Source organism: Triturus cristatus, chromosome 9 (genome assembly GCF_964204655.1).
Source record: "Triturus cristatus chromosome 9, aTriCri1.1, whole genome shotgun sequence".
Taxonomy (NCBI): domain Eukaryota; kingdom Metazoa; phylum Chordata; class Amphibia; order Caudata; family Salamandridae; genus Triturus; species Triturus cristatus.
In genome coordinates, this window is record NC_140592.1 from 84,172,590 (window position 1) to 85,148,097 (window position 975,508).

The window sequence follows — 975,508 nt, forward strand, 5'->3', positions numbered from 1 at the left end:
TGAGTCCATTTGAGAGCATTACAAGATTTAATATATTAGATTTTGCATCTGGGTTGTGCCAAAAAAGTGACGCAACCCTGACACAAAATCTGGACCTCAACATATACATTTATTTTTTTAAACTCTGCCACAAAGAAATTGGCTACAATGAGAAACATGGCAGTAATCTGCTCTACTTAATTGATTGTAAGGTCTGCATTTTAAAATATCTTATAGGGTTAAGGCACCTGCCGTAGTAGATTTTTGTGTGCCCATTAAATCCTGAGGTTGACACGATTTCTGGAGAGATCTGTGTTTTGTCTAGTCCCAGTTTTTAATCAAAGTAGCATAGAGGGTTAATGTCTCCTGCAAAGCACATCATGTAACATGCAGATGACAGATTAATATTTTATGTAGATGGTAAATTGGTTTCCTAATTTTAACATAGTGATCCTTTTGCTACTTCCACTTCATAAATTGTAATCCTTCTAATATAGCACAGTGAGCTATGAAGGACATGTGACTCCTCCACCTTGTTACCCTCACTGTTTTATGTAACACATCCAGTTCATTGATTTACACACTTGTATGATTAATTGCCAATGTATAACGTATACCTGTAATGTAAAGCGCTCTGACACTCTGCTTTGAGACGAGTAGCACTATAAAAGAAATAAAACAAAATAGTGGTGACAATCATTTCAAATCTTTATTTTCGATCATTTAGATCATCAAAGATATAAATACATAACAATTTGTAAAATTATAAAGTTTTCGATATTTTAAACATTCACAAGTAAACAATGACTTTCGAAAATTTCATAATACAAGCGTTAAAAACATAAAAAAAAGATATTCTAAAATCTTTTGGCGTTATATAGCCCCCTCCTCTTTTAAAAGACGGGTTCGAACATGCCACATTGCCATTAAGTACTTTGCCACTGCAAAAACAATCGGAGGTGACAGATCAGTTTTTAGGATTCTGAACGCAGACAAATATTTCCTAAATCCCATGTTTTTAAGAATGGGTACAAGCCAGTACTTCCTCGCTCTTTGGTAGGCTTTGCAAAAAAGGGCCACATGTAAATCGCTTTCCTGTGGATATGCACAGGCTGGGCATTGCTCAATTGTTGAGGGCTGGCACCAACAACTCGTAAAGGCCCTCAGAGGGAGAGAACCATATCTCCACTGTAAGTAGAGCTTTCTTGCCATCACAGGAGCCATGCCATCCAAAACACTTTCCATTAGGTAAGAGTCTTTCAATTGTATGAATGTATTAGTCAATGAACCCACCCGTGTACTGTCTAAAGCGGTAGTCAGCTTTGACTGGTAATAGAGTTGTGAGAGTGCCTTTCGAGGGGTCCTCCTGCTTGAGTTTACAGGGTCGGTCCACAAATCCGCTAGACCTAGACTCTCACATGAACTTTTTATGTATCTTAACCATGGGATGTTACTGATGTTCGGTAAGGTTAGGAACTCCTGCAGCTCGCTTCTGTAATCACTAAGTTCCTGACTACTCCATAGTCGTTGCCAAAAGGTTAAAGGTTTTAAACCGAGTTCCTCGGAGATTGGCCTGAGACCTAGGTCCAATCTCAGGGGAAGCAGTGGCGTACTCGGGGGGAGGGCCACTAACTGCCTGAGAAATTTGTTCTCTGTGCTTGTTAGGTTTTTGGCAGGAGTATGACCCCATAGTTCGCCCCCATATATAACTGAGCCCCGAGCTTGAGATTTATAAATCTGTATCTTGGGGCCCAGTGGGCGATATGTAGATTTGCCCACCATTCTAGTGATACCACCCACTTTCTGTGAAAGTTTCATATTTGCCTTAATCATATGTGTCCCCCATGTCATTTTCTCATTCAGGGTTACCCCCAAATATTCGAATGTGGAAACCCTCTCCAATCGCTCTGTACCTAACAAAGGGTTAGGGCGTGTTGAGGGGGTAGGGTTCAAAATCATATATTTTGTCTTGGAGGCGTTAATTTCGAGGCCCCTCTCAGTGCAAAATTGCAAGAACCCATCCACTATCCGTTGAATTCCCATGGGGGATTTAGACAGCAGCAGGGTGTCATCTGCAAACATTATGGCAGGCACCCTGCTGCCATTTAATTTAGGAGCGTCGATGTCTTCTATCCTGGACAGGTGGGCGATTACCCCGTTGACAAAGAGGCAAAACAGGGTGGGTGCAAGCACTCATCCCTGCCTCACCCCCCTGTCAACGGGGAATCTTTCTGTTAAACCCCCCATCCTGCCACACCTAACCCGCGCAAAGTTGTCCTGGTGTAATTTAATCAAGATGGCCAGAATGTCTGGCGGGGCACCTAGGTCATCAAGGACACTCCAAAGTTTGGATCTCGGCACCAAATCGAAGGCGGCGCGCAAGTCCACGAACACCGTGTACAAGCTGCCCCCCTCGACAAGTGCCGTCCTCCAATAGATAAGATTGAGGCGAAAAATTTGGTCCATAGTAGATACCCCCTTTCTGAACCCTGCCTGGAATGGGCTCATGATGGCAGTTTCCTCTATCCAGTTCTGGAGACGATCTAAGATGAGCCTAGCAAAAAGGTTTTGCGACACCTCTATCAGGCTGATGGGCCTGTAGTTGGATGGGAGCAGAGGCGAGCCTTTCTTATAAATCGGAACCACCTCTGCGCCCAGCCAAGTACAGGGCACCTCCATACCCTTTAGAACCGCATTAAAAAGTACCAGGAAGTAGGGGGCCCATATGTCTGGCTCTTGTTTGAAAAGATCACCCGGGAGACCATCCAAGCCGGGTGCCTTGCCAGTTGACAGGTCTGATATAGCAGCCCGAACCTCCTTTTCCGTAAATGGGTCCCCTTCCAAATAGTTATATACAGGTGGGGTTGTACTGCCTCCATGCCCTGCTTCCACTGTGTAAAGGGACTGGAAGTGCTCCTGCCATATCTTGGGAGAAATGTTTGGTTCTATTGCCGAGACAAGTTCTTCGGAGCCTGTATTGACAATTCGCCAGAACTTACGGGAGTCCATGGAGGCTAGGGAGCTAGTAAGTTCTTCCCATTTATTCTGGTCCCACTCAATCTTGGCATTAGCAACCAGCTTCTTATATTCACGTCTCCTGGCTTGGATCTCAGGCCTACTTTTGCGATTGTTAATGCTCGACAAAAGATCCCTCCTTGCCCTACGGCACGCTGCGTTATACCATGTGCACTGGTTCTTACCACCCCCCCTCCTTGGTGCATTGTTAAATAAGTCTGCAGTCAAAGTCTTAACGACTTCTTCATGCGTCAACCAAATTTGTTTGTTTTTTTCCCCTGAACTGGGTTCAGCACTTAGAGTACCCATTTTTTCCAATATGGGAATAAGATTATTATAAAACCGAGGGAGCTTAACTGTACTTGCGACTAGTTTCTCCCACTTAATTCTCCTCCTATTGCTTTCTAGGGCTAAACCCGAGTTTGTCTTAGGCGATTCTACTTCCCCATGATCCCGACCAGGAAGGAGAAAGTCCAATTCCAGGGCATTATGGTCGCTGTCTTCTCTATCTATTACCCTAAAGTCGATAACATGCGACCACGAGGATAATTGCACTAAAATATAATCTAGTCTTGACTCCCTTCCATTCCGGTTGAACGTGGGTTTACTCGGGATATCAGATTTAACACGCCCGTTGCAGGCCCTCACCCCATGTTTCAAAGTTAGGGCGGTAATCTGGAGTGCTAGTGGGGTCCAAGCTCTAGGCGATATGGATACTGTCGGTGGTACTAGCCATCTTGCATCTTCCTCTAAGAGAGCCCCATCTAAAAGACCAGCTAAGGGCTCAAAATGTGAGTTCAGGTCCCCGCCCACTATAAAAGGGGTCCCCTTAGGGAGTTCGCCGAGAAGATCCGACAGCTCATCAATGGTGGGGGACTCCTGCGAAATAGTAACCGGCCTTGAGTATACATTTACCACTGCCAATCTGCAGCAATTGGACCATTCCAGTAAAACCACAAGTATGTCCTCTGATGCCACTGGGAGACGCGTGGCCTGGCATCCCAAGTGAACTGCGACCCAGGTTTCAAGGCCTCCCGATGGGCGCCCCCTGCCCCCCCATTTCGCGGGAATGGAGAATACTGCAAAGCCCTGCCTCGAATGTTCCTCCCTCTCCCATGTTTCCTGAAACATATATAAATCTTTAGAATCAATATATTCAATCCATTCCTGACATTCAGACTTATTTCCCAGGCCTGCCACATTCCATGACAGTATTTTTAGTGGCAGGGGCCTATTGTTCGAGATAGTAGTGTGGGTGGTGACATTCCCTTTTTCGGTAGCCATAGTCTCTGAATATATTAGGGGGTGGCTTATTTCTTCCCCCACATTGTTTCGTGGCTCACCAATAGAATTACCCAGATCTCCATGATGTAATAGGGCATCGGGCAATTCAATCTTTAAGCTGTTTCCATTCACACCCTCCCGTGATACAGAATTACACTTCCTACTTGTACGTATGAACAGTCAATCTACCATGTCTAGCTGACTATACCTGTTCGACGTTTGAAGGTAAAATGGCTGGAGAGGTCTCCGGGGATAGTAGTCTTGCTCACTAGCGCCCCAGTTGCCTCCCCTCCTATGGCAAATTTCCCATCCCTCATCATCCATATTTGTGGTGTAATGGGCTTTCTGCTGTCTGGTAAAGTTGGGGAATTCTCTCCATCCTCTTGCCAACCCCCCACCCACTCTCTCTGGATAGGTGCCCTGTGCGTTAGTTTCGGGGTACCCTTGGTATTGGCTTCTGGGATAATAAAAATCTCCCCTTCTTCTACTGTCTCCCCACCCGCCCGGTCTTTGTGTCCGAGCCCCCCAAGTCTCATCCTCTCTATCATATACCAAAGGGGGATAGAAGAAGGAAAGGGGTAAAGATTGAATGGTAGTCCCTTCATCCTCTGGGAACCATCCGCATATATGCGGGACGGTCCTATGGTCTTTAAAACTAACTATAACACAATCACCATTGATGGATTTGGTTGAGCTACCCAGCCAAGGCACCCTTCGTACCACAAGGACTGTGCTCAATATACCTTCCGGGAGCGGTCTATATGTGCATAGCCAATTTATCACCCTATTCTTAAGCGAGGTGGTGGATTCGTTAGAGGTAACGTTCAGTTCTGGTACCCCTGCTAAAACTACAGTATATGGAGCTGCCTCTCGAGGGAGGTGTACTGGTCTAGGCTTCTTCCTCTTATTAACAGCCTCGGTCATTAGTTCTCCGGTGTTCGATGGTTTAATAGGAGCAGGATCGTTTTCCCTGGCTTGTTTTACACTAGTTGGAGGGGAGGATGGATGATTATGCTGTTCTACAGGGTTTTTGGGAGCATTTGCCTTCGGGTGTGTATTATTGCTTATAGACGGAATAGGTTTTGCCTGCTACACTATGTGTGTAGCGCTTTTAACCTGATTGGTAGCCTGGGATAATCCCTTTTTTGTCTCTCTATCAGGAACCTTGGTCCCACCATTGCTAGTTACTCTAAAACTGTCAGCTAATTGGACTGTCGACTTTTCTATGGCCACTAGCCTAGCTTCGATTTTAATTAACCTTGCTTCCAGAGGGCTTAAAAGGTTTCTTATAAGGGCACCTATATCAGCGAGGGTGGCATCCTCCTCGGTGGACTCGAGTGGATTCAAATTGGCGTGGGTACTTGTCTCCCCCGGTAAATTGGAGGGCATGGCCTCAGCTCTGTCAGTTTGCGTGTTTTCCCTAGTGTTTAAACAGGGACTGTTTAGTGGCAGGTACGGGGGAGATTTTGAGGTGTTCGGCTTTCGTCTACCCTTGTTCTTAGGCCCTCCTCTCTTTTTCGGGATTGCTCCTTCTCTAATCCCCTTTGGCTTGTTCGCTTTAGGGCCTGTGGGGTTAACATTGTCGGGATCAGGGTTAAAGGTGGTAGTAAGTATAGGGTAGGGTTGAGCAGGCGGGAGAGTTAACATACTAAGGTCTACAGAATCGCTAAGGTCCTTCATGCTTAACTGGGAGGTACAGTTTGAAATATCCAAAGTCCCAGAGGGGTCACTTGTGCCGGCTTCCCCCGTGTCCAGCACAATGAGTTCTGGGCTTACCTCAGGAGACTTAGCCTGAGCCAAGGGACCCATAGACGATCTCCTCACCCAGTCTAGTTCCTGGGAAATTCGTCTCTCAAGGAGCGTAATATCCTCTATTAATAGGGACCCAGCTTTCACAAAGTAATTGTCCAATGTTCCCTTTGTTGCAGCAACGGCGGCCGATGCGCTTTTACTCCTTGTTTCCTTTGTCATCATCTCTGGTGGCAAACAACGTCGGGTACCCTATTAATCCGATGGAATTCCCGGGATGGGCCAAGGGGGGTGGCCCAGGCCCAGCCTCTCCCGTCCTCTAACGGCCTCAAATGGCCCGCCCTTTGCCCGGGCATCACGCCGCGCTTCGTTCCGCGCGCGTTCCGCTAGCGCGATAGAAGTGGGCAGTATTTGTCTGGAAGAGGTCAGCAAGGGGGAGGGCCAGGGAAGAGGACCCAGCTGCACCGATGTTGCTCCAGGCGCTCGGGAAGCTGGTCCTCGCAGTCCCGCCCTCCTCTGCTGCCAGTGATTGTGTGGGGCGTGAAGGCACAAACTGCAGTCAGGACACACAGAGTTCTTGCAAAGGTGGGAGTTTTTAACTCCGAGCGGCTCCCGCGAAGCGGGGGCCGCGAGGCGCTGCGTCGGTCAAGGGGGAGGGCCAGGGAAGAGGACCCAGCTGCGCCGATGTTGCTCCAGGCGCTCGGGAAGCTGGTCCTCCCAGTCCCGTCCTCCTCTGCTGCCGGTGATTGTGTGGGGCGTGAAGGCACAAACTGCAGTCAGGACACACAGAGTTCTTGCAAAGGTGGGAGTTTTTAACTCCGAGCGGCGCCCGCGAAGCGGGGGCCGCGAGGCGCTGCGTCGGTCAAGGGGGAGGGCCAGGGAAGAGGACCCAGCTGCGCCGATGTTGCTCCAGGCGCTCGGGAAGCTGGTCCTCGCAGTCCCGCCCTCCTCTGCTGCCGGTGATTGTGTGGGGCGTGAAGGCACAAACTGCAGTCAGGACACACAGAGTTCTTGCAAAGGTGGGAGTTTTTAACTCCGAGCGGCGCCCGCGAAGCGGGGGCCGCGAGGCGCTGCGTCGGTCAAGGGGGAGGGCCAGGGAAGAGGACCCAGCTGCGCCGATGTTGCCCCAGGCGCTCGGGAAGCTGGTCCTCGCAGTCCCGCCCTCCTCTGCTGCCGGTGATTGTGTGGGGCGTGAAGGCACAAACTGCAGTCAGGACACACATAGTGGTATTTAAATTGTTATTTGTGTAAATAATGAAACAGACCAACACATCTGACATTCTTAGAGTGCATGCACATCTCTTCTATACAGGGACTAAACAAAGTCAAAAGCATGCCTCTCTGGACTAACTGTGAAGTTATAACAAGCTGTGTGCCTTTGTTTCCACGCCATTGAATTTGCATCTAAGTGTGACTCTCCAGATAGCCACCAGTCAGGATACTCGAACAAAAGGAGGCCTGATGGACCCTTAACTTCAGTCTTTGCTTTGGACTCAATTGGAATTAAAAATAACAAAGCCCTCTCACCACCTGCACATTGCAGCTCAGGACAAAAGCAGACAATGTGCAGGTGCTGCTAAATGTGTACTGGTGTCTGAAACTTACACCGGGATGAGTTCAGCATATTTCAGTGGGTCCACCTTTTTGGCAAAGTGAATGGCATCCACCCTGTGAAAATAGTGGGTGGACGCCGACTTCCTACATGTACTCCTGACTTGTGCCCTGCTAAAATGGATGTCAAAGTAAACTAGCATTGACAAAGTTAATAGGTCCGGTGTTGGTCGCCAGCCTTCTGGCAAATCTTGTTTTGTCATGGTTTTTGCAAAATGTTATTCTTTGGGAATATGCTGGGACTTTATCAATCTAAAAAAATAATAATTCTACAGCCAAAAGAAGTTTTTGGGGTCTCAAAAACACATTATCCTTGTACTGTCTGACACTGAAGGGGACTTCTTAAAAAGTCTATCAGTCTGAAATTGGCTGCAAGCCTCTTCAGTTTGAGAAAGAAAGAAAGAAAATAAGAAAACACAGTTGAGAAAGAGAAATTAAGAAGCCAAGCAAGAAAGAAAGAAGGCAGGCATGAAAGATGGCAAGGAAACAGGCAAGCAAGATGGAAGGTGAAAGAAAGGAAAAGGAAAGAAAGCTAACAGAATGAAAGAAAGAAAGAAGAAAGAAAGGAAGGAAGAAGGAAGAGCAAAAGAAAGAGATAAGGAAAGAAAGAAAGAAGGAAGCAGAAAGAAGGAAATAGAAAAAGAAGATGAAGGAAAGAAAGAAGGAAAGAGAGGGGGAAAAGGAGAGCAGGAAATAGAAAAGGGAAGAAAGAAAGAGACAGAAAGAGAGAAGGAAATAATTAAAGAAAAATGGAGAGAAAAGGAAAGAGAAGAAAAGAAAGAGTGAAGGAAAGAAGAAAAGAAATAGAGGAGGAAAAAGAAAGAAAAAGAAGGCAAAAGAAGGAAAGAAAGATGGAAACTGAAAGAAGGAAAGAGAAAAGGAAGAAAAAGGAAAGAAAGAAGGAAATAAAGAGAGTTGGAAAGTGAAAAGGAGCGAAAGAAAGAGAAAAAGGAATGAGAAGTCAAAGAAAGAAAGAGATATAGAGAACGGAAGAGACAAGGAGAGAAAGAAGGAAACAGAATGAAAGAAAGATGGAAATGAAAGAAGTAGAAAAGGAAGAAGAAGGAACTGAGGAAGGAACGGTGTGGAAGGAAGAAGAGAAGAAACGAAAGAGAAAAGGAAAGAAAGAGACAAAACAGAGAAGGAAAGAAGGACAGGTAAAGGGAAAGAGAAGGAAATAAAGAGAGCTGGAAATAGAAAGAAATAGAGAGAAGGAAAGAAAAAAGAAATAAATAAAAGGAAATAGAGAAGGAATGAAAGAAGGTACAAGAAATAAAGAAATAGAGAGAAAGAAAGAGAGAAGAAAAGAAAGAAGGGATTAAAGAAGAAAAAGAAAAAAGAAAGAAGGAAAGGAAAAGAAAGGAAGAAGAAAAAAGAAAGAAAAGAAGGAAAAGGAGTGAGTGAGAGAAAAAAAGAAAAAAGAGAGAAGGAAAGAGGAAGAAAAAAGAATAAAAGAAGGCAAGAATGACAGAAGGAAATAGAAAGTAAGAAAGAGAAAGAGGTAAGAAATATAGATGGAAAGAAAGATGGAAGGATCAAAAGCAAAAAAGAAAGAAAGAAAGTAAGAAAGAAAAAAAAAATAAAAGCAGGAAAGAAAGAAAGGAGTGAAATAAAATAGTCAAAAGAGGATAACCTAAAACAGAACAGTTTCAAATGGACAAAACATTTCAAAAGGAATTTACAACAACATTGGCAGGAGGTGAGATCTGATAAAGATAGAATGTGTATCAGAAGTGTCCTGCTATCACATCAGGTTCTAAACACAAAGGCGACACTAAAGTAATTATACAGTAAAAACTAAAGCACTGGCACTGAAGGGAGCTAGCTTGTGTGCGGATGTGCTCCTTGTGAGAAAGCAATATGCAGTCACTCAAAATGTAGTTAACTAGGGCCAGATGTAGGTAATCCACAAATACCGAATTCTTAATACCGAATTTTACCGATTCGGTATTAAGAAATCGGTATTTCTTATGTAGGTAATGAATCGGTAAAAAATACAGATTCCTTAATATTCCTTATTACCGAATCGGTAATACCGATTCAGTAATAAGGAATACCTACCCATTCATTCCTATGGGCTTGGAGGCACATAGGAATGAATCTAAAGCCATTCTGTATTAGCGATTTGGTATTACCGAATCGGTAATACCGGGAGGTATTTTAAGGGTGCCAGGGTGTCCAAAGCATTGTAACAATCTACTACTATATGGTAGTCACCACCCTAGAGCACTAAGGAACAATCTACCTTTTGACCAATTTCTGCGTCTTCGCAGGAACTGCGAGTCAACCACGGATTACAAAAAAGAAGCAACAGTACTGAGTACAAATCTAGCGGCACGGTACTATCCACTGAACATAATCAAGCAATCAAGGAAAAGAGCACTAAACAACAATAGAGAGGCACTTTTGGAAGTTCGACACAGGAATACCGAAGAGGTAGTTACCTGTGTTACGACATTTACTCCAGAATCCAATACCATCCAAAAGATTATCCGAAAACATTGGAAAATCCTCTCCGCAGGGACATTATCGTTACCCCTACCAAGGTTTGCCAACAAACGAACGAACAACCTGCGAGACATCCTAATCCACACTCGCCCAAGAACTGTACATAAAATTACCCAAGGTACTCTTTGGAATACTACACCAGTGCAGAGACACTACCCCTGTGGACAATGTGGAGTATGCACTCTTACGAGGACCACCAAGGAACTCAAGCTTGAAGAAGGAAAGACGTGGGTTCAAAGATCACAGACGAATTGCAACACAAAGAACTGCATATATCTTATTAGATGTCCCTGTAATCTACAGTATGTGGGGATGACCACACGCCCCGCTAAAATCAGGATCATGGAACAACGCAGCAACACACGTTGTGGTAGATCAGCAACTAAAATGAGCACCCATTTCCTGTCCCACCCACATGGGGCAGATGAGCTGGTATGGACAATAATTGAAAGTAATACCAACTGGTCAATACAGAAGTTGTTTGAGACAGAACAAAGATGGATTTTCCGCCTGTCCACCCAGAAGAAGGGTCTGAACGATGCCATCCCGTGGTCCGAAATTCGGACTGGACATTAAATTATAAGAGGATTAATCAGTCTGGCTCCACTAAAGCATGGAACCATGCATCATCTATGTATTAACCTTGTCTGTCATGTACTAATCTATCTACACTACATGACACATGAACTATCTCTATAGCCTACGACTCATAACCATCATATACACCCTTCCATACACGTATGCGCATATATGATGCATACTGTTATCTCAATTCCTTTTATTTCTGCCTCCATATTTACCCGTCTGAGTCGAATTTGTAAACAATGTTTCACGTATAGCCACATCCCTCTTCATTTAATACATTTTTTACATGTCTTCATTTAATTAAAAATTTCTTTCACCACACATAGACCCACGAATCGTGTATTTGCCACCTCCCCGGGTCAACTTCACTCTTTACAGAGTCAGGCAGTGATCCGAGGACAAGATGGCGTCCGTTGACGCCCACTACCACGCCAGCACGTTCGCTGACGCTGGGCCGCTTCCCGGTTGTCTCCCTACACTTAAGGCAGCGCCCTTAGTCCACACCACGTCCGGAAGCGGGGGAGATCAGTAAAGAGGATACTTTGACCTCCGTCCACTCGGTGAGTTTTAATTTTTAATTTTTATTTTTGGCTGCCGAATTCTGGCACGCATCACGGGCTCCCCGTGCCCCCCCCAGGCCCACCGTGCTTAATCTCGATCTTGTGATACACACGCCGGGCTTATTTCCAGCTCCGCATCTCCAACATGCCGGGTCCAGTCTTGCCCTTCCGGTTTTAGTAACCGGCATGCTTCATGGACTCTCCGTGATATGCACGAAGGGCTCAATTCCAGCACCCAACTTTCGGAATGCTGGGTCCAGCCCCTTCCCTTCTGGACTTTAGTAACACTTAGGACTCCTTTTACCTCTTAGCTCTATTCGTATGAGTTGGCCTCCTAATGCCAATTGGGGAGGGCTAACACTCCTGAGAATACGTGCCTGCACGGACTATAGAACCTCTATAATTGGACATATGTTCGACACTCTGTGTCACCAGAGGCTCGAATTCGGGTCGATTGAACCACAATTATGAGTTTTTTGGATTACATGTACCAACACGAGGACTGCACCTAGTATCATTTAACACATTGAGAGTCTTACAGCCTCTATCGTACTGTCTATTCCAGTATAGGACATTCGATCTCTAGCAGGTCACAGAATATATTCCACCATGGGATCGGGCTTTACACTTAACTCTCCCGTTACTTTCATTTTTGCTTTTCACTTGTGGCGCACTACTACTCTAAATTAATGTGTGCCCTTTAATTTTCTTTTAATTTTCTCTTATTACTGTAGTTGGTAACCCTGTTAATATATTGGGCCGACTCCCCTTCCTCCATGATGTATAACCTTCTGCCACATTAAGGTAAGACCAGCACATCACCATCAGTCCATCTGTTGTGTTGTTGCACATCCCGGGAAAAGTTTAACTATTATGGTTTAACAATTATGATTGGGCGGTTTTTGTTATTTTGCTAGTCTATGCGTAAGTTCTCACCTACAATCGGTTTTTCGAAACTATTGTATTTTAATCTTCTAGCAATTCCCCGTCCAGAATTTTTTCTGTCTATGAGGGTGGCTATAATCTTAGATCTATTTCTATTTCCTTTTCACTAAACCGTTAAGATTTGATTTCAGATATCTAATGTTGACGGTATACTTCTTTGAAACTTGTGTCTTTGTTTGAAGTATATCACCTCATGTCGCTTTCCTGTGTCCTCCCCTCCCTCCCATTCCCCTTTTGTCTCCCAATTGACTTAGGTGGAAAGGTTGGGTGATGCCCTCTATAGGGATTCCCCTGTGAATCTATAACGTCCTCCGACTGAGGAGGCTTAGATCTATTTGACGTATTCCACTGGGATCCGTCACTACCTACCAAAGGTCCTGAAGAAGTTTTGCACGAGTTTGGAGCCTCTATGACACGAAACATGTCGACCTAATACACTCCACTTGCCACCTAGGTACCTTAAATCCTGCTGTTGGCACCAATGTTTTTACTGAGACCCAGTTCTAGTAACGAATAAAGAATCTCTATAGACCTGGAATCTTTTTTAATATCACTCATTCACGTTAATACACACATAGCACTGATTGCCCGAAAAACACACTTCACATGCGGCATTTCACAGATCAAAAGAACTCCGCCAAAGTAGCCACCAGGCCCGTTGGACATTGCAGCGCCGGTCCGACGAGGAGCGCCCTATGATGAAGCATGACACCCCTAAAAAGGTGTGTGAGGGCATTAAAGATCTGAAAATAAGATCTTCTAGCGACAGAGATTTCTAGGCATGCAGTGACATCTTACACGTATATGCCACTGATACTAAGAGAGGAACTGATGACCCTTAATGTTTTTTACATGTAAACTGAGGAGCACGGGTACAGGACCTCTATAAATATTAGCTCTTTAGTCCCCCTTTTGATTATATGTCCAAAGGACACCCTGTTGCACCCCTGAAATGTGCCTGTGTGCACATGTGGCGCACATACATACCCCAAGGGCATGGATGTGTGCCACATGGCACTTAAAAAAAAATCAAAAGTGAATTTTTAAAGGAATTCGTTAAATACCACCAACTTGAAGTTGGTGGTAATTAACGAATTCTTAAAGCACTTAAGCACTCTTTTATGTGCTTTCTACATTGCATTTACCGAATCGGTAAATACCGATTCGGTAAATACCGAATCATCACCTACATTAGGAATGGCTAAATACCGGTCGGTAACCCTGAAATTTACAGAATTTCGGGGTTACCGACTGGTATTTAGCCACCTACATCTGGCCCCTAGTGGTTTAAGTAGGCTGACCCACTTCCCCATGCTGTAGGCCTCAGTGGGTGGAAGCAAAATGTGAATGACACAGACCAATGGATGAAGAGAGGTAACTAAAAGCCCCCTATATGTAAGTATAATATACATTTTTTTGTAAAAACAAAAGGTCTTTGCTAAACCCAAACCCAAAGAGGTGTTTTACATTGTTTCAAATTTTTATTAAAGAATCTACACTTTTGATACTCTTAGGAAATACCACACCAGACTCATTTAAATGTAAAAAGCAGTAACTAACTCTGTGTTTCCCAAACTGCAGGTCCCGACCTACTGGTGGGTTGTAAGCCGATTTTTGGTGGGTCACAAAAAATCCGAGCACTGACTTTAAATTCTGAATTTATCTTGTCACATTGCAGCGTTTCAAAGACATAGGTCAAATGGCAGACAGACTATGTCTTCTGACAAATTACTGCTTATTTTGTAGCATGAGCATTTGTGTTTACAAACTTCTCTCACTTTGCAGTCAGAAAAAGAAAAGAAAAGTGAATTGTGTGACAATTTTGTTGGGGTACTGGGAGTGTGAAAGGAAAGGCTGTAGGATGTAATCTATTATAACACACAACATAATGTATATGAAGTGTTCTCATTTAACAGTTAGGAAAGCAAAAATGAAGCACTCTTTTTATAATGGCTACTTTAATACCATCAAAACCAATCAACACACTTTAGTTGGTGATGCACAAATGAAAAAATATTCACTGAAACATTATTTACACACATTGTCATTTGTCCACAGCATAGTTTTATCAGTAAAACTGTATGTCTGTGCAAATTTAGTGGCCATTTCAGTTGAAAATGTGCTGTCTGTAAATAACAGCTCGCTACCACACAATGCTTTAGCTATATTAAAAAATCACCCGCCTCGTGTCCATTAAAGCTAGGTTGGTCAGGAAAGTTTGTCATTCTAAAAATTGGGTTTTGGTTCTAAAAAGGTTGAGAAGCACTGACAAAGCTATTCGAAACTGAAAAAAGCCATTCGGTAAAATTTTGGTAGCAGGGTTGAAGCATGGCTAATTCTGAATATTGTAGAAGTCGGATCCGCAATCCGGGTGTTTTCAGTGAGTTGACATCTTCTACAAAACTCTGTTCTTTAAGGAGCAATTTCAAGAGATTTTTTGCTTTGATTTACTTTAAATTGTTATTAGAAATATTGGGCGTGATTCACAAACTGGACTTTTGTAGTGACCTACACTTTTGTAGTAATTTACACTTTTGTAGAAAGTCTAGCATTACACATGGTCATCCACTAGTACTGAAACACCCTCTTAAAGAAAATAATGGAAGTGGGGAATTAAAGTAAAACCCCATAGGAAATAATTTTGAATTAAATGATTTAAAATAGTTAGAAATATAAATAAATAAGGGCATTTGTTCAGGATGTCCTGATGAAAACCCTTCACCCTTTCAGGGGTCGAAACACCGTTGGCTAATTGTGTAACAGGCAAAAAATCATGTGTGTATATTTTCCTGCGAAATATATCAAGAATTTCATAGAAGTTGTCTGTTACTTAACAAAAGCCTCATGCATTTGTTATTTTTATGTTTATGAAGGCTGTTATAGCTTTGACACTGGGAACACATTGCACTTTCTTTATTTTATAACAATTTTGTGTTTAGGGGCAGTCTAGTCCTTTTGACCAGGTTGTTATGGTTGCATATTTATAAAATAATGTTTTTATCTTAATAGTGTTGTTTGTTGTTATTTTTTTTGTTTTATCTCTGCACCGGTACCAACCTGGTCAGGGTAGTGGTATAATCGTTCAGACTCGGTTGTACCAATACCTTTTTTTCAAATAAAATACCTATGTGAACCATTGTTGCACGCTATAATTGTATACCCAGGTTCTCAATGGTCTACAGGTTGCTCTTGTAGCCTAGTTTTAGCTGGCTCGGACTTTTAGGGTTATTTAGGGAAGTAATAGGGCATCAGGCTGAGAAAGACAGTAATGGGGCTGTAGGCTGAGAAAGAAATCGACCCTCTAAGGAAGAAGATGATAAGAATTGAAAAAGGACTAAAAACACCAACGGAGCTACAGAAATGGAAATAGGACTACTCCTGGCTCAGCCCAGTTAATGGAAAGAGACACAGGACTATCTTGCTGACTATGATGTCCACTCCAAATGAGGTGGCCATCTTGGACTGACTCCCTCACAGTAAACCAGCTCTTGTACGTTGCCAGTTTACGCCCATTGATCTCCCTATCTACTTATACAGGTCAGAATCTCAATTTCAACTTTAATTAATTTAGCTTTATTTTTCTCTGTCTCATTCCTTACTTCTCCTGCCTCACCCCAACCCTTCATTCGCCTACTACGGTGCATCTACTATGTTACTTGAACCAACCCCTACTCCTCACTCCGCCTTCTTTTCCTCTACCCAAACCCAAGCCACCACCACAGTCGCTCCATCACCCCCTTCATGTCCCGCCCTCCCTCCCAAGCCCATCACCCCCTCACAGCACCGACCCCCCTTACGGGCGACATACACACATATCACCCCATAGCGACCTATCCCATACTAACAGTGCCTGCCCCATTATGGAGCTCACAGGCACACATACCTACACCATCAACTACACCCCCAACCTCTCAAGAAAAGCATTCAAACATTTTAAACACAATATGATAAAACTACACCCTGAAACACTCTTCTCTGATCCCTACTTCTTAACATAAAAAGGGCATATAACCAAGAACGAAGAGCACAATGGAGGAAAGCATTCCTAGCTATATTTGCGATCTCCTCCACTAGGAAAACCGCACATGGTCTCTTTATCTCTATCTCCCCCTCCCAAATTTTCAAAGCGGCAGCAACCATCACCATCTATAATAACGGAACCATTCTCATGCAATCAACAGACCGCAGCTTAAACCTGTTGGATAACATCTTCCCCATTATCAAAGAACAAGTGATAAAACCCCTAACCCCTCCCTAGGCAGCTCCCACCACCAGCTCACAACCTATCACACCGCCAAATTCTACCTCTAGCCACGCTCCTCTATTATCTCGACCAATATCTACATCCGAGCTCTATGCTACCCCCCTCCCGCCAGACTCATCCATAAGACACCCTTCCTACTGCTCTAGTATTTACACCCATCACAGACTCACTCTCCACCACATTGATATCACGACCATTAGTTACAATTAAGCTCCCATCCCCACTAGATTCCTCCATAAGACACTCCCCCCTTACTACTGCACCAGCATTTACATCCCCAACAAATTCAGCATCCTCCCCTGAAACAAACATATCTCCCCCCATTGTCAACAATACCAAAACCATCACTCCCACGACCACATCCCCACCACATACCTCTACGCCTCCTACGTCCACTCCCCATTCCAGTCCACCCCTCCCCGATTTGGAGAGGGAACCAGATAGGATGCCCCACAATAACTTAGAAGACGTGCCTCCCTCTTACCACCCACTGGACGTAAGCTCACCCCCCACACCCATAATACATCCACCAATTTTGCTCCCACCCTCACCAGACCCTAGACTTGATGAGATCATACTCTTGTTACGACAAATCAAAGAAGAACTACATGCTTTATCTGAGGTTCTTCTGAGCCAACCCTGGAACACTAGATTTGCACGAAAGACTAAATCAAATTTTCAATTGACCCACTCAGTAGTCACTTTGAAATTTTCGACCCCCACGTGGAAATCAGTTCCCTTTCACAATAAATCAAGCTGCCCAATCCGCGGGACTAATCCGCTATTGGAGAAAGATTTACTCTCTCTACTCCATTCCTATGAACCCTCACACCGGAATCACAACACGTCTCCAGATAACCCGCCCAAAATGGCTCTAATGCCAACTATTCCCCCCACCACTCACAGGCCCATTAAACACAACCCTAGAGGCATCATCGAAAACAACCTTAGACAAGTTCCCCTCATTCATGAACCCAATACATCCCACATCACGCCCCGTCTTAAGTGTATACTACTAAATTGTAGATCGGCCTCAAGACACGCAGCCAACATAGCTGACCTCATTCTCTCACAAGAACCGGATTTGCTAATTTCAACTGAAACTTGGTTAAAGGATTCCTCTACACCCATCATTGACATACTAGTACCCCCAAACTATGACATCATCAGATTGGATAGAATTGATAAGACAGGGGATGGTATCGCTTGCATACACCGTAATAATATCTCATTAAACCGATCCATATCCCCTGTATTCCTGTCTTGTGAATACATATGACTCGACATCACTAGCAATGGCAAACCAATATGCTCTCTACACACCCTCTATCATCCACCAGGTGATAATCTCACCTTTACCGAACATTTCATGGACATAGTCTCTACCAATGCCGGACATCAAAATACCCAAATATTTCTCAGAGACCTCAACCTCCACTGGAACGACCCCAACGATGCAGTGGTCAATAGTCTCAAAAATCGTCCTTTTTGACTTCGACCTCACCCAAATTTTCAACAGCTCTACGCACGATAAAGGATCAATCCTTGATTTAGTAATCTCTAAATTTGATTCCATCCAGCTAGATATGATCCTTCCATGTTATTGGTCACCTTCTTCATCAATGAAACAATTAAACTTAATTCGAGTCAACCCACAAGACCTAAAGTATGGAAGAGGGATCTGAAAAACATTGACCCTAACATAATCACAACTTCCAGCTACAACCTACTTCTTACCCCTGAAGGGATATCCGATGTTCATGATCTCACCAACCACTACTTCAAATCCATGAACATGATACTAAATGAGGTAGCCCCCCTTCAACTAAAGAGAGTCTCCACAAAAGATTCTAAGCCTTGGTACGATGGAAGACTCAACGAAGACAGACGATCCCTGAGAATAACTGAACACACATGGAGATCAGCTCCATCCGCCAATCATCTCGAGATACTAAGAAAGAAGAGAAACGCATACTCCAGAAAGATCAAGCGCACTAAAACAGACTTTTTCAGTCACCAATTAGACCAGGCAAAAAACAGCCCCAAAAAACGTTTCGAGTTAATCAAAACTCAATCTAAGGATGCACCTCACCGCCCCCAAGATAAATTAGGCCCATGACCCAACTGTGAAGAATTTGCTTCCTTCTTCACTCAGAAGACCGATTGCATAAAGAAGGACCTTCCTTCTCAATGATCTAATCACAGACTCTGTCTCACATACAAACCCCCCACCATACTTTCTAAATGCACCACATCGAATCTCATCAAAGTTCGACCTAAAAAATAATGCATCTTGGTCATCCTTCAATACCTACAATGAAGAATCTATTCTCAAAATGCTTATTGCCCTGAACCCTGCCAATCACTTCCCTGACACCCTCCCAGCAAACTTCGTAAAAGACTTCACCCCGCTGTTTCTGCCTCTCTAGACCAAGATCATAAATAACTCTTTATGCCAAGGTTGCATCCCTAACACCCTCAAAGCCGGGCAGGTATCCCCCACTCTAAAGAAACCTAAGGCTGACCCTGCGGACTTAAACAATTACAGCCCTATATGTAACATCCCTACCTTGGCCAAACTCTTAGAAAAATGTGTACACCTTCAGTTGGTAAGACATATTGAAAATGTTAACCTACTCTACAAATACCAATCAGGTTTCCGTGCAGGTCACAGCACTGAATCAGCCATGACCCATATAATTGACGATGCTCTACAAATCCTAGATCAGAACGGAGCCTGCTTACTCATCTTGCTAGACCTTTCCTCGGCCTTTGATACGTCAAACACGATAACATGATAGACCTTCTGAAACACAGAATGGGATTATCTGGTTCAGTTCTAAATTGGTTTACTTCATTCCTCCAAAACAGATCACAACGATTCAAGGTCAACCACTCCCTGTCCAAACCCGTCCCAGTCACTTTAGGAGTCCCACAAGGGTCTTCACTATCTCCGACACTGTTCAATCTATTCATGGAACCACTCACTGAAATCCTCTACTCGTCTAACGTGCAATATCACATGTACGCTGATGACACACAACTATACCTTAAGATCCATACCCTAGAAGACATCAAATCGCTCAACACAACTCTCGGAAAAACTCAGACCTGGCTGGCAGAAAACCATCTAAAACTAAATGCCCTCAAAACCGAATTCCTCCTAATCACTCCTCCCGCCCAAGTACCCATAATGCAAGGCTGGATCAAACACCTCACTGCACTCAATTGCCAACCTCTCATCATTGATTCAGCGAAATCGCTGGGAATAGCACTAGACAGAAACCTCAATATGCAAAAACACATCAGCAACGCAACAAAAGGAGCAAACTTTCAGATAAATACTTTGAGAAAACTGAAACCTTTCCTGCTGGAAAAGGACTTCAAGCTGGCAGTACAAGCTCTAGTCATCCCAAGAGTAGATCATGGGAGTGTCTCTCTGTAGGAGAGTAGGATCTGCACTTATGTTGCCCCCACTTTTTTTCTGATGTTAACACTGGTTTTTGGCTATAGTCTGGCTGGGTCCCTGCTAATCAGGGCCCCAGTCTCTCTGTTCTCTCTAAACAACTTGGAGTGCATATTAGATGCACTAGTGATTGGATACTGTGGTACCTTATGAGCCCCTAGTATATGGTACCTTAGGTACCAAGGGCATAGGTACTTCACAGGCCTACCAGGGGCTGAAGCATGTATGCCACCCCTGGGAAGCAGACTAAATCTGATACCACAGGCCTGCTACTGCAGCCTGGGTGAGGTAGTGTTAGCACTCCTCACTGAGGTATAGGTTCCTATATCTCACCATACACACACATATAAACCTATCAGTCACCCTTAAGGCAGGCCCTATCAATCCTGAGGGCAGGGTGCTTGGTTTACAATGTGAGGGGTGCCTCTGCCAGAGCAGGACCCCTCTGCAGCTGGCAGGGTCTATTCTCTGTGGCTGTTTGTGGATGCGGTTAAACCATATACTCTTAAGTGCATAATAACCTACCGGTAAATGCTAACTTTGGAATGACTGCATCAAAACATGACGTGTTTGGTGTCAAACAACTAGGAATCATATCCCCACACCAGTAACTGGTGTGGGAGTATGATCCCACCTTTCTAGAGGGGATGACATGTACCCACTGTGGAAACACGGTAGAAATCTGAAAGAGCCCTGGCATCACAAAATGGATGCCACCAGCACAGACACTGGGCTGCCCTCCTGCTGCTGACTGAAACTCACAGTGGAGGAGGCCCAACAATAGGCATCCTGTCACAGGGAGGTGTCACGGCCTTCCAGACAGGATTTAGTGTATTGGGGCTGGGTGGGTGCACTCCTAGAGTGCTTTGAAGTCCTGCACTGGGGGAGCAGTAGGCTCCTCTGTGCATATGCCAGCTCAAACCGCTTCAGGGGCTACCTGTTCCTGCTCTGGCGTGAAACTGGACAAAGGGAAGTGGGTGTAACCACCCCCTACCCTGACCCTCCCAGAGGAGTGGTCATAAAGCTAGTCCCTCCCTTTCTTTTAGTATAAGATAGGGAACCCTTGCCATTGCAAACTAGATATCCCTGGACAATGCTTTACAAGAAGAATCCTGGTCCTTCGACGTTCCACTACCTTTGGAAGACGGAAGAATCTCCCTTAGAGTCAAGGAGTGACTCCCCTGCTTGGCAGGCACCAAAAACTTGAATTACCGGTTGCAAACTTTCCCGCACCCGCCGGAGTCCGAAGTCCCTGCAGCCCCAGAAGTAGATTTCCTGACTTCTCGATAGCCATTGTGAGTCCCCAGCAAAGCTGAGGCGAGTGGACCTCACGAGTGACGAGGAACCGCAATACCTGGATACCGTGCACTATTGTCGAGTACAACCCCTTCACGATGTTCTACAAAGTTGTGCTTTGGACATTTGTGGCCCAAGCCTCCAGCAGGTTGTGCACTGAAAATCAGAGGCCTACCCTGTCCCGAGTGACCGTGGGCTCCTGTAAAGCATTTCCTCACGAGGCATCTTCGCGATTCTTTGCCTGTTGGCTTCTGGGTCCCCTGAAGACTTTCTGATCAAACCAAAGGGCTCCCCTAGTTGCTCCAGGCCTGCCCTCACTTACCTTCACTGGGTGAGTCCCTCAGACCTTGCTGGTCTGCACCATTGACTTAATTCACTTTTCACGAGACTTGCTGTTGCCAAGGCTTGTTGGCTCCAATCCGGTTGCCGACACCTCATTCAGCTGCAGACGTTGTGGGACACTCCGGATCCATCTGCTGATCATCGTTGATCCCTCCTGGTCTTCGTGAGCAAAGAGTCAAAACACCCTTGATCACCCGAAATCACCCGACATCCGTGGGCATCCATCTTCCTGGCCCCGGGTCACTGGCAAGTGACTGTGAACACTGTCCCTTCTGCTTTCAGGTCACAAGACACCTATGCACCCAGCTTACCTGGGTGAGGTAACTTGTGCACTCCGGTGCCCTAGTGTGTGTTGGCCCTCGAATTACTTACCTTGTAAGTGGCTTGCTTGTAGACTTCCTCGAAGTACCCTGAAACTTTAAATATCCAACCGCGACTTGCTCCATTGAAATCAATAGGGAACCCACGGCTGTGTTCTCACACTGCACGCGTCTCCCGTGGGTCTTTTACTTACCTGCCTTGGGTGGATTAGTGAAACCCCAGTGATTCTACAGGCCCTAGGCCTGGTCCCCTTGCAAGTCGACTTTCCTAAACCTCTTTTTTAGTATATGGTCTGGTATGCCCCTATGGCCCCAGCCATATTTGTGCTTAACATATTGTGAAACGTTGATATTTGAATGAGTTCCTGACTTCTAATCTCATAAAGAGATTAGTAGAGTGTGTCTAGAAATAAATGCATATATATTTGATATATATACCTGTGTGGTGTCCTTTCATTTGGTAATTCAAGAGATTATAAGGTAAAACAAGCTGCTTTATATTCCTCTGAGACTTAGCCTGAAGGCTGCTCTCCACAAGTACCACTGGGATAGCTTTCTTTAAAAGGTTGTCTTAAACCTATCTACCATAAGAGTCGAATTGGACTGCTGAAAGATGGCCACTATAACTAGTGACCAGCATATGCCAGGTCAACTTCTCACATTGGTGGGCAGCGCGTGGAATTCCAGCTTGCCATTGTTTTACCAGAAAATCTCTATTTGAATTGCTAACTGAAAACCACTTCAGGTACTCAAGGTACATATAAAGTCAAGCTTAGTATCAATAAGTTCTACTGAACTTAGAGTTGTTTGTGAAGGGATAGCACACCCTTCCTACAGCTCAAGCTAGGATCAGTAGGCCACAAACTAGTGTAGGTAGTACAACACTGCACAACACTAGAATGTCCTCAAGGGATGGAGCCAGTGTATCCACCAAACCCCAGTATAAGGATATGACCTTCTTTGACTTGAAGGCCATGTGTGTTGCAAGACACCTGGGGTTAGGACAGAGTCCCTCTACACAACACCTGATAAATCTACTGATAGCAGATGATCTTAGACTAGCTCTAGGAGCTAGTATATCTGGATCAGGGGGTGGGTCAGCCATAGTCTCTGGGTCAGATGATGAAATCAAGATGACCTGGAGTCTGTGATTGAAGGACCAGACCCACAAGGGTCTGAACAGGTCAGAGGAATTCTCCCTAAGAGAGCTGACAGAGTGGAAGAAAGGCCTAGGTCCCCTTCAAGGGAATCTGACCACTCATATCACTCTGACAGAGGATCTGTCCACCAGAGGAACTCATACTCTAATAGAAGAGAGACCTCCTCTGAAAGAAGGCACAAAATGCTCCAGTATGAGGAAGCAAGACTTGCCCTCAGAACCAAGCAGTTGGCCTTAGATAGAGAAGCCTTTGAGCTCCAGAGAGCTTCTAAAAAAGAGGGGTTAGAACCCCCTGGTGGCAGCAACAGTGTCCCTACAGGCAGAGATTACATTCCAGACCATAGGAACCTGTCCAAGATTGTTCCTCCCTACCAGAGTGGGGATGATATCCACAAGTGGATAACTGCTATGGAGAGGGCCTGTAAAGTACAACAGGTCCCCCAGAAACAGTGGGCAGCAATCTTGTGGCTCCCCTTTTCTGATAAAGGAAGAGACAAGCTCCTCACTGTTAGAGAAGAGGATGCTGATGATTATGGAGTCCTGAGGAGTGCACTGATAGATGGGTTTGGCTTAACCACTGAACAGTACAGGTTGAAGTTCAAAGATACCCAGAAAGCACAGACTCAGGACTGGACTGACTTTGTTGATTGTGCAACCAAGGCTCTGGAGGGTTGGCTGGTTGGTAGTAGAGTTACTGATTGTAAGGGATTGTATAATCTTATAATGAGAGAACAGATCCTTAATAATTGCCAAAACCAGTTGTTGCATCAGTACCTGGTGGACTCTGATCTGACCTCTCCCCAAGAATTGGGAAAGAAGGCAGACAAATGGGTCAGAACCAGGGTGAGGCAGAAAACCCAGAACCAAGGGGGTGACACCAAGAAGCAAGATCCTAAAGGCTCTGAGAAAGGTGGGGATAAGGCAAAAGACCAGAAGTCTTCACAAGGGCCCCAAAAATCTGCATCTGGTGGGGATTCACAGTCTACAAAGGGAAAAGGCCAAAAGAAGCCCTGGTGCAAATTCTGTAAACAGAAAGGGCACTGGACTTCTGATTGTACCACGTCCAAAGACCAAACCACCACCACTCCTGCCCCTAAGGCAATTGTTCCCCCTAGTGCAGCTACTGGTGGAGGTGGTAATCAGAATAAGGGTGTAGTAGGGTTGACCCTGGGTTCTGATGTGGTCTCTGGTCTAGTCAGAGTACCCACTCTGGCATTGTTGGTTTGTGAGGGAGACCTTGACATGTCCTTCCTAGTGAGCCCCAGTAATCTGGGCAAATACAAACAGCAGCCTGTAATAAATGGCAAACAGGCTTTGGCATTCAGGGACACAGGTGCTAGTGTCACAATGGTGGCAGAGGATCTAGTGGACCCTGCACAGATCATCCTGGGTGAAATGTACCAGGTTACCAATGCAAGCAATGTCAGGATCAACCATAGTCTGGCAGTTGTGAATTTCCCCTGGGGAGGGGTAACTGGCCTCAAGAAAGTAGTAGTCAGTACAGACCTCCCTGTCGAATATCTATTGGGCAATGATCTAGAAACTTCAGCCTGGTCTGAAGTGGAGTTATGGACTCATGCTGAGATGTTGGGCATACCTGAGGAATTTGCTGTGACCAGGTCACAGGCCAAAATGCATAAAGCTGAACCAGCTCTGGATCCTGAAACTATGGACCAGATGCTACCCAAGAGGAGGAGCAGCAGGGTTAAGGCAGTGCCTTCCCCTCTGTCTCGGATCTCAGATTCCCCTCCTGAGGGAGGAAAAGCAGAGCCTGAAGAAAGAACTGCCCCAGAGGAACTTGAGCCTGGTCAGGTTGAGTTCTTGGGGGCAGGGGGACCTTCCAGGGAAGATCTGAGTAAGGAGCAACAGTGCTGCCCCTCTCTTGAACCCCTCAGACAGCAGGCTGCTGCTGAGGCTGCGGGGAGTGCTAGTGGGTCCCATAAAGTTTATTGGGATGAGGGACTCCTATATTCTGAGGCTAGAGATCCTACCCCTGGAGCCACCAGGAGGTTGGTAATACCTCAGAAGTTTAGGGGGTTCCTCTTGAACCAAGCACATGAAATCCCATTGGCAGGACACTTGGGCCAAAACAAGACCTGGGATAGGCTTGTTCCACATTTTCATTGGCCACACATGTCAGAGGACACCAAGGAGTTTTGTCGCTCCTGTGTCACTTGCCAAGCCAGTGGCAAGTCAGGTGGCACAACAAAGGCCCCCCTGATACCACTACCTGTGGTGGGGGTTCCCTTTGAAAGGGTAGGGATTGACATTGTTGGTCCCCTTGACCCTCCAACAGCATCTGGGCACAGGTGTATCCTGGTGGTAGTGGATCATGCCACCAGGTACCCAGAAGCCATTCTTCTCAGGACCACCACAGCCCCTGTGGTGGAAAGAGCCCTCATTGGAGTTTTCTCCAGAGTGTGTTTCCCTAAGGAGGTTATATCTGACAGAGGTACAAACTTCATGTCAGGGTATCTAACTGCAATGTAGAAGGAGTGTGGTGTAAACTACAAGTTCACTACTACCTATCACCCACAATGCAATGGGTTAGTTGAAAGGTTCAACAAAACCCTAAAGGGAATGATTAAAGGCCTCCCAGAAAAGCGTAGGCGAAAATGGGACCTTTTACTTCCCTGCCTTCTGTTTGCATACCGGGAGGTCCCACAGAAGGGGGTTGGCTACTGCCCTTTTGAACTTCTGTTTGGGCACCCTGTCAGAGGTCCATTATGTTTGGTGAAGGAGGGCTGGGAGTTACCTCTCAAACCTCCCAAACAGGATGTGATGGACTATGTACTTGGTCTCCGCTCCCGGATGTCTGAGTACATGAAGAAGGCAACCAGAAATCTGGAGGCAAGCCAAGAACTACAAAAAGCTTGGCATGACCAAAAGGCTGTACTGACTGTCTATCAGCCAGGACAGAAAGTGTGGGTGTTGGAGCCTGTGGCCCCAGCAGCTCTCCAAGATAAATGGAGTGGCCCCCATACCATTGTTGAGAAAAAGGGAGAAGTCACCTATCTGGTGGATCTTGGAACTCCCAGGAGCCCCCTTAGGGTGCTCCATGTCAACAGATTGAAACCATATGTTGACAGGGCTGACATGGGCTTGCTCATGGCAACTGATGAGGAACAGGAGGAGGAGAGTGACCCTCTCCCTGACCTGCTCCCACAGAACCCTGATGATGGGTCAGTAGATGGTGTTGCTTTGGCAAGCAGCCTCACTGACCATCAGCAAACTGAATGCAGACAAGTTCTGCAGCAGTTCAGACATATGTTTAGCCTGGCCCCTAGTCAGACTTCCTGGTGCACCCATGAGGTGGACACTGGAGACAGTCTGCCTGTCAAGAGTAAAATCTACAGGCAACCTGACCATGTCAGGGACTGTATCAGGACTGGTACAGAAAATGTTGGAACTAGGTGTGGTTGAGCCTTCAGATAGCCCTTGGGCTAGTCCAGTAGTCCTTGTGCCTAAACCCCATACCCAGGGTGGTAAGAAAGAAATGAGGTTTGGTGTTGACTACAGAGGCCTCAATGCAGTCACCAGGACTGATGCCTATCCAGTTCCCAGGGCAGATGAGCTCATTGCTACTTTGGCCTCAGCCAAATATCTGAGTACATTTGACCTAATAGCTGGCTACTGGCAAATCAAGTTAGCTGATGATGCCATGGCCAAAACAGCATTTTCAACCCCTGGTGGGCACTACCACTTTGTGGTGATGCCCTTTGGTTTGAAAAATGCACCTGCCACTTTTCAGAGGTTGGTGAATAAAGTTCTGACAGGTATGGAAACTTATTGCTCAGCTTATCTAGATGATATTGCTGTCTTTAGTTCCACCTGGCAGGATCACCTGGTCCACCTCAGAAATGTTTTGGAGGCCCTGAAAAAAGCAGGCCTCACTATCAAGGCCACTAAGTGCCAGATAGGGCAGAGTCAGGTTGTGTACCTGGGCCACCTTGTAGGTGGAGGCCAGGTTCAACCATTGCAGAGCAAAATCCAGACCATAATGGAATGGGTAGCTCCAACCACCCAGACACAAGTGAGAGCCTTTTTAGGCCTGACTGGGTACTATAGGAGGTTTGTTAAGGGATATGGATCTATAGTGACCCCTAAGATCTTACCTCTAAGAAAATGCCAAAAAAGGTTCAGCTAGCTGTCAAAAGGCATTTGATGACCTGAAGCAGGCCATGTGCACTGCTCCCATCCTACAGAGTCCAGACTACACAAACAATTTCATTGTACAAACAGATGCTTCTGAGCTGGGTGTGGGAGCTGTACTGTCTCAACTGAATGATGATGGTAAAGTCCAGCCAGTAGCTTTTATAAGCAGACGGCTGACCCCTAGAGAGAAACGTTGGTCAGCTATAGAGAGGGAGGCCTTTGCTGTGATGTGGGCCCTGAAGAAGCTGAGGTCATACTTGTTTGGCACTCACTTCATAGTTCAGACTGACCACAAGCCCCTCCTATGGCTCAAACAGATGAAAAGTGAAAATCCTAAACTGCTAAGGTGGTCCATTTCCCTACAGGGGATGGACTATAGAGTGGAACATAGACCTGGGACCCAACATGCCAATGCAGATGGACTCTCAAGGTATTTCCACTTAGAACACGAAGACTCAACTGGTCAAGCTTAGTTTAGTGTCCCTGCGTTTGGGGGGGGGGGTTGTGTAGGAGAGTAGGATCTGCACTTATGTTGCCCTCACTTTTTTTCTGATGTTAACACTGGTTTCTGGCTATAGTCTGGCTGGATCCCTGCTAATCAGGGCCCCAGTCTCTCTGTTCTCTCTAAACAACTTGGAGTGCATATTAGATGCGCTAGTTATTGGATATTGTGGTACCTTACGAGCCCCTAGTATATGGTACCTTAGGTACCAAGGGCATAGGTACTTCACAGGCCTACCAGGGGCTGAAGCATGTATTATGCCACCCCTGGGAAGCAGACTAAATCTGACATGACAGGCCTGCTACTGAAGCCTGGGTGAGGTAGTGTTAGCACTCCTCACTGAGGTATAGGTTCCTATATCTCACCATACACACACATATAAACCTATCAGTCACCCCTAAGGCAGGCCCTATCAATCCTGAGGGCAGGGTGCTTGGTTTACAATGTTAGGGGGTGCCTCTGCCTGAGCAGGACCCCTCTGCAGCTGGCAGGGTCTATTCCCTGTGGCTGTTTGTGGATGCGGTTAAACCATATACTCTTAAGTGCATTATAACCTACCGGTAAATGCTAACTTTGGAATGACTGCATCAAAACATGTCGTGTTTGGTGTCAAACAACTTGGAATCATACCTCCACACCAGTAACTGGTGTGGGAGTATGATCCCACCCTTTTAGAGGGGACGACATGTACCCACTGTGGAAAGATGGTAGAAATCTCAAAGAGCCCTGGCATCACAAAATGGATGCCACCAGCACAGACACTGGGCTGCCCTCCTGTTACTGACTGAAACTCGCAGTGGAGGAGGCCCAACAATAGGCATCCTGTCACAGGGAGGTGTCACCACCTTCCAGACAGGATTTAGTGTATTGGGGCTGGGTGGGTGCACTCCTAGTGTGCTTTGAAGTCCTGCACTGGGGAAGCAGTAGGCTCCTCTGTGCATATGCCAGCTCAAACCAGTTCAGGGGCTACCTGTCCCTGCTCTGGCACGAAACTGGACAAAGGGAAGTGGGTGTAACCGCCCCCTACCCTGACCCTCCGAGAGGAGTGGTCAAAAAAGCTAGTCCCTCCCTTTCTTTTAGTATAAGATAGGGAACCCTTGCCATTGCAAACTAGATATCGCTGGATGACGCTTTACAAGAAGGATCCTGGTCCTTCGACATTCCACTACCGTTGGAAGACAGACGAATCTCCCTTGGTGTCAAGGAGTGACTCCCCTGCTTGGCAGGCACCAAAAACTTGAATCAACGGTCGCAAACTTTCCCGCTCCCGCCGGAGTCCGAAGTCCCTGCAGCCCCAGAAGTGGATTTCCTGACTTCTTGATGGCCATTGTGAGTCCCCAGCAGAGCTGAGGCGAGTGGACCCCACGAGTGACGAGGAACAGCAATACCTGGGTACCATGCACTATTGTCGACTGCAACCCCTTCACGACGCTCTACAAACTTGTGCTTTGGACCATTTGTGGCCCAAGCCTCCAGCAGGTGGTGCACTGAAAATCAGAGGCCTACCCCATCCCGAGTGACCGTGGACTCTTGTAAAGCATTTCCTCACAAGGCATCTTTGCGATCCCTTGCCCATTGGCTTATGGGTCTCCTGAAGACTTTCTGATCAAACCAAAGGGCTCCTCTGATTACTCCAGGCCTGCCCTCACTTACCCTCGCTGGGTGAGTCCCTCAGACCTTGCTGCTTTGCACCATTGACTTAATTCTTTTTTCACAAGACTTGCTGTTGCCAAGGCTTGTTGGCTTCAATCCGGTTGCCAACACCTCAGTCAGCTGCAGACATTGTGGGACACTCCGAATCCAGCTGCTGGTCATCATCGATCCCTCCTAGTCCTCGTGAGCGAAGAGTCAAAACACTCTTGATCACCTGAAATCACCCGACATCCGTGGGCATCCATCTACCTGGCCCCGGGTCACTGGCAAGTGACTGTGAACACTGTCCCTTCTGCTTTCAGGTCATCTTCATCTTGAATCCAGCCTTGGATTCCACCGGACGCTTCTCCAGCCTTCGCAAGCAGCAAATCTTCTTTGGCTTCCATAGAAAACAGCGATGCGACCCGACACCAAAAGACACCTATGCACCCGGCTTCCCTGGGTGAGGTATCTCGTGCACTCCGGTGCCCTAGTGTGTGTTGGCCCTCGAATTACTTACCTTGTAAGTGGCTTGCTTGTATACTTCCTCAAAGTACCCTAAAACTTAAAAAATCCTACCGCGACTTGCTCCATTGAAATCAATAGGGAACCCGCGGCTGTGTTCTCACACTGCACGCGTCTTCCGTGGGTCTTTTACTTACCTGCCTTGGGTGGATTAGTGAATCCCCAGCGATTCTACAGGCCCTAGGCCTGGTCCCCTTGCAAGTTGACTTTCCTAAACCTCTTTTTTAGTATATGGTCTGGTACGCCCCTAGGGCCCCAGCCATATTTGTGCTTAACTTATTGTGAAACGTTGATATTTGAATGTGTTCCTGACTTCTAATCTCATAAAGAGATTAGTAGAGTGTGTCTAGAAATAAATACATATATATTTGATATATATACCTGTGTGGTGTCCTTTCATTTGGTAATTCAAGAGATTATAAGGTAAATCAAGTTGCTTTACATTCCTCTGAGACTTAGCCTGAAGGCTGCTCTCCCCCAGCTAACACTAGGATAGCTTTCTTTAAAAGGTTGTCATAAACCTATCTACCATAAGAGTCAAATTGGACTGGTGCGTGGTGGCCACTATAACTAGTGACCAGCATATGCCAGGCCAACTTCTCACACTCTCTTTGCGGTCTGCCCAGAGCTGCAACGGCTTCCCTAAGAGCCTCAATCAACGCTGCAGCGAGACTTATCACTGGCTCGAAAAGAAGCTCCCACATATCCCCTGACCTAAAATCCCTTAATTGGCTACCTTTTGAAGCCAGAATTTATTTCAAAATAGCATGTATGACACATAAAGCCTTTCATCACAACGCACCCAGCTATCCTCATGTGGGGTCAGATCGTCAAGAAGTGCTAAAAACCTACTGAAACTGCAAAGATTCAACAAGAAGAAAACATATAACCAAACCTTTTCAGGGATGACACCCAGAATTTGGAATGCTATACCCCAGAAATTATTTATAGAAAACAAGAGCCACCTATATGTCCCTGTGAACTGGGTATTACTGTTAAGTAAGAAAATGTTCACAAGGAACTTATTCAGAATAGTACATTTGTAATATGGAGTAGAAATTATACTCACAGCTGATTTAATCAAAAGACAAAAGAGTATACCAAGAATTATTTCACTTTGCCAAGGAAAACAATTACTTAATTAGCCTGGAGAGCTTATTTACTTCAGCCAAAGTAAATATAATTTATTACATAATCGTGTCTGATGCAGCTTGGGGCATCTAGTGTCTCCGCTGTGTCTGTGATCCCAAACAAGACATGTAGGTAGAGGCAGACGAGTAAATAGTCTGTATAAAGGGTATGACAGCCGCAATGGACCGTCGTATCTGTAGTCTTGGGGAATCGCTGTCCAAGTCAAACCCGCAACCGATAGACTTGTGTATAATGTTCCCGCTGTAATTATATTATTTTTCAGGAGACGAACGAGTGAAGCATCCGATCCCGCGGCGCAAGTCGGTAACTTGCAACCTGTATGGTCCATTGGGGCTGTCATACCCTTTATACAGACTATTTACTCGTCTGCCTCTACCTACATGTCTTGAATTCTACTCAATACTTGGTGATTTTAACTATCACTTGGAACTGGGCACCAACCCGGACACGGACAGACTTCTAGATGTTATGGCAGCTTATGGCCTACAGTTAGTATCTGAACCCACACATGAAGGAGGCCAAATTTTAGATGGATTGTTTTCCAATCATCCTGATATCGCCTACTGTGGGGTCGACGCGCTTCCTTGGACTGACCACAAAGCAGTATTTTTTTAGGTCAGGGCTAGGTTAACTGGGATGGGCACGCCTCACAAACCCACAAAGTTTATGTTTCGGAGATGGAACAGGATCACTAGTACCGGCCTAGCGGCCGCTCTTGATCCTTCCCCTCCCACCCTAGATGGAAATAATGAGGTGGCAGCAGCCCAGTTTAACGAATAGATTCAGGGAGCAGTCAACTGTGTCGCTCCCGAGCAGACTGCCACACTCAACAGGCGTCCCGCCGGGGCACCGTGGTACGGCCCGGAGCTTAAACAACTAAAAGTTGAATGCAGAAGGTACAAGCGTCTTTGGAGAGTGGATTATAGTAGGGTCAGTAAAGACGTCTACAATGGGGCCCTCAATTAATATAAAGAGGCCAATCTGTTAGCCAAAAAAGCATATTTTACTGTGAAAATCCAGGCCGCGGGTAACTCCGCTAAAGAGCTTTTTGAATCCGTGTCCTTTTTGGCCAAACCTCAGCAGGGTAGTCTTTTCAACCCCGGCCAGGATTTTTGTAACCAGCTGGCGACCTTTTTTCATGATAAGGTCCAGACAATGTATGATGACCTGTCCAACTTACCAACTCTACACTCTGTACTAGGCACACAGCAACCTCTCCGGGGCGAGGAGAATCTGCAATGTAGCCTTATGAGTTTTGGGTCCCAATCGGTTGAGGCAGTAACCGACATTTTAAAATCCACCAAATCGGGCTCAGCTTTTGATCCCTGTCCCCCGTCGGTCATGCATCTGGCGGCAGAGAGGATTACTCATACTCTCACGCTCCTGATTAACCAAGTCCTGGCATCAGGGATTTATCCTATCGCCTGGAAAACTGCTAGTGTCAGACCGATTCTTAAGAAAGTCACGCTTGAGCCCACTGATTTTAAAAATTATCGACCAATCTCGGGCCTGCCATTAGTAGCCAAGGTCATGGAAAGACACATGAACACAACATTAACCGAGTATTTGGATTGTAACAGCTTTCTTGACTCATCTCAGCATGGCTTTCCTCCGAAAGACTCTACTGAGTCTGCTCTAATCACTGCAGCGGAGGGAATCCGGGCTGCAGTCGATGGGGGAGGGAGGGCAATCCTTGTCCTCCTTGATTTGTCGGCTGCATTCGACACCGTTAATCATACGGTGTTGGTGCGGCGACTAAAGGTGGTAGGGATTAGTGAGCGGGCTTTAGTCCTCCTCTCATCTTTTATGGAAGACAGAAAGCAAACACTGAACTGGGAGGGTCTACAATCAGGTAATTTCAATCTGCCCTGCGGTGTCCCACAGGGCTCAGCCTTGTCCCCTACCCTGTTTAATGTCTATGTGAGGCCGTTGGCCAGTGTAGTGAGGAAACACGGCTTTACCTTTGTGTCCTATGCGGATGATTCGCAATTGGTTATTTCCCTATCCGACAGACCAGAGTTAACAGCGGTAAAGTTCCATTCCTGTCTCAAGGACATCATGGACTGGATGAGCCATAGATTTTTTTAAAGATTAACACGGAGAAAACAGAAGTTATCGAATTTAGGAATTGCCCACCAATATGGAGCAACCGGTGGTGGCCACCAGAGGCGGGGGAATGTCCCCTACCTGTGGGAAAGGTGAGGAATCTCGGAGTGATCTTTGATAACAAACTGAACATGTCGGCTCAGGTTAACAGCATAACCTCAGCCTGTTTTTTTCTGCTTAAGACCCTTCGCAAAATCTTCCCTTTCATCCCCAGGGCACTCCAGAAGATGGAAATGGCTGCCCTCTTCATGTCCAGACTTGATTATTGTAATGCGATGTTTCTGGGCATTGATAAGTATCAGATTAGCAAAATTCAATCACTGCAGAATGCTGCTGTCCATGTTGTTTTACAACTTCCGAAGGGTCACCACCCCTCTAACGGAAGAAGGTCACTACATTGGCTTCCTGTTCAACAGAGAATTGAGTTTAAGGCACTTTGCCAGGTACACAAGGCACATTATGGTGGGGGTTCTGTGGACTGTCAAAACAGGTTCAGGCTCTACATTCCCCCGCAAGATCTACGATCGGCCAACCTTGGCCTTATCTGCACTTCCAGATATAGACGTGCTAGATGGGGCGGCCGTTTATTCTCTAATTGGGCAACTCAGCTATGGAACAAACTACCTGTGGCCTTACGTCTTCAGCCAAATTTCTCCTCTTTCAGGAAAGCTCTGAAGTTCCGGTTGTTCAATCTCCAGTAGCTATCTGCCCCCACTCTGTTCATTTTCCCACACTCTAGTGCCAAGACGCCATTGGCATGCGAGCGCTTAATAAGCTTCTTTATACTTATACTGTCCAGCCAGGCATCCTAGATATTTTATCTACATTAGGCTTGATATACAGGGAACTTTTTGTTATGTACCATATACCTATGTATCTACGAGACGATGTTTATGCTATCATTGACTTGCATTGAACTTTATGTTATTTACCTTGTACTATATAGCTAAGACACTGACCCTGTAAAGCGCTTTGATACCCGCAACGGTCTGGTTCGCGCTTTATAAAACTTTCAAAATGAAAATAAATAAAAAAAGTAAAATCAGTCTAAAACTGGTGAATGGCAAGTCCACCCACCTAGGGGTTCCCCGGTCTTATGATGAATGTCAGGAACTGCTTAGTTCCAGCTGCAGGTCTCTGCCATCAGTAATATTGTGCTGTTGGGCCAGCTGCCACAGGTCTGCAATTGTCACCTCATCGGAATCTGTCCTATATAGGCTGGACCTTATGGTGCAGGTTTTCCCATTTTTGACCAGAATAAAAGGCATGGCACTTGCGAACAGGACTAAAGCAACAGTATCGCCCCAGAGGAAACCAAACCAGTAATGGGTGGAATGCTAGAACTAATCTCAGCCACTGATAATTACTCTGTGTGGCATTCTAGTCCATTGTTTTTAGCCCACTAGTATTCTAAAATCAGCCAATGCACTTCAGCTTATCCAGCCTCTGGTTAAAAAAGCAAAATATGGCTCTAAGGTCCTTAAAGTTATTGGGTCTTGAATTCTGGAATTATCTGAACCCTGCAAAAAAAACTGCACTTTCAGAGAAGAATGCAAATGACCTCCTAAATCCAGCATACTTCTATATGCCGAATATCCCTTATGCCTTCATTTTATCTTGGGTCTTAAACATACTCTTTTATAGACTGACCAAGATCTTCAAAATGATTCCCTTGCTGTTCACCTTTTCTGTCTTTCTGATCACCTTCCTTCTATGATTATCCTTGTTCTATCCCTCGCCATACTTAGGGATTTATATTTCAACAGAGGTAGCTCAATCCTGGCTACACAAAACAACCTAGTTTCTCAGCTGGATAGGCTACATAATGATATCTCCTCCGATCCCCCTTTGCCCTGTTGGTGATGGGTCGTGAAACGATCCTCTAAATGGTTTCACTCCTGGGACTTCTATATCATCTTCAAAACTGCCCATACAGTTTATCCTGCAGTTTTTTTGTCCACCTCAACTCCCTCCCTCAAGGGTTCTACTGGAGTAGTGGCTTCACTTAGATGCCAGTGTCTAACTGGCACATGCATCAAAGCTTTTTGCGATCGCAAACGGTGCGATTCGCAAAAATCGGCCGTTTGCAATCGCAAAATTAGCTTTTGCGATGCATCAAGGGTCAAGGCCCTCGCAATTTGAGAATCCGCAATTAATTGCGAGTTCTCAAATTGCGATTGCATTTAAGGAATCGCATTTTGCGATTCCTTAAATGCAAGAACCACTTTAACATAGCGATTTCGCTACTAGGAGGCGCAAATTACCATGAAGTTGAACTTCATGGTAATTTGTAAAAACTTTGAAAAATGCACTAAAAGTGCATTTTTCAAAGTTGTAGGTTGCACACACACATGTCCTTGGGACATGTGTGTGCGCAACATTTGTGCACAGATCACAATTTCAGGGGGTGCAACAGGGTGTCCTTTTGACACCCTTGCACCCTTGAAATTGCATGAGCAATTTGCGAGTACCAATTGGTACTCGCAAATTGCGCTTGCAATTTCCCATTCATTCCTTTGGGCCTACAGGCCCATAGGAATGAATGGGAAGCTATTCCTTATGTGCGACTCGCTATTTGCGAGTCGCAAATAAGGAATGTGTAGGAATCGCTATTATTATAGCGATTCCTACATGCATAGGATTTTGCAAGTCCTTAATTGCGAATCCTTAATATTTGCAATTAAGGATTCGCAAAATCCTAGCTTGATGCATGTGCCTGTATGTCCTTTAAATCTCATTTTGGTTTCCGCTCTGTAGCACCCAATATTGTTTCATGTTATTGCACTTCACATTAACCTCTTCAGCGCGGCGCGGATTTCCGCGCCACGCTGAAGATTCCGTGCGCGGGCGGGGCCATGACGGAACGGTTCCGTCATGCGCACAGCGCAACCGACGTGCATGACGGAACCGTTCCGTCATGTGCGTCGAAGGGTTTAATAATGGTGAATGAATGGATGAGTGGTTCATGTTCAGACCTCGCTCATGTGACTAAGAGATGGGCAAAGGGGAACTGCACCCAACACACTTTCTGTATGAGAGCTGTGTCCGGGCAGATCTCTTCCTGCTACTGCTCCCGTGTTGAGGCATGGCATGAAACCTTGAAGACTGTGTGATGGAAGGTGAAACTGAATAGGCAAACCACAATATAGATGGGTGGCAGACTGAACGAGGTAAACGATTTACAAGGTTTTGAGGGAAGTGACAACAGAAGACTATCCAAGCTAAGTCATGCCCTGCAATGCCCTCCTCTCGTTTGACACATTTGAGTTCTACTTTTATATAAAGATACCAATTCTTTAGATGTTAGACTTTAATCTGCATGAAGTTAAGCTGTTGATAAGTGACTTACAGGCACATGCATCAAAGGAAAAACCGGTCGCAAACAGGCAGATTCTCAGAATATGCCCCTTTGCGACCGGTATTTTTGCATTTGGGATGCATTATCCCAAATGACAAAATCGCAATTTAAGGAATCTCTAAATTGCGATTACTTAAATTGTGATTGCATTTAAGAAATCCCAAATTAAGATTCCTTAAATGCAATGCATTAAAGTAAAAAAAATTGCGATTTCGCTAATAGGGGGAGCAAATTACCATGAAGTTGAACTTCATGGTAATTTGCAAAAACTTTGGAAAATGCCATTTTGTGCATTTTTCAAAGTTTCATGTTGCGCTCACACATGCCCTTAGGGCATGTGTCTGTGCAACATATGTGCACGGATCAATTTCAAGGGTGCAATAGGGTGTCATTTTGATACCCTTGCACGCTTGAAATTGCATGAGTAATTTGCGAGTACCTACTGGTACTCGCAAATTGCTAATGCAATCTCCAATTCATTCCTATGGGCCTGGAGGCCCATAGGAATGAATGGGACGGCATTCCTTAATTGCGACTCGCAATTTGCGAGTCGCAATTAAGGAATGTGTAGGAATCGCTATTTTTATAGCGATTCCTACATGCATAGGCTTTTGCAATTCCTTAATTATGATTCCTTAATAATCGCAATTAAGGAATCGCAAAAGCCTACGTTGATGCATGTGCCAGTTAGAGTGAAAAAAATCTCCTTGCTCTATCGGTCTCTGGAATTGAATACACTGGATGCATTCTGTGCTCTCAGACAGGCACTGGAAATGCATATAGGATCACTCGAGGATGAAGAATGGTGAATTGCCTTATGGCGCTCCCAGAGGTGGCTACTGTGATTCAATTTCCCATGATCCGGTTCAAATCTCTGAACAAAGTGTAACTCACAAGGGAAAAACTCTGGCGCTTTGACTGGGGGAGCATTCCGCAAGCTGCCTGAGATGTGGGAGTCATGTGGATAACTTTCTCCACAAAGTGTGGTTGTGTCATTGACTTCAGACCTTTTGACAGCAAGTGTTTTAAAGCTTAGAGGGTGTTCCAGTTTGGTAAATTGAGATTACCCTTAAATTGTCCCTCCTCTACCTTGTGTCTGACCTAGAGGCCAGTAGGTAGGCACATGCAGGTACATGCATCAACCATTTTTGCGAGCGCAAACAGTGCGATTCGCAAAAATCGGCCGTTTGCGCCAAAAAAAAGGGCATTTGTGATGCATCAAGGTTGAAGGCACTCGCAATTTGAGAATTCGCAATTAATTGCGATTTCTCACATTGCGATTGCATTTAAGGAATCACATTTTGCGATTCCTTAAATGCAATGCAAGAACCACTTTAACATAGCGATTTCGCTACTGGGGGGCGCAAATTACCATGAAGCGGAACTTGATGGTAATTTGCAAAAAGTTTGAAAAATGCACTAAAGTGCATTTTTCAAAGTTGTAGGTTACACACCCACATGCCCTTGGGCCATATGTGCATGCAACATGTGTGCACAAGGCAATTTCAGGGGTGCAACAGGGTGTCCTTTGGACACCCTTGCACCCTTGAAATTGCATGCGCAATTTGCGAGTACCTATTGGTACTCGCAAATTGTGCATGCAATCTCCCATTCATTTCTATGGGCCTGTAGGCCCATAGGAATGTATAGGAAGGCATTCCTTAATTGTAACTCGCAATTTGCGAGTCACAATTAAGGAATGTTTAGGAATCACTATTTTAATAGCAATTCCTACATGCATATTCTTTTGAGAGTCCTTAATTGTGATTCCTTAATAATCGCAATTAAGGACTCGCAAAAGCTTTTCTTGATGCATGTGCCTGTTGCTGTCTATACATGGAGGACTGAGTATTGGGAAATGGAGCGTGGCTAGGGTGACCAGGCAATCAGTATTTTGGGATTATCCTGGTTTTTCACTGTCTATCCTGGCAAATTTCAATAAATTTAGGACACATGCCAGTTTTCGGAATGGGTTTCCTGAACATGTAGCAATGCAAGTTTTTATGTCTTCCACCCCAGGCTTAGTTAGCAACCCTTATCAGAATGCAAGGTAATGAACACAGGTAATAATGTCTGTAAACATGCATTTAATTCCACCTTAGCGCCTCATTGTTATGTATTTTTTATGTCGGTGAATGTAACAAAAATCATTCTATGCCCTTCGATTGATGAAAAATTGTAGCCTCTCTTATTTGTTTGTAGAATGTCCTGTTTTTAATGTAAACATCTGGTCATCCTAAGCATAGGATGAAATTGGCTGGTTGATGATCAGCCTGAACTCGCTGGGGGGGGGGAAGGGGAGCAATGGACCATTGAATGGCGTTTGAGCTTCCAATCTATAAATACAGGCACTGTCCCCAGAAACAACACATGTTGTGGGGTGAAGGGCAACAACACTGGGATCTTGAGATGTGATGTTGGAAGGAGTAGTGGTGTGAATGGGATTGATGCACTGTAAAATAATCCATGGATGAAGATGTGGAATGGAATTATTAATGGTATAACCATGGCTTAATCAAGGAATGATGGCTATATCCACTCTGTCTTCCTCGGGTGGCTCGATGCTGTTTGCTGAAATGCAAACTATAAGTGGTTATCGTCATATATCTAATGACAATAACATTGATAAACAAGCATTGGCATAGCCAATAAGTCTCGCCTTTGGTGCCTTATAAGTGTTTAGCCGTGCAACAGTTGCATAACTAAAAAGCGAGACCTATTGGCTATGCCAAGCGGCCGTGCGGCCGCGAAAGTGAAAGTAATTGCGGTCAAGCGCGGCGCGCGCGCCAGCGCACATGCACTGTAACTCTAGGCTGGCCTGGTAACACTTTTTGGAGCCCTCTCAATAAGTCTCGCCAGACCAGCGCATGCGCTGGGTCAGGCGAGACCTAAAAACAAGAAGTATGAACTTAATGCAGGGGTATTAACCTTAAAAAGAACTTGATTAAGTGGCGCGTTCACATGATGAGTCAGACTGGTGGGCTCAGCATGATGTGCGCCTCCTTCCATCATAGCCCTCAGCGGGTGACACTCTGAACAAGCATTGGCATAGCCAATAGGTCTCGCTTTTGGGACCTTATAAGTATTTAGTTATGTAGCACAATATCCTTTGTGTAACAACATCAACCATTGCATGGCTAAACACTTATAAGGTCCCAACTGGTGCTCATGTAAAGCGCTCTAATACCTTTGGGTCGAGTTCGCGCTATATAAAACTAAAAAAATATATACATATAAGTACCTTTGGGCCACACACCTAAGGAGCAGGGTCAAGACTGTTTTGCATACGGCTGGGTCCAAACTGGGGTGGCATAATGAGCAAATGAACAATGGATTAAACCCAGATCTGTTGACTGTGTGCGAGTGGTTGAAAAGTTTCAGCCCTCCGTCCATCATCTTGTTGTATTTGCTATGCTCGCCCTAGGTGGCCAAAGGTATGCCCAGACGTGGCTCCCTTGCTCGCTTAGCCACTGGATTCAAGCTAGCTTGGCTGATGATGGATGATGCCCCGAAACTGGTCCTAGAATGCTTGTTTCCGGTCCAGCAAGGACCTGCCCTGGCAATTCGGGCTGGACTGTTCCCATAAGGTGCAGGGTCAAGACTGATTTGCATATGACTGGGTCCAAACTGGTGTGGCATGGTGAGCAAAAGAACGATGTATTAAACCCAGATCTGTTGACTGGGGGTGAGTGGTTAAAAAGTTTCAGCACTTCCCCCATCATCTTGTGTATGCCACACACCTATAAACCTTGCTCAAGCACCTGGATACCCTCTAGGGTGGTACAAATCAACATAACACCGCGCACCAACGTGCACGCCCCCCACTGAATACAGCATACAATGGCACAGCACTTCACAGTTGCAGGCAGAGACAGTCAGTAGAAAGAAGTGCCTGGATGGGAACTTCACCCCGCATCAAAAGGTCGTGTGTTAGGCTCAGGGATGCCAGCATCACACAGCAATACTGAGTACAGCATAACAGAGCGAGTGCTTCACAGCACCAGCTGCAGGCAAAGCAGAGAGATGAGGCTGACTAGGAACTGTCTCCCGGGGCAATAACCGGAGCACGGCAACCAAAGAGTACTTGAGATTTTGGAGTGGGTGACGCAGGGGACACCACCCACATTTTGAAGCGGAAACTGAAGATGAATTAAAAGGGTGACAGAGAGCACTGCTTTCTGAAGTCACTGCTGCCGTGTGAAGCGGTGCACCCTGGGAAGGCAGCGGATGTTATTTCAAGTTATTGTTACTGTTGGCTCACCAGGCTTGACACACTTGCTCAAGCATGTGTTTGACCACAATTAAATCACTAGAAAAAAACAAACGGTTTTGGAGCCGCCTAGAGTTTGCACCTAATTTACATCTCTTCGAGGAGAGACAAGTGAAGTGCAGCGCGGCTTCAGACGGACTTGTAAAAGGGGGTAAGATGTAACCCCCAGACACGTAGACTGACTCCATTCTGGGCTTTTCCACTTGAACAAACTGTGTGATCCTTGCCCATTTACTTCACTATTATTTTTCTGAACCGACTAGTTTATGAGCGAATTGAAGTAATTTAGTCCAGGTCTGCGCTCTACAAAGCACCATCTGTGTATGGTTAGTATACAATCATCCCCCCTTATATTTATGAATCACAATATAGGCCACATACATAAAGAACATGACCAACTGAGACGTTTTGGGTAACTCGTTGCAACATCAAGGCATGGGGGATTTTATTTAATACTACTTTCAATTAATGTCACTCAATTCAATTCAATAGTTCTTTATTCGGTGGTTAAAAACCATCATAAAAGAGTACACATATATACAAATAAAACAGTATTAGATGATTATACAGAACATTGACTGAATCTATGTGCATACAAATCGTTCATTCTTCACAGAAAATCTATCTTAAAAACTTAGTCAAAATGACGAGTAGGGGGTCTACAGTGTTCGTGCTTAATACTGGCCTCTAGTTACCCTGAGTCTAAGTGCAAATTTCAGGAAGCTTATCACCGAACACAATGTTAGCGGGTCACTATCCCTTTGTAGGAAGGTCAATGCCTCTTTGGCTCGAGTGAGCCTAGCCTTTTTTAAAATATCTTTTAAAAATCTGCGTCTTGGGATTGCATATATGGGACATAAAAGTACAAAATGAAGGGTGTCCTGCGGAGACCTATTGTCGCAGCCGCAGGCACCCTTCTGCTCAATTGAGTGACTAAAACCAGCTGGGTCAGCTAACAAATAAGGTAAAAATTTGAGCCTAAAACGTGACATTAAAAACCTTTCTTGAGCATTATACATGACCCAAAGATATGGTTCCATCCCTTCAGTAGTTTCAAGCCTGCTATAAGTACTCACTGTTGGTTTGCTCCCTTCTATTGTAATTCTGCCCGATACTCTTAATTCCATAAAAATTCTCTTCAGGTTAAGCTTATCCTGAGCAATAATCAATGAGGGGTTTGAGTACAGCTCTTGGCGACCCATATTTTCCAGGCTAGTCTTAACATAATTAAGCCATGAGATATTCAGGCTTTTGTCTCTACCAAGGCAATCTTGTATGATCAACCTGCTCAACGCGGCTTCCGGGTTCGTCCATATTTTGAGCCAGGCCAGGATTGGTCTAAACTTAATCAAATCCTCTAGGTAAGGTCTTCCTAGTTCTTTGTGGACTATTACAGCTGGTGTGCAGTTAGAGACTTTCAATACTGAGCAAAATATTTTATTTTCCTCCCTTTGTAGACCATCAAGGTTTATAAATCCCCATACTTCTGAGCCGTACATGGTTTTGGGACAACACATTGAGCCATAAAGGTTCATTGTTTGTTCCGGACACCATCGGCCAACTCTCCTCCCATAACCTGAAATGGCCCCAAATGATGCCACCAATTTGCCACACCTTTCCTTGGGCAGAGGTGCGAATTTCAGTGACTCATCAAAGAGCACACCTAAATACGAGAACGATTGCACCCTTTCTAATGTGTGGCTGCCAATTCTATAAGTAAAACTGGTCCGTGGCTTGTGGCCTGCTGTCATTACATATGATTTTTTTAAATTGACAGACAAATCTAACACCTCCATAAATTTTACGAACCCATCAATTGGGATCTGCAGGCTTTTGGGGGTTCGCGCCAGGAGAACCGCATCATCTGCGTACAATAGCACCGGGATATTACGTGTCCCCGCCCTTGGGCAGTCTGTTTTTAGGTTATTAAGGGATTGTTCCAAATTATTAATATATAACGAAAATAAGAAAGGAGCTAAAATACATCCCTGCCTCACGCCACTAGTACAACTGAAGGAATCAGTCAGCCCCCGTCCTTGTTATAACGTACCCTGGCGGAGGTCTCTCTGTGCAATTCCCTCAGTGTGCAAATTATACCTGGGTCAATTCCAAGTTGGTTCATCATTGCCCAGAGCTTGTTCCTGTTGACATGGTCGAATGCAGCGGCCAAGTCCATGAACACCAAATACATGGCTTCGTTGCTAGTTTTGGTGTACTTTGCAACCAGCATGTATAGGTTCAGGCATTGGTCGCTGGTAGACCTGCCGGTCCGAAAACCGTACTGGGCGTCTGAGATGATGTTATTATCCTCAGCCCACTCGGTCAATCGATTCAGGATTACTCTTCCCAGGATTTTAGCTGTAACATCTATCAAAGAAATAGGGCGGTAGCATTGGGGGTTATCTCTGTTACCTTTTTTAAAAATGGGTACTATAATGGCCGATGACCAAGACCGAGGCAGACCGACCATAATGGCCGCGTTTATTACTTTAGTTAAAATAGGGGCCCATAATTCCACGTTACTCAGGAACAAGTCCGGGGGGGTCCCATCTGGGCCCGGGGCTTTATTTTTGGTGAGTCCCTCAATACCCAGTCTCATTTCATCTAGGGAGAATTCCAACATCTTTCCCTGCGTGTTCACCCCCTTCCCCCCCCATCTCTATCCTATCTTCCTCCCCATGGTTGTACATGCCCTCAAAATGAGCTATCCACTGTTCCGGGAGGACGTTTGTTGGGACCTCAGGGTCATTATTTCATTATTATCTTGAAAACAAGGGGAATTTATTAATCTCCAAAATTCTGTAATATCCCTTTTTTCAGAGGCCTCCCTCAGGGCCGCCCATGCTTCCCCCTGCAGTGTTACTTTCCTTCTTTTTAGCTCCTTCCTATATGTAGATCTGTATGTATTAACTTTTACTGGGTCCCTAGGTTTGCTGCTCAGGGCATTTTTTAAGTCCTTCAAAGCTTGTGTACATCCCCCGTCGAACCATCTCGGCAAGTTAGGGTGGGTTATCTTTGGGGCCTTGGTCAACAATAACCCTTCCACCAAGCTGGTTATTTGTCCAAATGCATTTATTAAACGCGCCCCTGCCACAGAGAGGTCTAAACACTCATCAAGGGACCGATAAAATCTGTCCCCATCTAATTTCGCCCACTTGAGTCTTCTGCCTTGGGCCGTCACACTTTCAAGGATGCCCTCAACTGGCTTGTTCTTTTGTTTAGCCTGAAGCAAAAACTCCATAACCAAGGGGTTATGGTCGCTAAATGGGCTCCACTCAATTCCTACTTCGATGATCCGGTTTTTTAAACATCTAGAGGCGAGAATGTAATCTATATAGGAAGAGCACCCTCTCCCTTTAAAGGTAGGGGGGAGTGTGCCATCCAGTCCCAGTGGGATCATATCGACTGTGTGTTCCAGATCGTGAGAGTGGATGAGCTTACCCAATTCTATACCACTTAATGAGTGGCTGAAATGGAGACCTTTTTCTATTGGGCATTTTGACCAGTCCATATTGATCGGTAACAACCGCGGGCATAAGTGGCAGTTCAAATCACCCATTACTAGTGTCGATAGTGCCAGGGCACCATAGGCAGGTGCGAGTTCTTGATTCAACTTAGCATCTAGTTCCCTCAGAATGGAGATATCATTATCAGGGAGGCCGGTGTTATACACATTGAACAACACAAGCCCAAACCCTTTGTTCCTAAACCTCAGGGCCTGGATGTTCCATGCGAACCAGTCCACATTAGACCATTTGCCTTCTTTGTTCAGATCTACATATATTATCAAACCACCCTTAGCTCTACCTGAGGGTTTTTTTTGTGCTGGTGTAAAGAAACATTTATAGCCAGCCATATGGAGGTGGGTGTTGTCCGTTGCCCAGGTTTCTTGTAGGCAGATTATATGAAAGTGGGCCATGTATTGACGCCAGTCCTTATTGTCGAATTTTCCTGCGATGCCTGTAATATTCCAAGAGATAATTTTCAGGCTCGCTTTCGCAATATTAACGGGCCCTACCCCTGACATACCTTGAGTGATATTAACCCGCCCCCCTTTATTCCTGGGAGATAGTTTCTGCAGATCCCTATCCTGCTGTACTGGATCTGGGGCTATAGTTCCCGTCCCTAGGGGTGTTTATAAGCAACCCCTAGCGATGGGGTCTGACGCTTCTGAGATCCTTGCTGAAGTCCTACACCTGCCCAACCCTGATGATAACTGTCCATTCTCTTTGGTCAAGCGATGTATGGATAGGGTTCCTCCTATCAATTCGTTCAGATCGGGTTTATTGTGATCCGTGTCAGCCTGCACTACAGGGGAATGTGGGATGAGTAGTCAGTCAATCTCCTCTAGCGACCTTAATGGAGTAAACCTATTTGCCCAACATGGGTGTCCTCCTTCCCAAATCCCTGTCACTTGTCGTATGCGATTTGGGGCCCAGTTTAAGCTGGGGTTTCGTCCCTCCACGCATCTCCATATATTGTGCTGTCCCTCATTTGATACCTGCTGCTTCAAATAGAAGTAGCTGAGTGACAAAGGCCTTATGCCGCTCGTGCGTCCAGATGGTCCCTGTCTTAAAATGTGCTCAACCCCCCCCCAGTCCCTGAAGTTAGCAATAATGCAATTTCCTTCAATGTTTTTAGGTCTAGTCCCTATCCAATTCACTCTTCTGACCAGGAGGATTTCCCCATCCTGATTATTAGCTAATGGTCTATTTTGTGTCAGCCAATAGATGAGTTTATTTTTTAGCTCCTGGTGTGATTCTCTCTGATCGTCTTTTAATTCCGGAACCCCAGCAAACACTACGACCAACGGGCACGACTCTGGGGGAAGATTTATGGTAGGGAATCTCTTGGTGTCGTGTGTTAAAATAGACCTATCTTCATGATTTGCTGCTTTTACTTTGGGGTCAACAGGGGGTTGGGATTGCTTGTCCAATTGTTGTATACCTAGGCCATTATTAGAGTGCAGGCCACTCTCGCTAGGGTTGTGATTCCTGAGCACTTGTCTGTGTGAAGCTGGGGCGTCGTGGATCTGTGCAGATGTTATTTGTGCGTCCCTTGTGTTACTGGTGGGTAAATTAGTATCTCGGGTACTAGTGGAGTTACTTGGCACCCCTAATAAACTACCTTTTATCTCCCTGTTCTTAAGTTCGCTTAAGATCTTGTCCAACCTACTTGTCACCGGCTTCAACTGATTTATAATGAATGTTTCTATATGAGCCTGTAAGTCTAACATGATTTTAGTTAACCAAATTGGGGTATCTGCTTGAGAGGTTGTCTGTATAGCTCGCTCTACCCCGCTATTGTTTCTACTCACAGAATTGGGGGAGGTAATTGAGCTATTTGTAATCTTACGCTTTTTTTGACCGCATTTCTTTTTTTTTTGTGGGATGGCACGTTTAGTAGGGCCTAAATCCTCCTTGTGCCTGGTAGTAATTAGTTGGGCACTTGAAGTATCCTTCTCACTGATCTCTGCGGGACTAGGGGGTAGGATTAACACAACCTCCTGGTCCTGATCTTGAGTGGCTAAAAAAAGATCAGGATCTGGAGTGAAAGACAAGCGCCTCTCTGTGCGCTTAATTTCGCTCGACACAGCCCCTAACGCTCTTTGGAGCATACGATCAATGGCTGTGGGCTGCGTAATGACGGGGAAAACAGAACTGATGTCATCTTTGTGCGCCAGAGAAGCCTCGGTAGTACTGCGCTTTGCTCTTATCGAGCGTGTAACCGTTTCGCCTGTCATACTTCCCACCGCTACTGATCAGTACCTATACAAATATCTTGGGGATATTTAATCACCCCCACCAAGCCACACAATCACTACACCCCACGTGGGCCAGGAGCGTTTTTGACCCCTTCACCCCTTATCACGGCTTTCACAAGAAACAAACCCAGCATGAGTGTCTTGTCAGATGGTAAAGTCTCAAGTGGTTGGAGTATACTATAGCCTTTATAAGCCCTGAGTCACAACCAACATTACTCACATACGGGTGTCCTGATGATACTGGCCAGAGGGGTGGCCCGGCTCGGCCTCCGTCGGCCCCGGACGGCCCGCCCTTTGCCCGGGCTTGGTCCTGGGCGTCCCGCGGCGCGTCCCGCGCTGAGGGAACTAGTGATGTTTATTGTGTGCAGGAGCCAATAGGCGGGTGGGGCGGGCCGCTACGGCCGTCACGGGCTCCTTGGGACCTGGAGTTCCTTCCAGCAGCTCCTCCCAGCTTCAGCGGCAACTCGGCGTCTCCAGTGACAGCGAGCACAGAGGGTGATTTGTCCCCACAGGCGATGCGGGACTCAATTCAGTGACACGATCGTATGTACTTAATTGAGACAGACATATCCAAAAATACATTTCAAAGAGCTTTTGGCATATTTTTCGAGATGTTTGTCCATCGATTCACATCTTTTGATGCTTTGGCTCATATGTTGGCTCTCAGAGCTTTGCTCATCTCTGACCCCCTAAGCCCTGGAATGTAATATCTCCTGCAGTCGTCACTTTTTATTTTTGGTTGTTGCATATTTATAGCGCGAACTCGACCCGAAGGTATTGGAGCGCTTTACATAGAACCGTATTTACATTACACATTCAGCCACGGGGAGATTACGTGATTTGCCCAGAATCACAGGATGTGGACGCGACCACGAGGCTCGAACCCTGGTTTCCAGCACCAGAGGCGGCAGCGCAGCCGACGGACCACATCCTCTCACTACAGACTCCTTTCAACTACCGCACCATATACTGGACGGCCTGTACTATTCACGTAACACGGAAACAAACATTTTCATTACCTGGAACACTCGAGAATGAAAAAAACACACAACAATCATTCCGAACAAGGCAGGTTCACTGGGGAACCGTATACAACGACATGCCTCTGAAGGTAGCCAGTTCTGAGCGCCCACTTTGCAGTAAGGCCCCCACAGCCCCTCAAATATGGGAAGCCGTTCATGTCAAAATTACAGATCCCCATATAAGCCACCTCCTGAAATGCATAGCATGCTACAAAATGAATATGACACACACCAGAATAAATGTAATATGTGTCGAAATAATTATGATACCTAGCAGAGTGAATCTGACTTGAATCAAAACAAATATGAAACCTGGCAGAGTGAATATGCTACTTTGTGATTAATATGAATAACACACACTCCAAATTAAATAAGAGATATACCTAAATATATATCAATCATACTGAAATGAATATGGCCCTCACTATAAACAATATAGCAATCACTGACACGAATACAATATGCTTCAAACAGAATGGGACATTTCTTGAAATGACTCACATATGCCAAGAGGTATATGACATACATTGAAATGAATATAACAGATTTAAATAAATATATTATATTCTGAAAAGAATGCAATGCACATTGAAAATATTATAACTTGCACTAAAATGAACATTAGACATGTTGCAATGAACATGAATTGCGTTGAAATTATTGTTACCCAGATTGCAATGAATATGAGAATTTCAGAAATGAATAGAAGTTGATTTAAAATGAATATGGCTTGTGTTGAAATTAATATAAGCCCCATAGAACTGAATTTGACATGTCTTAAAATAGGTATGACCAAAGCTGAAATTCTCACGACATTTGTCAAAATTAATATAGCATGCATTGAAATGAATATGATACATATTCAAATGAATATGATACATGTTAAAATAGATACGTTGCATCTTAAAATTAATAAGACTAGTATTAATATGAATATGACATCCATTGAAATAAATATAACATTGATTGAAAGGAATATATAATATGTAAAAAGGAATATGACATGCATTGAAATTAATATGACATTTATCAAAGTGAATACGGGTTGCATTTAAAGTAATATGGTACACATTGACATGATTATGATACGTGTTGAAATGGTTATGATTCATGTTAAAATGAATATAAGATGTGTTAATGTGAATGAGACATCTATTGAAAGGAATATGGCATGTGCTAAGATGAATACGACATGCTTTGAAATGAATATGATACATATTCAAATGAATATGATACATGTTAAAATAGATACGTTGCATCTTAAAATTAATAAGACTAGTATTAATATGAATATGACATCCATTGAAATAAATATAACATTGATTGAAAGGAATATGTAATATGTAAAAAGGAATATGACATGCATTGAAATGAATATGACATTTATCAAAGTTAATACGGTTTGCATTTAAAGTAATATGATACACATTGACATGATTATGATACGTGTTGAAATGGTTATGATTCATGTTAAAATGAATATAAGATGTGTTAATGTGAATGAGACATCTATTGAAATGAATATGGCTTGTGCTAAGATGAATACGACATGCTTTGAAATGAATATGAGCCACATTGTAATAATGCAACATGCCTTAAAATTAATATGACCAATGCTGAAATTAAAATGAAACTTGTCAAAATGAATGTTATGTTTTGAAATTAATTTGATACACATCAAAATGAATATTGCATGTATGGAAATGAATATAACCTATATTGAAACGAATATGACCCATGTCAAAATTATGACAGTTGTTAAGGTGAATAAGACATTATTGAAATGAATATGACATTCAGTGAAAGGAATATGACAAATAAGTGATGGAGAGTGAGTAAAAAAAGAGTGGGAGATAAAGAGATGGAATAAGGGATGAGGGATGTGGAGGGACAACTCAGGGGTGAGGGATGAAACATAAAAAGTCTATTGAGTGAGTGATGTGAAGTGATTATTGGAATTCAGAAGTTAGAGATGACTTGTATATGGGAAATAGAGGATGGCTGATGGATGGTGAGAAATGAGGAGTGAGGGTAGAGGAGGAAGTAGGACATTTAGGTCCTCCTTTATATTTTGTCGGTCGGCCCGTCCTCGACCAGAGTGACGGAGTAAATTACCACATCACCCTGATGGAGGTGCAGACCGCCACATTTTGAAATATCCATTGGCCTGATGGACATTTCAAGCATTGGCAGGTACCATAGTTCCATCTCCACCAAACATTTTAAGTAGGCCCTAAGCGTGACAGAAGAGAAGGATATATAATGGATCAGGACTGATGAGCGAGCGCTGAGGAGTGAGAAGGGATACATGAGGAGTAAAGGATGTGGAGAGGCATGTGTTGTGTGTGGAACACAGATTGTATACCTACAGTGAAGACCTGGCTGTATGATATACTGTAACGACCAACTGGAACTCTACTATTCCACCATTTCCCAGGTTCTGTGGCCCAAGAACATCTGGGGTCCCTTGAAAGAATATCTGTTGATTCATGATATAAACTGCATCAACCGGTTAAAGCTTGTGCTCAACATGCAGAATGGGGGAGGGATGGCAGAATGATGGGAATGTGTATACTGACTAGTTCCTTAACAACAGCTTCAAATGCCATGGCACCTGAAGCCCTCTTGCAGCCCCACTTTAGCTGTGATTAATGCCACTGTACTATAGAGGTGCCATCTTGAAGTGAAGAAAAGATTTCTGTGACAAGGGCGACACTGCTGGACTGTTTATGTATAATACACAGGGCCACTGGAATTATGCAGCAGAGAGAGGAAGGCCAAATTGTATGGCAGGGTTGACTAAATTATGCGTCAAGAAAGGCAAATTATGCAGCATAATGCAGCACATATTATTATTGCATTATTTTGTTATCTATTCCCAGGTTACCGTCCTCCAGGACCACGTCCAGCCTTCTGCAACTTCATCGCCCCCCTCGCCATAGACTCCAATAACTACATTTTCTTCGGTGACCTCAACTTCCATCTCGACGACCACAATGACAATCACTACCAACCTCCTCGACAGCATGAACAACATCGAACTCACCCAACTTGACCATGGCCCCACAAACACCACAGACCCCACACTAGAACCCACATATATCTCCAGGGACTGCATCAGGTACAGCCTCACCACAGAACTCACCTGGATGACAACTCCATCATTCACTTCAACATCACCAACTCACAAACCTCTGCCCCCAGTCTGCCCAACGCCCCCCACCGCAGCTGGATCTAAGTCTCATTGGACGAATTAATCAACTCCATCAACACCATCCACCCCATCTCCTCCAACAACCTATACCAGAACGCCAGAAACTTCAACGATTAGATCACCGACTGCGCTGACAGCGTCACTCCCATCGGCAACAACACCCACAGAAGGTCCAGCAAGAAGGCTACTTGGTACACTGAAAACCTAAGAACCACTATACGACACTGTAAATAACTGGAAAGGAGATGGCGCAATAGTTAGGACACAACCGACTTCAAGACAGCCCTGAACCTCTACCACAGAAAGTTGAGAGAATCAAAGAAAAAGTCCTTAGCCTCAAGCATCAAATCAAGCTCCAATAACAGCAAAGAACTCTTCAACATTATCAAAGTATTTCCAACCTCTCAGCCACGACAAACAACGTTACCCCCTCACAGGAACTCTGAGACAACAGTGCAGGCTTCTTCCACAACAAGATCCCCAACAGCTACAGAAACTTCAAATCCGAGCCCAAGGACACAGACTTCTTCAAGCAGCACAACGACCCCGCTACCACCACAGACATCTGACTAACTGAATGGAGACAGCTTGCCCCACAGGACATCACCTCCATCATGAGCTCGGTCCACTTAAGGGCCTCAACCGACCCATGCCATCACCACATCTTCAACCACATACTCACCACCTTCATCAACTCCTCAATTGCCATGGCCACCTTGTCCGGGGACTGAAAACATGCAGAAGTCAATGTCCTACTAAAGAAACCATCGGCAGACCCCAGCGAACTCAACAACTACTGACTGATGTCCCTGCTCCTGGCCAAGGTATAAAAAAAAAAGAAATCAACCAACTCTCCTCACATCTGGAATGGAACTTACTACTCGACTCCTCTCAAACGGAATCTGCAGATACCACAGCACCAACACAACCCTTATCGCAGCTACCAAACCCTACTTGACGGAGGAGGGACTGCAGCTCTGATCCTCCTAGACCTCTCAGCAGCCTTTGATATGGTCTCCCACACACATTCATCACAAGGCTGCACAACACAGGCATCCAAGGTGCCGCTCTCAGCGTGCCATGGCAAGCCTGTCTGTCCCTGGACTGCGCCCAGTGCAAGGAACTCTGGTCCTCCCCTTACCGACCATGTTCCTCAGCATGCTCAACCCCTATCCCCACTGACCGCACTGCTCCACACTCCACAAAGGGAGTCTTCACTTGCACCTCCCTCAAGCCCTCATGCACCCATCCACTTTCACCGCTCCCGTACCCAGAACCCCACATGCAAACTAACCAACCACCAACCACACAGTAACCCACCCGCTCATGAATGGTCACTCAACCAAAACACGCCAGAGCCTTCATTTCTCTTCCTGGATCCAGCAAGAATCTGAAAACCTTGCTTTTCTACTCACCATCCTGCCCTGTCCTAGGCATGGCAAAGCACACTCATCAACTCAGTGCCAGGATGCCCTCCTGATAGTTTGCTTTACAAATACACATAACATAACAGGTGTACCCAAATGTTTGTGGTGTAGATTTGTATTGAAGACGGAGCAACATTACAGTCTATTAAACAAAAAACAAGTGCTTACTGGATAGCGTACATCCTGATTGCTCCGATTTGAAGGCTCTCTCAAATGCGATAATGAAGAAAAAGGAGTCTTGCATGGGATTACACAATTTTGTCAAGCAGGGAAGCCATGATTTCTTGTTTTGCACTATACAATTCAGCCACTAGCTATGTATCTTCTGTTCTCGTCTGTTTTACATCAAACGTTTTTCATCAAATGTTTGTCTTCATTTCTTGGTGCATGAGGTGGCAGCCTGAGTGGCTTGCAGCAAGTACCCACATGAAAGCTTGGTTAGTTTTGGGCTCCAGGGACCAAGAGGACGTCGAGCTGAGCTAGAGCCATCATCTGCTTGAGCCTGGCTTGAGTTTTCAGTGGCTCACCTACCTCTAGTACAAAAAACTCATGTCTTATTTCGTAACCTAAAATGTTGCTCAAGCCATAATTAGAATCTAGTCCACATTACTCTATACTATATAGTCAGGACCACTGGAATTGTGTTAGAATAACACCAAGTCAAGCAGCAGGGATGACTAAATTATGCAGCAAAAAAGGCAAATTATGCTGCTTAATATGGCACATTTTTTGATATTGTTACTTCACTGTTTTGTAACTTTTACACATGGTAATAATGTCTGGGCAAATATTTCACCTCTGTAGTAGCAGTTACACAACCAAATACATAAAGAAAATATGCAAAAGATGGCCAGTTAAACTTTGCAAAGGGCCTTGCACTGCACATAAACCCACGTCACCATATTTGTCATAACTTTTCATCCTTTTGAGCTAAAAACTATTTTGTTTGTTCAAATCTGCAGATTATACAGCAGGTGTTGGATTATGTGGCAAATCCATTAATATTTTTTTTAAAGCTGCAGCTGTTGAATCACATTATTCCAGTGGCCCTGTATATAGGGTATCCATAACTGACTTACCTTTAAGTTCACTGATCGTGTTGTCATGAGGTTTTTCAGTGTATGTTTAAAAACCCTTATTTTAAATACTTCTGTGATGTACTAAGGTATGAAGCTTCAGAGTGTTAACGAAATCCACTTTTTCTTATTTTGAACATCTTATATTATAAAATATTTGTGGCATAATTTACGTGGCAGTTGTTCTGAAGCCTCGGCTCGTGCATGGAATCTTTGAGCCAGACTCCACTCTTGACTTTGCACTACATGATAATTTGCTGTACATCGCATATGCTGAGCTTAAGTATTTCAAGGTGCTTCGTATGTACTAGTGAGATCACTAACACATGAGTGTCTTGAAATACGCTTGTTCAGGATGTGCGCTGTACAAATAGGGATTCCCTAACAAAATAGCTCACATGGCTCAATGACATTGAGTACTAGCCTATCAAATTAATTTCTGATTAAATCAATCGAGATTGCTTTGCATGTTCCATACACTATTCTAACCAGTCCTGTGAGAAAATGTTTCAGGAGCTCTTAGCCAGTCCCAGTCCTAACTACAACAGGGGGACTGCACCTCAGCAGCTAACATCAGTTGCCCCTCAGGATACAGGCATAAAGGCAGGGTAAAGTGTGCTGTGGTCAGGTAGTTGCACGAAGGCTCACTTGTGGTTGCTCACAGTAATAAACGACCAAACTGCAGACATGAGGGAGAAACAGAGTACACACTTCTGCAGCCAGATAATATATTTAACACTGGTTGACTGGAGGGAGGGAGGCCTCGTGGTTACTGGAGGATTGAGACTGCCGCCTCCTTTCATTCGCTAACCTTATTATGGGTCAGCCAAGAAGAGGAAACTGCAGTCCCTTACTCGTCACAAAGTGGGATGTGGTCAGTAGGACTGCTAACTCCAACCCACCCACTCAGGGACGAGGCTTCACTGATGAACAGTCAGCTCTGGGCACTTCAGGGCATAAAACTGAAGCGCCTGTGTCTATATGTGAGGCAGCCACTCGTCATGAGGGGGAAGGGCCTCCAGTGCTTTGCCGGGCTGAAGAGCTTACACCCACAATGCTCTGAAACCTTTATCATGGCAAATTTAATCTCAGACAGCCAGGCACCGGTGCATTTAGCACATGTACAGCGCCTAGCTGCCTGACCTGAACATGAAGTGTGTCAGACTGAATTTTGCTCAGCCTGACACACTTCATATGATGGAAAAAGTTGGTGGGGGGGGTGGCGCCCTTAAGAACGGACCACACCAGTGCCAGAGATAGCCATGACGAGACTAAGACAGCACAGCATCTTAGTTTCACGCACAGTTTGGCTGAAAAGGACATATACAGTAATACACCTTCAAACTGTATTCAGCACCACGCATGACACTACAATGCATCTAGAATTACAACGTGGTAAGTTACAATATGCAAAACTGTGCCTAGGGCGGAATGTGCCACATCAGAGACTGCACACAAGGTAGACTGTGTTGCGGTCTACGGCCCAATTCCCATGTCTCATTCAACTCCAGCAACAGGTTCAGAGGCCAGCGTCTTCACTGGAATCCGTACACCTCTAAGCACTGCGGTGGAGGCCTCAGCTGCTACCTGCTGTGTCCTCTGCACAAATGTGGGAAAAAACTCCTGTCAGCATGTCACCTCTTGGAAGAGGAAGCAGCATGTAATGGCAAGTAACGTGTGGCAGGGCTTTCTTTTCTGATGACGCATGCATGTTACTCGATCACGTGTGTACGTGCTAGGCTTAGGGTCTAGAAAACAAATGGTTTTAATTGTGATAATACTTAACGGAGCGTGCAAGATGGTTATATCATTTTTTAAGCAGTTTGGCATTATTCACACCAACAAAAATAACAGCAATGCAGCAGAGGAAACGTCCATTCAGCTGTTCAGAGAGCTATGTGTAGGGTGCAGCATTACAAGGTCATCCAACCCAGGACAGTGCAAATGTGATAGCATATTTCGATACACTTGCTTACCATTCAGATATGCCTCTAACTGAGGCATTGCTTGTTCTGTGGTACAGATACTTGAGACTGAACTACAACTTTCCCACCCTTTTCTATAGAGAATTATTGAGGAGAAAGATATAAAGAGACTTATGAATTTGGGAGGGGAAGACAAGAGGACTGGTTGGTAGGGGGGAAATGCTAGTGACCAACTGCAAGCTTTTAAAGGTATTCAGTGGTATGATATGAATTGGAGGTAAAATAGTTATGGACAATACTAATCATACACCAAAATAAAGAGGCTAATATTATCCATATTGGCGCTAGGTATGACTTAAGCCAATTCATTATTAATAGTAGGGATGCGAGATGAGATTATTTTTTCTAACTTTCTTTTTATTTTATAGTATGACTGCTGAAATTATTATAATATATATTCCCTTATTCTGATACACAAGGTTTGTGTGCCGATTGTACATATGACATAACTTAGTATCAGAAAACACCAATAATTGTGTATGTCGACTGCTTTCAGGGGCAGGTTGAGAGTTCACACACCTACAAATATTCCTTGCAAATAAAAGTTTATCTGGTAGGACTGTTTGACTCTTAAAACTCTGGATCTAGACGAGACTAACTCATTGCAGAGAAGTATGAGAGACTCCTGCCTTTTTTACTGTTCTCTGAAGGTAGTGTAATAACTAAGACCCATGGAGCCAGATGAATCTTTGTGGGTGTGCCCTGCAATTTGGAGGTTCACGACACGGTGCAGTAGGTCCCTGCTGACCACTCGTGGTGGGCTGAGCCAATTCCACTGTGATGGGCACGGTCACACAGGTCTGCTTGAGATAACTTAGTGCATAACCTATTCAAAAAGGTGATCAGCACCTGACCTGTTACTGGGCCTTTAGAGCTCAAATCCAGAAGAATGGAAACACCTGGAAGAGAAGGACTAGGATGCAAGGCACAGTAGCTCAGTAAAATAATTGTACCTATAGCTTGTTCTGTGAAACATTAAGTTTTACATTTTTGTATAAAATTATTTTTCCTAAGCAAAGTAAAGCAATGTGTTGGACGATCAGTTACTGTGCTGCAGGCCAGTTGAGTTCGGAGTTTTCACACCTTCACACTTCCTCCCTGAGAAGCCTGTGACTGTTTGCCGTTGTTACAACTGAAGTCAAGTGTTAAAGAGATTGTACTTAGCCCAGTTTGCAGAGCCATAGGCGACTGTACCCCTGTACACCAGAGGTAAATGACTGCAGGCCCAGTAGCCCTTGCTTGCCTTGTGGCCACCAAAACAGGGTCTGACACTGACACAAGAAACACAAAAAAGATGAAAACGAGAACTGTCAATCTGAAGAACATCTATTTATTGACAACCGATGTAGAATGTATTGGTATAGGTAGTTTAGGAAAAAACTTTATTGATTATACCAGCAACAAACATTGACAAAGTTTCAGGAAAAAAAAGTTTGTTCAGTAGTCTTTTCTAATATGCCATGATAAACGAGCGAGGAAGGGAAAGGAATGTGCTATTCTAATGGCACAGAGCCCTGCACCATGCTACTAGATGATTTTCCGGAAGCCTAAGGCCCTTGAATTTCACGAGTTTCCACAAGACTCCCACACCTTCCTAGACAGCAGCGTGGTCAATCCTCTGTATCTATAACTACTTCGTAATATATGCATGCATTCTACCCATCATCTAAATATGATGACTAGGCCTGTCCATATCCAGGTGAATCCAGTATCCCAAAGTAATTTGTTTTAAATGGTTCATAGGATATTGAAAAGGGAGGGGCGGAACACATTTCCACAGGTGTTTGCCTCTGAAAACAGACATTTGGACGTGGCTATCGTATGCATGCAGAAACTCTTTTGATGGTTGATGATTAAAGCCAAATGGTGGAACTGTGCTCGTACCAGTCACAAAACACAATGTCTTAATCTGGCTTCACATGCAAGCTCTAAAAGAAGAAGAAACAAATATTTGAGTCAAACGATTACTGCAACAATTGTGAATGTTTTTATTCCATCTGCTAAATGAAGACAGTAATGACTGTTCCATGAATAATGAAAACCCCTGATGATTTGCTATGTATCATTTCACAAAAAAACACATCAAACTTAGATTATCTGCTGTTAATAACAGTGAACACTTCTAGTCCTGGTGTGAAAGTATGTTACCATCGCCACAATACTGCTCGCCTTCCCACTGTTGAACATGGAGTAAGCATGACAGGTGTTGAGGAAAGCATGTCAGACGTTCGGGCATCATAGGTATACTCCAGAACCAGCCCAACAAGCAGAACGTGCTGTTGGGAGAGTGTTTAGGATAGAGTGTATATAAACTCCACCAGCTAGCACACCGGTCTACCTGGAGTATTGAAATATGCGTTATGGTAGAGAAACTGACCATAAAGTAGAGGTGTAATTGCAGAGAGCACGTGAGCAGAATGACAACATAGACAAAAGCAAATTACTTAACTAGAAATGCAGTGAGAATGGGGGAGTACCAACACGGCTACTCTGGACTGCATTCGCACAATCCACATGCGGTGGCCGTTTGCTTTTCACATTAGTGTGTTTGTTACTTTGGTCTGGGAAAAGAGGAGATTTGTGATGTTCCCAAGAAGTGTGGCAGCTGGGAAGGTTCCCGTTTGGCTGGGAAATCTTGATTGGCTGAGGATACTGCAACTCACTCTCTTACGCTCCTCCTTTTTCTTCCCTAGGGCCTCACTAGAGGTGAGGAGGTGCTGTGATGGGCACATATAACAGAAGATTCTGAGCGTCCTCACCTGAGCCAACTGAAATAGATTTTCAAAAGCTCAGGTTGGCTGCTGACAATGGCATCAGCGAAGCAGCCAAGTTTTCCATCTGCCTGTATTTCAACATGCTAGACATTTCATTTCATCTCCGTTTGTGTGTCACTTATCGCCCATAAGTAACACTTTATAGGGAGGAGTTTGCATCAGTTATGCCCAAGTAATAAAATACATTACTATGTTTTGTGCAATCTAATGGTCTTAAAGCATGCAGTGATTTGAAAGATCTTAAGAAAGCTGTCATACATGCGAAGTTAAAACCATATATAGGTGGGACGTTTCCATGTTCCGCATGCGGATTATTCACTCTGACTGGCTCTGGCTTAGTGGCTGCCAAGCAGCACAAATGACAGGACTCAGTGCTATGGAGAAGATTACAATTGCCATGCAAATGATGCAGTAAAACTGAAATTAGGTAATATATTGTGACTTTGTATTGTGCAGGAGACGTTAGTGTTTGCTTTGCCACACATTAGAGACTATAGTATTGTTACCACTTTACCACTGTCACACAATTTCAAGGAATTGAGCTTTGCTTTTGGAAAAATTCAAGTTGCTTGCATCTTAGGCCTGGTGAGAAAAGGGATTTTTTCCTTTTCTTTTTTGATTAAAAAAAAATCTACTTGACTATGGTCCGATTTCAAATCAAGTTGGATTGTGTACCACTTACACTCCGTTTCCATGATTTCATACATTGAACTTTCTTGCATACTAAGTCAACTAAGTATTTGGCCTCAGTCTGGCTCAACATACCAAAGAATTCCCCACATTTAACTAATAACGTTGTCACCAATTTAGTTTCTATTTTTATTTCACATGTTTTACTTAATCTTGCATTCCCTAATGGGGAGTTAGCTATATCCAAGATCAATCAATCAATCAGGGGTTTGTAAAGCGCTAGCTACTTACCGCAAGCGGGTATTAGGGTGCTGAAGGAAGGGGGGGGGGGGGGGGGGGGTCCGCAGTTCATGGAGGTTCATTGAGTTCCATCAAAGAGCTAGGTCTTGAGAACCTTTAGGTACTTGGGAAGCATTGCCGTCTGTCAGAGGTGTAGAGGGAGGGAGTTCCAAGCCTTGGGCACGAGGAGGGAGAAGGAGCGCCCTCCTGTTCTGCTTTTCTTGATCCTAGGTACTGCTGCGAGGGAGTGCTGCGCCGAGCGGAGAGAGCGCCGGGGAGCATGGAACACAAGGCGGTGGTTCAGGTTGGCGGGTCCGGATTTGTGGTGGGCCTTGTGTGCGTGAGTGAGAAGCTTGAAGGGTCGGTAGGTGCTGGCTGATGTGGCAATGGCACGGTAGGTTGAGGACTAGTCTGGCTGTGGCGTTCTAGAGTTTGTGGGTGAGGCTTTTGCTGACCCTGGAGTAGAGTGCGTTGCCGTAGTCAAGTCTGCTACTGATGAGAGCTTGTGTGACGTTTTTCCTGTTTTCGGGGGGGGGGTCCACTTGAAGGTCTTGCGGAGGAGGCGGAGGGTGTGGTAGCAGGAGGAGGTGATGGCTTTGACCTGGCGGTCCATTTTGAGTTTGGAGTCCAGAATTATTCTGAGGTTGCGTGTGTGGTCTGTGGAGGGTCCCCGAGGGCAGGGGTCCACCAGGTGTCGTTCCAGGCATCGGGGTGTGCGCGCATGTAGAGTATCTCTGTTTTGTACGTGTTGAGTTGGCGGCAGCTGTTCTTCATCCATCTGGTGACGGCTTCCATTCCATCTTGAAAGTTGTGTTTGAGGAGGGTGGGTTTGTTGAATAGGGAGAGGATGAGCTGGGTGGTATCTGCGTACGATGTGATGTTGAGTCCATGTGCTCTAACGACGGATGCGAGCGAGCCACATAGATGTTTTTCCCCGTAGCATTACACTTATACAGTGGATAATTCAAATTGAGTACCCTCCGGATTTTTATTACTGGTCATGGTTTAGAGCTCAGAAGTGCAAGTTTCTCACAGTGCCTGCCAGGGAGTCAAAACGGTGTTAAAGTACATGGTCATTTAAACCTATGTAGAGCGCACAGAGCAATGGGCATGTATTTCAGTTCCAATTGTGTTTCTGTGCAACTGTGTGAAGTGGGTATACAGTTGTCAAAATATTGACAAGATGAAAGTAAAGGAAAATGCAGTGTTACAGGTGAGTAGGTGTGTTGTGTTGGGAATGAAGTGAAGGAGATGCAAGTGCATTTCAGGAAACAATGAAAAGAGGATGCTGAAGAGGAAAGAGGAGGTGTGTGATATGCAGATGGAAAAAGATATGTTGTAATTGTACCTAGATAGCGCTTACTACCCCTGCCAAGACAAAGTGCTTTTCAGCGAGTAGCACGCTGCTCCGGAACCCAAAGATGATTAGTGGTGGGTTAGTGTAGGAAAATATGTGTTAATTTGAGTGGTGGACATGTCAGTCTGTTAGTTGGATTGAATAGGATAATGGAGAGATAGAAGAGGGGTGAGTCTAGAAAGTGTTATTTAGGATGTCATAGTTGTAAAAGGAGCCTTGGGAGTAGCACCGTAGCATTGCATAGTGCAGCGGTCATTTTTTGCTTGCTCGCGGTCCTCAACGTCAAGTTGGCGACCGCGAGCAAGCAAAATGACATCCCGGCGAGACTTTTTCCTCGTTCGCGATCAGCAACATCAAGTTGGCGATCGCGAGCGTGGAAAATAAACCTCCCGGCGAGATTCTCAACACGGGGAGGTCAGGGTTCTCATTGCGAGTGGTCGCGTATGCTTAAGACCGCTCACGATGAGTAACTACCAGTCCGCGTTGAGAAAGCTGCCGCTCGAGTAAAAATCTACTCAAGCGGCAGAAAACTACAGCTCGCACTGTGCAAGATGGTGTTTTCAATGATTGCACATTGCCGGATGCTTGTCCGCACTGTGCAATCATTGAAAACGGCATCTTGCACAGTGCAAACAGGGTATTACACAGTTCGTGAAGTGCTACGCGTAGCTCGCATAGTGCGAAGTGCACTTTGCGTAGCTACGCGTAGCGCTACTTCGCGAACTACACCCAGGGTTATTTAAAATCTGCCTTCGACCTGATACCGAGGGACAAATTATGGGATATTTTAACAGACATGGGAATACCAGAATACCTGTGCCAGCAGCTAAAACGTCTACATGAGGGTAATTTTGCCTGAATTAGATATGGCAAAAACGGCGAACTCACTGCCCCTTTGCCCGTAGAGAGAGGGGTTCGCCAGGGTTGCGTGCTCGCACCAACACTCTTCTCCCTTTTTATGAATGGCCTAATAGACTCATTGATTGCAGGGAAGAACATCGATGCCCCTAGGCTGGTGCAGCGCAAAGTCCCAGCCCTGATGTTTGCAGATAATACGCTCCTCCTCGCAAGATCCCCATGGGAATCCAGAGGACCCTCGACAACTTCAGTGCCTTCTGCAAGCACCGGGGACTGGAGATTAACCTGCAAAAACAAAGCATATGGCCTTTAATGTAGGCAATTCCACCCGCCCCAATCCTTGCTTGGTTGGTAGACCCCTGGAGAGGGTAACCATCTTTGAGTATTTAGGACTGAAGCTGGCAGAAAGAATGGATTGGGGTGCCCAAATTAACAAAGCAGGGCTGAGATTAACCCAAACAATGGCGGGCATTTTAAAACTATATAGGAGCTGCACTGAAAAATTGGTCTCCCCAGTAGTGGAAATCTATAAAGTCCAGGCTAGGAGCGCTGCTCTTTATGGAGCAGAACTTTGGGGACACTGTGCATCGGGCTCGCTAGTCCGTACAGAGAATTATTCAGAAACCTCATGGGCCTTCCTAGTAGTACCCCCCTAACACCACTCTGCCTGGATCTTGGGGTTAGACCCATGGCAGATGAGGTTGCTCTCAGACCTCTTCTCTATTGGTGCCGTCTTTGGAGCACCCCAGAACTAGCAGCATATAGGGACGAATTGACTGATGTTATGGGCCTGCGAGGTTCAGGGCAGATTCCATGGCTGGTTTACATTAAAAGTATTTGGGTAGGGGTAATCTATGGAGAAATGCAGGAGAAACCTCCCAAACAACCTCTAGAAGGACCCTGGTAGAGAGCTATAGAGCAGAAACCAAAGGAAATGATGGACGGAGTGTTGAACATTGCAAGCACTCACCCCCAGTCAACTGATCTGGGTTTAATCCATCACCGTTCTTTAGCCAACTCTGCCACCCCAGTTCAGACATGGCCATATGCAAATCAGTCTGACCCTGTGCCTCATGGGAACAGTCCAGCCCGAACTGCCAAGCCATGTCTTCCCTGGACCGGAAACAAGCTTCCTAGGACCGGTTTCTGGCATTTCAGCCGTCTTTTCCTTTGGTTTTTGCTTTGTTCGCCATAAGTTGGCAGGGTATGCTCAGACGTGAGTCCCTTGCTCACTTTGCCACTGGATTCAAGCAAGGCTGGCTGAAGACGGCTGAAATGCCAGAAACCGGTCCTAGGAAGCTTGTTTCCGGTCCAGGGAAGACATGGCTTGGCAGTTCGGGCTGGACTGTTCCCATGAGGCACAGGGTCAGACTGATTTGCATATGGCCATGTCTGAACCGGGGTGGCAGAGTGGGCTAAAGAACGGTGATGGATTAAACCCAGATCATTTGACTGGGGGTGAGTGCTTGCAATGTTCAACACTCCGTCCATCATTTCCTTTGGTTTTTGCTTTGTTCGCCATAAGTTGGCAGGGTATGCTCAGACGTGAGTCCCTTGCTCACTTTGCCACTGGATTCAAGCAAGCCTGGCTGAAGACGGCTGAAATGCCAGAAACCGGTCCTAGGAAGCTTGTTTCCGGTCCAGGGAAGACATGGCTTGGCAGTTCGGGCTGGACTGTTCCCATGAGGCACAGGGTCAGACTGATTTGCATATGGCCATGTCTGAACCGGGGTGGCAGAGTGGGCTAAAGAACGGTGATGGATTAAACCCAGATCATTTGACTGGGGGTGAGTGCTTGCAATGTTCAACACTCCGTCCATCATTTCCTTTGGTTTTTGCAGAGAGCTATAGAGAACATAAGCTCAGGGAGCTCAAAAGGAGGTCCACCATTGGCCGCCTGACGGTGGAATTCCTGACAGTAAAAAACAGATACAGCTTAGAACTGGTGCTGGACGATATCCAGCCACTCCTCGCCAAAAAACTTTACGTACAATTTAGACATGGAGTACTCCCGTTGCGCTCTTTTACTAATAAACGGGAGGGCGCCACTAATGGGGGGTGTCCGGCATGTAACATCACTGAGGAAACGGAACTCCGCGTGCTATTTTTCTGTAAGGGTTACAGGAGGGCTAGGTCGTGCTGGTTACTCCAACTTTGTAGGAACATGGGGTCTAGACACTGTAGCGAAGTATACAGGCTACTGAAATCTGACACACAAATGCATATTGTCTTCTCCATTTCACGGTTCCTATTCACCATGTTGTGCACCCGTAGGGCCATCCTAAAAAAGATGGCCCATTAGAATGGCATTGTAGAAATTCTCTGATTGATCTCCACAATGTACCTCCCTGGACACAATTTGGGCTAATGAGCGAGTGGCTACAAAATAAATGAGGCACAGGCTCAGACTGATTTGCATATGGCCATGTCTGAACTGGGGTGGCAGAGTGGGCTAAAGAACGGTGATGGATTAAACCCAGATCATTTGACTGGGGGTGAGTGCTTGCAATGTTCAACACTCCGTCCATCATTTCCTTTGGTTTTTGCTTTGTTCGCCATAAGTTGGCAGGGTATGCTCAGACGTGAGTCCCTTGCTCACTTTGCCACTGGATTCAAGCAAGCCTGGCTGAAGACGGCTGAAATGCCAGAAACCGGTCCTAGGAAGCTTGTTTCCGGTCCAGGGAAGACATGGCTTGGCAGTTCGGGCTGGACTGTTCCCATGAGGCACAGGGTCAGACTGATTTGCATATGGCCATGTCTGAACCGGGGTGGCAGAGTGGGCTAAAGAACGGTGATGGATTAAACCCAGATCATTTGACTGGGGGTGAGTGCTTGCAATGTTCAACACTCCGTCCATCATTTCCTTTGGTTTTTGCAGAGAGCTATAGAGAACATAAGCTCAGGGAGCTCAAAAGGAGGTCCACCATTGGCCGCCTGACGGTGGAATTCCTGACAGTAAAAAACAGATACAGCTTAGAACTGGTGCTGGACGATATCCAGCCACTCCTCGCCAAAAAACTTTACGTACAATTTAGACATGGAGTACTCCCGTTGCGCTCTTTTACTAATAAACGGGAGGGCGCCACTAATGGGGGGTGTCCGGCATGTAACATCACTGAGGAAACGGAACTCCGCGTGCTATTTTTCTGTAAGGGTTACAGGAGGGCTAGGTCGTGCTGGTTACTCCAACTTTGTAGGAACATGGGGTCTAGACACTGTAGCGAAGTATACAGGCTACTGAAATCTGACACACAAATGCATATTGTCTTCTCCATTTCACGGTTCCTATTCACCATGTTGTGCACCCGTAGGGCCATCCTAAAAAAGATGGCCCATTAGAATGGCATTGTAGAAATTCTCTGATTGATCTCCACAATGTACCTCCCTGGACACAATTTGGGCTAATGAGCGAGTGGCTACAAAATAAATTGGATACTGATTATTTTTATGTCAAATTTTAACCGTGAAAATTTTATGAACCTAATGTATTATATTGGGTGATTTTAATGATGCTTTTATGGCCTTGTGTGCCGAAATAAAGTTTTTATGAAGTGAAGTATCTGTTTTCTTCGTCTAAAGTAGGAGTAAAGTAATACATCTATAGAGATACATAACTACATAGAAAGGATATACATTTTTTTACTGTAGGAATTAAGTAATTAACATATAGACACATATACTAAATAGAAGGGGTATACAGTAACGTAATTTCCACTCTTATCAAAGCCAACCAAGTTTGAAAATATAAGCAGACTGTCACCAAGCTTACAGTTTGTAGACTTTTTCTATTTGCGATGGCAAAAATGCACTGAATTGTGTTTGTAAGTTTACCTTTTGTGACAAACTGTTGCAAAAAGTCACATTCTTTACACAAATGTGTGGAAAGGATGCCTCTTAACTATAATGTGAAGTTGCAAAGTTTTAGATAGTCCTATCTACCATGACTTGCCTATTTTTGATAATACCTACATCATAATCTTTCTGCATGTTGTTTCATTCAGATACAATGATATGCTGAAGGCAGGTCTGATAGCTCAATGCATTCGCTCCAGGAATTTGTGTTTGACTTCATGGTCACAGGTTTAAACTCCGCTGGACTGACTGCCATTCAGTTGCGTGATCATGTCCGCAATGTGTTGACCTGGATTTGTTTCTCTTTCGATTGCTTTGTTGGCCTGTTGCATTGTTTTTATAGAAGAATAAAGTACCCCAAGTACCAGTTCCTACATTTCATGGCATTGCTTAGTCCCCACACAACCACCAGTACCCCCTTTCTGCAGCTCAACTGTGCATTTTTCTTGCAATTACTGCCAGTGCCAGCTTCCTGCTCTGCCCATGTACTGCCAACAAATACCAGTTTGTCACACACTGTTTACCCGTTCCAGCTTCTCACAAGGTTAACCAGTGCCAGCTTCCTCAATAACCATCAATGCCAGTTTCTTACACTGCCTACTAATGTCATTTTCACATACTGACCTTTAAGTGCTGAATCCTCAAACTGCCCACTGGTGCTTACATCTTACAATGTTAAACAGTGTCAACTTTCCACACTGCCCATCAGTGTTAGCAACCTCCTACTGAATTCCAGTGCCAGCTTCTTACACTGGTTGCTAGGGTCTTCTGCTCATAGTGGCTATAAGCGCTGGGTGCTTGTACTGCCCACCGGTGCCAGCATCTAACACTCCTACTGCCCACTGCTCATGCTGATCCCACTGATAATTTGCTTCTGTGCTCCACATACAAATGTGCGAGGAACGGTCGAATCTATGTGAAATAAAGGCAAAATTGGTCATAGACACCTGCGTGAAATCAGCACAGGTGGAAAGAGTTGCTTGGGGTACGCTTCCCGTTTTAATCTTGGACAGATCCTTAGATTGGGGCCAGACGTGACTTTCACAGAGATGCGATCAGGGAGAGCGAAAGCATCGATTTCACTAAAGTTTATGAAGTGCAGCTTTTCAACCAGCAGTTAACATAGAAACACCTCTGGACGGCGGGGTATGGGATAGGTGGTGAAGCAAGTTGTAGCCGTGATGGAACAACTGGTTCTCGTTTCTGCTGTTCACCACCCCCTTCACAACTCCTCAGTGGACAGAACAAAGAACTGCAGTCTATGAATATGGCCTGCCTGCTCCTGTTGTGCTACCTGCCACACACATACAAACATTAAGCTTAGCACAGCTAGAGGTGGAAGAAAGAGGGGGTGCATGAGGAGAGGGTGGCTGCAAGAGTCTGTCATGCCGCTGACCTAGGGAGGGAGGGAGATGCAAGGCAGTGTAGAGTCACTGGTAATCTCAGGTTTGGACTAGGTAAGCACGAGGGCAGCACAACTGAATTCACCAGCAATGGAAACCGTATTACCTTGTCAGAGCCAAACCCATAATGTGCAAATCACACCAAAGATTAAGGATGTTTAACTCACTGAGACATCATTCCGGCATCTGAGACCACGCAGGTGTGAGGCAACTGGTTACTGTAGCCGGAAGGAAGACAAAGTAGAGCATAATGTCCAGTACGACAGGTAACACTTGCAGGTCTGCGGTCACACCCGAGTACTGTGTGCTGTTCTGCTGGCCATATCCAAGTTCAGAGTACTTGTCTAGTTCTGCAGGCTGTTGCAGTAGTATTGCGGCCTAAAGGCCACGCCGGAGCAGAGTCTGACTGGCCTATAGGTAAATCTTGCAGTGTTTAAAGAGCTGCTCCGAGAGGCCGGTCTGTGGGCCTGTTTTGCAGTCTTGTGGGCCAGGTTTAATGTTAACTCTCCTAATATCACAAATATTGCCTCCAGCAAGGACAAATGCATGCAGACCCCCATACTTTGCAAAACATTTATACAATGTTTTTTATATGTTCAAAACGACCTAATTTGAAAATCTGGGTTACATTTTTAACTACCTGCTAAAGGGGCCACTTTTATTTTGGTGCCCGAGCCTCTTTTCTCTCCAAGTCGAACACTTTGCCTAAGATTTGAGTACTGTGTCCAGTTCAGCAAGATGCACATTGTATTTAGCGCTGCAGGCCACTCCGGAGAATACTTAGGGCCAGTCTGGAGTATTGCATCCAGTCCTGAGGGCCAAAGCTGTGCCCAGTTGCTTGAGCATGTGTCTCCTCCCAAGTATTATGTCTAGTTCTGCAACTCGCACCCAAGTATAACGTCCATTTCTGTTGGCCACACCGGAGTACTGAGCCAGATCTGTAGGCCACGCCCACATTATTGTGTACAGTTCTGCAGGGCACCTTGTGAGTATTGTATCCTGTTCTAACATTCTACAGAATGTCGCCTAACTGTAAATGAACATCTACAATATGGTGACGATCATTGTGTCCAGTACTGCAGGCAGCATTGGGAGTAGGGCAGGGCTTTAAGTGGGCTGAACACATTTGGGGGGTCTCTTATAGGGGCGTCACTGATGTAATTAAGGGAGTGGCTTAAAACACTTCAGCTAAAAATCTGCACTTAGTATAGTGTGCTGCCAGACTGGTATTTTAATGCTTCTGTCCATTCATCCAGATATACAACACAAGAAGCAACATTACACCAAAAACAAGCCAGGACTATTGGCTTTGTCAATGGTTGTAAATTGCATAAAATAAATGAACAACAATTATGACTTCGTTGTATATCATTTTGAAAATGTTTCAGTTCTTGTGCTCAAGGTTGTGGCGTAAGGCTGGAGCCGTCGACTTTCAAGCTGAGAAAGTAGTTTTGAGCTTGCGGTTGGCTCAACATCCTGTGATTCAACAAATTAATATGTTTTTATGTAATGTAGCTGGTGCTCATGTAAAGCGTTGCATGTTTGTGCAGTATAAAACTAAAACACGAGATTCTTTGAAGTTACATCAAAGGCAGTGACGGATGGTACTATTAGAAAGTTTTTTATCACCCCAAGTGTAAAAATGGCCAGATAGGGACCTGTCTAGTTACCTGCTTTTAACAACTGCAGCTGCTGAGCACCGATAGGACCCAGCCACTTAAAGCCCTGGAGTAGGGAGTCCTGCAGTAATATCCTGAAGTATGGCATACATCTAGCATATGGCGGACAGTTATGGGCGACACATTAAAGCACTGTGTGCAGTTCTGCAGACCCTATTGGGAGTATGGTGTCCTGCTCTAACATTCTATAGAGTATGGCTCCCAATTGCAAGTAAACATCTTGATTAGAATATTGGGCCAGTCATGGGTTCCACATCTGGAAATCTGTACATTGTTCCGCAGAGCAGTATTTTGTCATTTTTTAACATTCTGGAGTATGGTGTCCTAACTTTAAGTGCTCATCTGGCATATGACGGTAAGTCGCGGCTGCCAGATTTAGATCATTGTGTCCTGCAGGCTGCATCAGGAGTATGATGGCCTGTTCTAATTCTGAAGCACGGAGACCAGCTTTAATTACACATTTGAAATATGGTGGCCATTTGTAGGGAGCAGAGACAGTATTTCGTGCACTTATGGAACAATATTTGGACTTGTGTGGTCATGCCTTGAACTCACATCTGGAGCACTTTGCTCCGTTCTGCGGACCGCGTCTTTGGGAGCAGCCAAGCAGATTAGACTCAGTCTGGAACAGGGCTGTTGAGACGGGCATTTTGTTTAAGCAGCACACCAGGGAAACAATGAGGTTGGGACATGATAAAAGAGGGACATTTATATGTCTTGAGGGCATGCATGCATTCAGATGCCAGCATGTTCCAGGATCCTTTGGCGCACGTGGCTAACACATACACCTTGCCGACATGCACGTGAGGGGTATTCAGAGCAGAAAATAAAAACACAAAACAGGCTGGTACAAATATATTAAATGCAGGTACGTCCGTTCCCGTTCCGCTGAAAACAGTGCTAGAAAAAAATAAAACTGAATAGAGAGAGGTGGACAAACATAATTCGCCAGGGATGTAAGCATCAAAGAAAAGTTCACGTCAACCCGGTAGCAGCACAGGGGGTTAGATTAATTAAAGGCTGTCCAACTCTCACCTTCCGCCTGGGCTGAAAGGATTTCATTTATTTCTACATTGACAGTAGAAGCATAACTGACAGTGGAAGGAAACGGTATGCAAAAATTTCTTCATTCTTAGGTTAAACGGGAAACTAAATTCCCGGGCAGTGTGGAGCGGCCCTTCAGTTCCCCTCCCCTGCTGCGGGCACATAGGAATCATGCGGCCTACCCTGCAGCCTCTTCCCCGTCCTTTCCCAGCCTCCCCTACCCGCATCCTGTCTGGCTTACCTCGCTGGTACTTCCGGAGCATGCCGCACTCGGGGAGGGCGAGCCCTGCGGCATCACCAGTGCCATGGTGAGCTGAGCGCTGGCCATGGAATTACCTTTCAGAGGCTGGGGGCCAGACAGGGCCGCTTGGGGGCCTCCATCTGCAGAAGCTCACACCGGCGCGTGCTGCGGCTTCCTCACTCCCCTACCTGAGGGTTTGTGAGTTAATTCTCTACTTTCTGCCATCCCCCCCTCCTGCTTGGAGGTTGCCCGCTGACCTAACAACTCACCTTCCACGATACTTTAGATGTGCGCCTTGGGACAGGACACAATACACAATGTTGTCAGAGGGAGGTGCGGGGCTTAGGAGTCAGGCTGGGTGCTCGGCTTGCTGACTTGAGTAGCTTCTCGGCACTGGCAGGCACCGAATCAGTGTCACTGTCCACCAAAAGCCTCTCAGGCACCCTTAGCGAGGACACATGGCTGGAAGTGCTTCACCAGGAGAGTGCTGCCCGAGAAGGTATGGGCGGGGGCAAGCCAACATACACGGCCGTCATTGGTAGACTTTCAGCTCTATGAGATTGACGGCCTTGTGATCCAAACAGCACAGCAGGGAAGGGTGTGGCTGGACTCTGTGCTGCCTGTTTCTACACGTGTTTTTCAATGTGTTCCTGTCCACAATCCCTCCTCTTCCTGAGCAGCCCCGTTCAGTGTCCGAGTGAGCTCTGCAACTTGCATTGAACTCCACTGTGATTGGCTGTCAGTGTCATGTGCTTTTCAGTATGTGTTATACACATAATTCACCATATCCAATTCATTCACATCCTTATCCAGTGCATTCAATATTCTATACAACACAATGTGATTCATATCCGTTTTCAGTGGTGTCCCTATTCATATCGAGAACAGTGTTATTTGCCTCACTGTTAGTTATATCAACTTCAAAATGTGTCTTATTGAAACCATCCTATTGGCTAGTCGTTCAAATGTATGTGTTCGTAGAAACTTGCTTTTGTTTGGTTTATGACCTTTATTTGTCCCACATTTTACCTCTGGTTGCGCACTATTTTTTTTTTTTTGCAGAGTGCAGGATTTTGTAAAGAATATTCAATTTTGGTCTCTTTAGTTACATAACCCTGTGCGTCATGTATTGTACGCTAATACCACTATTTTGACTTACATATACATAGTCTAGCATAGTGCGCACTTTTTGTAGATAAAATCCTTTTTATCCATGTTATTTAAAAGAACTTTCACGCGGTAATTCAAAGCCTATTAGCCGATGACAAGCATTATTTGTTATTTGTGAACGGGACCACTGTTGCAGACTCCATTTTTGTTCTCGCAATGTTCCTTTATTTTTGGATTTGTAAATGTATGCAATACCCTTATTCCAGATGCAACATTTTACTTAGTTTAATTAGGTGAATTTATATTTTTTATATTTTTTGCTTTCTGGTTGTGCCTCTTTTATTTATGTGCAGGCTTGACACATTTTTTGCGGATGTTCCTTTAGGATGTGTAGTGATGTCACTGGGTTACTGTATGTGTTCACAAATGCTTTACACACTGCCTCTGAGATAAGCCTGTCTGCTCGTGCCTATCTACTAAGGGGGGGAGCAGGGGTTATTTTAGGAGTGTACCCTCTTACCCTGACTAGACACAAGGGTCTCTATTTGGTCAAAGGTACCTACCTCTGCCAACTAGAGACTCCCAAATCTAACACTGCCCATATGGTTCATTCAGCTTTCATCAGGGCTTCTCTACCTTCCTGACTACGGGTAAGTATTCAGGGTATACCAATAACATTTTTAACTGAATCCCTGCAACTGTCCAGAAAAAGGTCATCTACAAACTCTCACTTGGTTGACTGAGCATTAGGGTTAGGAAGGGAGGAAAAGAAAGAGCTGCAGTCTTCCAAGTTCCCAGGAGCAGGTTGTCATGAGAAGCATGCGGCATGGCCTAGAGTGGCGCTCCCCCATCCCTCAACCCTCGGATCAGGCTGGGGAGCTTCTGTCTCAATATCAGTAGTCCTGGGACAAACAAGGATGGAGGACATCAGGTGCAATTCTAAAGTGTCTGCCTCAATCAGAAGTTTCACAGTATTTAGTGTACAGAAAGTATTTTAAACTTGTTAGCTCGTAGGGCAAATATTGGTTAGCTCAGTCTACGTTGCTTGAACCCTCCTCTGGGACAGGAGGCTCATGCGGTGACACAAACAGTCTTTTAGTTTTTGATGCATTTCTGCACAAAAGGTGCAGTGCTTTGAGAAGCAAGGAAAAGGTAGGGCCTGTTGCAATGCATGATCTTAAGTAGCACTGGATACAGCATTGCACAGTGTATTCCAGCTTGGCACAGTTTTCAGTTAATGTCAAACACCCACACCGGGCCACTTGGACTGTTAGCGTGAAATCCAGAAAGATGGAAAGAGTGATGTTCTCGTGTGTCAGAACGTCACTGTCTACTTTTCTCAGGACAGGCGGCGATTATTCTAGAGATAATTGAGCCCCATGTGAGTGGCTAGGACCCAGGGATCTGTAAGCCCTTTCCACAGCGAACAATGCGAAAAGCTGTCAGCTCCACAAAGGTATTTGAGAAGCCATATTGCCTGTGTTTGTTGCCTCAGGCATAACTATGACTCATAGGTTGTTGCATTATGATCTGGCTCCAAGTGCTCGCTCTTCACATTTATGACATTTAGTACTTAAATGATGTTTACTATTTATTTCATTGTAGTCAGCTGTGTTGCGCTACTTTCAGCTATAGCAATCCATTTTTCTTGCTTGCTGAGAGCAGTGGTTAGCGTGTCCACTCTGGAGTAAAGCATTTCAATCGTGTTATCTATAGATGTCAAGCTTTACTGGATATGTACTAGGTGCAAATTCATTTTGTCGTCATCCGTTTCCATGATGGGTCCCTGAGAGGATAATGCTTGTTCCGATGAGTGAGCTATGTCTGTCCTCTTGGTTTCAAAGTCCAATTTAGCTTGCATGGTGTCATCCTTCCCCATCATGCATACAAGGGTATAGGCAATTGGGCACTGCATGAAGCTCCCAGATGCACAGTAGAGCTAGGATATATGATCATTGGTGGATGCTGTGGCTGCTGGGGGAGCTCAGCTGTGAATAGAGGGCACACGCCCTACAGTACATATGCTGCAGATCTCAACATTCTCAATGCAGTCCACTTCTCTCCAGATCACCCCAACGTCGCTAGGGCGAGGGACTGGACACCCGACAGAATTTTACACAATGAAGGCATTGAAGTCTATGTCCACTTTTGCTCCTGGCACTGGAAATACAGCAGGCTACCCTCAAGGTTAGTCCCAGTAATGATGCACAGCAGCCAATCAATTTGCTGTAGGGTTTCAAGGGGGCCAAATGCAATGCAAGAGCCCATCCCAGGCCAAGCAATTGCAGTGGGGCCAAGCTGTGCTGTGTAGCACCTGTACATACCACAGGGGTACTTTAAAAGGATATATGGGCCTCAGTGGTGGGCATCAGTAACATGCCGAGATGAGGGCGGTCCTGTCCTGACCCAAGGCACCCCAAGGCCAAGCAGGCCCGTCTCGAACTCACAGGGCGCTCACTTGTCCCCATGGACCGGCTTCTATATACTCCTCAGTGCCTGCTGTCCGGACCACTGTCTGCCATAACTACAGAGGTGGCAAAGTGAGGCCACTGTAGGAGAGTAGGATCTGCTTACTATGGTTACCCCCACTTTTTTGCTGGTGTTTCACTGTTTTTCGAATTTAGTCTGTCTGGGGCCCTGCTATACAGGACCCCAGCCTAGCTGCTTCCTCTCTAAATTGATTTCATGTACTATAGGTACACTCCAGTTTGGTTACTTGGGTACCCTTGTGAGTCGCTAGTATATGGTACACTAGGTACTAAGGGCATAGGTACCCCAAAGGCCTACCAGGGGCTGCAGTACGTATTATGCCACCCCTGAGAAGCCTTCCAAAATGACACCACAGGACTGCTACTGCAGCCTGGGTAAGGTGGTGCATGCACCCCTTACTAAGATATAGGTTACCTATATCTACCTTTAATCACTGCAAATATAAACCTATCAGTCACTTCTATGGCAGGCCTCATCAATCCTGAAGGCAGAGTGATTGGTGTTGTGTGAGAGGGTGCCCATGCATGAGCTTGTTCCCCATTGCAGCTTTTGGAGCCTATTCTCTGAGGCTGTTCAGTGATGCAGCCAGACCATATACTCTTAAGTGCATTATAACCTCGCGGTTAATGCTAACTTTGGAATGGCTGCATGGAAACATGTAGTGTTTGGTGTCAAACACTTTGGAATCCTACCCCACCCCCGCCAGTCCTGACAGCGGGGGTAGAATTCCACCCTTCTAGGGGGAGAGACATGTACACACTGGTCTCACCGGTAATTGTTTAAAAGAGCCCTGGCATCACAAAATGGATGTTGCAGCCACAGACACGAGTCTGGCCTCCTGCTGCTGACCGAACCTCCGGCAGGGGAGGCCTGGACAATAGGTTTCCTGTCACAGGGAGGTGTAACCACCTCCCGGACAGGCTTTAGTGTATTGGGGCTGGGTGGGTGCACTCTGAGAGTGCTTGAAGCCAGCACTGGGGGCACATTTGGTGTCCCTGTGCATAGGCCAGTTCAAACCGGTTGCAGGGGCTACCAACCCCTGCTCTGGCTCAAAACTGGACAAAGGAAATGGGTGTAGCCACACCTCTTTCTAGACCCTCCCATAGGTGGGTCCCCAGAGTATGTCCAACCCCTTTCTTTAGTATAAGTAAGGAACCCCTGTCAACAGGACTTTAGATTACACCTGGACGAAACTCTGAAACTGAATTCTGGAACTTCGATGCTCGACTAGAGGATGGAAGAATCTCCCTTGGGGTCAAGGAGTGACTCCCCTGCTTGGCAGGCACCAATGAAGCATCTTGCTGGTCTGCATTTCTGAAGCTCCTGCCGGACTCCGAACTATTTGCAACACAGGAAGAGGATTTCCAGACTTCTCAGAGGCCAACACCGAGTTCCCAGCAAAGCTGAGACCCGCAGCTCTTGTGAGTGACGTGGAACCGGAACTACTGGACACCGTGCACATTTGCAAGTGCATTAACTTCTCGACGTTTCTTGAAGTTGTGCTTTAGGTTACTTGTAGCTTAAGTCTCAAGCATTATCTGCACTAAAGACTGTGGGCCTACACTCCACGAGTGCTCCGTGAGCACGCTTCTTGCATTTCCGCTCAAGGCTCCTTCGCGATCCCTGGTCCGTTGACTGGTGGGTCCCTATGAAGGCAACTCTGATTTTCCTTGGACTTCCCTGGTTGCTCCAGACGTGCCCTAACTCCCCACTGAGTGGTGAGTCCCTCGAACCTTGCTGGTCCACACCAAAGCATTTCTTTGATTCCTGTGTGGGTTGCTGTTGCCAAGGCTTGTTGGGTCTAATCCGGACACCGACACTGCAGTACTCGACATCCTTTGTGTGACAGCTCGATTCCAGATCCTGGTCATTGTTGACACCTCCTGGTCCTCGTGGCTGAAGAGTCAAGCTTCACCTCTTTCACCTGAAAGCACCCGACATCGGTGGGCATTCGACTATCGCGCCCCTGGTCACTGGCAAGTGACCCAGACTCTGTCCCCTCTGCTTTCAAGTTCTTCTCATCTTCGATCCAGGCTTGGATCACAGCAGACACTTTCCACTTGGACGGCAGCAGCGCTTTGAAGCAGATCGCCATTGAAAACGACGACGATTCCCGACACCAAAAGACGCCTATGCACCCGGCTTCCCTGGGTGAGGTAACTCGAGAACTCCGGTGCTCCCGTGGGTGTTGGCCCTAGAACCCCTTAAGTCTAAAGGGGTTTGCTCCTAGTCCTCTCCTAAGTGTCCTTTATCTTTAATTTCCAACCGCGACTTTCCCCATAGAAGCTAATGGTGATTCGTGGCTGTGTTCTCACACTGCACGCATCCTCCGTGGGTCCCCTGTGTCACTACTTTGGGTGGTTCCTTGTGGCCCCAGCGATTCTACAGGCTCTAGGCCTTTTGTCTAGTCAAGTCGTGGTTCTTATACCACTTTCTTAATATATGGTTTGGTACGCCCCTAGGGCTCAGCGTATATTGTGCTAATTTACTGTGTGCTATTAAGTTTACCGTATGTACTTTTGCCTCTAGCCTCATAAAGAGACTAGTGGGATGAGTTTAGAATAAATACATATATTTTATATATATACCTGGTGTGGTTCTCCTTTCATTTGGTTATTCACGAGATTATAGACTGGTAAAACAAGCTGCTTTACATTCCTCCAAGACTACCACTAGGATAGCTTTCTATAAAGGTTGTCTTTAACCTACCATCAATAAGGGTCGTTTGGACTGGTGCAAGGTGCCCACTAGAATAGTAGACAGCATATGCCAGGCCAACTTCTCACAGCCACCCAGCCTTTTTACACTGAACCCCATGGAGAGGATGGGCCAGGGCAGGCCTCACCAACTGACATTGCAGTCACCGCACCGCCGTCACCAGCGCTCCTCATTCAGGTTAGGGCGCTGATTTCAGAGCGTTTCAGGGTCCACCATCGTGGACCTAGTTAGGCTGGATGTCTATTCTATTATTTCTTACCCTTCAACCTAATGTTCTCATTCATCATCTTTTAATCCTCGTCTTTTACTCCTCATTTCCCATGTCTCACTCCAGAAACTTCAGCTGTTATTCCTAATGCCTTACTAACCAGTCCTTGTCCCTCACTCCTCCTTCCTCCCTTATCATCCATCACCCCAATCACATACTCATCATCCCTCGCTTCTAATGTCTTCATTTATCATCCTTAAATTACTTCTCCATGACACAGTTTTCATACCTCATGTCCTATCCCTCATTTTGCATCTCCCATTTCTTATTCCGCACTTCACAGCACACACTCCTCATTTTTAATTTCTCGCTACTCATCCTTTACTCCTCATTTTACTCCTTATCCTTCTTACCTCATTCCTTATCCCACACTCATCAGCTCTGGCTCCTGAGTATTCACCGCTCAATTCTCATCCTTCCCCCTCATTTATTACTTTCATGATTAACTCATGTCTCACCTTAGTTCTTATCCATCAGCATTCATCCCTCATCTCTCCACATCTTCTGCTCCTCGTGTATCCCCTCTCACCCATCTCTCCTTAACACTTGCCAGAGCACTGGGCTGATCTTACCATTTATCCTGCCATGAATCTTTTTGGTTGCCTGAGAGGTAAAGGAAAGTTAACATCAATCAAAAAATGTCAATTGCAGTGTAGGCCATTTGGCCACACAATGAGAACCGAGAATCAGTAAGTATGGTTAAGTATGTTTTATTACAAATTAAGGGCCAAATTGATGTATATAAATCTTAAGAACCTGTTGTTTGTCTCTAATACATAGTAGGCCTTTCACTAACTATGAGATCATATGAAAACCCCTGCAAAAGAAGAAACATTGCAGCACAAGCAAAACTTTCACATTGAAGGGTTAAACTTAGGAGGCCAAATGCTTAAGGTCATTGAATTGGGCTAACTTTGTAAGACAGTCAATGTGCACTTCAAATGCATAATTATATGTACACATTTGATTACAAAATAAATGCAAACATTAATAAATGAAGACATGAGTACATAAGAAATGCAATTTCAGTAAAGCAGTATAATTTGAAATAGACAAATATGTGTGAATGAGAACTACAATATGTGACATTACAATAAACATTAAAGCACACACTTATATAAATTCCTAATTTCCATACTGAATACATTCCAGTAGTATGTTTGGTGCTTCACTTGACATTAATAAGGTTAAAGCACATAGCAAATATATTGTGCTAATACATGTAAATATAGCACTTCTGTGACATATAGGGGTAGAGCTTAAATTGTGCCTCTCAATTCTCCCTCACCAGTCCTTATCCATTACACATCCTACCTCACTCCTGACTTCTAATTCATCAGCCCTTCCCTTCTTCTTCACTCCTCATTCTCTGCTTCTTTTCTATTATGCTTAGGGTCCAATTTAAATGTTGGCAGAGAGGGAACGGTGGTTCTTGTCAATGCTTGAAATGTCCATTGGCCGGTAGACATTTTAAAATTTGGCAGTCAGCGCCTCTGTCAGGGCAATGGAGTAATTTACTCCAAATATAAATAAGGCCAAAATGTCCTACGTAAGGTTATCACTTTTTATCCCCACTCCTCCCTCCTCTACCCTCACTGCTAATCTCTCATTAATCAGCCATCCTCCATTCCCCATACACAAGTCATCTCTCACCTTTGAACTCTTTCACATCCCTCACTCTGCATCACTCCAAATATTTTTAAATGTTTCATCCCTCACCCCTCATCCCGCAGTTGTCCCTCCACATCCCTCATCCCTTATTCCATCTCTTTATTTCCCACTCTTCCACTCACTCCTCATCACTTGTCACACCTTATTCCACATCTCTGCTTAATTTTCTTCCCTCATTTCTCCTAGCTCATACCCCCACCTTAGAAATGAGTGAAATGGCCGAATGGTGATACCCTAAAATATATATCACACTGCCAGTTTTAGGACACGCTGATCACTTACATCTCATGCCTCACTTCTCTTTCCTCATTCCATACCCACTTGCCCTCACTCCTCATTCTTTGCTTCTCATAACTTTTTAATCACTATCATTCCTCATTAATATCCAGTAGTCCTCAATGCTCAACCCTGATATCTAACTCCTCATCCTTCATTTCTCATTTGTTAACTCTCATCCCTCACTTTTAATTACTCCTTCTTTCAGTCTAACTACTCATCTTTTATCTCATCCATCACTCGCCTTGTCCTTCACCCTCACTCCTCATCCTCATGACTCAGTCCTCATCTCTTACTCCTCTCACCTATTTTCTCACTAACTCACCAACTTCCCTCACTCTTCATCCCTCATTAAACAATCTTGACCCTTGATTTCCTACTCTACAGCCCTCATCCATCAATGCTCACTCCTCCTCTCTTCAACAGTGACACAGGAACTGGACAAAAGATGTTTTCCCTAAAATGTCTACTACCCTGACCATTTTAGGATATCCTTATTCCTCCCTCCTCATGACACAGATCTCAATATTCACCCCATGTTTCACTGTTTTTGCCTGAGTTAGGCCTACGTAGCAACGCAGCACATTCTCTTACATTGCCCTTTTTCTGCACAATAACATTTCACTGTAACCTTTTGCACATATTTGCGTGCATTACAATGTTGGATTTGTTTCGCTGAAACTGCTTTCCTTATACCATCTGCTTTGCGCAACATTATCATGATGCCTCAAACACCATGTACAAGGCCTTTCACACTGTTCAAATGTCATCCTATCTTCATACATGGGGCGACAGGGCTATCTGCAAACCCATTACTTCTAATCTGTATACACATCGCAAGGATGCTTTTTATCATAAATAAATAAACATTTCTGGGGGTTAGGCAGTGGAGACACTTCTGCTGACATCGAGAGGTCCCTGCATGCGGAGGCTTCACAAAGCAGCTACCTAAAATCTCCATGAGTGGTTTCTAGTTCGTGACCAAGACGTGATCCTACATTCTGTCCCGCCAGGTAAATGGGTTGGATCATCCCTCAGGCGGATTCTTGGCTATACACTTATATACACACTCCAGATGCTCATAGAGTAGGGATTGCATAGTAGAAGTACGCCTGATTACTATCCTGTTTTATATGTTTGAATACATTTAGCACCAATGATGGAACAGTACCTGCTATTTACTCTTTTGGTGCTCGTAATCACTTTTATATGCTTCTACTGATTATCGCAGCACATGTATTCTATACAAGAACAACGTTGGTTCAATAAATATATTGAAAAAAGTCCCATTGTATATTCTTTGTTTATTTCTCTGAGAACAAGAGTGCATGAGTGCTTGAGCGAGAGGGTTTTCTAGATCCGTTACCACGATCCCTGAGGGGTCAGGGTTGTGCTGTTTAGTGGTCGCCAGAAACCATTTGCTCTCTGTTTGGGTTAGGGGGGCTTAGGGAGGCACTGTGACCTATCTGGTCTCTACGCCAACATATACTAAGGGGTGCATGGAATCAGTGTAGGCATCTTACCCAAAGTTTATGTTGCCCACAAACGCACAGATCCTATGGAATAGTCAGAACTGCATGACATCACACTCATCATGCCTCTCTGTTCCCTCATTCTTCATCTCTCACTGAAGCCTCACCAATCAGCCTTTAGTCCTCAGCCCTCACACTTCATCTCTCATTCTTTACTTAGCATCTCTCAATCCTCATCCATCATTCCTCACTTGTCACTCTTCAAACGTGCCTTACCAAATCCCTCATTACTCACTCATGATCCCTCAGTCATCATCCCTCACGCTTCAGCTCTCATCCCAAAAACCTTATCTGTTATACATCACTCCTTACTCCTTGAGTCTCTTCTTCCACTCCCATTCCTTAAATTCCTTACCTCCAGTCCCTCACCCTTAGTAGTTACTCCTTATCGCTTCTGCCTCATCCTTCTTTCCTCACACTCCCTTTATTCTTCCTTACCTCTTACCCCTAATTGCTCATTCTGTGTCTCTTGGATTTCACCTTTTCTTTTTGCTTTACATGATAAATGAAATTGACAAACAATGTCCCAAAATGGTCAACAGCCTGTCCATTTTAGGACAATCTACTGTCTCACACATCTGTTTTTATTCCTCAATCCTTATCACTCATCCCTATCTCCAATTTCCTTTGTCCTCAAGGCTCAGTGATCACCCCTCATTCATCAAACCTCCCCCCTCATTCTCCACTTATCACCCCTCATTTCTTATTTATCAATTCTAATTCCTTACCCCTAATTATTTATCCCACACTCTTCTACTCTTACACTTATTACCTCACTCTTCATCTCTCATTCCTCATCTCTCACTCCACATTCTTTTAATTTTCAGCTCTTTATTGTTTATCCCTTACTTCAGATTTTCATCCCTCAATATTCATCTCCTATTCCTCAATTCTCATTCTGTCCTCATTGTTCTTAATTCCTTGCTTCCTTTTCCTAACCCCTCATTTCTACTTTTTCACTTCTCATTCTTCATCCCCCATCTTTCCTTCCTTATACCTCATCGCTCACACCTCACGCCCTACTTTTCGTGCCAGATTCTTTATCCCTCACTCTTCAGATTTTTCACTGCTTGGGCCTCAACCCTTGGTCATCACCCCTCTCTTACCAACCCTCACACCTCATTATTTACCTCTCTTCTCTTGCTGCTTGTCCTATAATTCTCCTCTCTTACTCTTCATCCTTTAATCCTCACTCATTATCCCTTGTCCCTCGATCACCTTTCACACCTCTGTCTTACTCTCCCACTCACCATTTCTCACTCTGTAACTCTCATCCCTTACTCCTTATTCCTCATTCCTCTTCCCTCACCCTTCAACTTTGGTTTTGTATTTTTACTCTTAATAATAATAAATAATAACCTTGAATTTGTAAAGTGCACAGCTACTTCTGAAGTGGTTTACCGGCGCTGGGGGCCCTGGGGAAGATTAAGCAAGCTATTGCCCAGAGTCACATGGTGCTGGGCTGACCTGCTGCCGGCGCCGGCGATTGAACCGTGAACCCCATGGTCCGGAGTCAGGGACCCTAGCCCCTGCGCCACACCTCTTCCACTCTTCAGTCTTCATTTCTCAACCTTCACTCACTTCCCATCTTTAACTACTCATTTCTTGCTCCTCATACCTCATGCAGCACTCCTCATCTCAGACTACTTACTCTTCATGCCTTAGTCTCAGTCCTTATTCACGTCCATCACCTCTTCATTTCTGATTTCTGTCTATCATCCCTCATTTATCTTTCACTACTCTTCCCTAGCATTTCATGGGCACAATGTGCATATAGGTTCCATGATGAATTATTGAGTGTTGTATTCCTTTAAACATTTTTTATATGGTTGGATATTATAATGCATGCAAATACAACACATGCCATTATCATCACACGTATAATACAACACACTGACCTTTAAACACAGTGTGTGGCATACATTATGGACCTCAGCCACACATTGTTGCAGCTTTTATATATGTGTGTGTGTGTGTGTGTGTATGTATATATATAACTGTTTCACAGCTCACTGACTCTTGCACTTCAATTTTAATTAAAACCACTTGTACCATACCCGTGCAGTGTCATATCCATTCTTATGGGGAGTGGAGTATTGGATTTGATATTTTGGGCCAGTCTTGCTGGCATTAGCTACCGAAACGCCTTCTCGATTAGGAACAATGCATCAGCCGGCAAAAGTGGACGTTGTAGGAAAATACAAATGGGTTGTCCCCCGGCGGACAGAGTACTTTGGCAGAAACATCACCGCATTGGGGAGAGAGGAGTAGTATGTTACTACTGAAAAGGGACTATATTTGTGGATTGAACAACAAGAAAACCTATGAGCCAGCTGCAGAGGAGGTTGTGCAGTCCGCGGGCCAACAATGATAGGGGCACCATTGTGTGCACGGATGCCACATTACTTAATGGGCTTTCTCAGCGGACCACAGCAAACCGACGTAAATTGGCTGGGTGAGAGGCGGACGGTGTATCCTTTGGATGGGACACTGCATCTTTAAACATAAAGTAAGCTAGGACTGTGATCCATTTGGAGTAAGGACTGCCGTATTTAACTAATCCTCTGGTGTAATGACCCCCATTGTGAAACCGGCACTGAAGAAAGCTAATCACTGAAACGCATCTGCGATGACGTTTCACAGCTCACTGACTCTTGCGCTTCAAATTTTATTAAAACCACTTGTACCATACCCTTGAAGTGTCATACCCATTCTTATAGGGAGTAGAGTATTGGATTCGATGTTTTGGGCTAGTCTTGCTGGCACTGGTTACCGACACGCCCTCTCAATTAGGAGCAACGCGTCAGCCAGCAAAAATGGACGTTGTAGGAAAATACAAATGCGTTGCCCCCTCATCGGACTGAGTAGTTTGGCAGAAAAATCACCGCATTGGGGAGAGGAGTAGTATTTTACTACTGAAAGGGGACTATACTCGTGGATTGAACAACAAGAAAACCCGTGAGACAGCTGCAGAGGAGGTTGTGCAGTCCGCGGGCCAACAATGATTGGGGCACCATTGTGTGCACGGATGCTGCATTACTTAATGGGCTTTCGCAGCGGACCACAGCAAACCAAAGTAATTTGGTTGGGTGAGAGGTGGACGGTGTAGCCTGTGGATGGGACACTGCATCTTTAAACATAAAGGTGGGGCTAGGACTGTGCTCCAATGGGAGTAAGGACTGCCGTATTTAACTAATCCCCAGGTGTAATTACCCCTATTGTGAAACAGGCACTAAAAACTGAGGTACTGCTTTTTGGGACTGAAACCTCCTTCTGGAACGCATCTTGGTGGCCCCAGGAGTTGGGGGATCTACCTAAGCCAGTTCTGAAAGCTAAAAATCTGGGAGTCATCTCTGCCCCTTTTCCGTCTTTGATCCACTCAGCACTAAGACACCTTCGGGTATTGCGCGCTTTACAAAATCATCTCATTCATTCATTCAACTCAAGAAAGCTAATCGCTGAAACGCATCTGCCATGGTGTTTCACAGCTCACTGACTCTTGCGCCTCAAATTTTATTAAAATCACTTGTACCATACCCGTGCAGTGTCATGCCCATGCTTATGGGGAGTGGAGTATTGGTTCCGATATATATATCACAAAGTCCAAATATGAATAAGCACGCGCTCTCAGAAGTCCATAGAAGGATATTTATTTAGAGGTCCAGGTTACGCGTTTCGGAAGCAATACTTCCTGTGAGCAAGGAAGTATTGCTTCCGAAACGCGTAACCTGAACCTCTAAATAAATATCCTTCTATGGACTTCTGAGAGCGCGTGCTTATTCATATTTGGACTTTGCGATTTATGCCAGCTTTGCTCTACTGGCTTCACGCGCCACTGATCTACGGGCGGAGTTCTCAGGAAGGGCGCCTACACTACATATATATATATATATATATATATATATATACACACACATAGATATATATATGTATGTACACATAGATATATATATTTTCACTGAAAAAACCATAGGTTTCACACACGTTATAGTTAGGTGGATATTTCACTATAACTCACGCGCCCGCAATCCACTACTGATGACGTCACATATTACATCACTCATGACATGGTCAGTGGCATCACTCATGACATCACTGATGACATCATCCTTGTGATAGAGTGGCGGCCGCGCGAGTTATAGTTATCTGAACTAACTATAACGGGGGAATTTCATTGGTTTTTTTACGAGTGAAATATCCACCTAACTATAACGTGTGTGAAACCTATGGTTTTTTCAGTGAATTTGTACGTTTTTTTAAATGCTAAGTTATGTATGTATTATTTTTTTTTTATATATATTTATTTTACAATAAACTACGTATTAAAAAAATAGTAAATTTTTTTTTTGGGGGGGGGGGGGGTTTCACCGTGCGCGCACCCCCGCGATTTAAAAAAAAAAGTTTTTTTCTGCCTTCGGGGACCTTCAGGGACCCCCTGACAAAGGCTAGGGGGTCAGGAACTCTCTACCCTGCCCCCTTTTCACGGTCGCCACCTTCCTTTTTCACTCTCGCACTGAAAACAAACAAAATGGCGGCCGACACTTCCTGATTTCGACCGATTCGAGCGTTTACTAACATGTAACCACCAATCAGAATTACGCTCGCGCACGTTAGGGTGCTCGCACGGTGCGCGCACAGTGCGCGGCTATAGATACGTATGTGCTTTTAACTGCAATTTTCTCAGGAACTACTGAACAGATTGACTCCATATATGCAAAAGGCACATCCCTGAGCTAAGGACTACCTCTCTGCCAAATTTCAAGTAATTCTGTTCAGCCGTTCGGGCTGTACCTTGGACTAAAGGTCCCTACGGAAAATTGCATTGGGAAAACGTGTTTTGGGACCCCCCTTTTTTCTCAGCCCCCGCTTGACGAATCCCCCCGAGACTTTCAGGGTAGGAGCGGAGCGGAGTGCCCCACCTATTTTGAAAATTTCGCGAGGATTCGTCAACCGGCGCCAAAGTTATTCCAAATAGAATGTTGCGGATTTCCTATGGAAACACGGTCCTAACTATAACTATCTACTGGCGACCGCCAGTAGATAATATATAGATATATATATGTACACATAGATATATGTATATATACACATAGATATATATATATAGATATATAAATATGTGTTCATGTATATATATTTATTTATGTATGCATATATATATGTGTTTGTGTGTGTGTGTGACATATACTGTGTGCTCCCTTATGTCTGGACAAAGCTATACATCTCTGGAGTGCTATAATAAGATAGAAACATGTGCCAGGGGTTGCTTTTATTGATTCTAGGTTGCCTTGGATGATATTTTCCTAATTCAAAGCTGTGATACATTGCCTGGAGTGGTAAAAGGCTTTTGTTATTTTTTTGCTCAGCAAGGATGGCAGTAGCTAATACTATGTTTAAAGACTTTACTTTAAAAATGGGAAAACACTTAGGGCCCCCTTACGATGTCTGGCAGAAGGCCTTCCGACAGCACGTCGGTAGCGTTCCACTCGACATCTGAGGCATCAGTCCGACCGCCATATTAGGATACAGGCAGTCCAACTGATGCCTGCGGCAGGTATCTACTCCTCCTCCGACAGGCTCAAGGAGCCCGTTGGGGCTGATGGCAGATCGTAATCTCCAAAATGGAGGAGGTGGGGATTACGATGCACATTTCTGACAGTCTTCCTATGGGGGTCCGACTGCCATAGAAAGGTTGTCGGAAATGGACTCTTGGGGCCCCTAGCAGGGCCCCCGTCTTTCCGCAGCCTTCGCAATGAGGCCTGGGGGGCACCTGTGGTGCCTCCTCAAACATAAATGCATCATGTGGCAGGCACCGCAGGGTGTGGATGTTTAAAAAGTGTAATTCTCCTATTGCGGCTTCTGCTGCAACCCGCAGGACAAGCCGCAATAGGAAATATGGAATTTCCGTGAAGGCAGTCACCCGCTAATTAGGGAAGTGGGACCGCGACTCCTTCTCAGGCGGGCCCGTTTCCGACATGATGCCGGTCGGACACTCGTCCAACTGGCATCGTAAAGAGGCCCTTGTCACTTTCTAGCTTGGTGTGGATGGAACTGTACAAATCCTATGCTAAAAAACGTTGCTATTGGATAGAAGCCCTAGCCTCCCCACATGGGGCGGCCATTGCAATGAGCCTTCACCTCATCCAGTTTAAATATCTCCACAGGGTGTATTTTACTAGAGTCAGGCTGTACAGGGCGGGTTTGGTGGCTTCCCCGGTGTGTCATCGCTGCATTCATGAAGAGGGCACCCTGCTTCACACCATATGGGACTGTTCGGTGCTGGCGCAGTTCTGGCGGGGAGTAATGACCTGCCTGTCGGAGGTTCTGTGTTGGGATCTCCCCCGTTCACCTAAGCTGGTTCTCCTGCACATCATGGACGATATCGGGGGCAATGTTTACAAACGTCATCTTATGCTCTTGGGTTTTACCTTGGCCAAACGTGACATTGCTAGGGCCTGGAAGGCTACAGTGGCGCCCTCAGTTTCTGTTTGGAAGAAAGGCCTAGACTTTTGTATGGGCTTAGAGGCTCCCATCTTTGTTACGAGGGGGTGCCCTCGTAAACACTACAAAATATAGAAACGCTGGACGGACTATCAGGCCTGGAATTGGAGCCTGTTCCAGCCCAGTGCCAAGACCGGCTCCGGTTTCTCCCCTTTTCCCTGAGGTGTCCTGTGTATACACTTGGTGGGATAGACGCTTCTTGGTAGTGAACCGTAGTGAGCGTAGGATTGTGGCTTTGACTGTACATATTATTCTTGCATGGTCGACAATGCAATGGGGAAGGGGGGTAGGAGGGTGTTGTATGTTTTTCCTTTTTGTTTTGATTTAAGTGCAATTCCTTTTAACATTCTCTTATGTATACAAGAAAAGTGTCAAAGTCATAATAATGTATATTGATACTGCAGAAGTCTCTGGGTCACAGAGCTCCGCTCTCTACGTGCTTTTGACAAATAAAATATGTTTTATTAGGTGAGCAGATTCCGTGGTCGGTGGTGTTGTAGAGTGTGCCATAGAAAGAGCTGCTCTCCACCTAAACTTGGGAACTACCCAGAGTTCCCTGCTTCCTTTTATGCATAATTTATGCAGCACTCTAATCCTGAAACGATAAAGATATATACATATTTGTGTGCACACACGGATGTATATGAAAATATATATATATATATATATATATATATATATATATATATATATATATATATATATATATATATATATATATATATATATATATATATATATATATATATACACACACACATATTATATATATATATATATGTCCAAGGAAAATTCTCCAACCAAAGGGAGCCCCCATCCTGCAGGGCGGCTTCACAGAAAGGGGGATGGAGCATTCCATGATTTGGCACACCAAAGAAAAAGAGAAGTGAAGCCCAACTCGGTAAATCACTGGCTTTATTGTGTCTCAAGGGTGGCAGAGCATCAACCCTTACGCGTTTCGGTTGTTGGTCATGACCTTGCTCACAGGTGAGGAAATTCTCATTGAATAAACTCGCACCATTTAAATCACAATGATCACGTGACCCGGTGCAATCCTACATTTCCCAAAATGCACGGGGTGTTATTGCAAACTGTGGTAGATGTACAATAATGCTGAATAGCATCTTGATGCCACAGTCTGATTAAAATCATTGCCCTGTGCTTGGACTGTGATGTAATGTAGATCTTGCTGGATAGCGTCCCAAATCGCAGTTTAAAAGTCTGCGTGCAATGTAATGTTCAAAAAATGAAATGTCACATATAAATTGTGTAGCGTTTACCTTCCATGTTTAAAGTCCTCATGATGTACTGCCCATGGTATCACCATATCTTTGAACATAATGCCAGAGAGTCCAAGTTGGCAAGAGGAGACATAACTCCTCTAGTACTCCCTTTCGCACTGCCGTGCAAAAATACCTGGGAAATCCTTTTTGTCTACATGTAGGCATACGGGACATATATTTATATATCTATGCATATATATAAATATATATGTGTGTGTGTGTTTATTTTTTAATAGAGAACCCCCTTTTTTCATTCTTTACCTGCCTTTACCTCTACTCACTTCCTACAACCAAAAATTATCCTCACCTCCCTTTACTTCTAACCACCTTTAAACCCTAAAATCATCCTTACCTCCCTTTATCTCTGTGTGCACATAAAAAATTATCTTATTTACAAAAATACTTACCTGCCTGATAAATTGCTGTGTGACAAATGTAGAAATACTTAATTGTGTGGCAAATCGATGCATGTAATTGATGCGTGGTAAAGGCTGGTTCCTGTGTGTAATATTCATTTTAGTTACTTCATTTTTAGTCCTTATCATATCCTTTCAGAATATGTAATATTAATTTTAATATGTAATATTAATTTTACAGCTGCTCAACATAAGTTCAATGCAAGCCATATTCATTTAAACAGGGGTCATACTCATTTAAACATGGCTTGTGTTCATTTCGATATGTGGTTTATTCATTTCAAAGCATGCTACATTTATCTCACATAGTTTCATATTTATTTCAAAAGGTGTCATATTAATTTTAATAAATGTCATGTTAATTTTGATGTGGGCCATATTATTTTCACCAGGCGTCATATTCATTTCAAAGTGGTTCATATTCATCTTAGCATGTGTCCTATTCCTTTCAAGGAATTTCATATTTATTTCAATGGATGTCATATTCACCTTAACACCTGCCATAATAATTTCAACATGGGTAATATCCATTTCAACATAGGTCATATTCATTCCAGTACATGCAATATTTGTTTAGATGTGCATCAGATTAATTTCAAAGCATTATATATTCATTTTGACAAGTTTCATTTTAATTTCAGCATTGGTCATACTCTTTTTAAGACATGTTGAATATATTTCAATGGGGCTCATATTAATTTCATTGCATGTCATAGTCATCTTAGCATGTATCATACTCCTTTCAATGGATGTCTCATTCATATTAACGCATCCTATATTCATTCTAACATGAAACATATCCATTTCAACAGGTATCATAATCATGTTAATGTGCATCATATTACTTTCAATGTAACCCGTCTTCATTTTGATAAATACCATGTTCATTTTAACGTTATTTGTATTAATTTTAAAACATGTCAAATTAATTTCAATGAAGCTCATATTAATTTAAACACATTTTGTATTCATTTTAGCATGTGTTATATTCCTTTCAATCAATGTTATATTTATTTCAATGGATACCATATGCATATTAACGCTTGTCATATTAATTTTAGGATGCAACTTTTCCATTTTAGCACATATCATATTCACTTCAATATGTGTCATTCATTTCAATGCAAGCCATATTCATTGTGACAAATGCCATGAGAATTTCAGCTTTGGTCATACTCTTTTTAAGGCATGCCAACTTCAATTCAATGGGGCTTATAATCATTTCAACACAAGCCAGATTCATTTTAAATCATCTTCTATTTATTTCTGTATATCTCATATTCATTGGAATCTGGGTAACATTCATTTCACCACAATTCATATTCATTGCAACATGTGTAATGCTTATTTCAGTTTATGTTATATTATTTTCAATGTGCATTATATTCTTTTCAGGCTACAATATATTCATTTCAGTAACTTACATTCATTTCAATCTGTCATATTCATTTCAATGCATGTCGTATACCTCTTGGCATATGTCAGTCATTTCAAGAAATGTCCCATTCTGTATGATGCATATTGTATACATTTCAGTGATAGCTATATTATTTACGGTGAGGGCCATATTTATTTTAGCATGATTGATATGTATTTCAGTATTGCTCTTATTCAGTTTGGACTGCGTTTTATTCATATCAATCACTAAGTAGCATATACAATCTGCCAGGTTTCATATTTGTTTTGATTCAAGTCAGATTCACTCTGCCAGGTATCATAATTATTTTGACACATATTACATTCATTCTGGTGTGTGTCATATTCATTTTGCAACAGGCTATGGATTTCAGAAGGTGTCCTATATAGGGATCTGTAATTTTGACATGAACGGCTTCCCATACTCAAACTCTTCCTTTCATTAGAGGCACTATACATCTAAGTGTAACCAGAAAGGACCAGTCCGAGATATTTGAGCTTTTATAACTCAACCAACCATACACTCACTTAATGCACGTTTGTTTTCTTCCATTTGTTGTTTTGAGTACTTCAGCAAATACTGTAGTAAGATGTTTTAAATGGTAAATACGACCTTTGCTACTTCCTACAACTTTTTACGCACTCGCGATCTACATGATTGAAAGATTGCGAAAAATATAAAATGGAAAACACTGCTTTAAAAAAGTTTTGTGCACATTCGACAAACGAAGCCAAATGTTTTTTTGCCGTACAGAGACATTTGCAATGGACTAAGCTAACTACAGCGGATTGTTGCTCCCTTTGGAATACATGTATTTTCAAAATCGCTGTCACTGTAAGGTCAGAAATGTTGCATTTCACGCTACAAGCTGTTCTTTCAAAGGTCCATTATAAAATAGCGAGCAGGTATAGAGACGTGACTCTGGTGCCACCTAGTGGCAGATACTATAAAAGCAGTCTGCCGGCTACAGCCGAGAGCTATCGATATATACTTTCAAATCAACTCTCCTGGCCACAAGTGCTTAATGGCCAGGGGAGTGTATAGGGAGAATAAAGGAAAATCCTGGACCACAGGATGCTACGCAGGGCCTGCTTCACAGATTTACATTTTTGAAACATTTTGAAATATCTATACAAACCCTTACACCTTTACTGGTGAATGGGAAAGACACTCACTCTGGTCCTGCTGCTCGCGAGCGCGAGGCAGCATGAGAGAAGCACTCACCCAGCTACTGTACTGGTGAGTGTGTGATAGTATGAGGAAGACACTCACCCTGGTCCTGCTGCTTGCGAGCGCGAGGCAGCATGGGAGAAGCACTCACCCAGCTACTGTACTGGTGAGTGTGTGATAGTATGAGGAAGACACTCACCCTGGTCCTGCTGCTTGCGAGCGCGAGGCAGCATGGGAGAAGCACTCACCCAGCTCCTGGTACTGGTGAGTGTGTGACAGTAGGGAGAAGGCACTCGCCCATGTCCAACTGCTTGTGAGTGTGTGGCAGTGTGGGAGAGACACTCAATCCTGCCCCTGTTACTCGTGTGTGTGTGTCAGGATGGGAAAGGCACTCCCCCTGGTCTGCTGCTCGCGAGTGCATGGGAGAGGCACTCCCCTGGACCCACTACTTCCAAGTGCGCCATAATGTGGGAAAGGCTTTAACCCTACTCCTGATGTGCCTGGATAGATGGGGTCAGGCACTCCCCATGTCCATGAGCAGGGGTTTGTACTGGTGAGACCCTCACCCTGCTCCCCCTGAGCGGCTGCTAATGTCACACCGGCACTCACCTTGCTCTGCAGGGTCTGAGTGGGTGACACTGGGAGGGGCACACGTGCTTAATTTGTGTACAGGCGATTGCAGGGGGCGGAAGGATCCAGGACTTATCTTTCGTCGTCACGGACTCAAAGCAAGAGATAGAAAAGCGCAGAGTCAGAAGAGGATCTTAAGATAACTAAACAGTGATAAAGGGGGAAAGAAAGGAAGAAAAAGAAACAGTAAGATAGATAGTGATCTTGGTGGAACTTAAGCCCTCGGCACCGTGTGCAGGAGGATTAACCATCTTTCTATTAAGGAGTACCGATCTGGCCGGGAGGTGTACAGGCTGTGGTTGGGCCTGTAAAGAACGTACACACTCATCCCCTAATAACCTCTTACACTTACCCCCCAAACCCCTGCGGATTATACACGCAAAGGGGACTAAAAGGGACCTAGAAGGAGGGCCTGGAGTGCCCTTTAAGGGGCTTTATTTAAATGTTAGCTCCATCCCTAAACACGAGGCTGAAATCTGGGACCCATTGGATGAATCCAGACCCGACATAGGCCTCTTTACTGAGAGTTGGTTAAACAATGATGCAACCCCTGCATTGGCAATAGCATTTCCAGCGGAATACTCTGCGGTCCGGCTGGACAGACTGGGTAAGCGGGGTGGAGGGCTGGCCATTGCATCGCACTTTCCGTATCATGTTAAGACTCTAGATACCATCTCTTCCCCCAGTTTAGAGTTGTTGATATTTAGGGTACTGCGGGCCAAGTCATCGGATGGATGGGTGCCTTAGTGTATCACCCCCCTGGAGGCAATAAGAGTGAATTCTGCTCTACCCTGTTGGAAAGATTGGCCCCGTATCTGTTTCTAACCGATGGGTTCCTGCTGGTGGGGGACTTCAACTATCATCTGGAGGCGCCGTCCAGTAGTGAATCTGCCTGTTTGATAACGGCAATGGAGGCTCTTGATCTTTCCTCCAGAGTCCCTGGTGCCACCCATGTGGAGGGCCATACGCTGGACACCATTTTTACTAACATCAAGGAGGTGGTGGTAAAACCCCCGCAAAAGATGGGCTGGACTGATCATTCGGCTCTTAGCTTTTCGTGGGTGCCTATAAAATCTTTCAGTCCCCCGTTCAGTCACAGGGATCTTCGTAGACCCTGGAAAAAGGTGACACCGGATACCTTTAGTAGGGCCTTTATCTCTCCCACATTTGAGGAGGACGATGATGGTGATATGGCCTTAGATCGATTCGAAGTAGTCACAACTAACGCGTTAGACTCCATTGCTCCTTTTCAGAGGGTAAAGATTCAGGCAAGGGTTGCTCCTGCCCCTTGGTACTCAGACAGCCTCAGGAGAGAGAAAGCCACCTGTAGGACCAAGGAGAGAAGATGGAGAAGGTCTAAGTTGGAGCAGGATGAACTGCTCTATCGAACCGCACATAGAGCATACCTGAATAGCTGTAATTCCGCTAGGAGACTGTATCTGGGTGCCCGTATCATGAAAGCTAAAAACTCATCTCAGGAACTCTTTGTCATCGTAAAGAAGTTTACTAATCCCCGAGCAAATAACCCACTTCCACCGCCTACACAGGAATTATGTGAGAACTTAGGTAGCCACTTCATCAACAAAATTGACGTGATGTATAGTACTTTTGACTCTGAGGAGGGCGCTCATGGCAAATCCTCTATCTCGGAGAATCAGAGTCAATCAACTCTAGAACGTATCCCTAATGTTACCAGGGAAGAAGTGTGCTCTCTATTAGCTCGAGCAAAATCCGGCTCTCCATCAGATCTAATGCCTCCCGCTGTTATGTCAGGGTTATCTCCAGTCCTTGCCAAGGCCTTTACAATTGTCTGCAACATCTCGCTTGCAATCTCCACTGTCCCGCGCAAGTGGAAAGATGCACGCATAAAACCCTTCTGAAGAAGGTGCTAGCGGATCCTAGCGACCTTCAGAATTTTAGACCAATCTCTCTTTTGCCGTGCTGTGCAAAAATCATGAAGTCCTTAGTTAACCGACATCTCTACCATTATCTGTAGCAGAACAACATACTGGATGCCTCCCAGTTGGACTTCCGTGCTTCACACAGCACCAAGGCGGCACTGTTGGAGGTAACAGACACCATAAGGATGTCCTTGGATAGGGATGTCCCTGTGATATTGGTGCTATTGGATCTGTCGGCTGCCTTCGACACCATCTCCCATCGGATCCTTTTGGACCGGTTGCGAGAGATTGGTGTCAGAGGCAGGGCCCTTAAGTGGCTCCAGAATTTTTTGGTGGACAGAACCCAATGTGTTCAGCTTGGGTCATTTAGCTCCCAAACTACCAGCATTGATAAAGGGGTCCCCCAGGGCTCAGTTTTGAGCCCTACTCTGTTCAACATAAACGTGGCCCCCCTGGCCTCAATCTTCAGAGAGTGTGGGTTTGAAACCATATCTTATGCCGATGATACCCAGGTAATAGTCCCTATCGAGGAAAGTCCTGTGGTTACCAGACTTACATTTTGCCATTGTTTGATCAGCATAGTGAAGTGGATGAGGAAGAACTTTGTTCAGCTTAACTCTTCAAAGACCGAGATCTTCCTATATGGCAAGGCGAAGGAGATGTGGACCCCTGAGTGGTGGCCATCCGAGCTGGGAGATGCTCCTGCCCCCAGAGGCTGGGCGAAGAATCTGGGAATAAAAATTTACAATAACGTAGCAATGGATGAGCAGGTAAAATCAGTGGCAGGTGCCTGCTTTGGAACCATGCGAATGCTCAGTAGGATCTTTCCATGGATTTCGTTTACGGCCAGACAGACCCATATCCAGTCACTTCTGATCAGTCGACTGGATTATGGTAATTCACTGTTGGTTGGGATGAGGGAGGATCTGGCCGTCAAATTACAGGTGGTCCAAAACACGGCGGCCCGCCTTGTTCTTAACAAGCCGGCTCGGACCCCCTCGCTACCCCTCCTGCGCCAACTACACTGTCTTTCTATTAAAAAGAGGTCCACCTTCAAACTGCTTTGTCTAGTTTATAAGTCCCTCCATGGGTTGGGCCCAGCCTACCTGACAAAAATGCTCGAACGGTACCATCCTACATGACTGCTGAGATCCAGCAATCAAAATTTGCTTTGTGTTCGCAGAGTCAGGAAGGCTAGGATGGGTGGCCGGGATGTCTCGTATCTGGCTCCCACCCAGTGGAACTCCTTGCCAGACGAGATCCGTGCCTGTACTAATTTCTGTTGTTTTAAAAAGCTGCTCAAGACCTGCATATTCTAAATATTTCCTCCACCTCTTGGTGTTCCTCTCTCATGTGCCGAGAGATCCCCCTGGGGATGATTCGTCGCTCAATACAAATGAGTAAATAAATAAATAAATAAAAAATAGTGAGTGCATCATGGTGGAAGAAGGATGGCCAGGGTGGGATCAAAACGAGGCTGCTTTGGTGTAAGCCATTTCCGGCAACTGGCGGCGTGCCTCCCAGATAAACACTAGTTAGCTACACTTAGTCTTCTAATGAAAGCGCTAAGTGGCATATACACTGCCCTTGCACCCCCCAGCAGCACGAGCGTGGGGGTGGATTGAGACTCAGCGTTTCTAGGGTAGCCCTAGTTAGTGGAAAGTGAGGTGGTTAATGTCGGGATGGGAAGGCGGGGCATGATCCATAAACATCTCCAAGCCTCTGCTGAGCTTGTGCGCCCAATTCCAGAGGCGCTAATCTTTGAGCATATACATACGCATCTTAAGAAATCAGATTTGATGGCCGTCTTCCATATTTCTATTTAGATCTGAGTGCCGCGAGCTCCTACAAATGGTATCAGCGCGCTATAAATTCTGGTGACATCTCTAGTAAGGCATCGAAAAGATTAGAAAAGCGCTACACGAATGTCTATACCAGATTCATTCCAATTGTCTTGAAACAAACCGACACAATATTTAAAGGTAGAGAAAACAATGTACGCACGCAGAAGAGAAGCCCCCTCTTGTGTTCAAACATGGAATATCACACAGCTAATTGCAAAACTCACGCAGCATTACCTTCTGCAGTGACACGGCCTCGCGGCCGCGATAGTGAAACTGATCACGATCAAATGCGGCGAGCGATGCGCTTAATGAGCATGACGAGGAAAGACATATGGCGCCTCTCCTCGTAAGTGCGCACCCGCGCACATGCACGCAAGCTGTAGGCCGGTCATGGTAGCATTTTTTGAAGCCCTTACTAAAAGTCTCGCCAGACCAGCACATGCGCTGGGTCAGGCGAGACCTAAAAAGTGGGGCTGAGCTGGTGGGATTAGCTCTCTTCCGCAACAAAGTTAGTACTTTGTCAGGTGGGCAGAGTAAGGGGCTGTGATGGGGTCCTGCGAGATGGGGTGTCTTAGAAGTGTTACTTTTGTCCCAACCCCCTCAAGCAACAGACAGTAACAATCTGACTGGCGAGCCATTGGCGCCATCTGCAAGTGAGATGAGAGAAAAGATAAAGGGGGTAGAAGTGAATGCTAAGAATGCACAAAGATGGATGGACAGAGACAAACAAAGGTGATAGAGAGGGGGCTGGAGATGAGGGAAAAGATGAAGTGAAAAATGCTGGAGTTAGTGGAGAGACTGGTTATGGGAGAGATGGACAGCGAACAGTTGTAAGTGAAAGTGGAGAGAAGGGAGACAACAAAGAGAGAGAAAGAGAAAAGTGAAAGACGAGGCAACTGATGGAGAGGAAGGAGAGAGGGTGTCAAAGGTTTTCTGGTCTGTAAACATAGGGAAAAGAGCAAGGGGCATAGCTATCATTGTGCAGCAAGTGCAGTGCAGAGATCTGAAGACCCCAATGAACCCTGATAATTGCTGTATTTTACTACCCCGACAGCAATGAAGGGGTCCATTTTCATTACTTGCATTCATCGCTGATTTAGAGGTAAGTGGTAACAGAGTATCATTTGCTCTGATTGCTGAATGAGTTGCTAATCTGGAGGAGACACCAGGGGCGGCTCTAGGCTCATGGTGGCCCTGTGCAGGGAGCGTAGGTAGGGGGCCCCGGCAGGGATTTGGCGGCCTCCGGCTTAGCCGGAGGCCGCCAAATCCCTGCCACGGGCCGCCACGAATATGTATTGTATCCGATTCCTCGTGGCGGCCCCTGGGGTTTGGCAGCCCTGTGCAGGTGCACAGCTTGCACATGCCTAAGGCCGCCCCTAGAGACACGACTCCTTTACCATGGGAATAATATGGTGATGGGAATACCACCAGTTGCTGCTGCTGCCTGAGCCTATGAGCCCTATGGCAAACCGCAGCAGATAGTTGTTCTCATCAAGAGGTGTGGCTCACTAGTTAGAGGTGGCAGACCCGTAAGCTGAGAATCGGCCAGGGACCAGGGTTCAATTCCCGACGCGGCAGGGTCATGGACCAGGGTCAAAAAGGACTCTATAATTCTCGCCTCGGTACCTACTCTAACCAGGAACACACTCTGCAACTCTGGGCATTAAGCTTGCCTCATCTCTACAACGGCCCCCCACAGACACCGGGGATGCCTGGTTTCACCTTGGAGATACCCAGAAAGGGACCATCTCACAGGGATAGCCAGGATGGGTTCCCCAGCGGTCTACAGCGCCGGGACGCCCCGTTGCTGGGGTAGCTGTGCGCTTTACAAGTTTACAACAACACACAAGAGCTCCTATGACCATTTTACCTGCAAGGTGGGAGATAGTGAGTATAGCTCCAAAGTCAGGGCAGTGTGAGACAAGGATGTGTGATGTCAGCGTTGCTTTTCCACATGGTCATTGATGGGGTGATGCAATGACCAACATTGTTTGTTTGTCTAAACCGACACCAGGACGACCATCAGAAGCACCCTCACCTGCAGACCCCCCGATACCTCGACCTTGAACCTGCGATGCCATTTCCAAATTCGTCGCTCCTCTAGCTATCAATGCCAAGCATTACATCATACTCTGTGACCTCAACTTCTAATGATGCCAACTCCACCAATCTCCTGGAGAGCATGAATAGCATCTGCCTCTTCCAACTGGTCACTGACCCCACACAGTGCAGGACACACGCTAAACCTGATCTTCACATCCATCGACAGAGTCAAGTACAGCCATGTCACTGAATTCACCTGGTCCGACCACGCCATCGTCCAATTCATCATAGGTTCCCCGAGCTCCTCCCACCGCACATGGAGCAAAGTGACCGAGACCCAGTGGATGGAGGCCCTTAACACCATCCAGCCTGATGCCGCATAAACCCTGGAACAGGCTGCCCAGAATGTTTCTGACTGGATCCGCAAATGCACTGAGTTGCCCCCATGAAGCCACCCAAAACCAGCAGACTCGCAAAACAAGCCAGCTGGTACACATCAGAACTCAGAACCATTAAGCGCATCTGCAAACAACTAGAAAAACAATAGCAGACCATCAAAGATCCCTTCCGACCGAACCACCTTCAAATCTGCCCTCAACAAGTACCACCAACACATCAAGGACACAAAAAAAGATGCCCTCACAAACTGCATCATAACACATGCCAACCACACCAAGGAGCTCTTCAACATTGTTAGAGAATTTTCTTGCCCGTTAGCCACCGAGAACACAATCCGATCCTCTCAAGAACTCTGCGATACCCTGCTGGGCAATTTCCAAAGCAAGACAGCCAGCATCTACAAGAATTTTGATCCCCAAACCACTGACTTGCTTTAACAACATCCTCCCACCTACGGACACCTGCCACTCGATCACTGCTTGGAATCCCCTCACCACACAGACCACTACAGCCATCATGTCCTCCATCCACTCCGGAGCACCCATGGACCCCTGCCCCACCACTTCTTCATTCTCGGAACCAAAGAAATCAGAGCAGAACTCACCAACATCCTCAACGCCTTTATCATCACTGCCGCCTTCCTCGACAAATGGTAAAACGACGAAGTCAGGCCCCTCTTGAAGAAACCTTTCCTGGATCCCAGCATATTAAAAAATGACCACCTTATCTCACTTTCCGTTCCCCGCCAAAGTCCTCTAGAATGCAAAAACAACAGTTGATGGACAGAATGCAGAACAATGTCATACATTCACCCCAGTACAGAGATCTGGGCCTAAATCCATCGTTGTTTTGCTCACCATGCCATTCCAGTTTGAACCCAGCCATATGCAAATCAGCCTTGACCCTGTGCCTCATGGGAACAGTCCAGCCCGAACTGCCAAGCCAGGTCCTCCCTGGACTGGAACCAAGTATCCTAGGACCGGTTTCGGGGTTTCACCCCTCTTCAGCCAGGATAGCTTGATTCCAGTGGCATGGTGAGCACGGGACTCACGTCTGAGCATACTCGGGGTGACAAATGCGAAAACAACAGTTGAATGACAGAATGCAGAACAATGCCATACATTCACCCCAGTACAGAGATCTCTTGACTGGGGGGAATGTTTTAATTTGTCTGCATTCCGTCCATCAATTGTGTGTCTTTTGCTTTCTTGCCCTAAGTGCGCCAGGTATGCCCAGACGTGGGTCCTGGGCTCACTGTGCCACTGGATTCAAGCTATCCTGGCTGAAGAGGGGTGGAACCCCAAAACGTTTCCTAGGATGCTTGTTTCTGGTCCAGGGAGGACCTGGCTTGGCAGTTCAGGCTGGACTGTTCCCATGAGGCACAGGGTCAAGACTGATTTGCATATGGCCAGGTCTAAACTGGGGTGGCATGGTGAGCAAAAGAATGATGGATTTAACCCAGATCTCTTGACTGGGGTGAATGTTGTGATTTGTTCTGCATTCCGTCCATCAATTGTGTGTCTTTTGCTTTCTTGCCCAAAGTCCTCTAGAAGCCCTCAACCATCAACTCACCGAACAACTTGAAAAAAACAACCTGCAGGATGCCTTACAATACGGCTTCCACGCCGACCGCAGCACCAAGACCGTCCTTCTAGCTGCCACTGACGACATTAGATGGAAAAATTTGGAAAAACTGGTTTTCAACCAGCTCCAGCAATTTGTTGAAGGCAATCTTTTTGATGTATTACTGGATTACGGCCATGATTCAGTGCGGAGCTGATGATCCTATTGGTTTTGGATGACCTTCGACACCTAGTCGATATTGGAGATGTCAGGCATTGCCATTTTTAGATGTCAGCAAACTGCAGTAAGACAAATAATTCCATCCCGAAAAACACTAGATGAAGTGGGGCTGGGGTTGGGTGGCCAAGCCATCAGATGAATTAAATCATTTATATCTGACTATCAGCAGATTACTAAATTACCACCTCTACATTCCACACCCAAGGATTTAAACTGTGGTGTGCCATCGAGGTCAGTCCTGGCTATTGCTTTTCAATCTACTCTCTTTTACCACCACTAGGGTCAGTTTCTACATGTATGTGGATGAAACTCAAATCATATTTAGACTGTTTAATCCAGGTGCAAATACGAACCCAGCACAAGATATAAAGAATGACAGACTTTATCCCACTGAGGATTATTCCAACCAAATTTGAGCTGCTGCTAACACCTAGACTATTCTTGCACATGGTCTGCTGGACTGCTGTATACAACCCCATTCATCCCCACCAACAGACATCAGTAATCTGGGAATCCCTCTAAATTCTAATCTATCACTCGAAACGCAAGAGACAAAGTGTCTGGTATGTTGTATTATTCCAATTTGTACCGCACAACGTCTACCCGGGAGTGTGTCCCGTCACTAGAACTGGTATGACAAATAGCATTTCAGATAAATTTCATTAAAAAAGAAATGCTTTTAAGGTGTTCCTGAACATAAGAAATGTTCTATTTGTTTTGTTTTGATTGGAAGAGGAATGCTTTTCCAATGCTTGGCAACCATCCAACTAAAGGCAGGGCCACTCACTGATAACTTTTGCAAATGAAGGATGACCATATTGTGATTAGAGGGCAAACGTAGGGACCAAGATGGAATATATTTGAAAATATTTAGGGCTTGATCCAGATGCAGCGCAATAAGCAAGACAAAAAGTTAGAAGTAAAATGGGTTCATCAACTGGTAGCCCATGATGGAGATGTCTGTAATAAGTGACATATGCCTGTTGATGTAATTCACAATTTAGGCAAATAGTACTGTCCGACATTAATTGTTGGTTTGTAATTAATTTCCTGGTGACTCCCATGTAGTAGTCCAATGCAGTAGTCGAGTTTGGAGATTATTAAAGCATGAAAAACTTGTTACGACACTCTAAAGTAAAGAGAGGGGCATTTTTTTACCTTGGGGTAAAGCATGAGAGTATTATCAATGAGAACACCCACATTTGTTACTGTTGTACTAGGAATTGGGGGTAACACCTGCTCCACTGGCCACCAGCTAGATGATCATACAGTCTTGGGTACCCAATCATAGGAACATTGATTTTATCCAAGTAAGTTTGTAAAACTTTAAAACGAGGCCTCTGTTAGAGTTTGCTATCATCTTGCTTCCATTACTTAGGGCCAGATTTAGATCTCGGTGGATGGGTTACTCCGTCACAACGTTGACTGATATTCCGTCGGCCAAAATCTAAATACCATACTATATAATGGGATTTAGATTTGGGCGGATGGTATATCCATCACCGTTGTGACGGAGTAACCCATCCACCAAGATCTCAGCCCATTAGCACACACGTAACATGATCGCACATCTGCGCTAGCATTGGACTATTGCCTATATCCTGAGTTCCAGCATGATCAAACACAATTGTGCTGTTTCCCACCGTTTCATACATTTGCAGTGACCACACAATAGTCCGAAACAACAATGGTCTTATTGATGTACGACAAATTTAGATTTTTGTGTGGTTTACTCTCTCTCTGTTTTTCCATACATGTTTTTTCCCAGTGTAATGTTTGACATAAATGTTATTTATTTTCCTCCATTTAACTCAACATAACAGCTGTATATGTATACAAAATTTACTGATGTTAATCTTTCTGTACATTTATTGGGTCTTTCGTACACATCCATGCAAAAAACTCTTAATCAAATACACATATGGGTCTGTTTATATATGTATATTGAGTATACACATCCTTGAAAAAGCTCCAGGCCTGCACGTCAAAGAGGGGAAACACGCGTCGGCTGGTCCTAATCTATGAATCGTTATGTCAAAATAACTATATTGGAAAAATACTAAACAATAACAAAACAAATTTAAAAAAATACATCAACAAATTATTTTGAATCCAATGTAACCAGCTTTTCTTTGTTATATTGTCATTGTTAATGATATTTAAAATTTTTTAAAAGAATTAAAAATTATTTTGACTTGCATCCAAATGTACAATGAATAACTTAAAATCTTACTTCGTTTACTACCGGAGCCTGTGGTTGGAGCCCCCTGTGGCGGCAGATGATCTCCCTGTGGGTTTGGGGTAGCCATACTATGCTGGAGTGTGTACCGTCTGGGGACGGCAGCCACGGGTGGGCTAGGTGGTTTCAGGTGCGGTAGGCCCCTGCTGGGGCAGATAGTTTGTCATCTTTGTTCTCTTTCTGTGGTAACTGGGTGTTGGTTGGTCGGTGGTTTGCTAGGGAATCGAGCGCAACTCGTGGAGGGGGAGTGGGTGGGGGGGTGGGGATCCGAAATTACACTTTAGCTTAAAATCTATGTTGGCTTGGTTTTGTTTTTTCTGGGAGTCATGTTCCTTTGCAATGTAAAATGTCCTTTGCGATGTGGTACTGTATATTTCTATGCGGCAGTAGTCTCTGGGATACAGAGCCCTGCTTCTAATGTGCAAATGACAAATAAAATCTGTTGTTAAAAAAAAAATCTTACTTCGATTCGCAACCTTAAGTCACAATCACAACTAACCTAAACCTTCAGTTCTTGTTCTTATTTCTATTGTCGGCTTTTAGGAGTATAAGCTACCAATAGGTTAAATGTAGGTTATCAATATGCAACTGAATGAGTGATGTAGACTTTTTAAACAAATACCCCTACCTCTTAGCTGAACAACTTATAGCCTTGGCAAAGTGCTGTGAGGCCCAGGGGAAGAGTCTCCACTCCCCTAGTTTCTGCAACTATGGTCTAGCGCACTGAGGCCCAGGGGAGGGGAACCCATTTTCCAGGGCCTCATGGGTTAGAGCTGCGAGGGTTAGAGGAGTGGGAGGCCCTCTCACCTGGACTTCGCTAACCTTTCCCCTTGGCATCACAGCATTGGTCTAGCATTGCGATTATAAGGGGAGCGGGCTGCCCTACCAAGTGCCTCGCAGCTATGGTCTAGTGCTGTGAGGCCCAGGGGAGGGGAACCCTCTTTCTAGGGCCTCATGGGTTAGAGCTGCGAGGGTTAGAGGAGAGGGAGGCCCTCTCACCTGGGCTTCGCTCCCCTTTCCCCCTGGCATCACAGCATTGGTCTAGCATTGCGATTATAAGGGGAGCGGGCTGCCCTACCAAGTGCCTCGAAGCTATGGTCTAGTGCTGTGAGACCCAGGGGAGGGGAAGCATCTTTCCAGGGCCTCATGGGTTAGAGCTGCGAGGGTTAGAGGAGAGGGAGGCCCTCTCACCTGGGCTTCGCTCCCCTTTCCCCTTGGCATCACAGCATTAGTCTAGAATTGCGATTATAAGGAGAGCGGGCTGCCCTACCAAGTGCCTGGAAGCTATGGTCTAGCGCTGTGAGGCCCACGCAAGAGAAGCCACCTTCCCTGGGCCTTGAAGCTATAATCCAGCACTGCAAGGCCCAGAGTAGGGGCCCACAGCCATGGCCAAGTGAAGCGAAGCCCTTCCAGCCAGAGTCTAGTGCCGTGAGATCAAGTGAGGGGGGGGGGCCTCTGCCCTGGGCTTCTTAGCCAAAGACTAGTTCTGTGCAGCCCAAAGGAGAGGTCCCCCAGCCAAGGTCTAGTGCGGTGAGGCCCACGGGAGGGGGACCCACTACCCTGGGCCTTACAGACCATGATCTAGCGCTGCAAAGACCAGGGGAGGATCCAGGCCCACACAGTCATAGGCTCTTTCCCTGGACTTCACAGTTCCACTGAGTCAAGTTTTATAGTGAGATTAATAAAAATCATTACAATTATTTTCATAGTTTGCATGACACAGTTAAATGAGAAATGACAGACCACTAAAAATAAGATTGCAAGTACTAAATAATGTACAGTAATACTTCCAACAATTATGAATTTGTGCAAGCAAGCTTCGGTTGTGGTACCAAAAACCATCCAGACGGCCAGCAAACATCTAGCAAAAGTGATGCTATGATCCATAAATTTTTACAAAATTACAGTTTAATTGGATATGGGAGCCATTCAAACACTTCATAAGGGCTTGTCTGCACCCACCTATGACCAAGTGCTGTCAAACCCAAGGGAGGGACCATGGTTTATCACTTCATGGCCCAGGGGAGAGACATCCCCCTCCCCTGGGCCTTGCAGCCTAGATCTATCACTTTTGAGCCCAAGGAAGGGGCCATTTAACTCGTTCACGTTGTTGGGCCCCACAGTGTGGGGCCACAGCTGTGAGACCCAGGGAAGGCGTTTGGGTTTCACAGTAGTGACCCAGGTGGGAGAGAGAAAAAAGAATAATGTATGCTGCATTTGCGTGGGCCCCATGGTTGTGAACAAAGTGCTGGGCTCTGGGCAGCTGCCCACACTGCCCATGTGTCATAGAGTCTGCCCTGCATGATAGTCTGGGGAGCCCTAAATTCAGAGGTGTACGAATAACGGCTGTTCTCGACCTCAGTACCCTGTGCACAGTTCAGAAATATGTATGATTTCTTCATTTCCATCTTTCATTCATTATATTCAGAGCTGCTGTAATTATGCAATTCTGCGGCCACAGCGTTTACTGAATAATTATGGCTTGCCACTTTTGCCACTTAATCCATCTTCTGCTGACAAAAAAAATCTTTCTAGCGCAAATGGATCAGAATTTACTACAAATGTGGCGATATATGTTCCTAAGCAGTGGAAGGCCCTTCACAAAAGTTGACTGGTCATAGATTACTTGATTACTGCTAGATTTGTTTTTTAAACTAGTACTAATATGGTGTAATCTTTGCCCAGACAGTGTTTCCATGTGTAAAAATTACTAAATAATGAAGTGACACCATCACAAAATGTGCTGCATTATGCTGCATAATTAGCCTTTTCTTTATGCTTAATTGAGCAACCATGCAACATAATTTGGTCCTGCCCTGCCACATAATTCCAGTGGCCATGATTATACTGTTCCATATAAATTGCAGTATGTTTGTTATACAATGAAAAATCATTATAAGCTGTAGCTCAGTTGTTGACTCTAGGTACCAAGTGTTTTTAGAGCATCTACAAACCCCGTATATCCCAGGGTGGTCAAAATGGTCTATTATTATTATTATTGTTATTATTATTCAGCTTATAGAGCGCCTGGTTACTCTAACGGAGTGTCCCCTTAGCCGTCTATGGGAAATAACAATGTATTGCTTTTGTAAATCACCCATCATGAGAAGAAAATACAGATGAAAACACTGCAACCAATGGCTATTGTTTCCTACTCATTTCCATAATTTTTTTTATTTCAACAATTAGTTTCTCTGGGAACATCTTGAGGGATCTACACAAATGACCCCTTGCTAAATTCATAATGTTGTCTAGTTATCTTTCCATGATCACTGAGGGGTTTCACACCTCTTTCCACTACAAACTATAAGTAGGTTGAAACCCCAAAATGAGGAAAACATGGACTACTTTTTAGAAGAATGCAAAAGCTTTGGCAAAGAAATTATTTTTTGATACAACTCTCCTTTTTCCTGAAAGCTGTGAAAATGGTGATACTGGCAGAGCAAACCTTTTGATTATGACATTCTTAGGGGAAAAGAACATGATAACTAGTAGAGCACATTGCTCCCAATTTTCCCCAAAAATCCAAAATGTTTCTATATTTTGGCTATTTTCTCAGTTCCTTCCATGGGAATCTATAAATCCAGGGTTCCTTTGGAACATAGTTGCCAAGGGTTCAGAAGCTTATGTGTGATATTTCCATGGTTTTAGTGTACTTATGAGTTACGTTCAATTACCAAATGGGTGACATTTAGAGTGACACTTCCTCAAGTAAAACCAAGCAATGAAATGTTCACTTTAGAGCAATCAGAAGGTCTGGAAAATCTTGCTGCAAAACACCTAAAATGGAAGGTGACTTATGTTGGAGCAAGAATCAGGTAAATTAAGTTTATGGTTTACAATACATTTCTTATTAATCCTTGCTCACTCAGGCTGACAGACCTTGGCCATTGTCGTGAGGGTAGATATTCTAATCATCAATCAATACAATTATTTATTAGCAATAATCAATATTGGGTGTAAGTTAATGAGGAGATTTAATAAAGTTTTTTTCAAGAAAATTCTTTAGTATGCTCTTTATTCTGCAATTTTATTCATCATAAGTATCAATAAGATTAGTAACAGTTGTTTAAGCATAAATCAATATCAAGCGTGTTCCATAAAGGAAAGAAATCCCTATTCTAAATAAATGAGCAGAGAGTCAATTAGAACTTATAATGAGCTCTGGGATGATAGTGTGAGAGCAAGCATAAAGCTTCAGTTAATCTGTTCAAAGCTGTAAGAGAAATCCAAAGAATAGCTCATAAAGAGAAGTTTGAGAAACTCATTAGAGTCTCAAATAAGAACAGAGTCTAGGGTATCAGAAAAGAGTGTCAATCAGCTCTGCAGATCAAAGTCTGCAAAAAGTGAGCCAACAGGAGAGAGGTAAAATGGGAAGAGTTGGTCAGAAGCAGCAGCGGCATCACATCTGAACTAGTCTAGGAACATGCGCTAATATAAACAACACATTTTGTTAGTATCTGCAAGATTCTGTGTCCAATGTCTTCTCTAGTCCAATCATCGCCCAAGGCTCATCTGTGAACCTCTACATTTTGTTAGCAAATTGTTGCAACTAATATTGAACACTGTCCAGGTCTGCTCTGGGTGGAGCTTTCCCATGTATACTTATAATGGGATATCCTTCAAACTAACACAAGTTATGCAGAAAATGAAACACTCCTCAGGAAAATATAAACATTTCACATTGACATAACCTAACAAGCATTGGCATAGCCAACAGGTCTCGCCTTTGGGACCTTATAAGTGTTTAGTTATCCAGCACAATATCCTTGGTGCAACAACATCAAGTGTTGCATGGCTAAACACTTATAAGGTCCCAAAGGCGAGACCTATTGGCTATGCCAATGCGTGTTTTGAGTGAGTGGCTCGTGCAGGTATGCCACTGTGAGGTAGAGATGCTGCAAGTGCTTTTACGGGAGCCTCTGTGACATTGTGCCTCTTCAAAATGTATCTTGGGTCTGGTGTAATACTTCTAGCCCCTATTCCCGTCTTCTCACACCCAATGCATCCTTAAATGTCCCATGTACAGCCGGGGTTGACATTCCTATTACCCCAGCCCTCCAGTGACACTTTACCTGTCACGGGTGGTGGTGGAAGTGGTGGTAGTGGTGGTAGTGGTGGACATGGTGGTGGTGGATGTAGTAGTGGTGGACGTGGTGGTGGTGGACGTGGTGGTGGTGGACGTGGTGGTGGACATGGTGGTGGACATGGTGGTGGTGGATGATGTGGTGGTGGACGTGGTGGTGATGGTGGACATGGTGGTGGTGGATGAGGTGGTGGTGGTGGACAGGGTGGTGGTGGTGGCAGTGGACGTGGTGGTGGTGGTGGATGTGGTGGTGGTGGATGTAGTGGTGGTGGATGTGGTGGTGGACGTGGTGGTGGTGGACATGGTGGTGGACATGTTGGTGGTGGATGTGGTGATGGTGGTGGGCGTGGTGGTGGTGGACGTGGTGGTGGAGGACGTGATGGTGGACATGGTGGTGGTGGTTGATGTGGTGGTGGTGGATCTGGTGGTGGACGTGGTGGTGGATGTGGTGGTGGACATGGTGGTGGTGGTGGATGTGGTGGTGGACATGGTGGTGGTGGACGTGGTGGTGTTGGACGTGGTGGTGGTGGTGGATGTGGTGGACGTGGTGGTGGTGGACGTGGTTGTGGTGGACGTGGTGGTGGACATGGTGGTGGACGTGGTGGTGGTGGACGTGGTGGTGGTGGACGTGGTGGTGGTGGAGGACCTAGTCGTGGTGGACATGGTGGTGGTAGTGGATGTGGTGGTGGTGGACATGGTGGTGGTGGTGGATGTGGTGGTGGTGGAGGACATAGTGGTGGTGGACATGGTGATGGTGGACGTAGTGGTGGTGGATGTGGTGGTGGTGGACGTGGTGGACGTGGTGGTGGTGGTGGTGGACGTGGTGGACATGGTGGTGGTGGACGTGGTGGTGGATGTGGTGGTGGTGGTGGACATGGTGGTGGTGGACATGGTGGTGGTGGACCTGGTGGTGGTGGTGGTTGACATGGTGGTGGTGGTGGACGAGGTGGTGGTGGATGTGGTGGTGGTGGTGGACATGGTGGTGGTGGACGTTGTGGTGGTGGATGTGGTGGACGTGGTGGTGGTGGTGGAGGATGTGGCGGTGGTGGACATGGTGGTGGACGTTGTGGTGGTGGACATGGTGGTGGAGGTGGTGGTGGATGTGGGGGTGGTGGAAGTGGTAGAGGTGGTGTACATGGTGGTGGTGGATGTATAGGTGGTGGTGGACATGTTGGTGGTGAATGTGGTGGTGGACATGGTGGTGGTGGACATGATGATGGTGGTGGTGGATGTGGTGGTGGATGTGGTGGTGGTGGATGTGGTGGTGGACGTGGTGGTGGTGGACGTGCTGGTGGTGGACGTGGTGGTGGTGGACGTGGTGGTGGTGGTGGACGTGGTGGAAGTGGACGTGGTGGTAGTGGACATGGTGGTGGTGGACATGGTGGTGGTGGTAGATGTGGTGGACGTGGTGGTGGTGGTGGATGTATTGGTGGTGGATGTGGTGGTGGTGGACATGGTGGTGGACATGGTGGTGGATGTGGTGGTGGACATGGTGGTGGACGTGGTGGTGGTGGTGGACAAAGTGGTGGTGGACGTGGTGGTGGACGTGGTGGACGTGGTGGTGGTGCTGGTGGTGGACGTGTTGGTGGTGGACATGGTGGTGGTGGACATGGTGGTGGTGGACGTGGTGGTGGTGGTGGACATGGTGGTGGACTTGGTGGTGGAAGTGGTGGTGGTGGACGTGGTAGTGGTGGACGTGGTGGTGGTGGGGGACCTAGTGGTGGTGGACATGGTGGTGGTGGTGGATGTGGTGGTGGTGGACATGGTGGTGGTGGACGTGGTGGTGGTGGAGGACATAGTGGTGGTGGACATGGTGGTGGACATAGTGGTGGTGGACGTGGTGGTGGTGGACGTGGTAGTGGACGTGGTGGTGGTGAACATGGTGGTGGTTGTGGACGTGGTGGTGGTGGACGTGGTGCTGGACATGGTGGTGGTGGATGTGGTGGTGGATGATGTGGTGGATGTGGTGGTGATGGTGGACGTGGTGGTGGTGGATGAGGTGGTGGTGGTGGACAGGGTGGTGGTGGTGGGCGTGGTGGTGGACGTGGTGGTGGTGGTGGCAGTGGACTTGGTGGTGGTGGTGGATGTGGTGGTGGTGGATGTAGTGGTGGTGGACGTGGTGGTGGACGTGGTGGTGGTGGGCGTTATGGTGGACGTGGTGGTGGTGGTGGCAGTGGACATGGTGGTGGATGTGCTGGACGTGGTGGTGGTGGGGGACCTAGTGGTGGTGGACATGGTGGTGGTGGTGGTGAACCTGGTGGTGGTGGTTGACATGGTGGTGGTGGTGGACGTGGTGGTGGTGGTGGACGTGGTGGTGGTGGTGGACGTGGTGGTGGATGTGGTGGTGGACATGGCGGTGGTGGACGTCGTGGTGGACATGGTGGTGGAGGTGGTGGTGGACTTGGTAGTGGTGGTGTACGTGGTGGTGGTGGATGTTGTAGGTGGTGGTGGACGTGGTGGTGGACATGGTGGTGGTAGACGTGATGGTGGTGGTGGATGTGGTGGTGGTGGACGTGGTGGTGGTGGTGGACGGGGTAGCAGTGGATGTGGTGGTGATGGACGTGGTGGTGGTGGTAGATGTGGTGGACGTGGTGGTGGACGTGGTGGACGTGGTGGTGGTGGACGTGGTGGTGGTGGATGTGGTGGTGGTGGATGTGTTGGTGGTGGACATGGTGGTGGTGGATGTGGTGGTGGTGGTGGACGTGGTGGTGGTGGTGGACATGGTGGTGGAGGACATGGTGGTGGTGGACATGGTGGTGGATGTGGTGGTGGTGGATGTGGTGGTGGTGGAGGACATGGTGGTGGACGTGGTGGATGTGGTGGTGGACGTGGTGGTGGAGGACGTGGTGATGGTGGACGTGGTGGTGGTGGACGTGGTGGTGGTGGATGTGGTGGTGGTGGTTGTGGTGGTGGTGGACGTGGCGGTGGATGTGGTGGTGGTGGTGGACGTGGTGAGGGTGTTGGCGGTGGACATGGTGGTGGTGGATGTGGTGGTGGTGGTTGTGGACGTGGTGGTGGTGGACGTGGTGGTGGACGTGGTGGTGGTGGACGTGGTGGTGGACATGGTGGTGGTGGACGTGGTGGTGGTTGTGGTGGCGGTGGTTGTGGTGGCGGTGGATGTGGTGGTGGTGGACGTGGTGGTGGTGGACCTGGTGGTGGTGGACCTGGTGGTGGTGGTTGACATGGTGGTGGTGGTGGACGTGGTGGTAGTGGACATGGTGGTGGTGGTGGATGTGGTGGTGGACGTGGTGGAGGCAGTAGAGGACGTGGCAGTGGTGGACGTGGTGGTGGACGTGGTGGTGGTGGTGGACATGGTGGTGGAGGTGGTGGTGGATGTGGTGGTGGTGGACGTGGTGGTGTACATGGTGGTGGTGGATATGTAGGTGGTGGTGGACGTGTTGGTGGTGGACGTGGCGGTGGACATGGTGGTGGTGGACATGATGGTGGTGGTGGATGTGGTGGTGGAGGACGTGGTGGTGGATGTGGTGGTGGTGGTGGATGCGGTGGTGGACGTGGTGGTGGTGGATGTGGTGGTGGATGTGGTGGAGGCAGTGGAGGACGTGGACGTGGTGGTGGTGGTGGACATGGTGGTGGAGGTGGTGGTGGATGTGGTGGTGGTGGACGTGGTGGTGGATGTGGTGGACGTGGTAGTGGTGGTGTACATGGTGGTGGTCGATGTGTAGGTGGTGTTGGACGTGTTGGTGGTGGACGTGGTGGTGGACATGATGGTGGTGGTGGATGTGGTGGTGGTGGACTTGATGGTGGACGTGGTGGTGGTGGTGGATGTGGTGGTGGACGTGGTGGTGGTGGACGTGGTGTTGGTGGATGTGGTGTTGGTGGATGTGGTGGTGGTGGACGTGGTGGTGGTGGATGTGGTGGTGGATGTGGTGGTGGACGTGGTGGTAGTGGATGTGGTGGTGGTGGACATGGTGGTGGTGGACGTGGTGGTGGTGGTAGATGTGGTGGACGTGGTGGTGGTGGTGGTGGATGTGGTGGTGGTGGACATGGTGGATGTGGTGGTGGTGGATGTGGTGGTGGTGGATGTGGTGATGGTGGACATGGTGGTGGACATGGTGGTGGACATAGTGGTGGTGGATGTGGTGGTGGACGTGGTGGTGGTGGTGGAGGACGGGGTGGTGGTGGATGTGGTGGTGGTGCTGGTGGTGGATGTGGAGGTGGTGGACGTGTTGGTGGTGGACGTGGTGGTGGTGGACGTGGTGGTGGTGGTGGATGTGGTGGTGGACATGGTGGTGGTGGACATGGTGGACGTGGTGGTGGTGGATGTGGTAGTGGTGGACGTGGTGGTGGACGTGGCGGTGGTGGACGTGGTGGTGGACTTGGTGGTGGATATGGTGGTGGTGGTGGTGGTGGGCGTGGTGGTGGTGGACATGGTGGTGGTGGCCGTGGTGGTGGTGGTGGACGTGGTGGTGGTGGAGGACGTGGTGGTGGACGTGGTGGTGGTGGACGTGGTGGTGGACGTGGTGGTGGTGGACGTGGTGGTGGTGGTTGTGATGGTGGTGGATGTGGCGGTGGTGGCAGTGGTGGATGTGGTGGTGGTGGTGGACGTAGTGATGGTGTTGGCAGTGGACATGGTGGTGGTGGATGTGGTGGTGGTGGTTGTGGATGTGGTGGTGGTGGTGGTGGATGTGGTGGGGGTGGTGGACGTGGTGGTGGTGGACGTGGTGGTGGACGTGGTGGTGGTTGTGGTGGAGGTGGATGTAGTGGTGGTGGACGTGGTGGTGGTGTACCTGGTGGTGGTGGTTGACATGGTGGTGGTGGTGGACGTGGTGGTGGTGGTTGACATGGTGGTGGTGGTGGATGTGGTGGAGGCAGAGGAGGACGTGGCAGTGGTGGACGTGGTGGTGGACGTGGTGGTGGACGTGGTAGTGGTGGTGTACATGGTGGTGGTGGATGTGTAGGTGGTAGTGGACGTGTTGGTGGTGGACGTGGTGGTGGACATGGTGGTGGTGGACATGATGGTGGTGTTGGATGTGGTGGTGGATGTGGTGGTGGTGGACGTGGTGGTGGACATGTTGGTGGTGGTGGATGTGGTGGTGGACGTGGTGGTGGTGGACGTGGTGGTGGTGGACGTGGTGTTGGTGGATATGGTGTTGGTGGACATGGTGGTGGTGGACGTGGTGGTGGTGGATATGGTGGTGGATGTGGTGGTGGTGGTGGACGTGGTGGTAGTGGACATGGTGGTGGTGGACGTGGTGGTGGTGGACATGGTGGTGGTGGTAGATGTGGTGGACATGGTGGTGGTGGTGGACGTGGTGGTGGTGGACATGGTGGATGTGGTGGTGGTGGATGTGGTGGACATGGTGTTGGATGTGGTGGTGGACATAGTGGTGGTGGACGTGGTGGTGGACGTGGTGGTGGTGGAGTACATGGTGGTGGTGGACGTGGTGGTGGTGCTGGTGGTGGACATGGTGGTGGTGGATGTGTTGGTGGTGGATGTGGTGGTGGTGGATGTGGTGGTGGTGGACGTGGTGGTGGTGGTGGACATGGTGGTGGTGGACATGGTGGTGGACATGGTGGTGGTGGAAGTGGTAGTGGTGGACGTGGTGGTGGACGTGGCGGTGGTGGACGCGGTGGTGGACGTGGTGGTGGATGTGGTGGTGGTGGTGGACGTGGTGGTGGTGGACATGGTGGTGGTGGACGTGGTGGTGGACGTGGTGGTGGTGGTGATGGATGTGGTGATGGTGTTGGCGGTGGACATGGTGGTGGTGGATGTGGTGGTGGTGGTTGTGGACGTGGTGGTGGATGTGGTGGTGGTGGACATGGTGGTGGTGGTGGACGTGTTGGTGGTGGTGGGCGTGGTGGTGGTGGACGTGGTGGTGGTGGTGGCGGTGGATGTGTTGGTGGACGTGGTGGTGGTGGTGGACGTGGACATGGTGGATGTGGTGGTGGTGGTGGTGGACGTGAGCGAGCCCTGGTAATTTCTCCGTGGTTGGCTCTATGGTATCTTTCCTCCATATATGGAAGCAATTGTTGATTGTTATTTTGAAATCATAGCAGATAAAGTACTGCCACTACTTGAGTTATTCAAGCATTTTAGGCCCCGCAGCCGGTAGTAGGAAAGTGACATGCAAACATAATGCAATGCAGTAAAATGGAATGTGTTGGGACACTTTGGAGAGAGAGCCGTGCACAAGGGAAAACTTATAATGTGATATTTTATGGCTCAGTAGTGTGTGCCCTATTTTGAGTCTATTGTTAATTGTAGTTACAAAGAACATTGTAAGACGAATTGCTGTCTCTGTGCGACATGCGACACACGACAATAAAGAGAGAGAGCGAAAGAGAGAGTGCGAGCGAAAGAGAAAGAGAGTGAGGGGAATTTTAAAAAAAGCACAGCCCGCCCTGTGTTTAATCACTGTGAATGACTAATGCTGGAACGCAAACAAGCAGCAGCTGTTTTAAAGCACACTCGTGCTTGTGCTGGCCTCCGCCTTGCGGGAGCGAGCAGCGGCGGCACCAAAGCCATATGTTTCAATTAGAATGCGCGCCGCTGCTCGCTCTCGCAAGGTGGATGCAAGCACAAGCACGAGTGTGCTTGAAAAGGAGCAGACCGATGGCTAAAGGCCCTCCTAGAGCAGCGTATGCGCACTGCCTAGGCGAGACCTAAAAAGGAATTACGAGTTATTTCAAGGGGTCTCAATTGAAAGAATACTGCTGACTCTTTATATGAGGTTGCACAGTTTCCATTTAAACTAAACTTTTAATCAAACCTTAACAATCCAATGATTTTTTTAAACATTTCTAGAAAATATGTGAATAATGATGAAAAATGTTTAACTTATTATGAATAGCATTTTGTAGAGAGGGCCAAGAGTACACGTAGTAGTTAAATCTTTCTTAACAAAGTCTCTACGTTCGCATTTTCTGAATAAGCAGCATTCAATATTGTATTCAAGCAGTTTAAGGTCTAGCGTGTGGAAGTGTAGCAACGGTGTACATTTTTTGTTTTTCTAAACATTTATTTTTATTTTATTTTACGCATTTTGCTTCTTCACATTCATTAAATCTATATTAATTAAAAATTATGTAAATGCTCTATCACTAACCTACTACCTTCTTCCAATATCTCAAAACATGAATAGCTGGCTGGTATGCTTGCTTGAGAAGTATGGGAAATCTTACTGCCACACATGAATAAGTTGAGCTTGCCTTTGGAGTCATGTGAAGCTTCATGGTGACAAATGTTTATCGTTTTTGATAGACAATACAATTTCAAAATAATGATTTGCATAGTCACAGTGCTTCCAGTTGCTGGCTTGGACCTTGGAGCACCACTATACAGAAGAAATACACACACACTATCTCTCTCTGTGTCTCTCTCTCTCTCTCACTCTCTCTGCTGTGATTGCATTAAACAAGTGAGTTTTCATCAGGTAAATGTAAAAGGAAAAAGAGTGCATTTTCCTGTCCATTTCTTTAACTTGGATGATGTATCGTTCATTTAAGGTGTACCTTAAGATGAAAGGCGAAATTACTTTGTACTTTATGCTTATGTCTTTGACCTCGCTCCCACACACTGACAGCCATTGCCATATTGCACTTCTTTAGTGCTCTGCTGGACTCTCATGTGTGCCTCTAGTTGTCGTCCTCACTGCAGTGACAGTCTGAGTTAGAGAGTGTCTTTAATGGGGTTCTTGGACAGCCAGGAGGGATCAAACAGTGAGTTTCAGGAATTGGTTGTAGTTTGAGAGGCCTGCTGAGCTTGCCTGATTGTTGAAGTACCACTCACTGGCACCGCACTTGGCTGCACTCTTTGGTTTCTCAGTCTCACCATCACACACTTGGTCGGATCCTCACTCTTACTTCGGGCTCTGTTTTCTGACTATTGCATGGGAAGCCTGGCGCTTCTGCCTGCACCTGTAGGACAGGAAATAGGCTGACGCAAACGTGCATGGAGGTGTCGGGCTTCAAAAAATGTACAAGTTGTTGACACTGAGGTGTCACACAAAGGTGGCTGGCATCAAGATTGCTGTGTGACATGATCGCTAGAAATGAATCATGGCCTGGTGTCAGAGGGAAGGGCGACAGGAGCTAGGAGAGAGCCATGTGAGATTGCTCTGCACCAGTGGTGTTGGCCATGAAATCATCCAGCAGTACACTGTGCTATACTGGGTTGAGGGAGTCTCAGCAGGCATGGGCAGCACTGGAAAATAAGCTAGCTGTCTGCTGGTTAAGCCAAATTAATCTACTAAAATGCTCTGACGGATCCACATGAAGCTGAGTCCAGCGCGCTTGCTCTTTACTTTAGCGATGGCCCCATGGTCACGGACGGCTCTGATGGAGCAAGGATTCAAGAAAACTGAACTTCCTTGGATCAATTCCTCATTAATAAGTACTAACCTCTAGATATAGAAAAGGAGTGAAAAATAACATACGCACGACATTCACATATGGGGAAGAGAGCTTTTTGCATGCTTAAAAAACAAAGAATAAATTGCAGCGCGATCAAATCCCGCTTTAAACTGGAAATGCTTCTGCACATGTTTAAACCAGAACCTACGTAAATAACCATGTGATTAACTTGTTTGAGAGGGAAACTCTCACGCATGCGCAAGAATTACTAACCTTAGGTCTGGAGGCCCCGCATGCCTAGCATATGCTTGCCTGAACTTAAAAGAAGATGTTGCTGCTAATGCTTCTGCTTAAAGAAAGAGAATTTAACATGGGATAGAGTAGGAGTGGGTGGTGAACAGTGATAATCACATATTTGAGAAATTAACATCTGTTTATGATTCATTTATTAATACTGTACATTTGGGCCGGTATACCGTGACAATGATAGAAAATGGCGCTGGAAGATTGTACTGCGCATGTCCGGAAAGAGACGGAATTTGACCCAGTGCCCAAAAAGGTGAACAACTGCCAAAGATCAAGGACAGTAGCTGTGTGAACGTGGGAACGTGTGATATTTGTCAATGTAGCTTGAATAAAATGTTATTTAATTAGTTACAAAATGTGTATGGGAAAGGAAGATATCGATGAGCTCAAGGGGAAGGGTTTACAAAACAAAAGGGTCTTAATAAATTGGCTGTGTCAGCATAGTATGATGGGAACTCCCCTGGTCTCAACCAATCATATTTTATATTTACCGAGATTTGCAATTTTTGAGGGTGGGACATGCAGAAATAAGAGTATAACTAGAGTGACTTAAGTTGAAAGGGGGTGACGTCGATGCTGAGTGAGGTGTGGGTGAGAGCTGCTGCAAAGAAGAAGAACAGATTGGGAAGATTAATTCTTGAAAGACAGCCTGATTTGATTGAAGATTGCAGAAGAATATCAAGGAGGGAGAGAGAGTAAGAGAGGGTTGCGCTCTGGTGCATCGGGGTTCTAGAAAAGTTTTAGTAAGTATTACTCTATCCTGATCCTGTCCTATAGTCTATGTTTCCTTATTCTTAATCAGGAGACCTCCACCAGTCCTTTGGCCAGAGGGTTGGGTTTCCCGTTTCACCAGTTGGTAACTATTATTCTGTGTTATATTTGCATATCCTTTGCAAATGTGTGTTATTGTGCCTTTTGTCTCTTTATCTAGCCACTCCTAATGCATTAAATTGCTGAATGTGTCTGTGAATTTAATATTTTTGATAAATGAAACTTTTCTCTCTCATGAAAGTTGATGGAATTTGCACTGTGAATCTGTACAAATGAGCGTTCATTTTGACTGAGTTATTAGATAAAATGTAATGAATCTTACCCAGAGTCTGTGATTATTTTATTGAAAGTTGTAAGTTATAATTAGTTAATTTGTTAATATAACCTTCAACTACTCGACTAATGGTCCATTGACCTAAGGAAGAGTGTTGATCTGTGAAAATTAGTTAGGAATTGACTAATCAAGATCAAAGTGAATATAAAACTTGACCCCCAGCAGAACAGCCAGGAAACTTGAATGTGCATATGGGCCCAATTTGAATTTATTGTTGACTGTGAAGTGTTAATCCCTAGCCTTCTGCTAGATCAGCTCCATATGGCCGGGGGAGGCTGATCATCATCCAGGTTCACAATTGTTTTTCTGTCTTTTAAAACGAATAATCGGTGCTGGTGGTTGCTATGACATTGGTTGAACTAGACTTTGGTGATGATTTGCCTGCATGATGTCCGGGCTGAGTTAATTCCTGCATTTCATGTAAGGCAACCTCCTTTGCCCGGATCCACGTGGGGCTGTCCAGAATTATTATGACCATTGTGCCATGATTGCCACTCATAGATGACATTACATGGTTGCTAACTGGGCTAAACTTGATTCATGCTTGGTTGAGTCAATGATTTCCGGACCTCGAGATGCCCAGACCTCGGGCGCCCAGAGTTCATTTATGATATGCATTTACTTTTTTGTTAAGACAGTACACATGTATGCAGGTAATGCGCTTACTGCCAGCGCACTCTGCAGCTCCTCCTAACGCACATTGAATGTTTCTGGGTGTGCTTTAAATGCATAACTAATGCATTTTGGTGCGGTGATGAGGACACCAGCACTAAAATGCGTTATTCTAACTCCCGATGCGTGGTACTTGCAGGGCTGTTAGAACCCTTGGGCAGCTGGCAAGAAAGGAATACAAATTCGGTGTCAACACATTTTGTGGAAAAAAGGTCTGAACATTTAATGACGAACTACCCCAAACATCCAAAACAGGGCTTAGAACCGGGCTAGGAAAACCTTAGCAAGGAAGTGGCAGGAAGAACAACATCCTGGAACCATTTACTCGTATAACATGTTTTTGGTACTTAGAAGACCTTTTCAAGATGGCTACTACATTCGCGCTCTTAGAGGGCGATAGCACGCTCCGAAAAAATGCCTCAAGTCAAAAACGAAAAACATAGAGAGCGGACCCAAGTGTCGCTTTATCAATCGCAACTATCATGCCGGCCATGTTTCGTTATTAAGTTAAAGTGGCGAATTATATCTAGTGATACGGTTTAGTTTAAGGGAGGGGACACTTAAATATAAATGTTGTCCTGGAGAGAGATATAAATGTTGTCCTGGAGAGAGAGACATGAATCTTTTTTCAAAGCTTTTGAATTGTCAAAAATATATATGTAAATCGTAAGTTAAGGGAGGTTAAACTGTTGCGACATGATTTTTTGCGTACTGTTTGTCTACATAATGCTCAGAGTGACATTAAAAGTCCCCGAATAAACAAAAGACCCACGACACCAGCTTATTTCTATGAGGCCGTACAGGAATTGTCAGTCATCATAGGTTGGGCACCGGCTGGTGGTTGAAACTGCACTTCCGGAAGCTAAGCCGGAAGTGATCCTGGAAGAGACAGCGGGCGCCGCCGTGAGCTGCCACGTCTGAGAGCGGCGGGAGCAAAGTTGGGCTGACTGGGGAGACCGTGGGACAGAGCCGCTGCCTAAGCCTGCAACATGGTGAGCGTCGGTGGGGGAGGGAAAGAGGAAAGCTGTCGATTGGGCCATCGTCTTAGGATCCCCCATTGGAGTCTTCTAATGCCTCCTTACCAGAGTACACATAAATATTCTACATTCTAGCTCCTCTGTTTGGATACAAACCTGTCACAGTGTGCCTTCCAACCCTCAATGTCCCTTCATTACGCACCTTTCTTAAAGTGCTTCTATGCCGTATGTGGACCTCCTTTTGAGACTCGCCCAATGACCCTCCATTCTTTGGAGACCCTCAGTGGGTCTTCAGTGGTGCTGTCCTGACCGGACTCTCCCTTTCATCCCGTGAACTCAGTTTGGCTTATTATGTTCTTTCATTTGATATCCCCACCTTTTCTTCAGTTGAGAGGTAGTAGCTTGTTTGACAGTGACTTAAACAGTTTGTCGTAAGCGTCCTAAGCGGTTCTTCATAATGGGGCTGGTGGTTCTATTGACTATACACCAGGGTCACCACATAAAGATCCTTAAGGTGTTGCAATGAAGAAATACCGGGGCCAATGATAGAGACCGAGGAGAGAGACTTTCCCCCAGTGCTGGAAATCGAAAAAATTGAAGTGCAGAAACTCTGTACCAGAGTACCTACCTGCTTGTTTCTGAAAAGAGCGAGTACTCTCCTTCTCAAAATAAAAAAAATGTGTCGGTACTAGCCCAATTCTAGCACCCGTTGACCAATGCACGGTGTTTTTATACATGACATTTGCTGTTTGATGGGGCGAATGGGCGCTCCTCTTAATGATACTTAATAAAAGTCCACGCCCTCGGTTTTCCCCCCTCAGCGGAGCTGTCCACCATGCCCGATCAAGGGAGAAGCTCTCTTGTCTTCTCCATCTGAGACTGTCATGGTACATTCCAACAGAGCAGTACAGTGGGGAATTGTAGAGTAGTAGTTTACTACAACTGTCACTTTCTCTATTATTGAAGTCCCCAGTTTTTCGTAACTGCGATTCTTAATCTTTAAGTGGCGACCAGGTGTGTAATCACTAAAGCCCATACCATCTGTTCTGTTTTTTAATGGATATGACCGAAGTTATAAAGCGTAAAGAACTTTAATTTGGCGATACTTCATGGGGTGTGAAAAAAGAGAGGAGCACGTGAACAACTTTGTGATAACACTTGGGAAATAACAAAGGAAGGAAAACCTATAAACAAAACAGAAAAGTGAAATATATTGATTTTAATATTCTGGCTCCTGAAAATGGCAAAGTGATTGAGTCTTATTTTTCCCCCCTGGTGGTTGAAGGTTTAGAATGAGATTGACTTTGCTGATGTGTCTACTCTCAGACACATTTCTGTGTTTTTTCCAAAAATGCCTTTGAGAAACGTGTATCCAAGGTCACATGCTCTAAGAAATATGGTTACTTGGTTACATACATTTCTGTTGGGAATAGCAGTGGTGTGTGAAAGAATAATGGTTTGTGAAAGATTTGAATTATTTTCTGCCAAGCATATGGCTTCACATTGGAGCTATGTCCTAGCTATATTAAATACTTGAAATACAGGACACACGTTTTGCTGCTGTTTTCTTAGACAATTGTTTTTTCATGTGCTAGTGACCTGGTGTATTCATTTTGCGTATCAGCTGGCGTGGTCTGTAGGGTATAGGACCTGTTTGGAGAGGCTTCTATGAGTGATCATCATTTTGGAAGACTGTTCTCATCAGCAGCATATATTCAAAGATATGTGAACTGTGTGACGAGGAGTAGTTTAGGGCTATAATTGGATGTGGAAAGATTAATCCAGGGCACGTATTAATCGATTTCCCTTTTGGGAAATAAGGTTTACTCAGTTTATGATGCAATTTATAACATAGCCATGCTTATATTAGATAAGTGTTGTGACCATGAGGAACTCTGCTGTTTGTAGGGTATGTAGATGATCCAGCGCAAGACTGGAAAATGAGGAATAACATTTACCGATACCCTCCCTGCGTCGCAGACCCGACATCACACCAGCTCATTCACACGCGCAGTCATTGGTGAGGCCCATAACACCAACACGTCTCTCTCACGAGTCTGCACACACAGGAGGGATGAGTAATTCAAGCGCTGGACATGTGCGGGAAATACCTTATATAACCTATAGGGAGAGAAAAGTTATTTTACAAAATATACATTAATATCCTTCGCCTATAGATCCCTAGTCTCAAAACATGAAGACACTCCACCCACCTGGTCAATGGACCATTTTATTTGGATTGGTTGCTGGTGATTTAGAACCAGCTAAAACACAATTTAAGACTCAGAATCCTTATTTCCCTCAATGAAACCACACTCATATTTCTTGTTAATCAATATTTGTTTATCTAAATTTTCATAATGATTATTATTTGCATTTGTCTTGTCAAAATGTAGAATTTTTAGATCAATTCAAATAAATCGCAGAACATCATATTTACCTAATCTGGCTATTTGAAGTCCTCTAATTCATTGGCTCTGCATAACCAAAATTTGTTGTAAATTGTCCGAAAAGCAGGCCAAAGCTCAAAGTCCTCGGCTCAGCACGCTACAGTCCCAATTTATCAAAGGACCAGAAATCGTGCAAGCATATATTATAGCCTGTGGATTTTTAGAAAAAGTTTGCAGTCATCAAGCGGTCGGGCAGCATCTGGATCTTCGGAAAAGGCGTCACAACGAACGTGGGAAATGATAAATGAAAAGAAAGAGAGATCATCATCATCCGCGTCCTCCCTATTCTACTACCCTTTTTATAATAAAACAAGTCATAGAAGATACAATTTTAAACTTTAGAACAGTCATGATTGGCTGGTTGAGATCGTACGACTAATATTCCAAGATTTTCAGTACAGTTCGAGGGGTGAGGTCATTGGTTAGCGAAGTATCGGCTTGTTCCAGTTTACTGTAAGGTTGATTGTTCTCGTGTCTTGGCGAGTGTCCCGTTTCGTCTCCTTGACCGGGGACACTTTGTGCAAAGGTCGCTACGAGGTTTAGGAGATTTCTTCCACATGTGCAGCTCACTCCGCGCCTCATGAGACAGTGGCCACTTCTGCGTGTGGTGACAGTGGCCATATTGGATTTAGGCCCAAATGCCAACTTAAGCGAAACAAACACAAAATAATAATTCATAGAAATGGTGATCCTAATGTTAACCCCTTGCTAATCCCTCTATGTGCTTGTATTTATCTAGCATAGAGCGACATTTAAAGCAATTATATTCACCTTTTTCGATCCTCCTCGAGGGTGCAACATCACAATGCAACATATATCATGCAGTATTCTATTACCACATATACTATTGTTAATATGCGTACAGATTTTAGTTATAAGAGTTATTTAGCCATGCAATTAGCAAATCCCATGTGTATTTTAGTATTAATAATGTTCATTAGTATACATGCAAAACTCGTTTAATAATATTATAATTAATTGAATTAGTATTTTCATGCAAAAATAGAGGAGGTATACGACATTTTGCACCACCTGCTCCATCATAGACTATCGGCAAAGGTTTCAGGGCATTCCAGAGATGTAGCTTAAAAAAAAAGTCCACCCTGTCAATGCAGTGATTTAACATTGTTATGACTGGTTGGATGAACATTGCATGAACGTAAAGTTCGTGCTCACATGCCAAGAATCACTGCACTCTAGACTTTCTGCCTTTTTATTATTAGTAATGGAAAAGGAGCTCATGACGGATTGAACCATTATGTATCTTTCACATTTACATACCTATAAAGTTAGATGATCCAGCTATGGGTTTTGGAATATTATAATGTTTTTTTCTAATATTTATACTACATGCTCAGTTGTCTTTAGATCAGGGGTGTCCACCTTTTCTATGATGAGAGCTACTCGTGCTAAATCAAAAGCATCCCAAGCTACTAATATTAACTGTCCAACTAGAGACCACGTTAGAAAAGATTACAATAGTGGCCACCCCACGCAAGATTACCAGCAGTGATCACCTCTGTGCAGCAAGCGGGATTGTCAGCTGTCATGTAAATAGTATTTTTCAATTTGGAATGTCTGTACATGGGTAACAGCCATAGCTGAAATGCCCTTGTCACCAAGGTGATATTAGTAGTATTGCACGATTCACTCAAATATAAGCTTAAATATAGTTTGGAAATCCGTTTTTCTCTAAACATCAACACTTGAGTTCTGACAACATACACATTTTCATTTCATATGTCCACATTTCCATTTTGGGATACATACGTTATTTTAAGCAAACAAAAGCTTCTAATTTAAGAGGCTGGGTTGCACATAGTAGAGTTACTTCCAGACAGCTCCAGAGCCACTAGTATCTCCCGGAGTTACTCCTTGGAAGAACCCTGTTTTAGATTCAGCCATCAGGTGGAGAAACTGAGAGCAAGGGCCAAGGTTGGGTGAGACAAACAGACAGATGATTAGGGTCGGCACACAGAAAGAAGGCTCACTACCTGGTAGAGAGAGATTAAAGGGCCCAGTTTCTGAAAGCGTTCATACAATTAGGAATCGGAAGCTTTTCTTGTGGCTATGTTTTTTTAAGCTAAAATTGAACATTGATAATTAATGTATTTGCTTTTACTCATCTCGTATCCATTATTTGCATAGTCGGCTCTCAAGAATTAGTCAGCCGGCGCACGCATGTGCAGCACCTTTTATTTTTTATGATTGCGACGTTCATCGGTGTGATTTTTATTTTTTTCCCCTCGGGTAATGGACATTTGTTCCTGCTCTCTCTGACTTCACCCCCTCTCAATCCTCACACTGCAGGATAAGCTAAGAAACCCTTTCTTAAGTCTGCATTAAGTTTCCTCACCATGCCTGTGCTCAGAGTTTGACATTATTTGAGAACCGAGGAGTAGGAAACGGAGGGAAACCAATATCTGTTCCCGGTGGAACAACTTTCTTTAAAAAATGTGATGATGTTTGGAGATAGTTTTTCATGTAGACAAAAGTCTAATGCCTCGCTAAAAACCCACCTCTCTGAGACCTTTGGAGACAAGTGGGTGAAAAGATAATTTGCTTTTCTTGTTCCTTCCTTGGGAAACAACTGTGAGTTTCTTATGCCGCCTGTTTCTCAATAGCTATGCGTGAGCATTGGACAGCTCTTAAAACAGTATCAGACAAGAATCCCAATGCAAGTGGATCACACCAAAATCCACTTCCAAATTGAAAATTTGCCATTGAGCCAGCCCAACAACACCACATGTAATGCCTCCCATTGATAAAATGTTCCTGTGTGCTAGGTGCAGTGGAATCTGGACACTACCTTATGAGTGACCTTCTGACCCAGAAGACTCTCCAGCCACAGTGATGAAAGAAATCCTGGGCGGTGAGCCCATTCTGACCTCTCCTTTGCTGTCCAAAAAAACATGGTGGTCCAGGGTATTAACTAGCAACGTTTATCTGCTCTGACATATTCCCCAATTGACCAAAGGATGGAATGGACAAGAGTCCTGATGATGTAACTTAGACTCCTGTAACATTATTTACACTGGTCTCCCAAAGAAAGTCACAGATGAGTTACAGTGGCACAAAGCCAGGTTACGTGACTGTTTCTGAACTTGTGAAAGTGAACTCTTATAAAAACAAGTCTTGAAAGTACTTTACTTTTGTGGGATCGTGCTCAAGGTTCTTTGCACTGTACACAAAGCCTGCTGTAGCACTGGTGCAGATTAGCTGTGGAAACCAGGACTTCAGTACACCCCCTCATGGGATCCTGTGGTCAGCGACTTCACATATAGTCACCAAGGAGCCTTGCAGCTTATTAAAAGCAGAGGCAGGCTGTGGCATGTCCTGATCCAGTCCTGAGGGCAGAACCAAACTACATGTTCTTCAGGCATAGCACCAAGATGGAATTCTTCCTCCTCTCTTCCAATTTAGCTCCATGCAGTTGATATATATGTTTGGGTTGGGATACATACACACATGCATTACTAATTCGACTCTAACTTTCCTCTCCCCATAGTGCATTGATAATGAGGCAGTTACTGCTCCCAAAAAAGACCAAAAGCTTTCTCTAAAAATAATAAATGAATATAATTTTTTGTTGTTGCTGGATAAGTAACGAGCTGCTTCAAATTAATGAAACCCTTCTTTTTTTAAGGAACTAAAGTTTATTTGACGGTTCTGATAGCTGAGGAAAACTGCAGGGCACTGGATAATGTGCAGATAATAGATTTAATTTCTAACGGGACTAAAAGCTGATCTTATTGTAGCCCAATGTAATAGTACTAATTTAATCCACTGCGGATGAATAAAAAGATTGATGCTCTTGCTCTGATTCAAACTTCAGACCTTTGTTTCTCGCAACAGCAGATACTACCAATGGAATTACAGTGATGTGAAAAAGAAAGTATGCAATCTTAATTTTGTATTGTTCTGCATATTCATATATTCGTTATCTTGATGTATTATTCCTCGTCAAGTCCTAGTAGTAGATAACATAACATGTAGTTTTTAAAGTGCATATTGAGCCATGAGGGGCATCTTGACACTGAATTACATATGATAATGTTACCTAACTCATTGATACTCATTTTTCCTGTCTCAGAAGGCTAAGAGGTTTGGTGCACCCTCTGGGATTCATACCTATGATCATGAGATCAAACACCGCTCCCTGCAGTAAGTGCATTGGTGCAATAAGCCACTTACTGTGTGACAAATAAGACACACATTTCTCTTTGTCGATATTCATTACACAACAAAATCAGCTGATATTCTGTAGCATCCTCTGTGTGGATCTTCCATTTCAACAGTAACTTTAAGTAAACGTTTCCCGTAAGAATTTCAGCCTCTAACATCGCCTACAAGGAAATCTGACCCTCTGCTCCTTTTAAAACTGCTTAAACTCAATGATATTTGAGGGCTTTTGTTTATGCCCTGCTCTCTTTAGGTCCGCCACCATATCTAAGTAGATTTAAATTCTGGACTTTGATTTGGCTGACTCTTTTCTTTGTAGCTATTCAGTCATAGATTTGCTGGTTTGTTTTGTATTGTTGTCCTGTTGCATAATCCATTTGTGGCTCAGCTTTAGTTTTTTGGCAGATGGTCTAACATTTTCCTATAGAATATAGTAGTATGGAAAGGAATTCATGGAGGATATGCAATGATTGTGAGGAGTCAAGGTCTTCCACCACCATGCTTGGTCTGATGTTCTTGTGTTCATATGCTGTCTTTGCTTTTTGCTTATATTGTGTTGTGCATAACTGCCAGTCAACTACCCCTTTGTTTTCATCATCCCAGAGGACATTGTTTTAAGTGTAATTGCTGTTTTGCACACTTAAGCTATGCAGCAATGTTCTTTTTTGAGAGAATGGGTTTTATTCTGCCTACCCTACCAGGAGTGCTGCACTTGTCAAGTCTTTTCCTGATGGTAGAATCGTGAACACTATTGTTCACCATACTGAGGGAGGTCTGCAAATCTCTGGATGTTGGTTGAAAGCTCTTTACTATCTCTGAGTATCAGACATTCTGATCATAGCGTAAATTTGCTGGGGTGCAGACTCCTGGGAATATTTTCAATCATCTTTAACTTCCTGCATTTGCAAATAATCTATCACACTGTAGAGCGATGGGATTCATACTGTTTGACAATTGCTTTATAACCTTTTCCAGACAGATGAGCAGCAATGAATCTTTCTCCGAGAACTTTACGGATATCCTCTTACCTAGGAGTAATAAGTTAGGAAAAATATAAATGTTCCAGGAAATTGACCGTGTTCCTGATTTTATATACGGGTACTAGCACTTCATGAAGTTCATGTAATGAGATGTACTTGTATAGTAGGCCCTGATTGTAATTACCTGTTTATATTGGGAACTATTATGGGTGATGTTAAATTTTCACTCAAGGCGTGTGAATGTTGACTGAAGTTTGTTTAGTTAATGATGGTACAGTGAAATGTGTGTGAGACTTGTCATACCAGGGTAGATTTATCTACTGTTAGGACCTGTGAGGACTATTTGATCAGACATTGACATTTAAAAGTACACCCATAAGAGGATGTACTTTTTTGAATCTCTGTAATTCGTACATGCTTCCTTTTCCTAGAAATTAGGTGTTGCGTCTTAGCCTGTATTGCGGTGGGTGATATCTAAACAAGCCAAAATGAATTAGTACTTTTTTGCCTTTGAAAGAAGCACAACATAGTTTTGCTTCATTCTAATCACAAGAAAGGTGGCCTGAGAAAAGATCAACACCATATCATCTCGCCTGTGTGCAAACCATGACCTCTGATCTCGCTTGGCCAATAAGAGCTTCATGGCTCAGGGGACTGTTGTGCATTTTAGGTATTCTTCTTTATTTTGTGCCAGTCTGGAAGCAGCAGGTCAGACCAATGTTGGGACAGTAGTGAAATTCAATTTTGCACGGAGTGTGTCTAGCTGGCACAGGACAAGGATTACATTATTTTATTTAGGCTAATGTTAACATGCATATGGTAGTTCACTACAGAAGCAAAATGCAGGGATGGACAAAGTATTTTATGTGTATTGGTTTATTTCGGAATGGTTCCTATTTTTCCATGGCTGCAAGTATTTGCTTGCTCGCGCCCTGATTTTTCTCCTTTGTCTTCCAATGGATTTGTATCCAAAAAGTAATGTAGAGCACTGGTGTTATTGAAAAGCAAAGCTACAGTGAGTTTTAAAAGATTATGTAGATTGTAAACAAATGGATTTCTTGTGACCTTGAATGGTTATTCTTTAAGTAGTTGCACTTGGGATATAAGCATTGATATCTTATAGTGTGCTACTATAGTTTCATGGTTATCACAGGGTCCCAATATGTTTTGTCGGTGTCGAAGGTGCCCTGCATGTAAAAATCACCGTTTAGTTTTAAGAAACCAGGTTCCTAACAGCCGGCAATCTTAATTCTTCGCCTATCCACTGGTCTAAAAAATAAAATGCCTGCACTAGAATGATCGTGGTTAACCCCAAAAGCTGAATGAATAATGTATTTAAATTCCCTTCTCATTACTGGTGAGTTTCATGTAGCTGCACACACCCTACTTTTCATGAGCAGCGATTATATAGTTTTGTGTTCAAGATAGAAGTCTTGCTACCAGTATGTTTCTGGCCCACCTTTTCCTGCTTGCTCAAATTGTTTGCATTTGTGCTACTTTGAGCCAGAATGCTATCCTAATGCAATCGCGTGATATGAGTGCGGTTAATGCCATCACTAGCTTGTTTGTTTCGCTGATGTGTACCTTACAAACAACCACAAGATGGATGTATAAATTATCTGAGGTAACAAAATATTTAAGAATGAGAGGTATAAGTCATTGAACTGTATGTTGTTCACAAATATGTGGTGCATGTTACCTGAATTCCAGTTAGGTATGGGTGATCAAAAAAGGGAAACCGGTGCTCAACAAGTAAATACACACAGTATTTGTCACAGTGTTGGTATGAATGAGGTGTTCACAAGGTAGGGAGAATCACCCCACTCCCCAATGTGTGATCAAAGTATCACTTGTAAAACCAATTCTTAACCTCAAGGACACTCTTGTATATAATGTTGATAGTCCATTTAGATGTATTCAAAATTTCACACTCCGTGTTTCACAGTTGTATTTTTAATCGTTCAGTCTGTTGTCCAAGTCTTAGTTTCTAGCCACAAAGCCAGCATGTGTTTTGTCGCCCATGAGGATTAACCCGCAACTTCCTCAGGGCTGTCTGTTTCTAAAGAATTCTCGTATCTTATCGCTGGTTATAATTCCGTCCTGGTCAAGTCAGTGTTTTGCACTCTTCAATAATATTCCCTTTCATTAAGCGTCCTGTGTAATACGCTTTGGCAGTGCTCCTTATAATTTTCCTTGGACGGTCTCAAAGTATTTCCATAGAACCCCATCCGGTGATGTGGTGATTTGATTTCGGGTACGCTCGAAAGTGTTCAATTTTGAATACATCTAACTAGATTATACACGCGTGTGCTTGAGGCTAAGAATTTAATTCCAGTTAACTTCACTGACTGTAGCAGTACTGACCTTCATATATGAAAATTCTAAAAGTGGTCCTTCCCTCGCTATTTAATAACATTTTCCTCAAAACAATTTGGGCTGTTCATACGTTTCTGTACCTCATATTGATAGTACAAGCATATTCCACTTTACATTTATTAAATGGCTACAAGAATTACACGTGACAGTTTGTCCACCTTTACAGTTAAGGCCTATTCTAAACACTGTTTTTCTTGTACTTACAGGTGTCTGTAATTAACACAGTGGATACATCCCACGAGGATATGATTGTAAGTATTTTTTCTCAACCATTACACACGTACAATTTATATACATGTGCATGTTTGTAAGGACATTTTAAGTGTGGCATTGTATGTTTTTGGGGACTTATGGACATATGCACTACAAAAGTATACTGTAGCAGCTGTGTTTCACACTAAAAAGGAGGGTGAGTTTGTCAAATCATTTTATTTGAAACATAAATTGCTTTCTTAAGTTGTCAGCTGGTCATTCTCTAGCACACAAACTCTACCTAATCAAGCCAATGCCAATCGTGACTCTATGATCCTCACAGAATTGAAACATGTTGTGTGTGTTATTATTAAAGTCCTGTTATTATTCTACTAATATTGTGACCATTAAATGTTTTATTAAGGCAGAACACGATTGTGAGAAATTGGGTTACTGGTTTGGGGGGGGGGGGGGTGAACCTACTCGCCACAATCCTTGTTAGGGTACGGCACAAGCAAACTCCAAATTAACCCATGCTCAAGCCTCTGGTAGCTTGGCACAGAGCAGTCAGGCTTAACTTAAAGGCAATGTGCAAAGTATTTATGCAGCACTTCAAACTGTAATAAAGTGAAAACCCAACACAAGAAATATACCACACCAATTTAGACAAATAGAGCAACAGTTAATAAATAAAGCAAGACCAAAACATCCAACCAGAAGAAACAGAGATATGCAATTTAAAATCGCCGCGGATGGTGGTCGATGAATGCGAAGAGCAAGACTGGCATTGCGTAAGGTTGTAGCACTAAGATCCTGTTGTCGTGAACGGGCTGGCCGGAGCTTTGCTGTGGCACGTTTCATGAGTGGTTGATGCTGTGGCACGAACAGTCTGGTCGGTGAGCTGTGCGTGTGACAAGGTTTTTGGGCCTAGTCGTGAAGATCCGAAAAACTTCAGTTCAGCCTCTCTGTGACCACACCAAGGTTCCAGGACCTGAGGGCCACCACTTGAGGGTCAGGGGTTTGCTCCTGGTGGATCTAGATCAGCGGTCTCCAACCGGTCGATCGCGAGCTACTAGTAGCTCGCCAAGGCCCCGTCAGTAGCTCGCGCTGGTAGCGTTACAATTTAGTAGCCTATTAGCATCGTTATAATATTTCGGCCTTTTTTATGGCGACGTTACCCGCTCTCACCCAAACCAGCTGCTCAAATTGAGCTTAGCTGGGGAGGGGCGGGCCAAAGAGGATTAGATTGTTCCTCCATTAGCCTCTGCGCAGCCGCCACCTGCCTTTCAAACCCTGGTGGCGCGTTTTTCTTCCTGCGCATCGAGTGCCGGTGCACAGCAGCAGGCATGGCAGAGCGGAGCGGCCTGTGCTGGAAAGCGTGCAGGTGGCGCAGGCAGTATTAAACTGCTACCGGGCCCTGTGGCGCCTGCCTTGTTCAGCCTGCCACCAGTTCGACCGGAGCAACAGGTAAGCAAGTCAAGTCAATAAGTCTTTATTTCGATTGAATTCATCATGAAAGACATTTAAAAAAAAAAAAAACCATCCACCAAGAAAGAGACATATAAAAAATCAGAACAAAAGTTAAAAAATGGTAAAAATACTTTCCTATTAAGATCAAACATTAAAACTCCATAGTTATAAATAGAATTATAATCAATACTATAATGATAAAAACTAGATAGAAACACGACACATAATTACCATTATAACCATGCTCTAATAATCCAAGCCCAGCCTAAGAATTTGGCCACAGCAATTACAGTGGGTTCACTCGTGTCGTATCTCAATAATCTTAAGGCCACTGACCCCACTCTAATGCCCATATTACGGCAAATGGGTTTAAGCCATTTCGCCCGGGGAGCGGCGTAGGCTGGGCATTCAAAGAATATATGTCCAATCGTTTCTCTGCGATCGATACACCAGTGACAGGATTCGGTCTCCTCCCCCTTCCAGTTTTTAGTAAATGATCTAATGGGTAGGGAGCCGACCCTTAGCTGGTGATAGTTTCCTGTCACTGGACTTGCAGATAGTATCCCAATATTCTTCTAGTAAGGGTCACTTTTACACACCAAGAACATGCCGGTCAATGAGGTAGCCGAGATTTGACTGAAATGTTTCTGCTGAATATGAGACCAATATAAGCTTTTAAGTTGTTTTTTAGAGGGGAAGGGATTGTCAGCGGGATCAGACCACAAGGTTCCCAAGCCCATGGACTCCAGGAGCAATCTAACTTGCTTAAACCATGCTAGGTTTCCCGAACCCAAGATGGAACGGACAAGATGGAACGGACATCCAGGACAGCCTTAGCATATGGGGCTAGTTCCGGGGTGGTCCAGATTCTTCTCCATAGAGCCACTGGTTTAAACCGGGCAATATCTTCTATTGAATGACACCCAAGATCCAATCGTAATGGTTTCACGGGGCTTGAGCTAGGAAGACCAGTGAGGTTCTTCAGAAATGTATTTTGGACTTTAAGCAAAGAAGAAAGGTCCGCAAACCCCCAGAGGTCCGCGCCATAAAGAATCGCCGAACTAATCCTGGACCTATAAATCTTCATTGCTGGACCTATCCTTTTGGTCTAAGACAGTCTCAGCTCTTTTACCAAGCACCCGGATAGCTGGGCAAACTTTAGTAATTTGGGGCTTCCAACTCAATTTACTTTCTAGGACGATCCCCAAATAGGTCATAACATTGGTTTGTTCCAGCTTCTCGTTATTCATCATAACATGGCCTGCCATACGTCTTCCCTTATTGAAAACCATAAGCTTCGTTTTTGAGACATTGACTTGTAAGTAATGATCATGGCAGAAGTCATCGAACTTATTCAGGGCCGCCTGTAGACCCATCTGTGTCTGCGATAATAAAAGGGTGTCATCCGCAAACATGAGTAACGGAAACTTAATACCACCTAGGGAAGGGGCGTCTGTTGAAATGGTTGGAAAATACTGCACAACCCTGTTAATGAATAACAAAAACAGGGTAGGCGCTAAGACGCACCCTTGTCTGACACCCCGTGTTACTGCAAATCTATCTGTGACCTGCCCTTGATTCCCCCATCATACCTGAGCACAGTTTGCATCGTGCAACCTAATCACAATGTTCAAAAGATCTGGGGGCATCCCTAACCTACCTAGGACCCCCCCCATAATTTGGAACTAGGGACTAGGTCAAAAGCTGACCTAAGATCAACAAAAGCGGCATACAAGGTGCCACCGCCTAGGTAGACCGTTTTCCACACGATCAATTGAAACCTAAAAACCTGATCGATGGTACTGATACAGGATCTAAACCCAGCCTGTAGGGGAGATAGAATCTCCTCCTGCTCGATCCAAATCAGAATTTTAGCTAATACCATCCTAGCAATGATTTTTTTGGATCGAGTCGATCAGACTGATCGGGCGATAGTTCCCTGGGCATGAGCGGTCACCCTTCTTAAATATAGGCAGTATCTCGGCACCTTTCCAAGATTCGGGGATAGCAGCCCCCTTAGCTATGGCAGTAGCCAAGAAAGCAATATATGGTACCCAGTTTCCTCGATCGTATTTGAAAAGGTCCGCCGGGACACAATCCATACCCAGGGCCTTTCCACAGGGTATCTGATTTAATGCTGCTTCGACCTCTCTACAATCAAATGTAAGATTCTTCGTGTTGGTCATATCATAGAAATTGTGAGGGGTAGTTTCATCAATCAGGTTAAAACCTGAAAACTGGGACTCAAAATGCTCCACCCATAGTTCAGGAAGAACGTGGTTAGTGGGGACCTGTGCATTCAGTGAATTACCCCACTTTACAATATGCCAGAACTTAGTCCGATTTTTAAGTTTGCTGGCAGCCAAGAGCTCTAGCCAGTGGTTGTTATCCCAGGATTGTTTGGCCAGAGTTTGGCTTTAAGGTAATTGCGCCTAGCTATTTGAATGTCACCCATGATCTTGGTTTTAATGGCAGATTTCAATATACCATAAGTCTCACGGCACGTTTTGTTGTACCAAGGATTGAGCTTTAGTTAAATTAGTTTTCTTACTTTGGTGGGTTTGGAGAAATAAGTTTTTAGGCCCAAAAATAAGACCTCGTGAATTTTTGTGATCTCCCTATTCATGGCTACCTGGGATGAAAGGGAGCGCAGGCCTTTCAGGGCACATGAAACTTTTATACTGATCTCCTCTAGTGCTCCAGTATCAATTGCTACCCTATCCCAACGCACTCTACGTAGATTATTAGTAAGAAGGGCATCAGCGGTGGCTATCTCAGTTTGCTTGACACTTCTGTGGGCAATACAAGGCAAAAGGCATAGAACTAGGGGGTTATGGTCACTCTCAGGGCGGTCCAGAATCACCATATCTCTTAGGGTGGACCAGAACTCCACTTTAATGAGGGCATAATCAATTCTGCTATGACGAAGACCATCGTCAAATGTGTCCCGACCCATTTTATCGGAGTCAGTCCGTCCATTTGCCGCCCTAAAACCACGCCCCAGGCACCGACTCGTCCACAGAATAGCAGACTCAGTCCACTTCTTGACAGGAGGAAGGTCAAGAGAGGGAATGTTCCATAAGACATCCACATCAGTCATAAGTGTTTCCCCCATTAACAATCAGAGGCTCAAAACAGCAGTTGAGATCCCCCAATATTATTACATTAGTATCGGGGTTGACTGATTCCAAAAACCCATCAAGATGTAAAAGTGTTGGAGCCACGCCCTCATGGCTGACCTCTATTATAAACATTAATAATCATGATATCGGGGCTGCCCTGGAGGTGCAACATTAATATTAAAAGATCTGGGCTGTCTATGACCAATTCTGTGGGTCTACACTTGATGGTTTGCCTGACCCAGATACTAAGACCTCCTGAGGGTCTACCCTTGGTCCCTCTGATAGCTGCTTTATGAAAATTAAGGTAGCCTGATAGATAAACCGGGTCCACTGTCCATGTCTCCTGAAAAACCAGAATGTCCTAGTTTTCCACCCATGCGGACCACTCATCTATAGAGATTTTACTCCTAAGACCAGCTATGTTCCAGGAGACCAGAGTAAGCTGTTGGAGAACACTATCAACAAGCAGATGGTGCGGAGACAAAACTTGGGGGTTAATCAAATTGACATTCTTGCCAGGAAGTAGGGACCCTATCTCGCGGGGGCTTGGTTCCAAGCGTATGTGAATGGCCATGTCACGCTGGGCCTCTCTAACATAGGGAGCTAACACTAAATCGGCTGACTTTTTGCGAGGTAGATTTCTGCCTTGGGAGCATTCAGAGGAAACGGGAGGTAAAAGAGGAAAATCTAGTTTTCTATGTAGCACAGGTGATATATAAGGTGCAATGCTTAGTCGTTCGCTCCCAGCTCCTGAAAACCCCCCCGAATTACCTCTACAAAATGCTTGCTCCGCCCTGCTAATACTTCCATACCCCTTGTTTCTTTCCCTGTCAAGACCCATGTTGTTATCAACCAGTCAATCCACCCCCTCCATACTACTCAATGGTCCAAATCGGTTGTACAAGGGGAAGAGGAAATCCTGTCTGAGTGGGCCATGTGAACGTCTAAAAACCCTTTCCCACCCATCAGTCTGGGCATTGTATGTACCATGATGGATAGTGGGGTAGACAGGTAAGCTTAATGAGCCCTGCGCAGGCCTGATCAGCTCCACACCCGTTGCGAGCCCCCACCCTGGCCTGTTATTTTTCGTTGCATTTTTATATAGCGCGAACTCGACCCAAAGGTATTGGAGAGCTTTACATAGCACCGTATTTACATGATTACACATTCAGGCACGGGGAGATTAAGTGATTTGCCCAGAATCACAGGATGTGGACGCGACCTCGAGGCTCGAACCCTGGTTTCCTGCGCCAGAGGCGGCTGCGAGGTGGCTCACTGCAGTCCAGGGACGTTTTAATCTCTGCACGTTTGAGTTTTTTGTTTTTATTTTACTTAATTTAAGCAGCAGCATTTTGTTTTTTCATGTCATTTATTGTCGCATTTGTAGGATGGTATGATTTGGGAGGAAATAGTATTTGAGATGGGTAAAGGAGCGTGCGCTTATTGCTTGTGTGAATTATGGGTGAAAACTGGGGATGATTACTTTTTCGTTTTCATGCAATGATTATGAAGCTGTTTCTTGAAGTGTTTGCAGTGCACGTAAATAATTTTCAAAGCGGTCTCTTAAATGTTTAAACTTCTAGCTGATCGGGTCACGGGGTTAGAATTACACCTGGTTTTTTGGCGTGTACGTACTTTAAAATAACGCACAGTAGTGGTTTGAACAAAACGTAATGCTGGCAGCAGGGAATGGAAGTGCACATGATGATGAGGTTGCCGGTTGCGGCTTTGTAAATGATTTATGTGTTTATTATCCATTTGTTCAGAGATTACGAGGCAAGAAAAGTGACTGTTATCTGCAAAAGAGTGATTTAGTAGCTGGTTGAAAGCGGGACGCAGTAATAGCTGAGAAAACAGTTTTGGGGTTTCCTTTTAATTTAAGCACATGCGAGATTAAGCTGGAGGGATGGGATTAGTTTTTGCATTTTAGGATTGTTTAAGGATGATTGCCTAAAGAAAAGAAAAGAAGACTGTGTTGAAAGATTAAGGATATATTCTGATCTAGCAGTGCTGCAGAAGGGCGCGCAGATGCGTGCCCCCTTGGATACTCATTGCAGTCCGGGGCACATGAAACCATAAAAAAACAGATTAAAACGCTGCCTTGTAATATAGATCCTATCTATGACTCATGATCTTTCTCATGTTTGAATTGAGCTTCATGTTTGCACACTGCAATGAAACTGAGAACAGTTTGGTTTTCCGCTTCAAGAGCTTAACAATGTTAAATGCAAACCATTCAAATCATATACATACAATTCTTAATTTGCAGAGAAATACTTCAATTGCATAAAAGAGGATACGTGCTCAAATTACCAGGTTTACCTGAAATGTTATAAAACAGTGTTTCTTATGAGTGTCACTTTCTAAGGCTCACTTAAATAAAACATTAGGCATGCTTGCTGCCGTGTTGACATTCTGTCTCATGGCAGATAATTTGGTGATGCGATGCTTGTCAGAACGTCAAAAAGTGTCCATCACGTGGAGGGAAGTTGCATCATGATCCATTATGTACCAAGTGTTCTTGATGCTGGTGGGTGTTCTCTCTGCATCCATTATGTACCAAGTGTGTGTGCTCACAGGGTGTACAATGCACATCATGCAAAAACGTGCCCATTCTCTGCAGTGATGGTAGCTGGCCAAGTGTGATAATGCACATAACACAGTTTTGAAGAGGGATACTTTTTTTAAATTGGGAAAGTTTTGAATCACAAATAATGTAATTTAAGTAGCACACTAATACAAAGGCTGGAAGAGCAACGTGTAAATGTGTCTTAATAAAAATAAATGTCCATCTTCCATTTCCAGAGATGCCAGTGGACACATCACATGCAACTCTCAACCAATCTTGGCTTTCTGCTCAATAGAACATTGCATTGTGGGCCTTGTGTATGTGCTTTTTGGATTGGAATTTTGGGCGCCAAATGTCACAATGCAAAACTTTATCTAAAAGCCTGAACTGTCTGAAGTGTTACAACCAATATGAAGTCACTTGGGTAGGCAGGATATTATTATATTCATGTCAGTACAAATATAAACCTCCTGCCCTCATCAATACACAAACTACACTCAGCGGTTGCGCAGCCAACTGTAGTTCAAACACTGTAGTATCCTTACAACTGGGCGTGGGAGGTCTCTCGGAAAAATGCGCGAGTTGCTGGGCCTTTAGTAGCTCACGATGAATTTGATTGACCAGAAGTAGCTCTCACTACAGAAAAGGTTGGAGACCCCTGATCTAGATGTTGGTTCAGATGGTTTTGAGCCTGTTATGTCCCTGTGGCTCTGAACAGGAGGCCAGCAGACTATCCCTTGGAGTCACTGTGGGAGTCCTGTGCCAAGGTCCGGTCCAAATCCCTCTGACTCAGGCAGCAGGTCAGCAACCCAGCAGGCAGCAGTCCTTCAGAGTGGCAGTCCTTTTTCCTGACGGTGCCTTCACAGGTCCAGAAGTGTACTGATGAGGTGGTGTCTGAAGTCCATTATTTATACCTGGGTCTTCCTTTGAAGCGCCCAGGCTTCCTGGCTCCGGGCTAACTACAGGTGGTATCCTGCCAGCGATGGCCCATCCAGGTACTCCTAAGCTCTCTATTGTGTGTGGTTGTCTAGGAGGAATTCACAAAGCCCAACTGTCAGCTACACCCAGTCATGTGACCCAGTGATAGGCTGCAGGCTCTCTATAGCTAAGGTAGAAAAATGTCAACTTTCTAAAAGTTGTATTTTCAGAATTTTCATTTAAAATTCAACCTGCTCACATTTGGAAATTATCACTTATTAAATATAATAAAGTAACTTCAATGTTAGTAGTGAAAATCAAATTAATGAGTTTTTCAACACCAGGGAATGTTAAACTTAAATGTACACGCCCTACTTTTTAAATACACTGCAACATGCCCTCTGGGCTGTCCGGGGCATACCCTAGGGTTGACTTGTATGTATTAAAAGAGGAAGGTTTGGGCTTGGTAAAAGGTTTATTTTGCCAAGTCCAAATGGCACACACAGGCTGGAATGGCAAGCCTGAGACATGTTTGAAAGGGCTACTTAAGTGGGTGGTACAAATAGTGCTGCAGGCCCATTAGCATTTAATTTACAGGCTCTGTGTAAATATAGCACCACTTTACTACGGACTTATAAGTAAACTAAATATGCCAATTGGGTGTAAGTCAATTCTGCCATGTTTTATGGAAAGAGCACAAGCACTTTAGCACTGGTAAAGTGTGCAGAGTCCTAAGGCCAGCAACCAGCATTTAATTAAAAAAATGAGTGAAGGCAAAGAGATGTGGGGCTGACCCAGTGGAATAGGCCAAGTCTAACAACGTTCATTTTGAATTCGTAGGTGGGTCACTGTTGCAACCTCTCAGCAGCTTCCTCACATAAAAATTTTGTAAGAGGGCTGCCAAGAAGACTGACACTTTGATTCTTCTTGGGTATAATTCTTCTTGTACTAAACATGGCATCAGCTAGCTCCTGTGTATGAAGAAAAAAGCTAATTTCATTATGTCTTTAAAAAAATTGTGAGAGTCTAGAGGAAGACGCCCCGCGAAGGTCTCGCTGTTCATTAAATAGAAAAACATCTAATTGGCGTTTGAGTTCAAATAGATGGAAATGAGCTAGAGGATAACTTTGTGTATTATCTTGGTTAAACTTCAGCTGGCTCTGTCCATCAAAATGTGGTAGTCTTCAGGTAGTTAGAGATCATTCTGTGGATGAACTAGTCCTATGCTTTGTAGAATTGGATATTGGTTTACACAATATTTTATCAAGATTGCATATCCATAATAAAATAGGTAATTTCTTCAAAGAACTGTCTTGCATTAAGGGGCCCTGAGTCTTGAACATCCTAGAGAACTCCAAAGGGAACAGCTATAATTCAGTGATGCGCCAGACCCCCAAACCATGTGGCCTGAAACCAGACTCCACCGTTTCGTTTGAAAAAGAGAGTACTGATCTAAAGGACTCGATGGGGGGTGAGGGGTGGGGGTGCAGTGAACCATGGCCACTAGGAAACTGCGGGTCAGAGGAGGTGTTTGTTTGGTGGAACGAGGGCGGGTGAAGGATGGCGAAGGATTTTTTTTTTTTTTTGTTCTTTCTTTTCTCCTCTTCTCTTGTATTACTGCATATCTATGGATATTTGCTAGCATGGTCCAGCTATGAGGACCTCACGATTGTCATGCAGAAGTTATGAGTTAATAAAAACATATTTGCACTTAAAAATAGGTACTCTTGAGCTGGTGCTCTAGTACCCACTTAATCTTCCAAAATGCTCCATCGCAGCCCCTGGCTGCTCTCACTGTCCGTTACTGGCAGTATTCAGAAAAGGGTTGTTTTTACCAGAGTACTTTGGCTCTGTATTGCATATGGTTCTTGCTTTTGCTGAGCCATGTTACCGCATAGCAAAACCTGCTTCTAGTGACAAATGGTTGTTCTTTGTTCTGTCTTCGTAGCATGATGCCCAGATGGATTATTATGGCACGCGGCTGGCCACATGCTCGTCTGACCGCTCTGTGAAGATCTTTGATGTAAAAAATGGAGGACAAATTCTCATCGCTGATCTCCGTGGGTGAGTAGATGCTTTGCCAAATACATAACTATACTTTGTTTCCGCCTTCCTTCCCAAAACCGAATGGCAGAAAATTAGCAGTTACTATAATTCTAGAGATTTTAATTTACGAAGGTAACTTTTTGTATCAAAAGAAGACAGCAGGTGGGATGTAGTTAAAGTTTTCTGTGAAATTGAAGTCACGTACACCGTCAAATGTTAATCATCCTGCTCACATACACTACTCTCACCTACTTGTTTTCAGTTTCCCTGTTTATTAATTTGTTGAGTTTTAGCATCTAATGCTACCTCGGTGGCCTTCATCAGACCCCTCATTTATTCATCATGTTTCTTGTAAATGTTCGTCTTTTGGGCCTCAGCCCCTCAGATGTCTGGCTCTGGTATTGAGTGACTGATTACCCGCTTCTGTTGTTGGTTCCATGCATGCTCCTCCTGCCTAGACAAACACCATATTTTTGACTTTTAGCAGTTATTTATTTTCCACGTATGGCTGGTACTGCCCAATACTTTGCTCGGAACAAAGATGTTTTTTCCTGTAGCATTTTCTATTGCCCTTTAAATTTCCATGTCACTGTAAAAAGAAGCCCCTGTAGGAGATTTGGAAATCCCCCCCACCCCCCCAATAAGTTGACATTCTGTACCTGGATTCAGAAAGCTTTTCACTTAACAGCCAAATACAGGAAACGTATAAAACCGTCCATGTTAGTTTGTGATGTGTGTAGTGCTGCAGCTGCTTTGACAGTTTGTCTTACTCTGGTCTATTCTGTTAGTCACATCTGAAAGTAGTTGTCTTTCAGTTTATTTTTGCTAAATGAGGGAATAATTCTATTGATCATTTAGTGTTTATTAGTGTTAGTTTTGATTGCTTAACATATAAGAATGTGTGGAGTAAAAATGTATTTATGCCGTCTTCAGTCACGAGGGGCCAGTATGGCAGGTCGCCTGGGCTCACCCCATGTATGGAAACATGCTGGCCTCCTGCTCCTACGACCGGAAGGTGATAGTGTGGAAAGAAGAGAATGGTACCTGGGAAAAGAGCTACGAGTACACTGGGCACGACTCTTCAGGTATGGCATTACTAATGGTTAGGACCCCCTAATCAACCAGGAAACAAATCTATGAATAATCAGTTCTACAGCATGCAGCTTTTGTCAGAGGCTTTATCCTATGATGTAAAAATATTCCATTCTGCCTTGTACTCTGGAGGACCTTGCCATTACTGCTCCATTATTAGGGTAGAATTGTCCAAGAGAAAAAACTATTATGTGTTTTCGTCATTAAGCATTACAAGCACATGCACATCTTCTAATATGTTTTAATATTTATTTCAGCAATTGTTTTTGCTTTGATCTAAAGCTTTAAATGGGCTGAGGTCTGCCACAGACATATTTTATTTTTCCATAGTTAAGAGCTGTTGGATGATCAGGCCCATTCCAATAATATATAGTTTTCTGCAAATGTCCGATGTGGCACAGATCAACTTAATCAGGAGACAAAACGTTTGGCAATGGAGGAAAAGCACATGTGAAGATATCTGGTCATGTGTTTGGCTTTTGATACATTTTGTAAACTGGAACATACCCAAAAGCTAATTAATGCAAAAGTTGACAGTGAAACCCTGTACTGACTCGCACCTCACCTCATGTCCCCAATATATCACTATAGAACAAGGGGGAAATGTACCCCAAAATGTGTGCACTCAAACTAAGCTCCCACTGTCAAGGTGCAGTCCTACTGGACACCAAGTATTCCACATGAAGAGCAATTGGTGCACCAACACATTAATACATTGACAATTATACAGTCTGTATCCTGAATTAGGTCTTCAAGTCGTCTTTTGTTGATGAAGAGTATCAAACATATAAGGTAGACCAGCCAACACGTTTCGTCCAAAGAGATAGACATCTTCAGGGCAAAAGCGATAACCTACAATGCGATGGGCCACTATATCTGTGGCCAGAGTGGATAATATGTCCAACAGTATTTGACATATCTGATATGAACATTTCATGCTGATTTCCCATATGGTGCTCTACTTGTTGCTGGCCTACCCACAATTTGTGGGCTGATTTTATTCCGGAAGTTTATAGATCATATCGTATATTCAGTACCGGCGTCTCATGTGCTGCGGAGCATTGTTTTTCATAGGATATGATTGGTTTATTGACTTGTTGGATTGTGCCATCTACACCTGGATTAAGGATGTAGTATCTCCTTAGGATGTATTATATCCACCCAGCAGCTGGTCTTTGGATATAGCTGTTTCAACTATTTGAAATTTCAATCCAAGTGATTGAGTTGTCCGAGTTCCAGTTATCCACTCGGGCCACAGATATATTGGCCCATTGCTTTGTACATACCCAAAAGCTGCTTGAGGCTAATGTAAGTTTTGAATGACTTGTCAAAGGCGATTTCTTACACTGGTACAACTTTATTGTTGCTTTGTGTTTAACATGAGTTGACTTTTTGCTGGCTATTCTTGTAAGGGAGACAGTTTTCTGCTTTACTGGATAAATATGTAATACATCCAAATTGTATTTTGACTTTAGGGATCTCCTGTGTTGTCTGAAGTGTGCTGTGTACTTGGCTATTGCTATATTCGCGATTTCATTGTTGAAGTAAAAGCGTCTGCAGAAGAATACTACTTGTGTGAGTTGGTATTGACATAAATTGTGTGCAAGTGTTGTTCATGGAACTATGAAGCTTAACCCATTCTTCTTTCCACAGTAAACTCTGTGTGCTGGGCCCCGCATGACTATGGATTGATGCTGGCATGCGGCAGCTCAGACGGCGCAATCTCCATGCTCACCTACACAGGCGATGGCCCATGGGAAGTGAAAAAGATAAGCAATGCACATACGGTAAGATTTATATTCCCTGCCTTTTATCCTCGACTACCATACATTGTTTTGTTCCAATCTACAGTGATGAGCTGGATAGACTCAACTGGACATTGAGCTTGGTGGTCACGTTGTGTGCACCTGCACAGAAAAAGCCGATTACTCCATTGCTCAAGGAAAGATGGATGCTATGGAAGAATGTGGATGGAGCAGCTTTGCCACAAAAGGGCTCTGCCTCCCCATCCCATTTCTAGCCATTACAAGTTCAGCACTGGCCAACGTATCTTAGATCGAACTGGGAATAGGGAACAGATATGTTGGCCTCTGCTGAAGCGAAAAAAAAAAGCCTTTATTTGACACCGTGTCCTCTTGGCGCTTTTCAAAAGCTTAGGAAAATATGTTGTTTGAAGAACTTTGTCACAAAACAAACATTGTGGGGTTTAATCTACAAATGTGGACTGTTCGCACATGATCCTTACTTGCACGCATTGGTTGTTCTCAGAACAGTGTGCCTAATGGCTCATCGCTGAAAGGATATTCGTTCCAATAGTGAGGATTCTTTGGCCAGTCCTCTTGTGGGACTGTACCAAGGGTTAGGAGACCTCAGTTATTCGTGAAACCTGTACTGAGTAGAAAGCGTGCTGCATTTGGCTTCATAAAGCTCAAAGTAGTACAGCTTAAATGCAAGAGAAGGGGGTGGGTTGCGTATCCACCTTTCACATATTTCCTAATCTTAAAAAATAAAAAAATACTTCCTTTCTTACCTTCTGCCTTCTTCTCAGCTTTGTCCTTCGGAGAAAAAAATTGCAAACCCCAATGCTTTATCACATTTGGTCTCTAATGCAGCAGTTGACAAAATGCATGCTACAAACTCACTAACTCTCACACTGACGATTATAGGGAGGTGAGTGTTCCTGTTGGAGTAGGGAGTATTGTGAGCAGCATTTCTGCTTCATTTCGTACCCTAAATGAAGATAAAATGAATATTAACTTTCTGCAATAAGAAATGTGTTTGCATTCGGAATGTTTAATTTTTAGTAAAATTAGATATATAATATACTTATTAATAAGGAATTTTAGCCAGCCCTATTTATTCATTTGTCAGTTATTGTGTCATTTAGATTTTTCTGTCACCCTGTACAGTATACATCAATGGGTCAGCCCACTTCAGCTGTTGGCTAACTTCGCCGTGAGTGACGGCATTCTGCTGGTTCACAAAGAGCACACTAAGTAGTTCCCTTCAGTGCCAGGACTACTGTGGCATTGTGTGCTTTTTTTTTTTTTTTTTTTAAACCTAAACATTGTTCCATTTCCATTTCTTTGTTTATTTTTCTCTATCATGTTTTAACAATCTTGGCGTGGGCCTAGCAGCTCCCTCGAGTGCTTTATAAAAATCGTGGCCAAAACAAGCATTGAAAAGCCAAAAGGACTGGCACCAATACGTGTTTCTTATGTAGACTAGTGTTCAAGTGCATAGCAAGACATATTTTTAGTTTGCTTTTTTTCCCCATGCAGATCGGATGCAATGCTGTCAGCTGGGCACCTGCAGTTGTCCCCGGTAGCCTCGTAGAGCAGCCGTCTGGTCAGAAACCAAATTACATCAAGAGATTTGCATCTGGCGGTTGTGATAACCTAGTTAAAATCTGGAAGTAAGTCTTATCGCTATATCAATCTCAGCAGTAAGGGTCTGTTACAGGTTTGAACAGGGGAGTAGAAAATATACAGCATTTTCAATCCATCAACTTTATTTATAGAAATTTCCTTTGCTCCTAAAGGGGCAATCAATGAGCTTTATAAACTCCGCTAATGTTGGATTAATCTCCCTTAATACCAGTTCACATGTTTGTCCATACCCCATGAAAATGTGCAGTCCTTAGACTGTTAGTGTCACCCACCAATGTATGCCTTGACCTAAGTAATCTGCATATTGTGCCATCAGAGGTATGCCATGATGGGTTTAATTCATTCTACTCTAAATGAGTGAAAGGTGGCCTATGTTGGTTAAAGTAAACATGTATTTGTCAGAAATTAAAAATGAATAGGAAGGAAGCCGATTACTGTTTCACTTCGTAGTCTTCTGTGGGTGTCATGGTCCCATTCCTTGTCACGGAGTTCTCTTTTCCAAATACCTAGAATTCAGGTTATTGTTTCTGTCCTTTTGCCACACCCATTGTTTTTTTTTAAACATTTTTTATTTCACTGTCTTAATACCTAAATGTTAAAGGCTCCTGTGATTTGCATTCCCGATGCTTCAAAATCAAATATGCAAAGCTTGTTTTATCAGGCGAACCGCGTTGCAAGTAGTATATCTTAGTACTCTATCTTTACAAGGTCATGTGCATTAATAACCTACAAGTTCTTCTCTGTAGTTAATCAAACGCCAAGGTGCTGCCTGAAGAGAATGCTAGAATACCCCTCATTTTCACTGGCCAAAGTAATGGTTACCTATAAACCAGTTCTTCAAAATGCTGTGGTGACTTTAGTCTTCCGTGGATGTATGCCTGTACCTACATCCAGAGTATTGTTTTGGCTGTTGGTTTGAGCCCTGGTCCTGTGCAAGCCTCTTACCCTACTTCAAACATCATTTCAAGAGGATATTACTATTATCGCAAGGGTCTGCCTTTTTGAATAAACATCTATTTTCCCTTAGATCTTCCACAGGTAACAACCTTGTTGAAATGAACTTCTCATATCTGGTCTTAAAAGTCAACATGGTTGTTCCCGTTCTAGTTCATGGCAACATGGGGGACAGAGAAACACCAATATATTAAAAAAAAAAAATCTTTTTATTTTTTATTGTGGAATGTTTTCTTTGTAGGGAGAGCTCAGAGTGATTAGGTTATGTATTTTTACTACAGAAACAGCGCTTAGAAGTGTTTGCATTTGTGGAGGTTTGAAAATATACATATAAATACAATATACTTTGTTTAATATGTTTATGAATGAAATTCTACATTTGCAAACATTGGACAACACAAAACCTGTTTTGTTTCACTGATTATTTCCCGCAGATCATCATCAATGTACACATGCTTCAGTCATCTGTATGGTTTATTTCCTTTCCACAACTACATGTTGCACTGTGAACCTAATCTACAGATAGATACTCTTTTCAAATAAAATAAATGTCATACTATTGCTCTGACTGGTACTTTGAGAACTAGGGCATTGTATTCAACTGCATGACTGCTTGCATCTGAATATTAAATTTAGATAGATACAGCCTCAGTTTAAAGATACAGTCTGCTCCGATTCATTGCAAATGGAGTGGAGGGTAGTAAGACAGTTTGAGTCAGGATAATAAGCACCTGTGCCAGCATGTGTGTGGTACCTTTCTGTCCCTGGCAAGCCCTTTTTAAAAGTGTTAGTGCAGGTGATGTTTACAGCTTCCCCATACTCCCAAGTGGATGGTGCAGAACTTGTTGATCCTCATATAAGCAGTGTTATAAATGTGGGTTTTAAGAGCTGCTGAAGTGTTTGCAGTGGATTCTCCCTAGAATCTTCTGTTTTGAGTAAAATATCGTTCTATGTTGGAAGAATCTTAAAGGGCCATTGATCTTTCTTAATGTTGAAGTTCTTGTTGGATGCCTCTCCTCTTCGTGATGGATTTGATCACCCTTTTTATTTCATTTCAGAGAGGAAGATGGACAATGGAAAGAAGATCAGAAGCTAGAGGCGCACAGTGACTGGGTTCGGGATGTGGCCTGGGCACCTTCGATTGGCCTGCCCACAAGTGCTATTGCCAGCTGCTCACAGGTGAGGCATACATAAGGCTTAAGAATGCCCAGAGAGTTGTCTTTCATGTCTGCTTGTGAATGTCTGCTTGTGAATGATATTTACCATCACAATTCAACCATCTTTATATTGTTCTCACTGCCACATTGTTGTCTTACTAGCTTCCCTACTTTTCAGTCTTAGGAGGGAGGCAGTGGCCATTTTCATTCCTTGTTTGATCATGTGAGGAAGAATTAAGCTAATCTTAAGGACGCATTGGTTGTGAGTCTCAGTAACTCTCGTAAAGATGCAGAGTGATTGGTATCCCTAAGTAATCTTAGCTGCTTCAGTAGCTGTGCGCTGCTAGAGAGAACATGGGTTTGTCTCCAAGATGTGGCGTCTACAAAAGATGAACACTCAATCATTTTGTCACTGCTAAAAGTTTGTGTCTACTTAGTGGATATCTCACTTTGAGCATTCCACTCCATCGCTGGAAGCGATACAAGGTGATAACTTACTGGGATAAGTAATGTAGTTCACTAGTATTACAGGACACTGTTGGAAATCCACAATGAAATGCTGCTACATTTGGTTTACATTGGGCAGTTCAGTTAGAGCAACACGAATAGCTGTTGAGGCACATCCCCCTGTACTTGCTACCTTTCCAGGTGTGCCTCTTGTGATACTAACCTTATATTCCTTTTTTCTCCAGGATGGCAGAGTGTTCATCTGGACGTGTGACGATGCAGCTGGCAACTCCTGGACCCCTCGGTTGCTACACAAGTTCAATGATGTGGTGTGGCATGTGAGCTGGTCCATTACAGCCAACATCCTGGCTGTGTCTGGCGGAGATAATAAGGTGGGTGCAGCTATCTGCGCAAAGAAGGTTAGAGCTGGCTGAAGTATGATGTGATCGAGCTGCTGTGCCAGCAGGCTTGTTTATCACTTAGATTTTGTAAGTTCTTGGGACCAGCATTATCACTGTCAGGAAACTATTCTAGCATGTTGAGAGCTCCCTTGAGGCAGTGGAGTAGCACCGGGCAATGCTTGCTGTTGTCAGCACTGCAATGCAGCAAGCCACATCCACTGTTATTTCATCTCGTTTGCTTCTCCTGGTGCTAAATGGATGTTCCAGGGGAGTGATGTGGCCAGACACCGTTGTCAAGGAAAAAAGGAGCGGGTTTTCCCTATTCCCTTGGGTCTCGCTGTCCTTCATATTCAGTGACCCAAAGGACTGGACCGCTGCCATTGCCCCTATCTTCCCAAACAAGAGGGGCAAGAGGAGTGTGGCAAAGCAGATGGAGAGACCGGGTCCAAGGAGGCTTCACCCCTTTACCAGCCACTATCCATGACAGAGGTTTTGCATGCATTGTGCTCGCAGATACGCTGAAGCTTTCATTCATGAAGAGCCAAGTCTGTGAGACCAGTGAGGAAGGAGGGGGCAGGAGCTTCTGGGCTGTTTATATCTTCTGTATCCTCTAGGAGGCGTTTTCTCCATTAGGACGTCCCGCTTTTTGGCCCACCATAGAAGCTTGTATCAGCCAATAAAGTCATGCTCCCTTTTTATTGGCGTGGATGTGGTTAGTGTTGCTCTCTGTGGTGGACCTTAATAAACTGTAGGAGGCTGGCTTAGTATATGGTGCACACTTATTTAAGTGAAGCACCTTGCACTAATCCAGACAACCCTTAAGGTGATTTTAGTGGTCTTAAACAATCACAGAAAGCTCTCTTAAGTGGTAGCTGTGGAGAGCAGCCTTCAGCTTATCTTGAAGGAGTGATAAGCAGCTTGTTTTACCAGATCTAATCATGTAGTGTAGGTTAAATGAAAAAGAACCGCACAGTGTATATATCAAAATAGTTCTATTTATTACACTCTCTAACACATTAGTATCTCTCCTACCCGGAGATGTAAACACAAATACACAAGAATACTTCAATTGTAACAAGAAAGTAAGCACAAAATACAGTCGTGTCCAAGGGAGACCAAACCCTATATTAAGAAAGTGGTATGCGAACTGCGACCGAAATCGGGACTTGGAACAGGAGACTCGGAGGAAGCACCCAAGGGAAGTACCCAGGAACCCCACGGAGGGTGTGTGCAGAGTGGAAACACAGCAGCATGTCCAATAGAAGCCAACGGGGAAGTTGCGGTTGCCATTTTAAAGAAGGACCCTTCCCAGTGGACCTTCAAGAAACCCTGTGGAAGACAGAAGGTTGGAGAGTCACCACACCCTGATACCCCAGGAACCAGGATACATATTCTAGGGAAGCCGGGTACACCGGTGCAAAGTGACGTCTGAAACCGCTGTAGACCACAATAGAGGACTTCAGGAAAGATGCTGCTGTAGAAGGCTGTGCAATAGTCTGGTAGAATCAAAAGGTGGATTCTTGAAGAGGAGAACCTGTAAGCAGAGGGGACAGTGTCTATGCCACTCGAAGGCACGGAAGAGCAATGCCCACGATGACAGATGGTTCAAAGGAGTTGACGGTGACCTTGTCGCTGCAGCTGTGAGGACCAGGCAACACTGAAGAAGGCCCTAAGCTGTGCACCAGCTGTCTCATGTTGGAAATCAAGAACCAAGAAGTCTGTGTCTGGCGGGAGCACCAACAAGACTTGGCAGCTGTAACATGTGTGGAAAGCAAAGCAGGAGCAGCAGCTCGACCAGCAAGGTCCAAGGGACTCGCCACAAGCATAGGAGTTGGAGTGGGCCCCAAGCAATCCGGGGAGCCCACTGAAGCAGGAGAAGATCCTCACGAGGACCCACAGGCCGAAAGTACAGGAGTCACAAGTGTACCTCAAGCAGCTCACCAAGAAGGAAGGCCCATGGTGCAGAGGATGCAGTGAATATGCTGTACTTGGCAGGACGAGATGCTGGAGCTTCTTGTAGACCGAAGATGTCTGGAGTGCAGAGCCAACAAGCCTTGGCAATGGCAAGTCGACAGTGCACAGGGGTTCGGTCCCAGCGGTTCAGACCAGGGATTCTGGCTTCAAAATTGCAGAGAACAGCTCAGGCCTCGAGGGAGTTGCTGAACTACTGCTTGCGTTGCTGAGCCTTTCGAAGTCCGTGTGACGTCCGGAGCAGCAGACCGGTCAGCTTCGTTGCGGTACCTGCAGATGCAGGGCAATGACTCCTTCACTCCAAGGGAGATTACTTCGGGTGTCCTTGATGCTCACAGGTCTGTTGAAGATCCTGTAAGAAGCACAGACCCAGACAACGTGCAGAACAGTGATACCAGGAGCAGCAGGAGTCTTCTTTTCTGCAGTGTCTAGGCGAAGTCTAAGTGTCCAGATGGTCGAACAGTGATGTGGTTTAAGGCTCGAGTCTTGTCCCACGGCGACTCTGATGACCCACCCACAGGTAAGCCCTTTTATACCCTAAGAAAGGTGTTAGGACGACTCAGGGGTCCCTCCCAGAGGAGGGGCTGGTTAGAGGGGAGGATATTCATGTTATTTGTCCAGTTTCGCGCCAGAGCGGGAGCCAAGGGATCCCAGAACTGGTTCCAACTGGAGTATGCAAGGAGGGCACCATATGTGGCCTTCAAAGCAGTCTGGTGGTGCTGGCAAGCACCCCCACCCCAGCCCAATTCACTAAGTCCTGTGTAGGAGGTGGTTACACCTTCCTTTGACTATATAGTTAGCTGTCGCGTAATCCCCAGATTCGAGGTTGGCTGCCCTAGCCGTTAGGCCAACTCCTATCCCAGATGGGCGAGGCATGGTCTCTGCTCGCTCCTGAGGTATCCCAGGAGGGCGGGCGGCTGTCCCCATCAGCCAGGATGTAACCCTGCACAGTCACCTGCCTCTGACCTCTGTACTGCAGGCAGCCTGGCAATGCCCTTACTTCTATACCAGTGAACTGAACCCACTCAATCCTGATTGCTAAACCAGGCCACCATCACAAAAAGAAGCCAAAACAAACCGAAATAAACAACCACTACTCAACTTCTACCTGGCAACCCACCTGGAGCAGATAAGGCAAAGCAGGCTGTAAGTTTCGTGCTTTCACTATTGGGATCACATGACTGGTTCTATGGCGTCACTGAGGGGTGGGAAACGTGTTTTTAATCGACTGGGTGATTTTTTTTGGTGGGAGGAGCACTCGCTCAAGGTGTAGTGAGGGGGTAGTGGGATGAGGAGGTAATGGTCCAAGCCACTCCATCTCTGCTATTCTTCCAATGAATCCCCCTCGTGTACACTGGATTGGTGTCTGGAGATCAGAAACAGGAAGACCGCCTATGTGTGGGATTCAGCAGGGAAAAGGCCTCCTTTCATTTTAGAACTATGACATTGCCTCATGGGCGGAAACAGAAAATATCTGTACTTACCGCGGAGCCTAACAACCCTTGGTCGTTGACCGGTGAAGCTGTCCCAGGCAGCCATAGAGGAGTCTGGCTATGGTTCACCCCCTTGGCCGTCACCTACCCAGCCGGACATCTGGCATTGTTTTTCGCAGTTCTTCTCGGTTTTATCTGTCTTCCTCTTGGACTGCTTCATTGTGCTACTTTCCCTGAAGTATTTTGCCCTCTCCGGTCTTCCTGTCACTATCTCCATTCCTCTCCCCTGTTTTTTTTTTTTCTTCTCTCCCCATTTGATGCGAGTTTTGGTTTAGGCCACGCGCTAATAACTCATTTTATTGTGTAATCTCATGTTTTTCTCCTCTGATGATACTGTAACTTCGTAACCTGTAACCTGCGGATCCTCATGTAAAGCGCTCTGATACCTTCGGGTCTAGCCAGCGCTATTTAAAACTTGTCAAATAAATCAATACTATTGGTTTCAAAATGGCTGACCGCACTTACAAAGCCTGGAGAATCTACTTCAGGGTTTGTAGGGGTGTTCTGCTAATGCAGGGGCACCCTCACACTTATAACCCAGCACCCTGCCTTCAGGATTTAAAGGCCTGCCTTAGGGGTGACTTATAGTTTATTAGTGTAGTGACCTCCGATATAAGGAAACCTATATCTATCGTAAGTGGTGCTGGCACCAGCTCACACAGGCTACCATAGCAAGGCTGTAGTTAAAGTTTGAGTGGTCTCTCATGGGTGACATAATGCATGCTGCAGCCCCTGGGAAATCCCTGGTGTACCTATGCCCTGGGTACCTCAGTACCATATACTAGGGACTTATAGCGGTACACCAGTAACCAATTGTAGAGGTACAGATGTTCTTACCATGTCAAATTTCGGGAGGAAGCACAGTGACTGGGGTCATAATTGGCAGTATCCCAGTCAGACTAGTCAAATAAAATACTGACACCAGCAAAAAGTGGGGGTACCATGAAAGCTGATCCGACTTTTCTACCTAAATTGAAAAGACAGAATTATGCTAGTGATTGTACTGATTGACGCGAAGACAAAGCCTTTGTTACATGTATTCTGTAGAAAAAGAACTATAGTTTCATAGGTTAACAGGTCTATTTTTTTATTTACTCATGTTTTTAGTGTGCCATCTAGCGGCTTGTGTTGCTTTGCCCTCTCTAGGTGGGATTCAATCATCATAACAAAACACCAGCCTGACAAGAGTGGGCTGACTGAATTCCATTTTGAGGCAACGTCAGATTGAGGAAATTTCTTTACCATAAAATCCAAAGATTTTTTGAAAAAGTATACCTGATCTCCGATCCTGTTTAATCAAACCTAAAACTCCTTACAATTTGCAAAGCATTAGGAAGATTAACAATAAATGATGCTGGGTCTGGTGGCTTAGTAGACTAATGCATCCACTGTAAGGGGCCTGTGTTTGACCTCATGTCACAGGTTTCAATCCCCTGTTGGCCTTTTATCCTTCTGTAGTCGATAAAATGAGTACTATTGAGTTGGGTATCAATAAACCTCCGTTACTCATCCCCTAGGTGCCCACAGGTGAAAGTGCGCTTTTACAAATACAAATGTTATGTTAAATGTTGTGGTAGGTTTTTTTTTATGTCTACCATGCTCTGGGAAAGAAATGCAAGAACAAAAATGGGAAGGGCAGCTAATAAGAAAACCACTTCAGAAGGCGAAGGGTATAAACAAAAGAAGTACACAAAAGAAGCAGAGGAAAATGTTGTTGGGGGGTTGACAGGCACATTAAGAAAACCTGGGTGGAGGTGCAAGAACATACCCGGCAACATCAGGTAATATAATAACAAAGAAATGAGTAGGGGGGGGATAGAATGATAATCCCACAATGAAAAAGTTTAGGGGGGTGGGTGCGGCTAGGTGCTGTAAAATGGGTCGGTAAGGGATGCGTGGTTGAGTGAGTTGGCACGCGAAGATCAAAGCCTACCTGTCTAACATTCAAACTACAGTCTGCCTAAAAACTGAGAGCAAAATCCGGCAGTTTCACACACGATACATTAATGCCCTGTTCGTACATATTGCTGGTCTGCCACAACCCTGTATGGCCCGACAGACCAATCTACTTTCTATACATCCTACACGCACAGTTTTTTTTTTTTTTACAAGTATCAAGAAAGACCCTTTTGCAGTGCCCAAATCGTGGTTTTTTACAGTTACAAAAAGATGTACTCGCATCGTTTTCCATGCAAGTAAATCTCGGTCTTCTAGTTTGCAAATACACTGCAAGTTTGGCAACACTCACAAATGTATGTGCTTGTGGTATTCACAAAGTGTCTCTCACGTTTGGAAAAACACAATTTTGAAGGGGTAACTCTGTCGGAACACAGTGCGACCATCGCTCAGTGAGAGACTGAAAATACAAGGGCTCCTGTCACTCACTGTAAATTGTTTTAGGAATTCTCTCACAATTGAGGTTTCCTTCTGCACTTCTTAGATTTTTTTTTTAAGCACAACAATTACAGTGGTGATGAATGCAGGCAAGTGTGCTGCCCTCTACACGCGACTTTCTATGAAAGCGGTCATTGCCACGTGCCGGTTGCCGTCTGGGTGTGATCAGACTTTTCCTGGCACGAGGAAGCCGCAGCTTCCTGGTCTTGGTGCACTCTCATTTAGAGTTCGATTTGGGACGTGTGCGTGCTCAGAAGCGATTCCAAAGTCCACCCTGCACTGCTGGCTGGAAAGCTCGAAGGTGATCATCGAAGTGTGCTCTGTGCTCAAGGTGTGGCATGGGCACTTTGCCCACAATTTACCTTTCACCCTCTGTGACGTTTTCTGATTTCTGTTCTCCGTGAAGTGTCGTCTGATCTATGAGAAACTTTGTCTGTGGCCTGTGGTGGTAATACTGCACATGAATAGATAAAAGTCAAAAACGTCTGCAAGGATGGGCTCTCTTTCATTTCTCATTCTGGGCCTTCGCACTTTATATCAAGAGGGGGACCCTGTACATTAATTGAGTGCAACACAGTGTATGCAACCTGGAGCTAGGCAGGCCTTTGTCTGTCGCACCGACTGAATTGAATGTTGAAGGACTTGCTGTACCTAAATTGAGTCCACAGTTAGACAAAACACCCACTCCATCATTCATCCGCCAGTTCCTCAAATCGTAGGTCCTGGGACTTTATTTTCATTGTGCAATTTTTTTCCAATCCAAAAAAAAAACTTTATTTCTGCCACAAAGGCCATAAAAGCAAGAATACAATACAGCAATTATATATCAACAAAAGCAGATCGCATTTTAACCACCATAACAGAATAAAATAATCAGATTAAAATATTCACATTATTAATAATTGGTGGAAAATTTCCTACGCTGGAACCATACAGCATTTAAAAAACGTGAAACTGCGAACACAATTGGGGGATGGGTGTCGTATTTTAAAACTCGCAGGGCATTAGCGCAGTCTCTAAAACCAAGGTTCCTACAAATTGATTTTACCCAACGTTTCCTGTGGGTGAGATACGCAGGGCAAACAAAAAACATATGGATTTCATCCTCCAATTTGTAGCCACATGCTGGGCATGAAATGCTTTTGTTGGTGTCCCATCTAGAAGTAAAAGACCTGAGTGGTAAGGTACCCATTCTAAATTGAACATATAATTTCCTGGCAATGGGAGGGAAAATCAAATCCAAAAATAACTCCCTCCCATAGTTCAGTTTAATCTGAAGGAACTGCTCAGTCAGCCTGCCTATATTTGGATTCATGTGCAAGCGTGTTAGATGGAAATATCTTAATTCTTCAGCAAGATTGCTTTTGGAAACGGATAGACAGGAACCTTCTGGGGTATCCCAGAGTTCCTGGCGACCAATCTTGGAACAAGTATCCCTTATGTGGGTTAACCAGGGAATCTTCATATGTTTAAGTGTGGGCCAGAGTTCCAGAAATTCATCTCTAAAAATTTCCAGGTCTGGGTTAGACCATAATCTCTTCCAATAGTGGACAGGCCGTGCCGCCACCACCTCTTCAATAGGAAGCAGTCCCAAATCTAGTCTAATTGGGACCAACGGGGTGCTAGGGGGTAAACTTAATAATTTCCTAATAAAGGAGTTTTCAACCCTCGATAGACTATCTATTTTGGAATGACCCCATAGTTCTGCTCCATAGGTTGAGGCAGGTCTGGCTTGGGTTTTAAAGATTTCTACCACTGGAGCCGCTGGTTTGAAAACCGTGCCGCTAAACAATCTAGCCATACCTCCTGTTGTTTGGGTCAACTTGAGTGTGGAAATAACCTTCTGACCTCCCCAGCCCAGATCTTCTTGGAGTGTAATCCCCAAGTAAGTGAACGTTTTCACCCTTTCAAGGGGGATACCATTCAGAACTGGGCTGGGGCGAGTACGTTTAGGAGGATTGAGGATCATAAATTTCGTTTTGGCTAGGTTGATCTCAAGACCCCTGTCACTACAGAAGTCAACAAAGCCATCTAATATTCGCTGGATTCCCATAGGAGTGCGTGACAACAACAAAGTGTCGTCAGCGAACATTAGGGCAGGAACCTTGCCCGAGGCGAGCCTAGGGACATCAATATCTTTTAGGACTAAAAGGTGTTTTATAAGCCCATTGATGTATAGACAAAACAACGTAGGCGCTAACACGCATCCTTGTCGGACTCCTCGGCTAACAGGGAAACGTTCAGAGAGTTCACCATACTTCCCACATCTAACCTGAGCGAAGTTGGTCTTGTGTAAATTCTTCAGAACATCTAAAAGATAGGGGGGGAACATTGAGCATTTGCAGAACGGCCCAGAGCTTTTCTCTCGGGACCAGATCAAATGCTGACCTTAGGTCAACAAAAATGAGGTAGAGGCTGCCACCCTCTACACTCACAGTCTTCCAGAATATAACCTGGAGACGAAATATCTGATCAAGGGTTGAAGTACCCTTCCTGAAGCCAGCCTGCAAAATGCTCAGAACGTTATTTTCTTCTTCCCAGGCCTGTAATCTGTACAAAATCATACGCCCGAATAATTTTTGAGTCGTATCAATTAGACTTATCGGGCGATAATTCGAGGGCTGTAAAGGACAGCCTTTTTTGTGAATAGGGACTATCTCAGCACCACGCCAGGTTACTGGCGGATCTGCGCCGTACAAGATGGAGTTAAAAAGGACACATAGGTAAGGAGCCCATACCGTAGGTTCAGACCTAAAAAGGTCGCCTGGGATTTTGTCCAGGCCCGGCGCTTTATTAGGTATGAGCATACAGATGGCATTTTCAACCTCTTTAATTTTAATTCGTGGGATAACTTCAGCACGACAAGCTGTATTGGGGGAAAAGTCAACTGAGGAAGGTAAATTAAAATCCACTATAGAATATAGACCCCCGAAGTGCCCTTCCCACACTGCGGGGGCTATATTGGAACCCGTGATGGCCTCAGGATCTTTCTTTCCGTTGCTAACAATGGCCCAGAAAGCCCTAAAATCCTTATTCTGTAAAGATACTCTTAGCTCCTCCCACATGTCGTTTTCCCAGGACTTCTTTGCCCTATTGGTCTGTTGTTTATAAAGGGCACGGAGTGATTTAGTTCTGGGTTTATCCTTTGCTTTTATTGCCAGAATCAACTCCGCTTTTAGTTTCCTGCATTCACCTGTATACCAGGATTGCTTATTGACCACAAGTGCCTTAGGAGCCTCTGAACGAGAAAAGACGTCCTGAAGTTTCATAGATAGCTGAGTATGGATAGTAACGGGGCTAGATAAACTTTCCACGGAAGAGCAATCTAGCACAACACCGGCCATTTCATTAAGGCAGGGAAGTACCATCTATAAGTTTCTGCCAGTTTCTCAGGACGCATAAGGATGCTTGACCATTTAACTCTTCGTTTATTATTATGCAGAGTTAAAGATTGCAAAGGAGGAAACACCCCACTGGGATACGTTGAAAATCCCCAATGGTCTGGTTTTAATTTCAGGGTAAGGGCGTTGTGGTCACTATCATCACGAACGACCTCTCTGAAGTCTAGGGCCTTATCCCATGATTTTGTATCGATCAGGATATAATCCAAGATCGACAAGTGCCCAGCTCTGTTAAAAGTGGTGTGTCCAGACTGGTCGGATTTGAATCGGCCATTGCAGGCCCTCAAAGATAGGGAGAGGGTAAGAGAAAGAATTTGTAATACTAATGGGGTCCAAGCTCTAACCGTGGGAATCATGGGGTCAGGTATGTTTAAGTGAGTGTCTTCCGCCACAAGGTCATTTTGAAAAGAGAGACTAAGCGGCTCAAACTGGCAATTAAAATCGCCGCCTACTATAACAGAGTAATCTGGATCTAAAGTCAGAATGAAATCATTCAAAGCTGTAATGACCTTAGATTCGCCTCCTCCTGGGGAAGGTCTAGAATAGACATTTAGAAGAACCAAGTGCCTGTTCTCAGGCAGGTCCAGTAGAACACATAAGATGTCATCAGAGCCTGTTTGGAGTTGCCTGGCTTTAGCACCCAGGTGGATTGCAACCCAGGTGCGAAGACCTCCAGAAGGTCTCCCCCTACCACTGGATAGAGCAAGAATGCCAAAAGAGGCAAACCCCTCTCGTTGGTAATTTTCCGTGGCCCATGTAACAGACAGATATCAAAGGTGTCCATAAAATTACCCCACTCATTGCATATCTGTTTGTTCTTTAGGCCCGCTACGTTCCAGGAGATAAGGTTGACATCAGTCTTAAGCTCTCCTTTGGTAGGGGCATCTATAGTTAGATTTGGGGAATCAGCTATAGTAGGAGGACTAGGGCATAGGACAAAGACATTATCCCCAGTGTGAGGGACAGTAGGGGAGTTCGCATAGGACAGGGTCTGTGATGAAATATTAGATACCTCGTCCGTTAGCAGTTTGGTGGTCGCTATAGTAGGATTTGGATATAAAACCGGGCTTGATGGCACCATAGATATGGTTTTAGGAACTCCCCTGTCTAATTCTCCTTGGGTAGATGATTCAGCGTGGTTCGGCCTACTGGTCAAAGATGGATTTAGGACCAGTCAATCAATCTCGCTAAGACATCTAAATCGATTGTAGTCCCCAAGGTATAGAGAAGGGCCCTGTGGTTCATATCTGGTAATATGCCCACTACAAAATCCATTGCGACCCACCCGTGTCCACCCTTGATCATAGTCATGTTCCTGGTGTCTTCTGGAAGGGGGATAGAAAAAAGCTAGTGGGAGAGTCTTTATTAAAGATTCAGACCCCACGTGGGAAGAGTTTAGAATAAAAGAAACAGCACCCTTATCCCTCAGAGTTATAATCACACAATCCCCAATAAAACCTTTCTTAGTATTGCCCACCCATTGAACCCTTCGAACCATCAAGATCTCACCCGAAAAATTTGAGGGGAGGGGTCTATGCTTTGTAAGCCAACTCACCACTTTGTTCTTGAGCGATGAGAAGGATTCGATGGTTCCCTCGGTAAGTTTAGGGACTCCCGCTAGAACTACAACAAACGGGGCAGCCTCTGGGGGGAGATTTGGGGGTTGATATACTCCAGTAATAGGAGCATTTCTGGTTATGGTCTGATGCAGGTCTGGCTCTACCCTAGCTAGAGAGTTTTCGTTTATCACAGTAGAAGAGGGAGGGATAGAGCTACTAGAGGGGACTGTGGGGACCTGTGCTGGCAAAGTCAAGGGTGCTAAAGTATGTATGGGTAGTTGTGTAGTTGAGGCGCTTGTGCTCTGCGATGCAGCGACATTACCCCGCCCCCTATCAGAAGAAAGTAAAACAGCGGAGGGGTTGGAGTAAGACTCAATTACCCTTGCCAGATTAGCTATTCTATCCTCCAATTGGTCCAATTTAATGCAAAGAGGATCAAGCAAGGATTTTAATAGAGCCTTTACATCTTTGTAGGAGGGTTCAGTGTTTGTGCCCATATTAGTGTTGAAGGTAGGGGTAGCTGAGGAATGAGGGGAGGCCACCTGAACTGGACAAGTAATCATGGTGGATGTAGATTTACTTATAGCGACGGGAGTCGCGCTTGGATTTGTGATACTCTCAGGGACAATATCAGTACGGGGGGGAAGAACTGATGACTTATGCAACTTGTTTCTCTTTATTGGAGGGCCTTTATTCCTCTTAGGAATGGCCCCCTCCCTAACAGCTCTAGAGCGCTTCCTACCTGCCAAAATTTGTTTTGTAGTAGGATTGGAATTGGGGCTTTTCAAAGGCGATACCCTAGCATTATTCATTCTGTGGAGACACTCATTATCAATAGGGGAGTTAGAGACCGGGGTAGCAGGGATAACAGTAGATAATGCCTGTTTACCGGGCAAAGAAACTTTGTCAGGCGTTCTTGCATGAGCAATATGACCCAATGAGGATCTTTTGGCATTTTCAATGCCTATGGAAAGGCGCTTCTCGAACCGTTATCTCATTATTTAATAGAGAATTGGCTCGAAATAAAAAGGCATCTAAAGTCCCTGATACAGATCCACTGCTTACAAGACATTTGCTACGAGTTTCCCTAGCTGCCATTTTAAACTATAATCACAAAAAATTGGAGTTAAAGCAACACAAGACAGACAATTGGTAGCCGGGACACTGAAGCAAATGAAAGAGGTATGGCCCAGTCCGGTCTTTCCCGGTCTGTAACGGGCTAGAACGGGCCCGCCCTTGGCCCGGACTACGCCCCGCACGCGTCCCGCTAACGCGAGAACAGGTGAGGGTTAAATAGGCCGGAGGGAGGGGCGGGAAGAGGAACCAGGTGCGAGTGATCAGCAGCAAGGAAAGCACTCTGGTCCTCGCAGTCCCGCAGGTAAAATAGACTGAGAGTTAAAAGCCCCGTGTAGTTTGCTATGAATTCGTGCTGTCCACACCAAGGTCCGTTGCGAAGAGAGGTTCTGGGCCAACCACAGTAAAAAACAAAGTCCTGCGCCTGCGAGCGGCACCCGCAAAGCGGGGGCCGCGAGGCGTGAAGTACTGGCCGGAGGGAGGGGCGGGAAGAGGAACCAGGTGCGAGTGATCAGCAGCAAGGAAAGCACTCTGGTCCTCGCAGTCCCGCAGGTAAAATAGACTGAGAGTTAAAAGCCCCGTGTAGTTTGCTATGAATTTGTGCTGTCCACACCAAGGTCCGTTGCGAAGAGAGGTTCTGGGCCAACCACAGTAAAAAACAAAGTCCTGCGCCTTTAATTTCTATATGTCTCGCTCCCTTTGAATGCCGTCAACTCTCCTCTAGTCACTTGCCGTGCCTGCACCTCACTCCCTGTCGTGCGGTACCGTCGGGGAAAGGTCCATTCCTTACTGCTCCCGTCTAACCAATTTTTTTTAAAACAACAAATAGATACTGAGCTGTAAAATCGATGGAGCTCTATGCCAGCGTTTGGCCGCCAGCAGTGGACTATTCTGTCTCCCCACACGGGGATTGCACGGAGATTGTTCTTAAAAGAGCCCGTTGACTTCAAGGCGTTGGTTCAGGAAGGCCCCTGCTTTCACTGTGATCTGCTCGCACGTACCTAGGAGGGGCTGCTATTCTTGTTTTAGTGGTAAGGGGCGGTCCTAATTCCTACATGCCTCCTTGCTGTGGACTAGCATACCCTATTAGACTTGCCTCACATGATGTACTCCAGTGGATGTCTGGTAGATTAGCGATGACCAATATCGTGCTGACAGAATATTGTGTCAAATCTATTGAGAATCTAAGTGCAAATGGGTATGTATAGCTTTATTATTCTTAAGTCCACATCTACGTACCTTTGGTGTGTGTGTCTGTGTGTATATATTGTAGTGCATCCTGGGGCCTGTAGTCGAGCACTATGGGCCATGTGACCACTTGGATTATAAAGGACACTCACCTGTGACCAAGGCAAAAATGCTGAAACGCGTAAGGAGAAATGAGTGTTTTTTCTGTCTGCCACGCATTGACGAATAAAAGTCCGCTGTATTTCAGTCGGAGTTGGGCCCTTTTTGTTTTTCGTAGTGTCTCTACATCAGCAGGATTCTCCATTCCTGTTCACTGGGCCCGCCCTGCAGGGTCGGGGGCCCCGGTAAAGTGGAGCCTTTGTGCAAACATTTAATGGAAGGGGGCATGACCCACTCTTCTGACGAACCAGCCACTGGATTTCCGAGGCGATTTGGGGAATTGAACATCCGCGAGAAAGGGAGATGAGAGAGTTAATTCTCTCTCTGGTAACTCTGCATTTCAGCAATTACAAGAGCGTGGTAACAGAACTACATGCACTTTGCAACGTTTATTTTTCACAGTTTGCACTTTGAAATGATGGCATTTACTCTGTGTGACATTTGGTGTTTGAATCGCGCTATTAAAGCAAGATGAAATATTGCGCCATGCCACTTGCTGAAACACTAATTGTAGTGCATCCTGGGGCCTGTAGTCGAGCACTATGGGCCATGTGACCACTTGGATTATAAAGGACACTCACCTGTGACCAAGGCAAAAATGCTGAAACGCGTAAGGAGAAATGAGTGTTTTTCCTGTCTGCCACGCATTGACGAATAAAAGTCAGCTGTATTTCAGTCGGAGTTTGGCCCTTTTTGTTTTTCGTAGTGTCTCTACATCAGCAGGATTCTCCATTCCTGTTCACTGGGCCCGCCCTGCAGGGTCGGGGGCCCCCGGTAAAGATCTATCTATCTATCTTCCCCCCCCCCCCCAGCCTGACGCGTTTCAGGGAATCCTTTCCCTTTCCTCAGAGGCCCACATGAGCAGACTAAAATGTGTGCTGCTGCACTGTCCCCTGCATGCTTTTCAAATTTATAATTGGCCTCCGGTGTGCCCATTTAATTTTTTTCACTTGCGCATTGCATGCTGGGACCTGCAGTTCCTTTCTGCACCCAGAGATGAGGCCGCACTCCGTCGCAGGTAAGTATTAAACCAATTTATTCCAGTCTGCTCATGTGGGCCTCTGAGGAAAGGGAAAGGATTCCCTGAAACGCGTCAGGCCGGGGGGCACTATGAAGGAAAGGGAAGCTGGCTGTATCTGGAATAAATTGGTTTAATACTTACCTGCGACGCAGTGCGGCCTCAGCTCTGGGCAAATTGGTGAAGTAATTCATACATGGCGGTTCCGGCCGTGGAGGCAATGCACCACCAATGAAATTAACATGGACTGCGCGAGGGGAAAGCATTTTCCTTTGTGATCAGCGGAGCAGATTCCTGAAATGGGAGACAGCCAGAGTCCTTTTGAAATGCCTAATGGATGGTAACACTGGCCCCTGAAATCGCACATGAGCACTCGACCCACTGGAGGGGAGAAAGGGTGCAGAAAGGAACTGCAGGTCCCAGCATGCAATGCGCAAGTGAAAAAAATTAAATGGGCACACCGGAGGCCAATTATAAATTTGAAAAGCGTGCAGGGGACAGTGCAGCAGCACACATTTTAGTCTGCTCATGTGGGCCTCTGAGGAAAGGGAAAGGATTCCCTGAAACGCGTCAGGCCGGGGGGCACTATGAAGGAAAGGGAAGCTGGCTGTATCTGGAATAAATTGGTTTAATACTTACCTGCGACGGAGTGCGGCCTCCTCTCTGGGCAAATTGGTGAAGTAATATATATATTCAAAAGTTCCTCTCTGAATTAAGACTAAGCCTGCACTCGCGTTCAAAAGGAAAATCTTGTTTTAATAACATGCAGTAATTATAAAGGTAAAAGGTGTTAAAAAAAAAATGCAGAAACACGTTTCGACTGTCAGAGCAGCCTTTTTCGACCTTAAAATACACTATATTAGTTCTGAATTTAAAGGCTCCCCGCAGGTATGCTAATAACATTAAAATGGAAGAGCTTCTGCCGTTTCTTCAAACTGGCAGCATTTAAAGGCACATTTCCGTCTGTTTGCATACACCAGCAGTAAAGCAAGTACGTGTTTACTTATCCCAGCAGTTAAAATGAGACATGGCTGCCTTTTTATATTCTGTTTTAATCCTTGCCATGGTGCGCGCGGCCTACTCTGCACCTTCAATGTTCATCACTAATATTCTGCTATATCGCTGCTTTTACGAGTGCTGGCAGGCATTTTTCTCGCATTATTAATTTCACATAACCAGGCAAGTGTACCTCAAAATGTCCATTATCATCCCCGCACTTCGCAGCATGATTTCAGCAATGTTTGTTCAATCTTATGGCCGCTGCAGCGCTGCCCTCCTTTCTCGCAATAGAACTGCTTGAATTTGAATAAAAAAACTCAAGTACTGTCGTTTTGCAGCCGTGATCCCTTTGAACGCACGGTTTGTCATGAGCATACTACGGCGCCGGGCTCCGGACTCCGAATTCTTGCTGTACCTCCGGTGTATGCAAACAGACGGAAATGTGCCTTTAAATGTTGCCAGTTTGAAGAAACGGCAGTAACTCTTCCATTTTGATGTTATTAGCCTCACTTGTGGGGAGCCTTTAAATTCTGAACCAATATGGTGTATTTCAAGGTCGAAAAAGGCTGTTCTGACAGCCGAAACGCGTCCCTGCATTCTTTTGTAACACGTTTTATCTTTACAAGCACTTCATGTTATTAAAACAAGATTTTCCTTTTGAACGCGAGTGCGGGCTTCGTCTCAATTCAGCGAGGAGCTTTTGAATATTTTAAAGAGGCGTACATGGTATATGACTCTGACCCGCACCACCGGCGATCGGGAAGCTGCCAGCAAAGCCACAACTAGGTGTGTGTGTGTGTGTGTGTGTGTGTGTGTGTGTGTGTGTGTGTGTGTATATATATATATATATATATATATATATATATATATATATATTTATAATCTACTGGCGGTCGCCAGTTTATAGTTAGGACCGAGTTTCCATAGGAAATCTGAAAATTCTATTTTGAATAACTTTGGCGCCGGTTGACGAATCCTCGCGAAATTTTCAAAACTAATGGGGCGTTCCGCTCAGCTCCTACCCTGAAAGTCTCGGGGTGATTCGTCAAGCGGGGGCTGAGAAAAAAGGGGGGTCCCAAAATGCGTTTTCCCCATGCATTTTCCCATAGGACCTTTAGTCGAAGGAACAGCCCGAACGGCTGAACAGAATTACTTGAAATTTGGCAAAGAGGTAGTCCTCAGGTCAGGCATGTGCCTTTTGCATATATGGTGTCCATCTGTTCAGTAGTTCCTGAGCTGAGAAAATTGCAGTTAAAAGCACATAAATATCTATAAGCGCGCACCATAACGTGCGCAAGCGTAATTCTGATTAGTGGTTAAATGTCAGTCAACATTCGAATCGGTCGAAATCAGGAAGTGTCGGCCGCCGTTTTGTGTGTGACAGTGAAAAAGAAAGGTGGAGAACGTGAAAAGGGGGCAGGGTAGAAAGTTCCTGACCCCCTAGCCTTTGTCAGGGGGTCCCTGAAGGACCCCGAAGGGTGAAAAAAACATTTTTTTTTTTTTCCAAAAAATCGCGGGGTGAAAAGCCTTAAAAAAAAAAAAAAAAAAAAAACCTTTTAAACGAGCCATTCCATATTACAGGATACAGTCAATCTATAACTATATACATAGGTAGCTTATTGTAAAATAAATGTATAAAAAATATAATAAAACATACATAACTTAGCATTTAAAAAAAACCTTACAAATTCACTTAAAAAACCATAGGTTTCACATACGTTATAGTTGGGAATTAGCATTTAAAAAACCTTGCAAACTCACTTAAAAAACCATAGGTTTCACACATGTTATAGTTAGCTGGACATTTCACTCGTAAAAAACCATTGAAATTCCCCCGTTATAGTTAGTTCAGATAACTATAACTCGCGCGACCACCACTCTATCACAAGGATGATGTCATCAGTGATGTCATGAGTGATGCCACTGACCATGTCATTAGTGATGTAATATGTGACGTCATGAGCAGTAGATTGCGGGCGCGCGAGTTATAGTTATCTGAACTAACTATAACGGGGGAATTTCAATGTTTTTTTTACGAGTGAAATGTCCAGCTAACTATAACATGTGTGAAACCTATGGTTTTCTAAGTGAATTTGCAAGGTTTTTTTAATGTTCATTCCTAACTATAACGTGTGTGAAACCTATGGTTTTTTAAGTGAATATATATATATATATATATAATATATTTTTTTTTTTTGTAAACGGTCCTTTCCCATAGAAACTTACCTTCAATATATTTTTGTCCCCGATAATATTGATGTGATATTTTGTTCCACACAATATGTTTTCTCGATATTTCATCCAAACACCACTTCAGCAGTTTGCCGTTCTCCTCTGAGCTTCTGTGGAGATGATGGCGAGTCTAGTCTGGTTCCTGGGGCCTCTGATTCGCTATGCAGAAGCCACCATTTAAAGGAGTCCATTTCACAGCATGTAGTCCATGCTATCCAATGAGAAGTGTTTGGCTGTTCTTTAGGCGCTGCAGGCAAAGAGTAGAATATTCCATGCATGGTGCCTTCTGGCCCTGATGAGACTGTTCTGACACCACCTCTTCGCACTGATGACATGTAGTTCTTATGCTCTTGTTGTCTATATGTTCTGATGCTTGGGGGCACTATAAGCCATTTTATGCATGCCTCATACTTCCGGTTTTTATTCCAGGTGACTCTGTGGAAGGAATCCGTGGATGGACAGTGGGTGTGCATCAGTGATGTTAACAAGGGCCAAGGAGCTGTGTCTACAGTGACAGAAGGGCAGCAGAATGAGCAGTGACCAGTGGACTATCCGGCTGCTGCTGTTCAGGATGCAGCGTTGGATTCTCTCTCCCTAACTGAGAACTTGTGCCTGTTATGCTGCTGGTTTCTTCACTGCAGGACAGCAGCAGGACTGCGTAAACGGCAAAAAACATGCAAAGATGTCAAGACTACCCAGGCGGTTCTTTATACCCACCTGCGTTATTGCGATCCTCTGCATATGTTGGCGTCTGACCAATCTGGCTGGATTCAGAAACTTGAAACCACAAAGAACACTTCCCCAAAAACCATTGCCAAGAGCTGTTGATTTTAACATCTACGTTATTTCCTGTGCCTCTAGCCCTTTTGTTTAAAATCCAAAAAACAAAATGGAAGGAGCACTCAAAATTAAATAAAAAAATTAATTATGCGGCATGGTCGTGAGCATTTGGAACAAGGGCTGGATTGATGGGACCTTTTAGGACTTCACAGGGTTTAAGACTGTATTTCCATAGATCAGGGCAGTCATGGCGTATCAGTCTGATTTGTTAAGTGATTGGAAGCCTAAAATGATGTTTGGTCAAGAAGTGAGCCTGACGCCCTATACTCTCCTGTTCAACCAACTTCTTCATACGTACTCCCAGCATGGATGTAAAACCATAGGTCAGCCATATGATGTACAATCCAGAAAGCCCCCACACCACGTTGATGTCACACCTGCAGTGCTGTACCAATATGTTTACTGGTCCAGCTAAACTCTAGTTCCTTTTTCCTTGATGCCACCATTTAGTTTTCACTTTACTGAATAGATCTCATCTCGCTCTTTGCGCCTAAATGTCCATTCTAAGCGCACACATATTCCTTCTTTATCAAAGCTGAGTCAGACAATCTAGATAAGTATTGCTAAGTGAAGACCTCACTGAAACTATTTTGAGTGGAACAGGTTACTCCATGCATGGTACACTTTCTATATCAATATTATCTGACCAGAAACTCATCAGATCCTCCCTCTTTATAACCGTTCCCCACTACAACAAGAATTCCATAACCTCACCCTCTTCCATAAAAATAAACATTTAGAGGCGATTATAGTGCACAGTATGACATCCAAGCCAGCCTGCATGTTATTTTTCCACATTTCTCTCTTACCCCATACACACCTTGCCATACTTTCATTCTGTGTACAGCATCATCCTGTTCCACTTATTCTTTCTCTCCCCTTCACACAGGGTTTGTCATGCATCTCGATGAACTAGGCACCGTGTGTTGCCATTCTTTGTGACATGTCACTGATGGGGGACGCACTACACAGTTGTGCCCCGTTTGCACCTCTGGTGTATTGGGTCATGGCCACCAAAACGCTACCCACCGTCCTTTCGTTTGCACTTATTCGGACAATCCTTCCTCTGAGTGAATCATGAAATGTGTTCTGTTGCTTTCTAATATACCACCAAGGATCCACACCTAGATCTCAGTCATAGTCTATCACATCCTCTGCCACATTAAAGTAAATCAACAATTTTGGTGTTACCTACACTGCATTACACCCCACCACATTCAAGAGTTTTATTTCCAATTACTGAATATTTTAGTTTGACCCCACATCATTTGTTACAGGTACAGAACCCCTTGTTGCTCTGGTGTGACTTTAGAACATAACTAATGCCAACTGTTACTGTTAAGGACCGGTCTCATGTACCACATGATTTCATCCCTGAAGCTCTGGCGCCTTTGCATGTAATACCCTCAATGTTCTTTGCACATTAATTGTTTAGAACAAATTCAAAAATACAGTTCGCCTAATACTGTGCCTGGAACAAATGTGGCTCTTTGTTGTTAGAACTGGAAGCCATGCTTGTAGCCTCTACCAAAAGCTCCTTAGAAAACATATTTTCCATAGTTATGTGATACCACACATAATCGCCACTCCTATGCCGCTTGTCCCTTCTTCTAGTCAAACATTTGGTCAACATGTTGTTCGAGGCATATGAGCTGCAGATTATACACTTTTGCATAGATCGCCATCTGGTGTTGGGCCCGGATGTTTGCAGTTTGTTTTTCCTCTTGGAAAGTCTTTGGAAGTCACGAGGTCGGTGACTCCTCCTTTGGTTCGATTGCGCATGGGCTTCGGCTCCATCCTCAGATTGGTTTTTTCCGCCATCGGGCTCGGATGTAATACTTCGCGCTCCGGTTCTGAACTTTTCCAGTTCAACGATCGACGCCAAATCCTCGCTCATCGGTATTCTTCAGATCTAGATCTTCTTAATCACCTTCTCTTCGGCACTTCTTCGATTGCAGTCGTCGACGGCGGCCTTCGGGCCTATTCCAGCTCCGGTCTCGGCTGATGGAAAGAACTCCCTTCAAGAAGTGCCCTCGGTGGGTCCAAATTCCCCCACACCGATCTTCATGAGGTGTGAAACCTCTGCCTCTCCCCTGAACACGAGGCTCGAGACTGTCCCGCCTGCAAGTCTTTTCGATCGAAAAAGACTATTCGAGATCGAAGGGCCAGACGCAACATGGCGCACTCCTCGACCTCCGCTCCAGTCGACCTCTTCGGGGACGACGTCGAAGCTCCGGGACAGCAGCACACCGAAGAAGACGTCGTCAGTGCTTCCGAAGCCGACGACTCGGATGTGGAGGACATCACCCCGGCGCAGAGGGTCGTGTGTACTATACCCCCTCCCGCGCCGACACCCATAAAGGCTTCGGTCACGCCTTCGCCTCCGGGCCTAGGTAAAACCAAAGACACTGCTTCGAACACCCCACCTTCGGGCCCGGTGAAGAAGCTTAATAAGCCTTCCGGCGGCTCGGGCTCGAGCTCGAGCCAGCCTGCCAGCGGTGCCTAAAAACACCCTTCGGCACCGAAGAAGAGATCGGCCTCTACCTCGACACCGAGCTCCGCACCAAAGCCCTCGGTGTCGAAACCCAGCCTCTCGGTGCCGACCAAACATCATAAGGCCCTCGGCACCGACACTCCCGCGCCGAAGCCTGTCTCGGCACCGAACAAGAAATCGGAGGTTCCAAAAAAGCACTGCACAGACAAGCCTAAAATGCCATCGGCCCCGAAAACGTCAGCGCCAACCGAACAACCAGTGCACGAACTGTACGTTAACCTAGTGTTTTACTAGGCAATTTTATTCGGGCAATTATATATGTTTGTCCTGATGATGATCCGATATCCTCTTGATTAGGATCGAAATGCCGTCGACACAGTTGTCAGCCTTACACATAATAATTTCTGTATATAAATTTTTGTGAAGGTGACCCCTTGTATACCAGTTGTTTCACTATCAGAGTATTCACTAATTGAAACAACCAAAAACTGCCTAAGCCTTTTTGTTTCTCACTGTTTACTTAGTATGTAAGTTCTTGGATACAGGCTTGTATCCCACTGTTATTTGACTTGCATTCTGTTTATTTCTGTTGCAAATATCTTTTATTAAAGATGCCCTGCCCAGCTGGACACTGGCGCAAATATAGCACTGATTGAGGCTATATTCATTTCATCTAAATTATTTTTTTCAGGGACCACTGTCTCTTGTAACGAATCATTACCCAAGGTCCCGGATTGATCTCCTTTGGGTGCCCTTGTTCTCTTTACACTTTATCCATCCAGGCCATCCCTACCAGAAGATTCATTAGGTTTTCACCACCTACTTCAGAGGGCTGCACATTATCATGGGGTAGAGCTACACACTGACCCAGTAGAGGAAGATTTCCTCCTAGGTACCTTTGATACTGCACATAGGTCTACTGCAATACTACCTATGCTCAAAGGGGTAATCAAACATGCGCCAGAGGTTTTTAAAGACCCAGTCAGGGCTAGAGTCCTAAACCCACACATAGAGAAAAAGTATAAAGCTGCCCCCACAGATCCTGCCTACATCAAAGGGCCAGCGTCACTGGATTCCCTAGTGGTATTCACTGCAAGGAAGAGATCAAATTCCCAGGCGTCAGGCGAAGCACCACCGCCTGACAAAGACTCAAAGCTCCTGGACGCGTCAGGAAAACGCACTGCGTCACAGGCAGCCAATATATGGCGTATCGCCAACACTCAAGCGCTATTGGCCAGATACGACAGAGCGCATTATGATGAACTAGAAACCATCATGCACCATCTCCCAGAAAAATACAAAAATAGGGGCAATGAATTAATTCAAGAGGGTAAGACCATAACTAATACCTCTATACGCTGTGCCTTAGACGCAGCAGACACAGCCTCCAGGGCCATTAACACTAGTGTCCTCCTCCGTCGCCACGCTTGGCTGAGAGTTTCAGGCTTTAAACCTGAGGTACAAGCCTCCATATCAAACGATCCATTTGATCAAGAACCTTTATTCGGTCCAGAGGTAGATGAGGCCCTTGAGGATGAAGAAAGACACAGATACGGCGAAATCTATGGGAGCCCTACAGTCACACCCTCCTAGGCGCTCCTTTCGTCCTACAAATCCCCTCCTCAGTCCACCTTCACAAGGGGTTATCAAAGAGGCGGCTATAGAGGCAATAACAATAAAGGCAGAGGCAAAACAAAAACTGCCCGCTCTGCCACACCGCCTACCCAATGACTTCCCCCTGCTCCCTCCAGACCATCCCACTCCGGTCGGGGGCAGGCTACAAAATTTCCTTCACGTCTGGGAGACCATCACCTCAGACAGATGGGTGACCCAAATTATTCGTTCAGGGTACTGCCTAGAATTAACATCTAACCCCTCAAACATTCCACCCAGGCAACGCCCAATGTCACAAGAACATTCCACGTTACTAAAACAGGAGGTAATCTACCTCCTACAAAAACATGCCATAGAACAAGTCCCCGCCAATCAGCAAAATTTAGGGGTCTACTCCCTGTACTTTCTGATACCAAAAAGAGACGAGACTCTACTACCTATTTTAGATCTCAGGCCTCTAAACACTTACATACATTCGGACCATTTTCATATGGTAACTCTTCAACAAGTTCTTCCGCTCCTCTCCCAGAACGACTTTCTCACCACACTGGACTTGAAAGACGCATACTTTCACATTCCGGTACACCATGCTCACACAAAGTACCTCAGATTCGTAGTGGACGGGCAACACTACCAGTTCAAGGTGCTCCTGTTCGGGGTCACAACAACACCAAGGGTATTCACCAAGTGCCTAGCGGTAGTGGCGGCACACCGCAGAAGACAGCACATTCACGTCTTCCCATATTTGGACGACTGGCTGATAAAAGCTACGTCCTACAACCAATGTGTACACCACACCGCCACTACAATCCAACTACTTCACCAGCTAGGTTTCACGGTGAACCACCAAAAGTCCCAGCTGATACCATCCCACACAAAGCAATACCTCGGTGCCACCATAGACACCTCAAAAGCCATAGCCTATCCCAATCCTGCCAGGATTGCAAGCATCCAGGCTCTGCGTCAAAAATTCATACCTCAACACTCTCTCCCAGCAAGTGTTTATGCAACTAATAGGGATGATGGCCTCTTGCATTTTCATAGTGCCTCATGCAAGACTCCAGATGCGTCCACTCCAGGAGTGCTTAGCACGCCAGTGGAACCAGGCCCAGGGGCAACTGATAGATCTGGTGTTGGTGGACGGTCGCACCCATCGCTCTCTGCAGTGGTGGAACACCACAAATCTTTCCAGAGGTCGACCGTTCCTGGACCCGGTTCCACAAATAATCCTAACAGACGCATCGCTCTCCGGCTGGGGAGCTCATCTGTTACACCTCACAGTGCAGGGCACATGGACGCCGCAACAAAAGTTACTCCACATCAACCATATGAAGTTACTGGCAATCTTTCTAGCCCTAAAATCCTTTCAGACGCAGATTTCAGGCAAGGCAGTCCTCATTTACACAGACAACATGACTGCCATGTATTACATTCAAAAGCAGGGGGGCACACACTCTCCACAGCTCTCTCAACTAGCACAGAGCATATGGAGATGGGCAATTCCACACAAAATCTTTCTCCTAGCCCAACATGTCCCAGGAGTCCAAAACACCATGGCAGATCTGCTCAGCAGACAAACGCAGCAGATCCACGAGTGGGAACTTCACCCACAGGTTCTTCACCCGTTCTTTCAGATGTGGGGGCATCCTCAGATAGACCTCTTCGCCACCCACGAAAACAAAAAATGCCCAAGCTTCGCCGCCAGATACCCACACCCATTGTCCAAAGGCAATGCGATATGGATGAACTGGTCAGGCAAATTTACATACGTCTTTCCACCTCTCCCACTAATTCCATTAGTGGTGCGAAAGCTACAACAGCACTCCCTCACGCTCATCCTAGTAGCTCCAACATGGGCCAGACAACCGTGGTACACCACGCTGCTGGAACTCTCGGTAGTGCCACACCAAAAGTTACACCTCTCACCATGCCTCCTAACCCAGAACCATGGAGAGATCAGGCACTCTGACCCAGCTCAGCTCAACCTTGCGATCTGGCTCCTGAGATCCTAGAATTCGGATACCTTAACCTTCCCCCTGACTGCATGAACATTATCAGAGAAGCTAGACACCCTACTACTAGGGCCTGCTACGCTGCAAAGTGGAAAAGATTTGTTGTTTACTGCCATAACAACACATTCAACACTTAGATGTATCTATACAGCACATCATATGTTACTTGCTCCATCTACAAAGGTGTAACCTAGCATATACATCCATTCGGTTACACCTCGCAGCAATTGCTGCTTACCTACAAAACAGACAGCACCTATCACTTTTCAGTGTGCCTGCCATTAAAGCCTTCATGGAAGGCCTCAAACGAATAATTCCACCCAGAGTACCACCCTCACCTGTGTGGAACTTAAATATAGTACTCACAAGGCTAATGGGACCGCCTTTCGAACCTTTGCATAAATGTGAACTGCAATTTCTCACATGGAAAACAGCTTTTCTGGTGGCCATCACTTCCCTTAGAAGGGTCAGTGAGATACAAGCACTCACTATACAGGAACCTTTTCTCCAAATGCACCAGAACAAGGTTGTCCTCCATACCAACCCAAAATTCCTACCCAAAGTCATTTCCCCCTTCCATCTAAACCAATCGGTAGAATTACCGTTTTTTTTCTCGCAACCTCAAACTGTTGCAGAAAGGGCTCTACACACACTAGATGTTAAAAGGGCCTTACTTTACTATAGCCAGAGAACACAGCCTTTCAGAAAGACCAAACAACTATTTGTCTCTTTCTCTCCACCACATAAAGGCAACCCCATCTCTAAATCAGGGATAGCTAGGTGGATTGTAAAATGCATACAGATTTGCTACCACAAAGCAAAACGAACGCTATCTGTTCCCCCCCCCCAAAGCCCAATCTGCACGGAAGATAGGGGCTTCTATGGCTTTTCTAGGGAACATCCTATTAGATGATATCTGCAAAGCAGCGACATGGTCAACACCGCACACTTTCACAAAACATTACTGTGTAGATGTGCAAACCAAGCAACAAGCTAGTGTGGGCCAGGCTGTACTAAAAACACTATTCCAAACCACTGCAACGGATACCGGTGGTCGCCGCTAGGGTTGGGTACTGCTATATAGTCTATGCAAAAGTGTGTAATCTGCAGCTCGTATGCCTCGAACGGAATATGCTACTTACCAGTATGCATCTGTTCTTGGCATGTAGAGTTGCAGATCTACACACGCCCACCCGCCTCCTTGGCTACCTGTATCCGTTCCAGTCTATCTTATTTACATACAACACACATGGGTTTCTTTACTATTATTACTACGCTCCATCTTTCCCTGCTGGCGATCTGAGGATGGAGCCGAAGCCCATGCGCAATACGAACCAAAGGAGGAGTCACCGACCTCGTGACTTCCAAAGACTTTCCAAGAGGAAAAACAAACTGCAAACATCCTGGCCCAACACCAGATGGCGATCTATGCAAAAGTGTGTAGAACTGCAGCTCTACATGCCAAGAACAGATGCATACTGGTAAGTAGCATATTCCTTTCTGTAATATTGAGTGCAGCATGCAAAGGTCGACCATGCTTCTCCACACTTGCATCATACATTTATCTAGTGTTTTGCTAGTAACAGTCTGGCTGCCACTGAACAGCTGGTGCTTTGCCCTTTGAAAGACAGCCGCTGCTGATAAAAATCCAGAAGGCATCTGTCTAAATCCATATGTTCCTTATTGTGTGAAACATGTTAATTGTACATGTTATGCAATACAATCTGATATGATGCATCCATGGTGGTGAACATGTTTGCTGAACCCAGCACACATCGATGAATACTGGGTGTCCTAACGATCCACTCACATGCTAGTATTTAAGTCCTCAATTCCATATATGTTCTTAAGGTGTCATTGGGTTTACCTAACAATAATTACTACAATTAGCCTCTCTTAAGACTGTTCCCTCGATGATCCTGCCCGTACACAGTCATTCCAATTCTTTCTTCAATTTGATCATGGCAGCACTACATTCTTGCACCTGACATACCTTAGGGTGGGCGTTCACCTTGAGCCCAATCTTATGCCACTAACATTACCAAATCTTCTAGGCACATTTTTGGATATTGACTCTCGCCTCTCGTTTCATAGTGCATAACTGTATAGGATGATTTAAATCTAATCTTTAAACCTTGCTTTTAGGCCTGATCTACTAAGAATATTCCCTTTTTGCAACATTGTTTATTGAATTCAGTCCCTGACTCAAAACAATGTTTGAATCTTTCAGTTCATACCCATCAGGATTAATATTTGCCTCGTTTAAAGCCACATTAAGAAATTGGACATTATATTTTATAAGCTCCAGACAGGATTTTGTATTTACTTAAAGGCCCTCCATGGACGGTATTTGTAACATTGAAGCGTTTTTTTGCCAGTTTGGAATTATGTTTAACAGAAGGCTTGGCGCTGTTTAAATTCCCAAAGCAATCTTTCATCTATATGTGATTTGAGCATTACTTCTCCTTCCCCTCCATGTACCTCTTGTCCTCCCTCCTTCCGCTGCACCATCGTTTGTTGTGTATCCTCTTCATGGCTTCACTCTTTATAAACGTTAATCTCTGGGTGCCCAACCTGTGCGGAGAGAGAGAGGTAAATGGAGTCTTCCAATGGCATCTTCCCTGTTTGGGACTGGTGCCTGGAAAGAACCTTGGTCCCAAATTTCTGTCTCATATCCTCACCCCACTCGCTCTTGGGTGCTTCATACATGTTGTTCCTCTATCACTCGTATGGTGATTCCATATAAGACCCGCTGCGTTAACAATGCATCATGAGGGCTCTCCATATCACTCCTGGGTCACATAGCACTTTCTTGGTGGTTCATCAATGCCTCCAATGAGGTCCCGTCACTCCTGGGTGAATTGTATATAGTTCTCCTTCGATGTTGTCGCAACACATCAATAGGTTGCTCATCTTATGACTACAGGTTGGATTCCATGTAGCCCTTCCTTGGTGGTTTAACAACGCTATCAGTGAGCTGGTCCTTTGTCACTTCTGAGTGGATTCCATAAGGCCCTCATTTAGTGGTTTAACTGTGCCTCCGGAGGACTGCCCCTCTGTTGTTCATGACTGGATGACGAGTGGGCTCTAATGCGCTTCTGAGTGGACTCTGTATAGCACTTTTGTAGTGTCTATACAGTGCTTCCAATGGGTTGGATCTTTAATGCTACTAAGTAGACTCCAAATATCCTAGTAGACTCAACTGATGCACAGCCACAAAAAGTTCTGTATTTGACTGCCCACCCTAAAACTGATAAGCACTTGCATGTGCAACAGCTTCTATTCGCACACTCTCAGCTACACTCCCTTCCTTTGAGCAGCTGCATTAGGTGCATTGCACTTCCACTCCATAACTCAAAAATAACCCGCCTTCAGGTCATGGAGACGGCAGCTGCGTCATTGACGCCGTCTGGTTAGCTTTTTCCCCTCTGTGGCAGCTGAAACATCCCAGTTTCAGAAGCCGGTACCCAGAAGATGTTGAAGTCTTTGATTTCCCTGAGACATCCAACTGGAGGCAAGCTCTACTTCAAGCCCTTGGAGAAAACTCTCCAGGATGATGAAAGTATAATCCAGTCCTTTCACTGCCCAAGACAGAAGCAGAAAACAACTGGCCAACACAGCATAGCACGCAGCAAAGGGGCAGTTCCTCCTGTCAGTTTTTCCAGCACTTCTTCCTGGCAGATTCCTCAGTCCAGCAGTAATCTAAAGTTCTGGGGTCAGGGCCCCAATATTTATACCCCATTTTCCTTTGAAGTTGGTTCAAACAAAGTTCCTCTAGCACCCATAAACCAGTTCAGCCTGGCTCAGTCCAGGTTCACCACAGGAGGTGGAGACAGCTTTGTGAAAGGCAGCCACAGTCCATTCAGGTACAAGCAACAACTCCTCCTACTACTACTCTAAATGCAGCCAGGTCTATTCAGCCTGGCTACGAATCACCCAGGAAAGGCAGGACACACCTCAACCTCCCCTTCTGTCTGTCTAGTGTGAATACACATTCCGTGCTCCTGTCACTCTAAACCAGGCAGGGAATACACAAAAGGAAGAGGCACACAGGATGGTTAAGCAAGAAAATGCATACTTTCTAAAAGTGGCAATTTCAAACACAATATAAAAATCATCTTTACTAAAAGACGTATCTTTCAATTCCGAGTTCAGGAAGGCTAAACTCCATTTCTTTATCTTGTCCCTGTGGAAAGTTATACTTCTAAGATGTTACAAAGGGACTCCAATGTTAACCTATGGGACAGATAGCTTTTATAGTGTAAAATGGAATGCACAGTATTTCACTATCAGGACATGTAACAAACACCAGTACATGTCCTACCATTTCCCCACACTGCACCCTGCCCACAGGGCTACCTTGGGCCTACCTTAGGGGTGTTTTATATGTGAGAAAGCCTGGCAAGTGGGTGCACTTGCCAGGTGGACAGGGCAGTAAAAACTGTGAGCAGACACTGCAGAGACACCTTTGAAAGGCTACTTGTGTGAGTGGCACAACCAGTGCTGCATGCTCACTAGTAGCATTTGATTTACAGGCCCTGGGCGCACACAGTGCACTGTACTAGGGACTTACTAGTAAATTAAATATCCAAATCATGGATAACCAATCATAAAACAATTTACATGAACAGCATATGCACTTTAGCACTGAATAGTGGTAAAGTGGCCAGAGTCCTAAAACCAACACAAACGAGGTAAAAAAAGGAGGGCAAAAAGTCTGGGGGTAAAACCGCTGAAAGAGCCAAGTCTAACACCTCCTTGTCCAAAATGTCCAACATTAGCCAAATGACAAATTACCCCCTTTCATTCATGCACTTCAAAGGGCTTTGAAGTAGATCAGAGCGTTTTTTACCCTCACCAGGGTTATGAAGTACTGGGACCCACCAGAAAGTAAAACATGTCTCGCAACAGCTACAGAAAGTACTTTATAAGTACTAGTAGAATTCAATACAATAAGCTGATTTTGAATCTGCAAGCATGATGGTTTCTACTCTTCCCACCGTCACCTTGTGATATGGTAAAACCTATTGACTGTAGAAGAAAATCATTACCTGAACCAATGTCCTTATTTCCTAAATTGTTCAAGTTTTTATCCATTCCAGCATGGTCCTTTCACTTTCGAGAGATCACTCAGTAGAATATTGAACTGACCGCATGCCCCTTACAGCCACACCTGTAGCCGTTCACCTCTTCTCCTTGCACAACGATAACAGTCTCTTGGATCCTACTATTGACCATCTTTGTGACCCCCCCCCCCCCCCCCCCCCCCGGCTGGTTTAGGAATAATGTCATCATGACGTTCTTAATAGCTGTAGCCACCACACACTTTCTCAGATTGGTAACCTAATTTCCCACTGGTTCCCTTGATAACTGGTTCAAATACACCATTCTTCAGTGGTTTACATTGATCTTTCAACACAGCTTTCCACCAGTCTCAATACACTGCATCATCTTCCATTCAGACACTGAGGGCAAATGTTGACATGGGTGCCATTAAATATGTAAACTTTTATTAACACTAGTTTTTTTTGCCGCATAAATATCACGTTTTCTAGCACAAATACGCGCTTCAAATTCACCAATGTAGAGGAAGGAGCCAAGGACTTTGCAGGAATATTGTATGGGACAGTACGCTGTGCATTACCTAATGTAGATTATTAAAACAAGACTACATTAAGTGGATATCCTAGCACTTTCAGAAACCTGGCTGGATGAATCCTCAGCGCCAGATTTAGTGGCCTCCCTCCCCCCTGAGTTCACCGTCTGGACTTGTAACCGCCAAGGCAATAAAAGAGGTGGAGGGGTTGCACTGTTTAGTCGCAGGACTCTTGTTTCGGAGAAAATAGTGGAGGAAAGTCTGGATGGGGCTGAAGTTTTGGGAATTAAGCTTGGACTAACTTCTTTTTGCCTGATGGTTATAGTTGTGTATCGCCCTCCCCGACCCTCACCCTTATTCAATTATTTGTTTTTTGAAGTAATGAGCGATCTCCGGACTAGATACCAACATATTTTGGTCCTCGGAGACTTCAACTATCACTGATTGAGGCCCTGGCTAAGCTAGACTGCCAGGTGTTTAATTATGCGGACGATACCCAGCTAATAGTTCGCATTGATCACACCTGTGACTCACAACGGAATGTTCAGAACATTCTTAGGTACACCATGAACTGAATGACCTTGAATTCTTTAAAAGTGAACCCAGATAAGACCGAAGTCTTGGTACTCTTTCCAGACTCCTCCCTTTGGTCTAGCTTGTTCTGGCCTCAAGAGCTTGGCACTAATCCTACGCCAGTGCCGACCGTGAAAAGTCTAGGTATCAAACTATACACCGGATTGACCATGAAGCACCAGGTTTCCGCGGTGGTGGGAAGCTGTATCGGATTACTGCGTCCGCTCCGAAAATTATCTGTCCTTTTGTCATCCACCACCATGCAAGCGGTGGTCACTGCTTTAGTATTGTCTCGCCTAGACTATGGTAATGCAGTTTATATTGGCCTTTGAAAAACAATGGGAGAGAAAGGGTTTTTTTGTGTAGGGGGTACTCCTATTCCCCTTGAACAAATGTTTGGCAAACAAAAGAAGGAGCGCGCCCTCTGAGGTCAAATAATATCTCCAAGCTAATGAGAGGTGTACTGAAAGGGACAATCCTTTATTTTGGTTGAAGACCCCTCACTCACCAACCTAGTTGGTGACATGCTTCATCATCGGGGTCCCACCCAGAGGCCGAGTGCCATCTGGGTGTGCTGCGACACCTGATTACAGTGGAGCTGGTGTTTTTTGTGTGTGCAAGTGCTAGTAGTGATTTTAAAAATTGGTCAAGTTTTTTTAACTCTGTAAAAAAAAATTATTTAATCATAGAGCACCTGATCAATGTTAAAAGAAAAAATGGGGATGCCATATAGGGTTAAATTGACCCGTGGTATCTAACAAAGTGTGAAGTGAGGGAAAAAAATATATATGTAGTTGGTCATATATATATAATTGGTCTACATGTTTCAACCCTGGTGGAAAAAATCTCTAGGTTTTCTTCAGGACCGAAGGTGATGGTGCTAACCAGGGTGGTATACACACGCTAAGGTGTACCCTGCCCTTGGTTAGGATTAAAAAATTCTTACTGAAATTCCAGTGGGAATGAGCCTGTGGAGGAAAACAGAAAAGATATATACATTGCATGTATTTTCTGTAAAGCATTATAAATTCAGGTTCCTCTCAATCACTAAAAAGTGATGCTAAGCCGTGGTTGTGAGTTAACCGGCTAAACAATCATCCAAATTAGGGTGAAATGGTGTGTATGTGCTCTATTTGTGGAGTACAGCTTGCATCCATCAAAAGCGCGCTACAAATTACTCCAATCATACACTGTTGATCCAACAGGTGAGAGAGTGCATTCGCACGGTAGCTTACCGAGGTGCCCGTGAATGGCGGTGACTGGTCAGGTGACTAACATCTATCGTTCGTGTTATCACTCCATGTATCCACCATTGATCGTACTGGTAATTTTGTGCACTCACATGGTAATTTGCGGGGTGCACGTAACTAGCGACGAGTGATCAAGTGACAATCACAAATGCCAGTCGTCACAAGTGAAAACACACCATGCCAGTATTTCATTTATACCGACTACTGGTTCAAAAGCTACAACTAACTCGCATACTCTACATAACAACACTCCTGAAACAACCGTGCAGAGGGCGGGAAAAGTGAAATGGTAACGTCAAGGCTGATCTTACTGGTAATGCGGGGAAAAAGTGCCTCGAAGATGCCGAGAGCACGGACAGAAAAATCAGTTTATATTGGCCTCCCTGCATCACTCTTGAGGAAACTCCAGGTGGTCATGAATGATGCGGCAAGGTTGATATTCAAGCTGCCTCGAAAAACGCATGCTACTCCCTTGTTGCGTCATCTGCACTGGCTACCTATTAAACAAAGGGTAAGCTTCAAGGGCCTGTGCATTGCACACAAGTCCCTGTTTGGTGAAGCCCCCAAATACATCAAAGATCGTTTGAAGCCCTATGTTCTGGGCCGTCATCTTTGTTCCTTGCAGGCCAGTTTTTTTACCTGCCCCCATTTTAGCATGACTACACTTGGTGGTCGAGCCTTCTCGGTCTTTGTACCCCAGATGTGGAATAAGCTCCCAGAGGATTTGCGCAAGGACTCAAAACTACTCCCATTTCGGAGGAGGCTGAAGACCATGTTATTTCTGGAGGCTTTTGCTTAGGCTTATTAGGATTAGGCTAACATTCTGCTATGTTATGTCTGTCGTCTATGAGGCAGCGCTTCGAGACCTTTTGGTGAATATCGCTATACAAATGAGAACAAACATAAACATTAAGATCCAGTATGGACTGGTGCATGCACCACCTGCGAGAAAACACTTGCCTTATTAATAGGCCACACCAACACTCCCCAATGGAATTGTGCTGAGTTTTTGGCAAGCCTCTGTGATTAATCTTCATTAGTGGACCATGCTAATAATGTCTAAAGTAGGAACTTCCACGATGTCCTCACCCAGATCATCTTGGCACCATTATCGCTATAATACCAAGTCCGCTAAATGATAGACTGCAATGGTTCCCAACAATTAGTCTTGACAATAATGGAGCTTCTCCTGTTGCGCACTAGTCGATCACCAAAAACCTCTCTGGCAATGTAAACCCACAGCACCTTATCAACCTGCATCCCAGCATGCTGCTGGTAGAGGTTACCTGGAAACGAGCCACCAGTCACTGTTGCTCTGGTAACTGGTGCCATGACTTGGTCAGGCCTTTGTTGATGCTTGTGTGGTAGGTAACAGGGATCCATATGTGCAGGAGAGCAAACATCTACACAACAGTGACTGATAACACATACACACCCATCCACTTATTCAGGGTTGTATGCAAGTTTGAAATGAAGCATAGCTCATCCCTTTTCACCCTATGCAAAAGCTGAACCAGACTTCCTTGGCTGAAATGCAGAAGTACAGTAGCAAGTCAAGTGCAAAGTCCAACCACTTTCCAGGGCACAATCTGACACATGGTTGGGAAGTTTCTCGACACTGATAACTGGTCGAAGTATAAATACACTGTGGTTGGCACCTCGTCGCCACTGTAGAGAAAGGGAAAAGCCACACAAAATGGTTTATGTTGAACCGTATGTTCGAAGCAAGGTGCTCCAGTCCAAGAGCGGGTAGCACAAACCAGGTGGCACAAGTACCCCCCTTCTGGCTCTAAAATCAACCTTCTCCTTGCACTGCTGCAACATTAGAGACACAAGAAAAAAGAACAGACCAGAGGCCTCACTCTGGAAGGGGTGGTGATTTTACCACAATTGGTAAATGCAAAATGCTGCTGGCACTAAAATATCTCCCAATTTTATTAAAGAACAATAGGGTGCTCCTGTATTTTGAAAACACTCTTGGAAAACAGCTAGGTTACTGCTAGCGGTGAGCACCTGGCAGTGACTTCAGTGAGAGGAAATAAAGAGATATTAAAGGTATCAAAATCCTAACAGATCCCACTACTTGAAACGTAGGCTATGCATGGTCACCATGCTTCTCAAAGAATGACCCGATGGTTTTTGCCACGTTTCTTGTAACTCACGCTTGGAGTCTCACTTTTATTTGCGGTGGCACCATTTTATTCTTACAGATGGGATAACTAGTTATAGGCAGTTGTAAAAAAATACTGCTGAATATGCTGCTCAACAGAACAAACTAATCTATTCCACTGATTGTATTTTCAACCTTACCACGCGGTGGAGTGGTAAATTACTACAACGGTATTTCTTCTGAATTAAAGTTCACTATGAGAGTGAGGAGACCAACCTGCCTGTGTGTTCTACTTCAGCGCTGACGATTGGACACTTGGGGGAATATTTACAAGGAGCTTGTGCCGCTGTTGCGTCATTTTGTTTTGACGCACCAGTGGTGCTTTTTTTGCTCCGTATTTTCAAGGTGACATATCTAGGCAGATGGGTCACTTGCCGTCAGCCTGCATCTGTTTTTACCTTTGTCGGAATCCGCTGCGTCGCATTAAAATGAATATATGTAAGGTAGGTGTTCCCACGTAAAATCCCCTGTAAAACTGACGTAGTACTATTTATGACTTTTTGGAAAGTGGTGCATAGTCAGGAAGCGGGCCACTGCACTTGAAAAGCATCAAAATGACTACGTCTCTAAAACCCAGGCGAGGGAATGACGCATTGGCTGTGGCATAGGAATCTGATCAGCTGAAGTTACTTCCAACAATGTAATGTGCAAGGAAATCACGTCCCCTCAACAAGCAAGTGCACACATAAGGTAGGTAACAGGTGTAAATGTCACATTATTCAACATTAATGACTTGTATCCACACACACACAGTCTCACACAATATGTCACACATACGGAGGGTTAGTGGTACACAGAAGTACACTATGCCCACTTGTATGCAAGACACACAAGACCAATGTAATAGTAAAAAGCCAGTTTTTCAGCTTTTCACACTCTTATTACATTGGTCCCCATACAGTAGGCTACTTGCATCAGTCAATACGGACGCTTCGCCTCTTGTGTTTTTTGACGCATTGCTGTAGTTGAGTCATTCTTATGTCCAGCTACAGCAATGCACCAATTTTGGGCCTGATCTCTTCCCGCATCCTTCCCATAGATCCGTCAGTATTTCTGATGCATCTGTGAGTCCTTGCGCCATGGAGCCCCTTGTGGTAAATACGGAGTATCCATGGCGTTCTAGGGATTATTGCCGCAAGGGCAAGTCATTTTGACGCATCGATGTGTCATTGCAGCGACGCGTCATTTCTTGTAAATAAGGCCTTTAGGCCCCAGCTCTGAGGGGGCATTCAATTCCGATCTCTGCGCAAACCCTTCTTTGCTCAGGGATCTGAGTTGTGTGGTAAGCACTGCATCACCGGCTGTTTCTCCCTGGTGAATTTCAGTAGGTTAAATCTGTTGAAATATATGTAGGCACAAAGACGCGATAAAGTCGGATGCAAGGAGAATTCGAGCAAAAAGCACCAAATTATACATGTAATTCCACATTTTCATGAGGCAAACTTGGACTTGAGGTATTTTTAGCTCACTTAGTAAATACTGCACCCGGGTGTCTGTATTTACCAGGCGCGGTAAATACCTCCCTCGCTTATAGGCCCTTTCAGAATAGGGGCCTCCTGTCACTACTGTAAACGCATTTTTGCTCATTTACGACATGTTGAGTATTCAACAAGTACTATCAAAGGAAAACAGTTGACCTCAATGTCACTGTAGTGTAACACCTACATTTATTTAGACTTAAAATAAATTATTTTAGAGCAGTGGTCATCAAACTGGGTTGAACCTCCTTTTGGGGGTACAAATTGATGTCTGGGATGTCTGAGGGTCTGACAAGAAATGAAGCTTTCTATGTGTTTCTGCAAACCAACTATATTTTGCCAATATGCACAGCAATGCATACTCTTAAAGACCACAACGGTGCAATATTTGACATTTTAAATATGTAAATGTGCAAAACGGGATTTTTAAAAGTTTGTAATAATGTCTGGAACAATTTGTACCCTTTTTCCAAACAACATTAAACGTTTCATTTCGCTCCCTTGCAATGCATTTTTATATTTCATATTGTAATTTAAAAAAAAAAGCTATAAATAGCATGTGTTTTGAACACCTATAACATGATTCCCCCCTATACTCACACTAGAAATGTTGAATGTCCAACTTCCTATTAGTAAAAGTGCAGAGAGGGAGCAGTTCCTTCTATTTGAACTAAATGTATATGAACATTTCCATCTATTTTTCATCATTTGGGACCAAATCACAAAGGCATGTACGACTATGCATAAGGGTATTGCCCTTGCACCTACTCTTACAGGCCTCTGTGCATAAGCCCCACAGATTGCAGTGAACTATCACTTAATACAGAGGATTGAGGCAGGAGCTTGGATGCAGAATCTTGTATGGCACCTCACCGTGATCTGAATCACATATTTGCACTTCCGGGTGGACAAAATGATCCCGTTCTCAAAAGTCTTTATTTTATTTAAGAACATTTGATTGGCAAGGTTTTGGAAATATTTAAACTGTTGAGCATACCTCGGTTTTATACTTATGATTGATAGATCCCCTGCTCAGCTGTTACCTGCTTTATTATATGCATTATCTTATACTCTGTGTTGACAAAGGACGGTTTTATCATGGCAGGTCCACCTTGTTTCCTCTCCAGTGCTGGGACGCATTCTTTGCGGTGGCATTGTTCTATACATAGGTAGTGGTCCATACTGGAGCCAGCCTCATTCTAAACGCTCTCAATTGTGGCCATGCAAGCGGATGAGGAACAAGGCGATGAATAGGTTTTCCAAGGATCCTACAATTTTAAACGAAGGGGGAAACTCCGATTAGAACCAGCTCTCCTGGTTTCAAATAATGTGATTTGGCCTTTAAATTAAAAAATGTCCTAGGAAATTTGAGAACAATCATTCTACAAATAGGATCTTTAGTTGAATATGCACTTAGATGTGGCAACTATTGATAGAAGTAGAAAATCACACTTTTCCCATCTTCAGTGATGGACAAATGTGGGTTTTAGTACAGACACGGATGCTGGCATAAATTACACTTCCTTTTAATCATTACTCCGCATCAGCCTGGATCTTTAGACAAACAAGAACTTGGCACCAGGTTTTGCAAGGGCTAGAACAAGTCTTTTTTGCATCATGGAATTAGAATTCTTCATCCAATAAGGTATTTTTGAAAAACACAAAATTATCCCTGGGAGTTGTTGGCATGCATCTGACTTCCTAGACCCAGGTCTTTGAGTTGAGGGGACATCAGATGTTATCCAAATCCACTTTTCAAATCCTAATTCTAGCTGGGATACAGCCATGCCACAAAAAACGAAAAAAACAAAGAAGGTTCCAAAGGCTGATATTTAAAAGGCAGGACGAGGATTCATCGTTCACACTGGGCACAATTTATCCTGTCTAATGATACTACCTCAGTGAACAAAAAATAACAGCACACTCTGTGTGAGTGATGGCGAATGGCCGGTTAACCGTGGTATTGTTACAACTGGACTGTTTTCTGAAAATTCATGATTTTCATCTGTAAGACATTTCAATGTATTTAACCAGGCACAGTACAAGGGATTTAAAATCCTATTTAGTTGCCGGCTTAAATATCTCAATGAAAACGTTGCAGTTTAGGGTCATCAGCTCTGCACAGTGAAGGGAAAAGTGGCCTAGCACAAATGTGACCACCAAAAACAATTACACTCATTGCACAGTTGTGCGTGCTTGACTGCTTATTTTGATGAATACAGGCCCCAGCTAGGCCCGCAGGACACAAGGGTTCGCTCTCCTGTAATGGAATCTACAAGGAAGTTGGCACGGAAACTGCAAAGTACAAAGACAGCATTTATTAACCCTTAAGGGTGGTCCTACAATCCACACAACACTCTTCAGTATTGCATAGAGTAGCACAAAGAACCTTCGTACATGGTCCCCTTTTATACACAGTAGAGGGGCTCATAAGTGGGTGGATACAACATGAGGCCGAAGAACATTACCATTTATGGTCATTTTCGATACTGAATTAATATGTGGGCGGAGCTAACACACTCCTTGAGCCCGCGAAAACATGGTCAAGCAAGGCTAACTGATAACAGATGTGGTCAAGTCTGGGCATGTGCCAGATGGCCAAGGAGCTATTTATAGACTGTTACTAGGCAGATTACAAGAGCAACTAACACAGAGGTTGGACTCTTCTCGTGGGGAACACGTGGAAGCATGACAATACAAAATGGAGTCCAAGCTTCGGCCAACATAACAGAGAAAACACGATCTATAAAAGGGGAATTAATGTCTTTAGTAAATGCTTAATCACATCGTTGTTTCAATTTACAACAGACGACCCTTTCAGCATTTACTGAAGACATCCGGTTTGTTAGGATAATCATCATGTATGTCAATTGTCATCATTTCTTCAACTTCTTTAGCTAAACGTTTTTGGTGGGCAACATCGGCAATAGCTTTCTTATCAGGGATACAGAATGATACACATAATGAGCAGAGCAAGGGACCACATTGAACGCAGATACAGCACGAAAACAGAACCACTACAATAATGCAGAGACCAGTTAGAACCTTCCATCCCCAGGCAGTAATTAACGCCCAAAACCATCCAGAAAAGGACCAAGTGCCGTTTTCTGTATGGATCTCAGCTGCAATTTTATGCAGTTTATTGATGGCATTATAAACTGATGGCGTATGATCAGGGATAAACACACAACAGCTACTTCCAATAATTTTACATGCTCCTCCTCTGTCAGCTAGCATAACGTCTAATACCATACGATTCTGTAATGCAACAATTCTAGTAATTTGCAATTCCTCCGTAATATTCCCAAGAGCAGCAGCAGTCTGATTTGTCACAGCTTCTACCACTCTTGTTAATCTTCGGATCTTCCTACTGTTCAGGGCAGCTCCAACAAAGAAAAACAGTCCTAAGTTAAAATCAATATACTGCTGCAGACTGGTGTCAGTCTGATCTACATCGTCAATTGATAAAGTACGTTTATACCTATTCACAGTCACATTATTCAATAATTTCAGATCCTTATGATAAGATGCGGGTGCTAGGAATACAGGAGGTAATAGAAATGATACATAGCATACCCCAGACCACCCAGCCGGCAGACGGTAATAACCTTTATTTCCACACACAAAGTACGTATTATGGGAGGCTAAGAAGGTACTATTGTTCAACCCATCAATATTCAGAACAGTAATGCAATCACTAACACCAACAGGGATGAAACCCACACTCTGGACACACAGGTCCGCCTGAGCTTGTGCTACTTGAATCACAAATTTGTCCTTTCCCTCAGTGTCTCTTGTGTTCGTGAAGATGTAGGGAATGGATTCATTGTCTGGTCGGTACTCTTCCCACTCCCAAATTGTCCCATTCGCTTGTGGATACCCATTTTTGTCCTGATGGCATTCTTTATTAAGTCTAAAAAGCAATCGTCCCACTGTCGGTTTCCGAGTGGCAAAAAGCAAAGTATACCATGCTCTACAAGAGCCATTATGAGAGAAAGGAAGTGGTATAAATGGCGTTCCTCCTTTCTTCTGATGAGCTGGCATCATCCCACATATCCAACAGTTCGAAGCATTCGTAGCAACGTGGGTATGATGCAGCATCTGGATGAAAGTGTTATTCAAGTAAGATTGTCGATGCTTCAACTCTTGATACGGTAATGTATAAAAGTAGTGCTCCTCAGGCACCGGAGTTGTCAACACAAGAATCTTCCGAGCGGGAGTTACATCCTCCACGAACCATGTGGTTATCCCAACAATGGCTACTGTCAACATGAACCCTAATGCACAAAGGATTTTCTTTTTCTCCATATCAAAGCAAAAATAAAACCCAATATCTTCCTGAAACTAAAAGTCTGTCAGAACTCTTCCCCTTGGGCAGCGGTTGATTTCTTCACCAGCGGGCCAAGACTGGTGTCGCTACACTAATGCAAGGCTGATCCCCCCCCCCTTGCCTCATCGGCTCTCCGTTTCACTAACCCAAGGGCCGTTCTGACAGTATGTCCCGGTACTGGAGAACTCACTTCCTTGGTCGAAGATGATATCGCCTTCCTCCAGAAGTCGTGTGGTCCGGAAAGAGCTCCTCAGTGGCGTTTGGCTCCGCAGCACGGCCTGTCTCTGCAGCCAAGATTTCTCGTTTATCGGTCAGCACGGCAGGTTCCACCAATCCGGGCGGCACCTTCCTACAGTGCAGAGAGTGGATCCAATTCTTTCTGTTGGAGACTCGCACAGCCGTCCTCGTTGCGAGGAGGACCTGCTCAGGGCCCACCCATCTCGGCTCCAAACTGTTCGTTCTGTCGAAGACTTTCACCATGACATGGTCACCAGGCCGGAGACCATGTCCTTCGCCGGTAGACCGATCAGGTAGCGCCTCCCGGACCTGTTGATGAATAGAAACCAAGTTATCCGTTAACTGTGCCAGATAATCACTCATCATCACACAAGGTACATCATGCACAGCCTTAGGTTTTGGCGGACCCCAAATATTCATTGGGCGTCCGAAGACAACCTCATATGGTGTAAGGCCAGTTCGAGAGTGCGGTACTGATCTAATTGACAATAACGCCAGTGGCAGAGCGTCTGGCCAAGTCAAAGACGTCGAAGCTTGAATTTTGGCGATCTTAAGCTTCAGTGTACCATTATACTTCTCAACTAGGCCTGCAGACTGAGGGTGAAACACGGCGTGGAACTTCTGAGTGATGCCTAGGCCCTTCAAGACATACTTTATAACATCCGCTACAAAGTGAGGGCCATTATCACTCCACAGAAGTCTACAGACGCCATATCGAGGGAAGAACTCTTTCAGCAGCAGCTTCGCAGTAGTCATTGCAGTATTGTCTTTCGTAGGGTACGCTTCAACCCATTTGCTGAAAGCGCAGACCACTACTAGAACATACTTCAGATTATTACAGCGCTCCAGCTGGATGTAATCCATCTGCAGAACCTCAAAGGGTGCAGTGGGTGTCACAAATCCTCCTGCTGGAGTTCGAGTACCTTTTCCAGGGTTATACCTCAGGCAGATCATACAGGTCTGCACCACCCTCTTTGCTGTGCTAGCAATCTCTGGATGCTCCCAGACTTGGGTAAGCAATTTTACAATTGCGGAAGCTCCAACATGTGCTAGCCCATGTGCCATCTGAACCATAGGTTGTACAAAGGCCGTGGGTAATTTCCATCTATCCATCTGTTTATTTCTCCAGCAACCCTCGTCATCCAGTTCTCCCTCGCTAGCCCATTGTTCCCGCTCTTTGTCAGAAGCGGTCCTTTGCATTTCTCGCACTTCCTCCTTCGCATCATGCCATCTCTCCACCTGTGACTTCACTACATACATGGCAGTAGTACCGGGCTGCATCGCAGTCTCCCGTGCTACTCGATCCGCTAACGCATTCCCTTCTCCAACTTTATCAACCACTTTCCTATGGGCGCTACACTTAACGATGGCAATTTTCTTCGGGTATGTCAGTGCAGTTAAAAGATTGTGAACTAACTCTCCATGCATTATCTGAACTCCATGTGACGTTAAAAACCCTCTCTCCTTCCAGAGTAGGCCGAAGTCATGCGCTACTCCGAAGGCATAGCGGCTATCTGTATAAACATTCACACATAGTCCTGTACTGAGCTCACATGCTCGTGTTAATGCTATCAGTTCCGCTGCTTGAGCTGATTTCTGTGGTATGCGTGCTGTCTCCACTATTGTTTGTAATGTGGTAATTGCATATGCTGCTGAAGTCGTACCATCTGGTAGCTTCAGACAGGATCCATCCACCCACAGTTCTCCATCTACATCTGGAAAGGGCGTATCCTGGAGATCAATACGACCCTTTGTTTGTTCCTCAGTCACGAGAATACAATCATGCGCTTTCCGCGCCTCAGGCTGGGTTTCGGGGTATGGCAACAATGTTGCCGGGTTTAACGTTACGCACCTTTTCAACGTAATATGAGGAGCCAAAAGCGTCAACTCATATCCCGTTAAACGGGCGCTGGTCAAATGCTGCGTCTTCGTTTGATTGAGCAGGGCATCGACAGCATGGGGGACTAATACCAACAGCTTATGAGATAACACAATTCCCTCGCTTTGGCGTATTGACACAGCTGTCGCCGCAACCGAGCGAAAACACCCTGGTAATGCTCGGGCGACAGGATCAAGTACAGCCGAAAAATATGCACATGGGCGCTGCTTATCGCCGTGCATCTGCACTAAAACTGACAATGCACATCCATCTTTCTCATGCACATACAACGAAAAGGGTTTTGCATAATCCGGGGTCCCTAACACTGGTGCTGAACAAAGGGCCTGTCGTAGTTGCTGAAAGGCAGTATCACACTCATCTGACCAAGGGATTGGGATAGGCGTGTCCTTTGTCAAGAGGGCTAACAATGGCTTAGCTATGTGCGAAAACCCCAATATCCACTGTCTACAAAAAGAAACAAGGCCCAAAAATGCACGCACATCCTTCTGTGTGGACGGTCTCGGTGTATCCAAAATTACTTGGATACGATCCGGTGTGAGTGCACGTCCCTCCTTAGACAAAAGGTGACCCAAATAAGTCACCTTTGGTCTACAGAATTGCAATTTCTTCCTAGATACCTTATGATTGTGGGACGCTAAAAAGGAAAGTAAGGATAACGTACTTTTTTCACACAACTCCAGGGTGTCAGCCGCCAGCAAGATGTCATCAACATATTGAATGAGGGCGACCCCCTCGAGCAGAACAAAGGAATCCAATTGTCGTTTCAAAGCCTGACTGTAAATGCTAGGGCTTTCTGTATAGCCCTGGGGAATCCTACAGAAACGATAAGATCTATTATTCAATGTAAACCCAAAAAGATATCGGCTATCAGGGTGAATGGGAATGGAAAAGAAGGCATTCTTCAAATCAATCACTGAGAACATGGTCGCCGTAGGCGGGACCAAGGTAAGCAACGTCGTGATATCGGAAACCACTGGGTATTGAGGTATCACGATCTTGTTCACTTCTCTCAAATCAATTATAAACCGATAAACTCTGGCATCCGTATCCTTTTTCAGTATGGGAAGAATCGGACTGTTACAAATGTTGTAGGGGACTTCCTCGACTACCCCAACCGTTATCAAATCCTGCACTATCTGTATGAGAGCCTCCTCACCCTCCTGGGAAATACGGTACTGTGGGAGGCGTGGTAACACCGCCCCCTCCTGGACGCTAATGTGGACCGGTGGAATCACCATATGTCCTACATCAGTATCCGAAGTTGCCCACAAAGCCCAAGGGAGGGTAGATAACAGCGCATCTTCTGACATCGCACACATCCGTTCAGACCGGGGGTAATTGTCATTCAATATTACCCGCACACCAGCAGGGGAGCAGCGGATCGTAGCCCTAAAGTGCTTTAACATATCAAGACCCATAATGTTGTCCGGTGTGTACGGGGCAAGCAGAAACGGACAGGGTGCAGAAAAAGAATCAACCTTAAACATGAGGGGCTGTGAAAGAGGGCTTCGGGAGAGTGTACCGTCAAACCCTACCGATGTGACCATTAAGCCGGATGGGGGAGCCCCCGGAACCAATTGCTTAGATAGCGCACTACGTGTCGCTCCTGTATCCACTAGGAACTGATCAGTAGAGCCCAAAACCTCAGCCGATACATAAGGGCCCTTCTGATCGACCGGCACCTCAACTGATTCTAACCCCCATCCAACGCATTCCTATGCATGCTGAGAGTCATGGTACCCCGACCGGTCAATCCCTGACGCTTGATACTGATGCTGGCGATCGAAAACATTTGATCTATCTCGGTGCTGCCCAGCAGAGTCAAAACGAGCCTGTTCGTTAGAGTTCCCTCGAAAGTTCGAGAAACCCCCTCTACCTCGCGGGCCACCGTGGGTATGCCCCTGGCGCAATGCATGCAACACCGGGCAGTCCCTAGCCCAATGACCCGATTGCTTACAATACGCACATTGATTCCTATTCAAATCAGACCGGCCCGAGGGAGGACCATAAGATCCTCCCCTACCTCTATTACTACCCCGTCGGGGCGGGCCATAGACTTGCGCCAACATCACCTTTGTTTTCAAATCTTTCGACTTCTTTTCCTCCTGGCCCTTTGCTTCTTGCTCCTGACGCTCATAATACTGGGCGATAGTCAGGAGGGCCGTCGGTGTAGCGGAGGACCAAGAACTTTCACTCGCTTTTAGACGGGCCGCAACTGCCGGCAGCAGATTAGCTACATATTTATCCGCAAAAAGGTGGCGTCCCGTATCGTCGGTAAGCGACTGTCCACTAAAATCATGAAACGTCTCCTCAAAGCGCGTAAAGAAGTCCGCAACTGACTCGTCAACATTCTGTTTACATGCAGCCAACATATTCCAGTCAATCTTTTTAGGGGGGATAATTGTCTTCAACTTCGCCACAATAGCAGCAGGGAGATCTAAAATATTCTGGGGCGGTTTCTGCGCAGGCTTCCTCTCCCTATCCTCATCCTCCAGTTCAGACCATCGAGCCTTAAAAGTGGCAACATCATCTACCTTTCGCACAGATCGCCACATGTCTGGTGGTAGAATAAGCCCAAAGAACAAATCTATATCTGCTAAAGTCATAACGCAAGAATTCAAGGCCCCCTCAACTTCTTCATAGAAGGCCGCTGGATTCTTGCGGGGGTCGGGCAGCGCATTCTTCAATGCCATAACATCAGCCCTATGCCATGGAGTGTAAACCCAATTATACACAAAATATCCCTTAGCATCGGCGGAGGTAATGTCCGAGCTAGTCCCCGCTCCTTTAGGAGGAACATACAAAGGCGCCGCCTCTCGCATTGGTTTAACATGCACTATGTCATCCTTATCTGACTGGGAGGTGGATGAGTGGCCCTCTGTTGTGCACGAATCCGACTGCTTCTCCTCCCCTGCTCGCTGGCGCGCTTTCTCTTTAAAGACCAGCACCTCGTCCCGCAAGGCGAACAGCCGCCGAGCCGTATCTGGAGCCTTAGAAAAAGAGAAAACACCATTACGCAATGCTTTAGCATCCGATGACACTTCGTCGGGCTCAAAAACACCAGAACGTTTCCGGAAAGCATCAATCACTTCCTCCGCGAAATGACCCAGAAAATACAATTTATCTCTCTCCTGCCACGGCCCCCAAGTATGAAATAATTCCTCTATGGATATCTTGCCTTTAAGTGCACGGAAGGAAAATTGCCGAAGCTCAGCCATTTGTTCGGCTGATAACATGGACCGCGTATCTACCTTACCCGGACCCGGGACAGAATCTTGCGGCCTTGGAGCAGATGCGCCGACATAAGGGGGCGGAGAACGATCTAGTAAATAAAAATCATCATCAAGATTATTAAGGACAGGATAAAGTGGCTGCCGAACAGCGTATTGACCCGAAACTTGTAGCCTACGCTCCTTCTCTTGCCTGTCCGTCTGCTCTCTGTCCTCCCGACGCTTCGCTTCCTGTGCTCGCACATGATCATTCTTCCGTTGTTCTTTATCAAACAGCGCTTTCTCACGCTTCTCTCGCTCACGCACCTCCTTCACCCACAACCGTACACATTCAAACATATCCTGACGAGCACGCCGCTTACACATACACTGTTCCACATACTCAATCTTACGTATATCAAACGATCCATACAAAGGCCATCGCAACTCAGGATCTTTTTTTGTATATTTCCTCCATACTGTGCTGTACATTATGGAAGAAAGACCATGCTTCACATACATATCCCTATTAGGAGTCCCCTCTGGGGGAGCTGGAGCAGATTACTCGAGGTTCAACCGGTTCCCAAAACAGCAACACCACTTACGGAGTGCGCTGAAAGCAGGCATGCTCAGAAATAATGCAAAATATGCAATATTATAGAAAAATGGCACTTAATCGTTGCGCCGTTCAAAGTTACACAGCTCCGGAGAAATCTCTCCACATTACCTGCCTATATGTGTTGCAACGCATATATATTCACAAAGACAAATACAAAATATGACTAGTCATCCCAAATCAAACTCAAATAGCCAGATCAGGCTTCAAAAACTCGGAGCAAGTACCGTACACCGGTTCTTACCAATCAAGAGTCCAGATTCCAACTGCCAAGCTCCACAATCGCCCAAACGGCTTTCACGGCCAGACCGACAGAAGAGGTCTCAGTCGAGGACCGGCGCCACCCAGACGGTCAGCTCGGAAGGGAAGGAAGAAAAACCTCGGGATGCCAGGGCTAAGACGCCGCTGGCAGTGATCACGTCCCCGGCCAAATTCCTCACCTTCGTCGCGACCAGTCCTTCGAGCATCCGAGTCGCCGATGAGCCCCACGTTGGGCGCCAATTGATGAATACAGGCCCCAGCTAGGCCCGCAGGACACAAGGGTTCGCTCTCCTGTAATGGAATCTACAAGGAAGTTGGCACGGAAACTGCAAAGTACAAAGACAGCATTTATTAACCCTTAAGGGTGGTCCTACAATCCACACAACACTCTTCAGTATTGCATAGAGTAGCACAAAGAACCTTCGTACATGGTCCCCTTTTATACACAGTAGAGGGGCTCATAAGTGGGTGGATACAACATGAGGCCGAAGAACATTACCATTTATGGTCATTTTCGATACTGAATTAATATGTGGGCGGAGCTAACACACTCCTTGAGCCCGCGAAAACATGGTCAAGCAAGGCTAACTGATAACAGATGTGGTCAAGTCTGGGCATGTGCCAGATGGCCAAGGAGCTATTTATAGACTGTTACTAGGCAGATTACAAGAGCAACTAACACAGAGGTTGGACTCTTCTCGTGGGGAACACGTGGAAGCATGACAATACAAAATGGAGTCCAAGCTTCGGCCAACATAACAGAGAAAACACGATCTATAAAAGGGGAATTAATGTCTTTAGTAAATGCTTAATCACATCGTTGTTTCAATTTACAACAATTTCCTTAAGCCTACTAAGTGCTATCTCAAAGAAGAGACGGGCAGTAAGGCTATGAGACAATCGCACCAGTATATGATCAGTATTGTCAGTAGCACCATCAAAAAACGCTCAACTGTTTCTGATCCTACTGCCCATGAAACACCACATACAAAAACTTTTTAAACCAAGGTAAGACAGGAGTGTTTGTTATCTAAACATACATTATTCTTAATAGTTGAGAAGAGTGCTATTTTATTATCGTCTCTTTCATTTCTTATACAATATTTCCATCATCAACCATATTTGCAGTATGTACATTCAATCCAACCCGAATCAACGGGAATCACTGTTAGTAACACACAGGAGTCACGTGGTCTTGATGAAAAATGCCTTGATTTATTTCTATTCTTTTGTAGATACAGACAAAAAGTCAGCCCTGCTAAGTACTGTTGACATTGTTCGGCCCATGATAAATCTGCAACCATGGCCACCATCAGGACACACTATTTTCAACAAGGTGATACTCAATAGGCCACATTAGGTATCCATAATGCTTCCACTGAATCAGTAGCTTGGGCTAACAAAGATAATGTGCAATATATTGTGGGCCTTTAGCAAGGGACGGGGCCTTTAATGGCTGGTACAGCCGAGCTACATAGGCTATAAGACTGTTAGAACATTTCGCCGCTAGAGGGCAGAATGTTCTAACCAATAAAACAAAGGCCTCAGTGAGCTGGAGGGGATTTAAATACCCTCGAGTCGGGCTCCATGAGGCTTTTGTTCACAGCAATAGCTGTGAAGGACAAGCATTGGAATGCTGGCGCTCCTGGCTTTTAGCAGCCATTAGAAGCCCAGAGCACTCCGTTGTCTTCAATGGAGCGCCCAACTTTCCAATGTTAAAATTTTTCATACGCTTTTCCCCGCGTATTCTCAGCAATCAAATAGATAGCACTTTAGGATTTACTGACATGTATGCTAGAAGGAGACAAACCTAAGGTTACTGTAGACATATCCCCTGTTGTAAATCACAGCAACTGTTTGGTCTGTCCAGAAAGAAGGATTAATCGTACCTCTTCCAATTGATTGCAACCCCAGTGGCCCTAGTCTATTTAACCTTTTTTGCACAGACAGTAACCCAAATTTTCAGTAAGATTGAGACCATATCTACAACCATGTAGCACCAACCACATGTATGACACAGTCACAGAGAACCACAAATTATAATCTTAAAATCAGGTGGTAGCCAGAGATAAAATACAGGGGTATATTTGGGGAGGGTTTTAGAAAGGTGTGAGCTTTATTCAGTAATGAAAAAGGAGCATGCAATGGCATGGCCAGTATTGGAAAAGGAAAACATTTGTACTGTTTATTCAGAAACTTGGAAAGGAAAGTGAACTGTTTTGGTATTGTGGAGGTGAGGAACATGCACCGGTTCAACAAGAAAAATAACTAAGTGCAGTGTATTCATTAATAGAATAGGATGCACATTAGGGAGACAGTGGCTCTCTCATTGATGTGGTAGCTTGAAAAGGCACCTTAATTCATAAATTATTTGAAATATTTCTGGGGAACGAAGGTCCCCCAACACCACCCCTATAAAAAATTGCCTCTCAACGTCACCGCTATGATATTAGAACCGCATTAAAAAAAATCCTGGCTTTGATCCTGAAATTCACATGCTTCTAAAAATGGATCAAAGATTATCTGAGTACTTTATGTGGGGTCTTTGAGGACAGCATTGTTTTTCAGTGCGGCCAATGGCACAATTGAATCCAATTTTACAATGTATTTTGCTTAAACAGATAAACCAATGAGGGAGGCGAGCATCCATAAACATACATTTCTCTTGGCATTAGTTTTTCTTGCTTAAGAAGCAGACTTCCGCACAGAGGATTTAAATCTAATCCAGGAGCCATACTAACTCTACACTTATTTTATGTGTGGAGCAACGTGGATCCCATGTGACAACATAGATTACAAAAACAGACTCAAAAATATAGACCTGCAAACCATTGACCATACATGACTATTTCCTTGCAAGAAATGTCAACCTCTTTTAATACCACCAAATTTAAAAAAAAAAAAAAAACTCACTTCCCACCTTTTGAAATGCACGGTGCATTTATTATTCAAACCCAATGTTCGCGTACTTTGAACCGGGCACTGGGTGGGTTTAGGTACATATTGATGTTGTAGGGAGAAATTTATCGGTCAGAGATATTTTTGCACTTGTTGGTTTCAAGTCTACTTTTTCAAATGTTACTCCCAACATGTGTTTTTAAAAATAAAGTACTTATTACTTTTTCCAGTATTTCCTGCGACTCAAGGAAAGAGAATAACAACAGGTACACACAGTTTGAAAGAAGCAGAAATGTAAACGACTGTCTCTGTCTGGTTATGAGAAACCAAGACACAAAACCAGGAGAACATTGCGCAACACAATTTCTTCTAAAATTTGTAAACTGAAAATGCATTTGCCAGGCTCTCACAAAAAAAGACTCTGCAAGCAAAATGCTAAACCCTTGTGCCACAGCACAAAGGCCAGTGAGTGGTGCCTTGTGTGACGTGATTATCAAGGCACACACACAGCATCTGGAACAGAATACACGAGCTCAGTTTTGCAAACATTCACACAATGCAGCACTGCGTACTGTTGACAGTAAAGCAACTACTGTGCAGCGCTGGGTTTAGTAAGAGTCCTGCGCCGATGATAACAGTTTAAGGTTACTCTGTAATGGCGGCCAACGGTGGCATACATGAGACTCGTACACGAGGTACACTTTCCAGTGGAACTTCAATGTGATGACAACAGGCAATGGGTAAGGCACAGACACTATGTAGTTTTATGGTAGTTACACATCTGACGTGCAGGACTATCTTGTGACATTCCTTATTCCCTTGGTTTCATTTGGCTGCTTGCAGCATTTCACATAAAACCAGGCCACACTATTTTTGTATTTATTTAATGCGTTTTTATATAGCGCGGACCTTACCCGAAGGTGTCAGAGCGCTTCACAATAGCAGCAGTAATGATACATAAGGAGCAAAAATACAATTGAGCATGTTACAAAATCAAACGGTACGTTACATGAGGCAATAGTGACAATTGTGCAAGTATCAAGGGCAAACAAAATACAAGAGGTAGCAAACGATACGTTACAAACGGAAAAAGTGATGTGTGCAGGTTACAAGAGCATACAAAGTACACGTAGAGGTAAAAGGAAAAAAAATTGCAATAAATGGCCGACACTCCGAACACTAAAACAGAAGTTACGTTACATGAGGCAGTGGTGGCCGTAGTGCATGTATCAAAAGCAAACAAAATACAAGAGGTAGCATACGATACATTACAAAAGGAGAAAGTGACATGTGTGCATGTTACAAAAGCGATCTTAATACAAGTAAAAGTATAATACTGCAATATATGGCAGACACTCAAAACACAAAACACACTGGGAAGGCACTTCTATAGGCATGGAGAACAGAATTTCCTATAATGGAAGGACTTCCTTCAGAAAATATAGGGCGTGAATTAAATTTGGAAGTGACTTCGAAGGAGGAGAGATTTGAGGTCAGTTTTGAAGGCCTGGGAAGAGGTGGTGGTCCGGAGCTGAGGCGGAAGTGGTTGTTTTCTTAATGCAACTTTTTATTTTTCTGGTTCGACCCAAGAAAACGATAGACGTGCTCCACTCCTGTTTTATAAACGTACCCAATATTGCTATTATGAAGGGGGTTTAGAGACTAGTCACTACGAGAGTCTTGCTCCAAGAAATGGAAACGCTATTCACCACTTCGCCACGGGGTGGCAGGCTTAGCCTATTTGCTTAACCAGCAGTCTTTTTCGAGAAATGGAGTTAAGTCCATTGTCTGACAATGGGCTTTGGGGGGCAGCCGACCTTGGGAGGTGTGCCCTGGGGTTTTTGACAGAAGTGATAACCGGGCTGAATTTGGGCCGGTTTTTGAGCTTGTTAGGTTGCACTGGTGACCCTCGATATAACTAGCCATTTCCTAGCACAGGCCACCATTTTGGGTAAAGTGACACAATGGCCACTGTTTAGTAACCAATAATGTACTATTCTTTGAAAGAGGAAAACAAGTTGGTGGACGAGTGCCTGAGAGAGGCCATGCACCGGCTGGTGGAGGCAGGACGCATGGATCTTGTGACTCTGATCAAACGTGTAGCTGCGGGTCCGACGAGGCGTGCAGCAGAAGGAGTCGCGGCGGCCGTCCTCGCGTGGGATGTATGACGTTACAACGCATGCTATTACAACGCATACCTTTACAACGCATTTTTACAACGCAAGTACTACTACAACGCATTACTTTACAACGAACACTTTTACAACGCAAAACCTATTAAAATACTGAAAAGTGCTGTTACAACGAAATCTATTATAACGCATACCATTACAACGCGATTTTTTTATTTTTTTATTTAAAAGTACAATAAAATCTGGCACGGGATGCAGGGAAATTAGGGGTTTTAGGGTGGGGAAGTGTATTAAAATGTGGAGAACAACTGAGCGTAAATCTACTGAAATGCATTACCAAATTAATACTCGAGTATTAAAATTAATACTCGAGTATTAAAATTAATACTCAAAATCCCCAATAAAATTCCGATTTCACACATTTCAAAGATTAACAAAAAGAACGATAGTTAAAACAACAGTACTAACATATTTTTATCATGATTAAATCGGAAAGTAAGTAAACAGAGTAAAACACACATACACATAGGCGCCATTTTAACCATCTCACTTGTAAAACTTGTCCTACAACACTTTCTATGAAAACAATACCAAAAGACATGTTCCAAAATGGATGCCAAAACGGAGCAAATGAGTGAAAACAATACATTTTAAAATGCATTTTTAAATTATCATTTTCCACAGTAAAATAAAGTACAAAAAAACACACATCGAACGCAGTTTTTAAAAAAATTAATAGTGACACAGAGTAAAACTTATAAATACCAGGAAGACACCATTTTGCAATCAGTTGATTATCAACTACTAGAGAGACCAGACGTCAAAACCTGACCCTCTGTCACCTCCACTGCGACCTCCTCAGAGAGAGCACTGAATTTCTTCGGAAAACCATTATTAGTAGACAACTACTAGTAAGTCAGTAAAATATTTTTAAACCATGGTTTTGCGTAAAATATGTCTACTTTCCATACAAAATATATTTTTAAATTTTTAATATTAACTTTTAAAATGTACTGTTTTTAATTTGTTATGACTAAAAATATATACCAACTAAAAACAACTACTTTCTTTTCCAAAAACAGAAACTTGCAATACATTGAGAATCAAAAATTGGTGTACCTAATTTTGCATCGCCTCCACATAAACGACTCACCTTTAGTATAGTGAAGGTAAATGTAATTTAATTTAAATTATTTTAGTTTAAAAATATATTTTAAGCATTAGCTAAAGTGTTGTAATGGCAAAGGTGATTATTTTTCTTTCCTCATTCTCACTACATCATAAACGAAATTATACCATGGTGCAGAGGTAACAATTACTAATAAGACTTCAGTTAGGTACAACACCTGAAAAAGCGTTCCAAGTTACTGAGGTAACGATTAGTATTCTAAGTCCCAGAATGTTCAGCAGTAGAGTAATTGAGTGATAGTGTAGGTGTATCCATTATTACTCTTATTTTAAAATGCATTCAATGTGTATTATGTTTTGCTTAACCAATTTTGACACATACTCATTTGTCAAATATCATACTTTTCAAAAATGAGTTTTTTTTTTTAACCAACGTTGGCTAAGTAACATTAATTTTTATATATTTTTTTTTTTCCCAGAGTAAATCGGTTACAAAAAATATAACTTTATCCTGCAGCAAGCATTACCTTAAAGGCACGAAAACAAACAACAACTGACAAAGGTATTTTACATTATGAGTGTTATAATTTCCACAATTTAATAGTCATTCCTTTTGCTATTGTTACTCCACTAAAGTGCAGAAATAGGATAACTGATGGATAGTGTAAAGGTACAATTTACTATTCTAACTCCAGGAAGGTGCAGCAGAAGGGAAAGTGATGGATGGTGTAGGGGTGCAATTTACTATTCTAACTCCAGGAAGGTGCAGCAGTAGGGAAAGTGTTGGATGGTGTAGGGGTGCAATTTACTATTCCAACTCCAGGAAGGTGCAGCAGTAGGGAAAGTGTTGGATGGTGTAGGGGTGCAATTTACTATTCCAACTCCAGGAAGGTGCAGCAGTAGGGAAAGTGATGGATGGTGTAGGGGTACAATTTACTATTCCAACTCCAGGAAGGTGCAGCAGTAGGGAAAGTGTTATGTACTATATGTTAAAATGAATTTAATTTTTGCAAAAAGTTATTGTAAATTTGCATTTCTCTACAACGTTCATTTTTCTCATTTTTTCCATTTATCACTTTTGCAGACAATTGTTTTTGTTTTACATTTCCAAACAATACACAAGTGTCTACTCCAGCCTACAGGCCATTCCCACTGAAGAAGACTCAGCAAGGAAACCAATTTCAAAAAAACAAGGTATTTTTAAACAACATTATAAGGTGCAGCAGTAGGGAAAGTGTTGGATGGTGTAGGGGTGCAATTTACTATTCCAACTCCAGGAAGGTGCATCAGTAGGGAAAGTGTTGGATGGTGTAGGGGTGCAATTTACTATTCCAACTCCAGGAAGGTGCATCAGTAGGGAAAGTGTTGGATGGTGTAGGGGTGCAATTTACTATTCCAACTCCAGGAAGGTGCATCAGTAGGGAAAGTGTTGGATGGTGTAGGGGTGCAATTTACTATTCCAACTCCAGGAAGGTGCATCAGTAGGGAAAGTGTTGGATGGTGTAGGGGTGCAATTTACTATTCCAACTCCAGGAAGGTGCAGCAGTAGGGAAAGTGTTGGATGGTGTAGGGGTGCAATTTACTATTCCAACTCCAGGAAGGTGCAGCAGTAGGGAAAGTGTTGGATGGTGTAGGGGTGCAATTTACTATTCCAACTCCAGGAAGGTGCATCAGTAGGGAAAGTGTTGGATGGTGTAGGGGTGCAATTTACTATTCCAACTCCAGGAAGGTGCATCAGTAGGGAAAGTGTTGGATGGTGTAGGGGTGCAATTTACTATTCCAACTCCAGGAAGGTGCATCAGTAGGGAAAGTGTTGGATGGTGTAGGGGTGCAATTTACTATTCCAACTCCAGGAAGGTGCATCAGTAGGGAAAGTGTTGGATGGTGTAGGGGTGCAATTTACTATTCCAACTCCAGGAAGGTGCAGCAGTAGGGAAAGTGTTGGATGGTGTAGGGGTGCAATTTACTATTCCAACTCCAGGAAGGTGCAGCAGTAGGGAAAGTGATGGATGGTGTAGGGGTGCAATTTACTATTCCAACTCCAGGAAGGTGCAGCAGTAGGGAAAGTGTTATGTACTATATGTTAAAATGAATTTAATTTTTGCAAAAAGTTATTGTAAATTTGCATTTCTCTACAACGTTCATTTTTCTCATTTTTTCCATTTATCACTTTTGCAGACAATTGTTTTTGTTTTACATTTCCAATCAATACACAAGTGTCTACTCCAGCCTACAGGCCATTCCCACTGAAGAAGACTCAGCAAGGAAACCAATTTCAAAAAAACAAGGTATTTTTAAACAACATTATAAGGTGCAGCAGTAGGGAAAGTGTTGGATGGTGTAGGGGTGCAATTTACTATTCCAACTCCAGGAAGGTGCATCAGTAGGGAAAGTGTTGGATGGTGTAGGGGTGCAATTTACTATTCTAACTCCAGGAAGGTGCAGCATTAGGGAAAGTGATGGATGGTGTAGGGGTGCAATTTACTATTCCAACTCCAGGAAGGTGCAGCAGTAGGGAAAGTGATGGATGGTGTAGGGGTGCAATTTACTATTCCAACTCCAGGAAGGTGCAGCAGTAGGGAAAGTGTTGGATGGTGTAGGGGTGCAATTTACTATTCTAACTCCAGGAAGGTGCAGCAGAAGGGAAAGTGATGGATGGTGTAGGGGTGCAAATTACTATTCTAACTCCAGGAAGGTGCAGCAGTAGGGAAAGTGTTGGATGGTGTAGGGGTGCAATTTACTATTCTAACTCCAGGAAGGTGCTTCAGTAGGGAAAGTGTTGGATGGTGTAGGGGTGCAATTTACTATTCCAACTCCAGGAAGGTGCAGCAGTAGGGAAAGTGTTGGATGGTGTAGGGGTGCAATTTACTATTCCAACTCCAGGAAGGTGCAGCAGTAGGGAAAGTGTTGGATGGTGTAAATGTTATGTTTTTGGTATTTCATTTATTTTGTCAGGCTAATTTTTTTTTCTTCTCTTCTCTTTTCAGATAATGTCTAGTCTGGAAGCTGCAAAGTTTATTAAATCCAAGAAGGGCAAAAATTTATTAAACCATGGTGGATACATATATAGTAAGGAAAGAATAAGTTTAACTAGAAATCATTGGAGGTGTGTGCAATACTACACTACCCATTGCAGTGGCAGAGCGGTTACTGTTGATAATTTAGTTGTGAAAACTACAGAACATAACCACTCTGCCTCTGCAATGGAGGTAGAAATTAGAGAAACAATAAACGAAATGAAAGCTATTGCAAGCACCTCCAATGATTCTACAGGATCCATTTTAAGAGAGGTTGCACAGCATGTCCCCAGTCATGTTGCTAGTAACATGCCTATAATTCCGAATTTGAGAAGAATTATTCAGAGACAAAAGCAGGCAAGTAACATTCAATTATCTACACCACATTCTTTCTCTGACATTAGAATTCCTCATGATCTTTCTATTTCTTTTTCTGATGAACCTTTCCTTCTGCATGACAACGAAAACCCTCAGAAACGAATTCTCATTTTTAGTACCCCACGTAACCTTGCTAAGTTAGAAAGTAGTGAAATTTGGATGATGGATGGTACGTTTAAAAGTACACCCCATCCTTTCACTCAAATTTACACTATACATGCTAAAATTAACAATAGTGTTATTCCCTTAGTTTATAGTTTGCTACCTGATAAGACTTCTGCAACATACACTGAACTTTTATCAGTGATTAAAAGTAAAACATCTTCAAGTCCTCGAAAAATAATTATTGATTTTGAATTGAGCATGATCAATGTGATCACTAAAACGTACACGGATACCCAAATTCAGGAATGTTTTTTTCATTTTTCGCAGGCATTTTGGCGTAAATTACAGAAAACATCCCTAGTTGCAGAATATTCTCGGGATAGCAAACTACAATTTGAACTAAAAAAATTAACTGCACTTTGTTTTGTTCCTCCCGATAGTGTGGACGAGTACTACACTGCAATTATAGAATCTGTTTATTATACGAGTAACGAAGAAAAATTGGCACCCATTCTAAATTATTTTGAGGACACATGGATTGGACACCTAAGCAGATCGGGTCGCAGGAGGAAGCCACGATTCCATGTGGAGTGGTGGAACTGCTACACGAGTTGTTTAGAGGGAGAAGCAAAAACAAACAATGCCATTGAGGGATGGCATAACTCCTTCAACCACACAATTGGCAAACCACATCCAAACTTCTACTCTTTTTTGGAAACTTTGAAGAAGGAGCAAAGTTTTCAGGAAATGAGAATAGCCCAAACACTCGCAGGTAGTCTAAACCCACGAGTAACAGTCAAAACAAGGGAAATGTCTGAGAGACTATTGGCAATTCTACAACAATTTTCGTTGTGTGTGGCTATAGACTACCTGGAAAATCTTTCTAACATTCTTTCTTTCTAAAATAATGTATTAACTTACTTTCCTGCTTTGCTTCAAAATTTAATATTTTTCAAATTACAATTGGCATACAATTTTTTTTTCTAAAAACTTTTACAAACAAACAAGTCGGGTCCTTTTTTTTTTTTAAACAAATCTTCATTTCAAGAAAAAACTTCCAATGTGTTCAAATTTACTGTCCCACAGTATTTGAACAATTTTTCTAAATCGGAACGCCATTACTATAATTACCGATAACTTCCATTATAATTTCCATCCTAAGAAATCACCAAAAGTCAAACATATCTAAATTCTACACGTCGAACCATAATCAAAAATGCACTTTGCTGCTTAATCACCATTTTTCAATCAATCTTTATTTTCCAAATTTTACAAGTGCGCTATTTTTTTCCAATTCGAAATGAAGATCGACATTACTTTTGTTACTTCCTAAGTAAAGAAATCAACTTTCTGAACAGTAACTTTAAATTCTTTAACAGTTACAAACTTTTTTTAAATAAAAAAATAACTTTTCGCGACCCGACTTAGGCATACATTAATGACATTAATGTGGACATGTTTAAAAACATTTAAGACATCAATTAGTTTTCCCGCAACCTCTCCTTATTCTTTCCTCACTATATATGTATCCCTTTTAAAGGTTTAATCTATAATATCAAATGAAAGTATTTCCTACCTGACCGCAGATCAGCTTCCTGCTGCTTCCTCCTCCGATGCTCTGCAAAATGGCGCATTACGTCGACGCTCACGTCATTACGTCATCGCGTGCATCAAAATATTCAACGGACTACTTTATTTAACTAATCTGTTAATAAATGTTTATAAATGTAAATAAAATATTAATATGTTTTTTGGAAAATGTTACTTACATTGCAAAATTAAATAAAAATATGGTTTATTTTATCCTTATTTTTGTATAAATAAATATTTTCAAAACAATAATTGTTTGCTGTTATTATTTATTAAAAAGTGATTTAATCTTCAAAATTGTAACTATTTATATGTAAATTTACTAAATATGTTCCTTACCTCGACTCTTTTGTCTTTTCCCTTCAAAACTTCCTCTTTCTTCTCTTTCTGATCCTTCTTTTCTTGTTCCGCGGGTTGTATATTCAGAAGCTGCCAAAATAAATGAAGGACAAATAAGCTCATAGACTTCAATGCAAAACCGTGGGAATTTTTTTTTAAAAGTAAGTACTTTTTTTCTTCTCTTTTTTTTTAATATAATATTATTTTTAAAATGCATTTTTTATTACTCTTTAAATATTAAAAATATTTTTATATTTGTAATTTTATATTTAAAATTTCTCTTAATATTTTTTTAAAAAGTCAAAAAGTACTCTTCCATTTTATAGATAATAATTATACTTTATTAATGAAACTTAAAAATACTCTAGTATTAATCATTCTTATTACTGATTAAGTACTCTTAATTTTTTTTTTATTAAATTTATAATATATTTTTTTTCTCAAAAAAAAACTCAAGTAATAACATAATGTAAAAAATACACTTTAAAATTTGAAAAATACTCAAGTATTAATATTTAGTTACTCACTTTTTTTTAAAAAAAAATATTAAATACTCTTTCTATTTAGACTAATTCTCAAGTATTAATTTAACTTTTTACAAACTCACTATTAACTCTAATATGTTTCAAATTAAATTTAAAAATACTCTTTCTTTTTAGAGAAATACTCAAGTATTAATTTAACTATCCTAAAAAACATTTCTATTAGTCAAAATACTCAAGTATTAATATTTTGAAAAACTACTCACTTTTCAAGTATTAATATTTAGTTACTCACTCTTATTTTTTTTATTTTAAATATTAAATACTCTTTCTATTTAGAATAATTCTCAAGTATTAATTTAACTTTAAAAAACTCACTATTAACTCTAATATGTATCAAATTAAATTTAAAAATACTCTTTATATTTAGAGAAATACTCTAGTATTAATTTAACTATCCAAAAACAACATTTCTATTAGACAAAATACTCAAGAATTAATATTTTGTAAAACTACTCACTTTTTAAAAATTATATTTTATTTAATAAAAATTAATTACACGATATATATATTTATTTAAAATAAAATACCAACATTAAAAAATGCGTTGTAATAGTATATGCGTTGTAAAAGTACTTACCATATCACATCATGCGTTGTAAATGCATGCGTTGTAAATGCATGCGTTGTAAAGGCATTTTCAAAGAATGCGTTGTAAAGGTATATGCGTTGTAAAAGTACTTACCATATAATAGCATGCGTTGTAAAAGCATGCGTTGTAAAAGTTTTTGCGTTGTAAAAAATGCGTTGTAATAGCATAGCGTTGTAAAAGTTGCGTTGTAAAGGTAGTTCCCCCCTCGCGTGCTCTGTTGAGCTGCAAAATAAAGTGTGCCGTTGGGGCTGCTCGAGGACAAAGAGAGACACCCCTGGCTCAACGCGTGGTGAGAGAGGCGCCGCTTGGAGAGAGTCAAACTTTGTCTGTCAGATGCCTTCTGACAGTAATGAGTGTTTGGATAACGAGGCAGTAGCCTCATTACTCCACATTCATTTTGAGTTTTTTAGTCGCTGTTTCGGTTTTCTTATTGATGTGCGACACTTTGTCACAGTTGAAGTTGAACAAGGTCAGCGTTGTGATGGGCCGCGGGTAGCAGTCAAGTGGGTTTCATCGCAGATGCTTGTCTTTGTCTGTCACATGACTTGTGTCAGTGATGAGTTTTGAGTGCCGAGGCGGTAGCCTTCAGGCAGGGAGGCGCCGCTCAGAAGCCAACGTTTCAATTTATAGCCCTGCAGAGGAGAGGGGCAATCGTCAGGCAGCAGCCAGCATCGAGCATGTGGAGGAGGCTGCACTGGAAGGGGGCCTCCTCAAATGACTGGTACAATCAGGGAGAATGGCTTGGAGGTGGGACGTAGAGAGGAGTGCAAAGCGGCTAAGGTCAGAGTTGGCAAAGCAGTGGAAGCAGGCACTATTCAAGGGGGGGGGCATCAGGCCCCAGGCACAAGTATCATGGGATAGGGAAGGATGGGAGGTTTGGGGGGGACTGGAGGAGGCAGGGGGAAGCGAGGGAGGGGCGGTGGGGGGGCAAATAGACTGAGGCAATTAACTATGGGGGTTTGGGGAGACGTAGGGGGCCTGGGGGGGGGGAGGGTCGCTGGGGGAGTCAGGGGCCACAAGTATCAATGTGGAGAGGGAGTGGGAGAAGGGTGAGAGGTTAGAGGGGAGAGAGGAGAGGCCAAGTACAGGTTTGAGGAGCAGTTGCCCTCTGTCGTAGGCAGCATGGGGGTGGCTAGAGAGGTCCGCATGGGGGTATAATGTCCCACTGGTCAGAGGAGGGAGGGTGGAGGCAGGTGGGGAAGTGGATCCCAAGCAGGAGGGAGGGTGAGGATGGGGGGCAGTTTGAGGTCGAAGATGGGGGTCGGGTAGTAGGACCCACCACAGCTTTGTTGGCGGCCATGTTCCTTATTCCAATAAGGAGGGGGAGGCAGGAGCGAGGGAGGGAAGGGGTGAGGTAGTGGAACGACAGGGATGGAAAGTCAGGGTATCTGCCAAGGTGTACTCACGTGGGGAGCAAGAGAATGGAGCGCCATGGCAGGGGGGCGATTTCAGCAGGAAAAGCATTGCATGTGGGGGGAGGGGGTTCCACTAATGTTGTACATAGTGTGTTACAGGAGTGTCGTGCAGATCGGGAGATCCAGCACATGGTGATGGTGGGTGTGGAACCCTTTCAGTTGCTTAGGTGGCTGTATACGGTGTGGAGGCAAACCTTAATGCCAGGTAAGGGTGCTAGTGGGAGTGGGGGGAATGGGTGGAGGACAAGAAGAAGGCTTCCATTGGAGTGGAGGCAGGGGATGACCGGTGAGGAAATATGAATTTTGTGATCGGTTATGTCCCCTATCGTAGACCCCAACGGCTCCATGTACATACTATACTTACATGTATGTTCCCTCCTGCTCCAGTTCTGAAGACGCAAATATATGTGCGTCCACCGCCAACATGTCCTCTTTCAGATCCACCATGAATGGGTCAGATATTCCTTTCCTAAGTATGAAAGGCCACCGACTTTATGTGGTTCACTTTCCACATTTCTACAGATTCAGGCGAGTAGGCCCGAATTCTGTCATCAAGCCTTTTCTGCCTTCTGCCTCTGAAAGCTCCAGTCTGAGCCCGCATCTGTGACCATGAACTTTGTCTTACTCCCTGCGCGGCTAACGGTGCCTGATCCAGCCCGTAGCCTGCCAAAAAACTGTATTTCACCTTCAAGATTATCTCCTCCGCCCCTCATCCGACGCATTCCTGTCTAGTAGTTTAGGTAAACATTCCTCCAGCTACCGTGCAAAGGGGCCAGGCCTCGCTGTCCTCATGCAAGTAATTCATAACCCTGTTACCATGGAATATTCCTACCCCCTCGCATCTAGTGTAGACACTTAGACGCTTGTACACGCACTAGTCAGTATAGTCAGTATAGTCAGTATAGAATAAGATTCTATCCTAAGAGACCTCTCTTTTTGGATAACACAGTTCTTTAAACATAGGATATTAGATATGATTTGGGATTAGGTTGACATAACCCCAGACTTTTGTCTCCACATGTAGAGCCAAATGTCAAGTCCCTTTCTCCCTCTAGTTGCACGTCAATCACACGTCATGCGGCTGCGCACGCATCTCTGCCAAATATTTCTGCTGACATTGCAGGATTCTCTTATGGATCCACCCACTTATGACATCATGTATGATGACGTTGTCTAGTTACGCCTATTCTAGTTACGCATGCATAGTTTATTTTTCTTATCAGTTGATACGCCTACTGCATCTGTTTTACTGTAATGCCTTTTCTATAAAAATGATTACCTGTCAATAATATATGCCCTTCCTTCCTGAACTTTCGTGGTGATGGAATAGAACGCCAACAATTCGAATTGTGTTCCTTTGTATAGGAATAAAGCCTTTTTAACCCTCTAATACCACGGATTCTGCCTCTCATTTAATGAGTTATTCTTAATAGACTTTACCGCATAAAAAATAGTACCGGTAACGAAATATTTACCACATAAATTGGCGCCCGAACAGGGACACTTTCTCATCTCACGCGCCGGCGGTGCGTTGCAGGCCCGGTCTCCTGCCACAGCTGAACGGATAAAAACGCGTATCTGCAGGATTTCCTGTATCTCCCTCCGGCCAAACTGGGACGACTGAGGCTGCGATCAACACCCAGACGAGGCGGTGAGAAGTGCGAAGTATCCCGACCAGAGCCTAGCTGAGAGAGCAAGATCCGAGGTATACAGAGACCCGCCAGGTTCCGAAGTTCCGAGTCCAGTCCGGTCCAGTCCAGTTTCAGTTCCGTTCCGAGGCCTTCCGTTCCGAGCTACCCGGTGAGTACCATTACCGGGGAGGCATTTAACGTGCACATAGTCAGTGCCGGTCAAGACGGGTTTGGGTACACAAATCCGGTCTGCACTGTTTTAGCAGTGTATCTGTACTGTTTAGCAGTATATATAGTATGTTTTGCATATAAATAAATATTATCTAGTGTCAGTATTATGTCAGTAACTAGTTTTCTATTAGTTATCATTGTTCGTAAAACTGTTAAGTGTTAAATGTTTTAAATATGTTCTATATATTGTGGTGTGAATGACTGTTCATTATTGTGTTTTTATAAAGTGTGTCCCAGTAATAAGGTCTAAAAATGCCGCTCTTTTCGAAACTAAGACAGATCAAAACTAGAAAAGGTGTACTCGAAGAAGCCGTTCCCATCCCACCTAGGGACACTCCAGGGTACTTTATGTATCATAAACATGGCCTAGATGCCGTATTATTTCTTGATTTATGGGTGGACTACACCAAAGAATTACCAGAGAGTCAGAGATGGCCCGCAGCGGGGACCTGGGATGCAGATTGCATCATGAGAGTAGAAGAAGAATTATGGAAAAAGAAAGCCAGACAGTCACAGAAAGATGCCATTGAATTATGGCGTAAAGAATCGTATAGACGTACGGAAAAAGCACTTAGACAGGAAGATAAGAGTAAGGAGAATTCAAATAAAGTCCGAGAAAATCTGTTAATTGAGGAAGGTACCCGAGTAAAATCAGAACAAATAGACAGACAAAGAAACGCCCTTATGAACGGTATGTATCCACTTCTGGCCGAAGGGTTACCTAAGGCTACTCCGGAAATACCAAAAGACTTGCCACCCCCATTGTTTCCGATAAAAGCACATCCCAAGGGGCATCCCAGAACCGCAGAAGATGTTTTCCTTTCCTCTTATTTAGACGACGCAGCTCCCGAGTATGCTAATACCGCACCACATAGACCGCTTGCCGATGATGTGCATCGCCAAGATTCTCCGTCTGTACCTCCACAACAACAAGCTTCGACACACATTCCGACAAGCACATCTGTTTCTACAGCTTTTCCCGCAACGACGGTTGCTGTCTCACCTTCAACAAATCCTTTCACGTCCAGCACCCCAGACGGTGCTATAGGAGGTACGACAGACATTTTTTCTACGCCACCCAGAGGAGATAAATTTTCCCTTAGAGAATTAGCACACCAACGTACGCCCAAACTAGCAACCCCCGACATGCTCAAGGAACTTCTAGTAGATTGTAGATATGATCCTGTGCCCGGTAAACGGGACGAAATGCTGCTGTCATCATTACGTATTCGACGAGCTGCAATATATTTAACGAAGCTACCAGGAATGGCTACACATTTAGAAAATATATATCACTTTGTCCAGTCAGGACGAGGTCCTGAAAGTATTAGCAGAGCCATGGAGTACCAGAAAGCGGAGGTACAGGGACAACTGTTACGTTTCCTCATAAACTGTGTAATCAGAAATCAAGACCGGCCTGGGGTAAATACGGAAGAAATGCAAAAACTTGTCACTTGGGGTAAGAATATATCAGAAGGGAGACATGATAAACTGTTATGTATAGTAGCTATGTACCGAAAGATCCGCAAAGAAGTAGAACGAATACACGAAGAAAGATTAGAGGTAGACGCCGCTGACCTAAACAGAGAGGAGGAGGAGCAAGAATCAGACCAAGTAGACACAATAGCTTATGTAGGTAGAGGAAGATCCCATAATAATACCAGAGGTTTTAACGACCCAATACGTCCAATACGTCCAGAATGTAATAGACATCTTCCAAACCCTATGCTAAATACAAAATCCCCTGAACACTTATTCCAAGCCGCTGATAAATTACTCCGAGATCGAAGGGGGTACCACGTGCTCGATTCCATGGACGAACAAGAATTAGCCAGGTCAGCAGTACAATGGGCTGACAGTCCCGGCGAATACAATGACGATGTACTTGCACACACGTTTCTGAATCTAGACCCATATGAACAACGTTTAGCTAGTATATACATGATTCAACACCTCCTTATATTATATAAAAACCAACACTCCGATCCAGGACCCTTACCTGACATATTGACAGAACTACTCACGAATATATGGAGAGGGTCAGGTACTGATTTGATTAAGGAAATTCTAGAATCTCGAAATCAATATTTAAATTTCGTATGCCCAGAACACGTTCCAGTTCCCATCATGGGGAGAAAAATGTATCACATAGATAGACAGAACCCGTTACGCGAAGTACACCCAATTAGAGGTGCCGGTGATAATTTTACACGCGTGTTTGTATACACGCCTATAACTAAACTAGAATTATTAGAAATGAAGAAAGTAGTACCCAGCCATGACAAGGACCCAGCAGGTTTCCACCGTGAGATAAAAGACATGTTACTCATGGGAGAGTATACTTACCCCGATATTATGAAAATATTAAAAGTCCTGTTACCCGCCGGTGTTTATGAGAAACTCAAAGAAAAGGAATGGGAGGTGGGAGACCAAAAGATAGATTGGACAGCATTAGAAAACGAAGAAAAGGCCCGAGCTGCAGGAGCAGGGCTTGGGGATAAGACTACAGCATTAGCAGGATTACTAATACAGGTACTGCCACGTTTATTGACTACGAAAAAGGAAGACTGGGGTGCAATCTCAGCCTGTAAACAAAAACCAGATGAAGACACTAGTGATTTTTATTCCCGATTTGAAAAATGTTTTAGTATAAATAGTGGTATAAAAGCCAGTAGTGAGTCATATCCACATCTGTTTGTGACAAAATTAGTTGAAAATTCTCTGCTACAAGTCAAGAATAGAGTATTAAAATTCGAAAGTACCTGGCAAGGTAATACCCCATCACAGATGCTACAGATGTTACAATATCACCACAATAGAATTAGAGAAGAACAAGAACACGAACAAAGACGTATGAAAGATACAAAAATGAAAATGCTTGTTGCACAGTCAGTTCCAGCCGATAATCATCAAAAGGGTGATTCCGCAAGTCCTGCGAAAGGGACATGCAACTACTGTAAACAACCAGGTCATTATATACACGATTGTCCAGTCCTGAAACATAATATTGCCACAGGTAGAACACATGAGAGACCACGTCCCCCTAGACAGGATCAGAATCAACAGCAACTGCCTCAGCAGGCACAACCTAGGTTAGCTCCGCAACAATTAGCTCCGCAACAGGCAGCTCCACAACAGATCGTAGCACCACCACAAGCGCAGCCTGTTGCTGCAACACAAGCAACAACACAACAAATGTATCAGTACGCACAAACAGATTATCCCGATTATCAACGATACTCATGAGATAGCCTAGAGAGGGAAGTTGGCTTACCCCTTATAGAGGTTCCTGTAGACCAAGAGGGACCTTATGTACATAGTGAACTATTAGGGGACGACAGAAAGTTTTTACTTGATACAGGGGCAAGCAGAACAACTATAAGACGCAGTGAAGTTCCAGGGGCACCCCTCTCAGGCTCACAAAATATTTCCCTTGGATTCTCAGGAAAACCTATAATTAATGACGTAACACAACCTCTTCCACTTACAGTCGGTCCATTGACACGTACTACAGATTTATTGCTTACTAACTCATGTCCAGAAAACTTGTTAGGTATAAAAACATTGAAAGCTCTAGGAGCCATAATATGTTGCTCTCCGGAAGGAGTACGACTATTTTTACGTGACTTTAAAGGTCACTACGTATCCAGAGACATGGATCACCGACTGCAGAATTTACCTACACATCTGTGGGCACAAGGCCCAACTGATGTTGGTTGCATGAACATTACACCATATCGAGTCACACTGAAAACAGGAGTAGTACTACCACGAATGCGACAATACAAGTTACCACCAGATGCTGTAGTGGCTTTACTGCAAATCATTGACGAGCTTATTGCCCAAGGAGTGGTTGTCGAAACTGACTCCAATGTATGTAATTCCCCGATAATTCCGATTCTTAAAAGAACGGATCCAAAAGCACCACCAGTATATCGATTGGTTATTGATCTGCGCGAATTAAATAAATGTATTGTACCACAATACCCTGTGGTCCCAGATATCTCCTCATTACTCACAGCTATTGACTCAGAGGCAACGTTCTTCACTGTAATTGATCTCAAGAATGCTTTCTTTAGTGTCCCAATAGATCCGGAAAGTCAATATTTGTTCGGTTTTAGTTTAAATGGACGAAGCTTTAAATTCACACGCGCACCTCAAGGATTTACAGAAAGCCCCAGCATCTATAGCCAAGCACTGAAACGAGAACTTGACAGTATCCACATGCCAGTTAACACTGCCTTGCTCCAATATGTCGATGATCTGCTGATCACCGCCCGAAGCGAACCTGAATGTGAAATAGCGTCACTGACGGTTTTGAAATTTCTGGCTGACAAGGGGCACAAGGTGTCCCCTTCTAAGCTGCAATTCTGTGTCCAGCGAGTTGTTTACCTTGGGCACTCGCTGTCCAAGGAGGGAAGGCAGCTTACACCCGATCGCATCCAGTTAATTGCTAACATGCCACCACCCAAGACACAAAAGGAGGTGCGGGCTTTTATAGGCCTCACTTCATACTGTAGGCAGTGGATCCCTCAATATGCATTTCTAGCAAAACCACTCATCCAGTTGACAACACAGGAGGCAGCCACATCGACTGTCCTCCCTTGGACTCCAGAACATACACACGCTTTCGAAAGCTTAAAGAAAGCTTTATGTCAAGCACCTGTCCTAGCAACACCATGTTACAGTAAACAGTTTACACTCTTCGTTACAGAACGCGAAGGTACTGCTTTGTCAGTACTCACTCAGGAACAAGCAGGATCACACAAACCATGTGCTTATTTCTCTAGTACATTAGATCCAGTAGCGCAGGCACTTCCAGCGTGCCTAAAATCAGTGGCAGCAACAGCTTTAGCAATCAGACAAAGCGATGCCATAGTGTTAGGACATCAATTAACAGTACAAGTACCACACGCAGTAGAGGTTCTCTTGAACCGCACACAAACACAACACTTGACTATAGCAAGACTCACCGGTTACGAATTAACATTGTTTCAGCCACACATAGAAATCAGACGTTGTAATACGTTAAATCCTGCCACACTGTTACCAGTAGGCTGAACAGATCCATTGGCACATGATTGTGTCGAAGTCATTACTATCACGACGAAACCCAGACAAGACTTGACAGATATCCCTTTGACAGATCCAGACTTGACATTATATGTAGATGGGTCATGTATGAGAACAAGTACAGGAGAGTTAGTGGCCGCTTACGCAGTCACAACAGACACTGAAGTCATTGAAACAAATTGTATTAATACTTTGTCAGCTCAAGCAGCAGAGCTCATCGCTCTGACACAAGCCTGTATTCAAGCCACAAATAAAAAAGTCAACATATACACAGATTCACGTTATGCATTCGGAGTCGTCCATGACTTCGGCGTACTGTGGCGAGAGAGAGGTTATTTAACTTCTCACGGTGCCCACATTCAACACGGACCCCTCATTCAAGCCCTATTAGACGCGATTCATCTACCTACTACAATATCGATTATGAAATGCAAAGCCCACACAAAAGTTACCGATATTATTTCTCAGGGTAATGACCTAGCTGACAGAACAGCTAAACAGACTGCTCAGAATCAGACTCACACAACTGACATGACAAAGACAATAGTCCTGACACCAACACATTGCATGACAGTTAAGGATCCCGCCCTTGATGTAATTGACATACAGACACATGCTACACCAGAAGAAATAAAGAAATGGACTGAATTAGGAGGGATCCAAACAGATCAAGGATGGATGACGAAGGAAAAATCTATATGGTTTCTTCCCGACTCAATGGTCCAAGTCATCATTAACACTATACATAGTCCAGCGCACCTAGGAGAAAAAGCAATGCTAGACAGCATTCAACACATTTGGTTCAACAAACATTTACGAGCCGCAGCTAAACAAAAAGTTCGTACCTGTATGATATGTTGTCAGTTTAATCCAGGTAAAAGCATCCCCGTAGAACAGGGTGGATTCCAAACTCCCGATCATGCTTTTGAAGTCCTCCAGATGGATTATATCCAGATGGAACGATGTCGAGGATTCAAATATGTTCTCGTAGTTGTCTGTGCTCTTTCCCGTTGGACAGAAGCATACCCGGTTTCAGATTACACTGCCCCGACTACTGCCAAACAGTTAGTTCGAGAATTCTTCCCACGGTACGGTTTACCACATGTTGTCTACTCAGATAACGGCCAGCCATTCTCATCCGAGCTAATGAAACATGTTTCACTTCTATTAGGCTATCAATGGAAATTTCACTGTGTCCGACATCCCGAGGCGGCAGGTCTCGTGGAACGTCATAATCAAACTCTGAAAATTAGATTGTCCAAAATATGTAGAGAGAAAGGAGTCGATTGGATAGTAGCCTTACCAGTTGCGCTCTTTTACATGAGAATGGTAGCACATTCTCGAATAGGGCTATCCCCGTATGAGGTGATCTTCGGTAGACCACCAAATATGTGGGGGACGCCTATACCTCGTAAAATCACTGATGTTGACTGTAATATGCTGACAGATTACCTGGCTTCCTTGATGTCTGCACTACAATCTTGTCGTTCACAGGTATCCGCAGCTTTTCCCGACAATACTGAGGTGAAACCCCATGACGTGGTTCCTGGGGACTTGGTGTTGGTCAGGAATTTTGACCGGAAAACCCAACTGGATCCTAGGTGGAAGTCACCGAAGTTAGTTCTACTTACCACAAGGACAGCTGTGAAAATCGAGGGAAGAAAAGGGTGGTTGCACTCGAGTCATATCAAGAAATTTTATGGACTACCATCCAGCGTAGAGACTCAACCCTGTATTCCCTCACAAACAGACTCAAAGCTCCCTTTGGCGGAATTAACGAAACAAGAACTGTATAAACTAAAATTGAGGTCCAGTAAGTCAGACAATTTGATTGTTTAAGTCCTCTCCAAGGTGAATCGGTTGAATTTGTCCCTGACATGTATCTTCTGGACCGGAATAGAGAAAGAAATAATCAAATGCTGCCCAAAAAGCATGCGTATTGTAAATCATTTCGTAGTCATTGTACAGTAACATTATTAATTTTGTTTTTTCTAAGTCTTCTGATCATCATTTTCAGCATCCTATTGCACATGTATTACCCTATTCCTAAGCATGCTTATAATATAACTGCAGAACATTCTTTTAGTGAATTACCTCCACATGAATTGTCTTATAGATTTGCGCTGCGCAATAACACATTCATTAGTATGCTACATCATTCCCATCAAACCAGCAATGCCACAAATTGTTGGATATGTGGCCGACTCCCTCCCTATCAGAACTATAAGGGAGTTTTGCCCCTCTTTCCCTATCCGTTCACACACAATGGCTCCTGTGGAGCATGGTTTAGTTTGATCAATTCCCTAGATTCGAATTCCGCAGTTTATCAAGACAACTGGGTATGGGGAAACCTGAACTTAGTTTTGCTTAAAGTCTGTTACCCTAACAAGGAGGGACTTCCCAAAAGAACAGGAACTGATCTAGAAAATGAAGTATATGGATTAGGTAATTTTACACTTAACCTCATGATCCTGAACGTTGAATCTGAAGCTACACCAATCTTGCCCGCCATGTCCGTATTCCCAGTAAAAGGGGAACTATGCATAAGAAAGAATGGTTCCATACACATGGGCCATAGTAAATGCACCACTGTAATAAAATTCAGTGATCAAGGCAAGTCTACATTTAGAGCTTCCCGTCATTCCTACTTCATATGTGGCCAGATCGCATATATACGTCTACCTTTAGATTGGGATGGTACCTGTTACATAGCATTCCTCCTACCACCTGTTTTCCTAGCTCCTCCTGATTATCACAGAAATACTCATTTAGTACACAATAGACAGCAGAGAGATCTCCCAATTGTTGATTACACTGAAACAGCATGGGAAAAGTACACAGATTTCAATAAAGGTTTCTTCCCCTATATAGGTACAGTCACCAATAGTAAGCTAATACGTAGATTAACCAGAACCCTTGAAGCAGTAGTGAACGAAACTATTTCCGCCTTAGGCAATTTAACAGAAGAGCAGTCTGCTATGCGGATTGTTGTGCTTCAAAATCGTCTTGTCCTTGACGTCATCCTAGCCGATAGGGGCGGAGCTTGTAGGGTCATCGGATCAAGTTGCTGCATTTTCATACCAGAAAATTCGCCGTCAGTATATAAAGCCATAACCCGCCTTCATAAGATTGTAAGCCAGATACACCAGAGTCCAGGCACCTGGACTTGGTCCGGTTGGTTCTGGGGCGTGTTGTCAGCCTGGGGATGGAGAATCCTCTCCTTCCTAGGTATTGGCTTTCTCATACTATTCAGTTGCTGCTTATGTCTACAATGTGGGCCAGCGATTTGTGGTCTGTGTGCCACCTCGTGTATCCCACATCCAAGTTTTCGTTCGAGATCCCGGAAGAAGAAAGAAGAACAAATGATGCTATATGAACAGATCAATGGATTGATGAAGATCGATATCTCCTAAGGGGACAAGGAGGGAATGAGGAAATATGAATTTTGTGATCGGTTATGTCCCCTATCGTAGACCCCAACGGCTCCATGTACATACTATACGTACATGTATGTTCCCTCCTGCTCCAGTTCTGAAGACGCAAATATATGTGCGTCCACCGCCAACATGTCCTCTTTCAGATCCACCATGAATGGGTCAGATATTCCTTTCCTAAGTATGAAAGGCCACCGACTTTATGTGGTTCACTTTCCACATTTCTACAGATTCAGGCGAGTAGGCCCGAATTCTGTCATCAAGCCTTTTCTGCCTTCTGCCTCTGAAAGCTCCAGTCTGAGTCCGCATCTGTGACCATGAACTTTGTCTTACTCCCTGCGCGGCTAACGGTGCCTGATCCAGCCCGTAGCCTGCCAAAAAACTGTATTTCACCTTCAAGATTATCTCCTCCGCCCCTCATCCGACGCATTCCTGTCTAGTAGTTTAGGTAAACATTCCTCCAGCTACCGTGCAAAGGGGCCAGGCCTCGCTGTCCTCATGCAAGTAATTCATAACCCTGTTACCATGGAATATTCCTACCCCCTCGCATCTAGTGTAGACACTTAGACGCTTGTACACGCACTAGTCAGTATAGTCAGTATAGTCAGTATAGAATAAGATTCTATCCTAAGAGACCTCTCTTTTTGGATAACACAGTTCTTTAAACATAGGATATTAGATATGATTTGGGATTAGGTTGACATAACCCCAGACTTTTGTCTCCACATGTAGAGCCAAATGTCAAGTCCCTTTCTCCCTCTAGTTGCACGTCAATCACACGTCATGCGGCTGCGCACGCATCTCTGCCAAATATTTCTGCTGACATTGCAGGATTCTCTTATGGATCCACCCACTTATGACATCATGTATGATGACGTTGTCTAGTTACGCCTATTCTAGTTACGCATGCATAGTTTATTTTTCTTATCAGTTGATACGCCTACTGCATCTGTTTTACTGTAATGCCTTTTCTATAAAAATGATTACCTGTCAATAATATATGCCCTTCCTTCCTGAACTTTCGTGGTGATGGAATAGAACGCCAACAATTCGAATTGTGTTCCTTTGTATAGGAATAAAGCCTTTTTAACCCTCTAATACCACGGATTCTGCCTCTCATTTAATGAGTTATTCTTAATAGACTTTACCGCATAAAAAATAGTACCGGTAACGAAATATTTACCACACCGGGATAGAGGGGATGTTCAACTGAGGAAAGGTTTGTACGTAAAAGATGCCGGGGGGGACAAAGGCACAGTTGTCAGCAGTGGCAATCACCGTGGGCGAGTCTAAAAATGTATTGGAGTGGGGTGGGGACATCAGATCAAGGGGCCCAGGCCACACTGGTTATGCCGCAGGAGAGAGTTGAAGATAACGGAGCACAGTAGAATAAGGAAGCACGGGACAGGGGGGGCAAGGAGAGTTAAGAATTTAAGATTAAGAAGCTCCCTTATATGGGGGTGATGAAATCCCTGGGTGTCCATTTAATGCTGGCTTCTAAGGAGAACATTTGGAAGGGGGAGTTTGTGGAGACGTTAAATCTTCTTCACAGGGAACTGTGGGCAAAAGAGGGTTCCAGGAAGAAAAAGTATGAGCTGTCCAAGTGGCCCAAGATGCCAGCAACCACAGAGAACGGGACAGCGGCATTCTTAATTTTCATAAGCGTATACTGCGAAAAGTGCCCAGAGCGTTGTGTGTCCATATTTAAATATATGGACGTGATCAGGAGGGATCAGATCACATACAGGGGGCAGGCTTGGGTGCAATACGATGAGGAGTTTTGCACATGTTTATCATGGAACCCCGAGGCAAAGTGGGGGGAGATTGATAATGACCTGTGGCACCAATGGGCCCAGAAAGGTTTGTGAAAACTATTTTAACCATAAGTGGCCATCCACTGGTATACTGACCCTTTCAGCAGCATCCTACCCGTGGAGGGGTGAGGGTGGGGGCAAAGACACAGATGCGATCGGGACATGATGAGACTTTAACATGGGTTCATGTACGAAAGACTACTGGAAATTCTGGCACAAGTGCTCAAAGTGTGCAGGGTGACGCACACTGGCGCAGTGCTGTGGAGCAGGGGGGCAGCAGTCCGGGTCAACAGACAGGACAATGGAATAAATACCAGGGGCCTGCCAGCGGGCAGCAGGGTAATCAGGGCAGCAGGGAACTGAGGAGAGCGCGGGTCCCTTGGGGACATGGGCAAAGGCTCATACCCCAATTAAGGTGGAGTGCTTGGATTATGGACGGCCCAATATTTCAAAAGAGACGACGCAGAATTGTTGAGTGCAGATTTTTGGGAGGATTTCAAGCTGAGTTACGAGGGTCCAAGGTCACGTCGGTGGGTGGAGAATTTTAAGTCAGCGCAGTTACACAAACAAGTGGTGCGGGCAAAGCTCATAAAAGAGGTACAAGAGGGCAGGATGGAGGGCCGTTTCAGCATATGGCCAATGCGTGACTTGATCGTTTCACCCATTGGTGTGGTGCCACAGAAGCTCAAGGGTTCATTCAGGTTAGTAAACACGTGCCATGACCGGAAGGGAGCTTGGTCAATGATTACATATTGGAGCAGGTATCATTGGTATCTTACTCCTCAGTGGATGTGGCAATGGCATTGGTGGAACATCTCAGTCATGGCACCCTGTTGGCTAAGTGTGATATAAAGTCAGGTTTAAGGCTGTTGCTTGTGCACCCGGAGGATTTCCAGTTGCTGGGGATACAGTTTCACAGGGTCCTGGTATGTGGACAAAGCTCTCCCCATGGGGTGCTCCATATCCTGCGCGCTTTTCAAGTGCTTCAGTTCCTCTTTACAGTGGGGTTTCACATGGCAGAGGGGGTGGGCCACAGTGACACACTACCTGGACAATTTAGGTTTTGTGGGTCAACCCGGTTTTGTGGACTGTCGGCAGCAGTTGGCAAGTTTTCAAGAGCTCATGGGTGACATTGAGGTGCCGCTGGCACCGGAAAAGACAGTAGGACAAAACACAGGGCTTTCATTTCTGGGCATTGAGCTAGATTCAGTAACCATGGAGGCATGCCTACCGGTGGACAAAAACATCCATATGCAGCTATTGCTAGACTTCATGCTAGAAAAACAAAAGGTAACTGTCAGGGAGGTGCAGGTTCTGCTCGGCCATCTCAACTTTGCGTGCAGGGTAGTGAGGAAAGGGAGGTCTTTTTGAAGATGGCTAGGCTTGTAACTAGTGGGGCTATCGCTGTCACATCACCACATCAGATTGTCGGAATGTGTGAAAAAGGATCTAGGTATGTGGTACTGGTTTTTGGATGATTTCAGTGGCATCTCGGTGGTGGCTCCGCGGTAGTGTGACTGGGATGTACAGATACACTCCAATTGCACGGGAGGTCTGGCTTTCAGTTTGTACTGGTGGGGCAGGTGGTGTGCAGAAGAGTGGCCGTGGAATGGAAGCAGGAGTGTAGGAGCATCACTTTTCTGGAATTTTTCCCCCCGGTAGTGGCTGTGATGCTCTGGGGTAAGGAACAGACGCACAAGAAGATATTGTTTCGAATTGACAATATGGCTGTGGTGCATGTGGTCAATAAGCATTCTGCAAGGGCCTAGCAGGTGCTCAAACTGTTGAGAGTTTTTGTGATGGGTTGCTTGAGACATGATGTGGTTTTCAGGGCTAGACACGTGCAGTGGGTGGACATCGATATTGCGGATGCTCTCTCTCGTTTACAGTGGGAGAGGTTCAATGGGCTGGCCACGGACGCAGACAAAGTCAAGACACCGATGCCGGCAGAAAAGTGGAGCATAGGTGAGAAAGGATGCTTTAGTTGGTGGTAGGGTCTCTGGCAGAATCTACCAGGAAGTTATATGCGCAGACTTGGCAGAAGTTCCTAGCCAGCGGGGCGAATCGGAGGTTGGAGATTTGGAACAGGGAAGAGGACATGGTGCAGTACATGCTACCGTTGATTGAGAAGGGTTTATCTAGAATCTGGATCACAGGGTAGCTTGCAGGCATTGCGTTTATGGGCAATCTCCTATGCTCCATTAGCCTGGGATCTGAGGAGGATGATTTTCAAGGGGTGGGCGAGAGAATGGGGTTGCCAATCCCTAATGCAGAAGTCATTATCAAGGCAATTTTTTGGCAAAGCGGTGGACGTCCTACCGGCCATATGCAGCAGCAGGGAAGAAACTATTTTGTTCTCAATGCTAATGCCATGGATGTTTTTTGGGGCTTTCAGGGTGTCCAAAATGTTAGGGCGAGGTGGAGGTTACAGGGTTAATCTGGGAGGATGTTGTGGGTATGGAGGACAGCTTAGAGCTGTGTATTTGCCATTCTAAGACAGATAAAAATGGCCAGTTGGAAGACAGAAGTGTTGCAGCCATTCCCAGTTCAGGGCCTATGTCCAGTGAGGTGGGTCACAAAACTTAGGGCGAGTAGTGGGGCTTCGCAAGGGGCGTTTTTTTGACACGTAAATGGCACGTGGGTGACGCCTTTTCACATCTTTTGGGTTGTGAGAAAAGCATTAACAGCATTTGTGGAACCTCCCTGGGATTGTGAGACCCGTTCTTTCAGGATCGGAGTGGCCACGGAAGCGGATGAGGTCGGGACAGGATCATGCAACTGGGACGGCGGTCGTCAGATAGCTTTTGTCGATATGCGAGGTTGAGACAGGGGGATGTTAATAGACATTTTCTTTGTATCTCATATATACAGTTATTGTCAGGTGCAATGGCTGGTCCGTAGTCAGTTGAGATATTGATTTGGATAGTAGGACATTATTTTGTTAAATGGGAGGAGCGGTATGAAGTCCAGAAGGAGAAAGGTGCCAATCTTGGGCTCGATCGTTGGCCGGTTAAAGTTACATGGCATGGAAAAGTGGTATGCGGTGAAACAAACTGTTGCAATGTTTGAGTATGTTCTTGAGAATGCACACATGTCCGGATATTTTGGTGCTCCACTTGGGGGAAAAGAACATGCTGGTGAGTAAGGGACTGGCTTTGTTGAAGGGGGATATCTTGAAGATTGGGAGACGGTGGGCGGACATTTTAGTTCTTTGGACAGGGTTTATCCCAAAGGGGCAATGGAGGGGGGGGGGGGGGACAGGCCCACAACCATGGATAAGGCCTGGTACAAGATTAAACGAGATATGCTTGTTTTCTGTAGGGACAAGGGTTTTGGCTGGGTGGAGCACTCAGAATTGAAATATGACACCCTGGAATTTTTTTTTTAGAGGGGACGGTGTTCACTTGTCTGGCTATGGGATGGAGCTCTACCAGATGCAAGTGAACGAGATGCTGGAGAACACACTCAATGTGAGGCGGGGGAACAGGGATTTCTGGGGGGATAGTCAGAAAGACGGTGCCTTTCTGAGTGGCGGTTGCTAGTTTCAATTGCCATTTTGCTAGATTAAGATGATTATTGTGAACATAGGTGAATCAGGACAATGCGGGGTGGCAATAAAGTTACGTCTGAAGGAAGTAAGATATTAAAAGTTAAGGTATAGCCTACTTAGATAGTTAGATGTTTACAGATGTAGGTTAAAGTGCTAAGGGAGTAAAGGTCAACAGTTTAATAAAAAGAAAGGATTTACAAAGTTGCAAGTTAAAAGGTGTAAGGGGGATTGTTGGGGTAAGGGGGTAATGCTGTAGGTAATTTGTTGTATAGTGAGGCTTAGTTTTGTAAGGCTAAGGCCTAGGGTGAAATTTGTATGTTTTTAATAAAGTGACCTTTTTCATACACTAAGACAGCAAGTATGAGGTCTGTGATGCTCGCCTTCATGCCAATGAAATGCAGAATTTGTCATAACCTACCTACCACATACACCGCGCCTGCTTACAGGATGCTTTGATGTGTCAATGTGTCATTTTACAGAAATTATAGCCACTGTTGGTTAGTTTGGGACAGTGCTTAATTTGTAAAAAAAAAAAAGTATGTGTCGGTGCCCTTATTACCACTTATTGCCTCTGCCAAAGATGCCAATGACAATACCAAGACAACTACTAACCATCACACTCCTACAAGTGTGATAATTCAGACTATTCCAGGTCTCTCAAAGCTATAGGAACGGTGTGGAATAGTCTAAATTGTCATTTTTATGTGTTTTAATTTTATAAAAACTGTTGTACTCGTCTTAAAATTAAACATACAGTAATACCATGTGGTGGTGAGCACCGGATACCACTGGCTCAATTTAATTTTGGTCTGGCACATATGTTTCTTACACTCAACTACTGTAGTGAATTCTTGGAACAATTGCCTAGCACAGACAGTGAACACAACAAATCAGTTAACTAAAAAGCCAGTTACATAAACAGGATCTCACCTTCTGAAGCTATTGGCTATGACAATGGTTTTAGCAATGTAGCACAGACTAAAGAATTAATAAACATTGGCAAAGCTAATAGGTCTTGTTTATGCAAGAGCAATTGGCTTTGCCAATGTGTTTTAGCCATGTTGTACACCAGCATGGCTGCTGGTCAGCATGGCTAAACATTAGTGGCATAGAGGAGGGTGGCATGAACTGACGTAGAGTGGAATGGCGAAGAGTGGAGTAAAGTGTTGTAGAGTGGAGTGGCAGAGAGTGTCGTGTATTGGAGTGGCATAGTATGGAGTCACGTAGAGGGGCATACCCAAACTGGCATAGAGCAAAGTGGACTGGTGTAGAATATAGTGGCGTAGAGTGCAGTGACATTGCATTCAGCTGCGTACAATGCAGCATCGTAGAATGCAGTGGCATAGATTAGGGTGGTTCATAGTAAAGTACAGTGGCGCAGAGTGGCGCGGAGTATAGTAGAGTGCAGTGGCATAGAGTAGAGTGGTGCATAGTGGAGTGGCATAGAGTTGAGTGATGCAGAGGGCAGTGGCGCACAGTAGAGTTGAGTGGCATAGAGTGCAGTTGCGTAGAGTGCAGAGTAGAGTCAAGTGGCATAGAGTGCAGTGGTGTAGAGTGGTGCAGAGTAGAAGAGCGTAGAGTGGTGCATAGTAGAGTATAGTGGCGTACAGTGTAGTGGCATAGAGTGGAGTAGTGCAGAATAGAGTGGCATAGAGTTCAGTGACGGAGAGTGCAGTGTTGCAAAGTAAAGTGTAAAAGAGTGCAGTAGTGTGGAGTAAAGTAGCATAGAGTGCAGTTGTGTAGAGTTGCATTGGTGTGTAGTGGTGTAGAGAAGAGAAGCGTAGAGTTGAGTGGCATAGAGTGAGGCACGTAGAGTAGATTGTTTTGGAATAGAGTGAAGTGGTGTAGAGTGGAGCAGTGCAGGGTAGAGTGCAGTTGCGTAGAGTGGAGTTGAGTGTAATGGCATAGATTAGAGTGGTGTAGAGGGCAGTGATGCAGAGTAGATTAGAGTGGTGTACAGTGGATCAGCGTAGAGTGCAGGGGCATAGAGTTGAGTGCTACAGTGTAAAGTGTATTGGCGAAGACTAGTGTACTGGCAAAGAGTGCAGTGGCACAGAGTGGAGTACAGTGCAGTGGTGCAGAGTAGCGCGGAGTGGCGTAGAGTATTCATGGTGTGGTAGCACACTGCCATTACAGACAACAGATTTTCAGTTGAAATGACCATTACATTTGCACAGACATACAGTTTTACTAATAAAATTATACAGTGCACAGACAAAAATGTGTAGAAGTTGCATCTCTAAGTGTAATGATTTGTTTTGATCATATTAAAGTATTTGTTTCCAACATACTTCAAAAATAACAAATGTGCTTCATTTGTGTTCCTAATTCTGATATATTCTCAAATACTTGCACAGTTCATTTAAATGTTGTCATGTGCTAGAAAAAATCTCTTTCCTACCCCCCAGTATCCAACAAGATTGTCACATAAATCCTCTCGCTTTGAAGTCAGAGAAAGAAAAGTAAACAAGCACCCTTGGAAGACAGCGCTTGACATTTTACCACTATCTTTGAATGCACAGCAAATGTGATAAGATAAGATCAAGATTTACAGGCAGGTTTACAGAAAGGGAGCACTCGGAAGAATACTGTAAATAAGGTTTTAGAAAGGGAAGGTACAAACTCATGCTGGACAGCGTAAAACACACAAAGCCAGCGAATGGAAAGCAAGAAAACATGAGTTACAAACCACAAAGCCAATGGCTAGCAACGGGTAGAATGCATTCCTAGGTCAACTTTGTGAATGTCCCGTAGATGTCTTTAGCAAACCAGTAATCCTACGACTAAGTAGGAAAACTAGTGTCACTGCTCATCTTTCTGCCGCCCATTGGCTTCCCATACGCAAACATTGTCTGTTCAAGGTCCTTGGTTTCTGTCACAAGGCATTATACAGCCTGCCTCAGACAGTTACATGGATTTTCTTCTCTCTTTTTATACCTCTGGGCACTGTCCTCACTTCAGCACCTTGCTAATTTTCCCAAATTCAGGAAAGCTTATATAGGCGGTCGCTCTTTCCCAGTGGTCACCTCTCAAGCTAGGAATGCTGTTCATTTGTTCATTTGTCCATTTGTGCAGAAAAGCATTTTCTCCCATTCCATGGGCTTCTCAAAACTCACATATTTTCTTCCTAACCCCCTGTGACACCGTTCTGTCAATGCCAGGATGCCACTCATTGGGGTATTTGCGCTCTTCACTACAATCAATTAACAGTGGCGCCATCTTGGAGTAGGATCTTCTCAATTGTGTTTGATATGTATCCTGGTGAATGATACTACAATTCATAATCAGTCTTATAACACTAAATGTAACAGCAACTTCGAAGAATATGGTAATTACAAGTTGCCAGCAATTAAAAATGTTGGCACATTCTGTTGCTCCCCTGGGCCCTATAATCACTTCTCCTGGTTTCTGCTGTAACATCACAATGTCTGGCCATTAATTTCCAATAATTGTATGTGCATGCCGAATTTTAATTCATAGTTTACTCGTGCTACATGTCACTTGCCTTACTACAACAGTGCTTCTCTTATGCCACATATCAATGGCTCTACATACTTCATTGGGGTCTCACTCATAACACATATCTCACACCTTATAAACCAGCAGGGTCTCACTCATACTACATATCAGCGGACTCACATCAGCAGGACTTCTCTCATACCGCACATCAATGGCGTCATACACTTTAGAAGGGTCTCACGTATACATCATATCCTTGGCCTCATGTACCAGCAGGGTCTCACTTCAGCAGGGCTTCACTCATACCACACATCAATGACATCACACGCTGTAGCAAGGTCTCACTTAACCCCATGTCATTGGTCTCTTATACCAGCAAGGGTCTCACTCATACTACATATCACTGGGCTCACTTCAGTAGGGCATCACTCATATCACACATCGATGGCATCATACACTTTAGAAGGGTCTCACGTATACACCATATCCTTGGCCTCATGTACCAGCAGGGTCTCACTTCAGCAGGGCTTCACTCATACCACACATCAATGACATCACACGCTGTAGCAAGGTCTCACTTAACCCCATGTCATTGGTCTCTTATACCAGCAAGGGTCTCACTCATACTACATATCACTGGTCTCACTTCAGTAGGGCATCACTCATACCACACATCAATGGCATCATACACTTTAACAGGGTCTCCCTTATACCCCACATCTTCGGCCAAATATTCCAGCAGGGTCTCACTCATACTACATATCACTGACCTCATGCACTCCAGCAGGGTCTCACTTATACCCCATATATTCCAGCAGGGTCTCACTTATACTCCATATCACTGCCCTCCTATGTTCCAGCAGGGTCTCACTTATAACCCATATCTTTGGCCACATATACCAGCAGGGTCTCACTCATACTACATATCACTGGCCCCATATGTTCCAGCAGGGTCTCGTTTATACCCCACACCTTTGGCCACATATACCAGCAGGGTCTCATACTACATTTCACTGGCCTCCTACACTCCAGCAGGGTCTCATTTATACCCCACATATACCAGCAGGGTCTCACTCATACTACATATTACTAGCCTCATGCACTCCAGCAGGGTCTCACTTATGAGCAATATATTTGGCCACATATACCAGCAGGGTCTCAATCATACTACACATCACTGGCCTCCTACGCTTCAGCGGGATCTCCATTATACGCCATATCTTTGGTTTCATAGACTAGCAAAGCCTCACCCTAACAGCCCCCCCCCCCCGCCCCCCCCCCCCAACCACCACCCCCGCCCCGCGGACACAATGCAAGCCAATGTCTGAAAACGAGCTGGCAGCAGTTCACGCGCACGTGCCACACAGCCCCACACATGCTGCCCTCACACAGCAGTGCCCCAGAGGGCACGGGGAACCGACGCACCACCACGCCGTACCCGCGACGGTGCCTCCACCCGAACCATTCAGCTGCAGCACAACGAATGCACGCAGCAAACAAACCCTGAACGTGCCCAAGGAGGCAGAGAAACGCAGCACGCACCGCACACCTGAATGTGTGACCCCTGACCTTCATTATCAGGTAAAAGAATAACATTCCCAGAGACAACCAGGTAATGGAGGATTGGAAAGTGCGCCCCCTCCCTTCGGAGACTCTACACCCGCTGCGTCATTGGCACAGAGGCATCTCCGGAACCCAGCACACCTGGTCCAGGTGATGTCTGCCCTGCCCTTGAACCTCGAACACTGGTGCCACCCTCAGAGTATCTAAGGAGACAGGAACCTTTAAATGCTGACGTTCGGGCTCTACCAGGTGACGCCACCCTGAACACTCATAAATAGCGCCTGCAGCTCACATCAGGACCTACCCAGCCGCCACCTTAAGGTAAGAAGGACCGATTTTTATTCCTCCAAGCGTACTTTGTAGATTTTCATGGGGTGAACTGAATAGAAACACTGAGGGGTTATTTATACGACTATTTTGCTCGTAAGCTCGCGTGGTGCAAGGCGCCGCAAAGCATTGCACCGACTAACTACAGGTTACTAACTTTATGAGTAACCTGTAAGCCTGTGGGAGCAGCGCAAACCTGCGCCGCGGTACTTGCGCTTCCGCGCACCCCTCGGTAAATATCCCCCAGAAGCTATCTCGTTGGGAGGACCGGGTGGTGGCCCACCTATACTGTGACATAAAATACTTTAAAATCAAGGCTTCTTCACCTCTGTAATATTTACTTTGCTGACAGAAACGGGAAGACATCTGAATTTTAAACAGTTCTGACAGAGGCTGATTCACTTTCCTAATGAGATACCGTAGGCCTGATTCACAAATCATGTTCCCACCCCTTGGGTGAAGTCTTCAGCTACAGGCCTGAAACGCGCCATTTAGGACAGCATTTCCACAGATTCTCAAAAAACAAATGTTGAATTTTACATGCAGTGATGTTATTTACCACCAGGGGGTGCGGGTCTTTTTTTTATATATAACTCGCATCATTTATGAAATCCTATGGCAAATTTAGCAACTTCACTTAGTGTATATATATATATATATATATATATATATATATATATATATATATATATATATATATATATATATATATATATATATATATTTTTTTGTTTGTGAAACAATTGCCTGAGAAGTACGACAAGCGTGCAAAGAAAATAATTGCGCACATTTCTGTACAGAGAGAAACTTTTCAAAAAGTAGCTTTGCGGAGAAGTCTGTATACATTTTCCATACTGGCTGGGATTGTTTAGGCGCCCTGAAACCTCCACTCTAGCAGCTAGGGGCGGAGGGTGTGACACTCATCCCAATTTAGTACCTGAGTAAGGCACTAACATGTTGAGTCGTTCTTTGTCGGCTTCCTCTGTCTTCAGGTTTGCGGAACAAAGAAAGAAAAAGCATAGAGGGAAGAAAAGAAATAAAGATAGCTAAATATGGTGAAAGGAAGAAGGGGGAAAAAGGAAGGAACGAGGAAAGATACAAGTATGGAAGGAAGGAAACAAGGAAATATGAAATGAAGGGTGGAAGGGGGAGAGAAAGGAAGGGTGCAAAGAAGGAAAGTGTGGAAGGGAGAGTTAAAATAGGGACAAAAGGAAGGGGGATGGATGAAAAGAGGAAAACGAGGAAGGGCGAAAGAATGGTTGGAAAGATTAAAGGACGTGTGAATGGATGGATTAATTGATGGATGAGTGAAAAGATGACTGGAAGAGTGCCGGAACAAAAGGATGGATAAAAGGGTGGAAAGATGGATTAAATGATGAAGAGTGGAAGAGATTTGGGTGGATGGATGAGTTGAGAGAATGGAAGGAAGAAAAGTTGGATGAATGGATGAAACCGTGAAAGTATGGATGGGAGGATCGATAGATGACACAAAGGAGGAAAGGGTGAATGAGTGAATAGATGGACAGTAGGTGAAAGGATGGATAGAAGAGAAAATGATTGATAGAATGGAAAGGTGGAGGAGTGGATAAATGGGTTATGGATAGGTGAAAAGGTGATTGAAGAAATGGATTACTGGGTGGATGGGAGGGGTGAGGACGGATGGGTGTATGAAGTGGAAAGGATGGATGATTGATTGATGGAAGGATGGGTGGAAGGGAGAAGGATTGGGCTAGCTGGCTATGCTCTTTCGGTGCCATCGATCATATAGTTCAAAGTGGCGGGTAACTTAATCTTATGCCACTCTCTTGGTTTAGGGAGAAAATAACTTGTAGTTAGCAGACAATTACAACTGTGAAGCAACATTTCGCATGGACAAAAAGGAAAGTAAAATAGGAAACTTTGCAAACTTCACAAATTGCAAAAATAGGGAAGTTCTGGCAGGTGTAGGAAATTGCACAGTTGTAAGTGGCATCTCGTGGGTGACTACTGAGGAGCGGTTCGCGCAAACGTCTATTTATTGAATTTATAAGGTACATTCTGCAGTGTACAGTCACTATAGAAATGAAATGAAATTGGACACAGACAACAATATACTCTGAACGGTTCATGAAGCCAGGGCTGGCATGAGTTCCTGATGAACAGACTGGATAGAAGACAGATGTGAGCAACAAGGAGCCAGAGAATGCAAACCACTGGGAGAATGCAAACCACTGAACTGAGAAGACATAACAAGGCCAAAACGGGAAGCGGCGCCAGGAGGATGAGGAACAGAAAGAAAGTACAGAGATTGTCTGTCGGGATGGGAAAGTCCCTAGTATGCTGTTGCGAGTGTGTACTTTTACCATGAGTTAAATGCAACTTTTTGCTGTGCCTTTCACTTTTTGGCCTGTATCTGTTTCCTCTTCTGTGTACATGGGCAGGTGGATTACTGGTGCCACTCTCTGAAGTTCTGCCTCATCTCATGTGGGCGAGTCTGTTTGCTGTATAGTGCATGGATGCCCCATATGCCTGTATGTGTTCGAACTCTGTGGATAAGAGCTCAGTGGAAGCCATCTTGAATTGCCAGTGAGACCCTTTTCGAGATGGAGGGTGGAGGTAACCTCGCATTCCTGAAACGTACTCCACCTCCCATCCTGCAACACACGCTTCTCTCTTTCACCTCTCATCCTACAGCACTCACTTCTCCGGAGAGCTACACAGTTATCAACCTCTTCACACGTCTCTCACCTTCTCCATCCCACCTCTCTAATTGTAAGTCTCTCTATTTCCAGCAGCTCTGCCTACTACTTCTGAAAATGTATTCTTTCCTTCACTCCTGCCAGGATCCTGTTCTCTCTTCTCTACGGTTCTTCTTGTGCCCTGTGACCTCTCCTGAAATTCTCCTTCATGTTAGGAGTTCTCCCTCTGCCCCTACAACTCTCACACTCCCTCACTTTTCCTGTAAATTTCCTTCACCATTTTCCTCTTGAGCCCGCCACCTTCTAATCTCTTCCTTGCATCTTTTCCTGCGTCCTTACACTCTCCTAAAGCTGCCCCTCCACTACCCCAACCTCTGAAGCGAAGCCTTCTGCCTGCTGACATGTGCGTTTGTTGCAGCCCCTGTGAGTACTGCCTGCACCGAGGCCGCGAGAGGTTAGAGTGCAGGTAGCCTTGGTACCGATGCAAGTTTGTACTCTCTTCATCAAACCCTCACTCCGAAGACGACAACATGAGAAGGTGCGCTGACGCCCTAGGCAATAACAAGGCTTGCCTAGTGCTTGGGTGGATCTGGATGCATCATAATATCAGTAGGGCTATCAAACCTGCTGAATAACACGGCTAGCGTGTGTCACACGTTATCAGATCCCTTCACAGGGTCTCCTGATGAAGAGTCAATATACGGTGGAACACAATATGAGCTGAAACCTCTGCATGTAGTGTGTTTCCACCCTGTGATTGTAGTCTCTGCACCTGCCGATGTTCATCAGGGGCTGCAGTCTCCTCGGGACACTGGTGGTAGCTTCAGAGGTTTTATTTATAATTTTTGGGGATGATGATGTTTTGGGCTCTGAGCCCCTCTTCCTCTCAAGACTCTTGCATGCTTGGATGGGCAGTAAAAGGCCTAAAGCCCCATCCCATCACACTCGTCCCCCTTACATGGTGAAAAGATTTCCAAGGTTGGCATGTCTGGGGTATGTAAAGATTTTTTTTTATTCCAGGTAAGTTTTATAAAATTAGCAATTTTAGCCGTGTGCAAAAGCTGTAGAGTTTTCTAGTTTATTTTTCCTTTCACCAGCGTAAAGTCTTTTTCCACATTTCAAAGTAGTTTCCATTGCTTATCCAGGTAATTTTGACTGTAATCGAACTCAGCCAAGCTGGAAAATGTATGCAGAATTATTTCATGCAAGTTTACCTGCTGCTGGGACTGCTGTTCTGTCCTCGCCCTATAGGATGCAGGGAAAACCATAGTAAGCTGGAGGAGAAACCGGTCCTGCCCTCATCCAGCTTCTAAAGAATCCTTGTTAGAGAGGTGCACAGTTGTCTTATGGCTAAATATCTAGTGCCAAATTTACCAACGTTTTGCAGCGACCTTGTAAAAAAAAACAAAAAAAACTTGCCGGCCGCCTCCTCTCCTCAATCCTCTTCCTGGCTTTTGTGTAAGCAGGAAGCTCCCGGACTCCCAAGCTCCCCATAGCCAATCACAACGCTGCAATGCAGTGTTGTGATTGGTCTGAGCACCGCAGTTTGGCACTCTGCTAGGGACTGGGGGCCTGTGCATTTTCTCCACCCAGGCTGTGATGCAACCTGGGTGGAGAACATGCAAAATGTGCATGACTGTTTGGCAGGGCCAGCCAAACAGTCATTGCACACCTTACAGAGTGCCCTCCACTCCTTCCCCCTCCACTAAGATCAGAGCAGCCAGCCCGCGCGCAAAGCTACCAAGCAGAACGAACAAATAAATTGATAATAATGTCAAGTTATTATTTTATTTGTCCTTCTTTGCACTGCTAAAAGCAGTGGGACGACACTCTTTCGCCTTAGAGGATGAGCCGCCACTGTCCAAAGTATTTAAACAATTGTACTAAAAAATGAATTGCTTGGTACATTTTTTTAAACATTTCTTCACCTTCCACAATCATCACTGGGAAGGTTCAGACTCATTTGATATAGAACTGATAATAAAACATTTTCCAAGGTTGCTTGCAGGTTTCAGTCAAGCTCCTGCTGTTACTTATAGAAATAGTGAATACAGTTGTAACATGCCTGTTTAACTGCCTGCTGTTGCCTGGAGAACTGGAAGGGTAAACAGTAACTTAAATAATTTTAGCAAGCAATGCTGAAATTTTTGAAACTTCTTAATACTTTGTATATCTTTTAGCAAAATTAAGCATGTTCGTTCCAAACCTATAAATGGCATCTTTTAATGTTTAACCACCATTAACAGCATTTTTAAATAAGTGACAAAGTTTTAAACAACACTGACAACTTTTCTATTACATTAACCCGGCAGAGGTAATAAGGGTATTTGAAGACCAAAGGGGGTTCTGGCAATAAGACCCAAATAATTTCCATAATATATGCAGATATCTGCTTTGAACACAGTTTGAAGGTGGAAATGCAAAGAAATTTAAGATAAACAAAAAAATCCATAGTAAACAAAGTAAAATCTTTGCTGCTTGCGTAAACCCACTGAATATCCTTATTAACTAAGAATGCTAGAAATCTTCCCCCAATTGGACTAGTAGCTAAATATTTGTATGAACATTTATCAACCTTTTCTTTTAGTTTTCAAGAGTCTGGCCTTTTCCCAAAGTCTCTCATGATCTACCTTACCAAAGACATTACTAAGGAGCTGTAACAGCAGCGGAGGTTGCCCATTATTGTCTCAATTGGCTATGGTGGTAAACAACATATTACAATTACAGGTACCAAGGACATGCCAAAGCCTACTTGATCCGAATCCAGAGCTTTCTGTTCAATAATCCAATGATTTAGCATTTGTAAAATATATAAATATATATATATTCACTGAAAAAACCATAGGTTTCACACACGTTATAGTTAGGAATTAGCATTTAAAAAAACCTTGCAAATTCACTGAAAAAACCATAGGTTTCACACATGTTATAGTTAGCGGAAATTTTACTGATAAAAAACCAGTGAAATTCCCCCGTTATAGTTAGTGCAGGCAACTATAACTCACGCGACCGCAATCTTCTGCTGATGCTAATACTGTATTTAGACACTTATTTGCCCATGTCTTCTTCCATACATTTTTAGCTATACATATATTACAAATATTTTTTTTTCATAAAGACACATATGTCATCAGCAGAAGATTGCGGTCGCGTGAGTTATAGTTGCCTGCACTAACTATAACGGGGGAATTTCACTGGTTTTTTATCAGTAAAATTTCCGCTAACTATAACATGTGTGAAACCTATGTTTTTTTCAGTGAATTTGCAAGGTTTTTTAAATGCTAATTCCTAACTATAACGTGTGTGAAACCTATGGTTTTTTCAGTGAATTTGTACGGTTTTTTAAATGCTAAGTTACTTTACGCCATTCGTGGCGTGCGCGCCCACTTAACGCAGTTCGTTCCGTGCGCGCACGGTGAGCTTCGCGCACCGTGCGCGCACAGTAAGCACGCGGTGCGCTTCGCGCACTGCGCGCCCACTTTACGCAGTTAGTGCCGTGCACGCACAGTGGGCACGCGGTGCGCTACGCGCACCGCGTGCCCACGTTACGCTAGATGGGCCATGTACGCACGATGCGCTTCGCGCACCGTGCGCACATGGAGGACATATGATGCACTTCGTTTTGAAAGGTAATATTTTAATTTTTCGTAATTTTTATAAGCCATGCACAAATGGTGCCCTTCGGGCACCATTTGCACACGGGGTGGATGTGTGGATAATTTTTTCTTTTATTATTTTTGTTTAAAATATTCTAGTTTATCACACCTCTGATAAGCCATGCATAATTGGTGGCCTGCGGCCACCAATTGCACACGGGGGGGGGGGGGAGAGTGTGGATAGTTTTTTTTTTATTATAATTTTTTACCGTACGCGTACGGTAAGCGTAATCGGCGAAATTAGCGAAAAAATAAAAATTGCATTTTTGGCCTTGGGGGGTCTTTGGGGACTCCCTCAACATGGCTATGTGTGTGGGAGCTGTCTAAACAGCCCCTTTACATGTTTTTTGGCTTTATTTTACAACCTAACTCTCAGTGCGAGAGAGAAAATGGCGGCCGCCGCTTCCTGGTTTCGGCCGATTCGAATGTTTACTAAGATCTAAGAGCCAATCAGAATCGCGCTCGCGCACGCCACCGTACACGTACGGTAAGCGTACCGTAAGCGCACCGTAAGCTGGCTCAGATATATATATTGATTTAAAGGCTATTTTCTCAGAATCTACTGAACAGATTTACACCAAACCTACAAAAGGCACTTCCTTGACCTGAGGACTACCTCTCTGCCAAATTTCTAGTAATTCTGTTCAGCCGTTCGGGCTGTAGCCCTGTCTAAAGGTCCTATGGAAAAATGCATGGGAAAAACGCGTTTTGGGACCCCCCTTTTATCTCAGCCCCCGCTTGACGAATCCCCCCGAGACTTTCAGGGTAGGAGCGGAGCGTAGCGCCCCACCTATTTTGAAAAATTCGCGAGGATTCGTCGACCGGCGTCAAAGTTATTCAAAATAGAACGTTGAGGATTTCCTATGGAAACGTGGTCCTAACTATAACTACCTACTGGCGACCGCCAGTAGGTAATATATATCCAAAACCTTAATTGTGCTTGAACAAACCAATGCTGAGCCCAATTCCTTTTTAGCATGGATAAGTTTATTCCATGTAGCAAAAACGTCAGACGTGTTTCGGAGCTGCCGATCCTTGGTCACGGGTCAAAAAACGTTTGTTTTCACCATCAACATATAGTGCACAAAATATACCAAAATAAAGGTAGGACTACGATATCATCCACAGTACTGTGCAAAATGGCATCCATTTTGAAAGGGTCAATTCATTATATACAATATCGCGTCAGGCGTTTTTCGCTACATGGAATAAACTTATCCACGCTAAAAAGGAATTGGGCTCGGCATTGGTTTGTTCGAACACAATTAAGGTTTTGGATTTTTGGAGGTTTGCGACCTCACCCTGAGCCTGCCGCCGATTGTGGCAGAAAATACTCGCAAAACTATGTGGATATATATATATATACAGCAGCTACCGGGGGCTCACTCAGGGCCTTATTGCATTGATATTGAGAACGTTGCCATTTGGGTGAGATTATGGACTTCAACTCCCATGATGCAACACAGAGCCCCATCCAGGGCGTTCAATTATGGACATGTGATGCAGCTGCTTATAACGGAAGTAGAAGCCACTAACTACGCTCTCAGTCCGCGCAGCCTTCTGAAGAAGAGATTACTCGAAACGCGTCAAGGCAGCGGGCGCATGCTGTGATTAACTGGTGTAAGCTGCTGCTACCTGAATTTGATTAAAGCTTTGGGGAAAGCTTCTCTTGGTACGAGTGCGACTCCATATTTTGGCAACCCCCGTGTTTATGATATATATATATATATATCTATAAAATAAACATCTTCCCCTTGAGAAGTGCTTTTATACAATAGGTTTTATTTTCTGAAAGTTCTTGGAGGATTTTCCAAAAGATAAGTTCGGATTAAAATATTGTCACATTTATTGAGGGGTTTATTAAAGATGACACTGTTATTTTAAGGGATAAAGCGTTCACTAGACTTAAGGCCTCTTTCTAGTAATGGAAAAGTATGACATATCCCAAGGAAAAAAAATCACTCGTGTCAAGGTAATGTTAGTGGAAAATTCAGTTTCTACCACAGATATTAATCAAAATGCGTGGCTTCATTTCTTTAGTCCGTATGGTTCATCTATACTGACTGCATAGAACAGAAGTTGTATTGTATCCTAAAAAACTACAGATTGCCAGTCTGTATTTTCAGTAATTGTATGGTTGTACATATTTTTTGCAATTTTTTAAAACAAATAATACTTCATTGAAGTTGAAAGGAGTTTGTAACAAATATTGGCAAGTTAAAAATATACACAGATATTATAATTTATAGATGTGATGATGCATAATTAAGTTTTCTTCTGGACACTGGCATGTAGGCGACAAACAGGTAATGTGTCATTATTGGGCGAAAAAACTGTTATAAAATCGGCGGGAAACTGTTAGGTGACCCTAAGCATGACTAATGGCACCTGAAAAGCAGTATACTAGTGTATACATCTTAGGTTCACTACTTGGCAAGATTCTGTGTTGAACACTTTTGGGAAATGGCACCTTACAAAAACTGAAGAGGTAGGTCAGCTCACCACAACGTGCCCCATTGACATGGATGTGTGCTCTCCTTTAGCTGAAAAAGGAAGTGGGAGGCTAAATGCATTAGTAAGGTAATGTTTAAAAGGAAGTGGGAGGCTAAATGCATTAGTAAGGTAATGTTTAAAAGGAAGTATGAGGCTCAATGCATTAGTAAGGTAATGTTTAAAAGGAAGCGGGAGACTAAGGGGCAGATTTACAAGCCGTTTGCGACACATTTACGCCGCAGTTGCGTCACTTCTGTGACGCAGCGGCGGCGTAAATCATGCACCATGTTGAGTCGTATTTACAACGTGATGCATCTAGGGAGATGCGTCACGTTGTACACCTGCGCCACATGAAACTTGCGTCAGGTTTCATGTGGGCGTTCCAGCGCAGGGTGGGCGTTCCCTCACAGGTACGCCTCGTAAAAGTGACGCAGTGAAATCTACAAGATTTCACGGAGTCACTTTTACGGCCATGCTGCGTCAAAACCCTGCTCCTGCTTGAAGCAGGCGTAAGGATTGACGCAGCATGTTAGGCATAGGGCACCCCCGAGCCTTGCTGGAGCCGCGTCGCTCTTGCGACGCGACTCCAGCAATGCGCCGCATTTCCGCAGGAGGATGCGACACGTATCTGCCCATCCATGCACCACGGTGCGCCGCATTGTAAATGCGGCGCATCAGTGGTGGCGCACGGGTGGTTTTGCGGGTCGCAAGTGTTCTGGCGCATCCCTGCTGATTTGCAGAGATGCGCCAGACCTTGTAAATCTGCCCCGTAATGCGTTAGTAAGGTAATGTTTAAAAGGAAGTGGGAGGCTAAACGCATTAGTAAGGTAACGTTTAAAAGGAAGTGGGAGGCTAAATGCATTAGTAAGGTAACGTTTAAAAGGAAGTGGGAGGCTAAATGCATAGCAAGGTAATGCTTTGCGAGAGTGAGTCTTGTCTCAATAGATGATTTCACTTTTTAAGTCGAGCATTCAAGACCTTTTGTATATACTTTAGTCTATACTTATAGGTGTATGTACTTTGTGGGCTCTGGAGATCATCCCTAGGACTTTTGTCTGCTTCCGCTTAGGGACTTTTTTTTCTGTTCAACTTCCTCTATTTAACTGTCTTGATAGAAAATGACCAGCAGAGGTCACTAAAGTACCAAAATTGCTTTCTGCTGAGACACTTTCTTTTTTTTTTCTTTTTCTGGCAACTGCCTCTATTTAACTTCAGCAGAGGTTGGTAAAATACCAGAATAACTTTAGCATTCTCTAGATTCCAGTCCATAGAAATTGTCTTCCACGAGCACCTGTAGACAATAATATTTTTTTCAAATCTTGTATTTTCAGAGATATGACCACGAAGGCCCTGATTTTATATTAAAAACAGAGCTTGGGACTATACCATTTCCCGCTGAAAGGCAATATTTCTCTCCATGTGTTCCCATACCTGGCGTGTCACGCAGTTTGGTGCTTACTTTCCCTAAACGTTAAGGAACAATAGATGTTTCAGCACCCAGGGTAATGTGCTGCAAAGCTAAATACATATAAGGTCCCAAAGGCGAGACCGATTGCATTGCAAATGCTTGTTTTTAAGTGGATGCACAGCACAGAAACATAACCGAGGCTGAACATGATCAGACAGCACAAAGTCTTCTGTAGTACTCTGTGTGCCCCATTCCCTTTGTGCCCTATAATTAGTAGGCTTGCCCTTGAGGATTAATATCATCCTTTTGAAACTAGGAAGCTTTTTTGCTCTGAGCTTCAATCAAGAATATGCAACAGTATCTGACTAAACAGAATTTCAGATATTTCACCAATTATTATCAAACACTCTTCTTCAATGCAATGCTACCATAAACGTATCGGTCTCCGCAGCAAATGCCAAATGTTTTTAAAGGTAAATTTCAATAACACAAATATGCTGCTGAGGTCATATGATCCAGGGAATTCCACTGAAAACATTTGGTAAGTAGAATATTTTGAAGAGTCAAAGATCTGCCATGCTTCCCCTGGCAGTACACATCAGTGCCATTGTGTGCCTTCTCCAGATCTGCAACTGGCAAACATACTGGTCACTGGCTGCGTCACTTTTATATTCATGGTGGTCGAGGGTTAACCTGGAATAGGACTTTGGGCCAGATTTATCAAATTCTCCTGCAACGCTGCACAGCCAAAAATGTTGCATTGCATGAGAAGAGAGCAGGAGAGCTCTGTATCTACGGAGATGACACTCTCCTCCTCCACTCTCCTTAACTCCTGTGCAGATGTTTGCTGCTGAGCGCCACGTTCACACCTTTGCGCCATAGTGCAAGGGTGTGGGCTTGAGTCTAGCATAGATTTTGTACTGGAAGGCTATTCTTCCAGTACAAAATACTATGCCTAGACAACTTATAACACTTTTCCTACTTTGTATGTGTGCTGTACAGTGCAGTACAAATGGAAAAGAAATGAGAAATGAAAACATTTCTCGTTTTAATGCCTGGTTTCAAAAGGCGTTATTTTTATACACAAAACCCTGTATCACTTTTTTTGTAGATAAGAGTTTTGCGTCAAAAACCATGGATGTTTGCATGGCAACGCCCATATACCACCCATGGAACATCCCAAGGTGCTAAGTAAAAGCAAAACAGCGCTTTGCGCTGCTTTGTGTATTTTTTAGGCAACATTCCAGTGCAAAACAACTATTGCGCTTGAAAGTAAATAACAAAAAAACATTTTGTGCTGAAATGTTAGTAAATCTGCCCATTTGAGTTTGACGCCCATCTTTAGTTTGGGACACCATAATTATATTAGCTGTTCCTCACCTTCCACCGTATGTACCTTAAACACTAATTCTCACTTTCGCCTTTTTTTCGCCATTAGCAAATAACTGTGTTTTCCAAAGCCTGAAGTAGTATCATTTTGATGCCCACTTTTCAAAAAACTATTTTCAGTGCTCCGATTATGAAAACCTGAAAGCAATGAAAAGCTTGAGAATTTAAGTTAAAAAATAAACTTCTACCAATGAAATGAAAGTAGGAGTAGTGGGTATATTAATAACAGACTTACAAAATAGAATAACATTGGTAGTTAAAACAATAAGTGAATAAAAAACACTCGTGAAATAACGCCAATCAGTTAAGAAAAAGTTTATTAAATGATGTAGGGTGAAAAAGATAAAATGCCCCTATAACCCAGCAAAAATTGATTGACATAAAAAATAAAAATAAAGTTTCCCACTTAAAAACTTGTTTCTGTTTATTGAATGAATGAATGAGGTTTGTTTATAGCTCAACTTTTAACTAACAAGGTTGTCCTGGCGGAAACGGAAAAAGAACTAGGTATTGGTTTTTTTTTGCAGGAAAAGTAGATAGTTGAGTTCAGACCGGATGGGTAAAATAAGCCCATTCCACTGCCTAGGTCCAAGGTGGGCAAAAGAGTGGCCATCTTCTTGCGTTTTCTTAAGAATGGGCACTTTATTAAGAAGAGTCGTTGGGGACAATAGGTGGTAATGCAATATTGGATATTACTGCAGAGGCACGGCTATTTCAGCTATATAATTCCATGTTGCTTCTTGCAGTGTTGGATTCCGCTCGCTCTTTGGAGAGGGCACTGCCATGTTTCTTCGGATCACAGTCTGTTCCCTTATGGCCCTTGGATTCCTCTTGGCGCAGTACACAGAGGCAGGCTCCAGCTTCTTAAGCCCTGCTGATCTCCACAAGCCACAGGTACCCTTTTTCAAATATTCACCTTGAAAAATATTAGCCTGCATAACTTACCCGAAAAGAAAAGTGTGGTAACAAGTATGCGTGCGAAATGTTCAGCAATTCTGGCAGTACCGCTATTAATCCTGCACGAATGCCACCAAGAGGTGGGTGAGGTTCTAGAGGCTTGTAGAAAGCATGAACAAAGAAGAGATGCATGGGAGGAAAAGATGTGGTCTAATTGAATTTCAGCAGACTGTAACACATGGACCATAGAGTCTATTCCTGAACTTGGGAAAAGAGGAAGGGGCTAATTTACAGTTGACCGTTACCCGGGCAGCTATAAAAAAATTAATGGATGTTATGTATGTGCAGCTCTGAATTCATCGGTCTCATTTAGAGGCAAGGGCAGTGGTGTAATTCCAAACCTCTTGGTAAGTTATTCTCATGAGAGAATAGTGTTATAGTTTAGGTTGAGCCTTCTATGCCATGCTAGCCATGTTTTCCCTCAAAACGAACAACACCCTTATGTACTTTGTGTCAGATGGGTCTCAGGTAAGCAATCAAGGAAATTGTTGCCTCTATCGAGATGACAGATGACCATGGATGGCAGTTCTAAAGCCTGCTTCTGGTGAAAGGGTTTCACTTAGTGACAAAGACCAACTAATTGCAGATGGTCTTTGTCTCGTGATCGATGTGAATCCCGAAAAGGGGATTGATGTTAATGTAGAAATCCCAGGGTTGGCACCGTTGATGAGGTGGGGTGATAGAACATCCTGTGAGCCACTTTAGAACATGCGGTCTGTAGGCATGAGCTAAATTCATCCTTGGTGGGGTTCAGCCTGAGGTAGGACTGGTTACCCAGGCTTAGATAGTGATATCTTCAGCAGGTTAAGTTCATTGTTAGCTAAGACCTTCAAGTAACGTTGAATGTCATCCATATATTGGTAAATTCTGATGTTCTTGCCTACCAAAAGGACACCAAGTGATTCCATTTGCAGGTTGAAGATGAGAGGCAAATGGGTGAATTAATGAAAGGTTTCAAACATAGACAATAAGTTGTTATGGCAATGCTTCAAACAGATTGAAGAAAAACATAGAAAAATAGGGCCTAACAATATTTATCTGCCAACAGATTTGGTGGGCATAATTTAGAATGGTTATTGTACATGTTAGTTGCACTTATGCATCCAGAAACTGATCTGTTGGGTGGAAATTTCCATTCTGAGATTCATGATCAACAGAAGTTTTCATCTGCAGATAAGATTCACTCTTGCAAAAAATTTGCTAGTTTGACAGATTGTCAGTAGAGTAAATTTCTGCCCAGGGAATTTTTATTTTTTTAATTTTTTTAACAGCCCACATTTTGGGGTCATTCAAAGGTTATGGGCGTTGACAAACTTCTTCAGCTCCTTTCTTCCATTCGAAGGTTACTCCCACTAATAGGAAAAGCAAGTCCCTCTCCAGTGTGGGAGATAAACTGGCATGTTCCCGTAATTCATGTCAGTACAAATGAAGGGTTTTCTCCTCTGGGGGGGAAAACTGTAAAAAAAGAAAAATGCGATTTTGCACATTTCGGCAGTGGGTATGCTAGTAGACTTTTCCACTATGTTGACAATGGACTAAAATTAAACCTTGACTTCTAAAAAGTTGTCTTAATTGCATGGCGTGATCGTCCCTTAAATGGAAAATTTGTGGGTGTAGATATTCAATTTGTTAAATTGGAAATTATCTGTGAATTGAGCTCTATACTTACATTTTTAAAAACACAACCATCAAACACCATAAAATTCATGAACTTAGATGAATATGGATGGAAACGCTTATGTTTTGAAACCTCCACTAAATTTATTATTATCGCCATTTGCGCTGCAGTTATATCATGTGTGACTGTGGTAAAGCGTCAGGGGTAGGGGGTACAATAAGCCACGACCCGTTACTGTATCGAGTATGTCTTTTTATTGGTTTTTCACTGTTTCTCAACCGTCCCGGATTTTCTGGTGTCTTCCTGCTTTGTGGGCCCGGCGAGGGGCTCTTCCTTCCGGGGACGTTCTCCTTCTCCGGTCGTATATGGGGGAAAAGAAGGAACAAACACAGGGACACACGGGTGAGTAGGTTTGTAGGGGGCGTAGGATAAGTGAGAGGAACGGGAGTGAGGGGTCACCGGGACTGCCACCGTATCTTTTGTGCGTCAAACAAAACTAAGAAGACCCTACGGTCAGAGGCGTGATTGGAAGGTGAAGAAAAATAAAAGGTAGACACCCAACAATTGGCCTCGCACAGCCCTGTGACCTCCCTCACTCAAATCACTCAGTCCCTCCCCGTGAAAAGGAAAAACGCAGGACTCGGTCCCGTACCTTTCCCAGCCACGCTCCTCCGGGAACGTGGCGGGGCGAGTCGCGTCTCTGTTGGCCTCCTGGCTCCTTCGGCTGCTCGGCTCCGCTTCCTTCGGTCCCTCCGCTCGCTCTCTCGCCGTCTTCTCCGTTTCCTCGCTTTTGCTCGTCCTCCGTCTCTCCAACCCCGACTCCTCCACCGGCGTTCGCGCTGTCCTCCTCTTCCAGGTTTCCTTTACGCGATAGCGCCCCTCTTGATTGGCTCGTCGATGCTGACGTCATATCTGCGGACTCCTCCCCCAGGTAATTCCAGTTCGTGTTAAAGGGGCCGCTTGAGTCCTGTGGCCGGGGTGGAAACGAACAGTTGTTACCGTCTCCACCCCGTCCTTCCTCCGGGGTGACCCCGAGACAAATCCCTCCCCCTGGAGTACACCGGTCGGGGGAACAAGGGAATCGGGAGAGAAAGTCAGCATTCCCCTGGTTTACCCCTTTCCAGTGACGAACGTCTAGTTGATAGGGCTGCAGGGCCAGAAACCAACAGAGGATGCGTTCATTATGGCCGCGGTTCCTTTGTAGCCAGGTAAGGGGGGCGTGGTCCGTATAAAGAATGAAGGGTCTGCCTTCCAAGTAATACCGGAGCTTGTCAACCCCCCACTTCACTGCCAGACATTCCTTCTCTACGGTTGAATACGCCTGTTCCCTTGGAAATAGTTTTCGGCTAAGATAAAGAAGGGGGCGCTCGTGGCCATCCTTGTCCGGTTGTGAGAGGACCGCCCCTATCCCAATACCTGAGGCGTCTGTCTGGAGTATAAAGGTTTTACTGAAGTCCGGGTCACCAATACGGGGGAGGTGGTTAGTGCGTCCTTCAAGGATTGAAAGGCATGGGCTTCACGATCGGAAGGGGCTTGTAAGCGGGGTGAGGTGTGGGATTTGCGTAAGAGGTCTGTAAGGGGTCCCGCTATGGTAGTGAACGGGGCTATGAATCTGCGGTAGTAACCCAATAACCCTAAAAAAGCCCGTAGGTCCCTTTTGGTTTTAGGAAAGGGGACTGCCTGTATGGCGGCCACTTTCTCGGTCTGGGGTGCAATGCGTCCCTCCCCCAAGAGATAACCCAAATATCGGACCTTCTGAAAGGCTACCCTCGATTTTTTTGCGTTGACGTGTAGCCCTGACTGTCTGAGACTACCAAGGATATTACCCAAATGGAGCAGGTGTTCCTCCCAGGTCTTACTGAACACCACAATGTCATCAAGATAAGCCCCCCGAGTACTGCAAGTGAGGAGCCAGGAGGGTGTCCATGGCTCTTTGAAAGGTGGCCGGTGCCCCATGCAACCCAAAGGGGAGGACCGTGAAGTGGTAGTGGCCGGAAGGGGTGGAAAACGCGTTTTTTTCCTGGTCCGCGGGGGCCAACGGGATCTGCCAATAGCCCTTGGTGAGGTCGATGGTGTTTATATATCTGGCCTCACCAAGGCGTTCTAATAATTTGTCCACCCTAGGAAGGGGATAGGTGTCTTGTTTAGATACTCGGTTTACGGCCCTAAAGTCAATACAAAACCGGATGCTGCCATCCGGCTTTGGTACAAGGACAACTGGGGAACACCAATTGCTGTGGGAGGGGACTATAACCCCTGATACCAACATCCGGGAGACCTCCTCCTGGAACGCGGCTAGTCGGGCTTCAGGTATCCGATATGGTTTTTGTTTTACCACGACCCCTGGTGGGGTGGGGTGGGGATGGAGTGTTCTGCCAGGTGGGTCTTCCCCGGCTGATCGGAAAAAACATCTGAGAAATTCGGAAGTAGAGAGCGGATTTCTTCGCTTTGGGAAGATGAGAGATCTGGATTGGTGGGAGTCTCGTTGACTGTGTGAGGTATGGGGGAGGCCACAGACACCATGTGGGCCACAGAGGGAGGGGGCCCTAACCACTTTTTCAGTAGATTAATGTGGTACATTTGCGTCTTGTTCCCTGTCATCTGTAGGATGTAGGTGGTTTTGCCTATCTTTCGGACAACCTTAAAAGGGCCTTGCCATTCCCTTTTCAATTTGTGGATGGACGTGGGCAGTAGTACCAGTGTCCAGTCACCTACGTTCAGCTCTCTCCATTTCGTGCCACGGTCATAAAAAGTTTTTTGTTTGGTCTGTGATGCAGACAACTGGGTATGGGCCAGGGTTCTCAGTTTATGTAACCTGGTTTGTAACTGTCGGGTATAGTCAAGGAGTGCTTCGGCCTCCTGCAATCCCTCCCGTTCCCAACTATCCTTCGTGATTTCGAGTAACGTTCGAGGTTTGCGGCCAAAGAGCAGCTCAAAAGAAGAGGTCCCCAAACTGGATTGTTTTTGACTACGGAGAACAAAGAGGGCTAGCGGGAGCAGTTGGTCCCAGTTTCTTCTATCCCCAGACAGAAGTTTCTTTAAGGTAAGTTTTAGACTACCATTATACCGCTCCACCAACCCATCTGTCTGGGGGTGATAAACAGTGGTGGTTATATGTTTAATCCGCAATTGGTCGCAAACCGGTCTCATTAGTCGTGACACGAAGGGTGTACCTTGATCTGTGATGATCACTCGGGGGAACCCCATGCGGGAAAACACCTCTACGAGTCTTTGAGCGATGGCGGCGGAGGTCGCTGCTCGAAGGGGGAAGGCCTCTGGATATCTGGTGGCATAATCAATCAATACCAAGGCATACTGGTGACCGCGTGCTGATTTGGGTAATGGCCCTATAAGGTCCATACCCAATCGATCAAATGAAGCACCGATGATGGGCAAGGGGTGTAAGGGGACTGGAGGGGGAACATAGGGATTACGTCTTTGACAGATTTGACACTCCTGACAGTATTTCTGGATTTGGGCGTATACTCCAGGCCAAAAGAAATGTTGCAAGATGGCCTGTCCCATCTTTTCTGCTCCGGAATGTCCCGCCAACAGGTGAGCGTGTGCAAAAAATAGGATTTGGTCCCTGAACTCTAAGGGGACCAATAGTTGGGGGACTGCGTCATGTTTGGCGAGTCGGTGCAGTAGACCCTTCTGTTCTATGAAGGTAGGATATGTCCTATTCAAGGGATTCTGGTGGTCTCGGGCTTTTTGCCATGCATGGGTGAGGCTGGCGTCATTCAATTGAGCCATCCGGAAGTGGTTATCCCTAGCCCAGGGCTCAGGCATAAGAAGAACGTTATGTTTTGCTGGGCTCAGGGCAGCATGCAATAGGGGAGCAAAGCACGGGGTGTCAATCCCTATGATTAGCGGTTCGGGGAGACTCTCTAACACCCCCACCACCACCTGAGTGTATACCCACATCAGTACCTAAGGTAAGCCTAGCTAAAGGGTATTCCTTCACGTCCCCATGTATACACCTGATATGCACGGTTTTCCCAGGTAAAAGCCAAGAAGGTTTTATCAGTTCCCGCTTTACGACCGAATGTCTGCATCCGGAGTCCCTGTTTCTTGGGCGAAAAAGACAGAGCGGGGTGCATAGCTCACGTCCATTGGTTCTTCCTCTTGCTCTCTTTTCTTGCGGCAGTACCGCGCTATGTGTCCCCATTCTCCACAGTCATAACATTGGGGACCCGAGTATGTCAGGTTTTCAGGTCGAAACACACGGGGACGTGGGGTTTCTGGTAGGGGTCTCAAGGTCTTTTTTTCTGGTTTCCCAGGGCCGGTTAGTCGTGTGTTTCTCTCAGGTTCTTGTACAGGGGGCCGGCCTTGTGCCCAGGCGTAAGAAGTCGCCATTTCAATTGCTTGTTCCAAAGTTAATCCTGCGTGCTGTTTCAACCAACGTTGGGTTGCATACGGGAGTGCCTCCAGAAATTGCTCGAGATAGATCTTGTTCATGACCTCCTCCATGTTGGCTTCATGGAGTTTAAGCCAGAGGTCAGCGGCTCCTTTGAGTTTGAAAAACAGGGTTTTTGGTAAGTCTCCCGAGGCACCCCGTTCTTGTCGGAACCTTAACCGGTGTGTCTCGTCGTCAACACCCAACCGATCCAGAACATATTGTTTTACTACAGTATGGGTGGCGGTCCCATCTTTGTTCACCATCTGGTATGCCGCTTGTGCTTCTTCGGTCAGGAGTGGTGCGAGATAAAAAGGCCAACGTTCTCCCGGCCAGGCACTGGCCCTCGCGACCCTTTCAAAGTAAAAGAAAAATGCCAAGGGGTCGTCTCCCGGTACGAACTTCTGCAGGGGGACTACTGTTCCAGGCGGGTTGCTTGCCCTGCCTTGCCCCAGCGTGACTAGAAGTTGGGCATGTCCCTCGGCTAGTTTCAATAAACTGTCAGCCTGATTCTGAATTGCCGAAGTAAACACGGCGCGATCCGCCTCTGCCTGACTGGAGGACTTTTCTACAGCCCACTCAAGTTTGGCCTGGCCCTCCTTCATCTGATGTATAAGGGCCTCCATCCTTTATCGGAGGGGGGGTTCCAACAGCTCCTATCTGGCTCGCCACTTGTGGTAAGGCGTCAGGGGTAGGGGGTACAATAAGCCACGACCCGTTACTGTATTGAGTATGTCTTTTTATTGGGTTTTCGCTGTCTCTCAACCGTCCCGGATTTTCTGGTGTCTTCCTGCTTTGTGGGCCCGGCGAGGGGATCTTCCTTCCGGGGACGTTCTCCTCCTCCGGTCGTATATGGGGGAAAAGGAGGAACAAACACAGGGACACACGGGTGAGTAGGTTTGTAGGGGGCGTAAGATAAGTGAGAGGAACGGGAGTGAGGGGTCACCGGGACTGCCACCGTATCTTTCGCGCGTCAAACAAAACTAAGAAGACCCTACGGTCAGAGGCGTGATTGGAAGGTGAAGAAAAATAAAAGGTAGACACCCAACAATTGGCCTCGCAGAGCCCTGTGACCTCCCTCACTCAAATCACTCAGTCCCTCCCCGTGAAAAGGAAAAACGCAGGACTCGGTCCCGTACATTTCCCAGCCACGCTCCTCCGGGAACGTGGCGGGGCGAGTCGTGTCTCTGTTGGCCTCCTGGCTCCTTCGGCTGCTCGGCTCCGCTTCCTTCGGTCCCTCCGCTCGCTCTCTCGCCGTCTTCTCCGTTTCCTCGCTTCTGCTCGTCCTCCGTCTCTCCAACCCCGACTCCTCCACCGGCTTTCGCGCTGTCCTCCTCTTCCGGGTTTCCTTTACGCGATAGCGCCCCTCTTGATTGGCTCGTCGATGCTGACGTCGTATCTGCGGACTCCTCCCCCAGGTAATTCCAGTTCGTGTTAAAGGGGCCGCTTGAGTCCTGTGGCCGGGGTGGAAACGAACAGTCGTTACCGTCTCCACCCCGTCCTTCCTCCGGGGTGACCCCGTGACAGTGACTTAACAGCGTCATTTTGCCATGTCCGGCTGGCTGTAGGTTGGAGCATGCATGCAAGGTTCACAAATGTGCGATTGAAGGGTGGGATAGGTAGGAAGTATTTAATGTTGTGTGTGAGGCCCTGAAAGTACCTGGAGTCATGCACAATGAAGTTGCGCATTAGATGGCTAGTGCTGAGAAGCCTGAGAGGCAAAAAGTGCTGTCTCACAAATTAACCTGAGGTCCCTTTAGACGCCTGTTAAACAGCTCTTCGCACATTAGCTGATTCACAGATCGAAGGAGGACCTCCTGCAATGAATAAAGGAAATAAGCTAAATACTCTACATATTTAATAAGTGCAGGTACTTTGCATGAGCTGCAACCCAGTTAATGTTTTTTTTAATTACACTTGTGAGCATCATGCACTCTTATGTTCTAATCTCCAATGACCTGTGTTTTTGGGGATCCACACTGCAGCCCAGGAAGCCTGCAAGAAAGATCATCCCCAACAACCCTCAGCGCCGGGAGCCAGATGATGTTTCCGATGTCTATGAAAAGCAACCCGGAGACCAGGAACGAGAAATTCGGGTTCGTATTGTCACTGTGTTGAACCCATTCTATTTTCATTGCTCTGTGTTTCAGCGGGCTGTGGCATGGATGTCACAATGTGCTTGGTCCCTTGTGTTGATTTGCAGGAGCGGGCTCATCCTGGCCTTGAGAATCACACACAGATCATTCATAATGTCCCATGCCTCTCATTATAAAGATAAGCCTGGCACCTTCCAGTTGCTATGCAAGGGTGGACTCATCTTGACCTTGAGAGTCTTATCCAGGTCATTTAGAAAGCCCTGTGACTCTCAACCTAAGCATAAGCCTGGCCTCTCACTTTGATGTGTCGAGGCGGGTCCACCCGAGAGCTGAATATCACATCCAGGTCATTAGTCCCTACTCCTATCAATAACATCCCCTTCTGTGGCACTGAATGAGGGGAAAAACGAAGTTCCTAATGAATTCATGTAGATGTTTATATAAAACCCTTAATAACACTTTGTTCTGCTCCTGAATAGGTCATTTAATTGAAGCAAATCCTACACTTTCTTTATTTTGGATACAGTTGAGCAAGCTCTCACCTCCAGATTGTTACCGTCTTTCAGCCATTTAGCTTTTTGCAGTTCCTGTATTTTGTCTACCATATCACACTACACTGCTTTAGGGTTCTGGCCTCATTCGCAGTTCCTTTCAATCTCTAAGTCCTGCACTGAAAGGTATCCTGTCATTTCATCCCAGTGTATTTCAGTGAAACCCAAATTCGAAGAAAACATTTAATTGTAAAACTACTTTACTGTAAAACAAAGCCAGAGAAATATAATTCAGAAGAAAACGTTTGATTGAAATTGGTGAATGATTGGGGTCAAGATTAGAACCAAGGACAGCATTAGGTTTACAGTCGCTGTAATGGGCAATGAAAGGGCGAGGAACAGGTCTTAGCTAGGGATGAGTGTAGGACTTGGGATAGGATCAAAAGTTAGGGGTTGGGGAGAATGTTATATTTCAAGCTGTTTCTTTAAAAAAAAAAAAAAATTATAATACACAAAAATATTGTAAAAAGTATGGCTATGTTTTAACTATAAAGTGTTTGTTCATTGATATTATGATTTGAAATGCCAAACTTATCAAAATGTGGCTTAACTAAACAGGTTTCAACGAAAGTTATCTCTGAAACTGCGTTTCAATGAAATGTACTGAGATCAAAGTGCAATGTCTGAATCCGTCCGAGATCGCCTCCTCCCGTCGTATTTTCTAGCCCATAAGAGTTCATGTCTAATCTAATCACTGCTGTGGATGCATCGGTGGACTGCTGAAATGTGTATGCTTTGAAAAGGGGGGGGGGGTCGTTGGGGGTGTTTCAAGGTCCACGTGAAAGCAATTAAAAAGTGAATTCTTTAAACTGTCTATTATTTATTCGTCATTGATAGTGCAAGATATAGGCACTGACCCCAGTGAGCACCATCTGCCATCTCTGGGGCCATCCAATTCCCTGCATGGACGAACACAAGTAGTCCTTAGGCCAGATTCCCTTCCACAACAAGATGGCAAAGGCCCAGATTGGGGTGCACTCGCCGTTTTGAGGACTTTCAAATCAGAGAGGAGATGAGAGAGAGTGTGTGTGTTTTTACCAGTGAGTGCATGCAAACATGCCAGGTGAAATCCGACAGACACCTCGCCAAACCAGACTGAAAGCACCTGTACCCAACTATTCCTCAGAAAAGAGAATTATTACGAGGGTAAAACACCCCCCCAAGCTGGCCTTGCACTATTCTGCACTACACCTACACACTTTTATAATGGTAAGGGCAGTTTGCACTGCTTTGCTTTCTGAGTCCGATGCAGAAACTGATTCTGCTAGATGGACTCAAACCCCTTCTGCTGATCTAATGACCTTATTTTCATCATGTGTTTGAAGGTAGTTTGATTGCTTTGGGAAGAGATCATGGGATAAGGGTCAGTACTGTGCAAGTTATTCAACCCTGAGCCATGCACAGTTTTTGCTACAGACCAGTCTTCCGCAACACCACAGAGCGTTAGATTGATGAGGAGACCAGGTGCCAGCTCTGGAACGGTCATGATACAACTGGGTTGTGGTGGTTCTAGTTAGTTGCTGCTGACCGATGGTGATTGATGTCATTAGCTAACTACCTGTGAATAAATCTTACTGTTGCATTGTCATGCCTGGTTTGCAAGTGCGAAACAAAGGGTGGGGAGCAATTCAACTGCAAATAGTGCTCCTGTACTGCAAGGGTGGAATGCACTCCTGTTCTGCGAGGGTGGCATGCACACCTGTTCTGCGAGGGTGGCATGCACTCCTGTTCTGCGATGGTGGCATGCACTCCTGTTCTGCGATGGTGGCATGCACTCCTGTTCTGCGAGGGTGGCATGCACTCCTGTTCTGCGAGGGTGGCATGCACACGTGTTCTGCGAGGGTGGCATGCACTCCTGTTCTGCGAGGGTGGCATGCACTCCTGTTCTGCGAGGGTGGCATGCACTCCTGTTCTGCGATGGTGGCATGCACTCCTGTTCTGCGAGGGTGGCATGCACACGTGTTCTGCGAGGGTGGCATGCACTCCTGTTCTGCGAGGGTGGCATGCACTCCTGTTCTGCGAGGGTGGCATGCACTCCTGTTCTGCGAGGGTGGCATGCACTTGCACAATTTTATGTTTTTCAACCTTAGACACTGCATGGCAGTAAATGTAACGGTCTAATTTAGTATTTTCATGGACATGAAATTTCCCTAAAAGCCACTTAAATTACTAGCCAAAAAAACATTCTGCATTGGAGGTGAACAAAACCGGGCTATAAACACATGCACAATCCCGTTCACCTTATGGGGACCAATGCTTTCCCCAGTGTATTTCCCCATTTACCTGATCCTCACAGGTGCAGAGATGTGGAGTATGATGGTTACTCTGAGAACAAGTACTGGCAAGCACAAAGGTCTCACCTTTAGGACCTTTTGGCTTTGCCAATGATTTTTATCACCATTCCGAGACGAATAGGTAAATCAAAACGAAAAAAGTAGCGCAAAAAAGTTTTTACTTTGAAAAAAGCACGGGGCAAGCAACACAGATGACTAAGGTGGGGAAACAACATGAAGGATCAGTGGGGCGGAAGCACCATGCTGAGCACGAAGCAACACCAGGGGCAGGGCGGGGGGGTTGGGGGGGGGGGGGAAGCAACATAGAGGGTCAGAAGCAACACGGAGGATGGGGGAAGCAACACGGATGATGGGGGGGGGGGGGGGGGGAGTGTACAAGACGAGCGGGAGCGACGTGGAGCATGGGATGAAGAGAAGCACATGGGTGAGACAGGGCAACGTGGAGCAGGGGAGGAAAAGCACATGGTTGAGAAAGCAACGCAGGGAGAGTAGCACACAAGAATGTGGGCGAGATCGACACGTGAGGGAGACAACAGAGTTAGGCTGGGGGGGGGGGAGAAAGTACACGAGGGAGGCAGGTGGAAAACACGTGCTCTCTCATGGACTGCTTAACCAAAAAGAAAAAAAGTAGCCCTTGAAATGTACTAATTGGAACAAGACATGTAATAAGGCCACGATCCGAGGGAAGGGACTAAAAATCAGAGGAAGAAAAGCCCACACAAGGCGACAGATAAAAAGCAAGTACATGAGAGTGACAGTAAAGCCAGCCAGAGGCAAGAAATTGGAAGGCTCCAAGCCCACTGCAAGCTGACAATAGGTCTTTTCACAAACACATAGCTTGTGCTATCTGGTAAGAGAGACTCAAAAGTGTGCAAAGCTCTAAACATGTAAGGGAGGTCACAAGGGTTTTATCAGCTCTCATTTGCCGAGGACAGGGAAGCAATATCAGGTTCTGGTTCACATGAGTGAAAAAAAATGCCCAATTGCATAAATAAACAGACACTGTTCTGCCAAAACAGTGCCAAGTTTTGGTATTGGATTAAAAAACGTAATACTTTGGAACGTTTTGACTGGAGAGAGAGAGAAAACTTGAGGGCAGAATAAATGACAGAAGGCACCAGCAGCTGTTGCGGTCACTGGGCAGAAAGTGCAGGATGAAATCACTATCCGAAAGGTGGTTATACGACATGCATAATAACTTAAGAGGGGAGCTAAACAGGGGCACTGCAAAGATCTCAAGTTTTTATTTTTCTTAGAAGTGAGAGCCAATTAGTATTTTTGATGATATCACAGGAAGTGACCACTGAAGCCAATGACAACATAGAAAATGTCAGTAAAAGGATAACTTTAATCCAAATAAATGTAAAATCAATTGAACAACATCAAGCCCTCACTAAAGTAGACTTGTTCTATGAAATGTAGTGAAGCGAGACTCTGATGTGCCCAAATCACCTTCTGTTTAAATGAATGGCTCTGTTGGAAGGCCTCTCCCTGAGGGGGGATCTCTTCCTGACGCGAGCTCAGAAAAGAGCTATTCACAAAGAAAAACTTACATGTGAGTAAATCTACACATGTAAGTTTACTCCGATATTGTAGTAAATTTACTATGTTTAGTTAATCCAAATTAAATATATACCTTTAAAAATTAAAGGTCTGGGCGCAAGTCAGAACACAGACCCTCCCATAATGGGTGTCCGTCCAACACGATCTCTACAGAAAAGAGCAAGAAATAGGCAAGATGCCATCAGCCTGAACTTTAGTGCATGTACGGTGAGCCCTTGGTAGGTAGGATGTTTGCTGACTCCTGGCACTGATAAAGATTTCAGTCAAAATAAGATAAGCACCGACAAGGGATATGTGTTAATGCTTAGTACTGACGGCTACGCACTGCTAAGTCCTTCCTTGTAGCCTATCGGAAAGCAGCACAAGATAACCAGATGTTTGTGCTTCAGGTAAAAGAACAGATGAGGAGACAAAAAACACAGAACTCTCTTCCATCTGTTGTGAGTGGTACTGGTTGTAAAGTCCCTTCTAGTTTAGCTCACTTGCTAAAACCACAGACCGTAAAATTGTCTTTTTTTACTTTTTGTCATCATGAAGGTGAAGATTTTAAAATTAATTCCCAGTTTTGTTTCCAGTTCAACGTGCCCTTTGAGATTGGTGTGAAGATGTCCGAGACCCAGTACCTGGATTACGGCCAGCTGCTGCAGGAGATTCTGCAGGAACTGTTCCCTGACAGTACACCAGGTGAGCTCATGAACCCTGTTATATACAATGAGGTGCATATGTTAGGAAGGTTTTGTGTCGCCCTTGCGTCATGCAAGGGGGTGCATGGGCAACACAAAACCCAAGTAGGATTTATGAAGCCATGCAAGGCCACTTTGCGTGGTCCTGCATGGCTTGATGAATCCAGAGCTACGTAGGGCAAATCGATGCATTGCGTTACTCTGCCCCAGAGAGGCGTTCCATGGGTAGAGCGTGGGTGTTCCCACGCATCCACCCATGGAACTTGCCACATTCCCAGATTTACCAACACAGTGCAACATATGCAACACAAATACTAATGCTCTCTTCATGTATAAAACAGAATTCTTGAATCCAGAAAAATATAGCATAAACTTGAGAAAGTTTGAAGTGGAGTTGGATAGTCAAGGAATGTACTGTGCATCAAAGTAAATCCGATAATCAAGGTGTGATAACCGCTGCATATATTCATGCATCCAAAGGTAAGTAGACCTACACTTGTTAAGTTTTTGCTATATTTCTATGGCATCAAGAACTCTGTTCATACATGAAAAGAGTATTAGTATTTGTGTAGCAATGTTATTGATTGGCCATGATGAACCGACGTATGGCCCCCGACGGTCATCCTGCTGTGAGAAAATAAAACTAAGCTTGAAGTCTTTCATCACCTACTTGTGGATGTTTATTGAACTATCAAGAGACCTCAAAACTCTGTCTCATTTTTGTACAAGAGGAAACGTGTTCATTAAAAAAATAAAAAAACACATTGCATTATGTGCTGTGGTGCCCAACACTCATTAAACGCATGGCATACCTCTGCATTTGTTTAAACACAGGAATTCACACTAGAATGGTATGATTCAAATGAAAATCCTACCCAAGACAGTACAACTCACCTGTGCACCATGGTGCGAGGCTGTGCGTCGTGCACGGCAGCCTTGTGTAAGCGCCAGCACAGGGGATGGCACTAGGAGTTGGTCAATCTTCGTCGATATGGCTCTGCGTTAGTTATGTTTTGTTAGGTTGCTGTGCTGTAATGCATAGAAAATGAGTAAATCTTGGCTCTAGTATTTTTCCAGAACAGCAAAATTTTCCCTTTTAGTTCAGATGGTCAAATGGACTTGAACAGAGGTGTGCTGGCCTGAAAGTATTATTATTATGTTTTTGTATGTGAAAAGCTTAAACAGGCTAATCTTGCAGTTTCAAAATAACAAAACATCAAAGTAAAAACATATGATCCCCTGCTCTCCCAGATCGTTTGACTTCTTGTATCGTTCGTTTGGTTTCCACCGGTGTAGCTAGGGGTTCCTCCATTAATTGATACAGATTCCTCCTGGCCCTTGCCCTCCCAGATCCTAGCCCAGGACTTCTGGTTCTAGGAATGCTCTTATGCTGAAAAAATCTTACACTGCACTAACTCTCTTTAGGGATTTGAACGTCTTCCTTATCTCTCTTTCTTCTGTGTGCCTATATTTAGATTCTAGCGAATTTCCTCATGATCATTTAGTTGAACCCATGTACTAGGACATCCCTGGGCTTTCTTCAAACTTGGTTAAATCTCAATACTGGAGAGATCCTGAAGCGATCATGGCAATGACATACAGAGGTATAAAAGAACACTGTTTCTGATTGTTTTGTCCCTCCCTGTGCGGCCTGACATTTCTTTTGCCCCGTCCACGATCTTGCAACTTCTGAAAATATACGTACAAGATCCATCTGATGTTGTGTAGCTTTTTAAGTTCTGTTCTATCCATTCCGGACTTCTCAGAGTTCTTTTTCAACAACCCAAGTACAGTATCTTGCACTGGGATGCACGGAGTTATTATAGTTGCTGCCTATCTCATCAGTCTGCTAGCCTTAATAAATTGCTCCAACCTTTCAGTGGTGTGACCCACCACCTGGCAGCTTTTTCTGTCACCCTCAAGCAGGCATAAATCCCCTTCCGGCTCCTCCAAAATTTAATTTAAGAATGAATTGAAGAGCACATTGTCAAGAAGTGATCCCTGTCATACACCGCTTGCAGTCAGTTTTTACCATAACATTTACTTGGTTCAATAGCATCTCACAGCTAGATCTTGGTTACTCGGCTTTACCACACTACTTCGGATCCTATGCATTCGCAAGTTGTTCGACTATTCTTTGTAGAAGGCAGTTGAAATCTTAACTGAAAACTAAGATTATCACAATTTATGGTCTCCTTTGATATTGTTTCCTGGTCACCAGAAACAGCTTAGTCCGGTTTGTTTGTTATAATGTTCTTCTCTTTAAACTGTGCCTTGATCATAACGCATACTCGATTCAGGAAATCCACCTGCTTTTTTTTTTTTAAATATAATTAATTCCAATAATATCCCTACCAAAACTGGTGATGGCAGACTGTAAAGTGTGAATTACTCTGATCACATTCCAATGACCACTTGTATGGCGAATTTGATTTCCTTTACATTTGTACAATTGGTACTGTAATATAACCAACAATTCCTGTTTTCACTATTATGGCTCGACGACTGATAACTGTGCTTTTATTTATCTTGAAAAACGGTAGCGCGGTCTGTATGAGAAAGTGCAATAGTTTGTGGGGGAAAAAACTCAGTCTGTAAAGTCTGAAGACATAACTCGTTTCGTTTCCAAAACTTTATTCGATTCAAAGCAAAGGAATCATAAAAGTCATAACTCGTTGGTGTAGACATTGTTAAAAACATTATGTAGGGCAATATAATGCAGACTAACTGAATGTTCCCTCTTTCTCATTCCGTCTCTATCCCTGATAGCACGCTCCTTTCTTTACCTCGATTTGCTCTGCTCCCATATCAAAAGGTGCAGCATAAAGCTGATGAGTCCTAAAGCATTTCTATCTGTGCAACATGGCAGTCTCCGTTTACGCTCTCGATTTCTCCCCACACCACACCCACTCTCTTCCTTTCATTGAACTCCTGCCTCTTCACACACAGGTCTATAACATGAGAGAACAGAATGGGCTGAGGCCTGGTTGGTGGCAGTGCAGTGAGCACATCGGATGAACACAGAGATCCCACTGTCTCAAACTGCATGCATCCCTTACAACTGCTATACTACATCCTGCCTTGGCATCGTATCCACATCGCATATGGAAGTAGTGGCGGTTAGTGGGGTTAAGACATGGCTGCCACCATTGTGGTCTACATCCATGCCCTTTTACTGGCCTTTGGTTAACTACTGACCCACAGGTGTAGTGACCTTGAAGGAAGACTGCAACATGTTGTAGAGCTGCGTAAGTCCAGCAAGTCGCTCTCCTGATTGCTCTGTTTGGTGGCTGGCGATGGTCACTGTTGCAAATGCTCCAGGTTTGCTGTTCTTTTAAAGTTTAGATGTCTCTTTTGCTGTTGGCAACAAGCATTGTTAAAAATGTCATCAATGTCTTGAATACCAATGATGAGAGGTTTGTTAGGATGACAGTTCTCTGCCCATCTAAAATGAAAGGTTGTGAATGAGGGCAGTGGAGTAGAAATCATGCAGCTCGTGTTTGTACAATCTGATTATAATTTTACCTGGTGCACTAATTTGTATTCTCATTTCAGGCCCGCCTGCCGAAAATGAATAGACACAAGAACCTGGAGAAGAAAGCCAATCAGTAGGAAGACTCATCGAAAGACCCACAAGACATATTCATCTGAAGTACTCTCCTTGCTTTGTTTCCTGTTCCGTTGTCACGAAATGCAACTGCCTTGGATTAGTTGCCTGGATAGTTATTGCATGCCTTAAAGCCAATTGTATGTGATGCAAGATATGGGGCGGGAAGAGCCTGAAGAAAGGCAGCACGGCAGTAAATTTGGCAGATTACACATACATCGCTGACAGCAACGAGTAATGGTTGGTCAGTTCATCTGTTGCTCACTGTTCCCCACAATGTCTCATTTCAATCCACAAGGCTCAGACAAAAAAACAAGACCTTGTAGACCAAAAACGAACAAAGTTAACTTTGTTCTAACATACCTGTTATAAAATAAAAAACCCTACAAATGTTTTTTGCACGACCTGTTCCTCTCACTGGCACACCGGGAAAACTTTACAATCACAAGGCATGCCAAGTGTGACTTCTCGGGAAACATATTTGCGTCAATATACTAGGTTACACCTATTCACTGTGGGCCAGTTTCAGAGCCAAGAACCCCCCAACACTCCCCCACCCTCGCCCAGTTTGTCCTTTCCATGATATTTGTTGTTCTGCCTGTTGCACTGTATAAATAACCGATTATGACGAATAGAAAGGAAACTCCCACCAAGTAAAGGAAACTGTTGCTCCTGCCAGGCCCACAGCACATTTCGTCATGCTGAAGTGAGTTCATGCTGCCATATAATCCAATCAGCTCCCTCCCACACCGTTACAAGTGACATCTATCTAGAATCCACAACATCTGCCCAATGCCAAAACGGTGGTGGAGCTCATGTTGGGGGAGTATGTCCTCTTGATGACTACATTGAGTAGCCACTCCGCGATCAAGGTGGATATCAGCGGTGGGTTATCACAAACTTGAAACTTGAATATCTCCACCCACATAACTCAAAGTTGAATGGGGTTACAGGGAGGGACATTCCTTATATTTTGGGATGGAGGGTTAGGAGCTTCTTTTTCCAGCACTTTCTTTACTGCTCTCTAATCTATCCAAACATTAAAGAGTTCCAAGAGAAAACTTGGCTCAGAAAAGGAGATTTGCCTCTAACTCCCTACAAGCATGCAATCAATCAATATATATATATACATATACAATTCTTTTTTTTACAGTTCCCCTCCGGAAGGTAAACTACTTTGGCTTTGTAGTGCACTACATTGATTGACCCCACTTTAAAGGTCCACCTAACAAAATACTTTCAGCAAGAAAGAGTTGTTAGGGGAACTGTTATTCACAAAAGAATAAATGCAAAAGCCATCAAATACCACAAAGCTTGTGATGGCCGCGCCAATGCCCTAGAAAAGTTCCTGAATGCATTACTTACATTTCCTTCCGTCAACATCTCACAAATCCTGAATTGGAGAGCCTGCCAAAAAACAAATTCATAAACCAACTTTAAGAAAGGATAACATTGCTGTTTGTAGATTCTTTACAAGTTTTGTGAGCCGAGTAGACCATTAGGAACTCGTATAGATGGGTTCACACAGCTTTTCTGCCTCTCTTGCTGCGCCGTGTCTGGGTTATTTCCCAGGTTACGATGGTCTGCGATCACTTACACCTGCCTTGCTAACAAGAGGGATGAGTTACTGCTGAGAGTTCATTTCTTGCTATAACATTTTTAATTATTGCACTGAAATTATAAAAAAGAATAAAAAGCTGTACCTACAGTTCCGATAATGTGAGCACCTTGATATTAAATGTTTTTTAAAGGTCCTGGTAAGATGGCCAGGACTATGGATCGGGAAAACGAAAGTCAAAAAATACTTCCTAGATTCATGGTTTCGTGATTGAGCAATTTTATTAAACAATCATAAATGTTAGAGAAGAAATACTTCGCAAAATGATTAAAACACTTTGAAAATAAAATTATGTTGTTTGGAAATGTGTTTTATTTGCGAAATCTATTAAAAGAATGTGGAAAAAAAAAAAAGAGGTCTGGCCAAGGAGCTAGAGGATTCGACAATGAAAACGACGACACTCCAGCATTTTCACTAGTCTTTCTGTCGCTGTTCGTGCCCAATGTGACAAAGCGAGTGCTTCAAGAAATGTTCAGTTAATGTTTTTTTTTTTTCCAAAAGATATGAAGTGGTTAAACTGCAATGAAAGCCTTTCTACCACAGCCGGTGGTAACTTTGTCATTTTCAATGAATTTGTCCAACGTATTGTGCATTTATCAGCACGAATTGCCCCTAGGCGCATGGAACCTAACAAGTACAACTGAACAAGCTACAAATCATTAGAAATATTAATTTAAAAGAATAGGCCCATGAGGTGACTTGCAAGTGTGACCAGAGAGGGTGCATCGTGTGTGAAAACCCCGTTCCATGGGCTCATGCATTGGGTACCATGGGTGCAACATTCCCAGAGTCCATAACCATGATTAGTGGACAGCTGGTTTTGCAGAGGCTAGGAGCTACACTTTCCTCCCACAATCCACAGACTCCAGATCTGAATACCAGGGTCTTTTATTAGGGTGCACATTTCTGGATTCTAGCAAGCACTCTACTAAAGAAGATAGTATGAAGGGGGCCTTTGAGGCAATGGGCCCATCCGGACCATTCGGAATCATAAATATTACCCACCTAATTTGAAATAGGGGGCTGCACAAGTGCACAACTCCCTTGAGGTAGCCCCTAGCAGTAACATGCACATGCTCACCCACTTCCATTGTACCATATCGCCACTTAAATCCAGGTCACTAAGGTGCAGCTGGTGTAGTGCAAGAACTGAACTCACCACATGAAGGGTGCCAAATGGGAACATGGACTAAAAAAACTGACTGCAGAAAAACTCAAACATCTGATGCCAAAATATCTACTACACAACCATTTAATTTTTTTTTTTTTTGGACTTTCAACCTGTACTAAATTCTGAGATCTACCTAAGCTCAATTCCTACCTATTGTAGGACAGAATTAAGTTACTGCTCTAACTCAAGTTCTAGCATGTTGTAAAATAAGTGCTTGGCTGTCTTTTCAGCCGCATTAGAATGTTTATGGTGGGGGATATTTATGTATGCTGGATGTTTTCACTGAACGGTGTTGCGGTCCATGTTGCAGTCAGTCATTCAGGTCCCCTTTCTTTTGCTACGGGATAGCAACAGTTATCCAACCCTATTTTAGGCTGAGGTCTACCAAGAACACCTAATGAAGCCCAAAGAGCAAGTGCACGTAGTGCAACCCAGCCTCTTGATAATACCAGATATCCTGCTTCCCTTGCCAGTAGCACTTCTGGGTACATAAGTAAAATATTTTGTTTACTGAATTCTGTGACCCGAACATCTTTTCACCAAAATCCCGCCAGTCTTATAGAATGGAAGTGTCAGAACTGGACAGGAATTAGGGTCTACAACTAGAGAGTAATGAAGGACACAGAACATGACAATACCAGGTGGGTGTCATTTTGCCGGTTACCTGATTGTATTTCCTGGGACTCGGACTCATTTGCAGGTCCCCCTCGTATGGTGCCATCGCTGTTCCTCCTGCCGCCTCCTCCCTCCCGCCGCCGCGTTACAGCTTTCGTGGCCGCAGTGAGGAGGGAGTTCGAGACTACATGTACCAGGCTCCCCGGCTGTTACCACCCGGAAGCAGCGTGAACACCTCCCGCGCCCGGAGGCGCTTTAAAGCCGGACACAATCCCCGCGTCGCGGGCTCGCGCGCGGGCTAAGCCCAGGCAAAGGGCGGGCCGTCTGTGGCCGTCCGGGGCTGGGCCACCCCCTTTGGTCTTTTGCACACATAGGACCTGTATTATAGGTAAGAACCGTTGTTGTGCTGTGTTCATTGGGACAATCCTGTTCTTGTTAATCCTACTGTGTCAAATACATATTTGCTTATGTTTTCGAGACATCCGAGTTCACAGTGAAGATGGGGAAAACTGTAACTGTTACTGGACCATCTCGTCCTAACACCAGACAGAATACATCCATTACCACTCCCCTTCCAAGTCTAACAGCCATAGACCGCATGCTTCAAAAAACCATTGGGGTTGTCGCATCAGCAATAGAGAACACGGAAAGACGCCTTTCACTCCCTATTGGCTGTGCCCTGCCTGTATTGTCGGTTGATTCATCTACTACTATGGCTAATTCTTGTGACTCTATGCTTTTGACATCGTATGTCGGATTACCAGGCTCTGACAAAATCCCTGAGCCACCTAAACTGAACCACATCGTACAATTTGATCTGTCGCCCCGGGTAAGCAGACTTTCGATCACACCAGTTCTCCAGGGGCAGGATTCAAGTACAGGACTTCAATTATCCAAGGACATTATTGATTTAGATGACAATAATATTAACCTGTCGTCTAATGATCCACAGTTGGCCATGACTCATGTTGTTATTTCACCGGTCAGAACAAGAGGGCAAAAGGCCAAAAGTAAGCAAAAGCATATTGATAAGGAACAGACTGTATATAAACAAAGGGGAAAAACCAGTAGGACTCGTTATAAAAAGGCAGCTAACCTTTTTGGTCGCAAGGGGGAATTACGTGAAGTACAGTCTAATGTTCCTGATGCTCAGTGTAATGATACTGTACATGTGGTTGGCAAGGATGGCTTCTGGGAGAAAATGGAAACATTATTTTCGACACATATAGGGCCAATTATGGAGAAAATTTGTGATTTAGAAGTGCGGGTTGGTTCTATTGAACAATATATAACACAAATTCCCCGTCTAACCAAGCCCACCCAATCTTTACTAGTTTCCCCCCAAACGGAATCCACACTAAATAATGTTGGGCCTATATCTGATTCACACATGATTGTGGGTGCCAAGGACAAGTCTAGAGGTCCAGTTATACATCATTTAGCTCCAAGTACTTTGCCTAATAGCGCCAATAACATCAGTAGTAATCTAATTGCTGGGGGAAGTCGGGAGGGGAACGATACAGCTTTGCCGGAAAAAGTTGCCATCTCAAAGGAAGGCACTGGGAAGCAAGGAGGCCCAATGATAGATCATTTAAGGGGAACATGTGAATCCGAAGATTTTATAAGCAATAATGTTCCTTCTGTGATGAACTTGCCACCAGAATGTGGAGCATATGTTGCAGTTCTTTGTAATGTCCCCAGATTGCGGAAAGGGCAACTTGAAACAAATGTGTCTCTTAAAAATAAAACCCTTTACTGGTTAAGTAAAAACTGTGGGTTTTCAATCTTAGATGCAGACCAGATCTTACTTACTCAAAGAGTGGGCTGGATAGGCCCCACAACTAAAGGTTTTGACGGGGACTGCGTTATAATTAATTTTGGGTCACCAGTGTGGGCCCATAAAGTTTTATCTAGAGCCCCCCCGCCCTCCTGTTGGGAATACAATACAACCCTATTGCCACTCGCCTATTTCTACAAATACCCTATGATTAACAACCCTGTTATTGGGCATAGGGCTTTTCACGTGAGGAACAACTGGCTGCCTATGGAGCCGGCTGCCAGTTCTGTGTTTTCTCCCTTACCACTTTTTAATAGGTTTCAATGTCTGACACAAATGGAGGATAATGATTGACATGGAAATATAGTGGGTAATATAGTGGGAAGTATTGATAAGGGATTTATGGCGAATTCTAATATAATTATAGGGCAAAGTGAAGCAATTAAGAATCATCAGGATCTCACGATGATGAATGGGTTACCGGGTACAAATGAGTCTAGCGAGTCTGACAATTTAACAGTTAGTATACCTAGAGAGCCTATTATGAATACAGATGTACCTACAAATTGGCACAATGATATAACCGCTAAAACACAAGAAGGGTATTCACTAATAACATGGAATATCGCAGGTCTTGGGAATAAATTAGGCACACCCTTTTGGCAAGATTTTATTACCTGCGGAAGCGACATAATTTGTTTACAAGAAACATGGAGAACAGATTATGTCGCAGTGGAAGGTTACACCTCTTATTGTGTTAATGCGACACCCTCCTTAATGAGCAGAGCTAAGGGTGGATTATTGCTGCTAATTTCTACCAAATTGATTGGATGTAAAATTATTTCCTACTCCTTTATTGACATCCATAGTCAAGTTTTGCGTCTATCATTCCCTGTCGGAAAGGATTTGGTACTAATAAACCATTACAATAATAATTTTCGCAAGGATAGGGGAGCTTTTCTAGATCCACTGGAAAAGGAGTTGGACAGAGTATTAAATATTTCACTTAAGCTGGCGGTTGTTGCGTGGGCGGGTGATTTTAATATTCAAGCTTGCCCACCACATTTACTAACTCTTGTGGTTTTATGAAGACTTACTCGACCACTGAGGGGACTAAGGATGGTATGTTACATTTCCCTCACTGTGATTATGGCTTGACCCTTAATGCTTTAATGGCTAAATTCGACCTTGAGCTATTAGATTGTACCGAGAGTAAGGGCCATATTAAATGTCCATCATTTACTGTCAGGGAAGCAAATAGTAATATTGATCACATCTTACTAACGAGGAATAGTCCATATATGAACCTTTGGATAACCGAACAGGTGGTTAGTGACCACAACAGCATCTCTATAGATCTGTTGGCATGGGGTAACAAACTGACTAATATTGATCACACAATTACAGATATTCTCCCTATCAGGCCGAATGGTATGAGAATTAAGTGGGATGGCGTAGACCCATATAAGATCCAATCGGCCGTGGTTAGTAACTGTAGAGACAGTATCAACTACTGTTTAAGGGATGAGGTTACCCCTGGCAAATTATGTATGGAATTTTCCAATATAAATAATGTGGTTAGGGATATATTAACTCGGAAATCCAAAGGTCCGAAACAAGTCGGAAAGAAGTGGTTCGATTCTGAATGTACGGAGATACTATCTAATCTAAAGTCAGCTTTAAGGTCCAAGCCCCGTGATCAAACTTTAGTCCGTAAGTTGCGAATTGACTACAAACAAGCTGTTCTTGCCCATAAAAAGGTGAGGAGAATAGATGCCTGGGATAAGCTAGGCTTTGCAAGTGACACCAACAATGTTAAACTTTTTTGGGAAATTATTAATAGTCCCTTTTTAAAGGATGATCATATCCCTGAGCTGACGTCCTATGTCAACTGCACGGAGTGGATAAAACACTTTTCGAACATTTTTAACCCAGATAAGGTTTTCTTAGATCCCTTTTTATTAAATGATCAAATTTGGCCTTTTATGTCACTAACGATTTGCTTCGAGGAGGTGCGAGAAGGGATGGTAAATAGCAAAGGGGGCAAGGCACCAGGCCCGGATGGTGTCCCGATTGACTTATATAAAAATGAAATGGATCTCTGGGCACCAATCCTGACAAGAATTTTTAATGCTGCCTCTCTGGGGAATTTTCCAAAATCATGGACTGAATCATTAATTGTCCCCCTACATAAGAAGGGTTCGCGTTCCGAAGCATGTAACTACCGTCCAATTTCATTGTTAGATTCTTCAATTAAAGTGCTAAGTAGGGTACTTTTAAAAAGACTGGAAGATTGGGCCGCAGATTCAAATGTATTGACCCCAGTTCAATATGGGTTTAGGAAAGGCATTGGGACTATTGAACAATGCCTAAATTTGGATTTGCTTATTAATAAATGTACTGTAGTGAAAGGAGGCAATCTGTTTTTATGCTTCGCTGACTTGAGCAGCGCGTTTGATTTAGTGGACCATTCGCTTCTTTGGTCAGTTTTGCTCGATTTAGGAGCACCGAAGGAGATTGTATTTTTCCTAGCAAGGTTATACGAAAAACTTTCTTGCAGTGTACGATATGCGCCCACTGGCGAGCGAACTCCCTTTTTTACTGTGCGTAGAGGCATAAGGCAAGGATGCGTTATGGCACCCTTTTTATTTTCCCTTTTTATTGATCATATTGCATCAATTTTAAACAACATCCCGGCCGATGCCCCCAAAATGGACAATACTGTCGTATCTGTATTGTTATATGCGGACGACGCTGTCCTAATTTCCCGCACCCCTCTGGGACTACAACGTCTCATCGACGCTTTTACTCTTTTTATAAATGGTAGGAAATTGCTGATCAATAAATTAAAGACTTTCACCATGACATGTGGCAAAAAATTGAAGTCACCACGGTCCTTTTTTCTAGAAGGTTCAAAGATTCAAGCCGTTAAGACATTTTGCTATTTAGGTATCAATTTTGATGGTAACGGCAAATGGACCAACGAGCAAGTAAATATTGGACATAAAGTGAATAGGAATTCTAATGGTATTTTTCGTTTTGCAACGAAAATAGGGGACCATAGAATAAAGGACATGGTTACCATATATAATGCGAGATATGTCTCTTCAGCTTTATATGGAGCTGGATTATGGGGTTATTCCTCTACTGTCCAACTTCAGATAAATGAAAACAACTTCCTTAAACGACTGCTATGTGTCCCGGCTGCAGCTTCTACAGATTTGATACATCAGGAAACTGGCCTTAAATATATATCTGATCTGGCTGCAGTACGCCCTTTATTATTATGGCGTGCAATATGGCATAAAAAGGAAACTGCGTTTACGCAGTCAGTAATTAAAGACTGCCTTAAGTTAGATCTTTGTCATCGTATTCCGTGGTTAAATTATATTATCTTTTGGTATAATACATTGTTTGGAATTAATATTCTAACACATTCAGAGTATATAATACCTCTTTCAAAGAAGGAAATTAAAGATACATTTTTATTATATAAGATGGAAGAAAGGACTCAACAACTACGGACCCAAAAAACTTTTGTATTTTACAGGCAGCTTAATCTTAAGAGTGGGCTCCAGTCGTATTAGGTGGATGTGACCAGAAAATCGCACCGATTTGTATTAGTACGCTTAAGACTGGGCATTGTACATCACCTTGTATCCTTCCCTGTAATAGGGGCAGGTTCCAATTCGAATTGTCCTTGTGATAACGTTTCTAAACAGAGCTGTTGCCATTTCCTGCTATTCTGTAAGTTTTATGTATTTTTAAGGAAATTTTATTTGAAACCTATCCTTTTAAAACATAATATCCGTTTAACAGCAGACACTATGAACTTATTATGTTCCCTTCAAAGTCTAGACGCCTGCTTTTATGTCGCATCATTTATTTTGAAGTGTAGAGCTGCCAGGAAATCCATAATTTTATGATTATGAGAAATGCGTTTTGTAATGGCCATCATGTAGCTATGTACAAGTTTATTATGATTGCAAGGTGGTGTTCTAGATAGTTTTATGTTTTTACATGCTATCTTATATATTGTTGTAATAACATGTGTAAAGTTGTCCTGCTACGGCCGTTTTGAATTTGTGCATTAGTTTTACTATGGCATGGTAGAGTTTTCTACCATGTTATGGTTTTTGTACTTAGGCACACGTCACTTTATTTTGGTATGGGATGATTCCCAAATTATGGAATTTTGGTTCCTTGAGTAATAACATACTGATGTAATATGAATGACAAAATTTTGTACTATGTATACATCACTTTATCAGCAAGGTGGAGTTTATAATTCCGTTCGAATCCAAGTTTACCTTGTCCCATCCATTTATTTATTAGCGACATTTGTCGGACTTTATTTTAATTGATGCCGTATTTATGTATGGTGCTTTATCACTCCGTGCGAGATATTGGTGTCAGTTCAGTGAATAGTCATTAGATTTTAAATAAGTCAAAATATGTGTTATAAATTTTTATTGTATATTATTATGTGTGTTCAGCTTATATGGTTGTATTTATACTAACCGAATAAAAGCTTTTTTGACTTGACTTTGACTTGACAATACCAGGAGCACTGCAGGTCTGCAACCCACTAGCAGATGGCCTCAATTCTTAAACATGCACTCCGCTTAAATATCAGACAGGTGTCTGACAGATACCCACAGACTGCCACAGGATATTATGCCCTCTGAGTCCGAACTGGACTCCTACACCAAACTCATCATACTAGCATCACACCTGAGTCCCATAGCAGACTCCAAGCCACCACACTCCCTTTCCTGTCTCATAGAGGACATCTTCTGTTGGGGGCTGAATTGGTTCTTTCAGTTGCAGATTGAGGTGTGCAGCGGCCCCAGAGTTTTTCCTACAATGCAACATCAGCAAACATGGCGCAAGCATGGAAGAAACACTGCACAGTTGACCAAGAATAATATCGGGGATGACACTCAAACAACAGACACGGGAAGGCAAACTCAATACTATTTCCTGGGGAAGATGAGTGTGACTATGGCACATCTGTACATGCTTTTGAACCTCTTATATCAATCAATCAATAAAAATTTTATTTCGGTTTTGTTAAAACAAACCATAAAAGTACACACAATAAGAGTAAATATTGGGAATAAGTTCATCATTAGGATACATCAGTGCTGAGTTAGCAGGAATTTTAGGCGGTACATACTTATAAATCCAGGCATTTTCTATATTTAACAGCCAACTTTAAAAACTCTAATACAAAAAGAATACTATCACTACCTAGTAGTTGTAAATACATCATGGCAGTTCTGATCTGATAAAAATCAAGTTTCTTTAAAAGCGGGACCAGATAGAGTTTGCGGGAAAATTCGTAAAATGTACATAAAAAAATAAAATGCAGCATGTCCTGCGGAGACTTTCCGTCGCAGTCGCAGGATGCTGCTTCTTTATTAGAAAACGAAATATATGGTCTGACAAGCAAATGATGAAATAAATTCATCCGAAATCTAATTAATAAAAATTTCTCATGAGAAGACAGAGATCCCATTGGGTAAGGCTCAGTGTGTGGAGTTGTTTTTAACATAAGAAAAGTCCTGACGCTTGATTTCTGTGCCTCCTTAGCTTCCCTCATCATTTTCCTGTCCATCATGAAGGCTATTTTTGTTGCCTCCACATCCCCCTTAATAATACATTCGGTAGTTTCGAATAGCTCACCCCGCCCTAAGCTTAAAAAACCTTTCCTGATATATTTCAGCCAGGGTACAGCAGATGAGTTATCCATAGACAAGCAATCTTTTAAGATCATGTGCGTTAGGGGGATATCTGGGTTTAACCATAGTTTTAACCAGCAAATCAATGGTCGCAGGGAAATAATATCATTGATATACTGTACCCCCAACTCCTCATGAACAGCTAAATTAGATGTACCTTGTGGGAGACACAGTAAGCGTTTCAGGAAAGTATTCTCCACAATCTGTAACCGCTCACCAGAACTATACCCCCAAATTTAACTTCCAAAAGATGCCATAGCCACTGATTTGGCATTATATAATTGCAACATTGCACCAGTAGGCTTTTCCCCCAGTTTCGAGGTAAAATTAAAGATAGCTGCCTTCACCCTAGTAAAGTCCCCTTTCTTTTTCAGAATGTACGGGCCCCAATTCAATTTGTTGTCAAAAAGGACACCGAGATAGGAGAACGTGCTAGAGATGGGAATCTTTTCATTGCCCACATTAAATTGAAAATTCTTTTTTGGGGTTTGGCCTACCTGCATAATGAATGAGAGTTATTTATTGTGATATCCCTGTCTGACATAAAAGATTTAAAAGCAGTTAAGAGTGCTTGGAGACCTCTTTCAGTCCTAGATATAAGGACCGCATCGTCTGCATATAGTAGGACCGGGATACCCCGGCGCCCCACTCTGGAACAATCGGCCCCTACTTCCTGCAAAAAACTATCTAAGTCATTAATATAAAAATTAAACAAAAAGGGGGCCAGTATACAACCTTGTCGGACTCCCCTTTTGATTTTGGAGTCCTTCGTCACGCTCAGATCCTGAGAAAATCTAACATTTGATCTGGTGGAAATATGTAGATCTTCTAAAAAAGTCCACAATGCCTCCATCAACCCCCTTTGCCCTCATGGACTGCCAGAGCTTCTTCCTGTTGACACAGTCAAAAGCTGAGGACAAGTCCATGAAGGCTGGGTGGGCAGTCCCCTTATAAACCACTGTATATTTACTTAAAATCAAGTATAAGTTCAGACATTGAGTGGTCGTGGATCGGCCTCTACAAAACCCATACTGGGAGTCGGACATGATATTATTGTCCTCTACCCAAGAGGTGAGCCTTTGCAGGAGGACCCTACCCATTACTTTCACCTTGGAGTCTAGGAGTGAAATAGGTCTGTAGCAGTGTGGACTGCTTTTATCCCCTTTTTTAAAAAGACAGGTATTATAGTTGAAGTCCCCCAAGACTGAGGGAAACCTAGTTGAACTGCGGCGTTAAAAACAGATTCCAAAATTGGTGCCCAGAAAGAGGGGTCAGTTTTGAATAGATCGGGAGGGATCCCATCGACACCAGGAGCTTTACCGGCTGTTAAGCCTACAATACCTTCCATTATTTCACCCCTCCCAAACCTGAGCTTCTTAATGTTAAAACCTCTTATATCAATCAGCACCGTTCTAGGTGGAAAACGAGGGTATTATTACTTTTTTTAATGGTGCAGAAAAACAAATGGACCGTGACCATGCCAATAAGACATGGAGGTCCTAGTCTCTGACTGGCAGTTATGCTCATCAAGTGGTAATTGGTACAGTTCAGCCTGGAGGTGGGGAGAAACGGCAAAAAGGCAACTCATAAGTCCTATTAAGGTGAGAAAGCAATGGATAGCTTAAATAAAACACGGAGATCAGATTGTTTACCTGTGGCATTACATTGCATCTCTGGCTGTTGGCAGGCAAGCAGAGTGTTTTTTGTTTTGTTTTTTACTTCAGCCCTCACAGAACAGAACTAGAGGGCCCCATAGGGCCCAGGTCTTAAGTCCTTTTAAGGTCGAAGCTTACCGGACAGCACATCTGTCTGGGTTGCTAAAGACATCTTGGGGACATTCAGAAAGCTTCCCTGGTAATACATTCCGCCCATTACTTACCATTGGCTTTGTGGTTTGTAACTCACATTTTCTGGCTTTCTATTTGCTGGCTTTATTTGTTTTAGGCTGTCTAGCGTGAATTGTTCCCTCCCAAGGAGCCAAGCCTTTACACACCAACTCCCCTTGTATTCTTCCAGGAGTGCTCCGTTGTGTACAGAGGCCTGTAAATCTTGTCCTCATCTTGTCACATTTGCTCTGCACTCAAAGACAGAGGTTAAATGTCAGGCTCAGTCTTCCTAGGGAGCGAGTGTTTACTTTTCTTTCTCTCACTTTGTGACAGTCTTGCTTGATAATGGGCATAGGAAAGGTTTTTTTCTAGCACACAACAACATTTAAATGAACTATGCAAGTATTTCATAATATATCAGAATTAGAAATGCACAAATGAACCATATTTTTTGTTCATTCTGAATGGTGTTGTAAACCAATACTTTGATACGATAAAAAAAAAAAACAATACACAAGGTGATGACATTTCCACATATTATCGATTGTGCACTATATAGTTTTATTAGTAAACTGTATGCCTGCGCATATGTAATGGTTATTTCAATTGAAAATGTGTTGTCTGTAATGGGAGTGTGCCACCACACCATGAATACTCCACTCTACGCCACTCCACTGCAATCTGCGCTTCCTAACTACTCCACTGCACTCTGCACCACTGCACTCTGCTCCACTCTGCTCTCTGCCAAATCACTCTACATAACTCCAGTCTAGGCTACTCCAATATACTCTGCAACACTGTATTCTATGCCACTGCATTCTATGCCAATGCACTCTACTCTATAACATTCAACTCTATGCTTCTGCTAATCCACTGTACACCACTTTACACCACACTTTACGCCATTACAAGCTACCCTGCGCCACGCCACTCTACTCTGAACTACTGTACTCTACGCCACTGCACTCTACTTTGCACCACTGTATGCTAAGACACTTCACTCTACAACACTTCACTCTACAACACTCTACTCTGCAAAACTGCACGCTACGTCGCTCCACTTTTCTGCCACTGCACTCTCTGCCACTCTACTCTGTGTAGCTGCACTATGTTACTCTACTGCACACCACTCCACTCCACTGTGCACCACTCAAATTAAACACCACTGTATTCTACAACGCTGCATTGTATGCTGCTGAATTCTATGCCACTATACTCTGCAACACACTACGCCAGACGTCTTCAATCTGTGGGGCGCGACCCCCAGGGGAATCGTGGAGTCCTTGGAAGGGGGTCGTGCATTCCCCAGCCTCACTTTGACTGTATTCTTAAACATTTGCTTTGGTTTTGGAAATAGACAACCGTTCCAGGACGGCTAATTTTCATCGTTTAAAATGCTTCAGGTGAGTCTCCTGTTCTGTGAAAAGCTTTCATGCCAGGGTGCCTGCGCGCCTGAAAGAAATGCAACTGTGCCCCATTAGTTAATCTGCAAGTGTAAAGGGTGCTTGGGACTCCATGAATCACTCCAAGCTTTGCGATGACAAAGATTTTTTTTTTGTTTGAGTGGTAGTGCAAAGAGTTAACAACTGAAGTGTTTGCTTTTAATTGTACTTACACAGCAGCCCTTAGTACCCCTAAAGAGGTGTTGAAGGGACATGTTATGTAAAAAAGAAATTGCATTACATACTCCTTGGCATTACTAAAATCTACATTATGGAAGCACCATCTTATTGTAAAACTATTTTGTATCAGTCTATATTTTTTACTGTGTGTAATGCAATGCAAATATAAAATAATAACTTACATAATCAAAGTGCTTTCTGTCACAGGCTGTGACCTCGTAGTACTAACAATACATTATTCTCCACTGCACCAACCAAGATTTATTTCTGTGTCTCTCTGGTTACACACAGACCTCTGCAGTGCATTAACTAATAGAGGTTTCATAATGTACTACAGTGCATTTCCCACTAAGTAACAACTTTTTACATTGATTTTTCATTTACTCTGCCCATTATTTTATATGTCGGTACCTGATGGTGAAAGACCTAAAAAAAATTACAGAATATTTGGATCTTATTGATGAGAGGCTTGCACCGCCAGAGCATGTTGTTTTGACGCTCCGGCAAGGCAAGCGTCTCAACCATACCTACGAGGCGGCATAAAGTCACCCTGCATGGCCTCATAGACATTGAGTAAGACAAAGCAGGGCAAGTCGCTGCCTTGCCCAACTCTGCATCAAGGAGGTGTTCCATGGGTGCTGCGTGGGGGTTCCCACGCAACACCCATGGATTTTGATGCTGCGCCATATTTACAAAAGCACCAAAAACGTTCGTCTACCCAGTGAAAAAAATTCTCGTAATTTTTTTCCTCTTTCCATGTGTGCTGCATTCTGCAGCTCATATAGAAAGAGGAAAACATCTCTCAGGATTGTTGTTGTGAGGGAAGGTGCCCATTCCTGCACAAAAACAATCCTGCCTATGTTGGTGCTAGGCAGCAATTTGTGTGCCAACTCAAGGGGAACGGACAGGACTGCATCGTATTTCATAAATATGGTGCATTCCTGCCTGTTCGCATTGGCACAGGGCAGCGCTGCAAGTCTCCAATTCCTCATAAATGAGGCCCTTTGTTTTTAGCTACACCTTTGACCACGCCCCCACGCTCACTGACCTTTGATTTGCTAAACACTGTTTAATAATATTTCCCCACTGTAAAAATAATTTTGTGTGGGAATTGGGGGCGTTTATGTTTGTCGATGATGAGGAGTACCCTGTTCTAGAAATTTTTGTCAGGAGGGGGGTCCTTACTCCTAAAAAGGTTTGACAAGGGGGTCTCGGCATCAAACAGTTTGAAGACCTCTGCACTACGCCAATGCATTCTACACCTCTCCATGCCACTGCACTCTACTTTGCATCACTCTACACCACTGCACTCTGTTCTGCACCACTACACTCTATGCCATTCCACTACTGCACTCTGCAACACTCTATTGTCTAACACTGCATTCTATGCCACTGAACTCTACACCACTCTACTCTGTACATCTGCATTCTATGTCAATGCACCCTATGCCACTGCACTCTGCAGCACTACATTCTACTGCACTATATTCTACTTTGCACCACACTACTCCACTTTACTCTGTCCCACTCTGCGCCACTGCACTCTGCACAACTATTCTCTGCAACACTCCATGCCATTTGCATTATACTCTACGTTATTTCACTGTACGCGACTCCACTCTATGCCACTCCAGTCCACTCCTTGTCATTTCACTCTATGACACTCCACACCGCTCTCCTCTACGCCACTAACTTTTAGCCCTGCTGAACAGCAGACATGCTGGTGTACAAAATAAAACACATTGGCAATTCCAATAGCTTTTGCATAGCCGAGACCTAGTTGCTTTTCCAATGCTTGATTTTAATTGTCAAGGCACCGACCTGGCAGGCCATGCCTATTTACAGCACTGCTTTTCCTGCACAGCTTTCAGGAACTGCTTAGCGTGTTGGTGTACCAAATTTTTAGTTCCTCTAAAAATGTCCTAAACTAGCTCATGCATGCAGTGGAACCGGAGAGGGATCCGTTATGCATGACTCGGATGCTGCATTGGAACCCCAAGTCAAAATTTTCTTAATCCCTTTTCCAGAAGTCCTCCAATGCTCAGTCAATATGTCCTCGGGGCAACTGCAATATCCCTGGCTGGGGAGCAGCCAAATTTCACCCTCTGTTATTATTAATTACCACATATGTGCTATGTGCTCAGCTATGTTCAGGGTCCTGTTTTAATGTGCGCTACTGTTGTAAGATTGTGTGTACAGCGATTATAATAGAGTATGTCCGATTTATCATGGACATTACAGGGAACCCCACCCGGCTGCCTGGTATCCCTCCCTGTCTACTGATGGGGGCCACCTGGCTTGCTCTATATTGGAGGTGCTACCAGTGTCTCCAGGAAACAGAGCAGTGGACCGCCGTTTAAAGGGTACCTAAGTCGAAGGATCCCATGTCAGAAAGAGATTGCACTGGGGAGAGGTATTTTTGGGGTGGAGATGATCACGGTCTACGTAGGTGGCCGTGAACCCTACAGGTGCTCCAGAATGGAAAGCTGTTCCATGTAGAGCATCTTCTTCTTATGCTCCTTGATCCTCTTCTTGGGCTTCAGTGCCTGGTATCTGGGTTTTGCGGTTTGCTGCTGCGAAGCATGAGACTGTAGCAAGCCAGACTAGTAGGCCGTGAGTGTGTGGTCCAAAATGCATGCAAGACTTCCATGCACCTCTGGTGGCATGAAGGGTACCAAGATCATTATGGGCTGGATACCCCAAATCTACCCTCCGCTGCCTTTTAGAGTGGTGAATACCCTATACCATATGCCCTCTTGGTGGAACATAATGAAGCCTGTCTACTTTAGGGTGACCAGACGTCCCGGATTTCCCCGGACAGTCAGTTTTACATATTCAGTCCTGGTGTCCCGACAGGTTTAATAATAACTAATTATTGTCACGATTTTGGGGAAATGGTCTAGGAGAGTGCAGGCTCACATTTCCAAGGGGGATAAAAGTCAATTGTTTTAAAGTCTCTCCTGCTGTGCTTTACTGTCTCAGTAAAGCACACAAGCAGGGTGTTAAGAGGAGCAAATCGGCATTTGAGAAGGCCCTTAGCTGACACCCAAGCTTTCCCCTTAGCTTCAGCACAGCTTGTGGGAAAGAAGGAAAGGACTTGTTTGCACTAATATGTCACGAAAAGCTGTCGACCTTTACTGCTATATCACGTATCAAAAAAGGCTGTTATATATTCTTATAGGTTCCAAACTGTACCAAACATACATATTTTTATGGATGCTTGTACATCGACATTTCTCTTGTCCATGCAAAACTACTGTCCTACTTTTTTTTTATGGACGCCCCGGTTTGGGGTTTTCTGAATCTGGTCATCCTAGTCTACTTCCATCACAAACACTGGGGCAACCCCAGACTCAAAGGTTCAACACAGGTAGTGACATGGGGTTTTGCTACAGGCCGAACGTGGCTGTCTCCAGAAACCCCAATTCTGCTGAGGGAGCACTGTGCATTAGGATACAGACTGATCTTGTGCTCGAGCTCTAGGCCTTCTTCCTCCTCCAGATCTTCAACTGTAGAGGAAGTGAATAGGAGCCTAGGCACATCTCCCCAACCACTTACCTGGGACTGGTCCTCCAACCAGGATAAAGCCCTTTCGGACCCCGCCTCGCTCTCCCAACTGCTGGCCGCCTCTCTCCGAACTCTCACACTGCCTCTCTCCTGTGCTCTCTTTGCTTCACTCTTGCACCCTCCGGCATTTCTGGGCTTCTCCTTTCTCACACCTCTAAGCCTTTTTCTTTAACACAACCTTTGCTCCTTTTCCTCACACTTTTTTGCCTCTTTCGCTCACTCTTTTCCATTACTTTTATGCCTCTATGTCTCACTCTTTGTCCTTACTGTTGAGCCTCTTTCCTCACTCTTCCATTTTTGTTGTGCCAATTTTTCTTTTATCCCTTAATTTTGTGCCTCATTATTTTCATACATTTATCACACGGCAGGACCTTTCTCTTGCTCCCACTGTCACTTAACCTTCAGCAACTCACCATCACACACTCCCCATACTCTGGACTACATCACCCTCTCACAATCTCACCTCACCAAACATCACACCTGACCTTTAGCGAATTATCACATGCATGCTCCTCAACACCTGCTCACTTAAAAATCACACTATTTAAATTCGGGACCTTCTCAGCAACAGCAGACCAGACCTCCTCTTCATAACTGAAACCTGAATGAACCCTTCCTCAGTTCTGGACATTGATGTGGCCGTCCAAGCAGGATACAAAATTGTACGACAGGGCCACCTTCACAAATTCGGCGTAGGACTCGCAATCATTTACAAAGGCACCCTCAAATGCACAACTATCACAGACCTTGACACCCCTTTCTTGGAACACATGCATTTCAACCTACAAACAAACAACACCTCCCTGAAAGGCTCCATGGTATCAACCACCCGGTACACGAGGCAACTTCGGCAACCTCATCTCAGACTTCATCTCCCGCTCACCATCAACTCCAAGGTCTTCCTACTTCTCGTTGATCTCAACTTACACCTGGAAGACCCCTCAGACCACTGCTCCACCAACCTCAACAGTCTACACAACATAGGACTTTCCCACCTTGTCAAGGACCTCACAGACCCCGCAAAACACACGTTAGGTGAAATCTTCACCTCTGGCAACAGCATCAGCTACCACTGCCTCACCACTCACATGGACCAATCACAATATCATCCACTTCAAAATGTCAGCACCATATGCCAAACCTCCCATCAACACCAACCAACCCAGTCAGAACTGGAACAGAATAACAGAAACTGAATTGCGCAGCACATTCAAAACTAACCAACCCAACACAACCCACAACCTAACCGAAGACATTACCATCTCCAACCAGTGGATCTCTAACTGTGTTGATGTGTTCTGGCACCGATCAAAACCTACAGACACTGAAGAACCAACAAATAGGTCTCCAGGTACACAGAATAATTTCAGGACTCCAAAAGATTGTGCAAACAGCTTGAAAGGAAATGGAGAGCCAACCACAATGCCTGCCTACCTATAAGGCAGTCCTCAAGCACCACTACCTCCTGAGAGACAAGAGAAGAACCCTCACAAATCGGATCTAAGCCAGTTCAAACAATGGCAAAGAAATGTTTGCCTTCATCAAGGAATTCACTACCCCAGAAGCCTTAGCAAACTCCATTACCCTTTGCCAGGAACTCTGCGACAACCTCTCAAACTACTTCAACAGCAAAACGCAAAAGATCTATAATAACTTAGAAAAACAACTGAACCCTGAGGACATCATCAGCAAGTTGTACATTGACCACTCGATCGGACATCTATCCAACTGGAGAACATTCACAGAGGAAGACACCACTTCCATCATGAAAACTGTTCACTCCAGGGCCTCCACAGACTCATGTCCACATCACATTTACAACCTAGGAGGACCTATGATCAGCAAATTCCTCACTCACATCTGAGTCTGCAACGTTCCCGGAGGACGGGAAGCATGCTGCAGTCACGGCCCACCTAAACAAACCTTCGGCAGATTCCAACGAACTGAGCAACTTCGGCCCCATCTCTCTACTACCATACCCAGCTAAGGTGAAAGAGAAGGCAATCAACCAGCAACTACCAACATAACCTTCTCAACCACTCCCAATCCGGCTTCCAAAGCAACCACAGAACTGAGACAACATTAATCAGTGCCACAGATGAGATCTGCATCCTTCTAGACTGAGGCGAAACTGCCGGTCTCATACTGCTGGATCTGTCAGCTGCATTTAACAGTGTAACACCCCTGCCTCATCAAAAGACTACACATCAAAGACATCCAAGGTCCAGCCATCGAATTGATATGCTCCTTCCTCACAGGGAAACCCCAGCGAGTGACTCCCTCCCTATACATCAGAACCCAAGGACCTGATCTGCAGAGTCCTTCAAGGATCATATCTCAGCCCCATCGTATTTAACATGTACATGACACCACTCGCCGATATCATCAGATCTCACAGCATCTCCATCATCTTCTACGCCGATGACACCCAGCTCATCCTCTTTATGTCAGACAAGTCATCCAAGACCAGATTCAACTTCACTAAACGCATGATCTGCATAGCAGAATGGATGAAAACCAATTGCTTGAAACTCAACTCAGACAAGGCAGAAGTGCTGATCTTTAGGAACAAGAACTCCCCTTGGAACTCCACCTGGTGGCCAACAAAGCTTGGCCCAATACCACCGCCCACTAACCATATTCGAAAACTGGGAATCATCTTAGACGATAAACTCAACAGGGCCTCACAGTGAATGCCGTAAGCTCCTCCTGCTTCCACATACTATGCCTTCTCAGTAAAGTCTTCAAATTGACCCCCAAGTACACCAGGCATACCGTCCTTCAAACCCTAGGCACCAGTAGACTAGACTACAGATACACACTCTATGCCAGAATTTCCAACCACCTCCTCAAGACCATCCAGAACACCACAGTCAGACTCATCTTGGACCTCCCATGGTCTGACCTCAGAGCAATCCACTGGCTGCTGGTACACAAATGCCACCAATTCAAACTTCTCACACACGCACAAAGGATCACTGACATATTGATGCATACAATATCGAAACACAAAAATATCAAAAATGAAATACAGAAAACAAAAATATTGGCTTCCTATACTTAACCGTTAAAAACACAAATTTAGACAACACAAATATAATTGTTAATAGTTTAGATTTTAACCTATATCAAAAACAGAAAAATCGGTAACAAAAATATCATTAACTTTATATAAACATATATTATGTCAAAAATATAGATTTACACAATACCAACTAATATTATTGCCAAAATATTTCAATAATCATTATGAAATACTTTAAAAACACTTTATACATAATTACTGGAAATAAAACTAAAACATTTTATACACATTCTAAAATTGTGTGGGTTTGGTAGGTTTCCCTAGCTGTCCGCCGACCATGGAGCCAAAAACCCAGGTGACCTCCTCCCCCCCCCCCCCTCCCCCTTTCCCCTGCAAAACAAGGTTGTTTTGTGATAGGCAATTTTGATGTCGCCTCAATACGTTTTGGGCCCTTGCCTGTCGTGGTTACTTGGACCTCCCACACGAGTGAGGTACCATTTTTATCGGGAGATCTGGGGAAACGCTGGGTGGTAGGAAATTTGTGTCAGCCCTGTGATGCCACAACTTTCCCACACAACAATGTGTGGAAAAAGGGATTTTTTTCAGCTACATTTGAGGTTTACAGGCAATTCTGGGTAAGAAAACGTTGAAGGATCCACACAAGCCACACCTCCCTGGAATCCCCCGGGTGTCTAGTTTTCAAAAATGTATAGGTTTGCTAGCTTTCCCTAGGTGCCAGCAGAGCTAGGGTTCCAAATCTACAGCTAGGCACTTTGCAAAAAAAGGGTCCGTTTTCACCATGAAAATGTGTTCTGTCCACGTTGGGTTTTGGGCCGTTTGCTGCCACGGGCACTAGGCCTACCCACACAAGTGAGGTGCCATTTTTCACAGAAGACTTTGGAAAATGTGGGGTGGGTGAACTTTTGTGGATCCACGCTGATTCCAGAACTTTCCACCACAAAAATGTGAGGAAAATGTTTATTTTTTTTATTTTTTACAAATGTTGAGGTTTGCAAGGGATTCTGGGTAACAGAACCTGGTGAGAGCCAGTCAAGTCACCCTATCGTGGATTCCCCTAGGTTTCCCTAGGTGCCTGCAGAGCTATGGATCAAAATAAACAGCTAGGCACTTTGCAAAGAAAGGGTCAGTTTTCACCATGAAAATGTGTTGTGTCCACGTTGCGTTTTGGGCCGTTTGCTCTCGCGGGCACTAGGCCTACCCACACAAGTGAGGTACCATTTATTTCTGAAGGCTTTCGGGAATGTGGGGTGGATGGACTTTTGTGGATCCACGGAGATTCCAGAACTTTCGAACACAAAAATGTGAGGAAAATGTGTTTTTTTCGACACATTTTTAGGTTTGCAAGGGATTCTGGGTAACAGAGCCTGGTGAGAGCCAGTCAATTCAACCCATCCTGGACTCCCCTGGGTGTTTAGTTTTAAAAAAATGTATAGGTTTGCTAGGTTTCCGTAGGTGCCGGCAAAGATAGGGTTCAAAATCTACAGCTAGGCACTCTACAAAAAAAGCGTCAGTTTTTACTGTAAAAATAAAATGTGTCCACGTTGCGTTTTGAGCCGTTTCCTGTCGCGGGCACCAGGCCTACCCACACAGGTGAGGCACCATTTTTATCAGGAGACCTGGGGGAACACTGGGTGGTAGGAAATTTGTGTCAGCCCGGTGATGCCACAACTTTCCCCCACAAAAATGTGTGGAAAAAGTGATTTTTTCAGCTAAATTTGAGGCTTGCAGGGGATTAGAAAACGTTGGAGGATCCACGCAAGCCATACCTCCCTGGAATTCCCAGGGGGTCTAGTTTTCAGAAGTGTGTGGGTTTGGTAGGTTTCCTTAGCTGGCCGCCGAGCATGAGGCCAAAAACCCAGGTGACCCCCTTGCAAAACCAGGTTGTTTTGCAATTTTGGTGTCGCCTCCATACGTTTTGTGCCCTTGCCTGTCGCGGGTACTTGGGGCTCCCACACGAGTGAGGCCCCATTTTAACGGAACACCTGAGGGAACGCTGGGTGGTAGGAAATTTGTGTCAGCCCTGTGATGCCTCAACTTTCCCACACATAAATGTGTGGAAAACATGATTTTTTCAGCAAAATTTCAGGTTTGCAGGGGATTCTGGGTAAGAAAATGTTGGGGGATCCATGCAAGCCATACCCCTGGAATCCCCCGGGTGTCTACTTTAAACAAATGTATAGGTTTGCTAGCTTTCCCTAAGTGCGGGCAGAGCTAGGGTTCAATATCTACAGCTTGGCACTTTTCAAAAAAAGGGTCTGTTTTCACTGTGAAAATGTGGTGTGTCCACGTTGCGTTTTGGGCCGTTTCCTGTCGCGGGCCCTACAAGTGAGGTACCATTTTTCTCTGAAGACTTTAGGGAACGCGGGGTGGGTGGAAGTTTGTGGATCCACGCAGATTCCAGAACTTTCCACCACAGAAACGTGAGGAAAATTTTATATTTACAAATGTTTAGGTTTGCAAGGGATTCTGGGTAACAGAACCTGGTGAGAGCAGTCAATTCACACCATCCTGGATTCCCCTGGGTGTCTAGGTTTAAAAAATGTATAGATTTGCTAGGTTTCCCTAGGTGCAGGCAGAGCTAGTGTTCAAAATCTACATCTAGGCACTCTACATAAAAGGGTCAGTTTTTACTGTAAAAATAAAGTGTGTCCACGTTGCGTTTTGAGCCGTTTCCTGTCGCGGGCACCAGGCCTACCCACACAAGTGAGGTACCATTTTAATCGGGAGACTTAGGGTAACACAGAATTGTAGAGCAACTGTTATTACCTATTGACTTTCGATGCATTTCTGCCTTTTAAATGAAAGACAATGTGTAAAAAAGAAGTCATTTTGAAAAAGGACCAATAATTCTCATGCTAGTATGGGTACTCGCAGTTTCGGAAATGTGCAAATATCTACTGTTTCTAAACTCTATATTTTGTTCCAATTTCAGAAATACATAGGTGTCTTTCATACCGATTTTATCATGTATATATTTTCCCAAATGAATTGCTATATACCCGGTACATAATAAAAAAACATTGCAAGACGCTGCTCAGTTATTGGCTCTGGGTTCGTCGGGTTCTCGGTGAACCTACAAGTCCTATATATCCCCACAACCAGAAAGGTCCAGCGGATGTAACGGTATATTGCTTGCAAACAGCTGTCATATTTAGAAGAAGTTACAGGTGAAAACGTTGACACAAATGGCTGTTTTGTTCAACTAATTTTCAATTTTCCTATATTCAACGGTTAGTATCTATAAAGAAACCTTGAAGGGTCTACACAAATGACCCCTTGCTGAATTCAGAATTTTGTCTACTTTTCTAAAATGTATAGTTTTCCAAGATCCATTATTATAACCATTTCTACCATTAACTGGAAAGAGGTTGACAGCACAAAAAATAGCAAAATTAGGCTATGTCTCAGAAAAATGCCAAAACTGTGTAAAAATCTGATTTTCTGACAAAAGTCTGCTTGTCCTTGAAAGCTGGGAAGATGGTGATTTCAGCACCACAACCCCTCTTTTGATACCATTTGCAGGGACAAAAACAGACACTTTCATCTGTGGTCCTTTTCCCCCCATTTTTCCCCCCAAAAACTCAAAATGTTGCTGTATTTTGGCTCATTTCTGGGTCCCTTCTAGGGGAATCCACAAACCCTGGGTACCTTTAGAATCGCCATGATGTTGGAAAAAAGGACGCACATTTGGCCTGGACAGCTTATGTAGTCAAAACGTTACAGGGGCCTAAGCGCGAACTACCCCAAATAGCCAAAAAAAAAGGCTTTGCACACGGGAGGGAAAGGCCTAGCAGCGAAGGGGTTACATTTCTATCTCTTCTCTCTTTACATAGACTTCCTACAAGAAAAACCTATGACTAGAAAAACCAATAAACTGGCAGAAAAAACCGACTACCACAAACCAACAAAATAAAGTATGAATACATAAATTATAGCAAAATTGTCAACTCACCCAAAGAGCGAGGACAAATCAACCTAACTACCCCAACCTCTACAAACGACCACCAAATTAACATTTAAAATTAAACTAATGTTTGCAAACATGCTTTTCTCTACTGCGGCTTGTGCTGCGGCTTTTTACCGGGCCGCAGCACAAGCCGCAATAGAAAACTGCATGATTCCGACTGCCTACACGATAGTCGTATCATAATATGGCGGGTGTAACCGCCGACTACACGTCGGGTGATCTCCATCCAGCAACGATGGCGGTTGGGCGCTCTTCCTACCGCCATAATACCGAGGCCCTTAATCACCAAATTAAACATAACATAACACAATTAAACATAACCTAACAATACATTGCTAAAATAACGAAAACCCAAAACTACTAACAAAACTATTATTTCTTAACTCCCGCTCCACCCTCAAAATCCTTAAAAAATCCTTAAAAAAGGACTTACCTGATCCGATGAACAGCAGCACCTTCTTACATGGTTCTGGGTAAACAGACTAAAAATAACCCAAATAGGCTACAGGATAGAAGCTAGAGGTAAAAAAATGGCTGCTAAATGAAATTAAAAAAAGACTATCTCCCCATAGAAATAAATTGGAAATAATTTAAAAATGTTGAATAAATGTATTCAAAAATGTAAAATATTAAAAAAGTACCTGTCAAAAAATGCTGTTAAAAATGTTACAAAATTGTAAAATATAAATTCACAGAATAAAATGTATACAATTATATAATATATGCCAAAAGGTAAGTAACTTGTTCATCTGATTGAGACTTCTAGTTGTAGATTCCTTATCTTTACAATAGATACCCCAACAATACCATCCCCGGAGGAGGATCTGCAAACCAAGATCACACAAGGAAGACGTGGAGGCCCAAACGGGCAAAGTATTCATTCCTTTGAACTTGGCTGTCCAGGCAGTAGTGTCTGGTAAACGTGTGCGGGACGCTCATGTTGCTGCCTGACAGGTATCCAAGACTGGGACTTCGCGTGCTAACGTATTGGTTGCCGCTGTTGCTCTAGTTGAGTGAGTACATAACCTCAGAGGAGGTTCCTTCTTTGACAATGCATAGCACAATTTAATGCAGAGGACAACCAATCAGGAGTTAGTCCTTTTCTGTACTGCCCAACTTTTCTTGGCACCCACATAGCCAATGAAGAGTTGACCGTCCACCTAGAATTCTTTGGTGCGGTCAAGATAAAAAGACAACACATGTTTTGGGTACAGGCGGTGGTCTCTCTCCTCTTCCTTTTAGGGATGCGGGGGTGGGTAAAGGTGGCAGAACAAATGACTGTCCCGCACGTAAGGGCGTGGCCACTTTAGGGAGGAATGAAGCGTTTGTTCGAAGCACCACTTTATCTGATGGACAGACAGATAGGGAGGCTTGGGAAACAGAGACTGGATCTCACTTACTCAGCGAGCAGAGATAATGGCAATGCGAAAAGCAGTTTTAAGCGTTAGAAGCCTGAGAGAGCAGTTATGAAAAGGCTCGAAGGGAGTACACAAACAAAAAAGTCAAAACCAAATTTAAATCCCAATGGGGCATTATGAAAGGAGACGGAGGAAACAAATGAATAAGGCCCTTAAAAAACCTATTCACAATGGGAGATATGAACAAAGAAGGCTGAACTGGAAGTCTCAGAAAAGCAGAGACTGCCGAAAGATAACCTTTAAGGGTGCCCAAAGCAGAGTCCTGCTGTGCCAAACAAAGTATGTACAACAGAACCTCTGAAAGAGGAGCAGAAAGAGGATCAAAAGCCTTTGCTGTGCACTATGCCACAAATTTGTTCCATCTGCAGGCGTATACCGTTTTAGTGGAGGGACGCCTGGCTGCCAAGATGACATTGTAGATTTCGGGTGGAAGGTGGAAAGCTGTCAACTGCCGCCGCTCAATCTCCACGCAAGGAGGTGGAGACTCAACAGGTTTGGGTGAAGAAACATCCCCTGCTGCGACAGAAAATGCTCCCAAAGGGGCAGTCCGATCAGAGATCGATGGCCATGCTCAAAAGGTCGAAATACCAGACTCTTTGTGCCCAATCAGGAGCCACAAGAATTACTTGAGCCCGATCGTGCTTGATTGTTCTGAGCACTCTGGGCAGAAGTGGTATAGGCGGAAAGGCGTCGAGGAGACCGAAGCTCCACTCAAAACAAAGCTCCACTCGCGGTGAAAAGCGTTGCCGAGCGGGCACCGCCTTGGAAACTCCAACGCACAATACTGCTGACATTGTGCGTTCTCTTCGGAGGTGAAAAGATCTAACCAAGGCTCTCCCCACTGCTGAAAGAGACCTTGCGCCACCTCCGGATGGAGACACCATTTTTGATTGACCAGGCATCGACAGCTGAGTTAGTCCGCTCTGGCGTTCAGGGAACACGCCAGGTAGTGAACCGCCAGGGATATGCCCTGATGTTCCAGCCCTGTCCAGAGGCAGAGAGCCTCTTGTCAAAGGGTCCACGACCCCACCCGCCCTGTTAGTTGCAGTACCACAAGGCGGTGGTGCTGTCGGTGAACACCTGCACCACTTTCCCTTTGAGAGAGGGAAAGAATGCCTTTAGTGCCAATCTGATTGCCTGGAGCTCCAAAAGGTTGAAATGGAGACCGGACTCTGCCGGAGACCTGACGCCTCTGATTTCTGCCTCTCCAAGGTGGCCACCTCATCCCAGGAGCGATGCATCTGTCACCACTGGCAGATCTGGTTGGGAAAGGGAGAGGGATCTGCTCCTGACCCAATCTTGGTTCATTAGCCACCAGTTGGTGCACAGTTCCCTTGAGATCGGGACGTAGTTGGAAATATTTCACTGCTGCTGCGCCCATGGAACTTCAGGTCACACTGCGGAGCATGCATATACCATCTGGCATGATCCACCAGCAGGATGCAGGAGGTTATGAGGCCCAGCAGCCTCAAAGTAATTTTTACCGAAATCCAGGACAGAGGCTGAAACATCGGTATCGCAGCCCAAATATACCGGACTAGCTGCTCAGGAGGACAGGCCCGAAACTGCACAGTGTTCAAAATTGCCAAATGAAAGGGAGCGTTTGAGAGGGAGTTAAGTGTGACTTCGGCACATTGATAGTGAACATCAACAAATGCAGGAGGTCCACCATAGTCTGGAGTGGGAGACTACAGCCTGGGGAGAGCATGCCTTCAACAGCCTGCCGTCAAAATAGGGGAAGACTGGTATCCCTGATCTGCGCAGATGAGCTGCGAACACCGCCTACACTTTCATGAACACCCGAGGGGCACTTGTAAGGCTAAAGGAGAGCATAGTGAACTGAAAGTGCTTGTGGTCCACCGTGAACCGTAAGTAACGTCTGTGGGCGGGCAGGCAGGGTGGGGAAATGGAAATAAGTGTCCTGCAAGTCCAACCCTACCATCCAGTCTCCCGGGTCGAGGGCAGAAAGGACCTGGGCCAAAGTGAGCATTTTGAACTTCTCCTTCCAAAGAAAGAAGTTAAGGGTCCGGAGGACTAGGATAGAACTCAAGCCTTTGTCCTTTTTAAATACCAGAAAGTAGCGGGAGTTACAACCACGTCCTACTTCTGGCACAAGGACCCTCTCTATGGCCCCCTTGGCAAAGAGAGCAGTAACCTCCTTGTGAAGAAGCACTAAATGATCCTCCGACACAGTCGTAGGAGGGTGGCATGGAGGGAGGGGCTGTCTCGAAGGGGAGGGAGTAGCCCCTTCGGACTATCTGTAGAACCCTACCTGTCCGTCATGGACTGCCAGGGGAGGAGGTGACGGTGAATCCTACCTCCGACTGGCCGACGATGGGCCTGAAATGTCGGATGAAGAGGGTTTGGAGGCAGTGGCAGAGGGGGAAAGGGTGGACTGGTTCGATCACTGGCTCCCTGGCCCACAAGGAGGCCGAGACCCGCGGCCACGCAGAGGCTGGACAGCTTGCATGACTCGGTGATTGGCCTGCACAGGACGCGGCTGGGCACCCCTTCCGTAGCCATGAAAGGGAAAAAAGGCAGACTGAGGGGGATGGATCGTAGCCGTGAGGCTCAAGCATCAGGCCAGAGCCCGATATTCCTCGAAGCGCTCAAGTGCAGAGTCTGCCTTATTGCCATAAAGGCAAGGGCCATCAAAGGGCATGTCCATCAGAGTAGATTGGACATCCCCTGAAAAGCCAAAAGTCCTCAACCACGCGGAGCGTCGTAATGCTACAGACGAGGCAACCGTTCTGCCCAGTGAGTCGGTGGTGTCGAGTCCACAAAGAATGGTGCATTTCGCTACGTCTTTCCTGTCCGCAACTGCCTGAGAGAGCATGGCCCCGGCCTCCTCCGGGCACTGAGGAACCACCCGTGCAACAGTATCCTAGATGGTATGGGTGTATCTGCCTAAGAGGCAAGCAGTGTTTACCAACAAGCTGGAGGAAGAAAACATCCTCTTACCAAGATGGTCCAGTTTCCTGGATTCCTTATTATGGGGAGCAACAGGGAATGCGCATTTGGAAGATGAGGACAACCAAGCGCACAGGGAGGGATGTTGCGTAAGGAACGCTGGGTGGCCCGGAGCAGGGCAATGGCAGAGGGCAATTATCTGTGGGCTGGGCCTGGACCAAGAGCCCAGAAGTACAACAGTGGGGGATTCATAAAATGGCTAAAGAGGTTAGGAGGTAGAAGCACCTGTCAGGAGGTTAGTCCTGACTGCAACCGAAGGCAGCTCAAGGTCCATGACTTTGCTGTCCTTCTGACCACCATTGCAAACAATGCCCCCTCCTCCGTAGCCACGGTAGGGGGAGAAAGCAAGCCAACGGGAGCGACGTGGAGCCGAGCGCCGGGCCTCCAACAGCTTTTGGGACCGCTCCCGCAAGGCCTTCAGATTCATGGCCCGGCTCTCGCAACACGACTTTGTGTCTCTCTACTAGCACCTGAGGTCACGGACATCATCAGATGACAGGGTCAGCAGGGCTTGAATCCGGTCCTATGCTGGGACATCTCAACTGACCAGGAGTCCTCCAAGACTCAAGAAAAAATTTCCACAAAAGTCGAAAAAGAGTGGGAAAAAAACGGGTAAGGGGTAGCTCTCTGCGGATGTGTGCTTAGGCTGGCACGGAAAAAGAAATAATTGACGTCAGTGTGCCCTAACAGAATCTATGTAGGTCCCGAGAAAACATTTTCGGCGCGCACGACGCAGAGCCGACCGGTGCCACCTACCGATGTGCAGGGGTACAGCTAATGAAACATCTCTGGATCCAGACTGATGCATGGGGGAAATTCTAAAGGTAAGGAATCTACAACTGGAAGTCTCTATCAGATATACATGTAGAAAATGTGTGTGTACACACACATATATATATATATTACCTACTGGCGGTCGCCAGTAGGTAGTTATAGTTAGGACCCTGTTTCCATAGGAAATCCGCAACATTCTATTTGGAATAACTTTGGCGCCGGTCGACGAATCCTCGCGAAATTTTCAAAATAGGTGGGGCGCTCCGCTCCGCTCCTACCCTGAAAGTCTCGGGGGGATTCGTCAAGCAGGGGCCGAGAAAAAAGGGGGGTCCCAAAACGCGTTTTCCCCATGCATTTTTCCATAGGACCTTTAGACACAGCTACAGCCCGAACGGCTGAACAGAATTACTTGAAATTTGGCAGAGAGGTAGCCATAAGGTCAAGGAAGTGCCTTTTGCAGGTCTGGTGTAAATCTGTTCAGTATTTCCTGAGAAAATAGCATTTAAAAGCATATATATATGTGGGCGGAGCCTAACCACACATCTCATCCTGAGATCTGATTGGCTGTCAGCACTTCATCCAAGAAGTATTGGCAGCCATCTTGGGACCAATATACATGATAGCACCTCATTAAAAAGCATTGCAGTTAATAGAAGGTTTTAAGACTTTAGTTACATTATAAATCATTTGTTGATGGTACCATACTCATTTTAGGAATTGTGGTATGTTCTAAGGTGATTTCACCATGTGAAAAAGCCTTCTGCTGGGATATCATGATTGAGAGAAAAATATTTTCTCATGCTTTTACCACAGAGGTTTGGAAGGTGATCTATAGGCTAAACTGAGAGCTTATTATCTGTAAATTCACATTATCTTTCTCAGTCATGTGAGAATGAAGTCTGACATTCTCAGTAAAACATGTACATCCAACAAGGGCAGAGACTGTCAGTTGATTCCTTTGTGTTCTACTGCAGCTTCCCAGAGTGTTCCAAAGAACTACTAGAGCGCTAACAGTCCTACTTATGATAAACGTATGGCACACCTGAAGCCATCTTGCTTGGATTAAAGTGGTAACTCTTAAAACATTTAATTTAAAAAGGAACAAAATGAGGGGGTTCATTTTTCCATAAAAAGTATGATTAGTGCTGCAGAAAGAAAAATTAGGGCACATTTTGAGTGACTTCTCAAATCCTCTTCTATTTCATTAAAAAATTCTGACATGCAGACTGAAACATGCACTTTCAATACCAGCAGCAGTTTTCCCTGGTGAGCAGTAGCTTTACTACAGTGATCTAATGAGCAAAAAGAGTGCTAACATTCTGAATTTATGGTAAATGTGTGACACATCTGAATGCCTTCTTGATGGAATCAAAGTAAAAAACTGAAAGTATTTCCTACTGAGGAGACTGCAGTAAATGAGGAAATTAGGAAACTTCATAACAAATAAGTCTCCCAAGATGGCCACCAGAGACAAAAGAGCCCAAATGTAGCCCAAATATCACCCAGATGTAGCCCAAGTATAGCCCAATGACAGAATGTCCCAGAATGTTCTTAAAAACAACTAGAGCGCTTACTGTCTTCATTATGACAAAAGTATGGCACACCTGAAGCCATCTTGATTGGAATAAACTGGTAACACTTAAAACATTTAATTTAAAAAGGAACACAATGAGGAGGTTCATTTTGCCATAGAAATTATGATTAATGCTGAAGAAAGAAAATGAGGGCACATTTTAGGTGACTTCTCAAATCCTCTTCTATTTCATTAAAAAATTCTGACATGCAGACTGAAACATGCACTTTTAATACCAGGAGCAGACTTCCATGGTGCAGTAGTTTTACTACAGTGATCTAATGAGCAACTAGAGTGCTAACATTCAGAATTTATGGCAAATGTGTGACATATCTGAATACCTTCATGATGGAATCAAAGTAAAAAACTGAAAGCATTTCCTACTGAGGAGACTGCAGTACATGAGGAAATTAGGAAACTTCATAACAAATAAATCTCCCAAGATGGCCACCGGAGACAAAAGAGCCCAAATGTAGCCCAAAATCAACCAGATGTAGCCCAAATATAGCCCAATGACAGAAGTGTGCAAAACACTTATTATTTTGTGTTTTTGCAGTGTTATATAGTGCAGACTTGTCAGGTATTGGAGTGCTTTACATGAGCATTGGTTACATCACACAAGAACAAATTCATTTTGGTTGTAGACATGGGGAGACTAAGTGATTTGACCAGAATCACAGAATGTCGAGCTGAAGCAGAAACTTCAACCTGGTTCCCCAGTTGCAAAGTCTGCAGTTCTGGAAGTAACACCACATCCTCTCCCCTAAGTGCAACATTTAATCAAGTGGTCAACTGGATAAAAAAACAAAGATAACAAATAATTTAAAAGTGCTTTGTCGCTATTTGAAAACTCAGAAAATATGTCCTTATTTTAGTCTTTTAGAGCACTAACCATAATTTTGATGCCAATAAGACCCTCTCATATATGTAATTTCTAAAGGAAATGCTCTAGGTATTACAGTTTTGATTACATCAAGATGATGTCAGGCGTTCCACACTTTTGTAATAAATATAGAATGTTAGCAATCTAGTTGTTCATTAGGATACTGTTGAGAGGCAGAGGCCAGGGGCACGGACTCTGAAAATTGAAGGCAGGTAGGAGGGTGCAAAGGCAACAATTTAACCACACTGAGCAGGCAGGAAGGGCCGTGGAAGCACAACAGACTATGGAGGGCAGTGGAAAGGGGGGCAGGGGCAACAAACCAACAATACAGGACTTGCAAGAGAGGCTGTTGGAGGGAAGATCTATTACGGGTCAAGGAAGCTAGGGGCGGTCCCCAGATCCCCGGGAGCCACCACAGAACTGAGCAGGAGAGTAAGTCAGGGACAAAAGGGGCACCTTAATTTGAGCCGGGGTGCCTAGGAACGCTTGCTCCAAAAATGAAGAAAACAGACATATGAGACATGGAATTGGAGGCAGAATACAATGGCAGTTTAATGAGAAGATGCAACTTCAAAGAAACCGCAGAATAGAGACATAAAGTACAAAATACAGAATCCAGATAATCATACAGCTGTCATAATATTCTCTGTATCTCAATTAATGTACTGACAGAGAGAGAGAGAAAACACATCTATAAATGCATCATGAGAAACAAGTTACACCAAGGAAAATGTTACCTAGGAACACTCACGTTTACTCTTAGAGCAAGCATTCCTGCAATTACAATACAAAATCTTTTAAATGCAAAAGTAAAGAGAACAATGGTTAAACATAACATGACATTTCATATAGGTAAAATAGAATAAGATACTTCAAGCAAAGCAGAGCAAGACATTTTAAGCAAAGGAAGACAAGAGCTCCCAGCTCTTGGGGAAAACCTGCACTGCCTGTTAACCTACATACAGACGGCGAGGTAGTCCGTCGATATCTGTGGGTGCTCCCTTTTTATATCATTTTGTGGGCTCCTTTGCACGCTACATCTACCTACGTATGCTACCCAAAAGCTTCGTCTGCAGATTTTACCAGACATTTCGTCATTTACCCACTTAATGCTGACAATGGACTGGGTGAAAAGGTCAGTCTCTCAGGCCAATCGCTTATCGTAAGTTCCATAGAGCAAGCAGAAAATAATGGGTATTGTACGGGAATTCAATATATTCATGTATAAAATCTCCTCAGTTCTCCTAACTTGACGCTCTGCGGTTGCCACTTCCTTAAAAGCGGGAAACCTGCCCAGGAAGCAAGTACCAGTCCAGGATGCAGCCTACTGTATGTCGACAGCTTCAGGGGGATGTTGAACTTTGATACCGAGCACGGAGCACTCGGGTAGGGTGGGGGCTACTAGTTTGGATCAGAAGGCCTCGCAGACCTGCCTTCAGACTGCTATACACTAAAATTGCAGAGCTATGGTCAATTTAACAAAGAGGCCTACATATTGAACAGAAGGGCCTACACAGGGGTTTTATGCTGGCTGAGTGGTAAGGATGTCTCAGGATAATTATATAGCAACACAGGACCCGCTGGTCAATTTAATACGGCCTACAAATGCAGCTGGCAGGGCAAGGACAAGGGTCTCATACTTCAGGTGTGGACAGAATGGGCCAGGGGCCCCCTGTGATACAAAATCTACCCTCCTTCAAGGCTGTGGCAATGTAATAGACCATTGTGGGCAGAAGGAAGAGGCAATGGTAGTACAACCATACATGCCAACAGACCCGATTCAGCCAGGAAACGTCCAATGTTTTTAAGCTCAAATGGGCTTTATTTGATCTGTCTCCTGTCTACAATATCCTCTTTTTCAATGTAACTCAAAGGGGAAAATCAATACCCCAGTTTTTTTTCAAAATCTCCCTCTTACCAAGTTCAAAATGTTCGCAAGTATGGTACATTGGATCATGGAAGGAAATGGGATAGGGACATGGACTTGGATAACAGAGGACAGGAGGGACATGGAGAGGTGCACCAAACTGACCCTGCAGGGCAGGCATCAGGGTTTGCAGCAGCACAATACACCACACAGGGCATGCAGGACGGGAGTGCAGCACAACAATCCATAGAAAGCAAGAGGGAGGGGACAGGACCATGCACATGGACAACAGAGAACAGAGGGGCAAGAGGCAATGGTAGCTAGCTGACCATAATGGACAGACAGGAGAGAAAGCTGCAGCATAACAGACCATAAAGGGCAGGAGGGACGGATCAGGGGCATTACAATGGAACAGACAAGCCAGGAGGGAGGGAGTAGGGCTGGGGGCAAGGGGGCAGGGCAGGAGCAGCAAGATAGCCATGGAGGTCAGGCAGGATGGGCACTAGAAGCAAGACACACCATGAAGAGCAACAGTGAGACTGTGATGGCATACACACAGACCATGGAGGGAAGGTGGGAGGGGGTCAGGGGCAGCTAACTGACCACACAGGGAAGGTGAGAGGGGCCATGGCAGCACAGAAGACCATGCATGGCAAGTGGGAGGGTTAGTGGCAGCACAATGGCTATGATGGGCAAGAAGGAGGGTGGAGGGGCATGCACAAAGGACAATGGAGGATAGAAGGAAGGGTCAGGACCTGTGCACAGACAAGAAAGTTCAGGGGAAGGGACCTCACAACAGACCACACGGGGCAGGCAGGAGGAGCAGTTGCAGCACAACAGACCAGGGAGGGCAGAAGGGTGTGGCAGTACAATGGACCATGTAGGACAGGAGGAAGAGGATAGGGGCATGGCATGTGGACAGGCAGGGTGGAGGTGGAAGGGACAGGTTACAGTAATCTGACAATGCTAGGCAGGTGGGAGGGGAGTGGCAGCTCAACAGAACACTCAGAGTAGATAGGAGTGGCAGGTCCATGGGACATGGTGGGCAAAAAGGATGGAGCAGGGGCATGCACAAAGACATCGGAGGGCAGGGGGAAGGAGAATAGGGGCAGCAAGCTAAGCACAGAGTTTAAGCAGGAGGTCAATGATGGGGCATAGAATTGGGCAATGGAGGGCAGGAGGAGTGGACTGGTAAATCATACTAAATTGAGGGCAGTGGCAGCACATCAGACCATGCATGGCAGGAGGGAGGAGGCTAGTCCATGGATTCACACAACAGAGGATAGGGAGGATGGGGCAGCAAGCTAACTGTTCAGAGAAGGCGGGTATTAGGAACTTTATTGTTTTTAAAACATTGTGTCTGTGCGAACTACTTAAAATATGAACAAGTATGCAGCATAATCTCACTTTTATTCAGGAAGAAGAGGACGTTTGTGACTGTGACTCTGGGCTCACTTGGCAGAAACACCCCCTGACCCTCCACCCCCTATCGCAAAATGTATTGCCCGTGAAAAGGGTAGGTGAACACAGTGTTATATAGAACATAGTCCTGAGAGCACGATTGAAAATGAAAACTAGATATAGTGTATGGTATAAACTATGCACCAAAAAGTGTGATATAAGATGAACCGGGCGTGAAATATAATATCCAATACATTGTGCGCAATGACAGATTCATTGGAGAGCGCGAGATAGCACAGGCACTAGCGCGTGCTATGCGATATGCGCCTTGGAGTGTAATATGCACTGGGCAGTGTTGTGTAACCTAACTAGTCTCTAAAGTTGTAATATAAAATATGTGCTGGGGAGTGTAACGTTGCATATGCACTGTGACAAAGATATGGATCCCAGATTGTAATATGTATGGCATAGCACTGTGCGTTATAACATAGGCATCGAGAAAGGCACGTTAGATGGGGCAATATAACCCGTGCGAAGACAAGTGCGGCATGACATATTCACGGGGTGGTGTTACAGTGCACATGGGCTAGAGAGTGTCATAGCATATGCACTAGCTAGTGGAATACAACACAGAGGTGTGTGGCACTCGGCAGGCAATGGTGGGTGTAACACAGCATTGGGCTCTGTCAGGAGCATGCTGTGACTCTCAAGTGATGTTCGTCCCCTTTCCAGAGAGTAAAATAAAAAGTATTACACATCCGGCAGTGGATGTGTGTTTTATTAACCGTGAGGGGGGTTTCTTGCATAGTTTTGGTCGAATTTTTGTCGAATCCCCTTTGAATGGCTTGGTGTGCATGTGTATTAAATGTGCCCGTCAATAGCTACCCATGTTTGTATAAATAAACGACAAGGGTGTCTACCAGGATTAGGCACGGTAGGGCATCAGACATGTCAGAGCTTCACTAGTGGTGTAAATACATTCCACGTGGATTCATTGCATGCATAGTCGCCTTTTAATGAATATCACGCAAATCGTCATGGTGATAGGTACGTACGGTTTGTCCAGCATGTCCTAGGTGTGTCTATAAATATATATTTTTTTAAAATAATAAAAAACAGTGGCCGGCCCTGGGGATTGGGGTCAAAAAAATATAATTAGGAGACTGGCCCTGGGGGATGGGGTCATCAGGGCCAATAAATTAGAATAAGAAGGGGAACCAAAGAGCCCCCCTTCTTAAAAAACTAAAATAAATAAAAGACTGGCATCGTGCCGGAGGCCATGCCCCCTCCGTGCAGCACTCTGCAAACGCGCCCCCAACAGGCATCTCCAGTATGCGCCAGGGAGCTGCGCTGCAGCCAGGTGTTCTGAGGCCAAGCCCCTTTTTACACCTCTCTGCAACGCAGCTCTGTGGCGCTTACTGGAGGTACCTAGTGGTCTAGTTTGACCCTAGGGACCCTTAGGATTCAGGGGGACTTAATCTCTCAACTTAGAACAGCCACAGGGCGCGTTTACACAGTGGTGAAGGGAGGGGACGGGGCCTGAGGTGACGTGTGCAAACACGCACTATGGCATGTTTTAAATTGGGGATATAATTTCCCTTCAATACTGAGGGCCCCTGGGGGCTAACTAGCCCACCAAGTGCTTCCAGTAAGCGCCACTGAGCTGCATTGCAGAGAGGTGGTCCAGGCCGTGCCACTTTTTACACCTCTCTGCAACGCAGCTCTGTGGCACTTACTGGAGGTACCTAGTGGCCTAGTTGGACCCTAGGGACCCTCAGGATTCAAATGAACTTAATCTCCCAACTAAAAATGGACACAGGGCGTGTTTACACAGTGGTGAAGGGAGGGGACGGGGCCTGAGTTAACGTGTGCAAAAACGCCCTGTGGCCTGTTTTAAGAGGTAGTTTTAATCCCCATGCCCTATTATACACTAGGGGCTTACAGAGGAGGTCATGCTAATCACAGGGGGACCCCAACGCATAATGTTCCCTAGTGTATGTAGGTGTTTTCACTGTATTCTAAGTGTCTTTTAACATAGCACTGGCTCTAGGACTGGTTAGTCAGACTCAGTTACCACCAGTATCCGTCTGAAAAAGTTGAGGGTACAGGATGATTTTGCAACAAGGCTTCTTTCTGCTCTTCTTTTTGTTCTTTCTGCACGTTATCCTTCTTCCTGCACTTATCTTCGTATTTGAGGACTTCTGTTGCTTCTTTCTGCACTTCTTTTGTTTCTTTCTGTGCATTTTTTCTTCTTTCTTCACATGTCCTATCTCTGTAGGCATAGTTAGAAATTAGCATTTAAAAAACCTTTGAAATTCACAGAAAAAACCATAGGTTTCAGGCACGTTATAGTTAGGAATTAGCATTTAAAAAACCTTTGAAATTCACTGAAAAAACCATAGGTTTCAGGGGTGTTATAGTTAGCTGGACTTTTCACTTGTACAAAACCATTGAAATTCCCCCGTTATAGTTAGTTCAGCTAACTATAACTCGCGCGCCCGCAATGCACTGCTGATGACGTCACATATTACATCACTCATGACATGGTCAGTGACATCACTCATGACATCACTGATGACATCTCAAATGACATCACTGATGACATCACTGATGACATCATCCTTGTGATAGAGTGGCAGACCTCCTCTCACCCTAATATAACCTTTGATACACACATTCAAAAATAGAGACTAACATTTTCAAAACAATGGACATACCAATACCAGTTACAACAACCTCTTCAGTAATTCTAAGATCCACATACACATCCACTCATTCACCAACAGTCCTATACAGTCACTCATACATGTACTCACTCATCATATGTACTCATACACCTATACATCCTGTTACACAATGCCACTCATCCATAGAGTTACTCACACACATAGTCACTCATGCAATAAAGAATCAAACATACATTTACTTGCATATACAGTTATACACACACCACCATACTTACTTCTACGGAAACTTACACATACTTAGTCTTTTAAACAATCACTTATAGAAACACATACTTATTCATACAGGAACTCTTTCAATCTCTCACTCTCACATATACTCACATATATACACCAATAGTCACATATACTAGTTTAAAACATATGTAGTTACTCATAAAGACACTATTGAGACAGTCATTCACTCACTAACACACCCATACACACACTCATCCACCCATACAGTCCTGCACACATGCTGTGTTCAACACATACAAACAGTGAGTCACTCATTCATGCACCTATGCACTACGTAATACCCCCCACCGAACCATGCAGACACTCAGACTGATACTCAAAAAACCAACTAATAACCTATATAGACACCCATGTAGCTACTCACCAACCCATGCAGCCACTTATACACAAAGTGAGAGACATACAGATATTTACATATTTAAACATTACTCACTAAGCCATGTATTCACTATGATACACTTAATCAGTCAGTTACACAATCAATTTTTCAAAAACAAATCATCCATTTAGACACTTATATACCCATTTATTCTTCCATCGACCTTGAGATATACATATATAAAACATATTTAATTTTCAGAAAAACACACATTCACTGGATGATGTCATCAGTGATGTCATCAGTGATGTCATCAGTGATGTCATGAGTGATGTCACTGACCATGTCATGAGTGATGTAATATGTGACGTCATCAGCAGTGCATTGCGGGCGCGCGAGTTATAGTTAGCTGAACTAACTATAACGGGGGAATTTCAATGGTTTTGTACAAGTGAAAAGTCCAGCTAACTATAACACCCCTGAAACCTATGGTTTTTTTAGTGAATATATATATATATATATATATATATATATATATATATATATATATATATATATATATGTGTGTGTGTGTGTATATATATATATATATACACACACACAATGTAATAAATGTTATTAGTATATTGGGCGGATCGCCACCGCCTGTATGGCTGTGGCGATCCACCTGCCATTTCCCACCACCCGCCAGCAATTTCCCCCACGCCCAATTACAATGGCGGGGGGGACCCCAGCGGACGGAAAAACCGTCCGCCGGTTTTCCGCCCGTTGACAAGTCGACCGGGCGGAAAAGGGGCTGGATATGGTGGATCCATATTATCATGCAGGCGGAGATGTGCCTTACCATGGCATCCTTGCCGCCATGAAAAGGCATGCGGTGTCTGCATGTGGGGGCCCGTTGCGGGCCCCCGGTGTGTTGGGGAGGGGGGTACCTATGGTACCCCCCTGCATTTGCATGCACAACGTGGCAGGCACAGCGCGGTGCCTGTCACGTTGTGCATTCAAATGAACAACACGCATTTTTTTACCTTGCGGCGGGTGCTGCTTGCAGCACCACCTGCCGCAATGTAAAAAATATGGGCTGCGCCCGCCATTGTTGCGGGCGCATCTTAATGGAGCATCACGGGACCGCCGCACATATGGCGGGCGTTCCCTTTTGCCGATACAGTGGCAGGCGGACAAAATTTATAAAATAACACAGAAATACAAATAAAAGAAAGAACTTCACACTAAAATAATAAAATCAATTAATAAAGCTCCAATATAACCAGGCTTGGGCGTAGTTTGATCACAAAGTTACAAAAAAAACTCCGCGGAATTCCGCAAGTGGGTGGAGTGCAGTGCGACCGGCCGTTTGTGCTGGTCTTCCTGCCACTTGTGTAGAAATTCATACCGTTCGTCATCGTGAGCAGGGAAAAAAAGACTCAGCTGCACTACGCAAAGTGGAGTTTTCTGCACTCCACGAACTCCGTGGAGTGCAGAAAACTCCGCAAACGGAGCGAAGTTCACAGCCCAGGCCTAAATATAACCCACTTTTTAAAAAGTGTTATGCACTAAAAAGGTGACATTTACCATTCCACCTCCAGCCTAATCATATAGGGTGAATGTGTTGGACATTAATGTGGTGACATTTACGGGGCGTGGCCGAGCCGAGCCGCAAGATGGCCGCCGTGTAACGGGGCTCTGCCGGCCGAACGAAACATCCGAAGGCCCATCCGTGCATGCCTCCTGGTCAGGGCAGACAAAGTTGTGGAGCGAGGTGCCGGCGATCCGGAGACCCGGTGGCAGCTTTCGCGGCTGGAATCGGCGGCGTATTCCCGGAGAACTGGCCCTGCGCTGCACCGGCGACCCGCCCACATCGCGCTTGCCGGCCATCGCCGCTATGCAAGTCCCCGGTCGCGGGCCTTCAGCCCGGCGCACGGGGCGGAACAGCAGTGGGGACCTGCGGCGCTGCCGCAGCCGTAACCTGTGAGGCCTGATCGCTAATCCGCGACACCGGAGCGAAGGTGAGCTGGTTGCCCCCTGAGGGTGACGCTGCACGAGGGGACCTGCGGGGAGACCTGGAGCAGCCTGTGCGCTGCGGAGACGCCCGTGAGAGTTGCCTATGCTGGTGCTTCCGCCGGAGAGCGGTCAGCGGCCGATGGTGCCTGCGGTGGCGGTGTCTGCCTAGCTGCTGCGGATCTACGTGGCCTCGCTGCCTGCCTTTTGGTCTGCCCGCCCTGCCAGCTGCGGATGTCCGGAGGAGGCGACAGGCCAGACCTGGGGTGCCTGATCACATCCATAGCGGCCGGGGGACGCGGGCTTTGGGCAGAGGAACGGACATAACGACTTGCTGCATGCGCCGGGGGCCTGCTGGGCCCAAAAGTCTGGCTGGCGCTGCTGCCTCGAGCACCTGTGGGGCCTACCTGTGTGGCAGTGTACAAATAACTGGAGCGACTGGCTGTGGCGCCGCCGCGACCGATCCTTGCCCGAGTTCTGAATTACCGAGACCGGTACACCATCCTGCGGCTATCTCGAGAAAAAGGCGAGCTCACTTTCCAGAACATGGCCATTTCCCTATACCCTGACTTTACGCAGGCGGTGCAGGCGGCACGGCGCGAATTCATACCGGCCAAAAAGATCTTCCAAAAAGTGGGGACCAAATACGCCATGCTGTACCCTGCCAAGTTGAAAATCCAGCACAAAGGGAGGCCGCTGATCTTCACGGAGGCGAAGGAGGCGCTGAAATTTGCACGAAAAGCAGAACGAACGCACGGGGAGCTGCGCGTCGATCGTGCGGCCTCCCCGGTGGACCGGCTGAGCGATGTAGAATGAACGGGCAGACATTTCTGGGGACCCTGAATTCCTGCATTGCTGAATGGTGCCATGAGACTCTGCTGATAAGTACACGCTGCTCTGCTTACTGGCCGAGTCTTGATCACTGCGGTGGGTGGGGGACGGGGGGAGCGGCCGCCGAGGCCGGTGCCACGCGGACCACTGATGCTTCTGAACCTTAGGGTGGGCGCCGCTGCTGTTCTGCGCGATGCGCAAGTCATTGCCTGTTATATTTGGTCTGCTTGTGACTGTGGAAGGCAAAAATGTTCGGCCACCCTATCGATTCCAGAGGGGGTAGTGTGCCGGTAATCCCACGCCCTCGAAGGGATGATTCCCGTGCAAAAGCTCTGTTTTTGGGTTAGTTTTGGGAGGGGTACTGTATCTCAACCTGATTGGGGGGTTGGAGTGGGAGGAGGGGAGGGGGGGTTTGTATTGTTTGGTATTGTTGAACTGCAGCATTATAATGTACAACTGAACGATAACACAGTATTATCCCTGACCACACACGCTTTCCAGTTAAGTGCGCGACATGCTACGATAGGTCTCTTGCCGTCTGCTCTGCCCCTTACACCGCAGATGGACGCACTGCTGCGTAAGACACATCACCCATTGCATCACTGACCGCGCTGCGCTGTCTGACCTGGAATATTCGCGGTCTCAACGACCACCGCAAGATCCGATTGACTCACGCGCACTTGGCCAGACACCACATCGACATTTGTCTCTTGCAGGAGACCCACCTGCTACAGAAAGCGGGGGAAAGATTGCGACATGCCAGGTGGGGTGAGGTGCATACGTCCGGCTGCTCCAGCTATTCCCGGGGGGTGGCCATATTAATTCGTAGGGGCCTGCCCTGGCAAACATTTAAAGTACATGCCGATTCGGATGGACGGTATTTAATATTACTGGGGAAACTGTTTCACAAGCAGATAATACTAATGAACACTTATGGTCCTAACACGGATGACCCTAGTTTCTTCAGGACCGTCTGGCTCAAGGCGCAGTCACTTGGCGAAGGAGAGTACATATGGGGAGGAGATTTCAATGCGGTGCTCTCGCTGGCACACGACAGGGAGAGGGCGGCGCGCACACATCACCCGTGCAAGGCGGACCTTCTTCGAGGTCTAATGGAGGAATACAACCTGTTGGTCTCGTGGCGGATATTACACCCCGACAGGAGGGAGGGCACATGCTTCACCCCACACAGGCAAGCGTGGTCCAGACTGGATTTTTGGCTCCTAACCCCGCATGTCCATGCTTGGACGTCCGAGGTTCACCACAGAGCGTGCACACTTTCCGACCACTCCCCGGTTGAACTGGTGCTACAAGTCCCCAAACCATACATCACACCATTCACGTCGCGTTTGCCGGCGCAGGCCCTGCTGGATCAGGTTTTTCGTGAGGAGGTGCACCAACACATACTCGACTATTTCGAGCTAAACACGAACTCGGTGGCATCTGTGGGCATCCTATGGGATGCGTTCAAGTTGGTCATCCGGGGCCACTGCATTGCGGGACAGGCCAGAGTGCTGAAGAGCATTAGAAATACACTCCAGAGACTGGAGGGCCGCCTACATGCCCTAGAAATACAGTACTGCTCTGACCCCTCAGCGACCACACTAGCGGACACACGCACCACACTAACGGAATACCAAACTGAGGCGGATAGAGAGATTACATTTTTACATAAACATGCAACGGCGCGCCGGTATGGAGAGGGGAATCGTTCGGGCAAAACACTTGCCCAACTGTTACGCTCGCAGAGAGGCTCCTCATACATTCCCTCTATAGAAACGTCGCGGGGAGACAACGCATGCTGCCCTCCAGAGATCCTGGATACATTTCGGTCCTTTTATAAAGACCTATACCGCTTCCGGGGAGTGCCCACGTCGGAAGACCTCTCAGATTACCTAGACACGGTTCAGCTGATATTGTTTAATGCACACCAAAAAGGGTACTTCGATCGCCCTTTTACATTAGAGGATGTCAAGGAAGCATTGGGGTCCTTGGCACCCGGCAAAGCGCCGGGGCCGGATGGCCTACCAGCGCAGTTTTACAAGGAATATGCTGACCTCCTGGCTCCCCGGCTGCTGGCTGTATACGCTGAGGCATTTGAGACGGGTGTACTCCCTGCGACGATGAGAGAGGCTCTCATTATTGCCCTCTTAAAGCCCGATAAAAATGCCCAGAAGTGCGACTCGTATCGGCCATTGTCCCTAATAAACACGGATGTGAAAATATTCGCTAAAATGCTCGCTTTGCGGCTACAGCCGGTGTTGCCACTCATGATCCGCCCAGATCAGTCTGGATTCGTGCCAGGCCGCTCCACGGCCCACAACTTACGTACCCTTTTTGGGGTACTGCACTATTTTGCCCCTCATGTCAAGGCCGCGGTGGTGCTGTTGGACGCCACGAAAGCGTTCGACTCCCTGGAATGGGGGTTCCTATTTCCATTGCTACAGCGGATGGGGGTCAGTGAAGCTTTTATCCGCTATATTAGACTGCTCTATACCACCATCACTACCGGTGTGAGGGTGAACGGGCTTGTATCCGAACCCTTTGCTATTAGCAGAGGCACGAGGCAGGGTTGCCCCCTGTCACCCTTACTATTCGCGATTGCCACAGAGCCTTTGGCGGCCCGGATTAGACAGCACCATGCGGACAGGGGCATCGGATTTTCATCCCGGGCATTGACCATTTCAATGTACGCAGATGATATTACCCTTTATGTAATCAACCCACAAGATAATCTCTCCCCCATGACGAGTGAATTGATAAAGTATGGCCTGCTGTCGGGAGTGACCATAAATTGGGAGAAGTCGGTCATCCTGCCTCTGACGGCTGGGACAACCCGCTTCACGCCAGATTGCCCGCTGAAATGGGCGACGGGTCCGGTACGCTACCTGGGGGTCTGGCTTAGCAGACATGCAAACATTGTGGATAGAGAACTATGGGCGGGCGCTGCGGTTGATAGAGGAGAGGGTCAGCCGATGGAAACCCTTGCCCCTGTCGCTGGCGGGTAGGATAGCTGTGGCCAAAATGGTCATCCTGCCAAAGCTCTTATACTTATTTGTTAACGTCCCACTCCCCTTGACTAAACATTTTTTGAACAAGGTACGCTCGCTGATGATCGAACTGACATGGGGGGGAAAACAGCCGAGGGTGGCCTGGGAGACCCTTACTCTTCCACAGAGACAGGGAGGTATGGCGGCACCAGACTTTACGCTGTAAGCTTACTGTGCGCAGGCGCAATTCTTGCACTATTGGGTGCATCCCACGCCGTTTCAGCCGCATGTGGTGATAGAGGCGGATATGGTGGCCCCGATACCGCTTAACACTGCCCTATATGCGCCGCACAAGAGGAGGCGAAATGAAATTGACACGGTACACGCGCTTAAATGGGCCTGGGACGGGTTGCGCCGCCGGGCCAAGCCGGACCTCCTCTACACTACATCGGTACCCCTGCGCGGAAACCCCATGTGGCCCCCGCTGCAAAGCATGAAAACTGGAGAACGCGCAACGTCGCGCGGCCTTCATACGGCGGGGGACATCTTCCCTGACGACATTTTCATCACGCTGGAGCGCATGTGCGCCCCGGAGGCCCCAACGATGCTTGATACCCTGCTCCATTATCAGCTTCGGCATACCTGTCAGGCACTATTTCCTACATTCCCGGAGCCACCGCCGAGCCTGCTGGCCCTGGAGAATGTACTGAAGGTAGAATCAGGGCGCAAACTAATTTCCCGCTTATATGGGCGCATGCAAAGTGATCATCCAATAGTGACCCCAGCGGCGCGCGGTATGTGGAGTGCTGCATTGGGTGTTGACATCACTGACGTTCACTGGGACCTATGCTGTAAAATGCTTGAGACCCTCTCTCCTAACTATAGACTCCGGCTGATACATTTCAAATACATACATATGACATATCGCACCCCTAGCAGGCTTCATCGTATTGGCTTGAGAGATACGGATAATTGCTGGAAATGTGCTGCACGCGGAGCTGCTTTCTTGCATATGGCATGGGAATGTCCCATGCTGGCCTCCTTTTGGGCCGAGGTCATGGAGCTGGTGTGTACCATCACGGGACTACAGATTCGATGCACACCGCAGGCTGCGCTACTGGGGATCTTGCATATGGTTAAGCCCAAACATCGTCGGCTGCCAGCCATGCTCATTTTACTTGCCAAGCGACAGGTGGCGATGCACTGGGGGGCTACCACCTCCCCCACCATTAGGGAATGGATTAAAAGTGTAGTGTACTGCCAGACACAACTCACCCTATACTGGGAGCTCCTGCCGGCGCGTACACGACCAAAGGACATATGGGAACCATTCACACATTGGTTGGCTCACACGCCGCTTCAAGCACTGTAGAATACTGATCTTCACGGCAGATGGCTGGGAGGAGACGGCCACCGGGGTGGAAAATGGGACACTGCCATCGACGCTTGGGGTGTGAGGGTTACTTGGGGTGTGCGGGGGGCTGTGACGGAGGAGGCATGTGACTATTTCCGAGCACTAAAGAGTGGACACCTGTCGGTCCTCTGGATAACATTGCGGGGGTGGGGAGCTGTCTCGTCAATATTATATCCTATGCAACCTGCAGTAAATTGTATTGGTTTTGTTGTTGAAAATGCAAATAAAAAGAAATAAAAAAAAAAAAATGTGGTGACATTTACTATTCCAACTTCAGTCTAACCATATTGGAGGAAGGTATTGAACAGTAATGGGGTGAAATTGACTATTCCCACTACTGCCTAACCATATTGGGAAAGGAGTTGGGACACTAACGGAGCGACATTTACTATTCCCACTCCAGCCGAACCATATTGGGGGAAGGTGTTGGGACAAAAAGGAGTTGCAGTAACTATTGCCACTCCAATCTAAACTACTGGGATGAGATGTTACACATTAAAGAGGTAAATTATATATATATGTTTTATATGCACGATAAATACTCCATACTCTAACACAATTACCCAACTATAAAATACAATAATATTAAATTTAAAGCACTACCCAAAAATACAGACCTATATATACATATTTAATCAACAAAATATTTTTAAAAAACTTGATTAAATTTACTAATTCGTATAAACGATTACTACCATTCCTAAACTTTAGGCCATAAAATCTGAAATAAAATCATAATCCTAAATTCAAAATACATATAAAAAATATTTTTTCAACCAATTTTTTTATTGTAAACATAAGACATTTTTAAAATGAAATTAATTTCAAACTAAATAAATATAAAATTGTTTAATTTTGAAGAAATATTTCAGCATAAAAATTACATTTTAAAAATGTATATCAACATTTTCTAAAATCTTTACTTTAAAAAATATATTTTAAATATTTTGCAATGTTTCTAAAATGTACTTGAAATAAAATAAGATTACATCTTATACCATTAATATATATTATTGTTCTTATTTTATATTAAATTATATTATTTTCCAGAACATTTATACATTTTGAAACTTCTATAAGGTATTATTTACAGATTTGTTCACTTTATTTAAGTATTTGTTTTATTTTTATCTTGTACATTCTTATTTTTTATTAAAACATTTTTACAAATACCATTACTTTGTATTTTTATTATTATTCAATTAATTAAAAAAATTAAATAAAGAAAATATAAAATATTATTTTGGGCCTTATTGGGAGGGGTATTTTTTATTAAAATTATTATTTTACCTCGATACTATCTATTTAGATATGTACCATTTTATCTTCATACGGTTTTCTTTTTTTAACAAAATTGAATCCATCTGGCAAAAGTTCATGAGGAACTACACAACGCAGAGATGTAAGATACAGTATCTCCAACTTCTCCAGGACAGTTGCAATATGTCCCTACCTGTTATACAAATTGTTTATTTAGCAACTTTTGATTTTCGTATTACTATGTTTCTGGGTAAGGAAATGTGGCCACTGGGATACATTTTGTCAGATTAATTCCTTTGGTGGGTGGACCTAAAACCACATAATTGAGCAGGGTATTTGCTGCTTGTGTTTGTATATGTGGGACATTATCTTTCAGAAATTAAATAGTGTATTTCTCACTGATTGTAGTTGGAGCAATAAGCTGATAATACTTCGGGACTCCCCTCGGATTCCACCTCCAGTAATGGCGATATATTTTTTCTGCTATCTCCTTGGCTAGACTGGTTTTGACATTGGCTGGTAACTAGAGCTCTTGACTAAGATTTGGTGGCAATAATTTTTAACTGATTGTTCACTTGAAATGTCTATCTTAGATAATTATAGTCATAGAGCTAGATTAAATTGTACTCGAGATCATAAATGGGACAATAATGGAAAACTTGGGACAATAATGGAGGACTAAATGAGTACTGGTCTCCTTATTGGGCCATTGAAAAGACTTCTTCTTGGAAGTTTGTGTTTTGAGTGTGTATGGGTGCGGACCAGGATGAGTGATAGTGATACAAGTGGGGTGGTAATTGTTAACACTATTGTATGGTACTGATTTAATTGCTGTGCTGTATTGCTAGTTTGATTAATGAATTTGTTGTTGGCCATTTTAAAGATAATTTAAGAAAACAAGGATGAATAAATAATGAAAGATATGCTATTGTACGGCAGAGAAAAATGTAAAAAAAAGCGAAACAGGAAATATAAAAATAAAACATGCGAATGATGAAATAAAATAATTGAGGGTATTATTACGGGTCACTGACAATGTTGTATTAATTACACATACTAATGTAGATAGGTTGAGCGAGAATGTTTATTTTATGCCTGATGCCCTGCTGGAGTGAGTTCCTGGTCCCCAAGAGGTGGTTCTCAGGTTCTGGACCTTCGCTGTGGAATAAGTTGAGCTCCTTCTAGAAAAAAAGGAGAAATCCTGAATTTTTGGGCTCATTGTTGCGACTGCAATGAGGATCATCCATTCCCCTAGTGTATCATTTTCTTAAGGAATTGATTTCTGTTTTGATCAGATTCATTTTCCGTTGATGTATTGTTTTGGAATAGATGCTTACACTAATGACCCTGAGGTATCAATTATTGTATATCATCTGTTAACCTCGGTCATTGTGTCCTTTTCCAGTCTTTTGTATCCCTTTCTGTTCACATTAAATAAGTTTGTATTTTGAAAAAAACACACCCGTTGTGAGAGTATCTTTGGTAGATTCATTGTGATATAAATTAACAAATTGATTTACTGATTGTTCAATTGTAAGTCACCTGCTGGGACTTACCAACATTGTTATATGTTTTAAATTGCTGAACTAAGTATATTGAAAGAAATGCCTTGCAGGCACAGTTACCTATCAATAGGTCTTAAATAAAGCTCCGAATGGAACTTTCACAATCGAGTGCGTCTTTGTTTTTTAACAACTCAGTTTGAGATTATATATATATATATATATATATATATATATAAAAAATTATATATATTGTCCCAGAAAAAAAACAAAGGTTACAGGGACGTTAGAGTTAAGCTGACATTCCCTCGTACAAAACCAGAGAAATTCAGCCGTTATAGTTAGCTGAGCTAACTATAACTCGCGCCCAGCAATGCACTGCTTATGACCTCACATATTACATCATGTCTACAAAAAGAAGGACTAGGGCTAATATTTAACTAGGTCCAGTATACATGCCCAAAACGCAATCTAAACCAGAAGGGTATGCTGTTCCTCCTATTTAACACAGGTGTTGATAAGACGCCTAAATCATGATCACAGGCACTAGAGTATGATGCATGCCTCCACACACTATCAAATTGATAAGGTGATTGTTTTAAAACCGCATATACTTTACTGCATTGATACAGTAACCTTATGATTCTTTTCCTTTTTACAGGTGATGTTCAAGGTCTACAGGTACCACTTTTTAGGGTGCTGTAAGGGTGGTCACTAATTTTATAATCCCAGGACCACGACCAAAAAGTGTGGATAGACCTTTTACTGGCCCTTAAGAATTGCCGTCCAATAGACTGGTGGCAAGAAACATGTTGGCCTGACTTCATAGCGTTATACCCTGTAACCTTAAGAATAGGGTGACGCTGACTATTATTTTAATCAGGATAGCGGCCTGTTTCATTAAAATAGTTCTGACAGGACCACTATTTCCTGTTTTAGCCTCACATTTTTTCACATCCACAGTCACTGGGGCTCTCATGCGCACTGCACCCAACGGCTAGGAAAAAAGATCTCCGCTTAAAGGGCCCATCATGGTGCCGATCGGTATTACGCCGACCCGACGAGGAGCAGACCCAATGATGAAGCAAGACACCTAATTGTTGGGTGTGTGAGGGTCCCTTTCCGAAAGGAGGACTACCTTCTCCTGACCTGACTGAGCATACTTAACACTCAGTACACACATCTACCTGTATTAAATAGGAGAAACTGCTCACATATTACATCACTCATGACATGGTCAGTGACATCACTGATGACATCTCAAATGACATCACTGATGAAATCATCCAGTGACTGAGTGTTTTTAAAAGTTTATGAGCGTTAAATATATATACACCAAGGTGTACTGGTGAATCAATTGGTGTATGAGTAACTGTATGGATGACTAAGTGGGTGCATCACTGACTGTATAAGTGAGTGATTAGGTGTCTCGGTTAATGTATGGGTGAGTGACTGGTTGTGTGAATCTGTCAGTTGATGTCTAAGTGGGTGTATGAGTGTGTTAGTGGGTACGTGAATGGCTATATGGGTGATTGATTGGTTGTCTGACTAAGTCTATGGTTGTCTGTGTTTGTGGGCGAGGTGTGTGACTGCCTGTATGGATCAGTAAGTGGGTGAGTCAGTGGCGGTATGGGGTACTGTTGCGTTTGTGTAAAGTTGTATGGGTGAGTGTCTGCATGGCTGTGTAAGTGATTGAGTGCATGTGTCAGTATGGGTGAGTAACTGAGTGTGCTAAAGGTAGTATACTTAAGTGATGGGGTATATGAGTGACTGCATGAGTGAATGTGAGTGGCTACATAGATAAGTGCATGCTTCTGTCAGTGACTGTATAGCTGAGTGAGTATGTGTTACTATTTTTATGAGTAAGTGGGTGAGGGTGTAACTGGGTGAGTAAGTGGCTGTATGATTGACTGTATGGGTGAGTGTCAAGGTGTGTGATTAGTTCTATGGGTGACTCAGTGTGTGAGCAGCTGTATGGCTGTATGAGTGGATATGTCAATGGTTGTATTAGTGAGTGAGTGGGTGGGTGGGTCTATGAGTGGCAGTATGGGTGAGCGAGTGGATGAGTGTATAGATCAATGAATCAGTGAGTGGGGGGTACGTACTGGTATGGCTCTGTGAATGGGTTTGTGAATGGTTGTGTGGGAGTGGCAGTAGCAGTGGATGAATAAAAGATTCTATAGAGGTATGAGTGGGTGCGTCAGAGATGCTGTGGATGATATCATCACTGATGTCATCAGTGTTTACATTTTAGATGTCATGAGTGACGCAATATGTGAGGTCATAAGCAGTGCATTGCGGGGAGTGATTTATAGTTCTAGAACGGCTGAATTTCTCTGGTTTTGTACGAGGGAAAGGTCAGCCTAACTAGAACGTCCCTGTAACCTTTGTTTTTTCAGTTAATTGCTAAGGTTTTCTAAATGCTAATTTCTAACTATAACGTCCCTGAAACCTGTGGTTTTTTCAGAGAATTTCTAAGTTTTTTTTAACTAGCAGTCGCGTTTGCAGAGTAGTGGAGAAAGGGGGCTGGGCCTCCAACCAGCGCTCAGGAATTCCACTGCATAGGACTTGCAAACATGAATGAATGAATGAATGAAGATGTTCTTATATAGCGCATGGCTACCCGGAGGCATCCCAGCACTGCAGCTCCCTCTGTCCGAACGCAATTCTGCTTCGCTTCATGGAAGCAAGAGCATTTTCAATGCTCTCAATTCCATGAAGCGAAGCAGAGTTTGCTATGGCTTGGCGGGAGCAGCTCTCCTGCCAAACCATAGCAAACTGCAATGTCCCAGGGGTGGGCACCCCGGGACATTGCTGGAGCCTGCCGGGGGGGGGGGGGGGGGGGTGGCGGACCCCAGGGCCATGAAGGGATCCTGGAGGAGGGCCACGCAGCCCCCTCCAACAATATTTAAACCCAGGCGAGGTGGTGGTCCCCAGGCGGTGGTCCCCAGCCGCTTGAGCCTCCCTCACACTTTAGTTTTAAATATAGCCCCGATAGGTGGCAGTCCCTGGGGCTCTGTGGGTGGGGCATGAGCCCCTCCATGCATTTTTCACAATTCAGCCCCGGGGAGGTGGCAGTCCTCAGGGCTGCGGGGAAGCTGCATGGCCCCCTGTATTTAATATAAGCCCTGGGGAGGTGGTAATCCCCGGGGCTACGTGGAGGCTGGAGCCACCCCACGCCTTTTTTTTTCATGAACGAAGTACCAGGTTGGTGGAGGTCCCCGGGGCTGCGGGGGGGGGGGGGGGGGGGGGGGAACGTAGCCCCCGCATTGAATAGATAAGCCCCGGGGAGGTGGCGGTCACCAGGGCTGTGGGGCTCATGTGGGCCTCCGTATGTATTTTGACCATTGCCCCCGGATCCTGGCCCACCCAGGGGCCTAATTAAACAAACCGCAGGAGGCCACGCTTCGCTTAAAAAAAAAAATACAAAATTTGTCCGGATTCACAGATCCATCGCTGCATTTTCTTTTTTAATGCTTTTTTCGGCCCTGGGTACAGGGACCCCCTGAGTAAGTCTAGGGGATCAGAGTGTTCTACCCTGCCCCCTTTTGATTTCTAACCTTTTTTGTTGTGACTCGGTTCAACAGAGTCCCAAGGTGGCTGCCAACACTTCCTGGTTTGAATTGTTGGCAGCCAATTAGATCTCTGGTACGGATCGGGAGGGTTCGCGGATCCTCCACGGCCATATTTGGATATCTGAGAAATGTTTAGATTTCTCAGGAACTACTGAATGGATTTACACCATTTAACAAAAAGAGTGCACTCTGGACCAAGAGCTACCTTTCTGCCAAATTTGGTGTAATTCCATTCAGCATTTCGGGCTGTAGCTGCGTCAACAGTTTCCTAGGGAAACTAGCATGGAGAAAAAGCGTTTTGGGACCTCCCCTTTTTTTGGCCCCGCTTGATGGAGCACCCTGAAACAGAAGCTAAAGTGAGTGGGCCATTAGTTTTTAAAATTTTGCAAAAATTCGTCAAACGGTGCCAATGATATTGTCAAAAGAATAAACGCTTTTTGAACAGAAACAAGGTGCTAACTATAGCTACGTACTGGCGACCGCCAGTAAGTAGCCCAGCTTAGCGGGTCAGGGCTTGTTCGGCGAAGTCACCGCCCAACATCTTGTATATGAAAAATCATGCCGTCTTCGCAACATGATATACAAGCACACTACTCGGACGGTAAGTAAAAGCAGTTTATATTCACAACTGGTAATCCACATGATACAGCATGACACGTTTCAACCTTCCTTCGGTTGTATTCATATGCCTCATACGTTGGACAGTTGCTTTGATATTTAAATATACTGCGGTCTCAGACATTGAGGAAGGACTCGAAAAAGCAAACACAGTATCAGACCAATATCAAGCACTTAATCACTTGAACTGTTTCTTTGTTGTTTTATGATCAGCCGATGCTCAAATACTCTGACATGTTTCCTGCCAATGCATTCGTTTTAGATTACTGTTCCAGTGCATTATCCCTCTGATCATAGTAACCCCATGTTACCTGGACTTCATTATCCAGAATGCCTTGAGAATGTCAACATAAGCATTCTCGTTTCCATTCATCTTGCCACAGTAAACGCATAGAGTAGGAGACAGTTAGAGACAAATACAAGTCACACTAACTGTCCATCTTCCTCTAACTTTTTAATGAGGTGGACAGCTGTCCTAAATAAACACATTCAACAGACTATCCAACCTTTTTTAACTCACTCTACTCATCTACACTCCTTCAGGCCCCTCACACCCACGCACTCAACGGCAAGGAACAAAAGATCTCCGCTAAAGAGCCCCTTCACGGGTGCCCATCGGGCATTGCACCGCCGGCCCGACGAGGAGCAGGCCCAGGTGATGAAGCATGACACCTAGCTTGCTGGGTGTGTGAGGGCATTATTTCCGAATATGGGAACTCCCCTTCCCTACCTATAGGTTCTATGAGTCCAATCAATATTGACGGATTTGAGAATTGACCTCACTAACAAACCATCCTCTTAAGGAACTGCATACCCTTTCTAAATATAGTCTATCCGGGGCATGTATGCTGGACCTCATGTAAAAGCCCTTCTGTCCTCCATCTTTTGTTAATAGACACAGTAAACGCATGCCTTGGAGCATAAAAATTGTGGAACAGTGCCCCCTTACAAGCCTCAAAGGAGTCAATTTCATATAGGGCCAAGCGGCAACATTCTTCACATTAATTACCCAAGGCACTCAACCTCGTACTTGAGTTTGTAGATTAACCATTGGCTGCCAGCTTTCTGTTTCCTGCCTTCAGACGTGCAAGGAAAACACCCTTGTATACCCTGGCTGGTTCCAAAATGTCATTAAAGTATCCAGCCGACCAGCCTTTTGTAGAACCAGTGGTAGAGCCTCCCGTATTTCAACAGTGGCACCAGATTCAGCCAAGTGCTTCAATCCAATATATAGCAGCCGGTGGGCATTCCATTCAGTAATATCCAAAAGACTGACGAAAAACGGACGCCAAACCTAGCGGGTCGGGGCTTGTTCGGCGACATCACCTCCCAACATCTTGCATATGAAAAATCATGCCGTCTATATATATATATATATATATATATATATATATATATATATATATATATATATATATATATGGAAAAGGGGAACCCTGTGGGACACTGCATTCAAGAGAAACTGGAGCCGAACCCCATTCTCTGCGACCTACACGTAGAAAAGAACTAAAGCAGCTAAATGTCAGCGGCCCAGCTTTGGCAACTTCTCTTATCATCTAATTGATGATTTATGGTCTCAAAAGCACCAGCAAGGTCCAACAGACCCAAGAGGCAACCTGCTCCTTCATTCGCTCATCTCAAAGTACTGTCCCAAAATTATCTATGCGCTCTCTAGTTAAGAGGAAGGTAATTACGTATTTTACTACTATTTTCTCTATTATTTTAGCCATTACTGGTAGATAAGTAATAGGCCTAATGTGGCCAGACACCATTGGGCTGAAAGTGCTTTTTTTTGCAACAGGCAGGTGATAAAGAACGTATTACTTACCTGTAACTCCTATTCTCCAGTATGGGTATCTTTCCATAGATTCACATGCTTGAATCATTCCCCGTCGTCGAACTGGGAGTCCACGGTATCATAATAAAGAAGTATGTATCAGTATAATGGGCTGTAAAAGGAATGCACCGTTCAGTTTAATAGCCATCTATGTCCTTTTAAAAAAAGGACCAAAGTTGAACAATGACCAATCAGGTGACGGCACCCTTAGAACACTCCCAACAGAGGCATATCCACTCCGATTTTCCAAGCACTAGTGGGATAGTCCTCGCTGGCCAAGATGGAGAGCCTCTAAGGGGAGGAGGGTGAGTTGCATGTGAATCTATGAAAGATACCAATATTGGAGAATGGGAGTTACAGGTAAGTAACAAGTACTTTCTCCAGCATTGGGGTATCTTTCATAGTTTCACATGCTTCAATCAGAATAGTTAGCAGTGAAATACATTAGCAATAAAATAACACATGATGACAGCAAATGGTGGGTACACCATTATAAACTGTATGGTAACAGGCTCACCTTATTGGAAAAGATGTTGAAGTACTGCTTGACCCAGAGCAGTGCTCTGTGCCGAATCCAGGTAATAATGCTGGGTGAAAGTGTGCCTGCTCTTCCAAGTTGCAGCACACCATATACTTTCGAAGGGCACTCCAGCAAACAACGCCGCCGTTGTGGAAACTGCTCTCGTAGAGTGCACTTTACTCGTTTGTCTTAATGGCCTACCTGCCTTAGAATGACAAAACTGAATGGCTGTTGAAATCCATCTTGCTATGGTGGGCTTGGACACTGGTCCACTTTTGTTATTGTTGCCATAGACCACAAAAGAATATGAATTGTGCAATGTAAGTAAAACTTTAAACATCTCTTCACATCAAGAGTATGAAGACTTATTTCCTCTGGTGTTTGTGGATTGTGAAAGAAAGTATTTAGCATAATTGGTTGACTGAGATGAAAATCGGTGGGAACCTTTGGTATGAACTTGGGATTAGTCCAAACATTACCATGGTGTCTATGAATTTTAAGAAAGGTTCCTTAATAGTGAATGCTTGGAGTTTGCTTACTCTTCTAGCGCAAAAATGAGCTGGTAGCAACGCCACTTTCCAAGTATGAAACTTCAGTTTAGCCCTATGGATAGGCTCAATTTGACTTTTAATCAGTTGGGATAGTACGATGTTAACCTGCCATGCAGGTGGTGGTGACTTTATTGCAAGGTTTGCTCTGAAGAGTCCTTTAAGGAATTGGATGATTAATCTGTGAGATTAAAAAGGTGGAGACCCCAAAGTTCGCCTGTACCTGGAAATAGTTGCCAGATGCATTTTAACAAAGGAGTGTACTAGACCGTATTTGACTTGAGATTGCAAAAATGGCAGCACTTGTTCTGGAGGCGATGTGATAGGATGTACTTTAGATTTCTTGCACCAAAGACAAAATTGTTTCCATTTGAAGTGATATGGTTTGTTGGTAGAATCAGCTCTGGACTTTGCACAAATACTCCTACAATCCTCTGGAATGGCTAGGTGCTGAAGCTCATGGTGCTCAAGAGTCGGGATGATAAATGTAGAGAAATTGGGTCTGGATGAAGGGCCTGCTGGTTGTTCATTGACAACAAGTCTACTTGGGACTTGAGTTGAATGTGGTTGTCCTCCGACAACATGAGGAGCTCTGTAAACCAGTGTTGTCTGGGCCATTGAAGAGCGATGAGTATAACCGGCATGGTTCCCTTTTCATTTTCCTGAGAAACCTGGGAATAAGTGGGATTGGGGGGAAAGGTGTGGGCATAAATCCGGATTACTGAATCGAAAGGGCATTCCCTCAGGACCCCTTTCAAGGGTACCTGCTGGTGTAAAACCCTCATTTCTTGTTCTCTTGGGATTTGAAAAGATGCAGTTTAGTCTTGCCCCATCGCTGAAATAGAGCATCCTGGACCAGTAGGTTCAGTTCACATTCGTGACAACGTGGGGTCGTTCTGCTCACAGTGTCTGCTACAGAGTTGTGCACTCCTGGGAGATGTTCTACCCTTATGGTCACTTGATGGCACACTTCCCATTGCCAGATAGTTTGAGTTTCTTGAGACAGAATCTTGGATCTTGTACCTCCCTGTTTGCTGAGGTAGTGCATACTTGTTGTATTTTCTGTTCTTATTAACACGGATGACACAATAATCCCTGGCAACAAATACTGAGGAGCCAGTGAGATTGCTCTAAGGTCGAGAAGTTGATATGCATTCTGGAATGGTCTAGAGTCCACTTGCTCTGAATTTGAAGGTCTTGCAAGTGAGCTCCCCACCATTCTAGAGAAACGTTTGTTAAAATGATATATTCCAAAAGGAGGGGAGGAATGTTGCTGGAGCTTGTCCACCAGGAAAGAGCGGTTTCATTATCGGTGTGATGTGGACAATGTTATAGAATTGTCCTTCCACCTGGAACCACTGTGTGACCAGTTCTTCTTGGAAAGGTCGCATTGTGAGACTAGCATGAGGCACTCGGAGAATGGCTGAAGACATCATGCCGAGTAGAGATCTGATCAGGTGAACTGAAGCGGACTTTCTGTTTGAAAGAAAGCGGACTAGAACAGAGAGTTTCTGTTTGTCTACGGGCAAGACTGCCTTGACGAGCAATGTATCTACAGTTGCTCCCAGAAAGTTTATTTGCGTTGAAGGCGAAAAGAGAGACTTCTGGCAGTGGACTGTGAGCCCCAGGGTTTGAAAGAGGTGAAGACACGTGGAAGTATCCCTCGATGCCTGCTGGAAGTATGGAGCCTTTATGAGTCAGTTGTCGAGATATGGGAAAACTTGAAGGCCTTTTCCCCCGCAGGTGCGCTGCCACTGGGCCAAGACATTTCATAAATATCTGGGAGCAGATCAGAGACCAAAGGGGAGTACCTTGAAATAGTAATGAGTGCCGGCTACTGAGTATCTGAGAAATTTGCGATGCCTGGGGTGGAGAGGCAACATGGAAATAGACATCTTGGAGATCAAGGCTGGTTACAAAATCTCTGTGGTTGAAAAGGCAGAGAATTTCCTGGAGGGTAATCATACAGAAGGATTGCTTCTTCAGGTATTTGTTGAGTTTCCAGAGATCGAGAATGGGGTGCCACTCCGCTGACTTCTTCCTCACTAGGAAAAACAGGAGTAAAACCCCTTTTCTTTCCGAGTGTGTGGAACCTGTTCTATGGCCCCTTTTGATAACATAGCGAAAACCTATGTGTGAGGAAGATGAAGAGGAGATGGGAGGAATTTTGTTGGTGGAGTTTGAGGTGGAACCTGAGTGAACTCCAGGGTATGGCCAAGTGCAATTAGATCTAAGATCCACTTGTCTGTAGTGATTTTGCTTGTGATGTAGGTATTGGGAAATTCTGGCACTCATCGAAAGATGAATGGAGGGTCTACCCAGCACCTTTAAATTGTCACTACTTCCTGGCAGTATCTCTGGCAGAAGCAGCCTGTCTCCGTCTTGGTTGCTGTTTAGAATAGGCTGCTGATGGAGGTGCTCAATAGGGCTTATGATGCCGATAGGTGGATTGAAAGGACTGCTGGCAGGAGGGCATTTGAAATCTCTGGAGCCACCTGCTCCGCGAAAAGGGGTCTTACGGAACTAGAGAGTTCCTAGAAATCTAGCTTTTTCAGTATTCGCCTTAATAGCCATCGACATGTTTCCCAAATAAAGACTTGCAGTTGTAGGGCATATTGGGGATCTTAGTTTGAACTTCTGGCCAGAATGATGTGGCCTTGAGTTAACCCTGGCTCTGAAGGACAGCTAATACCACCAAATGCTGGAAGCCTAGGGACACAATATCCATTGCGCAGTCAATTTCAGATGCTGCCTTTCCGCCTTCCTACAAATTGTGTGTAGCTTCAGCTTTTTTGTCTTCAGGAAAGAAATCCGAATATGTGGTAATGTCAGACCATATCTGGCAATCGTATCACCACAGAATGGCCAGAGAGTTTGCAGCACCGACAGTTGACTGTGAATGTTGGCCCAAATTTATCTAGTCGCCTGTCCTCCTTATCAAGCAGAGAAGAGATTGGGTTCGATGGATTTTTAGACCTGCGCTGAAATAACCAAATCAGGTTTTGGATGTCCGATCTAACAGGCAGGTGAGTCCTCTGGCGCTTTTTATTTCTCATCTATCCTGGGAGAATGGCAGTGGCAGTTTCCAGTGTTTTCATTATTTTTACTCCTTCCGCCCAGATATATAACCTGCAATCGGTATTGCTCTGACTGTTTATCTGGATTGCTACTTGATATCGAACAGAAAAAAGTCCAATTGTTTAACAGTAATGGGAAGCTGGAAACGCTTGGCCACTCTCTCCATTAGCGTGTGAAAACCACCAATATCTTCCCATTAAGAACCCACTGGTTGTGGAGCTAGAGGAATGAGGTAATCATCCCATTCATTGGTGATGGTTCGATTGTACGCTATTTCACCTTCTTCTCTATCACCATGACCGTCATTATCATCATCAGTTGATGTAGACGGATCCTCTCGAGGAGGCATGGCGATGCAGGATTGTGGAATCACTCTTAGAGTAGGTGGGGGGGGGGGGGGGGGGGAGGCATATGGTCCGGTGATTTAGGTGCTGGTGCAGATACCACTGCAAGTGGTTGTTGCACTTCAGCTGGTGCTGGGAAGCGCTTATAATAGTCTTGAAGCATGCTTTACAGGTCTTGCACCAAAGCAGCAGGAACCTGGACCATGTCTGTGGTGATGGAGGAGCAGCGTAAGGATGGTATTGCTTCATGTAGTTGTGGCTTTGATAAACAGAATCATAATAATCCTCTTCCTCCTGATATTTGACGTGCAACTCCGAGGGGCTGTGGGCTGTACCAAACATTCCTTGATCTTCATTCTCTGATTCTGGAAGATCCAACAAGTGGCTGGGTGGTAGTGGGGACACTTTACTGGGAGATGTGTATTCAGGATAAATACTAACTGGAGATTGCAAAAGTCTTTTTGACAAGGTCGTTGATGGTAGCGTTGATAAAAGCAATTTTGGTGGCCTCTTTGGTTTGAATTTTGCAGACGATGAGGAGGACTTCTCTGATGTCTGCCTCGTCGGCGAGGTCGTTGTCAATGGTGGTGCTGACCCGACATCACTGTTGTTGACGACGAGGCGGACATAGTCAACGGCGTGGTCGTTGTCGATGAGGTAGTCTTCGTCGACGTGGACAGTCGTCGACGGGATGGTTGGCGACAGTGAATGTGTTGACAGACTGCCAGTCATCGCCTATATTCTGCTTTTAGTTGCTGCTGACAACTGTTTTGACAGCATTGAGGACGTCAAAGACATTTTCTCAGTCAACTTTGTCTCTTATGAAACATGTTCAGAGGAGGATCTAGGTTTCAATGGGAGGGCTGTAGATGGAGTAGAAGGCTCAGATTTAGAGTCTGAGGAAGCACTTTTCCTTTTTTCCTCATAATAGGAGCCTTGGGTAGATCTATAGTGGGTCTTTTTAAAGGCTTTCTTTTGCTTCTGTGAGGAGACTCGTGGTGGGACCTTTCCCTCTTTTTGGAAGCCAATGAGGAAACAGAGCACTCACTACATTCCTCCTCAGATATGACAAGAGTTTTGGATTTAAGTTTCTGCAGCCATAATAAAAAGCTTCCCTCACAGTCCTTACGGATTTTGGTAGCAAAAGCTCTGCATATCTTGCAGTCTCTCACCTTGTGGAATGGATGAAGGCAATAAATACATTACTTATCAGGGTCTTGTAAATGAAAAATGTCCTACTACAGGTGGCACAAGGTCTAACGAGTAGTTTGTTGACCAGATCTGACATACTGGAACAGAGAAAAAACAATTTGGAGATCTGAAGAACTGGGCAGATTTCAGGGAGACTCCCTTTCTCAGGACGTGTGGTGAAAATCTGAGGAACAATGCCTCTGTTGGGAGAGTTCAAAGGGTGCTATTGCCTGATTGGTCATTGTTCATCTTCGGTCCTTTTTTAAAAAGGACATAGATAGGCTATTAAGATTAACCTTGCATTCATTTTACAAGCCTATTATACTGATACATATGGTTTTATTCAGTGCTTTAAATGGGCCGGTACTCACCGGTACTGAGTACCGGCACTTCTTATTATTACCGGTCAGAGTACCAACACTTCCCCAATGCTAAGGAGAGTATCGGTACTCATTGAAGGGTAAGCTAATTGGTGTTAGTGCTGCGGAGCTCAAGGCAGTCAGAGTGGAGCAGATCTGTATGGCACTCTGAAAGCCAAAGCGCCTCTCTAGCTCGTAGGTGAGTAACTGCTGAACCATTCAGCAGCGGCTCATGTGCTTTATGCAAGGGGTGTCCCTGTTTTGGAATTTTCACGCCCTGCTGTGTTTGATAGAGAAGGGCTCATTAAGGCCCTTCTCTGTCAATCACATTCACACTGTGCTTGCTGTGACAATCCCAAGTGAACCTTTTTTTGGTGAGTGTGTGTTTGTGTTTGCCTGCTCCTATGTATGTTTGAGTGTGCGAGAGAAAGCGAGCTCAGAGAGGAAGAGAATGGGGACACTCTCAGGAGGTAGTTTTAAAGAAATGCGTGGAATGCTTTTGTGTGTGAATTGTCTGCTTGTTCTGTGTGTATTAGAAGTATTATGCCAAAAGCAACCAAGTAGGAACCGTATGACAGTGAGAAGCTGCAAATATTGCAAAACAAGAAACCTTAATATATCGTGTTAGGTCTTTATTTTGTGTAATGAGCAAACACATTTTGTTTATATTGATACTTTTCTCAAATGTTTTGGTATGTCCTGCAACTGGCGTAGTACTCATTATTAATGCTGCTATTCCCAAAAATCTCTTTTGTTCTGAGGCGCACTGATAATTAGTCTGAATAGTGCTGTTGATGGCTTGACTGAATTCATTTAAAAGCTCCTTCTATTATGATTTATGGTCTGCTCCCAGCAGGTATTCACACCACTCGTCATCATATGCAGCTGTTAATGTGCATATATGGGAAGTGTGAAACTACTATCAAAGGAAATGCAAGGGCAAAATGAATACTCAATAGAAACGTCTTAGTATCATCATGTCTCACCCCCCTCTAACCCCGCCCACTAGCCGCGCCCCTAGCTCTATTTAATGAGTACCTACACTTATTTTTTCCCATTTAAAGCACTGGTTTTATTATGATACCATGGGACTCCCACTTAGACGACGGGGAATGATTCAAGCATGTTAATCTATGAAAGATAACCCAATACTGGAGAATACCATCTACAAGCGCAGATGGTAGCCAACCATGAAAGCCACAGACTGGGCGTTATGCTGTGACTTTCTCATTCAATACTGGTTTAGTAAAGTCTGTAAACCACTGAACTATCCATGTATGATTTCACATGCACGTTAGGGTGTGGGCATATGCCGCCTTTATCCTGGGGTCACTGACAAGGGAAAGCAAAAGAACTTGTTAAAATGCATCTATTTGACAAGTATTCACATTTTCAAAAGCATTTTGTTGTCAGTATCACCAAACAAAATAGGCAGAACTTAGTATAAAATAAAACCTGTTTAATAAACAATAATGAACCATTTCAAACACAGTATCCCCCCCAGTCAATCGTCTGTACATGTTTCTGCAACCACCGACTACAGGCTGTACAACTGGTTGGTATTCTGCCGGAGGACAGCAAGCACAGCAGTTGGAGGTAATTCTTTAATCCTTGCTATCTCGTTAACCGTGTGTATCGCGAGTCCTGGGTGGGCATACTGACTCTCTCGCTTGTGGACCTAAACAACAAAAAAGAAAAAAAATCTACTTTACATTTACACGTTTTCACAAGTCCTAAATAGCAGCGAACCCCAACCGGGCACTGAGCCACATCATGGTGCAGAATCAAATTCACCACAAAAAGAGAGAGAGATGCATTTTTCTGTTGCCATTCACATTAAAACAAGCATAGGTAAAGCATTACGTTTTTGTTTTTACTAACACACGAGTGGTTCTCCTCAACCCAGATTCAGACATACACGCATTGTGGCAGATGAGCTAAGAATCAATACTAATCAAGGCAGCATTGCTGCCCTGGTCCTTTTAGCATCAGATTGCATGACCCATTCAATGCGGGTCTCCAGACTGGCTTAGGAGCGTGTGGGCAGACCTGCCTAGTACCAAGCATCGGGGAAAACGAACGTATTTTAGTGTGGTAGTCTGCATCACCGCACAAAAATGCGTAAGTCACACATACATCACCAGCATTGCCAGCCACACACACACCGAGACTGTAAGAGCGACGCTCCAATAATCCGCGTGAGCCGTGCGATGCTCTGGCAGAGTCAAGTGCACACTCTGCTGCTCACAAAATAGTTGCCACCGACCGCGCCATAGCCTGGGGGCTCAGCTGCATTCATCAATCAGCCAAAAGACTCACTCAGCCCAGACCTGCTGCCACAGCCTCACATGACGAGACATCACGGGGCTGGCTGTCACTGACACAGAAGAACAAGAATAACATCCTGGAGTGATCATTTCTGAGATGGGTGCCCTCCTTTCTTTTCTGTCAGGTAATGAAATATTAAAATGCGCCCACCTCTCATGTCTGCCAGCTCCACTATCCCAACCTAGGTTCTGACATCGCTTCATTTTCGGGCTGGGGTAGCCCGTCGAGAGCTCCCAGAGAGGGGACACTTTCTTTAAGTGGGAACCTACTAAAATAAACCAATGTATTCTCTAATAGTCTGTAAAAAGTGAATATAGCTTTTGACGTTCAGGGTACTGGACTCCCCGAGCCCAAATAAATCTGCGCCAGGCAAGGATTGGCATCCCGCACTAGTGCTACATGGTACGGAATATGGTGACATGACAGTAGCGCCAGCCGCTCCACATGCGGGTGCCAGCTTCTGTGAATCTCTGAACTATTTCTCTGGTAAAGATGGCTCCCACATACTCTGTGGCTGATAGTAGTCCTATAACCTGTCAACTTTATTCCCGCAGACTGTGAGAAAGTGTGTAGTCACACAGCATCTGACAGTTTGTAATCACACACTGTGTGACAGTGCAAGGTCACATTATATGTCACAGTTTGCAGGTTTTAGTGACATATCTTATGAACAATTGTGGTCACGCACCACGTGGAAGTTTATAGTCACACACCTTGTACTTGGCATGCTGGGATTTGTGTTCTCTTTTTCACATACAGAATGGGCATGATACAAATCCCAAGAGGCAAAATACACGTGAATTAAAAAACACAAAACAGAACTTTTTAATCATGCGGGCTGCTTCCTCGCTGCACGCCTGGAGGTTGAAGCGTTTCAGGGCACGTGTAACCTTCCATTTCAGGTGCTTTGCAGCACTTTCAAGATCTTTTTAGTTCTTCTCATTGCTCAAAATGATATAATTTCTAACATTTATCTCCTTCTGTGGACTTCACTGATTGGCTTTACTAGGCAGAAAGTGCCAATCTAAGTGTCACACACTTGGTCGTTGAGTGTCACTCATAAGTACATGGACACCATACAAATGTCACAGAAGCAATCTGAAAACTTGGCAGCTATGCGTGGGCCAACTCTAAGATCTGGAATTTCTTTCTGACAGGCAACAGATTGTCTCCTGCACCCTGACCAGTCTTTACACCTCTCACTTAATTGCATAGTTCCACAAGGATCGGCACTCAGCCCCACTTTAATGTTTATATCTCTCATTGGCAGCACTGGTAAGATCATTTGGCTTCAACTTCATGTTGTGTGCTGATACACATATCATTGTGTCCATCTCAGAAAACCACAATCACCCCAAACTGACATTTACATAATGTATGAATAGGGTGGCCAAATGGACAATAAAAAATTATCTTAAACTTAACGGCGAAAAGACAGATTCTTGTTTGGGGGCCAACAAACCATACTATGGACACTGCAGTGCTAGCCAGAGCAATGTGGGACCCCTCAACTCCCTAGTCAAATCTTCTAGCAATCTAGGCATTTTATTTGACAATCGTCTATGTTTTGCTACTCAAATTAACCAGGTACCTGTAATTTCTTTCTGCATTCTACAGATCTAACAGAAAAAAATCCTCTAATTGTCTTCTCTTTTCGTAAAACCATGGTTCAAGCAGTCATATCATCAAGTATTGTTACGGAAATTCACTTTATCTAGGATTACCAAACTACCTTATCCAACTACTTATGACAACGTTTACGCAGCTGCGAACCTGATTCTCAAAATCCCTAGAAGTCTTTCTATTAATTACAAATATGAATCCTTACACCAGTTTCAGGTTCAAAAGTGGACTATGTTTCAGGTTGTTTGCTTTACTCACAAAGCAGTAAACACAGAACCACTGAGCTTCGGGAAGACATTCTCCAAGTAACTTCCTACTCACCAGCTTCATTTGTGTACACAGAGCCTCCTGACTATGTCCAATTTAGGAAACGATGACAAGATAGGAAGGGTTTCTCACACCTGGCTGCCAAATTGTGGAACACTATCTCTTGAGTTAAACAGCACTGTGGATCCCATGAATGGAGAGAAAAAACTCACAAAACAGATTTTCCAACTGTTATAATACCATCATCTCTCCTTGAGTGTTCAAGATTTCTAGTTCTTGGTTTCCCTTTGGGACAGCAGGCAGCACTTTAGAAATATACTTCAATTAATTCATTTAATGTCAGACACATGCCCACATTACAGATTCTAGCGGTGATGGTGATAGCAGTAACAATGGTGGTGATGGTGGCGACAGTGTTAGGGATGGTGGTGGGTGAATATGGTAATATTAGTGATAGTGGCGATGAATAATTAAATGACAGTGGTATACATTAAGTTAGTGGTGAGAATGGTGATCATGGTTGTGGCAATAGTTGTGGTTCTAGTGGTGATATATGTATGAAAATTACTACTACCCAAGACCAAGAACAGAAAAGGCATAGCAATCATAGGTTAATATTCTCTATGGCCACCCGTATTTTTATTTTATTATATGTTTTTAGCTGAAAAGACTATTGTTACTTATATATGAGAATTTGGAATAAATTGAGAGATAAAAGCCTGCAGAAACTGTGATCGAGTTCTTGCCTGTGTACACAGCCTTTCATCCGTTAAAAAAGGCGTGCTATTTAAACCACTCTGCATTTAAAGAACAAGTTACTCACCTTCAGTACGTACCGCCTTATCTGGTAGAAACTGCTGATTTCTTACCTTAGAATATTCCGCAGGCGTCAGACTGGATCCGGAATTTCTTCTTTAGCAGTACCCCTGCATGCTGGTAGGTGGCATCGTTCAGCTCTGCCTCAGCATTGTCAGCACCGGAAGGGACGTGCATGAAGCCTATATAGGCTCCAACTGTGTGTTGACGTCAGTTTCTTTTAGGGACATTCCACGCCAGAAGCGTTGAGCCATGAGGAACACTGACAAACTGGTATGCATGTCTAAGGCCCTTAGAAGGGTGAACATTACACTGTAGACATTTCGCAGAGAAAGTAGGATGGGAGAGTCGGTGAGGAATCGACAGCTAGATATAGTCTCTACCAGATAAGGCTTTACTGAAGGTGAGTAACTTGTTCATTTGATAGAGACTCCTAGGCTTAGATTCTTTACCTTAGAATAGATAACCAAGCAATACTGCCCCAGAGGTTGGTCTGCAAAACATATTTTAGGCCATAAAGTCCTACAGGATTGAACAGGCAAAATGCCCGGGCTGCAAGTGCTGTGTCCATCCTCTGCTGACCCCATGCTGATCTGTGGCCTGCTCCCTGTGCCCCTCCATAAGGCATTCCAAGGGCACGGGTTTGAGCGGCTCCCCTTTGGCTATTGCACTTCATCTTCTGTTTCTCTGTGCTGTCCCCCGCCATGCTGCCTGTAGTTTTTCGACCTTGAGCAGCTCCCCTACTTGCTACTTCAGGACTTCTTTTATTTGAAACCTAGTGACTCTAGTGCCCCTCCTATGGCCATGCCTCACAGCCCCACACATTTGCCTCAGGTCAGGTCTATTAGAATCCACAGCTCTTGCGGTATTGCTGTCCCATTGCAGTCCACGTGTGGCACCAAAGTTCCTGAATCTCAACCATTGAAAACGAGACACCGCGTCAGCCGCTGCATTCTCGACCCCCGGAATGTGCTGTGCCCTGACCACAACCTTTGTCTGTCTGCTGCCTGTCAGATGCATAAGGAGGTGCACAACTATCGGGCAATGTGCCGCCCCCAGATTCATGGCCTGAACTACTGCATGATTGTCAACCCATAATGTGATTTGCTTGTTGGAGAGGCGTTCTTCCCATATGGAAAATGCAACTGATTGGGAAGAGCTCTAGCACAACCAGCTTCTTGGTGATCCCTTTCTCGTGTCAACACGTCAGCCAGTGGCCTGTTGTCCACGAGGAGCCCAGGATGGCCACAAAGCCCTTGCCCCCTGCAGCATCAGTGAAAAATTCCAATTGGTCTGCCATCACCCATGGCTCCCTCGAAATCAGTGTCCCATTAAAGTCGTCCAGAAATGCTGCCGCAAATCCTCATTCACCCCTTGTGTCAATCTGACCCTGTGATGCCTCTTTGTCAGCCATGCCAGTCGCCTAGCAAAAGGCCTCCATGCAGGTATCACTCGGGTAGTGAAATTCAGCTTGCCCACAAGCTGCTGAATTTCCCCCAACTTAGCTTTCTTCTGCCTCAGCATCCCCGCTATAGTGTCTCAGGTCCTCCACCTTTGCTACTGGCAGTATGCACTGGCCCAGCACTGTATCCAATTTGATGCCTAGAAAGGAAAGCTGTGTGGTGGGGCCCTCTGTCTTTTTGCAGGCAAGGGGTACTCCCATCTACCCTGCCAGTGCAATGAACTGTTTCAAGAGGCCTGCAAACTCTGTGGTACCTGGTTTGACTATAAGCAAAAAGTCGTCCAGGTAGCGCACCCCAATGCCCATTCTAGGAAGCTGCTAAAGGCTTCAAAATACGCACAAAAGATGGCAGAGCCCATTGGTATACATTTATTGTAGTAGTACCCTTTCCCCAGCTTGAAGCCTAGCAGGTGGTAGCTTTCTGGGTGCACAGGCAGCAGTCTAAACGCTGACTCAATGTCGGCATTAGTTAGCATGGACCCTTTCCCGCTTGCCTTGATTTGGTCTATGGCATTATCAATGGTTGCAAAGGACACCGAACAGCTGTCCTGCTCCAGCCAGTCGTTAACCGACACCCCAGCTGGATATAACAGATAGTGAATCAGTCTAAACTGCCGGGCTCCTTCTTGGGCACCAACCCTAACTGTGATACAACCAGATGGCAGCATGGGGGCTCTGCAAAGGGGCCGGCAACTCTGCCTAGGCAGGGGGGCGGAACTTGCCTGGGCTCAAGATGGCTGCTACTTAGGAGGGCTCCGTTAGCCATCCAACGACCCGGCAGGAATCCGATAACATCGGCACAGTAAAACTCTGCTCCAGATACTGCCCCGGGAGGAACTAGTGAAGAGCTGCATAGCGGTGTGCTGGTCGAGACCGAAGGAGCCGTTAGCAGTTCACAAACAGCCGCGACCGAGTGGGGCCTAGAAAAAACGCGGACTGCGGCCTTGTCCCAGTGGGAGCGTGGCGGAGTGGGCGGCGCCGGATACCCACCTGGGAACTTGCCCTGGCTGCTGCTGCAGGGGCTACGAGTGATTGCCTCGATAGTTGGACGCAAGAGCCTGGAGCGGCTGCTTCTCAGGGCGTGGGGCAGAGTGGCGTCCACCTGTGTGGAGAAGCAAGGCGTTTGACCTGTGGTGCGGAGTTGCTGAGCCCCGTAATAGAGACACTTCGTGTGTGAGAGGAGAGAGCTGTCTGGGTGCCTTGCAGATGAGCGGTGAGGGACTCCTACGTTGCGTCGGCGACGGCTGTAGGTGACCTGGCGGTGGGGCCTCGTGGTGCTGCGAGGCCTGTAACAGCTGGGGCGTGGTGCCATAGCAAAGCGAGAGACAGCCGGAGGACTACGAGGAGACGGGAGAAGGTGGACACTCCTGGGCGCATGGGGAGGGCAGCGCTTTGAAACTGGCGACACCGGCCCCGTGAACTTGTGGTAAAGGGCGAGTTGAAACCGTATGGGCCTACTGGAGCCAGTGAGTGCTTTTGCGGCATGTTGCCCTGTGGCCTGGGGGGCCCCCCTCTTACTGAGCTGCTTCAGAGAGTAAAGCGTCATTTGGTCCCCTGATATAGTAATACATCTAGGGGAGCCCACAGACCTGCTAGCAGACCAGAGAATGACTGATGTGAACTGTGTGCGCCTCTGGGGTCTGGTCTCTTCCCCCCCTTGGTTCCCTCCTGCTAAGGCAAAGCAGAAGGAGGCCAGCGCTGATGGAGCTACCGCAGAGCAGAGTGATATTGTCGCGGAGGGGGACATTTGTCAAATCTTGGCAGCGATGCAGAGGAGCCTGTCTACCATAGATGGCAAAATCGACTCCTTGGCCTACCGTATGGACTGCATGTCGGAACGATTAGACAAGCATGCTGAGCGCCTGGATATGGCAGAGAGGCGGGTAGCTGAGGCGGCCCAGATGGAAACGAGCAGCGCCCAGAGACAGATGGGGAAGCTGCTGAATGCCTTGCAGGAAAAGGCAGAAGATTTGGAGGTCAGGTTGAGGAGTTGCAATATACGTATCACGGGCCTTCCTGAATCCACGGCTATGGGCAACATGGAGACATTTGTGAAACAGCTTCTGGTAACACTTTTAAGCCATGATACTTTTTCTGCCATGTTTGTTGTTGAGTGCACCCACCGTTCCCTCGGCCCTGAGCCTCGCCGCACCCTGTGATTGCTAAGTTATTGAATTACAGGGACAGGGACGCGGCGCTGCGTCAGGCTCGGGAGAAACACGATTTGCAGTTTGAGGGCTCATCGATTTCACTTTTCCCGGACTTCACCATGAGAGTGCAGGAAGCAAGGAGACAGTTTGCCCCCTTGAAGTGCCAGCTGAGAGAGAATAGCTTGGAATATGCAATGCTGTACCTGGCCAGATTGAGGGTCAACATAGATGACAAATCAAAAATCTTTACTGACCCAAATTACTGCAGAAGACCCACAAGGAGTACATCAAAGCTGGTGAATGGAAAGGAGCGGCTGGGGAGCCAGCTGGCGCGGCTGGCGGAGATATGGAAGAGCAGGACTATGGTGGTTTGTATTCTGAGGTTATTTTATACCTTTTGCCATGTGGATAGGATTAACACAAATTGCTGTTTGAAGACTGTTTATGGGAAGATATGGATTCCTGCTACCTTGTAATGGGGGAAATTACTTTGTCTGCATGTTTGGAGCGGAGAGCAGCGTGGACCAAGACAAGAAATTAAGGCTGTAGAACGGTCGCTGCTATCTTGCTCCGGACTGGGGGGAGGGGTGGGTTCTTAGGGAGGCGAAAGCGGGATTGTTTCAATCCTAATTTGAAACTAGTGAATGATGCCTGATGTTCGTTAAAATAGGGTGCGTATGGCTATGTTTCTACTCTAAATAAAGGGGTACCCTAAGCTGTGAAGAGGGTAACATCCGCCCCTGCGTGTTGCCCACTGTATGGTGGTTTGCCAGATATGTTCTTCATTTGAGGATGTAATCTTTTTGCAAGATTTTTTTAATAATTGGGTGGCACAGGCAATTTCGACTATGCTAAATTGGGGTGTGCATAGTGTGGGAGGGTCTCTCTGGGGTTTTGTTTTTGAATCTTTGTTGGCAGTATACATACGCTATTTACCAGATTCACGTGCAGCGCATTGCAAAGTTGTAGCATGGGGGAGTCACATGGTGGCAAGCAGCAACGTAGAGACAATCAAGGAAGTTTGACATGACATAGGGACAGGGAATTGAATCCGCATCTTAGCATGGAATGTCAGGGGCCTGAATGATTTAAAAAATATGCGAAAGGTCCACGCTTATCTTATAAGACACAAGATAGATATCGCTCTGCTGCAGGAAACACATTTTTCTATAGATAGTAGAATACTCACGCGCTGGTGTTTGCATGGGCCCTTCCATGCAGTGGGGTTCACCACACATGATAGAGGCGTACTCATGTGGATTAACCCCAAGTCGGGAATACAACTGGCAGCAATCAAAGCTGACCCAGAAGGCAGATTCGTAATTTCTAGATGTCATGGGCGGGGAATTGACTTGATTACAGTTAATATTTATGGTCTCAACTACGACAACCCACAGTTCTACCACGGTTTGTCTGCTTTACCGCAGGTGTGGGGTGGGGATCTCAATTGTACACTGGACCCGGCAGTGGACTGCTCCGGGGCCCGCCTCGGAGCCCTTCGGCTGCAGCTAGAGCCATTACAGATGAGGCAATTCAGTCGAATATGATAGATGTCTGGAGAACGCGTTCTACAGCTGAGGGGGGCTTCACCCACAACCCTGCTCCACACGACCTCCATATTAGAATAGACAATTGGTTTGTTTTCAGGCCTATGCACGCGCAGAACGGAGCTTGTTTGACTCACCCCCGATCCCCCTCTGATCATTCCCCAATAATGATGGAGGTTGAAACCCCGCAGAGGAGGCCAGCTCCTTTTACGTGGGGGTTCCACCGGATACGCTGCTAGATAGCGTATTCAAATCAGAGATGTCCGAGGCCTTCCTTGACATAAAAAGTTTTCTACAGTATGGGGAACTTTCAAGGTATATGTAAGGGGGATAGCAATGTCCAAACACCCCGGGGTCCTCCGGTCTCTCAGGGGAAGGTTGGCTCTCTTGGAGGATCACTTGTTTGAGCTAGAGCGAGACGCCCTGGTGGGCAGAGGGGAACGAGTAGCGGAAGAACTGAAGACTGTACTGGAAGAATACCATGAAACAGCAGCTAGAGAAGTGAAGTTCATGGGGAAATACGCGGTCACGAAAACATATGGGGAGAGTGAGAGACCAGGTTTAGTCTTAGCCGCATTGTTGAGAAATAGGAGGGAGTCGGGCTGTGTGTCTGAACTGCGCACAGAGTGGCGAATTGTTGAGGGCCCCTTCAGCAATAGAGGATAGATTCACCCAGTACTATTCTGATCTATATCGCTCTAGAGCAACAGTAGATGATGCTGTGATCCAAGACTACTTGGAACATGTACAGATGCCGTGGTTGACAGGGGAGAGGAGTTGGCCTAACGGCTAGGGCGCTCGACCTCGGACCTGGGGAACTGGGTTCGAGTCACGGTAATGACGCCGAACATCCTGTGATTATGGGCAAATCACTTAATCTCCCTGTGCCTAACAAAAAATGAATGTGTGTCCTCATGTAACGTAACTGGTGCTATGTAAAGCGCTCTGATACCCGATTGGATTCGGGTCTAGTTCGCGCTATATAAAACTCTGCAAAAAAATAAAATAAAATAAACATAGGGAGCACCTTATGAAGCCATTAGATGCTAGTGAAGTACTGGTGGCGCTCAACTCCATGTGCACTGGTAGCGCCCCTGGAGAAGACGGCCTTACAATCGCGTTTTACACTGAATTTAAGGAGCTGCTCATCCCGCACCGATCACATTATTTGAGGAAATGGGTGAGGAAGGCAAAATGCCCCCCTCTATGAAGGAAGCTTAGATAGTCACAATATTAAAGCCAGATAAACCTCCTAATGAATGCTAGTCATTTAGGCCTTTATCTCTTCTCAACGTAGACAGCAAACTATTTGCTAAAATACTGGCTAACCGCTTAGCGCCGCTAGTCCCACTGCTGGTGCGTCCGGAGCAATCGGGTTTTGTCCCCGAGCGAAACCTGCCATATAATCTGCGGACGGTGTTTGGGGCAATATAACCTACTAAGCCGGAAATCAAAGCTGCTGCGGTCTTCCTCAATGCAGAGAGGGCCTTTGATTCAGTGGAGTGGCCTTTCATGCGACCTGTGTTGGGGCGGCTGGGAGTGGGGGAGATTTTTCTGCAGTCAGTGGCAGTCCTATACAATTCCCCCAGGGCCAGGGCTAGGGTCGGGGACATAGTGACAGCCCCCATCAAGATATCACGGGGAACTCGACAGGGGTGCCCCTTATCGCCTTTACTATACGCCTTGGTAGCAGAGCCATTGGTGTGTGCATTAAGGGAGTACCATGGGCACAGAGGGATTCGCTTCCCGAAATATAACCTCATTGTGTCATCTTATGCAGACTATATTCTCCTGTATATCAGAGACCCGAGGTTCAATCTATCCCCAGTGTTGAACGAGGTGGTTAGATATGGCGAACTCTCAGGCCTTAAAATTAATTGGACTAAGTCAACTATCTTCCCGTTGTCCTTGGCCATGGAACCTGTTGAATTAGAATACCCCTTAGCATGGACCACTGACCCTGTGCACTACTTAGGGGTGAAGGTGCATACAGATTCTGAGCTGGTTCTCAGTGAGAACTACGGTAGAGCGATCACTAAATTAGAAGAGGAAGTTGAGCGCTGGATTAGATTACCCTTGTCCTTATTGGGGCGCATATCCCTTATGAAGATGGTAGTGCTCCGAAGATTTGTATTCTTGTTTGTTAACGTTCCAATGGTGCCCCCTGCGCACATATTTAGGGTCATCCGCTCATTATTGGTGAGGATGGCCTAGGCTGGGACACATTCACGCGTTAGATGGGACATTCTCACGCTACCCTACTCTATGGGTGGACTAGGAGCACCCGATTTAGAATTATATTACCGTGCGGCACAAAGTTTGCACGCCTATCACTAGGTTCACGAGCAAGCTGGCATCCAGCATCTACAGACTGAAAGGTTCGCGGCTGCACCTTCTCCTCACCCAGTATTGCTGTTTCATGCCCCTACTAGGCGAGCGGGGATTTTATTACTCTGTCAATTCTGTTGCCCATGTGTGGCAAAATCTGTTAAAAAGGCAGGAAGGAGTGGTCCTGTACTCACCCATGACTCCGGTGGAGTGGTTTCACTGGCTTCCGTTCTGCCGTGAAAAAGAGGTTGTGAGGGCGCTGGCATCCATCAACATTACAAGCATTGGGGATCTCTTCTCTGAGGGTAAGGTTTCTGGGTGGGCTGATGTTGAGGTAGAAGTCCATGATTGTACACCACTGGTGAGATTTCACTTTCAGAGTGAGACACGCCCTGCGTGAGATGCTAGGGGAGGATATGATGGAACCGCATGAGGTAGTAGCCTTATCGTTCCTTTTGCGCGTGGACTCTCCTAGGAAGATAGTGTCTAATATTTATAATATAACGCAAGACTATCGCAGGAATCATTACACTAAAGCTAGGCTGGAATGGTAATATGACCTTGGGGTGGCGCTAGATGACAACACCTGGTGATATTGCTGTAAAAATTACCCAGAAAGTTTCATTGAATGGGAGGCATCGTCTCATACATTTCAAGTTCCTCAACAGGGTCTATTATACGCCCGAGAGGCTACATCGTTATGGCCTTCGTGACGCTGCAGAATGGGAGCGGTGTCGAGTTAACCCTGCTTGGTTTTTGCATATTGCCTGGTTGTGCCTGGGGGAAGCCAGATATTGGGAGTTAATCTTTCATGCGCTGAGTGATATCACAGGATTACCGTTGGAATGCAACCCATTAGTTGACCTATTGGGCTATACGAAGAAAATAGTGAAAAAATCTTGGCGCTTAATTGACATGGGTCTACTGATTGCACAACGCAGGGTAGCAATGCGTTGGGCTCGTGGACCAGCACCTACGATTGAGGACTGGTCGAAGGACATGGTATATTGTAGCACGCAATCGGAATTGTACAGTGAACTGCTACCTCCTCAGAGTCGCCCTAAACCTTTTTGGGGTCTGTATCAGAGTTATTTAGCGTGGAAAAGAAGCTGGAGGCGGCTGAGGGGAATGGCTAATATTGATTGCGCTGCTTGGAACAGAGTCTTTGGGTTATGGCTTAATTATCGCAGCATCTATCCTGGGTGGCATGTGCTAACATCTTGTACTTAACTGTGTGCGCTGATGACTGTCTAAACATGGTGCACAGTGCATTTATGCATCAGGTGTCCCTCTGATTGTATTGCTCTTCTGTACGCAAGGCTCTGAGACAAATCTGCATATTTTACATGTAACTGCAATGTGAACTCCTTATTTGGCTGCCACTTTTATTGCCTCTTTGTAATGGTATGAACTCAATAAATAAATAAAAAATGCAATAAATAAATAAAAACTCTCCCTAGGCAGACCTCTTTGTCTACCTTCTCCCTGGCCACTTCAGGGTTGTCCATGACTGACTTCATGTCTGGCTAAGCTGGAGGGGTGGGGGTTATGTCACGGGACCGCAATAAGAGATCCTAAAACCTCTCAAGAAGCCCTCCATTAGTACTGCTTCTCTCCTGTCTTAGGATAGTTGTTCAACAATTTTACCAATACCACAGTCTTGATGGGTGTAGGTAGCTGCATAGGGAACTCCTCGGCCGCTACAGGACTCCTTGCTCCTGAACTCCTACTTCTTCTTACCGGTATTTTTTTGCAGCACCTTGGGTTTGGATGTGCCCCCCCCCGCAGTTGCTGCAGGCGTGCATGAACTTGCACGACTGCCCCCACTTGTATTCAAACCTGTAATACCTTTAGCAACCAGCGTTGCGTTTTTTCCCACCCTACCACCTTTTGTTTGCTGTAGTGGGGAATCCCATCCGGCTTCGCTTCTTGCCTGCTTCCGCGGAAAGGAGACTGTGTTGCTGACTCCTTCCCTGACCGCTACCAGATGTGTAGTGTACCCCTCCACATCTTGATGATACCAGTTAATGCATGGCCATGTTTGCATCTTTAGCCTAAAGACCTCATCATAATGGGGCCAGGCATCCCCTTGGTATTTCATTTGTGCCTCATGCACTTTCTGCTCGTGCAGTATAAGGGCTGCGGTGCTCGGTGGGAACTGCTCTACAAATACACTAGCTAATGTTCTGAATGCCCGGAGCCAGTTCTCGATACTGCACTCCACAATCTCTTCTTTTTCCCCCCTCATATCCTCCTCCTTTTTATCTAATCCTGACTGGCGTACTTCTAGCAGTGAAAAAATGTCTATGTATTCTTTGCGCCAGATCCTCTCCTTCACAGTTAGTGGGATGAGGCTGGCCAAACCAGTTTGTCTGGCTGTAGCCGGGGGATCTCCAAGCAGGGGTCTCAAATATTCACTAGCTTTCACCCCCTGCCGCTGCACCCATGCCAATGCAGGCTTTAGTGGGATCAGTGACTTCCTGCGCCTCAGGCTCTGTGGTTGTTGTGCCACCAGCTTGCTTGTTAAAGCGGTACAAAAGGGGGTGGTGATGGACGGAGCATCAGAACCAATCAAACACTCACACCCAGTCAACAGATCTGGGTTTGATCCATCACTGTTTGCTTGTTAGCCTCCTCTGTTGGTTGCCCCTCTCTAGCTGCTCTTGCGTGGCTGGCTGTAACCTGCCTGTTGCCGGCGCATCTGGCCCCCTGCTACCTTGGCTTAGCTATGGGCCCATTCCTTGCAACGGATGTGGGAGGCAAGGTGGCGCTGCCGCGTTCCTATAGCCTGGTCATGGCCACCATTGTGCCCACTTGAAGGGAGGTACACTCTGCCCCCACACCCTGGGTGGTCAGCCCTGCCACTGCCCTGTGCAAACCAGGCTGCCCCAGGACCCCTTGCCCCGCATTAGTCTGATGGTCAAAGGCCCCTTGCGCTGCCGTATTTGGTACCCTTTCTTGCAGGCCATAGCTAGCTACTCCACCATTAGTAACCCCAGCGGTATATGTTGCGCTCCCTTTACAAAGTGGTCTCTTTGCCCCACGCATGCTTAGCGCCGGTTGCGCACCATTATCTCCTTTCTGTCCCTCGGCCTGTTGTGCTGTGGACTTTGAGGCTGCCGCAGTGCTGACTACAGGCGCCGCCCCAGCACCGTGGTCCATCTCTTCCTCGCTGTCAGAGCTCTAACCAGGCAGGGTGGCTGCGTTACCGGGCTCCTCGTAGCCCTTGCCCGCACCCGCTCTATTTTGGAGACTGCTCCTCGGGGGCCGTCGTTTGGGCTGCAAGCTTCCCATTGCACTGACCTTGTCGCTGGGGCCCTTTGGCCCGCCTGCTGGCATCAGCCTGGTCCCCTACTTTGTCCAGCTGTAGTGCCTCCATCACCTGCTTGTTGACCCTGTCCTTGCCTCGGCTCGCCACCAAGGTTCTTGCGCTCCCCAGCAGCTCATGTAGATCCTCCTCCGGCTCTGGTCCTTTATAGCGCTCCACGTTATTACTTCCACGTTTTGCTGGCGGTGTTCCCCAGTCGCCGTCCTCGCTCCTGTACCGGACGGGCTTACGCCCCTCCCTCCCAGCACCCCAAGCAAGGGTACTGGCATTTTTGCCCCCTGGCATGCTCCTCAGGGACTGCAGCTCCCTTGGTGCCTTTAAGCTGACCGGGATCTCAGCAGGGGCTCCCACGGTCTGTATGCCCTTTGCACCGATTCCTCAATGCCCCGAGTGATAAACCAGCAATTTTTTGTGGCCCATCAGAAATAGGGCTGGAAATTCAGCCAACAGTGTCTTGACCCTTTACGAAGCCTCCCTGCCGGTAGAGGGGCGAAGCCATCCGATCCGCTTAGTTGAGCTCAGACCTTCATACAGTAAGGTACTTGGCAGTGGGTTAGCTACTGTTGCTCGACCCCACGCCGCTGCTCAACTCCTCCTGTTTACTGCAAAGGCAGCGAGCCAGAGCATGCCACTGCATGCTCTTCTAGACTGCCAAACGATGGGGGAGGAGGCGCCCTCCGCAAAGCCGATGTGGGAAGCACGCTCAAGTCCACGCCGCTGCCCACCTTCCCGTAACCAATGTGCTCAGCGCACTCCACTTCCTGGGCCCGCCGTTTCGGCTGCTGGTCCTGCACTGCGCACAGCGAGCTCGACTCCGCTTCTTCCACCTTTCTTCCGGGCAGCGTGCTTGGCTCACGTCGCTGCCCCAGGCCACCAGCGTAGCCTACAGTCCAGCAATCGTGAATAGCGTACTCCACTCACGCTGCTGCCCGCCTCTCCTCCTGCTTCTCGGGGAGCGTGCTCCGCTCATGCCGCTGCCCACTTCTCCTTCCTTTTTTAATAATCCAACGTGAGCAGCATGCTCCATTCACGCCGATGCCAGTTTCTCCTTCCACTTCCTCACTCGATGCTTCCAGCAATGATCCGACAGCGAGGACCCCAGTTCTTCAATGGCGAAGGTACATGTTCAGGAGTGGGGTAGGGGGGTGAGGAGGAACGCAGCCAGGGGGCCCCCTATTGGGTACTTTGAAACACACCCCAATCGGTGTCCGACGATTCCTGGGCTTGGCTGCTGCCAGCTCATCATACCGCCCCCGGTAGGGATTTGTCACTGCTCCATGGTTGTCAGCACCGTGCGTACCCAGAGTCCAAGTGAATCAATTTAGACAGTATGCCACCTATATACGCTACCGCCGGCTCAGGCACAGTGAAGTAGACAAACACCTGGTGGCCAGGGGGCTCGGCCCCACGGCACGGCTGGGGTCAGCCATGCCGCTAATATGTAGATATATCACGGTGTGGAAGCTGAGTGTAAGGTTTAAAATGGGGGCGTTAACATTCACCTGTAGTTGGTAGTAGTACAAGTATCCTGAAGTATGAACTGTGTCATGCTACAAATATGATTGTATAGAATGATAGAAGGACAGCTCAAGGGGGACACATCGTTTTTGGGTTCCGGGGTTTATGATGTATAAGCCCCAGGACTTTAGCTCTTGTCTCCGCCTCCTGGGTTTTGAGCCTTACTTATGGCGGCCAAACCAGCCTTTACCCACTTCAATAAGACCTTCAGCCAGATCTTCGTGTCTGTGGAAGCATAAGACTTGCAGGACATCGATATTTGTTGTTTAAATAGCACAAAGGCTAGGTCAGTTAATCTATGTAGCATTTTGTCCCCTTTGGCTTTCTGTCTAATTCCCAACTGGCATGATTCGGGTCTGGCCAGTACTGTGCATTCCACTAGGTTGAAATAATTCCCACCACTTCTACCCAGTTGCGGTGTATCACTGGGCAGTCCCAGACCATGTGAAAGAATCCCACATCCGGCAAGTTGCACCTGGGAAAATTTGCCGATGCCTTGGGGAACACACAGTGAGCACGTTTTGGCGTAAGATACGACTGATACGACTGATGTAGGTAGTTAAATTGTATAAAGCAGAATCTTGGGCTGCGTGAGACCTCCTTCACTTGTTGCACAGCGCGCACACATTGCTTGCCAGTGGGTTCCGTTCGTACGTGTGTAATCCATTGTTTCATGACTCCTGCATCTAGTTTTGTTAGTAGGGCAGAGTACAGGGCTGTTATTTTCCGTTTGCCTCCATGAGATAGCATTGTGTATAGTGGTATCCTCCTGGGTACTAATTACCTTTTGTGCCCCAGGGGCACAATAGTGGTGCACTCCAAATGGATATCTGAGTTATCCACTTTAGGCACTTGACTCTTGAGGTGGCAAAGATGGGCAGTGACAACTTACTCCACTATTTGGAGGGACTTCGAAACTAAAATTCAGTATGACTCAGTATATAACACATGATAAAATGTATTTCCAGGCAGAGCTTCAGAAGAAATAACTATATTTATATTTAACAGGCAAGTACCTCGTTCAATCAAAATAAAGGCATATATACAAATCCAGGTGCTAGCACCTTGTAGGGAGGGTCAAGACATGACGCCAAACATTATTATAACTTCTTAGCGCTAGGCACTACACTAGACTTCTGTTAACATTACCCCTATGCAAATGTTATTCTAGTGGGGTTTGTTCTGGACGAACTCAGAGTTGTGTAAGTGCTTGGTTCCCTACTTGTTAGGTGGAGCAAAATGTTTGCAAAAGTGGGTCTGAACTTAAGACAAAAGATCTAGATGTGGTGATGCTGGACTCAACTCTGGCCTATGGACACCTCTGAGACGCCGAAGGGTAAAATAAAAAAAATAAAAACAGGGGAAGGGAAGAACAAAAGGTGTAATCCTAAACAATGCAAAGCCCAAAACCCCATCACTAAAAGTGCTAGGATGCCATCTATCTTGTGCTCCCACTGCTCCCAGTGATATCGTGGACACTCAGTGTCCTGTCAACAGTGTTTGGTTAGAGACAGAGTCCATAGTGAACTGGAGTGAAGGGACATGTTAAGGACCCAGTTAGCCTCTTTGTTTTTTATGGGGAGAAGATGGAAACAGTGGGCAAGTTATCGCTATTGAGTCCAAAATATAACTTTTTAATAGGCTTGTATCTTGAGATGTACCCCTAATTTTCAAGATTTTCTGGTGAAAGGGTCCCATGTGACTAGGAACGCCCACAACAGTTGCAGGTAGGACCAGGTCCCAACAAAGAACAGCAAGATTTCTAGAAGCACAAGGGCTAGAGAAATAGTGGACGGCCATCAACTCCAATTAATAAAACCAGATCCTACATTGGGGGTACGATGTCTGACTTCCTCTTGTGCCCTTTGGGGCTGAAGAAGAGACTATTTGGATATCCTTCAATGCACATGATGTGTTGGGGCAGGTGCAGGTTCAATTTGACATCAATGTAATAGGTCCATGATTTGGGTGCTCTTTCTCTTTCCTCCTATTGGTATGGGATGACTTGTGGCTCTTTGGCAGCTCTGTTCATCAAGCTGTCCTCACAAAGGTCTGCCAGTCAGCTAGGCCGTTTGCAAGTTTTCTCAGAGATTAGATCACCCCTCTTAGCAGAGACAGTCTAACTCCTTAGCAAGCATGCAGGTCCTCCTTTTCTTCCCATAACAAAGCAGAAAGTAGACTGCAGATTTGGCAGACTTATGCCAAGGTACTTTTCACAATATTATGATATTTATTTATGAAGGTGTTCTAAAGTGCCTACTAGTCACTTTAGAGCACTGGACATACAGCGTTGACCCATTATTTAATGAGAAAATCATGGTGCTGCAAAGATTGGCTTAGTAGTGAGGATGAGAAGAAAGGAGAGCAGGCACTGTGGTTAAAGCCCAGCCACTCCCTGCAGCTATCACTTTTACTACTAAGTGGTAAACTTACATGTTTGAGGATCTCCTTATTAAAAAGACAGGAGACATGGTGGTGGAGATTTACACTTCCAGGTTTGTGAACAGAATTTTATTGTGCTATTGTAGTAATAATAAACGTACAACAAAATACAGTTTGTGAATAGACCCCATTATTTCTTTACACAAAAATGATTGTGCTAAGGAATTTGTAGGGCAAATAAAGGAACTAAACCATGTAGGTGGCGTTTTCTCATGCAACGACAATTGAATGTATATATGATCTTACTTCTGGACACCCCTGTACTCCTGTCCATTCAGATAAGGTTTCTATTAAGGGGATCAAAAAGTAACTTTACAAGCGCAAAATCTATTTTAACTATTAATCCCTTTTGCGAGAAAAAACGGTGTTATATTAAAGCACAGTATGAAATCCAAGAACACATTGACCATGCACACATTGCCCTTGCGCCACCATACATCCACCCATATATCCATCCATCCTTGACCTCATGCATCCATCCAAGTAATCTGTCATTTATCGGACTGTGGACTCATTCTTGCGTTCTCCGACTCACCCATCTACACACCTACGCACACAAGGTAGCAAGTCAGCAGAGTAGCCCTTTCAAGTATAAAAGTCAATTTACTTACTTTGTCAATACTAATTTGAAGTGTGAATGTAGGACTTGCTCTTTTACCTCCTTCACTGATGGTTTTCCTGGTTTACTATTTTCCTAAGTCTACTTAGCCCAATTCAAATTAGCTAATCAACTGACAGCTGGACTAATATCTATTCATAGGTGTTCTGGACGTTGAAAACAGTCTTATTACGTTTTAGAGGTTTCCTTATTTTTCTCGACACAGTCCATCATCTGTCCAAAGACGCACTGGCAAAGGTACTGTTGGAAACTCATTGAACACCACTGGCTCAGCCTTAGTTCTCTCATAACGAGATAATGGCCTAAATCTAGCCGAACTCCGCTCTGGATCTAATATAGGTGTTGCTGTTAGATCCGGGGACGGCGGGGCTCCAGCAAAGAAGCGTAGGAGCAGACCAGGTCTAACATGGTCAGTCAGCATCAAGCAGAATCCTCTGTGGAAGATATAACATTGCCTCTACTGTGGAGTCAAAGATGGTCTGTGTAATTAGGGATGCACTGGTTCTAGCTGTGGAATTGGGCCGAATGGCATTGAGCTAGACCTTTGGGGGGCTGAATGAGCCACCTCTCACTGGAGTGTATGCTCCTGGGGGGCAGTGGTGGGATGTTCTGAAGGGGAGGAGGGGGAAATTAAAAGCACTTCTATAGACACTTCTTACATTTCAATACAGATTTGCCCTTGGACTTTGTCTTAAACGTACCATAGGTCGTTGACTCCGAACTGGACTGTTTCTTGCGCTTTGAGGGTTACAACTTTGCTTCCTGTTCTTACATGACCTTCAGGTGCATAAGGGAGCATTTTTTGAATGCCTTCTGAATCATGCTTGGACCCGCAGCATCAAAGGCAGACACCATGTGGGTCTGTAACAAATCTGCTTCCTGCAGGTTAGGTAATGGTCTCAAGTATGTAGTCCTTTGAGGGAGACATGTCAAGCACACTATCATAGAAAAGCTTTTTAGAAAGTACACACTAAGTATGGGAATTGGGTTCCGAATCCGCGTCGAAGAGCATGGACTTTTTTTAATTTTAGCGAATAGGAGTGGCAGCTATATAAGGCTCCACACCGTCACCTCTAATGTGGGTTGAGTTTGCTGCAGAGTCAGATGGTGCCACCTAGCAGAACGAGGTTGCATTTGCTGGAAACATTTCTTGATCAGCCAAACCCCTCAGGCAACTCAAAAGGTGAGGACTTAGAGGTTAGAAGAATCCAGCAGACATTTACTATTTTAAAGCCAAACTGAAGTAATGTAAGTGTTCCAGCTGGGGTACCTCTCATGAACCCTATTCTTTGATTCATCATCAAATCCCTAACACTAAAATAAGCTTAGCATAGAAAAGAAAACCAACCACGATTATAGGTGGGTATGCAGAGGAAGTCCTACAATGTATGAAAAAGAATTGCTACAGTGAATTTCTAATACAGCAAATAAAATATAAGCATGGACAAGCACTTGGAGTAGAGGATACATTGATACTCAGTGCAAATACATTAGGTTGACAGGAGACATTTTTGCCCACTGTTGCAACGCAAGAATCTTCGGAACTTTAAAGTCTAGTTGCCGTACAATGAGCTTGTCCACTATTTTTAATAACTTGGTGTTGTTACAACAACCAACCCACGGGCATCTATGAGTGTGGATGAGCCTAGTTCACACATATGGTCTGCTAATATCATGTGTGTTAGTTTGCTTGCCGTTTAGGCGGCTTTGCCTTGCACATGTTGCACTTGGCACGTGTATTTTTGTGCCACAACATTATTTCAGAAAGCAGTCCACGTTTTTGTTATTTCTTAAGGCTGCCAGAACATACTGTACAAGGTCAAACACTGTGCCCGGTCTTTGCTGTGATCAGGTCATGCAACGTAGCTTAACACTTATACGAAACATACATTCAGATCTGCTGTTTTCAAAAAGACGCTGTGACATATACACAGAGATGGGCCATTTTGAAAAAGGAGAGAAGACATTCTAGCAGAGCAACAGTCCAGAGACGAAAAGGCTGCCCCGGCTGACATGTAGAACATCTATTTATGCATGACAGGTATGGGGTCCTCGGCACATCCATCCCAGAGATCTATAATATAACACTGTGTTTACATCCCGAGGGTGAGCTAAGGCAAATAAATAATTAACCATGGTAGAACTCCCTATTCTTTATAGTTTTTTGTAATGCTCCTCACGCTGTTGGGATGCATACGTTTTCTAGTTGCAGCGCAGATGGTTTATAATAGAGCACAATAAATTTCAATAAATATAGTCAACTGTTCTTGTGTCTTTTTTGTTTATTATGGACATGCATGAGTGAGGAAACAAAAGGTTGACTCTCTCTTTCCAAGGTTCCCTGAGGGGACTAGAGTGTTGTGTTCCGGGGTGTTAATTTACCTGTCACTCTGGGAAGGGTACCGGTATAGCACTATGAGCTAGTCTGGATTGGGGCTCATAGGTACTGATGTGGTATGGCGACTCAGGCCCTACATACTGACGTTCTGTGGTCCCAGGCATAGTTCTGTTTACAAACAGAATCCCTGCAACACTATACTCCCCTTTTTTCTGCTTCATGTCCATCATGCCAATCTGTCTTGATGGAATTTAGTACCCATATACGATGCAAGATTTGACATGAGTGGGATTTTGCTCCTGTGAAGGTATTTTTCTAATTCAGTTGTTTAATAGAACAGACTAAAAGGATACTTATTGTAAATACGTACCATATGAATGAATAAAAAAATATGAAAAAACGATAGGTGAACTTACATAGCTACACTCTGGAGCAAAGAACACCAACGTAGTACATGTTGCCACAGTAATGAAACAAATGTACATCGTTCATTGTTTGTCCTGAACTTCAAGAGTCACAACTACAAGCTTTGATACCTACCCTGATTCAAGCTCACAGAATATATCTTTGTGAAACATTTATATCTTGGATACATGTGTTTTCTTTTTTATGTGATGGTTACTCGGGGGTGAACGAGGCTTGAGTAAAGTACTTAAGATAAATACAGTGCACTGCATCCTCACACGTACTGCGGGGAGCCCTGGCTCGGCTTCACCTTATAGAAATGTCATTTCTAACAGTGGGTGCAATGGTCGCAAATGAAATTACATTGGTCTTGTATCTTGAAAGGAGACTTGAAAACCTGCTGTAGAGGTTGTACATTATTTTTACATTGCACTTGGGTGTGCATACTATGGCTCAGAAATGATCTCTTGATGCACGCTTGAGATGCTCACACTGGAAAGGAAAGCAAGTTAAGATCAGTGCCTGCTACTTGCAAGTTTTCTTCATGAATGCGGCTCCAGTTTAGGATTGCTCACAACCTGAATTTAATTTGGAGAACACATGCATTTCCAGGTGCTACAGAGTCAGTTTCCAATTTCACAAAAAGTCCACCTACTTATCTTTAATTCAATGCACCTTGAACGATTAGTCAATCAGCATTTCTAGCTCCCTCCTCTGAACTCCAAATTTCTCCCTCTTAACAAACTTTGATCACGTGTATTTTGTAGGTCAGAACAGAGATAATCAATTAATTAAGATTTAAGCAACTCAGAGCAGTTACAGTTTATTCTATAAACCATATCCCTCCTGCTCCACGTGCTGTAAAACACGACCATTCAAAGCTTGTCCATACCTGTCTAGGCAGGAAATAAGGTGCATCTGTTTCCACGATGATTCTCTCCAGTGGGATTTTGCTTACAGCCTCCCTTGCTTCAGAAGCAGACGGATATGTCACAACAGCAGTGAATCCCACAGCCATATTGGGAAATGCCTCCAGGAAGGGTTCTATGACACTGAAACTGCCAGTGAAGCAATGCCTGGTAAAAAAAAAAAGGAGAGCTTGTTTAGGCTTCAAAACAAATTCACACTTTTCACTCACTATCAGAGCGTTATTTCATTATAAGTGTCTGTGAAATGGAATAGTTGTACCTGGTTGCAGCAAACCATTCTTAAGATAACTGATCAAATTCCACAGTATGAGCATCTGTGAGAAAAGGTGAAACTATAACTAAGGGGGAGCACGTAAAGAAGGAAAAATTGCTCCTAATCCTAAATTAATTCTAGTTAAAGACAAGCCCATCTGCACGCATGGTTAGTGAAACTCAGGCATTATGTGTTCTCACGAGCCCTACACCCTCTTCCACAGGACCAAGCTGGTCATGAGGGCACACACAACTTTTCTTCCCAAGGTGGGCTCTGATTGTCAAGTTAATCAAGACTATTTGACGTCTTACATTTGTTCAGAATCCTTCAAATCTTGCAGAAAAGACTTCACACATTTAGAGTGTTAGGATCGTTTTGACATTTATATATTGTATCTTGAAAAAACGAAAGACATCTGCAAGTCGGACTATTGACCTGTTTGAACAGGTTTGTCCTTGAAAGGCAGTTCGTTTATCAATAGACTGTTTCTTGTAATTTTTTTTTACTTATCAGAAGGCAAATAAGGTAAAGCTGCAACTACTGCTTTGTTAAGGAACATTCCCATAACAGAGATTTGTACGGTGGCCATATGGTGCATAGTCCATACTTTCACAAGACACTATTTTCTAGATTCATACTGCACAGTATATGCACAAGTTATGCAAGCTTATTTTCTTTGCTTCGCTCTAAATAGGTTTTCTTCCGTCCACCGCATTATCTGGGATAGGGCTTGCTGTTCGATTCAGTATTTATGATTACAAATTGAGCTCCTATGAAGGAGAAGGGAAAGTTGCTTATCTGTAATTCTAGATGTCTACTAAAATATTATTCAACCTTCCCTCCACCCCAGTGGAAGAATACAAACTATATATTTAGCAGCATCTAAAGTAACTGATAACAAAAGACCTGGAGAAACGGTTACCGACATAATATAATGGGATACTAGCGGTATCTGTTCCTTTAAAGGAGTAGTGATGTACTTCGACCCTCTTTAGGCTGCAGCATATCCAGCTAACTCATTTCCCCTCACTATTCTTTTAAAAAAGGTTTGTGAAAGTGTGTTTCTTGTCACTATTTAGTGACCTTTTAAAATTTGAATTGGCTTCATTTTTAAAGTAAAGTTAATGAAAACTGGCCAATACATAGCTTTCCATAGGTAGTCAAAATTGTTTTATTTTAAGAGGAACAAAACAGCTTTTTGAGGAAAGAAGTGTTTATTTTTAATCAAAAGGTGCTACTGGATTGTGCAGATAGGTGGGACTTTTGTGCTTACGATTTCAAAAGATCTCCTGAAAACTGCTTGCTACCAGCTGAACATAAAATAACTTTGGCACAATATCCAATTTCTTGGCGTTTTTTCTATGACAAGCACCATGGCTATCAGTTCGTAATGTTTTCTATGAAATATACATCCCTCGTAGTTGGCAAAAAGAAACATGTAGAAATGTTTGGGTTGTTGCCACACAAACCAAACGAAGGGGAGAGAGGTAAGAGTACAGGGACATAATAACTGATGTCTGTGGCTGCAGAAAGCCTTTGGTTTTCTACGTAACAGGAGTTAAGACTTTATGGGAAAATTCCTCTTCTTCTCAAGATCGGTTGTCAAGTAGGCCCCAACTGCTGGAGTGATATAACTTATGATGATAGTCGAAACACACTGGCACAAATAAAAGTGATGTGGGATTTAACGACAATGTACTATTATCTCCTTCCTATGCTCCTTACCAACCACCACATTAGTGTACCTACATGGATGCAGCTGAGAGGTGGATCAACTGGAGCAACTAGACCGACAAATGACAAATGAATACAGGTTGTTCCCAAACGTTCCTCAAAGTACGACTAAATTATGGTTGTAACTAGAGTCATGAGTGCATCACTGCCAACTGGCAGAGCCCTTGAAAAAGAATAAAGAAAGGCTAAACATGTTCAAATGAATGAATTAAAAAACAAAACACTGCCACCGTAAAACTCCCAAATGCCAAGCCCTGCTTTGTGGTGCATATCAAATGGTTAATTTGGTTGAAGAATGCCACCCGCTCGTATCAAGCAGTTGTAAAGTTAGCCATTAAACTGGGAATAAAAGGTTCCCACTAAAATCCAATTCTGCAAAGCAGAAAACATGATTTTGTTTCTGAGGACATTGGTTTTTGAGAAGCATTGAAATCAGATCAACACAGCTATTGTGATTCAATCGCTACATAACAATCAGTTTAAAAACCCCTAAAACACTTGCTGATCCAAAACAGACATCCCTCACCATTACTACTCCGTCCTCGGGTGAAATCAAGTGCTAACCTTCTACAATTAAAACAGGGCCGGCTCTACAGTAAGGCATTTGTAGATAATACGTTAGGACACAACTAAAGAGGGCAGTCACTCAAATAATACTGAAAGCATCAGAAGTGGTGTGGCGATTATCACTGTACCGAAGGTCCAAAAACCCACGGCCTGGCCTAAAGAGGCAGATTTTTTGGGCCTCTAGTACATACCAAGAATAATTAAACTTACGACAATCAATTTAACAACCCCAAAGGTACCACACTCCCACTGCTATGTCCATAACACTGACAAAACCTAGTAATCTAACTAATATCAGCCATACAGATCATAGGCGTCTGCAGGTTGCGTGGGGGTTAACATATAATGAATGGCAAGCATGCCTGCGCTCACCAGTAACTTCAAAACAAAAGCTGTAACTAATAGGACACATGGCCTAAACATATCTCAAAAGGCCATTCATTCCCTACATGCGCTTGGCAATTAAAAAGGCTAAACACAGTCTTATGGAGATGGTTGGTGGGGTATACAAATGCTTAATTTAATGAAAAAAGGTTTTATATAGCGTGAACATGACCACAGGGGGTATCAAAGTGCTTTACAATTTAGCAATCACGAAAGGTATAGGAGGAAGTAACAGAAAACCAATAAATCATCATACAATCATCACAGTGTCATAGAAACGAACATGTCCTCGAGAGCCTTGGAAGCTAGGGTTCTAAGGCAGAAGTTTCTTCATCAATATTGCTTTAACTTCCATTTTGAAAGACGCAATAGAGAAATTCAGTCTGACTTCAGGGGACAGGGAGTTCCAGATTCTCGGGGTGATACCCCAGAAGCCTCGATTGTACGTTTTCTTTTTATGGAATTTCTGTAGTTTGAGCAGTAAGGTGCTGGCACTTCTAGAGGATCTAGAGCCACAGAGAGCTCAGGTTTTTTTTGCGAGGGGGTGTTGAAATGAATGGCTGCCATGCATGCAATTTCTAGTTGTAACCTTGCTTCATATGGGTGCCAATTTAGGTATATCAGCTCAGCCGTGATATGATTGTTTCTTTTAGAACCTGTTATGAGCCTTGCAGCAGAGTTGAGAGGGGCCTTAAGGGGACCCGTCTTCGATCTAGGAAGGCCGCAGAGGGTTGCGCTTCCATAATCCAGTTTAGAGATTACAAGGGCTTGCACCGCAATCTATAAGTCATTAGAGGGGAAGACAGGTTTTTTTTTCCTTAAGATGCTCAGTTGGAAGTTTGCTCCTTTGGTGAGTGCACAAATGTGCTTCTGCATGTTCAGACTCTTATCTAGCATTATTCTCAATGAGTTCGTGGAATCAATGATGTGTGGCGTGCAATTAAGAGCTGTTAGTTGATTCATCCATTCTTTGATGACTGGTGACTGTTTGGGTGGGGCGATTAAGAGGAAATCCGTTTTAAGAGAGTTTAATTTCAGGTGGTTAAGTGTCAGCCAACTTTGGGTTTTCTGTAAAACTGAGTTGAGGGACCTCATGTCTTCAGGGGAGGAGACCTTCAAGTACAACTGGGTGTCATTTGCATACATGTGATAGTGAATTCTGGATAGTTTCAACATTTCTGTTAAAGGTTCCATGAACAAGTTGGAGAGTGTGTTTTAGTGAGGACCCCTGTGGTACCCGGAGAGTGACTGGTGAGGGATGAGACAAAGACTGGTTCACCTTGACCTTTGGGTTGTATTGTGGAGAAATGAGGAGAACCATTTTAGTACAGGCCCAGAAAGCCCAATCCTGTGTTAGTAAGTCGATTAAGTTGTCATGCATAACCATATCAAAAACTGATAAGACGAGAAGGATCAAAAGGCATGATTCATTCTGATCAAGCATTCTTAGCGCATCGTCTAGAATGTGAGTGAGAGCAGATTTTGTGCTATGACCCGGACGGAAGCCGGATTGGAATTGGTCTAGAACTCGTAATTGATCAATGTGGTTACAAAGTTGGACGTGAACACATTTCTCGAGGAGCTTTGCCAGCATGGGAATGTTGTAAATTGGATGGAAATTGTGTAGGTCAGAGTGATCTGTAGATGTTTTTTTTTTTTTTTTTTAGAACAGATATGACCTGTCCAGACTTTAGGTAATCCAGAATAGCACCTTTAAGTAGTGAGGCATTGACTATCTTAGTCCAAAGTGGGAGTATGGAGGATCTTATCTTAGAGAAGAAGTTCAAGGGGTCGTTTAAGTGGTTAGATGGTGTTAGGGTAGCAAGAGTTTTGCGTACAGTGCTTTCATATAAAGTTTTGAATTTGTTTGAGGAAGTGTTTTTTTTGGATTCGGTCTTAGTTGTCTTTTCAAGGAAGAAGTCAGCAAATTCTTCGCAGTTAGGCTGCGTACAGGGACCCACTGAGGAAAGGTTAGGTTGTCTGTTTGAAGCCTGATGAGTTCGAACACTTTTTTTGGTTGTTTTTTTGCTTGCTCTAGTTGGTGTCTGAAATAGCTAGCTTTAGAGCATCTAATGTGTTTGTTGTAAATATTTCTTAATGATGTCGGCTGGTTGAGTTGTTCGAGGGAGGGAGAGGATCTCCACAATATTTTTGCTAGACTCAGATTTAATCTTTTTGTATTTAGACTACCTTTGTACCAAGGTTTGGAGACTTTGGAGAGCAATCTTTTTAGCTGTAGAGGCGCCATTGAGTCTAGAATGCTTGTCATGGAGCGGTTATAATGGTCAGTAAGGTCATGGACATCCGACATGTTCACAGGAGGGGGTAGGATGTTATCACTAAGAGCAGTCAGATCACACAAGTTGATGTTTCGCAGGCATCTTTTCCAGTGTCTGGGTTTCTTTGGCTGAACTTTATTAACTCTCACAGAATCTGGAAGCTGATGCAATGGTTAGATATGCATACTACTTGCATTGCAGCTTTTGAATAATTAAAAGTATAATATACTGTTTACTAAACAGTAACATTCCGTTACAATTTGAAAACGGCACAGCTTATTTATTGTATAGTTTCTTCAGTGGCAAAAGCTGCACAAATACGTATAGAATGGTAAATCACAATCCACACTGTGACACACTCTGAGATGAATACATCATGGAACATAGATCCGTTATAAGCAGTTTTGAAAAGTGAAGTTTGCAGTGTTCTGATGCCAATTTGCATTTAACAAATGATGCACACTTAAAGCAAGCTCGTAGTCTTGCCAGCAGAACGTCAAAGCAAGGAACGTTTGTTCAAACTGTTAAGGATGCTCGTTCACGAAGTGTGGTTAGTTTTATTATACAAATATGCTGTGGTTACCCTTATATTCTTTATCTTACGGGTGATAGTTTAAGGGTTAAATGTGTCCAGGGCACCACTTGCTTCAGACCTGGGTCTAGAAACATACTGGGGCGCACTTCTACAGCAGTAAGACTGCCTGAACATCACCAGACGGAATAACTGGAGAAACTGCATCTATAAGTGAGGTCGCACACTGGCTAAGCGGAGGGCAACACTGACAAGCATGCAGGGGCATCACCCGAGGGGGGAGGGGTGGAAGCATTAGTGCATGCAGAGAAGGCAAGTTTGGCAAAAGACAACAGCAGTGTATAAGTTGATGAAGAGTAGCGGCCCAAGGAACAATGCCCAAAGTGTGATATTGAATGTTATGTGCTGTAACGTGGGCACGGATTTGAGATCCACAACAGCGTCACTGAGGGAACGTCCCACTGTACCTTAAAGTAATCAAGACCAGGACATCGCAGAAGTGGTATGAAAGCAGCAAGTCAGGCATGAAAATAGACAAGTTGTGAATGTTGCGAGTTCACGGGCAGGAGACACTTGTCAAAAGTGCGGTTACAGAGCTAAAGGGCTGTTAGTGCACAAAAGCATGCCAAAGTTGTGCCCGTTGACTTTCCTTTACTAGTGAATGAATGTGTTTCCAGGTCCAGATTCGGGAGCATTAGTTGATAGCTTTCTGGGGCATCTCATTCAAACTAGCAGGGATCAGTAGGCTTGTGGTGGAAGACAGAAGAAGAGAATACAAGTGTGGCAGCATGGGACTTTCTGTGGTAATCCCCCTGGCCCAGCGGAATCATTTGCTTGTCACTGGGGTCATTTTCTTTGAAGAAGTCACTTTAGGAAAAGAGGTAGTAACATTATGAGCAAAAGGTTCTTGCTATGGAAAAACACATGAAATGACATCACAGACAGGTAACCCGCCGGCAGCTGCGGCTGAAGCCCTCCGCTGGACAGGGTTATAGTTAAAAGACCATTACCTATGTATCTTGTAGTCTCTAGGTACGGCCTTTTTCATGATTTTCAGCACGTCCTCATCTGCATCTCTGCAGTGAATAACAAGCGGTTTCCGCAGACCCACGGCCAACTGCAGCTGGCGCTCAAACACCTGGGGAAGCAGCAGGACGAAAGTACACAATAAACAGGGAAAACACAGGCTGCTCTTCACAATCATGCGTGCTCATTATCAACAGCTTCCTCCTGCATCTACATGACTCGACTGGCTACCAAGAGACCCCAAAAGTACCAAAATTACATGCATTTCAGAAAATGTTCATCTAGCAGGTCTTTTCTTCTAGGCGTACTTTCAAAGATCACCCCCTCCCCCAACACATTTTCGCTCCTAATGACACCCTCCACTTAACTATAACAAGAGTCCACTTCACATCCTCCCTCAAGTGTTCAGTCGAAATTATGAGTTCACATAATATTGAGTGCTCTCAACATTACCCTCAGTTTCTCCACCCTGCTATTTTGGGTACGGAGAACTAGGCCAACTCATTGTGCAGCATTCAATGTCGCCGCAATGAAATATTTTTTTTTATGTTTTCCTTACCACAGGTTTTCCTCATAACTGTGCGACACATGCCTACAATTCTTGCATCCCCACGTACGATAGCCTTGCTATAATGGAATCACCCATCTGCAGTTTTTTTTTAACTCCGTTTATTGACATTTCCAAGTAATAATTGCAATTCTACTGCCTTGCAAGGCAGCACAAATGTTAACTAAACATACAACCAGTCTGTGATTGGCCTCTACATCATTACATTGATGAACAAAGCATTATTCCTTGAGCCTCAGCAGTGGCAGTTGCGGCATTGTACATTCTTACACAAGATATTATCATCTCTAAGGCAGTCTGTGATCTACGTGTAGCCATTTGGTGCAAGTATTGATGTAAAGGCTCCCAAATATCTCTAGGCCTTGACGTTGTGGGTAGCTCCTCCGCATATAGGGTATGATTTTCTTTGCAGTACACCAGATCCTTAGTCCAACTCTCAACCTTTGGGGCCATAACACTTTCCCAGTGCAGAGCAACTCGGCGCTTGGCCATCAACAGTGCTACGCGCACAAATTTACACACCGTTCCCTTTACATTAAGCACGTAGCACAACAGACAAACTTGAGGTGTACATTGCAATAATACCCCCGTCATTTCCTGTATGTGTTTCAATACTCCTTCCCAGAAGTTGACCACCCGTCTGCACTCCCACGCTAGATGTAGAAAGTCCGCTGCAGGTTGGCCACAGCGTTTACAGTTACTGGTTTCTCTTAGGCCGCACTTATGTAGCTTGACGGGGGTATGGTAAATCTGATGTACATACTTAAAATGTATAATGCGCAAATTGCAGTTGGGCGTGAGGCCACTGGTCAGTCTTCAAATTTGTTCCCATTCTTTTTCTAGTAGTGGCGGTGTTAAGCTAGCATTCCAGCGGGCCAGACTTTTATCCAGTGTAGTGGTTCTCTCATCCCGTACTTCCCTATATAGCTTAGTGACAAGTTTACGCCTTGATGGAGCAACCAGGGGCAGTTGTAAAGCTCGCAGTGTCGGGGGTTTTCCTGGATAAGTGGTGTAGTGAGTTTTAATAGCCTGCCTCAATCTGTGTATGGTAAAATTAAACAGTAATGACGGGTTGGAGATGTAATGTAAGCCTTCTGCCGTGATAAAGTGTCCATCGGGAAAAAGATATTGCATAGAGACTATGCCCACCTCCCAGCGTCATCAATGGACCCTGTTCCCTCACTGACAATGCTGCATGGAGCGTGATGGGCAGCGCCGGGGCGTATAGAGGGAGTTTGTTAGTGATAGTGCCTATGGCCTGCCATGCTGCTATAGTCGCGTCGATCGTATTTATTTCAGTTTTTGGCGTGCCTCTATGTGTGTGTGTGTGTGTGTGTGTGTGTGTGTGTGTGTGTGTGTGTGTGTGTGTGTAAGTATGCCAGCCAAGGGAACAGCATGAGCGTCGCCGTCTTCTACAGCAACGTGCGGAGTATATGCGTGTGGTCTAAACCAATAGTATGCATACTGCGCTTGAGTGTACAATTAGTATATAAAGGGGTTTGGAGCACTGAAGCCCCCTTTAGCATAGTCCAGCGTCAGTGTGGCCCAGCTCACCCTAGCCAGCTCCCCCCATATCAATCGGAGAAGAGAGGAGCGCAACTCTTTGAAGAAGTGTTTTGTCAGTGTGAGTGGGATATTACAGAATAAATATAAAAAACGTGGTAGTATAACCATTTTATTAACTGCAATGCAATCAGCGAGAAAGAGAGGTAACCGGTTCCATCTGTCCACCTGCTGTTCCAGGGACATACACGCTTTGCCATCATTTTCTTTGACTACAACGTCCGGGTCACGATGTACCCAGACACCTAAGTATTTCACCAGATCCGTGGTCCAGACCAGGGGGTAGTCCATGCTCGGAGTCGTGTTAGGTGTTAATGGTATTACTATCGACTTGTTCCAGTTGATTTGTAAACCTGAGAATAAGTCGTATCTGATATATTCCATTAGCACCTGTGCTAAATAGCGTCTAGGCTCTCTGATAAATAACACCATATCGTCAGCATATAGTGATATGCCCACCGGCCGGTGTAGGAAATTCAGGGCCGCCTCTCTATGCTGTTGTCGAATAATGCAGGCCAGCGGCTCGAGTACCAGCGCGAACAATAGTGGCAAGAGAGGACACCCTTGGCGAGTGCCTCAATGAATAAGCAATGGTTGCGACGTCAAACCCCCAACCCGCACCATTGCCGATGGGGCTGTGTATAAAAGTCGTAAACAACCGAGATACAAGAGTGGAAAACCCATCCGTTGCAAGATGTGGAACATGTAGCTCCACTCTATAGAATCAAACGCCTTTGCAGCGTCTAGCAGGACCGCGGCGGCATGCAGATCGGGATTCAAGACATGGAACATTGCAAATAGTCCTTAAGTTGTGAGATATGGAGTGCTCCGGGATAAACCCTGCGGAAGGACCAATGCGGGCATCAGAGGCTGCAGTCGGGTAGCCAGAATTTTAGCCAGTATCTTGGCGTCTAGATTGATTAATGATAATGGCGAATAAGATTCGCAAGATACTGGATCCTTATCCTTGTTTAACAATGTAATAATCAGTGGTTGGCGGAGGGACGGCGGCAGGACACCAGCCTTGTGTGCCTCTGCATACATTTCTAGCAGAGGAGGTGCGAGTAACTCACTATATTCTTTATAAAATTCAGATGTAAGCCCACCTGGGCCTGGCGCTTGTGTTAGGCAGCACGCAAATCGCCGCTTTTACATCTGCCTCGTCAATTGGTTGACTGCAGTATTTGGGATGATGGTCTGCTAGCCATGCGCATGCTATATCAGACAGGTAGGTGTCTAGGTCTAGGTTATTTGCAGCTCCCCGCGATGTGTATAGATTGGCATAGAACTTGCGTAATTGATCCACTATATCCAGTGGAGCATAGTGATCTATCCCCTGAGGATCTGTGATTTTAATTACGTGGTGATGGTCAACCCGGTGTTGGATTTTGTTGGCTAGGTTGCGGCCTGGGCATCCACCCTTACCATATGAACACGCTACATGCCTGCTAGAGAGATATTGAGTCTCAGATTCTGACAGTGTATCATATTCTAATACTAAATCGTGAATGCGGGTTAGCGTTTCTGGAGTGGGTGCAGTTATGTATTGTCGCTCCAAATCCGTCAATGTTCGTTCAGTCTTTGCGAGTTGGTCTCGAAGAGCTTTTAAAATACTGGCTGTAGTGCTGATGCAGACCCCCCTTATGGTCACCTTGAAGGCCTCCCATAATGTGGACGCATTGTCCACTGTACCCATGTTGAGGTCAAAATATTGTTTTATGGCTTTTCATATGGTGTCAGTGTATAAAGGGTCTAAGAGGGCCTCCATTCGAAACCACCACGTAAAGGGCCGATGAACATTAGCCGGAATTCTAAGGGCAAGCTGCACTGGGTTATGGTCAGAGAGAATACGCGGTAGGACCTTGATATCAGTGACCCAGTCATTCACCTCCTCGCTAAGGAGCCAACAGTCCAGTCGAGACCAGCTGTGATGCGCAGGTGTAGCATGTGTACCCTTCCGTGTTGTACCGTCGCGCAGCCTCCATACGTCTACCAGGCCAAATTCGAGCATGGCATTATTTATACTGTGAGCTATTTTGGGTGTACGTAGCCCTTGTGGATTTGATTTATCTAGTTGAGGGTATGTATTGAGGTCACCTCCCCACACAATAGCCGCCTCAGGCCATTCGCGTATGATGCTATACAAACAGGTAAAAGTTTCTGGTTCATCTACTATGAGACCATATACGTTAATAAAGGTGAGAAGGGAGACCCCTAGTTTACCCTGTACTATGGCACACTGTCCCTCGTTGTCTGTGTAAGTGTTGATGGGTGTAAAGGGAAGCCTACGTTTAATCTAAGTAATAACACCTCTGGCGTATGATGAATACGACGAGGCCAGTCTATACCCCGCCCAACGAAGAGCGATCTTAGTCTCGGAGATTGCAGTCAGGTGCGTCTCCTGGAGGAACGCGATCTGAATAGCATGGCGATCCAGATAGGCAAACACTTGCCTGATTTTTTGGGGGGTATTGAGCCCACGCACATTCCACGTCAAACAGTTATATTTCTCACCCATGACCATCTAAAAACACAATTTCCACAGAATGCAAATCAATGTTACAATAATCAAGAAGTGCAACCCATGCATGCCCCAGCCGGACTATCGGTACAATCACAGAGATAAACCCCAACTTAGAACAAGGCAATCCCCCCCCCCCCCCCCCCCACCCACTTCAGCAGACTCCAATTTGCCAAAGCCATCCCATGTCGACCCTGAGACCCCCTCGGTCCCTCCAAGAAACAAGAAGGTGTTGTGGTGCTCACAGGGTGGCAGGAGCAGCCAGCTGTGAGCCCCAGTGACAACGTCACCCAGGGGGTCGCCTATCTAACCCTGTAAAGGGAAATAAAGGTTAATACAGTCGGCATAACCTGCTAGATTCGGAAAGCCAGCAGTACGGAGTCTGAGGTACAACGCATGTTTTTGCTTATATACCTATACTGTACAGTTGTACATTGTGTCCTCTTGTCTGCCAGCCATACATTAAACCATAAACTCGTGTCTATCACTTATCTGTGTCCACATAGAGCACTGTTTGGAAGGATCAGTACATGTCGCTGTGGTACCATGAGCTGGCAAGGACAAGCCACCCCTCATTCAACATCAGAGGTCCCCCCCCCTGCTCGCCATTTTCGCCTCTAAGTGATCATCTCCGCGTAGGCTGTGAGCTTTTGAGTTGGAGGTATTTGAGCACTTCTTTGGGTTCGTTATAGATTGTGCTTTTACCACTGTCTGTTACCCGCAACCGGGCCAGGTAAATTATTGCTTAAGGAATGTTTAGGTCCCGTAGTTTCTTTTTTACCCTCATGAACTTCTTCCGCGCTTCTTGAACTTGTTGTGTGAAGTCCGGGTAAATAGAAATGTCCCTGCCTTCATATTTCAGGCTGCCCAGTTCCCTGGCCTTATGGAGCGCTGCATCCCGGTCTCTATAATTCAATACTCCTGCAATGATAGGGCGTGGTCGTGCTCCCGGTGGAGGTGGTGGTGCCAGAGATCTATGGGCCCTCTCAATGATAAAAACGGTCGAGAACGTTTCTTTGCCAAGCAATGCGGTTAGTAGGGTCTTGATTTAGCGCTCCAAGTTACCCGTATTTGTCGATTCTGCAATTTCCATAAGGCGCAGGTTGTTTCGGTGAGTCCTCGCTTTTAAGTCTTCTGACTTCGCTATCAGGGTTGTTAACGTTTTATCCATTTTTTCTTGTTTGGTCTCGAGGTGATGGTTCTCCGCGTCAGAGATACGGCGCTCCGCCATGTCTACCCGTTCCCTGTGTCTGTACAGTCGTTCAGACATGCGATCCACATGGTAGGTTAGAGTGTCTATTTTTCCATCTATGTTTGATAGCGTTGACTGAATCTTCGCAAAGAGATTGGAAGTCCACGGCAGCATCCGAGCCCGCCGCCAGCGCCTGGGCAACAGGTTGGTCGTTTTCGCCATGGTCAGCTGACTTGTGTGTTCAAAATGCAGCTTGGATTTGTTCCTCTCCGCTTGCCACATTTTCGCCGCGTCGTAATTGCACAGTATCATCACTAAATCCTCGCCACGTGGAGGCCAGGGTTCAGCAGCTGCGGCTGCTGGGTTTTCGAGGTGCGATCAGTAGAGTCCAGTTGTGCGCTCAGCCACGGCTCTTTCAGCGCATCCCCACTTCCAGAGAACGCGAGCGGTCCGCCTCAGAGGAACACAAACAGTTTATTTTCTGCACCAATGTACAGAGGGGGGCCTCCAGTCGCAACGGGTAGTGAATGAGCCACTCTGAGATTGCGACACTTTGGGAAGATGGCACCACGGTGTCCCGTAGCGTGGAGTTCCGTAACTGCAGCATGCAGCGCTCCAATGGCATGTGGGTGGAGATTATGCACGGAACTTAGTGTGGGTGCGATAGTCAAGACAGCCGTATAAGAAGATGTGAGGACCTGGCATTGAGCCTGTGACTATTTAACAAGTGTCTATTCGTAGATTGCTAGCCGTCTTGTACTGTAGGTCTTACACCCTAGACCTCAAGCTTCACATGCTGTGCTGTCTTCAGAAAGGCCCGCTTCCCATGCGCCCCACCGGCGCTTCCAGGCGTGAGGCCCTGTGTAGCGCGGCGCCGTGTTGCAAGTTGAACCCCCGCGTCCGCCACGACAGCCCCAGCCTCTACTCCAATCGGGCACCGGTAGCGGAGCGCGGTGATCTATGCAGCCAGCGCCGGCCCCGCGCCTTGTCTTGCAGCGCACGCTCTGTGCTGCGTGTGATTTAGTGATCAGCCCCCACTCAGCAGTGAGTACTAGTGAGTACTGCCTCCGGTCACATTTCATGGGGCACCGTGCAGTGTTTCAGCTCTCCGGTGCAGACCCGGCCTGCTTTGTCGCGGCTGCGCTTTGGGTTGCCCTCACCTTGGTTTTTGATGGCGTCGGGGCCCCGCAATTTCTGCCGCGGCACTGTCTCAGATCCACCGGCGGCAGCTTCCAGACGATCAGCGACCGCCTCGGTGGGACAACGTCGACAAGGAGCGACCCGCCCAGTGCTCTTAATCCAGTCGCCGCTTCACCTCAGTCTACGGTGCCTGCACAATGGCTCAGTGAGTTCACACACTCGTTCTGCGAGTAGGCCGCGCAACAGTGCTACAGTGCTTTTACCCACTGTGGGGACGAATTGGGCAGCGAGAGTGGGATTCATGGAAAGCAGCTGAGTTCCGGTTTCAATATTGGTAGTTTTTAGTGCGTGTTGCAGGTTATGCACGCAGGATTGTTGCAGGATCGAGAAGCGACCGAAGGAGCACGCTTACAGCGTGGCCATCTTCGGACTTTGCTAGCTCCGCCCCCCACCCTTCTGCAGTTATTGTTGCTGGGCGTGTAAAAGAGAAGAAAACTACATAACCCACTTCCTTATCCTGGATTCTCAACAATCATTCATCCAGGCATAATATACAGTTACACAGGTAAAGGCAGTCTTATCTTTGTCATTATCCGTTCATGCAAAGAAAATGAGAAGCCAAAATAGAAATAAAAAACAGAATCTAAAAACAGATTCACATCTTCAACCTTTTCACTGTTAAAATTTCCATTTGCACTTCTTATCCTTGAACCTCCACTCCATTCCCAATTATCACCATTCTACTCAAAATGTCTACTTTGGATTCCTAATCACCCGAAGAGACACAAAGGAATTAAGTCTTATTCCATCCTCCCTAGACAAACAAACACGTAAACGTGTAGGAGAAAAATCTTCCTAGTGTGACCTGTTCCCAGATAAACCGATTATTGTTGGACAAACAGCCCTTGCCCAAAATTTGTGGCATGCTTCACCCCTGGGTCATGTCCATGTTCGAGACAATCTTTTGCCTGAATGGGCGCCACCAGATTCAGTAGTTCTTATATACTAATGGCATATATATATAGGAAAATTATGGAATAGGTAACCCGAATCATTTTTATTTGGGTGACCCTAAAATGATTGAAAACGTATAAAGAAGGATACCCACCCAGGAAAGTAAAATATTCCTGCATCACGTAAGAAGTCAACATGTTTCAGTTAACATTAAAGCACTTACAGGTCATTGACCTTCCTCAGGACAAAAATTCCCAGATATCATCCCACCCTACCTAATTCAGGTAATGTGTGGTCATGGGAGTGGTGTAAAGCTCAACACATACAATAAATCAGCATACTCACTGTTTTAAGGATTGCAAAAATCAGAAATTCAGCTAATAACGGGGGATTTGTGCACCGGGGCGGGCGGGGGGGGGGTTTGAGACAACTCCTTGTAGTCAAATATTTGTCAAGAGATCCTATCCACATGTAGGGGCCAGTGGGAATACATCAGGTAGAACTTCAGAGCATTATCTGCACAATTTTTAGGTCGGCTTCATTGCACAGCTGTTGGCAGACCGTATGTGATCAACAGAATAGTAGCTCTGAAAAGCAGTACTGGGAGAGGGGCTTAGGCTCTGCCCAGATGCTGATCTTCCATTCTACAAGCTTTTCATTGGGCAAAAAGTATGTAATGTTAGTCAATAAGAGTGATTACTTTGTCTTTTGGATTACAAGTCAACAATAAAGACTGTAGGCCCGACTGATTGAATGGGGGGGAAAAAAAAACATCAGATGCCATTGAAATTACCTGCATAATTGAAAAGCTACGACAAAGGCAGTAGGCCTGACTGTGAAAAGCACACGTCAAAAGGCCATTAAAGGTGGATTTATTATACGGTGTTATAAACTGTATAGCAGTATTTTGTTATATGGATTCTCACAGATTACTGAAGGAGGCAAGGGATTTGGTGTTGATCAACCCCTTTGACAAGCCTGGTGGTATAATATTACTACTCTAATAGTCCTGGTTAGACGCTCTTAGGAGAGGATGTATATCTTGTCAACTGTAATTGTGTACATATTTGTAATTTTATTGCTGTATACTGATGACCATCCGGTACAAAGTGGTAACTCGTAACCAGAATACAGTATGCATGAGTTGGTAAAGGTGACAAACCTTTGATAAAGTCCACAGGCTTGATTGGTTATCTGGGAAAAGGTAATTGCGATGTGGTGGGTTTTCTTTTTATGACAAAGGCCTCAAGTATTTATTGTAAAAACACATGTTAAAGCCCAGGAGGATTGCTATTACATTATGTTAAAGCTGGAGATAGGCATTTTTTTTAACCTGGGAGCTAAATGATTACCATAGTAAGCAAGGCAATTGTTTGGTGTTGGTTATCCATGGGTGTAAATTATTGTGCACTGGGTTAATGGGTTAGCCCACTACAGCCACTTGCTTTATTACCATGTGAGTGATGGCATTTTGAGTGATCATATGGAACCGGCCTGAACAATAAGTGGGTTTCAGTGTCACGGATATGGTGGGCTAGTCCTTTAGGGTTCCACTTTCTCTTTTTTTAAGGCCTTTTTAATTTGTTTACTTCTCCTTTTTTAGGTCGCACTAGACAGCACAGCTGTCTCTTCGAGACCTGCTCACTTTGTCACTGAATTCAAGTTAGCCTGGCTGATGACGGCTGATTAGCCAGAAACCTGTCCCAGGATGCTTGTTTCCGGTCCAGGGAAGACATGGCTTGGCAGTTCGGGCTGGACTGTTCCCATGAGGCACAGGGTCAGACTGATTTGCATATGGCCACGTCTGAACTGGGGTGGTGGAGTGAGCTAAAGAATGATGATGGATTAAACCCAGATCAGTTGACTGGGGGTGAGTGCTTGCAATGTTCAACACTCCGTCCATCATCCCCTTTGGTTTTGCTTTGTTCGCCCTAAGTTGGCAGGGTATGCCCAGACGTGGGTTTCTTGCTCACTTTGCCACTGGATTCAAGGTAGCCTGGCTGATGATGGCTGATTAGCCAGAAACCGGTCCCAGGATGCCTGTTTCCGGTCCAGGGAAGACATGGCTTGGCAGTTCGGGCTGGACTGTTCCCATGTGGCACAGGGTCAGACTGATTTGCATATGGCCACGTCTGAACTAGGGTGGCGGAGTGAGCTAAAGAATGATGATTGATTAAACCCAGATCATTTGACTGGGGGTGAGTGCTTGCAATGCTCAACACTCCGTCCATCATCCCCTTTGGTTTTGCGTAATCAGTCTGTGGGCATCAAGTCCAACCCCTTTCTTGACATTGTTTTTCATTTGTCTAGGTAAGTTTCCTTCAAAGATCCATGCTTGCTAGTGGTCAGTCTTGCCTCTTTGTCCCCCCTTTCTATCTTCTGTTCCTCCCACAGAGCAGGGACTTAGTACTGTCTCATTCCGCTACGTCTCTTTATCTGTTCTTTGGGGGACTATTTTTTTCTTGGTTTCCTGCTCAGTTACTGTGTGCCTGTGTTCAGCTTTGACGCCATAGCTGCTTAGATTTAACTATAGCATTTCTCCCTCCCACTTCCTCTTAATGCAACAGTTGTGTTAGTGCTACGGAACGCTGTGCCTCCCGCTCCCTTGGTTGTATTTTTGTAGCTTTTTTGCAATTTTCGATGTCGCCATCAACTGGGCTTTTTTTGTAGGATTTTAGTTTGAATTTGGGGTTTTCTTTAAGGGGGATAGGGCTTGTTGAAGTCTTGTTTATTGCTTGCAGCCTGCATGTTTACAAAGGGCACTTCTGTGGGTGTGTGTTCGGCCAAGCAAGCGCTTAATTTTGGAAGGACCGGGCTGCTTAGTGGAATCAGTGAACATGTTTAACACTTTTATAAATGATTGTGCTCACTGCTGTTTTTTTGGCCACATTATAAATTTATATAAAGGTCTTGGTGTGGGAGACGTGCATTAAGCGCCAGAAGATCAGAAAAACAGCCAACAATGCACAGATCCGCAAAATACTGTTGAAGAGCGTGGAATCAGTGTAAAATGCCGTATACAACACCAGGATACACTGTGCACCGACAAGGGAAGGGGTATTATTTTAGTTTGTGCATCCTCCAAGCAAAGGGCGGGGCAACGGCTCGGGCACCAGTCCTCAAAACATTAAAAAAAAAACTGCTTTCGTAATGACTTGTCGCTGTTCCGCCCCATACAGGAAGAACCAAAGGCTGCAGCTCTAGTGCGTGACAGGTTTTTTATCTTTGCACATGGCATCCAGAGTGGACCGCAGGTACAGATAATATTAACAGTTAAATAAGAAAAAACATGTCACCACCGATGCATGCTGCAGTAAATTTTGTACCGCCTCTAGTACTTTGGCATACACAGAGAGTAGAGTGCTCTAAATCCAAAATACAAATGGGTTTTGCATTCGGAATAAACTAAGTTCCTCGTCACCCTTCTCCCAGCCACCAGTACCCCCTCTTCCCAATGTCCACAAAACAGCAACTCCGGTCTCTGAGGACATGAGCTTGTCAGCATAGCTTGCTACAGAAAACCACGTAGAATCTTTAAGTCACAAGCTGTTTTTGCCTTCTATCTTTCTGGTGCTATAAAAAGGACTATCACAGAGTTTGCGGTTATTAATACCGGGAGGATAAGTGCTTGGGTGGCTACAGCCAGCAGCTGCATAGGAGCTGTGGAGTGAGCCTCATTCAGACACTAGCTTGAAAAATTCAGATGCAAGGCCTGCAGCCACCAGCATTAGCGGAGTTCAGACGTGCAGGCGAAACCCGAGTCACCACACACCAGAACGAAGAAACGAGACAGAGGGGCTGGGACTGCGAAGGGATGCTGAGAATCCCTCGATCCCAACCCCACGTGACACCGGTAGTCTGGTTGCTTTGGCCGTTGCCAATTAGGAGAGGTGGCCCTGGGAGCATGAAAGTGAGAGGTTTCAGGGAAAAGAAGAAAGGAGGACATGGGCATCCCGCTAAGGCATTCACACAAAGTCTCCCGGTGCAGCAGCGGGAGTGAAGTGAGTATATCCCCACACAATCTCAGTGTCAGGTTTTACACCGTCCCTGCTCTCCTTGGGGTTATCCTGGACCATCCCTTCTAAAATCTGTGTAATTGTCGTTCTGGTTTCTGTTTTTGACATCAGGCTAAGGAGGGGATTTAGGAAGTGGGAGGCAGGTTTAGAGCAAAATGCACACTCTTCCTCTTTGGGATTAACTCCCTCCTGTCCTGCCTCTTTTCAGTACAAATTAAGTTGCGAGCCTGTAGCGCAAGGGGGTGTGGCTTAATGGCTAGGGCGGCAGACTTTGAAGCTGGGGATCCAGGTTCGAGTCTCGGCGTCTGCTCAAACATCCTGTAAAACTGGGGAAATCACATTATCTCCTCATGCCGTAAAAAAAAAGGGGCCCTTGTGTAATGTAGCATGTGTTCATGTAAAGCGCTCTAATACCTTTGGGCCGAGTTTGCTCTATATAAAAATGCCCGAAATAAATAAATGATACACAGAGGTGTAGCTAGAGCTTGTGGCGCCCGGGGCTATCCCTCAGATTGCTGCCCCTGGGGGGAGGGGTGCTGGGGAAAAAGGAAGGCAAGCACTTGAAAGAGGTCCAAGAGACGCGTAGTATCACTGCTAATAGTTACCTCGATCATGCAAGTTACATGCACATACATGACACGGTCCAAGGCTACACAGTCGAATACACCGGTGACCGGCAGTACAAAGGAGAACACACACACTGCTTGATCTATCCGGGTACTCAGAAAAACTGCATGTGACATCCAACAGAGAGCTGCGTGAACAATTACAACACAAAAGGAGTGCATACCCCTTTATCAGCCCTAAATGAAGTTACAATTTTTGAAACCCTGTTTTATGCTGCTAAAGTTTTGAGAAATTTCAATTTTATGCTGTCTGAAAAATTTCCCAAGGTAAGTTTGTCTTTGCCTTCCTTACGAGTTTTCATTAAATTCTGCTATGTGCGGTAACTCCTGGAACCACACTTATTGGACTTATGAGTTTTGGAATGAAAACCATGTTCCCTTGATAAATGCTTTCAGCCAAACCTACTGATATCTATCAGGGGAAAACAGGAAGATGGCATTTAGGTGCAGTAAGCAGCAAGATTTGGATGTTAGTCCTCATTACTGGGGGAATAACCACTCTTAATGAAGGGTATAGCAACTACAAAAAATTCAAAATCCTTCCCTTCTATCCCTCCACTATCCTTTTGCAATCCAAATAACAGACTAACATGTCCACTACTCAAATAAATTTCCTATTTCACTATACTAATTCACCACTAGTCCTTTATGGGTTCCGGAGTAGCATGCTACTCGCCGAAAAAGCACATTAACACCTCAACAGGGGTATCAAGCGCTATATAAATGCAAACCTTTTTACCTCTTCTACCCCTTCGGTATCCTTCTTAATCCAAATAATTGACTAACATATCTACCACTCAAATTATTAAAAATGACTTGCATATTTCACTACACTAATTCACCACTAACACTTTATGAGTTCCAGAGTAGTGTGCTACATGCTGAAAAACACTTCAACTCCCCCATCAGAGGTAGCAAGTTCTATATAAATGCAAACCTTTTTTCCCTTCTCCATACCTCCACTATCCTTCTCAATCCACATAATCTGACTAACATATTCACCACTCACCTTCCTATAATATTTTCACTATACTAATTCACCATTATTCCTTTCTGGGTTCCGAAGTAACGTGCCACTCGCCAAAAAAGCGCTTTAACACCCCATCGAGGGTAGCAAGCACTATATAAATGCAAACCTTTTTCCCTCTTCTATCCCTCCACTATCCTTCTCAATCCAAATAACTGACTAACATATACACCACTCAAATTACTTTCAAATTTTCACTATACTAATTCGCCACTAATCATTTATGGGTTCCGGAGTAGCATGCCACTCGCTGAAAAAGCGCTTCGATGCCTCGTTATGGGTAGTGAGTGCTATATAAATGCAATTACAATACAATACAAAAAATAATTGCAAAAGTGCCACCAACACCCTCAAGCAACCAGGCAAGGGGAAACCATGCAACCAAATTTAAACCCATTCTTCCAAACTCCCGACCTCCACAAAGAACGTAGGTCCATATCAGTGTGTCAAAGGCAATATTGAAGCTACATGAAATCAACCACATCTCGCCCACATTCTGAGTTAAACTAGACTTTAGGTTAAAGTTGTTAGATATACGAGGTCCTGCACCTCAGCCTCCTCTTAGATATGTTGCAGCTTTGTTCCAAACCACAGAGAGCAAATGCTGATTATGCAAGAAAACAGATGCCATGGGGTTCACAGGAGGAGCCCAAAAAAATTGAAAGGATACTAGCTAATAAAAGCAAAAATCCTCATGTGTGCATGGGAAGCAGAAAGAAACACACAGGAAAATGACTTGAACCCCATTATTATTCACAGAACAATATGGACCTCACAGACCTCCCCAGTGCCCAGTTGGCAATGTTCTTCTGTGTTGTAGGTGTGACACTGTATCTCAGTTTGAGGCAGGCTGGACTACGGTAAGAAGCCATGGCAGGAGTAGAGTTTTGGCTTCTCGTGGGGGCTGGGCTTATCAGTAAGACTGAGTGGGGGCTCAATTCGCTTAAAACTGAGTAGATACCAATGCCCCTAAGCCCAGACCTAGCCTAGACTTTTTCTCCCTTGAATTATTCTTCTTGAAATTGCTGCAGAGATGCAGGCTTCAAAACTGGTGACGGATCATACTACTTGCTAGTGGTACAGTTTAAGAGCAACAAAGCATTATGGGAAAGGAGGGACGCAGTACTTCATATCTTCAAGTGACCCTTTGACATCAGTGACACACTTTCATGAAGTCCTGCTTTTGTGACAAACAGCACTTTGCTTACTGCTGTTCTAGGATCCACAGAAGCAAAGTGGTCTTGGCTAAAAAGCCAAGAATGGATGAAGGTGTCACTTATGACAATGGGCGGTTAACACGCTTACTACTTTCATAGGATTAGCAGGATAGGGTGCCATCTTAGAGATTCTTCCACTGATAGCAGGCACCTGATCACATAAAAAAAATCCTGAGATGGAAGCACTGTTTCTGCTCCACTGCACCACTTCCCACAGACTTCATTAAGATCATTGAGAATTCATGATGTGATTGTGCACCCAGACCAAAGGTTTAACCCCCCCCCCCCCCCCCCCCAAGCTCTCTTCAAACAGAATACATCTGCATGGGCAAGTTCTCTGGCTGGGATTTGAAACTTTTTTAAATCTTGAAATGTGCCGTTGGCTTTTCTAACTGGGATATTTTTAAGCCGGATATGCAATGTCGTTATTACACCGCTTTTTAAATTTTGTAAATATGTTAGAGCACGCTTTTTACATGTTTATGCTTTTAATTAACTAATAAACTATTACTAGTCGCTTGAACTGTTCATAGACATGACTGGATAACATGGATGTGCTGTCCTGGGGCTCTGGAAAAAAACACACACACCACACACACACACACACAGAGACACACACACACCACACAGGCACACACAGCACACAGACAGACACACACCACACACACAGGATGGTAGCCCTATTGTGCAGGGTGTCTAATAACTTTGCACTGAACTACTGTTATACATGAGTAAGACATCTTAGAAAGATGATTTCGCGTTTCCTGCTGCAATCATTTGAAGGGAGGAGACAGCACAATGCTACACCATCCAGAACGACAGTAGACATCACCACCGCAGCAAAATGTCTCACAACAAAAATGCACAGAAATATTCTTGCCACACATTAACACCTCCAGAATCATGCTTTCGTGATACAGTGGAAAACGTCTTTGCATCAAGAATTGCTTTAAGTTCCCCCAAGGGCATACGGCCAGTCAAAAATGTTCTGTTATGCAACCCCTGGGGCCTCGTCACTTGAAGGGAGCTCTAGGGCTGGATCAGTAAACATTATCTGGCATTATTCGTGTGCCTGGTGGTAAGTTAATGCAGTGCTTAATATGAGCAACTGTTTTCATCCTAATATCTATGAAAGTGGAATTGTGGCGGAGCCTAGGTGATGAGCCACCCCTCTGAAAACGTTTAGCTAGCTCCTGCTGCTCTCCTCTTTCTTACCTCACTCGCTTCAGGGTCTCACTCTATGGCAGGCAGGGGTTGCTTCGAACTTCGTTCACTTCTGCTGCAATGCAGCAGCCAGCAAAGCAAATCGCCCAGCAGCACTGCCACTGCCCCAGGCCAGAATTGACTCCTCACGAGAGCGTGTAGTGGTGAAGCGCGTCACTGCTACGTTCTCATCACGAGGGCTGCCCAAAATGATGCCAAGGGCAGTCGTTGGTAGCGCGCCCTGCGATGGACCAACAGTCAAGCAAGCTGAAGCACAAACAACGCGAGACGTTGCGGCGGCAATTTTGGCAGCACTGCAGGCACACTGACTGGCGCAGCAGTTACAACAAAAGCAAGCAGGTCAGGACAGGTGCACGCTGCTTGAACTTTCAAACTTTAACTGCCTGGGCCGTGCGCGCGGCACTGGTGGCCCGTTGCGGCGGCCTTTAAAATGTATTTGGGGACACCGACACTACTGTGACTGACAGTAGTGTAAGTGAGTGTCCCCAAATAAATTATAAAGGCCGCCGCAATGGGCTACCAGTGGCGCGCGGCCGCCCCCAAAATAGTGCCGCCTGGGGCGGACCGCCCCCACTGCCCCGTCCCCCTAGCTACGCTACTGATGATACACAACGTTTCGCAGACAGGGGAAGCGTCTCCCATCATTACTGCACTCTCCTGTTTTTTGTATCTCAACTGGGAAACCTAGCATACTGAAGGCACATGGGTTAGGTAGAACGGTAGTTTGTTTTGACTGTAAAAGCGGGACTTTTAAGGTGTTTTGTTTGTTTCATGTTAGTTTTGGCACTTTTAATGTGTGGTTGGACTTTTGAGTAAAGGAGTGACATGCTCAGCAGAACCCACCGAGTGAGCAGAGATCTGGCCTTCTAGGGGCAGAATGGAGAAGTGATTGGCCTGACACTTTATGATCAAACGTAATTTATTGTTCATTAGGAGCGCATTAGCCCTTTCAGGCTAAGTCAGTTACTCCGTGCAGCGGTCTGACTCTACTAGGTAGACGATTATAGCCCCTGTCACTTCCAGAGCCTGAGAATATTAATCAGATCTCGCAATTAGCCAAAGAAATAAAATCCTTGACATCAAAAATGCCATAACTTCCAGAAAATATAAAAATATTCATAAACATTGAGGCTTTGTATTTCATAAAACACTAGACAAACGCAAGGCACCCGACAGAAATCACGATGCTTGGACTTGATTTTCTTTTTAGTAGTTGTTCAGCAGCTGTAACTAGCCAGATGTGAAACCTGCGTGTCAGGCTGACAGACCTCACAAGGGGGCTGATTTTCGTATAGTGCAGTGGGCCCCCTCATCTGAAACATTTATTTTTTATTGAGCAGAGCATTGGGTACACGATATACCTAAAAATTATTCTTAAAGCCATTAATCCATTAACTTCTACATTTCATGACAATTTTTTTTAAAAGAATGTGACTATAGCAGCTAGTAGCATCAACAATGATTCCATCAAAATGACAATGTGCAAAAACCTGCAATAAAGTGCAATAAAAAAGTGCTAATGCATCTAAAGTGCGACAACAGAGAAAAGTGCTAGTGCTTCTAAAATAAAATAGTAAGTGCTGGTCTACCTAACCACGATAATCACATACCACGATAATCACATAGGTCATATCATCCATATCGAGTGTTAATTTCCCTCCTTCAGGTTTTCGAGATTATCAAAAAACTTCCAATTCTTTACAAAATTTTTTATAGTTCCCACCCGTCTGGCATAAGCTTCTTCAAAATTCTGTGTCCTTTTCATTTAACTAAACCATTTTAAATGAGAGGGAACATCACTAGATTTCCAATTCTGCAGAATTAAGGATCGGGCTACAGTACAAGAGACAAATTGGAAAACTTATTTTGCCTTCATTAACGTTGTTCTACCCTTATATAGTCCAAACAATACGGCCTCAGCCTCGGGCTGAACTCTCTTCCCTATTGCTAATTCTATGTTGGCAAATATAGCTACCCAGAAGGGCTCTAACCGTGGGCAAGTATAGAAAATGTGGTGCAACCCACCTGCTCCATTGGCCGGACAGCGGAAGCATTTGTTTTCAACTTCCGGATACCTTTTTTGCAAGGCTGCCGGGGTCATATAGGAGAGCCATCGTGATAAAAAGGCCATCCTTTTAAAATTAGTCGCGCGCAAGGATTTGCTTCCTAGATGGGATATGACTTCCCAATCCTTACAATAAAAAGTACATTGTGTCTCACGACCTATTTTAGCCAAATGGGCCTCTATCAGAGGTACTTGCCCCTGGCGATGTAGCATTCGGTACCAGTTCCCTACACCTTTTACTTTGGCCCCCAAAGATTGCCACCACAAGATCATTGGGAACATCAAAAATGCCATTAATATTTTTTTTTAAATGACCAATTTGCAAATATTCAAAAAAGGCAGGTTTCCTAGGGTTTTCTACCCTCTTCCCAGGTGGTCATCCTATTCTGAATGCCGAAATGTCTTAGCTCCTGTAGCCCACAATCTTCCCAATTTTTTTAATGACTTTCTCGAAATTGGAGACCAAGGCTAGTACATTCTCTTAATCTCAAATATTGCAGACCCGAGGAGCCCGTTTTTTAAAAAACAGGACTGAAGTCTGAAAGAAATTTCCTTTAAAGTCTTGTATCTAGTTTTTTTGGGAGGCTGGGAGGTTTTTAAAAACACTTGAAAATGAATTTCTTGTAACATTTTGTCCAGAAAGAAGCTATCTCGATTACATTTAGATCCTATCAGGCCTGCCACTATATCCACAAATGCGGCCTCATAATATGTTTTTAGATGAGGCAAAGCTAAACCCCCTTGTATGGCTGGTAACTGCACTACAGTCAACTTCACCCTAGCTATTTTCTTTCCCCAAACAAATTCTCTTACCAGTGTTTCCATTTCTTTAAAAAAGGACATATTTACTTTTATAGGGACACTGCTAAAATGAAATATAAGCAACGGAAGTATAGACATTTTATTTAAAGAACCTCTGCCAATTAATAATAAAGGGTGTAAAAGCCATTGATCCAAAAGTTTTTTAATATCTTTCATTCTTATATAATTAAGTTTATATAACAGTTGATAATGGCTGGAAACATATATCCCAAGATATCCAATTGGGTCTTGTTTAATAGCTTGAGCCCTCAAACATTGTGGTAGAAGATTAAGATCTGCATTGAGGGCTAAGACCTCGGTTTTATTAAGAGTTTATTTTGTAACCACCGATTAATTCGAAGTCTCTGAATTCCCTCAATACAGTTTCCATGTTATCTTTGTCAGGCATCAAGTATAAAATTATGTCGTCCCCGAAGAGTTTCAACTTTGACATACTGGAAATGGGGGGTTGAATAGCAGCATTATTCCTGATTTTGATTGCAAAAGGCTCAATAAAAAAACTAAAAAGTAATGGTGAAAGCGGGCAGCCCTGTCTTGTCCCCCGGTTTATTTTTATATTTCCTACTCGTTTTGAATTTATAAATACCTGAGCCGAAGCCCCTTGGTAAATATTGCGTAACATATTAATAACCTCAGGGGGAAAGCCAAATTGACCGAGGGCAAAAAACAAAGTTCTCCAATTTACTAGGTCAAATGCTTTCTCCGCATCCACCATTACTATACAAGCCGGGGTAGAATTAGAGTTAAAATAATCCAAAGCACGTATTAAAAACTTAGTATTAGCTGCCATTAATCTACCCGCTATGAAACCGGTTTGGTCTTTATGAATAGTTCTTGGGCGGCAAATGAAAAACGCTTGCCCCATACTTTCATTAAGATCTTATAGTCCGAATTCAAAAGACTAATGGGCCTGTAATAATTAACGTCTGCTGGATTTTTATCTTTTTTCACAAAGGACATTATTATCTCATCTTTAAAAGATGGGGGAACCGAACCTCCATTTTTGATAAAATTTAATAGTTTTTTCAAAGGTGGGATTAACACCTTTGAAAAAGCTTTATAAAATCCTATAGGAAAACCATCCTGTCCGCATGCTTTAGCTCCAGCTAATGCTGTAATAGTTGTCGATATCTCAACTGATTCTACATCAGATTTTAATTGACTGATCCGGTTTTCTGAGAGTTTAGGAAAACTCACTTTCGAAAAATAATCCTGGATCAGCTCTTCCCCCACCAAATATTCTGTCGAGTAAAGTTGATAAAAATGTTCTAGAAAAACCTGTGGGATCAAATCACCACTAACAACTTCAAGACCAGTCTGGGGGTCGAGCACCTTGGTTATTATAGCTGCTTCTTTTTTTCCTGGTAAAGTTAGCCAGAAGTTTGCCTACTAGCTGGCTATCTTCATAAACTTTTTGTTGATACATTTTAGAGCTGGAAATCTCTTCTAATGTGAAAAAATCCCTCAGATCTGATCTTGTTAGTTCGAGTTGATTGGAGCATTGCTGGAGCTGAAGAGCGTATTCTATTTCGGCTGCAGTTTGCAGCTCAGCTATTTTGAGCCTCCGAGCATTTGATCGAGCAGTCGTGTAGGCGATTATTTGCCCACGGGCTGCCGCCTTAAACCCGCCCCACACCGTAAATGGGTCTGCCGTATTTTCATTGATCTAAAAAACATTCAGAGATCCATGCTTCAAAACTTTTTACCCAATCCTGATCTTGGAGGAGGAGACGGTCCAGCTGCCACCTGGGCCGTTCTCTACTCTTCTCTTCAAACCCAAGTTCGAGCCCTATATAAGCATGATCAGAGAAGGGATTGCACCCAATGTCTGTATTGACAATCTGAAGGGATCTGGATATTAAAAAAAAAAAAAAAAAATCAATTCGAGATGCAGTTCTAAAACGATAATAATAGCAGGTCAAAATTTTTTTATCTGGATTTCTATTTCGCCAAGGGTCTACTAGTTGGTACTCTAACTTGATGGCCTCCACCATTTTTTTTGTATTAGGTTTTAATTGTTTTTTATTTTTATTTGAAGTGTCCTTTGTTAAATCCTGTATGTAATTAAAGTCACCTCCTATGATAAACTGTCCGGGGGCTCCTCTCATAAGCTCATTAATTTTGACCAGACTGGAGGCATCCTCTGAAACCGGACCATAGTAAGATATAAAATTTTAAATCCTTCCGTTTAATTTTGTTGCCACCCATATCCATCTCCTGTATGGGTCCCTATAAACTTGAAAAGGGTCCCATGGCATTTTCCTAGAAAAATAAATGGCAACTCCTTTCTGGGCAAGATCAGCAGATGCAAAAAAAGCATTAGAAAAAATCCAAGGTAAAAATAATTTGGGGAAAAGTTTTCAAATGTGTCTCCTGTAGGAACAAAACTTGAGGATCAAGGGATGCCAAATATTTTATGAGAGCACCATACTTTTGCTTATTTAAAATTCCGTTGGCATTGACCGATAAGATCTTATATTTATCGATTTCTATTAAGTTTTTCGTAATAATTTATTATTTGTATCTTTTGCTCTTTTCTCTGCAATAAACTTCTTTCCGTGCCCCCCTTTCCCCCCCCAAAAGAACCCACCCCTCAAAATGTGGAGAAACCCCATTTAACCACGCTAACCACATTTCACCCCCTTTTTCCTGTCTTCTGGGTGTCTTGGAATTACCCCCCCGGTGATCCCACTGTCCCTCCCATCCCCAAAACAAAAAATAACGAAAAATAAACCATCATTAGTCCATGGACTTAAGGCCCCGAAATTTCCTTGAGAAGATCTTGCGCATCCTCTATATTGGCGAAAATATGGAATTTCCCTTTAACAAGCACTCGCAGTTTTGACTGCTGGGCAATTGTCGCCTGCGCGCCTTGTGCTTTAAACAAAAAAAGCAGCTTGACAAACTCTTTGCGTCTCTGGGCCGCAGCTGCTTACATATCAGGGAAAATTCTACAGTTGGAATTTTCATTCACAGGCAATTGCCTTTGTTGTATGGCCTTGGCAAGGATCTTCTCTTTTATACGATAGTCTGAGAAATTGACTAGGATTGTGCGGGGGCCACTCATGCTTGGCAGAGGATGGAAAGGGACTCTATGGGCCCTGGTAATTGTCAGATCTCCGCTGAACTCAGGAAGGACTTTTTTCCTTGATGAAGGACTCCACCCATTGTGGTGTCTGAGCACCCTCCACCCTCTCGGGAACTCCCACTATACGCAAGTTAGAAAGGCGTGAGTGGTTTTCATCCTCGAGTTTGTTTTCTAGCGAATTCCTATCCTTAGTTACTCCGCGTATCTCCAGTCATCTGGTCCTCCAACTGAGAGATCCTGGTCTCAGCTTCCTGTATTTTAACTGGAAGGCACGCCACTGCGTCTTCAATTTTTCCTAAACGGGAATGGAGAGAAGCAATTTCATTCTCCTGAGACCTCTTCACGTCTCTAATTTTATCGAGGATGAGGTTGAGCAGCGTTTTGATATCCAGCTGTTTGTTAGAAGTTGTAACTGTTGGATCATCTATTAGAGTTTCTAAGGACTCTGCAACAGGATCTGATGCTGACAATTGTAAAGTATCAGTGACCTTCTGATCCTGGTTATGAGCCAATTGTAATGTTTTTGAGATCTTTGATTTCTGAGTTGGAACCTTTTGCTGTTTTTGCTGTTCCTGAGGCCCTCGAGAAAGTGCAGGGTTACTACCACTCGAAGTCTGGTTCTGGATAGGCTGGGTAGATGGCTGCAGTACAGAATCTGCAGGGGGCGGAAGGACAGAATCCAGGAAGTTGACATTCAATTCTTGTGGCAGGAAAGTTGAGGCTAGAGAGTTTTGGGCGAATGGGCATACCGGAAAAACAGAGGAAGTAGCAGGCGAGAGTGAAGAACTGAGGTCTAGTGGAAGCTGGCAGGGGGAGGCAAGATCGACAACTGCAATCTGAGGGTGATTATGTCACGTGATCGAGGGAACATGGCGGCCGGGTAAACGCCGGTCGGGAGGATCGCCGTGGAGAGACTGAGTCATGTGGAGGTTTGGTGCCATAGCGCGATGAAATAATGTAAGGTGGTGAGAGCGGGGACTATTTTGCGTTAATTGAGCTTTGTGAGATTTCCGAAAATTGGGCGCCTGAGCCTGTTTCAGGTTTTTGGATGGGACGCGACTCCGCCCCCTCCTTCTCCTAAGGGAGCTGGTGCTGGTGTTGGGAGGCACCGCCAGGTACTATGTGCCGTGAGGTACAGTGAGCAAGGATTACCGGGCTCCAACTTGAAGTAAGCGTCGTATTGAGTATTTTCTAAGCGTGTTGGGAGACATTTATCTATAACTTGCCTGTTTGCTGGTTTGTTCCCTCTTCCGACATATGGGTTATGGAGTATTTTCGGAATCTGTAGCGACTCGAGACTCCGTCTCCACCTTACAGGGAAGTTGGAGCCGGGCCGCGGCTTCTTTAAAGCACGCTTGGTTGAGCGTGGTTAAGTTATATGGCTCATGGAGAGGCACAGTGAGGGAGGCGGGGGAGTCTGCTAAGACGCTCTCACAACAAATCAAAGCCGGTAAAGAGGAAGCAAATGTCTCAATAAGAGGGGGCACCGGGGATGGCTGTGGATCGTTTCCTTGCATAACATCTACCCCGGTGCTGCGGGAGCAGTCCGTTGACTTCAGCCTTTTCCCGGGGTGGGTGGAGCAAGATCGGATGCCGTGTGTTACACCTTTACTGGGTAAAGTGGGATCGGACAATACAAAGCCTTTAAGAGGTACGGGGCCCTGCGTATTGAGTCAAATCTAGGAGCAGGCGCAGGATCAAAATATAGTGAAGGTCTTAAATGCTGTGGGAGACCCCGGGGCTGTGGGGGGGGTCTAATGATTCACGGAAGGGTTTACAGCCTGAGATCGCTACAAGAAGCAGATATCTTTTACGCGCGGAGAAAAAGAGAGTGGTGAAAATAAAGCAAGCTGTAACGCCGGTTAAGAAACCCCCGTAGGTAGGAAGAATTAAAAAGTGTAGGACAAAAGAAGTAGGGCTTGTACCCAAACCTCCTCCCTCTCTTAGGTCCTATTTTAAAATCATGGAGCAGGTGGCAGGCTCAGTAGGGTTGAAAAAGGTCCCGGAGGAAGTGGAGTGCAATGATCATAGTGAACGACTGAGGTTGGATAATCAGTTTGCCCCTCTAATAGATAGTGGGGCAGAGAGTCTGGAAGAACATGTTATCAGCCCTACAAGAGTTTTGACTACCCCCCTGCAAAGTCCATCTATGCCGATGGTACAACTTGCTCAGAGGGGGTGTGCGGATAGTGAAGATGGGGCGAGGAGCTGCGACAGCCCTCCGGTGGGGGTTCCCTTAGCGACTCAAGTGACGGATCTATTACTTGGCATGAGACAGGATATTCTGCTTAGGTTTGAGACCTCTGAACAGAATCAAAAAGATTCAAGTGAAATGTGCGATTCTGGAACAAAAGATTGATGGAATAGCTCAGCGCACGGTAGCGCTGGAGGAGGAGGTGAAGGTGCTGGGGGCGGTCACTGGTGTAAATGCTAAGGAAATAGCCGGTCTGAGAGAGGAGAATAAGTCCTTACAAGACTATCTGGAAAGGCTTGAGATACATGCTAGGCGCAATAATGTTCGTATTTTTGGGGTCTCCGAGAACGCAGAAGGGTTAGACATTAAAGGCTACATATGTAAGCTATTGGGAGAATTGTTACCGGACAGATTGGATATAGATTGGGAAAAAGAACTTCAAAGAGTCCACAGAGACCCCTACAGGCTCCATCCAGGGAGAAAGGCTCCCAGAAGAATTTTGGTGAACTTTCTAACCTTTTCAGTGAAGGAGTTGGTGTTGGGGCGCGCGTTGAAAGAACGGCAGTTAAAATTTGGAGATGTAACGCATCAGATTCGTTCTGATCTGGGGAAAAGGACTGCTCAGAGGCAGTGGGAACTTGGTTCTAAAATGAATGAATTACGCTCCAGGGGGGCCCCCCCAAGTACAAATCAAATTTCCTGCTATGCTTAAGATCATGTGGCAAAACAAAATGCATACTATTAGAGACCCCATGGAGGTTGATTGCCTGTTAAAATCGATGGGAAGCCCAGAGTAGGGATTAGATGTACAGAGTACTATATATATAAATAGTTCAAGAAGTAACAAGGGTAGTCACTATTTTATCTAGAGGTACGACATAATTGGTGAGGCACCTTTGTGTAGTCTTTTTTTGTTGTTGTTTTTGACTCTTGCTCTCGCACGGCGAGACCTCATAGGCTCCGCCGGGGGGGGGATATAGGTGGGAGGAGTACGGGTGGTTGGGAGCATGTGGGAGAAAAAATAAAAATATTGTCCTCATTCTGTTATATAGTTGGCGGTCCTTTTTTCAGGGAGTACCCATTTGTGGAGTCTGTTAAATGTATAGTGGTAGCATATCAGATGAAGGATGTGGAAGGAATTGGTAGCAATTTGGTTCTAATGATGGACAATTGAAAAAGAATTTAGTGCACTTTATGTCCTGGAACGTGAATGGTCTGAGGTCTAAGAGAAAGGTAGCCCGTGTAATGGAATTTTTGAAGAGAACCGAGGCCAGTGTTATTCTGTTGCAAGAGACTCATTTGTTGAGGCATGACTGTATTGATGCCCTCAAGAAATGGGCCTGGGTTCAGGATATTTTTTGTTCAGATCAGAATTGTAGTACGAAGGGGGTAGCTATTCTTATTAGATGCAACAAGGGTATTATATTGGAAAGCCATCAGACGGACTCTTCTGGGAGATGGGCGGTGATTAAAATTAGGATACAAGGAACACCAGTAGTTGTGGCTAGCTATTATGGGCCCAACAAGGATAACCCTGATGCTTTGATTAAACTGGAATCATGCTTATTGTCCTCTAGCGCATCTGTGATACTTGGGAGGGGATTTTAACTTAGTTCTGGATAAAAGTCTAGACAGAACCTCCAAGGCTAAATATGTTACCCCTGGTAAAACCATGGCAGTTCTTAAAACTATGATCCGGGAGGTACATCTAATCGAAATTTGGAGATTTAAGATGGGGAATAAGAGAGGATTTACTTTTTTTAGTAAAAAATACGGGCATCATTCATGGATTGATTATTTTTTATTAGACCGTGAGTTGGTGTCAGGGGTTGAAACGGTTAACCATGTACCCGCCATAATATCGGATCATTCTGCCGTTCTCCTATCGTTGAATATCCCATATAAGAGGGGAGAAATCAGGTGGACGCTGGAAAGGACGATTTTATTAGATGAGGGGGTTATAGTTAAATTGAAAGAAGAGGCAGTTGTTTTCTTTGAGGCTAATAGAGGGTCGGCAAAATCTCAAATTGTGTGGGATGCCTTCAAGGCCTTTTTAAGATCCAATGGTACGGGTATTATGGCGGGTAAAAATCGTAGTTTGAGGCAACAAGAAGAACATTTTTTGGAAACTATTAAAAATAAAGAACACGAGGTACAAAAAGCCTCACTTGAGTGCCCTAGTGTGGTGATCCCCTTACAAAGCAATTAGAATTACTGTAAGGGGAATATCATGGAGCCCTCGATAAAATATTATTGGATAGATGGAGGGCTAGTAAATTACAGCATTTTGCATACGGGAAGAAGAGTGGTACATTACTGGCTTGGAAAGTAAAGACAGACAGAGTTCGAAATTTAATTAAAAGTCTTAGAGAGGAGGTGACGGGAGACATAGTCAACACCAATGCAAGTATAGGGCGGGAAATTTCTAGACATATGAGCCATCTCTATACTGAAGATATTTTTACTGGAACGGTCAGTATTGAAGGTTTTTTCAAGGATATTGAAGTTTCGAATCTAAGTGATGATCAGAAGAGGGTGTTATCGGCTGAGATAACAGAAGAAGAGATTAGACAGCAGCTCAGGAAAATGGCGAGAGGCAAGGCCGCAGGGCCTGATGGCCTTCCAACTGAGATGAAGTAATACCTGTACTAAAGGAGTTGTTCAATATAATTCTAAAAGATGGAGAAGACCCACCATTAACTTGGGCAGAGGCAACAGTAACATTAATTTTGAAACCGAATAAGGACCCTATGCTGGCTGACTCATATAGGCCCATAGCTTTATTGAATACGGATTACAAAGTTTTTGCTGGGGTATTAGCTACTAGGATCGCCAAGGTTAAGTATATCGTACACAATGACCAGAAATGCTTTATTCCAGGAAGGCAGCTTAACGAACTAACCATTTTAATACTTAGAGTAGTTGATCTGGAGAAGACATATAAATTACCAGTGACGGTTGTGGCAGTAGATGCTGCCAAGGCCTTCGACCAGGTACATTGGCCATACCTCTGGGAGGTCTTAAGGAGATTTGGATTTCCAAGTAATTTAATTAAAGCTGTCCAACTCCTGTATCGCTTACCTAGAGCAAGGGTGCTTGTAAATGGTGAATTGACTGATTGGTTCAGCATTTCCCGTGAAACCAGACAGGGATGTCCTTTATCTCCCCTTTTGTTTGATATGTATATTGAACCATTAGCCATATGGATTAGAAAGGATACTGCTATTGTTCCGTTTAGATATAGAAATTTTGAGATTAAGTTAGCCCTTTATGCCGATGATCTTTTACTTTATACCCAGAACCCACAGGTGTCTATTCCCCTATTAATGACCAAGGACGAATTATTTGGGAAAATTTCAGGATATAAGGTAAACATAAATAAAACTATAATTATGGAATGGAACCAACCTAAGCAACAGCCGTTGGCAAAATCGAGCATGCGCTATCTTGGCATTATTGTAACTCAGAAATTGATAGATGTTACCACGGTGAATTGAAAAAGGATCAGTCGGGAAGTAGGGAGATTGTTGGTGAGAGGGGCAAATTTACCTTTGAATTTATATGGAAGGGTGAATCTTATTAAGATGGTGATCTTGCCCAAAATTACTTTTTTGTTTAATTCTATTCCTTTATTATTTGACAAAAGAGAAATAGCTAAGCTTCAGGGAAGGCTAGGCAGTTTTATTTGGGCCTTTAAGGGTGCCCGCATATCATGGAAGAAATTAAGGAGGAGGTTGGAGAAGGGCGGGCTGGCTCATGTAGATTTGTTGATATATGGGTAAGCTTTTTTCTTCAAAAATTGTCGGATGCTTTTAAGTAAAGTAGATAGTTCTGCGGTAGGAACTCTTTTTGGAGTAATGCTTGGTGAACTGAGGGAGGGCCAGGATCAATTTTTGTTTAAGTTTGGGGACCCTAAGTTTAAAAAAAAAAAGTAAGGTTGAAGATTTTATTGGGAACTTTGAAATTATGGGTCCTAATCCGAAAGAAATTGGGAATCTCTTATTATTCATCTAGGGCCCCGATTTGGGAATCCCCCGGGACCCCTGAGTGTCTGGATGATTCCCTTAGTCTCCCCTTAAGGAACGCGGGTATTTTTTGTTGGGGTGATCTGAAGGTGGGAATTGAGCTGGTTGATTGGGGAACTTTGAATGCAAATACAAGAGGTCAACTTACCAGGTTCAAATATTATCAGCTTTCAGCATGGTGGGGGCGCCAAGAATGGAATGAAGAAGAGGATGATTCCTGGTTAGACCAAGCATTAAAAACTGCTTCAGTCAAGAAGGAGGTAGCTTTGTGGTATAGTATTTTGATCAAGGCTGAAGACGATTTAGATAGTGATCTACAGAAACTATGGGGAGGGGTTATGTCAAGTATTAATTTGAGGGAAACCTGGAAATTTTCTTTTACCCTACTCAGGGAAACCATCAAACCTGCATATCTAAAACGTAAACATCTTTTTACTGCGTATAGGGTATATTGGTCTCCAGTAAAATTAGAGAAATTTTCTGGGACACACTATGTATGCCCAAAATGTAGAAATACTGCTGCTGACGATTTTCATATGTTTTTGACATGCCCTTATATTGTGAATTTTTGGTCTGAGGTGTGCAAATTTATTACTGAAGTTATAGGTACTGTAGTGAGGGTAAGTCCTGTCCTGGTGTTTTTGGGAGTTTGGCAAAACAATGATATTGCGATTAGCAGGTTGGATGCAAGATTTATTTTTTATGTAATTCTTTTAGGGAGGCGGGAGATTTGTAAATTGTGGAAGTCGGATGCTCCACCTCTTTCGCTGGAATGTAAAAAAAAGCGTTATATATACAAGTAAACAGGACTTGCTATGTGATGTTAGCAGCCGAGAGAAAGTATGGGTTAAGTTGGTGGACTTGTCGCAAAAACTTGAGGTCCTATGATTAAGCCAATGTTTAGCCGTCGGTCCTGTTTCCTTCCGTGCTACGGGCACTCCAGGGAAGGATGGAAGTGGAAACGGCCTCCCTCTTGTGTGGAACGACTCTAACCTGGCCTGGATCACCAGAGAAGGATAAGAGTATTGCCAACAAGTGAACTGGCAGAATGAGGACTAAAAAAAAAAAAAAGAAAAGACAACTGCAATCTGAGATAAGTTAGACTGAGGAGGGATAGGCTGTGTTAGTATTTTCATAAAGAGAGGAAACTCCTTAATACTCTTCCCCTCCTTTTTGCTATTTTCAGGTGTTCCTCACCTCTCTCTCCTTCTGAATGCCATATTTTCCTCTCCAGCCTAGGCGATTCAGCACAAAACCAAGTGAACCCGCGCCTCATCCTCACAGACCGCCTTCGACCATAAAAGTCCGGATCTGCTCCTCATCAATCAAAGGCACAGAAAAGCCGCTCCAGCATCCACCGCGATTTTAACCCTGGCGGCAGACTCCCGTGTGAAGACAATAAACATCACGCGTCATAGCTGCTCTGGTCTGCCAAACTTTTCCCCCGTCCAGCGCTCTCTACGCCTTCAAAACCAGCAAGCCGCGATGTCTACGAGCATGGACATCAACACGCCAGAGCTGCTGAGGTGTGTCGCCATTAAGGCAGGGGGGTGTGTGTTCACCTATGGCTACCCGGAGGCGTGGTTCTCCAGCATAGCATACGACCCCCTCATCTGAAACATGAGGGCAGTGCTGTGCCAGCTGCTCCGTGCTGTTTTTCCTCATTATTGTTTGTTTATTTATTTATTTTATTTATTTATTTAGAAAGTTTTATAGAGCGCGAACAAGATCCTTGCGGATATCAGAGCGCTTTACATAACAGCTGGATGTAAGTAGAACAATACAAAATATGCAGGTAAACAATAATAACAAAAAAAGCGTAGTTGGTGCACATAAAGTAGGAGGATTACAGATTGGTGCTGTCTATTATAACGGGAAACAGGAGAACTCAGGTCTGAGGAGAGAGAGCTCATGTAAATTTAGCCATGAGAAACGCTTTGACTTCTTTTTTGAAAGCGGCGTAGGAGGCGTTCCGTCTGGTTGCGGGGGGCAGAGCGTTCCAAATTCTGGGCGCCATCCCCGGTAAGGATCGATTATAAGTTTTCTTTTTGTTGAACCTTTGGGGTTTCAGTAAAAGATTTTCAGCACTCCTGGAGGACCTTAAACCCCCAGAGATTGTCCGTTTCTGCGCGAGGTAGCTGGGAGAGCTGTGGTGTAAAGCTTTATGGGTCATGCACGCCACTTTTAGGTGGATTCTAGCTTCAAAAGGAAGCCAGTTCAGGGATTTTAAGTCCGGGGTAATGTGTGCAGTTCTTTTCGAGCCAGTGATGAGTCTAGCTGCAGCGTTGATCGACGCTCTTAAGGGTGCTGTTGCAGCTTTTGGGAGGCCACACAGGGAGACCCTTCCGTAATCAACACAAGGGATAACTAGTGCTTGTACTGCTAACTTGAGGTCCTCTACTGGCAGGAAGGGTTTCAGTTTCCTTAGGATACTTATCTGGAAGTTAGCTCTCTTAGTGGCGTTACTGATGTGTTTTTGCATCATGAGGTTGTTGTCGAGAGTGATCCCCAAGGATTTTGCTGAGTCCACGATAGTTGGTTGTATGTTGAACGCGGTGAGCTGTTTGATCAAGTCATGCATTAAAGGGATCTTGGCCGGTGGTGCTATGAGGAGGAATTCTGTTTTTGATGCGTTCAGTTTGAGATGGTTTTGTGATAACCAAGACTGGGTGATCGTGAGTGTGGAGTTGAGCATATTAATGTCTTCGATGGCATTGATCTTGAGGTATAGTTGTGTGTCGTCCGCATACATATGAAATTGCACATTGGATGATTGCAGGATTTCAGTGAGAGGTTCCATAAACAAGATGAATAGGGATGGTGAAAGTGCGGACCCTTGCGGCACCCCCAGAGATACAGGAGAGGAATTGGAGAGAGCGTTGTTAACCTTGAATTTTTGTGTACGGTTATGCAGGAAGGATGCAAACCATTCTAGCACTGTGCCAGACAAACCCATCCTATGCTCCAGTAGGTCTAATAGTTTCTGGTGTTTGACCGTATCAAAGGCTGATGAGAGGTCTAGTAGGATGAGTAAGCATGCACCATTCTGGTCAAGGATTTGTAGCGCATCATCAAGAATGTGTGTCATGACCGATTCAGTGCTGTGACCCGCTCTGAAGCCTGATTGGTGTTTATTTAGTAGGTTGAAGTGATCTATGTGAGTGGTCAGTTGTCGGAGAACACATTTTTCCAACAATTTGGCCAAGGTGGGGATATTGGAAATGGGGTGGTAGTTGTTAAGGTCGGTAGGGTCAGCAGTGGGCTTCTTTAGAATAGGTGAGACTTGGCCTACTTTGAGGGAGTCCGGGATACAGGCTTGTTGGAGTGAGCGGTTAATGATTTTGGTCCAGAGTGGAAGAAGCCAAGGGGAGAGGGCTTTGACTGCATTGGCCGGGAGAGGGTCAGTGAAGTGATTGGCCGGTTTCAGGTTGTTGAGAATCTTGCCTAGGGTATCTTCAGTGTACGTCTCAAAGGAAGACCGGGCTGCCTCGTTTTTAAGGCAGGCCTTGGGGGGGGAATGACATGTGATGGGTGTAGGTAAGGGGGTGGTTACCGTATGAGGGGCAGTGTGTAGTGCTCTGTCATTAAGGAGATCCTTTATGATGTTGTCAGTCTTCAGATTGAATAGGTGGAGAATTCTTGACAATTAGGATGTGGGCGAGCTAGGTCTCGAGCCCGTTGGGGAGCTTCCTTGGATTGATTTTTGACCAGCTCGAAGAGTTTTTTGGGCCGGTTCTTAGCTTGGTCTAATTGGTGGCTGAAGAAGTCAGCTTTAGTGTGCTTAATTTTTTTGTAGTAAGCATTTCTCTTTTTCCTAAGGAGATTGAGGTGGAGAGCCGATGGGACTGCTCTCCAATTGCGTTCAGCGGACCTGAGGGCTCGTCTGTCCTCATTAAGTAGAGCGTTGAACCAGGGCTTGGAATCTTTAATGGGAGCTCTTTTAAGTTGCAGGGGGGCTGCCTCATTAATTATCGAGGTCATGGCGTTGAGATAGTGATTTGTGAGAACATGGACGTCTGAGGTGTTTACAGGGGGCTGGAGCAGGTGATAACTGGAGGCGGGTAGTGAGTTGGGGTTGATTTTTTTAAAGTCTCTTTTTCAGATCTTAGGTTTCGTGGGTTGCGATGAATTGAGTTTAAAGGTTTCTTTGATGTGAAAGGCAATAATGTGATGGTCCGACCAGTCACATGGTTGGATCGAATCCACCTGGATGACGTCAGCTTTGGAGATAATGAGATCAAGGGTTGATACTTTGTTGTGAGTCGGGCTACTACAAGATTGGGTGAGGGCTAGATCATCCAGGAAGTTTTTGAAGCTGTTGACCCCTGAGTCATTAATGTCATTCCAATGGAGGTTGAAGTCACCTAGGAATATTTGGGAGTTTTGACGCCCGTTGTTAGCGGAGATCAACTCCATGAGGTGTTCGATGAAGAGGAGGTTGTCACCTGGGGGATGGTAGATGATGTGGAGTGAGCATACCGGTTTGCCCTTGCAGCAGATGTTTAGGCATAAGTATTCGCAGGATGGGAAAGAGGGTGAAATGGCTCTGTTTATGGTGATGCTGCTGCGATGTATACAAGCTATGCCACCCCCTATCTTGTCCGATCTATCGAGTCTAATGATGTCGTAGTTCGGTGGTACAAGGATGTCGAGGAGAGGAGTGGATGAGTCTGTTAACCAGGTTTCAGTAAGAAATAGGATGTCAAGATCCTGTGAGATGATGAGGTCAGCTATGTCGGCAGCATGTCTAGAGGCTGATCGGCAGTTTAGAAGAGTGCATTTCAGATGGGGAGCAGTGAGGGAAGAAGAGGGGTCTTGAGGGACAAGGATTCTTCTAAGGTTATTAGCACAGACTCCTCTGTTGTTGTGTGTGGCGGGTCTGCCAGGGTTGAGGGGGATAGTCGGGATGGTTGTCTGAGAGGGCGGAAGTGAGATGGGGGGGGGAGGTTCGTAAGAGTGCAGAAGAGAGAGGAGATCGCTCTCCGAAAGCAGATTGGAGGTGCGAAGAGGGCGTGTACGAGCGCTGTGTGAAGGAACTGTTTTCCAACAGGGAGGGGGCATTTTGGAGGCAGGAGGAATGAGGTCCAGGTGCTCGTGTGATTTATAGAACTTAGATTGCGTGTAGCGCAACGAATGTCTCGACAGCATCATCTTGAACGAATGTAGCTCCGCTTTAATTTGGTGCAAGGTGATCATAATTTCGTCTAATCTGGGATCTGATGCGGCTGAATGAGAGATAGGGGGGTATGTTGTGCCTGAGGGAGGCTGAGTGGGGGGATGCAAAGTAGTGGATGCGGCCTGTTGCGCAGGCATGGTGAGAGGATGGCGGGTGGTTTGTTCAGAGAGAGGAGTAGTATCCGAGAGAGGGTGGGGTGAGACAATATTATCATGCAGTCTCTGTGGAGGAGGGAGACCGTGTTGAAGGGAGTAAGTGTCCCGTGAGGCCGGGTCATGCGATAGGGAGGTGGCGGAAGAGAGCGTGTCAACGGGATAAAGATTGTGAAGGGGGAGAGGAGCGGAGAGCTTCAGAGGAATAGGTTCCTCAGCTAAGGGGGGCATATAGGTAGATGCATTCGTGCTGGGCAGTAGTAGGGTTAGTGGGTCAGGTGCCGTGCCAGGGGGGGTGTGGATGGGAGGGGTGCACGGGGGGAGAGCTATAAGGCAAAGGTGTCAGTGGTGACTGGGGCGTGAGTGGGGCAGGGGAGTTGAACGAGATAGGCGTTGAAGGTGAGGCTAAGTGCTGAGTGTGGGAGAGGGGTGTAGGTTGAGTGTGGGGGAGGGGGGTAGGTCGAGTGGGGGAGGGACTGGAGCCAAGCGGAGAAGGGGAGATATTGTAAGTAAGGATGGGGGGGTTAATCCGGTCAGAGATGCCACGGGGGGCAGGTTGAGAAGGCAGCTGTGATATAGACACCCGGTTTTTAATGATGGGGAAGATGGTATCGAAGAGATTTAGATTATGATCCGAGGCCTGAATGAGGATGGTGCCGTTATTGTAAATGGTGATGGTCGCTGTCGCATTAAATAGTTGGGAGGGGGAAGTAACGAAGGCTGTTCCATGTGCGGTTTTCCTAGTAGAGGAGATCGTGAGAGAGGCTAGGAATGCTTTTCTCCATTGAGCTCTTCGTTTAGTGTGGAAAATGAAATCTGTGGTAGTGACTCCACTACGAGGTGAGAAATAAGGGTCCGCGAAGAGCGTTTCAGGGTACTCCCTGCAGAAACCAACAACGTGTGTGTCAAAAGCTAACAACATCGGGGAGCCAGTGTCCCACGCAATGAAAACGGTGATTTATTTATGTTCTTAGTTCAAAGCATGGGACTGGCACAATCTACTAGAGCATATGGAATCCATTGTTTTCCATTAACTTTCATTTGAGAAGGATTGTAGAGGGCGCAATCTTAATTAAAACTCATATAAGACATCTGAAGGCACGCAGCATTGCAAAACCGCGCTGAGCTGGTAAATCAGCATATTGGTTTGTTTTTTATGTTAAATTGATTTAGTGCTCCCTCTTTATGCGTCTGTGACCTGCTCTTCACTTCTTTCTCTTTCTCACACACTCTTTCTGCTACTCTGTCTCAAGCTCATTCACTACTTCCTGCACAAACTACCTATGCCTCTCTATCTTCCTTTCTATCTATTCTGTGCAGCCCTCAACCCTATCTATCCACCACACCACATAATTCAACTATACAAATACACTACACACCACAAAATTCCACAACTAACAATTCCAATGCAACCCGCATAATTTGACTCCACACCATATACATCCACTCCACTCCAAACCAAAACACATTTGTAAAAGACATTGTCATTTACAACACCAATAGCTCTCACTCTCCCAAATGCGAGACCTATTGCATTGCAAATGTTTGTATATTTACTATTTTAGAGCGACCAGCAGGTCCAGAGACAGCTTGACTGAGCAGCTTCTTGTAGCTCATTTTCTCTGCAGTGCACCATATCCTGTCTATAACAAAACAACAACGTCTCAGCTGGATATCATTTAAAAGATAGCAAGTACCAAGTCAGTGATATAAATCACAAAGGGAAGGGGGAAAAAAGGGGAGGGAGACCACAAGGAATTAAGAAAAGGATATATATTGTAGGTAGTTATTACAGCACTACAGTACAATAAAGGTACAAATTACCAAAACACTCAAGTGAGCACAGGACGTGCTAGTGATAGTGAACAGCGCAGTGACACAATGGGTGAAGACAGCGTGAACGGCGAGAGCAATATAATAATGTGATCAAGGAAAAAAATATACAATCTGGTTTTTCAATGAGCAAATTAGATTGACCACAAAAATGCCAAAATTCTTTGCTGGGTGTAGTCGACGGCGTTTCAGCCTGATTGATTCCAGGCCATCATCAGGACAATGGTCATAATTACAGTGTGTGCTGTAAGAGGAAAGGAGAAAGGCAGGATTTAGAATTATCTGGAGGAAAAAAGCCCAGAGTAAAAAGTGACACAAGGGAATAGAGAAAGGAATACCTGGGCGTAATACAGGTAAATACAAGGAATCCGCTTGAAGTGGAACAAACGCGGGCATAAATCAGCGCGTAATCTGGGTCCTGTAGATATGAGGCAAGGGGGGGGGGGGGGCAGGGGAAGAAATATGGGGGGGTAGGGGGTGGAAAGAAAGGGAAGGAGAAAGGAAGAAGGGAACGCGATTAATAAAGCTAAGAATGAGGATAAGTCATGTGGCCAGTAAAGAAGGTAAGGTCTTATAGTTACCACAGAGATATTTTTAGCAATCAGTAGTCATCGTCATTAATGGCTGCTGCCGGGATCAATTAAGGAGTCCGGGCGCCGGGTATAGCAAACAAATCTGTGTACATAAAAAACGGAGGGGGGGGGGGGGGGGGGGGGAGTTAGGGAGAGTAAGGGGAGTGAAGAAACGAACTCGAAGTTCATACAAGGCTGTCAGTTCTTACCTCGAAATACGAGTGCGGCAAGTTAGTCCAAGGTGACTGGAACGGTGGACGGGAGTAAATCCTGATACAGTGAAGGGGCGGGCGAATGAAGCGTCCGTGCCGGTGGCGGCGGGTGTGATGAAACAACGTTAAAAACAAGCAAAGTATGTCACGTGATCGGGGCAGGAGAGAAAAAAGGCTGGGCCTGTGACTAATGAAACCAGGTAGTGCCCTGAAGAAATTGCAAATGGCGCAAGGACTATTTTAGGGAGGCCGCCATCCTATCTGAAAAACTGATCTCCAGAGGCTACCCTAAATGCATCGTTTCCCATGCCTCAAAACGAGCATGGTATTGCCACAGGGAGATTCTCCTCTCCCCTTCAGTGAAAAAAACTAATCTGTGCATCCCATTTGTTTCTAATTACAGCCCTTCAAGTAATTTGATTAGCAAAGTGATAAAAAGAAACTGGTCGATCCTGCGCACTCATGCTCAATTTAAGGAACCTCCCCCTTTTCTCATACAAAAGGGGCACCAATTTATCTGATATATTGGTTCACGCCATCACATGGCCCATAAAAGAAAGAAATCCCCAATCTGTGACTACCCTCTGGGGCCTCCCTCCGATTGTAGGCCATTACAAATGCCAAACCTGTGCTGCTTGTAATCTCACGCACAACACTAAGGAGTTTGTCACACCAGATCAAACATACCAACTGAAAACCTTTTCCAACTGTCGCACCAACAATGTCATCTATGCCATCCGATGTCCGTGCAACCTGCTCTACATCGGCCAGACAACACAGATGGTAAAATAACGGATTTTTCAACATCAAAGCCGCATAAGATGCAATGTAGAAACTGCACCCCTTGTTGCGCACTACAAAGACAAAAACCATTCGGAAACCGATTTGATTTGGCAAGTAATTGACCGCCCAGCACTCTCATTGCGAGGGGGTAATCTGCAACTCTTGCTGAATAAGTGTGAATGCCGATGGATTGCACGCTGTGACTCAGTCAATCATGGATTGAACACTCTGGACGAGTGGAATACAGTCACTAACACATCCTAATTTCTCCCAACTGTCTCCCTTGATTGTTTCGACATAATTACTAATGGGTGCCCCACCTATTTCTGGACCACCCGCTGGCCCTTACTCCGCTATATTCTTGTTTCCTTCTCTCTTCCCTCTCTTCCCCCCTTTTTCCTACGCAGCCAATGGATAATTGTATTTTCAATTATTGTAGAACAAAGGTTTCACTTGGGACATATGCCACTATTGTACATATTTACTCTATACCATTGATAAATAATGTCGACTCTCCATCATGTGCATATTATTGACAATCTGTCCCTTGCACTTATTTTGCCTTTTGCTGTTTCCCAATTTCCCCCTTTCTTCTTGTTTTCTCTACATTGTATAGAGTAATTCTTCATACGTTTAACATATTGTGTTTTTGATGCCTCTGTATCTTAAATTGTTAATTTGTATATTAACTACCATATAACAGTTTTTGCCACTTGATATACATGTCATTTCTATCTTATAGCCTGCGCTAATCACCCAGACCCACACTGTGATTTATTTAATGTCGTAGGTTACCATGCGCAATATGACTATCGATCTGTTTATCTGTTTTTCCTTCCTCTTTAATTACTAGCCGTGAAATTTATTGTACTGTGGTTCCAAATTTAAATAACATATGAGTCAATATGTGGCTATCCATAGCCTCGAACTTGTCACTTTCGGTGGTTTCTCCTCATATAACTACGTTCTCCACTTGCTTTCCCTTCTGATTGACCCCCTCGGGGCACTACCTGGTTTCATTAGTCACAGGCCCAGCCTTTTTTCTCTCCTGCCCCGATCACGTGACATAATTTGCTTGTTTTTAACGTTGTTTCATCACACCCGCCGCCACCGGCATGGACGCTTCATTCGCCCGCCCCTTCACTGTATCAGGATTTACTCCCGTCCACCGTTCCAGTCACCTTGGACTAACTTGCTGTACTCGTTTTTCGAGGTAAGAACTGACAGCCTTGTATGAACTTCAAGTTCGTTTCTTCACTCCCCTTAGTCTCCCTAACTCCCCCCCCCCCTCCGTTTTTTATGTACACAGATTCGTTTGCTATACCCGGCACCCGGACTCCTTAATTGATCCTGGCAGCAGCCATTAATGACTAGGACTACTGATTGCTAAAAATATCTCCGTGGTAACTATAAGACCTTACCTTCTTTACTGGCCACATGACTTATCCTCATACTTAGCTTTATTAATCATGTTCCCTTCTTCCTTTTTCCTTCCCTTTCTTTCCACCCCCCCCCATATTTCTTCCCCTGCCCTCTCCCCCCCTCCCCCTTGCCTCATATCTACAGGACCCAGATTACGCGCCGATTTATGCCCGCGTTTGTTCCACTTCAAGTGGATTCCTTGTATTTACCTGTATTACGCCCAGGTATTCCTTTCTCTATTCCCTTGTGTCACTTTTTACTCCGGGCTTTTTTCCTCCAGACAATTCTAAATCCTACCTTTCTCCTTCCCTCTTACAGCACACACTGTAATTATGACCATTGTCCTGATGATGGCCTGGAATCAATCAGGCTGAAACGCTATCGACTACTCCCAGCAAAGAATTTTGGCATTTTTGTGGTCAATCTAATTTGCTCATTGAAAAACCAGATTGTATATTATTTTTTTCCTTGATCACATTGTTATTATATTGCTCTCGCCGTTCACGCTGTCTTCACCCATTGTGTCACTGCGCTGTTCACTATCACTAGCACGTCCAGTACTCACTTGAGTGTTTTGGTCATTTGTACCTTTATTGTACTGTAGTGCAGTAATAACTACCTACAATATATATCCTTTTCTTAATTCCTTGTGGTCTCCCTCCCCTTTTTTCCCCCTTCCCTTTGTGATTTATATCACTGACTTGGTACTTGCTATCTTTTAAATGATATCCAGCTGAGACGTTGCTGTTTTGTTATAAACTATTGCCCGGTCTCTGCTGGGAAAACGGGCTTACTCCTGTTTATTGTTTCTTTCCATATCCTGTCTAGCCCCTGCTTCTAAACCAGGCATCTGTCTTTAGCAACTCCAAGGCTTATCATCGTAGACTGATGGTTTAGAAGCAACATGCTGGTTATATTGGATCCGTATAACAATGATATGAATGCAAAATACCATATTAAAGATAGCCGCTCAATTCCATTTTTTAAATTTTTATTAGTTTTTGAATATCAAGCATATCCCTGCCATATTTAGGCTGTGGCATTTTTCTTTTTTCTATATGTATTCAGTCATTTTACCTTGCACATGTTTGTTGAGAGTGTGTGCATGTCTTATTGTGAATGGTAAGTGCGTGAATGAAAGAATGAGTCAGTAGGTGAATGAATGTATGCATGAGCTTAAGGATGAATGATAGACTGCATGTATGGTGAGGTACTGAATACTAAAACTCATTACTAATTATAGGTCAACCTACGAGCAATGCCAATGCTCGTTTAGCAGACCAGTAATATTCTGCAAGAGGACAAACCACATGCAAATCAATCTAGCCGAACACAAGATAACCACAAAATATATTTGCAAGCTTAGAAATAGCCTACACCTGGCTCACTTATATTTTCATTCATATCAAATCAATACCTGCATATAAATTCAAGACACACATTAATTCTATACCCAAAATATGGAGTGGTGCACCACCTGATGTGCAGACAAAGTTGTTTTTCAATAAATCTTAGTCTTTCTTAGGTTTTCTTAAACAGTCTTTTTATTGCAAAAAATCCAATTTCAGGAAATTGTCAGCCAACGCGTTTCGTTCATAACAATGAACTTCTTCAGGGCATAGGATTACGTGGCGTCTCGAATAAGAGTACGCATGTAAAATGGGCTGCGTGAGCCTCCTTGATAAGGGCTAGCAATCTGGAGAACACAATAACGGCAGCCTTCTGCTCTGTCCGGTGACACATTAATTCTATGCAGTTCATTATACTCGCTCCTGGCAGACCAACATCCAAGGACAACAAATACAACATGTTCATTCCCTCGTATCAAGGGAATTGTTCTGAAAAATTCCAAATCTGCTTTTGTATTCAGCCGCATAATACTATAAAAGAAACTATGAACATTCTACCCAAAACCACAATTTAATCAACAACCTATACTGCACAATGCCTAACTCCAGGGCAAGAGAATCATCCACACAAAATGTATGACCCAGAGACAATGACTGACAGTGCCTCTCCGTCACACACTATTCAAATTCGGCTTGAGCGGCACATCTTTACCAAACCATTCATTAAAGGGTGCCCTATAATCATATTAGGATGCGAAAACACATAAGTGTGGTGGACAATGTGAAATCCTCCTGCAAAAACCAAAAATAGGTGTATGCACTAGAACTACTTTACCACCAGCTAATGGACTTAAAGGCCATACTCCACATGTACGTCTTTACATCAACTTTTATTATATTATAGATTTCAAAATCAGAAACCAACTTCAGTGATAATGTAGTGTCCTCTTGCAAACCACAAACCCCAATGCTTGTCCCAAATGGTCTGAGAGACGACACCATAAGCATCAATCCTCTAGTCCTGTTATGATGGACAAACTACAAAATCATCGAATTTTAACTAAAAAATTTGATTATATCAAATATCACAAGGCAACTGCACTATCAGAGGATAAACGATTGCCATACCCTATCCAAGCACGTCACACAAAACCATTGATGATACTGATTCAATACAGCCACCCACTCAACACCTAAAAGGAATAGCATAAATGTAACTGCTTAAGACTGGCTAGGCCAGGCCTCAAGTGCTGCTTCTAGTCACGTTTAGTCAAGATGTTTCTACGTTTTGTTAAACTGAAAATGTACAAGACATGAGCAATATTAGAAATGATTTTACTTAATTTGAGGAGTCATGTAACAAACACACTACAAACTTAATCGCCTCAATGCGCGTAGCAAGCTAAACAAAACTGTCTCTAAAACACTCAACCAGCAAGGAAGCGGAATTATTTAATCAAAGAGAAAGACCTTTAACTCTTTCGGTGCTCAGGACGTCCGGGAGCTGTCCTGAGACACGGTGGGCGTATGCTCAGGACGGCTCCCGACCATCATAGCACCCACCCACTGAGGAAGCGCTGGCGCTTCCCCCGTGGACCGCCGATCATGCTGCCCCCACCGGGGAGGACAGCGGAACCCCTTCCGCTGTCCCCCCGCTATCTAATGACATCAGCATGTGCCGACATCATTAGATGAAACTGGACGCGGTGGCAGCCATTTGCTTCCAGTGCGTCCAGAAGGAGAAGGTGAGTTTCTCCTCGGGGAGCGGGGAATTTTTGAAACAAATTTCAAATAGGGTTTTCCTTTCCTCTGATGTCTCTTTGAGCCTTCCTGCTGCACGATCGCTCGATCGTACAGCAGAAATGCCCACTAGACAACAGGGATTTTTTTTATTTTAGATCATTTTTTTTAAATGTGCAATGTATTCGGGGAGCGGCCCCTTGGGCAAGGGTCGCTCCCCTTGGAGGACATATTGTTTGGCCATTTCTGCCCCGTGGGAGGCGGGGGGCAGTTCGGCCCAGATAATTTTTTAGATTGCCCTCTGGGCCACCAGGGATTTTTTTTGTTTTAGTTTGTTTTTTTATTGATTAGTAACGCATGCGGGGAGCGGCCCCTTGAGCACGGGTCGCTCCCCTTTGGGGGACATTTTGTCTGGCCGTTTCAGCAGGTGGTTGGTATGCTTTTTGAATCTTCCTCTGACCATGATTATTAGACTGACAGTGCATCTAAGGGAGAGGAGGAAGTGCAAGATTCAGGAAGTGAGTTTTCTGTCCACGAGGAATCATCTGATGATGAAGCTACTCTCAATGCGGATGAAGTGCCTGTTTTAGAAGAGGACACTGATTTGCCGATGGTGCAAGAGGCATCTGGATTGCAGCCTGGGGCTGCAATGTTTCCCATTGGAAGTGCTGGACTCTGGGTTGATCCAAACATGGTGCAGCTGGTATTGCCTGCCTTTAGTGGTGACGCCGGGTGTAGAGTGAATTGTGATATTTTTTGTGCCTATACAGTTTTTTTTAGTTGTTTATGTATTTTTGGCTGAGACTGTTGAGTAGACTAATTTATATACTGAACAGTATTTGAGGGAATACAGTGACAGACTTAGGCCTCACTCTAGAGCTACCAGGAGGGCTCCCTTAAATCTGGCTGAGATGAAGTTTTGGGGTTTGACTTTTTGATGGGTTTGATAAGGAAGCTGTCCATTGCTTCATATTGGTCTACTAGCCCATTGATGGCAACGGCCATATTTCCTGCAATTATGAGTCATGATCTGTATTTACTTGTGCTTTGGATGCTGCATTTTGTTGATAATGCTTCAGCGTTGCCACAAGATCACCTTGACTGTGACCGTCTTTTTAAAATTCGACCTGTTCTTGATCACTTTGTAGATCGATTTTCAGCGATCTATACTCCAGGGAAAAAAATAGGTATTGATGAGTTTTTGGTCCTGTTAAAGGGTCATTTGGATTTTAGACAGTACATTCATAGCAAGAGGGCACGTTATGGAATTAAGATGTATATGTTGTCTGAGAGTAGAACAGGATAGGTCTATAATTTCTGGGTGTACACTGGTAGGGATGCCACTATTGTCCTCCCTGGTTGTTCGTCCACTTTAGGAGTTTCAGAGAAAATTGTGTGGGAACTTGCTAGAGGACTTTTTAACAAAAGGTCACCTAGGCAACCTCTACACTGCTGTGCAATTGTTTAAGGAATTGTTCAAAGTGGACACTTTTGCTTGTGGCACAAGCCGCTCTAACCGTAAAGGTTATCCAAAAGAGCTTGTTTGCAAAAAGCTTCAGAGGGCACAGTGCACTGCCTTGCGTAGTGATGAACTGCTAGCTGTGAAATCTGTGGGCAGGAGGGATGTGTACATGCTGACTACCATCCATGATGAGAGTACTTCACCTGTGGCTGTCTGGGTTGGGGTCAGGTTGCTAAAGTGCGCAAACCTGTGTACATTGTAGACTATCATAAGCACATGGGTGGTGTTGATAGAGTGATCAGAGGTTGGAACCTAACACTGCTATTCGTAAGGCTTACATTTGGTATAAGAAGTTGGCCATCTATCTTTTCAATTTAGCAACTTTTAATGCTTTTGTTGAGCTCAAGGAGTGTTCTCCAGCGTCAAAGATGACTTTTGTTCAGTTTCAAGGGTCTGTGATAGGCAGCCTTGTCGTAGTGGAACAGGCAAGTGTTCCTAGAGTTGGAATGGTGGAGGATGTGGCTAGATTGAAAGAGTGTCACTTTCCCGATTTAATCCTCCCATGCCCAAAAAAAACAATCCCTGTAAGAGATGTAGAGTCTGTTTGCGAAGAGGTATGCGGAAGGAGAGTCATATGCACTGTGCTGATTGTCCTTCTAATCCTGGACTGTTTGTGCCAACATGTTTCAGATTCTATCACACTCGAAAGACATTTTGGGAACAACCATGAGTCTAATAGTGTACTGCCTGGTCTGTATGGCTTTTTATTTGTTGCTCAGTTTCACATTTGACATTAGAGTGATGTCTTTAGTTACCGCTGTTGTGTTTGTAGTTTTGTATCTAGTTCCAATTGGTTTGTAATTTCTTTCTTGTTAAAAAAATATTTGACAGTGTGCGTGGACTGGCGCTTGGCTGGTGGTGTGCATGGACTGGCGCTTGGTGGCAGTGTGCGTGGACTGGCGCTTGGCTGGCAGTGTGCATGGGTTGGCGCTTGGCTGGCAGTGTGCATGGGTTGGCGCTTGGCTGGCAGTGTGCATGGACTGGCGCTTGGCTGGCAGTGTGCATGGACTGGCGCTTGGCTGGCAGTGTGTGTGGAATGGCGCTTGGCTGGCGGTGTGCTCGTCTGGCGGTGTGCGTGGGCTGCCGTTTGGCTGGCAGTGTGCACGGGCTAGCATTTGGCTGGTAGTGTGCGAGTAGTGACTTGCTGCTGGTCATTGCACACTCTGCTAGTCAAACGCCACTGCAGACACTATGTCAACCACCAGCCGGTGTGATTGCTGTGTCAGTCTTGTGGGCGTATGAAAGTGATGGGCCCTTGAATGGCGCTGTCTGTTGATGTGAATGTTGTAATGTGCTAGACTCGCAGCTGGCGGTGTGAATGGTCTTGTGTGTCACGTATGAAAGGTGTGTGAATGGCTTGTAAAGGGGTTGGTGCCTTGCCGTGCCTTTACAGCTCACGAGCTGTGAGTCGTTGGTTCAAGTTTTTAACCTATTAAATATTAACAGTGCATTTCCTTTTTGTGAAATCTCTTGTTAATAGAATTTTACGCTCCAAACCTTCACTCACCCTCGTGCAAAATCCAGACAGTATGTGTGAGTACTTAAGGAATTGTTCATTTTGAAGGAATATTTGTATTTTCTGTGTCTCGCTGCCAGGGTGTACATTGTCTCCACATTGTCTGTGGATTTGAGTGTTGTAATGTGCTGGGGCCACGGCTGGTGGTGTGAAAGTGTGTGTCAAGTATGAAAGGTGTGTGAATGGCCTGTAAAGAGGTTGGTGCCTTGCCGTGGCTTTACAGCTCACGAGCTGTGAGTCACTGGTTCAGGTTTTTAACCTTTTAATTATTAACAGTGCATTTCCTTTTTGTGAAATCTCCCGTTAATAAAATATACATTTTGAACGTTTCACTCACCCTCGTGCCAAATCCAACCAGTATGTGTGTGTACTTGGGGAACAGGTGGATAGGCAGTCATATTTGTCTCATTTGTCTTTCTGTGCTAAGGTGTCTGTCTCTAGGGAAAATTTGCCAACTTTAGATATTTCTGTAATGTTAAAAACAAATGGGGAGAGCTGGGTGCTGTGCCTCTCATGGACCCCAACAAGATTCTTTTACTCACAATACCATGCAAACCTCAAAATGTGACTATAGTCACGCATTTTCCTTGCATTACTGTGTCATAATCTTCTGTTACCTATCACAAAACAACCTGGTTTTTTGCAAGGGGGGGGGGTCCCATGAGTGTTTGGCCCCGGCAGCCATCTAGGGAAACCTACCAAACCCACACATTTCTGGAAACTAGACTCCCGGGGGAGTCCAGCGAGGTATGGCTTGCGTGGGTACCCCAACATTTTCCTACCCAGAATACCCTGCAAACCTCAAATGTACCTGAAAAAAATTACTTTTTTCTCAGATTTCTGTTAAAGTTCTGGAAGCTGCATGGATCCACAAATTTCCTACCACCCAGCGTTCCCACAGGTCTCTCGATAAAAATGGTGCCTCACTTGTGTGGGTAGGCATAGGGGCTGTTAACAACAAGGAGAGACAGGAGGGGCTTTGAAGGTCCAGCATACGTGCCCTGAAATATGTCACAAAGAAAAGAGTATGCAGTTCCGAAAGAGGCTAAAAGTGACTGTGGAAATGATTCCAAATTACTGGCTACCCAGCAGGAGGATAGGGAATTCCTCTTTCGGATTAAGGGCCCTCACACACCCAGCCTGCTGGGTGTCATTCTTCATCATTGGGCATGCTCCACGTCGGGTCAGTGCTGCAATACCCGACGGGCACCCTCAGTGGGGGCTCTTTGGTGGAGATCTTTTATCCTTGCCGTATGGTGAGTGTGTGTAAGGGGCCCTAAAGTTTAGAAGTGTAGTGTTGTGGTTTCTAACAAAGTGGATGAAAACAGGGAGTGGGAGGATCAGGGCAACTAATTTAATAATCCTGTCTCCCACCCTGATTAAAAAGAGTGATGGCGACTGTCTATAGTGATGTTGTAGGCAGTTGCTCTATGCTTATGTGGTCAACATGTTTCTTGCCTATGTTGTCCCCTAGAGGATCACTTGGCAGTTCATCAGGACCTAAAAATAGAAGTTGAATTCTACACTGAGTGGCTGATAATGAGGTGTAATAACCTAGATATTACCAGTTTGGTAGCACCAGTGGCGTTTGGTGTCCGTAGGTGCGGTAGTCAATCTATATAATATTCAAGACTGACCCCATCCGGTGGCGGCATCAAGTGCACACGTTCGTCCAAAATGTGTCAGTAACTTGCGCCCACTCCGCGGAGGGCCTAACCTGTAGTGCCGGTTCCGGGGCTGCAACAGGAAATGGCCCAAATTGTACTGTGGAGACTTCAAAATTACCCATAACAAAACTACCTGGTTTGGGGGGTGAAAGAGGGGGCACCAGGGGTTTTGGCCCAGGGCTCTCCGCCATCTAGGGAAACCTACCAAACCCACACATTTCTGAAAACTAGACACCCTGGAGAGTCCAATGCGGTATGGCTTGCGTGGATCCCCCAACGGTTTCGTACCCAGAATGCCCTGAAAACCTCAAATTTAGCTGAAAAAAACCAACAATTTTCAACATATGTTTGCGTGGAATCACAGTGCCGGTACAAATGTCCTACCCCACAGCGTTTTCCTTAGTGTCCTGAGTAAAATGATACCTTTGGGGAACACGGGATTTTGTGGATCCACGCAAATTCCAGAACTTGCCACCACAGAAATGTGAGGAAAATGTGTTTTTTAATTATTTTTTTAAAGTTTGCAAGGGATTCTGGATAACAGAACCTGGTGAGAGCCAGTCAAGTCACCCCATCCCTGAATATACGACTTGGATGCGGGTCGGGGTACCGACGGACAGAGCAGGGCCTCATTTCCTGAGTTGTAACCAGGGGAGGGGAGGTTTCCTTGTGCATTAGAGGTGTCATCATTGCACCATACTTCACAAGAGAACTTACGTTGGTTGGTAGGTTGTAATCGGTCCAACCTGCTGAGTTGTCATTCTGTATATGTTTGTTCACGTATTTACGCAGTAGCATCATTTTCACTTAGGTCCTGAGGAAGGCCAAGACTACACATAATCTAGGAGCATGAAACATGTAGACCTTGTTTTGGACTTTTGCAGTTATTTTTTCAAACTGCTTTTGCACTGGTTTTAATTTGGCTAGCAATGAATGCGGATTAAAGTTGTTCTCTATTGCGACTAATTATAGCTGCACATTATTGTTCACATACATTTTTCTGCACTGCGCCATCACTCTCAGAGTTTTTGGTTCTTCACATCTGTTGGATTGTAGCAAATCCTCGAGACTTCTCTTTTCAAAACATCCCTGAGCTCCCCCCATGTAGAGAGATGGTGTAGCCCTTGGTTGCAAACAGGAGGAGATCCCAGATGAGGAAGCATGTCACCACGGTGAGTGATGGGACTCCGTCCTTTTAAAAAGGATTCCCCTAGACAAAATGAGGTTGTCTTTTCTCCTTTCTTGCTCTTCTTTTTCAGTCTAGTTTGTTGTGCCAGTAGCACTGAGCCTGTTTGTTGTACTTATACAGACCCATGGACATTGTGTTTGATGTTACCGTGAGGTGCCTGCCACACCGTGCAGGGATTAACAAAATCTCCCATTTCTCCATGGGAGCTTGTGCTAAGGCCAGGTTACGGCCGCAGCGCAAGCTCGTATAGAGAAATGGGAGTATGCGAACATGTGTGGTCGCATTGTAATGGCAGTGTCGGGACCGCTGACTGGAGATCGGCCATGGTTCCGTCCGCCCGACATCGTAATCAGGTTTAGGGACAAGAAGAGAAAACACCAAACTTGATGCAACTAGAAAACGGATTTCTGGACCACACTTACATTTAATCACGTCACTCCCATAACTTTTTCCTTTTTGGCAAAATGTAATTTGTAGCCAGAAAATATGGATTCTTTTGAGCTCTTACAATAACATCTGAGCAGGTGGGTGTCCTTTATTTGAAACCTCCAACTGTTGACTTTTCTTTTGACTGACCCTCTCCTTACTTCAACAAACTAACACTAACCTTGGACTCTAGAGCAGCAATACTGAATAACAATTACATGGCACCATCGTATACACAACCAACACCTCACTCCTGTGTCACCTCCCCTACACTTCCAAAACAACACCTCTTTACCTCCCCTCCCAAGAGGCTCCCATGCTCAAGCATCCCAGGCCTCACACACTTCCAACTTTCTGGCCAGTGATTGCAAAAATGCTCTCAGACGTGCCCGGCCTCACCCACAAAAAGCATTACTACAAATGTAACCCCCTTTTCCCCCCAAGTCTTCTATTGCCTTGTCCAGAATATTGCACACTCACAGTTCCATTGGGGACGTGCAGTCTTTAAAGCCATTGTCAGCAGTGCCAGCACTAGTTTAGATGAATTGTAGGTCCTTGCCCGTGCCTCACATGCTAACTTCTTAATTCCAAGTATTCCATATGTTCTTACCAACCACAGAACTATGGGGATTGAGGAGTTTAAGCTACGAGAAACGTGCAATCTAGCCTTTCGCTTCCGTGAAAACAGAGAACAGTCTACCTCCAAGGAGATACCCAGTAGGTTCATCCCATGTCATCTAGGCAGTGGTCGAAGTGCAGTATGGTAGCTCTGAAGCTGCATTCAATGGAAGCGGGGTGAGTGAACATGGGGGCGTAATCAACAGCGTGGCTAAAAAAAACGAAATATTCTAACTTTTTTCTTTCACCTTTTGGTAACCACAAATAAAATAACACAGAGCTTAAATGAAATTAAATCTATGTTAAATCAGTGGGAAATGCACTATCCTTACATTATGAAACTTCTATTAGTCAATGCACTGCACCAGAGAGCCGCAGAATTGAATCCTGGTTGGTGCAGTGGAGAATAGTGACTTGCGTATGTTTAGTGCTACAAGGTCCCAGTCTGTGGCAGAAAACACTGTGAGCAAGTAAGCTAATATTTTAAACTTGCATTACACGTGTTATTAGATAGGCTGCTACAAAACGCGCTTAAGGGTTTACATTTTTTTTTAAAAGTGCTTCCAAAATACAGGTTTTAGTAATACCTAGACTGTACACAGTACATTTTGTTTTATAATTATCTTTTTAAAGCACACTTCACAGCTTGATTGGTAGCTCCCTTACAAGAGCTCTAAAAAAAGAATACCTGTCATCAGGAGCTTCAAGTGATTCCATCAATTAAAGCCCATATCGGCTTCCAACCACCCTTTACATTTGCAGATTGGCCAGCTGCGCACATTTACATTTCTTTCAGGAAAGAGGGCAGCCTGGCCAAAAGGTTTGTTTAGCTGTTTGCCCCTCCCTTGGTTTAATAGCACAGGAGACTCCCTGCCCTACGCTTCAGCTGAAGCATTTCAACTGTACGAATTAACCGTCCTTGGGACGGTTGTCTTTTATTAATTTAATTAATTAAAAAACTATGGACACGTCGTGACCCTCAGACACCTCCCACTTCGACCACTGCATCTAGGTACCTTGCTCTGATGCATCAACCGCAGTATATATAGCCTCCCAAAAATAGGGACGCCCTGGGGCTTGTCTACGGGAGCCACACAACATAAATAACTACCTTGGTATTGCCATCAGCATTTGTTGGAGCATGCCAGACGCGTTATATGCCTCACTGTTTGTGTGCAGAGGCATCTTGTGTTCAATAAACCTACCGCCCTGTGCCAGCTTTCTAACAACCCCTTCCTTCACCTCTGGATTTTTAAGCCAATGTCCAATTTAGAGAAAGGGAAGTATTCAGACTAGTCTGTCTTAATTATCCTTTTCGTGAACGTGTTTCTATCCTACAGCACCCCTTATCAAAGCATACATGCATTGGCAGATCCAATAGGTCTCGCCTAAGTGAGATCTCTTGGCTCCCTCAATGTGTTTCTAGACAAGTTGTGCAACAATGCGACTGCTCTGCAGTATGGCTGAAAAAAAAATATATATATGTACATATATATATATAAAGAGCATTATGATGCACTATTTGCTGTTCTACTTTCAAAAATGCTGCACCACAGCCACGTTTTTTCTAGAACAGGGGTCTACAACCTTTTTTGTAATAAGAGCTACTTATGTTCAGTGAAAATCATCCCGAGCTGCTTCTATTATTCGTGTTGTACGGTGACCACATAAGACCAGATTACATTAGTGGCCATCTTGTGTAAGCAGTGTTCTCCTCAGTGCATCGGGCAGGGTTGGCAGCAGTAATGCAAAAGAGTTTTATTAACTTGGAATATTTCTACAAGGATAATACATACCAGCCCTAGCTGCAATGCCCATGGCACCAAGGTTATAATACGAGCTACGTGATTTATAACTCACATTTATTCTTCAAATATACTTTGGAAGTTCAACCAGAAGAGGATGTGGCCTAACGGCTAGAGCCGTTGACCTCGAAGCTGGGCAACCGGTTCGAGTCTCGGCAGGGAACGCTCAACATCTTGTGATTCTGAGAAAATCACAATCTCCTGTGCCTAACAAAATGAATGTGTCCATCTGTAACGCAACTGGTGCTTATGTAAAGTGCTCCGATACCTTTGGGTCATGTTCGCGCTATATAAAACTCTGTAAAGAAAAAACTTTTCTCGGCTATATCATCTTCAATACACCATTTTTAATTTTGGTATACATATTTTAATTAATCTATGCAAAAGCATCTAGTTTAGTAGGTTGGGTTGCACTTTGGAGAGCTACTTACAGGTTGCTGGAGAGCTACCAGTAGCTCACGAGTTACTCGTGGAGAAGGCTGCTCTAGAACATGGCTTACAAAACATTAACAAAGCCAAATAGTAAAGCTATTTGAAAGTTGCCATTTTTGCACACACCAATATCATAAAACACCTAGAAAAGAACAGTTAAAAAATATCACTGAAAAGTAACATCCTAAACACACGCCTATATTTAATTCATGTCTTTTACAGCAGACAGCACTACTCTTTATTCATCCAAAATAGCATATCAAAATGACACAACAGGTATCATCTGATTCATTATTCCATGAACCACAGAATAATCCATCGTACTTCTCTAAACCCCCATGAACTCACATGCATCAATCATCACATTAAAATTATACAAAAAGCTCATTGGATGGTCTATGCAAGAAGAACAAGAAGGCATGTTGGACAAACCTATAATGCATAACAAGAGAACAGAGAGATACAAAATAAACTCTAAGAGTTTACTTAACATAGGTCAAGCCCACTGTATTAGCAAGGAAAAGTGGAGGCCGCTCATATCTCAGTTAGGGTAAATCTGGGTTAACCCTGCGGGGACTAGGGTGCACATGTAGATACCTGACCAGGGCTGGCTTTTAACACTTGTGGTGCCTAGTGCGACAATGTTTGTTGGCGCCCCCCAATGACCACCCCTGCCACGGATTCCCTCACTACCACCCTTTAACAGTGCCCGTCAGGTCTCCATAACCACTCTCTCTCAGATGCATTTAATACATTTTATAGTGACACTCATACCAGTGTAGGGTGTCAAGAGAACTTTACATCACACACACTACAGAGACAATCAATCATAGGTGTGTAAATCAGTGCATAGGAAATGTTAGATAGAGGACTACAAGGTGTAGGAGTCACATGTCATCCCTACTGGTAGACAGTATAGTTTAATAGTGCTTGGTATGGAGAAGCACAAACTGAATTTAAAACATAACTCAATGGTTATGGGTTCGTTTTAAATAATCAGAATTAATTTCTATCCAAATGAACCCTTTTTTCAACATTAGGATAATGAAACACTAGGGAAAAAATCATAATGCTCTAATCTATACCTTGTGGTTTGCATGCAACTGTTTCATGGCGGTTAATAGCTCACTGTTCTATGTTAAGATTTTCTGTGCGTATACATAGTCAGAATGTCGCCCCCCAAAATGTGTGTACCAAAATACGTATGGTAACATGTAACATGTGTTTCAGATTAATGAACTCTGCTGAATAAGTGCTTACTCCTTCCTCATTTATTTCTCTAGGTAGGTTATGATGCTTCACTGCAGGTCTTCCTTGCTTGTGGATGTAACAAGCTGTGCTTACAACATGTAATGTGACATTTCCCAGTACAATGTTCTATTCAGGGTATATACTTGCTCCTGCTATTTCATCAAGTACACTGCTGTCCCTGTACTGTAGGGATAGTAGTATACTATGCCTGTATTGGGGGTTGTCACACCTGCTTCTGTAACCCTTTTGTGACTTTTTTGTTAAACTTTTACTCAACTTTTATTTTGATTTAGATATTGCTTTACCTTTTGTAGGAGTTATCTCTCCTTAGTTCCTGTATAGTCCACAGTCTATCATCTAATCCTGCGCATGCAATCTGTTCATTGCACTTTAAGTACCTTGTTATGTATTTACGGCCTTGTTTTCTTTTGTTCCATTTGCAAAACCCAATAAAACCCTTTGAAATTAAAAGGACTTTAATTTATAAACTGCAAGTAACAAAAGGATCTCTTAGACAAAAGCAGTAACCCACTGACCTATTTATATTGTATGTGTGGACCTGGCCCTTTTGCAGGGTTATACCAAAACGTTTTGCCTTCCTCCTGTATTTTTTCTGACCGGTTGTTGTTGGTTTTATGACTCTTTTATGACTCTGGGCACTTTACCACTGCTGATCAGTGCTATAGTGTATGTGCTCTCTGTAAACCTGGTAAGATTGGTCTACACCTGTTTGGCATATTTGATTTACTTGTAAGTCCCTTGTCCAGTGGTATCCTATACCCAGGGCCTGTAAATTAAATGGTAATAGTAGGTCTGCAGTACTGCTTGCGCCACCCACAAAAGTAGCCTTTCAAATCTGTCTCAGGCATCTGCCACCGCAGGGCCTGCGTGCGCAATTTACTCCCACTGTGGAGAGGCATTTAAAGTGGAAGGGGGATGGGAGCACACTGCTACCTCCCAGCACAGTTCGCCCCTTTGCATCCTGGAACATGCAGTTCAATTTAAATACTTACTTGAAATTTTGCAGTGTGTCTCACCAAAGTTGGTGCAGGTTAGTGCGGTTAATCTCTAGACACATGTGTTTCTGGATTTCATCCTTCTTCAGTGGAGATAAAACGAAATTCTTCTGGGGTTTGCTGAGAAAGCTGCCACAATCCTCTCAGGTCTCTGTACCTCTCCCTGGCGCACAGGTGCCTCCCATGAGCTCGTCAGCCCAGTGGCTCAAGGGAGCCTTTTTGAAACAGAAGGGGGATGGGAGCACACTGCTACCTCTGAGGTTCTGTAGCGATCCGAACCCGTGAAATCGGTATCGTAGTACTGACACGATTTTGGTACCAATGAACCGCAAATGATCCATTACATACATGACAGTGTTTTCGCTACGCAACTAGCATGAATTCACTGAGAAATAGGGCATTCTGTTGTAAAGTCATGGCATCCATTTTAGTTACGGCATCCATTTTGTTTCTTGCCCTCACATAGTCAATGAACGGGCAATGACCCCGACAGAGTCACCTTGTTAAGGACACGTAAGCTCGAGCCCCGAGAAAGGCTGACGCTGCATGACTAGGCAGAATCAAGCTGCCTCCCTTGCCTGAGGCCAGTCCTGCTATACTGGTTCTCGTGTCCGTTGTCCTGACTGAAAGGCCGAAGACGGTAGCCATGCCCGTTTATGATCCATAAACACCTCTTATTCTACTTTTCAATCCTTTGCATCTGGCTCTGCTCCTCTCCTTCTGGGCTTTTACAATGGGGAGGTTACGATTTTTATGATGGGGAGGATCGGGTAAAGAATGGAAAACTGACAAGGGGACCTGATCGAATACCGAAAACCTACGACTAATTATTGTTTGATGTCTATTTACTGTTTATTTGGGATACCGGGTTGGGCATGAGAAATATTCATGTAATGTCGCCTAAAGACATTTTTCGTGTATTTAAGGAACAACCCACTTAATGCAATTCGAACAGTCTCGTAGATTCTGCCTCTGTGTGGTTCCTATGACTTCTGTGTCCCTGCAGTAAGTAAACCTTGGTCTTTGACGCCACCATCGAGAAGCCCGTGTCTCTGTTTATTTGTGCACCGAGACAGGAGGAACTCAGAGGTCTTTGGGTGTTGTTTCCCTGACACCTCTGGACATTTAAAAGTCCAGAACATCAAACCGGTCCAAAGCCTGAAAAGTTCGAGAAGTTTCGTGTGAAGATTCCGGAGGGAGGTACCCCGCTTCATCGATCCCTGCATGTCGTAAAAGTGGCCCGACGATCTCTTCCACGAGGGTTCCCGTTCCCAGACGGCTACAGAGGACCGCTGCCCTGACTGTCGCCCTGTCTTGGACCCGAGGTGCAGACCTTAGTACGGCGAGACGTAGACGGGTTCTCCTTGGTGACGTCTTCCACATTTCAGTTAAGTATTAAGTGGGTTACGCTCAGTTTGGTAGTTCTTTGTTGCTCTGGTTTAATTCGTAGATTATCATTGGTTGCTCTTGTTTAGATAATCTTTGTTTTGGTAATAGTTCATTTTGGTAGGCCTAAGTTCTTTGCGCATTTTGGTTGGAATTGGTCTTTGTTTGTCATGACTACCAGTAGTAATTATTTCCTGTCCTGGTTACGTTGCAACGGGGATTCCCGGTTGGAGGGTTCGTGTTCGGTTCCTCCGATTGGAACTCCTACATATGAGCTCTATTGTAAACATGGTGTGGGTCCTATTACGTATAATGAAGTATGGGTCCGTTATACTAGAAAAGATGGTGTCCTTAGTTGGCCACCGCATGGTAGCTTCGAAACCGAAATTCTAGACAATCTAGAAATGAAGTTGTTTAAGAGAAAAGCCCGGCCGGCAATGTTTGATTCTTTTCGCGTGTGGCGCAAAGAAGCCAAACAGAGAGAAATTAGGAAGACGAAGAAAGAACAGAAAGAGAAAGGGTTGACTTTAATGGAGCCTGCTAGGCAGCTGCATGTCAACGAGACTGAGAAAGCAATGGAGATGGCGAATAGAAAATATAATTTGGCAATTGATAAATGTTACCCTGTACTGCCATCTTGTCCTACTAAGCCGATGGAGGATCATGAAAAGGATCCTCTGTTGTCTTACCTGTTGAATTCACCTCCACCGTATGCACAGGGTATTACAGTACTACAGTTACTACCTGTTGTACAGCCAGCTGCTGGTCAGCCTGGAGTAGTTGCTCCACTTCCTTTGATTATAGCTCCTGTCCTTCCCGTGGTTAATGTTTCTTCGGCACCCCCTCTTCCTGGGTCGCCTGTTCTGCCTTTGCCTATCGTTACGCAAACTGCTTTACCTGCTACTCCCACCCTTACTATTTCATCTGCTCCAGCTGCCCTATCCCCGAACCCTATGGACATTCTGACTCCGCTTTCCGTTCGTCGGAAAATAACCGACTCTGTAACTAATATCTTAACTCCTCTCTACAGGTCTTTAATTGGGACCCCCGTTTCTGACTCAATACAGAGACGTAGCCAGCTTCCTGGTCCTCAGGAACGAGACATGTTAGATTCGACAGCTCTTAGGTGGATGTCGAAAGCTGTGAAGTATGATGCACAAAGAGTGTTAGATACTTTTATGCAATGGAATGAACCAACTCAACGTTATGTTTTTGAAGTGATGTGTTCTCTTGTGCGTGAAGAATGGGAAGATGATGACTTAGATTCTGTCCCCTCTGATCTGATAAATATTCAACAGAAGTTCGCCGCAGGAATGGTGATAGGTTCAGGAGTAAGGGGAGCGATAGAACTGATTTTAGCTTATAGGGATGATTCCCCTCTTCGAGCGACAAGGGACCCTGATGGTTCACCGACTACTAGGAAAAGACGAGGTCAATATCCGATGAGGGAAGTTCCACCGATATGGCGTGATGCAGTTCAAGCTGATGCGGCTAATGGTATTGCAGCTGCCCCGGCACAATTCCAGAGAGTGTGGATACACATCCCTTGGAATCGGGCCGAAGTATTAGCAGTAAAACAGGCATTGCCAGACCCACGTAAAAATCCTGCTGGTTATTACAAAGAGTTAACGCAGACAGTTCAAGCGTGCGTCATGAATTTGGCAGACATTGAAATGTTATTTGGAAATGTAGTGCCACAGCCTATATGGGCCAAGATTCGGCAAGAGAACCACCCAGTCGCCTTAGGAGGTGATTGGCCAGCTATTGTAGCAGCAGATGCGCAACAAGTTGGCGGTGCTAAACCTGAACCTCTGATTGCTGCCCTACCTGGCAGAATGATTATTCTGATGAAAACGCTGATGCCAGCGTTACGAGTTAATTGGGATAAACTATCGGCATGCAAGCAAAAGAAGGACGAAAGCGTCTCTGACTTTTTCACTAGATTTGAAGAGACCTTCGTAGACCACAGTGGACAAGATATGAGTACTGAGGGAGGCCAGAGATTGTTTGTCGACAAGTTTGTGTTTAATTTATTACCCGAACTTAGTAACAAGTTAAAGGATTCTGAAAGTGCATGGGCAGTGTCGACGACAGCACAGATACTTGCAACTGCTCAGTATTACGAGAATAGAGAGAAGGAAGAGAAGGAAAAGTCAGAAAAGAAAACAAAAGATTTAAAGACTAAAGTTCTTTTGCAACAGGCGTATCCGCCTCGCTCGAATCAGTCAGATTCACAGCAGCGACCCCAGTTTCAGCAACAACCACAATTCCAGCAAGGGACGTCCCAAAGATTTAATTATGTTTTTTCCCGACAACAGTTAGCATGGAATCAGTGTGCCTATTGTAAAAAGGAGGGCCATTATAAGAATGAGTGTCCGGTACTGCACGCACAGACTAGTGGTGTCCCGGCTCAGAGAGGTAATGTTGGGTTTATGCAAACTCCTAGGGGTAGAGGACGTGGTACAATGACACCACAGGCTGATCGCCAATCGAATTATTTCGATCAGCGAAATGCACAATCTGCGCAAGCAGGTATATCTCCACAGTATCATGTTGAAGATTATTATGATCATAATGAAGAGATTCAGAGAGGCAAGTACTAGGACAGCCACAGGCAAAGAGAGGGAGTAGTATCAGTTCCAGTTGATCAGAGTGGACCTTATGTCGCAGTAGTTACATCAGGCGTGGTCGAACCGTTTCTGTTGGATACTGGTGCGGCAAAAAGTTCAATTATGCATGCGAAACTCCCTGGCGCACCTTTGTCTGGCTTAACGAACACTTCAGTAGGTTTCTCAGGCGCCCCTGTTCACAATCCTGTTTCTAGTCCTTTATCAATTTCTGTTGGGCCATGCGAACTAGAAGCACCCCTTATTCTAACAACCGGTTGTAATGAGAATCTGCTTGGTTTAGATCTGTTGAAACGCCTACATGCGACACTGTACTGTTCTCCTTCGGGAGTACAGCTCACATTAGGCAAAAGAGTAATCTCTCCAATGTATATGTCGATGGATAAGCTCCCACCGGAGCTGCGTTCTCTCCCTGATACTCTTTGGGCAACTGGTCCTAACGATGTAGGACTCTTGGAAATTCCCCCTTATGTGGTAAGTCTGAAAGCGAATGCTAAATTCCCACGAATCCCACAGTATCGGATTTCGAATGAAGGGGAACGTGCACTCTTGCTGATTGTGAAAGACTTGATACAGAAAGATGTGATTGAGGAAACTAGAGGAAATATCTGCAATAGTCCTGTTCTACCGATTTTGAAACGTACTGACCCTTCCAAACCTCCAATCTACCGGTTTGTGATTGACCTCAGAGAAGTTAACAAAATAGTGATTCCACAGTTTCCTGTGGTACCAGATATCACTGCATTATTAACGTTGATTCCTGCCTCAGCCTCATGGTTTACAGTTATCGACTGCCGAGGAAAGTAGAGACATTTTTGGTTTCTCCTTAGGAGGTCGCAGTTTCAGGTTCAAACGCGCTCCACAAGGTTATTGTGAGAGCCCTTCAATTTACAGCCAAGCATTGAAGAGTCAATTAGATGCTCTTGTACTTCCTCCTGGTGTTGCTCTGATCCAATATGTAGACGATCTTTTACTGGCTGCTGATGCCAAGGAAACTTGCAAAGCAGCTACAATTTCTCTATTACGTCATTTGTCAGACTTACATCACAAGGTGTCACCTTCTAAACTGCAATATTGTTGCCAAGAAGTGACCTACTTAGGTCATCTTTTGTCAAAGGAGGGAAGAAAGTTGACCCCAGAGAGAATCAAAGCAATTTCGCAGATGACTGTACCAAGCACACAGAGAGAAGTGCGTGCGTTTTTGGGTATTACGTCATACTGTAGGCAATGGATCCCAAATTTTTCTCTCATGGCAAAACCATTGGTAGACCTGACTGGAAAAGGTGTTCCGAGCCCTTTGCCATGGTCTGACGAATGCCAACAGAGCTTCTCTGACTTACGTGATGCGCTGTGTTCAGCTCCTGTGTTGGGTACTCCTGACTACAGTAAGCCGTTTACACTATATGTCCATGAAATAGAAGGTTGTGCGTTGAGTGTATTAACGCAACAATTTGGTGACAAACAGCGACCTTGCGCATATTTCTCATCCACATTAGATCCGGTAGCCAGAGCATTGCCAAGTTGTTTGAGAGCTACAGCAGCAGCTGCAGTGTCTATTCGACAGTCTGCTGGACTAGTCATGAACAACATGTTAGTAGTCATGGTTCCGCATGCTGTGGATACACTCATGAATCGAACGAAAACTCAGCACCTCACCAGTGCTAGACTATCAGGCTACGAGCTGACGCTTTTGGCAAACCACATTCAGATTAAGCGATGCAACATATTGAATCCAGCAACGCTGTTGCCGTCTACTCAGGAGTCGAGTGATTCAGAGCCCCATGATTGCTGTTTTAGAACTGAGGAAGAGACAAAAGGTCGGATTGATTTGAAAAATACTCCGTTACTAGATCCAGACGGCACCTTATATGTTGATGGGTCGTGTTTTAAACTACAGAATGGTGATGTGACGGCCGCGTATGCAGTTACGACTTTGAGTACGATTGTTGAGACTGCAAGAGTAAGTCAGAATTCTGCCCAAGCTGCAGAATTAATTGCATTAACAAGAGCGTGTGTTTTAGCTGAGGGAAAGAGAGTGAATGTGTTTACTGATAGCCAATACGCCTTCGGCGTAGCACATAGCTTTGGACGTCTCTGGAAAGAAAGAGGTTTTCTCACGTCCCATGGAACTAAGATCCAACATGGACAGTTAGTCAGCGATCTATTGGAATCCCTGACCCTACCGAATGAAGTTGCGATTGTGAAGTGCAGTGCACATCGAAAGATTACGGATGATGTTGGCCGTGGGAATGCGTTTGCTGATGAGGTCGCTAAAGAAACGGCCAAGAACATGACGAGCCGAATGTACGTTGCAACGTCTGCAAGATGGATTGCTGAATCAGGAATGTGTGAGAATACGATTGAAAGTGTGAAAGCAATCCAGAATGAAGCAACTGAAAATGAGAAGAATGAATGGAAGGAGAAAACGGGTAAAATGGATTCAAGTGGATGTTGGGTTGATTTGTCTGAACAGCAGCGTTGGATGTTACCTGATGCGTATGTGCTCGCAGTAGTCACGATGGCGCATGGAGCAGCGCACATCAGTTCGAAAGGGATCTGTAAAATTTTAGCTCCAGTATGGAAGAACGATGGAATTACTAAGTGTGCGGAAAGAGTGGTGAAAAACTGCATGATATGCCTGATGCATAATCCTGGCAAGGGAACCCCAACCCCAACTGGTCATTTTGCTCCCCCTTCTTGTCCCTTTGAAGTGATTCAGTTGGATTTCATCCACATGGATAGGTGTAACAATCTTAAATACATCCTAGTGGTAGTCTGTGCCTTTTCAAGATGGATTGAGGCATATCCGTTAAAGGACAACACTGCTATGTCCACTGCCAAAATCCTCCTTAAAGAGTACTTCCCCAGGTATGGTATGCCACGGATTGTTTGGTCGGACAATGGAAGTGAGTTTGTAGGGAAAGTTATGAAGAGTGTGTGTACGGGTTTAGGTATTACCCAAAAATTTCACAGTGCGAATCACCCGCAGTCAGCGGGTTTGGTTGAAGGGTACAATGGCACTCTGAAACTAAAACTTGCCAAAATTCAAGCTTCCACTGGTCTATCTTGGCCAGATGCACTGCCTTTAGCTCTATTGTCCACCAGAGCGACTGTACACTCTCGAGTAGGGCTTAGCCCATATGAAATTGTGTTCGGTCGTCCTGCTAATGTTTGGGGAGTCCCTAGGCCAAAGGAATTCAAACAGATTGAATACCCAATGTTGATTGATTATCTTTATGACCTGACTGCTAAATTAAGCCTTATTCATCAACAGGTATTTGAATCCTTGCCTAAACTGCCAGAGAGTCCAGGCCACACGTTGAAACCAGGCGACCAAGTTGTAGTACGGAACTTTGAACGAACTCGGAACCTCCAGCCAAGATTCGTGGGTCCGTTCCAGGTACTCCTCACAACAAGAACTGCTGTACGCCTAGCTGGAAGGAAGAATTGGGTGCACGCTAGCCATACGAAGCGTGTCCCTCTCCCACTCCCCTATGATAACTGGGTTAGACAGGGATTTGGCATATCCGAGACAGAACCTGTTCCTAGGCACATCCCTTTCAGTGATGCAGAGTATATAACGGACCACCCACGAACTGAAACACAGAACTTTGACACCTCAGCAGGAACCGCTCCTTTGAATCCTGGACCGAGTATCGTACAAAGTGAACATTTGTCACCTGTGGAGTCGAACATTTCCGCACCTGTAGACCAGCTATTTCAAGACAAGATCAGTAAAGTACAGATATAATCTACGTTCTCATGTTATGAACTAATAACATTGCATAATTACCTTTCTGTTTGAAAACTGTTTTGATCTTACTGCATTCCATTCAGTCAGGAAGTTTGCTCAAATTTTTATCTTTTTGTTTTTATTGTTTCTCTCACCTTGCCGTCTGGGTTACCGTAGGGTCGTAACGTGTGCCTTGTTTTAATTTGCAGGGAATCAGACATAAGGTCGGTTTCTTCTGTCTATCTTGGGAACTCCCAGGGTAAACAGAGGCAAGTTTTTAACAGGTACAAACCATCCGTTGCGAACGGTTGTAGAAGATGGAGCTTCCTGAACTGCGACGGGTTAATGTCATAAATGTGCACAAGACAAAGCTATATGACATATTATATAGCAAATGTTTTCTAATGCAATGTACTCTGACACTTCTAATTGTTTTGATAACTTTGGTAGGCGGAATTATTTTTGGTATTCAGTTGATCTTTACACCTGTTACATCTACAGTATCTCCCCATGTTCCTGTTTCTCCGACTGTTGTTTCTCTTCACTCTTTCCATCCTTTTCCTGCCCACGAGCAAGCTCGACGCTCTGAGTTTATAAATAACACTTTCATTCAGCTCTTGCACCAACATCAACTAGTAGTTAACACAACAAACTGCTGGGTGTGTGGCTTGATACCACATACCATGGACAAGGGCATCCCTTATCTGGTTCTGCCCTTTAGTTATAATGGATCATTCTGGGCATTTCAGACCATGTTCGCTTATGCCCTAGAGACCTATCCTCCACGACCTCCGCGTTCCACTCGGTAGAACTCTGCTAATAGAGCCTTGGTAAAAGGAATCACTGACATGGTTAGAGATGTCAATAACACTCCGTTCATTCCCAAGGATGAATTGCGAGTTTACATGGGTTGGAATGTTACGGAATATGGTATTACTCTGGGTGAGAACAAACGTAAAAGCTCAACTCCGATCTGGGTCGTACCCCACCAAGGTCAGGTCTGTTTGCAAGGAAATGGGAGGAATCCGAAAGCTCGACTAGGGAAGAGTGACTGTATCGAAACATATGTTTTCCCGTCACAGTCTTCCCCTGCATTCTTAGCTGCTAAGGGTACCTATTTTGTTTGCCAAGACAGAGCATACACATGGCTGCCTGCTGACTTCTCAGGCTCATGTTATATCGCTCAACTGCTACCTCCGACATACACTGCTGCACCGGACTATCACAAAACTAGAGTTGTGAGAGGTGTTTTCAGTAAAGAAGATACTGCTGGCCAAGAAGCAGGAGACTTCTTCAAAGGTTTCCTTCCGTTCTGGGGGCCTATGGCCAACAGTAGAAACTTACGTCAACTAACACGGGTAGTTGAATCCACTATCACCGAAACTGCGGGTGCCCTTAGTAACCTGACAGCTGAGCTTCAAGCGGATCGCCTCATGACGTTACAGAACCGTATGGTTCTTGATGTGTTACTTGCAGATCGAGGTGGAGTGTGTAAAATGATCCAATCGAGTTGCTGTGTTTTTATCCCAGATAATGCACCAACAGTATACAAGGCCATCTCTAAGTCACACAAAATCTCTGACTCTATTCATGTAGAGGAAGGTGACTGGTCATTAATGGGATGGTTCTGGAGCCTGTTGTCTGCGTGGGGATGGAAGGTTGTTGCATTGGTATTTTTATTTTCGTGCTGTCTCATTGTTCAGTGTGGTCCTGCCTTATGTAATCTCTGCATTTCAACATGCGTAAGAAGACCACCTTATTTTAGAGATACGCCACGGGATAGAGTAATGCTTCAACAACATATCAGTGACCTGATGAACATAGAAATGGACTCTGACATAGAGTAAGTTATTGCCTATGTAAGGGCAAAAGGACGGTCTGAGGTTCTGTAGCGATCCGAACCCGTGAAATCGGTATCGAAGTACTGACACGATTTTGGTACCAATGAACCGCAAATGATCCATTACATACATGACAGTGTTTTCGCTACGCAACTAGCATGAATTCACTGAGAAATAGGGCATTCTGTTGTAAAGTCATGGCATCCATTTTAGTTACGGCATCCATTTTGTTTCTTGCCCTCACATAGTCCATGAACGGGCAATGACCCCGACAGAGTCACCTTGTTAAGGACACGTAAGCTCGAGCCCCGAGAAAGGCTGACGCTGCATGACTAGGCAGAATCAAGCTGCCTCCCTTGCCTGAGGCCAGTCCTGCTATACTGGTTCTCGTGTCCGTTGTCCTGACTGAAAGGCCGAAGACGGTAGCCATGCCCGTTTATGATCCATAAACACCTCTTATCCTACTTTTCAATCCTTTGCATCTGGCTCTGCTCCTCTCCTTCTGGACTTTTACAATGGGGAGGTTACGATTTTTATGATGGGGAGGATCGGGTAAAGAATGGAAAACTGACAAGGGGACCTGATCGAATACCGAAAACCTATGACTAATTATTGTTTGATGTCTATTTACTGTTTATTTGGGATACCGGGTAGGGCATGAGAAATATTCATGTAATGTCGCCTAAAGACATTTTTCGTGTATTTAAGGAACAACCCACTTAATGCAATTCGAACAGTCTCGTAGATTCTGCCTCTGTGTGGTTCCTATGACTTCTGTGTCCCTGCAGTAAATAAACCTTGGTCTTTGACGCCACCATCGAGAAGCCCGTGTCTCTGTTTATTTGTGCACCGAGACAGGAGGAACTCAGGGGTCTTTGGGTGTTGTTTCCCTGACACCTCTGGACTTTTAAAAGTCCAGAACCTCACCTCCCAGCACAGTTCGCCCCTTTGCATCCTGGTACATGCAGTTCAATTTAAATGCTTACTTGAAATTTTGCAGAGTGTCTCACCAAAGTTGGTGCAGGTTAGTGCTGTTAATCTCTAGACACATGTGTTTCTGGATTCCATCCTTCTTCAGTAGAGATAAAACGAAATTCTTCTGGGGTTTGCTGAGAAAGCTGCCACAATCCTCTCAGGTCTCTGTACCTCTCCCTGGCGCACAGGTGCCTCCCATGAGCTCATCAGCCCAGTGGCTCAAGGGAGCCTTTTTGAAACAGAAGGGGGATGGGAGCACACTGCTACCTCCCAGCATAGTTCGCCCCTTTGCATCCTGGTACAAGCAGTTCAATTTAAATGCTTACTTGAAATTTTGCAGAGTGTCTCACCAAAGTGGCAGCTTTCTCAGCAAACCCCAGAAGAATTTCGTTTTATCTCTACTGAAGAAGGATGAAATCCAGAAACACATGTGTCTAGAGATTAACAGCACTAACCTGCACCAACTTTGGTGAGACACTCTGCAAAATTTCAAGTAAGCATTTAAATTGAACTGCATGGACCAGGATGCAAAGGGGCGAACTCTGCTGGGAGGTAGCAGTGTGCTCCCATCCCCTTCTGTTTCAAAAAGGCATTTAAAGTGTTTGCCAAGTCTGAAACTCCCCTTTACTACATATAGGTAAACCCTAAGGTAGGTCCTAGGTAGCCCTATGGGCAAGGCGCTGTGTAGGTAAAAGGTAGTACATGTGCCTTTGTTGTGGGGCATGTCCTGATAGTGCCAAACAGCCTATTTGGTTTCTCACTGCTATGAGGCTGCTCCTCTCATAGGTTTGCATTGGGAATTCCCTGATATATGTGTTTCAGTGGTAATTTCTAATCTGGAAGGAGTAGCATTGCCAAGTTTGGTATGTTTGGAATGGTGGTTATAAATCCTGCTTCTTGGTGAAAGCGGATTTTATATTACTATTTTAGAAATGCCACTTTTAGACGTGGGCATTTCTGTATGCTTATGACTCTTTATGCTTTGCAGCCTGTCTCCAGTCAATGTCAGGCTTAGACCGACAGGGACCTGTTTGTGCATTTACTCTAGACGGACACACAAAGGGAGCGGAGGTGTGACCTGCATATCCTGATGGCCCATCACCAGGCTGATTAGCCTTCCTGAGCTAGAGTGCAGGGAGGACTTGTCACCTGCACCTAAATAGGGCTGGGCCTGCCTGTAGTGCGTCTGGAGCCAGGGCTGGGGATTGAATGGGGGTGTTGTGCATTTTCAAAGTTTGTTTGAAGTTACCCCCAGAACAAAGACTTTGTGAGTATAAGTACAGGGGCTGTGACCCCATGATTTTAGACACTGTGTGGGAATTGTAACCAGACGAGGCTGGCTATACATGCTGCACCAGAAGGAATTGTTATGGTGCCAGGAGGAGCCATTATTGGACTGGATTGCTTATTGTGCTGACCTGTGGCCTGCTAGGTCACAAGGAGGATCTGCCACTTTACTCAAGGGCCCTTATATGCTGGCCTGCTGCCTACCTTCCTGCTTGGTGTCCCCAGTGTTCTCCAGGGGTTTGTGGGCTTGTCTCCCCCTTCCCCTATTCTGGTGAGGGGTTCTGAAGTGCAAGTTTACCAAAGGCCATAGGACTAGTGAGTCCGGCCTGCGTCAGCTACTTGCCTCACCCCCGTGCAGTGGGAATCCCAGCGTTCTAAAGGATTCCTTTCCTCTTGGCAAGATTTCTGACAGTTAGTGGAGCATGTGGTGAGCGCTACATTGAGCAAATCAACTTTGTTTAGAAACTGGTGTGTGGAGGGTGCTTGCATCAAATCAAGCAGTCCACTCTGATCTGCACTCTTCTGGGACCTGTGCTTGCCTACAACGCGGCCCCCCCCTCCCAGGGGAACCGCGACGTGCACCGCAGATCCCCAGCCTCTGTTGAGGGCCAGCTCGGATCGAGGCCACAGATCCTGTGGGGTCACGGAGGTGCCGCAGCACTGCGAGAAGACTGAGGCACGGCCCCCACATCGCTGTGGTGACCTGGGGCTCCCCTGTGATGTCAGCTTCATTTGCCAGTGGGGAGGAGTGACAGAGAGCCGTGTTGGAGGCACTCCCTAGCTGCTGACAGCGGACCGCTACCAAAGGAAGGTGGGAAGCCATGTGAGGATTCCCCCTGTCGCCCTACAGTGTATTAGCATTGGCTGTGGTCTGGGAGGCCAGAGAGGGCTCGTCGACTGTTCCTTTCTGTGGATTGCTGTATTCACCATAGTAGACATACAGCTGCTTCTGCTCCCTAAGTGGAAGACCGATTACTGCATAACCCTAATAGTAACACAGAAAAGCTGTGACCTAGAAGATCTCGCGAATGTGGCAGATGTTGAGATTCGCCCGCGGGGTATTACAGATCACTCCCCCGTACTGTCAACCTATACGCGTCACCATAAAGCGCAGAGGCGTGTTTACCCGGTGTATCCGGGATATTTACAAATCCCTAAGATATCAGAAGACGTAGTCGCAACAACACGGCATTACTTCCAGGAGAATGCTTCCTCAGTCAAGTCCCCGGGTATTCTTTGGGAAGCATATAAAACGGTGATTCGTGGTCAGATCATTTCCTCGGTTGCGGGGCATAAGAGGGCGGCGCAAGCTGAATTAGACAACATCGAATCGGACCTACGAGCTGCTACGGAGCAGCACTCACAGAATCCGTCCTTAGCGACATCACAGGCACTGCATGCTAAACAGTGTGAATTTAGGGACCACCAGTGTGAGACGACTAGGCCACGAATCCAAGCCACGCGCCACACAGTATATGAACTGGGTGATAAGGCTAATAAACTCCTAGCCTGGCTCGATAAAAAGGAACGTGCACAGAGAACGATAGCACGGCTACAGACGCCAGGTGGCTCATTGGTGGATGCGCCAGAGGAGATAGTGACCACGTTAGCCGGGCATTTTAAGCAGGTCTACGCATCGCAGACGACTATAGACACAACAGAGGCGCAGGCATACATCAAGGACATTAAGTTGCCCAGATTATCCCTAGAAGAAGCCCTCCTCCTGGAAGCTGACCTAACAGTCGAAGAAGTGTAGTTGGCCATAGGTTCCCTACAATCGGGTAAGGCAGCGGGTCCTAATGGTTTGCCCGAACTATATAAGAAGACAGCCGCAGTGACGGCCCCTTTTCTTTTGAATATGTATCTCGGAAGCCTGGCGGCGGGGGAGCTTCCCAGAGATCAACGAACAGCCACCATTGTGACGATCCCAAAGCCGGGAAAACCTCCTGAGGAGTGCTCCTCTTACCGTCTGATTTCATTAATTAACGCGGAAGCTAAAATATTGGCCAAGCTGTTGGCAGCACGGTTGACCCCTCACCTGGCAACCCTAATACATCCGGATTAGTCTGGATTCATGCCAAATAGGAGCACAGCTTTGAACTTGCGGCGGTTGCAGGGAGTGATGGCGCGCGTGTCCCACATTCAGGAACCAGCAGCCATCCTCTCTTGACGCGCGAATGGCATTTGATATGGTAGAGTGGCCGTATCTTTTTGCAGTCCTCAGGCATTTTGGCTTTGGCCCCAACTTCTGTGCGTGGATAAAGATGCTCTATACTAAACCTATAGCACATGTGGCTGTCAATGGTCACATCTCAGGAGACTTCCCACTGGCGAGGGGAACGCGCCAGGGATGTCCGCTGTCTCCGCTGCTCTTCGCATTAGTGTTGGAGCCGCTGGCGGCATGGATCAGATGGGAACCGATGATTCGTGGACTTAGATGGGCGCCACACTGGGAGGACCGCATATCCCTCTATGCGGATGATGTCCTGTTATATCTGGCATCCCCCGAACGCTCTTAAATATTTGCGAAGTATTCGGGAGAGTGTCGGGGTACTCAATTAACTGGTCCAAATCGGTCCTGTTTGTGTTGCATGGCCCGACGCCGCTGCTCCCGGGGAATTGCCAGTTGCAGGTCGCAGAGACGACCTTCAAATATTTAGGTATTCATATTACATCTACACCTGAAGAATTCGTGCAGCGCAATCTTAGACCTCTCATGGAGCGGTTTCAGCAAGACGCGTTAGTGTGGCGCGGTCTGCCGTTATCAATGCTGGGGAGACCGGCACTTTTTGAAATGTTGGCACTCCCACGGTTCTTGTATGCTTTGGAGAACACCCCGTTTCCAGTAACGCTAAGCTATTTTAAAACAATTGCGTCTGAAGTTTCGGGGCTGATCTGGGGGAATAAACCGGCGCACATTGGACAGGAAAAGTTGGTCCGAGGCTGGTATGACCGGGGTATAGCCCTCCGGAATATACAATTGTATTACTGGGCGGCCCAATTGAAAGTTATTAATAGCTGGCTGCACGCTCCTCATAATGATCCAGCGTTTCAGGCGGATAGGCAGGGCCTAGGAGAAGAGGGGGTCATGGCCGTGCTGTATAATAGAGCAAAATCCAAACAGTTGATTGGGCCAACAGCAAACACGGTTCGTATATGGTACGAGGCACATGCCAGGTTAGGTTGGAGAAGGGTTATTACGCAAATGACACCGCTCTGGACATCTCGGCGTCTTGGGCGGCTGAAGAATAGTAAAGGCTTTGATAAATGGGATGTGATAGGCATATCCACGGTGGGGGATTTCTGGAAACAGGGCGCGCTAATACCGTTTGAACACTTGCAGGCCAAGTACAAACTTGCTGTGTCGGAATTATATAGATATATGCACGTGAGACACGCGCTACAGGCAACAATACCCGCAGGTACCATCCTGGCTGAGGCCACACCCTTGGAGGATAGATTACTAACTGAATATATGCATAAAAGGGCCACCTCATTCACCTATCGTAAGCTTGTGAACAATTTGCCGGACCCTATGGTGGCACCTAAACGGAAATGGGTCGTAGACCTGGGAGAGCTGGATGATGGTGAGTGGCAGGAGGCGCTCTCATCCCCTCGGGAGGTGGCCATACCGGCACGCCTGCGGCTGATACAATTGAAAGTACTTCATCGTACATATTATACTAGAGTGACCCTCTCTAAAATAGGAATGGCAGCACACCAATTTTGTCTGAGGGATTGTGGGGAGGAGGGCACCTTCTATCACACGATATGGGAATGTCCGAAAATTAGGGCATATTGGATCAAGATAATGAGGACTATGTCACAAACCGTGGCGGAATCAGTGCTTCCAGAACCAAAACATATGGGAGACGACTGATCTAACCCACCCAGCGCAGGACTGGGTAACGATGGGAAACGTGGTTGCTAAAAGGAATATTGCACGGAGGTGGGGATCGACTGAGGGACCTACACTGCGAGACTGGTGTAAGGACATGGATGAAGCCATGGTAGCAGAAAGGGCGGTGTATGTGCATCGAGGGTGCCCCCAGAAATGGGCAAGAGTCTGGGGATACTGGAATAAATTCAGAGGGAATATTTGTGACCCACCAGACTTAGATAATGTACAAAGGTCAGATTAGAGATGTTGGAGGACAGGGGATGGGGGAGGTAGGAGGGACTGTTGCCGGAAGTGCACTGGAGTTGTGTCCACGTAATGCTTTCATACAGATAAAAATGTATTGGTGTGGCCAGGATATCGAGCTGTACAGATCATGTGTATTGTAGATGCCCTGTTTTTAATAAAAATAATTTTAAAAAAATTTAAAAAAAAAGAAAAGCTGTGACCTACAGCTTTAGGGTGAGATTGTCAGTACTAATGTGTATATGGTGATTCATGTGTTTTTTTGGTATAATCAAACTTCTTCATATTCATGTCTGAATGTTATGGTATGTTTTTACCTTGCAAGGACAGGATAACCAGTATTATTTCAGAATGTACATTATATGCCTAGTTGGCAAAGTAATTATTGATTTATGTGGTTGTGGTCTATGTGTTATATACAATATATGAGATATGTTTCCTATAATGTTGTGTGGAGTCTCTTTTGTGGTGTGTTTAGAGTGTCTCTGGTGTGGGGGTGTGTGTGTTGCGCAAACACTTTACACATTGCCTCGGGGATGGGCTGGACTGCTCTGCCAAGCTACCAAGGGGGTATCTTGGGCATGTAACTCCCTTACCCTGACTAGAGTGGTGGGTTCTGCCTGGCGTGGGTGAATATGCTAGCTAACCACACACCCCATTTCCAACAATATGCACTTTGTGATCTGCATGGTACACGTTGTTTGCAGCAGGCATATTAACCCACAGTGCTACCTTACCAAGAGTCAAAACTTCCACTAGACAAACCTCCAAACTCTCTCTAGGAAGAACATTAATCACCCGAGTTATCCTGACATTTTTATTGTTGCCTGAAAATTGCTGGAGGCTAGGAATGCAGCAGCAGGTGCTTTTCAAACCATAATATGCTTGCAAACATGACGCCCCCACCCGAAGTCAGCGCCTGGTGCTGTCGCACCTCCCTAGAGCAGGCCATGTACCTATGAAGGAATGGTCTGTTACTTGGGGTCAATCTGAAACCTGTGGTGCACGGGGTGGTTACTGATTCCTCTTGTCGAGAAAATCTGCTGGTGGTTTAGCAAACCTCATGTAATTGTTCTTCTGCTGGGCCCAGAGCTTGGCAATTAGGACAACAAACACAAAGATGTCTCTATAGGTAATAAGACCAGTTATATAATTCATTAGGTGATCTGAACAAAATAAATAGCAAGATAAGCACAAAAAAGTGTAAACTAATGTTTTATCCTAATAAGGCTGATTCTCTCTTCTCCCCGTCTTAAACATACACAAAAGTGCATCACGTTCCTGGACTCCTCAAAAGTTACTTTGTCTTCCCATTTTAACCTAGAAAAATTCATACACTGGTGTTTTCATCTATCCCGAAGATGTGGAGGCATCACTTTACTCTGCTCTGCAGCCAAAGGCACGGGGGAAGAGCCGCATACAAACAGAAGTGCACCATTTAGTGTTCTTATTTTGACCATGTATGCCAGCCTTTTCCATTACAATGCAGGTAAATGATGGAGCGGGTTGCGTTTCAATGCTGTTCCTTCATTTGATGTTTCATTCCCCCAATCCAGGGCCTCGCACAAACCCAATGTATCGAATCTTGAGTAGACCTATCCGTAGCCTTCCAAACAAGTATTTCAGTTCTGCTGATGACCAAAAATGTTTTAGAAGAAATTGTACTCGTCTTGTTTTTACGTCTTCTGCATTAATGTACCTTAAAAATTATTCACATTTAAGTAATAACTTGTGTTTGGAGCAGTGCTTTAAATGGGCCGGTACTGTCCGGTACCGGGTACTGTGTACCAGCACTTGAGTTTCATTTAAATGTTCTATATCTCTATGCGTCGCAAAGAACATTGAATAGATAGAAAGGTGAGTAGAACTTGCTAGGATTTCAACTTGTGCCCTAAGGATCGCTGCATATTTCAGCAGCGAGCGTTTAAGTTAAAAGTCCATCATGCATGCGTGCAATGTACGAGCACTGCACTTTGATCATTCAAAAGAATAGTACCAATCTCTTAGGGGCCGCACTGCGCCTTCAACTTTCCCATGTACGCACACCAAAGAATACAGACAATTTTCTGTAGGTTGTATTGTAAATGAATACATTTGGGGACATTCATAAAGGAACATGGTCTTTTATTTCATGCCCAGTGTGAAAGTTCTTTACTTTTACTGACTCCCCTAGTTCTGTAGGACAGGAAACCACAATGAAGTTAATGCAACTGCAGCCTCCTTGCGCGGCTTGCACTCGTATAGAGTGAGCACGTTTAGTGCAGGCAAAGGCAACGATCAGTTTGCCATTTGAAAACATCCAGCTCAAACAATTAGCAAGGCCAAATGCCGCAGAACTGGAGATCACCGAGATAACAGCTTTCATTAAGATATGAATGCAAGTTATTCACCATGGTTCTTAATTTATAGGGGCCAGTGTGCATACTAAGGGGACAGTGTGCTTACTACGCCAACACCTACAGTGGGAGGGTGAAAGGGAAGAAGCCAGACAGACAATGAGGTGGTGAGAGGGAAAAATCAACTCGGACAACGAGAAGGTGGGAGGGAGGCAAGGACTACAAGGGAAGAATAAAAAATAACAAGCTTTGGAATAGCCAATAGGTTTCACCTTTGGGACCTTATAACTATTTAGCTATGCAGCACATTGTCCTGGATGCTGCAACATCAGCCGTCTTTAATGTGGAAGCTTTGACATATTATGCTTTGTTCTCCACACCAACTGCTAGTAACTGTTTATACACAGTATTTATTGACTAGTGGTGTCTCTACATTGGGCCACAGATACAACTAGTGAAGCCACCTGTAAAGGGCAGTTGTAAAGAGTGTGTGCGCACGAGGGTGTTTAGGATGTTTGCTTAAAATATTTAAATCAGACGTTTTATGGCTGTGTACATATATATTTATTATCTACTGGCGGTCGCCAGTAGATAGTTATAGTTAGGACCGTGTTTCCATAGGAAATCTGAAAATTCTATTTTGAATAACTTTGGCGCCGGTTGACGAATCCTCGCGAAATTTTCAAAACTAATGGGGCGCTCCGCTGAGCTCCTACCCTGAAAGTCTCGGGGTGATTCGTCAAGCGGGGGCCGAGAAAAAAGGGGGGTCCCAAAACACGTTTTCCCCATGCATTTTCCCATAGGACCTTTAGTCGAAGGTACAGCCCGAACGGCTGAACAGAATTACTTGAAATTTGGCAGAGAGGTAGTCCTCAGGTCAGGGAAGTGCCTTTTGCATATATGGAGTCAATCTGTTCAGTAGTTCCTGAGAAAATTGCATTTAAAAGCACATACATATCTATAGCTGCGCACTGCACCCTAACGTGCGCGAGCGTAATTCTGATTGGTGGTTACATGTCAGTCAACGTTCGAATCGGTCGAAATCAGGAAGTGTCGGCCGCCATTTTGTTTGTTGTGGGTGCGAGAGTGAAAAAGAGAGGTGGGGAACGTGAAAAGGGGGCAGGGTAGAGAGTTCCTGACCCCCTAGCCTTTGTCAGGGGGTCCCTAAAGGACCCCGAAGGGTGAAAGACCATTTTATTTTTTCTTAAAAAAATCGCGGGGTGCGCGCACGGTGAAAAACCTTAAAAAAAAATATATAATACATACATAACTTAGCATTTAAAAAAAACGTACAAATTCACTTAAAAAACCATGGGTTTCACACACATTATAGTTAGGAATTAGCATTTAAAAAACCTTGCAAATTCACTGAAAAAACCATAGGTTTCACACACGTTATAGTTAGGAATTAGCATTTAAAAAACCTTGCAAATTCACTTAAAAAACCATAGGTTTCACACATGTTATAGTTAGGTGGACATTTCACTCGTAAAAAACCAATGAAATTCCACCATTATAGTTAGTTCAGATAACTATAACTTGCGCGACCGCCACTCTATCACAAGGATGATGTCATCAGTGATGTCATGAGTGATGCCACTGACCATGTCATGAGTGATGAAATATGTGACGTCATGAGCACTGGATTGCGGGCGCGCGAGTTATAGTTATCTGAACTAACTATAACAGTGGAATTTCATTGGTTTTTTACGAGTGAAATGTCCACCTAACTACAACATGTGTGAAACCTATGGTTTTTTAAGTGAATTAGCAAGGTTTTTTAAATGCTAATTCCTAACTATAACGTGCGTGAAACCTATGGTTTTTTCAGTGAATAAATATATACACATACATCAAAAGTGAGATTTAAACATTTTAGGGAAACATAGACTTGCATACTACCGCAAACACAGTGTCTTTTTGTCGTGCTGGTGGGGCCGAAGGAGGGGACATGAAAAAACACTAGAACTGGGGCACAAACCCCATCTGGCCGCCCTCTAACAGCACTACTGTTCTTAGTTTTAATATTATACAACTTTCTTGATATATACGTCGAGTTCATCTGTCTTTTGAAAGTGGTATAGATGTGTGTTCGGGCACCAACAATATGAGTTTGGAAGCTATGCATGAACTGACCACTCACTCCAAACAACCATCAGATTGTTCAATCTGCCCTGAGGTTGTTGTCCTTTCCTGGACCTTTATAACAATAAACATCAAGCAGGGTTACTGTAATGGTGATCTTGGACAGCTTGTGCCTGGGATATGCGCTTCATGGACAGGAGACCAGTGATCGTCTTTGTAGACGCCAGACAGAAGCCCTCCCTGTCAACAAAGAGACCAAAAATGCCCTGCGACCTATAAGACACCCGGTGACTAGGATGTGTCGTTGGAGTCTACAGGAGACACGAAAACAAGTGACATCTCTTTTGTCCCACACTCAATCGCCCAACACCTAAATCCACCCATTCTCGGTGTGGAACAGCACCTCAACCACCCTCTCTAAACTTCTAAACTCAAGACCAATCAGAAGAACAGTTTTCTACCAGGTCCGATCATTTTTGGCACTAACACATGACACTGTCCAATCGGAGGGGTTGCCAACCCCAGCCTATGACTGAGACAGCCAATAGAACCGTAGGTTGGTTTGCAGCACAGGTGCAGCAGTGGATCGCTCGGACTGCACACCAGCCACTGAGACTCACCTAATGAGAAATTTACTCCAGGGAGCAAGGTACTTCGCAATACCGGCAGGAGCAGAGCTGCGAAAGCGGCACAAGCAGATGCTTCTCGTCTTCAACTCTATAGAGTACTCGATCCGACTGCAGCAACGATGCCATCTTGGACAAACTCCTCCTCTTCTTTGGAGAAGGAGAGAAGAAAAACATGGGGATGGGAGTCCAAAGTGCTGCAGGACTTTGTGAGAAGGAGTGCAGGTGTGCGGGGTGTGTGCAGGGTGCACTCAAGGCCGCCTTGCTGAAAGATGAAGCGCGACGGCCAGCTAAATGTAATAAGCATGCTATAAATAGAAAGGGGCGCGGCCTCCTGAAGCATGCTAAAACATGAAGAGCAGCGTTCGTGAAGCGGGAGCTGTGCTGATGAAGAGAAACACACAAACACTTGCGTGAACTGCTGTTTCAGATAAAAAAAAAATAGTTCCAGGGCAGTAACTAAAATCCTAAGAAGTGGAAGGATGCAAGCCCTGGGGGTGTGCTCCTTGGGAGGGAACTAACAATGAAAAGGAGAGAAATTATTCAATTTGAAAAAAGGATTTGTAAAGGGCACTGAATCAAACGAATGAAAAGCAGTGGGTGGGCTGTAAGCCCCCAGAGTGAATACAGCATGTCTCGAAGAGACCGCGCATGCACTGCCTAGGCTCGACCTAAAAATAGTACAACAATCACAGCATGGTCAGCAGAAGAACAGCAATAAGCTGAAGAAATCAGTACCTGGTCCATGCTACGGCCAAAAGAAGAGGAAGTGAAGCTGGCCAATTAGAAGGCAGTAAATAAGAGTGACGATAAAGCCAACGAATGTTAAGCAATAGGCGGGCTGCAAGCCCCTTATTGTATACAATACCTCTTGCAAGTGAGAGCATATGCAAGACCTAGAAACGAGAAGAGCAATGAGAGACATGTAAAACCCAGGCTTACACTGGTCTTATCTTGGATCTCGAACACTGCACCAGCAACTGATGAAATGGAGGGCCGCACATCCCTCTGCGACATTAGAAGAAACAACACTTCCCAGATCAGATGAGAGATTGTTGGCAATGATACACCATGATATATCTGTCTACACTAGGTAACACAGTTGTACAGATTGATAATATCATAAAGGAAAATGTTACTTACCCTGTAAGCATCTGTTCGTGGCATGCAGTGCTTTAGATTCACATGCTGTGCATACTTCTGACATCTAGTGTTGGGCTCCGATATATACAACTTGTTTTTCTTCGAAGAAAGTCTTTTCAAGTCATTGGACCTAGTGAAACCACCTATTTGTGGTAATGCTCATGGGCATCAGCCCCATTGTTAGATTGCTTTTTCCTGCACAAGGGCGAGATTTGAGATGGATCATAGAGACACTGTAAAGAATATCTGTAACAACCACAGGCGACTGGGGAGGTGGCTGTACGCATGTGAATCTACAGCACTACATGCCACTAACAGATGCTTATAGGAGAAGTAACATTTTCAGTTCATGGCATGTGTGGATGTAGATACACATGCTGTGGATAGACTGTAAAGCAGCCCTGCAAAAAGAAGTGGCTTCGCCTGAAGATATTGCAGTAGACTGAAAGAGTGTACGTAGGACAGCCTGGCCAACCTTAGCTACCTTTCTGGCCAGGACATCCACAGAGTAGTGCTTGGTAAAGGTATGAGGGGTGCACCAAGCAGCTGCTTTACAGATGTTAGCTAGTGGTATGTTACCGAAGAATGGGGCGGGGGGTTGGTTGTCAGGGATCTCTTAAATTAATCATAGCAAGTCTGTATGCACTTATACAGCCAACGTGCTACACCGGCTTTTGAAATGGCATGTCCTTTGTGCGGCTTGGAGTGGGACACAAATAGCTGTTCTGTCTTACAGAAGGGTTTTTTCCTGTCAATATAGTGCATTAGAGCTCTCTTGACATTTTAAGTATGTAGAGCACGTTCCGCTACAGTAACTGGGTGCGGAAAGAAGACTGGGGGCTCGAATGTCTGATTAAGGTGAAAACTTGAGACTCTACCTTAGGAAGGAATTTAGTATAGGTTCTGAGAATCACCCTATAATGATGAACTTGGAAGAAAGGCTCTTCCAAGGTAAGAGCGTGTATCTCACTGACTCGCCTGAGGGAAGTGATGGCTACAAGAAAACCTTCCAGGAAAAGAATTGCAGTGGGCAAGAGTGTAGTGGTTCAAAAGGAGGGTCCATGAGAATTATATTAAGATTCAAAACAGGAGGTGTCCAGGGTGGGATAGTACGTTTGAGAAATTTTATTAAAGCCTTAATGACTGGTATTCTGAACAATGAAGTATGTTGTCTATTCTGTAAGTAGGCGGCTACGGTAGTGTAGGCAATGCCTGACCTTTGTAGGTGAAGGAGGTAGCAAACAATGTCCTGTAGAGCTGCTACGAGAGGATTGATATGTTTAGGGAGATCAGTACTGTACAAACCGTTTCTATTTGGCTGTGTAGCAGGCTCAGATAGTTGGCCTGGGTACTCCACGAGAACACACATGCACTCTTCTGGTAGTTTGAGCTAACCATACTCTGAGACCTTAGGAGGCATATTACAAGGTTGAGCTGCTGACTGTTGGGGTGCCAGAGAGTGCTGTTGTGTTGTGTGAGAAGGCCCAGTCTTTTGGGGAGCTTCTTGTGGGGAACTAGAGTGTTCAAGGCAGGTGGTGTTCCTTGGTTGACATGCCAGGTCAGTGCCACTAAGATGAGAGTGAGGGATGTTTGCCTCTGTTTCCGGACCACACACGGTAGGAGTGGGAGAGACGGAAAAAAACAGTAGGCAAATATCCCTGACCAGTTCATCCATAGTGCATCATGGAATGTGGGTGTGGTATCCTGGTGCCAACATTTGGGAATTTCGCATTTTTAGTGGTGGCAAACAGGACTAATGTAGGAAGTACAGGAGTATGACTTGGGGGTGGAGTTCCCATTCGTGGACTAGTTGATGCATCATGCTGAGCAGGTCTGCAAGATCGTTGTCCGCTCTGGCAATGTGTTGGATGAGCACATGTACTCTGCGATACATCGGCTACCACCTGATGCTTTGGGCTGCAGTCGACAACTAAGGCGAGTGTGTGCCCCCTGGTTTCTTTATGTAAAGCATTGCAGTTGTGTTGTCTGTTCGGACTAAGACTGTTTTGTCCTGTATGAGAGAATGGAAGAGTGAGCTTGATAGCCAGCAACACCTGGTGACTGATGTAGAGGGATTGCTCGGCAGATGTCCACTTTCCCTGTGTGCTAAAGGGATTTAGATATGCGCGCCTCAGCTGGTGAGCAGGGCATCCATGGTGATGGTCTCTTGCGGGCTGCCCCTGCAAAAGGTTCTTTGCACTCCACCATTATAGAGAGCGATGTGTGAGGACCCAAACCAACACTAGATCCTATAGCTGACCCTACCCTTGAGACCATTGTGCCACTAAGTATACTTCCAACGGGCACATGTGCAATATGACGTGAGAAATTATAGCTATGTAAGACGTCATCATTCCCACCAAGTGCATCACAGCTCTGACTTTTACCTGGCTATCTGACTGAAAAGGAGGTAGCAGGTTTTGAAACAAATGCACTCTTGCTGGATTGGGCTAAGCTTTCCCAACCCGTGACTCTAGGATGGCCCAGAGGAATGGCTGTACTTGAAGGGGCTGAAGTTGGGATTTGGTCAGATTGATCGAAAAGCCTAGACTGTGCCAGGTCTGTATAGTGGTCTGGGTGTGTGCTAGAGTATGTGTTTCATGTTCGGCGGCAGACATTATCCTCAGCAACTACCAACTGCGCCTCAAGGAAATCAAGAGAGCAGCCATCATTGCCCGCATCGATAATACAGACAACCATACGAAGAAGCTCTTCAAAATAGTTAAGGAATTCTCCAACTCAACAGCCACAGAGAACACCATACACCCCTCCCAAAAACTCAGTGACACCCTCTTGGACTACTTCCACAGCAAAATTGCCACCATCTACAACTCCGACCCCAACCCACCTCTCTCACCCTCGACCTCCCAGCAGACATCAGCCAAACGATCACCACCTGGTCCCCACTCACTACTCAGACCGCCACAGCCATTATGTTGTCCTTCCACTCCGGGGTGCCCTCTGACCCCTGCCCACACCATTTCTTCAACCTCGGAACCAACTTAATCAGCACAGAGCTCACCAGCATCTTTGACGCCTTCATCTCCACAGCAACCTTCATGGAAAGATGGAGATCATCGGAACAATCATGCATCCATCTATCTGCACAGGAAGGGATATCACTGGATTACCGGTCACACGCAGATATGCCTTGGCCCAGTTGAGCATTTTAAACCTTTCCTTGCGAAGGAAGAAGTTGAAAGATCTTAAGCCTAAAAGGAGACGAACACTTGGGAACCGGAAAGTAGCTAGAATAACATGCATGTCCTACTTCTGGCATGGGCACCCCCTTGAGCTAAAAGGACTTGCACTTTCTGCCGCAAAACAGACAGATGGTCCTCAGTTAGTCATTTGGGGGTACAGTGGAAGGCGCAGTGGAATAGACAGGAACAGGGTATGGGGGTAGTGACTGGGCAGCCCATTGACCTTGACATTGGGGTGGTGAGCAAAATGGTCTGGACCGCAAAACTGCTGGGCACCTTGTTGAGGTTGAATTGGCAGATGATACGGGACGCCACTGCTTTAGCTGCTAAAGGGCTTATGCGGCTGGCAAGGTGGGCCGAATAAGCTCAGGGAGCGTGCTGTGTCCCTACTCTGCTTGAACTGCTATTAATCAAAGTCAAAATGCTTAAAATCATCTTCCAACATTCATCTCTCGCAACCGGGTTAAGATGACTGGTTGTTATAATGCTTGCACAGAGCATCAGAGTCCCATGTGTAGCAGGTTAGAGTTTTTTACCCGCAATGCTATAAGGTGCTTGAAGATACTTATTGTCTTACCAAGAAGTATCTTGGCCGTGCAGGCCAGGCACAGTTATTTGTCGATGAATGGCCAGTTCCTATACCGGCCGTCTATAGGGGTAAGATTGGCTGCCATTGCTCACCACTTCTATGCATTGCTATGTAATGCTGATGTATTTGCCGAATGTTGCCAATTCCAACAGCCCCGTGATAGTAAACCCCAGATTTGTGTCCTCATTACACGTTCGAGTGTCATGGGTGACAAAAAGTGCTTTTAACAGTGTAAGGCAGTGGTTCCCAAACTTTTTGGACACGCGACTCCCTTGAACATTTGCCATTGCCCGTGGCTCCCCACGTTTACTTTTTTTGGAGGGTGGGGGGTATGTAAGCCCGGCCTCTGGAGTACCTACATTTGTCTCCCTGAAAATAATTGTGATGAAGGTATTATAATCATTTACGCAGAGTGTGTCATATTACTAGGGCAGCACCTCTAATAAAATATTCCTAGTTACACTTCTTTGCCCATGCCTTTTTTTTTTAGAGTACCCTCTCAAACGTTTTTATCCCACTTGCAGTGCTAGATAGCACCCCTATGCATTTAGGCCCGATTGTCAAAGTGTTTCTGCGCTTGAAGAATATTTGCATGCACTTTTATTTCTCCCCATGTCATACGTGCCAACACACCTGTCTCAGCAGCGTGACTCATGATTTTTTAAACCACATAAAGCTTTATTTTTGCTGTCTCCTCCCTAAAATTGACTCCCAATCAATGCAAGCCAAAATCAATCCTCTGATTTTTAAACGTCCCTCTTTCTTGCTTCCAAATATTGGCATTATGCTGCATATGGTATTTTACTTCCCTGTGCTGAAGGAGAGATCAGGCCGGTCTAGAAATGTGTGTGTACTCAAAGAAATATGTACTGGAAGTACCTATGGTTCAAGTCCAAGTGTCAATACCTAATAATACATAATGTGTTTATTGACAGAACCAATGTACTTTACTGATAACTTGCATTGGTGTAAGATGCATTTGGAAAAGAAAAAAAAACTATTATCAAGTCTAAACATTTATCATGCATTTTCCGCTTACTTTGGGAGTGTTGTAACGTGGGGATCTAGTAAAAAATGGAGGTCATCTCTGTCGACATGCCATCAATTAAGCACTACGTTTACAGCTTTAGGCTTGTCACTTGCAAATCATCAACATCATGCGTTTATGTCTAATTAGTTTAACTGAAGGCAACAGACCCTTCAACATTAAATGCATTAAAGTGCTTGGTGCGCGGCTCCCCTGTATAGTTTTGGTGGCACCCCAGGGAGCCATGGCGCACAGTTTGGGAACCACTGGGTAAGGCATGGTAGCAAAAGTGAAGATCACCAGCATAGTAGGTGGCTGAAAGACTCGAACTTATAGTTGCAGAGTCTACAGATTACAGTTTTTAAGAGTGGGAGCCATCTCGGATTTACTCCCTTAGTTTGTAAGCCCATTAGCTTTGCAAACGTGATGTATTTAAGGCAGCCTTTACGAAGAGTACTAGAGAGATACTGTTGTGGTCTGAGGCAATCTGGCAGTGTATTAACATGACAGCCCAACCGCTTGCACAATTATTGAATTTTCAAGCTTGTCTATGTCGTTTGCCTTTTTCAGTGTAATTTTCACCGTGACACATGTGAGCTGCAGTTTATTTAATATAGTCTGATCAATTTGAAGGGTGTCAATTGAGAGCTGTAGGTATTGCGACCACGGATTCCCTTCTTGAGCAAAGATGGGGTGAAGTACTGCTTACATGAACATGATGTTAGGGGGCTCTTTCACTACCCTATAGTAATAATTTACAAAGGACGCCAAGGTCACCCACATGTGGGCCTCCTTTGCTAAATTCCAGGCTTATCAGTCAGCTTCGAAGGTGCAGTGGAAGTGTAAAGACCCTTTTATATGCCTTGACTTGGCATTTGTCCATGATGCAAACTAGCTAACCTGGGCAGGCTTCCTGGCCATATTTAATCATTGGTAATAGGGTTGCGGCCAGTACCCGTCTTATTGGGCCGGTAGACGGGCTTTCCAGAAAGTTATTTAATTTGCATGCACTGATAATTATTGACTAGGCCTTTGTAGAAGTATGCTTCTGTTGCTTTTTAAGTCCTCCATTTGATATTATCCAGACGCCCAGGTGATTGTAAGCGTCGGCTATTTCGATTTATAGAGGCCCCAGGGTCCAGCTAAGTTTATTTTTTTAATAGCGTTACCAAAGGCTAGAAGTTTGGTCTTGGAGCTGGTTGCTGTTGTAGTTGTGCAGGCATTAAGAGCTTTCTGTAGGCCTCTTCTAGAATGGTCCACGAGGATGAGGTCATTGGCGTATTGTAGGGTTGTAACCTTAGTCCTTCCAATTTTGGGGTGGGGGGGGGGAGATGAGGTATGCTTGTTTCAGCGCTGAGCCCAAATCAATGGTGAACAGATTGAACAACAGGGGTGCAAGCACACATTCTTGCTTGAGGCCGTCCTGATCTTCCCAGAGAATGTGGTTGCAGTAAGCTTGACTCTGACCCAGGCTGAGGTATATAGATATATGATGGCTAGAAACAGGGTATCCGGGAGGCCCCATTCTCTAAGCTTCTTCCATAAGCTATTCCTGTCTACCAGGTCAAAGGCTGCTGAATAGTCCACAAAATGGGCAAAGAGCGGGAGTAGCTTCTTGCTCTTTGCCAGTTGGGTTAGGTAGGAAAGGGACATGATATTCAATCAATCAAAACATTTGTAAAGCGCAGTACATACCCGTGAGGGTCTCAAGGCGCTGGGGTGGGGGTGCTGCTACTGCTCGAAGAGCCAGGTCTTGAGGAGTCTTCTGAAGGTCAGCAGGTCTTGGGTCTGCCGTAGGTGGGTGGAGAGGGTGTTCCAGGTGTTTGCGGCGATGTGGGAGAACGATCTACCGCCGGAGGTCGCTCTTCAGATGCAGGGGACTGTGGCGGGGTCGGCGGAGCTGGCGGGTGGGGGTGTAGAAGCGGAGTCGTCTGTTGAGGTATGCTGGTCCGGTGTTGTGTAGTGCCTTGTGTGCGTGGGTGAGGAGCTTGAAGGTTATCCTCTTGTTGACGGGGAGCCAGTGCAGGTCTCTTCGGTGGGGTGTGATGTGGCTGCGGCAAGGGATGTCGAGGATCAGGCGTGCAGAGGCGTTCTGGATGCGTTGCAGTCGTCTCAGGAGTTTGGCCAAGGCTCCTGCGTAGAGGGCGATTCCGTAGTCCAATCTGCTGCCGACGAGGGCCTGGGTGACCGTTCTTCTCGTTTCGGTGGGGATCCACTTGTTGATCCTGCAAAGCATGCGGAGGGCGTTGAAGCATGAGGAAGAGACGGCGTTGACCTGTTTAGTCATGGAGAGGGTGGAGTTGAGGATGATCCCTAGGTTGCGTGCGTGGTCGGTGGGTGTTGGGGCTGTTCCCAGTGCGGTCGTCCACCAGGAGTCGTCCCAGGCCGAGGGGGTGGATCCGAGGAGGAGGACCTCCGTCTTGTCCGAGTTCAGCTTCAGTCGGATGTTACTCATCCATTTGGCGACGGCCTTCATTCCTTTGTGGAGGTTGGTTTTGGCGGTGTGGGGGTCTTTGATGAGGGAGAGGATCAGCTGGGTGTCGTCGGCATAGGAGATGATGTTGAGGTCAAGCAGTCGGGCGACGTGGGCGAGTGGTGCCATGTAAATGTTGAACAGCGTTGGACTAAGGGATGAGCCCTGGGGTACGCCGCAGATCTCGGTGGCCTCGGAGCGGAAGGGGAGGGGGGGGGGGGGGGAGGGGGGAGGAGACGGACGCTCTGTGTTCTGCCGGAGAGGAAGAAGGTGGTCCAGTCCAGGGCCTTCTCTTGTTCGTAGTGTGCAGTGGCAGAATGTGTTGAAGGTGGCTGACAGGTCCAGAAGGATGAGGGCCGCTGTTTCTCCGTTGTCTAGCAGGGTCCTGATGTCATTGGTGGCGGCAATGAGGGCAGTTTCGGTGCTGTGGTTGCTGCGGAGCCCGGACTGGGAAGGGTCCAGGATACTGTTCTCCTCGAGGCAGTGGGTCAGTTGTTTGTTCACGGTCTTCTCGATGATCTTCGCCGGGAACGGGAGCATGGAGATGGGCCGGAGGTTCTTGAGGTCCGCCTTGGGTTTTTTGAGTAAGGCGTTGATCTTGGCGTGTTTCCAGCTCTCCGGAAAGGAAGCGGTCTCGAAGGAGATGTTTGATGACTTTCCGGAGGTGTGGTGCGATGGCTGTGCTGGCTTTGTTGAAGATGTGGTGTGGGCATGGGCCTGACGGGGATCTTGATGGTGTCATCGGTGATGTTGGTCCAGGCGAGCAGGCGGTTAGTGGTTGCGGGAGTGGAGGTCTCGGTGGTTGTCAGGGCGGTCGTGGCATTGAAGCGGTCGTGAATGTCTGCGATCTTGCGGTGGAAGAAGGTGGCCAGTGAGTCGCACAGGTCTTGTGAAGGTGGGACGTCGTTGGTGTTGGAGCTGGGATTGGAGAGTTCCTTCACGATGATGAAGAGCCCCTTGCTGTTGTGTGCGTTGTCGTCTAGGCGGTCTTTGAAGGAGGCCCTTTTGGCGGATCTGATGAGGTGATGGTGTCTGCGGGTGGCGTTCTTGTAGGCTGCGTAGCTGTCTGGTGTTTGTTCACAGAGCCATTTCTTCTCCAGTTTTCGGCATGTTTGCTTGGAGGCCTGGAGGTCTTCAGTGAACCAGCTGACTTTCTTGCTGGTGTGACTGTTGGAGGGTCTCTTGAGCGGGGCGAGGGAGTTGGCGCAGTCGTCGATCCACTGTCTGAGGTTGCGGGCGGCTGTGTCGGGGTCGGTGGGGTCAGCGGGTGGGCTCTGGGCGAGGGAGGTGGTTAGTTGGTCTTAGGTGACTTTGCTCCAGCAGCGGCGGGACATCTGTTGGGTGATGTGGTGGGCTTCTTGAAGGTGAAGTGGATGCAGCGATGGTCGGTCCAGTGGAGTTCGGTGGTGTGGTTGAAGGAGACGTGGGGGCTTGCGGAGAAGATGGGGTTGAGCTTGTGGCCGGCTGAGTGGGTGGGTGTTGTGACGAGTTGTCCGAGGTTGGCTAGGTTGTCGATCAGGGAGGTGGAATTGGTGTCCTTGTTGTTCTCGAGGTGGAAGTTCAGGTCACCGAGGAGGATGTAGTTCGTGGAAGCGAGGGCATGTGTGCTGACGAAGTCTGCGATGGAGTCGCTGAACTGAGGCCGGGGTCCGGGGGGTCTGTAGATCAGAGTTCCTCTGAGGGTGGTGTTGGGATCAGTGTGGATCTGGAAGTGCAGGTGTTCGGCGGTGCTGATGGTGTCGTCGGTGTTGGTCGAGACTCTGAGAGTGTTCCTGTGGATGATGGCGATTCCTCCTCCTACTCCGTTGGTGCGGTCCCTGCGGGAGATCTTGTAGCCTTCAGGACGGCTATGGCGATGTCGGGTGCCGAGGCGGGGTTCAGCCAGGTAGTCGTCAGGAAGGCAACGTTTGGGGAGGTTGAGTCGAGTAGGTCCCAGAGTTCAACGGCGTGTTTGCGGGCGGAGCGGGTGTTGAAGGATGCATCTGAGGTAGTTGGGTTCTTTCCTGGTCGGCGGCTTGGCGGGGCGGATGCTGGTGAAGCTGCAGTTCCGGCAGGTGAAAGGTCCGTGGGTGCACTTCGGGGCGGCCAGAAAGCAGGTATGTGGTCGTCCGGTGTTGAGCGTGTGGAGGGTGCTGGCATCGTTGCGGTGATGGGCGTTGTGGCGGTAGCGGGGGCCAGGGGTTCTGGCGCTGCGCGCGGTCCAGGCACGGACGGGCGCAGACGGGCTTGCCTTAGGCGTGCTTTCGGCGTGCCAGGGGAAGGCCTCCATATAAGGGGAGTTGGGAGGGAGGAGCACCTGGGAGGCGGGGCGGCAAATGAGTGAGCATGGGGGCGGGGACGCAGCGGCGGGAAGAGCGGGAAAAGAACGGGTGACGGACGGCGGGCGGGGGGAACAGAAGGCAATAAGGGCACAGAATTAGCAGGGTGGGAACAAGGAAGGAGAAAAAAACGGCAAGTTACAACAGGGCAAATACAGTCAAGGAAGAAGAGAAAATGGCAAGTTACAACAAGGCAAGGAAGGAGAGTAAAAAAGGCACGTTACAACAGGGCAAATACAGTCAAGCAGACTGCAGACAAAGCAGTGCAGCAGAATGAACACCAGTACAACCGAGGCAGTACAGCGGCGTGGGGAGCGACCTGCCTGCGAGCAGGGTCAGAGGTCATATCCTGTGTAGAAGAGTTTGCCCTAAAACCTGTCTGGAGGATGGAATTATGTCATTTGCTTCCGCCCAGCACTCAAGTTATTACAAGAGGGTGAAGGGACAGACTGTGGCATCAATGTCCAAGAGGGCAAGTAGGAGATAGTAGGAAGAGTCCGTCCTTTCACCGTTCTTGTATATGGGGTTCAAAATGGAACCGTTCTTTGGAATCTGCGCGGTCTCACTACCCCCTGGTTCAACCAATATCATGTATTGATTCCCTCCTTGAACCACTGAGCAAATTTTGTTATCACTTTCTGAGACCTTTGGTTGTGAAAACCTATCATATCTGAAGGACATAACTGATGTACTGAACCTACTTAAGAACCATATCTTCCAGCAGGAGATCAACCTACTAGTTACCCTCAATGTCAAGGCTCTTTATATCAACATACCACAAGATGCCACCATCAAGATGATGAAAACTAGCTTACAAGCAGAGAGACAGTGGGAGTCAGCAACATCAATCAGCTTCATTGTGGACTGTCATCTATAGGCTTAAGACAATTTAACCACTTTTTTCACTACGCACATTATTGTATGCCCACACACCTGAATGCATCATCGCGGCCAAGAGGAAAGTTCTCTGCTAAAGAGTCCTCTTACGAGGAAGGTGGGGCTTTCCAGCATCGGCCCCACGAGGAGCTAAGTCCGATGATGAAGCATGACACTCACATGGATGTGTGAGAGCAACACTTTCCAATAAGGAAGATACCCTCACATCATATACATATACATCCCAACCAGACTTCTTTAAAGGATCAGCTACCCTCTTTTTGTGCAAATAGTCCTATATGGGAGCACGGATGCTGGACCGTTAATTCCTCCCTCTCCCCTCTCTTTGTTATTGGTATACCATTTTGGCCAGGAGCCCCAGTTGCTCTAATCATCTTTAAAATTTTGGAAATATTTTACGAAACCTTCGACCCCAGATACTAGATTTCAGGACAGTCAAACTGAGGCACCGCGTTCTCATCGGGTGCAGTTTTAACTGCTTATAGATTTTGTATGCTCCGGATCCACTGTGATTCGGAGACAGAGTTAACTCTTGCCGTTCTGGGGCTTAATATGTTCTTAAGATGCCTCCACAGGTCAGCATGACGCCATTTACCCATCAATGAATATACGTGCATCCATTCCCTTTCCATCTGTTCGCGTTCTGCAACCTAGATATCTGTTTATGCTGTTTGTTTAGGGTCTACAATCTTGCTTTGAGTTCGAATTTAATTATAGCTTTATGTTCCTTTTGGCAGGATTTTTGAAGTCTATATATCCTCAATTTACAGGCAGTAATATGAGTTTATGTTTTGCGGAACATTAGGAAATGCAGTTTGGGAGCGTAAGTTGTTTCCAAACACTCGGTGTATTTCTCTGATAACGGAGTCCCAGTAGGCCAGGTTTTACCGCTTAAGGTATAAGGTGCATGCCTATGGACAACTCTCAGACTTAGAATTTCTTCAAATTTACCAGGCCCCATTTAACCCTTCTAATTAGATTCCAGATTTCCTCCCCAATGGAGTTAGCTATTGTCCTCAGGTTTTTGTGCCTGTTAGAGCTAACTTTTAAGGAAGTAACAAGTGGGAAGTGGACACTCTCTGGATGAATCTGAATATCTAAACTTACAGCAGCGTCTTAGATCTTTGCTGTAGAAAACACATAGTCCAAAGTACTTAATCCATTAAAAGATTTTTGAAAATATAGGCGTCTAAGATGAGTTTTCGATTGTGTGCTGGATTAATTTCTGACTAAGTGCTTTGAAAAGAGTGGGTCGCGGGCTAGTGATTTTGTATCCTATTGCCAAATGTATCCGGTGCCCAGGAATCTCTGATGGAAGTCGCCACATATGAATACTTCTTCGGTTGTAGTTTCATATAGGACTGATTCAAGTGAGTCACAAAGCTGGGTCCAACTTTTCTTGCATTCTGCACCACAACAGCTGAAATATACATTATCAAGCAAAATCTTCAGAAGCTTGTCACTTATTCACGGGCCTTCCATGATCACTACTTGAACATTTCATCATGTGATTCGAGAGTACTGACTTTCAAATCAAGATCCAGAGGGCCACCTGAGGACCTCCCAAATATATCTGCTCTTGTGGCTGCTTGCCAGAGTTCATAGAATCCGGGGACTGTAGTGGGGCTGGTTGCCCAAGTTTCCTGGACACAAAGTAGTTTGGTGGTCTGCATGAAAGACATTGCAGTTGTTGACTTTAGTAGCTTTGTTAGACTTGCTCCATTCCATGATACAAGGTTTATATTCGAGTTCCGTTTGGATTTAGCCTGAGGTAAATGCCTGCTGGGGCTAGGAATTAATTCTTGTGTTACTTGCAAGTGTGGTTGATAGCCAGCTCCAGTTGTTTCCTTGTTTAGTTTTATCTGTTTGGTTTAGGGATATTCTCCTTGTTGGACCTACTTGATTGCCATAAGGGCACGATATCCTCAATTTGTTATCCGACAGATTGAGTTGAGTTACCTGCCCCTTTGAGGATACTGAGTGGATGGGCCTGGGGCCTCGGCAGCTCTCCTAGTTCATTCAACAGGTAAGGAAATTTTAGGACCACAGGTTCCATGTCTACCCCCACTTGTCAACGGATGCCTTACTAGACAAGATATCTGCTACTAATGTGGGGAATTTGAGTGCTAGAATAATTGATGAGGTCTTGTTCGAAGCGTTTGCCAGTATTTTAAATTTGACTCCCAGACCGTCTTCTGTGGATATTTTTGCTAAGTTCATAATGATTTTGAACAACCTCAGCAGGTTGGATCTATTTAGGATGTAACGTTGGCCCTCAGAGGGATAAAGTGAATTGAAGATCAATGTTGCCGTTGTTTGTTTGCCTCTAGACTCAGTTAAGTGTTATTATTACTAACGAGACTGATGGCATGGTTGTCCTGAAGTGTTTTAATCCAAGTGCAGGTTAACTCTAGTTGGAGGATTAGCTGAGAGAGATGGCTCTTGGGTTTTTTGCGGCACTATCAACCTTTGTGGATGAATTTCAGGCCCTAACCCAGACTGGGCATTTGTTTCTTGAGTGGCTCATGACAGGGTTTGCATTGCAGAAGTGGCTTCCAGGGCGTCAGATTGATCTGGTGAATTTTTGGAATACTCTGGAACCGGAGGGAACAATGTGCAAGATGCTTGAGGTTAGTTTGTGTGGCACCAACTGGCTAACTTATTTGGTACTGAAGTTTCCTGGAAAATGCGGTACAGGCTGGCCAGGGTGTCATTTGTTAAGTTCATCCGAGTTTGAGACGTCAGTTTAGTGACACTAATAGGCACAGTTTTATGGTTTTGGTTTGAGCCTTTTTTAATCTTTTCCTTGATCTTTTAGATATTGATTTGATCCAAGGATTGCCCAACTGAGGTGCTATGCTTTGGTAATTGCAATCAATTGGATTTGCACTGGGTAGTCCTTCCGTGGATCTGGGAGCAGTAGTAACTAAAGTGACCGGGTTGTCCAACTGGGTAGCTGTGTTTTGGGAATCCTGCAGGATATGGCTATAGATGGCAGCCATTATACTTGGTGGATCTTTCCAGATTGCAAGAGCACCCATATCGGAAGTAGATGGAGATGGATCTTCATGGCCAAATGATATGGGTTGCTCCCCAGTGGCAGGATTGCCTGGCGCTGGTTGTGTGCTGGGTGTAGAGGTTCAAGGGCTAGATTTAATACGCCATGGTAAGGCCTGTTTCTAGTCCATTATTATGGTGGATAGAACCTCTGGGAGGGTGCTGAATGTTTCTACAATTGGTTGGCATGAACACGTGCTAGCTCCCTCCATGATTTTATTATTAAGTTGCTCAATTGGGGAGAGGATGTGGTCCGTCGGCTAGACTGCCGACTTTGGTGCTGGACACCAGGGTTCAAGCCTCGGGGTCGCGTCCACATCCTGTGATTCTGGGCAATTCACTTAATCTCCCCGTGCCTGAATGTGTAATGTAAATACGGTGCTCATGTAAAGCACTCCAATACCTTCGGGTCGAGTTCGAGCTATATAAATATGCACACACACACACAAAAATTAAAAAATAAATAAACTGGTCCAGGAGCGTCTAGTCTGCATTCAGCTTGGTTATTTATAATGCCGGGGTGTTGATCAGATCCAGTTAGAGCTCCAATTTATTTTACTACCAAGTGAGGATGTTTATCGTAGCAACCAGGGTGGAATTGATTGAGGCTAGTAGGTTGCCCTGGTCAATAGTGGTAGAGAAAGCAGATTGGTCTGTTTTCGGGCAGCTGTTTTGAGTCTGTCTGCCTGAGATTATGTGCGAAAGCTGACCAGTCGTTTTGCTGCATAGAAGCTTTGATACTTGACCGTGGTTAGGGTTTGGGGTGTCATCGCTTTGTTGGGTACTGTTGCCCTAGTAATTACAATTGATCATTCCAGCGTGCTTCTCTCCAGATCCATCACGTCCGCTGTAGGGTTCAGTGCTCCCTGCTATTCCCAAAGTTCCCTTCTGAGACTGGCTCTGTTTTTTGCCATACAGGGGAGGAGGAGGAGATGGGTGGTCGGGCATGTGATTCAGAGGATGCTGGAAAAACTTGATTTCTGGAAGTAGTAGCATTTGCATCAACTAGAAAACTGTGGTCAGCTTTCGAGATGGATGGAGATCGGCTCCCGCCATGGATCTTGGGTTTAATTCCAGTGATGCACTTAATGTGGTTTCTGATGACAGTTCAATCAGAGTTGTCCCTGCTCAGAAAGGGACAGGAGGAATTAAGTCTATGTGGCAAGTCTTGAGTGGGCACTGAAGTTTAGATTGATTGCTCCGATGGTTCTATAGGAGCTGATATTGAAGTTTGCGAGTTGGGGAATGCGACTTGAAAACGTCTGTTCTTTCGAAAAAAAGAATTCAATTGACTTTGCTTTGCTGTGGTGGTGGTTGTCACCAGTAGTTCTGGGTTTGGGTGGCGTTTTTTCCACACTCGACCTTAGTGAGAACTTGTACCTCTTTAGGCAGTACCCTGTCCCGGTCCCTCTTGTAGTGGATTGTCCGCTCACAGTTGTCGGTGTGGCCTACGCTGGGTCTCAGCCTGTGCCCACTTGAGTTTTGATCGGCGAGAGGCCCCTCTTTTTTACCACGGCACAACAGCATTGGTAGATAAAGAGTATGTGCGACAATTTCCAACCGGGGAATGGCCGTTACAATGCAGGCAGAGCCGCGCGCACCAGACCACCACAAGCGTAAACCCCCCCCCCCCAATCAGGACATCGGGGAAAGGCAAAGGAAGGCTAAGGATGAAAACCTAAAGGATCAAGACCTAGGACCAAAGAATAAGCACCAAACTCAGCTGGGGAAAGCACCTGGGGCACAACCGGATGTAGCCAGCATCTCAGCGACCCGATTTACCCAGAGGAAAGTAAGCGGGTGGGAGCTCAGGGTAGTTAATTTAACTGGGGGCAGAGATTTAGGCCTCGGGGCAGTGGTAGGGGTTGGGGTATTTTTAGGGACCGTGCAGGGGGTAGAGGTTGGGGTTGTATATGGTAAGGGGCATGGTTTTAGGCCGCAGGGGTGGGGAAGGGGTAGATTTACGGGCAGGGCAGGTTTTAGGCCTCAAGATGAAGGGGGCGAGGTAGAGGGTTCGAATTTTAGGGCTTAGGGAGAAGTGGTGACCTTAGCCACACATACCCCCTTACCATTCATGCCTTTACCATGAAAGTGCATGTTAAAGGCATGCGTGGTAAAGGAATGTGTGGTTAAGACGCATTTGTGGTTCAGGCTGCGTGGCCGAGGCACTCGTGGTTTAGCCATGCGTGCCTCTGTCATACAACCTTTCCAACCAGATATTAACGGGTTATGTGCTCTGCTTAGTTTCCACTGGGTAAGTTGGGTCCCTAAGTCGGGTCGCTGAGATGCTGGCGACATCCGGTTGTGCCCCAGGTGTTTTCCCCACCTGAGTTTGGTACTTATTCCTTGGTCCTTAGTCTTGGTTCTTTAGGTTTTCGTCCTTAGTCTTCCTTTGCCCTCCTCCGATGTCCTGATGGGAGGGTGGCAGCGCAAGCGCTGTCTGCCCGGTTGGGGCGGGGGAGCACATAGAGTGACACAAGCCGCACCGGGACCTAGCCCTCAGGGTGTCTGCTCCAATGCCGCAACCACGCTCACCACTGGCCGTTCACGCCTCGTTCCCAGGTTCGCCACTGGCATCTCGCTCCCTCCTTGCGGCCCTACCCTCCTTAAAACATTCAAGGGCAGAATCCATTTTCACCAAAAAGGCATGAGCCTGCAAACAGCAGGTCCATGAGATAGGCTTGCACATCTTCCAGAAAACCATGTGTAATGCAGCCAGATGTCAGTGGAGCACAACGCTGGTGCCAACCGCCCTCCAAAGGCAGTTTGTATCAGCTAGAACAACACGAATCACATACTAGGCTGCGTCCTGGCCATTATGAATTGTGAGAGCCAGAAGGGCCCAAAGATCTTCTGGGACTGCCAGCAAGCTTTTGCTGGCTATGCCACAGAGGGCATACAGAGAGCGACCCAGCAAACAAATTGCATCGATCAATCAAAGAGCCAGTTTGGTTGAAAAGAACCTTTCTTTTCCAAATTACTCAATCCTCTTGAACTCACTATCCAGAGAAGTTGTGGGGAAAGAACTGGAGTTAACCTTACTGGTTGAACCTTAACAACAAGGCTCTCTGCAGTACAATATTTAATTTAAAAAACTAGGTCACCAGGCACCAGTTTGTGACGCCGGGTATTCTGCCTATTCACAGGCTGGCAGAATCAAGGCTCTGCCCACCATCAATATGAAAGTGAGGGCCTCTTAGAAGGGGATCAAGGGTTTAGACACTTCAGGCCCAGGCTTTAGAATTTCCATAAGGACATTAGTCTTGGTCTCAACAGAGGGCAGCTGCAAATCCAGAACCTGAGCTGCCCACTGGACCACAACAGCAAATTACATACTTTGTTCAATTGCTGGTCCAGTTAGTGATTCCAATCCCATGTCAGGTGACATATAAAGCCCACGGTCATCTTCTAAATCAATATAAAAACTATCCTCATCATCATCATAATGAAAACCACCATCCTCTCCCTCTGGTGGTGTACCTTGCTCAGCGTCAGAGTCGTAAAGATAATGGAGCCTCTATTACCCTGGTAGATGCATTGGTGAAGAATTAGCCTGAATGTCAATTGGTTGCGCTTTAGAAATGATGCAGTGCTGCATCAGTTGTCATCAGGCTGGAATTCGGTCCGGGGTCAGACATTAGAATCAGAATCGTATACTCTATCTGCGACACTGGGTCCAAAGAAACAACAGAAAGAAAAGAAAAAGGACAGAAGATCTGCAGCATGGCATCTCTGAAGGCTTTGATTTGCTGCTGCACTGTCGATGGCCCGGGAAATGCTGTGTACATCTTTACTAGCTGGGGAAACTGCTCTTTGGTCAGGGAAACCAGAGGAGATGGTGCCCTCAAGCCTTTTCATTGGATATGGAGCGATGCAATGGGGTTGAGTTATACGTCACTTTCTGGGGTTTGTGTTTAGATTTCAATTAGCACTTAGAAGATTTTGACCGTGAGGTAGACATCTCTTGAGAACGGCCCTGGGAGCAACTTAGTTAGTGCCCCTGACATGGAGAAGACATACGCAAGGGACTTGACCACTTCCCATGTTCGGCGACATACATCGTTGCCTACCTGTCCTGGATCGCCTTTGGGAGCATGAGGGAGCACTTGACACATCACTTTGCATAGCGTCCAGATGCCAAACACCAGTTCCATGGATCTTGTGCGTGTCCACGGCTTACATCTCTTTTCTGCAAATATGCCATGGCTTGAAACCTGACATTGTAGGAAGGACTTTTTCACTAGCACAATAGTTGTGGAATGTTTTCAAAATCTTCGTACGGACGTCGAATGTCGGAGTAGGGCTCTGGATCCGGTTGCGAAGATGTAGAAAGAAAGGAACTGACGTCCGTCGCAGTAGTGGTGCTAATATGCGGCTCCCCCCATCACTTTTGGGATGCTATGGCACCAGACCTGAGCCGCTCGGCACTGCCAAGCAGCACCCAAAAGCAATGCTGAAAAAGCACCAAGGTGAGGATCTGCGGTTAGAAGTATCCAACAGAAATATAAAAATGCTTGGTGCATTTAATGTTGCTATGTTGTACTGGAGGTATTTGATGGTTTAAAAAACAAATCTGCACTGTATGCGGTGTTGCCTGTAATGACGTTATTTACTGAGAAAAAAAACCCTCAGTTAAATTAGTCACTTACCAGTAACTCCACTTCTCCAACATTGGTATTTCTTATATAATCACATGCATGGGCTCGAAAAATCCACTCGTCCACTCCCATTGTCCAGCAAGATTAAATCAGGATGAGCTATTTTTAGGGACCACTCGCCCTTTCTGGCAGTTGAAAATCCTCTAACTGCTGTGGAAAACAAATAGACCTGTGACCTTTGTCCCTAAAAGTGGAGCAAATGTGACAAGATAAGATTTAAAGGTTTATTTATTGCTCACAATGTGAAAGAGCAATAAAGATGCCTTTAAATCTTGTTATCTTGTCACATTTGCTGGCTTTCAGAAACAGAGGTCAAATGTCAGTTTGTCCTTCTACATTTATTTTTCTGTCACTGAAGATAGAGGAGTTTGAAAAGTAAACTGTGCTACAATTGAACTGTGCAAAGCATGTGAAATAAAAGGCTGTAAGATGTCAAGGCTTTTTTCTAAAACACTAAAATAGCTAAGTGAACAGTTCAAATATATTTCATTAATTATGAAGACACATTTTTGTAATTCTCCTGTGAAAAAATAATTGTATAGGCTCAAAACAAATTAGAACACTTTACTTGGTGATGTGCAAATTTTAAATATTTTTGCTGAAACCCAATTTCCAAACATTGTTTATGCGCTATTATCAGTGAAACTACATGCTAGTGGGAAAGTTTTGTGGCCATTTCAATGGACAATATGCTATCTGTAAATGGCACTGCACTACCACATCATGTTTTAGTAATATATTTATGAAAAGTGAGTTTTTAAACATGAACTTGGAATTATTACCGCTCCAGCCCAGATGACAGTGCTATTAGTGAACTAAGGACCAGATGTACGACCATTCCATTTTGCGAGTCACAAATTGCTACGTTTTGTAACTCGCAATTGGCGACTCGCAAAATGGAATGTACAACAGTGTCTGAGACACTGTTTACGGTTCTCAAATGGGTCGCAAGGACCCGCCTCGTTAATATTTGTCAGGCAGGTCGCAATTTGCAACCCATTGAGAATGGCCTGCAAACACAGGAGATGGTGGCCTGTTGGGGACAGTAGACCCCCATGTCTGTGTTTGATTTTTCAATTAAGCAACTTTTTTCCCCAAATGCAGCCCATTTTCCTTAACCCCTTCGGTGCTCATGACGGAACGGTTCCGTCATGAGCCACGGTTGAGCTGTGCTCATGACGGAACCGTTCCGTCATGACCACGCCCGCGCAAGATTCCGTCAGCACAGCGGCGGAATCTGCGCAGCATGGAAGGGGTTAAAGGACAACGGGATGAGTTTAAAAAAAAAAAAAGATAAATTATCTTTTTATATTTTAAGGGCAAGCAGTGGTTGTGGGGTCTACTGCCACTACCCACAAAGGGGAAGGGGTCCCCTTGGAACCACTTCCCATTTGCGAGTGGCTTACCACCTACTTGAAGTAGGCGGTAAACTTCTAGTGTTTTGCGACCAAAACAATGGTATATACCATTCTGACTAGCCTCTTCCTAATAGAGACTCACAAACATGATTTTGCAAGTCACCTATTTGCAAAATCGTTTTTATGCATACCACCACACTTTTTTGTGATTGCAAACAGGTTGCTTTCCCGTTTGTGACCGACGCACAAGTTACTTACCTTTGGTAACGATATATATGTAACAAACATTAGTTAGTTATAGATTTCTTATTTAGAATTACCTCCAGGCGTCAGACTGGATCCGGAAAGTTTTTTCGTCAGCAGTACCTCGGAGCGTCAGAGGGTGGCGTAGGTCGGCTCCGCGTCTGTCGTCGTGGTCGCCGGGATGACATTGTGGCAGCTACTTAGATGCCGCACTCGCGCGCTGACGTCAGTTCTGTACAAGACTTTCCGCGCCAGAAATGCAGAGCCATGCAAGACACTGACCATTGGTGCATAAAACTAGGGCCCTGAAAGGATGTCCTTAACCCTAGAAATCAGTTCGCAGAACGGGGAAGATGGGTGGGGCGGTAAGGAATCTATAACTAACTAATGTTTCTTACAGACATATCATTACCGAAGGTAAGTAGCTTGTGCATCTGAAAGAAACACATTAGTTATAGATTCCTTACCTTAGAATAGATACCCCAGCAATACCAACCACGGAGGTGGGTCTGCGAACCAAGATCACACCAGAAAATCCTGGAGAACAGAACGGCCAAAGAAGCCGTCTCTCCAGACTTGGCTGTCCAAGCAGTTGTGTTTGGTGAACGTGTGCAGCGATGCCCACGTGGCTGCCTGACAGATGTCATTCAGAGGCACTCCCAAGGCAGTAGTGGCTGCCGTCGCGCTGGTGGAGAGAGCGCGTAGCCCGACTGAAGGCTCCTTTTTAGCCAGAGAGTAACAAGCCTTAATACACAACGCGACCCATCGAGAAATGGTGAGTTTGTGTACGGCCCGACCCTTCTTTGCGCCCACGTAACCAACAAAAAGTTGATCATCCACCCGAAACTGTTTTGTGCGATCCAGATAGAAGGAGAGCGCACGTTTTGGGTTCAGACGGTGGAGCCTCTCTTCCTCCTTTGAAGGATGTGGAGGGGGAAAGAAGGTGAGCAAAGTAATGATCTGCCCGATGTGGAAGGCAGTGACCACCTTAGGAAGGAAGGATGGACGGGTCCAGAGAACCACCTTGTCCGGATGAACAGACAGGAAAGGAGCTTTAGAAGAAAGAGCCTGGAGCTCACTCACCCTTCTAGCAGAAGTGATGGCTACAGGAAAGCAGTTTTAAGAGTCAAAAGACGTAAAGGACAGTTATGCAGCGGTTCAAAGGGAGCACACATTAAATTGGTTAGCACAAGATTCAAGTCCCACTGATGCATAATGAAGGAGATTGAAGGAAAAAGATGTGTTGAGCCTTTTAGGAAATGGTTAACTACCGGGGACTTGAAAAGAGAAGGCTGATCTGGCAACCAAAGGAAGGCAGAGATGGCTGAAAGATAGCCCTCGATAGTGCCCTGCTGGGCTGAAGAGAGAAGAAACAAGAGTACTTCAGAGAGGGGCAGAAAGGGGATCCACAGCCTTTGCTGTGCACCATGCCACAAATTTGATCCACCTGCAAGCGTATTTCGTCTTTGTGGAGGGACGCCTGGCTGCCAAGATTACGTCACAGACTTCGGGAGGCAAGTCGAAAGATGCCAACTGCCGCCGCTCAGTCTCCACGCAAGGAGGTGGACACTGGACAGGTTTAGGTGGAGGACCGTCCCCTGCTGCTGTGACAGAAGATCCTCCCGAAGAAGCAGTTTGATCGGAGGATCGATGGCCATGTTGAGAAGCTCGGGATACCAGACTCTTCGTGCCCAATCCGGAGCCACAAGAATGACTTGGGCCCGGTCGCGCCTGATCTTATTCAGCACTCTGGGCAGAATCGGTATAGGCGGAAAGGCGTACAACAGACTGTAACTCCACTCGCGACGAAAAGCATCGCCGAGCGAGTGCCGCCTTGAAAATTCCAACCCGCAGAATTGCTGACATTGTGCGTTCTCTTCGGTGGCGACTAGATCTAACCAAGGCTCTCCCCACTGTTGAAAGAGATCTTGCACTCCCTCCGAGTGAAGACGCCATTCGTGATCCATCATGCACCTGCGGCTGAGTTTGTCCGCACTGGCGTTCAGAAAACCTGCCAGGTGTTGAACCACCAAGGAAATGCCCTGATGTTCCAGCCATGTCCAGAGGCGGAGGGCCTCCTGACATAGGGTCCTCGGCCCCACCCTGCCCTGTTTGTTGCAGTACCACATGGCGGTGGTGTTGTTCGTGTACACCGGCACTACTCTTCTCTGAACAGAGGGAAGGAATGCCTTCAGTGCAAGATGAATTGCCCAGAGCTCTAGAAGGTTGATGTGAAGCCCGGACTCTGCCGGAGACCAGAGGCCTCTGATCTTCGCCTCGCTCATGTGGCCGCCCCATCCAAGAAGGGATGCATCCGTCACCACAGTTTGGTCTGACTGGGGAAGGGAGAGGGATCTGCCATTGACCCAATCCTGGTATGTGAGCCACCTCTGCAGTTGTTGAGCAGTGCCCTCCGAGATCTGGACGCAATCGGACAGATTCCCCATATGCTGCGCCCACTTGAACTTCAGATCCCACTGCAGAGCCCGCATATGCCACCTGGCATGATCGACCTGCAGGATTCAGGAGGAATAGAGGCTGAAAGATCAGAATCATAGCCCAAATATCCCAGACTCGCTGTTCGGGAGGATAGACCCGAAACCGCGTCGTGTCCAGAACCGCTCCGATGAAGAGGTGCTTCTGAGAGGGATTCAGGTGCGACTTCGGCACATTGATGGAGAACCCCAGCAAATGCAGGAGGTCTGCCGTAGTCTGGAGGTGGGAGATGACTGCCTGGGGCGAGCCCGCCTTCAACAGCCAGTCGTCGAGATAGGGGAAGACTGAAACCCCTGATCTGCTGCGACCACCGCCATCACTTTCGTAAACACCCGAGGTGTGCTGGTAAGGCCAAAGGGGAGCACGGTAAACTGAACGTGCTCGTGGCCTACCGTGAACCGTTGGTAACGCCGGCAGGATGGAAATGTAAAAATAAGCGTCCTGCAAGTCCAACGCTACCATCCAGTCTTGCGGGTCGAGGGCAGACAAGACCTGAGCAAGCGTCAACATCTTGAACTTCTCCTTCCGGAGGAAGCGACTGACGTCCCTGAGGTCCAAGATAGGACGCAGGCCCTTGTTCTTCTTTGGAACCAGAAAGTAGTGAGAGTAACAACCTCTACCTACTTCTGGGACAGGAACGTGCTCGATGGCTCCCTTGGCTAAGAGAGCCGCATCTTCCTGCTGGAGAAGGGCCAGATGGTCCTCCAACATGCGGTGGTATCGCGGTGGCAAGGCTGAAGAGGTAGTCTCGAAGGGGAGGGAGTAGCCCCTTCGGACTATTTGCAAAACCCACCTGTCCGACGTGATGGTGCGCCAGTGGGAGAGGTGATGGCAAATCCTGCCGCCCACTGGCATCTGATGGGCCTGAAAGGTCGGACTAGGAGGGTTTGGAGGCTGCTGCAGAGAGGGAGTTGGTGGACTGGCCCGCCCACTGGCCACCGGAACCACGCCGGTTGTTTCCACGTCCCCGGCCACGCGAAGGTTGGGTAACTTGCTGCGGCCTGTGACTTTGGGTGGGACGTAGCGGAGCACCCCTTCCATAGCCACGAAAGGGGCAAAATGCAGACTGCGCCGGACGGGTGGAGGGACCAAGGACTGAGCCGTAGCCTGTGAGTCCTTGAAGCGCTCTGGGGCGTTTTCTGCTTTGTCGCCAAAAAGGTGACGGCCATCAAAGGGCATGTCCATCAAGGTGTTCTGGACATCCCCTGATAAGTCAGTGGACCTCATCTAGGCATAGCGACGAAGCGCTACAGACTTTGAAATGGTCCTGCCCAGAGAGTCGGCAGTGTCCAGTCCACAACGTATCGTAAACTTTGCTGAATCCCTCCCGGCGGCAACAGCCTGGGAGAGCACTGCCCACTGAGGCAGCACTTGCGCCACCGTATCCCACACTGAGTGCGAATAACGCCCCAAGAGACATGCAGTGTTTAAGATCCGCAGTCCTAAGCTGGCGGAAGAGAACATTTTCTTGCCAAGGTGGTCCAGCTTCTTGGATTCCCTTTCCGGTTGAGTGGTAGGGAAAGCGCTCTTGGAGGTAGAAGCTTGAACTACCAGGCTTTCTGGGGTGGGATGTCAGGAGAGGAAAGTGGGGTCACACGGAGCCGGGCGGTGGTGTCGGGCAATCATCCTGTCCACGGGAGCCCCCGTGTTGGGCCTGGACCACGTGCCCAAAAGGACGTCTGTGAGGGCCTCATTAAACAGCAGCAAGGGCTCCGGAGAGCTCGCGGCCGGTTGTAGCACCTCTGTCAGGAGGTTAGTCCTGACCGCCACCGTAGGAAGCTCGAGATTGAGAGCCTCGGCCGCCCTACGCAACACCACTGCGTATGACGGTCCCTCCTCCGTAGCCACGGTAGGAGGAGACAACATCCCAAGGTCAGGAGAGGTGTCAAGACCACTGGCATCCCCCAGTTTCTCTCTCCAGTCTTGTTCAGTGTCTGACCCCTCCCAGTCCTCCTCGTCATCCTCTGGGTGCCATTGTTGTTGAAAAGGGACAACAGGGGCATAAAAACCCCACCCGGCGCCGAATCCGGCATTGGACGACGCCGGTCCGCCTCCGTGTTCACGCTGGGATGGAGTCAAAGCCAGCCGTAGAGCCGACCAGTGCCGAACGCGGTAGTGGTGCCGTGAGGAGCGGCACCGGTGGAGGGATAACGAGATCTGGATCCAGGCCTGGATCCAAGGGGGGCCTGTGGCACTGGGGTTGCCGGCAGCAAAGACCTAGGCCCCACAACCGAGTCCGCCACGGGTGGGGCTGGTCCGCCCTAAGATGGCATGCTTCACCTCGTAGAACGTACGAAGCTGGGCGGGGGCCGCTCCGAGTCCCGGAAAGGGAGGGAAACTCAGAGTCGACCCTTTGGGCTCGTCGCACAGAGCCGCAGGAGTGGCACCACCCGCGTGCCTCGTCGGATCGGCCGACCGATGAGGAGAAGTCGAAGAGGACATGCTTCTTTGACTTCTTCTTATGCTTCGACTTACCCGACCCAGAGTGCGAAGACTTCGATGATTTCGAACCGGAATGGTGGAGGCTCTGCGACCGGTCCCTCGACCTCCCTCTCGACCAGGACCTCGAACAGAGCGGAGCCGACTGCCGGCGTTTAAGCATCTTTCAGGACTGCTCCCGCAAAGCCTTCGGCGCCATCGACCAGCAGTCAGAGCACGACTTGGGGTCGTGGTCGCGCTCCAGGCAAAAGAGGCACATGCGGTGCGGATCCGTCACCGACATCAGTTGGTTACAGGATCCCCAGGCCTTGAAACCGGGCATCCCTTGTGCACCTGTTCGGAGTCTCGAAACAAGAAGTCGACAAAAGTCGAGAAACAAGTTATTAAAAAATTGACTGAGGTACCGCTCTTCCGGATCTGCGCTGGCTGGCGCGGAAAAAGAAAGAACTGACGTCAGCGACCACGACGCCAGACGAGGAGCCGACCGACACCACCTTCCGACATGCAGAGGTACTGCTGACGAAAAAACTTTAAGGCTCCAGTCCGACGCCTGGGGTAAGTCAAAGGTAAGGAATCTATAACTAACGTGTTTCTTTCAGATAAAACAGTTATAGATCTGGACAAAGAGGCAAGCCAGAGATCATGTGTAGCCTATATATGAGCTTGATTCTTGTTATACATGGAGAAAACATTTAGTCTAGTAAATAAAACGTTTTTTTTTTGTACTACAGAAATAGTGAACTTATAAATTTGAAGGTGTTCTCTTATGTGATAATAACGAAAAACGCGGCCCATAAGACAAAATATTTGCCTAGGATCACACAATTTGAGACCAGTTCACAGGTCAAGTACATTACAGTCGGGTGGAGTAGATTATTCAAGTTCTAGGCCTGCAGGTCTAGTAACAGTTTTATGATTTTTCGAGCCCTGATTGAATCATTCCCTGTGGCCAGGCTGGGAACCCTCGGTACATTAAAATAGCAGTATTCAGTAGGGGAGGGTGATCAATTCCGCTCCACCAGCAGAGTATGTGGAGTTTTGGCCACTCTACGTTATGCTTGTAATGCGGCGTTCCAGCCAAACTCCGCATACCACCGTGTGTCGGAGGTTTTTCTTGCGCGCGGCTTGCTAACAGTAAGGAGGGCACGTTCGGGGTCAGAATGCTGCCGCTTGAGTAAAAAATCAAGTCGAGTGGCAGCAAAGAAATAGACTTTGCCTCACGGAGCAAGCTGCTAGCACAAAAAATCAGCACGAGCAGTGCAACATAGCAATTTCTGCCCGTTTGCAGAACTCCACGGCATCTTACAGAGTTTTCATATAACTCTGCGGAATTCCGTGGAGTGATACTCCGAGAATTACGCCCACCCCTAGTATATATACAACATACAGTATATAATGAAAAATGGTCCTATGCCTGAAACAACAGTCTGTTTAGTAACACATCCACCTCACTTGAAATAACCCAAACTTCAGCCAATGTGGTGGAAGCGTAAGCACTCCTACTTCCCCCAGAGGCCACCATAGCTCAGATTTCAAAGTACAAGTGTGAGAATAGAATATAATGAGCCTCTGATTGGGCAGGAGAGTGGGTTGCATGTGAATATATTAAAGATACCAATGTTGGCGAACTTGAGTTACAGGTAACTAATTTCTTCTCCAACATTGGATCATTTAAATATTCATATGCTTGAATCAGAATAGCAAGCAGTACACATTATAGAATAGAACAAAGCAGAAGGCAGGCTCACCTTTAATGAAACAGGTTTCTCAGGACTGCCTGTTCCACTGCTGCATCAGCTTCTGCATCCACGTCTAGGTAATAATGCTTCATGAACATATGCATGTTCCTCCAGGTGGCCGCATGGCAGAGGTCTTTCAAGAACACCCCAGCATAGAGTGCTGCAGTTGAAGCCATGCCCCTGGTGGAATGCGCCCTCACTCTTCCCTGAAGAGGACGCTTGGCTCTGACATGACAGGTAGCAATACATGTACCAGCTCCTGCCTTGCTGTCTTCAGCATTAGCGTATCTTCATTGGTTTGCTGTGCCTGTTACTTTGTTGTGCTTTTATATTGTATCATGCCTGTTTTTATGGTTTGTACCCGATTCCTCACTGTTTGTGCATTGACTCGGTTGTGCCTGATACTTTGTTTATCTTTCCCCTTGCCACCCGCTCTTACCGCTGAGTGACTCTTTTCCCGCCACTACTGCCTTCCGTTTCTCCTCCCCCATCCTAGGACCTACTTAATGATGGCCAGGCCACCGGCGCACCAAAGGTGCTGGCAAAGGCAAGCCAGTCTGCGCGCTTCTCCGTCTGGAACGCGCCCAGCACCAGGGACCTGGCCCTGGATGCTGAGCCAACTGCTGCCTTGCATCTCCTCGTTCCACGGCAGGACCGTTCACCTGCCACCGCTGCCTGTTCACCTGCAACAGAGAACCTCCCACCCTCACAGCAACTTGCACCACTCCCACTTCGCTGACCTTCACTGCTCCAACACCACTCCGATGGCTTCGACTCAATGCCCGATCCCTCTATAACCACGCCATGAAAGTCTGGGACACCACCTCCACCCTCGCCCCCTGACGTGGTCATCACAGAGATCTGGTTCAACCCCTCCTCCACTCCGCAAGGACTACAAGATGACATACCGGGACCACACCAAACACTGAGACCTCGCCATCATCCACAAAGAAACAATCTGCTGCACCACCACCGAAGACAACACCACACCGATCTTGGAAAACCTCAACTTTCAACTCCACACAGATGACAGAACGACCAAAGGCACACTCTTCTAAACACCCCCAGGACCACGCACCGGCTTTTGCGACTCAATCACCGACTTCATTGCCCCATTAACCAGAGTCAAAGCACTACATCTTCCTCGGAGACCTCAACTTCCACCTGGATGATCAAAAAGACACAAACTCCGCCAACCTCTTGGAACGCATGGACAACATCGGCCTCACCTAGCTGGTCACAGACCCCACACACAGAGCAGGACACACACTAGACCCAATATTCATGGCCAGCGACAGTCAAATACAGCCATGCGACAGAACTCACCTGGGCCAACCACTTCATTGTCCACTTCACCATCACAGGATCACCGTGCACTGCCACCAGCACCCCCCCACCACCTCCTTCCACAGCTGTAGCAAAGTGACACTGACCCAATGGAAGGACGCCCTTAACACCACCCAGCCCAACCCCGCAACCAACCTGCAACAATTAGTCCTGCACTTCACCACCTGGATCACAAACACTGCTGACCTAGTCACTCCATCAAACCAGCCAGTTGGTACACACCAGAGCTCAGGACCATGAAACATAGCTGCAAACAACTGGAGAGAATATGGTGCACCAGCAGAGATGAGTCAGACTGAGCTACCTCCAAGTCAGCCCTCAACAAATACCACCGACGACTCAAAGACGCAAAAAAAGACACCCTTGCAAACCACATCGAAGCAAACACCAATCACACCAAAGAATTCTTCAGTATTGTCAGAGAGCTCTCCTGTCCGACAGCCACCGAAAACAGGGCCCCTCCTCCACAGGAACTCTGCGATGGTCTAGCAAACCATTTCCAGTACAAGATATCCACCACCTACAGGAACTTCAAGCCCCAACCCACCGACCTCCACAGCCTCCTCACTCCAACAGAGCCATCATGTACTCCTTCCACTCAGGAAGGATAAGTTACTTACCTGTAATCCTAGTTCTCTTCCAGGGGTATACTCATCAAAGTCATAAGCACTGAATAATCCCCGCCCACGTGCGGGACCCCGGAGCATTTATATATAAATACATATATATATGTATGTTTAGACAAATAATGTGAGAAAGTGCCATCTTTTTTGCATGGTATGCCCCCACTTTTTGCTGTATTGCTGAATGTACTTTGACTGAGTGTGCCCTGGACTCCTGCCAATCAGGTGCCCAGGGCCTATGTTCCTTCCCTAAAACGCACAAAACCCAGATTGGCAAACCCTGGCCACATGTCAGCCCCTGGTAAATGGTACCCAGGGCCTTGTGACCAGGGAAGGCCTCTAAGGGCTGCAGCACTCATTGTGCCACCCTTAGAGGCCCTGTACCCTTACACACACACACACTGCCTTTGCAGGCTGGGTGTCTGGGTGCAAGACAAAACAAAGAGTCAAAATGGCACACATCCCTGTGTGCCATGCCCATCACCTACACTGCCATGGCATATATCAGCCACCCCTCTAGCTGGGTGCCTTATGCCAATGGTGTGGGCACAGGAGCAGGAGCCCTGTGCCCCTGCAGTACCCAGGTCCATTCCTGGGCACTGTAAGTGCAGTGCTGCCATTTAACAGTACATGGGGCTAAGAGCTCGTCAAACACGAACTCCACAGCACCATAATGGCAACACTGAAGACTGAGAAGTTTGGTATCAAACTTCTCAGCACATTAAACCCACACTGATGTCAGTGTAGGATTTAATGTACCAAGCACCCCAGAGGGCATCTTAGAGATGCCCCCCTTAAACCTAACCTACAATCCACGTCTGCTCTGAGGCTGCCTAGGCTGTCACACAGCAGACATGTTGCTGGACCCCTGGGTGGGAGAGCCCCTGCTCTCCTGGGCCTGCAACAATGCACATCCTGGGCGAGGTGCTAAATCTCCTCCCCCAGGATGGGCAGGGGGAAGCTTCAAAGGCATACCGCCTCTGTGAGATTCCACAGGCCACTGCAACCCCCACTCTGGCGGGAAGCTTGGACGGAAACCCCAAATAAGGAATGGGGATGGGCCAGCCTGCCAACCCCACCCCTCAGGTGGGGGGAGGCGAGGTGAAGCACATCTCCGGGCTCACGCCATCTTGAAGATGGGAAGCCCTACCCTATCAGGACTAGGCTACTGCCCCCCTCCCACAGGAGAGAGGCAGGATAGGGGGTGTACCCACCCCAGGACAGGGACCCATTGGTCCCTGTCCTTCACCTACCTGTAACGCCCCTAAATCTAGTATTTAGTGGCGCCCTGAACCTTCCTTCCGCAGATTCCAGATTCCGAAATACAAAGAAGAGCAAGAAGAAAGAAGACCTGCCCTGCAGCTGCTAAGAAGAGGAAGACACCAACTGCTTTGGCCCCAGCCCTACCGGCCTGTCGACCCTCGAACCTGCTCCTGCTCCAACCCGGCATCTCTTGTGGCCAGCAACCTCACAAACCCCGGAGGACCTGGCTACCTTTTGGCTCTAAGCCCCTGGGACTCCCATGAGTAGAGGCTCTACTCAAAACCTACTTCAAATCCCTGGAAACAGCCCGGAACCGCGAACCCAGCACACTCTGCACCAGCCAAGCCTGGCCAGTGCCGGAGTGAACAAAAACCACGAGGACCCCACGGCGACTGTGACCCAGAGTCCGGCACCCAAGGACCTCCCTCGACACTCCTGAAGAAGCCAGCAGCCTCAGAACAAGGTGCCCCCCCTACCGCGATCAACAGAGGGTAAGATTTCCCGACACCTAAATGCACCCCTGCACGCGGCACCCCGCGGCCCCCTGTGCCCAATCCCGGGGTACCTACCTATCCTCCAACTACCCAACTTACCTCTCAAAGTGGTGATGGCACCTGAAGAATCCTCGTCCCCGAGCTTGCAGTCTTTTTCTAAACCGGAGATTTCCCATTGAAACCAATTGAGCGCCCAAAGGCTCAAAAGCACCCTGCACCCAGCCGCCCGAGTGGCCCTGGCAGTACAACCTCTACACCTACCTACTTCCCCACTTGCCCTGAGTAAGTGACTAGGAGCCCAGCTCCCACAGCCGCGTGGCTTGCTAGTCAGCAGCCGCCAACCAAGGCCCCCCTATCCCTCATAGGATAACATTGGGCCTAACTCTCTCTGCACCCGGCCGCCCTAGTGCCGCTGAGGGTGAACCAACTGTACCTACCTGACCCCGGGGGACCCCTGAGTCTATGCCTAGAACCTCAACTCTGCCAGTCGAGTACTTACCTTTAAACCGATAACTTCATTTTCTTCATAGGGTAACATTGACTGGCTTTTTCCTGAAATTTCTTCTAAGTGTGGACTTTTCAAATCTTAAAATATTCACCAAAAATCAGCCGAGTAACGAAAACGAAAATACTCACCTGCTCTTAGGTGAGCTCCCAGTGCTGGATCTTGGTGCCCAGCACTGACTCTGAAAAATACTTACAACTGTACTTACCAGTAACCCAATTTTCTACCATAGGAAATAATTGACTGTTTTTCTGTGAAATTTCTTCTAAGTGCCAATTTCTGCAATCTTTAAATATTCTTTAAAAATCGTATAATATCTGAAAACGTAATTACTTACCTGCTTTGCATAAAGGTCCCAGTACTGAGTCTAGGTACCCAGTACTGGACTACAAAATTAACGAGAACATACTGTACCTGCAACTTGAATTTTCTTCCATAGGGAATCATTGACTCTTTTCTCTGAAATATTTTCTAAGTGTCAACTTTTAAAATAGCTAAATATTGTTTAAAAACCGTGACAGTAATTAAGTCGACTTTCATCACTTGATTCTAAGTACTGATCCAGGACTGAATCTAGGATCCAGTCCTGGAATTCCAAAAGTAATCCTAAAAGTAATCTGTTGCAAATAACTTGAAACTTCCATTGAGCTCAATGCATTGTGGTGTTTAAAATAGTGATGCCTATTGCAACCACTTGTACTGTTTACAAAAGTCAATTGCATATTGCAAAAGTATATATATAAAGCATCTCATTCTGAGAAAGTATATTTTAATGCCAATTGTTGGTTCTAAAATAAAACAAGCATATATTTTTTATATATAAACCATTGGCCTAGAGTTCAGTTATTGAGTGTGTGAGACCATTTGCTGACTGAGTGTGTACAACAAATGCTTTACACTGTCCTCTGGTACTGCCTTACTGCTCGACCAAGCTACCACTTTAGAGAGCAAGGTTATACCTAAACTTTAGCCTCTGCCAAACCCTTGGGGACTGTGGACTCTGTACACCCTGTACCTATTAGGGAACAGTATATACAGAGCCACTTTCTCACAAATAAGTACAGAGTACTTCCAAAATATACATGTATACATTTATACATACATAAATATGCGGCCTAATGTACATCAAATAGGCTAATAAGTCAAAATTGCATGGGTTTTTTAGAAAAATAAAATAATCTCTCATATAAACAGTATAACAGAGAACATACACTGTAATAGTGTTCCAACACAGCCCTTTATTTTCAGAAAAAAGGCAAGTAATAGCAGGCAATTAGCTCATAGGCTGCATAGAAGGGAAAACACCACAGTATCAAACAAGAATTGGCATAGCCAATAGGTCTCGTCTTTGGGACCTTATAAGTGTTTAGTCATGCAACAGTTAATGTTGTTGCACCAAGGATATTGTGCTGCATAACTAAATACTTACAAGGTCCCAAAAGTGAGACCCATTGGCTATGTTAATGCTTTTTTTTTAAGGCACAGAAGATTAAGTGAATTGCCCAGAACCACTGGCTGTTTTGCCTTTCGAAGACTCAAACCTCATTCCTATAGTTCCAAAGTCGGCAGCTCTGCCAATAGTGCCACATCACCTGCTGTGATCTAGGGCGGCACAAGTAAGATACAGGGGTATATAGTGGGAATGAAGGGGGGCACAAGTAAGATACATGGGTGTATAGCGGGAATGAAGGGCGGCACAAGTAAAATACGGGCATATAATGGGAATAAAGGGTGACAAGAGATGGGCATATAGTGGGAATGAAGGGTGGCACAAGTAAAATACAGGGGTATATAGTAGGAATAAAGGGCGGCACAAGTAAAAGACACAGGCATATAGTGGGAATGAAGGGTGGCACAAGTAAGATACAGGGGTATATAGTGGGAATAAAGGGCGGCACAAGTAAAATACAGGGGTATATGGTGGGAATCAAGGGCGGCACAAGTAAAAGACACGTGTATAATGGCAAGGAAGGGTGGCACAAGAGACGGGCATACAGTGGGAATGAAAAGTGGCACAAGAGAAGGGCATATAGTGGCAATGAAGGGTGTCACAAGTAAGAGACTGGGGTACATAAAGGGAATGAAGTCTTGAACAAGCACTATGGGGTGGAGTTACTGCGAGGAGGGTGGTAAAGAGAATATAAATGGCACAGACTGGAAGGAGGCTGGTGGTACTGGAGTGAGGGTGGCAGTGCGTGCAGAGTGAAATGGGCACGGAGGTGGTATCGACCATCAGGAGGGTGCTACAGGAAGCTGGCCACGTACAGGGAGTGAAGCCGGAGGGGTGGTGGTGTAACCAGGAAGGTGAACAGCACAGAGAGATGATAGATGCAGAGGGACACAGAAGAAGGGTGATATGGAAAGGGAGGGCCGTATAGACAGAGTGAGGGTGGTACAAGGACAGCACCGTAGAGGTGATAGATAGGGAGGACACGAAGCAATGCGGTTTGTGGGGATCGGACAGGCAGGAGGGGGCAGTGATCCGGGAAGAAAAGCGAAGGGAAAGGTGGAGCAGAGCAGAAAGTCAGGAAGAAAAAAGTTGGAGAGGCCAAATGAAGGGTAAGGGACAATGCAGGGTGGTGCGAGGTGGTGGGTAGTTTGTAGTACAGAATTGGTAACTGTAGTATGGTTAGTAGTGAGTAGTGCAAAAGCGCTGGCTCTGGGAGGGTTGGTAGTAAGTAGTGCTGGAGCGCTGGCTGTGAAGTCCCGTATGGGATTGTGAAGGATTGCAGACAGTAGAAGCTTGCTTCCCAGTGAGCCTCACCTCAGATAGCAGTGATATCAGGGTGCCGAAGGAAGGTTGGTTTTTGGGATGGTATGCTCAGTGCTGCAGACACAGCCACCAGTGTTGCGAATGCGCACATTGACAGCAGCGTATGTTCCGTGAATTACCATTACAATTACCGCCGGCTGCCCCTGCTGCAGTGCGAAACGAGCAATGTGTATCCCCTGTCTCAGCAGACCAGGCTGCGGTGGCCAGACAGCGTGTCTCCTTATTTCCTTCGTTATATATATATATACATATATAAGTTCAATGCCTTTTACTTCCCAGCGACGATGTGCAGTGTTACAGTAATCAGAGCAGATAAGGCGCTATGTGACATGCATGCTTACTCATTTGAAGTCAAAAAGATTGCTGGCCAAAGTTTAGAAATAAATATTCTGGGCCTTATTCAGAAAGTTATTTTTCTGCAACCCCCTGCGACTGATGTACGAGAGTTCAGTGAAGAACAGACTGGCGACCGGTGTAAACAGTGTGGTGTAAACACTTGTCCCTAATCGCACAAAGCGAGCAAGCCTAAGTTGCCCAGGAAGGGCTCCAGCTGGTTCTACTCACAAGAACATTTATAAGGACAGCACGTAATCTCCGGGGCATGTGGACGAGTCCCGCACCAAGAAGACGTTCGCCAATGCAGGTTTAAATGCTGGACACCTACACAAGTCTTACTTTAATTGGTTGGGACAAAACATTTTTATGGGGACACAAATAAACTTTTATTTTCTCCCAGTCCTGCTGTTTTTGTAATTCTGTCACTATATATTTGCAAATCAGAAGAAGAACAATTTCAAATGGAGACTTTTTTTTATTTTTATTTGAGATTGTTCTCTTTTTTTTAATTCGCACATTTTTGAATGTTGTATTTTATCATTCCCAAGCGCTCGTGGGAGAAATTGATCAACTACAACAAAAGAAATGGTTTAACCGTTAAAATTAGAGGCGCCACATGCTGTTGTGAAGGCGCTACGGCTAGATATAGTGATTATATTATCATTATAAATAATATTGGACGAGTGTGACTGAGATGCGGTGAGACAGGCTGGGCTTTGCACCAGATTGCACAGCTGTTCCTTCCCTTTGCAGCCAGATTTTCTTTTTGAAAGGTCTGGAATGTCCTTTGTGTCCTCTGCATTGTATTGGCCGCTTCGTCTCATACGCCATACCCCTGTCAAATCTGCATCACGTATTGCTTTATTGCAGGCGGGTGCGTAACACTAAATAGCTGCAATGTCTCCCGAAAATGTGCTTTGTTGTTTGAAGAGCTTGCGACCTGCAGTGTGCCCCGGCTGCCATGTGAAGGAAGGGGAGGGGGCACAATCTGCCCCCGCTCAGGCGCACGCCTCAGGACCTATTGCATTGCAAATGCTTGTTAATAGTCATTAGTCACCTGTGTTACAAGTAGGGCTTCTCACTATTGGCTGATGTGTGCTTCTGTGACATCAACTGCCACTGCCTTCGGATTTTCAAGTACATTTGACAATTGTCCACTAACTGAATTTTTGTTAATGAGGTTTATGTAGTTAGTAAATTCAGTGACGTCCACATGCTTTTGTGATGGGAAGAGAGAAATTGCACAAAATGATGCAAAATATCTGTTGCTGGTATTTCGTTTGAAAATCTCATGTGATGGGATACCTCACATAAAACAATTCATGTGAGATACTGGCACGCCAAGGGAGTCCTCACTTTTGGGAAATGTAAAGAGAATTACACGACTTCTAATGGGGTGAATGGAGTTGTATATCCAACTATGACAGTGCTCCCACTTAAAAAAAAAAAAAAGTGCGCGCTAAAAGTTAAACAAGCACTGCAGGCTTTAAACAGAGAGCACGTCATGGAACTGCAATAAAAAAAGGTGCCCGCTAGAGAGGCGCTTTATTACCCATGACAACAAAGGAAAGGCAGATAGCAGCTGCGCGCGTGCACGCGCACTCAAGCTTGAGGCCAGCAAAAGCCTGGGTAGCACTTTGAAAATCCACTAACTAAATGTCTCGCCAGAGCAGCGCATGCGCTGACTCTAGCGAGACCTAAAAACTGGCACCCTGCCTTTAAGGATTCCAAGAACCTGGACACCGTGCCTTTAAGACCTCCAGGAGCCCCCTGCTCCCATCATCCACCACAGGTGACAGTTAGGTCAGTTCTTTTTTCCGGCTCCTTCTGTGAGGATCCTGGAGCTTGAGCTTGTCAATTTTTGGCTATTTCTAGTCAGAAATCTGTTTATTTCAACTGTATTCGACATTTTGTACTGCTGGTATTCATTTTCTATCTTTTTCTGACAAGTTACCAAATGTTTTCTTGTCAGAAATGCCAGCATTATTTAATAAATGCCGTTCCTGTGGGAAGAAAATGACTAAATCTGACCCTCACTTGGTGTGTATTGTGTGTTTGCCATCTTCACACAATCCAGAGAAGTGCTACTACTGTCAGCAATTTTCAAAGAGAACTCTGCGTGACAGAGAGATCAAACTTCATGCCTCAACGGAGAGAGGAAAAGGACATACTAAAAGTGGCCTTGAGAACAATCCTGCTTCCAAGAAGCCCTCCTCTCAAGAGAAACTGAAGAAAAGGTGTTGATCTGCATCTCCAGCTTCCAAAAGAAAGCAGATTCCGGATTTCTCACCATCGAAATCGCCGTCCGAAAGACAAGCAAGACACTCGATGACATGGGACAGTTAAGTCAGTTCTTTTTTACGGTGTACAAACAAAGGATTCACGGCACAAGTTGCAGAAACAATACTATACCGTCAATGCTCGTCCGGGAAGGCTGCTTATGACTTTGAGGCGTATACCCCTGTAAGAGAACTAGGATTACAGGTAAGTAACTTATCCTTCTCTTCCAGGGGATACTCATCAATAGTCATAAGCCCTGAATAGAATAGCAAGCCCATACCCACTTTCCCGCGGACGAGTAACAGTATAAATACAACACGTTTTAAATTTCAAGGATGCCCAAACAAATTTCTTAGCGAGGCTTGCCCAAACTGGGCATCCGCCTGTGTGTCAAGAGTCTAAACAGTAATGGCGAGCGAATGTGTGCACTGATCGCCATGTAACTGCTTTACAACTCTCTGCAATAGGTACATTCCTAAGAAGAGCTGTGGTCGATGCTTTCCCCCTGGTAGAATCGGCCTTTGGTTTACCTGGGAGGGCTCTGTTAGTTAGTTGATAGGACAACGATATGCAGGACACTATCCACATAGAGATAGACCTTTTGGAAGCTGTAGAACCTGTGTTCATGGAACCATAATTTATAAACAGACAATCTGACTTTCTCAGGGTCTTTGTTTTGTCTAAATAGAACTTCTGAACCCACGTGAGGTTCAAAGAATGAAGGGACCTTTCTGGAGGATTTGAAGGATTCGGAAAGAATGTGGGGAGTGTGATAGTCTGATTAATATGAAAATCCGAGATCACTTTAGGTAAGAAACTCGGATGTGTTCTTAAAACCACTCTGTTTGCATGAAAGACAAGGTAGGGCTCTTTACAACACAACGCCTGGATCTCACTCACTCTGCGAGCCGAGGTGATGGCTACTAGAAAAGCGGCCTTCCATGTCAAACGCTGTAAAGAAGCTTAGTGAATAGGTTCAAAGGGAGCATCCATCAGTTTAGTTAGAACAATGTTGAGCTCCCAAGGTGGAGAAGGAGACCGGATTCCCTCAAGAAAATCTTTGACCACAGGAATCTTGAAAAAGGAAATCCAAGTTGGGGACTTTCTATATGCTGTGATAGCTACAAGATGGACTTTAATCGAGGAAAATTGAAGATCAAATTTGGCCAAATGCAGTAAATACGGTAAAATCACCTGTTCTAGACCCCGGATGGGATCATATCCATTGTTCATGAACCATAGGTAAAAACACTTCCACTTGAAAGCGTATGATTTTCTGGTGGAAGGTCTCTTAGCTTCTTTTAGAATGTTCATACATTCCAAAGTCAAATCAAGGTGTCCGTATTGGAGGACTTCAGGAGCCATGCCGTCAATCGTAGGGATGAGAGATTGGGGTGAAACACCTTCCCTCCGCTCTTGGATAGCAAGTCTGGATGGCATGGCAACCTCGTGTGGAACTTCTGATAGCTGAAGAAGGTCTGGGTACCACCACTGACGAGGTCATTCTGGGGCTATCAGAAACATTCTGGTGTTGGACCTGTAGAACTTGTTGATCACTGTGGGAATCAACGGAATTGGTAGAAAGGCGTACAGTAATTTCTGATACCATTTTATCAAAAGAGCATTCCCTTGAGAGCCTGGTTGGTAAAACCTGGATGCGAAGACGGGGCTTTTTGCGCTTACCACATCTGCAAACAGGTCGATGTCTGGTACTTCCCAAATTCCAAAAATGCTTTGAGTTACTTCGTCGTTGAGAACCCAGTCGTGAGCTTCGATGAAGTCTCTGCTTAGGGTGTCCACCAGGACATTGAGAGTTCCTGGGAGATGAATCGCCACAATCGTTAAATCCCTTGCGAGAAGCCATTTCCAGATGTCTGAGACTCTAGAGAGAGGTCTCGATCGGGTAACCCCCTGCTTGTTCAAATAATGCATAGTTGTGGTATTGTCCGTTTGAACCAGAAGGGCACAAGACTGGAACGAGGGGTACAGGGATTTGAAAGCCAGGTGTACAGCTCTCAGCTCTAAGAGGTTGATATGATAACCTTGTTCTGTCTCTGACCAGAGACCCTGAACTTGGAGAAGACCCATGTGATCACCTCATCCTTGGAGTGACGCATCCTTGACTATCGTCTGGGAAGGAGGGTCCAGGTGAAAAGGAACTCCTTTCATTAGATGGGATCTCTTCATCCACCACCTGATGGAATCCTTGGCTGATTGGTGGAGAATTACATGGTCCTCCCAGCGTCCCAATATCTGCATCCACTGGTCCTCCAGAGATTGTTGCAGAGGATGCATGTTTAGACTGGCGTTTGGTACGATGAAGATGGAGGATGCCATTGATCACAGCAGCGACGATACCTGTCTGACTGTGGGACGTTGCGTACAGAGAAGATTGGAACATTTCTCACGGATTGAGAATAACCTCTCTTCCGAAGGACGCACACTTGCCTTTGCAGTATCCAGGGAGGCACCCAGGTAGTGAATTCTCTGTGACGGGTTGAGGATCGATATTTTGTAGTTGACATGAAGTCCCAACCTGTTCAGTATCTGAAGACAGTATGAGCGATGACTCTGAAACAGAGCAGGTGATGAGCTCTTCAGGAGCCAGTCGTCCAGGTAAGGATATATTATGAATATCGTTTGCTTGCGAAGGAAAGCTGCCACCACTGCCATGCATTTTGAAAACATTCGGGGGGCTGATTTGAGCCCGATCGGGAGAACCTTGAATTGGAAGCTCTGGAATGACACTTGAAATTGTAGAAATTTGCGATGCTTCTTGGAAACTGGAACATGGAAGTATGCGTCCTGTAGATCTATAGAACACATCCAGTCCCTTTGATGCAGTTGAGGGAAGATTTGGTGCAGCGCCAACATCCAAAACTTTTCTTTGGGATGTATTTGTTTAACAGCCTCAAGTCGAGTATTGGTCTGTATTCTCTTTTCTGCACCAGAATATTACAAGAATAAATCCCTTGCTTTCTTTGAGGAACAGGGACCGTTTCTATGGCATCTTTTTGGAGAAGACTGTTCACCTCCGATTGCAACAAGTGGTGATCTTGGAGAAATTTTTCTTGCGGTGGAATTGATGGAGGTGGGGATTTGAACCTGAGTAAATAGCCATTCTGCACAATATTCAGAACCCACTTGTCCTTTGTGATTTTCTTCCACTCCTCCAGATTTAACGTAACACCGGAGTGGTCAACGGGCATGGAGGAAGCCACCCCTCACTGCTTTGTTGGTTGCTTAGGCGCCGTCATCTTTGAGTTCCTCTACCTCGTCCAGGCCTTCTCTGGTAGTAGTGAGACCTGGATTGATTTTGATTCTGCGTGGTCCAGTGATGGGTTTGAACCCTCTGCTGGAAGGAACGTTTGTCATAGGGATGGAACTTTCAACGAAATTCTTTACGCTTCTCCAAGCCAACAGCTTTTAAAGTGTCCAATTCGGTTTTCATTTTGGACATTTTGTCGTCCCATTCGAACAGAATAGAGAAGAACCATTGAACGGAAGGTTTACGATCTTTCTCTGTGCATCAGATTTCAGCCCCGTGAGCTAAGCCAGGCTGAACGCCTCAAGCAAATCCCGTGGGAATAGCCGTGAGCAGCCAAATCTGATGTGTCTGCAGCTGCACTGATAACTTGGTTTGACACCAAGCCGCCTTCCTGCAGGATTTCTTGGCAGTCCTGTTGATCCTCTTTCGGTAGCTTGTCTGTGAACCTTGCCAAGGAGTCCCAGAGTGATCTATCATACCGACCCAGCAGGGTGGAAGCACTAGCCACCTTCATCACTGAGGCAGATGTGTTGCATATTCTTCTGCCTAAAGAATTCATATTCTTACTGTCCTTCTCCGGAGGGACATTGGAGGAGGATATAGCAGAGTGTGCCTTTCTGGCTGCCGCCACAATGACAGTCTGGAGGTGGGTCCGCACGAAGAAAGAATGGATCCTGATCTGGGGCCTTTTACTTATTAGAAATACGCGTGCGAACTGAGCCCACTGTGGCCGGAGTCAGGAAGGTCTGCCTTGCTGGCTCGAACAGACCTGAGACCAAAGGCAGCAGAGGTCTTGCCAAAGACCTATGGTAAAGGGTCTCAAATATGACGGAAGTCGAAACCGGTGGTGCAGACATACTGATATTTAGCTTGCTGGCACCTCTGCAGAGAACCTCATTAAAAGTTCCAATATCATCAATCAGAGATACCCTGGATGGCAGTGTCGTAGATAAAGTCGGTGAGTAGTCCCTAATGGATGATCTGGTAGACGTTGTAGATGAAGGTGACCTCCGTCTCATTTTAGGGGTAGGAGAATGGCGAGATCTTGAGCGCCCTCTTGATCGTGAGCGTCGTGTTGATGGGGATCTCGATCTTCTCGGAGACCTATGTGGAGTGTGTCCCGAGGATGCAGTAAGAGGAGGTCCCACAGAGACTCTGGATGGAGAGAAAGTTCTGGTGAATTCCGAGCCCGGAACTCTGGGTGGGACCTTCCAGTGCTGTATACTTTCAAGCCATCTTGGAGACATGTTAATAGGAGGAGTCTTTTCTATGGGAACCGGAGATCCCTCCAGCGTTACCTGAATAATGTAATTGCCAGGCGAAGATGAACTTTCCCTCGACGTCGAACGTATGGTTCTCGACGTCGACCTTGCCTTTTGTACGTCTCCTGAAGGTATGGCGAGATCTTTCTCTCTCGAAGTCGACCACTGCCTCGACGTTGACCCGGACTGGGCCACCATTGACATTGACCGCTGCTGCGGAGACACACTTGATGATTCGGGTCCATGCGGCGATGTCCTTGACATCGGTCTCTTCGCCGTCGACCGCTGAGTTCTCGACGTCGACCGCCTATGGGCTTATGATGTTTTCAACCTCGACTTTCTCGAGGGTGATCGTGCCCTCGACGTCGACCGTCTATGGGTCGGTGAGTGTTTCCTCGTCGTCGATCCTCTCGACGCCGACCTTCGTGAAGCAGGCGGAGATCTCAACGCCGATCGGTGTCTTGACGTCGACGGATGCTTCGATGTCAACTTAGATCTTTCATGTTCAACATACTTCGAGCCCGAAGAATGCCTCGACGCCAACTTACTTGTCGTAGACGGAGGTTCTCGCCGTTTCGACAGCGATCTGTCCCTCAACGTCATTGAGTGTCTTGCTTGTCTTTCTGATGTCGATTTCGACACCGACGGCAAGAAATCCGGAATCTGCTTTCTTTTGAAAGCTGGAGAAGCAGATCGACACCTTTTCTTCCGTTTCTCTTGAGAGGTGGGCTTCTTGGAAGCAGAATTGCTCTCAAGGCCACTTTTAGTATATTCTTTTCCTCTCCCCACTGAAGCATGAAGTTTGATCTTCTCTCTGTCATGCAGAGTTCTCTTTGAAAATTGCTGACAGTAGTAGCTCTTCTCTGGGTTGTGTGAAGATAGCAAAAACACCATACACACAGAGTGAGGGTCAGATTTAGCCATTGTCTTCCCACAGGAAGGGCATTTATTAAATAATGCTGGCAGTTCTGACAAAAAACATTTGGTAACTTGTCAGAAAAAGACAGAAAATTAATACCAGCAGTACAAAATGTCGAATAAAGTTGAAATAAACCAATTTCTGACTAGAAATTGCCCAAAACTGACCAGCTCAAGCTCCAGGATGCACACAGAAGGAGCCGGAAATAAAAGAACTGACCGAACTGTCACCTGTGGTGCATGATAGGAGCAGGGGGCTCCTGGAGGTCTTAGAGGCACGGTGTCCAGGTTCTTGGAATCCTTAAATGCAGGGGGCCAGTTTTTTGATACTGTGATGTTTTCTCTTCTATGCAGCCTATGAACTAATTGCCTGCAATTACGTGCCTTTTTTTCTGGAAATAAAGGGCTGTGTTGGAACACTATTACAGTGTATTTTCTCTGTTGCAGTGTTTATATCAGATTTTTATTTTTCCTAAAATCCATGTTATTTTGGCATTATTAGCCTATTTGAAGTACATTAGGCCGCATATTTATGTATGTATACATGTATGTTTTGGAAGTTCTCTGTACTTATTTCTCTAAACATACACATATATATGTATTTTTATATATGCTCCGGGGTCCCGCACGTGGGATGGGATTATTCAGTGCTTATGACTATTGATGAGTATCCCTTGGAAGAGAACATCCACGGACCCATGCCCCCACTGCCTCTTCAACCTAGGAAGCAAGGATATCAGCTCGAACGCACCAACATTTTCAATGCATCCATCACAACAGCTACCTTTCCAGACGCATGTAAACACGAAGAAGTCAGACCTCTCCTCAAGAAAACCTGCTGACTCCAGCAAACTCCAGAACTTTCGCCCCATCTCGCTGCTTCCTTTTCCCGCCAAAGTCCTCGAGAAGGCCATCAACCAGCAGCTCACCGAACACCTAGAGAGAAACAACCTGCTCGACGCCTTTCAATCCGGTTTCCGCATCGACCACAGCACCAACACCGCCCTGATGGCCGCCACTGATGACAGCCGCAACGTCCTCGACAGAGGAGAATCAGGGGCCCTGAGCCTCCTTGACCTCTCTGCAGCATTCAACACCTAACACTTATCAAGTGAGTCTGCACCACATAGGAATTCAGGGAGAAACACTCAGATTGATCGCATCGTTCCTCATGGGACGAACTCAGAGAATCCACCTACCCCCTTCGCCCCGGAACCCAAGAGCACCATGTTAGAAATGGGGTTTCTGGTTCGCTATGGTATGCGCTCAAGCCAGGCAGAACGCAGAACCCACCACTCTAATCAGGGAAAGAAAGTAACACACCAAAGATAAGCTATGCTCACATTCTGGTAGCTTAGCACAGTCAGGCTGATCAGCGGCAATGTGTAAAGCGTTTGCGTATCACACAAACAGAAACACAATGAATACACCACCAAAGAGACTCCATAAAGGATTATATATAAATATATAGTATATTATACATAAAACAAGTCCAGAACAACAAGAATCAAATACTGTGCATATTATGCAAATATTGGGATGGTACTCGTTATCCTGGACAATGCAAGAATCAATCGACATACACCATAACATCAGTGAACACTTGGGACACAAAATGCAGCAAATCATGAAAAAAACATCGAAATCATCAAAAGTGAATGTAGGAAAGTGCCCCTTTTTGACTTGGTCACCTCGACTTTTGCCTTGTAAATTAGGTGATTTAACCAAAAGTGCACTGGTTCCCTGCTAACCAGGTTGCCAGTGCCAGAGCTCTTCCCCAAAACTGTACAATTATGCTCCCCAATTGGCAAAGCCTTTAGCACTCTCTGCAAGTCTCTAGTAAATTGTACTCTGGTACCTAGGGCCTGAGGTACTAAAGAGGGCTGTGAGGGCTGCAGCACGAATTGTGCCACCCTAAGGGAACCCCTCAACAAGCATAAGCAAGACTACCATTGCAGGCTGCGTGAACTGGTGCAGACAAAAGTAAAAACATGAGATGTCACACATACCTGTGTGCCATGTCCCTAACAGTGCATGTAATATTTGTAAGTCACCCCTACAGCAGGCCTGACAGCCCTATGGCAGGGTGCTGAATATTACATGTGAGGGCATACTTGCATGAACAGATATGCCCCTGTGCTGGTCAATCCTATTACTGCTGGTACAAGTGGCCATGGACACCATTTAAAAGATGTGCTGGACACTGGTGAAAACTAGTTTCCCAGCTACATGATGGCTTCACTGAAAGTAGGGATGTTTGGTATCAAACATCTCGAATTGGTAAACCCACACTGATGCCAGTGTTGGATTTACCAATACATGCACCCAGAGGGCACTTAAGAGGTGCCCACAGAAAACCTACTAGCCTCTGGTGTCCTTGCTGACTGCCTGCCACCCGAACGCTGTTTTGACCGTCAAGGGTGAGAGCCATTGCTCTCAGGAGACCCAGAACAAAAGCTTGTCCGGTAAGAGGGAGTAACAACCCCTACCAGCTTAGCCTCCTTGGCCGGCAAGCTTCATAAAAGCTGCCACCTTTGGAATGTGAATCTGGCTCCCCTCACAGGAGAGACACCACCCCTCTCCAGAGCCCCCTTGGCACCTGGACAGGTGGGAAAATTAGCTAGTTTGGTAGGTGTGTCACCTTCAAGCTAGTACCACCCCTAAGGTGGGCAACTGTGAGGTAGACACAATTTTACATAAGTAGCCATCTTTGTGATAGCATACTTAGGAGTTCTGGGACAGGGTTAGGCCTACTTTCCACAGGAAGTGGTCATATATGGGGCATAGTGACCCCAAGGGTCAGTAAGCAGCACATTGGCTACTACCCTACACTTCTAAATCCAGTAGTTAGGAGAGTCCTTGGCACCAGAGAAGCAGATCCTGATGACCTAAGAAGTTATAGGACACCAAAGTGCCGCAAAAGCAGAGAAGAGAGAAGTAGTAGCTGACCTGGTTCCAACCCTGCCGGCCTGTCTGCATTCCTCATCAAAAACGGTGCCAAACTCAACGTGTCCAGGAGCTGTGACTCAAGAAACTTGGGAGGGCTGACTGCCTTTGAAAAAGACTCAAGACCTGCCGTGAACAGCAGACCTGTTCTAAAGAATTCCAAAGCAGAAGAGACTGAGGCCTCGGGAAAACCTGACATCTGAAGCAACCACTGCACCCGTCACCTCTGGCTCGAATTGAAGTATACCAATGGTGCCAACAAGGTTCCTCAACCCTCCAGAGCTAGAGTCCATCATGGTTTCACCCCTCCTGGACTCACTGATGTCGCCTGCACCCTCTGCACGCAGGCCCCCTCGACCACGACTTTTCTGGCAAGCGAAAACCCGACGTTGAAGGACACCCCTGCCCCAGAGCATTGCAAGGACTGAGCTCACTGGCTTGTCAGCCTGACTGGCTTCCTAGCCAGACTCTGCACCCTCTTTTTTACAGTGACCGATCTCAATTGAAACACATTGGGCTCCCGGTGCCGAATGGCATCCTGCACACAGCTGCCCTTGTGCCGCTGGTGGTGTACTGTTGATACTGCCTTGGACCTTGCCCACCACTCTCCTTAGTTCCTGAAGATTGGTCCTGTAGGTCGATGTCCGGTACCTGTTTGCAGAAACTTGTTCTTCCTTCCACAGGATCACATTGCAGAACTGAGAAATATCAGTGTCCACTTTTTAAAGTGAAAACAATTAATTATATTTAAAAACTTACTTAACTGAACGAGTTTTCTCTGATGCCTAAACATATATAAAGATACTTGCTATTTTTGGTGTGGATCTCCTTCTTGATAACAAATGGGTAGTTCCTCTGCCAAGTGTACGCAAACAGTTGCGCCAAGTGGCTGGGGGTACGCATCGATAGGAGATCTGTGAATCAGAGCTTGATGCCCTCACACACCTGTTAGGGTGTCATGCTTTATCATTGGGCGCTCCTCTTCGGGCCAGTGCTGCAATGCTTGATGGGCCAGGGGCCTTCTTTATCGGAGGTCTTTTGATCTGAAGATGCCGTAATGATGAATGCAAGTGGGAGGTTTTTTTTTGTGAGTCTAATGGGTGAATGGTGACTTTAAAATAGGCTCTGGAACCCAGGAACAATCAACTTAATCGGAGATGGGCCCCAGGACTAGGTATAAACAGTGGTGCTATCTTGTGGTCCTTAGGTACCAGGATAGCTACTAGTCGAGATTGGTCGCTAGGGTCATGAGGTCAACATGTTTCGTGCCATATATGCCCAACCGTCGGGCGGCACTTCGTCAGGACAAAAGTCAGTGTCCCCTGTTGGAGCTACGTATCCCCTCGCTAGTCGAGGAGGACCTAGTAGTGTGGGCCGGTATCCCCATTAGGGTGCCGGTCAGCAATTCCACCTCAATAGAGGTTGCGTAGTGCTTCATAGGTGAATTGGAGGGTCCCGACCATAATAAGGGACACTTGATAGTTGGACTGGAAACTGATGTCTGACCTACCCTCCTCCATCCAACCTGGAGTCATGTGGGTCATTTATTGATCATTGTGTGTATTTGCAAATGTCCAGCACTCCTCTGTGTTAAGCCTAAGGCTGCTCGAGCCGCACTTTGTAATTGCATAGCAAGCTTCTGTCCACTCATAAGGGAGCCCATGGACTCTTTACATATAGTAGAATTCGTGGGAGACCTTCCTGGGTTCCCCACGTTTAAAATGACACCAAGTAGTTGCCCACAAATGTGAGGTGCACTTGCCACAAGCACAGGGCATCCACGAAGGAGGGTGAGGAGACTTCAGCAGGACATCGGAGGTCCGATCTCCCTCTCACCTGCCCTCTCAAGCAGATGGTGGTGGCACCCAGAGAGGAGACCTCACTGGATCCCCTGTGTTCAATGTGGTCTAATGCAGGAGCCCGTGAGCATGTGATACAGCTGCTGATGATACAGTGCAGCCCGTCTTGGTCTGAGCACCCCCGAGGGCGCTCCTGACCCAGGCATCGGCCGTGAGAATAGGCTCCTCACCGCTCACTCGTTCCTCTGGGCGTCGCAGACTTCTGTAGCAGGGCCCGCGTCGCCTAAGACCAGCCAGGCGACTCTGTGTGGTGAAGCAGGGAATTCTTCATGAGGCCTTGTGCCTCGTTGGCAGCCACCAGCAGGTGGCTCAGAGCCCAGGCCTGCCAGAGGTGAATCTGCCCAAACTTGAGGTGCTTAGCAAAGGCAGCAAGAGTTGCAGGGGCAAACAGATCCCTGAAGATTAATGCACTTACCACGCGCGCTGCCTGAAAAGTGTATGATGACTGGACTCAAGTCCCACAGCTGATCTCAGGCTGTTTTAGTGGAATTCAAATTGATCCCTGAGATTCCCAAGAATAGGGAGGGGGGTTGCCAGGCAACAAGTGCCTTGAGAACACTGGGGGCCTGCAGAAAGCAAAAGGCAGGCCAGCAAACCATAGTCAACTTGAGCAGAGTAGCAGTCTCTCCAGCAGCCCAGCACAACAGAGCAACCAGTCCCAATGGCGGTTTCTCCTGGCAGCACAGCAGTCCTCTGGCAATGTACATTTCGTAGAGCCAGCAGCATATGGTTGCAAGTCCATGCAGTGTCTGAAAACATGGGGTCAGAGCCCATGTACTCAAAATTGTCTTTGATCAAGGGGTGATTTCAAAGGAACCCTTTCAAGTGCACAACAATTCCTTTCAACCCAGCCCTGGCTCCAAACGTTAGTAGGGTGTGAATCAGCCCTTTGTGTGAGTGCAGGACACAACTTATACAAATTTAAAGTGTGAACGATCTCTCTCTCTCTCTCTCTCTCTCTCTATGCTAGTCGTGAGAGGAGTAGGACTCACAGCAGTGAGAAACAAAATAGGCTGTTTGTCACTACCAGGACATTACACATAAGGCACGTGTCCTACCTTTTACTTACACAGCACCAAGCCCACAGGGCTACCCTACCTAGGACCTACCTTAGGGGTGAGCGATGTGTAATAAAAGGGTAGTTTAAGGCTTGGCAAGTAGTTTTAATTTAAGTGGCAGTAGTCTGTGCACACAGGCGCTGCAGTAGTAGACTTTATCCAGGTGCGAAAGGCAACATCAGTGGGTGGCACAAGCAGTGCAGCAGACCTACTAGTAGCATTTAATTTACAGGCTCTGGGTATATAGGATACCACTTTACAAGGGACTTACAAGTAAATCAAATATGTCTAACAGGTGTGAACCAATCATACCTTGTTTAGAGGAGCGATCACATGCACTTTAGCACCGATTAGCAGTGGTAAAGTGCCCAGGGTCCTAAATCCAACAAAAAGAAGGTGAGAATAATGGCGGAGGAAGGCAAAAAGTTTGGTGATAACCCTATAGAAAGGGCCAGGTCCAAAACCCCATCTACAGTGTCCCTCAAGGTTCATCCATCAGCTCCACCCACTTTAACACCTACATGACACCTCTAGCCAACATTGTTAGAACCCACAATCTCAACATCATATCTTAGGCCAATAACTCCCAATTCATCTTCTCACTCTCAGCAGACCTCACCATCATGAAGACCAATTTTCACAACTGCATGAAGAATGTCGTCGACTGAGTGAAGGCCAACTGTCTGAAGCTCAACACTGACAAGCCCGAAGTGCAAATCTATGGCAACAACGCTTCCCCTTGGAACAACACCTGGTAGCCCGCCTAACTTGGACTCACTCTTACACAGACAGACAACACCTGCAAACTTGGCATCATCCTGAGCACCACCATGAAATGACAGCTCAACGCAGTCACCACCACCTCCTTCCACACCCTCTGCATGCTCCGAAGAATCTGTCACTCAAGCCCTAATCATCAGCCAGCTAGACTACGGCAATGCACTGTATTCAGGAACCACCATCAAACTCATGAGAAGCCTCCAAACGATACAGATCTCCGCAACCAGACTCATTCTAAACCTGCCCAAATGGCCCCACATCACCCCACACCTTAGGAACCTCCCCGTCCAGAAAAGATGCAGCCCAGCAACCTAGCGCCGGGATAACCTCACAGGCAATTAGCAGGGCTTTACGAATACTGATTGATTGACTGATCCCCTGTTTGGACAGGGATTGACTTTTTTGTGGTTGAGCACATGATAGAAATAACTGGTCTGATGTGTGTATGTCCTTTGTCTGGTCTATATAGAATTTGAGGCATCTACGCAAATCTAAAAAATGTAATTATCTTTCTGTTGGAGAGGATGGATTTGGGAAAGAAGGATCGAAGTATGACCGCTCATTCAAATGGATGTCAGGAGGCACCTTAGGAATGAATGTAGGGTTGGTCCCTAGTATCGCTTTATTCTTAGTGAACCGGAGAAAGGGTTCTCTGATGGTAAATGCTGGAATCTCTCCCACTCTCCTAGTGTATGTTAGAGAGGAGAGTAGTGCAGTCTTCCATGAAACAAATGTTATATCTGCTCTATGTATGAGCTCAATAGGAGGTAACACCAGCTGATTGAGGACTGTATTAAGCTCTGGACCGCATGAAGAATGTCGCCGACTGGAGGATGCCAAAGAGGTGGAAAAAGTCTGAAGAGACCTTTCATAAATTCTTTAATGATCCTTTGGGAAAACAGAGTAGACATCAAACTGTCAGTCCTTCTAAATATGAAGATTGCAGCCAGATGAACCCTGACAGAAGAATATTTGGGACCACTTTTGGCCAAACAAATATGGCAGGATCTGAGAAGGCTTTATTTGAAGTGGATGATGACCATTATTCCTGTACCAGACACAAAAACGCTTCAGTAGGAAGGTAGGATACTTCTAGCATGATTAGACCTACTTTTTGCCTGGTGTGTTTTTGACTTGGTCTGACTGGGATCCTGCTATTCAGGACCCCAGTTATTGTGTTTTCTCCCCTTAATTGACCATGGTAAGTACTTTTGTACCCCCACAATTGGCTACTGGTGTACCCTTATATGTCCCTAGTATATGGTACTGAGGTATCAAGGTCCTAGGTACACCGGGGGTCTCCCTTGGGCGCAGCATGTATTCCACCACCTGTGGGAGCCCACTTAAATTGTGACTACAGGCCTGCCATTGCAACCTGTGTGGGTTTGTTTTTGCAACTCTCACAACAGATATACGTTTCCTTATATACTAGATCACTACACATAAAACCTATAAATCACCCCTTTGGCAGGCTCTTCAGTGTTGAGGGAAACGTGCTTGCATAAGCAGGACACCCCTACAAACCCTGGAGTCGATTCTTCAGGCTTTGTAAGTGCGATCAGCAATTTCAATACATATAGTGGACATCAGTCATTATGAGATGTCTAACTATATAGTGGCTGCCCTGAACCCAGTCAAGTTTGGTATCAAACATGTTGGAATCATACCCCAAAACAGATTCCAGTGTTGGAAGTATGATCCCATGTACTGGGGGGCCCCCTTGGGGTACCCCCCCTGTATTTCCATTAACAGGTTTTCAGGGTCTGACAGCAAGCTAGAGCTGCTGCCAGCCCCAGACACGATTCTGCCCCCATGCTGCTGAGCCAAGCTCGAGCAGGGGAAGGTAGAACAATAGGTTTCCTATCGCAGGGAGGTGTGACCACTTCCCAGACAGGACTTAGTGTATTGGGCTGGGGTGGGGGCACTTGCCAGCACCACCAGACTGCTTTGAAGGGCACATCTGGTTGCCTCCTTGCATACTCCAGTTTGAGCCAGTTCAGGGAGCCCTTGGCTCCCGCTCTGGAGCGAAACTGGACTAATGACGTGGGAGTATTCTCCTCTCTGTCCAGCTCCTCGTCTGGGAGGGACCCTTGAGTTGTTCCAACCCTTTTCTTAGGGTACTTAAGAAATTACCGGTGGGTGGGTTCTCAGATTTGTCGTGGGACAAGACTTTTGACTAAAGCCACGTCACTCTTAACCATATGGACACTTAGACTTCGCTAGACTTAGCCTTGAACGGAGACTGCATTAAGGAAGACTCCTGCAATCTCTGTTCTGCAAGCCTTCTTCATTATCTGTGCTTCATGCAGGTTCTTTGACAGACCTGTGGGCATCAAGAACATCCAAGTATTCTCCATTGGAGTTAAGGAGTAACTCCCCAGCATCTGCAGGCACCACGAGGAAGCTGGCCGGTCTGCTGTTCCTGTGGTCCAAGAATTTCCAGAGGCCCAGTAACACAGGTGGTTTATCTGCAACTCCCTTGAGGCCTAACCTGTCCTCTCTGCAATTTTGAGGCCAGTATCCCTATACAGAACCGTTGGATCCGAACCCCTATGCACATCGACTTGCTGTTGCCAAGGCTTGTTAGCTCTGCACTCCAGAGATCTTCGGACTACAAGAAGCTCCAGCATCTCTTCCCTCCAAGCTCAGCGTCCTCACAGCATCCTCTGCACCATGGGCCTTCCTTCTTGGTGAGCTGCTAGAGATCCTCTCTTGCTTCAGTGGGCTCCCCTGCTTGCTCAGGACCTGCTCTGACTCTCCTACTGTTGGTGAGTCCCTTGGACCTGGCTGGTCCCAACATTGCTCCTTATTCATTCTCCACGCCAGTTGCAGCTACCAAAGCTTGTTGGTGCTCCCACCGGACCCCGACCATCTAGTCACTGGCATCCAACATGGGACAGTTCATGCACGGCTCCCGGTCTTCCTCAGCGTCGCCTAGACCTCACAGCTGCAGCGACAAGGTCACTGTCGACTCTTCTGAACATTCAGACAGCAGTGTGAAAATACGTTTATTGTTCAGTTAATTAAAACCACAACAATAGCAACATTAAAACAAATATATAAAAATAAAAAACGGGGTATATCCCTTTTTGTGTTCTCTAAAGATAAAACTATTCCTTATCATAATATTTACACTTCTTCTTGTATAATGTAAACAAAACTTTATCTCGAGTATTACATCAAACAACCATTTTACCAGGCCGCTGGCCTGGTTTTGAATGATCCTTTTACTAGATTCTGGGGCTAATCAAGGGTCGACTAGGCTGCACAGGAGCATTTTAATAAATCAGTTTTTCAAAGGTAAGTGGTTCACTTAGCATAATCTCTAATGTCACATCTTATAACCATTTAACCTTGCCACTAGTCTTTATTTGCTATTTCCTCATGTTTAGTTAGGAGTTTGATTAAACAGTTGAGCTGTGGATCTTCCGGATCTAGGTATTTTAATATTGCAGTTCTGCAAGAGAGTACGCCTCTTGTATTGAGTGGTCCCCTTAACAATTTCCGCCAATCCTCGCCTAACGCTGGGCAGATACAGACTAAGTGAATAAAATCCTGCGTTGGTGCTCCACAGAGACAACAAGATTTTGGGCCCTGACATTTCCAACTTGGCTGGTCTGTATTGGATGGCAATTTACCAAAGCGTATCGCTATAAATTTGGATTTTAGATGGTAAGAAAATGGCTGATCCAAATATGCCGCCGGTTGCAATTTTACATAGGATTGCAAGACCATCCATGCATGGGCCCGTCTGCTTAAGGTGGCCTTGTCCTCAAGTAATGAATGTTGCTTTGCTCCCTTCTTCAAGATTTGCTGGAAAGTGGGATAAGGAAGGTTCTTCTGCCAATGATCTACGATGTTTGTGACCTGTAGTGAAGTTTGAAGATCTGCATAGTAGGCGGACTACGGATCTTCTTGTAACGCAGTCCAGAGTGCATTATTGATTTCATTATCCCGATAACGCCAAATTTTATACCAGGCTCTTATGGTAACATATCTTCTATGAAGCTGTTGCAAGCCGAATTCCAATCGAACCTTCGCCGGCGAAGCAAGTGAGAAAACCTTTTTTGTATGCTCGCGTTTGGAGTCTATCCAGAACCCCAGCATCTTTCCCAAGCTGCACTTCACTTCCATATGCAAGGGTGGGGAGTAGTTTTGCCTTCATGATGGATAGCAATGGGGTGAGGGAGGGACCTTTTAATCTTTTTGAAATACAGCAAAATGCGAATGTAAGTCCATTTCCCTTTCTTTGTATGGCCTCATTTTGTATTCGGAAAGTTAATCGTTTATCCAGATAAATTCCTAGGTATTTGTAGCTACTCACTACTTCAAGATTCGAATTACCAAATTTAAATGAGGTTAATTTTTGAATAGTTCGACTTATAATCATGGCTTTGGTTTTTGCTGCGTTTATTTCCAACAAATTCTTCCTGGCAAAGTTCCCTAGCTCATCTATTGCTCTTTGGAGGCCGATTCTTGTATGGCTTGCCAAGACTATATCATCAGCATACGCTAAATGAGTAATCTGCAAAGTTCCCAAACGAGGAGGATGCAAGTTGATTTTATCAAGTCTTGGTGACAAATCCGCCATGAATAGATTAAATAAATGAGGGGCTAGGACGCACCCTTGCTTGAGTCCTTCCTTCGTATAGATTTTTCTTGAGAGACTCGTCCCATCAGCTATTTTTACCGGCATCCATGTATCCAAGTATAATTTCATGATCGGTGTTAATATTCTATCTGGCAGACCCCACTGCTTTAGCTTGTTCCATAAAATGCCTCTAACTCGATCGAAGGCAGCTTTAAAATCAACGAAGCATAAAAACAAGTTCTTTTGCCGTCGTAAGCTTCTTTCAGCCATCAGACCTAGCGATAATATTTTCGTAATGGTACTAGAGCCGTGTCGGAAACCAGACTGGTTAATGGGGATGATTTTGTTGCTATTAGAACAGCTAATTAGATCTGCCAAGATTAGTGTGGCAGAATACTTCGCTTCGGCATCAATTAGTGCAATTAAACGATAATTTGCCGGGTCAGTTCGCTCCCCTCGCTTGAATAATGGATTTATTATTGAGCCTCTCCAGCTGTCTGGCAGGCAATTTAAAGTGCTCACTTCATAAAACAGGCGAGACAGCGATTCAGCCCAGAATTTGGGATCTTGTTTATATATTGCTTGCGGTATACCATTCGGGCCAGGGGCACAGTTAAGCCTGCCCTTGGCTATAAATTTTACTATTTTATCTTGAACAAAATGCGTGGGTGAAGGATTTGTACTTTCAGAATCTTTAGGGTAATTGATTAAGATATTTGATTTATCCTCCTTTTTGATTATGCCTTCAACCTCATTTGTATGTACTTGCACTGCATGGGTAGTTGAACTTGACTGTACAAAAGCAGTTCTTTCTTTTGCATATTCAGTAAATTGAGATACCTGCAAGGTGCTCACTCTTTTAGATGTTGAAAAAGTGGCAGTTAAATGATCTACCCAGTCTCGTTCCATTACGCATGTCAAATTGATCGATTTTGATGTTCTTGCTAGGGAATTTACTTGTCCCCAAAAAGCTCTGGGGTTGGATTTTCTAGCATTATATAAAAGTTTCACCCAGAAATTGTCCTGCTGCGATTTATTATCCTCCCAGACTTGTTTTTTTGTATTGTTTTTTAAGTTGGTGTATTTGCTCCTGTTTCGATTTTGATACCCCTTGTTGATGTTACAACAGCGCATAGACTTTCTTAGGTTTTTTGCGGTCAGACTTAGAAATCTTCGTGAATTGTGCATCTTATTTCGATATGATTTTATTGTTTTAGCATCCTTGGGGAGTTTTGTTAGAAAGGCAGCCCAGGTTTCCATCATCCTATAGTTTGGTAAGTCTTGAGACGCCCACAGCTCCTTTGTTCTCTCAGCAATTTGGGGAAGTGTATTACTAGACCATCTTAGTCTTTTCAGGTTTGTTGTTGATATCATTCCCAACTCGGGTACAGCTTCCAAGTGCCTTGGACATGAGTTTAGCAATTCAAGATGTTGACTGGAGTGATCGCTATCCGTGGAATATGTAATTGAAAAAGTTTACTTGTTCAAGGAGTGGTAGTGTAACAATTGTGTAATCCAGAATGGAGCTAACTTTATGGCCATGATATGTGCTGATTGGCGGGCTGTCGTGAGCCACTCTGCCGTTTAATACTCGCAGCCCCAAATGCTCTAAGTCAATTACTAACTGTTGCCCCGTTCGATCTATACGTGGGGATGTAGTATGCGCTCGATTTTGTACTGCCCATATTGCATTAGCAGCACTTAAAAGGCCATCGTTCTCGGGAGTATAAATCAGATTTGAATTAAAATCCCCTGTTAGTATTATTTCCCATGCAGGATGTTCGAACCGAAAATATGATATGGTGGTGATTAAAGCTTTAAATAGTTCTTTTTAGGTCTCGGCTAGCGAAGGCTGCGCTTGCGCAGTCTCGCTTGCGAGATTTAATGACTTGGAGAAGAGGGGCTTGAACCCGCCCCTCTTCTCCCCTGTTCTCCATTGGCTGGCCTCTTGAATGCTGGCCAGCCATTGGAGAAGAGGTCAGTCATTCCGATTAGGCCCCGTCCTTTTCGGATCGGGGGCGTGTTTTTTGCAAGAAGTCTAATTATCTCCTCCAGCCAATGGCTGGAGGAGAGAAAAGACAAACACGCCCCCGAATCCGAAAATGCCGCTGCCTTTCTCAGAGGCATTTCTCCTTCGCCTCGGAGAAAGGCAGTGGTGTGCTTGCCTTTTTCTCTGCCTTGTTTTTCTTTCTCATCTTTCCTTCTGGGCCCTTTTCCTTTCACGGTCCTTTACATCCTGTCTCTTCTCATGTCCACTCCCCTTCTGTCACACTCTCCTCTTCTCCTCCCTCTTGCCTTTCCACTGCCCCTGTTCTCTTCCTCCGTTGTCCCGCTGCTGATTTTCCTACCATTAGTAATCTCAGCGTCCCCTCTTGTCATCCTTCCTCTGTTTCCTTCCTTCCGCCTTTCCTCTCTCTCAGCCTTCTCCTCTCTTTGCGCTCTTTCCTCCGCCGGCCCCACATCCCTTCCTCCCGCTTCCCCTTTCCTCTCCTCTTCCTCTCTCTCTCTCTCTCCCCGCTCGAGCGGTGACGCGCCCCCTCAGCCTGGCTGGCTCTGCCTGCTCTGTCCCTCCTCCTGCTCCAGCTCAGTGTGCTCGGCTTGGTGTTTGGGCCTCTCCCTGCTCTGTTGGGATCTCCGCTCCGAGCGTGCCTCCTCCCCAGAGCCTGGAAAGATGCGGCGCTGGAAGCCCCGTGCAGCAGGCGGAGGCAGTCCGAGCCTTGCCCCCTCCTCGCCCTAGAGAGCCGGGCTCTGGCTGCAGGGGGTGCCGGCCGAGAGTGCAGGAGGGGCCCTGCCGCCCCCCGCCCGCCGTGCAGCCTGTGGATTGGGATTGCCGTTTCCCCTGGAAGGGGCTTGGCCTGCTGTGTTTTTTTCGCATTATTTTTCTTTGCCCCACGATGGGTTTTCGGGCGGGTGGGGCCTCCCACGCTCTGCCCCAGGCCGGATCCCGGTGAGAGAAAAATGAGCGAGGAGACGGCGGCTTCTACCAACGAGTGAGTGCCACATTCAGCAGGGTGTTTTGGGGCGCGGGGGTTCAGGTGGGGGCGGCGGTACATGTGGGGTGTGGGTGTAGCACGCTGCCACCTCCTGCCCGGGAAGCATTTTATAGCCAGAGCGTTATTTTAAGGAAGCATCAATAGTGGTGGGTTTGTTTTCTGACAGCGCCGCATGTGTGGGGTACATCCTGCCCGGAGGGCGCATGCACTGGGGCATAGAAGGGGTTAACGTTCATTCCAGAAGTCCGCATGCATGTGCTGATAACATGCTGAACTGTAGGAGACGTGCAGCGGCTGCATTCCGGGCTTTGAAGACGGCATGCATGTGCTGGTAACATCCTGAGCCGAGGCTGCCATGCAGCGCCGCATTCCTAGCTTGGAAGAATGCATACGTCCGCGTCTCTTTCCAGCCATAGGGCCGCTTTGATTGCCCGTATGTTTTGAATACCAGCAGTTCCAGCTGCTGCTCGCTTGGGCCTCTTAGCACTGACACTTGCATGCATTAGGCAGGGGGTTGGTTGCACGCATAGGCGACTATGCTAAGCTTTCTTCTCCCAGGAAGCTTGGCCGGTTTCAACCAGTAACACGGATAACATGACTTGTGCAATGGGATGCAACTATCTACCCTATAAATCCCATCCGAGGAATGCATTCCTCTTATCGCCCGTGAATATGGTCACTGCTTCGGAGCTGTGCTGTTTGCGGTCACTCGCCCTTCAAACTCTTGTGTTGACACGTTTTCTGAATTTGAGCCGGGTTTTACTGGTTAGTGTGCGACAAGCTTTGAGGGAAGAGTGCCCAACCGAGCATCACTCGCACCAGCCAGTCTGTAACATGCGCCATGCATTGGACTAGGGGCGTCTGGGGAGTACACTGGACCCCAGAGATGTTCTCACGATCCCTAGTATTTAAACTCATATTTCTAAAAGTAACCACACTGGGCTCCGTACTTTTGATCAGATATGTGTCACACCTGCCCATGCATAGGAACAGGCGTGTCGAGCCAGCTGCCTGTGTTATTGGGCTGCTTAGGTGTAATGCAGATGTTGAGCCATGCACTTGTGATGTTAGATTGTTCAGAAGCACCATCTACGCAAGCGTACCCTTCTGATGGCGTGCTGCATGCAATGGGCCGAGATGTCCAGCCATGCACTCATAGCATCAGCCTTTTGTGCTCCATGCAGGATGGAGGAAGGATGACAAGCCAGGCATCAGTTGATGGTCTGGAGCAAATGTCTGTGGAGCCACACTTGTAAACAAGCAACCTCGACACAGATTGTTAATGTGCTCCCGGTATTGAGTGTTGGTGTCTTGGAAAGCATGTCTGCTGCCATTCAGTGAACACACTTGAAACACTGCAGTGGCGGTGTCTACCCAAGTGTCCCGGATCCCATGCCAGGGGCCTCATGTTAAGGTAGAAGCAGATATTCAATGGCCTCTGCATCGAGTGTGTTGATGTCTCACTTAGCATTCTTGCAGCCAGTCTGTTTACAAATGTAAATACACTGCGGCTGTGCCACCCAGCTGGGATACTGGTCGGATAAAATGGTGCATGCCAGGGGGTAGTGGTATCCGGTCTATAATCTGTGAACACGGTCTGGTCATTTGGAGACTCAAGCCAAGCTCTGTGAATATTCAGTGAACACATGCATCCTCTGTCTGGGTATTCAGAATTCTAATCTAGAAGCATGCAGCTTTAATGGTGAAAGCAACCCCTACACCACTGGCTAGTTGTGGGGGAAACTTCACCTACACATCCCTGTAAGGCCTTGCATGAACCAAGGCAGAAGCAGATTGAAATCTGCATCAGTGATCACGCAGGCCTGTGTAGCCATGCATCGGGCACGTAGCTGCACGAGTTTATTAGTTAAGAGCTGCATTAGTTACATGCGGTAGAGGGGGGATCTGGGCAGGGTCTAACGAATTAGGGGGTGCCGCAAACTTGGTGGATTTCCTTCATCGGAGTCAGCCGGCCATTTTTCTGCCACTGGCACGTTCTCTGGGACGGAGGTGGTCAACCAATGCCACCAGGCTTGCAGAGGGATTCTCCTTTACCTCTGATGAGAATCAGAGGGTAGCCGAAGTCTTTTTTGTTGGTGCTGCGACTGTGGGTTGGTTGGGCGTTCATGTCCTTGCCTACCGATGCCTACTGCACACCCAGTAACTCCCCAAACACACATGCCCTTGTCAGTCAGCTAAATGCATGCAGGGAGTTCAGATTGGTTGCCCTTGGTGATTTGCATCCATGCCCAGGTTTGCATCCATGGTGTCGTCAAGAATAGGGCTGCGCAGCCATGCTGTCCCTTCTGCCAAGCGATGCATGCCTGACTATCTTTTTGTGTATGTGTATGGAAGTTGGTAGATGGGTGGTGGTCAGTTTGTGTCAGGATCCATGCAATGGCTTGCTGCACGGAATGGCATGTGCAGCTCGCAAAAGAATATGTCTTCTTCAGACGGTGGTTAACATTTTCAAGTAGGCCTGCATTCCAGTGGCTTGTAGAACCGCTGCTGTGGCTGCACCGGACATGTTTCAATGTGACGACATTGGACGAGGTCATGCTGCGTTTGTGCTCTATTATGAGACCGTCGCACATCACGAGCCTGGTGCGTGTCCTCGTTTAAATGTGACGTCCAGAGATGATTTCTTGAAGCAGAAGAGCGTGTTCGGAGGTCGCAACATCTCCACAAAATGCCTATTTTTTGGGCGGCTCTGTAAAAAGGTCCTTTTGAGTCCCTTATGGGTATAATCCCACGCATCCTGCCAGGCAGCGCATGAATGTCAGTGGGCACGAATGCGATTTTATCCCGGATACTGCAATCGAGCGTCTGGTGGTCATTTTGTATTTGTTTTTTAAAATGCATACATTTTTGTGCCCAAGCAGGTAGGGCCCATGTTTGTTTTTTTGTTGCTAAAAATGCAAATCTCGCCGTTGAGTGTCTGCTTTTGAAAAGTTGCAGGTCTATTTTTTGTGCGACCCTTTTGTGAAGTGTAACTTTTGGTAACGTCGTCTGATACCTTTTACAGCCTTGCAAGGCAAGGAAGCCATTGTTGTAAACAAACCCTGGATTTAGTAAAAGCTAAGGAGAGTGTTATACATTATGTTTGTTTACACGTGTGTTTATTAACCACAGAGTTGATGGTATTACGTTATCTGCCCATGTCTTAAAATACACACTTTCCATTTACCTCTACGTTGATTTTTTTGTATCATGCTTTCCAGAGAAAACAGATTTTAATTCGGCCATGTGAAAGAGTGCTTAAACTGTGTAGAATCGGTACCAAACAGGACGCGCGAGGATATTTTATAGTTCAGGTTTATGCAGTCTCTTCTGAAATGAATGGATTCGTTTCATTATCGATTTATCCCTTTTATTTGTTTACATTTCACATAACTACCGAAGGGACGGGGTTATATAATTTTAAACAATCACCAAAGGGGAAGAAGCTATGTGTATTCATTGGTGTATATGCATACAGATACTGAGAGGAACAAGCAACTGCAGACAGATCCGCCATGTTCTTTTTTGTGAATCACTGCAATTTGCATGCCACAGCGTTCATTCATGAAAACACCCATAACCGAGCACACGAAAGCGGCCGGCAGACCTGGAGGGGGTAGCTTGGGAGGGTCAGCTCGCCACCGCTGGCAGTGGGCCTGGGGACCGAGCAGGCTGCAGGGAGGGGAAGGACCGCCGCCGCCTTGTTGACACCGTTCATGTGGGAAAGGAGTACAGCAGCTCAGGGAGGCTGTGGGCGTCACATGACCCCCCTCCCTCCATTCATAAAATACCTGCCGTGTCCATTCACAACACAGTACAGTGTGTGCTCTGCAGACAAGCATTCACAACAAGCATTTACAATGCAACGGTCTCGGCATTGTTAAAGTTAGAGCTACTGGCATTGCCCATGACATTATTTTAGTTTATGTTTTTGTTTTTAAAACATGTAGAGAAACGGCATTGTTATTTACAATGTCAATAGCTTAATCAGTGTGTGTGTAGGTGGCTCTGTGTGTAGGTGCAAATGCAATAGGTCTCGCATTTGAGAGTGATGAAGCTATTGACATTGTAAATAACAATGCCGTTTCTTTAAATGTTTTAAAAACAAAAACATAAACAAAAATAATGTCATGAGCAATGCCAATAGCTCTAACTTTACCAATGCCGAGACCATTGCATTGTAAATGCTTGTTTAATTTTATGCTGTGGATGCGCGTAGAGATTGATGAGAATAATTGTTATGGCTTTTTTATTTAAACCCAGTTCCATTTTTATAATTTGCATATCTGGTGTAGTTATTGGCAGTTTGGTGAATGTAATATTTAAAGTTGTTGAAATATAAACCGCTAAGCCGCCTTTTGGTCTCCCAAATCGTTGGGTCCCTGTGGCCTTTACGTGATGGAGAATACGCCCTGGGATGTGAACTGGGTCTATCAGCCATGTTTCCTGAAGTGCTACTATTTCGTAGTTATTCCAGAACTCAGGTGGTACATTATCCTGTACATCGTGCTTTGCTCCTGCTATATTCCATGTGAGAAGATCAGTGGGCATTGCTCTTCCGTGCCTCCTGGTCACTCCTGAGTGGCATAGACACTGTCCTCTCTGCTTGCATGTTCTTCACTTCCAGAATCCACCCTTAGATTCCACCGGACTTCTTCACCTTCTTTTCCAGAGGCACTTTCTTCCAAGTCTTCCATTATCATCTACGGTGGTTTCCGATGTCTCTTCACCCCTATGCACCTGGCTTCCCTGGTGTAGGTAACATGCTTCCCGGGGTATCCACGTGTGTGGTGGCTCTCCAATCTTCCATCCTTCAAGGGAATTCTTCGTGTCCCTCTGGGAAGGGTCCTTCTGCAAACCTGCAACAACTCCGTTGACTTTCACTGCACACAGCCTCCGTGAGGTCCTGGAGTACTTACCTTGGGTGGTTCCTTGTGTCTCCGACTCCTCTGGGTCTTCTGGTCAAATGCCCGTCCTCTTCTGCAGTACGCATTCCACTTTCTTAGTATATGGTTTGGTCTCCCACTGGCGATCACTGTATTTTGTGTTACCTACCTTATTGCATCTGAAGTATTGTTGTGTATAGTGTTGATATCTCCAGGTAGGAGGTATACCAATGTATTAGTGAATGTTGTGTAATAAATATAACTATTTCTATATAAACACGGTGTGGTTCTTTTTCATTTAACTTACATCCTAAGATTAAACTGGTAAAACAAGCTGCTTAACACACCTTCAAGATAAGCCTGAAGGCTGCACTCTGCCACTACCACTGAGAGCTTTCTATGGTTATCAAAGACCACTAAAATCACCATAAGGGTTGTTTGGATTAGTGCAAGGTGCATCACTTAAATAAGTGTGAACCATATACTAAGCCAGTGTCCTACAGCTTCCACTTAGCGTTGTAAGTCTTATTGGTCTTTGGAGCATGAGCCTGCACCAGAATCTGTTTACACTCTTGTGAGAGATCCAGATGGCAGAATTCTAGGTGGTCAGGTACCATGCTTTCCAATTCAGCGACATGGGATTGTGGCGAAGAATCTCTCCTTGATGCCTGGACAATATCCCGGGATGTGCCTTCAACTGCAGCAACTCGCTCTACCCGCACTGGCGAGGCTACGCTGGAGCAATGAGGATCAGATTGCAATGGTCTATCTTCATTTTCTTCAACAGCCTGGGATCAGGGGAAAAGGAGTAAAGGTGTGGGCAAATATCTTGGACCAACTGATCGAAGGAGCATTGCCCATTGTCCCTGGATGCCAAAACCCTTCTAACGCAGTAAGAGCCTTTCTTGTTGTTTACAGTGGCAAACAGATTGATTGTGGGATGACCCCAGTGACTGAAGATGTAAAGCGTCTATTTCTTTTTTAATTCCCAATAATAAAAATCTGTCATTTGCAGGCTGAGAGCACCTGCCTAATCGTTCTGGCAGCTTGGAAGAATTCCCCCGGGACTGTCTATCCTGTAAGAAATAGCCCACTTCCACAGCATCCGAGCTTGTTCTGAAAGGATCTTGGCTATGTAGAACATGGATGTTGTATTGTAAGCCGGGTCTGGTGGCTTAGTGGACTAATGAGTCCACTGTAGAGGCCTGTGTTCGACCTCATTGTCACAGGTTCAAATCCCGGCAGGTCCACTCAGCCTTTCATCCGTCTAAGGTTGATAAAATGAATAACACCGAGTTGGGTAATAAACATGTATTCTTCAGCGCCAAAGTACCCATGGGTGAATGTGTGCTTTACAAATACACATATTATGTTATTGTCTGTTCTGATTAGGACCGGCAGACCTACCAATCTGGGGAGGAATACTTGCAAGCTTAGTCTTATGGCGTGGAGTTTCAACACAGTGTAGTGGAGTTTTTCTCTGCATATGACCAAAGACCTCTGGTAGAAAGCTCCTGCAGATGGGCTCCCTATCTGTCCATGTATGCATCCATGATGAGTAATAACCTTTTCATTATTGGTAGAAAAGAAAGACCTGCATTTACATTTTCGGTAATACTCCACCAGATCAGAGCTTGTTTCAAGCACCTTGTGACGCGGACCATATCTTCCCATGAGCTTCCCACCTGTTTCCATTGCAAATCCAGCTCTTGCTGAACAGGTCTCATACGAAGCCTGCAAAATGGAATCAAATCTATACGTGATGCCATCATACTGGTATTGCCTCACTTTGATGGACTGCTTTCCAATAATTGTCTTTGACACAGTCTGCAACTTTCTCACTATTTCTGCCAATGGAAAGGCGTTTCCCAATGGAGTATTGAGTATTGCTCACAGTAACTGGATCTTTGAGGTACCAATGATGATTTCCCTCTGTTCGAAGCGAGACCTAGTCTCCAGAAGAGATTGATGCAAGCATTTGTTGAAGCTTCTGCTTTTTCTCTGGATAGTGCTATGACTAACCAGTCGTACAGGTACGGGAACACCTAGTGACCACCTCTCCTGAAAAAAGCGTCAACTGGGAGAGACATTTGGTGAATATTTTAGGCGCTGATTTGAACCCAAAAGCGAGTGCCATGAACTGGTAGTGCTGACCCGCTACTAAAGTAAAGTTACTTACTGTGTTTTTGATAAATGGGTATGTGGAAATAAGCAGCACGAAAGTCAAGGGAGGTAAACAAATTCCCTTCCTGCATCATCAGGAATATTTCTTGCAAAGAAAACTTCCGAAATGACAGTTTCTTTAGAAACTTGTTCAACTCTCTGAGATTCAATATTGGCCTTCACTGACTCGTCGTCCTTTTTATTAGGAAGAACCTGGAATTGAAACCTTAATTCCTTTGGGATTTAAAGACAATTTATGTGGCTCCTTTAGAAAGAAACATGAGAATTTCCATTTGCATCCCCTTCAAATGAAGATGATACTCTTTTCTTGGTGGACAAACTGCGGGTCTCTGAATGAAGTTCAAAGTTTTGCCTGACTTGACAATTTGTAAAACCCACTTATCTAATGTTATTTCCTTCCATGCAGGCTCAAAAAGGGAAATCCCCCACCCCCCAAATTCAAATGACCAAACGGAAAAAGGGGAAACGAGGTGGGTGTCCTCTGTTCTGATCATTATTGGTTCATATTTGTGAGGAAACTCTTTCTTCCTGCAGAACTCCCGTAAGCTTGCCTTTTATTTCGATTAAAGGAATATCCTTTGTCATATCCAGACTGTCTTTGAGGGTAATACTGGCATAATTGACCAACATATTGGTTGAATCCTGCTCTGAAATTCTGTGATCTTCATGAGCCACAAAAAGTTTAAGTCCCAAATCTGCAATGCTATAACAGCCCTAACAGTTTTGCTGTATGGTTTTAAGACCTTGCAGAGCATCATCAACATGTTTACCAAAAAGAGTTATTCCATCAAAAGGCATTTTTAAGATCTTAGATTGGATATTAGTACAGACGGCTATGGATTTTAACCAGCCATGCCTCCTTAGCACAGACCCTCCAACCAACTGGCAAAACCCTGAATTTGAAGCATAAATAGCTGCATCAACAATGAAAGAGGATAGTTCCCCTTCATTTAGGATAACCCTCGCTGTTTCCCTCTTATCCTCAAGAATAAGATCGAGTAATGGAGCTAGGTCATGCACATATGGCGATCATAATGACCTAGTGTCGCCAAGGCATTGGCTGTCTTAACTGGTTGCTGGCACAGTGGAAATTCTCCAGCCTAGAATGTTACTGTGTTTGCTATCCTCGTCTCGCGGGCTAGATGACAGCGTTATTGGGGTCTTGGTGGATCTTTGAGCCACTGATGCAATTACTGAATCCGGTCTAGCATGACTAGTGAGGCAAGCTGGTTTTGAATCCAGGGCTTTGCACTTCTTTTCCAAATGAGGGATCACAGCTGGAAGGGTAGCAGGTGTTTTCATTAATTTCAGTACTTCTGACCAGACATAATGAATATGCATGGATTTAACATATTTTTGTGGTTACTCTTTAAAGTCAAAGAAAACATGGTTGATCCAAAGAGGTCATTGGTAGGTTCAATTTCTTGGTAGCTCTTTCAATCACCAAATAAAATTTAGAGATATAATCCGTAGCCTCTTGTGGAATTAGCCCATTGATTCCACTTGGGATAATAAAATCTCGGCCATTATCATCCCTTCCATCACCATATGGTGGTAGTTCACCTTCCTTTCCTTTTTTACCAGAATAGGTAGATCCATTAGAGTAAACATCATCAATGTCGTCTCCGTGGACCAATATCCTTGCCGTTGGAGGAGGTGGTAGCGGTGGTGGTTGCCTGGGAGGTGAAACTGACAAAGGAGCACGTTGAGAAGGTGGGAGTATGGGATCAGCAGGTAACCCTATAGTAGGATTATAAGCTATTTGCAGTGGTAACAACTTAGTAAAAGTATCCATCATTTTTTGCAACGTTGATAAGAAGGACCTTGGCACTAAGACCACATCCGACTCTCTATAATATCCAGGTAGTTTTTTACTTTAATCCATTAGATTACTTCTAGACTTTTACTCCTGCTGAAACACATCTGCACTGTAGGACTTTTCATTGTCTATTGCGTCCTTTTCAAAATCTGGTACATATCTCGCATCCAATTGAGTTGGGCTGTAAGCTGTCAGTGAGGCATAATCACTAGCCTCCTATTCCTGGTCTGAATGCAATAACTGTACTGGAGGCACACCCATGACCTTCAAAAGGTTAAAAAACATTTCCTCCCATGTTTTTCATTGACTGAGTGGTTCCCAATGGTGATACCGTTGACAGCATGGTTGTCGTGGACAGTATGGTCGTTGATGGCATGATCACCGTCATTGAGGGCATGGACACCGTTGTCAGTGGTACAGTCCTCGACCCATCCACGGCATGCTCAACATCGATGGTGTTGTCATCGACAAAAGAGCTAAAACCTTTGACGTCGACTGTCATGACATTTACAAGATTTACTATTGAAGATGACTTTTTTTTCGCCACAGGTGAGTCTCCTTAGCCCTTACGCTCCGATATCCCAGTAGAGAAGGTGGCTGAAAGTGCTGTACCGAACAGATCAGGAAACTGTTAAAGACTCGTCTTGTGCGCTGTCTTTGTGGAAGTGCTTTGGGGGAGGGGAACACTTCTCATGGAATCTTCCCCTGAAGAGGGGGCATCCCCCTTAGAAGCAGGACAATTCTCTTTATTTGTCAGAAATTTGCAAACCTTCTTTATCGGTCCTTAAGAGTCTTAGTAGAGAAAGATTTACAGATCTTGCAATCCGCTGATGTATGTTTAGGTTAAAGACAAATACACTGAGTGTGATCACAAAATAAACCAGCTTTAAAAAGAGACCTCTTCTTGTCAGCCATGGTGACAGTTGCTTATCAGAATAAAAAATTTCACTGGGCCAGCAATTGGAACGTTCCCTAAAAACAACCCACAGTACAGTAGAGCTGAAGAAAGGCCTTGTTCAAACCCAGGGCAGACCAATATGGAAAACATTTCAAGTTCACTGAAAGGTTAGAGCAGAGCTCTGACAGGGGACTCCATCCCACAAATGAGCTAGGGTGGCCTCTAGGGGGCGAAGGCGTGCTTTCATCTCATTGGCTGAATTTTGGGTTCTTAGGTGGATGTGTAACTAATCAAACTGTGCTGCTTCAGGCCTATGGCCATTTTAAATTATATACCGTAGGGTGTATATATTTTTACACTGCTATTTTAATGTACCTGGGATTCTCAGCAATGTGAATATATAAAAGATCCAATGTCGTAGAAAGGTCGTAATAATGCAGTTAACAGATAATTAAAAAATGCCATGAAATTAGATATGGAGCAGAATGCATAATGCACATTATAACTCATGCCCTGGTTATTTTTTGCTCTTTGTGGGCAACCTTTTTATTTTTAATATGACCGGTTCAGGGGTGTTCTAAATACGGAGGGGTGCCCACGCTATGGTATGCATTATGAGTTCCACACCATAACAGGCAAATTTCAGGGCTTGTTGACTCTTTAGTCGTTGAACCATACTTGACATTTGACTTTGTTTTTATTCAGTAAATACATTATATCATTACAGTCAACAGCATATAAAGTGCAGATTTTTGAAAGCCATCAAGGACCTGAGGTACCTTCAATTAATCAATCAGGTTCTTGTAGAGCGCGACTACTCATTGTTAGGGTCTCAAGGCCCAGGCAGAGGTTAAGGTAGGAAGGTCCGGCATTGTGGAGGGCTTTGTATGCGTGTATGAGGAGCTTGAAGGTGATTCTTTTCTTGATCGGGAGCCAGAGGAGGTCTAAGGCAATCGGTGATGTGGCTGCGGCGGGGGATGTTCAGGATGAGTTTGGTGGAGGCGTTCTGGATGTTCTGCAGTTCCGTTAGGAGTTTTTGGGTGGTGCCGGCATAGATCTGCGGTTCAGTCAGGTCTTGCTGTTCTTCCTGAATTGAGGCAGTGACGGTGATTGCCTGAGATGTAGAGTTAGGAAGTTCCAGGTCTTCGCAGCAAGGTAGGAGAAGGATCTTCCTCCAGCTGAGGTCTTGTGGATCCGTGGGATGGTGACCAAGACCAGTTGAGTAGAGCTGGATGTCCAGGGTGAGTCTGGCCGAGGCATTCTTGATGTTCTGCAGTTTCATTAGGAGTGTTTGGGTGGTGCCAGCATAGACTGTGTTGCCGTAGTTGAGCCTGCTTCTGACAAGCGCATGGGTGACTGTTTTCCTGGATTCGGTGGGAATCCACTTGAACATCTTCCCAAGCAGGCGGAGGGTGTAGAAGCAGGACGACGAGACTGCGTTGACTTGCCAGATCATTGAGAGCGAGGAGTCCAGGATGATGCCGAGGGTTAGCGCGTGATCCATAGGTGTGGTGTGTGTGTGCGTGTGTATGGGGGGGGTTATGAGCGCTACGGGCCAGCAGGAGTCATCCCAGGCGGAGGGGGTGGAGCCCAGGATACGGATTTCAGTCTTGTCTGAGCTTGAGGCAGCTGTTCTTCATCCAGGTGGCGACTGCCTTCATTCCGTTGTCAAAGTTGCTATTGGCGGCTGTGGGGGCGCCGGGGAGGGAGAGAATCAGCTGGCATAGGAGATGGTGTTAAGTCTGTGGCTTCTGACGATGGCTGTAAGCTGGGCCATGTAGATGTTGAAAAGGGTGGGGCTCAGGTAGGAGTCTGGAAGCCCTCCGCAGCTGATCTCTGTGGGTTCTGAGTAGAACTAAGGAAGTCTGACTCTCTGTTCGGTCGGTGAAGAAGGAGCAGATCCATTCTAGGGCTTTGTCACAGATGAAGGCGTCGTGAAGTCTTGTGCACAGGGTCTGTCGAAGGCAGCTGAGAGGATGAGGGCTGCGGTTTCGCCTTGATCGAGGAGGGTGCGGATGTCGTCTGTAGTGGCGAGGAGTACAGTCTCAGTGCTGTGAGTACTTCAGAAGCCTGATTGGGAGAGGTCCAGGATGTGGTTTGTTTAGATGAACTCAGAGTTGGGCGTTGATGGCCTTCTCGATGACTTTGGCTGCGAAGGTGAGTAGATAGATGGGTCTGTAGTTCTTGCGGTCCGTAGGGTCGGCAGAGGGTTTCTACAGCAGGGGGTTGATCTCTGCATGTTTCCAGTTTTCAGGGAAGGTGGCAGACTCGATAGAGCAGTTCATGGTACGGCGGAGTTTGGAGGGCGATGGAGGTGCTGACTCTGTTGAAGAAGTGGTGAGGACAGGGTTACAAGGGGGCTCTGGAGTAGATGCTCTTCATGATCCTGAGGGTGTCGTCCGTGAAGTAGTTGTAAGATGGTCTGACTTCACGTGGCCCCATATTTCAGCCCCATATAGAGCAGCGGATTGGGCCTTTAACTCATACAGTTCTATAGCGGGGAGGACGGCCCTTGAGGTTGTCTCCTGAAAACTCCTATAAATCACTGAGGCTTGGTGCTGAATCACTGCCCTTCTCTTCTCAATATGGGATAGCCATGATAGTTTACTCTCAAGCATTATCTCTAGATATTCTAATCTATGCATCCGTTCCAAGGTTTCATTTGCCAGGGTTAAGGGTTGCTTGAATACCTTATGGGGACGGACTGCCATGAAGTTTGTTTTGGGAATGTTGATCTCAAGGTCCTTAGATAAGCAATACGAGTTGAAGTTCGCCAGGAGCAGTTGGAGGCCCATGGGAGTCTGGGATATTAGGAGGGTACCATCTGCATCTTCTGCAAATAGTGTGGGAACCCGCACCCCATCTAGCTTTGGTGCGCCTACCACATCGTTGACATAAAGGGAGAATAGGGTGGGGCTAGGACACACCCCTGCTTCACACCTGTACCGATTGCAATCTTGTCAGATAGTTGCCTACTGGGGCCCCAGTGCACTTGGGCATAGTTGTTCTGATGGAAATTTGCTATTTGCCCAACTAATGTCTCAGGTATTCCCAGTTCCTTTAAGGATGCCCACAACAGCCCTCTAGGTACAAGATCAAAGGCTTCTCTGAGATCAACAAATGTAATGTAAAGGTGTCCTTCTCCAAGTTTAGTGTATTTCCAAAGGATGAGCAACAGCCTTAAGACTTGATCAATGGTATTGACTTTCGGTCTAAACGCTGCTTGGTATGGGATCATAATTTCCCTTCCTTGAATCCACTCATTGAGCTTATCGAGCAAGTGTCTGACATACCCCTTCTGGGCAGTATCCAGGAGGCTAATAGGCCTATAGTTCATGGGAAGCCCCTAATCCACCTTTTTAAAGATGGGGATAATTTCTGCACCTTTCCATGGGTCGGGTATAGGGGCTCACTCCGCTATAGCATTAGTCAAACAATTTAAAAATGGGGTCCATATAGACAGATCGTGGCAGTATAGATCGCCTGGGATTTTGTCTGGACCTGTGGCTCTGCCATGTTGGATTGTGGCTAGTGCACTTCTAGTGTCCTCATCGGAGAAGTAGGGTTGGGGGGGTGTCCTGTGAAGGGACAAAGATATGGTGGAATGTCAATGGGTGAAGATTCATACAGGTGGGTGAAGTGTTCTATCCATACATTAGGGTTCAGATGACACTATCTGAGGGTTTGAGAAACTGCTCTCATTAGCAATTATTTTTTTTACAAGGTGCATTGTCCCCCATTTTGGCAGCCATCACTAAATGGCTAATGACTTTCTGGGAGAAGCGAGAGAGCAAATGCAAATTAGCCTCTAGGAATTTCAGCCAGGGGAAAGGTGACTTTCAAAAAGTTACTTTCCCTTAATATTTATTAAAAATCTGACTACCCCATTAAATTGGATTCTTAATAACTATTAAAATAGTTGCTTAATTGTTATTCTTGTTGGTCTCATTCCTGACATGCAGTATTAATATTTGTATCTGTACTCTGGTTTTCTACATAGTAGAGCGAAACCTGTGCCAGTTAAAACAGCTTTTGGGTGCTTGTCACTTTAAGGACATGTTAGCATTACATTTCTACATATCATTCTATCAGATACCATATTCCCTGTCTTGTGATCCACAAGGCCTGCAATGGGGTGACTTATTAAATACTTAAAAGAGAGGATTTATTTTGACAGTTGAACTGTACACCTTGTACCATACTAGGGACTTCTAGGTAAGTTAAATACACCGATTCGGAATATGCCAATTCAACCATGTTAAAATGGGAAGCATTGGCACCTTACTACCGGTTAACAGGGGTAAAGTGCACAAACTTCTAAAGCCAGCAAAATTATAGGGCAAGAAGCAAAGAATCTGGGATGATCACACAGAAACTGTATATTTCCTACAGGTAACGATAGTTTTTTGTACTGGTATTGGGGGGGATGGGGTCTCTAAATCCGGTAAGCAGTGGGTCTCTTTCTAGAAAACGTACTACAGTGCCAAAGGCCTCCGAGCATTCTCTCCCGACGTCTTGGATGACAAATGTGGTCTGGTGGAATGGTTTTAACAGCTAAGGTTGGTTAATCTGACCACATCCTTCATAGGTTTTAGAGACATAAAAACATGAGGCTACTTGCGTTGATAGAAGCGTTCAGTTTTAGGGGGCAGCAAGCATATCTCGAAAAGTTAAGAAAGTTCCTGATGAGCAAACAAAACACCTATGGAGTTCAATATCTTGCATCTGCAGCAGGTGGCATATCAAATCTTAACTGGGCTAAAGGCAGCATCTTTATGCATCGAGCAAGTCATTACCCAGTGATTTCAAAGGCCTTGCATTTCAGAGCAAATCCCAACTATGATTTTAGAAATTTCTACAGATTATGACTCTGCAGAAAGAGACCTCTATTAAAACACCATCTGAATGAAAACACAACACTAAACACAAAACCTTGCAAATTGCAACTGAATATTATTGCGGATGCTGCCAACGAAGATATGCATATCACCACACAAAAACAATCAGTCCTTGGAGAAACTAACCCAACAAACCAAGATAACAGTTACCCTGTGGACATGGTAGTAGGCCAGTGCTGCAGATACCCACCAACCATTGAACACTAGAGCTCAATAACCAAACATACCACTGCACGCACGGAAGAACAAAAAAAGTCAACATGCACTCTAAGATATTGGAAACATTTTGCATACAGTAGTTTGGAAGCAACACTAACAAGAATGCCAGACCATGGAGACACTAGCCTAACATGCAATCAATACTCATCCACCGGATTTTGCAGATGCAAATCAGATGCGCAATCCTCAGCTATTCAGTAAATTGTTCATATGGTGGCTCAGATCTACAATGTCAAGTCACCACCAAACACCGCCTGCCCATGCTACAAGACACCAAATGGGACAGCAATGGTACTCGTTTACAGAGTGGGGAGTTTTTATTACAATCAGACTGCAACTATAAGACAGTGCTCTTTTGTGCTGTTTTGGGGAAAGGTTTTGATTCTACTTCTTTCACCCAAGCATCAACAGATAAATCGGTAATACTCAGCCCCCACATTGCTTTTTCAGCTCAAATATTACAAACACAACTAATCCTGACTGTAAACCCTTAAATACGGTGGTTGACTTATTCACTGTAGCATTTACCTCAAAGCATATGAAAACATGCACATGCAAAATGCATCTTTAAAAATTACTTGAAAAAATCTTACCTTGTGCTGAACTGCAATCTCAGTTGAGCATTTGTGCGAATAATCAAGGCCCATTTCCCCAAAGGCAATAGTTTTCGGGTGCCTCATAGCTTGTAGCAGCTCTCTTTCATGAAAGTCATTGTAGAACCGTGCGAAGTGAGGATGACAGCCGAATGCTCCCCAAACCATATCCTCACGGAGCATATCCTCCCATGGGAAATTCTTTGTGACTCTGGGATTGCAGAAATCCGCGATGCAGCCTTGGAACTGATTTGAAAAAGTGCTGCTGTATACTTGTCTAAACTTTGCAAATGTCCCTTTGAAAGTAAGCTTGGTGTACAGCATGTCCAAGTGACAATGGGTGTCAATGAATTCATCATACATCCACCTGGGCGGTTTGGCAGGTAAATCCTGCCTTTCTGATTGATGAAGGTCGTGGTCAGGCCTGTGTGCCTCACTGCGTAGAGTCTTAAGCAAATCAGGCTCCTCGGTAAATGTTCTACTGTTATCCTGGCTGATCAAAGAGTCACTCAAGGAATTCAATCCGCAGCACCAGCCATCAGAGAGTTCACTGTAATTACTAGAAATGCTTGTGTTCACAGAGAGATTTCTTGGAGTACCATTTCTGTTAGTTATACCATTGTACAATACGCTCCGAGCTGTGAGAGAACCATTTAGGGGGGTACTTGTGCCATAACAAGTATAGTCAGACCACGAACTATGATACAATGGAAGTGGGTACATGACTGGGGTGGTGGACTTCTTACCCAGGCTGTTAGTAGCTTGAATGAACTCATCCTGCGATAATTTGGCGAAGGGTATTACATCGTCTACATCTGAGAAGTCACTTCCAACTGACAAATCGCGTTCATCTGCAATGCTCTGTTTTAGGACACATAAAACAAAGACAAATCAGCAGCTAAGACTTTCAACAGCTATCTTTTTCTGAAGAAAAAAAATACTTTTTAAAAACTTAAAATTAATAAATGAAAGAAGACTTGTCTGGCATACTTTATTCATGCATTATTGATTAATCACTATAGCAAACTCCACCACTGGATGGTGGACACTTGGTGGTAGCAAACAGGGAGGTTGGGAGGCATCTGATAAAGATCATGAGAGAAACGATGATTTTAGGAGCCGGTTTCACTGACGAACAACGAAGTCCATGGAGGGTCACTTGAAGGGCGCCCCCAAGCTTAGGATGCTTAGCATGGTAATTAAGAGTTCTCTTCAAACAGATTACAAACAAGACTCAGACCGGACTGGATGGATTAGAGTGTGTATCCACGAGACATATTAGTTAGTAGCGTGGCCCCGCGAGGCTGCGCGTGCCCTTGTTGGGTTTTAAATGGTGTTCCATGCTCGCCTGCGAGGCTCTCGGTAACGCTAATAAGTTGCAGAAGAGGCTCGCAGGCGACGGACGCTCCCGGCAGTGAGGGTAGGTCTGCGAGGAATAAATCCACTTTAAACTCTCTCAGCTGTGTGCAGCCTCGTCATTACACGGAGTTTTACGGTTCGGTATTAGAATGATCGTGGGGTCCTAGAATGTATATTTTACCGTGGAGAGTTTTTCGTTACAAGAGGTTTAGGTACGCCACTTGAAGGGGATTCGCCTTATGTCAGAGATACATTATTGGTTGAGTTATGATTCTTAATGGAATGCGACGACAAGATGGTGGCTTTGTGATCACAGGTGGCAGGATATGAATGATTCTCACCAACAAGGGCAGAGTGGTGCTGTAAGGACAGAACTAGGGGCCTGATCCTTTCCCCTGAAATATTTTTTATAGATATCAGATCGACCATTCTAGGGTATGAAGAGCTCAGAAGTGATCAGCTGCAGGAAGAGACGGCAGGCCCCTTGTTGGATACCCACTTGCCCGTACATCCACAGACATGGTGCAGACCAAGCCGCAGAAATGAAGGACATCCTTCCGGCCACAGACAAACTGCAGTAACAGCAGCAGAAAATGAGAGGAGAAGCACTTTTAAAAAATGTTTTTTTTAACGTTCAAGTCATAAATACATATCGTATACTTGCAGCATTAAAAAAGGGGTGGTATAATAGAAAAAAAAATATTTTCTGGAGCACGTTCCAAGCGGTATGTCACTAATGATGAATTGGCAGTTATACAAATGTCCTTTCTTAAACTGTCAGCACAGCACTGGAAAGGGGCTTACATCATAATGAGTTATGAGAGACAGCAAACGTATAGCAACCACTGTAAGGAAATAAAGAGTCCAAGGTAATTCATTTCTACAGAGGCCATTTGGATCCATTTAGAGGACACAGTCAATCATCCCAGACAGAGCAGATACATGACCTCTTTCCAGAAGGACTACAGGATCATGATTACTCAAGGTGAAGAAAATCTGCCTTTGGGGCACCGCATTCGTCACATTTACAGTGTGCATAGAGATCGTATTTGCACAGCTTGGCTGCGGAGTATTATGCTCTGTGTAGAAACTTTAATAATGCGTACTCTACTGCTTGGAGACAACAGAGATGACAATGCTCATTTGTCACACCCTCTTCCAAATTTGTTTACCAATTAGACATGACCTGTCAGGTAGGGTGGGGCCTGTAGGAGGCTGGCTTAGCAAATGGTGAAAAAAAGAGAAAAAAGAAACAAAGGTCCCCATAATCCGATATCTGGAGAGCAAAATACCTCACCGTGGATCAAGTGTCTATATAGGTGTATCACTTATGTAACATAGGTATAAGACAAGAGTCTATGTGAAAAAACACCTGATTTAACATAAGAAATATCCGGCCCAACATTTAAAAGGAGAATTTATTATAATAAAAAATAGGTTTATTAACATACAGGATGAATCACTTAAATGACACTATTCCCAGTGGAGTTTACAATCTAATAACATCACTTTAAAAACTTTAAAAACAGTCGATGCAGCGTTTCGGTGACACCTTGATATTTTCACCTTCTTCAGGACTAACACAGTTTTCAACAGATCTAGATGGCAAGAATACTTAGTTTAGACCACAACATAGTCATATTATACATTGCAGTTAATCATTTACACTAACCTTCCCTAATGTTTAAATCTTTTATCACATAAATTTAGACACTTGTTCTAGCTACACATATACCTTATATTATATTTGCATTGGCCTCTATTTCCTGACACTTGGTCCCTACCATTTCATAAAAGGTTGTGGGATTGTGATATGTCACAGTTTAACATACATTCTAAGTTCATTATTGTACTGTTTTCATGGTCATATACTTGTCCTATTTTCCATTAACAAAATTCTTTTTTTTTTTTACTTCTTTTTATTACCTTTTCTACATACATCACAGCATGTCTCAATTACATATAGTTACAAATGAGGAAAAAAACAGATCAGACTACATTATACTACACAATTTTGCTTTTTAGGAATAAACAACAGAATTTCCCTATTTAATAGGGTGAAAACACAAACAAAACCAGAGAAGAGAGACAGAGAAAATATCTGAATTTCCATAGTAAATTCAGTAACAAGAAAAGTGTGATTGGGCAAATTTAACTCAAAATACCCCACGGGTATAAATAGCTAACTTCCTAACACATAGAACTATGGCCCACTATAAATCAGCGTTTCCTTCCAATTGTAAATAGGAGTCCATCTGTCTACCGAGTATTTTCGCTCTCTTACCCTTCTTTCTCATATATTCCTCTCTCAAGATTGAATACTGAGAGGAGCCGAGCGAGCCAAAGCTGGAATGTTGGGGCAGCTTGGTCAAGCCAGGCCGAAGCTACACAAATTCGTAACACTGCCATGGCAAGAAAAAGAAAGCGATAACAGAAGGTTTGTGTCTGGGTTTTGTCGACCCCAAGAAGTATCAAGACTGGTGTTAACTTAACTTTAAGGCCCAGGGTGGTCTAAAAAAATGAAGAGATGGAAGTTTTCAACATATCAAGGGGAGGGCTTATAGAAAACATATGGGCTAGGTCGGCGTTTAAAGAATTACACCGTGGACAGCTAATGTCCATCTGTGGTTATAGTGATCCCAAGATATACCGCTGAGTCTATCATTCGCGGATCGGAACGGCTATTCGCCCCATTCACTACCATCTGGGTCTTCTGTTTATTCAACGCATATCCAGAAATTTCGGCAAAAGCCGAGTCAATCTCCTCAACTGCAGTTATTGCAGCTAAGGGATTAGGAGTAACAAAGGCTACGTCATCCGAATATACAAGGACCTTTGTAGCTACCCCGTGATAGATCATAGGCAAGATTTCTGAGCAAGACTCTAATTGCCGGATTAAGGGATCTATATATATCGCAAATAAGAGGGGTGAACAGGGGCACCCCTGCCTAGTGCCTCGTTTAATCCCAAAAGGTGCAGTGTATTTCCCGTTAATTCTGAGTTGGGCAGTTGGTGCTTTATATAAGCTACTGATGGCTTTAATAAACCCTTGCCCGAGACCGAACCATCTCATTGCCTCCCATAGATAATCCCAGGAGACCCTATCAAAAGTTTTCTCTGTGTCCAAAAGCAGCATAGCCATAGGGTCTCCTGAGACTTCTGCTGCATCAAATAATGTTATTACCCTGAGGATATGCTGGGTAGTCCCTCTCCCAGGAATAAAACCATGTTGATACGGATGGATTACTTTTCCACTAATGGTAATTAGTCTGGTTGCGGGAGCTTTAGACAAGATCTTTACATCAGCATTTATGAGAGTGATTGGCCGATACGAGCCGGGATCCTGGGGTGGTTTGCTCTTTTTTAGGTTTATTATAATGTGTGCACCTGACCAGGAGTCGGGGACGGAACCCCCAGATTGTGCGCGTTGTATTATTTCGACCAGATATGGTCTGATTTATTCCAAAAAGATTTTATAAAATTCCAGAGGTATCTAGTCAGGTCCCGCAGCCTTACCAGAAGGAAGATTTTTCAGGGCACAATAAATCTCAAGATAGCCTCTAGTTTCATACTATCCTCATACTCAATGCCTTGCAATGGTACACTATTAAGATAGTCGTGGATTAACTTTGTCTGTCCCTCGGGTCCAGCATCATATAGCCGTTGATAAAAATGTCGAAATACTTCCTGAATCTCACAGGGGTCTGTTACTGTCTTTCCATGTTCATCTCTGATCTAATTTATCTCGCTCGCTGCACATTTTTGCCTGAGTATAACTGCCAACATGTGGCCCACCCGTTCGTTAAATTCATGGCAGTGTTCCTGTGAGAAGTTGGCCTGGTATATGATGTTCACTAGTTAAAGTGACCACCTTGTACCATGCCAAGCAACCCTTATGGTGTGGTTGTAAGTCAACCTTTTCGGACTAGCTGCCCTAGTGGTAGCGTAGGCTAAGCAGTCTTTGAGGCTAAACTCGTTAAAGCGTGTTAAGCAGGCTGTTTTACCAAATGTAACCCCCCTTTATACCAATGAAAGGACACCACACAGATATATATTGAAAATATATATGTATTTATTTCTCAAAGTATCCCCTAGACTCTTTATGAGCACAGGAGCACTAATCGTTAAACAAGACAACGTTATAATATACAGAAGTTGCACTTTATATGGATGGGCCCTGGTGGCCACTCAAACCATATACTAAAATAGTGGTATAAGTACCACGAACAGGAAAGGGAAAAGGCCTAGGGCCTCTAGAATCGCTGGGCCTACAAGGAGCTAACTTCAGTTAGTGACCAGGAGGTCCACGGGTCGCGTGTGCAGTGAGGAAAGTTACACGCGTGCTTGTGATCGTGGGCTGTAGGCGGACTGGAAAAGCAGGCAAGGAGGCCGGATATAGTGGGCAATATTGACTGTTTATTGTACACAAGTCAGGTAGGATAGAAACGAAGGGGTCCCAGAAAGGTCTCAAGCCGTGAGAAGGACGACACTCCGAGTCGGGTTCTTCCTCTTTTCTCGTCTTTGTGGTGCCCCAGGACCTTTGATTCGTTGACGTCGACTTCGACACCCGGCGGGGACGATTCCTCGGAGGGCAGTAAGAGAGAGAAAAGGAGCCGTTAGTCCCACTGAGGCTCGTTGGTTGAAACCGTAACCATAACCAGGGGTGAGAAAGGCGAAGAAATGACCGTGAGGGCAAAGGGGAGAGAAGGGAGACGGAGCGGGGCTGACAACGGGAAAAAGGGGTGCTCGGAATGGGGCGTGTGTGATAATATTTACAAAGTGCACGGTGCTGTATATGATTTAGACGGGAACTGTCTGGTGAAAAGTACGTGCCTAGGGGAGAGGGGCATTTACACTGGAGTTTACACTATTTACACAGAGCACCTAGCGTGCTATAAAGATGGTAACTGGTACTCACGCGCTGCGCCGTAACTCTCCTCCGAGTTACGGCCGCTCTTCAGCCACCTCCGTAGGAGTCCACCACTCTTCGGACCACTCTTCGGTTTCTCCGCCACCTCCTTCACCGTTCTCCGCACCTCCGGTCGAAACCTCCTGCCACGATACTCCGACGCTCGCTGACTCCCTCCTTCCGTCTTTTCTCTGGCTGGCCGGCAGTATGGAGGAGGGACTTCCGGGGTCACGGGGCAGTCCTTCCGGTCCGCTGTCGTTCCGGATTGGCTCCTGTAACAAAGAGAGGGGCGGGGTCTCCGTTGTCACGGACGCTGTAGATCGTTTTCCGTATGTTGTACCCTGGAAGGGAGAACATTGGAGGGGGAACAATCCAGGGGGGGGGGGGGACCACGGGTTTTGGGTGGCCGGGGACTACCTCACATTCCCTTTCCCTAGCTGTCTTTCTTGTACGGGTTGTGGACATTGGGTAGCGGGAGAGGTAGTCCGCATTACCTTGGTTCGCTCCTTTCCGATGCACTGTGGTGAAGCGATAGGGTTGGAGGGCCAGGAACCAGCGGAGGACCCGATCGTTATGTCCTTTGTTCCGAGCCATCCATTCTAGAGGGGCATGATCCGTGAATATGGTGAAGTCCCTTCCTTCCAGATAGTAGCGGAGGCTTTCCACGGCCCACTTGATTGCTAGAGCCTCTTTTTCTACAACCGCATAGTTCTTTTCTCGTGGAAATAATTTGTGGCTGAGGTAGAGGATGGGCTTCTCGTTCCCAAACGGGTCTCTTTGGGACAACACCGCCCCTAGTCCCTGTTCGGAGGCGTCTGTCTGGAGGAGGAAGGGTTGGGCATAATCAGGACTGACTAATACGGGGCTAGAGGTCAGGGCATTTTTCAGGTCGGTATAAGCATTCCACAAAGCAGGGGTTGGGTTCTGAAGGAAAGTTTCTGTTTTTATGGACTTCTTTAACAAATCTGTAAGCGGCGCTGCCCTTTGGGAAAAGTTAGGTACAAACCTCCGATAATAACCGAGGAGGCCCAGGAAAGCACGAAGATCTTTTCTGGCCTGGGGAAAGGGAAGGGAGTGGATGGCTTCAGTTTTGCTTTGCTGGGGTCGTATCAGGCCTTCACCCAGGAGGTATCCCAAATACTTAACCGTTTGGGCTGCTAGGGTGGTTTTGGCCGGGTTGATGGTGAACCCGTAAGACCCCAGGGAGGTGATGACCTTTTGCAGGTGTTCTAGGTGTTGTGTCCAGCTGTCGCTATAAATGACGATATCGTCCAGATAGGCTCCCGCATATAAGCTGTGGGGCCGCAATATGTGATTCATTGCTCTTTGGAAGGTGGCAGGGGCGCCATGCAGGCCAAACGGAAGTACTAGAAATTGGTACAACCCCTCAGGGGTGGAAAACGCCGTTTTCTTTCTGTCCTCCTCTCTGAGGGGTATCTGCCAATACCCTTTACAGAGGTCCAGCGTGGAGATATACTGAGCCTTCCCTATACGCTCGACCATCTCGTCGACGCGAGGCAACGGATATGTGTCGAAGGAGGATATCTTGTTGACTTCTCGGAAGTCAATACAGAATCTGACAGACCCGTCTGGTTTGGGTACAAGTACTATCGGGGAATTCCAGTCGCTCACCGAGGGTTCTATTATACCCATTTTCAACATCTGCTCGATCTCCCTCTGTATAACCACCCTGCGGGCTTCAGGGATTCTATACGGTCTTTGCCGCACCACCTTCCCAGGTACTGTTCGTATGGCGTGTTCGGTGACGGTGGTATGGCCGGGAAAAGACGAAAAAACTGTGCGTAAGGGGTATAGACTTTTTGTTAGTTCGAGACACTGTTGCGATGTTAGTCCAGAGTCTATGCAAGGGGAAAAGGAAAGGGGAGTAGGGTCCACCGAGCCAGATAGGGCGAGACGAGGGCCTTCCCATTTTTTCAACAGGTTTATATGGTGTATTTGAGTGGTACCGCGTGTGGGATCAAGGTCTAATTCGTAGGTGACGGGGGTTACCTGGCGAAGGACAGCATAAGGACCCTGCCACTAGCCTAAGAGTTTTTGATCGGAGGATGGCATCATTAGGAGAACCTGGTCACCCACGGAGAAGACGCGGTTGTTGGTACCCCTGTCGTATTGCTCCTTCTGTTTTGTTTGGGCGTTCTCTAGATTACGGTGGACTATGTCTCTTATCACAGCTAAGTGTGTTTTTAGATTCTCCATGTATTCGGGGAGGGGTCTCGTGCGATCAGGTTCCGCTTCCCAGGCTTCTTGGACCATATCCAGTAGGGTACGAGGGGGGTCGGCCATAGAGCAATTCATAGGGTGAATAACCGGTGCTACTCTGGGTTTTACAGCGAATAGCGAACAGGGCCAATGGTAACATGTCCTCCCACCGCTTTGCCTCTAGCCCCAGTAATTTTTTTAGGGTTTGCTTTAGTGTGGCGTTGTACCTTTCCACCAGACCGTCGGCTTGGGGATGGTATGCTGAGGTTCGGATCTGTTTGATCCCTAGGTGGGAGCAGACTTGTTTCATTAGATTGGAGACAAAAGGGGTGCCCTGGTCGGTTAGGATTTCCCGGGGAAACCCTACCCTAGAAAACACCGAGATGAGAGCTTAGGCAACATTTTGGGTTGTTGGTTGACGCAGCGGCAGGGCTTCAGTGAAACGCGTGGCATAGTCCACTATGAGTAGTGCGTACCTGCAGCCGCTTCGTGAGGGCAACAAGGGACCTATAATGTCCATCCCTACTCTACTGAACGGGACATCAATAACTGGAAGGGGTTGTAGGGGTACCCTAGGTGGGCGATATCGGCTATACTTTTGACATACCGGGCACTCTCTACAATACGTTTTAATGTGTTGGTGTACCCCTGGCCAGTAGAACCGTTCTATGATAGATTGGCTGGTTTTTTCCTCCCCAAAATGACCGCCCAGGAGGTGGCTGTGGGCCAAGAACAGGACCTTCTCTCGAAAAGGGCCAGGGATCAGAAGTTGGGGCTTTTGTTGGGTCCCCCCTTACGATATAATAACCCATTCTACTTGTAGAAGTAAGGACCTACGGTAAGGGGATCCTCGTGGTCTAACGCCTTTGCCCATGCTTCCTGTAGGTTAGGGTCTTCTTGCTGTGCCGCACTGAATTCCCTGTCGGTCTGCCAGGGGTGTTCTACCGGTATGACTGGAAATATCCGGTGTACTCTCTTTTCTCCTTTTTCTTTTGGGTTTTGGTTTTCGGGACTTTGGATTCCATCGTAGGGGAGGACGGCCCCTGGGGAAAAGGGGCTTCTTCCCACCAGCGGGTCAGGGAATCGGTGGTGTCCTGCAGAAGCCCTGGTAAGCCAGCATAGTCGCTCCCCAGGATGGCCTGTTCCGGAAGAGCAGGTATCAGACCTACTGTGAGGGTGGTTCCAGGATCCTTGGGGTGTTGTACTTGTACTCGGGTGGTGGGGTAACTTTTCGTGTCGCCGTGAACACATTGAATGGCTACTGTGCCCGACGGGGAAGGAACAGGGTTAGGCAAGACCTGAGGCCTAAGAACGCTTTGTCGACACCCGGTGTCTGCCAGAGCCATCAGCGTTTGTCCCTCAATGGTCACCGGACAAAGGAAGGGTGGTGGCGTAGTACCCGGGACTGAGCACACATAGTTTCGGGCCAGGCCAACCTCCACTGGTTCCTCCTTATGGGGGCAAACCCGAGCGATATGTCCAAACCCACCACAACTGTAACATTGGGGCCCGGGGTTGATAGGCCTCGGTAGCACAGGGACAGGAGGCAGAGGGACTGGTTCCGGTCTTCTTGGGAAGGGAGGACGGTGAGCTCGTGGCCCTGTTGCGGGGTGGGCCTTAGGAGGATGATCCTCCTTGCCTCGTTGCAGGTCCTGAGCACGACTGTAGGCGCTTGCTATTTCTACTGCGACTTCCAGGGTAAGACGGCATGTTGTCTTACCCACCTTTGCGTGCTAGGATATAAGGACATCAAAAACTGTTCAAGATAGATTTTCTCGAGGATTTCCTCTTTGGTGGCGGTATCCGGTCTCAGCCATCGATTGGTTAAGTCTTTGATTCGAAATGACAGGGCTCTGGGGGTTTCTTGGGGTCCTTCCTTGACCTGACGTAACTTTACACGATAGGTTTCATCATCAATGCCCAGTCGTTCGCGGATGCATTTCTTGATGTCCGCATAAGGAGTGGTACCCTGTATGTTTGCCTGTTGATATGCGGCCTGCAAGTCACCGGTCAACAAGGGACCCAGGTAATGGCCCCAACGGTCGTTAGGCCACGAGGCAGCTTGGGCTAGTCTTTCGAAATTGGTAAAGAAGAAGTCGGGGTCCTCTCCTGGCACGAACTTTTGTAGAACGACAGAGGGCAGGGAGGTTGTTGGTCTCTGGTGTACCAGAACGGTTGTCAGTTTCCCCATGGCTTGTTCGTGGGTGTCCCCCTGTCCTTTCAAGACATCGTGGAGCTGTCCCCGATCATTTTCGGCGGTCTTTGAGAATCGCTCCATTAACTGCCCCAATTGTTCTTGGGAATCGGCCATCCTCTTCATCACGGCCTCCATGCTTCCAGGTAATCCCACTTCTGACACCAAATGTGATCGTGGGCTGTAGGCGGACTGGAAAAGCAGGCAAAGAGGCCGGATATAGTGGGCAATATTGACTGTTTATTGTACACAAGTCAGGTAGGATAGAAACGAAGGGGTCCCAGAAAGCTCTCAAGCCGTGAGAAGGACGACACTCCGAGTCGGGTTCTTCCTCTTTTCTCGTCTTTGTGGTGCCCCAGGACCTTTGATTCGTTGACGTCGACTTCGGCACCCGGCGGGGACGATTCCTCGGAGGGCAGTAAGAGAGAGAAAAGGAGCCGTTAGTCCCACTGAGGCTCGTTGGTTGAAACCGTAACCATAACCAGGGGTGAGAAAGGCGAAGAAATGACCGTGAGGGCAAAGGGGAGAGAAGGGAGACGGAGCGGGGCTGACAACGGGAAAAAGGGGTGCTCGGAATGGGGCGTGTGTGATAATATTTACAAAGTGCATGGTGCTGTATATGATTTAGACGGGACCTGTCTGGTGAAAAGTACGTGCCTAGGGGAGAGGGGCATTTACACTGGAGTTTACACTATTTACACAGAGCACCTAGCGTGCTATAAAGATGGTAACTGGTACTCACGCGCTCCGCCGTAACTCTCCTCCGAGTTACGGCCGCTCTTCAGCCACCTCCGTAGGAGTCCACCACTCTTCGGACCACTCTTCGGTTTCTCCGCCACCTCCTTCACCGTTCTCCGCACCTCCGGTCGAAACCTCCTGCCACGATACTCCGACGCTCGCTGACTACCTCCTTCCGTCTTTTCTCTGGCTGGCCGGCAGTATGGAGGAGGGACTTCCGGGGTCACAGGGCAGTCCTTCCGGTCCGCTGTCGTTCCGGATTGGCTCCTGTAACAAAGAGAGGGGCGGGGTCTCCGTTGTCACGGACGCTGTAGATCGTTTTCCGTATGTTGTACCCTGGAAGGGAGAACATTGGAGGGGGAACAATCCAGGGGGGGGGGGGGACCACGGGTTTTGGGTGGCCGGGGACTACCTCACAGTGCTCCCATAGGTTTTCAATGGGTGCGTAAAAGTTTAAAAGTTACTGCAGAAAGGGTCTTCTGGGTGGACTACGATCTTTAGATTCAAAACACAGACACTAGAGATATTTCTCTACACTTGGGCACCGGAGTGCCAGCTTTACCTCACCCACATGAAGCGGGTGCATAGGTCTCGAAGTGCGTCGGGTTTCTTCTATCGATTCAATGGAGCCTGATGACAAAGATGCTGCAGGCGGTCGGTCCAGAAGAGCTGCGTTGGATCCAAGGGTGGATCGGAGTTGGAGAAGACCTGAAAGCAGAGGGGACAGTGTTCACAGTCACTAGCCAGTGACCGGCGTGGCACCAGGTAGGTACCAGGCGATGTCGGGTGCAAACAGGTGGTGAAGGGTAGCTTGTCTCTGCAGACACGTGGTCCCTGAAGGTCGATGACGTCTAGGAGTCGAGTCACGAGCTGTCCCACGCAGGCTCTCGCTGTTGGCGGTGTCGGCGACTCGGAAGAAGCAAACAAGCCTTGGCAAAGGCAGGAGTCGTGGAAAGAGAGGAAAGCTGATTGTTCTGACCAGCAAGGTCAGAGGGGCTGCTCTTTTGGAGAGCAGCTAGGGCCAGTCTGGAGCAACCAGACCAGCGTCGTTGATTTCAAAATAGGTCGCCAAAATGGCCACTAGCCAACGGGCCAGGGACCGGGCAGGCGCGTCGAGATGCAAAGTGCAGAGGGGCCCCACGCAGATCGTGGAGATGCTGGAGGGCTCACCTTTGGTGCAGATGCTGCTCGGTGGTTGGGCTTCTCAGGACCCAAAGCACAACTTGGAGGGAGCCTCTTTCGCTGCGCTTGCAGCTTGTCGTCGGTCTTTCAAGATGGCTGGCTCCACGTGTCTCGGTGCCTCCACGGGTTCCTTCTTTTCAGGGACTGTGGATCGGGCGGGGAGAGGTCTGGAGGTCCAGGTCTTGTCGGGCTCTGGGCTCGGGCTCCGGCAGGAGGCGGCGGCAAAGCAGACGTTCAATATCTGGTTGGTGCTTGCGTTAGCAAGATGGTCACTCCCTGACTATAGGGGAGATTTCCTTCAGTCCTCTGTGCAGCAGAGCGTCGAAGTTCCCGTCTTCTTCTTGTGGTTAAGTTGATTCCAGGATGTCTGAAGTCTTAGGACACAGCTCCTACCTTTAAGCGGATTCTAGGGGCCGGACTACCTGCTAGGTCCCTCCCTAAGGGTGGGACCAGGAAGGGGGGTGGTTACACCCCCAATCCTTTGTCCAGCTCGCCCCAGGTCCGGGGCTGGTGTGCCCCAGGACCGGATTGAAGTGGCATATGCACCGAGGCTCCTTGTGAGCCTCAGGCATGTCTGGTTTCTTTCAAGCCCTACCTGACCAATACACAAAATCCTGTCTGGGGTGGTGCTCGCACCTCCCCTGGCAGGAAACCCTTTGTCCACGTCTCCCAAGCTGGAAGGACTCCCAGCAGCAGGAGGGCAGACTTGTGTCTGTGGTGGCAGCATCCATTTTGTGGACCTGAGGCTATGTCTGATTTTACCCGGGTTTCAGGTACTGTACATGTCGTGTCCCTCTAGAAGGGTGGAATGCTAACCCCGTCGCCAGAATTGGCGAGGGGTTAGTATTCCAATTCGTATGACACCTTACTCGACATGTTTTGATAAAGCCAAACCAAAGATAGCATTTAACCGCGAGGTTCATAATGCACTTAAGAGTATATGGTATGACGATATCTGGAAACGGTAGAAGGAAGTTGTTCCGACCACTGCAGACAGGCTCAGCTCATGCCAGAGCACCATCTCACATGGAACCAAGCACTCTGCCTTCAGGATTGTCAAGGCCTGCCATAGGAGTGACTTATAGGTTAACATGTGTCCCATTTAAGGTTAGGTATAGGTATACTACACCTAAGTAAGAGGTGGTTACACCAACTTACCCCAGCTGAGTGATCAGTCAGTTGTGTCAAATTGCTAGGCCAGGCCAGGGGTGGCATAATACATGCTTCAGCCCCAGGAAGGCCTTAGATACACCAATGCCCTGGGTACCTAGTGTACACTGGTACAGGGGCTCACAGGGTGATCCTATTCCAATTGGTTATGCACCTAGGATGCATAGTGTCAATTTAGTTAGAGAGAACAGCAGGCTGGGGGTCTGATTAGCAGGCCCACAGCCTCAATATGTCAAAAACCAGTGAAGCAAAAAGCAAAAATTTGGGGTGACCATAGGATAGCAGACCCTACTCTCCTACACAACCCCCCCCCCCCCCAAACGCAGGGACATTAAACTAGCCTTGACCAGTCTCGTCTTCATGTCCTAAGTGGAAGTACCTGGAGAGACCATCTGCATTCCCATGGTCTGTACCTGGCCGGTGCTCCACTGTAAAGTCCATCCCCTGTAGGGAAATGGACCACCTAAGCAGTTTGGGGTTTTCACCCTTCATCTGATTTAGCCACAAGAGGGGCTTATGGTCGGTCTGAATCTTGAAGTGAGTGCCAAACAAGTATGGCCTCAGCTTCTTCAGGGCCCACACCACAGCAAAGGCCTCCCTCTCAATAGCTGACCAATTCTTCTCTCTGGGGGTCAACCTTCTGCTAATAAAAGCAATGGGTTGGTCTTGACCATCTACATTAAGTTGTGACAGCACAGCTCCCACACCCAACTCAGAAGCATCTGTTTGGACAATAAACTCTTTGGAGTAGTCAGGACTTTTCAGGATAGGTGCAGAGCACATGGCCTTCTTCAGGTCATCAAATGCCTTTTGACAGCTTACTGTCCACTGAACCTTTTTGGGCATCTTCTTGGATGTCAGATCATTAAGAGGAGTCACAATGGACCCATAGTTCTTAACAAACTTCCTGTAGTACCCAGTCAAGCCCAAGAAAGCTCGAACTTGAGTCTGGGTGGTTGGAGGGGACCAGTCCTTGATGGATTGTATCTTACTCTCCAGTGGTTGAACTTGGCCTCCACCTACAAGGTGGCCCAAATACACAACCTTACTCTGCCCTATCTGGCACTTAGTAGCCTTGATAGTGAGGCCTGCCTTTTGCAGAGCCTCCAGTACCTTCTTCAGGTGGATCAGGTGATCCTCCCAGGTGGAGCTAAAGACAGCAATGTCATCAAGATATGCTGCACAAAAGTCATCCAACCCAGTAAGGACTTGATTCACCAACCTTTGGAAGGTGGCAGGTGCATTCTTCAGACCAAAGGGCATCACCAAAAATTGACAATGCCCACCTGGGGTTGAGAATGCTGTTTTGGCCTTAGACTCCTCAGCTAATCTGATTTGCCAATAGCCAGCTGTCAAGTCAAATGTGCTCAAAAACTTAGCAGGAGCTAGTTTGTCTATGAGCTCATCTGCCCTTGGAATAGGATGTGCATCTGTCCTAGTGACAGCGTTGAGTCCTCTGTAATCCACACAGAACCTCATCTCTCTCTTGCCATCTTTGGTGTGAGGTTTGGGGACCAGAACCACTGGGCTAGCCCAGGGGCTCTCTGAGGGTTCAATGACACCTAATTCCAGCATTTTGTGTACCTCAGCCTTTATACAGTCCCTGACGTGGTCAGGTTGTCTGTAAAGTTTGTTCTTTAGAGGCAGACTGTCACCAGTGTCCACCACATGGGTACACAAGTTAGTTTGACTAGGTATCAAGGAAAACATATCTACATTCAGTCTGCTGATGATCAGTGAGGTTGCCTCCAAGGGTCACTCCTTCAACTGAGCCATCTTCAGGGTTCTGAGACAACAGGTCTGGGAGAGGGTCACTCTCTTCCTCCTGTCCCTCATCTGTAGCCATGAGCAAGCCCATGTCTGCCCTGTCAACATATGCCTTTAACCTGTTAACATGGAGTACCCTGTGGGGACTCCTGGGAGTTCCTAGGTCCACCAAGTAGGTAACCTCTCCCTTCTTTTCCAGGATTGTATGGGGTCCAGACCATTTGTCTTGGAGTGCTGCTGGGGCCACTGGCTCTAACACCCATACCCTCTGTCCTGGCTGAAACTCAACCAAGACAGCCTTTTGGTCATGCCAAGCTTTCTGTAAGGCCTGGCTTGCCTCAAGGTTTTTGGATGCCTTCTCCATATACTCAGCCATCCTGGAGCGGAGACCAAGTACATAGTCCACTATGTCTTGTTTAGGCTTTTTGAGAGGTAGCTCCCATCCTTCCTTCACTAAACACAGTGGGCCTCTTACAGGGTGCCCAAACAACAATTCAAAGGGGCTGTAGCCAACCCCCTTTTGTGGGACCTCTCTGTAAGCAAACAGAAGGCAGGGTAGAAGGATGTCCCATCTTCGCCTGAGCTTTTCAGGTAATCCTTTGATCATACCCTTTAGGGTCTTGTTGAATGTCTCAACAAGCATATTGCATTGTGGGTGATAAGGAGTGGTGAACTTGTAGTTGACACCACATTCCTTCCACATAGCTGTCAAGTATCCGGACATGAAGTTGGTACCTCTGTCAGAAACCACCTCCTTAGGAAACCCCACTCTGGAGAATACTCCCAGCAGGGCCCTGGCCACAACAGGAGCTGTAGTGGTCCTAAGGGGAATTGCCTCTGGATACCTGGTGGCATGATCCACTACCACCAGTATAAATATGTGCCCAGATGCAGTGGGAGGATCCATGGGACCCACTATATCTATTTCCACTCTTTCAAAGGGGACCCCCACCACAGGTAGTGGTATTAGGGGGGCCTTTGTTGTGCCACCTGATTTGCCACTGGCTTGGCAGGTCACACAGGAGCGACAAAACTCCTTGGTATCTTCATTCATGTGAGGCCAGTGAAAGTGAGGGACAAGTCTGTCCCAAGTCTTGTTCTGGCCTAAGTGTCCTGCTAGAGGAATATCATGGGTGTTAGATCTGGGTGTCTCTAGTTGGCAGAGGTATACACCTTAGACCAAATAGGGACCCTTGCTTCTAGTCAGGGTACAAGTACACACACGGTAGATAACCCCTGCTCACCCTCTAGGTAGCTTGGCTCGAGCAGACAGGCTTATCCCCAAGGCAATTTGTAAGGTATTTGCACGTAGACACCACAATGATCCCCCCTCCGTACACCACAAACTTAGACCACACAGGTGAGTTATCAAAAATAATATATCTTTATCTAGTTTCCGCAGTTGAAATCAAGCATCACAGCTTTCCACAATATTCGCTTTCTTGGTTGGTCGGGATCGTAAGACGATAGTCTCTAGTCTCTTGCGTGATTCGATACTCACTGAGAATGAATCAGTTCGTAGGCTCTTGATGTTTAGGCAGCTACGTTGCTCCGGCCGTGTCGCTGCACTCGTTGTAAAAGCGCTCCTCTGGCTGTTCGGTGCAAGGTTTCCACAACTCCCTCGACGAGCCCCCAGTGACGATGTCGACGTCACCGGAGTCAGCCACTCACAGCGCGGCTTCGTAGAGCAGGGAAGTACGACTCTCGATCTGCTTCGGGCCTCCGGGTCGCGGCAAGGCACGTGCCGATGAGCACGTCGGTCTTCTTGATGCGGCAACCGGTGGCAGGCCCGGATCAGCGCGGCACTCTCCAGCAAGACAGAGAGCAGCCAGCCCACTTCACAGGCAGATGTTGAGAAGCTTGGTAGAACAGTCCACGGTCCCTGCAGCACACAGCAGCGCAGGGGGAGGACACGGCAGAGTCTTGGGTTCTGGGCAACCTTTATATCCCTGGGTTGCGAAACAGGAGGCCAGCTCTTCTCAGGCCCTTGGAGATTCGGTTTAAGACACAGCAAAGTCTTGTTTGGTCAAGTGGGTAGAGTCAGCACACAGCAAGACACCTTCTCCTCCTCAGCTTCAGTTGTACAGCAGAACAGGTCAGCCCTAAGAGCACACAGCAAGGCAATCTTCCTTTAGTTCTTCAGCGGTTCGTCTTTCAGCAGAGGTTCCTCTTGATGGTAGAATCTAAAAATCTGTTGTCAAGGGTCTTGTACTTATACCCCTAAAAGTCTTTGAAGTCTTTGTGCAAGTGGGTCCTGAGCCCGGTCTGATCCAGTTCTGGGTGTTGCTGGAGCACTTTGTTTTCCTGGCTTCTGCTTTCTTTTCAGCGTGAGGGGCAGAGTCGTCAGCCGCCCAGCAGGAGGTGGAGCCAGCAGTGGGGCAGGCAGGCACAGCCCTATTCACTCCCAGGTGCTATCTCCTCCCTCCACTCTACTTGCAAATGTCGCCATTCAGCAAAGGGCTGACTCAGCCAACCTCCTGGGGGATCCCCAGCCCCTGTCACTCTCAAGCCAGACAGTCAATCCACAAGCATGCCCAGGCACACAGAAGGGTCAGACAAGAGAACAGCTACTCTCTAAAAAGTACTATTCTCCAACTCAGGATTTAAAAACAACCTCTCCTAAAAGATGTGTTATTAAATGCTGAGCTCAGGGATATCAAACACTCATGTCTTATCTTGTTCCTATGGGAAGATAGGCGGATAGCCATTGGCACCAGCCTCCCCCATGTTAGCCTATGGAGCAAGATAACCTTGCAGCAGTGAACACGCAAAATGGCCGCTGTTCACTACCAGAGCATGGTACCTGCACTAGTACATGCTCCACCTTTTACATACACTGCACCCTGACCAGGGGGGTACCTTGGGCCTTCCATAGGGATGACTGATGTGCATAAAAAGGGAAGGGTTAGGCCTAGTCAGTGGGGACACTGACCAGGCCTGCGGCGGCAGGCCTGAGACCCCATTTTAGGGCTACTCATGTGGGTGGCGCAATCGGCGCTGCAGACCCACTCGTAGCATCTGTCATCACCAGCCCTGGCACACACAGTGCACTTTACTAGGGACTTCAGGGTGATACAAATATGCCAATCAGGTATATCCAATCAATATGATATTTTACACAGGGAGCACTTACACTCTGGCACTGGTTAGCAGTGGCAGAGTGTCCAACGCATCTAAACCAGCAAAAACGAAATCCATCACAGCATCAAAAATCCAGGTAGCAGAGGCAAAAGATAGGGGAAAAACCCACGCCAAGGATGTCAGGTCTAACAATGGGCCAAGGTAAGCAGGCAGCCCCTAAATTGCAGAGGTATAACCAACCTCCTGGTTGAACCAGGTTTTGGGTCTCTAGCCTCTGAATAAAGGAGCCCATCATCCCAATACACTTTATGGGTACCTTGAGCATTCCCAGCAGCCTCAGCAGCAGCCAGCTGTCGGAGGGGTTCAAGAGAGGGACGGGATAACGGAGCCTGCCCCAAGTCAGCCCTGGAAGGTCCCCCTGTCCCCAGAAACTCAACCTGATCAGGTTCAAGCTCTTCAGGGACAGTTCCTATAGGGTCCTCTAGATCATCTTCCTGGGAAAGCTGACCTTCACTTGTAGGCAGGGGGAAGGCACAGCCTTAACCCTCCTGTTCTTCTTCTTGGTAGGTGCTTGGTCCATTGTTCCAGAATCCAAGACATTGGATCATGGAATTGGTCACCAGGTAGTTCTCACCTGGTATGTACTGTCCAGGGTCCACAAAGCCTGGTGTCACCATAGTGACACTGGCACATGTGTCCTTGTAGCCTTGAGCCACTTTTTCATTAATTAAAGGAGTCTGTCTGTACTTGCCCAGGTTACTGGGGCTCACAGTCAGGGACAAATCCATGTCCCCATCACAGATCAAGACTGCCTGCGTCAGGGTTCTGTCTAAGTCAGAATCTCCTTCAGTTCCCATAGTGATTCCCACTACACCCTTTGTCTGGGGACCAACACTGCTAACAGTAGTACTGGGAGCAGGTGCCTTAGGGGCAACAGTGTTGGGGGCTCCACCCTTCTTACAATCACTAGTCCAGTGAGTTGTATTCTTGCAAGATTTGCACCAGGGTTTCTTTGGACCTTCTTTCTTCTTCCCTTTAGGCTGGGACCCACCCTCGTTAGTACTAGTTTGGGGCCCTGTTGAAGACTTCTGGTCTTTAGATTTCTGATCTCCACCCTTTTGGTCTGTTTTCTTCTGATCACCCCCTTGGCCCTGGTTCTGGTTCTTTTGCTTAACCCTGGTTCTGACCCATTTGTCTGCCTTCTTTCCCAATTCTTGGGGAGAGGTCAGATCTGAGTCAACCAAGTGTTGATGCAGTTGCTGGTTCTGACAGTTATTTAAAATCTGTTCTCTCATCATCAAATTGTACAATCCTGTATAATCAGATACCTTACTTCCCAGCAACCAACCCTCCAAAGCCTTAGTGGCACATTCAATGTATTCAGACCAGTCCTGAGTCTGTGTCTTCTGGGTGTCTCTGAACATTAACCTGTACTGTTCAGTGGTTAAGCCTAACCCATCAACTAGGACACTCTTCAGGGCTCTGTAGTTTCTGACATCCTCCTCCCTAACAGTGAGGAGTCTATCTCTGCCTCTTCCTTCAAAGGAGAGCCATAAGATTGCTGCCCACTGGTCTTCAGGAACCTGCTGCACTTTGCAGGCTCTCTCAAGAGCAGTCATCCATTTGTGGATGTCATACCCAATTTTGTAGGGGGGCCCAACCTTGGACAGGTTCCTATTGTCAAAGACCCTATCTTTGTCCTTAGGGACAATGCTGCCACCAGTGGGTATAGACCCACTCTCTCTAGGTTGCCTAACCTTACTCAGTTTCTCTTCCATCAGAGCTACTTCTAGCTCCTGTCTCCTGATTCTCAGCTGAGCTTCCTTCATTCTGGCCTCATGCTCCCTCCTCTGAGGGGTGGTCATCCTTCTCCTGGAGTGACCTTGAGAGCCTCTAGAGGCATGAGAAGCATTAGATTCACCTGAGTGATTCCTTTGCCTCCCAAGCACCTGGTTAAGTCCACTGTGGAGATCCAATGGGATGATCCCATTGTCAGTCCCCAATAGCCTTAGGTTAGCTGGGCCACTTATAACACTTGGCACTGGGCTAGTTCTCCCTTCATCCTCACTACCTTCTGTCTCAGTACCCTTATCACTTTCATCCTCTGTAGTATGATTCTCATCTAAGGGGTGACTATTGGAAAGGGGTACCTCATTAGCATCTTCAGAAGGGGGGCCTCCTGTTCCAGTCCCTAAGGGGCCTAACTGGGAGGCTTTCTTGAGAGCTCTCTGATCTTCATCAGCCTGTAAGAGTTCTCTGAGCTCAGCAGAAGTAGGGTTCTTGGGCTGTTTAAGGCCCCTGATATTTCCCAACTGCCTGAGCTCATTTTGATTTAGGGTAGCAAAGAGAGTTGGTGCCCTCTGGGGGTCACTCTCGACAGAGATGGTTACTTTGGACCCCTCTGCCCCCTCCATTGCTCTTAAGTGTGGGTGGATGTGTTGCAATCTACCTACACTTGGGTTTACCTACTTAACCTATCAAGTAGTTGTAGTCAGGGTGTGCTACTCCCTTTGCTCTACAACAACTAAGTTCAGTAGAACTTAAGTATATCTATCTTGTTTTATATGTACCTAAAGGTACCTATGTGATCTTTCAATTGGTAACCAAGAGATTACAATGGTAAAACACAGCAAGCTCAAATCCAACCGCTGCTCACCAATGTGAGAAGTTGGCTTGGTATATGATGTTCACTAGTTAAAGTGACCACCTTGTACCATGCCAAGCAACCCTTATGGTGTGGTTGTAAGTCAACCTTATCGGACTAGCTGCCCTAGTGGTAGCGTAGGATAAGCAGTCTTTGAGGCTAAACTCGTTAAAGCGTGTTAAGCAGGCTGTTTTACCAAATGTAACCCCCCCTTTATACCAATGAAAGGACACCACACAGATATATATTGAAAATATATATGCATTTATTTCTCAAAGTATCCCCTAGACTCTTTATGAGCACAGGAGCACAAATCGTTAAACAAGACAACGTTATAATATACAGAAGTTGCACTTTATATGGATGGGCCCTGGTGGCCACTCAAACCATATACTAAAATAGTGGTACAAGTACCACGAACAGGAAAGGGAAAAGGCCTAGGGCCTCTAGAATTGCTGGGCCTACAAGGAGCTAACTTCAGTTAGTGACCAGGATGTCCACGGGTCGCGTGTGCAGTGAGGAAAGTTACACGCGTGCTCCCATAGGTTTTCAATGGGTGCGTAAAAGTTTAAAAGTTACTGCAGAAAGGGTCTTCTGGGTGGACTACGATCTTTAGATTCAAAACACAGACACTAGAGATATTTCTCTACACTTGGGCACCTGAGTGCCAGCTTTACCTCACCCACAGGAAGCGGGTGCATAGGTCTCGAAGTGCGTCGGGTTTCTTCTATCGATTCAATGGAGCCTGATGACAAAGATGCTGCAGGCGGTCAGTCCAGAAGAGCTGCGTTGGATCCAAGGGTGGATCGGAGTTGGAGAAGACCTGAAAGCAGAGGGGACAGTGTTCACAGTCACTAGCCAGTGACCGGCGTGGCACCAGGTAGGTACCAGGCGATGTCGGGTGCAAACAGGTGGTGAAGGGTAGCTTGTCTCCGCAGCCACGTGGTCCCTGAAGGTCGATGACGTCTAGGAGTCGAGTCACGAGCTGTCCCACGCAGGCTCTCGCTGTCGGCGACTCGGAAGAAGCAAACAAGCCTTGGCAAAGGCAGGAGTTGTGGAAAGAGAGGAAAGCTGATTGTTCTGACCAGCAAGGTCAGAGGGGCTGTTCTTTTGGAGAGCAGCTAGGGCCAGTCTGGAGCAACCAGACCAGCGTCGTTGATTTCAAAATAGGTCGCCAAAATGGCCACTAGCCAACGGGCCAGGGACCGGGCAGGTGCGTCGAGATGCAAAGTGCAGAGGGGCCCCACGCAGATCGCGGAGATGCTGGAGGGCTCACCTTTGGTGCAGATGCTGCTCGGTGGTTGGGCTTCTCAGGACCCAAAGCACAACTTGGAGGGAGCCTCTGTCGCTGCGTTTGCAGCTTGTCGTCGGTCTTTCAAGATGGCTGGCTCCACGTGTCTCGGTGCCTCCACGGGTTCCTTCTTTTCAGGGACTGTGGATCGGGCGGGGAGAGGTCTGGAGGTCCAGGTCTTGTCGGGGCTCTGGGCTCCGGCTCCGGCAGGAGGCGGCGGCAAAGCAGACGTTCAATAGCTGGTTGGTGCTTGCGTTAGCAAGATGGTCACTCCCTGACCATAGGGGAGATTTCCTTCAGTCCTCTGTGCAGCAGAGTGTCGAAGTTCCCGTCTTCTTCTTGTGGTTAAGTTGATTCCAGGATGTCTGAAGTCTTAGGACACAGCTCCTACCTTTAAGCAGATTCTAGGGGCCGGACTACCTGCTAGGTCCCTCCCTAAGGGTGGGACCAGGAAGGGGGGTGGTTAAACCCCCAATCCTTTGTCCAGCTCGCCCCAGGTCCGGGGCTGGTGTGCCCCAGGACCGGATTGAACTGGCATATGCACCGAGGCTCCTTGTGAGCCTCAGGCATGTCTGGTTTCTATCAAGCCCTACCTGACCAATACACAAAATCCTGTCTGGGGTGGTGCTCGCACCTCCCCTGGCAGGAAACCCTTTGTCCACGTCTCCCAAGCTGGAAGGACTCCCAGCAGCAGGAGGGCAGACTTGTGTCTGTGGTGGCAGCATCCATTTTGTGGAGCTGAGGCTATGTCTGATTTTACCCGGGTTTCAGGTACTGTACATGTCGTATCCCTCTAGAAGGGTGGAATGCTAACCCCGTCGCCAGAATTGGCGAGGGGTTAGTATTCCAATTCGTATGACACCTTACTCGACATGTTTTGATAAAGCCAAACCAAAGATAGCATTTAACCGCGAGGTTCATAATGCACTTAAGAGTATATGGTATGACGATATCTGGAAATGGTAGAAGGAAGTTGTTCCGACCACTGCAGACAGGCTCAGCTCATGCCAGAGCACCATCTCACATGGAACCAAGCACTCTGCCTTCAGGATTGTCAAGGCCTGCCATAGGAGTGACTTATAGGTTAACATGTGTCCCATTTAAGGTTAGGTATAGGTATACTACACCTAAGTAAGAGGTGGTTACACCAACTTACCCCAGCTGAGTGATCAGTCAGTTGTGTCAAATTGCTAGGCCAGGCCAGTGGTGGCATAATACATGCTTCAGCCCCATGTAGGCCTTAGATACACCAATGCCCTGGGTACCTAGTGTACACTGGTACAGGGGCTGACAGGGTGATCCACTTCCAATTGGTTATGCACCTAGGGTGCATAGTTTTAATTTAGTAGAGAGAACAGCAGGCTGGGGGTCTGATTAGCAGGCCCACAGCCTCAATATGTCAAAAACCAGTGAAGCAAAAAGCAAAAATTTGGGGTGACCATAGGATAGCAGACCCTACTCTCCTACAGTTCCCTTTTAGCCAAGAAAAGCTCGGCAGCTTTTTCAGCAGCACGATCTCCAATTCCAGCCTTAGCCCAGGCGAGCCTGAGCAAGACATCTTCTGTTGCTAAACCTGAGTTTACAGCTGCTGCCAACTCCGTCTCAATTCTAGCTAAATTTATATATAGCGTTTCCACCCTATGCGCCTCCTTCGTCTGTCGGGACAGGCTAAAACTGATTGTGTTCCCTCTAAGACCAGCTTTAAAAGCATCCCAAACAACCCCGGGGCTAGCGCTGTATCTATTTATATCCCAAAAGGTCTTAATCCAACCTTTCATATGGGATACATAATCTGAATCTAATAATAACCCTCTTTCAAAAGTCCAAGTACGCTCAGTCCGCCCACCTTTTGTAAATACCAGAGTGAGGACAAGGGGGTTATGATCAGATATTATCCTAGGGTACTTCTCTATTTTAGCCCGATACACCAAAGATTGTGCCACAAAAAAATAATAAAGTCTATAAACTGACTGGTGTGGACCAGAGAAAAAAGTACTGCCAAGGTCCTGGCCATTTAACTGTTGCCATAAATCTATGAGTCCACAATTTCTTACTATATTTGTTAGAGCCTTAAAAACCTTTTTACGACCAACATATAAATCTCCAGTTTTACCCCACAACCCACCGAGTCCATTAATATTAAAATCACCACACAATAACAGTGGGGTAGGCCAGTTAGCTAACTCATCATCTAAATGCTCCAAGGCCTCTGAGTCATCAGCAGTTGAGCCATACAAAGAACACAGAGTAAAATGCTTCCCGGCAAATACACAGTGCACTACCACCCACCTGCCCCACCTATCTGAGATCTTTTTTTTTTTTTACAATTATATTCTTCCTGCGGGTAAGAATAGCAACCCCTCTTGTCTTAGTCCCTTGTTTAGTGGCCCCCAATAGACGAAATCCAAGTTGTTCTAGGACCCCTTCTCTACTGCCCTCTATATGGGTCTCCTGGACGCATAAGATATCCACCCTCATAAATTTCAAGATAATGGACACCCTTTGTCGCTTAACCTGGTCGTTAAGCCCACTAATGTTTATTGTTACAATTCTAAGATTAATAGAATTCATAAACCAATTTGAAGTATCTTTCCTTAGACATGAGTTTTCCTGTGTTTCCTCCCCCTTGAATCCACCCTGAGCTCCTTTTTCGTACAAAACAAAACTTTCCTATATATTTCCTACATCCTGTAATGCCAAGTATCCTCATCTGCGGTACAATGCTGTACTGCATCCATTTCCCTCCCCAACCCCAGGCCCCCCATGAACTAGACCCCCCCCCCCCCCGACATCCCGCATAGGCAAACAGGTCAAACATGACCTATGTGTGACAGTTGAACGCATTAACCTTGTTGCTAATACAGCGTTTGTTTTAACCTAAATACTCAGATTTCCATAAAGAGCGCAACATGTTATAATCAATAGCGACAGTGAATGCGTGAACACTCATACTGATGTGAAAAGTCAAGTCAGTTATCTGCGTTTTATAGATTAGACATTCGGACACTTTTCGGACACTAAGTAGCTATGCGCCAAAAGAATAAAATCGAGTTATTCTTTTGGCGCATAGCTACTTACCGAGTGATTTTTAAATCATCCGTCCTTGTTCTTTAGTAAGGAACGAGCGCAGTAGTTGTAACAAATGCGTGGCATTAATTCAAGTAAAAGTGTCCGAATTTCTATTCTATAAAATGCAGATAACTCTGACTTGACTTTCCACATCAGTATGAGTGTTCATGCATTCACTGTCGCTATTGACTATAACCTGTTGCGCTCTTTATGGAAATCTGAGTATTTAGGTTAAAACAAACGCTGTATTTGCAACAAGGTTGATGCATTCTAGACAGCGTAGTGAGCCATATTAGCTCTTTTAAAAAAGTTTTTGGACTAAGAGTAATCACTATACGACCTAGATAAGTGCCAGGTAAAAGTGTTGTGTTTAGACGTCATGTTGCGACGTTTGATACCAGAATGAGGGAATGTTGCTGTATTTAAACGTTTTATACTAAAATGAACGCTCATTGATGACACAACAGCACTTTCTAAAATATCTTGCTTAGACGTTAGACAATTCAGCTAACTACGCACGAATTCTGAATATATGGTATTTTAAATCTTTATACTTACAGATTTTTAAACTACATGCTAAATATATAGCTATCAAGACCGGAGCACAGTGTCGTCAATGTAAAAATGTCAACACCAGGTCTTTTAAACTGCGTGACCTGCAGAACACGGCTCGTATCCTGACTTGAAGGGGTAAGCAGTGACATCTCTGCTTAGTTTGATTTACAACACACTATAATATATATAAAAGGCTAAAATAAATTGATTAGCTCTAATTATATTTGTCTTCCTCTTGTAGAGAAAAGTCAGAGCTGCTTTTTCTTAACTTTTAAACCTCCAACCCATGTACCCTCAATATTACGGTGGCTCTAACTGGCAAAGAAGGCATATTGATTATTAAAGTTGTAAGGTACGTAGTGAGAGTAGTAATTGTGGCATACAACCTTTTTAAAAAAAAATTTAAGACCGATGATAATATATGTGGGAACAATGATTAACTTTTTTATTCTGTAAACTTTATCACTGTGGCCTCTCGGTGGAATAATTGGCACCACAGATTAGGATATTGAAACATAATCTGACTCATTAGAAGGTACTGCACAATTACAAATAGCTTAATAAGAACCCAGACGGCAATGCTACAGTATTTATCCAGCTACTAAGCAAGTTAGCACCTCAAAAAGTATATTACTGAGTGTTGTGATGAAGAAATCCTAGACTAGAGACCTAGAGAACAGTGACTATAAATTAATAATATAGTCTTACTTGTTAGCACTCAGGCAATGCTATATAGCCACTGGTGTATTTGACAGAATACTGGTTCAAAAACAACTAAGTAAAAAACAGCTAATCAGAATTTTGTTAATGGACATTAGGACAAGTATATGACCATGAAAACAGTACAATAATGAACTTAGAATGTATGTTAAACTGTGACATATCACAATGCCACAGCCTTTTATGAAACGGTAGGGACCACGTGTCAGGAAATAGAGGTCAATGCAAATATAATATAAGGTATATGTGTAGCTAGAACAAATGTCGAAATTTATGGGATATAAGATTTAAACATTAGGGAATGTTAGTATAAATGATTAATTGAAATGTGTAATATGACTATGTTGTGGTCTAAACTAAGTATTCTTGCCATCTAGATCTGTTGAAAACTGTGTTGTCCTAAAGAAGGTGAAAATAGCAAGGTGTCACCGAAACGCTGCGTCGACTTTAAAAAAAGTTTTTAATCTATTCATGTGATGTTTTTAGGTGGTAACCTCCACTGGGAGAAGTGTCATTTATGCCCATTGAATGATTAAGTGATTCATCCTGTATGTTTATAAACACATTTTTCATTATAATAAATTCTCCTTTTAAATGTTCTGGGCCTGATATTTCTTACGTTAAATCAGGTTTTTTTTCACATAGACTCTTGTCTTATACCTATGTTAGATTAGTGATATACCTGTATAGACACTTGGTCCACGATGAGGTATTTTGCCCTCCAGATATCAGATTATAGAGACCGTTGCTTCTTTTTTCCACTTATGTACACCCCGTCTCTTTGTTTAATACTGGGGTAACTCCCTCCTCTTTCGATCTACTTAGCAAATGGTGCGCACACATTTGAGTGAAGCACCTTGCACTAATCCAGACAACCCTTATGGTGATTTTAGTGGCCTTTGATAACCTTTGAAAGCTCTCAAAGTGGTAGCTGTGGACAGCAGCATTCAGGCTTATCTTAGAGGAGCGTAAAGCACCTTGTTTTACCAGTCTTAATCTATAGTGTAAATGAGATGAAAAAGAAACCACTCAGTGTTTATATAAAAATACTTCTATTCATTAAAAACACTTACTAACACATTGGTATTTCTCCTATCCGGAAATATGAACACAATACACAAGAATATTTCAACAATAATCAGGTAAGTAGCACTTAATGCAGTGGTCTAAAAAGGGGGAGACCAAACCATATATTAAGAAAGTGGAATGTGAACTGCAGTGGAGGACTGGAGTTGGACCAGAAGACCCAGAGGAGCCAGGAACACAAGGAACCACCCAAGATAAGTACCCAGGAACCCCACGGAGGCAGTATGCAGAGTGGAAACACAGCCGCGTGCCCTATCGAAGTCACTGGGGAACTCGCGGTTGCAGTTTTGAAGAAGGAACTTCCCAGAGGACCTCGAAGAAACCCTTTCGAAGACCAAAGGTTGGAGAGCCACCCTGCCTTAAGATGTCCCAGGAACTAGGTTACCTACACCAGGGAAGCCGGGTGCATAGGGGTGAAGTGACGTCGGAACCTGCTGTAGACACCATTTGGAGACTTCGAAGAAGATGCCTCTGGAGAAGATGTCGAAGGCACCTGGTGGAATCAAAGGGTGAATTCAGGAAGTGAAGAACCTGCAAGCGGAGGGGACAGAGTCTATGCCACTCTGAGGTGACTAGGAGGCACGGAAGGGCAATGCCCACCGATGTCGGGAGGTTCTGTAGAGGCTTGGCTGTGACCTTTTTGCTGCAGCTGTGAGGACCAGGCGATGCTGAGGAAGACCAGGAGCAGTGCACGAGCTGTCCCACATCAGACGTTGGTGACTAGGTGGCACCAACAAGCCTTTATAGCCGCAACCGGCATGGAAGAAGAAAAAGGAGTTATTTTGGGATCAGCAAGGCCGAAGGGACTCACCAACAGCAGGAGAGTCAGAGCAGACCCTGAGCAAGCAGAGGAGACCACTGAAGTAGTAGAAGACCCTCAGAAGGAACCACAAGCCAAAGGCACAGTAGTCAAAAGGATACCTTGAACAGTTCACCAAAGATGATGGCACATGATGCAAGGGATGCGTTGAGGACGAGGATCATGGAGGGAAGAGGTGCTGGAGGCTGAAGCTTCTTGTACCCTGAACATCTCTGGATGGTACAGCAAACAAGCATTGGCAACAGCAAGTCGACACAGTGCACAGGGTTTTGGTCCCAGCGGGTCAGACGAGGAATGCTGGCTTGACAATTGCAGAGAGGACATGTCAGGCCTCAAGGGAGTTGCAGAATCACCACCTGTGTTGCTGAGCCTCGGAAAGTCCGTAGGACGACAGAAGTCCAACAAACTCCAAGTGTCCAGACAAGCGAAGAGCAACGTAGTTTCAGGGTTGAGTCTTGGTCCATGACGAATCTAAGGACTCACATACAGGTAAGGCATTAAGTACCCTAAGGAGAGGGTTGGAACAACTCCGGGGTCCTCTCAGAGGAGGGGCTAGACAGCAGGGGGATACTCCCATGTCCTTTGTCCAGTTTTGCGCCAGAGTGAGAGCCAAGCGCTTTCTGAACTGGCTCAAACTGGAGTATGCAAGGAGGGCACCAAATGTGCCCTTCAAAGCAGTCTGGTGGCGCTGGGAAGCACCTCTACCCCAGTCGAATGCATTAAGTCCTGTCTGAGAGGTGGTCACACCTTCCTGCGACAGGAAACTTAATGTTCTACCTTCCCCTGCTCGAGCTTGGCTCAGCAGCAGGAGCACAGAATTGCGACTGTGGTCGGCAGCAGCACTAGCTTGCTTGTAGACCCTGAAAGGCTGTTACTGGGAGTACAGGGGGTCCGTAAGGAGCCCCTCAGTACATGCAATCATACTCCCAACACCGGAATCAGTGTTGGGGTGTGATTCCAACATGTTTGATTCCAAACATGACCAGGTTCGGTTCAGCCACTATATAGTTAGACATCTTGTAATGACTGATGTCCGCTATATGTTTAAAAATGGCTGACCGCACTTAAAAAGCTTGGAGAATCGTTTTCAGGTTTTGTAGGGGTGTCCTGCTCATGCAGGGGCATCTTCACACTAATAAACAATAACCCTGCCCTCAGGACTGAAAAGTCTGCCATAGGGGTGACTTATAGGTCTTAAGTGTGGTAACCTAAGATATAATGAAAAATATCAGTCGTGAGAAGTGCAAGCACCAACTCACACAGGCTGCAAGTCAGGCCGTGGTCACAGAGTAAGTGGACTCCCATGGGTGGCACAATACATGCTGCAGCCCACGGGAGACCCCTGGTTTACCTATGCCCTGGGTACCTTAGTTCCATACACTAGGGACTTACAAGGGTATACCAGTAGCCAATTACAGAGGTCAAAATTACTTACCAGGTCAATTTAGGGGAGAAAGCACAGGTGTTGGGGTCCTGATTAGCAGGATCCCTGCAGACTAGGCCAAAAAAACATACTGACACTAAGCAAAAAGTGGGGGTAACTATGAAAGCAGATCCTACTTTCCTACAGGGCCTTCCTCTTGAATTGAGGGATAGAGTAGGGTTACCAATTGTTTTATGGACGACTTTGTGAGAACTTTATAAGAGTTACACATTTTTCAGTTTCCTGAGGGAAGGATAGAAGCATTTAACTACAGATGCTGCGGATACGGTACTACAGGAATACATCAAGTAGGGTACATGAGGTAGTTTCACCTATGTCTTTCAAATGTCTTTAACTGCCTTCTTTAAAGCTCAACACACAAGTACAGGCTGCCACAGGTCAGGAGACCGAGAAAGTGTAGCTGTTATATTGCCTTGGGCTCATGCGTCATCAGGAATCATGGATGTAAGACAATGACAGTCCATGGGTGTACATAACATTGTGGCCCACCGTCTTAAGTAGACCTCCCATGAATGCACCATGCACAGTACGGTATTTATAGTTTGACGGCCGGGATAGCAGTAGCCCTATTAGTGATTATACCACGTGGTAGAGGAGCTACATTATCCAGCTCAAATGTAGTTTGTAGAAGATAAGGGGAAGTGTTGCACCAGTAGTGTGCGAAGTGAGCCTGTGTGCTTAAATAGTAAAGTTCTAAGTCAGGGGCCTTGAACCCCCTAAAATGAGAGGTACTTCCCATTTAATCCTAGGCTGCCCACCCACTCATGCCAGTTCAACAATCTTGGATCAGAGAAAGCAGAAAAAGGACATAGTAAGAGATGTAACAGTTTTGAAAGGACTTCCATCATTAGTAGGGCAATATATCCCAGAAGTGGAAACGGGAGGTAATCCCTTCAAATCATCTAATCTGATGATTTATCAATGGAAAATCTATATTTCTAAAATAAAAAAATACACAAAAGCCCTCGGGTCTGTCAAGAAAGAAAAAAAGGTAAGAGAGGCTGGCTAAGAAGGCGGAGTCCCTTTAAAGGACGGTTTCCCTCACCCACCAGAGGTGGCATGCTTCATCATAGGGAATCCTCCTCGCACCATAAAGCCTAGTCATGGTGCGTGCTACAACCCCCTCGCTGCGAGGGAGGAGCTCAGGGATGTTTTGTTTTCAGAGGGGTTCTCACTAAGACCCAATGTGAGCTAGCAAAGTGTTGTGAGGGATGCAGTGCTAAAGAAAGTGAATTGAAACTAACTTACAAAGTTTACCACATCCTTTTATTCTGGCTGCCTTGTGCTAGGATTAAAAAAACAGCAAAGAGAACAAGAGGTACGACAGGAGCCATTAGATCAAGTTGTACTCAACTTAGATGAACGTGTTTCAGCCTATGACCTCGAAAGTGCTGTGGCTTTCTTCAGGAGTAAGCTCCTGCTGTAAGAGTGAAGTTTAAAAATAGTGAAAAAGGTGGCCACAATGGCAAGTGTATCTGTAAATAGAATATGATACTAGACCAGTGATACAGAGGCAACAAGATAGTGAATTCGCCGGTGGTACCTGTAGGGGAACAAAAAAAACATACAGAGCAGTTTATAAATAGGTATACAACTCACAGTGAGCCAGCAAATTTGTCCTAAGCAGGAATATAGTTTGTCAGAAATAATCAATCTATATAACTATGTTTGTAAGGCACAGGAACCCCAAATCGCACCCACAGAGAATGACCAAACACAGCCAGTGTGACATAGTTCTTAGTGGTACCTTTAACAGTGTGAAACTATGTTGTGGGACTATGTTTAAGAAGGAAGGCACTCTGAGGAGGAGCCTAGTGCGGGACCATGATGGCTGCGTGAGCACAGAGCTCCCACGACCCTCGTTCCCTCCGGCAACTATCCTGAAGAAATCCTGTGTCAAATATCCGGAATATTGGAGATGAACCATTGCTGAGGCGAACGTCGTTGTCCGGACTGAAATTGTACACCGGAGACCGAAGTTGTGACAAGTGGAAGTTCGCGGCCTATCCCCGGGAGGTGCCCGGGTCTCGCGTTGGCATGGGCCCGGACACTAATTGAACAACAGCGGCCGTGTGTGGTGCATACCATCGGATGGGGGCTGTTTTCACTTTCCTCTACAACTGCGTGCCTCGGCCCGAGTGTCTTGGGCAACAGTCGCCTGTAGCTCGGCCTGCACATGCATGGGCTTGTATCGGGGTCCCGGATCCAGCGGACCTCGTGCCAATTGTGTGGCTGAGTGGCCTGTCTTTGACGCTGATTGTTCCGGTGTTGAGGATGTCGGCCAAATCGGAAGCCGACAAACAGAAGCCCAAGAATACCAGGCGGGGGTGCTACACTCAAACTAACAATATGGATCGCTATGCCCAGCAACAGGGATCGCCAAGCGGACCGGGGAAGCCACAGGAAGTACCGAGAGATGGCTCGGTCCCCGAACCGGAATTGACACTGCAAGACATCATGGGCGCCATTGAGGGGATGAAGTCCTCTATTGGGCAACAGTTCGAGGTCCTGGCACACAAAGTGGACACTATCTCAGTTGACGTTAACTTGCTTCGCGCAGACCTGGGGAAAACTAATGAGCGAGTTAAATCATTGGACCTAAAAACCTCTAGCCTCACGGGGGATGTCTCTGATCTGCAAATAGAGGTCCGCACGCTGAGGACTACTAATGACCTCTTTGCCCGCAAGATGGAGGATTTTGAAGGTCGGGCGCGGCGCAATAACGTGCGCATTGTTGGCGTTTCGGAGAAATCGGAGGAGCAATCAGCGGACTTGTTTGTCGAGGACTTGGTGGTTAATCATCTGGCACCTAAGGGCCTCAGCAAGTTCTTTGCGGTCGAGCGGGCCCACCGGGTCCCGGGTGGGAGGCCCAAGGTGGGAGCCCCCCCGAGACCGATCATCGCCAGGATCTTAAATTTCAGGGACCGCGACGCCATTCTACAGGCGTCACGAGTGTCCGGACCAGTCACTTTCCAAAACACTGCAGTGAGTTTTTATCCTGACTTCACCCAGGCGGTGCAGAAGCAACGGCAGAGTTTCCTGGGGGTTAAGAGGAGGCTACGTGAGATGGGTCTGAAGTATGCCATGATCTTCCCAGCCAAGTTGCGCGTCGAGTACGAAGAGCGAACCTTTTTCTTTGACTTGCCAGACGAGGTTGGGGAATGGCTCGACACATTGCCTCAGCGGCGGACTAGCGGGGATCATGCTGGCGGAGCAGAAGGTGGTCATGTCACACAAGAGTGAGGACTCCGGTGATTGAACATTCTGGTTACGCTCAGGACAGTGGTTTGCGGATTTGTTTTCATTGCTGGCTATTGTCCGGGGGTGGCGAGGGTACAATGGGAACTCTTTCCTCCTACGGGGTTTCTTCTTGCAGATTAGCATTTGCTAGGGCGACAGGCACACTGCAAGTTGGGGGGGCTTTTTAGGCTTACGCAGGGGTGCAGGGTGGGGGGTGGTATGGGTCTGTTGGGGTGTTTGTTGTTGTTTTTCATTTAGCAAGGTATCGCAATGCAAGTCTTTTTCGCTCGTGTGCTGCTCTCTGGGGGGGGGGCGGGGGTCTCTTGCCATTCTGTGATGGGGGTAGGGGTTTGAATATACTTAGTTGGAATGTTAATGGCTTGGGGGATCGTATTAAGCGGGGGATTGTTTTGCAATTTCTGAAGAGGTGCTCTCCTGACATAGTCTTGCTGCAGGAGACGCACCTGATAGGCAACACGTGTCATGCTCTCAATAGAAAGGGCTATAAATTTGTTGCGCACTCTGGGTTTTCTTCGGGATCTCGGGGGGCTGGAATACTCGTTAGGACCTCGCTGCCGTTTGAGATTGATTCTACCACTGTCGATGAGAGGGGGCGCTTTGTGGCTGTTGCTGGGAAGTGGGAGGGCAGGACACTGGTTTTGGTTTCTGTTTATGTCCCTCCTGGCCTGCAGACCGCCACATTTGCTGACTTGGGGAGGGCTATGTTGGATCTCCTCGAGGGCGTGTTGTTGGTGGGTGGTGACTTTAATGCAGTTGGTTCCGGATTACTAGACAGACATCCGCCAAGGGACCCTGGGGGGGCGCAGAGATGGCTCCCAGATTTTATTGATACACTAGGTCTGGTTGACTGCTGGAGGCTGCTGCACCCCGCTCAGCGGCAGTACACTTTTCACTCTGGGGCACACGGTAGTCTATCTAGAATAGATTATGTTCTCACCTTGGCTGCCCAAGCTTAATTGGTATCCGAGGCTAGGCACATGGCTAGGGGCATCTCCGATCACTCGCCGGTGTGGATCTGTATGGATTTTGGCCGGGGAGCGGCGGGTAGGGTGGCTCCGATTAACCCCTGGTATTTCCGTGACCCTAGGACTCGTAGCGCGCTGCTGAAAGCGGTCGATCTCTACTTTTCGGAGAATCTTGGCTCGGTTACCTCCGCGGTGTCTTTGTGGGAAGCGTTTAAAACAGTACTGAGAGGGGAGGCCCTCTCCTTGATAGCGAATGTCAAACGTCGGAGAGATGCGGAGGTGGCGCAGATCGAGGCTGAGATAATGGTCTTGGAGTCAGTCCTGGAAGACGGGGTTACGGCGGAAACACTGCATAAGTTGAGATTAAAACAGTCGGAATATAAAGCACTGGTGACAAACGCGGCAAGGGTTCTTAGCAGGGAACGACAAGGGCGATTGTATGATGTTGGGGACAAGGCTGGGAAATTAATAGCGTGGTTAGACAGAAAAGAACGAGTGAATAGAGTTGTGCCAGAAATATTGAAAGGCGGCGGGGATATTGTCACCGAACCCGACGGGATAGTCTTGTGTTTCGCGGACCACTTCCGCATGGTCTATATGTCCGTGTCGGACAAGCCGGAGGAAGACTCGCACAAACTGATGCGAGATATTGCCCTGCCTTGTCTCTCTGACGTAGACAGGGAAGACCTTGATGGTAACATCACCGCGGATGAGGTTGCAGTTGCTATCCGCTCGCTACACCCGGGCAAGGCCTCGGGCCCGAATGGCTTGCCGATCGAGTTGTATAAACTCAGGCCGGATAAGATTGCTCCGCATTTGCGAGATATGTTTTTAGAGGCGCGGGAGCATGGGTGTCTCCCATTTGACCAACGTCTGGCGACAATAGTGGTTATACACAAAGATGGCAAGCCCCGGAACAGATGTGGATCGTATAGGCCGATCTCCTTACTCAATGCTGAGCCAAAAATCCTCGCCAAACTGTTGGCTAACCGTTTGATCAGGGTAATTGGGGACTTGATCCACCCGGACCAATCCGGGTTTATCCCACACCGCAACACTGCGTTGAACCTCAGGCGACTCCATGGCGTGCTCGCGAGGGTTGGGACGCTGCGGGAGTCGGCCATCTTGGCGTCACTTGATGCCACGATGGCTTTCGACACTGTGGAATGGCTGTATCTGTGGGCAGCGCTCACAAAATTTGGCTTCGGACCAGGTTTTATAGGCTGGATTAGGCTACTCTATGAGGAACCTTTGGCTAAAATCGCGGTGAACGGTAGGGCGTCATCTCCGTTCGAGCTTGGGAGGGGCACCCGGCAGGGTTGTCCTCTGTCGCCACTATTGTTCGCCCTCGCCTTTGAGCCGCTGGCGGCATGGATTAGATGGCAGCCAGACATAAAAGGGATCCGATGGTCGCCAGACCACGAGGACCGTATTTCTTTGTATGCAGATGACATTTTGTTATACTTGACCTCGCCTAGGAAATCCCTCATAGTGGTCTGTGACGTATTGAATTCTTTTGGTAGAAACTCGGGTCTCGCCATTAACTGGGGAAAGTCGCATCTATATGTTCTAAGTGGAGACACCCCTATCGTCCCGCGGAATTGCTCCATCCAGATCGCCCAGCAGGGCTTTCTGTACTTGGGGATATATATTTCCACCGATCCCTCTGTCCGATACGATAAGAACCTACTCCCTCCGTTGTCACGTTTGAGACGGGACGTTGCGGGTTGGAGGCGGCTGCCGCTCTCGCTCCTAGGCCGCGCCGCATTGTTTAAAATGATGTCTCTTCCCCGATTTCTCTATGCCCTCCAGAACACCCTAGAGTTAGTTCCGGCCGGTTATTTTCGTGAGGTGGAGAGTCTCCAGCGCTCGCTGCTATGGGACGGTTGACCGCGTATAGCTATTGCAAAGTTGACCCTTCCATGGTATGACGGGGGGGGGGGGGGGGGGGATTGCACTCCCTGACATCAGAAGATATTATTGGGCTACCCAGTTGGGAGCGATTAAACACGGGGTTTATGGTGCCAGCGTTGAACCCTGGGTTTGCTATGGATCGGTGGTTGTTGCGCAGGGGTAATTATCTTAGGGCGCTGTATTCCAAATCACTGGATAGGTCCCTCACGGGACCAACCAAGACGGCAGTGCATGTGTGGAAGGCGGTCACAAATTCGTTAGGCTGGAAGGACAGACTTACCCAGGCTACTCCGCTTTTCGAATCCGATATATTGGGGAAACTATGGCACACGAAAGGGTTTGAGAAGTGGGACCTAATTGGGAATTCTAGAGTTGGGGATTTGCTGGCTAAGGGTAAGGTGAAATCGTTTGAGATGCTGCAGACGGAGTATGAATTAGGGGGTACTGAATACTTTCGATATGCCCAGGTGCGTCATGCGCTGTTATCTGTCTTTGCCGAGGGGGAGGTCGTGCCCGAGTCTTCTCCTATGGAGGACCAGATCCTGGATGGTCATATGCCGGAGAGTACAATCTCCTTGATTTACAAGAAGCTTGTAAATGTTCGGACCGACCTCCTCCTTGATGTGCGAGAACAATGGACAAGGGATGGTCTCGAGCTGGACGATGAGGACTGGCAATATGCCATCTCCTCTCCGAAGGAGGTTGCGATCCCGGCGAGACTGCGGCTGGTGCAGCTTAAGATACTTCACAGGGTTTACGTCACGGGGCCCCGCCTGATTCACATGGGTTTCTCTGATGATGGCTTATGCAAGAGAGGCTGTGGGATGTTGGGCACCTTTCTACACATTATTTGGGAGTGTGGGGAGATCGTAGAGTTCTGGAAACAAACTCATGACGTGATGGAAGAGGTCACGGGTATCGCACCCTTCCCGGAGGCAAGACGATGCCTATTGAATGTCTGGGGTCCCACCGACTATGATGCCGCTCAGACCCAATGGGTGACCCTGGGGAATATGGTGGCGAAGCGAGACATTGCGCAGCTGTGGGGATACCAGAGACCTCCCACCCTGGTAACTTGGATGGAAAATATGGATTGGGGCATGTTCCGGGAGAAAACGGTGTACAGTGCCCGAGGTCGCCCTAAGAAATGGCATAAGATATGGGGGCAATGGAACCATTATAGGGGAGATATTTGTGTGCCCCCGGTTACTGAGATGCCCGATGTGCAACTTTCCCCCTAGCTCTACTTCCAACTTTGGACGTAAAACTGTTCATAACCTGGAGTCCGTACCTCTGCTTTCCCCTCACTTCTTTGGCGTGGTGTACTGCTCCGCTGATGGGGATGGGACCCCGCCCCAGCTGAGAACTAGCGCATGCTTATTATATGCTCTGCCTTGCTTGTGTTTTTTATTTTTGGTTTACATTAAAACTAAACCTTTGTTACTCCTGATCTATAGCTATGGACCTCCTTACGTATTGTTCTCATCGTGCTGCCGGACCTCTGGGATGTCGGCTGAATAGCTGTGTACCATGTTGACGTAAATAAAGGGTTTTTTTTTTAAAAAAAAAAAAGAAGGAAGGCACTCACCTGTAGCTGTTCTTAGCACAAATTCTTAAGGTGCATATTCGTATCCAACCTGTATAATGAAGGTTGAGGTGTTACTCATATCTAGGATCAAAAGGTTCTCTCATATGAAGCAACAAGCAGGATGAAAAAGCGGAGACCATATCAACTCGTATGTGTGATAAAAGCATCTCAAATGGAAAACAAAGGCCCTTCTACTGTGTAACTGTCGCCACAGATGAAGGGATAAACTGATCTCAGGTGTAGGGGTGAGTCTGAATTATTCTGTTTGGCCAACAGAAATTAGAAAATAAAAATTTAAAAATAAAAGTTTGATTCCTATCCGTTCCATTAGTGCAGAGATATCAACCTCAGCAGAACAGATGGCACCAATCTGAACAGGATGGCGAGGTTCAGCAAAACGGTTCGTGCCTACCAGGGGTGTACCCTAGACAAATCTTATCTGAGTGGTTATGTTAATAATATGCCCAAAGTGACGGTTCATCATCAGGGAGGGCATATACTTGATGTAAGCGCAACAGTAGAACGGCACGCATATGACATAGCGCTTGTAATCCTTGGGGCATCTCAAACATAAAATGCCTGGAACATGGCCAGTGCAAAAAGTTGATGGACAGAACAATGTCATACATTCACACCAGTACAGAGATCTGGGCCTAAATCCATTGTTTGTTTGCTCACCATTCCATTCCAGTTTGAACCCAGACATATGCAAATCAGTTTTGACCCTGTGCCTCATGGGAACAGTCCAGCCCAAACTGCCAGGCCAGATCCGCCCTGGACTGGAAACAAGCATCCTAGGACCACTTTCGGGGTTTCACCCCTCATCATCCAGGATAGCTTGACTCCAGTGGCATGGAGAACACGGGACCCACGTCTGGGCATACCCGTCCCACTCGGGGTGACAAATGCAAAAGGAAAAGTTGATGGACATAATGCAGAACAATGTCATATATTCATCTCTGTCCATCATCTCCTTGTGTTTGCTTTGTTTGCCCTAAGTTGGCAACACAGGGTCAAGACTGATTTGCATATAGCTAGGTCTGAATTGAGGTGGAGAAGTGAGCTAAAGAATGATCGCTCCACCCATTATCTCCTTGTGTTTGCTTTGTTCGCCCTGAGTTGGCAGGGTATGCCCAGACGTGGGTCCCTTGCTCACTTTGCCGCTGGATTCAAGCTAGCCTGGCTGATGAAGTGTTAACCAGAAACCGGTCCCAGGATGCCTGTTACTGAGGCACACCATGGGTCGATGGGCGGGAGGACATCAAACAAAGCAACCTCAGTATTAAGTGTCAGCACGAGGGGAACTTTTAAGACGTGCAAAGGGGTATCCACCTGAACAGGACGGGGTGTAGATGCCATACGGTTTTCTAACTTCTCTCTACCGGCTGCATATGTTCTTTTAACTGTAGTTAAGTTTTCTCTATGCCCCGCCAGTGTTGAGCTTATTATCATTTGATTTGAGCTCCCTTCCATTATATGCCCCGGGGATAAACAAGTATAGCAGTTATACACACAATGTGATCTTTGTCCTGGCTCCACTAACCCAGTTTCACCTGGTGTTTCGTGCCACGGCTGGGATCCGGGCACCACAATACACATTTTTGCTGTTTTACACTCCCGCCACATTGTGACATCAGCTTAACTATGGTTTTTCATGCAGTTTGTACTCTCCAATTGCACGTCTTGAAAGTTCCCCACGTGCTGACACTTAATACGGAGGTTGCTTTGTTTGATGTCCTCCTGCCCATCGACCCATGGTGTGCCTCGGCCACTTTCCGGGCACATTTGGTAGTTTGGAATGTCCTCATGATTATGAGCGCTCTGTCTCCAGCGCGCCGTTCTTCTGATGTTAGTTGTTTGGCCGATGTCTTTTACATTGTGCAGATGTTCCATTACGGCCACCTCGCGTTGCCATTGAAATGGTGTTTTGTCTCTGTTGCACCTCTTGCAACCTCCATACATGCTTAAACGGTTAATGTTAGTTACTAGGCTTGGTGTCCCATCCCACTAATTTGACCTACGGCGTGCCATGGCCATGTTCCGGGCATTTTATGTTTGGGATGACCCAAGGATTACGAGCGCTAGATCATCCATGCGCCATTCTCCTGTTGCACAAGGTCGCTTACATCGAGTATATGCCCTGACAGGTGATAAACCGTCACTTTGGGCATATTATTAACGTAACCACTCAGGAAAGATTTGTCTAGGGTACAGCCCTGATAGCCACCAACCGTTTTGCTGAACCTTGCCGTTCGGTTAGGTTCGATCTGTCTGCTGAGGTTGATAGATCTGCACTAATGAGATGGATCAGACTTTTATTTTTTATTTTCTAATTTCCATTTGCTAAATAGAGTAATTTAGACACACCCCTACACCTGAGACCAATTTATCCCTACATCTGTGGCGACAATTACTCAGTAGAAGGGCATTTGTTTTCCATTTGAGTTGTTTTTATCACATAAGAGTTGATATGGTCTCCGCTTTTTCATCCTGCTTGTTGCTTCATATGAGAAAACCTTTTGAACCTCGATAAGAGTAACGCCTCAACCTTAATTTAAAGGTTGGAGGAGCATATGCACCTTAAGCATTTGTGCTAAGGACAGCGGAGGCACCGTGCATGACATCTGCAGGTGAGTGCCCTCCTTCTTAAACATAGTTCCACAACATAGTTTCACAGCGTTAAAGGTACCACTAAGAACTATGTCACACTGGCTGTGTTTGGTCATTCTCTGTGGGCACTATTTGGGATTCCCGTGCCTTTCAAACAAACGTTTTATAGATTGATTATTCCTGACAAACTATGTTCCTGCATAAGACAAATTGTCTGGTTCACTGTGAGTTGTATACCTAACTATAAACTGCTCGGTATGTTTTTTTTGTTGTTCCCCTACAGGTACCACTGGTGATTTCACCATCTCGTTACCTCTGGATCACTGGTCTAGTATCATATTCTATTTACCGATACACTTGCCATTGTGGCCACCTTTTTCACTATTTTTAGACACCACTCATACAGCAGTAGCTTACTCAAGATCCTGAAGAAAGCCACAGCACTTTCAAAGTCATAGGCTGAAACATGTTGATCTAAGTTGAGTACAACTTGATCTAATGGTTCTTGTTGCACCTCTTATTCTCTTTGCTGTTTTTTAATCCTAGCACAAGGCAGCCAGAATAAAAGGATGTGGTAAACCTTGTAGTTATTTTTAATTCACTTTCATTAGCACTGCATCCCTTACAACACTTTGCTAGCTCACACTGGGTCTTAGTGAGAAACCCTCTGAAAACAAAAGATCCCTGAGCTCCTCCCTCGCAGCGAGGGGGTTGTACCCCACATCATGCATAGGCATCATGGTGCGAGGAGGATTCCCTATGATGAAGAATGCAACCTCATGTGGGTGAGGGAAACCGTCCTTTAAAGGGACGCCTTCTTCTTAGCCAGCCTCTTACCCTTTTCTCTTTCTTGACACACTTGGGAGCTTTTTTGCATTTTGTGAGTATATTTTGGGAGTTCGCCCTCGCTGGTCGTTTAAATCTCCTCGGGCCCCTCTTCTCTGTGTGTACACACAAATCTATAATTCTCCCTGATTATCACACAAAAGTCCCTGTTCTCCCAGATACCAAGATATTTTACAGAACCCTCACACTACTGCATCTGAAAATCTGAGCTAAATCTAGATATGCTATCCAGGATATTCACGCCTGATAAGGAGCCAAATCGACGAATTTCCTCAGTACAAGATTAAGACATTTCCAGGGTTTCTCAAGATAGAACGTCATGTAATTTGCATATAGAGAAATTAGAAGGATAATGGCTAGTGTGTCTGAGTAAATCTTCAAAGTCATGTTGGTGAAGTTTAGCAGCCAGAGGCTCCAGGGCTATCTCAAAGAGGATGAGTGGGATGGGAAACACTTGGCGGGTACCTCAAGAGTTGGAAACGGGCTATGAAGTGCATTTGTTAATGCAGATGTGGGTAACTGGTGAACCGTATCGGAATCTGATCCAGTTGGTGAAAGCAGCGGGTAGTGCCATTCTTCTCAGGATGATAAATAAAATTCCTATTCAGGAGATTTGAAAACCTTTATAGCATCTAGGAATATAGCAGATGCATCTAGACTGGGCTCAAGGTCATGATTAAGGCAAAGAGTGTGCCTAGATTGCGAGTAGTGGCTTTACCAGGGATGAACCCAGTTTGGTCAGAGTGTACCAAATCCGAGAATAAGAGAACCCAAGCGATTAGCTATTAATTTTGCAGGATATTTGTACAACAGTTGAGGACAGACAGTAGATAGTATGATTCGCAGATAGTAGCTGTTTTTGTGGCTTCAGTAGGGCAATCAAGATGACTTCATACTGAGTTGGAGGAAGGGCCTAGCATTTTCTAGACTCTTCAAAAACAGCCAGAAGGTGTGTATCAAGAATTTCAGTGAATTATTTGCACATCTCTACTGGCAGACCACCCAAGCTTGGGGTTCGATCGGACAGGAGACCATTAATAACCCCCTTAAGAATGAAGGGTTGGGACATAAACTAGAGATGGGCTGTCATTGATCCAAGCCAGAGCAGTATCTTTCAAGTATTCCAAAAAGCTCACTGGGGACAGAGAGCTCACGGATGAATAGAGATTAATAAAAATACACAGAGAAGGTGTCTAGGATTCGCGACTTGCCATGGGGCAGAAGTCTGGTGGTTTTAATTGCAGTGATGTTGCTGTTCGCCCATTGATGTTGAATTATACTTGCCAGTAACCTGATAAGGTGTTCACTCTGACCATCTGTGCAGGTGCATGGTGTACTTCTCCCTCAAGGGACGTTCCCTATCTGCCACCACTGTATTCTCGGAGATCTTGCCCAGTATGCAATCCACAGAAGGTCGCAATCACCTTCGGGAGCAACAGTTTCAGGGCTTTAATTTCACTTTCCAAACGCAACAGAAAAGATTTAAGTGATTTAGGCACCTCACATAAGGAAAGGCACTTTGATGTCAAAGATGGAGACAGAATATTTATCTGCTAAAAAAAGCAGAGAGGCAACATCTGTTAGGGGAAACTGGAGTCATGAAGTATGGCTCCCATGCATAGTATGCAACCGCCTGAGGATGCGCAGCAGTATTGAGTATATGAGAAATAAGCAAGAGATAACATGTTGGGCAACAGACAGCTTATCACACCATTTCTGCACTGCATCTTCAAGAGAGCACCATGGAGTTAAAACCACTGCACTTTAGACATGTGTTGTGCCATCATTAATGAAAGAAAGGAGAACAGAGTGCTACAGTCAATTAGCCTTCCTAGACACCACATGCAGACAGCTTCCACATAAAGGAGTAGGAAATCCCTGTTGCAGGACCCTTTGCTTTTATCTGAATGCTCATGCAGTTAGGAGGAAGTTGCAAATGTCCACATGACAGGCACTTAGTAACCAAGCAGGTAATCTCAGTAATGGAAGGTAAACACGCTGCAGAAGCGAGTAAATCAATCATGCAAAGTGAGGAATAATCCTGAAATGGGTGCAAAAGTACGGAATAAGTGTACGGAAGGGAGAGCAGAGTTAGTCTCTGGATAATACCCGTTTCCTCTTTGCTCTTTAACAGCACCATGGACAAGATTAGAGCTGTGTGTGAGATGTAGCTTTCACTCCCCAATCACTTGTGGCACCACTGATCCTCCAAATATTCATATAGATACCTAATATGAGCCTGTACACTAAAGCATAATAAAGGTGCAGGTAGCCATTGCGTCCAGCAGAGATGTAACATTTCTGCTGTAGGATGACAAATGGTCTATAGATAAAGGAAAATGTGCTAGATAGAGGAAGGTCTGCTCCGAAGCAAACAGTATGCCAAACAGCGCTTTCAAGTATTAAGAGTACAACAGCAGAAGGGCATTATGGTTATGTATGGAACCACAGATTTTGGAAGGTTGCATGTCATGTAAATGTTTGAGCTTTGAGAAATCACCCAAGTAGGCATAGGCTTGCAATTCACCTTTGCCGCCGTCATGCACTTTGGGAAATACGAAGGGCTCAGATTTTAAAGCAAAATGGATTATACATTGGCAATTTTGATGGTCTGCAACAGTCTACTCAGATTGTGAATCTCTATTCACCCAGTAATACCTGCATCAAGATTTGGTGAAGTACCAGCACCCTGACTTTTTCTTCCCAGAGAGTGGTTTGCAGTTGTGAAGTCTGTTGAGATGCAACTCTTTTCTCTGAATCTTTTTCCATTTACTAGAAAAAAATGGAGCACATGCTGGTGTCAGTGATTTGGATACTCATTTTATTAGCTTCCTATTTTCCACTTAATGAGCCAGGTGGTGCACATATAAAAGATTTTTTAATGGGAGGGGCGCACTTGAATCTTAGTGCCTATAACTCTGTATAACACTGAACACCCAACTATCTTTGGGTTACGCTTCGTCATTATGCAACCTAGATTGCGACGCTTCTTCTCACCTTCTTGACTGAAGTATGGGAGGCAGAGATGAAGTCATTATTGCTTGATATTGGTTTATCAACTACTGCAGAGTGATTTTCTCCTCGGACATTCGTCTAGTGTGATTGATTTTGCTGATAATAAAGTTTTCACCAATACTAGCAGGTCCATGGACGCCTTTATTCTATGGACAGTGCATGAAATTGGGGGATGAGTTAACGGATGCGAGTCCATAACAATTCTACAATTGTTTTTTTTACCAGGAACCAAGTATCCATTTGTAGCACTTAACTCTCTTAGGGTAGCGAGGATGTGCAGTCCAATGCATACTATGGGGAGGTGGTATGAACTAGTAACTCCAACTTGCTGGTACGCAGCAACAACACAATAAATCATTGTCCTGTCAGTGCTTTTTCTTTTGAAAGGGAAAAGTACTTTTATCACCCACATACCCCTAAATACAATGCATTAAATTACAAAATATATATATTCAGCTAGATGATTTTGTTTGGGGTGAAACCCTCACATCTTGTTACCCCTAGTGGTCTCTGAAACCTATAATCTCAATGCCCCATCCCCCTAACTTATACCAGATGCCACATCACAGTTAAGTTGGTTCCATTATAAATAATACGGGGCTACTAGCTTTGTAAGGGTGTCACCACATCAGTACAAGCAGCCTCATGTTGTGATTCAACATTTTAACATCACTGAATTCAATGAGGACAGTAATCCATTAGGAAAGAAAAACACTGCACTGTCAACATCAACATTTTCAATAAAGCATTGAAATTCATAACGTGCCTTTACTTCTGTTTTCATAGGACCCACCGCAAGGGTACCAATGAGTGCTTTAAAAATAATGCCAGCCTCTCCTCTGGTTATAAATGTGTGGGTGTCCTGGCGATATCACTTAGATAATCGGTATAAAAGTAGTGCACACATTGCAGGGCCAGGAACAGTGTTAACCTCAAGAATAGATGAAGCAATGTGTCCCTAAGGATAGGATTTAAACCGCATTGCAAGATACAGTCAATAAGAACTGACTCAAAAAGGGAGTTTGAGATCAGTAATTTAGAGAGGACCACGAAGGTTTAATAAAATATTAAAGCACAATACAAAAAGGAAATTATAACTAAGTTCAATAAATCAGTCAGAAAGACATAGGAAATCAATTGCCATAAACGCTCTCAGCAATATAATGAATACAATAATGAGCAAAATCAGCCTAAGTCCAAATTATACAGCAGAACAGATATTAAGGCAGTATCCCAAAAGTCTGAGTAATGAGTCTGGCTCACCCCTAAATTCAGAGCCTTGAATGTCGCAAATGCTTCCCTGGAGTTCTTCAAGAACAGAATTTCATGACAAACAGTGCACATTTTGCTGGATGCGGCGTCAAATGAAAGTTATAAACACATATAGATTATTATAAACAACAGCAGCTATCTTTTCCAAGGTGGAGTCGAGGCCTAGTTAGGTATAGGACGGAAAAATGCACTTCTAAATATCAGTGTTTTTGTGTCAATTGCAATTAATTCATATTTATGTGCACATGTGTTAAAAACCTGAAAATAGCTTCTACTAATTGAATAACCCTGAGACATAAGGACCTGGGGGGGAGGAGGGGGCGGTGTAATCCTCTGGCAGCCCCGTAACACATTACAATCTTTGTGGGTGGTGACCCTACCCTTCTTTATACCCCATGCAGGGCATTATGGTAGATCCTAGTCTAGCATTGAGGTTATTAAAAGAGTGGCTTCCATATTCTAAGAGTGGCTTCCAGACTGAGTGAATCTAGGCAAATATTCTATTTCGCTGAGCCACCTTTTACTTCATTATCACATGAGAGGACCTTAAATATGTGAGCTCAGCATGTCTGTTGTACAAAAAATCTTGTGTATGATTTAATAGACTAAAATATTGCTACATGTATAATAAAAATGTAGTCCACGTATAGGGAACACGTCTCCTGACTTGCCTCTTCACTTATAGCATTGTCATCAGGGTGGGGGCACAAATGTTTCTCAGTTCATATTTAAAACATTTCACTTTTAATAAATATATTGGTAATTCATGATTTGGTAGCGCACTGTCATTTACAGACAGCCATTTTCCATTGAAATGGCCACAAACCTTCCCACTGGCATGCAATTTTACTAATAAAACCAGAGTGTAGAAACGATAATGTGTGGAAATCGGTTTTCAGCAAATACTTCTCATTTGCACATGACCAAGTGATTTGTTTTGACCCTATTAAAATCTTTGTTATCTCACCCAAGAGTTACACAAAAAGGGCTTTCCTAACTACTTAAATATATTTTAAAGTATTGTCCAGTTCATTTATAAGCTATTTAAATGTTATGTGCCCAGCACGACTGTCAGACAGTTCAATTTACACAATCTTCTAACTTTGCAGTCAGAGAAAAAAAAAGAGTAAACACAAGTCTACAGAATGAAATGATCAGTAGTTTGTATGAAAACGTATGCTGACACATGACCTCGAGTTTCAAAGCACCGCAAATATGACAAGATTAAACCAAGCTTTAAAGGCATCTTTTTTGCTCATTCACTTTTTGAACGAACAGAATACCTGTTCTTTCCCAGCTCGGACCTCTCTCGCCAGACTGAGCCAGAAGGATCTAAAAATATTAAGCCCTGATAAAATTTGACTCGGCCTAGGGAGCTGGCAAGTGGATTTATTGACGCCTGGTAATGCTTTTTCTCGCTTCTTGTTAACCTATTAGGTACCCTGAAACTTCGGAGTCTTTATTCCTACACCGGAACGTGAAAGAAAGTTTCCATTGTTCATGTATGAACCCTCCACCTAGCACTTCATACCTGCCCACTAGATAGTGTTGTAGACAGTACTTATAGTAAGTGAAGATTGGCAGTGTAATGCACCTATGGATTATCCAATCTGAGGAAGCTATCTCTGCAACGGTAGAAAGTCATCTCTCTACAAGGGCAACAATTTTCAGCAAGGATTTAAGAAACTGCAGTTTAAACAGCATCAGTAAGCAAACAATTGCACGTCCCCACAACACACACATAAGTACATTCTTTGTAATGGCAATACCGGCCTGTCTCACTAATGCACCAAGCAAGTTAAAAATAAAACAGTAACAACACGAGCCACGTTCGCAAAGGTTACTCACAGAAGTAGCACATAGCCTCAAATGACAGCAAGTCATGGTATACCGACGACCATTCTTCATGCAAACGTTTTGTTGTAACCTGGGAAATGTGGCAGCACTAAGGGTACATATGGCCTAAACCTCGGCATGCAATGCATGCACCCTGGGGCATTGTGCACAAATGACTGCCTTCACGGTATGAACAATGATGGGCAAAGCCAATAGGTTGGGTATTTCGCACAATAATATTAATGGAATAAAAATTACTTTCAAACAGGCCTGGGCGCAAACAATTGAAATGCAATTTAGTTGCAGCTTCAGTCAGCTGATCACATACGAGTTTTAGTGGCTGAGGGGTTGTCACCTCCATACAAAATGTTCCCAGTTCAGGAGCAGGGGGAATCGGATTTTGGGGCAGGTTAGCATACCACATTTTGTCTCTGCGGGTTTGATGCATCTTTCTGGTCATTAGGACCGAGTAGAGCCATTCTCACTTTGTCTTGTGTTCAACTGCCCCCCTTGGGGAGGACATTTGGCCATCAGTACCTGCTTCCTGCTGTCTTCTGACCCACGACCAGCCCGTAAGCTCCCCACTGCCGCTCCCTGCTGACCTGCGTCTAGCTTGCAAGTTCCCCGCTGCCGCTCTTTCCATCTCGGCGGAGCAGCGAGGACTACAGCAACCAGGTGCCCTGGGGCAGGAGCCAATCAGCGAGACCGCGCCAGGTGGCGTATTTAAGGAAGCCAGACCTGCGGACAAGTGGGAGGACATTTGGCCATCAGTACCTGCTTCCTGCTGTCTTCTGACCCACGACCAGCCCGTAAGCTCCCCGTTGCCGCTCCCTGCTGCCTGCTGACCTGCGTCTCGCTTGCAAGTTCCCCGCTGCCGCTCTTTCCATCTCGGCGAAGCAGCGAGGACTACAGCAACCAGGTGCCCTGGGGCAGGAGCCAATCAGCAAGACCGTGCCAGGTGGCGTATTTAAGGAAGCCAGTCCTACCGCCTCGCGGGACGTGTGCGGGCGGCGCCAGGCTGTGCCCGGGCAGAGGGCGGGCCGTCTGTGGCCGTCCGGGGTCGACCTGGGTCGGGTCGGCTTACTCTCTGACAACGTGCGCCCGGAATTATAAGGTACTGTCTATTGTTCTCCATCTCCTTGAGCCATGGGCAAGAGAAAAAAGCCGGAGGGAGAGTCTGAACTACCTAGCTCCCTGCCTGTTAAAACCAACCTGAGGAAGACTAAACCAAAGAAAAGTCGCCAGCATGCGGGTGGTAATTGTGTAATGGATCGCATCGACGATATTATTGGTGAATGCGGGGAACTGCTTAATGCCACCCCTTTGTCTGTTACAGTGGGAAGGAGGGAGATCACTAGAGGTGTGGTCACGGTTCCGGATATGTTTCTCTCGAAAAAGGGTGGGGAGGAACAAACAAATAGGGTGAGGGACAAAGCACCGGTTTCTATTACCCCAATAGTATCGTTGGCTGAGGGGCAAGCTCTTCTTTTTAAGCCTCTGCCCGCCTTCAACCAATCACCTGACATTGTTTGTAGTAATAGATTTTCTCTTCTGGGTGAAATTGACGTCGATACCTGTAGCCCCGCCTTGCCTTCCACTGTATTTTTGGACACTAATTTGGGTGCCTCTGCATTTGAGGATAGTTCTACCACTAATTTACCCGAGGGTCTTCCTGGTCTTGAATCTAGCAATTATGACATGAAATCTTTATTGGTGGTAGTGAAAAATCTTTGCTCCTTGATTGAATCTATGCAAACTAAGATCGAAACTCTAACGGTTACGGTCAGAAAACTTGAAGAATCTAAGCTGTGCTCCGACACCTATTCCAAACCTAAACCTTCCACGTCTAGGGGGGGTCCGATTAAGGCCCCTTTAGAAGTGACAGATAGGTTATGTGTGCCATCTAATGTATGTGGTAAGATTTTGCCCCAAGATTCCCATTCTCTGAGTAACCAGTCTCGTTTCTTAGTTCCATCAAGGGTTGATTGTCCCCCCTGCTTGTACCCAGTCTATTGTTAGGCGTCCTACTAGAGCCCCCTCTGGTATGTGTCAGGTTATAACTTGTGCTGGAGGCCCTTCTCTTGTAAATGAGAGATCTGGTATAAACCCTAGAGGTAATCCTCATCACCAAGTCCAAACTTATGGGTCATACACTCGCACTCCCCACTCACAAAAAATGTATATGGTGAATGTCCCTAGTTTGTCCTCTGGGTCTGACCATGAAACCAGTGAATCCTTGATCAACAAGGTTATTCACTGGATTAGATACGTAAGGGGTTGCCGCTCTGTAATCAGAGCTGATATAGCTGGAGCATGTAGGATTTCTCAGGCTGGTAGAGCGGTGGATTATATTGAGGTCACTCTTATCGATCCTACCATTGCAGAGAACTTAATTAATCTTGAGTTCAGAAGCTGTTCCCCGGATTATTCTGCAATCCAAATGAGGTCCACTCCTACGTGGTCTTCTCGCCCAGATGGTTCTTCTAATCTGCCTCTGGGAGAGTCATGTTTAGAACAAAATGACTGACTGTGTAAAGAGTTTAGTCCAGCTGTTTTTCCTGTTTGTTCTTTCCTGTTTAATAAAACCCCTAATGTCGAGCTAGGTACTCTGGCCAGTGCAGAAATGCAAGGATTTTCAGTTGATCCGGCAAGGATAAATCAACAGAGTAACATCCCGGAGGTCCATCAGGATGATAGTGCAACCCACCCAGAGTCTGGGACGCTCCTGTCCTGGAATATTGCAGGACTAAAATCTAAGTTGAAAGATCCAAACTGGGCATTGTTTATTAATTCTTATGATATCTGCTTATTCCAGGAGACCTGGTTACTTGAGGCTCAGTTTTTATTAGGTTTTTTGAACTTTAACGTTCCGGCAGTTAAGGGCAAAAAGGGGCGCCCCTCAGGCGGTCTTACTATTTGGATTAGACAGGACCTTGGTATTGTTGTCAAGGAGCTTCCTACTTTGCACCCAGACATCCAGCTTCTCAACCTTAAGTTCAAAAATGGAAAATTGCTGGATATTTATAATGTCTATGCCAGAAGTACTGGTGGAAAGAAGTCTGATACTATAGCTCGCGTGGATGAACTTTTGTTTCTTTACTCTCAGCACTCCCATGTAATTTTAGGTGGAGATTTTAATACAACCTTTGAACCCCTACTTGGTGTTGATTGGAGCATTTCGGAGGTAGAGGATGGTTTATGGGGTGTTCCAAGACTAGATCTTGAACCTGTCACTCGTTGGTCAGAACTGGCAATCCAGATCAACGCCCTTTGTTTGAACAAGGGGCTTCGTGCAACAAATGGCAGGTCTGAGCAAGATAAATCAGGGTCCATTACTTTTAAGAGTGGCTCTCGTACTAGCAGGATTGATTATATTCTGCTATCATTAGATCTTTGGGATGCCCTGAGGTGTATGGTGGTTATAGACAGACTGGAGAGTGATCACAATCCTCTCTCTCTGTCTACCTTGTTTTGGGTGACCCCCATTGCCCCTAGTGATTCTTCTCCTCAGCACCACCAAGATGTAGTCATCGCTAACGATCTGCGCCATGTTAAATGGGCTAAGGTTGCTCAAAGTCAAGAATGTTTAACCCGTATTTTTAATAGTCTAGAGCTTGCCATTCAGGAATTAGGGGTTGCGTATAACCAGTGTCCTTTGAAACCACATTGTATACCTGGAATGTCGATCCATGATTCCTTCTTTTTAGAACTTAAAAATATTTTTGTAAGGACCTGCAAATCATCTATGCCCAAGTATGACCCTTTACCACGTTGGTATACTACCGATTGTAGAGCTGCTCGTGCGAACCTGGGCATTGCACTGAAATCTGGCGATAGTCTTAAAGTTCGCTCTGCTAGATATGCTTACAAGCAAGCAATCTTTAAATCCAAGCGAGCGTGGGATTTCCAAAGATGGCAGGATCTTAGGGAAGCAGGTGCCCAAAAGTATATGAGACGTTTCTGGTCCGTCTTTAGATGGGGTACTGGGGGTAACCCCGATAAACCCCAAAACTGGGTTTCGCAAGATGCTTGGGTCAAGCACTTCGAGTCCCTATATGCCGTTGAAGAGGACATGTGTCCCCCCCCAAATATCAATTTATCTTTTATAAGGAAGACGCTTTTACCCTGGGTGACGTTGTTGATGCCCTTAAATCGTTGGTTCCCGGAAGGGCCCCTGGGATGGATGGAGTCCCTGCTGATATTGTTTTTGAGTAATAGCGAATCTTGGGGAAATTATATCCTAATTTTAGCCAATTTGATTGCTAGAGGTGCCCCGATTCCCACTTCCTGGAAAGGTGCCGAAATCATTCCGGTGTTCAAGAAAGGGGATAAGTCCCTCCCTGCAAATTATCGACCAATGAGCCTGATTGATACCATGCAAAAAATTCGAGGCAGGCTGATCTTGAACAAAGTGTTGGATTGGGCTTCAGATAATGCAATTCTCTCCCATCTACAAGCTGGTTTTAGAGCTAGAATAAGCACCGTTGATCAGGTGCTGCATTTTGCTATGCTCTATTGGAAGGTGGTTTACTTGGGGGATGGCAGCCTATATGCTGCCTTTATTGATCTTAGGGCAGCCTTTGATCTTGTCCCCCGGGCATCCCTATGGGCTGTCTTAGACAAAATGGGGATGCCAGCTGTTCTTATTTCCCTAATCGCTAGACTCCATGTTGATAATTTTGCACAGATTAGATGGGGTGGTGTAGGCCAAGTGACTAGGCAGTTCACTATCCAGAAGGGGGTCAGGCAAGGCTGCGTCCTTGCGCCAACTTTATTTTCTTTGTATATTAATGACGTGGCCAAAATATTAATAGATGCAAATGTTGACGCCCCCTCATTGGCAGGTGCAAAAATTCCTATTTTAATGTTTGCCGACGATTGTCTTATTATTGCTAAAACCCCGAGTGGCTTACAGAACTCCTTAGGTATCTTTGAGGACTTCTGTTTAGCCCGCGGGCTTGAAATCAATGTTTTAAAATCAAAATTTATGACTTTCAACCAGTCCAAATCTTTTAAAGGCAAAATATATATGAATAATTTGCCATTGGACCAGGTTCAAGATTTTACTTACTTAGGTATTTGCATTTAACACGACTTGAGATGGAAAAAGCAAGTAGATCTGGCATCCCTTAAACACTCCCAACTCTCTGGTGCACTAAGCAAAGAACATATCCAATCCTTGACTAAACCCATTGACCCTGTACTTCGGGTGTATGATGGCAAAGTGGTTGGTGCCGCGCTCTATGGAGTAAAGTTGTGGGGTTTTGATAACGTACATAAATTATCTACCTCTGAAAATTGATTCCTTCGAAATCTTACTAAACTACCTCAGAGTACTCCCCTTTGCCCCCTGTTTTATGACCTAGGAACGAGACCAATAGCATTAATCGCCTCATTTCGCCCCATACTGTACTGGCGGCGCTTATGGGTTACTCCTGAACTTAGGCTCTTTGCTCTTGGTCTCATGGATATTATCAAATTGGATACCTTTCGTAAAGTTAAGTGGCTCCGAAGGGTATATATATAGTCACTTCAGGACTTGGGCTTAAAAACCCTGTGGGAGGATCCACTAAACATTAGCTTCCCGTCTAAGCAAGTACTGAAGGCCTTGTACTGGGAAATGGTAGCTACTCGAGTCTTTAGATCCACAGCTCCGCTCTCATTATCTGGTGTTTTTTTTTTTTTTCAAGGATACCATTTCCTTGGCACCTTTTTGGGATGACATTACTAATCCTTTAGATAGGAAGCTTTATTTTCAATTTAGAGTTGGCAGTCTCCCAGTAAGAGAGTTTTCATCTAGATGGGCTGTGACCAATGTGCTTAATTGTCCTGGCTGTACTGCACCATTGAATCTGTTAATCATTTCCTGTTTCAATGTCCATCCTATGCAATTCCGCGCCGAACCTGGCTAAAATCAATGTGCCGACAGTTGGGCACCAGAAATGCCAAGGTGGCAGTACGTATTTTGCGTTCTGCCGAAATACCACTTGTTTATATTTCAGTTGCTAAGTTCCTTGGAAGGGCATGGGTGATTAGGAGCAAAATGTTGGCTGGGTAAATCGTCTCAGAACCTGAAATGTCAATCTTTCTGCAAATACCCTATTTATTGTTTTAAAGTTTAATATGTTTTGTCTATTTTGTATATATATAAATTTTGTACGCTTTTATGACAATCGTCGAATAAAGCTTTCTTGACTTGACTTGACTTGGTATAGCCATGCTCATGATATTGTTGTATCTTGTCAGAGGGATGAGATATAAGTTAAGTACCTTATTGCTTACAATTAAGGACTTTAGGGTGGGTGGTGAAAAATGTCAAGTTGCAAACAATATATTTCCCCATTAATGTCAGCAATGGCTCACACTGTTAACAGTTAAACAGCCTGGGATGAATGGGGGTAGAATACAGATTAATCAGTAACATACAGATTTCCTGTAAGAACGGAGGGACACATGGCAAATACATGAGGCCACCCTGGCTTCATGTCATATATTTCCAAGCTCATCTATAGTTGTGCCGTCACACAGCATAGTGGGATAGTCACCAACGTAGAACGGACGGTTGGGTCTGCCTTTTTCATGACAGACACTGTAGACGAACTGGAGCCTCTAAAAGCAGGGTACAAGTTGCACATAACAGTTCAGAACACACCACAGTTAAGCTTCAGTTAAGCTAGACATTACTCACCTGTAGCTATGCAGGTTTTGGAAGTTTTCATCAACAAGTGTGCTGTGGTTCCAGGAGTTGGGGAGAAGCTGGTTTAGAGCACAAAAAGGTTACAAGATAGTAAAAGATTGGCTTCATTTATTCGAGAAAGGGCAGGGCACTATACATATGGTTCTCCTCCTGTCCCAGCCATTTGCTGGCTTCTGGTATGTTTCAGCATAAGTTTGGAATTGCACGACTTACGCCAAGGTGGGGCATCAGCATAGCATAGCGACACAGCACCCAAATCACAATCAAAAGGTGAGGGGCTTGCATCCGATATGGTCATGGATTAAGCAGAATACTGGGGGCGCAGGGCATAGTGCATTAGAGGGTTGGGCGGTGGACCTGCAATGCTATAGGCGTTTACATGTGCCCACATATGGGCAGATGGGTACAGTGGCAAACAACGACAATAGAGTGGGTTTTCAATAGGTCTTCCTTTTGTCCATAAAAGATGTGCACCCTGTAAGTGGGAGGGCGGGTAACGGGATCCTGCAGTGAAGCAAGCCTGGCGGGCTACGTAAGTTGTCACTCCAAAATGGGTGCGGTGACTGCAATAGGTGCTCAAAGAATTTACCCGCCAGGGTAGCTAGGCAGGGTGGAAGCTCTCATCTAACTAGTGTGCTGCTGTCCCACAAAATTTTGGGAAACAAGGGGTTAAGACATAATGGTTCCTTCTTAAGTAGAACAACGATTAAGGGAGATAGGCGAGCTTTTCCTAGCACCAGGGACCAGGAGAAGTTACAAAGCTTGCGTTGCGATTGTCTGCAAGGTGGGTGGGGCCTAAGAGGAAAGGACAACATTCTTGGAACACAAGGTCCAAAACCTTTATAGTGTGGGCGAAGGACCAGGGCAGGAGTCATTCCTGGGTTTCAGGCCACCTGGCTGCAGTGAGTCCTTATGCTAAGTTGAAGTTCCAGCCAGATCCCACAAAGTCATTCCTCATCAGGGCAGCGCTAAAGGACTCCAGGTCCCCCATCGAATTCAGAACATTACAGGATATGATCTATGTAGCACACAGGGCCACCCTTTCTCCTTTCAAAGCCGCCCTCGTCTCAGCAGCTTTCAGCCTGGCATTTTTGGGGCTCTGAGAATAAGTGAATTAGTGGCCGGGTCTAATAAGGATAGGTCTGAGAATGCAATAGGGGGACAGGATACCCTGGCCACAGGAGAATCCCTGAGAATCTTAGTTAAGAGATCCAAAACAGACCAGTCGGGGCTGGGGAAGGTGATCTGGTTACATCCACTGGGAGGTAAGAGGTACAGCCTTATGGGCCTGGTCTCTGCTTACTTAGCCCTTCAACCCCCTGGGGGAGGCTACTTATTTATCCATGCTGACTGCACACCCCTTACTAAGTTCAGGTGGAACAAGGGATGAAGTCATTCGCAGTACTGACAGGTAATGCGGGACCTGACAAGCGTTTTTGCAGCCATTCCTTTAGGATAGGGGCAGCTACTTCAGCATTCAAGGTTGGCATGTCACCAGTCCTCATCAGGCAGGTGGGGCAATGGGAGTCTCAGTGTTTCAAGCTTTACATCCGCCTGTGAAGTCCCCAGGGGCAGAGTGCACTTTTGAGCACTGTGTGCAGTGTGATTTCTGAGCAAATCATGTTCAATCTTGCATAGTATTTGATTGAAATTGTGTGCAGGGTTTTCAATAGAAGGTGTTTGCAACTCTGCATTTCTTTATATTACCAGGATCAAAGGTGTGGGTGATTGGCCATTCTTGCATCGCTAGATTAACGTACTTAGCCAAACGCAGGAATTGCAAACGGGGTTTTCCTCACTGAGATAGTCTGGTTGGGGTTCCCAGGCATGTGTTGGCACAGCTTGCTGAAGAAGCGGCGGCACAGACAAGCGGGAGGCAGATCCCCGCCCCTAACATTTTGGTCATCCATCTGGGAGGCAATGACTTCACTTTCATGGGTAGAAAGGTTCTGCTACAAACCATGAAACCCACAAGTGGTAAGTTAAGCAACCAATTAGGGGCATGTGAATTATGGTGGTCCAAGGTCACATCACCATTAGTTAGGCTTGGGGCCAGGTATGGAGAGGCTGTTGAAATTTCTCGCAGGAGGGTAAACAGTGCCATGCGCAAATTAATGGAACAGAGGGGCTTTGGTTTTATCAGACACGGGTTCTTGCATGCCAAGACCACGGGATGTTTTGATGCGGATGGGGTCCATTTGTCTAAGTGGGCATGGACCTGTTTCCGTTGGACCTGGGTGATGCCCTTGAATCAGCAGGGTGTAAATAAGAATGCCTGCCTTAGTGGGGGTCCCTGGGTGTGCCCAGAGCTATGGCTGAGTTACAGGGCGATCCAGAGGCTGAATGGTACATAGGGGTACCCTCTTCAGGAGCACAAGAAGGGTCAAATGCCAAATAACCCCTGGAAGTCCTTACGGCAGGACCCTTGAGGAACGACAGCGCCCCGTTATTCCTTTCGGCGGTTGTAAACCTGAGCAACCGGGGGCTTGCCTGGATACGCTCTGTCCCCTCAAGGGGCGTGAGTAAATGGGTGGACTGGTGGTCCACAGGATGTAAGGGGTAATCCCCCCAAATTATTAGCACCGATTGGTTAGCCCTCGGTGCAATTTGGCTCTTCAGGTGGGCAGGGCAGCTTAGAGGTGTCACTGCTGCCTGCCCTTGGATCGCCCGTAAGTTAACCCACCATGTTGGCATATTTCTTATGCAAAATAAACCTGCAGCAATGTTTTCTCCAACAACCAGTGTGTCTTGAGTATTCTTTATTATGGTATTGCTGTGTTTGCAAGTGGGGTGCATTGCAGATATTGGCACTATGTAAATGACAGTGTCAGATGGCGAGGTAGGGTACCAGAGCCGGGGAACAGTGACGGTCTAGAGGGCAAGGAGAGGTGTGTATGCTCGGGCTGGACAGCAGAGACGACTGGCCCCCCTGCTTGCCTAACCCGGACGGCCAGCCCTCGAAGGAAATACAACACATGTGGGCCGGAGGACAGAGAGCTCCTGAGATTCTTCCAACTGTGGCAATCCAGAGGACGAACACAATCTGGGGGCATACCAGGCCTGTGACTCTGGAGGAGAAGCAGGCGGGAAGTTGTGATTGCCGCACTCACCCAGGCCACCGCAGACACCGCACAGAGCTGGGCCGTGAAACAAGTTGACCCCTGGCACTGGAGACCACAAGGTAGAGGGTCATATAACCCATCTGGCTGGACTGTTGGGCGCTTATGGTGCAAACACACACAAAGACATCGGCTGAAACCAAGATGAGCCCCTCCTATCAAACATATGGGTGGCGCAGTGTGCCTATAGTGGAATATACAAGTGCCCAGCGTGAGGAGCAGCTATTGACTCCCATGGCTATTACCCATGCACAGACTTTAGACCAGAGCGAACCAGCTGGCCCTGCTGTGAGAGATCATTGTCCACATCAGTCCGGACCATACAGAGGTCGACCCCCTGAGTATGCATTGGGAACCCTTAGAGACTAGAACCGGGATAATGGGACCCGGTGAGCCCTTAGCCCTTTGGAACAACTCTCTTGGGGAAAATGTCTAAGGGCGCCCCGGTAACGGATTGCTGGGCATGCCGCAAGTACCATCACATTCATAGTGAAAGACAAGAAAGCAAGTTCAGCCCAATCGAACAAGATTGTCAATTATACACATACTATGCCCCTCGGGTGACAAGACTGGGAGAGGTTGTGGTCCCACGGCTAGATTGACTACCTTGGAGCTCAGAAACCAAGGTTCGTGCCTTGGGGTCGACTCCATATCCTGTGATTCTGGGTAAATCACTTAATCTTCCCCTGCCTACCAAAAAATTCCCAAAAATTAATGTGTACTTGTGTAATGTAACTGGTGTCATGTAAAGCGCTCCAATACCTTTGGGTCGAGTGCGCTATATAAATCTGCCAAAAAACAGAAAAGACTAGGGTAGGACCAGGCCAAGGACCCGGGAGACCGAGGTGCAGAACAGGCAGAGCGTGGCCCGACATTTGCAGACTGGATGACGGCGATAAAGGACTCCCAGTAGGAACTGCCAACCGAGATAGAATACATCGCAACTGATGTTAATTCATTAATGGTAGATGTGCAAAAATTGGGGGGGCGTGTCGAAGATCGCACCCGTGCCGGAGCAGTCCAGCGGAGCTCCGCTGGGCCGATTTGTAAACTGGCGGATCTGGTGAAGCTGGCCGGCTCTGGGGCGCTGGTGCGGGGACGGACCAGACTAGAGTGTTGACCGGCAGCCCGCGCAGCTGGGATGAGGAGTGGCAACTGTAGAGAGCTGGGGTCTGACAGTGGCACAGCTCAGGTACGGCGCAGGAAGGCACACTGAATTGCTGTTCGGCTGCAAGGTCACGTGCGACCTTGGCCCCTTTATTTTATACCCTCGGACCGAGCCCGGTTATGAGGGGTGCCGTGCGTACGCATAGCTACGTTTTTGGCCGGGTGTGACTCTACAGCAACGAGGCGCATATCACCCGACAGACGGAGGCCCGATAAGAAGATGGTCGAGCGGAGTAGCGAATAAAGAAACCGAGGCTCTTTGGAGATGCACCTGCGCCCCAGAGAACAGCGAGGGTGCGCAGCGGAGGCCGGCAGGCTGCACACATCTAGGGAGCAGTGAGAACGGCGATGCTGGGACTGTCAAATGGCTTGCAGTTGGGTTCCCCCTTCCTCGCAGGCGGGGGGAAGGGGGGGGGGGGGAGGAGGGGGGCAATCTGTTCTTTCTACCCCCCTGGGGGCCGGAGTCAGAAAGGGGGGAGGGGGGGGGGGGGGGGGCGCGGCTACCAGACAGAAGCCCTGAAGAGAGAACGAGCTGCAGGAGCAGAGCACCAGCAGACAGCTACGACGTAGGTGACAGACTGGTGGTGCCCGCCACAAACAACAGAGACTGGAGGACTAGTCGGCAGTGTCACCTAGTAGAGCAGGAGGCCCCAGACAATAGCGCGTCATCACGGTAATGAGCCCTCCCGGCAGTGGGATGAAGTGTGGGATCATTCTAGTCATTCAGGGCCTGAAATACAGAGGGAACACAGAAGCTACCCACCACCACAATCAGCAAAGGGGTGATTACCGGGACCTTCTGTATTGGGCACCTAGAGACTGGCAGCTGGAGGAGGGGTCCAGGTGGATTGTACCTCCCAAGGAGCCCCCAGAGGTCGCAACCATCTCTTGCTACACAAGCCCCTTCCCCCCTTTCTAGGGCATGGGTGGGGAGAGAGACTATCCGGCCTACTGGTGATGATGGAGCAAGAGCATACAGACAGGAACACAACTGGAGGGCAACGCTGGAAGTGGACAGAATGTAATCCACCAGGCCCAAAAAGGACACCAGTATTATATCTCCTCATCTAAAGCTCCACCAAGCTGACAGGGCCGGTCCAGGACTCAGTCTTGACAAACTGTTCCTCTTCGGTACCAGCAGGGGGACAAGATGCGAATGACAATGCCCCAGTCACTCGTGGATTTACGGAGGCCCTCTTCAGCACAATGAGGGACGATATAGAGGTGACCAAAGACGTTAAGGAGCTGTGCCACAAATTGGGCAAACTGGAGCAGTGGGTAGATTCCGTGGAAAAGTCTAGTAATCCCAGAGTGGCAGAATTAGAGGCGTATCGCAGTCTAATTGTAGAACTCAAGGACCATAAGGCTGACCTCAACTACTATCTGGAAGACTTAGAAAACAGGTCCTGCAGATCTAACATTCAAATTAAGGGGGGCCAGCTGCAGGCAGATGCAGGCCACTTGGAGGAATACGTTCTACGGATATTTTGTCACCTCGCCCCAGAACTGGAGGGGGAAGAATATCCCCTGGACTGTACACACAGAGCGGGTCGCCTTTCCTGGACGCCTGGCACTCCACATGACATCCTCACCTGCCTGCCTATACAACTATCGCCAGTAGGAGCTCATCTTGAACGCAGTGCGGGACCAGCCCAACATCTCTTTTGAAGGAATCAAGGTCTACCTGTTCCACGATTTATTTCCCATCCCTTTGCAATGACCTCGCAATATGAAACCAATCACTGAAATCTTGAGAGACAAGGGGGTGAGGTATAGGTGGACCTGGAGCAGGATGACTTGGCTCAACTTAGGAGTTCCCAGACACTTTCATGAGGGCACGACCATCGGAGGCGCTCCAAAACCCGACTCCACAAGAAGCTGAGTAAGCCGAACACGACGGAGAGTATCAGGGAGAGATCTGCGCTGTTGCAGAACTTCATTGGGCGTGACGATTCCCCAGAGCGAGAGGATGAGTGACTGAGTCTGGGATATGTGCCAGATTGAAAGGGCCCTACATCACCAGACATCTTGTGCCTCTGCAGCGGTGCCAACTCTCTGGCTGTCCTTGCCATGCTGGGTCTGCACTGCCTCTTGATGTCTGTTCGAAGGAAGCGGCGGAGGCTCCTGCACCCTTCCACATCCTCGAGATGTGACACGGATGACCGATGACACGGACCCCTAATACGTAATAATAGTTCCACATCACTTGGTGCTTTTTTCCCCCCCAAGTTTCAATATTTTGCTCAGTTACCACATGCCACCATGCTCCATACCTATGCAACACTGTTACACCTCAACACCGCAATGGGGCAGGAAGACATTGTAAATTCCAGCTTGAGCCCTCTATGGCTACCAGCACCTATACCACTACATGGAGCAGATAATTAGCCTCCAGGTGAGGGGCCTGAACTTGCCAACAAAGATAATAGTGCTATTAGCCAAGCTGAGGGCTGCCCAGTGTAACATATGTCTCTTACAAGAGACACATCTATTTAAAAAAAAGACTGGTGCCGCATGCAGTCAAAATGGTTTGACCACCAGTTCTGGTCTGCAGGGCCAGGGAAAAAAGCTGGGGTAGCAATTTTAGTATCCACCCACTTTCAGGGACAGGTCCTCCAGACACACTTGGAAATCACGGGCCGCATGCTATCTGTGCGGATCTCTCTCCATCATTGCACTTTCACTGTTGAATGCCTTTATGCACCAAATGACCACCAGGAGCCCTTTATGAGCCAAGCGGTTGGTACCATTCTCACTACACCAGATATAAAAGATTTAATATAGGGAGACTTTAATCTAGTATCCGATGCCTCCTTGGATAGGACCCGACAAAGGGCGGGCCCTACTGGGGCTCTCCCTCCACATGGTATGGAGCATGGTGGCATGTGGTAACTGAGCAAAATATTGAAACTTGAAAAAAAAAGCACCAAGTGATGTGGAACTATTATTACGTAGTAGGGGTCTGTGTCATCGGTCATCCGTGTCAATTCTCGAGGATGTGGAAGGGTGCAGGAGCCTCCGCCGCTTCCTTCGAACAGACATCAAGAGGCAATGCACACCCGTGGTCCACCCCGCGGCGCCAGAATGGCAAGGACAGCCAGAGAGCCGGCACCGCCGCAGGGGAGGCACAAGATGTCTGGTGGCTAGCAGACGCAGGGTTAATCGACGCTTGCAGTCAATACACAATTCCACACAGTCTTATTCCTTCTTCTCAGCCGCGCACCAGTCTTATGCCAGAATCAACAACTTTTTAGTTCCGGCCTCCCCACTCCCAGTGGTGACACAGGCAGACATTGAGTTAACTTCCCTTTCGGACCACTCCCCCAGCCAACTCGCATTGCACCTCCCTGCCAGTAGCCAGGGATCCAGGATGTGGCACCTCATCAATAAACTGTTATCTTATGACTCTGCAGTCGAAGAGGTGAAGGGCGCCATCATGGACTACCTCGCCATCAACAACACACCACACACAGCAATAGCGACATTGTGGGATACCCTTACAGCAGTAGTGAGGGGAACATATAGAGCCATAGCAGCGCAGCTTAAAGGGGAACACAAGGCTAAGTGTGCTGAGCTTGCTAGGAAACAACTCCGGGCTCTTGACATGAAAGCAGCAAAATATGCTGACCTCCGCACAAGGCAGAAATATTCGGCAGGGTGTAATAAAGCTGGGAAGCTACTAGCCCACAGACTATGCTCTCAGACCCACACACCCCGCATACACGCCCTGTTAGATCAGGACCAGACTAATTTGTGCTGGTGCCACTGCAACCACTCAGGCACACTCTCCCACTTGTTGTGGCACTGCCCCAAGCTGCATCGCTATTGGGTGGACGTACCTGCAGATATTGATGAAATATTTGACACCGAACTACCCCACTTTCCCAGTTATATCCTATTGGGGTTGCCAAATGCCTTAACATATCCACTACGTTCCCCTAGGCGGAGAGCTATCACCCTGACACTATGCACAGTGTAACAAGCCCTGTTATCAAAATGTGGGACATACACCAGGCACACGTATTCGACACACAAGTTTAAGACTTAAGAATGGAAAAATTAACAGCAGTCGTAAATCATACCCTACCTAAATTCGAGAAAATGTGGGGACCCGGTTTTAAATATCTATCCACTACGTTCCGTGAACTCTCCTCTTCCACTATACCAACGGGCCATGTGTCTCCTGTCTGGCATATAGGTTGATACTTAAACTGTCATCTTGGGGGGGGGGGTTGTTAAACAGAAATTAACATATGTGCGAGCATGGTAGGTTTTGTTCATTGACCCTCTTTTTGAGATACCCTCTGTTACCCCCACCCTCCACCAGCTCCCCTCCCCCTTTTTTGTTCTTAGCCGGCCACTGGATGTAGGCGAATTATGTTGTATACTTAGTAAAAATTGAAAAAGTGGCAGAGTGGGTCACTGCAAAGAAGGAGAATGTGGGAGCCCAACAGCAGGAGGTTCCCAGCCTGCAAGATACTGTGTCTTCAATGTAGAAGCTGACAGTACGATTGGATGAAAGAATAGAAGACTCTGAGGGACACTCCAGCCAGGACAAATTACCATTCATAGGATTCCACGAGAAGGTGGAGGGACATTCCGTGGAATTGTTTCTGGAAGACTGGATAGCTAACATGCTCCCCAGACGGCTGTCTAAGTTCTGGTGCCTCTGCTTTGGCCGAGAGCAAAGCGGAGGGCTCTTATTGTCAGCCTGTTCAACTTTAGGGACTGTGATGACATCCTGCAAAATGTTCGAATACAGGGTACTCCACAGTTTGAGGGGAAGCCCATTTCGATCTCCCTGGCCTACACAGAAAAGGTGCAGAACCAACTGAAAACTTTCCTAGCTGTCAAAGCGTATGAGACACCTTAATCTGAAATACAGACTAATGTTCCCAGCAAAACAACTTGTTGTACATAGTGGAAAGGAACTGTTGTTCCTCACCTTGGAAGAGGCTAGCAAATGGTACCCTGGCCAGGGGTCTCCGCAGAGAAATTGTGGGGAGATTGGCGACGCCGGTCACAGAGACAATCGGTCCGCTTATGAAAACAGAGAAAACATGCAAAAAGCCTGGACGACACACAACCGACAGGAAAGATTGTGGTCTGCCAAGACGGCACCCTCATGTACACCGACATTGTGCCTGACTCGCGAGACTCATATAACAGACAACCGAGTGACCCATGAACAGGCAGTGACTGAACATATTTTAGGAAGGACCAGCATCTGTACTCTCTACAGTGAGTACTGGACCTGGTCAAGGAAGGTAGAACTGGGCGATCACCTACTGCAGCTATCTAGAGGCACTACGGACTGAGTTACACATCTCCTGGAGGGATGGCTCACGGACGCAACAAAAAGGTGGGGTGTGACAATTGAATTGCTCCTAGGTGGGGGGCGAGGTGGCCTGGGATATGCAATATGTATCTACTCCCTGCACACTATAATAGGACAAGTGGAGTCAATGGGAAGAGGGGTATGGACAAAGGGGAGTGGCTTGAGTGCCGCAGCTTCGCAACTCCCACTGGGCCCTCGCCACTAGCGAGGCACAGAGTTTTTGGCGGAGGGGAACTGTTTTAGTTTTGAGTTAATGGGAATAGGGCGGTGGATGCAAGTTCCAGACCTGCCTACTACTGGGCAGGGGGAGTTGGCACTACTGCGGGGGTGTTGGGAAGTTGTTTTGTTTCAAATAGTTTACTGTGTTGGGGAAATGTAGGCTGCTCTTTTGTTTGGAGGTCCTGGCCCCTGAATTGCCTTGTGAGGCTGATGTAGGCATGGGGGTCCGGTTGGGCCGGGCTTATGTCTGATCTGACACTGATTGTCTATGTCAAGTGACTTTCCAAACTTATGACGTGGAACATCAGGTACTTATCCCAGTTGGAGAAACGTCGCAAAGTGTATGCCTATTTGAAGCACTATAAAGTGTATAAGACATTCCTGCAAGAAACACACGTGTGAGGACTGTATCCCTTGTCTCCAGAAAGGTGGAGGGGACAACTATATGTCACCTCCTACTAAGGATATGTCAGAGGTGCATTAATCTGGGTGGCCCTGGGGTTCCATTCCAACACAAAGGGCAACTACTTGACCGAGAGTGGAGATTTGTGCTTCTGTATGGCACCTTGGACAGCCATGAGATGTGTTTGCTGAATGTTTATGTTCCTAATAATGATTGGCCAGACTTCTATGCGGGGGTGATGCCAGCCGCAGCGGCCTACCCAGCGGCAGATATTGTCAGGCACCAAGAGACCACACTAAGCCGAAAATGACAAGTGCATTAGGAGCGATGATTCAGGGCCTGAACTTGATTAATACCTGTTGGGAGGGACACCCAAGAGGGAAGGTGTACTCCTGTTGAACTACCTGTGGCGGGGACACACAGCTGCTTAGACTATTGCTTTGTATCGAACGGAATGGCGCAAGGAGTGAAGATGATTTCCTATTTAGCTTGCAACCTGTCAGACCATTCCCCTGTACTGATGAGCTTGGGGACGGGGCATAGTCATCCAGCAGTAGGGCTTTTGAGGCTGCGGACGGAGCCGTTGACATATTCTCATTTGTGAAGGAGGTGGGAGAGGTGCTCTTGCACTATTTATGAAAGCTGGGAAAGTGCAGGAAGTAGAGCACTTGACTGGGATGCACTAAAGGCAGTCCTCAGGGGTGTATATCTTAAGGCCACGTATAGCGTCAGGCACCAGCTAGAATGGATAGATTTGGGCAACCAAGAGAAACGCCTTGGTGACATAGAAAAGAAGCTTTCTACCCAGCCTGCCAGACTCAAGGAATGGCAACTGTGGATGTGAGGAAGCACCCCTAAACCCCGTAGGCGCTCACGACATCAACCCCGTCCCCCCTTATGGGTCCCTTACTGCCATGGCTTGAACGAAGACAGTGAACACAGGAAGGAAACACCAACATTAACACAAGACTTTCATTCCTATGCACAGCCCAGAAGAATAAGCCCGGAAATGCTCGTTCTGTGGCGGGGCGGAACGTAAACACCAAGTGACCAATCAGGAGAACTGGAAGAACCCGGGGATTGGACAATAAAACCAGAAGAAACAGTATCCGGTGGGAAGGCGTTGGGAAGACAGACTTTGACCGAGACAAGAGGTAGTGAGAGTGTACCTGCAGACGCCGCGGAGGCGAGGACGGAAGACGACAGTGACGGAGACCCAGAGAATCCCGAGGTGTGGTCGGAGGACAGGTGGATCCCGAGGGACGCGCATAAGCTGCAGCAACTTAGGAGAGTTGCGACAGAAAGCGGTACATGACCCGGGCGGAGGGAAGGCAGGAGGGGGTGGGACAGAAATGGGTTGTTAGCCCTGTAACTCCCTAGGGTCTTCCTCAGGTCCTACAAGTGAGGCCAAACCGATACAGGAGTTGTGGTGGAAGCTCATAGTAACGAATAGAGCGTGATCACTGACTGCTGCTGTTGCTTTCTTGTTTTTTGTTTAGTTAAACTTCGGGACCCGAGCAGACATCCGCAGAAGTGAAGAGAACTCCTACGACTGGCAGACCTCCGTGGCTATGGGAAATTGGTCAAGATTGTGTTTTGTTTACTGCTCCGGTGGGACTTTAGAGCTGCCTCCCCTACTACCTTGGGATTGTTTATTCCATTAAATAAATCTCACTATTAAATCCATACGGCATCCTCGCTTCTGTTTCCGCCCGTCCCTCCGACAATGTCGTAGGGAGATGTTAGACAATTGACAGACTGGAGAAACACACATATACGGCGTACTGTCAGAGACTGCATGCTGAAGGGAAAAAAGGAGCAATGCTAGCCCTACTTGTTAGCCAGCGCGAATTACGAACCCCTCTATTGGTGCTCCGAGACAACAAGGGGGTCTTAATCAACACACAGTTGGCCAATAATGAGTTATTCAGGTCCCATTTATGTAAGACACATGCTGAGAGAGCAGCTAGGCCAAGCGACTGGGACGCTGCCTTTCTAAACTTGATCGAACTCCCACACTTTGCAGATGATGACAGTGGCTCAATGAGCATGCCCATTACTATCAAAGAGATTTTTGTTGCAATTAGAGGATTGAGAACAGTTTAGACACCAGGGGGCGTTGGTTTCCCCACAGAGTTTTATCATTGATATGAAAGTACAGTGGCAGATATATTACTCTAGATTTACCACGAGGCTCTCCAGAAGGGGTGATTGCCAGACACTATACGTGAAGCACTAATAGTGCCGGTGGAGAAACGAGGCAAGGACCTGACCAGAGCCTCCTCGATCCGCCCACTGTCACTTTTAAACGTGGATGTTAAAATCCTTAGTGGCATATTGCCAGCACGTTTGTTGTCTCATCTCCTGGCCATAATTCAAGCTGACCAGTGTGGATTTATTCCGCAGAGAAATGCCCTGTACAATTTGAGGCGGCTGTTGCACATTTATCATGCACCACAGCCCAGGCGTTGGACTCCGTGGATTGGGAATATCTTTGAAAAGTAATGGAGAAAGTAGAGCTAGTTCCCAAGTACGTAACCTGGGTCAAGCTATCCTATACAGACCCCGGGAGCCAGGGTGAGGATAGGATGGGAGGTCTTGAGCAGATTCAGATTGCATAAGGACACTCAAAACGGGTATCCTCTATCACCCCCCTCTGTTTGCATTGGCGGTGGAGCAGATGGCGGAACTGCAGCGTAGTACGCTGGGCCCCTGGGGGATCACAGTGGTTGAGACCACGGATGTGGTTACATTATATGCTGACAACGCCCAAAGTATTCTGTCCTCATACTCCTGAACGCACTATGGGCATTTGGAGAGGCATCAGGGCTTCGTGTCAATCACATAAAATCCCAACTATTCCTTATGGTAGAGCTGGCTGGGATTCCAATTGAGCAACTCCCACACATGTAGGACTCCCCTAGGGGTCAGAAGGTGTGAGATATCTGGGAATCAGGATTGCCTGCACAGAACAAAAAATTCTGGACCTTTACATTGGCAGTGTTGTGGAAGGTTTACAAGCTTCAGATCGGTTCTGGAGACCCCTCCCATGTCCTTAATTGGCAGGGCTACCATAGTAAGGTTGATCATGCTCCCCAGTTGTCTGCATACCCTACAGGGCACACACGGAGATCCTCGACAATATTTTAGGGAAATAGATAGCCTTATTGTAGATCTGTTATGGGTAAATAAGAGGAAGCAAATGGGACTGATAATGCTAAACAAACCTGGGATTGGGAGGCCTGGGGATCCCAAACATGGAACTCTACTGTCCACTGGTTGGATCGAGCTCGGAAAAGGGGCTTCGGGCCGGTCCCCATGGCGGAGAGTATGCCTGTAAGGGTGCCTACAGACACGCCCTTTGTCATTTGCCAGGTGTGTAGGGTGTGGGAGATGGTGGTCACGAGAGTGATAAGACGAGCCTCGTATGCATGGGACATGCCAATATGGTCGTTGAAACAGTTTGTGAGGCTAGCTGGCATGATGTCTGTCCAGAAGTGGAGGGACGGGGGCTGCAAATTAATTAGTGACCTATACCCCGGCGGACAGTTTATCACGCGGGAGGATGCCACAACGTCCTTTGCACTTGATACAGGAGAGTACCTGCAATACACAAAGATACCTGCAAAGGCACAGGAGGCGTGGATCTGTTTCCGGGAGGAGTTACGGGCCTCCCATACACTGATTGCACTCCTGACTCTGGCAGGAGGGCATAGACTGATATCACATATGTACTGAACATTAAGGAACGACCTTCCAGGAACGACTCCTAGGGTGCACTCAAAATGGGATGAGGCCCTGGAGGAACCCTTATCTTCGAGATTGGGAGCGAGTGCATGAAGGGATGAAAACTGATAGCTTTACCGTGAGATTTAAACTGATCTAATACAATAATATACATCAGGCGTATCGCTTACCCAAAACAATGCATACTGTATGCAATACTCGGATGGACTGCTGCGCCCGCAGCGGTAGCCCCACAGCAATTTTCCTGCACGTGGTGTGGCACTGCACATCCCTGACGCCCTTCTGGCGAGATATGTTGGGAGAGCCTTAATAGAGCAGTGGTTGAGAGTTACAACCCACTGTTTATATTTTTCTGCTGGGACGGATTCCCACCCCTGATAAGGAGAAACTTATTAGGAAATATATTCTGTTGCCGTGCCCGGAGAGCGGATAGTAATATGAGAGGTCCTAGGAAGCGAGGAAACACTGGCAGAACGCTACTGCAATGTAAAAACACAGGACTGAGTTGGAAATGAAGGACCAGAGAAGGACCCCAGAGGATTGTGAAATGTAATAAACAGTATATGAAAACAAAAACAATAAGCAGTTTCTTGTAAATTTGATTATAGTAGCTGCATAAAGGTTTTTAATTTGTGACTGTTATCTCATCCAATTTTGTTGCCTGGACCATGCATGCTCTTGTTGGAAAATTATGAGTTACCCTAACCATTCTGTAAATGTAATCCGATATAAAATTTGAGTATTTGTGACACAAAAAAATCCATAATACCATGCATACAATTATACATATATACACATATATATATATATATATACACACACACACAGTCATAAATATACATATATACACACACACACACGTAGAGCAACTCACCTTTCTATCGTCATCATCGGAGTCATCTTCATGCAAAAATACTAGCCTTGGTGCTTCTTCATGGTTATCAACTCTGGGAACACAAACTTGCTCTTGCTGTGTAACACGGGTAGAGTGGTTGTCTATGGGCACTTGATGTGTTTCCAGTTTGGTATGCAGGATTTCCTTTGATATTTGACAAGTTTCAGGGGTGGAACGTGGTCTATCTCTTGATTGTGGATAAATAGCAGCATCATTAGGACTGATTTCTTTTGATTGTGGACAAAGCACAGCATCACCACACGAGATATCCACTGATGTTAAATGAAGTGTGGTATCATTATAATTACTCTCCCAAGATGACAGATGAATTTCAGTATTGTTGGGTCTGCTATGCCCCAAAGTCGGATAAAGTTTAGTATTGCTAGGCCAACTCACTTGACAAGATGGATAGCCATTAGGGTCACTGTGTCTTCTGTCACTAGTTGTGGGATAAACGTTGGTATCACCATATAAGTTTACCTTTGATGTCCGTAGAGCTGTGGAATTGCAATGGACACTATCTCCAAATCCTGATGTTGGGTAAACTGTGGTATCACTATGCATGCTATCCAGTGCTGATGGAAGACCAATAGAGCTCCTACAGACATTCTCATTTGATAAACAAACGTCAATGTCATTATGGCTGTTGTTCCTCAGTGCACGTATTTCAATGCTATTATGCAAACTCTTCCCTGATGTTGAATGAAGTGCAGTGGCAGTATCTCTGTTGTTTGATGAAGTAACACATACAGGAACTCTGTTGTTGCTTGATGAAGTAATATCTGCAGTATCACTAAGCGTGCTATCTCTCACATTGCTATAAACATCATCTCTTGATGCCGGATAAACTGCCGTACTTCTATTTTTGATCTTCTCTGAGGCATGGTCAATATGTGTGTTTTCCTTGGATATTCGATAAACTGCAGGATCACTATGTCTGCTCGGTCTTGGTCCTAAAACTGCAGTATTGTTCAGCCTGCTTTTCCTTGAAGGATTAGTGTCACTCTTCGAGTAAAGAAAATTGCCGACCTGTGATTCAAGATCTGCCTCAATATTTATATGAGGACTATCTTCTGACGAGGGACATGAATAAAAGTTTGTTGGCTGGCATTCCCCTGCTGTTCTAGAAACACACACATTTCTTGTGAGCAATTTAGAGCTCCCGCCTTGACTGTTCTCATGCTCTTGTCCGTTACCACTTGAAAAAGAACTAAAACTCCTGGACCTGCTACTCACTGGCTGGCTTAACTCTATTCTCTGATGTGGTATGCAATCTTTCCCTAGGATTGACGCGGTTTTCACTCGACTGGTGTAGGAGTTCCCAATTGCATCCTGGAGAGCCCTCTTGAACAATCCAGGGCAACCCTGATCACTCCGACTTCTAATGGTTTTTCTCCTCTCGAGTGAAGAACTTTCTTGCAAGCTCTCTTTGCCCACAACCTCTGGAAGGTGACTGTTGCTGCTGTCCATATTAACGCATGGCACATTTCCATGTTTTACCTAACATGGAGGAAAAGAAAACAGTTGGGTGTGTCTCTCTTACTGAATTTCCAACACTTCAACAACTACGGAACACACATGCACATCAAGAGAGAACAAAAATGGAATGCTCCAAATTATAGGCAAGTGTAATGGGATTTACAATTTGTAAAACATAAAATATACGAGTGATCCAAAATTCACTGTTGAATGTACTTTAAAGGTCACATGAACGTCATTTGTAAGACAAGTTTCAATTGTCTTTATTTTACAGCAAAGCTGCAGAAGTGTTTTTAATAATTCGAAATGAATGCTAAATTCAGATGTGTTTAAGCTAGCATACCTAGGGCTGAATGTCAAGGATCTAGCAAGTTTGGGACAATATGTCAGAGATGCAAGCTGATTTCAGAACAAGGCAAGGTAACAGGGGTTGCTTGCTCTCTGCAGGGACAAGGCTTTCCAAAGAATTGGTTACATATAAAAAAAAAGGGAACTTGAGGGCTCGGAGGAAAACAGGAGAGAAGCTGAGGACTGAACCAGGTTGAAACAGGCAGTAAATATGGAATTGGGAAGTCTCCAGGGGAATCTATAAAGATACACAAATACAAACCACTGTAAGAATAAGCAGGGAAATGATAGGCAAAGTATCAGAAATTATAGTTTGTCTACTCCTCAGAAGTGGATCTTGAGAGACGACAAGGATTTTATTAGTCTCACAGAGTTCAGAGGGACACCCAGCAACTCTGGAGGAGTGCTGGGTGGTTCTCTTTGCTAAAGGCATAAGCCTTGGAGTCTGTCTCCCTTGGGAACAAGGACAATAAGGATAATAATATAACACACTAGAAGATAAAGGGGAACAGTGGAAAGTACACAGGAAACAGGAACTGCCTTGAGTTCAAGGAGATTGATCCAATATGAAGTCTGCTTCTGAGACCAAGTGCCTGGGCATGATGCAAGAGGGAGTACCCTATTTAGAATTATTTGGTTAAACCCACCATGGAAACAAATGCGGATCTGCTAGTTACAGTGAGCTTATCACTGCGGAATTGGTTCCATTCATGATCTAGGCATTGCTTTAAGTGTTTCACCATCAGACGTGTGTCACTACAAAGATTAAAGATGCCATAGAACCTACAAGCTATTGGAAGTGTTTTTCTTTTTTTAAGTCTTTTATTTTTTAATTACAAGCTTTTTTCTGTTGTCTAGATCACTTCCTGTTACGAGGTTGTTGTATGGAAGTCTATCTGATAGATACATTCTTTAATCAACAGCTGCTATAGAAAGATGTTGAGCACATTTGCCTCAAAGTGGGCTTCAATGGCAGAAAAACTGTTTCAGCTATGGCTTGTGCTGTTGCCACTGAAGGAGTAGGAGCCTATTTTGGTGGTACCTGTTTTTTTATGACCTGTAATGTGGTTATGAAACTCATGAAGCAGAGGACAGAATCAGGTCGGAACAGGTAGTGAATATGGAATTGGGAAGTCTTCAGGAGAATCTATAAAGATACACAAATACAAACTACAGTAAGGATAAGCAGAGAAACAATAGGCAAACTATCAGAAATTATAGTTTGTCTGCTCTTCAGAAGTGATCTCTCTGTGGATATGTAAAAGTTCCTACGAGACAGCAAGGAGTGGAATAATCTCACAGAGTTCAGAGGGACACCCAGCAACTCCTATGGAGGAGCGCTGGGTGGTTCCATTTTCCAAAGTCACAAGCCTTGGAGTCTAATTGTCACCCCTGGAAGCAATAACAATCAAAGCAAGTTCTTTCTTACATATTGGTATAAATTTAGAAGCCAACAATGTAGTTAACTGCAATTGATAATGCTCACGGATAACCATCTCAAACTTAACGCTGTCGAAACCGAATTCCTTCTCATCTCACCGCCAAATAACATCCCCAAGATTGAGCTTTGTTTGAAACCTCTTACAGCCCTTAACTGTTTTCCTCACATCATGGACTCTACTAGACCCTTGGGTATTAAATCAGACATCTGAATATGCAGGAACACAATAATGCTGCCACCAATGGAGCGAATTAACAACTGAGCATTCTGTGGAAACTTAAACCCTACCTTCCACATGAAGACCTAAAACAAGCTGTCCAAGCTCTTGTATTGCCCAGACTGGACTATGGTAGTGCCACACTATGTGGCTTACCTCGATACAAGGTGGCCCCTCTAAGAGCCTCCCTCAATGTGGCAGCAATAATTGTTTCCGGAATAAAAAGAAATACACACATCTCCTCGGCCCTAAAATCCCTCACTGGCTACGGTATAAAGCAAGAATCCAATTAAAAATTGCATGCTTGACACAAAGAGCTACATTTCAATACCCCCATATATCTGGCTCAACAGCTAGAGAAATCAGGCGGCCACAGACCCTCGCATAGTGCACACACCCTGCTTCTGAAACCCCAATGAAACCACAAAAATAAAACGGGTGCCAGAGCTTTCTCGGTTGTCGCACCGAAGATATGGAACTCTCTACCACCAGATGTTCGTCTGATTTACTCTACCACAACACTTGATCAATCTCATTGTCACCTTGCATTGCCTAATGTTGGCAGCCACATGTAGCGTAGGAGAATCCAAGGAAAGGCATAGGCAAATGCTCTTGACAAGTCTATGAAAATGCTTTTGCCTATGGACTGAATCTATAGAAATCTGGATGCAAAGTTTCTACATTTGGTGGTTTTGAGGCGGTGAACAAGTTTCAATACCGGATTCCGTGGTTTTAAAAGAAACAATATAGCAGAAAATAGTGCTCTTAAAAGGGGCCCGATGACCTGGTTTGCTTACAAGTTCTGAAGACCTGGCAGACCTACCACAGATGTCCCTCGCCCAAGAACAGTTCCAGATTTCAGTAATTCCCTTGACTGTACTCTGGATACCTACAGTTGAGGTAATACATTGCGATTTGTATTATCCGTCTCAAGATGGACAATGCATATATTGAAGAACAAAGGATTCCAAGGTTAGGTGAACTGTCCTAAGCTTTAAGGCATTGATATGGTAGAACTTTTCTGCAGGAGACCATTTATCTTCAATAGATAGCTCCATTATGTATGCTGTCCATCCATCCACTGATGTTATTAGAGGTTTCCAGAAAAGAACTCACTGAAGCATGTTTAATTTCTTGCACAGGCACAAGAAGGACTGGTTGGGGCTGCTGGGCATACGATATCCTTTCTTCCTAGTCTCCTAACATTTAACACCACTGGTCTCCTAAACACTCTGGAGGAGGTTGCCTGTGGAGCTTGGCTCTTGGTACCAGGGAGATACAGAAGGCCATGTGTAGTGCTACACGCAAACTTGCATTGTGAGATTGTTGTGAGCTTTAACTCTATGTTTTTTAACTGATTCCATTTTGAATGTACAACATTTTTGTGCTCTTGCATGGTTTCATTCCGTGCCTTCTTGCAGCTTCAAAGAAGGATGTTTTTCTTCCTTCTCAGCACAAAGCAAAATAGCCTGGCCTGGAACAGAACGTGTGGAATGTGAGTTTGAAAGCGTGGAGAAATGTACTTCTCTGTCAAGGAGTCAAAACACAAAGGGCTGGCCAGCTTCCATCTTGACCTCGAAACAGGACCGTAGTTTCAGCCTTGGTTTTGCAATAGATGTAGGGAGGGGGGATTTCTAGAAGTCTCTCTCCGTGTTAGTAAAAGGTACTAAAGACAGGAAGTTTTGGCAAGCAGACAGAAGCTCTCTTGTGGAGTGAATGCACCATCACAGGAAACCTTTTGTTGTCCCAGCGCAACTTCTGGCTGACTGAAAAGGGCTTCTCAGACAAGAGGACCAGAAGAACAAGTTACTTACCTTTGGTAACGCATTTTCTGGTAGAGACTCTATCCAGCTGCAGATTCCTTACCTTTGAATTTCCCAGGTGTCAGGCTCAATCCAGAATCTTTTGCTGAGCAATACCACTTGCGCACACCATCAGGGGGCTCCATTCGGCTCTGCGTGACGTAGTTAGCATCGGCTAGGACGTCATGGTTCCTATATAGGCGCCACCCAGGCGAGCAGACGTCAGTTAATTTTTTTCCTTGCCAGTTAAGCGCCGATCTGGGAAGCGCCACCGCTCTGACGCTTTTTGACAGGCTTTTTCTCTACTTTTTGTCAACTTGCACATTCTTTCCGTTGTGCGCAAGGCTGTCTATGAGGAAAACAGGGTTTAAGCCGTGGGGGCCTGTCCCTGCACGGTGTCGGTCACTGATCCCCACCTCGTCTGCCTCTGGTGTCTTGAGCACCATCATGATCCGAAGTTGTGCTCGAACTGTCGGGCAATGGCTCCTAAGACATTACGGGAGTGGGCTTTGAAGCTCCTTGCGGCCAGGCAGCGGACACAGTCAAGCGAGACTCCGCGGAGGTCCCCGTCCCTATCGAGGAAGAGGAGGTCACAGTACTGCTCTCTGAGCCCAATGTCCTCTTTGTCCCACTCGAAGTCTTCGGGACACTCAGGGAAGAGGCACAAGAAGATGTCCAAGTGGACTTCATCTTCACCTCAACTGTCGTCCGTTGACGAAGGCGGTAATGAACACCGGCGCTCTAGGCACAGTTCTACGGAGCCAGGGTCAACTTCGCACCTCCCTCCTTTTCCAGGAGCAGGAGAAACCCCGGCACAGATCAAAGAGTTCTAGGAGGTCGCATGTTTGAACGGAAGGGGCCTGTCAGGGCCTCTGGGCCCCCAGAAATCCAATCTTGGATCTGGGTTGACGCTCGTTGTGCCACCGCGACCTCCCCCAGCGTCAGAACCGAAGTCGGAGCTTTCAGCGCCACAGGTGCCAGCCCAATCCTTATCAACAACAATGAGTCGGAGCGACATTGATTGAACCAGGGGTTCTATGTTGTCGCCTGAACACTTTGTGGACGTATTAAGTTCAGGAGAGGAATGGGTGGGGATCACCTGGGTGACTCTGGAAAGCAGTTGGACTGGTATGGGGAACTTAGGTTAGCCAGTGGACTGGATACTTCTCCAGATACTGGCATTCTCTCTCCGCCAACTGTGGCTACGTGCCATGGTGGTCAAGAGGGCAGTTTACTTTCTTGCATTTGTCTTGTGAACGTTGCATTGGACTTGCGTGTTCCATTATTATCTGCTTATGCTTTATTCCCCGGTATTTGACTTGTGAGACTTCCATTATTATTGCTTGCGTGTGTTTTATTATTATTTGCTTGTGTTTTAACTCATGCATTTCACACTTATTTGTGAGTGTTTTATTATTACTTGCTTGTGCACAGACACACATATATATATATATATATATATATATATATATATATATATTCACTGAAAAAACCATAGGTTTCACACGTTATAGTTAGCTGGACATTTTACTGATAAAAAACCAATGAAATTCCCCCGTTATAGTTACTGTAGGCAACTATAACTCACGCGACCGTAATCCTCTGCTGATGCTAATACTGTATTTAGACACTTCTTTGCCCATGTCTTCTTCCATTAAATTTTAGCTATACATATATTACAAATATTTTTTTTTCATAAAGACACATATGTCATCAGCAGAGGATTACGGTCGCGTGAGTTATAGTTGCCTACAGTAACTATAACGGGGGAATTTCATTGGTTTTTTATCAGTAAAATGTCCAGCTAACTATAACATGTGTGAAACCTATGGTTTTTTCAGTGAATTTGCAAGGTTTTTTAAATGCTAATTTCTAACTATAACGTGTGTGAAACCTATGGTTTTTTCAGTGAATTTGTACGTTTTTTTAAATGCTAAGTTACTTTACGCCATTTGTGGCGTGCGCGCCCACTTAACGCAGTTAGTTCCGTGTGCGCACGGCGCGCTTCGCGTGCCCACGTTACGCTAGATGGGCCATGAACGCACGATGCGCTTTGCGCACCGTGCGCACATGGAAGACATATGATGAGCATCGTTGTGACAGGTAAAATATATGTTTTGTTTTGCAGTGATAAGCCATGCACAAATGGTGGCCTTCGGGCAGCATTTGCACACGGGGTGGGGAGAATGTGGATTTTTTTTTTTATTATTTATTACCGTACGCGTACGGTAAGCGTAATCGGCGAAATTTTCGAAAAAATTAAAATTGCCTTTTTTCACTTGGGGGATCGTTGGGGACTCCCTCGACATGGCTAGGTGCTTGGGAGCTGTCTAAACAGCCCCTTTACATGTTTTTGCACTTTGTTTTTCAACCCCCTGTCAGAGTGCGAGAGAGAAAATGGCGGCCTCCGTTTCCTGGTTTCGACCGATTCGAATGATTACTAAGATCTAACGGCCAATCAGAATCGCGCTCGCGCACGTCACCGTACGCGTACGGTAAGCGCACCGTAAGCTGGCTCAGATATATATATATTGATTTAAAGGCTATTTTCTCAGAATCTACTGAACAGATTTACACCAAACCTACACAAGGCACTTCCTTGACCTGTAGACTACCTCTCTGCCAAATTTCAAGGAACTCTGTTCAGCCGTTCGGGCTGTAGCTGTGTCTAAAGGTCCTATGGAAAAATGCATGGGAAAAACGCGTTTTGGGACCCCCCTTTTATCTCAGCCCCTACTTGACGAATCCCCCCGAGACTTTCAGGGTAGGAGCGGAGCGTAGCGCCCCACCTATTTTGAAAAATTCGCGAGGATTCGTCGACCGGCGCCAAAGTTATTCAAAATAGAATGTTGCGGATTTCCTATGGAAACGTGGTCCTAACTATAACTACCTACTGGCGACCGCCAGTAGGTAATATATATATATATATATATATATATATATATATATTCACTGAAAAAACCATAGGTTTCACACACGTTATAGTTAGGAATTAGCATTTAAAAAACCTTGCAAATTCACGTTATAGTTAGGTGGATATTTCACTCATAAAAAACCAATGAAATTCCCCCGTTATAGTTAGTTCAGATAACTATAACTCGCGCGCCCGCAATCCACTGCACATGACGTCACATATTACATCACTCATGACATGGTCAGTGGCATCACTCATGACATCACTGATGACATCATCCTTGTGATAGAGTGGCGGTCGCGCTGCGATATTTTTTTTATTTTTTAAAAAAAAATAACAAATTGGGGGGGTTTTTCAGGGTGTGCGCACCCCCGCGATTTAAAAAAAAAAAAAAAATGTTTTGCCTTTGGGGTCCTTCAGGGACCCCCTGACAAAGGCTAGGGGGTCAGGAACTCTCTACCCTGCCCCCTTTTCACGTTCGCCACCTTCCTTTTTCACTCTCGCACTGAAAACAAACAAAATGGCGGCCGACACTTCCTGATTTCGACCGATTCGAACGTTGACTAACATGTAACCACCAATCAGAATTACGCTCGCGCACGTTAGGGTGCTCGCACCCTGCGCGCGTATAGATATATATATGCTTTTAAATGCTATTTTCTCCGGAAATACTGAACAGATTTTCACCAGAATGCATGGGGAAAACGCGTTTTGGGACCCCCCTTTTTCCTCGGCCCCCGCTTGACGAATCACCCCGAGACTTTCAGGGTAGGAGCTGAACGGAGCGCCCCATTAGTTTTGAAAATTTCGCGAGGATTCGTCAACCGGCGCCAAAGTTATTCAAAATAGAATTTTGAGATTTCCTATGGAAACACGGTCCTAACTATAACTATCTACTGGCGACCGCCAGTAGATTATATATATATATATATATATATACATATACACACACACACACACACACACACACACACTCTTGCATGTTGTTTACCAGTTTCATTTGATTTCTGGGAAAGTATTTCTGTTTGAGTGTTGTATTAATAAAATCCCACGCTTTATTTTGAAACTGCCTTTGAATGAGCCTCATTTTGAGAGTGCTCAGTCTCTTTTCCATGGGTTTCTTCCTGCTTTACCGAGTCCATCATCTTGGGAGTGCCGAATTTCTTTTATTTGGGAGTGTAAAACAAGACACAATGCTGCCTAAGATGGAGAAAAAGTCCCTGACCAAAGGAGAAAGAGTCTGCTTTAGAGAACGAATTTTCAAAATACAGATGACAGTCTTTCATTCAAAGGGAGGATAATGTTACTTACCCAGTAAGCATCTGTTCTTGGCAGGTAGAGCTGTAGATTCACATCCTATGTATACTCCTGCCATCTAGTGTTGGGTCCGGATGTTTGCACTTTGTTTTTCTCCAGTCACGGGGTAGGTGACTCCTCCTTTCGGTGATAGTGAGCATGGGCATCAACTCCATTGTTAGATTGTTTTCCCCCAGAGGGGGAGTAATAGTAAAAAATAGAGATGGCCATGCTTATGTATGTAAACTAAAGAGAGAACTGCAGCAGCTACAGGTACCCGGGGAGGTGGGTGGGCACATGGGAATCTACAGCTCTACATGCCAAGAATAGATGGTTACTGGAAAAGTAACATTATCCGTTCGAGGCATGTGAGCTGTAGATCACATGTTGTGTGTAGACTATATAGCAGTATCCTCCCAAAGCGGTGGCTATCCTGTAGCTGTTCCAGTTGTCTGAAGTAGCGTTTTAAGTACTGCTTGACCCACATTGGCTTGTTGTCTCGCTAACACATACAAACAATAGTGTTTGGTTAATGTGTGCGCTGTAGACCATGTTGCAGCTTTGCAAATGTCAACTATGGGAATGTTTCCCAAGAAAGCCATAGTGGCCCCTAGGTTGCGAGTGGAATGTGCCCTAGGGGGTACAGTTAGAGTTCTCTTTGCTTTTGCATAGCAATTTTGAATGCACTTTACAATCCACCTAGCAATACCAGATTTGGAGATAGGATTGCCCTTGTGTGGTGGCTCAAAAACAAACAAAGAGTTGTTTTGTTTTACGAAATGACTTTGTTCTTATAATGTAGTACAAGAGTGCTCTTCTGACATCTAAGGTGTGTAGAGGTCGTTCTGCAACTGAATCAGGTTAAGGGAAGAATACAGGTAATTCTAACAACTGATTTATGTGAAATGCAGATACTACCTTAGGTAAACATTTGGGGTTGGTACGAAGAACCACTTTGTCTCTGTGTGTTTGGAAAAGGGGTTCTTGTATGGTTAGTACCTGTATTTCACACGCTCTCTTTAATGAAGTGATTGCAATGAGTAAAGTGGTTTTCCAAGAGAGAAACTGTGGTTCGTATTTGTACATGGGCTCAAAAGGTGGGCCCCTTAATCTTGTGAGGACTATATAAAGATTCAACACTGGGGCAGGTGGGAGTCTTGGTGGTATGACTCTTTTTAGTCCTTCCATGAAAGCTTTGATTACAGGTACTTTAAACAACGACAGATGCTGCCTATTTTGTAGATACGCAGCTATTGCCACAAGGTGAAGTCTGATGGAGGTGTAAGCCAACACAGACTGTTGCAAGTGTAACAAATAGCAGATGATGTTTTGTATGAAAGCATCAACAGGGTTGATATGATTTTTATTACAATAAATAACAAATCGCATCCACTTACCTGCGTAACAGGCTCTTGTGGTAGGCCTTCTAGCCTCCATAATGAAAGTCATACATTCTGGTGGAAGGTTTAAAAAGACTTCAGGAGGCAGATCGCGAGGTTTAGTTGTTTGGGATCTAGGTGTCTGATTTTTCCAAGGCTCTGTGTGAAGAGACTGGAGGTTAAATGCAGCTTTTGATGCGGGACCAGAGACCGCTCCAACAGGGTTGTGAACCAAGGTTGACGAGCCCATGTGGGAGCTACTAGGATAAGTGTGAGATGTTTTCCTGAGCTTCCGAACCACTAATAGAATGAGTGGAAGAGGCGGAAAAGCGTAGGCAAATATCCCTGAACAGTTCATCCATAGTGCATTGTCTTTGAATTGCGGGTGTGGGTACTTGGGGGCGAAGTTTTGGCATTTTGCGTTTTGGTGTGTGGCAAACAGATCTATCGGAGGGACTCCCCAAGCTTGGAAGTATGGGAGGAGAACTTGAAGGTGAAGTTCCCATTCGTGTATTTGCTGCCTCTGTCTGCTGAGGAGGTCTGCAATCTGGTTGTTCACTCCTGGGAGGTGTTCCGTAGGAGATAAAGTTTGTAGTGGATGTCCCACCTCCAGATGTCCTGGGCTAAGTGGGACAGTTGGAGAGAGTGTGTCCCCCCGTTTTTGTATGTAATACATAGCTGTCATGTTGTCTGTATGAACCCAGACAGCTTTGCCCTCCAGGTGAGTCTGAAATGCCTTGAGAGCTAGAAAGATTGCAAGCAACTATAAATGATTGATATGGAGCAACTTTTGCTCTTGGCTCCACAGGCCTTGCACGGTGTGTTGTTGAAGAGGAACTCCCTAACCCGTGAGGGACGCGTCCGCTGTTAGTACTATCTGTGGAACCGGGTCTATGAAGGGCCGTCCTTTTGATAAATTTTGTGTGTTCCACCACTGCAGGGAGCGATAAGTATGGCCGCTTACCAACACTAGATCGGTTAATAGACCCTGTGACTGGTTCCACTGACTGGCTAAGCATTCTTGAAGTGGACGCATGTGCAGCCAGGCATGGGGGACGATCAAGATGCAAGATGCCACCATTCCCAGCAGTTGCATATAAACTCGAGCTGCAAGCCAATGATTGGGTTGAACTTGGAGAATTAAAGCCTGAATATTGCGAATCCTGGCTGCATTAGGAAATGCCAGAGATTTTTGAGTATTAAGAGGGGCTCCTAGGTAGTCCGGAGTATTGGCTGGTTGGAGATTTGATTTTAGCACATTGATTGTGAACCCTAGTTGATGTAGTAACTGAATTGTTCTGAAAGTGTGCTGAAGATATTGCTGGTACGTGCTGGCTTTGAGGAGCCAGTCGTCCAAGTATGGGAAGACATGGATGCCTTGTCTTCTCAGGTAAGCAGCTACTACTGGCAGACACTTTGTGAAGACTCTGGGGGTAGTGGTAACTCTGAACGGAAGTACCTTGAACTGGACGTGTTGACCCGCTAACACATCCTGAGGAATGTGGGATGAGCGGGAGAGATTGGAATCTGAAAATAGGCATCTTTTAGGTCTAGAGTAGAGAGAAAGTCACCTTTCTGCAAGAGAGGTAGTACATGTTCAAGTGTTATCATGTGGAAATGATCTGACTATGTAAAGATGGAGTTCTCCGAGATCTAATATTGGTCTGAGAGAACCATCTTTTTCAGGTATTAGGAAGTAAAAAGAGTACACGCCCGACCTGTGATGTTGTGGTGATGCGGGCTCTATAGGCCCTTTTAGAAGGAGAGACTGTACCTATGGTTTGAGGAAGTGTATGTCATGCTCTTCGAAGCAGGAACGGAGAGCAGGAAGCGCAACGAAAACACGGGCTTTACAGCCTGCACAAAATCTACAAATCCCAGGCATTGCTTCCGGGTAGGCGCACACGCAGGCCGATGACGTGCCTACCCGGAAACCATTTAGGAGGGGCGGAGGCAGCAGTCGGTGCTGCGAATTCAGAGTATCCGGAAAGCTCGCCGAGACGAGAACCAGCGCCTTGGAATCCAGTCTCGGGAAGCGATATTGAAGGGCGTTAAGGGTGACTGTGTCACCACTCTTGAGGGGGCATATCTTTTCAACACCGCGCCATGCGGTGGAACAAACAAATGGTGAAAGTGCAAGACAATGGTCTAATTAAGGTGGTGTAACAAACAATTGGGGCACACGCTTAACCTTGGTCCTCATGCTGGAGGGGGACGTGATTTCTCCAACGTTATCTGTGTATTGTTGTGCTGAACATTCAAACGCATAAGAGCCCTACTGGTATGAAAAGTGAAACAAATATGCTGTGTTGAAACAGCAGTGGAATGCTTGCGAGATGTGTTGAATCCAAAAAACGCTAACCTAAAGAAGGAAACGCTTGGCATGAGGATAATGCCATGTTTGCATAGTTTATTTACGTTTATGATTACCCTGCAAATACCGTATGTGCCCTGGTGCTCTTTCTTTCTCTTCTAGCAGGGGCTTGGTGTGAGATAGGCTCAACCCCCTCTGTGATGCAAGTACTACAGTGATAGTGGTGGGTACAGAGTATGTACGAGTAGTGTGTGTGTGTTGGCATTGTATTATCTAGATACTTACCTTGGGCGTTTTTCTCCTTTATGTTGCATGCAAAGGAGCCTACATATGCGATTTCCTCAGCAAGAGCTTGATTTCAAGAAAGCCAGTTGTATTTTCCTTTACAGGTAGATACTGCATAATATATTGTTTTGGGTTATTAGTTTAGGAGTACGGGAGATAGAATACGTTGGTAATTGTGTTTTGTTTTCACTTGTAGGTCTCCCTCCCCGCTGTCCCCATCCTTTCCTTCCCTCGCTTAATCATTCTTACCCTCTGCGCTGTTATAGCATCAGAGGGTGGAATGATTGAGAGGTGGACCCATTTGAGAAACGCACCGATCCTGGGAGTTTGGAATAAAACCTTGACAGTGTAGGTGATCTGGTGAAAGTTTGTGTTACTTTGGGGGAATGTTCGGAGGAGTGTTAGTGAACTTCAGGCAGTAACCAGAACGGATAATTTGTAGTACTCACTTGTCTGTTATTGACTGCCAGATTGGTAGGAAAATTGAAAGGCTTCCCCCGACAGGTGTTGAGTGGTCAGAGGGAAGTGTAAGCAAGTCACTGTTTTGTAATGGAGGGGGAGGTGCGTGTGTTTGAACCTCTACCCCTGCCTTTACCGTTGTCTCTGTAACCCCCTCTGAAGTAACCCTTAGAGGCAGAGGGTTGGCTTTTGCCCTTGTAGGTGGAGGTGGTCTCAGAGGAGGTATTTTTGGAGCCTCCGCAGTAGAAAGAACGCCAAAAGGAACAATGGGCTTGTGTTGACTGGAGGGATTCCATGGATTTGGCCACTTCAGTGTCTTTCTTCATCTTTTCAAGTGAAGAATCTACCACTGGGCCAAAGAAGTGTTCATTATCAAAGGGTGTTTAATATGAAGGTTTGAACTTCAGGCTTGAACCCAGATATACAGAGCCAGGCGTGTCTCCTTAAAAGGATGCTGGTGTTTACAGCTCTAACAGCAGTGTCTGCAGCATCTACGATGCACCTAATTGCATTGTTTGAAATAAGTTGTCCCTCATGCACCACCAGGTCTTGCTCTTTAGATCTATGTTCTTGGGGCAGAAATTGGATCAATTGCTCCATCTCGTCCCAGTGCGCAAGGTCGTATCGTGCTAGCAACGCCTGAGTGTTAGAGATGTGCCAGACGTTTGCTGCCTAAGAGGCCAACCTTTTTCCCGAAGCATCAATTCTTTATACGGGGGTGGAGCATCTCCTGTAGTTTGGGAGTTGGCTCTTTTTTGTGCGTTGGACACAACCAGTGAGTCCAATGGTAATTGTCCCCTTACATATACTGGGTCAGATGGTGCTGGCTTGTATTTCTTATCTACCCTAGGGGTGGCAATACGAGCCCTGACAGGGTCATTGAAGATGTCGTCTACATGCCTGATCATCCCTTTGAGCATGGATAGTGTGTGTGATGACTTATGTGCTGCTTAGGGTTTAAAAGAGGAAATCCTCTTCTAGGGATTCTTTGTGCAGCTGCACCCCATGGTAGTTGGCAGCTCTAACCATTAATTCAACGTAGCCTACACTGTCGTCCGGTGGAGAGGGCTTGGTAGGGTAAAAGTCAGGATCATTGCCTGTGGGCGAATTGGTGTTGTAGTCGTCCCTTTGATCTGTATGTACTGGCTGGTAATCTTCATCGCAAAACCAAAGGAAATGATGGACGGAGTGTTGAACATTGCAAGCACTCACCCCCAGTCAACTGATCTGGGTTTAATCCATCACCGTTCTTTAGCCCACTCTGCCACCCCAGTTCAGACATGGCCATATGCAAATCAGTCTGACCCTGTGCCTCATGGGAACAGTCCAGCCTGAACTGACAAGCCATGTCTTCCCTGGACAATGGAATCGATGCCCATGCTCACTATCACCAAAAGGAGGAGTCACCTACCTTGTGACTGGAAAAGACTTCTTCGAAGAAAAACAAAGTGCAAACATCTAGACCCAACGGACCCAACACTAGATGGCAGGAGTATTCATAGCATGTGATGTACAGCTCACATGCCTCAAACATAAATTTTCTAGATTTGTGTTCAAAGTGGCTCGAAGATACTGTATAGTGCGAACCGGTTAGAGGATTACATTTGACCAGAAAGATGATGATCCATGGTTGATTCTGGATGTTGCTGAAGTTTCAGTGCTGTATTGGTTTTGACCAGCCAGTCATCCAAATACAGATAGAAAAGATAGACTATTTCACGGACGTATAGCGGCTATTGCAGCCCTATACTGTAAGAACACCAACAGGGCCCGCTTAAGGTCAAATGGAGAAACTCAAAATGGTATAGAAAACTACGAATCCGGAACCTTGGTAATCCCAGTCTGGTTTTGAGACTGGTAATTTACAAGCTTTGTGGAAAGGTTAATGCTTAGTGCCAATTTTTAAACAAAGATTGGCAAAAGCCAATAGTTTTGGCATTGGCTGCCAATGGTTTTATATGGTCATGGATTCTGTAAAACGTTATTGGGGGGGGGGGGCGGCGGAGTCAAGATGGTGGGGGGGCGGAGTCAAGATGGCGACGGAGTAGGACGCTCTCCTCGGTCCCTCCGGCGCCGAACTTCCAAAGCATTGTAATGGCGGCCTCCCGAGGACTTCTGAGACCTACCTGCGGTAGCGCTTGGCGTCCTGTGGCAGCGGAGGCAGTTTGCGATCGCCGGAGGATTTGCCCGTGGTGCTGGCTGTCCCGTAGCGGTTGCGGCCTGTGGCGCGGCTGGCGGCGGAGCCGGGACCTCGCCTACGACATAGGGCTGACACTGTGGAGCCCGGCTTCCCACCGAGGGCGGAGCTTCGTGCCGGCGGCGGCGATGTGGAGCAGTGGGTCAGCGGGCAGAGACTGAGCGGCCAGCCCAGCGGGTGGACACAGCGGTGGGAGCCTGGGGGCTCGAATCCCCACCCGGCAGCGAAGGCGAAGCCTGAGGGGGCCACCTGCTAAGAGCGCTGCTGCCCCGGAGCTTGATCCGACCGGGCAGGCCCGGTGACGCGAGGTGTGTGGTGGCGTCCGACCACCTCTGGGCTCCCGTGTGCAGCGGAGGCAGTGCTGGTGCTGCGGCCACAGGAGGCTACGGCGTGAGGGCATCTGCGGCGACCTGGGGCGTGGGAGCTTGGAGTGTGCTCCGCCCGTAGTGGAGCTGGAGGGCCTGTGATCTGCCCGATCGTGTGGACCCGGTAAGCTCGCTCTGGGTCCTGCGGTGTGGGCGATCCCCCTGGGGCCCCTGCTGGCGATCGCTTGGGGAACCATAGCCCCACTATCCTTGTGGCTGGCCAGCTCTCGAGAGGAGGTGTGTGGACTGGGGCCTGAAGAAGCGGGGTCGTTTGCGGAGTCGCCCTGTGGCCGGGGTGCAGCCCCTTTGCTGGACTATCTGAACTGCTGGGGGCCGGCGTGTGTCAGCCTACCCCCCCCCCCCCGCACGAACTGGGGAGCGCCGGTGGTGGTGACGCGTGGTCTGCCAGTGGGTGGCATCGAGTTACCGTTGAACAGGGCACAATGTCTGGCAAGACTCGAGGGGGCAAATCCAGACGAGATGGTCCGCAGCGGGGTGCCGCCCCTTCGACGCCGCCTGGCGCTAGTGCCTCTTCTAAGCCACCTGATGATGAAGCGCCTGTCACCAAGGCGTTTATGCTGCACCTGTTCAACGCTATCAAAGAGGACATCACCAGCCTCCGCTCCCAGCTGGCCTCTGACCTCCGGGAGGTACGTTGCGACGGGGATGGTATTGGTGAGAGGGTGGCAACCCTGGGAGAGCACGACTTGGGGCTCGCCGGCGACGTCCATCAGCTCCAGCAAGATGTTCTTCGGTTCACGGAGCAGAACTTGGATCTCCAGGCCCATGCAGAGGACCAAGAAAATCGGTCCCGACGGAACAACATCCGCATTCGCTCGGTACCATGGGATGGTGGCTGGGGACCTGCGGGGCTACGTGGAGGGCCTGTTTCTGCAGATTTTGGGCGAGGACTATGTCCGCGAAATCCGGATGGACAGGGTGCACCGCGTGGGGTTGCCAAGAGGGACAGGGGCCCCCCTCCTCCCCCGGACATCCTGGTTTGCGTGCACGACTACCAGCTTAAAGAGCGTATACTTCGGAAGGCGAGAGGGGCTCCATCACTGCTCTACCGGGACCACCGTCCCCAGCTGTTCCAGGATCTGGCGGCGTCGACGCTGCAGAAGCGCCGTGACTTTCGCCCCGTGACGTCTTTCTTGCGAGACCAGAATATCTCCTACTCATGGGGGCATCCGTTTCGGCTGATTTTCCGGTGGCGGAACAGGCTGGTTCAGGTCCGCTCTCTGCAGGCTGCCAGGGAGCTTCTTGGTTTCGATGACGGGTCCCCCTCGCTGGGGGATGGGGGCTCGCCGGGGAGGCAACGTCGGCGCTCCTTCCCTTGGCAACGAGTGGGGCGCCCTGCTGCCCTGGGTCGGCCGGACCCTGAGACCACCGTGCAGGAGCGGGACGCCGCGGTTGCCTCGGTGGTGAATGTGACGGAGGCAGCCGTGCAGGACTCTTCTTCTGCTGCCTAGCCGCCCGGGAGGCCTCAGCTTGATCGGTGCCGGAGGGCCATCCACCTTTCAGGTACCACTGGGTATTGATGTACTTTGCGAGGAGACACCCTGGTCCTGTTCACTGGAGGGGTGAGGGCGGAGGCCCCGCCTTCGAGACTTGGGGGATAACCACAGTGGTCCCGGCCTTGGGGGTGTTGGGTTTCCTTTTGTTCCAAGTTAATTTTTGTTGGGGGGGCCCTGGTTGGGGGGGTTCCAGGAGAGGGTGGGGGTAGGGGGGCTGGGTTGGGTGGGGGGACGGGAGGGTCCAGTGGTGGCGGCCAGGGGTGGGGTGTGCGAGCTGTGTGGGGGGTGTCTGGTGATGGGGCAGGGGTGGAGGTTCTGGAGTGAATGGCTGTGTACGTCTTAGCTGCAGACGGGGGAGTGGGAGGAGGAACTGGCTGGGGTCCTTGGTCTACTTGCCTTGTCAGGAGGTGAGGCGTCTAGTGGCGGATAGGTCCGATGGGACGCATGACACCTTGGGAAATGATCTGGAGTCTCCCACTGCTGTGCTTCGAGAGCAATGGATCCGAGGGGCGCTGCTGGTCCTGCTTTGGGAGGGGAGTCTTGGTCGCGCTGGCGGCTGTGTGCCTGTGCGGAGGAGTGCAGGGGGGGGATCTGGCGGAGAGGGGAGAGGGGAGCACTGTAGGATGCCTGTTACCTTACGTACCTGGAATGTGAAGGGGCTGAACTCTCCACAGAAACGCCAGAAGGTCTGGAAATACATTCTAGATCACCACCTGGATGTGGTGGGACTCCAGGAGACGCACTTAGCCCGGAGAGACGAGTCCCGTCTCAAGCATAGGCACTTCCCTCTTATTTACAGGTCTTCAGCGGCGTTGAAGCACAGGGGAGTGGCCCTGATGTTTCGTTTGACCCTTCAGTTTCAACCTCTGGGGGTGCGTAGCGATGAGGAGGGCAGATGGCTCGTTGTAAGGGTGTGCTCCTCGGCAGGACTTGCACGTTCCTTGTGGTGTACGCTCCCAATGCTGGGCAAAACCGGTTCCTTCTGGAACTGCTGCGCTCAGTGGAAGACTTTGTGGAGGGCGGCATCTTCTTAATGGGCGATTTCAATTTGGTCTGGGACAGGGACTTGGACTGTTCTCAGCAGCGGAGGGCCGAAGCCGGCCTCTTCTCTGAGGAGACGCGTCGGCGGTTTGAGGAGCTTGGTCTGCTGGACGGGTGGCGCTCTCTACACCCCCTCTCTCGGGATTACACCGTCTTTTCTCACGTGCACAACTCTTACTCCCGCCTTGACCATGTTTTCTATAGCCAGTCCCTCCAGGGGTCTCTGAGGGACGCGAAGATATTTCCCCTCTCCGTCTCTGATCATAGCTTACTAGCGCTGGGCCTTCAGTGGGCCCCGGAGGGGACTGCGCCGCCCAGATGGTATTTTCCGGCGTCACTGGTGCGGGACGAGTCTTCTTGCAATGACCTCCGCAAGGCGATCCGGGAATTCTTTCAGCTCAACCCGGTCCGGGACACATCGATCTTCACTACCTGGGACGCCTTCATGGCGTCAATCCGGGGTAGCTGCTTGTCCCTCAATGCGGCACTTAATCGGCTGCGGAGGGTGGAGCGGGAGGCACTGGAGGGGGAGCTCTCAACACTGGAGCAGGCGCATAAAGCCAACCCGTCCAGGCAGACGTTGCGCTCTCTTACGGCTATCAGGGGCAAACTTCAGGCCCACTATTCCAACAGGGCTGAGTTCACCCTTCTGAAGCTTCGTCATCTCTCCTACTCACAGGGGAATAAGGTGGGGAGGCACTTGGCCCGTCAGCTACGCCTCAAGCGGGAGAGGGAGTACATAGGGGGCATACGGGATGCCGCCGGCTTGCTGCAGCACGACGCAACCAAGGCAGAACTCTTCGGGACTTTTATGCTGCATTGTACTCAGGGGACGCCCTGGACCCCACTGCCCAGGAGGCCTATTTGCGCGCTCTCCCGCTCCCTCGAGTATCTCCCGAATGGAATGACCAGCTTTCCGCCCCTATCACCAGGGAGGAAGTGTTGGGCGCCATTAAGTCTCTGAAGCCCCGCAAGGCACCTGGCGCGGACGGGTTCACGGCCCTTTTCTACCAGACGTTTGTGGGTTTCTAGTTCGCCTGTTTAATGAAATGGCCCACTCGGGGATGTCCTCCGTCTCCATGGAGGAAGCGGTCATTTCGGTGATCCCCAAACCTGGCAAGGACCCCTCTGTCTGTTCGTCGTTCCGACCGATAGCTCTTCTCAACCTTGATGCTAAACTCTACTCTGCCATTTTGGCGTCGCACATGCAGGATTTGATGCCGACATTGATTCATCCTGACCAATCCGGTTTCATTAAGGGGCGGCAGACCCATGACAACATCAGACGGGTGATCCACCTTATTGAGAAGGCCAACCGGTTTCGTATCCCGGCGGTGTTGCTTGGGCTGGATGCCGAGAAGGCGTTTGATCGGGTGGATTGGCAGTTCCTGTTCCGCACTCTTCAGGCCTTTGGCTTCTCAGACGGGTTTGTGACCATGCTTAAAGCTAACTATAGTAGCCCCCGATCTAGAGTCGCGGTAAATGGGTACTTGTCCCCCTTCTTCTCGCACTCGCGGGGTACGCGGCAGGGTTGCCATCTCTCCCCTCTGCTGTTCGCCCTGAGTATCGAGCCCCCTGCACTGGCGATTTGGGAACATCCGGACATCCGGGGACTGCCCTTCACGGGGGAGCAACATAAGATTTCTCTGTTCGCGGACGATGTCCTCCTTTCCCTTGCAGATCCGGCGCACTCCCCCCCCCCCCATGTACAGGCCGCCCTGGCGCGCTTTGAGGAGGTTGCAGGGTTCCGGGTCAATTATAGCAAATCTTACATCCTTAATCTTACGCTCTCGCCGGCCGGCGGAGGTGGAGCGGCTTCGTCCGCTCACGCCCCTATCGTGGTCTCACTCCTCTCTGTTATATCTGGGGGTCCGCTTGAACCCCGCGGTGGGCAAGCTGTACTCGGCTAATTTCCCCCCGCTCTTGGCATCTATCCAGACTGAGTTGCAGTGCTGGAAGCCGCTCTTTATCTCCTGGCTGGGCAGGATCCACGCGATCAAGATGACACTCCTCCCGAAGCTTTTATACCTCTTCCAGGCCCTCCCTATTGTCTTAGACGGGGACTTTTTTCGCCGCATAAAGACTCTCATGCTTCGCTTCGTGTGGCAGGGGGGCAGGGCTCGTTTTTCCTTTACCACTCTTAGACGGTCGCGGGCGGAGGGAGGGGTGGGCCTCCCTGATATGCATCTCTACTATCAAGCAGCGCAATTGAGGGTCCTGGTGGAGTGGACCCAACCCCTTTCGGAAAAACACTGGCTCCACATGGATAGGAGTGTGGCGGGTCGCACGATCTGGGACCTGGTGTGGAAGCCTAAGGGGGACAGGCCCAAGAATGCCTATCTTAGCACCCCTACCGGCACCACCCTAAAGGTTTGGGATGCAGTCTCCGGAGACGAGCGATGGACCACTTTTCCATCGCCCTTCACTCCCATACACTTCAATCCGGCCTTTCCGCCTGCGCTGCGGGAGGGCCCCTTTGACGCCTGGAGAGAGGGAGGCTGCCTGGCCCTTACCCATTTGTTCCACGGCTCTGCCCCGCTGACTTTCCCGAACTGTGGGCGGGACTATGGGATTGCTGAGCAGGAAAGGTTCCATCACGGACAGTTGCTACACTGGGCCCTATCTCCGACGGTTCGGGAGGCGGCGACTCGACCGCCTACTCCCTTTGTAGCCTTTCTTTCCCGCACCTCGACCATGCGTGGGGCTATCTCCTTCATCTATAGTCACCTCCTGACCACAGCAGCCTCGCCTAGGCCACGGTATATGGGTCACTGGGAGAACCTTGTTGGGCGAGAAATCACGAATGAGGAGTGGTCCCATCTATGTCGAGACATGGCTAGACATAATCATTCGATGGAACTGCGGGAGGCACACGCTAAAACTATGATGGATTGGTATCTCCCCCCTGCTAAGCTCCATCGCATTTTTCCTAACACCTCCGACAGATGCCGGAGGGGCTGTGGTTTGTTGGGTGACTTCCGCCACATCTGGTGGGACTGCCCGGTTATCCGCCCTTACTGGGAAGAGATTCTGTCCCATATTAAAGACATCCTGGGGTATCCTTTTGTGGAATCCCTGGAACATGTGCTGTTGGGTCTTAGGGACCCGCTCTTAGAACATCAGACTCGAGCGGACCAAAAAATCTTCTGGCTTTGTACTGGGGCGGCCAAAATCACCTTGGCAGCGGCCTGGAAGAAGAGGGAGGCCCCAGCGATCTCCCTATGGCATGCGAGGCTGTGGAAGTTGTTGAGCATGGAGCGAATGGCAGACCTCTTTCTGGGGGATTTCAAGAATTTTGTTTTCCGCTGGGGGCCTTTAGTGCGTTTCCTCTCTCGGGGGCTACCAGCTGCGATGTGCCCACCGTCGAGTCGAGCCCTACATCTGTTTCAAGTGTGAGTAGCATTGGAAGCTGGCAATGGGGTGATTGAGTGCTGCCATCACTGGAGAGTTGGGTGGTTGTTGGTGGGTGAGGGGGGGGGGGGGGGGTAGGAGTTTTCCCAGGTTTCCTTTTTCGTTTGGAAAGATAATTGCGACAGTACTACGCGATGAGTGGGGAGGGCCTGAGATGATGGGCCAGGCTGGTCCGGCCCTGGAGACTTGCCTATTGGTGTACATTCTAGAAGGGCGGACCTCTCACACTTGTGTTGCTTTCGTACTGGCGACCTGGACTTGGTCCCTTTTCCCCATCTTTAGAGTTGATGCCCTGCTGGGCCGGACAACAGGACTTTTCCTAGTCATAGAGGCCCCCCTCACCTTGTACATCTCCCCTGCGTGGGAATTGTGGCGGGACTGCCACGTGTCTTTCCTTGGTTTTTGATCTTACTCAAATAAAAACAACTTTGAAGAAAACGTTATTGCTATGGGTGCTTTCGAGCCCTTGCCAAAAGGTCTTTAAAAAAACCAAAAACTTTGACTAGAGCGAATCACTTCTTTGATCTCAAAAAGCAAACATTTCCATAGTTGTCTGTGGCTTGAGTTTGGGTGTGCTCCTTGAGAAAGAGCAGAATGCAGTAACTCACTGAAGTTAGCCAAACGCTAAAGAGGGCTGATTCATTTGCCCCATGATGCGATGTGTCTACTGTAATGGGTGGCAGGAAAATATGAATGACAAAACGACAGACCAACTGATGAAGAGGCCTAGCTAAAAGCCCCTATAAATAAGAATACTATATGTATGATTTCTGTAAATTCAAAGGCTAATGTCAGACCTAAAAGAGAAACCTGAAAAAACATGGCAATAATTGAAATCATGGCTATTCTATGAAATGAAAGCCAAATTATTTCTAGTGCTATTTCCAATTAAATATATTTAAATTGACAATGGTAAGTTTGCAGTTTTGGATCCCATAATGAACAATTCACAATATTGGGCGCAGAAACAATCACTCTACTTCAAGCAAATCTGTGTTTGGGGGAGGGGATTGAATTTGCAATGCTTTCCCACTGTATATTAGTGGACTTTTCAAAGGCTTTTGACACCACTGGCCACTAATACTGAGGGCCAAACCGATAAAGCTGGGGTGTCTATTCCACACGTTTTCAAGTAAAGTCAAACACAAAAACAACTCGGCCATGATGACAAAGGGCTGAAGACAGTTGCCACAAATTCTGAGTAGAGTTGACATGAGGCAAAGTTGCATATTTGTGCCCAAGCTTTGAAATATTTTCATAAGTGATTTGATTACACTCTTGCCATCCCTCCATATTTCCCCCAAGATCTTGGCACAACTTAAGTCTGTGTTTTGTTATATGCAGATGAGCTAGTACTTTTTGATAAAACTCAGAGTGGAATACAACGATCTCTTAGTACTCCTCTGCTAAGCACTTACGGCTTAATATAGTAAAAAACACACATTTGATTTCTACAACAACAAAAAAAACACAGATTGGCATAAGGCTTCTACTCCAACTGAGGCAAATTCATAAAAATATCTAGACATGCACTTCTACTCAAAACTGGCATGGTCCCAATGCATGACTGTTAAAGAAAATCTTGGCAGGCAATGAATAATGCCCTGGCCAAATCCAATTGTAAGATTGGACTCCTTGTCTCTATCTGGTTTGGTAAAAGCTGTAGTGCTAGAGACACTCATTTGGGTTGAAACCACGTCATGACCTTTGACTACCATGATTTTAATTGACTTTTGGCGTTTCATTTTACCCTAGCATGAATGTACGTCCTGCATATTCCATTTTCCCCTGAAGATTTCTTCCGTGTAATCTTGCAGTTTTAAAAGTGGGAACTGTCACAGAGGAGAACAGCCTTGCCAGGAACAGAACGTGTGGGATGTGCATATGAAAGCAGGACAGAGAGAGAGAGAGTTGTTGAATGTACTTCTTGGTCTCGAAGTGCAGTGTTATGAGTTATGATAGCACCAAGTAGCAACAATATGTTACTTGCTTGAAATCCTGGTTCTCTTTCAGGGGAATCTTCATAATAATAAGCACTGAATAGCCTCGACCACACACACGGGGATCCAGGAGCACATCAGAAACATAAATGGTATATACAACTTAGAATAGTACATAAATATTTGCAGCCTATACAAAGGCTCAGTCTGAAAGTGAAGATCTTCCCTTGCAATTCGAAGTGAGGGCCTGCAAAGGGAATCTCTCTTTGTGACCACTAGAGGAATACCTGGCCCTTGGGGCGTAGACGCGAAATGCAGGTTCTCCACTTCACAGAGATAGCTCTGAGAGTACGAACGTAGCATCTTCAGAAAAAGGGTTAAAATACTTTTAGTGTTGAAAGAAAAAGTGTCAGTGAAACAAAACATACAAACTTCTCATAGTCAACAAAAATGTCAAAAGTAATCGGTTTCATTACCGCTACCTTCATGTTACAGTTTATGCTCATTCTTATCAAGTTTTAGAACTAAGACAGATTGTGAACACAAGCTTTTACCTCTATGTTCTGCTAACATTATGTTGCTTATTATGGTAAAAACTTCTAATGACAGAAGTGACGTACACTCGGAGTAAATGAAACATCTACCCAAGCTCCCTTATCAGAAGTTACCTGACCCTTAATCGTAAACTTTTCTTGATAGCTATGGGGTAACTTAAGGTTTCATATAACATACGTTCTCTTCCAGGGGATCCTCACAAAGTATTTTATTTTCCTGTCAAAATGCCTCACTTTTTGTGAAGTATCATTCCTGTGGAAAAAAGGTCCTTCCTGTGGAAAACAAAAGCTCAATCAAACTCACATTATGTATTATCTGCCTCCTAGAAGGTAATTTTGCCAGAATCCTGCAGCCACTGTCAGAACTTCACCAGAAGCACCCTTAATGACAGAAATAAAATCAGGCTGCACAGAAAGAAAAAACTGCAGAAAATGGCTGTGAGATATCGGGAGGCCACAGGCAAGATAATTCTTCTGCCAGTGGGCTGTCCTCCAGCTTCAAGGACTCTCCTAAAGGTCAGATCCAAAGAGAAGTACATCACAGAGAGAGGTGTCACTCAAAGTCAAGGAGCATACATTCAAGACAAGTAACTTGCCCACTTCCTTTCTGCCAACAAGCATTCTGTCGAGAATACACTCAATTCCAAGACTTAATTCGGCGTTCAAAGATCTGCAACGGTGGCTTTTGAAACATATAGCGACGTTGAAGTCACCGCTGGGGTCCGACTCCACCGATGTCGACATCGAATCCACCATCATCTATGTCGAAGCCATGGATGTCAAAGACTACCCACACTAGGACCAAGTCTCCCACTCTTGACGTCAGGAACTAGATTTCCATCACTGTAAATTCAAATTTTACCACAGTGGCTTCAAAATCTGCAAAACGAAATTGCCTGCCACTTCAGACTATTCGTGAAACTTATCACCTTCTTTGGTTACTCCTGAGGTACTCTGATCAATTACCCTATCTCAGAGGGGTTGGACATCAACCCATTTGTTTACCAGGTACACCATCCAAGACATGGCCTATATCACCTCCATATCTTCATGAATTCAACTTTTCTATGAATTTGAAGAGAATGTTCTATATAAAAAAAAATGTAAAACCCTGCAGATACATCAATAGCTGAGTCTATTCTTTCTCCGCATCACACAGGACTTGCTGAAGGAATTTTGAATGAGTGACACTCTCTCACACTTGAAAGAGAAGCAATGGTTCTGTGGCACATTACACCTATAGCTCTGTCTCAAAAAAGAAGACATTAGGTGCCAAATAGGTTGCCAGTGGGTCTCTAGATAACTGGTAACACCACATGCACAACTATACTAGCTCTTTCTGGAAGGTTTTCTTTCAGTATGTAGATTAGGACACCACGCTGCCATGCTCAACATAGGAAAAATGAAGAAGAACCCAGCTCCCTTTTTGGAAAGGAAGCATGTATAGGTAAGACGTCTATTTTATTTTAGGGTATTTGGGGGTATTCATACAACCATAAACCTAGCCTGTGGATTCAACAGTGTTGTACAGAGAATAGGGTACACAACAAAGAGTACATTCATAATACCAGAGGACTGAACAGTGGAAAGAAATAGGATTCTGAGATTGTCCACATTTCTCTGGGGTACCTATGAGGCAGATGTGGACTGGCTATGTAAACTTAGAGAGTGGGAAGTTGTTATAATATTTAAACCTAATAGAATTCTTGGTGGGTCAAAGTGCTTTATTTAATGCACTTGCTGATTTTTGTATTAGCTACGGCCGCAATTCAAGTGGTGAAATTTCCGTCAGTGATTGCACGCCTTGCAGCAATATGCACATGCTCCATTTTCATTAATGATGCAGTAGGATTCAAACATGGCAGCCATCTGGTCATGGAGCCAGTGAAGAGCAATCACAGTGGGAAAAGAGGGCAAGTCGAGTGCAAGCACAGTGGGTATTATGTGGGTGACTTTAAGCAGCCCTTTCAGGCATAGACCAATGTTCTGTAAGTATGTGAAAAAGCTTTGCACTGAATATGGCAGAGAACACTGCAAAACCATTTTGTTAAAGGTTACTTTGCTTTCTGGGGAGGTGCCAGTGAGCCCGGCTACAAAGTGGCCGCTGACTAGCGAGGCTCTGCCGGCTGAAGAATTAATCCGAAAAGACTGAGGTGACAGGACGATTCCAAGCTCCACACAGGCCAACATCTGCAGCAGAGAAAAGTGTGTGGAGCCGTGCTCTTTTCTGCCTGGTGTCTCCTGTGGAGTGCTGCACGATTGTGCCTCTTAGGCCGCACACTTGGATCGGCCCTGATGATCCGAGTGGCTTGTTGTGTCCTGGGCGCTGATTGGAAGCGCTGCATGTGCGGTAGGCCCCCGGTGGTTCCCCAGGAGGACTGCTGGGTGAAGATCTGCGACTACCTGGCTGGCCTTGGGCATGCAAACGTGTCCATGCAGAGAACCTAATCCTACCCACTTCCCCCTAATTTAATCCACCTTTCTTACAACCTGGTCTGCAGATCAACTTTCCTTACCTTCCCCCTTTCCTCCCCCCTTTTCCTTATCCTTTTCCGCTCTCCGCCCTGCCCTCGTACCCTAAACTCTTCTCTTACACCTCCCCTTCCTCCTCCTATGCTTCACAACCCTGTCTCCCCTCTCAGTAATTCCTTCCTCTTCCCTCCCTCTTACCTTACAGTCCCATAGTCCTCCCTCAATTACCATCGAGCCTAATCCCCCCCTCCACTCTGCCTGGTGCCGGTCCCCCTACATTCACCTTTCATAGCCTATGGTCCCTGTCCAGCCCCTTCTCCTCTTCTCCCCGTACCTATGGCCTTCCTTTGACCCCCCCCCTCCCTCCCCTCCCTGTACAGCCCCTTCTCTCTTCTCCCCGTACCTCTGGCCTACCTTTAACCCCCCTCCTCCCCCCACCTTCCGCCCTCCCTCTCTACTCCTGAAAGGTCTCCTCCTATTTATGATCTCTACTCTTCCCCTATGTTCAACACCAGTAAAAATAACTTTCTTTCCACCACTGTAACACCATCCTCTCCTTTCTACCACCATATTTCCCCACCTTCTACCCTTGCACCCCAATACCCCCCCCACCTCTCTCTGTCCTCCCTCGCCTACTGCACTCCCTCCCTAATCCATCGAGCCACCCAACATTCCATGCTCAGCCCACCTCTCCCTGGAAAATAAACTAGATTCTCTCATCTCTTCAATTTCCCGCCTTGAAGCGTCCATCTCACTTTTAAGTGCCAAGATATCCCCCTTCCCCAACAACCTCCTGGGGAGTTCTTTGCTCCCGCGCCCCAATAAAGCCAACCACAATCTGTCCTCTGCAGACATCGCCAACTTACAGGCTAGCTACAAGACTACCAACGTCACTCCCACTTCACTTTCCTCTACTAATAACTCTACTCAGTTCACTATTTAGACCATTTTTTCTGTCAGAACTAACCAGCCTACTTCTTCCCTGGCACCCTCATACAAGAATCTTATCCCCATCTCCCTAACAGCCCAAACACTCCCATCACCAAAACAGTTACATCAGAGCTGAAGATCTGCAATCAAACACAAACTGGAAATTTCATGCTCTTCCTCACTGAGACCTGGTTTAACGACTCCTCTCATACTTTGTTTGATCTTCTGGTACCCACCGACTATTCGGTGGGGGGGAGGGGGGGGGGGGTTGGGGGAGGGTGTCTCGGTATCATCTTCAGGAACTCCCTTCAAATTTAAGCCTTTCCTACCACCTTCTTCCGTACATTCGAATGCATATCACTTGAGCTTCAAATACAACACTGCTCACCCTTCAGATTCATTGCCATCTACCACCCGCCCGGTAACTGCTCTTCCCTTTTGGAGGAACTCACCGACTTCAATAGTGACCAATATTCTCAAAGTCAAAGTGACAGACAGATCTTCCTGGGTGACTTCAATCTTCACTGGGGCTCTTTGGAAGACTCGGATGCCAACAAGCTTGCCACCTTTCTCTCAAATAATGATCTTATCCAACATTGCTCGGAAATTACACTGTAAGGGCTCACTTCTGGACCTTGTTATATCTAAAGCAGACCTGCTTACTATTGCTCCCCCTATCCATGTAGAATGGTCTGACCACTTCCTCATTCCCTTCTGTTTTCACCTATCGCACGTTATAACTCTTGCCCAACCTAAAAGGCCTTCTACCTGGTTCCGCAACATTAAAAACATTGATCTCGACACTCTTTGCGATTCTGCTATGCGTTCACTTCCTAGGCTAGACCTTAAAGTGGATGTCAATGATCTCACCTCCCATTGCCTCTCAGTCCTTGCAGTCGAAATCGATAATGTTGCTCCACTCCAAAGCAAAATGAAAAGACCTATCCCCTCAGCACTTTGTTTCAATAAAGCCCTCTATGATGAAAGGAAGAACTTTATAATCTTGGAGAAACATTGGAGACAATCTCCATCCACCACCAATTTCTCTCTTTTACGTTCAGCAAGATCCAAATACCACAATCACATGAAAAAGTATCACATTTCAGATCCCTCCTCGACTCAGCCAAAAACAGACCCAAAAAACTTGTTTATATCATCAAAACCCCAAACTGCTCTCCCCAACCATCAAGCCTGAGGATTCTACAAAGAAAGCAGCAGAATTCGCTATATTCTTTGAGAAAAAGGTCAAATCACTGGTGGATCAGGTCACCCACCCCACCCCTATTGAGGAGCCTTAGTCACTTGGCAGAACTTTGCCGTCATCTCGGAAGAGGACCTCCTCAAATACATCCTCTAAACCAAAACCTCCAACTATTCTTCTGACCCCAGCCCTAGTGACATCGCCATTGATTTCTACACCCATACTCGCTCTTACTGGACCAGGCTGGTTAATCTCTTCCTCAGTCAAAACCTCCGCTGATGCAAATGACCTCAACAATTTCCACCCCATCACCAACCACCCTTTTCTTTTGAAAATCACAGAAAAATGTATTGCGAAACAACTTTCCGTTCATATTACGGACAATAATCTTCTTGATGTTTTCCAGTCTGGCTTCATTCAAAATTGCAGCACTGAAACAGCCCTGCTGCAAGTGATTGATGATGCACTGCATATACTCGATTCTGATTCTTCTAGGCCTCTTTGCAGCCTTTGACACTGTTAATCATAACATCCTCCTTAACACTCTTCAACAGACAAAGGGCTTGGAAGGCACAGTGCTTAAATGGTTTGCCTCATTCCTCTCAGAGGGATCCCAAATGATCAAGATAGCGAACAGTCTTTCGTCTCCATTGGTGGTAGGTCAAGGTGTCCCTCAAGGTTCTATCCTTGCACCCACTTTGTTTAATCTCTATCTGGAGCCATTAGGGAACCTCCTAAGTAAATCTGGGATCAACAACCATCTCTATGCATATGACACTCAAATCTACCTCAAGGTGTCTTCCGCACACGATCTCTCACTACTCAACTCTACTCTCAACTCTATTCACAAATGGATGTTAGCTCACCAACTCATTCTAAATCCCTCCAAAACTTAATTTCTCCTCCTCCTATCTACCTCTTTCTCCCCTCCTCCTGTTCAATCTTGGATGGGTCCGCTGAATTTACTTAACAATAAACCTATCATTGTTGACAGCGCTAAATCCCTAGGTGTCATACTTGACAAAACACTCAACCTAATCTTCCACATCAACTCTATTGCTAAGAATGCACGTTACCAGCTGCGCCTTCTCTGGGGTATTAGTCGGATCTTCCCGGAGAAAGACCTAAAAACCTTGATCCAATCGCTGGTTCTCTCTAGAGTGGATTATTGCAATTCTCTTCTGACTGGCCTACCCAAATCCCACCTCTCCCCTCTCAAATCCTTCCTTCATTCAGCAGCTCCCTTTATTTCGGGGTTCAAACGAAATGACCACATCATTCCTGTCCTGTCTTCTCTTCGATGGCTTCCCATCGAGGCAAGATCTATTTACAAAACTGCCTGCATCCCCCACAAAGCCTTGCACACTTCCTCCCCTCTTTACCTGGCGAACAAACTGAAAATGTCTGTAGGCTCCAGACCTTCTCGGAATGCGGAAAAGTTTCTGCTCGAGTCCCCCTCCTTCAAAAAGGAAACATCGATGGCTCAATCCTTCTCAGGTAATGCGGTGAGAATCTGGAACTCGCTTCCTCCATAGCTTCGTGCCACCTCCTCTACCCGGATCTTCAAAGCCGACCTCAAATCTCTTCTCTTCTCTTCCAAAGACACTTTTAGAACTAATACTTTCATTCTCAGGCCCCTCAAGGAAGTTCGTTCATCATTGTAAATTTGTAATATTTTCTTATACATTACTCACCCTAGTTTGCTGTGCTTGATATTGTGTTTTTGCCTTCTATGGTTTTACCCTACCTTGTCTAGTCTCCTGTTTATTTTTGTAACATTCTAATTTGTAATATTTTCCTCATGTAATGTAACTGGTTCTATTGTACAGCGTTCTGACACCTTCGGGTAAAGTCCGCACGATATAAAAATGCATTAAAACAGATGTGGACACAACTAGGTCAGGACGATATTTGCAGAGCCCGAAATCACCAGACATTAAAGGGCTCCAGGAGGGACAGAGGCGCCGTGGGGCGAACAGGTCTGATAGGCCATATATTTGTGGGCACCAAGGGGGGATGCCCCCCAGGATATCAGCTGGATAGCGAGGAGTGGGTTATGCGATCCTGCCCTACTTGCTACATCTGGGAGCAGATTGTGGCAGCAGGAGTCCCCGTCCCCTTAATCTGGGTAAGCTCACCCCCCTGGTTCCCCTTGCTACGGGTTCTGGGGGTGAGGTGGTACTTGAGGGAGTGCAGACATATGGTGCCTGGAGGTGGGTGATGCGTGGGACTTTGCCTTGCTTACCACGAGGCTCCTGCAGAATAGTGGACTGTCTCGACCCACCCTGCAAGTGTAAGCCACGGGGGTACTGAGCACTGAAATGCTCCAAGCTTTGCGCTACCATCAACGATTACAGTGGAGTCTGCTTGTGCCCCTCAGACCCTTGAGGCTACATACTCTAGGGTGAGGTGGACTTATCAAACTGCTACACGCTGAGGCCACTCAATATGGACAAGCAAGGGGAGGAGCTTAGCGCGTGATCAAGATGGCCGCGTGAGCCTAGAGCTCCCGAGACCCTCGCTCCCTCCGGCAGCTATCCTGTCTATTATCCTGCTTTTGATGCCCGGAATATTGGAGAGGAGCCGTTGCTGAGGCGAGAGCCGTTGTCCGGATCGAAATCGCCCACCGGAGACCGAAGTTGTACTGCCTGGAAGTTTGTGGCCTACTCCCCGGAAGGTGCCCGGGACTTGCGTTGGCACAGTGCCCGTGCGCTAGTTGAACAACAGCGGCCACGCGAGGGGCGAGTCGTCGGAAGGAAGGTGTTCTCACTTTCACTTTCGCTTTCGCTTTCCTGTCTCCACCGCTCCCGGTCTGGACGTGGGTAGCGCCAGTCACTGGCTGCATGGTTGTCTACTCTGTATGGGCAAAGAGATTGTCCCCGCGGCAGATAGCGATGTCGACTAAATCGGACGCCGAAAAACAGAAGCCCAAAAGTACCAGGCGGGGAGGCTACACCCAGACTAACAACATGGACCGCTATGCCCACCAGAAGGGGTCACCGGGCGGATCGGGACAGACACTGGAGGCCTTGAAGGACGTGTCGCCCCCCCCCGCGGAACCAACCCTGCAAGATATCATGGGGGCTATCGAGGGGATGAAGTCCTCTATCGGACAACAATTCGAGACCCTGGCGCATAAAGTGGATGCCATATCGATCGACGTCAATCTGATTCGGGCAGACCTGGGGAAAACTAATGAGCGGGTTCAGTCCTTGGACCTCAAGACTGCAGGCCTCCTGGGTGACGTCTCCGGCCTTCAGCTGGAAGTCCGTACCTTGCGGACTGCAAATGATCACTTTGCCCGACGGTTGGAAGAGTTCGAGGGCCGCGCAAGGCGCAATAACGTGCGCATTATTGGGGTCCCGGAAAATTCGGAGGAACAGTCTGTGGACCTGTTTGTGGAGGACCTGGTGGTGAACCATCTGGCGCCCAAAGGCCTTAGTAAGTTCTTTACTGTTGAAAGGGCCCACAGTGTACCTGGCGGGAGGCCCAAGGTGGGGGCCCCTCCGAGGCCAATTGTCGCCAGGATCTTTAACTTCAGGGACCGGGATGCCATTCTGCAAGCATCACGGGTGTCCGGCCCAACGCTATTCCAGAACACCACTGTAAGTTTCTATCCGGACTTTACCCAGATGGTACAGAAGCAACGACAAGGCTTCCTGGCGGTCAAGAGAAGGCTACGAGAGATGGGACTGAAATATGCCATGCTCTTCCCGGCCAGGTTGCGTGTGGTGTTCGAAGAGCGGACTTTCTTTTTTGAATCACCAGACATGGTCGGAGATTGGCTGGACACATTGCCCCAAAGACGGACTAACGTGGAACGCTCCGGTGGGGCAGACGGTGGCGGCGATGAACAATGAGCCTGGACTTAAGTACCAGATCTCCGGTTCCCCCGGGAGGGTGACAGTCCGGGGGGTGGCGGGGGCAGTATGGGAGCTTTTTCCTCCTCTGGGTTTCTTTTTGTAGATTAGTCTTTGTATGGGGCGACAGGCACACTGCAAGTTGGGGGGCATTTTAGAGCTTACGCAGGGGTGCAGGGTGGGGGGTGGATTGGGGTTGTTGTTGGGGTTGTTGTTGTTTTTGGTTATGCAAGGCGTAAGGATGCAAGCTTCTGTGACTCTAGTGCGGTTCCACGCGGAGGGGGGTGGTCTCCTTACATGTTGGGATGGGGGGTAGGGGCTTAAAAATACTCAGTTGGAATGTAAATGGCTTGGGGGATCGTATTAAGCGTGGGATTGTCCTGCAATTCCTGAAGCGATGTGCCCCTGATATTGTCTTATTGCAAGAGACGCACTTGATTGGTAACATGTGCTATGCACTCAATAGGAAAGGCTACAGGTTTATTGCACACTCCGGGTTTTCCTCGGGGTCTAGAGGGGCTGGAATACTCATCAGGTCCTCTCTGCCCTTCGAGGTTGACTCCACTACTGTTGACGATAGGGGACGCTTTGCGGCTGTAGCGGGGAGATGGGAGGGCAGGACGCTGGTCCTGGTGTCGGTTTATGTCCCTCCTGCACTGCAACCTTCCACACTTGCGGACTTAGAGAGGACTTTGTTGGATCTCCCAGAGGGAATGTTGGTGGTGGGTGGCGACTTTAATGCGGTAGGCTCCGGATTGCTTGACAGACACCGGCCAAGGAGCTCGGGGGGGCTCAGAAATGGCTTCCAGACTTTGTAGATACCCTTGGACTGGTTGATTGCTGGAGACTACTGCATCCCACACAGCGGCAATACACTTTCCATTCCGGGGCGCATGGCAGTCTCTCCAGAATTGATTATGTGCTTACCCTAGCTGCACACGCCTCCTTTGTCTCTGAGGCCAGGCACATGGCACGGGGTATTTCTGACCATTCGCCGGTGTGGATCTGTATGGATGTTGGTAGAGGAATGGGGGGAAGGGTGGCCCCAATTAACCCGTGGTATCTCAGGGACCCTATGACTCGTAGTGCGGTGCTGAAGGCGGTCGATCGTTACTTCCAGGAGAATCTCGGCTCGGTCGCGTCGGCTGTGTCTCTGTGGGAAGCGTTCAAAACAGTGCTTAGGGGAGAGGCCCTCTCCTTGATAGTAGCGGCCAAGCGTCGGCGAGACGCGGAGGTCGCCCAGATTGAGGCGGAGATCGCGGAATTGGAGCTGTCATTGGAGGGGGAGGTTACGGCGGCGGCGCTGCACAATTTGACCCTTAAGCAGTCGGAGTACAAGGCCCTTGTGACGGACGCGGCCAAAGCCTTGAGTAGGGAACAGCGGGGCCGTCTGTACGACGTCGGGGACAAGGCCGGGAAATTAATCGCGTGGCTGGATAAAAAGGAGCGGGTCAATCGTGTTGTGCCGGACCTCGTGACGGAAGATGGCGTCGTTGTCGCGGAGCCGGATGGCATAGTCCAGTGCTTTGCGGATTACTTCCACACGGTCTATACCTCCGTGTCGGACAGGCCGGTGGGGGATTCGTGTGAACTCCTGCGTGATCTTGCTCTGCCTTGCCTTTCCGACATAGATAGGGATGATCTTGATGGCGATATCACAGTCGACGAAATCGCGGGGGCTATCCGTTCGTTGCGTTCGGGCAAGGCCTCGGGCCCGAATGGCCTGCCAATTGAGTTCTACAAACTTCGGCCAGATAAGATCGCCCCGCATTTGCGAGCTATGTTCGTGGAGGCGCGGGAGACGGGATGCCTCCCACGCGACCAGCGCCTGGCAACAATCGTGGTCATACATAAAGATGGTAAGCCCAGGAACAGGTGCAGCTCATATAGGCCGATCTCGCTCCTTAATGCCGAGCCGAAGATCCTCGCTAAAATCCTCGCTAACCGTTTGGTCAGGGTGATCGGTGATCTGATCCACCCTGACCAATCCGGATTCATCCCGCATCGTAACACCGCGTTGAACCTTAGGCGCATCCACGGAGTGATCGCAAGGGTGGGGACGATGCGGGAGCCGGCCATTGTGGCAGCGCTCGACGCAACGATGGCTTTCGATACGGTAGAGTGGGAATACCTGTGGGCTGCGCTTGCGAAATTCGGCTTTGGACCCGGATTTATGGGCTGGGTGAGACTATTATATGAAGAGCCTCTCGCTAAAGTCGCTGTCAACGGTAGGGCGTCCCGCCCTTTCGGGTTGGGGAGAGGTACCAGGCAGGGCTGTCCTCTGTCGCCGCTGTTGTTTGCCCTTGCTCTTGAGCCGCTGGCGGCCTGGATACGATGGCACCCGGAGGTGAGGGGGCTTCGCTGGTCACCTGACCACGAGGACCGCATCTCCCTCTATGCCGACGATATCCTGCTTTATCTCGCTTCACCCCGGAAGTCCCTCATAGTTGTCTGCGACATTTTGACTTCCTTCGGGAGGAACTCGGGACTCACCATTAACTGGGGGAAGTCATATCTGTATGCCTTGTGTGGAGACGTCCCGGTTCCCCCGCGGAATTGCCCGATACAGATCGCCCGGGAGGGTTTCATGTATCTTGGGATTTATATCTCCACCGACCCAAAGGTACGGTATGAGAGGAACCTGGTCCCTCCGCTGACGCGCTTGCGGCGAGATGTAGCGGGCTGGCGGCGGCTGCCGCTCTGCCTCCTTGGCCGCGCTGTGCTATTTAAAATGATGTCTCTTCCCCGCTTTCTCTATGTCCTGCAGAACACCCAGGAGCTGGTTCCGGCCAGCTACTTTCGGGAGGTCGAGAGTCTCCAGCGCTCGCTGCTGTGGGACGGCCGTCCGCGTATAGCGATAGCAAAACTAACTCTTCCTTGGTACGATGGGGGTATCGCGCTTCCCGACATCAGAAGATACTATTGGGCCTCCAAGCTGAGTGCGATCAACCATGGAGTCTACGGCCCGGCGCTTAGCCCTGGCTTTGCTATGGACCGGTGGTTGCTGCGTGGGGGTGGCTACTATAGAGCACTTTACTCGAGGCCCCCGGCTGGGTCCCTCACGGGGCCGACCGGGGTGGCGGTGAAGGTGTGGAAGACAGTCACGAACTCGTTGGGCTGGAAAGATAGGCTCACCCTCGCCACTCCGTTGTATGACTCAGATATGCTGGGGAAACTTTGGCACTCTAAGGGATTCGAGAAATGGGATCTGATTGGCATCTCCAGGGTGGGCGACCTGCTGGCCAAGGGGTGGATTAAGTCGTTTGACGAACTACGGACGGAATATGCGCTGGAGGGCACGGAATATTTCCGGTACGCGCAGGTGCGCCATGCGCTGCGGTCGGTGCTCGTTGAGGGGGAAAGGGTGCCCGAGTCCTCTCCCTTGGAGGACCGGGTCCTGGACGGCCATATGCCTGAGAGCACAATCTCCCTAATTTACAAAAAGCTTGTGAATGTCCGGACCGACCTCCTCATGGGGGTTCGGGATCAGTGGATTAGGGACGGCCTTGAGCTGGACGATGAAGATTGGCAATACGCCGTCTCCTCTCCTAAGGAGGTCGCGATCCCCGCCAGACTACGGCTGGTCCAGCTTAAGATACTGCACAGAGTCTACGTCACTGGGCCCCGGCTGGTTCATATGGGCTTTTCCGAGGATGGGTTATTCAAGAGGGGCTGCGGGATGGTGGGCACTTTTCTACATATCATATGGGAGTGTGGTGTGATTGCGGACTTTTGGAAGCGGATTCATGTGGTGATGCAGGAGGTCACGGGCATAGTACTGCACCCAGAGGCGCGGCGCTGTCTTTTGAATGTGTGGGGTCCTACGGACTAGGACGCAGCGCAGACTCAATGGGTGACACTAGGCAATATGGTGGCTAAGCGAGATATAGCGCGACTGTGGGGATCCCATAACCCGCCCACCCTGGATGCATGGAAGGACAACATGGACTGGAGCATGTTTCGGGAGAAAACGGTGTATAGTGCACGGGGGAGGCCTAAGAAATGGCATAAGGTATGGGGAAGTTGGAACCAATATAGGGGAGGCATATGTTTGCCTCCTGCCATTGAACCGCCAGAGGAGCAACTCTCCCCCTAGCCTCACTTCCGACTTGGGTTCTTCTGATGCACCTCCGTTAGAATGTTAGTGCCTCTGCTCTCCCTCATCCTCCCGACCGGTGGCTTTGACTTGATGTTTGGAAATGGGGCCGCGCCCCCGCTGGAAACTGGCACGAATTTGTAGTGTATACTGCCTTGCTTGTTGTGTTTATTGTAGGTAGTTTTCAAAAATGAGACCTTTGTCATTCTCCTGCATTAGAGCTATGGAGGACTTCACGTGTTGACTGTTTAGCTGCCGAACCTCCGGGATGTCGGCTGAATAGCTGTGTACCTGATTTATGCGAATAAAGGTTTTAAAAAAAAACAAAAAAATATGGACAAGCAAGATACTAGGCAATCCAGTTGCCCTTTGAAGGCAAATGACAAATGTGCACAACTGATTCAGGACAGAGAACCTGCGCCTGCTCCTGGTGCCTGTATGCCAGACCAAGACACGAGGGAGATGCTTGTAGATGTTAAAAAAAGTCTTCGTACCATTGACTCCAAATCAGACTTACTGACCAACAGAACAGACCTCCTAAAAGAAAGAGTAGACAAACATGATGAACGCCTTGACAATCTGGAAACCCCGTATCTCAGACATCCAAGACTCTCATACCAGTGGCGAACACCCCTTATAAATGGAGAAAGTGTTGGAGGTTATTAAGTTCAAGAACGAAGACCTCAAATCGTCTTCCAGAAGTTAACAACCTCCACATCCTGGGAGTCCCTGAGTCAAAGGCAATGTACAAAATGGAAAAACACATTAAAAACATGCTCCACTACCCGTCTACTCTCGCCGTTCGACGTTGAGCTAGCATGCCCGTGTCCTACTTCCTGTGAGGCCCATTGTGACCAGATTGCTTAATTACAGGGAGGATCACTTTCTTAAGGCTTACCAGAGAACGTCAGGTGGTCCAGCGCCAGGTTAACAACATCGCCATATACCCCAATTTCACTATCCCCGTGTAGGCTGCCTGCCGAGACTTCCTACCTATGAAATGTCGACTTCAAAATCTCAGATTGCCTACACCCTGCTCTACCCAGTCAAACTGCAGCTACAACTGGATTGTAAGTAGAATTACTACACAGATTCCAAGGCTGCCATGAAATTCTCTCGGCGACTAGCAACCACTAAAGCATCTACCTTGCCTGACTCTGCAACAGACAGGGACAGCTGCCTCAGTAATAATGGCTAACGCCTGGACATCACTGTCTGTACAAAGTCGTCTTTCCGCAGCGGATGTGGTCAGAGCTCCCCCGCCATGGAATTTACATAAGCAGAATGTTGTCTCCACTGGATCATAGTTGTGAGTGCCAGGCCCATCCTTTGGTCATGAACACCACTTGTTTCCAGTGCTTAGGTGCCTCCACCGACCCCCGACAGCCGTTCTTCTCCAGTTCCTCTGGCCACCTAGACTATCATTAGCTGGGGTCCCTGGCTGGTCCTCTGTTGACCCAGAGGGATATTTCCCATTGTGCTCTATTGTTGTTCGGAAAAGAACCTGGGCAGAGGTGGGTGGGTCTCTAACACCAGGTTGGAAGGTTAAAGTGGGTGGTGGCTGGGTTCTGTGTTGCTGTATCTTCCCGGTGTTACTTCACATACCTTACAGCCCACAATGGAGAATTCCCCTTCCTATAAGCTTTTCCCTAGCACCAGACGTCCTCTCTTCTGATGATGTAGCTATTCTAAACTTCTCCCGAACCACATATCCTTTAAATGCCTGACTTTGAATATTCGGGGACTTAATTATCAGCGCAAGGCACAACTAGTGCATGCATACCTCAATAGGCATCCTAATGATGTGTGCTTCCTCCAAGAGCTACATCTGAGCCGGGCGACCGCTTCCAGACGCTGGGCCAGCTGGATTACCAAGACACACGCCTCTCTGTACTTCAACTACGCTCAGGCAACAGCCATTCTCCTCCATATGGGGTTGCACTGGCGCACAAAAAACCCTTCACAACCAAGAAGGCAGGTTTGTCATTATACAGGGCATACTACATAATTTCCCAGTGATCTTGGCTTTGGTCAAAGGTCCTACCACAGACAGACAGGAATTCTTTGCAGAGGTCTGGCGCTTAACTACCACAATGGGGGCCTGTTGCTATTCTTTGGGGTGACTTCTTCAATGTAATCCTAGACCACACTGTAGATCCAATGACACTAGACAACCCTTTCCGTATGCAGCAACAGCTCCATACAGTCAAACGAGACAACAGTTTGCAAGACGTATTCCACTTGCGACATGCCCATAGTATTCAGGGCATCTGTATCACCGCCACACAATACCTGGTCTAGAATAGACTATGAGCTACTCACAGAAGATGCTCTTACTTGAACCACGAATGTTGCCCACCTCCCCAGAATCCTTTTCGATCACACACTAGTCGTGCTGGAAATTAATCCGCCTCACGCCCTCACCTGGAAATTAGCCCCACACACTCCCCGAGATGCAGTGTTCCGTGACACAGTTAAGACGGCAATCTTTGATTTCTTCACACACAGTCAGGGATTAGCTGACTTTCCTTCCACGCTATGGGAGGCGTTCCAAGTCGTCGTGCATTTATATAGCGAAGCATTCAGGCATCCTTAAGCCAATCTGCACACAACTTACTAAACTAGAAACAGAAATACAATCGCCAGAACTCACATTTTTTACAATTGGAAATAAGAAGACAATCGCTAGTCTTGAAGAAAAGCTTTTGAAGGACGCGGAAGAGGTGACCTGGGAGACTCACTATCTCAATAGGGAGGCGGTGGCGTGACGCAATGGTGAAGGTGATAGATCTGGTAAGACACTGGTGTTTTCTTCGTAAACCCTGGGCTAGCTAGTACATTACAGAACTTGCAATGATCAGAAATTAACTCATACTAAGCCACATGAGATTGTGCAAGTCATAAAATCCTTCTACTCGGATTTATATACTGCCTCCATGGTCCCAGACATGCAGCCCTAGATGCATATTTGGACAAGCTGCAACTTCTGTGGCTGGATAATGCGCACCATCTGTATCTGGATTATCATTTAGGGTAGAGGAAATAGAGCAGGCCATGCAGAGCATTCCAGGAGATAAAACGCCAGGTTTAGATGGAATCCGCACGTCCCTTAACAAGGAACATGTCCAAATTCTTGCTCTCAATTTACTAGCAATGTATGAAGGCTCTCTTATCATTCGGTCAGCTACCGCCCTCCCTGCGTGAAGCAGTCATCGTAACTATATTGAAAAGTGGCAATCCAACAAATAAATGTGACTCTTACACACCAAGGTCGATGACAAATGGTGTTGACAATAATATCTTTGCCAAGTTAAAAACTCATCGTCGCCTGGCTCTTGCCGGACATTGCCCAGCCGCACCAAACCAGAGTCATAATGGGAAGTTCAACCGCACACAACTTCCCGCGATGATTGCACTTTTGAACACTATCTCCCCCAACTTGAGGCACTTGCAGTACTTCTTGATGCCACTAAGGAGTTTGACTATTTGGAATGGCCATACCTTCTTCGCCTCCTACCTCGCCTTTAGCGCACGCTTCATGAGCCCGATTCGCCTAAACTACTCCTCCCCTACAGCGAGGCTGCATATTAATGGGGATGTTCCTGCCCCGTTTCCTGTCACTAAGGGCCAAGGCAGAGATGCCTTCTATCTCCTATTCGTTTTGCGATAGCAATGAAGCCCCTGCCGAAACCAACATCATGCAGATAGGGGCCTCCGTTTCACTGCTAGAGGGATACCTGTGTCCATTTATGCAGACATTACTTTGTATGTCCGCGACGCACGGACTAACCTCTCCCCTATTATTCGGGAGATTATTCACTTTGGAAGACATGCTTGAATTCATATCAATTGTTCACCCTATTCCCCCTCACTTCAGCCACACGTCAGTTTGAGCCAGAGTATTCACTCCAGTGGACAACAGAACCTATCAGATATCTGGGAATATGTCTCAGCAGGAACTTCGACAAGCCGTGAATGGCAAAATACAAACGAGCGATGACCTGGCTAGAGGAACGCATCCCTACCATTTCCAGACTACCCCTGTCGATGACATGCAGGATCACCATTGCTAAAATCTTTATACTCCCTTAGTTCCTTCATTTACTCATAAATATGCCCATCCCGCTCACTGAACACTTCCTCAAATTACTTTTCACGTGGGTCGCACTCCGCTGGTCTTTAGCAAGTAGCCCCATAGGATTACTTTGCTCCGACTTCGTGTCCCTGGCCTGGGCGGGAAAACAGCAGAGGGTGCCATGGGAAATCCTAACATTGCAATTCCAGTACGGCAGCCTTAACCCCTTCGATGCTCATGACGGAACGGTTCCGTCATGAGCATCGGTTGGGCTGTGCTCATGACGGAACCGTTCCGTCATGAGGACAGCCCCTGGGGGAAGCGCTGACGCTCCCCCCCCTTGTGCATCGATCGTGCCCCCACTTATGGGGGTGGCAGCGGAAGAGCTTCCGCTGCCACCCCCGAGCCCCCCCACGCTTTCTGATGACGTCAGCGCGCACAGCGCGCGCCGGCGGCATCAGGAAGCGTTGGACGCGCTGGAATCCATTTCTTCCAGCGCGTCCAAGGCAGCAGCAGGTAGGTTCCCTTGTCCGGTGGGGGCCGCGGGGGTGATTTCTTTTGTATTGAGGCATCGGGGGAGAGAAAAGAGTATTTCCTCTCCCCCGATGTCTCAATACAGGGCATTCCTGCTCCACGATCGCGCACAGCGTCGCGATCGTGGAGTAGGGATGCCCCACTAGACACCAGGGATTTGTTTCTTTGAATTTGGGAAGCGACCCCTTAGGCAAGGGTCGCTTCCTTGGGGTGCAAAATTTTTCGAAGTCTTTTCTGCCCCCCCCCTGGGGGCAGATCGGTCCGCTTTCTGCCCGTTTCTGCCCCCAGGGGGGGGCAGAAAAGCCCACTAGACACCAGGGATGTCGTTTATGTTATGTAGGAAGCGACCCCTTAGGCAAGGGTCGCTTCCTTGGGGGGCCAAATAATTCGAAGACTTTTCTGCCCCCCCCTGGGGGCAGATCGGTCTTCTTTCTGCCCGTTTCTGCCCCCAGGGGGGGCAGAAAAGCCCACTAGACACCAGGGATGTCTATTTCGTTATGTAGGAAGCGACCCCTTGGGCAAGGGTCGCTTCCTTGGGGGGCAAAATAATTCGAAGACTTTTCTGCCCCCCCTGGGGGCATATCGGTCTTCTTTCTGCCCGTTTATGCCCCCAGGGGGGGCAGAAAAGCCCACTAGACACCAGGGATGTCTTTTATGTTATGTAGGAAGTGACCCCTTGGGCAAGGGTCGCTTCCTAGGGTGGCAAAATAATTAGAAGACTTTTCTGCCCCCCCCTGGGGGCAGATCGGTCGTCTTTCTGCCCGTTTCTGCCCCCAGGGGGGGCAGAAAAGCCCACTAGACACCAGGGATGTCTTTTTCTTTATGTAGGAAGCGACCCCTTGGGCAAGGGTCGCTTCCTTTGCGGCCTAATTATTTAGAAGACTTTTCTGCCGCCCCTGGGGGCAGATTGGTCGTCTTTCTGTCCGTTTCTGCTCCCGGGGGGGGGGGGGGGGGGGCAGAAAAGCCCACTAGACACCAGGGATATAAATATTATTGTAGGAAGCGACCCCTTGGGCAAGGGTCGCTTCCTTGGGCCCCTAAATTTTTTGAAGACTTTTCTGCCCCCTCTGGGGGCAGATCGGTTTTATTTTTTTGCCGTTTCTGCTCCCATTGGGGGCAGAAAAGCCCACTAGACACCAGGGAATTAGTTCAATTAGAAATAGAAGTGACCCCTCGCTTCCAGGGTGCAATTTGTTATATGTATTTGGCTCACCCGCCCCGGGACTGAGTAGCCTTTTTTTTCCTGCTGTTTTCTGCCCCACCTGGCACACAACCCGATTGACCATTTGGGTAGTGACATGGCATGTTATAATGTTTATTGTTATATTTTTTGTGATTTCCAATTGTAATGTTTTTTTTTTGTTTACTTTTTTGTTCTAGGTGAAGGCTTTTCTTCTTTTCACGTTGACGTTTTGTTACTGGTGGTTCTGCTGTTTGTGTAGTTTGGTAAGAGACTGTTTTTTTGTACAATGTAAATGTGTTTGATTTCTCTGCCTGTTTTTTTTTTTGCAAATGGTGTAATAATAGCAGTATGTTTGGTTTTTGAGTGTCAAAAACTTTTTGCATTGGTGCTCGATGTGTATTTTGTTGTCTTGTGAGTAATTTGTTTTTTTTTCTTCTTTCTAGTTTGATATCGTTGGTCTTTGCTGTGTCACTGCAGAGTTTGTTTCTGGTGAGTGCAGCTGTCTCTTTTAATTGGATTGTATAGTTTTTGAGTACATTGATCTTTGTGATAAAAGGTACACATTTCTTTACTTACTTGGTTTGCACATTGTTGGTTGTTGTTGACTTGTTTGTGCAGTCTTCTATCTTAGTAAGTATAATGGCTAGCCGCAGGATGACTGCTCAGCAGGTTGTTGGTTTGCTGTTTGAGTCTTCCTCTGATATTGGTTCAGAGACTGACTCTGCTTCTGAGGGAGAGGAGGCAGGGGACGATTCTGGCAGTGAGTTCTCTCTCCGTATGGGGTCATCGGATGATGAAGATACTCTTAGTGCGGATGAAGTGCCTGTGTTAGAGGAGGAGACTGATGTGCCGATAGTGCGGCAAGAGGCATCTGGGCTGCAGCCTGCGGCTGCAAGGCTTCCCGTTGGTGTAGTGCGGCAAGAGACATCTGGGCTGCAGGCTGGGGCTGCAAGGCTTCCCGTTGGTGTAGTGCGGCAAGAGGCATCTGGGCTGCAGGCTGGGGCTGCAAGGCTTCCCGTTGGTGTAGTGCGGCAAGAGGCATCTGGGCTGCAGGCTGGGGCTGCAAGTCTTCCCGTTGAAAGTGATGACCTCTGGGTTGCCCCTGGCATGGTGCAGCCGGAATTTCCAGAGTTTACTGGTGTTCCAGGGTCTAGAGTGAATACTGAGAACTTTTTGCCTGTAAATTTTTTTCAGTTGTTTATGGACGATGTGTTTTTGGCAGAGATTGTTGAGCAGACTAATTTGTATGCCGAACAGTTTTTGAGGGACAACAGTGCCAGTCTTAAGCCACACTCTAGAGCTACCCGGTGGACTCCCACAAATGTTGAAGAGATGAAGAAGTTCTTGGGTTTAACTTTTTTGATGGGCTTGCTAAGGAAGCCATCATTGGCTTCATATTGGTCTAGAAGTCCCTTGATGGCAACGTCTTTTTCCGGCAGTCATGAGTCGTGACAGGTATTTACTTCTGCTTCGGATGATGCACTTTGTTGATAATGGTTTAGCGTTGCCACGAGATCACCCTGATTGTGACCGTCTTTTTAAGATTAGGCCTGTCCTTGATCACTTTGTTGATCGATTTTCTGAGATTTATGCCCCTGGTAGAGAAATTGCAGTGGATGAGTCTTTGGTGTTGTTCAAGGGCCGCTTGGTTTTTAGGCAATACATTCCTAGTAAGAGGGCACGCTATGGAATAAAGCTGTATATGCTGTGTGACAGTAGGACTGGATATGTCTCTAATTTCAGGGTGTACACCGGTAAGGAATCTAGGTTTAACCTCCCTGGTTGTCCGTCCACTTTTGGAGTGACTGAGAAAATTGTTTGGGAACTTGGTAGAGGATTTTTTAACAAAGGCCACCATTTATATGTAGATAACTTCTACACTGGTGTGCGGTTGTTCAGGGAATTGGCCAAAGTGGACACTTTTACTTGTGGCACAATCCGCTGTAACCGTAAAGGTTTTCCGAAATAACTTGTTTGTCAAAAGCTTGTGCGGGGACAGTGCGTTGCGTTGCGTTGCCAGGAGCTTCTTGCTGTGAAGTTTACAGACAGGAGAGATGTCTACATGCTGACTTCCATCCATGATGAAAGCACTGCACCTGTGACTGTTTGGGGTCAGGTCGCTGAAGTGCGCAAACCTGTGTGCATTTTAGACTATAATAGGCACATGGGTGGTGTTGACAGAGTAGATCAGAGGTTGGAACCTTACGCTGCTCTTCGTAAGGCTTACATTTGGTACAAGAAGTTGGCTATCCATCTTTTCCACTTGGCAATGTTTAATGCTTTTGTTGTGTTCCAGGATTCTTGCCCTGAGTCAAAAATGACTTTTGCTAAGTTTCAGGAGTCTGTAATAGGCAGCCTTGTTGTAGTGGAACAGGCAAGTGTTCCTAGAGTTGGACTGGTGGAGGATGTTGCTAGATTGAAAGAACGCCACTTTCCAGATCACATTCCTCCCACACCCGCAAAAGATTTTCCCAGTAGGAGATGTAGAGTCTGTTGGCGAAGAGGTTTGCGGAAGGAGAGTCGTATGTACTGCCCCGATTGTCCCCCTCATCCTGCACTGTGTCTCCCTGCTTGTTTCAGAGCGTACCACACGCGTAAAAATTTCTGGGAACTTTCATGAGTGGTAAAGTGAACTGCCTGGTCTGTATTCTTTGGAAAATATGATTCTGTTTCAAGGTTGGTGTTAGTGCAATCTATTTAGTTGCTGATTTTCTGTTAGAAGATTTGTATCTATTTGCAATTTGTTTGTGTTTTTTTTTTTTTCTAAAAAAATCCAAAATGTGATGGCGGTGTGTGTAGGCTTGCGCTTGGCTGTTGGTGTGTGTGGACTGGCACTTGGTTGGTGGTGTGCGTGGAATGGTGCTTGGCTGACGGTGTGCGTGGACTGGCGGTGTGCATGGACTGGCGGTGTGCATGGACTGGTGCGTGGCTGGTGGTGTGCGTGGAATGGTGCTTGGCTGGCGGTGTGCGCGGAATGGTGCTTGGCTGGCGGTGTGCGTGGAATGGTGCTTGGCTGGCGGTGTGCGTGGACTGGTGCTTGGCTGGCGGTGTGTGTGGACTGGCACTTGGTTGGTGGTGTGCGTGGAATGGTGCTTGGCTGACGGTGTGCGTGGACTGGCGGTGTGCATGGACTGGCGGTGTGCGTGGACTGGTGCGTGGCTGGTGGTGTGCGTGGAATGGTGCTTGGCTGGCGGTGTGCGTGGAATGGTGCTTGGCTGGCGGTGTGCGTGGAATGGTGCTTGGCTGGCGGTGTGCGTGGACTGGTACTTGGCTGGCGGTGTGTGTGGACTGGTGGTGTGTGCGGACTGGTGTTTGGCTGGTGGTGTCCGTGTACTGGAGCTTGGCTGGTGGTGTCCGTGGACTGGAGCTTGGCTGGTGGTGTCCGTGGACTGGAGCTTGTTTGGTGGTGTGCGTGGAATGGTGCTTGGCTGGCGGTGTGCGTGGACTGGTGGTGTGTGCGGACTGGTGCTTGGCTGGTGGTGTCCGTGGACTGGAGCTTGGCTGGTGGTGTCCGTGGACTGGAGCTTGGCTGGCGGTGTAGGTGGATTGGCGATTGGCTGCCGGTGTGCCTGGACTGGCGATTGGATGGCGGTGTGCCTGGACTGGCGCTTGGCTAGCGGTGTGCGTGGACTGGCGTTTGGCTAGCGGTGTGTGTCGACTGGTGCTTGGCTGGCTGTGTGTGAGTAGTGACTTTCTGCTGGTCACTACACACAATGCTAGCTGAGTGCCACTCCACGCAATCCTTCAGCCTGTGTAGTTGCTGTGTCTGGATTGTGGGCGTGTGAAAGTGATGGGCCCTTGAATGGCGCTGTGTGCTGGTGTGAGTTTTGTTATGCGATGGGCCCGCGGCTGGCGGTGTGAATGGTTTTGTATGTCTCACACGTATGAAAGGTGTATGAATGGCCTGTAAAGAGGTTGGTGCCTTGTCGTGGCTTTACAGCTCACGAGCTGTGAGTCAATGGTTCAGTTTCTCGCCCTTTCAATTATTACCAGTGCATTTCATGTTTTGTGAAATCACTTGCTAATACAATTTTATCTACTGAACCATCACTCACCCTCGTGCCAAATCCAACCAGTATGTGTGTGTGCTTGCGGGTTAGATGGCTGTGCAGTAATATTTGTCTTTCTGAAGCAGGGTGTACCTTGTCCCTTTTTGGTGATTTTTGTACTGTGTTGCTTTTGTACCTGGTGGTGCGAATGGTCTTGTTTGTATCACGTATGAAAGGTGTGTGAATGGCCTGTAAAGTGGTTGGTGCCTTGACGTGGCTTTACAGCTCACGAGCTGCGAGTCATTGGTTTGGTTTTTTGTGAATTTAATTATTGACAGTGCATTTCATTTTTGTGAAATCTCTTGTTAATAAAATTTAATACACTGAACCATGACTCGCCCTCGTGCCAAATCCAACCAGTATGTGTGTGAGTTTGAGGAATAGATGGTTGTGCAGGAATCTTTGTCTTTAGTTTCTCTGCCAAGGTACACTTTCCATGTAAGAATAACCCACCAACTGTAGATATTGTCGAAAACCCTTGGGAGCTCATGGTGATGTCTCTCTAGTGAATTCAAAAATATTTTTTATCCCCATTGTCCTGTAAACCTCAAACTGTCTGCCACATTTTCTTTGCAGTATTATTCCTAAATTCTCACGCTGTAGTAACAATAGTTAATCTGGTTTTGCAAGGGGGGTTACTTTGGTTTTTTGCCCAGGGCTCGGCGGCCATCTAGGGAAACCTTCCAAACCCACGCATTTCTAAAAACTAGACACCCGGCGGCTTCCAGGGAGGTATGGCTTGCGTGGATCCCCCAACGTTTACTTACCCAGAATCCCCTGCAAACCTCAATTTTTGCTCAAAAAATCACTTTTTTCACACATTTTGGGGTGGGAAAGTAGTGGCATCACCGGGCTCACACAAATTAACCACCACCCAGCGTTCCCCCAGGTCTCCTGGTAAAAATGGTGCCTCACTTGTGTGGGAGGCCCAAGTACCCGCGGCAGGCAAGGGCCCAAAACGTAGTGAGGCGACATCAAAATGGCCTATCGCCAAACCACCTGGTTTTGCAAGGGGGGTCACTTTGGTTTTTGGCCCGGTGCGCGGCGGCCATCTAGGGAAACCTTCCAAACCCACGCATTTCTGAAAACTAGACACCCGGTGGCTTCCAGGGAGGTATGGCTTGCGTGGATCCCCCAACGTTTCCTTACCCAGAATCCCCTGCAAACCTCAATGTTTGCTCAAAAAATCACTTTTTTCACACATTTTGGGGTGGGAAAGTAGTGGCATCACCGGGCTCACACAAATTTACCACCATCCAGCGTTCCCCCAGGTCTCCTGGTAAAAATGGTGCCTCACTTGTGTGGGAGGCCCAAGTACCCGCGGCAGGCAAGGGCCCAAAACGTAGTGAGGCGACATCAAAATGGCCTATCGCCAAACCACCTGGTTTTGCAAGGGGGGTCACTTTGGTTTTTGGCCCGGTGCGCGGCGGCCATCTAGGGAAACCTACCAAACCCACGCATTTCTGAAAACTAGACACCCGGCGGCTTCCAGGGAGGTATGGCTTGCGTGGATCCCCCAACGTTTCCTTACCCAGAATCCCCTGCAAACCTCAATTTTTGCTCAAAAAATCACTTTTTTCACACATTTTGGGGTGGGAAAGTAGTGGCATCACCGGGCTCACACAAATTTACCACCACCCAGCGTTCCCCCAGGTCTCGCGGTAAAAATGGTGCCTCACTTGTGTGGGAGGCCCAAGTACCCGCGGCAGGCAAGGACAACAAACGTAGTGAGGCGACATTTGGGATAGGCAATGTTGATGTCGCCTCACTACGTTTGTTGTCCTTGCCTACCGCGGGTACTTGGGCCTCCCACACAAGTGAGGCACCATTTTTACCGCGAGACCTGGGGGAACGCTGGGTGGTGGTAAATTTGTGTGAGCCCGGTGATGCCACTACTTTCCCACCCCAAAATGTGTGAAAAAAGTGATTTTTTGAGCAAACATTGAGGTTTGCAGGGGATTCTGGGTAAGGAAACGTTGGGGGATCCACGCAAGCCATACCTCCCTGGAAGCGGCCGGGTGTCTAGTTTTCAGAAATGCGTGGGTTTGGTAGGTTTCCCTAGATGGCCGCCGCGCACCGGGCCAAAAACCAAAGTGACCCCCCTTGCAAAACCAGGTGGTTTGGCGTTGGCCATTTTGATGTCGCCTCACTACGTTTGTTGTCCTTGCCTGCCGCGGGTACTTGGGCCTCCCATACAAGTGAGGCACCATTTTTACCGGGAGACCTGGGGGAACGCTGGGTGGTGGTAAATTTGTGTGAGCCCGGTGATGCCACTACTTTCCCACCCCAAAATGTGTGAAAAAAGTGATTTTTTGAGCAAAAATTGAGGTTTGCAGGGGATTCTGGGTAAGGAAACGTTGGGGGATCCACGCAAGCCATACCTCCCTGGAAGCCGCCGGGTGTCTAGTTTTCAGAAATGCGTGGGTTTGCTAGGTTTCCCTAGATGGCCGCCGCGCACCGGGCCAAAAACCAAAGTGACCCCCCTTGCAAAACCAGGTGGTTTGGCGATAGGCCATTTTGATGTCGCCTCACTACGTTTTGGGCCCTTGCCTGCCGCGGGTACTTGGGCCTCCCACACAAGTGAGGCACCATTTTTACCGGGAGACCTGGGGGAACGCTGGGTGGTGGTAAATTTGTGTGAGCCCGGTGATGCCACTACTTTCCCACCCCAAAATGTGTGAAAAAAGTGATTTTTTGAGCAAAAATTGAGGTTTGCAGGGGATTCTGGGTAAGGAAACGTTGGGGGATCCACGCAAGCCATACCTCCCTGGAAGCCGCCGGGTGTCTAGTTTTCAGAAATGCGTGGGTTTGCTAGGTTTCCCTAGATGGCCGCCGCGCACCGGGCCAAAAACCAAAGTGACCCCCCTTGCAAAACCAGGTGGTTTGGCGATAGGCCATTTTGATGTCGCCTCACTACGTTTGTTGTCCTTGCCTGCCGCGGGTACTTGGGCCTCCCACACAAGTGAGGCACCATTTTTACCGGGAGACCTGGGGGAACGCTGGGTGGTGGTAAATTTGTGTGAGCCCGGTGATGCCACTACTTTCCCACCCCAAAATGTGTGAAAAAAGTGATTTTTTGAGCAAAAACTGAGGTTTGCAGGGGATTCTGGGTAAGGAAACGTTGGGGGATCCACGCAAGCCATACCTCCCTGGAAGCCGCCGGGTGTCTAGTTTTCAGAAATGCGTGGGTTTGGTAGGTTTCCCTAGGTGCCGGCAGGGCTAGGGTTCAAAATCTACAGCTAGTCACTTTGCCAAAAAAAGGGTCATTTTTCACTGCAAAACCACGTTGCGTTTTGCGCCGTTTCCTGTCGCGGGCACTAGGCCGACCCGCACAAGTGAGGTACCATTTTTCTCGTAGGACTTTGGGGAACGCGGGGTGGGTGGAAATTTGTGGATCCACGCAGATTCCAGAACTTTCCATCACAGAAATGTGGGGAAAATGTGTTTTTTTTGTCAATTTTTTACGTTTGCAAGGGATTCTGGGTAACAGACCATGGTGGGAGGCAGTCAAGTCACCCCATCCCGGATTCCCCTGGGTGTCTAGTTTTCAAAAATGTATAGGTTTGCTAGGTTTCCCTAGGTGCCGGCAGGGCTAGGGTTCAAAATCTACAGCTAGTCACTTTGCCAAAAAAAGGGTCATTTTTCACTGCAAAACCACGTTGCGTTTTGCGCCGTTTCCTGTCGCGGGCACTAGGCCGACCTGCACAAGTGAGGTACCATTTGTCTCGTAGGACTTTGGGGAACGCGGGGTGGGTGGAAATTTGTGGATCCACGCAGATTCCAGAACTTTCCATCACAGAAATGTGGGGAAAATGTGTTTTTTTTGTCAATTTTTTCCGTTTGCAAGGGATTCTGGGTAACAGACCATGGTGGGAGGCAGTCAAGTCACCCCATCCTGGATTCCCCTGGGTGTCTAGTTTTCAAAAATGTATAGGTTTGCTAGGTTTCCCTAGGTGCCGGCAGGGCTAGGGTTCAAAATCTACAGCTAGTCACTTTGCCAAAAAAAAGGGTCATTTTTCACTGCAAAACCACGTTGCGTTTTGCGCCGTTTCCTGTCGCGGGCACTAGGCCGACCCGCACAAGTGAGGTACCATTTTTCTCGTAGGACTTTGGGGAACGCGGGGTGGGTGGAAATTTGTGGATCCACGCAGATTCCAGAACTTTCCATCACAGAAATGTGGGGAAAATGTGTTTTTTTTGTCAATTTTTTACGTTTGCAAGGGATTCTGGGTAACAGACCATGGTGGGAGGCAGTCAAGTCACCCCATCCTGGATTCCCCTGGGTGTCTAGTTTTCAAAAATGTATAGGTTTGCTAGGTTTCCCTAGGTGCCGGCAGGGCTAAGGTTCAAAAACTACAGCTAGACTCTTCGCAAATAAAGTGTAAATTTTCAGTGTGAAAATGTGGTGCGTTCACCCTAGGTTTTGAGCCACTTCCTGTCGTGGGCACTATGCCTACCCACACAAGTGAGGTACCATTTTTATCGGGAGACTTAGGGTAGTTCAGATTTGTAAAGCAACTGTTATTACCTATTGATTTTTGATGCATTTCTCCCTTCCAAATGAAAGACATTGTGTAAAAAAAAAATCATTTTGAAAAATGACCAATAATTGTCATGCAAATATGAGTATTCCCAATTTCGAAAATGTACAAATATGCACCGTTTCTAAACTCTGTAATTTGTTCCCATTTCAGAAATACATAGGTGTCTTTCATACCGATTTTTCCATGTATACATTTTCCCACAATAATTGCTATATACCCGGAACAAAAAAAAGAAACATTACAAAATGCTGCGCAGTTTTCTACTCTGGGTTCGTTGGGCTCTTGGTGAACCTACAAGTCCTATATGTCCCCACAACCAGGAAGGTCCACCGGATGTAACGGTACATTGCTTTCAAAGAGATGTCATAATTCGAAGAAGTTACAGGTGAAAACGTTGACTCAAAATGCTGCTTTTTTCAACAAATTTTTAATTTTTCCTATATTTACCTGTAAGTTTCTATAAAGAAACCTTGATGGATCTACACAAATGACCCCTTGCTGAATTCAGAATTTTGTCTACTTTCCAAAAATGTATAGCTTTCCAGGATCCATTATTGTTTTTGTACCCATTTCTACCGTTAACTGGAAGGAGGTTGAAAACACAAAAAATAGCAAAAATAGGGTATGTCCCAGAAAAATGCCAAAACTGTGTACAAAATGTTGGTTTTCTAACAAAATTCTGTCATTCCCTAAAAGCTGGAGAAATGGTGATTTCAGCCCCACAAACCCTTTTTTGATACCATTTGCAGAGAAAAACCCAGAAGCTTTCATTTGCAGTCCGTTTTTCCAATTTTTCACAAAAAAAACAAAATTTTGCTGTATTTTGACTAATTTCTGGGAACCCTGTAGGAGAATCCACAAACCCTGGGTACCTTTAGAATCCCCAAGATGTTGGAATAAAAGGACGCAAATTTGGCATGGATACCTAATGTGGTCAAAAAGTTACAGGGGCCTAAGCGCGCACTACCCCAAATAGCCCAAAAAAGCCTTAGCACAGGAGGGGAAAAGGCTTAGCAGCGAAGGGGTTAATGACCCTGACAAGCACCTCTACTCTTACCGCGCACAGGCCTAATTCATACAATTTAGGCTAGACCCCACTTTATTCCAACCATGCACTGCTGTACAGACGGAGCAGAAGGGCCGTGCCCCCTGGCCACAACGCTCTACCAGATGCACAGGCCTTCACGAGCTAAGAAAGACACGTTTGCCAGTGCTCATTGGGCCTGGGATGGCTCGGGGAGGCGGGCCTGTCTTGAACGCCAATGTGCGCCCACCAAGTCATTGGCCAAGAATCTTCTGCTCCCCATGAAAGCAGATTAGGGGGCCTGTCGCCAGTGCGCGTTGGGCCTAGAGAGGCGGACCCATCTTGAATGCCTATGTGCGCCCACCAAGTCATTGGCAGAGAATTCTCAGCTCCCCATAAAGGCAGATGAGGGGGCCTGTCGGCGAGCCTGCGGACTGGAACTCCTCACGTTTAATGACATCTACCCTGCTGAGCGTTTCCTTAAACCTCCTAGCACTTATACTCACCCCCTGTTCACAGCGCTTGATGTCCTGTTATACTACCACATACGCGCTACATGCCGTGCCCTCACAATACAATCCAAAAGGCCCCCAAACACTTCATTCCCCAGAAAACCTGATCGCTAGTCCACCTCCCTCCCAATCACTGAAGCGTAAGAAAATAAGTTACTTACCTGTAACTACGGTTATCCAGTATTGGTATCTGTTATAGATTGACATGCCTGAATCATTTCCCGTCATCGAGATGGGAGTCCCACAGTAAAGTATTCAAGCAGTGCCTTAAATCTTTAATAGGCTAGAATGGCCACCGGTCATCTCATTAGTAGCCTATCCATGTCATTTAAAAAAAAAAAAAATTTTTTAAAAAAGGACCAAATGTTGGTGTTAGACCTGGTACTATTGGCGTGAGTCTCCCTTCCATTTTTTCGGATTGCCTCCTCTGTTTTTGATCTGTTTTGCTGGTTTAGATGCTTTGGGCACTGTGCCACTGCTATTCAGTGCACAGTGCAAGTGCTCCATATGTTAAATTGATGTATTAATTAGTGACTCCATGATTGGGATTATTTGATTTACTTGTCAGACCCTAGTGCAGTGCACAATGTGTGCCCAGGGCTTGTAAATCAAATGCTGCTGGTGGGCTTGCAGCACTGGTTGTGCCACCCACAGAAGCAGCTTGTAAAGTGTGTCTCAGGCCTGCCATTGCAGAGCCTATGTGCAGTCTGGTACTGTCATGCTGACTGACCAAGTTCACCCACCTGCCAGTGCCTAAACCTTCCCTTTTCTTCATATCAGACACCCCTATGGTAGGCCCAAGGGCAGGGTGCATTGTAAGTATAAGGTAGGACATGCCCTGGTGTGTGTGGCGTGTCCTAATAGTGAATTACAGCCATTTTCGTTTTTCACTATTGCAAGGCTACCTGTTCCTCATAGGCTAGAATGGGCAGTTTGATTATTACATCTTATAATCCTAACTGCCTCAGGGAACATGGTAGAAATTCGAATTTAGTATGCCTGAACTCAACATGATGAAATACATATTTTAGTAAAGTTGGTTTTAACATTCTGTGTTTGAAAATAACACTTAGAAAGTAGGTTTTTTCTTGCTTAACTGTCCAAACCTGCCTCTGCTAGGTTGTGTATTGCGTTTCTGGTTCTGTGAGTGACAGGGGCTGGGGATTCCAGGGGAAAGAAAGGGTGAGTCAGCACAGGGCTGAATAGGAAGATCTGCATGTAGATGGGTGGTAGGAGTTGCACCTGGGACCTGAATAGGGCTGTGCCTTCCCTCTACAATGCTGGCTCCACCCTGTGTGGTGTGTCGGATGTCTCTGCCCTGCACTCTGAAAGGAAAGAAGGAGTCAGGTAAACAAAGTGCTCCAGGACTGACCAGAACTGGTTTGAACCAGGCAAAGGCCTCTCTGCCTTCAGAGAACAAAGAGAAAAGTGGTATAAATATGGGGACCCAAAACCCAAGACTTTAGATCACTTCTGGAACAAGAAGAAACCTCTGCCAAGGAGAGAAACCAAAGGAAGATGTAGGAGTTGGACTGCCCCCCTGCCAGCGTGCTGTGTTGTTGGGTTGGCCTGCAGTGGTGTCTTCATTGCCAAGGAGAAGGAACTTTTACAGAACTTTCATCATCTTGCAGAATATTTCTCCAAGGGCTTGAACTTGTGCTTGCCTCCTGCTGAAGTCTCAGGGACAACAGACTTCACCACCAGCTCCCCTCTGAATTTCCTTGCTGGGAATTCTATCTGCAGAAGCCTGCGTGTCGCTGGGAGCTGGAAGCACGACGCAACGAGAAGAAGCGTGTCGCCGCCACAGCTGTAGTCATCGCATCGCCGGGGAAGCGTGCCACCGCCGCATCTCCCAGAAGCGTGCCTACGTCGCAGCTGGCTGCTGTTGCATCACAGGAGAAGCGCGTCGCAACGGTGGGGTCGCAGTCACATCATCAGAGAAGCGTGTCGCAGGGCCTGTCGCGGCTCCAAAGTACAGAGTCGCCGCAAGGCTGCCAGGGCATGTCGCATCGTCTCAACGTCGTTGCATCAAGGGCGCCATCATATCACATCGCACCGGATTGTTGCATCGCATCGAGGTGCCATCTTGCCGCATCGCAACCGGGCTGCAGCACGAGAATCTACGCATCACAACCTCTTCAGTAAGGATCAAGACGCATCCCCTACTCTGCGTAAGAATTGAGGCGCGACGCATCGTCTCCCCGAAGCAAGGAACCGACGCATCTCCAACGCTGCAAGCCTTTTGTTTATTTTGCATTACGCATCCAGGTACTTTTGTGAGAACTGTGTCGCATTTACCAACAACTTGAACTAAGTTAATTCTACCATGAAGCCAATTTTAAATACAGTATTGTGGATTTTGTCGTTTGTGGTCTTGTGTTATGTCTATAAAAAGAATACTTATTTTTTATAAAAACCAGTTTGGTGTTCATCTGTAGTGTTTTCACTGTATGTGTTCACAAATGCTTAACACACTGCCTCTGAGATAAGCCTGTCTGCTCGTGCCAAGCTACCAAGGTGGTGAACAGGGGTTATCCTTGGACTGTTATTTTTTCCTGAGAAGTGCCAATTTTACTGCCATGAGTAAACCAGCATCTGTTGCATCTATGGATCTAGATTTTGAGGAAGATAGATTGGAAACCTACACTTTGAAACAGTTCAAGCATCTCTGCAAGAAATTTAAAGTTGCTACACCAGGCATTTCTAACAAGCATTTACAATGCAATGGTCTCGGCATTGGTAAAGTTAGAGCTATTGGCATTGCTCGTGACATTATTTTTGTTTATGTTTTTGTTTTTAAAACATTTAAAGAAACGGCATTGTCATGAGCAATGCCAATAGCTCTAACTTTAACAATGCCGAGCCACAGTCCCTTTCGCCCACTCTCCATTGTCAGCTTGCTGTCCCTGCCCCTCCCACCCGGAGGGTAGACAGACGTGGCTAGAGAAGCAAGGAGGAGATGGGGCCGTAAGCTGACAACTCAAGGTGGGGAATCAGCTCTGGCTAGCAAATGGACAATGGAGGGAGTGAATGGGGGAAGTACATGGACAAAGGGGTGGTGGGGAGCAAGAAGAGCAAGGTAAGGTGGGTGAGGAGGAACCAACAACGGCAACTTAGAGATGGTGAAAAAGAGGAATACAGCAGGGAGAGACGTACAAAAGAGACAGCTGGAAAGCACAGGTACTCTCAGGGTGCTTCAACAAAACCAAAAAAAAGTATTGTCTGAAACGTGAGTAACACGTCCATGCTCCAGGGTAGGAAAAAACATAAAAAGTTTAAAGAAAGCCTACATAAGCTGACTAATGAGAAAATAAATAAGAGGCATAATGAAGGCAACCAGGGTAAGCAATAGGTGGGCTCTAAGCCTACTGTAAGCTACCAAAATTTCTCGCAACAGACAGAGCATGTGCTAGAGTACCATGGCTCCCAATGCAGAAACGGAAAAAGGCCTACTGTCCTGTTTAGGCAGTGAAACAGTGCCATGATTAGGGTGCAGATGCCCCTCACCCCGTCTGGACTCCCTTGCCACTGCACCTGCTGCATTATTGATGGTTCGATCTGTTGTGTGGAGAGTGTACATGAAGGTTGAAGGAGCATGTGTGTAGACTTGAGGAAGGATCTCGAGTGGAGGGTGGACAGCCGATGTACATAGTGGAGAGCATGGGTGGACAATGCATCTAGATGGGGGGGGGGGGAAGACAATTGTGCAGTGGAGACAATGGAAAGAGGATGAACAGAATGAATAGCAAATTCCCAGTGTGACAGCAAAAAGGGAGAGTGGGTTTGGACCATGGAGGGCTGATGTTCATGGTGAGAGAAAAGATATACATTCTACACCGTAGATGTGGTGAAGTGGTGTTGAGAATGGATACTGCACAGTATGGAGAGAGCAAATGATGGATAAAGAAAATGTGCAGGCTTAAGAGCAGATGAACAGGGTGTAGAGTACAAGTGCCGGATGGGGTACAAAAGTGGAGTGTAGAGCATACACCTGGGTGGCAATTGATGTACATGGTAAACAGTGGAAGTTCACTGGAAAGTGATGTAAATATGAACAGTGTGGGCACAGTGGTGTTGATCATGGAGAAAAAATGTAAGAGTATGTGGATAGTAGAGAGAATGTGTGGAGACTGTATGAAAAGTGCATGTGGGGGTGAAAAGCAGCTGTGTAGGACAGAGGGTGAATTTACACAGTGGTGAATGAATGTTCAGAGTGTAGAGTGTGTAAGTGGAGAGTGGAGAACACATATGAAGCGTCAGGACTGCATGTGGTGAGTGGACAGCCCTTAAGAAGGATAAGCCCAAGTAAACAGCAGAATTACCGTTTTTAGAATAAATGTGATAGCGTAGGTACTGAGCATGTAGAGTGCAGGGTGCAGATGATAGAGCATGCATAGAAGTTGGAAAGGCAACATGAGGAGAGTCAAGATCAAATGCGGAGAGGTTAAGTGAGGATGCAGAGAACTGATGTAAATCGTGGAGAAATGCGTGGATTAGGGCAGAAAGCGGATACATTACCTGTAGCGTATGGGGGGGAGGATGTGGCTTTATAAATGCAGTTTAGAACTGAGGAGCCATGTTCGAGTCCCAGCATCGCTCAATATCCTGTGATTCTTGGTAAATCACTTAATTGCTTTGTGTCTAAAAAATGAACCTATCCTGTGTAATATAAATGATGCTGTGATAAGGCGCTCCAAAACCTTCGGGTCGAATTTGCACTGTTTAGTTTAAAAAAAACGTGGAAGGTAAAGAACAGGGTAGATTGTAGATGTGGATAGAAAAATACCAAATGTATTCGAATATGGCTCAGAGCGAAAGGTATCCCTGTGCCCTCTTGTTTAAAAAATAGGAAACGTTTCATAGCTCTCACCTTGGGGGATGGGGAGGATGCCTCGTTAGTCTCGGTTTCTCCCTACTTATCTCACTACACGCAATCCCTTCCTGCCGGTTTAACATCCTACACCTTTGCCAATTTAATCGCAGCAAAAACAGATACAGCTAGAGATATATTTATTTCCTAAGGATAACACCAAAACGCTCTGCTCGAAGCCTCTGCATGTCCCTCGGTTTCAACAACATGACCTGGAAGTGGAACAAAGACCAGAGGGCGCGTAACCTGCCTGCTGGATTGACCACAACAATCCATTTGCTGATTGGCCTAAACGACCTGGAGGAGGGCAGATGTCACAAGGTTGGTTGAAGAGGAACCGGTGTCCATTATACAACAACAACAATCTTTATTAGATCGGAGAATGTAACAAAAAGACAGACAAATCTCCAGGACCTGGTTCGAGGCCCAGCCCACCGGCAAACTGATCTGAGAAAAACAAGGCATGCATGCAGGGGGAAAAAAAGTTCAGACCAAAGCGAACGGCAACTAGCAGCTTTGAAAATGATTGGAGATTAATGCCGGTCAAAGGCACAGAGGCCAGAAAGGCACAGAAACGAATGGCACAGAAGGGCACCAAAAACGACAGGAGCAGAGGGCAGAAAGGCACAGACAGAGAGAAAAACGAGTGGCGCAGAGAGGCACAAAAAACGAGGGTAAAACGAGAGGGACAGAGGGCAGGACACAAAAACAAGTGGCAGAGGGCAGAAGGGCACCAAAAACGACAGGAGCAGAGGGCAGAAGGGCACAGTATTTCTGTGATTATTTTGCAGAGTTCACTCTGTGTAACCAGTGCACGCCGGTCAGTGAGAATACAGACCAGGGACGAGACGTTTCCCTGTAACGACCACGGCACGTTGCACTCGGGCGTATATGACGTGCCTCGGTGATGAGACATCATCCGAACTACACCCACATGGCATCACAGCTTCGCCTGGAATGCCGTGTCCACTTAAAAAATGCAGGAAATGAGTTTGCATTGACGGTTGTCATACAGCTCTACGGCAAATATCACGCAGAACTTTTAATGTCCTAGCACACTGGGACCCCTGGCAGCCTTGAACCCGCTCCCTCCTTACCTCCGCATGAAAGCGGAGCTTCGCTTTCCCCCTCCCAGAGCTCCCCAAGTCGCACGCGCTCCCAATCACCCGTGAGTCATCGCTGCAGCAATTAAAATAAGATTATTCACCGCGCATGCGCACCACGGTTATACACAACCCAGCCCACCCGAGATCAATCGGATTCGCCATAGTCCCCCTGAACCCACAGTTTACCACGTCGGTGCCGAGGCGTTGGTTACAATCCACTGTGCGGTGACCATCCACAGCCCAGACATCAAACACCATGTCCCTGTTATACCTCTTCCGACCAGTATGGAGTTTCTCGTGTACTTAAACACGGAAATTGTAACCGGAAAGTGGGCGGAGAGGCTCGCTTGTGGTCTAAGCACGGATAAGTGCGTCACAGCGTACCCACCCCGTCACGAGGAACGCGCGCGGCCGCCATATTGCGCAGCCGCCATTTCCCCATAAGGACGCGTCACTGGCGTTCTGAGAGCGCTGTAGATGCCGTGCAGCTGCGAGTGCCGCAGGAGAATCCTAGGGGAAAATGGCGCCGGCGTCCTGGCATCCCCTAAACAGCTGCCCGTGGCCCCGCGCTTCGGCCCATCTGCCGCTCAATACAGTACTCACCGTTTTCGTCAAATAAAGACATAAACACAACACTGCACGCCCTGGAGTGTGATGAACTGAAGGGTTGAGGCGTGTTACGTTTTAGAAAGACTTGGTTAGGAGCGGCACACCACCGTGCCGGATGGGTTGTTCAAGCCTTTAAATCCAGCAAGGGTTGATAATCCTTCGGCGGATGAGATGCCCTCGAGCCAGGGAATCTGGAAACGACAATATCGCTATTCGTGCAATTCACCGTGAAAGACATATCTGAGCTCAATATTTACAGGTTAATACTGATTGAAACATTATGGTGTAAATTAAGACGTCTTGTGATTCTTAAAACAAGCACACCACCGCCTTTCTCCGAGGTCAAGAAGAAATGCCTCGGAGAAAGGCAGTGGCGGATTCGGATTCGGGGGCGTGTTTGTCTTTTCTCTCCTCCAGCCATTGGCTGGAGGAGAGAATGAGACTTTCTTTAAAAAACACGCCCCCCGATCCGAAAAGGACGGGGCATAATCGGAGTGACTGGACCTCTTCTCCAGTGGCTGGCCAGCATTTAAGAGGCCAGCCAATGGAGAACAGGAGAGAAGAGGGGCGGGCGCAAGCCCCTCTTCTCAAAGACATTAAATCTCCGGACTTCCGGTCTGCCGACCGGATGGTCCCGAGACCTAAAAAGGATGACTACCAAAAGGCACTGAGGGCCTGGGTAGAAGCAGGAAATGCCCCGGAGTCAGTCGTGGAGCCAGCTGAGGATGCAGATGGGCAACTGGATAGACCAGAGTTTCCAGCCAGGGGAGGGGTGCTGTTCCCACCTGGCAGTAGTATCTCTTCCAAAGACCTGTCCCCCACAGAGTTGGAAGACAGGGAGAGAAATAGGGCACAAAAGCTGGAGATGGCTAGGCTTAAGACGGAGGGTCAGAGGGAAACAGAGAATAACAAGTTGTCCTTGGAGAGAGAATGAGAATGGAGCATGAGAGGATGTTGAGGGAGTTAGAGATCAAGGCCAAGGGCTTGGAGATCTATCCCTCTGGTGGCAGCGCACCATCTGTGCCTTCAGAAAGCAGAGTGTATATTCCCAAGGATGTCAAAGATTTCCACAAGCATGAGGATATTGGGCAGTGGTTTGCAACCTATGAGATAGCAATGTTGGCTCACCGGGTCCCTGAGAAGGATTGGGGAGCTGGGTAGTGGGGCCACTTTGTGAGTGAGGGGAGGGATACTTTGTTAGACCTGCCCAGTGAACATAGGATGTCTTATGCCCACATGAAGAAGCCCTGATGACAAGGTATGGTTTGACCCCAGAACTCTATAGACAGAGATTCAGGAATTGTAAGAAACTGGAGGGAACCACTTGGGTAGAATATGTATCATTCTTTTGCAGGGCTATGGATGGTTGGGTGAAGGGTAGCAAAGTGGATACTTTTGAAGCGCTCTATGATTTGCCACGGAGCACTTATCTGCTAATTGTTTTCCAGAGCTACGCCAGGACCTTATTGATAGCAAGTTAACTAACCCTAGGAAGCTTTTTTTTTTCTCCCTCATTCGCCTCTGACCCCAGCTGACCTGAGGTCAGACGGTCGCCACTGTCACTCAAATTGAGAGGGGTAAGCTTTGGGGTAATCCTTCACACCCTTCCTGTCCCCCACTTACCAATGGCACACCGACTTCCCCCTGGTTGCGGACCTCCCGTTGTTATTGAGAGGATGGTCATCCTCTACAGGTACCTTAAGACTAACAACTAGTGCTGGTTGCCCACTGTTGATCGACAACTAGAACACCCAGGATAGTAACATAAACAAGCACAGTCTAAGAGCTTCCCTGAGGCTTAATCATAGGACAAAAGAAAAAGTTGGTGACAAAAAAAAGGGTCAGACTGAAGTCCAACCTATCAGGCAGTCCCAAATAGTTATCTTCTTAGAGTTCTTCAATCTGGCCAGGTCTGTCTTTGATGTTTTATACAGGGCAGATAGCCAATCGGAATGTGTGGGGGGAGTAATCTCAACCCATCTCTTGCATATTTCCCATCTGGCTAATAATATAGCAAAGAACAAAAAGCCTCTGTTATAGCCAGTGATGTCACTTAGTATGCACAGGAAGCGCAGCGGACGAGCGCAGCGGGAGCGCCGATGGCGCGCCTAAGGCAAGCCCGTCTGCGCCCGTCCGCGCCAAGACCGCGACAGGCGCAGGTAACTCTGCACTAATCCCCTTGTGCATCAGGTACCTCCCTAGCGACCTTCATCGACTACGGGGTATCAACTACTGCTCCTGCAAACTTGACTTGTCAATTATCTCCGGCTCTTTCTGCTGCAGGCATTGCCGCTGGTCTTACTTTAAAAACCCTGCCCACTTTCCCACTCCCCTATCCCTCCCCAAGGATTCCCTGCCGCCCTTTAAAGGTGGTCTGATAAATGCCCGGTCTATGTGTAAGCATAGCCAAGATATACATGACCTCATCCTTGACTCTGATCTCGACTGTCTTATGATCACAGAAACATGGCTAACGGAAGACAGCAACCCGGATATAGCCATTGCCCTCCCTCAGGGTTTTTCTTTCTTTAGACAAGACAGACTGAAAGGGAGAGGTGGTGGAGTTGCCATGATACTGAAAAATACTTTCACTTGTCACACGTTTAATCTAGACCCCTTAACAGACGCGGAAAGCCTTGGCTTCTCAATTAAACTCAGTCAATCCTTCTCCTTCTCAGGTGGTCTGATTTACCGCCCACCCGGTAATGCTTCCAAGTTCCTAGACTCACTGAGCGACTCTCTGGGACACTCCTTACTCCGCTATCCACATTTTACCCTTCTCGGGGATTTTAATTTACACCTTGAGTCCATATCTGACTCACAAACCAATAATTTTCTACAGACCCTCGAAATTTTCAACCTTCAACAAAGTGTCACATTGCCTACTCATTTACTTGGACATACCCTCGACGGTGTCTGCATTAATTTCCCCTCCCTTACTACCCTACCCCCTCTCCCCCAAATATGGACAGATCATAGCCTGATCCCATTCCATATTATAAATGTACGCCCACTAACCTTCAGTAAAACAAATCCTCATTGTGACAATCCTGTCAACTGGAAAAAAGCCCAAGAAAACCTTACTCTTAACCCCATTCTTCAATCTCAGTCCCCCACTTTATCTGGTAACATCGAACTTGATGCAAACCTTTTCCATAACTGGATCTCACAAGAAATTAAAATTCGGAACCCAACCAATCGTCTCTGTAGATCTCATAAAAATACCAAAACCAACGCCCCTTGGTTCACCTCTGACCTAGCTACCGCTCACCTACTGTGTAGGAAAGCTGAGCGAAAATGGCGCAGAACATATGATAATGACGATCGTCTTTCTTACATCCATCTAAGGAAAATCTACCTCTCCAACATTAAATCCGCTAAAAAAATCTTCAACGTCAACGCCATTAATGAAGCTAGTCAGAAACAAAAAACATTATTCTCAATAGTAAAATCGTTCACCCAGCCCAAAGCACTTCAACCCGAAATCCCCCCATCCCAAGACTTTTGCGACAAAATATCAGACTATTTTGACGAAAAGATCGCCTCCATTCAAAGTAATTTCCCCCCTTCACAAACGTCTCAAGGGGTTCCTATTCCCGATCAACTAGAATCCCTAGCTGGTAGCCTTAAGAAGTTCACCCCTGTCACTTTGGCTCAAACCAGAGAAGTTATTCTAGCGTGCAAGTCTGGCTCTCCTTCCGACCCCTGTCCTCCCAAAATCCTCCACCAACTCATAGATGTGGTGAACCCAATCATCAACGACATAGTTAACTCGTCGCTTCGCTCCGGATCGGTCCCTCGCCTATGGAAAAAGGGTACAGTCAAACCTCTCATGAAGAAGGCTAACAAATCCCCGTCGGACCCGACCAATCTCCGCCCGATCACACTCCTCCCAGCTCTGGGAAAAATAACCGAACAGATGGTCTACAGAGAACTCAAACGTTATCTGGAAGCTCATAATATACTTCACCCGCAACAATCTGGTTTCCATCCCAAACACTCGACCGAAACAGCTCTGATTGAATTGTCAGATACAATAAAGACGCTGCAAGACCAGAGGAAGAAAGCTATTCTCATACTTCTCGACCTCACTGCGGCGTTCGACACCATATCCCACCCCATCTTGATCAGCAGATTGACAGACATAGGGATTTCGGACATAGCCCTATCTTGGATAAAATCATTCCTTACCGACAGGTCCCAAACTGTCGCTCTTGGCCCTTTCCACTCTAATGAGAAGAAGGTCTCCTCCGGAGTACCTCAGGGGTCCATCCTGAGTCCCCTTCTTTTTAATATTTACCTCATCCCACTCCTATCCCTGATTGAATCATTCGGCATACCGGTAACATCGTATGCCGATGATACGCAGCTCATCGTACCTCTAGAGGATAACTCAACCAAAGCCGAGTTCAACCTCAAAAACTGTTTGACAGCGGTCGTCCACTGGATGGACACTAACCATCTCAGATGCAACTCGAGCAAAACGGAGATACTCCCTATCGGAAAGAACATCTCCTTCTGCCCAGCCCTCTGGTGGCCGGATGACTCAGTTGCCCCTCCCCAGACCGTAACAACAGCTAGGAACCTCGGTGTCCTATTCGACTCTGATTTATCATTCGACCAGCACGCCAGGAATGTTGCCGGCAGATGCTTTGGAATAATAAAATCGCTAAGAAAGTTCTTTGACTTTCTTCCACTTGACGCCAGGAAAACAGTAACAGTAGCCCTCATAATCTCACGCCTAGATTACTGTAACGGCCTCTTGGCGGGGACAAAAAAGTCCACACTGACCAAACTTCAAAGTGTTCTTCACACGGCTGCCCGACTGGTCCTAAAACTGCCCCGAAAATCATCTATCTCCGCAGCTCTAAGATCCCTACATTGGCTCCCCCTCCACAAAAGAATACTTTTTAAAATACTGATTATCGCCTTTCGGGCGTTTAACAAAACTGGTCCAAAATATCTCACCAGACGCTTCCCCCACTACAATCCGAGCCGATCTCTCCTATCTGCCCAGGACAACCTCATGCTCCCCGCTAGGTACAACTTGAAGACGAAAGGTGGAAAAACTTTAAGTTTCCTGGCCATTAAAGCCTGGAACAGCATGCCCAAAAATCTTAGACAACAAACTCTTGAAAAACCTTTCAGAAAACTTCTAAAGACCTGAATTTTTAACCTTCCCGACGATTTCACCAAAGCTGCCATTTAACCTCTTACTGCTACCTCGACTGGGCCTTCAGGAATTTCAGCGCCATGATGCTCCCTCCGGAGCGAACGCTGCGCTTTAGAAATACCCCCTCAAATATCAAATATCAAAGATAATAAGTTTAAGGGAAATCTGTATTGGGTGGCCCAGAACAGATGTTAGAGAGACTTTAACCCCCTTCCAAAATACAGAAAGAGATGGGCACTCCCAAAACATATGTACATCAGGGGCACTCTCCAGATTACATTTTTTACATCTGGCAGGTGAAGCTTTAGATATTTTAGAGAGCCTTGCCGGGGAAAGATAGGCTCTATGTGTAGTAAAATAGTGGTTCCTCCTCAGCCATGCTGGTTTAACGGCTGAGAAAAGAGTATTATAGGAACATTGCCACAAGCTTCTTCAATTGCCCAATAGAAGAACGAAATCTCTTTCTTCCCTGTCAGTCTATTAGTCAGATGTTCTTCCAAAGGGTTCTCCAACCCTATCGTTTTTTTTTTTTTAAATCCTGGAACCAGCTTTTTAACTGCAAGTATTTAAATCTGGACATACCGTCTTCCAGTTTCTCATTTAATTCGGTCCAGGATAAAAGTGTTCCATTTTCCGCTAAGTCTCCCCATGAGATAGCCAAGCTGTTTTCAGTGGGACAGACCACAAGTCCTGAAGACAGTCAGGAGTTCCTGGACCATCCCACAAAGGAGCTAGCCTTGAATAATATTCGAGGCCCGTTAATTTTTTAATTCTGGCCCAAATCTGAACTGCACCACCTAGGACTTTTAGTCTAACCTTCTTGAAAAAAATGTTGTCCCCATACTTGAATAAAAACCTTCTGATGGAAGCCCTGATTGTTGTAACATAGTTAAAAACATTTTACCTCTATCCGAAGAGTCTGGAGATTTTAGCTACATTCTAGAGTGCGCTAGCTGAAAGGCCCAAGCATAGTACTGAATATCGGGAAGAGTGAGACCCCCTTTCTCCCTTCTACGTCTTAATTTTTTCCATGATATTCTGGTGGATTTATAAGCCCATACGAACCCGTTGATAGCTTGCTGGAACTTATCAATGGTTTCTCAAAATTTAACGGAATCGTATTAAATAAAAAGGTTATTTTTGGTAAGATTATCATTTCTATTAAATTCACTCTTCCCAAAATAGACAATGGAAGGTGGACCCAACCCGTCATAAGTTTTTGACTCTCTTTTCAAATATTCCCAAGATTTACTGTAGCCATCTTATCTATCTCTGGGACTATTTTGACCCCTAAGTAACGCAACTCACTCTTGGTTTGGTATCGGCACTCCGGCAGATTCCAGGTCATTAATTCAGTTTTATCTGCGTTAATCTCATACCAGAGACATGGCCGAAGTCTCGTGCTAGATCAATGACCCGGGGGAAAGAAGATTCTAGATCTGAAGAAAGAACAAGAATATCATCGGCATACAAGGCTACTTTCCTCTCCCATGAACCGCTCTTAAATGATGAAATAGCTGCCTCATCTCTGAGAAAACGGCTCTATGTACAAGTCAAAAAGAAGAGGGGAGAGGGGGCAGCCCTGTCTTGTACCTCTTTTGATTTTAAACGGCCTGGTCACTCTGCCATTCACAACCAATTTTGCTGAAGGCTCGCTATATATGAGACGAATGGTTTGACAGAATCTAGGCCCGAGATTAAATTTCTCAAGGACTGCCATCAGATATTTCCAATTGACTCTGTCAAACGCCTTGGTTGCATCTAGCGTCATTGCTGCCAGAGGAAGAGAGAAGTTAGAGGCCAGATCTATTGCACCAATGAAGTCATGTGTAAGGTCAAAGAGGTTTCTACCTTTTACAAAACCCTTTTGATCAGTATGTAGTAAGTTCCCCACCACTGCCCCCAATCTATCTGCCAAGATTTTTGAAAATACCTTGTAGTCTGAATTTAACAAGGAAATGGGTCTATATGACCCACATTTTGTAGGGGGTTTATCAGCTTTCAAAATTAAGGTGATATTTGCTTCTCTCCATGTGGTGGGTGGCTGGACTCCGTAGATTAGGATTTGGTTAAAGACCTCTAACATTACAGGAATTATTACGTCCCCTAGTTTTTTTTATAGAGTTCAACGGGAAGACCGTCCGGCCCAGCGGCTTTACCCTTTTTACACTCTAAAAGTGCCTTCCTCACCTCTTGAGATGTTATTTCGGCCTCTAAATTGTCGCGCTGAGTTACTCCTAATGTAGCTAACTGGATTGGTTTTAACCAATCTTGAATATGTGTTCCACCTGGATGTATTTCCTCATTATACAATTCTTTAACCCCTTCAGTGCCACGCCCTTTCCCCCTCGTGTGCCGGGCGTTGCACTAGTGGGTGGGGTTCATGACGAGATAGTCTCGTCATGGGCACAGCGCAACCGTGCTCCATGACGAGACTATCTCGTCATGGGCACTGAAGAGGTTAAAGTAGGTATGAAAGGCCTCTCCTATTTCATCTTCCCTGCATATTAGCAATCTAGTGTGCACATTCTCAATCTCTTTGATATAATTTCTGACGCTATCCGATTTAACCTTCCAGGCCAGTAATCTCCCAGCCCCCTCTCCATATTCGAAGTGAGCGAGCTTGCTCACCTCCCACCTCTTGGAAATCCTGGTCTGGATTATATCATCCAGAGAGATTTTCAAGGATTCCAGATCTGCCACTAATATCTGACGAAGTTCCTGTTCCTGGCCCGTTACTTTGTTAATCTTCTCCTCCTGCCGCTTCAATTGGTGCTCAATGGATGCGATCTCCTCCCTATATTGTCTATTCTTTAAAACAGTTTTGTTTGTAATTAGGCCTCTCAGAAAAGACTTCAGGGCATCCCAAACGACCATAATATTTGCCGAACCTATATTAATATCCAAGAAAGATGTCTTCTCCTGGATTAAATATTCAGTTACGGCATCATCTAGAAGGAGAGTACGGTCAAAGGTCCATACCTTCTGTTGTTCCTTCCCCACCAGGTCTAAATCTACCCAAACTGCCGCATGGTCTGATAGATGGGGTGTCAAATAGTCGATCTTCTTAATATTTCCTCGTAGATTACTACTAATTAGAACATAATCTATTCGTGATTTATGTCTATATTTTTTATTATAGAATGATACTCCCAACTGAGAGCCAGATCTCTCCCTTCATATATCACATATAGCGTATTGCTTCATCATTATTTTTAGATATGTCCTGGATTTCGAAGGGGTGTTTGCCCTACTTTTTGATGATTTATCCAATTTTGGATTCCATAATAGTGTAGTGAGCGTGGGCAGTGTCAGCACAGGGAGTGTAACTGCAGCATTCACGCTGGAGAAGGAAGCGGCGAGGGGAGAAGAAGACGCTGTGGTCACTGCTGCAGAGGGAAGCGAACGAATCCCGGTTGTCACTGAATCGAAGGATTAGGAGTATCAGAACTGTGAGGTATTGGGGGCCCGGGGCTCTATTAAACCGGGTAAGTCCGCTCTACCTTATTGCCTGAGACAGGGGAGTCGGAGGGGGGCTTGGGGAAAATAAGGGTATCTGCGCCGCCAGCATCCTCCTTGATATCCTTATTGCCCCCCCTGCCCGGTAGTAATTTAGCTCCCAAAGTGTCCAAAGCTATAAAAAATAAAACAGCTAATAAAAGGTATGAAGCAGCGGGCAGCCCAAGGTACGGACACTCAAGAACTAAAAGACCAGGAGATTTTTGAGGGGGGGGAGGCGATAGATAAAACAAAGCTTGTGAATAAGGAAGACATTCTTAAAGGCCCAGAGGGAGGCATTGGGGAGAAACCTCGGGAATATAAAGGGAAGGGCATTAAGTTCCCAAAGAAGAAGGGCGTAGAGGCTAAAATTAAAATTACGCCCTCATTAAAATCATATTTTAAAGTTCTCCCCCAAGTGTTGGATGTGATAAAACAGGGGGAAGCTTTAAGAGAGGTTGTTTGAAGTGTCAGCAAGGTCGTCTTCTTCTCTCGTTATGGACGCCGCAGATTCTTCCCTGCTCTTAACCGTGTCTCCTGCTCTCATGCCTGCCCCCTCGCCTGTCTTCTGCTCCCCCCTGGACTCCCTGGATTCCTCTTTTTCTTTAAACCCCCCTGGATTGGTAATACAGCAAGTTAAATTACCAGTTAATCAATGTATTTTGTCAAAAGATTCTGAAAATGTGGCCACTTTAGAGAATAGTATGCCAATAGCCACATGTATAGAGTCAATGGGGGGTCGGATATAGGGGCAATGGTAGAAGTAGGAGCGGCAGATGCGTGTAAGGGCTCTTTGGAAAACCTGTTCCTCACAATGGCTTCAGACATTAAAAAAGGGTTCGCTGTCTCCGAATCTAATCAAGTAGAGATTCGCCTTTTCCGTGAATCTCTAGAGAAAAAATTTGACAACTTATGCTCAAGGACAGTGGCCTTAGAGAATGCCATGAATGTCTTTAAGGACGATCCGGTAATGGTTAAAGCGGATATCTCCACACTCAAAAAGGAAGAAGCCGCCGTTCGAGATAGAGTTGAATCTTTGGAGAACAATGCAAGATGTAACAATCTGCGAATCTTAAATATTCCGGAAGGAAAAGAGGGGGATGATATTAAATCCTACATCGTGGCCCTCATCAAATCAAAGATTCGATACAGATTGAAGAATCAGCGGATGAAATAAAGAAGGACATTCAAAGAATCCATAGGGATCCTTTTAGGAGACATCCCAATCGAACAAAACCGAGGAAAATTTTAATGAATTTTCTGACTTTTTCTTTGAAAGAGAAATTATTATCAACCGCTCTTAAATTGAAAACACTAAAATCAGGTGATTCCTCTTTCTCCTTTGAAATAAGGTCAGACCTCTCACGTACTACTTTAGATAGACAGTGGGAGTTGGGTAAAAGAATGGAGGATTTCAAGAGATTGGGAGCAACTGTCCAATTAAAATTCCCTGCACAGTTAAAAATTATGTTTAATGATGAAATGTACTTTGCAAAATCTGTGCAGGAAGCCGACGATCTCCTAGAGAATTTAAAATGATTTTTTAGTTTCCCCTCGCATGTCAAAGGAAACTTAAAAAAAATAAAAATACATATGTACACTAGTAATTTGTTTATATAGGTTTTTCTTCTAAAGCCGATTTAAGAAATTAGTAAGACGATATATACAGCTTTTGAAAAAATAGTTAAAGAATAGAACTGGAGCGGTTAGAGTTAACCGGCCGGTAGAACCTGGACTTTTCCAGGCAAATGGGGATAGGGTTCTCCAGGGGAGGGTGGGGGGGGTGTTAGGGGTAGGGAAGGGGAAGAGGGAGCACGGGTGTGGGGGCAGGGGGTTGAAAAAAGAAAAACTCGTTCGCCTTTTAGCTCAGCTGAGGTTCATTTTGTTCTATTTTTGGTTTGGTGTTGGAACTCCGTAGGATGGGGTATGGTCAAAACCCAGTATTTTCGCCCCCCCATGAGGACTTTACAATGTCTATCATGGAACGTGAACGGTCTGCGAGTCAAAAGCAGGAGGGAGAAACATTTCCAGTATTTAAGAGACTCACCTGCACAAAAATTAATCTTACAAGAAACGCACCTCTTAAAAAAAAGAGATTAGTGAGTTCTGTGGGAAGCTCAGGTGGGTGGAGCACTGTGTATCCTCATGCCAGACGGCTAACATCAGAGGTTTGGCTATTTAAAAAAAAAAAAAAAAACAAGTGAACGCTACCCTCCAGGAGGTTAGAACAGATATAAGTGGCAGGTGGGTCATAGCTGAGATTATGATAGAAAATATACTTATTACGGTAATAGGTTACTACGGCCCCAACCAGGATGATCCTTCAACATTAAAAACAATCTTTACAAATCTTTTGGAATTTCCTGATACAATCATTCTTGCAGGAGATTTCAATATAGTATTGAATCCAACCCTAGGAAGCTTGCTGAGGAGGCGGACCGCTGGGTCAGTACCAGGGTCCACAAGGGTCATGTGGGAGATTCCGCCAAAGGTTGGAAGGGTCCCCAGCAGAAGAGTGGGGGGGACAAGGGTAAACAGAGGGAGTTCCAGAAAGGGCCCCAAAGTAATTCCCAAGGGAACCAAGGGAAGGGTTCCCAGCCTCCCCCTGAGAAGAAGTCAGAGCTCCCGACAGGTAAAGCTGTTCAAAGGGGGCCAGTTACCTGCTTTCAGTGTAAACAGGTGAGACACCGTTGGTATGATCCCCAGTGTCCCCAAAAGGGTCAGTATGTGGCACCCCGTGCACCCCCGTCAGATGGCCAGTGTAGCCCTGGGAGTGGAGGAGAAGGGTGCCCAAGGTGGGTGGGGTCCCGCAGAAATGTCCCTTGTCTCATTAGGAGACTTTGAGATGGTCCCTCAAGCTCAGCTGCCTGATAACACTAAGAAATACAGGCAGTGGGTGACCATCAATGGCCATAGGGTGGAGGCTCTTAGAGACACAGGAGCCAGTGTGACAGCTGTCAAGTGTCACCTGGTGTCTCAAGAGCAGGTAGTTCCCATTGCCTTTTACCCAGTTGTTGCTGCTGACAACACAGAGAGCCACTGCAAGGTGGCTCAGGTTCCCTATGAGTGGGGTGGGGTCTCTGGTACTCTTAAGGTAGCTCTGAGGCCAGCCATGCCTGTGAATTTTCTGTTGGGCAATGATTTGGAGAGCTCCCCTTGGGCTAAGGTGGAGAAGAAGGCTCATTTGGAGATGTTGGGTCTGCCTGAGTGGGCGTGTGTTACCACTTGGTCTATGGCAGCCAGTAAGGGTGTTGAAGAGGTCCTGGAGCCTGAAAGTATGGCCCACGGACCTGCCTTAAAGAGAAGAGGTAGGGGGCGTGGGGAACCAGCCCCCATTGTTCCCACCGTCCAGGAAGAGGCAGACCTTGAGGGGGATGGCCTGGAACCTACAGGAGAGCAAGTTGCTGAACTGGGGGGCCTGTCTGAGCTAGCCCATTGGCAGCAAGAAGGAGGACCCTCCGGGAGGAATTTTGTGCATAAATGAAGAAGTGCCCTTCTCTTGTGGGTTTGCGGCAACAGGCCACAAACCAGGCAGCAGGTGATCAGTCTGGATCACATTGGATCTACTGGGAGAACAACCTCCAGTATACAGAGCATAAGGTTGCTGAGCCTGGGCCAGCCCGTGTGCTGGTGGTACCCCAGCGCTTCAGAGCCTTCCTACTAGGGTTGGCTCATGATGTACCTTTAGCTGGACATCTGGGGCAGGACAAGACCTCTGAAAGGCTTGTCACCCACTTTTATTGGCCCCAAAAGAAGAGTTCAGATACTCACTGTAGGAACTGTCAAACTTGCTAGACAAGTGGGAAAAGTGGAAGGAAGCAAAATGCTCCTCTCCAACCTTTCCCGGTAGTCAGTACCCCCTTTAACCGGTGGGCATTGACATTGTGGGGCTACTGGACCCCAAGACAACCATGGGCAACAGGTTTATCCTGGTCTTGGTGGACCATGCTACCCGGTACTCGGAAACCATCCCGCTCAGGAAAGTGACGGCCCCCGTGGTGGGATGTGCACTGATGGGGATTTTCTCCCGTGTGGGGTTCCCCAGAGAGGAGGTGTCAGACCGTGATACCAATTTCATATCCAGTTATATGAAGTCCCTGTGGAAGGAGTGTGGTGTTACCTACAAGTTCCCCACTCCTTACCACCCCCAAGGTAATGGGCTGGTTGAAAGATTCAACTGGACCCTTAAAGGCATGATCATGGATCTTGAAGAACCAATGAGGCGTAAGTGGGACGTCCTCTTGCCATGCCTTCTGTTTGCTTACCGTGAGGTGCCACAAAAGTCCCTAGGGGTCAGCCTCTTTGAACTGTTGTATGGACACCCGGTAAGAGGACCTTTGAGTCTGGTCAAGGAAGGCTGGGAGCAATCTCCCAGGAAACCTCCTCAGGATGTATACAGTTACATGCTGGCCTTCAGGAACCAGACTCAGCGATTCAGAGAGCTCGCTCAGGCAAATCTGGAAGCCAGCCAGGAAGAGATGAAGCGTGGTATGATCAGAATGCCACTCTGAGCTTCAACCTGGACAGAATGTTTGGGTCATGGCCCCTGTAGAGCTTTGCGCGCTACAGGACAGGTGGACCGGTCCATTTGAGGTGGTGGCGCGCAAGAGTGAGGTCACCTACCGGGTGAACTTGCGGTCTCCAAGGAACCCTTTGCGGGTCCTACATGTTTACCGCCTGAAGCCCCACTTAGAAAAGGTCCAAAGTGGGCATGCTCCTAGCGACAGATGATGGAATGGAGGAGGAGACAGAACCTCTTCCTGACCGTCAGGCACTCAACGTCTTAAAAGAATTCATTGTTCAAACAGACGCATCAGAGCATGGTGTGGGGGCTGTTCGATCACAGATTAATGAAGAGGGCCTAGACCAACCCGTAGCCTTCATCAGTAGGAGGTTACTTCCATGGGAACAGAGGTGGAGTGCAATTGAGCGTGAGGCATTTGCTGTGGTCTGGGCACGGAAGAAGTGGAGACCATACATGTTTGGGACTCACTTCCGGGTTCAGACAGACCACAGGCCCCTCAGATGGTTGATGCAGATGAGGAGTGAGAACCCAAAGTTGTTGAGGTGCTCCATTTCCCAACAGGGGATGGACTTTACGGTGGCACACCGCCCTGGTACAGAACACGCCAATGCTGATGGTCTGTCCAGATTTTTCCGCCTTAGTGAAGAGAACTCCAAAGGGGAAGGGTAGTTCTCCCCACATTTCAGCTGGAGGGGACACGTGTTAGACCTGGTACCATTGGCGTGAGTCTCCCTTCTTCTGATTGCCTCCTCTGTTTTTGATAGGTTTTGCTGGTTTAGATGCTTTAGGCACTGTGCCACTGCTATTCAGTGCACAGTGCAAGTGCTCCATATGTTAAATTGATGTATTAATTAGTGACTCCATGATTGGGATTATTTGATTTACTTGCCAGACCCTAGTACAGTGCACCATGTGTGCCCAGGGCTTGCAAATCAAATGTTGCTGGTGGCCTTGCAGCACTGGTTGTGCCACCCACAGAAGCAGCTTGTAAGGTGAGTCTCAGGCCTGCCATTGCAGAGCCTATGTGCAGTCTGCTACTACCATGTTGACTGACCAAGTGCACCTACTTGCCAGTCCCTAAACCTTCCCTTATTTTCATATCAGACACCCCTATGGTAGGCCCAAGGGCAGGGTGCATTGTAAGTATAAGGTAGGACATGCCCTGGTGTGTGTGGCATGTCCCAATAGTGAATTACAGGCATTGCCGTTTTTCACTATTGCAAGCCTACCTGTTCCCATAGGCTAGAATGGGCAGTTTGATTATTACATCTTATAATCCTAACTGACTCAGGGAACATGGTAGAAATTCGAATTTAGTATGCCTGAACTCAGAATGATAAAATACATCTTTTAGTAAAGTTGGTTTTAACATTCTGTGTTTGAAAATACCACTTTTAGAAAGTAGGTATTTTCTTGCTTTATTGTCCAAGCCTGCCTCTGCTAGGTTGTGTATTGTGTGTCTGGTTCTGTGAGTGACAGGGGCTAGGTATTCCAGGGGAGAGGAAGAGTCAGCACAGGGCTGAATAGGAAGATCTGCATGTAGATGGGTGGCAAGGCATCACAACCGGATGGTGGGGAGTGCGTCGAGTGCCCTCTCAGAGCTCAGGGGCTCATTTGTTTGATCATATATATAATATTTAGATCACTGTGTAGGACTGTATTTATATGTGAATACTCGTGTATCTTGAAGGATTTATCTTTGCTGATTATTTTTAGCATTTTACTTTACTGGAACATTTAATGCATACAGTTTATACTATATTTTAGGACTTCTAGAAATTTTTCTGGTTTATGGCTATAACATTGGGAGTTTAAAATTATATGTCTCCAACCGTCTGCTAACGGCAGTACAGTTTCAGGGTTCTGCTTGCTATTCTGATTCAGGCAAGTGTTTGAATATATATATATATATATATATATATATATATATATATATATATATTCACTGAAAAAACCATAGGTTTCACACACGTTATAGTTACGAATTAGCATTTAAAAAACCTTGCAAATTCACTTAAAAAACCATAGGTTTCACACATGTTACAGTTAGCTGGACATTTCACTCGTAAAAAACCAATGAAATTCCCCCGTTATAGTTAGTGCAGGCAACTATAACTCACACAACCGCAATCCTCTGCTGATGACGTCAGATATTACATCACTGTATTTAGACACTTATTTACCCATGTCTTCTTCCATTAATCTTTAGCTATACATATATTACAAATATTTATTTTTCATAAAGACACATATGTCATCAGTGATGTAATATCTGACGTCATCAGCAGAGGATTGCGGTCACGCGAGTTATAGTTGCCGGCACTAACTATAACGGGGGAATTTCATTGGTTTTTTACGAGTGAAATGTCCAGCTAACTATAAACATGTGTGAAACCTATGGTTTTTTAAGTGAATTTGCAAGGTTTTTTAAATGCTAATTCGTAACTATAACGTGTGTGAAACCTATGGTTTTTTCAATGAATTTGTATGGGTTTTTAAATGCTAAGTTATATATTTATTAAATTATTTTTTTTTCAGGTTTTTCACCGTGCGCGCAATTCTGATTGGTTGTTAGATGTCGGTAAACATTCGAATCAGTCGAAACCAGGAAGTGTCGGCCGCCATTTTGTCTCTCGCAGTTTGAGGGGGTGAAAAAAAAAGGTGGAGAACGTGAAAAGGGAGCAGAGTGGACAGTTCCTGACCCCCTAGCCTTGGTCAGGGGGGTCAAACAATTATTTATTTATTTTTTAAATCGCTAGGTCCGCGCACCTCGCGATATAAAAAAAAAAAATGTTTTTTTTGCCCTTGGGTGTCCTTCTGTGACCCCCTGACCAAGGCTAGGGGGTCAGGAACTGTCCACTCTGCCCCCTTTTCACGTTCTCCACCTTTTTTTTTCACCCCCTCTGACTGCGAGAGACAAAATGGCGGCCGACACTTCCTGGCTTCGACCGATTCGAATGTTTACCGACATCTAACAACCAATCAGAATTGCGCTCGCGCACGGCAGGGTGCGCGCACGGTGCGCGCGTATAGATATTGATATGCTTTTAAATGCTATTTTCTCAGGAAATAATGAACAGATTTACACCAGACCTGCAAAAGGCACTTCCTTGACCTTATGGCTACCTCTCTGCCAAATTTCACATAATTCTGTTTAGCCGTTCGGGCTGTAGCTGCGACTAAAGGTCCTATGGAAAAATGCATGGGGAAAACGCGTTTTGGGACCCCCCCCTTTTTCTCGGCCCCCGCTTGACGAATCCCCCCGAGACTTTCAGGGTAGGAGCTGAACAGAGCGCCCCATTAGTTTTGAAAATTTCGCGAGGATTCGTCAACCGGCGCCAAAGTTATTCAAAATAGAATTTTGAGATTTCCTATGGAAACTAGGTTGTAACTATAACTATCTACTGGCGACCGCCAGTAGATAATATATATATATATATATATATATATATTCCTTTTCGTCATTTCCAAACTCTGCATGCTCTCAGTAAAGAAAGACCCAGCGTTGGTCAGGATTGCTGCTGTTTATTCACAACACGTTTCACCTATCCAAAGGCTTGATCACGTGAAAAGAACAACCAATACCGGCAAACATAAATAGTGTGAGAGGCAATGAGCAGCAAAAAAGGACTTACATACATGTTGATGGCAGACCTATTGTAACGGAAGATAATTAAACAAGTGCATTTGTCAAACACATTCAGTTAGGATAAGCCACTCTAAATATAAAATATATAATGTTGTGACTGTCGATTCATATTCCAAAAGATATTCAAAACGGATGTAAACATGTTTTACTTTCACAATTCGTGGTAATGATTTACCAATCTACATGCTGATTAAAATGCGAAGTGCGTGAGCATTCGTGTCTCAGTCTACATGTGGCCAAATGTCGGCCTACTATGTAGTTGGTGCAAGTGCACATCATAACGTGAAGCCCCCTGCTGCTTAACCGTAATCACGTAAGTGCGTTATGAAATGTGTCCGAATAGACAGTGTGCAAACAAAATGCCATGTACAGTCTTGATATTCTAACGTCGGTACTAACAAGTTGCCAAAGCAATGCACTAAAAATAGATGGATTGTCTACAATAAACTACCCATCGTCCTCTCTTCCTGTCGATATCGACATCAATATATGCATTCAATACCTATTGCCTAGAGTGTCATGCTGCTAAATTGAGCTGCTGCTGGACTCTGGTATAAAACCGTGAGCCTGTGTTTGCTATGCTGTGAATTCATGTGCTCTGGGCACTGTGCCACACTTGTCCAACTTCTATATGGTGCTTAGGTGGTGTTTTACAGGGAGTGCGAAGGTAAATCAATACGGTATTTGTAAAGCGCAAACTACTCACCCCTATGTGGGAGTAGAGGTGGTGATCAAAGCGAGAGCTCTGTGCTGCAAAGTCAGATGATCTGGCCGCTGCATCACAGCTGTGTGGAGAATACATTTTGGCGAGGGTCCAGGAGTTGCCGTTACCTGGCCCTAAAATAGCGGGTCTAAGTTGTCAGTTATAGGGTGGCTCTAAAAAGAGACCTTGTGTTGATTAGTTGGAGCTACATATAAGTGTGGATGCACAGCTTCAAGTTATTCAGGAAAACTCAATTTCCTTGATCTGTACTCCATCACTTCTGTAGATATCAGCCATATCAAAACGTATGTTGTTGTTGTAGATGGACCCTATTTTGTGGTCTCTGAGGTTTGCAGACACAGCTTTGTTGAGTTTCGTCCTAGATTTTTTAATCTGAGGACAACATTTTTTGACCATTTTCACTTCTGTCTTTGGCATATATTGGAATATACAAAGACAGTTTGAGGGAAAAGTGACATAAATTGTCCAAAGCTGTCCTTCATAAGCATTTCCAAACCTACCCCAGTCAATGTGCCTAGGTCGTTTCCACCACAGTGCACAATCATGAGGTCAGGGTGTTGGAGATTAAAACAGGTTTTAACCAAAGGCAACAATTGGTGCCACTTCAATCCTCTCTGTGCAAACCATTTAATGTCCACATTTTGGTAAACCTAGGTCTAAGTCAATACGTCTCTGTTCTGCATACCTCTTGCACCAGAAAATATAGCAATGTCCTACGATCCACACTAGCATTTTGAAGGTATGGCTGGAAGGTATGGAAAGATGTCTGTAGGTCATGCAGTTCCTTGGTAGAATAAGAGATATGTTTAAAGATGGGGAACTACTTTTTATTGCCATACAAAACGATACGTGATTGGGAGATGAAAAGCATTCTTTTTTAAAAGTAGGGTGCACATTCGTTTTGTGGAAAAGCATCTTTGTGATTGGTGAAGAAAAAGCAGTTTCAATGTGGAGTACATATCATAGGATAACAGTTGTCAACTCAACCACACCTTCTACTTGCATTTGGAAGGCACTGTTTGAACTTAAAACAATAGTGAACTTTTAACCTACTCGTGCCGTTAAATGTTCAAGAAAAAGTTGCAAAAAAATATGGTTAGTTTAAAAAGATTGATTAACTTTTAACCTGCACGTGTTGTAGAATGTTCTAGAAAGTGTGTTGATAGAATATGTTGCACTTCTGACTTCTATGTGTTGTTGAAGATTAAAAAAAACTGTTTATATGGAAAATTAAAAAGAAACCAAGAGAGAAGTTTTGAAACCTAAAAGAATCAATGAACTATTCTAATTTGTTCTTTACATGTATTTATGTGTGGAGCAACAAAATTATAGATAGAACAGCACCAGGACGAGGAAGACGTAGGGAGGGGGAGGTGCGCGGAATGGCAGACATGCACAATTAAGTATAGCACAAGTATAGACAAACAATGACCAAAATGAAACACACCAACAAGGAGAACAAGTCACACAACTCGCCAACATCACACCAGCGAACGAGCATAGAAGTGAAAACCACGCTGCATTCATAGAGGATGTGTACAAAGGCCGGTCGTTGGTGTTGTGGGATGTCTGCGACCGTGGTCATCATGGATGAGGTGCCCAGCACGTGGCACATGGGCGAGTTCACTGTCTTTTACGTTGCAAACAGCTGCTCCTCCCTCCCACGAGCTCCCGCACTTTTGTACAGTGCACTGTTGTATCTCGTGCACTCGTACGGCACACCATTGTAATGCCTATGCTATGCTGCATTCCAACTACACCATCACAGTGCCGTTTGGAGGTGGTGCATGCCACTTTACAACATCGACTGCTGCGGCCCTTGTGGCAGGCCACACCAGAACACAGACACACTTACCGCACTTCCTGTACACGGAGATGTCCGAGACACCAAGTTCCCGTTGCCGGATAGGCACACCCCTGCGCTGACCTGTGTACTCTGGACCAGCACACGCCGCTTGTGCATGCAGGAGGATGCGTGCGTAGCTACATGTCCAGGCTCACTACCAACGCTGAGGTGATAGCACACTGTGATGTTGCCGGGCTGGTCCCTATCATGCTAACACAGTGACCAGAGGGACACACTTGCTCAGATGTGGGTATGGGGGGCGTTGGCGGTCCTGGAGTTGTTCCGAAGAGTCTTGTGGCCCTCATGGGTATCCCTGTATCATGCTCATTTATTCTATGGCACCTGTGGGTGTTCTGGTGTGGTTCTTGGCTGTGTTCTCTTTCCTGGTGCAGGTAGTCGTCCTGCTTAACACAATCAGAAAGCAGGTGTAAAATCCCTGCTGCTAACATGGCTTATCGCTGAAATGTGTTACGCATTGTAGTTGGTGTGAAAGTTGTGATGTGATTTTTTTGTGTGTGCAGGACAATATACGAACTGGGCAGTGTATCTCGTCAAGATCCAGCACCTGATGCCCGATTCCCAATCAATATAAATACAATGAGGTTTCCTAAATGATTTTGTGTGTACACTGTGAGTGCAGCCACTACGTCAGTGCAATTCAATACAGGATTTTAGTATTAAGAATAAATCGCAAAGGTGCACCTCGTGTCTTTTTGCACGGGAACGGCTAGTCTGCATTTCATTATCAGCACTTTAATGGAAGTAAAGTTGAGATAAATCTAACACACTATTCAGAAGTTGGTGGAAACTGCAGACATCACCAGTATTCTCGTGATAAGTCCTCCAAAATTTAAGACCATGGTGGACGTCATCAAATAACAAGAACAAGAAAGAGTTACACAGCAGTTAAGAAAACAACCAGAAACGTTATTTTTTTTAAAAACTTTATTTTTTTATTAACATATATCAACGCTAAAGTAATAAAAAAAATGTATCAACAAAAATACAAAATACCAAGGTGGAACACTGCTGTGGGGACCATGGATGTGGACGACAGAGCCTGGAAAATAAACCACAAAATAAGGACGTGTAATGTGCATATCAAAGGAGAGAGACAGAGAAAAAGAGAAGGAAAAAAAAAGCCAGAGAGAGAAAGAGAGGGAAGGAAAGAAAGGGAGGAGATAGAGAGAGGGGAGAGGGGAGAGAGAGGGGAGAGGGTAGAGAGAGGGGAGAGGGGAGAGAGAGGGGAGAGGGGAGAGAGAGGGGATAGAGAGAGAGAGGGGATAGAGAGAGAGAGGGGATAGAGAGAGAGGGGGAGAGAGAGAGGGGGAGAGAGAGAGAGGGGGAGGGGGAGAGAGAGAGGGGGAGAGAGAGAGGGGGAGAGAGAGAGGGGGAGAGAGAGAGAGAGAGAGAGAGAGAGAGGGAGAGGGAGAGGGAGAGGGAGAGGGAGAGGGAAGAGAGAGAGAGTCAGACAGAGACAGAGACAGACAGAGACACACTGCCGCCCCTGCGCATTCATGAGTAAATAATTACCTGGTGCCACCGGAGTGTGCAGCAGTGGGCACTCCACGTGCCCGTCAAATTTCATCCCAGATATGTCTCAGAGTCCTGAGTAATGAATGGTGGAGACCACATCAGGTGCTTGGCGGATCGCACAGATGTCGCTGAGTGCACATCATCTTTTCCACGGCCCAGCAGATCTCACACATGTCGCTGAGTCCTGAGTCAATAATGGCGGAGACCACATCAGCTTTTGGGGCCACTAAGCCTGTGAAATCGACAGTTTGTGTAAAATGTATCTTTTGGTCTGCAATACTTTCCACATTGAGGACTTCGATATGCAAAGACGCCACACTAATCGAAGGGAGTCTGGTGCGGTGGTCGCTGGCAAGAAGTTGGGGTCACTGCCTTTCAGGACTCCGGACACAGTTCCACATGTGGGATCGGCTTGTGTTGAAGAAGGTTAGTGGTACCATTTGTCGCCGGTCGCCCACAGTGTAGGGCAGAGGTAGCGGTGAGCTAGGGTCCACAGCCACGTGCATACGTTGGTGACCCAAACAAACCTTGCGTAGTACAGGTTCAGTGGCACCACGTGTCGCCGGTCTTCCATGTGGAAATACCCCATGGTGATCGAAGGGAGTCTGGTGCTGTGGTCACTGCCATTGAGGACTCCGGACACAGATACACATGTGGAATCGGCATGTGTTGAACAGGGTTAGTTGGCACCACGTGTCGCCGGGCAGGTGACGTTGACTTGAGCTGCACAGATTGGGAGCATTTGGTCTTCTTAACCCAATATAGTCGCTTACACAATTTGCGTTGCTACTAATGTTGAATTGTGAACCATGTAACTCCAGTGTAGGGCGGAGGCAGCGGTCAGGATGGGCGCACAGCCACGTGGCATTGAGTGGAGCTGCACAGTTCGTGGCACCTAGAGTACGCAGCGTGTGTGCACCCTGCGATGAGACGTGGTCCCGGCGGGCCGCACTGGGAGCAATGTGTTTTGTCTAATGAATTCTGCGTTGATAAGGCCACGTGGCAATGACTTATGGTGCAGTGAGCTAGTATTACCTGAAGCACACAGCGTGTGCGCACCCAGCGATGATGCATGGTCTGAGTGGGCCGCACTGGGAGCAACGTGTCTTGCGAACTGGACTGCGATATCTGCAATAGCCCCTACATCTGAATTGTGAGCCGTGCTGTCCGTAGTGCAGGTCGAAGGCAGTAGTCGGTACAGACATAAGTCTGTGGTTCTGTGCCGCTGGGTTCGCAGGGGCCCTGTGTCGAGGAGGCCCGAGGTTATGGCGGCTGCCACGTGCCAGGGTGAGAGCTGCCGTTCTGACAGACTTGTTGGTCTTCCCACAAGTGAACCACGCCTAGGGCCTGGTCTATTTATTCATACTCCTGGCTGAGGAGCGTGGCGTTTTGGGAAGGTTCGAGTTGTTTTGTGCTGCCTCGGTATTAGTAGGGGGGTGGTCCGGGGGGGGGGGGGGGGAGAGAGGTTCTGGTCGTGGTGGGGCTGGGTGTTGTTGGGTGTCGGAGCTGCATGATCAGTAGCTGTATCACGTGTTGGTCTTTAGATGTGGCTGTGAGTTGGGTCGAAATAACGGAGTAGATAGTCGACCTCCTTACATCAGTTAAAGGTTGATGTTAATTTGTTACTGCTAACTCTGATTATCGCCTGCTTTTTGGATCGCATTGCAGATTTGGCTGGACGTTGAAAATATGGGGAAGTGGTGTTGTCGTGTTTTTTTTTTGCACAGGAACGCCTACTGTGCATTTCATTAGCGTTAGATGTGACTCTTGTTTGTGGAAATTTTGTTGGTGTAAGGTATTAATGGAAGAGTGGTGAGATTTGCAGTTTTCACCAAGTTGAGAATGGGATGATAATTAAAAAACACAGAAAAAAAGATAGATTTAATGAACGTTATAAATAGAAGTTAGCATTTAAAAAACCTTTGAAATTCACTGAAAAATCCATTGGTTTCAGGCACGTTATAGTTTGAAATTCGCATTTAAAAAAACCTTAGACATTCACTGAAAAAAAACATAGATTTCAGGGACATTATAGTTAGGAATTAACATTTAAAAAAACCTTAGAAATTCACTGAAAAAAACATAGGTTTCAGTGACGTTATAGTTAGTTGGACATTTGACTCATAAAACCAGAGAAATTCGCCTGTTATAGTTAGTTGAGCTAACTATAACTCGCGCCCCGCAATGCACTGCTGATGACGTCATATATTACATCACTCATGACATGGCCAGTGACATCACAGATATCACTGATAACATCTCAAATGACATCACTGATGACATCATCCACGTGAAAATCAGATGCACCTGATCAGACCCTAATATAACACTTGATATACCCAGTCTAAAAAACAGACTATAATTTTCGAAACCGTGAACACACCAATACCATTTAGTGAATATCCACTCTCTAATTTGTAGGTCTACACACATCCATTCATTCACCTATACATTCACTCATACATACAGTCAGCCATCAATACAGCATTTTTTTTCATATCCAGTCACATATCTATACAGACACTCACACACTGCCTCTCATTCTTAGAGTTATTCACACACCTAGTCAGTAATGGAAATAATCAATAACACCTTCATTTTCTCACCTGTACAGTTATACACATATTTAAACATATGCTAACACATACTTACACTCTAATACAATAACTAATACAAGGACACACTGATCCATACAGGCACTCTCACAATCACTCATTCTCACATATAGTCATTTATATAGTCCAACACTCATATATACTACCTTTCACATATGGAGTTACTCACATGTACCACTGAGGCATCCATTCACTCACTGAGACACTCGTATACATACACTCACTCAGCCATACAGACCTTCACTGATACAGACTTGAACACATATACCTAGTGAATTAGCCACTCACACTTCTATGCAGAGAGTCACACCCCTCCGCCCACCCACACACTTGGGTACTCATACAGGTACTCAGAAGAGCAATGAATAGCTCATATAGATCCACATTTAGTTGCTAACCAAACCATGGAACTGCTTACACACCAACTAACAACCTAAACTGTGTGAATGTCTATATCAGTCGCTAACACATGCATTAAGCAAGACACAATTAGTCACTTGTACAGTTAGCCACACACCTACTTAATCATCCATCCTGAGTCTTGTACACTCATTCATTCTTCAATACACCTTGGCATATATATATTTATAAAACATTTAAACTTTACAGAAACACACATTCACTGGATGTTACCGAAACGCGTCTGTTTGGCGTTTGTATACGTGCAAAACTTCCCGGTTAATAAAATTACAGAAACGGCCCTCCGTGAGTGCTTTCTTTCTCCAGAGAAGCTTAGAGTGAGGAGGAGAGTTGAAGCTGATATATATATATATATATATATATCTCAAAGTTTTTGCACTGCAATGAGGACGCACTCCGCAACAGATGATTTTCCAAATCCTTTTATATCGAATCGGCATTTCTTCCTGATCACTTCCTCTACCTGACACGTTTCGGGGACCCAGCCCCTTATTCAAAGGCTGACATTGAACTCACAGCAATACAAATTCCCTGCATGCTTACAATTCTATACACGTCTGGTGTGCCTCTCAGGGGAGTTCATTTTTCAATAAAAGGATTTGGAAAATCATCCGTGCGGAGTGCGTCCTCATTGCAGGGCAAAAACTTGGAGACACAGACACAGACATAGACACAGACACAGAGACAGACAGACAGACAGACAGACACACACACACACACACCTTTTGTCTATACAGTTTCAGATTAACGCCATACCTTTAGTAGAATAAACAAAGAGGCTGACCTTATTTGAAGAGATGCCGCAGCACCGCCTGACCAACTGCTGCATCCTTGTATTGTGTAGATTGTAAACAGTAATGCTTCGTAAACGTGTGGACATTCTTCCATGTCGCAGCAAGGCATATCTCGTCCAATGTCTCTCCAGCAAATAAAGCTGTCAATGAAGAAACAGTTCTTGTGGTGTGTGCTTTGGTTCTTGCTGTTGGAGGCTTGTTAGCCTTTTCGTGACAGAACTGAATGGCGGCTGAGACCCATCTGGCGATCGTAGCCTTTGTTACAGCCGTTCCCTGTTTTCCTTGTCCATAAGCGACCAGGAGCTGATCTGTTTTCCTCATCTCATTCGTCTTGTGAAGGTAGATTTTCAGACACCTTTTGATATCCAACGTATGCAATGCCTGTTCTGGGCTAGATGGATTTGGAAAGAAGGATTGCAATATCACAGGCTCACTGAGGTGAAATTGCGTTGGTACCTTTGGAATAAATGTCGGGTTTGTTCGTAAAGTTACGTAGTTTTCAGTTCACCCTCCTTGTCGAGGTAAGAGCTAGTAAAAGGTATACCTTCCATGTGAGGAACTTGAGCTCTGCCTTGTGAAATGGCTCATACGGTTGTCTCATCAACTGTGCCAGGACAACATCGAGCTTCCATTCTGGAGGAGGTGCACGCACGGGGGAAATGTGCGGAAAATGCCTCTCATGAATTGCTTTATGAGACTAGATGCACAGAGAGAAGGAGCTTGAGGAGATTTCCTATAGAGGGAAATTACAGCCAGGTGAACCTTCACTGAAGAGAAAGTGAGACCTGATTATGTAAATTTTTGCCTTACAAATGAAACGGATGGTTTGATTTTAACTGTATGTTTATGAATTGTGCTTTTATGATTGTAAGGTTTACAATCGAATAAAGTAATTTGAACTTGAACTTGAGACCTGATTTAGCCAGAGAGAGGAGGTACAGAAAATTCTGCTCAGCAGGGGCTTTCAGTGGGTGGACGTTATTTCTTTGACACCAGCAACAGAATCTGCTCCATTTCAAACGATCTGTTTTGATAGTGCTTTCAGCACGAGATTTAGCAATGATCTCTGTTAGACCTGTCAGCCCTTTGGGTGGTCCCTCCTCATCATTATTTATTTTGTCCCACTTTTGCCTCAAACCCAGTTTGAATTTTTCCTTTTTGGGAACCACCAGACTTTTTCGTGTTGCTACAGATTCAGGGAGCCATTTTATCTACCCCTGAAACTTCTGTCTGAGGGCCTGGAGCACAAAATGGTGGCCACCTGTGACATCACCAGCATCCACTGGAACCTACCAGCACCTTCCAGAACATTCCAGGAGCTTCCAGACCCCTGTGACCGTTGGAGGCGGTTTAGAATGTTGGGAGGATAAGAGAGGCAGTTGGCAGTTGGAGCTGGCAGTTGGCACCTGACTGGTGAAGAGAGAGCAGCACAAGAGTGAAGGAGGAAGGAGTGAAGCAGCAGGGGTGGAAACTTGTGCCTGGAGTGGGGTCCATAAACCCACCCTTGATACTTGTCCCTACTGATGGATCCCAGCCTATAGCCCTGTGTGGGAAGAAGACAGAAGAAACTTATCCTAAGGACCTGGACAGCAGGAACAGGCCTTAGAACCAAGAAAACAGCAGGATTCTGACCTGAGAACTGGTTTCCCTGGAGTCCGGCGTCGAGTAGCCTGACGACCTGGAGCCCGAGGTGGAGAAGCGGCGCTGACTGAAGTAGCAGACGTCGTACCCGGAGCCGCCAGAGGTCGTGAGAGGGCGCCGACGGAGGTCGTGAGGAATACCAGAGGTCGAGGAGGAAGTGAACCGAGGTCGAGCGAGCGGCGTCATCGGAGGAGTGAAGTCCGCCCTCCGGAGTCGTCGGAGACCGAGGTAGAGGAGCACCGGAGGTCGGGGGTGAGGATCGCACCCCGGAGTCGCCGGAAGTCGACATCGAGGCCAGGCCGGCCGACGTCATCGGAGCCGAGAGCGCCATCGGACCGGAGCCGCCCGAAGTCGACATCGTGAAGAGACTGCCCGACGCCGTCGAATCGGAGGTCGAGATCGAACCGAGGCCACCGACATCGGACCGGAACCGCCTGCCGGCGTCGTCAAAGAACTGACATTGTGCCGAGGCCGCCGAGACCGAACCGGAACCGCCTCACGGCGTCGACACGACTCCAGCGGCGTCGGAACATCAGAAAAAGGGCAGTAAGTGGAGTAGAGGGCGCCTAAGGCCCTGTGGAGACCTGAGAGACTGCTCTAAGGGGCTAGGGAGGTGCTGAAACCCACCTGACTGTGCCTGGGGTGAACTGGGACTAACCTAGAGAGGTTGTGTGGAGAGAGAAAGCCAGGGCACTGGTATACCCCCCTTGGATCTACCTCAGATTAGGCCTCAGCCTTGTCCCAGCCAGGGAGTAGCCCCCCTCAAGCCTTCCACAACCCTACAAGCTGTGCCTGGGCAATATCAGCCCTTAAGAATTGAAGTGTCATCTGATTATATGAGGGTTGCGGTATACTTTTAATTATTTATTGGGAATACTGTATTTATTGAGTTTTTACCTATTTATTGCTGCACTATATTTATAGGTCCTCAGGACTTGATGGTGTACAATATTTATTGGTACAGTATTTATTGCCTCAAAGTATTTAATTGTCTGTATATATTGCACTTGTATTTATGCCCTGTTATTTATGATCACCCCTATTTATTTCATCAAACAGCCAGTATTTATTTGACCTGCACTATTTAAATTTGTATATTGTGATTGTCTTATTTATTTTTCCAATCAGCAACTAAGAGAAAAAGATAAAGAAAGAATATTTTCATAATTTTTACGGTGTAGAGTCGTTTTTGGAACGGATGCACGCATGGTTCTTGTATGGGTATATTGTATGCTTAGCACTGCGCCTGTTTCCTGACCACTCGAGCCAAGCTACCACAGTGTGTCCGGAAGACCACCACCACCCTGCGGAGTGGGAGTGGGCGTTTCCAACATAAATTGGTGTTCAGTGGTGGGATAGAGCTGTGCCTACATATACTCAACAATAACTGTGGGTAGTCCATAGGCCTACACCGGGAGTTTTCTCAAGAGCGGCCTTCCTAATTGTGGGTTTTTGTTTTTTCCAAATTTACTCTGGTGGTGGGAGGAGGTATTACTAAAGGTACCACCCTACATTGTTACTGCACAAAACCTGTCCTCTAACCTGAGTGGGCAAGATGGAGTTTGTACTAGAAAATCTAGAAACGTACACTGTGGCCCAACTCAGGGAGTTTTGCCAGCGGGAGGGGGTGTACTGTCCCCCAGGAGCAAAGAAGGGTGCACTCCAAACCAGCTTAAGGGCTTGGGGGGAGGCACGCCGAGAAAGCAAGGCTGAGGAGGAAGACAGGGATGGAGAGCCTGACCCCGAGGGGGCTGAGATGTACCAACCTGAGGTGGGGAACCTGTCAGCAGGGCCCAGGACACTTTCTAGGAAGGGCAGCACTGTCTCTAGTGGGGGCTTATCCGAAGTGGAGTTAGCAGATCGGAGGGAGAAAAGACAGCTCACATGGGACTTAGCAAAGCTGGAGAAGGAGAAGGAGGAACAGAGGATGGCTCATGAGACGGAGAAACAGAAGATGGCTCATGAGATAAGACTGAAAGAGATAGAGCTTCAGATCCTAAGAATTGGAGCACCAACTGTTCCTAATGGTGGCAGCCAAATCCAAGAGTCCACCAGGGAACCCAAACCTTACCTGCCAAAGGACATAGTAGCTAGCTATGGGGCGGGTGACGACATCGCCAAGTGGCTAGCAGCCTATGAGGTCTCGTTGAGGGCCCATGGGGTTCCAGTGAAGTACTGGGGAGGGGGATTGTATAAGTACATGCCTCCAGCTGGTAGGGATGCTTTATTGGCCCTCGAAGAGGATGAGCAGACCCACTACCCCACCATGAAACTGGCGCTCATCAGAAAGTTTGGACTAACACCTGAAAAGTACAGACAGAAGTTCAGGGGTAGTCACAAGCTGGGCACACAGAATTGGGTGGACTTCCTGGACTATGCAAAGAAGGCACTGGAAGGTTGGATTCAGGGCAGTGAAGTAAGGAACTACGAGGAGTTGTTCGAACTAGTACTGAAGGAACACCTACTCGAGAAATGTTTCCCTGAACTGCGGCAACACCTGGTGGATAGCAAGCTGACCAGCCCCCGGAAGCTTGCTGAGGAGGCGGACATTTGGGCTAGTACCCGGGTGTCCACAAGGGGGACTGGAGGGGATACTCAAAAGGCCGGACAGGGCGCCCCCCAGAAGAAAGAAGGAGGGGAAAAGAAAAAGGAGTTCTCCAAAGGCCCCCAAAATAACTTCCAAGGGAAGGGAACAGGATTCACCTCTAAGGCTAACCCACCCAGAAACCCTAATCCTGGCCAGAGTCAGCAGCCAAGGGTTGTCCATTGCTACGAGTGCGGTGGCGTTGGACACTATAAAGGAGATCCGAAGTGTCAGAAACGATCACCCCCTCCCACTGGAGGAAAGCCCCCCGGAGTAGCTAGTGTAGTGCTCGGGGAGGAGATGCCCTTAACTAAGGGAAGGGAGTGGGCGGGTGTCACTTTAGTGTCCCTGGGAGAACGGGAGATGGTTCCTAAGATCCAGGTGCCCGCAAATACCGCAAAGTATGGGCAGTGGATCACCATCAACGGCCAAAGAGGGGAGGCTCTGAGAGACACAGGAGCCAGTATGACTATGGTGCGTAGCCAGCTGGTGTCTCCAGAGCAGGTAATTCCCGATGTACTCCACCCAGCCGCGATGGCTGACGGCAGAACAGGTCACTATCCCGTGGCCGAGGTTCCCTTTGAATGGGGGGGGGTTGCAGGTTCACTTCGAGTTGCCGTAAGCCCTGCCGTGCCAGTCGATTGTCTGCTGGGCAATGACATGGAGCACAACGCTTGGAAGGAGGTGGAATACCGGACTCACACCGAGATGCTGGGTACACCTGACTGGGCCTGTGTTAGCACAAGGTCCGAGACTACCCGAAGAGGGAGTTCATTCCGGCTGGAGCCTGGAACAAAGGCCCAGCCAGCTGCCAGTCAAGGGAAGAACCGAGGACAGGAGGAGCCTGCCTCGGCGTCTCCACCCCGTAGGACGGATAGGCCACCGGAGGTGGTGGACCAGGAGTCTGCGGAGGGGGACGTTACCAACCTGGAGGACCTACCCATCCCGGCCGAGTGGCACGTGGAGGGAGGCCCGTCCAGGGAGGAATTCTGCCAGGGCCAGAGGGAGTGCCCTACCCTTGAGGGGCTGAGGCGACAGGCCGAAGCCCAGGCAGCAGGGAACGTTGAAGGGAACTACAGTGTTTACTGGGAGGATGGCCTCTACAGTGAACCCAAGGCACCCCTACATGGATCGTCACGAGCCTTGGTAGTTCCTCAACGTTATCGAGCCTTCCTTTTAGAGTTGGCTCACGAGATACCATTGGCAGGACACCTGGGGCAAGACAAGACCTTCGCCCGTCTTGTCCCACACTTTTATTGGCCTCAGATGAAAGTGTCGTCCGATACCTACTGCCGGACATGTGTGTCTTGCCAAGCCAGTGGGAAAACAGGGGTGAAGCTGAAAGCTCCCCTGGAACCACTCCCTGTCGTTAGCACCCCCTTTGAAAGGGTGGGCATCGACATTGTGGGTCCATTAGATCCACCAACTACAGCTGGTCACAGGTTTATCCTGGTTCTGGTGGATCATGCCACACGGTACCCAGAGGCAATACCTCTGAGGACCATAACAGCACCTGTTGTGGCTAGGGCCCTGATGGGAATCTTTACCAGAGTGGGTTTTCCCAAGGAAGTTGTGTCCGACAGGGGGACCAACTTCATGTCAGCATATATGCGGGCAATGTGGAAGGAGTGTGGAGTGACCTACCGGTTCACAACTCCTTACCACCCCCAGACCAATGGTCTAGTGGAAAGGTTTAACAAAACCTTAAAAGGCATGATCAGAAGTCTGCCTGAAAGCCTGCGGAGGAAATGGGACGTCCTCTTACCCTGTTTACTTTTTTCCTACAGGGAAGTGCCACAGAAGGGAGTGGGCTTCAGCCCCTTCGAGCTTCTGTATGGGCACCCTGTACGCGGACCTCTTAACCTGGTGAGAGACGGCTGGGAAAGAACTCCCAGAAAGCTTCCCCAGGATGTGGTGAGCTACATGCTGGCCTTCCGGAGCCAAATGGCTAAGTTGTGGAAGCAAGCTTCTGACAACTTGGAAGCCAGCCAAGCAGTGATGAAGGCGTGGTATGACCACAACGCTCACCCGGTGGAGTTGGAGCCTGGCCAGAAGGTGTGGGTGATCGAACCAGGAGAGCTTAGTGCCCTCCAGGATCGCTGGTCAGGACCCTTTGAGGTGTTGGAGAAGAAGGGTAAGGCTACCTACTTGGTGGACCTGAAGACCCCTCGTCAGCCCCTGCGGGTGCTGCATGCCAACCGCCTCAAACCCCACCACGAGAGGCCCGAAGTCATCTTGATGATGGTGACTGACGGAGGAGAGGACGTGGAAAGAGAGCCTCTCCCTGATCTGTTTGCGTCTCAAGAGAAGGATGGGTCGGTGGAGGGAGTGATTCTCTCCCCATCTCTAACTCCTGAACAGCAGGAGGACTGTCGCCAGGTCCTGGGGCAGTACTCCTCGTTGTTCTCCCTTGTCCCGGGTAGGACTCACCTGTGCGTCCATGACGTGGACACAGGAGACAGCCCACCTGTGAAGTCCAAGATCTACCGGATGTCAGACAAGGTGAAGGCCAGCATTCATAGTGAAGTCACTAAGATGCTGGAGCTAGGAGTGATTGAACCTTCTAGCAGCCCCTGGTCTAGTCCGGTGGTGTTAGTACCGAAAGCTGCACCACCGGGTGCCCAACCAGAACTGAGGTTCTGTGTGGACTACCGGGGACTGAATTCAGTGACAAAAACTGATGCTCATCCGATCCCTAGGGCGGATGAATTGATTGACCGGCTGGGAGCTGCCCAATATCTAAGTACCTTTGACCTTACTTCGGGGTACTGGCAGATCTCTTTGACTGATGGAGCAAGGGAAAGGTCAGCCTTCTCCACGCCCAATGGCCACTACCAGTTCTGTGTGATGCCCTTTGGGCTCAAGAACGCACCTGCCACGTTTCAGCGCCTGGTAAACCAGATCCTCACCGGAATGGAGAGTTTCTCTGCTGCTTATCTGGATGACATAGCCGTCTTCAGTAGCAGCTGGGAGGATCACTTGCGTCACCTGCAAGCTGTTCTCCAGGCCCTGAGACAAGCTGGATTGACGATCAAGGCCAGCAAGTGCCAGATCGGGCAGGGGTCGGTAGTGTACCTTGGACACTTGGTGGGTAGGGGAACGGTGCAACCCCTCCAGGCGAAGATCGAGGCCATCATGGCCTGGGAACCCCCCAAGACACAGACTGAGGTCCGAGCATTTTTGGGCCTCACGGGATATTACCGCCGCTTCGTGAAGGGGTACGGTACCATCGTAGCCCCCCTCACGGAGCTCACGTCCAAGAAACAACCTCGACGGGTAGTCTGGACAGAGGCTTGTCAGCAAGCCTTTGAGAGATTGAAGAAAGCCATGTGCGAGGCCCCGGTCTTAAGGGCCCCAGACTTTTCCAGGAAGTTCATTGTCCAGACAGATGCATCAGAACATGGCATTGGGGCAGTGTTATCGCAACTCAACGAAGAGGGTCTGGATCAACCCGTGGTCTTCCTATCCCGGAGACTACTTCCCAGGGAACAGAAGTGGAGTGCAATAGAGCGTGAAGCCTTTGCAGTGGTATGGGCTCTGAAGAAGTTGCGGCCATACCTGTTTGGCTCGCACTTCCTAGTCCAGACCGACCACAGACCCCTTCGTTGGCTGATGCAAATGAAGGGGGAGAATCCCAAGTTGTTGAGGTGGTCTATTTCCCTACAGGGGATGGACTTTCAGGTGGAACATCGGCCTGGAGTGGACCACGCCAATGCAGACGGTCTCTCAAGGTATTTCCGCCTTAGTGATGAGAACTCCCAAGGGGTTGGGTAGCTCTCCCCACTTTCAGCTGGGGGGGACGCGTGTTAGACCTGTCAGCCCTTTGGGTGGTCCCTCCTCATCATTATTTATTTTGTCCCACTTTTGCCTCAAACCCAGTTTGAATTTTTCCTTTTTGGGAACCACCAGACTTTTTCGTGTTGCTACAGATTCAGGGAGCCATTTTATCTACCCCTGAAACTTCTGTCTGAGGGCCTGGAGCACAAAATGGTGGCCACCTGTGACATCACCAGCATCCACTGGAACCTACCAGCACCTTCCAGAACATTCCAGGAGCTTCCAGACCCCTGTGACCGTTGGAGGCGGTTTAGAATGTTGGGAGGATAAGAGAGGCAGTTGGCAGTTGGAGCTGGCAGTTGGCACCTGACTGGTGAAGAGAGAGCAGCACAAGAGTGAAGGAGGAAGGAGTGAAGCAGCAGGGGTGGAAACTTGTGCCTGGAGTGGGGTCCATAAACCCACCCTTGATACTTGTCCCTACTGATGGATCCCAGCCTATAGCCCTGTGTGGGAAGAAGACAGAAGAAACTTATCCTAAGGACCTGGACAGCAGGAACAGGCCTTAGAACCAAGAAAACAGCAGGATTCTGACCTGAGAACTGGTTTCCCTGGAGTCCGGCGTCGAGTAGCCTGACGACCTGGAGCCCGAGGTGGAGAAGCGGCGCTGACTGAAGTAGCAGACGTCGTACCCGGAGCCGCCAGAGGTCGTGAGAGGGCGCCGACGGAGGTCGTGAGGAATACCAGAGGTCGAGGAGGAAGTGAACCGAGGTCGAGCGAGCGGCGTCATCGGAGGAGTGAAGTCCGCCCTCCGGAGTCGTCGGAGACCGAGGTAGAGGAGCACCGGAGGTCGGGGGTGAGGATCGCACCCCGGAGTCGCCGGAAGTCGACATCGAGGCCAGGCCGGCCGACGTCATCGGAGCCGAGAGCGCCATCGGACCGGAGCCGCCCGAAGTCGACATCGTGAAGAGACTGCCCGACGCCGTCGAATCGGAGGTCGAGATCGAACCGAGGCCACCGACATCGGACCGGAACCGCCTGCCGGCGTCGTCAAAGAACTGACATTGTGCCGAGGCCGCCGAGACCGAACCGGAACCGCCTCACGGCGTCGACACGACTCCAGCGGCATCGGAACATCAGAAAAAGGGCAGTAAGTGGAGTAGAGGGCGCCTAAGGCCCTGTGGAGACCTGAGAGACTGCTCTAAGGGGCTAGGGAGGTGCTGAAACCCACCTGACTGTGCCTGGGGTGAACTGGGACTAACCTAGAGAGGTTGTGTGGAGAGAGAAAGCCAGGGCACTGGTATACCCCCCTTGGATCTACCTCAGATTAGGCCTCAGCCTTGTCCCAGCCAGGGAGTAGCCCCCCTCAAGCCTTCCACAACCCTACAAGCTGTGCCTGGGCAATATCAGCCCTTAAGAATTGAAGTGTCATCTGATTATATGAGGGTTGCGGTATACTTTTAATTATTTATTGGGGATACTGTATTTATTGAGTTTTTACCTATTTATTGCTGCACTATATTTATAGGTCCTCAGGACTTGATGGTGTACAATATTTATTGGTACAGTATTTATTGCCTCAAAGTATTTAATTGTCTGTATATATTGCACTTGTATTTATGCCCTGTTATTTATGATCACCCCTATTTATTTCATCAAACAGCCAGTATTTATTTGACCTGCACTATTTAAATTTGTATATTGTGATTGTCTTATTTATTTTTCCAATCAGCAACTAAGAGAAAAAGATAAAGAAAGAATATTTTCATAATTTTTACGGTGTAGAGTCGTTTTTGGAACGGATGCACGCATGGTTCTTGTATGGGTATATTGTATGCTTAGCACTGCGCCTGTTTCCTGACCACTCGAGCCAAGCTACCACAGTGTGTCCGGAAGACCACCACCACCCTGCGGAGTGGGCGTTTCCAACAATCTCTCTACAGTCTTGCAGTATATTTAGGTCTCTAAATTCTAGGAATTCAGGAGCCATGAATGTAAGTGAAGAGAGTGTGGATCCGGATGATTCAATTGGCCTTTGTTCCTCGATAACATCGTTGAGGACGGCTGTAGAAGAATGGGCTTTGCTTGCGACAGCAGGAGCGGTTCTGGGAACCAGTATTGCCTACAGTGGTGCTATTAGGAACAGGCAGCAGCCTTCCGATTTCATTTTGTTTAGCACCCTGGGAATTAACGGGATAGGGGAAAAGCGTAGGCATATATCCTTAACCATCGCATTAAACGGGCATTCCCCCTTGACCCTGGTAGTGTGAATCTGCTGGCATAATACCGGCATTGGACGTTCTCCTCGGTTGCAAAGAGGTCCAAAGTTGGTTTCCCCAATTTCTGAATGACCTTGTCCAACTGGGATTGTTTTAGCTCCCACTCGTGGCAACTGGACTGAGACCTGCTTAACGTGTCTGCTAGGGTATTGTGCAGACCCCTGACATGCTAGGCCTTCAACAAGATTCCATGATACGTTGTCCATTCCCATAATTCCTGCGCTTCTTGAGATAGAGTAAAGGATCTTGTTCCTCCTTGCTGGTTTCCATTGTACATGCTGGTCGTATTGTCCATACGGAACAAAACTGAGGAGCCTGCTATTCTTGGCAGGAAAGCTTGGAGAGATGGGAATATGGCTTTGAGCTCCACCCCTAACTATTTTCTCTACTGAGGAGGGAAGTTATCCCGAAACCCGAGCCATGTCTCGGGCGATATTTTAAAACCCGGGACATGTATCGGGTCTAGAGATTATCCGTTTAACAAGTACTTACTTGCACCCACTGGGGTGAACCACGCAAGAACTTCATGTACCAGCTTCCCATGGGGCAACCCGGAGGAGGAGCTAGCCGTGTGCGCTCCATTGCGGTGGTTTATATAAATGGCTTTGAGCTCCAAACTGTTAATGTGCTACTTTTTCTGTACCGAAGACCATTTGCCCTGGATATGCAAGTCCCGTAGATGACCTCCTTGGCCCTCCTTGGAGGCGTCTGTTACAATGAAATCTGGGGTGTTTTGTAGAAAAGTTAGGCCTTAAATGTGATTTGTCGCCTGAGACCACCACAGTAGTGTTTCCACCATCCGTGTTGTGATTTCAATTACATCTTTGAAGGATCCTAAAGCTTGTTGCCAATGTTTCTGCAGCTCTTCCTGAAGAGGCCTCATCTTTAGTCTTGCTAGAGGTACCAGATTGATCGCTGAAGAGCACATCCCCAGGACCGATTTGAACATTCGTACAGAAACGAACCCTTTTATATGCTCTTTGCAAGCTTTTGTAGACGTATCTGAGAAACAAGAACGCATTGCATTGAACGGTGTCTAAGGATGCTCCCGGAAAATAGATTACTTGAGTAGGATGTAAAACCGATTTTTCCCTGTCTAGGGTAAGTTCCAATGTATTGAACAAACGGAGGCAAGCTCTCGTTGTTTGATCGGCCTCCTGCGAGGTTGCTGCTTTGAGCAGCCAATCGTACAGGTACAGAAAAACTTGAAAACCCCTGAGACCGCAGGTTTGCCACTACTGGTGCCAAGCATGAAGTGAAAATCTGTGGTGCTGATTTTAGGCCAAAGGGGAGCACCTTGAATAGATATTGGGTACCGGCCACTGTGAACCGTAGGAATTTCTGGTGCTTCGGTGGATTGGGATATGAAAATATGCGTCTCCATGGCGAGCGAAGTCATGAAATCTCATTTGTTTAAGCATCCCAGAACATTGGAGAGTGTTTCCACCCTGAACGTCTGTTTCTTGAGAAACTTGTCGAGTTCCCTTAGGTCCAGAATCGGTCTCCATTCTCCTGACTTCTTTCTTATTAGGAAGAAATGAGAATATAAACCTCTTCCTTTCTGAGCAAATGGAATTTCCATAGTCACCGGTGCTGTCGGCAACGGTATTGTTATCGCGGGTGTCGTCACCGACGGGGTCTTTGACTGTGTCTTCATTGACGGTGGCTTCGTCAACGGAGATGGAGTCAACGGTGGGGCGTCGACAGTCTTCAATACCGAAGAAGCTCTCGTTGTTGAGATAGAAACTTTAGTAGATAGAATAGGGGACTGGATCGCCGTCGCAGTTGCCGTCGACGATGTTACACATATTGTCGTCGACGGGAGAGAAATGTCGTCTACGATGGCTTTTTCAACAGTTTCTTTACTCACAGGATCAGAAGAGGAAGATCTAGGATGATCTCTTTCTTTCTTGATAAGTGTAGAGGGCACAGATAACGTTGGTACGGAGGAATGTTTGGTAGTCCTCTCCTTACTTGAAGCCTTTTCTTGGGAAGATTTAAAATGTTTTCTTCCCTCACCGGAGGATCTGTCCTGGGATCTAGCCCTCTTGTAGGATGTTGAAGCTACATCCTCTTCCTAATCAGAAGAACAAGATTGTTGTTTGGAACCACAATAGTAATCTTCCCTCTCTGTCATTGAGGGTTTTGTTAGAAAAGGTGCAACAGATCTTACAATCTCTCAGCTCATGCCTGGGATAGAGGCAGTAAATACATTCCTTGTGTGAATAATCCACATGGACCCTTTTCTTCCCACAGGTTTTACAAGGGCGGAAAAGGCCTTTCTTGTCTGACATGTCTAGATTTGCTTACTAGAAGAAAACGGAGTAGCACTCACACGACGTGCGGTAAAAATCTGAAAAGAACTGGCTCCTGCTGGGAATGTTCTAGAGGGTGCTAACAGCTGATTTGGTCCCTTTTTAAAAAGGACTTGGATAGGCTTCTAATGAGATGGCCTAGGGCCATTATAGAGTATTAAGGATTTAAGGCACTGCTTAAATACTTTACCGTGGGACTCCCATCTTGACGACGGGGAATGATTCGGACATGTGACTCTTTGAAAGATACCCCAATACTTGATAATGACGCTATTGCTGCATCCAGTCCAGGGCCCTCTCCCCGAACTACAGACTCAGATTCATCCACTTTACATTTCTTCACACACTATATCGCACTCCTGCCAAACTGCATAGGATGGGATGGGTCTTGAGGAGGATGCACGTTGCCTGCGGTGTGCTGCTCCGAAGGCCACATTTCTCCAACTTGCGTGGAATTGCCCCACGTTGGTAAGTTTCTGGTCCAGTGTGTACGTTGAGGTGCTCAGATCACTGGTCATCACTCACAGCATAACACCAGTGGTGACCCTACTGGGATAAGTGAAAGATTTCTCCTGAGACTCTGTGTCTTACTGCGATGATGTTGCTGCTGGCAACAGAACGGAGGGTGACAATTCACTGGAAGAGACTACCTGCGCCAAGACGGCCAATTGGCTGCAGGATGCTACATATTGCCAGGAACAGCTGACGAGCTCCTGGGAACTTATGCCAGTGCCATCCTGGCCCAAAGACATATGGGCCCCACTCACTTTACATCTGAGGCTGCGAGGGACGGCTGAGGACCTAGAGGACATGGCGGGCCTGCTGGCCCTGGGCAATTTCTCTTGCCAGTAAGCAGGCCCTACTGGAAGCATGTCCCACAACCTGGCAAGCCCCTACCAACCTGATCTCAGTCTCTGACCGTGCCTGCTGAGGACCACTGAGGAAACTGTATCCGATATGACCTCCATTCGTGTATAACTGATTGCTACTGTACTATGATAATTTGATGTATGTAAGAGGTCTTCCTCTCTACTTTCCCTCTTTCTATGCTTGCTGTTCAAATCCCAATAAATACGTAGTCCTCTAGGAGGAAGAGTTTAAGTTCATGGTTGAAATCAGGTTCTTTTAACAAGGCATGCCTTTAAAGAAAAGTGATGACTGATATGCAAGTCAACAAAATTGGTATATGGGGTCTGGAGTCGAGCTACTCTATTTAGGTTCACTTTTTGGCCTGAACGCATGGCTCGCGGTCAACTACTGGTGAGAACTGGCTCGCGGTCAACTACTGGTGAGAACATTCTATCCTCTGGATGAGTATAAGGAGGGAACTGGACAAATAGCACTAGAAGAGGCATTATTATTGAATATTGGTCCATAGACATATCTGCAAAAGAAGGTCTTCTAGAAAGTGGGTGAGAGCTTTGGCTCTGGGAAATCTGGGAAAACAATGATAAATATATCTTCTATCCGTGAGGAATTAACTGAGCTGGAATTAATTGAACCCAGCCTATCGCTGTAATGAATACCCAGGAGGAATCTGCTCATGACCAATGTGAAATGCTACAGAAAAGTTTAGAAAGGCAGAGAGGCAGAAATCACCATTGTCGAGGATGTTGAGAGCACCATCAACTATTTGGAAAGAGCGACTCTAAAAAGGAGTGATGTTCTGTGCGGACCTGATTTGGACAGTTTTTAGGAAGGTGGAGAAGATTTTTTAGGTTAGAGAAACGAAACGTCAACTATACTGAGTAATGCTGCAGAGGCTGCCTTTTACGTTAATGTTCTGATTCAAGATGGGAGAATATGATCTGCATGGCATGTGGACTTGACACAAGATATTAGCAAGATCAGTGAGGGCTTGAGGGAGATTCACGAGGTTCCTGGAGGAAGAGGGAGCGTTAGAATCTATGCTTTGTGTTCCTTTTTTAGTAATAAACAACGCTTTTAAGGCTTGTATTTTTCTGGGCAGCATTTTCAATGGGACAGACAGAGCTGGATTTCTTTTTTTTTATATTCTGCATTCTATTTAAAAAACACAAACTTGTTCGAAGCAATGTTACACAGTCCTGCATTTTCCACTAATTTCTGTAACTTCTTTTTCCAGGGTAAGGTTGTTCACCCTAGGACTTTCCATTCAACATGACTAAGGAAAACTTTCTTACCTGTAACTCTGGTTCTCTTCCAGGGGAATCCTCAAAGTAATAAGCTCTGAATTGTCCCGCCCACACACAGGTTCCCGGAGCACTGTACAAAACAAAACAAACCAACAAACACACACACACGCGCGCACACACACACACTTTTTCAGGGATAGAGTGCTGCATAAATTATGCAAAAAAGAAGCAGAGAATTCTGGATAGTTCCCAGGTGGAGTGGTAAAAGGCTTTCGTAATTTTACAGCTCGGCGTGGATGGCAGTGTGCTAATCCTATACTTAAAGAGACTTTGCTATAGAAATGGCAAAAGACTGTCCCTTTCTAGCTCTACGTGGATGGCACTGTGCTAATCCTATGCTTTAAAAATTTGATAGAAAAGCAGACATTTGAGGGGAGCAAATTCAGAGTGTCGCTGGTGTTGTAGGGTGCTCTATACTGGAACTGCACCCTACCCAACCTTGAGAACTCTCTCCTTTTTTCCTATATTAAATATATATTTAACAACATTCTATTTGGAATAACGTTGGCGTCAATTGATGAATCTTTGCAAAATTTTCCAAACTTTTGGCCAGCTCCGGTCCGCTCCTATCCTGAAAATTTCACGGTGATTCGTCAAGCGGGGGCCGAGAAAAAAGGGGGGTCCAAAAACGCGGTTTCCCCATGCATTTTCCTATAGGACCTGTTGATGCAGCTACAGCCCGAAGTGCTGAACGGAATTACACCAAATTTGGCAAAGAGGTAGTCCTTAGTTCAGACTCGTGCCTTTTGCTTAAATGGTGTAAATCCGTTCAGTAGTTCCTGAGAAAATCTAAAGTAAAATCACATATATATCTGGGCGGAGCCTAACCACATATCTCATCGTGAGATCTGATTGGCTGTCAGCACTTCATCCAAGAAGTGTTGGCAGCCATCTTGGGACCAATATACATGATAGCACCTCATTAAAAAGCATTGCAGTTAATAGAAGGTTTTAAGACTTTAGTTACATTATAAATCATTTGTTGATGGTACCATACTCATTTTAGGAATTGTGGTGTGTTCTAAGGTGATTTCACCATGTGAAAAAGCCTTCTGCTGTGATATCATGAATCATGTTTGAGAGAAAACTATTTTCTCATGCTTTTCCCACAGAGGTTTGGAAGGTGATCTATAAGCTAAACAGAGCATATTTTCTGTAAATTCACAATATCTTTCTCAGTCATGTGAGAATGAAGTCTGACATTCTCAGTAAAACATGTACATCCAACAAGGGCAGAGACTGTCAGTTGATTCCTTTGTGTGCTACTGCAGCTTCCCAGAGTGTTCTAAAGAACAACTAGAGCGCTAACAGTCCTATTTATGACAAACGTATGGCACACCTGAAGCCATCTTGGTTGGAATAAAGTGGTAACTCTTAAAACATTTAATTTAAAAAGGAACAAAATGAGGGGGTTCATTTTGCCATAGAAAGTATGATTAGTGCTGCAGAAAAAAAACTTAGGGCACATTTTGAGTGACTTCTCAAATCCTCTTCTATTTCATTAAAATATTCTTACATGCAGACTGAAACATTCACTTTCAATACCAGCAGCAGACTTAACTGGTGAGCAGTAGTTTTACTACAGTGATCTAATAAGCAACTAGAGTGCTAACATTCTGAATTTATGGCAAATTTGTGACACATCTGAAGAGCCCAAATGTAGCCCAAATATCATCCAGATGTAGCCCAAGTATAGCCCAATGACAGAATGTCCCAGAGTGTTCTAACAAACAACTAGAGCGCTAACAGTCTTACTTATGACAAAAGTATGGCACACCTGAAGCCATCTTGACTGGAATACAGTGGTAACACTTAAAACATTTAATTTACAAAGGAACAAAATGAGGGGGTTAATTTTGCCATATAAATTATGATTAGTGCTGCAGAAAGAAAAACTAGGGCACATTTTGACTTCTGAAATCCTCTTTTATTTCATAAAAACATTCTGACATGCAGACTGAAACATGCACTTCTAATACTAGCAGCAGACTTCCGTGGTGAGCAGTAGCTTTACTACAGTGATCTAATGAGCAACTAGAGTGCTAACATTCAGAATTTATAGCAAATGTGTGACATATCTGAATACCTTCTTGATGGAATCAAAGTAAAAAACTGAAAGCATTTCCTACTGAGGAGACTGCCGTAAATGAGGAAATTAGGAAACTTCATAACAAATAAATCTCCTAAAATGGCCACCAGAGACAAAAGAGCCCAAATGTAGCCCAAATATCACCCAGATGTAGCCCAATGACAGAAATGTGCAAAACACTTATTTTTTGTGTATTTGCAGTTGTATATAGTGCAGACTTGTCAGGTATTGGAGTGCTTTACATGAACATTGGTTACATCACACAAGATCAAATTCATTTTGGTTGTAGACATGGGGAGATTAAGTGATTTGACCAGAATCACAGAATGTTGAGCTGAAGCAGAAACTCCAACCTGGTTCCCCAGTTGCAAAGTCTGCAGCTCTGGAAGTAACACCACACCCTCTACCCTTGGATGCAACATTTAATCAAGTGGTCAACTGGATAAAAAAACTAAGATTACAAATAATTTAAAAGTTCTTTGTCGCTATTTGAAAACTCAGAAAATATGTCCTCATTTTAGTTTTTTAGAGCACTAACCATAATTTTGATGCAAATAAGACACTCTCATATATGTAATTTCTAAAGGAAATACTCTAGGTATTACAGTTTTGATTACATTAAGAGGACATCAGGCGTTCCACACTTTTGTAATAAATATAGAATGTTCGCAATCTAGTTGTTCATTGGGATACTGTTGAGAGGCAGAGGCCAGGGGCACGGACTCTGAAAATTGAAGGCAGGTAGGAGAGTGCAGAGGCAACAATTTGACCACACTGGGCAGGCAGGGAGGGCAGTGGCAGCACAACAGACTATGGAGGGCAGTGGAAAGGGCGGCAGGGGCAACAAACCAACAATACAGGACTGGCAAGAGAGTCTGTGGCAATATAATAGACCATTGTGGGCAGAAGGAAGAGGCAGTGGTAGTACAACCATACATGCCAACAGACCCGTTTCAGCCAGGAAACGTCCAATGTTTTTAAGCTCAAATGGGCTTTATTTGATCTGTCTCCTGTCTACAATCTCCTCTTTTTCAATGTAACTCAAAAGGGGAAATCAATACCCCAGTTTTGTTTTCAAAATCTCCCTCTTACCAAGTTCAAAATGTTCGCAAGTATGATACATTGGATCATGGTAGGCAGGAGGAATTGGGGTAGGGACATGGACTCGGATAACAGAGGACAGGAGGGACATGGAGAGGTGCACCAAACTGACCCTACAGGGCAGGCATCAGGGTTTGCAGCAGCACAATACACCACACAGCGCATGCGGGACGGGAGTGCAGCACAACAATCCATAGAAAGCAATAGGGAGGGGACAGGACCATGCATATGGACAACAGAGAACAGAGGGGAAAGAGGCAATGGTAGCTAGCTGACCATAATGGACAGACAGGAGAGAAAGCTGCAGCATAACAGACCATAAAGGGCAGGAGGGACGGATCAGGGGCATTACAATGGAACAGACAAACCAGGTGGGAGGGAATAGGGGTCTGCACATGGAAACAGAGGGCTGGGGGCAAGGATGCAGGGCAGGAGCAGCAAGATAGCCATGAAGGTCAGGCAGGATGGGCACTAGAAACAAGACACACCATGGAGAGCAACAATGAGACTATGGTGGCATACAAACAGACCATGGAGGGAAGGTGGGAGGGGGTCAGGGGCAGCTAGCTGACCACACAGGGAAGGTGGGAGGGGCCATGGCAGCACAGAAGACCATGCATGGCAAGCGGAAGGGTTAGTGGCAGCACAATGGCTATGATGGGCAAGAAGGAGGGTGCAGGGGCATGCACAAAGGACCATGGAGGATAGACGGGAGTGTCAGGAACTGGGCACAGACAAGAGAGTTCAGTGGAAGGGGCCTCACAACAGACCGTGCGGGGCAGGCAGGAGGAGCAGTTGCAGCACAACAGACCAGGGAGGGCAGAAGGGTGTGGCAGTAAAATGGACCATGGAGGACAGGAGGAAGGGGATAGGGGCATGGCATGTGGACAGGCAGGGTGGAGGTGGCAGGGACAGGTTACAGTCATCTGACCATGCTAGGCAGGAGGGAGGGGAGTGGCAGCTCAACAGAACACTCAGAGTAGATAGGAGTGTCAGGTCCATGGAACATGGTGGGGAAAAAGGATGGAGCAGGGGCATGCACAAAGACATCGGAGGGGAGGGGGAAGGAGAATAGGGGCAGCAAGCTAAGTACAGAGGCTAAGCAGGAGGTCAATGATGGGCCATAGAATTGGGCAATGGAGGGCAGGAGGAGTGGACTGGTACATCATGCTAAATGGAGGGCAGTGGCAGCAAATCAGACCATGCATGGCAGGAGGGAAGAGGCTAGTCCATGGATTCAGACAACAGAGGATAGGGAGGAGGTGGATGGGGCAGCAAGCTAACTGTTCAGAGAAGGTGGGTATTAGGAACTTTATTGTTTTTAAAATGTGTGTCTGTGCGAACTACTTAAAATATGAACAAGTATGCAGCATAATCTCACTTTTATTCAGGCAGAAGAGGACGCTTGTGACTGTAACGCCGGGCTCACTTGGCAGAAACACCCCCTGACCCTCCACCCCCATAGCAAAATGTAATGCCCGTGAAAAGGGTAGGTGGACGCAGTGTTATATAGAAAATAGTCCTGAGAGCACGATTGAAAATGAAAACTAGATATAGTGTATGGTATAAACTATGCACCAAAAAGTGTGATATAAGATGAACCGGGGCGTGAAATATGAAATGCAATACATTGTACGCAATGACAGATTCATTGGAGAGCGCGAGATAGCACAGGCACTAGCGCGTGCTATGCAATATGCGCCTTGGAGTGTAATATGCACATGGCAGTGTTGTGTAACCTAACTAGTCTCTAAAGTTGTAATATAAAATATGTGCTGGGGAGTGTAATGTTGCATATGCACTGTGACAAAGATATGGATCCCAGATTGTAATATGTATGGCATAGCGCTGTGCGTTATAACATAGGCATCGAGGAAGGCACATTAGATGGGGCAATATAACCCGTGCAAAGGCAAGTGTGGCATGACATTCACGGGGTGGTGTTACAGTGCACATGGGCTAGAGAGTGTCATAGCATACGCACTAGCTGGTGGAATACAACACAGAGGTGTGAGGCACTCGGCGGGCACTGGTGGGTGTAACACAGCATTGGGCTCAGCCAGGAGCACACTGTGACTCTCAAGTGAGGTTCGTCTCCTTTCCAGAGAGTAAAATAAAAAGTATTACACATCCGGCGGTGGATGTGTGTTTTATTAACCGTGAGGGGGGTTTCTTGCATAGTTTGTCGAATTTTTGACGAATCCCCTTTGAATGGTTTGGTGTGCGTGTATATTAAATGTGCCCGTCAATAGCTACCCATGTTTGTATAAATATACGACAAGGGTGTCTACTTGGAGAGTACCCACCGGCGGGGGCGCCGGGATTAGGCACGGTAGGGCGTCAGACACGTCAGAGCATCACTAGCGGTGTAAATACATTCCATGTGGATTCATTCTATGCATAGTCACCTTTTAATGAATATCACGCAAATCGTCATGGTGATAGGTACACACGGTTTGTCCAGCATGTCCTAGGTGTTTCTATAAATATATATATTTTTTTAAATAATAAAAAACAAAGGCCGGCCCCGGGGGATGGGGTCCCCGGGGCCATAAGTGGCCTGAGGAGGGGGGGGCAAAGCAGTCCCCTCCTAAAGAATAAAAAAAAAAAAAAAAAAGCCAACCCCCGGGGCCGATTAAGGCCTTGGGAGGGCCAAATGTATTTTTTTCAACAAAAATAATTAGGGTGCGGCCCTGGGGGATGGGGTCCCCAGGGCCAGTAAATTAGAAAAAGAAGGGGGGCCACACAGCCCTCCTTCTTAAAAAAATAAAATAAATAAAAGACCGGCATCGCGCTGGAGGTCACTCCCCCTCCTGGCAGCACTCTACAAACACGCCCCCTGGCCAGTTGTAAGTTGGGGAATTAATTCCCCTTCAATACTGAGGGTCCCTGAGGGCCAACTAGCCCAACAGGTATCTCCATTATGCGCCAGGGAGCTGCGTTGCAGACAGGTGTTCTGAGGCCACGCCCCTTTTTACACCTCTATGCAACGCAGCTCTGTGGCGCTTACTGGAGGTACCTAGTGGGCTAGTTTGACCCTAGGGACCCTTAGGAAACAAGGGGACTTAATCTCTCAATTCAGAACGGCCACAGGGCGCGTTTATACAGTGGTGAAGGGAGGGGATGGGGCCTGAGGTGACGTGTGCACGCCCTGTGGCGCGTTTTAAGTTGGGGAAATAATTTCCTTTCAATCCTGAGGGACCCTGGGGGCCAACTAGCCAACCAGGTGCTTCCAGTAAGCGCCACTGCTCTGCGTTGCAGAGAGGTGGTGCAGGCCGTGCCCCTTTTTACACCTCTCTGCAATGGCGCTTACTGGACGTACCTAGTGGGCTATTTTGCCCCTAGGGATCCAAAGGATTCAAGGGGACTTAATCTCCCAACTTAAAATGGCTACAGGGCGTGTTTACTCAGTGGGGAAGTGAGGGGACGGGGCCTGAGGTGATGTGTGCAAACACGCCCGGTGGCGCGTTTTAAGAGGTAGTTTTAATCCCCTGCCCTATTACATACTAGGGGCTTACAGAGGAGGTTATGCTGATCACAGGGGGACCCCAACGCATAGTGTTCCCTACTGTATATAGGTGTTTTCACTGTATTCGGAGTGTCTTTTAACATAGCACTGGCTCTAGGACTGGTTAGTCAGACTCAGTTACCACCAGTATCCGTCTGAAGAAGTGGAGGGTACAGGATGATTTTGCAACAAGGCTTCTTTCTGCTCTTCTGTTTGTTCTTTCTGCACGTTATCCTTCTTCCTGCACTTTTCTTCGTCTTTGAGGACTTCTGTTGCTTCTTTCTGCATTTCTTTTTTTTCTTGCTGTGCGTTTTTTCTTCTTTCTTCACATGTCCTCTCTCTGTAGGCATAGTTAGAAATTAGCATTTAAAAAACCTTAGAAATTCACTGAAAAAACCATAGGTTTCAGGGGCATTATAGTTAGCTGGACTTTTCACTCGTACAAAACCATTGAAATTCCCCTGTTATAGTTAGTTCAGCTAACTATAACTCACGCGCCCGCAATGCACTGCTGATGACGTCACATATTACATCACTCATGACATGGTCAGTGACACCACTCATGACATCACTGATGACATCTCAAATGACATCACTGATGACATCATCCTTGTGATAGAGTGGCAGACCTCCTCTCCCCCTAATATAACCTTTGATACACACATTCAAAAATAGCAACTATAACTCACGCGACCGCAATCCTCTGCTGATGACGTCAGATATTACATCACTGATGACATATGTGTCTTTCTGAAAAATAAATATTTGTAATATATGTATAGCTAAAGATTAATGGAAGAAGACACGGGTAAATAAGTGTCTAAATACAGTGATGTAATATCCGACGTCATCAGCAGAGGATTGCGGTCGCGTCGCGTAAGTTATAGTTGCCTGCACTAACTATAACGGGGGAATTTCATTGGTTTTTTACGAGTTAAATGTCCAGCTAACTATAACGTGTGAAACCTATGGTTTTTTAAGTGAATTTGCAAGGTTTTTTAAATGCTAATTCGTAACTATAACGTGTGTGAAACCTATGGTTTTTTCAGTGAATATATATACATACATACATACATACATACATACATACATACACACACACACTTCATACGCATACACACACCTATAGAAAAAGAAATAGGTAGATCGGAAAACGACATTTCATTTATTTAAAAATCCTTTTCCAATTGTGGAAATACAGATATGATGAAGAGATTAGTAATTTAGGACCCAAACCTCTTTTTAAAACGGAAAAACTAAAGGAAATACAGGCCCATTGTAAACCATAGACTATGCAGCTAGCGCATTAAACAGATATTGTACCTTAAAGGGTACATACACCCTTTCCCCAGTGTCCCATCAAGCACCAAAAGTGACAGGGCAGAGATTTCTTAGAAGATAAATGAATCCGCACAAAATAGAAAATTCTTCATTTAATCATTGTCCGGGGAGGTAGGAGGGTTGCTTATGTCTGATGAGAACTCCCCTGTGAGAGAACTAGGATCAGGTAAGAAACGTTTCCTTCTCTTCCAGTGGATCCTCATCAATAATTGGAAGCACTGAATAGATAAGCTGGCTTATCCCACCAACCAGTTTCTGCAGACAAAAATGTGAAATACAGAAACATTCTATTTATGGTGCAAAGTGATTCCTTAAAGAAACTTGACCTACCTGTGCATTCGTACACGACTCAATTTAGATAATAATGTATTGTATTTTTTTTGCAGTTTTATTTTTTAAACAATTTTTATTAATGTTAATTGTACACCTCTTGTCAATACAAGCATCACTCTCGTAGACACAATTGTAACCACATAGTTCATCTTACAACACCCTTGATATTACCATTATGCATTTAGGTCTAACATTCCACACATCTCATTTTACATCGTAGAGTCTCTGCCATCCCCTGATGCCACTATCCCATATAGCGTAATTATGCCAATGTTCTATTCACTCAGTTCCGAATCCGGGTCTGATAGAGAGGGTTCACATATATTACCCCTAAACGTGTTCCATTTTCCCCAAACCCGCTGCCATTTCCGGGGGCAACCCCTGTTAATACAGACCGCCCTTTCCGCAACCATGGCACCGTCCAGGTCTCAACACCACCGCGTGTGGGAGGGGATTGACTACGCCCCCCCAGTGTTGTGCAATATTCCTCTTCGCCAACGCCAGTCCCATGGCACCCAGGTTTGTTCGGCGTGGTTAAGATCGGTAGCGTCCCACACATTCAGCAAACACATCCGTGGCTCAGGGGGGACATCGTGACCGGTAACCTGGGAGACCGTTGCCATGACCTCCCTCCAATATACAGGGATGCCAGGGCAGTCCCACATGGTATAGTAGAAGGAGTCCTGGAGGCCACACTATTTTGTGAAGTGTGGATCTAGTGTAGTATATCCGGCGTAGTATTTTAAGTTGCACCAGTTTTATTTTGGATGGGGTCGACACCTCCCGTGGGGACGCCAGCGCCTCCTGCCATTCTTGTTCGTCCATTTCCCCCACCTCAGCCTCCCATTTTCTTTTAAGGATCCCTGTGGGATATTTTTGGTGGTTCACCAGTTTACGATATGTCAGCGATATAGCTTTCTTGGCTAGGTGGTCCGTGAGCAATCGATCCTCAAGTGGGGAGGATTCGGGTAGGACGGTCCCCTTAGGTATGGCCTTCCTTAGTGCATGTTGTATCTGCAGAAATCTGAACTGCTCCGTCCGTTCCATTTGATACTCCGTCTGCAACTGCTCGAAAGGGATCACCCCATCCCGCTTCCAGAGGTCTCCGACCCTGGAGACGCCAATGAGGTCCCACCCCGCAAATCCTTTACTTAGGTGTATCATACTTATCTTGGGGGAGACCCACAACGGTGTTTGCTGAGTGATCACCCCCTCCCAACACAGTTTACGCTGCGCCGTGTACCATATCTGTACGGTGTGTGCTGTGGGGCCTGTTAGCTTATTTTTTCAGGATTTATCGTACAAGGCGCGGAGGACTCCCTTCGACCCCAGCATCTGCCTGTCCATCCGTAAAGCCGGGTCGTCTTGCGGTGCGTGTAGCCACTGATTAATTATAGTGAGCTGGGAGGCCCAATAGTATAGACGTATGTTGGGCAGGGCGATTCCACCATCATACCAACTCCGCACAAGCTTACAGAGAGTTATGCGGTGAGGTTTACCCTCCCACAGCAGACAGCCCACCTCTGCCTCGACTGACTGGAAGTAAGAGTCTGGGACCGGTGTGGGCGTGTTTTGCAGCGCATATAAGAAGCGAGGGAGAGCCATCATTTTGAACAAAGCTGCTCTCCCCGGTAGCGTCAGTGAGAGGGAGTGCCAATGCTGGACATCACTCCGTAGTCTCCTCAGGGGTGGAAGCAGGTTGCGTTCAATGAATTGTGCAGGATTAGGCGTGATGTTAATACCGAGATATTTGAAACCATCCTCTGCCACTGATATCGTCACTCCTCTGGGCCACCGTGGTGTGGGCCCATGTAAGACATAGAGCACTGATTTTGCCCAGTTGATATAGTAACCGGAGACTCTGCCGTAGGACTCGCAAATGTCAAGTAGGCTACCTATGGACAGCTCCGGTCGCGTCAGGTATTGAATATGCTACTTACCAGTATGCATCTGTTCTTGGCATGTAGGGCTGCTGACATTCATATCTGTGCATAGATCGCCGCCTAGTGTTGGGTCCGGATGTTTGCACGTTGTTGTCCTGGAAGAGTCTTCGAAGTATCCTTGGATAGGTGACTCCTCCCATGGACTACAGTGCGCATGGGCATCCTCTCCATCCTCAGATTGTTTTTCGCCATTGTGGCAGTGATGGAGTAGATACAGAAAGTGATGACCATGCTTGCAATAATTCTGAGAGCTGCAGCTGCGACAGGCGCCGGGGAGGAGGGAGGGCGATATGAATGTCAGCAGCCCTACATGCCAAGAACAGATGCATACTGGTAAGTAGCATATTCAGTTCGAGGCATGTGGGCTGCTGAATTCATATCTGTGCATAGAATACATAGCAGTGCCCTCTATTGGCGGCGGCTACCCGTGCCAGCTGCAGCGGTCTGAAAAAGTGTTTTGAGAACAGCCTGTCCTACAGCTGCCTGCTGTTTTGACTGCACATCTACGCAATAGTGTTTTGTAAATGTGTGTGTAGTGGACCATGTGGCTGCTCTGCATATATCATGCAGGGGAATATTTCCTAGGAAGGCCATGGAAGCCCCCAACTTGCGTGTTGAGTGGGCTCGTGGTGGAATAGTTAATGTGCGTTTTGCCTTTTGATAACAGATTTGAATACACTTAACTATCCATCTGGCTATCCCTGCTTTGGAGATGGCGTTACCTTTGTGGTGTGGGGCAAAGGCAACGAATAGTTGTTTTGTCTTCCTGAAGGGTTTAGTCCTGTCGATGTAGTACATGAGGGCCCTCCGTACATCTAGTGTATGTAATGCCCGCTCTGCAACAGTTTGTGGGTTTTGGAAGAAAACGGGCAGTTCAATAGTCTGGTTCATGTGGAACTGCGATATTACTTTGGGCATGAATTTGGGGTTGGTACGTAGTACGACCCTGTTGGCGTGAACCTGAATAAATGGCTCTTGAACGGTTAGTGCCTGGAGTTCACTAACTCTTCTTAGGGAAGTGATCGCTACCAGGAAGGCTACTTTCCAGGTAAGGAATTGAATCTCGCATGAGTGTAGAGGTTCAAAGGGTGGACCCATCAGGCGTGTGAGGACCAAGTTGAGGTTCCACATTGGAGCCGGTGGGTGACTAGGTGGAATGACTCGTTTGAGTCCTTCCAAGAATGCTTTGATGGCAGGCACTCTGAATAGAGAGAGGTGCTGCCTGGTTTGCAGATAGGCTGATATTGCGGTCAAATGGACACGTATAGAGGTGTACGCCAGATTGCATCGGTATAGGTGTAAGAGGTAACATATGATGTCGTGGATGGATGCGTCCAGCGGGTTAATGTCATTATTACCGCAATAAATGACGAACCTTTTCCATTTGGCTGCATAGCAAGCTCTTGTAGTGGGTCTCCTGGCCTCCTTGATGATGTCCATGCAGTCAGGTGGCAGATTGAGATAGCCAAACTCTAGGACTTCAGGAGCCAGATCGCCAGGTTCAGCTGTTGCGGATCTGGGTGCTGAACCTCTCCATGGTTCTGCGTCAAATGCGCGGGTTTGATCCGCAGCCTTTGATGCGGTACCACGGAAAGTTCGAGGAAGGTGGTGTACCACGGCTGGCGTGCCCACGTGGGAGCAACTAGGACGAGTGTCAGGGAGTGTTGTCGGAGTTTGCGAGCCACCAGCGGTATCAACGGTGCTGGGGGAAAAGCGTACGCAAATCTGCCGGACCAGTTCATCCATATCGCATTGCCCTGCGACTGCGGATGTGGGAATCTGGCGGCGAAGCTTTGGCATTTTGCGTTTTCGCTTGTCGCGAATAGGTCTATCTCTGGGTGACCCCACTGCTGGAAGTACGGTTGGAGTACTGATGGGTGTAACTCCCACTCGTGCATCTGGTGGCTGTGTCTGCTGAGCAGATCCGCCATCTGGTTGTCCTTGCCGGGGAGGTGTTCTGCCATGAGGAACATGTTCCTCTGAATGGCCCACTTCCACATGCTCTGAGCCAGATGAGACAACTGTGGAGAGTGTGTCCCTCCCTGTTTCTGTATGTAGTACATTGCGGTCATGTTGTCCGTCCGGATCAACACGACCTTGTTGCACAGATGTACTTTGAAAGCCTTCATGGCCAGGAAGATTGCCATCAGTTCCAGAAGGTTGATGTGCATCTTCTTCTGTTGTGTCGTCCATAGTCCCTGCACTGTGTAGTGTAGTACATGAGCTCCCCATCCCTGGAGAGACGCGTCCGCTGTCAGTACTATTTGTGGAACAGGCTCTTGGAACGGTCGCCCCTTGCAAAGGTTTTGTGGATTCCACCAATGCAGAGAGTTGTATGCCCGACCGCTCACCAACACTAGGTCTTTCAACTGTCCTTGAGCCTGATTCCACGGACGTGCTAGGCACTCCTGAAGTGGGCGCATATGTAATCTCGCGTGCGGGACTATGAAGATGCAGGAGGCCATCATGCCTATCAACTGCATAAACACTCGCGCTGGAAGCGAGTGATTGTGTTTGAACTTGGAGATCAGCAGTTGTATGCTGTTGATCCTCACTAAACTTGGCTGAGCTGAGGCCGCCAGAGTGTCTATAGTCGCGCCCAGGTACTGTTGTACGTGTGCGGGCTGGAGATGGGACTTTGGGTAATTTAGTGAGAATCCCAGACTGTGAAGAAGGTGAATGGTGCGGGACATATGGCTTGCACATTGCTGGGCCGACTTCGCTTGAACGAGCCAGTCGTCTAGGTAGGGGTAGACGTGTATATGCTGCCTCCGTAAGTGTGCTGCCACCGTAGCTAGGCACTTCGTGAAAACCCTGGGCGCTGTTGTCACGCCGAAGGGAAGGACTTTGAACTGATAGTGCTGCCCCTGAACAGTAAACCTGAGGTATTTTTTGTGTGAGGGGTGGATGGGTATGTGGAAGTACGCATCCTTGAGGTCCAGTGATGCTAGGAAGTCTCCCTGCTTGAGAAGCGGAAGGACTTGCTGTAGAGTGAGCATGTGAAAGTGCTCTGAAAGAATGTACTGGTTCAGGGGTCTCAGGTCTAATATAGGCCTGAGCGACCCGTCCTTTTTTGGAATTAAGAAGTAGAGGGAGTAAACCCCCGTGCCCTGCTCGTGGATGGGTACGAGCTCGATAGCGCCTTTTAGAAGCATACTTTCTACCTCTTGCTGTAAGAGCGTTAAGTGCTCTGAGGACATAGGACGGTTTCTTGGTGGTATTGTGGGTGGAGTGGAAGTTAACTCCAGACAGTAACCGTGTTTTATAATATCTTTGACCCACCTGTCCGTGGTGATGGAGTTCCACGTGGACAGGAACCGTTGTAGCCTTCCCCCGACAGGTGTTATGTGGTCGGGAGGAAGGGAGAGGGCGTCACTGCTTGTTCTTGGGGGAGGACCTGGTGTTGCCGTAGCCACGTCCTCTGCCCTTGGTACTGGAACCACGATAGCCACCTCGGGTGTTCTTATCGTAGGTGGTCTGCGTATTACCCTTGTTATATGTTTGTTGTGACCCCTGTCCTCTACCTGCCCCCTTGTTTCCGGGGCGACGAAAGGAGCCGCTCCGAAAGGACTGAGTTTGTAGGGCGCCCATGGACTTTGCAGTGTCCGTGTCCTTTTTTATCTTCTCGAGGGTGGTGTCAACCTCAGGTCCGAACAAAAAGTCGGGGTTGACGGGCTGATTAAGTATATTGTTTTGTACCTCAGGCTTGAATCCTGAGATACGTAGCCAGGCGTGACGTCGTAGGATGACGCTAGTGTTGATGGCCCTGGCAGCCGTGTCTGCAGCGTCTAGTGCACATTTAATGGCAGCATTTGTGAGTAGCTGTCCCTCTCTGATAAGGATTTCTGCACCTTCTTTGTAGGGGTCAGGGAGGTGCTGAAGAAGTTGCTCCAGTGTGTCATAGTGCGCTCTATCGTAGCGAGCGAGGAGCGCTTGAGTGTTAGCTATGCGCCATATGTTTGCAGCTTGTGCGGCAACTCGCTTGCCGGAGGTCTCTAGCACCTTGGACTCTTTGTCCGGGGGAGGAGCGTCACCCGTTGTCTGCGAGTGTGCCCTCTTGCGGGCATTCGCCACAACGATGGAGTCGAGTGGTAATTGGCCTCTGATGTAAGTAGGATCCCCAGGTGCTGATCTGTATTTTTTATCGATCCTGGGGTTTATCACTCGTGCCCTGGTGGGTTCCTTGAAAATGTCAGTGGCTGGCTTGAGGACCCCCTTCAACATTGGCAGAGTCTTTACATGTCTTTCTGAGGATGCAAAGGTGTCCATTAGAAAGTCATCTTCGATGATATCAGAGTGAAGCTGTACATCATGGTTGTTTGCCGCACGTTCAATCAGAGCGTTGAACGCCGCTGTATCCTCTGTGGGTGATGTTTTTGGCCCATATAGTTGTGTGTCCTGTGCATCAAGAGGTGCACTGGGGTCTGCAGGGTCGCCCCAAGTTTGGTCAGGGTCCTGCTGGTCATCAGGGTCCGTGTCCACATGGTAGGGGACTTGTTCATCCAAGTAGTCCCCCAATGCATCCGTGTCGGAGCGTGTGGGGGAGGCCCGTTGTGGGTCCTGGTAGGGTGAATAGAAGGGTTCATACAGGAGAGGTTCTGAGTCCACAGGCAGCTTCCTCTTTAGCGGGATCCTGAAAGGCTCCAATGGCGGTTCCGAAGTTATCCTTCGGCCGTGGAGAATCATCCTGCCAGTGTCGGCGTCGATGACGTGTGACGGAGACGGCTCGACAGGTGTAACCGCAGTTTTGGTGACCTGTGTCCTGAGTTGAAACGCCTTCGGGATTGTGGGTGGAGGCAAGCCGAAGGTAATGCTGGTCGGCACCGACGAAACCGCCGGAGCCGAACCGGAACCCGACGGGTCCTGGAGGGCGTCCTTGGATCTGCAGCCTGGCATCGCGCCAGGCCGTACTCGGGGCGCCTTAGAGGTCGTGGCCCCCGCCAGGGTCGTCGAGGCGGCTGCAGATATCTTCTGCGCCCGTGGCGCATCGAGTCGAGGTGCGGAGATCACCGTCGACGTCTTCGACACGTGAGGTTTTGGTGTCGTCGAGGGAGTGCTGCGAGGCGTAGCAGGCGGGACGGCCCTCGGTGTCGGTGGCGTCGACGCCGGTAACCGGGCAGGTTTGTCGGCGCCGATGACCTTCTTCCGTTTGTCGACTCCCATGTCGCCCGTCTCGAGTTCGGCACCGAAGTCTCTCTTGGTGCGGTCGGTGCCGACCCGGTGCGCTGGCGTCGAAGGTGTTGAAGGCCTCGATCCGACTAGCGCCACTTTCAGTTTCGGTTTCGTAGGAACCTGAGCAGCTTTCGGTTTCGGTTTCGTGGAAGGGAAACCAGCTGGCTTAAGCGGTAATGGCTGCCGCTGAACGTCCGAGGCCGGGCCCGAGGGCGGGGCCGAAGGACTGCGTGATAGGTCTCGGGTAAGGCCCGAAGGCGATCCCTCGACCGGAGCCATAGTCTGTGGCGCTGGTGAAATTTCGGTCTGAACAGGTAGGCCTTGTTCATCATCGGAGCTACTCTCTTCGGCTCCTAAGGCCTCCTCGTCGTCTCCTACCTCGGTGTCGTCTTCACCTCTGTGGAAGAGTGACTCGTCGGCCTCGTCCGATCCGGGTTCGTGTTCGTGTTCGGAAACGGGACTGGAGGGTAAGACTTCTACTTCTTCGACGTCGTCAGCCTCGTCGAAGATGTCAGCTGGGGCCGGTGCCGCGTGCTGCGCTTCGAGCCTCGCCGCTCGACGATTCCGCAGAGTCTTCTTTGAACGGAACCGGGCACAGGCCATACATGTCGATTCGTCGTGGTCCGGCGAAAGGCATTTGTTGCACACCGGATGGACGTCGATGTGTGGGTACTTCGCATTGCATACCGGACACCTTTTGAATGGCGTCCTGGATTCCATCGTCGAAGTAGAGTCGATGGACAGGCAAATGCGAACAAAGTCGGTGCTGAAAGTTAGTAAACTAACAAAAAGTATCGAAACCCGATCGATAAACAGTACCGACGCGAACTAAAGGCCTTGTGGCCTCGACAAAAGTTTTTCCTAACTTGAGCTAAGATAGCACATCCGAACCCAATGGCGGAAAAAAACAATCTGAGGATGGAGAGGATGCCCATGCGCACTGTAGTCCATGGGAGGAGTCACCTATCCAAGGATACTTCGAAGACTCTTCCAGGACAACAACGTGCAAACATCCGGACCCAACACTAGGCGGCGATCTATGCACAGATATGAATTCAGCAGCCCACATGCCTCGAACACCAAGATATCGTCCGCGTACAGCGAGATACGGTCGTCCCTGCCCTCTGTCCACTTTAGTCCTGTTATCACTGGATCCTTCCTTATCCATGCCGCCAGAGGTTCCAGCACCAGGGCGAATAGCAGTAGGGAGAGAGGGCACCCTTGTCTAGTCCCCCGCCCCAGCTCAAAATCCCCAGACAGTCGCCCGTTCATCGCCACCTGCGCCAGAGGTCCTGTATATAGCAACCTCATCCATGCACAGAATCTAGGCCCGAAACCAAAACGCGCAAGCACCGCAAAGAGAAAAGGCCACTCCACCTGGTCAAAAGCCATACTTGCATCCAGCGAGAGAATGACTGCATCCTCGTGGATGTACGGACCACTGGCCAGTATGCAGTGCAATCGTCTGATATTCATCGCCGTATTTCGCCTAGGCATAAAGCCAGATTGGTCTGGGTGAATGAGTGCCCGCAAGTGAGGCTGTATACGGGTCGCTAGCACCTTTGCCAATATTTTGGCTTCCACATTGAGGAGCGAAATAGGTCGGTGGGAGGTACACTCTTGAGGGGGTTCCCCGGTTTTAGTATTGCTACCCATGTCGCGACCCTTTGGTCATGTGGAAGTATGCCCTCTTTCAGGCTGGCTTCATACATTTTCAGTAAGTGCGGAACCACCGTATCCGTCTCCCACTTGAACAACTCCACTGGAATCCCATTCGGCCCCAGTGCTTTCCCCGACTGGAGGCCTTTAACAGCCAAGGCAACCTCCTCTACTGTGAGGTCCGCCTCCAGCGCCAGCGCGTCTTCCGGAGTCAGTCATGGAAGTTGTATGTCATTTAGGAACGCTAAGTTGTCCTCGACGGTAGTCGTTGCAACAGAGGTGTACACTTTCTCATAGTAATTGGCAAAGGCCACCACTATGTCGTCAGGGTTTGTCACGACCTCCCCTGTGGCCAAACTTAGCCGTGCCACCCAGCGGTTGGCTCTCTCTTTTTTGTCTAGCCACGCTAGCAATTTGCCCGCTTTGTCCCCCATCTCGTATACCGTATGCTGTGTTTTCGTCAGGAGTGCCCGGGCTGCCTCCCATAGATGGTCTATATAGGCTTGTTTAGCGAGGCTAAGTGTGTGGGTGTTTATGTCGGTGGGGTCCCTGGTATGCTCTCTTTCTGCCTGGGTCACTGCTTCCTCTAGCTCCAATACCTGGCGTGCCATGTCATGTTTGTGGGCTGTAATTACTGCAATGGCCTGTCCACACAGCACCGTTTTATAGGCCTCCCAGAGGAAAATGGGTGAAGAAACAGACTGTATATTCTCTTGAAAGTAATGTTCCGAAGTTTTATGTAGGGCCTTTCGCACGCCAGGGACCTTCATGTACCCGGGATGTATAGGGAAAATACGTCTCCTACCCAAGAGGCATGAGGAGTAAGTTAATAACATTGGCGAGTGATCAGATATACTCCTGGGAAGGTGTTTCATCTCCTGTATTTTATCAGTACATGTAGGGGAAGTGAGGAAGTAATCTATACATGAGAGACTGTTGTGCGCGCCAGAGTGATGTGTGTACTGAAGTTCTATGGGGTTTCACATGCGCCAACTATCAAGCAGCCCCATTGCGTCTGTAAAGTCTCGTAAGGGCGATGAAACTGCACCCTGTCCTCTTGGGGGATGCCTATCCCACTCATCGTCTAATGTGGTGTTGAAGTCGCCCCCCAGTATCAGTTCTCCGGGGGGTAGGCCTAGCAAGAAACTCCTCAAGGCCAGAAAAGCAAGCGAATGCAACGCTGGGGGGGATGTATACCGTGACGAAATTGAAGTTGCGCCCTTCCCAGTGCCCGGAGATCGCTGCGAAACGTCCTTGGTCGTCTGCCCACGTCCCGGTCACTACCATGGGACAACTCTTACGGAGGAGGATCCCCACTCCCCTGGACCCAGAAGTGAACTCCGAGTGCGCTATAATTTTAAAACCCCATCTATCTAGCGCCTTGACGGCCGTGCCTACTAAATGGGTCTCCTGTAGGAGAGCCACTGACGGAGCGCGTCTCTTAAGGTGTTGTAACACCAACCCCCTCTTAATCTTATTGCCCAGACCGTTCACATTCCATATCACATCACGGCCAAGGGGGCGCCCGGGGCATGGCGATCATCCAGTTGCAAGCGCGCAGCTGTCATGGTATTGCTTGCGGTGTGCGTGTGAGCAAACATGTGTCATGGTCCAGTCCCGTGGTGTGGCTAACATTTCCCTCACATGTCTAGGAGATAAACGTGTCCCGCGTGAGTGTACTCATTTTTAACTCAAGGTGACTGATGAAAAACGAAGAACAAAAAACCTGAAAAACCACAAATAAAAAACAACCCCCCCCCCTAACCTCCCCCCCTCCCTGTTCCCCTGCCAGACGGATCCCCAACTACCCGCCACCCCAACATAGCAGAGTGCTTCAATCCCATAAACAGTACTTGCGTGTAGGGGGGGGAAGAAGTCAGAGAGCCGTCGTAGACCTCCCCAACCTCAAAGACAGTCTTGCAATCATTGGAGCTGTACATCCCCCTGATAGATCCTGCTGCCCTTATCTGTTGATAAAGCGGTACAAAAGGGGGTGGTGATGGACGGACCATCAGAACCAATCAAACACTCACACCCAGTCAACAGATCTGGGTTTGATCCATCACCGTTCTTTAGCCCACTCTGCCACCCCAGTTCAGACATGGCCATATGCAAATCAGTCTGACCCTGTGCCTCATGGGAACAGTCCAGCCCGAACTGCCAAGCCATGCCTTCCCTGGACCGGAAACAAGCTTCCTAGGACCGGTTTCTGGCATTTCAGCCGTCTTCAGCCAGGCTTGCTTGAATCCAGTGGCAATGTGAGCAAGAGACTCACGTCTGAGCATACCCTGCCAACTTATGGCGAACAAAGCGGTACAAAAGGGGGTGGTGATGGACGGAGCATCAGAACCAATCAAACACTCACACCCAGTCAACAGATCTGGGTTTGATCCATCACCGTTCTTTAGCCCACGCTGCCACCCCAGTTCAGACATGGCCATATGCAAATCAGTCTGACCCTGTGCCTCATGGGAACAGTCCAGCCCGAACTGCCAAGCCATGCCTTCCTTGGACCGGATGCCTTTATCAACTAGTCGTCCAGAAATGGGCATACTTTCTTTTTTTATTTACATTGGTGAGCCGTGATAACTGCTATACAGTTTGTTAAAGTGCAAGGAGCTGATGAGGCAGAAGGGAAGTACTCTGAATTAGTAGTGTTATCTCACTACCACAAATCTTAGGAACTTCCTGTGTTTCTTTATTATATGGAAATAGGCATCCTGCAAAACTATTGCACACATCCAACCTCCTTGGCCTAACTGAGGATATATTTGGTGTAACACCAACATCCTGAACCTTTCTTGCTTTATACATTTGCTCTTTAATTTTAGGTCAAGAATCGGTCTGGATTTGTTTTGGGGATCTTTCGCCTGCCCCAGAAAACTACGAAAATATATTCCCCTCACATTGTAATGAAAGGGTACTTTCTCAACTGCATTCTAATGAAACAAGGCGTTTATCTCCTTGCAAAGCAAGCTTTGATGCAAATTAAAATACCCACTTGTCTTTCTTTCGTTAAGTTATGCCACTCTTGAATATGTATTGAAATGGATTTAAAATGCTCCCCCCATCAGAGCGCCTAACAGAGAGAAGGAAAGAAAACCCCGATTGTTTTTGCTGAGGCTTTCTTGCAGCTGCTGATGTATTGGATTCCTCTGCCTCTAGAGTGTCGGCTGAGCTGATCGGTCTGTCTTTGCTTTTGATGCTTATGTTGATGAGGTTGCGACGGAGGAGTTTGAACCCTCTGCTGCAAGGTATCTCTTTACGTAAGGCTGGTAGCGCCTTCAAAACGCCTCCTTCTCGAAACCTACAGCCTTCAAAGTGCCCGGTTCTGATTTCTCATCAGCATGGGTACCAAACAGAAACAGGAAAGTTTAAAACCCCCTGCTATACTTCTGTGTTATTTTTTTTTTTTTTTTTTTTTTTTTGGAAAACCTTTATTTAACAGTATGTGCAGACAAATACGGGCCTACAACCCTCAGGCCGGCCTCGACAAAAAGGGGCACATCAGCAAGCAATTATACGATTCAGCAGCATATCAGTACAAGCACGAATAGACCAGATTACGTTATACACAATTGTGCCGCCGAGCGCCAGGATGATGAGGTTTAAGTTTTATAAAGTTTTGAAATAAGTCCATAGCAACAGGTCTGAAAGGATCCGAATCAGAGCAATACAGTTAGGACTATAGTGGGCAACGATCATCAGAAGAGTCAGCAAGCATTATCCGTAAGGTAATCAATCGCACTCAATAAAATCAGGATAGAAAAGAAGCATATCACATGACGATCCCCAAGCACTACCCACAAGTTCCCAATCCTCCCCTCGACCCAAGAAATAAGAAAGGAAGGAACAAACGAGAAAGGTAAAGAGTAGAAAGGGAGAAGAGAAAGAGAGAAAAGAAAGAAAGAAAAAGGGGGCCCATAGAAAAAAAAAAAAAAAAAAAAACCAACAAGGAAATATACCCCCCACCCTACACGCATGCAGAGGCTACGGCCTACCCCCCCTAGCAGTGTGTCTGTCGCCCCAAAAGAGTACCCGAAATGTAGGAGAAGAGAAAGAGAAGAAAAAGAAAAAAAAATATCACGGTTGATCAGAGGAGGGCCAAGGATCTATTCAATACAAGCAAAATCGTTACCCGCGGTCACCCAACCCCAGGCCCCGACCTAACACCCTGCTACATGTACCTCCAACAGTCACAAGTCCCAGTCCCAGCCATATACGTATCAATGTGCAACAAGAAAAACCCCCTTCCTCAGCCTTGGCCCCTTCGAATCTGCAGTCCAACAGAGTCCAATTGCAGTACAGCCAACCTGGACGGGATGGGCCACCATGGAGCCCGTTGCCGCAATCGAGGGGTAAGAGACAAGTCAAACTGGAGCGAAGCTCGATAGTAAAGGACCACAGAATGCGCCACTGCTATGCGGTGGCTAGCACAACAGGGAGCAGGACGATGCATAAATCCCAGAGTAGCGGCCGGCCGATGTACAGGAAGCAAGTCCAGGAGGACGCTCAGAGACGTGGCACCAATGGACAAAGGAGATGGGCAAAACGGCGGCTGAGGCACAAGCTCCGGCCATACCAAGGGAGCAGGATTGTCAGACTCCTCCAGGGCAGAGCCGAGGAGTACCGCAGCGGGCACTGGGACACGTCCCCCCGTCACCGCCACATACCTCAACTCGGGTGATCCACCGACAGTCGACTGAAGATGTGGCTTAACATGCCGCACTGGAGAATCATCACGGCCAGCTGAAAAAGTCCGATCAAACCGGTCCTCCAAACCAGTGGCAGAGTCGCGAAAGGCCAACCACAGGTCCTCCAGTGCTGCCAGGATGTCGCGAAGCCCCAGCGGTGGATCAAGAATGGAGGGTGCTGTTGCGTCCGCCATCTTAGGCAAGCAACCATCGAGCGCCCCGGGAAGCAATCCCCCTTCACCAACCATCAGTATCTGGAAGGTGAGAAGCTCTCTGCGGGGCCCCGGTGGTGCAGGAAACGTGGAGGCAGCCGGTCGTGGAAGGCTTCAAGGACAGGGGAATCTGTGGTGCAGGGAAACCCACCGGCGAGACCAGGGCTTCCGATGCGGAAGATGGCGTCCGCTGCTGTAGGCTGCAACAAAGAAGCGATCCCGGCCCTCTCCCAGCTGGGCCGGGATACAGTATACGGGAGCTGGATACAATGTTGCGAGCGGGGCGCGCTGGGCAGCCGAGCATGAAGAAAGGCTGCTGTGAGAATCCCAGCGCCGCGCTCCAGGTCCGGTGTACCGGCTCCTCCCTCTCCACAGCGGCCGCTGCTATCGTTGTCGCCGCCGGCCGTCCCCACTAAACAATGGCCCGGCTGCGACCGCTTGGAAGGCCGGAATGGAAACCGGGGCCCAACTCCGCCGGGGCAGCTCCGTTTTCGACCGGAGTCAAAGTATCGTGGTCAGGGACGTGGCGCAGGTCAGCGTAGGGCTCGGAGGCGCAGGATTCTTGCCAGGATATCGACGAAGGGCGAAAGGGTCGGCGGAGCCGAAGAGCTAGGCGGCCATCTCGGCTACAGGCTAGCTTCTGTGTTAATCTTAACCTGACACTTCACCCGAGACATAACCCATGACAGTAGGCATGTGTCAAAAGCATCAGCTGCTATGCTGATCACCTGGTTTGAAACCAGCATGCCCCCTCTTGTAAGATTTCTTGAAGATCTTGCTGGTCTTCTCTTGGCAGTTTTCATCAAATCTCTGATGCGAATCCCAAAGAGACTTGTTGTTACGACCCAGCAAAGCAGTTGCACTCACTGTTTTCATGGAAGTGGTATAACATCACTAAATGTGTTTATGTGCTCTGTGGGTGACACTTGCAGGAGAGTTAAAAAGCGTTGGGGAATAATCTCTAATCGAAGAGTATGTACTGTAAGTAGATGGTGAGTAGTGACTTAATCCGAAGGTTTTGCGCGAAGACCATCTTCCGCCATGATGTCTGCGACTCCTTGAATGAGATCTGGATCACCTCAGGAAACTAGGACGTCTAGGTGTTCTAGATATATTTGGTGACATAGATTTACTACGCCCCCTTCACCGCGTACTGTTTGCTCGCAGGCATAAGTTGGATTTGAACAGTCACTGGTGTAGGCATGGTTGGCAAAACCCTCAACGGTTTAGAGTCCCATGGGGGAAGGAGTAGCAGATAGACGTACTACTGACATAACTTCCATCGTGTGTAAATATGTTCTAGAACATTCAGAATCTGAGTAGTTGGTCCCGGTCTTTTTAGGCAGCAAAGCCAGTCTGCCATGTGTCTGTGTGATGGCAAAGTGATGTTCTCGACATCAATGGAGGATTTGACGCGGAAGGAGGTCCTTGCCTCGACTGCTGTCTCGATGTCAACAGCAAAGTGCCTCAACTGCGGTCTCGATGTCAACAGCAAGATCCTCTTTTAGACAGCGAGCAAGTCGCCATAGTACCTGTACTCAACATCGATCGGGAACTATATTTTCTCATGAATTATTGCGCTCTTTATATCTACCTCTAGGGTAGTCTGTAGCACAGGAAAAGTGTACAGAGGTAGGTGGCAAGTGACCTGACGCCCTGTGGCAGAGATCTGGCATCTCTCCTGAAGCTCCAGCAGTCTCATTCTGTCTGCCCTTCAGGGTTCGCCTTGACATTTTCCTGCAGTGTTCCCAATCTTCTGGACCATGCTCTTCTGGAGGGCATACTATGCACAGTTGTGAGAGTCTGACTGGACTTTTTTCTTGCCAGTTAGGGCATTTCACAAGAGTGAAGGCATTTTTGGCAGGAAAAGATTAAAAATGTCCACCAGAAAAAGCTGGAATATCACACTAGTCCCAAAGGATGTTGAGGGAAAACATTAAAGAAAGCTTTCAAAAATGGATTTTGAAAAATAAAGCAAGAGAAGGCATTGTTCAGTACTCCAGAATCCTGATGAAAGTCACCGGGAAAATGAACTGACCTAACTTTCACCTCTGGTGCATTACAGAACACTGGAACAAGGTTGAACCCTTAAAGGGACAGTGTCAGTTCAATGCTCTAGCTGCATAGTCTAGGTTTTAGAATAGGCCTGCATTTCCTCAAGTTTTTCTATTTTAAAAAGTGGTTTGGGACAGATATTTCTAATCACTTTATCATATCAATTTCCACAGTTGGAAAATTATTTAAAAAATAAAATAGAAATGAAAAATGGCCATTTTCTGATAAACATATGAATCCCTACAAATAAAGAAATGGGTCTGTGTGTGTGTGTGTGTGTATGTATATATATATATATATATTTTTTTTTTGTATCTATATTTATACATCCATATACATATGATATATATATACATACACGCACACACACACACACACACACACACATATATATATATATATATATATTATCTACTGGCGGTCGCCAGTAGATAGTTATAGTTAGGACCCTGTTTCCATAGGAAATCCGCAACATTCTATTTGGAATAACTTTGGCGCCGGTCGACGAATCCTCGCGAAATTTTCAAAATAGGTGGGGCCCTACGCTCCGCTCCTACCCTGAAAGTCTCGGGGGGATTCGTCAAGCGGGGGCTGAGAAAAAAGGGGGGTCCCAAAACGCGTTTTTCCCATGCATTTTTCCATAGGACCTTTAGACACAGCTACAGCCCGAACGGCCGAACAGAGTTACTTGAAATTTGGCAGAGAGGTAGTCCTCAGGTCAAGGAAGTGCCTTTTGTAGGTCTGGTGTAAATCTGTTCAGTAGATCCTGAGAAAATAGCATTTAAATCAATATATATATCTGAGCCAGCTTACGGTGCGCTTACCGTGCGCTTACGGTAAGCTTACCGTACGCGTACGGTGACGTGCGCGAGCGCGATTCTGATTGGCTGTTAGATCTTAGTAAACATTCGAATCGGTCGAAACCAGGAAGCGGCGGCCGCCGTTTTCTCTCTCGCACTCTGAGGGGGGGGGAGGAAAAACAAAGGTGGAAAATATTTAAAGGAGCATGTTAGACAGCTCCTAACCACCTAGCATTGATTAAGGGGCCCCACAAGACCCCCCAAGAAAAAAAAACAATTTTATTTTTTTTCGTAAAAACGCCGATTACGCTTACCGTACGTGTACGGTAAAAATTACTTTAAAAAAAAAAATATCCACACTCATCCCTCCCCCGTGTGCAAAAGGTGCATGGCATATAACATCAATGAACAAAATCTAGATTAAGTTTCTCAACGAAGCGCATAATATGTCCTCCGTGTGCGGACGATGCGCGAAGCGCATCGCGCGTACATGGCCCATCCAGCGTAACGTGGGCACGTGGTGCGCGTAGCGCACCGCGTGCCCACCGTGCGTGCACGGCACTAACTGCGTAAAGTGGGCGCGCGGTGCGCAAAGCGCACCGCGTGCACACTGTGCGCGAAGCGCACCGTGCGCGCACGGAACGAACTGCATTAAGTGGGCACGCATGCCACGAACGGCGTAAAGTAACTTAGCATTTAAAAAAACGTACAAATTCACTGAAAAAACCATAGGTTTCACACACGTTATAGTTAGGAATTAGCATTTAAAAAACCTTGCAAATTCAGTGAAAAAACTATAGGTTTCACACACGTTATAGTTAGCTGGACATTTTACTCGTAAAAAACCATTGAATTTCCCCCGTTATAGTTAGTGCAGGCAACTATAACTCACGCGACCGCAATCCACTGCTGATGCTAATACTGTATTTAGACACTTATTTGCCCATGTCTTCTTCCATTAAATTTTAGCTATACATATATTACAAATATTTTTTTTTCATAAAGACACATATGTCATCAGCAGAGGATTGCGGTCGCGTGAGTTATAGTTGCCTGCACTAACTATAACGGGGGAATTTCAATGGTTTTTTACGAGTAAAATGTCCAGCTAACTATAACGTGTGTGAAACCTATGGTTTTTTCACTGAATTTGCAAGGTTTTTTAAATGCTAATTCCTAACTATAACGTATGTGAAACCTATGGTTTTTTCAGTGAATATATATATATATACATATTCACTGAAAAAACCATAGGTTTCAGGGGCGTTATAGTTAGCTGGACATTTCCCTCGTACAAAACCCTAGAAATTCCCCTGTTATAGTTAGTTCAGCAAACTATAACTCGCGCCCCCGCAATGCACTGCTGATGACGTCACATATTACATCACACATGACATGGTCAGTGACATCACTGATGACATCACTGATGACGTCATCCAGTGAGTGTGTGTTTCTGTACATTTTAAATATGTTTAATATATATATAGGGAAAAACCTATGGAAGAATGAGTGGGTGTATAAGTGTGTGAATGGATGATTTAGTAGGTGCGTGACTGACTGTATAAGTGAGTCATTAAACGTATCTTACTGCAGACTAGTGACTAAACTGTGTGAATGTTTGTATCTGTCTGTTGGTGTATAAGCGGCTGCATGGTTTTGGGAATAGCTATACGAGTGTCTCTATGGGTTATTGATTGGTTGTCTGAGTATCTGTTTGGGTGCCTCAGTGTTTGTGTGGGTGGGGTGTGTGTGACTGTGTGCATACATGTGTGACTGGGTGATTCTATGGGTGCATGGTTTTAAGAGTGCATCTGTGATGGACTGTATCGTTGGGTGAGTGTATGTATGGGTGTGTTAGTGATTGAATGTATATCTCAGTGGTACATGTGTGAGTAACTACATATGTGAAAGGCAGTATATATGTGTGTAAGAGTATATAAGTGGGTATATGTGAGAGTGTGTGATTGTGAGAGTGGCTGTATGGATGAGTGTGTGCTTGTATCAGTGATTGTATAAGAGCGTAAGAATGTGGTACTATTTTTATGAGTAAGTGAACTTGTGTGTGTATAACTGCATAGGTGAGTAAATGGGAGTGTGACTAATTATTTGCATGACTGACTAGGTGTGAGAGTACCTCTATGGATGATTGGTGGTGTGTGAGTGTCTATGTAGGTGTATAAATGCATATGATAGTCCTGTACTGAGTGACTAAGTATGAGTGACTGTACAGGTGAGTGAGTGGATGTGTGTGTAGATCTAAGAGTCAATGAGTGGGTATGTATTTATTGGTATTGGAGTATCTATGGTTTTGAGAATGGACGTCTGAAATTTTGATTGAGTATATCAAAGGGTGTGAGAAGATGCACTAATTTATCACATGGATGACATCATCAGTGATGTCATGAGTGATGTAATTTCAGATGTCATCAGTGATGTCATCAGTGATGTCACTGACCATGTCATGAGTGATGTAATATGTGACGTCATCAGCAGTGCATTGCGGGGGCGCGAGTTATAGTTAGCTGAACTAACTATAACAGGGGAATTTCTAGGGTTTTGTATGAGGGAAATGTCCAGCTAACTACAACGCCCCTGAAACCTATGTTTTTTTTTAGTGAATTTCTAAGGTTTTTTAAATGCCAATTCCCAACTATAACGCCCCTGAAACCTATGGTTTTTTCAGTGAATTTCAAAGGTTTTCTAAATGACAATTTTGAATGTATTAATTGTTATACTGATTTTTTTGATACTGATTTACTACATTTTTTAAACTATTTATTTTTATATATATTTTTTTTAATTACATTATAATTACATTATACATTACTATACAAAATATACTTTCTCAGAATGAATTACTTTAGTTTAAATACTTGGCAAATAGGCAACAGACTTTTAAGTACAGTAGTTACAGTTGTTGCAATGGGCAACACAATTTCAAACACAAAGCAACATTGAGCTCAATGTGAATTTCTAGTTAAATGCAATTAGTTACTTTATGGATTACTTTTCCAACCACAAGACTGGATCCTAGATTCAGTCCTTGGACATCTCCTGTAAACAGTTGAGTAAAAGTGCTTTGGTTACAGTAGTGATTTTTAAGGAATATTATTGTATTTTAAAAGTTGACACTTAGAAACTTTTTCCCATAGAATCACCAATGTTATCCTATGGCAGAAAATTCACTTAGCAGGTAAGTAGTGTTATCGTTACTTTTTTTACTCAGTGGTGGATCCTGGATCCAGCACTGGCCAACCTCCTGTAAACAGTTGAAAGAATGTGTTTAAGTCATACAGACGATTTTTTAGGAATATAGTTTGTGAAAATAGACACTTAGAAACTTTTCTGGTCTAAACCACACAATGGATTCCTATGGAAGGAAATACATGTTACTGGTAAGTACGCTTAGAATTACTTTTCAGGGTCAGTGCTGGGCTAAAAGATGCAGCACTGGGTTCTCTCCTGATTACAGGTGAGTAAATCAGAATTTGTGGTTCAGCTGATTTTAGAGGAATATTTGTACGTTTCAAAAATGGACACTTAGAAACTTTTCTGGTGAAAACCACACAATGGATTCCTATGGAAGGAAATACAAGTTACTGGCAAGTACGCTTAGAATTACTTTTCAGGGTCAGTGCTGGGATAAAAGATGCAGCACTGGGTTCTCTTCTGATTACAGGTGAGTAAATCGGAATTCGTAGTTCGGCTGATTTTAGAGGAATATTTGTACAATGGTGAAGGAAGGGGGAGGGGCCTGAGGTGACGTGTGCAAACACGCCCTGTTGCGCGTTTTAAGTTGGGGAATTAATTCCTCTTCAATCCTGAGGTCCCCTGGGGGCCAACTAGCCCACCAGGTACCTCCAGTATGCGCCAGGGAGCTGCATTGCAGAGAGGTATTCAGAGGCCACGCCCCTTTTTACAACACTGCAACACAGCTCCGTGGCGCTTACTGGAGGTACCTGGTGGGCTAGTTGGTCCCCAGGGACCCTCAGGATTGAAGAGGAATTAATTCCCCAACTTAAAAAGCGCCACAGTGCGTGTTTGCACAGATCTCACCTCAGGCCCCGCCCCCTACCTTCACCACTGTGCAAACGCGCCCCGTGGGGTGTTTCAAGTTGGGGGACTAAGTCCCCTTGAATCCTGACGTCCCCTGGCGGCCAACTAGCCCACCAGGTACCTCCAGTATGCGCCAGGGAGCTGCCTTGCAGAGAGGTCTTCAGAGGCCACACCCCTTTTTACAACACTCTGCATCGCAGCTCCGTGGCGCTTAGTGGAGGTACCTGGTGGGCTAACTTTCCCCTAGGGGACCTGTGGATGGAAGAGGAATGAATTCCCCAACTTAAAACGCACCACAGGGCGTGTTTGCACAGTATCACCTCAGGCCCCGCCCCCTACCTTCACACCTAATTTACATATTCAGTGCCCCGGGGACGTGGCGGTCCCCGGGGCGTGTGGGGGAGGCTCGAGCCCCCCCCACAGGGGTTTAAAAAAAACAAAAAGCCCCGGGGGGTGGCGGTCCCCGGGGCTGCGGGGGGGCCATGAGCCCCCCCACATACATTAACATAAGCCCCAGGGGGTGGAGGTCCCCGGTGCCCCTCTGGGCCCCCCATTATAAATCCATATTGCCCCCGGGACTTGGCCCCCCCGGGGGCTAAATCTAAACGAAGCAAGGAACCCCGCGCTTCGTTTTTTTCGTTAGCGGGATGCGCATTCCGCGATTTAAAAAAAAAAAAACATTTTTTTTTTGGTATTGGGGTTCCTCGTGGGACCCCCTGAGCAGACCGGTTCTACCGAGGCACAAGATGGCTGCCAACACTTCCTGATTCAGAGTGTTGGCAGCCAATTAGCATTCATCTCGTGCTCGGGAGGGTGTGTGGAGGATCCGCGGATCCTCCGTGGCCATAGATATCACTAACTTTTTTACCTTCATTTTCTCAGGAACTACTGAACAGATTCACACCATTTATGCAAAAGGCACGAGTCTGAACTGAGGACTACCTCTTTGCCAAATTTGGTGTCATTCCGTTCAGCGATTCGGGCTGTAGCTGCGACAACAGATCCTATGGGAAATTGCATGGGGAAAACGCGTTTTGGGATCCCCTTTTTTGTCGGCCCCCGCTTGACGGATCACAGCAAAACTTTCAGGGTAGAGGCGGAGCGCAGCTGGCCAACAGTTTGGAAAATTTTGCGAAGATTCGTCAATCGGTGCCAAAGATATTCCCAATAGAATGTTGCGGATTTCCTATGGAAAATAGGTCCTAACTATAACTATCTACTGGCGACCGCCAGTAGATAATACACACCCCCCCCATACATATTTAGTATACGAATGCCGTAACTGCGACCACATTCACCTAGGTGAGGCTGCTCCACGGCTGAACACATTCACATTTTCTTCCCGGATAAACATAGGCACTCCAGACCAGGTATCCAAAATTGTAATTCTTCATTGCAGCATGACACGTTTCGGCTGATCCAAGCCTTTCTCAAAGTGTAAAAGACCGACAAGTCAGTGAGAGCTTTAAACATCATCGTAGATATAAAAAACAAACTTTCAAAAACACTTTGTCTCTTTTTTTCCATTTTTCATGGAAGAGAAATTAATACATGTAAAATCATAAACATCATATGATGTCAAATTTTATGTAACATTTTTTTACATTTTTATTTTTTCAATTTGTTTTATAATTTCAAAAACCTTTATTCACTGTTTATGGTATTGAATTCTATGTTAGGACCGGAGGCTTCGGATTATGCTTCAATCTCTTTGCTTTATTTCAGCAGCAGCCATTTTAAACTTCAAAACTCATAACCACATTTCCCAAACACCCTCTGGAAAGTGGTTAACAAAAAAAGAAAGAAGGGACAACATATCCCTCAGTCAAGCAACCAAGCCAGGCACTGGGTCCACGATATAGTCCTTGCTCCTCCTCTTTCTTTGCTGCTACGCAACCATGAGATAAGTGTTTTCTCTTTTTCCATATGTTTTTTTGTCAGCTGTGGTATTAATTATCCTAGTAGTCGTGGGACCGCATTTCTGCCTCCCGCCACTGCTATTCTCCAATTCAATGCTATTGTGACCAATCTTAAGGCTTATAGGATAGTGTTCTAATTGTATGCGCTATTGCCGTTTTTTGTTCTCCTCAGGGTGCGGCGTAATCCCACTGCCTTCGGCGATCGTTCCGGCGCTGCTTGCCGCCCGGGGCTGGCAGGTTTGGGGTTTTTCCCACCTTTTTGTTTATTGCGGCGCTAGCGTTTATCATCGCGGCACGCGGGTCCACTTGCGGGCCTACGCGGGACCGTCTGTATCCCTGCGGCGAGGCGCGGTCTCCACCTCCGGCCGCCAGCGGCGCTGTGACGCCTTACCAGCGCGTCAGCGTCTTCATTGGCAACGGCGAGCGGAATTCAAACTCAGTGGGGGATCGCTCGCATTCCGCCCGCCATTGCCTGAAGCCTCGCCATCTCTCTGGGGTCTGTGGAGCACTGCTCTTGGCCTCAATTCACGCTCAGATCGTGTATCTAAATAGGTGTGACTGTCTTTTACTGACGCCCGTGAAAGGATGTAATTTGCATAGCGTTGGCTTGGCAGTTGATACAGCAGGCTGAATAAGGCCTGTAGGGACACTGTCCCAGGGAGTTATATATATATATATATATACACACATATCTAAAGCCTGTTCATTTCTTCCTCTCAGCAGGGTGGTGTCCCTGAGGCGTTCACTTGGTCCCTCTTGTTTTTAAGTGGGGCTGTACCCGTTTTATTCTGCTGTTCCCTGTGAGAAGTTGGCCTGGTATATGCTGCTCACTAATTCTAGTGACCACCTTGTACCATGCCAAACAACCCTTATGGTAGACGGTCACGGCAGCCAGATGCTTTACCGGGCTCCGTGATCACGCTTTGTTTTTAAAAAAACGATCTTAATATTGAATTGTGCATTTCTATTATACGCTGTCTGTTAACCCCCTTTTTTGTTGTGCAGGTCGATTTTATGTGTATATGTTCACTGGGCTCTTAATTGCGCACTTGTTCTGACCTGTCTCGTGGCTGGCGATCATAGCGCTGCCCGGGACCTGACTTTGGCCGCCATCTTGGGTGAGGAGCCTGTAGTGGAAGCGAGGCGAGCGGACTAGCGCTCGGCCCCTCCCGCCCTCAGCCCTATAAAATGGCCCTCCTTCCTCGGAAGCGCAGCGGACGATCGCAGCGGGCGCGACGTAGGCGCGCCGGAGTTGCGCTTGAGTTAAGCCCGTCTGCGCCCGTCCGCGGCCTGACGGGCCCAGGGCCCCGGGATGCTGCTTCTGGATTTACTTACTCAGCTGCCTCACTCAGAGCGCTGCAGCACCCTCCTTGTGCACGCTCTGTTAAAACCTGGGGTCGCCTAGTTTCGCTTGGCATCTCGGCTGATACGCCTTCACCACGACTCACTCATCAGGCTCTGTGCGTCACGCCCCCGCTTGAGTCCTGTATCCGCATACTCTATCTTAATACACGCTCCCTCCCCCAACATCATCTTGATATATTCCTTCTCCTGACAGCTGAGAACCCTGATGTCCTCCTGCTCACCGAGACCTGGCTGTCTGATTCCTCCCTCCCTGATATCCTGGCAGCTCTGCCCCCTAGCTATTATATGTTGAATGCTAACCGGTCTACAGCCCACCGCGGCGGAGGTGTGGCAGCAATTATACGCAAAGATCTTAAAACTATTGCGTCTTCCTCGCTTTGCCTCCCCGAGGTCGAGAGTCTCGTCATCAGCCTCGCTTCTGGGGCGGGAGCCCTGACTCTCATTGTCCTGTACCGCCCCCCTATATCCATGCCTCTGTTTCCTGCAGCTCTCTGTGAACAGCTCGCTGCTCTGCTGACTGCTTCCTCTCGCATCGCCATGTTTGGCGACTTTAATTACTGGTATGACCAGGCTAACGCCGGCCCCCATGCTTCTGAATTGTTTGAGACACTCCTCAGCTTAAATCTGACCCAGCATGTCACTGCTCCCACTCATATCGGGGGCCACATCTTGGACCACATCTGGTCGCTGGGGGTATCACTCTCTGGCCCTATTGTCTCTCCATGCGTCTGGTCTGATCACTCGTTGATCGAGTCCTCCATCTTGGTGAAGGGCTCGGCGAGACCCCCGCCTTTAGACGGCGGGACTGCCAGGAAATGGAATGCTCTCGACTTTCCTGCTTTTCTTTCATTTCTCACTGAGACTCAACCTCCCTCCAGTGACAACTTAGATATTAATGCTCTGGATGCCAATATTACCAACTGGCTTACAATGGCTAGCGACCAATTTGCCCCCCTCTCTCGATTTCCCCGCTCCCGACATAGCAACTCTCATAAATGGTTCAATTCAGCTCTGAAATCTTTACATCTTGAGCTACGTCAAGCGGAGCGTAGGTGGAGACGTAATTATCTGAGCGTCGATAGGGAGATGTACGTCCTTGCACGTAAGGAATATAAAAAAGCCATTACCACCACCAAGGCTGCTTTTTTCTCTAAGAGAATACTAACTGCCCCTAATAAATCTAAAGAGATATTCAAGGTTCTGGCTGAATTGACATCTGATGCCAGGACACTCCCTAACCAGGCCCCTTCTGCTGAGTCATGCAATGCCTTGAATTCTTTTTTCATTGATAAGATCTCGGCAATCAAAAATTCTATTCCCTACTCTCCCTCGACGGCTATTGTCGCAGCCCCCTCTATCAACACTTCTATCTTGACCTGTTTTCCGACTCTTGATCCCGACTCCTTAGCCAAATTGGCCACGCGTGTGAAATCCGGCTCCCCCAAGGATTGCTGCCCCCCTACTGTGCTCCGCGAGGTCTGTCGCACTCTCCCGCACAGTGTTCTACCCCTACTTAATGCTTCTCTCAGCTCCGGAATAGTCCCCAGGTCGTTCAAGGAGGCGATCCTAGTGCCTCTGTTGAAAAAGCCTGGCGCGGATCCTGGGGCCCTCGCAAACTATCGACCTATCTCCCTCCTGCCCTACCTGTCTAAGATCCTGGAGGCACATGTTACCATCTGCCTCTCGCAATTCATTGAGGAATCCAACTTCCTAGAATCTAATCAAGCCGGCTTTAGACCTCTCCACTCCACCGAGACGGTCATCCTTGCCGTGATGGACAACCTCAGAAGCAATGCTGACAGAGGCTCTCCCCAGGCATTGGTCCTTCTGGATTTGTCAGCAGCATTCGACACGGTGGATCATGCCATCTTACTCCACCGTGTCGAGTCAGCTGGAATCCGTGGGGTCGCTCTGACCTGGGTCAGGTCTTTCCTTGCGGGAAGATCTCAAGCTGTTAAATTGGGCCCTTTCAGAGCCACCAGCGTCCCGTCACCCTGCGGTGTCCCCCAAGGTTCTTCTCTGTCACCTCTCCTTTTCAATTTGTATCTTCAACCCCTCATCCATTCTCTGGGTAAGTGGGATGTCACCGTGTTTAACTACGCGGATGACTTACAAATTGTCTTTCCCCTTACTACCCCTGATGCTATTATTAATTTCCAGGCAGTCATGATACACATCCAGCAGTGGATGAATCAAAACCATCTAAAGCTTAATCCTGGGAAAACTGAGCTCCCCCTTCCTGGGAGGAGCGCCTCCCTCTGGGGCCCTCAGTTCTGGCCCCCTGAGCTCGGCCCTTCGCCCCTTCCAGCTGACCGTGTAAAGAGTCTGGGGGTCATTATCGACTCTGAGCTCAGTCTCAAGGCCCAGGTAAGCGCCGTAACTTCCACTTGTATGTTCCAGCTCTACAGAATACGGAAAGTTGCCCACCTTTTGACCTCGGAAGCCTTACTACAGGTCATAATAGCACTGGTGATGTCCCGTCTGGATTTTTCCAATTCCCTTTACCTTGGCCTCCCTAAATCCTTACTGTCCAGGCTACAGCTTATTCAAAACCAGGCCGCTAGACTTGCCTTCAAGATTCCAAGATGGCAGTCGGCTAGACCTCTGTTCCATCAATTACACTGGCTGCCTATCAGTGAAAGAGTAGCCTTCAAGATCTGCTGCCTGGTTTTCAAAGCCCAGACTGGTTCCTCTCCGGCTTTCGTAAAGTCCTTGGTTACTTCTTACTGTCCCCCGCGTACCCTGAGGTCCACTCATCTCCAGCTTCTGGCTATCCCCCGTGTCAAATTTTCTAGGTTAGGTGGACGCAGTTTCTCCCACCTGGCACCTAAGCTGTGGAATTCTCTCCCACTTTCCCTTAAGACTGAGTCTCGCCTTCTGCCTTTCAGGAAATCTTTGAAAACTCTGCTCTTTTCACATCCCCGCTAAGTCTTCCCTGCTCTGCCTTGGTAGTCTATCAGCGCCAGGAAACCGATGGTGTCAGTGCACTCAATAAATTCTCCTTAACATAACATAACATAACATGGTGGTTGTTGAAGTCAACCTTGATAGACCAGCTATCCTAGTGGTAGCGTGGACAGTGCAGTCTGCAGGCTAAACTCTTGAGGGCATGTGAAGCCAGCTGTTTTACCATATGTAACCTCCTTGAATACCAAATGAAAGGACACCACACAGATATATATTCAAAATATATATGTATTTATTTACTTAAAAGTATCCCCTATACTCTTTATGAGCACAGAAGCACATCCGTTTAAAACAAGGCAGTGTTTAAATATACAAAAGTTGCACAATTATGGATGGGCCAGGTGGCCAGCTAAACCATATACTAAAATAGTGGTATAAGAACCACGAATAGAAAGGAAGGAAGGCCTAGGGCCTTGGGAATCGCTGGGACGACAGGGAGCTAACTGTAGTTAGTGACCAGGAGGCCCATAGGATGCGTGTGCAGTGTTAAAAGTTACACGCGTGCACCTATTGACTTCAATGGGTGCGTAAAAGTCACAAAGTTAAAGAAAAAGGAGTCTTCCGGATGGACCAGAACCTAACAACTTGAAACCTAGACACTAGAGATGTTTCTCTACCCAGGAGCACCGGAGTGCCAGCGTTACCTCACCCACAGGAAGCGGGTGCATAGGGGTCAAAGTGCGTCGGGTTTCGTCGTGCAGGTCTATGGAGCCTGAGGATGAAGATGCTGCAGGCGGCCAGGCAGGAAGAGTTCGGGTGGATCCAAGGGTGGATCTGAAGAGTAGACGACCTGTAAGCAGAGGGGACAATGTTCAAAGTCACTAGCCAGTGACCGGCGTGGAACCAGGAAGGAACCAGGCGATGTCGGGTGCCAACAGGTGAAGAAAGGAAGCTTGTCTCCGCAGCCACGTGGAAGTGAAGGGATCGACGACGTCCAGGAGTCACTCACGAGCTGTCCCACGAAGGCTCTAGCTGATGGCGGTGTCGGCTTCTTGATCGGAGCAAACAGGCCTTGGCTAAGGCAAGCTACGCAGGAATCGATGAAAGCTTGCTGCTCTAACCAGCAAGGTCAGAGGGACTGCTTCTTTTCACAGGAGCAAGGGCCAGTCTGGAGCAACCAGACCAGCGGTGTTGTTCGTAGATTTCGTCGCCAAGATGGCCACTAGCCAACGGGCCAGTAACCGGGATGACGCGTCGAGTGGCAAAAAGCAAAAAGGGCCCCACGCAGATTTCATGGATGCTGGAGGGCTGGTCTTTGGTGCAAATGCTGCTCGGTGTTGGGGCTTCTCAGGGCCCAAAGCACAGCGTTGAGGATGCCTCAGGTGCTGCGCAGTCAGCTTGTCGTGGACGTTCCAAGATGGCCGGTCCCACGTCTCTCGGTGCCTCCACGGGTCTCTTCTTTGCAGGGACTGTGGATCTGGCTCAGAGATGTCTGGGAGTCTGAGTCTTCTCGGGCTCTGGGCTCGGTCTCTGGCGGGAGGCGGCGGCAAAGCAGTCGTTGAGTTGCTGGATGGTGCCTGTATTCACAGGGTGGTCACTCCTTGGCCACAAGGGAGATTCTCTTCAGTCTTCTGTGCAGCAGAACGTCGAGGTCCAGTAGTTCTTATTAAAGTCGAGTTTCAGGATGATCTGAAGTCTTGGGACACAGCTCCAACTCTTATTCCAAATCTAGGGGCCGGATTACCTGTTAGGTCCCTCCTCTGGGTGGGACCAGGAAGGGGGGTGGTTACACCCCCTTTCCTTTGTCCAGTTTCGCGCCAGGACTGGGGCTGGAGAGCCCCAGTTCCGGTTTGAACTGGCATATGCACAGGGACACCTTGTGTGCCCCAGGCATGTCTCAATCTATTCAGCCCTCCCTAACCCACTACACAAAATCCTGTCTGGGGTGGTGCAAGCACCTCCCCTGACAGGAAACCCTTTGTCCACACCTCCCAAGCTGGAAGGACTCCCAGCAGCAGGAGGGCAGACTTGTGTCTGTGGTGGCAGCATCCATTTTGTGATGCTGAGGCTCTGTCTAACTTTACCCGGGTTTCAGGTTAGGTACATGTTGTGTCACTCTAGAAGGGTGGAATGCTACCCCCGTCGCCAGAATTAGCGAGGGGGTAGTATTCCAAATCGTATGACACCTTACTCGACATGTTTTGATAAAGCCAAACCAAAGTTAGCATTTGACCGCGAGGTACATAATGCACTTAAGAGTATATGGTATGGCAATATCATGAAACAGCTAAAGGACGTTGTTCTGAAAGCTGCAGACAGGCTCAGCTCATGCCAAGCACTCTGCCTCGAGGATTGTTAAGGCCTGCCATAGGAGTGACTGATCGATTACCATGTGTCCATATATGTTAGATATAGATATACTATATCTCATTAAGACGTGATTACACCAACTTACCCCAGCTGAGTGATCAGCCAGTTGTGTCAAATAGTGAGGCCAGGCCAGGGGTGGCATAATAAATGCTGCAGTCCCCGGTAGGCCTTGGATACACCTATGCCCTGGGTACCTGGGGTACACTGTTACAGGGTCCAATAAGGTGAACCAGTTCCAATTGGTAATGCACCTAGTGTGCATTGGCATTAATTTAGTGAGAGAGCAGCAGGGCTGTGGGTCTGATTAGCAGGCCCACAGCCACACTAAGTCATAAAACCAGTGAAGCAAAAGCAAACATTTGGGGTGACCATAGGATAGCAGACCCTACTCTCCTACACAACCCCCCCCCCCCCCAACAAAGGGACATTAGACTAACCTTGACCAGTTGTGTCTTCATGTTCTAAGTGGAAGTACCGGGAGAGACCATCTGCATTACCATGGTCAGTCCCTGGGCGGTGCTCCACTGTAAAGTTCATCCCCTGTAGGGAAATGGACCACCTGAGTAGTTTGGGGTTTTCACCCTTCATCTGATTTAGCCATAAGAGGGGCTTATGGTCGGTCTGAATCTTGAAGTGAGTTCCAAACAAGTATGGTCTCAACCTCTTCAGGGCCCACACCACAGCAAAGGCCTCCCTCTCAATAGCTGACCAACGTTTCTCTCTAGGGGTCAGCCTTCTGCTAATAAAACCAATGGGCTGGTCTTGACCATCTACATTAAGTTGTGAAAGCACAGCTCCCACCCCCAACTCAGAAGCATCTGTTTGGACAATAAACTCTTTGGAGTAGTCAGGCCTCTTCAGGATAGGTGCAGAGCACATGGCCTTCTTCAGGTCATCAAATGCCTTTTGACAGTTTACTGTCCACTGAACCTTTTTGGGCATCTTCTTGGATGTCAGATCATTAAGAAGAGTCACTATGGACCCATAGTTCTTAAAAAACTTCCTGTAGTACCCAGTCAGGCCCAAGAAAGCTCTGACCTGAGTCTGGGTATTTGGAGGGGACCAGTCCTTGATGGTCTGGATCTTACTCTCCAGTGGTTGAACCTGGCCTCCACCTACAAGGTGGCCCAAGTATACAACTTTACTCTGCCCTATCTGGCACTTAGTAGCCTTGATAGTGAGGCCTGCCTTTTGAAGGGCCTCTAGTACTTTTGTCAGGTGGATCAGGTGATCCTCCCCGGTGGAGCTAAAGACAGCAATATCATCTAGATATGCTGCACAGAAGTCATCCAACCCAATGAGGACTTGGTTCACCAACCTTTGAAAAGTGGCAGGTGCATTCTTCAGACCAAAGGGCATCACCACACATTGGTAATGACCTCCTGGGGTTAAGAATGCTGTTTTGGCCTTAGACTCCTCAGCTAACCTGATTTGCCAATAGCCAGCTGTCAAATCAAATGTGCTCAAAAACTTGGCAGAAGCCAGTCTATCTATGAGCTCATCTGCCCTTGGAATTGGGTGTGCATCTGTCCTGGTGACAGCATTGAGTCCTCTGTAATCCACACAGAACCTCATTTCTCTCTTTCCATCTTGTGTGTGAGGTTTGGGGACCAGAACCACTGGGCTAGCCCAGGGGCTCTCTGAAGGCTCAATGACACCTAACTCCAGCATTTTCTGCACCTCAGTCTTTATACAGTCCCTAACATGGTCAGGTTGCCTGTAAATCTTGCTTTTCACAGGAAGACTGTCACCAGTGTCCACCACATGGGTACACCAGTTAGCCTGACTGGGTGTCAAGGAGAACATATGTCTATATGACTGCAAAACTTGTCTGCAGTCATTTTGCTGATGTTCAGTGAGGCTGCCACCTAAGGCCACACCATCAACTGAGCCATCTTCAGGGTTCTGAGACAACAGGTCTGGGAGAGGGTCACTCTCTTCCTCCTGCCCCTCATCTGTAGCCATGAGCAAGCCCATGTCTGCCCTGTCAACATATGCCTTGAGTCTGTTGACATGGAGCACCCTGTGGGGGCTCCTGGGAGTTCCTAGGTCCACCAAGTAGGTAACCTCTCCCTTCTTTTCAACAATTGTATGGGGTCCAGACCATTTGTCTTGGAGTGCTGCTGGTGCCACTGGCTCCAACACCCATACCATCTGTCCTGGCTGGTACTCAGTCAAAACAGCCTTTTGGTCATGCCAAGCTTTCTGTAATTCTTGGCTTGCCTCCAGGATTTTGGATGCCTTCTCCATGTACTCAGCCATCCGGGAGCGGAGACCAAGTACATAGTCCACTATGTCTTGCTTAGGCTTTTTGAGAGGTAACTCCCATCCTTCCCTCACCAGACATAGGGGTCCTCTTACAGGGTGCCCAAATAACAATTCAAAGGGGCTGTAGCCAACTCCTTTTTGTGGGACCTCTCTGTAAGCAAACAGAAGGCAGGGTAGAAGGATGTCCCATCTTCGCCCGAGCTTTTCAGGTAATCCTTTGATCATACCCTTTAGGGTCTTGTTGAATCTCTCAACAAGCCCATTGCATTGTGGATGATAAGGAGTGGTGAATTTGTAGTTGACACCACATTCCTTCCACATAACTGTCAAGTATCCTCACATGAAGTTGGCACCTCTGTCAGATACTACCTCCTTAGGAAACCCCACTCTGGAGAAAACTCCCAGTAAGGCCCTGGCCACAACAGGAGCTGCTGTGGTCCTAAGGGGAATTGCCTCTGGATACCTGGTAGCATGATCCACTACCACCAGTATAAATCTGTGCCCAGATGCAGTGGGGGGATCCATGGGACCCACAATATCAATCCCCACTCGTTCAAAGGGAACCCCCACCACAGGTAGTGGTATTAGGGGGGCCTTTGTTGTGCCACCTGATTTGCCACTGGCTTGGCAGGTTACACAGGAGCGACAAAACTCCTTGGTATCTTCATTCATGTGAGGCCAGTGAAAGTGAGGGACAAGCCTGTCCCAAGTCTTGTTCTGGCCCAAGTGTCCTGCTAGAGGAATATCATGGGCCAAGGTAAGAAGGAAGCCCCTAAATTGCAGAGGTATAAACAACCTCCTGGTTGCACCAGGTTTTGGGTCTCTAGCCTCTGAATAAAGGAGCCCATCATTCCAATATACTTTATGGGTACCTCGAGCATTCCCAGCAGCCTCAGCAGCAGCCTGCTGTCTGAGGGGTTCAAGGAAAGGACAGTCTAACTGAACCTGCCTTAAGTCAGCCCTAGAAGGTCCCCCTGCCCCCAGAAACTCAACCTGGTCAGGTTCAAGCTCTTCAGGGACAGTTCCTTCAGGGGTCTCAAAATCAGTTTCCTGAGAAGACTGATCTTCACTTTCAGGCAGGAGGGAAGGCACAGCCTTGACCCTTCTGTTGTTCTTCTTGGTAGGTGCTTGGTCCATTGTTCCAGGCTCCAAGACCTGAGGTTCAGTGAGGCACTTTTTGGCCTGTGACCTGGTCACAGCAAGGACATGTGATTAAATCCCTAACATCTCTGCATGAGTCCTGTACTCCACTTCTAACCATAGAGAGGATTCTAGATCATTGCCCAACAGACATTCAACTGGGAGGTCTGCACTTACCACAACCTTTTTGAGGCCAGTTACCCCTTCCCAGGAGAAATTAACAATTGCCACACTATGTGTAGTAGAGACATTGCTGGCGTTGGTCACAAGGTAATTATCACCTAGTATTATCTGTCCAGGGTCCACAAAGCCAGGTGTCACCATGGTGACACTGGCACAAGTGTCCCTGTATGCTTGAGCCACTTTATTGTTTATTAGAGGTATCTGTCTGTACTTGCCTAGATTACTAGGACTCATAGTAGTGGACAAATCCATGTCCACTTCACAAATCAGAACAGCCTGTGTAGGAGTTCTGACTAGGCCAGAATCTCCTTCAGTACCCAAGGTTAACCCCACTACTCCCTTAGCCTGAGGACCAACACTGCTAACTGTACTAGGGGGTGCAGGTGACGTAGGGGCTGCAGTGTTGGGGGCTCCAGTTTTCTTACAATCACTGGTCCAGTGAGAGGTGTTTTTACAGACATTACACCATGGCTTTTTCTGACCTTCTTTCTTCTTCTTGGAAGTTTGGGACCCACCCTCATTATTCTGTTGGGGGCCTGGTGAAGAATTCTGGTCTTTGGGTTTCTGTTCCCCACCCTTTTGGTCTGCCTTCTTCTGGTCACCACCCTGGTTCTGGTTCTTTTGCTTAACCCTGGTTCTAACCCATTTGTCTGCCTTCTTTCCCAATTCTTGGGGAGAGGTCAGATCTGAGTCAATCAGGTGTTGATGCAACTGCTGGTTCTGACAATTATTTAAGATTTGCTCTCTCATAATTAGATTATACAATCCTGTGTAATCTGCAACCTTACTTCCCAGCAACCAGCCCTCCAGAGCCTTAGTGGCACACTCAACAAATTCAGACCAGTCCTGAGTCTGTGTCTTCTAGGTGTCTCTGAACATTAACCTGTACTGTTCAGTGGTTAAGCCTAACCCATCAATCAGAACACTCTTCCGGACCAGGTAGTTTCTAGCATCCTCATCACTAACTGCAAGGAGCTTGTCTCTGCCTCTACCTTCAAAGGAGAGCCACAAGATTGCTGCCCACTGCTCCTGAGGGACCCGCTGTACTCTGCAGGCCCTCTCAAGGGCAGTTATCCATTTGTGGATGTCATCCACAGTTTTGTAGGGGGGCACAATCTTACTCAGGTTTCTATGATCATAGGACCGGTCTTTATCCTTAGGGATATTGCTGCCACCAGTGGAATCTAATCCACTCTCTCTAGACTGTCTTGCTCTAGCAAGTTTCTCCTTAGCTAAGGCAACTTCTAGTTCTTGCCTTTGAATCCTAAGTTCAGCCTCTCTCATCTTGGCTTCATGCTCTCTTCTCTGAGGGGAAGTCATCCTCCTATGAGCAGGGGCATTGGGGCCTTTAGAGCCAGTGGAATGGTCAGACCCACTCAAACTGGATCTTCTATCCCTCTGTCTCTGGTTAAGCCTGCTTGGGGGTCTGTAGGGAGGTATCCCATTTCCAGTCCCATGTAAGCTTAAGTTAGCCTGGCTAAATCTACTGACTGGCACCTGGCTATTTCTATTATCTGAATCTGCCTCCTCCTCATCTACATCATCTCCCTCTGGAGTGATAGGGGCATTAGTATTATCATCTTCAGATGGGTGACCTCCATCTCCAGACCATGTAGGGACTGAGTCAGGGGGACTTAGAGTATCAGAGTGATCTAATAGCTCTAGGAGTTGGGCTATAGTAGGGTTTTGACCCTGCTTAAAACCTCTGGTGTTACACAGCTGTCTTAACTCCTGATAGTTTAACATAGAATATTTGGATGATGCCTTTTGAGGGTCACTCTCAACAGCTGGGAGCCCAGTGGCTCCTGCTGCTCCAGCCATTCACTTAGTGAGGTGGATGTGTTGCAATCTACCTACACTGGTGTTTTCCTACTGTACCTTTTCTAGTTAGTTGTAGTCAGGGTGTGCTACTTCCTTTGCTCTACAACTAAGTTCAGTAGAACTTATGTATACTAGTCTTGTTTTTATATGTACCTAAAGGTACCTGTATGATCTTTCAAATGATATTTTCAAAGATTACAATTGGTAAAACACAGCAAGCTCAAATCCCAACCGCTGCTCACCAATGTGAGAAGTTGGCCTGGTATATGCTGCTCACTAATTCTAGTGATCACCTTGTACCATGCCAAACAACCCTTATGGTGGTGGTTGAAGTCAACCTTGATAGACCAGCTATCCTAGTGGTAGCGTGGACAGTGCAGTCTGCAGGCTAAACTCTTGAGGGCATGTGAAGCCAGCTGTTTTACCAAATGTAACCTCCTTGAATACCAAATGAAAGGACACCACACAGATATATATTCAAAATATATATGTATTTATTTACTTAAAAGTATCCCCTATACTCTTTATGAGCACAGAAGCACATCCGTTTAAAACAAGGCAGTGTTTAAATATACAAAAGTTGCACAATTATGGATGGGCCAGGTGGCCAGCTAAACCATATACTAAAATAGTGGTATAAGAACCACGAATAGAAAGGAAGGAAGGCCTAGGGCCTTGGGAATCGCTGGGACGACAGGGAGCTAACTGTAGTTAGTGACCAGGAGGCCCATAGGATGCGTGTGCAGTGTTAAAAGTTACACGCGTGCACCTATTGACTTCAATGGGTGCGTAAAAGTCACAAAGTTAAAGAAAAAGGAGTCTTCCGGATGGACCAGAACCTAATAACTTGAAACCTAGACACTAGAGATGTTTCTCTACCCAGGAGCACCGGAGTGCCAGCGTTACCTCACCCACAGGAAGCGGGTGCATAGGGGTCAAAGTGCGTCGGGTTTCGTCGTGCAGGTCTATGGAGCCTGAGGATGAAGATGCTGCAGGCGGCCAGGCAGGAAGAGTTCGGGTGGATCCAAGGGTGGATCCGAAGAGTAGACGACCTGTAAGCAGAGGGGACAATGTTCAAAGTCACTAGCCAGTGACCGGCGTGGAACCAGGAAGGAACCAGGCGATGTCGGGTGCCAACAGGTGAAGAAAGGAAGCTTGTCTCCGCAGCCACGTGGAAGTGAAGGGATCGACGACGTCCAGGAGTCACTCACGAGCTGTCCCACGAAGGCTCTAGCTGATGGCGGTGTCGGCTTCTTGATCAGAGCAAACAGGCCTTGGCTAAGGCAAGCCACGCAGGAATCGATGAAAGCTTGCTGCTCTAACCAGCAAGGTCAGAGGGACTGCTCCTTTTCACAGGAGCAAGGGCCAGTCTGGAGCAACCAGACCAGCGGTGTTGTTCGTAGATTTAGTCGCCAAGATGGCCACTAGCCAACGGGCCAGTAACCGGGATGACGCTTCGAGTGGCAAAAAGCAAAAGGGCCCCACGCAGATCTCGTGGATGCTGGAGGGCTGGTCTTTGGTGCAAATGCTGCTCGGTGTTGGGGCTTCTCAGGGCCCAAAGCACAGCGTTGAGGATGCCTCAGGTGCTGCGCAGTCAGCTTGTCGTGGACGTTCCAAGATGGCCGGTCCCACGTCTCTCGGTGCCTCCACGGGTCTCTTCTTTGCAGGGACTGTGTTTCTGGCTCAGAGATGTCTGGGAGTCTGGGTCTTGTCGGGCTCTGGGCTCGGTCTCCAGCGGGAGGCGGCGGCAAAGCAGTCGTTGAGTTGCTGGATGGTGCCTGTATTCACAGGGTGGTCACTCCTTGGCCACAAGGGAGATTCTCTTCAGTCTTCTGTGCAGCAGAACGTCGAAGTCCAGTAGTTCTTATTAAAGTCGAGTTTCAGGATGATCTGAAGTCTTGGGACACAGCTCCAACTCTTATTCCAAATCTAGGGGCCGGATTACCTGTTAGGTCCCTCCTCTGGGTGGGACCAGGAAGGGGGGTGGTTACACCCCCTTTCCTTTGTCCAGTTTCGCGCCAGGACTGGGGCTGGAGAGCCCCAGCTCCGGTTTGAACTGGCATATGCACAGGGACACCTTGTGTGCCCCAGGCATGTCTCAATCTATTCAGCCCTCCCTAACCCACTACACAAAATCCTGTCTGGGGTGGTGCAAGCACCTCCCCTGACAGGAAACCCTTTGTCCACACCTCCCAAGCTGGAAGGACACCCAGCAGCAGGAGGGCAGACTTGTGTCTGTGGTGGCAGCATCCATTTTGTGATGCTGAGGCTCTGTCTAACTTTACCCGGGTTTCAGGTTAGGTACAGGTCGTGTCCCTCTAGATGGGTGGAATGCTATCCCCGTCGCCAGAATTGGCGAGGGGGTAGTATTCCAAATCGTATGACACCTTACTCGACATGTTTTGATAAAGCCAAACAAAAGTTAGCATTTGACCGCGAGGTACATAATGCACTTAAGAGTATATGGTATGGCAATATCATGAAACAGCTAAAGGACGTTGTTCAGAAAACTGCAGACAGGCTCAGCTCATGCCAGAGCACCGTCTCACATGAAACCAAGCACTCTGCCTCCAGGATTATTAAGGCCTGCCATAGGAGTGACTGATAGGTTACCATGTGTCCATATATGTTAGATATAGATATACTATATCTCAGTAAGAGGTGATTACACCAACTTACCGCAGCTGAGTGATCAGCCAGTTGTGTCAAATAGTAAGGCCAGGCCAGGGGTGGCATAATACATGCTGCAGCCTCTGGTAGGCCTTGGATACACCTATGCCCTGGGTACCTGGGGTACACTGTTACAGGGTCCAATAAGGTGAACCAGTTCCAATTGGTAATGCACCTAGTGTGCATTGGCATTAATTTAGGGAGAGAGCAGCAGGGCTGTGGGTCTGATTAGCAGGCCCACAGCCACACTAAGTCATAAAACCAGTGAAGCAAAAGCAAAAATTTGGGGTGACCATAGGATAGCAGACCCTACTCTCCTACAGTCCCCAGCATATACTGCTGTGGGGGTGTCACTGGCACACTAGTTTGACAAGTCCAGTGGTTAAGAGTCTGAGGGCTCGGGATCATGTCTCAAGAGGCGGACATGCAGTGGGAGGAGGATCCCCTGGCCCGCTACCCTGGATGACGAGTTTTACGACGTGGTAGATGCATCTATCTATAGTGCAGTAGAGGAGGTCATGACCCCAATGCTGGAGAATTTGACACAGAAGTTAGAGCAGCTCTGCGCTAAGTGGGCACCACAAGCACCTAATGTCCCCAACACACCTCCTGTTCCCAGCACGCCTCAAGCTGCAAATGATAGTGGCCAAGTGACTGCGAAACGTCCCAAAGTGGACGGTGTCGATCAGAACGTGTTCACCCCCAGCCACCCCCTGTAGGTCTGTCCCCTTCACCTATTCCAGCTAGTCCACCCAGTCCATCCCAGGGGTTTGAGGACAACACCCAGGCAGACAAGATGAGGAACCCAGTCCATCAAGACCATGGCGAGCGGCAGCATCAACAGGCTCCACGGAGCCTCAAGGATCCAATACTGGGTCCAATATGCAGGACCCTGAATTGTTGATGCATCCCCAGTCCTCTGAGTGGACCCGTTCGGCGAAGGTGGCCGGCTCTGTGGCAGGTAGGATCCGCACCCCCATGGGCAAAGAAGCTTGTAGCCATCTTCGCTCTGACGCTTAGACGGGAAGGTTGCGCAGACCCCGGAATCAGATCCCAGAATAGCGATTTTTCTTGCGACGTTTAATAAACACTCTATGATCGTTCCTGGAGGGCATGCCAGGATAAGTTGGTGGATGCCCTCGGACCCCTCACTATGAGTCTAGACATGGCAGAAGACGCAAAGAGTTCAGGGGCACTTATTTCTCCAGAAGCGCTCTCAAGTTGGGCGTGGTGGTGTTCCTAGGGAGCGCCAATTGTGCATTATCCACTGAACGCAGGCGGTCCTTCTTAATCAAAGTGGACCCGAAGTTGGGAGATTTAGCCAACTCTGAGGCAGGGGTGGTGGCCCAGGGAGGTTTGTTCGGAGAACCATTTATCAAAGAACTGGGCAAGTCCGTGAATACGTTCACGTCTCTTGATAAGGCCCAGACTTCGATAAAAAGGTTTTCTCCCCCCGGGTTTTCCGCGGGGCTGGTTGAGGAAGGGCCCGCTCGACCTGCCAGGCCTCCAAGAACTCCAGGGGCCAAGGCTCCAGGCAAGGGCAAGTCCAGACCCAGTCACGCTACAAGAACTTCTACCCTGCACGAGGGAGGCGTTCCAGAGGTCGTGATTTCCGTGGAGGAGACAATTCCTCTAACACCGGTAAGTGTTTCGACCAATTCTCTGATTCGAGAGTGTGGCCACTTGGCCGAGTTTCTGCATGTGTGGGAAACAGTCACGCCAAATAGTTGGGTGTTGCAAACGGTCCAAGGTTTTCAGATCAAGTTTTGCGGCGACTCCAAGCAGGCGTTCCTGCCCCGCCCCATTTGTTTTTCACATCAGGAAGAGGAGTTAGTAGACACAGAAGGTGCCATCAGGTGTATCAGTTCACCACACTCTATCGGGCTCTCCGCCGCCCCTTGGTGTTTCACAAAGGTGCTCAAGCCAGTAGTGGAATTCCTGCGGGCGCGAGGGACCCGGTTAATTGTGTACTTAAACGACATGCTCTTGTTGGCTCAAGACCCGCAGTTGCTTCGCGACCAGTTGCAACAGGTAGTCAATCTTTTGGAAGGCTTGGGGTTTGCAAAAAACACCAAAAAGTCTCTGTTAGTTCCAGCCCAGCAGGTCACATTTCTGGGATTTGTGATCGATTTGACAGAGGCGACTCTCCATCTCCCAGCAAGCAAGCTGACAAAGAGCCGTCACGAGCTGCGGCGCACCTTGACCAAGGGAACGGTTCCCCTTCGACAGATCGCCCAGATAGTGCGGTTGCTCTCGGCCTCCATCCAGGCGATATTTCCGGGTCCGTTACATTATCGGGCTTTGCAGCGCCTCAAAGCGAAACATCTTCACAGAGGGCTCCCTTATTCCCATCCGGTTGCCTTATCAAAGGAAGCACAACACAAAGTTCGGTGATGGCTCTCTCACATGGAGGCCTGGAATCGGAGAGCAATCTTTGGCTCCGCTCTAGACTTGCTTATCGAATCAGACGCCAGCAAGTCAGGTTGGGGCGCCAGGTGTGGAGATTTTTCCAAAGGCGGTTCATGGTCTCCACAGGAACAAGCTCTACAAATCAATTGTTTAGAGCTCCTGGTGGGCTCCTTCGCCGTGCTTTGCTGGACCAAGCAACGAATCCAGTCCTGTGTTCTGCTGAAAATGGACAATATATAGGCGGTCAGATACATCAACCACCTAGGGGGCACTGGCTCTTAGGTGCTTTCGGATCTGGCGATAGACCTTTGGCAGTTCTGCTTCGACCACCAAATTTTGCAGTCGGCGGATTATCTTCCCGGTCGGGAGAATCTGGTGGCGTATTGGCACTTCAGGGATTCCAGTCCATGGAAATTACATCCAGACGTTTTTTCTCTGGTGCAGGACCTTTGGGGTCCTTTCTCCGTGGATCTTTTTGCCTCCAGACTGGATTATCAACTTCCTCGTTTTTTCAGCTGGAGGCCAGACCCGTTGGCAGTGGCCACATATGCCTTCCTGCAAGATTGGACACAGGAACAGCCCTATGCGTTCCCGCCCTTCGCGATGATCATCCGAGTGTCAGCTCACATCAGGCGGCAACTAGCGAGTGTGGTTCTCATCACTCCCATTTGGAGGTCTCAAGTTTGGTTTCCAGTTCTTCTGGAACTTTCTTGGGATTTTCCAATCTGACCCCCCCCCCCCCCTGTTTCCAGAGCTTCTTCTCAGTCCGGACCGCCTTCCTCATCAGATGGTGCTCAGCGGGTCCCTGCGCCTCATGGCATGGAGGATTACAGGGACAGATGGTCTCTCACAGGCCTTTCGGAATTCGCTCAGAGCCTAGTCGGATAGTACCATTAAGCAGTATCGGTCTGCCTGGTGACGATGGTGTGGTTGGTGTCTGCGACGGGGTTGTGATCCCGTGGGCTCAGACATAGTACAAGTTCTGAATTTTTTGGCAAGTTTAGCCCAGCAAGGGCTAGCCTACCGTTCGGTGAACACTTTTCAGTCCGCGATTTTGGCAGGACATGCCCCGGTACAAGGCAAACCAGTGGGGGAGCATCCTTTTGTTTGTCAGCTCCTGAGAGGTCTACGCTTGTCACTTCCTCCAGAACCACGGTACTCGGAGTTGTGGGATGTGAATAGAGTGCTTCATCTATTTTTGTCCTGGCAGGCTAATAAGTATTTGTCAAGAAAGGAGCTGTCAGCAAAACTAGCAATGCTCCTTTGTCTGGTTTCATGCAGAAGGTTTTCTGATGTGCGCGCCCTAGACATTACCGGCAGAGTTTTTTCTCCTTCTGAAGTGTCTTTTACCATCAGTCGTAGGACTAAGAGTCATACACGAGTGATCGAGTACCCAGCATTTACAGACTCACCTAAGCTTTGTGTGGTGCGCTGCTTGCAAGCCTATGAAGACATGTCTTCGGAGCTCAGACCTCCAGGGGAGGGACAACTTTTGATTGCTCTCCGAAAACCACACAAGGCGGTTTCCTCCCCAACGATAGCACGTTGGGTTATGTAGGAAGCATATGTAGGAAGCAGGCATTAGCCATATGTCAGTTTGGTGCTCATTCGAATTGGGGATCATTGGCTTCCAAAAGGTTCACACTCTGAGCATGTCTAGAGGACATTACGAATGCAGTGGTTTGGTCCTCCGACTCTACATTTAAAAGGTTTTATTTCAAACCAATTATGGATATGGCACATTTGGTGGTAAGTATGCTTTGAACTAGTATAATCCGACGCCTTCGGTCCTGACATACAATGAAAAATTTCCTAGCTATCCTAACGGAAAGTATCAATTTTATTAAGGACTTGGAGGCGAGGATTATCCCACCCGAGGATCTCTACGAGACAAGTAAGTACGTATATGTCTCATTGATATCCATTGTTTGTGCTTGCTGATCATTGCATTGTTCTATGCTCCTGTAAAAGCTTGTTGTGCTTTGTTTGTTTTACTATGCCCTTGCTTGCAGGTTTGGCCTTGATTTTGGTTTCTGGCCCTGATGATGTCCTTTTTGTTCCAGGATCGGATGCTGGGAAACAGGACGGCTAGACACAATCTAATGGCGTAACTCGAGCAAAGAAAGGAGGATGAGCAAGGGGTAGACAAAGTACTATATTGAGAACCCAGTGCCCGGATTGGTTGCTTGGACTGAGGGATATGTTGGCCCTTCTTTCTTTTTTTGTTAACCACTTTCCCGAGGATGTTTGGGAAATGTGGTTTTGAAGTTTAAAATAGCTGCTACTGAAGTAAAGCAAAGAGAGGGAAGCATAATCCTCGCCTCAGAGTCCATAATAGAATAGAAACTTTCGGTTACGATAGGTAGGAAATTTTTCATTTTTGGGCCGATGGAGCTAATTAATGAAGTATTGGGGCAGCGCCCAAACCACAACATCTTTCATCAAAAAAATTCCCTCCTGTATCTTCTCCTAGTGGGAGACTTTATTGTTCAATTAATTAAAATTGTTAGTCTGCAGCATTTTCGTATGAAGAGGGAAAAAGAGGAGGATAAAAAAGAAAGGATAAAAATACAGTTCTAAAATGCATAACCATCATGCTGATACCACCTTAAATGTCTGGATTCGCTAAGGTTTATAAAATCGTTAATACATTGGCCCAGACTGAATCTGAAATGCTAGTGCATTGAAATAGAAGCTACGTCTATAGTTCCTTTAGGCTCTTTAACGCAGTGCATTAGTGTTCTTTTAATGCACACCTTCAACTTTTCTAACCTTCGATTAAAAGTGTCAATAGAAAAAGCCGGCGTTTAAAGATATTAACCTCCATTCTATGGATTTGGATGGTCTGAAGTGCACGACTGTGTGAATGGGTTTTACAATTGTAATACTGACCATTGTGTACATGTTCACTTGCCCATGTCCCCTGATGTATGTAGGCAGCGCTATCTTTCCCCTAAAGAAACTTATGTTAGAACATCAACATGCATTAAGGAATCATGATTTTAGTTATCCTGTTGCGAGGCATTTTTATGAGAGCGCCCTGGGACAACCTAACTACTTTGCAGTTGATAGAGTGCCCCCGAATGTGAGAGGGGGAAATAGAGTGATGAAACTCAGCGACGCTTAGAATCATGATATATTCTTGATCTCCATACTAAATTCCCCACGGGTTTGGGAATAGGGATAAAGAAACAGAAGTGCATCTAGGATAACTGTGTGTAGTCAGATGCTGTCCCCTGTTTTGTACAAGTATAATTTAGGCCCTTGAACTTGTAACTGGTTAACCCCTTCGATGCTCATGATGGAGCGGTTCCGTCATGAGCATCGGTTGGGCTGTGCTTATGACGGAACCGCTCCGTCATGAGCACAGCCCTTGGGGGAAGCGCTGGCGCTCCCCCCCTGGGGCATCGATCCTGCCCCCACAGAGGGGGATGGCAGCGGAAGAGTTTCCGCTGCCACCCCGTGCCCCCCCCCACGCTTCCCCATGACGTCAGCGCGCACAGCGCGCGCCGACGTCATCAGGAAGCGCTGGGACGCCTGGAAGCCATTTGCTTCCAGGCGTCCCAGCAAGGAGGAGGTAAGTTTTGCTCGCTGGTGGGGCCGCAGTGGTGATTGTTAACGATTGAGGCATGCCTGCTTCACGATCGCGCACAGCGTCGCGATCGTGGAGCAGGGATGCCCCCACTAGACACCAGGGATGTGTTTGTTGTGGTAGGAAGCGGCCCTTTGGGCAAGGGTCGCTTCCTGGGGCCCCATTTTCTTTGGAAGACTTTTCTGCCCCCTCGGTTTGATTTTGTTGCCGTTTCTGCTCCCGGGGGGGTGGGGGGGTGGGGTCTTTGTTGAGGTCTTTGTTGAGGTAGGAAGCGGCCCCTTGGGCAAGGGTCGCTTCCTGGGGCCCCATTTTCGTTGGAAGACTTTTCTGCCCCCTATAGGGGGCCGATCGGTTTGATTTTGTTGCCCTTTCCACTCCCAAGCGTGAAGGAAGCGACCCCTTGGGCAAGGGTCGCATCCAGGGGCCCAATAATGTTATTAAGACTTTTCTGCCCCCCCTGGGGGCAGATCGGTCTTTTTTGTAGCCGTTTCTACTCCCGGGGGGGCAGAAAAGCCCACTAGACACCAGGGATGATATTTTTTGAGTAAAGGAAGGGACCCCTTGGGCAAGGGTCGCTTCCTGGGGGCCCACATTAATATTAAGACTTTTCTGCCCCCCCTGGGAGCGGATCGGTCATTTATGTAGCCGTTTCTGCTCCCAGGGTGGGCAGAAAAGCCCACTAGACACCAGGGATGTGTTTTTTTGAGTAAAGGAAGCGGCCCCTTGGGCAAGGGTTGCTTCCTGGGGGCCCAAATATATTTCAAGACTTTTCTGCCCCCCTGAGGGCAGATCGGTCTTTTGTGTAGACGTTTCTGGTCCCAGGGTGGGCAGAAGAGCCCACTAGACACCAGGGATGTTATTTTTTTGCATAAAGAAAGCGACCCCTTGGGCAAGGGTCGCTTTCTGGGGGCCAACATTTTTATTAAGACTTTTTTGCCCCCCCCCCCTGGGGGCAGATCGGTCTTTTGTGTAGCCGTTTCTGGTCCCAGGGGGGCAGAAAAGCCCACTAGACACCAGGGAATTAGTTTAAATAAAAATGGAAGTGACCCCTTGGGCAAGGGTCGCTTCCAGGGTGCAATTTTTTATAATATGTATTTGGCCCACCCGCCCCGGGACAGAGAGCCTTTTTATTTTTTCTGCTGTTTTCTGCCACATCTGGCACACAACCCGATTGACCATTTGGGTAGTAACATAGCATGTTATAATGTTTATTGTTATATTTTTTGTGAATTGCAATTCCAATGTTTTTTTTTTTACTTTTTTGTTCTAGGTGAAGGCTTTTGCTCTTTCCAGTTTGCCGTTTCGTTACTGGTGGTTCTGCTGTTTGTGTAGATTGGTAAGAGACTTTTTTTTGTACAATGTAAATGTGTTTGATTTCTCAGCATGAATTGTTTTTGCAAATGGCTTAATAATAGCAGTATGTTTGGTTTTTGAGTGTCAAAAACTGTTTGCATTTGTGCTCGATGTGTATTTTGTTGTCTTGTGAGTAATTTGTTTTTTTTTCTTCTTTCTAGTTGGATATCGTTGGTTTTTGCTGTGTCACTGCAGAGTAGGTTCTGGTGAGTGTAGCTGTCTCTTGTAATTGAATTCTATAGTTTTTGAGTATATAGTGATAAAGGGACACATTTCTTTACTTACTTGGTTTGCACATTTTCTGTTTGTTGTTGACTTGTTTGTGCAGTCTTCGATCTTAGTAAGTATAATGGCTAGCCGCAGGATTACTGCTCAGCAGGTTGTAGGTTTGCTTTTTGAGTCTTCCTCTGACCATGGTTCAGAGACTGACTCTGCATCTGAGGCAGAGGAGGCAGGGGACGATTCTGGCAGTGAGTTTTCTCTCCATATGGAGTCATCGGATGATGAAGATACTCTTAGTGCGGATGAAGTGCCTGTGTTAGAGGAGGAGACTGATGTGCCGATAGTGTGGCAAGAGGCATCTGGGCTGCAGCCTGGGGCTGCAAGGCTTCCCGTTGGTGTAGTGCGGCAAGAGGCTTCTGGGCTGCAGCCTGCGGCTGCAAGGCTTCCCGTTGGTGTAGTGCGGCAAGAGGCATCTGGGCTGCAGGCTTCCCTTTGAAAGTGATGACCGCTGGGTTGCCCCTGGCATGGTGCAGCCGGCATTGCCAGACTGGTGTTCCAGAGTATAGAATGAATACTGAAAACTTTTTGCCAATACATTTTTTTCAGTTGTTTATGGACGATGTGTTTTTGGCAGAGATTGTTGAGCAGACTAATTTGTATGCCGAACAGTTTTTGAGGGACAACAGTGCCAGTCTTAAGCCACACTCTAGAGCTACCCGGTGGACTCCCACAAATCTTGAAGAGATGAAGAAGTTCTTGGGTTTAACTTTCTTTGATGGGCTTGCTAAGGAAGCCATCAATGTCTTCATATTGTTCTACTAGTCCCTTGATGGCAACTGCTATTTTTCCGGCAGTCATGAGTCGCGACAGGTATTTGCTTCTGCTTCGGATGATGCATTTTGTTGATAATGGTTTAGCGTTGCCACGAGATCACCCTGAGTGTGACCGTCTTTTTAAGATTAGGCCTGTCCTTGATCACTTTGTTGATCGATTTTCTGAGATCTATGCTCCTGGGAAAGAAATTGCAGTGGATGAGTCTTTGGTGTTGTTCAAGGGCCGCTTGGTTTTTAGGCAATACATTCCTAGTAAGAGGGCACGCTATGGAATTAAGCTGTATATGCTGTGTGACAGTAGGACTGGATATGTCTCTAATTTCAGGGTGTACACCGGTAAGGAATCCAGGATTAACCCCCCTGGTTGTCCGTCCACTTTTGGAGTGACTGCGAAAATTGTTTGGGAACTTGGTAGAGGATTTTTTAACAAAGGCCACCATTTATATGTAGATAACTTCTACACTGGTGTGCGGTTGTTGAGGGAATTGGCCAAAGTGGACACTGTTGCTTGTGGCACAATCCGCTCTAACCGTAAGGGTTTCCCAAAAGAACTTATTTGTCAAAAGCTTGTGCGGGGACAGTGCAGTGCGTTGCGTTGAGAGGAGCTTCTTGCTGTGAAGTTTTCAGACAGGAGAGATGTCTACATGCTGACTACCATCCATGATGAAAGCACTGCACCTGTGACTGTTTGGGGTAAGGTCGCTGAAGTGCGCAAACCTGTGTGCATTTTAGACTAGAATAGGCACATGGGTGGTGTTGACAGAGAAGATCAGAGGTTGGAACCTTACGCTGCTCTTCGTAAGGCTTACATTTGGTACAAGAAGTTGGCTATCCATCTTTTCCACTTGGCAATGTTTAATGCTTTTGTTGTGTTTCAGGATTCTTGCCCTGAGTCAAAGATGACTTTTGCTAAGTTTCAGGAGTCTGTAATAGGCAGCCTTGTTGTAGTGGAACAGGCAAGTGTTCCTAGAGTTGGAGTGGTGGAGGATGTTGCTAGATTGAGAGATCGCCACTTTCCTGATCACATTCCTCCCACACCCTCAAAAGATTTTCCCAGTAGGAGATGTAGAGTCTGTTGGCGAAGAGGTATGCGGAAGGAGATTCGTATGTACTGCCCCGACTGTCCTTCTAAACCTGGGCTGTGTGTCCCGGCTTGTTTTAGAGCGTACCACACGCAAAATAATTTTTGGGAGCATTCATGAGTGGTAAAGTGAACTGCCTGGTCTGTATTCTTTTGAAAACTTGATTCTGTCTCAAGGTTGGCGGTAGTGCAATATATTTTGTTGGTGATTTTGTGTTTGTAGATTTGTATCTATTTGCGATTTGTTTGTGTTTTTATTTTTGTCTTTAACCTCTTCAGTGCCCATGACGAGATAGTCTCGTCATGGAGCACGGTTGCGCTGTGCCCATGACGAGACTATCTCGTCATGAACCCCGCCCGCTAATGTAACGCCCGGCACAGGGCGGGGAAAGGGCGGGGAAAGGGCGTGGCACTGAAGGGGTTAAAAATCCTAAATGTGATGGCGGTGTGTGTAGGCTGGCGCTTGGCTGTTGGTGTGTGTGGACTGGCACTTGCCTGGCGGTGTGCGTGGACTGGTACTTGGCTGGCGGTGTGCGTGGACTGGCGGTGTGCGTGGACTGGTGCTTGGCTGGTGGTGTGCGTGGACTGGAGCTTGGCTGGCGGGGTGCGTGGAATGGTGCTTGGCTGGTGGTGTGCGTGGACTGGAGCTTGGCTGGCGGTGTGCGTAGAATGGTGCTTGGCTGGCGGTGTGCGTGGACTGGTACTTGGCTGGCGGTGTGTGTGGACTGGCGGTGTGCGTTGACTGTTGCTTGGCTGGTGGTGTGCATGGACTGGAGCTTGGCTGGCGGAGTGCGTGGATTGGCGATTGGCTGCCGGTGAGCCTGGACTGGTGATTGGCTGGGGGTGTGCCTGGACTGGCGCTTGGCTAGCGGTGTGCGTGGGCTGGTGTTTGGCTCGCGGTATGCGTGGACTGGCGCTCTGCTAGCGGTGTGTGTGGACTGGCGCTCGGCTGGCTGTGTGTGAGTAGTGACTTGCTGCTGGTCACTATACACACTGCTAGCTGAGTGCCACTCCACGCAATCCATCAGCTTGTGTAGTTGCTGTGTCAGGAATGTGGGCGTGTGAAAGTGATGGGTCCTTGAATGGCGCTGTGTGCTGGTGTGAGTTTTGGTATGTGCTGGGCCCGCGCCTGGCGGTGTGAATGGTTTTGTATGTCTCACACGTATGAAAGGTATATGAATGGCCTGTAAAGAGGTTGGTGCCTTGTCGTGGCTTTACAGCTCACGAGCTGTGAGTCAATGGTTCAGTTTCTTGCCCTTTCAAGTATTAACAGTGCTTTTCATTTTTGTGAAATCACTTGCTAATACAATTGTACATACTGAACCATCACTCACCCTCATGCCAAATCCAACCAGTATGTGTGTGTGCTTGAGGATTAGATGGCTGTGCAGTAATATTTGTCTTTTTGAAGCAGGGTGTACCTTGTCCCTTTTTCTGAATTTTGTAATGTGTTTTGCTTTTGTGCCTGGTGGTGCGAATGGTCTTGTTTGTATCATGTATGAAAGGTGTGTGAATGGCCTGTAAAGTGGTTGGTGCCTTGACGTGGCTTTACAGCTCACGAGCTGCGAGTCAATGGTTTGTTTTTTTGTGAATTTAATTATTGACAGTGCATTTCATTTTTGTGAAATCTCTTGTTAATAAGATTTAATACACTGAATCATGACTCGCCCTCGTGCCAAATCCAACCAGTATGTGTGTGTTTGAGGAATAGATGGTTGTGCAGGAATCTTGGTCTTTAGTTTCTCTGCCAAGGTGTACTTTCCATGTAAGAATAACCCACCAACTGTAGATATTGTTGAAAACCCTTGGGAGTTCATGGTGATGTCTCTCTTGTGAATTCAAAACGTTTTTTTATTCCCAATGTCCTGCAAACCTCAAAATGTCTGCCACATTTTCATTGCAATATTGTTCCAAAATTCTCACGCTGTAGAAACAAACCAATAATTATGTCTAAACTATCTGGTTTTGCAAGGGGGGGTCATTTGGGTTTTTGGCCCGGTGCTTGGCGGCCATCTAGGGAAACCTACCAAACCCATACATTTCTGAAAACTAGACATCCGGGGGCTTCCAGGAACTTCGCGGGTACTTGGGCCTCCCACACAAGTGAGGCACCATTTTTACCGGGAGACCTGGGGGAACGCTAGGTGGTGGTAAATTTGTGTGAGCCTGGTGATGCCACAACTTTCCCACACCAAAATGTGTGTAAAAAGTGATTTTTTTCAGCTAAAATTGAGGTTTGCAGGAGATTCTGGGTAAGGAAACGTTGGGGGATCCACGCAAGCCATACCTCCCTGGAAGCCGCCGGGTGTCTAGTTTTCAGAAATGTGTGGGTTTGGTAGGTTTCCCTAGATGGCCGCCGAGCACCGGGCCAAAAACCCAAGTTACCCCCCTTGCAAAACCAGGTTGTTTTGCGCTAGGCCATTTTGATGTCGCCTCACTACGTTTTGGGCCCTTGCCTGCCGCGGGTACTTGGGCCTCCCACACAAGTGAGGCACCATTTTTACCGGGAGACCTGGGGGAACGCTGGGTGGAGGTAAATTTGTGTGAGCCCGGTGATGCCACAACTTTCCCACACCAAAATGTGTGAATAAAGTGATTTTTTCACCTAAAATTGAGGTTTGCAGGGGATTCTGGGTAAGGAAACGTTGGGGGATCCACGCAAGCCATACCTCCCTGGAAGCCGCCGGGTGTCTAGTTTTCAGAAATGCGTGGGTTTGGTAGGTTTCCCTATGTGCCGGCAGAACTAGGGTTCAAAAACTACAGCTAGTCACTTTGCCAAAAAAGGGTCATTTTTCACTGCAAAATTGAGGTGTGACCACATTGCGTTTTGCACCGTTTCCTGTCGCGGGCACTAGGCCGACCCGCACAAGTGAGGTACCATTTTTCTCGTAGGACTTTGGGGAACGCGGGGTGGGTGGAAATTTGTGGATCCACGCAGATTCCAGAACTTTCCATCACAGAAATATGGGGAAAATGTGGTTTTTTTTGTCAATTTTTTACGTTTGCAAGGGATTCTTGGTAACAGATCATGGTGGGAGGCAGTCAAGTCACCCCATCCTGGATTCCCCTGGGTGTCTAGTTTTCAAAAATGTATAGATTTGCTAGGTGTCCCTAGGTGCCGGCAGAGCTAGGGTTCAAAAACTACAGCTAGACTCTTCGCAAAAAATGTGTCAATTTTCAGTGTGAAAATGTGGTGTGTTCACCTTAGGTTTTGAGCCACTTCCTGTCGTGGGCACTATGCCTACCCACACAAGTGAGGTACTATTTTTATCAGGAGACTTAGGGTAGTTCAGATTTGTAAAGCAACTGTTATTACCTATTGATTTTTGATGCATTTCTCCCTTCCAAATGAAAGACACTGTGTAAAAAAAAAAATCATTTTGAAAAATGACCAATAATTGTCATGCAAGTATGAGCATTCCCAATTTCGAAAATGTGCAAATATGCACTGTTTCTAAACTCTGTAATTTGTTCCCATTTCAGAAATACATAGGTGTCTTTCATACCAATTTTTCCATGTGTACACTTTCACAGAATAATTGCTATATACCCGGAACAAAAAAAAAACATTACAAAATGCTGCTCAGTTTTTTACTCTGGGTTCGTTGGGCTCTTGGTGAACCTAAAAGTCCTATATATCCCCACAACCAGGAAGGTCCAGCGGATGTAACGGTACATTGCTTTCAAAGAGATGTCATAATTAGAAGAAGTTACAGGTGAAAACGTTGACACAAAAGGCTGCTTTTTTCAACAAAGTTTTAATTTTTCCTATATTTAACTGTTAGTTTCTATAAAGAAACCTTGATGGATCTACACAAATGACCCCTTGCTGAATTCAGAATTTTTGCTTCTTTTAAAAAATGTATAGCTTTCCAGGATCCATTATTGCTTTTCTACCCATTTCTACCATTATCTGGAAGGAGGTTGAAAGCACAAAAAATTGCAAAGATAGGTTATGTCCCAGAAAAATGTCAAAACTGTGTAAAAAATTTTGGATTTGTGACAAAAATCTGTTATTCCCTAAAAGCCGGAGAAATGGTGATTTCAGCCCCACAAACCCTTTTTTGATATCATTTGCAGAGAAACACCCAGACGCTTTCATTTGCAGCCACTTTTCCCCATTTTTCACAAAAAACAAAACAAAATTTTGCTGTATTTTGACTAATTTCTGGGAACCCTCTAGGAGAATCCACAAACCCTGGGTACCTTTAGAATCCGCATGATGTTGGAAGAAAAGGACGCAAATTTGGCGTGGATACCTAATGTGGTCAAAAAGTTACAGAGGCCGAAGCGCGCACTACCCCAAATAGCCCAAAAAAGGCTTAGCACAGGAGGGGAAAAGGCCTAGCAGCGAAGGGGTTAAAGCCGTTTTAGTGCCAAGTGGTGTAGTGTGAAATGCATGAATTATAGTTCGTGTTGCCATTTGTATCGATTCCTCTTAATATGTGCTTATTTATGAACAATGTATGGACATCAAATGATTTGACAATTTATTGGTAGAGATTTATGATGTTAATGTTCTATTTGTTGATATTGTGCAGCGTTTTGCACAACAGGGAGAGGCTTGTTTACAGTGAGTCTATAATGGACAAATTAAGTGACTATTTCCACCCTGTGGATGACATAGTGCAATAATTTGTATATAATTATTATTTATTCGAAATCCTCTGCAGACATTTTTATATATTCATATTTATTTAATGCATTTGTATGTATTTTGTCCTTATCTTTGCACATCTTTTGGAGGTTTGAGTTGGATAATGAGATGTATGTGTGGAATATAAACCGTCGCTCTTCCGTATGATATGCAAGTTTGACGAATGAGAGTATAACTACTAGGAGAAAAAACATGGAGGGAATTTTTTTGATTATATTGATGTTGTGGTTTAGGCACTGGTCCAGTACTTCATTGATTAGCTCCATTTGCCCAAGAATTCAATACCATGAACAGTTAATAAAAGTGTTTGAAATTATAAAAAAGATTAAAATGTAAAAAATAAATTACTGTAACATTAAATTTGACATCATATGATGTTTATGATTTTTCATTTTATGAATTTCTCTTCAATGAAAAAGACAAAGTGTTTTGAAATTGAAAACTGGATAACCGGTCCGGAGTGCCCATGTTTGTCCCGCTTTTACGGAAGAAAATGTAAATATATATAATAAGATGGCGAACTGCTTTCTCTGTAACGTGATCAAGGACTAGTGTTGTCCGAAATGCGTCGTTCTGAGGAGCAATAAAGATCAAAGTGCCAAGATTTCCAGTGGTTCGTGGTTCTCTGTTCGCCCATCGTTGATGCGAAGTGCTGAGAATACGTTTTTCCTTTGACATATTGATATATATATATCATGGCGATATACTGAACAAAATAAATTAAGCTTCACCTATCTACTGGTCCGTGTCCGTATGTGCTGTGCTGCTGCTCGACTGCGGAGATCGTGATTATATATATATATATATATATATATATGAAGACCTCAAAATACAGAGACAATTTATCTAAATCTGAAAGGGAAGCGCTTAAATGTTTAGCGCAAGACAACCAAATTGAAATAAAAATCGCTGACAAAGGCGGCAACATAGTGATCTGGGATCGCAATGCTTATGCAATGGAAGCACATCACCAATTAAAAGACACTGTATATTATGAGAAACTGAAGCATAATCCTACAGTTGAAATCAAAAGAAATTTGGATAAAAAGATTTTATCTTGGTCCCGGAAAAAATTACTGGATGAAGCCGAAGTTAAATATCTAACTGTTCAATTCCCCACAATAGCAACTATTTATTTCCTTCCAAAACTACACAAGGACTCCAAAAAACCACCTGGGAGGCCAATTCTGTCAACAAAGGGAACCTTGTTGGAACCTTTAGCCAATTATATTGATTTTTTCTTAGCACCATTTGTCCGCAATCTAAACTCTTACATCAAGGACACAACAAATCTTTTAATCAATCTACAAAACACCCACTGGCAAGACAGCTACCATCTTATTACCATGGATGTCACAGCCCTTTACACGAACATTGAAAATGAAATGGGTTTAAAAGCATGTGAATTCTTTTTGAAAGAGAGAAATATTCATTACAATGATCACAACATCATGTTATTGGAAATGATTTCAATATGCTTGACGCAAAACATTTTTGTTTTTGGGGAGGAAATCTATCGCCAGAACATGGGTACGGCGATGGGTTTTTCCTTCCGCCCAAGCTATGCCTGCCTAGTAATGGGCTGGTGGGAGAAAGAAGTAGCCTGGCACCCACAAAATGATAAGCAGATTTTGCAGAATATTTTCAAATTCTGAATTCAAGTACGGCCAAACTGAAATTTACCTTTGAGATCAACAAGGAGAGAATAACTTTTTTAGATACTGATATCTACATAAAAAATGGCCAAATTCAAACTACTGTACACCGCAAAATTACAGCAACAAATGCGACATTAGAAGCAACTAGCTTCCATCAACCCTCACTGATTGCCAGTATACCCTACGGGGAATTTTTGAGATTGCGTAGAATATGTACTGAATACGATGAATGGATAAATCAGAGTCGCATGACAGCAAAGAGATTTGAGCTGAGAAAGTATGACAAAACATTGATAAAAAGATGCTGGAAACGAGCAGATGAAAAACCACGTGCAGACTGTTTGAAACCTAAGCAAGAGTTGGCAGGGGGCAAGGAACCTATCAGAATGATTTCAGACTTTACGAATGATGCCCAACAAATCAGCAGCATATTAAGAAAAAATTGGAAAATCTTGCAAATGGATGAAACAGTAAAAGAAATTGTGGGTACTCACCCCATGATTACATATCGCAGAGCTCGTAATCTCAAAGATCGACTGGTTAACAGTCATTATCAATTCAGAAAGGATACCCATTGGCTAAAAACAACAGGGTTCATAAAATGTCAAAAATGTAAAGTGTGTGAAATTGCCAGACCAACCAAAGAAGTATGTCTAGCGAATGGCTCTAAATGGCAAATAAAGCAACTCATATCATGCAAAAGTGAATTCACTATCTACATCATCGAGTGCCCGTGTAAAATGAAATACATAGGCAGCACTACTTGTGAACTAAAAAAACGAATTTTGGAACACACACGAGCAGTGACAAACAAGGACGTCTCCAATGCAGTGGCAAAACACATGAACCAATCACATACGAACAATTGGAAGCTCCTAAAATTTTACGGAATTGAAACCATACCATTGACCATCAGAGGTGGAAACAGAGAAAAAACATTACGACAAAAGGAATCTCGTTTAATCATCAAATTTAGGACACTGACCCCTCATGGACTGAACCAAAGTGAGGAATTATACAGCCACCTCTGAACTGCATGATATTGATTTCTGATGATAAGAAAATTTTGGAATGCTTTGGAAACCTGTGTGGTGGGGGTTTTTTCGATAACTTGTAACTTGGGAGCATACAATGATATATGTTAGTTACGCATTTGATTTACTCCCATTTCTTCTTAGCTTACCGGTTTACTAACCCGGTCAAACAGAGGTACCTATGTTAGCAGATTAACAGACAGAGGTATGATTACAAGATTTGAAGGTCACACCCCACTGGAGGGGTATCATTGATGAGTAACAATGCCAGAACAATAGGTTAAAAATCATGCCTTTATCATTTCACAATCACAAGTTATTTGGGCACCTCACATTTGAATTTATAATTGTTTATTTACTACAAATATTGACTGCGGCACTATTGGTTTGCGGAATATGACTGCATATATTTGACGCGGAATGAAATTTCATTTGAATATGATCAAAACATGTTGATAAATGTTGAACTTTTATGTTAAAGGGGTTGATAACTACAAGTCCCACAATGCATAGGAAAGTCACATGACAGGAAATGCTTGTGTTTTTTTCAAAAAAACTGTTATTAATTGTACACGTGAACCAGGCCACAGTATCGTGAGCAAGGTCTTGTGGCAAGACCGAAACGCGTCGCTTTGTTTATGGATTGATTGCACAATTTAATTGGGATAAAATAAATATATCTCTCATACTTTGCGGAGTGCGACCCTACTTTCTCTTTGTTTAAAGAGATTCTGGATATATATATATATATATATATATATATATATATATATATATATATATATATATATATATATATATTCACTTAAAAAACCAAAGGTTTCACACATGTTCTAGTTAGCTGGACATTTCACTCGTAAAAAACCATTGAAATTCCACCGTTATAGTTAGTTCAGATAACTATAAGTCGCGCGCCCGCAATCCACTGCTGATGACGTCACATATTACATCACTCATGACATGGTCAGTGGCATCACTCATGACATCACTGATGACATCATCCTTGTGATAGAGTGGCGGTCGCGCGAGTTATAGTTATCTGAACTAACTATAACGGTGGAATTTCAATGGTTTTTTACGAGTGAAATGTCCAGCTAACTATAACATGTGTGAAACCTATGGTTTAAGTGAATTTGCAAGGTTTTTTAAATGCTAATTCCTAACTATAACGTGTGTGAAACATATGGTTTTTTAAGTGAATTTGTAAGGTTTTTGAAATGCTAAGTTATGTATGTTTTATTATATTTTTTATATATTTATTTTACACTCGTTTAAAATGTTTTTTTGTTTTTTTAAAGGTTTTGGTTTTTCACCGTGCGCGCACGGTGCACGCACCCCGCGATTTTTTGAAAAAAAAATATTTTTTTTTTTCACCCTTCGGGGTCCTTCAGGGACCCCCTGACAAAGGCTAGGGGGTCAGGAACGCTCTACCCTGCCCCCTTTTCACGTTCTCCACCTTTCTTTTTCCCTGTTACACACACAACACACAAAATGGCGGCCGACACTTTCTGATTTCTACCGATTCGAACGTTGACTGACATGCAACCACCAATCAGAATTACGCTCGCGCACGTTAAGGTGTGCGCACCATGCGCGCTTATAGATATTTATGTGCTTTTAACTGCAATTTTCTCAGGAACTACTGAACAGATTGACACCATATATGCAAAAGGCACATGCCTGACCTGAGGACTACCTCTTTGCCAATTTTCAAGTAATTCTGTTCAGCCGTTCGGGCTGTACCTTCGACTAAAGGTCCTATGGGAAAATGCATGGGGAAAACGCGTTTTGGGACCCCCCTTTTTTCTCAGCCCCCGCTTGACGAATCACCCCGAGACTTTCAGGGTAGGAGCTGAGCGGAGCGCCCCATTTGTTTTGAAAATTTCGTGAGTATTCGTCAACCGGTGCCAGAGTTATTCAAAATAGAATTTTCAGATTTCCTATGGAAACACGGTCCTAACTATAACCATCTACTGGCGACCGCCAGTAGATATATATATACACACACACACACACAAACATGTATAAAGATACATACCCACACACACACACTCTCACGATAACTTACATTTAGGTTTTTATTTTGCAAAGTGCTTCAGGATCCCACTCGTGGGCAGGACCCTTCAGAGCTTGTTACTTTGTTGAGGATTACCTGGAAGAGAATAACTAACACACAAAGACTAGCTCAGAGTGAGCATACCATTATGTACAGCTTTGGTCCAAGTTAATTTATAAAGGGTTGTATTTTAGGATGCTTCCATCCCACCAAGATGCTTTGCATCCTTGCTCAGAGAATGCATCCATCCAAGAGTGTGCTACTGTTGTACTCAATGATAGGACCAAGCTAAGAATATTGGGAAGCCCTGCTGAGAAAATTAGAGCTTCATACCCTGGAAGAGGAGCGCCCTGGATCTAAATACAAGAGCAGCAATATGCTGGCTTAAGTCGGCAGAGAGGACAGAAGTCAAAAATAATGCCAAGGAAGCATATGGTCCTTACAATCCAGTGTACATGGCCTGTGACGATCTACATCAGAAAATGGCAAGGATGTGTTAGGACCACTAAACAATAGCAACTCTGGCAAACCTACCACTGCCTTTTGGCGAGTCGGACCTTGTAGGACCCTTTGTCAATCTGTTTCCAGCATAAGGGGGGGACAAAGGGACTTTCTCCCTTGTCCTATAGCCTTGGGTTGACTTAGGGTGGCCACACCTTTTAAACCACCACAACATACCGTTCCAGAGATATTTAGTGGTGTAAAGGTGTAGTGAGGCATCTTAAATATTAGGTGTGCAAGTTGCCTATGGATAATTGGTGGGTGCCTCAGATCCTCTGGGTCCACAACCAGCCCCTTGACATAACTCCTACCTCCTCAAAGACCCACTTTGAGTCCTAGTCCTCATCCTTAGGAATGGGCTGGAGGCACTTGTTGGAAATTAGGCAGTCTCATTTAGGAGGGACTGCATACAATTTGTCACGACTCCTACTAATCCCAGTTCTTCAGAATGTGGTTATTTGGGATTTGTGAAATTTGAAGGTGGCTGAGCAGCTGGGCTCAAACATATTGAGTTGTGCCTTCTTGTACAATGGACAGCCGAGAAACAAGGACAAACTGACACATATCAGCAGGTTTCAAACAAATGTAACATTTTGTCAGGCATCTTAATTCAGATTCTGAGACTGCCCATAATAAATTATGGAGACCCAAAGATTTACCAAAATTGTTGCGAACTCGCAATCTCTGACCAATAATAGGATTAAACTGTCAATAAACAGGAACATTATTTTGAATTACAGTACCTTACTGCACAAGTCTAACAGAATTGTATGTAGTTATATAATGCTTTCAAAAGAAGAGAAAATATTCTGTTTTTATGTGCATTTTAATGTTTTCTCTTCTGAATGTTGCTGCTATAAAAAGACAGTCTTTTAAAGGCATAGCAATTCGTGTCACACTCTGTCTGAGCTGTAAACCTTCATTCTCTACTAAAGCAGGCCTAGGCTGCTCAATCATGCTCCTGTTGGCGATCGAAGACCATGAACAAAATACTCTGTACCCAAAGAGAAGTGCAACAGCACCCAAGCCATAAAACACCAGTGGTAAACAATAGTTACCATATTCCCAGTAATCGCTGAAAGTCATAAGACCTGGAGAATGGCATGAAAGTGGGGAGAAGTCCATTAACTCCCTCTGACCAAAGCTGCATCCTTTGAGGTGGGAGACTGCCGAAAATGGATTGTGTTGAAGAGTGATGGTAAAGAGTTCGTGGTGAACATATAATACAGCGAGCCACATGCACATTGTAACTGGACTCTTAAAATGTCATTCCAAGATTGAGTCATTAAACAACTATCACCCCATATATGGAGTACCCCCAGGCACGTACAGAAGTTAATGTGAGTGACATATGGAAGTTAGTCCTTTGTTTCTGATCAGTTAGTATAGGAAGAAATTAATATTCCATGTGAGAATTGCGTCTACATTACTTGGCAAAACTGTCTGCACATTGAAACCAGAATTTCAATCACTGAATGCTGCTATCTGAATATATATAAGAACAGACCCAAGCAAGAAAGGTACTGAAGTTTTTCATTTAAGGGGCAACCAATTAATAATTAAATGTCACTGTTTAGTCTGTGCAGGTAGAACCATTCGGCTCGAGCATATGGAAGATTTAGGACCAAAACTGAGACAACCTTCAGACAACGCAATGTCCGTTCAGTCCAATGTGTCTCATACTCCTTTTGAAGTAGCTAGTATTACCACTGAAGAGGTCAATCATACTATAACCAAAAGTAGTCAGTCTCAAAAAGTGTCTGGCAGTATGTTGGCAAGGACAAAGCAATCGATGAGGTGCTTGTGGGTCAAGGAACGGTCATGCAGGGTCACCGATGTGCCAGGGGAAAAGGTGACCAGTGGGTTAGGGGGCAAAGGTGTACTGAGGGCCAAGGGACAAAAGTGACTATTGGGCCCAGGAGCCAGGCCACAAATCAGTAGGAACCTAGGGGCCAGGTTACAGGTTGGCGAGTCCCAGAAGTGACTTTATCCGTCTACGTCTGGGAAGGGCAAGGGGTGAGAAAAAAAGAAGGTACTAAGTCCCCAGTAAGCCAGAAGCCAGGTCATGTGCTTGTGAGGACAGTGAGGTACGGAGAAGTACAGCACAGGTGACGCAAAAATTACAAGCTACATTGAAAATGCAAGGCCATTGTGAAAGGTTACAAGGACACAAGAAATTCAGTCATCACATACCAAGATATCAAAGTTCAGGTCAGAGGGAAGAAGTAGAAAGGGCTATTTCAGAGGTAGAGAGGAAAACTGATGAGTCATGGACAACTATTGCAAGGGTTCTGCCACTGGATAATACATGTAATAGGTTTTGAAAAGGAGCATATCACACCAGTAGTGTATTCTGTGTGTAGCATTTAACTTTTTTTTGCGGATATTTGACATACTGTGCCAACCACAAGGGGCAAGAGCAAGGTAAAAGTGAAATAAATAAGTGGGTAATTGTGAATGTGGTATGTGGAAGCAATCTAGGGCTCTGGTAAACACATTTTGTAAAACCTAAATCGCAGATGTAAATAGCAGCATTATTCAAAACGGCAGAGGCCCTCCACTCTTAAGACTTTCTTGTCCTTCACTATAAACTATGTGTAAAACTAAACCTCTTACCTCACTGATGGAAGGCTCAGACTGGGCATGAGCCACTTCCACACGCTGCGAGTGACCACGCTGTTTAGGGAACAAGGTTTTTCGAAGAGGGGTTAACGTTTTTTTTACACGCCAAGGATTTGCATTCACTGAATGATGGGCCAAGCTATGAGCAGAGCCTCGTGGAAATGCACAATGTTCACTTTCCATTTCAGATTTTATTTTGTTGGAAGCTTCACTTGAATCCAAGGTTCCCGGTTTCTCTCCTAGTCTTTTCAATAAGACGTCTTCTGACTGGTATGTGCGATCTTGGCCATTCTGGAAGTGGCCCGTAGTGAAGTCGGGCTCAGGGACGCCACTATATTTGATGCATTTGTTAGGAGAAACATCAGGAATGCTGTCCCACCGATATTTCAACTTTCGACTCCCTGAGGACTCCATGACCTAGACAACAGGTAGACAAAAAACGGTTAACAAACCATGGTGCCAGGTTGTGTAAGTAATGTTTTGAAGCTTACTATAAATTTGAATATGTTAGTCCTTGTTGTCAAATGTGAAAGTGAATCACACTACCTGACCACAAAGCGTGAGTATAACACACTAGAGCTCTCCCTTGATCACTTACAGGTTCCGAAATACGGAGTTGCTCGCTTCTGAAAAAAACTAGACCTGCACATTTCAAGTACAAATTAAGAACATTTCCATGAAAAATGATGGGAGGCACAGAAGTAATTTCAAGGTAATTTTTCGGAAATAATAGGCAGAATAAATTATTGTAAGTGCAAAAAAATCAACTGAAAAATAAATCAATTAAAACCAGTATACCTTTGGTCGAAGTCCTAAACAAGTGCTGGTACATTTATCCTAGCTCCTGGTTTCAAAATAAAAACTCTGTTTTCCCAATCGCAACAGCACTGAGTGATGACAAGAGGATTTGGGCCAATCAAATTCCTGGTTACAATAAAATAGTCAATTTCAAATGCCAAAGGATCCTCTATTACTATCCAGCGTATTACAGTTCACCCCTTTTTTAAACTGAATTAACCACAATGCCCCATGAGTGCTCTCCTGCTAGACCAGACTGACTGGACATGCTGCAAATAATACTCTGGCTACTTATGCTCTCATTTTATATTTACTTGGATAACATTTAGAGCCTAGATACAAGATGTGTCACGACAAGTTCAAAAGGCGGTTTTTAATTGAATTGTGCATCATAAGCTGATGAATCCAGAAAATCCAAGTCACATAACTTTTAAATTTCATGTTTTACTGGGTGATATCTTTAGCAGATAAAGGCGAAAGAAATGTGGTCACTTCCTTTACTCTCTTGTCGCAGGTTGAAACAGACAAATGTGGGATTTTGATGCACTGTTTGCATCTATACACTCATGAATAAGATGAGTTTACAGTGACTACCGTCATAAAACGAACTCTTGGGGTTTCTATTTTCCCTCATTTCTATTAGTAGTGGCCCAATACTCATCTCTAAAAGGGCCATGAACCACTTTCATGTACACACTTCTGAATACGGACATGTTCAAATTCTTACATCGATATATATTTTCAATAACGCGCCATTCTCTCAGTCGACAGAGTCCCCATTAACGGAGTATACTTTCTATATCGTATGCCTTGTATGCACGCTTAAGTCTGACTTTCTTAGCTGAACCTACAGATCACTGAAAAAAACACCAAACTAATTTTTCCTCCAAGTGAAGGTTAAAATAGAGGGGTTCAACAACACTGCTGCTGATTAGTTGCATTGTTCTCCAGAACTTACGCTGCTCAGTAGTAAAATTTAGGATTATCAAAAGGCAATAAACACCTGATGTTTTGCATAGTTTAGTGTCCACATGAGTTTCTCATGTCGCAATGAACAACTTAATTACTTTCGGTAACAACATTTCTGGTGGATACTCTATCTACAAGCAGATTACTCACCTCCTGGATATCTTCCAGGCCCCAGATTGCAGTTGCAGTGTACCAAAACGATCCTGAAATATTGTTAAAAATTCCATGGCCACTCCTCAGAACACAGAGGTGGGTGAGATTGCAGAGGGAACTTCATGTAGACAGAGGGTCAATCAGAAAGAATGGTGCCAAATATAAGCAACTTTTTCTTCTGAAAACGACTTCTACTTGCAGATTTCTCACATCTGGACTCAATACTCAAACATTACCTCAAAGGTGATGGGTCTAAGGCGATACTCAAACCAAGAAGCCCCGCAATACTAGACCGCAGTGCAAGGCTGGTGGCAGAGAAAATTCTCTTTACAAGGGTATCGACCTCTTGGATTCACTATTCGGTGGTGTGGAAGGGAGCATGCCAGGATTGATTCTGGAAGTTGAGGTCTGGACTGCCAGCCTCTCAAAGGTGTGGGATGCTAGGACAGGAAGGGTGTGTCTAGGGTGCAGGCAATGGCAGTGGGAGATAGTCCTGTGCACAAGAGTGCCAGTTCAGAGCTCTGCCCAGTCCCCAAGCAGGACATCAGTGAGGGATTCATTAAAAGGGGAGTAGTGTTCTGAGAGGTATACCCCAGGTTGGAGCATCTCAGTCAAGATATTGGTTTTGACCTCAACCATGGGCAGTTGAAGGTCCACGACCTCAGCGGCCCTCTTGACCACTATTGCAATAGAAGCCTTCTCCTCCTCATCTACCATGGAAGGAGAAGAGTTGCCAGTGTCTGGTGAGGTCTCCAGAACACTGGCATTGGTCATGACCTCATTACAGGTATTGTCAGTCATGGACTCTGCTGGTGGGGCAGAACAGCCAGTGGAATCCTCAAGTACCCTCCATTCGTGCTCCGAAAAGTGCCCTTTCGTGCAAGAGGGCTTAATCCCAATTCAGGCCGTGTGGACCTGGTCAGCACTGGAACTGACATCGTCGATGAGCGCTGGTGGCGCCATTCCCAGCGCCAATGGAACGGTTGTCAGAGGAGGTCACGAAGTCACAGCCATGTCCTGTCTGGATCCACCAATGGTTCTTGAGAGTCTGAACGCCACAGAGGGTGGACCCACCAACAGAGCCCCAGTCAGAGTCTTTCCTGAACCCATGGGGCCTGAAGGTGTTCTAGAGGGATTCGACCCTCCACCCCCCCCCACACACACACACACAAAAAGAGGCTCATGGCCTCATAAAACTCTCAAAGTTAGGCGCCGGATGCTCCGGCAAACTGGTGGTGCTGACCCAGTGTCATGCGCCAAATCCACCAGAACAACCGAATCCATCAGAACAACCTGAGAGCGGGACCTGAATTCGTCACAAAGCTCTTCGACATCTTCGATTTCTTCTTGTGGAACTTACCTGAAGAAATCCAGGATTGCAGCAATGACAAGCGCGAGCGCTTCCGAGAGCTGTCCCGGGACTTCTTTCACAAATAGTACATGGGGAAAAAAACAGTGGAATTCAAGGATTGAGGAGAGCTCGCTCGGATCTGTGCTGATGGAGCGGGAAAGAGCAAAGTCAGGTCAGGGCACTAGAGTTGGGCCTTTAGAGGAACCGAGCAAGTCACTTTTGGTACGGACGTCGCCACGCAGAGTCAAACGACACCACCTACTAGCATGCAAAGAGACAGCTCAAAAAAATTCCAGATCCAGTTTGATGCCTGGGGAATATTATAAGGTAAGGAATCCTGGGCTAGAAGTCTCTATCAGGTAATCATAATGTAATTCACTCCCACCTATTACCCCATGATAATGTAATATTAAGTCTAGGGTAAATCTCACGCATGCGATGGGGAGTAGCCAGTTCACGGAATGTTCAGCCTAGACAGTTTTTAAACACCCATACACCATTTTGGGGCAATTCACAAACTTCTCCCAAACCTTCCCACTAGGGAAATGGTCAGAGGTTTACTTTAGGCAGAGTTGGAGCAAAACTTTTTTTCAGAATGGGAAGGGGAATGGAACACCGCCAAACTTCGTGGGAGTGTAGGGAAAAGGATACCACCACAAGCATTTTTAATATTTAAGTAAATCAAGGAACATTCTGGTAGAAATGGGAATATACAATAATATAGGATTTTGCAAATGTGTATGTTTTTGTTATGGAAACCTGGCTGGCAATACAAGCTGAGCTTGAAGCTTACTGTATTGCATTACAGCATTCAACCTAACAGGAGAACCTCTGCATTAATGCATCATGTATACATCTGTGTGGGTGCAAGTCTTCATGAGTCAGCAGATAATTCCTCTTTCACTTAAGTATTTTTTACTGTAAACTTGCAGTCATGAGCTAGTGCACAAGGAAAGTGGAGCCCTCTTGGATCGAAGACAAAATAGAAATTAAGACATGCGGTCTATCACCCTAAACAATATGACCTGGGTATAGTCCATTCAAAAATAGCCAAACAGCATTTTCCAGAAGTCTTGATGCTAAAGGAGACACATCTACTTAGTAACAACTGTAAATTCCTGGATAGACCGAATACAATACAGATCTGGTTCAATGCAGGCTTCGCCTATGGCTCCAGGGAAGAAGTGATACTGCTCAAACATCAATTCCCTCTGCAAATATCTCAAACATGGCTTAATCCACAAGGCTGCTATGTCTTTATATCAGATGTCTTGCGCAGGGAGTCAGTAACATATGCAACAGACATATACTTAGTTTTCAAATTGCCTTATCTAGGAGTGTTGTGTATTACTTCATGCTCCCATTTAAATTACCATATAGCAGGCCATTTAAAGAGTTGGGCAGCTGGAGAGGAAATACTTGTATTGGTGAATCGTCTGCAGGTGGTCCAAAATGCAGCTGCTAGGCTTCTTCTGCATTTACCTACACGCTCTTCGACCTCTTTGGCCCTGAAAGCTCTCCACGGCCTACCCGTCAAGAAACAGATTCTATTCAAAGCTCTGGTTCTGGTTCACAGGGCGGTGTATCTTTCCAGCCCTGGTTATATGGCGAAGGGTTTTGTCCACTACCTTCCCACCAGAAAGCTGCGCTCTGCTTTTGCTTCACTCCTGTCAATCCCTAGTGTCAAGCGTGTCTGACAGGGTGGCTAAGCTTTCTCCTTTCGTGCTGCTAAAGCATGGAATGAGCTCCCATGCGAACTCCGCCCGATCTTTTCTGCGGCCATATTCTGAAAAAACGTAAAACTTGGCTCTTTTCTGTGGGGCAGTACGGTCTTGTATAGTTGGGTGCATACCATGGGCTCTGCTTAATAGCACAGGCACACTCCTCAGAGTAGCTGTGTGCTCTATATATCTCCCATTCGTTCATTAAAGAGGACATTATGGAAACTATAGGAGGAGTTAGTGATATAGCTTTGCAATAGTAGGGACTCAGTTGAATCTCTTTTGATATTGTGATGTGCCCTTAAAACAAAAAGCAAGGCCATATGATACATACTTTACCTTAAAAGAAACTGCCCCCTTGGGAGAGGATGTCCTTAAACTTGAGGAACAATACCAAAATGACAATCTCCATGAGCTGAAGCGGACTAAGCTCCAATAGCAACAACACATCCTACAGGATTGCAGCGAACCTAGATTGCCTTCCAAAGCAGGATTTTTTTTAACAAAACAGATATTATCACACTGGCTGAGTCGAAGGGAAGAAGAGAGCACAAACAATGGAGAGGTCATTAACTTACAGGGAAGTCTTATGACAGACAAGATAGTAATAGGCAAAAACTCTCCCTATTTTACCAAAAGATATGGTCCAACTATGTCTTATATATGCGGCTGATATATAAGAGACCCATGGCAAGGGTGCATGTCAATCGGACCATGACAGAGTTATATCCCAAAGGCACAGGCTGAGATTGCCCACTGTCACCGCTGCTCTTTGTGCTGGGAACAGAAAATCTGCTGGCACAGTTTCGGCCTGTTGAGGTCAAAAGTGATCAATGGTAGAATAAATTAATAGCAGTTAGGATAAATTAAAAGCATGTAGGTGTGGTCATTATTGGTGGAGGTTATGTGAGTTCATGTGGACGGTTGGTGGGCTTAGTAGATGAGGTTGAGGTGATTAGGTATTGGTAAGTTGCAGGAGAATTACTTTCAATGAAGAGCATGAGATCCTTAGTATGAGTTGAGGGCAATTTTCAGAATCACAATCATAGAGATAAAGGCAACCATGCATCTGACACTGGGAAGGCTGTGCTCCGACAAAGGAGGCATACAGAGGTTGGGAAGAAAGAAGAAATCCATTTGAAAGAAACAAGGAGGCGACAATCAGAAGTTTTAAGTCAAGGTCAGTTTTTCATGCAGACGGATTTAGAAATAGAGAGGATTCATTTCATGAAAGGATGCAATTTGAGGATGCAAGGCTGTAGAAAGAAACAGCGCAATTTGCATGTGAAGTTAGTGATATATTAGATACTTTTGATAGGCACTAGAAACAAGTGACCAATCAGCCAGGCTACCAGTAAACCACCACTCCAGCAAGGTCAGCTAATCAGCTCAGGGTTTGGGAGCATACATTAATGGCTGGATGCATATACTGGCTTTAGGCAGTGCTCAAAGGAAGCAATAATCTAAAGCTCATAGCAAAGGGAGACAAACCTGGGTAAATGGCGCAAACGTTGAAAAGGAATTTCTGAAATGCTGGTGTGGATGTCTTGTGATATTCATCCTGAAGATTGGCTCACAGTATTAATTATAAATAGCAAAATGGCATCCATGTTGGATGCCATAAATAATGAACAACCTCCCACTTGACCTGAATTTCTTCAGTACTAGCTAGCATGTAGCATAGAAACGGATCATTGACTCATAATTTCTCCACACAGATCCACATTTCATATGTATTTTATTTTGTTATTTACATAATTAAAAACAATTAAATCAGGATCATGATTTTCATTATACCATTTCTTTTACATTATTTTTCATTTCCAACATATCAACAGATTATAATAATCCTAATCCTCGTTCTGTTTGGAAAAGTTTCACTTCTTGACACAAATCTTGCCATTTGCTGGAAACTCAATTTAGTAAAATGCCAATATCAGTCTTTTTTGTATTTTTTATTTCTTTTTTGTGTGTAAAATATATCCACTGCACTTAAACACCGGTGGGCCAGTCGATATACTTATATATAGGTCTACAGTGGAATTAATTTACTTCACATAAATTTATGACTTCATTCTGATAAATCACTGCTGGATTTCATCCTGTTGGTGGTAGCAACACTTTTTACATTTTGCATTGTGTTGAAAAAACGTCACTACTTTTTGTTTGGAATGAGCCTACAAAATATAATGATCAAAAAGCGTTGAACACAGAAACATCAGGCAGACGTTTCCCCTCCGGCAGTCACCTGGGAGCAATGCTTTTTTGATTCAGAGAGAGCACACATTTATAGCAAAGCCTGACATACTTTCAGGATAGGGTCAAATGGGTATAAGTATTAAACCTCTAGGAGCCAGGTGTTAGGATATCATCATAAAGTGCCCTTCACTTGTATCTAAACTCGGAGCTTTGCACCTCATCATTCTAGCCACTAAGCAATTTTAAATATTCGCAACCCAGGTGCCACGTTCAACCCTTGTCATGCTGTAAAGCAAGGGCTTCCATTTAGGCCTAGAAAAAGATGGCTGCTAGAGCTACATAATTACTCTTAATACGATTTTGCTTTTAAAACTATCCCTCCCATGTTCCTGATATAGGTGGGTACTGTACGCCACTTCTTTTTTTATTTTTCTGTCAGTTGAGTGTCACAGCCAATCTTAAAATGCATTACACACAGCAGATCATAAAAAAACAAATCTGTGCATATGAATGAGCCTGGCTCCAGTTGTCTAATTGAGTCTTACACTCAACTGACATACATATAGTATACAATTTTTTAATAGTGGGGTCACAACATGTTATTTACAAATCAAGCCCTAGCCTTTTGGAAGCAATTATTACTGAAATAAGATCCAACGGTAAATGCAAGTCTAAACTTACAGAGTTTACTCTATGTGCACGTCTTGCAGAAACACATAACGAAAAGGCATTATAATTTACAATGCCAATAGCTCAAACGGTCACAAATGTGAGACCAATTGCATCGCAAAGGCTTGTTATACTAAGCACTACAGTGATTCATGTATTTGGTGGGATTTGGAACTGGGGAATTCTTCCCCTGGCTCAAGGGCCAAGAACTTAGGGATATTTGATTCTAACCTCTCATATATTCCTCAAGCGAAAGCTACATCGGCCAGTTGTTTTGCCACTCTTAAATCCCTAAGGAGAATGTTAAATCGTGTGCCCGAGGACACTCTTACTCTGGCCTTTAGAACCTTGATCATAGAGGCCCTGTATACCAAAGGTAAATAATTAAGGCATATTTTCAACCTAGACTCTTGCGATCTAGTAGCCAAAACCTGCTTCAGATTCCTCAGGAGCACAAAGCAAGAAGGGGTGGAAGATCATTTGTGTACCTGACAGCATAGCTTTGGAATGTCCTTTCAAGTATCTTCTTCAGAATTTATTTCAAGAGGAAACTTGAAAAATGTTCTTTTTAACTTCGGCCTTTAATTCTTTGTTGTAACCTATATAACTTGTTTATGCCCCTTTAACTCTGCTGTAACCTGTAGAGTCTTAGGAGCATCATATAGAACTGTGGGGTGTTCTAGACAACCAGAGTTCAGTTGGTTGGTGGCTTGTTTAGTGGTGGCTGTGCTATATATGATGTATGCAATAATAGGAGTTGAAACATCTTTTGCGGAGTATGAACTCTCTTATCATTGGCGTCAAGTTGAAGCATCCACCAGTGAACTCTGCGAGCAGTTTCTACAAGATCCGGATATCTACACAGAATCGAAAACATGTTGGAACTTTTAAGGCAGTGAGTGAACTGTTGCAGGCACTCAATAGGCATAATTTAATTTATTTGGATTCCTAATGTCGTGCAGTGCGTGACAGTTTTCCGTCGTAATATTGCTACTAGTGGGCAAAGACTGTGCAAAATCGTTAAAAGCGCGAGTACCTGACTAGTAAGGCTGGCATGCGTTGCTGACAAGGACACCAAGCGGAAAGACAATCCAGAAAGTCACCAGCGCGAGTGGAGTACAAAGATTTCCCAGCACGTGTGCTTAAGCGTGTGCAGCCTGAGGAATGCCTGGAACGCAAACAGTGTTAGCTTAGGCAGGCGCCTAAATGCGCTCAAGTGTCACAAAAACAAGAGGCGGGCACACGCGCACTAGTGTTTGAATCAGGAAGCATTCAACAAGCTAGGAAAACACGCTTAATCGTCTAACCAGGAAGTATTTGAGGAATTTAGAGAGATGCATTCAGAGACATGTGTAAAGTGATAACGGAATCGAGTAATTTTACCCAAACTGTGTGTAGTATCTTCATGTGTTCATATTTTCTATGTTATCTTGTTCCTAGCTGCTCAGCCAGTGTGAGCGTTCTGTGTGGAATGTTGGTGTGTGGGCCATGAGTGGAATGCTTGAGTGACTGGTATGAGTGGTGACAGTTGGTGGAAGGGCTGAGCAGCTAGCAGGCTGTTCCTGGTGGGGCTTATCTACAGAACTAACTACCTGCTGTACAGGATCTAGGCTACTTGTTATCTACTTGAATAAACCTTCTCAAACTACATCCTACCAGCGTGGACTATGTTAATTCATTTATTTTGGCAACGAGTTGGAGACTTGCTCAAGCGCTACAGTTGAAGAAGCTCAAGATGACATCTACAAATAGTCAACATGTTGGAGAGAAGCGTCAGAAGACACAAGGAAAAGTTTGCAACAAGTTTGGGTCACAAGAGGCCACACAGATACCAAAGATGACTCAAAGGAAACAAAGGAAAATGAAACCGCACGCCTTGCAGCCCTACCAGTGTCCATTACATAGGACAGACCTAGCCCAAGCCCAAGCGTGCTGTACTCTGTTTCATCTGGACACACTTTCTAGAACTGCGTCTTTAAGGAAAGTAAGCAACATCATTTTAGACTTTATTTCTGTCATCTCAAATATAAACGCTGCGCAAGGACATGTGATTGGAGTGCTATGCTGCACCAATTTGTTTTACATTCACACTAACCATTTCAACAGCTCATCTAAAACTCATACTAGGGGCCACACAGGAGTGGTGTGCTTGTATTCATTCATGAACTTTGCAGACACATGGATCCTTCCTCATCATTTTCAAATGGTTGCCGGTTTATTTTGTGGGCTGTTTGATCTACATGTTAAACATACAAGGCTTCATGTTCGCGGTGCCGGTGGGAGTGGTGAGACATGCTGGGATTCTCTATGATGTTCCTCACTGTTCACAGCAGATTGCTGCTTTTCGACGACTGCATGCACAGATGCGCCGTGAGCCACCTGGCTCAGCGTCACGAACGTGCCGCCATTTTGTGCTTGGTACCACTGAAGGTCGATGTGTTCTCGGGTATTCTCCATTGAAGTTTGTATTGCCAACCAAGAAATTTCGTTTCAATAAAGTTTGGGGTCTTCAAATTGTGACCGGGGACATCGCTAGATCAGAGTGGACTGGGGATCTGTGCCTCCTGTTCAAGTTTACTGAAGTTGTGTTTTTGCACCGCTATGCTATAGGTACTCTTTTCACTTTGATTGTTGGTATTTGCTTAGTCGTGGTGCAGCCGCCAATTTACTTTTTGAAGACTCTTAGTGCAAGATACCTGTGCTGTTCATTCCTGGCTCCACATAACCTTCGTGACTGGATTCACTGTGCCAAGGCTGAAGTGTGTTTCGGTGTGATTTCAGCACCCAGCGCTCTTGGATATGACTTCTATGGTTGTCCCTGAAATGTCAGGTATCGTGTGGGCTGAGGCAACCGCCTACTTTCTTCGGGAAACATTTAGAGCAAGAGACTTGTGTTTATCATTACGTGTGCTGCACGTTTGTTACACAGAGTGTGTGGTGCATCTGCCATCTACTAGTAGCACCTTAAATTAATGGTTAGCTGACTATTCAATGTTGGTAAAGCTACCATGTTTGGAGCGGATTCGTTTAAAAAGGTTTACGTTTTAAAATAGATTTTTCGCATATGTATTTAACTATGCCCATGTTTATTTGTTAGGTGGGTGTTAGAGACTTTACAGGAGGGGGGCATGTTTGATGTGTTTTTAAGTATCCCTTACTTTCGGATAGGAATGGGTTTTAGTCCCATAACCACACAGTGAGCCATGGCACCCTTACATGAGGGGTTGCTTAAGGGGTTTGTTCCATTTCTCTCTAAGAATGGGTTTTAGTCCCATGTCCTCACTGAACGCCACTGTACCCTTACATGAGGGTTAACTTACAGGGTTTTGGTCTCCTTTTTACACATAGAATGGATTTTTATTTCCTTTTGTTGGTCTTTCTTCATACAAGGGGAGTATTCATATTGTCTTTGTAAATTCTTTTCTTTATTAAAGGAGTAGGATGAATAATTCATATGTACTGGTGTGGTTCTTTTCCCTCTCGTGATGTGGTTTCTACTATTCATCCCTGGGTTATGCAACATTTCCTTCTGTGTACATTGTTATTTATAGTTTAGGTTCATTATTCTTCTATTTTATAGGAAGGAGATGAACAAAACTTACTTACCTGTAAACTGTGGTTCTCCAGTATTGGTGTCTTTCATAGATTCACATGCTTGAATATTCCCCGTCGTCGAAGTGGGAGTTCCACGGTACATAACATAGCAATGCAGTAATAACATAAGCCTAATAGGCATAAAAGAAAGTAAAAACCATAGAGTTTATGGATAGACAACTTGTCACCTCTATAACATACTACGGTCATTATGTTTTAGTCCAAAATACAGCCAATCAGGCGTCTGCACCCTCTAGAACCCTCTCCCCAGAGGCTCAGGCCCTCAGATTTTCGTAGCACAAGTGTGACATATAAGTCAAATACATGATGGGAGCCTCGGAGGGGAGGTGGGTGGGTCGCATGTGAATCTATGAAAGACACCAATACTGGAGAACCACAGTTTACAGGTGAGTAACTTTTGTTCTTCTCCAGTATTGGGGTGTCTTTCATAGATTCACATGCTTGAATAAGAGTAGTGAGCAGTGATATCAGAATAATACAAGGTACATAAGAATCAAAGCAATAGCAATACCCAGTGCAAAAGATTATAGGCATATAAAATATATAATATATACATAAATAAATAATAAATGTACCTTGTATACAGGTGGAGGAAAGCATCAGAGGCTCACCTTATTAAAAAAGATTACTTAGGACTGCCTGTCCCACAGCCGTGTCCGTGTTGTCTGCAGCATCCAGACAGTAGTGTCTCGTAAAGGTGTGTCTGCTGGACCATGTTGCCGCTCTACAGATGGATTAAAGAGGCACCCCAGCAAATAGCGCAGTAGAAGAAGAAACCTTCCTGGAGGAATGCGCTAGAACGTTTGAAGCAAGAGGTTTTCCTGCTTGTCGATGGCAAAAGGCAATAGCAGAAGATATCCAGCGTGCTAAAGTTTGTTTGGTGACCGTCCATAGGCCACAAAGAGTTGGTCATTCTTACGAATAGTAGCTGTTCTCTGAAGATAAAATTTGAGACATCTTTTGACATCCAAAGAATGAAGCGTTTTCTCTGCAGGAGTTTGAGGATTTGGAAAAAATGTTTTTAAAACAACTGGCTCATTAAGGTGAAAATCCGATGGCACCTTGGGGATAAAGGCCGGATTGGTGCGGAGCAGGACAGAGTCTTTAGTAAATTGAAGAAAAGGTGGTTTAGTGGTAAACGCCTGCAAGTCACTGACCCGGCGGGAGGATGTAAGAGCCAGGAGTAGAGAAGTCTTCCAAGTGACATATTTGAGACTGACCTTATGGATTGGCTCAAATGGTGGTTTCATGAGCTGTGCCAATACAATGTTTAGATGCCAAGGTGGAGGTGGCCGACGTATCGGAGGAAACATCCGAAAAAGCCCTTTGAAAAATTGTTGAAATTACTCTTGACGAGTAAAGTGAGTTAGAGCCATCTTGTCGGAATCATGAGATTGCTGCTAGGAAAACCATAAGGGTAGAGTATCAGAGGCCTGATTTCGCTAGGTGCAAAAAGAAAGGCAAAAGTTGTTCTGGCTTGGAATGTATAGGATGTATTTGTGCTTCATTGCACCATAAACATAATCTTTTCCATTTGAGTTTATATGTTTTCACCGTGGAAGGTGCTCTAGCTTTAGCCAAGACTTCTCTGCAATCTAAAGGAATGTCTAAATTCACAAATTCATAGTGCTCAGGTTCCAAGCCGCCAAATGTAGAGATGCAGGATCGGGATGACAAATTTGGCAGTGTTCCATGGTCAAAAGATTTGGAAGAGGGCGAAGAATGATCGGTTCTCACTGAGACAGGAGCAGCAGTTCCGTGAACCAGATTTGTCGAAGCCATCGGGGGGCTATAAGAATAATGTGACAGGGTTCTTTCCTCATTTTCCGCAGAGCTTTGGGGACTAGGAGGTATTGGTGGAAAAGCGTAAGCATATATTTTGGACCAGTTCATCAAAAAGGCATTCCCGCATGACCTTGACCAGTAATTCTAAAAGGTCGATGTGTTTTGTCTTTTATTTATTTATAAAGTTTTATATAGCGCGAACATGACCCACAAGGGTATCAGAGCGCTTTACAGTCAAGAACATAAATGGATGAGGTGTTATGCACACAATCAAAAGTGTCAATACGAACATAAGAACAGACCACTTGCCTTTCACAGTCAGTTCTTGTAAGTGGGCGCCCCAACCCTCGAGAGATGCATCGGTTGTGAGGGTGAATAGTGAAGTGTCCGCCAGAAATGGACGCCCTGAGGAGACATTTTCTTCGTGAGTCCACCATAAAAGAGCTCTTTTTAGTCGATGTGTGACTTGGACTAAATCGTTGAAAGTTCCTGAGACCTGAGCCCATTGTTTGTCCAATTCTTCCTGGACAGGTCTCATTTTCAAGCGGCAGTGAGGGACTAGAGGAATGCACGAGGACAACGTCCCTAGGAAAGATTTCAACTGTGGGACAGAAACGAACTCTTTTAGATGGATAGAAGTCGCTAGATCGCGAAGACGTTGACGTCTTTCGTGCGACACAAAAGCTTTCCCTTGACTGGTATCTAGAATGGCTCCCAAGAACAGTCTGTTTTGAGCTGGGAGAAACTGAGATTTTCCCATGTTTAGTGTGAGGCCCAGAGATTGGAAGAGGGACCTGCATAATAGAGTTTGTTTGGACGCTAGTTCGAACGACTTTGCCTTCAGTAGGCAGTCGTTCAAGTATGGAAAGATTTGCACTCCTTGTAGACGAAGGTAAGCTGCCACCGGTGCAAGGACTTTCGTAAACACTCGGGGAGCAGAACGAAGGCCGAATGGCAGAACCTTGAATTGAAAATCCTTTCCGGCCACTCTGAATCTGAGGAATTTTCTGTGTCTCTGCAGTATGGGAAGATGAAAATAAGCATCTTGGAGATCTAAAGTTGTCATGAATTCTCCTTGGGATAGAAAAGGGAGTACTTCTTGAAGGGACAACATACGAAAAGTTTGCGTCTTTATATACTTGTTTAAAGCACGTAGATTCAAAATGGGACGCCATTCTCCCGACTTTTTCTGTATGAGGAAGAACATTGAATAGAACCCCCTGCCCTTCTGTAGTTGTGGCACCACTTCGATCGTGCCCTTTCTCAAACTTTTCAGCTGATTCAAAAGTTATTTTAAGTGAGCAGGAGGGGGACCTTTTGGTGGAGTATTGGGAGGAATCTTTACAAATTCCAATGCGTGTCCCCTGCGCACAATATCTAGAACCCATTGATCGGTAGTAATTTGTGACCATTTGGAGTAGAAGTGGGAGATTCGACCTCCAAGTTTTGAAAAAGCAGGAGGATTTTGCGACTGTGTGTAGTGAGAGTCATTGTTTCTTTGAGGAATCCTTTCCTCTATACGAGGATTTTCCTCTGTATTGCCTGTAGGTGGAAGAATGTTGTTGCCTATAAGACTGTTGATTCTGAGAGGAGTAGCGGCTCTGTCCTTGTCTGTATTGATTCGAATCTCCTCGAAAGGAAGAAGAGGAACCACGACCTCTTGCGCCTCGAAACGCCTGTTTTTTGAATTGTAAAGACCCAAGAGCACGAGCCGTGTCAGTGTCCTTTTTAATTGCTTGAAGGGCATCATCTATATGCTGGACAAACAGTGATTCACCGTCGTAAGGCATGTCCAGTATTTTTGTTTGTACCTCCTGACGAAAAAAGACGTGGCCCGTAACCAGCCCAGACGCCTGAGGACCGCTGCACCAGCCAAAATACGGAAGCCAGTAGAGGACACATCAATAGTGCAATCTATAATTTCCGAGGAAATCCTTTCCCCTTCTTGGAGAATCTTTAATGCCTCTGGCCTAGATGCTTCAGGGATAAGGTCAATTAGAGATGACATGTCTGACCACATTTGGCGGTCGTAACGGCCCAGGATCGCCAAAGAATTGGCCGCCCGTACTGTAGTTGCCGCCATAGTGGAAAATTTCTTTCCTATACCATCCAGGCGTCGACCTTCTCGATCTGGTGGTGCTGACAAAGGAGACTATGGGTTTCTGGATCGACGTTGAGCTGCCTGAGTAATGATGGAATTAGGCTTTGTTTGCGTAATTAAACAATCAGGAGAATTTGGAGGGGCTTTGTATTTTTTATCTATCCTAGGAAGGATAGCTGGAATGGAGTTAGGAGTTTGCATCAACTTAAGGCCCTCTTGCCAGATAAAATCAATGATTGGAATACAACGGACCTGCTTTTGAGGTTGATCCTTAAAATCATATAGGAAACAATCCTCCTCCCTGGTGGTCATAGGAAGGTGAAATCTTTTAGCTCCTCTTTCCATGAGCAAATGAAAACCACCAATGTTGACCGGTGGAGAATCCAAAGGAGCTGGATCAGCAGGAGATGGCGTTTGTATTTGATAGTTGTCCCATTCAGAAAGAAAGGAACCATCATCCAACTCGCCTTCTTCTTTGTCACCGTCATCATCCTGCTCCTCGACAACATCTTCCTCTATGATTTGAGGAACCGCAAGATGTTGAACTCTTGTCGCCGATCTATTGTTTCCTTATTTAAAACAGGTTGTTGAGGTGTCTGCGGCGTTGGAGAAGTCTGCACAGACCGTGGAAAACGGCGGTTATAATCATCCAACATATATTGAAGGTTGGAAATAAGACTTAACGGCAGTTGTGCCATAGGAAGTTCTGGAACTGGGTGTGTGTCACAAGTAGAGTAATTGTCCTCTTGTAAGTCCTCATCCTCATCATCTGATTCCTGACATTTTATTAGAAGTTCAGAGGGACTGCGAGCACCCCGAAATCCATCATCCTCGGATTCCTCATCAGACGAAAAAAGCACCTCTGGAGGCTGAGAAGGAGCTTTAATTGGCATCAGGGTATCCAAAGAGGAATGTCGTTGTTGAAGCAGAGAGCTTGAAGCCCTTAGTGGTATCAAATCTTGAGATGGAGTCGTAGCCGTTGTTGCTGATGATGAAATTTGTCGTTGAGCCACCGTCGACGACAAAGCCACCGTCGACGACGTCTGCTTCTTTCTATGTTTAATTGCCGTCGACGACGAAGTTAAAGGTAGTGTAGATGAAATGGGTCTCACTTTAACTGTCGTACTTTAGAATTTGGGACCGCGTAGGAGGCAGGGCCCTACCCCTGTCTATCCCGGTATTAGTGAACCGCGAATGGTTAATGCGGTATGTACAAGTGCTTTGTGTAACGTTTTAGCTAGGAATACACTGTGTATACGCTATTATACATCACTACGTGGGTTCCAATTTGAGAGCGGTGGCCATCTTATGGTTGCCCTCACATAGGCTACATAGCATGAAGCAAATACGGGCCTTTTAGAGCACATGTGCCTTTCTTTGACTTTTCTGTGACCTGTTATAGGAAAACAATGGTTCTGTCGGGTATGGGTAAAACAATCGCTTTGTTGAAAGAATGAATCAAGGAAAAAAGGACAATCAATCAAGTTGACCACACAATCTCAAAGTACAAATCAAGATCAGGCTTGTTTTGAAAGATGTAATGTCATTCTTTATATATAAATTGCATCATTTATATGAAGAAGCACAAATGACATTGGAAATGCAGGATTACCAAAGTAGTAGACTGTAAAGTGAGTCAGTGAATTTGTGACAAGGTGACATAAGTGACCAAATTGTGCATAATATATACAGTGAACGAATGCAGGAAAGACTTTTTATATACACAATATACAAGAGGAGGGCCAGTATCGAGGACAAACAATGACTCTGTTTCATGGATAAATCAAAAATTGTATGAAAAACAGGTCTCGCACTGGTCCTAACAATTTTCGTCGACGTTTCAACCCAATATAAGCGACTTTGAATCGTCATGCAGGGTCTTCATCAGGACATTAAAATAAACGATGGCAACCTGCAAGAGCAAGTAAAGTGCGTGTCAAAAGTGTGTTGTGATTATTTAATTGTGTGATCCCGAATGATAAGGGCCATCACTCACCTAGCCAGTGATCTAGGATGGCCTGGCAGACAAACGTTCATGCGTAGAGAAACAGAGCGCCTCATCAAATGTGGTCTCTGTAAGTCAAAGTAAAAACGCGTGTTGCCGTCAGTAAACAACATAAGGTCTGCGCCTATTCAGTTGTGAGGCTAAGAATAATGGTTAAAAGTAATGGCCTCTATGTAGACCGGTTCAAGAAATTAAGCGATTCAATCATCCGTTTACGGAAGTTGTGAGGCTAAGATTAATGGTTAAAAGTAATGGCCTCTATGTGGACCGGTTCAAGAAATTAAGCTATTCAATCATCCGTTTAAGGAAGAGGAAAACAACTTCAGTGCTAAAAGAGACGCTCACCTTAGACGGCGTAGTTCATTTAAATGAGGCCGACTCCGGTGAATAAATCGCGTCGGAACCGATCAGAGTTCTACTTCCTATTTTAATCTGAAAGGATAAATATTCAATCAGGATTGTTCACGAACGGGCAGGGCCGGGGGCACTGGTTATGGTGACGATGTCTTACTTGGGAAGAAGAGCGGTAACGACTCACGCGGCAGCTACTCCTGTCTCAGTCGGGAGAAGCCGCAACTGACAGGCAGGCTGCTACATAAAGGTGAGCCGGGCTGTCCTGTCTGACGTCGACATGGTGACGTGTAAGGGGCGTTGCCTAGCAACCATGGTCGCATCAGGGAAATACGGCGGCTGGGGCGAGGCGCGCGCTATGCTGACGTGGACTGACAAACATGTCAATCAGCATAATTACTAAGCGAATGAACAGATCGTGTATTACTAGCATGGAAACTAAGCGAATAAGCAGATCGTGTGCTATGGAAATAGTTATGTCGAATTGTGTAGTAATGCGGGCTACTCTCTCGCTATCGGAAGTCAGCATAGTGGTGTGTCAGTAGGGTTGCGTAGCAACCACGGTCGCATCGGTGAGCCGAGGCAGCTGAGGCAGAGCGCGCGCTATACTGACGTGGACCGACAAACAACGTGTCCAACAGCAGGGTTAGCAAGATTACAAAATGAACGGATCGTGTGCTTTTGTGCAGTATTGCGGGCTGCTCTCTCACGTGGGAGGTGATGAGGCAATTGGAAGTAAAGCGGTATGCCGAAGGAGTTTGGCAACTTAGATCATACGTAGCCAACGCAACAAATGTGTACAGACACATGTATGCATCGAGATGCAATTGGTACAGAATGACAAACACATAAGTTATTATTTACAACACATGTGCCTAATAGGGCAGGTATGAAGACATAAATCGAGCACAATTTAAACACAATTTGAGATCTGTCTTAAAGTCCCATGTGAGAGTGCCAGTAAATCACAAGGTAAGGTACAAAATGAAAACCTGAACAACTCATATATACACACTGCAGATGAGCCTAAGGTTGTGCGACATGGGGTGCAAGGAGAAGTGTCATAGTTGCCCCATCTCCCTGGATGTTTCCTCGAGGCTGTTAAGCCCTTGCTGGACAGTATTGAGGAAATTAATCCATCTACACTCTTTTCTCTTCAGATTCACAGCTATTGATCCCCCTCTTGGCGCAAGATTGACCTTCTCTAGCACCCACCATTTCAATTCTTCAGGTAGATGGCTTAGTGCCAGAAAATGATCCACCATGTGGGGCCCCTTGCGTTCTGCATCTGATACGGCTCATGTGTTGTAGAATCCTCACTTTTATTTTTTGTGTGGTTTGTCCCACGTATAAGAGATCACAAGGACATCTTATCACATATATTAAATTGGAGCTGTTGCAATTCGTGAAAGTTGATGAGTTATAAGTTCTGTCATTATGGGTGAAGGAAGAGCCCTCTATTGACAACGGACAGGCTTTGCATTGGCCACACTTGTAATGGCCCACGATGGAAGGTAGCCCCAGCTGTTCTCTGAGTCCACGTGTTTTTGGTGGTTCAAGGTATGCCTTAACAACACTGTCTTTTACATTCTTGGCCCGTTTGAACGCGAAGATGGGTTCCTCGATGGTCGGGAATTCACTGGCAACAAGATTCCAGTACTTCTTGATGATTTTCTTCATCCCATTGCTCTTCGTGTTGAAGGATGTGACACATACAATGTTTTCACTCCTGGATCTCTTTTCTTTGACCTGTAAGAGTTCATCTCTCGGACAATACCATGCGCGTTTGCGTGCGCGTTTCAAGAGACCCAATGGATACCCACGTTCCTTTAATCGAGCGGTAAGGATCTCAGTTTCTTTAAAGAAATCAGCTCTGCGTGTGCAGTTCCTCCTCAGTCTAAGGTATTGGCCATAGGGAAGGTTATCCCTTAGGCTGCGTGGATGGTGAGAGTCATACTTCAGGAGGGTGTTCCGTTGGCTTACGATAGAGGTCACAAATTAGTTGTCCATCATCCACTTCAAAGGTAAGATCCAGGAAATCGATGGTATTGTTATCATTTGACATGGTGAACTGGATATCATTGGATCTGGCATTCAGCCAGCTATAAAACTGATTGAGTTCGTCCTTAGTACCAGACCAGATCATTATAACGTCGTCTATATAGCGTTTCCAGACGGTAATGTTGTCAATGAATGGATTCTGGTGGTTATATAGATGTTCCTCCTCATACGCGTCCATGAAGATATTGGCCAGGCTCGGCGCGTAGGTAGCCCCCATCGCCACGCCTTTACATTGATAATAAAACTGCTTCATGAAAATAAAATAATTATGTCTCATGGCAATTTCCAACAAGCCCAACAGAAAATCGGTAGGTATCCAGTGCGGTCTCATTCTTTTGTCAAGGATTTCTTTGATAACTTCAAGGGCCCTCGTCTGGGGAATGGAGGTATAAAGCGAGGATACGTCTAACGTGACCAACAGTTGGGTTTGCGTATCAAATGGTTGTCCCTCCAACAATTGGATGATATGCATCGTATCACGAACATATGATTTAGTCTGTGGTATCCATGGCTGTAAAAAGTGGTCTATGAATTGGTTAAGCGGTTCAAGTATGGAACCGCATCCCGAGACAATTGGTCTGCCGGGAGGCTTGTCAAGACGTTTGTGGATCTTGGGAAGGGTATATATGGTCGGAATCCTGGCCTCACGTTTGTTCAGGAAATCACATTCAGATTGACTGAGGAAGCCTTGTGATACTCCATCCGTCGTAATCCTCTCGATCAACGATTTGATTTCAGATGTGGGGTCTCTAGGTACCAGGCGATAACTGTCTCTGCATGCCAATTGGAGCTCTATTTCTGCAACATAGTCTTGTGTGTTCTGCAGAACTACTGCTCCCCCCTTATCAGCGGCTTTTATCACAATGGCCTCATTAGTTCCCAAAGTAGAGAGAGCCAGTTTTTCAGGTTTACTGATGTTATATCTGATGTATTCCTTTTTCCGGAGTAGGTCCATAATCTCCTCAAGTACAATCTTTTCGTAAGCGAGTATTTTTTCGCTCATCATATATGCACTTGGTGTGAATGTTGAGATAGGTCGGAAAGGTGTTGCTGTGGTGGCTGGGACATAGATGTTTTTTGAAAAATAATATTTCAACCGGATTTTCCTAAAGAAACGTTGCAATTCAACCTTGACATTGAAAGAGTCAGGAACAGACGTGGGTACAAATGATAACCCTTTGGACAAAACCATCTTTTCTTCATTTGTTAGTGCATAATCAGAGAGATTGATTATGGGATCTAGAGTGTCGGAGGGCATAGAGTCAGTGTTAACTTGAGTCAAAGCCAGGTTGATATTGGCTTGATGCAATGGTACTTGCTGGGAAATGTCAATTACAGTGGCAACAGTGGTCGGTTGCTCTAGCCGTGCCGTTGATATCAGTATCTCAACAGGATGGTCCGATGGGATCCCATTCATGACTGTTGCTTGAGAATTTTGATCAGCCATTGGAGTTGAGGTGTCATGCTGTGAGGGTAGTGACAACATCACAAGAGGTAATGCATAATTGGCGATTATATCATCAGAATGTGAATTCACCAACGATATGTTTGTCTGCGGGTCGAGATCTCCCCATGGGCTTCCGGCTGGAAGAATCGGACACGCGAGTTGGTGCGCCGGCTGTTCCCTCTTCGGTTGTTCCATCCTCTTGAGCGACCCCAGAACTGATCCTGGCCTCCACCCCTGTTTGATTGTCGCGGGCCCTCCCCTAAAAAAAGGGACAATTGGTTATCCTGGTGGCTGGTGGAAGGTCTATCCAGATCCGAGTCTGAACCACTGCCAACTGTAGAGTCAGAGAAGGTCTTAAATCTTCTAGGGCCTTGTCTGCTTTTATTGGAAAAGAAACCTTGACTATCCTGTTGATAGTAATCCTCTGCCAAGTAAGGATAAGTGGATTTCTTGTCGTAATTTCTAATGTCCTTAGACAGCTTATCCAGCTTTTTATTCAAAGTTGTCGTATTGAACTCCACTAAAGTTTTCTCGGCCCTTTCCAGAGCCTCCTTGGCATTTGTTAGGGCGCTGTCCCCCAAGATTTCCCTTTTAAGTTCCGTAATCTCCTGTGTAAGTTTTTTCACGTATTCTATAGCAGTCTCTATTCCAAGCACCATCCAGTGCCTGGAACAATTATTCGCCACAAAACTAAATCCTTCATTTTGTAATCTTGCTAACCCTGCTGTTGGACACGTTGTTTGTCGGTCCACGTCAGTATAGCGCGCGCTCTGCCTCAGCTGCCTCGGCTCACCGATGCGACCGTGGTTGCTACGCAACCCTACTGACACACCACTCTGCTGACTTCCGATAGCGAGAGAGTAGCCCGCATTACTACACAATTCGACATAACTATTTCCATAGCACACGATCTGCTTATTCGCTTAGTTTCCATGCTAGTAATACACGATCTGTTCATTCGCTTAGTAATTATGCTGATTGACATGTTTGTCAGTCCACGTCAGCAAAGCGCGCGCCTCGCCCCAGCTGCCGTATTTCCCTGATGCGACCATGGTTGCTAGGCAACGCCCCTTACACGTCACCATGTCGACGTCAGACAGGACAGCCCGGCTCACCTTTATGTAGCAGCCTGCCTGTCAGTTGCGGCTTCTCCCGACTGAGACAGGAGTAGCTGCCGCGTGAGTCGTTACCGCTCTTCTTCCCAAGTAAGACATCGTCACCATAACCAGTGCCCCCGGCCCTGCCCGTTCGTGAACAATCCTGATTGAATATTTATCCTTTCAGATTAAAATAGGAAGTAGAACACGGATCGGTTCCGACGCGATTTATTCACCGGAGTCGGCCTCATTTAAATGAACTACGCCGTCTAAGGTGAGCGTCTCTTTTAGCACTGAAGTTGTTTTCCTCTTCCTTAAACGGATGATTGAATAGCTTAATTTCTTGAACCGGTCCACATAGAGGCCATTACTTTTAACCATTAATCTTAGCCTCACAACTTCCGTAAACGGATGATTGAATCGCTTAATTTCTTGAACCGGTCTACATAGAGGCCATTACTTTTAACCATTATTCTTAGCCTCACAACTGAATAGGCGCAGACCTTATGTTGTTTACTGACGGCAACACGCGTTTTTACTTTGACTTACAGAGACCACATTTGATGAGGCGCTCTGTTTCTCTACGCATGAACGTTTGTCTGCCAGGCCATCCTAGATCACTGGCTAGGTGAGTGATGGCCCTTATCATTCGGGATCACACAATTAAATAATCACAACACACTTTTGACACGCACTTTACTTGCTCTTGCAGGTTGCCATCGTTTATTTTAATGTCCTGATGAAGACCCTGCATGACGATTCAAAGTCGCTTATATTGGGTTGAAACGTCGACGAAAATTGTTAGGACCAGTGCGAGACCTGTTTTTCATACAATTTTTGATTTATCCATGAAACAGAGTCATTGTTTGTCCTCGATACTGGCCCTCCTCTTGTATATTGTGTATATAAAAAGTCTTTCCTGCATTCGTTCACTGTATATATTATGCACAATTTGGTCACTTATGTCACCTTGTCACAAATTCACTGACTCACTTTACAGTCTACTACTTTGGTAATCCTGCATTTCCAATGTCATTTGTGCTTCTTCATATAAATGATGCAATTTATATATAAAGAATGACATTACATCTTTCAAAACAAGCCTGATCTTGATTTGTACTTTGAGATTGTGTGGTCAACTTGATTGATTCTCCTTTTTTCCTTGATTCATTCTTTCAACAAAGCGATTGTTTTACCCATACCCGACAGAACCATTGTTTTCCTATAATAATCCTACCCAGGTTCTGAGGGACACAGGGTCACCCCATTGTTTATATTTTCTGTGACCTGGGCAGCTTGGCTCCGCTGCCCCAGGTCAGTCCGGTCTCACGAGTTCCCCGTCCTCTGGCCACCTGTGATTAACATCAGGGCTTGACACACCATAAAGCCTTTACATTAAACACGAGCCTCCAGCTAATCTCTTTCTCACCTGACTGTTCCTGCTTTATGGCTTGTTTTCCAAACAGGAGATGCTCATGTTTATTGGGGCCTATCGATATCTGATGTGGGATCTGAGCCTTGCTGGGTAAATAATTGCGGGCTGGCTTAACTGGAATGTGGGATGGTCATCATGACTCTGCCTTTTCGTTTGAAATGTATACATATATATGGCCATATCATAAACCAAGGAATGTATGCCTGAAGCAGGATATTTTGTATTTAAGGAGAAGCCCGTTTCTGTGATTTTTAGCAGTCTCCTGAGAACATACACGCTGTTGTACTTCTAGGATGCCTGTAATTGGTCTGCAGCTAATAAACTGATCTTTGACTTCACCCAGAAGACTCTGTGTTTCTGTAGGTCTGAAACAGGAAGAACCCGAAGTCATAGGGTGTGTTCCCCTGCACCGCTGGGCTTAAAATTCCCAGTACTTCATAACTGATACCAACGTCGACGGTGAAGACGCTGACGACAGGATCATAGCTGGCTTCATATACAGAGGTCGATGTAGATACGACGACGGCAGCTCTCGTCGACGGAGGAAACGTTGATGAGCTCGTCTACAAGAGAGGCAGTTTCTGAGGTAAAAACTACGCAGATGGAGTCTTAGACGCCTGAGAATCAGATCTCGGGGGCGTAAAGGATTCAGATAGACTCCTGGGGGGGGGGGGGGGGGGGGGAATCACCCCCTTAGAAGTAGAAGGTTGGATAGTGGTCTTATCTCCATGATGTTTCTTCACCACTTTAGGTCTTGGAGAAACCTTCTGAGAGTCACTTGTTCTCTTCAAGGAGGGAGCAGTTTTGATTGAAGACACACTCTCCACATCTGAAAGAGGATTTTGTGAAGTATTCAACTTCTGTAGCCACAGAAGGAGACGCCCTTCTCTGTCCTTTAAAGTTTTTTGAGAGAAGGTTCTACAAATTTTACAGTCCTTTACCTGATGTTCAGGATATAAGCAATAAATACATTTCTTGTGAGGGTCTTCAGAATGAAGCCTCAGTTTTCCACAACTTCCACAAGGTCTGAAGAGGGATTTCTTGGATGTAGACATCATAGAGGTAATGTTCTGAGGAGATATGAGATGAAAAACTGAGCAAGCTCAGGGAGACTCCCTTCACAAGACATGCGGTAGAAAATCTGAGGGCCTGAGCCTCTGGGGAGAGGGTGCGGACATCTGACTGGCTGGATTTTGGACTAAAACATAATGACAGTAATATGTTATAGAGGTGACAAGTTGTCTATCCATGAAAACTCTATGGTTTTTACTTGCTTTTATGCCTATTAGGCTTATGTTATTACTGCATTGCTATGTTATGTACCGAGGGACTCCCACTTCGACGACGGGCAATATTCAAGCATGTGAATCTATGAAAGACACCCCAATACTGGAGAAAATACAGTATTTTCATGTTGTGTTAATATGTTCTATGTTATTTTGTTCCTAGCTGCTCAGCCAGTGTGAGTGTTCTGTGTGGAATGCTGGTGTGTGGGCCATGAGTGGAATAAGTGACTGGTATGAGTGGTGATAGGTGGTGGAAGGGCTGAGCAGCTAGCAGGTTGCTCCTGGTGGGGCTTATCTACAGAACTAACTACCTGTTGTACAGGATCTAAGCTACTTGTTAACTACTTGAATAAACCTACTCAAACTACATCCTACCAGCGTGGACTATGTTACTACACTGTGCCACGTAAGAGACGAGCACCCAGTGTTATTATGATTAATTTCTCTTCATGCAACCTTGAAACAAGGAACAGTGTGGGTAAGGTGCAGTCTTTCATACTTCACTCGGCATTGGAAATTACCCATATAAAAAGTTTATACGGAATAGCACCCCCAAACACCACATCATAAGACAGTACAAAGGACCAGGAAATGATGTTGGGAGAATTATTATTTTCTTTTCTTAGGTTGCCTTGTTGTGCTAATTTGTTATGTTAACTAGTTATTTTGAATTGTTGTTTTAGATTGCTATAGTAACCAACATTTTAATTGTTTATATTTGACTTCTTGCAAATCCATTCCAACTCATCTCTGAAGCATGGCAGCAGGAAGTATGCTTCTACCTAAGCAATTTCTCTCAGAGGCAGGTGATCCCATCTTACCATGGAAAAACAAATGGTGGAAACTGTACGTTTCCAACTTAACTGCAGTTGGAGGAGAGACATTTTCCCTGGCAAGGAAACAGTGTCTTATTGCACAATTTAGGTATTAAAGGTCACAACATTTACAAGAGTTTAGATGAACTGTAGGGAATGCGGAGGGTAAGCCCATGGATATTTTTCAGATGTCCATGGCAGTTTTAGAAAGACATTTTGGACCTAGGATCGGCGTAGTAATGGAGAGACAAATTCTTCACAAGACATCAAAACAAAACTGAAATAGTGGGGAATTACATTGCTTTGCTGAAGAGTCTTGCACGCACATGCGATTTGGCAACTTAACAGATTCCTTACTAAGGGACCAATTAGTACAATCCACGGATGACCCCAGAGTGAAAGAAAAATTATTTTAAAAAACCCAACCTTAAAGGATGCTGTGGATATAGTCAAGGAGATGGAGCACATGACAGGGTGGGTAAAAACAAATGTGTGATAAACCTGCCAGCACGATTGAGAGAATGGCAAATCTTACTATGAACAGTGAGGAAGATAAATAGCATACGTGTGCATACAGTGGGTGCAGCCAATTCCAAAGGCAATGCTACTAACTTCAAAGGCAATAAGAGTGTAGGTAAAGATACCAAAGACACTGGCAATCCTAACTAACTTTCGAAAAGCCCCACTTGTTTTTTCAGGAACTTAGACAGTAGGAACTATGGAGAAAAGGGACATTTTGCATGTGTGTGTAAAAATATGAAGGTACATACCATAAATGACCAGCCTGAATTGCACCAATAAGCCATTCTGTGTGTATCGCAGATGGCAGAATTTGGGGTGAATCAGGCAGAAGGAGAGGTGGATGGTGGCCAAGTTGTTATGCCTGAGTGCCAAATATTGGTGGGTGGAAAATAAGTCACAGTTTTGGCCGATTCAGGATCCCCCTTTATCCTAATAAGTGACAAAAGCTGGGAGACTATATTTGGCAAAGAAAACATAGAATTGTGGTCTCCTGACATCTCTCAGGGTGGCCACTGTGGTACCAGGATTGATCTTATAGGTTCAACTTTAAAGGACGTGAAACAGTTGGAAAGGTCTATGTGGCAAAAAATGGGGATAATCTTTTAGGTTGGCGCCACGAAAAGCAAAAACAACAGTTGATGGACAGAATGCAGAACAATGTCATACATTCACCCCAGTACAGAGATCTGGGCCTAAATCCATCGTTTTTTTGCTCACCATGCCGTTCCAGTTTGAACCCAGCCATATGCAAATCAGTCTTGACCCTGTGCCTCATGGGAACAGTCCAGCCCGAACTGCCAAGCCAGGTCGTCCCTGGACTGGAAACAAGCATCCTAGGACCGGTTTCGGGGTTTCACCCCTCTTCAGCCAGGATAGCTTGATTCCAGTAGCAAGAACTTGGGCATCACACTCAATTCCAATGCCTCAGGGAAGGCCATGCTTGTAGCTAATCTCAGGGAGGATGAAGATGTGGTGAGAGAATTTACTGAGGTGTTTAGAGAAGGGATGGGTTTGCGGAGGGGATTTGAACATAGAATTGTTCTGAAACAAAATGCCAAACCGGTGGCCCTTACGGTTAGAAAAGTTTTAAATATCATGATGGGCCCCTTGAAGGAAGAACTAGGCAGGCTTGGATGTGGTAGAAGAGATTGAGGCTTCTGAATGGCTGGCCTCTGTGGTCCTTACACCCAAGGATAAGGAGTGCAAACTGAGGATGTGAGTGAACCTCCGTGACCTAAAACAATGCACCTGGATGGATAGTCAACCATTTCCAAATATAGCTGAGATGCTACTTATTTTGGATGGAGCCAACGTCTTTAGTGTGTGGATCTTTCTGCGGCCTACCAGGAGGTTTTGTTGCATAAACAGTCATGTCACGTCAAGTCCTTTGTGACACCGCTAGGAGTATACAGATTTAAAAGGATGCCTCTTGGCTTAGCTTTGGCAGCCGCATGTTTTCAAAGGCGGATGAAAGGGATCTTGAAGGTGTCAACACTTTACTATTCTTTCAAAACGACATTTGTATCTTTGGAAAAGATAGGATAAACCACGATATAAGTTTAGGGTAGGTCTTAGATAGGTCAAGGAACCGTGGGCTCACACTTAAATGTGAAAAGTACAAATTTAGAGTGGGCACTGAATCATATTTAGGGCATATGATTTCAGGAGAAGGCATAAGACCAAAGATAAATTTGGCAGAGTCCACCACGAAGGCGCTGGCTCCGGTTGATAAAGATGGTGTTCAGTCATTTCTTGGTTTGGCCGAATGCTATTTAAAATTTGTGCAAAGGTTTGCCAGCATAGTGATGCCATTGAAGTTGCTTTTTAAAAAGGGATCTATATTTGAGTTGTCTGCAGAATGAGAAAAAGCCTTTTCAAATATTAAAATGGAAATCTGAAGTATGCTCTATTTAGGACATTTTGATGTGACTAAACAAGCAATTCTGGCCACAGGTGCCAGTCTCAGGGGGTTTGGAGAAGTTTTAGCTCCGATTGTGGATGGAGAAAAGGTCATACATAGCATTTGCCTCACGCTCTTTCAAAGTGGCAGAAGAGAAGTATTCTGTCAAACAGAGTGAAGCACTTGCATGTGTGTGGTCCAACCGCCATACTTCAGGTGTTCACTTGTAAAGATACCAAAGGGGCAACTCTCAATATTAAAAGGTGGGTGGAGAGTGCATGGGAATTTAATTTCAGAGTGGAGTATCTTTCGGGAGTTCGCAATGCTGCAGCAGACAGTCTCTCCATGCTATCACAAGAAAAATAGGTGTTACCAGAAGCAGTACTCCCTGTCATGTGGGCAGCGATAAATGAAATGGAGATGTGTGAAGAATGGAGAAAAGATGCAGATTGGACTCAAGTGAAAGAATATTTGGTAGTGGGATGGCCTGAACAGATAGTGATGTCAGAAAAAGTGAGAAAGTTTTGGGTGTGAAAGAGGAATTTAATATTATAGATGGCAGGTTAAGGGGAGACAATCTGGTTCCACCGAAAGGATTAAGGGATAAAGTCATAAACATGGCTCATGAGGGACACCTTGGCAGGAATGTCACCAAGGCAAGAGTGAGGGAAAACTATTGGTGGCCTGACCTAGACAGACAGACAAAGAATCTCGCGAGAGACTGGTGGATTTGTGCAAGCAGTGTTAAGTCTGACATTGTGAGGATGGCACATTTGTCCCTGGTGGAAGTGCCAGAGAAGCTTTGGTGCAAGCTAGGGTTATAGTTGGGCTCTTTAATTTGTTGGCCCCTAGTTAGAAGTATGCATTTGTGTTGGTGGACTAGATGTTCAAATGGGTGACTGCTTGTTGTACTGCCTCCATAACAATGGGAAGTGTATTAGAGTTCTTGAGATGTATTGACTTGTGAGGGAGTCCATAAAATAATTATCACTGATAATGGGGTTCCATTTGTTGCGGATGAAATTAAGTTTCCTCAAAGAACTATTTATTGAACATCGTGGTACTGCACTGTATTCACCGCAGGCCAATGGTCTTGTGGAAAAAAATGAATGACCGGGTAAGGAACTTTGCTTAAACAGCCGTTAAAGGGAGGATCTCTCACAAAGATCTTGACAGAAAAAACTGGGGCACATCGCACTACTCCCAAATTGTTACAAAAATGTCCATTCCATTGTTCGAATGGACGTATGGCTGGGTCTAAACTAAATCCCACGTGGTTGGAGTGGAAAAAGGAGAAAGTGAGTTTTAGTACTAAAGAAATTAGCTTAATATCAAAGGAAATCCAAGAAGTGCTATGATGACAAACATGGGACTGTCCACAGAAGTCGGAAGGTGGGTGAATATGTATATGTGAAAAGACCAAGGTGGATTTCCAAAGTCGAATCCAAGTTTATTGGCCTTTCGAAATGCCTGAAGTCAAGAAGAATGTGGTGGGACTAGAAAATGGTGAAGTGTGGAGCAGGTCACGTTTGGCAAAAAGATCCTTGCAAGTGGAAGGGGAGGCCAATGGGTGAGAGGTTAAACCTAGGCCATATGTGCATGCACATCGCACCCCAACTACGGAAGGTCATCAACATCTCCTTCGAAACAGCGACATTCCCGGAAAGCTGGAAGCACGCCGAAATAAACACCCTCCTCAAGAAGCCCAAGGCGGTCCCCAAGGACCTCAAGAACTTCCGGCCCATCTCCCTGCTCCCGGCGAAGGTCATCGAGAAAATAGTCACCATGCAATTGGCCCGCCACCTGGAAGACAACAACGTCTTGGACCCGTCCCATTCCGGAATCAGACGAAACCACAGCACCGAGACAGCCCTCATCGCCGCCACAGACGACATCAGGCGCCAACTAGACAACGGCGAAACATCAGCTCTCATCCTCCTGGACCCGTCAGCCGCATTCGACACAGTCTGCCATCGCACTCTAAAGACACGCCTCCTAGAAGCCGGAATCCAAGAGAAGGCCATTGACTGGACCACGTCCTTCCTCTCCTCCAGAACCCAGAGCATCCGCCTCCCACCCTTCCAATCCGAAGCCACCGACATCATCTGCGGCATCCCCCAGGGCTCATCCCTCAGCCCGACGCTGTTCAACGTCTACATGGCCCCCCTCGCACAAGTGGCCCGCCATCACGACCTCATCATCATCTCCTACGCTGACGACACCCAGCTCATCCTCTCCCTCACCAAGGACCCACACACCAACAAAACCAACCTCCACGAGAGAATGAAGGCCGTCGCCGACTGGATGAGGAGCAGGTGCCTTAAGCTGAACTCGGACAAGACGGAGGTCCTCATCCTCGGATCCACGCCCTCAGCCTGGGACGACTCTTGGTGGCCGACCACAATGGGAACAGCACCAACACCCACCGACCATGCACGCAACCTAGGATTCATCCTCGACTCCTCCCTCTCCATGTCTAAGCAGATCAAAGCCGTCTCCTTCTCCTGCTACAACACCCTCCGCATGCTCGGCAGGATCTACAAGTGGATCCCGACCGAAACAAGAAGAACGGTGACACAGGCCCTCGTCAGCAGCAGACTGGACTACGGCAACGCACTCTACGCAGGAATCCCAGCCAAACACCTACGACGACTACAACGCATCCAAAACGCCTCAGCCCGATTAATCGTCAATGTCCCCCGCCGCAGCCACATCACGCCCCACCTGAGAGGCCTACACTGGCTCCCCGTCAACAGGCTCCCCGTCAACCAGAGGATCACCTTCAAGCTCCTCACCCACGCACACAAAGCACTCCACAATACCGGACCAGCCTACCTGAACACCAGACTCAGCTTCTACACCCCCACCGCCAGCTCCGCTCCCTTCCGCCAGCCTCGCCCTCGCCGCTGTCCCCCGCATCCAACAAACAACCTCCGGCGGCAGATCCTTCTCCTACCTCACCACCAAAACCTGGAACACCCTCCCTACCCACCTACGACAGACCCAAGACCTACTCGCCTTCAGAAGACTCCTCAAGACCTGGCTCTTCGAGCAATAGCGGTGCACCCCCCCCCCCCCCTCAGCGCCTTGAGACCCTCACAGGTAAGTAGCGCGCTTTACAAGTACTTTGATTGATTGATTGGTGCTGAACCTGGGCCTTATGAGAGTTTACCACAACCTAGAGAGGGGTGTTGTGAGGGCACTCATACCGGGAGGAGTTATTAAGGATTATGTTGTAAAGAATTCATCTTTTAGGTTTAAAAGCTTTAAGATTGTGTGGATGTTGTACATTCTCGGTAACTCTTGCCACTCTTGTTTTAACTTTTCCATTGTTATGGCTTTTGTTTGACAGTATTGTTTAATACGATATTTTTGTTTTATAGGTATTGGTTTATATTCTTAGACATTTAGCCTTATTTTTTTCCCCTCATTTTATTGCAGTTCGCTAGTTATTTTTATGACTAGGGGAAGGGGGATGTGTTGTAACGAAGCGTTGTAACCTGTGTAACTTGTCTATGCCCCTTTAACTCTGATGCAACCTGTAGAGTTTTAGGGGCTTGTCCAGACGTAGCTGTGCTATTCATGGTGGATGCAATAAAGACATTTTTTGCTGAGTTTGTACTCTTAACATTCTTCTATTCTGTACCAACCTTAAGTCGTCTGCGCCGGGGCGCTAATTTGGAAGCAGCGGTCTGCTTTAAAAACGTTTTGTACTGTATTGTAGAATTATCTAATACAGGCAGAGCCAGGGAAGCTATGAGAGAAGGTGAAAAGGCAACTAAGAACAGCTAGACCGCTAACCACTGTAAAGGTGCCATTTCAAGGCAAAGGTAAATGTATTTTCCCGACATATGTACTACTTGGGGACAGATGAATGGGAGCTTCACAGTCTATTCTTACTCGCAGGGGCTGGAGTGATTGCAGCCGGGTTGCTCTTGCAGTGCAGTGCACTGTGTACTGTCACGTAATCTCCCCGTGACTGCCAAATATGAATGTGTCCACGTATTATGTAATTGGCGCTGAAAGGTAAGGCGCTCAAATACCTCTGTGCCGGGTTTGCGCTTTATAAATCTGCAACATGTGGCTGCAAGAACAATCCGGCCACAAACAAAGCAAAAACTCCAGCCACTGCATCTTCAAAGCCAAGCAAAGCTTGATGGCATCTTCACAGTTTACTGGCAGGGTCTGGAGTGTTTGCTGATATGTGGCCTGGTAGTTCTTGCAGTGCAGTACACTGTGTACTGTCACTTAATCTCCCTGTAGCAACCAAAAATGAATATGTCCTTGTGTTACGTAATTGGTGCACATGCTTGATTATTTACTTGTGTAGCAAAGAAGAGTGGTAGGAGAGCTGAGAAACGTCACAATTGTCATGAGGAAAGGGATTGACGCTAATAGAGGTTTGAAGGGCTGAGCCTCCATTCCCTCATGCCATTTGAAAAATGTTATGATCTCTGTAGAAAGACACCTGGAGGCAGGAGGTATTCTTAAGCCATCTTTATTCAGTCTCCAGTTCAGGTTACATCTGTCTCTACTCCAGCCAGCCTAGTGTGGTACCAGCCCCACCAGGAGCAGCCTCCCTAGCTGCTCAGCCCATCTTCAACTGCCAACACTCATCCACTCGGACACCCAGGCATTCCACGCATCACAGGCACACCAACATTCTATGACCAACTCACGCTCTGGCTGAGCAGCTAGTGGCAGCAGGGCTGGACTACATGTTATTCAATTAAGTAGGATATAACATTATCCCTTTTTCTTCAACGAAAACAAACATGCAAGTGATAAAACATCAAGGAAGAACTATCCACAAGAAAAAAGAATAATGGTACAAGTCCCACGGATGCAAACATAAAAGAAAAACATCGCAGGAGAAAGAACCATTATACAAAGAACGGATAAGATAAATACATTTGATAAACAATATCTCCCATCCCTCCCTTAAAGAAATAAAAAACATTTTGAAGCAAGAATAACATTACCCGAAATACATTTGAAGCATTTTGCATTAAACACTGTGACGTAATGCACTACAACGGAAATGGTAAAAGACCCCACACAACCAATGCCCAAAGTCATAACCTAGAGTAGCACTAAAAAATAGCATACCCTACTACTACAATCCCAAAAGAAAGGAAACTAAACATGTATATGGGTCGTCACCCATAGAAACTCCCGTGAAAGGACGTACAATAGTACTGCGCGCAACTACAACCCCACCCTGTGTGAGGGTTAACCATAAAAAGATGTACATTAGTACTGCGCGCAACTATCTATGGACTAAACCATAACCCTACCCTGTGTGAGGGTTAACCTAGGTACTCCAAACCCCTTATAGAGGTTACATACCCCCATATGGGAGTAACACACAAAACTAAACACAGGGTAATTACCCAAAACCTTCCCTCGTGTATGGGAACAATGTGATGACCACCCACAGGAAAACAATCACTGTAAAATGAAGACCCATCCTCAAACTATACACCTGTGGCATCACAACTTTTTCCTCTTGTCACAATACTAACAATTAAAGCCATTCCGTTAACTGTAAAACAGTAGTACATTGTTCCCCTCACCGGTGAGCGATATCTCACCCGAGTTGTGACAGGTCTGGACTTTCCCTGCAAAGAACTACACCCTCAAACTAGAACGCTCCGACATACATGAAACGGAGGACTAATCTCTGAGGTAGTCCAGACAGCGACATAATGACTTGTTACAACACTGTATACATGCATACAAGTAAATAGTAATACCCCACACTGTAGCCTAAATTACTTGAGCATGTATTCTTTTCCGAAAAACAAAATACTACAAATTCCTCACACAGACTCTAAAGAGTCTTCTCTGAATACAGTCTTGCAGAGCTTCTCGTACCTCTTGTCCTTTGTACTCAGAACAAGCCAAAGTCACAACTGGAAGCCGCCACCCGTCTCATTAATTTACCAAACCTTACCTCCACATACGATACCAAGGCAAGGCACAACGGGATCTAATGTAGCACTTATGCAGACCGCTTGCATAACGAAGTAACATACGGTGTTACGAGTCTCCAGCGTCCAGAGGTGCACCTGACAAAACACTTGACAAATGAAGAAAGAGAGAAAAGTAGCGCGTTGTCACTGGCCCTCATGCCGACTTGCAGAAAACTTTATTGAAGAGAAACACAAACACCGTGGTTGGCGAGCAAACCAAAAGGGCAGCCAAGAACGATATTTGGCTATACACCACCACCAACCCTAAGATGGCGGCACGTTTTTTTTACGTTGCGCCGGGTGGCTCCCAGCACGACAGTGCATTATGATCTTGGAGGCAGCAGGGCAGCACAAAGACAAACGTCACCCGGAATCCATGGAGAAATGAAGGAAACCAAAGAGGAGGTAAAGCTGCGCGCGGACAGGAGACAGCACGCGCGATGTTTTTCAAACCGCTAGACAGCGGTTGAACTGTCCAAATGAATGCGCTACACAAGGATAAAAATAAATATATATCACCCTTAAGATGTCGAATCACCACCTTTTATCCTTCCACTTAGTAAACAGCGTCGTCGCAGGGCAGTGTGCACACTCCATTATCCCCCCAACTGTGCACCAACTGCAAGACGCTGCCAAACCTGTGGCTGCAAACTCCTGTGCAAGACACAATAAGAATGGATCTCCACTCTAATGCAGACGGGGACAAAGTTCAACAAACCTAAAGTGCCCCAAGACACCGATTGAAAGTACTGTCAGGCATCAAACATTGACCACTTGTTCTACTGCTGCAAGAAGATAGTTGTGACATAGAACCTTTTAATTAAAGTCACTGTGGTCATTAGAAACACCGGCAGTGTGAATCCAACCTCCAAAGAAAATTCTCCATCTGTGCAGCCACTGCACACTGTACATTCATACATCTTGATTCAAAATCCCAAATTGACTTTTAATGTCTTCCATCTTCATGACTAAAAATCCCAAATTGACTTTTTCATCTCCTTTGTGGCTGGAACACCAAAAGCGGCTGTAGTTGAACTACTCCTCCAACTCACTGTAATCCTTTAAGTGATAAACGTTGTGGCTGGAACACCAGATGCGGCTGTAGCTTAGCTACTCCTCCAACTCACTATAATCCTTTATGTGGCAAACTTTGTGGCTGGAACACCAGATGCGGCTGTAGCTTAGCTACTCCTCCAACTCACTTTATTCCTTTAAATGGCTGTGTTATTCCCAGGCTGTAGTGTCCTTTTGTGATGACACTTCTCTGTGGGCTGTCCATTGGAAAGGACACTGGTGGGGCTGGCGCTGGCTTCCCTGGGAATTCTTTCTTTCTTTATAGATGTAGTAGCTTGTAGGATCTCTTGGTTTCTCCTAAGTTTCTTTGTAGTTCCTTTGTTTCTGTGCTGTACCAAGAGTCTCTAGGGTCCAAGTCCGCTCGTCGCCAAAATAAATGTTATGATCTCTGTAGAAAGACACCTGGAGGCAGGAGGTATTCTTAAGCCATCTTTATTCAGTCTCCAGTTCAGGTTACATCTGTCTCTACTCCAGCCAGCCTAGTGTGGTACCAGCCCCACCAGGAGCAGCCTCCCTAGCTGCTCAGCCCATCTTCAACTGCCAACACTCATCCACTCAGACACCCAGGCATTCCATGCATCACAGGCACACCAACATTCTATGACCAACTCACGCTCTGGCTGAGCAGCTAGTGGCAGCAGGGCTGGACTACATGTTATTCAATTAAGTAGGATATAACAAAAAACGTTATGAAACATTCTTTAGGAGGATTAAAAAACTATATTTTGGCACATTTAGCAGAGCTAGACTGAAAAAAACCCAAATGTGCATAAGATAAATAAGCAACAACGACGGCTTTGTTCTATATAATATTTAAAATGCTTCCGTTCTGACATGGTGAGACTGTGAAAGAACTATAATTAATCTCTTTTATGTCACATCAAAGCAGCGAAGGGCAATACTGCTGTTAAGATTTTTTTCCAGCCAGAAGGTGAGGGCAAACACGGAGAGCCCGATAGGGACCCGTCTCAGCACCTGCTTTTTAGAACTGCTGATGCTGAGCATCGGCAAACCCAGCTCGCTTAAAGCCCTGGAGTTACGTAGATCCCCTCCTCTTGTGATACATTAATTGGGACAGTAGTTGATCCAGGGGGTGAGGTGCCTCAAATGTACCATTTTCGGCTGCTGCTCAAACAAATTGAATGTATTTAGTCTCGGACTCTTTTTTATTTTGCTTGTTGGGTCGATATTCCTCGTGCAGGCCAGGCCGGGGCCACCTTATACAGGGGTCTCGTAGCAGCTATCACCTGGTTTCAAGCGCACCCCCAGTGGTAGCCTTGAGCCAGGAAGTCAGCTTTCTGATTCCATGAACCAAGCCTAAGGCACAAACAGGTTTCAAAGGAAGTTGCGTCAGTGCTCACTTGAGTGCACAACAGCAACAGCTTATTTATATAGCTGCAAATAATCAGTGTGACACCCTCCCATTTTTCATAGGTGAGGTCTGTTTTGATCTAAGAGAAATGTCTGTAATAGATTCTCACATATCACCCATATTAAACAGAAATGAAAGGGAAATGGTGTGCATTGTCTATTTAAATGTGGAAAAATACTAGCGACAGTGCTGTCTTTGATTGCCGCAAAAATAAATGTGGTTAAACACAGATAAAATGCCCCAAAAATAAATATGGATAAATACAGACGGAAATGGCAAAAAAATAAATACCATAAAACCGGGAGCCCTAATTATAATCCAACTAATATATTTATAACGTAAATAGGCACAATACATTTCGGGCATTGCCCTTCGTCAGGGGTTTAATCCTCAAAACATAGAAGAAACTTGAGCTCAGTCATATCAGGTACATTGATTAAATTACTAACATTAATGGGCTGTGAGGAGAAAAAGTGATTCCATGCTTATATCTCCAAATATTCATGCGAGGTTACTGATGCAGATTTTAAAAAGTTGCAAACTGATGGTAAATAATAAGTGTTTCGTGAGTATTGATGGTAAATAATAAGTGTTTCGTGAGTATTGGCAGGTTTGAACAAGATTGAATTGTGCCAATACTTTAGTCGTGTTAGTAACTATGCACTAACTACACCACGTGAACTACGATGACGACACATGGCAAATACCATCGGCACCATCCGTCTGTCATCCCACACCTGACACCACAGTAGGCTTATCGCAGGGCAACCACTGTGTGGGAAATCTAAAAGGTTATGGCCTGGACCTTGCTTGAGGGGCCTGTGTTCTACCTTCTACAGTGGACCTGAACTGACATTTCTTCCACTGAATACAGTTCGAATGTTGTTCCCACCGTCTACATGTCATAGATAAAGCACAAACTGAAGCAAATCCTCCCCTCTTGTTCCAACTACCTACAGTCCAGTACTGTACTTCTTCACACTCCAGCAGCATCTAACCTATATTAGAACATTGGAATGTTGGGAGCTCCATTGAAGAGAACGGAGTGCTCCATGCTTTTACGGGCCGGTAAAGGCCCGCAAAGCAACATTCCAATTTAAACCCCTCGAACTCTGAGAGGCCTTTGTTTTATTTGTTGGAACATTCTGCCCTCCAGTGGCAGAATGTTCTAATAGCCTTATAGCCCTTCATAGCTGGGCTATACCGGCTACTAAAGTCCCGCTCCCTTGTTAAAAGTCCCTCCCCTTCGGCCTTTAACACCGGAGCGGGCCTTTAATAGCTGGTATAGCCTGCTATGGCAGGCTATATTAGAACATTGGAATGTTTAGCGCTCGATTGAAGCCCGGAGAATCAACATTCCAATGTTTAACAAGGGCCTCAAGGAGCCCGAGGGAATTTCAACCTCCTCAGGCTCCATGAGGCATTTGTTTTACAAATTAGAACATTCTACACTCTGGGGGCGGAATGTTCTAATAGTTTTAGCCCAACGTAGCGAGCTCTACCGGCCATTAGAGGCCTGCTCCCTTGTTAAAGGTCCTCCCCTTTGACTCGGGCCTTTAACTCTGTAGCAGGACTTTAATGGCCGGTAGAGCCCGCTATGGTGTGCTCCAAGGATAGACTACAACATTTACCAAATACATTCATCATGCCTGAAGGAATACCAACAACATCCTTTGGATACATGTGTGATCTCTGACCAGTGCTCATGCATCGTTTGTTACCTAGGCCCAAGACTGGGATGTTTCATGCAAAAATACACATTTATGCCTTTAGCAATGTAAATGTTAGCCTAGATTAGACTTGAATAAGAAGCAGATCTGCCAACTCACACAGCCCCACTGTGTCTCAGATTATAGGCTCATTTCACACAGTCTCCCAGTGAGGAGACAATATCACATTGTGGTAGACAATGTGAGCTGGAAACTCTTGCAGAGAGCATTGTCAACTCACATCGTGTGGAAGGCTGAGCACAACTGAAGTCCATCTGAGCTTTGCAGCCTCCCCATGGACATCAGCGGCAGCCTTTGAAGCCTTATTTTGATTTTAGATCTCGCGGGCAGCCGTCTACACAAAGCACTGAACCTCGTCAGGCCCGCCATCTCCAGGTTATTACCCACTCTTACAAAGTGAATTTCGTTTTCTTTAGAGGTTGGAAGGTCTAAAAAAAAGAGTGGTTTGTAAGACAGTAAACGCCATTACTAAGCATCTCTGAGAAAGTAACATGCTCCACTGTGGAACAGAAGTGCACCATCTCAATAATACAGGTATCCAACTGAATGAATAATGAACAATGAACTTGTACAGGCATGCTCTGCAATCTGATTTGACACAAGGTCTAGTTGAAAATCATACCAATTTAAGTAGGTACAGGTGTGCTGAGTACATATATCTTGTGGGGCAAATACATAAAAACCTTAAAAGTGATGTCTAATCATCTGTAGAGATTTATGTACAATCTTCATGTTGCAGTTTTGTAGGAAAGTAGAATCTGCGGTCATGGTTACCCCCACTTTTTGCCTGGTGTCAGTGTGTTTTGACTGTAGTTTGCTGGTATCCTGCTAATCAGGACCCCAGCTCTCGGTTTTCCCAAAATGGCTTTGGTGAGTACTTTTGTTGTACCTCCACAATTGGTTACTAATGTACCCTTACAAGTCCCTAGTATATGGTAGTAAGGTACCCAGAGCTTAAGTACAGCAGGGTCTCCCGTGGGCTGCACCATTGTATTGTACCACCCATGGGAGTCCACTTCAACTCTGACTACAGGCCTGCCATTGCAGCCCGTGTTAGTTGGTGCTTGCACCTCTCAAAAAAAGATATAAATTCCCTTATATCTGAGGTCACTATACTTAAAGCCTTAGACAGCCCTATGGAAGGCCCTTCAGTCCGGAGGACAAAATGCTTGGTTATAAGTGTTAGGGTGCCCCTGCATGAGTGGGAGACCCCTACAAACCCCAGATTCTCCAGGCTTTGTAAGTGCGGTCAGTTATTTCAACTATAGGTAACTACGTCTAACTATATAATGGCTGTGCCGAACCTGGTCATATTTGGTATCAAACATGTTGGAATCAAACATCAACACTGGAATCCAACACCGATTCCGGTGTTGGAGGATTAATCCCATGTACTTGGGGCCCTTAGAGGAGCCCCCTGTACTCCCGCCTTTTATGTCAGCAAGCTAGTGCTGCTTCCAGTGACAGACACTGTTCTGCCCTCCTGCTGCTGAGCTTGATCAGGGGAAGGTAGAATAGAATAATAGGTTTCCTGTCACAGGGAGGTGTGACAACCTCCCAAAAAGGACTTAGTGTATTGGGCTGGGGTAGGGGCACTTTCCAGCGCCACCACCCTGCTCTAAAGGGCAAATTTGGTGCCTTCCTTGCATACTGCGGTTTGAGCCAGTTCAGGAATCCTTGGTACCCGCTCTGGCGCTAAACTGAACAAAGAAAGGGGGGGGAGTATGCGCCCGTCTGTCCAGCCTCTTCTCCGAGAGGGATTCCCTCTCCCCCATGTCATTCCAACCCTTTTCTTGGTATATGAGGGCTCCCCGTGGTTGTGTCCTTAGATTCTTTGTGGAACAAGACTCCCCTCTGAAACCAACGAACGTCTGGACACTTGGACTTCGTTAGACTTCAACTGGAACCCAGACTCCATCAAGGAAGACTCCTGCTGCTCCTGGTTTCGCTGTTCAAGTCTTCTGCGTTGTCTGTGTTTCACTCACGTTCTCTAGAAGACCTGTGGGCATCAAGAACATCCAAAGAAATCTCCCTTGGAGTGAAGGAGTCACTCTCCTGCATCTGCAGGCACCGCAAGAAAGCGGACTAGTTTGTTGCTCCTGTCGTCCTACAGACTTCCCTAGGCTCAGCAACAGAGGTGGTGGTTTTGTGGATCTCTAGAGACCTGACCTGTCTTCCCTGCAATTTGGAGGACAGTATCCCTTGTCCGAGCGGCTGGAACCAGACTCCTGTGCACGGCGTCAACTTGCAGTTGCCAAGGCTTGATGGCTCTGCACGCTACAAGAAGACCCAGCCTCCAGACCTCATCCCTCGAAGATCAGCATCCTAGCTGCATCCCTTGTACCGTGGGCCTCCATCTTTGGTGAGCTGCTGAGGTCCTCTTGCGACTCTTGTGACTTCGGCCTGTGGGTCCTCTGGAGTCTCTTCTGCTTTGGTGGGCTCCCCTGCTTGCTCAGGGACTGCTCTGACTCCCCTGCACTTGGTGATTCCCTTGGACCTTGTTGATCCCAATAATTGCATCTCGTCTTCCCCGCCGCTTGCAGCTACTACGGCTTCTCTGTGGTCCTGCTGGACATCGATCACCTAGACTCAGACATGGGACAGCTCATGCATGGCTCATGCATGGCTCCTGGTCTTCCTCTGCGTCGCCTGGTCCCCACATCTGCAGCAACAAGGTCCTCGTCAACTCCCCTGAGCTCCCAGACACAGGTGGGCATTGTGCTTCTGTGCCTCCTGGTCACCTCCAAGTGGCTTAGACAGTCCCCTCTGCTTGCAGGTTCTCCTCTTCAAGAATCCACCCTTGGGTTCCACTGGACATCTTCAGAAACTTCTCCAGAGGCACTTCTTCCCAAGTCTTCCATTGTCATTCACCGGAGGTTCCGACGCCCCATCACCCCTATGCACCCTGCTTCCCTGGTGCAGGTAACCAAGTTCCTAGGGCATCCCCTGGTGGGGTGGCTCTCCAACCTCCCGCCCTCCAAAGCGTTTCTTAGGGGTCCTATGGGAAGGGTCCTTTGTCTTTAAAAACTGTGACTTCTCCATAGACATTGGGCATGCAGCTGTGTTTCCACTCTGCACACAGCCTCCGTGGGGTTCCTGGGTACTTGGTGGGTCCTTGGTCTCCCAGCTCCTCTGTGTCTTTTGGTCCAAGTCCCATTCTTCCTTGCATTGTACATTCCACTTCTTTAGTATATGGTTTGGTCTCCCCTGGACACCAGTGTATATTTGTGCTACTTACCTGATTTCTTTTGAGCATTTTCATGTGCATTATTGATATTTACTGGTAGGACCTACACTAATGTGTTATTTGATTGTGTTGTGTAAGAAATCAACCTATTTTTAAAAACACTGTGTGGTTCCCTTTCATCTCATCTACACCGTTGATTAAATGTGGCAAAACAAGCTGCTTAACACTCCTTCAAGAATGGCCTGGAGGCTGCTCTTCACAGTTATGACTTTGAGAGCCTATGGTTAGCAAAGACCACAAAATCACCATAAGAGTTGCCTGAATTAGTGCAAGGTGCTTCATTCCGTTAAGTGTGCACCAAATACTAAGCCAGCCGCCTACAAGTTCCCATTTGAGGCCCAGCTGGCACAACTTTACACCCTTTAAACCTAAATATAGTACCATACAAGGTTCAGCATTACTAAATCAGAATACAACTGTAGCAGCAACCAGATTTAAAAAAGAAAGAAAAGCTTTCCACCTGCATATCTTAAGATAGTGGACACTGTAGTAATGTACACAGTAATGGGTGAACAGATAGGAGTGCTACAGGTCATCTACATTGCTTCACCATGTCTGCTAGATCACCTCAAAGAAACTGCTTACCATCTTCCCTTCTTTTTTCCAGACTTGTTACGATCTAGCGGGGGCGTGGCCAAGATGGCAACCGTGGCAGACGCTTAGTGAAAAGCTCTGTCCTGGCCCAGGTGAATAATCCTGATTAATAGGAAGTGGAGCTGCACTGGGACCTGACGATTGCTGCATGTGGGCTGTCTGACACCCTCGGGTCGCAGTGGTGGGCTGGGGCAGCAGAAGAGCCCAGAGAACCCAGCACTTAACCTGAGAGTTGCCCGGCCTGAGCGAGAGGAGCAGAGGCCTGGGCTCGCCGGGGAAGACTTGACTCCCCAAACACTGCGAGCGGGGTGGCAGGGAGTGTGACCCCATCGCCTGGCGAATCCCCCGAACCCACCCGAGATTGGACCGGAGAGTCCAGTTGATAATCGGGCTGTGCAGCTGAGGGTTGAAGACCGCCTACAGCTGCATGCTCGGCAAGGGCACGCCACGAGCGACAAACGACCAGAGTGCCACGGGAGCAGGAGCCCGGCCCATGTAGCAGGAGCAATGGCCAGGGGCGCCAAGAGAGACGTGGCACTCTGGACACTGCGAACGGGGGGCAGGTGGAGTGCCCCCATCATCTGGCAAAGCCCATGACCCCACCCAACACTGGCCCAGGAGTCCGGCTGAGGCCCAGACCATGCGGCTGGGGATCAAGGATCGCCTGTGGCGGCGGGCTTTGTTGCAGCACGCCCTGAGAGAGAAATGGCCAGAGATCCGTGGGAGCAGGCAGCCAGCCTTCGCAGGAGGAGAAGAGGCCAGCGAGCGTTCAAGAAGACATGACACTCCAAACACAGAGAACGGGGGGCAGAGAGTGTGCCCCAAAGGACTGGAGGGGCCCCTGACGCCACTTAGGATTGATCCGGTGAGCTCAGACGACGAGATTCATACTCAGCGAGGACACGCCTGAGGGAGAGGGGTATGGGGGGGATAAACAGCCTACAATGCACATCAGTGCTCAAAGCGGCTTGCTGGGTGGAGCGGAGCCGACTTGGGCCCTGAGACAGCGATCAAGCGGAGACTCTAAAGAAAAAACGATAGAGGCGGAAGACCGGGAGAGCTGTGTTGACTGTGGGACCAAGGGGGAAGCTGGATTTAGAGCCAGCTGAACCCATGATGAGACATCTACACAAATGGACAGCAAGAGGGAGGCCATGAGAGAACAGAGACCTGCACCTGGCATTGGGTTGAGAGGGTAAGGTACCACCGCATAAGGAATTTCTCAGGAGGGGAGGGCTGTCTGGCAACGGTGCATGGACCCCCCCCCCCGACCTAGAACGAGCAACAGGCCGCTGAGGAGATCACCTGGGGGACCACTTGCGGGCCCCCAAATTGAAACAAGAAGTGAGGAGGGAATGTGAGGCCTACTGGGAAGGAACATCAGAGAAGCCACTTGAAGAGTGAGAAAAAGAGAACCACCCTTGACTTGAGTGAGGGTGTGCAGATCGTGGTGGGGAAGGAGTAGCCCAAGACTAGCGAACATGAGAATTCCCAGAGCCCCAAGATGCTAGGAGCGCTGGGCTAAAGAACGTAGGCAGAGTTATACGGGACATAGCTCATTATCCCCCCTATGAGCGGGGACACAGGAAACTGCAGCGGGAAGAGCACCCCCATTAGCGATGCTTCCAAACTGCAGGAAAGGCATATTGAACATTGCTGTAAGAACTGAAACAGGCAAAGCAGTGGCTAAGATGGGCAAGCCCAAGCCCAAACAAGGGAGCGGTCCACCGGCTACAGGAGAGGCCTCACAGAGTATAGCAATCACTGGCGAAGAAGAGATGGACGGTCTGAGTCAATCTATTCACACCCACCTGGAAAGAATACTGGGTGCTATAGAGGTCACGAAGGCCACACTCCAGCAAGTTAAAGGGACTGTTTCAATAGGGTTGGGGTTGTTACAAGCTGAACACCAAAAGCTTGCAGATAGGATGAAGGAAGTGGAACTTACATTAGAAGAGATGCAACCTGAACAAAAAGCGCCATTCCACAAACTGGATGACTTAACTTTCAGGGTGGCCACTTTAGAAAGGCAAGCTGAAGACACGAAGGACGCAATTGCCACAATAATGTTCGGGTGGTGGGGATTCCAGAGGGCAATGAGGGGACAGACATGGTGTCCTTTCTGGAAGACTGGCTCCAGAAGACGGTAACACCAGGATCCCTCACTAAATTCTTTGCACTGGAAAGCACACAAGGTCTCATCACTACCCCCGGCGCAACCCCTGCGGCCAATATTAGCCAGATTCTTACACTAAAGACAGAGATGCAATAATCCAATACTCACATACATAAGGTCCGACTGCGATGGACAACTGCAAAGTATCAGTGTTTCCGGACTTTACGGCTAAGGTGCAAGCACAACAGGCTTCATTCCTGGAAGTGAAAAAAACGCTGCAAACAGATGGGATGCAATACTCCCTGCAGTTCTCAGCCCGGCTATGACTACAGCTGGATGGAAAGGTCTGCTTCTATGATTCTCCTGTTGAGGTGTGGTCTTGGCTGGAGAGCCGCAAAACGGATACACAACCACCTGACTTGAGAAACAGCACAACGGAAATTCCCAAGCCAAAGCAGAGGGGACTACGGAAATCTACTAGGTGGATCGCCTTGCAAAAACCTTCCTCATCCCAGACAGCAAGAGAACAGCAAGCAGCTCTGCGAGAAGTAGCAGCAGTCCTATCAACGCCCCCAGAGGATGGCAGATCAGTGGAAACCTCAGAACAAGGGACTAGTCAATCGGACTCGGGGAGATCGGAGTGGAGTGATGCAGTGCTCCCACTGGTGACTCCTGATATGACTTGGATAAATGGAATATATGGTAACAGGTGATGGGTCGGGCGGAGGGACTGAAATCAGGTTAAGTGTTGTATAAGAGTAACTAGGAAGGTAAATCAAATCTGGATTGGACATGACACTACAGATTGAGTCATTACGTATGTAAAATAAATGCGAGGTAGAAGGGGGCGGTGGACGACAGCGGTCGAGTGCCTAGATGGGCATAAGTCTGCTGCAGTCCTAAACCGAATCCTGGGCGGGTACAGGAGTTAGTTGTATTTACCTGGAGTCACACCCCCTACTAGACAGATGCCCCCAGGTTGTGGACCAGCGTCTTCTACCTTTCTTGCTTTTTGCTTTCTTTGCAGGTGTGGGCAGCCAGCCGTTGCAAAGCTATCCTAGGAAAAGGAAGTTGTTAGTTTATGGGGATTGTTTTATGCCAAATGGTTACCATTTGTTAAGTGATTGGGAGAGGGGGAAGGGACCACGGAGGGAGGGAACACGGGGAAAAAAAAGAGAAGAAAAACAAAACAAAACCCAAAAAAGGGGAACCACAGGAACTATGCCGGAATTTAATGTCTCATCAGGAAATTAAACTCGTATCCTGGAATGTGAGAGGGCTGGGTTCACCTGTCAAGCGTCATAAGCTACAGTTATCTCATAGGGAGGGGGGCAGATATAGCCATGTTGCAGGAGACCAATCTGAAAGCAGCCAAAGGAATAAGACTGTGGCGTAAGTGGCGTGGTCAGTTGTATGGCACCTCATATTCAGCTTTCTCTAGGAGTGCACGGATATGGATACACATACCGTTTGTGTAGGTATGTGTACAGACAGACAGAGGGCCGATACGTATTAGTGCAGGGTAGGCAGCTTGGAAAGGAAATCACTTTGGGAAGCTTATATGGGCCGAACAATGATCAACTCTTTTTGAAGACGTGGTCTTCATCCTTATCCTCACTGGGCACAACTGACTTGTTTCTAGGGGGAGACTTTAATTGTGTGGCGAATGTACCATTGGATAGATCGACCCCCCCCACTGCAAGGCACATCGGTTACTAAGCTGGCTCGGGGTTTTGGGGAATGGTTGCAGCAGTGGGAGCTAATTGATGTAAGGAGGGTGCAACACAGAAGGCAGAGGGATTACTTCTATTATTCCTACCTGAATGACTTGCACACTCGACTTGATCTGTTTGCTTGTTCCAGCCGATTAGTTATGGCTGTAACGCACACAGAATACCTGGGGCGCAAGTTCACGGACCATAACCCATTGTTTCTTAGCTTCCGCCCTATTGCGGAACCAACTCTTACCTCTACATGGCGACTGAACCCTGCCCGCCTGACCGACGAACGTTTTAGACACTCACTGGAGGAGATGGTTGCTGAATACTTTGCACCCAATACTGGGTCGACAGTAACCAGGGCTACAGAGTTGGAGGCATTCAAAGTGGTGGTATGGGGGTATTGCTTATGCCAAACAGTGGGTCTACGAAAAGAGTTGCTGGCAGAGCTTACTAAGTTGTAGGACACATTACATGACCTTGGCTTGCAACAACCAGTATAGGCAAAAATTCGTAAGCAGATGAACTCCACGAGAAAGGAGTATAACAGAACATTGAAGACCTCAGAGAATATTACACTAAGATACACGAGGAGGGAGGTACAGTGGGTAGATTATTAGCGTGGTTAGTGCAGCCTCATACTAGGGGGACGCCCATCACTCACATCACAACAGCAGAAGGGTAGTGCTTATACCCACCTACGGCATAAACTAAGCATTTAGCTCATATTATGAGATACAAACAGAGGAGACTATACAAGAGTTTCTGATGCCACTACGCTGAAGACGTTAGACCCTCAACTACGGAGAGAGTTGGGAGGTCCGGTGTTGGCCCATGAAATAAGAGCGGCTATTCAAGAAATGGCTACTGGGAAAACGCCTGGACCAGATGGCCTACCGGTAGAATTGTATTCAGTGCTGACGCAGACTCTGACCCTCAAATTAGAGACATTATATGCGGAGGCGCTGGAAGCAGGCATGCTTCCGACCTCGAACAGAGATGCTTTGGTGATACCCCTGCCTTAACCGGAGCAAATAGGGGAGCGGTGTCAGGGTTCTGGCCCCTATCTATGCTGAACGCTCACTTTAAGAGATTGAGCAAGGTTTTTGTCGCACGCCTACTACCTTGTATGACGCACCTGGCTCACCCATACCAAAAAGTGGTTCATACCGACGAGGTCTACATCTGCCAACATCCGTAGACTGTTCTACATTATGCACCCTTCAGAGAGGAGTAATTATCCAGATGCTCTTATAATGTCGGTGGATCTGAAAAAAGCTTTTGATTCGGTAAGATGGGACTTATTGTGTGCTACGATTACTAGAGTGGGACTGGAAGCTGCGTGTGTGCAATGGGTCAAGCTGCTATACTCATGTCCTACAGCCCGAGTGAGAGCAGAGGCAGTGATATCGCGTTCGTACAATATATTCAGGGGCACTAGACAGGGGTGGGCATTGTCCCTACTCTTGTTTGCCCTGGCCATGGAATCACTGGCAGAATTATTTAGATTAAAAGGTCAACAACACGGGGGCGTGGCCAAGCAAGCCGACATAACGGACGTGTGCTGGCGAGCTCCGTCCAGCCCGTCACATATCCGTCATTGATCCTGGCTCCCTAGGACAGCTTTCGAGTCCCGGGGGGAGCGTAGCGGCTCTGGTGCACTGCGGGAGGTGCCAGACGAGCGGAGGCGCCGATCGGAGGATTGCAGACCGGGTGCAGGCGGGCGCGAGGGGCGCGGCCTGGTAGCGGACGGCGCAGCCGGGGCCTGGAGTTGGCCGATCCCCAGGCGGACGTGGTGTGAGCGGCGCGCTGGTGGGTCCGGAGAGGCAGCGGGCGCTGTGCGAGGCCCGGAGGTGGCAGAGATCCGGCGGGGGTGAGTCGGCCCCTTGATTGCTACGGGACTTTGGCTGCATCAGCGGTGGGGAGCGGAGGTGAGGAGGCGACGCCCGGCCCACACGGATCGTGTGCAAGCAGCGGCCAGTGGTTCGGACCTTGGGCAGGCGCCAGCGGCGCTGTATGTGCAGTGGGCCCCCGTGGCAGGAGCCGACTTCGGCGGGGCATAGTCGGCAGCAGGAGGTACGAGCGGCGCCCCCCCTCACGGGCCCCCCCCTCTCTCTCCATAGCGGGGTTGGGCCTTGCCTTGGGGGTTCGGCGGCTGGATCGGGCCGCGGTGGTGGGGGCTGAGGGGTCCCTGCGGGAGAGGTCCAGAGGATCTAGACATACGGACGTGGGGTGCTGCATGTGGCCATCGGGCCTGGAGGTGCCTTGACCCCTGGGGAACACAGGGCCGCGGCGGAGACTCGAGGCGTCGGGGTATGCCTCATAGGGGGCACCCTACTGCGACCACGAGGGAGACCATAGTCTGGCTGAGACGTTGGGCCCACGGAGATCCGGGGGTGCACCCGGGGGTCCGATGGCGGTGGAGGGCGCCCGGCTGTGGCTTTGGTGGGGCGCTGAGGCCTATTACTGGTGAGGAGTGCGCGGTCCGCTGGCTGGACCTTGCGCCCCGGACACTTGATGGCCTTGTGCTGCGACATAGGGTGCGATTAACGTACTGGAGCTCGCGGTGGTGAGATACGGGCCCGGGGCTTCCTCTGCCGCAGACGCTACTCCGCGAGTCCAAGTTGGGCAGTACCTGCTCCGGGTGGTCGTTGGTGGAGGCGCCCCATCCGCATTCCTTGGGCGATCTCCGTGGCCGCACATCATGACGAGGGACAAGACCGGCGGGGGATCCACGAAGCAGGGGCCGATTGATAAGTTCACGGGCCCTGGGGCGGCGAGTGGGCCTACTGGGGCCTCCCAGACTGCGGTGCCGAATAATGCTGCCCTGATGGCTGCGATCACCCAATCCCGGGATATGCTGGACGCGAAAATTGGAGCAGAGGGCGCGGATGTTACGCTATCCGACAGGACCTTCGCAACGCAGTATCTCGTATCACGGAGGCAGAAACCCGCATTTCAGGGGTGGAGGATGATGTTGAGGTCCTCAAACAGAAGGTGGCGGGCTTAGAGAGCATCCAGAAGGGTTTGGCGCTCTGGGTCGAGGATGCAGAGGGACGGGCCCGGAGGAACAACCTACGCTTTGTGGGGTTTCCGGAGGGATGTGAAGATGGGGGAATGGAGCGATTCCTTACGACGTGGCTGGAGAGCTGGATCCCTGCTGAGGCGCTGTCTCGGTGCTTTGTCGTGGAGCGGGCCCATAGAGCGCTCTTGCAGAAGCCCCCGGTGGGCGCCCGCCCATGTCCAGTGATTGCTAGGCTCCTGAACTATCTGGACCGGGACACGGTGCTGAAGCAGGCCCGCGCCAAGGAACCCTTGCTGTATAATAATCACAGCATCCTGGTGTTTCCGGACTACACCCGACTGGTGCAACAACAACGCCAGTCGTTTATGGCGGCAAAGGCCAGGCTGAGAGACTTGAATTTGTCCTATGCCCTTCTTTATCCTGCCCGACTGCGAGTGGTTTTCCAATCCCGCACACACTTTTTCGATTCCCCGGAGGAGGTGTTTAAGAGGACGGATGAAACTGTGCGGGTGCGGGTGCACTCGCCGCCTGGGCGGCACTCTGACTCATCTCTAAGCGAGGGGCCTTCCAAGAATGCGCAGGGCCGGCGCCGGAGAGGTCATGGTCGATCTAGCTCCAGGAGGCGTTCCAAGTCGCGGGGGGGCCAGGCCCTGGGAGATGCTGCTGTTCAGCCCCCTCCGTTGGTCCCCTGATTTGTGTGCAGAGTGTCTTGCCGCGCTGCCTCCCCCTTTAGACTCTGTGCCTATGTACTTATCTGGTTATTGTGGGAGCACTTAAATGGGGCTGTGTCCCTACCTGTTCAGGGTGGTGGGGGGTAGGCCTGGGTGACATGGGCGGTTTGATGGGGATCCATTGGTGTGTGCGATCTGTGCCTCCCCGTTGGGAGCCGGGTGCCGCTTACATCATAACAGGTACTTCAAGGTTCTTGAGGTATGGGGTGGGGGGATTGTGTTGGGGAAGGGAGTTAGTTGTGGGAACGAGTTGCGCTCTTTCATTGTGTTTATTTAGGTATGCCTACTTGCATCAGGGACCAACTATGTGTGTTTTGTTTCAACTGGGTGCCCCATGGCGGGGGGGGGGGGGGACGTAGGGGCTCCGGGGCCTTTGGGCACGCTCCGCATTGTGAGTTGGAATGTCAGGGGGTTCCTAGACACAATTAAACGGGGGGCAGTCCTACGCCACGCCAAGAGGGTGGGGGCGGACATCGTCCTCCTGCAGGAAACGCATTTGATGGGCTTCAAGGCCCTATGCTTGCAGCGGTATGGCTTCCAGCTGGTTCATCATGCAGGGTTTATACAGGGATCCAGAGGGGTGGCGGTCCTGATACACCGTTGGGTTCCGTACGTGCACATAAAACAATGGCTTGACCGGCAGGGCCGGTACATATTTCTTCAGGGCAAGATAGGGGATGAGGTTATCCTACTTGGCTGTGCCTATGCTCCCCCCCTTGCAATGGTCCCTTGTGGAGCGGCTGCTCTCTGTATGGGCGGAGATGCCGGACGTGGCTGCGGTGGTTGGGGGGTGATTGGAATGACGTCATGGACGTGGGGAGAGACCGTGATCGAGCCGGGGACACACATTCCACGAAACTGGCATCTATGGTCCGAGGTCTTGATTGGGTGGACGCCTGGCGTCATGTTCATGGCGATCGGAGGGAGTTCACCTACCTTTCCGCGGTACACAAGTCCTTTTCCCGTCTAGATTATATTTTTGTGCCCCGGGATCTGGCACCGCGGGTAGTCTCTGCAGAGATTCTCCCCAGGGGGTTATCCAATCACTCCCCAGTCTCGGTTGGGTTGCAGCTGGGCAGGAGGCGACAGCCATTTCGCTGGCGGTTGGCGATGTGGAACTTGCAGAACCCGGACTATGACCGTTGTATGAGGGAGGCGATCGCGGATTACTTGGTCCATAATGCAGGGTCGGCCCCCAGTGCGGTTGTTCTATGGGAGGCCCTGAAGCCCACCCTTCGGGGGGTGGATATTGCATGGTGCTTTGCGGCCCGCAGAAAGCGCCGGGATGCTCTGGTCGGGGCGGAGGCTGAGGTAGAGGGACTGGAGCGTCGAGGCCAGGAGACTGAGAACGGCCCGGTTGTGCGACAGTTGTTGCTGGCACGGCAGGTATATGCCTCCCTATTGATGGACGAGGCCCGCCAGGTGTGGTTGGCGATGCGTAGTCGTATCTATCAGTGGGGCGACAAGTCTAGCAAGATGTTACATCGGCTCTGCCAGGGGGCTCTCTCCCCGCAAGCCCTTCCGGGGCTGCTAGATGAGCAGGGAGCGCCGATCATAGACCCGGTGGTTGTTGCTGAAAGCTTCGCCACCCAATTATATGCCCCTACGGAATGTCTAGATGAGGCGACAGTGGTCAAATTTCTTGACGACCTTCCGCCCAGGGCGATATCGGACGAGACGCGCCGGCGGCTGGAGGTCCCCCTGTCAGAGGAGGAACTGGGGGCGGCGTTGGGGGAACTCAATTCCGGGAAGGCGCCGGGACCCAATGGGTTCCTGTGCGAGTTCCATCGTCGCTACAGCCTGCAATTGGCATCACACTACCGGGCAGCGGTGGAGGAGGCTAGAGAGGCCGGTCGACTCCCGCGAGACTGGCGCCATGCTGAGGTGGTGGTGTTCCAAAATCCGGGTCGGCCTCCGGAGCGCCATGCGTCTTATCGCCCCATCTCTCTCCTGAACGTCGAGGCCAAGGTCTTGGCCAAAACCCTGGCTAATCGCCTTCTGCCCCACATCTCGACTCTGGTCCATTCGGACCAGGCTGGCTTTATGCCGCATAGGGGTACGCGGCATAACATAAGGAGGGCTCACGCGGCCCTGGCGGCGTTGCGGTGGACGGGGGTGCAGGCGGCGCTCTTGCTGGCAGACATGGACAGGGCGTTTGATTCCTTAAGTTGGACGTACTTGTTTGCCTTGCTCCACTGCCTTAACCTAGGCCCCAGGTTTCTGTCCTACGTGAAACTCTTATACACCGACCTGTCGGCTTCGGTCCGTGTGGCGGGGGCGCTATCTCCTAGTTTCCCTATTGGACGGGGTACGAGACAGGGGTGCCCCCTGTCGCCCTACCTGTTCGCCATTGCCATGGAGCCCTTGGCGGCCTGGGTACGTATGGATGCGCAGCTGCAGGGGTTTGAATGGGCCCCTGGATTATCTTACAGGGTGGCCCTATATGCCGATGACGTCCTATTTTTCCTAACGGCATTGGACAGGTCGGGACCACGAATACTGGAAATAATGCGAATCTTTGGGGAAACGTCTGGGCTCTTTATGAATCCCAATAAGTCCACCCTGTGGGTTCTGGGGGGCAGGGGGGGAGTGGGCGTCCGCGCTCCAACGGGCCGACGGAGGACTCAAATACTTGGGTGTATATTTGTCTGAGGTGCCGGAGATATCCTGGGACCGCAATGTAGCACCGGTTTGGGAGCGCGTCCGTGAAGACATACGACTTGGTCCCGTATGCCGCTGACAATTTACGGTAGATCGGCGATCTTTAAAATGGTGGCACTCCCTCGGCTGTTCTATCAACTTCAAAATCACCCCTACCCGATAGCGATCCGCTGGTTTCGAACGGTGAACTCGGTGCTGGGCCGGTTTCTGTGGGGACAGGGGGCTGTGCGGGTACCGCTGCGCACGTGCTTCCTGTCCACTTATTGTGGCGGGCTGGCGGCCGCTGACATACTCTCATATTATCAGGCATCGCACCTCCTGGTCCTCAATGAGTGGTGGTATGGCGATCGGGGGGACCCGGCATACGCGCTGGAGAGACACCTCATGGGACGACACACTCTCCACACTATTCTATATTCTCCGGCACTGCGGGGCTCGCTGCCGCAGGTGTCCAGGGTGGTCTTCCAGATATGGCGACAATCTCTGAAGAGAATGGGGTGGTAGAATAGGTTGACGGGGGAGACTCCCCTTTGGCACAATGGACGATTACCGGAGTTGGCGGCGTTACAGGGGTTGGGCGGTTGGGATGATATCGGTATATCTACTCTGGGGGATGTGATGAGGGGTGGCTCCCTCAAGTCGTTCCAGGACCTGCGGGAGGAGTTTGGTATGCCCCGGACACAGTTCTTTCGCTACCTCCAGTTCCGCCATGCATTGGCCCCTAGTCTGGAGGGCCTGGAGGATATCCCTGAGTTCAGTCCACTGGAGGCGAAAGTCTTTATGGGGGATCTTACAGCTAAGAAAATCTCGCGGATCTACCAGTCCCTGGTTCTCCATAGCGGATAGATTGCGGAAGGCATGGGAGGAGGATGTAGGCTCGCTGGAGGAGGAGGACTGGAGGGAGGCTCTTGCCGCCCCGCGGGGCACGGCCATAGCAATGCGCCTCCGCCTGGTCCAATTCAAATACCTGCACCGGGTGTACTATACTCGGGCTCGCCTGTATCGTGCGGGTCTGATAGCCTCCCCGGAATGCCTCCGATGTGGCGGGGCGGAGAGTACATTCCTTCATACGGTTTGGCACTGCTTGTCGCTGGATCGCTTCTGGAGGTTTTTTTTTTCTTGTTTGTCCGAGGTTCTGGGGTGGCTGCTCCAGCGCACGCCACAGCTTGCGTTGTTGCATGTCATGGATGGCATCGGGGGTAATATCTATAAGCGGCGCCTCATGCTACTGGGTTTTACGTTGGCGAAACGGGACATCGCCAGGATGTGGAAAGCTGAGCGGGCCCCCTCGGTGGCCGCCTGGAAGAATGGCCTTGACTTTTGTATGGGGCTGGAACTTCCCATTTTTGTGGCCCGGGGCTGTCCGCGAAAGCATTATAAGATCTGGAAGAGGTGGGCGGACTACCGGGGCCTGTGGTTGGAGCCCCCTGTGGCGGCAGATGATCTCCCTGTGGGTTTGGGGTAGCCATACTATGCTGGAGTGTGTACCGTCTGGGGACGGCAGCCACGGGTGGGCTAGGTGGTATCGGGTGCGGTAGGCCCCTGCTGGGGCAGATAGTTTGTCATCTTTGTTCTCTTTCTGTGGTAACTGGGTGTTGGTTGGTCGGTGGTTTGCTAGGGAATCGAGCGCAACTCGGGGGGGGGGGAGAGTGGGTGGGGGGGGGGGGGGGGGGGGAGTGGGTGGGGGGGGGGGGTTATCCGAAATTACACTTTAGCTTAAAATCTATGTTAGCTTTTTTTTTTTTTTCTGGGAGTTATGTTCCTTTGCAATGTAAAATGTCCTTTGCGATGTGGTACTGTATATTTCTATGCGGCAGTAGTCGCTGGGTTACAGAGCCCGGCTTCTAATGTGCAAATGACAAATAAAATCTGTTAAAAAAAAAAAAAAAAAGGTCAACAACCCAGGATGTGACTGGGGTATAGTGACCATATTATTTCACTTTATGCAGACGAGCTGTTATATTTGGGGTGACGGAGATCGTGGAGTACGGCAGGCGCTGTCTCTCTTGGAGGCATGTTCTCTCTTGGCAGGATTGAATAAAACAAAAACTGTAATTTTCCCAATGAATAGTGGGGATCCAGCATCCTGAGGGTCTACCTGTGGAGTTGGCTTGGGCTCCCCGTTCCTTTAAATATCTTGGAACACAGGTATTTCACGAGATAGAGGATCTGCGGGAGGGGAACTTGAATCTAGTTATGAGGTCCCTTAGGACGTGTGTCCTATTCTGGTGCTCGCTACGACTCTCCATGATGGCACAAATTGCACTGGCAAAAATGTTCACGTTCCCTAGATTATTATATTATTTTGTGAATCTTCCGGTGGTAATTCCACCTGCGTGGTTCACGGACTTGATCTGGGATGGGGAAGATACAGATTCTTGCTGGCTGTCCTACAGAGGACCTCAGAGGAAGGAGGATTGGGGGCCCCAGAATTTGAGTTATACTGTCTGGCAGCCAAACTGCAGTGGCTGGCCTGGTGGCTGGAGGGTCGGAACTTGGAATTGTTAAATAATTCAGACACAGCCACTGACACGAAGCAACTGCTGGCGGGACTCCTGAATCCAGCGGTACTATTACGAGAGGCACTGGCTAGTTGGAAGAGATGCTGCCGACGTACGAAGGCAATTCCATTGTATACACCGAGCTTGCCCATTGCGGTACTCCCAAGGGGGAAACCGCCTACATTGCTCTCAAGGGTGCAAATGACTAGATGGACAGAGGCTGGAGCAACATTGGTAGGTGACTGCTACCAGAACGGAGTACTGATTCCACTAGAGGACTTCCTGGCTCAATATCAGCTGCCTAGAGGCCAATTCCTTACTTACGATTTAGTAGTTAAAAAATTTAAGGATCTCTGGGGAGGGGCCCAATTAGAACCTCAGACGTATGAGGTGCTGCAAGTGTTGCTTACACTGGGGTCAGCCAGACATCTAGTAAAGTGGCATTACAGAGCATTGATCAGCATGGTGAGGGCACCCTTAGAACATCTCTGAAATCGATGGACCATGGCAGTGTGAAGGGACCTGCTAGATACACAATGCTCCCTGGTGCTCAGAGGCCCAAATATATCTAGAAATGCCAAGATTAAACGGATTCAATTTAACTATGTGCATATGGTCTATCTTACTCCTCACAGGTTAAATGTAATGCATGGGTGGAGCCCCAAATGCAGACAACAAGATGTGGAATTCATACATATGACTTGGGGGGGGGGGGGGGGTGATAATACAAGAATATTGGGACACAGTCCTTGCACAGATAAACTCGATGCTAGCCTGTACACTGCCACACTCCGTGGAGGTATGCCTCCTTGGATTGTTCCCCGGACCGAAAGCCAAGGTGGTGGGTTCCAGATCTGCAGAACTAGCTTTGGTTTTAGCACACAAACAGATAGCCATGAACTGGAAAGCACCAAAGGGCCCTAAATAGCGACATGTGCGAAAGATGTAGATAACTGGGCCAAGGCAGAGGAAACAGCCATACAGCGTGAGGGGGCCAGGGCAATCCGCAGACACCCCATAGCGGAACTATCGACAGAGATATTGAGAGCCTGTAGAGAGGCAGAGAGTGATACTTCTACTAGATCATAAGAAGGAAAATAGGAGGAGCAGACTATAAAAATCGGGGGATTTAACACCGATGGCCTGCTCCCAACCCCCTCACATTAGTGAACAGAGCACATGCAGTACGCATGGCGAAGTTGCACTGACAAAACATGGCGTTTAAGGGATACCACTGGATATGGTGAATTGCTTGGTTTCGTGGACAAAAGGGACGGTTTGTTTATTAATATAAAATATGATATAGCTAATAAATGCACATGTACCTACAACTCCTCTGGAGTAAATAGAAGGCAGTGATCAGAAAAGGAATACATAATCGAACAAGATACAAGACCAATGTTGACAGCCACATGTAGACAAAGTTAGATACTCAATTGAATACGAGGTTAAAGGAGAGACGGTGGCAATTAGCTATGTAACTACTGTACTTGGTATTCTGTTTTACTTTTTGGTGATGCCTGTATGTGAATAACATCGAAATGTCAAAACTTCCAATAAAGACATATCTAAAAAAACACTTTGGTCACCTAGCAAGGGACAGATGTATGCTAAAAGGATGAGGACGGCGACCCTGGAGAGTGATAGCTGATATGTATGTTAACTCAAACATAACTGCATCTGAGGATTGTAAGCAGGTTTTTGAGTGGTGGAGGGAAAGACTCTGCTATCTGCAACTTCAATACAGGGTCATATAGCTAGCAATGGAGTACCCCAAAATCTGAACACCAAAACTAACCTCAATCAGATTTCCCATATTTCACTGATGAGCCATACCGTCAAACCTGTTTCATAAATCAATATGTCCCACACATTGAGGCACCTCCCAAAGCATCAAAATCTGAAATAAAATTCATTTGTTAACTGAGATAGATTAAATGAGCCTACTCGATAAATAAGTTCTGTATCAGTGAAATATTAAAGGGTTTTATTACAGATTTAAAAAATGAGCAGTAAGCATATTTTCTATTTAAAGTTCGCTTTCTTGCTGGTATTTTAGCAGCTGCTGATCCCCTTTCTCTGTTTTCTGAGTCACCTTCAATTATTTCAGGTCCTTCATTGATTGGTTTTAGTCTACTATTGTGCCAGTGTTTTCTTTTACAAGTTCTTTTCAATTACCTGGTTGCTTCAGCCCTTTCTCCTTCACCAATGACTAGTGCTGAATCTTCCCCACTCATAGATGAACTTGGATCAGCATCAGTAGCAGAATTTACTATTAACAGTTTTTTTTCTGAGGGTTCTTGTGAATAATTTTCAACAGAGATTTTATCACTGTTTGGATCAGAGCCTAGCACTCCTTGCTGCTGCACATCATACCTTTGACTTTGTAACACCTCTTCACTGATCCTCACTTTAAAACTGGGCACTGTTCCTGGTTCCATCACAAGGATCTTCAGTTTCATCATCAGAATTTCTATAACTTCATTGTCTAAACGAGTTTCCCTTTTAAATGTTTCACCCCCGCTGCGAACTTGAGCTTAACTCTGTGGATAAGTGGCTGTTTTCATCACCTCTTTAGCCACCTTCATCACTCTCTTTGCTTTGTGTGAGTGGCGTTGATCCACTGTGGAATTCCGACACTTCACAGCAGTGTGTCACCAATATCATTTGATAAGGGCCATGCATTGGTCCTATAAACAGCTTTTCCTCACTTGTCTTTGGACAACCACCCAGTCGCCTGGCTTAGTACACGACACTGGTCTTCCTTTGTTGATCCCGTTGCCACCCGATGAGACAGATTTCACCATGTCAGCCAGGCATTTGCAGCAATCTATAACAATGTCCTTAGTAATTGGAACAGAAGGATTATATGACAATCTCATTGCTCTACCCATCTGTACTTCATGGGGTGAGAGACCAGTATTTTTTAAAGGAGTCCTCTAATACTCATCAAAACAAGGGGAAGAGTACCTGGCCATTTCAAACTGGTGGAAGCACATACTTTGGCTAATTTGTTCTTTATGTTTCACCTCATTCTTTCAAATACTCCAGCATGGAAACTAAACAAGCATTTCCAATGCAATAGGTCTCGCAATTGCGAGATTTTGAGCTATTGGCATTGTAAATGACAATGCCTTTTATCCGTGTTTAAAAAACCTGCAATAATAAAAGGCATTGTCATTTACAATACCAATAGTTAAAAGTTTCTAAAATGCGAGACCTATTGCATTGCAAATGCTTGTTGTTTACAAGCGCCCCATGCTGCGCTTTCAGTTAATAGGGGCCACGCTCCTTTCTTTAGACGAGTCGTGGCTAAAGAAAGGTCCGTGGCCGCTATTAAAGTGAAAGCGCGGTATGGGGCACTTTTAACAAAAAATGCATTTGTCTGTCAAGTTGACAAACAAATGCTTTTTTTTGTAAAAGCGCACAGTGAAAGCGTGCATGGTACGTTGAATTTTGCAGGAAAGCATGTAGTGCCTGCGGTACGAGAAACCATTAAAGAAAATAGTGCTTACAAACTAAATACGTACTGTGTAACAACCGAAGTAAAAGGGCCAGTCCTCATGGGAGGTTACAAATGAAGACAAGGCGGTACCATGGAGGGACTAACAAGCCTATTAACTAATCAGAAGCCAGCATTTATGATGGACAATGACACAAGCCAATGACAAATATGGGCGGAGAGTGAGCGGGGCTTAAAGTCCAGACTCCAATACAGCATGGCTCGCAAAGCAGCGCATGCGTTGCCCAGGCTCGACCTGAAAATAAGGACTTTTAGAGCTATTCATGCATGCACAGGGGAATTTTTAGTGCTCCTTTTGTAGAATTTCTGGAAGGGTTTCTGCCCAATATGGCTCTTCTCGTGTTTGAAAATACTCGTTTGAGTGAGAAATCAACAGCCAAAACCATTAAATTATAGTACCGGTCTGGCTTACTGGATGCCTTGTACACCTTGGTGGTCCATCCACCACTACATACGACAGTTCACTGTGAACACCATGGCAAATCTTTGGCAAATCACTTAAGGTCCCTGTGCCTAAAATTGTGAAATGTAATGTATGAATTGTATTTGTGAAATCTCCACCTAATATACAGTCTTGCTGATCGTCTGCCATTCCTCCAAGTAATGGACAGTACTAGATTTGTGTCATAATATGCCAACAGATTTCCATTGTCACATATATTTAAATTTCATATTTGACTTTTTGCTTTGTTTCCAAATCCCACTGTGGAGTGGCACTAATCAGACTGTAAGACAAACACTGGCCGTGCAACTACTTTATTTGTCCTTTCGACTCTCACCCCTCACATATAAAACCAAAATGAACTACAATAATATTGCTGTAATATCAAAGTGGGGTACACTTTCATACAGTGAAGTAAAAAAAATACTGGGGGACCACAATTTAGAAATGTAACTAAAACTGCAACCAACCTAAATTCAGGCTAAAACATCCATTTGTGTATCTTACAATTTTGTAAGTTAGAACATCATTGTTTCTTTGTATTTCATTGAAACCTTTTTTTTTTTTTAAACGAGGTTCCAGAGTGACATTGCGAGGAACAGAAGTAATAGGTGTTGGTTTGAAATATTCATCACAATCTGCTAAAGAAATTTACTTTTCACGCAAATCAACGCAAACCGATGTAGGCAGGAATTGTGAACATTGGCTGTACGATAGATGCCAATATTAAGAAACTCGTAAGAGAGAGAGATATGGAGAAAAAGTTGGAAATAGTTTTGTTTCCCCCAGTTACCTTGCAATGAAATGAATGAAAAGTTGGCGGAAGACAGCTAAACATTTCCTTTAAAAAAATGGATGTCTCCCGCTAAATTGGGCGTGCTGACTTATTGTTCATACAAGGGGAGTCCTCTTGCGATCAATAAGGCCCATCATTGGACGTCATAACTTACCTTATGAGAACCCTGGTGGGGATTTCCTTTTCTATTCTTCATGGTTCACACTCCCTCCCCCTAGGCAAGCACACAGGCCCTCTTTTAAAGTATTCCTAATAAAGAAGCAGCTGGAGGGGAGGCAACGATACCGATGAATATCCCCCACAACTTCTGCACTCAAAGTCACACGCTCGTGCAAACAAGCTGTCTCCGCGTGCACATCTCCTGTCCGCGCAGGCACAGCGAGCAGGAGACCTGGAGGGACAGGAGATGTGCACGCGAGCGAGCGGCATTGAATGAAAGTGGGAAAGTGAAAGCGTGCACATCGCCTGTCCGGGCGCGTCTGTGCACGCCTGTCCGGGCGCGTCTGTGCACGCCTGTCCGGGCGCGCACCTCTCCTGTCCCCCTTCGCCAGCAAAACCGACAATTGGTCACTTTTGAGAGCAGTACTAATCAATTGTAAAATCTCTTTTTTTTAAATGGGAGCCTCGTTCTATCTCAGTAGATGTGGGCAGGCCGAATCTTAGTATTAATTTCCGCAACAAATGTTTGACAAATAGCAGGCTGACTGATCTCTGGGTGGGATAAGCCTAAACCCATTTTGAAAACAAGCAGACAACCACAAGAATGTGTTTCACCTCGTTATGAACTGACATGCCAACACAATCTGCCTGGAGCCTGGCAAATAGGCCCACTGATCATCCAAAATGCTACCCTTTTAACCTTGATTATTCCTTTGACATATTAGGCAACGTGTATATAAATACTCGGCAGCATTTCTACAAAATTAATTTCCCCAATACGTTTTTAAATGTCCTCAAAGACTCCCTTTCTCCCAGAGAGTGGACGGTTGTGTAAATAACAGGCCATAGAATGTAACATTTTGTCACGCAAAACATTTACATTCCGGAGTAACATACAGATCCTGATCATTTATTTTGTAACCAAATCACTTCCATTTACTTTTTACATCTCCTGGGGCTTCATCCTGGAGAGCTCTCAATCCACTCAAAGAGGTGAATAAGAAACAACTCACATCTTCCTTGTTTACCTCAGCATTTTCTCAGATCATCTTGAGGTGTTCCTTGAATTACTGTCTCATTCTCAAGTGCACAGTATCCGGTCATCTGAACAGCATATATGTTACCAAGAGTGACGGTGCCTTTGCCAGCCTTATGGAGGGCACACTTAACCACAGAGATCTCTTGTTGCTGTTGTATTTCCTTCAGTATATTAGGTAAATAGAATTTATTCATAATGGAAGCTCCTGAAGATTTCATAAAACCTTGGTTACCACGGTTGTCCAAAATCAACAACTACCCCAAAAACATTCCTGCTCTCTGTAAATTCTCACATCCGGATTTTCTGACAGGCAACAAGCTCTTGTCAGTGCAACCAGCTCTGCCACTTGTACTGAAGTTACATTCGGCAGATATGACACTTCAAAGACTTCAGAAATAGAGCATACTGCACAGGCAGTCTTTAGTGCTCCAGGTCAGTCTCTTAAACAAGAACCACCAAAAAATAATGTCAGATCACCCATTTCGAGAAGAAATTTCTTTAATGTCTAGTCTTGGTACATAACTATGTAACATTGATTCAATCGTGCTCAGGTTCATCATCATCACTCTTTGCCAGGTCTTCACAACTTTTGTTTGAATGAGGTGGCAATGTTGCAGGATTTGGAGAATTGTATCCTCTGACTGAAATGTTTTCAGCTGCTAATATGACTTGTTCACATTCAACTGCTAGTTGCTCGCTGTGATGGCGTGGCGGATTACAGGGGACGCTGGGCAGTCCCGGGCCTTTCAGGAGCAGCTGAGAAGTTAATGTCAAAGGCATGAGCCGATAGCACCATCAAACGATATCAATCTACCTGGAGGAGATGGTGTCGTTGGTGTATGCGACGGAGTCTCAATCCCGTGGCAACAGATGTAACTTCCATCTTAAATTTTTTAGCCAGCCTAGCGGAGGAGGGCTTGGCTTATAGAACGGTCAACACCTTTCGTTCTGCCATCTCAACTGGTCATGCGGTGGTGGACGGTTCTCCGGTGGGGGAACATCCGTTGGTGTGCCGTCTTCTTCAAGGCATTCGCCTTTCTCTGACTCCTGAGCCTCGTTATTCCAAACTCTGGGATGTAAATCAAGTTTTGAACCTGTTCCTTTCCTGGCAACCTAACCAGTTCCTCTCGCGGAAAGAACTATCGGCGAAGCTGGCAATGCTTCTGTGCCTTGTTTCCTGCAGAAGGGTTTCGGATGTTAGAGCCTTGGATGTTTCCAGCAGGATTTTTTCTCCCACAGGGGTCACTTTCACGATTCGCAGACGGACGAAATGTGGGACGAAATCCGTCTCGTACCCTGCTTTTCCGGATGCTCCCAAGTTTTGTGTGGTGTCCTGTCTCAAGGCGTACAAGGAAATGTCAGAAGAGTTTCGCCCGCCGGGCGAACAACAGTTGCTTATTACGCTCAAGAAACCTCATAAAGCGGTTTCTTCTCCCACCATTGCCCGTTGGGTAAGGTGGGTGATGCAGGAGGCAGGTATTGATCTTCGAGCCTTTGGCGCTCACTCCACTAGAGGAGCAATGGCCTCTAAGGCATTTACCCTGGGAGCTCGTCTGGAAGACATTCTGAATGCAGCAGACTGGTCTTCAGACTCTACCTTTAAGCGGTTTTACTTCAAACCGATTATTGATATGGCTCACTTGGTGGTGAGCAAGCTTTAAACAAGCATAATCCTCGCCTCCGGTCCTGACCTAGAATGAAAAATTTCCTAGCTATCGTAAGGTTTCAATTCTATTAAGGACTCGGAGGCGAGGATTATCCCACCCAGGGTTCTCGTTCCTCCGTGATACCTTCCCACCCTCGTATCGGGGTAAGTAACAATTTCTTTGGTCTTGTTTAATTCTCTATTTGATGTTGCTTGGTTATGCGGTTTCCCCTACAGGTGAAGCCTTAGCCATGGCTGTCACTTATACTCTGTTTTGTTCTTCAGGCGATTCTGGAAAACAAGATGCATAACACCTACTGACTGCCTGACCTGCAGCGACGAAAGAGGAGGAATGGACAGAAACAGAGGACTTTATCCACAACGGAGCCTGTGATTGGTGCAAAGGAGAGGACGCTCTACCTGTGGACACTATTGTTTTCTTCTGTATTCCCTATGTTTCATGGGAATAGTAGTTTGGTTTTGTTGACTTAAAATGGCTGCTATTCAATAAAGTGGAGAAAGAATAGCATAATCCTCGCCTCCGGTCCTGACATAGAATTACAGCTACTGAAGCCAACACAGCTGACAAATACCCTACAGGTCCTATGATTCCTCCATGTTTGTGTCAACATAATAAAGGTACATCCGCTTCTCTCATGAAAGAAAAGATACATTTTTAATTCTAGTCAAGCATTTCAAGAGAGGGCGTATTACACAAACTTCCTCTTCATACTCGGAAGGCCTTTAAGCATTCTGTGTCACGTGGTAATGGATCCTGAATGTCACTATCAGGCAACCTTACTAAATATTGTGCAATCAGGAAAAATGTGAAATATACTGATGACAGTACTTAACAATTCTCAAGATAACCTTCACCTTCCTCTGAGGAGGTAGAAGGATTCATTTTCAGATTTGCGCAAAAGTGTTCTTTTGAGACGGTCCTTGTTTTCTTTTCAGTGTGATGACTGAGATAAATCACTTCCTTTTTATAGTACTGCTTGTTTGCAAGAGAAACGTTGTGACCACTGTCAGCCAAACGATTCAACAGTGCAATTAAAGTTTACAATCTTCTTTTGTCTTAGACACGAACAGTAGGTCATCAATTTTCTACACTAAGACTGATTTAAAGGGTAACATCAAATACTCTATCTTACTTCAGAATTGGGCTAAAAATTGAAGGACTTTCAGTATATTCTTGTGGGATTCTACACCAAAAGAAAGCTTTATTTTGAAATTGAAATGCAAAAAAAACGGCTATCCCTATGAAGAGGAATGGAGAAGGACGCTTTGCATAAGTCAATTACTGTGTTCCATTCGGCATTTGATTGAATTTAGAACAGGATTACTACTGGATTTGGCACTGCTGGACAACATAGAATAACTATTTAATTTATTTTTCTTAAATCCTACACTATTCTCCATTTCCCACTTGGTTTCTTAATTCCCATCACGGGAGAATTACAAGGACTGTCAAGCACTTCCAGAAGCATTCAGTGCTCAATCATCTTTTCAATGACTGGTTTCATTCCTCTGCTTCTCTTGAAAGTTTGTATTGTTTAGCTCTGAGGAAAACAGCATTGGGGGTTTTACACTGATCTTTACAGACTTGGCTGTTTGTATTAAACCTATCTCTGTGCCCGAGAAATCCCCACACCTGTTCTTTAATAGCACATCTTTCATCTATAGGTAAATCATCTTTAGTCAAGGTTAGGAACAACCAAACTCTTGAATCACGTGATTTAATTTTAAACACCAACATCATCTTGAGTTTCAATTGTAACACCATCTGGGGTACAATGATCTCACAGATCATCTTGCACAGCAAGTCTCTGCAAACAAATTTAAAGGACTTGAATCACACAAAATTAACGGATGATTATTTTCCACTGGTCATATTTTAACATGCACACTTCCTGTGACTTGATTAACAACCTGTTTATTACTAATTCCTATAACTCCCCCCGAGAAGGGCAAGCTTGCGACTTCTGTAGAACAAGTAAGTCCCATACCTAATAAGGTATGGACCACTCTGATCTACCCCAGGATTTCTCAGAGTAGGCAATACTCCTTCCCCTCTGGCAATGTCATTGGGAATTATTTTCTGGAGAAAACAGAGGGAAATTATTACCCAGAATCAATGGATTCTGTCGGCACACTGGATTATGTGGCATTTAGTTTCTAATATTTTGCTGCAACACTGGGGTTGTAGGCATATTCATCGTAAACTGTTCCTCATAATGCATACCTTGCAGAGAAACGGATTGGGCAGGGAATACTGACTGTATCTGTGTCCGAGTCACATTTCTTTGCATCTTAGAGACAAATCATTTTGGATTTGATCTGGATTTTGCAGACACTCAAGCTTTCAGTGCCTGATTTTACTGCATAAGGGACAAGCAGTGTTCTTCTTCAACATTTGGATTCCTTCACCATTCCTCATTCATGGCCCTGCAGTTACATCCTTCCATTTCCCATTCTTGCATATTGCATTGAGGATTTCCCATTAATTTCAGTATTTTTCCCCGATTGAACATAACCCAAATCAGAGCTCATTCACCGATTTCTATCACTTCTCTCAAATTGCTTCGTCTGGGCAACCATTAACATCTCCGTGATTTTCATCTGCTTTGCATGAAACTAATCACTGCTGTGTTTAGCAAGCTTTAAAATATCTTCTATACTTTTTGTCTGCCAGCACATCCCACTTTGCTGTTCAAGATTTCTAAGCTCCTGACGCACACCCATGACAAAAACAGATTAACCCATTAGCAGCATCTCTCTCAGAATCTTCGACTCCGCTATGATTCTTGAAAATCAGCATAAGTCTCTTGTAAAAAGCATGCACTCTTTCGGTTCTTGTGAGGACCATTTTCCAATTGATATGCTTTCAGGCACCTGCTTTTTCGAAAGCTTGTATATGTTACCAGTCACATTATTTGGTGCAATTATAGCTGGTTCCTCATTCGGCCAAGCAACAGCCAAATTACACTCTGACCACAATTCATTAGGGACTGCAATCTTAAATAATGAATTCAAATAAGCACCAGATCATTTTGAAAATGGTAGTTAAATTATGAACTTCCTTATACCACTTTTCAGTTTCCTCTCGCAATTTTGGAAAATGTGTCATGAAGGCTTAAAGCTCACCTCTCTACCAGGGAACATGCAAATAATTCCCTCCATGTACTTCTCCTAATGGACATTTGTATACACTATATCAAAGTAAGGTATAGTGTGCACAGAGTCCAATGGAGCCCCAGTGGCTTTACAGAGGTTAAAGTACATACAATCTCAATCAGAGTCCCTGCTGTTAATTCTAGGGAATTGGAGAAAATAGGGTCTAATAAGTGGCCATGAATATGAATCCGTTTTTCCAGCCAGAGTGTGAGCTAGATAGCTTCTAGATCTGAAATAACATTTTGGAATGTCATTATTCTCATTCACTAAATGTAAATTTAGGTCACCCAGACTGTAAAAATTTGTACATTTCAGGCTAAGACCAGCAGTTGTCTCAAGAAAGGCCTCTGTGAATTGGGTTACAGGGCCTGGTGGACGTTATACAAGGAGACCTGAGGTGGGTGAAAGTTCCAACAAAAACTGTAAGCACTCAATTCCCAGGAACGCTATGGGTTCAAATTTTGCCTTAATTTCTTCTTTGCAAATAATAGCTAAGCCTCCTCCTCTCGTCTCCATCTCTGCCTTTTCTGCCCAATGTATATCCTGTAGGGAGGGCCATTACTATATCAAGAGACATGTTCCTCCTTCAGTTATGTCTCAGTGAAAAACAGGGCTGTGGGGTCTTCCTTATCTAAAAATGTAAATATGTCCATACTATGTTTAGGGAGAGACCCAAAATTGAAAAGAAAGCATGTCCACGTTGGGTCTTTGTGGCAGTCCAAGGTGTGTTTTACAAAAAAAAAACTTTTAAGAACTGATGGATTCCGTAGGGACCCTAACACAGGACCTACACCTGACTTGATTGTACCCGGGGTTGCAGTTATGGGCACATGGCTTACATGTGGTAAGATTTAAACATTTGAATTAGCTGGAAGTTTATCTAATCGGGCTTTTGCCAGACAGGCGGACTGACCCCTGGTCCCGGCCGAGCTCGACTCTGGCGCGCCTTCGGCATCCCCACTGCACGCGTCCACTCTGCGCTGCACATTAAATAGCTTGGCGGCGTACAACTAGAGAGGTAACTAAAATGCCGCCCAGAAAACGGAGCAGGTGTGGTACTGAGTTGGGCAGAGAAAACACCTTTGTTTTTCAATATCTAAAATGCAGTAAGTTTTAAAACAAATTCAATTAAAAGATAGGATCATCAAGTGTTAGCAGCAAAACGAAGTACCAAAATCATATTAGGCAACAGCAGCTCTAAATTCCCAATTAAAAAATAGCAATACTTTTCAAGTACAGTAAAAGGTGCTTGCAAAAGCAATAAAAATACTTTATAGGGACACTGGAAATACTCTTTGGTGTCAAATCAACAGCAGCAGTAACTTAGCAATGAAAACGATACAGTGCAATACCAAGAAATGCAATCCAATTCTAAGGGAGGAAAACATTTATGTACATTTATAGGCAAATACTTGACTTACACAGTCCTCAGGGGTTTAGACTAACACTGGGCAAAGGTCAGATCAAGATAGGTACTGCACCATCAGTGGCGCTGGGACAGCATGGTGCAGAGGTCACTGGGCCCAATGATAGTCAATATAGACTGGGGGCACCCACAAAAGGTGCTGGTTGCAGGTAATTGCCTGCGGTTTCAGGGCACGGGCCCGGGGGAGGGGGGTTTAGGCAAGCACAAGGGGGGGCCATAAGGCAGCCCCAAAGCCACACAACGCACGCCACAGGGGCAGCCGGGTGCAAACAGCGTTAGGCATCCAATGCAATCCTATAGAGATTCTTCTTTTTGGGAACAGGCTACAGGTGTCAAACTGGAGGATGCAGGCAGAACACAAGTGACAGCACAAGCAAGCGGGGATGATGGGGATGGGGGGGGGGGGGGTTTAAAAGAGGCACCGTTGGTCACGGTCCCCAAAGCCCAGGGTCTGCGGGTGCAGGGGTGCCTTTAGATGTTGGGATTTCTTCTTACCGGGCTGTTCGTAGTTGCGGGGACCTTTTGGATTCACACTGCAGGTGTCACAGGGGAGCTCAGCGAATGAGTTTGTGGATTCAAGGTCAGGATTGCTGGGGAGACTTCACTGGACAGATAAGCAACTCAAGACTTGCGCCTTGGTCGTCCGGTGTAGAATGGGCAGGACTTGTGGTTCCAGACGGCACAGGAGTCCTTGGAGTTGATCTCCGTAGGTGATTTGAGTCTATTTTTTTTTTTTTTAAGGCAGCAGTCCTCCCCGGGTTTTCAGAGGGCGCTGACTGCAAGACAGGTCGCCTTTTTGTTGCAGGCTCTTCATAGCTAGAGACAGGCCAGTAGGGCTGGGGCCAAGGCAGTCATCTTCAGGGTCGGTTGCAGGGGTGTCTTCTTTCTTCTTAGGGTATCTCAGATCTGAAGTCCTTGGTTTAGGAATGACCCTAAAGTAGTACACTTTAGGGATGTTACCAGGAGTTGCAGGTAATAGCCACTGGGCTACTTACCTTTAAGATGCCTACACTCTCTATGTGTTTACTCCCTTTGCAGGTGAACACATCCCTAACCCTAATGGCTAAAATCCTTCCACCCAATATTGAGGATTTTCAAAGGAGGGGTCACTTCTGCTCAGGACATCTTATGGGTGGTCCTGGCTGGGAGGGGACACCTCTCCTGACTACTAATTTTTTTGCCGACCTTGCCGCCAAAAGAGGGGCTTTGTCAGGGGTCAGGCATTTCCACTAGCTAAAGAGGCACTGGTTACCATAACAAAGGGCAGGAAGTCTTTGAGGCTCACCGCCCTGAATGCTGTCCCTACTTGGGGGTAGGTGTGAAGCACCTTCAATCAGAACAGGCTTTGTTTCTGACCCACAACAACACAAGGCTCCCACCTCAGGGGGTAAGAGATATGTCTGGAAGTTGCAGGCTTTTGCCGACCAGTCAGCTGCACACCAGAGAGTTGGTGGTTTTTCAGGAGGCATCTCTAAGAAGCCCTCGGAGTGCATTTCACAATAAATCTAACACTCGCCTCAGTGTCGGCTTATTATACTGAGAAGTTTGATCGCAAACTTCCTAGCAATCAGTAAAGTCATCATGGAGCTGTGGAGTTTCTAATGACAAACTCCCAGCCAATTACTTAATATGGCTTCACTGCACCTACAATGTCTAAGAATGGACTTAGACACTGTGGCGGCATATTGTCATGCAGCTATGCCCTCACCTGTTGTATAGTCAACCCTGCCTTAGGGAGGTGAGGCCTGCTAGAGGGGTGACTTACCTATGCCGCAGGCAATGGTTTGTAGGCATGGCACGCAGTGTGCCATGTCGACTCTTCAGTTTTAGCTGCACCTAAACACACAGTCTGCAGTGTGTGTGTGTTGGGTGAGGGGGCTCTTAGGGTGGCATAATACATGCTACAGTCCTTAGAGGCCCTCCTTGGTCACAATGCCCTTGGTACCACTGGTACCTTTTACAAAGGACTTGTATGTGAGCCAGAGGTGTGCCAATTGTAGAAACAATGGTACAGTTTCGGGAAGAGAACACAGGTACTGGTTAGAAGGGACCCAGTACACACTCAAAGTGGCATCGGATACCAGGCAAAAAGTGGGGGGGACTGCAACAGAACCCCATCCTCCTACAACATTATAAAAACGGTCTTTGTTTCTGAGTCCCTAACTGCTTCCTTCGCCCTATTTCCGATCTCTGAAGCTTCCTTTTTACTTATTGTCCGTCTCTTCCACCCTTTTCTGCATTTCTTTAAGTCACTCCACTCCTCTGTCTTTTCAACACAATCTTTAATGAGAGAACTTAGAGTCACTTAACCCAGTTCCTTTATTTCACCAATGGTCAAAACCAATTTCTACTCACCTTTTTAATTTTGCTGATATCTACCTCACACATCAGCTAATTCTTGAAGCTTATTATGTACCTCATTGGCACATCTGGCGACATCCATGATCAAAGATCCAATTTCAATGATATTGAATGACAGTCTGCCAAAGTCAACTGTTACTTGTAAAATTTCTCCAAATTCAATTTTCAAAAGGCCCATTTTTGTAACTCTCTCTGTTGGGATCTCCAAAATGACAGCAACAAGAGCGGGTGGATCGACTGAAGCTAGAGAGATAATAGTAATATCTCTAACAGTATCTGGCAAGCCAGTTGTAATTTCAGATGGAGCGCTGGTCATTGTGCCTACAACAACAGATGTGGTTTGCACCCCCATACTATCTCCCACTGCACCCATACAGGGTAATACGGCAGAAACAGATCCCTGTCTCTGTAACCCATTGGTATATGGAAGAAGTCTGGAAAAGATGATTTAATTTGGTTTTTCTCTTTCCATTGTCAGTTTGCTTTTTATTTGTTGTGTCCTTAAATTATGTGAGGAAAACTTTCACTCCCTCCATCATAACCTCACTCCTTGCGGCATATTTACTGTCAATAATAAAGATACTCTTTTAAGGAAATTGCAACAAATTTAGGTCAATCAGAAGGCCAAAAGGCCTTCGATACCGTATGCCATTTCACCCTAATAACCCGCCTCTTCAACACTGGGATCCAAGGAAAGGCCCTGGACTGGATCACCTCGTTCCTCTCCGACAGAACCCAGAGAGTCCGCCTCCCTCCCTTCCGCTCAGAAGCCACCAAGATCATCTGCGGCGTACCCCAAGGCTCATCGCTCAGCCCTACCCTCTTCAATATCTACATGAGCCCCCTCGTCGCCATCGCACGCAAACACAACATCAACATCATCTCCTACGCCGACGACACCCAGCTGATACTCTCCCTCACCAAAGACCCAGCCACCGCCAAAACCAACCTACTGGAAGGAATGAAAGACGTCGCAGAATGGATGAAGCTCAGCCGCCTGAAGCTGAACTCAGACAAGACGGAGGTCCTCATCCTCGGACAGTACCCAGCCGCCTGGGACGACTCCTGGTGGCCCTCGGGTGTCCGCACCGACACCCTCGGACCACGCACGCAACCTGGGATTCATCCTGGACTCCTCCCTCACGATGACCAAGCAAATCAATGCCGTCTCGTCATCATGTTTCAACACCCTGCGCATGCTCCGAAAGATCTTCCGGTGGATCCCCACTGAAACCAGAAAGACGGTCACCCAGGCCCTCGTCACCAGCCGACTGGACTACGGAAATGCCCTATACGCAGGAACCACCACCAAACTTCAGAAACTACTACAACGCATACAGAATGCCTCCGCACGACTCATCCTCGACATCCCTCGCCACAGCCACATATCCGCCCACCTGACAAAACTGCAATGGCTCCCCGTCAACAAGAGGATCACATTTAGGCTCCTCCCCCACGCACACAAAGCGCTCCACGACATAGGCCCCGAATACCTCAACAACCGCCTCTCGCTCTACACTCCCACCCGCCAGCTCCGCTCCGCCAGCCTCGCCCTCGCCACCGTTCCACGGATTCGCAGAACCACCGCCGGAGGAAGATCGTTCTCCTACCTGGCAGCCAAAACATGGAACTCCCTCCCCGCACACCTACGAACATCCCAGGCCCATCTCACCTTGAGGAAACTCCTCAAGACCTGGCTTTTCGAGCAGTAGCAGCACCCCCCCCCCCCCGTTCAGCGCCTTGAGACGCTCACGGGTGAGTAGCGCGCTCTATAAATGTTTTGACTGATTGATTGATTGAACCCAAGGTCTGTGATCATTTTATTTGCAGGGGTTCCCTCAGCAGGTAATTTCTGACCCGCAGTAGGAGGTACAATAGAAACATGAGGCTTTTTTAATATAGCCCTCATTATTTCTGCTGAAAACGATAAAAAGGTCATGCAAAATAAGATAGTGAGAAAGCAATCAATCAATCTTAGTTAGTCTATGCCAATGGTTATCCAATCACAACGCAGCTCTGTCAGCAACCAATCAATGACAACATGATTTTGTGGGGACGTATCACCAATCCCAGAACGGCTCCCTCGCTGACTAACCAATCCCAGTGTGACTTCTCTATGAATAAAGAAAACCACAACAAAACCTTTCTCGATGAATTTACGCTAAATAAATCTTAGCTGCTCCACCTAAATAGGAGGAATAGGAAGAAAATCGGAAAGTTAGAATAAGACCAACCTCAAACACTATAGAAACAGCAGCACCTTTCGGCACTGATTAAACCAAATTGACGCAAAAATTTAACACTGAATATTCAAAAACCTCACATATACCATCACAATCCATTCTCAGCACAAAACTCAAAGACTCAATCGCACAATGACAATACACCGGAAGCGCTCAAAAGCCCAGGAATCATTCCGCCTTGTTTAATCTTACAATTCAAATTGTTCAGGAACAGCACTGCAAGTCAGGCTCTTCGCAAACTCCTTCAGGATGATCCAGTCTGGAAAATCCACTATCACCAAGGACTAATCAAAAGGGAGTATTCATAAACAGGACAAGGGGTGCTCTTTAACGTGCAACCATACTCCGCTACCAAAATTATGGGCGCAAAATGGTGTATCCCAAAATCTAGACATACCAAAGTTTACCTCAATCAGATTGCCCACATTTCAGTGGATCCGAAGGATTTCAGGAGGCAATGTATCCTCACGTTAAGGCATCTCCCAAAGCATAAAACTCAGAAATACAATCATTATGTTATTGAGATAGCTGAAATGGACACACTCAATAATTGAGTTCTACAACAATAAAAAAAGTTAAAGGGTTTTATTACAGATTTTAAAAAATAGACGGTACAGTCAGTGCCATTAATGCAGAGGTATAGAGATTATGCAGAAATCAGGAATTATTCAAAGTATCAAATGAGTAGCAAAATCAAGAAAGAAACGGACAGCATCCCTAGTACCATTCTGGAAAGCTCCCGGCTCAACCCCAAATCAAGGGGTTTTTATCGTTATTTACTCATATGAGATTACTGAAACCAGTGTCTTACTGTGGTGTGAGCAAATGTAGCGCTTCATTAGCAAATCAGTGAACATGAAAAATAAACGTTACATTACCTTAACACCCAAGCACCAACCAAATACATGAATAATAGTTCAGCACCCTCTATGCTAATGTCGTCCAAAGATGCTAAAATATAATTATATACACGAATAATAATGAGGTATGTGAATGAATGGAGCACAGTGAACCAGCAGACCGACCTTGTATTTGCATCAAATCATAGTGAAACAGGGAAAGGTTCGGCGAGAAAAGAACAACAGTAAAAATAAACCATTACATCTCAGTTTGACTGTGTGCTGCCGTGCTTGAGGGTAGAGGTGGTAGGCAGAGGGAGGGGAAACACAGAATAACTGCCAGAGATTGCTTTCATTTTGGCCAAGTTGGAGTTAACACTAAAATGTGGCCCCTTTAACATATACATCTAAGAAAACCCACTTCTTCACATCAAAAAATAATAATTTCAAAAGCAATAACACTACATCAGTGTAAATATATTACAGACGAAGTGTGAACTTGTATTCTGCTCTGTTAATAATGCACAGTACTATACATTAATACCCCCAAAAAACCTAAACATTTAACTCAAAAGCCACCGCATCTGAGGATTGTAAGCAGGCGTTTGACTGGTTGGGGGGCATGATGAGGAAAGACTACTACAATCAACTACAATACTTGACAATATACCCACCAGTTGTCTAGAATGCTCCAGTTAGAGATAAGACACAGTTGGAGATGTACTTTACCATGTTTAGGGAACAAAAGGCTTTTTCTCTGCTATGTTAAAGATCCTAAATACAAACCACTAGCTCCACTAGGAGATGCAGTTGTAGGAAAGTGAGGGGTTTGGAAAAGATAGTGGAAGTAACTGTTGCGCTGTACAAAACAGGGAGAATGCATTTAAGGTAATATCGGGATGGCTCCTCACACAGGACAGTGGTAAGAAGGTCTAGGCACCAGTTATTGCTGTTGACGACTATGTACTGGAGAAAGCAGCCCAACATTGGGTGACAGTGATTTAATTGTGCATCTGCTGAATGGTGGACCTCGCATCCAAATCTGAGAAAAGGGCACTCAGTTACAGACCACCCTGTTCTAATCGAACTGGGTCTCAAGCCCCTCACAATATAAAGAAATAGACACACCTAGGTGATGGCATGGGATGGTTAATAGAGTTTACTGCCCCTTTATTTCCTGCTATTGTTACCGTTTCCTGTGAGCTGTTTGCTTTTGACACAAAAATTACATTCCTTCTCCATATTCTTATTTACATGCATGGGTTTTGGGACGGATATCTTAATGTCTTAATGATTTCTGAAAAGTCTACTCTAGCCTTTGCTGTTCTTACACACCCCCAAGGGATCAGGTGGGTCTCATTTTTTTTTTTCTTATTTTAAAAGGGAGAGGGGGGGAGACATTGTGATTTGAGTTCTGCTCTCGCTGGCTGCTGTGCTGGGGAGTTTTTCAACTTCTGTAGGTTGTCAAACTGAGTCGTTCACTTTCATGACCCTATTCCATAAAAACATTTTGTGAAGAAACAAAATCCAGACTACACTAACTGCCTTCAAAAGCAAGCATTGGCAAAGCCAATAAGTCTCGGCTATGCAAAAGATAGTGGCTTTGTCAATGTATTTTTAGCCATGTTATACAGCACAGCGGCTGCTGTGCAGCATGGCTGAAAAAAAAACATGCTATAATGTGGACAGTGCTGGCCGCGTCACTGCACATTTTTTTCTTTACTTTCCGCCATGCTGCACAGCAGCTGTGCTGCAGTAAAAAGTGGGTACCAATACCTTGACAAAGTCACCAGCTTTTGCGTATGTGAGACCTATTGGCTTTGCCACTGCTAATAAGTCTCTCTTATATATATATATATTATCTACTGGCGGTCGCCAGTAGATAGTTATAGTTAGGACCCTGTTTCCATAGGAAATCCGCAACATTCTATTTGGAATAACTTTGGCGCCGGTCGACGAATCCTCGCGAAATTTTCAAAATAGGTGGGGCGCTACGCTCCGCTCCTACCCTGAAAGTCTCGGGGGGATTCGTCAAGCGGGGGCTGAGAAAAAAGGGGGGTCCCAAAACGCGTTTTTCCCATGCATTTTTCCATAGGACCTTTAGACACAGCTACAGCCCGAACGGCCGAACAGAGTTACTTGAAATTTGGCAGAGAGGTAGTCTACAGGTCAAGGAAGTGCCTTTTGTAGGTCTGGTGTAAATCTGTTCAGTATGTCCTGAGAAAATAGCATTTAAAAGCATATATATATGTGGGCGGAGCCTAACCACACATCTCATCCTGAGATCTGATTGGCTGTCAGCACTTCATCCAAGAAGTGTTGGCAGCCATCTTGGGACCAATATACATGATAGCACCTCATTAAAAAGCATTGCAGTTAATAGAAGGTTTTAAGACTTTAGTTACATTATAAATCATTTGTTGATGGTACCATACTCATTTTAGGAATTGTGGTGTGTTCTAAGGTGATTTCACCATGTGAAAAAGCCTTCTGCTGGGATATCATGATTGAGAGAAAAATATTTTCTCATGCTTTTACCACAGAGGTTTGGAAGGTGATCTATAAGCTAAACTGAGAGCTTATTTTCTGTAAATTCACATTCTCTTTCTCAGTCATGTGAGAATGAAGTCTGACATTCTCAGTAAAACATGTACATCCAACAAGGGCAGAGACTGTCAGTTGATTCCTTTGTGTTCTACTGCAGCTTCCCAGAGTGTTCCAAAGAACTACTAGAGCGCTAACAGTCCTACTTATGATAAACGTATGGCACACCTGAAGCCATCTTGCTTGGATTAAAGTGGTAACTCTTAAAACATTTAATTTAAAAAGGAACAAAATGAGGGGGTTCATTTTTCCATAAAAAGTATGATTAGTGCTGCAGAAAGAAAAATTAGGGCACATTTTGAGTGACTTCTCAAATCCTCTTCTATTTCATTAAAACATTCTGACATGCAGACTGAAACATGCACTTTCAATACCAGCAGCAGTTTTCCCTGGTGAGCAGTAGCTTTACTACAGTGATCTAATGAGCAAAAAGAGTGCTAACATTCTGAATTTATGGCAAATGTGTGACACATCTGAATGCCTTCTTGATGGAATCAAAGTAAAAAACTGAAAGTATTTCCTACTGAGGAGACTGCAGTAAATGAGGAAATTAGGAAACTTCATAACAAATAAGTCTCCCAAGATGGCCACCAGAGACAAAAGAGCCCAAATGTAGCCCAAATATCACCCAGATGTAGCCCAAGTATAGCCCAATGACAGAATGTCCCAGAATGTTCTTAAAAACAACTAGAGCGCTTACTGTCTTCATTATGACAAAAGTATGGCATACCTGAAGCCATCTTGATTGGAATAAACTGGTAACACTTAAAACATTTAATTTAAAAAGGAACACAATGAGGGGGTTCATTTTGCCATAGAAATTATGATTGATGCTGAAGAAAGAAAATGAGAGCACATTTTGAGTGACTTCTCAAATCCTCTTCTATTTCATTAAAAAATTCTGACATGCAGACTGAAACATGCACTTTTAATACCAGGAGCAGACTTCCATGGTGAACAGTAGTTTTACTACAGTGATCTAATGAGCAACTAGAGTGCTAACATTAAGAATTTATGGCAAATGTGTGACATATCTGAATACCTTCATGAGGGAATAAAAGTAAAAAACTGAAAGCATTTCCTACTGAGGAGACTGCAGTACATGAGGAAATTAGGAAACTTCATAACAAATAAATCTCCCAAGATGGCCACCGGAGACAAAAGAGCCCAAATGTAGCCCAAAATCACCCAGATGTAGCCCAAATATAGCCCAACGACAGAAGTGTGCAAAACACTTATTATTTTGTGTTTTTGCAGTGTTATATAGTGCAGACTTGTCAGGTATTGGAGTGCTTTACATGAGCATTGGTTACATCACACAAGAACAAATTCATTTTGGTTGTAGACATGGGGAGACTAAGTGATTTGACCAGAATCACAGAATGTCGAGCTGAAGCAGAAACTTCAACCTGGTTCCCCAGTTGCAAAGTCTGCAGTTCTGGAAGTAACACCACATCCTCTCCCCTAAGTGCAACATTTAATCAAGTGTTCAACTGGATTAAAAAACATAAAGATAACAAATAATTTAAAAGTGCTTTGTCGCTATTTGAAAACTCAGAAAATATGTCCTTATTTTAGTCTTTTAGAGCACTAACCATAATTTTGATGCCAATAAGACCCTCTCATATATGTAATTTCTAAAGGAAATGCTCTAGGTATTACAGTTTTGATTACATCAAGATCATGTCAGGCGTTCCACACTTTTGTAATAAATATAGAATGTTAGCAATCTAGTTGTTCATTAGGATACTGTTGAGAGGCAGAGGCCAGGGGCACGGACTCTGAAAATTGAAGGCAGGTAGGAGGGTGCAAAGGCAACAATTTAACCACACTGAGCAGGCAGGAAGGGCCATGGAAGCACAACAGACTATGGAGGGCAGTGGAAAGGGGGGCAGGGGCAACAAACCAACAATACAGGACTTGCAAGAGAGGCTGTTGGAGGGAAGATCTATTACGGGTCAAGGAAGCTAGGGGCGATCCCCAGAGCCCCGGGAGCCACCACAGAACTGAGCAGGAGAGTGAGTCAGGGACAAAAGGGGCACCTTAATTTGAGCCGGGGTGCCTAGTAACGCTTGCTCCAAAAATGAAGAAAACAGACATATGAGACATGGAATTTGAGGCAGAATACAATGGCAGTTTAATGAGAAGATGCAACTTCAAAGAAACCGCAGAATAGAGACAAAGTACAAAATACAGAATCCAGATAATCATACAGCTGTCATGATATTCTCTGTATCTCAATTAATGTACTGACAGAGAGAGAGAGAAAACACATCTATAAATGCATCATGAGAAACAAATTACACCAAGGAAAATGTTACCTAGGAACACTCACGTTTACTCTTAGAGCAAGCATTCCTGCAATTACAATACAAAATCTTTTAAATGCAAAAGTAAAGAGAACAATGGTTAAACATAACATGACATTTCATATAGGTAAAATAGAATAAGATACTTCAAGCAAAGCAGAGCAAGACATTTTAAGCAAAGGAAGACAAGAGCTCCCAGCTCTTGGGGAAAACCTGCACAGCCTGTTAACCTACATACAGACGGCGAGGTAGTCCGTCGATATCTGTGGGTGCTTCCTTTTTATATCATTTTGTGGGCTCCTTTGCACGCTACATCTACCTACGTATGCTACCCAAAAGCTTTGTCTGCAGATTTTACCAGACATTTCGTCATTTACCCACTTAATGCTGACAATGGACTGGGTGAAAAGGTCAGTCTCTCAGGCCAATCGCTTATCGTAAGTTCCATAGAGCAAGCAGAAAATAATGGGTATTGTACGGGAATTCAATATATTCATGTATAAAATCTCCTCAGTTCTCCTAACTTGACGCTCTGTGGTTGCCACTTCCTTAAAAGCGGGAAACCTGCCCAGGAAGCAAGTACCAGTCCAGGATGCAGCCTACTGTATGTCGACAGCTTCAGGGGGATGTTGAACTTTGATACCGAGCACGGAGCACTCGGGTAGGGTGGGGGCTACTAGTTTGGAGCAGAAGGCCTCGCAGACCTGCCTTCAGACTGCTATACACTAAAATTGCAGAGCTATGGTCAATTTAACAAAGAGGCCTACATATTGAACAGAAGGGCCTACACAGGGGTTTTATGCTGGCTGAGTGGTAAGGATGTCTCAGGATAATTATATAGCAACACAGGACCCGCTGGTCAATTTAATACGGCCTACAAATGCGGCTGGCAGGGCAAGGACAAGGGTCTCATACTTCAGGTGTGGACAGAACGGGCCAGGGGCCCCCTGTGATACAAAATCTACCCTCCTTCAAGGCTGTGGCAATGTAATAGACCATTGTGGACAGAAGGAAGAGGCAATGGTAGTACAACCATACATGCCAACAGACCCGATTCAGCCAGGAAACGTCCAATGTTTTTAAGCTCAAATGGGCTTTATTTGATCTGTCTCCTGTCTACAATATCCTCTTTTTCAATGTAACTCAAAGGGGAAAATCAATACCCCAGTTTTTTTTCAAAATCTCCCTCTTACCAAGTTCAAAATGTTCGCAAGTATGGTACATTGGATCATGGAAGGAAATGGGATAGGGACAGACTTGGATAACAGAGGACAGGAGGGACATGAAGAGGTGCACCAAACTGACCCTGCAGGGCAGGCATCAGGGTTTGCAGCAGCACAATACACCACACAGGGCATGCAGGACGGGAGTGCAGCACAAAAATCCATAGAAAGCAAGAGGGAGGGGACAGGACCATGCACATGGACAACAGAGAACAGAGGGGCAAGAGGCAATGGTAGCTAGCTGACCATAATGGACAGAGAGGAGAGAAAGCTGCAGCATAACAGACCATAAAGGGCAGGGGGGACGGATCAGGGGCATTACAATGGAACAGAAAAGCCAGGAGGGAGGGAGTAGGGGTCTGCACATGTAAACAGAGGGCTGGGGGCAAGGGGGCAGGAGCAGCAAGATAGCCATGAAGGTCAGGCAGGATGGGCACTAGAAGCAAGACACACCATGAAGAGCAACAGTGAGACTGTGATGGCATACACACAGACCATGGAGGGAAGGTGGGAGGGGGTCAGGGGCAGCAAACTGACCACACAGGGAAGGTGGGAGGGGCCATGGCAGCACAGAAGACCATGCATGGCAAGTGGGAGGGTTAGTGGCAGCACAATGGCTATGATGGGCAAGAAGGAGGGTGCAGGGGCATGCACAAAGGACGATGGAGGATAGAAGGGAGGGTCAGGACCTGTGCACAGACAAGAAAGTTCAGGGGAAGGGACATCACAACAGACCACACGGGGCAGGCAGGAGGAGCAGTTGCAGCACAACAGACCAGGGAGGGCAGAAGGGTGTGGCAGTACAATGGACCATGTAGGACAGGAGGAAGAGGATAGGGGCATGGCTTGTGGACAGGCAGGGTGGAGGTGGCAGGGACAGGTTACAGTCATCTGACAATGCTAGGCAGGTGGGAGGGGAGTGGCAGCTCAACAGAACACTCAGAGTAGATAGGAGTGGCAGGTCCATGGGACATGGTGGGCAAAAAGGATGGAGCAGGGGCATGCACAACGACATCTGAGGGCAGGGGGAAGGAGAATAGGGGCAGCAAGCTGAGCACAGAGTTTAAGCAGGAGGTCAATGATGGGGCATAGAATTGGGCAATGGAGGGCAGGAGGAGTGGACTGGCACATCATACTAAATTGAGGGCAGTGGCAGCACATCAGACCATGCATGGCAGGAGGGAGGAGGCTAGTCCATGGATTCACACAACAGAGGATAGGGAGGAGGGGGATGGGGCAGCAAGCTAACTGTTCAGAGAAGGCGGGTATTAGGAACTTTATTGTTTTTAAAACGTGTGTCTGTGCGAACTACTTAAAATATGAACAAGTATGCAGCATAATCTCACTTTTATTCAGGAAGAAGAGGACGTTTGTGACTGTGACTCCGGGCTCACTTGGCAGAAACACCCCCTGACCCTCCACCCCCTATCGCAAAATGTAATGCCCGTGAAAAGGGTAGGTGAACACAGTGTTATATAGAACATAGTCCTGAGAGCACGATTGAAAATGAAAACTAGATATAGTGTATGGTATAAACTATGCACCAAAAAGTGTGATATAAGATGAACCGGGCGTGAAATATAATATGCAATACATTGTGCGCAATGACAGATTCATTGGAGAGCGCGAGATAGCACAGGCACTAGCGCGTGCTATGCGATATGCGCCTTGGAATGTAATATGCACAGGGCAGTGTTGTGTAACCTAACTAGTCTCTAAAGTTGTAATATAAAATATGTGCTGGGGAGTGTAACGTTGCATATGCACTGTGACAAAGATATGGATCCCAGATTGTAATATGTATGGCATAGCACTGTGCGTTATAACATAGGCATCGAGGAAGGCACGTTAGATGGGGCAATATAACCCGTGCGAAGACAAGTGTGGTATGACATATTCACGGGGTGGTGTTACAGTGCACATGGGCTAGAGAGTGTCATAGCATATGCACTAGCTAGTGGAATACAACACAGAGGTGTGTGGCACTCGGCAGGCAATGGTGGGTGTAACACAGCATTGGGCTCTGTCAGGAGCGCGCTGTGACTCTCAAGTGATGTTCGTCCCCTTTCCAGAGAGTAAAATAAAAAGTATTACACATCCAGCAGTGGATGTGTGTTTTATTAACCGTGAGGGGGGTTTCTTGCATAGTTTTGGTCGAATTTTTGTTGAATCCCCTTTGAATGGCTTGGTGTGCATGTGTATTAAATGTGCCCGTCAATAGCTACCCATGTTTGTATAAATAAACGACTAGGGTGTCTGCCGGGATTAGGCACGGTAGGGCATCAGACATGTCAGAGCTTCACTAGTGGTGTAAATACATTCCACGTGGATTCATTGCATGCATAGTCGCCTTTTAATGAATATCACGCAAATCGTCATGGTGATAGGTACGTACGGTTTGTCCAGCATGTCCTAGGTGTGTCTATAAATATATATTTTTTTTAAATAATAAAAAACAGTGGCCGGCCCTGGGGATTGGGGTCAAAAAAATATAATTAGGAGACAGGCCCTGGGGGATGGGGTCATCAGGGCCAATACATTAGAATAAGAAGGGGAACCACACAGCCCCCCTTCTTAAAAAATTAAAATAAATAAAAGGCTGGCATCGTGCCGGAGGCCATGACCCCTCCGTGCAGCACTCTGCAAACGCGCCCCCAACAGGCATCTCCAGTATGCGCCAGGGAGCTGCGCTGCAGACAGGTGTTCTGAGGCCAAGCCCCTTTTTACACCTCTCTGCAACGCAGCTCTGTGGCGCTTACTGGAGGTACCTAGTGGTCTAGTTTGACCCTAGGGACCCTTAGGATTCAAGGGGACTTAATCTCTCAACTTAGAACAGCCACAGGGCGCGTTTACACAGTGATGAAGGGAGGGGACGGGGCCTGAGGTGACGTGTGCAAACACGCACTATGGCACGTTTTAAATTGGGGATATAATTTCCCTTCAATACTGAGGGCCCCTGGGGGCTAACTAGCCCACCAAGTGCTTCCAGTAAGCGCCACTGAGCTGCATTGCAGAGAGGTGGTCCAGGCCGTGCCACTTTTTACACCTCTCTGCAACGCAGCTCTGTGGCACTTACTGGTGGTACCTAGTGGGCTAGTTGGACCCTAGGGACCCTCCGGATTCAAATGAACTTAATCTCCCAACTAAAAATGGACACAGGGCGTGTTTACACAGTGGTGAAGGGAGGGGACGGGGCCTGAGTTAACGTGTGCAAAAACACCCTGTGGCCTGTTTTAAGAGGTAGTTTTAATCCCCATGCCCTATAATATACTAGGGGCTTACAGAGGAGGTCATGCTAATCACAGGGGGACCCCAACGCATAATGTTCCCTAGTGTATGTAGGTGTTTTCACTGTATTCTAAGTGTCTTTTAACATAGCACTGGCTCTAGGACTGGTTAGTCAGACTCAGTTACCACCAGTATCCGTCTGAAAAAGTTGAGGGTACAGGATGATTTTGCAACAAGGCTTCTTTCTGCTCTTCTTTTTGTTCTTTCTGCACGTTATCCTTCTTCCTGCACTTATCTTCGTATTTGAGGACATCTGTTGCTTCTTTCTACACTTCTTTTGTTTCTTTCTGTGCATTTTTTCTTCTTTCTTCACATGTCCTATCTCTGTAGGCATAGTTAGAAATTAGCATTTAAAAAACCTTTGAAATTCACAGAAAAAACCATAGGTTTCAGGCACGTTATAGTTAGGAATTAGCATTTAAAAAACCTCAGAAATTCACTGAAAAAACCATAGGTTTCAGGGGTGTTATAGTTAGCTGGACTTTTCACTTGTACAAAACCATTGAAATTCCCCCGTTATAGTTAGTTCAGCTAACTATAACTCGCGCGCCCGCAATGCACTGCTGATGACGTCACATATTACATCACTCATGACATGGTCAGTGACATCACTCATGACATCACTGATGACATCTCAAATGACATCACAGTGAATGTGTGTTTTTCTGAAAATTACATATGTTTTATATATGTATATCTCAAGGTCGATGGAAGAATAAATGGGTATATAAGTGTCTAAATGGATGATTTGTTTTTGAAAAATTGATTGTATAACTGACTTATTAAGTGTATCTTAGTGAATACATGGCTTAGTGAGTAATGTTTAAATATGTAAATATCTGTATCAGTCTCTCACTTTGTGTATAAGTGGCTGCATGGGTTGGTGAGTAGCTACATGAGTGTCTATATAGGTTATTATAGGTTATTATTTGTTTTTTTGAGTATCAGTATACGTGTCTGATGTCTGTATGGTTCGGTGTGGGGTATTACGTGGTGCATGAATGAGTGACTCACTGTTTGTATGTGTTGAAGACAGCATGTGTGCAGGACTGTATGGGTGGATGAGTGTGTGCATGGGTGTGTTAGTGAGTGAATGACTGTCTCAATAGTGTCTCTATGAGTAACTACATATGTTTTAAACTAGTATATGTGACTATTGGTGTATATAAGTGAGTATATGTGAGAGTGAGAGATTGAAAGAGTTCCTGTATGAATAAGTATGTGTTTCTATAAGTGATTGTTAAAAAGACTAAGTATGTGTAAGTTTCTGTAGAAGTAAGTGTGGTGGTGTGTGTGTAACTGTATATGCAGGTAAACGGATGTTTGATTCTTTATTAGCATGAGTGACTATGTGTGTGAGTAACTTTATGGATGAGTGGCGTTGTGTAACAGGATGTATAGGTGTATGAGTACATATGATGAGTGAGTACATGTATGAGTGACTGTATAGGACTGTTGGTGAATGAGTGGATGTGGATCTTACAATTACTGAATAGGTTGTTGTAACTAGTATTGGTATGTCCATGGTTTTGAAAATTTTAATTTCTATTTTTGAATGTGCGTATCAAAGGTTATATTAGGGGGAGAGGAGGTCTGCCACTCTATCACAAGGATGATGTCATCAGTGATGTCATCAGTGATGTCATGAGTGATGTAATATGTGACTTCATCAGCAGTGCATTGCGGGCGCGCGAGTTATAGTTAGCTGAACTAACTATAACGGGGGAATTTCTATGGTTTTGTACGAGTGAAAAGTCCAGCTAACTATAACGCCCCTGAAACCTATGGTTTTTTTAGTGAATTTCTAAGGTTTTTTTAAATGCTAATTCCTAGCTATAACGTGCCTGAAACCTATGTTTTTTTCAGTGAATTTCAAAGGTTTTTTAAATGCTAATTTCTAGCTATGCCTACAGAGATAGGACATGTGAAGAAAGCAGGAAAAACGCACAGAAAGAAAAAAAAGAAATGCAGAAAGAAGCAACAGAAGTCCTCAAAGACGAAGAAAAGTGCAGGAAGAAGTATAACGTGCAGAAAGAACAAACAGAAGAGCAGAAAGAAGCCTTGTTGCAAAATCATCCTGTACCCTCAACTTTTTCAGACGGATACTGGTGGTAACTGAGTGACTAACCAGTCCTAGAGCCAGTGCTATGTTAAAAGACACTCAGAATACAGTGAAAACACATACATACACTAGGGCACACTATGTGTTGGGGTCCCCGTGATTAGCATGACCTCCTCTGTAAGCCCCTAGTATATAATAGGGCAGGGGATTAAAACTACCTCTTAAAACGCACCACAGGGCGTGTTTGAACAAGTCACCTCATGCCCCGTCCCCTCCCTTCCCCACTGTGTAAACACGCCCTGTAGCCGTTTTAAGTTGGGAGATTAAGTCCCCTTGAATCCTGAGGGTCCCTAGGGTCCAACTAGACCACTAGGTACCTCCAGTAAGCGCCACAGAGCTGCGTTGCAGAGAGGTGTAAAAAGTGGCACGGCCTGCACCACCTCTCTGCAACGCAGAGCAGTGGTGCTTACTGGAAGCACCTGGTGGGCTAGTTGGACCCCAGGGTCCCTCAGGATTGAAAGGGAATTATTTCCCCAACTTAAAAACGCGCCACAGGGCCTGTGGGCGTTCTGAGTTGAGAGATTAAGTCCCCTTGAATCCTAAGGGTCCCTAGGGTCAAACTAGCCCACTAGGTATCTCCAGTAAGCGCCACAGAGCTGCGTTGCATGGAGGTGTAAAAAGGGGCGTGGCCTCAGAACACCTGTCTGCACCGCAGCTCCCTGGCGCATACTGGAGATACCTGTTGGGCTAGTTGGCCCTCAGGGACCCTCAGTATTGAAGGGGAATTAATTCCTCAACTTACAACTGGCCAGGGGGCGTGTTTGTAGAGTGCTGCAAGGAGGGGGCGTGGCCTCCGGCGCGATGCCGGTCTTTTATTTATTTATTTTTAAGAAGGAGGGCTCTGTGGCCCCCTTTCTTTTTCTAATTTATTAGCCCCGGGGACCCCAACCCCCAGGTCATGGCCTTTTTTAAATTTTTTTAATCTTATGGAGGGGGGCTGTGTTGCCCCCCTCCTCAGGCCACTTATGGCCCCGGGGACCTCATCCCCCGGGGCCGGCCTTTGTTTTTTATTTTTTTTTAAAAATATATATTTATAGAAACACCTAGGACATGCTGGACAAACCGTATGTACCTATCACCATGACGATTTGCGTGATATTCATTAAAAGGCGACTATGCATACAATGAATCCACGTAGAATGTATTCACACCACTAGTGAAGCTCTGACATGTCTGATGCCCTACCGTGCCTAATCCCGGTAGACACCCTTGTCGTTTATTTATACAAACATGGGTAGCTATTGACGGGCACATTTAATACACATGCACACCAAGCCATTCAAAGGGGATTCGACAAAAATTCGACCAAACTATGCAAGAAACCCCTCACGGTTAATAAAACACACATCCACTGCCGGATGTGTAATACTTTTTATTTTACTCTCTGGAAAGGGGACGAACATCACTTGAGAGTCACAGCGCGCTCCTGGCAGAGCCCAATGCTGTGTTACACCCACCCTTGCCTGCTGAGTGCCACACACCTCTGTGTTGTATTCCACTAGCTAGTGCATATGCTATGACACTCTCTAGCCCATGTGCACTGTAACACCACCCCGTGAATAGGTCATGCCACACTTGTCTTCTCACGGGTTATATTGCCCCATCTAACGTGCCTTTCTCGATGCCTATGTTATAACGCACAGTGCTATGCCATACATATTACAATCGGGGATCCATATCTTTGTCACAGTGCATATGCAACGTTACACTCCCCAGCACATATTTTATATTACAACTTTAGAGACTAGTTAGGTTACACAACACTGCCCTGTGCATATTACACTCCAAGGCGCATATCGCATAGCACGCGCTAGTGCCTGTGCTATCTCGCGCTCTCCAATGAATCTGTCATTGCGCACAATGTATTGCATATTATATTTCACGCCCGGTTCATCTTATATCACACTTTTTGGTGCATAGTTTATACCATACACTATATCTAGTTTTCATTTTCAATCGTGCTCTCAGGACTATGTTCTATATAACACTGTGTTCACCTACCCTTTTCACGGGCATTACATTTTGCGATAGGGGGTGGAGGGTCAGGGGGTGTTTCTGCCAAGTGAGCCCGGAGTCACAGTCACAAACGTCCTCTTCTTCCTGAATAAAAGTGAGATTATGCTGGATACTTGTTCATATTTTAAGTAGTTCGCACAGACACACGTTTTAAAAACAATAAAGCTCCTAATACCCGCCTTCTCTGAACAGTTAGCTTGCTGCCCCATCCCCCTCCTCCCTATCCTCTGTTGTCTGAATCCATGGACTAGCCTCCTCCCTCCTGCCATGCATGGTCTGATGTGCTGCCACTGCCCTCAATTTAGTATGATGTACCAGTCCACTCCTCCTGCCCTCCATTGCCCAATTCTATGTCCCATCATTGACCTCCTGCTTAAACTCTGTGCTTAGCTTGCTGCCCCTATTCTCCTTCCCCCTGCCCTCCGATGTCTTTGTGCATGCCCCTGCTCCATCCTTTTTGCCCACCACGTTCAATGGACCTGCCACTCCTATCTACTCTGAGTGTTCTGTTGAGCTGCCACTCCCCTCCCACCTGCCTAGCATTGTCAGATGACTGTAACCTGTCCCTGCCACCTCCACCCTGCCTGTCCACATGCCATGCCCCTATCCTCTTCCTCCTGTCCACATGGTCCATTGTACTGCCACACCCTTCTGCCCTCCCTGGTCTGTTGTGCTGCAACTGCTCCTCCTGCCTGCCCCGTGCGGTCTGTTGTGAGGCCCCTTCCCCTGAACTTTGTATGTGCACAGGTCCTGACCCTCCCTTCTATCCTCCATCGTCCTTTGTGCATGCCCCTGCACCCTCCTTCTTGCCCATCATAGCCATTGTGCTGCCACTAACCCTCCCACTTGCCATGCATGGTCTTCTGTGCTGCCATGGCCCCTCCCACCTTCCCTGTGTGGTCAGTTAGCGGCCCCTGACCCCCTCCCACCTTCTCTCCATGGTCTGTGTGTATGCCATCACTGTCTCACTGTTGCTGTTCATGGGGTGTCTTGCTTCTAGTGCCCATCCTGCCTGACCTCCATGGCTATCTTGCTGCTCCTGCCCCGCCCCCTTGCCCCCAGCCCTCTGTTTACATGTGCAGACCCCTACTCCCTCCCTTCTGGCTTGTCTGTTCCATTGTAATGCCCCTGATCCGTCCCTCCTGCCCTTTATGGTCTGTTATGCTGCAGCTTTCTCTCCTGTCTGTCCATTATGGTCAGCTAGCTACCATTGCCTCTTGCCCCTCTGTTTTCTGTTGTCCATGTGCATGGTCCTGCCCCCTCCCTCTTGCTTTCTATGGATTGTTGTGCTGCACTCCCGTCCCGCATGCCCTGTGTGGTGTATTGTGCTGCTGCAAACCCTGATGCCTGCCCTGCAGGGTCAGTTTGGTGCACCTCTCCATGTCCCTCCTGTCCTCTGTTATCCAAGTCCATGTCCCTACCCCATTTCCTTCCATGATCCAATGTACCATACTTGCAAACATTTTGAACTTGGTAAGAGGGAGATTTTGAAAAAAAGCTGGGGTATTGATTTTCCCCTTTGAGTTACATTGAAAAAGAGGAGATTGTAGACAGGAGACAGATCAAATAAAGCCCATTTGAGCTTACAAACATCGGACGTTTCCTGGCTGAATCGGGTCTGTTGGCATGTATGGTTGTACTACCATTGCCTCTTCCTTCTGCCCACAATGGTTATTACATTGCCACAGCCTCTCTTGCAAGTCCTGTATTGTTGGTTTGTTGCCCCTGCCCCCCTTTCCACTGCCCTCCATAGTCTGTTGTGCTGCCACGGCCCTTCCTGCCTGCTCAGTGTGGTTAAATTGTTGCCTTTGCACCCTCCTACCTGCCTTCAATTTTCAGAGTCCGTGCCCCTGGCCTCTGCCTCTCAACAGTATCCTAATGAACAACTAGATTGCTAACATTCTATATTTATTACAAAAGTGTGGAACGCCTGACGTCATCTTGATGTAATCAAAACTGTAATACCTAGAGCATTTCCTTTAGAAATTACATATATGAGAGGGTCTTATTGGCATCAAAATTATGGTTAGTGCTCTAAAAGACTAAAATAATGACATATTTTCTGAGTTTTCAAATAGCGACAAAGCACTTTTAAATTATTTGTTATCTTTATGTTTTTTTATCCAGTTGACCACTTGATTAAATGTTGCACTTACGGGAGAGGATGTGGTGTTACTTCCAGAACTGCAGACTTTGCAACTGGGGACCAGGTTGGGGTTTCTGCTTCAGCTCGACATTCTGTGATTCTGGTCAAATCACTTAGTCTCCCCAGGTCTACAACCAAAATGAATTTGTTCTTGTGTGATGTAACCAATGCTCATGTAAAGCACTCCAATACCTGACAAGTCTGCACTATATAACACTGCAAAAACACAAAATAATAAGTGTTTTGCACATTTCTGTCATTGGGCTATATTTGGGCTACATCTGGGTGATTTTGGGCTCTTTTGTCTCCGGTGGCCATTTTGGGAGATTTATTGGTTATGAAGTTTCCTAATTTCCTCATGTACTGCAGTCTCCTCAGTAGGAAATGCTTTCAGTTTTTTACTTTGATTCCATCATGAAGGTATTCAGATATGTCACACATTTGCCATAAATTCTGAATGTTAGCACTCTAGTTGCTCATTAGATCAATGAAGTAAAACTACTGTTCACCATGGAGGTCTGCTCCTGGTATTAAAAGTGCATGTTTCAGTCTGCATGTCAGAATTTTTTAATGAAATAGAAGAGGATTTGAGAAGTCACTCAAAATGTGCCCTGATTTTCTTTCTTCAGCATTAATCATAATTTCTATGGCAAAATGAACCCCCTCATTGTGTTCCTTTTTAAATTAAATGTTTTAAGTGTTACCAGTTTAACCAATCAAGATGGCTTCAGGTGTGCCATACTTTTGTCATAATGAAGACAGTAAGCGCTCTAGTTGTTTTTAAGAACACTCTGGGACATTCTGTCATTGGGCTATACTTGGGCTACATCTGGGTGATATTTGGGCTACATTTGGGCTCTTTTGTCTCTGGTGGCCATCTTGGGAGACTTATTTGTTATGAAGTTTCCTAACTTCCTCATTTACTGCAGTCTCCTCAGTAGGAAATACTTTCAGTTTTTTACTTTGATTCCATCAAGAAGGCATTCAGATGTGTCACACATTTGCCATAAATTCAGAATGTTAGCACTCTTTTTGCTCATTAGATCACTGTAGTAAAGCTACTGCTCACCAGGGAAAACTGCTGCTGGTATTGAAAGTGTATGTTTCAGTCTGCATGTCAGAATTGTTTAATGAAATAGAAGAGGATTTGAGAAGTCACTTAAAATGTGCCCTAATTTTTCTTTCTGCAGCACTAATCATACTTTTTATGGAAAAATGAACCCCCTCATTTTGTTCCTTTTTAAATTAAATGTTTTAAGAGTTACCACTTTAATCCAAGCAAGATGGCTTCAGGTGTGCCATACGTTTATCATAAGTAGGACTGTTAGCGCTCTAGTTGTTCTTTGGAACACTCTGGGAAGCTGCAGTAGAACACAAAGGAATCAACTGACAGTCTCTGCCCTTGTTGGATGTACATGTTTTACTGAGAATGTCAGACTTCATTCTCACATGACTGAGAAAGATAATGTGAATTTACAGAAAATAAGCTCTCAGTTTAGCTTATAGATCACCTTCCAAACACCTCTGTGGGAAAAGCATGAGAAAATATTTTTCTCTCAATCATGATATCCCAGCAGAAGGCTTTTTCACATGGTGAAATCACCTTAGAACATACCACAATTCCTAAAATGAGTATGGTACCATCAACAAATGATTTATAATGTAACTAAAGTCTTAAAACCTTCTATTAACTGCAATGATTTTTAATGAGGTGCTATCATGTATATTGGTCCCAAGATGGCTGCCAACACTTCTTGGATGAAGTGCTGACAGCCAATCAGATCTCAGGATGAGATGTGTGGTTAGGCTCCGCCCACATATATATATGATTTTACTTTTGATTTTCTCAGGAACTACTGAACAGATTGACACCAGACCTGCAAAAGGCACATCCCTGAGCTGAGGACTACCTCTCTGCCAAATTTCAAGTAATTATGTTCAGCCGTTCGGGCTGTACCTTGGACTAAAGGTCACTATGGAAAAATGCATGGGGAAAACGTGTTTTGGGACCCCCCTTTTTTCTCGGCTCCCGCTTGACGAATCACCCCGAGACTTTCAGGGTAGGAGCGGAGCGCCCCACCTATTTTGAAAATTTTGCGAGGATTCGTCAACCGGCGCAAAAGTTATTCCAAATAGAATGTTGCGGATTTCCTATGGAAACACGGTCCTAACTATAACTATCTACTAGCAACCGCCAGTAGATTATATATATTTTCCACACTTTCAATTCCACGTCCGCCCCACCTCGCGTCCCAGGTGCAAAACTGCTGCGGTGGTGAGCCGCGACACATGAAGCTACACGGTTGAGAATTCCTTTGTCAACCCAAAGACGAATGCACTCACGGGTATTCATTCAAAGTAAAACTACTCTGCAAGCCTCCAGAAACTGACAGAAGCGTTTCGGCACGTCGCCTTTATCAATGTCTAGAGACAGACACACAGACACACACACTAGCCCATCAGATTTCAGGAATAACCACCGTCTGATCTCATGCGCTTACTTCGCATGTCATGTAGCAGAATAATATATAATACCCAAAGAGGGAAGATAATCTTTGCGAAACAGTCTTCTATACACGGCTTAGGACAATCGATCGAAAACGCTCTAACAAAACGAAACAAAATGTGAGCCATGGCCAATATTGGTTTTGTGCCTATGGTTTCATTTGTTTACTATTATTGTGACATTGCTCAGATCCATTTTTTGGGTAAACACAGCACTGTGAGGCCCACTGGTCTGTGTGCCTCCAGTACAATGTTCGTCTTTGACCTGGGAGGGGCATGGCCCTGGGCTGTTGGTTTATAGCTACTGACCCAAAAGAAACATCCTGTGATTCTGGGCAAATCAATTAATCTCCCCATGCCTGAAAAACAAAAAAAGTGAATGTGGGCTTGAGTAATGTAACCAGTGCTCACCAGCTTATGTAAATTGATCCAATATCTTTGGGTTGAGTTTGTGCTATAACAAAACCTCCCCCAAAAAAATAAATAAAAAAAGAACAATAAACAAAAACGAAATACTGGACAAAAACAAACGTGCAGCAACTCCACACCAAGTGTGCTAGAAGTGTTTTCCTAGAAATTCTGACTTAATTTTCAGGTGTCCACTTCATACACCCTCCCTGCAAGAAATAAGGCTTGAGATTCAAAGGGTGTTAACTGGAACACAGAGACAGTGGGACACAGAGACAGGGCCTGTACAGACTAGCGAAAAATCAGCAGAGAGGAGATATTAAACGTGCATGATACCCGCTGCCCGAATTACAGGTAGCCTCTGGTATGCATGGCTGCTTCTCAGACTGCAAGAGAAACCCCCATGCGCCTCACAATGTGAGGGACTTGTGTATATGAATAAGTGGCAGCGCTTCCTCCAAGTCATAGGTAATCGCAAACAATTCCCAGAGTACTGTCTGCGGCAGGCCCGAGGGCCGCACCGATGTCAGCAATGTGAGGATTGGGATGGTGAAAGTTGGGCGTAGGGGTACACAAAGCAGATGCATGGCGTGGAAAACAAACCAAGCCTTCATGTGACTTCAGCCTGCCACCAACACTCTACTCTCATGCATCAAGAATTAAAGTCAAAGCATTATCTTGAAGCCTCGAAAAATGCTAAAAATGGTACTGGACCTGCAGGCCTAGTGACTTATTTAATCTACTTGACATAATTGTAATGCTCGTGACCCAGAAACTGGTTACAAATTATGCAATCCTGGGCAAATATTTAAAACCAATGAGATTCCATTTTCTTCTTTATCACATATAGGAGCACCTTCAAATACGCGGGTTCAGCAAGTCTGCTGTATAGAAAACTGTTTTGTTTGATTTAATACACTAAACATTAGCTCCATATATAATACAGATCTAGTCACATATAGAATACACATGACCGCCGACTTGCCTCATTGCCTTATTCATTAACCACATTGTCATCAGGGCGGGGGCAGGAATGTTTCTCTAATCATGTTTAAAAACTATCACTTTTAATAAATACGTAACTAAAGCATTAAGTACCAGCACACTGTAATTTGCAATCAGAAGATTTTACATTGAAACGGCCACAGATTTGTCACTGGCATGTGGTCCTAAAACTATATAGTGTACAATATTTGGAAATAAAGTTTCTGCAAATATTTCTCATTTGCACATCACCAAGTAAAGTGTTCTGATTTGTTTTGCTCCTATTTAAAGGTTAGTTTGCATCACACTTCTGAATTACAAAAAGATGTTCTTTCATAATTTCTGATATATTTTGAAATACTTGTACTAATCATTTGCAAGCTGTTTCAATGTTGTGTTAGAGAAAAAAACTGACATTTTACAGCCTTTTGTTTTACAATTATTGTTAGATAGCACACTTGACAAAAAGCACTAACTGTAATAAGAGAAAGAAAAGTAAACAATGTTCCCGGAACATATAAGCAACGATTAGTAAAAAAGAAAAACTGACTTTTGACCTCTGTCCTTGAACAGAAGGCAAATGTGTCAAGATAAAAACAAAATTTAAAGGCCTCTATAAATTAACAGAACACCTGTTTCTTCCAACTTAAGTTCACTAGCCAGCATCCACAATTAAGTGCTAAAAATTGCTCGACCTGATAAAATCTCACTCCACACTGCGAGTGAGTGAGTGGATTTTTCGAGGCCTGAACTTCTATTGTAAAACGTGAGAGGGAAAGAGATACTCATCTAGTAGGTGAATGTGCCCAATTAAAATGACGGCAGATGTTCGAAGCCCGCATAGTAGATCCAGCATGTCTCGAACAGACAGCACATGCACTACCTAGGCATGACCTACAAAAAACTCTGTGAAAAAGTGTTTACCCCGCCCATTACTTACATCTTGGCGCACTTTGGATGTTTTGGAACCTCCCATGGAGACTGCCCCTGTTACATGTGGTCTTACTCTTTTTGATAATTATTTTACTTTGTGGGCACTTTTTTGTTTGCATCTGCACGTGTTTTGTTTACTTCATGAGCCTTGTTGATGAAAGATCGGTTCGCCGCTGCATCATTTGCCGCTCTTCATCTTTCTTCACGGCCGCCACACTGTCTAATTTCTATAGTTTACTTGTCGAAATGTATTTTCTTGCTATTATGAATGTCAGTTCTTCCAATTTGTATTCAGCCAACATTTTGTATTACAAGCTCTGATGTTTTTTGTAATCCTCCATGCCTGCACAAACAAGGTTTGTCTGTGCACATCTTCACCATCTGGTAATGTAATCTCTGGTTTCTGCTTGCATTAGGTTTAACATTAAGCGGCTTCTGTTACCTGCACTTCTCGCTTGACAGAAATGTTACAAGAACTGCCAATGAGTCACAACCACAAAATGCCCCAAGCATCAGCTGTTGGGCATGCAATTCCAAGCAGTATCTATATTTTCTACTTCACATCTGGCCTAGCGTGACGCATGAGAAGCTGTGCAGTGACAAATGTTCTTATCTGTAATGAGATATGTTTCATGAACCTTTACGGTGCAACCACAGTCGCCAACGAGAGAATTGTGTTTTTAACAACTGCAACATGCACCTATTGTGTAAGAAACGTACACAAAGCTTGTGAGACTTCTGGTAGCTGCTCACCTCTCTCATGGCCATTCTTTGCGCTGTGGGTTGTGTGCCAGCTCGAATGATAATAAATATTGATGCATTGTCCAAGTGGAGAAGAACTTGCAACTTCCACAACTGGTGACCACAAACATACCTCCCCAAGGGACATCCAACAGGCTGACACTGTGGTCGAGAAGGTTCGACTGCGGACCGAATGATCGTGGGGGCCCCTGCACAGACGAGGCAGAGTTTCTCAGCAGCTACCAACTGAAGTCTCAAAACGGACTCACCGACAACAGGATCTCCCTGGCAGAGGTCCCCGAACTGATCTTTTGGGTGGAGACATTTTGTCTGAAGACAGGATTAAGCTATTGGTGATATTGTTCTATTAAATATTGATTGTTTGGTATATTGGTATGGTGACTAGTCATGCTTGGTATAGTAATACAAGTAACTGTCGACATAAATGGGAACTAATAACACAAACAATAAAGAAATGCTTTTCTAAGTGGTGGTGTTATTGTGTAATTTCAGATAAACTAGATGAAAGAGTCCAGACTCCAGATAAGGGTAGTCCAGGATCGATTTTAATGGTTAAAAAGAGAGTTACTATGAACTTATACAACAGACTTTGGAATGAGTATACTAAAAAGGACAAAGGTTTGCAGTCCCCAATAAAAGGTACTTTTGATTTAGCAAAACTGCAGTATTTACGTGAATGTTTGGAGGAACAAAGGTTCGAACAGCTATGATGGAAGTGTATTGACTTTAGGAAGCAAATGCCAGTACAAAGGCTATGAAGAACAGAAAAGAAAAAGAGAACAAAAGAAAAGTATTCACCAAAAAGTTAGTGAATATGAAGGATAGAAAATAAAGGATACCATATGCTCGAGATAGGGAACTTAGGATGAGGACGGATAAGTGTTTCATAACTCAACCTTCTACTAAACAAAAGGACTTAATAGATGACTTACTGGATTGTCCACCTCCTTATAATATGGCCCAACAAAAACCTCCTGCACCACAGCCACCCCATCCGCAGCCGCCAGATGTAATCGCAACCCACCCAAATCCACAGCCCCCAGTAATTATACCAAATGCGCCGCAGACTCCCATAACTCCTGCCCCACAGCCAATACCACCATCAGTAACCATTCAAACACCAGGAACATATGAACCGATTGCTACCCGCCTCTTGCCTCCAACTACTAACCCAATGACGACTCCTAGGTCTTGGGGAAAATTGGTCAATTACATTTCTGACTGGATGCCCGACTGGACAAGATACATGTCATGGAACACCTGCAGAGAAGAAAGAGGGGATTTGGGAGGGGAAGGCAAGTGACCTGGGATACACCACCAGGTGTAGGCCCAAGATCCCATTAATGACAATGGAAAAAGGAAAGGTTGAGAGGCCTTGCTAGACAGTGGATAATAGAAAGGTCCACAAAAAATTACGCCCTTAATAAATACTCTGAACGATTTATCTTTGGTTGCGAAGAATTACATAAGACATGGCATTCTATCTTTCAAAACATTACGATGGCATATATAAGAAAACAAAGGGGGCCATACAGTCCCTCGGATATGTTGCAGCAAATATGCAGGGATAGTTATAAATGAATGTTACTGATGAGGATTCTGACCACCCTTCCTCTGTTATGGCAATGACAGAGAGAAAAAGATACAACTGCACCACGCCGAAAGCTCTCCACTGCCTACCTGCCAAGAAATAGATCCTATTCAAAGCTCTGGTTCTGGTTCACAGGGCGCTGTATACTTTCCAGCCCTGGTTATATGGCAAAGAGTTTTGTCCACCACCTTCCCACCAGAATGCAGCGCTCTGCTTCACTCCGATCAGTCCCTAGTGTCAAGTGTGTCTGACAGGGTGGCAAAGCGGTCGCCTTTCATGCAGCTAAAGCATGGAATGAGCTCCCATGCAAACTCTGCCCTATCTTTTTTGAGACCACATTCTGAAAAAACTTAAAACTTGTCTCTTTTCTGGGGGGCAGTATGGTCTTGTGTAGTTTGGTGCGTACCATGGGCTCTGCTTAATAGCATGGGCACACTCCTCAGAGTAGCAGTGTGCTCTATAAATATCCGATTCATTCATTAAAGAGGACATTAGGGAAACCTATGGAGGAGTTAGTGCTATATCTTTGCAACAGTGTGGAATCAGTTGAATATCTTTTGATATTGTGGGGTGCCCAAAAATCAAAAAGCAAGGCCATAGTATACATACTTTACCTTAAAAGAAACTGCTCCCTTGGGAGAGAACGTCCTTGAACTTGAGAAACAATACCCAATGCGTTTATATCACCCTGATGAAGCAAGACTTGGTAGCAATAAAAAATAGGATTTGCCAGATCCTAGGTGATTTTATAATGGGTTAGAAGAACAGGCCACCAATACGGGACCAATGACACTGAAGGACACCAAACAATTGTTCCGATATGTACTCCCCAAGGGAATATGAGATTAAGTAAAAAATGTTGATGACCTAGCCTTGACTATAGCATGGGGTAACCTCGAACAAAAATAAAATAGAACAGTTGGAGCACTACCACTCGCAAATATTCTTGGTTTGCCACAGAGACTGTTACAACAAGCAGTGGTAATGTATTGGTTTTGCCTACGTAATGAATAAAGAGCTGTTTTCATCAATCATTGTCCAGAAAAAGGAAAGAGCTCCCTGACATAACACTGGAGTGGAGAGGATGTGGCGCAACAGGCAGAGCTGCTGACTCGTGAGCTAGGGATCCCGGTTCGAGTCTCTGCGGAGCCGCACAACATCCTGCCATTCCATGCAAATTACATAGGGGCCGATTACGATGGAGGTCGGAAAGTCGTTGGTTTCAATTCCGACCGGCTGATTATGTATCAGCTGGTTGGAATTGAAACTGGCAGGTCATTCTGGCTGGATTCCGACAGGCTCAGTCCGACCCGGCTCGTAATCCCAAAGGGCGGGCCTTTCCGCTCTTGGGATTACAAGGCATGGTTTCCATGCCAGCCTGTCAGGAAAGCGTGTTTAGGCCCCCAGCAGGCCTCCCTTGTGTGTGCGGCCTCCGGTTGGGGGCCAAGGGGGCACCTATGATCCCTGCACCCCGTGGCAGCCACCTTGAGGTGCCTGCCACGGGGTATATGGATGAATAGCACCTCCTATTTCCCTATGGAAGCATGTATTATGGCCAGTTTACGACCATAATGCATGCGCCCATAAGGAAATGTAGGAATGCGACCGAACACTCCTAATTAGGCGGTCGGGACCTCCGACCGGAGGTCGGTCAGTCCCAGGACCGAAACGGTGTCAGGCAGAGTTAAGTCCTCTCGACATCGTAATTAGGCCCTTAACCTCTCCGGGTGATAAATTGTTATATAAATATGCTGCAATAGCAAAGGCAACACTTTATGAAAATATAGTTCCACCAAAGCGGATGTTAACAGTATTTGGGTGGCGAGAAACTGATAAGAAAAGCAAAGGAGGAACAAGCATTGGTGAATGCAGGAAAATATGCTACAGCCAATAGAAAGGGAGGAAAGGTAAGTGGCATGCACAGGAACCAATGCGAAGCCAGGATAGAGAGGAGGCGGGATGTAAGTCCCTCTTAAGTTTATATTAAAAACAATAGATTTCTCAAGCACAGCGCAAGCGCTGTCCATGCGAAACCTAAAACTTACAGCAGATAATGCAGAGGGAAAAGATAGACTGGGATAAAGTAACAGCACGCAAAAAAAAAAAAGAAAGTGAGGAAGTTAGGGATTTTTTCAATAGGATAGAAGAAGTATTCAAGTCGCAAAGCGGACAAGACATGACCACTGTGGCGTGAAGACATCTTTTCCATGCAATTTGTTAGTAACTTGCATCTCGAATTGAGAGATGCGATAGAGACTTATGAGAGTACATGGACCACAAAGTACCCAGCAGAGTTATTGACAATGGCAGGATATTAAACAAACAAAATAAATGCAGAGAAGGGTAAGAAAGACCAAAAGATGAAGGAATTACAAACAAAGGCATTAACATAGAAAACATTCCCTGAAAGGCGAAGCTCACTAAATAGAGGAAGTTACCAGAGGGTTGGGGGATGTGGAAGAGGGGTTGGGAGAGGTACCTCAGCTCCTGCACAACAGAGAACAGGATTAGACTACAATACATGTGCCTATTGTTTCCAGGAAGGTCCATGGAAAAATGAGTGTCCTTCGCTACAAGTACAAAATAGCGAAGGGGAGGAGGGACTAGTCAGAGGAAGAGGTCGAGGGAGAGGAGAGTTTCAAAGTGATGGTACAGTACAGACACATGACAATAACTATTTTGACAAAAATACTAATGCGTATTACAGAACTTTTCAGAGGATGGGGATTACCATGACTGGAACGCATGAAGGTGCTCAAGGGAGGAGGGGAGCGAGTAACAATACTGGTTGATTTATCTGGACCATTTGTTAAAGAGACCGTGGATGGGAAGGAAAAAACACTGATGCTACGAATACCTCTATTCCCAACCGATTGCTCCTTCATGCTCCTCTCACAGGAAAAACAGACAGGTAGGTGGGTTATCCCAACACGGTCATCGCCAGTACCATATCCAAGCTCTTGGATTTTACTATTGGACCAATTATAGGACAGATGCCCTTTGTGCTAACGGATAAATGTTCTCCTAATTTGTTGGGACTGAAACAATTAAAAATGATGTCTGCAAAAATACATTGTACTCCAGACTGTATTTATTTTACATGCAAAAAAGATGCTTTTGGTAAAAGTTTAAGGATTAAGAGGCAGCAAAATTTACCATCAGAGTTATTAGACATTGATCCCACCCTGCGGCCACAAGGTCCAAATGACACTGGCTGCATGCAAAGAGAGCCTGTGACAATAAGAGCTAAACAAAATGCAATACTGCTTTGATTGCCACAATATAAAATATCTAGGGAAGGAGAGCAGGGTTTGAAAGAAATAATACTGGATTTATTAGACAAAAAAATAATATGCACAGTGGCTGGGAATGTCTGTAATAGTCCGATTTTACCTGTGGTTAAAAGATGATGTTACAGGAGAGGTGAAATATCGAATGGGGGTTGACTTGAGGACAGTTACCTAAATAGTGGAGCCTCAGTATCCTGTGGTCCCAGATAGAACAGTCTTGTTTTCTTCTAACCCTACTAATGCTAAATGACTGAAATAAAAAAATGCTTTCTTTAGCATTACAATTCGTGAAGATAGTCAATCTCCCTTTGGCTTCAGTTTTGAAGGTAACTAGTTTGTATTTTGTATAGTACCACAGGGTTATTCAGAGAGTCCAAGTATCTACAGTCAGGCTTTAAAGAAACAATTGGATGCATGTAAATTGCCGGCTGGAACAACGCTGTTGCAGTAAGTGGATGATTTGATTATTACAGCTGAGAGTGAGGAGTTATGCAAGAAGGCAACGCATGCAGTATTATCATTTTTGGCATCACATGGACACAAAGTCTGAACTGCAATATTGTCAGCAGGTCACCTACTTAGGTCACTTTCTGTCAAAAAAGGGGAGGAGATTATCACCAGAAAGAATTAAAGCTGTACAAAACATACCTCAACCAAAAACTCAGAAAGATGTACATGCTTTTTTAGGCACGGTAAAATATGGAGGGCAATGGATACCAATTTTTTCCCTGATAGCCAAACCTTTAAGGCATAAGGATATCAATGACCTAGTATCCTGAACATCAAAAAAAGCTTCATGCAATTAAAAAGAGTGCTTTGCAATGCACCAGCTTTGGATACACCAGATTATACTAAACATTTTGCCCTATTTATGCATGAAAAAGATGGTTGCGCTCCGACTGTATTAGCACAGAAAAATGGAGAGAAGAATACATCACTGGACCAGGTATTTTATTTATTTATTTTATAACACTTGTAAGGCGCACAGCTACCCACAAAGGGTTTCCCGGTAGTGAAAGGCTTACCGAACTGCCTCAAAGACATAGTGGCAGTAACGCTGAAAAAGGCAGATTCATTATTCTTGGTCATGAGGTTACTGTTTACATACCCCATTCTGTGAATACGTCCCACTGAATAAGACAACAACAAACAAATTTGACCAATGCCCGATTAACGCATTATGAATGGACACTAATGAATGCTAATGTCACTTTCGAACAAAGTAATATAATTTATCCAGCCTCTCTGATGCCTCTCCCTTAGGAGCAGGAAGAGGACAGCACGATTGTGTGAATGTCCCTGAAACAAAAGGTCAGTGGATTTGGTTGACACACCACTATTAAGATAGCACCCTTTTTGTGGACGGCTCTTGCCGCCAGAAGCCGGATGCAACTATCCCAGCAGCATATGCGATCACAACAAACAAAACAGTGGTAGATACATGAAAGAGAACAAAACTCACCACAAGCTGCAGAACTGATCGCACTTACAAGTGCCTGTGAATTATCTGAAGGGTTGACAGTGAATATTTTTACTGACAACTTCAGAAGACTGTGGGCAGCAAGAGTATTTGTAACTTCAAGTGGCTCAAAAATACAACATGGTCATTTAATTATCGGATTGTGGAATGCTATCACACTACACAAGAAAATGGCTACTGTAAAGTGTGTAGCCCTTAGAAAGATAACATGAAGTAGGTCAACGGAATGCTTTTGCTGACGAAGTAGCAAGGAATACTGCCATAAACGAACACACACTGACATATGTAGTTAAAGAAACAGATGAGGGAGGAGTAGTGTATGATCCGTAGGCAGAGTTAAAGACAAAAAAAGAGTTGGAAGACAAAGAGAGGAAAGAATAGAAAGATAAGGGTTTTGTTTTGTGACCATTTAGGAGGATGGGTGAATAGTAAGTCAACAACTAAGTGGGTTTTACCAAACAGGTAAAATGGCACATGTGAGAGCAGATGGCATCACCAATACCATTCCGTAAATATAAAAAACACCAACATAAGGAAGACAGCAGTTAACTTTTGTAAAAATTGTATGACATGTGCCCAACACAATGTAGGGAAAAGTGTGTCAGTACCGCAAGGTCTTTTTTGAATGCCAGAGTATCCCTTTGAATGTATTCAGATGGATAATATCCAATTACCGCCATACAGCAGAAAGCAATATGTGCAGTTGTGATATGCAGTTTCAGTAATAGGGTAGAAGCCTTTCCCAAAAAGATCATTTGGCACTTAGCACAGCATAGGTCCTGTAGAAAGAATATTTTCTGAAATGCGGATTGCTCGGGACTAGGTATTAAACAGACGTTCCATTCTATACATCATGCAAAGGCGGCAGGCCTGGTGGAACGATGTGATGCAACTTTAAAGACTAAACTGTCAAAAATATGTGCGTCAACTGAATTGGGTGGATACCTTACCTTTGGCATTATATCGAATGAGAAACACTAACAGTCAAAACTAAGTTGCCCCCCTTTGAGGTGGTCATGGACAGAACAGCAAATGTCCATCTGTTTGCATTTCCATCAAAACTGCATGATTTGCCTCATTCCGTATCGTTGGAATAGAGTAAGGAACTGACTAACTGACTAATAAGTTGTCTGCTATTCATCAACAGGTCAAAGAAACTTGGTCTCCGTCCTTGGAATGAGAGACGCAGAGCATCAGGGCGCGGGACTGGCTCCTGACCAAAAGCTTTATCAGAAAAAACTGTTTGCAGCCTCGTTGGAAACGACCAGTGGAAGTACCCCTGGTGACACAGATAGCAGTGCAGTGTGACGGCTATAACAACTGGATTCACTTGTGCACTGTGAAATGAGCACCACATTTTTGGTCAGAGCAGCCTCTGGAAGGAAGTGTTTTGGACTCAAGTGGTAATGTGCCTTCTGTACCATTGGCCGCCCCACTTGCTAAGTCACCCTACAACTTGGGCCTCCAGAGATTGAAGTATTAGATAGCAAAGTGCTTAGGACGGAACAAGCATCAACTGCTTTGCACTCAAGAGTGCCACCTTTAATAGACTAACTTGTGCAGTGAGGTCAGTAAAATAAGGACATTGGAGACATTTTCTATAGTTATTTTTAAGGGGTAACTCGAGGCGGTAGTAAGTACATCTTCTGGTGTTCCCGAATTCCATATGCATTCAAAGAAATTCCCACTGCTGGAATTAAAGCTCCAAAAATGTCACCCACTATTTCTGACCAAGTTTCTCTCTTAAAACGTGTTAGTAAATTAATATGTTCTACATCTTCTATTCTATCTATATGAAAAATCTTTGGAAAGACCAGGCCCACATAACACGTGCCATACCAATGGTCAGGCAACTTGTAATAAGCCTTGTTCCCACAAACATAATACACTCTTGGGAAAACTGGATCCTCTCCTCCTCTAAAACCCCATCCTGTCGCAATGAAGTATGTATCATGACACTCACTAGTCCCAACAAAGTATGTATCATATTGGGATTTCTTTCTTGTAATGCACAGCTTACCCTTCTGTGGTGCATCGCTAAAGTTGGACTAGCTCCATTTCTCAATTCTTTTCCCATCTCAATGTCCCAAATTGTCTCACTCACTTTGTATTTCCCTACCTTTTCATGCATGTTCAATCTCCTTTCCTCCACCATGTTTAGGAAAGCTTTCTCCTCTTCTTTCAAACTGCAAGTTAAATTATTCTTAAAAATGTAATCTAATGTTAATTCTTCTTTTTCAATAAAAATCTCACCAAAAATGTTAGCTTCTTTAGCTGGATTCAGCTTCTCATTCATAGGCAATTGCCCAAAAATACTATCTTTGTTAGACATTTTATAATCTATTTTCCCTAGCAAATAAAAAATACTACTTAACACACTACAAGAAATTCCATACGTAGCTGGTAAATGGTGATAAGTAACACCCTCTGAAACGGATACAGGTAATTGCATGCAAACGTAGCAATCCCTTACTTCCATTGTCTTCACATATTCGTACAACAATTTCGAAAAAACATTGCTAGAAAAATCATTAATTGACCTATCTTTATGCATATAAGTATTACTAATTCTAGTTGGAACTACTTTTTGTGAACTCTTCTCTACATTAGTCTCATTCTCAGTATGTATTTCAAATGTACCTATTGTAACTTTAAATGTAACTAATAAAGCTAAAACACCCCATAGTAGCATTAATAATCCAGTACAGCAACAGCACATTCTACACCATCTTTTCAAGAAGGCACATCTACTTTGCTTATTCTCTATGTTAGCCATTTTACTACTTTGACCGTGTCTTTTGACTTAGCCTCTACTACTCCACTACTGTATTATTTTTTATTTCTGAATTACTACAAACAGTTGAATTTCAGACTTTCTCCTTTTCACTTTTCTCCAAGTGATTTCTTCAGTTCACTCAATTTGGATATTCATCACTTTTCACTCCTTCTTCTTCAGCAACATCAAATTGTATCAGATCATCAACAACATCCTGTGCATCCGACTCTTCTCCAATGTCAGTCAGGATGACTTTTAAGATTCCAACAGATTTTTCCTTTTCCTCAACCACTTTTCTCAAGATCCCCTCCGGATTGTCTCGATTCACTGTTTCTTCTTCTCCTCCTTCAGACAGTGCCACATAAGACCATTCCGATGATCTGTACTTTTGGTTGGGTTTTCTAATTTCCTTTGGTTGGGTTTTCTAATTTCCTTTATCTCCTCAGGTTCTCTTGACTCCTTTTGCTCCTTTCTTTTTACTTCGTTTTGACTCGACACCTCATTCACTTGTTCAGCTTTCGATGTATTTGCTCTTATCAGTCTGTATCTCAGCCTTTTCACTCTGTTGTTAGGCCTAAAATCTCCTCTTACAACCTTTTCCGGTCTTGTTTCTGTATTATTTCTTTCTCCAATCCAAGTTCTCTTTCTCAGAACTCGACCTTCTGATTTTTCATTCTCACTTTCATCCGATTCTGTTTCAAATGCCTCTTGTTCTTCAGCAGTTTTCTTTCGCTCCACAGTCTTTTTCACCACTGTTTGAGACTTCCCTACTTCTTTCCCTCCTCGAGTCTCCGACACGCAATCTTCTTGCTGTCTGTTCTGGGCGAATATCCAAATACATCTGAGCAACCTTGGAGGACAAAGGAGCCATAATGAATGAACTCTGAGATCATAATGTTGGTTCCGAGGAAATGTGAACATGAAAAGATACTTTTTCAAATTCTAGTTCCGTGTTCCGTCTTTTTATTTTTGTGATTTTTCTGAGCGGAGATTTTCCAAATGTAGCGATGCTACATCCTTTCCTGCTCGCTCTGCTCAGCGGTTCAGCGGATATCGAAAACATTTTATGTTGCCTTCTATGGTTAGAATTATTATAAACATTGTTAGCCTAGAGAGGGTTTTTTGCCACTTTGCCACTTCTTCCCAAACCTGCGTTGGTGAGGATCTATGCTGTGAGGACGGCGACTCGGGAGACTTCTACTGAGAGACCTGTCCTGACCCATTCTGACATTTAGCTAGAATAGGTAATTATGAGAATAATGATTTATTTTTATTGATTTTCCTTTGACTAATTTAGATAAAGTACCATAATTTTAAATACAGTGTTGGTGGTTATTTCTTGTCAATTATTGAGTACTCTATTTTGATTATTGTTGTATAGATTGTTTAGATCATGACTCAGGACAGTCACAATTAGGTCTTATCGACCTCAGTGTAGATGCAGGGTGTTTAGGAGTTTTTCTTTTCACAGGTTCAGTGTTGGTAGAGTATTTGAGTGTATGTTAGTAAAATGGGCCCAAGTGTATAATGAGTGTATGTGCGTGTAACTGTGAAATTACTCTATCCGTGGAAGTAGGGAGATTTTGTACACCCCAATCTGCACCAATTTCCTGGTAGCAGAATTTAGCTGCCTCATCGTTTTCATACTTCTGCATCTTCCGCCGCCTGACGAATTTAATATTTTTCGAATTGCACATGAACACTTCTTTGGAATAATCCTAGCTTGTTATCCCATACACTCCACCAGTGCCTTGTGGTTTAGCTACTCTTTGTCCATAGTGAACTGGAAATTCCCCAGGCCCCCGGACTTTAAAGAACTATCTGGCCACTTTTGGCACACTTACTCAGGTCCTTGTTTGTACAATAATGCTCCCCGGAAAAGTGATTAGCCTGTTTGTAGTACTAACATGTATTGTGATTCTATATACTTTGAAGAAAATATAACTAACTGGGGTTTACACCGGATGGGTAAGAGTTACTAAAAAGCCAGGATATTATGTGACATGCTGCTGTTTGTACAAATGACTACTCGGAACCTCACTTTCAATTGTGAAGGGAAAGTGCAGACACGTTCTATTATGGTCATGCAGGATGATATGAGTAATAGGTCCATAAACAAAGCCTATAGGTCAGTAAATTATGGTGGAAAGGGCCCATTATAAGCCAAAAGTGGATTTTTACTTTTTGGCCAATGAAGCATATTCAAATTATTACAATGACTCTGGGGATGGGGCCTTGGGAATGGTCTTGCACTACTGCCCACCCCCATGTGCGATTGTATGAGAGGACACTAACTGCAGAAATTTGTGACTGGGTCACAGACTTGGAGATAAATAATTACAGCAATGGAAAGACTTTCGGATATATCCTGACATCAATATTCTCCCTGGGAGGGATGGCAGGAGCAAAAGGGAGAAAACATCACAGAGTATTTTGGGTGTAAATTGCAAATATTTAGCAACTTCACTATAGAGCATTACATTGCAAATAGAAAATATGTGTAGTTATTCAGAAGAGAATAGGTACGCTATTGACTTCCTCCTTGCTTAGAAAGGTAGGCTAGTGGGGGACCAGTGTCTGATGGGGTATTCATAACAAAGAATTGTTTGTCTGGCACTTACTTTGAGAATTGTTTGTTGGAAGAGCACAGCTGCTAGACCAGAAAGTAATATACTCTGAAAGGTTTCTCAGTTGACCACATAAGTGGTCTGTCGGCATCTGCGCCAGTGTTTTCTCACTTGCCCTCTAGTTCCAGCGAGTGGTTGACTTTACTGTTTTGCTTCTATCTTTATTTTCCTCTGCCTAAAACCAGTCGCGGACGGATTGACTCGTGGGGGTTAATTCAATTAAAAAAAAATATATACATTTAAACTTAACTTTCTGCTGGTAGGATCCCGCGTTCTCTACTCTCCTGCTCTCCAGAAACAGGAAGCAGAAGCAGGCAGCCAGGCTCCCTCCCTACCCTAAACCAATCACAACGTTGTGGTTGGTTGGGACACCGCCCAGCCAGCGGCTTACTGTGAGGCCATTTTCTCCATGTAGGCTCCATCACCGCCCTACGCGAGTGTACCTGTCACTCAGCGCGCCCCCATCCTCCCGACGTGCAAAGGCAGCTTGCCGGGTGAGGGGGCCGGCAGGAATAAATTGAGGCCGCGGCATCGGCCTACGCGCAATGCCAGAGGAGGAGGGCGCATAGCTCTTACCTGCAAGCAGATTACTTCAGTGCACTGCGGCCCAATGCCTGTAAGTGCAGTTGCTTAGACTCCTTGCTCTTGAGAACATGCGTATGCGAAAGACTGTGCCCTCATTACCACGAAGCGAGTGTGCAGCTTGACGAGAGAAGAGGCAGGCCGGGCAAGATTGAGACAGAGGCACCGGCCTGCATACAGGACTTGTGCTGGCGAGTATACAACTTGAGCGGACTGCGGCCCTGCAATTGTATGTGAGGATGCTTTGACTCCCTGTGGCTTTGGAAATGTGCATGGGACGAGGTTCGCCCCCATTACCCTGGCGGGTGAAGGCAGCCTGCGATTGAGGAGGCTAGAGGGACTAAATCGAGGCCGCGGCGTCGGCCTGAGCTCAAGGCCCTTGGTCGGCTCATCGGCGCTAGGAGGGAGTTATTGTCTACTGAGACACAAGCGCCTGGACAGTTTACTACAGAAATGGAAATAGAGGTATGCTGAGGGCATATTAACTTTTGGAAGGCGACAAAGGGCCCTGTGAATGCAGGCAGAGGCCTGACACCGGACACGATGTTGGAGGACCGGGATCTGGAGTGACAAACACTACATGATATAAGCAGGGCAAGAGGCTTCCCTCCGGGCATGCGGGACACTTGAAAAAGCGCTGCTCACTGTGCCAGCTTTGGGGCACACAACACAATTGGGGCATCCCAGTGCTTGGTCGCGGCAGTGAAATTGCGACATTTCAGAACTGCGCCCCTAATTGGGATAGAGGGATCAGTGGAAATCGGAAAGAAGCAATCTAGCATCGGAGAGAGCCTCAGTAGATATCACGACCGGTAACCTTGTGTGCGGCAACAATAAGGTGGCACTAGACACCCTGAGTAAAGCAGCCAAAGAACAAGCCAAGCTTACATTTGAAGCACAAAGTTGCACAAAATAATCATCGGATGCCAGCACGTCGGAGGTGCAGTGCAAGGGAACCTCAGAGAGTAACACCCTTGAAGCAACCCTGCTAGCTATGAAAAATTGTTTGCAATCCATTGATGGCAAAAATTACTCCTTGAACTTGTGGATTGACAATATGGCGGCAAAACTGGATCAACAGGCTGGGCGTATCATGGAGACGGAGCAGAGAATCTCCAAAGCGGTGGATGAACTACTGACAGTGAGCTCCAAGAGTTTGAATGTGGAGAGGGTACTGGCAATCATACAAGCTAAGAATCAAGATCTCGAAGCGTGCTTCCGCTGTAATAATCTCCGTATTACGGGCGTACCGGAGTCCACCAACACTGGGAGAATGGAGATTTACGTCAAAAATATGTTGAAGGAGGTGTTTGGTCCCGAGCATTTGTCTACACTGCTGGTAGTGGAGAGAGCTCATCATTGCGGCGCGTCCACCGTTTAGGGCCCCTCCACACCCTATTATAGCGAAGCTCCCGAACTATTGTGATAGGGATACAGTCCTCAAGCTTGCCAGAGAAAAAGGAACAGTACGGTACCAAGGTAATCAGGTTTCCTTTTATCCAGACTTCACGGCGGGAGTGCAGGCTACGCGAGGGGAGTTTCTGCCCGTCAACAGACTGCTACAAAAGGCAAATATCTCACATGCCATGTTATACCCGGCGTGTCTCAGAGTTGAACACCACGGCAAGCAGCAAATTTGTGCAACACCCAAGGCAGCCAAAGATTTTCTGAAGAAGATAAAATCCACCGTACAGTCTTGAAGTACTTCAGATATTGACGGAGAAGCTTGAATACAGGATTTGTACAATGGGTGAAGGTGTACTCACAACAGTTCTGGGACATTATTAATATGATCATGAGACCACTCTCCCTTGTGGTGGGACATACTATATAGCTTCATAGTTCGTTGTATGTTGCGGCGGGCGGGGAAGGGTTGCCATTGCGACTGTGAACCTGGCCACCTCCGCTCCAACTGGTGGAAGCTGGGCTACTAGCGACCCCCCATGAGCGAGCATCCAAGAAAAGTTCCGCACAGTGTGCTATAATCTTTTTGTCTTGGTTTTATGTTTCTATTTAGTTATGTCAATGTCCTATGGGTATACATTGCTTAATTGCTGGAGAGGTCTTCAGCTAGTTTGGGGTCACTGAAGTGGGGGTGGGGGGCGGGAACGATTTGTTTAGTTGTGATATACCTGCACAGACATGCATAATGGTCCGGCCTGCACACCTCTGCTATTGCACACAGAGTACATTGGTGGTACATTAAGAAAAGGCACTGTGACGCGGACTGACGGAAGTGTAAACTTTATTACATGGAAAGCGAGAAGCCTAAATAATCCCCATAAAGTTAGATTAGTGCTGCAGTACCTGGACAGACAATATACATGTGGCCCTCTTGCAGGAGACACACCTTGGGGGGTGCTCAGACAACACTATAGTTTCAAAAACAATGGTCCCTAAACAGAAGATTAAACAAACATTGAATATAGACTCAATCAGTACTATAGTTGAAGCTGTCAAGCCGGACAGATACTTTAATATTCAATTAGTTTCCAAAAAATGAACAAAAGACATGTGAAGTGGGACACAAGCCTACATCCAACTCAGCAAAATAGGACGAACAACGTGTAACAGAAAAGGCTCAGGCAGAGTGAGCTGTTTGTATGTAGCACATACTGATGTTACAAACAAAATATAGTGGGACACCATTACACATGAGCAATATTTAGTTGAGAAGTGTATATCGTGTGCATTAAGTTGACGGCGTTTCGATCCTTATAAAACATATTAGGATCCTCATTAGGACTAATTGAATATTAAAGTATCTGTCCGGCTGGACAGCTTCAAATATAGTACTGATTTAGTCTATATTCATGGTTTGTTTAATCTGCTGTTTAATGAACCACTGTGTTTGAAACTAGTAAACTACCCAAGGTCCCTGACCATTAGTAATTGGGCCCCCTTGTTTCTCAAAGCAGACAACACTATAGGCATCAGGTGGGAGACATGTCGCTTAGCCTTCTCGTATTCCACATGTTCACGTGGGGTCCTACTGCTGGTCAAACGTGGGATTCCCTTCACACTTGTATCTCATCATATAGATGATCAAGGAAGGCTGATAATTGCACGGGGACAGCTGGCAGGCACCGATGTCACACTTGTTAACACCTATGCACCAAATATAGACGATTCTGAGTTTTTTTCTGATGTCTTGCGTCGATTACATGATGCTTCTCCTACATACAGAATTTGGGTGGGGGGTGGGGTGGAGCTCTGAACACGTATTTAAATCCAGTAATGGATCGCTCAGCGGACACAGAATGGCGGGGCAAACAAGCAGCCAAAGTAGTGCGGGCGGGATGGACGAATACGGCTTATAAGATGCCTGACGCTTGAGACATCCAACAACTATGGAAGGTACATATGTCTCTACAGTCCCTGGAACCAGGTCAAGGCTAGACTATTGGCTACTCTCTATTGAGGTGTGCCAATGGGTAGAGGAAGTGCAGAACCTCCATAAGACATTATCCGATCACGTGCCGGTTCTGTTGCGACTGAAGGTATCAAGCTTAATACCTGCACCGTTTATTTGGCATTTTCGGCCGGCAGAGCTACTAGATGCAACCTTTAAAGAGGAAGTGTGCACAGCAATAGAAGACTATTTTACACTAAATGTTGGCTCGGTGTCTTGTCAGAGCTCACTGTGGGAGGCTTTCAAAGTTACACTCAGAAGGAAATGTATTCGCTCACAAACAGGAGTACTGAGAAGCATTAGAACACAACTGAGCAAGGCGGAAGATAAATTAAACACGCTAGAAAGAGAATATGAACGTCACCCAAAAGAGACTACTCTAGCGTCTATTAGAGAACAGCTGTCAGACTATGAATTCCTGGCAGATCAAGAGGAGCGCTTTAGGTCAAAGAGACATGTGGCCCGTGTGTACGGAGAGGGCGGGAAACCCAGACTTAGTCTTGCACAAAAGCTTAGATCGCCAAGGACCTGAAACCATAACGCATATAATGGATGGGGGAGGTACAGCGTGCTATTCAAAGGAAACAATACTACAAGCATTTAAAACTTTTTATGCAAACCTGTATGGTTTTAAGAACACGACAATGCCGATTGAACTTCATCAATATTTAGAAGACATGGCATTGGCATGGCTGTCGCCGGGGCAGAGAGAGTACCTATCGCAGCCAGTGACAGTTCATGAGGAGAGGGAGGGGATCAATGCGTTTCCGAACGGTAAGGGTTTAGGTGTGCCTAAGGAAATTGGGTGGAAAGGGTGTTTGGAGGTTTAGGGGTGGCTAAGGAAAGTTTGGTAAAAGTGTTTTTAGAGGTGGCTAAGAGAACTGGGTGATAAGGTTACAAAAAAGGGGGGCTTGGGGGTGCTCCTTACCTTGAATTGTATGAATGGTAAAGGTTTGCATGGTAAAGACAATGTGCTGTAATTGATGCATGGTAAAGGAGTGTGTTGTAAATGCATGTGTGCTAATGTGATATAACCATTACGGATCTACCTTGTGGCCTGCTCTTTCATGTAAGGTTAGAAGAATCTCCTTCCTGGCCTGTGGACACTAGAACGATCCACCTGCTCTTTTGGACTGATTCTACAGCCCATGCTTTTTAATTGTAGCCACTGGGGCTCCGGCGCTTATCATTTACAGATGGTGATTAGCAGTTGAGTGCAGTCAGGGCCACCCTCATTCTTCAGCTCATCTATTATCACTTTTGGGTTACCTCGTGAATTGTGGTTTACTTGTGTTCCTCTCTGCCCTACTTTGCCATGGACCACTGGTGTACACGCATCATGTGTCCTGCTGGTGGAAATCACAGGCTCTTCGTTCTTGCCAGAAAATTATCCTTACTTATCTGAATCTTCAATTCAGTATCAACGCTTCATCATTTCCCGTGTTTTGAGCAGTGCAGTGCTTGGATCGCACACTTATTGATGGTGAAGTTTTCTTTAATTAAACCTCTTCAGTGTTCTTCCATCTGTAGTCCAAGCCTGCTTACTACCTTTTGAGGGGCATCTTATCTTGTGTTGGAGTCAACTATGTGCCATTCACTTTCCCTGTTTTTGCTAGCGGAAACAGTGGCCTCTAGCAAGCTGGGCCTAATGCCTCACAGGTTTAAAACATTCACTTAAAAGAACTGTATTCGACCCTATGGTCAAAAACGTGTGCAAATTATAATAACAAAAATATCAAAAAATATACTCAGGCCTATGTCTTGACCAACAGTGCACATTGGCAAGGGGTTGATGAGTGGGTCAGATGGCCCCAAGGACAGTGTATATGGTCCGACTCTACCATCTACAGAGTCTTTACACGTAGAGCTCTCTATTGAAGAATAACAACATAAGTGAAGGTCAAGGAAAACACAATATAAACTTACACATTTCTTCATGCTAAAAGCACAATACTATGCTGGACGAGTGTATAAACCTTGTCTCCAATGAATCAGTGAATAAAATTATATACAGATACAGAAGTAAAGAAACGGAGTCAAGAGAACGCTCTGGCGAGGCACCTATTATTCCCTCATATAACTCCAACTGTGTTTTATGTGCGTCTCACATGAGATAATAGTATTTGTCGGTCAATCAAAAACTCCTAGTTGTATTAGGACCAAAGCAAATATGTGCCTTGTGGGCCAAAATGTTAGGTGAATAGATGGAGCTGTAAGAATAAATGTGAGGTAAGGGCCACACCATGTTACAAAAGCCCTCAAAACCTAGATATGGCTGTCGAGTGTCTACAAGCAGCCAAGTAGCGGAAAACAATGAGAGAAGACCAACCAGGATCGTAGACCTTATAAACCTTTAAAAAACTCTATTGTGGCCTCACCTTATATGTGGTAAGTTGTGTTCATCAGAGCCTCTTGCAGGAGTAAGTGAGCCACGAGTTGGGCGCCTGTTTTTAACGTCAAATTATGCACATGCATGGGCATGCTCAAGCTACCTGGGAACTGTAGTCAAACAAATTTATTGTTCTAACTGTCCCAACCATCAAGTGAACCAAAAGGACATCGGGTATAGTGAGTAAATATATCTAAAGAATAGAAATCACCCCCTATTCAGGTAGCCCTCGCGCCCGATGTGTGCCAGACGGGTGTCTATAATTTCATGCCAGCCGATCATAGTAACAGCCAGATGGAGTCAGTTAAAGACAGCCTAGAACGCAGCCTTAAGAAAATGGCAGATTAACCTCCATATAGCCTCACCTTACGCTCGGAGCAGATCCGTATTCTACAGAGACTCTGGCGGGAGTGGTTGTGCAGCGAGTCCGATGCCTATTAAGAGCCTCATAATCGCGCATGCGTGAAACCGCAAGCCCTGCATGGGAACTGTAGTCAGAAAGGCTCGTTATTCTGACCGTCCCCATCACGCTAATATATCCAATGTCAAAGCAGGCGTGTGAAAGTCTCCTATGGAGCCCGGGCACTGTAGACATACCTACTTTGATCAAGCTGCCTTGTTGCTATAACTGTCCCTACCATGCTAATAAAACCAATTGCAAAAGAAGCATGTAGCAATCTAGAATGTTAGAGCAACGGATCACCAGAAGCATGACGAGTGTGCCAACCAGCAGAGCGGCGACCTAACTGTCAACCTTAGCCAGAGAGGTCTCACCCCTCTTGAAATACAAGTTCTTCAGAAAGGGTTGGGTTTTTTGCCAACCTCCATGGGTGATGATTTTAAGGCCCACCAGGAACTCTGCAAATTCTTTCACAAGATACGTTTATCCTTTTTCTTTGATAAAGAGAACAATACTATAAGAGATACTGCCTGCAACACTGGTTTGAGAAACAATTCTACATTTCTCCGCACACTTCAACAGGTACCTCCAGAGGTGGCTACCTTTGAGAAGGCAGTTCTTAAATACTTCTCTTCTAACAAAGGAGCAGCGAAACTCCCCTTTATCAATCTTACCAAAGAGGAAGAACGATGTCTACTTAAATTGGGATCTGATCCCCAGAAAGTTGTAAAGCCGGCCGACAAGGAGGAGGCCACAGTAGTTATGGATACCATGATGTACAGAGCAGAATGTTTACGACAACTTCAGAATACCAAATACTATAAACCCATTGCACGTGACCCCACACCCAGATTGCAGAAAATAATAAAGACTATTGTATCTAAGGCATCTGAATCAGGATGGATTACTAAAAGTGAGGCTGACTTTCTTACTCCCACCCATAGTAAGATTCCGGCATTTTATATCTTACCAAAAGGTACACAAAGTGCAGAGACCACCACCGGATAGACCAATCACGGTGCGTATTGGTTCTATCTTAGAACCTTTATCCCAATTTGAGAACTGGTTTCTCAGACCTATAGTGGCACAGATGCCCTCATACCTCCAGGACACAAAACTTATTCTGTCCTTTCTGACCACCATTCCTTTTGATCCTGATAGACATCTTTTAGCCTCCTTTGATGTAGAGCCGTTATATACAAATATCCCGCAAGACTATACGCTCAGGGCAATTGAACAGTTACTGGCATTACATACACGCAGTGATCAGATGCCAACATCTTTTGTCATGTAGTGCGCGTCCCTGGTCATGAGAGAGAATTGTTTCTCTTTTGAAGACCAACTATATTGGCAGATGACGGGCACTTCCATGGGCAGTACCTGTGCCCCTAGTATGGCAAATGTATATATGCATTGGTTCGAAGAGACACATATCTATCCTACAGTGAATCCCTTCCGCAGCAAGTTATTGCTGTGGAAGAGATATATTGACGACATCCTGGTAATCTGGGAGGGCAACCAGGTCTCTCTGCAGACCTTTTCTGCATGGCTCAACTCTTTGAACACTAACCTCAAATTCACGGGTGAATTTAGCAAGAAAGAACTTCCATTTCTTGACCTTAAATTATATCCCAAAGATGGTCAGATTTTTACGGAACTATAACCGAAACCAATGGCACGCAATCCCTTACTGAGCTACAGGAGCTTCCACCCACAAGCCCTTCGTGATAACCTCCCGGTGGGTGAGTTTCTGCAGCAGAGGAGGAGTTGGTGAAATACCAAGAACATGCTAGTAAACTTACCCAGAATTTTTGGGCGCGACAATATCCGTCTCATTTGGTCCGCAGAGCATCTAAACGGGCACGTAACAATAATTGTGACGCACTACTAGACTCTTATTCAAAACAACTTTCTTCTGATCGCCTGGTATGTGTGAGCACGTTTAGCCATCTCACTCAGACCATTAAGAAGGCTACTAATACCAATTGGCACATTCTCAATAAGGGCAATAAGGTTTGTGAGAAACCCCTCTTTGCCTTTAAATGCAGCAGCAATTTGAGTGAAATCTTGGTGCACACAAGGCCACGAAAACTCATGACAACCGATACCCCATGCACCATCTGGACATGGGTTCCCGTACAGGGCCACTTCCCTTGTGGCTCATGTGTGGCATGCCATCTGACAACACGTACTAAACAACTGGACTCGGGTCTAAAAACTCCCTGGGTTCTAACCAATCACACCAATTACAATTCTGAAGGACTTATCTACTTGAGTAAATGCCCGTGCAATTTGATGTATGTGGGCATGACGACCCACAAGGTTAAAACCAGAATTATTGAACACACAAGTTCAATCAAGCGCAAGAAATCGAATACCAAACTTACACGGCATTTTTGGGATGTGGGACGTACTGAAGATGATATCACATAGGTGGTCCTTGACAAACCACACTACTGTAGGGACATGGGCCCTCTAGACAGACTACTGCTCAGCAGAGAACAGTGTTGGGTGTTCAGACTGGGCTGCCATCTGAATGGCCTAAATTATGATATACCATGGTGCGCATAATAAAATCACTGTTACACCAGCTATTTTCCCGGTGTCTAATTGCTATCCATCTGATGGTTGCAGTAAGTACATCTTTGTATGGACATATGACATTGACTCACTGGTATGACTCATCTGATGGTTACAGTAAGAGCATCTTTGTATAGACACATGACATTGACACTGGTACCATCCGCCTCTGTCCATTACTAAATGCATACCCTTATAAGTCTAGCTCTATTTCCCATAGACAAATGTTTACTACAGTGCATCCATGACATACAAATAGCCCCATTCTAGCCTGCTACATGCTTCTTTTGTAATTGGCTATATTAGCATGGTAGGGGTGGTTATAGCAACAAGGCTGCTTGATCAGAGTAGGTCTGTCTACAGTCCCCAGGCTCCATAAGAGACTGTCACACTCCTGCTTTGACATTGCATATATTAGCATGATAGGGACGGTCAGAATAACGAGACTTTCTGACTACAGTTCCCATGCTGGCCTAGCGGTTTCACGCATGCGCGATTAAGAGGCTCTTAATAGGCGTCGGACTCGCTGCACAACCACTCCCGCCAGAGTCTCTGTAGAATACGGATCTGCGCCACATGTAAGGAGAAGCTATATGGAGGTTAATTTGCCATTTTCTTAAGGCTGCGTTCTAGGCTGTCTTTAACTGACTCAATCTGGCTGTTATTATGATCGGCTGGCATGAAATTATAGACACCCGTCTGGCGCACATCGGGCGCGAGGGCTACCTGAATAGGGAGGGATTTCTGTTCTATAGATATATTTACTCACTGCACCCGATGTCCTTTTGGTTCACTTGATGGTTGGGACGGTTAGAACAATAAATTAGTTTGACTACAGTCTCAAGGTAGCTTGAGAATGCCCACGCATGCGCATAATTTGACGTTTAAAACAGGCCCAACTCGCGGCTCACTTACTCCTGCAAGAGTCTCCGAAGGACACAAATTACCACATGTAAGGTGAGGCCACAATATAGTTTGTTTAAGGTTTATAAGGCCTACGATCCTGGTTGATCCGATGCAAATGGTCTTCTCTCATTGTTTACCGCCACTTGGCTGCTTTTCAACACTCGACAGCCATATCTCGGTTTTGAGAGCTTTTGTAACATGGTGTGGCCCTTCCCTCACATTTATTCCTACAGCTACATCTATTCACCTAATATTTTGTCCCACAAGGCACATATTTGCTTCTGTCCTAATACTACTAGTGGTTTGATTGACCGACAAATACTATTATTTCATATGAGACACACTTAAAACACAGCTGGAGTTATAGGAGGATATAATAGGTGCCTCGCCAGAGTAACGCGCAGAGCGTTCTCTTGCCTGTTTCTTTAGTTCTGTATATAATTTGATTCACTGATTCATTGAAGACAAGGTTTATACACTCGTCCAGCATAGTATTGTGCTTTTAGCTTAAAGAAATGTGTATGTTTATGCTGGGTTTTCCTTGACCTTCCCTTGTGTTGTTATACCTCAATAGAGAGCTCTACGTGTGAAGAGACTCTGTAGATGAAAAAGTCGGACCGTATACACTGTCCTTGGGGCCATCTGACCCACTCATCAACTCGTTGCCACTGTACACTGTTGGTCAAGACATAGGCCTGAGTATATTTTTTGATATTTTTGTTATTATAATTTGCACATGTTTATATAGCAGAATAAGTGTCACTATGGCTATGGTCCTGAAGAATGCCAGGAACATCTAAGTCGCATATGGCAGAAGCATGTTGACCGTATACAGGGTGAATATCCATAACCCTGTCTCACTATGCTTTTAACCTCTATCCATTACGACATAGGAATAAAGTTGTTTTGTCCTTATTGAGATAGTTTTAAATCACTTTTTCTGTTGCACTCTGCCCCTCACCTCTACCCTAGAGGGATCTACACATATACGTGCTACTAAAAACACTCCTGCTCCTTTCCTGCGGGGAAGTTGTAGCCCACACTGGGTACCTTGCTTTCCCAGTGTGTGGAGGGACCCAATGATGATGCATGTCACCCTCGTGTGAGTGAGGGTTCTCGTCCAAACACTTGTAGTGCCCCCACCTTCTGTTCCCATTTATTTTGTTCTTCTTCCGCCTTGCTACTCTACGCTCTGTGTGAGCATAATAATTCTTGGAAGTAGTATAGGATTTAACATTATGTTTCAGTAGCGTACACTTCCCTTTGACCCCTTGTGTGAGATACACACGGCTATATTTTGTTAGCAGGGCTCCTCTCATCTTATAGGTCCCCACATCTTTTCCAGGAATACTGAAACTTCTTGTGTATTTTGGTGTGTTTGGCATGCACTGGCACCTGAAATCAATGGTAGCACTTCTCTGCTTTCAGTTTGCCTTGCCATGTTGCCTCTGGTCTTTCGGCCCGCTTCGGTTGCTTCTGCTGTGGATCAGCGACAGGTTGGGCTGAGCACTTGTCCTTTGAGAAAGTTCAGAGGATTGCACTTTTGAATAGTCTTTCATGGGATCATTCCTTCATGATCAGTTCCCTCTATGGCAAATCTAGTACTGCTAAAGGACGTTTATTCACACGACTATTTTTTGCCAGTGAAAGGTTTGTTTCTTAACCTGCTGGATTCCTTCTCAGAGCCTCCTTGTCTCCTGAATGGATGGGATGGCAACTTTTTTTTGCTACTTCTAGGTCTACAGGCTGGCTCAGTCATTCAGCATTGCTTTCCTGAGTATACTGGTGAATCTGACTGTCCTGAGGAGTCTACTATTGGAGAAAAGACTCTTCTTGCATACTACGCCTTGGCTGGTTTTAGTGTCAGCTTGCTCTGTGCTACTTAGGTGATCGCTTTAGTAGTCTGTTAAATTTGGTTTGCCACATTTGTATTTTGTTCTCTGTGACAGTTCTTGGTACTATCTAAAACTTTCCCATCTTATTCTACATTAGGGGTATCGGTGTGTTTGCACACCATATTTTGGCTGGACAGTGTACAAGTGGGAGAAGGGGTACTGACTGTTTCCACCTCCAGACTGCTGACCTCCATTTCTTGTGTCTTTTTTGCACATTGGTTGCCTTCCAGTTCTGTGGTCCTCATGCCTAGCCTAAAGTGTTGTGATCTCTCTGGTTTCTCCTCTTTCAACCTTTATCTGGACTCTATAATGCAATCTAATGTCACTGGTTTCTGGACAGGCTCTGTATTTGGTTACTGCCCATGACTTGTTTTCTTGTTGTACCTGATCTTTACACGCTGCAATCCCTGGTTCTGTGGTTTTTCTGGATAGCTTCCGGGCTCAGTCTGTTTTTCTTCTCCATTCATGTTCCTCGGTCTACTAGTCACAAGGCTTTTTGGGTGCATTTCGCAAGTCTACTTCATAGCATGGTAACAACTTCTCTTCTCCTCTCCTCTGGCTCTGGGTTCCTTGGATTCTTCCTCTGTATGACTCATTTCATAAGTTTTAAAGCTAAGGATAGTTATTTGCATAGCTGCCAGTAGTAAAAAATAAATTGTTTTGAGGTGTTGCCGCATTGCACGTCCATGCATACGAATAATGATATATTTACTATATATACATACTTACATTTAAGGACTGGGCTAGTGGTGGGAGGTTGAAAGTCGAGTTAGGCCTCGCTTGAGTGAGGCGAGTTATTTATTCATTTGAATTACGTAAGGAAGAGCGTGCCCCTGATGTGATTTGGGAGACATTTATTTCCATGTAAGAGTTCCGAGTAGTCATAAGAGTTAGAACTTTGAGGGAGCACATTGGCGGGCAAGACAGGGCTTCTTGCGGTGAGAGGATGATGGTTAGCTGAACTCATGGAACGAATGGGGGTGTTCAAAGCTACTACCCGTTGGGCGAGGCAGAAGGGAATGACTTTGAATGCCTTCGTAGACTAGGCTTGAAAGACTCTTGTAATTCACTCTATGTGTGGTTGATGGCTCACTACTTTGTGTGGGTTTTCTGGGGCATGGGGAGTCAGACCTTGTGTGATGTATGCCATGCCAGAGTGGTCACCACTGTAAACAAATACTTTATTATTTCATAGAGTAGTTCTGTGAATTGTCAGAACGTGTTTAGAAACAACCTTTGTTAAGCTTTAAATTGTTAGTTTGTGGTCAGGTGGCTGACTGTGGTGAAAATTGTACTTGAACAATTATAAATGGTTATACTTGAACAGTTATGAAGTGGTTGAAACTGGATCCATTTGCATCCTATCAGTTGTTTATTGTGTATTATTGTACATATGATAAATACAAAAGGCCTCATTTATGAAAAGTGACGCATCGCTGCGTGAAAATAGCGATGCATCACTATTCACTGCGCCCTCCCTGCGACACCAATGATGCGTCATATTTACAGTATGACGCATCATGTCGCAAGGATCTGTAGGCGCAAAAGTAACGCATTGCTGGAGTGTGTCACAAAAGTGACGCAACTCCAGCAATGGGTCCTTTCATATGGGCAAGTCCTATGTTGATAGTTCCTGCGTCAGTCTTATGCCTGCCATGAGGCAGGCATACGATATTGACGCATTAGCGTCCAAGAAAATGCGCAGTGAAATCTTATAAATTTCACTGCGTCACTTCTATGGCCCTTTCTTGCGTCATAACGCCCCCTTGCATACATTATACCTGGCGCAGGTATAATGTGGCACAGGGGTTTACAAAGTGACACATCTACCTACATGCGTCACTTTGTAAATATGACACAACAAGGCACATTTTTTACGCCACTGGTGCGTCACAAAAAGTGATGCACCGGCGGCGCAAAAGTGACATAAGGGCTCATAAATAAGCCCCAAAATGTATAAAATAAAGAATGTATATAATTAAAAAGGGAATTTGTACTGGTTAAACACAAATACTAGTTTAAATCAATATAGACTAATAGATCCCAATTCTAAGATATCGCTGCAGTGAACTTAGATGTTCTCCATTTTGTTTCCAGCCTATTCCAAAAACCAGCTGGAGAACGTTCATTCCTCTTGGGTTTTTGTTTTTGTCACCTTTTAAACCTTTTTCTTGTAACCGGGTCCAGTGAAACTATTTGTAATTATTAGAAGTGCAGGGAAGCAGTTCAGCTCAATAACCGCTGATCACGTGTCTATGATTGTTTTTTCAGGGCAGATTTTGTACATTGCTTCATGAGTAGGTTTATAAGGGTCGGTGCAGTGGGACAGAGATCATAATAATTTGTATGGGAACACCTTGTGTTCTCTGTACATTGTAAGTTCTTGCTTTGTTGTTTTTACTTGTATACTGTGATTTTCTTTGTATGTGCTTTTTTAACTGCGAATTTACTAAACAGCGCTCAGTATACAAGTTTGTCAAAGTTTGCTCTTCACAAACAAACAAGCATTTTCATTGGAAAAGCTATTGGCATGCCAATAGGTTAAAATTTTGCACATGTGAGACCTATTGCGTTGCAAATGCTTATTTTTAAAAGTGCCAAGGTTTGGGCACAGTCTGCCAGGAATTCTACACTGGAGTGCTCTTCCTTTCCTTGTGGCGGTGTCAGTCTGGGTGAGCCCCAAAATAAAGGGCAGATAAGGTCAAGGGTGGGGCTGCCTATACATCCTGATGTGGCCATTGTATTGGTCACACTGGGGGCAGGCAGGGGGCCTAGCCACGAAATGAGCTGCAGGGGCATCAAAGGATGTCGTTTTCGCCGCTGATTGATTGTTCCTACAGTGAAACACTTCTCCTACAGTGTTGGGCAGGCTCCTGGACTCAGAAACAAAGGGGAAGGTGGAGGAGGAGGAGGTCGTGGCGACTTGAGAGGCCTTCCTCAATGTGCATCACACAGGGCTGGACGATCACGCAATACTTTTTAGGTCTCGCCTGAGACAGCGCTTTAGCGCTGCTCTGGCGAGACTTATAGTAAGCGAGTTTTGGAAGTGCAAACGAGTGCTTTCAGGCCTCCAAATACAGTGCATGTGCCCCGGGCGCGCGCACCATTTGGCAGCCTGAAAGCACTCGTTTTCTTTTACTTTCGCGGCCCCTTTGATGTCCCGCACCACTGTGCCCGCCCCCACTCCCCCTCCCACTCCCTCCTCGTCAACTTCAGTGCGCGCTTGTTGTTTGTTGTTCGCTGTGATTTATTGTGCGCATAAACATCGGCCGTTTCGCCCTGGACGTATCATGTTTTTAAACCGCACCTTGCCTCCATGCTACATTGAAGCCAGCTTGTAGGCAGGCTAACTACAGTGTGCTGCGAGGTTGCGAAGTTGCCTTCTCCGTACGAAAAAGATGAGGGTGCTGTGTATTTCAAAGTTACTCTCCCATACAAAAAGATACATGCATGAAATAGTGGTGCTTTTGTATATTACACTCTTAACAATAACACGGTTTAGGAGCGGTCTTTATTGCAGGGAAGGGAAAAGCAAAGGTAAAACATAAATGTGGGTGTTAGGAATCTACTTAAAGCTCAGTTTTACACTGAACAAGAAATAAACTACATGCATTTACGCATGTTTATACCAAACGCTTAGCCTACAGCTGTTTGACAAATAAATACATTAATAAAACATACATATGTACATATCCAGGCTAAGGCAATCCCTGCAGCTAAAATGTTTAGGCTTAAACCACTAAAATGGGACAGAATACTAAAAGCACTTCTGAAAACTTTAACTCATTTAAATGCCTGGGTCCAATAAAAAAAGACGAGCTAAAATCCCTGAAAAACAACGTTATTTTACTTCCAAAAGTACCCGCTCATAACCAAGCTTCCAAATTGCTGATGACAATACAACCACAATTCTATTTGTATTTTTAGGCAAGCAAGAATACATTTGGCTATCTAGAAACGTTAGGTGCCCTTCGCCAGCTATTTACAAACTCCAGAATGGCAAAAACCATTTCCTTTTTTATGTCGCTCTACCCCCATGCAGAGGGAGAAAAAAAGGGAGTCGCAGTCCCTGCTGACTCGTCTGCATCTAATTTTTGTGTTAATAATTTTTTTTAACGGGATCTAGAACCGACCCACCCTCCTCCCTGTAACCTCTCCCAACCACAATCACCCAGTGTTCAGGCCTTTAGAATCCCCAGCCTTTCCTAGTCCGGCATGCCTGGCCCAGTGGCTCCCCTCCCTGCCTCGCTCCCTCCCTCGCTCCCTCCCTCCCGTTAAACACACAACAGAGAACGAGGGGGAAAAAAGGAAGCAACGGCAGAAAACAGCACCCTCAAAAAATCCCAGAACGTAAAAACGAAATCAAAACAAAAAGCAGCACAGGTTGTCCTTGCAGTCTCCCCAAGTACATTGCTCCTCCTTGGGCTTTTTTTTCTCCTTTTTTGTGTAGTGCAGATTGGGAAGATAAAAAAAAAATCACAGGGCTTTTTTTTTTTGGTTTGCGTCTGTCTCTCGCTCTCTCTCAATCCCCTCCTCCTGGCAGCAGTTTCCCCTCCCCCTGGGTGAACACGACATCGAGAGGGATTGACCACGGCCTGGCATAAACACAAACCACACACTGCTAGAGGAGGAAAAGAGGCGGACCCTGCCGTCTGTGTCAGCTAGAGCGGCATCCAGGGCTCTCTCGCCCCCTCCTCCTTCTTCCATCCCCTCCTCCTGCTTTTTTTCTCCCTTCCAATCTCTGTCCTCCTCCCTCCCCTTCATAAGAGGGGAAGGAAAGAGTTTTAATTGAAACAAGCATTTGCAATGCAATAGGTCTCGCATTTATACGAGTTTGAGCTATTGGCATTGTAAATGACAGTGCCTTTTATTTATGTTTAAAAAAAAAAACTTAAATAAAAAGCATTGTCATTTACAATGCCAATAGCTCAAACTCGTATAAATGCGAGACCTATTGCATTGCAAATGCTTGTTACATTTGGACCATTCCTGCGGTCCTGGGACGCATTTTTAAAATAAAGAAGTAGGGGAACGGACTGGGTTAAATTTAAAAAGTAGGGGCACGCCATGCCCTTCCGATCCCGCCCACTTCTACCACTGCCTGCACGCAGACATCCTCGCACGATGGTGCCTGCATTGGCACTAGGCTGCTAAGTCTAGTGCCAGCGCACGGGGAAATGCAGGGCTGTACTATATTCTTGTAAATATGGTGCAACCCTGCGTTTTGAAGTAGCAGAGTGAGCGTTGAGCCAAGAAGTCTAACGCCTCAGTCCACCACTTCCCTTATGCATATGCTGCATAGTTCTTCCTTCAGATCCTCTCTGGGAGATTACAACTCTTCTTATTAGTAAGAACTGGGATCGAAGTCTTCTCTCTATGTTTTTGTATGGACAAGCTTCCCTATGGGGTTCCTCTTTTGGCTCTTAACTATGCAAGACCTTCCACCCTCTTTATATATGTATTCTATCTATGCTGGTGATTCCCATCCACTAGAACATGTTCTTTGATGTACTAATTTAAGTCGCCACTTGCAAACCCCATCGAGGAGGGTGGCCATTAGAATGTGATGGTCTATGACCTTGAATTTCGCATCTGATAGGATGACTCTAGTGTTCTCTTTCGGGTATGCATATCTTGCTCCGTGCACAAACTGCCCCTTCCATAAATTATCTCGCGAGCTACTTTACAAAATACATGACCGTGGGATTCTTCCCCAATTCTTTAAGGTCTTTTGTGGGTGAAAATGGGTGTGCTATGCCGTATCACCAATCTACACCCACAGATTAAACTACCGACCACTTGCTACAGGAGCACAGAAATATTATTCAAAAAACACTTATATTCCTTGCTGTTATTCGATGGAACAATCTACCCCACACAGTTCCCTAGTCTCAGCCTATGCATATGCAGCCACAGTATACCACTAAAACCAGAATTCTACCCCACCCATTACCTACCCCATGGCAACTGATTCACCAATATCTTTCAGAACTCGCATGACACCACTTCATATTAAGCAGCAACTAACTTCCCTTTACTGCCTCCTTGTTATCAGAACCTATTCTTACGGTGATCACGTGTCTTACTACTTACTCAGACCGTCGGTAAACTCAGCCTAATGTCGACACGTTGTCCTTGCTGATCTTTTAACGGATATCATCTGCCCGTAATTTTGGTTATTCCGGGGCGTGGCAAAATATCCCACTGCGCAGCCTACCCCGATACTCGTCTGCTGACTTGTAAAATGACCCCGGATTGGAGCATTTGCGGCAGCTAGCCAATTCTAGCTCGCAGCACAGAAGTTCGAAGTGCTTATTGGCTGTGGAGTCAGCGCGTGCCCGCCTTCGCTTGTAGGCGGGGGCCTACCCGTGGAAGGATGCCGAGCTCTGCTTCTACCTGAGGTAAGTTAGTCAACGTGCTAGAATGGTAGCAACTTGGGTTCTCTGATTTTAGAGGTGGGTGCACGACAGCAGCATGGAGGATGGCTGACGCCGGTTAGTAGAAAGACGAGGCGGCTGTTGCCCACGTTCTTGAGGGCTCGGGCCGAGGTTGTGACCTCCAAATGCTCGGCAGGATAGCAGTCGGCTGTTCTCTAAGGCAGTGTGGTGTGGGTTTTAGTAGTTCCTACCTGGACGCTACTCAGGTTAGTAGAGTCACCTTTTGCTGTTAAGTTCGCTGTCCCTAGTAGCACACAGTGCGGGTCAGACTTTCGTAGTATGTCTGACTTGGTAATTGCCATTTCACATGGCAGCGACGTACATTATATTCTGAACTGCACCCGGGCACATGTAGCAATCTACATGGCTGCTATACCCCTAATGGTCTTCAATGTTGCAGGTGTTCAAAAGAAGCAGTGCTGTAGCGCTAAATTGCGCGTTTTGTTCACCCCCTGTTGTAAAGTACGTAAGCCGGATAGATATTCAAGGGATTTATTGGTAACACATTTGAAGTACAGGAACAAGCGAGTGCCAGGGACACGGCTCCACTCTCCAGCCCGACGCTCTCCACTCTCTCTCCGCCCCTCTCGAACCCTCGCTCCACAAACTTCCAACCATGACATATCTGTAATCCATAACTGGTCAACCACACAAACTTATAAGGAATCACAGTACTTACATATACACTACACATCCCCCTTCCTTAACAACCCAAAGAAGGAACCAGGATACAAAATACAACAAATAAAAGCGACAAACAAAAAAACAAGAAACCTACACTTAATTCTACCAACCCTCATGTCACATAATCCTTTAGCCACACTGAAGGAACCCTATTCCTTTTTGAACAATTTACACTCTGCGTATCAGAAACAGAAGTCTTGAACTGCTTCAGAACTAACAGAAGAATCTTTGACAACTTCAGGAACGACGGGAGACCCTTCCCCTCCTGTTGTAACAGAAGCAAAACTGTGTTGAACCTCCTCTCCATTAGAAAGTGCAGCATTGAGATTTCCCTCTATAGGGTTGGATTCTTCCCCCAAATAACCATTCGAAAATAACTTGGATTGTACACCACTGTTTTGAAAAAAATCCTTCACCCAATCATCTTTTGAAGAGGCAATAACTTGTTGATCACCTTGTACATGCATGTTAATTAAATCTAATGCCACATTCTTAAGGTTCCACACACTCCCATCAGTTAATCTCACAGAATTACAAAGAACCTCAACCACTTGTTTCGGTGCCTCAAATCTACTCTCCCCTTTTTGATACTTTGATAGGTCTTCTTACTCTGACCCAGTCTCCCACCTTTATAGAAGTAGATTTCATTCCATGACGAATATAATAAAATATTTTACTCTTAGTATGATTGGAATCTAACTCATTTTTAACTTGTACTGGGGACCAATGTTGTACCTCCCCTTGAAAAGACCGAAAACAATTAAACTTACATCTCGGAATTCTACCCCTCATCATAAGAAAAGGCGACAATCTTGTAGATGTATGAGCAGTGATCCTATAAGCCCAAACAGCCTTCTGTACCTGTAACCTCCAATCCAATTGTTTATTCATGGCCGCTTGAATTATCCCTTTTATCACTCTATTAAATCGCTCCACGGTGCCATTCCCACTAGGATTATACAACGAGGTGGTTTTGTGTTTTATACCACACCTTACAAAATAATCTTTCGCCAATTTTGATGTAAACTGCACACCATTGTCACTAAGTACACAATTTGGGAGTCCTTCTGTAATAAAAATGTAATCTAAAAACTCTAAAACCACACAGGTGTCCACCTTTTCCACAATCTTAACAATTGGCCACTTAGAAAAAAGATCAATTAAGACTAATCCATATTCTTTTGAATCACCCACAGGTCCAAAAATGTAAATTGCTACTGTCTCCCAGGGAAGATTGGGGATTAAGCCTTCAGACATAGGAGGTCTTAGTGTCTTGAAGGATTTATCAGCTGAGGAACATACTGGACAGGATCTGACAAACCTCTCAATTTCGTTATCAATCCCAGGCCACCAAAAATCCTTTTTAACCACTAATTTAGTTCTGATAATTCCAGAATGCCCTTCGTGACACAATTGTAAAATTCTCTTCCGCAATGATTTAGGTGGAATAATACGGTCACCTCTCATCAATACATCCTTATCACTTGATAATTCCATACGCACCTCCCAGAAAGGTCTCAAATCCGCTTTAATTCTGTCTTTCCTAGGCCATCCTTTACACATAAAATCATCCACAGAAGTTAAGTCACTGTCTTTGTGACACTCATCTAACCATTCTTCTTTAGCAATAGCTGGAGCACCTGAGTCATGAACAAGAGCTATGCTGTAACTACCCCAAGGATTATCAACACATTCCTCCAAAGGAACCGGTAGTCTGGACAAACAATCCGCCACCACATTATCTCTGCCAGGTACATAACAAATCTTGTAGATGAACTCTTTCATGCGCATTGAAATTCTTGCTAATCTGGCTGAAGCTCCCACACTACCCTCCGTGGTTAAAATACGCACTAAAGGTCGATGGTCCGTGCGAATGGTTACCGGTTTTCCCCATAGGAATGCACGAAAATGTTCTAGACCCCATGCACAGGCTAAAGCCTCTCTTTCTATAATTGGGTATTTGCTTTCTGCAGGAGATAAGGCTCTAGAAGCAAACAAGATGATCCTTTCTTTGCCCCCATCACTCTCTTTGTGAGAGAACAGCCCCAAGCCCTTTATCACTTGCATCCGTAGTTAGTAAACAATCCAAACTTGGGTCAAAGTTGCTTAACGCACTAACCTATTGTAAATCACCTTTGATTAGTAAAAACTCCTTTTCGCAATCCAGTGACCACTCAAATTTCACATGTTTCTTTAAAAGAGAACAAATTTTAAAAACTTTAGCTGCAAAGTTAGGTATATATTTGGCACAATACTCTGCCATACCCAAAAATGATTTAACTTCTTCTTTAGACTTAGGAGCAGATGTCATCACAATAGTGTTAATCAGTGAAGGTTTTGGTTTTACACCCTCCTCGCTTATAACATGCCCTAAATACGAAACACTTCTTTCAGCAAACTTGCACTTCGATAACTCAACAGATAACCCCGCTTCCTGTAATGTATGTAAAACCTTGTGCAAAATGATATCATGTTCATCCCTATTCCTAGTGGCAATGAGAATATCATCCTGAAAAAAGGAAACTCCTTCTAAATTACCCAAGAGCTTATGCATTAACCGTTGAAAAACGGCGGCTGCTGATGCAAGCCCAAAAGGCATGCGCCTAAACTGATAACAACCAAAAGGAGTGATAAAAGCAGTCAACTTCGTCGATTGCGGTTCCAGTACGACCTGATGGTAAGCTTTTGAAAGATCTATCGTTGAGAACCATGTCGCCTCTTTCAATGAGGATACCCTCTCATTAATTCTAGGAAGTGGAAACTTCTCAACCACAATATTATTATTTAAATGGCGCAAGTCAATGCAGAGACGGATTTTTCCATTCGATTTCCTTGCGACCACGACTGGAAAAATCCACTCCGAAGTGTCAATTTCCTCGATGACTCCCTTGGATAATAACTCCTGGAGTTTCTTATTAACCTCATCTCTTACTAACATAGGGATTGGTCTTACTCTATGTACCTTAGGTTCTGCACTGTCTTTAAGCACAATACGGTGCTCGAATCCTTTGAGCGCCCCCAACTGCTCACTGAAGACCGTAGGATACTTCTTACAAAGGACATTGCCCATTTTACTCGTTTCATCCATTATCAACACCTTTTCTTGGATATTAAGGTCTAAAATGATGTGTAAGCTTTTTTGATCATGCCAGCCTTAAACTGACGGTCCAAGCTTAGCAACATAAAGTTTGCCCCTAGCTAACCTTCCTTTAAAAAGAAACGTAAGCCATCTGTAACCCAGCATGTCTATTTTTTCCCCTGTGAAACTTACCGGGTTAACATCAGAAACATTGAGATGATTCCCAATCTTATCAACAAAATTCTTTTTCCATACGTCTTCACATACGATAGTATATGGTGATCCAGAGACAGCATACACTTTCGTAACTACGCCACCTAAGGACACTTCACATATTGGTTTGTTCTTTAAAAAACTCTCATCAATGTTCAAAACAAAATTCTCTTGTAAATTATTAACACCAATGTCCTCTCCTTCTACAACACCCTCTGTCATGTTCATCCTCACACACATACTTAACATTACTACGCCTACGACATATTTTGCTAAAATGTCCCAATAAACCACATATTCCACATTTCTTCTTCAAAGCAGGGCAATTCTTGCTAAAAGCTAAATGTTCACTGCTGTCACAACGATAACATTTCCTTGTCTCCAATTTCTTATTGCTCGTGAAAAAATTCTTTGACTGATTAGGCCATCGTCCTGTAGCTCGCTGACTTTGGTTCTTAGGAAGGATTTGTAACTTAAGAACTCCAGAGGTGTCTTTCATTGGGTCTTTATCGGATTCCTTGAAAACTGTGGCACATCTGCCAGACATTTCTGACTTTCTCATAATGGCTAAAACGTCTTCCAAAGGTGCATCTCCATTCACCCACAATCGATCTTGAATAGGTGAGTTGTTGTTGTGTACAATTAATTGGTCTCTAATTAAATCGTCATGGAGATCACCGAATTTGGAATCAATGGCTAATTTTTTTAAGTCATCAAGCCATTCATCTACTAATTCCTCTTTATTTTGTTTCCTCTGGAAGAATTTATGCCTCGTTACGCCAATGCACACTTTTGGCGCAAAATATTTGTCCATATCTCTAAGTGCACACTCAAAAACATCCAATCCAGCCACAGTTGCTTTTCTCATGCGAGAATACGTTTTTATTCCCATGGGTCCTAATGAATGAAGTAGAATTATTTTCTTTAGTTCAGGCTTCATTTTACCTGCCTAATCAATTGCACCCACGTAGTTTATAAAATATTCCTTCCACTCAAGCCATTTCATATCAGGTTGTGGGCCATTAACCCAAAATGGATGAGGAGAGCTGATGCTAAAACTTTGTTGTGCCATTATATTTTCAGTTGAGCTCTCACTTGCCGTTGAACATTCACCTCGATCTCCTTTATCCATACAAGTCCTTTATTTATTTATTTCTATCTATATTATATATTTTTTTCTTGCCCAGAATGTTGCATTAAAGTTCTGCTCCCCCTTCACTATGCAGGATTAATGTAAGAAAGTGAAAGAAAAGGCACAAAACAAAATAAATATGTCCCAAAAACACGTGCCCCGACAGTCTCTTCTGTTTGTGTCCATTAATACATTTCTTCCTTGAGCACTCAAGTTTAAGCTTCTACTCGCAGCGCTAAAAATTCACCTTGCGCATGTTAACACATACCGTAGACTAGCATCGTCCCATTCAAAAATGGCCGCCACGCAAGGTCATGAAGCATGAACTAGCGTGCCAACGTCATACGTCGGTGTTGTCAGCGCACCTGTGCGTAGAAGATTGTTCAGAGCGCGTTCAGCTCTGGAACATTATCACCGCCTGAATGATGCCTCCAATGGCGGTTACAACCGTTGTTAAGTCAGAGTCAAATAAGCCTGATAGGTATTCAATGGATTTATTGGTAACACATTTGAAGTACAGGAACAAGTGAGTGCCAGGGACACGGCTCCACTCTCCAGCCCGACGCTCTCCACTCTCTCTCCGCCCCTCTCGAACCCTCGCTCCACAAACTTCCAACCATGACATATCTGTATTCCATAACTTGTCACACACACAAACTTATAAGGAATCACAGTACTTACATATACACTACCCCCCCCCCCCCCCCCCCCCCCACCTCTTTTTGCAATTTCTTTAATGCTAGGGCGTATTTGTGTTCGTGAAAGGGAATAATTATAGAACTCTGTTCCGCTCAGGGGCGTAGGAGACACTAAAATTCTGGGGGGGACAGGGACAACCTTGTGGACTTTCCAGTGACCCTATACAAATCACCGCCCGTTAAACAAATACAATCGCATACTTTCAAAGTGAAATATTGAGAAAAGCAGGCATGTAGTCCCAGTTTGCATGTATGCTTTATTATTTACATTCATATATTAATGAGACCAAATGTGTAAAAATATATATATATATATATATATATATATATATATATATATATATATATATATATATAAATCTTGCATCTTCATGCACAAAGCCAACAAAGGCCGCTGACTTGGGGTGGGGGCGTCGTGTTTGCAATGCATTATGGTTTGAAAAGTACGTGCTGCTGCATTCCTGGTCTCCAGCAATTGTCAGGCAACAATAAAAATGTGAAGATAACTTCGGTGATTAATGTTCTTTATTGAGAGAGATCGAAGGTTTGTCTAGTGAAAGTTTTAACTCATGGTAAGGTAACCACTGCTGCAAAGAAGGTGTACCACGCAGATCACAGAAAGCATATCATGTAAATAGGTCAGTGAGTTACTGCTTTTGTCTGAGATATTCTTTTGGTATTTGCAATTTATAAGTTAAAATCCTAACATTGAACAGTGAGCTATTAACTGTCATCAAAGAGCTTCTTAAAAACTTCAAGGTATAGATTAGAACGTTATGATTTTTCTCCAGTCTTTCCCTATCCTAATGTTGGAAAATGGGTTCATTAGGTTAGAAATCAATTCTGATTATTAAAGAGAATCCCCTGTTGCAGGGATTCTGCTTTTGCACAGAACTATGCGCAGGAGACCAGGACCTCAGAGAATTGTGGTGTACCAGAAAACTCCCCTCAGAACCCCTTATCCGACTAGCTTAGTATCCCATACGTTAACCTAGATCTAGCTAGGTGGTCCCAATGTATAGACAAACCAGAACAAGCGACTTAGATATTTCTCAGGAGTGGTGGGAATCCAAAATACCTGTTCGTATCTATTTGTTAGTTCACAACATAATAATACAGACACGGTAATGTTTAAAGAGTTTATTTTATAAACCTCGCGTCCTAAGATGCAGTACTTTGGCTAACTCTAGCAGACGAGTCAGCATTTCTAAAATGAATAACACATAACATTGTCGTGTGCAGCGCAGCAGAAACGACAAGCTTGCTTACAATGATCTCGTTTATGCTAACTTAGTGTTGTAAATAGGGCGTGGCTTAATCCATCTCACACCCCCCCCCTGATCGGAGCACTAACCAATAGGGATACACTTATCAAGAACGCTGAGTTCAAGTTATTCAGAACGGAACTAAGGGCATGAACTATAAGTCCATATAAGGGAAGTGTAAAGTCCGAGAACAAAAAAAATTTTCGTTTAAAAAATGGAAAATGATGTGTTAAAAAATAAGCAAAACTTTCGTAGAAAATTAACAACCCTGGAATGACAATGTCAATCCATGAAGGTATATGCACCGTAAGTTGCAACTGCTTCCAAGAGGAAATCATTGGAGCGTTCCGCAAAAGTATCTGCCATCCAATTTAGCAAGGGAAAGGAACACACATGTTCATCAAGTATCGGAGCATCCAGCACCATGATAGGACAACTGTCAGTCTCCTCAATATAACTCCTTTCAAGGAATTCAATAGCTGCCTCTCCGATATCCCAGTTTCCAAGGACTCCGTGTGCAGCACCCAAAGCCATAAACCCGACACCAGAACAATCAAATTCATGAGCCACGAAGGGACACATTAGTTCATCAAAATCCGGGTCAGGTGACGCCAAGTTTGACAGGCACAAGTCCAGAGCCCATTGGAAGGGACAATCTAGGCAATGGAAAACAGGTTGTATACACGTAAAAAAGGGAAACCGGAAAGACAATCCATACTTGACGCTTAATACCGCCAGTGGTAAGGTGCCGTAGAAATCAAGCATCCGGCTACGAAGATGGAGCAAGCGCAGAATTCTGTCTTGCAACTCCCGGTGTGCAGCCATACCGAAGTGAGCAAATCAACCAGAGGATCCCAGCCACCAAAGCGAGGAGCAAGGGGAACCCTCCGAAGACACTCGAAAAAATAGAATGTAAAAATGCGGGGATCACACCAAAAACTGTCTGGAAAGGTGTCACGAGGCCCGAGCCCACAATTTTAAAAAAATGAACAAGGCCAGTCGCAGACGAAGCATTAAAGATAGTTTGAATCAGTGTTCCAAAATGGAGGGGGAGGTCGGTATTTAAAAGAGCTTGTACCTCAGTGCGTGTGTTCGCCACATTAAGAAGAAATGTTTCACGGGACGAAGTCAACGCAACCTCTTTTTTAGACAAAAGAGCCCTTATTCTGCTCATCCTATTGAACTCTGCGTTCAAGGTTGGAATCGCTGGCCAGATGGATATATCGAGTCGGCCTTGCGGGGGTGGGAAAAGGACGTTATTACAGCAAACTACTTTTTGCGAAAGTCACTATGTAAGGGATACCCACCAGCATCCCACAGTAGGCTTCACTATTTAAAAGTAAATAACTACCGTTGGCAAGCAGCTTAAACGAAGCATTGGAATTTGAATCCCTTTTAGGACACAAGCTAAATTAGGAGCGTGTATATTGCAAGCGCCATGTAATTGTATATGTCTACAAACCACAGAGTGATCAGGAGCGGAAGTGCATTCTTCACCTTTGCAATGTCCATGCAAACTGCATAATTGAACGCAACTGATTTTGACCATGATACAACACAGATACATCATCTTGCACAATGTCTACGACAGAAGAAACAATATTATCTAATGTATAAATTCTAGAAGACAAAGTATTAATACTATTATCTATCACAGCCAATACTTTTTCCATATTGGCCTGGTCAATAGCACGCAATCTAGAAGCAGCTTCAATTTGCGACAATTTCCAAATTTCATTGTAAATAGCATAAGCCCATCGTTTCGACCTGCCATTTGCAGGTCCCTTAATAAAATCATTCAAATCTATTTTGTCATTTAAGCGTGATAAATGAAGTTTAACTGAAGTTAACGTGGAATGTTGCAGCCATGACTGACATAACTTACCTACAGAGTAGGTAGTCACCGTGTGTGAAGATGTGAAACGAGGTTCAACCCTAAGTTGTGTATACCCTGGAGCCAAATCCAGAAACCGACGTTGACAGGAATCTGAGCTTGTTTGCCATGCCAACCAACCCTCAGGATTCAATGTTGGAATATTGAAGGTGCCATTGGAAACAAGTGACTGCAACATAGTAAGGGACAGATCTGAGTGATTCTCCCACCCAGGATAAGCACCCAGATCCGGGATCGAGGGAGACATTAATTTTTTAGATATAGCCAATCCAAAACAAGTGGTCTGAAAAATAGAAGAATTCAAAAATAATATATGGTTTGGGATAAGACAGGCACGATGCAGAGCTTCTGTTCCTTGTACCTGCCACGGTGTAGTTCCCCAGACCGATTTAAGATAGTAGCTTTCCATACATCGTAACCTCCAACAGCCAATTCATCCATAAAGGATTTGGAATATAATAATTTTGTGTGTGTCAGTCTGACCTTAGAAGTGGGTTCTACCGCCACCTTAAAATAAAAAGAATCCGTGTTTGACACACTAAAATCCGAAAAGTATGTGAATTTTTTCAATAAAGTGGCAGAACTGCCAGGCATAGGGACAGGACAATGTTCCCATTGAGTGAAATTAACAAAATTTCGAAAAGTATTTGCTCTGTGTAGGAAATGTGTGCCATAATGTTGAAAACAAAATTGTTCATCGTAGTTTGCAGTATTTAAATACAGATCTTCAGCATCAAATGCAGCATAATATTTTAAATCAGAAAACAGGGCTTCTATTGCTTGTACATCCCAATCATCTGAGCGGATGTTTTGTTTAACTACATCACCCATAGAAACACGAAAAACAGTTGGCACATTAATAACTTCGGTGGGACCATGAATTTGAAACTTCACTGCATCCCAAGCAATCCCATCACGTACAGGCCAGGCGGTGATGTTCACAAACGTCTGGTCTCTTTTCATGATGTGTGATGAGGAATGGGGGGCCAAAGTTCCATCGATCAATTGAGTTGTAGAACGCTCATTCAGGTAGTGTCCATTGATAAGTCTAAAAAACACTACCACAAAGCCAATTGTCATGAATAAAAAAATACAAATCAGCACCAACCAGATGCAAGTCCAAGGTGCAACCAAAAAATGTCTCTTGAACCAGGCAAAAAATATAGAAAATTTGGAAGGGACAGTGGAAGTCAATGATTCAGTTTCAAAGGAAGAATGGGACTGGGCAAGTGTTGTTGTATATAATAGGGGCAATGCGACTTCTGCAGGATAAGCATACTCAGGATCACCAGGCAAACCACCAGCAGAAGGTGGCACAGGCTGATCTGAAACTGTAAGCATCTCAATGGAAACCTCAGGCACGATGATAGAGTGTGGCATCACAACAGAGTTTCTCAGCATCGAAGGGCAGGAAACCGAAGGTGTCATACTATGGAGAATCAGCCACCCTGTGTAGCTTGACATTTTCAATTGAAATGTACCTGTTTTCCTTGCGACCAGGAAGTGGGGGGTAAAACAACTGTACGTGTACCCAATACTCCAAGCACTGGGACTGGTGCACGATAAGAGGGGCCAAACTCCTTCTTGTTCTCCACCTTCTCACGGACCAGGTCACCAACTCAAGGCAGCCAGCCGACCACCGGAATCAGGAGCGCTTCTTCAGATGTAGAGGGCACGTGTTCCTTTGCTAGAGTGTCTCTTGCTTCTTGTAGATTCTGTAATACAGCACAGTGGTCATCTAGGTCAAAAGGCGCGGCAGCCGCCATGTCTAGACCATCAAGGTCCGGAACAATCATTCTCACTCCAAAGAAGCATCATGTACGGGGTCCGCCCACCCAGAGACCTTCTAGGGAGGTTATTAAGTGCACGTTGGACGTCATACAAGTGGGCAAGCCAGTTCCGGCCTGTACCTAACACCTTGGCTGTCAACAATTGCTTTAGGTCACGGTTCATCCGTTCCACAACACTATTGCCCTCAGGCCGGCATGGAGACGAAAATTTGACTTGGACCCCCAAACTTCTCATTGCTTCTTTGTACGACTTAGAGGCGAACGCCGGGCCCTGATCAGAGTGAAGGGTACCACACGCAAAACTCCCTATAAAGACACGCAATGCTTTGATGACAGTCCTGGCATCAGCACTCCTTTGTGGCCACACCCACAGAAAACGTGTGCACGAATCCACTGCAACCAAGATGTACTTGTACGCAGTATCAGAGGTAAAAGGACCGCAGTGATCTAAATAAACACACGCAAGTGGTTGATTAGATATATGCAGCTGCGTTGGAGGTGGACGCGCAACAGAAGAAGGTTTGATCTGCTGGCAAATGTCACAATTAAGTACATAAGCTCGCGCTTGTTTATACAAACCGTACCACCAGTAACGTTGCTGTAAAAGAGACACAGTTGCTGACACTCCAGCATGCGCAGACGGTGGGCAGCTGTTATCAAATTTGGTCTGCAGTCCGCGTTTGGAATCAATCTATCACCAACGTCGTTAATCCTCACTAACGGGACGTTATCAGGACTTAAGTGATAATGGTATCGAGAAGGGAAACCTCTAGGGAACTTTGTCCCTGTCTTAGAGGCTGCAATAGCTGCCAAGATGTCAGCATCTATCTTAGATTTTGATCTTGTAACTGCTGCTACTAAATATGTCGCCACTGCTGTTTTAGCTGCCTCGTCAGCCAAACTGTTACCGACAGCATGGACACCAACTCGTTGGTGACCAAGAGTGTGAATTACATTCACAAGTGGCAGACTCCCTTTAAGTTCTGCCACTCGAGCCCAAAGCGTTTTATGCTTTACTGTGCCACCTTTGGAATCACGAAAACCATTCATAATCCAAAAAAGCAAATTGTCGTTGTAAGATTGAACACAATAGTAAGATACACTCACTATAAGAGTAGGGACTCTGTGATCTGCAAACTCAAGTGCAAGCACCAGAGCACGAAGCTCCGCCAGCTGCACGGTACAATCACCCAATGACTGCGTATGCACTGCATCAGATTGGAATTCTCCATTTACGAAAGTACCTACTACAATTGCGCAAGCCGCTGAATAAGCGTGCCTTGATCCAGTTGCGGGTTGCGCCGACCCGTCAGTGTATATGACACAATGGTATTCCTCGATGGGGCGCAATGACAGAGGAGCAGGATGAACAAATTCATACTCCAAACTCTCCTGAGTCTGCAACGCCGCGTCAAAGATGTATTCGGCGTCAGGCGAAGCTAAGGAGGTTGCCCATTGTATCCACCTTGGATGCAAAGCCTTAGAATTTGGTACACTAGCTTTAGTGACTGCTTCGAGAGCAGGAAACGGTGTTACCACCAGCATGCGCTTTCCCTGTGATAGCGCTCGTTCTTTCAGGATCGCCATCTGAACTGCTGTTAAGACTTTTTCAACAGTGGAAAATCACAGCTCAGCTGAAGTGTACAGATGAGATTTGTAAGCAATGGGGACTGTGTCGCCTTCATTGAACGTTAAGTACGCGAAACCTTCCGCGCCTGGAACAATTCTAATGACCAGGTTGGTGTGGTTGTCACGAGTTTTTAAATATTTAGCTGTAAGATCTGTTTGCAATGTATACAATGCTAATGAATGCTCTGGCAGCCAGCAAGATCTGGTAAAAGTTGGTTGTATCAAAGCATAAAGCGTCTTGATACGCTGGGCATAATCAGGAATGTAGGATCGACCGAAATTCAGAAAACCCAGCAAGGATTGTAGTTTTTTCAGTGTCGTAGGGATACGAAGGCGTGCGCATTTCTCAAGGAATTGCGGTGCCAAGCCTCGACCTTCATTATTGAGTTCGTACCCCAAGAACAACACTGTGAACTCAGCAATGTGGGACTTCTTAAAGTTAAACTTGTAACCGAAGTCCGCAAACATAGTCACTATGTTATCCACACGAGCAAGGTGTGGAAGCAACTAGTCAGTCAGTCAGATAGATGTCATCAACATACGAGTAAGCTTCCGGGTCTACCATCTCCAAGAGAGAGACCACGCGAGCGGCAAAAACTCCAGGGCTGTTTTTATAGCCCATCGGGAGCCTTTTGAACAATTTTTGTTTGCCACCCGAGGTAAAAGCTGTCCACTCATAACTAAGAGGGGCCAGGTTATGGCAATAAAAGCCATTTGATAAGTAGAGCGTAGTTTTGAAACGTTTTCTCACAAGACTATCTACGAGAGCCGAACTATGAGTATTTTGTACCGCACACGTCCGGCAATGCGAGTTTAAATGCCGGTAATCCAAAACTAGGCGGTACGACCCGTCCGGCTTCGTTACAGTGAATAAAGGATTATTCATGGGTGACACACATGTCTCAATCACTCCTTGATATTCCAATTGTTCAAGGATGGACGCGACGTGAGGTCTTGCCTCGCGACGCATGGGAAATTGGGGTTGTGGCTGGGGATCGGATCGCAATGGAATCTCGTGATTGGGAGAACATTTATCCCAGCCAACCTGATTACAATATAACGCAGGTGCAAGCACCTGAGCCCACTCCCCGGCTAACCTAGTAGACTCCTCCATGGGCACTGCATGCCCAAAGGAAGGAAGTATAACTTCCTCTCCCCTTGGGGCGTCCAAAATGAAAGCCGGAAGCCGATCTCTCTCCGCCAAAAGAATATCATATGTGGTGGTAAGATTATCCCAAAAAAACACTTTAATTTTGCGTTGTATGTCACCCTCAATATTAAGGACTATTTCAAATAATCTTTCCGGGGGGGGGCTACGCGAGTATCAGCAGTTTCAACTGTTTCATAAATGTCAGTTGCTGTCGCCTCCAGAAATGGACGCAATGCTTCCCGCACTACTGTAACCTCCGCCGTGCTGTCTAGCAGCGTTAGTGCCCATGTCAGGTTCCGAAGCTGTGTCCTGACCATCTGAGGCATATCTCGCTGAGATAGCAGCAACTTTCTTTTTCTGAAACGGTGGACGTGGTCTGGCAGCGTCTTCCTGCTTGCCTTTACCGTCAGTCTGGCGGGGCTGGTCTCGACCTTGAGCACCCCGTCCTCTCCCACGGTCTCCACCACCAGTGTGCGAAGTCGATGTTTCCTGTGAAGAACGAGGAGAGCGTTGTTCAGAAACCTGAAATCTATCAGGTGACTTAATACGAGTACGATCGCGCAAATCATAAGTGCGTTCACTATACGACTGAACGGGTGAGGCAGGACGAGAAACCTGTTTCTGTTGCTGCTTCTCTTGTTTTTTGGCTCGCCAACTTTGTTTAGGAAAGTTGGGCTTTTCGTCTTTTGTAGACGAACTCACCTTAGTTTGCTGCACTACATCAGGAAATTTGATGGTGGGTTTCACACCTAGGGCACTACGTCCAACCATCCTATAGGATTTCGCAATAATTTTGGCGAACTCCCTTGCCTTATCGGCATCAGCCACAAGCTCCAGCATATTACCAACTTGGAACTGCATGGCATCTCCTTTGAGGTTGCCCATTACCATGGAACAAACCACATCGAAACTGTCGACAAGCCGTAATCCCAACTCAATAGCTGCCTCCGCACCATGACTTTCTTTAACTTTCTTGATGACGGAGGGTAGTACAGCCATAGACGGAGTGCCGTAGCACTTCGAATATGTCGCAGCAAAGACCTTGCCCCAATTGTCACAATCAACAAGTTCAGGGACCAGGTCCTTCGGCAAAGTAATGGTGAGTATCCTGTGTTTATCCACAGGTGTAGTGTTTGGAAACACGGCTTCTAATTGATCAAATTTTTCCGCAAGCCAGTAAGGAAATTCATCCTTACTGAGGGGGCGCTTGCCGACAACCGCGTTAACCATAACAGGGCTAATCACCACCGCGTGATGGTGATCCGCCTCGTGTCCCGCAACCGCAGGTGCTCCCACCTGAACTGCACTAAAGCCCTATGGACCGTAATCAGGGCTGTGTGTAGTGTTCGTAAATCACCCACTCCCACCGTCATGTAGCGTGGGTGTGGAGTATATCCGGCCAGTACCGGCCATGTGGCCCCTGCAATTGACAACGGGCCCATTCTCGCCGATACGACCTCATGGGGGAGGGCGCCATTAAACCAAATTGTATGCTGCCAGGCAGAAATAGGAATTTCTAGAGTCTGATATGGGGCATAAGCCGCAGGTACAGCCGAGGCTGTATAGTTGTGGAACAAATTATCGTCCGTATCCACCTCCTCAAAGGTCACCCATGAGTTAAACAACTCATACGGGTAGGTGGTATCAGCACTGACCACAAAGACCACGGCCATCCCATCATCAGGTACCCCATACGCCCTCAAATGAGCACGCAGAGGAACCCTACTATGAGCGGGAATATTAACCGCCATAAGGACACCCTAAAGAGTAACAACGATATTCACAGTAGCACTTGGGCTCCAAAATTATAACCTTTTTAATTTTCAAGCTGGATAGAACCTTTAGTCTAAACCTAGGTAGGTTAAACCGTCACTCTTGTTTTCCGGAAACGAGAGCGAGGGTAGTTGTGGACTAAACTCAAGTACTACTAAAGCGTCTCAGATCATAAGACCAAACGTTAGGTGCGCCATGTTGCAGGGATTCTGCTTTTGCACAGAACTATGCGCAGGAGACCAGGACCTCAGAGAATTGTGGTGTACCAGAAAACTCCCCTCAGAACCCAGAACCCCTTATCCGACTAGCTTAGTATCCCATTCGTTAACCTAGATCTAGCTAGGTGGTCCCAATGTATAGACAAACCAGAACAAGCGACTTGGATATTTCTCAGGAATGGTGGGAATCCAAAATACCTGTTCGTATCTATTTGTTAGTCCACAACATAATAATACAGACACGGTAATGTTTAAAGAGTTTATTTTATAAACCTCGCGTCCTAAGATGCAGTACTTTGGCTAACACTAGCAGACTAACAGTACAGATCAGAACCATAAGCATTATTACAATACCATAGAAAATGAAAGGAGCAATCATACTAATAGTGACAGTGGTTTACAGCCACACTCCTTTCACTAGAATCTAATACATTATTATTATTAGACTATTAGAAGGTCTCTTAGGCTAACAGGGGGGACCCCATACCGTATAGATCAGCTTAGTAGAATCACATCAAAGGATCAGCTCTCGCATGCATCAGCTCTTCTGTTCGAATGCCCCTAAGACCAAACTGTTCTGCAATATTAAAGACGCTTGTCCTTCAGATATTGGCAGCTGTATGCATGATATGTCTAACAAGTGGTACGATCAATCTAAACCGAACACTCTGTACCTTCTAGTGACCCAGACGCGTTCTTTGCATGATGTACAGAGCAAGGGCACATTTCACGGTTAAGAATGTGAAACAACAGTTTGTTATCCTGTAAGGCAAAGTCGAGTCAGCATTTCTAAAATGAATAACACATAACAGTGTTGTGTGCAGCGCAGCAGAAACGACAAGCTTTCTTGCTAACAATGATCTCGTTTATGCTAACTTAGTGTTGTAAATAGGGCGTGGCTTAATCCATCTCACACCCCCAACCATGGTGTTATGTTTTACATTTTGAGTTTGTGTTTCTCAAGTGTTGCAAAGCCGCCCTGGGCACTTCCCAACTTTTTGCTGACTGGTACTGGTGGTACCTGACTGACTGACCCTGGCCTCTGCCTAAACAGCCAGTGCTATTCTGAAAAAGAAACTTAAAAATACAGTGAAAACGCCTACATACACTAGGGTGCACTATGGGTTAGGGTACCCCTATGATTGGCATGACCTCTCCTATAAGGCCCTAGTACATAATAGGGCAGGGTGATTAGAACTACCTTTAAGTCCCTAGAATATAACAGGGCATGGTTGTTTAGAGGCCAGCAGCCCTTTCTGCGCCTGCATGTGTGCACTGCTGAAGCCTGAGGTTAGTTTAAAAGTAACCCTGTGTTGTAGGACTGCTTTTAAAATGCAAATTGTGCCCAAACTCGACTTTTGGGTTTTTGGGAACTTACAAATTGATCAACTACAATGTTGGGGCAAAATTAAGTTAAGTGGAAAAATGTTTTCCACTTAACTATGGCTGTATCATATTTGCCACATAATTCATCTGCTGCATAATCTAACTATTTCCCCCAAAACAATTTTGTTGCTCAAATGGATCACAAATTACTAAAAGAAATGTGACTTATGTTGCTGTGAAGTGTAGGGCCCTTTGCAAAGGTTAGTAAAGAAAACAATTGGTCCCAGACACTCCTAATTACACACAGATTAATACCAGTAGGAGAGTGTAGTATCCAATCAGCTCACACAAACAAAAATGTATAATGTAAAGGCACATTCAACAGGGAAAATCTCATAGATAAGAGGCCAACCAAAGTCAAGGTTATACCTTCAGAGACACCGACGGATGCGGTACGTCTCCTACTTGCTCTGAATTAAGAATTGAACGTCCCACCGGGACCAATCGCAGCATATGATTAGAAGGTCTCACACCGCTCCATTTCAGCGGCACCTCGCGGTGATTCCCCCCCCCATCCTGAAGTCATTTCAGGATATTTTGACAGAGTACAGGCTGGAATTTAATTTCAGCACACCATGACTGTGTTCGGGTTCCCTTTCTTTTGTCCTGAGGAAGACCCGCAGCAGAGGAGTTTACTTACCCTTTTGCGTCGGTCGAAACGTCGACATTTCCCCAGTGAGCATACACCCAACAGCTACTGCCCTCCTACTCAACCACAGATGAAGTTTCACTGTTCCCTCCAATTGAGAAACATTTACCAAAAATTAATATTGCGATTGAGCTTATGGGTAGTCACAGTACGGTAGGGGTACTGGCCTTGTCAGGAATTAAAGCCGGATCCCTTTTGCTTTAGTGTTTTGAACTTTTATTTCTAAATGCCTTTTGATGATCTTCATCTTCCTTCTCTACCCCACACATGAGCACCTACTTTCACTTCTTTCTCCTTCCTTGGAAATAACCGTGCTAATATCACATGCTGCATACTATGCCTTTGTGTATGTTTTTCATTTTATGAATATGACTCAGCGGGAAATAAATTGGCCTCTTATCTGAGATTTTCCCTGTTGAATGTGCCTTTACATTATATATTTTCAGTTGTATGAATTGATTGCATACTAGACTCTCCTACAGGTATTAATTTGAGTGTAATTAGAAGTGTCTGGGACCAATTGTTTTCTTTACCGATGGATACCCAGGTCCTTTGACACTATACTGGGTTACCCCATTTATTAGAATGGTTACCTTTGCAAAGGTTGACTGGTCACGTTTCCCACTGCTGCATTTGTATGTTACACAGGTACTGAGGCGAAAGCTTTGCAGAGGCTGTTAATATGTATAAATGTCAAAATAATAAAGTATCATAAAATGTACTGCATTACGCTGCAGCCTTTTTATAGTTACACTGCAACATAATTTTGGGCTCCATTGCTGCATAACTCCAGTGGCCCGATAGCAGGCTGCACATGTTAAGTGTTTGTGCATGAAGCAGAGACCAAGAAGTTTGCAATCTTAGGGGCTGATTAGGATGGCAGGCGGACTTCAGTACGTCCGCCATCAAATCGGGGAATGGGACTGCTGGCCTTCAAGGTAGCGGCCCCACGATGGGCATTACAATGCGACCGCCACTACGGCGTTCACAGTGCCTATCTTTTACATTGCAGCAGATGCTGCTGGTTGCATCATCTGCCGCAATGTAAAAAAAAAAAAGGGACATGTTAAATATATCACTGCACTACGTGGCAGGCTCAATGCAGTGCCTGCCACATGGTGCAGTGATATGGTCCCATGTCTGGGGGCTGGGGGGTAAAGGGGCCTGCTATGTGCCCCCAAGGTCCCTTTTGCCAGCTTTTCCATGGCAGGTGAACCGCCATGGATAGGCTGGCGGGTAAGGGACACCGCAATCCCTGCTGCGGTGCATGGTAGGCACCACCAGCATTGTAGGAGCCACAAGCCCCTCCGCCGTACCGGCGGGCTCAAGGAGCCCGTCGGGTGCGTGGCAGTTGGTCTTTCAGACCACCAAGGAACCACCAGCCATTGTAATATGGCGGGTTGTGATGCAGTCACCAATGGTGGTGGGACCACCACCGACGTGGCGGTCCCACCGCCATTATAAACCGCCCCTAAGTTTGGTGTGCATGCAAATCCTACATTGTCAACCCCTGGCAAGTTGCACTACTAGTGCTGGAAATAGGCCAATGGAGGTACCAATGGGTGAGGTGGACTGGCCTCAAAGGTCTTGTGACCTCAGTGACAGATTCACTGTCGATCAAGGGTGTGCTTCTTCGTATACCTGCCCGTAAGACTGGAAGTGAGCTGCAGCATAGATTGTGGTGGACAGGCCTTCAAGGTTAAGTCAGACTTGCCACCGTTAGGGTCCACCTGCGGGTGCTAAGACACCAGGGCTTCTAAGGTCTATTGGGCCTTCTAAGGTGTAGCGTCGGAATGTGCTATGTCAGGAGAGTGGACTGGTCATGAAGGCTGAACATGGTTCTCCAGTTCCAAATTCAGCAGCTCTGGCCAGAGTGCCACATCCTCTCCCACACTGAACACCATACTGCCCCACTGAGAGAAACTCTCACTGCGTTCAGCTACAACTCAATTGTGCTGCGACTAAATTCAAATTATGCCATAGAAAACAGTAAAATGCAGCCTGGAAAAAAAAAAACACCCTGGAAAAAGCAAACACTCATAGGAAATGCAAGAATAAGCAAAGCATGTGAACTGTAATCAGTAACAACATGGTTACCTTAACGGTTTTAAACTCATTATTCAGAAATCAGTAAGTAATTTTGCCTGAGAAGTTCAGGACATGGCTACAGGACCAGGAAGGGACCCGTTTCAATGTCCATTGCTTTTATCCTTTCAAAATGTATGCAGTTTGGTTAAAAAAAGACCACATCCCCGAACACAGAACCGCATTTTTATAAGCTAAAATAATTAAAAGTTGAAAACAATCATATTAAACGTTTCCACTCTACCCATCACCCAGGTATTGCAGTCCCTTTAGGAATGGTGCACTTCCCCACCCTGGAAAAACAATGTTGTTCAAAGAAAGAAGATAAAAAGAAAGTAGCGCGTCACTGGCAAACTCTTTAAAGTGGCGCTAATGTGTGTGGGTGTAAATAACAATCTGGCCTGTCTGATGACCACTCTGTATTGCTTTATTTAGGTATTTAATTATTTTTTCTCTCCGTCCTGAGGTTTTTCTTTTCAATAGAAAATGATCAGAAAATGAGGACATTTGCAGCCAAAGTGTTCCGCCTTTTTTGGATCCATTTCACAGGGGAACAAATAAAGACAGCATTTACAATGCAATGGTCTCGGCATTGTTAAAGTTAGAGCTATTGGCATTGCTCATGACATTATTTTTGTTTGTTTTTGTTTTTAAAACATTTAAAGAAACGGCATTATTTACAATGTCAATAGATTAATCACTCTCAAATGCGAGACCTATTGCATTTGCACCCATACACAGAGCCACACACAAAGCCACCCACATACATAGAGCCACTCACATAGAGCAACCCACACACAAATAGAGCCACCCACAGAGCCACCTACACACACACACACGCAGTAGCCCACTGACCTATTTACATTATGTGCACTTTGTGATCTGCATGGTACATGTTCTTTGCTGCAGGCACATTAACCCTATGTGCTACCTTTCCAGGAGTCAAAACTTCCACTAGACAAAACTCCGATCTCTCTCTAGGAAGAACATTAAACACCAGAGTCATCATGACATACAGTATACTGTATTTCAGCAATTTGGCACCCCCTCCTTAAAGTCTCACCTTGATCTTAACAGTCACATGGAAACCCTGCAAGGTTTGCACCCCAATAATAGGTCTCCCACCCTCTGTAACTCGACAGCCCTTTATTTGAGACTGGAATTAATTTTCCGTGAATACTCCTTTCACAGACATCTTCTGTTCGTATTTACGGGAGAGCGAAGAACCGCAGCTTTGGGGACACCAAGGTACTCACAACCAATCATATAAGAGCAAACATATCGGATTAGTCATCGGAAAGTGTGCATACCTTGTATTGGTTAGGGAACCCCTTATCATATGATTGGAGAAAGAGGAGTTCTTGTTGGTCATTCATTGGACACGAGGCCTTTGAAGCTGTGCAGTGGCTCGCCACTGGCCTAATAAACGCATGTCAGTTGTTTATTGGCTGAGTATTGTGACGTCTACGTACCCTGCTTCAGAAATTTCCACTGTAGTACAGCAAATCTCCTTCCTTCAGATGGACTCCTCGCTGCTTCGCATCAGGACTTGATCAGCCTCTCTTTCAGCCTGTCTGTCTGAATCGGCTCGCTGATAGTGTGAACAGAATCGCAGCACGTGATCAAAATCACCAGAAGGCGGCCTTAGGCTAATCGGACTAACAGCTCCGCCCCAAAGCAGCTTCTTTGGAGAGACAAAGCTCTTCTCCAATGGCTGACCAGCATTTAAGAGGCCAGCCAATGGAGAAGAGGGAAGAAGAGGGGCGGGTTAAAGCCCCACTTCTAAAACATTAAATCTCGTGAGCAAGACTGCGCAAGCGCAGCCTTCGCTAGCCGAGACCTAAAAAGGAATTGGTCCATAAAGTGGCAGTTTAACTTCACAAACGTCTGGAAGGAAAACTTCAAATTACAGTAGTTTCTTCTTAGCCTCCTTGATGCCAGAGTACTTTACAGTCATGTCAGTAATTCCGATGTGAATATTTTTTTCATTGCACACATTAATAAAGCCGTCTAGGAAGTTATCAATATTATTATCTTAGCCCTATGCTTCAACGTTTGGTGTAAACGGTCTTCTGTCTGAACCTACTGATTCCTAATCTAAGCATTAGCTCTGCTGTTAGATTCTCTATAATCTGTGCAGGTCTGCTGTCAGTGGTCTGGGAGCTCTGTGCAACCTTTCATTGTCCCACCCGCTCCTTTCCTAGTAAATTATTCTTGATTTTTTTTTCCATCTTGCCACTTCCAAGTGACAATAACGAATAATGTGAGTGTTTGGCATTGCAAACAATCATCGCCTTGAAGTTATACGGTTCAATACGTCAGATGTACAAAAGTGCACGGAAGGAGGGTTTCAAAAAATAAATACATAACATAATTAGGAATTACTTCTACCAATTAGAAAGGTTCAAGTATAACCTTCAAAGGAGAAGAGTCAAAAGTTACAGCAATTGAAGCAATCACATACAGGGGGATTTATCAACTGTGAACATTGTGTGATTTCGCCTAAAAATAAATATTATCCGGATAAATGTTGTGCAATGAAAATTAGCAACACATGCAGTCTTTAATGTATATATTTACAAATTATCAAAAATAATACTCAAATACATCTAAGAAATGTTTATTTTGTCTGCACACCTTGAAATAAGTTTAAATAGAACCAAATGTGAGTGCACGATGTGGTTACAATATGTATTCGAAATCTAAAACATTTCCAGTACATTAGCTACACAGTCTCGGGCACAATCAAAATGCAATGTATTTATTTTTTTAATATATGATCTCGATTAATTGAACCGCACCAGAATCGATTATATTTTTGAAACAACATTTCCAGATTCCACGAATTGCATCCATGCTGATGACGTTGCTTACTGAAATTTGTATCAACGAATGCACTGACTGACAGGTACAATTTTTTTTTTTTTTTACACGTATGCATAGTGTAAATGTGGGTGTCGAAGAGTTGGGAGAGGAGTTGGCCTAACGGCTAGTACGCTCAACCTCGGACCTGGGGAACTGGGTTTGAGTCTCGGTAATGTCACTGAACAGCGTTCTGATACCTGATTGGATTCGGGTCAAGTTCACGTTATATAAAATAAAACTCTGCAATATAGGTAATCCAGACAATACTTTTCAAATTTATACATGCATCTTGCTTTTCTTAGGGTGATAGTTTTATCAGACACAATATGTTTATTTTTTTTATGGTAACGCTCTAGTACCGTGCAGCTCGTTAAACTATTACAAAATGAGTCAAAAATGCCCATAAATGGATTTCTATTGATGATGGATGATTAGATTAATAAACTGGGTATAACCTCGGCTAACTGAAAGAGAAAATCAAATTACTTCCAAGTCTATAAAACCGAGTTCCCAGTCATAGCTAACATTTCCGCTGTATTTGCTGGGCCATATATAAACGTATGCAACATCACTCCAAACTATGCTAATTCAGTATGACAATACCTTACTCCTGCAGGCTCGGTCTTTATGTTGTGTCCTGCAGCCTCGAAAAACGGAGCAGTTCGCTGTGATCTCGCAAGTGAAAGCAGCTCCTGGCGTTGAATACAGACCTTAAGAAACCTAGAAATGCCTGTTATGCACATTTCTTATGAGCTGGCATTACCCCAGAGACTCGTGTTTTCCAAGAGCGTTTCCATCTCTGAAAATCCTTCAGAAGTGCTTCAAATTTGCGAACATGTGATCGCTAAAAATATATATTTTTTCTTTAGTCAAGTAAATCGCATCTGCCAAAAAACATGAGTCCAAACTTTTTTGAGTTTCGTAACATCGGGTGGGACACGTGACCCGACTGGGAGCTGGAGAGCTTCTGACAAGCCCTGCATGCTGGACTGTCTCCAACTTTACATCGAGCAATTCTCGTGTACTTGGAATACTTCCGTGAAAACACGCCTCGCTGGCTTGAGTTAAGGGCGTGTCTCATTGTTACATCAACTAGATACCAATGGAGAAGTGTGGCTCAATGGTTAGAGTGGCAGACCTCGATGCAGAGCACTGGTCCGGGACCAGGGTTCGATTCCCGACGCGACAGGGTCTCGGGCTATAAATTCCTCGGACCTGAGATTCTCGCATCAGTGCCTATTCTAATCATGGGTCCCACGCTGCAACTCTGGGCAATAGCTTGCTTAGTCTCCACAACGGCCCCAACAGCGCTGGGATGCCTGGCTTCACCATGGGGGTGCCCAGGAGTGGACACTTCACACGGATAGCCAGGAAGGGTTCCTACAGCGGTATGAGTACAGCGCGGAGATACCCCCAGGGGTGATTCGGCGCTATGTAAGCACATTTACATTTACACATTTACATTTACCAATGCCAGATTTTGTTCCCGGTTTATTGAAAAGCTGTTTAAGGAATCGTAACGAACGGCTCAGTTTGAGAGGCTGCTGAAAACATAAAAAGTGAGCGTACAGGAATAAGGTATTGAAATTCTATTTTGTATCGCATTTTCAGTACTATTTTATGCACCTTGTTGAATGTTCTTTTTTGCTTTCACTTAGTAGGGGCCAGCCTGAGATGACAGTGGGGAGGAGACCAGAGCAGCAGCTGAACACGGGAGCCGAGAGCAGGGGGAGAGGACGCCATTAACACCACCGCCTTTCTCCGAGTTCAAGCAGAAATGCCTCGGAGACCCGCAGCGGCGTTTTCGGATTCGGGGCGGGTTTTTTTTTTTCTCTCCTCTTGCCATTGGCTGGAATGTTTACATTCCAGAGGACCGAAAGAATCGAAAAAACACGCCCCCGAATCCGAAAAAGACGGGGCTTAAACGGACAGACGCCCCTCTCCTCCAATGGCTGGCCTCCGTTTAGGAAGCCAACCAATGGAGAAGAGGGGTGGGTTCAAGCCCTGTACTGAAATCATTAAATCTCACGAGCGAGACTGCGCAAGCGCAGCCTTCGCTAGCCGAGACCTAAAAAGGAGAGGCAAGAGAGTACCTTAAGAGCTGCCTCTTGAAATCAGCACGTAAGCAGGAGCGAGACAGAAAGAGATGGAGGAATAAAGAGAGGAGGGCTGCTGCCAACAGATCGGGAGTAGTGGACACGGTCCTTGCCATGAAGGAAAACAGACGGCGTTTTTTTTCCTTCTCTGCCCTTCCCAGAAAGGCTGAGTCTTCCTGCAGCATAACAAAAGGCAGAGGGCGGGTGGCATCTTTAACTCCAGGCAGGTCAAGTGCAGGGCCATTAGGTAGCGTTTTCGCGCGCTAATGGCCCTGAGAATAACAGAAGGGAGAGGGGCAATTCTTTTGTCCCCTTGTCCCCCCAACTCCAAAATCTGGGGGGGGGGGGATATATTCCCGCGTCCCTCACACTTCCTACGCCCATGGTTCCGCTCCGCTTACTTCCTTGCTAATAGATTTTATTTTAAACTACGTAGACTGCGACGGCAGTGAAATGAATTTTTAAACAATTGTAATAAGTAGTATTTGGGCTTTTCAATTGACTGGCGGTGAACCGTGAGTAATCAACAAGGATCCTGTGAAAGCGCACACATCATAAAGTATATTGAATTGCGTACATAACATAACTGGTCTTGTGTTCCTACTAGTAAACAATGGAAGCGTAATGTAGATGGGGGAAGGAGAGACTATTTTAATGAGAATAGTATGTTAAAATACTACAGCACGCACAATCTTAAAACTTCTTTGAATCAAACTTTACAAGTTAGATCGATCTCAAAACTGTATCCATTATTTATGATTCACTAACCCGATAAAATATTTTCTTAAACTTCGGTCTGGATCACTTTTCTAGATCCAGATCTTTAGTTATTTTTAGCCTCAGTAGGTCATGCCTACATTATTTGAAAAACAATCTGAACACCCTATGCCTAAATATATCCTTGCTTAGTTGGCCATAATTGGGACTTGCATTGGTATCGCCGGTATTTCAATGCGGTAACATGTAAAATGGGAGCATTGACTTAGGAAATAATTATTGGTCTCGTTGAGTCATCATGCAAACAAATCATTAACAAAATTAAATATGAATGTCCTGCATGATGTACAGGATTCAGTTGCAAATAAAATGTGTTGCACAATATTATCTCCTCAAAACATGGATACGAACATGTATAGCCGTGGTTTCATTGTGGTCTGTAGTGCAGCCCTCGTTTCATGTCATTAAGACTTGCAGCTTAAAAAGGACGTCAACAATTAGATTAAGCGTAAAGTTAAGACAATCTAGTCTGGAAACCAAGTACTTAATTGGTTGAATGGTGTTTAAATTTTGACTTCGGTTTGGTGAGTATTTAAGTGGATGATATCCTAATACGGCTTTAGGAGGGCCTAATAGTGTTAGCCTATAGCTGTGAGGACCAGGCCCCTTCTCTGGTCTTTGCAGCCCCAGGTTTGGCTGCGAGGCCCCAGTAGTGCCCCTCAACCCCAATAGGCTTCAGCACTAGACCATGATTACGAGGCGCCAGGGGAGTAGGGGGTAAGGGGGGGGGGGGGTTCTTCTGCACCTTGCAGTACTACACCATGACTTCGGGCCAGTGGATGGGGCCAACATCCTGTGGCCTGGCAGCACTTGACCATGGGTGCGAGCCTCCTCCCCAGCAGTGCTTTGTCATAACTGCAAGCTCCGTAGAAGGGAATTTACCTCGCTGAGCTTCACAGCACTAAACCATACTTGTGAGGCTCAGTGGAATGGGACCCCTTCTGATCCTTGCAGTGGTATCCCATGGCTGTGAGGCCCAGGGGGAAGGCTCCCCTCCCCTCCCCTCCTCTCCTCCTTGCAGCCCTGGATCATGGTAGCGAAGCTCGGGTGAGAGGACCATCCTGCTCCTCAGTCCCTTGCAGCAGTAGACCACAGGGTTCTCCAGTTCTGTGCTTCTCAGCGCTAGACCACGTTTGCGAATCTTGGGGACGTGTGAGCTCCTCCCTTGAGCTTGACACCGCTGTGCCATAGCTTTGAGCATAGGCTCATGTTAGCGGTATAGTCTTCAATAGTGCAGGATCTAATGGTTATCGCATGCGTAATGCACCAAAAACCGGGCAGTATTTCTCTGCAGCCAGTGGTCGCGTTGCAGGTTAGAGGAGCGCCCCCCCCGCCTTCACTGGCTGCACTGTAAATAAAGGCCTCATTTAGGTGCATTGGGCACCTGATACTCCTAGGGCCTTGGCTATGTGCATGGGCCCATGTCGGGGGCATAGTGATCTATAGTCTGGTAGGTACAGTGACCTCAGGGGTATTGGGTACCCAGTGTACCAAATCATCACACAGCTTTACTGTGAAGCCGGTGGGCGGGTGTGAAAGGTGCTTTAACTCTGCACCAGGGCCTATGGCACCAAGCTGTGAAGCTTGCACTCTTCTATTGGCCATGCAGCAATGTCTCAGCACAGTGAGGCCCTACCTTCTCTGGGCCTAGCAGTGCTTATCTCTACCTGCAAAGCCCAAGGGGTGGGTAGCGCTCTCCCCTGGGCCTCACTGCGCTAAACCATGGGTGGGAGATCTCCCTGGGCCTGCTAATGCTGGGTCCTAACAGCAAACCCTAAAAACAGGTTTCCCTGGGCCTCTGAGGTACAGCGACGTGAAGTCCATCGGAGGGTGCCATCTTCCTTCGGTCTCGCAGTGCACAACCGTGACTTAGATACCTAGTGAAAGTGACAACTACCATGGGCATCACAGTGCTGGACCATGACACTGAAGCCTGTGGGATGGTTCCTTTCTTTGGGTATAGGTATCAATAGTGCAGTGGCATGTGGGCTTGGGGATATTAGGAACCCAACATATTCAAATTATGATTGTGTTTTACTGACCAGCAAGTGCATGAAAAGGGGGTAAATTACTTCTCCTGCATCTTGAATCATCATGCCATTGCCATGGCTCTGGCCCCTCTCTGATCTCCCTCGCAGCTGTGGTGGCCACACAGTCTAGGGGTCCAATGTACCCTCAGCTGTATTCTGCTGTCTAACCAGTGAAAACGATGACCCATTTACCTTGTTTGCATCAGGGCACATGATACCATTGTTACTGGCCCCTTTCTCACTGCCCTTGCACCTATGTTGTAGCTTTACAAAGCACAGGAGATGCCACCTTCCCCTGGGTGTCTCAGCCATTGTCCAGTTTTGTTTGGCTCGGCTCAGCGAAGTAGGATGTCAGAGTGCTGAATGGTTGCTTGTTGTAGATATTTGTAGTTCACCCTGCAGTGAGCTACAGCAGGACTCCAAATGTCCATCTTTTTTTTTTTTGCTCGCCTCAATCTTAAACTTTAACCCTGCTCTAGCTCACATACAATCAGACTTTAGAAGGTTTATTTCTAAGAACAAAACTCTAATTGAAATTTAAAACATTTAAATATTTACAGCTCCATAGACAAGCCTACATTAATTTTTTTTAGACACAATTGGAAAAATTAATATTCAATATATCACCATAGTTAAGCTTCTTTCCACAAGACAACAAATCTAAAGTTTTTGACAAAACTAAAAGATTCTCTTCTGGATTAACGTGACATTTAAGAGTACAATCCCAATGTCAAAAGATTGAATTGAAAATAAAAATGGCTCATGCATTACTGCTAGTCCTTGCACAGTATTTGTAAAAATTGGTCAGAACTTTTTCCCGCCCATTCAAGAAGAACATAGTCTAAGCAGCGAAGAATTATACAATCTTTCAGATCACAAATACAGTAACTATTACTTGAAGAAAATTCTACTTCTAAGACCAGAAATTCTCCAACTAGGATTAATTCCAATACACATTTGTGATAACAGGTTCTGGACTCTCTTATCAGGAATTCGTTCAAGATGAGGAAAAACCTTTTTGTTCACCTGCCAGGTTTGCGGTGGAATGAGCTATAAACTTCTTTAGGGGCAAACAGGCCCTTCTTAAGCTAAAATCCGACATTTGGCAGGTTTCACGAACGGCGGGTGTAGGGAGCGGACATTTGACCACCTTCAGGCTGTCTTCAAAGAAGTCATATCACAGCCTCCTTATTGGACCAAAGCACCAGCAGCATGGAAGCAGAATTCGGTCTTAAAATGATTGCCTAGACATTGTACCTATTTGTGTCTTAGGACCACTCTTTGTTACTAGAATACGAACATATAACGTGTTCACAATGTTGAGCCCTGAAGTCTCTTTTGAGACGAAATGCGTTGGCTAAATGAATTTTGAATATTGGATTTTAACTACTTTATATGTTCATCAATAAAGGAATTTTTGATAACATAAGAAAAATTGGACCTGGCATATTCTTCTGATCACCATGGACCACTAACGCTTAATTAACTTCAAATAGACATACAATTGATGGGTGCTGATTCAATTTTTTTGTGATTGTTTTTAGGGATTCCCCTAATAGGAAGTGGAGAGGGGTGCACTTCCTGGTTTCTGTGCACCATCATCACATTGCCGATTTACCTCAAGTGACAGGTGCGGCATCATTGCCTCAACCCTCTGTGTGTTTTTTATTTTTTATGCCACTTTTTAGAACGAAAAACTTTCGCGACCCACTGACCATTAATGAACATGAGGGGTCATTTTTTAATGTAGCATGTTGTCTTTTACAGAAAGCACAGTTTCCATTGAAACATCCACTAACCTTGCACAGACGTACAGTTTTACTGATTAAACTATATAGCTTATAGCATTAAAATGAAAATGTGTGTAAATGGGGTTCTCTGAATATTTATGAATTGTAAATCACCAATTAATTTTGGTTTTATTTGATTCTAAGCCTATGAAATCTGTTTCCAGCACACTTGAAAATTATAAAAAATATGTACCTAATTTTTGTCCTCTGCCATTAAAGCTTTACAAATGTGACAAGATAAACAGAATTTAAAGCATCTTTATTTATTACTTGGCCTTTCCTGTCCCATCACACTTCGGCTCCTGACCCACAGTTTGGGTAACATTGAACTAGATTAATGAAATTACAATATTTACTAAGTGCCTGATGTTTGTATTGTCAACCTACTGCAGTATGGTCTATAAGAACAAAGTCCTCCACACACATGAGAGGAAGTTATGTAACTTTCAGGTGAAAAGAGTTTGTTTTTGACAATACCGTTGGAAGATCTGAGAGAGAGAGAATAAATAGGGGTGCTAAAGCACTTCACTGCCTCAGACCATTACTAACTAGAATTAGAAATTTCCTAACTAATGTAAAGGAAAGTTTCAATTCTAATAAGGACACGGAGGCGAGGATTAGGCTTAGCTCTTTTTTCACTTTAATAACATTAAGTTACTCCAGCAGCAATTTTGTTTACAGAAGGAAAAAAAATTAAAACTATATCTCCCATGAGCATCCGGGAGTGACATCAAGTGTTCCATCCAATAGCAATACAGTTCAACATATAACATCTTGTGAGGACCCTCCAAATTCCTCTTTCTTCCTGCGACAGTAGTCAACCGTTATTCCTATTCAGGGATGTGGAATTTAATATAACTACTTGTCCATGGGGCAAGTTGCTTCATAAATCTACTTGTCCTGTATCAAAATCCACTTGTCCATTTTGTGCCATGTAATGCGGTGACAAATTATGGCAGCAATCTCATTATAGAAGCGCTCCGAGCCTCTCTGATAATGCCAGGGCTCCTTTCATAGTAGGGTTTGAATACTTACTAGCAATTCTCTTATGTTGCCGCAGATCTACATACTGGTGCTGAAGGTAAGCAACAGTTACAGGTTTTAGAATGTCATTGGGTCTGCAAACCTACTAACTTGCATGTTTCAAGGGTTTTCACCAACCCTCCTCTAATCTTTTCTCATACTGAGAAAGGTTGGAAATGTACTCCTGACCATGGCAGACACAAAAATTATTCCAGGGTTGGGAAAAAAGTGGTTGGCGGAACAGAGCACTTGCAAACACTCAGATTTTTGTACGAGCAAATCCACACCTGCATATTTGCTCATGCTAAAATGCAGTTCACAAATTTTCTAGGAGTACTATTTCTTGGCCTACTTCTGTAAAGCCTTGTGAATTCTAGAAAGTCATAAGGACATGAGTGCACTTTTGAGACTTTATTTCATAATTGGGCCCCTAATTAGGTCTGGCGTTAACAATGACCTTTTGTGTTTATTAAAATTCTCTCTCTGTCTGTCAACTAGCTTCACTGTGTGTGACAGCCTTCTGTTCTTTCACAGGGAGCATAATCGACAGTCTTATTGTTCAGTGCGAGGAACTGCTGTGGCAAGCGTCCTTTTTGAGATCAAAACAATTTTAGCTTTTGCCAATGTTTGTTATAATGATGAGGGCTCGGCAGCTCCCACATCAATAAGGTTTTACAAAAAACATGCCAAAACAAGTCACTCATTGACAAAACCAAAAGACTGACCAACAATTTCGGACCTATTGGCTTTACCAATGCTTTTGTATTTTTGTTTCCCATAATCTTATTAAATCTGGTTACACTTAATTTTCCATTATGAATATTTTTGGGAAACACTAGCACACATCAACACAGTTTACTAAATGAGGCTGCAAAAAAACTGCCTAAAATGTTAAAGTAGTTTAGCAAAATGTTTTTTGCATTTTTTTGTGAACATTTTATTTTGAAAGGAAAGAATCATCAATCTTGCTTTCAAGCTTCTGCATATATTTGCATCTAATCGGAGAGCATTCTGGGACCAGTATGCATAGCTTCATATAGCTAAACATTGAAAATGTGTGTATACATTTTTATGCTGGAACCACCGTCAGTAGTGCAGTCTTAGCTTACAACATGTACTTAGATTGCTCACCCTAATAATAAAGGTTTTGCATTAATGAACCATAATTACAAGTTTGAACAGCATTAACGCATGGACACATATTACCTTGCCTGCAGGTAATGCCTTTCCCTGATCCATAATGTGGTACTGTAAACTGGCAGTCAAAGGGTTTGTGATGAAGGGGGTTAGGTCTACTTGTCCCAAGGACAAAATACACATGAAAACTTGTTGCCCTTGACCCTAAACAATATGTCCCGGCGTGGGGCTATAGGAATTCCACATCCCTGCTACTGTTCCTGTTTTAGACTCCGCCTCTGTAACAAAAAGGAAACCCATTACTTGCTACAGTAATGAAAATCTAAGTCATAACACAACAAGATTCCCAAATCAGAACAACGTGATCCTAAAACAAAACACAGTTCACATTGTAAGTCAAAAGCACACACTTTATATCCTAACATTCCTTAATAATATCAACTCATCGTTAATCAAGGGAAGGGATCATTTCTTCTCAAGAAGTCCTAGGGTGGGCTAACCCTCGCCTCTGTGTCCTTAATAGAATTGAATCTTTCCTTTACGTTAGGACATTTTTCATTCTATGTCAGGACCCGGAGGAGAGGATTAGGCTAGTTCAAAGCTTATCCACCACCACGGTTGCCGGCGAGGGAACCAGTCTGAAGTAAAAAGTTTTGAAGGTGAAGTCATTTGACCAATCTGCCGCGTTGATATCCTCAAGAAGGGCTCCCAGACATAACACCTTTGAGGTCATGGCCCCTCTGCCTGAGTAGGCTCCAAAACGGGAAGTATCAATCGCTGCTTCTTGCATGACCAATCTGGCAATTGTAGGGGACAAAACCGCTTTGTGATGTTTGGTAAGTGCAATGAGGAGTTGCCTCTCTCAATGCGGACGGAGTTCCTCCGTCATAAGCTCATAGGCCTTAATAGTGCAGACCAGACATAATTTAGGACTTCCTCGTAAAGCTGGGTACGAAACCGATGTAGAATTAGACTTCTTTCTACGAGAAATATGTAACAAAACCCCTTCTGGGGTAAATACCGGTTATATCCAGTGCTTGGACATCCGACACCCTGCGACAGGATAACAGACATAGGAGCATTACCAATTTTGCTGACAACTGCTTCCTGGATAGATACTTATTATTGGGCCAAGACTGGAATAATTCCAAGACCTTAACATCCCATAAGGATGTATACTTGGGTTCAGGAGGAACTGACAGTCTAATCCCCCTCAACAGTTTTCTGACCAACGGATGTTCCCCAACCGGCTGTCCATCCACATGCAAATGACCTGCTGAGATTACGGACCTGTACGTATTGATAGAACGCTAAGCGAAACCTTGGGAGGCCAGATTTCCTAAGAAGTTTACAATTTGGACAAAATCTGCCCCAAGGGTTCAATTTGGTGTTTGACACCAACACAACCATCGCGACCAGGCAAATTGTATCATCTGTAGTGTCCGCCCAGGCCTTAGCGAGTAAGGACAAACCTTCTGCCGAAAGGCCTGGGACTTGCCAACGTCGCCTGTAACCCTCCATGCCATGAGGCGAAGAGATCGGGCTAGGCCCAGCAGGTGAGGATTGTCTCGAGGATCTCGCAGAAGAATCAGATACTGGGGTAGAGGGATTGGAAAATCCCAAGAAAGTTCAATCATCACTGGAATCCAGACTTAAGATCTCCAAACTGGGGTTATTCACCACCACCTCCGCCTTCTGCCTGCGCACCTGAGCCGTCCGTCTGGTAATCATAGCGAAGGGGGGTAAATGCATACGGTTGTTCCTTGCTCCAATCCTGTAGGAAGGCGTCCAAGGCTGTCGCCTGTGGGTCCGGCTTCCAGCTGCAATATCTGCTGAGTTAGAAATCCAATTGGGATGCAAACAGATCTATGGAAAAGGGACCCCCCTTTTCCTGGATCTGCCGAAATATCTGTGGATCCAGTTTTCACAGGCTGACATCTCTCCAATGGCGGGACTGCCAGTTGGCTACCTGATTGGAACTCCCAGGAAGGTGTTCCACTGACAAGGAAATCGGATTGGTTAGACAGTATTCCCAAAGGGTTCGAGCTAGGTCCGACAATGTCTTTGATCTCGTCCCTCCTAGGTGATTGACGTAGCGTACCACTGCTACGTTGTCCTATTTGAGAAGAACGGAGCACTTCACTTGTTGTTGTTTGGACCAACAACGAATCGCAAAGGAACCTGCCATCAACTCCAAGCAGTTCATGTGCAGAGATCGTTCAACGGCAGACCATTTTCCACCTGTGGGGAAATCCCCACAACGTGCACCCCTTCCGAAACCACTGGCATCTGATTCGATAATGAGGTCGGATTGAGATCCGAAGATCGCTCTGCCATTCCAGGCTTCCATGTGGCTTAGCCACCAATCCATCTCTTCTTCTGCCTCGGGCGATAGAGGAATCATCTGCGAGTACGACAGATCCTTCCGAAGAGGTTCTATTTTCAGTCTCTGCAGGGCCCTGTAGTGAAGGGGGCCCGGAAGAATTGCCTGGATAGCGGATGACAGGAGACCCACTATCCTTGCCAACTGTCGAAGCGACACGTGAGTCTTAGAAATTGTCCTCCGAATTTCGTGTCGAATTTTGGAGAGTTTCCTCGGTGGTAGACCGAGTGTTGCCTCGGTTGCATTCACCACAAAACCCAAAAACTCCCATTGATTGGGAAGGGATCAGTGCTGACTTGATCTCGTTTATTAGGAAACCCAAAGACTCCAGCAGATCTACTGCAGTCTGTAAGTGTTTGGAAAGTCGAATCTGGCATTTGTCCATAAACAGGATATCGTTGAGATAGACTATCAGTCTCATCCCCTGAGCTCGTAGATGTTCGATAACTGGTTCCATCAGCTTGGTGAAACACCAAGGAGCCGAGGAAAGGCCGAACGGCAGGGCGGTGAATTTGAAAAACTTGGGCCCCCAGCAGAATTGTAGAAATAGCCTGTGTGGCGGGAAAAATGGGTACCGCCAAATAGGCGTCTTTCAAATCCAGGCGCACCATCCAATCAAACTTGGAGCAGGTCTCGCAGGAGGTGAATATCCTCCATCTTGAAATGCCGATAAAGAAGCCAAGAGTTGAACTCTTTGAGATTGATGACCTGCGCTGACCCCGTGTCTTTTCCACTAGCAAAATGTTGCTGACAAAACCCAGAGGGTGAATCACGGAACGAGCTATTGCCCCTTTCCGCAGAAAGTTGTCCACCTCCAGACTCACCGACACTCTCTGATCGGTAGGAAAAACCAGGGAAGTGGGCGGGCGGGGTTCCGTAAAATTTGATGTGGAATCCCTCTATCGTCTGTAACATCCATGCGTCTGAGGATAACTTCCTCCAATTCGATTGACAAGGGGCCAACCGCACCCGATGGATATCCCCCCCTCCCCCTAGAATCTTGAATTCTCACCTTGAGTGGTGTTAGTTGCCTCTGCCTTCCCATCGACGGGGGTAGGACTTTGTTTGATAGAAACTTCCGAATTTTCCTGGATCCTGCCACTGGCTACGTCTGGAGTCTCTGCCCTTGGAGGCTGTTTGGAATGGGCGGCCGGACGAGCGCCTCCTACATCGTCCGGCTGAGGCAAAAACACCGGGGGTGGATTCTTTTGATCGAGGATTGCGCCTTGTCTAAAGAATTGAAGGTGTTAACGAATTTACCTAGTTCCTTTATAAAAGGGTCACCAAATAAATTCCCTTGGGCTATCGTCCCTGCTTCCGATGTGGATAGCTCCCCCAGTTTAGGGTCAATCTTAATGAGTAGTGACCTTCTCCTTTCTGTGGAGATCTCACAATCCGCGTTCCCCAGAAATATTATAGCACGCTGGGCCCAATTGGACAGCATCTCTGGGGATATGAGGGAGCCGGAGGCCTTGGCATCCTCCACCATATCCATGGTCTTTGCCAGGGGTCCGGCGACCTCCAGTAGTTTATCCTGGCATGATCGCCAGGAACGATCGATCCCTTTTTTGGGGTCTCGTTCAAATTTAGCAAGGAAAGTGGCTATTTAGGGGGTCTATCTCCGGTGTCGTGGCCACCTTCCCTTTCAAGGCAGGACGGGGACACTCTTCTTTGAGGCAACCCCTCACTTCCTTATCCAACGGCTTCCTGAGCCGACTGGCCATATAGGCCGCCACTTTAGGGGCTGGACACCACTCTGCTGATCTAGGGTGCAGGAGGTCATCTGGATTCAGCATATCCCCTTGGGTCACTAAGGTGGTGTTCACAGGGAGGTCTGACCCTCCCAGGGACGTGGCTGTCGGACGCCATGTTCTAGAACCATCTCCTTTCCCATTGGAATTAGGTGAGTCATCCCCATCCCCAAAAGTCTGTCTGCGGCAGTGAGAGTGGAGCCACCCCCGAAGGTCCCGGTGTCTGGGCGTCTAGGATGGGTTGGGCATCTAGAAAGGCTTTCTTAAGGCGCACAAACGCGTCCAAATCAATCCAAGGGTCATCAGTGCGTTTACGCTTTTCCACACTTTGGGGAAGGAATGTCAGGTGGAGTAACTGATGGAGCAGGTAGTTAAAAATTTTGTTTATATCCCCTATTCTGCATGAAAAATACTAATTATATAATCTATTAACTATAATATTATTAAACGAGTTTGCATGTTTATTAACCAACATTATTAACGTTCGAATTACACGTGGGATTTGCATTTTGCAAGGCCTAATAACCTGTATAACTAAAATCTGTACGCATATTAACAGTAGTATATGTGGTAAATAGAATACTGCATGATATATGTTGCTTTTTGTAATGTTGCCCATGAGGAGGACCGAAAAGGTGAATATAATGGTTTTAAATGTTGCTATACGCTAGATAAATACAAGCACATAGAGGGATTAGTAAGGGGTTAACATTAGATTCATTATTTCTATGTATTAATTACTCTTTTGTGTTTGTTTCACTTAAATTAGCATTTGGGCCTAAATCCAAGATGGCTGCTGACACCACACGACGAAGTGGCCACTGTCCCACGAGGCGCGGAGTGAGCTACACATGCTCAAGAATTCTCCTAAACCTCGTCACGACCTTTGTTCACCGTGTACCCGAGCAAGGACAGAGTGGGACGTCTGCCAAAACCAGAGAACAATCAACCTTACAATAAACCGGAACAAGCCGTCTTTTGGACTAACTCATGACCTCACCCCTCGAACTGTGCTGAGAACCTTAAACTTGCATCGGACGATCTCAACCAGCCAATCACGACTGTCCTTAAATATTCAATTGTATCTTCTTTACTTCATTGTATTATAAAAGTAGTAGTAGAATAGAGAGGGATGTTGGCTTCGTTCTTACTTTTTGGTCACGTCGCTTTGCGTTGTCTTGCTACGTTTTGCGCGTTTGCCTGAATCCTTGAAGGTCCGGATGCTGCTTGATCATCAGATGACTGCGAACTTTTCTTAGATCTACGGGCAATGATAGATGCTTGCACGTCTCTGGTCCTTTGCCGATCTTTGGGACTGTAACGTGCCGAGCAAAGAACTTTGAGCTTTGGCCTGCTTTCGGACAATTTACAACAAAATTATGCAGAGCCAATGAAATAGAGAACTCCAAATAGCCAGATTAGGTAAATATGATGTTTTGCGATTTACTCAAAATTTGATATAAGCTTTCTAAACTTTTGGCGAGACAAATGCGAATTCAAATCATTATGAAATATTAGATAAATTATTGATTAACGAGAATTTGAGTTATGAGTATTCATTTAAGAGAGAGATTCTGAAGTCTTAAAATGTGTGTTAGCTGGTTCTAAATCACCATCAACCAATCCAACTAAATTGGTCCGTTCGACCAAGTGGGAGGAGTGCCTTGATGTTTTAGGATTAAGGATCTGTAGGCGAAGGAGGTTAATGTATATTTGTAAAATAACTTTTCTTCCTTATAGGTTATATGATGTTCCCCTCTAATGTCCAGCGTTTGGATCTCTCATCCCTCCTGTGTGTGCAGACCAGTGTGGAAGTAGAGTGTGAGTGTTGGTGTTATGGGCGCCACCAATGAATGCATGTATGAATGAGTTAGTGTGACGTCGGGTCTGCGACGCAGGGAAGGTATTGGTACAGATTGTTCCCCGTTACCCGGTCTTGCGCTTGATCATAACCACCTGTCCAGGAGGTAGGGGGGCCAGGGGCCCAGTCGGGTCTTCCCTCGCTTTGAGGGGTTGCTGACACTGTGCCTGGAGTGCCGCTATTCTCTTCTCCAGTGGGGCCACCACCTACGTCACCGCCCTAAGTATGGAGGCGTCCATGACCTCACAAAATTGGTCGTCGATAGGAAGGTAGGTAACTTCGTCCTCCTCCATATAGTTCCCAACTTCCTCGTACTCCATGAGGGTTAATAGTAATTAAGGGAACGTTTCCCAGGTAAGTTATGGGATATAGTGTCTGACAAGACCAATTAAATCTTGTAAGTCTTATAGACCAAATGCAGGGACTTCCCCCTATCTTTCTGAGGGATAAAGTGCCTCGGGTGTCCCTTTCTCAATGAAACCTAGAGTCTTACCCTGCAGGGTGTTCCCCCTTCAGGCACTGGCTTGTTTGCTTTAAGAAATTCACTACACAAGCGCAGAAACCACTTGCTCACTATCTATTCCCTGCAGCTCGTGTAGAAATTCCTGTCAATTTCACTTCTCTGGGCGCTCGCGCTCCTCGATCCTTCCCCGCGTTAGTGAAAGGCCGCCGGAACAATGCGTCAGTTTCAAAGCTAGAAACTGACGTGTTCCGGCAGTCGGGAGGAACAGAGAGCGCGCCGCCCACACAAAACACAACGTGGGCCCCCTGCAGGTCGGAAGACCGCACTGCGTGACACTAGCCTCACAGGAAGAAAAGCCGCGTAGGAGCAAGGGCTCCAGCAGTGATAATGACTGCAATTACAGCACTAGTACAAACAAGGCACAATTGGAGCAATTACAGTCACTCGATAACAGACAGAGCCGCGTAGGAGTGAGGGCTCCTGCGGTGACAATTATAGCAGTAAGCTGTCATTAAGAGCGGTCGCGGAGCGTTGGAACTCCCGTAGCCCTCACTTTTTGCAAAGAAAATAGTAAAATAAGGGGCACTTGGTGCTGCTGGAGCAGTGATGAAAGAGGAATATGGAGGGTTCTCATAAGATGTTATGTTTAAGACTATTGCTATTGAATGGAACACATTGATGTCACTCCCTGATGCTCATGGGAGATGTAGTTTTAATGTTTTTTTTTCTTCTGTAAACGTAAAATGGCTGCTGGAGTAACTTAATGTTATTAAATTGAAGAGCTAAGCCTAATCCTCGCCTCCGTGTCCTGACATAGAATTTTATCAGTCGGAACTCCTTAAATATTAAAGTCAACCTAGACTCAGTTGGAAGAGTGAAGCTGCTGAATCGCAGCAGAACCTGTGGGATATTATAATTCACTAATATATTCTATAGTTCACCACTGTCTAGCAGATCAAAAGCGGCTGGACATCCACAACACAGCTTGCCATGTTTTTGTCTTTATTATTTAAATCGAGCTTCTTGCCACTGTCTAAAAGACCATACATTGGTCCACAGTGGAATAACTTTTCCTAAATCTGCCCTGTTCTCTAGATTTTTCAACAGTATTTAAGCATAGAATTTAGATACGGTGTTCAGCAGGGGAATGCATTGGCGAGCTGCCCTCTACTGCCTTTTTTATGAATCAATTTTATAATTGCACCCTATCATGAATCTGGTATCATCCCACCAAAGAGGGGTCTGCCTTCCATATAACAGCCGGTAGACTATTCAGACCACCTGCTTGAGAAGATGTCATATTACTGATTATCTCCAAGATTACCCCTGTTTCTTGCAATGACATTAAGTACCTAACTCAGTGAATAATCATCTTTAGACTTGCAGGTTACCATTGGAGGATTGCCTTTGTATAATCCAGTGATGAAGTTAACCCTCTCAGCTTCCAGAACTTGAGCCTCTAGTTTAGATGGGGAAATAGGAAGCTCCGAGTTAACCAGGTGGCAAAATGCTTTTGAGGCAGTGTTTCATATAGCCTCTTGAAGTTTGGGCTTGTTGAAATCCTACTAATCTCCGTTTTAAGAGAAGAGGAGGTAAGATTTTTTTTCATAGGGATAAAAACGTGCCTGTCTTCATCATTACTCCTATAAACTATTACAACAAATCCTATTCAGAAAATTTTGTGGCTCTTGACATTCTTAGTCAGACTATCCTGCTGACGTTTTTCCCCCCCAGTACTCCAGCTTATATGAAAGTTTATTCCAGTTTTAAAACAAAGCAATTATGGTCTTACTAATTGGTTGTACCATTCAAGTCCATTGTTACCACTGTAGTCTATAATGGATCTATTGATTTGTATCCTACATAGAGCTTGATGATTCTCTTGAGACCCTAATTCTATGATGACATACCTGATGCAATTCACGGCTAGAAAATGAGCAAGATTCTTCTCCGGCTACTGTTGGGGAAGACTGACAGTTCGCTGATGACTCTTTTCGTTATCTGTGGAATAAACAGGGTAACGCACTCCTCAGTAAAATGAAAGTAACGAATCTGGTAATCCGGTTGGTGGTGCAATCAGGTAAGTCTTCCTGAGTATGAGGATGATTATAAGATGCAGTCGCACTCTCTTATGCTCTTGCACTCTGGGAATAAATTCAATGGTTTTTCTTGTAGTAATCAATTCTTCAAATTCTGTTTGGTGTAACAGTCTTTTTATTTTATCATGCGGTTAATTTATAACCAATATTTTCATAGCGACGTACTGGTGAATGCTTTGAATTAATATTCATTCAAAGTGCCCAATTGCCCAATGCATTTCGGGCGTAAAAGCCCTTCATCAGGGGCTAGTATGCTGTAAATACAAGGAAACAGGGTATCAGCAGATGTGAGAACTTCAAATGTGTATGTAAAGAATTAATGCGACTGTGCACGGAATGTACTGATGCTTGTAATACATCAGTAAAGCTGTGAAAGGAAATGGTTGTGGGTGCTGGGATCTTCAGGAATGGACAATTACCGCGTGATACCAATCTGGGGTGACAAGGAGGGTGCTGGAGTGGACATGTGCCGGTAAACCACATGCGTGTTATAAAACAAATTGCTGTTAATGAACGGGCGATTAGCGTGTGATGCCAGTCGAAAGTGACAAAAAAAGTGCTATGGTGAATAGGTGCCGGTGAACAGCGTGCATCGTATACAACAAATACCGGTTTGGTTGATGTGGCGTGCAAAGGCGTGAATACAATAACGTCGGAATTTGGAAACTCTTGTGTGATTATTTAATAAACAAATTTGGTGGTGAACGATGTGACCAGTGTCCTGGTGATTTGTCCTAATATGTGAAACAAATCAAAATGCAGCGTACTTACAGAAGTTCACATGGATAATGCGCGTTCGTGTTAAAAAGTTCGCGATTCACAAATATCTATGGAAAAATAGGAATGGACAGTGTGATCTACGGCTTCGACAATAGCGTCGTGGTCTGGTCAAAGATTAGTGAATAGGTGAAAAAAAACTTACTCTGAAGCTTTGAATGAATCGGTTGTCGTCTGTCGAGTGTAGTCAAGGTGATGCGAGTGAAGTGACGTTAACGGAACTTGGTTATAAGAACCTCGATAACCTGGAGGTGACAACTAAGTTCCTGGCACGCTTGTAGTGAACTACAAAGAAAAAAGACTAGTAGTTCTACTACGCCAATGTAATGCTCGGTGAAACTTCAAATAGCCAGTTGTGTTGAAATGGTACTCGAAAGAATGGAATGATGAAGTAAATGTAAGGCGTGTCAGGTCCATGTCGGGAGGAACGACCGGATGTTATGTGTAGTGGTGACAAACTACGGGAAAGAAAGACTAGTAGTTCGGCTGCATAGAGATGCGTGTCAATGATGACCACAAAGTGAAAAAGTGAAAGTATTGTGGAAGAAAATTAGGAAAACTTTTTTGAAGAGAGAACAGAAATAGTAAGAAATTACAGAACGGTGTGATTAAGGGGCGAAACAGAAAATGTTGGATTACAGCAGTAAAAGTGGGGTACCAGTGAGACATCATCGGAGAGGTTGATGAACAAGAACTGGAATTCAGGAAACTGTATAGTCATGGGGAACGGAGAGGAGTGTCAGGGTAACAATGTATTAGGTGCGTGACCTGTAGGATAAAAAAAGATGTCTAAGAGTCAATGTATACATAAGTGTTCAACAGGGAATGCTGGGGGCATATTTTACAAAAAACAACTTAAATCACCGCGTTCATTAAGTCCTTTCGGGCTGATGGAGTCCATTTTGTCTATCCAATACACTTCTCTTTGTAACATGAATTGTGTATTGTTTCGACCTTTGAGGATTGGTACTTGTTCCAGGATCAGGAAACGTAGTTGGCTGATGTTGTGGTTCAGAAGATGAAAGTGGTTGGCGATAGGAGATTTTGCATTTTGTGTTCGGATGTAACTTTTGTGTTCATTTAATCTAATACGTATTTTGTGCTCTGTTTTGCCGATGTACACTAATCCGCATGGACATTTCAACAGGTAAATGACGTTCTGGCTGTTACTTTTAGTTTGATGTTAGTTCCTTTGCTAGGATGTTTGATGGTATTCCCCTTTATGATGGAATTGCAGTTGCCGCAGTTGAAACACTGGGTAGTTCCTTTGTAGTATAGTTCATCAGAACTCTTTGTGGTAGTGAGAATTTGTTTAAGATTTCTTGACCGTTGGTATGCAAATATAGGAGGTGCGTCAAAGATGTGCTTGAAATCCATTTCAGTTCCCAACATAGGCCAGTATCTTAGGATGGTTTTTTTGATGATGTAACTTTGAGAGGAATATTTGGATATGAACAAACTTCTGTTGTCTGTAGTCTCTCGGTTTGGTGCTCAACGGTCAATCGTGAGATTTTGTCAGCAGATACAGATCCAAATGTCCATGCGGATTAGTGTACATCGGCAAAACAGAGCGCAAAATACGTATCGGATTAAATGAACACAAAAGTAACATCCGAACACAAAATGCCAAATCTCCTATCGCCAACCACTTTCATCTTCTGAACCACAACATCAGCCAACTAAGTTTCCTGATCCTGGAACAAGTACCAATCCTCAAAGGTCGAAACAATGCAGAATTCATGTTACAAAGAGAAGTGTATTGGATAGACAAAATGGACTCCATCAGCCCGAAAGGACTTAATGAACGCTGTGATTTAAGTTGTTTTTTGTAAAATATGCCCCCGGCATTCCCTGTTGAACACTTATGTATACATTGACTCTTAGACATCTTTTTTTATCCTACAGGTCACGCACCTAATACATTGTTACCCTGACACTCCTGTCTGTTCCCCATGACTATACAGTTTCCTGAATTCCAGTTCTTGTTTATCAACCTCTCCGAAGATGTCTCACTGGTACCCCACTTTTACCGCTGTAATCCAACATTTTCTGTTTCGCCCCTTAATCACACCGTTCTGTAATTTCTTACTATTTCTGTTCTCTCTTCAAAAAAGTTTTCCTCATTTTCTTCCACAATACTTTTTCACTTTGTGGTCATCATTGACACACATCTCTATGCAGCCGAACTACTAGTCTTTCTTTCCTGTAGTTTGTCACCACTACACATAACATCCGGTCGTTCCTCCCGACATGGACCTGACACGCCTTACATTTACTTCATCATTCCATTCTTTCGAGTACCATTTCAACACAACTGGCTATTTGAAGTTTCACAGAGCATTACATTGGCGTAGTAGAGCTACTAGTCTTTTTTTCTTTGTAGTTCACTACAAGCGTGCCAGGAACTTAGTTGTCACTTTCGGGTTATCGAGGTTCTTATAACCAATTTCCGTTAACGTCACTTCACTCGCATCACCTTGACTACACTCGACAGACGACAACCGATTCATTCAAAGCTTCTGAGTAAGTTTTTTTTCACTAATCTTTGACCAGACCACGACGCTATTGTCGAAGCTGTAGATCACACTGTCCATTCCTGTTTTTCCATAGATATTTGTGAATCGCAAACTTTTTAACATGAACGCGCATTATCCATGCGAACTTCTGTAAGTTGCATTTTGACTCGTTTCACATATCGGGACAAATCACCAGGACACTGGTCACATCGTTCACCACCAAATTTTTTATTAAATAATCACACGAGTTTCCAAATTCCGGCGTTATTTTATTCACGCCTTTGCACGTCACATCAACCAAACCGGTATTTGTTGTATAAGATGCAAGCGGTTCACCGGCACCTATTCACCATAGTACTTTTTTCGTCACTTTCGACTGGCATCACACGCTAATCGCCCGTTCTTTAACAGCAATATGTTTTATACCACGCATGTGGTTTACCGGCACATGTCCACTCCAGCACCCTCCTTGTCAGCCCCGATTGATATCACGTGGTAATTGTCCATTCCTAAAGATCCCAGCACCTACAACCATTTCCTTTCACAGCTTTACTGATGTATTACAAGCATCAGTACATTCCGTGCACAGTCTCATTAATTCTTTACATACACATTTGAAGTTCTCACATCTGCTGATACCCTGTTTCCTTGTATTTACAGCATACTAGCCCCTGATGAAGGGCTTTTACGCCCGAAATGCATTGGGCAATTGGGCACTTTGAATGAATATTAATTCAAAGCATTCACCAGTACGTCACTATGAAAATATTGGTTATAAATTAACCTCATGATAAAATAAAAAGACTGTTACACCAAACAGAATTTGAAGAATTGATTACTAAAGGAAAAACCATTGAATTTATTCCCCGAGTGCAAGAGGGAGACACTCTTAGCATAAGAGAGTGCGACTGCATCTTTTTGTTATCTGCCAGCATATTGATCTGTACAAGGGTATGGACAGAACGCAGCTGTGGCAAAGCCTCTGCTTGGTATTGGTACAGTACTGATATGACCTCCACGCACTGTTCAGCAATGAGGGCATTTCTGGCTTTGTTCAGTCTGCTTTCAATGTTACTGCCTGCCCCTCCATCATGTCTGATTGTTCTGCCTAGGAACTCTTCTATAAAGGCTAGGTTTTCTCCATCCACCGTGGTTGGTGTAGAGTTTGGGTTGTTAAGCATCATGATTTCTGATTTTGAATGAAATTGTGCCCAAAAACATTTTACAGGGCATATCTGATGCTGTGGACAAGCAGTTAAAAAAATAAAACAGACTTGGTCCCTGCAGAACAGAGGGATTGTTGATCAAATCCTTTCTCTCCCAACATCATAGAGCAGCGTAGAGAAAGCTATATATAAACTTAATTGATTTTGAGAAAGCCTTTAACAGTATACACCAGGACATCCTCTGGTTTATCCCGAGAGCCCATGGCATACTGGATCAAATGTTCTCTTCAAGAGCTTCTATGATGATTTTACTTGGAAGGTGAAAGTTATTGAATATAGTTTCAAAGTGTGAGACTCTGATATGATAACAGAAGACCAAGCTGCTGAAACTTGTTCTCTAAACTGTAGGACATAGACTATGCTGGTGACCTAACTTGGCGCTCTTATAACACCAGAATATGCAGGAATGGCCATTTCACCTCCACGTTTATGCACAGCAAGTTGGCCTGAAGGTCAACACAAATTTGTATGGGGGTCAGACTACCATGTTTTTTATAAAATGTTGTGATTTACAAGTTACCTGAGAAATATTTTTCTCTTTTGGAACCTCAAGACCTTCATGGACCCCTATGCCATGGGAGCTTAGCTTGTCTCTTGCTTCTAGCAACAGACAACAGAAGCCCCCATTCCAACTACCTAGCTCCAATCAACAGTTTAGTTAGCTTGGCTTGGATCACTGTCCTTTGTTTTTTGTAGACATGAACCGTTCTGTTATGCCATTAGTTTGGGGCTAGAGTTGACACTTTTCTATGACTTGCTTCTGTGTACGCCATTAATCGACAAAGTTCATCTTCATAGAATGGGGATAATTTTTTATCTTAAGTGCTGCTAGTATGCCCCATTCTGCAAATCTTTTTTTTTTTTTTTGTATGGGCAGTATAGTTACTATGGATTTGGATGTTATTTGTTGCACTAGAAGGACGCACAAGAAAACATTAATGACCAATTGGAGGTCTTGGCCAGAGGTCATGGGGCCCTTAGAGGTCTGTTGCCAGAGTTGACCAACTTGTTTCTAGGAAGGTCCAATATTTGTAATATTTAGAGCTGTAGGAAGCTGGCTCTGTATATACTATACCAAAGTAAGGTATAGTGTGCACAAGGTCCAGTGGATCCCCAAAGGCGTAAATAGTTAAACGTAGATAATACCTTACTCTTTACTTGTGGTAGTGTGGGCGAGCAGTAAGGCTTTATCAGAGGGTAGTGTTAAGCATGTATTGTACACACTCACGCAAGAATTGATGTCACACTTTCAAAGACTGAACTGAGAAATTTTTTGTATCAAATATTTCTTTTTTTAATTTTTATTTATAGAACCAAGGAGGGCTTGGCACAGGTAAATATTATTGTGCTTTTCAAGATAGATTGTTAAAAAAGCAAGCTGATTGAAGGATGCCTTTTCTTACAGGTTTGTAAAAATGTGGTGATACGGTTGTAAATTACTTTTGATTACTTTTTCAGGATTACTTTTTCTACTCGGTGTGGTGTGCCTAGATATCACACTGGGACATTTCCTAGATAAGGTAAGTAAGTCCGTTTTTGTTAAAACAGTTTCTTAGGTTTTCATACAATTTTCAACTCCACACTTAGAACTATTTCCCCAGAAAAACAGTCAATGCAGTCCTATGGGAGAAAATCAGGTTATCGGTTTAAAGGTGAGAAATTGGTCTTGGGGGTTGTGCCCAGAAACATGCTTGGGGGTGGCAGCTTAGGTCGTTTTTCAGGGAGCATCTCTAAGATGCCCTCTGAGTGCATTTGGTATTAAATCCCAGACTGGCATCAGTGTTGGTTTAATGTGCTGAGATGTTTTTAAAACAAAATCATTTTATTTATATTTTGTAATTTAAATTCACAATCAAACAAGTCATGAATACGCAATACAAATTGGAAGTCAGGCCGTAGCATACATTTTACGGCAAATAATCTAACCGCATTTCCTCCGAAAGAGCATGCATTTGGGCTCAAACACCACATATGTACCGGATAACATAATTATCCACATTTACTGACAAGGGGTCAGGCATTGCAATTGTCAAGACTCTCCTCGATCTTCCCGATGTCCGTCACTTCCTCCCCCTCCCTTGCTAGATCCAATGTATAATATTCTATCCAAGGAGCCCATATCTTCCGAAATTTTCAAGGGCAACCCCTTGCTTTATATGTCACTTGTTCTGCAACCATGTATAAATCAAGACATGTTCTCCACTCTTTAAGTGTAGTGAGTTGGTGGGCACCCCAGTATTTAGCTACGTCCCTCTTGGCCACCACCAGCCCAAAATTAGCGAACATGAGTTTGTCGCGGCAAATCCACATCAGAATGGATTCCCAATAGGAGCATCCATCTCAAGTTGGACTTCTAATATATTAAGCTCCCTCACAATCTTATGCCAGTATGTTTGGATCTGACTGCATTCCCAGAGGGTATGTATGAATGTACCGCACTGTGTGGCATCTGAGGCACTCCGGGGTGTCTGCTCTTCTCATATTATGTAGCCGTGCTCTATGTAAGTCCTATGTAGGATTTTATATTGGATAAGGCGTAATCTTAGTTTCTCCAGTATCTGGGGTGTCTTTCATAGATTCACATGCTTGAATATTCCCCGTCGTCGAAGTGGGAGTCCCACGGTATATAAAAAGCAATAAGTGTCATGTATATACATAAACATACATAACCACATAATAGCATATATATATATATCCAAATAAACTTTATATACATTTCAGAACTAACATATCAAGTGAAAATACCATAGGATAGCATTGACACATAGGAAAGCATTGAGAAAAAGAATCACTTTACTGACATATCAATGTCGTTTTATAGTCCAAACTCCAGCCAATCAGGCGCAAGCACCCTCTAGAACCTTCTCCTCAGAGGCTCAGGTCCTCAGATTTTCTACCGCACGTCGTGTGAAGGGAGTCTCCCTGAGCTCTGCTCAGTTCTTTGCTCTGGTTTGAGTTTTTCTCATCATGTCTTCAAGTAAGAAGTCTCTTTTCCGTCCCTGTTCATCTTGTGGGAAGTTAAGGCTCTTTTCTGAGGACCCTCATGACAAATGTATCAATTGTCTTTACCCAGACCATAAGGTGGCCAACTGTAAAATCTGCAGGACCTTCTCTCAAAAGACTTTGAAGGACAGGGAGGGTCGCCTTTTATTATGGCTCAAAAAAATTAAGGATACAGATAACCCCCTTTCTGAGGTGGAGAGTGTAGCCTCTATTCGAACGGGAGTCTCCTCCAAGCGTGGTAGTGTTCAGGACTTGCCGTCTCCCTTTCTGAAAAAGAAGAGACTTCATCTGGAGGAAGTGTCTACAGGCCAAGTCTCTGTTACCACGCCAGCGCCCCCGAGACTTAGCTCTCAGGCGTCTCTGACTCGGTCAGCGCATGTTTCCAGTCAAAAACGCACAAAACCGTCGACGGGCCCTCCGTCGACGACATCTGCCACTTCTTCAACCTCGTCGACGACTGTATCGAGCAGATTTCCTTCATCGTCGACGACGACTTCGTCGACGTCTTCACCGTCGACAGTGGTGTGTGTTTCCCTGAAGACCATTTTGTCGACGATTCCGCTATCTTCGTTGACGAATAGGAAGTTGGCACTTCCGTCGACTTCTAAGGCTCCGTCGACGATAATCAAAAAGAAGTCGTCATCGCCGTCGACGCTCACAGCATCGTCGACTATGGCTTTCTCGACGACGACTTAATCGGCGATTCCGTCGACGATAATCTCGACGACGGAGGTGTCAAATTTTGCAACGATGCCTTTGGTGCCAATGACTACATCAGTGCCAGTATCAGTGGACACCTCCTTGTTGCAGCGGCGCCAGGCTGCGCTGGACTCTATTATGCTGCCACCAGTCACTCGGCCTTCTCATCAGCTATTCCCCACGGGTGCTGAGGAGGTTTCGGACTCTGATGACGATGTTCAGTCCTCTTTTCGAGATGCTCGTAGTCCTTCTGAGCTTCACATAAAATGGCAAGATTTCGAAGAGGATGATTATGCGCAAGACTATTACTGTCAGGAGCAACATCCCCCTGCACAAGTTCCCATGGCGCAGCTTCCGTTGTCGCTCATCTCCAACCTTCAGTTCATGTTGGAAGACTATAATCGGCGGTTTCCAGCTTCGTCTCATAGCTCTCCACGTGAGACTCCATCGGCTGTTCTGTCTACCCCTGTGATGCCAACAATGCCGACACCATCCACACCTGCATTGGTTCCTCCTGCAACAGAGGAGGTGGTGGACAATCTGGATACTGAGGGAGAGCTTCCTGATGACGACTCTATGGCGGACTGGGATGACTATCAAGTCAATTCGCCTGCATCCCCTCCCAACATCGCCAATTAATTCACCACCTGTCGACATATCAGGATTCCATCAACTGATGGAAAGGGCAGCTCAACGCTTTCACCTTCCCATGATGGTTAGGGAGGAGGACTGCTTTCTGTACGACTTCAAGTCCCAGCCGCAGAAGCAGGTACGAGCCGTGCCTATTATTGACTTTATCTGGAACGAGGGCATTAAACTGATGAAAACGCCTAACTCCATCCCGGCTGTCCTCCCGCGACTGGAGAAAAAGTACAAAGCCCCGGACTCTTCCCCAGCTTGCTTAGTGTCCCAGCCTAAGCCAGACTCTGTGATCACCCAGGCAGCGCAACGTCGCTCCAAAAATCCATCGTCTCCACTCTCATCACCTCCGGATCGTGACGGCCGCCGCCTGGATGCCATTGGCAAGAAGCTCTCAACTATGGCTTCAACAACAGTCCGGGCAGCAAACTCTTTGGCCATCCTCGGTCGTTACGATCGATAAATGTGGTTGGACATGGCGGCTTTGGTTAAGCTTATCCCGGAAGATTCTAGAGCGGAAGCTTTAAAGATCCTGTGAGAGGGCATCCTCCGAAATCGACTGCTCCGTTGACATTGCCTCCACGGGTTTTCGTCAATTGGCTGGAGCGGCTGTTTTAAGACGACAGGGTTGGCTTCGTTCCACCTCGTTCCGTCAGGAGGTACACGTCAAGATTCTGGACATGCCGTATGACGGAGAATCTTTATTCGGCCAGCATGTGGAGGACGCTTTGCAAGCCATCAAGAAGGATACGGAGACGGCTCGCTCCCTCGGCACTCTCCAGTTCCGGAAGCAGCCATTTCAGGGTGTACGCGGACGCGGCACCTCCTCTTCCTTTCGTGGCTCCTCTTCCCAGTACCGCTCCTACAACCAAGGACAACAACGTTATTCCTCACAGCAACAACAATCTTACAGACAGCAGTCTGGCAAATCTTTTAGAGGAAAGTCAAATTACAAGGGAAATTCTTCCAAAAAACAATGACTGCTTACATCAAACGGCCCCTCTTTCAAGCTTTCCCCTTTCTCCCGTTGGAGGACGAATCTCCCAGTTCTTTTCAACTTGGTCCTCAATTACTTCGGACTGCTGGGTTCTGGACATTATTTCAAGAGGCCATACCCTAGAGTTTGTGAAGGTTCCCCCACGCACCGCTCCATACGGGCCTCCTCCCGCTCACCTCAGAGAACTTTTCAATCAGATTCACAAAGTTAAAGAAAGGGGCCATCGAAGTGGTTCCGAAATCACAAAAAGGATTGGGGTTCTATTCCCGATTTTTCCTCATACTAAAGAAATTGGGGGAGTGGCGCCCCATCCTCGACCTAAGGTCGCTCAACAAATTTCTCAAGGATCAATCATTCCGCATGCTCACGCTAAAGGACATCCTTCAATTCTTCTCTCAGGGCGATTTCACGACAACAATCGACCTTCAGGATGCTTATTTCCATGTGCCCATAATTCCACGCCACAGGAAGTACTTACGTTTTCGTGTGGGCCACAGGGATTTCCAATTCAAGGTCCTGCCCTTTGGCCTCCGCTCAGCTCCACAGGTCTTCACAAAGATCCTGGTTCCGGTGGTGGCTCATTTGAGACTGACGGGCATACAAATATACCCGTACTTGGACGATTGTCTCATCAAATCCCAATCCTCCCACCGAGCGGCCCTCGATACTCAGCGCTGTCTCAATCTGTTTCAGTCTCTGGGCTTGTCGATCAACTTTCAAAAGTCTCAGCTTACACCAGCTCTGTGCAAGACCTTTCTCGGCGCGACCATCGATACGAACACGGCTATGGCCTTTGTCTCTGCGGAACGTCAAGCACGAATTCGACAGCTTGCAAGCTCCATCGCAGCAAAACAGTCAGCTTCAGTCCGCCCATTAAAGTCTTTTCTGGGGATGGTGTCCTCATGTATCGCTTTGATCCCACATTGCAGACTGAGGAGTCGTGCCATTCAGGAGGAATTAGACAAGCAGTGGCGTCAGGTCTCCGGTTCCTTCAACGACCAGCTCGTGGTAACACCACGCATGGCTCAGGCGCTGCATTGGTGGACCCGTCCTTCCAACATCGCAGCAGGAACATCTTTTCTAACAGCCCCAGAGCTCGTTCTTACCACGGACGCATCCATGGAAGGCTGGGGTGGACATCTTCAAGATTTATCCGTCAAGGGCAAGTGGACAGCGGCTCAGCGTTTCTGGCACATCAACAGATTAGAGATGATGGCCATTTTCTTGGCGTTGAAGTCCTTCCGCCTCCAGCTCCAAGGGGAGTCGGTCCTCATTCAGACGGACAACACCACCTGCATGCACTACCTGAACAAGCAGGGCGGGACATGATCTCCGCTGCTTTCCCGTCTGGCTCAGAGGATTTGGAGTTGGGCCATAGCCCATTGGATTACCCTCCAGGCAGTCCATCTGCCCGGCATTTCCAATACTCTGGCGGATGCACTCAGTCGGTCAACGTCATCGACCCACGAGTGGGAGTTGCATCAGCCGTCTCTAGACTTTGTCTTCGGCCTTTGGGGTCGCCCGAGTATCTACCTGTTTGCAACCCCTCAGAATTCCAAATGCCAGTCCTACGCAAGCTGGTTTCCCCACAAATGATCGTGCGGAAATGCCCTTTCGATAAATTGGTACACGATATTTGCGTACGCTTTTCCGCCGATCCCTCTGATTCCTCGAGTGTTGCGGAAGATGCGGCAACAACCGTGCCAGATACTCCTCATAGCTCCACGGTGGCCTCGGCAGGCATGGTTCTCGGAGTTGCTCCTCCTCTCCCAATGCGAACCCGTCCTTCTCTCGAGGCCGGACCTTCTAACAATGAACGAAGGACGGATATGCCATCCGAATCCCAGTTCACTCAGCTTGTCAGCTTGGAACCTGAGCACCTTGAATTTGCTCATTTGAACATTCCACCAGCCTGCAGGGAGGTGTTAGCTAAGGCAAGGCCGCCCTCCACAGTGAAGACTTATAAGCTAAAGTGGAAGCGATTTTGTCTTTGGTGTGCGTCCGCTCGCATACATCCAGTGCACGCCTCCCCTGAACATATTCTGCCGTTCTTCCTGCAGTTAGCACAGTCCGGACTGTCACACTCTACCTTAAAGGTCTTTCTAGCGGCAATATCTCGCTTTCGACAGGATGGCACGTCCTCTCTCTATTCATCTAGAGTAATACAACAGTTTTTCAAGGGTCTCTTCCGAATGTTCCCGCCCATTCGGCGTCCTCCACCCACGTGGCGTCTAAACATCGTATTGGTTCAGCTCATGAAGGCGCCCTTTGAGCCAATCCACTCGGTGGATTTCAAATTCTTAACTTGGAAAGTGGCCCTCCTCCTTGCTCTAACTTCCTCCCGCAGAGTCAGTGACATCCACGCCTTTACAATACAACCTCTGTTAATTCAATTCAGATCGGACTGCGTGATTCTCCGCACTAATCCGGCTTTCATGCTTAAAGTGCCATCCGATTTCCATCTCAATGAACCAGTAATCTTAAAGACATTTTTCCCGCATCCGCAGTCCCCGGCGGAGCAAAGTTTACACTCTCTGGACTTAAAGAGATGTCTGAAATTTTACATTAGCAGAACACAATCCTTCCGCAAATCGGATCAGCTGTTTGTGGCCTATGGACGCACTTGTAAAGGACAGTCGGTTACCAAACCCACGATTGCCCGTTGGGTTTCTTCAGCAATCTCCTTTTGCCATCAAAGGGCTGGCAAGCCTCTTTCTTCTGGAGTAAGGGCTCATTCAACAAGAGCCATGTCATCTTCCACTACCCTGTTCGCTGGTGTACCCATCCACCAGATTTGCCGGGCAGCTTCGTGGTCCAGCAGGCACACGTTCACGAAGCACTACTGCCTGGAATCGATTAATGAAGCGGACACGGCTGTGGGACAAGCAGTTCTACGGAATCTGTTTAAATAAGGTGAGCTTCTGCTACTTCCCTCCTCCTTGGGAATTCTTTATTGCGTATTAAATACATTGTCATTGTATTTCAGGCAATATTATTGTCCAAGGCTGCTGCTTACTGGTCACTATTCTATTCTAGCATGTGAATCTATGAAAGACACCCCAAATACTGGAGAAGAACAAATGTTACTTACCTGTAGACTGTGGTTCTCCAGTATTGGTGTCTTTCATAGATTCACATGCGACCCACCCTCCTCCCCTCAGAGGCTCTCTTCTCCTCCTTCGGCTCTTTTGTTACTCTAGTGCTACGAAAATCTGAGGACCTGAGCCTCTGAGGAGAGGGTTCTAGAGGGTGCTTGCGCCTGACTGGCTGGAGTTTGGACTATAAAACGACATTGATATGTCAGTAAAGTGATTCTTTTTCTCAATGCTTTCCTATGTGTCAATGCTAGCCTATGGTATTTTCACTTGATATGTTAGTTCTGAAATGTATATAAAGTTTATTTGGATATATATATGCTGTTATGTATGTTTATGTATATACATGACACTTAATGCTTTTTATATACCGTGGGACTCCCACTTCGACGACTGGGAATATTCAAGCATGTGAATCTATGAAAGACACCAATACTGGAGAACCACAGTCTACAGGTAATTAACATTTGTTCTTAATTGCCACCTCCTGTGGGTGCATAAGAGCGGCCTCCCAGTCAATGTCTTCCAGTGGGCTAATACTAAGTTCCCATTTAGCCCGAAGTGGACCCGGTTTGTCGGGGATGTTATTGATTAATGTTTTATATGTGAACGAGATGGCCTTGGCAGGAATCTCCTCTTATAAGAGTCTGCCTTCTAGCGGGGCATATTCCAGCAGCATCTCCGCATCTAGCCCCTCAGCCCACCAAGCATGTTTCAGGCGAAGATAGGCATAAGACAGAGTGTCATGGAGCTGATACGTGGCCTGAAGCAAGCTGAATGAAGCCAATGCACCTCTTTCTATTATATCCCCTATTTTAGAGTTCCCTATTAAATCCCACTGCTTGAAGCCTCTCAGTTTTCCGATCTCTGCAAGTCGTGTACCCTCCCACAGGCGTGTCTGCCTGGTAGGTTTCCTGTCCCATTTCATTGGTTTCTCCGCACCTTTCCACGCCTCTAGCACCCTTTGTGTAGCTTGTAAGATCTGGCTGCCACCCTTACCTCCATATATATATAATGTGATTGTGTGTGTTCTCTAAATTGCCATCTTTCCAACGTATATGTGGGATGGTCACTTGGAGCGTGGTTCCATTTGTTAACAACAATGAAATGGGCCGCTCTATAGTATGCCCTAATGTCTGGTAGGGCCAAGCCCCCTTTACGGGTTCCTTTGCAGTGCTATGCGTGGGTGGGCCCCATCTCATAGGAGCAGGCGTAGCTCACTGTTCATTTTTGTGAACAGTCTCCGGTATTTTACAATGGGTATTTTGCAACACATAAAGCAGCTGGGGGAGCGTGATCATTTTGTACATGGCAGCCCTGCCCATGAGCGTCAAGGAGAGTTTCCTCCATCCCAACATTTTCTTGAAAAGTTAAAAGGACCGTCGGATGTTATGATTTAAGCTAGGTTCTACCTCTGTGGTGATATAGAGCACAAGGTAGGTAAACCCCTCTGTGGACATTCGCAAGCAACTCTGGTATAACTGGGGCTCTACCTTCCCACCCACCGGGTATAAGGTAGATTTACTCCAATTGATCTTATCTCCCATGACGGCCATATACTTCAAAGATGTGCAAAATTGTGGGGAGTGTCATGACTGGGTCCGTAACAACTATATGCGTTCTGCCGCCAGAAGGCAGGACTCGTCCACGAAATCACCCAGTCCAGGGTACGTTCTAGCAACACAGACCAAGGGCCCCACTATAAGGGCGAACAGTAGGGGAGACAGAGGGCAGCCCTGTCTAGTACCCCTTTGAATCGGCCAGGTCTTCGAAGTGACCCCATTGACCTGGACTTTAGCTTCGGGCTTATTGCACAAGAGTGCCAACCAGTCCCGAAAGACTGGGCCAAAGGCAAATTTCTCCAATGTACATACCATAAAGGGCCAATGGATAGTATTGAACGCCTTTTCGGCATCCAGCGAAAGGAGCAGTTGAGGACTATCTCCATTCCGAACAGTGTCCATCCAATTAGCCAGTCGTCTCAGGTTAAAGCGCGTGGCTCGCTGTAGCATAAATCCTGGTTGGTCTCTGTGTATCAGAGGGGTGATAACCGTCAAGAGGCGCGTCGTGAGGATAGTGGCCAGGATCTTTGTTTCTATATTAAGCAACGATATGGGTCGATGGGACCCACAGTCGTCGCGGGGGGGGTTCCCTGTTTTATGAATTCCCACCACTGATGCTGTGCATAGGTCTTTTGAGACCATCCCCTGCACACTTGACGTCTTAAACATATTGAGTAAATGTGGGGCCAGCAGACTATTTAATTAAAAAAAATTCTCCTGGAAGTCCATTTGGACCCGGGGTTTTCCTGGACTTTTGGCGGCCAATGGCCTCTGATACTACTTTGAGCGTTATGTCTCCTTCAAGCCTGTTCCCCCTCTTCCTGGGAGAGTACAGGTAGCGAAATTGTATGTAGGTAGTGGGCTATTTGTGCCTCAATCGCCTGTGGTCTAGCTGCATATAGTTCTGTATAATACCGGACAAAAGCCCCTGCTATATCTTGGGAAGTGGTGTGAATATGGCCTCGTTCTTAGATGGACACTACCCATCGCAACTCAATTTCCTTTCTGCCAAGCCATGCAAGTAATTTACCTGCTCTATCTCCTGTCTTGTATAGCTGGTGTTGAACTGCCAGTTGGTGAGCCTTTGCCTCTTGCGTGACCAACGCCTGGTACTCCCTTTTAGTTATTTCAGTTTGGTGACTTGGGGCCACTTCCTTCTAAATTCAACAGCTTGCATTCTAGGGACTCTATCTCCTGGGTTTCTCGCCGTTTTTTATGGCCTATGATATTTTGTGCTCTATCCCGAATCACCGCCTTATATGCTTCCCATAAAGTGACTGCCGACTGTACTGAGCAGTCGTTTTCCTTAAAATAGAGCTCTGAGTCCACCCTAAGTTCTTTAGCGACCAGTTTATCTTTTAAGGCCCATGCACTCAAACTCCGGTTTGCTCCTTGGCCTCCCCCCCCCCCCCTTACCTTTAGTAGAGGGGCGAGTGATCGGAGATGCCCCAAGCTAAATATTCCATCTTTTCTACATGATCGATCTCCCCCGCTGGAGCGAAGAGGTAGTCCAGTCTTAAACACCCTGTGAGCCCCTGAGAAGTAGGAGTAGGCACGTCTGTTCCGGTGATGCCGTCTCCACAGGTCGGTCAGCCAGAGGGCTGCTTGGAACTTTGCTAATGGGGTGGGATCATGGGATCCAGGCCGTGGGTGGGTGCGATCTAAAGAGGGTTCACTCACATCGTTAAATCCCCCCCCCCCCCCCCCCCCCTTTATAATATGCGTGGTGGGACCAGACTGCAAAAGGAGCTCCTTCAGCTTATCCAGTGTATGTTGCTGCAGGCGTGGAGGAGCATAGACGCTAAAAAGTAAAAATGTCTCAAGATTCCAAGTTCCCTGTACTGCCACATATGTCCCATCTGGGTCCAACCAATGACGAGTGACTCAAAAGGGGGGTGACTTTTTAATGAGAATCGCCACTCCCCTCGAGCCTCTGGTAAAGCCCGTTTGTGCCAAAGTGTAGTGTCCCCTTCCCAAAAAAGAGCAATGCGAACCCATTAGGTGCGTCTCCTGTAAAAATATTATGTCGGGTTTGAGTCTATTAAGATAGTTAGAAACCAGACCCCGTTTGATTTTGTTTCCTAACCCATTGACATTCCATGTCAATACTGTGTAACTACCCTCCGCCATTGCAAAGAAGCTTTCATATCAATGCATGCTCAGCCCTCTTCCGGAGCAGCGTCTACATCCCCTCCCCCATCAGTCTCGGTATTCATGCAAACTAACTGAAATGTACATCTCCTCCCCCACCCCAGCCTTCCAAAAAACCTGAGCTACAACATTTGAAGGAGCCCATCAGTCCCCCCCCCCACCCTACACTCTTCAGGCACCCACGCCACCCCAATTCATCAACAGGACCACTCTGGCATGGGTAATCCACCAAGAGGTCTGTAATAAAATTCAATCACACCCAAATTCAATCAACTATACAGCAAAACTATGTCAACACACAGTATACTTCCCTGTGTCAGGCCAAAGTCTCACAACGTCTGCCAGGCCCTGGGAGTATCCTACTGTCTCTTGGCGGGCGTCCGGCTCCTGGTTCTCATTCCTCTTCGCCATTGCTACGTGGTTTCAGTTGCTGTGTACTTCCCTCCGGCTGGGTCAGATCTGGAGCATCCAGCCGTTGTATACTCTCCAGAAGTGGGTGCTCAGTGTCCGCATCCGCAGATTCTTCTCTTTCTGAGAGGTCAGTGTTAGCATTGTCGCTTGATCGCTGCTGAGTTTGTGTCATGTGGTCCTGGACGGGGTCATCATCCGAGTCCGATATGTAGGTCTTACTGTATCTAGGCCTCCAAGCTCTTCCCGGTGTTCCCACAGTTGCAGTCCGGAGTTTTTTTAATTTTTTAATTTATATTTTTTATTGCAACCTTTAGAAATTACATTCTGAATTCATTCCTGTTGTGTACTTAGAGATTTAACTTAAACATCGGTCACATATAACAAATTAAATGCACAGTATCTAGAGATTTAAAGAAACAATCCATTGGACATAAATAAATATATTTAAACATAATTCAATTATACAGATCTAATATTATTCCTCCAGGTCTCGATCGGTTTCCAGATCTTATTACCTAGGGCTCTCGCCGTTTTGCCTTTACAGGCAAAGATCGCCTTCTCCTGGTTATACATACCTAGCAGCCTGGCTAACCAAACCTGGAAGTTGGGGGGGGGGGGGTCTATATCCTTCCAGCGAGCTGTTAAAATTATCCTATAGACCGCTGTCCCCAAAAAAAGACATATTTCCTCCTTCTTAGTATGTCCCAGTGTGTTATCATAACCCAACATATACAGGGTGCGGGATTCAGCTACTAAGTGCCCAAACACATCCCGCCAAAAACCAGCTATCATATCTCTCAAAACAGAGAGTTTATCACACTCATAAAGCATGTGAAGTAAATGTGCCCCAGTTTTACCGCATCTCGGGCATTCTGAAGTTGCCCTTTTCCCCCAGGAATAAAGCTTAGATGGTGTGAAATAGAGATCATATATTGTCTTGTATAACTGAGCTTTCAAATTAGATGTGACCAATACTTTCATTGAGAGGGATAAGGACATATCAATATCCACGTTGGGATTGTTCAGATTACTTGACCATCTCATTTCCGTATTTTCCAGGTCATCCCGCTGGCTTTCAATTAGAATTCCATATAGAGTACCGATCCTAATTGCAGATTTGGCCAAACATTCAAATAGGGGAATATTGTCCAGAAAAAAATCAGCACTTTTTATATGTAAAAGTGTGTTACATCTGGATGACAAGTAACCGGGTTAATGAGACACAAATAAATAAACTTCCAAAGACTATCTCGGACCACAATCCCTTAGTGCTCACAATAAGGATTAACAACACTCCCAGACCCCGGTCAAGCTGGTCCTTCGATGGAAAATTATTAGTTAATAACGAATATATAGAATATATCAAGGTATGGGCACAGGGATTTATTGACTCCAATCGTTACAGTGCCTCGCGAGATGTGGTTTGGGACTGTTTTAAGGCCTCAATCCGCGGGGAAACCATAAGCTATGTGGCCAGAAAGAGGAAGGAGCTTGCTAGAGCTAATGAATTATATCTTCAAGAACTAGCTGGAATAGAGGAGAAACACACCGCTACTATAATGCAAGGCGGAGATGGCGGGCCGATTCTTAGAGAAATGACGATTCTTAAGATGGAGATTAATAGTAGGCTGTCCCAGAGAGCGGCCGAGATCTACCAATCTCATCGTAATGAGCTCTACGAGGCGGGCGAGAAGGTCGGTAAGCAATTGGCTCTCCGCACTCGACAAAAACAATACTTGAGCTTAATTGCTAGTATTAGGGCAGATAGTCAAGAGCACACAACACCTAAGGCCATCTTAGAGGTATTTAAAAAATATTATCAGAAACTATATCAGAGTGAGGATATGTTGGACCCTGCAATAATTAAAGACGAACTCGCTAGGAGGGCAACTGAGCAGGAGGGTAATATAGGACTAGAGAATGTTATTAGACAAGATCTAGAAAGAGATATAACTCAGTTGGAGCTACAAACGGCCCTTACAGAGCTTGCTTCGGGCAAGGCCGCAGGCCCAGATAAAATACCACTGGAGGTATATAAAATCCTGGGCAATATTATAACACCGCTTCTTCTTGATTTATTTATAGGCATCCAGGTCCGTGGTATTCCTCCTAGCTCATGGACGGAAACTAATATAGTTATTTTTCCTAAAAAAGATAAGCCCCCCAATCTGGCTGCATCGTACCGCTCTTATAAATACTGATTCTAAGCTTTATTCTAAGATTTTAGCTAATCGCCTCAGGGGGGTCGTCGAGTGTCTGGTCTCCCCGTGGCAGCACGGCTTCATTCCGGGCAGAGGCACCACAGATCGTATCCGCCGTGCTATTGCTTTGTTTGATGCCGTGGATGTCTCGGGCGGCCATATGTCGATGATCCTCCTGGACGCTGAGAAAGCTTTCGCTAGGGTTTCGTGGGCGTTTTTATGGGCGGTGCTAGAGCAAAATAAAATTGGTCCCTGTCTCATGAAATCTATCAAAGCTATGTATTATACACCTAAGGCAAAGGTTTTGGTAATGGGTCTTGAGTCGGGGCACTTTGATATATCTCGAGGGACTCGTCAGGGCTGCCCATGCTCTCCGATACTTTTTGTCCTCTATATAAATCCCCTAATTTTGAAATTATTAAAGACAGAGGCAATTAAACCTGTTACAGTAGGCCCCTATGATACCAAAATTCTGCAGTCCGGAGTTTCAATACACGACGCCGACGTTTTTCTTTAGACTGAAACCCATCCTTTTTTCTGCAAACAGAGTGGGAGCTTGGGGTGTCCCGTGCCCCAGCCGGGGCCATGCCTCAATTCACGACCATGCCTCTTCTGGAGTCTGAAAAAAAATTGTGTGGTGCCTTGAAAGAGAACCTGGAGTTTAGCTGGAAACAGCAGCACGTATTGGATCCCAAGTGCTCTAAGTTTCGCTTTAAGGGGGAGGGGGGGGGGGGGGGGGGAAGGTTCGTCGTAGCTTCTGTACATTGCGTGAATAGTCCGGGAACACCACCCGTGTATTTTCGTAGGTAATCTCCCCTTTTTTTCGCATCTCTCGGAGTATTAGATCTTTGTCCTGAATGTTCAAGAAACACCTGTAAGTTCAAGGAACAGGCTATCAACGGTCTAGGGAGAGCCCCAGGCGGCGGACGGACATTGGGCATCCGGTGTGCCCTCTCTGATAAAACAGGACGAGAACTGTCTCTGGAAGGGGGGACCTTTAGGAACTTCAGAAGAAACTGGCCCGGGTCAGTTCGCTCTACATTTCCCGTAAAGCCAATGAATCTAAGGTTGTTCCTGGGGGACCTATTTTCAGCTTCGTCGACACACCAGACCACTTCCTTCATTGTCGCTAGAAGTCCCGTTAAGTTTTTCCGCGTGGCATGGGAGGTATGTTCAAGTTACGAGACACGGTGTTCCGCCTCTGTTAGTCTCTCGGAGACCTTTTGTCGGTCATGTTGCAGTAGTGTGACCTCCGTCATATCCCCCCGAACACTCTCTCTGTAGATGCATGGATTGCCTGCAGTATAGCCGCATTATCTAGAAGGAGAGGAGGACCACCCTCTGCTCCTGCCGGTGCGGTGAGGACTTTGGCTAACCGATCCAACATTCCCTGCCTCGAAGATTTGGGTTCCTTATCCCTCGCCATCTTAAATGATCTGGCGTCGTGTCGCGGACAGACCCCCTTTCCCACAATCTTGGCCCCCTGCGCACTGTAGTTGGCCCCTCTGGCACGCACACCCTAGGGTGTATCGGGACTCCCGGAGCAGCGTAGATCCTGTCCAGCCGCAGGGGCCGACTTGATCGCACCTCTTCTCCCTCTGCCCTGTCGGGGCATCCAAGAAAGTATCAGGCCTCTATCCACTCCTGCGCCGTATATTACAATGTTCCACTCACCAATCTCAAAATCCATGGTGGGGGGAAGAGGGTCAAGCCCGGAGCCAGGCCTACTGGATTGTCTGCAGTTCACCCCCTTGGCCTCCTCACAAATAGGTGGAGTTATGCGTTCCTCGTGTCTCCATATCTGGCCCTAATGTCCCTACCAACTTTCGCACCTGGGCTGTGAAGTGCGATCCCAGACCAATGTATCTAGAGGCTGCATGGTCCGCAATGTAGGGTCCCAGTGTCCAGAGAGCCTCTCTTCCTATTCACGGCTGGAGAAATGCGCCCATGGGCCCTCAAGTCCATCAGCCAGACACCTCTCAGTTAGGCAGCTCATATAGAAGATAATGAAGGCCTCAGGGGTGAAAGGAAAAGACCACCAATCTGTTCTCTGGAGCCCCCTCACGATCATGTGGACCACTCCACTCTATTATATGGTCTCGGGCCCACTGTCTTTCTCTCTAACTCCCTCGCCGCGTCTGGGAGAGTCCTGCAGGGCCTCACTGCCTCAGGCAAGCCGACTCGCTACTGCTGTCTGCCACAGAGGGGGAGAACGGAGCATCTGCTTTCAATCGCAGAGCTTCCTCCCGGGATTCAGCACAGTGATCCCGCCACAATGCATCACTAGCTCCAGGAGACAGGAGTCCCTCCTCCGCGCGTCTCAGCACTGTCAATCCGACTCGGCTCCCGCACAAGAAGGGCCACCACTTCTCCCCTCTGCGTGTCCACGAAGGTTGGGGATTTTACTGAGCACCCAGTCCGGTTCCGGAAGTGGCGACCCAGCAGCGTGCTTCTCCTCCGTCTCACAATCCCAGGTTCTCGCGGGCTCCACAGATCACCAGAGGCCGCTCCGGCAGGGCACCATCTTAAAGGAGCCATGACGATGCATGAACGGCCAGTATCAGTATAAAACCTTGCTTCCATCAGTCATCGAGCCTCCCATAGACTCTGCACACCTTCCGATCAGCACGGGGGCAAGTTTGAGGCGTCTATGTTCAGATTAAATAACAGGATTTATACGGGACTGGCGAAGCTAGCGAAAAATGTAGCTACCCAGCCATACTTTTGGTCAAGCTCCCAATGTGCTGAGATGTTTGATATCAAACTTCCCAGTTTTCAGTAAAGCCATTATGGGGCTGTGGCGCTCGTAATGACAAACTCCCAAGCAATACTCTTTATGCACTTACAATATCTAAAAATGGACTTAGACCCTGTAGGGGTACAGGCTCATGCACCTGTACCCTCACCATTGGTATAGTGCACCCAGCTAGAGGGGTGGCTTACCTATGCCATAGGCAGTGGATTGTAGGCATGGTGCACAGGGATGTCATGTCGACTCTTTACCTTGCTCTGCACCAAACCATGCAGACTGCAAGGGGGGGGGGGGGTGTGCGTGTGTGCGTGTGTGCGTGTGCGTGTGTGTGTGTGTGTGTGTGTGTGTGTGTGTGTGTGTGTTAGTTAAGGTACAGGGCCTCTAATGGTGGCACAATATATGCTGCAGTCCTTAGAGGTCTTCCCTGGTCACAGACCCTTGGTACCCATGGTCCCTTTTACCAGGGACGTACATGTGGCCAGAGTTGCCAATTCAGGAGCTGACTAATCCAGCTCACTGTTGAATTATTCTTGTGCAAATCGTAGCTTCTCCTCAGTGAATGAAAGGAGATGTCTTGAAACATAGTCTGCCAGACCACACTCTTTTGTGGGCTTGTGAATTAGCTTGAAGTCATTTTCCCTTGGCTATATTTCCCACCTTTCTATTTTTGGCAGGGTCGTGGCTCCTTTCCCAACCCTTGACACGGTGTGCATGTTTGCTCAGGATTTGGTGTAGACAGTAGGTTGTAGGTCATGGCAGACAACACCATGAGTTGTTTAGTGACATTGCTGAGCAGTCACAGTGTGGACATGTTAACTCTAATCACATCATCTTGTAATGAGATGGGTCTATACGCGAGTGTCTATCAGAACTTTTCTAGGTTTGTCATAGGGTGTTTCGCTCTCCATTGAAGATGGCTGCATTTGGTGGAGACCGTTTCCGCTGCTTTGACATCTTGTCCTATTTGAATGCAAATAATGTTGTGAGTGGCTCCACTATCTAGCAGAAACATGGCATTGGTATTGGCCTACTTGTAGAGCAATGATCACCTATATTTTAATCTCATTTTTGTCTCCCATGTGAATCTACTCTGCTTGGCTTTTGAGTCCTGGGACCTCCAACACTGAGTATGATGTGTTGCAGACTCCTCTTTGAGAGGGTTCAGTGGATGGTGCTTTATTGGTCTAGCTTGCAGTGTGAGTTTGTGTTCTTGCCTTTTTAGGGTTATTTCTATCCTGTTTGGACACCCACCCGTGCTCGCTTGACCCACACTTGCAAAGTGGTTGTCTTTGTTCCAGTTACAACTTTTCTGTACGATTACAGGGCAGACATCTGCATGAGAGAAAGTTATGCCAAATGGGTAGCATGTCTTTCATCTGGTGGGCTCAGGTTACTTCTTTACCTTGGTTGCTTATTTAGTCGGCTTCTCTCCGCCTCCATGTTAACAGTATGTGTCACCACTCTTGCGTCTGCTCTGGCCATGCAGAATATATTGTCCCACATCAGTCTCCTTTAAGATGAAAAATGCTGTTGAGTAGTACCATTCCATTATTCTTCGACTTAAGTCCACCTTCGCAGTAGGTTATTGTTTTTAAAGTCTGGTAACAGTCATCCACAGACTCGTCAGCTCCTTGATGTGCATGTTGAATATGTAGCTTTTGAAGCTGTATTGCACTGGGGGTTATATTTCACTTTTAGGCACTTTTCTAGGTCATTGCCTGATGCAGTAGACTAAGGAGCTAATGTTACCAGCAGGTCTTCTACGTCATCTTCCACCAGATTTAGGAAAAGGCCTGTGGCTTGTTCGTTGTTTTTTTCTTTTTTGAAAACATATTTCATTTGTCAAATTGCGTATACATCGCAGGGCTCTGCACTCCAGAGACATCTGCAAAATCAAGCCATACATTACCACGGAAGCAATCGCCTTTTGTGAGTGACATCAAAATACAGAACAAAAGCATACAAAACCCTCCCACGCCCCTCCCCTTGAAGTCGCACAGAGTCCGCATAGTCTTGTCCACCGCCTTTGTACAGAACAGAAGAGTCCTAGCATGATAGCATCCCCCCCTCCTCACCCTGCACCTTCACAGACCCACGTACACCAGCAATCACCCCAATGGATGAGCCTCTACAACAGCTGGTGGCTCCAGCCACAGACCCCGGTAATCCGCCCATCGTTTCCATATTTTGTAATGCTTGCGTGGGCATCCCCTGGCTACAAAAATAGGCTGTTCTAGCCCCATACAAAAGTCCAAACCATTCTTCCATGCAGCCGCCGAGGGGGCCCGTGGCGCCTTCCACGCCTTGGCGATATCCCGCTTCGCCAATGTGAGGCCCAGTTGCATGATATGTCGTTTGTACACATTACCCCCTATTCCCTCCATAACGTGAAGCCGGGCCATTCGCGGCGTACACGGGAGCTCCCACCCCAAGACCTCCGAGAGGCAGGAAAACACCCCTCTCCAAAAACTATCTAGGGAAAGGCACTGCCAGATAGTATGTATAAACGTGCCCTCCTCTCGAACACATCGAAGACATTCCGGGGAGGCAATCAAACCCGCCTGCCACAGTCGAGCCGGGTAAAATAGACCCTGTGCAGATATTTAAACTGGATGAGGATAAGGCGCATCGCTATGGCAGCTCCCCGTGGGGCCGCCAAGGCCTCCCTCCAATCCTCCTCCTCCAGCATGCCCACATCCTCCTCCCAGTCCCCCCGAAGCCTCTGAAGTGTGGGGCAGCAATGAGTAACTAGGGATTGGTAAATCTGGGAGATCTTTTTTGTCTCCAGATCCCCCATGAAGACTTTCGCCTCCAGCGGGCTGAATTCAGGGAGAGATTCCAGACCTTCCAGGCTAGGGGACAGAGCATGGCGAAATTGGAGGTACTGATAAAATTGTGACTGAGGCATAAGGAGTTCCCTCTGTAGATCCTGGAAAGACTTGAGGGTTGTGCCCCTCATAACATCCCCCAGGGTGGAAATACCAATATCATCCCATCCCCGGATGCACTACAGGGAAGCCAAATCGGGCAGGCACCCATTATTCCAAAGAGGGGGTCTCCCGAGTCAGGGTATTCCACCAACCCATGCGTCGTAACGCCTGCCTCCAGATCAGGAATACCATCCGTGTGGCCAATGGCATCACGCCCGCTTCGGCACAGAGTACAGAATTGTATGTAGCGTGTGGGGCCCCATGAGTCGTCGCTCCAGCACATATGCCGGGTCTCCCCTGTCCCCATACCACCACTCATTAAGGACCAGTAGGTGTGAGGCCTGGTAGTACGAGAGAATGTCCGAGGATGCGAGTCCTCCACAATAGGTGGATAGAAAGCATGTTAACAGAGCTACACGCACTTTTCCCCCCTCCCACAGAAACTGCCCAAGCACAGAATTCACCAGCCGGAACCATCTGGGTGGGATCGGGTACTGGTAGAGCAGCCGAGGAAGCGCCACAATCTTGAATATTGCTGATCTGCCATACAATGTCAAAGGCATGCGCGACCAGGACTTAAGATCTGCACGGACTCGCTCCCATACCGGAGCCAGGTTCCGCTCCCAGGAGATGGCAGGCACGTCCGAAAGTAACACCCCTAAGTATTTCAGACCCTCCACTGCCAACTGGAGCGTGGACGCCCATGTGCCCACTCTCGTCCGATCCCCCAGAACCCACAGTGTGGATTTGCGGGGGTTCATATATAATCCCGATGTCTCCCCAAAGATCTGCATTATCTGCAGGAGTCGTGGCCCCATCCTGTTCAATGCTCTGAGGAAGAAGAGGACATCGTCCGTGTACAGTGCGATCCTGTCAGACAGGTCCAGAGCCCACTCGAAGCCCCGGATCTGCGCATCAATGCACACCCACGCCGCCAACGGCTCCATGGCCCGGGCGAATAAATATGGAGACGGGGGGCATCCCTGCCGTGTGCCCCGACTAATAGAGAAGGTGGAAGAGACCGCACCTGCCACCCGTACCGACACCGTCAGATCCGTGTATGGAAGCATTAGATAAAGGAAACGTGGGCCAAGATTAAGTCTCGGCAACATTGCAAATAGAAACACCCAACTCAGGGAATCAAACACCCTGTCCTTATCAGCCAAGAGGAATGCCGCTGGTTTCCCCCGTCTGCCGAATAGCCGCCACCGCCACATGTGCCCGCCTTATGTTATGCCTGGTCGCCCTCTGGGGCATGAACCCAGCTTGATCAGGGTGTATAAGTGCCAAGATGTGAGGCAGGAGGCGGTTGGCCAAGATTTTGGCCTCCACGTTTAAGAGCGAAATGGGGCGATCTGAGGCATGTTGTTCCGGGGGCCGGCCGGGCTCATGGAACACCACCACCTCCGCGTGCCTCCAATCCATGGGGAGCATGCCCTTTTCTCGGGTGATATTCTGCTTTATTTGACCCGCACTGACCAATCGCCTGCCCAAATTTGAAAAATGTTCCAAATATTTGGGGAGATTTGGGGATTTGTAATTAATTTGTAGAAGTCACTCCTGTTCATACTGGGGCAATGGAGACAAATAGACCTGTTGCCACTGCCATTATGGGTTGAACCCCGTAGTTTTAAATATCTGAGAATATGGATAACCACAGATGCCACTTCGCATGCTCAGGCCAATCCCGAACCATTGCTTCAGAGACTGGACAAGGACGCTAAACATTGGAGCATTCAGCCATTGTCGCTGCTAGGCAATGCGGCCATGTTTAAAATGATAGCCCTTTCCACATTGTTTTATGTACTGCAGGACTGCTAATATAGACTGCCGACTAATAGACAGACTGGTTTTGCACTGGTTGGGGGGGGGGGGGGGGGGACAGCCCCATATCGCGTTGCAGACCCTGCAACAGTCTAAATATGTTGGAGGTATAGCATTGTCTAATCTGTGAAAATACCAAGAAGCAGCGCAGGTTGGAGTGGTGAACGACTGGGTGTATGCATAGAGGGATGCGAGTGGACAGATTGGGTATGGGAGATTATAGCTGTATGCAGCATGTGCTGTATAGGGGCTGTTTACATGAGCTGGCAAGCCCGGCCACATCCACTGTTTTGGCAGCTTAAAATAACTTGAAATAGTAGTGTCTCTATCTTTATATTTGACACCCTGAGTTCCAAGTACATTTTAAATATTATTCATGCACAGAGAACTTCTGTCACTCTGCACTAGTTTGCATTATATACTGTTCTATTCAAATAATACAATTCATCGATATATCTACAGTGGCACTGTGTATCATTAATTGGTGTACTATAACTCGTAATTATCTGAGGTGTGTCACAGAACCATTGTATGTGTTCCATTTAAATCAGTGGTTCTTAACCTGTAGCCCGAAGACCTATGGAGGTCCGCGAGGCTGCCTCATGGGTACACAACTGTTAAATGTTAAAATGAATACATTATAATTAGGGCTCGAAAAATCCAGTCACACACTCGGTGACTTTAGGTCCTACTTGCCCTTTCTGGCAACGTTTGGCTCTCTGAAAGCAGAGTAAATGTGACAAGATAGCAAGATTTAAAGGCATCTTTATTGCTCTCAAGGTGAATGAGCAATAAAAATGCCTTTAAATCTTAACTTGTCACATTTGCTCCACTTTCAGAGACAGAAGTCAAGTGCATTACACTTGGGTTAAGTAGATTTATTTGAGCTACTAGACCTGCAGGTCTAGTAACAATTTTTTGAATTTTCGACCCCTGTTACTAAAGCAAATAGAAATAAAGAAGCAAAATTGAAAATGTCTATATTTGATTGATATTTGAGAATTTGTTTGGTGTATAATTTCTTTTTTTGTATTTTCTTGTGCATTGTTTTGAGGTTCAAATACGACATGGAAAAATCATGAAAATGTTACTAGACATGCACGTCAAGTAACTCGAATAATCTACTCGACCTAACTGTAATGTGTTTGACCCGTAAACTGGTCTCAAATTTTGTGATCACTGGCACCTTAAAACATGTGATTTCAGCTGTACAAAACAAAACTCTTTTGTTTTGAATAAATAGACTAAACGTTTGCTCCATGTGTAATAAGAATCTAGCCCACATATTGGGTACACATGATCCCTGACTTGACTCAGTTTACTGATAGCATTGAATCAAGGCAGGAGTGTTTCTCAGTTCATATATAAACACTCACTTTTAATAAATATATTACTAGAGCATGATGTGGTAGCGCACTGTCATTTACAGAAATGGCCCCAAACCTTCCCACTACCGTGCAGCTTTACTAATAAAACAATTGAGTGTATTTACAATCTGAAAATTTGGTTTGAGAACCTATTGATCATTTGCACATCACCAAGTAAAGTGTTCTGATTTGGGCTTTCACAACTACTGAAATATATTTTGAAATGTTTTTACAGTTGACCTATTAGCTATTTAAGTATGTGTCAGGAAAAACCCTACAGCCTTTCAATTTGCAGGTCAGACAGTTCACCTTACAAAATCCTGGAACTTGGCAGTCACATACGGAAAAGTAATTGAAAACTGACATCTGACCTCTGTGTCTAAACACATAGCAAATGTTACAAGATGAAAAACAAGATTTAAAGACTTCTTTATTACTCCTTCACATTGAGTGTACAGAACACCTGTTATCCAGTATTGGGGTATCTTTCATAGATTCACATGCTTGAATCGTTCCCCGTCGTCGAGATGGGCGTCCCACGGTAATATCAAGCAGTAGTTAACAAGTATCATAGTCTATAATGGCCCTAAGCCATGTTTTAAAAAGCTGATCTATGCCCTTTTTTTATTTTATTAAAAGGACCAAATGTTGAATGCAACCAATCCGCTGCGAGCAACCTCTAGAACTCTCCCAGCAGAGGCAGTTTCCCTCCGATTTTCACCACATGTCATGCGTGAAGGGAGTCTTCCTGAGTTCTACTCAGTTTTTCTACGTACTTTCTGGATTTATTTCTGGAAATGTAACTTAATCAGCATGTCTTATAAGAAAGGCCTTTTCCGCCCATATAAGGCCTGTGGCAGGAAAAGTGTTCAAGTGGATGATTCACACAAGGACTGTATTTATTGCCTCCACCCCACCCATGAGCTAAGACAGTGCAAAATTTGTCGCACTTTCTCTTCGAAGACTCTGAGGGATAGAGAGGGGAGGCTGCTTTTGTGGCTCCAGTCCACAAAGCAACAGAGGTCATCTGATAAGGACAGTGATGGTTCATCTGACCCTCACAAGAGAGCCAGATCCCAGGACACCTCTGGAGAGGGCAGGAAACACCTCAAACCCTCCCAGGAGAGTAAGAGCTCTAAAAAGGAGAAACCTCATACAGTTTCCTCAGAGCCTATGTCCTCTTTACCTACCACTCCTGTTAGCAAGGAAAAGGAACGTCCACAACCTCTTCAACAGATTCTACTAGGCACAGAGACAAAAGACTATCGTCAACGTCATTGATGACAACTACATGATTGTCGACAAGAACTACTGTTATCGGTGGCGGGAACGACGACAGCAGTAATCTGTGGCCCTTTGCCGTCTACGAGAATCTCTCTATCTAGAAGCATTGTCGACGTCCATTTCATCGATGTCCATACCATCGACAAAGACTCCATCGACGGCAGATCTACTGACGACACTGTTGACGATGTTAAATATTGCTAGGGTAACTAATAACTTTCTGCATCCAGGCGTATCTTCATTCAGTCAGATTTCCCCTTTGCACCTGTTTGACCTATAAGAATCTGATGATGGAATGTATGGGGTGGCTCACAGCTTGTCTGAATTACATTTTAAATGCCAGGAGGAAGACTAGGATTATGAGGAGCAATATTATTAGCCGTATCTAGATCCGCTGTGCCATTATCAACCTTACGGCTATCCTCCTAAGCCTCGTCATAGAGAGATGTCACACTTGCTACCTTCTTTTATCCAGGACCTTCAGGCGATAATGGCTGACTATAGAAAGGGGTTTCCACCTCAGGGTGACCAAGCACAACCACCTCAGTCAGAACCCCGGCTTTCCCACCACCAGTGACACCTACAATAACGCCGTGCCCTCCAATACCTGCACCTGATCCAGAAGATCATTCGTCCTCAGATGAAGAGAGAGGAGGAGACATCCCAGATCCTCGCCCACCTACAGATCCTTGGGACAATTACATTATTCCCACCACTCCTCCACCACATCATCCTGCGGGCTCGCCTCCCAAAGGCATTGGGGAGGGGGAGGGGGTGGGGGGAGGGGGAGGGGGTGGGGGGGGGGGGGTTCCACCAGATTTCCTCTCCCGATGACTATGAAGCATAGAGTTTTTTTCCTATATGACTTCAAAGAGGAAACTAGAAATCCCCATAATTGACTATATTTGGCAGGGGGGAGTGGAGATTATGAAGACACTGGCTACGATCTCGCCGGTGCTCCCTCTAATTGATAAGAAATACAAGGCTCCAGAGGATTCTCCTTCTTGCCTCACAGGTTTCACTAGACCAGAATCCGTAATTTCACAGGCAGTGCAAAAATCAGAAAATTCAGCCACTACCGTCTTTACTCCCCCCTGATAAGGAAGGGCGTAGGCTTGACATAATGGGGAAGCGTTTTTCCAGCATTCAAGTTAAAGTTCGGGTGGCCAACACTTTAGCAATCATCGGCTTCTACGATGGTCAGATGTGGTCTGACATGGCCTCTGTGCTAGACCTTATCCCTGAAGATAAAATGCAGGAGGCTAGAAAGATCCTATTAGAGGAAAAGTGACCTGCTTCAGATGCCAACGGCTGTGCTATGGATATAGCCAGCACAGGTTTCCACCAGGTGGCAGGCCCGGCAGTGTTAAGGTACCAGGGATGGTTAAGAGCCACTACCTTCAGACTCAAAGTCCAAAGGTATTCGATATTGCGTTTGGGGACTCTTTGTTTGGGGAAACATATTGATGAGGCACTTTTGTCTATTAAAACTGACACAGCAAAGGCTTTGGGCACCCTCCAGTATAGAAAAATGCCTTTTAGATTTGCAAAAAGACGCGGTTTCACTGCATACAGACGCGGTTATCAGAGAACCCATCAGTACCAAGCCTATCCACCGCAATACAGACAAACCTACCAGCTTTCTACTTACTGTTAGTCTTCTATGGCTGGTTTCCCTCGTCCAGGGGGCTGCAACAGAAATCCTACCCAGGGACGAGACACTGGAAGAAAGCAAATATCTAGACCGGGTACCAGCTTCCGTTCCCCTTCCCATGGGTGCAACAATGGGAGAGCATAACAGACTAACGGGGTATTAGATCTGATTACCTTTGGTCATACTCCAGAGGTCACAAAAAGACCTGCCTCTACTCCACCTAAAGGAGCCCCTCCCCCACGTCCTCACTTATTGCGCAAGGAGGCAAAAATCATTCTCTCAAAAGGAGAAATCGAGGAAGTTCCAACTCTACATAGGGGTCAGGGTTTCTAATCCAGTTTTTTCTTGATAAAGAAGAAATCAGGAGAGTGGAGACCAATACTGAATTTCAGGAAGCTCAAGTTCCTAAGAAAGTATACATTAAGGATGGTAACTTGGGCCGCGATCCTGCGTCTCCTCAACAAGAGATTTCATGACCTCCCTCGATTTTGAAGATGCATATATCACCATCCCATATATCACCATCCCCAGCCATCGAAAACATAAATTCCTCAGGTTTATGGTAGCTGGTATCCAGTACTAATTCAATGTCCTCCCTTTCAGCCTCAAATCTACACCCAGAATATTTACCAAATACTTCGCTCCAGTAGCCGCAGCTCTATGCTCTCAAAGTCACCAAGTATTTCCCTATTTTTACGACTGGTTGCTGAAGGTGCTAACAGCAAGTCAAGCTACTAGAACTACAAACAATTGTCTTCAACTGTTCAACAAGTTAGAACTTATCATTTCTGGGAGCCAAACTAGATACAGTCCAATGCAAAGCCTTTTCTATTGGATGAACGCCAGTTATGACTACGGCAGTTGGCGCTAGCCATCTCAAGGAAAAGGTCAGTTCCTGAAAGGAGGTACAAATCGCTCCTAGGAATGTGCTCATCAGCAATTGACCCAAGGCCCTTAGCAAGACTCAAGATGAGACCTCTCCAGGAGGAACTTCAACAGTGGCTGCAAATATCGGGATCCTTCAAAGACATCCTTCATTTCACCCCGGTTTTGAAAGAAGCAATGCAGTGGTGGTACCACAGACCAAATCTCTCGAAGTGCCTCACTGTCTTGCAAGAGATTTCAGATTACGCCCCGATAACGAATGCCTCTATGGAAGGATGGGAAGGACACTTACAGGACCTCTAAATTCAAGGCAAATGGTCCAGTTATCAGAAACTAAACCACATCAAAAGTCTGTAATTAAAAGCTATATCCCTCTCTCTACAGGCCTTTCTACCAAGAATAGCAGGTGCCTCAGTGCTGGTTCTTACCGGCAATACGACCAGTATTTTCTACATAAACAAATAGGGGGGAACCAAGTCTCTCACGCTTTTGCAGGAAGTTAAAGAGTTATGGAAGTGGGCAACCGAGCATGGAATTTCTCTCGGAGCCAAACACTTTCCCAGCTTGCACAACACACTTGTGGATGCTCTCAGCAGAGTGAATGGGAGCTCAGTTAACACCAGCCGGATAGAGTATTTGCGTTGTGGGAGAAACGAGCGCTAGACCTATTTGCCTCTGACGTCAACACCAAATGCCAGCAGGTTCCTTCTCCCAGGGTCTCCGGGCAATGCAGTTTCGATGCAATGGTCAGGGATATATGCCTACGTCTTTCCTCTATCTCATTGATCCCCAGAGTGCTGACCAAAATAAATCTGAAACATTGCTGCCTGATACTCCTAGCTCCCATGTGGCCCAGGCAACATTGGTTCCCAGATCTTCATCTTTAAGAGTCCAGATCCATATGACTGCACTCATTGCCTTCTCTCCTTACCAGGAGCAACGGACAGGTGTGCCATCTGGAACAGGCGTCACTGCACTTGCATGCCTGGCTCCTGGGTTTTGGAATTCAGGGACATGAACATCTTGCAGGAATGTAGACACATCCTTGTGAAATCTAGAGCTGGAAGTACCAACAAAATGTGCAGGCTGAAATGGAAACGGTTCTGCTTCTGGTGCCAGCGAAAGGACTTGCATCTATGTTAAGCATCCCCAGAGCAAATTTTGCTATACCTCCTCTCCTCCTCTTGGCAAAATCAGGTTTGGCTTTCGCCTCAGTAAAGCTACATATTGTCTCCATCTCTCATTATAGAAGAGCTTCTAAAGCTCCTTCCCCTTTGTGCCTCAGGCTTGGTGAAGCAATTTATGAGTACTTTTCGGGTGCGAGCACAGTTAATGAAACATTTGAACCGATTCACAGAGCTGAATTAAAGTTCTTAACATGGAATGTCGCTCATCTCCTGGCCCTCACCTCAGCTAGGTGAGTGAGTGAAATACAAACATTCACCATCAAGGAGCCTTTTTTACAATTTAAGGAGGATGCGGTAATTCTAAGAACTAATCCTACCGTTAGCCCTAAAGTGCCATCTCAGTTCCACATTAAGAAGCCGGTCATACTCTGTTCCTTCTTACCGAATCCATCAACGGCAGTGGATCAGACATTACATACTCTTGATATTAAACAATGCCTTAAGTTCTACTTTCAGAGAACAAAGGACATCCGAAAGGCTTCAATTGCTTGTGGCTTACGGCCAAGGCAGGGAAGAAACTGCTATCATGAAAGCTACAGTCTTGAGATGAATTCCGGCAGCAATTCATTATTGGCACATCAAGGCTAACGGGCCTTTGCCAAAAAGGACTAAAGTTCACTCCACCAGATCTGTAGCCATGTCAGTAATCCTTATTGCTGGAGTGACACTGGAAAAGATTTGTTGTGCTGCGACTTGGAGAAGTACTCATTCCTTCAAGCAGCACTAGTGCCTGGCATCCGCACAGAGTGCAGACGCAGCTGTTGGCCAGGCAGTGCTTCATCATCTCTTCAACGAAGTTGAACCTCTTTCTAGCAATAAGAGCCCTTCTTCTGGCAATTAGATGCACATATAAGAATATGATTATATATGATATAATTAAATATGTTTAGGTATGTATTAGGCTGTTTTTTCTTACTGGTCGTTGCTACTCTGTAAATTAAAATGCGAATATATAAAAAAAAGTTAACATGTCTTAGTAATGGTTATATAGATTGTCTCCTATTCTTTACTAGCGAATGTTATGTTGATGTTGATTTATTCAGTCGGAATATGCAACAACTCTTGCAACATAAAAAACAACGCACATAGACATTGGTAAGTGTATCTGTTAGATTAAGACCATTTTTACGACAAGTATACTTTAGATGTCTCCCACCATCCACAACAGACCACATGATCTTGGATGTTACTGCTTGCTATTCTGATTCAGGCATGTGAATCTATGAAAGATAACCCAATACTGGATAAGAAAATAGGTTACTTACCTGTAACTACGGTTATCCAGTATTGGTATCTTTCACAGATTCACATGCAACCCACCCCTAGAGGCTTTTCTCTTTTGTTTGAGATACTTACTTCACACTTGTGCTTGGAAAATCTGAAGGAAATTGCCTCTTCTGGGAGAGTTCTAGAGGGTGCTAGCAGCTTATTGGTTGTATTCAACATTTGGTCCTTTTAATAATTTTTAAAAACAAAAAAACATATGCTATTTAAAACGTGGCTTAGGGTCGTTATAGCCTATGATATTTGTAAACTACTGCTTGATTACATTACCGTGGGACTCCCATCTCGACGACATAGAATGATTCAAGCATGTGAATCTATGGAAGATTCCAACACTGGATAACCATAGTTACAGGTAAGTAACTTATTTTCTACTTTGTCAATTGCCGGAACGAGCGAGTAGGTCCTAAATAAAGCTCGACCTGATAAAATGTGACTCGCCATAGCGAGTGTGCGAGTAGATTTTTTTTCGAGGCATACAAATTATAGAATTGTCTTAGGATGGGGTTACGCAGATTCCAGTAATGACTCAAAGGGGGTCCCAGAATTTCTGTATTGATTCAGTGCGGGTTCACAAGAGTCAAAAGATTAAGAACTGCTGGTTTAGATCACAGGCAGATGTTCGCAGTGATTGCATATCTGAATTATTCAGGATTCAAACTAGTGACAAGCATGTCAAGTATCTTTGTAATAAACTCCAGAACCCACTAGGCTGCCTTACTAGTATTTAGATGTTGCATGTTGATTGTACTTTCAGCACTCTACAAAAGGCTAATTAACCCAGTTTAAGATGAAGGCAAACCTATTACCTATAAATTGCAGGCTCGCTATTGTGCAGCGGGTGCATGACAGCGACCAGCTGACTGACTGCAGGGTTGGGAGGCTCCCCGATGCTCTCCATGGAGTTGAGATTGATCTTTTTCGCTCTCCTAAGACCGCGGATGTGCTGTTGTTTGCAAGTTTTGTTGTTTTATTAAGTGGGCTTGGAGCCTTCCCATTACTTAACATTGGTTGGCTTCACTGTCACTCATTTCATTGCTTCTTACTGGTCAGCTGCTGTAGGCTACCTTTCTCTTCATTGGTTTGTCCTAACCCCCACCCCCGGAGCATGGATGCTTGACTTTTGTTCATCCACAGCTTGCTTTTTTTAGCAGCTACTTTTTCCCTACAGATTAAGCACTCTACCAGTGTGTCTTTCAGCTGGCTCTCTTGTGTACTCCTTAATCCGTATTCCTACGGGTCTGTGTTGGCTTTTCCCCACCCTCCAGCTTTTGCCTTTTGCCCCCAGCCTACTTCCCATTGTCTACTGTATTGTATTTTTGTCCCTGAACTCCGTCCCATTGTCTGCTGTGTTGCCTTTTGCCCCCTTCCCACCATTGTCCCAGTTTTGCCTTTTGCCCCACCCTTGTGTTGTGTAATGTATTGCCTTTTGTCCCTACTTTCCCTCTCATTGTCTGCAGTCTTACCTCTTGCCCCTGCACTCCCTCCCGTTGTGGACCATCTTGCCCCTTGACCTCACCTTTCATCCTATGGTCTGCCTTTCTTCCCTCGTGACCATACCCTCCCTTTCTCTGGTGTGTTGCCCCTTGATACCCACACTCCAGTTGTCAGCTGTTTTGCTCAAACACCCACACGGTTGGGTGTGTTGCTCCACCTATACCCCATTGTACGGAAATGCCTCTTTGTGTATGATCACCTCCATTTTGGACTGATGCTACTGGTTTTATGACTGAGAGGGCATGGAGGCCTGCTAACCAGACCTCTGTGTCAGTGTTCCAACCCATTACAAAGTAGAAGTTGAATTGGCTATCCCTATTTGGCATAAACTGACTTACTTATAAGTCCCTAGTATATGGTGCCCAGGACATGCAAGGCAGTGTCCACTCAGGGCTGCAGCACTGATTGTGCCACCCTGTGTGTGACAAAGTACAAAATGGCTCCCTCTCTGCAGGCTGGAAGGGCAGTTTTAAAACTGCTAGTTTGTAGTGAAAACGCCGTACGCCAGGAAGTTCAGGGATAGAAGTTTATTCCAGAATATAGCAACACAGCAATAGGGAAATCCGCCCGATTCAACCCAGCCTCCAACTCTCCCAACTGCTCTCCTGAGCCAGCCCAACGACTCCCATCGCCTAGCAACACTCCAACATTCCCCTTGATGACACTAATAAAAGAATGTTACGAACAGCACTGAATAATAACAAAGAACCATAACATAACATACCCTCCTTTCTCCTTTTCTAAAGAAAAGCACATAACTCAAAGTCAAAAATTAAAAGAAAACAAAATACACAAAAAGAACATCAGCTTAACATAAGCATTTCACATAAAAAAACAGCATATCATATCAACATAAGAATTTCACATACGGTATCTAATAGGAATCATTCTTTCCCTCCCGCTTCTTCTAGTCGGGACCTCAAAGGATCCAGTAACTCCCATACTAGAAGAACCCGAAGAAGGAAACAGAGAAACATTTTTAACCTTAACGACTTTACCTACATTCCACCATTTGCCCCCCTCAACTTGAATGGAATTCCTTCCCACTTTGGTAACAAGAACAGGAGGCCCAAACTTACTCTCTCCCTTCTTGACATGTAAAGGGGACTTAATACGCACCATGTCTCCAACCCCAACTGAAACCAATTTCACACTTTTTTTTGTATCAAACCATGACTTTTGTTTTATCTGAGAGTTAGACATTTTCTCTCACCAACTTCATAAGTGAATCCACATCAGAAACATTTTTGATCCACCTATTCATCCAAGCAGGCTTTAAATTGGTGTTTGCCTTCCTCCCCCTCAGTAGCTCGAAATGAGATACCTTTGTGGTTGAGTGAGGGGTGGTCCTATAGAACCATAACATACTCTCTAGAGAATTGACAATATCCATGTTCCCACACTTGGCCCATCTAATACAGTCCCCCAGAACTCTATTCATGCGCTCCACCAGCCCATTAGATTGTGGGTGATAAAGAGAACTCTTTACGTGCTTGATGTTACAAGAAGAAAGAAACTTTTCAAACCCCAAACTGGTGAACTGAGTCCCATTATCAGTCACCAACGACTCAGGAAACCCCTCTCGCATGAGGAACAAAATGACAGTGTCACTGGAAACCTCCTTAGTCAACTTTATCTCAGGCCATTTTGACACATAGTCAATAAGGACAATAATGAACCGACTACCACCAGGCAACACATCAAGAGGCCCCATAATGTCCAAACCCACTTTTGCCCACGGACTAGAAGGACATTCAATGGGAATTAGAGGAGGTGTAGCAACTTTTAATCCTTTGTCCCCCAAACGACATATTGAGCACAAATCGACAATTTCATTAATTTGGTTATCCATTGAAGGCCACCAGAAAAACTCACGAATGCGTCTTTTAGTGAGTGTCTAACCTAAATGACCCTCATGAGCACGCATAATGATCTCCCTCCTAAGACCTTCCGGAGGGATAAATCTGTCAGAACGAAGTAAAATACCATCTTCTAAAGAAATTTCTGATTGGACTTTCCAGTAAGGTTGTAAACTAGGAAGGAGAACACGCTCACTTGGCCACCCTGATTTCACAAAAACACAAACCTGCTGCAAAATCACATCTTCAGAGAGAGCTTTCACCCAATCGTCTTTAGCACCAACACCATACTTGATAAGATCAATTGAAGCAATGAGACAATCATCAGAGTCTTCCTCCCCACAATCATTCAAAACAGAATCATCCTTATCTTCATTAATCGGAAAGCGAGATAAAAAATCAGCCCTGACATTCCTCCCCCCAGAGACATGTACAACATCAAATTGATACTGCATGAGCCGTGACACCATTCGTAAAATTCTAGGGGAGCAAGACTTTCCAGTACTTGAACTGAGAATATTCACCAAGGGTTTGTGATCAGTCCTCAACAAAAAACGCCTTCCCCAAACATAAGGGCGAAACTTCTCTATTGCCCATAAGCACGACAATAATTCTTTTTCAATAACTGAATATTGAAGCTCACTACTTCTCAAAACCCTGGAGGCAAAAGAGACTGTACGTTCACCATTGTTCTCGTTTTGTGTAAGAACCGCCCCCAACCCCACTTGACTCGCATCAACAGTTATACAAGAGTGAAGACTAGGGTCGAAAGGCTTAAGAGCTTGACTGTTCTTTAAACACTCCTTCACAGCTTTCAATGCCGAAGCACAATCATTGTCCCATTCAAAACACACACCTTTTTTGAGAAGAAGACTAATAGGACGTACCAAAGAAGCATAATTGTGAATAAATTTTGAATAGCACTCGAGGAGACCAAGCAAAGATTTAACACCTGATTTATCACAAGGAGTTGGAGCATGGATGATAGCATCAAGTAAACCCTTCCTTGCCTTGATACCTTCACCTGAAATGAGATGACCTAAGTATTCAATCTCATCACAAAGGAAGCTACACTTTTCAGATTTGACCACCACACCACGTCTTTTAAAGATCTCAAGAACCTTCTCAAGTATAATATCATGTGAAAGAACGTCTTTGGAGTGTATCAAGACGTCGTCCTGAAAAACCAACACACCCTCGATATTTCCCAACATGTTTTGCATAACTCGTTGGAAAACGGATGCTGCGGAAGCGAGACCGAAAGGCATCCGTTTGTATTGGAACGTTCCTAATGGTGAGACAAAAGCGGTGAGCGGGCGTGACTCAGGATCCAATTCTATCTGATGGTACGCACTCGCTAAATCAATTTTCGAGAAGAAACGTGACCCTCTAACACACGCAAAAAGATCGTCAATTTTAGGTAAAGGGTGTGAATCGACCTAGATCTCTCTGTTCAAAGATCTCAAGTCAACACAGACGCGCAGCTTGCCACACTTTTTGCGCGCGACGACCAAAGGTGAAAGCCAGAGTGATGACTTCGTAGGCTCAATAATCCCTTGATCACAGAGGGACTTTATTTCTGACTCAAGATCATCCCTAACGCTAAAAGGTACACCCCTTAGCTTGTGCTTGATTGGAATAGCTCCATCCTTTACGAGTATCTTGTGTTTGAAGCCTTGTATAGTTCCTAAATTGATTGAAAAAACAGAAGGAAAACGTTCATTCCAACCTCTTAAACTGTGGTCATCTGTGACAACAAGAACCTGCTCAACTGCCCCAGGTCTTAAAATCATTCTGAACAACCCTTGATGATACCATCCCAGAATATTTAACCCTTTGATGGCAACATAGATTTTTCCCCACATTTTCCTCCCCATGAACACGAGTTCATCCTCAAAAAAACCAAGTAAGTCAATTTTACGGCCTTCGTACGAAACAGGGGAACAGTCTGGAGGTTTTAAAGACCTGTCGCCCCATGTTTCATTAAACAATTTTTGAGTTATCATGGTGATTCTTGCCCCAGAATCCACAAGAAGATTGAGACATTTATCACCCACACCAATTTCAACAATAGGGTCGATACATTCAGGGGAGTCATGGACATGTAAAATAGCATCATTGGCATCACTGACTATTGAAACAACTTCGGTATCAGATTCTTGGTCAGACTCTATGACACATGCAACAGTTCTTCTACGATACTTCTTTTTTAAACAAACTTTTTCGAAATGACCTGTTTTCTTGCAATAGTTACAAATTGCATTGGCTCCTGGACACCTCCCCCCTTTTTGATGAGGTGGATTACCACAACGGTAACAAATCTGCTTAGCATTATATTGCGAATCAATCTTTGAAAAGGAAACATTTTTAGAACTGTTTGAAAACTTATTTTGAAAATTTTTAGATGACCCAGGTTGGCCCAAGGTAACTTTAGTCTTGTTGACATCACTAACTACATTGACTGGATTAACAGGTTTAACTTCGAGCTCTTTAAGTGAAACGTGAGAAGTCTCGATGCTCTTGGCAATTTTAATGGTCTCTTCCAGAGATGGATTTGCTAAAGATAGTAATTTCTGATGGATTTGTTTGTCCCTGCAATGACACACGAATTGATCTCTGATTAATTGGTCCGTAAAAGATTCAAATTGGCACACCGAAGCTAACATTCGCAAACCAGAGATATAGGAGTCAACATCTTCCCCTTCTCCTTGATGTCTTTTGAGAAATTTGTGTCGCAGAACCATCAAGCTAGGTTGTTTGTCGAATCTAGTTTTAAGCTTGAGAATAGTGTCTTGAAAAACGTCTATTTCTTCCTCAGGCGGATGATCAATTTCCGGAAGGTGTTTGAAAATAGACCTGCCTTCAAATCCTAGCGAATGTAGGAGAAGATATTTTTTTCGTTCACTATTGAACCGTGAAGCGCCGATAGCGCCAAGATAGGTTTGAAATGCATCAAACCATATCTCCCATCGAACAGGAGGTTCACCAGGGGATTCAAGAAAAGATGGGGGAGGAGTTACAGATTGCATGATAGAAAACAAAAATAGAAATAAGGCGTTTGAAAGATAAAAGTCTAGAAGTGTAAAAAAAAATAAACAACAAGATATATTTTGTAGAAACAAAGCGACAGTAAACATAAAATTACGATGTCTGAGACTCTAAAAAAAAGAAATGTTTGAAGAAAGAACAGAAACAAGAGAGAAAAGAAAAGGAAAAAAACTGGTAGCAGAGGTGTGCGAATCACCGTGTTGTCTTTACAGTAGACTAGGTATGCGCACAATAAAGATGAGTGAATCCTTGTTAGAATTACAGTTTTTCAATAAAGTTCGTTTATGAGGTGTGCGAATCACCGTGATGTCTTTTTCCGCACAAAATAAGTGATGCTCACTTAAAATCCTTAACGTAGAGTGTACGTCTTTAACTATATGCCTGTCAACTTGTCCCATCAAGTCTTCATTACCATGATGGTCGGGTCACAAGACGCGCTTCAGCTGGACTAGGAGAAGCGTGGAGCGTACGTAGAGATGGACGTGCCGATCGTCGAGATCGGCGAAGAAAAGAAAATCTTTCTTTCGGATGTTGTGCGTGGGTTGCTAAGCAACAACCACAAACTTGCGTATGAAAGGTTGTGGCCTACCGCGCATGCGTGAAGGAAAACAATGCGCATGGGCACACAACTCAATTTTACAAGAAGCCGCGGTTAAATGTCGGTGAGCTGAAGTGCGCTACAACTTTGACGAAAGAAAAAAAAACGGTATGTAGCATAATGGGCTGTAAGTTCAACAAAAATTTGATCTTTGTGTCGATCGGGTGTCAATCGGGTCGCGGGTAGCGGGATTGGATTTCCCAACGATGTAGAAAGCGGAAATATGCTTGCTTGATGAAAATATGCTTGCTTTAACAATAACAGTCTTACCGCTTGATAAGAGAAATAGTCTTTCGTAACTTCTTCATGCACGGTGGGTCGCTGTGTCGCACAAAAGATAGTCGCCAATAAATGTAGTGAAAACGCCGTACGCCAGGAAGTTCAGGGATCGAAGTTTATTCCAGAATATAGCAACACAGCAATAGGGAAATCCGCCCGATTCAACCCAGCCTCCAACTCTCCCAACTGCTCTCCTGAGCCAGCCCAACGACTCCCATGGCCTAGCAACACTCCAACATTCCCCTTGATGACACTAATAAAAGAATGTTACGAACAGCACTGAATAATAACAAAGAACCATAACATAACATAGTTCAACTTTGCAAATTAAACCAATGGCGAAACCCCATTTCCCTTAACATTATATGCAAGTCTCCCTCCACGAAAGGCCTACCGAGCCCTAAGGCAGGGTGCTGTATATTATTTGGCAGGCCATGTATTTTTCTATATGCCCTAACATCAAAAAGAACAAATTGTCATTTTTCTGTGGAAGAGTTAGTAGCCCCATTTGCTAACAAAGAGTTACCGGCTGACTACTCAGCCCGGCATACTTCTGAATGGGACTACTAAAATGGGTACTTAAGGGTATCAAAGTAATCGTAGCATTAAACCAGACTTGATGCCCAGCTCAAATTTAATGTCACGTTTACAGTAAAGCAACTTATAAAAAGTTGCCACTTTGTAACCCAGTTTTCTAGTTGCCTCACATTGTCACTGGCCATCACATATGTTTCTGCCCTCCTAGGGAGGAGTGTGATTGACTCCCAGGCTCAGGAACAATAGCAGCCTGCTGCAGGAAGAGGTGTTACCTACCCCTTTCAGAAAGCCACTCAGGGTGTTGGCCCAAAGGTGAGCTTCAAAGGGGAAGCCCCCTTTTGGTGGGCAAATGGCAATCACTCTCCTGAAGGATTACCCTTTTGTTCGGGTAGACAGGCTGGCAGTGGGAATAGAGAGGGGAGATCAGTACCTAAACCGGTTAACCCGTAGGCATGTAGCCCACAGGTAGCAACACATCTAGGGTGAGCTACCAAGATCCTGACATACAAGGAAGTTTTCAGACCTCTTGTGAGTGGACTGAATAGTGCACTCTGGGATTGCTAGATGCTACACACAAAGCCAGAAGTCGTCACAGGGCGGGAGGGATCCTAATAGCCCATTTTCTCGTGAACTCATTATCCACAGAGCACTTTCTGGGCATAAATATGGCACCATGAACCTTAGATAATTTACGGAATTGGAGAAAGGACTGCCCTGCTAACACCTGGACTTGGCATGTTGGCATTTCTGGAGAATCACCGCTGAGGGCCCCAAGAGACTGATCTTCAATGGCCAAAAGTTGCACCCTACCGGACCAAGGAGTGTTGTCTGAGTCCAGATTGATTGCCCAAGGACACCAGCCTCCACCAAAGGAATACTGCTGTGGATGGAGACCAGTAACACAGCAGCAGCTGACCACCTACTGGCTCACAGAGGACTTTGAGGGACTTCAACCTCTGTGGCCAAAGTTGCCCCATCTGAAACGTGGACTTGGGAGTAACCACAAGGACATCCCGCCGTCGACCGCATAGTACCCTGAGCATCCTCCATCTCCTACACCCTCAGCATCCGGACCACTCCATTAAAGGCTGCGGCTTGGCATGCAAGATACTTTACCCTGTTGGGTTGCTTAATAGTGATATTTATATTTCTGTAATTAATGTTACAAAAGTCCTGACGTGGTGCTGAGTCTTCTCGCTTTTCTTCCCCCAGGTTGGTCCGGAATACAGCCCACCAGCACCCTTAAGGAACGGAGAAACACTGGTAAGTGCTATTTGTTTGTCTAATAACCTCTTTTCTGGGTATTATCGGTTGTCTAGGTCTTTCTTGGTTAGTTTGTATACTGTTTGGCCCTAGGTACTTTCTGAGTTTCTTACCTGCCGTTCCCCCAAAGGGTTAACCTTAAATTGGCTCAAATGAAAGAAAACCCTTCCTTTAGGGAAACCAAATTAAGTAAATAATATAAAACCAAGGAAAACAAACAGTTCTCTGTCTGAGTAGGGGATTTTACAGTAGCATACTTTTAGGGAAGCACCTACCTGAAGAACCCCTTCCCTAAGGTAAATCCAGTGCTCTGGTTAGCGCTGCCCCCAGCCCACCCGTTGCCCCCCTCCTGCCTCCCCTGCTACAACCTTAACTGGTCATGCACCTGTTAGCCACGTTCCTCTAGAAGCGTGGCGGGTGAAGCGTCCTGCCGATGTCTCTCGCTCCTGTAGACAGCTTCCAGGCGTCTGCCAGGGTTTCACAACAAGTCCTTGTCGGCTTTGCATGGCGTCTCGGTGGTCTGCGGGGCTGGCTCCTTCTCTTTCGGCATTCTCAGACACTGATCTGGCTTCCTTGTCGACTGCAGTCTCCTCTTTCCGGATCGATAAAGCAAGTCCGTCTTTGCTTCATTTATGTTCGGATGTGCCTGTCCTCCTTTTGTTTCTGTATGAGGGGTAGCTGCTTCCTGCAAAAGTAAAATGGTTTTGGTTTCATGTGCAGATTGTGACGCAGGCAGGAACCGGACCAGTGGAGTAGTCAAGATAAGTCTAGCCTGCTCTCAGCCCCTTTGTCCTGAATCCTTCCCTAAGGTCAGGCCGGTGTTCTGGTTAATGCAGGCCCCCATCCCGGTCCACCCATTGTCCCCTCCTGCCTCCCTTGCTCCGATCGTAACCGGTCACACACCTGTGTTGGCCACGCTCCTCCTACATGGCGTCTTGGGAGTCTGTGGGGCTGGTTCCTTCTCTTTCAGCGTTCTCCAACGCTGATCTATCTTCCTTGTTAACTGAAGTCTGTCTTCTGCTTCAGGTACAAATAAGGATGCAGACCAATGGAGTAGGTAAGTATAGCCCGCTCTTCGACTCTTCGTCCTGACAATGTCATTCCTGCTGTAAAGTTCAGAACTGGACTGGGGAACGCTTTGGTGGCAGGTAACTGTCCAACTACGCCTTAGTGGCGCCCTTGACCTTCTCCCTGTCAGATTTGGTTGCTGCAGTCTAGTCAGAGTAGCCAAACACAACTCTTTCAAACTTTTCAAAATCTTTCAAACTTTATGGTTACCAATGCTTTTTTGCGGTTGTGCTGAAATGTACTGAAATGTATAATTCCTTTGAAAATCCTTATTTGGATTTTGTTCATCTTAGACTCTGCGACTTTATTTTGTTATTTGATACTGTTAAATGCTTTACACTAGTTCCTTTGTTTAAGCCTTACTTTAATAAGCGCGGCGCCGTCTTCACGGACACCACGCTATGCAATGCAATAGGTGTTGCTTTTGGTATTGTAAATAACAATGCCTTTTATTATTTTTTTAACGCATTGCCATTTACAATGTCAATGGCTCAAAATACTGTCATTGCGAGACCTATTACATTGTAAATGCAAGTTTTGGAACTGCAGTCATGAGTTGTCCTGGTCTAAGCTTTAACAAAAAAAACTCTTTGCCTTGTTATTCAAAGCACTTGCTTGTGGAACCGAGGGGTCCTCACTGATAACTCATCCGAAGGAGCAAAGTTTCCAAGGTGGGAAGTGGCACAGCCTATGCAGTTTATTTAGCTAATACACAGCATGCTGAGATTTGCGTGCTCCTACTTAGAATGAGGGGGGGGGGGGGGGAGAACGACAGTCTCGGAATTCAAATGTTCGTTTGGCTAAAAAAAAAAGCGAACACGGTTAGGTGTCACATAAGCCTGCTGCATTGACCTTCTCTTTTTTCTGTATCACAAAGTCCTTTTACGTTCAGGGGTTAGACACTAAACCCTTTTGCTGTGCCACAGCTAGTTCGGTCAGCTGCCTGACAGTTTGCAGCTTTTACCAAACTACACTGTTGTATTGGTAGAGGCTTCTTCAGTTATCTTACAAGGAAAGGAGTGGTAGCATAGCACAAAACTAAAATATGGGTATACATTTCAATGGCAAGCAAATACACGGGGAATAAGAGGAACTTTTAACAGCCACTAAAACCCCTCCCGATCCAAAAGTAAGAATACTAAGAGGCAGTGCGGACAAACCTTCAGTTCTCTTCCAGGGGATCCTCATCAATAGTCATAAGCACTGAATATTCCCGCCCATGTACAGGGACCCCGGAAATAATAAAAATTATATATGGAAAACAGATAGATAGATATATAGAGATATAGATGTGTGTGTATGTATATATATATATATATATATATATATACACAGCTCCCATCTAGGAGGCTAAACAATGGTATAACACACAAAGCTGCCTTTGCAAGTATATAAAAACACAAGAGGGCAAGTAGCACTTGAATTCTGTTTTTAATGAGTAAAAACTCATGAAGAAAGAAACACTGCAAATAAAGCAGACATTGTTAGCCTACAGGCTGCATTGTAAACCAATAATATAGAAAACGAAAGCCTTTCTTTACAAAAAACTGGCACGGTTCCTTTAAGGCAGCCATGACCCCTAGCTTCCCATCATGCCTCGGGGGTGACAGTTAGGTCAGTTGTTCTTTCCGGCTCCTTCTGTCAGGACCCTGGATTCACAGCTGTTTTTTTGGCTTTTCTGTCAAAAATACCTTGTTTTCTTGTGGGCTTATTGCCTTCACTCGACATCTTTTGATATTAGAGTGAGCTTTAAACCATTTTTTCGTGACCGTTTTTTCTGTCAAAAATGCCTTCTTTGTTTGATCATTGCCCTGCCTGTGGCAAGAAGGCCAAGTCAGACACACACGAAGTGTGCATTCTCTGCCTCCCTGAGTCTCACTCTCCTGCTTCCTGTCAACACTGCAAGAAGTTGTCTAGAAGAACCATCAAGGACAGGGAGAGGATCCGGCTTTATGGCCTCTCAAAGAGGTAGGTCTCCTGTGAACAGAAAGATAAGATCGTGATTGACGTCGAGGAGCAAGGTCTCGATATGTGCTCCTTCGACGTCTGGCTCGACATCTAAGGCACCGGCGGCGGAATCGTCAAAGGCATTGGCGCAGGAGCGCCGTTCTTCAGCTTTGAGGGCCAAGTCTCCTTTGGCGTTAGAAAAGCGTCCGGCATAGAGACAAGATCCTCCGCTGTCGAGACCAAAGTCCCCTTCGACGTCTCAACGCAGATAGACGTCGAAGCACAGGTCGTCAAATGTCCACTCGTCTATGTCAAGGCAGAGGCTTCCGTCGACGTCAGCAAGACACTCGACATTGAGGCAGGTGTCTCCGTTGGTTTCACAGCCGGCGTCAAGACAAAGTCCTCTGTCGAAGGAACGTTCAACGTCGAGGCTGACCCCTCTGTCGAAGAAACGAAAATAGACGTCGAGACCGGAGTCTCTGTCGAAAAGAATATGCTCGACGTCGAGGCAGGAGTCCCCGTCGAAGCGACGCTCTACGTCGAGAGTCTTCCGTTGAAGCACAGAAGATCAACATCGAGACACGGGTCTCCGTCGAGGCGCATGTCTCCGCCAGGAACAAGAAGATCGATGTTGAGACAAAGATCTCCGTCCCGGACGGCGTCGAGACAGAGGTCTCCATCGGTGTCGGTCCCTGTAAGCTTCTCTGTCTCCATAGACGTCAAGAGCAGGCTCCCAACGTTCCATCGCCAGGTCCGGTTCTCCAGAGGTGGTTATTTAGTCCTCAAGTAGCCAGGACTCTCCCTCTGGGCATCAACGTTCAGTAGAAAAAACTCATCAGGAAGGACGGACATCTCCACGTCGTTCTCCTGCTAGAGCAGAGAGGTCTCCATCAGTTCATCTCTCTCCCCGATGGAACCGACCAATACACCACTGGGCTGATCATACGCAGGCGGCAGGTGTTGGAAGGGATCCGAGTCCTGCTCACAGGTCCCCTCTGGCTCGCCTAGCACAGGATGCAGATCTTTCTCCACCAAAAGGTAGAGCTCGTACTCTCTCCTGCACCACTCTCCAGGAGGAGATCAAGATCACGCAGCAGCAGGAGGAGGAGGCGCATATCTCCAACACCTTCCACCTCCTCAACATACTCCTCAAAAAGGGACTATTCGCCCACCCTTACTGATAGTCCACCGTCGAGGATCTCTCCTGTGGACGATGTGACCACATTCCAGGACGTGCTTTCCAGGGGGGCTGCCAAACTGAACATTTCTATGCCAGTTCAGCAGAGTACTACTTCAGTTATTTTCGAAACCTTGAACCAGAAGAAGTCTTCTTGGCCGTTACTTCCATTGGTCCCGGATCTTCTTAATCCGGTTATGGACATCTTTCTCAAACCGGCCACTCTCAAGACTGCACCGGCGAGAATTCTAAAGAAGTATTGTCCACCGGAGGGGCGTCCCTCCTTCTTGAAGTCCGCACCACCACCGGACTCGGTGATTGTGGCTGCGGCTAGAAAGACCCACGCAGTGACCTCCTCGTCTACAGTACCACCAGACAAGGAGAGCAAGACACAAGATTCATGGGGGAGAAAAGTATGTGGCATTTCTGCATCCATGCTTAAAGTCTCCAGTGCGTCTGCCCTATTAGGGCGTTACGATAGAGCTTTGTGGGACTCTCTCTGTTTTACAGAAAAACTACCCAAGGAAGATCGTAAGGACTTCGAGGAGGTTTTGCAAGAGGGCAGCTTGGTGGCAAACCAAGTGATTAGTGTGGCGGCGGATGGAGCTACACTTTCAGCCCACTCCTACGCCCATGGAATTTGTACCAAAAGATCTTCCTGGCTTTGCCTCGCAGCACTGAAGCCAGAGGCACAATCCAGGATTCTCAACCTGCCATTTTCCGGTTCATCGTTATTCGGCTTGCATACCGATTAAGAGATGACACGGATGAAGACTGAGCTAGATACCCTGAAGGCAGTGGAGCTGGAAAAGAAAATGTTTTGTCGCCGTTACCCCAACCCTGATCACCGCTCCCTCCAACAGAGGGTTCAAACCCCTCATTGGCAAAAGGACCAAAACCAGCAGGGTCAGCAGAAATCATAATATCAAGGCCGGCGATTCAACAGGGGAAGGGGAGCGAACCATCAGTCCTCTACCACTACGAAAGCTCTAGCTAAACAATGAGTGCCCGCTTCCTTTATTACCGTTCACCACTCCAGTAGGAGGAAGTGTTGCGAATCACCTGCAAGAGTGGCGAGCTATCACGAAGGACCAGTGGGTGTTAGCTACGCTGCAGAATGGGTACTCTACGTTTTCGACGTCAACCTCCCTCGATCCCTCTGGTACCATCATCATGCTACCAGATCAACATGCTGCAGAGGGAAGTGGGCATCCTTCTTCAAAAATCAGCCATAGAGAAGGCTCCATGATCCCAGAGGTCGAGGAGTTTATTCCAGATACTTCCTGGTAAAGAAAAAGGTCATAAGTCAGAGTACAGACGCATTCTGGATCTGCGAGCACTCAAGTCCATCAAAAGAGAACATTTTTGCAGGTTGCCTCTCCACCAAATATATCCTCATCTCCGCATGGGGGATTGGATGTGTTCACTGGATCTGCAAGATGCCTACTTTCATGCACCGATAAATCAGCATCACCGGCAATATCTACGATTCATAGTCTGATCGTCCCACTATCAGTTCAAAGTACTGCCCTTTGGACTTAAATCAGCTCCCCGGGTGTTTACGAAGTGCATGGCAGTTGTGGCAGCTGCTCTGCGACGCAGGGGCATCTTCATCTACCTTTACCTGGACGACTGGTTGCTGAAAGGCCCCTCTTCCCAGAGTGTGAGGAACCATTTCCAGCAGTGCCTAGGGCTTTGTCAAAAACTGGGCCTACATGTGAACTTCGAGAAGTCAACACAGCAACCCACACAAAGAATCCACTACCTGGGGGCGTTGATAGACTCCGAGCAAGGAAAAATGTTTCCTTTGGAGGAGAGACAATTATCCATCAGTCAGAAAGGCAGACAGATTTTAAAGAGCAACCTATCTTCGGTGTGTCAGATCGCCTCCCAGCTAGGATAGATGGCATCCTGCATTTTCTGTTACCCAATGCCAGATAAAAAATGCGTCCTCTACAGCTGGATCTGGAGGACAAATGGGATCAACTGTCTTCTCACTGGGGAAGACAATCTGTCTATCACACGCAGCCAGAGCATCCATTCAGTGGTGAATGAAGGACAACCTGAGAGTAGGAGTACCATTCCATCAAACTCCTCACTCTGTCTCTGATCAGACGCATCCCTGCAAGGATGGGGAGCCCACATGGGGCCTCTCCAGACGCAAGGCTTGTGGTCCTCGAAAGAGCAGTTGTACCACATAAACATGCTGGAGGTAAGGGCGGTTCATCTGGCTCTCAAGGCTTTCCTCCCTTCGATTCAGGCGAGTTCCATCCTAGGACAAACTGACAATACCACCACAATGTACTACCTGAACAAGCAGGGAGGAACTCGCTTGAGGACCCTCTTTGGAGGCACAGACCCTTTGACACTGGCTTCTGGCGAGGAATCTATCCATCACAGCAGTTCACCTGCCGGGAGAGCAGAATTTTCAAGCGGATGCCCTCAGTCGCCACTTCGAGGAACAGCAGGACTGGGTTCTCATCGACGAGGTGGTCGACATCTTCCAGGCATGGGGCTGTCCAAGCATAGATCTTGTTCGCGGACGACGAAAACACAAAATGCCGAGACTTCGCCTCAAGGTACTACTGACCAGGATCGAAGGAGAATGCCCTTTTGATTGACTTGTCAGGGGCATTTGTGTACTCCTTTCCACCCCTGCATCTCATCCCGAAGGTGGTGACCAAGCTATCACACTCGGACACTACAATGATTCTGATTGCTCTGGACTGGCCGAGGAAGTGGTGGTACCCGGACCTTCTGCATCTGTCAGTATGTCCACACAAGAGGCTGCCGTGCAGACCGGACCTGCTGTCCAAGATGAACGGGAGGATTCATCACCCCAACCTTCCATCGCTGAACTTGGCAGCATGGCTCCTGAGTTCCTCCAGTATGGACATTTAGGTCTTCCACAGGACTGCATGATCATATTGAAAGAGACAAGGTTGACCTTCTACAAGGCACTTTATGCTTGCAAATGAAAGCGGTTTTACATATGGTGTGTGCAAAATAATTGTAGTCCCACCAAAGGGCAGGAGGAGGTAGTTTTGCCCTATTTGCTACACCTAGCCAGATCAGGTTTGGAATTCTCGTCCATTAAGGTGCACCTAGCTTCTATTACAGCATACAGGTGTTCCCCTTCTCAACCCTCGTTCTTTCAGTTACAGGTGGTGAATGATTTCCTGCTGGGTCTTAAGAAGGTCTACCCTCCAGTCTGACCTTCTTCATCTCCTTGGGAGCTGAATTTGGTACTATCAAAACTGAGTCCTCCTTTTGAGCCAATACACAAAGCAACCTTACAACACATTACTTGGAAGGTAGCTTTCTTAGTGCCGATCACCTCAGCTCGAAGGGTGAGCGAGATACAGGCCCTCTGTTCAAAAGAGCCCTACTTGGTCTTCCATTTCAATAGGGTAGTCCTCAAAACACATCCTTCCTTCCGAAGGTGGTGACAGATTTTCATGTAAATAAAACCATTTCTCTTCCGACCTTTTTTCCTAATCCCTCCACTCCAGCTGAGAGGGCTCTGCATTCATTAGACCTTAAAAGGGTTTTGAAGTTTTATCTTGACAGGTCGAAGTCATTGGGAAAGTCTGATCATCTATTCATTAACTATGGTTCGATCAGAACAGGTTTTCCAGCATCAAACCGGTCCATCTCCAGATGAATTGTCTTGTGCATCAAATTGGCTTACCAGTTAGCGCTAAAGCCTCTTGACCGCTCCCAAAGCTCATTCCACAAGAGGAAAAGCGGCTTCGACTGCTTTTCTCAATAATGTACCGCTCTCCGAGATCTGTAAAGCAGCTAGTTGGAGATCAGTGCATACATTTACAAGACACTACTGTCTTGACTCAGATACTAGAGCGGACACTCAAGTAGGCCAAGCCTCCTTGAGGAATCTGTTCAACAGCTGATTTTTTTTCGGTTGTTGTTAATTTGGGCACCTTGTTTCTCATTTGCCTGCAGGTGAAAGATTGGCTTGTTATTCTATTCAGTGCTTATGACTATTGATGAGGATCCCCTGAAAGAGAAGGATAAGTTACTTACCTGTAATCCTACTTCTCTTCCAGGGGTATCCTCATCAGTCATAAGCAACCCACCCACCTCCCCAGGCAAATGAGATTGTTTTCATGGTTAAAGAATATCTTTGGGCCCTGTTCTTCAGGGTTACGCTAAGAACAACTGACCTAACTGTCACCCCTGAGGCATGATGGGAAGCCATAAAGGCACGGTGCCAGTTTTTTGTAAGGAAATGCTTTCATTTTCTGTTATTAGTTTACAATGCAGCCTGTAGGCTAACTAGGTCTGCTTTATTTGCAGTGTTTCTTTCTTCATGAGTTTTTACTCATTAAAAACAGAGTTCAAGTGCTACTTGCCCTCCTGTTTTTATAAACTTGCAAAGGCAGCTTTATGTGTGTTATTACATGGTTTAGCCTCCTAGATGGGCGCTGCATTGGTATGAGAAAAAATGATATGTGTATATATATATATATATTTATATATATATGTTTTCCATATATGTTTTCCATATATATAATTTTTATTATTTACGGGGCCCTGCACATGAGCGGGAATATTCAGTGCTTATGACTTTGAGGATATCCCTGGAAGAGAATTAGGATTACAGGTTAGTAACTTATCCTACCATAACTTGTTTGGAATTGTATGTGCCTGTGACACTAGTAGTAAAGCTGCACAAAACAATTATCGATAGTATTAAGAATGAAAAATTTCCAAGTTATCGTAAATGAAAGTTTCCATTCTATTAAGGACTCTGAAGCAAGGATTATGCTTTACGCTTTCTTCACTTTATTACAGCAGCCACTTCATTGCATTTTAACAAGAAACCCCATTTCCCGTTAACCACTGGGAATTGGTAAAAACAAACAGACAATGCAATCAAATTGTCCATAAGTGTCCAATCAAGTGGCTGCGTCTGCACCATAGTCCTTTGCCATTAGTGACTCTTTCGTTGTACGGGTCACTCCATAACCCTGTTCTCACGAATCCTGTTTCTGTCCCTGGAAAAAGAGATGAAATTACCAAGATAATTCCAGCAGACAAGGACATACAATAAGCAAGGTATGTATAATATATGTCCATTGAATGAGCATAAACGCGCAATAAGTCATGAGAACAAAAACCTAACTAAATTACTGGTCACGGGGAGGGCATCCCTCGATCAGTAGTTCGTGGGTGGGAAAATTCTCTCCTCCGAGTCCTTAATAGAATTGAAACTTTCCGCTACGATAGCTAGGAAATGTTTAATTCCATGTCTGGACCGGAGGCGAGGATTATGCTAGTTAAAAGCTTACACACCACCAGATGAACCATATGCAACACTGGTGTAAAATAAAACCTTTTAAAGGTAGAATTGAAGGACCAATCTGCTGCATTCATAATATCTTCGAGGCGGGAACCCAGACTGGCCGCCTTTGAGGCCATTGCTCCATGAGTGGAATGTGCACCAAAGATTTTGAGGGGAGGCATTGGGGGGAGCACCATTTAACGGAGGACTGGGCTTTGGTCAGTGATGTGAAGGTGTTAAACTTTCATAGCTCTTTATTAAAAGGCTTCCCAAAGAGCCCCCCTTGGGCCACAGCTCCCCCCCCGGAATCTGTGAGGTCCCATAGTTTCGAGTCCACTTTATTTAAAAAGGAATGTCACTGCTCCATGGACAGCGCGCCGTTGGCATTGCCCATAAAAAATTATTGCAAGCTGTGCCCAACTGGAGAGAACCTCTGGGGAGATGAGGGATCCCGAAGCCTTGGCATCCTCTGCCATGTCGAGGTGCTTAGTTAAGGGGCCAAGAGTGCCCAGGAGCTTATCCTGGCACACCTGCCAGGAAATGTCAATGCCCTTTTTAGGGTCCTTTATGAATTTGGCCAGATATGTGGCCATTCTGGGGTCCAGTTCCTGAGTTTGGCCACCTTCCCATCCAAAGAGGGACGAGGGCACTCCGCTTTGAGGCAACTATGGGCTTCCTTCCCTAAAGGCAGTGTGATCCGTCCCACCACCTAGTTTGCCACCTTCGCAGAGGGGGCCCATTCAGACAAAATGGAATGGAGGATCTCCTCTGGGTCTAGCATTTCAGACCTGTTGTCAGGGGCATTAGGGGAGACCAAGCATGGGGACTCATTTGTCTGGTCTTTCGAGTCCTGGGGCATGCAAGAAGCAGGTTTTTGGATAGAAACGTCTGTCTTAGATGTGCAAAGACATTGTGATTAACTACCGCCTCACAGTGGTGTTTGGCAGGGAATGGATCTGTATTAGAGGGCTGGGCGGGAGGGTCTAGGGCTGTATGGCCCTGTGAATTGGTTGGCTGCTACACCATGATTCTCCAGTGCCACCTACCTGCCGTCGATTATCGCAAGTGATGAAGAAAAGCCGCAGATAGCATCAGTGGAGCTGCGCCATCACTGCTGCCGAAACTAATCCACTGCCTGCGGCTGCCGGCATCTCCCCATACTACACACGGTGAGCGCGCGTGGTCTCAGAACCCCCTAGCATTCCAGCGAGCCTCGCCTAGCCCCTCACGGTGCAGATCAGTGCGGAGTTGGCGGCTGATGATGTGTTTCTTTAGGGGAGAACGCAGCGCTGAATGCATGAGGTCACGCACTGCTGGATAATAGACTGTTAGCGGGGGCACTGCTGATGACCCTGGGTTCCCCTGATGTTCCGGTATTGACGGAAGGGGGCTCCAAAGGCCCCCCCCCCCCATCAGCCTTAAACTCCCCGGCTCAGATACGCGCTTGTTGAACACAAGATGGCGGAGTGCTCCTCTGCAGCGCTTGCTGTTTTACGGTAACTCCGGTTTCACTCCTTGTGCATGGATTTTGGCCTGAATTCTTCACTATTCCCAACAAGGCAGGCAACATACTAGACACTCTTCTATCTCGGTCTCTGTGGTCCCTATTAGTTCAGAGGCTCGCTCCAGTTCTCAACTCTCCATGATGCGCTGATCGTCAACCCTGATGCCCTTGCGGTACTGTGCCTGTGCACGCAAACAGCAGAAATTCTACTGCCCTCCGCCCTCCCTTGGTGCTGTGGCTGTGTCTCCCCCCCCTCCCCACCTCCAACCCTACTTAATGGTCCTCCTCCCTCCAGGTTTTTTGGGTCTTGACTTGGGTACATCTTGCCATTTTGAGATGGTTTCCTTCGATGCCCACGACCCGATCCGCCATTTTGTTGATTCTTGTCCTTTACTTCGGTCCGTTGGACTCCATCCTGCCCACCTTCAGACATTTCTCTTTTGCTGGACTGCCTTATCTCTTTCTCCCCCTCAGGTCCCCCTTCTCTCCTCTCACCAATCTCAGCCTCCGACTCTTCTCATCCTCCCTACCTCTCTCTACCCCTTTTGATGTTGTATTTCTCAGTTCACTCTGTAAATATGTAATATATAATTGTCCAAGCCTAATCGCTGGTAAAATGTAATCCTGTGTAAATTTACTATTTGTGTGTGTATATATATATCTCTCTTACCACTAGTATATGTAGTAGACCTTTGTACCTACTACCATTCCTGTGATTTTAGAATTTATCCGTTTGTATCTCTTCCTTGTGTGACTTTACAGCTTGTACATTTGCAATTTTTTCTATTTGTATCTCTTATGTAATTCAAAGTCCTTATGTAAAGCAACTGGTTCTTTTGTAAAGCGCTCTGACACCTTTGGGTAATGTTCGCACTATATAAAATCGCATTAAATAAAATAAATGATTACATTGGTGATTTTTGCGCGCAATCTGCTGCGCCAAGTGCTGTAGGCCATGGCCTCCACCCCAACCCGGTAGATAGAGGCATCTACAGCCTCGTAAAACCCGTTGTCTCATTGGAGGAAAGTCAGGGGGTCACTGTCCCTGTGGATATGGTCTTTGGCTTCCATAGCCAGTGCCCAGGGGAAGCAAGTAATGACAAGCAAGGGCAGGAGGAACTGCTGTGAGTTTGAGCTTGTGCCCAGTGCGAAGAGGAAGCTCTTTAAATGTATGTGCAGCGTAATGCGCTGCAAATTTGGTGCTGGGGAGTAGCGAGTTAATGGTGGGCAAAGCCACACATTTGTAGGGGTCTAGGCCCCGGGTACACCACCCCCCACTAGGGTTAAATGTATTAAATAGGGTGACATCTGCCATCCGGGGAAAAATGTCCTCTCAAGGTTCTTGCTCTACTCGTAAAGAACGTGACAGTCCATCAATTTTCAGGCTGCTATACTTGTACATAACCCAAAACAAGAAGCTTCACTCTCCACGGACAGCAGAGGCTTAAGCAAGCAGAACGCGATTCTGGGCCCGTTTGAGGAAAGAATTCCAAAATGCGCATCGCATAGCCATAGAAACAAGCATTGGCATAGCCAATAGGTCTCGCTTTTGGGACCTTATAAGTATTTAGTTATGCAGCACAATATCCTTTGTGCAACATCAACTGTTGCATGGCTAAACACTTATAAGGTCCCAAAAGCGAGACCTATTGGCTATGCCAATGCTTGTTTCTTTTCATAGCAGTGGCCACATCCTTGGACACAGAATATGTCAAGGCGCTGCTTCTTTGCAGACCACTGGTTATCCTGTGCAAACTAGTGAGGTGAGTACAACGAGTCTATTAAAATGAAGATTTTGTTGATCAAAGCCAGATACACAAAAACCTGGATAATGCCGTCCACTGGAGCATGGGTAGATAAGAATTAGCAGTGCACAGGTATGCTGAAGGGGCGTGGGAAACAGCTACCTGAAAGCCTATAATGGCAACCTACCTGTTTGGGGGATTCGCATAAACGTAGGGGACGCCAGTTCTACAGACACACATCTGCCCCAAACACTATAAAGGAATTTGTGGGTGCCAGTTATAAATGTAGCGCTCCGCACACCCCCGAAAGGGTCTCTCAGGCGCTGTGCACATACCGCTGTGGAACCCTTCCTGGCATTTCCCTGTGAAGTGCCCACTCCTGGGCACCCCCAAGGTGAAGTCAGGCATCCTAGCGCTGATTAAGCAAGCTATTGCCCAGAGTTGCAGAGTGGGACCCATGATTAGAATAGGCACCGAGGCGAGAATTATCGGGTCCGGGGAAATTGAGCCCAAGACCCGCCAAGGCGGGAATTGAACCCTGGTCCGGGCCAGACCTCTGCATCAGGGTCTGCCGCTCTAACCATTGAGCCACACTTCTCCACATGACAGACTCCACAGATTTACCATCTGTGTGAATCCTTTAGCAGCCTTCACAAGCTAGAGTATAGCTATAAAAAAAACTTGTGCTCAACAACTAACAATCAGCTGCCACCAACCTTTAGTTGTATCATGGCATATAAATATTTGTTACACATGGTAAACTGAGTTTTCCTGGTCCAGAGCTCAACTGGTAAGACATTTAGAGCAACTGGCAGGACATGAGTCTCCTGTGCAAGGTAAAAAACCTCAGTAAATCAAATGTTAAAACGAAAAGGCGGACGGCAAACTGCTACGGAGCCAGAGAATCTCGCCTTTCCACTGATCCAAGTACTGCTGTTTCGCAATAATCTCTCCTCATCAGGCCATCTTAGACTTTCAAACCCCATTTCTCACAGGAAACCAATTGAGCTACTTAACTTCATGCAACACAGAGTTCTAGAGCCCACTGTAATAGTGTAAACCGTGCAGGAAGCATGCAAATACAGAAATATAAACATACATGATTATCAATTGAGGGTGTAGCAGAGCAGATAAAGTTATGGATGAGGAGGGAGAGGGAAGAGTTCACGTTATCATACAAGGGCATTCAGAAAATAAAAAAGGCCTAAATGTTATAAGAAAATACATGCCATGCCGAGGGTCACACAGAACCAGAGCTAGATCTGGAAATCAGTGTTAAAATGCTAAATCTCCTTTTTACAGAAGTTAAGTTCCATAGTAAAAACATCTCAAGGTCAGTCCAAACCAGTAATTTACAGGAAGGGCCTCCTGCTGGACTTAAGGAAACCACAAAAACAACTATGACAAAAAGAAATGCTTGAATTAAACTTAACTACGGCCATTACTCCGGCCGCAGGAGTGTAGTTATTTGGAAAGGTCACGTGAGAAATAAACTGCAAGCAATCTCAGTTTGGAGAAAGAGGTGTAACGAGCCCAAGAGAACACGATTTGAAGTGTTTCTTTTTCAGGACCTCGCAACCATGTGAAATCCGCATTTAGGATGCAGGGAGTACTGCGTTCTGTTAGCTCAAACAGAGAGCAGCGCGCAGCCCACACTATTTATTTATCTATGAACGCGGACGCCAGTCAAAAACGAGGACTGTAATATTTTTGCAAATATCAACAGACGGTGCAAACCATATTGTTTCTGCAAGTGCCGCACTACCACTGTCTTACTGCTAAACACACAGGATAACTGTGACAACACCTCAGGAGGCTGCAAGAGGCCGCACTGCTTTCATGAAGTGTCATCATTAAAGGACTACAAACGAAAGGGGGCTGCGCCTGACAGCCGTGAAGGTGCGCGCGGGAAGCACCGCTGCCCCAAAGGGATGAGGACGCATGAGCCAGGCTCATGGCCGCTCTTCGCAGTCCATGCCACTCTAGTAATCTGTGGCGAGCACAACTGTAGCACAATCTTCTCCAGTGCCGGTGGGCGTCTGCCAACCAATCGGGCGGATTGTTGAGGTATTGGGTAGGGCTGGTTGTATGTCGAGGCTGAACTTGTCGAAGCAAAATACACCAATGGGATACACTGTGAGCTTATTAAAATACCTTCAGCCCTAAAAAGACAGACACATGCCCTGCAACATAATACGGTCTTCAGCCAGGAAACTTGGAGAAAGCTACAATTCAGACGCCGCAAGCCCCCTGGGCTGTGACGGCTAGTAATTGCTACACAATGCGGGCCTTGTTCTCAGGGACGACACTCAATGCAAATGAGACCCACTAGCACCCCTCCCCATCACAAGTCGTGGAGCAGCATGCCCAGTGGGACAACCGAAAACACAGAGTATACGTCTCAAAAGTGAGTGCGGAAAGTGAAAGTGATCGCGGGGGGAAAAATGCTACTGCCGGCCACAGCTTGCAGTGCATGTGCAAGAGTGGTGCGCGCAGCAGTAATCACGCCATATGGCGCCTCGGCTCAAGCCCGCGCACATGCACTGCAAGCTGTGGCCGGCGGCAGCAGTTTTTTTGAAGCCCTTACTTAAAGTCTCGCCAGACCAGCGCACCTAGTCTAGTGGAACCTAGTGGAAGGAGGGCTCCTCACCGACAGGAATATGAAACGGTCGCATAGGAGCACATTAGTGGTTCTGCGGAATCACACACACACACCCCACACCCTCCCACCCTCCCAAATTAACCACTCATTTACTTTAAAATCAATAGAGCGAAAAAAACAATGAATTTATCTGGGCTGCGAGCAGCGCAAAAAAGAGGCTCTAATGACGGAGGTAAAGGACTATGATGCAGACGCTGGCACCTGAGATTTAAGGACTATTGGATTGCATTGTCTGTTTGGTTTTACCAATTCCCAGTGGTTCGTAGTAAATGTGGTTTCTTGTTAAAATGCAATTAAGTGGCTGCTGTAATAAAGTGAAAAAAGCGTAATGCATAATCGTCGCCTCCAGTCCTGACATAGAATTTTATCTCAAGCATGACGTCGATGCTAATGTTCTTCAACCAAATTGTAGGAAATTAGGTTTGTTAGACATTTAATGCGTTGCACCAAATACTTGCTCATTTGCTCACTTTTGTTTGTGAACCTCTTGTCTCCATCCACTACCACAAATGATTCTTTTTTTTTTTGTGCTCTGAGTTTGTATTAGTGGTGAGAGCCAAGATCTTCAAGATAACTCGTCTTGGTTTTGTGTTACCAGGCTTTTATTAAAGGTCTTCTGTGTGCTTTCAAAACTTAAAACATGGGAGGGATTATCAACGGCTAGCGACCCAAAGATTGTATTTTCAATGTAGTGCCCGCAGTTGTCTCCTGAATTTCCTTGGGGTATATAGCTGGCTTCTGTTCTTCAGAATACTGAAGTCCTTGCGAATAAGTTAAGTAATGGCAGTCAACATCTTTTAGTTGTCCACATTTTAAGATCAGCAGCTAAGAGTTTTATGAACATGATGGCCATATATCTCAACATTCTAACACATGTAACTTTACTTTCATTGGTTTATCTATTTGCTCTAGTTCTAATGAGGCAGCTTCCTCTCCTCCTTTTTAGGTCTCGCCTGGCGAACGCAGCGCGAAGCGCTGCTGTCGCCAGCGAGATCTATTGTTGCTGACTTGCCTCGGAAGTGGGACAGGAGATTGGCACGCGCAGGCTTTTGGCGGATTGGAGCCTGTGTACGCGCTTACAGCCACGCGTCGTGCACATCTCCTGTCCCCCTTCCCTTGCAAGCCAGCATGCAGTTTAACTTTCGTTTTTTTTTAAACTCCGCTCCGCTCAGGAAACAAAACCACTGGACGAATGGAGAATCCCCCACTCACCCAGTCTGCGGGGGAAATCCTCCTGAACGGCGACTGGACGCTCTTCACCCGGGCCCCCTCCTGGGACCCGGGACTTCTGCTCCCGCACTTCCTCTCTGGCGCCGGGGCTCCCTCTTCACCACGGGAACACTGGAAGGGGACAGGCGCTGTCTTCACCGGCTGCACGCGCCGCCACTGGGCACGCGAAAGTGACCGATACCGCGTGTGCCCTACAGACCAAATGTTGGCAACTGGTCAGCCAGCCAGTTCCCTCCATCGTGGCACCCACCGAGCCGGAGAGTATACAGCTGAGAAAGTGTTCATGCCTAGCAGTAGCTTCACAGCCAATTAGCGCTTAGAAGTTCCACGCACGCACCGGGATTGGCTGAGATGCCGAGAAAGCTCCAATCATAGACTGTTTACATACTACAACTCTCTCACACTCAAGGGGCGTAGAATATGTCCAACAATCGGATTTGCTTTCATGCAACTCGGAAACAAAGAATATTACGAACCTATATATTTCTTAAAAAGTTCAACAAGCAATAGGTCTTGCATTATTAAAGTTTGAGCTCGTCGCCAGTGTTAAAAGGAAAGAATGGGCGCAAGCATGGTCTTGTATAGATGATTGATGCTTTATTCTTCAGATCCAAATCATTAGTTACAGGTTAACAGGAGATGTTCTGTTCCTTCTTAATGCCCCACCAGGAGCAGCGTCCTCCCTGCTCAACCCCTTCTCACCAACTGATCACACTAGAATCCCAACCACCCTCAACATTCTATCATACCTCATCAAAGGCTGAGCAGGCAGGCAGAGAGCCAGAGTAGGGAGAGTGTATAGATAATAAGCACATCACAACACATTGCTAAATAATGCAACACCAATAGCTCAAACTTTAATAATGTGAGACCTATTGCATTGCAAATGCTTGTTTGAATGTGGCTAGAGAAAAAGCATGGAGTGCGGAAACAGTTTGATAATTACTCTTGTATTTTTTTTTCTTTTTTTACATCTAATTGGGGTCTTTATTTTCCCCCCAATGGCTCCAGGCCCACTCAGTCTCAAACTAGCCCTTAAAAAAAGTGACTGCAAATGGTATTCATAAATACATTATAAAACTGGCTATTTTTCATGCTCCACCTACCATTTCCTGCACAGGGCAATTTGAAGTAGAGACAAAATGGGTATGTCTTATAACATTCATTGGCAAAACCAATAGGTCTCACCAATATGATGCATTGGCTTTGCCAATGTTTTTAGACTTTTTTTTTAAGTGCTATGCTGTCTTTGTGTTTTTTTTTTAAAACATTTTCAGCTGTGCTGCTATAAACATGGCTAAAGACATTGAAACCCAATAGCTGAGACCTATTGGCTTTGGCAATGCTTGTTTAGGTTTGAAAACACTTGAGGTGCGAACATCCTCCATCAAGCTGCTCTCATTCCGTCACCACTGCCCCCTGAATACTTCCCGTTACATATTGAATTCTGACTGCCTACGCACTCTAGACACTTAGTACTTTTGAACAGAATCCACGTTCAGATTGCTGTACAAGAGATAAAGATTCCTCCCAAAATGTTGGGCTGCCGCCTGATGGCCCTGTAGCTCTCTTGAACACATAGACAGAGCCTCCGTCGCACCTACAGTATAGGCTTGGGTATGGCTCTGATGGCAGTCTCTAGTGGATGTGGCCTGGCGGCCGGCAGCACACCTACCTAATGAGGATGTGAATACTTTAGAAACATTAGATCCAGTGCAGTTTCAACAAATCAAGGATGCAGAGATGGACATTTGTAAGCTTGAGGGAGCAGCTGAAGTAAGTATTCCTCCTCCATAGGAACAAAGAGAAACCTGCAGTGGAAAGACTCTTGGAATGCACAGATACAAGTGCATCGCCATAATCCCAAATGGTCTGGAGAGCATGCAACCCCACTGAACTCAAATCCAGATGATGAACTGGTGTGGCAGTGGAAGCCAACTGTTCGGATCAGCCCACTGGGGAATGTTTTGACAAAGGCATTACATTCCACAGTCTAAAGGATGCAAAGGCAAAATCTAGTCGTATTCTTTACCCAAAAGTAGCTTCTTCTTTTACTGCAATAGACTGTAAAGGCCAATTAATGTAGAAAAACTGCCATTGCATGAAGGCCCCATTTGTATTGCTGGAATGTTTGCCTATACTAACTGATCGTCCAGGTGAGGGTGCACATAAATGTCTTGCCATCGCAGGTGAGACACTTCTACTACTAGAGTTTACTTGGCACTGACTTTATGGCAATTGGTAATACTTTCAACTGGTATCATCACAAATCTGAGATACTTGCAATGTGCTGGATGCATTTTGATGTAGAATTAGACTTATTTGAGATCTGCTATCGCCAAGTAGCGGTGCTCTCCTAGTAGTGGTAAAACCTCTTGGAGTGTAGTAATTTGAACTTTTGATGAATTCATTCACAGGTCCAAGACTGGTTGCAATGTTAGATTGTTTCAGAAAGTATACAGAGTCTACTACCATGTCTCTTGAAACCTTTCCTATTGCACATTTTTGTAACAATTATTGTACCTCTTGTTGAAGAATCCGTGTAAGCTCTTTATTGTATCTTGTTTGTAAGTAAAATTCGTATGAACTCTGTACAGTAACCGTGTTCGATTAGGTTTAGCACCCACTCATCTGTCGTTATGGACTCCCAGGCATTGACGACTTTAATTGTTCTGCCCCCCCTAGTGGTCTTCTGTGTGGAGATGGTTGTTTTAGACTAAATTGTCCCATTCTATTCTGCATTTGAACATGTTGCAAATGACTGTCTGCCTTGTCTTGTCTGAGGTGCTTCCTTCTTGGAATGTTCCACTAATTGTTTGTAAAGCTCCTATTGCCTTTCCAGTTTTGTTGGCCATTTTCATATTTTCTAGAAAATAATTGATTCCCTGTGAATGGCATGTCCGGTATGTTAGACTGCACTTCAGGTTTAAACCCTCATAGACGCAACCCAGCATGTCTTTCCTATCAGCGGCAGGTGATATATTTGAAAATGCGAGTCAGAGCCTAAACATTCAGGGGAGGAGAGGGAGACAAGGTGGAAATATATAGGCAGCATAAGGATTCCGTTTTAACTTCGGCGCTCAAGCCTTTTCTTTTTTTTTTTTGTGGGACTGTAACTATGGAAGGGCCAGGTGACAGTGTCACCCATGAGGCAAAAGCTATGGTAGATCGGGAATGTGTGAGGTGCGGTTTCGTTGTAGGTACTTTAATATTGTCAGTTTTGAGACATTCACTGCTGTGGCCCAGGGTGGGGGTCAGAAGAGCTCCATCTACTTTCATGAGCTATGGGCAGGGCAGGCTGGCTGAGAGGTTGGCCTTTACATGCTCAGTGTTCCCTCCATTCCTCACATTTTATAGGTTTCACCTGGACAGTGCTTGCTAGATCTTGTGAAAAGGAGGAAGCTTTAAAATGGTTTTAGAGTCCACCCTTTACTTACCATTGGTTTGTTTCCATGCTGCTCTGGTTTACTTGCTTCTGATTCGGCAGCCCCTTCTGTCTCCTCCTCTGCATCAAGTGTTTGTCCATTCTGTGAAGTATGGACCAACTAAGTTTCCGTTCTGCACTGCCATTGTCCTTCGACTGGCCCTGGGCTTCCCAAGGTACTTTTTTTTTTTTTCTTTCTTTTTACACTTTAATGCTAGCACTCCATACTGTTGTATAGTTCCTACAAATCTCTATAGGATCTGCATGTTTAGACAACAAACTAAGGGAGTGGTGTCCAGACTGATTCAAGACACCCTCAAAAGATTTTAGCCTGTAGACCAGCTAGCTCACAGTGCCACTGAGCCCCCCAACCTTACCGAGGAGCGAATCGTTTCTGGCAGCTATCGAACATGACCACCCTGATCTCTCAGGGATCGTAGAAACAGTACAGTACTTTTCGCTCAGTCACTCGTGCTCACTTGTCTCAGAGAGATACACAGAATAAACAGTGGGGATGTTTTCAATAAGTATTTATTGAACCAGCATCGTTATAGTATAAAATACATGTGCTGCGACAACCATTAGACAGAAACAGATATATACGGTCATAAGCAATAAAAGAAAAAAAAAAAGGTAGAATTCTACGACAGTGCTAAAACAGTGAATATATGCAGGCATATAAATACATGACGGTAATAATGTGTACTCCTACCATGCAACCCTAACTAGAAGTACCCAAGTTTACCTAGCATGTATGTAGGTGTATGGCCAAGAACCCCTAGGAAAGAGCCAACCCCATTACCTGATGTGAGAGAGCAAAGGACCCGTCTTGGTCTCCAGTTGGACATCCTGGTAAGGGATGTCAGACCACTGCGTGCTAGTGCCTGTGTACAGGAACTTCACCGTCTTGTGTCGGCATGGAAATCTCTTCAGTTTTCCCCAGCGAAGATGTGGTTCTTATATACCCAAAAGGCACCTTCAGGATTTTTACCTAGATGTGTCCTGGGACTGTGGGCATGTCGGCCAAGGACGACGATAGTGGCAACCCTTATACAGAGTTATTATGCTGAAGATGGTAATCCTGCTGGGATACTGAGAATCCTCATGCATAATAAATGAGACTAGGTTTTGGAGAAAACCACCTATTTATTCAGCACCTAATTGGGTAAAAGGTGAGCACCAGAACCGTTACGTAGAACAATGGTAGACCAAATGTAGGTAAAAGGTCGTGCAATTAGCTAGGCTTATATTGGGGTACATTGGGGTTCTTAACACCTACTCCTCATCCGACTGGACGACAAAGTAGTAAATGCTAAAATATGCCTGTTCAAAAGAGCATAAGACATTGCTAAAATATGAGTATAAAAACATGTTTAAAAAAAAATGATACAAAAATTAAAAAGCACCTTAAGGCCTCTAAATAGTCAATATACTGTTAGACCAACTGAGCACGCCGAAGCCCAAAGTGCTCAGCGAGAGCAAAAGAGGAAAAATAAAACAAATTATGTTTTCAAATTCCAATTTGAGATGTTTTCAAAAAAGGCCTAATTGTTCCGAGCACTCGGAGAGCCAAATGTTTGTGTCCTGTGTGGGAGACACAACATCACTGCTGCTAGCCTTTGCAGACGACGGTCCCTGTAACACCTCTTGGATTAGGTCAATGGAGCTAAGGTGATCTTCTCCAATTCCAACAGCCATTGCGAAGGAAGCACTTGATGCCTGGTATAAAGCCGGTGTCCATTGCAACAGGAGCTGAAGCATCCCGTGGTGGCTCTAAGAATGCCAACATCAGGATTGGAATATGCTGAGGACACTGTAATACGTGGGCCTTTAACGGGTCCAGCAGTACGTCTACATCCGGAGGCGCAACCAATGGAAGTGTTACAGATGTCCAACATGCATTCATGTCCGCAGAATAAGCAGTGGAGTACAGGCAAGATGCAGTCAACCCAGACTGATCTGAATGACAGAAACCAAAGCTTGCTTAGCTCCCGAAGCCGTGGTGTGCCCAGATGGATTACCATGCTTTCACTGCAACGTCGCTCCTAAAGTGCTTTCTCCATCTGTCGTTCCTTGCACTGGGGCCTATGAGAAATTGTTAAACAATAAACATGCTCAAATAATGCTTAAACCCCCCAACTCCCCCCCACCCCCCCCTGAACTCCACTTCTGACCTCTGATATGCGTGCCACCAGGGCTAAATTCCTAAACTCGAATCGTGCCCCATCTAAGCCAACTTCTGCCGTTCTTACTTGGGCCTTTCCATCCGCTTCCTCCCATCTCAGCTCAAGGCACTGGAATGCTATCTGCTGTCTACACAAACAGCGAGTGCAGCGCTCCCCTAAGAAGAACTTTAAGACCCCCAGGTTTCCTTGGTGAGCAGCTCCGCTGTTGCAGTATCCTGAAGGCCTCATGTTCCACTGATAGCTCTACTTCAGGAACACCATCAAAACCAACTCGCCTTACATCCTTCCGAGGCGGAACCCCGCTGTTTAAAAGCAACATCTTTGATGAACGCCAAATAAAGATGTATAGTTATCGCTGTGATGTCACTCATTTTATTTTTGCAGTTTTATGCAAATGTGAACTCAGGCCAAGGGCATTGAAGCGCTTCATTTGAGCACCTGTTACATTCATTACACAAGTTAAGATTCTTTTTTGTTTTGTTTTAAGCCATGGGGAGATAAGGTGATTTGTCAGAATCACAGGATGACGTCAGCACTCAGACCTAGTTCCCCAGTTCTAAAGCCGCAGCTCTGGTTGTAAAACCACATCCTCCCCAGGGTGCCTGGTAGTCAATTATTCCTTTGTGTACACGTGGAATGCCAGTGCATTCTAGCAGCATTTTTTTTTAATGACTTATTATCCGGCATCTAAGCTAATGACTCTACTGTAATTATAAAATGTAGGTGCTTAATGGTGAAGAGCGATTTGTTTGCCATTAACCAGCATGCCGCATGATTTGTTCGCGCTATGTGCCTGTAATTATGAGTGTCTTTTGCTTACAAAGTTCAGCCCAGAATAAATAAGAGTCTTTACAAAGTGATTGGAAAAGAGAAACCAGAAAAACGCAACGGGAAGGAGTCGAGAAGGGTGATGCTTTTGGGACATCGCTCGACGACCAGTGTCCAATTTACTGACTCGAGTTCCTCCAAAGGCCAACAACCGACAAGCTTTGGGAGTATGTGTTAAATGCCCCGCAGATGACTTCCTCATTAGGTCTCGCCTGACCCAGCGCATGCGCTGGTCTGGCGAGACTTATTGAGAGGGCTCCAAAAAGTGCTACCAGGCCAGCCTAGAGCTACAGTGCATGAGCGCGGGTGCGCGCGCAGCGCTTTACCGCGATTACTTTCACTTTCGCTGCTGCACAGCCGCTTTGAAGTTTGATCGCGATCACTTTTACTTTCGCGGCCGCTGTGCATAGCCAATAGGTCTCGCTTTTGGAACCTTATAAGTATTTAGTTATGCAACTGTTGCATAGCTAAGCACTTATAAGGTCCCAAAGGCGAGACCTATTGGCTATGCCAATGCTTGTTTTTCTGATGGCACGTGTTTAGAATGAGAATAAAACACGAAGCGCATAATTTCAGTTAGTGCCAACGAAAGAATAAGTCTTTATAGAAGCTGTTTTAATACTGAAGGTGTACTACAAAAATATACACGCCTCATATTTAATCACTTTCTCAGTATTGTGAAAAGATAAGTTTAGCAATTTTTACTAACCGCCCTTACAACATGGCAAAAAAATTATCGACAGATCAACAAATCTCGCATAGGTGAAAACTATTGGCTTTGCCAATCCTTGTTTTTATTGCTTCAAATTGTGAGGGATTAGGAAGGAGGTACTGCCTGTATAAGACTTCCGGGCGGGATGTTCCTCACGTATTGCAGTCAGGGTCGAATTGGCAAGGCAGGCTATTGCCCGACGGGCCTGTGGCAGAAGCCAGCTGGTGCGTTCTTTTTTTAGCTGTGGATAAATGTATGGGACGATTTTGGCCCTGAAAGGATGCTGCAGTAAGAGTTAGTATGAGCAAGCCACAGTCAGGCCAATTAATTATCAATGCAAAACGATAATGGGTTGACGCGAGCAGGCTCAGCATGTGGTGCATATCTCCTCTCATTCCAAGAAGGGTTTCTCTTAGAGCCTGGACCCCCAGGATGACCCCCGCCCCAACCTCCTACTATCCCACAATCAAAACTAGTAAGTCCAAGAGTGTGGGTAAAACGGCCGTGTTTAATAACCATCAAAACATTCATAAACATGACACAAGCATTTATAAAATTCACATTTAAAATTCAATATTCACACTTAATATTTACAAGTGTTATCACTGATCATAACAACCGGTTATGCAATATCTACTTACTCCAACACCAAGGGGCCTTCTGGCTCGCATCCCCTGAGAACCACGCAAGGTGCAACTCACCTGCGTCCTTGAGCGTTGAGCCCCCAGCCCTCGGTCCTTGTCCGTCTTTTCCGGGGGCCCACCCCTCTACCACCAGGCTGCCAAGGAGGCTTGTGTGACCTGTTGCCCTTGCCTCCCCAGCCGGTGTCCCCATTCTCCCTGCGGAGAGCTTACCGTCTCTCCCCTCAGTGCTGGCCTCGGGAGTATGTAAGCAGGCCTCCCGTTAACCCTGAAAATCACTGTTCTGTGGCCTCTTTTCTGCCATTCCCCCTCTTAACCTATCCCAAACCACTAATCTTAGGGATGGGTGGGTGGGAGATCAGATAGTTCTACTGGTCCAGGTGCCACGAGCGGGAAAAAGAGGAAGAGTGGAAGTGGACCTGGGGCCTAAACCCCCCTCCAGCTCCCTACTCTGACCGGACACCGGTCACGGGTGACCCGGAAGTACTTCCTCCAGCCAGTATCCAACCAGGCTACTGGACCGGACTATGGGGGTGTGTTGGGGGGCCGGGCCCTAAGGTCACGCTCGCTGAGATCTCACGCTAGTCATAGAGCACGGACCCCCCAGGATGACCCCCGCCCCAACCTCTTACTATCCCATAATCAAAACTAGCCAGTACAAGAGTGTAGGTAAAATGGCCATGTTTAATAACCATCAAAACATTCATAAACATGACAAAAGCATTTATAAAATTCACATTTAAAATTCATTATTCACACTTTTAATATTTACAAGTGTTATCACTGATCATAACCGGTTATGCAATATCTACTTACTCCAGCATCAAGGGGCCTTCTGGCTCGCATCACCTATCTGAGAACCACGCAAGGCGCAACCCACCTGCGTCCTTGAGCGGTGAGCCCTCGGTCCTTGTCCGTCCTTTCCGGGGGCCCACCCCTCTACCACCAGGCTGCCAAGGAGGCTGCTGTGACCTGTCGCCCTTGCCTACCCAGCCGGTGTCCCCATTCTTCCTGCGGAGAGCTTACCGTCTCTCCCCTCAGTGCTGGCCTCGGGAGTATGTAGGCAGGCCTCCTGTTAACCCTGAAAATTACTGTTCTATGGCCTCTTTTGCACCACTAGGGTGACCAGGGCCCACAGGTCCTTCACCCTCCCCACCTGAAAACAAGTTCTGAACAAAAGACCAGATCCCCTTGATCCACACGTCTGTGCCCATGTCCGACAAATGCACACCGTGTTGATGAAACATCAGGTCCCTAGTGATTAGTCTATGCGGAATATGACACAAGCGGCCTGGTCCTGAGCACAACTTGGCCAATTCCCCATTGAGGCACCTCACTGACACGTTCAAAGCTCGAGATCTGACTCCAGTGGCCCATGTCCGGCGAGGTATCTTGCAAGACCATGCAATCCGAGTACGAGGAAATGCTCTCCCTAGCCAGGCGAATTCGGTTTGTAAGGCTTCCCTGACTGCCATGCGTCCTAACTCCACCATGTCGTTTCTGCCCAAATGCAGGATAATTAAATCCGGGGACTGATTTCCCTCGTGTTCCCACGTCTCCTCAATCAGCTGCCGCAACTGCCGAATTCGCAGGCCGCCCACGCCTCGCCATAGGAACGACGTTCTCTTTAAACCCAGTGGTTTCGACACTCGCTTCTGCCGTAGCCGAACTGTGGCACGCCGCATGAACGAGTGTCCCAACACCCATATCACCTTTGAGGACATACTAGTAGCAGGAAGAGAAATGGAAAGTCAGCATGGTCATATCAATATATCGGTCCGTTGTCCTACAGTAATTCGGGCCACACATAGCGCTTAAAACAGGACGATGACCAGCGCCCCACTTTTTTGACCGCCTCTGCCGGTAAGCCGGCTCCTGCTGCCAGCGTTGCCGCCCCAATTCTGAACGAGTGTGACTAATACCCTCTAGAATCAAGACTGAGACACACAAGGGCCCGTCTAAACACAGCCCTGAATTGGTACTGCGACAGGCATTCGCCCTGTTCATGTATGAACTTGGCCTGTCCACCCCCTCGTGGACGAATCGCCAAGTATGTTTCCATCCTGGCTACCGGGCAAATCTCCTCCCCAGGCACGGGGGACAAGCGAATCGTGGACCCCTTCCCCAACGGATCTGTCTTGGATTTCCTCAGAGCCACCACCAGGCCCCCGTGGGCTAAGTTTGTGTCCTGCCACCGGAGCCCCTCTGCGTGATCTAGTTTGGAGGTCCCCATCAATTCTCCCAGTCGAAACGCACCATAAAAGGCTAAGGTAAATGCCGCCCCAAATAAGATGCTCTCATAATAAGAGGAGCATACCGACTGTAGTACCCCCAAAATGTCCCCCAGGGTTTTCACATCCAACGGCCTTCTACTATCTTTTTTGACCCCTTCTAGCCTAGCCCAGCCTGACAGCGCCTTCCTCACTACAAAAGCTGCGCCGGGGTCGTGTTGTCCCGCTAATTTAGCAAAGAAGCCTATCGCCGCCACGTGCGCCCTAGCATAAGATGCTGGGCTTCCCTGATCTTTTAGAGCTAGTAAAAATTCGCAGAGCGCCCCTGTGGAAAAAAGGTGTCACCCGGCCTGTGCGCTTAGCAAATATCCTGTATGCTTTGAACTGTTATTAGTAAGTTCTTCTAGTGCGTTCGCTCAATGAAGCTCCCACCAGCCCCACTAGGCCGGGACTCCAATCTTCCACATAGATGTCGGGAACACAGTCATCTGCTCCTCTGCTTGAGGGTGAAACCTTCTGAAATCCTGCAACTTGGAGCGAGACAAAGCATCAGCAGCCTGATTCTCCACACCTGGAATATGTGCCGCTTTGAAAAGCAGATTAAGCTTTAAACAAGCCAAAACCAAATGTTTCAACAGCCTCAAAACATGTTTACAAGTAGCTCCCTGCCTATTGATAGCTTTTACCACCGCCATATTGTCTGACCAAAAAATTACTGTTTTGTTCCTAAAGAATCCAGCCCAAATGTCTACTGCCACTATGATTGGAAATAGTTCCAAAAAGGCTATGTTCTGGTCAAGCCGCTCTCATGCCAGGATGCAGGCCAATCGCCCCTGCACCAATGTGAACCCAACACTGCTCCAAAACCAATGCTACCTGCCGAGTCAGTGAGCAAGCCCAAGTCCGTGTTGGATATTGCCGGCTCAGGCCAGATTACCTTACCATTGAAGTCACTCAGGAAACTACGCCATACCCTCAGGTCCTCCCTCACATCAGACCGCAGTTGCACGTGATGCTTTTGAGTCAACCCCGCCATTGCCCATGCAATTGACCTTGAGAAGGGGCGTCCGATTGGGATGATCCTTAAGGCAAAATTCAACTGGCCCACTAAAAACCTGAAGCTGATGCAGCGTGACTTTGGGTCCTGCCAGCGCAGAATCTATTGCTTGAGAGAAGGCCTGTACCTTGTCTAATGGCAACCTGCATTCCCCCACTACTGTGTCTCAATGCCCAAGAAAGACATACTAGTAGTAGGACCCACTGTCTTACCGGGGGCCAATGGCGCCCCCAGCTCTTCAAACATAGCTACTAGCTCGCTCAAGGCCTGGCAACACCTTCCTGATGCTGGGGGGCCCATGATCATAAAGTCATCTAGGTAATGTACTATGTCCCTGTGTACTGTTCTGAAGACAAACGACCACTGCAGGATAGAGCTGAACATCTCAAAATATTTGCATGACACTGCACAACCCATTGGCATACACCTGTCATAATAAAAGTGGAGATTCAGCTGAAAACCTAGCAAATGATAATCCTCGGGGTGCACCGACAAGAGCCGGAAAGCTGACTCAATGTCGGTCTTTGCCATGAAGGCTTTGGGCCCTAAGTCGCGCAGCCTCTGAAGTGCCGTGTCAAAGGAAGAATATGTCACAGAGCACAGGGACAGATCTATGGCATTGTTCACCGATGCTCCCCTGGGCGCTGATAAGTTATGAATCACCCTGAAGTGGCCTGGCTCCTTTTTAGGGACCACGACCTTCGGTGACCCTACCATAGGGTGCATGCGCGCTGAAAACAAGTTATTGCAATAACCCACTGGGGGCACCCCTTGTGCTGGAATGCGGAAGCCTGTGGAGAGCCCTTCATATAATGTCTAGGCTGCCTTCCTGTCAGGGTACCGATTCAGCCGAAAATCAGCTTCCCTATATCCACTGACGTGGGTAGTTTATTGTTGAGGTGGTGGTTTCGATTAAAAGCCCAACACGTTCTTTTTTTTCTCCCCCACGCCCCCTTGGTAAGTCCGAAAGGGCTGTTTCATGGGTGCTTTATTATTGACGCTCTCCAACCATACATTTACCTCTGTTTGGTCCTAGCCCATGTCAAGGTCATCTACCTTGGCCCATCTAAAATCCCTATCCTAGTCCAACCAAGCTATTCCCCCATACATGGTCTGTGCCTTTAAAATCTTATTTGCGTAACATATCAGGGGTATCGCCAATTCCGGCTTCTTTTCCAACATCACTATGGAAAAAACATTGAAACCAAACAACCAATTAGTGATTGATTCTTCTACCCTTGGTTTCCTATCCCTGAAGGAACCTTCTTTCTTTCTAGGCTCCACTTCCCTCCTCTTTGGTCTAATTAAGGAGAATATAATCAACAAATTCCCTCTTCCAAATCTTCTCTCTTGTGTCCAGCATAACATGAGCTGCCAACTTACCACGCTTGGATAACACAGAATCATGACCACCAATTGCTTTACACCCTTTATCTACTTCTTTGCCTGAGCACTCCACTGCCTTACCTGCAGTGGACCCTGTCGTCACTGGTTGTGCGGGGGCCGCTTGACCCACTGCCTGTAGGGGCGTGTTCACATCCCTTTCCTGCGCTTTGCCCAAGAGGGCCACCTGTTTACTTAATTCGCCGAGCACCCCACCTGTGTCTGTCGGTGAAGCCCATGGCGCAACCGTTGCGCCGCCAATCGGGTTCCCTACTGCGGGAGCCCCCAATTGTGCCAAAAGAGTTGCTACTATAGCCAATATACTAGCTGTGGCAGCTTGTTCCCCCCTCTGCTGCTGCTCCAGGTTGTCCTGGGGTGGTGGGAACTACCCCACTTGGTGCTCCCCCCTGTGGGATTGGCGCTACTACTGGTATCACGTCTGGGATTGGGGGCTGGCGTCAAGGCCTTCAAACCCCCTCTAATCTCGGCCAATATTGAGCCCACCTCATCCCGTCCCTCTCCTGGTAATACACTGACTGGCTGTGGGGGTACTTCGGGAGGAGACTGAGGGGCTGGGTTGGGCACCAGCACTGGAGGTACGATAGGTATGGGAACAATAGGCCCCGGCGCTAGGGGCCCAGGAGGCAATGGGAGCACTGGTTCTGGCAAGTTAGATATTGGCGCTGTGGGCCCACTAGGCAGCGGGAGTACAGGCTGCAAAGGGGTCACCGGGGTAGCCGGTGCAGGAGGTTGCACATCCGGTTCCCTGCCACCCCCCCCCCCCTTTCCTTATTCACCCTGGGCTTCTTTGCTAGTGGAGGAAAAGCAGCCTTTGGCGGGACTATGGCCCTCCGAGGGCGAACACCAGTCACTGTCTCAGGGACCTCCTTGCTATCTGACACCGGAGGCTCTCCCCCACCTCCCCCCCCCCCATGTTCTTCTTCACTATCTTCATCTCTGCTTAATTTTGCTAGCACTACCTTCAGTAGCTGCGCTATTTCTGACTCTCCTTCCTTTCTCTTCTGGTTGCGCTTGGGTGGCATTCTGAGCTTACTGACCAGCTCACGTAACAGTTTGTGATATCTAATCCGGTCAAGCTGCCTCCAATTTAATTACTGTCGCCCTTAGCCCCTGAAGCCACACACGCGTTGACAGTTGACCACGCGCTAAACCCAAATTCCGCAAAATTCGATCGAATGCACTGTGAATGACGCGCTGCCCCACTTCCCTACAACGCGCTACCACAGGCCAGAAGAAGCGCAAGATCGATCACAGCGCTAAAGTCTGAAAAGATTGCTCGCGTCAAAGCACTCTAAAGGTGCCTCACACTCCCCTTACTCAACCCAGTAGCACTTCCAGAACAATATCCAAGCGCTCTCACTTAGATGCCGCCTTAATAGCACTACTCGCGTACCGTAGCACGCGCGGAAATCAAAACTTGGTCAAGTAAATTACCATTGCCTATTCCTTTAATTGTAGCAACTGAAACACCAGGGATTGAACACGTAACCTTGCGAGTAAAAGTCTCAGACCTTAACCATTAGGCCACAGTTACTCTCGAAAGGTAAGGCAGAGCCACCGCGGGACCAGCTGTTCAACTATTGGATGCCCGTCCCGCTACTAATTAAGGCACAACATGCTACTCCAATTAATAACGAGCTACCGCGGGACCCGCTGTTTAAATATCGGCTGCCCGCCCTGCTACCAATTAAGGCACAACACGCTACACCAACTAATTTCGAGCTACCATGGGACCCACAGTTCAAATATAGGGTGCCCGCTACAAATTAAAAGCACAACCAAACGCCCTATGCGCGACAGCCTTCGTAGCGCTGCCGCTGGGACACGATCCGCTGATGGAAAGACTCCGGAAAAATCGCTCACACCGTGCTATCTCTGCAACTTTGGGAATTGAACACTTAACCTTGAGAGTAAGAGTCTTAGACTCTAACCATTAGGCCACAGTGACTCTCGACGAAAGTGCGCGAAAGATACTAGCGCTTCTAATGCTCACCACCGCTCGCCCCCCCCCACGCTTAACTCGGCCTAAATTGCACCCCACACGCAACCTAGAGGCTAGGGGGAGGCGCTGAATCAAGATTCTCCGCACAAACCTAACGCGAGGAAGACACCGTGCCGCCAGCGGGGGCCAAGGGACTTTAAAAACACTCACCTCTGGCCGCCCACCGTGCCCCCAAAGGCTACTCAGCGCTCCCCGCAGCCTCAGACACCTCACCTCAGGATCCGCAACACCCGAGACGCTTCACGATACCGGGACCCAAGTCCACGAGGAACGATTAACCCTAAGAGCGCAAGCTGACAAGATCGGATAGTTCCACTGGTCCAGGTGCAACGAGAGGGAAAAAGCGGAAGAGTGGAAGTGGACCCGGGGCCTATATACCCCCACCTGGCTCCACCCCTCCAGATCCCTACTCTTACCGGACACCCATCACGGGTGAACTGGAAGTACTTCCTCCAGCCAGTAACCAATCAGGCTACTGGACCGGACTATGGGGGTGTGGCGCGGGTCCGGGGGGCCGGGCCCCAAGGGCACGCTCGCCGAGATCTCGCGCTCGTCATACGCAGCACAATTAACGATGCAGCAGGAGTCTTTTGTTCCCCCAAAGGCCCCTCCTTTAACAAGAACAACAATCCTTTGAATTTCTATGGGGAATAGTGTTCAGCAAATATCAAAGTTAGTTGCCGACTGCCTCAAAGCAAATTAAACATAGTGGAATATAGCATTAGCTGTAGTGTTGGACACAAATGATGGATAGAAATGAGCGTCAGTGACACAAAATAAAACTGAAGGGAATATTTTGCATGACCGAAAAGAGAATTGAAGTAATACTCAGAAGAGACTAAAATTGAGAGAGTAGAGAATAAGGATATGAGGGTATTATAAATGAAAGTAAGATTACATGGGAGACACAGGAGTGAGCGGGGGAAATTTATAGATTAAGAGAAAGAAAGAGACAGAAAAAGATGAACATTTAAAAAAACAAGCATTGGCAATAGGTGTCACCTTGTCTAAGTGTTTAGACATGCAGAAAATTATCCAGAACACAGCATTGTGTTTTTTAGGTGTGTTGGCGGTATCTCTTGCTTTAGGCATCGAATGGTAAACTTCCTAACTTACACTGAAACTGCAGATTAAGTTAGAAAAAATATATTGATGTAGAAAACCTGTGCACCCGGATGGACGCTAGTAAACACGAGACATGAGATATGAAATATAGATAATGAGCGGTGTCAGTGGGGTTACATAAACATGAAAGCAGCCAAGAAAGACACTGACACGGAAGCCAAGTGCTGGATAATTAACACATAGACATCATATAAAGAAGTGTACGAGAACATTAGGGTCTCAAAAGACTGCAACAATAAAATCAGGGTAGGTTGTGATTGGTTGGTCGATGTATACCAACTTTCCATATGTGATTCCAGGAAACTGCACACTCTGGAAATGCTAGTTTGTTACAAAGTGAACAAAATGAAAATAGTACACAAAGAGCAAGAAGCCCAATGAGGGAAAGGAAATGGTTAGAGGGATAATAGGCGGATATGTAGAGGACGGATAGCAGTAAGATAACAGATCGACAAACAGATTAATAAATAGAAAACAGATCGATAGATAACCAGATAGATAACAGATGGAAGATAGATAACCGAGATAATCGAATACAGACTAGACAGATAAATAGATGATTGTATGTTGTGCACATAATATAGTGCAATACAGTATCTTGTTGGTGCAGTGCCGTAATATGCGGTTTGTTTTTCTGCAGTGTGATGTAGTACAGTATACCAGATGGTACACCGCCATGAGGCGAAGGTGAAGTATGGGTTGAATTTTGTATTGAGGAATATAAAATTCACAAGGAATAGTAGCAATACTTGTGGTTATCGCACAATAACTTTGCATGTACCATCTTTTTTCGGCTTAAGGGTTTATCTTGTCGGAGTTATTGAGTCTGGTGTTCTAAAAAAACACATGGTCTTCATATGTACAGAGTTTGCACCCTAAAGAGTCCTTTCTCTTCATCCAGTCAGTAGGGGAAATCTGAAGGTCTGACTAGAAGCTGTAAAGTGCTTTGAAATAAACAGAAATTTCAAGTCATCCACTTTGCCAATGGGTTTCTGGAGTATTCTGTAAAGCACTCCCATTTTTCACATGCTCCTAAAACAAGAAATAGAAAAGCAGTGTAGAACGTGACACTAACCTTAATGGAATTGTGCTTGAAAGTAGAGAGTGGACAAGGCATAGGGGTGCAAACTTAAGACATGTATGGTTAGGCCTGGTTTGCGTGGAAAAAGTGGGCAGAAAACACCTCACAAAAACATAATAATCTGACCAGTGGATTTTTAGCAATTTCAAAATTGAATTAGTCCTTAGAAAAACACACGAGGGCGCATAAGTCCAGTTGATGAGAGGCACTATTATTGAACCAGCTGGTACAGATTTGTTGCAATCAATCAGCAGTGTCTTAACAAATGGAGTTGTGAGCTGAAAGCTTTTATTTCCTGTTTGGATTAAATTGGTCATTTGCTGTCAGGTCGCAGCAAGCGCCTCGAAGGCTGTGCTTAATCGGGTAGGTCTGTTACAGTTTGAAGCACAGGCCACTGAAGAACGAGCTGCAATCCGGGGGCACTGCAATAAGCAGAGTTTCTCTTTTAAATTGTATTAACAACGAATACAAAGTTGACAGTTTGGCTGCACTGCACACTGGTGGAAGCTTGGCATGCTGATCCTGATTCATGCAAAGTATTGTTAAGCCAGAAATGAAAACCTTGCTCGGACAAACTTGTAGCAATAAAAATCGTTCCGCAACAGAAGCAGCTGTGCATAAGGATCATTTTCACCAAACATGCATGTGTGTAGAAGCAAACTGGGTTTGTCAATGTGAAATGAGAAGTAAATAAAGCTGAGGCAAAAGGAAAATGAATGCATGGAATGCATTCTTAAGCAAGCAGGAATCAATTTCCACCTCTATGCTGATGATACCCAACTTTACTAGAAGATTAAATCCCATGCTGACATTCCACACCTCAATGATGCCCTGACTAAGATTCAACACTAGTTCCATCACAATCACCTTACTCAACCCTAAAAAAACGGAAATCATTCTCTTCGCTCCTAAAAACAACCGGCTCCCCTTTCAACAACGGATCTCTGACCTTAAAGCTCTCAACTGCTCTCTCCCCACTTCTAACTCAGTTAAATCCCTCGAAATAAGAATTGACCAGAACCTCAGTCTCTCACTACATAAAAAATTCGGCCAAAGGAGCTCTCTTCACTCTCCATCTCCTCAAGAAAATTAAACTCTTCATTCCTGCTGATGACTTTAAATTCGTTTTTCAATCACTGGTACTGTCTAGATTGGACTATGGTAATGCCATTCTCTCGGGACCACCGAAAGTCCACTTAGCCCCAATCAAATCAGTCCTAAACCTCGCGGCAAGGCTCATTACTGATTGTAAGCGGTTTGACCACATCTCCCCTGCCCTCAAAGGTCTCAATTGGGTTCCCATCGAAGGCAGATCCACCTAAAAGACCGCTTGCATTACGCATAAAGCCCTTCATCAACACACCCCATTGTATCTCTCAGATAAACTCCACAAATCGGGCTGCTCTAGAGAAATGAGGAGCAACAATGCTCTCATTCTAGCCCCTCCCTTTTTTAACAAGAAATCTACACAAGCGTGCTCTTTCTCTGGTAATGCGCCTACCATCTGGAATTCACTCCCTAAAGTTCCACGCTGCAACCCCTCCTACCTTAGCTTAAAAAAAGACCTCAAGCTGCATCTACTCAACAAATACTGGGGCCCTTAATCATGGTCTCCTAACACGGATCACAGACTGCTCCCGACTGTACCAGGTTCCCTCTACTTCATACCAGACTCACTCCCCCCCCCCCCCCCCCTCTTCTCATTCTTGCTTATACTTCCACCCTCCCCCTTTCTAGTTCTCTTGAAGTTACCGCCTTTGTATATTGTTCTAAGTGACTTGCATTTTACCTTTTTGTACAAATGTTATATTACAATTTTTCATCTCCCAACCCTTGTAAAGAGCTCTGATACCCTCGGGTCTAGCCAGCGCTATATAAAACCTTTTAAATAAATAAAAAAATAAAAATGCATGGAAACCTAGACGACCAGTAGGAACATTTAAGGCAATGTTGAAACGAAAGGAAGGGTCATCAAACGCTGTACAGTGTGATGGCCAACCAAATTGTTCTCTGGGTGAAATCATCGGAAAGAGAGCTAAGCACACAAAGGGCATTTACAGAAATGCACCAATAACAAGCCAGTATTTATGAATCTCAAATGAAACAGCCAATGGCAATTGGTGAGGGGCCCAGAGGCCATAGAAGAAGCTATAACAGGTCGATCAAAGCTCGACCTAAAAATGGAAAAGAGTGGAAGGAAGAATGATAATAGGTAGAGAAAAATAGAGGGGAATGAGAGCAAGTCTGAGGGAATGAGATAGAGGACAAAAAGCCAGTCTAATAGATAAAGAGACATATAGATACATAAACAATCCAATAGATGCATTGGGCTAGAATGGAGGTGAAATGAAGGAGTAAAGAAAGGGGAGAGAAAGACTTCATAAATGTGAGTGAACAAAATCAAGTGCACTGATAATATATATAAAAGTAAATTAAAGGCTGCAGTCGGATTGATTTTTCTGTAGCATGTGAAGCAGATCCAGATCATGCCTCTTCTCACAACATAAGTCATCATGTACTAAGCTGTCTTTACATTCCCACAATATGACCAGCAGAGAGGCTTCTGTGGATCCATGAATGATTTGGATGTTTTCAACCATCAATGCCTGAGGCGAGGCAGTGAGGTTTCTGGCCACCTAAGGGTGGGCAGAGGCTTCAGGGTGACCCGGAAAGTCATGAGCTGAAGGCAAGCAAGAACTTGTAGAATGTGAAGTTCAGTAGGCATTTTAACAGTCTGAGGACGAGCAGGAACCTCAAGGCTCTAAGGTGAGCAGGAGCTTTCAGAATCAATGTTCATGAGAAGGAACCTCTGGGCACCTGATGAGGGCAGAAAGCCACCTGCAAATGCCAGTGAAAATGAGACTGACACCACATGGTGAGCAGGAGCCTTTAGGATCTGAAAGTGAGCAAGGCTTAGGGGAATTGAGAGGGAGAGTGAACCTTGGAAACTGGAGGGTGAGCTCAAGGACCCAAATGAAGCAATGCCCATGAAGCAAATGTTCACCCCAGATGACTGCTGGAATTATGAAGGGTAAGCAGGAGCTTAAGAGATTTGGTGGTGACAGTGAGTCTTATGCCCTTAGGGTGAGTAGAGCATAAAGGGAATAACAGAGACATAGAAGCGTTGCAGAATCTCATGATGAACACTGTTTTCAGGTACTGAGGGTATCCTAAACCCTCTGAGTAAGGGTGATTAAGAACTACTGTGCTTAAGGGTAATATGGGAAATTGAGTGCCTAGAAGAAGAGCTGGAATCCAAAGGCACCTTAGAGTGAGCTGCAGCCTTGGGGATCCTAGCCTGAGCAGGGTCCTCTGGGGACTGAAAAGTGGAAATGGGCTTAAGGGTCCTTATGGTAGGGAAGTACCTCAGTGACCCAACTGATGGGGAGTAAGAGCTTCAAGGCCTTTGGATGAGCAGCACCATGGGTCTTAGAGGGTGTACAGAGACCTGCAGACTTGAGAATGAGTGTGAAACTCTGGGGTTATGTTGATCATTAGCAAATGAGAATCCCTAAGAACGACCAGGAGTCTTAGGACCTGACCAGGAATTAAGATATCCAAGGGTGAGTAAGGACTTGGGCACCTAAGAAAGCGCAACAGATTCAG

At 45.8% G+C, this 975,508-nt stretch overlaps 3 protein-coding genes and 1 long non-coding RNA gene across 4 annotated transcripts; 2 read left to right on the forward strand and 2 right to left on the reverse strand.

The window, feature by feature from the left end:
* Positions 1-56,579: 56,579 nt before the first annotated feature.
* Positions 56,580-69,880, reverse strand: LOC146797450 (uncharacterized). The gene is made up of 2 exons (XR_014968990.1): positions 69,658-69,880; positions 56,580-57,199 (listed from the first exon to the last, which is right to left on the reverse strand). It is a non-coding gene; the product is annotated as an uncharacterized LOC146797450 (long non-coding RNA).
* A 47,512-nt stretch (positions 69,881-117,392) lies between these two features.
* SEC13 (SEC13 homolog, nuclear pore and COPII component) lies at positions 117,393-163,721 on the forward strand. Its single transcript, XM_085624470.1, has 9 exons — positions 117,393-117,573; positions 127,753-127,797; positions 137,766-137,881; positions 138,797-138,948; positions 140,609-140,742; positions 142,237-142,370; positions 144,357-144,477; positions 145,148-145,294; positions 163,221-163,721. Exons 1-9 carry the CDS (start codon positions 117,571-117,573, stop codon positions 163,329-163,331), a joined length of 963 nt encoding a protein of 320 aa, XP_085480596.1. The 5' UTR covers positions 117,393-117,570; the 3' UTR covers positions 163,332-163,721.
* Positions 163,722-226,510: 62,789 nt separating this feature from the next.
* Positions 226,511-257,872, forward strand: GHRL (ghrelin and obestatin prepropeptide). Its single transcript, XM_085624474.1, has 5 exons — positions 226,511-226,583; positions 238,960-239,107; positions 247,170-247,280; positions 252,264-252,372; positions 255,927-257,872. The coding sequence occupies exons 2-5, from the start codon at positions 238,997-238,999 to the stop codon at positions 255,947-255,949; spliced, it is 354 nt and encodes a 117-aa protein (XP_085480600.1). The 5' UTR covers positions 226,511-226,583; positions 238,960-238,996; the 3' UTR covers positions 255,950-257,872.
* A 60,752-nt stretch (positions 257,873-318,624) lies between these two features.
* TATDN2 (TatD DNase domain containing 2) lies at positions 318,625-854,919 on the reverse strand. Its single transcript, XM_085624475.1, has 7 exons — positions 854,785-854,919; positions 730,784-731,206; positions 563,574-565,094; positions 494,454-495,314; positions 348,042-348,169; positions 341,246-341,429; positions 318,625-318,860 (listed from the first exon to the last, which is right to left on the reverse strand). Exons 2-7 carry the CDS (start codon positions 731,201-731,203, stop codon positions 318,720-318,722), a joined length of 3,255 nt encoding a protein of 1,084 aa, XP_085480601.1. The 5' UTR covers positions 731,204-731,206; positions 854,785-854,919; the 3' UTR covers positions 318,625-318,719.
* Positions 854,920-975,508: the final 120,589 nt, after the last annotated feature.

Coding starts and splice junctions, on each gene's coding strand:
- TATDN2 (XM_085624475.1), bottom strand. CDS start 731,203: ATGGAGTCCTCAGGGAGTCGAAAGTTGAAATATCGGTGGGACAGCATT. Junction 495,315..563,573: donor CCGATGATGACGATAGAAAG/GTGAGTTGCTCT, acceptor GTCCTAAAACAG/AGCATTGCAGATGAACGCGA. Junction 318,861..341,245: donor CTTATTTCCTGCCTAGACAG/GTATGGACAAGC, acceptor TTTGTTGTTTAG/GTCCACAAGCGAGAGAGTCA.
- GHRL (XM_085624474.1), top strand. CDS start 238,997: ATGTTTCTTCGGATCACAGTCTGTTCCCTTATGGCCCTTGGATTCCTC. Junction 239,108..247,169: donor CTGATCTCCACAAGCCACAG/GTACCCTTTTTC, acceptor TCCACACTGCAG/CCCAGGAAGCCTGCAAGAAA. Junction 247,281..252,263: donor ACCAGGAACGAGAAATTCGG/GTTCGTATTGTC, acceptor TTTTGTTTCCAG/TTCAACGTGCCCTTTGAGAT.
- SEC13 (XM_085624470.1), top strand. Junction 137,882..138,796: donor CTCATCGCTGATCTCCGTGG/GTGAGTAGATGC, acceptor TGCCGTCTTCAG/TCACGAGGGGCCAGTATGGC. Junction 142,371..144,356: donor AACCTAGTTAAAATCTGGAA/GTAAGTCTTATC, acceptor ATTTCATTTCAG/AGAGGAAGATGGACAATGGA.